Source organism: Ochlerotatus camptorhynchus, unplaced genomic scaffold, assembly GCF_037179485.1.
Source record: "Ochlerotatus camptorhynchus isolate MF236.1 unplaced genomic scaffold, CSIRO-AGI_Acam_v1.1 ptg000330l, whole genome shotgun sequence".
Classification (NCBI taxonomy): domain Eukaryota; kingdom Metazoa; phylum Arthropoda; class Insecta; order Diptera; family Culicidae; genus Ochlerotatus; species Ochlerotatus camptorhynchus.
Window position 1 is genome coordinate 8,113,515 of NW_027040818.1, and position 1,038,986 is coordinate 9,152,500.

The 1,038,986-nt window shown below is 40.3% G+C and overlaps 7 protein-coding genes and 2 pseudogenes across 12 annotated transcripts; 6 read left to right on the forward strand and 3 right to left on the reverse strand.

Annotated features, from left to right (window-relative positions):
• Nucleotides 1–2,617: 2,617 nt before the first annotated feature.
• On the reverse strand, nt 2,618–215,783 carry axo (axotactin). Of its 6 annotated transcripts, none has more exons than XM_065230351.1 (22): nt 215,636–215,783; nt 164,276–164,631; nt 163,285–163,911; nt 76,104–76,252; nt 75,806–75,979; nt 75,288–75,531; nt 66,413–66,632; nt 65,720–65,855; nt 49,841–50,125; nt 48,830–49,572; nt 27,507–28,372; nt 27,230–27,447; nt 26,764–27,163; nt 26,454–26,701; nt 25,802–26,233; nt 18,659–18,859; nt 17,972–18,586; nt 17,720–17,904; nt 17,355–17,645; nt 7,919–8,081; nt 7,653–7,852; nt 2,618–3,094 (listed from the first exon to the last, which is right to left on the reverse strand). In XM_065230351.1, exons 4-22 carry the CDS (start codon nt 76,231–76,233, stop codon nt 2,651–2,653), a joined length of 6,195 nt encoding a protein of 2,064 aa, XP_065086423.1. In that variant the 5' UTR covers nt 76,234–76,252; nt 163,285–163,911; nt 164,276–164,631; nt 215,636–215,783; the 3' UTR covers nt 2,618–2,650. The 6 variants fall into 6 exon arrangements, with proteins under 6 accessions (XP_065086423.1, XP_065086424.1, XP_065086425.1 ...); XM_065230352.1 differs by lacking the exon at nt 215,636–215,783 and adding an exon at nt 179,822–179,929; XM_065230353.1 differs by lacking the exon at nt 164,276–164,631.
• Nucleotides 124,620–161,506, forward strand: LOC135708505 (uncharacterized; annotated as a pseudogene).
• A 64,605-nt stretch (nt 215,784–280,388) lies between the features above and the next one.
• RhoGEF64C (Rho guanine nucleotide exchange factor at 64C) lies at nt 280,389–950,435 on the forward strand. The gene is made up of 9 exons (XM_065230356.1): nt 280,389–282,143; nt 530,091–530,151; nt 708,208–708,258; nt 829,510–829,646; nt 869,700–871,842; nt 934,887–937,753; nt 937,819–938,217; nt 948,954–949,181; nt 949,353–950,435. The coding sequence occupies exons 4-9, from the start codon at nt 829,524–829,526 to the stop codon at nt 949,482–949,484; spliced, it is 5,892 nt and encodes a 1,963-aa protein (XP_065086428.1). The 5' UTR covers nt 280,389–282,143; nt 530,091–530,151; nt 708,208–708,258; nt 829,510–829,523; the 3' UTR covers nt 949,485–950,435.
• On the forward strand, nt 536,424–536,897 carry LOC135708657 (uncharacterized). The gene has a single exon (XM_065230759.1). It carries the CDS (start codon nt 536,424–536,426, stop codon nt 536,895–536,897), a length of 474 nt encoding a protein of 157 aa, XP_065086831.1.
• Nucleotides 658,516–659,361, forward strand: LOC135708658 (uncharacterized). The gene has a single exon (XM_065230760.1). It carries the CDS (start codon nt 658,516–658,518, stop codon nt 659,359–659,361), a length of 846 nt encoding a protein of 281 aa, XP_065086832.1.
• LOC135708506 (uncharacterized) lies at nt 893,601–909,022 on the reverse strand. Its single transcript, XM_065230623.1, has 3 exons — nt 908,942–909,022; nt 894,118–894,274; nt 893,601–894,049 (listed from the first exon to the last, which is right to left on the reverse strand). Exons 1-3 carry the CDS (start codon nt 909,020–909,022, stop codon nt 893,601–893,603), a joined length of 687 nt encoding a protein of 228 aa, XP_065086695.1.
• A 1,597-nt stretch (nt 950,436–952,032) lies between the features above and the next one.
• Nucleotides 952,033–953,363, reverse strand: LOC135708659 (uncharacterized; annotated as a pseudogene).
• Nucleotides 953,364–1,006,996: 53,633 nt separating this feature from the next.
• LOC135708605 (protein lin-37 homolog) lies at nt 1,006,997–1,007,948 on the forward strand. Its single transcript, XM_065230707.1, has 2 exons — nt 1,006,997–1,007,076; nt 1,007,144–1,007,948. Exons 1-2 carry the CDS (start codon nt 1,007,049–1,007,051, stop codon nt 1,007,818–1,007,820), a joined length of 705 nt encoding a protein of 234 aa, XP_065086779.1. The 5' UTR covers nt 1,006,997–1,007,048; the 3' UTR covers nt 1,007,821–1,007,948.
• Nucleotides 1,007,949–1,013,737: 5,789 nt separating this feature from the next.
• Nucleotides 1,013,738–1,015,336, forward strand: LOC135708660 (uncharacterized). The gene has a single exon (XM_065230761.1). It carries the CDS (start codon nt 1,013,738–1,013,740, stop codon nt 1,015,334–1,015,336), a length of 1,599 nt encoding a protein of 532 aa, XP_065086833.1.
• Nucleotides 1,015,337–1,038,986: the final 23,650 nt, after the last annotated feature.

Below are 1,038,986 nucleotides of genomic sequence, written 5' to 3' on the forward strand. Positions count from 1 at the left end.
CTCTGGTCGACATTCCGGCGAAAAAGCTAAGCCAACCCGACACCAACCTGACTTATATCAAACCCCAACCCGATGTTGACCCGACATTGACCCGACATAAACCCAAAATTGACCAGACATTAACACGAAATTGGGTTGACATCGACCTTAAATTAGCCTTACATTGATCCGACATCGGGTCGACTTGTCTGTTCGGGACCATTTTCCTGGATTTCTTCCATACTCCACTGTCGTATATCAAATGATACTGAGTGACTCAATTGACAGTGACAATGAGCTTCGAATGAGAAAGGGGCTCTTCAAATTATGGTCATGTGAGAATTCGTTTAGAACGGCGCCGGTGGTGTAGTGGTAAGCGTGATTACCTCTCACCCCAGCAGGCCTGGGTTCAATCCCAGTCGGCGCCGCCGGGATGTTCTGAGGCATAACATCTCTGATCACGCCTTCCTTCGGATGGGAAGTAAAGCCGTTGGTCCCCGGTTCATGAGTTGATGGGTCGATAGGTAGGGTCCAGGTGTGGGAGCTGCCTTCCTGGCACGTCGGTAGCATTGGTGCTCAGCACGGAAAACAAGATCGACGGAAAAAACAAACCAAAGGAAAAAAAAAAAAAGAATTCGTTTACACAGAATTGATTGAATGGTTGTAGTGGTTCATCTTCAATCGAATGATATGAAAATTTACAGCACTGGATGGGATGTCTTTTGGAAAGGTTTAATGTTTTCCCAACGAACGCTGCATGATCCATACTCGACTGCAGAGGATACCGGTGCGTGGGAGCTGGTCCATGTCAAGTCCGCATCGCGGGCGGGCGGGACAGTTTTCGCTGGTCTCGTGGGTTCTTTGAACGCATCCAGAAGCTTTTCAAGCGTTTGCTCTAATTTTTCAATTTGGTCAATAGTAACGTTGCCTACCGCTGTTCCAGGGGCGTTGTCCGACCGAATGGCTGTGCTTGAGAACAAGTCCGCTTGCCTTTCTCGAGCGTCAGTTTCGTCAATCGGTTGTTCTGTAGGATGTTCCATGCCACCTCCGCTATCTGATTCCGTGTTGCAGTCATCTTCCGAGCCAAACTCGCTAGATGCTCCTTCGTGATCCGTCGGATTATCGCCGTCCTCTAGGCTGTCGCAACTTTCACTGTCCAATCCCGCGCTGCGTTCGTCTTCATCCGAATCAGACCCGTCAAACGGCGTTCGTCGTCTGCGATTTTCTTCCTCGTTTCTTCGCTCCCGGATGTATTTTCCCTCGTCAGCCATCTCGAAAATTCTGTTAAATGCCATAAAATGCTCATTAGTTTTCGTTGCCATGGTAATGATACCAGTTTTTTTGTTTTTTTTTTTTAACGGTCGCGTGCTATTTCTGTGGCCTTGCCACTGCGAGGAGACGATTTTTGCACATCCGTCCTCACTCGCATTCAGAACGGCCGTCCCGGTCGCGTTCTTTCCTGTGGCCTTACCACGGCGAGGAGACGATTTTTGCAAAAATCCGTCCTCACTCGCATCAAAACGGCCGTTTCGGTCGCGTTCTTTCCTGTGGCCTTGCCAAGGCGAGGAGACGATTTTTGCATAAATCCGTCCTCACTCGCATTCAAAACGGCCGTCCCGGTCGCGTTCAAATTTACGATTTTCCTTGCAAGTGGGTGATTTGCCCTTTATTACCTCCTGGCAGGATCGCCAGAAATGTGAAAATCCGCCGATATTGGTTATGGGCAAATCACCCACGACGCAGCTAGTGAATGTTGAACTTACCCGTGCAGCAGCTTCAATCCAAATGGCCTTTTACCAACTGTCAGGAAATGTGTATGAAAAGTTCATGGCGTGCCTAGTTATTATCCATCTCATAATATGCAATATGCAATAAGCTTGAAATGCGAAGAAGAAGAAGAAGAACAGCTGAATAAGCATTTTTTTTAGTTGAAGAAGCTTGTTTTTGTCTGAATAAGCTCTTATTCAACATTCAATGTTTGTTGGGCACTCATTGTCATATGATATATTTTTTTGATGGTTTTCTTTTTGTTCGAATGTTGCTATATAGACTCGGAATTATTTGCAGAACACTTTAGGAATTCCCTCCATAATACTCTGGAAATTCACTCGATATTTATTTTCATTTTCTTCATAATTCTCACGAGAATTTGCATTTATTTCTCCCCTTAGTTTTTCTTAAAATTCCCTTGAAATATTCTTCACAAATATCTTGGAATGATCTCCAGAATGTGAAAAGTATTCTTCCAGAATTTCCATGGAATTTACGTCAGAATTTCATGGGAATTTTTCGCAGAATTCCAATTGAATTAATCTCAAAATGGTTTCTTTAGAATCTCTTAGAACGATACAGATTTTGTTATTTGTTTTCGTCATAATTATTTTCTCTCACTTCTACACTCCACATTTTTCAGTCTTTAATTTTCTTGTATTGTACCGCAGTTCGGCATATCTCACCCTCCGTTCATGCGGTCTCCACAGCGGGCTTGGTGGTTTTGACCTAATGAAGTGAAATCTTGGTATGTGGGACGCAAGTCAAGTCTTGAAGCAAGGACATAGGACCAGGAATAGAAGAAGTAGTAGACTAGCGATAGTGAAAATGGCTGTGATATTCAATTAATTCTCTTTGTCACCCCTCGTCAAGCTGTCCAGAATAATTTATTCATTCCCATCTAATCAAGCGACATCAACGAATCCAAACTGGTTAAGCTATCGCCCCGACTCGATCGGGACGCCATTGAGGTCCGATTGTCGAGCCGCGGACCGCCCAGGTAGCTAATCGGATTGGCAAACTGTCGCTTATCGGCATCCAGATATAACGGAGGCAGTTTTCTATACTTGACTCGCATCGCTATGTTTTCCGGCACCCGGGGTTCTCGTGATGGCTGTGGCCTATCCACTACATCGTCTACGGTTGATTGATACATTTCGTCTACTTCTACTTCTTCTTCTTCTTCGTCTACGGTTTCTTCCGAAGAATTCGACGGTTCATCTACTTCGACGATTGTTTCATCTGCAATGTTGTGCTGATATTTATATTGCGAGGTTTCGCCGGATGTGGCAGATGGTGGCAAATCTACGGTATCTACGGCAGCCAAGCTTGTTTCTAGTGCTTCCTAAAGAGCGGTGCGGTGAGCCGAATGTTAGATAACGCTGACTATACTAAGAACTAGGAAGGTTGACGGGGCAAGGTCTGCGATCCGCACTGTTTGTGGACACTTGGCACTTACTTGGTTGTTAGTCACGGACGAAAAAATGAAACACAGAACGAAGGGGGTTCTTTAGAAAATGTCATCTTTATTTGGCTTCCATTTAGAACTCACAATCTATCTAGTTAGGGGTAATGCACAGAAACACAAATGAACGCAACCGCCGGCGACGTCTATTGTCGCCGGATTCGGGGGATGAAACTGGAATGAGATCATACAACACAAATATCCGCGCACTCTCAATTACACACATGTACATGATCACATAAAGCGGTTAGCCACGCCCACTTTTTGGTATGGTTTATCTACGCCGGCGATTCGGGTGATTCGTCGATCTTGTACGGTAGTTGGTTCATACCGGTCAGGGCAGCCGGCGGTGGTCCCCAGGATACTTGCCGAGTGACTCGCGGTCGAAGTCCATTGGCGACCGGTGCCGTCGGGGTGCCAGGAGCAGGCGAAGAAGCCGGATCGGCAAACAGGACCAGTTTGTGTGGTTTGCGATGATGGCTAGTTTTGACGGATTCCTTCACCTGAATGTTGGCGAGGCAATGAGACCTGCGTGAGCATCAGTGGTGGTACACGCACTTAACACATTACCAACCATGCAGGATGTGAACGGTAGTGACCGGTAGAAACCGGTTCTAATGCTGCATTCAGTTGTTTGGCATCCAAAGGTTAGGATGAAATGTCGTTTATCGTAATGATCATTCGGCATAACAGTCGGTGAAGATGAAGGTTCATGGAATCAGTCCACTTCGCGTTTTCACTGGCACTGATTTCGCCATCCAGAAGTCATACAGAAGTGAAAATTAAATGAGATGCTTGCTTCTCTGCAGCAGACATGTAGATTAATTTTGAACTTTGTTCATTAAGTAGATTGCCAAATGTGTGCCCGTGAAATTGCGAAGTGGTTAAACAAATTGTATGACAATGGATTCCGTCAAAAGGCTGCGTTCCATTTGGTAAATTTTCACTTAACCTGCTATTGTACCAGACTTATTTCTGACCGACCAGAAATCAATTTTGACAACCACCTTCTCGAAAATCGGAAGATCAACAACAGAGGGATTTTCAAACGTTATAATTTATTTTCGAAGTGTCAATTTATGTGAAAATGCACCAAATGTAACACAGTCTTGATGATACTTTATTACTGACAATTGAAATTACAGTCAACCTTCACTCGTTGGGCTAAACCTGTAGCCCACTTTAGTGAAAGGCCTTCGTTGGTTGGACTGAGCTGTCAAGCTGAAAATTTGTTGAGGGATACACTGATTGTTTATTATCATCACTATCCTTTAGCAACTATCCAAATTGTTCATACATGAGCCACTTAGAAAAGGAAACAGCTCTGCCAGAAATGATGTTTGACTTCGATTTAGGTGGGCTACAGCCCAACTAAAACGTAGCCCACTTAACATAGCCCAACGAGTGAAATTTGACTGTACTATGACATTTCTGTTCAAAACACACTAGTGACATCTATTCTGTAAAACGTTTAGCTAAGTCGCAAACACGCGTGCAAGTTAAATGAGTTGATTCGTGACGAATCTATCCTGGACAAATTATTTCTTATCTAGATTTAAAAAATCCTTTGATTTATCGATCGCTACTTATTTGAATCGGCCGCTATATGATTTTCGAACAAAAGTTAATTTTAAATTTCACGTCGGTTTGTCGATGATTTTATTCCAGACGAAGTACAGTCAAATTTCGCTCGTTGGGCTATTGGCGTTGACGAGAGCTCTGTAACTCTTTACTCCTATGGCGAAATCTCATATGTAACTGTCAGTCTATGTGTGAAACATAACGGACTTTTTCTAATTCTCTCACTCCAACGCAAAACCCCATAAAGAACTGTCAAAATGTGTGTGAAGAAACGTCACTTCGGGACTGGTGTCAAGGCGAATGTGTAAGTGGGTTACGTTTTTGTTGGGCTCCTCTTAGTTGGGCTGTGGCCCACCTAAATCGAAGTCAAACGTCATTTTTGTCAAAGCTGTTTCCTTTTCGAAATGGCTCATGTATGAACATTTTGGATAGTTGCTCAAGGATAGTGATGATAATAAACAATCGGTGTATCTCTCAACAAATTTGGAGGTGGAGGTGGAAGCAGTACTATGACGAGCACCTCAACGGTGAAGCAGCAGAAAACGAAGATGGCATGACAACAGACCTTGGAGCACGCGCAGAAGACGACAGGCTACCGCCCCCTGATGTTCAAGAAGTTGAGGAGGAGATCGGTTGGCTGAAGAGCAACAAAGCAACTGGTGTAAACCAAGTGAGCTATTAAAATACGGTGGTGAAGCACTGGCTAGAGCGCTGCACTGGGTAATTGCCAAGATTTGGGAGGAGGAGATATTACCGGAGGAGTGGATGGAAAGTGTCGTATGCCCAATCTACAAAAAGGGCGACAAGTTGGATTGCTGCAACTACCGCGCGATCACACTGCTGAGCGCCGCCTACAAGGTACTCTCCCAAATTCTATGCCGCCGTCTGTCACCATATGCAAGAGAGTTCGTGGGGCAATACCAGGCGGGATTCATGGGTGCCCGCGCTACCACGGACCAAATTTTCGCGGTTCGGCAGGTTCTGCAGAAATGCCGCGAATACAACGTGCCCACACATCATTTGTTCATCGATTTCAAATCCGCATACGACACAATCGATCGAGATCAGCTGTGACAGATTATGCACGAGTACGGATTTCCGGATAAACTGACGCGATTGGCCAAGGCGACGATGGATCGAGTGATGTGCGTTGTTCGAGTATCGGGGATACTCTCGAGTCCCTTTGAATCTCGAAGGGGGTAACGGCAAGGTGATGGACTTTCGTGTCTGCTATTCAACATCACCTTAGAAGGTGTGATCAGAAGAGCTGGGATAGACACGAGTGGCACGATATTCAGGAAGTCCATCCAGCTCTTTGGCTTCGCCGATGACATAGACATTATGGCACGGAACTTTGAGATGATGGCGGAAACGTACATCAGACTGAAGGCTGAAGCTAGACGGATTGGACTTGCCATCAACGCATCGAAGACAAAATACATGAAAGGAACAGGTTCTAGGGAAGACAATGTTAGCCTCCCACCCCGAGTTCAGATTGACGGTGACGAAATCGAGGTGGTCGATGAGTTCGTGTATTTGGGCTCACTGGTGACTGCCGAAAATGATACCAGCAGAGAAATTCAAAGACGCATTATGGCAGGGAATCGTGCCGACTTTGGACTCCGGAGGACGGTCCGGTCGAATAAAACTGTCTACGGCCACGAGACCTGGACTATGCTCGTGGAGGACCAACGCGCCCTTGGTGTTTTCGAACGGAAGGTGTGGGAGAACCATCCACATTGCAAAAATTGGGCGACTACGGTGGGCTGGGCACGTCGTAAGAATGCCGCACGGCGACCCAGTGAAAATGGTTCAAGAAAGCGACCCAACAGGAACAAGAAGAAGAGGCGCGCAGCGGGCAAGGTGGATCGACCAAGTAGAAGGCGACCTGCGGACCCTTCGCAGACTTCGAGGCTGGCGAAGTGTTACCATTGATCGAGTAGAGTGGAGATGACTTCTTCGGACAGCAGAGGACAACAAGGCCGTAGCCTGATTGGTAAGGTAAGTAAGTATCCCTCAACAAATTTTCAGCTTGACAGCCCAACTATTGAAAGCCTTTCACCTTCTTTCACTAATTGGGCTACAGGTTTAGCCCAACGAGCGAAAGTTGACTGTATATTCGAAGAAACATGCTACACTGAAAAAAAAAAACATCACGGTACATAGCACATGATACTCTGCGTATAACCGCATATCAGCTCCATATGGATTTCCGTTAATTTTAAGATAGCCGGTCATCCTGCATTTAAAATCTGCTTTAAATCATTTGGTCAATGCGTTTAGACGAAATTCATGTGTTGTTTCAATAAGCCATGAGGATATTTTTCAAGTTAACCTAAATGAGCATTATACAGTATGGATTGGACATGAAATATTCATTCTCATTTCAACAAATAGGACCTACAATTTTGGCATTCTGCTTATTTGTTTATTTACAAATAAATATATTACAATCTATACAGAAGTGTGCGTTGATGGAGAAACACAATCGATTGTGCATGCACGTGAGCGGGTATAGTAACAGCGTTCGATTAAATGAAATTTACTTCGTTTTTACTTACAACCCCAAGACAGCTGAGGAGAATTAGTGTACAAGTAGGATTCAAATAAGGGATGACAGATGGAAACGTGCAGTAGTGTGTGTTTTGTGTGTGTGTGTGTGTGTGTGTGTGCTTGTGTCAATGTGTGATAGATTAGAAAGACAGTGTTGAAGAACGAAACCTAAAACTCTAAACAATCATGGGTACTATACATCGAACTCCTCGGATTTTAGTTGCAAGTCGCCAAGATCCAGCTTGTTTAGTGTTACTTCACTGATCGAGCTAAACGGTGCAAGGGATTGCAAAGTCATGCTTACCGGTGGATCGGTCAATTCGCTATCACTGTTGTCCTCCCGGTCGGACAGGTGCTGATGCGACGGGCCGTTCCCGTTGGCAAGGTGTGAGGAGCTTCCGCGGGCGGTGTCATCCACGGATTCGTCATCCAGCTTGACGAGGGCTTCGGCTTCTTCGGCAGCAAGCGATTCCCACTGAAGTTCATGATCCATCAGTTGGCTCTCTGTTGGGGGGTGGGTGACAGTGTCAACCGTTAGAGCAGCATGGGTTTGGACGGGTTCCAACTTACCTCTGATGCCAGTGAGAAGCTGCATATCCTTTTCATCTTTATGGTTCGCATCCGGCGTCTTTTGACCGGCATCGCCGTTGATGGGCGGTGTGACGCTTCCGTTCTTGAGAATTCCTACTAGGGGTTTGGAGGTACCATTTTCCTTCTTTTCGTCCAGTGGAATCTACGGAAGGTTTGAGAATTTCAATTAATTTATCAGCAAGCGTTAGTGACTGTAATATCATTGGTGTGGATTGTTCGCATGTGATTCCTATACTGCCTACAAAAGCACCAGAGTCGATGTTATTACTCGTGTTATTATAAGAGTCCCGCCAAGAGAAAATGTTGCGAACAAGCAGCACTGTTAAGCTGGGTTTAGATAGGGCAAGTCAATTGATCAAGTCAGTTGAATTCAACTGATTTGAACGCGAATTGAACGTATAAACGATGCCATTCAACTGACTTGAACCAGGCTCAACTTTTCAAGCCAATTGAATTCAACTGAGTTGATCATTTGACTTGCCTAGTCTAAACCCAGCTTAAGGGATTTTTTTTCGTCAGAGTAGCGGCAACCAGATTTTTTGCGTTAGCATCGGATGACTTTCATTCAGAAGTGAAAAATTTCATGTCGATAACGGAGCTCTTATGCACAATGTACTAAATAAAACGAAGTAATGTAAGTAAGCTTTAGCACAATGTACTAAATAAAACGAAGTAATGTTTTTCATATAAAATTACTAAAATATTGCCAGTAATGAATGCAATACTTGTAGTTCACTGGCTGTGGGAACAACAATATTTTTTTACTTTGCTTGATTGGTACCCCGCTTGACAGTTAGATTGGTATTTCTCAAGGGGGGCATGAAAAAGTTCGCCTCCTCGTGGTGTGTCCTGGAAACGTTAATTACCGAACCAAAGGGAGTAAGGACGCTGGAGCCCCAACCTGCTCGTCCCAGGAGGCCGATAAGTCCTGCACAAACCCTCGTTGTGCAAAGGCAGGAGTGACACCGGGTTCTTAGAGTGAAGACGACTCTGACCAAGTCGAAGCACACGCAGCTGGTACGCAGTCACGTCTGTCCTGTCCCGCCGTGGACAGCTGGTTTGCTGCCACGTCTGCTCTAGAGCTCAGGCGAACAATTAACGGCGAACGATAAGAGGAAGGCCCTGCACAGCTGCTCACTGTGCAGTGACGAGTGTCACGTTTGTGATGCGCCACTAGTGATGCGCCATAGTGCACCGGCCCCCTCCCATGATGTAATGCTTTCGGGCGGTTCCGGGGAGGGCAAGGGCCAAGAGCACAGGGTAAGGTTTAGTGGGTCGGGAGCGCTACTTCTCCCATCCCCACACCCTGAGTTATCTTCTCAGGTGTCTGGGAGTAGATTCCCCCTGTATAAAAAAAAGAAAAAAAAGGGGGGGGGATGTGGCTGTTAAATACGAACAATCGTCGTCTACCTCGCATAACTGGTTTCCAACGTAAACAAGTCATAAGAAACCTACAGGGTTTATTTACGTTTGGAACCAATTTTACACAAGAATGATCAGCACGTCTGCTTATGGCATATTTTTATTTATCAAGGAAGTACTTTTTAAATCATATGACCATGACTTGTTTTTCTGTATTAAGGTCTGTATCCACAATAATCCAGACACAATCAAAACTTAAGTAAAACTCAAATTTTGCATTATATTTCAATTCATCGATACAATCGATGTAAATATGTACATTATTTGACAAATCTCAGGTAATCATGACAGCAGTTGGTCTCTTTTCTTCATTCATATTGTTTTCAATAATCAAACGTCATGATTACCTGGGTTTTGTCAAAAAAGGTAAATATTTACGTTGTTTGTACCAAAGAATTGTAGTTGTTTATTTCAGATTCATGGGATAAGATTTAAAAATTCATGAAGTCAAAACATAGTCATTCAGTATTTGCTTAACATTTTCGAACTTTGAGCGTAACTGCATCCATTAGGGTTTGTTCAGACTCCTCAGATACCGTGGTGGCCGTCTTTGTCCAAATTTGATGGAAGTGTTTGATATCTTTGATTCCTTGTTTCTTTCCAAAAAGCTTCCGCTTCATCATAGCCCAATATCTCTCTATTGAACGTAACTCTGGAGAATTTGGCGGATTTGTGGTTTTTGGTACAATATTTACTTGATTTGCTTCGTACCACTCCATCACAGTTTTATCATAATGGCATGATGCCAAATCGGGCCAGATCAAAGGGTTTTCTTTGTGGCTTCTGATGAAGGGTAGCAATAGACCTTTTTAATGCACCACCAACGTAGAGTGCGCCCCACGCGTTGTAGAGGAAACGTCAACCAAACCGTTTGTTTACATCAGAATAAGAATTTTTAACAAAGCAAATTAAAGCATTTTTCATTCAACATCTGGCCAATTTCCATCGGTAATTGTCTTATTGTATGATTTTTCACTGATCTGAACTAATTTGCACTCAAATTATGTACACACAAGAAATCCGGAAGATCATAACCACTAAGGCACCAATCATCTCAACAAAAATAGTCTTGAACACGATCAGGATCCTTGTATAACCGATACAGAATTAAATTTTTCAACGGTAGATCAAATTTTCGAGCATCTCTGATAAATTAATTTATCGGGAAAAGTGAACAAGTGTTCCCCTTCCTATGTCTCACGGCATAAATTTCTGCTCACAACACTCTTTTTGACGTTCTCTTATTCATCACCAGAGGTTGAATCGATCGCTTGGTTTCTATTAACAAGGCGTATCGCTTCTGCAAGTACTTTTTCTGGTAAATCTCCTTGTTGATTGCACCTGTAGTGACGAAAGATTTACTCTTTCGACCACACGTGCAAATCGCTTGCCAGAAAGGTTTTGTTTTTTTCGATGCCTTCTTCGTCCTGAAATACTCAGCTCTAGCATTTTTGGTCTTAGCCGAATAGAAAGCCAGTCCTGGAAGCTGCTTGAAATATTCCAGGACATGCGTTTCAACGCATGAAAACTTCGTCAAATATTTGCAGTGCATACCGTATGCGTGATAATGTTTGCACCATCGTACAAAAAAGGTTCCCGTTTCACCTGTGCATACAATGCATTGTTTTTCTTTGCATGCACGTAACCTATAGATCATACCGTAGTACACGGTAAGAAAAAAGTACCCAACGGAAAGTTCACTTTTACCTACTATTGACTAGTTTGTCTCCTTTTCTCCTTCTAATGTTGTCAAAAACGGAGTAGCAAAACCACCCAACAGGGGTGGTAAAGTGTGGGAGCCCAACGTTGAGTATAATCATATTTACCTACTGTTGGGTACAACTAACTTACTTTTGGTTAAAAAGCCAGTGGAAAATTCCATACGAACTGCACACAAGTCAATGAAAATTACTTTGACCCGCTTTACCTACTTTTGGGTTCCTGCACTATAGTGCCTAGATGAGTGAAAAGAACTTAATTTTGGGTACTTTTTTCTAACCGTGTAGGCTGTGTATAAAAGAAAATGATTTACTTAGTTTGACAGTTGCACCATGACGAAGTGGCAGCGTATTCGTGATTTGTCCCACGCGCAAATGTCGCAAAAAGGCATTTCAATCGCCGTGGGAGTGTCCCGGTGAACCGTCAAAAAGGTTTTAGACCAAGAAAAGAAAGGACAACTATCCGCGAAGGTGGCCACAGGTCGTCCGAGGTCAGCTCGGGTTCCGAGGGTTATCGCTGCTATCAAAAGGAAGATTCGGGTGAATCCAGTGCGTTCAATAAGGAAAATGGCAAAGGAACACGGGATCAGTGACTTTACGGCACGGAAGATCGTAAAGGAACATTACGGGGCGAAGACGAGGGCACGAAAAAAAAACTCACATGATTTCCAACCGCATCCGGAAGCTACGAGTTGAACGATGCAAGAAAATCTTGAACTTCCTTAAGCGAAAAAAATCCGGTAATCCTGTTCACCGACGAGAGCATGTTTATCGTCGATCCCGTATTAAATTCCAGAACCGACCGGTATATTAGTTCTTTTCCGGTAAAAGACGTGGCCGACGAGCACAAGAACGTGTATCTGACCAAGCATCCTGCTAGCGTTATGGTGTTTGGATTGGTGGCTACCGATGGCAAAACAATGGACCCGGTGTTCATTCCAGAAGGCGACAAGTTCAACACGGAGGTCTACATCGGGATTTTAAGTAAGTATGTTCTTCCGTGGATCCGTGAGCCAAATGTTGTATTTCAACAAGATGGGGTTCCGTGCCACACCTCGAACCGCACTCAGAAGTGGTTGCAGGAACATCTTCCGTTCTGGGCGAAGGATATTTGGCCGCCATCCAGCCCCGATCTCAATCCGCTGGATTACTCAATATGGCGCGTCATGAAGACCAAGGCCTGTTCTAAACGCCACCCGAGTACAGCAAGCCTCAGACAAACTTTGACCCGTACATGGAGAGAAATGGATCCAGACTACATTATTAGAACCTGCCGTGCATTTCGGAAGCGTGTGGAGGCCGTAATTGCAGGAAGTGGAAACTCAATCGATGATTAACATAGTTTAAGACTCTGAGAAACATCATTTTTGAGAATTTTTTTAATTTTGACATTGCTCAATGGTGCAAACATTATCACGCATACAGTACGTCGTGCCCGTAATTTTGCTGTCAAATTATGTTTGTCGTTTCGATTTGAAACTGTTTTTTACTTTATACGACTTCAGCCCCAAACGCTGTTTTGATTTTTGGACAGAACCAGGTGACATTCCTATTTTACGAGCCACCGTTCGAACAGAGAGATTCGGGGTTCCCTTCAATATCCTCTTCACCTTTCGGTCCATGACAGCATCGTACGTCCAATGTTTTTATCACTTCTCGGTTTCCTCTCGATTTGAGCACACCGTGAACAGTGGATTTAGGTAAATCCAATGTTTTTTGCAAGTTCCCGTATTGACAAGTCTGTATTTGCATTACGTCTAAACTGGGCTTAGTTTGCGCGATGGTAGACCTTACGCAGGCTTGGAGCAGGGGCTACGTTGCAGCCCAGTTCAGCCACCACCGGTTGGTGGTCGGAGCTGAGTTCGTTCAAGGCTACCGGCTTGGACAAGCCGGTATTTGTCAGAAACAGGTCTAGCGTCGATGGATTTCCCACCGGTGAGATGAATGTTGGCTCGTCCGAGAACCAAACGGAGTACAGCCCATGCTGCGAATGGTCGAACAACAGACGACCGTTCTGGTTCTGCTGATAGTTCCACAAGGCCTCATGGTGAGCATTCAGATCTCCTCCAACAACGAGTCAGGAACCGGTACGGGTGATGGTGGACAGGTCTTTCTTGAATTTAGCCGCTAGTCCACTGCTGGCGGCACACTGTTGAGGGCAGTAGACGGCGATGAACTGGACGTATCCAGTCGACGACTCCACCTCCACACCAAGGGCCTCGATGATAGAGGTGCGAATATGGGACAGACTGCGGTATTTTATCCCTTTCCTGACGATGATCGATACACAACCACGCCTCCCCTGGTGCTGGTACGATCAAGCCGAATGATGTTGAGGTCCGGCAACCAGCAACCACGATGGTATGCTTGCGGAGGAAGTCCGCAAGCTCGATGGTTTTTGCTCTTAAGGAGCAAGCGTTCCACGTGACTATGCATAGTGGTTTAGACGTCATAATGCATAGCCAGTTTCACGATAGTTTCGAACTGTTCGTTCTTGTTGGTGCACTTGCGGAAAGCGCTGGTAACATAGACGAACATGTTCCAACACTCGTCCACCGAGGAGTACATACCTTCTAGCGTTGGCGGTGTTCTCCAGGATCCAGGGGGGAAGTGGAATTTGTTCACCGAGCGTTGGTTGGGAGGAGCGGGTTGCACTCGCGGTTGCTGGTTAGTTCGAAGAGGGGGAAAATCGCCAGGCCAGAAAGTCGGGGACTTATTTTTCTTACGTCCTGGTTGGTTGGAGGTCAATGCATCCTTTCGGATACGCTTGAACTCCTCTCGTTTGGGGCACTGCCTGTCAGAGGCCTGATGAGCACTGCTACAGTTGACACACTTGATAACCTCAGGACCAGGGGTTGAAACAGTTGACGTTTTTTACTACACTCGCTTCGTTGTCGTGCGCGACAGTCTGTTTTTATTCGAACATTCATGCTCTACCGTCGTCTCTCTCACACAACACGAGCGGTAGAATAACATTCGAGTTAAAAGAAAATTATCAAAATAGCTATCATATGACATGTGCGATTTCGTTGTAATTCCTCAATTTGATGTAAATCAAACCTTTTGTGATCAGAAATAGTATTACTAGGACATCATTGCTTGTTATTTTCAGAATTCACACAAGCACACCATCAGCAGCTCTTATTATGAGAAAAACTAATATACATACATTCGTGACGGTCTTCGGCGACAGTGTCGTATGACAGAGCCTGTCATACGACATTTTAGTTTGGTAGTGTACTATGATAGCTTGTTTTGCAAGTGTCGGAGGCAAGGGCAGTCAATTATCACAGAAAATGTGTCGACTACCGTGACCGCTTTCAAGATTGCTCAGGACTGTCCTCTGGGCAGTCGAAGGAGGCATGGTCCTTGGTGCAGAAGCTGCAGCGTGGGTTGATGTTGCAGTTTCGGGTGCCGTGCCCGAAGTTGAGGTAGTGCTGACACTGCGTTACATCGCGGCGTCCACCACGGATGATGAAGTTGAAGAGGGAGCGGATTGCTTGCAACGCATTAAGCGTCACCGTCCCCTTCTTGAAGTGGTACCAGGAAAAGGCAATCCTGGTACTTCCTCTGGCTTTCGTTCCTCCTCTTGATCCGGAAGACGGCGATGGGGGCCAGCTTGTATCGTTCTTTAATTTCAGCTCAGATCACCTTCGTTTCAAAATTCGGTAAGCGTCGGATGACTACCCTAAACGGCTTGTCGCCCGGGATATCGTGTGTGAAAAATTCCGCTTTGGAATTCTTCAGAAAAGCCAAAGCTTTGGTGTCGAGGATGATCTTCGTGCCAATCCCGCACAGCTTGTACTCGGTAGTGGCGCAACGAAATCACCGACGTCACTACCGTTGATTGCTGTGGCGTCATCCTGGGGACCACTGTTCTTTGGGGTATGGACACTTCCACGGTCGGATGTGTCTCTCTTCGTCTTTTTGCCACCTTGGGCAGCGTTGGACTGGGTTGCAGGGTTCGAACCCTGGTTCGAGCCTGTCTTCTTCTTCCGCTTCGACATCACACGCGATGCACCGAAACGACCGAAAACGAGAACAAACGCGTAACACTTCTAAAATATTACTGGCACTGAGCTAGCGAGCGAATCAAACAACCGACTGTACTGCACGACGGTTTGATGCAGAATGATAGGTTGAACAGGTGTCTGCGACAGGTTGGAAGGCTGCAGTGTCCGCTCAACCAAAGCTCCTCCCTTTTTAGTTTTTCTCGTTAAACTCCTTCTCTCAAAAAGTTAGTAAATGTTAGTCTCTAACAGAAAGACGCTTAACACTTTTTTCGGCGAATTTATGATCCTGTTTCACGTCATGGTTCTTCTCTATGCCTGTTCAGATAAATTAGTACTTTTATTTATTTTCTCTACTGCGCTAAATAAAACGAGTAGAAATAAGAAGTGATGTCGGTAACGCGCTCGAATAATTGAAAATTCAATAAATATTAAATGGGATAGCTGGAAAAATCTTTATGATTAATCGTTAATTGAAGAATTGGACTTTTACGCATCCCTAGAAAATAGTGTAATTTCTTGTTTTTTGGTGGTCCTTCGAAAATGTCGTACAACAGAATTGCAACCAGCAAGTGTAACCTAAGAATTAAAAGTGGTGCGATGCTAGTTTTCATTGCTATGACGACGACTGAAATAAGGGGCTTACCCGAGTAGCACACTTCCGTTAATAAAAGTTGCAGCAACTTGTTTATGACTGAAATAAGTCGTAAAGAAGTTCCTACAACCGATATGTGACAAGCGTGCTACTAGGGTAGAAGCAGAGGGGTGAAAGTCGATTCTCTTCATCGATTTCCTCTTTTGATGACCATGGCTTCACTAACCTATTTCGCTCTTCTATCACCCAGAACAACATACGCATCAATGAATGTGTTTGCCGTCGAGTTATTAACGAAACAGAAAGTCGATGAAGAGAATCGATCAAAATCACTTGCACCCTTGCTTCCAAGTTTGGTATCTTGTAACCTGGAGAGCATTTTGTGTGGTCGTTTGGGACATGTGGTTCTGAATATAGCGATGAGTGTGCAAAATGTTACGCAATTGCATCCTCCCTATTCACCCACACCCGAAGATTGGAGGCGAATGCCACTTCAACTTGTTTCGTCTACTGACGACTCTCTGATGACAGTGTTGGGGAAGCAGCAATGCTACATCCACATGTTTCGTCTAGAAACGATTCTCTGAGGACTGTGTTGGGGAAGCAGCATACGCATGTACGTAATTTGTGGATTTGCTATGCTTGAAATTTACCACTTTTCCAATAGTTTCTTATGGAAAAACAGTTGCTAGAAATATTTCTGATCGATTGTTGATAAAATTATTGAAATTGGTCCCAGAGGAAGCTGAGTTATTAACGTTCAAAATCTTTCATAATTTCGTTACATGCTCCATTTGCGGTTTTCCCATATAGAAATCACAGAGGTTGTCCTACGTAAAAAACGTACATATTTACACTGTGTGCAGCGTCTTGTGAAATTCATAATTTATTCCGAAGGAATTTGGTGAAATCTCTAAATTCATTTAGAGATTCTTCGATTCCATTGATATCTTGTGCCTCTAAATAAATAAAATTTAAAAATTTGTGAGTAAACTGTATTATTGAGCTAATTTAATTTCTTAAGAATCTTCAAAAATTATAACGAATGAACCAGAAGGTGTTTCTTAAATTCAGGGAGGAATGGTCAGTAGTCTACTGTGTATATTTTTTCAAAGTCATGGGTAAACTTCCTATATCCATGTTTAAAATTAAAAAAAGCCAATCCTTTTTTAGGTTGTTTTCAGAAGTACTCGACACTTAGAAATAACTAATTTTACACGTGATGGAATCCATCTTTCACGTAAAGGAGTTCTAAGACTGAAAAGTTCGTTTGTACGTTCGATTAAGCTGAATTTTGCGTCTGTTATGACTCAATGTTTTGTGAAAATTAAGGCTCGTATATGTCAGTCTTAATTAACATGATTTTTTCTAAGTGTTTAGCAAAGATCTACACATTCTTAATATTCCTTTGAAAATGTCAAGCATGGTGACATTTACTGCGGTATTATTATTTTTTTTAACAAAATCGGCAAGAATTTGCAAAACTCCATTAATTTCAAGAAAACTGAAAGCAGTCTTTAAGCATAAGATTTATGAATTTCCCCCTAATTGATTGCATCTACTTGTAGTACCATGTGATCTCCAATTTTCATGGAGACACATGGTTGCCAATACTCATCAAAAATTGTAAATCCGAACTGGATACGATCGGAACGCTGAAACGCACTCACCGCCTTGTAGTTGTACCCCTTGACGTTGGGCGTGGATGATTCGTACTGCATCTTGGCGGCCTGCTCCTTGGACAGAATGATGTCCTCGTCCGTTTTCCGTTCCTGGCGCTTTTTGTACTCCCGATCTGATCGGTAGACTTCAATCAAACAGCACGTAACAATCACCACGAAGACCACGGTCAGCGTTATGAACACCACCTGCGTTGTGTCCTTCTGCTCCGTCTTTGTCTGGTGGATGGCCAAGTATGGGATCCGAGCCGGCGGATCGACGACCCAGTTTTTAACGGTTGCCTGTTGCGGTGATAAATGGAATGGATATTGGTTCGTTGCATGGCTTGACGTGATAAATTGCGAATTGCACCTACCGAGGTCATATTGACTTCCGGTGCGCTGAATGATGGCTGCTTCAGTAGCACATCGAATTGCTTGCACTGAGCCGAACGGACGCCTTGAGGATTGATGACATGGATCATTTCCACCTCGCTCTTCGTAAACAGCATGTACTCCTCCAACGGTTTCATAGTGTCGTTGTTGACATGGATGAAAATGTCTGTCGCGTAAAAACGAAACGATTTATGAATATGTTTATCAACGTAATTTAGTTAGGGGTGACTCACTCGACAAACAGCCATCGTAGCTCTTGAGGCCAGTGAACCGAGTATCGGTCGTATTGATGCCACCGACCTGCACGTGGTTCTTTCCCGGGTCCAAATTTTGCACCAACGGTTTATTCACCAGACTCAACACCATTTCTATGTTTGTTCGATCCACCAGCAGAGAGCTTTCATTTCCATTCCTAGTGTAGTAGATCGAATGTCTGGCGTCGTCCATGAAATTACGCTTGATTTTCGCCTCATACGTAGATCCTTCTCGGTCTTCCTCAATGACCAGATGATTTTCCGGAGTGATTGAAACCATCAGGTAGTAGCTTCGATCGTTCTTCGTCTGCAGCAACAGCATCACTCGATTGGTTCGTCTCATATCGTTACTGGAGAAGGCCAGCTGCAGCTGGACCTGTTCGACCCTTTCCGACAGGGCAAACTTCCTCAGCAGGATCGCCTCTCCGCTGAAACTGGCCCCCTTCTCCTCCGAACAGAACTCCCCCAGGAAGCTCGTATGTTCGCAATTGCAGGTACTCTCCTGTTTGGCGAATTTCTCCGTACAAATTCCCCCATTCTTGCACGGTTCGGCGTCGCACTTCATCTGACAATCGTCCAGCACTCCCTCGGTCACTGCAAAATGAAAAATGAAAATTAAAGCAAAATGATGGAGAAAATCTGAAATCCGACCCGTTCGAAGCGTACCGTGGGCATTGTTCTGCAGGGCCATCTCTTTGAGTGAAATCAAATTATCGCCAACCTTGAGGCCACGGATGCACCCGATGTAGCCCTGCAGCTCCTCCGTGTCCGCATTGGGTTTGAGCAGGTTCGCCGGATCGTAGCCGCCGATGTTGAACTGGAAGTACTCGGTCGGAGGGGCCGGTGGGCGGTGCGGCGAGAGGACCTCTGTGCATGGGGGCAATCGCGCGGGGTGAGAAATGGGAGAGAATTTCATTATCCACCTGGTAGAAGCTGATTTATTGAATAGTGCGGCGGGTGTAGGACAGAGACGGTAGCGCCGGTTGGAGATTTTTGCTTTAAAATTTTAATTTTAAAATTAAATTTAATTCGATTTTTAATTCTTCCATTGCTATACAGAAAGAGAGAGGCACATTCTATTTGAGGGGGTTTGAAGAAAAAAGGTGTAAGTGACTGTGATCGATTCTCTTTATCGACTTTCTCTTTTGATAGCCACAGCTTTATGAACAGATTTTGCGCTATTTCTGCGACATAGTTTGATAAAGGAGGTTCTCATCTAGCTTCCAGAATGGCGCACGAATCAAGGAATGTGTTTGCAGCTTAATTATTAACGAAAGAGAAAGTCGATGAAGAGAATCGATCAAAGTCACTTACACGTATTTCGTCTACAATGAACAGACTTCTTAAGTGTCTTGTACTAATACTCGACTATTAGTTCAAGACACTGAAGAAGTCTGAATATTGTAGATGAAATCCGCGGCAAATAAGGTAGTGGAATTAATTGGAAACTATTAATCCTTTTGTCTTTCTTTACATTGATGTATTTGTGGATTTCGAAAATTTTATGAACTCTGATCAACTCTGATTTTGAACAATTGAGTAGTTCCAGGCCAAATAGTAACTTTGCGTAATTGTAGGTTTGGATCTTGATTTTTTTTCTCTCAAAATCAGGGCTGGTAGCGATCGCTGCTGTCAGAAAAAGTGATTTTAGTGACCATGTTGAATAAATAAGTGACCAAATAGTGACTTATAGTTGTAAACATAGTGACTAAAAAGTGACCTAAGAGAAGGCGCATCAAATAAATGTTTGATGTTTTAGACTTATTCAATTCTTATCTCATAAGCACTTATGTACGATATGAACCTTTAAAGCGAAGGATTAAATAGAAAATTCATAACCAAATCCACGGTATTAATCACGGTGTCTACTAACTTCAGAAATCTGGAAAACCGGGAACCTTCAGGAATTTTTTTGTTCCCTTAAAATACCTGGAAGTCTTAAAGAATTAAAAAATTCTTACTAAGGATAATTTAAAGAAAATAATGAATTTTAAAATAAAACCATTAAATTTTTCGTGTTATTTTCATTCACACTTTAAACTTTAAAGATTCACAGTGGATTAATCTTGGGTAAGAAATAGGGGAAATGACGGCTTCAGCATGACAGACTATTTTCGGCAACCCAAATTGAAACATTATTTTCACTGGATTTTCTTGTGAAAACACTTCGCTGAATGCATACAAACGATTATTTATGCTTTCAGCATCAATTTGACTATATTTTTACCACTGAGAAAAAGCAATCTAGCAAGGTTTTCTTGAAATGCAACACACGCACTACAAATTGTAGCTGATTTCGAGTTGCCGATAATAGAACAGCAGATTTGCATGCAGTCCAAATGGAACGGTTGCCGAAGAAAAACTGGTTGCCGACAATACTCGCTCTCACTAGAGAAGATTGGAGCTTTGTAAAAGCGTTTCAAAACAGTTTTTGACAATTCTTTCGACTGAAATTGTTAGAGCAGCTGGCAGCAAAAGATTGTAAACAAACCAATACTGCATATGTGTGCGTTCCTTAGAGAAAAAGGCTATAGAAAGAACGTCGCTGCTTAGGTTGCCGAGAATACGTAAATTCCCCTATTTTTATTTGTTTCTGTGAAGTTTCCGAAGTTTATCTAAATTTATGGAATTTTTGTGCTCCCGTAATTTAAAACTTCTACAATTTAAAACTTCTTCAATAGTCTAGACTTTCCTGGTGCCTAAACGATTTCTGAATTTCTTTGAAGTTCTCTAGACTGCCCTGAATTTATCAGTATTTTTAAGAACCCGCAACTTTACTGAAATTATTTAATTTGCCTTGAAATTTCGAAAATGTTCCATAAGTATTATAACCATTATTAACACTCGTTTTTCCTTGAACTTATCCATGCTTACCTGAAGTTCTCTAAATTTGTTTAATAATCCAGTAAAATTGCTGATATACATATTTATAATTCCCTGACGTTTTTGACGTTTAAGGATCAATAATAGAATTCGTGGAATAGAAAAAGGAAGAGAAAAGTAAGAGAGTAGGCTGTGCGTGTGTTCGAACCTGACGTTTGTTTTTTTTTCCGTGGAGTTTTCTGTATCTATAACAGATATGGGAATTGTCGCGTTTGTCATTGACGCACGACAAGATACATTAAAAAAGGTCATCCTGGAAAATTCTCGTCAAACAACAATTTCTTGTCGCACGACAAGATCACCACGACAAAATCAAGAATCCATCCAGTCGCGACTATCTATTCTAGTCATATGTCACTCATTCTGTTCTCTGAGACAAAGTCTATATAGTTTGTTTAAAAAGGAGGATCACGACAAGAAACCATCCATTCTAAAACGGAGGTTAGATTTAAAACAAGGCCGGAAATAATGTTAATTTCTTTCAATATTGGTATTTCCTATTTCAGAAAGAAGTGGGAAATACTGCCAAATACCCTTCAATATGTATATTTTCGGAATCGGGATGACGTCTCGAGACCAAATATCGATATCCAGTGCCATCTTGGAATCCAAGATGGCGGCTTCCAATATCAGAAAAAAATGGAAAATACTGCCAAATACACTTGAATATGTATATTTTCGGAATCGGGATGACGTCTAGAGACCAAAAATCGATATCCAGCGCCATCTTGAAATCCACTATGGAGGCTTCCAATATCAGAAAAAGTGGGAAATACTGCCAAATACCCTTCAATATGTATATTTTTGGAATCGGGATGACGTCTCGAGACCGAAAATCGATATCCAGCGCCATCTTGAAATCCAAGATGGCGGCTTCCGATTTTAGAAAAAGTAGGAAATACTGCCAAATACCCTTCAATATGTATATTTTCGGAATCGGGATGACGTCTCGAGACCAACAATCGATATCCAGCGCCATCTTGAAATCCAAGATGGCGGCTTCCAATATCAAAAAAAGTGGTAAATACTGCCAAATACACTTCAATATGTATATTTTCGGAATCGGGATGACGTCTAGAGACCAACAATCGATATCCAGCGCCATCTCGAAATCCAATATGGCAGCTTCCAATTTCAGAAAAAGTGGGAAATACTGTCAAATACACTTCAATATGTATATTTTCGGGATCGGGATGACGTCTAGAGACCAACAATCGATATCCAGCGCCATCTCGAAATCCAATATGGCGGCTTCCAATTTCAGAAAAAGTGGGAAATACTGCCAAATACACTTGAATATGTATATTTTCGGAATCGGGATGACGTCTAGAGACCAAAAATCGATATCCAGCGCCATCTTGAAATCCAATATGGCGGCTTCCAATATCAGAAAAAGTGGGAAATACTGCCAAATACCCTTCAATATGTATATTTTTGGAATCGGGATGACGTCTCGAGAGCGAAAATCGATATCCAGCGCCATCTTGAGATCCAAGATGGCGGCTTCCGATTTCAGAAAAAATAGGAAATACTGCCAAATACCCTTCACTATGTATATTTTCGGAATCGGGATGACGTCTCGAGACCAAATATCGATATCCAGCGCCATGTTGAAATCCAAGATGGCGGCTTCCAATATCAGAAAAAGTGGTAAATACTGCCAAATACACTTCAATATGTATATTTTCGGCATCGGGATGACGTCTAGAGACCAACAATCGATATCCAGCGCCATCTTGAAATCCAAGATGGCGGCTTCCAATATCAAAAAAAGTGGTGAATACTGCCAAATACACTTCAATATGTATATTTTCGGAATCGGGATGACGTCTAGAGACCAACAATCGATATCCAGCGCTATCTTGAAATCCAATTTGGTGGCTTCCAATTTTAGAAAAAGGTGGGAAATACTGCCAATCAATATGTATGTTTTTGGAATCGGGATGACGTCTCGAGACCAAAAATCGATATCCAGCGCCATCTTGAAGTCCAAGATGGCGGCTTCCGATTTCAGAAAAAGTGGGAAATACTACCAAATACACTTGAATATGTATATTTTTGGAATCGAGATGACGTCAAGATTCTATAATCGGTTGCTGATCTGGCCATAACCATGCCCAGGAGACAATTTCTAATTCCTCAGTGAGTTCACTCAGACAGAGGAAGCCCTGCGAGAGCTGCATCTCATTCTGTTTAGCTCTACGTCCCTGTTATTTCCCGCTGAGAAACTGTTCCGAAGACAAGTAGAACCTCCATGAGGCGTTCGATCATTCATCCCATCATTTGTTCCATCATTCGTTGAGTCGTAGCGTTGAACCTGACTATTGGCCACGAAAAGGCTTGCCAATGCACATCAAAAATCGACTACATACATCCGAAAATTTGTTTATCTCAAATCGAAGGAAGAAATTCCGCGCAGCTACCATAAACCGGACTAGTTCATGTTGATCTTCGTCAAGCTTCGTCTACAATTTGGACTTCTACATCAACACATGTCAAGCAGCCTTCATGTTCAATTGGCTACACTTGGTGAGTTCGTTCCATTTTGTAAATTTTTATGTTTTCAAACCAGTAACGTTGGGAGTTCACCTTTTTGTGGTGCGTTACTGGTATAAGATCTACCACCGAACCCTAGTCGTGACAACTTAAAACTAGGGAATCAGGATTTTCCAGAAATCAAAGGATCACATGTTAGTCCTTGTTACTTTTAATGATATGATAATAGTGACAAGACTCGGGTAGTGACCATACTGCATTTTTAAATGGTATATTTCAAATCAAAAATATTGTTTATGTTCATAGATTTCACATAATCCTTTTCCCTTTGTCCTTCTCCTTTTCCTTTCCCTCTTCTCTTTTCAGAAAGCGAGTAATGGCGCTATTGCCATAAGTCATAAAAGGCTAGGACAAGAGTTAGTGCTCATGTCCCAACCGTCAGAAGAAAATGGAGCATCACTTAACCTTTCTAGATTTGATGCTTCCAACGACCAACCAATCATATAATTTCCAAAATCGGAACGTACAGTACGAGATGTCCACGTTTCATCCATTTATTGGATTCTGAAGCATCGTGCTTAAATCTTCGATTTAAACAGGCCCGATGTTTTCTGAATCATCTTGCCCCTTAAACGCTGCACAGTAGGCCTGGCCGTTTTGATATGTGTGACGCATCTTCGATGTGAAACATATATCAAATATACAAGAAAATAGGTTTATATATCATTTTCCAGGATGCTTTCAAGAACTGGCTGTGTTGGTGTCAAGGTTGCAAAGACTCATTTCAGCTAAAACAATGTTTTTCTAAATTATGAAATAATTAGATGCCATGATCAAATTTTGAATTGGTAGGATACAAGAAGAGGTTGCAAAGAATGTGTTTGACATATTAAACCTGTTTATTTCACTTCATGAGAGTCACAATCAGCGATTTTTCACAAACTCACTCACTCACTCACTCACTCACTCACTCAGCGATCAGCAAATCGCTGATTGTGACTCATAGAAAGCAAAATTTACAGGTTTTATGTTTCCAACGCATACGTTGTAACCTCTTCTTGTAAGTTACAAGTAAAACAAGCCATCATACCATCTTTTGGTTTTATTATTCCGAAAAACATTATTTTAGCTGAAATGAGTCTTTGCAACCTTGGTTGGTGTTAGATTAGATTAGATTAGAATAATAGAATTCGTGGAATACCCTATAATTCCACAGAACTCCTTTTAAGTCGCTGCAAATTTGTTTAAGTTAATGGGATTATTCTGAAGCTATCTGATTGTTCGGAACTTCACTGAATATCATTAAACTATCTACAAATATCTACATTTATTAGAAGTTGTCTGAATTTCTTGAATATATCGCTGCTTGCTAAAAGTTCTCGCATTTTTTTAAATAATGGAACTTCTTTGATGTTCTCTAATCAACTTAGCTAAATTTTCACATTTTTTTAAGTTCTTGAAATCTCCATGATATAACACCCTTAAAATACTCTCACGTTTTCCGGATGTTCATAAAATTTCCAGGAATTCTCTCAGAGATTTGCTGAAGTTTTCAGAAATTCACTGAGTTTCTCGAAACTTCTTTAAGGTTTCTAATATTACCTTGAAATTATTTGAACTGCCCTTTGATTCTCTGACCTGTCTTGATGTTCTCGAAGCTTCCATAAAGCTTTTAGCTCTATTGAAGATCTCGGTTCTGCTCGGAAATAAATAGAATTCCCGTAAACACCTTTAAATTTCTCTAAAATTCTCTGGACTCCTGTGAAGTTTCTGAAATATTTGTGAAGTTTTCATAAACTCTCTGAAGGTCTCTGTACTTCCCTGAAATTCGCGGAACATATTAAGGGTTCTCGATTTGTTTTTCAGCACATCATGAAACTATCTTCAATTTATCTGAATTTACGATTATAGATTTTTAATCTATCTAGCTTTTCTGAGGTGAAAAAATGCACAATACCCCTAATGTTTTCTAAATTTCTTAAGTTCGCTTGACACCTGTGAAGTACTCTGAAATTCTAGGAACTGCATAAAAGTTTCTGAAAAGTCTCGGATGCTAAAAGAACCACTTTGAGGTTCTTACAGCTTCCGTACTGAGTACCAATGTTACCGACCCCAGGGAGGCAGCTCCCACACCTGGACCCTACCTATCGACCCATCAAACTCATGAACCGGGGACCAACGGCTTTCCTTCCCTTCCGAACGAAGGCGTGATCAGAAATTTTATGCCTAAGATAATCCCGGTGGCGCCGACTGGAATTGAACCCAGACCCTTTTATGGAGAGAGGCAATCACGCTTACCACGACACCACCGGCGCCGCAGCTGACAATTTTATAAATGCCTATCAATAAAGTCAATTCTATAGCTTGATAAATTCCTTCAAAAAACATCTCCCCCCGGACCCGCCGTGCCGCAGCTTGTATCCGTCTTACCCAGCTCCGGATTAGACCACGGTTTGTTCCAGTACTCCTCCAGCAGCAGGTGGCCCCGTTCGATGGTGACGTTCTTGTCGTTGACGAACAGCGTCGTATTGGTCTCGGTTCGGATGATGGCCACCTGGATGCTCTGGGCATTGTTCAGACCGTCGTGCTCCACCGTCAGATTCACGATGTCGTTGCCATAGTTGTACAGATACACCACCTGGCTGGCGTTCGTCAGGTACAGTTGGACGAAATTGTTGAAGTGATCGTTCGCATACAGCACGAATGAATGCCTATCGTAGGTGCGGAGATTTATTAGCAGCGAAGAATTTAATATGCTGCGAAGCTTCTCCCTCTCCTCCCGCTGACTCTCGGTGTCACTAATGTAGTTCCGCTTCAGGTAGGACTCGCGACTGATGAACGTCAGTCCATCTTCGTTGATGTCTGTTTGCGCAATGAGATGGGAAAGGGAAAGAGTTAAGGGAAGAAGACAAATGGCAACCATTATGAAATGGATTTCAATTGATTGCTTTCCTCCTTGGGCGGCAGAAGCAACGGCAAACAGGAGCAACTGCGAGATTTAATAACGCGAAACGAGGGCCGTTTTGTTGTGATTATCGTGTAATGAATGATGATGGGGAAATTGGAAAACATGTCGACTTACTCGTTTCACAGTGCTGCCCAAGGTGAGCCCATCGATTTTCGCAGACGCACTCAAACGAGCTCCACAGCTCGCGACAGTGAGCTCCACTTTTGCAGGGATTCGGCACGCAGGAGGGTTTGCAGTCCTTGATGATCTCCGAAAGATGAACCGACATGAAGCTGTAGATGTCCAGGATCTCTCCATTAACGACGAGACCTCGGAAGCATCCGATGAGACCTTGCTTGACCGTGTACTTTTTGGAGATTTCCCTGTGAAGAGTTGGAACGTAGTACAGTACTAAACGATCGTCAATGTCCTAAAACTATCTTACGTTGGAGCTCCTCCGATGAACATGCTTCCCTCGAAGGGACCAAACTCTTCCTCCGGTTGCAAATCCACCATGCTGATGTCGGTGTTGATCATGAACCGGACGTGATGCTCATTGTAATCGATCCAGATCTTGTGCCACTCGCCTCCGTTCAGCTTCCGGTCGGTGTCGATGGTTAACATTTTCGGAGTGCCCGTGTTCAGGGTGAAGTTGAACGTTAGCTGATAGTCTCCGGTGAGGGCCACCATGAAGGACGGAAAGTTGGACCGGATCGGAGGCTGGAACAGGAGGATGGCCTTCTCGCCGGTGGTTCGGAACGAGAAAGCGATGTCACCCTTCCGCCAACCGGGCACCTCGATGTAGGACTGCGAGGTTGTGAACGTGACGACGTACTTTTGGGTATCTTGGGAATAGTGAAGCCGATTCGTTAGATTTTAGATAAATCTTATTATAAATTGAATAAACTCACTCGTTTCAACGCACTCCAGCGGACCGAGCGTGATGCGACCCTGGGACTCATCGTCCAGAATTTCCTTCTGCTGCAGGAAGTACATCTGGGTGATGCCAAGGCTGGTCGGCTCATTGAAATACCCCTCGTCCGTCTCCCATTTGTTCTGATTGGCATCACAGCTGCATGTCAGGCTGGGTTTCAAGCAATTCTGACCCACCGAACAAGGGCAAGTCCCTCTGAAGAAAAAAATCGACTAATTAAATGAAATTTGCATTTCCCCCATTCCTGCACTCACCGTTTGACTTCTCCCAGCGAATCGACAGTGTTGTTGTTGTAGGATGATTTGAACCAGGTGGCTGAGTGCAGGTCCAGTGGTGCTTTGATGCAATCGTACTTTATGTACTGGGTGCAGTAGAGCGAATGTGAAATCAGCTCCTGCAACATCTCGGCACTGAATTCCCGGTATTGAATGTGGAAACTGAAATCAACATCCTTGAATGACCGTACGTCCACCTGTGATGGTAAATTGTGCTCGACAATCGTCTTCGTCGCATTGGTCAAGCTTTGGAAGTCGCACTTGACCCTGGCCGGTGGAAACACCCCATTGCCATCGATGTCAATCGAGTAGACGTCCGACTTGGAGAAGCCCAGCAGGGCCAGCTCCTCGCACGTCTTCCGGAACCGGGTAAAGTGGCAGTTCTTCCCAACGTATCCGGTATCCTTGCAGTCGCAAATGATACCATCGTCTTTAACCGAGCACTTTCCGCCGTGCTCGCACGTGTTCGGCTTATTGCAGGGATCAACGTACTTGCAGTTGTCCAGCGAAACGTCGCCCACCACCCGTTCGCTCTTGACCAGGAACCGCGGCTCGATTTCCACTCCATTAATTTTCAGATCCCGCAAGCAGCCGACCAGACCGGATGCGGCCGCCTTCAGGCTGCTTCCGATGATGAGCTTATCGCCGACGTTGAACGATAGGCCGTGCATTTGGGTGACGGTGTGCCTGAAGTCGACCACAAATTTAATCTCCCTCCGCTCGTAGGTCAGATGGATTGCGTGCCACGACGTCGGATTGTCGATTCGGACGTGGGTGGCGTGGGTGATGTTGCTGGTTACGTCCGGACACAGTTCAAAGCTGAGCCGATCCGTGGCGAGCCGGATCTGGAAGGAGATGGCGAGAGGGGGAGAGAGATAGAGAGAGGGAAGAATGATTGGATGGTTTAATTGCGGTGGTGCCTAGTCGGCATTTGTTCATCTTTTAGGTAGTTGTTAAAGAGAAGGGATATTAATTTCGATGCGGAGGGTGAAAGCACCGTTTTGGTGCGATTGATTATCGTCCTGGGCCGGGAAGGTTAGGAATCAATGAGCCGGTAGGAATTCGCTACCTTTTATGTATTATATATTGCTATTAGCTATTTCTTTTAAATATAATTATTAAGAAAACCTCGGGATCAGTGTTGTAAGCAGTCACCACAGTTTCAACCTCTGCTCGGGATCAACACAAAGGGAGGGGCACTTCTCGTAAATCTCAATCCTAAGATGCTCAATTAATCTCACTTATGCGAATGACAAACCTTCATCCATCTAATCGCATCACTCCATCTTCAGGCATGAAATTATAAGAAATCTTCATCAATTTTCTTTCCATCGGTTACGAGATAAACTAGCCAATGAGCTTAAAATCTCGCTTATAAAATTAAAAGGTTGTGTCCTAGACACGACCGCAGCATGACGTAGAACTACCCAAAATTGATGTAGGGTTACGGTATGTAATGTGGGTCTAGTCCTTTCATTCGGCCTATCACGCAAATAAATAATTAATTAAGGAATATTACACAAAAAATAAGGAAAATATTGATCACTGATGGTTGATAAATGTGTACCACACACAAATCAATTTATATCACAACATTTCAATACATTTTCAGCTCTCGTAAGTAATAAAACTGGTTGAGAATATCACAATGTTCGGAGTTTTTAGCCGCCATGACTTATAAGGTTAAGATGGGAAGGTTGACTGACGATCATCAAATGGCCTGATTATGGCATTTATTGATTGGAATTACCTGATAATACACACTAGACGTAAAACTTACAGTTGCTGTTTGAATATTTTATGTTTATTTTAATTGTTTAACAACGTTTTCACAAGTAAAACATGGACCCAACTTTAGGGACACATTTCTTTTCTATGTTCCTAACTATGGCCCATGAAATTCATTTGACAGCATATAGCAATAAGAGTAACGTCAACAATGTTGTTTTGCATTTGGATGATAAGGAACGAACAGGAAGGGAGATTTTTTCTGCCAAACCTGTATAATGAACATCACAATGTTCTGATTTAGATATTCTGCGGTCAAAAGACGATAAGCGAAATTTTTAATTTTTAATTTTTAAATTGAGTGATTTAATGTAGTTTTCGTAAAATTTTCTCTAAGAAATGTTTTGAGGAATGAAGAGCATTAAGTTAACAGTGATAGTGATAAAAAAAAATACATCAGAAAACGTTACCAAGAGCGTTTTTTTGAGGATCAAACAAGATAGGACGAAGTTGCATCCATAAATAGACCCAATTTGGGGACAATAGACCCATATTACATACATTTCCCTCGTGAGTTATTGTCTTAAAAAAAGTAAGTTTTTCAACTTTTCGTGGTTTCTGATAGCAAACGACATGATAAGCATATCTAAGCATACCATTTAGCAGTAGAATATCGTTTGCAGGTAAATTCATTGATGAGTTATGATTAAAAACGTAATCGATGGCTGCATATTAGACCGAGGTTAGGGACGTATACCCTATGTCATGCATTTTTGATTATTATACTTTTTCTTAAATTTTTCAAGTATTTCAATGTTTCGGTTATGGTTCAAAACTCGCGACAATTCATGTTAGAATAATCAGACCACGGTTCATCTTACGCATTAGATAATGTATTTAAATTTAATGTAATGGTTAAGAATTGACACTTTTTCCCCTACATAACTACCTTGGGTTGATCAATGTTGAGCTATTTTGCTGTGATCAATGTACACTAAATTTGACATCGAAATCGACTACAATAGTAACTGACACTATTTTGTTACACATTTTTTTGTTGATTTGCACGTCAGTATAGTACACAACAACGCCATGCATGTTGTGGGATAAAACAATTGCCAAAAAATACATAAATTTTTTTCAGTAGCTCCATCATTATTTTTAAATTAGGTTTCTGAAGCAGAGAAGAAAGTGAAGATTGCATTTTATGATAACGCAACAGGCAGTTGTTTTACCTGTCAGAAGACGGTACTTTAAATATTGAACAAAATGTTGGTTCACATGTCAACGAAGTAGGGGAGGAAGGGGTATAAGGATTATACGGAGGATAAGAGGTGCTTATCTTTGTTCTCCAATTAGGAGGACAACCCTAACATAAAATTACCATGCATCATTATTATGTACTTTACAGCGTGTTCGTAGAATGATTGCAATAGAATACTGTGATTTTTCTCAAATTAAACGTTTGGTTTCCAATAAGTAGGTGCTTAATACAACATTAATTGAAAATTAGGGGATTCAGCTATTGAATTTCAAAGTCAGAACAAAAGCTCGTATACAGGTTCTTAACCTGTTTAATGTTTTGATAGTAAACATCATAGTTTAGGTACACCGGTGCTAGTTGAAATAGTACGTATATCTCTTAGTGGAAGTGAATATTCACTGTAATTATTTTTGAGAGGCATTGTGTACTACCGCAAACTATATTAGAAATAACCTTAGTGATTATTCACTTCCGCTAAGAGCTACATCTACCATTTCAACTTCCACACGCGTTTCTACTTGCCCCGGTGTAGGGTAATGGATTTTGGTTGGACCTATTTAAGTCATTTTTGCACTGCGTCTATATGTATGCCGTGTTTTTCTTTGATGAAAATAGCATATGGACATGAAAAAATTAACAATGTTCTCAAAATAGGATTTTATTGAAACACGGGCTCGTAATCACACAAGCATTCCTGAGTAATTGGTTCTTTAAAGGGCAAACACGAAATTATTGCGACACATTCAACAGGGCATAACTTTTTTACCATTGGGTAAAAATCAACCAAATTTTGCACACTTTCTCATTGATATGTATTGTGTACATGCTGTCAAACTCGAAGTCGTGTTTTTCGATTCAACGAAAATGGAGGTGAACCAACGCGAGTTGAGAGAACAAATTCTTTCCAAACACCTGGAATTTCCTGACCTGTCGCACCGGCAGTTGGGAAAAATGTTGAACATTCACCATTCAACCGTCTCCAGAGTGTTGAAGCGGTTCCAGGAGCGGTTGACGATGGACCACGGCAAAGGAGCTGGAAGAAAACCGGGACCGGAGAACAAAAAGACGGAGGGAAAGGTGAAGCGGATGATTAAAGCAAATCCCAACGTCTCAAGCCGTGATTTGGCTAAAAAGATCGGCATGTCGCAGAGCTACGTCCAGAATGCAAAGAAGAGAGCTGGACTACATACATACAAGGTACAGAACTTCCCAAACCGCGATGAGCGGCAACAATCGACGGCTAAAACTCGAGCACGGAAGCTCTACGAGAAGATGCTGACAAAATATGGCTGCTGTGTGATGGACGACGAAACGTATATAAAAGCCGATTTTAAGCAAATTCCGGGGTTGGAGTTTTTCACCGGCAAGAGCAAGTTCGATGTGGACGACAAATTTAAGAAGAAGAAAATGTCGAAGTTCGCCTCCAAATATCTCATTTGGCAGGCCATCTGCTCTTGCGGACTGAGGAGTGAGCCTTTCGTGACAAAGGGCACAGTAAATGGCGAGATCTACAAATCTGAGTGCCTCAAGAAGCGCCTTTTGCCATTCTTGCAGCAGCACGACGAAGCTCCGCTATTTTGGCGAGATTTGGCATCATGCCACTATTCTAAAAGTTTCCTGGAGTGGTATGAGGCCAATTCTGTCCATTTTGTTCCAAAGGACATGAATCCGCCAAACTGTCCGGAGCTGCGCCCGGTGGAGCAGTACTGGGCAATAATGAACCGGGAACTTCGGAAGAGCAAGAAGACAGTCAAAGACGAGAAGGACATGTTAAGAAAACGGAAAAAAAAACTGAGAAACTGGTACCGGATGACACTGTAAAGACTTTGATGCAGGGCATCAAGCGAAAATGCGTTCAATTTTACACTCAAGGCTCCATCGATTAACTTTTCTTTTGATTTTTGAAGTAAATATATGTATAAAACTACCCTAAAATTTTGGTTTGATTCTAAACATTATAAGAAAATTGGCATGACATTTTCGGTGTCGCAATAATTTCGTGTTCGCCCTTTAATGTTAAAATTTTTTGTCGATTTTTATACATCATCTGAAAGTGCTTCGTTTTTTGAGCACAATGATATTTTTTTCGAAACCGTAGACTTTCATCTCGATTTTAAATCAAAGTTTAAAGCAAATTAATTTCAATTAACTATTTGACACTAAACTAACAAATTGACAGCTCGCTCCCATACAAAGTCCCACTGAGGGGCGCTAAGATGGTAATATTTGCTACTGTAATCGCACTTATTTAAAATAGTTCCAGTGCTCCAATTTTGATCAAATTTCGGATTTCCGTTCTATGTTTAATGCAGATTACGAATATGCCTTAACCTCAATACCCTTAAAGAACCCACTTGGAAACAGTAGATAGAGCTTCTTTCTCTATGATGCACGGTATATGCATTTGGGTTAACATCCGACGCCTCTCCTTCTTTACATATTCTGCACAAAAAATACTTTCTAAGCCCCGCCTCTGACAGGATCTCCCACCGTTTTTTTATGAATGGGGCGGGGCAGAAAGTATCTTATGTGCAGAATATATAAAAAAAAGGATGGACTTCGGATGTTTATCTAATTGCATATATAGAGGTACCCGATATGTTTTACAGTCAGTCAGTTCCCGGGCCAGGGAACAACACGTGCCAGTATCCAGACAGGTGAGTAACACTCTGAACCTTGACAGCCCTACCAAAGATCTCATTAGACTCCGTAACACCATTCGTAGGCAGTACCAGCGTACTGGCCTGCCTAACTTGAAGACCAATTGTAATCGATTATCAAAGATCATTCAGGCCAGGATGGTGGATCTCAGAAATAACGATTTTTCTAGTAAGATCCGCTCTCTCTCAGATTGTGCTAAGCCCTTCTGGAAACTTACAAAAATTCTTAAAAACAAGCCTAGGCCCATTCCCCCACTGATCCCACTGGATCGTCCCGGCGACCCAGTGGTTCATCTGATAACTCATGAAGAGAAGGCAAATTATCGTCAGCCCTCATGAATCTGAGGTTGCTGAAAATGCAACCAATGTTCTTCAGATTCCTAATATTTTTCCAGAGGAATCCGAGATTACGGCTGACGAACTGTTGGCCTATATAAAATCGTCTAAAAACATGAAGGCCCCAGGTTTCGACTTCATCCTGAATCTGGAACTAAAAAACTTGAGTTCCAGATTCTACAACCATCTGGCACTGTTTTTTAATCAGTGTCTCAGACTTGGCTACCTCCCTTCGTGTTGGAAGTCAGCTAAACTCATACCCATCCGGAAACCTGGGAAGGATCCGTCCTCTCCTTCAAGTTATCGACGCCTTCTCTCAGGGTTATCAAAACTGTTCGAAAGAGCAGTCTAACACCGGCTCCTAACATCTGCCGAAGAATACAACTTACTCGAGGAACAGTTTGGTTTTCGGAAAGGTCCACCAGCTGACTCGAGTAACAAACATTCTCAGACGGAACAAGTCTGTTTCAAAAACATCTGCCATGGCGTTGTTGGACGTTGAAAAAGCGTTCGACAATGTCTGGCATGATGGCCTGGTGTTCAAATTGCAGCAGTACGGTCTTCCAATCTTCCTAGTGAAGATCATAAACAATTATCTCTCTGAATGGCATCTCAACGGATGCTTTCAACATCGGTGCCGGGGTTCCACAAGGAAGCATCCTTGGCCCCATCCTATTCAACCTGTTCACCTCCGATATGCCGGCTCTCCCTGATGGTGGATCATTGTCTCTGTTCGCAGATGACACATCCATCGTCTACAAGGGTAGGGTCATCGAAGCTATGACTGTCTGCCTGAACGGCACAGTGGTGGAATGGTCCAAAGAGGTCGTGTACCTCGGGCTAACACTAGACAGCAATTTTTGGGTGTTTGTTTTGCATAAATAACTTTTCCGTGTTTCGTATTAGGGGCTGTTCATTAACTACGTAGACTATTTTTTTGGAATTCTTGCACCCTTCCCCCCCCCCCCTCCTTAGTTGAACGAGACCCAAGTCACTTTTAACCACTGACTTGTTCCTGCTTACTGCATGACCAAGCGCCACCCCGTCCGAAGCGGTAATGACCAGAAGCGCGACAGCAGCGCTGTTTTATATCTTTTCAGAACGATGTGCAACCAAGTGGTACTCGATTATGATGACTGGGTTTGGGAAAAACGCCTATTTCACGAAAACAATGATAAAATTATCATTTGTACACTTTTCAAAAGTTTTATTACGGAAAATTGGAAAAATATTTATTTCAGCAGGTTCGTAATGCAATATCTTATCGATTGGCGTATTTGGATTTTAATTTCATCTATAAATGACAAAGTTACAAGCGCTCAAAACCTAATACTATTTCACCACACATATTTTTTGATTTTCACCCCAGTATAGGCGACAAAGACGTAGTTCTAAGTAAAAAAAAAATACTCGCGGGCTCAAAGCATATTTGTTAGAAGTCCGGCAATACTGTAAGAGTTTTTTTTAAATTTCTGGTAAGTTTTTGGATCTTCTCGAAAGTGCTAGGAATTTGAGAGGAGTCCTCAGAACTTCAGCGAAATTCACATAATTTCTGGAATGATCTCGGAACATATCGAAACTCATTGCCGATCCCAGACCTTGTACACTCTGAATTTCACACGGGAGCAGTTAGCTTTCTCGACTGCTATAGTTCAGCAACGCTATCTCAAATGAACCACGTAGTCAACGAGAACAATCGAAGCTTAGACACCGACGAATCGACATGCCACTGGAGCGTTTCGTTTGTCCGAAATTCAATTTGTCAAACGAGCGATTCGATCTGTCAAACGGGCGACCAGATCTGTCAAACGAGGTGAGACACAAACCAATACATTATAAATTTCACGTGTGTTCGTTTCCTTGCTCACGATATGACGCGTTCGGATTATAGTCGCTATATTCATAGTCTGGCGGATAGAATTTCGATCCATCATAAAGCAGAACCAATTCAATTTATTTTAGACCAACAATTGAAAAGGTACTATGAACTTTGATAAACAAAACGTTGATTATTCTTTCCTTGCCAATCGAACGCAAACTACCGGCATCATCGGATAGGGGAAACTTTCACCAACCCAAAGATGGTGTTAGTTTGCGTAGGCGAGCCTTGAGTCACGAGAAAGGGGTTGCCGAAGTTTTGTTCGCAATAGCTGATGTGATCTTTTCTGTTGTTGGTCGTGATTTGCTCGATTAGTTCCGCTATTTGACAGCTCAATTGGTTCCCGAGATTCTATCCGCCAGACTATCAATATAGCGACTATAGTTCGGATGAGTAGATGGCGGTAGTGTTTAACGTATTTTAAATATGGCGTCTTGGGCAAGAATTTGAATACAGCTTCTATGAGCTTTCACGTCGGTTCGTCGGTGGCACCTTCTCCACTAGTAAAGCAAGTTCATCATGGTTGTCACTGTTAAAGATAATCACGCTTGGGATGTTTTCGACATTTCCACAACCGTGTCATACGTCTTCCGGAAAGCAGATCATCGTTGTAGTTATCGTCGACATGCTATCTAAAGGGTGTCCCACATCAAATTGCATCACGAAAAAAAACCGCTGCAGAAAAATACCCATTGTGTAATTTATCTTGAAAATTTGGGTAGAAGTAGTTTAGAGTGTACTATTTACACTGAATTTTTATCGCTGTCAGTTTTTCGAAAGTTAGAAAAAATGGCGTCACCCGAAAAGCAACGTCGCGAATTGATTTTGCGCAAGCACCTGGAAAATCTTCAACTCTCTCATCGGGGCATCGAAAGACAATTCGGAATCGTGCAGTCAACGGTGAGTAGTGTGATTAAACGTTACTACGAAACTCTGAGCATCAAACGGAAGGAGAAATGCGGTCAGAATGGATGTTTGTGGATTAGTGATCAGGATCACAAAAGTGTCGTGAAAGCGTTTAAGCGGAATTCCATTGCTTCGGCCAGGGATGTGGCCAAAAAGTTGGATCTGTCCAAGTCTTTCGTTCAGAGAGCCAAGGACCGGGAGGGACTGCATACGTACAAAGTGCAGAAGGCTCCAAATCGTGACGAACGGCAAAATACGGTGGGAAAGTAACGGGCCCGGAAACTGAACACCCAGATGCTGACGAAGCCTCATTGTCTCATCAAGGATGATGAGACTTACGCCAAGGCGGACTTCCGGCAGCTTCCGGGGCTAGTGTTTTTCACCATCCAGCTCAAGCTTGATGTTCCGGAGGAAGTAAGGAAGCAGAAACTTTCAAAGTTTGCACAAGAAATACATGATTTGGCAAGCGATCTGCTCATGTGGCAAATGGAGTTCGTGACTACCGGGACTGTAAACGGGAAGATCTACCTCAAGGAGTGTCCACAGAAAAGTCTGCAACACGAGGGCCCTACGATCTTCTGGCCGGATCTAGCTTCGTGCCACTATTCAAATGTTGTCCGGGAGTGGTACGAAGCCCACAGGCACTACGGAAGCATCCCAAGGAGGTCAAGTCTGAGGAAGACATGAAGAAAAAGTGGGTTTCCGTACAGAAGAAGCTGCAGCCAGATGTTGTAATGAGTGGAGTTAAGCGTAAGGTGCGAGCGTACGGTTATGGTATTGAAGTTGAATGAAATAAATATGCCAAAAGTTTACTAATAGCGTCCCGTAACGTGGGTAGATCACCTTTTCGTGGTACGTTACGGGATGTAAGATCTACCACCGATTCCTAGTCCTGACTACTTCAAACTAAGGGAACAGGATTTTTCAGTAATCCAAGGAACACGTCTTAGTCCTTGTTACTTTTTATGCCTTGTTGGTAGTGACAAGACTCGGCTTTGTCTACCGAGGATGATCTTGAAACAAGGAAAAATGAGTCAATTAGTCTTCATCTATGTGATTCTTAATTTTCTATTCGTTGTTCCCTAGTTTGAAGGGGTTCTCATGCATGGTCATTATCGGTGTCATACCTTAATTTTGTTGCTAAGGAATCCAATTTTGACTGACAAAGGGGCGCGCCTTTGGAGGGTGTTTCAACACTCCGAAGGGTATAAATAGCGGGACCTTTGAATTAGAGTCGGATCCTTGCGATAAATGCAAGAGTGGCAACTGTAAAAAAATCGAATACTTCATCATTTCTCAATAGTGATGGAGTAATACGACATGCACTAAACTAAGGACACGGGATATACTACAATAGATCAATTTACTGGTCGCAGTAGTGTTAGGTCCCGAACAGAGGAAAAAAAAATGGGTTATATTTTATTGTCTGAAAGTTTGAAGAGGATCAGTCAACTAAGTAATTTTCTACAGCGTTTTTTTCCGTGATGCAATTTGATGTGGGACACCCTTTAATAGCAGAAAAATAAAATAAAAAGTTGGAAAGCGTAGCTAAATTACGAAAATATAAATAATTTTTAGATTTTACCTCTCAGAATTCCATGAAACTTCACACAGTTGTTCGCTAGGGACAGTAAACCAAGTTATGCTAAAATTCGGCCATTTTAACTCTCGCCTAATTTTTCAAAAAATGTCGTATGCGATATTTTTCAATAATTCATAGCACGAAAACGGCTCATCTAATCAAAATTTCGTCTGAAACGAATTTGCAGGAAGTTAGACTGCTTTTTCAGAAAAAAAACACGTTTAAAAAAAAAAAAAAAAAATTTTATAAAAAAAAAACTGGTAAAAATTTCAATAACAGAAAAAAGTACTTTTTTAAGATTTTTAAACTTATGATTATTTGAAAGCTTATCATAAATGATAACTTTTCTGAAATGGATACAACGAACACCTCAAAATTGACTAAAATCGTGGATCATAAATCGGAATTACAACCACAAACGTCTTATATGAAATCGGTCTGAATCTTCTTCCTGGTGACCATAGTAGGAATTCAAAAACGTAAGAAGGGTCTCATCTCACCATACGTGGATATGTTCACCTTTTTTTAAAAAGAGAGTTTTTGGTAAACTTCGTAAATCTCGTCCTGGATCAAATTGAAGTGTCCGCTATTAAATTTTCTAAAGATTTAGGGAGTTAAACCACCCTTCTGCCCGAATTCTATTCCTATGATGCATCTTCAACATTCACGGAAATGGCAGATCAAATCCATCCCCGCCCTGAAAGGAAGCTCAAATCAATAAACCATAAAACGCTGCCCACAAGATTGGTGCGGTGTGAAAATTGCGCTCCACCGCAAATCTAAACACTATCACGCTTCCAATTCATTTCGGGCCGTTGAGCCCCTGCCGTCCGTCGTCGTCGTCGTCGTCGTCGTCGTTTTGCTTTGGAAGGCATCGTTTCAAAAGTGTGACATACAATCCTCATCTACGTTTGTCGTCCTGTCACATACAGTTGATTCCTTGGTGAGGTGATGGTGTGGAATTTCCTTTCGGGTGGGGAAAAAAGCCGAGGAAAAATAGACCCATAAAAAAAGGCTCATAAAATGGTTTCCATTTGCCCGGCTACGATATGTGTCGGTTTTCCGAATTCCTAGAAGGACACATTTGCTCGGTCTGGTTCTCCCTTCGCACATCCCTTTTCGGTTTGGAGGATGACGGTGGTCTGGAGTGCAGAACGAAGCCAAAGTGATGTTCCGGTGGTGTTGTAATAAAATATTAAAAACACGATAAGAGCATTTCCTTTCACATTTGGACGGAGACAATTCTCGGTGGTCAATGGAGAGGGTGGATAAATGGGTTGCACAGGGCGGGCGGGTAAAGGTTCTCAGTAGGATCATTTTACGACAGTTTTTCATATTTCTGGAGAGTCTTTGTGCTCTTGGTAGAATGTTGCGTCTTACAGGGTTGCATTTCAACATTTTTTTTTTCCGGAGAGTCATGATTTATTAAAATTACACTGGGAATATTGCATTGCTTTTGATGTTTAAGTCATTGCCGAAAACGTTTCTTGGACGAGAATATTTAAATAGCAACACATATGAATTCCACTGTCCTTCCAATCCTGCCTCAACAGCCGGAACGCAAGCCATAAAAAATGTAGCATTTTCCCCCTGCCGTTTGGTTTGGGATTTCGATGTCGAAAAGAGCGGTTGTCCACTTCAGTAGTTGGACTTACGACGACCGATGGATACCGGGCTAATAAATGGATTGGAATTCCGTCCTTTGGGGGGTAATTTGCCGGCGAACCGATATCTGTAATGTGCGAACCTGCCAGCCTCTTGTCTGTTAGAGAAGATGGATGTTGTCCCGAAGGTGGCTAGTCGATTTTTTGCTGTGGATCAGCATTTGATGTTGTAGCTACGAATGAAAATTTATTGGGTCCTGATTTAGCGTCCCTGAAGCGTTTTCTGTGTTTTATTGGGAGCGATGAATAATTTTTAATTTTAGAGGACTTTTAGACAAAGTTCGGAGAAATTTTAGACGAAGCCGAGAGGGCGACTAAGTAAAGAACGCAGTAGGCTCTGCCCGCGAACGGTTGGTTTTGTTTTCGCTGTCGCTGATTTCATCTGTTCTCCGCATATCTGTTATTGCACCAAGTCAAAGAAATATTAGTAAATTATGATCAATTACGTTAAAGGGATATTGTTATTAACGTGAAAACTCTGGGACAAGAATTTCTTTTGAGTAGCTGTGTTGTTGAGGCGTCGCGTTGGTTTGTTTTTCTTTTCGCTTGTTTTTGGTGCTTTACCTCCATCCCATGAAGAGTTTCATCAACAATCAATACGAAACTAACGATTTTAAATTGGCTCACTACTTGACTAGCCTATTGGTCCCAAGCAAACGATTAACGTACCCCATTCTAGTCGAAATTCTAGTACTACGCAATGTTTGTTTTGATTCGCTATGAAAGTTTGACAGATAAAATGAGGGGTTATTGGTTTTTCCTATGTTTCGAGGGGTGAATCGAGCTTGGGACCGAAGAGAGTACCAGAGCTAAGCCAAAAAGTTGAGCACGTTATTTCGGGACCTTCTAGTCTTAGAGTTACCTCTATGGTTTTACCGGGTATTTTTTACGGTTCTTGGTGCTGACGTCCTACCTTCCGGAGGTGCCCGCAAATGAGGTGTTAGGGGAAAATTCTGTGCAAATGCAAAACTTTGCATGTGATTCGACTCAAGATGTTCCTTGAGACCAACAGCTTGCTAGATCACCGACAACATGCCTTTCGACAAGGTTTCGGTACGTCCACGTACTTTGCCACTCTGGGGGACGTCCTCAAGGAAGCTTACGACCAGGAACACCACGTTGAAATGAACTCTTTGGACATCTCCAAGGCTTTCAACCGGACGTGGACGCCAGCCGTCCTGAAAAAACTTACAAACTGGGCTTGAAGGGGCATATGATGTATTCCATATGAAACTTCTTGACCGACCGGTCATTCCGTGTATTGGTGGAGAACACGCGGTTGAAAAGTTTCAGCGAGGAGACCGGAGTCCCTCAAGGCTCCGTTATCGCAATCACGTTGTTTCTGGTGGCAATGAACGGGGTATTTGACCGGCTACCTGGGCGCATTTACATATTTGTTTACGCTGGCGATGTGCTGATTGTGGCCACCGGTCCTACACAGATCCGAACCCTACGGCAAGCGCAAGCGGCAGTCTCTGCCATCGTCAAATGGACCGACTCGATGGGTTTCCAGCTGTCCGCCAGGAAGAGCATCCGATGCCACGTATGTCCGTCTCAGCACCGAGTCAATAGCACCCCAATTACGATCCACGACCAAGCCATTCCAAACAGGAAAACAATTCGCGTCCTCGGCGTACTGATCGACCGAACGCTCTCCTTCGACCAGCATTTCCAACAGGTCAAAAAGGACTGCCGAAGTAGACTCAACCTCGTTAAAACGATCTCTCGGCCTCACCGATCCAACAACCGCGATGTTCGGGACGGAAATTACTTGTATCGCTTCTGAGAAGCTGGTTAGAACCCACTCCAGCAAACGTCGCATGCATCGAAGCGGGTCTTCTTCCTTTCCGGTTCTGCTTAAACGCAAATATTGCCACCAAAGTCGCCGCCTTTTCCGCCAAGACCTCCGGAAACAATAGGATCTTTCTCCTCGACGAGGGGAACAGAGTCCTCCACACGGCCGCCGACATCGACCTCCCCCCAGTGGCCAAAGTCCATTGGCATGGAGAGAAAAGTTAACGAATCTAATTGGACAATCGAATCAAGAACCGCTTCAAAGCAGGGGATGCATCCATGATTTTGCGCAGATCGGTCGCCGAGTTACTTGGGTCCTTCTATGCCGACCACGTACACCGGTAAACCGACGGCTACCGATCGATAAAAGGAGTACGTATCGGGATTTTTTGAGACGGCATTGCTGAAAGCAGCAGCCTTCCTCCACAGTGCTCGGTTTTCTCGGCCGAGGCTGCAGCGATCTTCCGTGACGCCAGCCAACAAACCGATACTTATATCAACCGACTCACACAGCGTCGTTCAAGCGGTCACCTCGGAAGCACCAACACACCCATGGATCCAGGCGATTATCAAGTACGCTCCACCGAACACCGTGTACACATGGATTCCCGGACACTGCGGAGTGTCAGGTAACGAGTCTGCTGATCACCTTGCCGGAGCCGGGACATCGGGTCCCAGACTCACTGACAAGGTACCCCTACAGGACGTCAGACGGTGGATCATGCGGACCATTCGAGTGGCATGGGAAGCCGAGTGGTTCCGCAACAGAACAGCCTTCACCCGCAAAGTCAAAGGGTCAACTGAACCATGGAGCGAACTGGACAACCTGAGGGATCAACGCGTGATTTCGCGGCTTCGAATCGGGCACACCAAACTCTACTATAACTATGGTGGCCTGCCGTTCCGCAGAAGCTGCATGTATAGCCTACGTGGCGGCTATTTGTGAACTCTACAAGGAATTACCTTAAGTGTAGATGACTTTAAGGCAAAGCCCAAAGTGAAGTCTAGATTACTTCTAGATGAAGTCCAGAGAAATTCTAAATGAAGTTTTGAAGACTTCTTGGTGAAGTCTAGATGACTGTTATACAAAGACCAGAGGTATTCTTAGTGTAGTCTAGAGGACTCATAGTGAAGGGCGTAGGCAGCTTTCTAAATAGATTGAGGATGGGCATTTTTTTGTGATAGGTCATTTGACCGACAGCTTTTAGGATTTTTTCGATTGGGCTAAAGTGGTCATTAAGTTAAATGGGTCATTATACCGAATTTCGATATGGATAATATTCGTCTTACAGAATCAATATGTTTACAATTTGTATAAAACATCAAAATATGAAAGAACAACATCCCAAGGATGAAGATAAAGTGGGTCATCAGAATTTAATTGGAATTATTCTCACAGTTGCTTAGTAACGAATGCCTGAAAAAAAACGTGTATTTCCGTTCATTAGGTCCCACAGGGGTTCCGTCAAGTTTTGGCCAGATTTGGCTAGTTGCCACTACAGTAAGAATGCGCAACTGTAGTATCATAAAGGTAACTCTAAGACTAGAAGGTCCCGAAGAAACGTGCTCTGTTCGGTCCCAAGCTAATCGATGAACCCCTCGAAACATAAGAAAATCCACGAACTCCTCATTTTATCTGTCATACTTTCATAGAGAATCAAAACAAACATAGTGTAGTACTAGAATTTCGACTAGAATGGGGTCTACTATTTTAAGTCTTTAAGTTTGAAGAGTTTCAAGTCTCAGAAACTTATTTATTTTTAAGTCCAGACGATGCTGCCTCACGACATTTATTTAGATCATTCTAGATTTTCCTACAGTGGCGCTGGTGGTATAGTGGTAAGCGTGATTATCATTCACCCCAGCAGGCCTGGGTTCAATCCCAGTCGGCGCCGCTGGGATGTTCTGAGGCATAACATCTCTGATCACGCCTTCCTTCGGAAGGGAAGTAAAGCCGTTGGTCCCCGGTTCATGAGTTGATGAGTTGATAGGTAGGGTCCAGGTGTGGGAACTGCCTCCCTGGCGTTGGTAGCATTGGTGCTCAGCACGAAAAACAAGATCGACAGAAAACAAAAATAGATTTCCCTAGCTCTTGTCTCTTGAATTCGCCTAGAATAATTATCGGATTCTCACTTTTTTGTTTCGTATTTATTTCAAACTCTCTCTGCAAATTTTTTCTATAAAACACCTAGAAATTTAGACCACAATTTTCCTAGAAATATTGACAGTTCATGCATGAATTCACTATCTGGTCATTCCTAATTATTTATAAAATTCCCTTGGAATAATCCTCAAAATTTTCCTTATATTAACTAGGATTCTCCTTAGGAATTACCATAGACCCCAGAATTGCATTGGATTTTTGCTCAGATCTATCCTGAACGGAGGTGTTAACAATTTTGTTTTATAAAAAAAAAAACCACTATGAAGACGTATGGGGGGAAAATGTCACGACATTTTTCCCCATATAATTTCCATGACATTGATCACCTCTGATCCTGGAATTCTGCTCATAATTTATTTCAAGTAATTTATTTGAATAATCTTCAGAAATCCCTGTAGGTATGCTTCAGATTCTACTACGAATGATCCCAGAAATGTTATGAATTTCTTATCAAAATTTCATAAATTTCATATTAAAATTCCTCAGGAATTGTATTCAGAAATCCTTCAACTTCTCTGTTTTGAAATCTTCTTCTAAATCATGTTGGAATTTTGGTTGTATATTAAATTAGTGGTAAACGTCCAGGACTCATGGAAAACCCTTCATTTCGAAACAAGCTACGAAACCTATTGAAAATCTGTGTTCTTAAGAGCATTACTTTTAATACATGAGGCCAGTGCTGCAAAATCTCGACAGTACACGGTGATATTGACCATTCTGCTTTGGTCACTCATTTGAGCTAACAGTCAAAGTCAAGGCAAACCATGTCAATTGTCAATGACAATGCTGCCAGTGACGAACATATGCAGATGTGTTTATTAGCTAAATTTGTAACGAAACTAAATGACTTGAGCAACACAATTAAATGGAGACGATAATGCGAACAAGCATCTACGTCCTGAACTGCTTGGATAACAGTAATGTGACACAGAATGCACGAAATTACACTTTTTGTTACCAGGTGAATCTTTGTCATTGACGCAAAAATGATTTTTGAGGATCAAGTCTGTCAGTGACTATGTGACGAACAATTTTGTCAATATCGCGCGGAAATGCAGTCGGTTTATGTGTTTCTTCAAATGTCTAGTATAAGAATTTAATTCTTTTGTATATTGTCTCTCTTTAATAGTTTTTGTTTGTCTTGTCCCCCCGTCTCGATGAGTCTCATCGTCGCCCACTGGTCACCATAGCCGGTCGAACTCCAGACGAAACTAGAACCGCACTACCATTCATACTGGTGACAACGCTCTGATGAGACAACGAAACCTTACCCCCAAGCTCCTCCCCTGACCCTATCCTTGGACAATGTACCTCTCTAACCTCGAGTAAGCCGCGAGTATTCGGCCCAACTCCTACTAGACATAGAGTTAAGTGAATTTTGTTACAAACAATGAACAATGAACTATCGGCTCCGTAAAGCTAATGCGATTGAGCCTACCAAATAAACGAACTAGTTTAAAAAAAAATTCGCGCGGTAGTCTGTCAATGACAATGACAAATCTCAGCGCTGCATGAGGCATCACTAAACATGAACATTGGAGCAACCAAGGGGGAATCAACTCTTCACACGGTGCCGAAACACAGTGTGACACACTATTCGGCAGGTTAAGGCACACGCTGATACGTATGACATGAAAAATATTACATAAAACGGTAACACTGTTGAGCGCTGAAGTTTTTCTAATCGATTTACCCGTTGCTAAGGTTTGAAAATTGAAAATTTCCGTCAATACTGGTGCAATGTTTTTAGCAACAGCTGGAACTTGAGCTTGAGCTTAACTATTGAATAACGATAAACACTTAATATGTGTTCCACAATATTAGGTGTCCTTCAGGAAAGTTTTCTGGACAGCTTAAACCATATTATATATACCAAGAAAGATAAAGAAACAGCTGAGTACGCCGAGGACATATTTGAAAGAGCCGGGGGAGAAATAATTCTACGGGAATGTGGATCTGTATGTATATGTATAAGCCTAATGATATTTGTTTCTAATTCTGCCTTTTCCGAGATGTACTCGATTATTAAAATCGTTGTTTATGATGATGTAGTGGTGCTTGAACTCCTTGCTGTAATCAAAATATATTTACTACTGTGATCGAGGTTAGTTCCTTCATGACACACCCGTATGGCATCATTGAACCAAGCGGAATGAATGAACTCACCACACGCGTATTATTTTATGTTCGTTTTACTTTCAACACTCGTATACCACTAATATTGAAATAAATGTTCATATCTCCGTTTTCCATTTTTCAATTAACCATCCATGAGAGCTTGAGGTTGTAAATAAACAATCTCAAAAGTCATAACTGCAGGGTTGCCAAACTCATGGTATACTGAGACTGACAAATTGATTGCGGCACTTCGGCACGTTCGGCGGCACAACGCTTGGCACAGCTTGTGGCACAGCTTGTGGCACAGCTTGTGGCACAGCTTGTGGCACAGATAAAGTACTCGGCACTAATTGAGATGTGCAGAGTTGAGTACCCCTTGGGAGCAACTCAATTCAACGGGAAAATCAAGACTTGTATTACTCCAGTAAACTCCACAGATCACCGCTTTAAGGGAAATTTCATCAGTAAAAAAATGACGTTTTAAATTTTCCAAAAATATTGGGAAATGATGTTTAAAATAAAAATAAAATTATTTAAAGAAAATTCTCGAGCAAAAACATTTTTTTTTAAAGTTATCATGGCCGTAAAAAACCACAAAATATCGACCTTTTTGTTTTGCTGAAGGTCCAATATTTTCCATGATGAGATAGAAAAAAATATGTTTACGTGTGAACCGATTTTCTTTTAATTTCAATACTTTAAGAGAAATAAAAAAGGGCCCAAAATATATATTCGTGGCGGTAAATTTCCTCTCTTCTTTTAAGATAGTTATTTTCAATATGACATTGTGTAAATTTCGGTACTTCAAGCCTTGAAATTCAAAAAGGCGCAGAACTTTAAATCAACTCTTTGGTATTTCCAATAACTTTTCGTATATTGGTAGTCCGACCTACTTTCGACCTTACTTTCGGCTTTTATGGAAATCAGGATTTCAAAATGGCACCAGACTTCGAATATCAGCTTTTACTACACTAATAAAATTTCACACATTTTTATTGACGAATTTCCATGTGAAATTCCACATGATTTTCATGTGACCACACATAGACAGCCACCCAGAATCACACATGAAAATTATGAGTCAAATGAATAGTATGTGTGGTTACACATGGCTTTTATGTGTACACATATTAAGTATGTGTCCGACACATAAATATCATTTGTTGATCACATTGCAAAAATTCATGTGTGGGACACATAAAAACAATCTTTGAAATTTTATCCAAACCCACTTTGTAAATATCCATAGAGTTTCCTTGAAATTATCTCAGAAAAACTTCATCGAAATTCTCATATGCTGAAAAAAAAATCCAATGACCTTGAGAATTGTCCATGGTCCACGTAAAGGTTCAAAAATTGAATACCTGAGATCAAATCTCAACAGCATTAAGACTACCCTTACTTTTAGTATCTAGAAAGCTTATCCAAACTTGTATTTTATATTGTATGTTTAAGATCTTGAACAAAAAGTTATGACTGAACTATAAAATCAGTGCCGTGCGGATATATTTGCTTTTCGCTGATGGAAGTGTTACTGCTACCTATAGCTACAACTAATTTAAACAGCACTTTTCTGCTCAATAATACCAGCAAAATTTATATTTTGTTCGATCCTTGTTTGAACCCTACCCCTGTAATCCTGCTTGGATATCAATGTAGAAAATTCCTCTTCGATCCTTCAGATCCTTGTAGTAATCTGCTTGGAAGTCGAGTTAGATAAACGTTTTACTGACGTCATGGCGCCTAAACGCAAAAGAAAAGGGCAGTCTCTTGATCCCCCTTGTGATGAAATTTAATTGAGCAATCAATTTGATATGCTTACGGATGATGATAATGATCCATCATTCAGGCAAAATTCCACTAAACTTTCCCGGCTTAATGCCAAGAAGAAAAAGGTCCCCTCTATTGTGATAACCACTTCCGATTTCCATGCTCTTCGCACGGTAGTTTTGAGCTTTGTTAAATCCAATTCCAGATTTTTAGCCATATGGCTAGTTCACCTCTTACTTAAATTCATGTCTTCAGTTCAAATTGGCCGTCGGGGTGGATGCCAAAACCTTGGTTATCTGCCCTGAGGAAAAGAACTTTTGAAAATAATGTTTCGAAATTAGACCTGAGTTCCAAACCCTTTTGGAAGCTCACAAAAATAAAAAATAAACTCAAAAACCTATTTCAGCACCTAAAGAAGGTGGTAAAATTTTGATCACAAGTTCGGCAAAAGCTCAAAAACTTGCTAAGTAATTCGAGAGTTCCCACAATTTCAGTTTGAGTCTTACTAGTCCCATTGAGAATCAGGTTGCTCGGGATTATCTGAATATTTTTTCTTGGGAAAATATTTTTGATAATTCCTGGGGGACAGATTTGGACGAAGTAAGATCTATAAATAAAAAGTTTCACAATATGAATATGAAAGCTCCAGGTGACGATGGAATTTTCTATATCCTCATCAAAAACTTCAAGGCACACTTTTTGCCTGTAGATTTGAAGACATACCTAAAATCTCCGCGTACATCGTACGGGTTAGGCAAAGAGTGTGTGTTTGACTTGCACTGTCACATTAATGGCCCTTCGCTCATTTTCAACTTCTATTCAATTTTCATACTGCCGTACTCTAAGGGAACTATCTACCTACTCTCTTCTAAGACCATTCTCTAGCTAATAAATTATCACACTAAAGCTTCATGTTAGATAGCATTTCCAACCAACTCTGAAAATCGCAAACTTCGCGTATGAAGTAATATAAAAACACTTTGAATGAAATTGAAAGAGATCTTTTGGACGAATGCCAGAGGACTTGTAGGTGAAATCAACGAGACTGATAGATGAAATAATTGTTACATCCTGGCGCCCTTTCCAAGCTTTTACCATTCTTCGGTATTGGTTGTTTAAAAATGCGACCAGCTTCAGTGTTTTATTCAGCTATGTGTTCGAAGTTTGCTTTCAAATAATTCCCCTTTAGGTATGTCCATAACTCCCATAGTCCCAAATCGAAAGTTTAATGTATCCTTCCTGCTGATCCCAACTAATGCTACCAGCATCAAATTGTGTACCTTTGTGTGTTTGTGCTCCCATCCTTCGCAGAAGGAACCCTTTGGAATTAGAATGTGTACGTTTGTAAAATTGCCACCTTGGGACTCTTTTACCGACCGCACACTTAGCCTAATTTCCATCCTGCCCTGATTGTCTAATTAATCTAATTTTACCTACCTCCCAGTAGCCATCGGTTTCGACGTTCATTTGGACATCATTGACTTTGACTTCGCTGTAGGCTAGCACGGCCGACGATTTGCTGCTCTTGAAGTCGAACTTGAGGTCCAGCTTATCGACGGTGTTCATGGTCCACCAGATGTGTGACTTGGCGTAGGAAAACGTGATCGGGATGACATCGACTTCGATTTCGCGGAATTCCTCCTCTAGCACGCCGATGTAGTGCACCTTGGCGTTGGCTTTCTTCAGCTCGAACAGCACCGCGACGTCGTTGTAGAAGACGTACTTGAGCGAACCGACAAAGTTGTTGTTCGAGGCGAGACCTTTCCGCTTGGAGAGGTTGGGACCACCGCCAAAGTAGATCTCCGGATCGAACAGCAGATTGTGGATGTCCCCACGGACGTCCAGGATTTGCATTTGGTCGTCGAGGATGGCCAGGACCTGATTGCTCTGGTGGAAGATGGTCAGATTGTGCCAATAGTGCTTGGTGAGGTCCTGGCCGAGAACGGCCGCCATGACACCGTCGCCAAAGTCCATCTCGATGTAGGCCGAGTGGTTTTTGATGGAGGCGGCAATATACTGCGGTTTGAGGGACTCTCCACTGGCGTAGAACAGCGCCGAGTCGTCGTAGTTCGTTTTGAACATCATGCTGATGCGGGTCACGGGCGAATGGACACGGTCCTTCCAGTCGTAGATCCGGTACGATACGTAGCTGGAGCCTCGCAGCGTTAATACTGTTGCGGCTGTTGGTGGCGAGAAAATTGGAGAATGATTAAATGGTGCTACGGTTTTATTATGTGACAGGGCATTTAGGATCGAATTTCTCACATGGGGACAGTTTCCAGCTCTAATCGGCAGTCGGTTGTCGGAAAAGCGAAAATGGCTACAGGGTGGGTATTACGATTTTCATGTCAATTTGGACTGGAAACCGTCCGAGGGTATAGCGTTGGCCCAGTCTAATGAGTTGAAATTCAAAATATGCCCCCATTTCAGTCGAAAATAGATACTCACTATAGATATCACAGTGTTCGCCCTCGTACTTGGTCCCGAAGCAGTCGCACGAGATGTCATAGTAGTGGTTGACGCAGCGGGACCCGGGGAAGCAGAGGTTCTGCCGGGAGTGGCATTTGTTGCGGCAGCCTTCCTTGACGTTCTCGTGCTTGGTGGCGATGAGCGGAGTGATGGGCAGCAGATCGGACGCCGCCTTGCCGGAGCTGAGGACTACGTTGCGGATGCAGCCGACAAATGACTCGATTATGTACTTTACGCCGTGCAATTTTTCCTCCGAGCTGAGCCCTGTTGTTGGAGAGGGAAGATTGTTGATGGCGAGCAGTTAGATTTTGTGCAAGGATTCACTTTTCGGCTATTAGGAAATTTTCAGAACAAGACTAATTGTTCCTTTTCAATAAAATTGAACAATCCAATTCCATAACAGTGATTGGATTAAAACGGAATGTTTGCTCTTTTACCTTGTTATCTGTAAATCAAGTACGGTGTCAGTAGGAGTTAAGAGGTAGCGAAATAATTATAGCACCATCTCCGACACTATTTATTCTGAACTCCTTCCGATAGCCTGGCAAACAGAGTCATCCCCAACAGTTTCTCCCTCCAATCTGCCTATTTTCACCTTCTAATCACTTTTAATTTATCTAAGAGGCATCCTACCGATTTACAACATTTCTCCTATCTAGGGAGAAAGTTTAGTCTACACCGCCGACGACGGTACGAAGACGATGGGCAGCATGGATATTTAGTCTTCCGAAGAACTAGAAGACAAACAACAGCAGAAGCAGCAGCAACTACGGTTGAGATGAGTTGGCTTTAGACAAATAAGCTCTTAATTAAGGACTGCCGTTACCAGCACAACACAACCCGGTGAGAAAAAGGACAAATCAGGATAAGCGCCTGATTGGATTGACATGAGCTTGGAGCTAAAGGGTGCTGGTTGCAAATTTTCCTTAGAGGATTTAAAGATTTAAAGAGTCTTGACGATAAGAGTGCCGTGTCTCTAGTTTTGACCAAAAGATGCCGTGCTGAAACGTTGCGTATGAGAACTGATGGAATCCCCACCGGGAAAGTCTGGAATCTCCGTCGGGATCGTTTCAATCCAAAACTGTAATTTTATACGTTTCGCTCACGCAGTTTGGCAGGTCACTGAAAAACGTGTTACCGATAAATCGGATAAAGAATATTAGGCGAAATCAAAGGTAAATTCATTCTTTGGAAAAGTGAGTTTCCAGTTCAATGCGTTCCACAACACAACCGACCGTATGCGTTATAATGTTTGCACAATTAAGCAATGTCAAAATTTAAAAAAATCTCAAAAATTTTGTTTGCGAGTTTTTTTTTATTTATTCAAAAGGGGGATGTTTCTCAGAGTCTTAAACTTTGTTAATCATCGATCAAGTTTCCACTTGCTGCAATTACGGCCTCTACACGTTTCCGGAATGCACGGCAGGTTCTAATAATGTAGTCTGGATCCATTTCTCTCCAGGTACGGGTCAATGTTTGTCTGAGGCTTGCTGTACTCGGGTGGCGTTTAGAACAGATCTTGGCATTCATGACGCGCCGAATCTTCTTTTTGATAGCAGCGATAACCCTCGGAACCCGAGCTGACCTCGGACGACCTGTGGCCACCTTCGCGGATAGTTGTCCTTTCTTTTCTCGGTCTAAAACCCTTTTGACGGTCCACCAGAACACTCCCACGGCGATTGAAATGTCTTTTTGCGACATTTGCGCGTGGGAAAAATCACGAATGAGCTGCCACTTCGTCATGGTGTAACTGTCAAACTAAGTAAATCATTTCTTTTATACACAGCCTACTACGGTATGAGCTATAGGTTACGTGCATGCAAAGAAAACCAAGGCATGTGCATACACAGGTGAAACGGGAACCTTATTTGTACGATGATGCAAACATTATCGCGCATACGGTATTCTGCTTTCGTAACTGATCATGTATCCCCCGGACTAAACCCACGGCCACAGCAGCGCAATTCAACATCCTTTCACTGATTGATAATCACCCATTTTCGGCTAATAAACATCCCGATTAATTTTCGGACTATCAAACCACTTCCCCTTCGCATCCTTCTGAACCTCTTCGTCTTAATCGATCTCCCACTGTTCCGCCTAGCGCAATCCATATAATAAATATCCATGGTAGCCAGTAGATGAGGCAATTCTCGTAAACCACCACGTCCCCTCTCTCCTCGTCGCAGCCGTGAAAAGCGAACCGGAGGGAAAACTCATTCCACGGAATTTAATTAATGAACTTAAACTTTATCCAATCTGTTGGTTGTGCGAGCGCTGCCTGCAATGTGGACCTGAGAACCAAGTTGTTCCCAGTTCTTTCCCGGTTCGGAAGTCCAATGAGAAGAAGGAGAAACAAATTTATTTCGTTAGCACCAGATGCTAATGGGTGTAAATTTAATTTCTCGGCAACGGATGGACCTTTCGACTCCGAAAGAAAATAAAGCGAACAAAAGGAAATGGAGAGGAAGCGGAACTGCACCTGTGTTGAAGGTCTGTCATTTTCACGTTTCTTAGTTCGAAACTTTTCCGATGCAGCACTCGAGGAAGTTCCCGTTTTAGTTCAGTAGTTAGTGTGCAGCAAATTAGCATTATGGGAAAAGTTGTTGGACTTTTGTGCGGAAATGAATTGCTGTTCACACAATCGCCACTGCAGAAACTCATAATCCATTTTGTGAAATTTATCTACGCTCCAGGTGGTTTGAAACTAACCCGAATTCCCCAATCAAATTTTGCCCGTCAAAGTGCAATTCCCGAAACGATCGCTTGGTCTTGGGCTGAAATTAATTCCGATTTCCTACCTTGTGACAGATATTGTCACTATGCAATAACCATCTTCTCCCACATCCGGTGGCTGGCGGTGGCCCATCCGGCTTATAAAATGTCACACTGCTTCTCCGGATATTGCTCAAGTGCAAACGGGTAATAAAGCACAGAATGCCATCCTGAGGAGAGAATATCTATGGCCTTATGAAATCGCTCCAATCAATACCCGTAAATCTTCCGGTGTCTGACCCAATTTGTGTGCATCTTCATCCTTCTGCCCGAACCCGGAGACAAACTCCCGGACGTCTAGCGGTGGCTGCTACTGCTGCTGGTCGTATGATGGGTTTGCAACTTTACAACCAACATCTCTCTGTCTCTCTTCCGGGCGGATGGTCCATCCGTCTCCTTTATAGGAGTGTTTATGTCAGATAGGTGCGGTTTATGAAACTGACTTCCATCTCTCTGTCCTGGCCGTGTTCTGGTTGGTGACGGAGGGAACGCCGAGTGCGAGGCAGTCAATTTTCAAAGGCAAAAGCGATGACAAAGTGTCCCCAAGGGCAACAACAGTAGCATCAAATTGCAAACTCGTGCCACTGCAGTCGCCAGCAGCAGTGGGGATTGAAGTTGCTCTATCCAAAGATGGTTGCTGGTGATTTTTCGAGGGGGTGGCTTCTGTAAGAGAATTTTGTAAATTTTTGTGACCAAGGGATGCACGATTTGTTTGAAACTGACTGTTTTCTCTTTATTGGAACAACAGAAGTAACGACGCACCAGAACCGTTACTGGGTGCTATTTCTCTCTCTCTCAAGATACTAAAGGGTGTCCCACATCAAATTGCATTACCCATTGGGCTTTTTCTCTTTAAAATTTGGGCAGAAGTAGTTTAGAGTGTATTGTTTACACTGTATTTTTATCGCTGTCAGTTTTTTCAAAGTTGTAAAAAATGGCATCACCCGAAAAGCAACGTCGGGAATTGATTTTGCGTAAGCACTTGGAAAATCCTCAACTCTCTCATCGGGACATCCGATAGCAACTAGGAATCGTGCAATCAACGGTGAGTGCACGATTAATCGTTCCTACGAAACTCTGAGCATCGAACGGAAGGAGAAATGCGGTCAGAATGGATGTTATATTAGTGATCAGGATCACAAGTGTGTCGTGAAAGCATTTAAGCGGAAGCCCAATGCTTCGGTCAGGGATGTGGCCAAAAAGTTGAATCTGTCCATGTCTTTCGTTCAAAGAGCCAAGGATCGGGAGGGACTGCATACGTACGAAGTGCAGAAGGCTTCAAATCGTGACGAACGGCAAACTACGGTGCGAAAGTCACGGGCCCGGAAACTGTACACCCAGATGCTAACGAAGCCTCACTGTCTCATCATGGATGATGAGACTTACGTCAAGGCGGACTTCCGGCAGCTTCCGGGCAGCATAAGTTTGATGTTCCGGAGGAAGTAAGGAAGCAGAAACTTTAAAAGTTTGCCAAGAAATGCATGATGTGGCAAACGGAGTGCGCCGTTCGTGACTACCGGGACTGTAAACGGGAAGATCTACTTCAAGGAGGGTCTACAGAAGCGTCTGCTTCCGCTGTTGAAGCAACACGAGGGCCCTACGATCTTCTGACCGGATCTCGCTTTGTGCCACTATTCAAATGTTGTCCTGGAGTTTTTCGAAGCCAACGGGATTACTTTCGTACCCAAGGACATGAACCCTCCAACGCACCAGAACTAAGGCCCATCGTAAAATACTGGGCTATTATGAAGCAGGCACTACGGAATCATCCCAAGGAGGCCAGATCTGAGGAAGACATGAAGAAGAAGTGAGTTTCCGTACAGAATAAGCTGCAGCCAGATGTTGTACAGAACCTAATGAGTGGAGTTAAGCGTAAGGTGCAAGTATACGGTTATGGTATTGAAGTTCAATGAAATAAATATGCCAAACTTTTACTAATGGGTTATATTTTTGTGTCTGAAAGTTTGAAAAGGATCGGTCAACTAGGTAATTTTCTACAGCGTTTTTTTCCGTGAAGCAATTTGATGTGGTACACCCTTTAATCAACTGCGGAGTGACGAACGCACTTATAATTGAAGACATTTTTGGGTTGAGCACACAATCTCGATTTATGAGAATCTACCTTCACTACAAATCTTCGGATATGTATCTTCTTTGGTATACTCCAGACCGTGCTCACTTCACCATTAGCAGTTCCTCAAGTGAATATGATCTGTCCATGAAACAAGTGATTCATGGGATTACAGATCAACTGCGAATTTTTATTATCCCACGTATTTTTACTGAAAAGTACCAACACGTCAATTGCGTGAAAAAATATTTTACAGACGGGTCACGTCTCAATGGCTTCGGTGTCTTCAATGAAAACTCTAGCGCATTCCGCAAACTTCAGTTTATGTTGCTAAGCTGGCAGCAATCAACTTCGCATTGGGGATGATTTCCAACATGCCCGCAGAACATTACTTCATTTTCTCGGACAGTCTCAGTTCGATTGAGGCTATTGGGTCGATGAAACCAGGTAGACACTCATCTTACATACATACATTTATTTGTACAACATCACATTTAAGATAAGACATAATCAAGAATAGTACGCCACAATACTCGGTTTGCGGCTGCCGCTCTCCATCCTCGGTCATGCCCAATGCTCGCTAGATCACGCTCTACCTGGTCTGCCCATCGTGCTCTCTGCGCTCCACGCCTTCTTGTGCCAACCGGATCAGTAGCGAACACCAACTTTGCAGGGTTGTTGTCCGGCATTCTTGCAACATGCCCTGCCCACCGCATCCTTCCGGCTTTGGCCACCTTCTAGATGCTGGGTTCGCCGTAGAGTGCAGCGAGTTCGTGGTTCATTCTTCGCCGCCACTAACCGTTCTCCTGCACACCGCCAAAGATCGTCCTTAGCACACGTCGCTCGAAAACTACGAGTGCTTGCAGGTCCTCCTCGAGCATAGTCCATGTCTCGTGTCCATAGAGGACCACCGGTCTTATTAACGTTCTGTACATGGTACATTTGGTGCGGGGGTGAATCTTTTTTGACCGTAGTAGGCACGACTTCCACTGATGATGCGCCTTCGTATTTCACGACTCACATTGTTGTCAGTCGTCATTAAGGATCCAAGGTAAACGAATTCCTCCACTACCTCGAAAGTATCCCCGTCTATCGTGACATTACTTCCTTGACGAATCCTGTCATGTTCGGTTCCGCCTACTAGCATGTACTTTGTTTTTGACGCACTCACCACCAGTCCGACCTTTGCTGCTTCGTGTTTCAGGCAGGTGTATAGTTCTGCCACCATTCCAAATGTTCTTGCGATAATGTCCATGTCATCCGCAAAGCACACAAATTGACCGGATTTCGTGAAAATCGTACCCCGGCTGTTGAGCCCGGCTCGTCGCATTACACCTTCTAGAGCGATGTTGAAGAGTAGGCATGAGAGTCCGTCACCTTGTCGCAGTCCCCGGCGAGATTCGAATGAACTGGATAATTCACCCAAAACCCTTACGCAGTTTTGCACACCGTCCATCGTTGCTTTGATCAGTCTGATCAGCTTCCCAGGAAAGCCGTTCTCGTCCATGATTTTCCATAGCTCTGTGCGGTCGATACTGTCGTATGCCGCCTTAAAGTCGATGAACAAATGATGCGTTGGGACCTGGTATTCACGGCATTTCTGGAGGATTTGCCGTACGGTGAAGATCTGGTCCGTTGTCGATCGGCCGTCAATGAAGCCGGCTTGATAACTTCCCACAAACTCGGTCATTTTAGGTGATAGACGACGGAAGATGATCTGGGATAGCACTTTGTAGGCGGCATTCAAAATGGTGATCGCTCTGAAGTTCTCACATTCCAAATGGTCGTCTTTCTTGTGAATGGGGCATATTACCCCCTCCTTCCACTCCTCCGGTAGCTGTTCTGTTTCCCAGATCCTGACAATCATCCGGTGCAGGCAGGTGGCCAACTTTTCTGTGCCCATTTTGATGAGTTCGGCTGCGATACCATCCTTACCAGCTGCTTTGTTGTTTTTGAGCTGCTGAATGGAGTCCTTAACTTCCCTCAGCGTGGGAGTTGGGTCAGTTCTGTCCTCTGCTGCACTGACGTAGTCGTTTCTTCCATTACGCTGGTCTCTCGTGCCTACGTTCTCCTCGCCATTCAGGTGCGCATCGAAGTGCTGCTTCCACCTTTCAATCACCTCACGTCCGTCCGTCAAGAGGCTCCCGTCCTTATCCTTGCACATTTCGGCTCACGGCACGAAGCCGTTGCGGGATGCGTTGAGCTTCTGGTAGAACTGCCGTGTTTCTTGGGAACGGCACAGCAGTTCCATTTCCTCGCACTCCGCTTCTTCCAGGCGGCGTTTTTTCTCCCGAAAGATGCGGGTCTGCTGTTTCTGCTTCTGTTTATACCGTTCCACGTTCTGTCGGGTTCCATGCTGCAGCATTACCGCCCGCGCTGCGTTCTTCTCCTCCAAAATCGCTCTGCACTCCTCGTCGAACCATTCATTCCGTCGACTTGTTTCCACGTACCCGATGGTGCTCTCGGCTGCGTCGGTGATGACTTGGGGGCACATCAAGCTCGCCCTCCTCTAGCAACGCTGCCTCGAGATTCTGCGCGTATGCTAAGGCGACATCCGGTTGCTTCAGTCGCTCTAGGTTGTACCGTGGCGGGCGTCGGTACCGTACATTGTTGATGACGGAAAGTTTTGGGCGCAGTTTGACCATCACCAGGTAGTGGTCAGAGTCGATGTTATCGCCACGATAGGTCCTGACGTCGATAATGTCGGAGAAGTGCCGTCCATCAATCAGAACGTGGTCGATTTCCGATTCCGTCTGCTGTGGTGATCTCCAGGTGTAACGATAGGGGAGGCTGTGTTGGAAGAAGGTGCTACGTATGGCCATGTTCTTGGAGGCGGCGAAATCGATGAGTCGTAGGCCGTTCCCGTTCGTCAGCTGGTGGGCGCTGAACTTTCCAATCGTCGGTCTGAATTCCTCCTCCTGGCCTACCTGAGCGTTTAGGTCTCCTATGATGATCTTGACGTCGTGGCTTGGGCAGCGATCGTATTCGCGGTCGAGCTGCGCGTAAAATGCGTCCTTGTCATCATCAGTGCTTCCGGAGTGAGGGCTGTGCACGTTGATTATGCTAAAGTTGAAGAATCGGCCCTTGATCCTCAACCTGCATATTCTTTCGTCGATCGGCCACCAACCGATCACGCGGTTCTGCATTTCGCCCATCACGATGAAAGCTGTGCCCAGCTCGCGTGTGTTGCCGCAACTCTGGTAGATGGTATGACTACCTCTGAACGTTCGCACCATGGATCCTGTCCAACACACCTCCTGCAGCGCTACGATGCCGAATCCACGGTCCTTCAGTAGATTGGCGAGTATTCGGGTGCTCCCGATGAAATTGAGAGATCGACAGTTCCACGTGCCGAGTTTCCAATCGCAAGTCCTATTTCGTCGCTGATGTCGTTGCCGTTGGTCTCGGTTCGTATTCCTCTGTTGCTGATTTTCCGTTGCAATGCTTTTTTTACGACTGGCTCGCAGGGCCTGACACCAACCCCCTAACTTTCCGGAGGACCAGGGTGCACAGTTGTGCTTAGAGCCCTTCACTGGCACTCGGACGTAGATCAGCCGCCCCTAACATGGGAACAGACGCTGTTGTGAGCCACTCCTCCTGGAGAACAGACGCTCAGGCTTGCCGAAGCAAACCCCCCTTCCCTGTCAGCCTATGACCAAAGTTCCCACCGGGGTTGGTTACCCGATCTTCCCTAAGGTTGCTCACAGTTCCCGGCTGGTACCACGGGGAGGTAGGGATAGGAGTTGCTAGAAAGACACTCATCTTATTTCCTTTCAATACCATTTCGAGTTGGTAAACCGATTGGGACACTGTAAATCTTGGATGGTGGTTAGATACAATTATTCCTAATGTTTCTTCGAGAGTGTGGTTTAAAGGCTTGGACTTAAGTCGTGACATCATTCGCGTGATGAGTAGACTAGATGCGCATCTCCATAGAATAAACCTCGTGGACAGCAACATCTGTCGGTGTGGAAACGGTTACGATGCCATCGATCACGCAGTTTGGCAATGTATGGATAATGACGCCACCAGAGAGCGACTTTTGAACACCCTCGAGGCCCAAGGAAGCCAACCCTATATCCCTATCAGAGACGTGTTGGGTACCCGCGATCTCTGCTATATGCAGTCAATTTATGAGTTTCTGCAAATGTCTAGTATAAGAATTTAATTCTTTTGTCTTTTGTATCGCTTTATTAGTTTTTGTTTGTCTTGTCCCCCGTCTCATCGTCGCCCACTGGTCACGATAGACGGTCGAACTCCAGACGAATCTAGAACCGCACTACCGTTCATACTGGCGACATCGCTCTGATGAGTCAACGAAACCCTACCCCCAAACTCCTCCCCTTATCCTATCCTTCGAAAATGTACCTCTCTAACCTCGAGTATTCGGCCCAACTCCTACTAGACATAGAATTAAGTGAATTTTGTTACAAAAAAAGAACAATGAACTATCGGCTCCGTAAAGCTAACACGATTGAGCCTTCCAAATAAACGAACCAGATAAAAAAAAGTATTTTCAATAGTATTCTTGGGCTAAAAATGTCGAGACACAATCAAACCTGTCTTGGTGGTTACTCATGCTTACTCCAAGAGTAACCAGCTCAGAAAACCAATTATTTTTATTATTATTATTCTAGGGTAGGTATATCAGTTATGGCGATACGTTCCTATTAGAGAGGGTCTAGTAATTAGAGCCAATCGAGCAGCGCCTATCTTAATTACATTGCCAGTGTTGCTAACAACCGCCTTGGAATTGGTTACAACAATCCATAATTGGCTCGTATAACCATAACTGGTACATCTACCCTATAATCAATCTTTTAAATTTGTCGAACCTCTTAACGGAATCCCTTTATGTAGAGCTTTGAGTGGGTTGGTTTATTTCCTTCAAATTCCGTTATAATTGCATATCTTTTGACAGATACGCGTATTTCGTCTACTACTTTCAGACTCAGTGCCAAGTATTCAACACTGGTGTTTTCATGAAATAAGCGTTTTTTTTCCCAAACCCAGTCATCATAATCGAATACCACTTGGTTGCACATCATTCTGATTGAGCCGTGCCCCTACTCATTACCGCTTCGGACGGCACTTGGTCCTGCAGCAAGCTGGAGCAAGTCAGCGGATAAAGGTGGATCACGGCGTGATCATCTTGACCAGGGCTCTACATTTTCGAAGCTCTAACATGAACTCGTGTTTTGTTTCTACGTGTTCGAAGCTTCATTTCTATAACGCCTAGCTAGACTATCAGCAAGAAACGAAAATAAAAAAAGCAGGACGCATAGAATGAAAGGCTGGCTGTGGAACTTCTCGTCGGTGCTTTGCTCATCGCTTTCAATGTAACTAACGTCGATTTTCTAGTTAAACGAAACCTCATTATGGCTTTCAATCCCCTTTCACGAACACTCTATCACCGCTCTTTCAATTTGTTTAAAATGCGTTATGTCCCGTTTTTGATCATATTTTCTAGATAAATATATGGATGGAAGATAAAATAAAAATATTACGTGCAATGTTTTATGTCAGTGTTTTCACGTGAGAAATGCTTTAAATGTGTTATTTCATTTTCCGTCATATACGTCATGAAACCTCTGTTGATGTGTTTCATGAAAGAGAAAACTATCAAAGTCGAGCGCTCTTTCGCTCATCCGTTTCACCGAAGCTTGAAAGGAAGAGCAATGGAGCGACGGGAGAAAGAGAGGCAAGCGACTGAACATTTTTGTTTGTGCACGCCGACTGAGGTTCTAGAATGCTGCGAAGCTGTTCGACTTTAACAGAAAAAGAAAGCCAGCAGTCTCTTCGTGACGCCCTGATCTTGACAACCAGCGATGGGGTGGGTCCCGTTTAACTAAGCCGAAACGCGGAAAATTTATACATGCAAAACACCCCCTCCCCCTCCCTCACCTCTAGAACGGCAACCCGAAGAAGACATGGACTTTGACGATCACTTTTTTTCAGAAGTATTTGTTAAGCAATTATAAGTATAAACAAAAGTTTAATTCCGTTAATTTTTAACCAATTTTTTGCAAGAGCCAAAACTTTCAAATTTGAGAAAAAAAAAGGCTTAAGAGGCATAGACATGCATTCGATGATATTCTGTTGGTGATTTACCAACAACTGACTATAAAACATATCTGGAACGTACGTCTATATCCGGAGTGATTTGAGATTTGTGCGTAATTGCATTTGTAAACAAACACGTCAATCACCGATTCCTCAAGAGTAAAAGCTCAATCTCGAAAACTAATAACTCTAGCAGGTAGATAAATGGTTCCTCTATCATTTGGTATTGTTTGTTTACGAGATTGAGTTTTTATTCGCAAGAAATCGGCAATTGACGCGTTTGTTTACAAATGCAATTACGCCCAAATCTTAAATCACTCTGAATATATGAAATTAGACTAACATCCGAAGTCCATCCTTTTTTTTCATATTCTGCTCAAAATATACTTTCTGCCCCGCCCTATTCATTAAAAACGGCGGTAAATTCTGTCAGGGGCGGTTGCACATCGTTCTGTTTGAACCTGAAAAGATATAGAACAGCTGGCTGCGGTGGGTTTGGTGCACGTTGTTCTTTGTCGTGATTGGAGAATTCTGACATCAGTAGGCGCTTTCTCTACGAATAAGGTGAGTGAGGTTGATGGTCTTCGGCATAACGATGACGCGCTTGGTGAATATGGCCCACACGTCCGAAGTTCTAAAGGATATGCGGTAGGATTGGGCGATCTTGAATCCCAATTTCCGATTTTTCGGATCGATTCTTTGCCCACGAAGAGCTCGAAAAAATCGATGGTAATTTACGCTCATCATAGACTGCGTAGTAAATTTAATGAACGTAACGTCAACATCAGCATCGCTCCCTACAATGGCGTCACTATTTGCGTTTTCAATATTTACGAATACAGCAACATTTGAAGGTTTGTGCTACCTCCCTTCTGTGCTCATTGCTCCTTACCGTCACTACAACATTTAATTGAATATAATTAAGGAAATAATTTCTTGAGTTACCAACAAGCGTATTTAAATAAAAATCAAAAGATCGATCTACCAAAGATCGATTCTTTGGTACTGATTTAATCCTAGAGCCAAATATAAGATCGATCCGTCAAAATCGATCACAAGAAAGACACCTTGCGGTTTAAGCAAATTTATGGGAAATTTAGATGCTTCCAATTTTTTGTTAAATTTCTTAGTTGTTTAACTGTTTTCACTATTTGTATTATATGCCTCTAAATTGCTGGATAAACTCCCCGTAGAATGGCATAATGCATGACATATTTCACATTAATGCTTTGGAGAAATATGCGTTTGAAAACACCCCCCATTTTCGTTACATGTCTCATTTTTGATTTCTGAATGTGATCCACAGTATAGTAATGAAAGACGTAGTACTACATCAAAAAAGTTTTTTTTTCTGACAAAGTTACTTGAAATAAGCTGAGCTACAACTTTGCCGAAGAATTTTTACTTTTATTTCTCCAAATAAATTTATGATTTCAATGATAATAAGAACCATCCTGGTATTAATTGACACTAAATTGAGGACTTTACTGTTAGGAACAGCTTTGTAGGAGACTCTTTTCTTCTGATATTTCAATTTGATACTCTAAATGCCTATTTTATGATAAATTTCCATTCGGGACCACGTTTTTTTTTGCCTTTTTGGCTATGGCTGCTGAGCAATGGCTTTATCGGTTACTTGGGATTATTAAGGTATATGTTGAGGAGTGACATCTCCGGCTTCTTTAAACTACAACCCTGATGTTCACTGGATATATATAACTGCGACCGCTTCCTATTGTTCTGCCGAGTAGACAAGTCAGAGCAGAAACTGGTAGGAAGCCTGAAATGATAAACAACCCTTCGTGTCTAACAATAAGAATACAATAAGAGTAGCCGATACGGTGTGAGATGCCAGGCTGAATGGAAGATTGTATACACTGAGGCAAATAGACGAAAGAATTTCATAAGGCTCGACTTATGCACAACATAGGGTAAACGCTCCTATAGTAGCGGTACGTTAGAAGCGTTAGGTTCCTATAGTTGTGTATGGAGACTCAATACACAACTATAGGAACCTACCCAAGTAACCAAAAGTTCTGATAAAAGGCCATTTGTGGCTTAAGCAGCTTAGTTGGTGATGGTCTTTAGAATTCTAAGCAGCCTCATTTTTAAGTCGTTATAAGAACTTGAAAGTTCCGGTATAATAATTGAAGAGCATTCTAAGCAGCTTCAGGCGGAACTTGAACGGAACTTTTAGAAACTAAAATAAAAAAGGTTTTTGTCCTCTACACCAATTCTATGTTTAAGTTCGCACTTTTATGAAAGTTATTTCTAAAGACAGGTATTAATGTGTATTGATTTATCAGCGTTAGTAGTAGAATTTAAGCTGTTTGAAGAATTAAACCCAGTCCTTCTGCGCGAGAGCCCCAGCACGAACCGCTGCGTCATCTGAAATATATTAAAGTGAGCTGTTGTCCCGCCTACTGTTGGAGTTGTCAGTGCCAGCTGACTGACTTGCATACGAAACACAACACCTTGATGAATTTTAAATTGGTATTTGCCCGCATGGTATTCCAACACATTTGTGGCGCAGTGGTTAGCGTTAGTAGATCGCATGCCAAATACACGGGTTCGAATCCAGGAAATTACTTTTTAAATTTTTTTTATGTTTGGATAAAATGTTGATGCACTGCATAAATATAAGAATTATGATTTATTCGGGCCACTAATCATTTAATATTTACGTACATTAAATTTTGTTACTAATAAAGACTTGTGAGGATTGCTTCATGTGGCTTGAAAGTTTTATCGGAACTTTATTTGAACTTTATGAAACTTGATAGTTCTGTCGGAACTTTATTTGAACTTTTTGGAACTTGAAAGTTCTGTCGGAACTTTATTTGAACTTTATGGAACTTGAAAGTTCTGTCGGAACTTTATTTGAACTTTATGGAACTTGAAAGTTCTGTCGGAACTTTATTTGAACTTTATGGAACTTGAAGGTTCGGTTGGAACTTTATTTGAACTTTATGGAACTTGAAAGTTCTGTCGGAACTTTATTTGAACTTTATGGAACTTGAAAGTTCTGTCAGAACTTTATTTGAACTTTATGGAACTTGAAGGTTCGGTCGGAACTTTATTTGAACTTCATGGAACTTGAAAGTTCTGTCGGAACTTTATTTGAACTTTATGGAACTTGAAGGTTCATTCGGAACTTTATTTGAACTTTACGGAACTTGAAAGTGATTTTAATCGTTGAATGCGGAACTTTTGGTTACTTGGGTAACGCTTCTAACGTACCGCAACTATAGGAGCGTTTACCCTATATGAATTTCATAAGCGTGGCTTATGAATGATTTTCGGGCAACATGAAGTAGCTCTTATGCGCATTTAACCATTTCATTTTCCCAAGCGTTGAAAGACGAGTGGTCAACGCACGGGCCCCCTTACCTCAACGTCCATTTTCTGGTTCCAGTCTGCACCTATTTATTATTTTTTGTCAACATTGTTTTTCATAAGGTAAATTAATGAAATTCACACTCATTTCTTATGGCTAAAATTCATAAGTGTTTCTTATAGAATTCTTACGTTCTTTTGCTTGCGTATAGGAGTCACTGCGTATTCTAAACGCAGTGGTGAATATGCTCGTGGGAGTTGGGCCAGTCGTACACTGAGTCAAAAGAACGTAAGAATTCCATAAGAACCACTTATGAATTTTAGCCACAAGAAATCGGTATAAATTTTATTGATTTGCCTTATGAAAAATAAAGTTGTAAAAAAAATAATTATAAAATGGAGCAGACTGGAACCGAACCATGGACGATGAGGTTACAGGCCCCATGTGTTGACCACACGTCTTTTAACGCTTGGGAAAATTAAATGGTTAAAGGCCTATAAGAGCTGCCTCATGTTAGACGAAAATCATTGATTCATGAAATTCATATGTGTCGTTCTTAAGTCAAGCATTATGAAATTCTTACGTATATTTGCCTCAGTGTAAGAGAGAGAGAGAGAGAGAGAGAGATCTAATTCTCCCTGTCCCAACGGCTAGCCCCGAACATCATCGATCGTCGGTCTGTGGATGACCAGTGTTATTTTAGGAGCTAATAGGTTTAGTTAGCATTCTCCGATCGTTAGCGCCGGTCAAGAGCCACACGGCTAGTTTTTTTGTATCGTTTAGATTAAGTGCCCATTGTTAGATTAAGGCAATAAATGTAGTTTGTGTAGTTAGTGTTTTTTTTGTTAAATAGACTGTTTTAATTAAGCCGCGAGTGTTGTGATTTTACGGAAGAATTCTCCACCAACAACTTATAGATTACTGCCATTAACCCATTCGAAGAGGCCGAGTGTTGAGCATCCACCCAGTCGAAGGAGCCAATTATCCAGTTCCCCAACAGTATATAAAAACGATTTTGAAATTTATAATTTGAAAATAGTTACAGGATTAAAGAAAGGCGAATTATTGCAACATTAGTTTACCCTGAAGAAGACGGTTAAAAACAGCCGCAACGTTGGGTAATTAGAACCCATACAAATCAGAACGGTCAGACAATCAAACTGTCATTCTCAAAATTTGGCAGCAATTTGGATTTTGAGGTTTCGCTGTGACTCAAGGTTGAGTTCAGATCTGAATATAAATCCTTGACAACCCTATTGAACCATTTTATGAAGACGTAAGTACGTAATTTACAGTGATAAGTGCTTTCAGCTACTGGCAGACTGCAACAGTATAGCTTCTATCAGCCAGCAGTCTGTCAAGCTTCATTATGAACCTTTTTGCCAATCTACCACCACCACCGATGTCGATGGATGAAGGACCGATTGAATGGAAGTCAATCGATAGGCAGACTTCTTCCTTCCAACCATCCAACCAACCAACCAACCAACCAACCGGCATACCAGCAGAGGTTGATAGGTCGGAAGACGACGACGACGACGAGGATGTTGTTGATGATAGTAATAAATTGTAAACATGCCAAGGTAAACCACGGGCCTTCGGCTCTTCTTACCTCCGACCAGCACCACCGACATCAGGTTGATCGAGACGCCGTAGTTGGTTTCGTGATTCAGCCCTTTGAGGTAGACTTCCTCGTTGTGGTCATCAACACGGGCTATCAGCCGGGCCCCGTGCACGTCTATCCGGACCTGGAAAAGGAAGCAAACGGGAGATTAGACGCAGTGCATCGTGTACGTCGTCCGTCGTCGGAGAGATTATCGTCATCATCATCATCATCATCGTCATGCAAGGGTCGAGCCGAGTTCCGGAGCTTTATGAGGGTGTGGACGTAAAATTGCTACGATTAGCAAGAGATGGCTTTGGGAAGATTAAAGTGTATATGGTTCTATCGATTTCAGAAGCGGAGTCGGACCATATTCGTTCCCGAAGGCAGAAACATTGTTATTCCATCAGTCGAAATTGAATTATGCTGAAATGTTTAGATTTTAATTTTCATCATAATTCCATTTTGACTGACAATGGAATCCCCCGAGCGTGGGGTTCCAAGCAAAAGGACACCCCCGGGGATTTCCCAGTAAAGGCTCACACACAGACACACACACATGTTCGCATAAACAATTAGGTTTCCTGGGCCACATGGAGGACGTGACTTTTCTCAGTATGTTAAAGCAGTGCATCCGACAGTGCCATTTTGTGGGTGTGTTTATGCACCAACAACTAGGGCAACAGCAGGACAAATACCTACCATAACGCTGTGCCACTCGTCCCGGTTGAGGCCTTCGCCGACGGTTACGCTGGTCGAGTGGTTGCCGAACACGTGCACCACCTTGAGCTGGCCCTTCTCCACGATGACGTACAGGGCGTACGGGTCGAGCTTGACGCCGGCCGGGGTCTTGACGTTGTGATACACCAGCAGTCCGTGCGGCAGACGGGTGCGAAATTGGAATGATATTTCACGGCATAATCTGAAAATTTAATTAAACAAAATTTATGAGATTTGCGTCCTGTGGGTGTCCTTCTTTGGGCACGGTCCGGACGTGGTGGGTTGGTTTGGTCCGGGTTTCGTTCCCAACCGACAAGGGGTTGGCTATTTCGACGGAACCATCCAGTGAATTGTGATTTCGGTTGTTTATTGTTAGGGTTTGACAAAATAGCTGTTATTTCGGAACTAATCAGTGAGAGTATCGGGTGGTCTATTGGGAATCGAGCGTGGATGGGGACGTATTTCAGGGATTTGGTCGGTTTTGTTTGGGATCTTCAAATAATGGTACGTGAGGTCAACGAAGAGGATTAATTGGCTGTAGATAGAAGTTTGCGGACATTCAAAGTTTGTTGCAAAATGCTAAAATTGAATACACGCTAGCATCAGTGAACAGTGGGTTAGGCAACGGGCTCCAATGTAGATTTCAAAATCTTCAAGTTTTGGTGATGACGTTTTTGTGTGGAATTTACCACATGGGTCTAATTTACAGTTCGGTCTTTTTCGATTCGATACATAAATTTCTGAGTCACATGAAAAACTAGAAGGGTCTGTGCCTATAGGCACGAACGGAAGCTTGACGTAGGACCGCTAGGGGACGGAATAAATGTGAAGAGCATTTAGTTCTTTTAATTGATCAATTATCTATTATCTCAACTCTTTCCGATTTTGAATTGTAGGCGTACCAAATTTGTAGTAATTTTTTCAAAGAGAAAGTTGATTAAGAGAATCAATCAAAATCACTTGCACCCCTGCTTCCAAGTTTGGTTACAAGATCACAACTCTGGAGAGCATTTTGTGTGGTCGGTGGGGGCTTGTGGTTCTGAATATGGACAAACAGGCACAGATAAATGCTATTCCAACTCTTTACTGATATAAGCTTGATGGCCCTGAAAAGAGCCGTTTTATTGTAGAGGACATCCATGGCCACTTACGCTTGGCGTGTTTAGTGTAGGTGACAGCATCAGGAACCTCATTTGCCAGGAACACCTTCAGCACACCTCGTAGATCAGACCGGAGATACGTTTAACACCACTACGGAGAGCCAGACGACCGATGGCCGTTATCTCGAAGAACTTTGCGATGACGCTTGGCGCCTCCTTTACCAGACCTTTTCCTCCTTTGCCACGACCAGTCAATTGTTGCTTTTAGGTGTGAAGGAGTGGACTAGCCACCACCTTCCTACTGCTGCTATTGCTGTTCACCATGGCGTCCGAAGCAAAAATGAGCTAATGCCATAAGTAGTAAAATTATGTTTATTTCTGTTGATTATGGTAGTACATTGATTTATCATTTTAATTGATTAGCCTACTTGGCTCTTCATCTTTGTTTAATTTGATATTCTAATTTAATATTTGCGTTTTTCAACTAGTTTACAGAATATCCCTTTGGGGATGTGTTTTATTTGAATTGAAAAAAGTGATAACCTACCTAACTACGAGTATAACTTAACCTAACGTGCTAGATCACGTATGATCTGATGATTTGATCTCAGACAGGTGTCTCTGAACCTTTCCAGGATAAATACTCTCCGTTCTTCTAATGTTTGAATTCCAGCCAGGAAGTGGATATCAGAATTTATAGTCCGCGGGGGGCTGTTTAGGACCATCCTAAGGATCTTGTTCTGGATCCTTTGGAGTTTAAGGTGATGGCATTTTGCGCAACTCTCCCAGATTGGCATACCGTACTCGATTACAGGAAGGATGATTTGTTTGTAGACAGCAAGCTTATTTTTCAGGGACAGGGTTGACTTCCTGTGGATAGAAAATTCAGACAGAACGTCCAGGCCTCTCTGAAGTTTGGCAGTCAGAGCTCCGATGACCCTACCCTTGTAGACGATGGATGTGTCATCTGCGAACAGAGACAACGATCCACCATCAGGGAGAGCCGGCATATCGGAGGTGAACAGGTTGAATAGGATGGGGCCAAGAATGCTTCCTTGTGGAACCCCGGCACCGATGTTGAAAGCATTCGATGAGATGCCATTCAGAGAGATTCGGAACGTCCTGTCTGATAGATAGTTGTTTATGATCTTCACTAGGAAGATTGGAAGACCGTACTGCTGCAATTTGAACACCAGGCCATCATGCCAGACATTGTCGAATGCTTTTTCAACGTCCAACAACGCCATGGCAGATGTTTTCGAAACACACTTGTTCCGTCTGAGAATGTTTGTTACTCGAGTCAGCTGGTGGACGGTCGAACGACCTTTCCGAAAACCAAACTGTTCCTCGAGTAACAAGTTGTTTTCATCGGCAGATGTTAGGAGCCGGTGGTACAGTGGTCTTTCGAACAGTTTTGATAACCCTGAGAGAAGGCTGATTGGTCGATAACTTGAAGGAGAGGACGAATCCTTCCCAGGTTTCCGGATGGGTATGACTTTAGCTGACTTCCAACACGAGGGGAAGTAGCCAAGTCTGAGGCACTGATTAAAAATCAGTGCCAGATGGTTGTAAAATCTGGAACTCAAGTGTTTTAGTTCCAGATTCAGGATGTTGTCCAAACCTGGGGCCTTCATGTTTTTAGATGATTTTATATAGGCCAACAGTTCGTCAGCCGTAATCTCGGATTCCTCTGGAAAAATGTTAGGAATCTGAAGAACATTGGTTGCATTTTCAGCAAGCTCAGATTCATGAGGGCTGATGATGTTTTGTCCGAGATTATGGGAGCTGACGAAGTGTTGACCTATCGCGGCAGCCTTCTCTTCAGGAGTTATCAGATGAACCACTGGGTCGCTGGGACGATCCAGTGGGGTCAGTGGGGGAATGGGCCTAGGCTTGTTTTTAAGAATTTTTGTAAGTTTCCAGAAGGGCTAAGCACAATCTGGGAGAGAGCGGATCTTACTAGCAAAATCGTTATTTCTGAGATCCACCATCCTGGCCCTTTGTTAATCGATTAAAATTGGTCTTCAAGTTAGGCAGGCCAGTACGCTGGTACTGCCTACGAATGGTGTTACGGAGTCTAATGAGATCTTTGGTAGGGCTGTCAAGGTTCAGAGTGTTACTCACCTGTCTGGATACTGGCACGTGTTGTTCTCTGGCCCGGGAAATCGCCTCCTCGATGGTTTGTAGACACCGGTCAACATCTTCCGACGTCCCCGGTTGGACATCGTAGTCGATGGTTGTGTCGACACAGTGTTGATATTGCGCCCAGTTTACTCGATGGTAGTTGCGCCGGGAAGCTTCGAATCGGTTTACCGAGGATCCAACTTCGGCCACCACCGGGTAGTGGTCCGAGCTCAGCTCCTGGAATGCCACAGGTTGCGATACGTTGTGTCCCATGTTGCTTACGAAGATGTCGATGGTCGCATGGATCCCAGACCGACTCAACCGGGTGGGAGAGTCCGGGGCCAAGATGGTATAGTGGCCTTCTTGCAGGTCTTCATTGAGGATGATGCCGTTTCTATTGCTCCGACCGTTGCCCCAAGTTTGATGTTTTGCATTCAGATCGCCAGCGATGATAAAGTTCCCGATCCTCCGGGTGAGTTTGATGATGTCTTTGCGGAGGGCCACTGACGACCCGTCCCTGATGTTGGTTTGCTTGGGGCAGTAGGCCGCGATGATGGTGATTGGGCCAAGTGATGTGCTCACCTCCACTCCGATGGCTTCAATTGTTTTCAACTGGAAGTTTGGTAGCAGCCGGCAACTGATGTTCCGTCTTGCAGCGATGGCCACTCCTCCACCTCCAGAGCAGGTGCGATCAAGTCTGACGAGCCGGAAGTCGGGAAGGAATACATTCAGTTCGGACTTCAGATGCGTCTCGGTGATGATAGCAATGTCCACTTCTTCACCCCAGCAGGCCTGGGTTCAATCCCAGTCGGCGCCGCCGGGATGTTCTGAGGCATAACATCTCTGATCACGCCTTCCTTCGGATGGGAAGTAAAGCCGTTGGTCCCCGGTTCATGAGTTGATGGGTCGATAGGTAGGGTCCAGGTGTGGGAGCTGCCTTCCTGGCACGTCGGTAGCATTGGTGCTCAGCACGGAAAACAAGATCGACGGAAAAAACAAACCAAAGGAAAAAAAAAAAAATGTCCACTTCCTTGGCGTTGAGGAAATCGAGTATTTTTGTTCGTCAGTGAGCAAGCGTTCCAATTTGCATTTTTTATTGCTTCACGGTCCATACTTGGTCAAGGCAGCATGAAGCTGTTCAGATCGAGTCTTGCAGGTATGCATGATGATGATGACCTCGGCCACGAGCGTCACAAGTTTCTCCGAGGTGAACGGAGAATCGTCGACAGATTCACCTGAGACAGCACCAGCGTATGATAAACCAGGGGCGGTGGATGAACCTGGAATTGGCTGGGCCGCAGCAACAGCGAGACGATGCTGAACTGTCCGACTGTTGGGAACCATTTGGATACTCGCGGGATTGGCTTGTTGGTTGTTGAGCGGAAGCGGGGCTAGGTTCGGAACATGTCGACGGGGCTGGAGAGCTGGGTACTGGACTTCCGTTAGTACAGGAGGCGAACGATGATTACGAAGGCGACCGAGCTGGTTGTTGCTTGTGGCCTTCCGACGGATATTAATGAACTCCACTCGCTTGGGACATCCGCGATTGGAGACTTGGTGGTTTCCACCGCAGTTGACACACGTTGACTCGATGTCATCGACTTGCTCACAGGACGCAGTTGAGTGAGTTCCAGCACACTTGCCGCAGTTTGTCTTCATGTGGCAGTTTTTGGTGCCATGGCTATATGAGAGGCAGTTCATACACTGCGTTACATCACGATGTTGGGGTTTGTAATGCTCCCAACTGATGATGACCTGAAACAGGTCCCGGATTTTGGATCTCAGAGCCGCAAGACTGGTGGATCCCTTCGTGAAATGCACCAGGAACAACTGATCACGGAAGCTGGTGTTTTGGTTGGGACGCCGGTTCATCTGGAACACGGCCTCAGGTTGGAGCCCAAGCCGCTCCAGCTCGGACTTCACCGCAGCAGCCTCGAACGACGGTAATCCACGCAAAACCACCTTCAGTGGCTTGCTCGATAGCAGATCATGCGTGAAGAAGTCCACGTTGTTGTTCTTCAGGAAACTTCCAATTTGTTTGTACTCCTCCAAGCTGGAGCACATGCTTTTTGTACCGATGCTGCAAAGCTTGAAGCGAGGCAGCAGCTTGTGTTTTGCCAGTTCGGCACCCAACTTGGCAACACCCTTCACTGGCGTGAAAAGCGGAGGAATCCGCTCTCGTCTTGCAATGGGAACAGCGTCACCATCGCCATTTTCTTCCGGGAGTACTGCATACTGGTTGGCTTGCAGTACTCGTTTTCCGGCGTCATCCTGCGACGCGCTGGGCTTGATTAGCACCTTCTTTGAAGGGCCCGCTGCTGGCTCATTGGCACGTTTACGCACCATTTGTTTCGTGTTGCAAGTTCAATTAAACTTGCCAGTACGCGAGAAGGTGGCGACACTTCCACGGCGCAACGCGACAGCACAAAACGAAACAAAATCGAATCGAGAACTCGAGCGAAAATACGGACTGAACAGCTCGACAGTCGAGCAAAGAATAAGCTAATGCCATACAGCAGCGCTCTTTTATATCTTTTCAGGTTAAAGCAGAATGATGTGCAACCAAGTGGTATAAAAGCTACAAAGACTCCTCCCATTATGAGTAGTTTGCTATCAAGTAGCGACACGGGCTCTTTTCCTTTTGCATACACGGCGAATGAGAACGACCCAAATTTGAGTTTAGTTTACTCATAATCGCCAAAAGTGCAGGAATTCAGCGATGAGTAAATTTGTCTCATGGTTTCCTGTGGAAAACCTAAAAAATCTGCCAGAAAATGAGGAAATTGACGAAAATTTTATTCAGTCTCGGAGTAGTACCAATAGACTGAGGGAATCCAATCTTAACTTTTCTCAAATTCGGGAATTTTTCCCTGGAAAATCCTGGAAAAACCTGGGAAAACAGGAGGCAAATTTACTCATCGCTGAGTTCCTGCACTTTATTTCTTATTTCTGAGATAACTAAACTCAAATCTGGGTCGATCTCATTCGCCGTGATATCACCTTGAAAGATATCGGCACCGGTGGTTAGCGTGATTACCTCTCACCCCGGCAGGCCTGGGTCCAATCTCAGTCGGTACCACCGGCATGTTCTAAGGCATAACATCTCTGATCACGCCTTCCTTCGGGAAGTAAAGCCGTTGGTCCCCGGTTGAGTTGATGGGTCGATTGGTAGGGTCCAGGTGTGGGAGCTGCCTCCCTGGCGTCGGTAGCATTAATTGGAGCTCAGTACGGAAAACAAATCTCGCGTCACTTTTCAATAATTCCTATCTACATTGATCGATTCTCTTCACCGACACTCTCTTTCGTAAATAACTCGGCTTGACAAATGTTTCCTGCCGTCTTCGTCGAATTAGATGCTAGATTGTTGCTCCTTCCATCGAAAATATCCGGCCGTGGCGATTCAAAGTTGATCAAGGTTGATCAAAATAATTTGTACCCCTGCTTCCAGTTTGAATACATGAGCATTTTGTGTGATCATTGGTTCTGAATATGAACAAACAGGCAGAAGAATTATATTCCTACTCTTTACTGTAATAAGCTTGGTGGCCCTGAAAAGAGCCGTTTTTTGCCAAAGTTCGTGATGATTTAACCTCCGAAACCAAACAGAGTGCGTCTCTGTCACTTCAAAACGTAGATGACATCCATGGCCACTTACGCTTGGTGTGTTTAGTCTAGGTGACAGCATCACGGATCTCATTTTTCAGGAACACCTTCAGCACACCTCGTAAATCAGACCGGAAATACGTCAGACACCGCCACGGTGAGCCAGACGACAGAGAATTTGCGTTTGGTTCTGATTATGGCGATGAGTGTGCAAAATATTACGCAATTCCATCCTCCCTATTCGCACGCGCCCGAGGATCGGAGGCGAATGCCACTTCGACTTGTTTCGTCTACTTACTACTCTCTGACGACTGTGCTGGGGAAGCAGCATATGCATGTAGGTAATTGGTGGATTTGTTAGTTAATTAGACGCTTTTGGACAATGCTGGACAGTTACCAGTTTTTCAATAGTTTCTTGTTGAAAATCAACATTCGGAAGCATTGTTATCGATGCATAGCCATATTTCTGATCGATTGGTGATAAAATTATTGAAATTGGACCAGGGGCAGCTGAGTTATTAACGTTCAAATTCTTTCTTAATTTGTTACATGTTCCATTTTCGGTTTTCACAAAGTGTATCCCCATATAGAAATCAAAGACGTAGTCCTACGTCAATAAATCCCATGCCGTAACTTCATACCCAGCTCTGTCAACTATTAAGAAGGCATTTACTTGATGAACACCGTTGCCTTAGACAACAGCATTCTGTTTATATGACCTAGATCTCAAGATCCAGCAAGAAAAGGTTGTTTTCTCGCACACCATCTCATGTTGCTAGAGCTGTCATTTTTATTGAAATTAGACTTGGATATTTTCCGACACTTACATTGATTAGCACTGTACATTAGACTGATGCAAAATTTGAAATATTTGCTCCACAGTGCTCAAACGGTTTCAAATTGGGCCCTGATTAGCCTCCCAAAATTTGAACTCATTTAGTGAGAAACTGACTTGGCACAAACCATTTGAAGTTTATATGTAAATTACCATGGAGAAACCATAATTTTGGGTCATATCTATCTCAAAGTTCACAACTTCACTCTACGTTAGAAAATAATAGCTGAGCTTGTTGAATATTTTCTTAGCTACAATTTTGTTCAAAACCCCTTTTCGATCAAATGTAAGGAACAAAAATTATTAAGGATTCAAGTCACTGATGTCTTATGATTATGCTCAATCAACTGTTCAGCAGGCAACATTGGTATTTATGGCGCATTTGACTTTTGGCTGAAAAACGATTTTCTGCAAAGTTGTAGCTGATGAAAATTCTCATAAGAATAGCAATAGAATTTGTTAACAGTACAATTTGTAAAAAAAGCTAGAAGATAATGAACAAGAAGTTTGGTTTTCCCATAGTAATTTCCATATAAACTTCAAGTGGTTTGTGCCATGTCAGTTTCTCACTAAATGAGTTCAAGTTTTGGGAGGCTAATCAGGGCCCAATTTGGAACCGTTTGAGCACTGTGGAGCGAAAATTTCAAATTTTGCATCAGTCTACTGTACACTGTCCAATCTTAAATCTAGTGAACGTATGATAATAATTATAGATATTTTGAAACATCAGCACATCGTATATGTAAGTATCGATTCGTCTTACCATTCGAATGCATTCTCTAAGTCTTTACGCCCTACTCGATTTCTACACACTTTGTGCCAGTAGGTTTATAATTTATGCCCTGTACATGGTCGCGGCACCGATGCCTCCAATATTCCAGTTAGTAAAGGCACGGCACACCATGTCGAAGGCGGTGGGATCGATTTCCACTCCGGACATGAAATTTTCCATACTAAATATGTCGCATACCACACCGAATTGCCACACAAAATACGAATGCTATATGTTACAGGCTGGGAAAGTTCTATGGAAACACTGAAAGCTGAGGGCCGGCATAAAGTTCCAGTTGCGACGTAAAAACCTAATAAGGCGACGGTCATCCACCGTTGCGTGAATGTGTCCATTTCTGCGGAACCAACCCATTACAAACTGCTCCGTCCGCCCGGTGGTCGTCCATCCCCTTTCTCAGCTTACCTTAATTGAAATGTTTGTATTGTTTCCCCGTCCATCTGGATGAACGTGTTGTTCTTGGCGAACAAGAACGTTTTCTCGTAGCCCGTTTCCTTGAACGTGAGCTCCGAGCCCCTCATCTCGTCCGACAGCGGCGCCCGTGTGCTACTGGACGAGTACCGAGGCGACAGGGCTTCCTGTGTCTGGGTCTGCACCGTCGTCGATGGGTTGTCGGTCGTCGATGATGACTGCACCGAAGGCTGCGTTTCTGCGTCCATTAGAAATTGATGAGAATTGCGTGTGTCGAGGATGTTCGGACGAGACGATGCAGAGAGGCTGGCGTGTGTGTTATGAAGTTACGAAAAGCTAATAATTCTGGAATGCTTTTGTTCTTGCAGTCACTCGTAGCCATGAAGCGTTGCTGATGGACATTCGCTCGCTCGCCTTCGGTGGCAGGTCAAATTGAAAATCCTTGTTCCGATTGGACACAATCCAGCCTCTCTGCTCTCTCAGGTCCATTTCGAGAAGGCACATATACTCACGTGTCTCATTAGTGCACTGTTGTATGCACATCTCGTACGTTTCGAAATTGTTCTGCAGATTGCCTCCGCAGCCGCCCCAGGTGAACTGGGTGCAGTTCTGGGTTGTTTGATCGAAGAAGTACCGATTGTTGACACCCTGGCACGGACCTGGATTTTCTGGTCCAACACATTTTTCTATTGGCAGAGGAAAAAAACATACAGATATCATCGTTATGATCGGAATCGATGTGATTCGGATGGAGAGAAGCGAAAAAAAACATGTGAACACAATAAAAAGATAGGAATCAAAACTTCATACTAGGCGCTTCGGTACTGGCCGGGATGATCGATGCCGTGCACGGTGGTGTGAAAATACTGAGGATGGCAACGGTGGCGATGGCAATAGCTGTTCGATGACCTGAGGCAGCGACATGGTGATTTTGGTGCATTCTTTGGTTTGTTGGTATGCTGCAATGGAAGAAAAGGAAGGAGGCGTGTTAGCAGCGTTGCCAGTTGGTCAGTTTCAAAATCAAACAAATCGAATTTCATTTAAAAAGAGATACTTATATATCATCCGGTCTTGACAAATTCATTGTTCAAGAATGAATCTGTTAGAAATCCTCATAAATTTCCTTATCATTAAAGTGAAAGAATTACCAAAATTATCGAAACAGTTCTCATATTGGGGTCTATTTTAAGGTTATTTTAGACCGATTAAATCTAATGTGAAATGTGCTTAGGAAGATCGAAAAAATAAGTCCGTCTTGGGAAAACGTTTTGTTTTTAATTTATAAAACAAAATTTAGTTATTTTATATATTAATCATTGTGCCCAGCCAAGATAAATTGACGATTCTATTACTGCTCATCGATTAATTGATGAAGGTGATTTGCAGATTGAGTTGTTTTTACCTGAAGTCATTTTGCTTGATCTAATTCCGTTTAGTGTTATGACAGCATTAATGGTGTTTATCTTTCGATAGTTTTGTTGTGCGATCATTGCAACGAGGTTCTATTCCAGAGTTGGACCAACAAGTTGCGTGACATCCTCGATAAGGGCGATTATCATCCATTGAGGCTGTGTTCCATTTGGTGAATTTTCACTTTAATTTGACAGTTTGAAATTTTTTAAATAAACCTGCTATTGCACCATACTTATTTCTGACAGACCAGGAATCAGTTTTGCAAACACCGTCTCGAAAATCGAGCGATCAACAACGGAGGGAATTTCGAACATAATAATTTATTTTCGAAATGTCAAATTTCAGTGAAAATACACCAAATGGAACACAGCCTGAAAGCAGTTAATCAGGAAGTGTATCTACATAACATGAAATAAGTGGAAGCTCAATCGCTTTCGAAATACTTCCCTACTGCCTTGGATTTTTTGGAACAGTTGACCCTTTTGCCGAATGAAACTGCTGCTATGGTTCGGAAGGCAGGCACTGATGCATGCCTCCCAGGAAGTTTTGGAATTGGATTCCTTGTCCCTTCCGTCGTCAGCATCGGTAGAAATATTCCTTCTACTATCGCTAGTATTATTACTCGACTATAGTTACGTCGGCATTTTCTTGAGATTCTGCGTTTGAAAGCCCCACTCGATTTATTTTTTCTACACGGCCAATGAGATCAACCCAAATTTGCGTTCAGTTTACTCATAATCGCCAAAGGTGCAGGAACTCAGCGATGGCGGAAAATGGGGGAAATTGATGAAAATTTTTCTCAGTCTAGGAGTAGTACGGTAATAGTGTAAACTCCACAATGGCGATCCTGCCAGGTTTTTATTGTTTAGAATAGGAAATTACTAAAAAGAACTTATTGAAACACCTATACGAGAATCACTCAGCTAATTGATATTTTTATTCGGTAAGTACAAAAAAAAAGTTAAGTGTCTGGAAGAAAAAGTGGAACAAAACAGAAAAGTGCGATGGTGGCCTCGCTTGCTGGGTTAGATTTTCTGTGCCGTCACGCCATGTCAGCGTTGCCAGATATACCGATTTATCGGCATTTATACCGATTTCCAAACTAGATACCGATTTACAGATAAGTTTCCTCAGAATACCGATTTTTAAGATTTAATACCGATTTATACCGTTTTTTTTTAAATAATCACAATTATTTTTTTTTCCTTTGGTTTGTTTTTTTCCGTCGATCTTGTTTTCCGTGCTGAGCACCAATGCTACCGACGTGCCAGGAAGGCAGCTCCCACACCTGGACCCTACCTATCGACCCATCAACTCATGAACCGGGGACCAACGGCTTTACTTCCCATCCGAAGGAAGGCGTGATCAGAGATGTTATGCCTCAGAACATCCCGGCGGCGCCGACTGGGATTGAACCCAGGCCAGCTGGGGTGAGAGGTAATCACGCTTACCACTACACCATCGGCACCGTTAAGCACAATTATTTGCCCGCGATCGAATTTCAGAGAAATTTTTTGTGAGAGACTTGTATCTTTTTGACTACCTTATATTTTTTTAGCCTTCAAAATTCTAACAAATCATCTCTAAAGATGCCTTATCCTTGATACGGCAAATATATTATAAACATTATTTAACTTCCGGAAGTTTTTATTCATTTAAAAACTTCCTGAAGTTTCATCCAACTTTCCCTGGAATTTTCTTCCACCTTACCTTGGAAGCTTCTTCAGCCGTCGCTCGAATGATTCTTTCATCTTCTCCCGCCAGCTTTTTTAACTTTCCCGGAGCGTCAAGGATGCTATCAGATTTGTATTGCGGATCCACACTCGCTGCAGGCACATTAAAAAAGTTCTGAAACTTCAGAAAAGTCTAGACTTTTGTGTAAGTTTCGATAAATTAAAGACAGTTTAATTAATTTCTCTTAAAATTCGAAAACCCTGAAATTTCAGAAAAGTCCAGTTAACTTAGGAAACATCATAAATATTTTGGAAACTTCACAAGTCTAAAGAACTTCAGGGTAATTTAATGGTTTTCAGGAACTTTAGACGTCAATTCTGTTCATTTTGATTTATCCATGACGCAAGAGATTCGCGGAATCCCAGAGCATCATCGTTCCATGATTGCTCCGTCAATTTTCGCTGCAAAGTTTGGCCAAGTTGATTCCGCAAGATCGTTCTTCACAGATGGATCACTAATAGAGGCGTCCGCAGGTTTTGGTATTTTAACGAATTTCATAGCGCCTCTCGAATGCTTCATGCTCCTTGTTCCGTATATGTTGCTGAACTGGCGGCAATACATTATACGCTAGAAACGATCGCCTCACTTGCACCAGATCATTATTTTATTTTTACGGATAGTCTCAGTTCTGTCGAGGCTATTCGCTCCATGAGGCCGGTAAAGCACTTCTCGTATTTTCTCATGAAAATACGAGAGCTTCTAAGTGCTTTATCTTTAAGATCTTTTGTCATCACCTTTGCATGGGCCCCATCTCATTGCTCGATTGCGGGCAATGAGAAGGCGGACTCGCTTGCAAAGGTGGGCGCTATGGAAGGCGATATTTAAGATCGACAAATCGCCTACGACGAATTTTTCTTCATTTATCGTCAACAGTCACTCGCCAGCTGGCAAAATAAATGGAGTGAAGCGAGTTTAGGACGATGGTTGTATTCAATTATCCCTAAGGTGTCGAAGTGTCCTTGGTTCAAAAGTTTGGAGGTGGGTCGAGACTTCATTCGTGTGATGTCTCGCCTCATGTCCAAGCACTATTCACTAAGCGCTCACTTGTTCCGTGTTAGGCTGGGGGACAGTAATCTCTGTGAATGTGGACAAGGTTACCAGGACGCAGATCACATTATTTGGTCATGTGCTGAGCACCGTGGAGTCAGATTCGAGTTGTACGATTCCCTTCGGGCTCGAGGTAGACAACCTAATGTTCCAGTTCGGGATATTTTGGCTAGACGCGATCTGGAGTTTATGCAACTCATATATGTTCTCTTGAAGAATATTAACCATAGATTGTAAGTTTGATTAACCTTGTGTTTAGTTTGTATTTTGTATGTGTGTGTGTGTTTTTTTTTGTAGATTTGTTTCTGTAATAATTGTATAATTACAGAGTTGATATAACGTCGGTAGGATTAAGTATATGTTTTAGAAATAGTGAAATTTTTAAATCATAAATCATATTCCAAATCTCCTTTTCCCTCTCCCGATCCAAACAATTGTCATCCACTAACCTCGAGAAGACCGCGAGTAATCGGTTCAAATCCTTTAATTTTAGATTTAAGACATTTATAATGTATAAAGAAAATGATAACTTGGCTCTGTAAAGTTTATTCGATTGAGCCTGTACAAATAAAGTAATTAACAAAAAAAAAGGAACTTTAGTGAAGCTCAGAGAGCATCAGGACAGATCAATTAGTTCAATGAAATTGCTGAAATTATAAAGGAGTTCCGAGAAACTCAGACAATTTCCGAAAATTTCAGCAATGTCCATGCAAATTTAGGAAACGTAAGAGTAGTTACATGAACATTAGATCATTGTGAGAACATTTTATGGGGGAAGTTCTATGCTTTTTAATGGCAGTGTCAATAACTTTAAAAAAATAAAAAAATTGGAAGATCAGAGAACTTCAATGCTTATGTTATAATAAAATCAAGAAAATTGTGTGAGCACTTAAGCGATTTCGTAATCTTCAAGAAAGTCCAGAGACCTTCTAAGATGATTAGAGATATTCCAGTAGTCTTATTATAATCAGGGAAGTTCCGAGCGCTTCGAGGATGACCAGAGAACTCCAAAACAGCCCCTAGTTTCAGGAAAATTACAAGAACTTTTAAGGAATTTCGAGGAATTGTGGAATATTCCTAAGTGTATTTCAGGAATGTTCTGAAAGCTTCAGGGAAATTTCTGAGTCTTCAGGGATGTTTTTTGAATATCAGGAAAATTTTCTGGATCATTGGATCATCATTAGAAAATTTTCTGTATCCCCCATGAATCTCTTTCTTCCAGAATTATGTCCTTGTTTCTTTCGACTGTTCCGTAAACCCTCTGGCTTCCGACTTTTTTTTTCAGATGTTTGTTTCAATCTACCAGTTTCTGCCAGCGTCTCCAGGAAGTTTATTTCGTCTTTTCAAGGAAGTTCAATTAATTCTCCCAGAAATTTCTTTCTTCTTCTTCTGGAAGTTTGACCATAAGTTAAAGTTTTTTTTTTATTCGACTTCTGTTGGAAGGTTTTTCCGAGCTTCTTCTGGCTTTTCCTGGAGATGGCTACTTCTGGAAATTTACTTCTGGTTTCCATATTTAAATTTTCGCCACAAGTTTCTCAATTCGTGTCTTGGAAGTTTCACGGAGGTTTTTCCAGCTTTTCTCGAACTTCATCCAGGAGAGCTTCTTTCGTCTTTCTCTGGATATTTTTCCAGCTCCATTCAGAAGCTAATTCAAACATTCCCCGGAGCTTTCTTCCGGAATTTTTCGATCACAGTTCAGAAGCTAAAATGTTGCTTTGATTAACGGCTTTCTCAGTCTTTAAACATTGCAACGACTACGATGTAATCTGGCTGAAATTTCGGCCATAGATTGTGGCTTTTTTCAAGGGAATTTTTTTTTCCTTATTACCAGTAGTAAAGTCGTTGTTGTGGCTGATTTTCCATATTTTGGTTTCATTTAATCGAAAAAAAAACACTAGTTGGTAACACTTTTGATCACCACTTAAGGACAACGAAAATTTTAAAAATTTAATTAATAATATTAAAGAGTGTTTTGAGACTGAGAAAGCTCTCAAACAAAGCAATTCCCATCAAATCCCAGTCGTAACCATCGTAAAAATTTCTCTTTCAAGTTGGATAGGATTGCAAGGATCAATGAATTAAACTGTAATATGGTTTTGAAACTCGATAATTTTTACTGCGTTACGTTGTGTTTGTAATAACGTCTCGATTAAAACATTCTTCATTCATTTTTTGTTTACGTGCTTGGATTTATTCTAGTGCCTTTTTAACAACAGAATTTCAGCTTGAATTTAACCAATCGGTGGTCGTTATTTATTTATTTATTTATTTATTCTATATAATTAAATCTGACTTCAAGTCTAAATGAAATATGGGATGGGGAAAAGCCTTTTTGAGATAGCACATTTGACTAAAAAAGGCGTAAAAACCCCATATCTTTTCACACACATTAACGATTTCACAAGGCTGCTGCGCCCGGTGGAGCAGTACTGGGCAATAATGAAGCGGGAACTTCGGAAGAGCAAGAAGACAGTCAAAGACGAGAAGGACATGTTAAGAAAATGAATAAAAAACGGAGAAACTGGTACCGGATGACACTGTAAAGACTTTGATGGAGGGCATCAAGCGAAAATGCGTTCAATTTTACACTCAAGGCTCCATCGATTAACTTTTCTTTTGATTTTTGAAGTAAATATATGTATAAAACTACCTTAAAATTTTGGTTTGATTCTAAACATTATAAAAAAATTGGCATGACATTTTCGGTGTCACAATAATTTCGTGTTCGCCCTTTATGTGGTATACAGATTATAAATAAAACATAAATTAGTTCTTAAAGTGAATCAATCAATAAAACAATTTTTAGTTGGCAACTGCAAACAGGTCACTCGTCAGATGGCAGGAACCAATTTCGTGTAGATGATGGCGAATCATGAAACAAAAAAAAAAAAACAGGTAGCGCATTCATTTTCTTAGTTAATTATTGGATAGATACTTACCAATTGCATTATTGTTCGATTCAATATCGTTGATTATTATTAAGTTGGCGTTGCAGAGTGGTGGCAAAACTCTTGAAGTCATATCTGCTGGCGATTTCGTTAAACCGAATTGTCATGAATCTGATTGGATCATGTTGTCCATAACGAGTGTAACGGTTAGCTAAATGCAAGAAATTGCGTCGTATCAAAGGTCGTTCTGGAACATATATATATTCAATTCAGCGAGAATATCTGGGGCGTCAATATCGTTGGTCAACACCTTAGCCACGAATAGTTGAAATATAACGGTTGACGATTTCTACTAAATGAGATCGTGTTGCATTTGGCTATGATGATTACGCTTGCTCCAGTCCACAAACAAATCCAATAACCGTTGCAGCTCCAAGCAGTCTTCAATACAAGTGATTACCATAAATATCTCAACGTCATCTGCATAGAATATTCGCTGTCCGCGTGGCAGAACAAATGAAACATCATTTATGCATAACGAGAAGAGAAGCGGGCCTAGATTACTTCCTTGCGGTACGCCGGAAGGAATGAAAAATTCATCTGAATATGAAGAGCCGATCCTTACTTTCACAAACCTTCCAGTCAAGTACGATCTAAACCAGTTTACTAGGTCGGTCCAACTTTCTCAAGTTTTCCCAGTAGGATATCATGGTCCACTCGGTCGAATGCAGCTTTGTAATCTGTGTACACGGCATCTACTTGCGTACCAGCGTCCATCGAGCGTATGCAGAGTGAAGTAAATTGTGTGAGATTTGTAGTGACGGATCGTTTCGGGATGAATCCATGCTGAGAACAGGATATGTAGTTCTTGCTAGTCTCAAATAGAATATATTTAACGATAATCTCAAAAAGTTTAGAGCAGGCACTCAACGAAGTAATTCCCGGGTATTTGGCATTTGTCCCCCTTTTTGTGAATCGGATACAGGAATGAAGTTTTCCATCCAGCAGGAAATGTTTTCCTTTGAAACGAGAGGTTGAATAGTTTTACTAATGGCTTCAGCAGAGCACTTGAACATTTTTTCAGTACGATTGAAGGAATCACATCAGGACCAGGACGTGCTCCTCGGTGATTTGAAAAATTCCAAGTTAAAAGCTGTGAGACGGAGTATTACTGAGGGCAACGTCGATCTGCGTTTGCGTGGTCAATGTATTCGAGAAGGCATTTTTGAAGTGGTCGGCAAATAGCTCACATTTACTAGACGCTGAACTAGCAGAACGCTCATCAAAGTACATGGATGTAGGTAATCCATCTTCCTTACGTTTAGTACGAACAAACGACCAGAAATTTTTCGGATGCACACGCAAGTTCCTTTGCGTTCGATCAATGTATCGAGCATACAGAATACGATTGTACCGAGCATACTTGTTACTAGCAAGCACAAAGCGATGCTTCCACTGTTGAGACCTATTGCGAGTATACTTCCGAAGCGCAGATCGTCTACGGCGCTTCAATTGGCGAAGGCTGGAGTTTGACCAAGGCGGCTTCAATGGAGGACACGTTAGCTTCGATGACGTGACGTATTTCCGTGTTGAAAAGACCAACAATGTGTCTTATTATAGATCTTCGACAGCAATACAAAGTGAGAAAATATCAGGTTGTATATTTAGTCGTAGCAGGAATCAGAGTAATTTGAAATGAATAGTAGAAGAGTGCCATGAGACGTATACTCGGAGAGATCAGAAAGAGCAGATCGGGATGACCGCTAGAAGAGTGCGATGGGACGTCCACTTGGAGAGATCTGAAAGAGTGGATCGGGATGACCGCTAGAAGAGTGCGATTAGACGTCCCCTCGGAAAGATCTGAAAGAGCAGATCGAGATGACCGCTAGAAGAATGTGATTGGACGTCCCCTCGGAGAGATCTGAAAGAGCGCATCAGGATGACTTCTAGAAGAGTGCGATGGGACGTACACTTGGATGCAGTGAATCGGGATGACCGATAGGAAAGTGCGAAGTGGTATGACAAGGTGTTTTTAAGATTTTGAGATCAAAGGAAGTCAGTCCATGAGAGAAATTTAATTAAACGTTTCAGTATAGTGTAACTCTACTGTCTGTATCCCGGTAAAAACGCTCAGTAGCAAGAAACCTCTCGAGATGTGTCTCAAGGTCGGCTTACTACTGGGTAATCTGGAGGGGCTTCGCGATCCTTATGTACAGTACTGTCACCTGACTTAAAGCTATGGAAAGTTTAAGTGACACAGTAATCAAAGGGTGTATACTAATTATTTATTAATAAAAGCTATAGCAGGTGTGGATTGGATTTCTAATAGTAGTTCTATTGAATTTTATGGGTGTACAGTGGGTTTTTACTATGGGGGTTTGACGTACCGGTACTGTACTGCTGCTGTTGATCTGCTCCGCCGAAGACTACTCTGCCGATGTGCGAGCGCTCACCGATGATCCTACGTACGACGAGCTTGACGTCAGGCGAATCAAGCCTGACAGGGTGGTGATGTTTGAATTTACTTGCTAGTGGATCGGTCAACAGATCGACTTGGCTTGATGGCGATCTGCGGTCTCCTGGTGTCTACCCTCGTTGACAAGAATCACCAGAGTCCAGGCAAGGCCGGAGTGAATCTGCTGAGAGAGGTCCTCTTTTGCGTTTAGAGCCGTCTTGGCCCGAGGAATGCGGCAATTTTGATTTTGCAATTCCAAAGCGAAATGATGTCCTTTACTGTTAGGATTAATAATCCGACTCGTGTGCTTCCTGACCGACTTAGTCGGTTGGTTCACAAAATGTCGCTGTACCGAATGGTACCACAAAAAGGTCCTGATTGAACAGATAGATACTCCCGCGATTCACCACTCACTTTGTATTACTTTAAGGACACTTGGTTTTAACGATCCGAAGCACACGAACGCCAGATACTAATTGAGGCATGGCGGTTTTCCTTCGCGCTTATCCCATCCCATTGCTCTTCTCGTGAGACGTTATTTTCCACCCATTTTGAAATCACAATTTCGCCCAAATGTTGTTGTACCCACTGATAGAATATTCATACCCACTGTACTGTTGTACGGTTTTATACAATTTTCAAATTTAAAACAATTAATCCTACTAACAAATTAACAATTTTATACAACGACTACTAACCCTACTAATCCAACACCAAATAACCGCAAGAGACGTGACGGTACATTTAACAACATGGTTTCAAAAAGCGCCTCAGTAATATGACCCTGACTTTTCATGATATTTTTTTTATACTAGTTCGTTTATTTGCAAGGCTCAATCGCTTTACGGAGCCGATAGTTCATTGTTCTTTGTTGGTAACAAAATTCGCTTAATTCTATGTCTAGTAGGAGTTGAGCCGAATACTCGCGGCTTACTCGAGGTTAGAGAGGTACATTTTCGAAGGATAGGATAAGGGGAGGAGCTTGGGGGTAAGGTTTCGTTGTCTCATCAGAGCGTTGTCGCCAGTATGAACGGTAGTGCGGTTCTAGTTTTTTGTCTGGAGTTCGACCGGCTATGGTGACCAGTGGACTGATGCAAAATTTGAAATTTTTGCTCTACAGTGCTAGCCTCCCAAAATTTAAACTCATTTGGTAAGAAACTGACTTGGCACAAACTATTCGAAGTTTGTATGGAAATTACTATGGGAAAACCAAACTTTTTGTTCATTGTCCATATTGCTTTTTCGAAAATTTCTATAACTATTCTTACGGGAAATTTTCTAAGCTACAACTTTGCGCAATATCGTTTTTCAGCCAAATGTCAAATTAAATTGTTACTAATTGTTTAAGAGATTGATAATCTTGTGGCCTGATCAAGCAGCTGTTCTGTAAGCAACACTGTATTCTGCAGTGTTACATAGTAGCCATGATTTTTGTGCTCTATTCTACGTTGAATGAGCATAATCATAAGACATCAGTGACTTGAATCATTAATAACTTTTGTTCCTTACATTTGATTGAAAAGTGGATTTGAACAAAGTTGTAGCTGAGAAAATTTTCTACAATCACTGCTATCATTTTTAAAAGCATAGTGATGTGGTAAATTGTTAGATAGATATGAACAAAAACATAAGTTTTCCCATAGTAATTCCCATATAAACTTGAAATGGTTTGTGCCAAGTCAGTATCTTACTGAAGTAGTTAAATTTTGGGAGGCTAAGCAGAACCCAATTTCGAACCGTTTAAGCACTGTGGAGCGAAAATTTCAAATTATGCATCAGTCTAGTGACCAGTGGGTGACGGGGCTGACAACGGGGGGACAAGACAAACAAAAACTAATAAATAGAGACAAAAGACAAAGGAATTAAATTCTTATACTAGACATTTGAAGAAACACATAAACAGACGGCAATTTCATGACATTTTAAACATTTTTTAACTCGATTCCAAAATGACAGCGGTGCAATATGCACCACAACATTGGGGTAAAATATACTACTTGAAAGAAATGAAGCATAACCATAAATTGATAGAAAATAGGCGTGAGGTATATCTAATGGATGTTTTTTTTTATTTTATATCAAAACTAAGGTCTGAATAGAGTGTAAAACTGTAATTCAGAAATAAAATACCTAAAATGTATGATGCAAGTGAATTGGTGCCATTAATTTGAGATACATACCATTTAAAATCGTAAGTTGTGATTGGTGATCTTAACAACTATGAAAAGTTTTGCACAAAGAAGAATTAGAAGAATGAGTGAGCTCATACACGATTTCTTCACCAGAAATTACCTATGCAACTTCCAGTTGAAAATAAACACAATCCGTTAGCTGGGAAAAGCATCTGAGGAAAAGTTATCGTTGTTTTTCTGTATGTAGGCATTTTACTCCAGGGGTGCATATGTGATGTTCTCTCCTACATTGCATTGCATTGGCTTAAATCTTATTTTTCGTAACAATAAGTTAATGTTAAATAATAATTTTCCTCTTCCTTATTCCTATGGGATCCTTACAAACGCAGCCACTCGTTATGGCAGTTTCGGTTGCATTTGGATGTAAAGCAAACATCATGAAACTCAATCGCACCATAGTTTGGAGAGATTTGCAGCTGGTGAGTTTTGTTAGCTTGATATTCCGAGCTGCAATATCAAATATATGTTGTTTGCTTGTTGATTTTTGTGTACGAAAATCAAGCGTGATCTTGATCTTTGGTGAGATTTGATTTTTTGATATTTTCCCAACACTGCTGGCAACGCTGCATGTTAATATGGGAAGGGTATGTGTATGATTTGAAAACATGCTGAGGTATGGTTTTAGTCATTGCTTGTGCTGGATATTGTTAAAGCAATTTCAAAATGGCATCATTTTTTTTTATTGAGTTTCTTTAGAATTGGGTTCTTTAAGGGTATTGAGGTAAATGCATATTCGTTAATGCAGATTACGAATACGCATTTACCTCAATACCCTTAAATGGAACCCAAACCCAAAATTTCATCAAATTTGGTACACACACAACTATTTTAAATAAGTACGATTACATTTGCAAAAATCACCTTATTAGCGTCCCTTAGTGTCACTTTTTATGAGAGCGAGCTGTCAGTTTGTCAGTTTAGTGTCAAACAGTGAAGTTATTATTTTGCTTTAAATCTTGATTTAAAAATCGAGATGAAAGTGTGTGGGGTCGAAAAAAGTATCGCTCTGCTCAGAAAACGAAGCTCTTTCAGATGATATACAAAAACCAATATATTTTTCAAAATTAAAGAACCCAATTTGTTTACAGGTTCCGGAAATTATATTTAAATTTAAATTTATTTATTTCGTCAAGCAAAAGTAGATTGGTTACAATTTTTTACTTACGTGTTATGCATTATTTCGATTATGTTTTAGTCGATTTTTAATTTGTTCTTTTGACATAGTTATGCTAATGACTTCGCAGTGTAAATTATAATGTCGCAACATTCCATTGATGTGGTCAGTTTTTGCGTAAATTGTTCTGTGCTCTCAAACTCCAGTATCCTCGAAATTTAATGGCCCTTGTTCTGAAGTCATCCCCAACCCGGTGAGTTCAAATACTGCCGGCTGCCCGATTTTTTTCGTCAACAGAATGCATTGACAATCAACATGTTTGCACAGTAGGCATAACTCGACAGACACATTCCCCCATGTATTGAAACAAAGCCCTAAAATTCCTTCATCCAATCCGTACAAATTCAATTTTAAAAATTTTCCATCGCCTTTTAAAGCATCAAAACTACGCCACCAATATATGGAGACGCATGGCCTTGCAAACTGAAAGCGAGCAAACGATTGATACATGGGAAGATATGTTGTCGATGTAGGTAGGCATAGAGGCCTACGTGCGGTGCTCTCCCAAATGAATCACTTGAGCAAATACTTATCTACGCCCTCGCATCAGTCGTTTACCCGCCGCCTGCCTGTGGCAAACCGGCAAAGAATATCATTTTACCGATGTACCGCCTCGGAAAACACATCTACCGCAAATGGGCTGTCAGAGGCAAAGCCTCCGGCAACAAATATGTGTACACGCTCTAACGTTAAGCCACAGTGTGACACGTCTCCGTAGATATATGTATAACTAGCTATCCTGATAGGTGGGACTACCGTTTTGTGCGTACACGTGCGACTCGGCAAGGTCTATAAATCTTGAAGCCGATTTAGAAATGCTGCCAGCCATCTAGGAACGCGACGTGGGAAACTTTCCCGGGAGATTTGTTGGTTGGAAATCTGTTTCCTTTCACAACATACGGCTTGTTGTGGTCCTATTGGGATCCTCCTTCCGCCGGTATGTATACATGGGAGGCACAGGGGTACAGCATACTGCGGCCATGTTCTCGCATAGGCTGCTGCTAGCTGAGTTTTATTTATTTGTCGATTTGTCGAGACTATATAATGCCACTGTATTAGACCAGTTTAGCTTATTCTACGACTGTGGTCTGGGTGGGAGGGATGGATGGGGGAGCAGAGTAAGGGGTGTCACTTTCATCCGGTCGGTGCGTTGACAATTATGAGCTGGTTAAACATGGCATGTGTTTGTCAAGCAGAAACGATGACGAGAGAGTCATAGAGAGAGAGATCGAGAGTTGGAAACATCGACTGGGGCCGGCTAAACGAGAGTGATTCTGAACAACTGTCGACCTCATTCGCTTGGATGATTTATTGTTGTACGTACAAGATGTGGCCGGGTGCTTCAGTGATGGCGGAGGAGGTGTTCTTTGGGGATGCTGTGGGGGTTTTTGGATAAATATGGCATGAATTGAAAGTGGGTGCAACTTTTGAATTTATTACGACAGCACTATTTTGATAAATTATCGGCGACGGGATTGCGAAGGAGTGTCAGTCGGTTATCGGGTTTAAGGATTCACTGGCTGGAGGGGATATCGAGTGGAAATTAGCGATCCCAAAGTTACAATTTAATCTTTACTGCCGTACCATTTTGAAGTCATTTTTGTGTTTGCCAGACTATTTTTTCGTCTTAATGCCAATTTGGGCGTTATAAGACAATTTCACCGTTTTGAAAGATTTTTTCATCATTTTGACGCTGTTACATGTATACTTTTTAGCATGATCATGAGCATGATTGACCGCCCACGGTTGCTACTCTGTTATTGCCAAATCAGCTGTAATTACACAGAGAACCAATAGACTATGCTTGGGACTAGCAATCATCCTCAATGAGTAAAAACTGGCCGGCCGCGTCCGAATGCAGGTCAATTAAGGAATGGGTAGGAATGTGTTGACGTGGCACTCGCTTTGATGGAAGCCGAGAACACCTCTGCACTTCCACGAGAAATCACTGGGATATTGGGTAAGAGGGTAGGGTTTGCAGCAGTGTTCGTTTTGGTAAACGATAAGCTGAATTGATGTCCTAACGATCATATAACGCGAAAGAGCTTGGGATTGCACCCACGATCGTCTGCTCAGTAAGCAAAAACGTTTGCCACTAGGCAAACGAGCTTCTTTTTAATCATTGAGTTGTTGTTATTACCATGAAGTCATTTTAATAAATAAAGCGATTGACAAATCTTAAATGTGGATGGGCCATTTACATTTATACGTATTAATGGCCTTTAACATACCTCCTGAAAACCATTTTGGAATTTGAAGTCTTTTTGATGCATTTGGGCTATTTTGACATGCCGGCTATTCGGATGGTTTAGAATTTTAACCTTTAGATCAGCGTTCCTCAATATGATGGGTAACGACCAACCTGATTGGTTGCTGATTGAATTGGGTCAACGGTTTTTAGGATTTTGCTTGTCATTTGGCCATTACGGCGATTTAAAAGACATTTTAACATTTAGAACAGTCTTGACCATTTAGACTGTTTAAGCCCTTTTTGGCGTTCATTAAACCATTTCAACGTCTCATGATTATTGTTAAAGTTATCGTTTATTAAAATATTATTCAAGATGACAGATTTTTTAAAAATATTTTAAAGGGAATTTTTGGGATTTCAAAACATTTCCAGGTGATTTTAGTGTTTAGGGATTGTGAGGCCATTCGGGGTGTATTGTCTATTTGAAGATTATGTCAGCGTATCCATGATTTTTTTGAGAGGTTACAGAACGTTTTCAAAAATATTTTCAGCGCTTTGAGGCCATTTCTGTGAATTTAACTGAAAATAATATTTCGGTTATACAAAATAGCTCGTTAGTTCCATGGATCCATTCGTTGTTATCTGCATTGAAAGAGATTCGTACACTTTACGAAACTAATTTCGTTAAAACTGTCACCCTGCTACTGATTTTATTTCATAATGAAACGAATGTTTCGTAGAATGTAGGGGAAATGGATGTAATTTCGGCCTAAATGCCCCTTATTTGGGCCCATACATAAATCCAGCAATCGACTAAATTTTCAATAGCGACCAAAAATATCCATTGTACCGTCCAATGACGCGTTGATATATAGATAAAATTGATAAACAGCAGATTTTTAGCGATGGGCCCAATCTTAGATCCATAGGCCAACATTAGAGCCATTCCCCTTATATGAAATGTTCGTGTTTAGAGAAAAAAGTACGAATCTTTCGTATACTCAAAATTGAAAATGCGGATTCATTTTGTACGAACCTGTATCTACTTTTTAATGTCACAAATAAAATCAATTGATAATTATCGCCCGCATGATCGACGAAGGGATAATCATTAGAGTGATGCAAAATTTGAAATTTTCGCTCCACAATACTTAAACGATTCCAAATCAGATCCTGACTAACCTCTCAAAATTTGAACCCATTTGGTGAGAAACTGAGATGGCACAAACCATTTGAAGTTTGTATGGGAATTACTATGGTAAAACCAAGATTTTTGTTCATGTCTATTTAATAATTCACCATATCGGTTTGCTTCAAAAGCTTTCAACTGTACTTGTAGGAAATTTTTCCAGCTACAACTTTGCTCAAGACCACTTTTTTTTATTAAATGCAAGGATCGAAAGTTATCAATGGTTCAATGCGCTGATGTCTTATGATCATGCTCAATCAACTGCTCAGCAGGCAACATTGGTGTTTCTGGGGCGTTGAATAGGACACAAAAGTCATGGCTACTATGTCACACTGCAAAATACAGTGTTGCCTACAGAGCAGCTGCTTGATCATGTCATAAGTTTACCAATCTCTTAAATAGTTAATAACTTTTTCCTGTCTCGTTTTACATTGAAACAATCTTCAGCAAAGTTGTAGCTGAGAAAATTTTCTATAAGAATGGCTATCGAACTGTTTCGCAGCTTAATTTGGAAAAAGACTAGAAGGCAATGAACAAAAAGTTGAGATTTCCCATAGTAATTTACATGTAAACTTCAAATGGCTTGTGCGAAGTCTGTTTCTAACCAAATGAGTTGTAACTTTGGGAGGCTAATCAGGACCCGATTTGAAACCATTTAAGCACTGTGGAGCGAAAAAGTCAAATTTTGCATCAGTCTAATAATCATACTAATGCCAATGGGAACAGAGTAATTCAATTAATCCAGAAGGTCTGTATAACTTACAATGAAACTTAATTTCCCTCCATTAGCACCAGATATACGATCTGTTCCTTGAAATCCCACCTCTAACATCACAACATGAAGAACAGTAGTTTGCTGGTCTGTACAAAATTAAGTTCACTTCCCGAATTCTCATATGTTTCTGAAAAGACGCAATAGTAATACCATAGAGGTAACTCTAAGACCAGTAGGTCCCGAAGAAACGAGCTCAACTTTTTGGCTCAGCTCTGGTACTATCTTCGGCCCCAAGATAATCGATGCACCCCTCGGAACATAGGAAAATCCTCGAACCCCTCATTTTATCTGTCAAACTTTCATAGCGAATCAAATCAAACAGTGTAGTACTAGAATTTCGACTAGAATAGGGTACGTTCATCGATGTACTTGGGACCGATAGGGTAGTCCAGTGTAAGCCAATTTAAAATCGTTAGTGTCCAGTGGTTGGTATTATTCTTTAAGCGTGTCAAAGCCAAATAAAAGGTGTGGCAGACAGTATTAGCTTTGCAATGCATTTTATACTCCTACCCTGACGTCATGACATTATTTTACGTTAAGATTATAGTTAATATCAATAAGGGGCCTCATAGCCTAGTAAGTAAAGGCACGGTATTACCAACCCGGAGGCGGCGGGTTTCGGTCGAGGGAATCTTTCGGGTTGAAAATTTTCTCGACTTCCCTGGGCATAGAGTATCATTGTGCTTGCCACACAATATACAAATTCATGCATTGGTAATTGGCATCGAAAGCTCTAAGTTGAGAGCACGCAATAAGCTAATATGCTCTAAGCAATAAGCTTGGAAAGCGAATAAGAAGAAGAAGATGATATCAATAACGTTACATAATATGGTATCAAGAAAGCCTATATTACGTGATATCTGATATAGTCTGAATGTACTTTTAGCTTAAATGTGAACCAAACAAATAAAAGAAAAGGCAGATTATATCTGCCATCACTCTTCACATACAATATTGGCAACTGACAGCAAGTACACATTCAACGCGCTAAGAATCGTTAACCCAAAGTTAGGTAGTCGAAATACATATACGGTAAGAAAAAACACTCAAAATTATGAAGAGCTTTGATTTATTTCATTTATGATTGCTTACTACTCTACTAATTGCAGACTTCATCAGTGCCAAGTACACAACACCACTGAAGAACCCATCTTTTATCGAGGGGGACGACTCTATCTGCGATGCAGGAAAGTTTTTGATTTGCTGTGGTTAGCTGCGCACAAGCTGACTAGATAGAAAGAAGATTGATGACGATTCTGACGATTTCCTGCCAAAAGATGATGCTCGATGCAAGTAGATGCGAAAAATGATAGAAGTTTTTTCGAAGATGTATTCGCTAGTGTGAGATTTTCGGAGCATCTAGAATTGAGCTTTAGATGTGTCGCCCCCTCGTATTTTATCTACGATTTATATACTGAGTAAAATTTTACTCAACTGTGAGTTGTTTTTGATAGTCTTGCTGTCAACTGCGAAGCTCTCAATTTTCAGTGTACTAATTAGTCACTAGCGCGCTAGTGTCGGGAAAAATCGTGTCTTGGGGATAATCGAAGAGAGAACCATATTGTTAATTTATAATCCCAAGTAGCATTGCATGTTTTATCGATGTTTTAAAGCATTCTACAAGTCTAAATCATAGTCTACAGAACCCTCATAAAGCACAAATTGTTACTTGGGATATTTGGTGTAATATTGGCAATGTGGCAGTTGATAGTCAATACAAATTTTTCTTACAATTTACGAAAAATGTGTTTTATGCACGAATGCCGTTTTTACGAAACGAGCTTTACAGAATTTACGTACTAATATTTTCAGTGTAGGCAATGTTTTTTTTTTTGCTTTTTTTAATTTCTTTTTGGTGTTGCAAGTTAGCCCGAAGTCGGGATTTTATTTATTAAATGCTTACTAAAAGTAAATTGGTACGCCTCTCGCGCGCCACTAGCACGCCTCTAGGGGTGGGAATCGAATATCTTTGACAGTAGTTTGTTTCCACTTTTATAGAGAACAACTGGTGCAAGTTTGATCAAAGTAGTCTATCGCGTTCAGAAATAACGTCAAATGGAACTCGAAAGAAGAAAAAAATATTGTGCACGAACACCTGGAACATCCAGAGTGGTCCGGTTCCAAGCTGGCTAAAGTGCTGAAGATGCCAAAACCTACAAGGAAACCCTGAGTGTGGAAAGGAATCAACGGACCTATGAAAAAACTGGAACCAGGGATCGTCAGCTGCGTAGCAAGGTGTTGAGGTACGTTAAAGCCAACCCCGGTCTTTCGATCCGATATGTGGCCAGAAGGTACAACGCCAACTTTCAAACGGTGCGGAACATCCTTGCCAGGGAAGGATACAAGTCGTACAAAGCCAGTAAACATCCGAACCGGCACATGAAGCAGAATTCCGTGGCCAAAAAGCGTGCAAGGGTCTTGTACGACCGTGTTTTGACGAAACACAAGGGCTGCACTTTGATTGATGACGAAACATACGTCAAACTCGATTTTAAACAGCTTCCCGGTCAAACGTTTTTCATCGCGACTGGACGTGGGGGTGTGCTGGAAAGATTCAAGCTCGTGTTTACCCACAAGATTGCGAAGAAGGCCATGATTTGGCAAGCGATTTGCAGCTGTGGCCTGAAAACGGAATCATTCGTCACATCCTCGACGATGACATCCCAAGTTTACATCGAAGAATGCCTGAAAAAGCGTGTATTGCCGTTTATCCGCAAGCATAGGGGCTAGGTCATCTTTTGGCCCGATTTGGCCTGCTACCACTACTCCAAGGTGGTTCTGGAGTGGTAAGCTGCCAACAAGATCGATTTTGTTCCCAAGCTAATGAATCCTCCGAATTGCCCGAAATTTTGACCAATCGAAAAATACTGGGCAATTTCAAAGCAGCGACTTTGACGAAGCGGCGGGGAGTCAAGGACATCCAGTAAATGCGGGCAAAATGGAAGAAATGCGCTGATCACGTGTCCGTTTCCACTGTGCGAAATCCAGAAAGTCTAATAAATTTAAATGTTCAAATTGTGGCGAAAGCCACAAATCCAATTTTTGGGAATGTAAAACTCGCAAAGCTTCAATCTCGTTCTAAGCGACAGGTAGGAAACGCTCAACGTTCCCGAACAGGTACAAATTCCTTTGCTGGAAACAATGGTCAGCGAGGAACAAATTCTACATTCGTACTCGTAGATACAAATATCACCCCTGCTTCAAATTCTTCATCTATACCTTCTCTCCTTGCTGCTAACAATGTTCAGCGAGTAAATGGAGCTACCTATACTGTTATTGCAGTGGGTAGAAATCAAAATACTAACCAACGTAATTCTAACGAAAATTTTGAAAATTTTGACATTACTGCTCCTAAAATGGAGTTTGTACAGAAATCATTAATTGAAATGATTAGTGATATGCTTAAATCTGTCTCCATGTTTTATGCTATTGGTTGGCACAGCCTATACACTGAACAATTACAATTACAATTACAAGAATAGCCACGCCGGAACGTAGTGGCTCATTCGGGAACTTTTGCAACAATTTTTTATAAGTTTGAAATAGCTGAAGCAGCTTTCAAACGATGTCACTGTAACAGGAAGCGACAACACAAAAATCGAAGAGCCACTTCGATACTAGGATAACTGTTTTCAAGACAATTTTCAAGAATACAATTGAAAGTTTCTAAAGGAGTCGAAGACCTCAGGTCAGGTTACAGCTCTTTGAACTGAAGTTGAAAAACTTTGTTAACTGCTTCCGGGGACGTCAACTTATTTGTAAATGGTACGGTGGCTTTTGAGCAGCCGTTTTTGCTTACTTAACAGAAGCCCGTGGGTAAGGGTTGCTGATCTGGCCATAACCAGCCCCAGGAGACAATTTCTAGGTCCCTATTATTTGCCGCTGAGAAGCTGTTCCGAAGCTAAGTAGAACCTCCACGAGGCGTTCCATCATTCGTCCCATCATTAGTTCCATCATTCGTTGAGTCGCAGCGTTGAACAGTGATGCAACATATCATGACACTCACGTGACACTCGTCTTCGCATCAACCGACTATCGCTGACAGAACGTTTTGTCACGCAGTGAGAGGTAGAGCCATGGCAAACAACAATCACCAGTAATGGTCGCTGCTCACAAGCAAAACGTTACACTTGCTGCTGATGATGAAAAGCACAACGAAAACAGTGAAGCCTTCTGCAGTACGATCATGAGAAAAGGCGAAACGACAGAACAAAATGAAAACAATGCCTACGCATTCCAAGTTTGTCTCGGTAGGCGCGACTGTGTGAGTTACAAGCAAAGCAGGCAACATTAAACGGAAGCTGTTGGGCTCACTCACCAACACACTCACATAAGCAAGCAAAGCAGCAACTGCTTCAAAACGAGCACAGATGAGTGTCGTGATTGTCGGGAATGACCAGATCGGTGATGGATCACAACCGATGACGACATTCACCAGTTGCTTTTTACTTCTTTCGTCAACTTGATGGATGGTCATGGAGAGAGCTTCGACGAGCACATTGATAGGAATGTACAAAGCGTTACTACCATCAGCTGTTTGACGATCGTGATTGTGATAGGTCGCAACTCTGGCGTTGAACCTGAGTATTGGCCACGAAAAGGCTTGCCAATGCAAATCAAAAATCGACTATTTACATCCGAACATTTGTTTATCTCAAATCGAAGGAAGACATTTCGCGCAACTACCATAAACTGGACTAGTTTATGTTGATCTTCGTCGAGCTTTGTCTTCTATTTGGACTTCTACATCAACACATGTCAGGCAGCCTTCAGGTTCAATCGGCTAAACTTGGTGAGTTCATTCCATTTGGTTAATTTTTATCTTTTCAAACCAATAACGTTGGGAGATCACCTTTTTGTGGTGTGTTACTGGTATAAGATCTACCACCGAACCCTAATCGTGACAACTTCAAACTAGGGAATCAGGATTTTATAGTAATCAAAGGATCACATTTTAGTCCTTGTTTCTTTTTATGATTTTATAATAGTGGCAAGACTCGGGTTCTGCATTTCTATATTGTATATTTCAAATAAAAAAATATTGTTAATGTTCATAGATTTCACATAATCATTTTCCCTTTGTCCTTCTCCTTTTTCTTTCCCTATTCTATTTTCAGAAAGCGAGTAATGGTGCTATAGCCATAAGTCATAAAAGGCTAGGGCAAGAGTTAGTGCTCATGCCCCAACCGTCAGAAGAAAATGGAGCCAACGACCAACCAATCATATAATTACCAAAATCGGAACGTACGGTACGAGATGTCCACGTTTCATCCATTTATTGGATTCTGAAGTATCGTGTTTAAATCTTCAATTTAAACAGGCCCGATGTTTTCTGAATCATCTTGCCCCTTACATGCTGCACAGTAGGCCTGGCCGTTTTGATATGTGTGACACATCTTCGATGTGAAACATATATCAAATAGACAAGAAGAATGATGTATAGCATTTTCCAGGATGGTTTCAAGAACTGGCTGTGTTGGTGTTAGATTAGATTAGATTAGATTAGACGCAATAGTAATACCATAGAGGTAACACTTAGACTAGAAGGTCCCGAAGAAACGTTCTCAACTTTTTGGCTCAGCTCTGATACTCTCTTCGGTTCCAAGCTAATCGATGCACCCCTCGAAACATAGGAAAATCCACGAACCCCTAATTTTATCTGTCAAACATTCATAGCGAATCAAAACAAACATAGCGTAGTACTAGAATTTCGACTAGAATGGGGTACGTTAATCGATTTGCTTGGTACCAATAGGCTAGTCAAGTAGTGAGCCAATTTAAAATCATTAGTTTCCACCGGTTGGTTCATCGATGTACTTGAGACCGATAGGCTAGTCCAGCTAGTGAGCCAGAGTCCAGTAGTCATACGTGCATATTGCCGTTATAACTGAAACGTTCCTTAAGCCTGACCATAAGGTTAAGAAGGACGCAAATTATTTCATTTATAGAAATGATCGTCTTGATGGACCCTTTGGTGACGTTGCCATCATTGTTCATAGACGAATCAAACATAAAATTCTTTCTTCATTTGAAACCAAAGTTTTTGAAACTTTGGGAGTTTCTGTTGAAACAAAATTTGGACAACTAACGTTTATAGCTGCCTATTTGCCATTCCAATGCATAGGCCAGCAAAAGAATTTTCTCAAGGGTGACCTTCAGAAACTTACCCGTCATAGGTCTAAATTCTTCATTATTGGTGATTTTAATGCAAAACACCGTTCATGGAATCATGCTCAAAGCAATTCCAATGGTAATATTCTGTTTGATGATTGTTCAGTAGGTTATTACACTATTCAATATCCAAACAGCCCAACATACTTTTGTTCAGCATGAAATCCCTCAACTATTGATTTGGTCTTAACTGATTCATGTAAACTTTGAAGCCAATTGGTTACCCATGCTGACTTTGGTTATGATCACCTTCCCGTAACTTTTGAAATATCCCAAGAAATAATTTCTAATCCCAACAGCTCTACTTTCAATTACCATAGAGCTGATTGGGAGGTAAATCGAACATTCATGGAATATAGATTTGATCCAAACATTCCTGTGCAAACCAAAGATGATTATTATGCTCTTGAATCTCTGACTACTTCTACAGTTGAAGCAAGAGCTGCCTCAGTACCAAAATGCGAGGTTAAATTCGATTCAATTATAATAGACGATGATCTTCAGATCTTGATCCGTTTGAAAAATGTCCGTAGGAGGCAATTTAAAAAAAACACGCGATCCTGCCATGAAAGTTATCTGGCGGAATTTGCAAAAACAAATTAAAAAGCGATTATCTGCCCGGAGGAACAAAACTTTTGAAAATAATGTTTCGAAATTAGACCCGTGTTGCAAACTCTTTTGGTAGCTCACAAACATTTTGAAAAAAAAAACCCTCAAAAGCCTATTCCAGTGCTTAAAGATCAGAAATTCGGAAAAAGCTCAGAAACTTGCTAAGCAATTCGAGAGTTCCCATAATTTCAGATTGGTTCTTACTAGTCCTATTGACAATCAGGTTGCTCGGTATTTTCTGAATATTTTCTCTCGGGAAAATATTTTTGATGATTCCTGGGGAACTGATTTGGACGAAGTGAGATCTATAAATAAAAAGTTCACAATATGAATATGAAAGCTCCAGGTGACGATGGAATTTTCTATATCCTAATAAAAAAAAAACTCCAAGAGTTTACCTTGTCTTTCTTGGTAGAACTATTTAACAGATATTTTCAGAGTTGGTTGGTAATGCTAACATGAAGCTTTAGTGTGATGATTTATTAGTTAAATAGAGAATGATCTTTAGAAGAGGGTAGGTGGATAGTTCCGTTAGAGTACGGCAGTATGAAAATTGAATAGAAGTTGAAAATGAGCGAAGGGCCATTAATGCGACAGTTTTTCAAGATAGACGCACATTTCCATTTGGCATTTGACGCGGATATTTCCATTTGGCATAATTTCCTGATAAATGGAAAAATGAAAAAGTTGTTCCAATTTTGAAACCGGATAAAAATCCAGCTGAATCCTATGTTTACCGTCCAATAAGTTAGTTTTCATTAATAATTAAACACCCTCACATTCTTCGCAAATAAGGTTTTGTCATGGTGGCGCCACTGAAGCGTTAAGCAATCCACTACATTTCCAAACTTATCAGTGATGCCAGTTCTTTTTCAGGTCAATTCAGTATATGTCAGCTCTTGATAATGATAAAGGGACCAAGGAATCCCACTGGAGACATAGGGTAAATTATGGCTTCGGTACCCATTGACTGTTTTCGGCAACCGAAATTGAAACGTTAATTTCACTGTATTTTCCCATCAAAACTCTTCGCTGAATGTATTAAGCCGATTCCTTACCTTTTCAGCTTCAATCTGATTACATTTTTACGACTGTGCAATCCTGTTCTGCCATATTTTTCTTTAAATGAAATATACACACTACAAAATACGGCTGATTTCGAGTTGCCGATAATAGAACAGCTGGTTAACACGCAGTTCAAATGGAAAGGGTGCCGAAGAAAAAGAGACTGCCGATAATAGTCACACTCACCTGAGAAGTTTGGAGCGTTGTAAAAACATGTTCAACCCGTTTTGATCAATTCTGTCGATTGGAATTGGTAGAACAGCAAGCAGCAGATAAATGTCAACAAACAAACCTGCCATGTATGTGTGTGACGCTGAGAAATCGCTAATAGAAGTTCGGACGCTGCTTAGATTGACGAGAATACGTAAATTCCCCTATATAGAAATGATCCGATTTTGCCAGCCCCTTTTTTGAAAATCTTTTCGAATGTTCTACGTAACCAATGCGCTTTTTCAGTGGTCTTATTGGATTGTATACTTATACTGATTGCATACCTTAAACACCCATCTTGAAGATGCATGAGAATGGTTACGAATTACGATTTTATGAAATTGTTTAATGATAGAAAGGGGAGAGGTTGACAAAATCGGTTCGTTACTGTACAACATACTTATCTGACTAATACAGAAAAAACGTTGAATATTCCCAAACAGTCGGTTGATCATTCCGCTTGTTGTGTAATATTACGCTGTACGATGTATACATAATTTGTGAGCAAATAATTGTAAGAAGTGTAATATTGTATCCACTTTAAGTAACTGGTGTTCAATACATCATGAATAACATTGATTGATACATGTTGTTTGCTTTGTACACATTAAAATGAAGAGCGGTGCTAGAAAGGGCACTCATTAGTGATGCATTACCACGCTTAAAAAATTGTCTCCAGCAAAAAAAAAAAATCAAACTTATCAATCAAAACAAATCCTAAAAAAAACAGATCTTCTGTGAATTTGTCCTACGGATCGGTATTTCTTCGAAATTCAATCAATTCTATCTACGAAAAATTTCGTAGAACCAACATCACTGACTTCCATCTGTTTTGTTTTTATTTCAACACAACTGACGCGTTGACAGAACGAGGGAAAAGCAACTAGTGAAAAAATTGCATTATCCGAGGGATGCTCCGGTTGCTAAAAAATGCTTCGGAATGTGGATGATAGAGGGTGCTAGTGTGCTTGCAAAAGACGCTTGACGATATTTTTTGAAGAATTTTCTTCTAAGAGTTATGTCTGTTTGTCTGTGGTATGATGTTTCACATCAATACGAACTCATTTTTTGCACATGAGCAGTTTGTATTTCGCCATGGGCATTCAACTACTCATCAACTCTTAAGAGTTACCAATTTAATTCGTTCAAACAAATCAGAAGGCTGCTCAACTGGAGTTGCTCCTATAGACATAGAAAAAGTATTCGACAGTGTTTGGCATGAATGTTTGATTGCCAGATTGAAAACAGTTTAATTTTCCACTCTATATTATGAAATTAGTTCAGTATTATTTAACTGACAGAACTCTGCAGGTAAATTATCAAAATTCGAAATCTGAACTACTGCACGTTAGAGCAGGAGTTCCTTATGGTAGCTTTCTTGGGCCTATATTGTATAACCTTTTCACTTCGAACCTTCCTGATTTGCCTCAGAATTGCCACAAATCTTTGTTCGCTGATGACACAGGCATTTCCGCTAAAGGAAGAAGTCTTCGTGTTATTTGCAGCCGAATGCAGAAACGGTTAGATATTTTCGCTTCTTATTTACAAAAATGAAAGATTTCTCCCAACGCATCCGAAACTCAACTTATAATATTTCCACATAAGCCTAGAGCTTCGTTTTTGAAACCTAGTAGTAGTCACATAGTCACTATGAACGGAGTTCCGATTTCCTGGTAAAGTGAAATGAAATATCTTGGATTAGTACTTGACCAAAAATTAACTTTTAAAGATCACATTAAGGGCATTCAAGCCAAATGTAACAAATATATAAAATGTTTGTATCCTCTTATAAAAAGGAAACCGAAACTAATGTTTTAATAATGTTTGAACCGGCCATGTCTTACGCTGTGCCAATATGGTCTGATTGCTGCACTACCATAATAAGCTGGAGTTCTTCTCATAATTAATTTTTTCGATGTATTTGTTTAAAATTCCCGTGAAATCAAGCTTCAAACTGTCTGGAGCTTCTAGAGTGGCTTTTGAAAAAGCCAAATATGGCCTCATTTCTGTGTTTGGTGGCCCACGTAAAAAGTGCTCTGTTTGGTGCTATTTCTAGAAGATTTAAACCGAATTAGAACGGTTTCAATCCTTAGTCTTCCCAATTTCTATTGAAGAATTTACTTTGCTCAATCACTGCATCCCATGATTTCACAAGCGAAACAGTGATTATATTATAGCTTTGCACCAGCCTATTATGCTCATTGGATTACGTATTGTTATAATTACAATCGATATCAATTACGATCAGAGTACCAATCATAATCAATTACAATTGTAACCGCGAATCGGGATGATTTGTTCCAAGCACCTACCGGCCTCTAGCTTCTGTTCATAAGTGAATGCTTCACGATAAATTAAACCCTTTCCATCGAAAGCACTAATATGCCGAAACCGAAGCGGCAGTAAAACGGTTCCGATAAAGGGATTTACTGTGCATTCTAGCTCTAATTGCACATAATTATCCCCCTTGCCCTCGTCCCTGGGAAACCACGACATGAAAGGATACAAATCTGTAGCCCACAGTCAGTCGCAGCCAGCTCAGTTGCAGTGCAGCAGGAGATCTAAACAGATTTATAATCGTGCAAATAATTTTCCTCCCTGCTGATGCTCCGATATGGCAACAGGTTCGCTTTGTGTAAGAAAATGGACGTGTTTCACCATATTAGGCAGGGGGTGCAATTTAAGCCGATTTATGCCGGGTACAAGCCGGTTAGGTATGGCGCGATGCAAATGAACAAAACAGCTCGGTCGCCACATGTTGTGTGATTAAATATATGTGTGGGAAGGGTGGAAGTGGGATGAATGGGATTGCCAAGTTGAGCGAAGCTTTCATCGAAATTGGAACCCGCGTGGGGGATTGATTTGAATATTTCAGCAGATATTAATGGGAGGATGAACTAATCGCTATGAATTGTTTAGTTTGGAAGTGAGTTGGTTTAAATCGAGAAGTGGAAACTGGAGACTTTGTCAGGTAATTAGGATTAGGAGGAAACCCAATCCCAGTTCGATTGATTTGAACTTGCGGATTTAATTACTGACAAAGTGCGAAATCCACTCAGCAAATGTGGCCGTAACAGGGTCATTTCATATCTATTACCCCACCCTTGGAGTGAAATATCCATTCCCAGCACGTGAAACAATCTTTCGCAAGTGTATCTTTAGATCGAAAACCCATAAAGCGATTACTGGTAACACAGAAAAGATATCCTCCTAGGATCGAGAAAGTCCACGAGCACCGGTAAATACCAGGCAAAAGGTTCATGAGGATCCGTCGTCGTATCACCTGTTTCCCATTTTGGTCACGTCCGCTGCCTTTGGATTAACTTTATCGAAATCTAAAAGCTGAAATTTGCTACCTCCCTCTCGAACCTTTCCGCCCACCCCGCATGCACACACACAAATAAATCAATTATAATTCCTTCGATTCTTTTCCAAAGGACCAGTGTTTGTTAGGAAACAGCAACCTTCGAGGCAGATTTATTGCATTTGGCTTTTTGACCGGTCGTTCTCAGGCTGATTCCCAAGATTCCGGAAGCCTGTTGTTTATCTCCCTTCCCCACAGGCCCCCAAACAATCGCTCGATCGAATCAGCAAAAAGACAATCTCAGCTTTTAGTAGGAATCGGCAGAGGATTCAATTGGAAGGCACCACTTGTGCTGTGCTGTGATACATAGATTTATGGCCATCTCGAACCTCTGCTGCTAGTGACGACGAATCAAATGGCCTAGCCGGATGTTGTACAGCGGCACGTTGTGAGAGATAAAAACAGCGCAAAGCTGGCCGGGTTCGGAAGGTCCCTCTGGAATCGGGGACGCTCCATTCAACTTTTCCGGGCGAGAAAGTAGGTTGCGATGGACCTGCTGCTGCTGATGTTGGATCAGAGGAACGTGTTTGCGAAAGTGACGGGGGAGAAAAATGTGTAGTTATAGGGCAATTCCTATCAGCTTTGTGGCATTTGTTGTCCGTCCCGTGGGAGGGGTGTTTTGGAAATGTTGGGGATCTATTGGGAAACATTCTTTCCCGCTGTAAGCAATGCTGTCACTTTAATCTTTTTTAATGTGATTGTAAGCTAAACCGATTGGATTTATAGACGAGGTGCACAGTTTGAAGTTTCAGAGTTAGCTGCGTATTTTTCAATAAGTTGTAGCATGAAAACGTCACTACTGATTGACATGACACGTCTCAGACAAAGTTGTAAATGAAGTCTTTCTGGGAGAAATATACCACGTAAATTTGTTTTAGCAATTTTGCCTAAAAAAATTACACGTGACGGAATCCATCTTTGATATAAAGGATGAGACGTAAACAAACATGTAATGTAGAATTAAATGCTCCGAGACTGAAAAGTTCGTTACTCGCGTCTATTATAACTCTATTTTGTGTCAAAATTGACGCTCGTATTTGTCAGTATCAGAGCACCTAAATTTACATGAATTTTTCTAAGTGTGTAGGAGAAATGGCTCTAATGTTGGCCCATGGATCTAAGATTGGGCCCATCGCTAAAAGTCTGCTGTTTATAAACTTTATCTAGAAGAACGGCCTAAGTGTCCCTAATTTCGGCCCATACATAAATTCAGCAATCGACTAAATTTTCAATAGCAACCAAAAATATCCATTAATAACGCCCCAATAACGCCTTCATCTTGATAAAATTGATAAATAGCAAATTTTTAGTGATGGGCCCAATCTTAGATCCATAGGCCAACATTAGAGACATTTACCCTATGAACACTTTTGTCACAGACAAGCAGACGTAACACTCACAATCACATCCTTGTTTAATAATTTTGACGTAGAACTACGTCTGTGATTTCTTTATGGGGGTACACTTTGTGAAAACCGAAAATGGAACATGTAACGAAATTATGATAGATTTTGAACGCATATTTTTCCAAAGCATTAATGTGAAATATTTCATGTAATATGCCATTGGACGGGGGCTTCATTCAGCATTTTTTGTGGCATATAGTACAAATAATGAAAATAGTTAAACAGCTAAGAAATTTAACTAAAATTGGTAGCATCAACATTTCCCATACATATGCTTAGATCACAAGGTGTCTTTCCTAACACAGCCATCACATAGTTGGTGTCAAACGAAGCAAGACGAAGCCGAATTTCCTTTGGAACTTCGGACGTGTTCATATCACACGACATGTAAAGCGCCACTGTTCGGGTACAGTTGCTCATCGTGAGAAACACCACTATGGGCCATCTTCATCAAGAGCGTCATCGTCATGCCGAAGAACGAAACAAGCCGGAGCCGAACGAAAAGCCAATCTGCCTGATTGAACTTATAGAGATGTAGAATGATCGCGCACAATAATGAACCAATGCAAAAATCCCCCTTTGCTGTTTTCTAGCCAATTGGGTTGATTTTCTGTAGGTGACAAGTTTATGGTTGACCCAATCACATACAATAAAATCAGCTCAGTTGGATGGAGGACAGTCGAGAAATTGTGTTGGATAGAAGGTACCACCCACCACGCTATTCGGGGATTCCTGTGATTGTACACTGACAATCACATACATCGCAATTAAGGTTTCAGTAGGGGATGTGCTCGCATTTGTCTTGGTGGCGCCACTGAAGCGTTAAGCAAGCCATCTTATTTCGAGCTTGTCAGTAATGCCAGATCTTTTCCAGATCAATTCAGTAGATGTCAGCTCTTGAAAATCATAAGAGGGCCGGCATCCCACTGGAGATACATTCCACTTACTAATCGGACAGCTGCACATTGGTCATTCCACTTGTTGTGTAATTATTACAAGACTACCCAAGTAACAATTTTGGTTTTATGAGGGTTCTGTAGACCATGATTTTGGCTTGAAGCATGCTATAAAACGACTATAAAGCTTGCAATGTTTCTTGGATATTTTAATGACGTTTTCCTTAATTGTTATAACACCCTTGTAACATGTTATAACACTGTAGTCTGAACAAGACATTACCAGTTACAATACATCATTATATATTATATTTGTTAGAAAGAGCACGCATTGGTGATTCATTACCACGTTTAAAAACTTTTTCCAACAAAAGACTAAACACTAAACAAATCAAATAAATCCCTAAAACATACTGCGTTTCTGTGAATATGTCCTACGGATCCGTATTTCTGCAAAATTCAATCAATTCTATAGATCTACGTAAAATTTGGTAGAACCGACATCACTGACTTGCATCTGTTTTGTTTTTGTTCAACACAGCTGATGTGTTCACAGAACGAGGGAAAAGTAACTGATGAAAAATATCATGAACGAGGGACACTCCGGTTGCACATCAATGCTTGGGAATGTGGTTGATAGAGGGTGCTAGCAACCGGTGGAAACTAACGATTTTAAATTGGCTCACTACTTGACTAGCCTATTGGTCCCAAGCAAATCGATTAACGTACCCCATTCTAGTTGAAATTCTAGTACTACACTATGCTTGTTTGGATTCGCTATGAAAGTTTGACAGATAAAATGAGGGGTTCGTGGATGTTCCTATGTTTCGAGGGGTGCATCGATTAGCTTGGGACCGAAGATAGTACCAGAGCTGAGCCTAAAAGTTGAGCACGTTTCTTCGGGATCTACTAGTCTTAGAGTTACCTCTATGGTGCTAGCATGTCTCGAATATCGTTTATTGTGTAGAAATTACATAAAAAAATTACCTTAATTTTTTTTAGATATTTGACCAAAATCTCATGTTTCGCGGTTTTTTATAAATGTTCATGTGTATATGGTTTTCAATACTTAAAAATTTTGCATTTATCACAATTTAAAAAAAAAAACATTTGAATTACATTGCATTATAATTACAAACATTGATTTTTTTTTTTAATTTTCCACAAAATAACAAAATATAATGTATCTTCTTAATATGAGATAATGCGTATTGCAATTCGTTTTGAGGAACGAGTACGTAAAATAGATAATATTTGAGTGAGGCCGGAAATCTATAACAAATCCTTCTCAAAAGTAGCTGTTATCGTAGTTGTTTTGTGAAATTAGGAGCTCGGTGGCCTTGTGGTGACCGATTTTGCTTACTGAGTCAAAAATCAAGGGTTTTATCCCAAGCTCCTTCGCATTATAGAGTTATACTTTAAACTGACTGTCTAATAATATGATACAAAGCATACATACTGTTGATTGCGCCCCGTCGGAAACTAAGTCACCTGTGCCCCTATTTGACGCTGTATCACTGTGCACCACACCCAGCGCTGAACAAGGGATTGTAAACGTCACAAAAAGATCAACAGCTGCGGTGCAGGAGAAAAGGATCAATAAGGTGGCCATTGTATTGAAGTGAACGTAAACAAGTGAACTTGATTCCTCTACGGAGATTATTTACTACTAAATAAACAGTAAATTAGCCTAACTTAAAGCTAAATTTGTAAAATTCTAAAGTCTAGAGTAGTGCTTAAAAAAATACAAGAAACTAAATCTAGGTAAGGACAGAAGAAAGGAAGAAAAGTGAAGTTGTCTTAAGCTATTGTATACTATACTAAATCTAGACAAAGGAGATCGAGAAACGCTGAGAAATAGGCTAATGAAGTCCGGTTAATGCTAATTATCACAGTATTCCCAGGTGAGAAGTTTTTTTTAACACTATTTAAATCTACTTATATGGTAAAAAACTCAACACATATTATGTACACCTACACAGATCGTTAGCTCCAGGACATACGAACGCTATAATTGTTGTGAGAGAGTAGTACGAGACTAGAAACACTAAAAATAAGTCAAAACATAACCTGTAGGATCGTATTGTTTATACCCAAGGTTTCTTCCGCAGGAATTTTATAATTTTCTTTCTCTTCGTGAATAAATTGATGAAATTTGGTTCCTAGTTTCCCTGACTCCGCAACACATTATAAAATTCTTTTATAATGTCGAAGAAGTCATCTAGCCCTGCTGGTAGCGCCCTCGAAACGCCAACACCAGGGATGGTTGGAGAAACTGGAGGAGATTTCGTCGCAGAAACCGCGACGAAAAAGGCAGGTCCACCCGTTGTCATCGTTTCCCCTCCTAGCACCGAAGGCCAGGTAAATGTTGACTTTGCCAAAAATAAAAATCCCCATCCAACTGGGTCAACAGTATCTAACGCTGTCAATGTCGGAAATACCGCCACCGGTACCGCGATCAGAGTCAGGCGCAATCCAATCCACGGCGCTCGAAAAAACCGGGATTACCAGTGTCAGTTGTGTGAAGAGCGTGATAATGAAGAAATGGTGCAGTGTGATGGTTGCGATCGGTGGTTCCACTTCGTCTGTGTGGAAGTTTCGGAAGAAATTGCCAATGTCAGTTGGGTCTGTCCGAACTGTAAGGTCCCACGCATTCCCCCCACTAGTTTCACCAATACTACGACCGCACAACAGCAAGTAAATCCACCCCCGAAGGAAACTACATCGCTACGGTCAAAGAGCAAGGTCAGCTCCAGCACCAGTGGATCGAGAAGGATGAAGGAACTCGAGTTGAAGAAACTCGAGGAGGAGTTCGAGTTGGAAAGGCGATTCCTCGAACGGAAGTACCACCTACTGATGACTTATGGAAGCGAGACATCTACGGAAGCTGATGACGTCGAAGACAACATGTCCAAGATCGAGCAGTGGTTAGTCGAAACCGAACTCCATGGTGAAGATTCCGGATTAGCAGTAGAGGAGGCAGATGGGCAAACACCGAACACATCGGAGAGACCCGAGGAGCACCGAGCTCCGGATGTCGTCCAGCGTCAGTGAAATCCACCAATTCTTCGCAATGTTCAGCTCGGTCAGCCCCACCAGAGTGGTCTGTCACAGTCTGTACGGCATACGAAGCAGCCGTTCATGCAACCGTTGGACATAGGTGCTCAGTGCAACCGCTTCTGGCAAAGCTTCCAGCATCCTATTATTGGACAACCACAATCCATTTCGACCGCGCCACGGATTCAGTTTGAGCAATTTTCGTCGAATGAACGTCGTGCTTCACATCCCCAGGACGGCACAGTGTTCATGCCAGGAACGATACCGGATATGTGCCATCGCCAGCGTCGTCAAGAGATTCGGGAACCAGTAGCTGGTGCAAGATCTTCCTACATTCCGGAATTAAATCCAAGCACACGAAGTGACGACCCGCGCCATGACTTGTTCTACCGCCAACAGATGCAGCCACAGAGCCATGCCAGACCATCTTTCGTCCCTTCGATGAATTTGGGTACCCTGGAGGAAGCCAACCAGTTCGTTCCTGGCCAGCGCTCGACACCGATTCAATCAGGCAATCCGAGACCAGGCACACCAGTTACAATTCCAGAGGAGCCGGTCTGTATTCTAAATCGGAGCCAAATTGCAGCTCGACAGGCGGTGTCTAAGGATCTACCTGAATTCAGTGGAACGTTGGAAGAGTGACCTCTATTCTACTCCGTGTTCATCACATAATACCGTTGCTCAAATTTGTGTATCCATTCAAACCCGGAACCAACGACAACAACGAGTTTCGCAAAATACACGATACACAAGCGATTTTACCATAAACCTCTTTGATATGTAAGGACCTGTACGCGTTTTTCTGCTCAGTAAGCAGGCCACTGTAACCGACGATCTTTCAAATCCGAAAACTAAAAACTACGAAGAAGTACTTAGGCCTTCATTAAGTTCCACTTTCACGCGACGTTCAATGACAGGGTCCTATCCAGGATTACATCTGAAAAATCCAAATACGGCCAACGCCCACCCTAAACCTAAACCTGTTCTAATCCACCTGAAATGACTAACGAATGGAAGACTTTGAATACCCAGCCATGCAATAGTCTCATTCCGTGCCTTATGGCAACTTGATGATTCTATTGCGCTCATCTTTTGGCACCACCCAGGGGAGACTTGGTCCTGTACCCAATGCTTAACTTATCTCCATTCCACTCAGCTCCTCGCAATTTCTTGTGATATAGTGGGCGGAATATTATTATATGAGACAATTCAATGCAGACGTCTTTCCAAATTTGGCAGATCGACAGGTAATCGGTGAGTTACCACGATAGTTGCTATTCAACAACTCGACAACGTCCCATCGTCAACGCCTGCTATGAGAATTTCCCATTGCAGACGCCAACGAAATGACGTCATCGAGCTATCGATCAACTACCCTGGTTATCGCCTGGTACCTTATAGCACGATGCTAGGAGGCGAACCGGAAGAATCGATGAGCTACCTCTCCCCCTGTTTTTAGGCAGTTCCATGAATGTCAGAAAAATTGTGAGAACTTCGGGGACTTTCCTAGAATTTCAGGTTAGTTACGAGAACTTTATGGTAGTTTCATTTATTTCTGTAAAACAGAGAGAACCATCAAAAAGTTCCAAAAATTTAAGGATAGCTCAAAAAACTTCAGCGAATGAATTTAAAAAGTTAAGGAAGTTAAGTCAAAAAAATTTCAGAGATGTGGAGATTACTTGAGTAAAATGGACATTTCAAAGTCCAATGAGCTTTGGGGAATTTCAGAGATATTAACGGCACTTCCAATAACTTCATAATTTCAAGAAATTCAAGAAAGTCCAGACTTTCAGGGAAGTTTGAAACTTCAGAAAAACTTCAAGAAATTTTTAAGAAGATCCGAAAATTTCAGAAATATTTCGGGAACTTCAATGAACTTTAAAGGTTTTTTTTTTTATATTATAGTCACTTTAACACTCTTGGGTCATTCGTGACTTGTCCGGGGGTGAGATTTGAACTCGTGACTTTGGCGTGAGAGGTATGGATGTTAACCACTACGCTGGGGTCGCCCCCAACTTTAAAGGTTTTTAGGACAGTTCTATTTAGTTCAGGGTAGTACGAAGAACTTCAATAGAATTGATAGAACTTCAGGAATGCTTCGAGAGCAGAAAGACAGATCAGAGAAACTAAGGGCAGTTCAACTAATTTCAAGGAAATTGAAGCAATGTTAAGAAGTTCCGAGAAACTCAGGAAATTTCCGAAGCTTCATCAAAGTACCGCGTCCTTTAATTAATTTTCAGAAACTTAAGAGATGCTACAGGGGCATCAGGCAAATGGGAGATCATTTTAATGGAGTTCTATGGTTTCCATTGCAGTGTACAGAGCTGCAAAAAATTGAAGGAATTTCAGGGACGATCAGATTCTTTTAAAATGTTCAGAAATCTTCAAGGACGTCTAGAGACCCTCAGAGAAGTATATAGATTTTTTGGTAGTTTCATTAAATTTTGGGAAGTTCTCGCAACTCTGCAGAGATCTTCATATCAGTTTCATTAACTTATCGTAAATTGCAGGATCTTTCAAGGAATTTAAAGGAATTATGAGATATTTCAACAATTGCACGAACTTTGCACGAACTTTGCGATACGTCAGAAACAAAGAATTCAAGGAATGTTTTTAATATGATTCAAATTTCCGTAACAAAAGAAAAATTTGTGAACTTCAGGAAAGATCAAAACCTCAGGGAAGTCCAAAGAAGTTCAAGGAGGATGAGAGATTTAATTTCTCTACTGTTCGTATTATTATTTCAAAATCAAATATTAAAAGCCTTTGTAGCCATATGTGGTTTAAGGTGGGTGAGAGTGATCTTTGTCAATTCTAAAAATTTAAATAAAAATCGTGGACCTCTAGGATCATTTATGCGAATCGACTACTTTTGTGGATGTTCAATATCTTCCAGAGAACCACTCCACTACCTGATTGCATATGCTAGTCCTAGATCCGAATTGATACATGTAGCTTCAGAATCAGTCATTTCAAAAAAATCGTGGAGCTCTTGGATCTTTTTACGAATTGATCAATTTTACGCATGGTCCGGATCTCCCGAAAGACCGGTCTGCGGACCAGCAGACTGTACATGATGGTCCTAGACCCGAATTCATTAATGTAGTATCAAAATAGGTGATTTAAAAAAATGCTGAGCTGTAGGATCTTTCTACGAATTGAGATGTTCTGGAGCTTCCGGAGGACCGTTCCGTGGCCACTAGAGTGCACATACATTTTTCAATTTCAAATTCATTTATGCAGTATCCGAACAAGTTGATTAAAGAAATCTAGATTCTTGTTTGTAGTAGATAGAGTTAGTGTGGACTAAAGAATGAGTAGAATCAAGTGAGCGTGAAGCGTGATAGACCGTATGTAAACGGAATCACATTGGATCGAGACTTTTGACAGGTTAGCAATATGAGGGAATTTATTAAAGGGTGATACGGTCAAAATTTGGTCAATATCAACTTGACGTATTTCTTTCAATTTTGCATTTAAAAAACCTGAACACCCCTCATTTTGAAGGTGTGTGTGTGTAGAATGTTGCTCCTATTTTGATTTTGGAATTCACTCTTCAGTTGTCAAAATGCCGTCCAAGCAAGAAGAGCAGCGTATCAAAATTATGCTCGCGCATCGCGAAAATCCGAGCTACTCGCACGCAAAGTTGGCAAAATCGCTAAAAGTTGCCAAATCAACCGTTACAAATGTAATTAAAGTGTTTGGGGAACGTTTGTCGACAGCCAGGAAGTCTGGATCGGGGGGAAATCGAAAACCAGAAGCCGCTGAGACGACAAAGAGAGTTGCCGGTAGTTTCAAGCGAAACCCTAACCTCTCTCTCCGAGATGCCGCAAATAAGCTGGGTGTATCGTCTACAACCGTGCATCGAGCCAAAAAACGAGCCGGACTATCGACTTACAAGAAGGTAGTGACTCCAAATCGCGATGATAAACAAAATACGACGGCCAAAGCGCGATCCCGGAGGCTGTACACGACGATGCTGACGAAGTTTGACTGCGTGGTAATGGACGACGAAACCTACGTCAAAGCCGACTACAAGCAGCTTCCGGGACAGGAGTTTTATACGGCAAAAGGAAGGGGAAAGGTAGCAGATGTTTTCAAGCACATGAAACTGTCAAAGTTCGCAAAGAAATATCTGGTTTGGCAAGCCATCTGTACCTGTGGCTTGAAAAGCAGCATTTTCATAGCTTCCGGGACTGTCAACCAAGAAATTTACGTGAAAGAGTGTTTGAATAAACGTCTGCTGCCTTTCCTGAAGAAACACGGTTGTTCCGTACTGTTTTGGCCGGATTTGGCATCTTGCCATTACGGTAAAAAGGCCATGGAGTGGTACGCCGCCAACAACGTGCAGGTGGTTCCCAAGGACAAGAACCCTCCCAACACGCCAAAGCTCCGCCCAATTGAGAAATACTGGGCTATTGTCAAGCGGAACCTAAAGAAGACCAAAAAAACTGCTAAGGGCGAGCAGCAGTTCAAGGCAAACTGGCTTTCTGCGGCGAAGAAGGTGGACAAGGTGGCTGTACAAAATCTGATGGCAGGGGTCAAGCGTAAGGCCCAGCAATTCGGATTTGGAAAAGCGGAAGCCTAACTGAATATTTTTCCTGAATTTTATACTAATTGAACTTGAAAAAGAAATTTAATTTGATTTTTTAAATAAACGATTTCACCGATTTACACGCGTTTTCCCTTGACCAAATTTTGACCGTATCACCCTTTAAAACTTCAGGAACCTAAAGAAAATTCACGTGCAAAGAATTGTTTTGCAAGTCATCATGGCAAAATGTAGGACTCAAAAAAACACAAAACATCGACCTTTTGGTTTTGCTGGGGGTCCAACTTTTTTGTTACGATCAGATTGAAACATTATGTTTACATAATTTTTTTTTTAATCTAAGGAAAATCTGATTTTCTTGATTTTTGATATATTTTTCTCTCATAAAGATTGTACAATTTTCCTGAGTTTGTAGAGCTTCCCTAAGATTCAATGAACTTCTCTGAAGGTTGTTGAACATCTCTGTTTCTCTGGAGTTTGCATGCATTTTCTGGGGTTCGCAGAACCTACTCCTAAATATTTTTGTTGTTGGTATTATCCGTCGGTATCTGTTCCCCAATATTTGCCAATCTTTGTCAATCACCAGGGCAACTGGCCCCTAAATATCTTTATTTCTCTTCCGTGATCAGAGATAATTAGCCTCAAAAATTCCCACCGACCTCGGACCCTGTGGAGGTGAGAGCGCAGTCACGTTTACCACTCAAGCACCGGTGCCGTCGATTCTATACCTTCTTCAACTACCAATATTTCATTCGACTTTCCCGTTCCGCAATCACACCAACCACCGCTCTCCCACCAAGTCGACATTCATTGCCTAGGTACACATAGCAATCTCCATTCGCCGTCAGCCCCGATGTCTACCCTGTTTGTTTGACTGATTATAGTTTGCACTTGTCGGTACACACTGTTTGGCTCTGATGCTGGCTGGACCGTCCATCCTCTTGTCCACCGACATCGCTAAATAAATGTCCGACAAGACACTTCAAACGCACACATGAATCCAGTTGCCACCCACTTGATATGTTTCCACAGAGAGGTCTTCCGCCCAGTCTGACCTCGACAGATCATCATCATCAAGCGCTGCGGCTGAGAGTCAGAATTATCATCTACAGTGACAGTTTTGATCCGTATCGTACACATCCACCTCCTAGGCCTCACTGGTAAATGGCAGCTCTGCTCGACATAATAATGTTGTCTAGTATAGGGAAACTTGTTTGCCTATGGCGTGTGTGGTGGGTGTGTATGTGTGTTTTGGCAGCCGTGCCAACGCACTGGGCGTAGATTTTCCGGCAAACTGATCCTGTGCTGCTGCGGTCGCTTTCCGTTCCGTATGCAGTAGACTGGTTCAAATTCGTTGTTCGTTTGTGAACCCGATACGAATAATTACTTCATGTGTCGCACGTGCCTTAAAAATAGTCCCATATTGACAACAATCGAGACAGGCTCAGAGCAAAGTGCGTTCCATCGTTATCGCATTCAACCCGGGCGTCTACGCGTCTCGCAATGGCCGTGCTAAGCGCGCAGTCGAAGCACGGAACCGAAAGAGGAGACAAGTTGTTGCCATTGATTGTGTGTTGTAGTTCATGTTATTTGTAGGCTTAGTTGCGGATGGGTGAACGTTTGTACAGTGATTCGATGTGATTAATATTGAGTGTCGGCTTCTCGGGTTCGGAAGAGGGACACAGAGAGAGAGACCGAGTTCAACAGATCGACACCAGGCAGCAGACGATACGATTCATTTGGCAGACGAGTGGGACTCTGTTGAACGTCGCTGTCGGTCTCCAGGAGGGAGGAAAAACAACGACATTTTTCCATTATCGCATAGTAGGTATATTTGGTTTCCTCGGATCGGCTTTGTGATGGAGATACGATTTTCCCTGACGTGTGAAGAGTGCTCATTTTGTAAAATGTGACATCAATTTTGATGAGATTCGTTCCAAAATGTGATTGAGATCGAATTTCATGCATATCATTTTGTGTTCGGGGTTCCCGATAGCTGGAGGCGTTCATTGAGTACCACCATGCGGGGGTGTGGTTCAATTCTAAGGTCATGTCAAGTATAGTTTAGAATTGGAAAATATTCTCGAAATCATTGAACATATAAGCTACACATTTGCCACTTAGTCTTACAACGCAATACACAATGGTCCAGAAATTGTATGAACATATTTTGCCCCACAAATTGCAACTTTACCACCATAGTGTCTTCTGTGAAGTTGTTTCTTACAATATAATAAGGCCTTTGTTTTGCCCCGTAACGTGGGTAGATCATCTTTTCGTGATTACGTTACGGGATGAAGATCTACCACCGCTTCCTAGTCCTGACTACTTCAAACTAGGGAAACAGGATGTTTCAGTGATCAAAGGAACACATCTACTTGTTACTCTGTATGCCTCGGGTTCCTTGGACCGAGGATGATCTAGAAACAAGGAAAATCCTTTCCATCTGGTTTTCTTATTTTGTCGAGACTAATAGCGAATTCGTTTATTATCGGGGTGCGAAGCCGAACTTTTTGTCAGTGCGAACCTCAACCTGAGCTAGGTTTCAAAAACAAACGAGCAAACTGACGTTTGCCAGAAAACAAGCAGACCCAATCTTGATACCCGATCCATGTTGGAACTGAATAATAAACGAATGCGCTATTAAGGATAGTGGCATAGCGGCAAGCGAAAATTTTCCAATACATTGAAATCCGTTTGACAGCCATTTTCAGAAACATTTCTGCGCATATGTGTACGCTTTTTTTTTAAATGTCACTATTGAAAATTGCACGAAATTGCAACTGTTGCTACGATAGTTAAAATTATCACCGATTGCTTGCGAAAAGCGATTTCCCTAACACAGATTTCAAAGTTGAATTCCATCCGGTGTCACCAAACGGTGTTTATTCAATCACCGGGTGGTGAGTGCTGGTGCTCTCCAGTACATAAAGAAAGGCAGCTAGCAGCTAGCTATCAAGGCTGCCCTCAACCGCTGATCGGATTCAGTTCCAATCACCGTGTGTGGTGGTATCCGGTCGTCGGCTTCATCATCATCAGCAGCAGCAGTGCTTTCGGCGCGTGGTGTTGAACAGTTGTTCTCCAGTACGCAACGAAAGGCTGCCTGTAAGCAGCGAGCTGCAGCCCACATGAGCATCCATAGAAGGAGGAAGAAGCCGCACCGCTATAGATCGGAATTAGTAGCTCTTCGTGAACGTGCTCAAATTTTATTCCTACGCAAAACTTAAGCTTCTGCGGCATTCAACAAATAAGATTTATTATACAAGACCACGTAGTCGTACGTCACCATTGCGTATAACCCCTTAGGGCTGACCCTTGTAGTTTTTTTTTTTTAATTTTGAAAAAACCGGAACCTCTAAGACGTGATTCAAATAATCATAAAGGTCGTAGTAAGTAGTTATAACCATGCATCCGGACATGTTCCGGGTACCCCCAGGAAAGTGGTCCGATTCGTCTTGAATCAATACCCCCATGCGACATATAAAACTACATCAGAATTCAAAAGTAAGATCATTGATGGCCATATAAAGTACTCAGGAACACGTTGGCCAGATCCGGACATATTTCGGGTACCCCGGGGAGCTCGTCAGATTATTATTGGACCAACAGCCACATGCGAGAAATGAAACTTGCATCAACATCCTCAAACTACATGAGAATTCCAAAATAAGAACATTGGTGCCCATATTAAGTACTCAGGAACACGCTGGGTAGACATGTACGTACCCGTACATGTCTACCCAGTACCCTCCCGGAGATTTAATAAATATCCCGAAATTTTAACGGCACTTCTCTGGAGTTCTTGGAAGTTCCCTGAAATTATCTTCAGAACTACTCCGAAGGTCTCCTCAGAACTACTCTGAAATTTTCCTCAGACTTACTCTGAATCTCTCCGCAGAAATACTCTGAAGTTCTCTTTAGAACTACTCTGAAGTTCTACTCAGAATTACTTTTAACCTCTCCTCAGAACTGCTTTAAACTTCTCCTCAGAATTACTTTGAACTTCTCCTACTACTCTGAAACTCTCCACAGAACAACTATGTAGTTCTCATTAGAACTACTCGGAAGGTCTCCTCAGAACTACTCTAAAATTCTCCTCAGACTTACTCTAAAACTCTCCACAGGAATACTCTGAACTTCTCCTCAGAACTACACTGAAGTTTTCATCAGAATGACTTAGAACTTCTCTTAAGAACTACTCTGAAGTTCTCCTCAGAACTAAGTTCTCCTCAGAACTAAGTTCTCATCAGAACTAAGTTCTCATCAGAACTAAGTTCTCATCAGAACTAAGTTCTCATCAGAACTAAGTTCTCCTCAGAACTAAGTTCTCATCAGAACTAAGTTCTCATCAGAACTGCTCTGAAGTTCTCTTAAAAACTACTCTAGATCTTCGATGAAGTATTTAACATTTTCCTGAAATGTACAAAGTTTTCTGAATATTCTCTTGAAGATCTTTAAACGTTCCCAATAGTCGGGCTCCCAGAAGATTTTATAACTTCTCAATAAATTAGAGTTCTCTGAATTTCCCTAAAATTCACGAAACTTTCCTTAAGTTCCCGCAGTTTTTCTGACGTTCTTTAGATATGTATTCGTTTATGAATTTTAATTAAATAAAAATTTAGTCTTCATCTATGTGATTCCTAATCTTCTATTCGTTGCTCCATAGTTTGAAGTCGTTAAGTTATTCCAGAAAAATTCTACTATCTTCAGAAAATCGCTGAAAATATCAGGGAAGTCTGTTAACCTAAAGAAAAAAAACAGTAAATCTAATTGATAACTGCAAACTTCCGGAACGTTCTACAAACATGCGAAAAATTCTGCACTCGAGAAAAATTCGACGAACTTCAGGAAAGATCTGAGAACAACATGAAGGTTTAGTAAACTTCAGGTAAGTTCTGTGAACTTTAGGAAAATTCTGCAACTTCGGAAAATTTAACGAATTTCATTTTTTTTTTCTTTTGGGTAAGTCTATGAACTTCTGAAAAATTCTACGAGATTCAGGGAAGTCTGTTGATTACTGAAAAATTCTACAAAATTCAAGGAAGACTGCAAACTGTAATAATATTTTGCTAACATTTCATTTAAAAAAAAATCTGTGAGTTTTCTTCACAACTACAAGAAAGTTCTAAAAGTTATAATAACATTTTGCAAACTTTAGGATTATTCTGCGAACTTCTAAGAAGGTCAGCTCACTTTTGGAAAAAAAATCTGCAAACTCCAAGGAAATTGTAAGCCTTCAACTAAATTTTGTGCAATTTAGAAAAATTCAGAGATATACATGAAAATTCTACGAATTTCAGAAAAAAAATCTGATAGGTTCAGGAAAGTTCAGCGAACTTTAGGGAACTTCAGGAATATTTTGAAAACTTCTGAAAATTTCAATAAACTACTGGAAAGTTTTGGAAAATTCAGAAAACTTTTATTAACTCGAATAAAATTCTGCGAGCTTCAGGAAAGTTCAGCATACTTTTGGAAGGTTCTGCAAACTTCAAGGAAATTTTGTAAATTTATGGGACAATCTGGGAACGTTAGGGTAGGCTGGGAACATCAGGAAAGTTTGAGAAAATTGAACTCGAAGATAGTCTCCGAACTTCATGAAAACTTGTGAACCTGCGGAAAGTCCACGCGAACTTCACAAAATTTCAACGAACTTCTGGAAAGCTTTGAAAAGTTCTGAAAAAAAATCATGAACTCTGGGAAAATTCTGTTAATTTCAGGAAGCTCAGCAAGTTTTTGGAAAGTGCGGAAAACGTCACGACAATTCTGAAAATGCATGTCTGTGAACATCAAGTAAGTCTACGAACATCTGGAAAATTTTACTCAATTCAAGAAAGTCTGCGAATTTCTGGAAAATTCTGCAAATTAAAAAAAAAACATATTCTGCCAAGTTTAGTTAAGGCGGAGAACTTCATGAAAATTCTGAGAACTTCAGTAAAGTCTGCTCTCAACAGGAAAATTCTACGAACTTAAAGAAATTGCTGCAAGTAACAGGGAAGTCTTAAAACTCTTATTTTTTGCTAATTCCTTCAGATAACAACTTGAGTGCGGTAAAATTGATAGAACTGTTTCAAACATATCGTTGGTACATGAGCGAGTCGGCGATCATCTTGTTTTGCCAGTGGTGGGGGGGGGGGGGTGTAATACCCTTCACCATCCTTCTCCAACGGAGGAGTTTGGTAAAGAGAGATGATCAAACCGATTTGTACCTACCTAAAAAGTTGTCCTTGCTCGCTTTCTACTCTCTATATACAATTTTCACACTGCCGTACTCTAACGGAACTATCAACTCTATACTTTCATCTCCTCATCTATCGTATAAAAAATACCACTTTAGTCTGTTATTTGAAATTAGCATCTTCAACTATGTAAATCGTTGACTTCACATGAGAACGGGAGTCGTTTCCAGTGGTTTCATTGAATGGCAGTATCGCCAACGGGGGTCTTCAGAGTGCTTCAGTTGCAGCAATGGACGCAAAACGTGGTCATCACTCACACACTCATCACGAAACGGTTGCTTTCCAAAGTTGACGACGCGTCGACTGAAAGAATTGCTGATGAAGAACAATGACGAGGACCACACAATGGTTGCTGCCGAGTAAACAGACGATTGCGTGACACACATCGAAAATGGTCTGCTTCTCTCGAAAGTCGAGTGAACACTCATTTTAGCGCCAACTAGTAAATATATTCTGTCATTAACTATCCATAGTTTTGAAGACCTTGTATCCTTGAATATCTTTGCAGAAGGAAGCACCATCACACCATATTTCGTTGGAATCCAGATTCGCACGTGAGTTTATTCTCTATGGGATGCTCAATGAATGAGATTTGAGAATAATTTTCCGAACACTGCTCGTGATATGAACATCTCTAACATCTAAATATGCCACTTCAGGCGTATATTTTTAAAATGGTCCGAGCCCCTAAAATAAACTTTGAGGATTTAAACTTGGTTTACTAGTGTAATTAACTTTACAATTGATCTTCGCTGAGATATGACAATTTGAATTTGGGGTCAGATTAACTTCATTTTGTTTTTGGCATAGACGAAGGGTTAAAGCACTTTTTCACCATGATGTCTGAGCTGTTTGGATACTGAAGTAAATTATACTCTGGGATAAAATAGTATCTTGAGAAAAGTTGATCAAAATGACATTATCTAAAAACTTGCTCAAGACACCATCCTTCCATCTTGCTTTAGTTTAGTCTTGCTTACAGTTAGCAACAGTACTGCCCTAACGGCAGAATTTTGAACTGCATTGATGTCACCAAATAAAAGCCTAGGGAGTTGATCCTTAAACTTTGCTTAAGGCAGAAGGCTTCCATAATGCATTCCAGTGGAGCTATTAATTAATGCCACGATTTGGTACTACTCCGACTACAGTGCGGTGCTAGCGTGTGAACTTTCAGTATGTGCTGAGAATTTAGAATTGATATGTGGAAAACATTGAGAATGCTACAGATAGCAATTCCCCAGGTGGTTGATATCTCGAGGTATTTCATGTTTCCTAGTTCGTTTGAATACTAGCGCCACGTAGTGAGTGATTTCTTATTGTACATGTCTATATGTATATATTTCTTATTGTATTATTGTATATGTATATGAAACTTCCCAGGTGATTAGTATATTGAGATATAGCATACATTTTTCATGTATACTCGCTCCACGTAGTGGCAGAGTCTTGAACTAATTAGTTCATCACCCAAAAGGTTCTGGTTACTTGAACAACTTTTCCAAAGACAGGGTCACAATCCAGGTGCTCAGAATCTCAAGATATAGAACATTTTGGATGTTCATATACAACATTTTCAATTGGCCTGTCTACCATGTATAAGGCCTTGGTTAGTTGAATAATTTGCCAAATCTCAAACTTCCCAGATAGTCAGGATCTCGAGATACATTACATTTTGAAATTGTACATGCTCACTGGCAGCGTGTAGTGACGGAATACTGAACTAATCTTCTCGCCATTCAAAAGGCTACTTTCTAAATGGTCAGAATCTCGCCTGATATGGGGAATCTTCAGTGGATACAGTTGTGATTCTTTGGTTAGTACTGAGTGCTCATAAGTGTGGCCAAAATGAAAATTACATTATCTTTATCTAAATCAGGGATTTTCATGTCGACAGCGCTGTAGACGGAAACCGATCCAAGTTTACACGATGGTAGTTGCGTCGGGAAGCTTGGAATCTGTCGGAGGAACCCACTTCAGCCATACCGGTTCTCGTTAAAGGACAGACTGCAAGATATGGTTGATGTAGATATCGATCGTGTCGTGAACACCGGGTGGGAGATTCCAGGCTCAAAATGTTGTAGTGAGCTTTTTGCAGCTCGTTGTTAAAATTAGTAGGTAGGATTTGAGATTGCATTACGGCCCATACAAATTTCCAAAACATTGTCAAGTAGATTGTAGAGACGATTCTCTGAGATAAATTTATCAAATCGACACCTCTGCACATAAGCTTTATGTTGTACACTAGAAGTGCATAATTTCCACGCAAATTTAGAGCCTACACCCGATCATAAATTCCATGTACCGTGATTTAATGTTCCCCAAAGGTGCTCCTTTCCAGTTGCTCAACTTCCTTTCGCACGCAAATTATCTTCATATACTAATGTTATCAGTCAGCACACGTCGTCGTAAATAAGCAATTACACCCTGGTGGTGGTGGTGGTGGTGTGGTTAAACTCTAATCGGTGTTGGTACCTGGTCTACCAGCCAGTCGCTTCGACGGAAATTAATTGTCTTTTCACCGCAGTCAGTAGGTAGCACCTTGGTTAGTACCATGCAGACAGTAGGTTATCCACACCTTCGCACACCAGCGACGACGACAGCAAGAAGCACCGCCGCGCTCTGGAACCAAAAGTAATAACTGCATTGCACTTCTTGAGCGCGAGTTATGGTCTGTTTTACGATTCGCTCGCCAAAGCACACCGGGCCTGACACACGGTGTAAATAGAAGGTGGTTGATAATGAAAAATAAAACCATGGAGACGCATGGTTTCCCCGGATGTGGACGATCGAGGAAGGCGGCGACGCGCCGTTTGTACACACTCAAATGTTTACACATCGGGGCAGTAGGCTACATTTTATATCGGTTGGGTAGGGTAGGCACAGTGAAGTGCTGATGCTCCCGGTTAAAGGCGGCACAGGCGACCTGAGCTCACCCGGCTACTGGGCCAAGTGTGTGCTAATTTATTTGCACAGTAAATTATTAATGATACGGCAAGTGTGCGGGTAAATATTGGATTAGAGCTGGGATTACGCGCCACTTGGAGGATGGCTTGGTGCAAGCGTTGGGCACAGTTGGGCCGTGTTTTTTTTTTTTACAGCTTATAGTCTAGGCTTCTCTGCACTCGGCGTGAGGTGGAATTTTTTGTACGGCTACCGACGAAAAGAACAGAGCGAACGTAGAAAATGAGAGAGATTAATGGGGTTTCATCAACGCCTTTGGGTCCGGGTGGGGTGCACTTAAGTGTCAGAATTTAACACCGTTTTCAAAGGTAAGTAAGATTAACTGATTAAATTTTCTCTGTTGAAATCAGATGACTGTCTAGGAGCTGGGGATTACAACTGGTGTAAATCGTTGTTCCAAATTACAACCGTCTGATGATCAGATGCGAGGACGAGCAAATCAATCCAGCAATGGCACACACAAACTCTCAGGGCAAGTCAGACATCGTAACTGACCTTGCCTAATTGGACTTATTGTAGAGCTACCCCCCACCAACGGTCGTCGTTCAGTGCTACGCCGAGGCACACTAGCAGCATCACCCCCCTCACATTGTGTGTCATTGCTAGCTGCTCTTCTCCCGTTTGTTCACTTACTATTCGTCGACAGCCATCCAAAAGGGGGAAAACAATTCCATTCAACCGTAGATCAACTCCAACCACAGTGACCCGTATGGACACGTGAGGGCACATGTTTCCCAATGAGATTGAATCATGCCCGTGAGCATGAGCAGCGCAAGGAACCATGGCAAATGGAATTCAGTTATAATACTACACGGGCTACGATCAAACTGTGAAATGCAATTCGAAGTGTGAGACTTGGGTGCTGTGGATAGGTTGAGGGGGTGCTCATTATCGAGGGACCCTCACTGGAATTGAAATTGACTGTGATGTAGGATGAAATTTCGGATGAATTTCTGTTTGCGTCTGGGCGAATTTTATGCAAAGCGATTTTTGTACTGAACGGTAGATATTGATGCTTATGGAGAGTCCAAATTGGAGGTTCTCCTTTTAAGAAAGTAAAGCATGTTCTTTTGAACTGAACTCCATTTATGCGGTGGGTGGTACCGACCTTCGACGAATTGAGCTGAGTTTTGTTTTTCTTTCAAGGTATTTTTTTCTCAAAGAACATTTAATTACCTAGGAGAAATGGATGTAATGTCAGCCTAAATGCCACTAATTTGGGCCCATATATAAATTCAACAATCGACAAAATTTTCAATAGCGACCAAAAATATCCATTAGTACCGTCCAAATGACGCGTTCATCTATATAAAATTGATAAATAGCAGATTTTTAGCGATGGGTCCAATCTTAGATCCATAGGCCAACATTAGAGCCATTTCCCCTACATATTTTTTTCAGATGTCATTTTGATTTTCATGTAATGACTTTTTGAAAAAATCCAATCATTTTTTTTTTGAATATATTTTTTTAAACTTACTCTGGAGGAAGAATCATATAAAAATGAAAAAAAAAAACTTCAAGGAACAGCCCTATTGGGTTGTTCGCAATGATGACGTAGGACTACGTGGTCTTATATAATAAATGGTAATGTGTATCTTTATTGAGCCAGGTATTAATCTGAACCATATTTTAATTATTTTCCTTACCTCATTTTTATATTTTGATTTTCTGTTCTATACAGATTTGTCGTACAAGCAGAAGCAATGCGCGGAATCTGACGAAATATTGCTTGGAGCCAATGCCCATGATTGTGCTGGGTAATTTTAACATGGACCTCATGACCGAAGGGAACTTGAAGTTCGTCGAGTTCATGACGAAATATTTGCACCTGGACATGGATCGTGAGTGGACTTAATTTTCGTTCGCAACGTTCGCCATCGTTAAACCATCGCCCAGTTTTGTCACTTTTCGAGTTCGAGGCTCTTAACTCAGGGCGTTTATCATCGTTGCCAATCTGCACCGTACCGGAGTGGGAGCCAACAGCAAAGCCATGCTGTGTTCATCATTTGGCCCTTTTCTGGCTATTTGAATTTCTATCTTCTCAATGTAATAAGCCAGTTCTGTGTCAACCATATAAGATCATCATAAATACTTCTTTGTACGGCTACGCTGGACACGGGTTGACCCGGTGGTTGGAAAGGCAGCACTAGCCTTCATCGCTACGAAAAATGGGCACTCAGAAAGCCTAGTTGCTTCAGGATTAGAAGCTTGGTTGCTACCGTTTTGCTGGTTCCAGGTTATGTATGGTTGAACATAGCAAAAGCATGTTATAAAAGAGAATGGAAGTCAGAGAAAAATTGTTATTCAACAGATTTCATTCAACGTATCCACATCGTCGTTACCAGAAATCGCAGTATTTCTGCTATGCTCTTCTATCATCCACAACAACAAACGCCCCAGATAACCAGAATGCACGTATATTAAGAATTGTTTTCATGATATACAAACATATATATATATATATATATATATAAACAAACAATTCGTATAGAATGCAAATAAATGGCTCAGGCCATAATCATTTAATTTGAAACGATTTTATTTAACATCATATACGATTTAATCTGTAATAACAAATTCATTTTGAAAAGTCTTACGATGTAATCCGATTTAATTTGTGGTACAGTACGACGGAAAAATGAGTCATCGCATATAGGCCGGAAATTTGCATTCTATACGATTTAACTTAAACATAATGCGAGGTATGCCATTCTTATATGCGATTTTGACTTAAACTGTAGCAATTTACGATACTGTTTGCACATTTTTATACGAATTTTGGTTGTCTGGGGTATCGATTAATGTGTTTGCCGTCGAGTTAACGTTATCTGACCGTGCACTTCGTAGTTGCTCCTCCCTGAATGATCAGAACAAATCCACTTGCATATAGAACTACATAGATGGTGCATGGGATTTCATCTTCAATGTACAAGCACATTAATTCAATCTTTAGATCAATTCACAGCGCCAGCCACGTCCTCACGGTCTTTTGGGGGGAGGGAAGGATGACTAGTTCGACGTCCGGTTGTTACTAGAGACCGAGAATACCTCTACATCTCCACGGCTGTCTCGGGAAGGATAGTTGTGTTTAGTGAGATAGGTTATTTATAGATCAGGATTCACTGCGTGTGATGTGATGCGAATTTGTTTTTATTTAAATCTGGTGGGGATAGAATAAGGCAAAGTGAAAAATTTGCAAGGAAGGGGGCAGGCCTGGGATTGAACTACCTACCTTCTGCTCAGTAAGCAGAAACGGTAACCACTGAACTACCGAACCTCGTCGTAATGCTACATCGACATGTTTCGTCTACGAATGATTCTCTGACGACTGTGTTGGGGAAGTAGCACATGCATGTACGTAATTGGTGGATTTGTTAGTTAACTTCACTTTTTCAATAGTTTCTTGTTTGAAATCAACATTCATTTTTATCGATGCGTAGCCATATTTCTGATCGATTGGTGATAAAATTATTGAAATTGGACCAGGGGCAGCTGAGTTATTAACGTTCAAAATCTTTCACAATTTTGTTTCATGTTCCATTTTCAGTTTTCACAAAGTGTACCCCCATATAGAAATCACAGACGTAGTCCTACGTCAAAAAAATCAACCATTGATAGCAGCGAACTTATGAGTAATGTTTCATTTAAATCGGAAACACTCCTGGTTGCGTTTTGGACTGGAAAGGTTCTACAGGGTGATTCAGAATAACTGTCACCGATTTCACAAATATGCAATTCTCAATGGGTAAAATGGGTATATGTTCAAGTATTTTTGTTTTAACTGTGTACAAATATCAGCTTGTATTGATAGTAGGATTTGAAATTTCATTCGTTTGTGATTTCAAGCAGCCATTGACGTCAAAATGGAGAATGGCATAAATCTTTAAAAAAATCGTGTATTATCTTTTAGAAACTGAAATCTCTTCGAAAGAATGTAACATTTATTTTTGCATCATTATAGAGGTACAAAGGAACCATGCTTGGAAAATCCGTTCAATATCAGAGCTTAAACGCATCAACAGGACTCAAAAAGTGCTGGAACTAAAGCGTGAGTGCCAGCTGTGGTTAATTTTCATGAAAAATGTGGCTGATAATTAAGGTAAAGGGAGAGAGATTTGGAATAAACTATGCTTAGTTGAAGGTTATATATGTAGAATATCTGGAATATAATGATATCAAAAATTCATGCAAGCGTTCAATCGTTATGACCATTTTAAAAAGGGACAGTTATTTCGAATCACCCTGTAATATCTCCCGGAAAGCGTATTTATCCTTTTATGGACCACCCACAACCATTTTCATTAAAGATTTGCATAATTTGCCCTTTTATTAGTAAATAACAACACGCCATATGTACAGTTTTTACACTTCTGTCAAATTTGTTACATACATAAGACGATTGATACCCCCCTAGAAGTTAGGTGTCGTATGTAACATTGAGCTATGTTTTGATCCATTGGCACATACAACAAGTAGTTTTTTTTATGAGAAAATAAAACAGAGTGGGTCCACCTTTAGGAAAAGTAAGTAGAGTAGTTTCTGGTAGCAATAAAATGTCAATTTGTTTATTACATACGACCTATTCCAAACGCACTCCAGACTTATCCCCTTTGCGTTCAGACTTGGGGGGCTGGGACGGGACTTGACAATCGGTTAGCGATTTCGAGCCAATTTGCTGTCAAATCCGAGCCAGTTGCTGAATGGTCGATTTGACAGCAGCAATCGTGGACCCTCGTGGATCACATCAATCTGACTGGCAGTGATGCCGGAATCAATGTTGACGTCAATGGTATTGCTAATTAACCACTTCATTCGAGCAGTTAAAATGACGTTTACTACCACTCGAACTTTGAAACATCATTTTGAGATTTTTTCTTCTAGAACCACGAGAAAACTAGCCAACATTTCTCGCGTAACATTTGAAAAGGGCCTCTTTGGTTTACCACGGCAACATAAACGAATTTCTCGCTAAGCTCACAGCACAGTTCGACAGAAGATGATGTTAGCTTGCACCTGAAACAAAACACTGAATGGGAAATTCATTTGCAGTCGGGTTATTCACGAAAGAGAAAATCGATGAAAAGAATCAACAATGATTGGCCCTTTTCTCGTGTTGCACGAGATTTGTGCGTTTCATAAAAAAAAACAGAAATTAGTTGGTCCAGTTTTGTGAAATCGCTGGTAGAAAGTCACGCCAAAACTGCTTGACAAAGTGGTCAATTGTTTATATTTGCGAATGTAAAGTTGGAAAATAGGGTCCTCGGCGTGCTTTAAACGATGGATATTCTTGTTTGCTTATGGTTGTTTTCATTGTGTTAAGCAAAAATGATGTACAAGGTGCTTAACTGCGGTAGAAACTCCGAATCAAATTCAAATTAAAGTAGACAAATCATTCTGCAATCCTGGCATCATTGATCAACTCCGTCAAACACCATGCACTAATTTTCGACGAGCATTCATCAAAAATATTAAGAAGAGTGAGAAGCTGGATTGTCAAGTCTCGTCCCGGCTGGGGGGGAGGTGACTGTCAAATACGAACAATCGTCGCCTACCTCGCATAACTGGTTCCAAACGACAACAAAGCCATAAGCAACGATGGCTTGTTGATGTTTGGAACCAAATTCACGTATGGAAAATCAATAAGCGGAAACAGGAGAGGCCCAGTAAATTTGTCGTCTCTTTCGATCTCCGGCTGATAAAATGGATGACGGAGTTTGACGTCACACTCCTTCAACCGTTTAAAAACTGGCTGTGTTGGTGTTGGATTAGATTATATTAGATTAGACAACGAAAGAGATGTAAAATTCACTGAGTCAGACTCGTATCTCTCTGAAAAATTTAACACCCCTCACCAGTGCTGCAAAATCTTGACAATACACGGTGATATTGACAATTCTGCTTTGGTCACTCATTTGAATTACAATGGTTTGGTCAATTGTCAATGACAATGCTGTCAGTGACGAACATGTGTGGGTTTGTTGATTTACTTGAGTAATACAATCACATGGAGCCGTTAAAGAGAACAAGCATCTACACTGAACCAATATGACATATTCCTGCTATGTGGAAGTCTAATAAATTTGGGCTATAAGAAAATCCAATGAAAACGATATGATTGAAAATCTATCAGGTAAATTTTATATGAATATCTGATACATTTCCAATGCTGATATGTGGGAAACTTTTATATGATCTTCATATGATAAATAAAAATTGGACAACTTATAAGAATTAACTGAAATGGATTTGAAACCCATTAGCATAAGTTTTACATTTCACCACAGTATCATATACATGTCATAAATCAATCTAATTAAAATTTATATGAAAATCACATGATATTTAAATTCTTGTTTTCACACATATATTTAGCGATAGCTGATTTGGGATTCGATCCAGGACTGTTGAGGTGTGTTGCTGTCGGTGTCTGCGCACCGTTCCACTGGGCCACGAATGAGTTTGAGATTGAACTCGTTCAATTAGCATGTTTTGCTAGAGTGAAGAAATATAGCACTGACAAACTTATGTTCCGTTTCGATAGTGTCTTTTGTTCTAATCTGTCTTAATGCTCCTGTGTGCAATAAAACAATGACTAAATTATATGCGTTCATGAAACTGGTTCATGAAGTTCCAGTACTAGTGCTGGAGAATCTTAATAAGCCATGTAGAAGGCTTACAATTATAATTTTAGCAAAGTAAATATTGCAGTAGATTTTTTTTTTTTCAATTTCAATACATTCTCTTCTGGAACCCCTTATCTTATGGGCGAATAACAAGTAAAGATTTTAGGTATCATTGTTGTAAGCAGTATTTAGTTCGACAACGGTCAATGAGTGTACGATAACATCGTTGAAAATTATTTCAATAATGTATGCAGAACAATCATATAGTATGTATTTTTTTGGGAGCGATATTCATCTCAAAAACCATGCCAAAACAAATGTTTGCTGTTGGATTCCTTAAAAGGCAAATCCATATGACTATCTAATGATTGGCATGGATCTGTCAACAATCTACAAACTTCATAAACTGTAGGAAGCTATTCCAATGCGATATAAATGTTTTCCTATAGTACAAACTTAAATGACTGTCCAATACTTTCTACATGTCTTTTTACACGCGAAATATCAACAAATGTCAAAAATCGTTAAAAGCAACTCCAATAAAATATACATGACTGTCATATGATATATATCTTTTAGTGAGCAATATTCATCACGAAAACAGGTTTGTTTTACTGGATTTGCTTATAGTGCAAATTTATATGAATTTCCATTAGTTTCTAGATGTCCGTCCCCACCCATGACATATCAACAGGGGTTCACTATAAAATGTATCAGACAATATTCATATACATATCTTACCCATCGCTAACCACGTCAGAAGCAAGGGAATGTCATGTACTAAGTATGTGAAATTACGATAGAAATCATTCCATATCGCAGTTTTAGTTTTTAACTTTTTTTTTTTCCTTTGGTTTGTTTTTTCCGTCGATCTTGTTTTCCGTGCTGAGCACCAATGCTACCGACGTGCCAGGAAGGCAGCTCCCACACCTGGACCCTACCTATCGACCCATCAACTCATGAACCGGGGATCAACGGCTTTACTTCCCTTCCGAAGGAAGGCGTGATCAGAGATGTTATGCCTCAGAACATCCCGGCGGCGCCGACTGAGATTGAACCCAGGCCTGCTGGAGTGAGAGGTAATCACGCTTACCACTACACCACCGGCGCCGTTAGTTTTTAACTGATAATCCAATGGAATCTAACAATCATCACATAGAATGAATAAATCTTCTGACATTGCTATGTTATAAGATGGATCCAATCAACCGTACATGTCAATTTGTTTCAGTGTACGTCCTGAAGTGCTTGGGTAACAAGGGGCAAGTAAGTAAATCACGTTAATCAACATCAAATACACATAGAAACCTGATTTTTGTGTTGAAATCTGTCATCATAAGCAACTGAAAACTGGCGCTGAAATTTGAATGGTTGCGGAATTTGCTGAATTGTATTATTCTGTCCGGGATATCAGTGTTACAAAATGCATTGATGGTAACGATGATTCAAGACCACCACCACCGACCGGGTGGATCTAGTTGCAGAATTTTTTAGGCATTGTAGAAATGGGTGATGACAACAGAAGTAGCACCAAAGAACATCGCCTCGAAACTCATATCCAGAAGGAAAAGAAACGCCATAGTGTCATTAAGAAGGATTAAGATTGTCGTACCGGCCAACAAACCAATATCTCCTGGTACAAGCTGAGCAAGACCTTGGTGGTGCAATAAACCTATGAGCTATCTTCTGTAGTAGATAGAATTAGTGTTGAATAAATAATGAGATTCTGTTTACATACGAACTATCACGCTTCACGCTCACTTGATTCTACTCATTATTTATTCAACACTAACTCTATCTACTACATCTTCATCAACACAAACGGAAGCCAGATTATGACCGCTCTTCGTTTCAGATGGAAGTAATGGCGTAGCAAACTACTCAGAAAAACTACGATCATGTGCTACAACAACAGCAGTTCAAACGGCTATTATCGATAAGATGTTTGTCACTTTCGATCAACTGCCAACGAGCAATCCATTAGAAATGATTCCCTGGTACGAGGAGCACTACAAGCCACACCTTCTATGGCTTATGAGATATTGTAAATCGTAGCCTGAGTGGAATCGCGACCACCTATGCAGCTCAATCTAACAGTGTAGGAGAGGAAATCAAGAAAGAATGAATATGCGTTTGAATCATGTGCGTCACTCAGCACATTGTGCCGGAATTATATTCTACACAGCTTGGGCACATCCATCTTCACATTTTCGGCATACCTTCGGCACAATTTCGTAAGCATTAGATTGTTGTAAATAAAATGCGAGCACTGCTGGACAACTGTCATTGAAGTTGTTCTGAACATTACGTGCTGTTTGACTGTATGTTCAGGAACATCTTCTAATTGAATATACCAGAGGAACTCAGACCAGCAGTTCACTTATAGGTCTAAATACGAAATGTAGGTTCTAGAGTGGACTCAAGAGGAAGAGGCAGTTAATCAGACCTCATTAGTTCTCCTAATTCAAATAATGCTGCAAATCACACAAAACAAACTAAAGAATTCTATTCATCACCCTCTATAGTCGGTCTCTAACAATGCTCCCCACCGGTTCCAACTCTTTCCGGTCGAAAGACTTGAATTCTGGTCTGCCTTTGAGGGCATTATAAAACACTAAAACACAGGACTTTTATTACCCTATGGATCACAAAACACCAAAAGTTCACACACCCGCCAGTTCCCGCGTCATCCTCAAGCCGATTTATCCTTGCGATTTCAAACCAAAACATTCAAGGTGTCAGAAATACCGGGTTGCTGGGATGGGTATTTTACCAACAATCGCAGCTTGCTCTATGACCAGCACATTCGACACACCTGCTGCACACTTGCGGCACACTGACAAAAAAGATGGTGTGCGGAGTGACCCACCCCTTGGTTTGAATCTACTTTGGTTTCAATAGTTTTGTTAATTGGAGTGTTTTATGAAGTTAAAAGTAAATTTAGATTAAAACATTTTCTAATGTAGGTCTTTGTTTAATTAGTTCAACAATGCAAACTATAGATAAGTATTTCACTTTCTGCGAAACATTTTAGTCCTACCGTAAACCCATTCTGGTCTAAATATCGTACGTATCCTACCACTTCTAGCACACGGTTACACTTCCTTCCAATCTCCTCTTGACAAATTTTTGCCAACCCATTCTTGATGGCATCCCCGACCTCGTACTTTCAATGCTAGCGACTAGTTTCCGAGCCGCATATCGCCGACTGATCATTTTTACGATATCTTGACGACTAATACTGATTTATGTCACATAGCACTGATCAATCTGTTATCAGATATGAGCCGTCCAGCAAGTGATCATAATTTAAATCATAATGACGTCTGTATGGATTTTTCATTGAAGGTTGGTATTTTTTGAAAAAAGCGAGACTACTTTGATCAATTTTGAGTAATTATTAATTTACTCGCTGCAAAACTATTTGCTCTGAGTACAGTTGACTTGCCCCTTGTTGGATAACAATAATGTGACATAATGTGAATGCACGAAAATACACTTTCTGTTACCAGGTGAATCTTTGTCATTGACGAAAAAAGGAATGAGATTTTAACGAAGGCCTGTCAGTGACTATGTGAATAACAGTTTTGGCAATATTGCATGAAAGTCTGTCAATGACAATAACAAATCTCAGCACTGCCTCTCATATTCATTCCATCCCCTAATCCATTTCCATCTATTTTGTCGATCCCTGCTCTATTTTCGTGAAGACGAGACACTCAAAAAACCCCTTCAATTATGTTTTTCCCCGAATTTTATATTTCAAGCCGATCCAATGTCATTATGTTCTTAAGCTTCAGATAATCATATGTAGACACATACAGCATCATATTATATACAAAGGCTGTATATAATATTATATCTGTATCCAATATTGATGGGTTGGAAGCTTATTAAAGTTCAAAATAAAAAAGTAGAAAAAGAGGATTGAGAAACGCTGGACCACCGTTGTCAAAATGTTTTCAAGCTTATCGGCACAGACAAACAGACGTAACTCTTCATTATGTATCTTCGTTCATGCATTTAACGGTTGATTTGAATATTATCAGTTCCGCGAACTACTCGCCGCAGCGCTGGCATCGGATCACTTTGACGTTTCTATATATTCTATAGAACTTTTATGCAATATTGTTTACGAGTTAGCGAGGAAGCTTGTCTTTCGCGAGAAGCCAGAGAGATGTCGTTACTGAGGTTATATGTTTTGAGATACTATGTTTTCAAGAACAAGTTTTTCAAAGAGTTACGTCTGTTTGTCTGTGTTATCGGTATCATTTTATATCTTATATATTTGCCGTTTCTGAAAGCGATTTTTTTTACTTTTGGACTATGATCGGAAATTTCTGGAAGAAAACTCCGGGGAATGTTTGAATTAGCTTCTGGAGGAAGCTGAAAACAACATCCAGAGAAAGAAGAAATAAGCTCTCCTGGATGAAAATTTGAGGAAAGTTCTGAGAGATCAGAAAAACATCCGCGGATCCTCCAAGAAATAAATTGAAAAACTTCTGGCGAAAATTTAAAGAAACTTTCAGGAAAAAAAATCCGGTTTCACATTCAAATTTCGGAAATCGTAAATAAATTCCAGAAGTAGCCATTTCCAGGGGAAGCCAGAAGAAGCTCGGAAAAACCTTCCAATAGAAGTAAAAAAAAACAACTGGATAAAATTCCAGAACTAGACGAAATAAATTTCTGGGAGATGTTTAATTGAGCTTCCTGGAGAAGACAGAAGAAATTTCTTGGAGACGCTGGCAGGTAGATTGGAAAAAAATTCTGGAGGAAGTCGAAAGCCTGAGCGCTAACGGAACAGTCGAAAGAGACAAGGACATAATTCCGGAAGAAAGAGCTCTTGGGGGATGTTCTAATGATCCAGAAAATTTTCCAAATGGTCATAAAATATCTCTGAAGACCCCGCAATGCCCTGAAGTTTTTGGAACATTCCTGAAATGTACTTAGGAATATTCCGTATGTCCTCGAGCTGTTTTGGAGTACTCTGATCATCTTTGAAATACTTGGAACTTCACTGATTATAATGAGAAAACCGGAATATCTCTAATCAACTTTGAAAGTATCTAGACTTTCTAGAAGATTCCGAAATTACTTTAGCGCTCTCACAATTTTCTTGAATTTATTGTAACATCAGCATTGGAATTCTCTGATCTTCCCGATTTTTCTAATTTTTAAAAGTTATCGACACTGCCATTAATAAGCACGGAACTTCCCATAAAATATTCTCACCATGTGCTAATGTTCGTGTAACTTCCCTTACGTTTCTTAAATTTGCATGAGCCCCTCGGAACATTGCTGAAGTTTTTGGAAATTACCTAAGTTTCTCGTAACTCCTTTAAAATTTCAGCGAATTCCTTGAAATTTATTGATCTGATCTGATTGTACTGATGTTCTCGGAGCTAAAGTTCTCTAAATACTCCTGAAACTAATCAAACTGTCCCGAAAACCATTAAATTTTCCAGACGTTCTTTGAACTTGTGAAGTTCACTGAAGTTCGCTGGACCGGGTTTTAGAATTTTAACAGAAGTTATTGAAACATTCTCTAATTTATCGAAACTTACTTAAAAGTCTGGACTTTTCTGAAATTAGTTAGTTTTCTTTATTATGAAGGCTTTCAGCCAGAGGCTGGTTCGCCTCCGGTGTTTTCTGAAGTTTCCGAACTTTTTAAAAGTTCCTGCAGCTAATGTGGATCCGCAATCAAAATTTAGAAGCATCCCTGAAGTTTCGGGAAGAATCGTTCGAGCGAAGGCTGAAGAAGCTTCCAAGGGAAGTCGAAATAAGTTTCCGAGAGGAATCGTCAAAAGAAAATTCCAGGGGAAAGTTGGAAGAAAATTTAGGATGTTAAATAATATTTAAAAAGTATTTCCTGATTCCCCAGAAATTACCAGAAAGAGCCATCGACTGTTTATCAATTCATGGGTTACCAAAAACGGCGATTAAATTGAAACATTAATCGAATGAGTATCCATAAGATGAAGATGATTTTTTTTAGAATTTTAAAGACTTAAAAAATTGGAGGTATTCAAAAAGGTACTCACACGATAATTTTCTTCGAAATTCTGAGCGCAGGCAGACAATAATCATTTTGATTATTTAAAAAATCGGTATAAATCGGTATAACACCTAAAAAATCGGTATTCTTAGGAACCTTATCTGTATATCGGTATCTAGTTCGGAAATCAGTATAAATACCGATAAATCGGTATATCTGGCAACGCTGCGCTGGACTAGAGTGAAAAATGTATCCACATTAGTGTCGCTCCCCCTACAGAAAGATGTTGCTCTAGGCTCAGTCAAATGGGCGACGCTTAATAATGTTTGAATCGCTAAAAAATCTTAACAATATGGAGGACAAACTTAACTATAGCCAATGCAAACTGGTTTTTGTTTTTATTTACATTATCTGATAACATAGAACTGTTAAATTGATACTGGGTTATATGATATATAGAGATAGATAGGTTTTACCTGCAGGGTAACTACCTTGTTGTAAAAATGTATTTTAGGCTTAAAACGAAGAAAGTGCATATTGATTTCGCGTTTGGCTTTCAATGTTAGCAGTTCACCTCGTGCCGTGCGCTGTGTGTGTGTGCATTTTTCTTCCCTTGATTGCTGCGTACTGGCGTTCCGCCTCCCGGACGAAAGGCACTTGTCGAATGCTGTCGTCGTCGTGTTTGTTCGTTGAGGTTGTGTTTCAGAAATGCAATCGAAGTGTGCCGTGTTATTTTTGTTTTCAGTCGATGGAGTTGTCGGTTTTGATTTCAGCGTTGGTCGCGAGTTGATTCGGCCGGTGAGGACCTGGCGCTGCATCTTACAGACTGTGTACTGGTGAACTAAAGCCGATGTTTCGCGAGTTATTGGTGATGGAAAGTGGACGCAGTCCTGCTGAGATCCCTCTACTTGGAGTAGCTAGGGTTAGAGTCGGTGTATAATGAGACACACCAAGAGAAAAACATTGAATTCGCATCACGGTTTTCGAAAGATTCCCTTTCTTTTCACTTGGCAACAGAGGACTTCTACATCAACTTCAAATGACTTCTAGCGAGAAAAAAAAATAGCGACTGTAGGAAGTCATTATATCAGTGCCTATGTCAAATTATCTTAACAAAAAATAGTAGAAATTCTCATTACTGATCATTATCAAAGGTATCCCATGAAAATTTAATACTCTCTGCGTGTTTATGATCACTTCTTCGATTATATTTTATATTTTATTGCAATACGTGGACCTTTCATAGCCTCGTAATGGTTGTTTACTTTGCACGAAAGGTAGCCAGTTTGACAGTTCAATAGGTAGAGTTGGCTTCACTCTTGGTGTGACTCATTAAACACCGACTCTAGCTAGGGTGTGTTTCGTGGTTGAAGGAGATTTTTCACTGCTGTGTCAGTAAGGAAAGGCGAGAGTGCTGTTGACCGGTTGAAGAAGTAGCGTATATTAGCGTTAGCAAGACCAGGATAGCGCGAACCGTTTTACAAGTGACGTGAAATATTTGTTGCTCTCAACACCAGTGCAATGGAAAATTCAACTACACTACCGGCTACGATGGTGTGGCTTTTCAAGTAGCCATCTAGCAGAGCATCCCGCTCGGATCCAGCTAATCCTCTGGTACTGCTGCAAACGGCTCAGTATTTGCCTGGAAGCGGATGGTCATTCATCGGACAAGTGCTTACGTTGGATATCCACCAGACTGCATGTTTGCAACAAACAACAGTGCACTGTTTCTTCTTCAGTTACCAATAAGAAGCGAGTCACTTGTATTTTCATTACATCTTCTAAAGAATACATACATTGCCGATAGTAATCACCAGCATATTATAGAAGGCTAGCCATCGAATTAAATTAAAACCGTTGGTTTTGGCGGGCCGGTATGTTCGTGCAAGCAACGATTACCGCCTTTACCCTAAGCATAACACAGTTATTGAACCTGTCCATAGATGTCACCACTTGTCCACCTATAATTGTCACTTTTATCATGTATCTACTGTAATGTGCTGTACTTGTATGTAAAAACAAACAATAAATATATAGTTCTCCGTAAACACAACGTAAAAAGTGTCCAGCCCGTGTGCGATCATAATTTGGTTATAACTAATAACTAATAACTAATAGCTAACGATTTTAAATTGGCTCTATACTTGACTAGCCTATTGGTTCCAAGCAAACGATTAACGTACCCCATTCTAGTCAAAATTCAAGTACTACGCAATGTTTGTTTTGATTCGCTATGAAAGTTTGACAGGTAAAATGAGTGGTTATTGGTTTTTCCTATGTTTCGAGGGGTGAATCGATTAGCTTGGGACCGAAGAGAGTACCAGAGCAGAGCCAAAAAGTTGAGCACGTTACATCGGGACCTTCTAGTCTTAGAGTTACCTCTATGGTATATCTGTGGGAGCTCTTCGAAATCAGCGTGATGTCATTACAGCATATCGGATGAGATATTTCCTATATTTTTCTCTTTTTTCGCTTTACTTTCATTCCATTATTACGGGGCGGTACACCACGGCACCTGATTGAAGCGAAATGGATGGGGATAGTGGAAAGGCCAACTCCCTGTCTTTAACATTTCATGAATAGAGGGCGGGCTCTTCTTCCCACTTATTGGGACATCCTCCTGTTGGATAGCCTGGTTTTTGACCGGTCCTATGATCCTGTTGTTGGAAGGAGATTCTAATTTATCTCGTAGATGCACGTGGGCGATTTTGCCCACGGATTCACCCAAACCGTTTTTGGGCCTTCATACAATGGCAGGTTGAGTACAATTAGAGGTTATTAAAGTTGATCAAATCGAACAGCGAGTATAGCCCACAGTCTACCGACAGTTGTCTAGCTACAGTCATATCATAAAACGGAGGAAGTTCATCTTGCCCCAACGGTGCATGTTAGCCCAGGTACCCCTAGTCCTGATAACTCATTACACACTTAGAAAAAATCACCGACTTCGGTAATTCATTTACCGAATTCTCAACAGCTGAACGGTCGGTAATGTTTTCGGTAATCGAGAACATTACCGAAAAATCTGTAAACTGGATCAGCAAAATTTGCTGTCAAATTTACCGAACGATCGGTAACGTTTACCGATGTGCATTGCTTGATTTGTAGTCGACTTTACCGGAGAACTGTAATTTTGAGGACGATATGCAAATCGAAAATTACCGAGAGATTTGTAATTTTCTAAAAAGGTAACCGACTCAACTGTAATTTTCTTTAATATTGTTTCATGGTGGCGGTCACTGCAACCCATGCAAAAATTTGGCTGTTGTCGTGATCAATAAGTTAGTGTTGCAAATTGCACCACCAATGAACAAAACCAAGTTTTTGTCGGAAGGATTCGGCACTACACTGAAAACAAGGAAGCTTTGGAAGAATATTCCAAATGCTGTTTTCAGATCGTCGCCAACGGGAATGGAACTTGGACCGACAGAAAAAACAAGCAACAACATCGGCCATCTGTAATCGCTATTTATTTAGATAACGAAAATTAATTATTTATGGAAAATATCTACGATTCACTCATTTTGGTGTTGAATAACAGCTTCTATAATTTCACCTTCTTATTTTTCACAAGCACGAACGCTTTTAAAGTCGATCGAAAATAACAATAATTAATTAATTAATTTATCTTTATTAGGGAGGTTTTCAGCCTGGGGCTGGTTCGCCTCCAAAATAACAATATGGTGGATTTGACGTTTACCTAGACCATTACCGAACTCAGTAATGGAACGCTTTGTTTACCGAAAATTCAGTAAAATATTTCACCGAAGTCAGTCATGAGGCTGATTTACAGACCTGCCGGTAAAAATGGTTACCGTTTTCGGTAAATTAAAATGAAATTACCGAAATTCGGTCATTTCATTTACAGTTTTCAGCAATAAAGCGAGAAAATACCGAAACATCTGTAATTTTTAGCATTACCGATCTAAGACGGTAATTTTTTTTACCGAACTCAGGGTCTCTGTTTAAGTGTGTATGGCTTCATAACCTAAGTAACAATTTTTGCTTTATGAGGGTTATGTTGACCATGATTAAAACTTATATAATGATTTAAAACCTCGATAACACATGCAATGTTACTTGGGTAATCTTGTATTAGAATTCTCTTGTAATTTATTATGCCACTTCTAGTATCTGGATGAATACTGGCCAAAACATGTTCTTCCCATATCTCCACTACTAGTTGAAAGATTCGTAAACCCTGGTTGATGGTATTAATACTAATAATGTGGCCCTTTTTGGGTATAATTTTGTGCAGTGGTTGCCGAGAAACACGTCTTCCAAAATTTGAAAGGGTCAGCGTATCCAAATTATACCGGTGACGTATCAAAAGTACCACGGTGGTGCGCGACTCAAAATTGTCGGGGGCGACGGCGTGTGAAAAAGTGCCGGTGGCGGCGCACAGGTCTACTCCACTCTTTATTCTAGATAGAGCTGGAATTAGGGCGTAACAGCTTTTGTAAACAATGACTTCTCTTGATGATTTCTAGGAATTCAAAGCGCGCTCTCGCAAACCAACACAACCATCGGGTAGAAGTAGTCTTCCCCTACCTGATGGTGATATTGATTTGCTTAGGCGAGCCTTCCTTAGCTCAGTCGGTAAAGGCGCAGCTACAAAGTAAGACCATGCTGGAGGTGGCTGGGTTCGATTCCCGGTCCGGTCTAGGAATTTTTCGGGTTGGAAAATTTCTTGACTTCCCTGGGCATAGAGTATGATTGTACCTGCCACACAATTATTCTAATGCCAAAATGGTACAGGCATCGAAAGCTCTCAATTAATAACTGTGGAAGTGCATCTAGAACACTAAGTTGAGAGCACGCAATAAGCTAATAATGCCATACGCAATAACCTTGAAATGCGAAGGAGAAGAAGGCGAGCCTTGAGTTTCTAGAAATCATCGAGAGAAGTCAGTGTTTACAAAAGCTGTTACGCCCTTATTCCAGCTCTATCTTGTATTAACGATTCAAAATTGTTCTCGCCAAATTGACGTGTCGCACTGCTCTGTTACATATCTATTCAACCAAATGTCCATATGTCAAACGTCCGTATTCCAAACGGGGTATCATCATGTTGAAATACTTTTTGCAGCAAGGTGAGTGTCAGTCTTTTTTTAGTCTTTTTATCAAACAATCTATTGAAACCTAGTTTTTCGAAAACACTCGAAGATTTATACGGAGAAATACTATTGATAGCCATTCTTCTTATTTAAAAAAAAAATTGTCGATAAATTGCAATTCACAAATCAATAAGATTCCTTCAAAACCGTCTCCATGGTCGCAAGATCACTTATCAAATTGTGTTTTTCTTTCTCGTGCTGGTTCGATTTGTTCAAGACTTATCCTTCAAGCAAACGACCGACACAGCTCTTAGATCCTAGCTAGTCCATGTACCTACACGTGCAGACTAAACAGTCCGCTCGGAGACCAGGAGTAGAAGTCACACAATTGCAATCAACGCGTGGTCGTTGTTTGGTTTCGGATGGTTTCGAAGCAAATGGATTCCGACGGCGGTGGCTGAGAGGTACCAAATAGGATAATCAAACGGATAAGCTTAAACCAAAGGGAGCTTTTGTGTGGGCTGTGTGGTACGAACGACCAAACGAACGAATGTAAATTCTCGGAAGGCTTTTCACATTGCTCTCCCATGTGGGCAATGTTCTTCTTCTGACGAAGGATGGAAAATCGTATGACTGTATTCCTGTATGTAGGTGTACTCTGTGATAGTTTCACGGTTTTTCAACTTTCCACTTGTTGTCGTCCCTAGGGTCGGAACCCCTTCCGTATGTGGTTTTCCCGTTTCGTCACGATGGGATAATCGAGAAAAGCGAATGCTCTTTGGTGTGATCTCCGCTTGAATAGGGGTCGTCAGTGAACTAACTCGTTGACTTGTTTGTTCTGTGGCAAGGTTCAAAGTTCGACAGTTTCAAATAATTCGCTGATGGTTCAATGTTTACATTCCACAGGATTGAACACAGTTCGAAAATCCACAACCTCACCGTTCCCGCAAGGAGTAAACCAAATTTATATAAACCAATTTTTCCAAACACGATTTCATTTAATTAAACTTCAATTCCAACCACAATACAGAGAACGGAGTGAAAGCCATCCGATTTTAGCAAAGGAACGAAAGGTGAAACCGGCAACCGAATCGTAGGAAATAAAATGCCAACCAGTACAATCACACTTTCCCCCTTCCATCTTTAGCTCCAGTGTCACACTTTGGTGTAAGAGCCAAATGGAATGGATAGTCTAGATTAAAACACAGCCATCTCCTGGGGATTCAGAGCAGAGCGGCATAGAGCTAGAGTGGAATTGGCCTTGGGTAGGCACCGGGAGGTGGACGAGGGCAATTTTCTTTCCGAGAGGGGATTGAGAAAATTCGAAATGTCGTTTTAATCTGCGATGCTCAGTGATACGTTTAATCGAATGCCGGGTGATGGTGGGTTTTGCGATTGGATTATCAGCAATTCTCGAGTGCTGTTACTACGCTTTGGTGGTCAATTGTGCTAATAGGTTTTACGTTTTACTGCACGGAAGTATAAGGAAGTGGGTTTTATTATTTACCCTTCGATTATAGGGTATCTAGATCTGTTTTTTAGGCCTCAGATAGCCTAGTCGGTTAAGGCACGGTAGGATTTATTTTTAAAACTATTAAATCAATTGGACTAGGGGAAATGCTCTTTTAGTTGCGGTACGTTAGAAGCGTTAGGTTCCTATAGTTGTGCATGGAGACTCAATACACAACTATAGGAACTTAACGCTGCTAACGTACCGCAACTATAGGAGCGTTTATCCTATGTTTTTTTTTGGAGCTGATTACAGTTAGGTATAACTTCTTTATTAAAAGATATAAAGGCAAAGTTTCCGTAACAAAACACGCGTTTCATGAAGCCTTAAAAGTTTCTTCAAGATGACTTTGATGAGAAATTTAAATTAAAAAAATTACACGCAAAAGATGGTTTTCAGAGAGCCTTTTTAAAGACATATTAAAAAATGTGGTATTACTTCACACCAAAAAACTATGAATTTTAATGTTGATGTAAATAGCCATGCATGCTAAAATTGAAGCATGTGAACTTCCTTTTTACGTAAACTATCAACTTGCGAGAAATATTGCTTACAAAGATGGATGGTTGCATACAATATTCAGAATATTTCATTAAATGACTCATAAATTTACACGATCTGTAATATGAAATTGTATGATATGTGCCGCTCCATTTATGTGCATCATAGTGACAGAAATTTACACTACTTTTTCCAACTGTGTTGGTTTCAAACTTAGACGTTTGATGTCTTTGGTGAAGTTTTTGTTTTTCTTTAATTATGTTAACATTACCGTGGTCCTCAAACTAACTGATATTTAAAAATAAACTTTCATATTTTTGAAAATGGAGACGTATGTTTCTCAGCAAAATTGAAGCTAAAGGCTGACTAAAAGTAAATTGGTACTCACAAAAAGACCTGTAATTCGGGATTCAATAAGTTAAAAAAGTTCATTAATGGTTGCTTTACAGTACTTTTATTAAAACTTCAAAGTTGCAGCATTAGATGGTTAAATTTCACCAGTTCAAATGAAATCTCGAACCTTCCGCCTGATGGAGCCCATCAGCCCCGCACAGTGGAAACGGACACGGAATCAGTGTATTTCTTCCATTTTGCCCGTATTTTCTGGATATCCTTGACTGCCCCGCCGCTTCGTCAAATTCACTACTTTGAAATTGCCCAGTATTTTTCGATTGGTCGAAATTCCGGGCAATTCGGACGATTCATTAGCTTGGGTACAAAATCGATCTTGTTGGCAGCATACCACTCCAGAACCACCTTGGAGTAGTGGTAGCTGACCAAATCGGACTAAAAGATGACTTTGACGCTATGCTTGCGGATGAACGGCAATACACACTTTTTCAGGCATTCATCGATGTAAACTTGGGATGTCATCGTCGAGGATGTGACAAATGGTTCCGTTTTCAGGCCACAACTGCAAATCGCTTGCCAAATCATGGCCTTCTTCGCGAACTTGCCGGCAATCACGAACTTGAATCTTCCCAGCACATCCCCACGTCTAGTCGCGATGTAAAACGTTTGACCGGGAAGCTGCTTAAAATCGAGTTTGACGTATGTTTCGTTATCGATCAAAGTGAAGTCCTTGTGTTTCGTCAAAACACGGGCGTACAAGAGCCTTGCACGCTTTTTGGCCACGGAATTCTGCTTCGTGTGCCGGTTCGGATGTTTACTGGCTTTGTACGGCTTGTATCCTTCCCTGGCAAGGATGTTCCGCACCGTTTGAAAGTTGACGTTGTACCTTCTGACCACATCTCGGATCGAAAGACCGGGGTAGGCTTTTATGCACCTCAACACCTTGCTGCGCAGCTGACGATTCTTGGTTCCAGCTTTTTCGTAGGTCTGCTGATTCCTTTTTCACACTCAGGGTTTCCTTGAAGGTTTTGAGCACTAGACAAACTGTTGTTTTCGGCATCTTCAGCACTTCAACCAGCATGGAACCGGACCACTCCGGATTTTTCAGGTGTTTGTGCACAATATTCTTTCTTCTTTTGAGTTCCATTTGACGTTTTTTCTGAATGCGATCGACTACTTTGATAAAACTTGCACCAGCTGTTCTCTATAGAAGTGGAAACAAATCACTGTCAAAGATTTTAGATTTCCAACACTAGAGGCGTGCTAGCGGCGTGTGAGGGGCGTACTAATTTACTTTTAGTCAGTCTTTACGTCAATTTTAAGCAACTTAAGCTAAAAAAATCTATGTATTAAGCAATTTATCAGAACTAAATTTGGGTGTACAGGTATACCTCGATATAACGTAACTGTCATTTTTGACTTCCATCGTGGATTCCACGCAAATTATCATTCAAACAAGCAAATTAATATCACAGATAAGATAATCCTCCATTTATTGGCAATACTAATTTGTATAATTCAATTGTTATTAGCGAGATATTGACGATGGAAGTCAAACGTGACAGTAACGTTATATCGAGGTATACCATAAAACTAAGATTTTCAGGAATATCGCTTTTAATTGAAATTTCTCATGAAATTCACTCATGAGTGACTTTTGAAGCTTCAGACGCATGTTTTGCTATCAAACATAGTCTTTATCTTTTTTTAAATGAAGTGATGCAAAATTATATATTTAAAAATGAACGAATTCATATTGATTTTATACAAGTTAAGAAATCTAAATTGTCTCTCATTTGTTGATATGTGTATATTTACATTCTTCAAAATGTGGTCAAAATATATTTTTTATTGTAGTTTTGTGGTAGTTACAAACAGAGATATTAACATTTAAAAAGGGTGTATTATCATAAGAAAAACGTAAATAATTCTTGATCGGCAAAATATATCGGCAAGTTCTGGGCTGTAAAAATTGCGTCTTCAAAAGTTGTGTGGGATCACAATTTTGCTGAGTTATTTTAATAAAAAAAAAATATAGCAACCAAAACTTTTTTTCTAGAGACACCCTAGGTAAATTGAGGAAAATTGTTCTTTATCGTTCAATTCAAGAAAAAAAAAAAATGTTTTATTGCATAAAAACTGTGTGAAATGAGTTGATCTACAACTTTGCCCAACCTTTATTTCTGAATATAATAATGCTACATTTTCTATTTCAATTATAATAAAAACCACCCTAGTATTTATTGGCACTAAAATGAAGACTTAGGAATTACACACTAAAAAAGGTTGAGAGCAAGCATAAGTTCGTGAATGAAAGTAATTGTTAGAATAATAAAGGCATTGATCTTAAGCAGACATTTTGGCCATTATTATACTAGAAGGTGGGTATTGCCTCATCTGATGGATGAGTTGAAATAAGTATTTGTAAAGAAAGGCTAATGATCCACTCTTGGAACATGTGAAAATAAATTTGCTGAGAGGAAAAACTTGTGGTTGAATTTACTAAAAATAAAACGATGTGATTGAATCGTCATAGATGATAACCCAACAAACGATTTGAGGTGATTAAAAACTGAATAAGCAATTATTTAGCTAAACAAGCAATTCTTTAGCTGAATAAGCAAACTTTTACCTGAATGGGCTCTTATTCAACTTGTTCAATGTTTGTTGGGAATGGAACCTTCAAGTACTCTACCAATTTGTTTGTCGTATTGCGACCATCTTTGACGATATGCAGAATATAGATTTAATTGGTTTTCCGTTATGTGCTCGACAGGATACCCGGGTATCCAGATCCCATTTGAATGACACGGTGTAGAAAAAGCAAAAAAAAAGCATTGCTGGGCTCATAAGGGTTAAGAGACTTACAACCATGGACTTCGTGTTAAAGTCAATTATACTGATTTTGCTGTACCGTATCTCTGTTCCTGTACATAGTTTTGACATGGAAGGCATTCTTTAGCAATTTAGCAGTATTCCTTGGACTGGATCCATATTGTATTTTGATGGATTTTGATTAATTACTGAGGGTTTTAGTTCATCGCTTGTTTGTGGAGTGTTTAACATATAACTGATATTATCCAGATTCCTGTAATTCTATTTTGTTTTATGTAGAATGTGTAAGGAGGCTATTCAAGTTAGGAAGTGATAGTAGAGTTACTTCGGTCATTTGGTGAACCCTTGTTTAGTGAACGTCATAACGATCCTAGCCTGTCATGAAATCTCCAACCTGGTACTCTATTGAATACTGATTTTAATCGCCTAGAATTCGGAACAGGACCGTCTTATAGCATTGAAAAATTGAATAAATGTTCCTTGTTATGTAGAATTAGATATCGGAACTTAATTACATCGGTGATGGAGTTTGGCAATGTGATGTAGTTGTGAGAGTTGTGTCACTTGAATCAGTTGAATTTAGTTGAATATTAGGATGCATACATTGTTTCAGAGCAATTAATTCCGTAAACTCTTAGTAGGAGTGATTTTAAAAGTTTCTTGGAACTTGTATGTAAGATAATTCCGGAGTGATTTAAGATTTGGGCGTAATTGCTTTTGTAAACAAACACGTCAATTACTGATTTCTCTTGAATAAAAGCTCAATCTCACAAACAAACTATACCAAATGATAGAGGAATCATTTCTCTACCTCATAGTGTTACTACTTTTCGAGATTGAGCGTTTATTCGCGAGAAATCGGTGATTGACGTGTTTGTTTACAAATGCAATTACGCCCAAATCTCAAATCACTCCGGAATTGCTATATGATTGGATTCCTTTAAATCTAAAAAAAAAAAACTGCGATGACCTATGAATTTACAAGAGGAGCATAACAAACTAATTAAAGCTGACACGAGATATGCAACAACAAGCTAACATGAACTGACCAACGTCATATTTTCAACTGAGATTTGTTAAGAAGGAAGTGTTTAGTTAAGATAGAGTAAGATACAAAAAGTGTGATTAAACTCACATCTAAAAGTGATTAAATTTGCTGAAACTCAGATATTGTGCTTAAATTCACTGAGATAAAAATTAAGCGATTGAGTTCTTTGAAATACTTAGCGACTGTGATTAAATTCACTAATAGGAAGCTAAAAAGTTTAATCCATTTAGGAGAGGCCCAAATATTGTGATTGAGTTCACTGATAGTGTAGTTTTGTGATTAAGTGCATTATAACACAAAGAACGTGATTAAATTCACTAAGAGACAGAATTATTAAATTCACTGAGAGAGAAAGTTTTTGATTGAATTACCTGAAACTGAACCGATTGTAAATAAATGTTCTAACAGAATGCTTAAAAGTTTGATGAAATTCACTGGGAGTTAACTACTGTGTTTGAGCTAGCATAGTTTGCTTAATGTGAATGCATTAAAATTTACGGACCGTGATTAAACTCACTGAGAGAAAGCTGTAATTGAATTCAATCCACTTAAACACAGTTTTGTGATTGTTGGCGCTAAGAGAAAAACTAATTATCCGAAGGATAAACGATTTGATTTGGTCATAAGGTCTGTATCCACAATAATTCGAACACATAAAAACTTGAACAAATCACAAATTTCGCAATATATTTCAATTGTAGTTGTTTATTTCAGATGCATGGGATATGATTTCAAAATAACATAAGGGTTTGTACAGATTCCTCACGGTGGCCGTCTTTGACCAAATTTGATGAAAGTGTTTGATATCTTTGATTCCTTGTTTCTTTCCAGAAAGCTTCCGCTTCATCAGAGCCTAATATATCTCGATTGGACGTAGCTCTGGACAATTTTGCGGATTTTCGGTTTTTGGTACAATATTCATTTGATTTGCTTCGTACCACTCCATCACAGCTTTAGAAACCGGTCAGCACTCGTGTTTATATCAGTTACCGTTGGGACGTTATTTGTGATTTGCCCCGGCCGCTTTCAAATTGTATCATTTTTTATGACGTTTCACATTCATCTAGTAATGGCCGATTTTCATGCGAATAATCGATTAATCGATTAACAGACCGACAAGTAAAATATTTTTAATCGGTTACATCATGCCTATATAAGCATTAACTTCTCCAGAGGATCATAACCCATCGTTTCAAACAAGTGCTGCAGTCTCATTGATGGAAAAATGACAGCACAGCGAACAAAATCGAACAAATAATCGACGAAAAGGGCTTGTCGAATGTTGTCGTCGTCGTGTTTGTGCGTTGAGGTTGTGTTTTAGAAATGGAATCGAAGCGTGCCGTGGCCCGAGCCGTGTCCGCTATTAGACGCGTTTGTTTTCGGTCGCTGGAGTTGTCGGCAGGCTTGTAATTGCTCATTACAGCTAAAATGCTATTTTTCGTAATTATGAAACAATGAGATACTATATTGATAATTTTTATTTGTAAGATGCAAGAAGAGGTGGTAAAGTTTGTGTATGACATATGAAATTTGTCAATTTTATCGTTGCTCATCGCGTTGCTCATCGCGTTGCTCATCGCGTTGCTCATCGCGTTGCTAATCGCGTTGCTCATCGCGTTGCTCATCGCGTTGTTCATCGCGTTGTTCATCGCGTTGCTCATCGCGTTGCTCATCGCGTTGCTCATCGCGTTGCTCATCGCGTTGCTCATCGCGTTGCTCATCGCGTTGCTCATCGCGTTGCTCATCGCGTTGCTCATCGCGTTGCTCATCGCGTTGCTCATCGCGTTGCTCATCGCGTTGCTCATCGCGTTGCTCATCGCGTTGCTCATCGCGTTGCTCATCGCGTTGCTCATCGCGTTGCTCATCGCGTTGCTCATCGCGTTGCTCATCGCGTTGCTCATCGCGTTGCTCATCGCGTTGCTCATCGCGTTGCTCATCGCGTTGCTCATCGCGTTGCTCATCGCGTTGCTCATCGCGTTGCTCATCGCGTTGCTCATCGCGTTGCTCATCGCGTTGCTCATCGCGTTGCTCATCGCGTTGCTCATCGCGTTGCTCATCGCGTTGCTCATCGCGTTGCTCATCGCGTTGCTCATCGCGTTGCTCATCGCGTTGCTCATCGCGTTGCTCATCGCGTTGCTCATCGCGTTGCTCATCGCGTTGCTCATCGCGTTGCTCATCGCGTTGCTCATCGCGTTGCTCATCGCGTTGCTCATCGCGTTGCTCATCGCGTTGCTCATCGCGTTGCTCATCGCGTTGCTCATCGCGTTGCTCATCGCGTTGCTCATCGCGTTGCTCATCGCGTTGCTCATCGCGTTGCTCATCGCGTTGCTCATCGCGTTGCTCATCGCGTTGCTCATCGCGTTGCTCATCGCGTTGCTCATCGCGTTGCTCATCGCGTTGCTCATCGCGTTGCGCATCGCGTTGCTCATCGCGTTGCTCATCGCGTTGCTCATCGCGTTGCTCATCGCGTTGCTCATCGCGTTGCTCATCGCGTTGCTCATCGCGTTGCTCATCGTGTTGCTCATCGTGTTGCTCATCGCGTTGCTCATCGCGTTGCTCATCGCGTTGCTCATCGCGTTGCTCATCGCGTTGCTCATCGCGTTGCTCATCGCGTTGCTCATCGCGTTGCTCATCGCGTTGCTCATCGCGTTGCTCATCGCGTTGCTCATCGCGTTGCTCATCGCGTTGCTCATCGCGTTGCTCATCGCGTTGCTCATCGCGTTGCTCATCGCGTTGCTCATCGCGTTGCTCATCGCGTTGCTCATCGCGTTGCTCATCGCGTTGCTCATCGCGTTGCTCATCGCGTTGCTCATCGCGTTGCTCATCGCGTTGCTCATCGCGTTGCTCATCGCGTTGCTCATCGCGTTGCTCATCGCGTTGCTCATCGCGTTGCTCATCGCGTTGCTCATCGCGTTGCTCATCGCGTTGCTCATCGCGTTGCTCATCGCGTTGCTCATCGCGTTGCTCATCGCGTTGCTCATCGCGTTGCTCATCGCGTTGCTCATCGCGTTGCTCATCGCGTTGCTCATCGCGTTGCTCATCGTTACAGCTAATCGCTAGTTGTGACCTTCTGAAAGCAAAATTGACAAATTTCATATGTCATACACAAACTTTACCACCTCTTCTTGCATCTTACAAATAAAAATTATCATTATAGTATCTCATTGTTTCATAATTACGAAAAATAGCATTTTAGCTGTAATTAGCAATTGCAAGCCTGGTCGGTTCTGATTTCGACGCTGCCGCCGCTGCGTCTTAGGCCGACAACATAGTAGAAGCGATTCGAAGCGATTCGATGCGATAGGAATTGGCAAAGCGAAATGAAGCGGCAAGCAAAGCAACCTATGACATAGTGAAAGCGTTTTTGGAAACATTACATTCGCGCAGGGCAAAATATTTGTTCAAATTTGTTTAAATTCAGCATGGATTCATCCCATGAAGAATTTTTCCCTTCCTCAAGCACGATTAATTTCGTAATGAACAACGAAAGAGAGTTGGCAGTTCAACTGATCAATCGATATAGAAGGCAAGATGGGAAGTTCTTCAGATTGTATGAAGATCTTCGTAAATAAACAGCAAAAAATTAATTTTAATAGTGGATGCACTTCAATGCTGTGATTTAATGGTGTAATATTACTTGTCAAAACGATCATCATTAATACAGTGCATGAACTGACATTACGCTGCTTTTACTGCATTGGTTTATTTTTGTGGCCATAACAATTGCATGAGATTTTCGACATGATTGAAGTGCATCCTCTTGGATGTAATATTAAAATTTATGTTTTGCTGTGTTCAGAGAAGTTTCGGTCTTACACAACACATTCGATCTGATTTTGAATCAAGATAAACAGTCCACTTGCGTTCGCTGGCATCAAAACACAACACGAACAGCTCTGTCGCTTTACTGAACGCTGCATACCATTGCATCGCTTTCACTATGACAGGTTTGGGTGATTCCCATAGAACGCTCATAGAGGGAGCTCTCACGCAACCGCTTCGCTTATTGCCAACGCATCGAATCGCTTCGAATCGCTTCTACCAACCGGTAGAAACTAACGACTTTAAATTGGCTCACTACTTGACTAGCCTATTCTTCTGCCCATAAAAGCATAACTGTCCCATATGAATAGGAAATCAAGCAAAGATGGGACAATTATGCGAGTATCGGCAGTATTGGTCCCAAGCAAATCGATTACTGTACCCCATTCTATTCGAAATTCTAGTACTACACTATGTTGGTTTTGATTCGCTATGAAAGTTTGACAGATAAAATGAAGGGTTCGTGCATTTTCTTATATTTCGAGGGGTGCATCGATTAGCTTGGGACCGAAGAGAGTACCAGAGCTGAGCCAAAAAGGTGAGCACGTTTCTTCGGGACCTTCTAGTCTTAGAGTTACCTCTATGCTTCTACCAACAATCAATACGAAACTAACGATTTAAAATTGGCTCACTACTTGACTAGCCTATTGGTCCCAAGCAAACGATTAACGTACCCCATTCTAGTCGAAATTCTAGTACTACGCAATGTTTGTTTTGATTCGCTATGAAAGTTTGACAGATAAAATAAGGGGCTATTGGTTTTTCCTATGTTTCGAGGGGTGCATCGATTAGCTTGGGACCGAAGAGAGTACCAGAGCTGAGCCAGAAAGATGAGCACGTTTCTTCGGGACCTTCTAGTCTTAGAGTTACCTCTATGCTTCTACTATGTTGTCGGTCTTACAGACTGTGTACTACAGGCGAACTGAAGCCGTTGTGTCGCGAGTGATTAGTGATGGAAAGTGGACGCAGTCCTTTTTTCTAGCTAGAGTGTGGTTTGTGGTTGATGGAGGTTTACGCTGCTGTGTGAGCAACGAAAGGCGAGAGTGTTGTTTATAACACCGTAGTGGCAGCATAACTATGGGAGCTCTTCGAAATCATAGTGATGTCATGGATTCCTTTGCAACATCGGGTGAGATCTTTCCTTTATTATTCTTTTAACTTTCATTCCTTTATTATATGAAACATCATTTGTTGGGTACGGGACGGTCTACCAGGGCACATGATTGTAGTGAAATGGATGGGGAGAGTGGAAATGCCAACTCCCTATGTTTAACATTTCGTGAATAGAGGGTGGGCTCTTCTTCCCACTTATTGGGACATCCTCCTGTTGGATGGCTTGTTTATTGACCGGTTGTCCGGTTGGAAGGAAATTTATCTCGTGGATGCACGTGGGCGATGTTGCCCACGGATTCACCCAAACCGTTTTTCTCCCTTCATACAATGGCAGGTTGAGTACAATTAGAGGTTATTTGATCAAGTCAAACAGCGAGTATAGTCCACAGTCTACCGACAGTTGTCTTACGACAGTGAGTGGTAGTTCCATATCATAACATATCATATCAATGGCATCATGCCAAATCAGGCTAGAACAAAGGGTTTTTCTTTGTGGCTTTTGATGAAGGGTAACAATCGCTTCTGCAGGTACTCTTTCTGGTAAATTTCCTTGTTGATTGTGCCTGCAGTGACGAAAGATTTACACGTGCAAATTGCTTGCAAAATAAGGTATTTTTTGGAAAAATTTCGATGCCTTCTCAGCTGTGGCATTTTTGGCAATGGCAGAATAGAAAGCCAGCCGTGGAAGTTGCTTGAAATCCTCCAAGACATAAGTTGCATCGTCCATAACAACGCATGACAACTTCGTCAAATATTCGCATTACAAACGTAGAGCCCGTGGTTTTTCTGTCAAATTCTGTTTGTCGTTGCGATTTGGAACTGTTTTTACCTTATACGACTTTAGCCCCAAACGTTGTTTTGATTTTTGGACAAAACCAGGTGACATTCCTATTTTACGAGCCACCGTTCGAACAGAGAGATTCGGGTTTTCCTTCAATATCCTCTTCACCTTTCGATCCGTGACAGGATCAGCACGTCCATTGTTTTTATCACTAAGTGTCTTCTCAACCGTCAAACGTTACGAAAATTATTTGAGCAGAGCAAACATTTCAAATACCAATAATGAAGACGAGAAAATTTCTAACCTTAAAGATTTTACAGAACAGAGCTTATTGAGAAATGTCAGCATATTGGTAGATTAAAATCTTGTTGATCTTGAAGACATTTAGTGGCAAACACTCACCATCTCAGGAATCGCACTGGCTGCTTTCGATCAGAGAAATTACCGCAGTAAATTCTCAAATCCATGAGCTGCGACGTCCCAGTCCCGGAGGCAGTGCAGCAATGAAGGAGACTGTTTTCATTTCGCATTCGAACTGCGTCTAATTGCAAACAACCTTCCGGGCTGCCACATGCTCTCACTTCCGAAATCCAAACAGTAGCGCGGTTCAGGTGAACTTCAGAAAGAGTTGTTCTTGTGCTTTGCAGCTTGCCGGTAAATCAAACACCGGGGGTTCCGCATTGGAAAAGCACAATAATACTGGTGAGGTGAGTTTCGTGTGAACTATACACTCTTCGACTTGTTCCTAAATGTACCTCAGCTACTGTTTGCCTCGGGGTGGATTATATGATACACACACACACTCGACGCCTGCACCGCCCTGGCTTGAGTTTGGAATCCTTTCTAATCGCATTGTTGCTCAGTTGTAGAAGGAACGGGACGAAACCAGGGCAGCAGTAGTAGCAACAATTTTCAAAACGGTTATTTATGTGTTCAACCAGTTCCATGTTTCCCGCTTAGTGTGCTTAGTAAAGCGAAAGCCTACACACTTCGAAAAATTGATGTAAATTTAGAAGCTCTGAGACTGACATATACGAGCGTCAATTTTGACATAAAATTGAGTCATAAAAGATGCGAAATTCAGCTCAATCAAACGTACTTTCGAACTTTTCAGTCTCGGAGCACTTAAGTTTACATGACATGTTTGTTTACGTCTCATTCTTTATGTCAAAGATGGATTCCGTCACGTGTAAGATAAGGTATTTCTAAGTGTGTATCTATACTTCAACCCTGATCATCCTGCAGCCAGAAGTTGTTTTTCCACTCAATAACGAACACACACACACACACGCGCCCCTCCCCCTTGCGCTTAAACCTTCTTTCAACCATTCAATTTTCGAAAGGGAAACCACTCCGGGCCATTGCCGAAACTTTATCCTTCATCCTGTTTTTCTGCGGTCTCGTCTGTTCCGAGCTGGGAAAGTCCGAAAAAATAGCAGGGATAAAACCGCTCGGGAAAACACTGCAATTATCATCTAAAACGTAAACAATTGCGAATAATTTTGTGGTTGCGCAAAGTTGACTGGGACACAGTGAGACAATAGAATCTCGTAGCCTGGTGGTGATGGGAGAAAGTTTTTTGCCGCCCCATTCCCCGCCTTGAGCAAGAGCAAGAGAAAGCGAAAACGAAAAAAAAAAACAACCGAGTGAAGCACCTCTTTGGTTCTTTCTTTTTTGAGAAACCCTGACGACGACTATTCAGTCCTTGCCTTGGTTGTGTTTTTGTCGTCGACGGGCGAAGACGGGAAAACGACATCAGCACGGAAATGGTACTTATTTTAACTTTTCAGTAAATGGAGATGAGACGTTTGCCATATTGCTTAAGAGATGTCTCCCGAAATAAGGGGGAGAAAAGGCTTCTTCTTATTCTTTTGTTGTTGTTGTTGTTTGTGATGTTGTTATTGTTGTTGTTGTTGTTCAGGATCAGTTTGAAGAGAAACGGATTATGAGCATCAGTGATGAAGTACTTTTTCAGTTAAAAGCATTTTGAAGAAGGAATGTTTGCGAAAAGAATTTGGCGGCCTCTTTGAAAGGTTCATTTCGGAATGTAGGTAATGAGAAATGCGATGATCCGATTTCCTTTCATCTCTTTTCCGGCTTGAGGGATTCTTAATACTGCAAATGATGTACTTTTCTGAAGACTTTTGTTTCCGTTCTACGGCAGTTTGTTTTCCGGAAATAAGAAACATTTTGCACGATCCTCTGCGGTTTGGATGAAACTGAAACATGAAAAATCAACCATTCATCTACATATCTAAGGATGCAAATTAAAAAGATAAATGAAGATCTGAAAGTAATTTTCGACGTGATAAGAAAAAAATCATAAATTAGCCAATGTAGCATTCAAACGGGCATGGAAGTTAACCTAATCTGCAGAACGTTAAACTTGTATTCCAATAACGTCAAAAGAAGCCAAATTACACAATGAACCAAATTATTGAAGCTAGAGAGCTTAGGTGAACATTTGCACTGTACAAGTTTTGGAAACTCATTACTTTATCCTATATATAATTGCACCGGCCTTGTAATCGCTTTTAGTAAGGAAGGGTTCAACCAACGTTGTTACTGGAGACCGAGTTTAGCTCTGCATCTTCTTGGAAACACGGGAGAGATTTTTGGGCTCAGAAGACAAAAATGGTCGCCACTAGGCCATTGAGCTCCCTATTGCGCAAACATAATCGAGTCCCCATTCGAAATGCTGTTCTTACCGTTTGAAGTAGCTTTGCTGAAGAAACTTAATTTATATCTCTAATAGTTTAAGTGTTAGACACATTTTTAACAAGGAAGTTGGGGTGGCCTCTAAGCACATTCTCTCTCTTCTCTCTCTCTCTCTCTCTCTCTCTCTCTCTCTCTCTCTCTCTCTCTCTCTCTCTCTCTCTCTCTCTCTCTCTCTCTCTCTCTCCCTCTCTCTCTCTTATAGCTTTTAGATCATTTAGATGGAAGTTAAAATGTTTTGCTGTTTTTTAGGCATTCAACTAACAACCTAATTTCATAATGTCGAGAAACGAAGCACTCATTGGATGAAGTCAGTTACCATAGTAGTCTATGAAGATGTTGAAACTATAATTTTATTCATTCCCTTTCAAGCCATCAAGCTGAAAAGATCTATTTGTCCTCGTTACTAGAATTACTTGTTTTTTTTTCTGCGTAGTAGTAGAAACCTCAACAGGTTATGGGCGACTCACGAAAGGAATTTTCAAGCCACGCAATTCCACAATTATTGCTGGTCAAAACTATGACACCTGACAGTTTCGCATGAGTACCTACTTGGAAGCCTTCATCGTCTGGGATGCGGTCAGGGATAAAAGCTACACCAAATTCCTGTCGGACAGAGGTTCGAATTTCTTGTTGTCCAAACCAGAATAACCTGATCATTGGAATCGCCGTCATCTACAATCCCAACGTAGGCAACCAGAACTTTGCGAGGAAATATGTAAAACTACTCTTCGACATACAGGAGATTGGTTTCAACAGGCTGTTCCTGCTAGGAGAAAACAAACTTCAATGTATCTGTGCCACATCCGATAGGGAATCATGCAGCACTGAGTCGTATCTACGACGCTTACAACCTCTCTGTCCTCCCTACAAGGATTACGGATAGGAGCGCTACTACTATTGACCTCATGGTAACTGACTGTCCACAGACCATCGTTGCTGCTAAAGCAATTGCCAAAAGCATTTCTGACCACGAGACAATATTGCTAATATCTGATGTTCGAATCAAAAAACAGGAAGCGCCAGAGATACCAACACCAATGCGAAGTTACTCACCTCCGAGTTGCGTAACCTTATGGATCATCACGGCCCTGAAAAAGTTATTATGGTCAAGAACAAGTGAACACCATGGATAACGGTGGAAATCGAACGAGCAATCTACATAAGGGACCTGGGACTCACGCTATCCGAACCGCAGAAGAGGTGACGAACATTGGTGCGACTACATCCGTAAACGTGACAGAGCTGCTTCCTTTATCTCGGTTGCAAAGAAACGATATGAAGAACAATATTTCTCATCTGATATCCCTGCGAAAAAACTATTGAGTAATCTACGGCACGAGGGGGTACATCACCCGAGCAGGAAACTTAGTAATACCAAATTCAGGTATGAAAATAGCATAAGTGGCGATCTAAATATGGTATTAGTGAGGCTGTCATAATAGGTAAAATACCAAAAATAATACCTCAAACATGTTCTACGAATAACGAACTAATAAATAATTTAGTTATTACAATAACAAACGACAGTGTTCACTCGGCTGTCGACAAAAGCAGGCCACTCTCGATGTGTGCCACGCGATCGTCTGTTTACTCGGCAGCAACCATTGTGTGGTCCTCCTCATTGTTCTTCATCAGCAGTTCTTTCGGTTGATGCGTCGTCGACTTTGGAAAGCAACCGTTTCGTGATAAGTGTGTGAGTGCTGACCACGTTTTGCGTCCATTGCTGCAATGGACGCGCTCTGACCCTCGTTGGCGTACAACAATTTGCCATACAATGAAACTACTAGAAGCGGCTCCAGTTATGATGGAGGAGGCTTTTTGGATAGCGGAAGATAAAGTGTTTATTGTGTTGTACCTTTTGACTATAGCTTTAAGATGTATTGTATAGTGACCATGAATCCTCGGCTCTGTTAAGTTAATTCGGTTGAGCCTTATCAAATAAATTAACATACAAAAAAAATAACAAACGGATAACAGACGCTTTTTTAGGTGCCAGAATACCATAGTTTGTTATTTTGAAGGTCTACTTATACCAATTCAATAACTCTTTTAGGTGTTATTGTCTAAAGACTGAAAGATCACATTTTGTTATTTCGGTATTCATTTGATATTTTATAACATACTTCGATAACTGAATAATATCAAAACAAGGTTTTATACCACAAGCATACCAAAATCTGGTATCATACCACATTAAGATATTCATTTGTTATCGATTAGCTATCGGTTCCTGCTCGGGAATAGCAGCAAAAAGAACATCCTTTGGATGAAATCGAACCAGAACAACTCAATTGCTTCTTCTGCGATGGTCATCGTCAACTTCAAACCGTAGCCGAACAACGTGGGACCAGTAACCAAGGCGGGGGACAATTCAGTTTTCGACACACTGATGCTACAGAAGTTGCCAGAATAATAGCGGAGATTCAAACCAACGCGACAGGTGCAGATGGCATTCCAATATCCTTCGTAAAGTTGCTATTCCCGTTCATCTAGCCGCTAATGGCGAATGTGTTTAATGCAGTTCTTGATACCAAATCGTTTCCTGCCATCTGGAAGAAAGGAGTCGTCACTCCGATTCCGAAAGTAGCGAACCCTACACAACCGAACGACTTCGGACCTAACACCGTCCTTCCTACCATCTCCAAGGCGCTTGATAAGGTTTTGCTAGATCAAATTGTCCATTACATCGACAATGCTGACCCTCAGCTACTAGAAAAGAATCAATCTGGGTACAGGAAACGCTACAGCACAACAACAGCCCTGATCAAGATAACCCATGACATCTACAGTAGCTTTGATGGTAATCAATGTACTGTTATGGTTCTGATAGATTACTCACTTGACTTCAACTGTGTAAACCATCAGAAGCTGAACTATAAGCTACGCGCTGAAGTTTTCTTTACATCTGAAGCCGTCCAACTGATTGCATCGTTTCGTCGTCACCTTAGCGTATCTCAAAACATAGGACCTCAGTAACGACATCTCTCGGCCTCTCGCGGAAAACAAGCTTGCTCGCTAACTCGCAAACAATGTTGCATAAAAGTTCTATATAATGTATAGAAACGTCAAAGTGATCCGATGCCAGCGCTGCGGCGAGTAGTTCGCGGAACTGATAATATTCAAATCAACCGTTAAATGCGTGAACGAAGATACACAATGAAGAGTTACGTCTGTTTGTCTGTGGCCAAACGGTAAAATTCGACAGTGCATCGTCCTCCGAGCATCCAATCACAGATGGCACACCACAAGGTTCAGTGTGTACATCAATAGCCTGCCACGGGATTTGAAGTGTCAATATTAGCTTTACGCAGACGACCTACAAATATACATCTCAGGTCCCAAGGACCATGTTGATGTACAGTTAACTCGGACCAGCCGGCGCCGGTGGTGTAGTGGGAAGCGTGACTGCTTTCTAACACCCCAATGGGTCTGGGTTCAATCCCAGCCGAGGTCGGTGGGATTTTTCTTAGGCATAAAAATCTCTGGTCACGTCTTCCTTCGGAAGGGAAGTAAAGCCGTTGGTCCCGGCCCATGTGTGTTGTAATGATAGTACAACCAACACGGAAGAAGTTTATACAAGCTGTCGTAATGTCATTTTTCACATACTGCGACGTCGTGTATCATCCCGGTTTATCGGTGGCGCACAAAGAATGGCTGAATCGGTGCTTTAAGGCAGCAGTTCGGTCCGTGTATCACTTGCAGCTCAGAGAATCAACGACCGCGGTGCGAGACGGAATCCTAGGACACGAACTAGAAATCAACTACCGAAACTGCATTAGCTGTTTCATGCGGCAAGGGTACTTGGGATCCCTACCTGAATACCTGCAACAACACCTTCAAAGGGACCAAATGGATCGAGCTCGATCTTTCACCGTTCCGAGACACACTACTTCCGAAAGGAAAAGTGTGCTCGTCGACGGCGCCTTCACCTGGAATAACCTGCCGATAGCCATCAAACAACAACCTACCATCTTCGTCTTTAAGGCTGCCCGTCGGGGTTATTAAATCAAATATAAAACGTGTACTTTCTCTAGCTTCCAAAGCTCACATGTTATAAATGCATTTTCCTTGACCTGACAAAGGGTACAACCGACAGGGTATCGTAAACTAAATAAATTACAATTACAATTACAATCATCAAGGAAGCGCCTGCAGAAGCGGCTCAAGCTGAAATTCCAAGAGATGGAGCGTAAAGCGAAGGCAATGCTAGTGTTCGGGACAAAACTACCGTGAAGGCTATGTGGAAGCGGCTCGAGGACACGTTTGCAAAAAAGTCAGCAGGAATGCAGACTTATCAGCAAGCACATTGCTATGCTACACCTGAAGGAAGTTCGAAGACTTGATTCGAATGGCGCCGATCCAGCCAGGAGGTTGTTGAGGAGAATGACATTTGTTCGGCCATATCGTTGACATTACCGGAATCCTACGACCCGCTTGTGACGATGCTAGAGAATCTTCCGGAGTAGGATATTACATACGAGCTGATGAAGTTACGATTGATCAGCGAAGAATCGAAGCGTCTACTGCGTTTTCTGGTGATCCTGCCAGGAGACGAACCTGGAATCTTTGAGACCACCGATAGGTAATAAAGGGCAACTCACCCACTTGCAAGGAAAATTGGAAATTTGAACGCGACCGGGACGGCCGTTCTAAGAAAACGAGTTAGGACGGATTTGCGAAAAATCGTCTCCTCGTGGTGGCACGGCCACAGGATAGAACGCGACCGGGACGGCCGTTCTGAGAACACGAGTGAGGACGGATTTTCACAGGTGTGACGCCAGTCAAGTCCAGCAAAAAGAAGAAATCGATAAAGAAACGGATTGCTCTGGTCAGGCACAGACGAGGATGCAAAAATGAAAACACTAGCTTCTCGGAAATTTGCATCCTCTATCTCCAGATTCCGGTCCAGTATCTGTGGGATTTGTTCGATAACTGCAATGGGCACTGTGAATGGACAGCAAATCTGTTGCTAGAAGAGCAAAAGACATACGAATTCGAGACAGCGGTTAATTTGGAAGCCGGTGCAGTTGGCGGCCTACTCGCGTTTGAATGTGATTGCCATGAAACAATGGTAACGCAAGTGGTTTCCGGTTATCCCTCCGGTAGTGGTGGTGGTGGAGGGGGTTATAAAATCGATCGGTCTACCGTCAGCTCGAAATCACTCCGGAACACAACGAAAAGAAAAGACGAAGCGGAAGATGTGCAAAACGATCCCTAAGTGCTGGAAGTGACGTTGGGAACTAATCTGACAAGCCAGCTACATGCCACTTTCAAGGATAAGCATGGCTCGGGTGCCATCTTCTTAGACGAACTAACCAATGAACGAACAAAGGTTTTATTTCTACCGAAATGGCAGAACAGTTGTATTTGTCGTTCTTGGATTCCATGTACAGCTGCAGGGGGAAAACAAGATTTTATGAAAAAAAGATGCTCGATTGGCACAGCAAATGGAAGCGAAGGAAAAGTATCCCGTTTTGTTCAAAATGGCCATCGAGGACTCCCCCAACCTGAACGACATTATGGAAATGGAGTACGCGCTAACGGCGTACCGAAGTGAAATCAACGGCTGGGCTTAGCAAGCTCCGCAAGATCTGGCCTCGCATATGACTCGTCAAAAGCTAGCCGAAATGTATCCTATCATTGACGAGAAAGTCCTGGCAGAAATCCTACATGCACACAAATTCTGCGACACTATAACCGTCCTAAACAATTCCATTCCGGAAGAGCTGAGAAACCAAATCGCCGACGAACGGAAAGCCCTTATGAAGCGAGCAGAATGCGAAAAACAGAAACCACTTCCTTCGTCCTCAACGTCGCCGCCTCCAACGTCTCTCAGCGAAGACGACATCAATCTTCACCTGAAAACGGCAGAAGAATGCCGCAATATGTCCCAGGACCACCAGGAACTGAAAAACGAATGCCACGAGAAGGCACGGAATGCCATTGGGTGGCCGAGTACTATGTCCAGGTTGCCCGGCTTTATCGAACCAAAATCGATATGTACCGCAGTGAGACCTCGAATGCCATCATGGAGGTGCACAAGCTGACGCTGAACAATGTGGACGTGTTGGATTTGCACTATCTACACTCGGAGGAAGCGCTGCAGTGTTTAGAGATTTTCCTAACAGAGCACGCCAGAAAGCTGACCCATCGGGCGCAGCAGTTCAAAGAACTGTTCATCATTACAGGACGCGAGTTGCACTCGGCGGATGTCATACCGATCATCAAGCACCGGGTGAAGACTATGCTGCGGGACCTGGGATTGAGGTAACAGGAAGCGATCAAGATTCAGTAATTCATTATCATTAATAATTGTTTAAAAATACTTTTTATAACTTTTATACCAAAGGAGAGGGAAGATATGAGATGGATAATAACTAGGTAGGTCATGACTTTTCTCACACATTTCCTGTCAGTTGGTGAAAGGTCATTTTGGGTTCAGGTGCACGGGTAAGTTGAACAATAATTAGCCGCGCCGTGGGATTTGTGTGGATTTGCCCATAACTAATATAGGCGGATTTTCACAATATCCAGAGCAGTTTTCGTACACACGCAAAAATTATGTAAATTTAGGTGCTCTGAAATTGATATATAAGAGCGTCAATTTTGACATCAAATTTAGTCATACCAGACACGCAATTCAACTCAATCAAACGTACTTTTCGTGGAGTAACGAACTTTTCAGTCTCGGAGCACTTAGTTTTACATGAAATATTTGTTTACGTCTGATCCTTTATGTCAAAGATAGATTCCGTCACGTGTAACATTAGTTATTTCTAAGTGTGTAGATCTATAATCACCTGAAGATCTTTGGAAAAAGCTTGAGTCATTTAGTTTCTTGAGAGATGTCTATGATGTAGAGCAAATTTATTTGCTCTATCAATTTTTCGACTCCGAACAACAACAGAATGAGTTTCGATTTGACAACTCGTTTTCCCCTGGCCGTCTGTCATCTTTCAGATTAGAAGCTCCCCAATATCTTTCATAGAAATTTGAAACAGAGTTCCATTCTTGAAGCATTCTAAGAGCATCTTCATAAATAAAACAGAATTGTGTAGCAGTTTCAAATTTGGTGCCAGCTAGTAATCGAAGAATGAAACTGCAGCTCAGCATTGGGAGGGGTGCGTTTCTGTTGTAGTTTCAAATTGAAACAGTCCATTTAAAATTCAACAGCATTGCAAAAGGCCTTAGAACTAGTCTAAAACAAACTTTAGAACACCGGTGCCAGGGTTCGGTCTGGATCTGTTAAAAAAATTTTGATCAAATAATCCAATTGGACCACCGCTAAAGATGCTCTAATCCTTCATCAATCTTTGCCAATTTTTGCAAAGGTTAATATTTTGGGGTTACCAATCGAACTGGAGGGTGGCCTATCAGAAATTCATCTCTTTTTAAAAATGAAACACCCGATTTATTTCGATTTGTTCTTTTGGTAACCACTGCTGTGCAAACAGATTTCACGTTATTTTTGCCAATGAGGTTCTTATCTAGTATCCAAAACGTCAAATACAACAGGGAAAGCTTTTGCAGCTGAGTGATTAACAAAGATCAATACAGGCAGGACCTATTGAAATATTTATCTAGTAATCTCATTTGATTTTAAAATAGGTCCTGTGTTAATGGTCCAGGACCACACTGGCCATGTTTTACGAACCCCGGAAGGAACTTAAACCGAGACAAAATAACCGAGATATAAAAACAAAACCTAGGGCCTAATTTTCTCAAGATAATATAAAAACGAGATTGTCCTGGGCAGCAAAGGTTCTATACACCTGCCCGGTGGATCAACATGTTTTTTTTTAACATTTGATATGGATTTCAGTTAGTTATAGTGTAGTTATATTAATGCTTAGAACAATACAGCAATCGTTTCAAAGTAAATTGTTTGCATATTTTTTCCTTTTGCCAGAAACTACTTTGTATAACACTCCATACACCGCATCAGAATTCCCAACCACACACGCGGGCACACACTCACTCGAACAAAAACCCGGTTGGTCAGTGTTTTCCATGTTATCGCTTGATGTGGCTTCAAACTGATGCTCTTACCTTCTTTACGATTCTGCTCCGTCCGAGGTTGGCTGTGGTGGGTTTCCCACAGAGCGATTATAACAATATGTTCCGGTTCGGTTGGTTGTCCGTCCCGAGTACTTCCTCAAAGAAACTCCGGCCAAGCTCCTGTTGACTCTTCCTCCCACTGTTAGCTTACACTTTTCTCTCGATTTGAACCGGTGGGTGGTGCAACAACTACATGAGGAATTATGACCGGAAGTAATCCCCTGCTGACAAGATGGGATATTTTCCACCAGAATTCTCGGCAACAAAACTTAAACACTTGCTCGTCGTCGCCGTCGTTGAGACACAGACACACACATACACACACAGAGCTATTCTTTTCCTATTTAGCCCGGAAAGCACTTGTCGGTTGAACTCTTGACTTTTGCAACTTCTTCTTCCTGCTATTCTGACACTTGTCAGCGACACTTTTTTTTCCCTCCTGCTTCCTTATCACACTCTTTTATCTTCCCATTAATATCATTCCTTTTATCAAGACTGAGCCACGTAGACGGTAGTGGTTTCCATTCACAAACTCTTTCGCCGACGATGTAAGGCACTGACACTCACTTCGGCACTTCTCTTCCGTTACTTTTTCACTTTTTCGTTGGTTTTATTTTCCTGCAAGAAAAGCAAACAATTTCAATTGTCAGCTCTCGAGATCTTCGCCAGCTTCCTTCTATCCGGCACACATGCACTGGAGCACTGGTAGCTAGGCGGCTCGCTCACTGACCACTGCTGGAATCTTCTGGCTCAACAATCTTCTCAGAGCTCACAATCGCACAATTGAATGATGAGAATAATTTTCAATTTGAATTCATCAAGCCGTGCAACAACACGAGCAGACAATACGGCTTGAGCCCGTCGTTCGTCTTGGAACTCGCGTCGCTTCTGCCAGTGTCACACCGATTTGAACTAGTGGTGACCCGAACTTTGGTCTGGTCCCAAACTCCACCGGTCACTTCTCACACGCACTCGGTACCACCTCGCTCGGTATGGATTCTTCCTGTTCGGCTGGAAAACTTCAATGAATAACGGCTGCGGCGGCGGTGGTGGCGGTTAGGCGCAATGACATTGTTGCGGTTTCTGCCCGTTGCGGTTGGACCCGTTGAGGGATATAAAATTACGTCGTCGTCGTCGTCGTCCCCGTCGTCGCCGTGCTAAAACAGTTGGATATCTCCTCTGCTAGATGACCGCACCGTCACGCCGGTGAATTACACTAGTTTCACACAGTCTTCTTGTGCTGCTGATGCTGCTGAGGCTGCGAAACACACCGTTGTGGTGGTTCGATGATTGACTCGTTCAATTGAAACGAACGGGTTGAACCAGTTGGATTCTTGCCTGGAAGGAAAAAAGTACCCCGCAGATGGAGGCAACACAGAAAGAATGACGCGTTAGATTAAGTAGTATCTGAGATGGGATGTTGATTGTTGAATATAGCTTCAATGATGATCCAGTAGCGTTGTATTTTGCCAGTAGTGTAGGCGAGTGCCATAATGTACGGGCTGTTACTCATAACTAGGTTCTCGGAAGAACAATGAGTTGCTTGCTGTATCAATCTAGAAGTGATAGAATTGTCTAGCAGCTACACAATTTCCAATTCAATAAGGCATGGTTCACGCTTTGATCAACCTTGATTTATTTTACATCAATGGTTGAGTATTAGCACATAACATACAGTGGAACTTCGAACTAGATGCCTTTGGAAAAGTGAAGTCATTTCAGAATCCTTACTTTGTCATAACTGAAATTGAATTTATCGAACAGAAATTTGAAATTCTGTTTAGTTTTCCAATAGATTAATCTCACGGACACACATGCAATTATTTGATTGTTGGCGAGTAAATCGCTTCATTATTTATCGAAAGATGTCCCAACAAACAATTCAGAGTCAAAAAAAAATGCTGTAGAACAGTGTACAATGTGGAATTGGTTGTCGAATTATGTGCTGAAAAAAACTCATTGAGATCAATACCCGAGCAAAGTCCAGCATCAAATTGAAATCAAGTTTTGATATCAACATCAAACTGAAATCATGATTTGATTTCAGTTTACGCAATTGACAAATTTGATACCTAATTTTGTTTTCATTTTGCTGTACATTTGCTCTTCAAAAATATGTTGTTGCGGGTTTTTTTTTCATTGCCTTAGCATAACATCAAATTAAATACTTGTTTTGTTATCAACAGGAAACATTGATATCAAATTGAGTTTTCAGTTTTCTCTCACTGATAGCAGAATTAGTTTTCAATGTGATGTCACAGGAAGATTTGTTTGCTCTAAATTTTGATATTTTAACCGTTAAAACGACTAAAAAGGTATTGGCGTAGCTAGAAAATTTATCTGGATTTGGCCTAGGGGGATCTGTTGCTTTTTTATTTTGTTAAACTACGGCTAAAAAAAAACTCGCGAAGATGTTTGTCAAGGTAACTTGTTTTTGGGTATTTTATTTTTTTCTGGGACCAATAATATGACATTGAGGCTTACTATTATTTTAATGGTTAAATTATTACGTATCAGTGGGTGTTTCTGTGAGGAAAATAATGAAGCGGTTCTACTAACGCGAGAATTAACTTTATTGATTGGGGCTTTAAATAGAAATAGGGGAATTTACGTATTCTCGGCAACCTAAGCAGCGACCTTCTTTCTATAGCCTTCTTCTCTATGGAACGCACACATATGCAGTATTGGTTTGTTTACAATTTTTTGCTGCCAGCTGCTCTAACAATTTCAGTCGAAAGAATTGTCAAAAACTGTTTTGAAACGCTTTTACAAAGCTCCAATCTTCTCTAGTGAGAGCGAGTATTGTCGGCAACCAGTTTTTCTTCGGCAACCGTTCCATTTGCACTGCATGTAAATCTGCTGTTCTATTATCGGCAACTCGAAATCAGCTACAATTTGTAGTGCGTGTGTTTCATATCAAGAAAACCCTGCTAGATTGCTTTTTCTCAGTGGTAAAAATATAGTCAAATTGAAGCTGAAAGCATAAAGAATCGTTTGCATGCATTCAGCGAAGTGTTTTCATAAGAAAATCCAGTGAAAATAGTGTTTCAATTTGGGTTGCCGAAAATAGTCTGTCATGCCGAAGCCGTCATTTCCCCTATAGCTTTCAACATAAAACCATCGAAATCGAACTCGCGGTTTTTATGTTCTTCTATTGACTGAAAATGAACATACATAATATTTCCTCCCTCCTTCAAGAAAGAAATACAAAAGCTAAGGAGAATATCTTCGAGGGGGACGTCGTTGTCTGATCGATCGACGCAATGCAGGTGGAGAGTTCTTTCGACGTTGATCCGGGCTGCTACTTGGCGACAGGAACGGTTCATCGGACGAATCAGTTGAATCAGAAGAACTTTCGGACGTTGCACTGGATTCTTCGTTGTCTGTCGGCTCTTGTGACGTCAAAATGTTAAATTTTCGCTCGTTTCAGTGCACTTTTGACAGTCCGGACGACTGTCAATGACTTTTGTCGTCAACTTGACCCAGTGTCTGTACCACATCGATTTCGGTAGCTGGGTTCTCCGACGACTCTACTTGATCAGTGGAAGAGTTTTGGAACTTCGACCTTCCCGATCGACACACCTTGGTGATATGGCCTTTTCTATTGTACGTGTTACACCTAGCATCGCGGAAACGACATTGATTCCGCATATGTTGCCCACCACATCCGTTGCAGGAACTTGATCCACTGTACTGCTTGCTGTGAGTTTGTTTTTCATCCGATGGTACCCGCTGGTACAACTGATGTTGAGGTATTGATGCGTGACGATTGCCCTTTCTGGTCCTCGGTGTTTCATATCCGAGCTTGTTCGTTGCCTCAGGTTCCGCCGATGAGGTTCCCGTGTTGACTTTCCTTGCTGTGTTACGGGTTGCTTCCAGCGTGTGCGCGATGTCGTACGCAGCCTTAAATGTTGCCGGATTTTTCGCGATGATTTCGTCGCACATATCCCTAGCTTCTAGCCCGTGCAAACACTGTTCAATCAACATCCGATCCAAGAATTCACCGTATTCGCCGTATGTAGCGCCTTGCTTCAAACGAAGAACGAACTGGGGAACAGATTCACCCTTATTCTGTATGATGTGTCGAAATGAGAGAGTGAGAGTGGTGCATAAATCATCGTAGCTAATCCTGGCAGGGTCACGGGGACTCACAAGGAACTTCAATGCGTTGTTGAGCCCTGCTCCCATGTGTACTCTAGCATGATTCGCGTACTGAGCTTCCGGAATGTGACTCAGCTGCAATGCCCACTTGAACCTCTTGAAGTAGTCAGCGACGGATGCTTTTTCCGTGGAGCGGAACTCTGACATGGAGAACGGGGGTACCTTCGGCGACGGAGTGGCAGCTTCTCCTGCCGGATCCGGGTTCGTTTGTTGGACGACACTTCCCATTGATGCTCTCAGAGCCAGCGCGATCATTTGAGACAGGGCCTCCATGAGCTCTGGAGTCACTTGAGCCATTTTTGTTTTCCGGAGTATGAATTTTTCTGACGATTCTAACCTCACATTCGGAACGCTAAAGGTTTTTCCGAACTCTCCCACTTCTGACACCAAATATTACATACCAGTGGGTGTTTCTGTGAGGAAAGTAATAAACCGGTTCTACTAACGCGAGAATTAACTTTATTGATTGGGACTTTAAAGAGAAATATAGCTTTCAACATAAAGCCATTCGAAATCGAACTCGTGGTTTTTATATTCTTCTATTGAATGAAAACGTAGCATACGCTTGGCGTGTTCAGTATAGGTGGCAGTATTACGGATCTCATTTTCCAAGAACACCTTCAGTACACCTCGTAGATCAGACCGGAGACACGTTTGACACCGCCACGGCGAGCCAGACGACTGCTTTTGCTGCTTCTGCTTCTGCTTCTTCTGTTGTCTGCTTACCATGGCGTCCGAAGCGAAATTGAGTTGAGGCTAGACAGCAGCGCTCTTTTATATCTATATCTTATATATAGCAGAATGATGTGCAACCAAGTGGTAATTGATTATGACGACTGCGTTTGGGAACAACGTGAATTTCATGAAAACAGTGAACAAATTATTACTTTTTATTTGTACTTTGGATAATGCTTGACATTACCACTTTTTCAATAGTTTTTTGTTGGAAATCATCAGTTGGAAGCATTCCGTAGACATATTTCTGATCGATTGGTGATAAAATTATTGAAATTGATCCAGGGGCAGCTGAGCTATTAATGTTTAAAATCTTTCATAATTTTGTTACATGTTCTATTTTTGGTTTTCACAAAGTGTACCCCAGTATAGAAATAAAAGACGTAGTCCTACGTCAAAAAAAAAATACGAATCAAATATTTTGCGATAAGGAACAAAACTACAAATTTTAACGACATTCTGATAACCACTATATCGTTTTGCTATGGAATGACTGATAGCCAAATCACCAAGGCACGGGTCTTCCATATAGAGAATGTTATGTTTGTAAAATGTAGATTCATCATTCAAGATTCCATCAGATTCAAATAGCTGGTAAACTTTTGAATACTTCCCGAACAACCTACAGTTGACTGTAGTCTTGAAAGAATATTTGAATTGGTTGCTTGGAAAAATATCCAAAGAGCTTTACTAATATCTCGTCTATATGGAGATCATTTGAATATTTCCAGCTGTCTAGGAAGGATGTCTGAATGCATCATGCAACGTTTCCTGAACATCTACAAAACTCCCTTAAGTTTTACAAATTTTCCTCAACTTCTACGAAGTTCCCTGAATTTATTCCAAATTCCATATTTTTTCCATCTCTACGAAGATCTCTGAACATCTTTGCACTTCTGGAAAGAAAACTATCATCTGCAAATATTCTTGAACATCTGGAAAGTTTCTTGAAATTTAACGAAGTTCTCAAAACCCCCAAGAAGTTCATGGAGCTTTTTTGAAGTAAGATCTGTCACAAACTGCAATGAAGTTTCCTAAACTGAAGCGAGGATCTCTGAAGATCTTAGAAGTTTGTTGAACTATATTTAGATCTTCTACGAAATTTCCTGAACTTTTTCAAAATTCCTTACACTTATATGAAGTTTTACGCAGTTTCTCAAAACTCTACGAAATTTGCAAAACATCTACAATGTTTGCTGCACTTCTACGTTTTTCGCTGATTTTCCACGAATTTTCACGAACAAAATTTCTGGAATTTGTACGTAATTTTCACAACTATCCCAAGTCCAAGTTTAAAAAAGTGTCCTTATATTATATAGAGGTTCCCGATCATTATTGAGCTTCTCTGACATAAAATAATGCTCCCTTAATTTCTACGAAGCTCGTAAAATTTAATTAAATTTTCCAATTCTACGCAGTTTTCAGAACTTTTCCAAGTTCCTTGTTTCTACGATTTTTTTCTCTGAAAATCTATTAAGTTTCCAGAATTTATACTAAGTTTCTTCAATTCTTAGTTTAGAAGTTTGACGAAGTTCCCAGAAGTTGAAGGAAATACCCTGGGCTCATGGCCTATTTGTAGACCTGAAGACGTCTTATTATGCTATCGATTAAATATCTATGTATTTAATTTCTCAAAATTGTTTTTTCTATTCCAGAACATAAGAAAAGTAGTCAACTTAAAGGACTTGAAACAAATCTTTGTTTGTGGTTCAATTATATTAATCGTTGTCAAATAGTAACATCGAACTTGACAAGCTAAATGATGACAACATACCAGCGTGTCAAAAAAAAAAACTAAAAATTATGGGAGGGGGCTACGTAATTATGGAGGGGGCCTGGCCCCTTAGGCTCCCCCATTAGCTACGCTAATGCAAAACGGCAGCAACCTGTGTTATCATCATCAACGAAATCACAACATCAAATTTAGATTCAAAGTGTTTTTATGTTACTTCATACGCGAAGATAGCGATTTTCAGAGTTGATTGGAAATGCTAACATGAAGCTTTAGTGTGACAATTTATTAGCTAGAGAATGATCTTTTGAAGAGGGTAGGTGGATAGTTCCGTTAGAGTACGGCAGTATGAAAATTGAATAGAAGTTGAAAATGAGCGAAGGGCGTCAGTTTATGAGCAAAAGGAGGACGCACATTTTTTGCCTGTAGACTTGAAGACATACTTCAAGTCTGCGCGTACATCGTACGGGTTAGGCAAAAGGTGTGCGTCTGACTTTAAAAACTGTCGCATTAATGGCCCTTCGCTCATTTTCAACTTCTATTCAATTTTCGTACTGCCGTACTCTAACGGAACTATCCACCTACCCTCTTCAAAAGATCATTCTCTAGCTATCTTCTAGCCAAGTTTCAAGTTTAATCAATGCAGGAAACCTGGATTAATTTAGGAAAGGGATTAAATCAGCTAATGTGGCCTCACTCCAGAAAATGCGAAACCAATTCTTTAAAGCTTGAGTTCTGGATATGTTGGATCACTTCAGGAGAGCTTTGACAACTTTAAAAAGGATTGAATAACATAACAGGAAAGTTTAGACTCAGTTAGAAAAATGTTGATGACTTATTCGAAAATTTGAACTCACTTCAAAATAGTTCAGACTCAGTTTCAAATCTGCTTTGAAAAGTTTCACCTCAATTGGAAATTTCCTGAATCTTTTCTGATATGGTCTCACTTCTAAAAAAATTTAAATCAATTTTGAAAAGATTGGATTTAGCTCGGTAATTGTTGAATCACTATAGAAAAGAATTGAATCATTAAGTAGCATTCCAGCAGGTTTGTAAGTTAAGAAATTTAGATCGAATGTGAAAATCGGGCGAATACTGTGGGCTGGGCACATCGTAGACCTGTCGGATAACGAAAATGGTTCTTGGTAGCGACCCAACTGGAACAAGATGAAGATGTGCGAAGCAGCTTTCCTAGTGAGTTGCCAAACACGATTAGGAATGATGTTCGATGAAATCCGTTTTCAACAACTGAAACTGGCTGATCCGATTTCAAGAACCTGGCATGCCGTACTGGTCTAGTATCATTTTTTGTAAAAATTCTTTAAAAGAACAAGGTGATATTCAACAACATAATAAAATCTAGCAAAGCGAGTATCCATACCCATATAGCGATACTCGAGAACAAAGGAACGATCCTGTTCTTTTTACGATGGGAAGCAAAATTGGAGTAGCTCCAGGAGTCCGTGATGTTTCGTGATATTGTCATACGACGCTTTCCAATCGTGAATATTGTTCTACCCGACATACTCTGAACGGAACTACCAATTAATCACTATTGAATCTACAATTCGACACGAGATGCAAGAGTTAAAGCACGAAATCACACCACCATGAAATCTTTTGACACTTTGTATAGCTGAATGACTGTTCTGTACGAGAATCGTTGAGCGGACCGTTGCAGGGAAACGGGCAAAAACGAATGACAGCTGACCCACAGGGCGAATGAGAACAACTTAAATTTGAGTTTAGTTAACTCATAAATCACATAAAGTGCAGGATCTCAGTGATGAGTAAATTACTGAAAGTTTTTTTTCTTCCTTTGTGATATTCCAAACTTTTGAGGAGGGGGGGGGGGGCGGGTTTGACAAAAGAAAAACTTCAGATTTGTTCCGGCATTATTTATATCGAACCATTTTCAAAGCCTCATGTATAAATAATCATGATTTATCACAACATATCCATTACAATATCTGATAAAATGAATGAAAATATAGTTCAATAATAAAATTAAAGGATTCCCTTCGTTTTGACGATTGTAAACGTCCAGAAATAGAGCGTTGAAAGATCCAAATTCGAGGATGTTTTATCAACTTATCAATAAACATGTTCAACTGGAAGCTACGACACTATGCAATGCTGTCTGAATGTAGATTGTGTGAAAACCCTTCAAATATTTGGCTCAGCTTCAGTCAGCAAAAATAATTGCGGTTATCGGCCAATATCTGACTTAAAATATGACAACGATCGACTTCAAAAATAAAGAGCGATAGGTGAAATGATCCCGTGACATATTCCAGTAACATGGCAAACGGATCATGGTTAGTGAAATGTTCGAAAGTGCAAGCAAGATATAAATTCATCGAACCACTCAATGCGTTTCCAAAATTGTTGCCAACATGGACGAAACATTCCCTACGGGTACTGTTGAGGCACACGTAAGAAATATAAGGAATAACATTGGACATATCACATATAGGTTCAAAATATACACACAACATCCCAGACAACATCGGGTAAACAAACATATTTGTCGAGCAACGATGGTAACGTACTAAAGCTAAGTATTTCTTTAGTATTTTTAGGTATTGCTAGGTATCATAGATCAGTTAGGAGTTCTTTTGTGTACAACACAGTAAGAACAAAGTTTGGAGTGCACACTTAGAAATACCTATTTTTACACGTGACGGAATCCATCTTTGACTTAAAGGATGAGACGTAAACAAACATGTCATGTAAAATTAAGTGCTCCGAGACTGAAAAGTTCGTTACTCAATGAAAAGTACGTATGATTGAGCTGAATTTCGCGTCTATTATGACTCAATTTTATGTCGAAATTGACGCTCGTATATGTCAGTCTCAGAGCACCTAAATTTACATGAATTTTTCTAAGTGTGTGGGATGCCCTAGGGTGCTGCAATTGTTCATTTCTAATTAACAATTATTGAATGTTTTTAAGAGATTAAGAGAAAAATTGCCTACAACTTTGATTGTCAGTTCCAATGGAAACTGTAAATGTACTTCTGCCAATTTCTACACTGAACGAATTTGACATATTCCTGTTATGTGGAAGTCTAATAAATTTGCGCTATAAGATAATCCATTGAAAATGATATGATTGAAAATGTGTCAGGTAAATTCTATATGAATATCTGATACATTTACAATGCTGATTATTTGGTAACTTTTATATGATCGTCATATGATAAATGAAAATCGATTAAATTATAATAATTAACTGAAATGGATTTGAAACCCATAAGCATAAGCTATACTTTTCACCACAATATAATATATGTGTCATAAATCAATCGAAGTAAAGTTTATGTGAAAATAACATGAAATTTACTTCTTTTTTTGACACATATATTTAATCGATTTCTAAAAATAAATTCGAAAAATAAACATCAGGCAGTGGGAGCTTTCACAGTTGTGCCTTTTTTTTATTGTAGCTGATTTGGGATTCGATCAAGATCTGTTGACGTGTGATGCTTTCGGTGTCTGTGCTCGATTCCACTGGGCCACGGCTGACTTCAAGATTGAGCTCGTTCAAATAGCATGAAGTAAGAACAGCTCTCCCGACATGGAATGTAGTGCAACTTTATGCTCGTTTTGCTAGAGTGAAGACAAATAGCACTGACAAATTTATGTTCCCTTTCGGTGGTGTGGTTTGTTCAAATCTTTCTTAATGCACCTGTGTGCAATAAATCAACGACTAAATTATATGATTTGATAGAACTGGCTCATGAAGTTCGAGTACTACTTAGGGCTGGAATCTGAATTAGCCGTGTAGAAGGCTTACAATTAGAATCATAGCAAAGTAAATATTACAGTAGAATCATTTTTTTTCAATCTCAATACATTCTTTTCTGGAACCAATTATCATATGAATGAGTGTACAATTTATAAAGAACAATCATGTAAGATGTATTTTATTGGGAGCGATATTCATCCCAGAAAAACATGCAAAAACAAATGCTTGCTGTTGGATTTCTTAAAAGGCATTTCTATATGTCTATTTAATGATTGGGATAGATCTGTTTACAATCTTTAAACATCAAAAATCAAAGCAAGCCATTACAATGAGATATACATGTTTTCCTATACTGCAAAGTTAAATGACAGTCCAATAGTTTCTACATGTCTATTTACACGCGACATATCAACAAACGTCAAAAATCAGTAAAAGCAACTCCAATAAAATATACATGATTATATTATAAGATATATATTTTAGTGAGCAATATTCATCATGAAAACAGGTATATTTTACTGAATTTTCTCATAGTGCAAACTTATATGATTTTCCATTAGTTTCTAGATGTCTGTTCCCACCCATGACATATCAATACTTTTTCACCATGAAATATATCAGACAATATTCATATACTTCTTACCTTCGCTAACCACGTTCGAAGCAAAGTATTATCAAGTACTAAGTATGTGAAATTACGATAGAAATCATTCCATATCGCAGTCATAGTTTTTAAGTGATAATCCAATGGAATCTATCAATCATCACATAGAATGAATAAATCTGCTGACATTGCTATGTTATAAGATGGATCCAATAAACGGTACATGTCGATTTGTTTCAGTGTACAAAGTATTTGATAATTTGACAAACCATGAATGAGAATTTTTCGTATCGTAGCCTGGTGTGTACACAAGCGTAAGTCAAAATCTTCTCACTGTTTGTCTAAAATACAACAAAGGTATGATAACGTTACTTCGTTAAATAAAATAAAAATATATCAAGCTAATTTCCAAGAATAAAAAATGCTTTTCGATATAAGAACTAAGGTAATTATATCTTGAAAAAATCGAATGAGCTTTCGTACACATACATCCCATGGGAATATATCAAGTCTGAGGGTGTGACACATCCAAATCTCAATTTTAGATGGTTAGAAAATTTCACGTTATCTTATCAATCTATTATAATAATTTTTCATCTTTTGCGTCTTACCACCATTTATATGGATCAATTGATACTTTGTCACTTATTTATAATCCGATCAGTGATGGCATAATCAATAGTCAATTGATATTTTTCCGCTCTCATACACTCTCAATATTACGCGTGATATTGAAGCAAAATATCAGGCTTGATATTGATTTTAAAGCTCCTTTTATATTGCTGAAGCTGAGAGTTGAATCCTTGCAAACATAATTCCGTTGCACCTCGTTTTCTTAGAAAGAGGAGATATAATAATGCAATATCTTTTTTGTCTTCAACGATGGCAATTATTTTTTGCAAAGCAGTCTAAAGTAGTGAAAAATCCGCGATATCTTTCAAAGACAAGGGGTTAGTCACTCCGCGTAGTGTGCCGAAAACACTGTTGGGCACAACTGGAATCACTCATTGGCACTTTTTGTGTGCACCTATGGTTATAATTTTTCATGATCATTAAAATTTCTTACAACACTGCACTGAAAAAAAAATATGAAAAGAGCTTATTTTTGAGAAAATACCAACGGCTTCGTTTAGGATGTTGGTTACTATGATCAATTTGATTTGTCATAATATAATGAATCATATTCAATTATTGTAATATTTTTATCATTCTAAATCATTACATTTGAAAAATTAATGAACAGTTTTTCTTCCAACTACTTTTTTATTTGTATTTGCTTCATCTTGGATTAACCTTTATAAATTGTCTTATAACATAAGGTTAGAATGAAGAGAAATTCACATTTTATATTTTTATTTTTTTTTCCAAAAAATTACTGAGCATTTCCAGGTGAAATCTGCCAGGAAAGGTCCAAATCTGGCACAACTCTTTCCGATCAGAATGATCCGCAATAATATTTCTATTTAATATTTAATAGTTATATTTAATATGAGAGGCTGAGGGTGACGGAACCGTCAAGATTAAACGCGTTTCAATTAGCTACAATTTACTACAATCGGGGAATACTTGAAAACCATTTACGGTTCTGGCTGGTAATTGGATTTGTAACAAATGAAAACAATCGAGCTGTCAAAATACCGGGTTGCCAAACATGCCATTATTCACAAACAAGCAAAGTCATTACAATGTCATGGCACTGTCAGCACAGTTGGGGCACATTGAGATAAAAGTTGGTCCAAAATGTGTGTAGAGTGACTAGTAGGCTGACTCATGTGGTAAGAAACTGACTTGGCACAAGCCATTTGAAGTTACTATGGGAAATCAAAACTTTTAGTTCATTGTCTTCCAGCTTTTTTGCATATTGCACTGTTAAAAAGTTCTATAGCTATTCTTATCTAAAATTTTCTCAGCTAAAACTTTTTTTTGTTATATCTTTATTAAGGAGACTTTCAGCCCTGGGCTGGTTCGTCTCCAGCTAAAACCTTACACAATATCGCTTTTATGCCAAACTCAATTAAAATAGTTATTATTTGTTTAACAGATTGTTAATCTTATGGCATGATCAAGTAGCTGTTTTGTGAGCAACACTGTCGAACAGTTGATTGAGTATAATCATAAGACATCAGTAGCTTGAATCATTAATTACTTTTTAATGTTGAGTGATATAGTGAATTTGTAAAAAAAAATATTTTCCCATAGTAAGTTCCATATACATTTCAAATGGTTTGTGATTAGTGGTCAGTTTCTTACCAAATGAGTTCAAATTTTGGGAGGCTAATCAGGACCCGATTTGGAACCGTTTGAGCACTGTGGAGCGAAAATGTAAAATTTTGCATCAGTCTAGTGACAAGCCGTTGTCCAAAGATCAAAATTTGTTTCTTTATTAAAAAAAAAAAACTGTGAATTTATAAAAAAAAAAAATATCAAATGAGCAATTGGAGTAAGAGTAGAAACTTATTTAAATTCCGTCTTATGTTTTCATAGCCATCGATAACATTTACAAGACATTTTTTCGCCTAGACTGCAGAGTTCCCCAATGTAAACATTCATCACGCCCAACGCTCGTAGGTAGTCAACCAAGGACCAAAACGTTTGTGGGCAAATTACTCCAATAAATTTGCAGCTCATCTACTATTTATCGATTGAGCAGAAGTAGTAGTAACATTACGTTTATTTCCATTGGTTATGCTTTTTAACATTGATCTTCCATTGCAGTTGATTTGCCTTATGGGCTTTTGCTCTTTGACTGCATGGTTAATTTAATATGAAATTTAATTTTCTGGCGTATTTTCATTGTTTTGAAGAATATCATCATACTCTACCGAGTAGAAGAAAATATCTCAGTTATTCAAAATTATGAACGTGATTTAAAAAATCACGATATGGATGAGCATGACAAAGAAGTTAAATATTGCAAAATAATATCGAAAAATTGTTCCCGCAATTCCGTTTCAATATCAAACTAAGCAATTACTATATCTTATCAATTTAGATATACAATGGATTTGATACCGCTGATCTTTCGTGTTATCATATATCTATGATATTATTATTTTTAATATATTAAGATAACAACAGCAGAACAAATTTGAGATGCGCAATTTTGAACGTATTTTTAGTGAAATTTCACAATTGATTTGCGAATACCTCGCGATCAGAATATTTTAGCCATAAATCGCTTCAATAAATTATTGGGATATCTTTTATATACCCATTGACTTATACGGCTGTTCTTTTTTTTTTTTTTTAATTTCGTCCGTTTTGTGGACGCATATCAATCATTTTGTATAAAAGAAAACGGGGCGTTTCTATGGTTGGAATAAAGTGATTTCCCTATCACAGACTACACATTTCAGTATCTTGCACTGAAGCAACCGGACGGTACATCTAAAGCTTGAGTCATTTAATATCTGGACGCACTGTTTATTTTATTGCAGTGCTCCTAGCGGTTGGATCTGGAATGCTTTGACAGCAGTTTGTTTTGAAATGTTTCCTCTTTCACTGCTGAAAATTTCGTCACGATTTGATTTATAAGAAGTTATACTTGATGGAAGCCACGAATCTGAAATTAATTTTGGACACCCACTTGGAAGATCCGACGTGGTCAGGTTCAAAAATCGTGAAGTCGTTGAAATTGGCTAAATCGACCGTGTGCAGTGTTCTCAAACGTTTCAGTGAGTGGCATACTATCGATCGGCGTATCAATCGTAGTGGAACTAAGGATCAGAAGCTGCATTTGAAGGTGTTGATAACGGATAGGGAAAACCAAGGGCTGTTGGATTATTATATTGCCAAGAAATTCAACACCAGCCAAAGCACCGCCAGACGAATTCGTCAGCGAGAAGGTATGTCGATCTTTTCGGGCCAGTTAGCAACCAAACAGGACACTGAATCAGAATCTAGTGGACAAAAGACGTGCCCGGAAGTTGTACAATGAGGTTGGACATGGATTACGGGCAGCTTCCCGGGCAAAAGTTCTATAAAGCCACTGGTCGAGGTGATGTGTCCCTAGCAAGTTCAAATTCGTTTTTGCCGATAAATTTGCAAGAAAGGTTATGCAGGATTTCGTGGGTACCCTTTTTTTCGTCTTGATTAATTTTTCTCACTAATACACGCCACATTTTTCGGTCTCCAATTTTCTTGCATTGGACCGCAGCTCGATATATCTCCTCCTCCGTTCATGTGGTTTCCACTAACATCCTGCGCTGATAAATCCCACCTAATTGTAAGTAAATCTTACATCTCCTGGTTGGCTGTACTAATTGGAAACGGAATTGATTGTAAGGGATCTTTTTTTTTTAATGGGCACTTCAAATTCTAATGCTTGAACAAATAGGCATCACTTATCTTGTAATCATCCTGTTACTAATTAAGCTAACTTTGATTGTGGAATAATTAGTGCAATAATTAGGGTCAACATTTCAATAACATCATCAGAACATCAAAAACTGCCCTCTCAATAAAAACAAATGTGAGCAAATTCCACACTTTGACCATCTCAAAGCTCACTTTGGGAATTTTCCCAGATCACAGCCCTCTCAGCAAAACTGGTCCATCTTTGCACAGCACTACAACATTCGCATCCACTTGGCCACCATTATCAAATCAAGGCTACTTCTTCTTACGCAAGTAAACTCAAATCCCCCACTCCAAACCAACGCTGATTTTGCGCCCGGAATTTACATTTGCCTGTTTGCTTGAATTATCTCATCGGGCCCGGATCGTTTGTCGCATCGAAACGCAATCATTTATTCAAAGGCAGCTTAAAGATTCTACAACCCTCACACACCGACGACCGTCAAGACGTGGGAGACGGCAGCGGTATGCTAAAAATCCAAAGATAAACAATTGATAAAAATTAACTTTGGCAACAAGATTCGAATCCTCCGAAGAGAGCGTGGCGGGGGTGGAAAAGTTGCACCAAAAGTTGTCTACGAGTGTCTCCGGGGCGTTTCAACTGGTGGAGAAGATAAGCAAGCGTACAAAGCTGAGCGAGAGAGTGTGTGTTTTTTTTTTTAATTTTATTCACGAGTCAGATAACCTTGATGTCGGGCTTCTTTATAAAGAAATAATTGGAAAATATCTGTATTTTCAAAGTTTGAACACGCGATAAGAATGTGACCCTTTTAATCGGAGGGTAAGATGAAAAGAAAAACTGAAAATGGCGTTTGGTTGAACCGTCTAATTGGGGTTCAATTGTCGGATGCCGATAGGGATCATTTGCAAAAGCTCATTGATTGGAAATTTTCAATATCATCACTACCGTCCACCGCCATTAATTGCAATGAGTCGCTACATAACGGACGGAAATCTATCGTTAAGAGTGTCAATGTCATAAACGAAGCGAGGAAAGAAGATCCACAATTGACCACGCGTCTCCACCACAGCGCTCTCATCATTACTCATCAATTAATTAATTACGAGCATAGCACATTCCCCCCTCCCAGAGACACTTTTTGTGCAAACATTTATCGCACAATCTCTGAACTTGAAACTGAACCTCCTTTCTTATGGCGGCCATTTTGATTTGATGACACTCACTCACTTTGCTACTGCTGGAACTGACCGCCTCAAATTTTACAGCAGAGGAAAAAACCACACTGGCAGTTCACTAACTTCTCTTGCAAGAGATCACGAATGGCGATGTTTTATCCGCGGTGGCTTAAGCCGTACTGACTGGCCGGAACAGCGGCCAGTGCGCATACGTCTTAGTAAAAGACACAGAAATGTGTCCTCCTCACTAGGAAATTGCAATTCTCGCGTCAAGATGATAACGAGCCAAGATGAGCCGAGATGGCTTTACTGCCTTTGCCTGGCCGTCGACGTTGCGCTAATTTAATCAGACAACTGTGGTGTGATATATGCTGCGGCGATGATATTAGAGATGTGTGCTTTGGCCACTTGCTTGTACAGGACGGTTGTTAGTTTTGATTCGGTTTGGTTTTTTTTTTCGCGTGTAAATGTGATGGTATAAGATGAAACATGCCGAACTATTGACTGCCCGAAAAGGTGGCACATTGTTCATAGCTCAAACTATGGAAAAATATTATGTGTGTCAATAGGTTTGGTTTGAATTAATTTGCTGCATTTAATCAAACGATCCTACATGTTTGAGGTCAGATTATGTGTCAAATCTGGCGATTGAAGAATATAAAAAATGTTTCAAAAAGACTTTTTAAAAGCGGGAACAAAAATTTGAGGCCTCGTGAAGTTAGGATCAATAAGGAAAGCAAAAATTGGTAGTTGGAACAAGTCGTTCACAATGAAATGTCATAATGTAGCTCCTTATCATTAGCGGAGTTTGAATTTAATTTTTTTGTCTCAGACATCATTTCGATTGGAAGTAACGTTTTCGAGTTATGATTTAGTGAAAAATATCGAATACGCCTTTTTGAAGTTTTGTGCCGGATTCAAAATGGCTGAATTTGGCTCTTATCTGAATGGTTGACCATAACAAACAATTATGCAAAGTTGTATGAAGATCGGAGAAGACGCAGTCTGATTAATTTTTTTTGCTAATTGACCGGGAAATCCTTAGTTGATTAATCCCCCTAAAAGCGAGACTCAAAATAAAGTTAAAAAAAAATGGAAATAGAGGGTTGGTGTCTTCGGCAAAGTTGCAGAAAATTACAATAAGTACAAATTTGCCCAAAACACTAACCTTCGGATAGAAACGAACAATCGAGCTGAGAATTGTTATTTACGGCCGATCCCTAAAAAATGGGTTTTTGACCATAACTTTTTTCATGTAAATTTTATATGTTTGTGATCTTGTATATTATCCTCATCTGACAAAATCGTGAAAAGTTTTAAGGAGATTACAAAATCAAATTTCTTCTATCAGATATTTTCCAAGATTCATTGATGACATTCGGACTGCTTTGAATTGCTTCCTCAAGAGGTTTAAAATATAATTTATTCTTTAAAACCGTTTTCAGAAATGTTTAAAAATCGTGGCATTGAACAGGAGTCTAGAATTCACTCTCTTCCGTCCATATTAAAATATTCAACACATTTTTTTTCACTCGCTCTCAGCTTACGAACACCATGAAACTGTTGTATCTTCTCACGATATTGTAAGATGAAGATAATTCCGGCGAGGTTCTGATCGACCACCATTTGCCACCCTATGATTTATTTTAATTAAAAAGAGTGCCAATTAGAGTAAAAATTTACAATATCTCCGAGGATAAAAAGAATAGCGGATGTTTGATTTCTACAAAAAAAACGAGTATTCTTATAAGATCAGCAACATCAAAAAGAGGTAGAAATTACACAGAAAACGCTATCTAATCGAATCTAATCTAATACAATCGCAGCCAGTACAAGAAAGCATCCTGGAAAATCATCAGGTTAGATAAGACCTAATCATTTTTCTTGTCAACATTGATGTTTGCAGCATATCTGAGATATGACACATACATCAAAACGGCCAGGCCTACTGCGTTGCATTTGCCGCAAAAATGATTCTGTGAAAGGATTCGAGTTCAAATAAATCGTGGAGGCACCATATTTGAAACAGTTCCTAAATCGAAGCACTCCATAATGTTCGACTATTTTAAATAATTATTTTTGAAATGTTACTTATGCAAATACTAGTTTCAGTGCTCTAGGGATGATGATGTTACAAGGTTTTAAAAAATATCTTGTCAAAATAGACGAGTGCGTCATCATTAGGAACGTGTCAAATATGGTGCTGGCATGGTATATCTAAACAGCGATGCATTTCGTGAATCTTCAAGGGTGGAAGGATTATAGTCGCTATATTCATAGTCTGGCGGATAGAATCTCGGGAACCAATTGAGTTGTCTAATAGCGGAACCAATCGAGCAAATCAAGACCAACAACAGAAAAGAGCACATCACAAGGGGTAATGTCACTCAGCACATTGTGCCGAAATTAGATTCTGGACAGTTTGGGCACATCTATCGGCATACCTTCGGCACAATCTCGTAGGCATCGGATTGTTGTAAATAAAAGGGGAGCACTGCTGGACTACTGTCATTGAAGTTGTTCACAACATTATGTGCTGTTTGACTGTATATTCAGGAACATCCTCTAATTGAATATATTTACCAGAGAAATTCAGACCAGCGCAGCGGTTCACTTATAGATCTAAATACGAAATGTAGGTTCTAGAGTGGGCTCAAGAGAAAGAGGCAGTTAATTAGACCCTTAATTCAAACAATGCTGCAACTCACACAAAACAAACTACAGAAGTCTACTCATCATCCTCTATAGTCGGTCTCCAACAATGTTCCCCACCGATTCAAATTCTTTCCGGCCGCTGATTGACCGTTGCTTTTCACATCACGAAAGGGTAGGTTTCTGGTTCGCCTTTGAGGGCATTATAAAACCCTAAAACACAGGACTTTTATTATCATAAAAAAAAACAAAAACAAAAAAAAATCGCGCACCCGCCACTTCCCGCGTCATCCTCAATCCGATTTATCGTTGCGATTTCAAACCAAAAACATTCAAGGTGTCAGAAATACCGGGTTGCCGGGATGGGTATTTTACAAACAATCGCAGCTTGCTCTATGACCGGCACAATCGGCAAACTTGCAGCACACTGACAACAAAGATGACCCAAGATTGGTGTGCGGAGTGATGGCACATCAGCTGTTGCGAACAAAATTTCGGAAACCGTTTTCTCGTGACTCAAGGCTCGCCTACCAAAACTAACACCATCTTTTGGTTGTGAAAAGTTTCCCCTATCCGATGATGCTGGTAATTTACCTTCGATTGGCGAGGAAAGAATAATCAAAGTTTTGTTTATGAAAGTTGATAGTACCTTTTCAATTATTGGTCTACAATTTATTGAATTGGTTCCGCTTTTTGATAGATCGAAATTCTATCTGCCAGACTATGAATATAGTGACTATAGGAAGGATGTGTGGACATACCGTACCAAACGCTCCGAGCTAGGTTATGAGTGAATGTAACAGTAATATTCAATGTAATGAATGGTATATAAAATACGGTGTAATGGAAGGATCTCACCAAATGCCTCCAATGTTAACCAAATTCCCGATTTCCATTTGACGTTTGTCAGCTGTAAGCTTCTCTCTGGCACTTGAAAGTCCAACCTCGGCAACATTATCGCACTGAACGATGTGACGTTGGGGGTTTGCTGGCTTATAAGCGGCCTCAGAAACAAGCTGGGGGATATTGTAGGTCCTGCAGACCGTCGATGTACGTGCACTCGCGGTGTTCCGAATGGAAGATCTTCCGTTGCTGATGATTGGCCATTTGCGCCAGGAATTCAGCTGCTCGTGAAAATAATTTCTTGAATCTCGGCTTTGGTGGCGACCCAGAACCGGGCAATCGAATCCATGTCCTTCGATTGGTAGTTGTTGACCGGATCAACATCCAAGTATAAATATAACACAGGTCATAACTGGAATTTCAAATCGCGGAAAATGTGCTCCAATTACAAAACAAACTATCTCACTTAAATTATTAATTTTAAATTTTTCCAAATTTTCAAACGCGGCAAAGAAAACAAACGTCGCGGCCGTACGGACGCACAGCCTACCTCTTCGTAGAATTTACACAGAAAAAGCTATGGTCAAAAATCAATTTTTATGGATCGTCCGTAAATAACGCTTCAACAGCATAACAGCTGTATTGTGCAGATAGATAGAGATTGATATTTGGAGCAAAGTTGTTTGTATTGTCATTTTAATACTACTACTTTGACGAGGACACCAACCCTCTATCTCCACTTTTCAAAAAACTTAATGTTTAGTCTCACTTTTAGGAGGATTAATCAACAAACAGGTTAGCGGCACCAGTGGTGTAGTGGTAAGCGTGATTACCTCTCACCCCAAAAGGCCTAAGTTCAATCCCAGTCGGTGCCGCTGGGATTTTCTGAGGCATAAAATCTCTGATCACGCGGGAAGTAAAGCCGTTGGTCCCCGGTTCATGAGTTGATGGGTCCATAGGTAGGGTCCAGGTGTGGGAGCTGCTTTCCTGACACGTCGGTAGCATTGGTGCTCAGCACGGAAAACAAGATCGACGAAAAAAACAAACCAAAGGAAAAAAAAAAAAAAAATAGCTCGTAATCAAATCATCTTCTTCTTTATCAGATAGATGCCCCATTTCCAACACTGAACCATAAAAGTCCAAAACTTTGGGGAAATTTCACGAAAACAGCATAGATGGTTATCGAAAACTAAAAATAATAGGTTATAAATTAAGAATGAAATATGTGAAATTCACAGGATAAATGCATTTATGCAAATTCAAAATAATTGAATTTAGATCATTTTTCCTTGAAAAAACACATAAAATATGACTGACTTGTGCGGTACTAGCAATAACATTTTAACTGTCTTGTAAGTTAAATACTGGTAAAATAATGATCGCTCTGTCTAGCGTCAGGATTGAATTGCCTGAGAAACATCCTGTATCCAACCGGTATATGTAAGAGTCTTTTACAGTTTTTCGCAAACAATGCGCAGCATTTTAAATGTTTCACCGCATGTCCGGTCGTCGGATGGTTTTTGAAATAATTTTGTAATGGTCGCATGATTGTTATCCAGCTTTCCATGCTCGGTAATGGCGGTCTGTTTGTATGAATAAATGTATCCTTCACTGTGCTTTTTGACACTAACTGGAGGGCGTATGTTGTTCCATTTTCTTCTGTTCCTGGGAGAGGGAAAGGGAGGGGCCAAAATCCGAGCATCCAGATAGCGTCAAAACGCACAGTGAAGGATACATTTATTCAAACCAACAGGGCGCCATTACAGAGCATGGAAAGCTGGATATTGTCGAACAAGCTTTGTTCTCCTAATTGTAATCAGTCTTGAAAACTGTCACTGTAGAAGTCACGAAATGACTGATCATAGTCACCCTTTTTTTATTTTAACACTCTCGAATCGGACGCTCTCTCAAGCAACATACCTAGTTGCTTTTGACAGTCGACAATGAAAGTTGGTCACTCACCGGTCCACTCAATCAGTCGTGCTGTTTACACTCTTCTTCATAGTGAGTGGCATCTTAGCAGCAATTTTTCTATCAATCAGTATTGTTGACATTCGTTTACCTATCATGGATGATAATCGTGACATTCTATAGTAGCCTCCGGTTCTAGCGTACAGTTTTTGTGGCCTTTAGAATAGGGATGTTTGATATCAAATATGTACCCATAAATATGGGTATTTTTGGAATCGGGGTGATGTCAAGAGTCTAGAAATTGATATCCGACGCCATTTTGAAATCCAAAATGGTGAGTGACAATCTGGAAGGAGCGATATACCTAGCTCCGGTCCTTACAAGTTCCTACCTCACGCCTCCACGAGTCATATGATCACAAAAGACTGCCAGCTGAAACATGGACACAGCTGGTTGGCGTAGCCTGGGCAATGTTGTCAATCCGGCAATAGCAGAGTGAGGAGGTGCGACGCGAACACTGGCGCGGTAACCATAGCACGGTGATAGGGGAAATGCTTCGCCAACCCGAGCGTCTGTTCACCATGGAGGTGCGGCTCAAACAGCGTCTGACTGGCATCCAGCGGCTGAATAAGAAATGCTCTTTCCCGGAAGCTACACCTAAGATGGCAGCCCCATCACGGCGGATAGGAGACCTTAAGCCAACCACCTACTGTCTCTGAAACCTTTACAATTGTTACAGAAACCAACAGAGAAAGACATCGAACTGATATAACGGCAACGACTTTTAGCGCAAAACAACGGACACGAATTGGATCATGGAATGTATTGACGTTAGCCCAGCAGGGTAAACTGGCACAACTCGCCAACGAGGCGTGACGCATGAAGCTAGAAATCCTGGGACTGAGTGAAGTTCGTTGGCCAAGCTTTGGAGAACACAAACTGCCGTCGGGACAGGTACTACTATACTCTGGTATTCGAGGTGAAAACGCTCCCCGCCATCGTGGAGTTGGTCTCCTACTTAGCGTCCAGGCAAGCGCTGCGCTCATCAAGTGGGAGCCTGCTAATGAGAGGATAATCGTTGCCAGATTTAGAACACGGGTTCGTAACCTTACCATAATTCAATGTTATGCGCCAACCGATGCTGCCGAGCTACAGGACAAGGAGAATTTTTACAGTCAACTGAATGCCGTCGTGGATAAGGTTCCAAAGGGTGACATCAAGATCTACACTGGCGACTTCAATGCGAAGATCGACTCCGACAACATGGACTATGAGCGTGTTATGGGACGCCATGGCCTCGGCGAAATGAGTGAGAACGGTGAGCTGTTTGCAGAATTTTGTGGCAATAACGACATGGTGATCGGGGGCTCGCTCTTCCCCTATCGGCCAGTGCACAAAGTCACGTGGGTTTCCCGTGATGGACATACCGAAAATCAGATCGACCACATCTGCATCAGCCGAAAATGGAGATGGAGAATAAACGCAGCGCTGACATCGCGTCTGACCATCACCTTCTAATCGGTGAAATCCACCTACGCATGGCGCGGATCCAGCGACGGGAGGAGAGACTCGGGCGGCGGTTCAACACACGCCGACTTGAAGATCCAGATCCAAAGGTCTTTTGTTGAAGAACTTGAGACTCGAGCTGCGGACGTTCCAGAAGGTGGCAGCGTAGAAGAACAATGGACGGCCATCAAGAAAGCGACAACTTGGGTGAGCTGCGCACCCAGAGGAAAGAGTGGGTCACAGATGAAACCTGGCGAAAGATTGAAGAGCGTAGAGAAACAAAATCCGCGATAGAGCGGGCGAGAACCAGAGGAGCCAAGAACGAAGCCCATCAACGGTACTCGGCTCTAGAGAAGGAAGTCAAGCGCTCTTGCAGACGGGACAAGCGAGCGTGGGTGAACTCCCTGGCCGATGAAGGGGAGAAAGCCGCAAACACTGGCGATATACGCCTCCTCTAAGATATCTCACGACGCCTGAGTGGAGCAAGGATGAACTCGAGGATGCCAGTGAAGGACACGACTGGACAATTGCTTACCGACCCCACTGACCAGCTGAAACGCTGGTTTGAGCACTTCGAACAACTTCTTCAATTTTCGACGGCCAACCAGCCATCAACATCTCGGCATGATCCACCTAGGGTGCGGCGCATCACTCGCGTCGATTCCGAGGCCCCATCACTGCAGGAGATTGAAGCAGCTATCCGAAGCATGAAATCCAACAAGGCTCCAGGGGTCGATCGCATATCAGCAGAGATGCTCAAAGCTGACCCCATGCTATCCGCACAAATGTTGCATCAACTATTCTGTAATATCTGGGACACCGCGACTTTTCCGGCCGACTGGATGCAGGGCATCTTAGTGAAGGTCCCAAAGAAGGGGTATCTGACTGTGTGCGACAATTGGCGAATCATCATGTTACTGTGTATTGTTCTCAAAGTTCTGTGCAAAGTTATCCTGAATCGGCTACAGGAGAAGATCGACGCGACTCTCCGACGGCAGCAGGCAGGATTCCGTGCCGGAAGATCTTGTGTGGACCATATTGTCACGCTCCGCATCATCCTGGAGCAGGTCAATGAATTCCAAGAGTCCCTTTATTTGGTATTCATTGACTACGAAAAAGCTTTCGACCGTCTCAATCACGAGAATCTGTGGGGCGCCCTAAGACGTAAGGGAGTCCCGGATAAAATCGTCAACCTCATTGAAGCGCAGTATGAGGCTTTCACGTGCAGAGTTCTGCATAACGGAGCTTTGTCCGACCCTATCCGGGTAGTCGCTGGTGTGAGACAAGGATGTATACTATCACCGCTACTGTTTCTCATCGTAATCGACGAGATCATGGTAGGTGCAATTGACCGTGTACCGAACCGTGGGCTGCTTTGGCAGCCTATCACCATGGAGCATCTCAACGACTTCGATTTGGCTGATGATGTTGCTCTACTAGCACAACGGCGCTCTGATATGCAGAGTAAGCTCAATGACCTAGCCGAACGCTCCTCTGCGGCGGGTCTCACCATCAACGTCAACAAGACCAAATCGTTGGATATCAACACGGGCAACCCTTCCAACTTTACGGTAGCGGGGCAAGCAGTGGAGAAGGTCGAAAGTTTCCAATATCTTGGCAGTCAAATAGCGTCGGACGGCGGGACCAAGAGCGACATAGGTGCACGAATCAAGAAGGCTAGGGCTGCCTTTGCGAGTTTACGAAACGTATGAAGATCTAACCAGATAAGTCAACGCACCAAAATCCGAATTTTCAACTCGAACGTGAAATCTGTGTTGTTATACGCCAGCGAGACGTGGTGTGTATCAACGGAGAACACTCAAAAGCTGCAGGTCTTCATCAACCGATGCCTGCGGTATATAATTCGTGCCTGGTGGCCTCACAACTGGATCTCGAATGCCGAGCTCCATCGTCGATGTCATCAGAAGCCGATAGCAACAGAAATTCGAGAGCGAAAGTGGAGGTGGGTCGGCCACACACTTCGACGGGGCGGAAACGAAATTTGCAAGCAAGCGCTGGATTGGAATCCGGCAGGACATCGCAGCAGAGGCAGACCCAGGGGCTCATGGCGGCGGAGTCTCAATAAGGAAATTAAGCAAGTCGATAGGAATCTGACCTGGGCCCAGGTCAAGGCAAAAGCGAGCAGCCGCCCAGGATGAAAGTCTTTCACGTTGGCCCTTTGCACCGCTGGTGGTGCACAGGACCCTTAAGTAAATATGGCGGCCATTTTATTAAAAGAAAAGTGGGCAATACGCTACAATATGGGTATTTTCGGAGCGGAGACGAGGTGTACAAGCCGAAAACTGATGTCCGACACAATTTTGGAATCCAATAATGCAATAAAAGCTAGCGCCCCACGAAAATCTCCCGGCTGCGATGGTATTCCGAGAGAGTTCTACCACCGCATGTTCGACGTCATCCACCGAGAGTTGAATCTGTTGCTGAATGAGGCACTCAGCGGTAATCTTCCTCCAGCGTTTGTCGATGGCATCATCGTGCTGGTTAAGAAGAGAGCCGGCGACGACACAGCCCGTTCATATCGTCCGATCTCGCTGCTCAACAGCGACTACAAGCTCTTCTCCCGCATTCTCAAAACCAGACTCGAGCAAGTGATGAGAGAGCACCACGTCTTGAGCGACGGGCAGAAATGCTCCAACTCAGAGCACAACATATTTCAAGCCACTCTTGCTCTCAAGGACCGGATAGCATATCTCCGCCACCACCGCCGTGCCGGGAAGTTAATCAGCTTTGATCTCGATCACGCTTTCGATCGGGTCCGGCACTCTTTTCTATTCGAAACCATGCGCTCGCTCGGCTTCAACCAGGATCTCATCACTCTACTCTCGCGAATCGCCAGCCGGTCCACCTCTCGGCTGCTGATCAATGGGCACCTTTCGCGTCCGTTCGAAATTCAACGCTCTGTACGGCAAGGGGATCCGCTATCAATGCATCTCTTCGTTCTTTACCTGCATCCACTAGTGTGCAGACTCGAAAGAGTGTGCGGGAATGATCTGCTAGTGGCGTATGCGGACGACATCAGTGTGATCGTCACATCGACCAGGCAAATCGATGAGATAAATAGGCTGTTCACTCGTTTCGAGAGAGCTGCTGGCGCAAAATTAAATTTGCGGAAAACTGTTGCCGTCGATGTTGGCCTTTGCGAAGGCAACAGAATCAACATTCAGTGGCTACAAACAGTCAATGTAGTTAAAATTCTGGGTGTTGTTTTCGCAAATTCAATACGACTGATGACAACGATGAACTGGAATGCGCTAGTGGGGAAGTTCGCGCAACAAATGTGGCTGCATTCTCTGCGCACGCTGACGCTGCACCAAAGGGTCATCATGCTCAACACGTTCGGAACGTCCAGGATATGGTACCTCGCGTCCATACTACCGCCGTTGGGAGTGCATACGGCAAAAATCACATCAGCAATGGGTACGTTCCTCTAGAGAGGGACTGTCGCCCGTGTCCCAATGATGCAGCTGGCACGCAGCAGAGAGAATGGAGGCCTGAAGCTGCAATTACCTGCTCTGAAATGTAAGTCACTCGCAATCAACCGACACCTACAAGAGATCGAATCCCTTCCTTTTTATAGATCCCTTCTTTTCCACGATAATCCCCGCCCAGCCATCTCAATAGATCTTCCATCTCAATAGACCTTAGACAAATTCTATCAAACTTATCCCAAATTCCCCACCAAATCCAACAGAACCCCTCCACCGATCAAATTCACCAGTACTTCGTCCAGCAAACGGAGCTACCAAGGGTGGAACGTAACAGTCCAGCAAGTGGCTGGTCACGCATATGGCGAAACATTGCATCGAGGCAACTTACTTCAGCGCAGAGGACGAAGCTTTACTTGTTGGTGAACGAGAAGATAGAGCACCGCAAACTGCTATTCGTGATGCGGCGAGTAGATGACGAAAACTGTACGCATTGTGGCAACCGTACAGCAGAAACTCTCTCCCACAAATTTTGCGCTTGTGCTCGCGCCGGCCCGGCTTGGACGGTTCTTCAGCAGAGAATAGCTGTCATCTTGGGTGGATGGAGGCGACTCGAGTTCGAAGATTTGTTAAGACCTGCCCTATTAGGAATAAACGGCAGACATAGAGTGGCAATTCTGAATATGTTTATTACATATATCTGCTTCGTTAACGATTGTAACGGTAGAATTGATTTAGCTGATTTGAACTTTCATCTTGATGTAGCAAATTGACGGTAAAACAAAAAAACTTTGTATGCTAAACTGACAAATAAAACTTCACTTTTACAAAAAAAAAAAAAAAAAAAAATCCAATATGGCGGCCATTGGGTTCATAAAAAGTGGTAAATACCCTACTTTATGGATATTTCCGGAACGGGGACGACGTTTTGATGCTGAAAATCAATGCCTGACGCAATTTTGGAATCTAATATGGCAGCTATTGGTTTCAAAAAGATTCAAACAGCCTACAATATGGATATTTTTGGACAAGAGACTACGTTTAGAGGCTGAAAATCGATGTCCGATTGAAGTCCACGATAGCGGCCATTGGTTTATAAAAATCTGTGAAATACCCTACAATATGGGTATTATCGGAACGGTCACGACACGTGAAGGTCGCAAATCTATGTTCGACGCCATTCTGGAATGCAAGATGTTGTCGCCACCCTGGATTCCAAATAGGCGAGTGACATCAATTTTCGGCCTTCCGGTCCTTCCCATTACGAACATACCCATATTGATGGGTATTCGTCACTTTTATGAACCCAATGGACACCATATTGGATTTTGAAATGGCATCGAACATAAATTTTCGGCATCTACACGTCGTCCCCTTTCCAAAAATCACCGATTTCTCACAAATAAAAGCTCGATCTCACAAGGAGACAATAACAAATGATATAGGAATCGTTCCTCTACCTGATTGTGGTGTTTGCTTTCGAGGTTGAGATTTTATTTGCGAGAAATCGGTGATTGGTGTGTTTTGTTACAAAAGCAAATACGTTCAAATATCAAAGTTCTCCAGATTTGTTAACACAAAAACGAAGCTCACGATCATCAAAACAACAACAATCATTACTTGTTGTCTATGTCACACTCAGTCTAGACGTCTCATCATCTAGTCACTCAGTCGACACTCAGGTTCCGAATGTCAGATGTGAACGTCACTCTTTCGAAGGATTGTCAGATAGCTCAACAAGTCAGTCGGAGTTTGGTATGGTGAGTGTCAATGGTGAGATTCGTTTAATTATGCTTTGGCTACGTACGCTCTCGTGACAATCGTGAGATTTTGCAACTCTGATTGTAATGCGGCTTGAAAATTTATTATAGAGCTTTTTGACGTTTTATCGGCTTGCCTGCGCTAGCTCAATCGAAGAAGACTTAGTGTGAGCAAGAGGGAAGCAGATTGGTTTGGAAAAAGAATGAATCTATATTCATTCCCGTGTGCTAGATAGAGAAAGACTGTTAAACGTATACAGTTTTATTTATTTGGTTATCTCACCTCAAAAGGCCTGGGTTCAATCCCAGTCGGCGCCGCCGGGATTTTCTGAGGCATAAAATCTCTGATCACTCCCGGTCCATGAGTTGATGGATCGATAGGTAGGGTCCAGGTGTGGGAAAGCTGCCTCCCTGGCGTCGGTAGCATTGGTACTCAGTACGAAACAAGCTTGCAATTGCTCACTGCAGCTAAAATGATATTTTTCGTAATTATGAAACATTGAGATACTGTAACGATTATTTTTATTTTTAAGATGCAAGAAGAGGTGGTAAAGATTGTATATGACATATAAAATTTGTCAATTTTGCTTTCAGAAGGTCACAACTAGCGATTAGCTGTAACGATGAGCAACACGATGAGCGAACAATCAGCGATCATAAAATCGCTAGTTGTGACCTTCTGAAAGCAAAATTGACAAATTTTATATGTCATACACAAACTTTACCACCTCTTCTTGCATCTTACAAATAAAAATTATCATTATAGTATCTCATTGTTTCATAATTACGAAAAATAGCATTTTAGCTGTAATGAGCAATTGCAAGCCTGGTACGAAATACAAACAAGATCGACGGAAAACAAATCGAGGGCAAAAAACCCGAAATTTTCTGAATTAGACGAACCGAAACGAAACATAAAAGTATTCCGCGGAATTCTATTTCGAAGCGAAATAAACGGTACAACTCGAAATATCGCATACCCTTAGTACAGTACAGAACTCCAGCAACACAAATTCATATAATTATGTTGAGGCAACTGCTATACAACCAAAACCAGTCATGCAAAGGTCATATAAACTGTTTGTTTTTTGCTTTATTAGAGAGACTTTCAGCTTCGATGATATAAACTGATATAGAACATTTGTGTTGTTTGGGATGGTGCTGCTATTTACTTTTGAGAGCTGAGACTGCAGCAGTCTTTCTCGGAAGAAATATGTACCATTATGTGTGACATTTGGCCTAATGAGCTATTCTGCCTAATGGTTCTCAGACCAGTGGAAGTCGGCCTAATGGCCCTTCACCATTTCGATTTATGATAAATGTATAACAGAATCTGTAGTGAATAAGCTACTTTTTCCTGAATATATTATTATGTCTGACACTGACTTAAATCTTTGCGAGACAATTTTCTAACTGAAATGCATCGATGAAACTGAACTTAAATAATTAAATTTGTAAACATTATTTTATTACATTGAATTAGACAGACGTTGCATAGAAAAATAAAACTGCGCTCCAATTTCCTAGTTGGCTGTAGCTTAAAAATCGTTCCCAATCAAGGCCACATGCGTCTAAATCACTACCATTCATTATCACCAAGCACCAAACAATGTCAACTAGGCGTCGAATCTCTTATCAGTTGTGACCCACCGTCCACTCGTTATCATCAATCAGCATTGATTCTACTATGGAACCATCACGTGCTTTTTCACGTAATATTCTCCTTCTGACAACTCCCTTCTACTCCCACCCACATCTGCTAATGACGACAAATCAGGGAATCACAACTCACACCTCTTCGGTGATAACAGAAAACTTCCACCAACGACGGAAGGTGATAATTGAACAGAGTGTGTCAGAATAACAGTGCCTTTCAAACAACAACAACGAGGCACTTTTGCATAATATCTGCCAGTAAGACAATTAGCTGTGAAAAATCACGAAGCTTCTATCTATCCGAAACCGTCTAATTAAAATGTAGCTGTCAACAGTGAACTAACCTCCTTTTTGACTTACCCCGTCCAACCCGGTTCGTACCAAATTCGCTAACCAGTTCGATCGGTGAAGATGGATTTTTCGGGGCCACGCTACGACTGCTGAATCATTGAATGGAACGATTTCCTTAACGAGCGGTAATTGCGCATATTGAATTAAACGGATAAATGGCACTCTATACTGCCTATACAGTAACTATGAAGCCACCACGATTGTTTGCCTTTGGATCTTAACATGAGGAGAAAGTCGTGTGCGTATGTATGCGACGGAGTGGTAATTTATTTGCTAGCAATGCAAAGTTTGATGCGCACCAGAATGAACTGGATATTGGTCGGGAATGGAAGGATCGAGCAAGTGTGGACTGGATTTTCCACCTGAACCTAGTTTCATACTATGAGTGGCAATTTCTTGAAACGAGCTGTGATGCGAAATTAATGGTTACATAAACATTTTAAGTGAAGAAGAATTGTAAGCAGAAGCTGAAATCAAAATAATATCCTTACCTAAGAACCGCTTTATAGTACGTTTCAAGATCGATTGAAAATATCGCTTACTAAACTTTGCACTTAAATTAGTTGAACTCCATTCACTGCAGAATCCACGAACTGCAACGACCGTCCCCACGGAGCACTGGAATAAATCAGCTTCACATTTGAATGAGCTGATGAGGAACTTTCGTTCTCAATTAGTACTTGGAATTTAACCCTCCCTGAAACATCCGAATTGCATTAACGGGGAATCCTTCCCAGGAGAGAGGAAAAAAACGCAGCACAATCCCGTGCCTGAAGTTGAGCGATTGCCACTCAGCAGCCACGTCTTTCATCGAATACGTACCGTACATGGGACTAATTCGAATCCACAGTAAGGTGCCGACAGAATTGCAAATCGAGCTGCAGAATTGAACAACCACCACACACACACACACACCCTCACACTCTCGATAAAAAAAAAGCTCCTTCGCGAGAAAGTGACTAAAAAAAGAAATTGAAAATCCATCCGCCAAGTTCAAACCGTCGTCATCGAAGATTTACGTTCATCACGAAAATCCATTAGTGACGGTGGTGGTGAATGGTCGATCCGTTTGCATTTCCATTGCTCGATTTCTCTCTCTCTCTCCCTCTATGTATTTGAATTCGATCCCACTTGAGGGAAGCAGGCAAAAAAAAACCCGGTGAAAATTCAGTGGAAGAAGAGTTAATAAATATTCGTTTCTCAAGTGCACCGAAAAAGTTTCCCCCCGGTTAGCTGATAGCGCTGGGTGGTGCAAATTGCGATCTGATGGAGGGAATGTTTAAAATTCCAATATGTAAAACTAGCCGCAGTGCCAAGCTTTGGGGAAAAATTGGACGATGAAGAAAAACGACTACTAGAAGTGATAGTCGCCCTCAGCAGAACAGTGTCCCAGCACCCAGGTAAAGTGAGCCCACTTTACATTCGCATAGACGAAACTAACCTACCGTAGAAATGCAGTACCCGTTCGATTTTAGTACGGTTCGATTTTGACACACGGATTTTGCCATTTGTGCTCCTTGTGGCTACAATTCTAAATACAAGATGCATTATTTATAACGTCTATGCAATAAAGATGACTCACGGTGGTATAATTAAAAAAAAACCGCTCGATTTTTGCAACACTATATTTTCGGGCCTGTTGCCAAAATCGAACGGGTACTGTACTCGCGAATGGCAAAATTAATGGCTTTTGTGAGAAATGAGATTTTTTCAAAGAGTAGCTTTCGGTATCTGCTCTGACAATGCAGGAAATTATTCGACCGGAATAGATTTGAATTGATGGGAAGGCCCACTTTGGGGGGGAGGAAAATGCCAATCTTTTCGATGGAAAACTGGAACCAATGACATTCAAGAACAATATTTAGCGCTGAGGAGAAGTTCCGGTGGTTCACCCAGAGCACCTCCAACGAGAAAAAATCAAAAATTGGATGGCAGTAGGCCTTTTTTACTACACTCGCTACGTTGTTGGGTGCGACAGTCTGTTTGTATTAGTACAGTCATGCTCTTCCGTCGTCTATCTCAAACAACACAAATGGTAGAACAACATTGGAGTAAAACGAAAATTATCAAATAACTATCATATGACAATGTGTTATTTTGTTCTTATTCCTCAAATTCGTACCAGCCAACGGCTGAAAGTATCGATAGTGAAGAAATCAATCAATCAATCAATCAATCACTCCTTATCATACATACGTAACCACATTGTTGACGTCACTTTCACTTCTTGCGTAAGAACTGATGAGGATGAAAGAGACAGAGTTTTCTTTCCGGTTGATCCAGATAACATAAATCCTTGCGCTTAAATCAGAGAGCGTAAGGGCGTCGTTGCGTCAAATTGGTCGTGACACATTGCGAGTATCAGTGAGTCATTGCAGTTTGCTCAAAAGGGCCAGAGACAAATGTAAGTACTTTCGATGATTACCCGTAGTTACAATACCCAAGTAGCAATTCTGACTTTGTGAGGGTTGCATACACCAGGTTGTAAACTCGTAGAATGCTCTGAAACCTTCATAAAGTATGCAATGCTGTTTGGGTAGTGAAGATATAATTTTGAGTTAACGATGGGATTAAGTCAAAACATCGAGAAATACCGTATGCGTGATAATGTTTGCACCATCGTACAAATAAGGCTCCCGTTTCACCTGTGCATACAATTCCTTGGTTTTCTTTGCATGCACGTAACCTACAACTCATACCGTAGTAGGCTGTGTATAAAAGAAAATAATTTACTTAGTTTGACAGTTGCACCGTGACGAAGTGGCAGCATATTCGTGATTTGCCCCACGCGCAAATGTCGCAAAAAGACATTTCAATCGCCGTGGGAGTGTTCTGGTGGACCGTCAAAAGAATTTTAGGCCGAGAAAAGAAAGGACAACTATCCGCGAAGGTGGCCACAGGTCGTCCGAGGTCAGCTCGGGTTCCGAGGGTTATCACTGCTGTCAAAAGGAAGATTCGGGTGAATCCAGTGCGTTCAAGAAGGAAAATGGCAAAGGATCACAGGATCAGTGACTTTACGGCACGGAAGTCGAGGGCACGGAAAAAAACTCACATGATTACCAACCGCATCTGGGAGCTGCGAGTCGAACGATGCAAGAAAATCTTGAACTTCCTTAAGCGGAAAAATCCGGAAATCCTGTTCACCGACGAGAGCATGTTTACCGTCGATCCCGTATCAAATTCCAGAACCTACCGGTATATTACTTCTCTTCCGGTAAAAGACGTGGCCGACGAGCACAAGAACGTGTATCTGACCAAGCATCCTGCTAGCGTTATGGTGATTGGATTGGTGGCTTCCGATGGCAAAATAAAAAAATTGACCCGGTGTTCATTCCAGAAGGCAACAAGGTCAACACGGAGGTTAACATCGCGATTTTAAGTAAGTATGTTCTTTCGTGGATCAAATAACAGTACGGTCCGAAGCCAAATATTGTATTTCAACAAGATGGGGCTCCGTGCCACACCTCGAACCGCACTCAGAAGTGGTTGCAGGAACATCTTCCGTTCTGGACGAAGGATATGTGGCCGCCATCCAGCCCCGATCTAAGTCCGCTGGATTACTCAATATGGCGCGTCATGAAGGCCAAGGCCTGTTCTAAACGCCACCCCAGTACAGCAAGCCTCAGACAAACATTGACCCGTACCTGGACTATGCGGTACCGTGCGTTTTGTGACTCTTGTGCTCTTTGCTGTGTTCGTCTACTACACCTATTGTTTTTCACTGTGTGAAGAACGCCAGCATACGTGTTATTGACAGTGTGTTGTGTGTTTATAATGTGACATGTTTCGAGTATTGGAAGATTTTGTTTTTTAAGACTAGAATCCAGTATCTGTGTGCGATCGAATGCGAAGACGTGTTGGTTGGTGACGGAGTGATCCAATAGTGCTGTTCGTTCTCGTAGTGTTGCTATCTTGCAATCTTCAGCTGCCTTCACTTCCCCTGACCGGCCAAATACGGAAAAGCTTTAAAAAAGACAAAGCAGTGCCAAGAATAACAAAACGGTCGGCAACCTACTGCCGACGGTCAAGGACAAGTTGGACCCAAACAACAGATCGAACGTCATCTACAGGATCCCATGCGTGGGATGCGCATCGTGCTACGTAGGAATGACGTCAAACACACAAACCATGTGGGAACAAGGGAAGACAGCTGAAGATTATGAGATAGCAACACTACGAGAACGAACAGCACTATTGGATGACTCCGTTACCGACCAACACGTCTTCGCATTCGATCGCACACAGATACTGGATTCTAGTCTTAAAAACAAAATCTACCAATACTCCAAACATGTCACATTATAAACACACCCAAGGGGTGGTCACTCTACACACTTATTTTGCACCAACATTTTTCTCAGTGTACCTCAGTGTGCCGCAGCTGTACTGGCAGTGCCAAGAAGTTATTGAACTGACTTTTGTTTGCTTGTGAATAATGCCTTGTTTGGCAACCCGGTATGTTAACAGCTCATGTTTTAGTTTTGTTTTTCAATGTTTTCAAAAACGACACGGATTCCAGTTGAGACTACAGACTGGATGCATCCGTCTCCAAGGATGCCTGCAACGGACGAGCTCCATTGCTACACTAAAGGGTGATACGGTCAAAATTTTGTCAAGGGAAAACGCGTGTAAATCGGTGAAATCGTTTATTTAAAAAATCAAATTAAATTTCTTTTTCAAGTTCAATTAGTATAAAATTCAGGAAAAATATTCAGTTAGGCTTCCGCTTTTCCAAATCCGAATTGCCGGGCCTTACGCTTGACCCCTGCCATCAGATTTTGTACAGCCACCTTGTCTACCTTCTTCGCCGCAGAAAGCCAGTTTGCCTTGAACTGCTGCTCGCCCTTAGCAGTTTTTTTTGGTCTTCTTTAGGTTCCGCTTGACAATAGCCCAGTATTTCTCAATTGGGCGGAGCTCTGGCGTGTTGGGAGGGTTCTTGTCCTTGGGAACCACCTGCACGTTGTTGGCGGCGTACCACTCCATGGCCTTTTTACCGTAATGGCAAGATGCCAAATCCGGCCAAAACAGTACGGAACAACCGTGTTTCTTCAGGAAAGGCAGCAGACGTTTATTCAAACACTCTTTCACGTAAATTTCTTGGTTGACAGTCCCGGAAGCTATGAAAATGCTGCTTTTCAAGCCACAGGTACAGATGGCTTGCCAAACCAGATATTTCTTTGCGAACTTTGACAGTTTCATGTGCTTGAAAACATCTGCTACCTTTCCCCTTCCTTTTGCCGTATAAAACTCCTGTCCCGGAAGCTGCTTGTAGTCGGCTTTGACGTAGGTTTCGTCGTCCATTACCACGTAGTCAAACTTCGTCAGCATCGTCGTGTACAGCCTCCGGGATCGCGCTTTGGCCGTCGTATTTTGTTTATCATCGCGATTTGGAGTCACTACCTTCTTGTAAGTCGATAGTCCGGCTCGTTTTTTGGCTCGATGCACGGTTGTAGACGATACACCCAGCTTATTTGCGGCATCTCGGAGAGAGAGGTTAGGGTTTCGCTTGAAACTACCGGCAACTCTCTTTGTCGTCTCAGCGGCTTCCGGTTTTCGATTTCCCCCCGATCCAGACTTCCTGGCTGTCGACAAACGTTCCCCAAACACTTTAATTACATTTGTAACGGTTGATTTGGCAACTTTTAGCGATTTTGCCAACTTTGCGTGCGAGTAGCTCGGATTTTCGCGATGCGCGAGTAAAATTTTGATACGCTGCTCTTCTTGCTTGGACGGCATTTTGACAACTGAAGAGTGAATTCCAAAATCAAAATAGGAGCAACATTCTACACAAACACCTTCAAAATGAGGGGTGTTCAGGTTTTTTAAATGCAAAAGTGAAAGAAATACGTCAAGTTGATATTGACCAAATTTTGACCGTATCACCCTTTATCCTTCCATCTTCGGCCTTCTGGGAGCCGGCAGAGAAAACGGGGGTGCGGGGGTCGACGTATTGGGACAATGCAGAAAATAGCATCTTCCAGCACAGTACTGAAACAATCCGCAGCATCATTGATACTAGCGGTCGATTCGATACATTGCCAATCAATGTCCGCAAGCACATTGTTCAATACAGGCGAAAGTCCAGAGAGTAGCACTCAGATGACGGCATATAAACAATCGGAATGAGCTACTCCAGTAGACTGGAAATGGGCGAGGTACTTAGGTAGCTGGTTAGTTTCGCTGAGACAGCAATCAGAACGCCTCCACCGCGCGATTTTTGACTGTTCAGGGGAGAGCGGTCAGTTCTGAAGACAGTATAAAGTGATCCGAAAAGTTGCGATGAATTGATCCGGTCATCCAGCCCCGTTTCCGTCAATACATTAGCTTGACATTAGCTTTTTGGCTTCGCACCTCCATATGTTGCTGTGACCAGGCATACCAAAAGTACCGCCTCATGACAGTATTCCAACGGCTGTCGCTTTCTTTTTCCTACGACAGCCTTGAGATTGAGCTATAAGCGACAGCCCACAGTGAGGCTGTTATACGACATGCAACGTTGCCGTCTTGTGCAGTACACGGTAGCTCGTTCTTAGTCATGTATTTTGTTCGTTCGGCTATGACAGCCTCGGATGGTCATTCGTAACGTTCCTCGTACATACAACAAGCAGTCCGTTAAACTGCCGATTCGTTGCTGCTGTCTTTGAAATTTTGTTTGTATGTCGTAAGACTGCTACTACGTTCGTGTTGCCCATTGCAAAATTTTCATCCGATATTTTTTTAAAACGCGCGGTCTCTGGCGAAAAATATAAGCCTACCCGACACCAACCTGACTTCTACCAAATCCCAACCCGATGTTGGCCCGACATTGACCCGACATAAACACATAATTGACCCGATATCGACCCGACATTTGGCCGACGTTGACCATCACATTGATCCGACATCGGGCCGACATATCTGTTCGGGATCATTCTTCTGGGTTTCTTCCATACTCCACTGCCGTATATCAATTGTGTATAATGTCTCGTGACAGCCTTTTCGTGACAGCCATTTGGGTAAGCTGAGCGATGTCGTCGGTTTGTGAAGGCTGTTATGACGACAGATACATTGAGAACCTGGTCATAAAGAAATGTTTAAATACAGCCCATTCGGTTCACTTGGAACGTGGAACGATGATTTTAGCAAAGCGGGTATAGATGCGACTGTTCTAATACAGCTTTCATTCGTTCGTGCGTCCGCTGTTGCCAATACACTTCGAATTAAGATCTGAACGTACGGTAGCAAGCGGTAGTAAAGCACACAAAGCAACAGTCAATTCAGGTATAAACCAACTGTCGCGAGGAGGCTGTGACGTGAACAGTGAGGAAGAAAATGGCAGTTATCTTGCTCAATGAGCTATGTGAGCTACTCGAGGTGCCTCAAAAGTAACTCTGAAATTGCTCATGATTAGGAGCTGTCTTGCCCGTTGGCTTGATAGGTTTTAAAAGGGCCTACACGGCAAATGAATCTGACTCACATTTGAATCCCGTTCACTCAAATTCGCAAAAAGGTAGGTCACTTATAGAATGAATAAATTTTTACATACTGGTGACATCGCTATGATGAGACAGCGAAATCCTTCCCCCAAGCTCTTGCCATTTTCCTATCCTTCGACAATGTACCCCTCTAACCTCGGGTAAGCCGCGAGTATTCGGCCCAACTCCTACTAGCCATAGAATTAAGTGAATTTTGTAACAAACAAAGAACAATGAATTATCGGCTCCGCAAAGCTAACGCAATTGAGCCTTAAAAGAAAATTAATCAAATATGATTAAATGTTACTCATATATGCATTAATGTCACTCAAATATGAGTACACCGGTATTTTTCAAACCAGTTTCGATATCACTTTTTGTTTGGGAACTCTATTTATGTTTTGGAATCTTCGTGGAAGTTAAACATTATTTAATTTCAGGGAACCTCATTATTGTTTGCGGAGCTTCATATAATTTTAGGATACTTTTTCGAAGCATTATGAGCTTGGCATACTTCAGGAAGTTAGGTATAAGTTCAAGAAATTCCATACGTGGAACTTCGCGGAAACTCAACGAGGAACGTAGAAGCGTAGCAAAATTTGTAGAAATTTTGGCAATTTCGTAGCATTTTGAGAAGCTGCATAATACTTCATATAAGTGCAGGGAATTTTGCAGTAGATCTAAAAATAGTTCAGCAAACTGCTAAGATCATCAGGGATCCTCGCTTCAGCTTAGGGAACTTGCAGTTTATCGGAGCCCGTGAATTTCGATAAGTTATTCATCTTCTCTACATGAACAAATACGGTTTTGAATTGCGAAAAAAAAAAATTCAAGACCCTTAGATTAATCAACATTTCCAGGATATTCTGAATCTAAAAAAAAAAAACTAAAAATAACACCAAAGTATTTGGTCGTTTCGCAGAGGACGTTTAGCCGAAGAACATTTCGCCGAAGAACATTTTACCGAATGGGTAAATTCACCAAATTTTAATCATTAATCAATATACAATTAAATAAATTTGGAACGTTTTTAAATGATAGATATTCCCACACTGAAAGTGTATTTTCGTTATTTCTCTGAAAACCGTTTCGTAAAAATGAATATCGTACATACAACACATCTTTCTTAAATGGTACGAAACATTCGTTTTTCCTGTCATCTGGCGCAATGTCAATATTACGCCTTATTCGTATAATATACAAATACATCTTCGTACAATCAAACCAACAACATCGCTTTTTGTCTCCTAAAGTGCTGATTGTGTGTTGGAGATGGGATATTTTTTTTAGAAATATTGTCGGTTTGACCAATACATGCAAGCTACCACAATAAATCAAATTACTCGTCGCGGTGGTTTAATGCTAGAGAAAAAATACATGCAAGCAGCAGAAAAAGCAAGAGAAATCGAAGTACCGCTCCATGAGTGCTTCTTATTTGCCTTTAGCTATATCATTACTCATAGCTCAGATAGTGCGATGGAAACAGCACAGACCTAACGATCGAAAGGTTAATGAGTCGAGTCCGGTCTGAAGTCTATTTTTATTTTTTGTCATATTTATTCCTTCCAATGATGAAGTTATTTTTACCCATCCTCACTAACACACTCCACATTTTCGGTTTCCACAACCAACACTTGTGGACCGCTGGTTGGGTGTAGTGATAGCGAGTGTGGCAGTTCTAACGAAACTAGCTTCATACAATGTACAAATCCATTTCGTTGCAGAAAACAACGAATAAATTCGTAGAACAAACGAGCGATTTCGTTGTATAAACGAAATTTTATTTTCAGTGCATGTAAAGCAACTCGAAAGAACTGCTCAAGTTTAAAAGAAAGAAGCGTTTCTATAAATATTGGTTATTAAGAAAATAACAAAACCAGTACAACTCGAAGGAACTGCTCATGTTTAAATGCTTTTTTCTATAAGTCAAAAATATTGATTGTTTTAAAATTTCTGAAATCAGCACTACTTGAAAGAACTGGTCGTGTTTAAAAGAAGGAAACATTTCTATAAATGTAATACCTTGTTTTTTTTTATTTCCGAAATCAGTACACCTCAAATGAACTACTCATGTTCAAAAGATGGAACCATTTCATTTGAATATCAGTTCATACATGGATCTCGTTGAAAACAGACGTACAATCAAGTGTAGTGCAAACTTATAACGTAAAGCAGCGTTAAGCTGTGTTCTTTTGTTTTCGTTGAACAATAGAAGCCTTCTGTAAAGAAGCACGGAATCTAGTGGAACAATGACCGAATCACAGCTCAAGGCAAATTCGCTGAGAGTGCGTTTCGAGCGCGGTAACCCGGAACCCTCGGATGTGGAAGTTTTCAAATTCATGAAAACCAAAATGATGCTAAAGTGTGACAACCTCCTCTCCATGTACAAGGAGAAGCAGGAACTATCGGTGATAATCATGCTTAAAACGGAGGATGATCTGAAGTTCACCCTACGGAAGTTGCCTGGAAGTATGGAGTTCGCGTATGATAAGTATCAGTGTACGTACAGTGGTTCCATTGTCACCAGCTAATGCGATTGTGCGGTACGTCCGGATCTTCAATCTCCCTCCTGAGGTTGAAGATCGAGAGATCTGGGATGCGCTCTCGAAATACGGGAAAGTGCAACGTTTGGTTAGGGAGAAGTACCCAGCGAGCACTGGGTTTCCCATATGGAACTCGGTGAGGGGTGCGTACATCGAGCACGGCTTTATTATGAGGGGCTCGTTAATAAATGCTTTCAATGTGGCGCTACTGATCATTTGAAGGTGGATTGTCCATACCGGAAGGCAGTCAACGATCGCTTGGAATCGAATCATGGTTCTTACAGTGGAGCAGTGACCGGTGGAGCGAATTGGTCCAAACAAAATGCCAAATCTGCTTTATCAGGAAGTCAAGGTCAGCAAACAATGACCAACCTAAATTAGTTGTTGGGAAAGGATGGAGCAAAAAAGCCGGACGAGGGAGACAAAGAACCAGGAGCGGGTAGTGAGTGCCAGAGCGAAAGAGAGCTGCAAAAATTGCCGGACCAAGACCTTGAAAAGAAACAGTTGGTGGAGAGTGAGATAGCTGGACCAAGTGAAATAGTTGCCAAGTTAGACGATGCGATGGAGGCTGAGTTCGGCGACGAGAACGACGCTGATGCAAACAATTGTTTGAAGCCGATTGTTCAGTGAAACGGGTGTATGCGAAGGGCAAGACGGGCGATAGCGGATCTAGCTCAGATGTATCAGCTGATGCTGCAGAGGTCGACAATGGAGAAAACAGCACCCACACACACAAGCAAGTATCAGTGAACAGCAGGGAGTGAAAACACGAAGTCGTTCAAAGCAACTTAAACTCGTCCAGGACAGAAAAGCGAGAAGTCGCAGTAATCCAAACCGAAATCGTTGTAATTCGGAAACCAATGCCACCAAGTCTGGTGGAAGAAGAAATGGAAAATTGAACAGTAGTCAGTCAGGTAAATAGGTAGTTTTTTTTATTGGTCATGATTGAGTAGATATCGGAAATTAAATTCGTTTGTAAAGTTGCCTCGATTAACTTGAATAGTTCAAATAACACAGTTAACAAATCTCTTCTCAAAGAGTTTGTTGGTACACATGATTTGGACATTATATTTTTGCAAGAGCTTCTATATGATAACTTCTCTTTTATTCCGTCACACTCTCCCATAATAAATCTCGCGAAAAGTGGTTCTGGTACCGCCATTTTGGTGCGTAAAACTTTCGATTATTGTCAGCCATTGCTGGATTCAAACGGACGCATTTCTTCTGTAGTAATCAATAACTATGTGAACGTTTTCGCTTTTTCCGGAAGCAATAGGAAAAAAGAACGAGATGAATTATTTCTGGATAACATGGCTCATCTCAATAAGGCTGGATCTCTTTTTAGTGTGATTGGAGGAGATTTCAATTGCATATTGAATGCAGCTGACAGTGCTGGTGCAAATAAGAATTTTTCGACTGGTTTGAAGAGATTAATTGATCTTTTCAAATTAAAGGATATTGCGTTGGAGTTAAATAAAGCGAATTATACCTTTTTCAGAAACGAAAGTAAATCTAGGCTAGATAGGTTCTATGCACCTGCGGAGTTCGTTCAAAGCGTTTTAGATTTTTCGACTCTTTCTGTGGTTTTCTCGGATCACTGTGCAATAATGATGAAAGTTAAAATATTATCTACTGATTTCACATCACGAGGTCGTGGATATTGGAAAATGAACAATTTCGAATATCACAGAAATACAAGAAAAATTCTCTCAAGATTATCAAATTTGGAAAGGAAGACAATCATACTTAATTGATAGAGGTGTTTGGTGGAGTTCTACAGCAAAAACAAAAATAATGCAATTTTACAAACGAGAAAGTTGGGATCTAAATCGGTGAATTTCATATGAAAAGAGCTATTTTTATTCAAAGATGATAGAGTGGATGAATAAAACTAGCAGCGGTCAAGAAACGTTACTAGATATCAAAATGATAAAATCGCGATTATTAGAAATCGAATCAAACCGCTTGAAGCATTTGAGTAGCAACATCGATGAATCAAATTTGTTGCAGGGTGAAATGATGAATATTTTCCAAGTTTCTGCTCAGATAAAACGATTAAAATCGTGTAAAATGATGAAGCTATTGGATGGGACGCAAATTATTACCGATATAAACATTTTGAAACGCAAGATTTACGATTACTACACTGAGACATTTTCAAACTATGCTGTGTCAGATGGAGACGGTAGTCCAGCTGATGACCCGATTAATTAGATTGATAAAACATTAAATGATTATGATCGAAATGAATTAGTTCAACCAATTGATGAAACAGAGCTCAAATCTGTCCTTGAAAGTTGTTCCCAAAAGAAAACTCCGGGACCAGATGGGCTTAATTATGGATTTTATTTAGCACACTATGATTCGTTAAAGTTTGATTTATTCGAAATGTTTAATAATTACTTGAACGGCTCCAAACGCCCAGCGACCAATTTTACGGATGGGATAATAACCTTGATTCCTAAAAAGGTGGAAACAGCTTATCCTTCGACGATTATCGTCCCATAAGTTTGTTAAACTGTGACTATAAAATTTTTACAAAAATTATTGCCGAATGGGTAAAAAAAAGTTTTAGCCAAACTGATTGGTAAAGGGCAAACAGCATGTGTAAATAATATGTCAAGCCTTGATAACCTGAAAGATCTGAGGAGAATACTAACTAAGTCTTGTGAAACAAAAACCTTTAAGGGGTGTCTTGTTAGCTTAGATTTGAACAAAGCTTTCGACAGCGGAGATCATGCTTATCTTTGGAAAGTATTGAACAAATTTTGATTTCCTTCTCGGCTAATATATTGTTTGAAGGTTTTGTATGAAAATGCTAAGTCGCGAATTTTAATTAATGGATTTCTTACCTCAGAAATCGAAATCAATTGCTTCGTTCGCCAAGGATGCCCATTGAGTATGATACTCTTTTGAGAAAGATTGCGGCTTCCATTTCAGGTGTCCTTGTGTTCGATAAGTTCATAACTGTAATGGCATTCGCTGATGACATAACATTTTTTATCAGGAATGATGAAGAGTTTGACAGGCTAATCGACATTTTTGATTCGTTTGCTAAATTTGCAAAAATTAAAATTAATTTTAAAAAATCCGTATTTCCTCGAATAAATCGAGCCCTTTTAGGACCTCAGATTATTTCTGAAACCGATAGTTTAAAAGTTTTCGGATTAGTTTTCGAGAAAACTTGGAATACTACTGTTAAAACAAATTATTCAAAACTGATAAATAATATAAAAGTTGTTCTAAATTTACACTGTGTACGACGGTTGAATATAATTGAAAGATGTCAAGTATTGAATTGTTACATTCTTTCGAAGCTTTGGTATGTTGCTCAGATTATTCCTCCATCTAATGCTCATTTGGGAAAAATCAAATATTCATGTGAGAAATTTATTTGGAAGGGTTTTATATTCAAACTCAATAAGACTCAACTGTATCAAGACTATTGGCAGGGTGGATTAAGATTGATTGACCCAGAGGCTAAATGTAAAACCTTGTTTTTGAAAAATGTCTTCCTTTCTGAACACGAAGAAGGAATCTTTAAGGAAGAAATCTTTTTGATTTTGTGCAAGTTTCCTGAAAGACTCACAAGAAATGCGAGAGAATGGATTACTGAAGGGAAATATCTTAAAGAACACTTTGATCTCACGACAAAAAAACTTTTGTATGGTCATCTTTTGGAGTCATCCAGACAGATGCCGAGTATAGAAATTAGTGTGGCTGCTGATTGGAGAGTGATCTAGGAGAATATTTCTTACAATTTTCTTTCCATTCATGACCGTTCCAAAGTTTTTGGATTTGTGAATGATTTGATTCCAAATCGTGGAAAATTGCAAGCGTACAATATCGGAAATTTAACATCTGTCAGCTGTGATAAATGTGGTTTGGTTGATTCCAATCATCGACGTTTGAAAGAATGTCCAGAAGCCAAAAAAATATGGGAATGGTGCAGTTATGTTATACAGTCGCGGTTTGGTTTAAATTTTCATGATCTTGAAGATGTTCTCCAGTTCGAATTAAATGAAAAAATAAAAAACACAAAGCAGTTTTATGGCTTTATGGCTTGCTTTTACGAGCAATTACGTTCAATTTGAGGGTAGCAGAACCATCGATGTTTGTTTTTAAAAAGGAAATACGGGAAGTGAGATGGAATAATCGGAATGCTTTTAAAGTTCATTTCGGTAACTTATTAAACATTTGTTAACTGTTTTCAATGATGTTTGATGAAAAGATAAAGAAATTAGGTTAGTTTAATACTCTGTAGCAAACGAACTCTGTTTTATGTAGGGGAAAAGTTGGCTTCGGCAATACCTTAACCTATTATCGTCAGGGGGGTAAACAAAGTTCTAGAGCACTCAAATTAGGCCAATAGTTGCTCTGAAACACAATGTATCCACATGCCTTTTCCCCTTGTTATTAAAAAAAAAAAATTAAAAATAAACCACGCGAAATTACCCATTCTGTGAATTCAAGACCAACAATTGAAAAGGGCCTAAGACCGAAATGTAAGCAAATCGTTCTATAGCTTTATTCGATGGACCATGCATAGCTTTTGCTACATAATTAAAATCACTTATGAAAATAATTTGATTGAAAAAATATTTAACCTTTAAAAAAGGGCCTACCACAAGCATATACCACAAGCATAAGGCCTTATGATGGCAACGGATTTATTTTTTTGATAGGGCAAGGCACAGGACAGGCGAATAATTCAAATTGTGACCCTGCTTCTTCTGATAGCTCTGAATCAGAAAACGGCGATGATAGTAAGTTTGGAGATGCCACCATGATAAATGACTTCTCTATCTACGAATATTTTGAACCATACCGCAACGAATCCATAATTGGATTCAATGAAGATGCACCTGATGAAAATGTTGAATCAAATGGTAAGCACTTTACATATTCGTTATTACAAAAATAATTACTAGTTTATATCTTTAGGCGAATATTTTGTTAATCGGAAACGAAAAACAGAGAAAACCATCGAAAATCAATCGAAAAAGATACGCTATTCAACAGGTAAGTGATGTAGAATATCAACAGTACACAAGTGCAAAGTGTATTTTTTTTTGTTTCCGTCAGCTAATTTCGAAAATGTAAATATTTTGTAGATGACGACATTGATGATGACCTAGCGATGGAAGAGCTGCAAAACAATAAAATTGTTAAGAAAAATACACCCCCTGCGATGTTGAATAAGCTCTACAAGCAAAGAGGTTTAGCATATACGCGACCAAACGGCGTAAAAGTGTCGGCGCGAAGATGTGGAGCTCCCCCCGTTGTTCAAAACTGCAGTGCAGTTCCAAATACGACAACGATGTGCGATTGAAGTTATTGAGAAACTTTTTACACCTGTCATCCTCAGCGCAAAACCAATTCCTCGGCAACCATGTGTCCATTTCTTTTGTGGCTGAAAGCAAGGTATGGTTTTATTATTATAAATTATTGTTGAGTCCTCTTGATTATAATATGTTTTAGGCGATCAATTCAAGAAGAGTGTACAGTTTTAAGTACAACCTCCCAGGAGCGGGTGGCATGGTGAGAGTGTGTAAAACCATGTTTTTATCGACGTTCGATGTCAAGGAAAAAAAGATGCGCTGTTTGATCAATAACAAGATCAAAGGTCTCGGAATCGTATCCGAAGATGGACGTATAGTTAATAGCAGGCGGCATACGATCAGCGCGGAAGAAAAACAGTACATTGAAAGCCACATCCAATCTTTCCCTGCGTACACATCCCATTACGGCCGTGGCAAATCATCTAAACTGTATTTGAACGCCGATCTCAATATTACGAAAATTTACGATATGTATTGTACAAAATGCAAGGCTGACTCCATCAAACCTGTACACTACAATACATATAGAGCAATATTCCGCTCCTTCAATCTCAGCTTCCGGAAACCAAAGGCCGATACGTGCGGGGAATGTGACAAATTCAGTGTCAAAATCAAGCATGTCACCGACGAAACCGAGCTGCAATCACTGAAGCAATCACAGGAGGAACATCAGTTGAAGGCTAAACATGTCTACGAAATGAAAAAAGCGGATGTAATGAATGCCAAGAAAGACGATGGAGTTGTAACGATTTCCTTCGATTTGCAGAAGTGTTTACCGACACCTCACTTGACGTGTGGACAAGCGTATTACAGCAGGCAGTTGTATACGCTAAATTTAACAGTATTCGAGACGAACCGGGGAAAGAATCTGGCTTACTGCTTTTTGTGGGACGAGTCAAAGGCACGTCGTGGCGCACAGGAAATCGTCTCGTGCATTTTTAGCTACGTGCGATGCTTAGTGAGTGATGCTGAGTCAAATAGAGAGGTTTCGATCCGCCAGGTGAACTTATTTTCCGACAGGTGTGGTGGCCAGAACCTAAATTTTGTGATGGTTATGATGTTCGCCTATCTGCAAGAATGATTGACTGCAGAAGGCAATAATATAATCATCACTCATAAATTTATGGTCTCTGGTCACTCGCACATGGAAGTCGATTCCGTGCACGCTGCCATTGAAAGAGCTAAGAAGAAAAACATCATGGATATAGAGACTCCCCGTGATTGGGCGGTTTTTATATCGCAGGTGCGCAGGCGAGTTCCCTTCGTTGTAAAGGAGCTTAGTCAATCTGATTTTCTGGCTTTTAAAGAATTAGAGCACCGATACAAACGCCCAAAATCGAACGTGGCTGGACAACCACTCCAGTTTAAGCAAATTATGATATTCGAGTACCGACCAACAGCGATGGGAAGGGTGTTTTATAAGATTGATCCAAATGATGAGTGTTTCCGGGAATTCGTCATAGCTCCAGAAGATCATTTGCGTCAAACACCCCTTCCAGTACTCACACCAATCACTACGACACCGTTGCCTCTTCCACAAGCAAAACTAGAGGATTTAAAGAACCTTCAACCGTACATTAACAACAAGGCGTACTATGAGACGGTTTTGAAGAACTTAGTGCCTGCCAAGCGAGGAAGAAAAAACAATCCGGCAAAGAATACCATTTCGAAGACGATATGGATATTCACGAAGCCGATGAAGAGGAGGTTCCATAGTGATTTCCGATTTGTTCAATAAAACTGCATTTGTCTTGTCCAAATTGACTTATTTTTTCTCATTCAATCAATTTTTTTCACAATATTATCTTAACATAAAACCGATTTTATTAATTATTACATCACAATGCAAACAGCGCCCTTAACAGCGATCAACCTTCAACGCCGGAGTTCAGCCCATATAGAACCGTTTCTGATGCCATCTTAGCGTCACACGGTCCTGGAAACTCCTGTGGCAATCCTCGCATTAATGGCACCGTTCGTCGTTAACAGCTTACAAGCCCTGCTGAAACGTTTCGAGCAAACGCAGAAATTCTTCTCATCCATAGACTCCCGTTTGTGACACATCAGCAGTAAGCTAGAAACACACGTCTCTTCACAAATATCACACCGATACTTGCCTTAAAGCAAATTTAGGTCTCTCCTTCTCCGAACGAAAACAAATTGATTGATTGTATTGAAAAATATAGTGGCCTCAAGAAAACGATATCAACAATCAGCCGTATCGAAAAGGGCTTTTGTTATTTTTCGGTAAACAAAAGCCTTATCACGTGGGCCTCATCAGAAAAACTGACATCTGAGAGCCATAACAAAAAGGGCGCATGATGTTTTCCATCCAAACAGAGGTGGATTATATATTTTTTTGTTTTTTGATGAAAATAAGCTGGTAAAGTCAATTATTTTATCAAGATAATGCTCAATCCATCTTATTTCAACACCTTACACTTTTAAAATTAGACAAACTTATGTATTTTTTAAATCGGATTTAAAAATATAACGTTCAATCTAATAGCCATTTTTCTAAATGTTTACATTTAGGTCTTAGGCCCTTTTCAATTGTTGGTCTTGAATTGTCCCGTTCCCATTTTAGAGATACATTTCTAGGAAGTTAAGGAAAGAACTCTATGGGAGTATTGATTAGAACTCCATGTCAAATGGACGAAATATTTCCAAGGTAATTATTAGAAAAACTCCAAATGAATTTGTTGGCTTTTCTGAGGAAAGTTCGATTATGGGAAGTCAGCGATTATGTAAAGGAATCCTGGTCCATTGCTAATGAAAACCCCAAAAAACAAACACCATAAACGAACAGCAACCCGGATGGTAGAACTATCACACAAATTCTAGGATAAGTTCCATGATAATTCTAAATATGATTTGAAATTTATTCTGAAAAGATTTCCAAGAGAATTCTGAGAAGAATATTCCAAGGAGATTTCGAGAAGAAATTTGACAGGTCTAAACAGAATTTCCTGTCTTTTCAAAGATTAATCACATTAAATTTGTGTGGAAAACTCAAACAAACTCATTATAGGATCACTTTTTTTCATAAGTCTATTATAAATTCGTGAATCTTTAAGAGAATAATGAAAAATTCGATTGCAATCTCAATATGTATTTAATGTTGCTTTGAATTTCCTGCATTGAATTTCTGAACTGTTATATTTTGTGTGAATCTCAGAGCGATTCTCAAACTTATCTTAAATTAATTTTGAAAAGTACTTTGTGTGTCATAGATTCTAGAGATAATTCATGAGAACATTCTAATGAAATACTGTGGTGAATTTTACGAGTTTTCAAGGTAGTTAGTACATAGGTAATTTTTTTCTATCTATGTAATGACTCATCCAACCTACCGATCCTTTTGGCTCAATTGCATTTGATATTATGCTTGATTTAAATGTATTTCACTCGACCGGGAAAATTTTAATAATTCCAGGAAAATACAGGAATGTGGAATTTGCTACCGCAAACTTAAGAAATACTTATGCTGTTTGACAGAAGTTTCAATTAACCTAGTCTTATTACGTCGGCATTATAGCGTTCTGCGCGAATCGTCCAACATAATTCAAAATTACCGCCCTCTTCCCTATTTAAAGTCCTGACTGCGCTCTTACCTTTTCGTAGTATGTGATTGACTCGGTTCTATTTAAGTTTTGGATTTCTGTTGATGGAACCCAGAATGCAGTTGTTAGGCCAAGAAGCACAAGTTGCAATAGGTTACATAAAGGAGTGCAGAATTATGTTGAAAAACAAGGCAGGGCTTAGATCTAATTTGGACCACCCATCACCTCTATTTTTAAAGTGGATTTCTTAGTTTATTTACCTTTCCGTACGTATGTTTTATAATGAGAAACAAATTGTTGAGATATTGTTAAAAATATAACACTGCATCTTGACCCCAAACTCGGCCTACGGATTCTAAATCAGGCCAAACGCATTCAAACGCCATTGAATGCACTTCGGCCTATTGGATGAAGATACAAAGTGATTCGGTTGGAGCGTTTCTTTTGTTTTTGAGGAAAATGGGTGTAAACATTCATATCACGCGTTGACTTCGTTTGGTAGCGATTGAACTAAAGTAGCGCTGCCCAGAATCGTGGTCTCAGGATCTCACCAATGATAGCATGCTAGTCCAATTTTATTCATCAGTCCAGAATGAACGATACATGGACAAATTTTAGCTTGAAACATGCCATCGAACACAGTCATTTAAAAAAACACAAGCCAAGTGACAAACGACCATTTTCATCTTAATAATTTGACTATACTACACTACACTATGACTACACTTTGTTTTCATTTTACTAATCCGCAGCAGCATTTCGAGAACTCATAGGATTATAGAGGAGGCTCACGGTGTTTTTGAAAGAGACTCAATATTGAAATGTTCCATCACAGTGGGAAAAATCGAGCCAACAAGCGGAACTTAATTTTGCCACTCGATTGGTCATGGTTTCATCGACGGCAGAAGACCAATAGTGGTCTATTTTGCACAATTTTCCTGTGATTATCAATAAAACATAAAGCCAACGTAAAACCGAAACCCATTACCGCAAGATAAGCAACTTGCCAGCGTTAGTTTTCCTCTAACCCCCAGGGCTGCCCGTGACAGTTCGTACAAAATGCGAGTCAATAAAATGCTCCAACATGACTGCAGAAGAACGCCGGCTTCAAAGTTATCCGAGCAGTTCAGCTCTCGGCTGCCTTTGGATTTTCCTGCTGCTAGTTTTTCCACGACCACCGAGTTGCTGAATGAAGGAAAATTTCGTCGTTCTCGAGTTGACTCAACTTTGTGTGCGGTGGTGAGACATCCGCACAAAGAACTAAATTTCTTCTACATGGTGTACGCTCAGCTCTAATCCATGGTGATGACAAGTTTTAAACTTTCTCCGTGATGGGTGGATAAAGAAAACTAATACTCCAGAACATCAGGTGTAGATGACACTCGCCATGAAGGTGGTAGCTTTCATTCAACTCATCTTCTTGCCTTCGTGTACATCCCATGAAACTGACGGGAGCTCAGATTGACATGGCAAATTTCAATTTTCCGATGACTGCACTCGCCATTCGAATCCACGACTTGACTTCTTGGCAATCCTTTTGCAGTTTGTCTCGGAATTTCTTCAAGTACTTGCTCTGCACAGGAATAATTACGATTTTCATCCCTAGCAGTTGCTTTTGTTTCTGCTCCGTTGGTTGAACTCTGCCGGTGGCGATGCTCATTTTCTAGCGGAGCTACTTTTCAGCTTTCCACTTGGTGAAGCGGAATACGATAAAACTCTGATCCCGCAAGAACATTCCCCACCAGCACAAAAACCAGCAACGGAATGCTACGGTGACAGTGCTTGCTGCTGACAACCAGCCAGAGCGGAGGGGAACTGTAATATAGGTAGGTCCGGGAGCAGTTTATGCATCAAGTGCATCTTGGCAATTTAGCACAATGTCTTTGGGTAATCAAGCATCTCTCGGTGGAGACAAAGAATCGGGCAATTTGCGATAGTACCCTATTTCGGTGGGGATTGGTTATCGTGTGCACGATGGAAGTTGTTTTTGGAGCTGCAATTTGCAATTGAAAGGTTAGTTCCAAATGAGCTTCAGTTAAGATAAGGGGAATTATTGGTACTCATTTCTTCTGAGATTGATAGGAGATTTTGGTTGAACTGACTACAGTGGGTAGGTTCATCAGAAAGAATTGGTTCAGAAAATCCTGAAAATCATATATCCTACACACATTTTAGAAAACATGAAAAACTTCCAACTGGCGAAACCAAAATTCCAATCACCACACTACACACACCGACGACAACCGCACTTGTACACCCACATATAGTCTTGCACTGCAACCAAACGCTGCATTCCCCTTCAATTGAAACAAATTGCCCAATTATTGGACTGTATCTCATCGTCATCATGGCAGTGGTGCGACGGTGGACAATAATAAGCTCAAATCAGCGAAAAGCGTTCCGCAGTTGGTACGATTTTTGCACAATACTTCAACCATTTCCATGCCAACTGTGGTCATCCAGGATGGTTGGGAAATCGGATTTGTGGTTTCCATGATATGGTCACACTTTCGGAATGGACAAACACTACATTGAATTGCTCAATGCTAAGAATGGGTCAATCCAGCTTGGTTTTTTTATTCAGCTTTTTTCAGCTCATTTAGGACTGTTATTATATGCGGCTTATTTATCTTATCTTAAGCTCATTGTTCCATAGGTCTTTGAAAATGTGTGGAATTGCTATTTTTAATCAAGTTGGTTGCAATGGTCTATTAATACAAAAAAGCAGTTATATCAACCGTTATCAGTTTGACACAACTTTCAAAATAGGTTATGTTATATAATTATAGATAAAACAAAAAAAAAACGATGGCAGAAATATTGTTGTCGCGCTGCTTACCTTGAATTCTTCCTTATAGCTCGAACCTAATTCCACAAAAGTCTTCAGCAAATACAATGACACTTGTCCACCTCAATTGAGATAATCTTTCTCAATCACCCTTTCTTCCAAGCGCAAATGCTTTCCCGTGTCACCTACTAGGCCAAGAACTTACACACAGACACATACACTCGTTGGGGGGAGACCCCTTTGCCGATCGAACTAAACTGCGCGACGGTCGAAACCGAACTGAACTGATAAGAGAATGGCAAGCTACCAGCGCAGCGCGCGCGCGCATGTGGCTTTAGCTTGTGGGGGTGATTACTGGTGCCTGGTGGTGTTGTCTATTTGGGTACCTTTGCTACACGACAAACACAAAACTGCAATCGCAAGTAAGATAGGCGCCGCATGTTGTGCGGTGTGTGGTGACAACACTTGCTGAATGTCGTAGCACCAGTCCAGTCGGGACCATATGATTGCAGCTTGTTATCAACTCTGAGATGTTGTGGGAGAAGGAGAGAGAGAGAGAGAGAGAGAGAGCATGCTTGTGAGATTGTGATATAGCGGAGGTAAGAACTGATGGTTGATTGGGGTTGCGTGAGGGGTTAGACTGGTTTTGATGGAATAAGAAAACAATATCATAGTATGACGTGAAGATGAGAATAGAAGAAAACAAAAAGATGAAAAAAATACATCAAGACAGGAAGACAAGAAGGATTGACAAAAACACAAAATCACAAGAAGACAAGGCGATAAAAAACCATCTGGTCAAAATACAAGAAGACAAGACGACAAGAAACTAAGAAGACAAAAAACGAAGTCAAAACACCAGGAAAACAAGAAGATAAAAAAACATGTCAAAAAGTCAGGAAGAAATGAAGATTAGAAAAGAAGACTAGAAGACAAGAAGATAAGATGACAAGTAGACAATAAGACGAGAAAACAAGAAAACAAGAAGACAAAAAGACAAGAAGACAATAAGCCAAGAAGACAAGAAGACAAGAAGACAAGACGACAAGAAGACAAAGATCCATGGAGACAAGAACACAAGAAGTCATGAAGACAATAAGACAAGAAGGCAAGAAGATAATAATACAAGAAAATAATAAGAAAAAAATAATAATACATAAAGACAAGAAGACTAGAAGGTTTGACAAAAAGACAAGATCACAAGAAGACATTGCGATAAGAAACCATCTGGTCAAAATACAAGAAGACAAGACGACAAGAAACTAAGAAGACAAATAAAAACATGAAGTCAAAACACCAGGAACACAAGAAGATAAAAAACATGTCAAAAAGTCAGGAATACAAAAGAAAAGAAGAAATGAAAACAAGGCAAGGATTCATGAAGACAAGAATTCTAGAAGACAAGAAGACAAGAAGACAAGAAGACAAGAAAACAAGAAGACAAGAAGACAAGAAGACAAGAAGACAATAAGACAAGAAGACAAGAAGACAAGAAGACAAGAAGACAAGAAGAAAAGAAGTCAAGAAGACAAGAGGATAAGAGGAAAAGAAGATAATTAGACAAGAAGAAAATAATGTAATAATACAATAAAATAAAAAGACAAACAATAATACATAATGAACAGAAGGTTTGAGAAAAAGAAGACTAGAAGACAGAAAGACAAAAATACAAAAAGAAAAATTCACAAGAAGACAAAATCTCGGCGATAAAAAAGCATTTGGTCAAAATACAGGCAGACAAGACGGCAAGAAACTAAGAAGACAAAAATTAAAAAATAAAACACGAAATCAAAAACGCCAGTAACACAATAAGATAAAAAAAATCCATGATGCCAAAAATTCAGCAAGACAAGAATAAATTAAAACATGAAAAGAAGACAAGAAGACAAGAAGATGAGAAGAACAGAAGATAATAATGCAAGAAAACAAAAAGAAAAAAAAAATAATACATAAAGACAAGAAGGTTTGATGACCAGAAGACTAGAAGACAAAAAGACAAATATTCAAGAAGAAAAGTTCGCAAAAAGACAAAATCACGACAAGGCGAAAAGAAAGCATCTGGTTGAAATAAAAGAAGACAAGACGGCAAGAAGCTTTTGTCTTCTTAGTTTCTAATAAAACAGGAAGTCAAAACGAAGTCAGGAAGACAAGAAGACAAGAAGAAATGAAAACATGAAAAGAAGACAAGAAGACAAGAAGAAATTAAAACATGAATAGAAGACAAGAAGGCAAGAAGATACATGGAGACAAGAATTCAAGAAGACAAGCAGACAAGAAGACAGGAAGTCAAGAAGGTAAGAAGAGAAAAAAGACAAGATGACAAGAAGACAAGAAGACAAAAAGACAAGAAGACAAGCAGATAAGAAGACAAGAAGACAAGAAGACAAGAAGACAAGAAGACAAGAAGACAAGAAGACAAGAAGACAAGAAGACAAGAAGACAAGAAGACAAGAAGACAAGAAGACAAGAAGACAATAATACAAGAAGACAATAATACAAGAAGACAAGAAGGCAAGAAGATACATGGAGACAAGAATTCAAGAAGACAAGAAGACAGGAAGTCAAGAAGGTAAGAAGAGAAAAAGACAAGATGGCAAGAAGACAAGAAGACAAGAAGACAAGAAGACAAGAAGACAAGAAGACAATAAGACAAGAAGACAAGAAGACAAGAAGACAAGAAGACAAGAAGACAAGAAGACAAGAAGACAAGAAGACAAGAAGACAAGAAGACAAGAAGACAAGAAGACAAGAAGACAAGAAGAAAAGAAGACAAGAAGACAAGAAGACAAGAAGACAAGAAGATAAGAAGACAAGAAGACAAAAAGACAAGAAGACAAGAAGACAAGAAGACAAGAAGACAAGAAGACAAGAAGACAAGAAGACAAGAAGGCAAGAAGACAAGAAGACAAGAAGACAAGAAGACAAGAAGACAAGAAGATAAGAAGACAATAATACATAAAAACAATAATGCATAAAGACAAGAAGAGAAGAAGTCATGACGACAATAAGACAAGAAGGCTAGAAGATAATAATACAAGAAAGTAATGAGACAAAAAATACTACATAAAGACAAGAAAAGAACGTTTGACAAAAAGACGAGATCACAAGAAGGCAAGGCGATAAGAAAGCATCTGGTCAAGATACAAGAAGACAAGACGACAATAATCTAAGAAGACAAAACAAACACGAAGTCAAAACACCAGGAACACTAGAAGATAAAACACATGTCAAAAAGTCAGGAAAACAAGAAGAAAACAAGACAAAGAAAACGAAAAGAAGAAATGCAGACGAGAAGACAAGAAGATAAGCAGGCAAGAAGACAAGAAGACAAGAAAACAATAAGACAAGAAGAAAACAAAACAAGAAGACAAGGATTCATGAGGACAAAAATTCAAGAAGACAAGCAGACAAGAAGACAAGAAGACAAGAAGAGAAGAAGACAAGAAGACGAGAAGAGAAGAAGACAAGAAGACAAGAAGACAAGAAGGCAGGAAGACAAGAAGATAATAATACAAGAAAATAAAAGATGAAAAATAATACATCAAGACAAGGTTTGAGAAAAAGAAGACTAGAAGATAAAAAGACAAAAATACATGAAGTAAAGTTCACAAAAAGACAAAATCATAAGAAGACAAGACGATATGAAAGAAGATAATAATAAGAAGACAATAAGAAAGGCAAGAAGACAAGCAGACAAGAAGGCAAGAAGAGAAGAGAGAAGAAGACAAGAAGACAAGAAGATAAGAAGACAAGAAGACAAGATGACATGAAGACAATAAGACAAGAAGGCAGGAAGATAAGAAGATAATAATACAAGAAAATGAAAGATAAAAAATAATACATAAAGACAATAAGGTTTGAGGAAAAGAAGACCAGAAAACAAAAAGACAAAAATACATGAAGTAAAGTTTACAAAAAGCCAAAATCATAAGAAGACAAGACGATAAGAAAGCATCTGGTCGAAATACAAGAAAAGATGGCAAGAAACATTTGTCTTCTTAGTTTCTAATAAAACAGGAAGTCAAAACGCCAGTAACACAAGAAGATAAAAAAAAACTACAATGTCAAAAAGTCAGGAAGACAAGAAGACAAGAAAAAATTTAAACAAGAGTAGAAGAAAAGAAAACATGAAAAGAAGACAAGAAGACAAGAAGACCAGAAGAAAAGAAGACAATAAGACAAGATTACAAGAGACAAGAATACCAGAAGACAAGAAGACAAGAAGACTAAAAGAGTATAAGACAAGATGTCAAGAAGGCAAGAAGACAAGAAGGCAATATGACAAGAAGGCAATAAGTCAATTAGACCCGAAGGCAAGAAAGCAAGATGACATGAAGACAATTATATAGGAAGACATGAATACAAGAAGATAATAATACAAGAAATAAATAAGACATAAAATAATACATAAAGACAAGAAGGTTTGAGTACAAGGATACTAACGGGTGTTCAATAAAAAATTAGATTTTTATCAATAATTTTTTTTTTTTTTCAACGAATTCAGTGTTTTTTTTTTATTAAAACCATAATGTTTATTCTTCAAAAAATGTCAATGACTATTGAAGAAGGCGCCCTGGTCAGCCGTACGCCGCAAATTAGGTGCGATGCCCTCACAAGAGCGCTGGACGGCACTGAAATGATTCTCATTTTTTATTAAACACCCGTTAGAAAACAAAAGGTTAAAATACAAGAAGATAAGCTCACGAGATGACAAGGAGACCTGAAAGCATATGGTCAAAATACAAGAAGACAAGAGGAAAAGAAATTTAGAAGGCAAAAGTACAAAAAAAATGTTTGAATTTATAAAGCCAAGAATATAAAAAAAACATAATATCAAACAGTCAGGAAGACAAGAAGACAAGAAGACAAGAAGGCAAGGCAGAACCCTCCTCTGGGGCCTCAAATTTATTTTAAGAACTAGCCAACGGCTAAAAATCTCTCTAATAAAGTTAAAAAAAAGAAGGCAAGAAGACAAGAAGATAAAAAGACAATAAGACAAGAAGGCAGGAAGAGAAGAAGATAATAATATATTAAAACAAAAAGATAAAAAATAATACATAAAGACAAGATTGTTTGAGGACAACTAGACTAAAAGACAAAAATACTAAAATATAAGAAGGATAGTTCACAAAAAGACAAAATCATAAGAAGACAAGGCGATAAGAAAGCATCTGGTCAAAATACAAAAAGACAAGACGGCAAGATCTTTTGTCTTCTTAGTTTCTAATTAAACACGAAGTCGAAACGCCAGTAACACAAGGAGATAAAAAACTATAATGTCAAAAAGTCAGGAAGACAAGAAGACAAGAAAAAAAAACAAGTGTAGAAGAAAGGACACGACAGGATGAAATAAAAACAAGACAAGAAGAAATGTACACATGAAAAGAAGACAAGAAGACAAGAAGGCAAGGAGACTATAAAACAATAAGACAAGAAGGCAAGAAGGCAAGAAGGCAAGAAGACAGTAAGACACAAAGGCAAGAAAGCAAGATGACATGAGGACAATAATATATGAAGACAAGAAGATAATAAGAGAAGAAAACAAAAAGACATAAAATAAAACATAAAGACAATATGGTTTGAGGACAAGGATACTAGAAGACAAGGAGACCTAAAAGTATCTGGTCAAAATACAGGAAGATAAGAAACGTAGAAGGCAGAAGTAAACAAAATGCATGTTTAACACCATGCCAAGAAGATAAAAAAAAACTTCATATCAAAAATTCAGGAAGACCTGAGGGCAAGAAGATAAGAAGACAAGAATACAGGAAGATAGGAAGACAAGAAGACAAGAAGGTGAGAAGACAAGAAGAAAAAAGTACATGAAGGCAATAAGACAGAAAGTCAAGAAGACAAGAAGACAAGAAGACAAGAAGGCAAGAAAACAAGAATAGGAGAAGATAAAAATACAAGAAGACAAAATATAGAAGACAAGATAGCAAGGGGTCAAAATATAAGAATACATTCAGACAAAAAGGTTAGAGGACGAGAATCCAAAAAGAAAAAAATACAAGAAAAAACATGAAGTCAAAATTTCAGGAAGACAGGAAGCCAAAGGCAAGAAGACAAGAAGAAAAGAAGACAAGGAGACAAGGAGACAACTAGACAAGAAGACATGAAGACATGAAGGCAAGAAGACAAGAAGACAATGACACAAGAAGATAAGAAGGCAAGAATACATGAACACAGGAAGACATCAAAGCAACAAGACAGCTAGGTAAGCATAAGAAGACATGAAACAAAATTACAAGAAGGCAGGACCAGTAATAAATTCATGAGGCAACAAGTTTAGTGGGAGGATAGATACATGAAAATTGTGCCGTGCGGTTCTGTTTGATTTTTACTGAAGGAGGTGTTACTGCTACCTAAAGCTACAACACATTTAAACAGCACTTCTCAGTGCTAAATATTACCTGCAAATTTTCTATTCATATTACTCTTCGATCCTTGTTTGGACCCTACCCGAGGTATTCCTGCTTGGACATCGACTTCGAAAATTCCTCTGCGATTCTTATAGTAATCTGTTTGGAAGTCGATTTTCTTTATATAGTTCGTTTATTCGAGGGCTCAATCGCGTTAGCTTTACGGAGCCGATAGTTCATTGTTCTTTGTTTGTATCAAAATTTACTTAATTCTATGTCTAGTAGGAGTTGGGCCGAATACTCGTGGCTTACCCGAGGTTAGAGGGGTACATTGTCGAAGGATAGGAAAAGAGTAGGAGCTCGGGGGTAGGGTTTTGATGTCTCATCAGAGCGATGTCGCCAGTATGAGCGGTAGTGTGGTTCTAGATTCGTCGGGAGTTCAACCGGCTATGGTGACCAGTGGGCGACCTGGAAGTCGATTTGGAGAAACATTCTTCTGCCTCCAAGGCACTTAAACGCAAAAGAAAAGGTCAATCTCTTGATCCCTCTTCTTTGTTGTTTATTAATTTATTTGATAAGGCTCAAACGAATTAACTATAAAGAGCCGAGAATTCTTGGTCACTATACAATACAACTTAAAACTATAGTCAAAAGGTACAACACAATAAACACTTTATCTTCCGCTATCCAAAAAGCCTCCTCCATCAGAACTGGAGCCGCTTCCAGTGGTTTCATTGTATGGCAGTTACACCAACGGGGGTCAGAGCGCTTCCATTGCAGCAATGGACGCAAACGTGGTGAGCACTCACACACTCATCACTAAACGGTTGCTTTCCAAAGTCGACGACGCATCGACCGAAAGAACTGCTGATGAAGAACAATGAGGAGGACCACACAATGGTTGCTGCCGAGAAAACAGACGATCGCGTGGCCATATCGAGAGTGGCCTGCTTTTGTCGACAGCCGAGTGAACACTGAGATCCCCTTCTGATGAAATTAATTTGAGCAATCAATTTGATATGCTCACGGACAGGCATGGAAAGTTATTTACATTCATTTACCTCTTACTTTGTTCATCAACAGCGAGTTCATCAATATCCGTCGGAAGGCTACGATCAATAATCAGCCCGGTCGCCTCCGTAATCATCGTTCGCCTCCTGCACGCACGGAAGTCCAGTACCCAGCTCTCCAGCCCCGTCGACATGTTCCGAACTTAGAACCACTTCCGCTCAACAACCAACAAGTCAAGCATGTGAGTATTCTTAACAATCGAACAGTCCAGCATCGTCTCGCTGCTGCTGCTGCCCAGCCAATGCTAGGTCCCTCCACCGCCCCTGGTTTATCATACGCTGGTGTTGTCTCAGGTGAGCCTGTCGACGATTCTCCGTTCACCTTGGAGGAACTTGTGACGCTCGTGGCCGAGGTCATCATCATCTTGCGCACCTGCAAGACTCGATCTGAACAGCTTCATGCTGCCCTGTCCCTTGTCACTAAGTATGGACCGTGAAGCCATCAAGATCGTAAATTGGAACGCTTGCTCCTTGAAGAGCAAAAACATCGAGTTTGTTGAGTTTCTCAATGAACGAAACATCGACATTGCCATCATAACTGAAACCCACCTGAAGCCTGAAACAAACGTCTACCTTCCCGATTTCCGGCTCGTGAGGCTTGATCGAACCAACTCTGGAGGAGGAGGAGTGGCTATTGCAATAAGGAGAAACATCTGCTGTCGACTGATGCCCAGCTTTCAGCTGAAGATCATCGAAGCCGTAGGGGTGGAAGTTTCTACTCCTATCGGCCCCATCACCATCGTCGCGGCTTACTGCCCCAAACAAGTCAACATCAGGGACGGATCGGCAGCAGATCTGCGACGAGATATTATCAAGCTAACACGACGACGGGAAAATTTTATCATCGCTGGTGACCTGAACGCCAAACATCAAGCTTGGGGCAACAATCGGCGCAATCAAAACGGCACCATCCTGAACAACGACCTGCAGGAAGCGCAGTACAACATCTTGAGTCCGGAAACTCCCACCCGGTTGAGTCGGTCCGGTGTTCACGCTACCATCGATATCTTCATCAGCAACATGGGCAACAACATCGCTCAACCTATCACCTATCAGGAACTCAGCTCGGATCACTACCCGGTGGTGACTGAGGTGGGATCCTCCGTAAATCGATTTGAAGCTTTCCGGCGCCACTTTCATCGTGTTGACTGGGGTCAGTTCCAACATTGCGTCGACACCGCTGTAGACTACGATGTCCAACCGGAATCGTCCGAAGATGTTGACCGGTGTCTGCGCTCCATCGATCAAGCAATTTCCCGGGCCAGGGAGCTACATGTGCCAGTATCCAGACAGGTGAGTAACACTCTGAACCTTGACAGGCCTACTAAAGACCTCATTAGACTCCGCAACACGATTCGTAGGCAGTACCAGCGTACTGGGCTGCCTAACCTGAAGACCAATTGCAACCGTTTGAACAAAATCATCCAAGCCAGGATGGTGGATCTCAGAAATATCGATTTTGCAAACAAGATTCGCTCTCTCCCAGATTGTGCTAAGCCATTCTGGAAAATGGCAAAGATTTTAAAAAATAAGCCGAGGCCCATTCCTCCCCTTTCCTCTCCTAACCAAAATTCGGACCCATCTTTACTAATAACCCCATTTGAAAAGGCCAATGCTCTTGGACAACACTTTGAAAATTCACATAACCTTGGCCACGCCATGGTGAGTCCCCACGAGCAATGGCTAGTGTCGCTGCCACCCCCGTAGTTGTCCCTGACGAAAGTAGAATATCGGCTGATGAGGTGATAGCAGCGATTAAATCAACAAAGAACATGAAGGCCGCTGGTGTCGATGGAGTGGTCAACCTCGAGCTGAAAAACTTGAGTGTTGACTTCTTCAAGCACCTTGCAGTGGTCTTCAACAAGTGTTTAATGCTTGGCTACTTCCCTGCATGCTGGAAGTTAGCCAAAGTTATTCCAATTCACAAACCTGGCAAAGACCCTACCAGTGCCAAAAGCTATCGCCCCATCAGCCTCTTGTCCTCCATCTCGAAGCTATTCGAAAAATTGATACTCAGCCGTCTGCTGGTGTTTTCAAATGATAATAACATCTTTCTCAAAGAGCAATTCGGGTTTAGGAAAGGCCACTCTACCATCCACCAACTCGCACGGGTTACTAACATCATCAAGCGGAACAAGTCCGTTTCCAATACATCTGCCATGGCATTGTTGGACGTCGAGAAGGCGTTCGACAATGTCTGGCATGATGGTCTAGTGTACAAGCTGCATCGATACAACTTTCCGAACTACCTCGTGAAGATCATCAAAAACTATTTGTCGGGCAGATCATTCCAGGTCTACTTGAACAATGTCTCCTCTGATACGTTCAACGTTGATGCAGGGGTCCCTCAAGGTAGCCTGCTTGGGCCTATCCTATTCAACATTTTCACGTCAGACGTTCCTCCCCTGCCGGGTGGTGGTATCCTGTCAATGTTCGCAGATGACACCTCCATCATCTATAAGGGTCGAGTGATCCGTGCTCTGGCGAGTAAACTACAATCAGGCCTGGATGTTTTGTCCGACTATTTTAAGAGCTGGAAGATTTGTATCAATGCAGCTAAAACACAAACCATTCTGTTTCCACATTCGTATTCACCTCGGCTTGTCCCGCCTGCTAACGTCAAGATCCATCTTGATAGCACTCCCATTGAATGGTCGAGTGAAGTAGTCTACCTTGGTCTCACCCTCGATAGCAAATTGCTATTCCGATCCCATGTAGACAAGACATCCACCAAGTGTAACATCTTGATCAGGTCGCTCTACCCTCTGATAAACAGGAAGTCCACCCTGTCCCTCAAAAACAAGCTTGCTGTCCACAAGCAAATCATTCTGCCGGCTATTGAGTATGGTATGCCAATCTGGGAGAGTTGTGCTAAGTGCCACCACTTAAAGCTTCAGAGGATCCAAAACAAGATCCTCAGAATGATCCTTAACAGTCCACCGCGAACTCGTAATTCTGAGATTCACCACCTGGCCGGTCTTCAAACACTCGAGGAGCGAAAGACTTCCACGCTGGAAAGGTTCAGAGTCGCCTGTCTGCGATCAAACCACCAGATCATTCGTGATTTGGCAACCTAGTTTAAGTAGTTAGGTGCTCAAGTAGGTAGGTTATCAAATTTTTAAATTCAAACCAAAACAATCCCACAAAGGGTATCCTGTAAATTAGCGTTAAACGCAATCATCACATTAGAATAACCAATTAACTAGAACAAAGATGAAGAGCCAAAGGCTAACCAATTGAAATGTTAAATCAAATGTTGAAACATAAAACCCAGAAAATAAACGTAAATTTTACTACTGCGTTGTACACTGAAAACGAACCGTACTCAGTGATTAACTTTTACTCATTTGTGTGGAAATTTTTCTTTAAGCATAGGTTACTCAGCGCATGATTAACCTACGATTTTAAAAATTTCTTCATCCGAATGAGTAAAAGCGATTAAGATTCGTTCACAGTGTACAACGCAATGAACACTCCTGTAAAGAGTTGAGTTATGAAATTCACTTTATTCCAAAACAATGTCCGAAACAACAAACTAGAAAATCGAACAAAAATTTCGTAGTCCTGCCTCAACAATGCGGTCGTGTCTTGTACACCACCCTCCAACTTTTTTTTTGTTTCTGATCAAATGAAAAGTACATACATAGTACCTCAAACAGTGAACATGAACAGAGCAGAGAACTAATTGTGGACAAAGTACATCACCCTTAATGAACTGTAATTTCCCACTCACCTCTCTCTAGCTCTGCAGTGGACATTCCAGAACACCACATTTTCCCATTTGCTTCTCTGGTCGTGAAAAGCCACTTTTCCATTTCCAGATCCCGAGTCCGAAGATAACAGCGCAGTACCGTCAAGACCATCGAGATAATAGAGTGTGAAACTGCGGCGGAGGACACACATGTAGAACACATAAACATGTCACATTCAGTCGACCACCGCCAACAGCGGGAAGCGGCTGAAGCCAAGGTGACCAAGAAAAATCAATTACGACACCGGCCCTAATTCATTGTTTACTCATCCGCAAAACTGCCATCCATCACGATTTAGCAGCATCCAGTGGCTAGACTTCCGCGCTCCTTTTCGGTCCATCGTGCTTAGTTGGTCAGTTGATGCGGTGTAAAAGTGATTTGGAACTTTTGTCTCGCTACGAGGGTTTGCAACTGTACTGCATCAACTATACTAATTGTTGTAAAAGCACAATGTGACCGAACCGGACCGGAGAGACGCGTTCGGATGAAGCCCAGCACTCGCAGTGGGTGGTAAGTGCTGTTGTAATGACAGTCTAGGTAGATAGCCAAAGACCGCACTTGTTGGTCACCACAGTTGGAAGTCGGGTAAATTCCCGTAGAGGACGTCGATTGAAATACTAAGTATATTTAAAAAGCATTTCCGTACGCAATTCCCATGACAATATCACTGCCATTATGCCATTCGTTAATTCAAATTAAGGTAAGAACGAAACGTAATATCACGGTCACAAATCCTTCCATTTTTCCACCAAAGCAACGCAAACATCCAACGATATGGAAAATTACTATTTGCACAAAACTGTGCCGTCACGGTACTGCCGGCTACCTTGGCTGGGAAAAGTGTGATGTAAATCCCATCAACATGTTACAGCTCGCCGAGGCGCAACAGAAACCGGCAATAAGTCAGCCCTTCGTCCAACCTTGGCAGCCTAGTAGCATTAGTATGAAAAAAGTGTCACTGACGAAGGACGACGACGATGGACGATGGAAGGCAGGATATTAAGTGATATATAAAATCATTTACCGTTGCCGTGTTAATTTTAACCCTCCCCATCCCCGCCGCGTCGTCCTCTCGTCAAGCAAATGGTACCTATTACTTTTGTCCTTTTGTTTCGTTTCTAGAATATCAACACGACGCGACGGTTTGAAAACATGGGCAGAAGTCCGCTCACGGTCGGTGATGCCTTTCATTATTCATTATTTTGCACGTTTTTCACGGTGCCCGACTAGAGCCGGAGTCAAGCGCACGTGTCCCGGAAGCGCATAATACATCACGCTGGCTGCCGTGGGAAGGCACGGAATGTTTCAGCCGTGTCAGCTGCTACGAAAATGGTCCACTAGTAAACCTTTTCGGTGGATCCTGACGCAGGTGGAGCGAGCGGGGCTAATGAAAATAGTAAAACAGAAGCTACTATATATTTACCAACTAGGAAATGTGATTAATGCAGGAGTTATCCTGTTTCAAATTCAGGAGGATCTACCAGGAAAAACTGGCAACCTTTCCGCCGTGCGTCCTGTGTAGGGATATAGATCACTCAGGAGACACCCTTCAAAGCCTTTCTCGCATGCAGCAGCGGATAGCCGGTTTGGAATGAATCCCAATCCCGTAACCGAGCGAATTTCATAAATTTTACGACTCAAGAAATTCTTTCACACTTTATTATGCAAATTCGTCCCCGCACCAACGGACCCGGCAAGCTAGTCGAATGCTTTCTTCCATTGGACAAAGGCGACGAACGACGACAATTCATTCCTTATTGCATTTTGCCTAGAAGCTGCTTTAAATCATGCTAATCTGGCTTAGCCGCGTACCATCCTCTCCGGAAAGTGTTATAAAATTAGTTTGGAAAAGCACCTTTTCTGCAGCTACCTTTCAAGTGCCTTCGTTTGGAGTACAATTTTCTTTTTTCACGTTGCGAGGCATTTTTCCCACGTTCCCTAACACTCACTGGAACGGAGCATAAATCAAACCGAGAAGGTGGTCCAGAAAACGATTGCTCTATTTTCGTAAGCTGCCGAGGCACATGAAAGCGATGAATGTAAGGAGAAAAAGTGGTGAGAAAGCTCTTTATAAATTTATAAGTGTCACCACCTAACCTGCCTCTGGGTACCACATCTTGCTGATCCTATGTACCTACGATCGTAGAGTGGTTGAAACTCACCATTCGTATCGCTCGCCTTATTTTCGTTGCGCCGAGGGAGTAGGTAGTTGTGCAAAGAGAGAAGGTGGGTTTCTCTGTTGCTATAATGAAAGTGGTATACGCGTTTGTCGGTTTGAGCTATGTGCAGGCTTGAACTTATGGTGGAAAGTGTGTCAGGTTTGGTAGTGCGATAATGAGCATACCTTAAGGCGCTAGTTGTTCATGTATCGCTTGGTACACGGTTCAAGCTTTTGAAGTTATTCAGGTTGAATCGCTCTTTGATGTGAGGTAGGTTCTATTTAATTCATTTTAAATTTTTGATGTATTTTAAACAGCCCAGTGGTAGGCGCGTAGGCAACATGTTATACAGTGACAGCGGGCCCAGCACAGCAAAATAAATGATTTGAGCCCGGGACATGCTGCCTACTGTCAAACGCTGCTGTTGGTATAGGCCTCAGCGTTGCCAGATTGTTTTAAAGCTTATCGGTATAAAGGGGAAAACAAAATGGGTATTTATTGGTATTTACTATTTATTTAATTTTATATTATAGCCGTTTTTGAAAGCGAAAATTTTAACGATGGTGACGACTGGGATTTGAAGGGAATTGCTTTGTATGACGGCTTTCTCAGTCTTAAAGCACTTTTAAATTTTTTTTAATTTAATTTTTAAAATTATCGTTGTTCTCAAGTGTTGATCAAAATTGTGACCAAGTAGTGTTTTTTCTTCAATTAAATATCTTTAAATGAAACCAAAATATGGAAAACGACTAAACCATTGACAATAATTGACATTAACAAGAGGTATGTAATTCGTACTCAACATAATCTGCAATGCCACCCCAAGGGATTCTGGTCGTTTGTGAATACTATGAGGAAGGAAACTGGACTGCCGTCAAAGATGTTTCTCGACAATGACGTAGCATTGACAACTGAGGACAAATGCAGCCTATTTGCTAGGCACTTCTTAAGCGTCTTCTCGAATGACTCCCCATCGCAAGCAGAAATTGAGCGAGCCGTCCGTGATGTGCCAACCGACGTCGTAAACATGGATGTTTTTGCCGTAGATGTACAAATGGTTCTCTCTGTGATGAGTAAAACCAAATCATCATTTTCACCAGGTCCGAGTGTTATTCCATCTGCAGTCCTAAAAAAATGCTCCCATATCTTAGCTGCTCCGTTGTCCTAGCTCTTCAACCTGTCACTTCGTCAACAGAAATTTCCCGCACTATGGAAACGGTCTACTATGTTCCCTGTTTTCAAGGAAGGAGACAAACGCAATGTGGAAAACTACCGTGATATTACCTCGCTTGGGGTTGAATCTAAGGTGTTTGAGTCGCTGATAAATGAGAGATTGTTTGCTTCCTGCAAGCATTACATAAGTACATGTCAACATGGTTTCTTTCCTGGCCGCTCCGTGGAAACGAATTTCGTCAGCTTTACGTCGTTCTGTATGGAAAATGTATGCAAGAAACTTCAAGTGGATGCAATTTACACTGATCTTAAAGCTGCGTTTGATAGAGTTGTGCACGACGTTCTGCTAGCAAAGCTTGAAAAAATTGGATGTTCTGTTTCCTTCTGCAGCTGGCTTAGATCGTACCTCGTGCAACGTGAAGTTACTGTATGCATTGGAAAGTACTCATCGTACTGTTTCTCGAACAGATCAGGAGTTCTACAGGGTAGCACTTTGGGACCAATGCTCTTCTCTTTATTTGTGAACGATGTAACGTTTATTCTACTACGAGGAGGTAAATTGTTTTTTGCCGATGACTTGAAGATTTATCTAGTCGTTCGAGGCTATGCCGACTGTTTAGAACTACAAAACCTTCTTGAAATGTTTAATGATTGGTGTGAACGTAATTTTATGGTCCTGTGCGTCTCAAAGTGCTGCGTAATTAGTTTCCGTCGAACTAGGACTGCCATTTTGTTTGATTATAACGTTGCTGGAACTGCAGTTCAACGTGTCGATCACGTTAAAGACCTCGGTGTCATGTTGGATGAAAAGCTCACATACACTCGCCACTTCTCAACCACGATCGACAAAGCTAATCGACAGCTTGGATTCATGTTCAAGATATCTAAGGAATTTCGTGATCCTCTGTGTTTTAAAGCCCTTTACTGTTCATTGGTACGCTCACTACTGGAATTCGCGAGTGTAGTCTGGAATCCCTACCAAGCTGTATGGAGTGGACGATTCGAAGCTGTTCAACGCAAATTCGTCAAATACGCACTGCGCTATCTTCCATGGAGTGACCCGCTGAATTTACCACCGTATGCTGACCGCTGTCGTTTACTGGGTTTGGATACTCTTGCTAAGCGACGAAACATATCGCAGGTCGTCTTCGTTGCTAAAGTTTTACTCGCAGAATATGATGTTCCTGATTTACTGGCCAAAATTAATCTGTATGCTCCTGCCCGAACACTCCGTCCGAGAACCTTGCTACATGAAGTAGTACATGCAACCAACTATGCTGCAAACAGTTCCTTTGTCGCCATGATTCATCAATTCAACGAAGCCTCTGACCTATTTGACTTTGACATCAATGCCTCGATGTTTCGTCATCGTTTGCTGTTGGCCAATTTTTAATTTTTAATGAGTGACTACATTTAGATTTAAGTGTTTCATTGAGACTATCAAGTCAGATGGACTATAATAATAATAAGGACAAACAATATTTTCCCTTGAAAAAAGCCACAACCTATGGCCGAAATGTCGGGCTGATTAAGGCTCTTTAGGGCAGATTACATCGTAGTCGTTGCAGTGTTTTAAGACTGAGAAAGCTGTTAATCAAAGCAAAATTTTAGCTTTTGAACTATGATTGGAAAATTCTGGATGAAAACTCCGGGGAATGTTTGAATTAGCTTCTGAAAGGAGCTGAAAAAACATCCAGAGAAAGACGAATGAAGCTCTCCTGGATGAAGTTCGAGAAAATCTGGGAAAACCTCCGGGAAACTTCCAAGACACGAATTTAGAAACTAGTGGCAAACATTTAAATAAACTGTCGGAAAAAAATCGGATATCACATCCAAAGGAAGCCAGAAAAGTTTCGGATATCAGAAGTAAATTTCCAGAAGTAGCCATTTCCAGGGAAAACCAGAAGAAGCTCGGAAAAACCTTCCAATAGAAGTCGAACAAAAAACCTTTGGCTTATGGTCAAACATCCAGAAGAAGACCAAAGAAATTTCTGGGAGAATTAATTGAACTTCCTGGAGAAGACGAAAGAAACTTCCTAAGGTAAATTGGAAGAAACATCTGAAGAAAGTCGGAAGCCAGAACGCTTACGGAACAGTCGTAAGAAACAAGGACATAATTCCGAATGAAAGAGATTCCTGGGGGATGTTCTAATGATCCAGAAAATTTTCCTGATATTCAAAAAAACATCCCTGAAAACTCCGAAATTTCCCTGAAGTTTTCGGAACATTCCTGAAATGCAGGAATGGAATATTCCATAATTCCTCGAAATTCCTTAAAAGTTCTTGTAATTTTCCTGAAATTAGGAGCTGTTTTGGAGTTCTCTGGGCATCCTCGAAGCGCTCGAAACTTCCTTGATTATAATAAGACTACCGGAATATCTCTAATCATCTTAGAAGGTCTCTTAAAGTGCTCTCACAATTTTCATGAATTTATTGTAACAGCAGCATTGAAGTTCTCTGATCTTCCAGATTTTTTAATTTATAAAAGCTATCGACACTGCCATTAAAAAGCATAAAACTTCCCATAAAATGTTCTCACAATGCACAGTGGAGATTTTGGTAGCAAAAAGGCTTGAAATTGTCTGCCGCTCAAACGAGACATTGTAACATATGACTTCCTTTGAGAAAAATGTGAAGAACTTTATTCTGCATATTTTAAATTGGCGCACGCGGTGATAAGTGCATGTGTGGAGCCTATTTTGCCCCAAAATCCTGTATTTTCTGTAGTTTTGTCCCATTATGATACTTCACTGATTCAAATAGTCAGTACCTTTTTTTCAGAAATAGCCAATTTGTCTTCTAGTAGTCAGCTTGTGCCTTTTAAAAACTATTGATAACATTTATAGGAGAGCATGGGGTTAAATAAGTCAGATTTTGTAATAAAATATAAAAGTTATCCGAATTTAAACTCAATATTAAAATTAAAAAGAAAAATAGATGCTCAGAAAGTGGATTACAGTAGTCTAAAGGATAAAACTGATTCAAATGCATGTTTTGAACGTGTTTTGCCCCGGTATCTCATATCACAACAATAAACTTTTTTTGAAAAATTTATGATGACTGAACAGTTTCTGCCGCTGAAATGCTTACACGAGATTTAGGTTTTCTTGCGGTAAAAAGGAATCCAAGCATCAAATTTGCTTGTTTTCATACTGTGTACGGACAAATATATACATGTTTAGCGCCTGATTTACCCCATAATCCTCTATCAATTGAAAGCACTTAAACTGGTTTATTGGCTTAAATAGACAATAAATTTCTTTCAAATTTCTAACTATACCATTTAGAAGCCAGTAAGTGAGCTTTGATTATTAATTGAAAAAATATAAAGGAGAATGTGGGGTGAAATAAGCTCTGTGTCAAATGTACAAGTTTGCTCATTTTGAATGGCATATTAAAAAATAAATATGTACGCTGTACAAAATATTCAGTAAATTGGTTGCAATAGTCTATCAAATTAGCAAATGTTTAGTAATATGTTTAGACTGACAATCAAAGATGGTTATCACTGCTCAGTGACAACCATCTTTGATTGGCAGAGCATATAAATTACTTCATGATTATTCGAGATGAACCAGCCAAAGGCTAAAAATCTCGCTAATAAATCATTAACGTTAACAGAAGTTTGTAAATTTTCAGCGGCATAGATGTAAAAAATGCTGACCTAACATACACTTTTATAATTTAAAGCATAGCTGTCACATCTATTTGAGCATACGTGTAGGGGAAGAAGGGATATAGTGAACAGGTGGGGCATAGTGAGCTTCCTGTGCTTTAGCCTTAGATTTCTTATGGTTTAAAGCAAATTCATCGCTCAATAATGATTGCAATGGTGATATTGAACCTACTACCAATTAATTTAATTTGAACTATTAGAAGTTTGGAACTGGAGTGCGGGATGCTCATTATGCCCCTCTTACCCCTATGCATGATTAAAACTGTACAGACTTGAGCGTGCTTGGCGTCCGCGGGCTAGATTTGCGTTGGTGAGAAAGAGAGAGTGAAAAGTACTAGTTGTCGCTCTCTTACCCACGCAAACCACAACCGAAATCAGTAGACCTGTAAAAATATAAAATGGCTGAAGTAATGAAATTGGGTTGTTAGCGGAATGCTTTAATAAAACAGCAAAAAAAGGTTATCTTCCATTTAATTCCACTTAATTAATTTTGGTATCCATGACAGATACGTATTTCGACTACAATGTGCAGTCTTCATCAGTGTCATTCCCACTAAAGAACTTATCAAAATCTAACCCCCTTAAGTACTCATCCCCTAGGTATAAAAGTCAAGATCACAGGTATATAAATGAAACTACAATGTGTTGAATCGGAACCTACCTAACTACTTAAAACCAAAGATTTAAGTAAGCTAAAGGAGAAAAATCTATTCAACTCTCTAATAAGGAAAATCCCAAAGGCTTGGTAGCCATCATAATGAAGTAATGAAATTGGGTTGTTTTTTTTTTGCTGTTTTATTAAAGCATTCCGCATACGCTCAAAACATGCATTTGAATCAGTTTTATCCTTTAGACTATTGTAATCCACTTTCTGAGCATCTATTTTTCTTTTTAATTTTAATATTGAGTTTAAATTCGGATAACTTTTATATTTTATTACAAAATCTGACTTATTTGACCCCATGCTCTCCTATAAATGTTATCAATAGTTTTTAAAAGGCACAAGCTGACTACTAGAAGACAAATTGGCTATTTCTGAAAAAAAGGTACCGACTATTTGAATCAGTGAAGTATCATAATGGGACAGAACTACAGAAAATACGGGATTTTGGGACAAAATAGGCGCCACACATGCACCTATCACCGCGCGCGCCGATTGAAAATATGCAGAATAAAGTTCTTGACATTTTTCTCAAAGAAAGTCATATGTTACAATGTCTCGTTTGAGCGGCAGACAATTTCAAGTCTTTTTGCTACCAAAATCCCCACTGTGCAATGATCTAATGTTCATGTAACTTCCCTTACGTTTCCTAAATTTGCATGAACATTGCTGAAGTTTTCGGAAATTGCCTGAGTTTCTTAAAACTCCTTTATAATTTCAGCAATTTCATTGAAATTAATTGATCTGCCCTGATGTTCTCTAAGCTTCACTAAAGTTCCTGAAAACCATTAAATTTCCCTGAAGTTCTTTGGACTTGTGAAGTTTCCAAAATATTTATGATGTTTCCTTAAGTTCACTGGAGTTCGCTGGACTATTCTGAAATTTTTGGTTTTTTTTTTAATTTTAAGAGAAGTTAATGAAACTTTAATTTATCGAAACTTACACAAAAGTCTGGACTTTTCTGAAGTAACAGAACTTCTCAAATGTGCCTGCAGCTAGTGTGGATCCGCAATAAAATCTGATAGCTTCCTTGAAGTTCCAGGAAAGTTAAAAAAACCGGCGGGAGAAGATGAAAGAATCATTCGAGCGAAGGCTGTAGAAGCTTCCAAGGTAAGGTGGAAGAAAATTCCAGGGAAGTTGGACAAAACTTCAGAAATTTTAAAAATTAATAAAAACTACCGGAAGTTAAATAAGGTTTAAAAAATATTTCTCGATTGCCTCGGAATTACCGGAAAGAGCCATCGACTATTTATCGATTGAAGGAGAAAATGGAAATGCAAACATTAGTCGAAAGAGTATCAAGCATAAGGCATCTTAGAGATGATTGGTTAGAGTTTTGAAGGCTCGAAAAATATGAGGTATTCAAAAAGATTCAAGTCTCTCACAAAAATTTTCTCCGAAATTCGAGCGCGGGCAGGCAATAATAATTTTGATTATTTAAAATAAAAAACGGTATAAATCGGTATAAAACTTTAAAAATCGGTATTCTGAGGAACCTTATCGGTATCTAGTTTGGAAATCGGTATAAATACCGATAAATCGGTATATGTATCTGGCAACGCTGATAGGCCTTGTCACTGGCTTGATTTTAAAGCTATGAAAAGTAATAATTGTTTAGGTTATACTCAACTCGGGGGCAACTTGACAGGTCCAGTATATTGCTAGTATACCCCAACAATTTGGTGCTGGTGGTTCTATCACCTGATATCTGAAAAGGGCGAATGCGGAAAAGATGAACAGGAAACCAAATTAAATTTTAAAATTAATCGTATTGTCGCGTGCTCACCAAATCGCGAAGAAATTCCTGGTTTGGCAAGCCATTGGCACGTGCGGGAAGCGGAGTGCACCTTTCGTGACCCAGGACACAATGAACGGACAGGTGTACATAAAAGAGTGCCTCCAGAAGCGGCTGCTTCCTCTCCTGAAGGCCCACAACGTCCCAACAATCTTCTGGCCGGATTTGGCCTCATGCCACTACTCCAAGGACGTGCTGAAGTGGTATGCGGACAATAAGGTCAATTTCGTGCCGAAAATGTTCAACCCTCCCAACACTCCGGAGCTCCGCCCCATCGAGAAGTACTGGGCGATTATGAAGCAGCACCTTCTTAAACGACCTAAGGTAGTGAAGACAGTCGAGGAACTGAAGAAAGTATGGGTTTACATGCAAAAAACGGTTGATTCACAGGTTGTGCAGAATCTTATGGCCGGGGTTAAGGCCAAGGTGCGGGCATTTGCGTATGGACTGTAAATAAAATACGAGTAAAATGGTAAAATGATAGTTATTTCTCAATCCCTGAAAATTTGATGGCAATCGGATGAAAACTCGAATTTTGCGAATCAATTTTGTGTGTGGCAATTTCATCGTGGACACCCTTTACTATGTCAAACTGCAAAATACAGTGTTGCCTACAGAGCAGCTGCTTGATCATGTCATAAGTTTAACAATCTCTTAAATAATTAATAACTTTTTCCTGTCTCGTTTTACATAGAAATAATCTGCAGCAAAGTTGTAGCTGAGAAAATTTTCTATAAGAATGGTTATCGAACTGTTTCGCAGCTCAATATGAAAAAAGACTAGAAGGCAATGAACAAAAAGTTGAGATTTCCCATATAGTAATTTACATGTAAACTTCAAATGGCTTGTGCGAAGTCTGTTTCTAACCAAATGAGTTGTAACTTTTGGAGGCTAATCAGGACCCGATTTGAAACCATTTAAGCACTGTGGAGCGAAAAAGTCAAATTTTGCATCAGTCTAATACCCACACCTTATAGGATTTTCACTATTAGGGGCCGTGGTGGATTGTCTCATTTGTTTCAACATATATAAGACAGTATAGTCTTGGACAAATTTGTTGTACTGGGTTAGACCAACAATCCTGTGTTATTGAGTTCAGGTTTAATTGAGAACTATGCCGCTGGAGGCCCTTCACTTTTATGTTACTTATGACGGGCGTTCCATGTCCCATATTTTTCTCAAAATCCTGGCCATATAGAAAGTTGCTGTCTGCCGCAAAGTTGTTCAGGTGACCAAGTCCTTTCGGATGGTGGTCATATTACAAGGTGGGGTGAAAAGTAACTTCCGTGGTAATGGAAAAAAAATGAATGTATTTATATTTTATTTTGTTCAATATAGTCCCCTTTCAGCTCGATACACTTATTCCAGCGATTTTCCAACTTCATGATCCCTTCCGAAAAGTAATTTTCCGGAATGCCTGAAAAATACTCCTCCACGGCGTTGATGACTTTCCTCACGTGAGCTGATTTTTTTTTATTGATGAGCCATCTTTTGAGGTTTGGGAAGAGATAATAGTCTGAGGGAGCCAAATCGGGCGAACAGGTGGATGCGGAAGAAATTGAAGTCGTAAGTCATTGATTTAAGCCGTGGTTGCGATGTGAGGTGTAAAAGTGGATCCACGCTTCATCAACAGTTACCAATCGACGCCAAAAGTCCGCCCGATTCCACATCAGCAAGTCCAAACACTCTTTCGAAGTGCTCTCGCGTTCGTGTTTTTGGTCAGAAGTGAGCTTGCGCGGCACCCAGCAGCAGGATAACTTTTCCATATGCAGAATCTCGCCCAAAATATGGCATGTGCACTCAGTACTAATCTTTGCGGTATATGCTAGCTCGCGCACCTTCACTTTCCGGTCAGCCGACACCATTTCATGTATTTTTTGACATTGCCCTCAGTAACCGCATCGGAGGGCCTACCGCTGCGGACTTGATCGGTTGTGGAGTTGCGACAACCACGAAACTCTCGAAACCAATATTTGACGGTGCACCCAACCGGGGGATGTAAGATTCTCTTACAATTATGTGGGATTCATCATCAGAGGATGTTAGTGGAGACCGCATGAACCGAGGATGCGATATACCTAGCTGCGGTTCAATGCAAGAAAATTGGAGACCGAAAAATGTAGAGTGTATTAGTGAGGTAAATTAGTTATGTCGAAAAAAATTGGAAACAGACTGCCGGCTGGACTCAAACACGAACGTTGCGATTATCAGACCTGTGCTTTCTCCACTGCTCTATCCATGCTTCTGAATATGGATAGCCTAAAAGCAATCATGAAGCGCTCATTTTCTCGCATACTCGACTTCGTATGCTTTTTCTGCTGGAGAGATTCGAGGCAAGTGTGTGCGTTGTTCTACAATTTTATAAATAAAAAGCTTACTGTATAGCCGAAAGCGTAGATAGAACACGAAAGACGAAATAAAAAAGACAAAAAACCATTACATCGCCTGCATGGTTAATTTCTAACATTCATTGCGATGTTCATGAACAGAGGATGATAGGGAACGGAACTAACATTCATTGTAATAGATTTTTGGTTTGTGTGTGTAAGCATTAGCCCCATAATATTTATCCAACTATTCTTTTGTTTCCTTCGCCGTTTTGCCTCTCAAAAAATAATGTTTTATGAGAGAACGAAAATCGTTTTTATCCATACTCAACATGATGCCAAACACGTCATCAACAATCAGCTGTCAAAACAAAAATAAAGACAGTATCGCTCTAAAAATTTGGCATGTCAGCCTAAAAATGAACGAAATACAGGGCACCAAACCTTTTTTGCCGTAGCAGCGCATTCTGGTGGTCAAGGAGGTTACTTTTCGCCCCACCTAGTACTTCAGAACTCTCTCGCTACGCGGTGCTAGTGTGCAACTTCCTTAATATGTTATGTCTGGAAAGCTTGTCCATATAAGATGTTGCTGTGCAATGTGAGAACAGGAACCGGAATAGGGATGATGTGTAGAGAGGCCGGAAATCGATGTCAGACGCCATTTTGGAAACCAAGCTGGGGATTATGAGTTCAAGAAAAACTCTAACATATCCTACAAAATGGGTATTTCTGGAAAGCGGACGACGTGTAGAAGCCGGAAATCGATGCCAGATGATCAAGGAATCAAAAATATCTCCAAATGACAAAATGACAAGCGATCAACGAACCGATTAATAACGCTATGTCAGAAGTGGAAAGCAATAATGATAAAATCTTCTTCCTTTTTTTTCATGACATGTATCCCGTACAAAACAGCTCACTCGGGCGGTAGAAGGAAACGAGCAAATTGTTGGCTAGCTGCTTCACGAAGTAAAGCCGAAGATGATACACGTGAGGAATGTGAATCTGAATCTGATTTTTTTTGTTATGTCTTTTCTCGTTTCAGATCAAGCTTTGTCCTCATCCATGTATATTGCAACAAAGCAGGCAAGCAATATCTCATTATCTTTCTACCACTCTGATTGAGCTATATGTTATAGAGTGAGTTTGTCATGGTAGTCGTAGTAACCGTTTTGTCTGTATCGCTGCTTGATTTATTTGTTTGGATTCGCTGCAGGTGACATTTTAAAATTCAAGATGGAGGCCATCGGTTCAAGAAAAACTGTCAAATACCCTACAATATGGGTATTTTCGGAGAGTGGATGACGTGTAGAGGCCGGTTATCGATTCCAAACACCATTTTGAAATGCAATCCACCGTCCTGAACTCGAGCCCATTAAGCGAACCCCACACGTTTCAATATATTGACAATAATATTGATGATGGGAATACAGAAATATTGTCAATACCGATGTATTGACGTCAATATTGAATGTATTGAGAAAACGATTATCAATAAAATCAATAAAAGCAGTCGTGTAGGGTCCAATTTACGGATGGCGATGGCTACACCACCTTTTTGAGGCTTAACTCTATCGAGTCTGTATATGGCAGGGTTCAGCAGACTGAAGTTGACAGTTGGTTTGAGATGTGAATGTTGAACTTCATGAAGAAATGCATCATCTGCATCATCATTTTTTGCAGCTCAACAACGAGTGTTGCAAGTTGTGCGATCATGTGTGACACGGAACCCAAGTAACCAAAAGTTCTGATAAAAGGCTATTTATGGCTTAAGCACCTTGGTTAAAGGTGGTCTATAGAATTCTAATCAGCCTCATTTTTAAGTCGTTATAAGAACTTGAAAGTTCCGGTACCATAATTGAAGAGCATTCTAAGCAGCCTCTGGCGGAACTTGAACGGAACTTTTAGAAAATAAATTAAAAAAGGGTTTTGTCCTCTAAACCAATTCTATATTTAGTTCGCACTTTTATGAAAGTTATTTCTAAAGGCAGGTATTAATGTGTATTGATTTATCAGTATTAGTAATGGAGCTGTTTGAAGAATTAAACCCAGTCCTTCTGCGTGAGAGTCTCAGCACGAACCACTACGTCATCTGAAATATATTAAAGTGAGCTGTTATCCCGCCTATTGTTGGAGTTTTCTGAGCCTGCTGACTGACTTGAGTACGAAACACAACACCTTGATGAATTTAAATTGGTGTTTGCCCACAGCAATCGTAGATCACATGCCGAATAGACGGGTTCGAATCCAGGAAATTACTTTTTAATTTTTTTTTTTATTTTTGGATAGAATGTTGCATAAATATAAGAATTAGGATTTTATGGTTTATTAGGGTCACTGATTATTGCATATTTACGTACATTAAATTTTGTTACAAAAAAAGCTTTGTGCGGATTGCTTCATGTGGCTTGAAAGTTCTGTCGGAACTTTATTTGAACTTTATGGAACTTGAAAGTTCTGTCGGAACTTTATTTGAACTTTATGGAACTTGGAAGTGTTGAATGCGGAACTTTTGGTTACTTGGGAACCCATTGGCAGGTCCGTGTTTGGCCAGAAATTAGGCTGGTTTGCTTCTAGGAAGGACTGATTTGGGCTGGGATTAGGCTGATAGGATCTGAAGCCGGGAGGAGCTCCACCTGGTGATGGGTTCTGTGTTCGTTGTTGAATAGAAAGTGGCAGGGGCGGGAGAACTGGTACAGGTCTCGACCGTGATGGTAGTAATTCGGGGAATGACTGGAATGAGCTCCAGCTTCTTCTTCTTCTTCTTCTTGTTTCCTGGTTGATTCCTTGTTGTTGCTTGCATCCGGATATGTCGATACTCTTCACGTTTGGTGCACGCCTTGTCCGTTGACAAATGATTTCCACCGCAAATTGCACACTTCAAAGCACAAGCTCCATCGAGGATGCAGTGTTCAGTGAGATGCTCTTGGGAGCAAAAGTTACACTTTGTCCAGTGGGACTGATTTAACTACCAGAGGGGCACCTTTTTTTTCTTGTTGAGAGAGGGTTTTCTGATGGTCCTTCGGCATGATGATTGCTTACATAGATATACAGCCATTTTAGACTAGAAGAATATATGTACCTATTTATGCTCTCAGGTAACATTTTACATTGAGGAAGTTTGTTTTAAAGGTATCTAAAACCTACCTCAATGCTACCTACCTCCAATATACCTGAGGTTCTTTTCAACCGTATAAAAAGGGTAGTATATTCTCATACAGAATCATTCTCAATTTGTCTTCGGTCTTGCAGGTCGTGTGCATAGTCTTCTCTAACGTCTGAAATTTCTATTAAAACTAACAAAACTAATCTTCTTTGTGCGTAGATTACGCCTTCATCATTTTAAGATATTAAATAATCTCTTTTCCCCAGACAAACACGACTTATATCGTCACTATTGTAATAATCACGAACTAGCATTATCGTTGGTTCTCCTATTGAAGCTCTGCTTAACCTCTTTACAGGCACCGACATTATTCCTTTCTCTTGCTACAGTGCTTTTGCTTGGTTGGCCATATGTTGAGAAACATTGAACTCTTTCATAATTCTAAATGTTGACCAACTTTTGGGAAGTGTGGTTAAAAACCAGTATCACTCATTGTTGTCTCTTGTTTATTTATGCTTATCCTTAAGTTGTATAAATTTAAGGGGACCTACCAACTTTTTTTCAAACAAGACTCATTTCGCGCGAACCGACGCTTGCCTGTGTTAGAGAACAAACCCATTAGGTAGAGGAAATTCTCCCCTTCCCGAGGGTGGTGCTAGTTTGTGTAGGCGAGTTTTGTTCCCGGAAATTGATGCGTCCTTTTCAATTGTTGGTCGAGGAATGTCCCATAGTGAGAAGTGCCCAAGATCTTAAGATGTTTTAAAAATATCACAATCCCTAAAATTTCCCTAACTTAACTTTTTTAAAGATCAAAATCATTAAAAAAAAACATTATTTTATGCCGGGCTTCGATAAATATTGGAGCTGGCAAATGGCTGTTCTAAATTTTGTCTGTCCCTGAAGCATTTTTCCATGACCATCGTATGAATTAACCTTAATATTTTTTTTACGACTCTTTTTCTCTTGTAGTGCTTGTGTAATTTGTCAAGATAAATCTTTTGATTTTCTCCGTAGTCCTAATTTAAATCTAGCGACTCTCCAAATGTACACAAATAAAGATATACTGCTTTAAATCGATAAAAATCAGTAAAACTACAAGATCCTACGCATTTTGGGACTAAATTACGTTTTTAAAGTAAAAAGTGAGGTGACGATTTTTCTATACAACGAATTAGCAAATTTATCCGGGAAACTCTTGGAATTCATTCTACAATTCTTATCGAATTCTGTATCATGCTGGAATGTTTTTTATTTCATCAAAATTCTTGGAATGTTCATCAAAAATATTTTAGCATGTTCTTCAGAATATCTATGGATTTTTTGTAAATTCTCTAGTAACTCTCTTAATGATTCCTTAAGTTTTCTTCCAAAACTTGCTATAAATTATGCCTGCGATTTGAACTGGACTTTGCTTTAGAATTCATTTGGAACTATGTTAAGATTCAAATTCCATTTGAATTGTAACCAGAATTAAAAGGAAATTCTTACAAAAATTCTAAAAGGCAAACTTTGAATTCAACAAAAGAAGATGACGCCGTATCCTGGATGACTAGAAAAATACATGTACCTATTTATGCTCTCAGGTAACAATACATCGATCAATGTTTTTTGAAGGTATCTAAAACCTACCTCAAGGCTACCTATCTCCAATATACCTGAGGTTCTTTTCAACCATATAAAAAGGGTAGCCTATTCTCAAACAGAATCATTCTCAATTCGTCTTCGGACTCGCAGGTCTTGTGCAACGTCTAAATTTTTCATTTAAACACAATTTGGCTCTATTAATCGCCTTAAATCTTTTATCGACCTCGTGGCAATTCAGTTTTGTTACAAATTCTGGTGTTTCTATTAGGTGGGGTGAAAAGTATCGTGAGGGGGCCCCTCACCAACCCTCTCCAAAGGGGAAGTTTGGTAAAGAGAGATGATAAAACCGATTTGAACCTTCCTAAAGTTGTCGTACTTTAAACGGAACTATCAGTTCTATACTTTCATCTCCTCATCTATCGTATACAAATTACCACTTTAGCCTGTTATTTGAAATTAGTATCTTAAACTTTTTAATCGTTGACTTCACGCAGCAGTAATACTAAACATATAGTGTAGAGCGTTCGTTGAATTGAATTTCTAGCAGTTCGTTGATATCCAGCATCCACGAGGTTGTGATCCGGAAGAAATGCAAAAAGACTGATACGAATGAAGCCCTAATGGCGACTACGACTGAGAAACGTGTGGCTGTGGCGGACAAGCCAATCAGCAAGGATCCCGAACGTTGGCGTATTTCCACACAATGCATTCTCTCCGGGCAAGCTGGAAAATGCAGGCGGAAAATACGACCAGTCGCCTTCGTTCGACTATGACGAAGGACAGTTGCAGCAGACTGCAACTGAAAGGTCAAACATGGCGAAGACAAAATCATTATGCATTTACGAAAGGATTGACAACGGTTTAAAGGGGTTATGATAGCTATTCAGACTGTGTCGTTGGATCGCTTCCCGGAACTGAAACGATTCTTTCCCGTCAAGAGGAAAGAACCGTATCCAGAAGTAGCTGTGGATCAGCTGCTCGTAGCCGCAGCCGCCACAGTGCCGGTAAAAGTCGGGATCGTTCTTGTCGGCAATACCGAAGACGCTGGGGTCGTAGTTCTTCGTCAGAACCTGAAATCCGCACCAGGTCTTCCAGCTCCTTCCAAAAAAATAGGACAAAATTATCATTAATACAGTGCATGAACTGACATTACGCTGCTTTTACTGCATTTATTTATTGTTGTTACCATAAAAATTACATGAGATTTTCGACATTATTGAAGTGCATCATCTAGGATGTAATATTAAAATTTATTTTTTGCTGTGTAGCAAGCAGCGACCGTCTTCCAGAAGAAATCGCAGTCGGTGCAGTAGTTCTAGAAGTAGATCACGATCCCGGTGTAGGTCCAGGTCCAGATCCTACAGACGCCGTAGCCGTAGCAATTCACATCGCCGGAGATCGAGCGTGTCTTCCGAGCGACGTCGCTACTATGAAAGAGACTATTCGCGACGCGGTCGTAGCAGTAGAAGGCGAAGATCAAGAAGCACTTCGTCGCACTATTCTAGCAGCAGTAGCTATAGCTCAGGATACGGTATCACGGTCGAGTAGATCACGTTCACGCTCTATGTCACGTTCTTCGTCCTGGGTGAGTAATTATTCCGTACTGAGTTCCGCCGTCCAGCGCAGTCACCAGAGAGGAAAATAGTCTACGTGGGACGTTTGGAATCAGCGCTGAAAAGGGAGGATCTTAAGCGAAAGTTCGTCCAATATGGACGCATCAAGCAAGTAACATTGCACTACAAAGCCATCGATTGCAGTTCGAAGGATCCTATCCTGAGCGAGTACGACGTCAGTTTTGGAGGTAGACGGGCTTTCTGTCGCACGGAGTACGCTGATCTTGATGGTGACTTATCGCATGTTCAAGAAGGCGTTTCATATATCGCACCGAATGGATCACTGCTGATGGCTCCAAATCCGATAATCACCCAGCCGCGCAAGAACGAGGGCGATTCCTTCGAGGAACTACTCAAAAAAACTGAAAAAGGAAATCAGTGCCAAAGGGTGTTGTACTGCCTCCACCACCGAATTTGACAAACCTCCAAGAACATTTGTCTTCATTTCATACTGTCCATCCGGCGCTACTTCAAACTTTCTTACGGGTGTATTGTTTAAACTTTATTCTAAACAAACGCAATCAGGTTTGGCTGGTTTCTCTTAACTTACTCGCAACATTGAAATTTTAGCTATCGGTTTCTTATTTTGTTTTTGTTTGTGTGCAATTCAACGTAACTTTACACCTCAAGATTTCGATTGTGCTCTAATTGCAAAATATTTGATTTATGCTATCAGCAACGATCCCATTGGGAAATGATATTTGTAATACAGTCAAGATTCCTATAGTACGGTTAATAGGACCGCACTATAGGAACCGGCATTAACGAATACACGTAGCATATGGGATTAGAGCTAATTGGGGACAAACTCTTATTGTAGGGTAATTTGAAGAGATAACTTCCTGGTGTCTTCTGAAAAGTTATTAAACAGAATATTTGCCACCTTTTGGGAACATTTAGCATCCGGAACGCCAAGAGCCTGATCCTCCGGAAGACCCGGAACATCCGTAAAAGTGGTCAATTCATGAAACTAATCCTAGAGCTCCGCGGTTTTTTCGGAACCGCTCATAGACGTCTTATCAGAATGAATTCGGAGTTGTGACCTGAATATGAACCCAGAGTACCACGGGATGGTCCACCGGAAGATCCGGAACATCCGTAAAAGTGGTCAATTCATAAATCTGATCCTAGAGCTCCGCGGTTTTTTCGAAACCACTCCTAGACATCTAATCAGAATGAATTCGAAGTTGTGACTGGAATATGGACACTGGAGACCACGGGATGGTCCACCGGAAGATCCGGAACATCCGTAAAAGTGATCAATTCATGAATCTGATCCTAGAGCTCAGCGGATTTTTCGAAATCAGTATTAGACATGTTATCAGAATGAATTTGAAATTGTGAGTGGAATATGGACACTGGAGACCACGGGATGGTCTACCGGAAGATCCGGAACATCCATAAAAGTGGTCAATTCATGAATCTGATCCTAGAGCTCAGCGGATTTTTCGAAACCACTCCTAGACATCTTATCAGAATGAATTCGAAATTGTGACTGGAATATGGATACTGGAGACCACGGGATGGTCCACCGGAAGATCCGGAACATCCGTAAAAGTGGTCAATTCATGAATCTGGTCCTAGAGCTCAGCGGATTTTTCGAAATCACTCCTAGACGTCTTATCAGAATGAATTCGAAGTTGTGAGTGGAATATGGACCCAGGGGACCACGGGATAGTCCACCGGAAGATCTGGAACATCCGTAAAAGTGGTCAATTCATGAATCTGATCCTAGAGCTCAGCGAATTTTTCGAAATCACTCTTAGACATGTTATCAGAATGAATTTGAAATTGTAAGTGGAATATGGACACTGGAGACCACGGGATGGTCCACCGGAAGATCCGGAACATCCGTAAATGTGGTCAATTCATGAATCTAATCCTAGAGCTTAGCGGATTTTTCGAAACCACTCCTAGACATCTTATCAGAATGAATTCGAAATTGTGACTGGAATATGGATACTGGAGACCACGGTATGGTCCACCGGAAGATCCGGAACATCCGTAAAAGTGGTCAATTCATGAATCTGGTCCTAGAGCTCAGCAGGTTTTTCGAAATCACTCCTAGACGTCTTATCAGAATGAATTCGAAATTGTGAGTGGAATATGGACCCAGGGGACCACGAGATAGTCCACCGGAAGATCTGGAACATCCGTAAAAGTGGTCAATTCATAAATCTGATCCTAGAGCTCAGCGGATTTTTCGAAATCACTCTTAGACATGTTATCAGAATGAATTTGAAATTGTGAGTGGAATATGGACACTGGATACCACGGGATGGTCCACCGGAAGATCCGGAACATCCGTTAAAGTGGTTAATTCATGAATCTGATCCTAGAGCTCAGCAGATTTTTCGAAACCTCTCATTGACGACTATTTAGAATGAATTTGGAGTTGTGACTGTAATATGAACCCTGGGGACCACGTTATGGTCCTCCGGCAGATTTGGAACATCCTCAAAAGTGGTAAATCCATGAAACTGATCCTAGAGCTCCGCGGTTTTTTCGAAATCTCTTAAAGACGTCGTATTAGAATGTTATGAGTTGTGACCGGAATATTAATCGTAGAAAACACGGATTGGTTCACCGGAAGATCCGGAACATCCGTAAAAGTGTTCAATTCATGAAACTGATCCAATTTTTTTCAAAACAGCTTATTGACGTCTTATCATTATGAATTGGGAGTTGTGTTCGGAAAATTGACCATAGGGACCAAGGAATGGCCTTCCAAAGGATCTGGATCATCCGTTAAAATGGTTCATTCATAAAACTGATCCTAGAGCTTTTTCGATTTTTAGAAACCCCTCATAGATGTCGTATCAGAACAAAATGGGAGTTGTGACCGGAAAAAGAACCCTTGGTTACACGAGATGGTCTACCAGGAAGATCCGGAACTGCCGTAAAAGTGTTTAATTCATGAAAGTGAGCCTAGAGCTCCACTTTTTTTTTTATTTTAACTACGCATTGGCGTCTAATTAATTCATTTGTAGTCATTGCCAGAAAATTAACCCTGGGGACCAGCGGACCCCGAAAGATCCGAAACTTCCGTAAAAGTTAACAATTCGTGAAACTGATCCTAGGGCTCGGTGTTTTTTTATTCGAAAACACTCATAGACATCTTATAAATATGAATTCGTAGTTGTGATCGGAAAATAGACCCTTGAGACCATGGAATCATAGACGTCTCATCAGAATAAATTTGGAGTTGTTACTGGAAAATGGGTCCATGGGATGGTGTTCCGGAATATCCAGAACGTCCGTTAAAATGTTTTATTCATGGAACTGATCTCAGCACTGTGTGGTTTTCTTAGAACCGCTCATTGGTATGATTTTTCTATATATTTTCATGGATGATTTCTAGGTGGTATTTAAGCATTTTAGTAGCATCTAGGCACTTTTAACTGATTTTTTGAAGATTATTCTTTGGATTTCTTGGACTTCTTTCTTTTGACTTCTTGTAGATTTTTCTTTGGAGTTACAAGTTAACGAGAGACTATCTTTTATGTTGTTATAGTTGTCATACGTTTTATTTATCACATCAAAATGTTATTTAAAAAATCATTTAAAAGCATCGTCTTATTGAGTTCTTATTCATATTTATTTATTTAGCACATCCTCCAGAGATAGATAAGCCATGTATCTATTCTTCATGTTATGATGATTGTGAATTCATTGGAGTCGTTAATGATCTAATTAGAATGAAAATTATCTTATAAAATTGTAAAAAAAAATTCACATATGTATTTGTAAAACATGTTACACAAACTATACAAAAACTCCATAGCATATCAAAGGTTATACCGTAAGCTACAAAATAGAACTAATGTTTCCAATTGGTAATTAGTGCAGAAGGTAAATTAAATCATTATATTCTTCTTTCAAAGTTACCTACATTGTACGGTACCTTCTTTTAGTGTCCACGTTACCAATTTTGTCGATTTTTTAAACCAATTGTACACGCTAGAAACGAGATTCTAAATTATTGCACATATTTTTTGATTTTTGAATAACAAAATACAAGATCGCACTATACACATGGCCACAATCTTTACAATCACAAGGGATCGGATGTAAAGCTTATCAATCATCTACTTAGAAAGGTGAAGGGAACCCATACTACTTATAACCATCTAAATATTGAAGAGACAATTGGATTGTGCACTTTTTGGAAAATTTGATATTTTTTTTAGCATTTGAAATAGTAAACATATTTAACAGATTGTACTATGGTATACTTTACGTCCATTTACTGGTCACAACTCTGAATTAAGGGTTTCGAAAAAAAAAAACCGCAGAGCTCTAGGACATTTTCAAGCATTGACCACTTTTACGGATGTTCAGGATCTTCCAAAGGACCATCCCGTAGTCTCCAGAGTCCATATTCCAAACACTACTCCGATTTCATTCTGATACGATGTTTATGACTGGTTTCAAATACACCACGGAGTTCTAGGATCGGTTTCATGAATCGATCACTTTTCGGATGTTCCGGATCTTTTAGTAAACCATCCCGTGACCCCCAGCATCCATTTTCTGGTCACAACTCCTAATTCATATTGATAAAACGTCTATGAGTGGTTTCGAAAAAACCGTGGAGCTCTAGGATCAATTTCAATTATGGACCAGTCTACGAGTGGGTTCGAATTAAGCGCGGAGCTCTAGAATCTGTTTCGTGAATTGACCACTTTTACGGATGTTCCGGATCTTCCGGAAGACCATAGCATAGTCCCCAGAGTCCATATTCCATTCAAAACTCTGAATTCATTCTGATAAGACGCCTATAAGTGGTTTCGACAAAACCACGGAGTTCTAGGATCGGTTTCATGAATTGACAACTTTAACAGATATTCCGGATCTTCCAGTGAACTATCCCGTTGTCCCCAGCATCCATATTCAGGTCACAACTCCGAATTCACTCTGATAAGATGTCTATAAGTTGTTTCGAAAAAACCGCGGAGTTCTGGGATCAATTTCATGAATTGACCACTTTTACGGATGTTCCGGATCTTCCGGTTAACCATACCATGGTCCACAGAGGCCATATTCAGGTCACAACGCCGAATTCATTCTGATAAGATGTCTATAAGTTGTTTCGCAAAAACCGAGAAGTTCTAGGATTAGTTTCATGAATTGACCACTTTTACGGACGTTCCGGATCTTTTAGTGAACCATCCCGTAGTCCCTAGCGTCCATTTTCTGGTCACAAACCTTAATTCATTGTAATAAGACGTCTATGAGTGCTTTAAAAAAACCGCGGAGCTCTAGAATCTGTTTCATGAATTGACCACTTTTACGGATGTTCCGAATCTTTCGGAGGACCATCCCGTAGTCCGTAGAGTCTATATTCTGGTCACAACTTCAAATTCATTCTGATAAGACGTCTAAGAGAGGTTTCGAAAAAACCACGGAGCTCTAGGATAAATTGCATGAATTGACCACTTTTACTGATGTTCCGGATCTTCCGGTGGACCATCCCGTGGTCTCCAGTGTCCATATTCCACTCACAATTTGCTTTCTAAAGTTGTTTTGCCATGACCAAGTATAGTAATTTTCCGAAACTTGGGTGAACATGTTTGGAGCCTGATTATGAATAATAAAGAACTGATTGGCTGATTTAAAAACTACAAGGGACAGCCTTATGGGGTTGTACGAAATGGTGACGTACAGACTTAAAGCCTTTGGAAGATGATGATGACGTGTAGACAGCTGGATCAGCAAATCGGACCGGACAATCCCATATTCTTCGGTTCAATGATTGGGCACTCGCAAGAGAATTGGCCCGTCTGCTGCTGGACAGGGGTTGAACTGGTGTCTGCGACAGGTTGGAAGGCCGCAGCGAGGGAATCCTCAACCTTGCTACGATGAATGGGCACTCGGAAGAGCTTCTGTGCGATTGCTGCTGGACACAGGTTGACTAGGTGGCTGTGTCTCGGCCCTGCTACTGCTGGACACGTGTTGACCCGGTGGTTGGAAAGCCGCAGCGAAACTTCGCTACGAGAAATGGGCACTTAGAAGAGTCTCGGCCCGGTTGCTTTAGGATTCGAAGCTTGGTTACCACCGTTTTGCTGGTTCTTTTTGCTGATCGTCACGATGGTTCTACTTCCACACAGGGGTAGTTGCTTTGTTGGACTAGACGATTATCAGACCGGAGATACGTTTGAAACCGCCACGGCGAGCCAGACGACGGATGGTGGGCTTGGTAATACCCAGGATGTTATCACAAAGAACATGGCGATGACACTTAGCGCCTCCTTTACCAAGACCTTTTCCTCCTTTGCCTCGACCAGTCATTGTTGCTTGTTATGTAGAAGAGTGGAATACCTACCCTGCCACCACCTTCCTACTGCTGCTATTGCTGCTTCTGCTGCCTGCTCACCTGTTGGCTAGTAGTGTTGAATGTGAGTTTGAACGAAAATGAGTTGGCTAGTAGTAGTAAATTTACATTTATTTGTTGAATCATTGTGTTTTAACACTGGTTTTGCAGTACAATTGATTAGCCTTTGTTTGTTCGGTTAAACTGATTATTCTAGTATGACGATTGCGTTTAGCGCTAATTTACAGTATACCCTCTAAAGGGTTTGTTGAGTTTGAGTTTTTAAAATTTTATAACCTACCTACTTAACCTAAAGCTTAACCTAACATGCCAGATCCCTGATGATCTGCTGATCGGATCGCCTAAAGCAATCTCTGAACCTTTCGATGGTAGCAGTTCTCCGTAATTCCAGCGTCTGAAGACCAGCCAGGCGATGGACCTCAGAGTTTCGAGTGCGTGGAGGACAGTTGAGGATCATCCCCAGGATCTTGTTTTGGACCCTTTGTAATTTTAGGTGATGGAAATCCGCGGGACTCTTCTCCGTATTCTATCACGGGAAGGATTATTTGCTTATAGACAGCAAACTTGTTTTTTTTGGAGACAGAGTGGATCTCCTGTTGATGATCGGAAACAGGGATCTCATCAGGATGTTGCATTTGGTTTTCGTTTTGTAAACGTGTTCCCTGAAAAGCAGCTTGCTGTCGAGTGACAACCTCTTTGGACCATTCCACCACTGCACTGTGACGTTCAGGCAGATCTTGTTATTCACCGGCGGAACAAGTCTGGGAGATTTAGAGTATGGAAAGATAATGACCTGGGTCTTTGCCGCGTTGATACGGATCTTCCAGCTGTTGAAGTATTCAGACAGGACGTCCAGGCCTCTAAGAAGTTTGGCAGTCAGAGCTCCAATGACCCCACCCTTGTATACGATGGATGTGTCATCTGCGAACAGAGACAACGATCCACCATCAGCGAGAGCCTGCATATCGGAGGTGAACAGGTTGAACAAGATGGGTCCAAGGATGCTTCCTTGTGGAAGCTCAGAACCGATGTTGAAGGCATCCGATGTGATGCCATTCAGAGAGACTCGGAATGTCCTGTCCGAGAGATAGTTTTTAATGATCTTCACTAGGAAGATTGGAAGACCGTATCGCTGCAATTTGTAGATCAGTCCATCATGCCAGACATCGTCGAACGCTTTTTCAACGTTTAACAATGCCATGGCAGATGTTTTAGATACAGACTTTTTCCGTCTGAGAATGTTTGTCACTCGAGTTAGCTGGTGAACAGTCGAGCGACCTTTACGGAAGCCAAACTGCTCCTCGAGCAACAAATTGTTTTCATCGGCAGATGCCAGGAGTCGGTGGTATACTGCTCTTTGGAACAGCTTAAACAGCACGAGGGGAAGAAGCCAAGTCTAAGGCACTGATTGAAAATCAGTGCCAGTTGGTTGAAGAATCTGGAACTCTGGTGTTTGAGTTCCAGATTCAGAATTTGGTCGAAACCTGGGGCCTTCATGTTTTTAGATGATTTGATATAGGCCAACAGCCTATAATCTCGGATTCCACAGAAAAATGGTTGGGAATTTCATGGAGGTTGGCTGCATTTTCAGCAACCGCAGTATCGTATGGACTAGCCATGTTCAGTCCGATGTTATGAGAGCTGACGAAGTGTTGACCTATAGCAGCAGCCTTCTCTTCAGGGGTGACTAAATCATTGAGTTGATTCAACGGTACAAGTGGTGGAATGGGCCTTGGCTTATTTTTAAAGATTTGTGTTAGTTTCCAGAAGGGCTTGGCACAATCTGGAAGTGAACGCAACCTAACACTAAAGTCCTCATTTCTGAGGTCCAATAAGGAATAATTTTTGTTAGGCGATTGCAATGGGTCTTCAAGGTGGTCAGTCCAGTGCGTTGGTACTGCCTACGCATGTTGTTACGGAGCCTTATAATGTATTTAGTGGGTCTATCAAGGTTCGGAGTATTCTCGGGATATCGCCTCCTCTATAGAACTCAGGCACCGGTCGACGTTGAGTTGAGGCTAGACAGTAGCGTTCTTTTATTTTTTTTTCAGGTCAAAGCAGAATGATGTACAACCAAGTGGTACTCGATTATGATGACTGGGTTCGGGAAGAACGTTTACTTCATGAACACAGTGATACAATTATCACTTTTTATTTTGTACATTGGATAATGCTTGACATTTACCACTTTTTCAATAGTTTCTTGTTGAAAATCAACAGTTGGAAGCTATGCGTGGACATATTTCTGATAGATTGTTGATAAAATTATTGAAATTGGTCCAGGGACAGCTAAGTTATTAACGTTCAAAATCTTTCATTGTGTTACATGTTTCATTTTCGGTTTTCACAAAGTGTACCGCCATATAAAAATCACAAACGTAGTCCTAAGTCAAAAATTGAATTTTAATTTTTATTCAATAGTCGCTAATTAAAAAAATAATGAATGGTTAATTTTGGAGTTACATGTTTAAACCATTTCTTTTGTTATTACTATATTATATTCTATATTTCTTACGTCGTGCCCTGGACACAACCCTCAACTTTGTTTTTATGCAAATCTGTTATAGAATCTTGCGTTTCTCGGTTGGCTGGAGAACTAATAAACCTTGACAAAATGTTTCAAGTCATGCGAAGAGTTGCAGTCAGTAAAAAAATTACCTTCAAATATTCTTTCAACATTTATCCCCCATAAAAACAACGAACACCGCACTAAACGCACCCGCGTGTTTCCGAATCAGTCCGTCGATGTGGAAGTTTGATGTTTTTGACCTTTTTCCTTTACTTCCCGCTCACTTTGTATTTACGACCGAGTGAAAAAGAGAGAGATAGGTTGGCAACCAGAACGATCCGTACGGAAAGTGCTACACGACATGTATAAAACCACCTACATATGTGGTAGGCAAAGGCACGGAGATCCGTTCTTATGAGCACTCGTCGCACATCAGAAGTAACTAAGCTCTAGCATCCCCTGAACGACGTACCGCTGTCGTGTGATTGTTGACTTTGCGAACTATATCGGCATAAGCGCGAACTAGCATCGGAGTCGGCACAGGGAAGTGGAGGGGTGCCCATCGAAATGCACATTCGCTGTTTGTGGCACGATGCCTACGCCTACATGGAGCGATCGTGGTCTTGTGGTCTCCATTCTTGACGAAGGTGTACAAAGTGCAATTATGTTTATTGACTTGTAGGAGTAATGGCATGATGATCGAGTTTGTTTTTTTTTAATAAATAAATCTAAAATTTAGTGATATTTTCGGAAGACTGTGATATCAGGTAAAGGGTTTTAATGCACAATTCTTGAGCAAATAGCGATTTATATCCACACACGCTATGCCATTCATAATGCATGCATTCCTTGCGAGACACAACCCACACACGCCGTAGGTATGCCTAGTTAGGGTTTCGCTTTCAGCTCTGCAGCAGCAAGTCGAAAAGGTCGAGGTGCTGAGCTGTTGTTTCCCTCCTCAGCCTCGCATCATCGTCCACCCAGGAGGCAAGAAAAGAAGCGATGCCAGCCAGCCAGCCAGCCAGCGGAGAAGGATGGGACTTGAATGTTGCAACACAATTTTCATTATGCCTCACAACAGCGCAACAGAAAGCAACGAACAGCACACATATTCAAACCCATCCGTTCCTCGTTCCATTCAGCAGGAGAACGTATACAACATAAATAAGCGCTTTTATAATGAGCTAGTAATACTTTGCCATTTCGGAACTATTTCGTGGGGCTGGAGCTCGCGGTAGTATAGAAGGTAGCCCGCAGAGAGCTGCAGCGGTGGCGTCGTCGACGTCGGTCATGGTGGCCGTGGTGAATGGGTAAAATGGTTTCGGTGGCTCGATGGGGCTCTCGCACTACTGACTGTTCGCGTTTTCGGGTTGGAAAGGTGCCGAGCCAGGAGTGGAATTCAGCTTGGAAGGTTTAGGGCAAATTTGCAGCCGGTAATGCAATGGTGTGGTTGTTGCAGTTTTGAAGTGGGTAATGCAAGTCCGCAATGAGGAATGATTATTTTTGAAATGTTTGGGTATTTTGGGTTTTGATGCAACTGTGGAAGTTGAGAGAATTTTTAACGCGGAAAAGGTTCTTTGCCGAACTGGAAACTGAAGTCGCGGTTTGTATTATACAAAATGCTTGTCTATCAGCCATTCCATAGTAAAAGGATGTAGTAATTCTCAGAATTTTGGTAAAATTGGTAGCTGGTTGTTCCTTATCCCAAATAGTAATCACGCTATTTTTTTGTCATTAGAGAGACCATTCCCATGTTAGGGTGGTCCAAAAATCGATTTTTTTCAAAAATGGCTTTCTTTTTAAATTTATAACTTTTTAACCACTGCAATGCACTGGGCCGTGTTCAAAGATCAATATATCTAATGATAATAATTAAAAGTATTGTATTTTTTTTAATGGTTTGTATGGTTTGTAGATAGAGGATGAAATATGTTTTAATATTTTTCCTTGAAAATTAAGGCTTGTTGCACAATGTATCAACAAATCAGCGCTGTATTTTTTTCGTTTTTGAGTAATATTTCTTTAAAGTTATCAAGTTTTGGGTTGTTGCTCAATACTCCAAAATTGAAATAAGTAATTTGACGTTTGGCTAAAAACGATTTTCCTCAAAGTTTTTGCTGAAAAAATGTTCCCATAATAATATATATAGAACTTTTTATTAGTGCAATATGGAAAAAGTTTGGAAGACAATGAACGAAAAGTTTGGTTTTTCCATAGTAATTTCCATGCAAACTTCAAATGGTTTGTGTCAATTCAGATTCTTACCAAATGAGTTCAAATTTTGGAAGGCTAATCAGGACTCGTTTGAGCACTGTGGAGCGAATATTTCAGCCTATCGTTGCCTGCAGTGTTTAATAATGTTCAAATGACTCCAAAAGCTGTATGGTTGGTCATCTTTAACGTCTACGATTTCTGACCTTAAAGACTTTAAACTGCTAACGGAGACTTTAGTGGATTTTGGGTCGAAGGGTCTCATAATTTAATTTCATTTTTCCTACAGGTAGAATTTATGATTATATTAACGAAAACAAATTACATTAAATCGGGGTGGTAAATTTCCCGGAAAATTATGAGGACTGATCATTAATGAAAATAGACAGCTGTTTCTCAAAGGAAAATGTTTATTTTCGGACAAATTCATAGGTTTACTTTATATAAATGAAAATCAACATACACATGACAGCCTTTTCGGGGCGTTGGACCGATTCCTCGTACATTCGTGGTTCCTTCACAAAATACTTCGTCACGCTGGTCATCTCGTCGAACCGTTCCGGCGGGATACCTTTATTGGCCCGTTCGGATCTTCTGGGTTCACGTTCGTGGTCATCCTGATCGTTGGCTTCTTCAATACCACGCACAGGATCGACGTCACTGAAACCATCAAAATCTGCTTCGGACTCCGCAGTACCAAACTCGTCATCTTCATCTTCTTCCGCTACGGATTCGGCAACGGGCTCGATTTTCTTCAGTACTGAGTCAAACACTATTATCTCCTCCTGGCTGCAGACAGGGGCCGGCTTCACGATTGGCTTCTTCTTCTTCTTATGACCAACCTCGGCAGGCACTTCCGTAGCACTTTCGATGAACCTGACGTCACGGCTCACTATCACTTTTTGCGTAGATTTGTCCAGGAACCTGTAGGCTTTGTGCTCTAGTGAGTACCCTACGAAGACGAGCTCCTTCGCAGTGGTCGTGAGTTTCTTCCGCTTTTCTTTCGGAACGTGAACCCACGCACGCACCCGAATACTTTCAGGTTTTCCACGTCCGGTTTGGTTCCGTGCCACAGTTCAAACGGTGATGACTTGACGGCCTTCGTCGGGAGTATGTTCTGGAGATACGCGGAAGTGTTCAATGCCTCCGCCCAATAGCACTGTGGCAGGTTGGAGTCAAACAAAAGGCATCGAACCATCTCCACGAGGTAGCGGTTCTTACGTTCCACTACTCCGTTTTGCTGCGGGCTGTAGCCCGCCGTAAACTGCGGCTGTATTCCCTCCTTTCTGTAGAAATCACGTAGCGTTTCTCCGGTATATTCTCCGCCTTGATCCGAGCGAATAATTTTGGGCTTCCGGCCGAAGCGGTTCTGCGCTAGCGCCACGTACTCCTGGATTTTGGCTGCCACCTCTGACTTGTGTTTCAGAAGGTACAGCACGCAGTAGCGGGAGTGATCGTCGATCACAGTCATGAAGTAACGGTACCCGCTGACGGATGGCACTTCGACCGGGCCGCACACGTTGGTGTGCACCAGGTCCATCGTCGCTTTCGTGCTCGATGATGACGCCTTCGGGAACGGAGCGCGGGAGCTCTTCCCTTTCAGGCAACAATCACATGGTTCTTCGATGCCGCACTCAAACACTTTCAAACCGCTTACCAAGTCTTCCTTCTTCATCCGGATGATCGCGGCCGGGTCTCTGTGCCCGAACCGTCTGTGCCAGACGTGCTGGCAGTCTTTGTTGTGGTGGCTGCTCGCCGACAACACGACCTCCTCCGATTGCTTCAGCTGGTACAGCCCACGCTTCAACGTTGCCGCGGCTACCGTCGTTCCGTCACGCAAGATTCGGCACCCACGTGCATCCAAAAATCACTTCGGCGTTCTTCTCCACTATTGCCGGCACCGACAACAAGTTCATGGCAAGACGGGGTGTCTAAAGCGCGACACTTATGTTCATTTTTCTCGGTAGTCCATTTTCATCACAACAGTCAATCGTGCCACACCCCTGGCCTTCCACTTTCGCGAATTTTCCGTCGGCAAGCGTCACAGATTTAATGTCACAACTTTTCAATTCACTGAAAAAACTCAGATCGGCAACTGTGTGGCTCGTCGCACCCGAGTCCACTACCCACGGCTTCGAACCGTTAGAACTTTCACACGCGCCGGCGACGAACGCGAACGAAACACAATCTTCCTTTTTCTTCTGTTGTTTTCCTTTCGGCTTCGGGTCGCCGTCCGAATCACGACCGCGCTGCGGGCACTCAAACTGCTTATGGCCCTCCTTTTTGCACCGGTGGCAATTTAGAGGTTTCTTCTTGTTGTTCCGACCGTGCACAGTTCCGACTTTCATTACCAAATCTCCGGATGATCCTTGATGTTTTACGGCCTCGTCCAGCAGCTTCCGTTTGACGAGTTCGAGGGTGAGGTCGGTGTCAGACCGGCTCTCTAGGGCGGTCGTCAGCGTGTCGTAGGAACTCGGCAGACTTCTCAAGACCATCGCGACCTGAAGATTTGTCTCCAATTCCTGTCCCGCATTCTTCAACCTCTCGAACAAATCCTCCATGGCAAAGAGGTGCTCCGCCATATTTTCATCATCCGCGAAACGTTTATCACAGATCTGCTTCAGAAGCGAAACTTTTGAGGTTAGGGTTGCTGTTTCGTGGTGCTTCTTTATCTCGTCCCATGCTGCCTTCGCTGTCTTGGCCTTACGGATCAGCCCGTGTTGGTTATCCGAGATCAGGAGGCCGATGGTGGACCGAGCCTTGGAGTCCAACGCGTTCCAGGCGTCGTCGGTTTCCCCTTGCTTCTTGACGCCGGGGTCAACGCACCCCCACAAATCCTCTCGAGTGAGGAGCAATTCCACCTTAAATTTCCAGGTGGGATAATTGAAATCGTTCAATTGTTGGATGTTGAACCGATTGCCATCCATTTCCGCGCGAAAACTTTCGAAACTTTGGGAAAAACCGAACAATTTTCGCGAAAGAAATCATTAACTTTATTCGTTGCTGGCATGGCTGTGCCAACACTTTCTTGTTAACTTTCCGTTGTGCTGCAGACCAAATTTTCTTGAAGTAGTCAACAGAGCTTGCTTCTCTTCCATCTTTCTTGAGATGCCGTTTAGTTGTTGCCCAGTATCTTTCGATAGGACGCAGTTCAGGGCAGTTTGGGGGATTTTGGAATTTTTCGACAAAATCGCTTTTATTTTCTTGAGCATCTCCAACGTAGCAGAATCATAGTGAGCAGATGCAAGATCCGGCCCAAACGGTAGAAGCCGTTTTTATGCATTATTTTCTGTAATTTTCACCATTGATTGTGCTCGTAGTGAAAAACGAAGAAAGCTTCAAGCCACAGAAACAAATGGCTTGCCACACCAAAACTTTTCGACGTAGGACTACGTCTGTGATTTCTATATGGGGGTACACTTTGAAAAAACCAAAAATGGAACATGTAACAAAATAATGAAAGATTTTGAACGTTAATAACTCAGCTGCCCCTGGTCCAATTTCAATAATTTTATCACCAATCGATCAGAAATATAACAATGCTTTCGAATGTTGATTTTCAACAAGAACTTATTGAAAAAGTGGTAAATGTCCAGCATTGTCCAAAAGCATCGAATTAACTAAAAAATCCACCAATAACGTACATACATATGCTGCTTCCCCAACACAGTCATCAGAGAATCATTCCTAGACGAAACATGTCGATGTAGCATTATGACGAGGTTCGGTAGTTCAGTGGTTACCTTTTCAGCTTACTGAGCAGATGGTAGGGAGTTCAATCCCAGGCCTGTCCCTTTCCTTGCAATTTTTCACTTTGCTAGATTTAAATAAACACAAATTCTGCTTCAACCGATCGCATCACTTACCACAGTGAATCCTGACCTAAAAATAACCTACCTCACAAACATAACTATCCTTCCCGAGACAGCCGTGGAGATGTAGAGGTATTCTCGGTCTCTAGTAACAACCGGACGTCGAACTAATCATCCTTCCCTCCACAAAAGACAGTGAGGACGTGGCCGGCGCTGTGAATTGATCTATATATTGAATTAATGTGATTGTACATTGAAGATGGAAAGCTTATCCCATGCACCATCTATGTAGTTCTCTGTGCAAGTGGATTAGTTGTGATCATTCACGGAGGAGCAACTACGAAGTACACGGTCAGATAACGTTAACTCGACGGCAAACACATTGATTGATACATTTGTTGTTGTGGATGATAGAAGAGCATAGCAGAAATAGTGCGAAATAGGAAGCCATGGTCATCACAAAAGAGGAAATCGATAGAGAATTGGCTTTCACCCTTCTGCTTCTAAGCCCCTTACAGTCATCGTCATAGCATCGCACCGCTTTTGGTTCTAGGACACTTGCTGGTTGCAATTAGTTGTAAGCAGCAGAAATTTCCTTCCCAACTCTCTTGTGGAATCTTGTAGTGGCTCTGAAAAGGGCCGGTTTTGTTAGATTTCGACGGAGAAATTAAGGGCGTTCACCACAAATACGAAGAGCCAGCTGAATGTCCTTTGGTATAATTGTGACATGCTTGGCGTGGATGGCGAACAGAATGACTAGATAGGCCTCGCTGGATTCCTGTAGGGCCGTTAACGGCCGAGCTCTGGAAGCGCAGATCGGTTTTGAAGTCCTGGGCGATATCTGCTGGAAAACGTCATTCGTGGCGCTGTTACCTGAAGCGTCAGGGACGCACCTGAGGTTAAGCTTCGTTCATTTCCTCTATCCGAAACGGCCCTGTTCACGGCCACCAACTAATTTCAGATTGTTTAGGAATTCTACTAATCTTGGCATGAATGAAATTCCTGGAACCAGCAAAATGGTAGCAACCAAGCTTCTAATCCTGAAGCAACTAGGCTTTCTGAGTGCCCATTTGGCGATGAAGGCTAGTGCTGCCTTTCCAACCACCGAGTCAACCCGTGTCCAGCGTAGCCGTACAAAGAAGTATTTATGATGATCTTATATGGTTGACACAGAACTGGCTTATTGCATTGAGAAGATAGAAATTCAAATAGCCAGAAAATTTGTGTGCCCCTTAAAAGGGCCGTTTGATTTGTCAGATGAGTTCTGATGAGCACAGCATGGCTTTGCTGTTGGCTCCCACTCCGGTACGGTGCAGATTGGCAACGATGATAAACGCCCTGAGTTAAGAGCCTAGAACTCGAATAGTGACAAAACTGGGCGATGGTTTAACGTGTAAGAGTTCTACTTTTTACTGTCAAGGCGGACGTTGCGAACGGAAATTAAGTCCACTCACGATCCATGTACAGGTGCAAATATTTCTGCATATACTCAACAAACTTCAAGTTCCCTTCGTTCATGAGGTCCATGTTAAAATTACCCAGCACAATCATGGGCATTGGCTCCAAGCAATATTTTGTCAGATTCCGCGCACAAAAGTATTGCTTCTGCTTGTACGACAAATCTGTACGATAGTAAATAGAACAGAAAATCAAAATATAAAAATGAGGTAAGGAAAATAATTAAAATATGGTTCAGATTAATACCTGGCTCAATAAAGATACACATTACCATTTATTATATAAGACCACGTAATCCTACGTCACCATTGCGTACAACCCCAATTGGGCTCTCCCTTGTAGCTTTTTTTTATTATTTTCTACACAGTTCCGACGCTAATGTCCAATTTGTTGGCAATTTCATGAACGGAACATGGTTTATGCGATTTCAAAAGGCATACTGCTGCCAGCTCCTTTTTCAACCCTGAACACAATTCTCGAAACGACAACTTTTCGGAAAACCATTTGTGCAGAATTGATCTGCGAGTTGATAAGCTGATCCGACCCATCGTCGAGTGCGATCGCTAAACGTCACTTATATCTATGCAAGGATTCCAAGTTGATTGTAGTCCTCGGTAAGCCATTCTTGGTACTATTGAACACAAACCAAAATGTCTGGGCAGAAAGGGGTGGGTTCCGTGCTTTGATTTGGTTGGTTTTTTGCGTCCCATTACATAGGTTTCCTCCACATACTTAAACAAGCTTTCGATGCATTGAGAGAAGTCCTTCCGAATGCTTGAAAGGTCCTGGGAATATCCTTCGGAGGGTGGTATCCTAGGGCCTGCATTTTCTTGAATGCGGTTGCAACTATACTCCCGAGCATAAGTTTAAGGACACCCATAAAAAACATGACAAATTTGCTATTTTCATATCTCTGTCATGTTACGTTCAATTTTCGTTCTCTTTAGATCATTTGAAAGGTATTGAATGGAACTTTCCTCGTAGGCAAATTGTTCAATAATTTTCAAATTTTGTGTGCAAAAAGTTCACCCAAAGTTACAATATTTTTCAAAATTTACCCTGAAGAATCGTGACTGATTTTCTCAAAAACAGGTTGGCCAAATTTTAAAATAAAAGTAGTAGTTGAACACTTATGCTATACCATTCATACCATTCAAATAACCTTTGGAGATCGAAAGGCGAACGTAAAATGAGAGATCATTGAACAAAACATATTTGCATGGTGTCCTTAAACTTATGATCGGTAGTGTATGTGGTCGGATGCAAAACAAAGTGGAAACAAACCCTTCTTAAATATGCACATGTTTCCATAAGTTTTGGCACAAATGAAAATAACATCCACGTTGTTCTGCCTTAGGATACTCATATTTGAAGGAGTTAATCATTGCTGGTTCAAAGTCAGTGAGAATTACCTGAGGGACGTAATCAATGTTAATGCTGGGTGCTACTTCCGATACCTTGGCCAGGACCTGTTTGTACAAATTTTCACTTTTGTTGATCATGAGCACAACGTGCGTTGAAGAGTATCAGGAACTTCCCACCCATGCGCAGAGTTGTCATTCCATTTCGAAACCGGACGGGCTCCATGTATTAGTTTCCTTTGCGCTTTCGAAGAGACTTTTGTTTGCGCTGATCCAGGAAAATCTGTCACTACCGATCTGGAAATATTTGCAGGTGGACCAGCATCAAGCTGCGCTTGCCATTTGATGGTATTTTTGAAATTCAATTCACTTTGCTGCTATCGGGCTCGTGCTGGTGTTCACCAATAGTATTCAGAACCTCTATAGCATCGGTATTCGGTCTAGTGGTTCAACGAGCAAAATAGTTGGCTTTATACTCTTTCCTTCGGTTGCGGTTGCAGCGGTCCCAATGATGATGACGTATAGGCAGCGGGATCAGCAAATCGGACCGGACAATTTTATATTCTTCGGTTCAATGGTTGGGCACTCGCGAGTCTTGGCCCATCTGCTGCTGAACAGGGGTTGAACTGGTTTCTGCGATAGGTTGGAAGGCCTCAGAATATCAGTGTCCATCCAGCTGAAGCTCCTTCCCTTTTTAGTTTTTCTCGATAAACTCTTTCTCTCAAAAAGTTGGTAAATATCAACCATTATCAGCAAGGCGCCTAACACTTTTTTCGGCGAATTTATGGTCCTGTTTCACGTCATGGTTTTTCTCTATGTCTGTTCAGATAAATTAGTAATTTACTGGCCTTAAAGCCTAAATCAAACGAGCAGAAATAAGAAGGGATGTCGGTTACGCGTTCGAATAATTGAAAATTCGTTAAATATTCAATCGAATAGCTGAAAAAATCCTTGCGATCAATCGTTAATAGAATAATTGGGCTTTTAGGCATCCCTAGAAAATAGTGTAGTTTCGTGTTTTTATGTGGTCCTTCGAAAATGTCGAACAGCAGAATTGCAACCAGAAAGTGTAATCCAAGAACCAAAAGCGGTGCGATGCTAGTTTTCATTTTATGACAACAACTGAATTCAGGGGCTTAGAAGCAGAACAACAAACGTATCAATGAATGTGTTTGCTGTCGAGTTATTAACGAAACAGAAAGTCGATGAAGAGAATCGATCAAAATCACTTGCACCCCTGGTTCCAAGTTTAGTTACAAGATTACAACTCTGGAGAGGATTTTGTGTGGCCGTTGTGGTTCTGAATATGGCGATGAGTGTGCAAAATGTTACGCAATTGCATCCTCCCTATTCGCACACGCCCGACGATCGGACGCGAATGCCACTTCGACATGTTGAGTCTACTAAAGACTGATGAAAGTGGTGGGGAAGCAGCAATGCGACATGTTTCGTCTAGAAACGATTCTCTGATGACTGTGTTGGGGAAGCAGCATATGCATGTACGTAATTGGTGGATTTGTTAGTTATTTCGACGTTTTTGGACAATGCTTGGCATTTACCACTTTTTAAAAGTTTCTTTCTTTTTAATAGCTTTGCTTTCGATGCGTAGAAATATTTCTGGTCGATTGGTGATAAAATTATTGAAATTGGTCCAGGGGCAGCTGAGTTATTATTGTTCAAAATCTTTCTTAATTTCGTTACATACTCCATTTCTAGTTTTCACAAAGTGGTCCCCCATATAGAAATCTGAGACGTTGTCCTACGTCAAAATGTTTGATGAACACATGCTCCTTGTTAGGAAGCAATACACGCTCTTGATAATGAAACAATCTATGAAACAATCTATATATATATAAATGAATTTCTGTCTGTCTGTCTGTCTGTCTGACCCTTATGGACTAGGAAACTACTTAACCGATCGGCGTGAAAATTTGTATGCAGGAGTTTTTGGGGCAGGGAAAGGTTCTTATGATGCTTTGAGACCCCTCTTCCCTCTCTAAGGGGGGGGGCTCCCATACAAATGAAACAGAAATTTCTGCATAACTCGAGAACTAGTCAAGCAAATGGAACCAAATTTTTCATGTGTGGCCTCTTAGATAAGAGAGGGAGGGGGAGCTACGTACAATATAGCTTGCTTTTTTAAATTGGCGCATAAACTCAAACATATATTGAATCCCGAGCAAGATCGGGCACATTCAGCTAGTTGATTATAAAAAAAGAAACAAGAGCCAAAGTAAGAAATGATTGTTTAAGTTTAAATGGGGGAACCATTCTTAAAAATTATGTTTGTTGATTATTTACAAAATTCTGATATCAGAACTATTCGAAAGAATTGCTCTTGTTTAAAAGAAGGAGGCATTCCTATAAATCATAAATATTGATTATTTAGAAAATAACGAAATCAACACAACTTGAAATAGCTGGTCATGTTTAAAAGAAGGAAGCATTCTTATAAATAATAATTATTTAGAAAATAACGAAATCAGTTCAACTCGAATGACCCGCCCATGTTCAAAAGAAGGATTTTTTTTTTAAAATGTTTAAAAATTTCCGAAATCAGTACAGCTCGAAAGACCTGCTCGTGTTCAAAAGAAGAAAGCATTACATTTGAATAGCTTGCCAGGTTGAAAAAATCGAACCTTCTGAATCTTTTTTCGAAACTGATTTCAAAATTTACTGAGCTTTGAGAAAAGTTCAAAACCGTAGAAAATCGGCGAAATGACCTTCGGGGAAACGTCTTTCGGGCAAACGTCTTTCGGCGAAACGTCTTTCGGCGAAACGTCTTTCGGCGAAACGTCTTTCGGCGAAACGTCTTTCGGCGAAACGTCTTTCGGCGAAACGTCTTTCGGGGAAACGTCTTTCGGCGAAACGTCTTTCGGCGAAACGTCTTTCGGCGAAACGTCTTTCGGCGAAACGTCTTTCAGACTTGAAATGATCGATGAAGATGAATAAATAGTTTTATGTAATTGTCCGTATTACCAATTGTACGAATTATTCCAGAAATTTTATCAGCCCAGTTGAATTTTTAACCAAACATTGAATGTTTAACCATCCAATCAAACTCGTTCATTCCATTTAATCTGTTCATTTTCCCACATATTTGCAACAGTTTATAGCGATATATTTATGTTTCGCTAAGGCAAACAATTTTTCGCGTGATCTTCCACTTCCATCACGCGAAAACAAAATCGTTACACGATAGTTAGTTGAACTTTTGCATTCACCGTCTTTTTCCGCCTCCCCTACCATCCTCACCGCATGATCCTCTTCATTTCTTTGTTCAACCACGCTATTTATTTTCCATCATAGTGTATTCACTCTACTGCTACCATTAGCCCATCATTCCCAATGGGCTCTCGGATTAGACCAATTTAAGCTAGTACACTCCTAAGTTTAAACACACACACACACAAGTACACACGAGTACACATTTCATCTAGAGATGCATGAAATTGGTAAACTGCGGCAACTATTTCGCTTCCTATTCCGAGCTTGCGGGGGAGGTCTTTCGGAGAGTAGTACCTATCGGCAACTCACGGGCTCACGTGCTGGTTCGTGTTTGAGTGCGGTTTGGATGCCCCCCCAGCTACCGACCTGGAGCATGATTCGAGAGGCAGTACGATTTTTCGGCATTCCTTCCACTGCCTTGCACCCTAGTCAGCGCTGATGTGCCTCTCGAAGAGCTCGAACTTATGAACGAACGAATGGGAGCGAGAGTGCGCGCGGAGGAGATGGTTGAAAACGCACTCGACCAGGTGGAAATGCTCCTTTTCACGCTTTTGATGTTAGTAAACATTTAGAAGTTTTAATTAAAATATTTAAAGTACACGAACGTGTGTACCCGCAGCAGCAGTGTGGTGAGGGTGCACTGCACATATGCAGCCGTGGTGGCTGAAGTTTGGTAGAGTGCAAGAGCGAGTTGAACAACAGTGGCGGATGCAGGGTTTGGATGGTTGAGGTCAACAGAAGAATTATTGACTTGCAGAATTCACCTTTAAAAGGCATCCGCCATCTTGGTTCGGAGTACCACTTTGGAGTAACAAGCAGTAATTGGGATAAATTCCCTCCAGCTCCGCCTCCGAGACCACCAGGTATCGCCCGGATCGAAGTTAGGTGAGGATTGCTGGGATGTTGCAAAAGTTTAATACTTTTTCCGCTAACGTTTGCCACACGCAGTATATCTACATGCTAGCAAATTGATTTAAAATACTTTCGTGTGACTTTGGCCCCCTTTCTGCACCATTGGGGGGCGCTCACTATGTTTGCTAGTTTGCAGTGTGGATCATTGTTTACCAACATATCTACAGGCAAGGGAGCAGCAATCGTTTGTCGAAAGTTATGACAAATGGTTAGTTTTATTTGATGTGAAAAGTGGGCGCGCGCGATTCGTGAGTAAATTGTAGTTTTTCCTCCCTTCCACCACCACCCGGCCGCAACGACGTTTCTGTTCCAATCTAAAACTCTCACTAATTGGTTCAAATTAGCCGATCCGATCTAAATAATTACAGTTTCCAAAACGGGGCTGGGGAGAAAATTAATTGAACGATTTAAATTATTCATGCTCAACGGGTGGATTGTGAGTGAAATGGGCGCCGACCCTAAAGTGTCAGCTCATGTCAAAACATGGACCGTCCCACCGAAACAAAATAAAAAGAAACGGGGATCTTTAATTTTCTCCAGTTGAGAACATCGGTTCACACCGTCATAAAAGCGATCATCATCCGGGGCTTCAAAACGATGCTGTTTATGCTTGGAGAGTAAGCTGCAATGTTCGTAGATTCGCACCCATACAGAGGGGCTCAAACTGGAACTGGATCCTAGGTGTGGTTGTATCAGTGCCAGTCCAGACACCTCCATCCATCATAAAACGTGCACCGAAAGCATAGTCTCTTTCGCAGAGGGTTTCTCTTTTCTTGAACTCTCCAAGTATGGGGCGCACAAGCTCTCTGCTCAAGCGGCAATCGAATGGAAAGTGGATCCCACCCGATCGTACCGCGGGAGCTGCTTTTGTGTGCTCTCTTGCTCGCTGCATTTTCGCTCCTTGTTGGGAGTTGAAGTCTCTCGTTCGTCGGAGCGCAGTAGGCTTGAAGCAAAGCAGGCCGGTCGTGAGGTGATCGTGGACTAGCCGACCTGGTCGACCGAAATCGTGAATGGGTTAATGCTTCATTGTTTTTGTACGGCTGCCTTTTTGCACCCAGTAGCCAAGGGAAGCTAGTGTTCCCGGAAATTGGGGTGGTTCTTGCGGTTATGAGCATAGGATGGGTATTTGTTTTGGTGTTTTGGTGAGTATCACCGGTCTATTTGAATTTCACAAATTCACAAACAGATACAGGTAGGTTCAAAATCTATCAAAAACTGTCCTCTCGGTTTGTGAACATCTCATAAGATAAGAGATGGAATTATTGTTATGATCTCTAGTGTGATACTTCAATCTATTTTGAACCAATCTTACCTGGAGCTGAGAGGTGAAGGTGGCATTTTCTACACAACAAAAACCCGAGGGACGGAAAATTGCTCTTATGTTCCTTGAATATATACTTTAATTATTTATTTATTTTTTATTCTTATTTCATCTGACTTTTTTCACTCTTAATGAAATCTAGGATGGGAAAAAGCCTCTTTGAGTAAACCATTCAGTTGGCTCAAAGAGGCGTAAAAACCCCATGTCTTTTCATACATATAACAATAAATAAAATTACAAATAGTCAATACACAGAATACGTTGAATACAAATGAATACATGACAAACATATTAAAAGCTAAGTCAATAATCTAAAATAATTAAACACAACAATCTGCAAATGCGTCGCAGCTCACGCGTCGGAGGGTTGGAAACTGGTCCTCTAGTATTGTAGAAGGACCATGTTATAAAAAAAAACAGCAGGTAATACATACTTTCGAAGTAGCAGTGATTGGACAGATACTCACCGCTGTCCATTGAGGCGGCGTTGAAAAGTGGCAGCAGAAACATTGAAGTCAAATTGTCCACTAACATCGTTAAACCGAGAAGACATTATCCTGATAGGATCGTGTTGACCATAACGGCTGTTCCGGGTAGCAAGGTGCAGGAAATTACGTTGCCTCAAAGGTCTTTGCGGCGCATATACGTGCAATTCAGCAAGAATATCTGGGGCATCGATTTCATTGGTCATTACCTTAGCGACAAAGATGGCTTGCAAATTGGATCTTCGCTTCTCCAGAGTATCGATGCCTAACAGCATACAACGAGTATGCAAGTGGCGAAGAGCGAGGCGCACAAACTTTTTTTGCACCGCCTCGATACGGTCAATCCAGTTTCTGTTGTACGGGCACCATACCAGCACGGAAGATTCCAAAATAGATCGAACCAGTGCACAGAAAAAGGACTTCAGGCAGAGAGGATCACGAAATCCATCAGCAAGCTTAAACATAAAGCCGAGCTGTTTATTGGCTTTTGCAATCACGTCGGAAAGTGAGTTCGCGGTCCAATATCACACCGAGATCCCTAACTTGATGCAAGCGCTCGAGAGTTTGTCCACACATGCTGTAGTTGAAATTGATTGGTTGCCGCTTCCTGCTGAATGATATTGTGTTTCATTTGGCTATGCATAAATTGAGTAGGTTTCGCTTGCTCCAGTCCTCGAACAAATCGAATAACCTCTGCAACTCCAGGCAATCCTCAGTGCACGTGATGATCATGAAGATCTTAACATCGTCGGCATAGAATATTCGCTGTCTACGTGGCAACACAAAGGCAATGTCATTTATGAATAAAGAGAAAAGCAGCGGTCCAAGATTACTCTCTTGCGCCAGAAGGAATCATAAACGGCTCCGAATGTGACGAACCAATCCTTACTCTCACGGATCTTTCAGACAGATATGATCTAAACCAGCTAACAAGCGCGGAAGATACCCCCAGCTTCTCGAGTTATTGCAACAGGATGTCATGATTCACACGATCGAATGCAGCCTTGAAGCTCGTGTATACGGCGTCCACTTGTGAACCAGCGTCCATAGAGCGTATGCAGAGTGAGGTGAACTGAGTGAGGTTAGTAGTAACAGATCGTTTCGGGTAGAATCCATGCTGGGCACATGAAATGTAGTTTTTGGTGGCTTCAAAGAGAGCGTTCGGTGACAGAAACGAAGTTTTCCATCCAGCAGAAATTTTTTCCTGTTGGAACGAAAGATTGAACAGTTTTACTAACGGTGTCATCAGAGAACTCGAGCAGTTTTTCAACACAGATGAAGGAATCCCATCAGGACCGGGTGACACAGAATGATTGAGCTTACGTAATGCATTTTCGACATGCTCCTCGCTGATCTGGAAAATTCCAAAGTCGATGCTGTCTAGCGGCGTATCACGAACAGCAGCCTCTATCTGCGATGGCGTAGCAGGCGTATTTGAGAAGACATTCTTGAAGTGTTCAGCAAAGATCTCACATTTACTAGAGGCTGTGCTAGCAAATTGGTCGCCGAAATACATGGACGTTGGCAATCCATCTTCCTTGCGTTTAGTACGAACAAAAGACCAGAACTGTTTGGGATGTAGACGTAAATTTCTCTGCGTACGATCAACGTATCGAGCATACAATAGACGGTTATACCGTGTGTACTTGTTACTGGCCATTACAAAGCGATGTTTGGAGTGCTGCGAACGACTCCGACTAAACGTTCGAAGTGCAGATCGCCTACGGCGCTTCAATTGGCGGAGGCTCCTGTTCGTCCAAGGAGGCTTCAGTGGAGGGCGCTGAAGAGGCACGTGAGCTTCGATGACTTCACGTATCTCCGTGTTGAAAATACATACAATATCGTCCAGATCCTGATCAGAATCCAAAAATTACCAATCGATTGATAAAAGCGCATCATTCATCGAACTATAATCAGCCCGACGAAAATCGAACCGGCAGTCGTCTAGAGATGGTTCAAATGACACTGGTACCGAAATAGAAACGGTGACGTCAATAGCAGGATGTGGAGTATCGATTTCTACGAGCGATTCAGCTGCTTCGGATACGCAACAGCTTGATAACGCTGAGTCATTCACGAGTACTGAATCGAGAATCCGTGAACTGGAGTTCTTCACAGTATTGATTTGTGTCAGACCCTGAGAGCAGAAGCCATCGTACAATGCACAACTAGCATTCGTTAATCTCGATTTATGGGAATCTATCCTCTGATGGTACCCTGTGCATTTCAGGATGATTATAGTCTCCAAACTGGAAAGCAAGGTCATGAGGCCTCAAGCCGGAAAGGATTGAATCAATGGAGTCAGTATGCTGCTGTATGAGCGACAGGTCGTCTCTGCAATCAGGTGGTAGATAAAGCACTCCAATGCTGACATCATAGTTCTGCAGTTTGATTTTGATCCAAAGCTGCTCGAGAGCATTACTTATCGGAGCTGGATCAATACAGCAACACAATTTAGAAGAGACGGATATCAATACACCTCCACCACGAGTTTTTCGACTGTTCAAAGAGCTACGATCTGTCCTGAACACAGTGTAAGAGTCGATGAATAATTGAGTAGACAAGATGCAATCGTTCAGCCAAGTCTCAGTTAGCACGATAACATCATATTCCGAGTCAGTTGTAGCTAAGAAGAAAGAATCTATCTTTGTCCGAAGTCCTCGTGCATTCTGATAGTAAATGCGTAGCTCGGAAGTTGTTGAGGAAGGAAGCATTTGTAGCCCTGGAGATCAAAGGTAATAGCTCTTTTGTAAATCCAATAACCCATTTCAAGAATACCATACACGTACATTCTTAGGTCATATTCATACACAATAAGCTCCACATGAGCACATTCACATATCAAATGGATATCTGAAGTTGATTCACACTTTCAGAATCAAAAAATACTTCTTTGATACTGGCACGTAGTTAGTAATAAAATTAATGTTTTTGCATTTTATATTTCATTCCTTGAAAATATTTCATTCATTGATAATTATGAAAGTAAGGAAATGTTATAGGGTAGAAGCGTTATATGTCACCACTGTGTTTTTTTTCACCACGTTCCTAGAACAACTAGCGTTTTTAGAAAAGTGAACAATTATTACATCCCTTTATTTATGGTTCCGCAATCTAGTGCCAATCACCGACGGGCGTCGATTGCCATCCATTAACGGCAATCGAATGTGAAGGCAGGCAGCTTCCACACCTGCGCAGGATTTCGCACCCATTCAACACACATGGGCCGGGACCCTTCCCTTCTGTGTAAAGGAAATCGCTTTTCGCAGGCATTTGGTGATAATTTTAACTATCAAAGTAACAGTAATGCTGAGCTATTAGGGTGTTAAACACAAATGAGGCTGGTGAGCTGAATGGTGTTTAGAATGAGGGTGACGTGCTTGGCATAGATGGCCCACAGCGAATCACGAAGAGCTATTGATTCCGATCAATAGCGGTGTGGCTTCTTCCTTCTTCTATGAGTGCTCATGTGGACTGCAGCTCACTGCTTATAGGAAGCCTTTCGTTGTGTACTGGATAACAATGTTCAACGCCACGCGCCGAAAGCACTGCTGCTGCTGATGCCGACGACTGGACATCACCACACACGGACCGGAATGGGCGATGTCAATGCAATTTTTACAGAAGCGATTTTTTTGTCACGAAAAATTGATTTTTTTGTTCGATGTATGACAGAATCGATTTATCAAAGTTGATATCGATTTTTTATTCATTCAAATTTATCAATTAAATTCTTACTAAAAAAAATTAAAAATGATAAACGAAATGGTATTTCACTATCCCAAATATATGTCTTTACTAAAGCGATTTTGATTTCATCGTCCTCATAGTTTGCTAAACACCCTTTCGATCTTGGGCTTTATTTATTTGTTTCTTTTTATGTTATGTGTACTTTGGACTCATTCTTTCTTACTCATGTAGCTGTTTTTTTCTGCAAAAAACCACGCACTTCTTGATAAAAAAAAACAGATTGCAGAAGATTTTGTAATAATTTTATCTATTAATAATTCTTAATAATTCGCTGTCAACATTTAAATAGAGTGCAAATACTTTTGTGAACTGGCTTTATACAAAGAAATGCTCACACACATACACTTAAATAACAAAAAGAGGAATATTTCGTCTAATAGCAGACTATAAAGCGTAATTCAAATACAAAAAAAAATCGATTTTTTTTTCGATATTTTCTAGGATTGATTTTTTATTCAGTTTTAGAATCGATTTGGCAACATCGATTTTTTTTTTTCAAAACTCTCATTACTACACACGGTGATTGGAACTGAACCCGATCAGCGGTTGCGGCCAGCAGCTAGCTACTTGTGGAGAGCCTTTCGTTGTGTACTGGATAACACCACCACTCACGACGCGGTAATTGAATAAACACAGTTCGGTGAGACCTGATGGAATCCAACTTTGAAATCTGTGTTAGGGAAATCGCTTTTCACAGGCATTTGGTGATAATTTTAACTATCAAAGTAACAGTTGCACATTCGTGCAATTTTCAATAGTGACATTATGAAAAATGATAAAGTCCTAAATTTAACATATGCGTAGAAATATATCTGATCGATTGGTGATAAAATTATTGAAATTGATCCAGGGGCAGCTGAACTATTAATGTTCAAAATCTTTCATTATTTTGTTGCATGTTCTATTTTTGGTTTTTACAAAGTGTACCCTCGAATAGAAATCACAGCCGTTGTCCTACGTAATTTAATTTGCCCAAAGACTGTGTTCAAAATATAAAAAAAAAACTATTACAGGCCACACCATTTCCTAAATTTGTTTATCTTAAATATCTCAAATTTTAAACTTGTGTGTCTTAGACGCATTCAAATTTTGTATTACGTCCGTGAAAAGAAAAGTTATCGAGGTCCCAGAGTTTGAGGTGTTACAGAAGATTCCATGCTTGGAAGGAGTGGAGACGCCCGTTCGCTATAGTGACTACAAAGAAGAGAAGGATTTTTTTTAAATAAAATACTCATGGCTAGAGTTGGTTGGAAATGCTAATATGAAGCTTAATTGTGATAATTTATTAGCTAGAGAATGATCTTTAGAAGAGGGTAGGTGGATAGTTCCGTTAGAGTACGGCAGTATGAAAATTGAATAGAAGTTGAAAACTGAGCGAAGGGCCATTAATGCGACAGTTTTTAAAGTTAGACGCACATCTTTTGCCTAACCCGTACGATGTACGCGGAGACTTGAAGTATGTCCCCAAGTCTACAGGCAAAAAATGTGCGTCCCTCTTTTGCTCATAAACTGACTGCGGCTGTGGAATAGTTCTACCGACGTTTTAATCACTACCTAAAGCCCCACGTTGCGAGAGCATTTCCAGTCGATGGTGTGTTATAATGTTATTCTTCTTTACCCAACTATTTTGTTGCTCCTCTCGTCTTAGCTTTGCTTAGCTAACTTAGATCTACATTTAATTCTAGACTGTTGTTCTTCCCATTGCTAAATGCATCGCTTCAGCTCTATACTAGATCTTTAAAATTAATTGTCTTAAAATTATCAAAATGTGTCTTGATCTTTGAATTTGATCATTTTTGTTTGTACATCAAAACCAACTTTGTAAATTGTTTGTCTGAAAAAAAAAACGACGAAGACAACAGAGTTCAGAGTGAGTAAGAAGGGAAAGCTAGAATTGTTTCTTGCTTGTTCAATTCATTTGGTTTTATTTTTTAGAAACATGAAAACTGCGCATGATGGATTTGTGAATTTATAAAACTTCTCAACGTGGCATTCGCAATCAACGGAACTAGAGCTTCCATCCTTGGATGAAAATCCCGGGATTGTGACATTATCCGGGATTAAGGAATCCCGGGAAATAAATTTAGAAATTCCGGGATTGCGTGAATCCCGGGAATTTTTTCATCGCTCTTTTACCCCATTAAATCTATCTTGGAATATCTGTAGCAGAATCCAGAACTTTCACATCTTATGAAATATATCTCTTCCCTTCGTTTGTCATTCATTCTGATGTATCGAAAGTATGGCACACAGACACCACTTTTTGTATACAAGAAGCATTCGTGAAAAATACGATCTAGCTGTGTTTTCGCCTCTGGCCGGGCATCAGCTCAAGAGGTCCAGAAAGCCTTGCAATTCGTTCCTGAGAACGTTTGTGATATAACCATAACTAGCTTCACACAAAACGAAGTTGAAGATGCTATGAAACAGTTGAAATCGTCAGTGTCTCCTAGTCCAGATGGAATACCCTTGATTGCTCTGAAGAATTGTGCTACCTCGCTATCAAAACCGTTACAGATGATCATCAATCAGTCGCTTCGTCAGGAAACTTTTCCCGAATGCTGGAAGAAGTCATTCATCTTTCCCGTGTTCAAAAAAGGAAACAGAGCAGATGTTACGAACTATCGTGGCATCACCTCGCTTTGTGCTGGCTCAAAGCTCTTTGAGATTTTATTTGGAGGCTTATTGCAGCGTAGTGTTGCGCAGTATATCTCAACTGATCAGCACGGCTTCTTCCCTGGACGGTCGATTAACACAAATCTAGTGGAGTTCTGCTCCTTTTGTCTGCAACACATGGAGAAAGGAGCACAAGTCGATACGGTGTACACGGACATCAAAGCAGTATTTGACCGTGCTGTTCATGCTATATTGTTGGCTAAACTAAGGCACTTAGGTGCTTCCGATGCTTTTGTGTGCTGGTTAGAATCGTTCCTAGCAAATCGCTCACTTTCTGTGAAATTGGGAAACGCTGAGTCGCGAGTCTTCCACTGTACATCAGGTGTCCCTCAGGGCAGCAACGTCGGGCCGTTACTCTTTTCGCTTTATTTCAACGATGTGTGCTTATTACTTCCTCCACGATGCAAAATCGTGTACGCTGATGACCTTAAAATATACCTTGAGGTTCGTACAGTTGATGACTGCATTAAGATGCAGAAATTGATTGACACGTTTTATGAATGGTGTGCTTGCAACTTGCTCAATATCAGCGTACCGAAGTGCTCTGTAATCAGTTTCAGCCGAAAGAAGAGCACTATAGAATATCTTTATTCCATAAATTGCCAGCAAGTTCAGCGTGTGGCAGTTGTGAAGGATCTTGGAGTTCTGTTGGACACAGGACTCTCATTCCATAACCACTACAATAGTATTATTGCTAATGCGAACAAATACCTTGGTTTCATCATGAGAGTTGGAAAGGAGTTTCGTGACCCGTATTGTTTGAGATCTCTTTATTATTTTATTATGCGCTTGTACGCTCCATCCTGGAGACGGCGGCGGTAGTTTAGAGCCCCTACACCGACATCTGGTCAGCACGGATTGAATCTATACAGAGGAAGTTCATTAGGTTTGCGCTTCGAACTCTTCCCTGGATAGATCCGGTGGTACTTCCCCCATACGAAAACCGATGCAAGCTTTTAGGATTGGACACACTGGCTAAAAGGATAGATGACATGCGTGCTGTATTTGTTGGAAAATTACTTTGCGGAATAATTGATTCCCTTAACATTTTGGCTAAGTTGAATTTGAACGTGACCTCGAGAGTTCTTCGTTCCACGAACTTCCTCCGTCTTCCTTTGCACCGGAAAGTTTACGGTCAAAACGAACCAATATGTGCTATGTGTAACATTTTTAACTCTGTTTTCCACTTGTTTGACTTTAACGTTAGCTGTGAAACATTTAAATATCGTTTACGTAATCGCAATTTAGTATAGTTGTTTAAGTTTTTGTACGTTTAAATCATGTAGACCATGTTTGTCAGATGATTGTAGATAATAAATTAATAAATAAGGTTAAATAAGGAAACAAACCGTGAACTTTTTTATTAAATTTTATAATCGCGTATCTAGATGGTACATAGACGAAAATCAGGTTGAGCGTTGTGAGATGTCCATCATTCATAGTTGATCGAAAAACCATTGAAATGCATTGTTAAGATGGTTGGAAGTGCGTAGTACTAGTCTCAACTGATGAAAAAAACTCAGTATTTGCAGTTTTTAGAGTACTTCTTTAGCTTAGCGAGCTGAATCTTGTACAATGCTTACTCCTTCTCGAGGAACTTCTACATGTCACCGTTTTCTATTCTGGCTTTCATAGCTCTCCATTGCTGTCATTTGTTACGCACAAAGGTATGCATTCCCTTTACCCGTTAGTATGTAATCTATGTAATCCTAAAGCACGGCAAAATAGTTTTTACAAATACATTCTTGAGAGAAATCATGCACCATAATCATCATGATCTGTACGCACTATTGTGAAATTTGGCTGACAAACATAACATCACGTCACATTAGGGAACTTCTTAGATGTCAAGAGACATTCAATTGATTTCCGAGAACTTCATATAAGTTCGTGGAACTTCGTAAAACTGCAGGGACCATCATAGATCTTAAGGATACTTCGTAGAATGATAAACAATGGACGATGGACGATGATTACGGAACATCGCATGAATTATTTGAAAGTTCAGCAACCTGGGCAGAAATTAAGTTGTACCTATCGAAAAATTAAAAGTGTAAGCTATGGAAAAATCTTTGAAGTACTGGGAACTTCGAAGAAGTTGACGGAATATCCTACGATTTCGTCGTATATTCTACATATTCAGAGAACTTTATATAGGCTTTGAGTATATGGAACTGAGTTTAAGTTCAAGAAACTTCTGGAAAACACAGGAATCTTCGTATAACTGATATTCACGAATTTGCGATGATATCTCTCGATATTATTCAAGACTTTTCAACTTAATCAAGTAATGTTCTGAAGATCTGCACTCCCCAAACGGCGTTCAAGTTTTCTGATTTAACACTTATTTTGGAGGGATAAATTTAAAAGCAAACGTACAATGTGATAGAATGCATCTATGTTTACCCAAAAATATTGGAATAATATCGTGGAATTTTTATTTTATGGCTAAAATCTGAGTGGGACTGACTTGCGATTACATTTAACGTCAATGAGAAAAATAACCGCAAGTCAGTCACAATTCCATGACGATGCTGCATTAGTTTAGCACAGTATTGAACAGTAGAAAGATACTATGGTCCCATAGAACGTTATTGAATGTTTCTGGATTTGTTCCGCTGGTTCCAGAGCAATGGCCGGAACATATTCCGGTGAGTATGGGTCTTCATCAGACCAGAGCCAAACGTGCCAAACCCACCATGCGATAAATCAATTCACATGAGAATTCAAAAATAAGATCAATAAGAGTCATGATGAGTGACCAGCACCATGTTGGCCACACCCGGACATGTTCCGGGTATACCCGGGGAAGTGGTAAATCCTTTTTAATTAAAATCCATCAAGCGATACATCAAATCACATGATAATTCAAAGCCGGCGGTCAAACTGAGTATCGTAAGAACTATATTGGCCACATTCGGACATGTTCCAAATACCCTAGGGGAAGTGGACAAAAGCTGTCTTGAGACAAATCTCATGATGCGATGTATTGTCTAACATTTATAATATATTTTTTTCTAATGGGACTGACTTGCGGTTACTTTTCGCTGTGGGACAATTTGACTTGGTATTGTTTTTCATTTTTCTTGAACAAACCACATTTTTTCAATAGCACATCTCAAAAAACATAGAATGATAAACTGAATAATGATGCTAACTCAAAGTTGATAAATATGCAGATGGGACTGACTTGCGATTACCGGCACTGCAACTGTTCAAAAATTCAAACGACATCTCTTAGACATCCTTCCAATATGGAAATTTGATTAGAGAGTATTTAAAGGATATGCAGTTGGTCCGAGATTTAGAGGCCTCTGGATATTTTTCAAGACTTCAGGTTGATCAATTATTATTCCTAAGATATTCAACTGTTCATAAAATTCAAATATCACTCTAAATAGTCTCTCAAGATTGCTGGTTGATCAGATATTAGTGAATTCAGGTTGATCAGGAAATCTGAAGATCTAAAACTAGTCAAACATTCAATTGGCTCTCTCAAGATGGCATATCAGTTAGGAAGCAGATCTCTAGCGGATCGACGATCACAATAAAGTCCTCTGGATTTTTTTCAAGGCTTCAGGTTGATCAAGTATTATTGTGAAGATATTGAGTTGCGTTGCGTTGCGTTGCGTGTGTAACGGAGTAATTCGTAGATTGCATACTGGCAACTGTCATTTGTATCAACTTCAACGTTCTTATTCTGATTGCTTAAGGAAAACTATTTGGAAGTGAATAGTTCTCCTATCAAAATTCAGAACAGGAAAAGCATGACAATTACCATTGCCGGCCACGCCCATCTTCTCCGTTACGGGAAAAGGAAGGATATTGTTGATGTAGCATCTACTTAACGGGAGGCCAGCGCGACTCACCGACGCCCCCATAGATGCTACGGAGTTGGATAGTTTGGTAAGAGGTGGGTCAGGATTCGCTAAAGCAGGCGATGCGACCATACTAATTGTTTTGTTCTCGAGGAGCTTGGGAGTAATCCCACGATCTTCTACTCAGTAAGCAAAAGCGGCAGCCGCCAAGCTAATCCTGTTTAAAATAAAATCAAACAAACAAAAAGGAACCGTCTCACCCGAATCATCCAATTTACTCCCACCCAGGCATGGAAAATCATTTGCATTCATTTCATACATTCATTTACATTCATTTGCCTCGAACTTTTTTCATCAACAGCATTCCGCAAAATGATGTATAAAGCTTTTATAGGTTTTGTTATTAGCTACAACTTTTGCTCATAATTCAAATCTGTATCTCTTATGCATCACGAACTAGAGCGGGCAGAATTTGTTACTGTTTTTCAGTGAATGTAAAATGCATTCACTGAAAAACAGTAGTGGATTCTGTTCACTCTGGTTCGTCATGCATAAGAGATACGGATTTGACTTGTTAACAAAAGTTGTAGTTTATAACAAAACCTATGAAAGCTCTAAACCTCATTTTGCGGAATGCTGTTGAAGAAAAAAGTTAGAGGCAAATGAATGTAAATGAATGCACGAAATGAATGCAAATGATTTTCCATGCCTGGCCATGTGTGATAAAAACTCGCTGACACGTGATAGACCTTTACACTTATCCACAAGCGAAAACTTATATTTTTTGATCAAGTATTATTGTGAAGATATTCTCCCAAAACTGTTCGTTGATCAGGAAGTATTCAAAAGATCTCTAGCTAATCGAATATTTCAGTGAAGTCCTGTGAATATTCAATTGGATCAAGTTTTATTCTGAAATATCCAATTTTGGTTACATTGTTCATATTCAGCATATTCAAATGTCTGCATGAAAAAAATACCTTCACGAATTTTAAATGTCTTCAAAATGAAGATATGTCTTTAAATCTGGTGTATTGAAGGAATCTTCATTTTTTTAATATTTCTTCGAAGCAGATGAAACATACGAATATTAAAACAATCCTAAATATCCAAAAAGTTCACGCAGAAAAAAATCAAAAGTGAAAAACAACCACCCTAGGTTCCATCCGATCCCGTGACCGCTTACGCGCGATCATCGACTCCCCTTCGCCGCTGTGAACAAAACCATCTTTGCCTTCGTCGTCGTCATCGGGTTCCAGCCAGCGAAGTGATGCAAGTTTCGTCGTACCGCTTCTCCTCAACCAATCAATCCCGGAGCAGCCACACGAACCGATCTTACAAGCCACAAAAGTAGTTGGTTACTTTACTCACTCTCTTGTGCTTGCTCCACTCCGCACTACGCCACCCCCCAACACCATCATTGCAATACTTACCTCTACTGCAGGAAAGTCTCCGATCATTCACCGACGACGACGACGACGACGAAGAAAGAAAAGTGTTCCACTCTCGATCGCGCTCTCCCGGCCGCGAAGAAGACGTTGGTTTCTTCTCTAACCCGATCTCCTCCCTCTCGCTCGCGCTATTCCGGTGGCTCCTGCAGTGATCGAGAGCCTCTAGCATTCGTTCGTGGACCGCCGCTACGGTCAGATCTTGTGTGCAGTTGGTATCCACGATATCCGCGATCGCCGTGTACCGCGCGTCGTTTGAGCAACTCGACGAGAGAAAGGCCAGTGCCTCGCGAAGAAAGAAAGAAAAAAAGGAAGGAAGGAACAACAACAACAATAACGAAAGGAAAACGTGTGTCTGTGTCAGTGCGCAACGGGTTCGTCGCTATCGGTCGCTCGCAGTGCGTTGAAGTTCCCGTTTCTTTTTTTGATTATTTTTTTTTGGGGAAATTTCTTTTGCCTCCCGGCGGGGTCGATCGCGCACGGTTTTTGGGAGTGCTGGTGTGCGTGAGTGGGGCTCTCCGAACGCTTTCGAGTGTGACTTTTGCTTGTCCAGGTCTTTCAAGTCTTTTTTTATCGGGCAGAATTGCGTGTGTGTCTTTTCGGCTTCAGTGAATTTAGGCCCCTTTCTGGATGGGTTCTACGCCGCAATTAGCATAGATTTTTTTTCGGTTGTGCGTGAACTATTCGGTCATAATTTGAAACGAGTTGAAGGAAGAAAAAAAAAACAGAGCACATCGGACGACGGATCTTGGATTGAAGGAATAGGTGAAATCAATTTGAATTCAGCTGGCGTTTTGGTGGAATGGGCTGCGAGTGCGAGTTCTACTTTCGATGGCTTTTGTCTAAATTTGGGTGTTTTCTGTGTGGATTTGAAGCTTCATAGCGAGGAAAGTGTAATCTGAGTACCTTTGAAGATCGGAAGAAGAAAGTGTGTTTGATCGTGTTCTGGTTATTTAAAGCCTCACAATTGACGGGTTTGTCAACACAAAAGAAGAGAAAGGAAGACGAATTTTCTCCGGGGGAAAAAAAAGCATAAGCAAAATACACACACACAAAACAGCGAGTGAAACTAGTTACAAGGTGCAAGTGTCCGGATGGTAATTGAAAGATCTTGAAACCTATTGGTGTCAGGATTGGATACGCTCCACAGCATACCGAAACGCGCCCCGCAGCTGGAACAAATTCCATCGGAAGACAAATAACAACAACAACAAAGTGTCGGTTTTCCAATGAAAAATCTCTAACGGATCAGGCAGTGTGCAGTGCAGCTTTTGGTGTGGATAAAGTGAGGAGAGAAGCTTTGTTGACATAACCCATTTCCGTGCACAGAAGCCTGCTGCTGTTGCCTGCTGCAAGTGTTGCAAATGAGAGCTAAGTCAAGTGAAGTGAATGTGAGTAAGTGAGTGTGCAAAAGAGGGTGAACGATTGTTACAGAGAAGAAGAAAAAGAAGAAGAAAATAGTTGCACTAACCCCTAAGAGGATTAAGGTCTGAATCAACACTTGCCTTCTCGAAGAGCGACGGCAAAGGGGGAAAGTGGAGCGGAAAATCCTTTGCACCGTGGAACGAAACGAAACGACCCGTAGAGATTAGCAATATTAGCATTTTCTCCACGGGAAATTGTGTGAACACTGGGAGGAGTTTAAAGGATTGAAAGAAAACGAAAAAAAAAGTGCTGTTTGTGACTTACCTACGGAGCTGAGTACAATAGGCAACGACGATTTTTACCGAAAAAGTGGTGGTTTGGAAAGTTTGAAGGGTTCAAGTGTGTTCAAGTGTTTGACCAAAATAGCAGCAAGTGATTTACGTGAAAAGCGCTCGATTGGAGGTTCAAAGTTGTGATTCTGGAAGACGTCTACAAGTTCGATTGGAAATTGTCACCGAGGATACATTGTGTACGACGAGGTTTAATTGGATTAAAACTACTGCACTGTCGTAAGGAACACGCTTAACTATCAGGTATGATATTTATTAGCGTTTTTTAAAAGATCTAAGACCTTAAGAACTCACTACACTGTTAAGTATTTTTCAATAACTCCATGAGGTGCTTGTACTTTCAAACTGGCTTTGAGTTTGTGTATTTTTATATCAAGCTGTGATTTTTTGCTTTTCTCAATTTCCGTAGCATTTTTGAGTTCCTTTTAAAATTCTATTGAGTATTGAACTAAATGACAGACGACAGTTAGATCGTATTAAGATTCCTGGTGCATTGGGGTGCACACTGTTGAGAGTTAAGGTTAAAGCAATTCAATTTGTCTGTTCATTAGTAATGTTGTACATCCTTCACAATGATCGTTTTAGTTTTTAGTTTTCATAAGCCTTATTTTGGCCAAATATTTGGTACATACCTTCAGTGTATGAATATGCTTCGGAAAAAGTGGTTCGGAAATACCGGAAAAGCCAGGAATTGACCGAGAACTTTAAACTTTAAAATCGTGAGAACCGGTGGTTTGCCAAATCCGAACTGCCATGCCTTCCGCTTAACCCCTTCCATTAAATTTTGCACAGTGGTCTCATCGACTTTATTCGCCGCCGAACGCCAGTTAGATTAAAATTGCTGCTCGTTTTCCATGGATTTATTACTTTTTTTTAGATTCCGTTTGACCAAGGCCCAATACCGTTCGAAAGGGTGGAGTTCTGGTCTGCTGGGAGGGTTGTGGTCTTTGGGTACCAGAACCACGTTGTTCGCATTGTTCCACTCGATTGAACAGAGATATTTTTTCGGGAACTTCGATAGTTTGATGGTTTTGAAAATTTCATCCACCTTCCCTTTTCCTGATGTGGTATAAAACTCCTGTCCCGGAAGCTGCTTGAAATCCGCCTTCAAGTTTCGTCGTCCATGACGACACAGTTGAACTTTGTGAACAGATTCGTATACAGCTTTCGGGACCGCTGCTTTGCCGACGTGTTTTGTTTGTAATCTCGGTTCGCCACCTTCACCTTCTTAAACGTCGACAACAACGTCGTTTCTTGAGCCGCTGCACAGTAGTATGGGAGACATTGAGCTTGCTAGCGACATCCCGGATGGAGAGGTTAGGATTCCGTTTATATTTCACCGCAACCTTCTTCGTCGTCGCTGCCACGTCCGGATTATGATTGCCGCCGCTTCCAGGCTTCCTGGTGGTCGACAGACGCTCCCCAAAATACTTTTAAAACGTTTGTCACGGTCGATTTGGCCACATCCACAAATTTTGCCAACTTGGCGTGTGAGAACGTCGGATTCTCTTGCTGCGGGAAAAAAATTTTGACACGCTGCTCCTCTTGCTTGGACGTCATTTTGAGAACTGGAGAGCAAATGGTGAAAACTCATCATAGCAACCATTGTATATACACTCAACTTCCAAATGCAGCATTTCAGATTTTTCTTAATGCATTTTTAACAAAAATACACCAATTTGAAGTTGACCAATTTTTGCGCGTTCCAGACTTTATAGAATAATGCTGAGCAATGATTTTTAAAATATTGCCAATTTGCAGTTATACATGTTTCCGGAGGCATCGTGTTCGGAGTGTCTAATCTAAAATCATAGATTTTTTTTAAACCATTGTGCAGATTTTATAATGAATTCTAGAGATAACACCAAGGTATTTCAGAAAAAAAATTTACAGGGAGTTTTGGGTAGAACTCTAAGAGAGTTTTGACTAGAACTCCAAGTCAATTTTGTGAGTACAGATTGATTTTATTTAAGGTAGAGGTACCTTCCAAAGGAATTGAGCGAAGAGATTTAAGGAAATTCCAAGGATAAGGATTTCAAGGGAATCCCGATTAGAATATCTACACACTTAGAAAAAATCATGTAAATTTAGGTGCTCTGAGACTGACATACACGAGCGTCAATTTTGACATAACATTGAGTCATAATAGTCGCAAAATTCAGCTCAATCAATCGTACATTTCGTTTAATAATGAGCTTTTCACTACACTTAATAGTACATGACATGTTTGTTTACGTCTCATCCTTTATGTGAAAGATGGCTTCCGTCACGTGTAAGATTAAGTATTTCTAAGAGTGTAGATAATTTTATGGGGAATTCTTCTGAATTTGTTAAAGAATTAAGAGTAGAATTCCAATATAATTCTAAACAAAATTGAAATACTGTCCAAAGGTGAATAGCATGGGAATTCTAAGGAGCGAATAAAAAAAATGGAAGTTAGCGTCAGTGAGTTCTTATAAAAAGTTTAAAATTTGCTTGCAATCCAAGGATCAATTTCATGATTTTTTAGGTGTTCTCAGAGAATTTTTTGAATTTTATAAATACACTACCTGAATGTTCCCGGCCTGGCACGGGATTCAAAATCAGCTTGAGTGTATGCCGCCGATTAAAAAAAGCATACTATTGTACGTAGCTCCCTCCCTCTCTTATCTAAGGGGCTACCCCCTATGACCTCCCTTTTGCCAAATTAGGATCCATTTGCTTGAATAATTCTCGAGTTATGCAGAAATTTCCGTTTCATTGGCATGGGAGTGTCTACAGTGTCTTCTGTGTTGTTCAGGCTAGGAAGCAGACAGATCCTTTCTACTGGTCGTTTGAGGAGCCCTTCTTTCGTTTTTAACGTTACAACACTTACGACTCCGTCTTCACCCGGATGGGTCTCCGTGATTCGCCCCATTTTCCACCGTGTTGGGGGTAGGTTCTTGTCGCAAACTACCACCAATCTGCCAACCTCGATGTGCGTCCTTGAAGTTGGCACAAATACTCCTTGCGCCATCCGTTCCAAAATCCTTGGAACTTCTGCTGCATTTGTTGATAGTGGTTAAGCCGGTTTGTAGGTACATTCAACCAATCAGGTTCAGGTGGAGTGATGACCCTATCAAGAAATGATCTGGTGTCAATGGCTCACGACACGACGAATTGTTGTAACAGGGATGTCATCCGCATAAGCATACTTCAATGATTGGTATATCAGCAAATTCTCAAACTACACCAGCCTTATAAGACGTACAGCGGTATGGCAACGGCTGATAAGACGCTTGCAAAATCGATCGAAAGAGCATCCGATAGGTTTTCTCAGCATTTCGGAATTACGACAAGCTGAATTCACCATCGTTCGTTTAATTCAACGGGAAACCTTCGCCGACGAGCAAACTGCGTTATCTTAAGGGAGGATGGTCTCGAGAAAATCACCCATGGTTTAACCCATACCTTCAAGAAGATCAACTTCTACGTGTAAGAAGAAGGCTACGTCATTCTACCGAATCTGAAAGCACCAAACACCCGTTAGTCTTACCGGCTTATCACCGGTTAACCAGGATGATTATGGAGCATTACCATCACATCCTGTTACAAGCAGGACCACAGCTTCTATGAAGCACCATCAGACTGAAGTTTTGGCAATTAGGAGGAAGGAATGTAGCTCGACATTTTGTCTATCGTTGTTTGAAATGCTTCAGAGCAAATCCGCCGCCAATACAACAGTTCATGGGTGGCCTGCCATCGTCCAGAGTCACGAACAGGTCATCGAACAGACCACCGGTAAAGTTTTGAGCAAATTTTCAAAGACATAGACTCCGAACGCAGAAACTAATTCAAGATCCTGGAAACGTTCTGCTGTCTTAGCTATTATTCATTTCACCTTGTTATCTCTGCAGTTCAATTGCATTTGGTTTTATGGTAAATTTGAATCGATATTAGACTGATGCAAAATTTTAAATTTTCGCTCCACAGTGTTCAAACTGTTTCAAATTGGGTCCGGATTGGCCTCCGAAAGATTAAACTCATTTGATAAGAAACTGACTTAGCACAAACCATTTGAAATAACTATGGGGAAAACAAAACTTTTTGTTCTTGGTCTTCTAGCCGTTTTACATATTATACTGTTAACAAATTGGATTGCTATTCTTATGGGAATTTTTATCAGCTACAACTTTACAGAAAATCATTTTCAGCCAAACGTCAAATTAAATAGTTATTATTTGTTTAAGAGATTGATAATCTTATGGCACGATTAAGCAACTGTAGCCCCGTAACGTGGGTAGATCACCTTTTCGTGGTACGTTACGGGATGTAAGATCTACCACCGATTTCTAGTCCTGACTACTTCAAACTAGGGGAACAGGATTTTTCAGTAATCCAAGGAACACATCTTAGTCCTTGTTACTTTTTATGCCTTTTTGATAGTGACAAGACTCGGCTTTGGCCTAGGATCGCCAAAATTTTTCCTATACGCTGAATGGTCCAAAGTCACTGAAATGGTTGTAACAAACGCCAGAATGGACCTTTATACCTAATACCTTAATAATCAAAAATGGATTTATAAATGCCAAAATAACCTAGAACCGTCAAAACGGCTTACAACGCTTAAGTCGATAGTCCAAGGCACAGAAAGTATTAAATACAGTTAGAAACTACCCAAGTAACATTAAACGTTTTATGAAGTACTACAAGGCAAACAAAATTCATAAAACCCTTCTCTCTCTCATTATACAGGTATTCCACTAAGACGCCCACATTCATCAGGATTCATAAAACCCTGGTCAAGATAGCTTTGTCTTTATTACATCCACCATAACCTCATTAGGACTAGAATCTGTCTAAATGACCCACCCTGAAGAAGGTTCTAAAGACTGCATTATCGAGACATTTCAAGATTGACTTGCTGCAAAAAGGTTTATATGACGAATGCATTGAGAACCATTTGAAATCCTTATTAAAAGTACAAAGCAATTTAGCACCAATAGTTGTGCCATTTGCTTTTGACGCTTTCGAAGCGCACTAAAAATAAAGCATCAATCAAGATAAAAAGATGTTCATAAATATTGTCCGATCATGCCAACTTCATTCTTCAAAAATGAATCGGTAAAAAATCGTCATAAATTTCCTCATAATCAAAGTGATAGAATTTCTAAAATTATCGGTACGCATATTGTGGTTTAATTTTTAGGTGACATATTAAATCTAATGTGAAATGTGCTTCGGAAGATCGGAAAAATTGGTCTGCCTTCCGAAAACGTTGATATGTTATGTTATTCATTGCTCCCAGCCGAGACAATATGATGATATTCGTAATTTCTATTACTACTCATTGATGAATTGATGAGAATTAAGTTATTTTAAAGGAAACACATTTTGAAGAACGAAGGTTGTAAAAAAGCAAATGAAATAATAACAATATGGGAATAGCATAAACATTTATTTTCCATAAGCCAATTGTGAAAAAGCTGTTTTGTTTTCATGAAATCGTTTTTATTCCGTTTAGTTTTATGATGGCATTAATGGTGGCAAAGTTGCCTAGGAAAAATTTAAACGTCAAAATTTGTTTATCTTTCGATAGTTTTGTTGTGCGCTCATTCCAAAGATGTTCTATTCCAGCTTTGGATCAACAAGTTGTGTGACATCCTTGATAAGGTCAATTCATCTATTGGAAGCAGTTACTCAGGAAGTGAGTCTACGTAACTTGGAACAGGTGAAAGTTAATCGTTCCCGAAAAGTGAGTTTCCTGTCAGCAGTTCTCCGCAGTCCCAGTTTGGCACTGATGCTATTCGGATCATCATCGCAACGTTATTTATGGAGAAGGCCGCCATTGACAATATGCTGTGTATTCCCATCAATTTTATCCGTCTAATTTGACGGCTTTCAGTGCTTCGTAAACCGCATTCACTTCGCTCCTCTCAATCGGCTGCTCTGTTGTTGTTGACAGATTTTTTCGTAGCTGCCCTCCCAGAAAGTTCTAGAATTGGATTCCTTTTCTCTTCCGTCTACAGCATTGCTAGAGATATTACTCGATTTTCCTTTGGAATTTCCTTGTGAATCTGCGTTTGAAAGCCCCAAGCGATTATGTTTTTCTCTGTCTCTAGGCGGATCCATCTTTTTAGTTTTCTTTTTAAACAGTGGAAGGTCATGTGATACACTTCATTGACTCTAAAACGCATCAATATATGCTTTTTGATGCCATTTGAAACCGAACGGTTTCATAATTGCTTTTATAATGATAAAACACCTTTATCGAGAATTTTGTCGTGAAACCAATAAAAAAAATACTAATCGCCCCAAGTAACATTTGGCATCCACTCTGATTTATGATGGTTTTATAATGGCAATGAATAATCCATTTAGTTTAAGTACAGCATTTTACAGTGTAAAACGTTTCTGCTAGTAGTTCACCTTTTCGCTGTGTTAAAAACCTTTTACAGTCTGGCGAGAAGTCAAAAACTGTCTTGTTTTAAAATTAAATTTCAAGTAGTTCTCAATCCCACCATAAAACTGTTATAAAAATCAATCATAAACTTCATTAGCTTTTTTTTATAAATGTCTTGATAAAATAATCTCTAAACCTGTTATATCATCTAAAAAGCAATCATAAAACCATAAGGTTTTAAATGAGAACAAAAGGCATATATTGTTGCCTTTTAGGCTTTTAAAAGTGTATCATAAAATCTCCTCTGTTTACAAATTGAACTTTAAGGATGGATCCTCATAGTGATTAAAAACCAAATTTATGATAGGATAAGGATAAACCAAGGAAGCGATGCTAACGACCGAAGGGAAGTCGATTTCAGTCAAATTTAGTTCTTTAGAAGATCCAGCACGTCCGGCGGAACGGGTACCATCAAAGACTGAGCATCTGGTGGAGAATAGTGAAGTGAGCGTGGTCCTCAAATTGATAAAACATTGTCAAAACAGCCTGAAAACAGACCAGCCTTCTCCAGACCTTGCGAATAGATGAAGATCGGAATAACTTGCGTCAGTACCGACAGCAAACCACTGAAACTGTCAGTTAGCGGACACTAGTTAGTTTCCGATCCATAGCTGCGATTTTATTCGGCGAAAGGGTTATCACTTGGAACAAATTCATTCAACCGTAAATTCCTGCATCGTTTGATGGTGCACTTCCAGAACCATCCGGAAGATTGGGATCTTTTCGGGAATGATCGAAGTTACAGCTGTGCGAAATGCGAAATGTTGTGAACACTTTCTGAGTAACTGCCTCCAAGGCATCGGGAGAGAATCGCCTGGAAGAATGCTGAATCGCACAGCGCAACTATCGAAAGATAAACAAACTTTGACGTTTAACATTTTGTAGGTAACATTGCCGCCATAAATGCTGCCATAAATCTGAACGGGTTGGGATCAAGCAAAATGGATTTAGATAAATACAATTCAGTCTACAAGTTTTCTTCATAAAAGCCATTTCAAATCCTTATGAATTTGTTAAGGATTTCTTGAAAGCAAAATAACTTTTTCACAAATGGCCCATGAAAATCAGTTTGTTTGTTTTTTACAATCTTCGATTTTCAATCTATATTTCCTTGGATATAACTTTATTTTAGTTAATTTAGCAATGAGAAACTATTTAGAATGCAAAAATCATGAGAAACAAAAATCTTGGCTAAGCTTAATTATCGACCTGAAGAATACATTTTTTTCTTATTGTAAAATAATTAGTAAAATCGATGTTTTCCGTGGGTGGACTCAAGTTTATCGATGTTTTTACGTACATTTCACATCAAATTTTATATGGCACCTAAAGCTAGGCTACTTCATGAGAACTATTTTACAATTTTTGAAATTCGGTAGGATTTTTATACGATCAGTTTTTATTTTAATTATTTTGATAAGATCGGATGGTATTTATTGATCTTTTTTTTATCTTGATTGTTGTTATTTCTAGTGAACTTAGCAAACAGCTAGGGTAAATGGCTCGGATAATGGTTATAATTGTTGCCAAATTGCTTTTATTGTAGCTTAATACGGTTTTAAAATGGATCTCAAAGCGTTTATCGTACAACCATTTTGCAGTAAAACAATCTTGAAGAGCTTCGAAATTATACCCTTTAGAACCTTTTCCAGAGTGGGCCAACTAGACAGATTCCAGCATCAATGACGTTTTGGTAGATGCATCAATGGCAAAGCAATCTTGACCAGGGTTTTATTGATGTTGTTTTATAGTAGCTTTGTAGTATTTCATGAAACTTAAAATGTTGCTTGGGTGATTTACTGAACAGTTTTCTACAGGGATAAAATGCTGTCTTAAATTCATTTTTAAAACTAGACACTTTCTAATTTTCTCGTCAGACTTTAAAAGGTTTTTAAAACAGCATAAAGCAATCAAGAATGTTTTGCATCGTTAAATGCTGTATTTAAACTTAAAAGATTGCTTACTGCCGTTATAAAACCACAATAAATCAGAGTGAAAGCCAAAAGGCTGTTAAATTTTTACTTGGGTAATGACGTTTAATTTCAAACTTTCATAGGGCTAGGCCATCTTTGAATCATCAAAATATTTATGGCTACTTAAGCAACACGTTCATCATAATACGTTGCTGCAACTTGGTTGTGACTGAACCACAACTGCTCAGTGACAAGTGTGCTGCTAGGGTATTTATGAAAAATATACGACTCAACCCACACCAGGAGCTCGCTAGTAAGCATTTCTTTAAAAGGTTCGATTTACCATAAGAAAATTTGTGTAATTTCTATGATTCAATTAATAATTTAGAATTTAAGCCGCAATAATGTAATAGGTTCATATTTTAGCTCAATTTTTATTCCATAAACTCACTAGAGTATAGATTGAGAAACGCTGCTCCATTTTTGTGCACAAGCGAGAGTTGACTGCATTTCAATGCGGCTGGCGTGTTGCCTCACAACAATTTCGTCCCAATGAAAAGTGGAAAGGACCAATTTCTGCCTGCGATTCAGTGAGTCTCAATTATCAATCAATCGAAAATTACCACTGATATGCTCCAAAACCTAAACTGGACCGCACTCGAGGGGCCGCTGCTCCCAAAACCACCAAATGAACCCAAACACTGTTAAAGTGTTAAGTTAATCAGCTCTCCCGCGCCACCAAGCTGTGGCAAATCTCTCAAATCCGCTGACCTAGAGCTTCGGCACCTACATGCTAAATTGCGAACGTACAAGCGAAAACCCCCTTCCTTTTTGCGTTTGGAAAACTTCCTGAATGGAAATAAAATAAGCGCTCAACGAATGTTTTGCCCCGGGGCAAGCAAAGCAAAAATTTCGAACACTGCAGAGCTGTAGAAAAACCAATCACCACCGTAAGAAGTTGAAGACTAAGCGCTTCACTGCTACATCAGCCATGGAGCCAAAGTTGTACTTGCACAAGCAGAAAAACTTTTTGAGATATGTACTAGCCTCATCATTGGCGTTTCAAGACGGGAATTCACTTACTTACGGGGAACGACCTACATATACTTGCTGCTGTGTAGGACAAGAAGCGGCAGCAGCAGCAGCAGCAGCAGCAACGGAAAGGTTTCATTACTCAACCCAACCATCAGAGTAGGACTAAGTAGAAAAGAAACTTCGGCCAAGCAGCAGCAGCAGCAGCAGCAGCAGCAGAAGAAGAACAAGTCCAATAAATGCATTAGGGAAAATATGACTTTCAATTAAACTTTGAGAAGCAAACCGGCTTTGGCATCCGAGGGCAGCTAGTGGACCGGAGATGAAAGCACTCCACTGCAAAAGTGGTTGACTTATGGGTTCAATTTCTGCAGGCAGCTCTTTTCAAACTCGATCAATCGAGCTGCCTGCATTGACGATGGTGCGGTCTTATGTCCATCTTAAACGACTGGAGACTGGATGTAAAAAAAAAAAAAAACGAAAGAGAGTGAAACGGATAAACTGCCGTGATCTGGGTCATGGCGGTTGGAGCGCGGATCGGAGATTGCATATGGAGGCGTTGCCTGGTGGTAGGTACAAGCACGCCTTGATGCAGGTCAGAAACACTTTTAAGCAGGAAAAGGGGGATTTGAATAAAACGGTTTTCCAAAATGGATTATGCGCTGCACTCCTCCCGCACAGACGCCAGACGAGTGACGTGCGGAACTTTGTCGTAAGCCGGATTCGGAGTTGTGAAGGAGTAGAGTATCTACGAAACTGCCCCTCGAGAAGATTGGATCTAATAGGGGCAAGTGAAAGTATATCCTGTTTTTTGTTGTTGTTGTTGCTGGTTGAAGTGATCTCACATTTCGAACTGTTTCACCTTTTACAAGTTACATTACATAAACATTGTTTGAAACGAGGGTTTTCTTTTCTACCGGTGCTTGTAACTTTAAACTTTTGGAACTCAATTATGTTTACGTGCCAAGCAAAACGGTTCCCAAAGTGCATCTAAAAAGTTACAACCCATAGCAGTTAATAAGAGCCATAATAACAAGCAGTAACAGGCACAGCACGCCAACAATTCCGCCGAACCACAAAACCTCCTAAACACCTCTTCTAAAGAAACAACACCAAAGTGACGACAGTCACAAGGGCCGGGGAGGCCGGGGAGGTGGCATCGCTTTTAACGACCCATGTGGGACATTTAATCCACTTCTTAACGAGCAGCGCCAAACACAGTGCGAGAAAAACACCGCACTGCTGCTGCTGCACCGGGCACTGGACACTGAACTTTTAGCAGGGTGCAACATACCAAATCATACACCTAAAGACCAACACCAAGACGGAGTACTGGTTTCGAATGTACGTGCCAGCAAGTACAAATACCCCCTTTCTCCAAATAGCACTACATTCCGTGTGAGCGCAGCAGCTCTAGTCGAAAGTAGCACCCAAACGAACGCAACACGGCGACGACGGCGGCGGCGGCGGCAGTACATTCATTCGAAGTTTTGTTTTTTTGTTGTTTTGACTTACTGTCGACAATTTCACTAACTCGTACCTTTTTTGTCACTATTACGGAAGATAGAGGGTCGGTAGGTTTTTTGTAGTTTCAAGTCCCACCGGGGCGTTTGAATTGGTCGGCATACTAAAATGTGTACCAAGTGCACGCTGTGATGGAATTCTTCTGGGACTGAAAATAAGCAATTTGAGGAACTGTTCCTCTTTTTGGAGCTCAACAAATCGTCAGGTGACACTGTCCTGAAAAGAGGCAATTGTCATAGATGAAGAAACAGTTATCCATTGATTTCATACACGCCGCCATCGCCGCCGATGATTTTGAGTCAGCGCGCCACCGTGATCATGTTTGACACGCCGCCGGTATAATTTCTAATAAGCCGGCGATGAAATCGCTTCTAAATTTTATATAAAAAAAACTATTGCTCGCATCACAAAATTTTAAAATAAAGAAAAAAAAAAAATGCGTTAAGAATTCAAAAACAATATCTTTAATTTGTGCAAAAAGTGGCAATTGAAGAGGCTGAACCCAGAAAGAGGTCAAAGGGTCAAAATTGGTACAACTGGTTGTCTGGTAAAGTCATTCTAATCGAGCAGGCAAACTGCCAAATGGATGAGATGTTGCCTCTTTGCAAAATTCAGCCTCTTTAGTAAGTATCGGACCTCTTCCGGTAGCCAGGGTTATACTACAGCTAAAGAATAAGCGGAATGAAACCCTGAAATTAGCGAAATTTTGCCTTAAGCACATATGTGCAACTCGATCATTAAAAATCAACCCTTTTTCAAGTGGTATAGAAGGACAGCGATCTTTCAAATTGATTATACCAGCTGCAAAATGAAAAAGGAGAGCAATAGAGTAAATTCTTTTAAATAATTCTACGGTGGTTTATAATTCTATGTGTTCATATATGTAACATTTTCTTCTTTGGACATTTTCTAATTTTTTGGAACCAATTGCATCAAACTTTGATTTCGTTAGGTTTCGTAGGAGAAAAAACACGGCCGTGCAAATTTGCAATTAAGTGCTTATATTTTGAAGTCCAGAGAGAAGCAGCTTAATTTGAAATAAGAGTCAGAAGTACCATTTAAAAATATGCAGTGTTCTGAGATGACTTTGCGTCGTTCCATTCGCAAGAATTTTGCAAGCAGGACGATAAATGAAATTGAGCGCTTATTGATACCTACAATATCCAAGATTTTAACACTTCCTATGTTTTTCAATCGCCGTCAATTGAAAATTTATTCAAAAATCCAAACATATAGAGCTGTTCCAATTACTTTGCAACAAAAAACATGGTAAGGTTGATCCTTGTTGATCGAAAAGGCAAAAGAGGAGCTACACACAATCATAACAAAAAAAATTTCAACCACTATCACTAAGGTCCCAGGTTGGGTCTCCTTGCTAGCTGTATCAAAGTTAAGCACTATTTACTAACGAAAATAATCGTTAATATGCATCTACTGGTTATTTCGTGATGTAATCATAAGTTGACTCACTAAAAGCACAGTTAACAATATTTCGACATACCACAGACAAAATGATAGTTTTTCACATATTCAACGTAATCATCAAATCTTCGAATTGTTTGCATTAAATTATATTCAACTAAGATAATTTCCGTCACGAATCCAATGCAAACCAATAAGATCGAACAGACGAAGGAATAATGCATCTGTAAATAGGCAATATTACTGAATAACAACGCTCTTGATTCTATTCTGACCGACTGGAAAATACTAGTAAAAAAATCCTTTGAAAAGCCCCCTGTCGAGCTAGTCGAAAAAAGAATGCCCACACGTCAAACTTCGTCAAGCAATTAAACAGCGGAGTAACAAAAGAGACGACAAATTGTCTGGGCCTCACCTGTTTACATCTCATTTACGTATTACCGTGAATATTGGCAATTCGCCTCTTCGGTCAGTCTGTAACTCTTCACTCCTATGGTAAAATCCCATCAGCAAATATCAGTCTGTGCGTGAAACTTGGTGAACATTTCCTTACCCTTTCACTCCTATGAAAATCTCATATGATTCTGTCAATCTTTGCGTGAAGAAACGGCGGCTTGCTGGAGGAATGAAGAGATAAGACTAAGTCCGCTAGATTTCATCCACAGATTGTCAGATGCTTATGGGATTTACCAGGAAATTTCGTAAGGGCCAATGCTGCAAACGTAAACAATTACTTTTTGTGTGAATTTCTCGAAATTGAAAACTCACTCAAGAAAACCTACACCATGATTGTGTAGAGAAAGAGTCCTCCTATCAGGTAAAATTAGTGGCTTACATGGATTGACTTTGACCTACGAGACATTTACGAAAGAAGTCATTCCCAAGTAACATTGCATGTTTTATGGAGGTTTTATAGCATTCTTCAAGTCATCATTGTCTACAGAACCCTTATAAAACTAAAATTGTTACTTGGGTTATTTATGTTCTCGACATTGGTCCTTATGAACCCTCAGTGTCGATACCACGAAAATTTCTATTTTGACAGATCGATTTCCATCTATGCCAGTTATACCACTGAGGCAAAACAAAAAAGGGGTTAGATTTGAGTCAGCTTTTTGCATGAAGTTCCACATTTGTTATGTGCCTAAAGCCTATAAAAGCTCTATCATTTTAGATTTTGTCAGCTTACATATGTTAACAATGCTTATGTGAGGCCAATATTGTATTCAACTGAAGGATCCATAGGCGTAGCCAGGGGGAGGGGCTCCCCAACCCTGACTCAGCCGCAAAATATATTACTTTAGATTTCATGTAGGGGAAATGGCTCTAATGTTGGCCTATGGATCTAAGATTGTGCCCATCGCTAAAAATCTGCTATTTATCAATTTTATCGAGATGAGCGCGTCATTGGGACGGTTCTAATGGATATTTTTGGCCGCTATTGAAAATTTAGTCGATTTCTGAATTTATGTAAGGGCCCAAATAATACATCCATTTCCCTTATCTAGAAAAAAGTTTAAATAGGAGAAATGGATGTAATGTCGGCCTAAATGCCCCTAATTTGGGCCCATACATAAATTCAGCTATCGAATAAATTTTCAATAGTGACCAAAAATATCCATTAGTACCGTCTCAATGATGCGTCCATCTAGATAAAATTTATAAATAGCAGATTTTTAGCGATTGGCCCAATCTTAGATCCATAGGCCAACATTAGAGCCATTTCCCCTATTTAGTTTAACTAGCTTTTGTCATCTTTCTTTAAATGTTTTTTTTTTATCATGCGTTTATTTTTCTAGGCTCAATTGATGTAGCTTTGCGGAGCCGATATTCATTGTTTAGATCACAAAATTACTTAAAACTAACGCGGGGGCCGATGACTCGCGGCTATGTCGAGGTTAGGGGTAACAAATTGTAACTAACGGATAGGGTAGGGCAGGGTAGGGATTGAGAACACAAGGCTTGGAGAGAAATGTGCTCTTGATCTCGAACTAAGGGACATACTGATGAAAAAGACAAACATGGGGGTACACCGATGGGCAGCCAACAACTTGGGAGAACACAACATGACACTAATTGATTAATCGTCAGATATATCCGATTTAAAAACACATAAATTACACTCAAATAGTCGAGATATCGACTAGTCAAGACATCTCTAACGGGTATCGCGGGTTATTTTCCTCGGGCCCTGAGGCATGTGGATAACTCAGATCTGGCAACAGGGTGTAGGATACATGACCAAACAACTTTCAAATTTGAGAAAAAAAATTGCATAAGAAAGGCATACATTCTATTCTGTTGGTGAATTACCAACAACTGACTGTAAAACATATCTTGTTCTTCTATATATGCAATTAGATTAACATCCGAAGTCTAGCCTTTTTTACATATTCTGCACAAAAGATACTTTCTGCCCCGCCCCATTCATAAAAAAACAGCGGGAAATCCTATCAGGTGCGGTTGCACATCGTTCTGCTTGAACCTGCAAAGATATAAAACAGCGCTGCTGTCGTGCTTTTGCTCGTTACCGCTTCGGACGACGCGGAACTTGGTTCTGTAACAAGCAGGACCAAGTCAGCGGCTAAAGGTGGACGGCGTGATCACCTTTCACAATTAGGAATGAGCCTTGGGTCCCGTTTCACTAAACCGAAACGCGGAAAATTTTTATGTGCCAAACCAGTTCATGAGTTGATGGGTCGATAGGTAGGGTCCAGGTGAGGGAGCTGCCTCCCTGGCGTCGGTAGCATTGGTGCTCAGCACCGAAAACAAACCAAGGAAAATAAAGAGAACCATAACGAAAACATTGAAATACTTGAAAAATATAAGATAAAGTATAATAGTCAAAAATGCATGACATGCATCAATTTTGCGTGGTTCTACGTCATACTGCGGTCGTGTATAGGACATAACCCTTTATTTTTTTTCTGTGACCAATAATATGACATTGAGGCTTGCTATTATTTAAGGGTTTTTTTTTTCCTTTGGTTTGTTTTTTCCGTCGATCTTGTTTTCCGTGCTGAGCACCAATGCTACCGACGTGCCAGGAAGGCAGCTCCCACACCTGGACCCTACCTATTGACCCATCAACTCATGAACCGGGGACCAACGGCTTTACTTCCCATCCGAAGGAAGGCGTGATCAGAGATGTTATGCCTCAGAACATCCCGGCGGCGCCAACTGGGATTGAACCCAGGCCTGCTGGGGTGAGAGGTGATCACGCTTACCACTACACCACCAGCGCCGTTGAATTATTTAAGGGGTTACGCCACCCTAGGATTTTTAAAAAATCGATTTTTTTTTTACATAAAAAGGTACTCTGAAGTGTCAAGAATAAGGTGCTGGGATTGCGGATTGAAGGTTTGTTATCTTCAACTATATATATTCCCTTACTTTTGCCAAAAATCTGTACCTCAAACTTCAACCGCGTTTTTTTCGAAATACATACGAACTTTTCAATTGATCAAAAAATGCAATTGTGCTAAAAAATTTTAGAAACAAATTTCAGGCGAAAAAACTGTTTTTTTTGCAAAAACAAGTCCCATTTGCGTAAAATTCAAAATTTTTTCATCTCCGTATGTACTTCTCTAGGTATTCTTATATAAAATAAGAAAAACCACTCGTTTTTGTTCTAGGTTCATATTTACGACGAAGAAAGTGTGGGCCGCGTAACACTACACGGGAAGCAGTGCCAGCCAACTTGCCACACATGGTTTCCCCTTATGAAAAAATACTTTAAGCACCCCCAATTATGTGTGCTATAAGCCCATATAAGTTAATTTAGTATGTGACTTTAATAAAAAACAAAAAAAAAAAATTATTGAAGTTGGTGCATTTTTCTATATTCTAGGGTGGCGTAACCCCTTAAAAGGTTTAACAAATTTGATTATATATATTTCATATGGGAGTTTTAAGGCTTACTGATTTTGAACGAGCAATGATCGTTTGTTCATGCTTTTTGTATTGAAATCACATAGCTTCCAGATTTCATAAATTTAAGCATCTCAAACGTAAGAAAATTCTCAGAGCTAGGTAATTCCATGAATTAAGAATTAGTTATTTTTTTAGATTTTGAATATTTCATCATCAGGTAAATCTCAGACGTAGGAACCAAAATTAAATTCTAGAAGTTTGAATTTTAGAATTTGATAAAATGTGGGCTATGAAACATGGTAAAGTGCACACATAATAAATTTCATACATTTATGACTTGGGAAAATAAGATATATGTCCATGAACAATTCCTAACATTCTGAATGTGAAACTAAAAATAGTTTGAGATCCCAGACTCATATGTTTTCAAGATTTTGTATCTTAAAAAAATAGGTATCTCTAATATAAATTGCAAGCATAAATTCTTCGAATACAAATGTTATTAAAAGGCAACTAAATTAGATCCTTCGTCATAATTCTATATCCTGTAAATTATGCAACGTTTCCTGAACATCTATAAAAACTTCCTTTACAAGTGTTCCTCAACTCCTACCAAGTTCGCTGAATTTATTCCAAATTCCGTATTTATTCCATCCCTCGTAATCCTACGAAGATTTCTGAACGTCTTTGAACTTCTGGAAATAAACCTATCATCTACAAATATTCTTAAACATCTGGAAAATTTCTAAAAATTTAACGAAGTTCCCAAAACCTCCAAGAAGTTCATAGAGCTTTTTTGAAGTAAGATCCGTGACAAACTCTAACGAAGCTCCCAAACTGAAGCGAGGATCCCTGAAGTTCTTAGAAGTTTATTGAACTATTTTTAGATCTTCTACCGTACTCAAGGACATGAACCACCCCCCCTCCCCCCTCCCAACGCACATGAACTAAGACCCACCGAAAAATACTGGGCTATTATGAAGCAGGCACTACGGAAGCATCCCAAGGAGGTCAAATCTGAGGAAGACATGAAGATAAAGTGGGTTTCCGTACAGATGAAGCTGCAGCCAGATACAGAATATTATGAGTAGAGTTAAGCTTACTATTGGGTTATATTTTGTTGTCTGAAAGTTTTAGATTGATCGGTCAACTAGGTAATTTTGAACAGCGTTTTTACCGTGATGCAATTTGATGTTGGACACCCTTTAGCATTCCAGGAAGATTCAGACGAATTTTTCAATAGAATTTTGAGAAGAATTTTATGGAAATCGAATTCTCACAATAGTTCCATGAAAATTCTAAGATATGCTCTCAAAAAAATTCATGAAGAGTTTCAAAAACTTTGGTAATCCTCGGATGAACTCCAAGAACAGTAGAATCCTAGTTCCTAGAAAAATATGATGAGAATATCAAGAAAATTCTGATGTACACTTTTATTGAATGTCGGAGGAGGAGAATTCCGAGCTAAGAAATAGAGAAGTATTCTAGATTCTGTGACATACGAAGCTCTTAAGGTTCTAAAAGTTACAAAGTTATTTAAACTGCCCGACATAGGACATACAAAAACTGGGTAATTTTTAGAATTCTCACTGCATTGATTTAGAAGAATTGGTACGGTCTTTTGCTTGACAAATTTATGAAACTCTGGGACTTAACTTTTGGTATCTCGTTCTAATGGAAAGTTAAGAATTTTAAAAATAGAATTCGATTACTGGCTAAAGCAACCATATTTTAAGGATCCTTCCTGGATTTTAAGGATATTTCCTGGATTTTTCAGGATGTTTTGGAATTCCTGTTGATTCCCGGTTCTCGCAGTTTTCCCGACTAAGTGGCCACCCTGTTTTGCGAGATTCAAAATGGGCGAATTTTAACAAAAATTTGAATTATTGACCATAACAAACATTTATGAAAAGTTTCATGCAAATCGGAGAAGGTCGCATCAGATCGATTCATCATTTGGCCTACTCAGCTGCTTCTGTGTTGTCAGTTTGAGTTTGTTACAGTTTGAGCGATGATTCTATCTCAAGTAACATTTTTGGTTTTATGAGGGTTCTGTAGACAATGATTTAGACTTGTCGAATGCTTTAAAACCTCGATATAACCAGCAATGTTTCTTGGGTATGGGTCTCACAAGTCTTTGTTTAAGCTTTATTAAGCTTAAAAACGGTAGTGGGTGTTTAAAACATAATTATCATCCTTTAGGTATCTTTGTAGTTCATGGATAGCCCCAATTTACAAATATTCACAAGTCTCCAAGTTTTGATAACTTTTAAAGTTCAAGCTTTTGAAGCTCTTCGCGGTGATTGAATAAACACCGTTTGGTGAGACCGGATGGAATTCAACTTTGAAATCTGTGCTAGGGAAATCGCTTTTTGCAGGCAATCGGTGGTAATTTTAATTATCATAGCAACAATTTCACATTCGTGCAATTTTCAAAAGTGAAATTTTGAAAAATGATCTTAAATTGATGCGTCGAAATATTTCTGATCGATTGGTGATAAAATTATTGAAATTGGTCCAGGGACAGCTGCATTATGAACGTTCAAAATCTTTCATAATTTGTACATGTTCCATTTTAAGTTTTCACAAAGTGTACCCTAGACCTGTTCATTTTAAACGAAATGTTCGGAATGTAACGGGTCAACCGTGATTACTGTTCGTCATGTTAATTTGTACTTCTGTGTAAATTTTCAGCAAAATCGGTGATGATTTTGAGGTGCTTCAAGTTAATTTTATGTTTTTAAGGTAATTTACGGCTTACAATATTTGTATCTCGAGACTGAAATAACGAAAACTGCTGTAACAACTTTCATAGCAAAGTTTAATGTGTCATGTATCAACTTTGTGACCAAAGGTTGACTATTCGAAGTGATTTTATTGAATTTTGACTTAGTTTCATGCTCGAAGATATCTTAAAATGTGAAGAATTTTAAAGTATTTGTTCTACGAATTTTCCACCCGTATGATATAAAAATGTGTAGTGTACGGCATAATGTTCCTCATATTGTTTTAGAAGTTTCATTCCAACATAGTTTTCGTGTTTATTTCATAGATTGAGAGATAAAAATCAGAAAAGAGGCCGTTTTAGCTAAAATTCACAAGACAACAGAACCAATAAAAGTCAATTAGATTGACAGAACATAGTTGCATTGCTTTTCAATGACGACCGATGACTGTTATTGATATATTGATATATGATTTTTCCATAACTATGAATCCTCAGTAGACGTGTTTTTTATCAAAGGCAAGTGTCACTCGAGCCATTCAAAATATTCGTTATTTTATAAATTGCTGTTATGGTTCGAGTGACACTTGCCTTTGATAAAAAACACGTCTACTGAGGATTCATACTCCGGAGGTATACAGCGTTTGATGGGAGGAATAAAGAAGAATGTGTGAATTTTCATTAGAAACGAAAAGAAAGGATTTGTATTGATATTTTTTCTTTAAAGTACAATGAATAACCTTTGTTTTGATGTATTAACCTTATTTGTAAGTCAATCCGTTACGGAGATACAGATGATTTTATTATTCCGGATTCTAAATGGACATAGCTTTACGTCAAAAATGCAAGATCTCCGAATAAGAAAACTGTCCATACACTGGCTTGAGAAAACAAATATAATCTGGAACCACATCTTTTCAAGAATTTAGTTAATGAAACATTTAAAAATGTCCAGTAGATACACAACTCACAACCTCTTCTTCTTCTTATTCGCATTTCAAGCTTATTGCTTAGTGCATATTAGCTTATTGCGTGCTCTCAACTTAGTGTTCTAAATGCACTTCCACAGTTATTAATTGAGAGCTTTCGATGCCAATACCAATGCATGAATTTGTATATTGTGTGGCAAGCACAATGATACTCTATGCCCAGGGAAGTCGAGAAAATTTCCTACCCGAAAGATTCCCTCGACCGGACCGGGAATCGAACCCGCCGCCTCCGGCTTGGTAATACCGTGCCTTTACTGACTAGGCTATGAGGCCCCACCACAACTCACAACCATTTATAACATGACGGGTTCCACAATTTTACCATTCCTTTTTTCAAAGCATCTGAGGCTTCGAGAATTTTGAGAATTCTGTTACTATGGAATATTTTCAAGATAGGGGAAATGGCTCTAATGTTGGCCTATGGATCTAAGATTGGGCCCATCGCTAAAAATCTGCTATTTATCATTTTTATCTAGATGAACGCGTCATTGGGACGGTTCTTCTGGATAGTTTTGGTCGTTATTGAAAATTTAGTCGATTGCTGAACTTATGTATGGGCCCAAATTAGGAGCATTTGGGCCGACATTACATCCATTCGCGTAGATAATTAAAACAGATAAAGTAAATTCCTAGACCCTGATGATATTCTTGTGATTCTGGTAGAAATATTTAAAGATTATTGGCATCGTGGAATAACCCGAACAAGCGAACCACAATCACATCTGAAAATAATAGATCGTTGAGCTTGAATTCGTTCGCAGTTAAAGAAGATGAAGAATATTATTCTCAAAGAGCAGCTTATGAGAAAACGAATGGTAATTTTTTTCATTCGGTCAAATGACCCATTATAAAAAAATTCCCATATCAAAACACAGGTAAGCGTTTGGCTCTCATCTGAAAATAACAGATATCATGAATGTACAAAGAAGATTAAGATTGATTGCAAATAACAGCTCGTGAGAGAAAGAATGGAAATTTTGGGATTTTTCATTTAAATATGAATTATACCTATAGTCCATGATGCCTATCGTATTTATACCTAACGTATTAATGACTAACGTCGTGCACCCGTAAAAATGGTCTGGCAACACAGAAGCACTTACTAGTCGTAACGCATTTAAAATGATTTTTCGGCGTGTTTTTAGCCATTTTAGGGTGTTTAAGATCATTTGGGTGTCTGAAAAAATGGTGGGTCGTGAGGCATAGCCTATGCCCGGTCCGTCGTCGTCATCGTTGTCGTGATAGATTCCACGGCAGCCAATAATTGCGAGCTGCAAAGCAAGTTTTTCATTTTGTACTCTCTCGCTTGCATCCATCCCGAGGAACCAAGGCAACAAGAGATAAATTGCCAGGTATAAAGAAATCTCAGCGCACACGGGCAAGGCAGGGGTCGTCATCATTGACGGGCCTGGAACGGGTGGTGGAAAAGCAATAAATAAATGAAAAGAAAGCTCACTTTTTTTCTACACGTTTCTTCTCTTTTCGCGCCCGTGCCAAAGTCTGCCGTCCTCTAATGATGCGGTGCACTGCGATAAAAGTGATCCTGTTATTTCGATGCCATCGCCTCCGAGGAAGGAGCTCAATAGCAACTTACGAGATTGCTGTATATTCCCACAGTGCCAGCGCTAGATGCAAACCCTCGGAGTGGGATCCTGAAATGGGGAGACGGAGCCTTTATGCAATTGAGAAGACGCACACACACATACAGAGTCACGCGGTGGAGTTCGCGGGGATCAAGCACGGGAGATCAACAACGATGCCCCGGTGCTTGAATGGAATACGGGGTGAAGCAGAGCACAGTGGGAATTTTTCGCTGACTGACTTGTCATTCAATCTGGTTAGTGCTATCAAAATGGAATTCGGTATTTAATTTTTCTTGACACTTCAACCCACTGGCACAAGTGGGATAAGTGAAAGAAAATTGCACTGCGATTGAGAAAAGTTGCAGCAACTTGAATGCCATACCAACAGCAGCTTACTGCCTGTTGATGGCCAGCGTAGGAGATCAACTTCGACTTCGGTTTCGAGGAATGTGGCACAGATTACCGTTTAGTTCGATCCGGTCGTGGTCGCGTCTTGTCGGCAGCGTCTCTGTGTAGGCCGCAGCGCTCGGACGCAGTGGACGCAAGCCACCAGCAGCGGCAGAGAGTGAATGGAAAGTGTTTGGCCCGTGCTGGTGCGTCGGAAAGTTGGTGACATTTTCTGGAATCGCGCACACATGCCGTTTGCCGTCGAACCTTATCGAATCCGGTGGAAAGTTGAAGAGATCCATTTCGGTGCCGTAACAACCCACGGTGCAACTTTCGATTCGTGTTCGCTTCATTACCTAAACCTGTGCATGACGGGGGCAAGACTTTGTTTACCTTGTTTACAAAATCAGCTCTTAATCTATTCTAAAGCAATAAATCTCCCCCGGGATTGCACAACCCTCGGTTCTACACTTTGAAAAACGAAAAATAGCACTGTCACGAACACGTACACACGTACACATTGGAGCCAAGCCGGAGTGCAACGCACGTGACCATTAGATTCAATTTACTAGCAGCAGTAGCAGCAGCAGTCGTCACAGAGCTCAAGATTGCAGCATAACTAGCCTAAGGTCAGCAGATTTGATTGCAGCTAATAAAATTTGCACTCCTTCGCCATACATTCGTGATGGTCGTGAGTGGTGTGGTTGGGGCGGTTTGGTATAACACAGGAAGTGTAGCCACGAACAAAAATATGGTCTCTAATGCAATTCGAGCAATCCATTTGAAACGAAATCATGGCACTAGCAGCCAGTCGCAACAGTTTCGAAGCTCGTTGGTGAGGAGCTATCATCAATCGGTCTAGCTGTCGTGATTTCGATTGCTCCTGTCCTGAGTGGTGGCTAGCGGGCTGCAAAGGGGGGGGTTTATTTGTTACAACTAGCAGCAGTTCGCTCAGCTTTTTGGAGCTTTGAAATATTTTCGATAGCGTGGCGAGAGGAAGCACAGCACCAGGGAGAGCAGCGGGCATGGATTCAATAAACAATTCGGAACACGAAATTGAAAAAGTTTTCACTTTGCAACTTGCGCACAAATCCGTAATCTAGTTTTTTTTATTTTCGCTACTTGTCTAGCAGTCTATCCGGTGCAAGTATCCGCATCGGTTTTGGATTTCCCTGGAATTTCGATGGAGCAGATTTTGCCAACCTACGGAATTTCACTATTGTTTATTGCTATGGAGTAGGGCAGTGGTTCACAACTATTGAGGTACAGCAAGCTCGTCCAGGGGTTCGCGAATAAATATTTTATAAGGTCATAATCTGATGAATGTCATCTTTATGCGGTTTTGGAAATACCTTTCCCTATTATCGTCAGGGGGTAAGCAAAGTCCTTCAGCACTCAACTTTAGCCATGATGTCTCCTCATGCAAAAAATTAGCGGGCAAGCACTTAATTTACCCTTCTGCAGTGCTGCGGTTGAGGGTAGTCAAAGGTAGCCAAGGACTACTTAGCTTCAAATCCAAACAAAATTTCACAATATAGGGGAAATGGCTCTAATGTTGGCCTATGGATCTAAAATTGGGCCCATCGCTAAAATTCTGCTATTTATTAATTTTATCTAGATGAGCGCGTCATTGGGACGGTACTTATGGATATTTTTGGTCGTTAAATATTGAAAATTAAGTCGATTGCTGAATTAATGATGGACCCAAGTTAGGGGCATTTAGGCCGATATTACATCCATTTCCCCTAGGTAAAGTACAGAATTACAATCCAATAACAAGCGTCTCTGATTTACATGTTCAGGTTAAATTGACAAAAATCTTTTTTTTTTAATGCGTTTATTTTTCTAGGCTTATTTGCCGTAGCTTCGCGGAGCCGATATTCATTGTTTTGATTACAAAACTACTTAAAATAACGTTAGTAAAGTGGGTTCCGATTACTCGTGGCTATCTCGGGGTTAGGGGTAACAAATTGTAACAAAATGGATGGCAGGGTAGAGATTGAGAACACAAGGTTTGGAGGGCAATGTGCTCTTGATCTTGAACTAAGCGACATACTGATGAAAAAGACATACTCCAATGGGGAGCTAACAACTTGGGAGAACACAAGATGACACTAGCTACTAAATCCTCAGATCGATCCGTTTTAAAAACACATAAATTAAATACCAATAGTCGAAATCTTAGCTCGCCAGGATGTCTCATAGGTTGTTTTGCTCGGTCTCTGAGGGATGCGGATAACTCGGATCTAGCAACACAATGCAATGGAGGGTGCATGACCAAATCACGTGGTCGATCTCGTGATAATCACTACCACAAGCGCACAAATTGCTGCCTGCGAGTCCGATTCGAAAGAAATGCGTGTCTAACGAGCCTTACGTGACTTTATACGTGTCATGTCACGGTTCATGTCCAACCCTTTGAACCACGGCTTGTTCGACACCTGTTAAGTCAGAGATATTGAATATACTGAAGAAGCTTTTCACAATACCAGAAAACGTGAACATGGGAGCATGTTTTTACTGATTATTCAGCTGATTTTCTGACTGAAAAACTGGTAAATCTGGGGTTTTAGATGATTGTGGAAGTGACGGAAAGTCCTTGTCAAAATTACAAGGTTTAAAACCTGGTGGAATGGGTTTTGGTGCATTTCCGTTACCTTTTGATTTTTCTAAGGGGGGAGAGCAGTCCATACGAGTGGCCTTACGAGGCTTTTCGGTGGTGTGTTCAGGCATGGCAAATCATTTACATTCATTTCGTGCATTCATTTACATTCATTGGCCTCTAACTTTTTTCATCAACAGAATTCCATGAAATGATGTATGAAGATTTTGTAGGTTTTGATATTAGCTACAACCTTTTTGAATAACCGTGTGTTATTTGGCTCGCTTTTTAGTATTGCCTTTAAAGACAAAAGGACTACCCTCACCGCCCTCTGAGTCAGTTCAGGAAAATTCGAAATCACTCCAGAAAGGACTGAATCACTTCAGGGATGTGTATTTAATCATTCCAGATAGTTTGCAATCACTTCCGAAAGTACTGAATCACTTCGGAAAGAACAGAATCGCTTTTGAAAAGATTGAAATCATTTCTGAAAGTACTGATTCACTTCAGAAAACCTCGGACATTCTTCGGATAGTATTGAATGTTTTAGGAAAATTTCTGAATCTAATCGTAAGAACTGAATAGCTATGGAAAGCACTGAATCACTTCACAAAACTTAAGAAAGTACTGTAGCAATTCTCTCAAGTTTACATTCACTTCTTTAAAATCTGAGTCACTTTTTAATAACTGAAACACATCAGAAAAGTTTTAAATCTCTTCAGAAAGTATTTAATCACTTCAAAATAATTCGGAGTCACTTTGGGGAGCACAGAATCCAATCAAAAAATTTCAAAATCTCTTCTGAAAGCATTAAATCACGTTTTGAAAATGTCGGAATCATTTTGAAAAGTTCTGAATCACTTCAGATAGTGCCGACATAAATTAGCAAGAGAATGATTAACCACTCATGGTTGCTACTCCGCTATTACCAGTACACCTGTATTACACCGATAAACAACAGACGATGCGTGGGACTAGCATCTGCAATTTGTAAAAACTGCTGATCTCATACTTAACGATAGGCAATAACAGCGCTGGTCGCGTCCGAATGTAAGTCAATTAGGATAGGATAGGAATGTGTTAACGTGATTCTCGCTTTGTTGGAAATTGAGAAACCCTCCTCACTTCCTTGAATTTTTCAATAGTATTTTAAAAATAGGAATCACTTAAGGGAGAATTGATTCTTTTCGCTAAGTCATATTAGTACTCAATTGTGACGCATCGAAAAAGGCCTCGATTTTGGCAACATAGATGAAGTACAATCAACGCTCCACAACTCGATTTTCATTAACTCGATATCGAGTTATAGAAGCATAGTAAAAATGAATGTCATGACTACTGCGATAGTTAATTTGTATGGGATTGTTATTCTATAACTCGATGATCCCTTCAATATCGAGTTGTAGAGAGTGCACTGTAGTTATGTTTTCAAAATTAAAGAACTAACTGTACTGACATTACATTACATTAGGAAAGGTTGGAATCACGTTGGAAAAGTTAAGAATTACCCATTCAACACACATGGCCCAGGACCAACGGCTCTATTTCCCTTCCGAAGGAAGACGTGACCAGAGATTCTCATGCCTCAGAAAAATCCCCCCGACCTCGGCTGGGAATGAACCCAGATCCGTTGGGGTGAGAAAGCAGTCACGTTGTATGCTGGTGATTGATTTATGCTTTCTTAAGAGTAGTCATAATTTATAAGTACTCGAGATATCATAAATCCACCCCCTCATAAATTGAACAGCAACGTAGAAACGAAATTGGTAATGATTTGTAAAACGCCAGTTTTATTCTGAGTTAAACGCATCAAATGAATCCATATTTAGGTAAGTTTTAATTGGTATTTAATTTAAATATCATCATATCCATAATCTTCTCCTTATTTAGCCTCGTATTTGAGAAGGGCGACCGAGTGCCTCGGAGAAACAAAAGTCCGTTGCGCTATTGCTTTGGTTAGCGCAGTAAGGGCTTCATACTGTGGAGTGATTAGGAAAATTTCAAGAAATTATTCAAGGTTTTTCCTAAAATTTAAGACACTTAAGTGTGATATCATATGGAAGATTCTGCCAACTTATTCTAAATGTTTATTCCAGTTTTCATTATTTTAATTTTAATTCTACATGCTTTTTAACCTTCCCGATCGATAAATTTCACATTGTTGAGTATTATTAGTTCAGAGTAAGTTCCTCGAGAATGGTTTCCTGGTTGGTATGGTCTATTTATTATGTGAAAGTAATTTAAACTGCTTCAGGCCCCATATACATAGTATCACCTGAATTGGAAAACGTGATTTTTAGTGAAATTTGCAAAAATTGTTTCCTAGGTTGTTACTGGCGCCCCTAAAATTGTTTTTGTCATCAAGTCATTTTCTTAAAAACGTGATAATTAGCATACTTAGAAATAATTTCTGAACCGTTGTCCTTTAGTGAATTGATGAGTTTCAAGTGATTTACAGATACAGATTTTAAATAGCACCTGTGCACAAAATTTTAACTGTTTTACGTACAGGGAAAATCAACTCCTATAGTTGCAGTACGTTAGAAGCGAAGTCTACATACACAATTATAGGAACCTAACGTTTTTAAGCTGCTGGTAGGGAGGGCAAAGTGCTAACCCAAGAGGTTGGCACCGACCCCTTGCCTGATGCCGAAACACCAACCGAGAAGGACAAACAGCTCCTGGAAAAGTTGGTGGAAAGTCTACGTAAGGAGGTCGCCCTTGGCAAGGGGAAAATCAAATTACTCAAGGAGTCGAAGACTCGCCTTGAGATGGAAGGTGCTTCCCTTGTTGGACAACTTGAAAGAGTTGGCGTCAGCCTCGACTCTGATGAGAGCGAGGTTACTGTTCCCGAGACCCGTAGGAAACGGAAGCAGACCGCCGACCTCGAGGACACTCGTGGCCAGAAAAGCCGTAAAAAAGGAGAAAACGCAGCACCTTCTTCCCCTATGGACTCGATATCGGAGCGCGAAAGCGATGCTGTTACCGGTAAAATGTAGTGACCATGTCTGACATCCCACAACAAAATGGTAAAGAGCCCTCGAACATCATACTGCAATGGATTGTCCATGCGTTGCGATAAAAGTTATCTGAGATCCAGCTATTGACAAAGAAACTGAACCTGTGATTGATCTGGCCATAGCCTCTTGGGATGTAGCCAGCCAGTTTATCTGGCGGGTTGACGATGACTTACACGGAAGTGATCATTTCCCAATTTCATTGTCACAGGCTGTAGACCTCTCGTCTACTGTGACAAGACTTAGATGGAACCTTGAGCAGGCAGATTGGGACAGCTTTGGCAAAGAAGTCTGTCGCCAACTGCCTGGTGATGACACGATATTGAGACCAGGTGACTGGACCCAAATCTTGAGTAAGGCCGCTCATCGTCACATTCCAAAGGCTGGAGGGAGGGGAGGTATGAAAACTGTCCCTTGGTGGGGGACAGAAGTTCATACGGCGATTAAGGCTAGACGTAAATGTCTAAGGGCGCTGCGTTGGTTGCAGCTTGATGATCCTTCTAGGGCCGATGGATTGAGGGAGTTTCAGCTTGCTCGACCTAAATCTAGAAGCGTAATCAAAGCTGCAAAGCAGGATACATGGTCTGCTTTCACCGCGGACATATCGGAAACCACTAGCTCTGGTGAGCTATGGCGAAAGGTAAAGTCTGTCGGTGGTAAGAATAGACATGTTGAGAGGGTGATCAAGCTCAATGGTGATTACACGAAAGACCCAGGACTTATCAGTGAGGCCTTTGCTGATCAATTTGCCAAGGTGTCGGCAAACAGCAATCACAGTGATGAGTTCCTGCGTGTAAAGTCATTGGCTGAGGGGGAGTACCGCTACTCCCGTGACAGGCAGTATAGTCTTGTTAAAGACTACAACAGGGTATTCGAACTTGAAGAGCTCAACTGGGCCCTGCGCCGCGGCATTGGTAAGGCTGCGGCCCTGACGACATTGGGTATCCCTTGCTTAGGAGATTACCTCTTGTCGGCCGATTGACTCTTCTTGACACTATGAACGAAGTCTGGCTTTCTGGCCAGATACCGGACGAGTGGAAAAAAGGGTTGGTTATTCCCAATCCCAAACCTGGGAAGGATAAAACCCTAACAGATGGCTATCGACCGATAACCCTGCTGAGCTGCATGGGAAAAACACTTGAGCGGATGGTTAACCGTCGTCTGTCAACTTAGCTGGAGAGGCAAGGACGGATCCACCCACAGCAACACGCATTTCGATGCGGCTATGGATCGGAGACGTTCTTCTCTGAGCTCGATCATTTATTGGACAAGGCCTCGTCGGAAGATTTGCATGTATATGTAGTCTCCCTCGATTTGTCCAAGGCATACGATATGACATGGAAGCTTCCCTCAAGAGCTGGAACTTCCAAGGATGTATGTTTAACTACGTAGAAAACATTCTACAGAACCGTAGGTTCCGAGTATTGAACGCTGGCGCAACCTTTTCCTCGAGGTTGCTGGAGAATGGCATCCCGCAAGGGTCTGTCCTCTCGGTTACACTGTTTCTCATTGCGATGAACTCAGTTTTTGAACACATTCCTAAGGAAGTATACATTATTGTATACGCCGATGATATTACCCTTATCGTGTTAGGTAAATACGGTAGGGTGGTTAGGCACAAGATGCAGCATGCAGTGCAGTCTGTCGTTGGCTGGGCAGATGGTGTTGGGTTTGTGATTTCCCCCGAGAAGTCCAAACTGCTGCACGTCTGCTTTGGTCATCATCACAGACCGAGCCTGCCATATGTTAGTATCGGTGAGCATGGCGGTCAAGGCTGTACGTGAGATGAAACTGCTTGGTGTGACTATTGATAACAAACTACGATTTGTTAAGCACGCCAAGTTGGTGAAGGATAACGTCAACAAAAAGTTGAATATCCTTCGGACCCTAAATGGTCCCCGGGTTTGAAACCCGTCTCGAATGAACTAAATTCTCCTCTACCGGGGGAACAGTTTAAAGAGACGTTAATAAACTTAGCCACAGCTAACGTTTCTAACGTACCGCAACTTTAGGAGCGTTTACCCTACCGGGAAAAGCGGGAGTAACCAGGGAATTTGAAAAAGGCTAACGGGTGTCCACCCTGGGTATGCTGGAACAAAAAAATTAGGTTAATAGACCGTCTACAAAGACTTTTCCGCAGGGTAACATTGATGTTTGACTTTCACTTGTCACGAACGAAAATTTGATACTATATTTTCTTCGAGAATGAATCAGTAGTTTTTAGTTTGTTTGATTTCTCCATGCAAGACTGAATGTAATGCTAAACTAACCATCATTTAGACAATTAAATATATAAATAAATTAATTTATATCAAAAAACAAATATACACGAGTTACTTTCCAAACTTTTGATCCGAAAACGTAAGGCAAAACATCCAGAAACTTAAGCGCGAGACTCTCAGAACACCACACCGAATTACAACACCAACAACAAGCAATGCAATAGCATCGATGCGGCATCATCAACGTGATCATAAAAATCATAATAATTTATGCAACGCACATTGGATCCATCCAACCAACGAAGCAACTGTTGCTCATGACGCTAATGTTGACGATGCTTGTGATGCCGATGAATATATGATATAAGCTGGAACCATCGCACTTACACAAAAAGCTTGAGATCTGTGCCGCCGCCACCGCCGCCGTCATCCCTCCACCCAGACCCGGCCTACTGTTGTTGTAAGTCGAGACGAGTGAGCTTTTGCGGTCCAGTCCGTCTATCTGCTCGCTTACTGCATGGCGATGGAAGGTATGTGCATAACATTAAACTCCAAAATGTGGGCTAAAACAATATTGCAAAAACCGAAAAAAGGAGCAAGAACTCCAAGACAGACCAATAACAATGTTAATAACGATGTTGCTTTCTGGAATCGCTTTGGAATCGCTTCGTGCCAACCAACCATGGCCATTTGCTTCCCGTTGGCGGCAGTTTACTGTTTCCGGCATGATGAGTCGAACGAGCTCAGGAGAACATCAAATATTCGAATGTCCCGTTTAGATTTCTCCGGCAAATGCAAATCTCGCATGAATTTTGAAAGGCTTCTGCCACCGCAAAAGATAATGGCTTCGAGTAAATTCATGCCAAAATAATGCTTGAGTAACTCAGCTTCCACGAAATGCCCGTAAAATTATCCTCCAGTTGATAGCTTTGCATGAAGTGGCTGTTGACCAACAATGGCCCGGTGTGCATGCGAAACGGACATTCGGAAAGCACGTGCAACAAAAGCGGCACATAGTTTCACACAGTCAATCATTTCCCTTCACATTGGGTTTATTGCAGTTTACTGCTCGAATGCACGTTGCAACAGATCACAACAATTTCGACAAAGAGTGGATGTGTGTGATTTCACTGTAAAATTCGAGGCCGATGAATGTGAAATCGAACCGAAATGGTGGAGGGGCGAGGGTAGCAATTTGGGGGTTCCCTTTTTGGCCTGCCCACCAACCCACGGCGGACGAGGGCCAAAAGCAGCGTTGTTGTGTCGTGACGAGGGCCATTCTCGGTTGGTCTGGCAAACACATAAACAAACATTCGTTCCCGGTTGTTGGCAAACCCTCTCGAATCAGTCGGTCGCAAAAACGTGACCAATGGCTCTAAAACAGAAAATGTAGGTACTAGGTGCTACTCGAGCACTATTTGAACATCATCTACCGACGGGGGAGGGCGGGTTGATGACAGCTGCAAAAGTGTCACCAATGGAACGCATCGAAACTGAGGTACCATATTTGCATTTTTAAATGAACTTTTTGGGCGACGGCAAATATTTGCGGGAGTGCATCTGAGTGGATGTATTGCACTCCAGTGGACGGTGGCGATGACCGGAGTTTGTTGGTTTTTTAAATAGTGGTCGGAATACTTGAAAATGTACTCGAAAGCAAATTGCGGATGTTGGGGTCCATGACAACATGAAAATGCAACAATTCTTGCTTGGAGTTGCTTTCTCGGAAGATGATCCTTCTCCTTATTCAGTCAAGCCTATTTGGTTTTGACCCAAAAAAAAGGTGATCGCGCACGGACAGGACCCGATTTTTACGTTGTGTGATAAAAGGAAATACACGACCGATTATTTTGGCCGTAATGCCATGGCAGAGGCATACGTGCTATTGACTTTTTATTTGTTATCTTCTATCATACAATACAATACTACACAGTACAGAACAAGACTATAGACACTGTATATACAAGCAACGACATCTGTGTGTGGATGGATACATCTTTAGTGTGTAGGGTAGTTGCACATATGTTCGACGTGTGCCCAAACAAAAGGTAATGTACGTAACGACATCCATGCGATGCGAGTGTAACGGTATGAACTACATCTTAGAAGTGCACAATGTAGAGCAGCAAAGGTTTCATAGCACGATACAGACCTGTTGAAAATCAAACGAGTTTGACACTAACTCTGGACTTCACATTTGAGCAGTTCCACGGCAAATGACGAATCGAAAGAACTCGACCTTCTCCGATGAAACTTTGGATAGTTGTTTGTTATGGGCAACGATTCACATTTTTGTTGAAATTCGGTCATTTTGGATCTGAAAAAACAATCAACAACCTACACCTATTTGAAGCTGCCTGCACTTTTAAGAATTTCTTTGATTTTCAGCAAAGTTCCCTGATGTTCTACAAAATTTCCTGTACCTCTATGGAATTCTCTGAACTATACCAAGTTCATTAAACTTTACCGAAGTGTCATGAAGCTCATTGAAAATCCCGGAGCTTTTACGAAGTTTCCTGAAAGTAAACAATGTTCTCCAACTTGAACAAAGTTCGGGCTTCTTCAAAGTTTTCCCGAACCTTTTCAAAGCTTTCTGAATTTATACGAAATTTTCTGAAACTCATTGAAGCTCCTCGAATATCTTTTTTTTTCCTCTGTTCGGGACCTAACACCACTGCCACCAGTCATTTGATCTATTGTAGTATATCCCGCGTCCTTAGTTTAGTGCATGTCGTATTGCTCAATCACTATTGAGAAGTGATGAGGTATTCGATTTTTTACAGTTGTTATTCTTGCATTTATCGCAAGGACCCGACTCTAATTGAAAGAGCCCGCTATTTATACCCTTCGGAGTGTTGGAACACCCTCCAAAGGTGCGCCCCTTTGTCAGTCAAAATTGGATTCCTTAGCAACAAAATTAAGTAATGACACCGATAATGACCATGCATCAGAACCCTAGTCTTAACCACTTCAAACTAGGGAACAACGAATAGAATATTAGGAATCACATAGATGAAGACTAACTAACTCATTTTTTCCTTGTTTCAAGATCATCCTCGGTGGACAAAGCCAAGTCTTGTCACTATCAACAAGGCATAAAAAGTAACAAGGACTAAGATGTGTTCCTTTGATTACTGAAAAATCCTGTTCCCCTAGCTAGAAGTAGTCAGGACTAGTAATCAGTGGTAGATCTTAGATCTCGTAACGTACCACGAAAACGGTGATCTACCCTCGTTACGAATATCTAATAAATTTCCTAAATTTCTACGATGTCTCTGAACATTCGATATATTTAGAGATGTTTCAAGAAATAACAGAAATATTCGAAACATTCAGAGATGTTTCATAAACTTCAGAGTGGATATGAGAACTACAGGAACGTTCAGAACTGTTGGGGAAAGCTTAAATATATTTAAGGCTGAGCTGCATCAACTTCAGGTTAGTTCCATGAACTTCGGAAGAATTTCGTGAACTTTGATGAAAATAAGAGAACTTTTCGATGGTTCCATTTACTTCAAAGTAACTTCAGGAACTTTACAAGAGCTCCATGATATACTAGAAAATATCAGGTATGTTTAAAGATCTTTAGGAAAGTTAATTAGTTGGTTTCTTTTATGAAAGAGGCTTAGGAAAGGCTTAGGATCATCAGGGCAGTTCCATAGACGTCTGAAAAACATATGCTACACCGAATTGCTGTAACAGCAGAAAAAATGCAGTAGCTTTACCGTTGTTCTAAGAACAAAGAACTTGGGAGAGGACTTGAATGAAGTTTGGGGAACATCAGGAAAATTTAGAAAGCATTTTATTAGTTCCATTCAAATCAGAAAAAAATATGATATCCATCAAGAACCCCTTACAGAACGTCCAAAATTACACGTTAGTTTTAAAATCTTTAAGATTCAGCTACGATAGCTGACGTTGGAGAAAAAGAATCCGATGTCATTGTTTTGACGGAAACGTGACTTGACGAGCGCATCGTTTCATCGCTGCTTTTCGGGAATCATTTTTCTGTCTCCAGAAACTGACCGCAAACCACTCAACAGTAAAAATAAAAACTAGAGGAGGTGGAGTTCTCATAGCTGTTTCTACACATCTTAGTAACTTTTTAGATCCTACAACCATTCGCAAATCACTCGAGCAAATTTGGGTGAGAAATGATATGAATGGTTACATCATCAGCGTCAGAGTAATTTATATTCTACCCGATCGGAAAAACGATCTCAACCATATTCCACTTCACATAGACTCAATTGGTGCGGTAGCCTCTGATCTAGCTGTTCAGTTTGGGGATTACAATCATTCGGATGTATTTTGGATTTAAAATGCAAACGGTTACTCTTCTATGGACATGGATCGATCCCGTCTTTCAACCGCCAGCTGCGCACTGGTGGACGGATTCAACTTGCATGGACTATCGCAGCTCAACCAAATTGCAAATTCAAAATGCCGCATTCTCGATCTAATGCTTGCAAATGACATAGCTTTGCCTAATTGTACGGTGTCAGAAGCCATCGAACCACTGACTTCTCAAGTAACAATTTGGGTTTTCTGAAGGTTCTGTAGACCATGATTTGGACTTGTAGAATGCTTTAAAACCATGATAAAACTTGCAATGTTACTTAGGTTCTATTGATATTCATCATCCAGCCATAGAGGTTGCATTATGCCATTTGGTCCCGGTTTCATACGAGGCGGTGAATGATAGCACCAGTTTCAGTTTCCGAAAGGCTGATTTTGCTGCAATGAATCAAGCTCTACTTGCTATCGACTGGAGTTACCTTAATTCATTCCAGAACTTGGATGGTGCTGTGGATTTTTCACGAACGCTGTAAGCAGTATTATCGCTGAACATGTATCTCCAACAGAAACTGCCCAGAAACCACCCTGGTCAACCATTCGCTTGCGAATGATTAAACGCTACCGTTCTTCGGCTCTTCGAAAATATTGCAGCAGTCGTCCGTTGCACTTAAAACTACAGTTCAATCGTGCAATCAGAGCATAATAAGCAGGAACCACAACCGTTTCTTTTACGCTCGATACATAATTCGAATGCAGCGCAACCTACGTACCAACTCGAAGCAATTTTGGTCGTTTGTCAAATCCAAATGAAACTAGGAAGGACTTCCCTCACTGCTGAAAATGTGAACTCCTTGCATCGCAATTTATAATGGCCTTCAACAATTTCGCTGCGCAGTCTGCTCAATATAATTATTATTATTATTATAAAATCAGGAATGAATTTCTGGAAAACAGCGGGTATTTCAGGGAAGTTCCGAGAACTTCAGGTGCATTATAAGACCATAGAGCCGATCCATTAAATTTAGGCAAATAGCGACAGTTTGAAAAATCTTCCAAAAATTAAAAACAGTCCAAAGAACATCATCAAGTTTTGTGAGCTTAAGAAATAATTTGAAACTTCATAGATGTTCCGAGAGAATTCAAAGAAGTGCAGAAAAAGTCTTGAGATCTTTAGGGCAGTTTCATTAATTTCAGGGAAATTCTAGGATCTTCATCAGAAGATGTTCTGAAGAAGGAAAGGAAATACCAGTTAAGTATCATGAACGGACTGGGGGATAATAATGGATAAAGGAAGATCCGAGAACTTTTGTAAAAAATAGGGAACTTTAAGGAAGTTTCGAGAACTTCAGCACTGTAAAAGGGAAACTGAAGGTACTTTTTTAGATGTTCTAAGAACTGCAAGCAGTGATGAATCGCTCTTTTGGGACTTTTCATTACTTTTAGAATACTACTAGAATACTAGAATACTTACGTTAAATAAAATTAATCTCCCTTTCAAACTTCAAAATATCCGCACCGTATAGCCACACTCTGTTATTTCACTGAAGCTACACTCGAGAGCGCTCTCAAGTGTACTTCAGTGAAAACACAGAGTGTGGCTCTACGGTGTGGATATTTTCAATTTTGATAGGGATATTAAGAGCACTAAATCATCTATTTTAAGATGGGCTTACTAAAAATTCAATTGGATTTAATGCAATCATTCTATATTAAAAAGTAACGAAAAAGTCCCAAAAGAGCGATCCATCCCTGACTGCAAGGATATGCAGAGAACTTCAGGAATGTAAAAACAAACTTCAGAGAATCCTCGAGAATTTGAGGAAAATCGGAGAAACTTTAAGTACGTTCCAAGAAATAGCTACATAGGTCTGGAGATCTTCAGTGATGAACATATATTTTATGAGCAGTCCCAATTCATTCAGAATAGGCCAGACTTTCATGAAAGTTAAATGATCTGTATTGGTTAGTTTTAATACATTCACAGCAGCTTCACAAACTTTAGGAAAGTTTCGAGAGTCTTCAAAAAGTTCCGGGAATTTCAAGGACGTCCAGAAAACTCCTGAGAAGCTTAACACACTTCGGACATAATTTGGGAACTTAACAGAAATCCATAGATTTTCTGAAAAGTTCCATTTATTTCCGAGTGATACCAAGAACTTCAGTAGAACTGAGAGAATTTCAGGCTAACAGCGGCGCCACAGGTGTAGTGGTAAGCGTGGGTTAATTCAATCCCAGTCGGCGCCGTCGGGATTTTCTGAGACATAAATTCTCTGGTCACGCCTTCCTTCGGTCCATGAGCTGATGGGTCGATAACATTGGTACTTTGAGAACAGTTCCGAGAAGCTCAGGGAAAACCACAGTAAAGTTCCAAGATCGTCAGAATAGTCCAGAGAATATCATAGAAGTTTAACGATTTTAAGAAAGTTTGATTATTTTCAAGGATATTCCGAAAACTTCAGAGCATTTTCATCAAATAATTGTAGGAACTTTCGAGAAGCTCCTAAACATTGTGGAAAATTCCGAGAATTTCATAATTGGTCCAAATATTTCAGTCAATAAGAAACGAAAACTTCATATGCGTCCAGAGAACTGTAAGGTAGTTAGAGATTTTGAGGGAAATTCCATGAAAGGAAGCTTCGAAAGCTTCAGAACAATTACGGGAACATCAGGATATATCCAAGAACTTCAAGGCAGTTCAAATAACTTTAGGAAAATTGAAGGGAGTTAGTTCAGGGACGCTTAGAGTACTTTATTGAAGTTCGTAGATCTTTACCTAAGGAAAGCATCCAAAACTTCAGAAAAGGTTAGACTTTCGAGGATGCTTGAAGATCCTGAACCATTAGTATTTTTTTCGGCTCAAGAAAAACTACTGATAACAGTATTATCAACCGGTGAAAACTAACGATTTCAAATTGGCTCACTACTTGACTAGCCTATTGGTATCAAGCAAATCGATTAATGTACCCCATGCTAGCACTACACTATGTTTGTTTTGATTCGCTATGAAAGTTTTACACATAAAATGAGGGGTTCGTAGATTTTCCTATGTTTCGAGGGGTGCATCGATTAGCCTGGGACCGAAGAGAGTACCAGAGCTGAATCAAAAAGTTGAGCACGTTTCTTCTGGACCTTCTAGTCTTACAGTTACCTCTATGGTATTATCATCACCAACGTTTCGATCCACTTTTTTTAGGGCTAGGTTTAGCTTTAGATTTACTTTTGTTTTAAGTAGAGGAGATTGTGTGTACATTCCAATATGACACCCCGGCGTAGTGGTTAACATCCATGCCTCTCACGCCAAAGTCACGAGTTCAAATCTCACCCCCGGACAAGTCACGAATAACCCAAGAGTGTTAAAGTGACTATAATAAAAAAAAAAAAAAAAAAAAAAAAAAAAAAAAAAAAAAAAAAAAAAAAAAAAAATTCCAATATGACAATTGTGGGTGCTCCTTATAGGGAGGGCATGAATTATAGGTGGGCGGAGATATAAATAATGAGTGAGTAACTAAATGTATTATAACTGTACATCCAGATATCAGCAACGTCCATTGTTCCATCCACAGGCAAGCACACTCACTATTACCGAAATTTTTTTAAATATTTTACAAATTTAATTCGGTGGTGTCAGCAGTTAATTTTTAATTAAAAACTACAAGGGACAGCCCTATGGGGTTGTACGCAATGGTGACGTAGGACAACGTGGTCTTATATTATAAATCTTATTTGTTAATTGTAGGCAGGAGCTTGTGTTTTGTGTAGGAATAGGAATTTGAGCGAGGTTCTCTCTGTTTTCACTCTTTACTATGACGCACTTTACATTGATGGCACACAGGGACTCACGAAGAGCCACTGATTCCGATCAATAGCGATGCGACTTCTTCCTCCTTCTATGGATGCTCATGTGGGCTGAAGCTCGCTGCGTTCAGGTAGCTTTTCGTTGTGTACTGGAGAACACCACCACTCATCACGCGGTGATTGAATAAACACCGTTTGGTGAGACTGGATGGAATTCAACTTTGAAATCTGTGTTAGGGAAATCGCTATTCACAGGCAATTTGTGATATTTGTAATTATCATAGCAACAGTTGCACATTCGTGCAATTTTCAATACTGACATTTTGAAAAATTATAAAGGCTTGAGTTTGGCAGATTCGTAATTTAAAAAATCCGATCGATTGGTGTATTTAAAATTAAAATCCATCATCTCTGGATCAAAATCAGACCACTTTCATGCCGCTACCGCGATTTTTAGGAATTCAAGACACGCCCACGCAAACCAACATTAGTCTTACCCTACTTGATGGTGATGTTGATTTGCGTGGGCAAGCCTTGACTTTCAAGACATCATCGAAAGAAGTCATTGTTTACTAAAGCTGTTGTACCCTTGTTCCAGCTCTATTTTGAAATGGGAACTGACATGCGATTGATGACCTTGACAAATGTCCAAAAAAATACTCATTTACAAATTTATGGTGGTCCTGAAAAGGACCGTTTTGTCGTGATGGTTGAGTAATGCTGAGCTATTAGGGTGTTAAATACAGGTGAGGCTGGTGAGCTGCATGTTGTTTGGAATGAGGGTCACAAGCTTGGCATAGATGGCCCACAGCGACTCACGAAGAGCTATTGATTCTGATCAATTACGGTGCGGCTTATTTCTCCTTCTATGTATGCTCATGTGGGCTGCAGCTCGCTGCTTGCAGGCAGCCTTTAGATGTGTACTGGAGAACAATGTTCAACGTCACGCGCCGATAGCACTGCTGCTGCTGCTACTGCTGATGCCGACGACCGGACACCACCACACACGTTGATTGGACTGCATCCGATCAGCGGTTGACGGCAGCCTTGATAGCTAGCTGCTTGCGGGGAGCATTTCGTTGTGTACTGGATAGCACAATCACTCACCACGTGGTGATTGAATAAACACCGTTTGAAGAGGCCAGATGCAATTCAGCTTTGAAATCTGTGTTAGGGAAATCGCTATTCGCAGGCAATCGATGATAATTTTAATTATCTTAGCAAAATTTGCACATTCGTGCAATATTCATTAGTGACATTTTGAAAAATAATTAAGTCATAAATTGCGTAGAAATATTTCTGATCGACTGGAGATAAAGTTATTGAAATTGGTTCAGGGGCAGCGGAGTTATTGACGTTCAAAATCTTTCATAATTTTGTCCATTTTTGGTTTTCACAAAGTGTACCTCCATATAAAAATCACAGACGTAGTAGTACGTCAAAAAATAGCGATGTTGATAGCTTCAACATTAATAATTAAAAAACGAAATTAAACCCAGGGTGACCAGCAAGCCGGGAAAACCGGGAAATATCCGGGAATTTGAAAAGTAACCTGGAAGACCGGGAAAACCCGGGATTTCGACGATAAAACCGGGAAATATAAATTAACCACACCATAGGAACAAATTTTCACATCAGAATTTCAGAATAAACCATTAACACAGAAAAATCCATTAACCAACAAATCCAATAAACCATTAACACAGAAAATGTTTCAATTTCAATAAATATTTTTAAAACCGAAACTGAACTATTCTTTTCCGGGGTTCTAATTTTCGTTATTCAAAATTCTTATTATATGAATTCCAGAATTCAATTGGAATTCGGTTCTGAATTATCATAGAATTCTTCTGAAATAAACCAGAAAACACTCCGCGTAATAATTACTGTTGAATTCTTTTTGGATTCTACTTGAAACCCCTTGAACTATTCGGAAACTTTGATTCATTTGAAATACTTTTCAAAATTTTCTTTTAACTTTATTCAAAACAGCATTTATTTATTTGGACACTAAATAAGCATAAATTAATTTGGAATCCTCTTGGTGAATTGTGAAGAATTTTTTTATAATTATCAGCAATCAATTTTGTTGGAGCTCTATGATGAATCGGTTGAAATTATACCCAGAACACTCTTAGAACTTTGTTTCTTGTTGAATTCTCATCATAATTCTCTTGAAATTCTTCCCTAAATTCATTTGCTATTTTCTTCACGTTAAAGTTTTTTTTCGCAACTCCTTTTGAAATCTTCTAAAATTGCCAAAGAATTTAATTCAAGTACTTTGCATTCTTCTCCACAGAAATCCCTCCAAATTCATCTAACAATTTCTAAGGACTTCATGTCAGAATAATTCTAGAATTCTACTCAAAACTTCTCCTTGGAAAATTATGTGGGATTCCTCCTTAATATTTGTTGGAAATCAACACTTAAAATACCTTTAAATTATACTTAAAATTCAAGGGTTTGTCCTCAAGATTCTATAGATTGTTCGACAATTTATTATAACCCTTAAAATGCCGAGGGGGCGACTCTCTCTACGATACAGGATGTGTTTTGCTGTGGTTAGCTGCGCGCACGCTGAGTAGTTAGAACGAAGATTGATGACGATTCTGAAGATTTCTTGTAAAATGATGATACGCGATGCAAGTAGATGGGAAAAATTAAAGAAGATTTTTCGAAGATTGATTCGCTAGTGTGAGATTTCATGAGCATCTAGAATTGAGATTTGTAAAATGCTTCCAATTCTCAAAGCCATCACATTTTAATCATTTGTGCACCAAATCTTGCATCACAAAGACTGTTATTAATCACAAATTTTGAAGAAAAGCTCTCAGACTCTACACAAATGTCAAAGCCCCAAATTCTTGGGAATCTTCTTAAATCACTTTTTCATCCTTTCAGTAAACTTCTTTCTGTAAATTCCATTCAGTTAAACTTTTCAATAATATTCTTAAAGTATTGGTTTATTGGATGTTGGTGTTAAATCTCACGAACCATGAAATTTCATGTTTAGTTTCACGTTGAACGAGTTCCAACGTCAGTAAGTTTTACATATTTTTTTTCGTGTTTAACTTTGTACATCAGCACGAGTACTGAAAGGTTAATATATATGTTTGTATAGACAACGAAGTGAAAACACATTTTTTTTTTTTATCGGATATCCCTAAAAATTTCCTCTAATTCTGAAACTTTTTTTTTAATATAATATTCTATAATTTTAGACAGAGGTACTATATCCTATTTATTCAAATACCATTTCGCCTAGTGACCTTAATCTCTGTAACTGAATAAATTCTAGGGCTTTGAAATCATAAAATGTATCGAGCTTAAACAAATTATAGAAATCGATTTTCCAAAGCATTTCGAAAGACCAATGATTTGTTTCATCAAGTGAATCATAGAGTTTCATTTAAAACCTTCAGGTTTAAAAAATACTTTCAGTTGACCACCTTTTTAAAAATATGTTCAATTTCGTTTTTTGTTATTAATAATATTAACAACCGGGAAATTTTAAGATTTGAACCGGGAAAACCGGGGAAAAACCGGAAATCCTGAAAACCTAATAAAAATTCAACCGAAACGACCGAAATGACTATTGGTGAATCCTATGTACCCGAACTGACCCGACAGTGACTTTTGGTACATTATTACTTCATATAATGATTGATCAAATAAAGTTAATTCTGGCTGCCGGAAACTACAATTTTCAGAGAAATTTTATTTGCAGAATTGGTGAAATTTGGTTTTAAAATCGCTTTTCAATACAAACTTAGTGATTTACAATATTGTATTATATATACAATGATATTAAAATTTTTGTAGATCATATCGAATCGATTAGATAAGATGCATGATGCAAAAATATATAAAATAAACTGATTTTAAGGCAATCCTGATAAAAATCCATTTATATCTCGCTAGACTTACGATGTAGAAGCTTAGTGTCTTCCTTTACTAAGAGCCATAGACATAAACTTATTATCTAGTGATTTTTAAAAATTGGTTTTTCTTAGTGTAAGCCCACCATAATAAAAATATATTTGAATAATTAAAAAGATGCAAAATAGCATTTCAAGAAACTCCCTCAAAAGCACCTTAACGCTAAAACATCAGGAAAGGTGAGAAAAATGTTTTGAAGGTATAAGTTCAGAATGGTCCCACTGTAACGGGAGAGTTGCCAGTCTTGTTGATATGATGTATTCGGTAATTTTTAGAATTGCCTAATTTCATCCCATGGATGCCATGGGCAAAATCTTCTCCGATTCCAATGAAACTGCTTGGATATTAATAGTAACTAAGAAATAATTGTATTCCTATACTAAATCTAGACGACCATTTCAAAATGGCTGATTTTTTAAATGTATGTTTAATTGATTTATTGGTTATTTGGCTTAGGAGAGAATGGTAAAGAATTCTATATATTTTTTAAATAATATTTCTGAACCAAAAATTTCACTGAAAAAAAAACTCTTAAAAAATGCAACGATTAAGTCTACTACTTGAAAAGATATTTTTTTTTTCTATTTAATATATTAAAAAATATTTTCATTACATGTAGAAATCTGCTCACTGAAACACCGAAAATTGAACATCTGGAAATTGAACAATTAAAAATTGGAAATAGGGGATTTGGGGAAATGCGCTATTGAAAATGGGATTCCCAAAAATTTTTAAATTGAAAATTAGATAGTATTCAAAAGATTCCTTAGGATTGCAGCTTCTTGCAGCTGATGAAATTTTTACGAATGCGAAAATTCATCAGGATTTTCTAGAAATGAAACATGCGCACTACAAAAAGCAAGTTGATGTCGAATGGTTGATAACAGAGCAGCTGTCGAACACGCAGTTCAAATGGAACGGTTGCCGAATAAAAAAGACGTTGCCAGCAACAGTCACACTCACCTGAGAGGTTTGAAGCGTTGTAAAAGCGTTTCAAAACAGTTTTGAAACAGTTTTGGACATTTCTATCCATTAGGTAGAGCAGCTGGCAGCAGATCGAAAACACTTCATACGTGTGCATTACGTTGATAAAAACCCCATAGAAACGTGTACGCTGCTTAGAGTGCCGAGAATGCGTAAATGCACCCAATTCTCGAATCTGTCGAGGAAATCTTGACGAAAAATTGCACTCCAGCTGTGATGGCCGATGAAGTATCGACAACCCGTTTCACTGCAATCATCAACAGTGTGACCTGCTTCTGTGGTCTGCAGACTCTGCACAAACAAGTTCCCCCCCAACGCTCCGTATGGATATTTTGATTCCAAACCGTCTGGATCTCCTTGACTTTCTTCCCACCAATTCGCCAAAACGGCACCATCGAAATCGAAACTCGGCAATGCTTTTTTTTCTCTCCCCAGCGAGGAGAACAGCTTGTGTTTATTTTTGCAAATTAATATTTTTTCCGAACGGAAAACCGTTCACCGATCCGATCCAGCTCTCCTTCAGCTGGAAATATTATCAACCACAACAGCACCGACTCTTGAAACCCGCCGAAGAAGATTGGTGGTGCTGCAGACAGACAGACCTTCTCGATATTAAATATCATCACCAGCGGAATCGATAACGTGATGTGGTCGGAAAAAGGCAAACCTGTGGTGGCTTTGTGGAGCAGAAGGAAAAAAAAAAAGTAGAAGCACAGTTAGATTTCGGTCTAATCATCACTTTCCAGCATCTCTCGTATGAACATGCCGAGTCAGCCACAGAGTGAACCAGAATCCACTTTGAAATTCGATAATTTATTCAAAACGATTCGGCTCCCCTCCTCTTTCTTCTTCTTGCATGCACACGGTGGGTCGGTGGTGCCTTTCAGTTGTGCTCTCCAGGTTTGCATATTTATGTTTGTGCAGTCGGTCGATCGGTCTTCGAAGATATACTTACATATAGGCACATCTCAATGTCTAAGAACTGCTGCCTGCTGTTCATTTGCACACACCACTGACACACATTTGTGCATACCCCGTCAGATGCGAGTCTAGCGAGGAAAAGTTCCCCAAGACCAAAAGTGTTCGAATGCAGAAATCCACCCGCTCCTGACCTTTTCCTCCCATCCAACCGCATGCGGACTGAAGTTCTGCACGGCCAATGAGAGCTACGCAAAATTGAGTCAAACTTGACTCAAAATTGAAAAACGTAAAAAATTTTCCCGGAAAAGTGAGAGGGATACTTTTCTCACTCACTGAGTATCGCAACTTTTTGCCATTTCGAGTTGAATTCGACTCAGTTACTGGGTCACTCTCATCGACCGTGGAATACAACACTTTAGATCCCTATATAGGAGATGTGAAGACCTGTCAGTTGCATGCACCCGTCGGAGAACCGTCTTGAAAGGAGCGAATAGGGAAAGCACACTCACACGAAACTGATAGAATCTGGTTTCGAATAGATTCGCAGTCGGAGACCAAAGCACGTCGTCATTGTATGATGAATGTGTGTAGATATGGGATCAATTTGCATTTAACCAAGAGAGAGGGAAAGGGGAAAAAAGAACCGGATTTCTTCTTAGGATCCAGTCAACCAACAACAACGTCATCGCAGAGAGCTGAACTCGACGCGATGCGTCGTGGTGTTGCAACCATCCGAAATTTTCGGTCGATTCTCCCAGACAAGGATGGGAAACTAACGTTAAGACCAATCGACTTTTTAGTTAATCCATCTCAAAATAGATCGATTTTCACTGAATGTGCACCCGAGAGCGCATCCTGGTATTGCTTCAGTGAATACACGGTGTGTGGCTCTACAGTGCGAAAGTTGTGAAGCTTGATCGGGAGAATACTAGCTTCAATCCATCTATTTTAAGATGGATTAACTAAACAGACCCAAAGAGCGATGCCAACCCTGCTCCCTGGCGGCAAACGGCGCCATTCGAGATAGTCGACAGCTGAATGAAAAATGGTGTGAAGTGAACTACCTAATAACTGACGAAACCGTTTGTGCAAAGAGAAGAGCTCGGTTGGTGGGGTTTTGAATCATAAGTTTTGGTTGTGTGGCACGTGATGGGTTTATTGGGGAGATGCCGAATGTGATGAAGTAGAACACCGCAGCGTTTCGCAATCTATCGGCCGCGGTAGGTGGTAGAGCTGTCCTTGAGTGGGTCGCAGGAATTCAAAATTTTAAATTTTGTGGGATCGAACATTATTAAAAAAAAATGTCAGCTTGGTGCAAAATTTAATCTATTGTAGAGTCCCTAAAGGGTGTCCACAGTTAAATTGCATCACTTTGAAGTACTCAGACTTAGATTGTCATGAAATTTTTAGGGAATGTAATATTATATATAAGCTTGATTTACGTATCTTTATTTCACTCTATTTCTTCAACAAACCACTGTCAAAGATTTTCGATTTCCAACCACTGCGTGCACAGGAATTTTGTTAAGTAGGTGCATTTATTTTTCTATGATGCATTTAATCTGGGGATGGAGTAATTGAGCTAATTTTATTTATGTTTTGCTCCGGTGGTGGTTCATCTTCTTCAATGCAAACTGCTTTCAGACAGCCAATTGGCAGTTTAATCCCATCGACGATGTCGACGATGATCGGTTCGTCAAATGGTTGCGATAGTAGGGCTTTAACCGAAATGATGCATTTGCTGCAATGTTGTTGCCTTGGTGGTTGGATTCAGCTGAAGTCACGTCAGATGGAGGTGATAGCACCGACAAACCGACATGAATGACCAATAAGAATCGCATGCACACTGTCGACGCAGTACAAGGCTCAAACAGTGCGCATAGCAGTGAACAAACAGTATATTGCTCTTGATCAATCCAATCTTGATCAGTGGTGTTGAGTACTTGGCACTGATGAATTTTCGAGTTATATATTTATTTATTTATTTATTATATAAAATCATCTGACAAACATGGTCTACATGATTTAAACGTACAAAAACTTAAACAGCTATACTAAATTGCGATTACGTAAACGACATTTAAATGTTTCACAGCTAACGTTAAAGTCAAACAAGTGGAAAACAGTGTTAAAAATGTTACACATAGCACATATTGGTTCGTTTTGACCGTAAACTGTCCGGTGAAAAGGAAGACGGAGGAAGTTCGTGGAACGAAGAACTCTCGAGGTCACGTTCAAATTCAACTTAGTCAAAATGTTAGGGGAATCAATTATTCGCAAAGTAATTTTCCAACAAATGTCATCTCTCCTTTTAGCCAGTGTGTCCAATCCTAAAAGCTTGCATCGGTTTTCGTATGGGGGAAGTACCACCGGATCTATCCAGGGAAGAGTTCGAAGCCCAAACCTAATGAACTTCCTCTGTATAGATTCAATCCATGCTGACCAGATGTCGGTGTAGGGGCTCCAAACTACCGCCGCCGTCTCCAGGATGGAGCGTACAAGCGCATAATAAAGAGATCTCAAACAATACGGGTCACGAAACTCCTTTCCAACTCTCATGATGAAACCAAGGTTTTTGTTCGCTTTAGCAATAATACTATTGTAGTGGTTATGGAATGAGAGTCCTGTGTCCAACAAAACTCCAAGATCCTTCACAACTGTCACACGCTGAACTTGCTGGCAATTTATGGAATAAAGATATTCTACAGTGCTCTTCTTTCGGCTGAAACTGATTACAGAGCACTTCGGTACGCTGATATTGAGCAAGTTGCAAGCACACCATTCATAAAACGTGTCAATCAATTTCTGCGTCTTAATGCAGTCATTAACTGTACGAACCTCAAGGTATATTTTAAGGTCATCAGCGTACACGATTTTGCATCCTGGAGGAAGTAATAAGCACACATCGTTGAAATAAAGCGAAAAGAGTAACGGCCCGACGTTGCTGCCCTGAGGGACACCTGATGTACAGTGGAAGACTCGCGACTCAGCGTTTCCCAATTTCACAGAAAGTGAGCGATTTGCTAGGAACGATTCTAACCAGCACACAAAAGCATCGGAAGCACCTAAGTGCCTTAGTTTAGCCAACAATATAGCATGATCAACACGGTCAAATACTGTTTCCTTTTTTGAACACGGGAAAGATGAATGACTTCTTCCAGCATTCGGGAAAAGTTTCCTGACGAAGCGACTGATTGATGATCATCTGTAACGGTTTTGATAGCGAAGTAGCACAATTCTTCAGAACAATCGAGGGTATTCCATCTGGTCCAGGAGACACTGACGATTTCAACTGTTACATAGCATCTTCAACTTCGTTTTGTGTGAAGCTAGTTATGATTATATCACAAACGTTCTCAGGAACGAATTGCAAGGCTTTCTGGACCTCTTGAGCTGATGCCCTGCCAGAGGCGAAAACACCAGAGAACTGCTGAGCGAAGAGGTTACAAATATCGTCAGGTGTGCTGGCTGAATGGTCACCTAGAACCATTTGCGCTGGAAGACCACTTTCTTTACGTTTATCGTTGACGAAAGACCAGAAACGTTTTGGATTTTGTTTCAGCTCATTTTGCTTACGCAAAACATATGTCGAATATAGATGATGGTTATAGTTTCTATACCGTTTGCTGGCTTTAGAAAAGTTGCGTTTGGTGATCACATCTCGCGCACGAGAGTATTTCTTCAAAGCAGCAGAACGCTTGCGTTTAAGCCGTTGAAGCCGTGCATTTTACCAAACTGACCTAAGCTTTGGTCTGGGTCGAGGGACATATTCACGAAGAAATGATGTCAGTGTTTGGTTGAAAAGTGAAACAGTCACATTCACGTCAGCAACATCCAGAAATGACCAATCTGTATGTCATTGTACCGAACCAGAGGCGGACAGCCAAGGTTGACCAAAACTGGAGGATGGAACGGGTCAGCATCAATAAGAGCTTCAAGTGTTTCAATTACACCGCAGTGTTTAACTGCATCGGAATTAGCAAATATCAAGTCCAAGGTTCGGTTCAGGTAATTCACAGTAGGGTTTATCTGCTTCATGTCGAGTAACGCCATTCCGTCCACGAGTGAAGCACTTGCAGCAGTAAACGTAGAGCCCACAGAGGCAATGTAATCCTGTCCAGTAGCTGACGGCGTCCAACAAAGGCCAGGCTGGTTGTAATCGCCATACAGCAGGTGAAAGTCTTGATGTTGCAGTTTTTCAGACATGGCTAACGCGGATCCGATATGTTTATCAATGTAGGCCGCAGATGTAGAATAATCAGGAGAGATGTATACGACACCTAGGCAGATTGTCCGAGAGCCTCCATTCACATTAACCCAGAGCTGTTCTGTGCCGCTGTCATCTTCGATAACAGAGTAGTAGACGAAATACGCGTATCTGTCAAAAGATAAGCAATTATAACGGAATTAAAAGGAAATAAACCAACACACTCAAAGCTCTTCATAGTAGTATATTGCTGTTTTTGTCCTTGCACTTGGCTTGTACTTCTGCAGTGCTGCCAGCGATTGTGGTGGCACCGTCAAAACATACTGCCATCACCTGCTCCCAAGAAATCTGCATCGCTGTCAGGACCTTAGCAATGGTATTGAAGATGGTCGTCGCGTCTGTTTTCAACGAGTGTACCCCATTAGGGATAAATACGTTAGGCATACGGACGTTAGGCATAAAGTCATTAGGCATAATGGACGTTAGGCATAATAATCGTTCGGCATAATGGACGTTAGGCATAAAATACATTGCTGCTGTGCTCTAGAAACCTGTTTCGAGCATGGTAAACAATGCTTAAATTAGGCTAAGTGTTGAATAAAAAATGATACACGTTAAACAAACATAGTTTATTTAATAAACACAGTTTGGAATCCATTAATTATCATATCATACGTGACGTAGCTACATATTTACTAAGATCCAAGATTAGTAGCGATAGCGGTTAAGTAATCTGGCAATGAACACTCAGCATAGTTTTGAATTATATCTTGAAATCAATCGCATCTAGAAATAAATAAAATCACACATTTGTTGTAATATGTTCTTACACACATATTGCAATTGTCAAAGAAGAAAAGGTTTTCCTCAAAGAACAGCTCATGAAATAAAGAATAATGAATTCTGTGATTTTTCATTCAATAACAAAAAAAAAACAGCTAAGGTTGAATAAAATATGATGCCAAAGAACAGCTCATGAAATGAAGAATGGTGAATTCTGTGGTGTTTCATTCAATAACAAAAAAAAAATCCTGCTGCTTTCATGCCATGGATTTCCTGCCATACTTTTCGATACAACAATTCTGTTTTTGTTGTCATCAGAATGAAAACTAGCGGAACCGTTTGCTGATGTGAGAGAGCGATACTTCCATGAACAGTGACGAGTTGCCGAAACAAACAAGGAACTGTGGCAAACGTACCATCGGTAACTCAATACTTTGCCTGTCCAAGACGTCGCAAGTTTCCATGAGTTCCAAAAATGAAGGCTCTTCCATTATTGTCACCGAAGTCAGCAATCTGTAGACAGTCCCCATTATCATCCTTCTGGAATTCATCGGGTAGATTATGCCTAACGTCCATTATGCCTAACCTCGTGTACCCGTTTTCAACACCCGTCTCACACCCACGAATGTTTCCGTCTGCCGATCATTATCAATATAGGGGAAATGTATGTAATATCGGCCTAAGTGTCCCTAATTTGGGCCCATACATAAATTCGACTAAAATTTTCAATAGCAACCAAAAATATCCATTAGTACCGTCCCAATGACGTGTTCATCTAGATAAAATTGATAAATAGCAGATTTTTTTCGATGGGCCCAATCTTAGATCCACAGGCCAACATTAGAGCCATTTCGCCTACCTGATGACAATCGCAAACTGCGCGTAGTGGCCACCATCGCTCGTCTCGTCTGCAAGGATTGCCACTGGTTTTCCTCGCAAGGTTTTCGTAATGTTTCGCAACATTGTGTTTTTCCAGCACATGATCGTAGTTAGCCACCAACTGGGTGACACACTTCCCAAGCAACACACATGTTCTATGACAGTTTATTTTACCTTTGTATGACTGGTTTTGGTTGAATAGCAGTTTACTCTACATAATTCTATGAATTTGTGTTACTTGGGTTTACGCTCCTTCCGAATATCCAGCAATCATAGCTTAGTTTTGGGTGGTCCAGTTCTTCGTCGATAGCCTTCCTGGTTTTGAAATTCTTCCACGCTTCCATACTACCAACATGGGTATCACTGCGATTGTGTTTGCCCAGCAACTCGATCGCTTCTTCCAATTTCTGACCCCTGTAGGAATCGAACAACTTGGATAGTCTGAAAAGACCGGCAGCAAAATGTTTGATAGTGTAGAATTGGAAATCCAGAATAACATTGAAAATAGTTTTTTAAGTTTTTAACATTTCTTGGAAGTTAAAGTTACAGTCCGAATGATATTTTGATAGAAAAATGTTGTAATAATGTTTTGCGTCATGCTCTTCTTTACAGGTTAAAAATATAAAAGAAAGAAAATATATTCTTCAAGGTACTGGAATCATCTTTTATTCAGTTACCTTTCTGAAATTTTGTGCAGTACGATTTTGTATATTTTGAAGGCATCGTTACAGTTTATTTTTGACTAATTCAAGGTTTTGTAAGCTGGTCCTAAGAATTCAAAATACTTGAGGTAACAGTAATATAATTTCTTCAGACCTGGCACAAGCATTGGATGTTTCCAAAGTTAGCAACAGGAACGCTACTTTAATCCTCGCTGCTGCTGCTAAGACATTTGGAGTCGCCATTGAAAATACCAACATTAACGTTACTTCAATCAGAAGAAAGCGAAATGAGTCTCGCAATACCATGACTGCAAACGTGATGGAAACATTTGACGCAGATGAAGTACTAACTGTCCATTGGGACGGAAAAATGATGACCTCACTTTCTGGCTCCGATAAAGTTAACCGTCAAGCTATAGTCATTACAGGTATTACAACTAATCAGCTGCTAGGTGCACCTGGGTTAGAACATGGTAGCGGTAAAGAGATTTCTGAGTCTGTTATTGAACACTTAACAAAATGGCGTGTTTTGGATAAGGTTAAAGCTATGTGCTTTGAAACAACGGCTGTAAATACTGGTATGATGCTCAAATTATTTTAAATACAATCAGAGCAACTGAATATTATACTTCACAGGATGTAAAACCGGAGCAGCAACATTGATCGAACAGATGTTGGAGAGACATTTGATTTGGCTACCGTGCAGGCATCATATTCTGGAGTTGATTCTCGAATCAGTCTTCCACTCTATAATGGGGCCATCTACAGGTCCTGAAATAAACATTTTCAAGCAGTTTCAACAGCATCGGCCCAACACCACCAAATCCAAATAGGTAATCCCGAAAACGTATCCTTCTATGTTGAATGCAGCCCGCCGTGCAGAAATCATAGCTTTTGCGAATAACAAAATTACTGTAAGAGACATTTAAAAGTATTAAAAGTTGGATTTATTGCTTTCTGACCAACCTCGCGATCATTACCTGGAACTGCTTGAACTAACAATTATCTTCCTTGGTGGTACTATTACTAAAAGTGTGCAATTCAGACAGCCTGCACCAATGCATGCTGCTAGATGGATGTCGAAAGCCATCGATAGCATCAAAGTATGGTTATTTAGAACACAATTTAAACTTGAACGTAAGGATGCTTCAGGGCTTCTAGATATTTGCACGTTTGTAACATCGACATACGTTGAAGCATGATTTACAGCTACTCGTCCTGTATTGGCACCTCAAACCGATCTTCGACTCATCTCAAGACTGCATCAGTTTAGATCTGTTAACTTGTATCTAAGCGAGGAACTATTTGGGCTTGCTGTATTCGATGAAAGTCTTCCTGACATGGAGCGACAGAATCTCGCACTGTCGATTCGATTGAAACCAGGAGGTAAGAAACCAGAGAGAAAGCGTGATCTACCTTTCAAAGACTTGTTGAATGCAACTATTTCGCGTTTAGCAACTGCAAACACAGCCAAATTGTTTGATACACTAGGTATAAACAGCAGTTTCCTCACTGTCTCTGTATCGTCCTGGATCAAGAATGAAGCCTATATTCATGCCTATAACATTGTAGATAATTTGAAAGTCGTAAACGACCGTGCTGAAAGGGCTATCCGGCAAATTCATGATTATAATCGTAATGTAACAAAACGAAGATAGTTTCCAAAATCTTCTTGTAAACGTTAACTTCCACAAGCAAAAACTAACTGATTTGAATAAAAGTACTATTGTAAGTATTCGTTATAGTGAGTTTATAGTCGAGAATTGGATTTTATGGATTAATAAATTTTCTCACAAATATATTGAACACATTCAATTAATCATTCTCTTTCACTCTCTCTCTCTCTTCTCCCACTCTCTCGCACTCTCGCATTCTCGTTTGTTCTGTATCGTACTCATACACTCACTGCATCTAGCACTACCAAGAATACTGTTTGTGCTAGATCATATTCGTGGGCGTAAGCAAAGATAATTAATTAACAAGATATCCCACTAATCAATTCCTCGAACAAGGCTATGGATACAACACCCTTATGTGATCGTAGTGCCATCTGGTTAGTGCACATTAAAACTGTTCGGGCTTCACCACCAGGGCTTAATAAATGACAGGTGTCAGTATGACATATGCCAGCGCGGACGTTGATGATCAGCCGAGGGAAGATGATGATCGATGCTATAGCAAGATTCTCACTTTGTTATGGTTACATTGATTTTCAATCATTACCACGTTATACGCATCAGAAACGCTTGAGAAAACAATCAAATCTAAGCTCACATCATGATGGGCTTGTAATATGTTTTGCTTCGAGTGAACGAGTTTCCTATTTCACCACCAGTATCAGTAAGATGCAAATGCAGATACTTCCCTTCGAAAAAGTAATCGATATTTTATGATTTATGAAGCTGTTGCTCAACATAATCTTTATAAGCATAGAAGTATACATGGAAAAACGCAACGTATCGAAATCATTGCTAAACAAACGTAATAAAATATGTTTTCTGCCTTGACCAACGCAGCATGCTATTGGCTGTTCAAAAATTACGTTGGAATATTGATTACTTTTCTATTTTATAACGAATGTATTTTTCAATGACTGAAAGCAAACTGAAGCTGCCGAAGCTGAGTGATGACGAAGAGTGATGACACCGCTCCGTGTTTTGATTTGCGCTGTACCCTCCTCCGCTCAGTGGTGTGGGTTCGTACATATATGATGGTGTGCGTGTTTTCTTCCAACGCTGCAGTTCAATGTTGTATCGTCACAAACCTATTGGCGCTGTTATCTGTCTCTATAAATTCCAAAGAATGAAGGGGGTCTGGCGTAAGTCCAAACCTGCTATGCCGTTTATCTCAAAAACGGCTAGAGATATCGCCAAACGAACAAAAATGTGGCCCTTCAGTATTTAATTAAAGACGCACTAGAGTTGCTCGAAAATCAGCTTCGTTCGATATATTGGACTTAGGCCTCTGGGGCCACCTCTAAATCTTAACGAAAAACGCTCATTTTTGGATATGTTGTTCATTTGGCCCTAATAACCATTTTACACATGAAAAAACGTGTCCCCGAACGATTTTGAAAAAATAAGTCCCACCCTAATACCCTATTGTATCTTGACAAAAAACCATTTCATGTAGATTATATTGAAGTATTGTAAGTGAACACAGTTGGTAGTGCTCAGAAGAACAAGAACAAACATCCGGTCAAGTATGTATATAAACCCTAAGCACCCTATTGTAAGCTCAGTCGAACTTTGTGAGCAGATTCGTATTCAGCTTTCGGGACCGCTGCTTTGCCGAGGTGTTTTGTTTGTAATCTCGGTTCGCCACCTTCACCTTCTTAAACGTCGACAACCCGGTTCGTTTCTTGGCCCGCTGCACAGCAGTATGGGAGACATTGAGCTTTCCAGCGACGTCCCGGATGGAGAGGTTAGGATTCCGCTTATATTTCACCACCACCTTCTTCGTCGTTGCTGCCACGTCCGGATTACGATTGCCGCCGCTTCCAGGCTTCCTGGCGGTCGACAGACGCTCCCCGAACACTTTTAAAACGTTTGTCACGGTCGATTTGGCCACATCCACAAATTTTGCCAACTTGCTCCTCTTTTTTGGACGTCATTTTGAAAACTGGAGAGCAAACGGTGAAAACTCATCATAGCAACCATTGTATATACACTCAACTTGCAAATGCAGCATTTCAGGTTTTTTTTTAACAGAAATACACCAATTTGAAGTTGACCAATTTTTGCGCGTTCCAGACTTTAGTTTTCTTTTTCGGGAGGGAATCAATACAGCTGTGCAGTGCCGCAATAATTGAGGTTTATTTTAGTTACCTCTGTTATTGTTGCGACAAAACAATTAAGTGTCATTTGGAGCGAAATGCTTGAGAATTCATGCTTAAAACCCAAAAGTTCAGCAAAATCTTCAGGTTAACAAAATCGGGAAAAGAGCTGAGAAAATCGGGACAGCACTGTATATAGAAACGTCTAAGTGATCCGATGCCAGCGCTTCGGCGATTAGTTCGCGAAAACGATAACATTCAAACCAATCGTTAAATGCGCAAACGATGATCCAGAATGACGAGTTACGTCTGTTTGTCTGTGGCTTTAGAGTTGATTAACACGATGTTGTATTTTGTATAGATTTACTTGAATCATCGTGTATATTTATGTGTTAGCTTCGTGTAGCTCTATGTTGATCAGGGATCTTTTCGACAGACACAACATTTCATACATCTGTTTTGATCATCGTTTCAACGGGTCTTGATAAATACATACACCTATTTTTAATGTTCCAGTTCATTTATATTACTTCTGTCGATCTGTTCTGTAAATCAATTCCAGTAATGTAAATACTATCCCAATAGCTTTAATTAATCTTAATTCTTTTAACTTTTTCCAGGTACGATCCCGTTCACACACAAGGAAAAAGGACACTCACAAGGTAGATCTTAATAACACTGAAAAAAGTTGCTCAACTGCAAAGGTCTGTTCCAATAATGACTGCATTGAGTTAATTTTTTAAATCTTGAGTACATGATTTATACTTGAAGATTTGATTACCGAAATCATTGTAAATTGCCCAGCTTCTACAAAAGAGTGCACATGTGATTTGGAAACTCAGTATCAAAGCTACAAACATGTTTCTCAGCATTTTTGCAATTGAATCAAGTTAATGCAGTCAAATGTTGTAATACACCTGGTCTGGCCCCCCTTCTCTCTCCCTCTTACACACCTTCAACAGTACGCCAGCAGCAGCATTAACAGCAGCAGCCGGATTAACATTTCAACCAATTCAATTAAGATTTCGATACCGACCAAATTGAATTGCAATTCGTACATCTATCGCTGCCCAGCCAGTGCGGACTAATGATGCTCAGCTCACAGTTCGAGACATCACGCCTCTCTAATTAAATCATTTACCCGCCACAATTGCAACACGTGAACAAGCCAAGAAAATAATGCATTGATTGAAGAAGACGACGACCACGACGAAGCAAAAAAAAAAATGCTGTAGTAACTGACTGACTCCGTTGCTGTTCATCCGAATTAGCCAATGATGTTGTTGTAGGCTGAGATGGATTGAGATTCGCGCTGCGAAAACATCTCGCTCATTGAAAGCGAAACAACGCACACGAACCAATCTCCACCGGTTGAATGTTTGTGTTTATTGACAGCCAATTTCAAAACCAAAAGTGAAAAACTCTCACCTGCTCCAACGGCAGCAACAACAGCAGCAACCACCACAATCCACACCGGCGCAGGAGGATTACGCACTTCTTCGGCATGTGTGTTATTTTTAAATTATCCCATCAGGTGGACCACCTTCCATTCACCCCCCCCCCCCCTCCCCCAGGCTTTCCCAACAGATCTAGTGTTTGTTGTGAGATGAAGAGAAACATAAAAACGAGGATGCCTCATTTTTCATGCTTTCCAACTATACCATTATAGTTGGTAGCTAGTGATTGCTGTTGCTGCTGCTGCTGCCGGTGTGAAATTGCAACGAAATGGAAAATAGAAACATATCATTATTTATCATTTCCAATTGAATCGGTGGGTGGTGTTGGGGGAAGGGGGGGTGTGGTGGAAAATTTGCACTCTCGTCTCCTTTGGTATCGTTGGCCCAAGATATGCATTGGAATGGTGCAGTGAAGAAACTTTTACGGGTCGGAATAATGACCAATAATGGGGATGGATGGGGATCAATGGGGGGGGAGGGGGCAGGTCAAAGAAGTTGCGTGGAAAATTCCTCCAAATGAAATGATCCAGCCCCAATCGGTATGTCATTTTAACAGTCGTGAAATTCGATGTTTGAAATCACACTCCCACATCGAACTTTGATCGAATCAAACATCCAATTGCTGCCTCTTGAACATACAATCACTCTAGAGCAGACATCCCCGGGTGTAAAAGGCAAAAAAATCTGATGAAATTTCGCTTCAGCTGGAGCACAAAGTATGTTAATAAGGCAATGATTTCGATTGTGTTTCCACTTGCTCGCTTGGTGCCTTTGGTAGAGCTGAATACAGACGGTACGGTATGTATATTCATGTTGTCGGTAACGATGTTGATCATGATGATGAATTTTGATTACCATTCGAATCAAAGCTGGATGGTTGGGAAATGTGATGTTCTGCACTTATGAGCATTACGTTGCTTTTTGATTTTCAAGCAACTTTAAAGCTGTATCGATGAAGATTATTCCATTCTGGAGTAACTCGCCGGATTGGCAGTCTTGTAAGTTCCAATAAGTTTCCGGAAACTTACCCTAGATGGCCACCTCTATATCTAGTAATTAGTGCGTCAAACTGTGATTCGCATTAAAATACGCATTGCTCGTCCCAGCCCCCCTCATCCGGGATACCAACGAACGCCCAGTCAACCCTACCGATGAGCCATCGTTCGACCTACATCCCGTACACTTACAGTTTACACACATCGATCTATTGGCATAGATCTGCCCGCCCAGGCGGAAACGGCTCGTCCACCTCGCGCGAAAGTGCCACCGTTGCATGTTACACATATTAATCACCTGCCGATTGGCAATATATCTTCATCAGGGAGTCATTTGTAAGTGCACCCGGTAGGCCTAGTCGGACTGTTGTCGGAACGACACATACATAGTAACGAGCAGCCCATCGGAGCGGGGACAAATAACCGGTGGGTGATGCTCCAATTTTCTCCCGCAACCTACACCGTGTTTGATGATTACCTTCCGCTATCGATGTTTGATGTCACGGATGATATCGAGATTGACGGCACTGCATATGGTAAATATCGCGCAAAATATTCCATTCCTGGGAGAAGCGAATATTTTTTGCCCTTCCGGGTGCAAATGCGCGACAAAATGGGCATTCAAATCACAAGGTGCTAATTGGATGTCAAACAAAGCGTGTGCACGAATCGGGTTGGTTGGTGGTTTGGTTGGTTTCTTGAGATCATATTTGAGTGGCATTAAAGCGGTGTGGTGATGGTGACAAATAACAACAATTGTAACCGCAGCCGAACGTTGGCTGTTAGAGGTGTTAATTTGAGCAGACGGAATGGCCTAATTCTATCAATCTCTGTCTCGGGAGAAAGAGAGAGGAGGTGCCAAACCGGAGCTCGCGGGTGATCAAATCCGTTCACTGCCTGGCGACACATGGATCGTGGCGAGCGTTGCGTTGTTTTTGTTGTATTTGAATTTTTTTTTGTTCGGATTAGTGTCACGTGTTTTGAGGGAGTATTAGAAAGGGGTGCCCTCTGATACTTGTTTGGTGATTGGTTTTTACATCTGTTATGAAATAGACTTATGTGTTTTCTATTGATGGTTACATACGTCGCTGCCTTCACAATTCCTCCATTTAAAACGGTATGACATTAGGTAGGGGAAATGGATGTAATGTCGGCCTAAATGCCCCTAATTTGGGCCATTAGTACCGTCCCAATGACGTGTTCATCTAAATAAAATTGATAAATAGCAGATTTTTAGCGATGGGCCCAATCTTAGATCCATAGGCCAACATTAGAGCCATTTCCCCTATATCCCTTTCAAAGAATCTGAAAAACATACCAAACTAGGATACACAGCGAATCCAAACACATAAAGCAACCAACTACCATGACAAACTCGATCTGTAACATAGCTCGATCGGAGTGGTAGAAGGATAATGATATATTGCTTGCCTGCTTTGTTGCATATACACCGGTGAGGACATAGTTTGACCTGAATCGAAAAAAGACATAACAAAAAATTCCCATTAAGGTTCTACAAAGGGTAAATAATTTGTCTACTTCTTTATTTTTTTTAATGTATTGGTACAATTCATTCTTCTTTTTGAAATGTACTGGTAACATTCATTGGAAGTGCATGTCACTACGCCAAAACTATATAAATATCAACTGGTATGGTGGGGAAAGTTTAACCATCTCTGTTTTTTCTTCATTTCACTACAACAGCAAATGTGACGTCACAGGACTGGTAGACAAAAAAATCATATTGCCAGACCTCGCTGTATGAAATTGTGTTTACACCTCTGATGGTGGTAAGCTCCAACCGGTATTATCCTCGGATCAAATCCTGATCACGAATGTCAAGCTGTTATGGTGTCGATATCGATGTTAATCAACACGATCCTTGACAAACATTTGGCACATCCTTTAATCAGGACCGGTATGAAATGTTGATCCGAGTTTGAGCTTATCGCCATGAGAGGGAAAGCGAATTACAGGTTACGTGCACTTCTGCCATCTTTCCTGTTAGCAGTGTTGGGAAAATATCAAAAAATCAAATCTCAGCAATGACCAAGATCACGCTTGATTTTTGTAAACAAAAATCAACAAGCATACAGCTGCGGTTGATTTTCCAAGCTGTGACATCGCAGCTCGGAATTTCAAGTAAACAAAACTCACCAACTGCAAATCTCACCAAACTGTGGTAAGATTGAATTTAATGATTTTTGCTTTACACCCGAATGAAACCGATACTTCCATAACGGCTGGCAGCAGTCACTTCGGGTCTGCCATCGGGAAACAGTAAAAAGAGAGAGCAAACTATACTTTCTCTTTCTAAGAAAACGTTGTTCAACGGAATCATTTTTGTGTCTTGTCAACTCTCCGCTTGATTTTTGCACGTTCTGAATAGTCTCGCAATATCAAAGGAGCTAGTAAAAACAATATCAAGCATGATATTCTGTTCCAATATCACGTGTGATATTGAGAGCGTATGAGAGCGGAAAAATATAATTTGATTGATGATTTTGCTAAAACTGCCTATTTGTGTGTAATTCAATCTTCTGCGACTTTTGTAATTGGACCGGTAAAATGCCTAAAACGGCCGTTTTTGATTTATTTATTCAGTTTCTCATATTTATTCACCATTAAATACATCCACTCATCTATGCTAATGAGGCAAACTTCACAATTACTTGTTTTAATAAATTTAAATTCATTGCTAGAGGCAACACATCTGGCAACGCTTTTTCAATGATACTTACACGATTGCTAGCAAAGCAGTAAAGTTGAAGTGGTTTTCTTTTGTAAAAAAAAAATTGTTCACCAAGAGTTTTGAGAAGCAGTCGTTTTGAGTTTCGTGTATTCGATTGCGTGTAATTGTGCTATTCTTCGAAGAACACAAGTAAGTAAATACAGTGAATGCGTTTTACCCAGGAAATTTTCGATCTAAAATCATGACATACATGTTTTAAATTTTCGTATTCATAATGTATGAATGTATGTGTAAATTAATGATGATGATTGAATGATATTTAAAAAAGCAGAAGAACACAAAATTACTTACCTTTGTACAGGCTTGGCTTTTCCTCGCACGTGTACCTACGAAGTGTATGTGTTAACCCACACGCCGAGAAGAAAACACGATGCACGCGGAGAAAACTTTCGTTGCTCGCCGTGCACGAACGCTCGAACGAAGAGCAGGAGCATTCCCTATCGTGCACTCGTAAAACGAAGAGAGAGTGAGAGAGACACGGAGGAGAACAGTGTACGATCCGAGCAGTACGATTCGGGGTATGCTACGACTATATGCTTTTAATCTGGCCGTGCTGTCTTAAGTGGACCCTACACGATTGCTTGTATTGACAATAATCGTATTGTCAATACATTCTATTTTGACGTCAATACATCGAGATTTAAAATTTTTCTGAGTTCACATCATCAATATTATTGTCAATAATTCCCCTTCGCGTCAATATATTGAAGCATGTGGGGTTTGCTTTATGAGCAACAAGAAAAAGCTATTGTAAAGCGAACTTTACACTTATCAATATATTGACACGAAGGGGAATTATTGACAATAATATAGATGATGTGAATACAGAAATATTGTCAATACCGATGTATTGAAGTCAATAGCAATCGTGTAGGGTCCACTGTAGTGTTTTCGATTTCTGTTTAAAAATAACAAGATACTATTTGTTAGAGCAAATGGTAATATTATTGATAATATTTACTTTAACTATAAGGTTTAAGGTATGTTGACTGCTCTACGTAAGTTCATTAAACTTGTTTTTTTTTATTCTTCTTACATTTCCACATATTTGACTAATAAAAGAGCAACAATATGTTTATCGTTTTTATCGTTGTCATAAACTTTCTGCCAATCATCGTAGATAGCAGTTTTTAAGGTACTTTATCTTACCCCAATAAAACTTTAGTTAATCATTCCCGATGGAAACACAACCTTGATTGTTTTTTACTATGATTACTAAATGTTTTGAATGATGGTTTATATTTTAGTTTAATGTATTTGTTTCTGTGCGAAATAAAACCTACATCAAATTCCATGACTATTGTGCGGCAAACTGTTTGGACCACTTTCTTTCCTCTATACAATTCTACAAATTTCACCTCTTTTTTTAATACCTCACCTTCACTAAGTATTGAGTTTGTTAGAGTTTGGTGCATATGATCAAACTAATAAAAAAAATCGCAAATCTACCTTATAAAAACATTCCTTTGATGTTGTGACTAGCTATTTTCTTGGACAATGTGGGACTAAACAAAAAATATTTTTAATGTACTAGTAGTTCACCAATTAAATTTTAAAACCACGTTTTGAATGCGAAACGCCTAATAATGCCTGATAGGTAAGATAATTCATAGGCCGGTCACTTTACTTTAATTACTGTACACACTATTTTTTGAGCTCGTCTTTCTAGGCATCAGTCTAATTCCCCTTTCTTCCCCCTTACGTGGGAAATTCTGGAAAATAAGAATTAAAAGAAAATATTAACGTATTTTCACAATTTTTCACATTACCTTTGCTTTTGGCAACTGCACTCTTTCAGTGCCTTACAATATGAGCTGATTAAATCAAATTTTCTCAAATAATGACGGAATAACCAAAGTCGCTTTCGCTCTACACCGGTGGTCTCTGATTCCATTTTCTCATGCAAATCTCGTCTAGAAAGTGCACAAAGCACAAGGAGTGCGCCAGCTGTTACGAGGTAAGGAAATGCGCAACGGAATCGCTTCAGCGAGCGTGCTCTTGCTCTGGTAAAAAAGCCGAGTGTAGCCAAATGCAAAACTTCGGAATTTCTCATTTGCCGAAGTGTATGCGATGTATTGCACTCTCGCACTCACGGACAATCGGTGCGCTTGAGCGTCTGGTGTAGAGTAAGCAGATACACTTTTCTCTTCACTCACACCGAGGAGAGAACCAAGCCTGCTTTGTAGAACCTTAACACACGTGTATCGTCTTCGGATTTACTTCGTGAAGCAGCTTGCCAACAATTTGCTCGTTTCCTTCTACCGCCCCGAGTGAGCTGTGTCGCTAATATTGTTTCCTTTGTAGAAATTACGTTATATGATTGTTGTCAAGTGTCCATGGTTTCAAATGTTTCATAAGTTTGCATTTTGCATGAGCCTTTTGACGTAGGGTTACGTCTTTCGGCAACGTATTTGGGGTGCAATTAAAAAAAAAAACCAAAATCAACCACGTTACGAAAAGTGGTCAGGTTTTGACCACTTATAACTCTGTCAATACCGGATGGATTTTAATTCTAAGCAAGACAATCGATTGGAAATTTTTCAACGAATCTGCTAAAGTGAACACTTTATCAAATTCCATTAGGTCACTATTGAAAATTACACAAATGTCCAACTGTTGCAATGGTGAGTAAAATTATCACCGATTGCCAGCAAAAAGCACTTTCCCTAACACAGATTTCAAAATCGAATTCCATCCGGTCTCGCCAAACAGTACTTTTTCAATGACCGTATGTTGTGGTGTCCGGTCGGTTGTCATCATCAGCTCTCGGTTCACCTAAAAAGGAGGAAGAAGCCGCGGATTCAGTTGCTCGTCGTGAGCCGCTATGGGCCATCTATGCCAAGTGCGTCATCCTCCTTCCAAACATCATACCGCTCGCCAGCCTCATCCGTGTTGAACACCCTAACAGCTCAGCATTACTCAACCATCACGACGAAACGGTTCTTTTCAGGACCACCATACATTATTGTTGTTTAGGAGTTAATTTTCATGGAACGTTCGCTTGCCTTGCTGCCAGCCATATACCCCCAAAGCTCTTTGACAACGTTTGTGGTCAAATGCGTAACAGTTTTGAAGTGGTACATAAAAATTATCGCAATGACCGAATACCGCATAACCTTGTCGATTAACCAGAAACAATTCGAATTAAGGTAAGGTTTTATCCAGTCTGCTAGAAAAAAGCCAAAAAAATCTCGAATGTATATGATTGATCGTGAATATCTAGCGTAGCTAATGGAAAATTTTAGCCAGAAATTCCTCCAATCCATTTTCGCTTTTTTTGTTATCTATTTGTCATCGGTTTCCGTGATGGGAAAAAGTGGTTTCCCTATCACAGTCGCCGAATATTGATATCGAGCACGTGATCCTCTCCTTGGATACAACCTCTTACTTTTTTTTTATTTTAAGGCAATTGAAAAAAAATATGATATGCTTTTTGAGATATTTGTTTTTGAACACTTTTTTGAAATTTTTACTCAACATAAATACCATATATATTTTTCACAGACTCTATTAATTTATCCACGTGTGTGTATGAAACCATCGGGATATCACCGAATACAAGTTTTCAGAGCTACCATTCCAACTATCTAATCAACCAGTTCTGCTCGTTTGCGCAAAGGAGCTCCCAAGAAGACATCTGAAGGTCGACCATCTCTCCAAAGACTTAGCATACAAATTTGTAATCCATGCATCTCCAGAAGCAACCCCCAAGCAGGGGTGAAATGGTGTCAACATAATAAATCTTCCAAGATTCCCGTCAGTCCAAGCAAACGATGGGACTTGGCAAAGCAAATCCGAAAAAAAAAAATCAAAATGATTCATGACAAGCGTGCGACAGAGGATGCATCCAAACAATATTAGCTGCACCTTTATGCTGGCACGAAGCACTTGTAAAGCGTCCTGCCCCAAATCCACCGACGACCCGACCGTAAACTGCTCGTAGCTTCACATGATCCCATTGTTGGTGGTGTACCATTTTTCCCTTCCATCAAACCGGGATAATGCATCCTCTCTCCGTTATTAGGTTTGAGGGAGGAAGAAAAAAGTCCCACTAAACCGCACAGACATATTATGCCAAGAAGAGTCAGTTGTCGTCGTCGGTGGAGGGCGGATCCAGGTGGTTGTGAATGGATGGGAAATTGAGCTTTCCGTCTGATAGGTGGGTAGGTGGCTGGATATGAGAAAGCATCATCGTCATCAGAAACTGTCTTGAGGATAGTGCACTTGAATGAGAGTCAACAACAGGAGGCTGCTGTCGTCGTCGAGGTGCTTCTTCGCTCAGGTAATGGGATAATGAACTTGTTGAATCCTGTTTGCTTTCCACCCCTGCGACGACCCACTTCCCCTCCATGGTGGAAAAAGTTTGCGGTTTTGAAGGGCACTCCACAAAGTTTACAGCTGTTTGGAGCTGTCTGAGCTTGAATTGAAGAAAATTTTCCCCGTCGCTTTTCTTGACGGAAAATCAATTATGATCCCTGCATGCTAGTCAAAAGCAAAAGCGTGTTTGGATGGAGCCACGTTTGATGGTAAACAACTTGACGGGATTTAGTGCGCTTGATCTTCCACCAGCGAGCGCCAGGAACCTTGAAACATTAATTGCAAATTTAATTCCAAGACGCGTTCCGTAAGAAGTTCGTCATCTCTTGAGCGTTTCTCATTTTTACGGTCGTCAAAGCAAAGTGCCCTTCTTCTTCCTCCCTGTCGCTCTCTTAAATAATAGAAGCCACCGCCGTCGTTGTCGGCGTCGTCCCATTAATGCAAATTAATAAGCTGTGGCATTTATGCGGGCTACTAATGCTCTGGTATTCCCCGGTGAAGGTCAGTCATCTTACCCAAGACTCATCGCAGTTGAACTTTAAATACCATACCATATTGGTAGCAATCAGCACGGTGAGGCGGCTCTGACGATCCGGAAGCGGTTACCGAATCACATTTATGGCATGCACACTTCATACAAACAATCAAACTCACTGTGAAGAGTTCGGTGTTTTCCCGGGTGGTCTAGTTTGGATTCGTCTCAGTTTGGTTCTGTTTCGGCTGGTGGATAGAGGTGATTGTCCAGTTTTTTAATAGCGGTTCATGCATTCTCACGTGCGCACGACATGATGTGTATGATCGTCAGAGAAGTCCTACGTAAGCACATCTACGGGGAGGGAGCTGAGTGAGACTTTGAATTTAGGTCATACTGTAGCGGTGAAATGCGACTCAATGGTCGGTACTGTTTCTCCAGAACCGATACATTTATAGTGTATCTGAATGTTTCCATTGAAAGTCCTACAGTTTTCGCAAATCTCCTGTGAATTTTCTCAAAAATTCCACTGAAAATTCTCTTAACTAGCTTTGGGAGTCTTCTTCTGTAAGTTCTGAATCATGCTCTAACTCCCTTTTAAAACTGCTTTAACTTTGCCTGGATGTAGCTCAAATTTTCCTCTCTAACTGCAAGCTGCTGAAAGTTGCTCGAACTTCTTTTGGAAATTGCTCAAGCTTCAACTGGAAATTTTTCAACCTTACTCTGAAAATTACTCAAACTTTTTCTCAAAACATGAGCTGACTTTTATTTGCAGGGTTAAACCATTCAGTTGCACAAACTTATTCTGCAGGAAACTGATCAAACTTTTACCGGGAGTTGCCCTTTTTTTCTAATCTGTAGAGCCCATTTTATTTTGGTACTAGTCACATATCCTCTCACAATTAAGGTGTGATAGACATTTTTTGTCATTGCACGCTGTCCCAATCAGGTACAACTCGTCTTATAAAGTCTAATACCATTTTGGAATTGCTTTGCCAAACTTCAAAGGGTTCTAATATCCCTTTTCCAAATATTGACATTCTTTGATTGAACAGTACTCAACAGCTGCAGAGTAAAGTCTGGAACGTGCAAAAATTGGTCAACTTCCAATTGGTATATTGCTGTTAAAAATGCATTACAAAAAAGTAACCAATCAACTCGAAATCCTGCCCCGCTAAACTTTTAAGGAGTTCGTCCACTACTAAAGACCACAATAAGGGTGATAGTACCCCTCTTTGAGGACAACCCTTCATCGATCTTACAGTTAGTTGCGCATCTCCAAGATCAGCAGAAATTTCTCGATCTGTGAGCATCGCCATTATCCATTCGATAATGCAGCCCCTTGCTTCCATAGCTGAACGCATTGAGCTGTAGGATGCATTATCGAATGCTCCTTCAATATCAAGAAAAGCAACCATGGCTAGTTCCTTGGCTTCAAGCGATTTTTCGATTTTATTAACCAAAGATTGTAATGCCGTTATCGTAGATTTATCTGATTGATAAGCGAATTGAAATTTGCTAAGAGGTAACCTTGCTAAACTTGTTGATTCAATGAAGTCATCCATCATTTGTTTCCATTGTATTCAACAGAACAGAGAAAAGGCTTATGGGTCTGAAGGTTTTCGGAGTCGTTTTATCCCTTTTTCCAGCTTTTGGAATGAAGACAACTCGAACCTTTCTCCATGTTTTTGGTATGTGGCTCAAAGCAACACTGGCTTTAAATAGTTCAGTTAAGAGGGGAATGTGGACTTCTTTTCCCTGTTCAAGTAATGCTGGGAATAATTCATCTTTCCCGTGATGAAATGTGAAAAGAACTCAACGCCCATTCAACTCTAGATGGTGTGAAGATTTCGCACCTGTCCTTCCGTTTGACTCGCCTCAATTCTCTGTTGTATTCAGTTAGAGCCTTTTTGTATTGGTCCCAATCTGAAGTAGCCTTTGCTCTATTGAACAGCCGTTTGGATATCTTCCTCAATTTTGCCAGCTTATCGTTCCACCAAGGAACATCCCTACTGGATGATCTATGTCGGATAGGGCAGCTAGCATGATATGATGAGATCATTTCATTGACACTTTATAATTGCATGCGCGTCCTAATCTGTTCGTCATTAATCGAATTGTTATTCAGTAAATGGAGACGGTACAGGTCCCAGTTACTTTTTCTTGGGTTTCAATAGTTTTCTGAAACTACTGGTCCGGTTTTATAATCAAACCTGATATGTTCCACTTTCACCAGATTCAGCAGGGTGTTTCTTTTTGATCTGAAGCTGCCCATATCTGTAATTCAGTACAAACTTTCTGTCCCCCAATTTTCGCAAAGAAGAATCGTCCACTGTAAGAGCAAGTTCAACGTGAATTCCCTTTACCCATGCATCAGTAAACAGATTTTCATTCTGACCTTCAATCAGAGATAGAATCATGTCATTGCCATACCTGACACTCCAAGAAAGGAAAGCGACTTGCACGTCAGGACGCGGGATCTTATCTTCATCCACTACAACTAGATCGGCTCCTTCCCAAAGAAATAAGGATGGGAACTTCTCTTTGACCCAATCTGCTGTGTCTTTGTTCTACCCAGGCTTGAACCGACAGCAGTTAAATTTGGGTTTGACCTGTTCCCTACGATGTTGTACAACTTTCAGCAAGAGGGCTTCTCGAACCACTTCTTGTTGATTAGATAACAATACAACCACAGGGCAGTTTTTAGACATGATCCCTAATCTAACCCTACTAGAAATGTCACTGTATGTTGGTGCTTGAAGTGAGCGGATTGTGTGAGTGCATAAGATCTTTAGAATCCCTAGAATTTTTGTCCACATTCCGAACAGTTGTTGAAGTTATGTTTGAATTATTCACAATAATTAAAATAGCTCAAACTTTTTTCTGGAAATTGCTCAATCTTTTCTAGTTGTGGCTTAACCTTCTGTTGTGATTCACAACACTTTTATTCTCGATTCCATGGAAATGTCATATGAAGGGCAAATCCTATGAAGCATCAAAATAGCCATGACGAAATGTAGCAGTGAAATATTTCACCACTTTGTTCCACTGAAAAGAATTAAATCTGTATTTTGTTTCCACTTTGTTTCAAATCACAAATGACGATGGTTTAATTATTATCTATTATATGAAACTGTATAAAAGGCCAAAGATTTTAAATAAAATATTCAGTAAATCAAAATACTCCGAGTAGGCACGCTGCCTCTCGGAGGCAAGAAAAATCATTAGTTTTGATTGGATTCGCAATTCGAGTTCACTGTACCACCGCCGAGCAATTGGAGTCATCCTCGTTAACCGAAACAACGTAGGGCCTCATCATTGGATGAATCACCTTCCTTTTGAATTTACTCAACAAGTTTCTCAAAATTTCTTTAAAACTGTGATTCAGACTTGCTGTTCAGGACTTGCTCTGGAAATTATACAGAATTCATCTGGAAGCTGACCAGGCTACCTAGGTACAAGCTTCCTCTGAATGATGATCAAACACCTTCTGCACACTTAGATTTTTTTTTGCCGAGATTGGCACCACGGAGCAGCTGGGCATTCTGTTTTGCTGGATCTCATCTATCGTATTAAATGACCACTTTAAGTCTGATATTCAACGTTAAGCATCTCCAACTACGAATTCTAATGATATTCCAAGGTTGGGCTGATAGCGAGTCACTTTTTAGTGACTTGGTCACTTTTTCAAGTCAATCACTAAAAAGTCTCTCTTTTTTTAAAGCCAAGTCACTAAAGTCACTTTTTCTTGTAATAAGTCACTATTTTCAACTTTTTTTTTATCGTGAATTTATTTCAAGATTGATTATTCTTTGCGTTGTGACGTTTAGTCGTCTTTCTCTATATAAAGGATGTCTACTAATTTTTTTCTTGATCCAATTACCTTAGTTTTCCAAGTAAGTAAGTCCAAGATCTAAAAATATTCAATGTCTTGAAGTTTCGTATTCCATGTACAAGTTCTTTTGCCAAAGTGCCAGAATTAGGTAAAACAAATGATTAATTTCAAGTTCGTAATTAACTTTATAAAAGATTAGAGATCTTCAGTGCAGTCCCATTAGCTTCACAACAATTGTTGGAACTTTCGAGAAGCTCTGAGGTATGAAAGGAAATGCTGAGAATTTCAGTGAAGCTCTATAAGCAAACTGCAAGAACATTAGGAAAGTTGACACGCTGATATATGGGAAATTTACTGGAAGCTGTAAGAACCTCAAAGCGGTTCTTTTAGCAACCGAGAATTTTCAGGATGTTTTATGAAGTTCCTAGAATTTCAGAGAACTTCACAGGCGTCAAGCGAACTTGAAAAATTTAGATTACTTGAGGGGCATTGTGCAAAATTTTTAAGAAGTCCTAAGCATCTTAGAAAAGCTAGATAGATTAAATCTCTATAATTGCAAATTTAGATAAATTCAAGATAGTTCCATGATGCGCTGAACAAACCAATCTAGGACCTTTAGATAATTTATGAAAACTTCAGAAACATTTCAGAAACTTCACAGAACCAGAGAATTTCAGGGAAATTTAAAGGTGTTTTCGGGAATTCTATTTATTTCCGAGCAGAACCGAGATCTTCAATAGAACTCAAAGCTATATGGAAGCTTCGAGAAAATCAAGACAGGTCAGAGAATCAAAGGGCAGTTCAAATAATCTCAAAAAAAACCTAAGAAACCTTAAAGAAGTTTCGAGAATCAGTGAATTTCCGTAAACATCAACAAAGCTCCGAGAGAATTCCTGGAAATTTTATGAACATCCGGACAACGTGAGAGTATTTTAAGGCTGTTATATCATGGAGGGGCCTCCCTTAGCTCAGTCGGTAAAGGCGCAGCTACAAAGCAAGACCATGCTGGAGGTGGCTGGGTTCAATTCCCGGTCCAGTCTAGGAATTTTTCGGGTTGGAAAATTTCTCGATTTCCCTGGGCATAGAAGTATGATTGGACTTGCCACACAATTATACCAATGCAAAAATGGTACAGGCATCTAAAGCTCTCAATTAATAACTGTGGAAGTGCATCTAGAACACTAAATTGAGAGCACGCAATAAGCTAATATGCAATATGCAATAAGCAAAACACAAAGAAGAAGAAGAAGAATAAGAAGAAGAAGCAGAAGAATATCATGGAGATTTCAAGAACTTAAAAAATGCGAAAATTTAACTAAGTTGATTAGAGAACATCAGCGAAGTTCCATTAATAAAAAAAAGCGAGAACTTTTAGCTAGCAACGATATCTTCAAGAAATTTCAGAGAACTATATTTAGATATTTTTAGATAATTTAATGATTTTCAGCGAACTTCCGAGTACTTCGAGAACGATCAGATAGCTTCTGAATAATCCATTTATTTGATGCACCTTCTCTTAGGTTACTTTTTAGTCGCTATTTTTACAACTTTAAGTCACTATTTGGTCACTTATTTATTCTACATGGTAACTAAAATCACTATTTCTGACAGCAGTGATCGCTACCAGCCCTGCAAGGGAATCCTGAGAAGAATGCCAAGGAAATTGATTGAGGAGAATATTAGCTGGGGAGCATTTCAAGCTAGTTCTTAGAAGACAAATACTTACAAAAGAATTGCGGTAGGATTTCCAATAAATTTCAAGGGGAATTTTAGTAAAATTCTGGGAAGGATTCCAAAATAAATCAAATTTCCAAGGTAATTCTGAGATGCAGTGGTTATCTGTGAAGATTTACAAGGCAAATTTAAACCAGCGTGATGATTAGCTCAGTAAAAATTAAGAGTTTTCTAGAGAAAAGTCCAGAATTGTTTGGAGCAGTTCCTGGTAAAATAGTGGATAAAACGAACCTTCACTGATTTGCATGAGATTTCGCGTAATTGTTTGTTATGGGCACTATTTCACATTTTTTGCTAAAATTAGGCCAGTTTGGATCTTGCAAAATTTTCAAAATAACACCAAAAGTTCATCTACTACGATTTTTCTCAACTTTTAAGTGTCCATACTATTCCAAAACGTATTCCAAAAATTGGGATCTCTAATGAGATTTAAAAAAAATGTTAAATCAGATAAGTATACTTTAAGTAGGGGAATTTACGTATTCTCGGCAACCTAAGCAGCGACCTTATTTCTATAGCCTTTTTCTCTAAGGAACGCACACATATGCAGTATTGGTTTGTTTACAATCTTTTGCTGCCAGCTGCTCTAGCAATTTCAGTCGAACGAATTGTCAAAAACTGGTTTGAAACGCTTTTACAAAGCTCCAATCTTCTCTAGTGAGAGCGAGTATTGTCGGCAACCAGTTTTTCTTTGGCAACCGTTCCATTTGAACTGCATGTAAATCTGCTGTTCTATTATCGGCAACTCGAAATTAGCTACAATTTGTAGTGCGTGTGCTGCATTTCAAGAAAACCTTGCTAGATTGCTTTTTCTCAGTGGTAAAAGTATAGTCAAATTGAAGCTGAAAGCATAAAGAATCGTTTGCATGCATTCAGCGAAGTGTTTTCGTAAGAAAATCCAGTGAAAATAGTGTTTCAATTTGTGTTGCCGAAAATAGTCTGTCATGCCGAAGCCGTCATTTCCCCTAATTAAGGTTGTTTTTTTTTAATTTGGCCTAAAATTTCAACAAAACATTTTTCCAGGAAAAAACAATTCTTCTGACGTAGACTACGTCTTACGGGAAGGTACTGGGGGTAGATCAAAAATCTAAAATTGCAACCGTCACGAAAAGGTGTAAGGTTTTGAACGCTTATAACTTTGTCATTTATAGATGAAATCAAAATCCAAATACACCAATCGATAGGAAATAACTCTCGTAAGCTATTACAATAAACGTTTTTTCAATTTTTGATAAAAAAAAAACTGTTTTAAAATGTACAAATAAAAAGTGATAATTTTATCGCTGTTTTCATGAAATAAACGTTCTCCCCAAACCCAGTCGTGATAATCGAGTACCATTTGGTTGCACATCGTGCTGCTTGAATCTGAAAAGTTATAAAACAGCGCCAGCAGGTAGCAGCAGCAGCAGCAGTAGCAGTAGCAATAGCAGCAGTAGGAAGGTGGTTCCTGTCAAGAGTTTTGCATCACGAACTTTGCGCGTCGTTACCGTCGAGATCACTGGCTGCTGGTAGCGGCGTCGCCTCGATGGCACAAGCGCTCTTTACCTGAATGATAACTAAAAATCTCGATTACTTTTTCGAAAGGACATATCAGCCTTTGTAAACAACGCATTTTATCGTCGGTTTGGCATAACTGATAGCTCGCCCCACATACTAACACCACTATATCAGGTAGGGGAAAATTTCCTCTATCTGATGGTAGTGTTAGCATGCGTGGGTGAGCTACCAGTTACGCCAAATCGACGATCAAATGCGTTGTTTACAAATGCTGATACGTCCCTTCGAAAAAGTAATCGAGAAATACTTCTTGGACTGTGTACCAATTGCCGAGTTAAATTTAACTTAAAAATTAGGGCCATCCATAAATTACGGTTATTTGTTTGACCAATTAACCCTCCTTCCCCCTCGGAGCGTGTTTTGCAATACACCTATGGTCGGTCCCAACTTCTGAAACCCCTCTCCTCCCTCAACTACTACGTTATTTATGAAAGTTCCCTAATCATTGGGCAACAGTGAAAATCAGCAGCACACACCACACAAAACGGGTTGGAAATTTAGGTGAAATTTCTGTTTTGATCGTCAATATCTCGCGATCAGACATTTTAGCTTGAAATCCCTCCACTTAATTCTCGGTACATCTTAAATCTATTGAATAAAAAAAAAAAATACTAAATATGTTTTTTTTTTAAGGTTTCGTGCGTCATAGGTGAAGACGTCATTAAGAACAGAAGTGCCATTTCCGTGCTAAAGTATTAAGCAAAATTACAGACGCCATTCTGAAACTTTTACAGGATCCAAAATAGCCGAATTTGAGCAAAAACGCGAAAGTTTTTTTTTTTTAATTATAGTCATTTTTACGCTCTTGGGTCATCCGTGACTTGTCCGAGGGTGAAATTTGAACTCGTGACTTTGGCGTGAGAGGTATGGATGTCAACCATTACGCCGGGGTCCCCCCCCCCCCGACACAAATGATTGATTATAACACACAATTAAGCAAAGTTTCAACCAAATCAGAGATGGTCGAGATTTTCCGCTTCGTAATTAAGCGTGCACTGCTCTTAGGGAGAAAAAAAAATGAATACCAGCTCAACATTATTCTGGGATGATTCGTAAAGACAAAATTTAAAAAAGTACTGTTGATACTTCCAAGCCAAATGACTAGGCAAAATGCTCTGTAACTTCAGTAAGTTGAGATATTCCATGCATAGAAAATAATTCAAGCTCCCGGTGTAAGAGAAATCTTCAACATTCTTTAAATTAAATTCGCTTTCCCTCTTCTGGAAGATCTATTTGGTTTCCCGTTCAAGGGAATCTTATTTAGCATGGATTCCTACCTACAGCCAATCTCATCCAGCATCCCACCGTAGCAACGTTGACGGCAACATCGACGACGACGACAACGACGCCCAGGTCAAGACTACCCCCGTACAATGTGCACACAGTGGTGGTGGTGCGAAAATCTGAAAATCGAGAACGAGAGTGAACGTATCAAAGAACCTTGTACTTCATGAATAAATTGTATACCCCCATTTACATGACATGGCTCAGGCACGGCCGGCACACCACCCGACCGAGAGCACCAATTGCTAAACGTTGCTGGTGCTGCTGCTGGAGCTTGGATTGGAGTTGACCGTGTTCTTGTCTGTAGGTGCCTGGCTCCGGTCTGATAAAGAAGTCTTGTCACGACGACCCAGCTGGTAAATATGCTGAAGGTTCGGAACGGAGATTGAGCATTCTGGAACGTTTCTGCTGGTGTAGGAGAAAATTGAAAGTAGCACATGCTCGATTGGCTGGCCGCGAGTCGCCCATGTACGAGATAAAGAGGCCACCCGGTTCCGAATCAAGGTTGACCGGTTGGTCAAACCTTCGTAATTAGAATGTTTAGAACAGCTGGGAGGCACTTGCCGATTGGAACAGTTAGTTTCGGTTAATTTCTAATATACCGAGGGATAACATTTCCTCAACGACATTATAAATCACTCTCACGACATCCTAGCTGGGCGACACAGCAACCGCCTACGAGTACCATCACTCAACTCCGGCAAGAAGGCACCACCGCGAAGGCCTCATTATATTGTCATCTATTTCAAATATACATCCCCGGTACACGTGGTACAGCATCGACTGCAACGACTTAGACTTTAGCGGGCTACCCACTTTGAAACTATTATACTACTAAAATGCGCTAGAGAAGTAGAACCGTTCTCTCCGTCCGTGGAGAACGATGATGAACAACAACACACGTAGCATGAATACATCATATCACCCACCGCGTGTCCCGTCCTTGGAAAGACCCTCCCGAGTGGATCGTGGCAGGCGGAGGCAGCCTGCAGTTTGCTGGTTGACGACGACGACGACGATGTTGACGCTGATGGAGGGAATCGCTATGCATTTATAATTGAGTGAGCTTAAACGGATGGTGGGCCAAGCGAGGCGGGCGGCTGGATCGTGAGAAAGGGTGACGGAGTTTTGAACTTATCCCAAGCAATTTAGACTAAAAAGCTGACATGGAATCGTTTTGCATAAGCACCGCTTTGCTTGCGGTATATTAGCAGCGTTGGAGAGGGTTCGAAATGGGGATTTTGGGATGTTTCAAACTGGGAAAACACGCATTTAGGAGTGGAGCTAAAATTAAATAGGAAAAATGTAACGCATTCAGTTTTTACCCACTTTAGCACATTCACATTTTAGAGAGAAAATGTATTCTCACGAGCTCAATCTCTTAATCATTCCATGTATTTTAATAAGACACGATGTGTAATTTCCCTCTCACAGACTTCAGAATAGAGTACCTGGCACTGAAGAAACTGGCGACACCAGCGTTGCCAGTATTACAGATTTATCTGGATTTCAATGTTCAGTCCTCTTGCCAGGTACATAGACATATCAGATTTTCTTAAATATGTTCCAGAATTTCCCAGATTTGATTTAATATTTCATGTAAAAATAAAATGCTAAAACTGCTTCTCCATTGGACACTATTGCAACATCGTACATGGAATTGTTACAGCACACACCTAGGAATAAGGTCTGTTCCACATCAATCCGGAAACCTTCAAATCACTGTATCTTTTGAAATATTACAGTTGGAGTGAACAATTTCCCCTGAGATATAACTGGTAGTCATTGATGAAAAAGACTATGATTGATGTTTACATTCCATGTTTAGTGTTCAAGATGGCGACGAGTGAAACACATGTGTGCGAACGGATTTTGTACGGACGTAATGCAAATTCTGACTTGTCAATACGGGAACTTTTAAAACAATTGGATTTACCTTAATCCATTGTTCACGGTGTGTTCAAATCATTTTCGCAACGTTTGACGGTCGAGAGGAAACCGAGAAATGATAAAAACATTGGACGTGCTGATCCTGTCATGGACCGAAAGGTGAAGAGGATATTGATCGAAAACCCGAATCTCTCTGTTCGAACGGTGGCTCGTAAAATAGGAATGTCGCCTGGTTTTGTCCAAAAATCAAACCAGCGTTTGGGGCTGAAGTCGAATAAAGTAAAAATAGTTCCAAATCGCAACGACAAACCGAATTTGACAACAACATCACAGGCTCGACGTTTGTGGTGTGAATATTTGAAGAAGTTTTCATGCGTTGTTATAGACGATGAAACTTATTTTTTTTCCTTGATTTGTTTTCCGTCGATCTTGTTTTCCGTGCTGAGCACCAATGCTACCGACGCCAGGAAGGCAGCTCCCACACCTGGACCCTACTTATCGACCCATCAACTCATGAACCGGGGACCAACGGCTTTACTTCCCTTCCGAAGGAAGGCGTGATCAGAGATGTTATGCCTCAGAACATCCCGGCGGCGCCGACTGGGATTGAACCCAGGCCTACTGGGGTGAGAGGCAATCACGCTTACCACGATGAAACTTATGTCATGGAGGATTTTAAGGAACTTCCAAGGCTGGCTTTCGATTCTACTGTGGTTAAAAATGCTGCAGCTGTGTATTTCAGGACGAAGAAGGCATCGAAAAAAACAATACCTTTCTGGCAAGCAATTTGCACATTTGGCCGAAAGAGTAAATCTTTCGTCACTACAGGAACAATCATACAAGATTTATCAGAAAGAGTGCTTGCAGAAGCGATTGCTATCCTTCATCAGAAGCCACAAAGAAAACCCTTTGATCTGTCCCGATTTGGCATCATGCCATTATGCTAAAACTGTGATGGAGTGGTACGAAGCAAATCAAGTGAATATTGTATAATAAGTCGCAGATCCGCCAAATTGTCCAGAGCTACGTCCAATCGAGAGATATTGGGCTCTGACGAAGCGGAAGCTTTCTGGGAAGAAACAAGAAATCAAAGATAACAAAAACTTCCAACAAATTTGGACAACGACGGCCACCGCGGTTTTTGAGGAGTCTGAACAAACTCTAATGGATGGAGTTAAGCGCAAAGTTCGAAAATGTTATGCAAATACCGAATAACTATGTTTTGATTTCATGAACTTTTAAATCATATCCCATGAATCTTAAATAAACAACTACAATTGAAATACATATAATGCGAAACTTGTGTTTTACTTAACTTTTGATGTGTCCCGATTATTGTGGATACAGACTGTATCAAGAAATGTACTCCATCTTTCACGTAAGTTATGGAACGCAAACAAGCATGTCATGCAAAATGAAGTTATGAGGAACATACGCAACTCGACGAAAAATGCGTTAAAATGAATTGAATTTCTCGTTTCCTACAAAAAGGGCCGCTTGCACGTGTCGATCTCAGGACACCGACATTTACATGATTTTTTCCAAGTTTGCATGTTTGCTGCAATAGTGTAATATTCCACTTCATTGTTGCATGCTTTTTGGGAGCTGATATTTGAACCCTTGAACCTTGAAATGGTCATGACATTTAACAGAAATAAAAATTCACTGTGATTCACCATCAGGGTTTCCACTGCCGGAAATTGAGATTTACCGAGGTTCTAGATTCCTGGGAACAAAGCTTGGTGTCCCGGTATTCCCGAATTTCCTGGGAAATTTTTTATGATTGTTCGTAACTTACCTTCGATTCACCTGAACAGACAGATTTTAATTCACAGACTCTAGAAAATCTCCTCCCCCCCCGAATTTTCTTAAAGTTTACTTCAGAACTTTCTGGTAATTCTTATCAGAATTTTCTCAGAATCATCCTTAGGCTTCCTTGCAGTTGGAATTCATCCCAGGGTTCCCATATTAGTGTCTTAAAATTACCTAAAATTACCAGAATATCATGGAGCTGCTTCTCAGAATTCTCTTGAAATTCTTCTAAAAATGTCCTGGAAATTTCCTTGGAATTATCTTCGGAATTCTTTTGAAACTCTCCTTAGAAATCTAAAAGAACTTTTTTCCAAATCTTCCTGGAACGTTACTTAGAATACTAAGGAAAAATGTTCAAAATTCCCTTTGAATTACATTACTATTCGGTTTAGATTCTATAGTAGATAGAGTTAGTGTTGAATAAATAATGAGTAGAATCGAGAGAGCGTGAAGCGTGATAGTCCGTATGTAAACGGAATCTCACTGGTTAGAGAATTTTGACAGATTAGCAGTTATAAATATGAAGTATGTTGTGTCTAGTGACGAGAAGCAGCAGCAGCTGTAGCAGCAGCAGTAGCAGTAAGAACTGCAGCACTGCAGTCAAAGAGAGTATCCGAAGCGACAGCAGCCGTTAAAACAGAATCGCATATTCGTGTAGCCTTGACCGAGGCTGGAAATCTCGCTCCGGTCACGACAAATTCCATTAGGAAATACCTTTTAAACCCCTCAAAATCATAATAGAAATTCAATTGAAGCTACCGTTCACGCACCGCTGTTTCTCGGCTACCCTACAACAAATCACACTGTCTTTCGGTATGTGATTATTGTCAAGCATAAACTAGTTATCTGCAGAATGGCAGTTCAATTGGTAGAAGGGCAGCGAAAGATAGCGGAGGGTGAACGGTTGCACTCACTGCATTAATTACTGTATACCCTTCTTTGTAAAAACGGTAAAATGCTCGATTTTAATAGGTTCGTTCCATCAGTTATGGCATAATCAAGTTGAAGCTCAGTATTCGCTCGGACGTTGAAGTGATAGCACATGCTTCGTTGACAGTCCATAAGAGGGCCTTTATTATCGCACTTTACGTGCACCTAACCTATTTTATTGTAACGGAATCTATTCATAGAATAGAGAAATGGACAAGTTTCGTAAGAATACGTTAAAGTTAGTTTTCGCGAGGGAGTAAAGGCACCTGCCCACCTAGACGTTCTTCGGTTCACGGCCAATGTTCTGAAGATTCCTGCTCCGGAAGTACACTCGATCTACAAGGATGAAAACGACCGCTGCTTTTTCATCAAGTTTCTTGATGAGCCGGATTTCTACTGCTTTGTCTCTGGAATGGATGATCAGTACTTGTTCGCATATGGTGATGGAGGAATCACGACTGTAGGATTGGAAGTAGCCAGCTGGCTGTTCAGGTACGTTAGGATTTTCAATTTACCCCCGGAGACCGAAGAAAAGGATATCACGGCGGTGCTTGGCCAATTCGGAACGATAAGACAACATGTTCGTGAACGATATCCGGCAACATACGGATACTCCGTGTTCAGTGGGATATGGGGCTTCCGCGTTTGTTTTACGAGGGCCTGAAGAATGAATGGAGGGCCATCTTAAAGCTAATTGTCCAAAAGCAGCAAGCTTGAAGTCCACAGGAGCCAATGTTGGATCATACAGTGGTGTGGTTGCTGGTGCTGTTGCAAACAATTCCACAAGTTCAAGCAACAGTGCTCTGCAGCCAAACATGACACCGTTGCTCTTGAAAAACAATGGAACTGCTTCGAAACAAAGCCAGCAGCCTTCGAATAGATCAACCGCGATAGTGTCAGGCCCAGGGATCAGCGTGATTCCAGGAGAAGAAAGGGGAGCGAGACGAGAAGATGGACGTTTCGACACAATCAACTGGCAGCAACGGCGAACCAAAAACCCGAACGGAGACCAAACGGTGGAGAGAATACTCTCGCAGCTGTCCGGAAGATCGAGATCACGAAGTCAGGCTAAGAATGTTGGTAAGGAAAAGCAAGATAAAAAAGGGGTAGATCTCTTTGTCTAACCCGAAATGACGGTGTATATAAGTTCGTATGAGCATCCTATTGTCACTCGTTACATTCAACTGCGTTAATCGAACGGTAATCAATTCATGCAATTCATTCGTAATGTAGCATCGATCAATTTAAACGCTATCAATTCTCCAGTCAAAAAATCCCTTTTTAAAGATTTTCTCTGGAACCATGATTTGGACATCGTTTTTGTACAAGAAATAGCTTTTGAGAATTTTGCTTTCTTAAGTACGCATACGGCAAAAGTCAACATAAGCGAGGATGGTAAAGGCACCGGAATACTTCTGTGAAGGAATCTAAAATTTTCCAATGTTATTTTGAACGTTAACGGTCGTATTTCGTTTGTTATTGTAGATTCGATAAACTATGTTAATATTTATGTCCATTCAGGAAGCGGATATATGAAAGAAAGACATGTTTTATTCAATGAAGATGTTCTCACGGTAGTGAAAATGTCATAGTCGGTGACTTTAATTGCATTCTTAATGGCGATGATATGATAGGTTCAGGTAAAAACTTCTGTGGTGGTATGAAAAATTTAGTTGATTCTCTTGGGTTGAAGGATGTGGAAAAACGATTCTGAAAAAAAGAGGTACTTCAAAGTCTCGGCTGGATCGCTTCTATGCATCTTTGGAATTTATTAACAACGTTAAAAGTATAAGAACGATTCCATTATTTTTTTCTGATCATCAAAGTGTGATTTTTAAGCTCTCAATTCCCCAACAACGAGATACGGTACCCACATTTTTTGAATGAGGATGAAGTTATGCAACGATTTGAAGAATTGGTTGGCAAATTGAAAACGTGGAACTCTTATAATAATTTAAGCTTTTGGTGGAACAATGATTTTAAGTTTGGCGTATGGAATGTTTTTTTTTTAAAATGAGTCGTTTACACGAAATTGCGAAATGAATAGAGAAAAAAACTTTTATTACAACTGCTTGAACGAACTATTCATCGAACAAAATCATAATAAACCGGTTGACAACGAAATGAAAATAGTGAAATCTAAACTTATGGAATTGGAACAGAGAAAATTAGCGTTTTATAAAGGGACTATAAATAGTAGTAATATTCTGGATGATGAAAATCTGAGTCTATTCCAAATATCAGATAGAATAAAAAAGTCAACTGCTTCGAATGCTATGGCTCTTTGTATAAATGGAGTACTGACATCAGATGCACGGCTTCTTAAGGATACAATATTTGAACATTTTTCTACTAGTTTTAAAAAGCAAAGTGACCCAGATGCTGACCCTGAAAACTTTTTGAGATACATCAAGACCTTCTTGTCTAATGAAGATAGACCTAACTTGATCAAACCTATTGAACTTTCTGAACTTGATAATGTAATCAAAAATGCAACAACAAATTCTTCGCCTGGACCGAATGGTTTAACATACAATTTCTATAAAAATTGTTATGATACATTGAAAAATGAACTTCTTACTCTTTTCAACAATTACCTTACGCAAGGAGAATATCCTCCAGGATTATTTTCTGCAGGTATCATCGCATTAATACCAAAAAAGGTTATAACCATGATATAAATAACCGACGTGCAATAAGCATGCTCAACACGGACTATAAATTGTTTACAAAAATTTTGTGGATAAGACTGCAGCCTTTGCTGAGTAAACTTATTGGTCCAGGACAATCTGCTTGTATTATAGAAAAATTATGTGTAAACAATCTTCGTACTTTGAGGAATGTTGTGTTAAAGGCTAAACAGAGTAAACAGGCTTTCGATCGTGTCGATCATGAATTTTTATGGTCTGTGCTTGATAATTTCAAATTTCCTATGGTATTCATAGATTGCTTAAAAAGACTGTATAACAACGCTTCTTCGAAAGTATTATTTGACGGATTTCTAACCAACTCCTTTAACATAGAAAGCTCGGTTAGACAAGGATGCCCTTTGAGCATGGCTCTGTTTTGCTTATACATAGAACCATTGATACGTATGCTTTATGATTCTGTTGGTGGCTGTCTGATTAGCAGCTACTTTGTAAAGGTAGTTGCATACGCGGATGACATCAATGGATTAATCCGTAGCAATCATGAGTCTTACAAAGTCTTAGAACTAGTCAATTACTTTAGCATTTATGCTAAAATAAAGTTGAACATTGTTAAATATAAATTTATCCGGTTTAACAAAGGAAGTTCAGGACCTCACCTGATACAAGAGGCTGACTACCTTAAGATTCTCGGAGTTAAATTACACAAAAACTACAATCTGACAATTGATAGTAACTACACCGACCTCATAGACAAGATACAATATTCGATCGCATTGAATTGCAAACTATCATTTTATGTTCTTTAGTCCTTTCTAAACTCTGGTATACCGCATAAATTTATCCGCCAAACAATAACCACATCGCTCAAATAAGACGAATCTGTTTCAATTTTATATGGAAAGGACAATTTTATAGTGTGTCTAAAACTGAACTCTATCTCCCTTTACACAAAGGAGGGTTAGATTTAGAAGTAGTCGAGTGCAAATCAAAAAGTCTTTTCATTAAAACATATTATACGTGGACAATTATTCTAATTTAAATATTGATGAGTTCATGCTTAACCAAGTATGTAATCGAGATGTAACCAGAAACACGCGAGAATGGATTAAAACAGCAATCAACTTTAAATTCAACTAAGTTGATATACTCGCATTTGATTGAAAAGTTAAATATAACGCCTAGAATGCAAAATGAACTCCCAAATATGGATTGGGTAACGGTACTAGAAAATCTAGATAAAAACTTTCTCTCATCATCTGCTAAATCAATGTTGTTTATTGTACTTAATGATTTGGTACCAACCAAAAGCAAAATGTCGAGTCATGGTATTGCACGACACAATGCAGCATCGCATTGAGATTTGCGGATTAGCTAATGATGTTTGAAAATGGGTGACAATGATTATTCGAACCAGAATGAAAGTAGAGATTGAAAACCCGGATGAAATTTTATCAATACAAATAGGGAATAGAGATTATAAACACAAAGCGGCCTTATGGCTAACAGTAGAAGCTATAATGTTCAATCTGAAGAGTTATGGGATAAATAGCATAGATGGTCTAGATAAGTTTAAAAATTTAATTCGTGAAGAAAGATGGAATCATAGAAAATTGGATCACAATCAATAGGTTAAGTAGGTTAAGTTAGGTTAAGGATCCCTTCCTCTGTCAGAAAGTATGCGTGCTATTGCGTTTGAATGAGAAAAATCTGTAGGAATGTTTTCGTTCTGAATGATGAAGACTGAGCGTAGATGGATGTGTTCACTAGCCCCGAGTCCGCCGCGGGTGATCGGCTTCCCCCAATAAACGTTAGTAATAAGTTAGCTTAAAAAAACATGAAAAAACGAACAAGAAGCTGTAAACCTGCGAAATTGGAAGATGATAAAATATATGTATTATTAAAAAATTATATGTTTCTTTTGTCTTTTTTTTTCTCTTCGCCAATGGCAGACACGAAGCGACTCTGCTGCCAGCCGTTATGGAAGTTTCGGTTTCATTCGGGTGTAAAGCAAAAATCATTAAATTCAATCTTACTACAGTTTGGTGAGATTTGCGGCTGGTGAGTTTTTTTTAGCTTGATATTCTGAGCTGCGATATCGACAGTGAGTATGCATAAGGGTATATAGGCGATGATAGATTCTCTTCATCGATTTTCTCTTTGCATTGCTACAGCTAAGCGAAACAATTTTCTAGAATTTGTTCAATGCAGAGTTGTAGCAGGTTGTTTTGGCTATCAAAAGCAACAGCAAACGCACCGAGAAACGTTAAATCTAGCGAGTTATTAACAAAAGAGAAAATCGACGAAGAGAATCGACTATCGCGCTTACGCCCTTATGCATGCTCACTGTCGAACTGCAGTTGTTTGCTTGTTGATTTTTGGCTACAAAAATGAAGCGTGATCTTGTCCTTTGGTTAAATTTGATCATTCGATATTTTTCCTACACTGCGTTGGTACTGCATTGTGGGTTGGTGAAGTAAACATGCAAATCAAGACTGAATATCTACCGGGCTTAGCATTTCCTAGTCAGCTATGATGTGAAACGTTTCATAGGTAAGACGAAAAATGTTACTTTGATGAGCGATTCACTAAATCGTCAATTTGCAAAGGTATTCCCTGAATTTAATTCTAAAATTCACATTCGCATACCTTGCGCCCATCGATTATGAAGCCCTCAAACTTTCACCATCGAGTCAAAATCTGCTGGAGGCACCCATCATCTTCAATTTGTGAAATGTGCTCGGAAACGATTCGGAGGAAACTTTCCTGACAGCATAATTAATTGGCAGCATCCAAGTCGGGCATGAGAATATCCATGATAATCGACGTAAACACACATACGCACACACACATGCACACGGAAACTGACTGACTCACATTTCAGAACCATATCATCTTCCTCGTCGAAAACAACAACAGTAGCAGCTCTCGGAGCTCCAGTGCTGCTTCATACAGTGTCTAAATAAATGATGTTGATAAGACCGTAATCCTTCAATTATCCTTCCGACAACGAGGACGAGGTTTCTCGTTTACACAACTACATGTCGCAACAAAAGCTGTGACTTGAGCCCTTTCTTTGACGACGACGACGACGACGACGACAGGGCTTGTTTGTTGTTAGAATATGCAAAGAATAATGGAAAATGGGAAGCGACTCCTCTCTCCGTAACGACTATTACTGACTGTTTGCGTTCTTCCTCAACTCGGCAACAGCAGCAGAAGGACTTTGCCGAAAGCCTATTCCGACGAAACCACTTAAACCACATATTGACAGTGACAATTGAAAATGGCAAACACGAAGATGGAAATGATGAGTTTTGAATTCAAAACTCAGAGCGACAGAGAAATCAATCTCAAAGCCTCTCGGTGCGGAGGTGTTCAAAGCGTAAATGGCAGTAATTGGCAATTGGAAATGTGTAGGTTCGATTTGGACTCTGTGCTAATGACTACTGATGTGCAATTTCAATATACATATAGGGGAAATGGCTCTAATGTCGGCCTAAATGCCCCTAATTTTGGCCCATACATAAATTCAGCAATTGACCAGATTTTCAATAGCGACCAAAAATATCCATTATTAACGTCACAATGACGCGTTCATTAGATAAAATGAATAAATAGCTGATTTTCAGCGAGGGCCCACGCTTGGATCCATAGGCCAACATTAGAGCCATTTCCCCTGTGTAAATTTAATACCAATCGACGTATCTAATTTTGTGAACCATGACTTCAATCGACGCTTTGTGGCAACTGCTAACTTATAAAGTTTAGAATAGCATTTTTTTCCCTTTATTAGAGAGACTTTCAGTCGTACGGTGGTGCGTCTCTTAACTAGACATGAAGATCACAGTACAACCAAAAATGCTGCTTGGGGCTCCTTAAATGGGAATAGTTTGAGAATATTGATTGTTTGACATAATTGGTCGCAAAATGTTGCGCAATTGAAGCTTACCCATGCAACCAAAGGTTGTGATAAAAGGCTATTTGTGGCTTAAGCAGCTTGGTTGAAGGTGGTCTATAGAATTCTAAGCAGCTCATTTTCAATTCATTATAAGAACTTGAAAGTTCCGGTACCATAATGGAAGAGCATTCTAAGCAGCTTCTGGTGGAACTTGAACGGAATTTGTAGAAAATAAGTTAAAAAGGGTTTTTGTCCTCTACATCAATTTTATATTTAGTTCGCACTATTATGATAGTTATTTCTAAAGGCAGGTAAAAGCATGTATTGATTTACCGTAGTAGAATTGGAGCTGTTTGAAGAATTAAACCAAGTCCTTCTGCATGAGAGCCCCAGCACAAACCGTTACGTCATCTGAGATATATTAAAGTAAGCTGTTGTCCCGCCTACTATTGGAGTTTTCAGTGCCAGCTGACTGACTTGAATACGAAACACAACACCTTGATGAATTTTAAATTGATGTTTACCCGCATGGTATTCCAACACACTTGTGGCGCAGTGGTTAGCGTTCGTAGATCGCATGCTGAATACACGGGTTCGTATCCAGGAAATTGCTTTGGATTGAACATTGATGCACTGTATAAATATAACAATTATGATTTAATTGAGCCACTGATCGTTTCTTACTTACGTAAATTTCTGTTCCTAAACAAGACTTGTGCGGATTGCTTCATGTGGGCTATGACGGACCTTTTTAGAAACTTTCAAATTGCTAAGAAGTTCCGGAACTTGTTGTTCGGAACTTTGTTGTAGCCATGTTTTCAGCCTTGCCTGAAGTTCATAAGAAGGGCTTTATGATGTTTTGGGGAACTTTTTTTTTGAACTTGAAGTTGCTAGGAGAACGCATCGGAAATTTTTAGAGCCTGGAGATCCTCGTGTGCTCTCTATAGCTTCTAAAGTAGCCAGAAAGTTGTGTTGGAACTATGTATGCACTTTATTGAACTTGAAAGTGGAATTTATCTTTGAATGCGGAACTTTTGGGTGCTTGGGAAGAAAGTACTGTCGGAACTTTAGTTGAACTTTGTGGAACTTGAAAGTTCTGTCAGAACTTTATTCGACCTTGGAAGTGAGTTTTATCGTTGAATGCGGAACTTTCGGTAACTTGGGTACTAACCATTTTCAACCAGTGCTGTGCGAACAATTAATACTAGACAACGACCAACACACATCATTTAGAAGACCAGTATTGGTCATCAGTTGTACTAACTTCTTCTTAAATTCATTCCACCCAAGTATTTTTTTTTTGGTTTTATGAGGGTTCTATAGACCATGATTTTGACTTGAAGAATGCTTTAAAACCTCGATAAAACTTGCAATGTTACTTGGAGTCTTCATAATAGCTAGAATTTTCACTACACGCAAACCAAAAATGTAATATATTGAATATTATTTGCATTTCCTATCATCCTCCACAACCATGACAGGTAGCAGGTCACTGTTTAGTGGCTAGGTCACTATTTTCAAGATAGTCACTAAAATGTCACTTTTTTCACCCATAAGTCACAAAGGCCACTATTCAAGAACATAGTTGAGTCTTATGTGGGAAAAGACATTACGATTAATCCCAGCCTACTATTGTAGAAAATTGTGACTGTTAGATCATGGGCGGAACGCTTCAGAATGTTTAGAAAAATAGGGTGAACGCTTGATCTAGTATGGGATACATTATTGACTGCCTTCGAGAACGTAATATTATTTGAATAGCTTGTTGAACCCTTATGCAATCGTCACGTCCGTCGTAGCTTATAATGATAGCCTGAATATTGCGTAAAGAGCAAATCAAAAGCTTTTTCGTAGCTTTTAGTTTTTGGATTTGAAAGACCGTCGGTTGCAGTGACTTGCTTACTGAGCCAACAACGTGACCCCTGGTCTTTTCATATCAAAGAGATTTATGGTCAAATCGCTTGTTTATCGTGTATTTGCCAAACTTCGTCGTCGTCGTCGGGGCGAGGTTTGAATGGTTACAACAACCGAGTGACGGTGTGATGTGATATGAGGGGCTCGGTGGTCATAGAGCAACCGTTTTTGCTTACTCAGCAGAACATCATGAATCTAATCTCAGGCCCATCCACATTCAAGATTCGTCAATCGCTTTAATTGTTGATATAACTACATGCTAATAACAGCAACTCGATGATTAAAAAGGAGGTCGTTTGCCTAGTGTCAAACTTTTTTGCTTACAGAGCAGAAGACAGTGGGTTCAATCCCATGCTAATTCACGTTATATGATCGTTAGCACATCAATTCAGCTTATCGTTTACCAAAACGAACCCTGCTTCAAACCCAACCCTCTCTCTCAATAACCCAGTGATTCCTCATGGAAGTGCAGAGGTGTTCTCGGCTTCCATCAAAGCGAGTGTCACATCAACACATTCCTTTCCATTCCCTTCCATTCTTGACCTGTGTTTTGGCGTGAACGGCGCTGGTAATGCCTAGTTTGAGATCACCAGTTTTTACAATTTGAGGATGATTGCTAGTTCCAAGCATCGTCTATTGGTTCTCTGTGTAATTACAGCTGATCTGGCAATAACAAAGTAGCAGCCGTGGGTGGTCAATCATACTCATGCTCAAAAGTCACTGAAGCCACTATTTCTTAAAATGTAGTCACTTTATTTACGATCAATAAACTTTTTGTTTTTAAAAACTCACATCAAATTATATTGTTAAAAAAAAATCAGCGTGTCTAGTCTGATAAGAAGAGCGACAAACAGGCCAGAATTGCGTAAATGGTGTTGATGGAATTATTAACACTAGGATTTTTTTCAATTTCGTAATCTAGACGTCCGTTATAAAATTAGTGATGATGATGATGATGATGATGATGATGATGAATCATTGATGATGATTATAGTGGTCTACCACTCATTGTAGCACGGAAGCTAGTCCAATAGATGTGGGCTCTATTCACTGTTGAACTTGACCAAGCTTAATAACCTCTGATTGTCATCAGCAAATCACTGTATAAAGGGCCAAAAACCGAATGGATGGATTGATAGGCAATTTGCTTATTCATCTCCAAGGGACAGTTAAGAATCTCCTTCCAACAACTTGATCAGCCAATTGGTCAGCAAACGAGCCATCCAACAGGAAGATGCTCAAAAGAATGGGAGAAAAGCCCGTCCTTTATCCATGAAATGTTAGCAATAAAGAGTTGGCATCTTCACTCTGCCCATCTAAATCGTTTCAAATTCTCATCCCGAATTTGTGATTAATTAATATGTCATTTAATAATCAGATAATCAGAATCAGAACGTCTACAAAAATATTCGTGTCGAATGAAATTTACCAAAAATAAATGAGGATTAAGTTGATTCTCGGAAACCCTCTTAAAACATCTTTAAAGTTCCCCAAAGCTCATTATTTTTCTGTAGTTCTGAAAGATCCCTGATTGCTTCCCTAAAGGTCTATAAACATCACTGAAGCTTCTGAAATATATCCAAAAAGCTCTGTACTCCCTTCTGAAAATCTCTGAATTTCTCAGAATTTCTATGAAGTTCCTGTAATTTTCCTGAAAATAATGGAAATTTTCTAAAATTCTCTCGTTTGAGCAGTTCTACGCCAAATGACGAATCGGAAATACTTGACCATCTCCGATTTGCATAATAATCGATTGTTTTGGAAATGATTCACATTTTTGTCAAAACTCGGCCATTTTGGATCTTGTAAAACTAACAAAATGGCGGACTATGATGAGATAGAATATTGATTTCTTCAACTAATTTTGGCATCTTTGTGAGAGTTTGTTTACAATAACAGATCTTCCTTTTGGCGTAAGTGGTGAGTAGGGTGGTTCTTCTTTTTTTCACAAAAAAGTTGTATTCTATGGTTTAGAGCAATGCATGGTTCTAAAGTCCATTAAAGCATTAGTATACAATTACAGGGAAAGAACCGGAATTCGAATTCATCTTTGAAAAACTAGGAAATAACCGGGTATTTTACTTGACTTTAGACTTGTACTGTATTTTCAATACCTATTTGAAATTTTGTTTATAATGCGTTTATTTTTCCAGGCTCATTTTCCGTAGCTTTGCGGAGCCGATATTCATTGATTGGATCACAAAATTACATAAAACTAACGTTTGTAGGTGCTGTCTCGAGGTTAGGGGTTACAAATGGATGACAGGGTAGGAACACATATTTTAATCCAATTCTGTTATATTAAACAATCTATGTCTGATATCTAGAATATTTCCTCAATCTCGGAGTTCTGTACATACAAACATGAAGTCTGAGATGTACAATAAATGTTAATGTCCCAGAGTTTTGAAAATTTGTCAAGTCCGAACCCGTCCAAGATATTCTTAAATTAAAACCCTCAATAATTCCTAAGCGTCGTAAATGTTTGCAATGTTTTGATCTCATGAAATATTTTTTATTTATTTTTTTTGTAATTTAAGAACGTTGCTCATTCTTCATGTCACAGGATCTTCAAATTTTGACCAATCAAAATCTCGTAATCTTGACCAAAATCGAAGACTTCATATCAAGAAGACTAGCAACTTTGCCAGAATCCAAGCGACAGATACAGTAGCGCTGCGCTTGAGTGAAGGTGCAAGCAACGCATAGAAAAATGAGCAAATACACAAACCCTTCTTCTGAGGATGTAATCTTTGCTATCAAATTCGTTCGAAGCATTTACCTCTGAGCGGCAGATGACGCGTTTGTACCTGTCTCATAGTGTCCTCCAGATGCACAAAAGTGTGCGTGAGACCGCACGCTACCTTTTTCAGTAGTTATGATATCGCGATACCTTTTTGGTTTTTGTTCTTCTTCATTTTTATATATGGACTTTGGATTTTAGCGTTCGTGAGATTGCGCTTGGAGATCTCTATAGCGTTCGGTTAAGAAAATGGAAGAGTTGCCAGTCTTCTTGATATGTTGTCTTCACCAGAATCCTGATTTTTGTGTGCAAGATCTTGCAAAATATTCCAAGCCTGAATTAACTAAATTATATCTTTGGAACTTATCTCAGGATGCCTTTGTAAATTTATTGAAGATTTCCTTAAGCTAACTCCAAATTTTTTTTTCCAAGATTTTCTTGTACAACAGTCACTTTAATACATGTTGGGCCATTCGTGACTTGTTTGGGGATTGGAATCTTGACTCTTAGCATGAGTGTTATTTCAAGTAATATCCTTAATAATTTAATGCTTCTCGCTGGTATTTCCTTGAAAGTTTCTCCATGACAGATTCACAATTTTGTGCATTCTGTGCAGAAAACTCTAGGAATTTTCTCCAGAATACTCTGGAAAGCCATTCTTCGCATTCTTTATAATTCTCACGAGAATCTATTTTAATTTCTCGCTATAGATTTTCTTAAAATTCTATTATAATATTTCTCAGACATCTGTTGGTATGTCCTTTTGAATTTTGATCGTATTCTTCCCAAGGATTTTACCCAAAAATTGTATGGAAAATTTCCTGAGAAGTTCTTTGAAATTTTTCTCAAACTGACGTTGACAGAATCTCTTGGAAATTTATTTGAGCTCTCTTTGGAATTCTGATGATACTCTCCTTAGAATTTAAAATTTCTTCAGAATCTCCGGTAATTTTACTCCGATTTTTTTGGAAAACTTTCCTCTAGGGACCCCACCGGACGAATTACATGAAACTATTTTCAAACTAGCGTGTATTTCTACAAAAGGTCGATTTCAATAATATTAAATGCTTTTGGAATTATTATCGATATTCAATTGGAGCTCTCCTTAGAATTATCTGATTGATTGAGTGATGCAATAACTTTTAAGAGATCTTCAGTATTATTTCAGAATTGTTACTCATAATTCCGATAATTTTATCTTCATAACTACCTTGGAATTACGCTGTAGTGCTCGTGTTAATTTTCCTAAAATGCTGTTCAAAATGACCAGGAACTTTGAATCAAATTTCTTTAGAATCGTCCTCAGCATTTCTATAGAGAGTGAATTTTTGAGAACCACTATTTCTCATCAAAACTTATTTAACATTTTCATCCAAATTCTGCGGATAATTGGTCAATGTGTCAGATTCCTAAAATGTTATCTTAGCTAAAGGTTTAGGTTTTCTGTTACTCTGAGATCTTGAAAATAGTGCCATATTTAAAATTTAAGTTTCCTAAGTCTGAATCTCGAAACGTTCACAATACAGAAGTATACCTCGATATAACGTTACTGTCACTTTAGACTTCCAACGTCAATTTGACCCTAATAACAATTGAATCATACAAATCAATATTACCAATAGATGGGGGATTATCCCATCTGCCCGATGGTGCTATTACTTTGCTTGTTTGAATGATCGTTCACGAGAAATTGGCGATGGAAGTCTAAAGTTACGACAGTTACGTTACATTGAGGTATACCTGTAATGTAAAAAATTGGCCTAGCCTAACCTTCAACAAAAATCGTCTACAAATCTATCACTTTATAACATACGGCAATGACTCACTTCGAGAAATTTATATCACAAACGAAGTTACAGACGACAAACTGGCGGAGACATCAATTAAAATAATGTGGTTTGCTGTAATGGACTTTTCTTAGAAGCTTGTGCCATCAGCCACATGATGGTCATACAATTTATTCCACCGAAAGACGACTTCTTGACCACGGCGCAATGACTTTAAAAATGTAAAAAAATATTAAATTTAAGTGAATTAACTCTTCTAAAACGCCAGTATAGTTTTAAAATCTCCCATTATAATCTTAGAAATGTCGAGGTAACTTTAAAAATGAAAAAAAATAAATGCCTTTCAAACGGCAAAATAAATAAAAGCAATTGAACTGAATGTTACAAAATCTGTTCATCTCAAATGTTTTATTAGATCAATATCGTTTAAGCTTTCAACTTTCATTTAACAATTTCTAATTCCTATTTCCAACCCGTTTCTGAACTTGAAAAAAAAAAATCAAAAATGACAAACCCATTCAAATGAAGCAAAAAGTGTTGATCGACCTTCCAATTACTACCCATTGCACTGCTCGCACGAGCAAACCGAATATCCAATCGGAAAGGACGCTCCGATCCCGTAGAAGTTCATCTGCATGATTGATTACCTTAATTTGAACTCATCTTTCCGAACGCTTGAAGCCGGTGCCCTGCTGCCATGAATATAGAGAAGCTCAGAGCGAAAAAAAAAGTTTAAAATTACTCGTGTTTTTGCCCTTTTGACTGACTGCCGAAGGAAATGAAGCAAAGCTCCTATGGGTTTTTGCTTGCTACGAGCTATTACGCAATGTAAAGAGAAAAAAATATCATACTTGCATTCATCAACCGAGAAATCTGAGATCCATGAACCGGCAAAGCGAGTAAAATTTGTATTTTCCTTTGGATGCGAATGGAGTTCGATTTTTTTTTGGGACGCCTCGCATTCGATATTACTACACTTCCTTCCATTAACGAAGGTAGCGAGCAAGAAACAGTCGACAGCCATGCCGATGGAGCAAGAGATTGCACAAAACCTCCCCCCATTGTGTTCGACGAGTATACTTCTTGGGGTTGCACTTTTTTCCCGTTTGCACTTTGTTGGGAAAAAAACGTTGGATTTATCTAGCAGGCATCCATCTCCATTCTGAAAGCCTCCACGCAATACCATCGTCGTCGGAGAAGCAGAGAAGAAGCACTTTCGATTTCAATTCAAGCATCCAACCGTACCGAACCGAACCGACCAACAAGTTTGATGGAATCGAGAAAAAATAGCAGGTTTCTGAGTTAAGATTCGCCCCCTCCCTCCAAGGCGCAACCCTTTCTGGGCATTTCCGATGGAAAATGTTAATGCTGTAAGAAGGCAACGGGTATTGTATGCAAAGTAGAGTAGTTTTTTTTGCGCACCTTCCAAGGAATGCCAACCTCGCCCAGCGTCTTGAGAGGACGGAGTGGTTGGATGGTTTGTTTGTAAGTATAGTGGCAAAGGTTGAGCAGGTTTTCAGCTCCATCACGGCTCAGTGCGCTCCGGCTAATGAGCACTAGCACTTATTGTGGCTTTGGCTTGGTTCTTGCGTCGCAAAACAAGAAAAAAATGGTTAAAGTACCAACAAGAAGAACAGTCACTACTGCTGCCTCCGCAAAAGATGCTAGTAAATGGGAGATTCGTTAAGGTTTAACGAAGGAAGTTCGATCTAGGTGGGTTCAGTTTTTCAATTTTCGGAAATGGTGTTTGTGCTTTGGGAATGCTAAAAGCAGATAGCAGATTATTAGCATTTGGAAGTTCGGCATTTTGATAAAAGGAAAAGGGCGTTTCGTTATTTAGGTTTCAGAAACGTGGAGGGCAGAAACCTAAATTCAAAGACGTGAATCGCGAGGTTCACTGCGTTGGAATGCCAAGTTTTGTACAGATCGAGATTAATAAGCATTACTCCAAGATCGTTCACTGAGTTGCTTCAACTGGCTCTGTTTACTCCATTTTGTGTTCTCATGACTTGTACTGGAAGGGTTCTAAATTTTAACACAGTCATCTGCAGAAGACCTTGAAATTCTCTGAGCTTGGCTTTCTCATGAAATCAGCTGGATTTGCCATGGTCGTTTCTGAGGTCCTCCAATCTTGAAGTTAACCAAACTACCAGAATTCATGTAGTTTTCCGAGCAAAGTCTGAGATCAAATTGAAATCTACATTTGATGTTGTGATTTCGCTGATAATGATTACTCAGGTTGCTGTCGTTTTGGTCGTTTTAACGGTTAAAATATCAAAATTGAGAGCAAACATTGAAAACTATTTCTGCTATCAGTGAGAGCAAACTGAAAACTCAATTTGATGTAAATTTTTCCTGTTGATAACAAAACAAGTATTCAATTTTATGTTATGCTAAGACAATGAAAACAAACCCGTAACAAAATATGTTTCAAGAGCAAATGTACGGCAAAATGAAAACAAAATTTGGTATCAAATTTGTCAATTGCGTAAACTGAAATCAAATTATGATTTCAATTTGATGTTGATATCAAAACTTGATTTCAATTTGCTGTCATTTTGATGCTGACTCTGCTCGGGTTGTAGAGATAAATGTAAAATGAACAAATATATGTAAAATTCATACCAGTTAAAACAAAAAAATAAACAAAGACTTGGGTTAAATTATACATGGTCAGATTGTTCTAAAAAGTTCCTTTCAAAGTTAATTTACTGTTTTTGATGATTCATTGTATTAAACATACAAATATTCATTTGAATACATATACAAAAGAGAAGAGAGGGTCCATCAGGGCAACCGATTGAAGCGATTTGGATAGAGAGAGTGGGATTGCCAACTTCGTGTTGCTAACATTTCGTGTATAGAGGGCGGGCTCTTCTCCACACTCATGGGGCATCCTTCAGGACTAGAGCTTGTTAAATTGCGAATTATATGATCTTGGTTGCTGGAAGAAGATTCTTATTCTGTTCCCAGTGGGTTTCGTGTGTTTCGTGTGCGTGTTTCTGCTCACGGGTCCACCCTTCCTTTTTTGGCCCTTTGTACAGCGCCAAGCTGAATATGATTTGTCAATCGTCCAGATTGGATTGCCATCATCATCATCATCATCATCATCATCATCATCATCATCATCATCATCATCATCATCATCATCATCATCATCATCATCATCATCATCATCATCATCATCATCATCATCATCATCATCATCATCATCATCATCATCATCATCATCATCATCATCATCATCATCATCATCATCATCATCATCATCATCATCATCATCATCATCATCATCATCATCATCATCATCATCATCATCATCATCATCATCATCATCATCATCATCATCATCATCATCATCATCATCATCATCATCATCATCATCATCATCATCATCATCATCATCATCATCATCATCATCATCATCATCATCATCATCATCATCATCATCATCATCATCATCATCATCATCATCATCATCATCATCATCATCATCATCATCATCATCATCATCATCATCATCATCATCATCATCATCATCATCATCATCATCATCATCATCATCATCATCATCATCATCATCATCATCATCATCATCATCATCATCATCATCATCATCATCATCATCATCATCATCATCATCATCATCATCATCATCATCATCATCATCATCATCATCATCATCATCATCATCATCATCATCATCATCATCATCATCATCATCATCATCATCATCATCATCATCATCATCATCATCATCATCATCATCATCATCATCATCATCATCATCATCATCATCATCATCATCATCATCATCATCATCATCATCATCATCATCATCATCATCATCATCATCATCATCATCATCATCATCATCATCATCATCATCATCATCATCATCAGTCTCCAGGAAGTTCAAATATCGACCATGGACCGGGGACCAAAGGCTTTACTACCCCAAGTAACAATTTGGGTTTTATGAGGGTTCTGTAGACCATGATTTAGACTTGTAGAATGCTATAAAACCACGATAAAACTTACCCTGCCTCAGAAAATCTCGACGACGCCGACAAGGATTGAGCCCAGGCCCTTTGGAGTGAGAGGTTGTCACGCTTCCCACTACACCACCTGTGCCGCTAATTAAATTTCTATCGGATGTATTTATCGAATTCTCGCAGAGGTTTCTTTCGTCTTCCTCTGAAAGTTCCTCCATCAACCATTCTCCATAGGTTTATTTTTTAGGCTTCTATTGGAAGGTGCTTCTGAGCATTTTTGGAATTTCCCTGGAAATGGCTACTCCTGGAATTCGCTTTCGATTTCCGAAACCTTTCTGGCTTCCTCTGGATGTGTCATCTGATTTTTTCATCCGAAAGTTTCGCCAGAAATTTCTCAATATTTGGTTTGGATGCTCGCGGATATTTTTCCGGTTTTCTTCAAACTTCCTCCAGAGGAGCTTCTTTATTTTTTTCTGGTCGTTTTTCGGGCTTCCTTTTGAAGCTAATTCAAACATTTTCCGAAAAAAAATTCCGACTTCTCGTGATAACTAAATCTTCCGTTTTTGTCCAAAAGATTGAATGTTTGATGTCCGTGTCTTTTCTGGGTGATTCTCTCCCAGGGTAAAAGCCTAAACTCCGCAATGGCGATCCTGCCAGGTTTTTATTGTCTAGAATAGGCAATTACAAAAAAGATCCTATTGAAAACCGCTTATCGATCTGTGGCGGCAATACAAAGTGAGAAAATGACAGATATAGGGGAAATGCAGGTAATGTCGGCCTAAGTGTTCCTAATTTGGGCCCATACATAAACTCAGCAATCGACTAAATTTTCAAAAGCAACCAAAAATATCCATTAGTAACGTCCCAATAACGCTTTCATCTAGATAAAATTGATAAATAGCAGATGTTTAGCGATGGGCCCAATCTTAGATCCATAGGCCAACATTAGAGACATTTCCCCTATATAGTCGAAGAAGGAATCGAAGTAATTAAGAATGAATAATAGAAGAGTGAGATGGGACGTCCACTAGGATAAATCTGAAAGAGAGGATCGAGATGATCGCTAGAATAGTGTGATTGGACGTTCAGAGAGATCAGAAAGAGCGGATTGGGATGAACGCTAGAAGAGTTTGATGGGACGTCCACTTGGAAAGATTTAAAAAAGCAGATCGTGATGACCGCTAGAAGAGCGAGATGGGATGTATACTCGGAGAGGTCAGAAAGAGTGGATCGGGAAAATCACTAGAAGAGTGCGGTGGGACATCCACTCGGAGAGATCAGAAAGAGCGGATTGGGATGACCACTAGAAGAGTGTCATGGGACGTCCACTTGAAGAGATCTGAAAGAGCAGATCGTGATGACCGTTAGAAGAGTGGGATTGGACGTTCACTCGGAGAGATCAAAAAGAACGGATCGAGATAACCGCTAGAAGAGTGCGATGGGACGTCTACTAGGAAAAATTTGAAAGAGCGGATCGGGATGACCACTAGAAGAGTGCGTTGGGACATATACTCGGAGAGATAAAAAAATACCGGATTGGGATGTCTGCTAGAATAATGCGTTGGGACGTCCACTTGGAGAGATTTGAAAGAGCCGATCGTGATGACCGCTAGAAGAGTGTGATTGAACGTCCACTAGGAGAAATCTGAAAGAGCGGATCGAGATGATCGCTAGAATAGTGTGATTGGACGTTCACTCGGAGATATCTGAAAGAGCGGATCGAGATGACCGCCAGAAGAGTGTGATTGGACGTTCACTCGGAGAGATCACAAAGAGCTAATTGGAATGAACACCACAAGAGTGTGATTGGACGTCCACTAGGAGAAATCTGAAAGAGCGGATTGGGATGACCGCTAGGAGAGTGCGTTGGAACACCCACTTGGAGAGATTTGAAAGAGCAGATTGTTTTGACCACTAGAAGAGTGTGATTGAACGTCCACTAGGAGAGATCATAAAGAGCGTATCGAGATGACCGCTAGAAGAGTGTGATGGGACGTCCACTAGGAGAAATCTGAAAGAGTGGATCGGGATGACCGCTAGAAGACTGCGATGGGACGTCCACTAGGAGAAATCTGAAAGATCGGATTGGAATGACCGGAAGCAGAGTGCGATGGGACGACCACTTGGAGAAATCTGAAAGAGCAGATCGTGATGACCACTATAAGAGTATGATTGGACGTCCACTAGGAGAGATCATCAAGAGCGGATCGAGATGACCGATGGAAGAGTGCGATGGGACGTCCACTAGCAGAAATCTGAAAGAGCGGATCGGGATGACCGCTAGAAGAGTGCGTTGGGACGTATACTCGGAGAGATCGAGATGACCACTAGAAGAGTGTGATGGGACGTACACTCGTATGATGTGGATCGAGATGACCAATAGGAAAGTACGAAGTGGCATGAAAAGACGTTGAAAAGATTATGAGAACAAAAGAAGTCAGTCTCTGGGAGTAGTTTAAATCAAGAGTTCATCCATCTTAAAGTTTAACAGTGGGATTTACGATGCCTAATAGACAATGGTGAATAATAATGTAATCAGTTATGTGTACACCCCAAAATATTCAACGGAGATTTCTAATGAAAATTCACTTGGAGTTCTCCTCTGCATGCGTTTTGTATTCTCCCGCAATTCTCGTGTAATTATTCTAGAAATTCACTTAGAACACTTCTCTTAATTCTTTAAAAATATCTCCAGAGTATACTTCGAATACTTCTGGCAATTCCATTGAAATGTTCATCAGAATTTCGTAAAATTTTTTAGAAACTTTCGGAAAAAATCCAGAAGCCAGAAAAGTTTGGAAATCGAAAGCCAATCCCGGAGGAGCCATTTCCAGGGGAAGTAAGAAGAAGCTCGGAAAAACCTTCCAATAAGGCAGAAAAAAACCTACAGAGAGTGACTTATGGAGAAACTTCCTAAAGAAGACGAAATAAACTTCTGGGAGAACTCGATAGATACATCCGGTAAAACTTTTATTGAACTTCTTGGAGAAGACGGAAGAAATTTCCAGGAGACACTGGGAGAATCTTCCTAAGGTAGATTGGATGAAAATTCTAGAAAAAGTCGGACGCCAGAGGGCTTACGGAACAGTCGACTACTTCAAGGAGGAGATGAGAAAATATCTGGAAGAAATAGATTTCTGTGGGATGTTAGCACAATATTCTCTGAAGTTCCTCACATGTTCTATTGTTTGCACTTCGGAATATCTCATACTCGGAACTCCTTGAAAGTTCTTACAATTTCCCTAAATTTAATGGGGCTGTTTCGAAGTTCTTTGATCATCATCGAAGTACTCATCGCTTCCGTGATTATTATGGAACTACTGGAAAATCTCTTATCTTCTGTAAAGGTCGCTGGATCTTTTTTAGGACTTTCAATTTATTTATTTTTTTTTTCAAATTAATGAATATCAGCATTAAAGTTCTCTGAACCTCACGCTATTTTTTTTAAAGTTCTCGAAACAGCCGATAAAAAACACAGAGCTTTCCTTAAAATGTTCTTACAATTTTCTAATGTTCACATAACTACCAAAATTTTCAGGAACCTTTCGGTTCTTAACTGAAGTTTTCGGAACTTATTTAAAGAAGGTTCAGAAATTTCCTTGAATTTATTTGTAATAATGCTTCCCTAAAGTTATCTCAATTATCCTGAAACAAATGGAACTATCCAGAAAACCATTAAATTTCTTTGAAGTTCTTTGGGCTTGTGAAGTTTCCAAAATATTTCCGTTTCCTTAAGTTCATTGGAGTCTTCTGGGCTTTCCTGAGATTTCCGGGTTCTTGAATTTGAACAGAAGTTCATGAAACTGTCTTTAATTTATCTGAACCTACCCAAAAGTCCGAACTATTCTGAAGTTTCAGAACTTCTGAAAAGTTCCTGAAATTTTCCTGCAACTAATGGAACCGCAATAAAACTCTGGAAGCATTTCTGAAGTTCCGGAGAAGTTGAAAAAACTGACGGGAGGAGACGGAATAACCTTTCGAGCGAAGCCAGAAAAAGCTTCCAAGGGAAGTCGAAATAGCTTTCCAGAAGTAATCGGAAAATAATTTACAGCGTAAGGTGGACGGAAATTCCTAGGGAAAGTTGGTAGAAACTTCGAAGGGAAGATCAAAGAAATTTCAGGAAGTTCAAAAATTAACGTTTTTATGGACCTATTTTTCTACTGAATAAAAGTATTTCTCGATGTCCAGAAATTACTGGGATGGAGCCATCAGCTGTTTCTCGACTCTTTGGTTACAAAAAACGGCGAGGAAATGGAAGCATTAGTCGAAAGAGTATAAAGCATAAGACATTTTTGAAGATGAATTTTTTTAGAGCAGTCTCAAAAATTGTAATTTTCAAAAAGATAAAAGTCTTTCACAATAGTTTCCTCTGAAAATTCAGTGCGGGTAGGCAGTAATCATTTCGATTATTTATAAAAAAAAATCGGTATAAATCGGTATTGTAACTCAAAAATCGGTATTCTGAGAAACAGGGTTGCTTCCACTCACTTGCTATAAAAACATGATTTTCGTAATTTTTAAATCATTAGATGTTGTAATGATATTTTGTACTTTTTAGATACAAGAACAGGTTGAAAGGCAAGTATTTGACACATTAAGCCTGACAATTTTGCTTTCAGAGCGTACCAATCAGCGATTTTATGATTCGTGAGCGCTCGCGAGTCGTAAAATCGCTGATTGTGACTATCTGACAGCGAATTTGACAGAATTCATGAGTTAAACACTTGCCTTTCAACCTCTTCTTGTATCTAACCAGTAAAAAATATAATTATAACATCTAATGATTCCAAAATTCCGAAAACCATTTTTTTATAGCAAATGAGTGGAAGCAACCCTGCTGAGAAACCTTATCTGTATATCGGTATCAAGTTTGAAAATCGGTATAAATACCGATAAATCGGTATGTCTGGCAACGCTGATTAACGTGTAAATTTTAATTTTTCCTTTTTATCAGTATGGGCTACTGTCATGCTCTGTTTGTAGGTATAAGGATGTCAATACAAATGAAGGTATTCAACCGCAGTGAAGCCAGATCAATGGTAGGGAAATCCACTACAGCAGCGCTGCCAAAAATTCTTCAAGAACTAACCTGCAGAACCCACTCTGCTCTGCTCCATCGCCAACCATTTTCAACGCTTCCCGACCGAGTGCAATTTTCTCAAACCCACAGCAGACACTTCGATCCGCTATCAGCCCGAGGCATTGAGCGTTGCTCGGAAATCAAACTGCGAATAAAATAAACTTACATTCACGATTCACACAACAATCGCAACCACCGACGGCGCGCGCGAATGCATCACCATTTCTCATCGTCTTCCTTCCCACAACATATACAAACACAGCACAATCGCAACACAATGGGCTCTGGAGAAAGACTATAAATAGCGAAATAAATAGAAGCGCCAAAGCTGGTTCGGCAGTCAGTGTAACGATAGTGAGGAGGAACCGAAACCGAACTCACCACACGCTCCCCATTATAATAAATATAATTTTCTTTCCCTCGGCTATAGTTTCCGGTTTGCGGAAAAATTGTGCCGAGAGTTGCACTTCTCCTCTCCGACGCCGCCGTCGTCGTTTTATGGCCCATGCCGCCGTCAATCGTGGACGGCTTTTCTTCTTTTCATCCGAATTTTTTTCCCCGACGAGGTAATTTCATGATTGCTTAAATCGGATTTTGTTTTTCGTCTTGTCTGGTGAAAAATGAGCAATAATTGCTCACGTGGTGCGATTTGATTGATTTGTGGTGCTAATAGGCGCGCTCGGTGAGCCATTCATCACGGGAGTCGCTCTGTTCGCTTGAGCTTGGCAGGTGCGGGCAAATGGGACGTTGCAAGAAAAACTTGGTATGAGGTGCAATTTGTCGGGTTTTTATTTTTTTTTTCTTCTTATTTCGGGGGACTTTGTTGAACATTTTAATGGCACTTTTGTTAAGCTTAGTTGGAGTTTTTCTTTGATGATTCGAAATTTAGAGATTTGCTCAATTTTATGAATCTATAGGGCGTGATAGACTTTCATTCAAGATAATGCCCACATGTCTGCTTATCGCGAATGAGATTTAATTAGACGAGAGAAATTTTTTCGTAAAAACTGGATGGGAAATATCATTCAAAGCTGTAAAGCCCTCTCAGCCTGTCAGACGTTTTCATCCCTCAAAAGCGTTGACATGTTTTCAAAAGATCGAAAAGCCGTCATCCCCGACTAGTTTCCATCGCATTGTCTATTTGTCGTGTAAACACACTCTTCCTACGGAAAAGGGTGATTCTTTGACAGCCCGATTCCGCCGCCATTCGTCATTTTCTCACATCGCTCGGTCTCGGTACTCAAACCGAGATGACAGCAACCGCGGCGCACCGGTCGGAGAGTTAACGGAATTCTTTCCTGTCGTCGTCGTCGGGTTCAAAGACCTGCCTCCAAGAAGTCCACCGTCGCGTCGCGGGCAGCAATCATCGCCTAATGCATAATCAACGTTAAGTGCATGTAGTTCACTCGCTTCTCTGGTAGAAGCAGCAGCATCCCGTCTAGCTGTGCTTTGCCCTAGAACTGGGACGACGAAGATGACGATGGGATGCAGTGAAGGAGACGAAGTTAGTCAAAGCCCGGAAGGGTCATTGTTTGCAGATGAATAAATAGCTCAGGCTGAGTCTGGGTTGTGGAGATGGTTATGCAATATGATTTGAATAGTAACGTCAGAGAAGCGCAATTGAAGCTTGATTTCGAAACAGTATGGAACTTATTCAGGAACGAGATACAGCGTGTTGATTTCCTTGATGCAAATAAAATAAGAATCGCATGAATTATTATTCAGTTTATCTAACATTTCCCTTTTATTTTCGATTATTTTCAGGTGCGTTAATATTTGAGTATACTACCTTGACTTGGATAAAAATTAAATGAAAGTAAGTGACACATGCTGTAAACCCATTGCTGATTAAAAATCCATATTAATCCCCCGGCAGGTGAATAGAACCTTTTTTACCCAGTATAATCTCGTTTTTGATATTATCCATAGATATACGAAGCCTTATTGGATATTTTTATTTTTACTGGTCTCAGCTTCTGCACTGCTCAATTGAACAGCAATTATAATTCAATAATCAATTGATTGATGTATTCACGTTAATTTTCTAACATGACAATAATTTTAAGATATAACTGTGGCTTATCTATGAAGAGCTGATATGAGTTTTACGTAGTGCGAAGTATATATAAATCACTTTCTACTTCTTGGCTTACAACTGGAGCTTTATGACTTTATACTTAATCTGCTTTATTGTGCTCTACATACTTTAAGCACAATCTTATTACATGCAATATATACCAATAAAGTTAAATAATCATCAGCCTGATTATCTTAATTGATTTTCTCTTTCGCAAATATCCCGACAGCAATTGATTTTCCCATTCAGTGTGTTGATTCAGGCGTAACCTAACTATAGTCGCTATATTTATAGTCTGGCGGATAGAATTTCGATCTATCAAAAAGCGGAACAAATTCAATATATTGTAGACCAAAAATTGAAAACGTACTATCAAGTTTTATAAAAAAAAACGTTGATTATGCTTTCCTCGCCAATCGAACGCATCATCGGATAGGGGAAATTTTCTCCAAAGATGGTGTTAGTTTGCGTAGGCGTGCCTTAAGTCACGAGAATACGGGTTCCGAATGTTTTGTTCGCAATAGCTGACAACTCAATTGGTCCAACAGCTATTTGACAGCTCAATTGTTTCCCGCGATTCTCTCGACCAGGCTATGAATATAGCGACTATAAAGCTAACATCATCTTCTGTCGAACTGTCTTTGCGAGAAATTCTTTTATGTGCCGTTGTGAATCAAAGAGAGAGGCCGAGGACAGGCCTTTTTAAAAAGTTCCACGAGAATACAGATTAATATTCGAAAAAAGTTAGAAGTTGTGTCTAAAGGACGACTTGACGTAGAACTACGATATTGTTTTTGATGCTCCATTCACTAATAAATTAATAACAAAATAAATGGTTAAGAAACTTAACTCCCAAATGGACAATTCATTATTCAAATTTTTGAAATGAGTGGTTATTGAATAAATCCTAAAATTAGGATTACCTTTGGCCGCTTTCTTGTTGGCTCGACACATTCGAACGCCTTCAGCAACGGTCCGCGTCTTTTTCGCAGGTTTCCCTGCCTCCTGATCTTTCACGCGCTTCCGATAATCGCGGAGATATTTAGCATTTGGAAAATTTTTAAGATTTTTACAGAATTTCTCAATAAACACTTGTTTCACTTCGAATATTGACTCTATCCAACGCGGAGTGTAAACACTGAAGCACTTACTGTACCAGAGAATGCTACAATGCATAATCATGATGGTGTTTCAATATGATGTCTGTGATTGGGAAACAATCACAAAATGAAATTTTGATTGTCTTTATTTTTGCACCCACCGGTAAGCTGCACAGACTCCTCCCATCATGAGTAGTTTCCTATCACGTAGCGATGTCAATACCTTGAAAGCAAAGGGCAATTAACGAGTTATTAACGAAAGATCAAAATCATTTGCTTCCAAGTTAAGTTACAAGATTACAACTCTGGAGAGCATTTTGTGTGGTCGTTGGGGGCGTGTGGTTCTGAAGAGAGCCGTTCTGTTGCCAAAGTTGGTGATGATTTAACCTCCGAAACCGTACAGAGTGCGTATGTCGCTTCAAAGCGTAGACGACATCCATGGCCGCTTGGCGTATTCATAGTAGGTGACAGCATCACGGATCACATTTTCAGGAACACCTTCAGCACACCTCGTGGATCAGACTGGAGATACGGTTGACACCGCTACGGCGTGCCAGACGACGGATGGCGGTCATTGTTAGTCATTGTTGCTTGTTGGGTAGAAGAGTGAACTACCTAACCTGCCACCACCTTCCTACTGTTGCTATTGATGCTTCTGCTGCCCGGACACCACGCCGTCCGTAGCGAAAATGAGTTAAGGCTAGACAGCAGCGCTCTTTTATATCTTCTCATGTTAAAGCAAAATGATGTGCAACCAAGTGGTACTCAATTATGATGACTGGGTTTGGGAAGAACGTTTATTTCTTGAAAACAGTGATAAAATTATTACCCTTTTTTTTGTACATGGGACAATAATTGACATTATCACTTTTCAATAGTTTCTTGTTAAAAATAGTTAGTCGGAAATATTGCTATTAATGCGTAGAAATATTTCTGATCGATTGGTGATAAAATTATTGAAATTAGTCCAGGGACAGCTGAGTTATTAATGTTCAAAATCTTTCATAGTTTTGTTACATGCTCTATTTTAGGTTTACACAAAATGTTCCCCCATGTAGAAATCACAGACGTAGTCCTACGTCAAAAATGTGGCACCATTGCCTGCGGCACCCCCAACAGGTCAGAGTTTCCAGGTTTGTTTCACGATGTAGCAGTTCCAATAGTGATTTTTAAAAATGAGTGTGATGTATAGACCAAGGATTAAAGTGCCAGCTACACTATCCTCCTTGTGAATATATTGACATGTGTAACCAGCGTTGCCAGATTGTTTTAAAGCTTATCGGTATCATAGGTATTAAAAATCGGTATTTACTATTAATTTTATATTTTTGCCGTTTTTGAAAGCGAAAATTTTAACGATGGTGACGACTGGGACTTGAAAGGAATTGCTTTGTTTAACGGCTTTCTCAGTCTTAAAACAGTGTTTATTTTTTTTTTAATTTAATTTTTAAAATTATCGTTGTCCTCAAGTGGTCATCAAAATTGTGATAACGTAGTTTTTTTTTCAATTAAATATCATTAAATGAAACCAAAATATGGTAAATCAGCCACAACAACGACTAAACTATTAACAATAACAACAAACAATATTTTCACTTGAACAAGGCCACAACCCATGGTCGAAATGTCGAGCAGATTACATCGTAGTCGTTGCAGTGTTTTAAGACTGAGAAAGCCGTTAATCAAAACAAAATTTTAGCTTTTGAGCAATGATGGGAAAATTCCGGAAGAAAACTCCGGGGAATGTTTGAATTAGCTTCTGAACGAAGCCGAAAAAGCATCCAGAGAAAGACGAAACAGGCTCTCCTGGCTGAAGTTCTGACGTGTTGGAAACTTCCAAGACACGAATTGAGAAACTTGTGGCGAAAATTTAAATAAGTGTTCGAAAAAAAAAATCGGATGTCACATCTAACGGAAGCCAGAAAAGTTTCGGAAACCGGAATAAATTTTCAGAAGTAGTTTTTTCCAGGGAAAGCCAGAAGAAGCTCGAAAAAAACCTTCCAAAAGAAGTCGAACAAAAAAAAACCTTTGGCTTATGGTCAAACTTCTAGAAGAAGACGAAATAAATTTCTGGGAGAATTAATTGATCTTCCTGGAGAAGACCAAAGAAACTTCCTGGAGACGCTGGCAGAAGCTTCCTAAGGTAGATTTGCAGAAACATCTGAAGAAAGTCGGAAGTCAGAGCGCTTACGGAACAGTCGAAAGAAACAAGGACAGAGATTCCTGGAGGATGTTCTAATGATCCAGACAATTTTCCTGATATTCATAAAACATCCTTGAAGACTCCGCAATTTCCCTCAAGTTTTCGGAACATTCCTGAAATGCACTTAGGAATATTCCATAATTCCTAGAAATTCTTTAAAAGTTCTTGTAATTTTCCTGAAATTAGGGGCTGTTTAGTAGTTCTCTGGTCATCTTCGAAGCGCTCGGAACTTCTTTGATTGAAGGTCTCTGGACTTTCTTGAAGATTACGAAATCTTTTAAGTGCTCTCACAATTTTCTTGAATTTATTGTAACATCAGAACTTCAATCTCTGATCTTCCCGATTTTTTTTTAATTTTTAAAAGTTATCGACACTGCCATTAAAAAGCATAGAACTTCCCATAAAATGTTCTCACAATGTTCTAATGTTCATGTAACTCCCCTTACGTTTCCTAAATGTGCATGAGCCCCTCACGTCATTGCTGATGTTTTCGGAAATTGCCTGAGTTTTTCGGAACTCCTTTATAATTTCAGCAATTTCCTTAATTCATTGATCTGTCCTGATGTTCTCTGAGCTTCCCCAAAGGTCATGAAAACCATTAAATTTCCCTGAAGTTCTTTGGACTTGTTAAGTTCCCAAAATATTTATGATGTTCCCTGGAGTTTGCTGGACTTTTCTGAAATTCCCGGGTTTTCGAACTTTAACAGAAGTTAATGAAACGGTCTTGAATTTATCGAAACCTACACAAAAGTCTGTACTTTTCTGAAGTTTCAGAACTATTTAATTGTGTCTGCAGCTAGTGTGGATCCACAATAAAAATCTGATAGCATCCTAGTTCCAGGAAATTTAAAAAAAAAACTGTCGGGAGAAGATGAAAGAATCATTCGAGCGAAGGCTCACACTAATCTAGGCCCCCGTCGTTCGGTAAATTTTGAACTACAGAACTGTTCGGTAAAAGTTTAAAAATCAGTGAAAAATTCAATTATTAAAAATTTTATCCCAAAATTGTACAGTTATTGATGAAAAACAAAATTTATAAACTTTCTTGATTTCTCACGTGTAACGGTCGTTTGAAAATTTAACCGAGTTGTTCTGCTGTTCAAAAACCCAGTAAATTCCTACCTACTGAATTAAGTGTGCTGAAGAAGCTTCCGAGGTAAGATGGAAGAAAATTCCAGGGAAAGTTGGATGAAACTTCAGGAAGTTAATGTTAAAAAAAAAAATATTTCTCGATTACCTAGGAATTGCCGGAAAGAACTATCGACTATTTCTCGATTGAACGGTGAGGAAATACAAACATTAGTCGAAATATACAAGTCTCTCACAAAAAATTTCTTCGAAATTCGAGCGCGAGCAGACAATAATAATTTTAATTATTAAAAAAAAACGGTATAAATCGGTATAAAATCTTAAAAATCGGTATTCTGAGGAACCTTATCTGTATATCGGTATCTAGTTTGGAAATCGGTATAAATATCGGTATATCTGGCAACACTGTGTGTAACGTCCACTTTAGATGTATAGAGCTTTTTGATGTTACAATCTAGTTTCATCTGAAACAATACAGCCCTACTTCTAATGGAAATGAGTAGATCTTACTGAAAATTGGATTGTTTAGAAATAACTTGTGCAGACAGGTGGAAAAACCAGGCCAGTGACAACCCAAGTAGCATTGCAAGTTTTATCAAGGTTTTAAAGCGTTCTACAAGTCCAATTCATGGTCTACAGAACCCTCATAAAACCAACATTGTTACTTGGGAAGGTCTATACCAACAGCAGCGTTTGGCAGTAGGCAGCATGTCCCGAGCTCAAATCATTTATTTTGCTGTGCTGGGCCCGCTGTCACTGTATAACATGTTGCCTACGCGCCTGCCACTGGGCTGGGAAAAACTCGCTGCACACGGCCAACGAGATCAACCCAAATTTTATTTTACAAAAAGTGCAGGAATTCAGAAAAATTTACATCATGTTTTTCCAGTTTTTTCGCGCTTTCTCAAGGAAAAAAATACCAGAATGTGATAACACTAACGATTGGATTTTCTAGGTCTATTGGTACTACTACTAGACTGTGAACATTTTTTGTAAATTTTCCTCATTTTCCAACAGATTATTGAGGCTTTTATTTGGGTTGATCTCATCGGCCGTGCACAAATTTGAAGGAACAACATCTGGCTTCTCGACGTTCAATCCGCGCACACTACTGTACCATTTAAATCCAACGAGTGCGAGCAAGCGAAAACAGATTAGTGGGAAAATACACCGTCGATTCATACATGTGTGATAGATAGAGAAAGACGATTCAGCATCGAAAAGGTCTATTGGAATACGTAGGATAGGATGGTTCAAAACGCACCCCTGGCGTAAAATGGACCTGCTTTCCAATTGTCAATTCGTGAATTTAACAATCAGCATTGCTAGTTAAGTGCTTGAATTAACATTCTGGCACATTTTTTTAAATCTTTATTTAAGAGATTTTTAGCCATCGGCTAGTTCATCTCTAATTTTCTGGCACATGATATTTCCAGAATTAGTAATGGAAAAGCAACGAAAAACTGCACGGGGCCATTTTACCCCAGGGGTGCATTATGGGCTATTCTCCCCTACATTCCACGATTTTGCGTACGATTTCTTCTTCTGATGATAACGCCAAAACTAAACATAAAGCCTTCCTCTGACTTAAAAAAAAACAGGGATTAACCGACATGCACGTATCAACCGTATTGATCGGATGAGCCATCTCGAAAAAAGCTTGCCTAGATGAAATTGAGAATCGATTGGGTTCTATCGATTGGGAATGTTTTATACAGGTGAGATAGCTTGTGTAGATGGCTATCGCGGGCAGACGGCAAGACGTGTGAAAATCGATTCTAATACCTTAAGAGATGAACTAGCCAATGGCTAAAAATCTCTATAATAAAGGAAAAAAAAAAAGATTCTAATACTTATGTTACGCTATCTTACGATATGGAGGCCTTTTCACAGCTGCAAATTTCACGTTGATGGGATGTACCGTTCATTTGAAAAAAATTCCAATTCATTGACTTGTTTAGAATCTAAATCCATTCGCTATTGACCGAGTTATAAGTGGTCAAAACCTGACCACTTTTCGTAACGCGGTCGATTTTGGTTTTTTGAAATTACACCCTTAATATGTTGCCGAAAGACGTAATCCTACGTCAAAACTGGTGGGGTTGTGTACAATATACGACCGCATTGAGTTCATCTCAGAAAAGGCAGAATGAGAGAAAATATAATTAGGCTTATGTCTAGCTTTTTGGGCCATCATTACGGCTTACAAAACTGATCTTAACCAGTGTAACCAAGCCAGACCCAAACGAAGACATGGAAGACAAGCCATCAAGGCAGGGAGGACACCCATTTTACTATTAACTGATCTTACTATTTACTGTTAAAAATTTACATGTTAAAAATACTATCTAACAAGATGTTTGGTATGCATGTGTTAAATAGTATAGAGCCTTACTTTATTTCGCTGTGGAGTGTTCTACTTTTTATCGTACATAATAAGTGTAGAGAAGAGGGGTGTTAGCTTTTGTGACATGCAATGAATTAGATATAGGAAAAACGTGACAAGGGGGAGGACGATTGGAAAAAAAAAGCTTTTCGAGCTTTTCACTCTAGAAAAAAAAAGACATTGCATGTATGCTTCGTTTGGCCGGCTGGAACTGCTTAATATATACTTGATGTAGATATTTATTTGGCCATACTCTAGCTCCAACTGATTCCAAAAGTAGGCCTAAAAGTTGAGTTTATAATATAATAGGTTTTCAATCGAGCAGCACTTTTGACAATACAATACTTACCTCATCGCTGTTGCCCTCTTCCTTGTGGCCATGGACGGAGTTTTCGGAGGACTGCCGAAAAATGTTTACATTTTCGTGTATGCTGACGATGTACTTATCGTATCTACCGGCCCAACAGCAGCACGTAACATGATCAAGGCCCAGGTAGCAGTCTCCGCTATAGCCAGGTGGGCCAGCGTGGTAGGTTTCCAGCTTTCGGCCACCATCCCGGTGTCCATCCCGGCACCGTATCAGCGGGCCACCTATTAAAGTTCAAAGCCAGCCCATACCACTCAAGAAAACGGTCCGTATTCTGGGGGTACTTGTTGACCGGTCCCTCAACTTCGAGCAGCACTTTAAGGCGATCAAGAACGACTACCGCAGTATGATCAACTTGATCCGCACCATCTCTCGCCCCCCACCGGTCTAACAATCGCGACACTCGTTTCCGGGTTGCAAGAGCCGTCGTCGATAGTCGCCTACTGTACGGTCTTGAGATGACGTGCATTGCCACCGAAAAGCTCGTGCAGATACTAGCACCAACTTTTAACACCTACGTTCGGATTGACTCCGGTCTTCTTCCGTCAACGCCCGCCTGCATCGAAGCGGTTATTCTGCCCTTCCGCCATCGTATAACCGCAGCAATTGTAACGAAAGCCGCTGTCTTTACGGCAATGACCTCCTCGATGAGGGGAACAGACTCCTCCGCATGACTGCCAATTCGGAGCTCCCCCCTAGTGGCCAAGGTCCACTGGGACGGAGACAAAAGTTGGCGCATATCTCCATCAAAAATCGAGAGTCGGATAAAAAGCAGGTTCAAGGCTGGAGATAACTCTGCAGCGCTGAAGAGAACAATAGCCGAACTGCTAGGCTCGGACTACCCAACCCATGCCCACATATACACGGACGGATCGCTTTCCCGAGCCGGGGTCGGAATTGGAGTAGCCGGAATTTCAGCACCGATGAGTAGCAGTAGAAAACCGCCACAATGCTCGGTTTTCTCGCCGAAGCTACGGCCATCTTTGTTGCCGTTACAACACCCTCGGATTGGCCCATACTGGTGCTATCCGATTCGTTCAGCGTGATACAAGCCCTTACATCGGGTATTGTGGAGGCCACACCTCCGAACACGGTGTTTTCCTGGATCCCTGGAAATCCCAGGAAACAGCGAAGCCGACAGCCTGGCAGGGTCTGGACCAGCTGGCCCCCGTTACACCGACGAAGTGCCACTACAGGACATAAAGCGATGGATAGTCAGCAAAATGTGGCAAGCCTGGGAAGCAGAGTGGTGCCAATCCCAATCCCTCTTCATCCGAAGAATCAAAGGAACGACGAGCAAGTGGACGGATATGTCGAAACTACGGGACCAGAAGGTGGTTTCTCGTCTTAGGACAGGCGATACGTTTGCGGAACCACTGCATCGGTGGAACACATCCTATGCCTGTGTCCGCAATACCAACAACTACGGGAGCAGTACGCACTTCCCAACTGGATTAGGATTCCACTTTAGCGACAGTTATTTATTTCCTCAAAGACGCTGGGTTATACAACAACATTTAGGTCCTTTTAACTTTATTTTGGCTAATGGTACATCTCTATCGAACGGGGAATTACCCCTCCTACGGTGGAGCTCCGATCTCTTTCAAAACCCTACCTAACTTTGATGTACCAGATTGTTTTTTTTTTTCTCGTTGCTTGTATTGTTATGGAAGAGGCATGGGATGAGGTAAGATTTTTTTTAAACTTTATTAAAGAGATTTTTAGCCGTTGGCTAGTTCATCTCTATAAAATGGGAGGCCCCAGAGGGGGGTTCTGGCAGCAAATTTTGTAACGGAGTTGGCTTACAATTCACATGTACTCAAATAGAAGCAATTAAAACAGATTCCAGTAAAAAGACCCCAAATTCATTCTAATATCACAGTTCCACGTGTTTTCGAAAAAAAAACCGTGGAACTCTTGGATCAATTTTATGGCTTGCATGCTTGCAATCAGGCTACGGCCTTGTTATCATCTGCTGTCCGAAGAAGTCTTCTCCACTCTACTCGATCCAAGGCCACACTTCGCCAGCGTCGCAGTCTGCGAAGGGTCCGCAGGTCACCTCCTACTAAGTCGATCCACCTTGCCCGCTCACGACATGCCCAGCCCACCGTAGTCGCCCAATTTTTTGAAATGGTTCTCCCAACAGACTAGACCGGGCCGCGACTTTGTTGCGATCGGTTTTTTTTTTTTTTTAGGCTTTATTAAAGAGATTTTTAGCCCTAGGCTAGTTCATCTCTAAGTTGCGATCAGTGCTATTATCGTAAATTTAAAGCTCACTGATTTTTTTGATCTGCGCGATCCACCCATTTCAAATCAATACACCCCCTTTCAAGGTCACCAAGTCCAGAAAGTGTCTAACAACTTTGCTCAAGGAAATACGGTGCTAGAATGCCTCTAAAATAAGTTAGAACTGTTCCTAGAATTTTAAAAGTAGATTGTACATCTCAATAGCAAAAGTTTTGTGCCGCTTTATTGACGTAGTATTTTGGCAACATATTGGGGGTGCAATTTCAAAAAACCAAAATCGACCGCGTTACGAAAAGTGGTCAGGTTTTGACCACTTATAACTCTGTCAATAGCGAATGGATTTAGATTCTAAACTAGCCAATCGATTTGAAATTTTTCTACGATTATTGATACCGAGTACGTAATCCTACGTCAAATCTACGGTCGCGTCTTGAATACAACCTCTTACTTTTTTTTTGTTCGGACAATCATGAAGGTTTGAAAGTCGTTTTTAATTAATAGTATCTGTTTTCAATATTGGTGGGTCCCTATGGAGCTTCTCAAAGTGGATCACAATTGACAAATGTTTGGGAACCGCTGTTCTGGCTGATTATTATAAACATTATTTTGAGTTTTTCAGTTCACCATCCAGGTCCATGTAGGGGAATTTACGTATTCTCGGCAACCTAAGCAGCGACCTTCTTTCTATAGCTTTTTTCTCTATGGAACGCACACATATGCAGTATTGGTTTGTTTACAATCTTTTGCTGCCAGCTGATCTAGCAATTTCAGTCGAAAGAATTGTCAAAAACTGTTTTGAAACGCTTTTACAAAGCTCCAATCTTCTCTAGTGAGAGCGAGTATTGTCGGCAACCAATTTTTCTTCGGCAACCGTTCCATTTGAACTGCATGTAAATCTGCTGTTCTATTATCGGCAACTCGAAATCAGCTACAATTTGTAGTGCGTGTGTTGCATTTCAAGAAAACCCTGCTAGATTGCTTTTTCTAAGTGGTAAAAATATAGTCAAATTGAAGCTGAAAGCATAAAGAATCGTTTGCATGCATTCAGCGAAGTGTTTTCGTAAGAAAATCCAGTGAAAATAGTGTTTCAATTTGGGTTGCCGAAAATAGTCTGTCATGCCGAAGCCGTCATTTCCCCTATTTGTCACGAACACAAATTCTGTCATATATCACTGTTTCTAATGTTAAAAAAAAACAACTTTTATGGATCTTCCGGATCTGACGGAGGTTAGTTCCGGTGTTTCCAGGATCCAGGTATAGGAACCATGAAGGTATTCTAAATAATTATGAACATTTGTGCCCATTAATGTGGATTATAGATAGCAAAACCCATAAACACACTTTAAAGAAAAACGTGGCACGACTCTTTTCGCATTTTGAAAAAGTAGACGACTCTATTTTCACCGTGTTCGGAGTGTTAAGAACCTTTACGACATATTAGTTGGGAGCACCCTCCTTTGTGCTGTATGACTAGCTTGAGACGTTTCTCTAAAGAATCGCACGCGGCGCGCACCTGATCCATCAGCATCTCGTCCCAGATCTTCGAAACGAGCTTCTTAAATTGGTCCATAGTGTTCACTTGATGCTTGGCCAGCATGTACGACCATACATAACAGTCCAGGGGATTAAGGTCCGGGTAGCTGGGAGGCCACGAAGTCTTATCGAGAAAATCAGTCAAATTCTCCCGACACCACGCTTGGACGATATTCACCGTGTGGGCCGGTGCGCCGTCCTGTTGAAAGGCGTAATGATCCGTTGTGTAGAGGTCCCGAAGTGCCGGGGCCATAACCTACTCCTACTCCTGCTACTACGATTAACAATAAGTTTGAAAAGCGAAGAATAAGAAGAAGAAGAAGTAGAATAAGAACAAGACGAAGAAAAATATAGCTAAAGGGATTCTTGCTTGATATGCCTCGATCAAAATTATCCTACCGGAAGATTGTAAAATGGATTAACCCAGAAAGCATTATTAACAGTCCGAATACCAAGGGTGCAACCTGCGTGCCGATGCTGGGAGCAAGCTCGCCTCTCGGCAAGGAAACAGGCGAGCTGTGTCACAACATCGACACGCAGTTTGCACCCTTCAAATTCTGATTGTTAACGGAGTGGTGGCGATAGCTTACCAAGTAGAAATTTTACTCGAGCTTGCTCATGTTGGTCACATGGAAATGTCAGTGGTCTTGATTCGTAGAAAAGGTGTGCTGGTGGTAAAATCCTGTGGACTTGGAGACATACTTCAAGTCCCCGCGTACATCGTACGGGCTAGGCAAAAATGTGCGTCCATCTTGTAAACTGTCGCTTTAATGGCCCTTCGCTCATTTTCAACTTCTATTCAATTTTCATACTGCCGTACTCTAACGGAACTATCCACCTACCCTCTTCCAAAGATCATTCTCTAGCTAATAAATCATCACACTAAAGCTTCATGTTAGCATTTCCAACCAACTCGGTAAAATCACGTTCCTGGTCGATTACTCGTATGCCATATAATCTAACCACATTTCAGTAAACTAGACCGTTGCCTATAATCTGCAACGTTGAAACCAACGCATCATCAGCCCGAATGCAAATTTGTTTTCAACTGACATCGAAATGAGCTTAATGATCTATTTACGAAAAAAAGTTATCTCACTTAGTCGGTTACAAATCAGCCAATGTTGCCAATGGATAAATTTGCATCGATCACGCATTCAAAACCAACACAATTGGATGCTGGTGGAGAAAAGTGTTAACCACCATTCAAATTTAATAAGCCCATTATTTAAATTCCCATAACGGAATCGCAGCGCACAAACGACAGCGTGGAAAGATCGTTATCGATCCAAACCCAAACGACAGCTGATCCACATCAACCGAATCATTCATAGATAACGAGCTACAGGCGTCGTCGTCGTCGGAGGCTTCCACCACATAATAACATAAAACTGAACCATTTCGAATGATTAGGATGGGGCAATCACCGGGCAGGGAAAGACAAAAAAAAAAGAAAGCATTTTATTGCATCAGAGCTCTATGAACCACTGTTTTTTTTCATCTCTCCTTTATTCAGCGGTGCAACTTGGACCCCTAAAGCATTTATTTTCTCAATCACAATTCCTTGACGAAAGAAAAACCGACGACGACGACGACGACGACACCGGGCGAGAGGTTGTGAAATATGCAAATTATCATCGAGATATGTACCCCCATTTATCGATGCACTCGTTGTTCCGCTGCCCCCCCCCCCGTCCACCGCACTACTGAAGGACTTTGTGCTCGTCTGTGACGGAGTAACACAGAAAAGAGTTCAAACCTTCGGAAATGTTGCCCAGGCTTATCGTGGAAGCTGTCAGACTTTGCAGATTTCGTGGCAGCTTAGCGCGGGCCAATTTCCGCATTGCCGCGCTCGGAAAGAAGGCTTATTTCGAACTTTCAAGCAGCCGTTCGTGGTTCGATGGTTGGTTGGCTCAGGCAGCCCCCTCATTCAAATGAGCACGATTGTTTTTCCCGGGCACTGCTATTTTTTGCATCACCCTCCGTCCTGCTGTTTGTTGTTGAAACTATCCGCGAGAAAAACAGATCACTTTACAAGATAAACGAAACTGAAACAACAATTGAAAGTTATTGCACGCTGGAGAGCAAGGTGGTGATGGTGGTGGTGGTGGTGGCGGTTGCTTCGTGCCAGGTCTTAGAAGGCACAACTTAAAACAAAATCAGTTGCAGAAGAAACGAGAGGAAAATCGTTGCATAAAGGCGAGCTGTTTTGCTCCGTCGAAGCGAAAGTGGATTTGAATGTTTATTACCATCATTCATCTCGAGCTAGTTTGGAGGCTTGGTTTGGATTTCCTAGGAGATTTCCGAGAGCGATATGGTCGTCCAGCTGTGTGTTCACATTCCACCGCCGTTGGATGACGACGGAATGCGTTTGAATAATTCGTTTGTTGGATTCGAATATTTCCATACCGATAAAACAGGGTTCGTCTCTTGGGCGTTGTAATCTGCAAGCAAAAGTCGACGTCTTACTTTGTTCTTAACGAAACGATCCAATCGAAATACCATTCTGGACAGGTCCCAAGACAGGAAATCGACTTAAGAAATTGGCCTGCCTCTCAACCGAGCCGGATGGCGCTAATTCGAATGGTCGAACGGTGGCCACCAAGCAGCTAATAAGATATTCATAAAAACGTCTCTTTTCTGTTCACGGGCTTAAATGCCTTCCTTCCTGTTGACATCGGTGAGTCCCACCGTTCGTTCTGCTGCTGTCACACACACATACACAGACACACATTGCGATAGTTTTGGGCTGCTTTCCGGCTCGACTAAAGCGGCAACGACCTGTGGCCAACATCAGAAGTCATGTTTGCACTAGGAGACCCCTCATCTTCATCTCTGCCACCCGAGCTCGTCACCTCGTCAGCGCGATCGGTGAAGGAGGAAGCGACAATTGAAATGATGAAAGCGAAGGAAAAGTGTCAATCAACAAGAAGACGGTCTCTCAAACATTCCGCACGATTAGATGCGGCCGCCTCCGCCGCCGCCGCCGCCACAGAGGAAGACGACCTTTTGCACTAAGGCAAAGGCAAGGGCGCGGTGGAGGGTTGTAAGCAATGAGGGGGTAATTCATCACGATTCACTTGCTCTTCCCCGGTGTGTCTTTTCGTCTTTTGATTATGATGCGATTTTGTGGCCTCAGTCACAGCCAGGTTGGTGGCATTTGAAGTGCAAATGATGGAAAATTATTTCCAGAAATGGGAGAAAAATGTGCATTCCATTATTGGACACGACCCTCGGCTGCTCTGGGCTGGTGGTGTGGTAGGACCATCTTTGAAGTTCCACGACACGACGTTTGATGAATGGAAGATCGATGTTTGTGTGAAGGGAGGAGGATTTAGCAGCGATTGAGCGGCGAGTGGAGAAGACGGTGGTTCATTTGAATTTTGGCTCTTGGCTGAGTGTTGAAAAGTGCAAACATTGCAGATGGCAATGTATCCGAAGTGATATTTCGTGTCGAAGAAATGCAACGTCTATTTTTGTCTCTATTTTCATGAACGATAATGGTACAGATCCATGAGGGGTAAATTTCCATAGATCTTTTATCAGTTCATTCAGTCAAAGTCGGGACTTGGAGATTTTTGTCCGAAATTGCGGTAGGCAATTATGCACGGCCCATACACATTAAACAAAACTACAAGGGGCAGCCCTATGGGAAAACAAATAAATCTTATTTGTCAACTGCAGCAGGAGCTTGTGTTTTGTGTAGGAATAGGAATTTGAGCGTTGTTCTCTCTGTTTATACTCTTTAGTATGATGCCCATGACATGGCCCACAGCGACTCACGAAGAGCTACTGATTCCGATCAATAGCGGTGCGACTTTTTCCTCCTTCTATGCATGGCCATGTGGGCTGCAGTTCGCTGCTTACAGACAGCCCTTTCGTTGTGTACTGGAGAACATGGTTTAACGCCACGCGCCGATAGCACTGCTGCCGCTGATTCCGACGACCGGACACCACCACACATGGTGATTGGAACTGAATCCGATCAGCGGTTGAGGGCAGCCTTGATAGATAGCTGCTTGCGGGGAGCCTTCCGTTGTGTTGTGTACATCACTCACCACGCGGTGATTGAATAAACACCGTTTGAATTCAATTTTGAAATCTGTGTTAGGGAAATCGCTTTTCGCAGGCAATCGATGATGATTTTAATTATCATAGCTACAGTTGCACATTCGTGCAATTTTCAATAGTGACATTTGAAAAATGATAAAGTATTCAATTTCACAGATGCGTAGAAATATTTCTGATCGATTGGTGATAAAATTATTGAAATAGGTCCAGGGGCAGCCGAGTTATTAACGTTCAAAATCTTTCATAATTTGTTACATGTTCAATTTTTGGTTTTCACAAAGTGTACCCCCATATAGAAATCACAAATGTAGTCCTACGTCAAAAAATCTATGGACAATTGTCTCGCAGGGGAGGGAGGGTGTCAAGATTTGGTTTAACATTTCAATAGGTTAGCCTTTGGCTCTGCATCTTTGTTCTAGTTAATTAGGTATTCTAATGTGATGATTGCGTTTAGCGCGTATTTACAGGAGGGCTTGGGCTTGTTTTCGTTTGAATTAAAAAAATTGATAACCTACCTACTTGAGCCTAACTAATTGAACTAGGTTGCCAAATCACGAATGATCTGGTGGTTTGATCTCAGACAGGCGACTCTGAATCTTTCCAGCGTGGACGTCTTTCGCTCCTCGAGTGTTTGAAGACCGGCCAGGTGGGGAATCTCAGAGTTACGAGATCTGTTAAGGACCATTCTGACGATCTTGTTTTGGATCCTCAGAAGCTTTAGGTGGTGGCACTTAGCACAACTGTCCCAGATTGGCATACCACACTCAATAGCCGGCAGAATGATCTGCTTGTGGACAGCAAGCTTCTTTTTGAGGGACAGGGTGGACTTCCTGTTTATCACAGGGTAGAGCGACCTAATCAAGATGTTACACTTGGTGGATGTCTAGTCCACATGGGATCGGAATAGCACTTTGCTATCGAGGGTGAGACCAAGACTACTTCACTCGACCATTCAATGGGAGTGCTATCGAGATGGATCTTGACGTTAGCATGCGGAACAAGCCGAGGTGAATTCGAGTGTGTAAACAGAATGGTTTGTGTTTTAGCTGCATTGATACAAATCTTCCAGCTCTTGAAATAGTCGGACAGAACATCCAGGCCTGATTGTAGTTTACTCGCCAGAGCACGGATCACTCGACCCTTATAGATGATGGAGGTGCCATCTGCGAACATTGGCAGGATATCACCAACCGGCAGGGGAGAACCGTCTGAAGTGAAAATGTTGAAAAGGACAGGCCCAAGAAGGCTACCCTGAGGGACCCCTGCATCAACGTTGAACGTATCAGAATTGTTCAAGAAGATCTGGAATGATCTGCCCGACAAGTAGTTTTTGATGATATTCACGAGGTAGATCGGAAAGTTGTATCGATGCAGCTTGTACACTAGACCATCATGCCGGACATTGTCGAACGCCTTCTCGACGTCTAACAATGCCATGGCAGATGTATTGGAAACGGACTTGTTCCGCTTGATGATGTTAGTAACTCTACTTAGTTGAGGGATCGTTGAATGACCTTTCGTAAACCCGAATTGCTCCTTGAGTAAGATGTTATTTTCGCAACCGGCTGAGTATCAACGTTTCGAATAGCTTCGAGATGGAGGACAAGAGGCTGATGGAGCGATAGCTTTGGCACTGGTAGGATTTTTGCCAGGCTTGTGTATTGGAAACATTTTGGCTAACTTCCAGCATGCAGGGAAGTAGCCAAGCTCCAAACATTTGTTGAAGATAAGGGTAAGATGATTGAAGAAGTCAATACTCAAGATTTTCAACTCGAAATTGACTACATCCATACACGCGGCCTTCATGTTTTTAGTGCTTCCTGTTCATAAGAGGATACAAACATTGTATATATTTGTTACATTTGGCTTGAATGCCCTCAATGTGATCTTCAAAAGTTAATTTTTGGTCAAGTATTAATCCAAGATATTTCACTTGGTTTGACCAGGAAATTGGAACTCCGTTCATAGTGACTATGTGACTACTACTAGGTTTCAAAAAGGAAGCTCTAGGCTTATGTGTAAATATTATAAGTTGAGTTTTGGAAGCTTTGGGAGAAATCTTCCATTTTTGTAAATAAGAAGAGAAAATATCTTAACTTTTCTGCAGTCTGCTGCAAATAACACGAAGACTTCTTCCTTTAGCGGAAATGCCTGTGTCATCAGCGAACAAAGATTTGTGGCAATCCTGAGGCAAATCAGGGAGGTCCAAAGTGAAAATGTTATACAATATAGGCCCAAGAATGCTACCCTGAGGAACTCCTGCTCTAACAGGTAGTCGATTAGATTTGGAATTTTGATAATTTACCTGCAGAGTTCTGTCAGTTAAATAATTTTGAACTAATTTCATAATATAAAGTGGAAAATTAAACGGTTTTTCAATTTAGCCTTCAAACCCTCATGCCAAACACAGTCGAATTCTTTTTCTATGTCTAGAAGAGCAACTCCAGTTGAGTGGCCTTCAGATTTGTTTGAACGAATTAAATTTGTAACTCTTAAGAGTTGATGAGTAGTTGAATGCCCATGGCGAAATCCAAACTGCTCATCTGCAAAAATTGAGTTCGTATTGATGTGAAGCATCATTCTATTCAAAATTATCTTTTCAAAAAGTTTACTTATTGAAGAAAGCAAACTTATTGGACGGTGGCTAGAAGCTTCAGCTGGATTTTTATCCGGGAACAACTTTTGCATTTTTCCATTTATCAGGAAAGTATGCCAAATAGAAACATCTGTTAAATAATTTTACCAAGAAAGACAAGGTACTCTCTGGGAGTTTTTTGATGAGGATGTAGAAAATTCCATCATCACCTGGAGCTTTCATATTTTGAAACTTTTTAGTTATAGACCTTACTTCGTCCAAATCAGTCCCCCAGGAATCATCAAAAATATTTTCCCGAGAGAAAATATTCAGAAAATCCCGAGCAACCTGATTCTCAATAAGACTAGTAAGACCCAAACTGAAATTATGGGAACTCTCAAATTGCTTAGCAAGTTTCTGAGCTTTTTCCAAATTTGTGATCAAAATTTTACCACCTTCTTTAAGCGCTGGAATTGGCTTTTGAGGTTTTTCAAAATTTTTGTGAGTTTCCAAAAGGGTTTGGAACTCTGGTCTAATTAAGAAACATTATTTAAAAAAAGTTTTGTTCCTCAGGGCAGATAATCGCCTTTTAATTTGTTTTTGCAAATCCCGCCAGATAACTTTCATGGCAGGATCGCGTGTTCTTTGATGTTGTCTCCTACGGACATTTTTAAGACGGATCAAGAGCTGAAGATCGTCGTCTATTATAATTGAATCGTGAATCGGGTAAACCCTCGCATTTCGGTACTGAGGCAGCTCTTGCTTCAACTATAGAAGTAGTCAGCGAGCAAGAGCATAATTAATTTCATCTTTGGTTTGCAAAAGAAAGTTGGGATCGAAGTTATATTCCATAAATGTTCGATATTGCTCTATGGTAATTGAAAGTAGAGCTGTTGGGATTGGAAATTATTTCTTCGGATATTTCAAAAGTTACTGGAAGGTGATCAGAACCGAAATCAGCATGGGTAACCAATTGGCTACAAAGTTGACATGAATCAGTTAAGACCAAATCAATAGTGGAGGGATTTCTTGCAGAAGAAAAGCATGTTGGGCTGTTTGGATATTGAATAGTGTAATAACCTGCAGAGCAATCATCAAACAGAATATTACCATTGGAATTGCTTTGAGCATTATTCCATGAGCGGTGTTTTGCATTAAAATCACCAATAATGAAGAATTTAGACCTATGACGGGTAAGTTTCTGGAGGTCACCCTTGAGAAAATTCTTTTGCTGGCCTAAGCATTGGAATGGCAAATAGGCAGCTATAAACGTAAGTTGTCCAAATTTTGTTTCAACAGAAACTCCCAAAGTTTCAAAAACTTTGGTTTCAAATGAAGAAAGAATTTTATGTTTGATTCGTCTATGAACAATGATGGCAACGCCACCACAGGGTCCATCAAGACGATCCCCAACAAACAATTTTAGCTGCAGATTAGCTTATACAGCTAAAATTTGCCTTATGCAGCTTATTTTTGCCTGTATAAGCTAAGCTGCAGCTAAAATTGTTTGTTGGGTCATTTCTATAAATGAAATAATTTGAGTCCTTCTTAACCTTATGGTCAGGTTCAAGGAACGTTTCAGTTATAACGGCAATATGCACGTTATGAACTCTCAAAAAGTTAAATAGCTCGTCTTCATTATCTTTAAGAGATCGAGCATTCCAATATAAAATATTTTATGCTTTAAAATCCATTGCTGAATTTAAAAGTCATGACAATATAATTTGCAAATTTTACCCCAGTTTGAATAGCATCAAACATGGAGTTAGATTTAAGCATATCAGAAATCATGCAAATTAATGATTTCTGAAAAAATCCATTTTAGGGGCAGTAATGCTTCCTAAGTCAAAATTGTCAAAATTTCCGTTAGAATTACGTTGGTCAGTATTTTGATTTCTACCAGCTGCAATAGCAGCATAGGTAGCTCCATTAACTCGCTGAACATTGTTAGCAGCGAGAGGAGCTGGTATACATGAATAATTTGAAGCAAAGGTGATATTTATACCTACGGATACGAATGTAGAATTTGTTCCTCGCTGACCGTTGTAAACAGCAGAGGAATTTGTACCTGGTCGGGAACGTGGAGTGTTTCCTACCTGTCGCTTAGAACGAGATTGAAGGATCGCTTTGCGAGTCTTACATTCCCAAAAATTGGATTTGTGGTTTTCACCACAATTTGAACATTTAAATTTGTTAGGATCTTCCTTCACAGGACAGTCGCCCTTTGCGTGAGAGGAATCACCACAATTCATGCATTTAGTTGGCATGTAGCAATTTTTAGTTCCGTGACCCCATCCCTGGCACTTACGGCACTGAGTGAGGTTTTGGAAATTTCCTCCAGTTTTCCTTAAGTGTTCCCACTTCACTTGGACATGGAGCATAAGGCTAGCTTTTTCTAAGGCCTTAAGGTTGTTTAGTTCACTAGACTTGAAGTGAACTAAATGAAAATTATTAGAAATCCCGTTGCGCGAATCGCCAGGACGGGATTTCATTTTCATTTTGATTATTCGAGTGGCACAACTTCAAGTAATTTTGCCAGTTCATCTTTGATCTGATCCAGGGATTCACCACTGGGCAGTCCTTTCATGACAATCTTGAACACACGTTCAGTTTTAGTGTCGTAAGTAAAAAAATTTGTGCTTCTTCTCAGTAAGATACTTGAGAAGACATTTAAATCCGTCCAAGGTTTCAGCCAATACACGGCATTCACCCCGACGTCCAATTTGTAGTGAAAACTTAACTTTCACGAAATTCAAAAGTTCCATGCGAAGAGCATGGAAATCGGAAGTGGTTATCACAATAGGGGGAATCTTTTCCTTTCTTGGGTGATGGATCATTCTCATCATCCGTGAGCAAATCAAATTGATTACTCAAATTAATTTCATCAGAAGGGGGATCAAGAGTTTGCCCCTTTCTTTTGCGTTTAGGCGCCATGGCGGCAGTAAATTTTTATCCAAATCGACTTCCAAACAGATTACTATAAGAATCTGAAGGATCGAAGAGGAATTTTCCAAATCGATATCCAAGAAGGATTACCTCGGGTAGGGTCCAAACAAGGATCGAAGAGGAATAAGAGTTGAACAAGGTAGAAATTTTTTACAGGGTGAGCACTGAAAAGTGCTGTTTAAATTTGTTGTAGCTTTAGGTAGTAGTAACACCTCCTTATGCAGATATTTAAGTGATTTTCGGCTGTAGGTGTCATTTCAGGATTGTGGTTATCTCATAATAAGGTTTGTCTTATTTAATTCACCTGGAATCCCCTTCGGAATTCCCTTGCAAACCCCAAGGTACTTTAGGGTTCCCTTGAATACTGCTCATAGTCCCCATAATAGTATTTTCAGAACTACCTTAGAATTCACCTCTAGTACTTCTTACAGTTTTCTTGAAATATCTGAAATTTTATTCAAATTCCATTGAAATTCTCTTCAGAATTCTTTTATAATGTTCCGTAGAATTCCTCTACAATTCACCTCAAAATTCGTTTGGCATTCTCATCAAAAATCTAGTGCCAAGGCTTCGAAGTATTAAAATCCTAAAAAAAAATTCAAATTCAAGAGGCTTTTTTTTTAACTGAGATCTATAACAAACAGAAGCCTCACAAAATTCAAGAATAAATTATTTAGATGTAACATAGATTAATTTACAAATTCTGAGAAATTTACAACATTTCAAATTCCGAACTTTCCCGTTTGTAAGATATCAAAATTGTGGCCATTATGAAACCTAAGAATTATTTTTCCAATTTTTGTGGACAACCATTCTATGGAATATGAAATCGTAAATGTGCTTTACTATTTGCTTGGAATATTCCTGGATATCTCTTGGTATGCCATTTAGTATTATCCCAAATTTCCTTGGATATGGAGAATTCCATATAGATTTTCCTCAGACTCTTGAAACTCTCCATAGAATTTCCTTGAACATTTTTGCAGAATCTTCTGGAACACTACCCACAGTTTTTTTTTTTAAATAAGCCCATAATTTCCCACTTAACCCTCCCTAACTTGTTGGATACTTCTTCAAAATTTATCTTTGATTGATTGATCGATTAATATTTAAATGATTTTCGGCTGTAGGTGTCCTTTCAGGATTGTGGTAATCTCATCATTGAGTCTTATTTAATTCACTTGGAATCCCCTTCGGAATGCTCTTGAAATACTTGAAATAGTCTTTGAAATGCCTACCAAAGTACTTTAGGGTTCCCTAGAATACTGCTCATAATCCCCATAATAGTAAAGTCTGTTCCAGTTAGTATATGGCCGCTTCTTTTTAATTACTGTAACGCCTCTAGTTGTCGTAGCAAGAAACTATTGACAGCGTTTTGATCCGGAAGGATTTTTTATTTAGTACTGAAAATTTCATCAGGATTCATATACCTGTTCAAAATTTATCGAAGATGGAACGTGACAGACAAATGACAATGATTGCAAAGCCTCTCAAATTTCCAAAATCGACTGTAAATACCGTGCTTAAACGTTCCGGGAAACACTAACGTTGGATCGTGCAAAACAACACAAATGTAGAAGTGGAACCTATGACCGAAAACTACGAGGTCATAAGGGCAGTCCAAAAGAATCCTGGGATCTCCGGTCGTGGTTTGGCGAAAAGGTTCAGTGCGGCACACAGTCCAGTTCGGCGAATCTGTATGCGAGAAGGTTTCCGGCAGTACCATGCCAGCAAACATCTCAACAGGACGCTGAAACAAAACCTGGTTGCCAAAAACCGTGCAAGGAAGCTGTACGTGCAAGTTCTGACCAAGTATAACGGATGTATTTTGATGGACTATGAAACTTACGTTAAAATGGACTTTGGACAAATTCCGAGCCAAAAATTTTACTTTGAAAACGTAAGGGAGATGCTCCAGATAAATTCAAATTTGTCTTTGAAGAACAATTTGCTCGCAAGTTGATGATTTGGCAAGGCATCTGCAGTTGCGGAAAGAAAACAAAGGTTTTCTAGAGATGAACCAGCTTAAGGCTGAAAGTCTCATTAATAAAGGAAAAAAAAAAACAAAGGTTTTCATCACTGGAGCGACTATGAATGGACAACTTTACAAGGATGAGTGTCTCCAGAACATAATTTTGCACAAAGGTTCCGTAAAGTTCTGGCCTGACTTAGCCAGCTGCCATTACAGCCGCGATGTCATAGAATGGTATAAGCGGAATAATGTCGATTTTATTGAGAAAAGTATCAATCCACCAAATTGTCCGGATTTTCGTCCCATTGAAAAATGTTGGGCAATTATCAAGTGCAAATTGAAGAAATGTGACAAAACAATCAAAACACCATCTGATTTGGAGAAGTGATGGAAAAGAATGGTAGATGATGTTGACAGTAGTACTGTGCAAGACATGAATTCATCCAAAAAGCTGACGAATAATTGTTGTTGTATTTTTCCCTTAAATCTAAATAAGAATCCTACAAAATAATACCCTTATGATCCCTTGAAGAAATGACCTATTGTGTGCGGCCAAATTCTAAATGGAACAGACTTTATTTTCAGAACTACCTTAGAATTCACCTATAGTACTTCTTACAGTTTTCTTGAAATATCTGAAATTTTAGTCAAATTCCATTGAAAGTCTCTTCAGAATTCCATTATAATTTTCCCTAAAATTACTCTACAATTTTAAAACTCGTTTGGCATTCTCATCATAACTCTCTAGCCAAGGCTTCGTCGTGCCAGAATCCTGAAATGTTGTTCCATCACAAGAAGCCATTTTTAAACTGAGATATTTAAAATCCACCATATTTGAAGTAAGAATTATCGCAAAGTTCAAGAATGTGAGAAACTGGCCTTGCCTCAAATAATTGTGGATTTCCCCACGCAATCTTAGCGCAAGAATTCAAATGCTTCAATTTGGCCTAGTGCCCTCTGAATAATTGACATGGAAAAAGATAAATTTAAAAAATCTAAGACATTTGACAACATTTCAAATTCCTATAAAATATAAAATTCTGGATATTTTCGTTGTTTCTAGAAAGAGGGGTGTAGGAGGGTTTCTAATACCGCTGAAATCAATCATAGCGGTATTATTTTTAAAACAGTTTTAGCTATTTAAATGAGATCGGAAAAGATATGTGGGACGTCCATGAGAATCCTGGAAAACAAAGTAATTCCCCATTTTTCACCTGTCTGTACCAATCAAACGGTAGCGTATAGGAACTTGAAAAATGCCCTGAAATCATCGCCATCACCAAGCCTCACTCCATTCCAAAGAGCGAAGGTCATCTGATGAGGCACTGATGACAAATTACATCATCCATGAGTCTGTAAAAACATCGGCATACCGTGTAAAGTTTCGCCAGACATAAGACCGTGTGATTGCAGTTAGATTTCCTATTACAACATGCCTCCGGTAGCTGGGAGTTGTTAAGGCGGAAATTACCTTGTAGATGATTGGAAAGGTATAAAACTAAAACTAAAGAACATCGAATATAAAAAAAAAAAAACAAGCAACATCCCACAACAAACAAAGCGATTAAAGCTTCTTCCTCTCTCACGTATGGTACACATGCATGCATCTCTCGCAATAATGGCATTTGTTTTTATAGCAGTGCACCGCCACCACCACCGTCGAGACCGATGCGCTTTCGTGTTGAATGGTGGGAATTTTCTAGAGTTGCATCAACCCCTTCTTGCCGACATCATATCATATCAGACGAAAGTGAAAATATGGAAACAAACGCTAAACCGAACAACGGTGCGTGTGCGCTTTTCTGAGCATAAAAAATGGGAACTTTTACTTTTCATAACAGTGGTTAGAAAAATACCCATGCTCGGCGCTCACAGATGGGTGCTGCTCTGGTTTACGGCGAAGGTGATGTGTTATGCGAGATGGTACCTGGTGGGAAAGCGAACCCGGGAATCAACGCGCCCTGTCACCGTCCTCATGGAGGCTCATTAAAATGTCCGTCCACCGTCCGACCGACCGGAGTCGTTCATTGCTCCGGATTTTTTTTTCTTCGAACCACAGACTCAAGAAGGAAAATGAAAAACGGCAACCAGCATCATTTGTCGTTGGTTCGGTTTATCTGGACTCATTTATCGTGTGTTTCAAAGTTACACCTAGAGTAAAACAGAAATATGATTCCTCGAGGTTGCGATCGCGAGATTGGCTGAAGAATCACAATGCCACACGCAAATGATCGCGCTGCCAAAGCACCCGCCTTATTTTTTGTGTTTTGTGTTTTATTTTGTTTCGGCGCATTTCCGACCGAAGCCTTTTACGCAATTTCCGCGTGCAATTAAGATTAGGTTCATTCGGTGAGGGTGAAGCACGTGACGCGCCGACAGCGAGATGGTGAGACTTGGGACCTTCAGAAATTGTGATGTTGTTTGTGCTTTTAAGATTAGGTAATTTGCAACCCCCTTCTGGGGGATGATTGTTTAAGGTGGCTTCAAGATGGGCACAAGCGCCATCAAATACGCATTCAGTTTATCGACGGCAAGGTTTATGCAAAGCACCATTGAATGCTGGTTGAGTAGTACCACAATTTGTCGGACGCATATCCAGTTAACCTCCATTAGGGGAAACTACCGGTTCCGGACATTTACGAGTGCATTGTCGAGCCATTCTGTCCGTTTGAACGTTTAAAAGAATCTACATAGTATTCCAATTAGATCTTAGATAGCCCCTCAAAGGGGACTGAAGATGAATGTCTGAGGATCTCCGTGTCAATTGAAGTTGAGCTGCATGTTGAATCCAGTGGGTCTAATACCCCGTTCACATTACAGCGTATATCACGTGATATACGCTACCTTGCAATGAGCACTGATACATCTAGTTTTCACTGGAAATCCTATGAATGAGTGCTCATTGCAAGACAGCCTATATTACGTGATATAGGCTGTAATGTGAATGGGGTATAACGAAAGACTTCTTTAAGAATTCAGACTTCTTAACGAGCCAGTCTAGATAACATTATGGGTGAGTTCGGAGGATCTTCGGGATGAGCCCTGGAACCTGGAAAACCGGGAAAAAGTGGAGATTTTATTTGCATTAGGAAAACATCGGAAAAATGTCGGGAATTTATTAAATTTACCAAAACAAATAATCTAGATTCCATGATTTAAATAGCAACTGAACTTCGACTCCTAGACTGAGAAAAAATTTCGTCAATTTTCCGGCCGATTTTGAGGTTTTCCACAGGAAAACATAAAGCTAATTTACTCATCCCTGAGTTTCTACACGTTTGGCGATTATCAGTAAACTGAACTCAAATGTGGGTCGTTCTCATTTGCCGTGTGTACAACTCGGAAAATTTGGCTCGCTTTGTGAGCAAATTCACTTATTGCAAAATTGTGTCGAATGCAACTCAATTTTGAGTTGATCTCATCGTCCGTGTGCACATAGCCAGGGAACGTGTTCTTTTGGCGTGAAAAGAACATTGGAAAGATAAGAGATCGAAGTAGGCACTGGCCTCGAGCGAACGTATTTGGTTTTCACTGTCATATTTTTTTCGCTCGTTTCGACTAAAACTTCTGTGCAAATATATTGTGATATTTATTCAAATACGACTCCTCTAGACTGCGGCGAAAGTAACAGTGTACCATGAAAAAAAAAAAAACGTATCATTATCGGATCATACTCTGTCCGTGTGTTCTACATATTTATCGCCACCTGTGATGTGCACCAAGCCCATTGTTCGGAAAAGGGGTGGAAGCTCTGATATTCTTGGACTGCCGAACTACTAATTATGGCCACGAATCATGGCAGCCACCAATGGACGTGTGTGTGCTTTTACTACGAAAAAAAACTCCATTGAACCTCCAAAATCTCATCCGATACAGCCACAGCAAGAAGAAACAACTAAAGGATTACTCCATTTGAAGCTCGGAAAAGTTGACGATCAACATTAAGCAGACCAGTTTTGGTGAGATCATTCCATTTTTATCTATAAACTATCTGAGTGTGCCTGGCCTTGCTCGGGATTCAATATTAGCTTGAGTCTATGCGCCAATTAAAAAAAAGCATGCTATATTGTACGTAGCCCACCCCCTCTTATCTAAGGGGCTACCCCCTATGACATTCACATGCCAAATTTGTTTCCATTTGCTTGATTAGTTGTCGAGTTATGCAGAAATTTCTGTTTCATTTGTATGGGAGCCCCCCCTTACATAGGGGGAGGGGTCTCGAACCATCATAAGAACCTTTCTCGGCCCCAAAAACCCCTGCATACAAATTTTCACGAAGATCGGTTCAGTTTCCGAGTCTATAAGGGTCAGACAGACAGACAGAAATTCATTTTTATAATAATTTAAACTCGAATCATTTCACAGAATCATCTTAGTGGCAAATGCAACGCAGTAGGCCTGGCCGTTTTAATGTTTGTCTCAGATGTGCTGCAAACACCAATGTTGACAAGAAAAAATGATTAGGCGTTATCTAACCTAATCATTTTCCAGGATGCTTTCTCGGACTGGCTGCGTTTGTATTAGATTAGATTAGATTTAAATAGCAACTGAACTTCACCTTGGTTATACGGGTAAAAGCTTTTAAAGGTTTAATTTACATCGATGCATTTTTGAAAAATTCAAATGCAGTTTTTTTCGACGTATCATTTCGGATTGCAAAAAGCTCGCGTCATTTTGTGTGAAATAGCAAAAAGAACAGTGTTGCGAAGAACAGAACCAAGCACTATTCCTGATAGCGACTTTAAATATTCGCAAATTGCTTCAAGCTTAAAACAATTTCAACATAACTATTGATGCCAAGTAACTAATATTGATTACTTACATGTCATAGTGCATTATTTTTATAAATTCTTCTCACGAGCAATCCAGTTTTTATCGTGACAAATCTGCTGAGATTTAGAACACATTTCACTTCATAGGTAACCTACCGATCTTGAATGGTGATAGCATTTTAAGCATCAAATTTCTGTAGGAAATTAAGAAACCATTAAAAATACATAATTAATAATCAATTCCACTGGACTTCTAACCTGCCAGATCATTCAGATTATTTGTCACTAGTCCTAAGTAACCAACAAGCCCGCTAATTCACTTTTTTTGCAATATAAGGCTAATATGCGTCTAATATAAAGCTTAGCATGCCCTATGTTAGCCGTGTATCAGCCTCATATTGCAAAAAGGCGAATTAGCGGGCTTTTTGGTTACTTGGGGTTTTAGAACACTTCAAGAGTCTTATATAGGAATAATTTTAGCTGTAGTTTAGGAATATTCTATTAGCCATTAAGTGATTAAATTTAATTAGTCTCAACTTACTTTTAATAATAGATTTAAAGGAAAACTAGAGTTCTAGTATAGCACAATAGTATCGAAATAAAAACATTTCAATTTTGCTTATCATCTATACATTTGGATCACCTATTAATTCGGACTCCTATTGTCCTTATCGGTGCGCGCCTAGTGTTGTTTGAGTGAACCTTCGTTTCGCTCAATCGTTAAAGGGCCTCCCACATTAGATCCGTTTGCGTTGCGTTGATGTAAATTTGACAGTTAGACAATAGATTTAGCTGTCACTTTGCCGCAACGCGTCCGATCCGGATCTAATGTGCGTGGGCCTTAACAGCGAAAACTTTGCGTGCCGGGTTGCTTGTGCTGCGGCAGTGGCAGCAAATAGAATGACGCGAGCTTTTGCAATCTGAAATAATGCGTCGAAAACAACAGTATTTTAACTTTTCGAAAATACATCAAAGGAAATTGAACCTTAAACGTATGTATTTTCATATTAAGACCAAACTAATCATTTTGTTCTTGCAAAAACTTCCACACAACCAAAGAATTACTGCAAGATGATCAACATTTACTGTAAGTATTTAGCAGACTTATTGCCTATTTATATCACTTTCATTTTTTTCCTCGTATCAATTGGATTCGGTGAAGATAATTTATAATTTAAATTGAGCATGCAGTGGCTAATTGCTGATTTTATATCTAAGTCGTTCAGTCTTTAATCTATCATTTTAGAGTTTACACTCGGTGAGAACGTTTTTCATATTTCTCGATAGAGCTGGAATTAGGGCGTAACAGCCTTTGTAAACAATGCCTTCTCTCGTTGATTTCTAGGAATTCAATGCACGCCTACACAAACCAACATATCCATTGAATAGGGGAAGTCATTCCCTACTCGATGGTGATGTCGATTTGCCAGGCAGAGCCATGACTTTCGCGGAATCATCGAGAGAAGTCATTGTTTACAAAGGCTGTTACACCCTAATTCCAGCTCTATCTAGATTTGTTCAGTTTGTCATCCGATTCACTCTACTGCTGTCAATTATGAATATATATACAGTCATCTTCTTGGTAGAGTCAACCAAGGGGTGAGACAGCTTTAGTCTGAGTTGCTTTTTTGCAGCGAGTAACTCGCGAGTAACTCACTGTACCTCAAAATTTAATCGACGTTCATCGATGTTTTTTCTGGTTACTCCTTGGCCTACTCCGTTTATCCCTTTCACATATTAGACGTAAGTCTTGCTTGTAAACAAAATAGAATTGTTCGGCTATTGAAACGATGTGAATTCCAGATTTTGTTCAGAACAATGCTGAAAAAGCTTCGAAAGGGAGCGCATTGGCGTGGATTTTCATTTGCTTCTCTGTGTTGATTGGCTGCTGCTGCTGCTGCTGTTATTGTTTTGGAGGTGCTTTTTGTTCGTATTCCTCCGTTTCAAAACGTTGAATGTGAATTAATTGTAAGTAGGTTGACATAAGCGATTTGTTCTTGTAAAATACTCACACGGGGATCGTATTCAGATGTGCACCGAGGAGAACGTGAAATCGTTGAGGGAAACCGACTAACACCCGATTCCCAATTCCAGCTCCGAAGGAAACGCTGCCAACCACTACCCCAGAATGTTCAGCCAGAGCATCAACACAGTCGACGCTGCTGAAGTCAAAGAGGAGAAGGACGATGAAGACACAGCTGCCAATGTTCCCGATGAGTACGATCCTCATCCGGACTTCAAACCCATCATCAAGACGAAGAACAAATGTTCTGTGTTCGCTCCAAGCTACTGCAGATGGTTCAGAAAGAGTGGAAGGAAAGGGTTCTTGGCGATTTGAAGATTCTCAAGAGTAAATCCGATCCAACTAAGCACAGGATCATCGCTATAGACTTTGCTGACAAGAAACCGAAGAACGAAACATGCTCTGAATAATAATTTAAAAAAATCTTTTTTCCTTCTGGATGAAATATTTTCTTTAATGAAGTTATGTTCAACTTCAACGAAGACTTCCTTCGACGGCCGTAGCAGAATCTCGGTGGTGTATCGCAGAAAACGGATCATTTCACGATCGCAGTTTCATCTAGCAGCAGGTTGTTGAGCGATGGGAACGGAATCGCTTCGACGAGTATCGGAGGATGGCGGGGTACGAATAATTTACCGAATCTGGAGTATTTGGTCAGGCGGGTCGAGTTTTTCTACCACATCAAGCCGGTTGTTTGTTGTTGTTTTGCTTGACAGCAGCTTTTCGACTTTGCACCTTCGTATGTTGCTGTGATGTGAAAAGTGAGAATGCAAATGACAGTAAATGTAAAAAGTGAGAAGGCAATGTGACTTACTCGAGGTGCCTCAAAAGTAACACCGAAATTGCTCATGCTTACCCCTTGGAGTCAACTATTTTTTAGCATCCAACCATGGATATTTTTCTTCTCACTCGAGTGAATGAATTTACCATTAATTGATTCATTCAAAATCGCTTAAAATTCTCTTTCTTCCAAGGCACAATGTTCTGCAATCATTTTCACAAATTTCATTGAATAAAAATAATAATACTTTAAGGTAAGAATAAATTGCGTAATACTTTCTGATTCAACTTAAGTGCCCTTAGTGATCCAGTAATGGCCTCTTTGTGACTCGAATTTAAATGTATTTCAAAACTTCAAAATTAGCTTCCCGTCGCGATATGTAAGAACTTTAAAAACATTATATATTAATCTGCATAAATACATTTGCACAAAATCATCCAAATTTAATAGGTTTCAATATATTGCAGTGGTTTGACAAACTTAGCTCTCAGAGTTTACCAAGGGTGAAAAATGCGTGTCGACTGTTATGTTGCCGAGAAGCAAGCTTGCTCACAACATCAGCTCGTAGTTTGCAGCCTTGGTGCTCTGATAATCAATAGATTAACTTTTTTTAATCTAGATTGAGCCTTTCATCAATCTCGTTAGCTTTACGGAGCCGATAATTCATTATTCATTGTTTTTAACAAAATTCACTTAATACTTTGTCTAGAAGTAGGAGTTGGGCCTAATACTCGCGGCTTACGCGAGGTTTGAGGCGTACATTGTCAAAGGATAGGATTAAGGGAAGAGCTTGAGAGGTGAGTTAAATTGTCTCATCAGAGCGTTGCGGCCAGTATGAACGGTAGTGCGGTTCTAAATTCGTCTGGAGTTCGACCGGCTATGGTGGCCAATGGGCGAAAATGAGACTCATCGAGACGAGGAGACAAGACAAACAAAAACTAATAATGAGAGACAAAGCCAGAGCTTTTATTAGTTTAAATTTTAACTGATTTTATAAACATGCTGTCATCAAAATTATGCTTAAATGATATCCTTTTGATTGTAACAAGACTAAATCGGATAAAATTTTTAATTATTTATTATTATTAACTATTATGGATTTACAAATAAGTTTATAGAAGGTGTTTCCTTGAAGAGTTCTGTTTTCTTATCACACTTAATAATTTTAAGAACATTAAACTCAAGATTCAAGAAGATCTGTAGATATCAGGCATTACTTCGTATCTTCGCAGCAAACAACAAGTATTGGTTTCAGCAACGTGCTTTCTTAAAAGCCTTAATTTTTTGGCTTTTTTTCTTCTTTGATTTGCTTTCCGTAGATCTTGTTTTCCGTACTGAGTACCAATGATACCGACGCCAGGAAGGCAGCTCCCACACCTGGACCCTACCTATCGACCCATCCAACTCATGAACCGGGGACCAACGGTTTTACTTCCTTTCCGAAGGAAGACGTGATCAGAGATTTTGTGTCTCAGGAAATCTCGGCAGCGCCCACTGGGATTGAACCCAGGTCTTTTGGGGTGAGAGACAATCACGTTTGTCACTACACCACCAGCGCCACTAATTTTTTGGCGAAAAATATCGCATCGATAAATAACCGTAAAATTTATTATAGAAGCAATCAATTTTTTCTAAAAATACTGCTTATAAAGCCAGGAAATTTCGTAGTTCCAAAATGTTTTCCCAGGAAAAATTCCGGAATTTCAAAATGGAAATTCACTTGCCACCCTGCCTCTAGAAAAAAATATATTATAGGACATTCAGGGTAAGTGCAGGGAACTTCGTGTGCAAATTCAGAAAGTCTAGGCATTAAGGGAACCTCCCTTAGCTCAGTCGGTAAAGGCGCAGAGCTGCTCTATAAAGCAAGACCATTCTGGAGGCGACTGGGTTCGATTTCCGGTCCAGTCTAGGAATTTTTCAGGTTGAAAAATGTCTCGACTTCCCAGGGCCACACAGCTATATTAATTCAAGAAGGCTTCGTTAGCTCTCAATTATTAACTGTGGAAGTGCTCAAAGAATACTTGGTAGAAATCTGGCGTTAAGTCCCAGTTAGGGACTCAATAAAGCAAAAGGCAGAGGAGGCATTCAGTGAATTTCCATAGTAATTTAAGACAACGTTTGGGATCAACCAGTAAAGAGTATTCCATCCGAATACAAAGGACTTCAATAGTAAGTCCAGAAGACCTAAGAGTGAGTTCTGAAGAACTTCACGATGTATGCAGAAATAATGAAAGGATGACTCACATGGTCTAATCGGAAACCCTAACGTGTTTCATAAGAAAATTTTAAAGAACAAGTTCAGAAATTTTCTGGGTGCTTTAACTCCAAGTGCACACAACGAAAAAGTCATGTAAATTTCGGTTCCCTGAGACCAACACATGTAAGCGGCCCTTTTGACATAATAATCAGTTAAAAGAAACGAGAAAATCAATTCAACCAAACGAGTTGCTTATGTTTCGATTTGAATACACTTAATTTTACATAAAATGTTTATTTACGTTCCATGATTTACGTCTAATATGGAGAACGTCTCGTGTAAAGGTAGTTATTTCTAAGTGTGCACAATTCGAAAAATTAGTGTATATTTCTTTTCAATATGCTGCTCTTAAATAGAGAGTCACAAATTATATAAGTTTACACTATAAATCGTGCAAAGTTCGGAGGATTTCACAAAATGTTGCAAATATTGTTTAAAAATGCCTATTTTTGCAAACAACATTGCTCACAAGTTGCTCGATTACGTGAAATGCAATACAGTCAGGAATCCTTATTGCCGGATTCCTTATTGCCGGTATCTCTTATTGCCGGATCCTTATTGCCGGGCTATCCGCGAATAAGGATACCCACAGCTTATGGGATTTTCACTGATGGGGGCTGTAGTGGATTATCTCATTTGTTTCAATACATAAAGCTATACTGTCTTCGACAAAGTTGCTATACTGGGTTAGACCAACAAGCCTGTGCCATTGGATTCAGGTTAAATTGGGAACTACGCCGCTAGAGGCGCTTCACTTTTATGTTACTTATGACGGGTGCTATAATATATGGATCATATTTCCAACATAGAATATTTCGTGATCATATAGAAAGTTACTGTCTTCAGCAAAGTTGTTCAGGTGACCAAGTCCTTTCGGATGGTGGCCATATTAGTTCAGAACTCTCTCACTACGCAGCGCTAGTGTGCATGTGCAATTCCTATATAAACTGTATCTCAAGAGCCTGACCAATTAGAAAGTTGCTGTTTTCAGCAAAGTTGGGCAGGTGATCAAGTCCTTTTGGATGGTGGCCATATTAGTTCAGAACTCTCTCACTACGCAGCGCTAGTGTGCATGTGCAATTCCTATATAAACTGTATCTCGAGAGCCTGGCCATATAGAAAGTTGCTGTTTTCAGCAGAGTTGTGCAGGTGAGCAAGTCCTTTCGGATGATGTTCATATTAGTTAGAACACGCTCACTACGCGGCGCTAGTGTGCAAGTAAATTTCCTGTATAAGCTGTATCTCGAGAACCTGGCCATATAGAAGGTTACTGTCTTCAGCAAAGTTGTTCAGGTGACTAAGTCCTTTCGGATGATCGTCATATTATTTCAGAACTCTCACACTACGCGGCGCTAGTGTACACATGAACTTCCTTAATATGTTATGTCTCCAAAGCTTGTCCATATAAGATGTTGCTGTGCAATGTGAGAACAGGAACCGGAAAAGGGATGACGTGTAGAGGCCGGAAATCGATGTCAGATGCCACTTTGGAATCCAAGATGGCGGCCATCGGTTCGAGAAAAACTGTCAAATATCCTACAATATGGATATTTTTGGAAAGGGGACGACGTGTAGAGGCCGGAAATCGATGCCAGACGTCATTTTGGAATCCAAGATGGTGACCATCGTGTCAAGAAAAACTGTCAAATACCCTACCATATGGGTATTTCCGGATAGGGAACAACGTGAAGAGGCCGAAAATCGATGTCAGAAGCCATTTTGGAATCCAAGATGGTTGCCATCGTTTCAAGAAAAACTGTCAAATACCCAACAACATGGGTATTTTCGGATAGGAGATGATGTGTAGAGAAATCGATGTCAGATGCCATTTTGTAATCCAAGATGGCGACCATAGGTTCAAGAAAAACTGTCAAATACCCTACATTATGGATATTTTTGGAAGGAGACGACGTCTAGAGGCCGGAAATAGATGCCAGACGACATTTTGGGATCCAAGAAGGTGGCCATCGGGTCAAGAAAAACTGTCAAGTACTCTACAATATGAGTATTTCCGGAAAGGAAACGACGTGTAGAGGCCGGAAATCGATGCCGGATGCAATTTTGAAATCCAAGATGGCGGCCATCAGTTTAAGAAAAACTGTCAAATACACTACAATGTGGGAATTTCCAAAAATGAACGACGTGTAGAGACCAGATATAGATTCCAGACGCTATTTTGGAATCCAATATGGCGGCAACATGTTTTCCATGGTCACCATAGCCGATCGAACTCCAGACGAAACTAGAACCGCACTACCGTTCATACTGGTGACAACGCTCTGATGAGACAACGAAACCTTACCCCAAGCTCCTCCCCTGATCCTATCCTTCGACAATGTACCTCTCTTACCTCGAGTAAGCCGCGAGTATTCGGTCCAACTCCTACTAGACATAGAATTAAGTGAATGTTGTTAAAAACAAAGAACAATGAACTATCGGCTCCGTAAAGCTAACGTGATTGAGCCTTCCAAATAAACGAACTAGTTAAAAAAAACATGTTTTCCATATATAAGGCTTACCAAGAATATTGCGTATAATTTATTGTGTATAGCGTATCACTGAGCAAGATCGCAACATAACGTGGAAAATTCCTCAAAACAATAAAACGCTTTTAATTGTTTTGTTTTTTTTTTTTCTATCGTAAACTACAGATTTATTCGTGGACCCCTCTACAGTGAATATGGTTGATATTTTCATCCACCACCTGGTGCGGCAGAAATCGAGTTAAAACTAAATCAACTATCCGAGGTCGAAAGTTTCTGCACATTGGACAGCAATGTTGAACGGAGTGCAAAAATGCAAGATTTGCTAAGGGAAGTCGAGACCCATCTCACGGTGTGGAAGAACGAGAGTGACTAGAATGCATAAAACATGACAGCGCTGGTTGGTTCTTTGTTATCGAAAGAGAAAATAAAATGTGGAATAAATCTGTAGCTTACGATAGAAAAAACAAAACAAATCAAAGCATTTTCTTGTTTTGAGGAATTTTCCACGTTATGTTGCGATCTTGCTCAATGATACGCTATACACAATAAATTATACGCAATATGCTTGGTAAGCCTTATTTATGGAAAACATGTTGCCGCCATATCTGATTCCAAAATAGCGTCTGGAATGTATATCTGACCTTTACACGTCGTCCCTTTTCGGAAATTCCCACATTGTAGGATATTTGACAGTTTTTCTTAAAACCGATGGCCGCCATCTTGGTTTTTAAAATGGCGTCTGGTATCGGTTTCCGGCCTCTACACGTCCGGAAATACCCATATTGTAGGGTATTTGACAGTTTTTATTGAACCAATGGCCGTCATCTTGAATTTCAAAATGGCATCTGGCATAGATTTTCGGCCTCTACACGTCGTTTCTTTTCTGGAAATAAAGGGTGATACGGTCAAAATTTGGTCAAGGGGAAACGCGTGTAAATCGGTGAAATCGTTTATTTAAAAAATCAAATTATATTTCTTTTTCAAGTTCAATTAGTATAAAATTCAGGAAAAATATTCAGTTAGGCTTCCGCTTTTCCAAATCCGAATTGCCGGGCCTTACGCTTGACCCCTGCCATCAGATTTTGTACAGCCACCTTGTCCACCTTCTTCGCCGCAGAAAGCCAGTTTGCCTTGAACTGCTGCTCGCCCTTAGCAGTTTTTTTGGTCTTCTTTAGGTTCCGCTTGACAATAGCCCAGTATTTCTCAATTGGGCGGAGCTCTGGCGTGTTGGGAGGGTTCTTGTCCTTGGGAACCACCTGCACGTTGTTGGCGGCGTACTACTCCATGGCCTTTTTACCGTAATGGCAAGATGCCAAATCCGGCCAAAACAGTACGGAACAACCGTGTTTCTTCAGGAAAGGCAGCAGACGTTTATTCAAACACTCTTTCACGTAAATTTCTTGGTTGACAGTCCCGGAAGCTATGAAAATGCTGCTTTTCAAGCCACAGGTACAGATGGCTTGCCAAACCAGATATTTCTTTGCGAACTTTGACAGTTTCATGTGCTTGAAAACATCTGCTACCTTTCCCCTTCCTTTTGCCGTATAAAACTTCTGTCCCGGAAGCTGCTTGTAGTCGGTTTCGTCGTCCATTACCACGCAGTCAAACTTCGTCAGCATCGTCGTGTACAGCCTCCGGGATCGCGCTTTGGCCGTCGTATTTTGTTTATCATCGCGATTTGGAGTCACTACCTTCTTGTAAGTCGATAGTCCGGCTCGTTTTTTGGCTCGATGCACGGTTGTAGACGATACACCCAGCTTATTTGCGGCATCTCGGAGAGAGAGGTTAGGGTTTCGCTTGAAACTACCGGCAACTCTCTTTGTCGTCTCAGCGGCTTCCGGTTTTCGATTTCCCCCCGATCCAGACTTCCTGGCTGTCGACAAACGTTCCCCAAACACTTTAATTACATTTGTAACGGTTGATTTGGCAACTTTTAGCGATTTTGCCAACTTTGCGTGCGAGTAGCTCGGATTTTCGCGATGCGCGAGCAAAATTTTGATACGCTGCTCTTCTTGCTTGGACGGCATTTTGACAACTGAAGAGTGAATTCCAAAATCAAAATAGGAGCAACATTCTACACACGCACACCTTCAAAATGAGGGGTGTTCAGGTTTTTTAAATGCAAAATTGAAAGAAATACGTCAAGTTGATATTGACCAAATTTTGACCGTATCACCCTTTACTCATATTGTAGAGTATTTGACAGTTTTTCTTGACCCTATGGCCGCCATCTTGGATTACAAAATGGCATCTGACATCGATTTCCGGTCTCTACATGTCATCTCCTATCCGAAAATACCCATGTTGTAGGGTATTTGACAGTTTTTCTTGACACGATGGTCGCCATCTTGGATTCCAAAATGACGTCTGGCATCGATTTCCGGCCTCTACACGTCGTCCCCTTTCCAAAAATATCCATATTGTAGGATATTTGACAGTTTTTCTCGAACCGATGGCCGCCATCTTGGATTCCAAAATGGCATCTGACATCGATTTCCGGCCTCTACACGTCATCCCTTTTCCGGTTCCTGTTCTCACATTGCACAGCAACATCTTATATGGACAAGCTTTGGAGACATAACATATTAAGGAAGTTCATGTGTACACTAGCGCCGCGTAGTGTGAGAGTTCTGAAATAATATGACGATCATCCGAAAGGACTTAGTCACCTGAACAACTTTGCTGAAGACAGTAACCTTCTATATGGCCAGGTTCTCGAGATACAGCTTATACAGGAAATTTACTTGCACACTAGCGCTGCGTAGTGAGAGAGTTCTGAACTAATATGGCCACCATCCAAAAGGACTTGATCACCTGCCCAACTTTGCTGAAAACAGCAACTTTCTAATTGGTCAGGCTCTCGAGATACAGTTTATATAGGAATTGCACATGCACACTAGCGCTGCGTAGTGAGAGAGTTCTGAACTAATATGACCACCATCCGAAAGGACTTGGTCACCTGAACAACTTTGCTGAAGACAGTAACTTTCTATATGGTCAGGATCACGAAATATTCTATGTTGGAAATATGATCCATATATTATAGCACCCGTCATAAGTAACATAAAAGTGAAGCGCCTCTAGCGGCGTAGTTCCCAATTTAACCTGAATCCAATGGCACAGGCTTGTTGGTCTAACCCAGTATAGCAACTTTGTCGAAGACAGTATAGCTTTATGTATTGAAACAAATGAGATAATCCACTACAGCCCCCATTAGTGAAAATCCCATAAGCTGTGGGTATCCTTATTCGCGGTTCCTTATTCACGCCCCCGTTACCCCGGCAATAAGGATTCCTGACTGTACAAGTTTACGTGAATGAATGTTTACATCACAATTAAAATTCAGATTTTTGTGCTGTGTGTGGTACCTATGTTCAATTTTACGGATTTTTAAATCCAGTCTTCAGCATAATTGACAACTTCTAGGAACAATTGTACATTAGACTGATGAAAAATTTGAAATTTTCGCTCCACGTGCTCAAACGGTTCCAAATTGGGCCCTGATTAGCTTCCCAAAATTTGAACTAATTTAATTAGAAACTGACTTGGCATAAACCATTTGAAGTTTATATGGGAATTACTATGAAGAAACCATAATGTCGGTTCATATCTATCTCAAAATCCACCAGTTCACTTTACTTTAAAAAATGATAGTTGAGCTTGTTGAAAATTTTCTCAGCTACAACTTTGTTCAAAACCATTTTTTGTTTAAATGTAAGGAACAAAAATTATTAATGATTCAAGTCACTGATGTCTTATGATTATGCTCAATCAACTGTTCAGCATGCAACATTGGTGTTTATGGCGCGTAAAATAGAGGACAAAAATCATGGCTACTATGTCTCACTGCAGAATACAGTGTTGCCCACAATACAGTTGCTTAATCTTGCCAGAAGATTATGAATCTCTTAAACAATTAATAATTATTTAATTTGACGTTTGGCTGAAAAATGATTTTCTGCAAAGTTGTAGCTGATGAAAATTCCCATAAGAATAACAGTGGAATTTGTTTACAGTACAATATGTAAAAAGAGCAGAAGGCAATGAACAAAAAGTTTTGTTTTCCTATAGTCATTTCTATATAAACTTCAAATGGTTTGTGCCAAGTCAGTTTCTTATCAAATGAGTTTAATGTTTCGGAGGCTAATCAGGACCCGATTTGAAACCGTTTGAACACTATGGAGCGACAATTTCAAATTTTGCATCAGTCTAGTGTACATACTTTTATGAATATCTTCCATTCTGTTGATTGGGTTGCATAAAAATATAGGCCAAGTCTGTCCAATACATTATGAACCTCTCTTCGCCTTCCGTCCATTCGAATTCAGCACGCCAGTCTTGAATGATTCCTATGGAGCTCATCACCGCTCCAATGAGAATTCCATCTCCACTGCTTCAGCATTCCGCGGTCAAAGTAATTCACACCCAAAGAACCATCCCAGGTTCATCCTAGTTCATTGCCGGTCTTCCTTAGCAGAACAAAACTAACAATGATGTGTGAAAGCCTCCGACCGCCTTCAGAATTTCCATAACTTCAAGCCACAAAGGCCCATTCAATGGAAAGCAGCCGCAGCAGTAGCAGCATAATCATCACCGCCATCATCATTCTCATTCTCGTTGTTGTGATAATCACATTCGGCTGGCAGTCTTCGAAACCTCAAAACATTGAAGCGCGGTCAGAAGAAGGCCCTCCAGCTCCGATATAACAATTAACATAACTGTTTACTAGCCCGGCCGGCACTGACTGTCGGTGCGTCACTTGAACGACTCACACACACACCATGAGAGGGGGCCTGGATTATGCTAATCGGCAGAACTAGTTTTAATGGTCGATCTGCTTTGATGCGATGTCTTGGGTAGATTTTTGACTGAGTCATGCCCGGTGAAGTCTCCAAGTAGTCCATCCAGAAGCGAGAAGCTTTCATCAAGATGATGGCCAGGCATGATTTATTGAATCTTCAAACTCCAATTTGAGTGCCAATAAAAATGAGGAGAGCTTATTCTGGATCACCGCTGGTTTGTGGACGAAAGGTATTTTAATTACCCCTTTTGCAACTCCCCGCCTAACGGTCATGAGAATTGGGAACTTCATATATAACCAAGTCATCGTCCGGTGCAATGCAAAAGATACAATCCTACTCTTCCACCCCCCGCACCGGAATTCGTCATACTTCACACGACTGGGACCGGGAATTGAGCTGGAGTCGAATGAAAAGCGCTCCCAAAAGCGAGAAAACCCGTTCGTTGATCGTTTAACATTACCCAAATGGGATAAATATGATGCAGCAGACACCCCCACCAAGAACCGTTGCTAAATGGCATGTACACACTCCGGCAGTGCTCTAGCTTTGTGCTTTGCCAGGGCCCGTGTCGGTCGGTGGTGAAGTGTTACGAATTTGAATAACAATGGAAATTGAGTTATAAACTCTCCTGCGGGGTGGCTGTCGTTGGCTATGATGATGCTGTTGGGATACGGTTGAGGGGATGAAGAAGACGATGATGGGACCAATTCTACGGTTTGGTGAAGCTATCTAACTTCGGATAAACAGTTACGAAGACGACGGCGCGATGTTATTAGCGTTGTCCAGTAGGCCATCAGCTGAAGAATAGCGGGCTATTTAGGCATCACTGCAGGAGGTTGATGAGCTTGTCAGAGGGGGGGTTCGTAGATTGGTAACAAGTAAGAATGAGTTGAGATGTCTTCCGTTAACTCTGGCTACGGATTACATGATAAAGCCCAATCAGCATCCTCTCAATATCGCACCGCCTCCACACGGTTCTTCGAACTGCAATGGCATCAATCGAAAGTGCACCGGGGCGCGAAAACTTTTCACGCCTTCATGCACTTCGACCACGAAACATACAACCCCGGCTTGAGATATGTGCAATTGCATCTTCACCGTGTGCATCGAATGCGGACAGCATATTCTGCAACCCAGGTAGCAGCAGAAGGCAAATACCGCATCGAAATCTCATCTTAAATCATTTTCACACAAATTGCTAACAAATTAATTGAATTAGCCATCCATCATCTTGTCTCCATCTCCATCCATCCATGCATCCATCCTCGTACGGTAGTTATTGTGTTATTTCATTCCATTTTTCCATCAACCACTACTAGTCACTTGAGCCAATACTGCCGGTTGAGGGGAGGTTTTTCTCGCTGCACAGCTTCATGATGAATGTTTTAGAGCTGCTATCAGAAAACGACGTATTGCGGGCTGCATGGAAGGGCGTAGGAACGTGTGTGTGTAAGCGAGGTGCGATTTTGCAATTGTTAGCAGATGAGCCAAGATTGCCATACTAGACCTATCTACCTAATATATTGCTGTTTGTGTAATCGCAATGGATCCCTCCCCTCTGCGCCAAGGTATGCAGAAATGTGGAAATGATGACCGGGCTGATGCAACTACTGCCGCTGGATGAGTTTTCTTCTGCAACTGGAAATGATGATTGGCACGTGAAACGAGATAAATAGGCAGTATGTAGTACAGAGAGGTACCGTTGTTTGCGGATGGAGTATTTTTTAAGGATTCCTTGATACATGTTTTTTTGGAAATAAATGCTGTATTTTATATGGACTATTTTAATTTGGAAATATGTACAACAAAAACACACCCCTCGCAATGCTGAGTTGTATATTTTTCCTTTGATTTGTTTTCCGTCGATCTTGAGTACCAATGCTACCGACGCCAGGGAGGCACCTCGCACACCAGGACTCTACAAATCGACCCATCAACTCATGGACTGGGGACCAACGGCTTTACATCCCATCCGAAGGAAGGCGTGATCATAGATTTTATACCTCAGAAAATCCCGACGGTACCGAATAGGATTGAACCCAGGCCCTTTGGAGTGGGAGACAGTCACGTGATAGAGAACATCAACGTAGTTCCATTTATTAAAAAATGCGGAATTTCACCGATAATTTCAAAAAAATCGAGAAAATTTCTAAGTAATTTTGATATTTTTAAATAGTATCATGATATCCAGCGAAGTTCCGAGTACTTCAAGGGCGATCATAAAACTTGAGATTAATCCCATTTACTTAAGGAAATTTGCATCGACTTTCAATGAGTTATGTGGAATGATGGAATATTACGAGAATTGTATGATAGATTTGGAAACTTCAGAACCAGCAGGGAACTATGAATATGGCCCTTATAACCGACCCGAGCAAAGTCGGTTAACAAAATGAAAGCAAATAATGAAAACTCATTTTGATTTTAAATGTTGCGACATAAGTCTGATATCATATTGTGCTTTCATTATGCAGTCAAGACTTTTTAAATGAAAAGAACTAAACTTGAAGTTCTGCTGTTTACGTCTTGTTTAAAATTTAATCGAAATTCATCTGTCGTTGAACTAATGATTATTGTTTATTTGATTTGTTTAACACATTTTAGGTCATTAGTGACTTGCCCGGAGTGGGATTGGAGCCCAAGTCTTTCAGCTTGAGAAACATGAATGGTAATCATTTACTCCAGGCCCGTATTCAGTTGAACATTATGAATGCAAAATCAGCAAATAAATTGATTTCATTGAAAGCAGTATTAGTTTTCCGTTTGCTTCAACAGTTTAAAATGTTGCTGTCATTTTTGCTGTGTTAACCATTAAGTCAACCAAAATAAGATCAACTGGAGTATTCAAAATAAGTTACATCATAACAGCAAATTTTGATTTCAATTTGATCTTCAGCTTTGCTCGGGGATGTCACTTCACGGTGAAGTGATTCCCATTTGATTTACACGGCATTCACTTAACCGTGAGTGACAACTGGTCACTTCACTTCGTTTTCACCGTGAAGTGTCACCCGTAATAAGGGCCTATAAATCAGAAAATTTGCACATTTACAGAACTTCAGTACATGATAGAAAACTTCAGGGAGGTCCAGATAAGTTCTAAAAAAAATAATGATTTAAGGAACAGTTCCGCGAGCGTTTATTAGGTTTAGAAAACTTAATGAAAGTCATGGAAACTTCAAGGCCATTCAAATTGTTTCAGTGAAATTGTGAGTTCTTCTTATCAAAAATACTGAGACATTCAGAGCAGTCCACAGAACTTTAAGGAGTTTCAGAAAAGTCTAGACCAGCGTTTTTCAATCTATGGGTTCGCGACCCACCGGTGGGTCGTGGGCTGCTCGTAGGTGGATCGTTGAAATTCAGATAACTCGGTCAGAAGTATTGTAATATGCTGAAAATTAATTTAAATCTCTTAACGGAATTTTGCTCACTTAACTATGTTGGCGTTTCACAATAGTTTACCAATTTCATTGTAATTTTTGCGATTTTATTTGGCGTTCTATCAAAAAAAAAATTAGGACTATTTTGGTGTTGTCAGGCCATTTTGGATTTTTTTTTTTAAGTTCAATTTTGACTTTATTGGGTCATTTAAGATTAAGCGTTTTAAAGACCATTCTGACGATCAGGGCTGGAAAGCACCTCAGAACGTTAGCAAAGCAACTTTGTGCATGCATCTCACAACACTATACAAAGAGTGTGTGGTGCTCCCATTTACTTACTCACTCTTTTCCAGCTAATCTGTGAGAATGCGATCCACACAATGAGCGGTACCTTACCTTACCAATCAGGCTAAGGCCTTGTTGTCCTCTGCTTTCCGAAGAAGTCGTCTCCACTCTACTCAATCCATGGCAACACTTCACCAGCCTCGTAGTCTGAGAAGGGTCCGCAGGTCGCCTTATACTTGGTCGATCCACCTAGCCCGCTGCGCGCCTCTTCTTCTTGTTCCTGTTGAGTCGCTTTCACTGGGTCGTCGTGCGGCATTCTTACAACGTGCCCAGCCCACCGTAGTCGCCCAATTTTTGCAATGTGGACGATGGATGGTTCTCCCAGCAGCTGGTGCAATTCGTGGTTCATTCACCTCCTTCACGTTCCGTCATCCATCTGCACTTCACCGTAGATGGTACGCAACACCTTCCGTTCGAAAACACCAAGGGCGCGTTGGTCCTCCACGAGCATAGTCCAGGTCTCGTGGCCGTAAAGGACCACCGGTCTAATCAGCGTCTTGTAGACAGTCAACTTCGTGCGGTGGCGAATTTTATTCGACCGGAGCGTCCTCCGGAGTCCAAAGTAGGCACGATTCCCTGCCATTCTCTGCTGGTATCATTTTCAGCGGTCACCAGTGAGCCCAAATACACGAACTCATCGACCACTTCGATTTCGTCACCATAAATCTGAACTAGGAGGGGGAGGCTATTTTATGCATTTTATTATTAATCAAAATTTATACATTGGTCCGATTAATATTTTCTTCAAAACTATACTAAGTCCGATTATCGGGGTGGAATTCGATCAGTGTATACTAAAACGATCAAAAATGACAATGTCAAACACGATGGCACTCGTAGTCGTTTTTCATTGTCTTCCCAAGAACCTCTTCCTTTCATGTATTTTGTCTTCGATGCGTTGATGGCAAGTCCAATCCGTCTAGCTTCAGCCTTCTGTCTGATGTACGTTTCCACCATCGTCTCAAATTTCCGTGCCATGATGTCGAAGTCATCGGTGAAACCAAGAAGCTGGATGGACTTCCTGAAGATCGTGCCACTCGTGTCCCAGCTCTTCTGATCACACCTTCTAACGCGATGTTGAATAGCAGACACGAAAGTCCATCACCTTGCCGTAACCCCCTTCGAGATTCAAAGGGACTCGAAAGTGTCCCCGATACTCGAACAACGCACATCACTCGATCCATCGTCGCCTTGACCAATCATGTCAGTTTATGCGGAAATCCGTACTCATGCATAATCTGCCATAGCTGATCTCGATCGATTGTGTCGTATGCGGATTCGAAACGGATGAACAAATGATATGTGGGCACGTTGTATTCGTGGCATTTCTGAATAACCTGCCGAATTGCGAAAATTTGGTCCGTGGTAGCGCGGGCAACCATGAATCCCACCTGGTATTGCCCCACGAACTCTCTTGCAAATGGTGACAGGCGGCGGCATAGAATTTGGGAGAGTACCTTGTAGGCGGCGCTCAGCAGTGTGATCGCGCGGTAGTTGCAGCAATCCAACTTGTCGCCCTTTCTGTAGAATGGGCATACGACACCTTCCATCCACTCCTCCTCCCAAATCTTGACTACCTTACCCAGTGCAGCGCTCTAGCCAGTGCTTCACCAGCTTATTTTAATAGCTCACTTGGTAGTTGATCTACACCAGTTGCTTTGTTGTTCTTCAGCCGACCGATCTCTTTCTCAACTTCTTGAAGATCAGAAGCCGGTAGTCTGCCGTCTTCTGCGCGTGCTCCAAGGTCTGTTGCCGTGCCACCTTGGTTTTCTGCTGCATCACCGGTGCTGGTGAGGTGCTCGTCACGGAACTGCTTCCACCTCTCAATCACCTCACACTCGTTCGTGAGAAGGTTACCGTCCAAGTCCTTGCACGAAGCCTTTGTACGAACTATTTAGCGTTCATGTCGCCAATGACGATTTTAATGTCCCGTTGCGAACAGCCGTCGTACACCTGCTCCAGCTGCGCATAGAACGCTTCTTTCTCGTCGTCGGGTCTCCCTTCGTGTGGGCAGTGCACGTTGATGATGCTGTAGTTGAAGAAACGGCCCTTAATCCTCAACTTGCACATCCTCGCGTTGATCGGCTGCCAACCAATCACGCGTTGGCGCATCTTACCCAGCCCTACAAAGCCGGTTCCCAGTTCTGGTAGAAAGTAGCCCGCTCGATGCCCACTTTTCAATACCTTTTTTCCCGTCCAGCAAAGTTCCTGCAGTGCTACGACTTCGAAGTTGCGTGGTTGAAGTTTGTCATAGATTAACCTATCGCAGGTCGGAAAGCCGAGCGAATTGCAGTTCCATGCTCCGAGTTTCCAATCGTAGTCCTGAGCTCAACCACAATCAGAGAATACCAGCTACACGATTCCCTGATACACTGATACACTCTGACGATTTTTGGTAAAGGTTTTAACTTTCTGTGGCATCTGGGGGTTGTATGCGTCCAGCAGTTACGTGCATATAACATGGGTCCCCTGTGGGTTGTGCACAGCACTGCCAGGTCATTTTCATAAAAATCTGGACCAGTTAAAATATAAAATCAGTAGGCAATTTTATTTTAAAGCAAAATTCACCAGGATGGAGCGGAAATCAAAGCCTAACATCGTGGTATTCACACACAGTTTACCTAAACTACAGGTAACTCAACTTTTTGCATTACCATTACGAATAATTTTATTATATAACTAAGTTAAAAGTATGAAAGCGGAATTTATATAATTCCTGGATCCCAGATCATGAAACTTTTTGCTAGTCTGAATTTACATGGAACTCTTTACAGGATATCTCCGTCCTTTTTCATAGTTCCATTTGAATCATCCTAGAATTCCACCATACTTCTTTTCTGGATTCCCCTAAAATAATTTTGATAACATCCAAACGTTTTCAGTAACATTCTAACAGTTCTCTTGTTATCTCTTATAAATCACTCACCGATTCCATAACTCCCTCAAACTAGCAATAATTTCCAAGAATTGGCATAATTTTGTTTTCATCTTTCTCTATGTAATTCAATTAGAATATTCTTAATAATTTCCTTGGCACACTCTTCAAAATGACCGTCGCACTATTCTCAGACGTATCCGATAATTCCCTTTGAGCTGCTTTGTAGGTAAGGTCAGAATTGTTTTTGAAACCATTTTCAGTATTTGCTAAGTACTCAAATATTTTGCCAAAATGGCATTGAAAGTCTCCCAGAATTGTTCTTTTGGCATAATTCCGATTGAATTCCTTAAATTTTATAAAAATGTATTTCCATAGAAACATTAAACAGAATTCCATTGAAATTATTCTCACGGTTCGATTCAGCATACTTACTAACTCCTTAAGTTTTATCATACTAACTTTCTTTGATTTCTCTTCCGAATTCTATTTCCATTCTCCACAATATCTCCAAGCAATTTTCATCAGAGTTTTTAAAAGACAACTGACACTGTCTTCAACAAGAGGTAGCACAGACTGAAAACTTAACACTAGAAAACTGACAACACACCACACCCAGTAGACCAGTAGGGAAATTTTCAGGTTGCGAAAAGTTCCACTGGCTGGAGCGGGAATCGAACCCTCACTTCATGGCACTCACAATAGAGATTAGTGACGTTTAACACACGCGCACTAAAGGGAGAAACGCCGTGTAAAGTTGTTTATTATTTTCCTTTGACTAACCTAAAAAATGTATGAAAGTAGATCTGTTAAAATGAGTTTGACATCAATTTGACATATCGCACCAATACATCCAGATGTGAAAATCTCTATACGCCTGAAGGACGGGTGATGACGCACGAACACGAAGCTTACAAAGATGGATGGAACTCTACTCAGAATTAACTTGAAATTCTCCTTTGGTTTCGCAAAGAATTTGTCTCACACTTCACTGTAAACTATTTTCTGAAAGGATCGAGGTAGGCCGTGCATTGGATCTGGCGTGTTTTGTTTATGCTGCTGCTTTATTTTTCGCGAATTTTACTGAGTGTTTAGTGAAAATTTAGTAAGAGAATTGAAAAACTCCGTCAACTGAAACTTAATCAATAATTTCGTGTGTAAGTGCTCGGTTGTTACAACAAATAGAAACGAACGGATTATTAGACAACCACGAGTGGACAAACCGGTGGGAGATAGAAGAGTGTTGTGCTTGTAGATGGAAGCGAAGAAATTTCATCCCGTTAAATTTATGGATTTTGCGTTGCTCCGGATTTTTTCTAACATATGTGGATTGTATCAGACGGCCAAGACGTATTTCAAGACTATACATTCCGTGCAAGCTTTACCACAAACCGGATTACCCTGTGAAGCGAACCGTCTACAATTGCGACTTCCCCTCTAACACATCATGCCAGCTTGTTAGGTTCACTTGGCCAGATTTGGTGAGTTCGTTCCATTTTGTCCTTTACAATATTTTCATACTTAATTTCCGAGTACTAGTACTAGTGATACTACAAACATTTCCAACTCATTTAATACGCGTCAATCAAGCAATACCGCTTGGTTGAAAGTCCCAGTACATTATTAATGATTCCTACATTGAAATGTATTGGAGCGGGGCTTATCATATACGAAAAAAGCTTCGGAATGCTTGCGTTCTTGAAATGGGCTTTAGGAGTTGTGACAGAGCTGTCACCTTCTAACTCCCGGATTTAAGCTTCTTGAAATTATTTATATAAAAGATGGTTCCAGGAGGATTTTATCCATAATGCCACTGCCAGTCAGTGGACAAATTCATGAAAGAAGGATACATATGTGGTAATATAGTAACAGGTTTCCTAATGACTACTGACTACTGATATTAGGCAGAATATAATGTTTCAACAAACACGTGTCGGTCGAATTAGGATTTATCCCAGGCTACTATTGTAGAAAAACGTAATTGATAGATATTGGGCGGACCGCGTCGGAATGTTTAGAAAAATAGGGCGCACGCTTGATCCGGTTTAAGATACATTGTTGACTGCTTTCGGGAACATGATTTCATTTTAATAACTTGTTTACTTGTTTAACCAGGGCTTAAGCAATCGTCACGTTGGTCATAGCTTGTTATGATAGCCGTAATGCGTAAAGAGCAAACCGCGAAACATTGAACGTCGCGTGAAAGTGGAACTTAATGAAGGCCTAAGTGCTTTTTCGTAACTTTTAGTTTTCGGATTAGAAAAATAATCGGTTGCAGGACAGTGTTACCGATTTATATTAGATAATTCAAAGCTATGTTGATCATTATAACATTAAATTTTGAATAACAAATGATAAGACAATCTTATTCAAATGTCGTAATAATACCTCTGACCAAGGAAAAATGATTTATATAGTTTTCATAAAAGTTGACGATACAAATACTAATGAGGAAAGGAATTCCGCATTTCCTTTTCCAAGTCCTTTTCCTCCCCTTCCCTTCCCTTCTTCTCTTTTCAGAAAGCGAGTAATGGCGCTATAACCATATGCCATATAGGGCTAGGACAAGAGTTAGTGCTCAGGTCCCAACCGCTAGAAGAAAATAGTAGCGAGCAAGGGCGCTATAACCTAGGCGAATACAGCATTCCCTCCGTATAGGTTACGTCCGCACACCGCTCTCCGTTGTCCTTCAACTGAGGTCGGCTGGATCGATTGAGGGATGGCAGTGGGTTGGCGGTGCCGTCCACGCTTGTACGGAGGGAGGACTGTTCGCTCGAACACAAGGGGTAAATACCTGTGTTCCATCCCAGGAGATCGGACAACCAAGGAGTGTACATTAACTTTCTTAGCTCTGTCACTCCCAACGATTAATATAGCCTATTTTCAAATCCTGCATACGGAGCGCTTGGTACGGTATGTCCCCGCTCTTTGATTACCTGTGGATTAAATGTTAACCACTGTCTATACTTATTAAGTAGAGACAGTGTAAACATTCACTTCCACAAAAATTAACTAAACGCTACACAGTAGGCCTGGCCGCTTTATTGTTTGTTTCACATCCTTGATGTGCAGCAGGCATTAATAATGACAAGAAAAATGATAGATGTATCATTTTCCAGGATTCTTTCAAGTACTGGCTGTGTATGTGTAGACTAGACTAGACTAGACTAGAGTTCACTGTAAACTATTTTCTACATTACCTTAAAATTCTGAAATTCTAGGGCAATTCAGAATTCTTAAGAAATTCAGGCTGCTGTTACTCAATATTCACAGGTGCTTAAAAAATGCTAAAAAATATCTAATGCCTTTCAAATTAACTTATGAATTATCCTCAAAAATCTCACAAACATAATTCAAAGTCCTGGTGGTTGTCTAGATGCAAAAGCTTTGCTAATTTTCCAAGGCTGAATTTATTTTTTCAATCCTGAACAGTTGTCGATTTCTCTAAATTAAAAAAATTACCAAAATTGCTCCATATTGAAATTTTTATTTTTTTTAAGTATTGAAAATAAATAAAAATTCGAACTAAACATACATTTAGGCCCACTATTTTTAAAAGTTTGAAGATTTTTTTCAGTGCATAATCTTTAGAAAATGGCTCCATTGTCATGATTCTGCAACACATTAACATTCAAACATGTTGCAACAATTCTATGTACGATGTTGTAATAATTTCCAACGTTGATGGCCTTAAATAATTAAAGAAGCTGTTTTAAATTTTTTTTATTAGAGTGTAAATCAATTGCAATGATATTTTTAAAGCAACATGTTTGAAAAATCTGGGAAAATCTGGAACGTGCTTTAAAAATCGGGAAATATACGTGATCTGTCTGTGTATCTGGCCGGATGACTGAAAATCTGGAAAATCCAGATAAATTTGGAATACTGGCAACGCTGGTTGTGCACATGGGATATGGCTGATAATAGCCCCTTCAGTTAACCCGCAAGATCTAGCCAGGATTCACATAATAGATATTTTCCGGATTCCAGCGGGCAAGTATCTGGACTTAAACATTAACGCATCACATGAGAATCCAAAAAAAGGGCCTGAAGGCTTGACGTAGGACCGCATTAGTCGGTGGATTAGTTTTTGGGTTTGATGCTTTAAATTGTTCAAGAAATATAGTTTTAAACCTATTTTTTTTTTTAATTTGTGGCCCTAAAGAGGGCTCTTTGCTATTTTATCTGGTATCCCTCAAATGTATTGTTGCAGTGTTAAAAATGGTCCCGAATGATTAGGCACTAATGCTGTCACTCTTGCTAGGATTTGTAATAAAGATAAAATTGTTACTTTTATTACTAGTCAGATAATTGTTTCAACCATCTACACACAACACGGAATAGATGTCAACAGTAAGGCCTGTAATTTCAAGGTTTGTTAAGGTAAGGCCATAGAAGTAACTTCAAGACCAGAAGGTCCCGAAAAAATGGGTTTACTTTTTTGAGTTGTGGTCATATTGCATGAATGAGCAACATGCTAAAGGATAACTAAATTGCACATTTTTATGGACAAAATAGGCACAACTCAACATGTGCCTTGGATGCTATTTAATGTTTGGCTTTTTTTGAAAAGTAGCAAAGGAAAATTTACCTTTAACTTAAATTTTTTCATGAATTTCAAAATGGGTTTTTGCGGAATGGCACTCCCTACTATTTGCTGTTATTTGCTTAAAATCTCATAAATAAAAAAATTCGACTTGTGACATTATTGCATGGAATCGGTGATTTCAATACCAAGCACTGAAATTATCAGATGGTACCTTTAATTATGCTTTTAGATTAGCATTTTAGGTCCGTGCTGCTTGGAGAATTATGCTATAGAACGGCTTGCTATGCTCTGCCTTAATTATAATTTGCCGGATTTTTGGCTGATGGAGGCGGGGTATTGCAAGCCGTTCCATCGCATAATTCTCCATGTAGGTGGGACTTCCAATGCTAATCTAAAAGCATAAACAGAGGAACCGTTCGGTTTTTTTTTCAGTGGTAAGTACTGAAATCTGTAATCTGTGATAGGGAAATCACTTTTTCCCACCATGACTGAGATATTTTCTTCTACTTGGTTAGGATATCAAATTTTTCAAATCAATAATATACGCTCTTAAATGGGTAGGTAATGTAAACTAATTGAACAGAAAATTTAATTTAAAATTAAATCAACCTTTCAATAAAAGCTGAAGAACCTATTAGACATATCAACTGCAATGTAAGATCGATGCTAAAAAGCATAGTCAATGGAAACCAACAAAATGTTAACTGTACTTATTCTCAATCAATGTACTGCAAATTTATTGGAAGCATTTGCCCTTAAACGTTTTGGGGTCCTTGATGGACATCTAATGTCTTTTGTAAAAAAAAAAGTTGATGGCCTCGACAAGGGCCGATTGGTTTAGTAACATTTAAAGCTTAGTATACAGATCGAAGTGAAGTGAAATTGGAAGCAATTGAAAAATCGTGAAATTTTGTAGGCAAAAAAGGTTGCGAAGAAAATGGTTGAGGAACATTTTCCAATTCCCTCTTTTCGCAGTTCATCTATTGGTTTACACCTCCGGTGAAGTGAAAATCTGACAGATTCGCTCTTTCTCTAAAAGTCAACTTTTCCCTTAACGGCGGTTCTTTACACGAGCAGATTCATGCATGAATACACAAAACATGTTTTCACTGGATTGTATCTGTTTACAAATCCAAGCGAAGTGAAATTTTTGTCATTACATTTTTCACGCTTCTCAAAAATTAGTATTTTTTCTGTACACATTAGAGTGGATCATCGTTATATGGAAAAACGCAAACTTTACTACACCAATCAAGAACAACCCTTTTTGGTTCCATTTCGAGTCCCAAACAACTGTGTAAAATTTGGGGACGATTGGTTGTAACTCGGCTTTCCGCATTGCGTTTGAAATTTGTATGGAAATTAGAATGGGAGAGACCACATTTTGCATGAACCGTGCAACTAAGTATGTACAAGTAGAGTCCAGGAAGTGCATAACAACTTTGCCAAAGAAAGTACGGTGCTAGAATGTATCTAAAAAATAGTTATAGCTATTCAAATATTTATGGTTTGAATTAAACACCAAAAATCACTTTTTCTGTCAACACTGCCGGTGTACCAATGGAAGTCAGATTCCAAACTGAAATAATATCGGAGTTTCTTATCTTACCGATTTGGTACGTTGAGATGAATTATTCAAAAACAATTGCTCTATCTCATATGTGCAGTTGGAGAGGGAGGGGGGGGGGTTAATAATTTACCCCATCCCCCTCACTCATATCAATAGTTTCAGTTTGAAATAACTTCGGAGTTTCTTATTTTATCGATTTGGTATGTTCAGGATGAATAATTCAAAAAAAATTGCTCAATCTCATAAGCGTTGTTAGACAGCGGGGTGGGGGGGAGGGGGGGGGGGCTAGAGAGAAGGGCTTACTGTATGGAGTTTTTAAAACGAAAATTATTGTAGTGTAAATATTTAATATCCATTTGTCGGTTCATTTGTTAGTGAGTAGATGTTGTTTGAATTATTAGCAGGTGGGAAATTTAAAATTTCTATACAAAGCTTTTATTTAAAATATTAAACTGCCATTCGGGCCACCCGCATATAGAAAACACAGAAGTAGTCGTATGTCAAGAACCAAAAACAAGAGAAAACGAAAACTGTCTTCACCAGTTTCGTCTCAGCCACAGGTACAGTTGAATTTCGCTTGTTTGGCTAACTTTAAGTGGGCTAAGTTTCAGTTGGGCTCCCAAGGGAATGGGGGTACTCGCTTTCAAACTGCTCTTATGAGATTAAGCAAATGTTTTTGAATAACCCATCCGACCAACTCGAGAGATGGGAAACTCCGAAGTTATTTTAGTCAATATCTTTTCTTTCATTGATATAAGTGAGGGCCGGAAGGCATGCAGTAAGCCCCTCCCCTATATCTAACTACGCCTATTAAATGGAGCACATGTTTTTGAATACATCTGAAAATATCAACTTGACAAGATCAGAAACACCAAAGTTATTGCAGTTTGAAGCCTTACTTCCATTTATATGGGTGAGGGGGGCGCCTATGAAATTGAAAAATTGTTTTTGAATAATTCATCTGAACCAAATCGATAAGATAAGAAACTCCAAAGTTATTCCAGTTTGAAACTTTACTTCTATTGATATTGGTGACCCCCCCCCCCCATCCCCCTCGGACTACGCATATGAGATAGATCTATTGTTTTTGAATATTTCGTCTGAACATCTTCTTCTTCTTATTCGCATTTCAAGGTTATTGCTTAGCGCATATTAGCTTATTGCGTGCTCTCAACTTAGTGTTCTAAATGCACTTCCACAGTTATTAATTGAGAGCTTTCGATGCCAATACCAATGTATGAATTTGTATATTGTGTGGCAAGCACAATGGCACTATATGCCCAGGGAAGTCGAGAAAATTTCCAACCCGAAAGATTCCCTCGACCGGACCGGGAATCGAACCCGCCGCCTCCGGCTTGGTAATACCGTGCCTTTACTGACTAGGCTATGAGGCTTCATCTGAACATACCAAACCGATAAAATAATTAACTTCGAAATTATTTCAGTTTGGAGTCTGACTTTCATTGGTACACCGGCAGTGTTGGCAGAAAAAGGGATTTTTGGCATTTAATTTGAAACATTGATCTTTGAACAGCTATAACTTTTTAGGGGCATTCTAGCACAATACATTTTTAAGCAAATTTGTTAGGCACTTCCTGGCCTTTACTTTAAAGTATTTAGATGCGTGGTCCCTAGTAATAAAGGTGCAAAAAAGTAGGTTTTCCCATACTAATTTCCATACAAATTTCAAATGCAATGCGGAAAGAAGTTACAACCAATCGTCCTCAAAAGGGAACCAAAAAAACATTGTTCTGGAAAAATGATCATGATGACCTATCCTACTATACATGCTCTTAGTGTAGTCTGATAATATGAGGAACGAGCTGCAGGCCTTTTGGGGTGTTGACACGCTTAGCGTGGATTATACATAGGTTCGAATTCTTCTTAGGTGCACGGTACCGGGTAATTGGGAAATTCTGTGATCTTCAGGCGCTTTCTCCACTGATACAATGAGCGCGTTTGATGTTCTTCGACATGATGATGACGCTCTTGAGGAACATGGCCCAAAAGCGCCGTATCGTACGATGAACAACTGTACCCGAACAGTGGCGGTGTTGCTTCTTCGCTACTTCTCTGGCTGGAACGCTCTTGCAAGCTGCTTGGAAGCCTTTTCCTCCGGTTCGCATATTGACTGTGTTGAGCTGCTGCGAAACGAATGGAAATGCGACTCCGGCTTGTTTTGTTTGGTACCAACTATGTGATGGCTCTTTTAGGAAAGACACCATGTGGCCTAAGCAAATGTTTGGGAAATTTTGATGCTTCAAATTTTAGTTAAATTTATTAGTGCTTTAGCTATTTTCACTATTTGTACTATATGTCATAAAATTGTTGTCTAACTACGCCGTCGAATGGCATATTGCATGACATATTTCACATTAATTCTTTGGAAAAAAAATGCGTTTGAAAACACCCTCTTTTTTCGTTACATGCCTCCTTTTCGATTTCTTAATGTGACCCCCAGTATAGTAAAGAAAGACGTAGTTCTACGTCAAAACTACCCATGGCAGTTTCATCGACAGTCCAGGACCACATTGGCTATACTTGAATACTTACGAATGCCCTCGGGAAAGGGCCACAGTCTTAAACCAAAACCCAACATGTGACATATCAAATTACAGAGAAATTGAAAACTAAAGTTATATTGTTTGTAAAATATCTTCACAAAGATCGAGCATTCATTTAAACAAACTTAGAAATAATTTAGTCACTGTTCCGAAAGGATACGATTATGTTTTTGATATCAATTTTAAAATGGCGTTGTCTATAACACATCACAAACATCAACAGAACATATTTGTTTCATTTATGTAGGCGTACTTGAATTCAAGTTGAAAATGCGATATTTTTCACACCGTGACACCACCACTGCCGAGGCTAAAACAGCTTCTACACTTCATGAAATTATCCTCATAATGCACGTGGAATTTACCTCTGAAGTTCACAGGAGCTCTACTGCTCAGACATTCCTTTGAGTTGCCATTGAAATTAACTTCGAATTTAATAAAGAGTTTTCTTGAAATTCTACTCAAAACTTGCTCAGGCTTCACATGAAATCCGAAATTCCTTAGAACTAATGTTATGCACAAATGTGAATGATTGCTCAAAACAAACAATAATGCAAAGTTTTATGCAAATCGATGAAGGTCGGATCGATTCGTCATTTGGCGTGGAACTGCTCTTTTTCCAGTTGGATGAAGAACCTGTACTCAGGTGTGGAGATTGTTGTTGATATTTTAGAGATTTTTTTTATAGAAGAAAAACTACAAGGGACAGCCCTATGGGGTTGTACGCAATGGTGACGTAGGTCTACGGGGTCTTATATAATAAATTTTATTTGTTAACTACAGCAGGAGAGCTTTTGTTTTGTGTAGGAATAGGAATTTGAGCAGGGTTCTCTCTATTTATACTCTTTAGTATGACGCTCTTGACGGCCCACAGCGACTCACGAAGAGCTACTGATTCCGATCAATAGCTGAGCGGCTTCTTCCTCCTTCTATGGATGCCCATGTGGGCTGCAGATCGTTGCTTGTAGGCAGCCTTTTGTTGTGTACTAGAGAACATCAGCACTCACCACGCGGTGATTGAACACCGTTTGGTGAGACCGGATGGAATTCAACTTTGAAATCTGTGTTGGGGAAACTGCTTTTCGCAGGCAATCGGTGATTATTTTGATTATCATAGCAAAAGTTGCACATTCATGCAATTTTCAATAGTGACATTTTGAAATATTTCTGATCGAATGGGGATAAAATTATTGAAATTGGTTCAGGGGCAGCTGAGTTATTAAGGTTCAAATTCTTTCATAATTTTGTTACGTGTTCCATTTTTGGTTTTCACAAAGTGTACCCCCATATATAAATCACAGACGTAGTCCTACGTCAAAAAATGAGGACCATTAGTTGAAGGTTCCAATGACTGTTAAAATATAGTATTCTGCAGTAGATAACTTCCTAGAAAGTGCTCTTTTCGAGAAGACACATCAAATCACCCTAGAAAGCTCATAACGCATTTAATGTATGCACTTGTTCCCAATGCTCATGTAGTGAATAAATTTAATATTTTATGCTTTTCCTCAGCTCAGGTGTATTAAAATATGAAACGCTTCCAAGCACACACCCCTCACTTAAACACGTAACAAAACATGCTTAAAATTCTCTCCTTTGAATCGCACAGCACCGGCTCGTCTATGCTTCACATAATTTCCGAGAAAATAAATTCACCAGCCGTACTTGCCTTCCCCAAAAAGTCCACTCGTTCCCATTATGCAAGGCATTTAATTCCATTTGAAACCCATATGCCCATACCCCATAATAAAATGCAATTCAACTTCCTTCACCGCGTTACACCCACTTGACCACACAGCAGCAGACAGTTTGCAAATATCAGTCCTACCGTCGTCGTCAGGGCCCTATTGTCATTCGGCAACTTGGCAGAACTATCGCACTGCTCCGTTCCGTTCAACCGGGTCCACCCCATATTGTACTTTCCATTACGCAAATGAGATCGCTGAACAGAGCCCAGCCAGCCAGCGAGCCAGTAGCTGGTAATTAAATCAACATCTCGTTTTGACCACGAACCACCAAACCCACCGCAGCATGGCACACACACACATGGCACCGCGGTGGTGGTCCGGTTTTTGGTCCCGGTTTGGTCACGGCCGTCGGACTCCGATTGCGCTCGCCCATCCACCGCGAAAGAGCACCGATGCATTAAAGGAATCTACCTACCCTGCCGCGAGAGAGCAGCCGATCATTTCACCACCAGAGCACTTGGTGCACTTATCGTAATATCGGCGGTAAACCGTGAGTTACCGAACGGCTCCCATTGTTGTCCGTCTTTGCATATCAGACTGGTGTACCAGTCAACAGCCGGCAACAATGCCCGTAATGAGATCAATACCGCACCGACTACCTTTTGAGCATGCTTGCATACACACACACACTTGGGCAATCTTGGGGTGGGAAAGTGGAGCACATTGCTGGAAAGTGAATTTTTCGGATCGACTTGAAAGACAATGTAGCTTCCAGCTTCTTCAATCGGTAATGGTTCAATTTCGAAACGATTTTTGCGGGCAGATAATTGTCCTCTCCCCGGTGCCGCCGTCAAAAGACGACGACGACGACGACGATGACACTGAGTAGGACAACCATTGCGGCGAGAGAGGATGAAAGATAGCGCGCGTGTGTAATTTCCATGCCATTACACGCTGAATTACAGTCGGCAATTGGATGGGACCTTTTTATTTTTCGAATTATTACTGTTTTCTCGGCAGAAAAAAAAATAACCCTTGAGTTGAAACGGCTCATGGCCGGCCAGGTACCGACTATTTTAGTGCGTTTCATTTGCGCCTTCGGGGAACGATGCGGGAAGTAAGTCACAAGCCGCCGAGCCCCGGGCGGAAGGTGGAATGACGCGCGTTGGCCAATTAGTAGGGGATTCTCGGTCGGAGAAAACGACGGGTCTTTTAATTAACACGGTCTGATTATGTGAGGATGTATTTGGTGCGGATTGCGAACAATGAATGAATGCTTTATTAAGCGTCAATAAACGTGCTGGAACTGCGTGGAAGTGACATGATTTCAGTGTATGACTTTGAAGCTTCCGCAATTAATTGGATTTGGGCTCTGTTGCACTTCTGGGTACTTCTTCGGTGCGTTAATTGGGAAACCGAGAGTGAAATGATCCATTTACCTTTTCAGCAGAGCAGTTCCTGGTCAAATAGCGAAATACCCTTCGATTTTCATGAAGCTTCGCATAATTGTTAACTAGGGGCTGTGAATCAAAATGGTCCGATCTTAGCGACAACAACGACGAGCTCAAGTGACCTGAAGTTGAAGAATTGTGGTGCTTCTTGGACACAAAAGGGCTTGTGGCGGCCCAAGCCCCCTGGTCAGTAATTCGTCTCTGTGCACACCGGACTTAGTGCATTTTCGGTGGCTACTTATTGCAGCAAACTAAGTCCTTCACTGGCCGGCAAAGTTCTTGCTCAAACACATCCCATGCATTGAAGTCCAATAACTATTTCAAAGACGTTCCCACAAGTGACATCATAATATGAGCTTCGTCGATATTCTCGTAAAATCTTCAAAACGTTCTGGGGAACTTGTCGGGAGTTCCGTGAACTTGAGAAGTTTCAAGGGAATTAGTAAAAAATCATGGAACATTTTGGGAACTTTCAGGAAAGTTTCGAGGGAACTTCAGGGAAGGTCTGAGGGGACTTCCGGGAAGCTCCGAGGAAACTACTGGAAATCTCTGAAGGAAATTCTAGAAAATGGCATGGGATCTACTGTAAAGTTTCCAGAAAATTCCTCGGAGCTTGCCAGAAGATCCATATGAACCTCTCAAAAGATCTTTTGGAACTTCTGGGAACGATCAAGGAAACTTCTGGGATGTTTCGAGGGATCTTTCAAGAAGTTTCAAAAATAAATTTGGGATGTTTCGAGGGAACTACTGGAAAGTTTCAAAGGAACTACTGAGAAATACTGTGGGAGCTACTGAGAAGTTCCAAAGTTTCCAGAAGATCGCTTGGAGCTTCCCAGAAGTTGTTTCGGAAATTCCCTTAGATCTTCCCAGAATTTCCCTGAAATCTTCCCAGAAGTTCTCTTGGAGCCTCCCAGAAGCCTTCTTGGAGCTTACCAGAAACCCCCTTGGAACATCCCAGAAGCCGCCTTGGAGCTTTCCAGAAATTCTCTTAGATCTTCCCAGAAGCACCCCTTGGAGCTTCACAGAAGTTCCATTGGAGCTTCACAGAAGTTCCATTGGAGCTTCTCAGAAGCCCCCTTGGAGCTTCCCAGAAACCCTCTTTGAGCTTCACGGAAGCTCCCTTTGAGCTTCCCAGAAGCCCCCTTGGAGCTTCCCAGAAGCCCCCTTGGAGTTTCCCAGAAGCTCCCTTGAAGCTTCCCAAAGCCCCCTTGGAGTTTCTCAGAAGCTCCCTTGGAGCTTTCCAGAAGCCCTCTTGAAACTTCCTAGAACTTTCCTCGAAAATTCCCAGGTGTTCCCATTGAACCTCCCAATAAATTCCCATGGAACGTCTCAGAAATTTCCTAGGAATTTCCAAGAAGTTCCCTTGTAAGTTCCCAGAAGTTTCCTAGGACCGTCTCAGAAATTCCCTTGAAACTTCAAAAAAGTTCCCACGAAACTTCAAAAAGGTTTCCTTGAAACTTCCCACAAGTTCCCTCTAAACTCCCCAGAATTTCCGTTCAAACTTCCCCGGAGATCCATCAAGACTTTTTTTTTTGATAACTTGGAAGATCCCTCGGAACATTCCTAAAATCTCCAAAGAAATGCCCAAATGCTCTATGAACTCCTTGGATAATTTGGAATGACTTCTCTAAAGTTATTTCTTTATTTCGCTTCAGTTCTCTCGTATCTTGCATGAAGGATGGTAATTTCACCGAAGGTCAGTTCGCCGAATGGGTCATTTCACCGAAATGAAAAGTTTGCCGAATTTGAAATATGAACTCTTTTATGTACCGGATACATATCAAAATAAATCTAAATACAACAACAACATGCCGAATCAAGAGACAATGTCGGCAACTAAATGGGGGTATTTCCACTTTTCACCCAAATAATTATTGCAATTATGCAAAAACTCAACACTTTCAAAATAAGTCTGATTTCTTGTTTCTCTCGCAAGGCCAGCAAGAATAAAACTAATGAAACTGAAATGAACTGCTTATGTTTGAAAGATGGAAATATTTCAAATGAACATCAAATTTGGATGGAATTAATCCAAATAAAAGAACGAGGAGCTTTCGAAACAAGAAACTAAAAATAAGTGAACTTTCAAATGCATATGATAAAGCAAAAAAAAAGCATTTGACTACATAATAATGAATACTTACTTACTTAAGTGTCCTGAGCGCCATCCCTGGCGCAAAGGGCCAACGTGAAAGATCTCCATCCTGGGCGATTGTTTGCTTTCGCCTTGACCTGGGCCCAGGTCAAATTCCGGTCGACTTGCTTAATCTCCTTGTTTAGGCTTCGCCGCCATGAGCCCCTGGGTCTGCCTCTGCTGCGATGTCCGGCTGGATTCCAATCCAGCGCTTGTTTGCAGATTTCATTTCCGCTCTTCCGTAGAGTGTGGCCAACCCACCTCCACTTACGTTCCCGAATTTCTGTCGATATCGGCTTCTGGTGACACCGTCGATGGAGCTCGGCATTCGAAATCCAGTTGTGAGGCCACCAAGCACGAATTATATACCGCAGGCATCGGTTGATGAACACCTGCAGCTTCTGTGTGATCTCCGCTGATACGCACCATGTTTCGCTAGCGTACAGCAGTACAGATTTCACGTTAGAGTTGAAAATTCGGATCTTCGTGCGGAGACTAATCTGATTTGACTTCCAGATGTTTCGTAAACTCGCAAAAGCAGCCCTTGCCTTCTTGATCCGTGCACCTATGTCACTCTTGGTTCCGCCGTCCGACGCTATCTGGCTGCCAAGATATTGGAAACTTTCAACCTTCTCCACTTCCTGACCAGCTACCGTAAAATTGGATGGATTTCCCGTGTTGATATCCAACGATTTAGTCTTGCTGACGTTGATGTTGAGACCTGCCGCTGAGGAGCGTTCGGCGAGATCGTCGAGCTTACTCTGCATGTCAGAACGCCGTTGTGATACTAAAGCAACGTCATCCGCCAAATCTAGGTCGTTTAGATGCTCCATTGTAATAGGCTGCCAGAGCAACCCACGGTTCGGCACACGGTCGATCGCACCAACCATTATCTCGTCGATTACGATGAGGAACAGTAGCGGTGATAGAATACATCCTTGCCTCACTCCAGCGACTACCCGAATAGGGTCAGATAGGGCTCCGTTGTGCAGCACCCTGCACGTGAAAGCCTCATACTGAGCTTCGATGAGGTTGACGATTTTATCCGGAACTCCCTTGCGCCTTAGGGCGCCCCACAGGTTTTCGTGGTTGAGTCGGTCGAAAGCTTTTTCGTAGTCAATGAAAACCAAGTAAAGGGACTCTTGGAATTCGTTGACCTGCTCCAAGATTATGCGGAGCGAGACAATATGGTCCACACAGGATCTTCCAGCACGGAATCCCGCCTGCTGCCGTCGGAGAGTCGCGTCGATCTTCTCCTGTATCCGGTTGAGGATAACTTTGCATAGAACTTTGAGAACACAACACAGTAACATAATGCCACGCCAGTTATCGCATACAGTTGGGTCCCCCTTCTTTGGGACCTTCACTAAGACGCCCTGCATCCAGTCAGCCGGAAAAGTCGCGGTGTCCCAGATATTGCAGAATAGTTGATGCAACATTTGTGCAGATAGCATGGGGTCAGCTTTGAGCATCTCTGCTGATATGCGATCGACCCCGGGAGCCTTGTTGGATTTCATGGTTCGGATAGCAGCTTCGATCTCCGGTAGGGATGGCGCCTCAGAATTGACGCGAGTGATGCGTCGCACTCTTGGCGGTTCATGCCGAGATGTTGATGGCTGGTTGACCGACGAAACTTGTAGAAGCTGTTCGAAGTGTTCAAACCAGCGTTTCAGCTGATCAGTGGGGTCGGTGAGCAACTGACCAGTCGCGTCCTTCACTGGCATCCTAGGATTCATCCTTGCTCCACTCAGGCGTCGTGAGATATCGTAGAGGAGACGGATATCGCCTGTTGCTGCGGCTTTCTCACCTTCATCGGCTAGGGAGTCCACCCACGCTCGCTTATCCCGCCTACACGAGCGCTTCACTTCCTTCTCGAGAGCCGAATACAGTTGGCGGGCCTGGTTCTTCGCTCCTCTGGTTCTCGCCCGCTCTATCGCGGCTTTTGCATTTCTCCGCTCCTCTATCTTCCTCCAGGTGTCATCCGTGATCCACTCCTTTCTCTGAGCGCGCAGCTCGCCCAGGTTGTTTTCACTCGTTTCAGTAAAGGCATCCTTGATCCATAATAATGAATCCCGGAAGAAAACTCATGTTTGAATAAAGAAATGAGAATGTCAGAAATAATTACATTTTCAGAATGGAGTGAATTTTTTCCAAGCGAGAAAAAATAGTATTTAAAACTTTAAAATAACGGTTAACAAAATAATAACAATAAATTGTCAATTTCGAAAGAACTGCTCATTGAAAAAAGTTATCACTTAAAATTTGATTAAATATAAATAAATTCAACGGGCAGTTTTTTATTTAAAAATTGCAAAGTCCCAAATGTATTTTAAAGATTATTAAATATAGGAAAAATTGCTCTTATTTAATTTTAATTCTATTTCATACTAATCTGGTTACGATGTCATACATAATTATTATTGTCCACATCAAACCTTTTTATGGGATAATATTTAGGTAAAACCATCATCATCATCATTAAAAGGGAAAAGAAACAACCTAAAGCTTAACAATGTTTATGAAGTAATTTTATATGAAAGAAGTGCAGCTGTAAAAAATAGGAACATTAGTCTCATGATACTTTTGAATCCTGGTTTTGCAAAGATTGTAAAATGTGTATGTTAGATAAAATTAGCTAGTCGACAAGGATTTTTGGTGGCAAAATATCCTTCGGTGAAATATCCTTCGGTGAAATGACCCATTCGGTGAAATGTCCCACTCCTAATTAATAAAAATCATTTCGAGCTTCCAAAAGTACAACAACTTCTTAATCCACATGATTTTGAATGATCAAACTGATCTCTATTAAGAATCTGATGCGCCTTTAGAAGCGCAAAATGATTTTGATTAAGAAGCTCAACCTCATTTTGATGAATCTGTTGTGCCTTTAGAAGCTCAAGACTATATTGATTAAGAAGTGGTTGCACCTTTATAGGCTCAAAATGATCTTGATTAAAAAAATCTGTTGCGCCTTTAGAAGCGCCTTTTTGCGAACAAAAAGCTTCTTAATCAAAATTATTTTGAGCTTCTAAAGGCGCAACCACTTCTTAATAAATATAGTTTTGAGCTTCTAAAGGCACAACAGATTCATCAAAATGATGTTGAGCTTCTTAATAAAAATCATTTTGCGCTTCGGAAGGCGCAAGAGCTTACTAATCCAAATGGTTTTGACCTATTAAAGGTGCAACAGCTTCTTAATAGAGATCATTTTGAACTTCCAAAGACACAAAAACTTCTTAATCAAAATGGTTTTGTGCTTCTAAATGCGCAACAACATCTCAATCAATATGGAGGATTTGAGTTTGTAAAGGCACTTCTTCTTCTTCTTCTTCTTCTTCTTCTTCTTCTTCTTCTTCTTCTTCGCATTTCAAGCTTATTGCATATCGCATATTAGCTTATTGCGTGCTGTCAACTTAGTGTTCTAGATGCACTTCCACAGTTATTAATTGAGAGCTTTCGATGCCTGTACCATTTTTGCATTGGTATAATTGTGTGGCAAGTCCAATCATACTTCTACGCCCAGGGAAGTCGAGAAATTTTCCAACCCGAAAAATTCCTAGACCGGACCGGGAATCGAACCCAGCCACCTCCAGCATGGTCTTGCTTTGTAGCTGCGCCTTCACCGGCTGAGCTAAGGGAGGCCCCTTCTTAATCATAATCATTTTGAGCTTCTAAAGGCGCAACAGCTTCACCAAAATGGGACCTCCCTTAGCTCAGTCGGTAAAGGCACAGCTACAAAGCAAGACCATGCTGGAGGTGGCTGGGTTCGATTCCCGGTCCGGTCTAGGATTTTTTCGGGTTGGAAAATTTCTCGACTTCCCTGGGTAATAGAGTATGATTGTACTTGCCACCCAATTATACCAATGCAAAAATGGTACAGGCAACGAAAGCTCTAAATCAATAACTGTGGAAGTGCATCTAGAACACTAGGTTCAGAGCACGCAATAAGCTAATCTGCCATACGCAATAAGCTTGAAATGCGAGGAAGAAGAAGAAGCTTCATTAAAATAGTTTTGAGCTTCTTGATTAAAAATCATTTTTAGTTTCTAAAGGCGCAACAATTTCTTAATGGACATGATTTTGAGCCACTAAAGCCGGAAATGCTACTGGATTAAGCATAATTTTGAGCTTCTAAAAGTGTAACCACTTCTTAATCAAAATTATTTTGAACTAATTACGTCCATACAGCTTCATAATCAAAACTGATTTTGAGCTTCTAACAGCGCAAAAACTTCTTAATTATAATGATTTTGAGCTTCTAAAAGCGCAACAGCTCCTTAATCAAAATGGCTATTTTATACATTCATTATATCTAGGAAAATAAAAAAATAAAAAGAATGCAACGGAAGAATATCTTCATAATCTGAATCCATCACGACAGAGACATACCGAAGTAACAATTTTTGTTTTATGAGGGTTCTGTAGACCATGATTTAGACTTGTAGCATGCTTTAAAACCACTAGAAAACTTGCAATGTTACTTCGGTAGTGAGGGTTTTCTACGTTCTTGGCGAATCATGAAAAGATGCGCTTTGCTTGATTGTTTAAATCGAACAAAGAAAGATATTTTTCTATGGATTCAATATATTTCGCACAATTTCTTGATTTTTTTTCCTATACCGCAATTACTTTCATTATTTCATTGGAAATCTTCACAGGTTTCCTCTCATAGTTTTTTTTTTCTATAATTTACTTTGAGTCATCCCTTCATTGTCCGAGCTCCTGTCAAGTTTTCACAAGATTAATTTTGGAACTCTCTTTTTTTTCCAATGCTTAATCATTCGTGCAATCACTCACTTTAATTTTTCAACTTTCTTTAATAGCTTGCTCTGAATATTCTTCAGATGCTCTCTAATACTCGAATAAATCCTCTTTTACTGCGTTGCTACGTAGTTTACTGTCCTGCTGGTGATTTGTTTTTTAGTAAAGAGCAGAGCGACGGGTAACCCGAGCAAAGTCGGTTAACAAACTGAAAGCAAATCGATATTAAAGTTTGCAGTTCCTATCACAATGAAAACTTATTTTGATTTCTATTGTCACGACATTAGTCTGATATCATATTGTGCTTTCATTATGCAGTTAAGACTTTTTAAATGAAAGCAACTTTACTTGAAGTTCTGCTGTTAACGTCTTGTTTAAAATTTAATGTAAGCTCATCTGTCGTTGAACTAACGGTTATTGTTTATTTGTTTTGTTTAACACATTTTAGAACATTCGTTACTTGCCCGTGGTTAGATTTGAGCTTAAACCTTTTAACGTGAGAAGTATGGATGCTAACGAATTAACGCCAGGTCCGTATTCAGTTAAACATTATGAATACAAAATCAGAAATCAAAGTGATTTCTTTGAAAGCAAGATTAGTTTTCCGTTTGATTCAACAGTGTAAAATTTTGCTCTCATTTCTGCTGTGTTAACCGTTAAGTCAACCAAAATGAGATCAACTGGAGTATTCAAAATAAGTTTCATCATAACAACAAATTTTGATTTCAATTTGATCTCCAACTTTGCTCGGGAAGCGTCTAGGATGAGCTTCCAAAAGAAGCATCATTTATAATCGTCTTAAGAAACTTATGCTAGTATCTTTCTTAGAAGCTTCTTTTGGAACTTTCTTAAGAAGCTTCTTTTAGAATTTTATTTAGACATTGTTTCTTTAGAATCTTCTTATATGTAGAACACTGGCGTGCACAGGGTGGGCAAAGTGGGGCAAAATTAGAATATAAAACAACTTGATTTCTTGATAACTTGATTTGAAGGTTAAAATAGCTTCATTTCATAATAAAATGGCACTGAAAACCACAGGTCAAAAAATTGCACCACAGTGGAGCATACAAAAAATGGTCTAATTTTTTTTTCAAGGTTCATGGAGGGTTAAAAAAAGAGGGTAAATTTAAGGTTGAAAAAATTCACCTTCGTGGTGGTAAATTGACGAAGAAGCTTTTTATTGAATGTTTCTGGTGAAAAAATATTATCAAGGTAGGTGGATCATGATGCATGGAGCGATCAAAATGAATAATTCTGGTGGAAAAATTGAATAACGCTAAAAATTTGGTGCTGCACATTTAACTGCAAATTTATGGTGGAAGTTTCGCAAGACTGTGGTGAATGTAGTACAAAGTTTATTCATTTTTCTGGTGCATAATTTACATCGTTCAGAAGAATGCAAGCTTCATTGAAAATTTATGGTGGAAAATTTGCACCATTCTGCTGCATGAAGAGGCAAAGCCTGAAAATTGCATCACAAAGGTGCATGGTGAAACAAACTTCACTGAACATTTTTGGTGCACCATTCTGGTGAATGGAGGAGCATGCTTTATTGAAAATTTCTGGTGCAAAATTTGCATAGCTCTGATAATTGAAATGAACAGAAAATTTCTGGTGGAAAACTTGCACTGGTCTGGTAAATGAAGGCACAAACTTCTTTTTTTAAAGTAAGCTATATTGAAAATTTCTGTTGGAAAATATGTGCCGTTCTGGCGAACGGATGGGCAAGCTGTTCGGAAAATTTTTGGTCCTAAATTTTCACCCTTCTGCTGAATAGAGAAACAAACTTTAATAATAATTTCTGGTGTAAAATTTGCACCATTCTGATGATTGGAGGGAAGCTGCATTACTGAAAATGAAAATTTGATGAAAAATCTGAAAATAGGGGCAAGCTTTATTTTATGGAAAACCTGCAACATTCTGATAATAGTAGAAGCATGCTATATTTAAAAGGTCTGCTGGAAAATGGAAAAAGGAAATCTGCACCAATCAGAAAATTGGAGAAGCAATTTTTATAGAAAATTCACACCGTTCTGGTCAATTGAAATTTTCTGGTCTAAAATTATCTTGGGGCAAGTTTGTATTGAAAATTTCTGGTGTAAGGTTTGCAACAATCTGCTGCATGGAGGGGCAAGCTGAATTGAAAAATCATGATGTAAAAATTGCAATTGGTGAATGGAGGGGCAAGCATTATTAACCATTTCTGGTAGAAAAACTACATTGATTTGGTGAATGGACGGACAACTTAAACTTGACTTCCGCGAAGAACCTCAAGGGTATTGAATTCTGAAGACAGTTCCAAAAGAAAAGATTTCTGGGGATGATTCCATGAAAATTCTGCGAATAATTTCTAATGAATCCTGCAGATAGTTCCAACATAATTTCGAAAAGAATACCGAGAGAATCAAATTTTGAGTGAAATTCCAAGGGGATGTTGAGGAAAATTTCAAGGGAATTCCGAGGAGTCACGCTTACCACTACACCACCCGCGCCGCTAAATCAATTTCGATTGTTGTTTTAAGGTTTTTCGGAATTCACTGTCGCATTCAAATAACTTGGTATTGACAGCTACAGGAAGAAGGAATTCACAGTAAACATCTTTCGAATTTCGACTCAACTCCATCCTCCCAAGTAGCATAAAGATGCTCTGGATGCCCGAAAGTCCACAACGATGGAAATTCCCGAGGAATGAAATATTTACCCACAATCGCGCCATAGTAAATAAACACAGAATGAGCTAATGATACCTACTTGTTGCGGATGAATAAAAAAATAAAACAAATTACCAGATCGCAATCACACTCGGAACCAGTTTCGCTGTCGGAGCAGAATTCCTGCGGGTTTGACCTTTCCATTCCCACGACGACACACCGCCCAGCACGGTATCCAATCTAAGCTTCACGTTCTCCAGCCGACCATGGAAGATGTTCTACACATTCATCAGCAGTGAAAAATCCACCTGCCGCCTCCCATTGACCCGGAGGGAAGATTTCTGTTTCATTACCCATTTTTGGCAAATTAATTCTGCTCGCTCGCTCACTCACATAGCTGGGAAGCAATCGGCGAACGCGTTTTCCTTCCTTCTCGACTGTGATGGTTCTGTGATAAACGATCATGACGATTGAACTTTTGCCTAACCTTCCTTCGGCGAAGGCCGCCCTCGCCCGACCGCCTCACTAATAACGGTTTTTCGCAGTGTGGCTGATAGCCCACTTTTTCACTCGAACTGCTACGAAATACTTCCTTCCTCATCTTTGAATTGCTGCTGCTCTTGATCTTGCTGCTGATATTTCATGATTACTAAACCCACACCGGAGCTAGGGGCAAGGGGCAGTTGATGGCGATGGTATGTAGTGAACGAGAAAAAGCTGGTTTCTTGAAGCCGAAATGGGTCACACTGACTCTGCTGGGTTGGTTGGTTGGACGGTTCGGCTCGGCTGCGATGGGGTTCATTGCTTATTTTTATTGGTTCCCATTTGTTTTCCACCGACCGGGTAATAATAGTTGGATAATAGAAAATTTAGCACAATAGCACAGTTTGTACCTGGAGGAGGTCAATTGAAGTATGACAACACCGGTTTGGTGACGGTCTAGCGTTATCGTCGGACTAGCAGCGGCAGCAACTGGTTTTGGAGGTCCAGTTCCCATGGCTAATCGATTATTCCGGTGGGAAACGGGGACATCTGGGATGTTGTTGGGGTAAAGGGGCAATACGGGTTGGACGGGAATATTTTACCCAGTGTAGTTTGCGTTTGCTTCTGGTTTTCAGTAGGTTATGTATGTGCAGGGCAGGCATGGACAATCATTTACGTTCTATTCATTTACATTAATTTGCCAACAGAATTCCGTAAATGGTGTTTGAAGCTTTTGTAGGTTTTATGATTAGCTACAACTTTTGTAAAAAAAACTCAAATCTGTATCTCTTATGCATAGCGAACTATAGCGGGCAAAACTTGTTATTGTTTTTCAGTGAATGTAATTTACATTCACTGAAATAAAAAGTAAAAGTTGCAGCTAATCATAAAACCTATAAAAGATTCAAGCATTATTTTACGGAATTCTGTTGATGAGAAAAACAAGCAGCAAATGAATGTAAATGAATGCACGAAATGAATGTACTCGTTTTTCCATGCCTGGTACAGGGTGATTCTGAACATCTTTGAATTTTCTGAAGTTTCCAAAATTTACTAAATGGTCTTGGGACTTCTCTTAAGTTGCAACAATTTTCCAAGTATTCATGAATCTTCTCTTACGCTCCCGTTATTTTTCTGGAACCCTCGGAACTCCTCTGCAGTTCCCGTAACTTTACTGAAATTCTCGGAGCTCGAAATTCAAGCTGTATTTCTCTGAACTTCTCTTATCTTTTCTGATGTTTCCGTAATTTCTTTGGAGTTCTTTGAACTTCCTTGAAATTATAAGGAACTCTCAAAGGTTAATTTCCAAGATTGACACTGAAGCCCTAGACATTTTATTGAAATTATGAGCCTCCCTTCTGGAGGTTTTAGAGACGAACCAGGCTAAGGCTAAAAGTCTCTTTAATATAAAACAAATGAAATTGAAATTCATGGAATTGTCCTGCATCTATGGGAATTAATTCTTCAGGATCTTTGAACTACCCTGATACACACTTAGAAATAACTACTTTTACACGTAATCACTATTGGACGTAAATCATAGAACGTAAACAAACATTTCATGAAAAATTAAGTCCAGCTGAACATTGCTTTAGGTCCTAAGTAACATTGACATGCCTTTTTAGTAGTTACAGATTATAAAACATCAGGATTAAGGACCTTGCATAGTTTATAAGGCTCATGAAATTTGATTATAATTTCTAAAACTGCATTCCCAGGGAGTTCAGGAAAACATCAAGTGCAATATGCTTTTATGGTAGTCCAAATTCTATGTGAAACTTGAAGGTAGTTCTGAGTAGAATTCCAAGAAATCCTAAATAGGATGTAAAAAAAATATCAATGAAAATTCATGCGGATTTCTGATGTTAGTTCCCTATGGGTTCTGAAGAGCACTTAAAAAAAATTCGATGAAGAATGCCAAAGGAATTTTGAGGATAATTTCAAGAGATTCAGCGAGAAAATTTGTAACCCGACAGCCTTACGAGTTTCCCGTTTTTAGTAAAAATGGCTTAAGCGCCACTCCCGAGGGAGACCATCTACCGAGACTAGGGTTGCCCGACCATATGAGACCTTTCAGGGAAGGTTCTGTTTTTTTTCAAATGAATGAGCGGGAAGCAAGTTGGCTGTTGATCGATTACGGTAAGGATGGGAATGCCCACGACCTATGGTCGTGAAAGAATCAAATAAAAGAATGAAGCATTCACGAAAACGATTTCTGCCACCGATGAATTGCTCTCGCGGATTTTATCATCACGGGCAGGCTTGACACACCACTTCGAACGGATCCCGTTCGAATAGAGAGATATCCTGGTTGGTTTCGGGGCCAACTCCCCCAGTAAAACTCTGCAAAAACTTCAAAAGAAAACGACCGGAAACGTGAAAAACGCATCTTATTCATATTCAAACTACCTCTTGTTCATCATTGTTTATTTTCGTACTTCTACGTTATCGACAATTTATTATTCTAGGCCTATCTCAAATTCATTCCCTCTAGTTAGCTATCCTTTTCTTCTTTCTTCTTCTGGCGGTATTTATTTAGTGTGCTGTGCGACGAATGGTGTTCATTTTGTGTGTGCTACAAAAAGCTGTTTGGCGTTACCGAAACTTGCGCGGATCGGAATGGGTAACGGCTGAACGAACAGCGGCCACGCTAGCGGTTATGCTATGCTAGGGGCTTTAACTCACCATGCGCATGGGAATTTTGTGAACATGCATGTTACTCACGTTTTGACTCGCTACTTGCGTGGAGGAATTGGCGGTTGCTCGATGATGCCGGTTGGACCCACGTGTACCACACGCGATACTCCTACGGACTCCGAAACTATGCTACTGCGGACTGCACATAGCCGATGTCGTTTTCCAGCTACGCCTCACACGCTGAGTTGTGGTCTTCTACCTAGACGGGGTACGGCCGTCGCATCGATGGTCGTCACCGTCGACGGGAAACTGCGGAAAGTGGTTGCCGCTGGAGAGGGAGGTCACCGGTTCGAAACCAGTGGGTTGCTGCTCGCTGTGCCTAGGGCGCGGAACCCTTTTGCTGCCCTTTTCCGGCCTCTGGTACCACCGGGTGTTCTTCAAAGCTGGAAAATGGGGTCGAAAATGGTCGCTGACTGATGTGGGTGGTGTGACGAGCTTCGCAACTTGCCACAAATCTGCCAAAGAGAAATTCCGTCGCGTTGCATTCAACATCTGCACACTGAACAAAGTTATGCACACAAAATTACCTCGATTTCAAAACACCTTCGCACACTCCTAACCGCCGAACTAACGCACTAAGCACTTTCTGCTTTAATTTCGAAAAACGAACGAACTAATCGAGGGAATTTATAAAGAAAATCTAAATTAACAAACTTAAAGACAATTTCACGTTTACTAATTCACCTTTAAATTCACACCACGGCGTGATAACTGAAACTCGGACCGCTCTAGCCTCTTCCACAAACTAGAACGAAGTGAAAGAATCAAGTCTGAAGGTCCTCAGATTAGGCGCAAGAATTGCAATCTTCGTCGCCGGAAATTACGTGAAATCAACGAAGTTGATTTTCACGAAGTTCAAAAAATCGCCTTCACGCATACTAGTTTTTTGTAAAAAATACGAAGGAAAGCATTCTCCTTCTATCAAGTTAACGCATATGCCAATTCGCTTCCCACCCGAAGTGCATAAAAGGATGGGACGGGTCAACAAATCCTGAAAGCAGAATTGTGCAGGTCGATGTCCGTGCGCTTACGCGTGGTTTGCTTAGACTCTTCGTTTGGCTATCGAATTACGCTTTGGCGCCCGAAATGGTACAGAGAACTCATTTACCATCTAATGAACATTTCGGTGAGGGAACTTTTTGCGAACGATTCATGCGTCAAGGGGTAATTCGATGGTGTTTGAAAAATTGCAACTAATGTACAACTTTTTACATTTTGATTTTTATAATATGGCACCTGCCACAAATTAATTCCGAGCATAATTCCATGGGTATTTTTGGAGATAACATCGGAAGTATGCTATGGATGTATGGATCAAAGGCCGTTTCCAAAACCGCTTAACGTTAATCAGATCGAAAAAGATCTATTTAAACGTTTCTCGTCAGTGACCGACATTTTGAAGGTGAGGCCAGACAAACTGCGCGTCACTGTTGGTAACCGCAAGCAGGCGAATGAAATCGTTGCCTGCGAGCTTTTAACGTTAGAGTACCGCGTTTACATTCCCAGTCGTGACGTGGAAATCGAAGGAGTGGTCACCGAAGCGAGTTTGACCTGCGATGACTTCTTGAAGAGGGGGGTTGGTGTCTTCAAGAACCCCGTTCTTCCAGAAGTCAAGATTCTTGACTGCACCCAAATGCAGTCAGCATCCCTCGACGGGACAAAAAAAAATCTACTCGCTGACTGACTCGTTTCGAGTGACTTTCTCCGGATCGACTCTACCAAATTATGTCCGAATTGGGAGGATTCGATTTCCTGTGCGGTTGTTTGTACCAAGGGTGATGAACTGCACCAAGTGCAAACAATTAGGCCACACCACCGCCTTCTGCGGCAACAAGCCACGATGCGATCAGTGCGGCGAGAAGCATGCGGAGGGTGCTTGTTAGACTGATGTAAAATTTGACTTTTTTGCTCCACAGTGCTTAAATGGTTTCAAATCGGGTCCTGATTAGCCTCCAAAAGTAACAACTCATTTGGTTAGAAACAGACTTCGCACAAACCATTTTAAGTTTACATGTAAATTACTATGGGAAATCTCAACTTTTTGTTCATTGCCTTCTAGTCTTTTTCCATATAGAGTTGCGAAACAGTTCGATAACCATTCTTATAGAAAATTTTCTCAGCTACAACTTTGCTGCAGATCATTTCTATGTAAAACGAGACAGGAAAAAGTTATTAATTATTTAAGAGATTGTTAAACTTATGACATGATCAAGCAGCTGCTCTGTAGGCAACACTGTATTTTGCAGTTTGACATAGTAGCCATGATTTTTGTGTCCTATTCAACGCCCCAGAAACACCAATGTTGCCTGCTGATCAGTTGATTGAGCATGATGATAAGACACCAGCGCATTGAACCATTGATAACTTTCGATCCTTGCATTTAATCAAAAAAATGGTCTTCAGCAAAGTTGTAGCTGGGAAAATTTACTACAAGTACAGTTGAAATTTTTTGAAGCAGACCAATATGGAGAATTATTAGATAGACATGAACAAAAATCTTGGTTTTACCATAGTAATTCCCATACAAACTTCAAATGGTTTGTGCGATCTCAGTTTCTCACCAAATGGGTTCAAATTGTGAGAGGTTAGTCAGGATCAGATTTGGAATCGTTTAAGTATTGTGGAGCGAAAATTTCAAATTTTGCATCACTCTACTGCTTGTGGTGCTCCTCCTAAATGTGTTTATTGTTTGGCACCTCCGCATCCTCTCGCAGATTGCCCGAAGTATAAACAGCAAAAAAAAAAACTTGAACGGTCTCTGAAGGCGCGCTCTCAGCGTTCCTTTGCGGAGATCTTGAAGACTATAAATCCTCCTCCCAAAATCACTCCGGAAAAAGAAAACAATAATCCGTTCAATCTTCTCCCAGTTCACGAGGACGACACTGGCTCAGAGGGCAATGACGGAAGTCCTTTTGTTTTCAAAGGTCCTTGAAGAAAGCGATCCAAGAATGACTCGCAGAAAACTAAAAAAAAAACTGACTCCCAAGCCCCCTTGGATAAATCATGAGGTCACGGAAATAAACCGAAATTGTGGACAGCATTCTCGACCTGTGCAACATCACTGACCCTCTACGGAGCATCATTAACATGATGATTCCAATCGTGAAACCTTTTCTGAAGCAATTTGCTTCCAAGTGGCCCCTCCTTGCTTCATTCGTATCCCTCGATGGATAATTTTCGAAAAAATGATACGGTATATCTCCTTCAATGGAATTTTAGAAGCATTTTACCAAAACTAGACGTATTCAAATTTTAACTGCATAACAAACACTGTGATGCGTTTGCTCTCTGCGAAACATGTCTCTCTCCAGATGTTAACCTTTCTCTTCACGACTACAACATTATCCGTCTCGATCGTGCAGATTCGTACGGTGGGGTGCTCCTAGGGGTCAACAAACAACACTCATTCTACAGAATCGACCTTCCTCCAGTGTCAGGTATTGAAATTGTCGCATGTCAGGTGAATATTAGAGGTAAAACCTTCAGTATTGCCTCGTTATACATCCCTCCGAGAACGGCTGTTTCTCGGCGAGCGCTATCTGAAATCTGCTCAGTGCTACCTGAGCCGTGGTTGATCTTAGGGGATTTTAATTCCCACGGTACAGGCTGAGAGCTGTACGATGATCTATGACCTATGTGACGATTTCAATATGACCATTCTAAACACCGGTGAAGTAACTCGAATAGCCAAACCTCCAGCAAGAGAGAGAGCAGACTAGACTTGCCACTCTGTTCGAACTCACTATCATTGGATTGCATGTGGGAGGTAATCCAAGACCCCTATGGTAGTGATCATTTGCCCATCAAAATTTCGATTTCCAACGGTTCATCTTCACAGTGTCCAATCAACATCGCGTACGATCTCACGAGAAACATCAATTGGGAAGAATACGCGAACGCGGTTCGTGACGGTTCAGAATCGGTCGACGTTCTCTCTCCGTTGGATGAGTACTCCTTCCTATCGCGGCTCATAGTGGATTGCGCGCTTCAAACACAAACGAAGCCTGTTCCTGGCACTACCATTCGCAAACGTCCTCCCACTGTGTGGTGGGACCAGGAATGCACCGACGTAAATAACGAGAAGTCTACCGCGTTTAAACAGTTTCGTAAATACGGTTCCCGCGAATACTTTGAGCGGTATACGGAGCTAGAGGAAAAGTTTAAGAGCTTGGTCAGGGTCAAGCCGGTCAACGAGGACAAGGAGTACTCTAACAAGTGGATTTTCGACTTTGCGCGTAAGGTTTGTCCCGGTTCGGTTCCGGTTCGATGCAACACCCGCGATACGCCGCTGGAAAAGGATGACATGGACTCCCCGTTTTCGATGGTAGAATTCTCAATTGCTCTTCTTTCATGCAATAACTCGGCTCCGGGAATGGATCGAATCAAGTTCAACCTGCTCAAGAACCTCCCAAACGTCACAAAGAGGCGATTGTTGAACTTGTTCAACGTTGAGCTCAACGTTGTTCCGGATGATTGGAGACAAGTGGGAGTTATCGCCATCCAGAAGCCCGGTGAACCCGCGTCGGATCATAATTCGTACCTGTCGTGTATTCGGAAGCTGTTAGAAAAAATGATTCTTCTTCGTCTGGACAAGTGGGTCGAGGCGAATGGCTTACTCTCAGATACGCAATTTGGATTCCGTAGGGGCAAAGCGACGAACGACTGCCTTGCGTTGCTTTCAACTGAAATCCAATTAGCCTATGCTGAAAAACAGCAGATGGGTTCAGTTTTCTTGGACATTAAAGGGGCGTTTGATTCTGTTGGCATCGACATCCTTTCGGAAAAACTCCTTGCGAGTGGGCTTTCTCCGATTATCAACAATTTCCTGTTTAATTTGTTGTCCGAGAAACGAATGAGCTTCTCTCATGGCAACACGGAAATTGCACGAATCAGCTACATGGGTCTTCCACAAGGCTCATGTTTAAGTCCCCTCCTGTACAATTTCTATGTCAAAGACATTGATGAATGTCTGGCCGAAAATTGCACGCTAAGGCAGCTTGCAGATGACGGCGTGGTTTCCATAGTTGGACCAACAGCACCGGACCTGCAAGGACCATTGCAAGATTCCTTGGATAATTTGTCTACTTGGGCAATGAATCTGGGTATCGAGTTCTCTGCGGAGAAAACAGAGATGGTTGTTTTTTCTAGGAAGCTTTATCCAGCACAGTTTCAGCTTCAACTTATGGGTAGAACAATCACTCACAGCATGTCGTTTAAGTATTTAGATGTCTGGTTCGATTCCAAGTGCACTTGGGGAAAACACATAGCGTATCTGAGGCAGAGATGCCATTACCAGCACTTCATGGGGAGCCCATCCGGAAGATCTGATAAGACTCTACAAGACCACCATTCTATCGATTTTGAGGTAAGGTAGCTTTTGCTTTCAATCGGCGGCGAGGACGCACATATTGAAGCTCCAAAGGATTCAATATCGTTGCATTCGAATCGCGCTAGGTTGTATGCAATCGACGCATACCATGAGTCTTGAATTTCTTGCGGGCGTCCTCCCTTTAACAAATCGTTTTGCGGATTTATCGTTCCGGTTCCTCATCCGCTGTGAAGTCATGAACCCGCTGGTGATCGAAAACTTTGAGAAGCTGCTAGAGCGGAATCCTCAAACACGATTCATGAGCTTGTACTACGAGTACATGACTCTGGACATCGGCCCCTCCTCGTTCAACCCCAATCGCGCTGTCTCCCATCATTTCAGTGGTTCTTCCGTGAGATTCGATCTCACAATGAGGCAGGAGATTCAAGGAATTCCAGAGCCTCACCGTACCCTGATTGTCCCAACTATTTTTGCGAACAAATACCGCCACGTCCCCACCGAGAAGAGATTTTTCACAGATGGGTCGGTGATAAATGCGTCCACTGGTTTTGGAGTATTCCACGATCTTCATAGCGCCTCATACAAGCTTCAAAAGCCGTGTTCGGTATACGTTGCTGAACTAGCAGCTATATCGTACACGTTTGAGCGTATTGCCTCACTTCCACCTGACCATTATTTCATTTTTACGGATAGCCTAAGCTCTGCGTTCAATGAGGCCGATGAAGCACTCGGCGTATTTCCACCAGGAAATACGATCGGCATTGAGTGCTTTATCAAACAGCTCGCATATCATCACCTTGGTATGGGTCCCTTCTCATTGCTCTATCCCGGGCAATGAGAAAGCGGACTCGCTGGCCAAGGTGGGCGCTATGGAAGGCGATATTTACGAGCGACAAATCCCCTACCACGAATTTTTCACGATTTCTCGTCAGCAAGTCCTCGCCAACTGGCAACAAAAGTGGAATGATGGTGATCTGGGAAGATGGCTACATTCTATTGTCTCACAGGTGTCGATCAAACCCTGGTTCAAAGGGTTGGAAATGAGTCGGGATTTTATTCGTGTAATGTCCAGGCTCATTGCCAATCACTGTTCGTTAAACGCCCACCTCTTCCGTATTACGCTTGCCGACAGCAACTTGTGCACCTGTGGAAACGGTTATCACGACATCGAGCATGTTGTTTGTTCCTGCTCCTTGCATCATGAGGCGAGATCCGTTCTGTGTGATTCCCTTAGGGTCCGAGGAAAACAACCCTTTAAGCCAATTAGAGACGTCTTGGCTTGCCGTGATATTGACTTTACGAAGCATATTTACGACTTTCTTAAAGCTGTTGATGTAAGTGTTTAATGTTTTGTGTTTTAGTCATCCTTTACGTTTAAGTTTTAAATTAGTTCAAAATGCTTTCCCTTGTCCTCCCTCCAAATGATCAATAAATGTAATCCCTAGCCCCCGTTCTACTAACATTAGTTGTAAGAAAATGATATTCACACATAATCATGTAAAAAATATTCGGCTCCGCAAAGCTAAAGCATTTGAGCTTTGACAAATAAATGGATTACAAAAAAAAAAAAACAATCAGGGAGAAAATGAATCCCGAGCATAATTTCATGGGTATTTTTGGAGAATAGCTTGTTTTGCAACTGTCGGAAGCAAAGGCATTCGACTGTCACAGAAAATACGTCAACTACGGTGACCAGTACTTTTGATATCTCGACAAATTAAATTTCAAGATAAGGCGCCAATTGCAACAACAGAACAACGAAATTCGCAGACCTTATCCCAATCACGGGGGCCAGAGTAAAACTCACCTTCATCTCCGTCGTCGTCGTCGTCGATTTGACATTTGCAGCAATAAAGCACCGACCATGCATGTCTAGGCTAGAAACGATCATAAATTTTAACAAGAGCAACAGCCATCGAGCCGCGCCAAGGCTTGGATGATGTGTAGCGTATGTAGCGGTTTCGGTTACAAAACGATGATGCTTCTTCACACGTTTACCGAGGCACTCTATCAACGCTGCGCTGCTGCTTGTTGTCTCGAGGGCTGCCAGATAAAGCCATACCAAGCTCATACCGAGAGAGGAATTATTATGCAAAAAAATGGCTTCGAGAGACTGCTGGCACTGCTGAAGAAGGTTGAATAACTCGTGTTTGTAGCAGAAATTAGTGTGCTTCTTTCGTAAGAGAGAACGCGCATCTAAATTGCTTTATGTGAGCCCGGGTGGTGGCGGTGCAGCAGCGAGGTAACTTGAGGTTCGTTGTGATGGATAACTGTTCAGAATGGTATTTAAGAGCGAGCGTGCTTCAAAGTTCATCAAAACATTGTTGCTCAAATGGCACTTGTCGGGGATGGTTTTCTGCGCGGAATGGGCTACGAACCAGGGAGGAAAGCTTAAAAATGATCATTTGATAGCCCATTTTATCGCTGAATAAAGGTTAATCCGATGAGTTTGATTGTTGGCCATACGGAATGGACGAACTAGCTTGATGGCAATAAAATAAAAAACTGCTATCAAATCCAATAAAAAAATGATTCACCGTCGGGGCTTCAGAATCCGCTCGGTTCTGTTTCTGATATTTGGTTTCGAATCATTCCCTGGTATGATAACATTATTTTACATTCCAATCAAACCGCAGAACGTTCACATGGATTTTGCTTTTGCTGGTATATCGATGATGATAAACAGCCATCGTTAGGGCAGATTTCCGGTCCAGATGAGTGCTTTCGGATTCTTGTGCTTTCCATCGTCTGCCAAATGGCGAGGGAACCATGGAAGATCCAAGCCCACAGATCTATAAATAAGCAGAACATTGTTTTTATTTTATTTTCATTCTTCCTTGGTGGATTTTCTTTTCTCCGGCGGCAGAGTGGTTTCAAGGAGTTGTTCTACAGTCACCGACTGGGAAGGCAGAATACAAGTTATTCTCGGCCCAGCATTATTGTCTTGGTTAGGCGGACTTTCCAGTGATACAGCAAGGGGTAGTGCTTTCTTCTCTGAAGAGATTCCCTCGGACACCACGAGCGCTGTTACATCCAATATTGTCACATATACAGATTTTGCTATGATCGTGTTTTAAAGGATTTTCGATCCAGAGATCTGGCAAAATGCACACACACAACGCTGGAAGTAAACTGGATTCTCAAAAAATTAGATTTTTTTAACCATGCGAATTTGTGAACGCACTTAAAAACCTGTTATTCGTGATTCAATAAGTTTAAAAATTCCATTAATGGTTGCTTTATAGTACTTTTATTAAAACTTCAAAGCTGCAGCATTAGATGGTTACATTTCTCCAGTTCGAATGAAAGCTTGAACCTTCCTCTTGATGGAGCCCATCAGAGCCCACACAGTAGAAACGGACACGGAATCAGCGCATTTCTTCCATTTTGCCCGCATTTGCTGGATGTCCATGACTGCACCGCCGCTTCGTCGAAGTCGCTGCTTTGAAATTGCCCAGTATTTTTCGATTGGTCGAAATTCCGGGCAATTCGGATGATTCATTAGCTTGGGGACAAAATCGATACCACGGCAATACAGGCTTTTTCAGGCATTCTTCGATGTAAACTTGGGATGTCATCGTCTTGGATGTGACGAATGGATCCGTTTTCAGGTCAGATCGCTTGCCAAATCATGACATTCTTGGCGAACTTGTCGGCAAACACGAACTTGAATCTTCCCGGCACATCCTCACGTCCAGTTGCGATGTAAAACTTTTGACCGGGAAGCTGCTTAAAATTGAGTTAGACGTACCATGTTTCGTCATATATTAAAGTGCAGCCCTTGTGTTTCGTCAATACACGGTCGTACAAGAGCCTTGCACGCTTTTTGGTCACGGAATTCTGCTTTATGTGCCGGTTCTTTGGCTTTGTACGACTTGTATCCTTCCCTGGCAAGGATTTTCCACACCGTTTGAAAGTTGGCGTTGTACCTTCTGACCACATCTCGGATCGAAAGACCGGGCTTGGCTTTAACGCACCTTAACACTTTGCTGCGCAATTGACGATCCTTGGTTCCAGTTCTTCCGAAGGTCCACTAATTCCTTTCCACACTCAGGGTTTCCTTGTAGGTTTTGAGTACTCGACAAACTTTTGTTTTCGGCATCTTTAGCACTCTAGCCAGCTTGGAACTGGACCACTCCGGTTATATTGCACAATATCTTTTCTTTTTTCGAATTCCATCTGACGTTATTTCTAAACGCCATCGACTACTTTGATCAAACTTGCACCAGTTGTTCTCTATAGAAGTGGAAACAAACCACTGTCAAAGATTTTCGATTCCCAACACTAGAGGCGTGCTAGCGGCTCGCGAGGGGCGTACCGATTAACTTTTAGTCAGCCTTTGACCTTGCCAAAGAAAGTATAAAGTGAAATGGGGGAAATGGTTCTAATGTTGGCCTATGGATCTAAGATTGGGCCCATCGCTAAAAATCTGCTGGTTATCAATTTTATCAAGATGAACGCGTCATTGGGATGGTACTAATGGATATTTTTGGTCGCTATTGAAAATTTAGTTGCTTGCTGAATTTATGTATGGGCCCAAATTATGGGCATTTAGGCCGACATTACATCCATTTCCCCTACTCAAATAATAAAGTTGCGATGGAAAGTGTGTATGCGTTTTTATAAACTGAACAGTCCTAAGTTCTAAGGATACTCCAGATTCTTTGTGAAACCTTAAAAGAATACCAAGGTAGTTCTGAGTAGAATTCCATGGAAATTATGAATAGGATTCAAAAGAAACCTTATCGGAAAATCATAGGAATTACCGAGGTTGATTCTTAAGGAGCTTTGAGAAAATTTGGAAAATTATCCTGAGCATTATTTCACGATAATTTTGAGGAGAACTTCTAAGGCAATTCAAATGAGAAATCCATCGAAATTCTGAAGATTAATTGATTAAGTTTCTAGAGTTAAAATAATTCAGAGCACAATTCCATAGGGATTTCCAGCAAAGAAGGATTACGATTACGACAAATCCTAAAAAAGGAGAATTGCATATGAATTCTTAAGAGAAATTCAAACAGAATTCTGCAGTGTATTCAACGAAAGTAATTCCTATGAATTTGTTAGGAGTGCTTAAAAAGAATTCTAAGGAAAATTTTAAAGTAATTTCAAGGAATATTCCAAAGGAATTGAATACCTAACTCCGAGGATAGCTCCAATTTTTTAGGATAACTAAATAGGAGTTCCGAGAAGTTTTCCAAGGATATTCCAGAGATATTTGTTTTAAATTTCAAAAGAGATTTTTGTGTGGGAATTATGAGGAGCATTTAAGGTGTTTCACTGTGAGATCCTTATTCTCGAAACTTTAAGGACACAAATATCAGCTTCTTCGATACGAACCACAATGAAACTGTTACTACACGTTTGCTGCACTGCAGCATACATGTAGTAGCAATTTCAAGTGTAATGGGGCATTAATTGTCAAAATGTGTGTTATTGAAAATTCGAAGCGGAAGTGCATGTATAGCCTACGTGGTGGCCATTTGTGGACTCTACAAGGAATCACCTTATGTTGTGAATGCGATAAAGTAGCAATAATTGAAGAACGTTCTCAAATCACCCAAGACGATGCAAAGAAGTAAAAGTTCAAAGTAAAATATAAACAACTGTTCCGTTTATCATCCCTTCTGCTTAGCCAGGTTCAATGAATACGAGAGTATCGAAAATGACACAAAGTTCCAGGTCAATGCCATGTAATAAGAGAACGCATAAGCGGTACGCTCTCGTTTGCACCATAGGATTTACCCAACGGATGCACGAAGCATAAAACGCTTGCACCAGTTTAGCCTAGGTATAAGCACTGCGTAGGAGTCAAGTGCATCCTAGACGTATGCATACATACGAGATTATTCTGGAAGGATTGCGTTGGTCCCGAAATGCCTCACATGATCTTGAAGGAGAACGATGGATAAGTTTAGATTAGGAATACTTTCTGTCTCTTTCGTTCTAATCAACATTACGTTAGGAAGATCTTAGCAGGAGACAAATCTTTCTAGGCTCAAACGCCTATATAAGGCAAATTTTGTACTTGATAAATCGAGTGTTTTCGTTAGACTTAAAACGTCTGTCGATCTGTTAAGATCCGAATTCCTTCCAGCCAGTACCTTCATCAGGTTTAAAACTAAGATTACTGATGAGACCAGAATCTCTAATTTAGTGAGAAGTTCAGTCCTCAGTCTACAATCAAAGTCCAAACACCTGATGCAAAAGGCACTCCTTTTCTTTCTATCAAATTCTGAACCACGCTATTTTAACAGTCTCTTAATTTAGTAGAGTAACTGTCTTAGCGTCTTGAACAGTTTTTTGATAGAATCGAGAGAAAAGGCACTCGCTCCAGCAGTCCCGGCAGGGCAACGGCGTACCATCCAAACCATTCGGCGTGGTAAGTAAAGCTTCGTTTGATAAAACAAAGCTCGGGACAGCTTGGCAATATGGCAATATGTTTCCCTTCATTTGTTTTCTATCGATCTTGTTTTCCGTACTGAGAACCATTGGTACTGACGCAAGGGAGGCAGTTTTCATACCTGGACCCTACCTATAAACCACTTCAGCTCATGAACAGTGGATCAACGGTTTCACTTTCCTTCCGAAGGAAAGCGTGATCAGAGATTGTATGCCTCAGGTAATTCCGGCGACGCCAAATGTGAATTCTTAGGAGAAATTCAAAAATAATTTGGAAGTGGATTGAACATAATTCCAATGGATTTCTTAGGAATATTTCAAATTTTAAAATAATGTCAAGGAAAATTCCAAGGGGATTGAATTCCGAGAATAGCACATACCATTTATTTTGAAAAACACAATGCACACAGAACTGACATTACGCTGCTTTTACTGCATTTGTTTATTTTGGTGGCCATAAAAATAACATGAGATTTTCGACATGCTTGAAGTGCATCCTCTTGAATGTAACATTAAAATGTATTTTTTGCTGTGTAGGAATTCCGGGGAATATTCCAAAGGTATTCCGGTGATATATTTTTATTAAATTCATAATAGATTTCCAAGGAAATTATGAGGTGCATGTTTCAAATAATTATTGACAATTTTGAGCAGATCTTAAAAGGATTTCCTATGGTAATTCCATGGGAATTCAAGAAAATACTTCGTAAATTTTCAATAGAACTCCTGGAGAACGCTAACGCTAATAGAACTCCTGGAGAATATATTCAGGAATACATTTTGAGGAATTGCTATGTAATGCTACCAATACTAGCAAGGGTTGTTTGAATTTCTGACAAGCAACGCATTAAGTAAATGATAAACGTGACCAAATAGGAATGGGGTAAACATTTCCTCAATTTAGCGTGACATAATCAAAGTACCCAAGTAACAATTGTGGTTTTATGAAGGTGCTGTAGACCGTAGAATGGTTTAAAACTTTACTAAAATTTGAAATGTTGCTTGGGTATGGCCCCTAAATATGAAGAGCATTGCAGAGTGAATTAAGAGATTATTTTGCAGAAGATATTCAAGAGTGTTATGGAGCAAATTTTATTTCCTTTTTCAATAAAAAAATTCGAGATCCTAAACACATAAAAAATCTTGAATTCTGAGGCATGGATTTATTTTAAATTTCATACCGAGAAAAATCTCCATGATTCCGGTCGTATTATTTAAAATCCGGACCTAGAGAAAAATCCAAAATTAGGGAACATAAGAAGTTTTAAAGCTTGAGCTTGAGCTTGAGCTTGATTGACCGCCCACGGTTGCTACTCTGTTACTGCCAGATCAGCTGTAATTACACAGAGAACCAATAGACGATGCTTGGGACTAGCAATCATCCTCAATGTGTAAAAACTGGTGATCTTAAATTAAGCAATACCAGCGCCGGCCGCGCCCGAACACAGGTCAAGAAAGGAATGGGAAGGATTGTGTTGACATGACACTCGCTTTGATGGAAGCCGAGAACACCTCTGCACTTCCACGAGGAATCACTGGGATGTTGGATAAGAGGGTTGGGTTTGCAGCAGGGTTCGTTTTGGTAAATGATAAGCTGAATGATGTCCTAACGATCATATAACGCGAAGGAGCTTGGGACTAAACCCACGGTCTTCTGCTCAGTAAGCAAAAACGTTTGTCACTAGGCAGACGAGCACCTTTTTAATCACCGAGTTGCTGTTATTACCATGTAGTCATATTAACAAATAAAACGATTGACGAATCTTGAATGTGGATGGGCCTGAGATTAGACTCATGATGTTCTGCTCAGTAAGCAAAAACGGTTGCTCTAAGGCCACCGAGCCCCTCACATCACATAATACCGTTGCTCAAATTTGTGTACCCATTCAAATCCGGAACCAACGACAACAACGAGTTTCGCAAAATACACGATACACAAGCGATTTTACCATAAATCTCTTTGATATGTACCGCGACCGCGTTATTCTGCTCAGTAAGCAGGCCACTGTAACCGACGATCTTTCAAATCTGAAAACTAAAAACTACGAAAAAGTACTTAGACCTTCATTAAGTTCCACTTTCACGCGACGTTCAATGACAGGGTCCTATCCAGGATTACATCTGAAAATCCAAATCTGGCCAACGCTCACCTAAACCTGTTCTAATCCACCTGAAATGACTAACGAATGGAAGACTTTGACTACCCAGCCATGCAATAGTCTCATTCCGTGCTTTATGGCAACTTGATGATTCTATTGCGCTCATCTTCTGGCACCACCCAGGGGAGACTTGGTCCTGTACTCAATGCTTAACTTATCTCCATTCCACTCAGCTACTCGCAATTTCTTGTGATATAGTGGGCGGAATATTATTATATGAGACAATTCAATGCAGACGTCTTTCCAAATTTGGCAGATCGACAGGTAATCGGTGAGTTACCACGATAGTTGCTATTCAACAACTCGACAACGTCCCATCGTCAACGCCTGCTATGAGAATTTCCCATTGCAGACGTCAACGAAATGACGTCATCGAGCTATCGATCAACTACTCTGGTTATCGCCTGGTGCCTTATAGCACGATGCTAGGAGGCGAACCGGAAGAATCGATGAGCTACCTCTCCCCCTAGGGAACATAAGAAGTTTTAAAGTTCCAAAACAAGAAAAAATATTTGAATTGCTTCGCAAAAAAAACCACGAAAAATTATTTGAAATTTGATTTAGGCCCTCATTTAGACACACACATTTTGATTTCACTGTAGAGAATGATATCCCTAAGTCGCTTAACTGTTTTATGATAGTGAATGTATATTTGACATCTAATCACAGACAAACAGACATAACTCTTAGAAGAAAATTCTATAAAAAATATCGTCAAACGTATTTTGCATGCACACTAGCACCCTCTATCTTGCACATTCCGTTTTGCAACCGGAGCATCCCTCGTTCATGCATTTTTTTTCACAAGTTGTTTTTCCTCGTTCTGTCAACGCTGCTGTGTTGAATAAAAACAAAACAAATGGAAGTCAGCGATGTCGGTTCTACGAAAATTTCTATAGAATTGATTGAATTTGCAGAAATACGGAGCACAGCAAAAAAATTATTTTGATATCACATCAAAGTGGATGCACTACAATCATGTCACTTTAATGTGTAGAAAGTAAACAATATATATCAATCAATGTTATTCATGATGTATTAAACACCAGTTACTAAAAGTGGATACAATATTACACTCAATAAAATGATTTTTTCACAAATTTTGTGTACATCGTGCAGCGTAGTATTACACAACAATCGGAATGACCAATCGATTGATTGGGTGTAATATTCACCAAATAATTTTCTGTATTCGTCAGATAAATATGTGGTACAGTAATGCCCCGATTTTGTCAACTCCTCCGCGCATTAGACATTTATCACTAAATTATTTCATAAAATCGTAATTCCAAATCATTCTCATGCAAGTTGGGTGTTCAAGGTATACTTTGGTCCAATAAGACCACTGAAAAAGCGCATGGGTTTCGTAGAACATTAGAAAAGATTTTCAAAAAAGAGGCTGACAAAATCGGGTCATTACTGTATATGTCTCCAGTGGGATGCCTTGGTCCCCTTATCATTCTCAAGAGCAGACATCTACTAAATTTACCAGAAAACGGCGCCGGTGGTGTAGTGGTAAGCGTGATTACCTCTCACCCCAGCAGGCCTGGGTTCAATACCAGTCAGCGCCGCCGGGATGTTCTGAGGCATAACATCTCTGATCACGCCTTCCTTCGGATGGGAAGTAAAGCCGTTGGTCCCCGGTTCATGAGTTGATGGGTCGATAGGTAGGGTCCAGGTGTGGGAGCTGCCTTCCTGGCACGTCGGTAGCATTGGTGCTCAGCACGGAAAACAAGATCGACGGAAAAAACAAACCAAAGGAAAAAAAAATTACCAGAAAAAGAACTGGCATCACTGAAAAGTACGAAATGTAGTGGCTTGCTTAACGCTTCAGTGGTGCCTTAATGACAAATGTAAGCACATTCCAAACTAAAACATTATTTGCGAGAGGTGGTGGTGGTGGTAAGTGGTATGTTTGTTTGCCTGTGATCTAATTTTTCATTGAAGCTCAACCTTATCTTATTTTTTTTCTCATTCCAGGTATTTTGCTGAGCTGAAAATTGATTACTCGGATACATTCAATTTTAAGAAGGTAACTCTTAAAAACCAACAATATTTTTTCTTGTTTCCTCTGACTTGGCGGAACTTTTATGTTTCTTATTTTTATGGCAAATATCATGCATGAAACTTTGCATAATTGTTTGTTATGGGCAATGATTCATATTTTTGCTAAAATTCGACCATTTTCGATCATGAACATTTTTCAAAATGGCGCCCTGAAATGTTTCCAATAATTGTAGCACGAAAAGGGCACTTCTGATCGAAATGACATCTGAGACAAAGTTATTGAGAAAAATAATGTTTTTTAGTAAAAATATGCAATTAAATGTTTTTAGTAGATTCAAGTAAAAAAAAAAAAAACCTAACGTTAAGCTTTTCAGTTCTCAAAACATCCTAGACTCGATTTTTGAAATGGTTAACATTGATTTTTTTTTAATATTTTATATTATGAAATCTTAAAAATTGTTAAAAATCATAACAGACGAACTTTTGGTTAAATTTTATAGCCTTATGTAATGATTTATGAATGTTTTCTCATGTGCATTATTTTTCTCGACAACTTTGTTTCCAACGTCATTCGATCAGAAATGTCATATGCGTGCTACAGTTTTTAGAAAAAAAAATTAAGGATGCCGTTTCGAAAATTTGACAAGATCCAAAATAGTCGCATTTTAGCAAAAATGTATAACACACAATTACGCAAAGTTTTATACAATGGAGAAGGTCGATTTAAAAACTTCAAGGTACAGCCCTAGGGGGTTGTACGCAATGGTGACGTAGGATTACGTGGCATTATATAATGAATATTATTTGTTAACTGCAGCAAGAGCTTGTATTTTGTGTAGGAATAGGAATTTGAGCGGTGTTCTCTCTGTTTATACTCTTTAGAATGACTATGATTGCCCTGAAAAGAACCTTTTGATATGAATTTTAGTTGACTCTTTTGGTGGTCCTGAAAAGGGCCGATGATAGTACAGGCTTAAAGCCTTTGGAACACAGCAAAAAAATAATTTTGATATCACGTCAAAGTGGATGCACTACAATCATGTCGAAAATATGGTGTAATATTACTTGTTAAAAAGGACAAAATTATCATTAATACAATGCATGAACTGACATTACGCTGCTTTTACTGCATTTGTTTATTTATGTGGTCATAAAAATTACATGAAATTTTCGATATGATTGTAGTGCATCCACTTTGATGTGATATCAAAATTATTTTTTTGCTGTGAAGATGATGATAACGTGTAGGCAGCTGGATCAGCAAATCGGACCGGACAATCCCATATTCTTCGGTTCAATGATTGGGAACTCGCAAGAGTCTCGGCCCGTCTGCTGCTGGACAGGGGTTGAGCTGGTGTCTGCGACAGGTTGCAAGGCCACAGAATATCAGTGTCCACCCAGCTAGAGCTCCTCCTCTTTTTAGTTTTTCTCGTTAAGCTCTTGCTCTTAACAAGTTGGTAAATCTAAGCCTTTAACAGAAAGACGCTTAAAACTTTTTTCGACGAATTTATGATCCTGTTTCACGTCATGCTTCTTCTCTATGCCTGTTCAGATAAATTAGTACTGCGCTTAATCAAACGAGCAGAAATAAGAAGGGATGTCAGATACGCACTCGAATAAATGTAAATACGATAAATATTTAATCGAATAGCTCGAAAAAAATCTTTACGATTAATCGTTAATCGATACCAAAATTAATTAAGTGGAATTAAATGGAAGATAAACCCTTTTGCTGTTTTATTTAGCATTCCGCTAACAACCCAATTTCATTACTTCAGAATAATTGGACTTTTTGGCATCCCTAGAAAAAAGTGTAATTTCATGTCTGTTTTGTGGTCCTTCAAAAATGTCGAACAGCAGAATTGCAACCAGCAAGGGTAACCCAAGAACCAAAAGCGGTGCGATGCTAGCTTTCATTGCTAGAAGCTTAGAAGCAGAGGGGTAAAAGTCATTCGATGACCATGGCTGGCTTTACTAACCTTTTTCGCACTATTTCTGCAATGCTCTTCTATCATCCAGAACAACAAACGTATCAATGAATGTGTTTACCGTTGAGTTATTAACGAAACAGAAAGCCGATGAAGAGAATCGATCAAAATCAGTTGCACTTCCAAGTTTGGTTACAAGATTAAAACTATGGAGAGCATTTTGTGTGGTCGTTGTGGTTATGAATATGGCGATGAGTGTGCAAAATGTTACGCAATTGCATCCTCCCTATTCGCACACGGCCGAAGATCGGACGCGAATGCCACTTCGACATGTTGAGTCTACTGACGACTCTCTCATGACCAGCGTTGCCAGGTTGCCAGATTTATCTGGCATAGCCAGAGAAATTTTTGCTCTGCCAGACAGATTTTTTGAGAAATCTGGCAGCTTCCTATGTTAATTTGCTGTGCCAGATTTTCGCCAGACATTTTTTTCGGGTTTTGCCAGATTTTTTCTAAATAAGCCTGGCATCTCTGCTCATGACAGTGTTGGGGAAGCAGCAATGCTACATCGATATGTTTCGCCTAGAAACGATATCTGAAGACTGTGTTGGGGAAGCAGCATACGCATGTATGTAATTGTCGAATTTGTTAGTTATTTCAACGCTTTCAACAGTAGATGCGTAGAAATATTTCTGATCGATTGGTTATAAAATTATTGAAATTGGTGCAGGGGCAGCTGAGTTATAAACGTTCAAAATCTTTCATAATTTCGTTACATGTTCCATTTTCGGTTTTGACAAAGTGTACCCCATATAGAAATCACAGACGTAGTCCTACGTCGAAAAAATATTTGTTTTCGCTATTTGGCCTGAAACTGCTCTTCTATTAAAATCTGGAAACTTCTCTAAGCTTCCTTACAAATAATTGAGCAAGCAGACTTAAGGCTGAACAAGCTTGTTTTTAGCTATATAAGGCTGATCTACAGCTACACTTTTTTGCAATCATTATAAGACCTTCCATCGAACTTTTGGTCCTTCCCTGAAGCTCGCTGAAATGCCAAGAAGTTCTCAAAATTACTTGATATTCCGGAACTTCTTTAAGGTTATCAAAATTTTCCTAAAATTTTTGGAACTGTTTTAAATTTTTTAGAACTTCTCCTTTCAGCTCATTTTATTTCCCCAAAGGTATGGACTTTCTTATGTTCTCGGAATATCCCTAAAGTTGTTGGAACTACCCATTAGATTGCTGCGCTTTCCAGAAGTTCTCTAAGCCTAGCTCCTCTGAGCTTCTTGGATCTTCTTCAAAGTTTTAACAATTTTCCTCAAGTTCTCTGAACATCTCTGAAGTTTTCATGAGTTGCTGGAATTTCTACTGGCATATCCCTGAAGTTCTCAAAACCTCTAAATTTTTTGCAGTTTTTCAGAAGTCTATGCAACCACCATGACGTTCTTGAAGCTTCCTAGAAGTGCCCAGTACTATTCCAGAAGTTCTGAGTACTATCCTGATGTTTCCGCAGTCTGTTCAAGTAACTACTTAGAAATTCTCGGAATTTTCATTCGGCACTTCTTTAAAGTTTCCTAATTTTTTGTGAAGTGAATATGATTGCCTTGATGTTCTCTGATTCTTCCTGAAGTTCTTGGATATTCCTGGAAATATCGTAAAATAAATGGAACTGTTCTTATTAGCTCTAGGCTTAGCTCAAGTTTCCAGAGCGTCTTGAAGGTTCCCGTTGTTTTACTCAAATAATAAAACTTTTCTATTTTTTCAAAATTTTCCTGAAGTTCCCAGCTTTTATGATATACATGGAGCTGAAGCCTCCCTAATCTCACTTGGTAAAAGTGCAGCTACAAAGCAATACCATGCTGGAGGTGACTGGGTTCGATTCCCGGTCCGGTCTAGGAATTTTTCGACTTCCCTGAGCATACCGTATGATTGTACTTGCCACGCAAAATCATACTAATGCAAAAATGGTACAGGCATCAAAAGATCTCAATTCTTGCGTCACTTTTCAATAGGTGCTAAGCAACAAATGTAAACAAATCGAGTTAAGAGATACAAACTATTGCTCTTCTATCATTCTATGTGATACAAAAACACCTATCCAAATTTATTTAAGATAATCATAGGTCAAAAATTGTCCAATGTATAGTTTGAAATGATGGGTGCATGATTGTTACTTCGGTCATTTGGACTGCCTAACATGATTGATGCTCATTTTATAAAGGCGGGGCCAACCTAAAGTTAGGTACTCTACCTTGAAATCTGTGAAAGGGAATCTAGTATCATAGTAGAGCAAAACGTCCAATGTAACACTCATTGATTATGTAATTGAGAAAAATCGTCCAATGTAACATGTCCGATGTACAACTTGACGAGTCAAAACGTCCTATGTGATTTTTTTCTATGTTGTAGCATGAAATTCAAAGTAAAATTGTGATTTTACTGTTTCTTCTGAATTTTCAACGTTATTATATGCTGACTACATTCAAAATAGTATTGCAAAATGTATTGTTTCTAAACAGTTAAAATAATAATCTGTCGAACTTCAACTTCGATTTTCTCAAAATGGCGGATATGTTACATTGGTCTATTGGAAAAGTGACGCGAGAATTATTTACTGTGGAACACTAAGTTGAGAGCAAGCAATAAGCTAATATGTGGTAAGCAATAAGCTTGAAATGCGAAAAAGAAAATGAAGAGCTGAAGCACTCAGAATTGTATAGAAGCACACGTTACTTCTTCAAACAGGACGAGAGAACGTTTTTATAAATAGGATTAGTAGTAATATCTAGTTTATAAGTAGAAAAGTTCAGTCTGTATGACTAGTCGAAGCCGGTGTTAAAGAAATAAATAAATGAACATCTTTAAACTTCCCTGAAGTTTTGGCAACTTCTGTAAAGTTTCAACCATTTTCCTAAAGCCAAAATAACTGCCTGATGATTTCTAATCTTCACAGAAGTCATAGAAATTAAGGACATTAAACTTCCCCGGAGCTCTGGACGATCTCAAAACTCTTAGAACTATTCTGAAGTTTTTGAAACTTCTTTGAAGTTCATGGAACTATTATTAATCAATTAAAACTTCCAGAGGGTTCTCAATGGTTTTCCTGAATTTAATAAAACTGCTGGTAAGCCCTTAAACGTTCAAGTTCTTGGTTTGAATCTTTTCAGAACTGGCCCGAAGATATCGTTACTTTGTATAAGATAACTGAACTTCTTTGAGGTTTTCTGGACGTTTTCTTCTTTCTTCTTAGACCATCTGTAAAGTTTCCAAAATGTGCCCGATGTTCGTGGAGCTGCTTGATATTATCAGAAGTGTTCCAAAGCTTTTCCGGTCATTTTTCAAGATTTTTAAACATTTACGAAGCTATCTGAACGTTTCCCTGAATTTCACGAAGCTTCTGTTAAGTCCCTGATTTTTTTTTTAAATAATTGAACTGTCTGATCCTCATCGTGATTTTACAGAAGGTTTCACAAACCATCTTGAAGCTCTGAGGACTTTTCTGAAGTTCTCGAACTTTTCTGAAGTAATCGAAACTTCTCTTAAGGTTTTTTTTCTCGTTCATTTATTTGGAAGGCTCAATCGAGTTAGCTTTACGGAGCCGATCTATCTTAGTTTGATTCTCTGAAGATTGTTTGGATTATGTAGTTACAAGTAATTTTATTTTTTGTTGTGTAGGCTCAATTGAATTAATTTTACAGAGCCGAGGATTCTTGTTCACTACAAAATACATCTTAACACTATAGCCAAAAGATACAACACAATAAACACTTTATCTTCCGCTATCCACAAAGTCTCTTCCATCAGAACGGGATCCGATTCCAGTGGATTGATTATATGGCAGTTTCACCAACGGGGGGCAGAGTGCTTCCAAAAAAGACGCAAAACATGGCCATCACTCACACACTCATCACAAAACGGTTGCTTTCCAAAGTCGACGACGCATTGACTGAAAGAACTGCTGATGAAGAACAATGATGAGGACCACACAATGGTTGCTGCCGAGTAAACAGACGATCGCGTGACACACATCGAGAGTGGCCTGCTTCAGTCGACAGCCGAGTGAACGCTGACATGTAATTTTAGCATGCTCGGGTCAATGCAAGCCTTCCCGTTTTTGGCAATAAGTAGGGTTAAGCACCCCATTTCCACCCTAATAAGCACAACCTGTACTTAGTCTTTCTTAATCTAGCGTAGCTTAGCACCAAACGGAATTTTATTATTACTGATGGCTTCCAAATGTATTTACCTTTTCGTAAGTACCATAAGATTTGATAGAGAGAAACAAATTGTTGAGATATTGTTAAAAGTCTAACACTCCTTCTTGACGCCAAACTTGGACTACGGATTCTGAGCTCGGCCTAACGCATTGAAATGCCAATGAATTCACTTCGGTCTATCGGATGAAAGATAAAGATTGCAGGGCTGGTAGCGATCAACACTGTCAAAAATAGTGATTTTAGTGACCATGTTGAAAAGGTAAGTGACTAAATAGTGACTTATAGTTGTAAAAAAGTGACTAAATAGTGACCCAAGGGAAGAAAATAAGTCGTTCTGATGGCATAACAAATAAATGTTTGATGTTTTAGACTTATTCAATTAGATTCTCATAAACACTTACATATGTACGATAGCAACCTTTAAAGCGAAAGATTCAATAGAAAGTGTATGACTAATCCTCCAAGCTCCTACTTTCTGGAAAAACTTGAAAAACCGGCAATTCGCAAGGAATTTAATTTTTCCTGAAAATACCTGGCAAAATCAGGGAATTTTAAAATAAAACCATTTAATATTCCTAGCTATTTTCTTTCACACATTGAACTTTATAGATCCAGAATGGATTGATCTTCAGTAAAAAATACATTTTTAGAATTCAGAGGCTTCAAGAAATTTTAAAGAATCTGGAGTAAAATTCCCTTCACAGTTTTAAGGCTCTTGGTATTTCATTATAATTTCTCATTCCACGGGAGTTCTGTGAAAAAAATTATGAGGAAAACATCATCTGCAATCTGTTTTCATGTTACTTCCGAGGAATTTTAGACTTCATGTGAAGCCTGAGCCTAAGATAGTAAACTCCAAGCCAATTGTTAACCGAGAAATCTCCGTTGAAAATGGAATGGACTATTCTGAGGTCTTCATTACTACTTGAAAGTTCCCAAAATATTCCTGAATTTTATTAAACTGCCTTGAAGTTCTATTTTAGTTGAAAAACTAACCTGATGCTCGCAATACTTCTCATCATTTTTTTAACTTCTCTAAACTTTTTCAAACTTCCTAAAGTTTTCACAATTTTCCTAATGATCATGAATCTTCTCTAAAGTGTTAAAAATTCACTGAATTTCTCGAAACTTTTTTAAAATTTTGTAATTTTCCTGCTCTGGAACATCTCTGCTCTGAGGATGTCTGTTCTTTCTCGAAGTTTTTTTTCTGTCTTTAGAGGTTTATTAGCGAGTTCAATATCTTTTTCGAAGTTCTCGAAACTTCTCTAAAGTGTTTGCAGTTCTCATGAAGCTCGTTGTACTACCATGAATTTAATTGACCTGTTCTAAAAAATTTTAAGCTTGCGTGAACTTCTGAACCTATGTGAAAGCCTCAATAATTTTCTCAACATCTCTAAAGTTCTCGGAAATTTGGGAACTTCTTGAAATTTCCCGCTTATTTAGTGAAACTAGTGGAACTGAACTCCCCTGAAATTGCATTGGTTTTTGGAGCAATACTAAACTTATTTGAGATGCTCCCGAAATGTATAGTTCCTGAAATTCTCGGACCTTGCCTTAAAATCCATAGACTTTTATGAAGTTCTCGAAATGTTTCTGAAGACCTCTGGACTTCTGTGAAGTATTCGAAGTTATTCTGAAATTTCAGGGAACTCTTTAGGCTTCCACAGCGAAATAATGAATATAGTTCTATGATTTTTACTGAAGTTCTCAAGATTTGTCGGAAGTTCAAAGTATCGAAACCTATTCATAACTTCTTCAATATTCTAAAGTTTTCTGAACTGCCCAGAATGTTTCTCAATTTCCTTAAAATTTTCTAGGCTACCTTGCCTCAGTATTTTTTTAAGAGAACCCACAAATTTACTGGAATTGATTTAATTGCCTTTAAATTCTATAATTTTCCTTAAGTTTTATAAAGTGTATAAACGCTCATGGAACTTTACCTGAAATCACTAGGCTTGCTGAATTTCTCTAAATTGATCAAATGTTCCGGTAAATTTTCTGATATATATATCAAGAGCAAATTTTCATTATGTCGTAAGTAACATTCGCACCAATCCGAGAAAAATAAAGTTTTGTTTTGATGACCGAAAAGTTATTCCTATTTTTAAGTAAGCACATATAATCTCATAGTGATAATATGTTTAACATATTTAGCAGGGTTTTAATCATGCAAATGCAAATCGCTAGCTTTCATGCTAAAAAATACTGGGTTTTGAGTCAAAAGTTATTATACGTCGTTTGGTGGCCCCTATTGTTACTTTAGTCAAAGTGTATTTACCAGGATATTCGGGAGAATTATCATTTACGTCTCCTTACGTGCAGCCCATTCATCATTTTAGGACCGCCGAAATCATCTTAGCAACAAACAGTTCGATTTATTCACGTTAATAAAAAAAAAAAAAAAAATCAGATTGACCGCCCACGGTTGCTGCTCTGTTATTACCAGATCAGCTGCAATTACACAGAGAACCAACAGATGATGTTTGGGGGACTAACATTCATCCTCAATGTGTAAGAACTGGAGATCTAATATTTAGAAATACCAGCGCCGGCCGTGTCCGAATGCAGGTCAACTAGGGATTGGGAAGGAATGTGTTGACGTGGTACTCGCTGTGAAGGAAACCGAGAAATCCTCTGCGCTTCCACGAGAAATCACTGGGATGTTGGGATGTGGGGAAAGGTTGCACGCACACGCAGGGATCGTTTTTGGTAGAGCGATTATAATACACAAACACACACACACACACGCGCGCGCACTCATCCAATTTCTATTTTTAGATCAGGACCCACACTGTGGTAAGTGATGCGATCGGTGTTAAAGAAGAATTTGTTTTCATTTAAAATCTAGTGGGTATAGAATAAGGCAAAGTGAAAAATTGCAAGGAAGGGGACGGGCCTGGGATTGAACTCCCGACCTTCTGCTCAGTAAGCAGAAACGGTAACCACTGAGCTACCGAGCCTCGTTCGATTTATTCACTTTAATAATGAGAAAGCGAAACGACGAACGTACACTTTTCACGGGTTTCTCAGCACTGTTACTTAAGTCAAACGGCATCTCCATAGAAATTGGGTGACTTAAGTAACATCGAAAACTATTTTGATCGGAAGGTGATTACGTCAAAAAGCAATTTGACTGGTAAAAAAATTTAAAAATGGGATTTGATCCTATATTCGTACAGTATATAGTGTAATAGCAGGAGAATCGATTGACACTGATAGCTCGACTTTGTTTACCTTTGTTACATTCGACGTAATGAAAATTTGCTCTTGATATATATTTATAATTTTCTGAAGCTTCTAAAGTTTTCGGATCAATAATAGACTTCTCGGAATATCACATTATTCTAAGGAACTCCTTGTAAGTCACTGCAAATTTCTTTGAGTTAATGTGAGTTTTCTGATGTTATCTGATCGTCCTTGACGTACTCGGAACTTCACTGAATATAATAAAACAATGTAAAAATATTTGATTTTCTTAGAAGTTCTCTGGAATTTCTTGCAAATATCGGTGCTTGCTAAAAGTTCCCGCCTTTTTTAATTAATGTTCTATAATCAACTAAGCTAAATTTTCTTATTTTTATAGATCTTGAAATTTCCACCCTTGAAATACTCTCACATTTTCCGGATGTTCATATAATTTTTATTGCGTTCCAGAAATTTTCTCTGAGCAACTCGAAGTTTCCGTAAATTCCGGTTTCTGCAATTTCCTTGAAATTTTTTGAACTGCCCTTTAATTCTCTGATCTGTCTTGATGTTCTCGGAGCTTCCCTAACACTCTCAACCCTAATGAAGATTCCGGTTCTGCTTTAAAATAAATGGAATTCTCGTAAACACATTTAAACTTCCCTGGAATTCTCCGGATTTCCGTGAAGTTCCTGAAATATTTCTGAAGTTTTCATAAATTTTCTGAAAGTCTCTGTACTGAATCTTTCGGAACATCTTATGGGTTCTTGATATTATTTCAGCACTTCATGGAACTATCCTGAATTTGTCTAAGCTCACGCTTAAAGGTTGTTAAACCAATTAAATAGTCTGGGCTAAAGTTTCGGGGACTTCCTCTTAAAATCTCTGGAATTCCCCAAAGATCTCTAGATGTAACTTTTCTGATAAAAAAAAAAAAAGTTTCCACATTTTTGTTAGTACGAAACGTCAAGACATTAAAAATGTTGTGATTTTAGACTTACTAAAATAAAGTAAGTGTTCAACTGCAACATTTAATGGTATCAAATCTAGCTGTTTCTTTAAAACTGATTTTCATGTTTTAATAACATTTGCGTTAAAAACATATTTTTAACGATTTCATGAATAGCATCCTTATTATAAACCTGGAAATTATCCGCCAAAGTTATGGAAAAAGCTGGAAACCCCAGGAAACTTTATTTAGCCACATGAGTGGACACCCTGTAGATAGAGAATAATTGATAAAACGTTAAAAAACCAGTTCGTCAACTTCGAAGTGTTCAAAAATAGAACAAAATGTAGACTTATCCAGAAGAATGATCAATCTTGAAATAAATTCACGTTTAAAAAAGTTTGAAATAGTCACTTATTACAAGAAAATGTGACTTTAGTGACTTGGCCTTAAAAAAAGTGACTTTTTAGTGACTGGCTTGAAAAAAGTGCCCAAGTCACTAAAAAGTGACTCGCTACCAGCCCTGAGATTGATTCGGTCGGAGCGCTTCATTTGTATTTGAGAATATTGGGTGCAAACATTCATATCACGTGTTCTAATTGATTTCGTTCTGTAGCATTTGAGCTAAAGTATCGTAATAAGCGCATAATTAACCTGTTAACGCCGAAATCGTTGATTTATTTGATGTTTTCTGCTTGATAGGCCCAAAATGGGCGCTTAGGCCGAAGCAGTTCTCTACCCTATTTATCAGTATTTTTTTCCTCTTATTTTTTTACCTATGCACTCTGGATCAATGTTAATATATTACCATCAGCCTTCTCTGATCCCAAAAGAATGATCTAGTTATGTCACATACAGGAGTGTCTTTTTAAAATTGTTAGCATGTTGGTACTCGTCTATATAGGAGCGCATGAGCAATCAGGAGGTACCGCAAGAGTCAATTTTGTTAATTTCGGTTGATTCTTTAAATAGGTCCTCGCTACGCCATTGACCATTTGTTTCTCCGATCCATGCAACCATCTTTGCTTGGTAAAGTCTTTGTAGTTTGTTTGTTTGAAGGCAGCGGCAGCGGAGAAACGTGCTTGCACTTAACCCCGACTAGTTGGATACACAAACGAACCGATTAACCGACCACAGCCATGCCTTGATAAATAACTATCAGAAGCAGGAAGACATAAAACTGAACGGTTTTTCCTGTACCTTGCAGCCCTAGCAGTTCGATGCTCTAGCATCGAACACACAGAATGGGAAGTTCAGCTTCAGCTGGAGATAATTAGCGATTTGATTAGAACGATTGTTGGTTTTCCTCTCGAAATTACGGGGTTCTGAGGCTTGGTAGGAAATCGCTTCGAACGAAACTCGCCGATCGCCTTGTCGATGTAACTTGAATCGAAAATGGGGTCACCTTTAGCCATCGAATGGAAGCCGTATGCGTAAGTCTTGAAAGCACTGCGATTCGTATGACTTCATTCAGGTTCGGAAAGCGCCATAAATTATTTTATACGACTCCACAAGGAACGATATTCTTGTGCTCTTTCAAACTCGACGATGACGGCGGTTGCACTCTTGTGCCAAAACCGGTTTCGCGAAGTGTACAAGACAACATCTGTCTCTGTGCTGCGGATCTGGAACCGCACTCGCGTGACTCATTGATCTGAATTTGGAAAGTTCTTCGCTGTCCTCGAGACTCGAGATGATCGTCCGGCGGCGTCGTCATTTACCGTTCCCTAAATCAGAGCACAAAACACGTTTCCCATCATCATCCAGAATCGTCGTAAATCATGCTTCATTAAAGGGAACGAATATTTGCATAAAACATAAATTGATTATGCAACGAAGGCGCGTGGCTCTCGTGCCACCCATCAGCACAGACTTCGGGATCACTACGGGCACAGCAGGAATTTTATCCTATTATGAAACGATGCTCTCGAGTAAATAAATCAACCCTTTATCGACTGTTCATAACTGCTGCGATGATGGCCCGCTGTGAGACATTTCTTTCTGAATAATGAACCCTTTCACAATCTAAATAACTTTGCAAAAGCAAAAGCGAAGAAGTTTTGCCGAATTTCAATTAGCCTGCAAAGAACACACACACGCAGGCACACTCGTAGTCAATTTGCACCTTCCTGAAATGGGAGCAAATTTCCTCCTACAAACTGGAACCAACTCACATGATTTCACACCTTTCGATCGTTTCGCAGAGAGCCTATAATACACTTACAGTCACCGGGCGTAATCAGTGGCTATTCTAGCGTTCGTGATTGGGAGAACTTGTTCCGGAACGTGTCGAATTGTTGCTGTGAAAACACCGGAGGAAAATCTGCTGCTGACAGCAATCGAAATTCCGGAGATGATTTATCCCAGTGTCATCATCCACTCGATAAGCAGTCGTATAAAAATCACCAACTTTATCGTTATCGTCGTCGTCGTCGTCGTCTTCGATCCAGAGTCCGTGCAATTTGAGCAAAGCTCAGCATCTTCCCCCGAGTTTCATCGGTTGGCAGCATCATCGTCCCGAAACAGAAGTCGTAAGGCTAACTAAATTATAGTTTGTGTAACATTGATTTACGGTTCGTCGTCGGTGGTGGTTGGAGGTAGAGCGCGGCACTCTCGCCGGTGATTAACCGAGAAACTTTGTGGGCGATAAGTTTCTTCTGTAGTGTTAGTTTTAGGTCTAATCTTCAAATGCAATGAAGAACTTGATTTAGTTGAATAAAATGATAGAGAATATCGGACTTTTGAGAGAAGTGAATGGGGCAAAAACTGACACTTTTTCTTATTGTTACTCCAACGATCCACAGAAGAAGTTTTGCAATTCTCCGCAAATGACGCGAAGAACCAAAAATGCTAAAATTGCACACTCAGTTGAGTCTAGTTCTAGCAAACACTTTTTTTTTCGGGTTTAAATTTGTATCGATTTTCCTGCGAATACAAAGTCATCAACCTATGGAGAGATCATACCCTCCTTTTTTTATTTAAATGGCAATGCTCATAAAGTTTGGGGTGACGCAGGGCTGGTAGCAGGGCGCTTTTTAGTGGCTTTGCCAAGTCAGTGACTAAAATGTTACTTCTAGCACCCAAAACCACTAAAGTCATTTGCTATTAAAATTTGGTCACTTTTTACGACCCATAATTGTTTTGCATTTATAAAATCACATCAAATCACTTTGTAAAATATATTCAGTGAAAATCAGCGTGTAAATGGTGTTGAAGGAATCACTAAGAAACTTCCATGAAAACGCTCTGGAATGTCGGCAGGAGAATGCTGTCCGAAACAACACTCGCGATACGTCGGTGGAAAATAATGACATGGACTCCCCGTTTTCGATGGTTGAATTCTCAATTGCTCTTATTTCATGCAACACCTTGGCTCCGGGAATGGATCGAATCAAGTTCAACTTGCTCAAGAACCTCCCAGACGTCAGTAAGAGGCGCTGGTTGAACTTGTTCAATCAATTCTTGGAGCACAACGTTGTTCCGGACGATTGGAGATAAGTGAGAGTTATTGCCATTCATAAACCCTGTAAACCCGCGTCGGATCATAACTCGTACCGTCCCATCGCAATGTTGTCGTGCATTCTTAAATTAGTGGAGGAAATGATTCTTTTTCGTCTGGACTAGTGGGTCGAGGCGAATAGCTTACTCTCAGATACGCAATTTGGATTTCGAAGGGGCAAAGAGACGAACGACTGCCTTGCGTTGCTTTCAACTGAAATCCAATTAGTCTACGCTGAACAACAGCAGATGGGTTCAGTTTTTTGGACATTAAAGGGGCTTTTGATTCTGTTTGCATCGACATCCTTTCGAACAAACTCCATACCAGTAAGCTTTCACCAATTATCAATAATTTTGTTGTACAATGTTTGTCCGAGAAACAAATGAGCTTCTCTCATGGCAACTCGGCAATTTCACGAATTAGCAACATGGGCCTCCCTCAGGGCTCACGTCTAAGTCCTCTTCTGTACAACTTCTATGTCAAAGACATTGACGATTGTCTTGCCGAAAATTGCACGCTAGGGCAGCTTGCAGATGACGGCGTGGTCTCCGTTGTTGGGCCAAAAGTTCCGCACCTGCAAGGGCATCGAATTCTCACCGGAGAAATCTGAGACGGTTGTTTTTTTTTCTAGGAAGCTTTATCCAGCACAGTTCCAGCTTCAACTCATGGGTAAAACAATCACTCACAGCATGTCTTTCAATTATTTAGGTGTCTGGTTCGATTCCAAATGCACTTGGGGAAAACACGCTCCGTATCTGAGTCAGAGGTGCCAACAAAGAATCAATTTTCTTCGTTGTATCACCGGCACTTCGTGGCGAGCCCATCCGGAAGATCTGATAATACTTTACAAAACCACCATTCTTTCGGTTTGGGAGTATGGTAGCTTTGGCTTCCAATCGGCGGCGAGGACGCACATATTGAAGCTCCAAAGGATTCAATATCGTTGCATTCGAATCGCGCTAGGTTGTATGCAATCGACGCATACAATGAGTCTGGAAGTGCTTGCGGGCTTACTTCCCTTACCAGATCGGTTCGCGGAATTGTCGTTTCGGTTTCTTATCCGCTGTGAAGTCATGAGCCCGTTGGTGATCGAGAATTTTGAGAAGCTGCTTGAGCGAAATTCGCAAAAAGGATTCATGAGCTTGTACTACGAGTACATGACTCTGGAAATCAGCCCCTCCTCGTTCAATACCAATGAAGTATCCCACGATTTCAGTTGTTCTTCCGTAAGATTCGATCGCTCAATGAGAGAGGAAATTCAAGGAATACCAGGAACACCCTGATTGTACCATCCATCTTCGAGAACAAATACCGCCTCGTCAATGCCGAGAAGAGATTTTTCACTGATGGGTTCACAATAAATGCGTCCAGTGGACGCATTGGTGTATTCAATGATTTGCATAGCGCCTCATATCAGCTTCAAAAACCATGTTCGGTATACGTTGCGCAACTAGCAACTATATTGTATGCGTAAGAGCAGATTTCTCCACTCCCCCCTGATCACTATTTAATTTTTTCGGATGGTCTAAGTTCTCTGGAGGATATGCGTTCAATGAGGCCAATGAAGCAAGTTAGTAACAACGCGACCCGCTTAATTATTTAGCAGATTCTCACCATCACACCAGATCCCAATCAATAAACACTTTCATAGATTAGCCGAATCAGCTAATTGTTTGCCAAGTCAGACGATAGTCAGATTTTTTTTTTATCCATTTCGTTTATTTGGAAGGCTCAATCGCGTTAGCTTTACGGAGCCAATAATTCATTGTTCACTGTTTGTAACAAAATTCACTTAATTCTATGTCTAGTAGGAGTCGGGCCGATTACTCGCGGCTTACTCGAGGTTAGGGGGTACATTGTTGAAGGATAGGATCAGGGGAGGAGCTTGGGGTAGGGTTTCGTTGTCTCATCAGAGCGTTGTCGCCAGTATGAATGGTAGTGCTGTTCTAGCTTCGTCTGGAGTTCGACCGGCTATGGTGACCAGTGGGCGACGATGAGAATCATCGAGACGGGGGGACGATAGTCAGATTGGATCACTTTCACTTGAATCACGACGATCACCGATAGCATGAGGTCACCAGACCACCCAGCAAGAGAATCACCAGAACGCATTAGCAGCATTTGCAGAAACAAATAAACACCCGCATTGTTCTCACACTCCATACTAACCAAGAACTAACTTCGTAGCATTAGTTGAATTTGTAAATTAGTCTTAACCGATCACTGAATAAAAGTGGAGCATAGCTCCAAGAATATATTTTTTTCGTCTTCCTTAAAGGGAAATCCTTAACTAGCACTCGACGTATTTCCTGAACGAAATACGACCGTCGCTGAGTGCTTTATCAAACAGCTCACATATCATCACCTTAACATGGGTCTCTTCTCATTGCTCTATACCGGGTATTGAGAAAGCGGACTCGCTGGCTAAGGTGGGCGATATGGAAGGCGACATTTACGAACGACAAACCGCCTACAATGAATTTTTCACAATTGCTCGTCAGCAAGTCCTCATCAACTGGCAACAGGTGTCGATCAAAATTCGGGTTCAAGGGATTGGACGTGGATCGCGATTTTATCCGGATAATGTCCAATCACTACTCATTAAACGCACACTTCTAATGCATAGAGCTTGTAGACAGCAGTGTGTGTGCCTGTGTAAACGGCTATCACGACATCGCGCATGTTGTCGGTCCTGCACCTCACATCGTGTGGCGAGATCCTAATTACTTGAATCCCTCAGAGCCCGAGGAAAGCAACCTAATACACAAATAAGAGACGTTCTGGCTTGCCGTGATCTTGATTTTATGAGACTAATTTACGAAATTTTAAAAAGTACTGATTTGTGTATCATATCACTATCGCAACCCAAGTCCCCTCCTGTATCATTACAGCTGTGCTTTCAATGCTTCGAGATCCACAGCACATGCCCGCCAATACAGTGCTTCATCCACAATCATCCGTCGAATGAAGCAGAAAGAAGAAGACTTACCAATATCCCTTTCCCTTTGTCATCTTCCAATGCTCTAAATAAACAGCGAGTATTCGGCCCCCATTCTTCTAACTATAGCTGTTAGAAATGATTATCTAAAATTACATGTAAAGTAATTTGGCTCCGCAAAGCAACCGCATTTGAGCCTTGACAAATCTACAAAACACTAATACTTTGATTTGCTTTTTCAAGTCCGTAAATATACATTATCTTCAAATTGTGCATACATTTACAGGGTGGCCACTGAACCGGGAAAACCGGGAACTAACCGGAAATCTAATTCATCCAGGAAAAACTGGGAAATTACAGGGATTTTGATTAAAGACTTAAATTTTCCCAAGCAACCAGAAGTTCCACATTTAACAAAAAAAAAACACTGATCGCGCACAACTTTCTACGTATATACATAATAACAGTGACAATTGTAGATGGACAAGTGGTGGTTCAATTATTATGTTATTCCTAAGGTAAAGACGGTAAGGGAAAGTTCCAAAAAGCATCCCTAAGCACTTCTCAGGAACTTCAGCAAGGCTGGAAACATGGCCGCAGGAAAGTTCCGGACAAGTTCCCAGCGGAACTTCTTAACAACTTTAAAGTTTCTAAAAAGGTCCACCAAAGCCCACATGAAGCAATCCGCACAAGTCTTTATGAAATGATCTGTGGCTCATATAAATCCTTACATACAAACACCAATTTAAAATGCATAAAGGTGTTGTGTGAAAAGTCCAACTTTCATAAAAGTACGATCAAAATATAACATTTGTGTCGAAGACAAACTAACTTAGCTTCTAAAAAAGCCGTTCAAGCTGCACCAGAAGCTGATTGGAATGATCTTCAATTGGGTACCATAACTTTCAAGTTCTTGTAATAACTTAAAAATGAGACTGCTTAGAATTCCATAGACCACCTTCAACCAAGCTGCTAAAGCCTCAAATAGCAGAACTTTTGGTTACTTGGGGTATTTAAAGGGTGTCCACGATGAAATTGCCACACTATGAAATTGCTCTAACTTTTTAACCGTTGGGTAGAATTTAATGAAAATTTGGGTGGATTTAGTTCATAGTGCATTATTCACATCCTGCAAGTTTTAAAGTCCTGTGATCAAAACTCGCGGAAATGGAGTCGATAGCTTTTTTTAATTAAATTCTTTTTTTTTTTGTTTATTAATTTATTTGATAAGGCTCAACCGAATTAACTTTACAGAGCCGAGGATTATTGGTCACTATACAATACATCTTAAAAATATAGTCAAAAGGTACAACACAATAAACACTTTATCTTCCGCTATCCAAAAAGCCTCCTCCATCAGAACTGGAGCCGCTTCCAGTAGTTTCATTGTATGGCAAATTGTTGTACGCCAACGAGGGTCAGAGCGCGTCCATTGCAGCAATGGACGCAAAACGTGGTCAGCACTCACACACTCATCACGAAACGGTTGCTTTTCAAAGTCGACGACGCATCGACCGAAAGAACTGCTGATGAAGAACAATGAGGAGGACCACACAATGGTTGCTGCCGAGAAAACAGACGATCGCGTAGCACACATCGAGAGTGGTCTGCTTTTGTCGACAGCCGAGTGAACACTGTAATTAAATTCTGTTATATAAAAATTATATGTCTGATATCTAGACTATATCCTCAAACTCGGACTTCTGAATGTTTCCATTATATGAAATATCAAAAATTAAGTCTGGGACATTTGTTGTTCGTAAATGATTCCAGTGAATATGTTAACCAATTCCTAAACATCGTGATTTTTCGTTTTTAATTTTAATACTTTGAACATTGTTTATATCACAGGATATTCAAATTTTTAGCAGTGAAAATTTCGAAAATCCTGACTTTGGACTTGAATTTATGTGAACGGGATCTGTAAAATGTTCATCGCCTGAGTTAGCTAGAGTATTTTTTGGAACTTGTTTTAGGATACCTTTGGAAATTCCTTAAAGATTTCTTTGGGATAATTTCAAAATAATTTTTTTTCCTCTTCTGGGTTAGTTCATCAGCAGACCAAAGCTGTTTTTTGTATTATAGTCTCTTTAATACATGTTTCGTTATTCCTGACTTTTCCGGAGATTTAGCATAAGTGTTATTTTTAGGATTCCCCTTTATAATGTTATGATTATTTCCGGTATTTCCTAGAAAGTTTCTCCATAAAAATTTGGACTATGAATTTTCTCCAGAATACTCTGGAAATTCACTCTTTATTTAACTTAGTATTCTTTATATTTCCCACGAGAATATTCTTTAATTTCTCTCCATAATTTTTCTCTAAATTCCCTTAAAATAATCCTCAGAAATCTGTTGGTATGCCATTTAGAATTTTAAAAGTATTCTTCTAAAATTTACTTTGATTTCACCTAAAAATTGTTTGAAAAATTTCCTTTCTTTGAAATCCCTCTCAAAATGACGTAAGGACGTTTTCTTTGGAATTCTCATGAGACTCTCATTAGAATTTGAAATTTCTATAGAATCTCCTGGAATGCGACTGCGAATTTTCTGGAAATAATGTTCAAATTTTCCTCAAGAGACCCAGTCGCAAATTCCATGAAACTATCTTCAAACTAACTTGAAATTATGCAAAGATTTAAGAAAATATCAAATTCTTTTGGAATTATCATAGATACCTATTCAACTGGAGCTCTCCTCAGAATAATCTGACTGATTGAGTAATTGTTTTTATCAGTTACCATCACACGCAAGGAGTACCGCTTCAACACTGTGTAGATGAATTGCGCTTGTTTTGAAAACTTTGCTGTCACGTACCAGTGCTTGATTATCCAACCCAAAGAAGTCGAAATCAGAAGCGCTCCTCGATGTAAAAACCAGCACGACCCGTTGTTCAGCGCTATATTTGTGGAAAATGAAAATAATCATTTTGCATTTGATCCTCAAAATCATCCCCACCTAGATGAAGAGGAATACAATACAGGCGCTAATGAACATCTAGCCACGAATGAAGAAAAGCAAATGTTGATTTTGATACTCAGAGGTTGCCTTGATCAACAGAATGGTTTTATGTCAAAATTCAAATTCATGCAGGTAGTCAAGACGGAGGGTTGCTGAAACTGCCACCATCGGTGGTGTCAGCACTGTAGCCTACAGAAATGTGAATTTCTCATAATATAATATAATCAATATTTAATTCCTACATGTACGCGTTGGTTGAACATTTATCATGATTATTTTGCCACGCAACAAATCAAACATCTATGCGGACGGAGCATAATTTCTCAATGTTTGCATCAGCTGTCTTATATTGGCAGGTCGTCGAGCTAAAGAACCAACAAATTTGGCCTCAAGCAGAATGTTGGTGGATGACGTTTCTGCCACCGAAGTGGTAGTTGGTCTATCTGTTAAGGTTGTCTCAAGGAGTTGGTCACTGAGCACAGTGTGCCAAAAATACAGATGGGCACACCTGGACACTTTCATTGGCACCCATGGTTAGACATTTTCATGATATTTAAAGTTACTGGCAACACTGTACTATATCTGCGCCTGCTCTGTGCATGTGTCAAAATGTTAATCATTGTTGTTGACACAATCAAATTTTTGGTTTCATAACTTCAACCGTGAACATTTGGCGAAGTTTTGCCATGGATTCCTCAGAGCGCACATATTTTTAAAATCGATCAAAAGCCAGTGGTCGTTTACCATGTTTGATTCCGTAAAGCTTCATCACTTCGTTGATCAGCCAACCAACATTCACTTCCATGATTCGTTTCTCATCGTAACTGACATCGATGAATTCGCCTTCGATGATCACTCGGACGATGTTCGGAGGCAGAATATTCACCGGTGTTTGCTTTCCTATCATCGATAGCGCCCAAGCTTTTACAGGTGTTCTCTGGCTGGAACTGCTATTCGCCAGAGACATCATACTTCTCTCCATTTGTCCGCTCGTTGGACTGTCTGACTGTGTGGACATATTAAACCCCACCTCCACCAGAGAAGTCTGATTCCGGTTGAAACGCTGGTGACGCATCTTTGACTGAGTTGATGGCTTTCGGGAGAAACTGCTCCCTTCAGCGTCCATCAGAATCTGAAGGGCATCTGGACCAGTTTCATCTGATGATGCACTCTCGCTTCGTCTACTTACCACCGTCACCTGTTGTCATACTCCAATCCAGGAGAAATTGTTGTCCTGTCGGAAATTGGAAGCACCTCCCCGGAGAACGTTCTTGCTCGAAGCTTCGATTCGGTGGCCGAGGCCTTTGCTTATTAGGTTCAGTGTTGTCCTTTTCCGGTAGAATTTGAGAGCAACGAACCAAGAGTCACGACAGTTAGGATCTGGGATAGGATTCCACTGCTTGTTTTGTTTCTTCAAATCAAAACATGTGGAACTGTGAAATTAACCGTGTTGCCAAACATACCATTATACAAGTATACAATTCAGTCTGATGACATTCTCGGCACTGCCAGCACAGCTGCGACACACGTGAGGCACACTGAGAAACAAGATGGCGTTAAATACGTGTGTAGGGTGACCACCCCTTGGGTTGTCTTCATTTGCAGCTAAGTTGAGTGTAGAATAAATTATTTTTATCAGCACTGGTCCAGATCATCAGTAAGTTTTTCAAAGTTCCTTCAGAGTTACTATAGAATTTCCTGGAAATCAGATAAAATTAACTTCGGAACAACCTTGGAATTTACTTTTAGTTCGAATGACTCAAAACTCATTTGACATCTTTATCCCAATTCTCCAATGCTGGTTACATTATCTAAGAGCTTTGGGAGTGATGTGGCTGGCAGCAAGGTGAGCGAACGTTGAATGAAATTTAACTCTTAAATAACAATAATTTATGGTGATCCTGAAAAGGACCTTTTTTTCGTGATGGTTTAGTAATGCTGAGCTTTTAGGGTGTTCCACACCGATGAGGCTGGCGAGCTGTATGTTGTTTGGAACGAGGGTGACGCGCTTGGCATAGATGGCACACAGCGACTCACGACAAGCAACTGAATCCGATCAGTAGCGGTGCGGCTTCTTCCTCCTTCTTCGGTAAATCGAGGGCTCTTGACGGCAGTAGGATCTACTCATATCCGTCAAAAGTAGGGCTACCGAAAATTGAGCAAACAAAGTTGCAACTGACAAGATGACAAATGAACAATATCGTTTGGATTCGGGTCGATGTTTTCCATTCGTCATCTTGTTAGTCTAAACTTTGTTTACTTAATTTGGTGTACCCTACTGTTGACGAATATGAGTAGATCCTCCCTTTCACGCAAAGATTAACATTTTTCCTGGTATTATTCAGTGAAGTGAAAGGATAAGAAACGATCCGCTATGTTTCACGAAATTCGACATTTGCTTTTGGGGGTTTCCTATAGGAGTGAACAGTTGCAGAGTCGTCGTCAACGCGAATGGTTTCACCTATACCAAAACAAAGTTATCAAATGAAGTTCGTATTGTTCGTATTTATTGGTAAGTCCTGTCAATTCATGAAATTATCAGGTTTTTTGATGACCACAGCTCTGTAGATTTTCGTTACTGCAATAATACGGCAAGATCATGGCGCCTAGAATTCGAAAATTAGGTAAATTTAGCTAATCTTTTTCTTATCTTAAATGTTCAAAGTTTATCCCAAAAATGGGTTATTAATTTACGGATTATAATTTTACAGCAGATGTGGTATAAGTTTTTCATAACTATTGTGTGTTATTGGTGAATTAATGATTTATTTGCTGGATAGGCCGAAGTGAGGGTCTTGGCTGACATTACAACACGTAACCCTAAATATTTTTTTATGAACTCTCAGAGAGAATCTCAATCATATTTTAGAAGAATTCTTAAACAAATGTTGGGAAAAGATTCAAAAGGAAATGTTTCAGAATATTCTAATAAAATCTTTTAAAGATATTCGATAAAATTTTCAGGGAAGTTAAAAAATAGATAAATTTTGAAGAATTCGATCACAGGTCCGACTTGAACCCAGGAAAAATGTTGCCGTCTTGACCCATTTAAGCTGGTGATTCTTTCGTCTTTCGGTTTTATGCTTAATTTTAATGTTTATTCCACAACCGGAAAAATTTCCAAAATTATGGAAAAAACATCGGGAAATTGCTAATCGGAATTCGCTGAGATCTAGATTTTTTTCAGTGTTCCAAAATCGCGGAATTAGAAGAATGGAGTCTCAGCGATTTGATTTATTTCGAGTTCGCAACCTTAAATTTCAAAGTTCGGCATTTCAAATATTTTTGCTAGTTTTGGAGCTTGAAAATTTCTCACGTTCCCAAATCTTCTCCATTATTCCCCACCCCTCGCCACCATGTCCGGAGTATTTAATTTTTAATAAAACACCTGAAACCATGAAGATCCATAATAAATCCATAATCACATAATTGTCTAAGCATGAAATCTTTAAAAATCTAAACCTCAGAATTTACATTTTCCCCAAACCTTGAATCTTGACCTTTTTCTGTGTCCAATTGTGGAAAAATTAAATTCTTCTTTAATTTTCTCCATAATACGCTTAAAAATCTTCTGCAGAACACTCCTGATTTCACTCTGCAATGCTCCTCATATTATTAATAATTCTAGTAATTTCATCAAAATCCTCAGCATGCACTAAGTATTCTACTAAAATTCCCATGGAATTACCATAGGATTTTTTTTAGTTTTGATCAGAATTCCCATTAATTATTTGAAATGATCCTTATTATTTCCTGGGAAATTTCTTTTAAAATTTTTAAAAATTATCACTGGAATATCCTTGGAATACTCCTCAGGATTTTTAGAAATTTTTTCTCAAATTTTGTTAGACCTATCCTCGGAATACTCAAATTTCTTGGAATTTTCGTTGTAATTACATTAAATTTTTTCTCGAAACTCTTTTGAGATGCTCATAAGAAGAATTATTTTCAGTATTATTTTTCTTAAAAATTAAAACCTCAAAATAAATTGACTGCATGGTAATGCGTTCTATGCGCCCTTTTTTTTATTGGGATTTGGATGTTAAACATTTTTAAGTTAATTTGCATTGCAAAACAAATTACAGAAATGTTTAAAAATGATGTCACAGGAAAGATATGCCACTTTTATTCATTAGAATCTCATATGTATTTTATTATGTTATACAGGTTGTTGACTACCTGGAAAAACCTGGAACATCAGGGAAAATCAGGGAATTCCTTTTTGGACCAGAAAAATCAGGGATTGTCAGGGAATTTCATTCAAACCCAGGGTAATATTTCTTTATGACAGAAACATATTAATAAGTATGGCTGACTTCGCTAGTTTCAAATAACTTAATTACTCGTTGTAGTTTGAGGATGGTTTTCAATTTCAAATTTTAAATAGAGTTGCGAAAGTGTGGTTTCTTAACTCTTGATGTTAAGCTGGTTGTCTTTATTAAGGAGATTTTCAGCCAGACGCTGGTTCATCTCCGGGGTGATGTTAAGCTGAAGTTAAGCTGTTTATGGGAATGTGTGTCTCTTAAAAGATGTTATACCCAATTGCGTCTGACAAAATTTAACCTTCAAGTAGATTCTGCGTCTGCTCGATCCAGCTGTGTCCAACACAAATCAATCCCTTGAGCGCATTGGAGTGGTTTTGAGTAAATGCAAGAATGATTAAGAGTTAAGCTGGGCTTAGATAAGGCAAGTCATTGATCAACTCAGTTGAATTCAATTGGCTTGAAAAGTTGAGCGTGGTTCAACTTTTTTCAATTCAAGTCTGTTAAATGGCATAGTTTACACGCTCAAGCCACTTGAATTCAACTGAGTTGATCAATTGACTTTCCTTGTCTAAACCCAGCTTTAAGAGAAGATAATGATTTTTTTCTGAATACTTCTAGTTCATGATTGTGTGCATAACAGCTTGATTAACTCAGAGAACCAACTAAATGAGAATTTAGGAAATGGTCTTGCCAGGGAGTTCTTTTTTATTGCTTGGAGTAGCACTTTTATGATTGAATAATGATTCAAAGATACGTAGACAAACATTGCTTTGACAGCATAGAGTGTCTGTAGTAAGTATTCTAGGTCTTCATTGCAAACCTGGTTAGCTCGTAAAATTAGCTGCACAGTAAAGTTTTAGCATGGTAAAGTTGCTGCTATTGCAATTTAGATGGAATTAACTTACAGAACATTGGAGATGAAAGCGTTGTTACTACTTTTTACCACCGGAGGAATCCGTCCGCAAATTAGCTTTTGGTTAAGCATACTATCCGGAATAATTTTCTTACGGAGCTGGGTCTCAAAATGTGCTCAAGGCAAAACAAATATAATGGAATTGAAAACAAGTGTTTCATATGTGAAATGCAGAGTGACCAGTGAACTGGGAAAACCGGAAAAAGCTGGAATTTGAAGTCACCGGGAAAATCCCAAAGTTGACCTCATTCTCTCTTCGAAAACAATAAGATTTCAAGACAGTTGAACTCGTCTTGATTTTCAGGATAACTACAGTCACTTTGAAGAACAATTAAGTGAATTTTTTCCAAAGCAATAGCTACTGCTTACGGACAGCCTTTCGTTCAACGCCACGCGCCAAAAGCACTGCTGTTGCTGCTGACGATGATGACCGATCGGGCACCACCAGACACGATTATTGAATATGCACCGTTCGGATTTCGGATAGAATTCGATTTTGAAATCTGTGTTAGGGAAAGCGCTTTTTGCAGGCAATCGGCGATAATTTTGACCACCATTGATGATGTGTTCATTTAAGTAGATTGGTGGAAAAATTTCCAATCGATTGGCTTGCTTAGAATTAAAATCTATCCGCTATTGACAGAGTTATAAGTGGTGAAAACCTGACCACTTTTCGTAACGTGGTCGATTTTGGTTTTTTGAAATTGCACCCCCAATATGTTGCCGAAAGACGCAATCCTACGTCAAAAACACCATTGAGATGATCACAAATATTTCTCTTTTGAAGTTGACTGCTTCTTTGTATCATGAGCTGTTCTTTGACACGTAATATCCCATTTGAATTTTTTTAGTTAAATCTAGATAGAGCTGGAATTAGGGCCTAACAGCTTTTGTAAACAATGACTTCTATCTATGATTTCTAGAAATTCAAGGCTCACCCACGCAAACCAACATCCTCATCGGGTAGGGAAAGACTTCCCCTATCCGATGGTTTTATTCGTCTGCGTGGGCGTGCCTTGAGCTCCTAGAAATCATCGATAGAAGTCATTTTTTACAACAGCTGTTACGCCCTAATTCCAGCTCTATCTAGAAATGTCAGCTGTCCATTTTGGCAATCGTCCGTATGGCTAACATATTTATAGATAATGAGGTGTCCTCAAAATTTTTACCTTATTCCCATGTCTTATAAATGTTACCAACCTCTTCATTTTACGAGTCACTTTTTGCCATTTTTGGTCTCTTTTTGGATGATCTTAAGTAACTCTTTTTAGACATTTTGTGACTTAAGTCACTGCTTTCCTGTGCACTATCCACTACCAGCGTTGCACAGCAACCGTCATGGGTTCAATCCCAATAAAGATCATGGGTTATGAAGTCCTAACTCTAAGTGTCGCGATGCAAGCAAACGATCACAGCACTTATACTCCCGATCATAAGTTTAAGGACACCCCAAAAAAAACATGACAATTTTGTTATGTTCATATCTCTGTCATGTTGCGTCCAATTTTCGTTCTCTTTATATCATTTGAAAGGTATTGAATGGAACTTCCCTTGAAGGCAAATTTTTTTTTCCTTTGGTTTGTTTTTTCCGTCGATCTTGTTTTCCGTGCTGAGCACCAATGCTACCGACGTGCCAGGAAGGCAGCTTCCCACACCTGGACCCTACCTATCGACCCATCAACTCATGAACCGGGGACCAACGGCTTTACTTCCCTTCCGAAGGAAGGCGTGATCAGAGATGTTATGCCTCAGAACATCCCGGCGGCGCCGACTGGGATTGAACCCAGGCCTGCTGGGGTGAGAGGTAATCACGCTTACCATTACACCACCGGCGCCGCTTGTAGGCAAATTGTTCAATATAATTTTCAAATTTTGTGTACTAAAAGTTCACCCGAAGTTACAATATTTTTCAAAATTTACTCTGAAGAATCATGACTGATTTTCTCAGAATTGGGTTGGCCAAATTTTGAAATAAAAATAGAAGTAGAACACTTATGCTATATCATTCATACCATTCAAATAACCTTTGGAGATCGAAAATTGAACGTAAAATGAGAGATCATTGAACAAAACATATTTGCATGGTTTTTTGGGGGTGTCCTTAAACTTATGATCGGTAGTGTACCATGGTGAATCCAGATCATATTTACCCTTCCTACTAAAAGAAATCCCTCTCGGGACAACCGTGGAGATGCAGAGGTAATATCCCAAGTAACATTGCTAGTTTTATGGTGGTTTTAAAGCATGCTACAAGTCTAAATCATGGTCTACAGAACCTTTATAAAACCAAAATTGTTACTTGGGATTGGTCTCTAGTAGCAACCGTGGTCGAACTAAGATTCCTTCGCTTCCTCAACGAACGCAAGGGCATAGTGACGCCATTATTGACGTAATTAAGTAATGAGTAAAACTTGAACAGTGAGAATGTTCAGCTTGTTTGGTACATTGTGCGATATTCCTGGCTTTTCCAATCATGGAGTAGTTCTGTTTTGAGCAGACTCGCTGTTCCTTCAGTATGATTCGAATGAGTGAGTGAATTCTCCCATGCCCATCCAGAAGAAAACTTTTAGGGAACGTCAAAGGGACCCGTGAATGTCTAGCTGACTACAATGCCGGACCTCCCTTCTGGCGCATGGTGTCTTCGAAAATCTTGATAATCATTTCAGAGGCTTGTCACCCATGTCGCCAGAACATTAACATCGTAAGTAGTCCTCTGCCATCGACCCTACCTCAAACCATTAGCTATGTAAACAGGCTAAACGTGAAGTTATTCTGACGGCATGATTTTCTCTTTTCATTGCTCCACCACTACCGGTGAGCACGACATATTGTAAAAGCATGGGGAACATAACCGTAGGACTCGGAATAGATTTTCGCCTTCACTCCTCATCTTCCCACCGGCCCCCTCCCCATTCCAGCCATTAACATTTTCCAAACTTCGCGGTCGCGCAGACTGAAATGAAAGTTGATTGTTTACGCTGTACGAGAGACACTTCGGTACTTTGACTTACCAATAGGGATGAGACTTCATTAGCATACACATATCACGTATTTGGTGGAGTCGATTCATTTAGACCAACCGAACGACACATGCTGCTGAAGGCACGTATCACAATTGGCAGCACTGGGGAGACTAGGGAGCGTCTTCTTGACTTGACTATGGCCCGCGTTGGTGTCCCCAGCCGATCACTTCCGCTAGATACGCTCGGAGACAAATTTATGCCACCGTCGTCGAGCTCTAGTTCTCACTAGACACGTTCAAGGCAAATCACAAAACCGGAAACAGCTGCTGCTTCTACTGCTTCCTGTCATAACAATCTCACCAGGATGCGTGTGGTATTAAGTGATACGATCCTTCCATCTATCGCGCCGTGGCGTCATGATTGTTCGACATTGTTTCGCATTCGAGCGCGGGAGTAGTGTTGGAAAGCGCGGATTTCCGAAAGCTTTTCCTCGGAATTGTGTCACCATGCTAACCCACACACCCGCAATTCCGGGAGAGAGACGACGACGATGGCAAAACTTACAATTAGTGCCTTGTTGTCATTCGCGGCTGATGAAAATACGGCGATGATGTTTGGTGCCACTGGGAATTAGATTGTGCTGCGAAAGGGGAAGGCGATCCTTCGCATTCCGTGACGAAAAGTCACCGTTTCAATGTCGTCGGATCCGAAGGAACGGAAGGTGTGTTTGGGAATTCTTTGCGAGTCACAACCAGTCACGACATGTGGTGAGTGGGCTTTGTGGTTTGGTTGGTAGGGCGATGCTGGCGGTGATTGGGTGACATGTTTTCTTGGGGTTTTGGGTTGGGTTCGCCTGGGTAAGGGAAGTGATATTTGTCACTCCTCTGTGTGGTTGAAGCTTTTTCGGCGGTCGAGGTTTTAAATTAATGTTGATGTTGTTAATCTAGTGAAAGGTTTGCCAAACTTTCAATTCAGTAGATTATTTTTGAATTTGTATATGCGTAGTAGTATTTCACAAAAGCGCAATCTTTGGGTAATTTTAAAAGCGTAAATACTGCTTAGCCACTCAGCTTAATGACCATGCCATGTTTTTTCATAGGTAAAAGAGTGAAGCGACGGGCAAGCTAGAAAATAGTTCATGTTTTTCGGCAACCACTGCACTGAATTGGACGAAATAACCACCGAAAAGAGAATTGCAAACTTCAATCATCTTCGAAAGTTGTACCTTCTGATTTTCAATATCGATTTTTTTTATAACAGAGCTACGCTTTAGGCTACCCCAAAGGAACAGAATGAGTGAAATAAATATGTATAGAAAGGTCAACATCAACGGTAGAAGTGAACAAGATGTACTGATTTAGTAGGTATCAAAGATTTTAAATATTGAGAATTAACATTAACTGAACATACCTCATTCGTTTTGGAGCCTAAACAGCCTATAATTACAGCACATCTCAGCAACAGTCGTTAGGGAAGTCACCCTAAAATGCTACGTCATTTATGCATTTTATAAACCGGGTTTTCTCGGATAATAAGCTTACTAGTAGAGTTTTAATATTGTGATGTTGTTGCTATTGCTGATGCATTGAATTTATTTTCAGAATTTTTTAGGATAAAGCACTGTTTTCACGATTTGCCACCGTAGAAATCCGGCTGCGAATTAGTGTTTGGTTAAGCGTATAATCCCGAATAGTTTTCAACATGTTCAAAGAAAATTTAAATTATAATATGATTCAAGACAGGTGTTTCATATGCAAGATGTAGGGGAACTGAGTGAATTTCTGCCTCTAGCGTGGAACTCGGAAACAGTTAGAGAAGAACTTCTAAGGGTGAGAAAATTTCCTTTCCAAGGGCCTTTTCTCGTATCATGGAGTAAATCGAGGTAAGAAACTGCTTGAACTTATTACCTGGAACTTACCATATCTGATAAATGCAATTGCTGATGAGTGTTACCAAAAATGGATTGATACTGTATCATGAATTTTCTTCAAAATCTACTGGAAAATCAGGGAATTTGTTTATCTACATCCTGATGTAAACGGAGTGCGAAAAACGAACCGTGATAAATTCACAACGCTACTGTATAGTCATTTTAACACTCTTGGTCATGTGTGACTTGTCCGGGGATGAGATTTTAACTCGTGGCTTTGGCGAGAGAGGTATGAATGTTAACCACTACGCCATGGTTGTCTCCAATTTTAGTTTATTAAATTAAAAAGAAAATCAATTGTTCAAAGAATTGGGTACTGATACTGATTATTTGGGCATTCAAGATATAATAATAAATTAATAAAAATATTCGAATAACTTCAGCTCTCCTAAACATATCTACTTGGGACAAGAATGGCATTGAAATAGATGTTGCTTAACATTTTTTCAACACAAATTCATACAAACTTGCAATTTCTACAAGCAGCTGAATTAAAAATTGTTTAGTTGCAGAAGCACATTTTTTCCCAAATAAGCTCATATGCTGCTCCCTATACTTGTTGGGTTTCGAACAGAAAATAATTTTGAAAAATATTGGGAACGAGTAGGCTGTGCGTGTGATCGAACCTGACGTTTGTTTTTTTCCGTGGTGTTTTTTGTTTATCGGTGGCTGATCTGGCCAAAACTAGGCCTAAGAGACAATTTCTAGTTCCTCAGTCGCTATTATTTGCAGCTGAGAAGCTGTTCCGAAGCCAAGTAGAACCTCCACGAGGCGTCCCATCATTCAACCATCATTCGTCCCATCATTAGTCCCATCATTCGGTGAGTCGCAGCGTTGAACCTGACTATTGGCCACGAAAAGACTTGCCAATGCACATCAAAAATCGACTACATACATCCGAACATTTGTTTATCTCAAATCGACGGAAGACATGCCGTGCAACTACCATAAACCGGACTAGTTCATGTTGATCTTCGTCAAGCTTCGTTTACAATCTGCACTTCTACATCAACACATGTCAGGCAGCCTTCAGGTTCAATTGACTAAACTTGGTGAGTTCGTTCCATTTTGTAAATTTTTATCTTTTCAAACCGGTAACGTTGGGAGATCACCTTTTTGTGGTGCGTTACTGGTACAAGATCTACCACCGAACCCTAGTCGGGACAACTTCAAACTAGGGAATCAGGATTTTACAGTTATTAAAGGATCACATTTTAGTCCTTGTTACTTTTTATGACTTGATAATAAAGGGTGTCCACGATGAAATTGCCACACTATGAAATTGCTCTAACTTTTTAACCGTTGGGTAGAATTTAATGAAAATTTGGGTGGATTTAGTTCATAGTGCATTATTTACATCCTGCAAATTTAAAGTCCTGTGATCAAAACTCGCGGAAATGGAGTCGAAAGAACAGCTCGTGCGTGATAAAATCTTGCGCATTAATCACGAGAACAAGGATCTCTCGCATCGTTCCATCGCTAAAACGTTGGGAATCGCGAATTCCACGGTGTCGCGAGTGATTAAGCGGTTCGAGGAACGGTTGACCACCGATCGGAAGCCCAGAAGTGAAGGAAAAAGTATTCCGTACAACACCAAAAATCACAACCGCGTAGTTGGGGCCTTCAACCGAAATCCGAACGCCTCCGTTAGGGATGTGGCTAAGAAGCTGCACCTAAGCCGAAGTTTTGTCCAGATGGCCAAAACTAAGGCTGGGCTTCGAACGTTCAAGGTACAAAAGGCCCCTAATCGCGACGAGAAGCAGAACAAATCCGCCAAAACCCGTGCCAGGAAGTTGTACCTCAACATGCTGACGAAAGTTGAATGCTGCATCATGGACGACGAAACATATGTGAAGGCCGACTTCAAACAGATCCCCGGCAACCTGTTTTTCACGGCCAAGGATAAGTTCAGCGTTCCGGAGCATGTCCGCACTCAGAAGATGTCCAAATTTGCCAAGAAATTCCTGGTTTGGCAAGCCATCTGCACGTGCGGGAAGCGGAGTGCACCTTTCGTGACCCAGGACACGATGTACGGACAGGTGTACATAAAAGAGTGCCTCCAGAAGCGGCTGCTTCCTCTCCTCAAGGCCCACAACGTCCCAACAATCTTCTGGCCGGATTTGGCCTCATGCCACTACTCCAAGGACGTGCTGAAGTGGTATGCGGACAATAAGGTCAATTTCGTGCCGAAAATGTTTAACCCTCCCAACACTCCGGAGCTCCGCCCCATCGAGAAGTACTGGGCGATTATGAAGCAGCACCTTATTAAACGACCTAAGGTAGTGAAGACAGTCGAGGAACTGAAGAAAGTATGGGTTTACATGCAAAAAAACGGTTGATTCACAGGTTGTGCAGAATCTTATGGCCGGGGTTAAGGCCAAGGTGCGGGCATTTGCGTATGGACTGTAAATAAAATACGAGTAAAATGGTAAAATGAAGTTTAATAGTTTTTTTTTCATTCCCTGAAAATTTGATGGCAATCGGATGAAAACTCGAATTTTGCAAATCAATTTTGTGTGTGGCAATTTCATCGTGGACACCCTTTAGTGACATGACTCTGGTAGTGACCACCGCCGTTATGCATTTCTGTATTTTATATTTCAAATCAAAAATATTGTTTACATTCATAGATTTCACAAAATCCTTTTCCCTTTGTCCTTTTCCTTTCCCTCTTCTCTTTCCAGAAAGCGAGTAATGGCGCCATAGCCACAAGTCATAAAATGCTAGGACAAGAGTTAGTGCTCATGCCTCAACCGTCAGAAGAAAATGGACGATCACTTAACCTTTCTAGCTTTGATGCTTCCAACGACCAACCAATCATATAATTACCAAAATCGGAACGTGCGGCACGAGATGTCCACGTTTCATCCATTTATTGAATTCTGAAGCATCGTGTTTAAATTTTCGATTTAGACAGGCCCGATGTTTTCTGAATCATCTTGCCCCTTAAATGCTGCACAGTATGCCTGGCCGTTCTGATATGTGTGACGAATATTCGATGTGAAACATATATCAAATAGACAAGAAAAATGATGTAGGTATATGTATCATTTTCCACGATGCTTTCAACGACTGGCTGTGTTCATGTTAGATTAGAAAATAAGTTTTGAAAAATATTGTTCATTTGCTTTATAAATGTCATTGGTGTTGGTTTGGTTATTTCAGAGCATTCAAATTTTTTACAGATTTTATATTTTGACTGGACCGGTTTTTCCTGAAACTGATCTGGGTTACTTCCCAAAACTGTATCTAACTATGTCTGTTGATATGGTCCTAAATAGTTGCCTGATAGCATCTTGAATATCACTTCTTCAGGATTCTACTACGTGACGGTAGTACAGTGACCATTTTCACTTGGATGATCAATTTGCTCTCAATATGCTGTTAGATTAAATGAGACAACGAATAGAGATGGTTTAAATGACTTCTAGTTTCAGAATGAGCTCCCCAATGACAATGTTTTGTGCAATGGAGGATTACAGTGGCCCCGGAAAGGCCAATGTGGTCAATGATCCACTTCAATTCTATAGAAAGCATATTCATGAAAATCCATGAAGAAAGAGCTGTCGCACGGCATGTTTTTGAGCAAAAACAAAATTGTTCCCTGCTACAGGTTCCCCCAGGGGAATCCAGTGGTTTCGACAGCGGCTAATGTGGTCAATGTTTCACTTTAAGTCTATAGAAAGGATATTCATGAAAATCCATGAAGATAGAGCTGTCGCAAGGCACGTTTTTGAGTAAAAACGCAATTGTCCTCTGCTATAGGTTCTCCCGGGGCATGTGGTCAATGTGGTCAATGATTCATTTTAAGTCTATGGAAAGCATATTGATTAAAATCCATGAAAAAAAAAAGCTGTCGCACGGCTTGTTTTTGAGTAAAAACGCGACGCGATTGACCCCTGCTACAGGATCCCTCGGGGGTATCCCGTGATTCCAAGAGCAGCCAATGTGGTCAATGATTCATTTGAAATGTATGGAAAGCCTGTTCATGAAAAACCATGAAGATTGTGCTGTCGCACGGCATGTTTTGGTGTAAAAATGCAATTGTCCCCTGCTCCGTTCCCCCGGGGACATACCGGAAGTTCCGAGAGTAGCCTATATGGTCAATGATGCATTTAAAGTTTATCGAAAGTCTATTGACGAGAAACCATGAAGAAAGAGCTGTCGCATGGCATGTTTTGAGTGATTAAATGATCTGCCCGCATTCAGAACCCTCCACCAGAACCGATTCCAGGAAAATGGCCATATATCGGATGATTATCGGCCGATTTTAGTTCTTGGCATATGATTCACTTAAGAAATGGTTCTTCTTTCTTTATATTTACTAAAAATTTATATTTTTTACCAGCAACGTATATAAAACCTCATCAAAAATTTAGCAAGTTAGACAAGCCCTCCGGAATCCCGAAAGATCTCCAGTATCTGGTGACCAGGATTATTTTTGTTGCCACACATTTTTTTTGTAGTTATCCAGTGGCAGCACTTGCTTAAACTCTACACTGGACCCCTTTTATTGATAAATTTTGCTTCTATGAGCCTCTATTTTAAATCAACACACAGACGTTCCTAGGCTATGGTGCCCATTTGGTCACTGTTGTTTTTGTGCTGATCCAAATAGTTTTGATAATATAATTGCGCATTCTTTTTTTTTAAAGGTTGATTTTTGTCCCAGTCTTGTCTTCTGTCGTCACTTATTTTGTCATTTTGTCTTGTGTATTAACCCCACTTGTCTTGTTTATTGTGTCAACTTGTGTCTATTGTCCTTCCCCATCTGTTACTCTGTCATGACTAATTTCATTGATATATAAAAATAGTAATATCAATTACAGGATAATATGGTTATTTCTCGATTACTTTTTCAAAAGGAAGCACCAGCTCCTGCAAACAATGCATCCGATCGTCGCTTATCACGCTTATCAACACCACCAGCAGGTAGAGGAAAATTTCCCCTATCTGATGATAGTGCCAGCACGCGCGGGCGAGCCACCAGTTACGCCAAATCGACGACCAAACGCACCGCCTACAAAAGCCGATACGCTCCCTTGAAAAAGTTATCGAGATTTCTACTAATTAATGAATTATTGACAATTACCTCTCATGATCCTTGGCTCTGATTTTAACTTACCACTTTTTGATTATTTATCAAATACCTCTCCCAGAATATATAACTCCCCGATGCCTTGTTGGTTTCTGGTCTCATTTGGATTGGTCCTGAATTTGTTTGACATCCTGTTTGAAGTAATTCTTTAAGTTCCAGCTTGTACGTGTTTCACGTCATATGATTCGCCATTCATAAAGATAATGGGTTAAAAGGGAGTAAAACATACATAAAGGTAGATTAGTGTTAGTTGTACTTGATGCAAACAATAGAAAGAAGCATAGATGACTTAGTAGAAAAATAAAACTAATATATAACTAAAAGTGCAATGGATAAGTGTTAGTTCCGGGATCATTTTAGTGTTAGTAGTTATGTTAGTTTTGATCCGTATTCAGCCCTGCCGGCCCCTCCAGCACTATTTGCAGTAATTGTGATAAGATTATGCGACACTGCTACTACGACTATGTTAGATGTATGACTTGTCAATTTTCGCAACGCAATGTCTTTCAATAAATCACTCAATCAATTTGATGTTTGAAAATTTGCTCAAAAGGGTTTTGTTGACACATCATACCTTACCGAAAACTAAAGCACAACAATCCTAATTCTTATTTCAAACCTATCAACATATTTAACACATCTTTCCTAAAACTTCACTTGTTCGTAAGCGCCTGGTTGAAGATATGACTTTCGCTATTGACATTGTCTGTAATTAACAAATACACTAAATAGGAAGATTTATAATACAACTTCGTAGGCTAGTCGCCTCCCTAAGCGGACCCTCCGCGTCCTATCTCTTATGTTAGTTAACTTTCTGAATTCTATAATTGAAGTTTATTTAATAAATAACTGAAATCCCTAATCTACCTACACAATCATAACCCATGCTTTTAAACTACAATTTAACGTGTTTCAAGTACTTCTGGCTTTTACATATATTAATTATATCTTTGTTTGTCCCAGATGACACCTTCAAGTGACTCAAATGCTTCACTTTGAAGTTAGTTTCCAAGCTAATTTTAAATTGTTTATTGTATAGGGTAAATGTTCCAACTACGTTCTCACGCCTCCACTATGTGGCACCACAAAAATACATATGGGTATGTCACAATAGAAGCACACCACAGTGGAAATCCCGAGCCATAGTTCAAACACTTATCCCAAATCAAAATGAAGCACACATAAGATTAGTTACAATACCATGTACAAAAATGATGTTTAACATTGTTTCCTGAGTAATAATTCAATGAAAACAACAATGAAAGCTTGTCATGCAAATAGAAGGAGCACTGTTGGGCACTTTCTGGAATATTTCAATAGTATAATTCCCTTGCAAACCCAAATGAATCTATCTGCGTAAAAATAAATAAAATAAGAGTGATTTGCGGCAAAACTCGCCAGTATCACACCCAACGTCAGTGCCTATACGTAAGCGTACTACGACGCGGCTCTCAATAAAAGGAGTAACAAGTGTGATACTATGACTACTAGACTAGATCTTTGGTTATCTCATGCAGTGGTTTATCAGAGAGGGGAAGCTCAGTAATCTCCATTGCCTGCCCATGACGCCATTCTATCGCGGCATGAGCCAGCAACGCCGACCATAAACCCACCGTCTCCAACACTCCACTAGCATGAAATTAAGCCCGCCCACTAACAGCAAGGTGCAAAAACTAGCCAAGGGGAGGGGATTATTTTTGTTGCCACACCTTAAAACAATATTAGTTTTTTAGTCAAATGCTCTTAAAATATTTAAAATCGGATCATATTTGACGAAGTTACAACACTCCAAAGTTGACATATGTAAACAATACACTATAGATAAGATTTACTCGAGCGGCGCCGGTGGTGTAGTGGTAAGCGTGATTACCTCTCACCCCAGCAGGCCTGGGTTCAATCCCAGTCGGCGCCGCCGGGATGTTCTGAGGCATAACATCTCTGATCACGCCTTCCTTCACATGGGAAGTAAAGCCGTTGGTCCCCGGTTCATGAGTTGATGGGTCGATAGGTAGGGTCCAGGTGTGGGAGCTGCGTCGGTAGCATTGGTGCTCAGCACGGAAAACAAGATCGACGGAAAAAACAAACCAAAGGAAAAAAAAAACTAACTCTTCCTAGAGGCATTTATACCTCATTTATGTTGCATTTGCTCATCAAACTACAAACTGCAGCCTTCATCAGTGTCATTTCAAAATCTAATTCCCCTAAATACTCGTCCTCTAAGTAAAAATGTCGAGGTCACAGGTAAAATCGGAACCTTACTAACTAATAATAACCAAAGATTTAAGTAAAGTAAAGGTGAGTCGAAAAACGTATCTGTCATGGATACCAAAATTAATTAGGCGAATTAAATTGAAGATAACCTTTGGTATTTTATTCAAACTTGATTGGTAACTGATCATGAGTACTGAGTACGGAATATTGATGAAATTTTATATCAACGCATCCAAATTCGCAAATACGAGGAGTCGTAAACAGATGAAAAATGAATAGACTAACATTTTAAATTTAAATGGAAAGGGATTTTCGGAAGTACCTATTTTTATTTCATGGGTGCTTTGTGAATTTGAAAATTGATATCAAATCACAGGGGGTCGCGCAATAAAAAAAATAGAGCAGGGGCCTCAAGGTTGGTTAAGGTGGCCCTGAATGAAATTTAACATTTTGTTTAGCTATTTGTGTACAGTATCATCTACAAAATTATATCGCAAAATAGGTAAATGAGATTCATAGCATTGAAGCTTTTCCATGTAAAATCCGTGTTTGTTATTGTGTGTGTTAATAATTAATCATCTTAAGGGGAGGTTTACTCAATGGCTAGTCCCAGTTTCCCTCGAAAATGCTTACTTTGTAGTCAATGTTTAGTCTTTTATAGTCATTATTGGGTATGTTGCGGTTACCGTGTACGGTGTTGTGAATTTGAGTGAAGGGTACTCAAATATGAGTCTGATTCATTTGCCGTGAATTTTATTTTAACGGCAGGATTGATTGCACGCTATTTAGAAACAACCCAAACATGAGTATTATCTACTAATGTCCGTCAAAAGTACACTCAAAAATTCCACATATGTTTATTGACGAATTTCCATATGAAAGTTCGCATGATTTTCATGTGACCACGCATAAACATAATCCACTCAGAAGTACACATGAAATGCATGTGTCGAATGAATAGTATGTGTGGTCACACATGGCTTTTATGTGCACACATCTTAAGTATGTGTCCGACACAAAAATATCATTTGTTGATCACATAATGGATCACAAGATATAATAATAAATTAATAAAAATATTCGAATCACTTCAGCTTTCCTAAACATATCCACTTGGGACAAAAATGGCATTGAAATAGATGTTACTTTAAATTTGTCATACAAACTTGCAATTCCTACGGCAATTAAATGAATTCTAGTATACAGAAAAAAAAGGTAACAGGACTGATCGTTCTTTCGAGAGCATTGTTTTAAAACAAGATCCCTACAACAAATTTGAGCTGCATATTAAAGAATAAGCTAAATTAAAAATTGTTTAGCTGCAGAAGCACATTTTTGCCTGAATAAGCTCATATTCTGCTGCCAATACTTGTTGGGTTTGCAACTGAAAATCATTTTTAAAAATACAGTTCATTTGCTTTACAAATGACATTGGTGTTTGTTTGATTATTTCAGAACATTCAATTTTTTTACAGATTTTATATTTTGACTGGACCAGACTTCCCAAAATGGTATCTAACTAAATTTATTGAAAGGGTCCAAAATAGTTGCTGGAAAGATGAACATCATGAAAATCACTTCTTCAGGATTGTACAACGTGATGGTAGCACAGTGACCATTTTCACTTGGATGATCAATTTGCTCTCGAACTAATAAAAATTCAATGATTAATTTTATGTGTCCCACACATGCATTTTCGCAATGTGATTAACATATGATATATATGTGTCGGACACATAGTTTTATTCTTAGTGGATTCTGTTTATGTGTTGACACATGAAAATCATGTGGAATTTTATATGGATGTTCGCCAATAAAAATGTGTCAGATGAAATGAGCAGGGAATCAAAATGAACGATTCAGATGAAGATAATGGCATTCTCATTTTGGTTACACTCATGATTAGTACAAATCCATAAATCACAATGGACAGTTCTGGAAACGATAATGCGATTATCATTTGTATAACAGATCATGATCATATGAAATAGCGATAATCTCAGATCATCATCGTCAACTGTCGTCACTGAAAATTCCCCATTTAAGACAAGGCTAATCAAATACCCTATAATATGTGAATTTTGTGAATGAGGATGACGTATAGAGATCGAAAATCGATGTTTGCCGCCATTATGAAATCCAAGATGGTGGCCATCGATTTAAGAAAAACTGTCGAAAATTGATGTCCTCCACCATTTGGAAATCCAAGATTACCCTGCAATGTGGGTATTTTCGGAACAGGGATAGCATGCAGATGTAGAAAATTTATATCTGCCGCTATTTGGGAATCCAAGATGCCGGCTATTGATTTTAGAAACAACTTTTCCCTACAATGTGGGCATTTTAGAAAACGGGATGACATGTAGATGTCAACAATTGATGTCAGCCGCCATGTTGAATAGTTTATTTGTCAGTCCAAAAGGCCGCCAAATTGGATTCCAAAATGGCGGTTGACATCGATTTTCGACATTATACATTATTCCAGTTCCAGAAATACCCATATTGCATGGTATTTGACAGCTTTTTTTTCCGAAACCAACGGCCGAGATGACGGATTTCAAAATGGCGACCTACATTGATTTTCAAAATATATGTGCCATCCCGATTCCAAAAATATCCGTATTGTAGGGTATTTGACCTCTAGAACAACTTTTCCGAAGACAGCAAGTTTCTAGATTTTGATATACATTACAAAGTGATGGTTATCATATCAGTAGATTATCGTTTTTGTTGCTGATCATGATGTGTAACACAAATGATAATCCATGATCTTACTGTACACTGATCATGATTCCTTTAACTAGTATTTTTATCGTCGGTAAGCATCGGAACATAGCATTTTCTTGATTCCCTGGAAATGAGACAATGAATAGAGATGATGTAAATGAACTTTTGTTTAGAAAGCGACAAACAGTATTGGTAAAAAATCAAAATATCAAATCCGACCAATGACACAGATCAGTGTTCACTCGGCTGTCGACAGAAGCAGGCCACTCTCGATGTGTGTCACGCGATCGTCTATTTACTCGGCAGCAATCATTGTGTTGGACTTTGGAAAGCAACCGTTTCGTGATGAGTGTGTGAGTGCTGACCACGTTTTGCGTACATTGCTGCAATGGAAGCACTCTGCCTCCCGTTGGTGATACTGCCATACAATGAAATCACTGGAAGAGGCTCCCGTTCTGAAGGAGGAAGTATATTGGATAGCGGAAGATGAAGTGTTTGTTGTGTTGTACCTTTTTACTATAGTTTTAAGATGAGTTGTATAGTGAACAATAATCAAGAAAGTTGATTCGGTTGAGCCTTATCAAATAAATTAATAAACAAACAAAAAACCAAAGACCAAGATCACGATTGATTTTTGTAGATAAAAATCAACAAGCAAGCAACTGTGGATGATATATCAAACTATGAAATCGTAACTAGGAATATCAAGCTAACAAAACTCACCAGATACAATGTTTACCAAACCGTGATCAGTTGGATTTTCATGATTTTTGCTTTACAGTCGACCGCGACCTGAATCAACCGTCACTGCTGGCAGCAAGTAGCTTCGTGTCTACCTTCGGTGAAAAGTAAAAAGAGATAGCAAACTATATTTTCTCTTTCTAAGAAATCTATGTGCAACGGAATCATTTTTGTGTTGAACTCTCAGCTTCATTTTTACATGATGTGAATAGTCTCGCAAAATCAAAGGAGCTTGTAAAATCAATATCAAGCATAATATTTTGTTCCAATATCACGCGTGATGCTGAGAGCGTATGAGAGCGGAAAAATATCATTAAACTGATGACATCACCAACACTGGCAACAAAAATGAAACCCAGCGGAAGGTGTAGCAGTACCGTATGCGTGATAATGTTTGCACCATCGTACAAATAAGGTTCCCGTTTCACCTGTGCATACAATAATGCCTTGGTTTTCTTTGCATGCACTTAACCTATAGCTCATACCGTAGTAGGCTGTGTATAAAAGAAAATGATTGACTTAGTTTGACAGTTGCACCATGACGAAGTGGCAGCGTATTCGTGATTTGTCCCACGCGCAAATGTCGCAAAAAGACATTTCAATCGCCGTGGGAGTGTTCCGGTGGACCATCAAAAGCGTTTTAGACCGAAAAAAGAAAGGACAACTATCCGCGAAGTTGGCCACAGGTCGTCCGAGGTCAGCTCGGGTTCCGAGGGTTATCGCTGCTATCAAAAGGAAGATTCGGGTGAATCCAGTGCGTTCAATAAGGAAAATGGCAAAGGAACACGGGGTCAGTGACTTTACGGCACGGAATATCGTAAAGGAAGATTGCGGGGTGAAGTCGAGGGTACGGAAAAAAGTCACATGATTATCAACCGCATCCGGGAGCTACGAGTCGCACGATGCATGAAAATCTTGAACTTCCTTAAGCGAAAAAATCCGGTAATCCTGTTCACCGACGAGAGCATGTTTACCGTCGATCCCGTATCAAATTCCAGAGCTGACCGGTATATTAGTTCTCTTTCGGTAAAAGACCTGGATTACTCAATATGGCGCGTCATGAAGGCCAAGGCCTGTTCTAAACGCCACCCGAGTACAGCAAGCCTCAGACAAACATTGACCCGTACCTGGAGATAAATAGATCCAGACTACATTTTTAGAACCTGAAGTGCATTCCGGAATCGTGTGGAGACCGCAATTGCAGCAAGTGGAAACTCGATCGATGATTAACGTAGTTTAAGACTCTGAGAAACATCCCAACTTTGAATAAATAAAAAAACTCGAAAATGAAATTTTTGAGATTTTTTTTTATTTTGATTTTGCTCAATGGTGCAAACATTATTACGGATACGGTATATTCACGGTAAGAATAAAATACCCATCGGTCAGTTCACTTTTAATTACTTTTGACTAGTTTGTCTTCTTTTCTCCTCCTAATGTTGTCAAAAACGGAGGAGCAAAACCATCCAATAGGGGTAGTAAAGTGTAGGAACTCAACGTAGAGTATACTCACATTTACCTACTTTTGGGTACAACTAAGTTACTTTTAGGTAGAAAGCTAGTAAAAAATTCCGTACGAATTGCACATAATTAAATGAAAACTACTTTGACCCGCTTTACCTAGTTTTGGGTGCCTGAACTAGAGTACCGAGATGAGTGAAAATAACTTACTTTTGGGCACTTTTTTTCATACCGTGTGGACTTCTTCTCCATAGGTTTTATTATATTCCCACTGAGACTCATCGCTGACTCTAAACTTAGTGCTCTAGATGCACGTCCACAGATTTGAATGTTTTCTAAGCCTGTATAACTTCAAAAAAGCTGTAACATAGTAACGAAATACGATAGAGACCGGAAATTGTCTCACTTTTTCTAACATTCGAAAATGAACATTTAGCTGTCAAAAGAAACTTTTAGCGACCTCTAAGAGTGGCACTACAAACAAAGTGACATATTGTGCAATAGGGTCTAAAAAGACCCAGACTGCAACTCGCTCCCAAAAATTCCATTTTTGAACGGATTCTTGATCTGTTGGCCTCAAAAGAACGATAAAGGTCCCTAGAATAGCACCTTTCCCAGAACTTTTCCAATTTGCCCATTTAAGTTACTTTGCGCCAGTTTCGATAGGGCACAAATTGGCACTTCCAAAACCTAATGTACTGTGTAACCGTTCACGAATTTTCGTTGAGGTTTTCGTAAAACTCAGAGGCTTAAGCAAAGATGAATACTAAGATGAAACTGTAGGAAGAAAAACTTTCTATTTTAGTGCCATCTTTCACGGTCCCTTTCATCCATTGTATACCCCTCGTATTCGAGGTAATTTTGTGGTTTTGCTGCCCCCTCGGTAGAGATGAAATTTTGCGCTCATTTTTATCAAAACAAACACACCAAAATCAGAGGTGTCCCATTTTTTAATTACTCGATTAACAACTAATCGATTTTTTTTTGTTCGCTGTGTTGCCATTTTTCCACCAATGAGAGTGCAGCACATGTTTGAAACGATCGGTGATGATCCTCTGGAGAAGTTAATGCTTATATTGGCATGATATAACCGATTGCAAATATTTTACTTTTCGGTTCTTTAATCGATTAATCTATAATTCGAATGAAAATCGGTCATCACTAGATGAATGTGAAACGTCATTTCAAATATATGGACCGTACACAAATAATGATACAATTTGAAAGGGACCGGGGCTCATCACAAATTACGTCCACACGGTAGCTGAAATAAACACGAGTGTTCACCGGTTGGCTTAAGCGCCACTCTCGATTAGTAGAGACCACTGGTCATGTTCGAATTTTGCCCGATTTATGAGACCTTATCTCAGAGAACCTCTTGAACGGTTTCCGATTACTAATGGCACAACTAGCTTTATCAAAAGTAAAACGTGAAGTCCTGTAGAACCGCAGATATTATCGGAACGAAAGAATTACTCTGACTTACCCAGAACATGAACGAAACGGAAAGAGAAAGATGGAATTCGTACTCAACTGAGCGGTAATCGAAGGAAAAACTGAACGTAAGATGGCGAGTGTCTTTTATTCCAGGGAAAAAAACATTCTAAAGCATAAAAAACTAATCTTCAATTTTCATTAAACACTATTATTGAGTTCGTTTATTCGGGTTGGACTTCTGGATGAGTGTACGGAAAAAGAACAAATCTTGGCCATGAATAAAAACATGCTCTAACATACCTGCGCAGGTTTTCGACGCGAAGAACGACGGCTCGATGATGGCTGACGGTGGGGACTCGACGACTCAATGATGGCGACGGAAGGCGACCTTCCAGTTAGCGTGGCGATTGCGGCGAAGCGTGATGGCGCCGCACATGAGCTGCAGTATGGCGAGCAGCGATGAAGGTGACCCGTGCGCAGTATGGCCGAACTAGAGTTGCGGAGAGAGTGGCGGCTGGACGGAAGGCTTCCGATTTAATACGTCGAGAGCTGAGCATCGACCGTAGTCGTGCTTTCCCGGGAGATTCACCCCTCAGAGAAAAGAGGGGTGAATCTCCCGGGAAAGCACCGCCGTACGGCTTCGCGTACTAAGCTTCCGCTATAACCACCCGGGATGAAATGAAATCCACCCTTCTCCTTGGATTAAATCCGGATCGTGGTACGCTCTTGGCTACGCACTCAAACGGTCCGTGCTCTCGGAAAGAATGGTCCACAAGGGGTTGTAGCGGAAAAAGGACCTCGTCGACGGTTGATTGGCGACCGTCGGAAAAGTTTCGCTCCGAGGAATAGCGAACTTCACTATTCTCCGTTTAGCTACCTTTGAACAGGCAGGCCTTCGCTTGGCGCACGAGTCTGATCGTCCGTTTCACACGGACGACGGAATAGATGCCACTTAACAGAACCCCCTTGTCCGGCCTTGCGATAGCCGAACCGAAGATAAAAATCCAGCCCGTACAAAAAAAGCGCAAAGCGCTGGAAATCCAACGTGAACTCACATTAATAAAATAATTACAATATAAAACTTTAAAACAATTATTACCTTTTTTGTACAAAATTCACTGAAACAAAACGAGCAGACTACACGGAATTCAAAACTACCTTAGCTACACTCCCCAACTAACAATTTTCACAATGTAAACGCTTTACTCATTTCATTTATACAGCGTCAAGCTGTATTCAAACGTTATACGATATGAGGAAACCTTTACTCAACCTATATACAAGCAAATCTGGCGAACTTAGTCAGCTACTTATGGCTGTTGAAACGGTCGGGAGAAGCTCTTATTGCATATCCATTAACGCTTCTATACATCTGTTATCCTGCTGCTTAGTTGTGTGTGAACTTGAAAGGCGCTTATTCAACCTTTTCCCGGTTATCCAATAATCACTACACAGCTTTCTCTTGAAGCCGGGTTAAATACTGTTTACGCTTTTTTATGAAGGAATGTATTGAGTTTATTTTGTTGTGAATCAAATTAATCGGAATTAGTTACAAATCATCACCAAATTATTTACCCTGCACCGGAGCCTGGAATGGAACTCGAGACGACCTCATTGGTAAACCTTGACACTACCAACTGTGCTACGCCAACACTTTGAACTTATGTAAACAAATCAACATTCCCTTCTACAACAAAATCGCTGAGTAGAGGCTTTATAATAGTGCACATGAATCACTTTTCTCGACTAGTTATAAAAGAGCAGAGTAAAAGCTGTAAAACTGCACATATCTAAAAATAAACCTAGTTGACTGTGAAAATGCTTCCGAAGTTGCTCTAGCACAGTTTATAAGCTGAGTACAGGTTGTTTAGTTGTTGAAAAAGCACTTTTGATGTTTATGTTATTCAGCAAAGAGTGGTTGGTTGTTTAGAAGCCATCAAATGAGTATATAGTTAGCTTTGTTTTGCAGCTACAAGTTGAAAGTTGATTAGTGTGTGTATAGAAGTGACATTAGCGTTTATTGACTGATGTTATTCAGTGCGACTGACAAATTGAATAATGGTTGTGAGAAAGTTGAGTAAACGCTCTCCAAAACTATATTGCTAGCTCTTGCTTGTAGCTGTATCTGCAGCTTCTTTTCAGCTACTTTACAGCACAACGCTGGAAAAGTTGGCTTACAAAGCTGAAAATGTTAGTTGGGTTTACAATGAAAGGAAACGTCTTAGTAAAACTTCTGAAAATAAAACTCACTCACTAACTCACTCGCTAAATGCACAAACAACTTTTAACGAGAACTTAATTCGCGCACTTCTGTTCACTAGCCGATTCGAATGCAAAATGGACGAGTCTGAGTACCTTTCGCGGGGAAGAAAGTTCCTAACGACATTTTTCTTTAGAAATTAAGGTTGTCTTTTAAAAAACGATTCTTTTATTCAAAAATTGCGCCAAACTAATCGAATGGTGAAGTATTTCATGGCACCTTCCGAAAGCATGTGCAATAAAAGCTACTATCTATAAAGATGAGCTTTTTATAGCAAAAGTTGTATCCAGGACACCCAACCATAACTAACGCGTAAATTTGATAGAGAACTTAATGAAACGCACGAAATATTTCACTACTGAATGAAATCTAAATGAAAATTTATATAATGAAATGTTTTTTTTTTCCTTTATTAACGAGACTTTCAGCCTTAGGCTGTATATAATTAAATGAATTTTATTTTAAATTAAGTTGAACTTAATCGATAAAATATTTACAGAAAAAAAAAACAAAAAACCGCACAGCGTTGCAACTGGTATCGTCCGATGACTCAAAATTTAGTCATGTACAAAACTAGGGAACCAAATATGTAAAATGACATGTTGGACAATAATAAACAACTGTGTAAAATAACAAAAAAAAATCTAAAAACATCGATCCGAAACGATTTGCGATGACTCAAAATGTATTATTTTTTATCCAGAAGTGGTGAATCTGGCCCAGAGGTGGCAACAGTACATTTTTTGAAAAACCATCGTCCAGAGCGAAACAAAACAGCCAGCATACGGGCGGCCGTTTATAACTACATTCCAAGCGAACAGCGGATATAGAGAATAAATAAAATCTCGCAGCCTGATTTTTCCAAACAGTTTATTGTAATGAAATTTTAGCTGTAGGCTTGCGTGTGACAGTAAATTACCAACACCCTTATTTACGCATAATTTTAACATCAATGCATATGAGTGGTCAGTCTTCATTCTTATCTTTTAATTCCATGCAATAAACATCAAATAAATGCAGTAATTAGCCAGAAATCAGCAAAATTCTACACGACATAAATTTATGTCACGCGCGTCTTGTCTGCTTCTTTGTGCGAAAATGTTCTGTCGCTGGCAGAAAACAGTTTAGAAATGTCATGACATTTTTGCCGCTTGCCAGTTTGTTTTTGTGTGTCGTCAAAATGGTTATCGCAAAAAGTATCAAATGTTAAGGAAAAAATGTTAAACTCCAGGACTCGTGCCACCACTGATCTGGCCTCGTCTCGATTCCCGAATCAAAATTTATGATTTTTCATCCAAAAGCCGTGAAAATATCCATTCATAAAAATTCCTATACCGAACCGTGAATCGAAGCCAGCTCCCTCCATCATGCCTTATAGCTGCGCTTTTACCGACTGAGCTAAACGAAGCCCCATGATAAAGTCAAATGCAACGAATTCAATCAACCGAAGCTAGGAATGAATTAGTAAACGAATCTTGCCCTAGAACGAGCCAAAAATGAACAAGACAAGACAAAATCGCAAAATCGAGAAAAAAAATCACATAACAACAGCCGAAGTTCACGTCGCTACTCTCGATCTATGGAGCTGTTCAACAGGCCGTCGAACAAGCCGATTCCAACTTTCACAACACCTCATCGAAAGAGGAAACGTGTCGCTTATCCCAGAGTTGTGGGAGTCAATCTGCCATTGATACTTGCAATCTAAACGCGCGGGCCTATGGTTACAAATGGTAATGACACACTCTCTTCGCCACCAGTTTGCCACTAAAACTGGTCCCAGGTCAGGTTGGAGTACATCCGCTTTGGCGAATCGACACTCTCGGCGTGCTCTCCGCAGCTCGGCCGGCCACAACCTGGCATCTCTTGGCATTGCAATGGACTCTGATTTATGCTAATGCCACGGCGCACGTTGTTTGCTTTTACAGCCACAGAATATCACAGTCTCCACTGCCATATAAATAAAAAAAAAAATTGCAGCGCTGCACTATATTTCGCTGGGCCACTACCTAGATGCCTTTGGCGAAACTTGCTGCTCCGTTGCCAGTGCAGGATTCGGTGCAGGCAGGGAGCCTTTTCAGTCAGTCACTTCTAGTTGCGATGAAAAATGTACCCCGAGAGTGAGTGAGAGAGACAGAAAGAGGCAAAACTTGGTGAACGGATTTTTTTTATCTGGTTTACCTTCGCCTGTGTGTGAAAGGTGAACTTGTGCTCGATTCGTGATGGCTCGAGATGCCAGTCCGTGTGGGTGGAAGTGTGAATTGGGGCTTTTCGGTGTTAATTGAATGGTCGAATGCAGAAGAGGCAATCGGATAAGCACAGTCATCTTGGAATTATTGATTTTTAATTTCGTTCAGCATCGGTCTCAATCAATGTCCAACGAGTTACGGCGGTGGAAAGTGATCCGTTTTCGATCGAACCATTTCCCTCATCGAATTATCGACAAATCCGATTCAATTATCCGCTTGAGTTCCGAGAGCCAGTAATCTCCTGCTGGCGAATGCCAGTTGCATCCAGCAGTCGTGGGCGAAGGATAGAATATTCCAATTAAAAATGAAATACCCCGATGAGAGTGGGCAAGCGATCTGCTCGAGGATGTGCTCAATTGCTTCGCTTGCTTCCTTCGACCTAGGCGGTATACCGAGATGGTCGCTTCCTCCCGGTAGGGGAATTCCGGATCTGTCATGTACCATCGTTTTTATTAAACCAAAATCTATGCTCGACTGATGCCGTAGTAGGAGCTAGTTCTGCTTCAGGGACACAGAAGAGAAAGGAAAAACTTCAGAACGCTACAGGAGAGGATTCTATGCAGATAAGAAATAGGAAGCTGTCAGTAGAAGAATGATACTCGTATCTCATTGCGAGGCACGTTCCGTTTCCCATCGTCGACCGGGTTGGGAAACATCGATATGGGAAAACGGTTCGGACCACAACTGCAGCAGCAGAAGCTATTGGCAACTGACCGGATGCTGCTGATGTTGCTGCTGCTGTGGATGGATAATTTAATATGTTGGAAGCTGTTTTGCAACTGCTTCGGGACGTGTACCAGCGAATTGAACGAGCGATTTGGAATAGTCCTTGAAACATGTCGGTTCGGTCCAAGCACGAAGGGTGCTTATTGGGGAATTATTTCGTGTGAGGTGAATTGTTCGTGTTCCATGAGGTACTGGATGCTGTGCTGCAAATCTCCGAGAATAAAAATAATTTATTCGCCCTTGGTGTGGTGAGCTCCTTCTTACATTTCGAAACTCCTATGATGGTCACCTATAGAGAAAAAAATACAAGGGACAGCCCTATGGGGTTGTACGCAATGGTGACGTAGGACTACGTGGTCTTATATAATAAATCTTATTTGTTAACTGCAGCAGGAGCGCTTGACAAACATGGCCCACCGTGATTGAATAAACACCGTTTGGTGGGACCGGATGGAATTCAACTTTGACATCTGTGTCAGGTAAATCGCTTTTCGCAGGCAATAGGTGGTAATTTTAAGTATCATAGCAACAGTTGCACATTCGTGCAATTTTCAAAATTGATATTTTGAAAAATGATAAGTTAATCAGATGCGTAGGAATATTTCTGATCGATCGGTGATAAAATTATTGAAATAAGTCCAGGGACAGCTGAGTTATTAACGTTCAAAATCTTTCATAATTTTGTTACATATTTCATTTTCGGTTTTCACAAAGTGTACCCCCATATAGAAATTACAGACGTCCTTCGTTAAAAAAAAAGTCAATCCTCAGAACCTTCTGCTTATTCTTCTTTTTCGCATTTCAAGCTTATTGCTTATCGAATTTTAGCTTATTGCGGGCTCTCATCTTAGTGTTCTCGATGCACTTCCACAGTTATTAATTGAGAGCTTTCTACGCCTTTAACATTTTTGCACTAGTAGGCAAGTACAATCAAACTATTATTCCCAGAGAAGACAAGTTATAGTATTTTAGAATGTGAATGTATCACCTTTTGCTGGTCGGTTTTCATACGTACAAAATACTAGAATAGTTCGAGAATTGATCGTTGCCAAAAGCCCATTTCTGGCGTGAAATTCTAACAACAATAAAAATAGTTTGTTATACACTTTATTTGCGAGATATTTAAACACATCATGCACACGCACATTACCATCATTTTTAAAGTTTTTCATAGGCTCACATCTTATTCATACTGTTTATATAGCGAGCACGGCACAGTGTGAGTGACGCTTGTTCGTCTTGTATTTTGGCATCTAAATTCCCAAGTAACAAGTCCGTAGAGCGCCTTTTAAGCAAAATAAAGCTGAAATATGGTTGATATAAAGTATGGAAGCCCTATATTAACCTTATATTGCAAAAAGGATCGGTTATCGGGCGATTATCGGGCTATTAATGGGCTTGGTGGTTACTTGGGTACTTCACGCGTAACATTTGAAATATTCCTATAAAATGCTTTCTAAAAACTTGCTGAACTTCTTTGAAGCTCGTGGAATGTTCCTGGGGTTCTTAAATCATTTCTATGTATTTCGATTGCAGTATTTAGGAAAGACAAATTCCTGAAATTCGCAGAATTTTTGCCTTTGTTCTGTAAGTTTTGCAGAATTTATTAAAATTATGAAAGATCTGTAAATGCCGAAGAAGTTGAGGTTCTGGGAGCTCCATCGAAATTTTCAGAATTTGTGGAAACTCTGGTGAAATTCTGCAAACTCTTTTTAAGTCCTTGTTGCTCAACTGAAGCTTGGGAAATTTCTCTAAAATTACGGGGAATTCTAGAAGTTTTAGTTTCCAAAAATTCTGGGGATAGCTTCTCTGGAGTTGTGGGAAGAACTTTTCGGAAGTTCATGGAAGAAATTTTCAAAAGTTCGTGGTTAAACTTGCCAGAACTTCAGAAAAGTTCATCCCTGAAGTATTGGGAAGAAGTTCAGTGGAGTTCTGAGATGAACTTGTCTGAAGTTCTGAGAAGAGCTTTCTTCAAGTTCTGGGAAGAACATCCATACAATGTTGGGAAGAATTGTTCTAAAGTTTTGTGAGGAACTCCTTTGAAGTTCAGCGAAAAAGTTTCGCTAGCAGCTCACTTGGTGCAAAACGGTTAAGGCAACTTGTATGTGATTTTTTTTTAGTCACGATCACGTTGGTACAAAATCCAGCCACAGCTTTGTGCTGTTTGGGTTTCTGAAGTTATGAGACGAATTTTCCTCAACTTTCAAGATGAAATTCCCTCAAGCTCTGGGATGAGCTTTCATGAGTTCTAAGAAGAACTTCCCTGAAGTTCTGGGAAGAACATCTCTGTAGTCGTGGGAAAATTTTACTAAAGTTCTAGGAAGTACTTCTTTAAGGATCTCTGAAGAATTTATTTAAAAAAAGACTTTTCTATGATTCTGGGAAGAACTTCCCTAAAGTACTGGGAAAAAAATTCCAGAAAGTTCTAGGAAGAAGTTCCATGAATTTATGAGAAAAACTACCCCCAAGTTCTGGGAATATTTTATTGGAGTTCTGATAGAAACTTTTCTAAGTTCTTGAAAGAACTTACCCAAACTTTAATTAAGTTCAGGAGAAACTTCCCTAAGGCGCTTGGAAGAACTTTCCTGGAGCTATGGAAAGATTATTTCTGAAGTTCTGAGAAAAAAAATTTTATGTTCTGGGAAGAACTTCTTCCAAGTTCTGGATAGAACTTTTCCCAAGTTTTGGGAAGAAAATCTCTGAATTTCTAGATAAAGCTTCCCTGGAGTTCTAGGAAAAACTTTTCTGTAGTTCTGAGAAGGACTTTTCTACAGCTTTGAGATAAAGATCCATGAGTCGTGGGAATTTGTTCCTAAAGTTCTAGGATGTACTTCCTTAAGGTTCTCTGAAGAATTTCTATAAAGTTCTGGGAAGAACTTCTTCTAAATCCCTGGAATTATGGGAAGTATTTCCCAGAACTTTATAAAAAAAAACCTCTCTCAGATTCTGGGAAGAACTTTTCAAAAATACTGGGAAGAAATTCCATCAAGCTCTAGGAAGAAGTTCCATGAATTTATTATTAACGGCTCTTGGAAGAAATTTTCTATAGTTTTGGAAAGAACTTTCCGAAAGTTCATGGAAAACTTCCCTGGAGCTATGGAAAGAGTATTTCTGAAATTCTGAGAATAATTTTTTTCATGTTCTGGGAAGAACTTCTCTCCAGTTCTGGATTGAAATTTTCTCAAGTTTTGGAACGAATATCTCTGAAGTTCTGGATAAAAATTCCCTAGAGTTCTGAGAAGATCTTCCCTAAAGTTCTGGGAAGCACATCCCTGTAGTCGTAGGAATTTATTTCTAAAGTTCTGGGATGTACTTCCTTAAGGTTCTCTGAATAATTTCTATAAAATTCTGGGAAGAACTTCTTCTTAATCCCTTGAATTTTGGGAAGTATTTCCCTGAACATGAGATTTTTTTTTAAGATTTTGGGAAGACCTTCTTAAAAGTACTGGGAAGAATCTCCTAAAAGTTCTAGGAAGAAGTTTCATGAATTTATGAGAAAAACTTCCCTTTCTGGGAAGATCTTACTGGAGTTCTGAGAAAAACTTTTCTGAAGCTCATGAAAGAACTTCCCTAAACTTTAAGTAAGTTCTGGAGAAACTTTCCTAAGACTCTTGGAAAAACTTCCCTGGAGCTATGGAAAGAGTATTTCTGAAGTTCTGAGAAGAACTTTTCTATGTTCTGGGAAGAACTTCTCTCAAGTTTTGGGTAGAACTTTTCTCAAGTTTTGGGAAGAACATCTCTGAAGTTCTGCATAAAGCATTCCTAGAGTTCTGAGAAGAACTTCTCTGTTGTTCTGAGAAGGACTTTTTTACAGTTTTGAGAAGAACATCCCTGTTGTCGTGGGAATTTGTTTCTAAAGTTTAAGGATGTACTTCTTTAAGGTTTTCTGCAGAATTTCTATAAAATTCTTGGAAGAACTTTTTCTAAATCCCTGCAATTGTGGGAAGTATTTTCCTGAACTTTAGAAAAAAAAAACTTTTCTAAGATTCTGAGAAGAACTTCTAAATAGTACTGGGAAGAAATTCCCTAAAGTTTTAGGAAGAAGTTCGATGAATTTATGAGAAAAACTTCCCCCAAGTTCTGGGAAGGTTTTACTGGAGTTCTGAGAAAAACTTTTCTAAAGTTTTTGAAAGGACTTACATAAACTTTAATTAAGTTCTGGAAAACTTTTCTAACGGCTCTTGGAAGAACTTTTCTATAGTTTTGGAAAGAACATTCCAAAATTTCATGGACAAAATTTCCTGAAGCTATGGAAAGAGTATTTCTGAAGTTCTGAAAAGATTTTTTTTATGTTCTGGGTAGAACTTCTCTCAAATTCTGGATAGAACTTTACCCTGGAGATATAGGAGGAACTTTTCTGTAGTTCTTAAAAGGACTTTTCTAAAGTTTTGAGAAAAACATCCCTTAAGTACTGGGAAGAACTTCTTTGAAGTTTTGGGAATAGCTTTTCTAGAGTTTTGGGAAGATCTTCCTTTCTGAAAATATGGGAAGATTTTTTCTTAAGTTCTGTAAAAAACTTTCCTTATGCTCTTGGAAGAACTTTCCTGTAGTTATGGAAAGAGCGTCTCGGTAGCATGTCGTAAAGCTTAATAAGTTCTGGGAAAAAACTTCAATAAAACTCTTGGAAGAACTTTCCTAGAGTTTTGGAATGAACATCCCTAAAATTCATGGAAAAGCCTCATTGAAGTTTGTTGACAAATTTTACTGAATTTCTGGAATGAAGTTCCGTGGACCTCTCGGAACAGCATTTCTGAAGTTCTGAGAAGAACTTTTTTGAAGCACTGGGAAGACTTCTCGCAAGTTCTGGATAGAATTTCCTTCAAGTTTTGCGAAGAAAATCTCTGAAATTCTGGATAAAACTTCCCTAGAGTTCTGAGAAAAACTTCTCTGTAGTTCTAAGTAGGCCTTTTCTACAGTTTTGAGAAGAACATCCTTGTAGTCGTTTGAATTTGTTTCTAAAGTTCTAGGATGTACTTCCTTCAGGTTCTCTGAAGAATTTTTATAAAGTTCTGGGAAGAGCTTCTTCTAAATCCCTGGAATTGTGGGAAGTATTTCCCTGAACTTTAGAAAAAAAACCGCTCTAATATTCTGGGAAGAACTTTTCACAAATACTGGGAAGAAATACCCTAATGTTCTAGAAACTGCCCTCAAGTTCTGGGAATATTTTACTGGAGTTCTGAGAAAAACTTTTCTAAAGTTCTTGAAACAACTTTCCTAAACTTTAAGTAAGTTCTGGAGAAACTTCCCTAAGACTCTTGGAAAAACTTCCTTGGAGCTATAGAATGAGTATTTCTAAAGTTCTGAGACGAACTTTTTATGTTCTGGGAATTACTTCTCTCAAGTTCTGGATTAACATTTTCTCAAGTTTTGGGAAGAACATCTCTGAAGTTCTGGATAAAGCTTCCCTGGAGTTCTAGGAAGAACTTTTCTGTAGTTCTTAGAAGAACTTCCCTTAGGTTCTGGAAAGAACATCCCTGAATTTGTGGTAAATTTTTACTAAAATTTCAAGAAGTACTTATTTAAGGTTCTCTGAAGAATTTCATTAAAATTCTCGGAAGAACTTCTTGTAAATCCCTGGAATTGTTGGAAGTATTTCCCTGAACTTTAGAAAAAAAAAACTTTTCTAAGAATCTGGGAAGAACTTATCAATAGTACTGGGAAGAAATTTCTTAAAGTTCTAGGAAGAAGTTCCATGAATTTATGATAAAAACTTCCCCCAAGTTCTGGGAAGATTTTACTGGAGTTCTGAGAAAATCTTTTCTAAAGTTCTTGAAAGAACTTCCCTTAACTTTAATTAAGTTATGGAGAAATTTTCCTAAGGCTCTTGGAAGAACTTTTCCATAGTTTTGGAAAGAACATTCCGAAATTTCATGCAAAAAAATCCCTGAAGCTATGGAAAGGGTATTTCCAAAGTTCTGAGAAGAACTTTTTTTTTCTGGGTAGAATTTCTCTCCAGTTCTGGATAGAACTTCCTTCAAATTTTGGGAAGAAAATCTCTGAAGTTCTAGAAAAACTTCCGTGCAGTTCCTGGAAGAACTTTTCTGTAGTTCTGAAAAAGGACTTATCAGCAGTTTTGAGAAGAGCATCCCTAATGTTCTGGGAAGAACTTCTTTGAAGTTTTGGGAATAGCTTTCGTGGAGTTTTGGGAAGATCTTCCTTTCTAGTGGAAGATTTTTCTTTTAAGTTCTGGAAAAAACTTTCCTTTTGCTCTTGGAAGACCTTTCCTGTAATTATGGAAAGAACATCTAGGTAGAATTTCGTCAAGTTTAATTAAGTTCTGGAAAAAACTTTCCTTTTGCTCTTGGAAGACCTTTCCTGTAGTTATGGAAAGAACGTCTCTAAAATTCATGGAAAAGCTTCCCTGAAGTTTGTTGAGACACTTTACTGAATTTCTTGAAAGACTTCCCAGGAGCTCTGGAAGCAGCATTTCTAAAGTTCTGAGATGAACTTTTTTGAAGCTCTGGGAAGAATTTATCTCAAGTTATGGATTGAACATCCTTCAAGTTTTGGGAAGAACATCTCCAAAGTTCTGGATAAAACTTCCCTAGATTTCTGGGAAGGACTTTTCTTCAATTTTGAGAAGAACATCCCTAAAGTTGGGGCCTCAGGAAGTGAAGGCGCAGCTACGAAGCAAAACCATGCTGGAGGTGGCTGGGTTCGATTCCTGGTCCGGTCCAGGAAGTTTCGGAGTTGGAAAATTTCTCGACTTCCCTGAGCATAGAGAATGATTGTACTTGTCATACAATTGTTCTAATGCAAAAATGGTACCTACAGGCACCGAAAGCTCTCAATTAATAATTGTCCAATAAGATTGAAATTCTAAGAAGAAGAAGAAGAAGAAGAAGAAGAATAAGGAGAATCATAAGAAGAGAATATCCTAAAGTTCTGGGAAGAACTTCTTTGCAGTTTTAGGAAGAGCTTTTCTGAAGTTTTGGGAAGAACTTCCTTGATATTCTGGGAAGAACATTCCAAAAATTCTAAGACAAATTTTCCTGGAGTCCTGGGAAAAACTTCCATTCAGTGCTGGGAAAAACTTCCCTTCAGTTCTGGGAAAAACTCACCTCAAGTTGTGGATAGTTCTGGGAATTATTATTCCCATGTTTTTTTTCCTTTATTTGTTTTCCGCTGATCTTGTACTCCATAGTGAGTATCAATAGTACTGACGCCAGGGAGGCAGCTCCCACACCTGGACCCTACATATCGACCCATCAACTCATGGATCGTGGACCAACGGCTTTATATTTCTTCAGTGATCAGAGATTGTATGCCTCAGAAAATTCCGGTGGCACCGACTGGGATTGAACCCAGGCCCTTTGGGGTGAGAGGCAGTCACGCTTACCACTACCCCACCGGCGCATCTGATTTCCCGAAGTTTATTTCATGATATTTTTCAAGCCTTCAGGTTGATCAGATTTTATTCTGAAGATCTTCAACTGTCGAGGAATTCAAATAGCGTCTCTCAGATACTAACCCATGATACCAATATGATCAGAAATTATTTCAAAAACCTAACCTGACCCTTGCAGAGATGACTTAAGTTCGTAGATTTTTCCATGAGGAAGCAGACTTTACTGAAGTTCGCAGAGTTTGCCTGAAGTTTGCCACCTTTACTGAAATTTGGATAAAGTTTTTGAAAAATGCAGGATTTTCCAGAAATTTGCAGACTTTCTAGAATAAGGTAGAATTTTCTTGAAGCTCGTAAACTTACACGAAGTTCAAAGCCTTCGGTGAAGTTCCCAGATTTTTCCTTAAATTTGCAAATTCTTCGTGAAGTAAGCTGAGCTTTCCAAAAATTTGCTGAACTTTCCTGAATTTTACAGCATTTTCTTGGAGTTCTTGAAGTTTTTCTAAACTTTTCAAAATATTCCAGTTGAAGCTCGTAGAAATTTTTCGAAGTTCGCAGAATTTTCCTGAAGCTCACCGACTTCACTGAAATTGGCTGAATACTTTTGAAGTTCGCTGAATTTCCCAGAAACCAATATGACCTAAAATTATTTCAAAAACCTACAGATGATCGGAGATTTCTGCGAAATCTTTTGAATCTTTTATCAAATTTTCAAGTTTATCAGGTATTATTCTGAAAATCTTCAACTGTCCACCAATTTCAATCAAGTTTCTCTGATTTTCATCCATGAGCATTTTCATTTTTAGACCATAGGATCTTATTTTTGAAGACCTCAGGTTGATCCAGTATTATCTTAAAGATTTTTTTTTAAGTTCGCAGACTTCCCTGCACCTTGCGGAGATTTTCTTGAGTTCGCAGATTTTTCCATGAGTAAGCAGACTTAACTGAATTTCACAGAGTTCTTAATGAAGATCGCCGCCTTTACTGAAATTTGAAGATTATTTTTTTTAATTTGCAGGATTTTCCAGAAATTCGCAGACTTTCTTGAATTAATTAGAATTTTCTTGAAGCTCGTAGGCTTACACGAAGTTCAAAGACTTCCGTGAAGTTCCCATATTTTTCCTTTAATATGCAAATTTTTCGTGAAGTTTGCAAAATATTCCAAAAGTGTGCTGAAATTTCCTGAAATTCACAGAATTTTCTCAGAGTTCTTGAAGTTCATTCCAGTAGAAATTTCGTAGAAATTTTTCGAAGTTCGCATAATTTTTCTGAAGCTCACCGATTTCACTGAAATTGGCTGAATACTTTTGAAGTTCGCTGAATTTCCCAGAAACCAATATGACCTGAAATTATTTCAAAAACCTAAAGATGATCAAAGATTTCTTCAAAATCCTTTGAATCTTTTATCAAATTTTCAAGTTCAAGTTTTATTCTGACGATCTTCAACTGTCCACCAATTTCAATCAAGTTTATCTGATTTTCACCCATGATACTACGATGATCAGACATTATTTCAAAATCAAATAGATGATCATTTTTAAGTTGATCCAGTATTATCTTAAAGATTTTTTTTAAGTTTGCAGACTTCCCTGCACCTTGCGGAGATTTCCTTGAGTTCAAATATTTTTCCACGAGGAAGCAGACTTTACTGAAGTTCGCAGAATTTTTAATGAAGTTCATCGCCTTTACTGAAATTTAGATAATTTCTTTTTGAAGTTTGCATTTTTTTTTCAAAAAATTCAGACTTTCTAGAATTATGTTTAATTTTTCTGAAGTTCATAGACTTACACGAAGCCCAAAGACTTCCGTGAAGTTCCCAGATTTTTCCTGAAATTTGCAAATTCTTCGTGAAGTTTGCTGAACTTTCCAAAAATTTGCTTTAATTCACAGAATTTTCTTGGAGCTCTTGAAGTTTATCTAAACTTTTCAAAACATTCCAGTTGAAAGTCGTTGAAATTTTCTGATGTTCGCAGAATTTTCCTGAAGCTCACCAACTTCACTTAAATTGGCTGAATACTTTCGAAGTTCGCTGAATTTCCCAGAAGCCAATATGACCAGAAATTATTTCAAAAACCTACAGATGATCCGAGATTTTTTTGAAATCCTCCGAATCTTTTATCAAGCTTTCAAGTTTATCAGGTATTATTCTGAAGATCTTCAACTGTCCACCAATTTCAATCAAGTTTTACTGATTTCCACCCAGGATACTACGATGATCAGAAATTATTTCAAAATTCAACAGATGATCATTTTTAGACCAGTATTATCCTAAAGAACTTCACTGTGCCTTGCAGAGATTTCTTTGAATTCGCAGATTTTTCCATGAGGAAGCTGATTTCCTGAAATTCGCAGAATTTTCAATGAAGTTCGCCGCATTTACTGAAATTTGAGGATTTTTTTTTAAGTTTGCAGAATTTTCCAAAAATTTGCAGACTTTCTAGAATATTCAAAGACTTTCGTGAAGTTCCCAGATTTTTCCTGAAATTTGAAAATTTTTCGTGAAGTTTACAGAATTTTCCAAAAATTTGCTAAACTTTCCTTAAATGTACAGAATTTTCTTCGAGCTCTTGAAGTTTTTCCAAACTTCTCAAAACATTCCAGTTGAAAGTCGTTGAAATTTTCTGATGTGCGCAGTATTTTCCTGAAGCTCACCGACTTCACTGAAATTGGATAAATACTTTGAAGTTCAATGAATTTCCTAGAAAATCACGGACTTCACATAGGATCGCAAATTAGATCTTCGGGAAATCAAAAGAATTAAAAAAAAAAATGACATTTTTTGGTATATTCATTATTTTTAAAAGAGTATTTTGGAGCAGTTCCATTTATTAATTTTGGGAGAGTTCGAGAAGCTACGAGCATTATTAACTAATTTGAGAGTTTCGGGAATTTTCCAAAAAATTCAGGAAGATTGCGTAAATGTATATCACGAACATTTATGGAATTATAGAGAAGTTCCGAGAACCAGCTCTTAATTAACCATGACAGTACTACCCTAAATATGATGACTGACAATCAAAACACATGAATGAGCAGTTCCACGTCAAATGACGAATCGATCTGATGCGACCTTCTGCGACCTTTCCATGAAGCTTTGCATAATTGTTCGTAATGGTCAATCATTTACATTTGAGCTAATATTCGGCCATACGAAATTTTTCAACAATTCATAACTCGAAAATGTCACTTCCAATCGAAATGACGTCTGAGAGGAAGTTATAGGAAAAAAAAATAAAAAATAAACCAGGAAACATGTATACGGTACTAAACAATCAAAGTAACTTTCGATTAAAATAAAAAAGTGTTTTAAACTTAAATAACAAAAAAATAAGCTCTTAAATATTTTTTTTAATATTCTTCACCACAAATGTTAGGAAAAATCCTGCGCTCGAGCTCTGCCTGCCCCACATCGTCACACCATTTCAAGTGCTTTTCGTTCAATAGGGAGTAGAAGCCGGTGACTTAGACGCCACTCTTAGAATCCATCCAACCGATGGGGTCTGTTTTCTGTAGGACCCAAAAAGTTTCACCTGACTTATCATCAGTTTCTCATTTTCGAACGACTTAGTTTCGAAATATATAGACACCATCAATTCGAACCACATCCCATTTCTTCAAAGCCGTAATGCTTTCCATTGTGAAGCGAAAATTCCCATCCCAACAATCACAGTCAGTGCTCCACTAAGAAAGTCAAGTTGGTGGCCTTAAAGCCTTCCCATCATTACGCAATTCACGACACTGCTCTCTTGGAAAAATGGCACTTCTGGCGGAACAGGGAGACGACGGGGGATAGAAACCAGCCTGGTGAGTCGCGCTAAATGGGCGCTAATTATACTGCGGGGTGCTGAAGAGCCCGAGCTCAAACGACACAGTCTTTTCGTCAAATCGTTCTATGTGATGTGATGGGCTGGTGTTGGTGGAAATGTAGAGTGAAAGAGGTTTGAAATTGTAGGGTTTTAATAGCCGCAAATTTTCGCACAACCTTGCTGCTGTCGGTGATGTAAGTGGCTCCGATTATTTCCCATCGGTGGTTACCTGTTGCTGCGGCTTCAATTTCACGAAATAGACCTAATTCAAACTAGGCCGATATGCAACACGCCTCTTTGATGTTACTGTTGTCGGAAAAAGCACATCAAACTAGCCACAAAATAGCTGAGCTGCACTCAAGGTCACCACACCCACGCCCAGCTACAAGGGAATTTCATTAAAAGGTAAATGTTTCGCATTTCACCCGACAACTAGAACACGAGCCATGCAACAGGGGTTAATTGTCTGGTTCGAAATTAATTTCCATATTTTTTTTTTCAGTGCTTAAAATTTCATCGGGAAAACCCAATCGACACAAAACGATGTAACGCGATTAACAGCCATGTTTTTTTGATTTTTTTCATTTTCAGGCACCCAACTGGATTGGCCTCCGATGGTGATTGGCGCATGTTTCCGTTAATGGGATAAGAGGTATTTAATAAACCCAATTAATCTGGCTTTTATTGAGTCGGGAACGTGTCCTTGAAAATTTCTGCCATTACAGGTTGGCTCAAGTTTAAATAACATGCATGCTTTTAACTCAATTAAGATGAAAATTCTATTTTTGCGATGATTGATTGAGTTAAAAGCATTTTTGAATCGTCAAAACATTCAAGTCACCTGTTTCATAGGAATCCTCGAAAATCGAGATTAATACTAACCCAAACGATACCGTTTTGAAATCGAGATCATCTCGAAACGTGCGAAACTTGTTTCAACTTAACACGACCATGGGATCGTGTGTGTCGTGATGGACATGAAAATGCCCAATCGCAGTCAGTTGGAAACTGGGTCATTCGCAAACGGGGGGAGCGAACGGCTCGCAAGAATGCGTTCATTTTTCATCACTTCTAGCCGGTCAGCAGCATCGGTCAACATCAAGTCACGATCCTTGGAGGCTTGCATGACCTAAAGGACTACAGCATATTGCTAGTTTGATCGATTGTGGCCTTCACAGTTTTGCCAACAAATGAGTTAAACGCAAAACAAATTACATATACATCAAATTGATTTCTTACATCCTCTGCATTTTTTTTTAAATTACACATGCAACGAATTGTACCGTACAAGCAACTTTTCCAGTACACATATTTACATAAAACACCAGCACGAGATGATTTTCTTGTCACAGAGAACTTAAGAAAACAAAGATGGTAAGGAAAAAATTAGTCCGATTTGGTTCGAACTTTTCTTCGAATACCACTCATCATATTTTGGACACTCTGTTGGCTAACCTGAGCTGCCGTTTTGTTCCACCATCTCTTCATCTCTGTCGCATGCCGAGTCACCTTTCTGCTCTCCTTTAACTTTTGTTTGTGTTAAAGATGAAGCGACTGAAGACTCCAGCAAGCCATGAATTAGTTGCTAAGAGCGTCTGTAATTGGTTTCAATAAAATTTTCATTCTGTTCTTGACCGTCGATGAAACAAGTTCATTTCATTCTTCGGTCCGACCTACGACATATTCCCATAGATTATGGGTAGGGACAGTGGAAATTCGCGGTCAAAATTCCAAAATTTCGCGGTCGATAAATGAGAAAAAGTGGAAATTTCGCGGCAATTTCGCGGTTGATTTTTTTCTTTCAATATACCGTAGAAAAGTGAAATTTTCTTTGCTAAAACAACCAATGAGTCTTTATTGAACTAAAATACAGTTATTCAACGGTACATTTTATGCTTTCTTTGCATTAATAACCACAAGTACATGATTTGTCAAATTATCTTCGGTCATATTCTGTCGTCTACAAGTATTAATTAAATTGTACTGACTTACGCTCCGTTCTGCATCAACCGAGTTTCCAGGGATTGACAGGTACTTTATCGCTATTCTGAAAAGCTCAGGAAAACGATTACGATTCAAAAACCAAAACGTCAATGGTTTCACACTGTCACATATTTCCAGTACTGCTTGCTTGTATGCTGTCAGTTCATCTTGCAAGGTCAATTTTCTGGTTGTGCACTCTGGAATCCCGTCGTACAGGTTATCAATAGACAAAAACTTCGCTTGATGGGGATCCAGTAGTCGAACCGCCCGAAGAAACTTCAAACCAGGTTGACAGAATCGCGTTGTGGCTGTGGGTGTGTGATAGTACTGTTTCATCTTATTCGATGCATCTGCAAAGGCTTCCCGCTGCCATCGAGGTACAGACTTTTCTTCAGATTTGTCTGAAAATACTGTAAGAAAAAAATGATCAGTGGATTTTTTTGAAAAAGTACTCCATTAATGTACCTGCTAGCAAGTCCATGATTTTATTGTACGCTAAATGTATCAGAACATGGCGGCTTTCAAACCAGGTCAAAAGCTCAACCAATTTGGTCGTACTTTTGTGGATGAACAGTATTTTCTCTCTCAGTTTTCGGTCCTGAAGCAATTCATGTAGCTCATTCAACGCATTTGTTGCTGCTGATATTGCAAGTTCGTTGCCGATGAAATTTTGGTAGTGATTCACATACTCAGCATGGTAGGCGACAGCATTTAGCCAACTATTCCATCTCATAATGACTGGAACGGGAGGTAACGGTACTTTGTCCTTCTCAACCCCGGTAAGTTCAGCCATCAACTCCTTAAAACGTTGCTTTCTCGAGGCAGAATGAGTAAAAATGGACTTGAAGCATGCCACTAAACGATCAACGCTAGGGAACTTCTTCCTCACACTTCACCGATCAACCCCAAAATATGTGCATTGCACGTCATGTGAATGTAACACGGAAGTAGTCCTTTTAGATTCTCGAAAGCTTTAGTCATGTAAGTGGCGTTATCCGTCACAAAGGCTGTAACAGCATCAAAATTAACACCATATTTAGCCAATGTTTTTATTATACTTTGGGACACAGTTGTAGCATTGACATGTTCCAAGTAAATAATATCAGCTGTTACAGCTTCCATCTTCTCCTGTTCAGAGGTCGTAACAGGAAGAACAAATATTACATGTAGAACAAAACGATCCTGTGAATCACTGGCTTCATCTGTTATGATTGCAATCGAGGTTGAGGTTTTAACTCTAGCTTCAAGTTCTTTTTGGTTCTGATCGAATACCTTTGGAAGGTATTCCTTTCGGAGGTGGGATAAATTTGGTAGTTGTCCCAGATTTTTAACACTCGATTGGAGATACTCACGCAGTTTAGGATGGTCCAATTTATGTAACGGTACATTCGCGGCACAGAAAGCCTCTACCAACTCGAAGTGTGCCACGTTTTGCGCATCTCTGGAGATCTTTTGACGCTGAAATGCTCCGACAATACTCGCTTGTTTTTTTTTTTCTTTTTGCGCAGCCTCGTCCTGCTGCAATTTTAACTTTTGCAAGTGCTGTTGTGATTTCAGGTGCTTGTCGATTGAGTTTTTCCTCGAGTTGTCCAGGGTCACGTTGCAGCAGGAACAAAACAGTTGTCCGGCATCCGCATGTAAAACTCCCTGCGGGTATTGTTTAACACGGTCATGGCACGATAAGTTCACAGCTTTCTTCATGATTCTATCACAACACGTCGAAACGCAATCACAAATTCACTTTGTATCAATTGTTTCCGGACAAAATAGTGCGATAAACAGCGAGCTCAGCACGGAGCGGAATTTCCTAAGCAGAGCTTTTTGACGTTTAATGACGCACACATGAAAAAATGCAAGAAGGAGGGAAAAAATAGTGAGAAAACTACGAAATCATGCATCCCCGTGTGCTAGATAGAGAAGGACAATCAAACGTCAAAAAGGGGGATTGGCACGTCGAAAGAAGGAAACCCCATGGGTATTGCATGCAAGTCGCATGAAAACAAAACGAAATATTTCAAAATCGACATGCAGTGTTAGTTTTTTTCATGAATTTCGCGGCATTTCGCGGGTTTTTCTAAATTTCGCGGACGATGCCAAATTTCGCGGAATTCGCGGCTTCCGCGAAATCGCGAATTTCCACTGTCCCTAGTTATGGGCCTTTGTGAAGAAAATTCAAGAAGCTGTCGCAAGCGAAATTTTTTTTCACGTTCCCGGTATGGACGGAAGCAAGTTCGGTCTGGAAAAGCTGAAGAGTGGCTGATACGAATGTTTGCAATTCAAGGTGGAAATGCTGTTGGTAAGAGAAAATCTCCTGGAAGCACGTTACGGAGGCCGCCCCTGAACCTCTAATGAACGCGTGGAGATGCCAACGTACGGGCCACCATCGTTTTGCTCGTAGACGACAGTCAGCACCCACTGATCCGGAACTGCAAGACTGCCATCGAGACCTGGAACGAGTTTAATAAGCATCACCAGAAGACGACGATGTCCACTCGTGTCTCGTACCTGAAAAAGCTGTGCAAAGCTGAGTACAACGACGACGGGGACATGGAAGGCCATCTTTTCCGGATGGAACAACTTTTCACAAGCCTCGCAAACGCGGGCCAGGATCTCGAATCCAGCCTGAAAGTGGGGATGATATTGAAGAGTATGCCTGACTCTTTCGATACCCTCACTACTGCGTTTGAAAGCCGTTCACCATGGAACTGGTGAAACATAAATTGGTGTATGAAGCACAGAAGCGTGGGGAGTCCATTCTGCGTGCTGGTGGCGAAAAGAAGGTAGTGTGCCACAACTGTCATAAACCCGGACACATGAAGCGAGAATGCTCAGCGGCAAGAGCTGGTGACGGAAGAGCAAGCAGCAATTCGAAGCCGAAGAAAAGTCAAGGTTCAAAAGCGAAGATTGGCAAGGCGAACCCGTGGCTACTATGACCGAAAATAAATCGAAGGTGTGGATCGTCGATTCTGGAGCAACGTCCCACATGAGCTGCAATCGTCCGTTTTTCGATGAGCTGAAGCCAAGCTCGGGGATTTCCATCACGCTGGCCGATGGAAACGAGACGTGGGTAAAAGGCATCGCATCTGGCCGCTTGTTTTGCCAAAACGAGGAAGGAGAACAGCAAGAAGTTATCCTGTCCGACGTGTACTACGTTCCGAAATTGGAATCGAACCTGATTTCTGTTGGAAGACTGGTTTCCAAGGGAGCAGAGGTTGTTTTCTCTGGTTGCCGTGGTTGCGTGATCCAACGTAACGGAGTCGTAGCAGCCGTAGCGAAGAAAATTGGTGGGATGTACCAGTTGAAGTTTGCGGAAGAGCGCGGTATGACTGCATCCACCATTGGCGTCGGAAGTTAGGTCATCGTGATCCCGAAGCAATTCAGCGAGCTGTGCATGAGAATTTGGCGACGGGCGTGACCATCCACAAGTGTGAAGTGTTCAAGACATGTGCGTGCTGTGTCGAAGGCAAGCTAACTCGACTACCGTTCCCAAGAAAACTTGATCGACAATCAGCAATGATCCTGGATATAGTGCACACGGATATCTGCGGTCCAATGAGCTCGCTATCGCCTGGCGGTGCACGATATTTCCTTACGATGATAGACGATTTCAGTCGATACACCATGGCGTATTTCCTCAAAAGAAAGTCGGAAGCTGCGGAAATAATAGAGGATTGAAATTGAGGAGAAAATTGAGTATGGTGTACAATCGATTCGGAAGAAATCCAACGGTTATTCGCTCGGACCAGGGAGGCGAATATAAATTGAAGCTTTTGGGACGATTCTACAGGGAGAATGGAATCCCCAGTAACAATTTTGGTTTTATTAGGGTTCTGAAGACCATGATTTAGACTTGTAGCATGCTTTAAAACCTCGATAAAACTTGAAATATTACTTGGAATAGCGCCCCAGTATACGGCGGGATATGCACCGGAGCAAAACCGAGTCGCGGAGACCGGTCGATTGTCGAAATGGCTAGGTGCGTGCTGATCAACGCAAAGATGGGCTACCAGTTCTGGGCGGAAGCGGTCAACACGGCCGTGCCCCTGCAGAATATACTTCCGTCACGGTCCATCGAGAAAAAAATCTTTCGAGCATTGGTTTGGGATGAAACCGGATTACGGACGATTGCATATTTTTGGTTTCACTGCGTTCGTTCACGTTCCTGCTGAGAAGCGAAGCAAACTGGCACCGAAGGTGGAGAAGTTTACATTCGTCGGTTACTCCGAGTGTCACAAGACGTTCCGGTTCATCGATAAAGCAACGAAGAAGGTCGTAGTCAGCCGTGATGTTCGATTCGTTGAAATGGAGGATGATATTGAAAACGAGGGTTCATCGTCACCGAGTATTGTGGAATACGAGTCTGAAGTATCGCAGGAAACTCCAGAAAAGGAAGAAGAATCCGATGATGACGAGTCGGTTCAGGAGGAGTGTGAGTCAGATACCTCGTCCTATGACTCAACATGTGACGGCATCGATGGGGGCAACGAATACAAAAGCGATACGGCAGCTGTGGAAAAGCCACTCCGGCGTTCGATCAGAGATACGAGGGGACAGATACCGGTTCCAGAAACCACTGGAATGGCATGCAGGCTTGTGGCGGAACCAAGGACAAGGCAGGTAACATTTAGGACACTGCTGACGATTGCCAGTGAACGAAACATGCTGGTGAATCATGCGGACGTCAAGACCGCCTATCTCCACGGCGATCTGGACGAAACGATTTTCATGCGGCAACCGCCAGGCTACGAAGCTGGTGCTGTGGATGCGGTATGTCTGTTGCAGAAAATCTTGTACGGCCTCAAACAAGCGGGAAATGTTTGGAACAAGAAACTGGACGGCGTATTAAAGCATCTTGGTTTCACACAGTCAGCAAATGATCCATGTGTGTAAGTGCGACGTCGAGGCCAGCAATACACGTATTCAGTCATCTACGTGGACGATATGGTCATCGCTTGGCACACCGAAGAGGAGTACAGCGAGTTCATCGCAGCCCTTAACCGTAGCTTTACGGTAACATCGTTGGGAGACATCCGCTATTTCCTGGGCATCCAGGTGCGACGCAACGAGAAGGAGTTTTCTCTCAACCAGCGGACTTACATCCAGAAGCTGTTGGACGCAAAGTCATCGAAGATTCCTTTGGACCCTGGCCACCTGCAACAAAAGGAGGAGAACGAGCGACTGCCGAACAATCACCAGTACTCAAGATTGGTTGGTGGTTTGTTGTACGTGGCAGTAAACACTCGACCGGACATCGCGGTCAGCGTATCGATTCTTGGAAGATCGGTGAGCTGCCCATCACAAGCGGATTGGATGGAAGCGAAACGGATACTTCAATACCTCAAGTTCACCAACGACCACGAACTTGTACTTGGATCAGGAGGAGCTATCATGGAGGCTTACGTCGACGCTGACTGATGTGAAGACCCGGAAGTCTCGAATTCTGGATTTCTGGTAATGTTTGGTGGTGGTCCAATCTACTGGATTGACCAACCGTTGCAAGATTTCTCCGTAGTCATGACGAAACCGATCCAAATTCACGAGGACAACCAGCCGTGCATCAAGCAATTGGAATCAGGAAAAATCAACAACCGATGAAGGAGGAGGGCAAGATCTCGGTGCAATATTGCCCAACCGATAGCATAGTGGCGAATACCGTCGAGGAGGAGTGTTGAAGATGAAGCGGCTGAAGACTCCAGCAAGCCATGAATTAGTTGCTAAGAGCGTGTTTAATTGGTTTCAATTCTGTTATTGACCGTCGATGAAACAAGTTCATTTCATTCTTTGGTCCGACCTACGGCATATTCTCATAGTTTGACAATTGCCCAATATTTCACAATTGGGCGGAATTGAGGGCAGTAGGGTGGATTGATGTCCTTTTTGAATAAATCTATCCCATTGCCTCGATACCACTGTAGGATAGATAGCTTGCCAAATCATGCCAAAACTCTACAGGTCCATTGTAGGCCTTAATGTACGGAAGAATACGTTTTTCCAATTTCAACGTATCTTAAAAAATCTTCACAAATCGTAAAATATCTTCAAAATGACTACGGGAATCAACATGTCATAGCAAAATTTCAAGTGGTTTCAAAATGATGGCATGGCATCCCTCAATAGAGCAAAGAGAGAGAAAGATGGCTTGGTCTGCTAAATTGCCAGAGTCTCCCGATGAATGGAAACGATTAATATTTTCAATCTTCAAAAGCTCTACTACATACCTACATAGACAACTATCTTCAATCGCACCGCTGGGTGTCGATCTAAATTGTGCTAATTACGCCCACTGGAACTGTAAGGAAGGGAAGACATCAATACCAGGAAAGGGGAGATTTTAAATGGCTTGATTGATGTGGCTTGGGAAGGTTATGAAGATGATTGACTAATCGACTAAATGCTGGTGATTTTATGGTATCAGCTTGGCCAAATAAATTTCCTAACATCAGCAGTTTGTTTGTTAGAACTTGAACAGAGTGTGCCACTAGAAATATAATACCGTCGACCTCCGCTAAACTGAAAGGTACCTCATCCATATTACGGAGGTTTTTTTTAATTTGCACTTCTAGTAACCCTATCAGTATCAGAAATGCACCCCTCATAACTGAGAATGTTGTTTTTAGGCATATTAGCCATATTTATGGGCATACCACTACATGCAGATGACATTTGCGTAATGACCCATCTGTCACCGCAGGAGATTTCGCAGCTCTTTGTTTTTCGCACCCGGCACCAGGTAATTGCTGTAAGTATTAATCCTCTCATGAACCTCGGCGGACTTCGAATGCAAGTATCTCACAGTGATTAACGAACTAACGAATGAACGAACGAACGAACAAAATAAAAAAAAAAACACAACAACTTTTGAACAACGATAATAAAGCAGATAACAAATGTTCGACTGCATGTTTCGAGCACACGCCGAGTCCCCAACTGTGGTTGCTGTAGTTCGATGTATGTATTTTTTGTTTTTTTTTTTCACCCGATGTAGGTTTGTAATTATCGCTTTAATTAAAGCTTCACTGCCATTGCATTGTGCTGCCACTGTCTGCCTGTCTGTAGATGCTGGTGACATTATTCCAGTGAGCGTTTTTCGTTTTTTCATTAATTCAATAATCAACCACAGTGATCGAGCTCATGGAGCAGATGATATGCTTTGCCGGTTGAGGGGGGGGGGGGGTGAGGGAAGGTTTAAAACTGTAATCGACTAGTGGGTGTGTAACATGATACAGTAAAATTAATCTGCGGAGAGTAATTGCAGAATGTGTTTTATTTTTTCATTAATGTTGTCACATGAGAAATGAAAGTCCTCGAAAAAGAGGTTGTCGTGTCGATTTCATGTTCGGAGAATATCAGCACAAACAAACAACTAATGTCGTATGGATGTGTTTGTGCAAGTTACCAAATTTGTGAAGTCATTGATTGCGATGGCACAAACCACAGCTTAATTAGACATATGGTATGATACATAAACAAGAATTCAGTATTGGTAATTATTTTTTCCTTGATTTATATGGATCTTCTTCTTCTTATTCGCATTTCAAGCTTATTGCTTAGTGCATATTAGCTTATTGCGTGCTCTCAACTTAGTGTTCTAAATGCACTACCACAGTTATTAATTGAGAGCTTTCGATGCCAATACCAATGCATGAATTTGTATATTGCGTGGCAAGCACAATGATACTCTATGTCCAGGGAAGTCGAGAAAATTTCCAACCCGAAAGATTCCCTCGACTGGACCGGGAATCGAACCCGCCACCTCCGGCTTGGTAATACCGTGTCTTTACTGACTAGGCTATGAGGCCCCTATTTATATGGATATGGCTATGAATTTTTATGGAAATTATGAGGAGCATTTAAAATAATTAATGGCAATTTTTTTCATTTTTTTCAATCTCTTTCAATTAATTTCAATCCCTTGAATTGTTTTCCGTCGATCTTGCTTTCTATACTGAGTAGCGATACTACCGACGCCAGGGAGGCAGCTCCAAAGCGTGGCTCTACCTATCGACTCATCAACTCATAGACCGGGGACCAACGGCTTTACTTCCCTTCCGAAGGAAAGCGTGATCAGAGATTTCATTCCTCAGAAAATCCCGCCGGCACCGACTGGGATTGAACCCAAGCCTTTTGGGGCGAGAGGCGCTGCTGTCCCTATTGGTCATTGGTAGAAAGTATTATTGGACACTATTCCAGGGAATAGTTGCAAGTAACTCCTTGAACGCTATGATTTTTTCAACTGCATTAAATAAAATAGAGTAGCCACAACAACACTCGGATGCAGTACAACCGGAAGTGGACAATTTATAAAAGTTAGCCTGAAACGTTACTTTTAAACATAGAGGATGACGGGGAAGACGGTCTCTCTTTGGATTATTGAAACAGTCAACTCTTGAGAAAAAAGTATATACATGATGTATAGTTCTTTGCTATAGTATTTATAGATAAAGTTCAAAAAACATTTTAGCTTGATGACAGGTGAAACGACCAAATGCACTATAGAAAAAAATATTATGCATGGCGGTGGCGGTGAAACATCAGGCTTTTTTGAAAACATTTGTAGATCTGTTATCAAAATGAATTCATTATGCGGGGGCCCCGGGGAAGATCTGGAATATCTGTAAATGTGGTAAAATCTTGAAACTACATAGGTTCTGACTTTCTACGAAGTTTCTGCTTCCCGCAATGTTGGTAAGATGATCAAGACTTGGTAATGGTGGACAGGTAAATTTTGAAATCTTACACTACGCGGCACTAGGGTACATGCAAAGTTCCTGTACCTATAAGCAATATCTTGATATTCAGACCATCTGGGAAGTTGCTGTTTTTGGTAAACTTGCTCAAGTGATCAACGATTTTTGGATTTTGGACAAATTAGTTCACAATTATCTCACTGCGTAACGCAAGTATGAATGTGAACTTTCAGTATGTGCTGTATCTTCAAAGTCGAACCATCTAGAAAGTTGCCGTCTTGGGCTAAGTTGGTCAGGTGACTGAAGTTTTCATGATTATATTCATTCAAGCCCACTAATCTGTCTCCCATCCAGAAGGTTTCAATCACCTGATAAAATTTTCCAAAAACAACGAATTTGATTTCTTTGATTTTTTTTTTAAATTAATAGATGTTTTGCTTTGGCATCTTCTTAGATGATCAGGACATTAACGTAAAGTCCACATGCACATTTGCGCCGTGTTGTGAGAGAGTTTTGAACTAACCCCCTCACAATTTAAAAGAACTTTATGAGCTCTTCAACTTTCCCGAAGACGGAAACTTCCTAGTCAAGATCTCAAGTCATATTGTATACAAGAAATGTACTTGCACATTAGCGGCGCATAGTGATAAAATTCAGAACTACTGTTCTCTAACCAATCCATCTTGACCAACTGTACAACTTTGCTGAAGACAGTAATCTTCTATATGGCTAAGACCCAACAAACATTGGAAGCAGAATAAGAGCTTATTCCTGCAAAAATGTACTTCTACAGCTAAGAAATGGCTTATTCAGCCTTTAATCAGCACAAATTGTTTATTGGGGATGATGTGCTATTCCGTGTGCCGTCTTAACCCATCGTTATATTCGGAATCATACACAGAAAAAAGTCTCCCCTTGATTTTTTTAGCTTTTATAGATGGCAGTTAGTTTTGTGTTCAAATCTGGTTAAGATGTCATACTTAATTATCTTATAGATAAATCATCCAGTTAAAAATGTTGTAGGGGTAAGAGGTGAGACCAGCATCATTCTCATAAAAATCGAAATTGTTTGCAAGCAAGCAAATTTCTACGATATTGCGCTTAAATTTACATAAAATATTGTGTAAATTTTTGACAAATCTAGCGTTACCAGGTAAGGTTTACTTTATTAAGGAGGCTTTCAGCCCGAGGCTGGTTCATCTCCGGATAGCTAGCGTTAACAATGTGTGCAATAGATATCACAGAAAATTTCAAAAAATTTAGTTAATTTGAAACTTGCAACTGATGAAGTGGCTCCCCCTGAAAATTTGAAACATCCGAAACAGTGACTTGAAAGAGGTGGAAAAGTTCACGAAAAGTAACTATGGCTTGCTTTTGACATGCTGAAATTTTTTGAACTGTCACAAATCTGACAGAACTTATTGGAATAACATTTCGAAGAGAAATTGTATTGTTTTCGAGATCTTGAACTTAAATGAACCTCTTTCCTTTGTACAAAACACATGTTACCATTTCATTGCAAAATCACTTATCGATTTCAAATTAATCTGTATTCCTGAAAAAACTTGTTTTGAACAAAAGAGCATAATTTATGTTTATAGTAATACCTTAAAAAGTGCGGTAATATAAGGCTTTGTGAATCGAATCCGCGTGAATCGAACAAATAGTATGCGATGTTTGACATAATTGGTTCCTGATCCTGACCATATAGAATGTTTTTGCCTTCAGTACTTTTGGTTGGTGCACAGTTCCGTGCATCAAGTACTTTTGGTTGGTGCTCAGAATTTGCTCACTATGCTGCACTAGTGTGCAAGTGAATGTCCTGAATATTCTATATTTTGAGCTCCTGGCCATACAAAAGGTTTATGTCGTGCAAATTTGTTCAGTGGGTCAAGAAAATTTGGTTGATGGACAGAATGTGCTATACATCTTCCTGATCAATAAATTAGTAGAGTAAAAACGCATCCACAATTCAATATACAAATATTACCGTTATCCTACATTTTCCTTCAGGCGTTTCTTTCTATCTCTTTTTAATACACTGGATTTAAGGAAAAGTCAATTGTACCGCGGAAAATACTGAAGCCGTTATCGGCTGTATAAACTCTGTAAACCTTATGAAATAAACTCAGTCTTGTTCAAGCTCGACTCTGACTTCAATACGATTCCCTCTGGGAAGACCGTAAACTGAAGAAAGCCATCTACGGTCTGTAGACCATCCAGTAGAAATCACTAAAGCCTAAATCTTGAACATCCGCCGTGTGTATGCACCTCGTAACAATACAGGATCTCATAGGGTCTCATAAGAAGTTTAGAGTTTTCTCACCACGTGGTGCTAGTGTACAAGTGACTCGGCAAATTTGTTCAGTAGTTCAAGGAGTTTCTTTCGGTGAACAGAAGTTCTGAATTTTGTCACTTCGCTCCTGAATATGCTACATCTAGGGATCTTTGCCATGTAAATTATTCTTGACCTACTGATCAAATTTGCCTAAGACAGAAATCTACAATGCCTGGGTCCCAAGATATATTCACTAGCACACTTGTGTTGCGCAGAGGGATAATTATTTTCCCTCCACCACTCAAAAGGCCTTGACATACCGAACAACTTTGTCGAAGACTGTAGCCTTCTATATGGCCTGGATCCTAAGATATCACATATTCAGAAAATTCACTTGCACACTAGTGCCACGTAGTGAGACAATTCTGAACTAATGTCCACCAACCAAAGTCCTTGACCAACTGAAAAAAATCTGGTAAACTTCTTCATGGCCTGGATCCCAAGATATAGAATATTCAGGAAAATAACTTGCGCCAAATAGTGCAAATATTCAGAACTTCTGTGTGCCAACCAAAAGTGCTTCACCTACTGAACAAGACTGTAACCATTTATATGTCAAGGATTCCAAGATATAGCATATTGAGGAAATTCATTTCCACACTAGCGCCACGTAGTGAAAACATTCTGTACTTCTGTCCACCAACCAAAAGCGCTTGGTCTACTGAACAAATTGTCCGAAGACTGTAACCTTCTATATGACCAGGATCACGAGAAATTCGGAGAAAAAATGGACAGCCCACATGTGTTGTACAAAGTACAACGGGCGAGTGCTCGTGTTACAAAAGTTGACGCGAGTACTGAAAGGTTAACATTCTGAGACTTGAAAATTCTCAAATTTCATGGGCTTGAATTCTATGTTTAGATTCTGAGGTCTGAAAGTGTTTGAATACACTTACTCGGTCCTTTTGTTTCGCGGTATTATCCGTACCTCGATGATCCCTTTAATATCGAGTTCGATCGAAGCCACAATTTTTGGTTTTGTAGTATTGGATTTGACCAAGTAAAAAAAAAAGAATCATATAGTAAATGCAACAACCATTGATGTATTTCAATCATTTCGAGCTAACTTGTGCTTGGTGGAGATAAACAAAGTGATATAGAAAGGTAAGATGACGAAGGCAACCTGCAGTGACCATACCATACCATCCTGAGCTGTGAGGGACCAAATCAGCATAGTTGAAAATTTGATTTAAATTGTTGCATAGTTGAAGATTTTCAGAACACAACATGATCAACCAGAAGCCTAGAAAACAAAGATCTCTGATCACCTGAAGGTATTTGGAATATTTTCGGAGCCACCTAGCATCATGAGAGAAAATTCGAGGGATGTGATTTTGATTGACGAAAAGTTTGAGATTATCAGTACAATCAATGTATGAGGACTTGATCAACCAGAAGGGTTGAAAAACTATCCAGACGGCTTGGATAGACTTTGGAATAATTTCTAAGCTGCCGACTTTCATATGGGAGAGAATCGGAGAGATGCGATATGCATTATGGAGTACTTGGATATCTTAAGAATTCTCTTTTATGGCTTTCTCAGTCTGGGGTAATCCAAATAGTCAGTTATGCATTGCCCGACGTTTCGGCTGTTTATTGTGGCCCTTTTCAAGGGTAAAACAGTATAATTTAACGACAAACGGTAGACTGCGTCACCCTTGAAAAGGGCCACTTTAAACAGCCGAAACGTCGGGCAATGCATAACTGACCATTTGGGTTACCATAGACTGAAAAAGCCATCACAAAATAAGTCTCCCTACATACTAGTCGAACAACCTAATATATCTTTAGAATGATACCTGATCAATCAGATGTCTTGTTGAGGATTTTGTTTTAGATCTCTGGTCACTTGAAGGCCTTGGGAATAATTTCTGAGCAACCGGGATATCTGAGAGATATGATTTGAATTGTAGTGCAGTTGAAGATCTTCAGAATGATACCCCATCAAACGGAAGTCTTGAACAAATATTTGAGGACTTTTTGGAGATCTATGATCATCTGGAGGTCTTTGAAATAATTTATGAGTATCCTGCTATTTGAGAAAATATCTGAGAGATGTAAGTTGAAATATAGGGTTGATGAAGTCTTGTAAAATACTTTGACTAGTTTTTGGAATAATTTCCGCGCAACCTTGTACTTGAGTAAATATCTGAGAGATGTGATTCGAAATGATGAGCAGGGTAAGATCATAAGAATGTTAGCTAATCAAGTTGAAGTCAGAAACAAATATCTTGGGGATATTGTTGTGGTCTATGATGACCTGAGGAAATTGTTTTAATAATGTCTGAACAACCTGCTATTTGAGAGAATATCTAAGATATCTGTTTTGAAATGCTGAACCGCTGAAATCTATCGTGATATCGCGAAGATTTTTTTTTTTTGAAGATCTCTGGTCACTTGAAGGCCTTTCGAATCATTTTTGAGCAACCTGCTATTTGAGAGAATATCTTGGAGATGTGATTAGAATGAGTGGTCAGATGAAGATCTTTAAATTGATACATGATCAATTCGAAGTTTTGAAAAAATACCCATGATCACCTGGAGATCTTTGTCTTTCAGAATGATACCTGAGCAAACTGAAGTCTTGAACAACTATTTTAAAACTTTGGAGATGTCTGGTCACCCAGGTCTTTGTAATAATTTCTGAGCAACGTAGAGAATATCTGGCAGATGTAATGTTGTGTGGATGAAGATCTTCAAAATCATACATGATCATGCTGAATTCTTGAAAATATATTCTGCGAATTTTTTGGAAATCCGTTATCATCTATGATCACCTGGAGGTCTTTGAAATAGTTTCTGAGCATCGTGCTATTTGAGAGAATATCTTCGCGATTGGATTGGAATTGTTGGTCAGATCTTCTTTAAAATGGTCAATTTGAAGTCATGAAAAAATCCAGAGGAGCTTTTGCGATGCATGATCCCTTGTAGATCTTTGAAATATTTTCCGCTATTTAAGAAAATACCTAAGAGATGTGATTTGAATCGATAAGCAGTTGATTTGGCCAAAGTTTAGCTCAAATGTGAGCAATTTACCATATCAAACAATTATGCAAAGTTTCATGCAAAGTGGAGAGAGGGTCGCATCAGATCGATTCGTCATTTGGCGTGTATTTAATTAAATAGGTTAAATTCCAACTTGAATATTTCTCGAAAATTGTGAACATAGCAGAACCTTTCAGCAAATATTCCATTTAAACGAATAAATTGCAGCCTTAACAATTGTCATAATTGTTGATCGTTCTACTTTATGAAATCAATAGTTGCACTTTCAGACTGATGATTTTTGTACATTCAATCGTCGAAGCTACAAGCCAACACATTATATATATAAGAATACAGCAATAACCACATCCCATCAGGGAAGCTGAGTCTGCGACTGACTAACCTTCACGGCACCATCATCATCTCGGACAGACTGTAAGAACTGGATTTTCCCGATTGTGCTGCCCACACATATGGTTGATTTCATGGACATCACCGGCAGCCAGACCTGCACGATACTCGCCAATCAACTTTCCTTCACTCAAACGTCGTTCACGCAGCGTAGCGTTCGGGAGAAAATGTTGGCGTCCTCAATTAGCAACCAGGAAAACCTGCAGCGCTCCAATTTCCCTTGGAGCACGTTCCTGATTTTGTTTTTTAATTCACGTTAACACGTTCACAGGGCAGACTCTGGCACCCGCCGACCAGCAGACCGCGACCAGAATATTGATTAAAGGTGAAGCACATACATCGGACACCGGAATGGGAAAATAAATCAAAATTTCTGCGGGCTTCTACAACAGCGGATGGTCGGTAGCGTGTGTTTGTGTGTGTGTAGGGAAGTCGATAATCGAAATGTAATTTACATGCCATATGTGTTTGATCGCCACAGACTGCCCTCTACCCCCCTCAAGGGGAAAACAATAAAATGTTTTAATTAATTGATTGGGCCCTGTCCAGAGTTCTGTGCACCTTCTGTGCATGCGTGCGTGTACTACAGTAGCCTCCAATATGGCTTTCACGGAACATAAAACAAAATAAATTTGCCGGCCTTCGGAAAATTGGGCCTTGGGCAGACGAGCGATAACAACAAAAGTGCGTGTCGTACGAATGGACTATTTAATTGGCAATGACAATATTGGATATCAATTCCCCCTGGGGAACCAAAGAGAGAAACAGAGCAATGCACCTCGTGCTTCAAAATAATATTTGGACTAAATCTAGCCCATCACATTCTCATCCGTTTTATGAGCTATGTTTCATAGTAAATTCTATTTGCTGACAAAACATTACCCAGCAAACACAATTGGAGCTGATCAATTATCCGCATTTATTAACCGTCTGTTTGTGATTAATTGTAATCACCGCAAATTGTTCCCCTCAATTCGACTTCCCCTTACACGCCATCGTTTCCATCAAACTGCACGCCCTGGCATTAATTACAGCAACATAATACCGAACAGCAAACATATGTATGTTCATTCAAATGCCCCACTGCATGTGTGTATGAATGTTAACTCGTGACATTTTAATTACAAAAATTAATAGAACGAATACAAACAGCCACTATTGGGGTACCACCGCCAACCTAGTGAAACACACAGTTGGAATGCTGTTCAACCCATCCCCTCCCGCCACCCATGCGTTGCATGAAAGCCACTCACAGAGGAAAACAAATTGATTCGCACGTAATGTTTTAATTTTTGTTTACGCTTTCCGATTGTTTGTTTCTTTTCATCGGCAACCATCGGCTTTTGGCAGACGCTGCAGCGTTGGTGTACACCCAGCCGGAGAATGTGAGATTTTCCTACAGTTTTTTTTTAAACATACCGAGAGTGTACCAATTTCCACCCTTTTTTCAAATTCTTATCATTTCATGTGATCTGTGTTTTTTTGTCTGCTCCATTCGGGCTGTGATTTAGTAAACAACACTCGCATTTGATTACATAGATTGGAATAACGGCTTCGCAAAACTAAAGCAATTGAGCCTTGACAAATGAATTCATTAAAAAAAAACATCCTCACACAGCTGCATGTCCCCTTTGTTCTGTGTGTACGAACGAACGGTATTAATGTTTGTGATCGAACCGTTTGCCTACCTACAGGCGTCATGCATAGCGACAAACAAACAGCCTTGTTTCCACTTTGGATAAAACATGTGTAAACACATTGGTATTGGTTTTTTTTTCTTCCGGGGGCTGGCTGCGGGTGCGAGCTGCGGAATTGTTCCCACGCGGGATTTATCGCTTTTGCGTTTGTTTTCGGAAGAAGCGACGCGGGTGGGACGCCATTATGGCACTCCGAATGGGAATATGCAATTAATCTGCGTGACAAACACAAACGTGGGACGCCAATTTGTCGAGGTGCAGTCAACTTTGTGGTTGATAACGATTGTTTGAATTGTAAATAGTGTAAATTGAACCTATTGAGGTCTATTGTTTCGCTGAATTCGGCTATCGGTATGATTAAACATTTGTGTAAATTATTTGGGGCGCCATGCAGAAAATTATGTGTGCGTGTTTGTATGTACACAATTCATCTCCCACTGGCCAGCAATCCTTTTATGGAGAACCTTTTATGGAGACCCATTCTAAGAATGCCATTTACCCCTTTGATACTAACGCGTATTTAGTATAAGAAGTTGGAGGCGACACATAAATATACATAATTATATGAAACGATCTCACCAATGCTTGTTATGTCTATTGTTTACTTCTTCTCATCTACCTAATTTTGGCGTCTGTTTGAGTTCTGTTGCCCTTCGTCAGCTTGTCTGGCACCACTACACTGAAGCTGATGGATCCTAGCTTCCGCTTTTAGACTTCGTTCTTCGAGTGGCTCCTTATTCGTTCTGACATCAATCCCAGAGTGATGCACGAAGACTGAAGCCAAGGAGTAGGCTCTGCCTTTGAACAAGTTTGACGTGCATTTTCTTTGCTGTGTTTTTTTTCGGAAAATGTGAAAATTACAAAAAAGATGACATATACAGGACTACAAGAAAAAAGAAAAAGATTCACCAGGAATCAGGATGTATTCAAGGAGAGGCAACATGTTAATTCTGTTGAATAGTACCAGGTGGATATCATCCTGATTCAAGCAAGAAAGGTGGACCATTAAAGTGCCAGTAGCACCATGCAATTTCATTTAGTTGACATTGCTCATGGATTCATTTGGTGAGTTCGTTCCTACTTATTAACACTTGTGATTATGATGGTCACAAACAACTGCAGAATCTGGTGAGAGCTTACCATTTATTTAAAATTGAAAATTTGTACAGTAACCGTTTGATTTAGCCACGGTTCAATGTTAGCAACAAAATCACAAAACCGTTCGCTTTTGGCACGGGGTTTAATTTTGGCAACGTGCCAAGATTGAACGAAATTTGAAAATAGTGTGTTTTTGCACCTTGTGATTACAACTTTTAATAAAAGATTAATTGTTAGTAATGTCCAGTGTTGGCTAAATCAGCAATCAATTGATATTTTTCCGCTCTCATGCGCTCGCAATATCACGCGTGATATTGGAACAAAAAAGCATAATGATTTTACAAGCTCCTTTGATATTTCGAGACTATTCACAACGTGCAAAAATCAAGCTGAGAGTTGACTCGACACAAAAATGATTCCGTTGCACATCGTTTTCTTAGCAAGAGAATGTATAGTTTTCTATCTCTTTTTACTCTTCACCGATGGCAGACACGAAGTGACTGCTGGAAGTTTCGTTTGAATTCGGGTGTAAAGCAAAAATCATGAAACTCAATCTCACCACAGATTTGCAGCTGGTGAGTTTTGTTAGCTTGATATTCCTAGCTGCGATATCACAGCTTGCAAAATCAACCGCAGTTGTTTGCTTGTTGATTTTTGTCTACGAAAATCAAGTGTGATTTTGGGCGTTGGTGAGATTTGAATTTTTGATATTTTCCCAACACTGGTAATGTCTAAGTCATGGCGATGCCTCGCAGTGGTCCGAAGTCAACCAAATTATAAATTGAATTTCAAAATAAGACCGTTCGATTTTGGCAACACTAAATTTTCGGGCTTATTGCCAAAATTGAATGAGTACAATTTAATAGTGACAAGACTCGGGTAGTGACCACCGCGCCTTATGCATTTCAATATTGTATATTTCAAATCAAAAATATTGTTTATCTTCATGGATTTCACAAAATCCTTTTCCCTTTGTCCTTCTCCTTTTCCTTTCCATCTACTCTTTTCAGAATGCGAGTAATGGCGCTATAGCCATAAGCCACAAAAGGCTAGGACAAGAGTTAGTGCTCATGCCCTAACCGTCAAAAAAAAAATGGAGCATCACTTAACCTTTCTAGCTCTGATGCTTCCAACGACCAACCAATCATATAATTACCCAAATCGGAACGTACAGTACGAGATGTCCACGTTTCATCCATTTATTGGATTCTGAAGCATCGTGTTTAAATCTTCCATTTAAACAGGCCCGATGTTTTCTGAATCATCTTGCCCCTAAATGCTGCACAGTTGGCCTGGCCGTTTTGATATGTGTGACGCATCTTCGATGTGAAACATATATCAAATATACAAGAAAAATGATGTATCATTTTCCAGGATGCTACCCAGAGCTGGCTGTGTTAGTGTTAGATTAGATAAGATTAGATTAGATGCACGAAGACTGAGCCGGTCGAACTCCAGACGAATCTAGAACCACACTATCGTTCATACTGGCGACAACGCTCTGATGAGACAACGAAACCCTACTCCCAAGCTCCTCCCCTTTTCCTAGCCTTCGACAATGTACCCCTCTAACCTCGAGTAAGCCGCGAGTATTCGGCCCAACTCCTACTAGACATAGAATTAAGTGAATTTTGTTACAAACAAAGAACAATGAATTATCGGCTCAGTAAAGCTAACGCAATTGAGCCTTACAAATAAACGAACAAGATAAAAAAAATGCACGAAGACTGAAGCCAAAAGTTTCAATCGAACCGTCAAACGCGGTTCCAATCGAGCAATGTACAAAAAAACACGAGCGCTTCACGAAGAAAAGCGTGGGAAGTATTGATATTGGGGTTGAATTTAATTGTTGAAGTTTATTGTCATTATTAAGGAGATTTTAAGCCAGACGCTGGTTAACTGTTGAGATTTAAATAATTATAATTAAGTTTGCGTATGAAAAGTGAAATTGGAACATTATTGTTATTCACCAGCTATATTCTCGTTATGTTCTCAAGAAATATTTGCTCCAGCACAACGAAATACACCTACACAGGGTCTGTAACAAAGATCAAGGCAATTCTGGTGTAATTTTTCAAGATAGTAAAATTTGTGAAAGACTTCAAAAGAGAGATTTCACTCATACATGATAGGAAGCTACAATCGCAGATTGAATAATTTTGTGCAACGCTCTGTACCCTCCAATGTGGTATATTTGGTTTCACTCAGAGTTGTCAAACATTGAATCTTCAAATACTTCCATTGAATAGCGATACTACCGATACGGTTTAAAAAGTATTCATTTTACCGTGATGCTGAAGCAGACGACAATCGCTCAAATTAAAAGTCACTTGAAGTAAACACAAAACTGGGGGTTGCCAAACCTTGCAGAAAAAGAAATTATTTGAGCGTGCAATCAGATTTAATTTTATTCTCTCCGTGCATCTCTTAGATAACATCGTTTCTGAACAATTTCAACTCTTAACTCGGTGTTAACAAAAACAAATTTGTCTCTCTGATTCACCAGTCAGTTGAAAAGCTCGTTAAACTCGGTGAGCGAACGTCATCTTCTAGAAACTTTTGAAACTCTTTAAGACAAATGTTTTATAGCTGGATTTGTTGGCTGTATCTCTTCTAATAAAAAAGATATACCCAAATATAGTAAAAAATATGAATAAATTCAAATTGCTTTTTTACGACTTTAAAAAATAACATACCTCCATTTTTTTTTTCATTTTATTGAGAATAACATACGTCCTTTAAAATGCCGTAAAAAAACTTTTTTTTTGTTTGCCCCAACCAGAGATATTAACATTTGAAAAGTGCATATTTTTAGAATAAAAACGTCAATAACTCTTGATCGGCGAAAGATATTGACAAGCTTTGTGCGGCAAAAATTTGCGCCTCTTTAAGATCTAAAAGTTATTTCAAGACTTCTTTGCTGAGAAATTCGAAATAAGATAACTAGAGCAAAACAACTGTTTTTTTTAAGAGCCACCCTAACTCAATTCAAGAAAATAGCTCTTAATCAGCCAATTTAAGAGATATAAAAAAGTTATTTTCAGCAAAGTTGCTTGAAATTAGCTCAGCTATAACTTTGCCCACAAATGTATACCTTAATTTATTCAAACAAAAAAGTTAGATTTTTGATTTTAATGATAATAGAAACCACCCTAGAATTCATTGTCATAAAAATGAGGGCCTAACTATAAGCAACAACTTTGTAGAAGAGACTTTTAGTCTAAAGTTTCAATTTCAGGCTCAAAACATATCATTCCATCTAAATCTGCATTCTGGACCACTGTGCAGTGTCTTGCCTGTTACCGTCAAGACAACGTCTCAACTCCTTTGAGCACCCCGTTGTACATCACGTTGTAGAGCATTGAACCAAGAATGGAGCTCCCGCCACGATGCTAATCGATGTCTATCCCTTGTCTAGTAGACAGGGACTCGGTTCTGGAAGTAACTCCTTAGAATCCTGCACAGGTAGTCAAAGACCCTCGTTCTATGCAGCGCTTCGGCGATGGCCTCCCAGCTGGCGCTGTTGAACGCATTTTTGACGTCGATCGTTATCATCGAATACGAACTGCTTTTCCGACAATCCGTGCATTTCGTCAGCCTGTTCAGGATGATCCTCTCCAAGAGTTTTCCAAATGTATCCAGCAAGCATATAGGCTCATACGATACTGGATCCCCGGCGGTTTTACTGGCTTCGGCAGCAATACTAGCTTCTGTACCTTCCATTTGTCAGGGAAGTGACCCTCGTCCAGGTATTTCTGCAGCATATGTCCAAGGCGATTCCATCCCGACCGGGAGCTTTCTTCACCATGCTTCCTTGCGCCACTGCTACGAGTTCCTCGTTAGTGACTTCGACGTTATCTCCCTCTCTGTATGGTGTAGGTGGCCAGGTCGTTGGGTCGTGCTTTGGGAAAAGGCCTTCCATGATAACTTTCAGCTTCTCAGCTTCAGCATCGTTTGACCTCTGATTTTTGACATCACGACACGGTAATCGTCGTCCCAGAGGTTGGCATCAGCGTCTCGAAACAGCTCCTAGAAACAGTTTGACTAGCTCTGCTTTATTTCTCCTTTATGTGCGGCCCTGGCCATTCGGAACATTCCTCTACATTCCTGTCTGTCTGCTTCTGTTCTTGCTCTCTGAACTGCCAAGTGCCTCGTTTTACCAGTAAGCTGGACGCCGTCTGTTATTTGGCTCTAGTTTCCTCGGCATGGTCATCTTACATACTCTCACTAACGTTTCTGTCAGCTCGTCTGCGTTCAGATCCGCGGGGCCCTTGTCCACATGGAGTGTCTCAATGAAAATATCCTTGTCAAAAGCCTTCGTCTTCCACTTCAGGTCACAAGTTCTCATCCTCCGTACTGCCAATGCCATATCGGATCGCCTGATGATGGTTGCTATGGGTATAACCGGTATAACCTTCGCACACTGTTCAATTCATGTTTGCCACCAGCGACGGACTGCAGAAAGTGACGATCCTGGTGCCTTTATTGGACAGCATAACTTAAAGCTTTGCCAGAGCTTCCAGCAGACTGTGCCCTCTTGCTTTGGAACATCTGCTGCCCCACTCCACAGTGGTTCCCCTTAGAACAAAAGTTGGCCAAAACCTCAAAATTGTTGCAAATAGGCAAAAAAAAAAGTGGAAATAGATGTGTTTAGCTGTACGAAAAAAACTTGACAATCAAGACGTCACAAAAAGGAGTACAGTAGAACCAAAACCAATGCACAATGCACAGTGGTCCAGAATGCAGATTTAGGTGGAATGATATGTTTTGAGCCTGAAATTGAAACTTTAGACTAAAAGTCTCTTCTACAAAGTTGTTCCTTATAGTTAGGCCCTCATTTTTATGACAATGAATTCTAGGGTGGTTCCTATTATCATTAAAATCAAAATCTAACTTTTTTTTTTGAATCAATTAAGGTATACATTCTTCGGCAAAGTTATAGCTGAGCTAATTTCAAGCAACTTTATTGGATATAACTTTTTTGTATCTCTTCAATTGGCCGATTAAGCGCTATTTTCTTGAATTGAGTTAGGGTGGCTCTTAAAAAACAGTTATTTTTTGCTCTAGTTTTCTTATTTCAAATTTTTCAGCAAAGGTGTATTGAGATAACTTTTAGATCTTAAGAAGGCGCAAGTTTCATTTTAGAGTAATTTTTCGGAGTTGACTTAGGGTGTTCCTGGAAAAAATAGTTTTTTAGCAATAACTTTTTTATTTGAAATTTATTATGAAAGTCATCTTCTAGAGACTTTTAAAACACTTTAAGACAAATGTTTTATAGCTGAATTTGTTGCCTGTATCTCTTCTAATAAAAAAGATATGCTCTAATATAGTAAAAAATATGAATAAATTCAAATTGATTTTATTCGAGTTTAAAAAATAACATACCTCCAATTTTGTCATATTATTGAGAATAACATACGCTCTTTCAAATGCCGTAAAAAAACTTTTTTTTTGTTTGCCCCAACCAGAGATATTAACATTTGAAAAATGCATATTTTTAGTATTAAAACGTCAATAACTCTTGATCGGCGAAAGATATTGACAAACTTTGTGCTGCAAAAATTTGCGCCTTCTTAAGATCTAAAAGTTATTTCAAGACATCTTTGCTGAGAAATTCGAAAAAAGAAATCTAGAGCAAAAAACTGTTTTTTTAAGAGCCACCCTAACTCAATTCAAGAAAATAGCTCTAAATCGGCCAATTTAAGAGATACAAAAAAGTTATGTTCAACAAAGTTACATGAAATTTGCTCAGCTATAACTTTGCCGAGAAATGTATACCTTGATTTATTCAAACAAAAAAGTTAGATTTTTGATTTTAATGATAAAAGGAACCACCCTAGAATTCATTGTCATAAAAATGAGGGCCTAACTATAAGGAACAACTTGGTAGAAGAGACTTTTAGTCTAAAGTTTCAGTTTCAGGCTCAAAACAAATCATTCCACCTAAATCTGCATTCTGGACCACTGTGCAATGGTCCCAAAGACGTATTTAGGAAGAAAAAAATGTTTGCGCCCAAACCGTCAGTTTTAAATTAATTGTTTTCTTAGGGAAAGTTGCTTTATATTTTTTGTTCAATCTTTTTATGTTTGTAAAATTAGGGTGGTCCATAAAATTGGTGAATTAAAAATACAAACTTTTTTATTATTTGAGATAGACCAAAGCAGTGTTTTAAACAGTTGTAGAACAATCAATTCAAAGCAACTTTGTTCAAGACACAACGTTTTTATCTCTTATGGTTCATGAGTTATGATGTTTTTAAACAAGCAGTTTAGGGTGGCCACTAAAATCGGTTTTCTTTCATGCATTAATTTCTCGCAAAAACATTGTTATTATTACATTTAGAACTTTTGATGACGCATATTATACTATCTTTTTTGATTAGAAAGTTAAAGGCTATTTTCTTCGAAAAAATGACTCTTTTAAATTGTCAATATCTCAAAATGGAGCCAACCGATTTTCCAAAATTTAATTTCATTGGAAACATCGTTTTTCCTTAATTTTTGGTAAACAAAACTGCAAGAGATTTTTCTGTTTAAAGCATTAATTTAATTAAAAAACGTAATATTTTTCAGCAAAAACAAGGCATAAATTTTCAAATAAAAGAGATCACAACTTAGCAAAAATATGCTTCATAAAAAGTTCTTAAAGTTTTTTTTTAATTATGTGTTTATTTTTCCAGGCTCATTTGGTGTAGCTTTGCGGAGCCGATATTCATTGTTTATATAATAAAATTAATAAAAACTACCGTTAGTAAAGCGGGGGATGATTACTCGCGGCTATCTCGAGGTTAGGAATAACAAACTGTAACAAATGGATGGCAGGGTAGGGATTGCGAACACAAGGTTTGGAGTAGTTCTTAAAGTGGCTAGTATGAAAATTTCACGAGAAATGAACGTTTAAAAAGATATTTAAAGAATGCCGATTGTCTAGGGGCCACCCTAACCAGCTTGTTTAAAAAAATCATAACTACTTGCTTGCTACAGTATACACCGCACATTATAAAACTAAGAAACGGATATTTTCCAAAGAACACTTTACTTGTTATTCCTGATTTCAACATCTTTCGTAAAAAATCGCAAGACACATTAAAGCCTATCTGAAAGCTTTTCTAGCTATCTTTTAGTTACTAAATGATAGTGGGCGGATGTGTCCGTCATATGTTTTACCTAGTCTAAGTGTGAAAAAAAAGTATATTTTTGCTAATTTTGTAATAGAAACTGTCACTTAAAACAGTGCACCGTCCATGTGACGTGAAATAGACCGAGGAACATTTCTTCTGAAGCAACCAAGTTGATAAACACATTATTTTTTGCTATATTTGAGCGAAACAGTAACAAGAAACTTTACCCAAGTAACAATTCAAGCTGAATTGTAAGAACAAAAGTTGATTATTGGTTGATTTAAGGTGTACGAAGCTGATTAACATCAGGCTGAATATACAGTTGATTAGTAGTGCATGAAGCGAATTGTATCCCCATAATTCAACCTCAGTAAGTTAGCTGATATAAAGACTGAACAAGACTTATTTAAGCTAAATACTACTCCATAAACCAGCAATGCGCTACAAATATTCTGTTAGCCTGATAGAATAATATGAATTTATTGCAAAATATTGTTAAATGTCGTCAGTGTCACTTGTTGCATTTCCGACATTTTAGTTATTCTAAATTTATTGCGTACCTTTCTAATCCCAAGCAGTACCTTTAGTAGAGACAAGGAAGAAGGGTTTTTTTTAAGAAAAGCTCCACCTAGAAGTGGACTGCGACGACGTCGGAAGTATTAACTTTAGTATCCCTGTGTTTTGTCTGTTCACAACTCTATATTGCACTTTATTTTCATACCGCATTTCAAAAATAGAATTCAATTATAGCACTAAAATAGCATCGAAATACATCGTACACTTGTGTCCACATTATGCTTATTGCACTTGAAATGAGAGGAATGTTATACTGTCATAATTTATTGTTTACAATTCTGCATTGCTGTATAATACTTTTCCGGTTGCTATTATTCAGCTTAATTTTGACGTGCTTCAAGTTAATGATCATACCTTCTGCCACAAATATGCTTATGTGGTCGAGTGGGTATAGTTGACGCCTGTGAATCAAAGACTGCCGGTTCGAATCCCGAAATGTAAAGGTAATTTTAAGACACATAATAACAATATAAATATGTAAATCCAATTAGTCAGCCACATTCTAAAGCAGTCTCATAAAAAATATAGGATATCAAGCGGTCTCCCATTATATTTTTTTTAATAAAAAATTAAGGCTGAACAAGTGTTGGAAAAGACTGTTAGTTAATGCCTTGAAAAGCTAATAGTTTAGATTGCTGTTAAGCTTTGGACTGATTAAAATCACAAGATTTAAATGTTTAAAAGCTGAACAAAGGTTAAAGTGGTTTATGTACAACTATTATTCAAACTAAGCCTGAATAAAAATTGTTGAAAGAGCACTTGTTAAGCATCAATTTGTTACCTGGGTAGGATTTTTTTCAAAAAAATGTGATATTGCTACACTATAACAACCAAAAAAAAAATGTAATCCACAGAACTGCACAAATCAATCAATTTAAGATACTCTTAATGTGTAAAAATGATCAAAAAATATTGAAAAAAAAAATAACAACTATATTTTTTGAGGTTTTGCCCAGTCAGGAACCACTGTGCACTCCACTGCTCTTGAAGTCTCCTCCGATGACTATCGATCTTCGTTCGATCAGCTCTTCGGTAAGTCCATCCAGCATCGTGGAACTGCTCTATTGTCTATCTAGGTGGTGCGTAGCAACTGCATATGAAGATTCCGCGATCACGAAACCTTCTCCTTGAATGGGGTATCTGCCCATAACTTGTATTGCAGCCATCCCAGCTCTATCAGCCACCTGGAGCCCATCTGGAGCGAAATGCTTGAGAATTCATGCTTTAAAACCAACAAGTTCAGCAAAATGTGTATGCTGACAAAATTGGGTGTAGACAAAATCGGGAAAGCACTGTATAAGTTTAAAAAATGTTAAGCAAAAATGTTAGAAATATCAAAGTGATTTTTTTAAGGAACCCTAATTACAAGCCGAAAAATAGCTCTAGGTGTGATAATCTAGACTAGAGAGTGTGAGTGCGGAGGCACTTCAGTACTTAGAGGACAAGGAATAAAGAGAGTTGGTTACACTGAGACCAGTGAGTGAATAATAAATATTGAAATATCACACTAGGATGGTGAAATAATTTGGCTACGGCAGAAATGACGGGAACGTAAAATCATAACACTGCTTCTACAATTAAGACTAAAAAATTATCCAGTTGAAACCACCATTAGTTTTTGGCTAGAGATAGGCTTAAAGACACGTGATGACTAAGGCATTCCATATGGTGAAACAGATTAGTTAAAAATTCTCTAATTATACGGCACCTGTGTGAACTGTCGCAAGAAGTACAACCCTAGATCCCGACATTAGAGGTTTCCTCATTTTAAAAGGTCACTTTGCAACACTAAACTAATCCCGTCTGGCTGAAATCGGAACTAATGCTGATTGTTTTTACCAAATTATCTCCACTGCACGTTACTCGATCGTCCCACTCCTATGTATGGCAACCGTATCCGATATCACTGCCTTCTAGGTGACACCTGCCAGCCAATCCAGCAATGGCAGCAGCGTCTCGTAACGGGCGTAAATGTCAACACCTTGCATTGACATTTACGGCGACGGGTCTCTTCGTAGCTGCAAATTAATCCTTTCGTAGCGTTGCTCCCGGCTTGTCAGGAACCAGAAAACCATCAGCACAGATACTCAATTATTGAGGCCACATCGACGCGCTCAGGCACTCAGGCACCGAATCGTGATTTTTAAAGCTCCGGTTCAGTTTCCGTCGACTTCATATTAAAAGACCACCGGTAACTGACTGCATCCATGATGGGAATGCGATCGTTCCGAAATAGGGGAAATGACTCTAACGTTGGCCTATGGATCTTAAGATTGGGCCCATCGATACAAGTGTTGGTTGCTATTGAGCAAATGTCAAAAAATGCTTCCATTTTAAATTTTTATATAAGAGACACTTGGACCGACATTAGGGACATTAACCCTACTACGGCTTGGATTGATTCAACGTGCTACCATGCATCATATACCATTAGTTTGTCGCTATAAATAAATGTTCATACATTCCTGTTGCCATCTAATTTTTTTCTTCTTCGAAATATCTAGTCATATTGTCAAATGCAACCAGGCCCAGAAGATTCAATTTCATTCACTCATATGTTCAATAGTCATCAACCATGCGAGAGGAATATATGAAATATTAATCAAACGACAAGGCTGGAATTCAACCAACGAACGAGAAAGGTGATCCTTTTCATACATGGAACAGGTAGGGGGGACGAGTGCTCAACAACCCCTTTCCCACTTGTCCCGCAATCGTTGATAAATAAGAGCCTATTGAAGCTCTCGGAAATGTTTGCAGCACTGCGTTCTCCCGTGCGTAGGTGGTTCAAGATCAATCAAATTAGTTTTTGCCACCACCGGAGCTTGGCCTTTTCTGCATCTGCAACCGAAAATCTACGCTCGACTCCGAACGAAACGAGCAAATTGTGTTCTATTTTCCAGGAGTAACATTTCGACGAGTTGGTTGGTGGCGGGAAAACGAAGTTGGAGGGGGGGGGGGAGGTTTGAAAGTCACGTTTCAGACTGTTACCCCTACGGCAAATGCAGAGAAGCAGAAAGCTCTCAGCTTGGTTCAAATAATTCCAGATTGATATTTTTGTCTAACATTACAGGTAGATTAAATTTGATCTTTTATGCATGGCTGATGCCAACCCACCGCACGAGAGGAGTCTTGCTAGCTCTCGGTCTGAGAAGTAGATGTACGAACATATGTACGTCTTTCGGGGTGGTGATAGATGAGGAGAACAGAGGGACCTGTGTCGTCTGCCAGGTATGCCTGAATAAAATCAGGACATAGTCTGTCGGAGTGCAGTCATTCAAATAAAGTTGCATGGAAATTGCTGGGAACAAAATGGAACAGGAGCTATTATTTGATGATTTGATGTACTGTCGTCGTCGTCGTCGTCCTCACCGGTATAGGCGTCGTCTATCGTTGGTACAGACGGCAAAGTTTCAGGAGCCCGGAGGATTGAGACTTTGAGAAAGATGCTTCGGCTTAACGCTCAAATTGAATGCCTCGAAATAGCTGGAAGTTATTTTAGAGCTCAGAAAATTGGAAGAAGTTCCATCGTTGCGAATTTTGATCCATCATTTAGGATAACATTTTGACAGTTGGTGAAAGTATGGCAACGACTCTGTGTCCAAAATGTCAAACGATGAGCTTTTTCATATCAAACATATGCTTCTATAAGTAAACACGTTCTTGAGATATATAGCATAGCTATGCGGTGATAGATGCAGCGTGAGTAAATATAAGAATGAGAGAGAATGAGGCAGTGAAATAAATCAAGATAGAGCTGTAATTAGGGCGTAACAGCCTTTGTAAACAATGCCTTCTGTCGATGATTTCTAGGAACTCAAGGCACGCCTACGCAAACCAACATAACCTTTGGGTGGGGGAAGTCTTTCCCTACCCGATGGTGTGGTTGATTTGCGTTGGCGAACCTTATCTTTCTAGAAATCATCGAAAGACGTCATTGTTTACAAAAGCTGTTACGCCCTAATTCCAGCTCTATCTAGAAATGTAAAACTTATTACAGTAAACTCGTTCTAAATAGATAGTTACGATCAACGAGTTAGGAAAGATTTTGGAGTGGTAAATTTTGGGGAATATCACGTTAAAGAGAATGAGACTTTTTTTTATCTAGTTCGTTTATTTGGAAAGCTCAATCGTGTTACCTTTACGGAGCCGATAGATTTTTGTTCATTGTTTGTAACAAAATTCACTTATGTCTATGTCTAGTAGGAGTTGCGTCGAATACTCCGGGCTTACCCGAGTTTAGAGGGGTACATTGTCGAAGGATAGGATCATGGGAGGTGCTTGAGGGTAGGGTTTTGTTGTCGTTGTCGCCAGTATGAACGGTAGTGCGAGAGAATGAGACTTGACTGTAGTTCAATTGTGATCTGACTAACTGGTCACGAACTGCTTGTTCAGAATACTTTCATATATTTACCGCGGTGAATTGTTAATTATTCTTGCTTCGACTTATGTTACCATTGTATTAATTGAGTCTTGGTATCTGGAGATCTCAAGATTTTTTGACATAGGATTACGTCTTTCGGCAACAAATTGAGGGTGCAATAAAAACCAAAATCGCATTTCGAAATGAGGTCAGATTTTGACCACATATAACTCTGTCAATAGCAGATGGATTTTAATTCTAAACAAGCCAATCGATAAAAAAATTAGCTAAGAATCTGCTAAATTGTACAACTTTATTAATTTTAAATAGGTAACAACAGTAAATTACAGAAATGCCCAATTATTGCAATGGTGATCAAAATTATCACTGATTGCCTGCAAACAGCGCATCACAGATTTCAAAATGGAATTCGATCCTGTCTCTCTGAAAGGTGCTTGTTAAATCACCGTGTGTGGTGGTGTCCGGTCGGTCGTCAGCAGGATCAGCAGTGCTTCCGGCGCATAGCGTTGAACATTGTTCACAAAGAAAGGCTGCCCGCACCGCTCTCATCTCCAAGAACATCGAGGACAAATTTCTACAGCATTGTTCTAAACTGGCTTCCAAGCTTTCAACCCAGCGGTCCTTTTCAGGACCACAAATAACTGATAAAAGTGTTAACTAAAGAGTAAGAGCTTGTATCCAAGACATACCGTTCATCATGGACATCGCCAGAAAATCTCACTAACAGAACTCTCAAATTGCTTCCGAATTTCAACCTATCAGTTTCTCTGATAACGAGTTAAGAAATAAATTTAATATATACTATACTTTTGCTGTGTGTGTGTGAGTACAATCCATCGCCCTCTGTACCGGCAGAGTTTTTATGGAAGAAACTTATCTGCATTTTCTGTATGTCGAATGTGCAAATATTTTTAGCCCTGGAGATGGAAGGTGACTGCTCTATCATACATCAAACGACCCATTTCAAGAATGCCTGTTTCTGCACGTACATTCTGAGGTCATTTTCTGATACAATAAGCCCCGCAAAAATACACAAGTATATTCTCACTTCCAGAATAAAAAAAAAACTTTTTATTCTGGCACGTATTTAGTTATAAAATGATTGGGATATATGTGTAGAATAAAATAAAAAGCAAGTGTACTTATCTGGTTGTTCCAATGTGATGAGTGAGTCTCCATCGTACCTTGATGTTCACGTCTCCTTTCCCGTTACCTTTTGATGATGACTTACTCCATCCAAAATCGCACTATTACTTTCCTTATAAATTTCCTCTGCTTTTTATTTAAATTTTTCCCTATCCTTTGCTAGCAACTTCCAGACTCCAGCTGCTATGGCCGTTGGTATGAGCGACTCCGTTTCAATTCTGATGATGTCCTTTCGAAGATAATGTCTTGCTGGAGCCATTGCTGTGGCCGTTGGGTTTTCCGAATCCATGGCGTCGCTTCCGATGGGCAGATTGCTCTTCATGTGATTCTTGGCCGGTGTATGCGGGCGGTCCACTTCGCCGAACAGACAGGTTGTCCGATTCCTGACCAGCGGTGGCACGGCGTGGCGTTTCCGATCAATTTCCGACCTACTGCCCTTCTTTCCCATCCTTGCATTCGTTCTCATCCCTAGGGCCGAAGCTGTGCAACGGTAGCGTCTCCAGCCATTCAAACATCGAATGGGTCTTCAGCTCCGTCTCCACAATAGTGGCAGCAATGTGCTTCCAAAAAAACTCCTGAATCTGCTCCTCCTCCTTCTGGAAGTCCAACGCTTCGTAGCACCCATCCTCGCCGTAACGTACATTGTACTTTTCGTAGTGGATTCGGTTAGCACCAAGCACCAAGCCCAACCCGGCTTCAACTGGGTTGGAAGATGGCGCCTGGTGACTTGAGCTGTGGTCACGACAATGGCGGATCGGAGCGATCCCTGTGCGGCTACTGAAGTAGCCTTTTCTGTTGACAACGGCGTCTCCCTTTGCTCAGCTCACCGTGACAAGGCCACCTTGTTCGAGCCGAGAAGGGTCTTCCGCCTTAACGATTAGGACTTCCGAGTCCGAGGATGCTATCCTTTCTGGCAATTACAAGCCGGATAGTGGAGGGTCCTTAAGTTTTAGACCAAGACAGTCGAGACTGATCGTGAGGATATCCGTGGAACAAAAAAAAAATCCCTGAACGGAACAGAAGGAGGTCGTTCACTACACTTTGAGGCACTTTGTTCGGTTCACTATAGTATTGACTCCACTCACGTCTTGTACGCTCGAACGCCGGTATACTTCTGGGCAGGCTAGAATCGGCGCTTTAATCAGTTTTTCTTTAAGAACAACGAAGGAATCCTCAGCTTCGTCACTCCATTGAACTGTCTTGGGTTTTCCTTTTAGAAGATTTGTTAAGGGAACTGTGACCTCACTGAACTTCGAGATGAAGCGCCGGTAATAATTTACCATCCCCAGAAACCTTTCGGCCGTATTCCATTCTGTGACAGCACGAATCCTAAATACGGAAGTTGCGTCCCACAAAACTTGGACTTCTCCAGATTTATCGAAAGATTAGTTGCTCTAAGTCTTCTAGCCGCTTCTCTTAGACTCCAGAGATGTTCCTCAAACGTGTTGCTTGCAATGACGATATCGTCAAGGTAGACAAATACGTTTGGTTTAAGTTCACCATACCCTAAAGCTTGGTCCATTAGTGTCGACAGGGTTGCCGGACTATTGACCAGCCCAAATGGTGAACTGGAACAACCCTCTTCCAAACAACCGGAATGCCGTATATTTCCTTTGACAGATCAATCATCGTCAAGTACTTTGAAGCTCCCAATCTCCCCAGAATACGGTCCTGGTTTGGAAGAGGGTAGGCATCTCTACGGGTCCTTTCATTAAGCTTCCGGCATCCAGGCACATTAGCACCTTTACGCGTCCTTCAGCTAGAAGGAATTCCTCCGAGAAGATAGAAGACATTCCTTCGAGAAGGAAGAAGAAATTCTTCCGAGAGGGTAGAAGAAATTCCTTCGAGAAGGTAGAAGAAATTCCTCCGAGAAGATAGAAGACATTCCTTCGAGAAGGTAGAAGAAATTTCTCCGAGAGGGTAGAAGAAATTCCTCCGAGAGGGTAGAAGATATTCCTCCGAAAAGGTAGAAGAAATTCCTCCGAGAAGATAGAAGACATTTCTCTTAAAAGGTAGAAGGAATTCCTCCGAGAAGATAGAAGACATTCCTTCGAGAAGGTAAAAGAAATTCCTCCGAGAGGGTAGAAGATATTCCTCCGAGAAGGTAGAAGACATTTCTCCTAAAAGGTAGAAGGAATTCCTCCGAGAAGATAGAAGACATTCCTCCGAGAGGGTAGAAGAAGAAATTCCTCTGAGAAGGTAGAAGACATTCCTTAGAGAAGGTAGAAGGCATTCCTTCGAGAAGGTAGAAGAAATTCCTCCAAAAAGATAGAAGACATTCCTCCGAGAAGATAGAAGACATTTCTCCTAAAAGGTAGAAGGAATTCCTCCGAGAAGATAGAAGACATTCCTTCGAGAAGGTAGAAGAAATTCCTCCGAGAGGGTAGAAGAAATTCCTCCGAGAAGATAGAAGACATTCCTCCGAGAAGGTGAAAGACATTCCTTCGAGAAAGTGGAAGAAATTCCTCCGAGAAGGTAGAAGAAATTCCTCCAAGAGGGTAGAAGGCATTCCTCCGAGAAGGTAGAACAAATTCCTCCAAGAAGACAGAAGAAATTCCTCCGAGAAGGTAGAAGAAATTCCTCCGAGAAGATAAAAGACATTCCTCCGAAAGGGTAGAAGAAATTCCTCCGTGAAGGTAGAAGGCATTCCTCCGAGAGGATAGAAGAAATTCTTCCGACAAGGTAGAAAAAATTCCTCCAAGAAGATAGAAGGCATTCCTCCGAGAGGGTAGAAGAAATTCATCCAAAGCAAGCTCTCAACCAGGCTTTCAAAATAAGCTTCCAAAATAAGTTTCCAAAATAAGTTTCCAAAATAAGTTTCCAAAATAAGATTCCAAAATAGGCTTTCAAAATAATCTTCCTAAATAAGTTTCCGGAATAAGCTAGAAGCTTAAAAAATATGCTTCAAAAATAAGCTCTTAGCTATGCTGCAAAAATATGCTTCTGAAATGAGCTTCCAAAATAAGATTCCAAAAAACTTCTAAAATACTCTTCTAAAATAAGCTTCCAAAATAGGTTTCCAAAATATACTTCCAAAATAAGATTCCAAAATCAGCTATCAAAATAGGCTTCCAAAATAATCTTCCAAATTAAGCTTTCAAAATATGCATCCAAAATAAGTTTCCCAAATAAGCTTCCCAAATAAGCTCTAAGCTATGCTTCCAAAATAGGCTTCCAAAATAATCTTCCAAAATAAGATTCCAAAACCAGCTATCAAAATAGGTTTCCAAAATAATCTTCCAAATTAAGCTTTCAAAATAAGCATCCAAAATAAGTTTGCCAAATAGGCTTCCCAAATAAGCTATAAGCTATGCTGCAAAAACATGCTTCCAAAATAGGTTTCCAAAATAAGATTCCAAAATAAGATTCCAAAACCAGCTATCAAAGTAGGCTTCCAAAATAATCTTCCAAATTAAGCTTCCAAAATAAGCATCCAAGAAAAGCATCCAAAATAAGCTTCCCAAATAAGCTCTAAGCTATGCTGCAAAAATATGCTTCTGAAATGAGCTTCCAAAATAAGATTCCAAAAAACTTCTAAAATACTCTTCTAAAATAAGCTTCCAAAATAGGTTTCCAAAATATACTTCCAAAATAAGATTCCAAAATCAGCTATCAAAATAGGCTTCCAAAATAATCTTCCAAATTAAGCTTTCAAAATATGCATCCAAAATAAGTTTCCCAAATAAGCTTCCCAAATAAGCTCTAAGCTATGCTTCCAAAATAGGCTTCCAAAATAATCTTCCAAAATAAGATTCCAAAACCAGCTATCAAAATAGGTTTCCAAAATAATCTTCCAAATTAAGCTTTCAAAATAAGCATCCAAAATAAGTTTGCCAAATAGGCTTCCCAAATAAGCTATAAGCTATGCTGCAAAAACATGCTTCCAAAATAGGTTTCCAAAATAAGATTCCAAAATAAGATTCCAAAACCAGCTATCAAAGTAGGCTTCCAAAATAATCTTCCAAATTAAGCTTCCAAAATAAGCATCCAAGAAAAGCATCCAAAATAAGCTTCCCAAATAAGCTCTAAGCTATGCTGCAAAAATATGCTTCAGAAATAAGCTTCCAAAATTAGATTCCAAAAAATGCTTCCAAAATAAGATTCAAAATGAAGCTTCCAAAATAAGTTTCCAAAATAAGATTCCAAATAGGCTTTCAAAATAATCTTCCAAAATAAGTTTCCGAAATAAGCAAGAAGCTTAAAAAATATGCTTTCAAAATAAGATCTAAGCTATGCTGCACAAATATGCTTCGGAAATGAGCTTCCAAAAAAAAGATAAAAAAAAAACTTCTAAAATACTCTTCTAAAATAAGCTTCCGAAATTGGTTTCCAAAATATGCTTCCAAAATAAGATTCCAAAATCAGCTATCAAAATAGGCTTCCAAAATAATCTTCCAAATTAAGCTTTCAAAATAAGCATCCAAAATAAGTTTGCCAAATAGGCTTCCCAAATAAGCTCTAAGCTATGCTGCAAAAATATGCTTCCAAAATAGGCCTTTATAAAAAGATTCCAAAATAAGATTCCAAAACCAGCTATCAAAGTAGGCTTCCAAAATTATCTTCCAAATTAAGCTTCCAAAATAAGCATCCAAGAAAAGCATCCAAAATAAGCTTCTCAAATAAGCTCTAAGCTATGATGCAAAAATATGCTTCAGAAATAAGCTTCCAAAATTAGATTCCAAAAAATGCTTCCAAAATAAGATTCAAAATGAAGCTTCCAAAATAAGTTTCCAAAATAAGATTCCAAAATAGGCTTTCAAAATAATCTTCCAAAATAAGTTTCCGAAATAAGCTAGAAGCTTAAAAAATATGCTTTCAAAATAAGCTCTTAGCTATGCTGCAAAAATATGCTTCCGAAATGAGCTTCCAACATTAGATTCCAAAAAACTTCTAAAATACTCTTCTAAAATAAGCTTCCAAAATAGGTTTCCAAAATAAACTTCCAAAATAAGATTCCAAAATCAGCTATCAAAATAGGCTTCCAAAATAATCTTCCAAAATAAGATTCCAAAACCAGCTATCAAAATAGGTTTCCAAAATAATCTTCCAAATTAAGCTTTCAAAATAAGCATCCAAAATAAGTTTGCCAAATAGGCTTCCCAAATAAGCTATAAGCTATGCTGCAAAAACATGCTTCCAAAATAGGTTTCCAAAATAAGATTCCAAAATAAGATTCCAAAACCAGCTATCAAAGTAGGCTTCCAAAATAATCTTCCAAATTAAGCTTCCAAAATAAGCATCCAAGAAAAGCATCCAAAATAAGCTTCCCAAATAAGCTCTAAGCTATGCTGCAAAAATATGCTTCAGAAATAAGCTTCCAAAATTAGATTCCAAAAAATGCTTCCAAAATAAGATTCAAAATGAAGCTTCCAAAATAAGTTTCCAAAATAAGATTCCAAATAGGCTTTCAAAATAATCTTCCAAAATAAGTTTCCGAAATAAGCAAGAAGCTTAAAAAATATGCTTTCAAAATAAGATCTAAGCTATGCTGCACAAATATGCTTCGGAAATGAGCTTCCAAAAAAAAGATAAAAAAAAAACTTCTAAAATACTCTTCTAAAATAAGCTTCCGAAATTGGTTTCCAAAATATGCTTCCAAAATAAGATTCCAAAATCAGCTATCAAAATAGGCTTCCAAAATAATCTTCCAAATTAAGCTTTCAAAATAAGCATCCAAAATAAGTTTGCCAAATAGGCTTCCCAAATAAGCTCTAAGCTATGCTGCAAAAATATGCTTCCAAAATAGGCCTTTATAAAAAGATTCCAAAATAAGATTCCAAAACCAGCTATCAAAGTAGGCTTCCAAAATTATCTTCCAAATTAAGCTTCCAAAATAAGCATCCAAGAAAAGCATCCAAAATAAGCTTCTTTGCCTTTATATGATGCAAAAATATGCTTCAGAAATAAGCTTCCAAAATTAGATTCCAAAAAATGCTTCCAAAATAAGATTCAAAATGAAGCTTCCAAAATAAGTTTCCAAAATAAGATTCCAAAATAGGCTTTCAAAATAATCTTCCAAAATAAGTTTCCGAAATAAGCTAGAAGCTTAAAAAATATGCTTTCAAAATAAGCTCTTAGCTATGCTGCAAAAATATGCTTCCGAAATGAGCTTCCAACATTAGATTCCAAAAAACTTCTAAAATACTCTTCTAAAATAAGCTTCCAAAATAGGTTTCCAAAATAAACTTCCAAAATAAGATTCCAAAATCAGCTATCAAAATAGGCTTCCAAAATAATCTTCCAAATTAAGCTTCCAAAATAAGTATCCAAAATAAGTTTCCGAATGGGCTTTCAAAATATGCTTCCAAAATAAGCTTCTAATTATATTAGCATCAAAAACAGGTTTCTAAAATAAGTGTCCAAAATAAGATTCAAAAAGAAGAAGCCAAAACACAAAATAAGTTCCCAAAATAGCCGTCCAAAACAAGCTACCAAAATAATGCTTCAAAATAAGCTTAGAATGGTCTTAAATGCTCCTAAAATATGTTTCCAAAATATCCTTCCTAAATAAGTTTCCGAAATACGCAAGAAGCTTAAAAGATATGTTTCCCAAATAAGCTCTACGCTATGCTGCAAAAATATGCTTCCAAAATAAGCTTCCAAAATAGGATTCCAAAAAAAAAAAGCTTTCAAAATAAGATTCAAAATGAAGCTTCCAAAATAAGTTTCCAAAATAAGATTCCAAAATAGGCTTTTAAACAATCTTCCCAAATAAGGTAATAACTTTGTAAAAGCAAGTATTCCTTTAAACTTTAAAAATAAAAGGTTATAAATTTTTATTTTGAAAAAAGAGGAACACCCTAGTCATACCCTACACCAAAAGGAAGATCTTTTCTTATAGAAAAACTCTTCCAAGATGTCAAACCTCTAGAGTGTATAGTTTTGGAGAAATCAGTTTTTATAAATTGGTTGAAAAATCATTGCAAAAAATGATATTTAAAATGTGTTGTGTGACTTTTAGTATACTTTATAAAAAAAATCTTTTAACTTCAAATTTGCTCTTGAGCTCTTGTTTCATCTGGCCAAATTTGATTGAAAATCGTGCCATCCATCCCAAGAAGATTAAAAATAAAGTGATTTTTTTTCAAAAACTGCTTATGAAATGCTAAGTTGATTAAGATTAGTGGTGCTCATCTTTGTTTGATGGTCATATTTTAAGGTGAATTTTGTGTATTTAATGCTATAAGAATTCCAAGCTGAGGTAGTTGTATTGTAGAGATCCAAGCACCAAGTACTAGATCTAGACTATAACTATACTATATTTTCCAGGAACAACTTCTCGAATGTGAGCAGAATCGATAAAGGTTTCACTCAGGTTGTTAGTATAGTCCTAGTCGCAGTGAAATTGTCATGGATTTTTCTCATATTCGAGAAGTTTTTCCAGGTTTTCCAAGGCTTTTGATAGGAATTTTCCACTCACGTATGAGTAAATCGACTTTTGACAAAAGTGAGTCAACTCGGAGCTTTCGGATTCTAGCTGGACCACACATAAATGAGCATCTTAAAATTCTGGGACATTCAAAAACTGAAGAAGGCAGTCTCCGCTTCACTACGTTTCTGGTATCACTTGACTGAAAAAGTTGATCCGAATTCACTTCAATCACACTTCAACTGACTTGATCAGTTAACTTGTCTCGTCTAAACCGAGCATTTTAATGTTTCGTTGGCAGTTCAATCACGCCAAGTAAATCAAAGTGAAACATAACAGCCTCCTGGCAAATTTCATCAATCCTAAAATTACGCCGCAGCTATTTCAGTTCCCCTTTTTTCAACAGTAATTTGAGTATATTTGAAGAGCCCCGTTCGAATTATTGTTAATTAAATTCCCAAAACTCCTGCCACACCACCGCTGCCACCGTAACCACCAGCATAACAATTTCGTAATATGAAAACAAATCGAATAATAATGAATTGTTGCTGGAAACCACTCAGCCCGGGCTCGTCGACAACCATTCGGACAGTTTGCCGAACGTTTTCCACTTGATTGGATGGTCGGTCGCCGAGCATTCGTCGAGTGATTAGGGTCTGAAATGAAGCGGTTTTACCTTATCTAGGACTGATTGCAATATTGTTTCCAGCTGCATAATGTTCGAGTGCTAAATGAGGTGGTGTAAAAGTGGGTGGACCATGAATAGTTGCAGCTTCAAGTGGGGGGAATTAATATTTTCTAATGACCACCATCGATGTTGGCTGAAGTGGCCGCAAAGCGAGTGCTCTGTTGATTGGTGATCATAGAAGTCAGTAATTTGATGAACATTTAAATAATCAATTGGTTGGCGTTGGCAAATTGTCAACATCGCTTCAAAGTCCTCTTCAGAGCATGCAATTTGCAAACAAAGTTTCCCATGAAATACAAACCTATTTGGAGCACGATGTCCCACGAGAATTACGCTCAATAACATGTTTCCTTTCATCGATGGAGTCATTTCGAACCGTGTTTAACGGGCAACTTTATTTAGAAAAAAAAAAAACGACATGAAAACACTTACGCCCGAGGGTCACACAAGACCTTTCAGCGGGTGACCCGATCCGAAAATTACGCTCTTTCTCTGCGCACCAAATTGGTCCAACAACGATCCAAAGCAATGCCTCCATTACCCCGAAAAACCACCGGGCAGCCGACCGACACCGACGAGACACCTTATTGTTATTAGGGTAGGATGGCCTAAAACGCACCCCTGGGGTAAAATGACCCCACGATCGGTAGGTCAGTACTTGAACTACAATTCGGGCGCATAAAATTTCAAAATAACCTAGCAGTGGGAAAGCAACGCGGGGCCATTTTACCCCAAGGGGTGCACTATGGACTGTTCTCCCCCACATTCGGTGCTTTTTTGCCGGTCACCGCCGAAACCTGGCCAAAGCGCATATGCTCTCATTTTAAGATCGCCACTAACCAACCAAGCAAGCAACCAAAATTCGATTCCGATTATGCAACATTGCCGCGGTCAACCCATTAAGATCATGGCTGCGGCAAAACGGGCCCCGGATTGCCCGTTCGAGGGGGTACTCGCCGTGTTTTTCAGTAATTAAGATCCCCTCGGCTGGAAACAATGTGTGCGATGCGGTGCGGTGCGGTTAACCAAAATCGAAGACATAAAAATAAAATTAAATGGAAATTAAGTGAGCAGGACGGCGTTAAGGCGTTGCTCTTCTAAAGATAGCAATGGTTGGTGTGGCAGAGGGAAAGTGGTTATCACTCGCCGAGACAGATGTACCTACTGTAACATTATCGCTGGGCGTGCAGAAACGATGCGTTCCGGTAATGGGATAATTTATGAGCCTCACGGAACAACTACGAATTCAGCACTAATTGGGTATGGTAATAAGCTAGATAAAGTTTTACGATTTTAGTGAATAACTTGAATGTCGAATGAAGAAACCTAATTGGCAAGCGATGACCCTGAAACTTGTCATGTAAGGGCTGTTCAAGTTATCAAAAATTGTCAACCCTTCAAGCCAAACAGTCGAGTGCTTTTTTGTGTCTAGAAGAGCAGTTTCTGTCAGGGCTGGCAAATGTCATTTTCAATGAAAAATCTTACGTGATATTTACCGAGATACTTCTGTCACTATCATCGGATGAGAAAACGATGATAGATATTTACTTCGATCGATTTGTTTGTCATGACAGATCGTGACAGTCTTGTTAACATTGCTATTTCTAGCTGTTGCTTGCCTAAATTCATCTAAATCAGTTAGAAATGTTTATGTCAAAGTTGTATGACAATTATTCTCATGAATGCTAGATCATTGGAAAATGACAACTGTTTTCTCATTGTTACATGACGGTCGCGATATTTACCAGCTCTGGTTCCAGTAGAGCAGCCTTAAGATTTGTTTGAGCGAATTAAATTGGTAGCTCTTAAGTCATCTGCAAACATTAAGTTCGTATTGATAAACCGTCATTCTATTCAAAATTACGTGCTCGGTATCAATATTCGGCGACTGTGTTAGGGAAACCACTATTTCCCATCACGGAAACACCTCTTTTTCTTATGACAAAATAACGCATTTTCGGTGACAAAACTCACGGAATGTTTGGTTTATTCAGTAAATAGGGGAAATGACGGCTTCGGCATGACAGACTATTTTCGGCAACCCAAATTGAAACACTATTTTCACTGGATTTTCTTATGAAAACACTTCGCTGAATGCATGCAAACGATTCTTTATGCTTCCAGCTTCAATTTGACTATATTTTTACCACTGAGAAAAAGCAATCTAGCAGGGTTTTCTTGAAATGAAACACACGCACTACAAATTGTAGCTGATTTCGAGTTGCCGATAATAGAACAGCAGATTTACATGCAGTTCAAATGGAACGGTTGCCGACAATACTCGCTCTCACTAAAGAAGATTGGAGCTTTGTAAAAGCGTTTCAAAACAGTTTTTGACAATTCTTTCGACTGAAATTGTTAGAGCAGCTGGCAGCAAAAGATTGTAAACAAACCAATACTGCATATGTGTGCGTTTCATAGAGAAAAAGGCTATAGAAAGAAGGTCGCTGCTTAGGTTGCCGAGAATACGTAAATTCCCCTAATAAAGAAAGCGAAAATTGATTTTTGGCTTTCTGTGGAAAACCCTACCTTAATTCGAAGTGTTTCAGGTTAGTTGACAATGTCATGTGGTATTCGGTCATTACGAGAATTTGTATGTACCGCTTCGAAACTGTTACGAATTTGACAACAAATGCTTGGCTACTGGGTACATTATCAAAGAGCTTTGGGGGTGATGCGGCTGGCAGCAAGGCGAGCGAACGTTCATCAACAATCATTTATGGTGGTCCTGAAATGGATCGTTTTGTCCTGATGGTTGAGTAATGCTGAGCTATTAGGGTGTTCAACACGGATGAGACTGGTGAGCTGTATATTGTTTGCAACGAGGGTGACGCACTTGGTATAGATGGCCCACAGCGGCTCACGACGAGCAACTGAATCTGATCAGTAGCAGTGTGGCTTCTTCCTCCTTCTTCGGTGAATCAAGAACTCTTGAAGGCAACCCTGATAGCTTGCTGCTTGCTGGGAGCCTTCCGTTGTGTACTGGAGACGACTGACCGGACACCATCACACACGGTGATTGAATAATCGCCGTTCAGCGAGACCGAATGGAATTCGATTTTGAAATCTGTGTTAGGGAAAGCGTTTTTTGCAGACAATCGGTGATTTTTTGATCACCCTTGCCACAGTTGGACCCCATCCCTGGCACTTACGGCACTGGGTGAGGTTTTGGCCATTTTCTCCAGCCTTCCTGAAGTGTTCGCACTTCACTCGGTTTGGAGCATGAGGCCTAAGGTTGCAGTTGACTAAATTAAAATCCTTGGAAATCCCGTTGCGTGAATCACCATTACGGGATTTCATTTTCATGTTCATTACTAATTACTCCAAGTAATTGAGTCAATTATTATCTTTGATCTGATCCAGGGATTCACCACTGGGCAGACCAGACGTTCAGTTTTGGTGTCGTAAGTGAAAAATGCGTTCTGTTTCTCAGTAAAATATTTGAGAAGACGTTTGAATCCGCCCGAGCAAATTTGAAGTTAGAAATTTAAATTAACGAAGCTCGACCGTTCCGTTCGAAGAGGATGGAAATTGGAATTGGTTATCACAATAAGGGGGACCTTTTTTTTCTTGGCATTAAGCCGGGACAGATTATAATATTTTTTTTTTCCGGGATGATGGATCATTCTCATCATCCGTAAGCATATCAAATTGATTGCTCAATTGAATTTCATCAGAAGGGGGATCAAGCGATTGTCCTTTTCGTTTGCGTTTAGGCACAATGACGGCAGAAGAAGGTTTCTCCAAATCGACTTCCAAGAAGATTACTTTAAGAATCCGAAGGATCAAAGAGGAATTGTCCAAATCGATATCCAAGCAGGATTACCTCGGGTAGGGTCCAAACAACCCAAGTAGCAATTGAGGTTTTATGAGGGTTCTGCAGACTATGATTTAGACTTGTAGCATGCTTTAAAACCGTTATAACCGTAATGATACTTGGGAAGGATCGAAGAGGAATAATTATATTTAGCACTGATAAGTGTTGTTTAAATTTGTGGTAGCTTTAGGTAGCAGTAACGCTTCCTTCAGCAAAAAGCAAATAGAACCGCTCGGCAAGAGAGCACGATGTGGGCTGAAAAAAACTGTTCGAATGATGTGATCCATTTAAAGGTCACCTCGAGAATAATTTAGAGACTATTTTTTAAGGAGAATGCCAGGTAAATATTTTGAAGAATTTAGAAAAGAACTTCATCTTTGTTCTGAGAAAGTTTTCTATGCAATTGGAAGTGAACTGAATGAGAACTCTCAGGAGAATTTAAGCGAACTTTAATTAAACTTATAAATGAAGCTTCTGGGAATGGATTTCTGGACTGTTATAAAGAAATTAAGCGGCTCCCAGAAGGAATCTTAAATTTATTTTAGGAGAATTCTGAAAGCTAATAAGACTTCCAGAGCCAAAAACCATGTAGGCTCCAAAAGTGAATATCTCAGATACTTGGATAGCTTGATATGGCCTTTTAGAGGTAGAGGTCATGGTTACATAACGTTACATTGTTTTTAACTAAACAAGTTAAACTTTTATCACAGTTAACCCCCAAAAAATGTGGATAATAGAAAAAATGTTAATGGAAACCGTGGAAATGGTGTGGGATTTGACTTAATTTATTACAACATGGAAAATCTCGAGATCCTGACCAGGTAGAATGTTACTGTCTTCGGCAAAGTTGTGTAGAGTAGTTTAGAATTTTCTCACTACGTAGCGCTAGAATACATGTGAAATTATCTTCTTCTTCTTCTTCACATTTCAAGCTTATTGTATATCGCATATTGCGTGCATAAACATAAACTTAGTGTTCTAGATGCACTTCCACAGTTATTAATTGAGAGCTTTCGATGCCTGTACCATTTTTGCATTGGTATAATTGTGTGGCAAGTCCAATCATACTTCTATGCCCAGGGAAGTCGAGAAATTTTCCAACCTGAAAAATTCCTAGACCGGACCGGGAATTGAACTCAGCCACCTCCAGCATGGTCTTGCTTTGTAGCTGCGCCTTTACCGACTGAGCTAAGGGAGGCCCCATGTGAAATTATCGCATGTGGTATATCTCGAGATCATGACCAGATAGAAAGTTACTGTCGTCGGAAAAGTTTTTGATGAGATCAGAGCTTATTTCTTGGTGCACAAGAGTTCAAAATTTTATCAATACGCGGCGCTAGTATACACGTGAAATTGTCATATAAAATATCTCGAGATCCTGACTAGATAGAAAGCTACTGTCTTAGGCAAAGTTGTTCAGAAAGTCAAGGTCTTTTCGTTGGTGGAGTAGTCAGAAAGTTATCACTACGTGGCGCTAGTATATACGTGCAATATTCGCATATACAATAGCTCGAGATCCTGAGAAGATCGAAAGTTACTGTCTTCGGCAAACTTTATCAGAGGGTCAAGTATTTTTGGCTGGTGGAGAGTAGTTTAGAACTTTCTGACTACGCGGCGCTAGTATACATGTGAAATTCTTATATAAAATATCTCGAGATCCTGACCAGATAGAAAGTTACTGTCTTAGGCAAAGCTGGTCAGGAGATCATAGCCTTTTTGTTCAGTTCAGAATCTTCTCACTAGGTAGTGCTCGTATAAATATTAAGTTTTCGCATGTGATACATCACTAGATCCTGACCAGATAGAGAATAAATGTCTTTGGCAAAGTTGTTCAGGAAGTCAAGATCTTTTCGTTGGTGGACAGTTGTTCAGAATTTTCTCACTAATTGGTGCTTGTATACACATGCAATTCTCGCATATACAATAGCTCGAGAAACTGAGCAAATAGAAAGTTACTGAAAACTTCAAGATCAAGACTTTTTGGTTGGTGGACAGTAGCCCAGAATTTTCTCACCACATGGCGCTAGTAAACGTGTACAATTCTCGCATATGCTATAGCTGGTGGACAGTGGTTCAAAATTAACTCACTACGTAGCGCTAGAATACACGTGAAATTTTCGCATGTGGCTTGTTTCGAGATCCTGGTCAGATATAAAGTTACTGTCTGCGACAAAGTTGTACAGGAGGTCAAGGTGTTTTGGCTGGTGAACAGTAGCTCAGAATTTTCTCACAAATTCTAGACTTTAACCTCCTGAACAGTTTTGTTCAAGACAGTAACTTTCTATCTGATCAGGATCTCGAGATATTTCACAGGCGAGAATTTCACATTTCACTAGCGCTACGTAGTGAGAAATTTTTTAACAACTGTCCACGAGCAAAAATTTTGTGATATCCTGAACAACTTTGCCGACGACAATAATTTTCTATCTGGTTAAGAACTTGAGATATTTTATATGCGAGAATTTCACATCTATACTAGCACCATGAAGTGAGAAAATTATGAACTACTGTCTACCAGCCAAAATACCTTGACCTCCTGAACTACTTTGTCGTAGACAGTAACTTTCTATCTGATCAGGATCTCGAGATATAGCATATGCGAGAAGTGTACATTAGAGTGATGCAAAATTTGAAATTTTCGCTCCACAATACTTAAACGATTCCAAATCGGATCCTGACTAACCTCTCAAAATTTGAACCCATTTGGTGAGAAACTGAAATGGCACAAACCATTTGAAGTTTGTATGGGAATTACTATGGTAAAACCAAGATTTTTGTTCATGTCAATCTAATAATTCACCATATCGGTCTGCTTCAAAAGCCTTCAATTTTACTTGTAGGAAATTTTCCCAGCTACAACTTTGCTGAAGACCACTTTTTGATTAAATGCAAGGATCGAAAGTTATTAATGGTTCAATGCACTGATGTCTTATGATCATGCTCAATCAACTGCTCAGCAGGCAACATTGGTGTTTCTGGGGCGTTGAATAGGACACAAAAATTATGGCTACTATGTCACATTGCAAAATACAGTGTTGCCTACAGAGCAGCTGCTTGATCATGTCATAAGTTTACCAATCTCTTAAATAATTAATAACTATTTCCTGTCTCGTTTTACATAGAAACGATCTTCAGCAAAGTTGTAGCTGAGAAAATTTTCTAAAGGAATAGCTATCGAGCTGTTTCGCAGCTCAGTATGGAAAAAGACTAGAAGGCAAGGAACAAAAAGTTGAGATTTCCCATAGTAATTTACATGAAAACTTCAAATGGTTTGTGCGAAGTCTGTTTCTAACTTTTGGAGGCTAATCACGACCCGATTTGAAACCATTTAAGCACTGTGGAGCAAAAAAGTCAAATTTTGCATCAGTCTAGTGTACACGTATACTTATGCCCAGGCATGGAAAATCATTTACATTCATTTGCCTCTAACTTTTTTCATCAACAGCATTCCACAAAATGATGTATAGAGCTTTAGTAGGTTTTGTTATTAGCTACAACTTTTGGCTGTAACTTAAACATGTATATCTTATGCATCACGAATTAGAGTGGGCAGAACTCGTTACTGTTTTTCAGCGAATGTAAAATACATTCATTGAAAAACAGTAGTGGATTCTGTTTGCTCTGGTTCGTCATGCATAAGAGATACGGATTTGAGTTCTTAACAAAAGTTGTAGTTAATAACAAAACCTACAAAAGCACCATGCATTGTTTTGCGGGATACTGTTGATGAAAAAAGTTAGGGGCAAATGAATGTAAATGAATGCACAAAATGAATGCAAATGATTTTCCATGCCTGCTTATGCCACGTGGTGAGAAAATTCTAAACTACTGTTTACGAGCCAAAAAGTCTTGACCCCTTAAACCACTTTACCGAAGACAGCAACTTTCTAGCTGATCAAGATTTCGAACTATTGAATATGCGAGAAAGGCACGTGTATACTAGCACCGAATAGTGAGAAAATTTAGAACTATTGTCACCCAACAAAAAGATCTTGACTTCCTGAAAAACTTTGCCCAGTACATTTGCTTTCTATCTGGTCAGGATCTAGAGATATGTTATATGCATGAGTTTCACATGTATAGTAGTTTAGTATCGCCGCAAAGTGAGAAAACTCTGAACTACTGTCCACCTGCGAAAAAGCCTTGACCTCCTGAACAACTATGCTGAAGGCAGTACCTTTCTATTTGGCTGGGAACTCGCGATATTTTATATGAGAATTTCACGTGTATACTAGCGTCGCGTAGTGAGCAAATTCTGAACTATTCAGCACCAAGCAATAGACTTTGACCTCCTAAAAAACTTTGTTAAAGACAGTAGCATCTATCTGGTCAGGATCTCGATATATTCCATGTTGTAATCAATTGAGTGAAATCCCACGCAGTATGGTCACAGTTTACGCGATTCCCATTTACATTTTCCTTATTATCAGCCTTTTTTTTTGTGTTTACTGTAATCAAAGTTTAGCTTGTTTAGATCTAAACAAGTTTTTTGAGGAATACTCGTTGGTTTCAGATCGATTGGTAACTCAGCAACAAAATGGCAATGGAAAACTCATGTGTGTTGTACAAAGTACAACAGCGTGAGCAACGGAGGGTTAATCATGTTTAAATTTAAGGACAAGGTTCAGTGAACTATTAACTGCTTCACCATTTCACGATAATGGAGCTTAAATCTCATCATCCAGAAACCAGGTCACCCTGAGTAGCATTTTCAGCTTCGTGCAATTAGAAAATAGTCGGCTCTGTGCCCTTAAACATTGTGTACTGGTAAAACTACTAGTATGAGTAAACGAAAACCCTGTCCTTTTGCTTATAAAATGTCTTATGCAATGTACTAATATACGTATAACTCTCTTTCGTTGCAGGTATTCAACAAGGACTCCACAGTCTTACCATTATTTGGTTGATTGCATTGACTGGATAGTTACGCTTAGCTGTATTGTGGTTAGTGAATTGATAATACCAATATCTCACCATGAGCTATGAGATAAGCATGTAGTAATGTCATGACCGATTGCATTGCTTGTACAATGCCACAACTGTGCAAGCAACTGTGGAACTTGAGTCTTAAAAGTCTGTTGATTCATCCCTCGTATGGGGCTTAGATCTAATGTTCGGCCTACTAAGCACAATCCGTACTTTACCTCGCGTGTTTGAGCGAATTTTAAAACAAAATGAAATATTTCTATGACAGACGTCCAGAGCCGTGCTCACGTTCTTTTTGTAGCAGGCGAACTTTCATTTTTGAGCCACCTTTTCTTTTTACCCAAGTGATGTGGAGCGATTTATTTTTATTTTTCAATGACAGCACTGAAATAATCGATTCATCACTATCGGTTGATAGAGAGTGCTGACAAACTGCATTTTTGCGAAAAGCCAGATGGTGACTTTTCGATTGTTTTTTTACATTGTGTTCACTATTGTTTATATTGTGTACTGCAATTAGTACAGTATTTATATTTTTGATTCCTCCATCAAGTATTGCAGATTTCAATACCAAGCACCGCTATTGATGCTATCAGATTAGCATTGTAAGTCCTTCCTACTTGGAGAATTATGTTATGCCCCGCCTCCATTTTAATTTAACGGATTTGTTTGCTGATGGGAGCGGGCATAGCAAGCCGTTCCTTAGCATAATTATCCGTGTAGGAGACAATGGTAGCCTAAAAGCGTAAATAGAGCTACCGTCTGGTTTTATTCAGTGCAAGATATTGAAATTTAGAATCTGTTACAGGGAAATCACTTATGTTCCCACCAATGATGAATATGTGTCCACAAAACGCATGAAATATATAAAAAAAAAAAAACATTAACATTTAGTCATTGTTCTTTTTTTTCTCTTGATTTGTTCTCCATCGATCTTGTTTTCCGTGCTGAGCACCAACACTGAGGCAAATAAACAAAAGAATTTCATAAGGCTCAACTTATGAACGACACATATGGATTTCTTAAGAAAAAACTTGTGAATGATTGTCTAACATGAGGTAGGTGTTCTACGCCTTTAACCATTTCATTTTCCCAAGCGTTGAAAGACGAGTGGTCAACACACAGACCCCGTAATCTCAACGTCCATGGTTCGGTTCCAGTCTGCTTCGTTTTATTTTGTTTTGTCAATTTTATTTTTCATAAGGCAAATCGATGAAATTCATACCGATTCCTTCTGTCGAAATTTCATAAGTGCTTCTTATGGAATTCAACCCTTCCTTTGTCTCAGTGAATACTACCGACGCCAGGGAGGCAGCTCTCACACCAGGACCCTACCCATCGACCCATCAACTCCTGAACCGAGGACCAATGGCTTTACTTCCCTTTCGAAGGAAGGCGTGATCAGAGGTATTATGCCTCAGAACATCCTTAAGGCGCCGACTGGGATTGAACCGAGGCCAGTGTAACGAAATCACGCTTTTTGACAACTTGGGAAAGAGCACAACATAAAATAATAAAAACATGGCAACTGAGTCTGCTTGTATTGAATTTTGTGCCACTCAAAATTATCTCCGTTCTTGCTCATGATCAAAAGCTGTCTTGTCCCTAGCTTTTTTCCTTCAAACCTGTGGTCCATTTCGAACCTTTGAGCCTTTTATCTCTCTAAGTTTACCCAAGCAACACACTTCCATCAAAGTAGGTTGCTGCAACTTGATTGTGACTAGAATAAGTTGCAAACAAGTTACTACGGCTTTTCAGTGACAAGTGTGCTGCTAGGGTAGTTTTACCTCTTGCCCATTCAATTTTTTGTCACTACGACCTCTTTTCCTTTCGACCTTTTGCCCTCAAAAGTTCAATTCGACCTTGCGTCCCTTCGACCTTTTGTTCCTCTAAGTTGTCCCTAGACCTTTTATCCTTCGACCCTTTGTCCTTCGACCTTTTATCCTTCGATCTTTTGTCCTTCGACCTTTTGTTCTTCAACCTTTTGTCATAGATTCTCAGTAGCTTGTATCCAGGGCTGTCATCTGATCACTCAATGTGCGTAATGTACTGATTTTCTGATATAAACAAAGTGAGAATCAAGCAAACACAAGGTTTGCTTATCTTTAACCCTACGCAAGTGTAAAGCAGCGGAGAAGAGAAGACAGACACACACCCAGAAATAACGAAGGCTCAATGTGTAGCCATCGCTCCGACGGCTCCGATGCAAAGAGCGCCACTCAGTGTAGGGCTGTAAATAGTAAACCCAGAAAAAAAGACTAAGTTCTTCTTCGTTCTGCTCTTCTTCATCTTCTATGCATGCAGTCGTGGTAAGCAAAGTCTGCAAAGAATCAAAGAAGACGCGCTTGTTGCATTATATTCGCCCCCTTCGCCGCACGGAGTGTACCGCTCATTGTGTAGATCGCTTTCTCACAGATTAGTTGGAAAAGAGTGTGCGAAGTAAATGGGAGAACCACACACTCTTTGTCGAGTGTTGTGAGATGCATGCTTCGCTAACGCTTTGAGGTGCTTTCCAGCCCTGCTTGTATCTATAAGAGAACTGCTAATTTTACAAAGAAGGAGTAATTTCCAAGTGCAAGAAGCATTTTCAGCAAGATTGATCAAAAACGTTTGTATGCCAAATAACTGATCATGTTTTAAGTAGAGTTAACTTCAAGAGCGATAAATAACTTTCGATTATTTCAGTTAGGTTAGCCAAAGCCAAAGCTGGGTTTACTTTACTAACATAGACTATTTCCTTTCAGACAATTCATTATTTTAATTATTTGATCCACCATTAGTTATTTGACCTTTTTAATAATTTGTCCATTTCAAGCCTAAATTCGACTTGTTTTCTCTTTTAATTTAATTCGACATTTCGACTTTTTTCCGTTTGAACTTTTGTCCCATTAAATATCATTCAACCTTAAATCGACCTTTTGTCCATCGACCATTTGTCTTTCGACCATTTATCCTACAACCGTTTGAACATCGGCAGCGTCGATCATACCAACACACCATCAGGCATACCCAAGTAATACTGCAAGTTTTATCGGGGTTTTAAACCATCCTACAAGTCGAAATCTTGGTCTACAGAAATGACTTGATGGTGACTTGGTTATCAAATAATTTTAATGGTTTATGGCTTTCCCCTTCTACAAAGCAACTCAAAACAAGTTTTAAACTGAAAAAGAACTTTCGATTTTAGATATTTCATTCCTTTTTGGATGTTACATTTAATGTGAAGAATGAGAAGCATACAAAGAAACCACCGAACAAGTGCTTTCGGTAGCAAATTACTTTTCCCAATTTTTCCATTCGTTCCACAAGAGGAACGCAAAGGAGTGAAATCTCTTCTAGTGGCCTTGAAATACATGAAAAAAAAAACTCATAACCAAGATGGGAAGAAGAAAGACAATCTTACTTTCCATTGATGAGCCGAGGATAATCGAGAGACGATTTAGTTAGGTAGGTACGAAAGCAACCCGAGCGAAGAAAACCCAAAGTCAATGGACACAGAGAAACCCATCAGAAGCAGAACTGAGGCGGAATGGACTGGGCAAAGCTTCTTGGGCAGACTTCCTGCCGGTGCTGTTAATATCACGGCTCAGTGAGTGCCAGCGTCCGTATTGGATAGGAATGAGTTCGTATGGAAAGGCTACTTACCTACCATGGAATGCTTCTGGCACACGCAATAGACCCGAGAGTGAAGCGAGAAAAATTAATTACTAGAACACTGGATATAGCTCTTTAACGATTATGATGATGATTATGAGCTTGGTTGTAAGCATGTGGATGATGGGCTGTGAAGAATCGTGCTCGACTGCAATAGCATGGTAGGAAATGGTTTCACTTAACAAATGTGAGGTTGATTTCGGACGATTCCGAACAAGTTTTCTCAACTTGGACGTGCTACAGCCAAATTCAGTCTAGGTCAACGATTCTAATAAATAATCGCCATTTTTGCATATTCATTCGGCAGGGGCAATGATGCAACGACTTTCGCGGGGGATGATATATTTGCATCCCCGCAGACAAAGAAGACAAGCGTTGCAAACTTTGCAAACAATAAAAAAACACACACACCAGCAACCAGCAAAATACCAAGTCAGCCGGGTGTATCTGTGTACAGCAAATGTCAGGCAGTAAATCAGTAGGACTCTGCAGTCATCCGAAATGCCATCCGATGACATCGTGATCGTGTGCATCGATGCGAATCACACAGCGCTCCACTCGTAGAACAACGCTAATGAACTCTCTATCTCTCCTTGCCCGGCTGTGTCTGCTGTCATCGAGAAAGATGTGCTGAATTTGTAATTCCCCTCTCCAACGGTTCCAATTTCGTATGACAGGTCGATGCTTTTGTAAAATTTATTCTCACTGCCACCGCCCCCCTCGTCCTATCTTTCGGTTCATAATTGATTGAATCTTTAATCAAACCGGACAGGTCGATTTCCGGAACCTTTTTCACACTCAAACGTCTGCTGGATAGATTCTGTCAACTCGAGTCGACCTTTCAATGGGTACGGAAATGGCGAATCCTTCTATTCGAGTCCTCTTTTCGGGTGGCTCAAGGAGAACGATTTAAATTAATTTCTCGTTCGTTGAGTAATGTTTCACACTGGAGGATAATTGACTCTCGCTGAAGAACCCCAACTTTTGTCAACATACATTGAACATGATTTGACAGTTAAGCTGCCTATGGCGGTACTTTGAAAAGAGACTTGTCATGAGTGAATTGGTTTTAGAAATTATGAAGTGTGATGCCTTTTACCATTGAAAACAATTTGTTAGTGTTCAGCTCATAGTCATAATGAAATGTGGTCAGTATTACAATTTGTGTCTATGAGTCCCTTATTAAGACAAGACCACAAGATACAACCGAATTTAAATCATGATATTGATTTAAAATACAGTAAAATCCAAGCAGCATTGCAAGTTTTATCGATGATTTAAAGCATTCTACAAGTCTAATTCAGATCCCTCATAAAACCTTAAATATTACTTGGGAAGTAACCTATTATTTTGATCATTTTGGATTTCAAACTTAGTCAAACTTGGCCAAATTCAGGTTCTCATAAGAATGCGAATACATAGTATTAGGCCCGTAGCCAGGATTTGGTTTCGGGGGGAGCGCAAATTTTATGACATAAAAACTCTGATGCTTTATAAAATGTGCACATTGCTGAACATCGAATGCTACAGAGTCACGATATATATGTTAATTTGTTTTTTTTTTACCTTCACCAAAATCGTTAGAGTTCAAAATCATGTGCCATATTTATCACGTAGGTTTACGTCTTTCGGCAACATATTGGGGGTGCAATTAAAAAAAAAAAAACCAAAATCGACCGCGTTACAAAAAGTGGTCAGGATTTGACCACTTATAACTCTGTCAATAGCGGATGGATATTAATTCTAAATAAGCCAATCGATTGGAATGTCATCTACAAATCTGATAAAATGAACACTTTATCAATTTTTAAAAGGACAATTATCACCGATTGACTGCGAAAAGTGCTTTCCCTAACACAAATTTACAAATCAAATTCACTCCGGTCTCACCGAGTGTTTATTCAATCACCGCGTGTGGTGAGTGGTGGTGTCCAGTGCTCATCGTCAACAGCAGCAGCAGTGCTTTCGGCGCGTGGCGTTGTAGATTATACTCCAGTACACGACGAAAAGCTGCCCGCAAGTGCGAGCTGTATCCCACTGAGCGGTTCATTCGCCGAAGAAGGAGGAGGAAGTCGCACCGCTACTGATCGGATTTCAGTTGCGCTCGTCGTGGGCCACTTTGGGCCATCTATGCCAAGCGCGTCACCGTTCCAAACAACATACAGTTCGCCAGCCTTATCTGTGTAAAGCACCTTAATAGCTCAGCATTACTCAACCATCACGACAAAAAGGTCTTTTTCGTAGTCACCGTAAGAATATGGTGAATTCACTGTGTTTTCATTTGTTGACACAAGACTGCTTTGATCACTTTTGAGTAATTATGAGTAACTCAAATTTACTCTATGCAAAAATATCAACTCGGTGTACAGCTGACTCACCTCTAGGAAAAAAGGTCAAAATGGACAAAAAGTTGAAGTGGACAAAAAGTCTAAGTGGACAAAAAATCAAAGTGGACAAAAGTAAAAAAAAACAAACAAAAATCTTAATAGACAAAATATTGTTAGACCAATCCAAGCTCAGAATTTTTAAAAACTTTAAAAAAAATACTCCCAAAGAACTGCTCATGATTAAAGAAGAAATATATTACAGAGAAATGCAGTTATTTGTCTCATAAATTGCCATGACACGCACAGTAACTATTTGTTATCTTAATTTTCTAACTGATCCTCATTTAAAGAAGGAAAATTATTTGAGAGTTAGCCAATTTGACCATTTTATCCATTTCAACCTTTTCCCCATTTAGGTATTTTGTCCATTTCAACCTTTTTTACATTTTGGCCTTTTGTCCATTCAACCTTTTATCGATTTGACCAGTGGCGTCACGTGAGAAAATTCACTAGTTGTGCACCTATTTAATTTATATTTTGTCTGTTACAGTAAAAGCCAATTTTGATGCATAATAAAAAAAATGGGATACAAATCTTTCGACGGGGGTACCTGCATAAAAAAAAAATGATAATGGGGAACAGTTCTGCTACCAGTTTTGCTTACTCTTGCATAGAAACATTGATTTTCTTTTTAAGTCTCATGTTTATGATATTTGTCATCGTTACTCACCGTTTCCTAAGCGGTAGCGTAGAGTTGACGCCAATTGCGATTTCCTCGAAATGCTCCCCTTCCCGCGCAATTTCCTCGAGCATGTGACACAACCAACAATTTCCACTTGTCCATTTTCGGCAAAGTTCCGCGTTATGATTTTACCATTTCTTTTACATGTCGTTTTCAAGTTGTCGTGGGACGTCCATTCTCGCAATAAGCATTTATTCCTCCATGGAACTTCTGGCAAACGGTCTTTTCAGGATGTCATCAACAATATCCTGTTCCATAATTCCTATTTAATTTTGCACTATGCCATGAACAATATTCCATCAATGCGCTGAGGCTACTGAATGAAATGCAGACATGGTAGTGAGAAAATTTAAAAATTCGATGTGTGCGTGTAAGTAGGTATACAACGAATGACGGCTCTCCAAGATTTAATCAATTCAGAGAGAAACTCAAATGCGACGTTGCCTATACATGCCAATTTATTCTCTTCTCTTTAAGGTGAATTCAGATCTGAGCGTACATTAGCGGAGCGGAGTAAAATTTGCGTTGGAATGAGAAAGACAACTAGTACTTTTCTCTCTCTCGTACCTTCGCAAAATCTCTCTCCGCGCGTGAAATATCGCTCAGATCTGAATACACCTTTAAACTGTGCAAAGATAGAAGTGCACAAAATAAACACTAACACAGCGGCAATTATGCTTACGGGACTTCAATACATATACAACTGATCTGGTTGTAAATACGAGCGTTTCTGGTGCACAAGCATAAGTGCTCAGACTGGGAGAACTAAGCATGCGGTGGCTTTGGTAGAACGAAGGCATATTTTCCTTGCTTGTTTTTTGTCGCTCATTCGCCATAGAAGCCCAAAAAGAGTGTTGTCTGCACGTGGTAAAGTCCCAGCGTGTCCGTACGTGAAAACAAGATCGCTATGCCCCGCTTCTGTTTTACGTCCATTTCTTTCAGTGGTGGTTAAAACGGAGGTTGAGCAGCGATGTGGTAAATAATTCAGCTACTATCCAGTGATGTGGTGGATAATTCAGTTACTATCCATATGAAAGCAATAAATAGGGCGGACAAAAATGATTTTAATTGAGTATTAAATTTTTGCCTCTTAATTTTTATGAAATATAAATTTTACTTTTTGAAAATTCGAGACTGTGCAGTGCACGAGGTGCACATATGGACGAGACGCCACTGGATTTGACTTTTTATCCCTCTCAGTTCAATTCAAGAGCTTGTCCATTCCAACTTTTGTCTTTCGACCTTTTACCCTTTGACTTTTTGTCGACCGTATGTCCTTCGACCTTCTATCCTACAACCGCTACTGAACACATAAAAAGTGCTCAAAATTTTCTTTCTACCTTATGTCCATTTCGACCATTTATCCATTCGAGTTTTTGTTCATTTCAATCTTTTCTCCATTCGACCTTTTTTCCCCATAAATTTAAATCAACCTGTTGTACATTCAACTTTTACTTTTTCCACCTTTTGTCCATTCGACCTTTTTTTTTGTTTTGTTGGGGGGAGTTGAACCACTGCGTCCATTATTTGAAATTTTATGGTACCCCTGTTTACTGTTCGTATCATGCAAGTTGACCACCATTTAATGAGTGGACAGCTAATTGCCTGGACACGTTCTTTCCCAGGCAGGTATGATATGGTTCATGAAACCAACTAGCTTTCCAGGATTAGCAGACCAAATTCCACTAGGTTGTAAGATACCACTACGAAGAAATTTAGATCTACGTCCGTGTAATGCACTGCAACTGCAGAGCAGATGTTCCGAGGTTTCACGTTATCTTCTCGGACAGTACCCAGTAGACTGATGCAAAATTTGATTTTTTCGCTTCACAGTGCTTAAATGTTTTCAAATTCGGTCCTGATTAGCCTCCCAAAGTTACAACTCATTTGGTTAGAAACAGACTTCGCACAAGCCATTTGAAGTTTACAGGTAAATTACTATGAGAAATCTCATTTTTTTTTGTTCATTGCCTTCTAGTCTTTTTTCATATTAAGCTGCGAAACAGTTCGATAGCCATTCTTATAGAAAATCTTCACAGCTACAACTTTGCTGAAGATTGTTATTATGTAAAACAAGACAGGTAAAAGTTATTAATTATTTAAGAGATTGGTAAAAATTATGACATGATCAAGCAGCTGCTCTGTACGCAACACTGTATTTTGCAGTGTGACATAGTAGCCATGATTGTTGTGTCCTATTCAACGCCTCAGAAACACCAATGTTGCCTGCTGAGCAGTTGATTGAGCATGATCATAAGACATCAGCGCATTGAACCATTGATAACTGTCGATCCTTGCATTAAATCAAAAAGTGATCTTGAGCAAAGTTGTAGCTGGGAAAATTTCCTACAAGTACAGTTGACAGTTTTTGAAGCAGACCGATATGGTGAATTATTAGATAGACATGAACAAAAATCTTGGTTTTACCATAGTAATTTCCATACAAACTTCAAATGGTTTGTGCCATCTCAGTTTCTCATCAAATGGGTTCAAATTTTGAGAGGTTAGTCAGGATCCTATTTGGAATCGTTTAAGTATTGTGGAGCGAAAATTTCAAACTTTTCATCACTCTAGTACCCAGTTACTAGGCCAGTGTATATGCTAAGCGCCCGTTTATTCAGTTCCAAAAGCTTTTTGGTAGGTGTTACATTTGGAGTTATAAATCTTTTCGACTGGTTGCACTTCGTGACGGCCATCCAGTTGGCCATCACCCTTTGATCTTCCCAGGGTTTGAGTTCCATTTTTACCGAACAGTTTGATATTCCACAGTATGGTTCTGGACCATTAAACGGTGAATTGGAACCTAATTTTGCGAGATCGTCTTCATTCCCTTCAATGCCACAGTGTCCAGGAACCCAATATAAGTTAACTGAGTTCTGTTTGCACAGCTGTCGCAACAAGAGAATACATTCCCAGATAATCTTCGATGTACATTTGTAAGCACGAGGCGCTTTTAGTGCTGCTTGACTGTCAGAAAAAATACAGATATTTGCACATCTATATTTTCGCATTAGACAAACACTTACACATTCAAGTATGGCCACGATTTCCGCTTGAAATACTGTTGGCCAATGTCCCATCGCTACTGAAATATTTGTCCCTGGGCCAAAGATTCCTGCACCTGTTTGTGTTACAATTTTTGAGCCATCTGTGAAAAATATGATTGAGCCTTGACCGACGCTAGGACCACCGACTTCCCAATCCGAACGCAACATTTCGCATACGTTGAAGAGAGTGTCATAATTGTCCTCTGGTTTCATCCAGTCTCCATTCATACTCATCGCTGGTCCTCTTTGGAAGTATTGTAAAATGCTTAGGTGATCAATCAGGTCACCAGGCATGACTTGTTTTTTAGACCTTTTGAGCCTTAGAGCACTTCTTTCCGCTTCTAGTTGCACGTATTCATGCAAGGGCAGTAGATTGAGAATTGCATCTAACGCTTTTGATGGGGGGCTGCGCATCGCACCCGTTATAGCAATACATGCTAGACGTTGTAGTTTTGATAGCTTCCTTTGTGCAGTAGCCTCTTTCGTTTTTGGCCACGACACTAACGAAGCATAAGTTACTTTTGGACGGATTACTGATGTTTAAATCCACTGGGATGTCAAATGGGATCACAGAATCAATCTGAGCATTCCAATTCAACTTGGCATCCAATATAACTCCTAGGTATTTGACCTGTTCACTAAGATGGATCTGTTCTCCTCCAAGCTTGAACTCCTTTAGGTTGAACTTCCTCTTTCTAGTAAAAGGAACGATTACTACTTTTGACGAATTAATGTCTAGGCCCTCCTTAATACACCACGATTGGGTAAACTTTAGAGCCTGTTGCATTCTTTCTGAAATGATAGCGTCAAACTTCTCTCTAACTACGATGACTATATCTTCCGCAAAGCCCCCAACTTCGAAACCTTTAGCCTCCAGGCTTCTTAGAAGATCATCTACAACTAAAGACCACATTAGTGGTGAGAGGACACCTCCTTGAGGACAGCCTGTTATAGATGAGTTACCCAGTCCAGAAGTGACTTTTCTTTTTCCAAGCATAGTATGAATCCAGTTGACGATGTGCGTGTCGAAGTCCCTTTTCTTCATGGTGTCAACCATAGAAGAATAGGATGCGTTGTCAAAAGCTCCTTCAATATCCAAGAAAGAACAAAGTGCGATTTCTTTAACTGAAAGTGATTTTTCGATTTTAGTTACCAAAGTATGGAGAGCAGTAACTGTTGATTTTCCAGATTGATAAGCAAACTGAAAATTAGATATTGGATGCGTTAACATTTAAGTTGAATTGATGAAGTCATTCAACACCTTTTCCATAGTCTTCAGTTAAATTGATGAGAAACTAATGGGCCTAAATGCTTTTGGCTGCGTTTTATCATGCCTCCCGTTTTTCGGTATGAATATAACTCTTACCAATCTCCATTTTTATGAAATGTTGTTTAATCTTAAACTCGCCTTATAAATCTTAGTTACCAGAATAGCAGTTCTAGGTGAAGTCTGCTTTTCGTCATAGTATAACTTAAAGCTTGCTTCATTTTGAATTGGAACACACTTTTGCTCATATTGTGGTGCTCCTGGTGGACGGATTTGGAAGTTCTTGGCGCCCACGTGTCGGGAATTTTGTCAGCTTCACGTTTGTATTTTTGACATTCCGCAAATCAACTGAACTTTGTAAACAATCAACATGGAAGCCGAAAGAAGGGAAAACATTGTGCACAGTTATTTGGAAAATCCATTGTGGTCTGCATCTATGCTAGCTAAACAGCTGAAATTGCCCAGAAATACCGTATGGCGCGTTATCAAACGGTATAAGGAAACATTGACGACGATTCGGAAGCCTCAAGCCGATCGTCGGAGTGGAACTGTCGACCGGAAACTGCGTGGTAAGATTTTGAAGACGATTAAGAGGAATCCCAATCTGTCGGACCGTGATTTGGCCAGAAATTTCGGTGCTGCCCATAGTACCGTGAGGAGAACTCGACTCCGGGAAGGAATCAAGTCTTATCGAGCTAGCAAACAGCCAAATCGGACCATAAAACAGAATAGTGTGGCCAAAATCCGTGCGCGGAAGCTATACGACCAGGTGCTGAACAAGTTCGACGGGTGTCTTCTGATGGACGATGAAACCTATGTCAAGGCTGACTTCGGGCAAATCCCAGGTCAAAAATTTTATTTGGCAACGGCTCGGGGGGATGTTCCAGCCAAATTTAAATTTGTTTTTGCCAACAAATTTGCACGAAAATTTATGATTTGGCAGGGCATTTGCAGCTGTGGCAAAATTACGAAAGTTTTCGTTACAAATAAGACAATGACGTCGGAACTATACCAAAAAGAGTGTCTCCAAAAACGAATTTTGCCGTTCATTCGATCCCACGACCATTCCGTAATGTTTTGGCCAGATTTGGCAAGCTGTCATTACAGCAAAGTCGTTCAAGAATGGTATGCAGAGAAAGGGGTCCAGTTTGTTCCGAAAAACCTTAACCCACCCAACTGCCCCCAGTTCCGCACTAGTGAGAAATACTGGGCAATCATGAAGAGGAGACTCAAGGCAAAGGGAAAGGTTGTCAAAGACATCAATCAGATGAAGACCTGGTGGAATAAGATAGCTAAAACGATGGACGAAGAAGGTGTGCGCTTTACATGCGTTTATTTCAATTCCTTGTATTTTTTTCTCTGTTGGACTATGGCTCTTGAATAAGCGCCATGTCCAGCTTCTCCTTTTTGAACCTCCGACTCAATACAGCAGAAGCACCTTTTGCATGGTGGAGGTTCACTTGCAGGAACTTAATGGGTTTCATTTTGTTTCTTAGATCGCTCATCTTTGCCTTTGGGGCGAGCGATAGACCCATCGTTTGATACTCGAGTTTTGATTTTCCTTAGCTGCGTTTCACTAAATCGGAAGTTCAGTACGAAGTCACGTTCCGACAGTGCCTTTAGGCAGGTAATAAGGAGGGGTCATCTTCATTCATCAATGGTTCAGCAGTATTGGTGATAAATGATCCACACAATGATAAATTAAATCCACACTCGAGCGACAAGGACTTCAGGTTGTACACAAGAGCGTCAACACTTTGCGTGACTTGTTGTGTAACGTGAAGGATAAGGTTCCGCCGGATGAACAGTCTGGAATTTATCAAATTCCTTGTAAGGACTGTCCTTCGGTCTATATCGGACAAACGCGCCGCAAAGTAAAAGTTCGCTTAAAGAAACATAAACACGCTGTAGACATAAAAAAAACCCAATGAATCAGCCGTTGCGGTACACACAATTACCTCAGACCATAAAATTGACTGGAAAGGTGCAAAAATCATCAAAACCGTCAGAAAAGCTTCACATCTAAACGCATGGGAATCATCATTTATCGCCAATACTGCTTAACCATTGATGAATGAAGATGACCCCCCCCATTATATCCTGCCTTTTGAAGCTGACAAATCTGAGAATCCAGAAGCTTCTCTTCTCTTCTTATTGGACGTGTACGGAACAACGTATGAATATCCTGAGTAATCAGTCGGACATTGTCCCGTAGATGGGCAACATCACGCCCGAAACCGGTCGACAGAAAGGTAAATTTTGATTTATTTTAACGTTGTAAGAACTATAAGTGTTGTGTCTTGTCTCGCGTCGCGTCTTGTGAGTGTGAGTTCTCAAAACTGCCCGAAGTTACGTAACTTACCAACCATCTCAATGTTTTCCACTCATTTCCGTGATATTTCTATAAGATCTTTTGAAGTTTCCAAAACTACCCAGATACTCACGGAGCATTCTTTAAAACCTATGCATATCTCTGCACTTTTCAATTTTCCTAATGATCATGGATTCTATCTTGCACTCCCATTTTTTGGAATTCTAAAATATACCTGAAGCTTTATTAATTTCCCAAAACTTCTCGAAACTTCTTCAAAATGCTTGTAGTTTCCCGGAAGTGTTTGCAACGGCCCTGGAGTTTTCTGATCTTTCTTGAAGTACTCGGAAGGTCTCTGAAATGCTTCCTGCATATAATAGACCTATCCTAAGAATTTCTTAACGTTTTTGGAGAGCCCCGAGCTCCTGTGAGGTTCTCAAAATATTGCTGATCTTTTTTAAACGTATCTCAAGTTCTCAAGATTTCATGAACATTTGGAACCCCTCAAAACGTCCCGCAATTTTTCTGAAATTGATGGAACTGCAACGAACTTCCATCAGATTCCCCCAATTCTTGGAACTGTCCTAAAGCTTATGGGATTTGTCTCTAATTCTTATGAAGCTTTCCTGAAGTTCTCGGAGATTTCCTGAGGTTCTCGGGTTTTCCCTAACGCTGTCTGAAATTCTATTATGTTCCCGATGTTTTCCTGAAATTTTTTGGATTTCTAGGAAATTATCAAAATTTTCCTGAAACTTCTTACTTCTCTGGAGTAATTTGAACTTCCTTGAAGCTACCGAAACTTACCGTAAGCGTGATAATGTTTGCACCATTGAGCAATGTCAAAATTAAAAAAATTCTCAAAATTTCGTTTCGAGTTTTTTTTCAAAGGGGGATGTTTCTCAGAGTCTTAAACTATGTTAATCATCGATCGAGTTTCCACTTGCTGGAATTGCGGCCTCCACACGCTTCCGGAATACACGGCAGGTTCTAATAATGTAGTCTGGATCCATTTCTCTCCAGGTACGGGTCAATGTTTGTCTGAGGCTTGCTCTACTCGGGTGGCGTTTAGAACAGGCCTTGGCCTTCATGACGCGCCATATTGAGTAATCCATCGGATTAAGATCGGGGCTGGATGGCAGCCACATATCCTTCGCTCAGAACGAAAGATGTTCCTGCAACCACTTCTGAGTGCGGTTCGAGGTGTGGCACGGAGCCCCATCTTGTTGAAGTACAACATTTGGCTTCGGACCATACTGTTCTTTGATCCACGGAAGAACAAACTTACTTAAAATCCCGATGTAGACCTCCGTGTTGACCTTGTCGCCTTCTGGAATGAACACCGGGTCCATTTTTTTGCCATCGAAAGCCACCAATCCAAACACCATAACGCTAGCAGGATGCTTGGTCAGATACACGTTTTTGTCATGCTCTCGTCAGTGAACAGGATTACAGTGCCCTCGACTTTGCCCCGCAATGGTTTTGTCACTTATTTTAATCAGCCTACAGTTTCTAATGTTCCGGAAATTTTCCTGATATTCATCAAACTTCAGGGAAGATTCCAGAAGTTTTTGGATCGTTTCTGAAGTTCATGGAATATCTCATATTTCCTCGGAGCTTAATGAAAATGCTGAATTTAATGGCACTGCTGTGAAGTTTTTTGTGTATCATCGAAGTACTTAAAGCATACTTCAATATGATGAAATCACCTTTAAATCACTAATTTTCTTTGAGACTCTCTAGATTTGCGAAGTTCTCGTAATTTTCTTGAAACTAATGGAACTGTCATGAAGCTCATGTTGTTTTTCCAATGTTCTTGAAACTGACATGAAAATCACGGAACTTCACTTGCGAATGCGCGAACACATTATTGTTATTTTAATAAAAAAAACTTCCCAAACTTCTTATGGTCTTGAAATAAATGGAAATGTCCTTAAAACCTTTAAACAGCCCTTCAAGCTATCTGGACTTCTGTGAAGTTTTCAAAATATAACTGATTTTTTTTTAAGTTCTCTGGAATTTTTTGGACTTTATTAAAACTTCCGGAACTGTTTCAGGGTTATCAAAATTTCCCAGAAATTAATGAATCTGTCTTGAATTTATTGGAACTTCCCTGAACTCATTGGAACCATCCTTAATATCTCTGATAACCCCCAAGATCTCTAGCCCTCAACTACTGGGAAATTCACAAGACGTGCCGCGAGTCAAGACTCAATACTTATCGTTCTTATAACGTTAAAATAAATTGGAATTAACTTTTATGTCGACCGGTTTTGGGCATGCTGCTGCTGCCCATCTATAGGACAATGCCCGATTGATTACTCTGGATGCTCATACGCTGAAGAAAAGAAGAGAAGCTACTGAGTTCTCAGATTTGACAGGATGGGACATCTCTGAGGATTCATAATTTTCCTAAACTTCGCTCAACTTCTCTGAAGTTCTTCTTTTTACTTTCCAACAATTGCTATAAGTTCAATAGCAAAAATAATCAAATTTAGAGTTCGGCACCACACCTGAACTACGCTTTTCATCGTCCATCAAAAACATTCGACCTGCTCCAAACTAACCGTAGGGGAATTGCTTTCGACAAGCTTAATTTTCCTTTCAACCGCTCATCACCGAAAAAAAAAAAGTAAAAGGTAAAACGCAGAATCGCATCCACTTTGTGCCACCACCGATTTCGCCTACATAGCTAATTTTTTACGGATCAATTTCTCTTTCTACTGTGCTGACTCGAGTCCAAATCAGCTACGCCAAAGGTGTCGATTCGTTTCGCCCACCACCACCGAACACAGGTGGCTTCAAGGGGGTGGAGGGGGGGTTAGTGGGGCACGTGTCTCTTCTATTGTGGTCAGTGAAGACAATTTTCGCTTCATTGATGAAAATCACCACTAGAGAGTAATTCATACAATCCAATCAATTCGTTTTGTTAGCTATCGATTTTTGAGATGTAAAACACTTTCGTAAACTCGATGTGATCCAAATCTTCGACACGGTTGTTTTACATGGCAAGGTTCTTTATAAAATAAATCGCTCATGCGACACATCAAATCACATGTCAATTGTCATTGCCTGATGTTGTAGGGGCTTCTGTGATCAAAATCTTCCAGATATTCATTGATCGGATGTTCCTGAAATTCTCGGAACTTCCCCGAACTTTACGTGAATTATTTTATTTTTTTTTTAGCTTTTGCGAATTTCAATTGACTTTTCGATGTTCTCTGGATTTGCCGGAAATTATTTCAATTTCCCTGAAGTTCTCTGGGCTTCTAATAATTTTTCAGGACTTTTAAAGACTCCCTGAATTCCATAGAACTTCCACACACAATTATTCTGAGGTTTATGGCAACGTCTTGGAGATTTTTGATCTGCCCTAAAGTATGCTAATGGTATTTACCATAAAATCTCCATACTTTTTTGAACTTCTTTGGATTTTCTTAAAGTTTCAGAAATTTGCTAGATGCTCTCGGAACTGATCTTAAGTTGCCACGATTACTAATCGTCAAGTATCTTGTGTAACGTTCCCGTTATTTTACAGGAATTATCGGAACTCTTTTGAAATTTCCTAATCCAGGTCTGACCAACCTTCATTTTTTTTAAATGGCTGTATCGGTGTTCGATACACATATACCAAGCTGCATTTTGTCTATTTCTCATTCGTTTTGGGATAAAATTCAGAATGATGAATTAAATTGGACTAGAATGATATAGTTGCTGAGGTCCAGTTACTCTGTCCAATCCACGGGCCACAAGGTGGGTACTGCTGCCCTAATATTTATGAAGATTTTTCTGGAATTCTCTGAGGACAATTATCCAGAAATTCTTGATCCAATTCATGCAACTGACCTAAATCTATAGGAACTTATTCTACCCTGAATCAATAGACCTTCAAAAACCGGAGCTTTCTTGAAGGAATTGTAACTATAGATCTGGACTTTGCTAACCTTATTTCTCCAAAATTGCTAAACTACTCTAAGCTTCTCTGAACTTCCATGAAGTTTTTGGAACTTGCCTAAGGTCATGGAAATCATCATGAAATTAAGAAAACTTTTTTGAAACTCGCAGAACTTCCCCCAAAATCTCTTAACTCTTCAGGCAATTCCTTAAAGTTTTCTATATTTTCTAATGTTCCGGATTTTTTATTGTTATTAATAAAACTTCTCGAAAGACGCTACAATATTCCAGAAGTCTTCAAATCGTTTGTAAATTCTTGGAATATCTCATATTGGCGGCGATCTCCTTAAAAATTCTGAATTTAATGGGACTGCTGTGAAGTTCTTTAAGCATCCTTGAAGTACTTGACACTTACTTGAATATGCTGAAAATACTTTAATATCTCCAAAATTTTTAAACTACCCTGAACTTCTGTGACCTTTCATTAAATTTTTGTTTGTTTATTAATTTATTTGATGAGGTTCAACCGAATTAACTTTACAGAGCCAAGGATTCTTGTTCACTATACAATACATCTTAAAACTATAGTCAAAAGGTACAACACAATAAACATTTTATCTTCCGTTATCCAATAAGCCTCTTCCACCAGAACGGGAGCCGCTTCCAGTGGTTTCATTGTATGGCAGATTTGCCAACGGGGGTCAGAGCGCTTCCATTGCAGCAATGAACGCAAAACGTGGTCAACACTCACACACTCATCACGAAACGGTTGCTTTCCAAAGTCGACGACGCATCGACTGAAAGAACTGCTGATGAAGAAAAATGAGGAGGACCACACAATGGCTGCTTCTGAGTAAACAGACGATCGCGTGACACACATTGAGAGTGTCGCTGCTTCTGTCAACAGCCGAGTGAACACTGTCATTAAATTTTTGGAACTTGCCGAATGTCCCGGAAATCATCCTGAAATGTATGAAACTTTTCTAAAGATCATGCAGTATTTCAGTTTTCGAAACATCTCTGAAATTATCTGGATCTTCAATAGTTTCTCAGAACTTCTTGCAAGTTCCTGAAATTTTTTGAAATGAATTAATTAGCTTTAAAATTATTTGATTTTTCACGAAGTCCGCTAGACTTTTCTAAAATTAATTAAAATTTCACAGGAATTATCTGAATTACCCTGAAGGCCTCGGAACTTCCTTAAAACTTTTGCAGTTACCTGAAATTAATGGAACTACCTTGAAGTTCTCTGATCTTTGCTGAAGTTTTCCAATTCCGAAAATCGTCTGAAATTCCCGCATTCTCTTGATGTTTCCGTAATTTCCTGATTTCCTCGACACTACTTTAAAGTTCTTGCAATTTACTTGAAGCGAATTGATCTGTCTTGAGGTTTTTTAAGTTCCCTGATACTCTTGGAGCTTTACTAAAGTTCTAGTAATTCGCCCAGAAATTAATGAAATTTTCATCAAAATCTGGTCTTCTGTTAAATTCCTGATGCATTTCTGATTTTTTTTTAAATTCCACGCATACGTAATGGTCTTCAAACCACCCCAAAAATCTGGATTTTCCTTATGTTCTCGAATTTTCTCGGAAGTTACCGGAACTTCCCAAACGATCTGTTAGCTTCCTGAATCTTTTGGATTTTTCGTTGCAATGTTCCCACAATTTTACTCAAGTTCTCTTGACTCCTCTGAACTTGTCTAGACTACCTTTGAATTCACAAGATAACCCTTATACTCTAAGATGTTCATGAAAGCTCCTGCATCTTTTCTGAAGTTAATGAAGCCGCCTTGAATTTTTCCAAACTTCTCTGATGCTCCTAAAGTATTACAGAAGTTTTCTGAGCTTCCCCAATGTTTCAATGGCCTGTTGATGAAACTTCTCTGGAATTCTAGGAATTTACCTTCAATCCGAGGAAGGGGACTCTATCTGCGATGCAGGAAAGATTTGTTTTGCTGTGGTTAGCTGGCGCACGATGAGTAGATAGAAAGAAGATTGGTGACGATTCTGAAGATTTCCGGCTAAAAGATGATGCTCGCTGCAAGTAGATGCGATAAATTATAGAAAATTTTTCGAAAATTCATTGGCTAGTGTGAAATTTTTTGAGCATCTAGAATTAAGATTTAGATGAGTCATCCACCTCGTAAATTCTTTTAGGTTCTCAAGATTATTTTAAGTTAATGGGACTGCTCTGAATTTCTTCACGAAGAGGATTCCAGAGAAGTTTTATCAATATACTACTGGAACATTAGGGAAGCTCAGAAAATTTCTGCAATACTTAAGGATCTTCAGAGAAGATCAAAAAATTCAAGGTGGTTTTATTAACTTCAGAGAAGATGTAGGAACTTCCATGAACTTCTTAGAATCGTAGAGATATCTTGAAAATTTGAATAAATTTTAGACAAGTTCTAAGAATTTTACAAAACAAAGTTCCAAAGGCTTCAGGAAGTTTGAAGTTTTTGGAACCTCGCATAAGTTTTGTTACCGGCGGGTAACATTGTTTTCATATGTTGTTTAGTACACGGGATATAGCTGTGTTTATATTAGGGAGATTGTTTAATCGGCAACGGACAATTTGAATTCATGGGCGGTCAGACGATCGAATAGCTAAACGGTGAGTGCAGGTGGCAGGTAGCGATATCTACTGAACTCGAAGAGAGTGTGGGCGGAAACTCTCCCTGGCTGAGCCCACAAAGGAGGAGAGTGAGCAGATAAAGGAGGCTGGAGAAGTCTGTAGCCAACCACCGAAGTAGCAAGACGTGTGCTCGTGTGCCGTCCCGCACTCAGTCACTGCTAGTGCTTGTTAGAAATCGCAAATTGTGCGATAGTAACTCGGTCTTCATCCGGCCGCACTCAGCCACCCCCTCCGACCGAACATGCCTCCATCCGGCCGCCAACCGGGCCACAACTCGGTCTTCATCCGGCCGCACTCAGCCCTCCGACTGAACGAGCCTTCATTAGGCAGTATACCCGGCCGTCGTACGAGCGCCATCCGGCTGCTACCGGCGACCATCCGGCTGCTACCCGGACACCAGCCGGCCACCACATGATCGCCTACCGGACGCCATCCTACTGCCACCCGACAATCACCCGATCTCTACTCGTCACCACCAAAGCCCAGCCAGGTTTGTTTACCAACAATCAATACATCGTTTAATCGTTGACCGTAGCGTTTGATAGGATCCCTTGTCCGAAAACTCTCCCACGCCCGTACGCCTTGAGACCCGGAACTATCAGAGGCCGTGAGTTTCCACCCTGAGAGCTGTCGTAGGCTTAGACTGGCAGCTTGGGGCTTTGGCAGGTCCTCCTCCAGGTCCTAGCGGTTCCGGGGCCTAAAAGTGTCTTATAGTTTTCATGATGTCCTTGAACCTGTTCTGAAATTAATTAAATTGAAATAAGGATAGCGTAAGTTCTCTGGACGTCCATAAACTTCTTGGAACTTTTGCGATGTTTCTGAAGAATTTCAGCAGTTTTCTAAGCTTTCCTGGACTTCATTATGCTTAGCTGAAATTGTTGAAATATTTTGAAGGTTTCCACTATTTTCCTAAAATTTGCAAAACTGTCCTAATCTTCCTGATTTCCAGGAACTTTTTGCTCGGAAGTTCGCCAAACTGCTCCAAAAGTGACGTAACTTCCCAGAAGATCTCTGAATTTCCCTGATTATTTCTGGAGTTCCCTGTATTTCTAGGAATTTCATTTAAATTCCTGCAATTTTCCTAAACGTATTGGAACTGCCCCTATGACCCCCCTAAGCATCACGGGATGGCCTAGACGTTTGATAGTTGAAAATATAAGCCATAGGATATGTTTGGCAACCGTTATCGGCAATTTTTAAAAAATACAATTTTTCCAATTGGGCTCTTCTGCTCAGTAAGCAAAATCGGTCGCCAATAGGCCACCGAGCTCCTTACATCTCAAAACAATTTCGATCATGTTTCCGTTCAACTTGTTGCTAGTTGGTTTCGATTCCAAGCGAAAACCTGACCGACGACGACTCTTTCGAAGGATTTGATATGGATTTCCAATCAACATGTCTTTCCTTAAATTCGAATATTATTCCTTTTTCATACCCGTCCCTCCAACTGAATTTCATTACGTTTTATATCATATTATGAGGGAAAGACGATTTATTGATTGATTGATTTATCTTTATTTAGGAGGTTTTCAGCCTGACGCTGGTTCGCCTCCATAAGACGATTTAAAGTATAGCTCTATCATTTGTAGGAGCTTGGAATTGAAACCACGATTTTCTGCTCAGTAGACAAAATAAGAATGAGAAGATCAACCTGCCACTATAACATTATAAACACCTAAAAATGTCTGCTCAGTAGTCAAAATTGGTAGCCGCAAGGCCACCGAGATCCTTATATCACAAAACAATTTCGATCAAGTTCCCGTTCAATTGGCTATTACTAGATTTCGATTCCGGTGGTGACCGAACTGACGATGAAAACAACAGTTCTTGAGAAGGATTTGTTATAAATTTCCCATCAACACATCTTTCCTAAAACTCTAATATTACTTCTTTTACGGACCCGTTCATCCAACCGAATTTCATTACGTTTTACATATATCATATTACGAATGAAAGTCGATTGAAAGTATAACTCCATAATATGAAAGAGCTTGGGATTGATCTCATGATTTACTGCTCATTAAACAAAATTGGTCACCACAAGGCCACCGAGCTCGTTATGTCACAAAACAAACGATATGCTGAATTGATGACCTAACGATTCCATTACGGAAAGGAACTTTGATTTGAAGCCACGGTCTTCTGCTCAATTAGCAAAATCAGTTGCCACTAGGCCACCGAGCTCCTTATAGCTCAACACTATTACGATCAAGTTCCCGTTCATCTTGCTGTAACTAGATTTCGGTCCCAGTGGTGACCTCACCAACGACGACAACAACTTGAGAAGGATTTGATATGTATGTTCGATCAACACGTCTTTCCTAAAACTCAAACATTACTTCTTTTGCGTCTACCGTCCATCCAACCGATTTTCACTATGCTTTCTATCTATTGTGAGGGAAAGATGATTTAAAGTATAGCTCTGTAATGCGAAGGAGCTTGGTATTGAACCCATGATTTTCTGCTCAGTAAGCAATATTAGAATTAGAAGATCAACCAGACAATTTTCAATTTTTAATTTTTAAATTTTATTCGGCAGCATGCATTCAGACCAGGTCATGGAACTGGAACCTATTTCACCGAGCTCAGCGATGTCCTTCAGGATGCAATTGACAATAGTTCCCACGTAGAAGTCGCATCTCTGGACCTTGCTAAGGTTAACAACCGTGCGTGGTCCCCACGGGTCATCCAGCAGCTGGCGGACTGGGGATTAGGCAACCATCGGTCATCGACTCGCATGGAAGAAACTGGTGTCCCGCAGAGCTCACCGCAATTACAGGTGATGGAAAAAACATGGTGTTTGGTCGCGATGAACGGGGCATTCGTTGGACTCCCAGAAGAGATATTTATCTTTGTCTATGTTAATGACATTGTACTCCTGGTAGGCTCTCCGCAGAAAGCTAGAGGCCGTAGTATCCTCCGTGCATAGATGGGCATCTTAATGCGGGTTTGTGTTGTCAGCCGAGTGTTACATCACACATATTCCGCTTTTCACATCGCCCCATACAAGACCCGATCAAATAGTACGCCTATCCTTTTCCGTAAAAACGTTCGGATCCTCTGAGCACTTCTGGATCGAAAACTCAACATTGCCCTTCGCATCAACGAAATCTGGAACAGTTGCCATATGTTGTACACTCCGTGTTCGTGGGTTGGAGAAACACAGTGGCTCGGAAAATAGCACCAGTACTAGAAACTTCTATTTCAAAGTCTTTATTGCCTGACGATCTGTTGGCTACTAACTGGCCTGTTGTTTATTATCTGTTGTTTTGTATTGCATGGTTCGTTTCGTTTCCTATACTTGCATGTGGTCTATGTACTTCTTTTCTATATGTGTTATCTGTAGTTATCAATGTTATCAATGTTATAGTGTAGGTGTTGGGATGTTCAAATTATCAGAGGTGTTTTTGTATATAACAGTTATGCTTAATTAACTTATTCTAGCTTTAATTTTTAATCGTGGAACGCATGTATGTGTTGTTCTATTCCAGTGTCGTATAAATTCAAACTAACATGCTTCACCATACAAGACTGAATTTGATCCATACCCTCTCCGGCCCGCATCGATGCAGCAATAGAGAACTCTCCCTGAGAGTCGCCAACGCCGTTGTAAGCAGTAGAATATTCTATGGGATAGAGCTCTTTTGCCCTGCTGCTGAACTCTTGCAGGATTGCTCCCATCTACCTCCACAGACTCGGCTTTCTTGGAGCTAGGAGTTCTACAATTCAGGTGGCAGAAATACTAGCGTCCGGGACAATCAGTTTCCTAGATAAAACAACCAGAACTGAAGAGAACTGCCTCCTCAGAGAGGGGAACAGACTTCTTGAGAGCCTGGCCTATCAAAAACTCCCTTCCAGTGTCAGAAATTCACTGCACTGGAGCTAGGGGATGGGATGACCCTCCACTTTGCGTCGATTTCTATATAGCCAGGCGCTTCAAAGCCGGAGACAACTTTCCGGAGATGCGCGCTTCCTTCGTTGAAATTCTAGGGACTAAGTACCACGGCCGTTGGTGGCGGTACCGATACACGGACGGCTCTGAAGTTAGGGGAAAAGTTGGATGTGGAATCGCTGACCCTACCGAGAGCCATTTTCCCGGCTCCCTGACCAATGCTTTGTTTTCTCGACAGAAAGTGCGCTGTTTCTATGAGCGCCAACAAACCCATTTGCATCTTATCAGATTCTGACAGTGCCCTTTCGGCCCTAGAATCCAGGTTCCCGAGGCATCCATAGATCCAAGAACATCAGGGGATCCAAGAGCAATCACCATCGAATACAGTTTTCCTCTGGATACCGGGTCACTGTGACATAAGAGGTAATTGTGAAGCTGATCATCTGGCCGCTACCGACGCTCTGACTGACTCTTCAGTAAATAGGTCCCTGGTCCCGACATTAGGCGCTAGGTCGGGCTCATCATCCGCCTGAAATCTTGAGTGGCCTTCCACAAGGCAATCTTCTATTCTGAAGGTGAAAGGGGATACCTCCAAATGGCACGACACCCCAAGTTGACAAGACCAGTTTATCATGTCTGGCCTCCGTTCCGGACACACACAACATGGGCTGCTCCTCCAATTTCCGGAAAACTTGCGACACTTGCAATCTTACCATGACAGTGGAAATCAGAAGTCTTTACGGCATATCGAATAGCATAAGGAACGCCCTATCGAATGACCCATCAACCGAAGCAGCGGTCATCTGCTTCATTAAAGACGCCAAACTTTGCAAAAGTATTTAACAACATTTAATCATATACTATCATCAAAAGGCTCGCTTCCATTGTGATTGTGCCACCCCCTTTTGAATGCCGCCCGGAGCTGCCCATGCCACCGAACACGAATCGAACAAAAACAACACATTCAATCTTCATCACACCTTCCATCTCGCTTCCGTCGTCGCGTCCCTCGCACCCGGGATTTGGAGTTCAAAGTGTGTCGGTCCAAAATTGCTATAATTCCAGCAGGTACGTTACGACCCGTGGTGAGTCAGGCGGGGGTGGAGTGATCGCTCGGAAAAGGCGAAATGGCGAAAGACACACTGCCGAAAGGAAAGAAATTGCTGTTAAAATTTAAATCAAATTATACGGCGGTGGTGCAATTTTCGCTGCTCGCAGACATCGACGACGATAAAAGTGGGTGCCACTCGAAAGAGAAGAAAGACACACTCGTATTACACCTTGATTGGTATTTGGTGTCGTCTGAATGTCCGAATGTCTGAGAGGGGGGGGGGGGGAGTGCAGTCGCAGTTGGTCAATTTAAATCGCTTTCGATTGGATTTTTTGTCAAACTTGCAAAGAATGCCCATTAAGTAAGGTTGCAGCTTTATCGTCTGTTTCTATCACTGGATTCTGGTCTTTGTTTCGTAGGTGTGAATATCTGCTTCTTGGAAAAGAAAAAAAAAAACCGAGAGCGGTGGAAAGTGAAAATTAAGCAATTTTCGATTTCAATTTCTGTTTAATTGCAGTGACGATTGGATTCCAGAGAGGCAGTCAATTGTTGGGAAAAATTCTAACGATCCTACAAATGGAATTGAGTAGAATATAATATTTCTTACTAACCTATCGTTTCGCAACTCCAATCAACCAAAGTATTCCGACTTCTTGAAGCTTTCAACCTCGCTACAAGTCGAATTTCTCACCCGGGCCTGTCAGAACCACTATCAGCCATCACCAATCTCCACGCCACTACCGAAGCCGAACAAAAATATAAGATCAAAGAACGTCCGAGTCAAGGTCTTTGTAGTTGCTGCTGCTGCTGCTACTTCTGTCTTGACCAATAGCTCAAGGTTATTTCACCCTCTTTCCGAACGGCATAGTGCACCCGGTAAGGAGGTGCTTGCATGCGTGTGTTGAACGCATTTCGAGATTGTCTGTATCAAAGCAGCAGCCGGGCGCCAAGCTCGAAAGCCGACGAGCACCTAAAGGCTAGGAGCCTGATTGCCATATAATTAGAATGAAGCTTTCTGTCATTTCCAGTAGAAACGCGATTGGTGCACTTCGACCCTCGTGAATTCGTAGAATTTTCATAGAATCTCCGGTGACAGCTATCGTCGTGTAGGTCAACAGCTCCGGCTTTTTTTTTCTCGAGAAGCGTTAATCATCGGGCATGTTTATGAAAATTGATTACTTACATCCCCGGTGTACAAGCGGCAAGTTGCGTTTCAATCGCGGTGGAGCGCAGTTGACGGCCAAGTGCACCGACAACGACGACCGGTAAGTTAGCGTTAGTACGTGTACCTACCCGGCTATTAATTTTAATTACCTTCAAGTAGCAATTTTTTGCCAGGGTGCAATGCTGGGTTTTGGCGGTCTTGGTTATTTTTTTGCTTTCGAACGTGCCACTTGGTGCTATCTTTCAGCATTAGGCGCGTGCTCAGTGTGAGTTTGCTTAGAGTGTTGAAAATGATTTGTGATTGGGAAAAATGTAAACGGGGGCTCGGATAAGAGAATTTTGTCAAAGTCAAAGGACATCCTCGGTCCAAACCCTTTGAATTTGTTTTTTTTCGCTATGCGTTCTTTCAGTTGTTGATTACTATTCTGATCTGTAATCTAGCCTCAACTGTACCATCCAGTATGCTGTCCTCTGGAAGCTTAGTAGAATCGTTAACAAGAGCGTTACTTGTAGGACGCGTAATTGATCCGGATCGAAAATCATAGTTGATTCCTTCCGAGAAGGAGACCGGATGGTCAAAACGGTCGTAGTAGATTTTAATGATGTGATGGTCTTCGTGGCCTTTGGGCGACCGGTTTTGCTCACTGACTAGAAGATGTTAAGTTCAAACCCAGGCTTCTTCGCATTTTTAGCAAGGGTAACCTCTTTTTCTCATGGTGCCGATATTCTGATTCTCTTTCATTTCATGATCTAGCAAGTGGTTGCCTGTTCTGAGCTCCAGAATTATTTTAATTCTAGTAATTGAAATAACCATGACTTCACTATTTGTGATGCTCCGGGCCTTAAGGAATTCTGATGAATGGTTTCTGCATTCTAAAATATCACATTGAGTTCTTTAGACTTTGAAGATGATTTGGATATCCTGGAATACCTAACAAATTTGAAGAATGTTATTTTATTATGTTTCGAGGCTCTTATAATTCCAATGGATGAATTATACCATCGTAGATTTCAAATTGATCGACATTCCAGTCTGTTTTCAACTGATGTCGGAGCTTGTGTTTCGTTCAGTGGAAAATAATTTAAATGGTTGGAATAGATTTTGCTAAACATTCTGTGAGGCCTTCCTGGAATGAAATTACTGACTTCGTGAAATCATTGGATGCCAGCATTTGAATATGAACACAACATACCGGATGCCTGATGAAAAAAGTGTTTAAGTTTGCTGAAGACATCATGCTTCTAAATAATCAGAAATTTGAATGCTTACTAGAGCATCCTAATAGGAGAATTCTGAATTGATCTGTTCACAACATTGCAGTCCTTGACGACCTGCTCAACTTAGCCCAAGACATCACTGTTCTAAATAAACAGGATCTGGAGATACAGCAGTATAGAATATTAGTATGCTTACTAGCACCACCTATCGGAAGAGTTTCTAATTAATCCGCCCACCATTCAGCAGTCCTTACCTCCTGATCAACTTTGCTGAAAACATCACCCGTCTTACTAATCAAGATCTTGAGATACAGCAATACAGAATGTTTGCATGCTCACTAGTGCCACCTATCGGGAGAATTCTGAATTGATCAGTCCATGAAGAGCTTTGAGTGTGTTGGTTTATTTCTTTTAAATTCCGTTATAATTGCATATCTTTTGACAGATACGAGCAGGCATGGAAAATCATTTGCATTCATTTCGTGCATTCATTTACATTCATTTGCCCCTAACTTTTTCCATCAACAGAATTCTGCAAAATTATGTATGGAGCTTTTGTGGGTTTTGTTGTTAGCTATAACTTTTGCTAAAAACTTAAATCCGTATCTCTTATGCATGACGAACCAGAGCAAACAGAATCCACTAGTGATTTTCAGTGAATGTATTTTACATTCACTGAAAAACAGTAACGAGTTCTGCCCGTTCTTATTCGTGATGCATAAGAGATACAGATTTGCAGAATGCTGTTGATGAAAAAAGTTAGAGGAAAATGAATTTTAATGAATGTATGAAATGAATGTAAATGATTTTCCATGCCTGGATACGAGTATTTCGTCTACTACTTGCAGACTTCATCAGTGCCAAGTACTCAACACCACAAATTTTAAAGATTGATCAGTCCAACCAGCAATCCGAGACCTTACCTTTGTAGAAGACAACACACTTTTTAATAATCAGGATCTTGAGGTACAACAAATCACACAGAATTTGTATGATTTGGGTTTCTAGCTTCAATGTGGGAAGCTAAAAATTATCATTAATGGGTTAACAACCACATGATTTATCAAAATGATTCACTGCGACCAACTTAATGTTGTCGGGTTTTAACGATCGTCGATAGCTTGTGCGTGATTGTCATATAAGGATCTCGGTGGCCTAGTTAAGACCATTTTTGGCTTTCTGAGCATCAGATCATGATTCATGTCACAGGCTTCTTCTTATACAGTCATTCCATATCGTTTTTAATATTACAATTTGGTTTTAAATATCGCATCAATTTTTTTTTATATTACATCCAAGAGTATGCACCTCAATCATGTCGAAAATCTGGTATAATTTTTATGGCCACAAAAATAAACAAATGTTATAAAAATAAGTGCATGCACTGTAGTAATGATAATTTCGTTCTTTTTGGCAAGCATATTTTCGACACAATTGAAGTGCATCCACTTTGATGTGATATCAAAATTAACTTTTTGCAGTTCATTAAATCTCTGATCATCCCTGACGATCTTCAGACCCAGCTTCTATGACGCTCTTGGAACTTCTAAAAAGTGTATCTGGCTTTCTTCAAGTTCTCTGGATTTCTCTGAAGTTTTCATGACATTCCTGAAGCTGTCTGGATATCCTTGAAGTTCTAAGAAAAGTTCTACACATGTTTTTGGTTAGAACTTTTTGGAACTTCCCATATCCCTTACTATCAGTCTGTTCATGAAACTTCGCTGGTATTTCATTTCATTCTTCTGAACGTCTTCTGATGATCCGTCCAGAAATTGGTTGAAAAATTACTTAAACTGCCCTAAAGATCTCAAAGCTTCAAGATATTTTCTGGACTTCCTTTAATTTCTCGGTGCTTCTGAAAAATTTCGAATTTGTTTTCAAGTTCACTAAAGCTATTTGATCCATGGTATTTAGTTTGTTTTTTTTTTTTTTAATTTTAAAAAGTATTTGGACTGGTCTCACCATGTTAATTTGATCCTCCAATCCATGGGTTTCGTAATTATGATGTTCTCTAAACTTTGCATTTGATTTCGTGATGCACATTTGTCGTAATACTTCCTTCAACGAACACAAATTTTCTTACATTGCCATGGTACATTACATCTTACATCTGGGTGGAGGTTCGCGTCTAGTGCTTTCCCCAGGAACAGTTCGTGGTCACGAACTACCATCCGTTCAGTCTTGGGCGTATCCAGCGAGGCATCTTTCAGATTGCTCGCAATCTCCGACACCGACGAGAGACCAGCAGCCAAGCACTTTTGCAACCGGAAAACTTTTTGATTCACGGTAACGTCGGCCACCATATCACCCCCAAACCTCGCGACGGACACATTATCAGCACGTTCCTGGGCTAATTCACCAACCGGACCGAGTTCAAACTCGCCCACGGTGACGAATTTATCAATAGAACTACACGCCGAAAGTGTTGCATCCGAACTAGGAAAAACGGGCTCCCGGGAGGCAATGAAAACCGAGACCGAACCATGGAACTGAAGCTGCGTCATAGATTTTGGAGGTTAGATTCAAGGTCAATCGAGTCACTCTAGGCAATCACAGAAAAAACATGATGTATCACTAAATGATAACTTTATGAACACTTGAAACAAAATTTCAGCACACAATTTAACAAATTTAAAGCAAAAATTTATTAATTCGCTGACGAAAAAAGCGCAGCAAAGTAAAACACGTCAGCTTTCAAGCGCGCCCTACTGCGATCTAGTAGTAAAAATATGGACGACTGTCACCACAAAACTGAAAAAAGTTTTCCATCGAGCAAATCAGTGCATTTTGACGGTTATATTAGAAAAAACTTTTGACAGAAGTCCATACCTTTACTTCGAAGACTTTAGGAAAAACGAAGAAAACCGAATTTCAGTTTCGTGAAACACAGTGGATTGTTTCTTATTCTTTTAATCCACTGAAAAATTCCCGTTCACGATAAGGAAAAACACATTCAAAATTGCGTTTAAAAAAGTTAACGTTGGATTCTATCATTTGAGGTCCGCCCAAGGATCGCTCAGCACACTATTCCTTGTGCCAATTTTTTTTAAAGTGTGTCTCCAAGTGTTACGATGTGCCCTGATGTTCTGATGTGTGCCACTATGTTGACAGTTCAACTATTATGGTTTTGCTATGCCTGGCAACCAGGTGTTCGTTTTGACTTCCACAATTGATGAAAATTTAAATCTGTGAGTGTAGGAAAAATAATATCTGTGAAATATCCGGTAAATTGTTGAAATGACATTATACGCGACATGCATTCGGTGCGTGCATCTTCATTCAAGGAGAAATCAGGCATAACATTTGATAACGGCACAAAAGCATTTTTAAACAAACTTTTAAAGGCCCTTTACACGCGAAACAAAGTAATACCATAGAGGTAACTCTAAGACTAGAAGGTCCCGAAATAACGTGCTCAACTTTTTGGCTCAGCTCTGGTACTATCTACGGTCCCATGTTAATCGGTTCACCCCTCGAAACATAGGAAAAACCAATAACCCCTCATTTTATCTGTCAAACTTTCATAGCGAATCAAAACAAACATTGCGTAGTACTAGAATTTCGAAGAGAATGGGATACGTTAATCGTTTGCTTGGGACCAATAGACTAGTCAAGTATTGAGCCAATTTAAAATCGTTAGTTTCGTATTGATTGTTGGTAATACCACTTTCGAAAAGGTGAGCGTTGCCCCTTTCCGACGATGTTGTTGGTTTGCGTGAGCGTACTTCGATTCGCGTGTAAAGGGCCTTAAAAAGTTTGTTTACAAAAACTTTTGTGCCGTTATCAAATGTTATGCCTGAGCATCAGCTACAAACCTAAGAGGAAGAGGAAACAATAGGGGGGATTTTTTGAACCAATTTTCTGACAAACGCGGACCAGCGTCTGATTGGTCGGTGAACTTATAGAAACGCGAAACTTTTTGACAACAGAGAATTTATTTTTTTGTTCTTTGACAGTCGACTGCGTCGCTCATAATGAGATAGTTTTTGCACGGTCGTTTCCGCGGGAGAAGAAGAACACGTCACAGACAAAAAGAAGCCAGCTGTCTCCTCTTCCTCTTAGCTACAGACGTGTTCCAGCCGAATCAATGTCATTCAAAGAAACATGGGAGCAGCATTGACCAACAATAACAAAAACGACTGTGGTGATTGATGGAAACACCAATTCTTCCACTCAGAGGAAATCTGCACTTCGTCGGTGCCTGCACCTCCACAATAACATCAGCAACATATCGCTCCATCCAAATAGAACATGAACACCAACCAGTATTTCCAGGCCCGGAAACAGCAGCAGTATCCGCCGCAATAATGCATTTGGATTACAACAATTACAAGATTACAAGACGAGCTACCTAAATTTATTTTCCGAAAGCAATAGCAGAAATATCAGGTAATGACGACACCATCACACAATATTTCTCCTTCAAATCCAGGTTAAAACAATGATTGCGAATTGTACAACAGGTACTTTGTAGTGCAAACTGTACTCTATGCTGCAGACAGATTTACAGCGCTCTGAAGAAACAATGTGTGCCAAAAGCCGATTGATAGCGCCATATTCAGCCTCTAGTTTGCTCCATAAATATACCTTTAATTAAGAGTGAAATGAGACATTGATTAACAGTTTATTTAATGAATCAGTTACCTCATCCATTGTTCTTCCTAATAATTTTCGTAGACCCTTTAATTTGATAAAAAAAAAAAACACAAGATTCGCGAATTTTGCGTAGCGAAATAAACAACATGCCGTCATCAACAAAACATTTGACAGGGCTGCCAGATTTTTACTTATAAAAGTTCAAGTGTCAAAAGTGTTCCACAGTGTGCCACATATTGTGGTATGAATTGAAAATGGATGTTCCGTTGTTGTGAAACATATTGAGTAACGCTATAAGACATTGTGCCAGGCACACTGTTCTAAGCGACTTACCCCGTGGGTCCGCCGCTCAGTGAATCAGAAAAGTGAAGTTGGTGAAGGGTACTATCAACAATCAATACGAATGTAACGATTTTAAATTGGCTCACTACTTGACTAGCCTATTGGTCCCAAGCAAATCGATTAACGTACCCCATTCTAGTCGAAATTCTAGTACTAAACAATGTTTGTTTTGATTCGCTATGAAAGTTTGACAGATAAAATGAGGGGTTCGTGGATTTTCCTATGTTTCGAGGGGTGAATCGATTAGTGCATGCATACAGTACTTATGTTTTACGAAAAATAGAGCTGTGAAAAAACATTTCCTCCAAAAAGTAGGGAAAAATGGGGTAAAATGGTCCAAAACATATACCTACAAGACTCTCCGGTCTATGAGACCACGTGCAATCGATTCCCCGAACGATTTCCCTTCGGAAAAATTGTTTTTCATGGCCGGAATTCAGCGTGCTGTTGAGATATTGAATTTTGGGTAATTTTGGACCCATTTTTGCCCATAGTGCATTGTGTGGTCCTCCTCATTGTTCTTCATCAGCAGTTCTTTCGGTCAATAGACGAGTGCACGGATGGATTTGAGTTCACTCACTGGACAAAAAGTGACACAACAGCGGGGACCTGTTTACTAAAAATGAACACATGAATAATACTCACGTAACATTTGAAACTGGCCTATCAACTTTCGTACACAAAACTTGTTAAGCCTTTTTGACGCGAACCGAATACGCCCACGCAAACTAACAACACCATCGGGTAGGGGAAATTATCCCCTTCCCGATAGTGCTCTTTGTTTGCGTGGACGTACTTCGGTTCTCGTGGAAAGGACCTAGCAAATTATTTACAAAGGTTGATAGGCACTTTTCAAATGTTACGCGAGCATTATTCATGTGTTCATTTTTAGTAAACAGGGCCCCGCTGTTGTGTCAAAATTTTTTCAGTAGATGAACAAAAGTTCACCCGTGCACTCGTCTATGCGTCGTCGACTTTGGAGAGCAACCGCTTAGTGATGAGTGTGTGAGTGCTGACCACGTTCTGCGTCCATTGCTGCAATCGAAGCGCTCTGACCCTCGTTGGCGTAACTGCCATACAATGAAACCACTGGAAGAGGCTCCAGTTCTGATGGAGGAAGCTTTTTGGATAGCGGAAGATAAAGTGTCTATTAAGTTGTACCTTTTGACTATAGTTTTAAGATGTATTGCATAGTGACCAAGAATCCTCGGCTCTGTAAAGTTAATTCGTTTGAGCCTTATCAAATAAATCAATAAACAACAACAAATATTCAAATCGACGTATCTGATTTTGTAAACAATCACTTCAATCGATGATTTGTAACAACTGCTAGTTCACTCATAAAAACTAACAACACCAGCTAGTAGGGGAATGATTCTCCTACCTGTTGATGGTGTTTGTTTGCGTAGGTGAGTTAGTAGTTAAGACAAATTGTCGATTGAAATGATTGTTCATAAAATCAGATAAGTCGACTTGAATAGTTACGCTTAATATGTTCTTCCAACGTTGGGTACATTCTACCTATTCCATTTAATTGATCGTTAGGTAATGTACACTCAATGGATTTTTGATCAGGATCCCTCAAACTTGAGTTTTCTTTTTTAACCATCCCCACGGAAGCCACGTGTTGAGTGAAAGGAACTCAAAATTGGGTAAATTTTCCTTACCGTGTAGGTCCTTTATAGAATGAGTAACAATTACTCATATATGAGTGACATTTACTTACTATTTTTTTTTCGAATTTGAGTGAACGGGACTCAAATATGAATCAGATTTATTTGTCATGTAGGCCCTTTGAAAAACTATCAAGCCGAATAATGCATTCGGTGCTAAGCAAGATTAATTGATTCTCTTCGTCAACTTTCTATTTTGGTAATAACTTGGCTACAAAACCGTTGCTTGCCGTGTTTGCCATATTAGATGCTAGATAATAGCTTCTTTTATCAAAATATGTGTTGAAAATAGCTGGAAATGTCTAAACATGGCCGTAGGGATGAAAAGAGAAAAAAATATACGAAGAGAATCTGTCAATGTAACTAGGAGCTAATGCTGCTATAACTTGACTTGTTAGTTCGTTATTTGTGTGTTCGTGAGCAGGGCTGGCAAATGTCATTTTCAATTAAAGATCTCACGTGATATTTACAGAAATACTTCTGTCACTATCATCGGACGGTGATAGAGATTTTCTTCATTCTTTTGTCATGACAGATCGTGGTATTTAGTTTTATGATCATTGTTATTACTAGCTTATTTATTGCTATTGAAATAACTTGTACCGAAGAAATCTTAGTAATATATTCATTCTACCGATTACATACGGTTGCTTGCTTACATTAATCTAAATCAGTTAGAAATGTAGATGTCAAAACCGCAGAAAAATTATTCCCATGCGTGTTTGATCATTGGATCATAAAAGGAAAGCTAATGATAGGTAGTTTCTTCTCGTGATAGTGAGAGGACCTGTTTTCTCATTGTCACCTGACAGCCGTGATATTTATCAGCTCTGGTCGTAAGATAATTAGTTGGTTCTTATTTTGAAAATCATTGTGGTTCATCATCAGTTCTTACGGGAGAAGTGAAAGTCGTCAACAATGTGGTTACGTATGAATGATTAGTTCATTTTCGGTAGGACGAAGTTCCATCCATTTATAGACCTAATTTGAGCTCAGTAGACCGACATTACATCAACGTACAAAGAAAGCTTTTTGACGTTGGACTACGTCTGTGATTTCTATATGAGGGTAGACTTTGTAATAACCAAAAATGGAACATGTAACGAAATTATGAAAGATTTCGAACATTAATAACTCAGCTGTCCCTGGATCAATTTCAATAATGTTATCTCCAATCGATCAGAAATATTTCAACGCATCGACAACAATGCTTTCGACTGTTGATTTTAAACAAAAAAAAACTACTGAAAAAGTGGTAAATGTCAAGCATTGTCAAAAAGCGTCGAAATAGGGAGGCTGCAATTGCGTAACATTTTGCACACTCATCGCCATATTCAGAAACACACGACCCAAACGACCACACAAAATACTCTACAGAGTTGTAATCTTGTAACCAAACTTGGAAGCAGGAGTGCAAGTGATTTTGATCTATTTCACACATTCATTGATACGTTTGTTGTTCTGGATGGTAGAAGAGCATAGCAGATATAGTGCGAAATAGGTTAGTGAAGCCATGGTCATCAAAAGAGAAAATCGATGAAGAGAATCGACTTTCACCCCTGTGCTTCTAAGCCTCTTAATTCGTCATAGCAATGAAAACTAGCATCGCATCGCTTTTGGTTCTTGGGTTACACTTGCTGGTTGCAATTCTGCTGTTCGACATTTTCAAAGGACCACACAAAAAAACATGAAATTACACTATTTTCTAGGGATGTCTAAAATACAATTGTTCGATTAACAATTAATCTAAAGATTGAATATTTATCGAATTTTAATTTATTCGAGTACGTAACTGACATCCCTACTTATTTCTACTCGTTTTCATTAGTGCAGTAGAGAAAATAAATAAAAGTACTAATTTATATGAACAGGCATAGAGAAGAACCATGACGTGAAAAAGGATCATAAATTCGTCGAAAAAAGTGTTTAGCGTCTTTCTGGTAAAGGCTTGGATTTATCAACTTGTTGAGAGAAGGAGTGTAACGAGAAAAATAAGTTCAACCCCTGTCCATCAGCAGACGGGCCAAGACTCTTGTGAGTGCCCAATCATTGAACCGAAAGGTATGGGATTGTTCGGTTCGATTTGCACGTCATCATCAACTTCCAAAAGCTTTAAGCCTTTACTACTATCGGCCAGCAAGATTTTCCAAAAGACTTAAATTTCTGAACATGTCCCAACTAAAATTAATATCAAAAGGTTGTTCAGGGCAATTACAGTCAAACTAAAGAGTATAAACAGAGAGACCGGGATTACCAGTATTTCTCATACCTTCCTGAGCCAATGAGAGATATTGTAGTTAATAATGTTACCCTCAACGAAATCTTACATTCTCTAAATAAATTGGATGCATCAAAGAGTGCAGGCCCAGATGGATTGCCACCAGTATTCTTGAAATCAGTATCGCAGGAGATAGTAAAGCCATTGTTCTGGCTGTTCAACTCTTCTCTCGAATCCGGTTTTCTACCGTCAATTTGGAAGGAATCATATTTAATTCCAATTTTCAAAAGTGGAAAAAAATCAGACGCAAAAAATTACCGTGGAGTTGCTATATTGTCCTGCATTCCTAAACTCTTTGAATCTATAATAAATCAAAGTGTTTTTGCACAAGTTAAACATTTAATTACAGGCAAAAAACATGGTTTTGTTAAAGGACGTTCAGCGACTACTAATCTGTTGAATTTTGTAACATTTTCTATTAACGCAATGGATAAGGGACATTATGTTGAGGCACTATATACTGACTTCAGTAAAGCGTTTGATGGAGTTGATATCCCTCTTTAGCTATTCAAATTATCTAAGTTAGGTTTTAGTCAACATTTGTTAAAGTGGATTCAGTCATACTTGACCGGTAAGACACAAAGAGTTAGATTTGAAGGAGATTTGTCGTCAGTAGTTAATGTAACATCTGGTGTGCCACAAGGTTCCCATCTTGGACCATTACTGTTTATTCTATTTGTTAATGATGTAGAGCACATATTGAATATTCTGAATGTATCAATATATGCAGACGACATGAAACTTTTTCTGGAAATTCGTCAAACGTTTAATCTTGTAGTATTTCAACAAGAAATTGATAACTTTTACACTTGGTGCTCAAAAAGTTTATCAAAGCTTAATGTGAAGAAATGTAATTCCATTTCATTTACAAGAAAGAAAATTATTAGACAAGAACATGTAACAATAGAACAAAACAGAGTTGAAAGGTGCAATCAAGTTAGAGATTACGGTGTTATACTAGATTCAAAATTAAGCTTTGTTGAACATTATAATAACATTATGTACAAGGCAAGCAACCTGCTAGGGTTTATTAAAAGGTTTAGCTTTCATTTCAATGATCCAAACACAATCAAAACATTATATGTTGCATATGTTAGGCCCCTCCTTGAGTACTGTAGTATAGTCTGGGCTCCATATCAAGATACTCATATAAACCGCATTGAATCAGTTCAATAACAGTTTCTATTATTTGCTCTAAGAAAGTTAGGCTGGACGAGTTTACCCTTACCATCTTATGAGTCTCGATGTATGTTGATCAATTTGGATGCCCTTGAAAAGCGAAGGCAGTTTACAATGATAGTTTTTATAAACGATGTTGTAGCACGAAGAGTGAATTCCACAGATATTTTAGAAAATCTAAATTTTTATGCTCCCACTCGTTTCTTAAGAAACAGATATATGTTTCATATTCACAACCGAAGAGCAAACTATGCCAGGAACGCGCCTTTAAATAGAATGATGTCTTGTTATAAAAATACATTATGAAACAATTGATTTGACAATGAACAAAAATGCTCTTCAAAAACGTTTCTTTACGAGGTTAGTCAGAGATTGAAAATTAAAATAGATGTTAAGTGTTTTTGTAAATTAAACTGGTCTACATTTGATTGACGACGAATAAATAAAATAAAATAGAACCCCGCGCCAATTCCTATTTCTATTCAAAACACAAGCTTCTGCTGCAGTTAACAAATAACATTTATTATATACGAGCACGTAGTCCTACGTCACCATTGCGTAAAACCCTATAGGCTGCCCCTTGTAGTTTTTTTTTTTGTTAAAATTGTGAGTTTAACAATTTTTGGTTGTGCCTTATTAATTTTCAAAATAATAATAATATCTAAACTTACATGTTGAGAGTGAAATATCGACTATAGCTCAATTATTTCATAAGATACGGAGGAGCATATACCCTATCATACATTTTTGAGTAACAAGTCTTTAGGTACTAACTCGATCTGTTCTTCATATTTTTCTACGAACAATCCACGAGCCCAGCATCCTCAATAAACTAACAAAAAAATAATGATCAACCTAAATGAGGCATACACCCATGTGCACCCCCACCCAGCACCTACCACCAGCCTCTGGTCACGAAAATAACATTCTTCTACTGCAGTGCCTTTTGGTGGGCTCCGGGGTCCACCTTCGCAAAGTGGTCGGCTCTTTCGTATAAATCAAGTTTATGAGTTAATTTTCGCACTGAACTTTATTGGAAATTGTGTTGCTTCGGGTGGCTAGTAGACCTTGACGGTGATAATTACAGGCAGATTTATTGGTGCTACATGTGCTTCGTGCACTGCCGAACGGGATGAGTCACTCAATCGATGAAAAGCAACATGCTGAGTGGGGATATTGTTTGTGTCCAAGGAAGCACATTTTCAATTTCTAAGCAGCTCGAAGCAAGAGGTAACCATTCATTCCGAATAAACAACAACACAAACGAATTCGAATGCTAGACTTGGCTAGATATTCACACAATGCGAAAACTATCTACTTCCATCTCCCTTTCGATTGTTCACTGTACAGACAAACGGGTTGAAAGAATGGCATTTGTTCCAGGATTAACTTGATCCATCATAATTCTGCCGGAAGAACGTACGTCCTGTGCGCAATACTTCTTCCCTCGGTCTGGGAATATGTGTAAACGCTTGAATGGGAACATTTTGCATTCAATGAATAGAGCAAGATACCTCCCTTTACTGTGTTACCAGCGAAGTAACAAGCTCAACTAGAGACTGGACTGGTCCGAACGAAGACTAGAGACCGTGTTCTTGGTTGAATCAGCAATGGAACATGGAACATTTCTGTGTGCCGAGGCTTCATGGTCCAACGGAGCACTGCATTGGTCCGGTGCATCATCTTTTGTTTCGGTGCGCAGTAGTTCTTTTTCCACCCTCCTAGCACCGAGCAAAAATTATCGCCTGGTCTTCCCCGGGCGCTGGGTGTAGTTCCGTACCAACATGGCTCCGAATACCAGTTGCACAATGGGGCATGAAGACAGTGACGGAGCGAGGATAAATTTGCGTCGACTGACCCCTACAGGAAATTTTGAAGCTGGGTGAGAATCGCAAGTTGATGATCACTATTTCTTATTGTTGTGAAACTCAATTGGACTGGGCGATTTTCTACTTCGCACGGCCCTTAGCGGCATAGACATGACGCCTGCAGCATTGCACATTACATACACGAGATCTACCTGGCATCGTTGCTGCCACCACCTGAGTAGGATGCGCCGCAGCATGCAAAGCTCTCTTCGTTCTGTTCTGTGTGCACCTTTATGCTGCACACAATTCCGGACGCGATAATGATTGTACCAACTGCGTTAGGTTTGTGTTGTGTGTGTGAGAGAGAGAGCAAGATCATCATCCTCAACACCAGACAAATAACTGCATTGTTTGAGATGTAAAAGTACTACCACCCACCACCACACGAGAGCCCAGCCGTGTTCAGTTCATGTGTGGCGGGTGCGTTGTGTAGTGCTCATCAGGATCAGGGTAAACTGAATGCATCAAGTGGATCTGACCTGAACCAAGAGCACCGTACACATGCACGGAGGCAAACAGACGCGAAGCGTCGAGAAATGGGGAAAAATGCTTTTCCAACAAACAATTAAAACAATTTATGCGATACAACAGAACAGTGCAGAAGGAGCAACGAAAACATTCTGTTCGAAACAAGCGAAACTTTAGCAACCGTGGAATTGTGATGCCTTTGCATGGCATTGAATAAATACAAACAATTACCAGCGGAGACCGTTCTCCTTCATGGCCGAATTGTCGCCAATCTTGATAAAAATCAACTTCCGCAATCGGCAACCGATCTGACTTGTGTTTCGCAAAATTTACGATCTGTTTTATCCCTTCACATCGACAGACCAAGGAACCACCATTCATTATCGCACCCTCTCGCAAGCGACCGACCGATTGGGAAGGCGAAAAATTAAAATCTTAAATTGCGCTATTAATTTTCAATTTTATATAAAAAAAAAACCCCCCGACACTCAATATTGGCACCTTTGACGGCACGAGTCGACGGGTATTGGTCGGAAGTCGTTGCACTTTTTCGCTCATCACCACCGCCATCGGACGGACGATGGTGGTGGTGGCAGCAGCTAAAATCACCGCCGATTTGACCAGTTTATGGCCCGGTCTACTCGGAGGCTGCCACGGCCGGCATTGAGTCAGATGTTTCACACACTCTCGCTAATGTTTACGGCAATTTCGGTACGGCGATGTTTTTGTAGGGCCCGAAAGGTGGCACTCTGATGAACAACGATTCATGTGGTGCGGTCTTGCAGCGAAAGTTGATTGCACAGGAAGTTGGATAAATGTGTTATTTATTATTAACCTTTTGCGAATGATTTTTTTTTTTTGGTTCAGGTCAATGTAAGTATTCTGCTTGTTTATCTTTGGTTGTCATAGCTTCATTCGAAATGAATGGGTTGCTATGTTTTTCCTTGTATTTTTGATAATGGATTGTAATGGATTTTGACAGCATTTGCTTACATTCGGTTTTCTTGTCTATTTTTTTAGATTAAATTTCTAAATTTTTGATTAATTTTAAAACAATTCGTGGTCCTGTGGCCTGTCATGGCATTGTACAGTGGTCCAGAATGCAGATTTAGGTGGAATGATATGTTTTGAGCTTGAAATTGAAGCTTTAAACTAAATGTCTCTTCTACAAAGTTATTCCTTATAGCTATGCCCTCATTTTTATGACAATGAATTCTAGGGTGGTTCGCCTTATCATTAAAATCGAAAATCGAACTTTTTTGTTTGAAAAAATTAAGGTATACATTCTGCGACAAAGTTATAGCTGAGCTAATTTCAAGCAACTTTGTCAAAACAAGTTTTTTGTATCTTTTAAATTTACCGATTTAGAGCTATTTTTTTTGAATTGAGTTAGGGTGTCTCTAAAAAAAAAAAACAGTTTTTTTGCTCTAGTTTTCTTATCTCAAATTTCGTAGCAAAATTGTGTTGAAATAACTTTTAGATCTTAAAAAGGCGCAATTTTTCGCAACACAAAGCTTGTCAATATCTTTCGCCGATCAAGAGTTATTGACGTTTTTATACTAAAAATATGCACTTTTCAAATGTTAATATCTCTGGTTAGGGCAAAAAAAAAAAAGTTTTTTTAACGGAATTTCAAAGGGCGTATATTATCTTCTATGCAAAGTTATCCTCAACCGGATACAGGAGAAGATCGACGCGACTCTCCGACGGCAGCAGGCGGGATTCCGTGCTGGAAGATCCTGTGTGGACCATATTGTCTCGCTCCGCATAATCTTGGAGCAGGTCAACGAATTCCAAGAGTCCCTTTACTTGGTTTTCATTGACTACGAAAAAGCTTTCGACCGACTCAACCACGAAAACCTGTGGGGCGCCCTAAGGCGCAAGGGAGTTCCGGATAAAATCGTCAACCTCATCGAAGCTCAGTATGAGGCTTTCACGTGCAGGGTGCTGCACAACGGAGCCCTATCTGACCCTATTCGGGTAGTCGCTGGAGTGAGGCAAGGATGTATTCTATCACCGCTACTGTTCCTCATCGTAATCGACGAGATAATGGTTGGTGCGATCGACCGTGTGCCGAACCGTGGGTTGCTCTGGCAGCCTATTACAATGGAGCATCTAAACGACCTAGATTTGGCGGATGACGTTGCTTTAGTATCACAACGGCGTTCTGACATGCAGAGTAAGCTCGACGATCTCGCCGAACGCTCCTCAGCGGCAGGTCTCAACATCAACGTCAGCAAGACTAAATCGTTGGATATCAACACGGGAAATCCATCCAATTTTACGGTAGCTGGTCAGGAAGTGGAGAAGGTTGAAAGTTTCCAATATCTTGGCAGCCAGATAGCGTCGGACGGCGGAACCAAGAGTGACATAAGTGCACGGATCAAGAAGGCAAGGGCTGCTTTTGCGAGTTTACGAAACATCTGGAAGTCAAATCAGATTAGTCTCCGCACGAAGATCCGAATTTTCAACTCTAACGTGAAATCTGTACTGCTGTACGCTAGCGAAACATGGTGCGTATCAGCGGAGATCACACAGAAGCTGCAGGTGTTCATCAACCGATGCCTGCGGTATATAATTCGTGCTTGGTGGCCTCACAACTGGATTTCGAATGCCGAGCTCCATCGACGGTGTCACCAGAAGCCGATATCGACAGAAATTCGGGAACGTAAGTGGAGGTGGGTTGGCCACACTCTACGGAAGAGCGGAAATGAAATCTGCAAACAAGCGCTGGATTGGAATCCAGCCGGACATCGCAGCAGAGGCAGACCCAGGGGCTCATGGCGGCGAAGCCTAAACAAGGAGATTAAGCAAGTCGACCGGAATTTGACCTGGGCCCAGGTCAAGGCGAAAGCAAACAATCGCCCAGGATGGAGATCTTTCACGTTGGCCCTTTGCGCCAGGGATGGCGCTCAGGACACTTAAGTAAGTAAGTAAGTATATTATCCTCAATTATATGAAAAACTTGGTGGTATGTTATTTTTTTAATTCTTATAAAATCAATTTGAATTTAATAATATTTTTTACTATATTTGGGTATATCTTTTTTTATTAGAAGAGATACAGACAACAAAGCATTTGTCTTAAAGAGGTTTGAAAGTCTCTAGAGGATGCCTTTCATGAGAAATTTTCAAATTCCGTTTGCCCCAACCAGAGATATTAACATTTGAAAAGTGCATATTTTTACTATAAAAACGTCAATAACTCTTTATCGGCGAAAGATATTAACAAGCTTTGTGTAGCAAAAATGTGCACCTTCTTAAGATCTAAAAGTTATTTGAAGACACCAGAGGCGTCGCGTGCCCCATTTGTTTACCTGAGCACCAAACTTTGTTCGTCATAGTTTACCACTACACATTAGTTTTTGTTTTATTTTTAAATGCTCCATGAATTCGAGGGACATATTCTCAATTAAAGGGCGATCACGAAATTATTGCGACACCGAAAATGTCATGCCAATTTTCTTATAATGTTTAGAATCAAACCAAAATTTTGGAGTAGCTTTATACATATATTTACTTCAAAAATCAAAAGAAACGTTAATCGATGGAGCCTTGAGCGTAAAATTGAACGCATTTTCGCTTGATGCCCTCCATCAAAGTCTTTGCAGTGTCATTCGGTACCAGTTTCTCAGTTTTTTTCCATTTTCTTAACATGTCCTTCTCGTCTTTGACTGTCTTCTTGCTCTTCCGAAATTCCCGCTTCATTATTGCCCAGTACTGCTCCACCGGGTGCAACTCCGGAAAGTTTGGCGGATTCATGTCCTTTGGAACAAAATGGACAGAATTGGCCTCATACCACTCCAGGACACTTTTAGAATAGTGGCATGATTCCAAATCTGGCCAAAATAGCGGAGCTTCGTCGTGCTGCTGCAAGAACGGCAAAAGGCGCTTCTCGAGGCACTCAGATTTGTAGATCTCGCCATTTACTGTGCCCTTTGTCACGAAAGGCTCACTCCTCAGTCCGCAAGAGCAGATGGCCTGCCAAATGAGATATTTGGAAGCGAACTTCGACATTTTCTTCTTCTTAAATTTGTCGTCCACATCGAACTTGCTCTTGCCGGTGAAAAACTCCCACCCCGGAATTTGCTTAAAATCGGTTTTTATATACGTTTCGTCGTCCATCACACAGCAGCCATATTTTGTCAGCATCTTCTCGTAGAGCTTCCGTGCCCGAGTTTTAGCCGTCGATTGTTGCCGCTCATCGCGGTTTGGGAAGTTCTGTACCTTGTATGTATGTAGTCCAGCTCTCTTCTTTGCATTCCGGACGTAGTTCTGCGACATGCCGATCTTTTTAGTCAAATCACGGCTTGAGACGTTGGGATTTGCTTTAATCATCCGCTTCACCTTTCCCTCCGTCTTTTTGTTCTCCGGTCCCGGTTTTCTTCCAGCTCCTTTGCCGTGGTCCAACGTCAACCACTTCTGGAACCGCTTCAACACTCTGGAGACGGTTGAATGGTGAATGTTCAACATTTTTCCCAACTGCCGGTGCGACAGGTCAGGAAATTCCAGGTGTTTGGAAAGAATTTGTTCTCTCAACTCGCGTTAGTTCACCTCCATTTTCGTTGAATCGAAAAACACGACTTCGAGTTTGACAGCATGTACACAATACACATCAATGAGAAAGTGTGCAAAATTTTGTTGATTTTTACCCAATGGTAAAACAGTTATGCCCTGTTCAATGTGTCGCAATAATTTCGTGTTCGCCCTTTACTATATTAATCACTACCAAACGTAACATTTGAAGGGCCTATCATCTTGTGTAAACAAAACATGTATGGCCCTTTTCGCGCTAACCGAAGTAGGAGGAATTGAAAAACTTAACAACACTATCAGAATGAACCAGGGGAAGCTTATGAGTTTTGACAGGGGCACCGGCGCAATCATCGGTAATTGAGAGATTTACAACACAACACACACAACACAAGAGAGTGAGAGTGAGCTTTTGCGCTCTCTTTCTCCATTACTCTCTGTGTCTGCAATCAGATATCCAAGTGCACAGCGAGAAATGCACGCTTTAGGCACCCATACATCACAAATGTTATTCTAATTTAAACTCACACATTCAAACCGGTCTGCAAGTATGATACACATACAAAGCGTACCGGACTGCTGTTTCCGTGTTGCTCCCGTTTGATGCGTGACTGCTGAAAGCTTCAAGTACAAGTAGTGGTGCAAACCGCCATGTATTGTGGAAAATTTGTGGTATGTTTCAAGAGGTGATAGAAGGTGATCAGGCATTTGAACATTCACAAACTTGCCACCCGCCACCCAAAAAAACGCTTTCAGGTGCACTATTTAACGAGTTTTGTCATGGTAGTGTTATCGACATGCTTAGAAATCAATGCATTAGGGATTAGGCAGACCATCCGAACTGAATTTAATCCTTTTTGAAGCAAAACAAGGCCGAAGATTTAATTGAGCCACACTATAAAATAGTGTATTCATGGTCACTTGTGCTCTGGGGTAAAGAAGTACAGCTATAATAAAATCTATAAAAATCTAAACGCATTTTTTTAAATTATTTAAACCTGTGTTGTGCACAGGTTGCACATGTGGACGTGACGCCACTGGAAAAGAAATTTGAAATAAGAAAATTAAAGCAAAACAACTGTTTGTTTAGAGCCACCCTAACTCAATTAAAGTAAATAGATCTAAATCGCAAACAAAAAACGTGTTTCCAACTAAGTTGCTTAAAATTAGCTCAGCTATAGCTTTGTCGAAAAATGTATACCTTAATTTATTCAAACGAAAAAGCTAGATTTTTGATTTTAATGATAATAGGAACCACCCTAGAATTTATTGTCATAAAAATGATGACCTAACTATAAGGAACAACTTTGTAGAAGAGACTTTTAGTCTAAAGTTTCAATTTCAGGCTCAAAACATATCATTCCACCTAAATCTGCATTCTGGACCACTGTGCATTGTTACTCGTGGTTAGTCTATGAACCAGCTCTGAAAACCAAGCTAAGAGTGTATAGAATCACAGTAGGCACTGGTTGTCAGGATAAGTCCATTTGTTTACACCATGGCTTCACGTCGCGATTAGATTCTGCACGCTTGAAACAAAAATCCCGGTTTATCCGCTCCTGGCAGTTTTTGATCAAATTCCCGTCCAGGAATTTTATACCGTGGTTGATTGAAAGAGTGCCCCGGAAGAATGTAAAATCAAAAAGAAGTTTTAATTCCCCAAAAAGTTCCTTGCCTGGTAAGCAATCTGCAGTTGTGGGCTAAAAAGCGATACTTTCGTTACTTCTGGGACCATGAACCAGCAAATTTACCTTGAGGAGTTTTTATGGAAGAGGTGGATTGAATATTCTGACCGGACTTAGCTAGCTGCCTTTACTCAAATTCCACCAAACAGTGGTACAGCGAAAATGGCGTCACAGTCGTTCCCAAGGAGATGAATTCAGCCAATACTCCGCAACTTAGTTGAGGAATGCTGAAGAAAAAGGGTGGAACTGCAATTGACCAGAAGGATTTCAAGCGGAAATTAAATTTGGCAGCCAAACAAGTGGGAACAGGGCTCGTGCAAAAGATGATGGGCCGTGTACATTGGCGTAACTAATGGTGGTGCTAGGGGGTGGAATTTTTGGTGTTTGTTTTTGACTCACCGGTATTTTTTCAAGCTTTGAAAAATTATACTATATCAAATCGATGGCAGAAAAGACGTCTCCAAGCTCTACAAATTGGCCATGAGCCCAGGATTTTTTCTTTAACTTGTGGAAACTTCGTAAAACTTCAAATAGAAGTTCAGGGAAGATCGTAGAAATTAAGTAAACTTGGTAGATATTCTGGGAAATTCATAGACCTTCTGAAAAATTCTTAGAAAAAAGGAACTTCGAAAAGTTCTGAAAACTGCGTAGAAGTAGAGAATTCATTTAAATTTGAGGAGCTTCGTAGAAGTAAAATGAACATTATTTTATTTTAGGGAAGCTCATTATTGATCGGGAACCTCTACATAATTTCAGTTTTTTTTATACTCATGGACTTGGAATAGTTGTGGAAATTCAACAGCATACTTTGTAGAAGATTTTCGAATTTCGCAGCATTTTGAGGAGCTGCGTAAAACTTCATATAAGTGTAAAGAATTTTGAAAAAGTTCAGGGAATTTTTTAAAAGATCTAAAAATAGTTCAATAAACTTCTAAGAACTTCAGGGATCTGTGCCTAACTTTAGGGAACTTCGTTGAAGTATTTCAGAGATCTTACTCCAAAAAAGTTCCTTTAACTTCTTGGAGGTTTTGGGAACTTCGCTAGATGTCTTAGGTGCCTTTCCAGAAGTGCAAAGATGTTCAGAGATCGTTGTAGAATTTAAACAAATGGAAAAAATATGGCATGTGGAATAAATTCAGGGAACTTCGTAGAAGTTGAGGAAATTTTGTAAAACCTAAGTTTAGTATATGTTCAGGATACGTTGCATAAGTTACAGGATATTCTTTCAAACATCCTTCCTAGACATCAGGAAATATTCGAAAGATCTACATATAGTCCAAGATATTAGTAAAGTTCACTGGATATTTGGTAGGTTGTAGGTTGGTCAGGAAGTATTCAAAAGTTTTCCAGCTAATGGAATCAGATGGAATCTTGAATGATGAATCTTGATTTTATGGCCATATTTGTACATTCTCTATAGGGAAGACCCGTGCCTTGGTGTTTTACCTATACTGTCACTAGGGGCAAGCCAGCTGTACTCAGAGTTAATATTTTTGCACCGAGTAAATTATTAAAAAATGATCAAAGTAGTCTTAGGACCTTACATTCGTCAACAAATACAAACTAAATACAGTGTCAACAAATATGATGTGACAGAGGGATCGTTTTCGTATTATTTTATTATATTCATTTTAAAAATCGTTATTAAATCAATTGAATTCATTACATCATGAATTACCCTGATAAGGGGAATCTAAGATCTTTGCTATAAAGGGAAAACAGGTAGAAAATGTCATATCCAGAGAACGTGAAAAACGGATCTGTAACACAAAGCAAGACGTGCATTATGAGAGTATGTCAAACGTGTTCGGCAAATCAAAGGTTCTACAATGGATCACATCATTCGAGCAGGTTATATGGCATTTCCAACCACTCGAACTTTGGCGTGGATTAGTGTCTTGAAAAAAAATCTTCTAGAACCTCGTGAAAATAGGGTCTTATTTATGGCTGTACGAGGTCAGTCAAAGTGGACCAAAGAGTCCGATCCAACTGTTGAAGTGAGTGGACGAAATTAACTGATGGACACAATGAAGATGCCAAACTGTTAGAATTTGCACCTATACGTATGACATAAACAGCCGGTTGAAGTTTATAATCGACACCGACATGTACTAATGTTTATATTTACCGCTAAAAGAAAAGTGCTTCTTAGTCAAATGCGATTTAAAGAAAATATTGCTTCATTACATTGCTATATTACTGATCTAGCAATATAGCAACGTAATGAAGCAATATTTTCTTTAAATCGCTAGTAGAATGTTGTCTTTAAACTGCTCGACAATGTGCATCGCAAAAAATAAAAATGAGTTAGGAAATCCAAATAGATGGGAGTGTTATTTGGTTTGATCTAAAAATAATATTTTAAATATGGATAAGTGATGACAAGGTTTTGCTTTTTTATTTAATACCGCGACAAACTTAGTGGCAAATAGGATTGCTTATAATAAATTTTTCTGAAAATCCAGCAACCTAAATGAATAAAGTAGTTATTTTACTAGCACCAAAAAGCTGTAGTCGTGACTTTGATTTCTCATGAAGTTTTAAACTGCGGGTAATTTAAACAAATGTACTTTAGCAAAAACCACAGAAGACAGTAAGATTGACTCATATATTGAATCTGCAAATGCTATGGCCACCTTCCACCGATAACAGGCTGCATTAGATTTGGATAAAAAGGCCTACAAAGGATTGGCACGAAGAAGTATGATGGTCATTGGATTGAAGGATGGTGATCCAGAATAAACCAGACTTTTGAAATATTTATTACCGTTGAACGTCTTTGTTTTGCTCTAGGGGAATAAACAAAAAAAAAAGCTTGCTGTGTTACCGTGCATTGCATATTGAGCAACTAGAGTTACTCAGAGTTACTCAAAATTAACTCAAACATTACTCATGATGAAAAGCTGTCTTGCCCCCAGTACTGTCACAAATTTGCACTCCAGCAGCTTAATTCCGGGCAGAAATTTCAATTTCTGCATATACCTAATATGTATAAATTTCTTCCTTTTCGAATATCCTTTTTTTTATTAGTCACAAAATCTTGAAAACATATGGGTTTGAGATCACAAAATTATTTTTATTTTCACATTAACAATGTTAAGGATTGTGCATCTGCAGCATATGCATGTACGTAATTGGTGGATTTGTTAGTTATTTCGACGCTTTTTTACAATTTTTGACATTTCCCATTTTTTAAATATTTTTTTATTAAAAATCAACAGCAATGCTATCGATGCATAGAAATATTTCTGATCGATTGGTGATAGTATTATTGAAATTGGTCCAGGAGCAGCTGAGTTATTAACGTTCAAAATCTTTCATAATTTCGTTACATGTTCCAGTTTTCAGTTTTCACAAAGTGTACTCCCATATATAGATCACCGACGTAGTCCTACGTCGAAAAATTGTGCATCTTGAACATTTGCCTACGTCCTAAATGTATTACACCTTGTGCACTTTACCTTACCCGCTCTAATTCATTATGCATAAGAGATACAGATTTGAGTTTTTGACAAAAGTTGTAGCTAATAACAAAACCTACAAAAGCTCTATACATTATTTTGCGGAATGCTGTTGATGAAAAAAGTAAGAGGCAAATGAATGTAAATGAATGCATGAAATGAATGTAAATGATTTTCCATGCCTGGCTGTTACTATGAAAAATAAAACGCAGTATTCAAAACCCAACAAGATTTTCGTAGACTCCCTGGCAAAGGTGGGCGCACAACAAGGCGAGATTTATGATAGAAGAATTTCACATGATGATTTTTTACCATTAGTACGTCAGAGTTCTCTTCTAAGTTGGCAAAACGATTGGACAAGTAATTCTCTTGGGCGGTGGTTACATTCCATTACTCCAAATGTTTCTTCGAGAGCGTAGTTTTAAGGTCTGGATGTAAGTCGGGGATTCATTCGAGTGATGTCAAGACTTATGTCCAACCAATACTCGCTAGACGCACATCTCTACAGAATAAACCTCGTTGACAGCAATATATGTAGGTGCAGAACCGGTTATGATGACATTGATCACGTAGTTTGGCATTGCCCGGGTAATGACGCCTCCAGAGCACGACTATTGGATACCCTAGTGGTCCGAGGTAGACAACCCTTCCGTGAAGTAAGAGATGTATTGGGAACCCGTGTTCTCTCCTACATGTAGGCGATCTACGAATTTCTTTGTTTGTTTGATGTGACCATCCCCTCCTGTCCACACATTTTCCAGCCATTGCGTCCCAGTCTTATTATCCACCTGTTTCTGTGCTACTTGCCCAGTCATCATTTGATCAACCGTTCGAGAGGAGTATCTGAAGGAGGTTTCAGAAACCCGTTCCCTACCTAGATCCTTCCAATCTAAATTGTTACCCATTGTAACGAGTAATTGGTACCCAGTACTAACCTAGATTAACTGCTGTTTAAAATGTTAATACAAAAACTACGAATTTTGGCTCCGCAAAGTGTCTCACACGACTGAGCCTAGTAAATAAACGTAGCAGGACTACGTGGCCTTATATAAAAAAATATTTGTTAACTGCAACAGGAGCTTGTGTTTTGTGTAGGAATAGCAATTTGAGCGGGGTTCTCTCTGTTTATTCTCTTTAGCGCTTGACATATATGGTCCACAGAAACTCACGAAGAGCTACTGATTCCAGTGCGGCTTCTTCCTCCTTCTATGGATGCTCATGTGGGCTGCTGCTCGCTGCTCGCATGCAGCCTTTCGTTGTGTACTGGAGAACAATATGAACATTTTAATTATTGAAGGCAACAGTTGCACATTCGGGCCATTTTCAATAGTGACATTTTGAAAAATGATAAGGTCTTACATTTAACAGATGTGTTGGAATATTTCTGATCGATTGGTGTTAAAATTATTGAAATTGGTCCAGGGGCAGCTGAGTTATTAACGTGCAAATTCTTTCATAATTTTGTTACATGTTCCATTTTCGGTTTTTACAAAGTGTACCCCCATATAGAAATCACAGACGTAGTCCTCCGTAAAAAAAACATCTATTTTCCTGCAGTTAATTGAACTGCCTTGAAGTTCTTTCATCTATCCTGAAGCTCTTGAAATTTTCATGAAGTTGTTTTTATCTTTAACATAGAATTTCGGTTAAAAGCTCTAACTTCCTTGAAGTTTTCTGAACGCGTTTTCACTCCTTATTGATATCATTGGAACATTTATGAAATTCTCGAAATTTTCCATAATTTTTCGTAGGCTCTTGAAAGCTCCTAAAATTATTCGATTTAACTGCTCTGAAATTCTCGGAACATCCCTGATCATAAAGAATCTATCTTAAAAACTCTGAACTTCTATGAAGTTCTCTAAACTATACTGAAGATCTCGGAACTTTACAGTTGTTTTCCCTAAGCTTCTCGGATTTCGAATGTTTTCGAACTAAGCCTGAAGTTCTCGTCCCGAAATAAATTGAACGTTCCTGAAAATCTATAGATTTCTGTAGAGTTCTCAAAATGTGCTAATCTAATGGCCCTGAAGTCTTAAAAATTTTCCTGGAATTTACGAAACATCTATAAAGTTCCCAAAAATTTTCAGATTTATATGGAACTTCCCTGATGATCTCAGACCTTTCCTTAATAGCTGAAGTTTTCTGCCTGTTTTCGTTTCCGTTCCTGTAGTTCTGAACGTTATTTAAGTTCTCGGAACTATCCTGAAATTGTCGGTACTACTTGGAGGTTCTTGGATGTTAATAGAGTTAATAGAATGTTATTCTTCCTGAAGTTCTCTGTTCTACATTTCAAGTTCTCGCAATATTTTTATCATTCAGAGGACTCCCAAATTATTTGAAGTTTTCTGATTACTTTTAACTGATTTTTACTGATGATCGTAACATTTTTCAGGTGTTTATGGACCTGCTTGATGATCTCAGACCTTTCCTCAAGATCTTTGAATATACCTGAAGTTTTCTTGAGTTTCTTAAAGTATACTTCCTGAAATTATCTTGAAGCTACTGAAACTATCGTGGAATCCTACTATTTTCATCAAAATTCACGAAATTCTTTCCAAGTTCATTGAGCAAACCTGAAGTTCTCTAAGCTTAGCTTTAAAGATCGTTAAACTTTCCCCAAAGTTTTGAACCTTCTTATTGCTCTCGGGTCCTCTCGGAAAAGTTCTTGTAGCAACTCCGAAGGTTTCAATGCTTCCCTGAAGATTTTGAAAGCGCTCTTAAGAAGTCTTAACTTCCATGTTTTTTTTTACTTACCTAATTTTCTCAGAACTTCTATACTGCAATTTTCCTGACATTTCTAGATTTATCCTGAAATTCGCTGATATGTATGTAAAATAAAATGTTTGAAAATGAAAATTTTTGAGGACTTCAGATCCATTCGACTAACTACAGAAAAATAGTAAAAGTGTTACCTGATGTCCAGAAAACTCACACGATGTTACGAGTTCCATGAGCATCATAAGTTATAGACAATTTTGAAAATTCAATGTCCATTAGCATTCCATTCGTATCTGAGAATTGCAGGCAATTTAAAGATGTTCACAGGATTTCATGGAAATTCCAAGAATTTAAATAAAGTTCCGAAAACATCAAGTTTGAAAATTTGTTATAATTACCGTATGCATACGTGATAATGTTTGCACCATCGTACTAATAAAGTTCCCGTTTCACCTGTGCATACAATAATGGCTTGGTTTTCTTTGCATGCACGTAACCTATAGCTCATACCGTAGTAGGCTGTGTATAAAAGAAAATGATTTACTTAGTTTGACAGTTGCACCATGACGAAGTGGCAGCGTACTCGTGATTTGTCCGTGATTTGGACCGTCAAAAGGGTTTTAGACCGAGAAAAGAAAGTCAACTATCCACGAAGGTGACCACAGGTCGTCCGAGGTCAGCTCGGGTTCCGAGGGTTATCGCTGCTATCAAAAGGAAGATTCGGGTGAATCCAGTGCGTTCAATAAGGAAAATGGCAAAGGAACACGGGATCAGTGACTTTACGGCACGGAAGATCGTAAAGGAAGATTGCGGGGCGAAGTCGAGGGCACGGAAAAAAAACTCACATGATTACCAACCGCATCCGGAAGCTACGAGTCGAACGATGCAAGAAAATCTTGAACTTCCTTAAGCGAAAAAAAATCCGGTAATCCTGTTCACCGATGAGAGCATGTCTACCGTCGATCCCGTATCAAATTCCAGAATTAGTTCTCTTCCGGTAAAAGACGTGGCCGACGAGCATAAGAACGTGTATCTGACCAAGCATCCTGCTAGCGTTATGATGTTTGGATTGGTGGCTTCCAATGGCAAAAAATGGACCCGGTGTTCATTTCAGAAGGCGACAAGGTCAACACGGAGGTCTACATCGGGATTTTAAGTAAGTATGTTCTTCCGTGGATCAAAGAACAGTACGGTCCGAAACCAAATGTTGTACTTCAACAAGATAGGGTTCCGTGCCACACCTCGAACCGCACTCAGAAGTGGTTGCAGGAACATCTTCTGTTCTGGGCGAAGGATATGTGGCCGCTATCTAGCCCCGATCTTAGTCTGCTGGATTACTCAATATGGCGCGTTATTGTTTATTATTGTTTATTATTGTTTATTGAAAAATTCAACTGACAAATACTGTCTAAATGAATAAAACTTAAACTAAATAGTTACGGTCAACGGTACGGAAAAGGCCAAGTAGCCGATGACGAAACACGTCAGCTGATACATTGAAGTCGAACATATAAAAAAAGTTGTTGAATTTCCGGCTGATTGCTCGAATTGGCTCGTGTTGTGTATAGTTCCGGCTCCGTGGTTCCAAAAACAGAAAGTCGCGTTGACGAAGAGACCTCTCAGGGGCATACATATTTAGTTGTGACAGCAGTGTTGGGCAGTCAATGTCACCTGTAAGCAGCTTTCCGGCGAACATAGCTTGAGCGACCGTCCGTCTCACCTCTAATGGCTCGATTCCCAGGAGACGGCAACGCTCCTCGTACGGTGGCAAGTTCGTTGGGTCACGCCAGTTGAGGAAACGAAGAGCATATCTCACAAACTTGCGTTGAACGGATTCAATTCTAGTGATCCAGCTAGCATGGAAAGGGCACCAAACAACTGAACTTGACTCCAATAAGGATCGCACAAGCGAGCAGTAAAGTGACCTGAGACATAGCGGGTCACGAAACTCGTCGGCAATTTTGAAAATAAAGCCCAATTGTCGATTAGCTCTGGAGATGATGTCATTGTAGTGGATTCTGAAAGTGAGTTTGCAGTCCAAGGTAACGCCGAGATCCTTTATGTGCTCTACACGAGCAAGACAGCGTCCGTAGAGAACATAGTCAAACATGATTGGTTCAATTTTTCGGTGATATGAAATAATGTTACATTTTTCTATGCTTAGACTCATCAAATTTCTTGAGCACCAGTCAGCAAAAATACCTAACATATTCTGGAGATCCCAGCAGTCCGAGAGGCTTTTAATAATTTTGTAGATTTTCGTATCGTCTGAATAGAAAACGCGGCATCCAAATGGTATCAGCAAGGCGACATCGTTTAAAAAGATCGAAAATAGTAGCGGTCCTAGGTTACTGCCTTGCGGGACTCCCGAGTTGTTTGAGAAAACATCCGATTCCGACGCGCCAATCTTGACATGTACATAGCGATTCACCAAGTAAGATCTGAACCAATCCACAGCAGTTGACGGGATGCCAAGTATCTCCAGCTTGGCCAGCAAGATATTATGGTCCACCGTGTCAAATGCAGCTTTTAGATCCATATACGCAGTATCGACTTGCCATCCTGAATCCATGCATCGCAGACAGTTAGAAGTGAACTGCACCAGGTTCGTGGACACGGAGCGCTTCGGGTAGAAACCGTGTTGTTCTGTATCGATATAATTTTTGCAGCGTGCGAACAGAGCACCATTTATGATAATCTCGAACAGTTTTGAGCAGGCACACAGGGAGGTGATTCCACGATAATTTATGACATTCCGTTTATCGCCTTTTTTGTGCACTGGGAACAGATAAGAAAGTTTCCAGCGGCAGGGGAACTCACATTGCTGTGCCGAGAGATTGAATAGCCTCGCAAGTGGAAGGCAGAGATTGGCTACACAACGTTTTAGAACTGATGACGGAATGCCGTCAGGTCCGGAGGCGAACGATAGCTTCAGTCTGCGTGTTGCGGCTATCACCATGTCTTCTGAAATGCGCGGAATAACGAAACTAAACACATCACGTGGCATCCCAACAGCAGCATCCAGCACTTGTGTTGGCGAAGCGGAGAAATCGTTGAACACTTGCTTGAAATGACGAGCAAACAAGTCGCATTTTTCTCTTTCACTATTAGCCGAGTCATTCCCGAGAAACATGGAACAAGGCAATCCGGATTCCTTCCGTTTTGAGTTGACAAACGACCAAAAACTTTTCGGATTCGTGCGAAGGTTCGCTTCCGTGCGTCTCACGTGTCGATTGTAGAGAAAACGATTGTAATTTCGATAACTACGACTCGCAAAATTGAACAGTCGTTATGAAGGCCAAGGCCTGTTCTAAGCGCCACCCGAGTACAGCAATCCTCAGACAAACATTGACCCATACCTGGAGATAAATGGATCCAGACTACATTATTAGAACCTGCCGTGCATTCCGAAAGCATGTGGAGGCCATAATTGCAGCAAGTGGAAACTCGATCAATGATTAACATAGTTTAAGACTCTGAGAAACATCCCCTCTTTGAATAAATAAAAAACCTCGAAAACGAAATTGTTGAGAATTTTTTTTTTTGATATTGCTCAATGGTGCAAACATTATCACCCGTACGATATGAAAATGGCACCGGCCGTTTGTGGGCCTACAAAGTTTAACATGTAAATTTTTTTAACAACGTTGTCATGTCATGTGATGCATATTTTGAGATTAATTAAATTTGAATAATTTGATTGGATGCTATTAAGAATAACGTCTTCCTAGAGTTTGCAGTCAGGTTAAACCCGAAACCCAATTTCCTAAGCAGGCACTAACCGTTCCAATTGGTAACGAAACCTGGCAATTAATAACCTACTGCCTCGCATCAACTCACTACAAAAGGGTGTCACTTTTGCGCTCAACGGCCCATGAAAAGGCATCATTTATATCTTATCCACTGTTTTCCCTTTACCGACAAGCGGCGAAGACGCAACCAGCCATTACTTGAAATGGCTTCCACCATCCGAGACCTTCCGGAAGGTTTAACGGTACTTGACGTGCCTACTTACTTACTTCAGCTGTAGGGATCGGATTTCACCACTCAGCGAAAGTGAGGATGCGGCCGACGGACGGCGTTGAAGACGACATAAAACTTGACGAGACCTGTAAACTAAAAAGTGAAAGGATGTGTCCCCTGGTCGGTCAAGTGTAATGAGAAAGGGTCTTCATTTATGCAGGAAGCGGTTGCGCCCGATGGAGGTGAAGGTGAACTTTTATGGCGTTTCAGAAGCCGTTATTCCGACGATGTTTGAAGGCCAATGGCTCATAAGTGCATAAAGCCAGACGCCGAACTTTCAAGCTGCGAGATGAATGTGAAATAGGATTCGATCAGTGGCAATTTACCAATAATTTCATATCAGGTCTTGTTGTAAGACACTTCGATTACATCAATTCCCACAAGCGAATTGAAAGCAAATGAAAAGAAACCGCTGCTGTTCGATCGGTTGTGCAACGTTTGAGCAATACTAGATCAAAGCCAAAGCACAACACAACATAAGAAGAAATATGCTTCTCATAAGCTACCGCCGCTTCGCAATGGAAAATCCATTAGCACCGCACATTTCTGATAGACACAAAAAAAATTGTCAAGCTTGTTAGGGACGGCCACCGTCGTCGTCGTCGTCGTCGTAGATGACGTGAAGCGCCCTGCCCCACACGACCGAAACCGGCTCACGGCTGAGCCTAGCCCAATCTTAACCTAACCTATATATCGATCCACTCTACACCATCGGTGTGGAGGTGGAACAGACCGGCAAGGGTTAAAGGCGGAATGGGGGAAGGGAAGGTGAAATAGCAAGCAGATCTTGATTGCGATCAGGGTAACAGCAATCAATGCTGCCACACCTAATTCACGATTTTTCCGTGTTTTTTGTCCGATGGCAGTGCAAGATTGGGTCTGAATACTTGCGCCAGAACAACAACGCTACTGCCGATGGGAATGTGTGTGTGAGTGGAGGTTAATGTGTTATACAACCTCGGAGCAATGCACCTTTGAAGATTGATACTTTTCAGGAAGCTGCTCAATACACAAAATCAACGATTTGCCAGCAAATCTTGCAAAACAAACTTCCTGTACCCCAATTTCGGCAACAAAGTCATAAATCAAAACCACTGAAATGTACGCCCGCGACCGGACTAGACGGACGCGAGGTCAGATGCTGCTCACCGTGAGATACATTTGTATGAACGACGCGACGTTCGCAACGTTCACTTTCAATCACCCGTCCCGTATGAGGGGGTACGTCACATGGATGCAAAGCTCGGACAAATTACCCAATCACTAAAAATCGATTGAGTTTAGATCATGATGCATGCACAGACCCACCAACCACCCAAGACTGCTTTGAACCACTCTTGATGATGAAATGATCAGACTCCCATTCATCACTGGCCCCCTTTTGGCGTGAAAGCGCCACACGAGTGAACTCACGTCAAATGAATTCCGAGGGAGGACATCGCCGGCCAGCCGTATAGGTTTATCTTGGACTCGGACGCGAGACGATTGAGCTAGGTTTAATCGACGATGGTGGCGGACAAGCCGTGAATGGGTTTACTTATTGGGAGGAAGCGCGTGTTGTTCCTGAGCACTGCGGTGATTTCCGACGTCTAAACCGAAATGGTATTTCACGACCAGCCTTTTACCCTTCTTACAGAGATCGCTTGAAAAGCTGGCTTCCCGTAAAAAAAGGAACGATAGAGGTACAATGAAATGTATTGTAACCATACAATAGAAATGAAATTGAACTGCCCACAACGATAGAGTAACCATAGAATTTATTGTTTCCACAATAGAATCTATGGTAATTGGGGATATCAACAACAGAACAAGGGAGTCGTTATGTATCTTAACCATACAAAAATTCACTTTTTCCCGAACAAACTTGAGCCATTTTCCATTCATTTTATTGCTTTCTTTTTTTGAAAATCCATAATATATGGGACGTACTGTAGATCTATTGTAATAACAATATTTTGAATTTACTTGTATGGTATACATACAATAAGATCGATTGTTGGCAATAGATTTCGTTGTAATTTTATATTATTTTATGGTAATTGTATGGTTATTTTTTTATCGGGTTATGATCCGAGGTCCAGAGTGTCATGAGTAGTAGACGAATCGGAAAAATTCGACCTTTTCTGATTTGCTCGAAGCTTTGCATCATTATTTGCTATGGTAAATGATTTAAATTTTTGCTAAAATTCGGCCATTTTAGATCTTGATTTTTTTTAAAATGGCGACTATGCAATTTTTTCAAAAAACTTTAGCACGGGAACGGCACTTCTGACTGAAATGACGTTTGAGACAAAATTGAAGAAAAATAATTAGGTTTTCAGGGAAAAATATATAGAAAAAAATTTCAGAGTAATTTCAAGTAAAAATTAAAAACATGATGTGGGTCATATGTACCTTAAAATAAAATAAAATTTAGATTTTCTTGAAACTCTCCTTTGACTTGCAAAGGAAATTTCTTCAGAATCTCCTGGATCAATTCTAAAAGTTTCTTTGGAAATTTCTTGGGTTTCAGAGGGTTTTCTGGGAAAATCCTTAAATTCCCTTCAAAATGCATATGAATTCTCTAAGGAATTCTCTTGAAGCTATCTTCAAACGAGTTTTCAATTCTTCTAAGAATTTCTCTTTGATTGATTGATCTACGTAAGGAAGTTTCAGCCGTAAGTGATCATTAGGCATAGTATCAGGAGTGTAGTCCCATCATCTTAAAGTTGGTTCACATTGAAACCTCCTCAATAGTCCCTTCCTGCACTTCCTTCCGATTTGCTTAAGAGTTCTAAGGAATTGAAACAGTTCACAAAATTCTACCCCGAAATCATTTTGAAGTATCCCTGGAACTTCTCTATAATGCCTCTCAATTTATTTGGCATTCTCATCATAATACAATGTATCAGAATCCTTAAGCTTTGATTTGTTTTTTAGTAAATCTGAGATCTTGAAAATATGCCATATTTGAAGTTCAAGTCTTGCCAAGTTCAAGTCTTGCCAAGTTCAAGAATGCGAACACGTAGCCTAGCCTCAAAATGTTGAAAATGTTCTCATGGTTTTAAAAATAATGTCATTATTCAATCCATAAATTTGACCATATGAATTTCGAATATACTACATGTAACTTAGATAAAAATCTTAATTCTGAGACTTAATTCTTAAACACTTAAAATTTGGATCGACAAAAATTGGTTTATGGAACATAATTTGATAATTATTTGTCGCAAGCTTCAAAAATAATAATAATAAATAAAAAATCTGATTATTTTTTTTCGGTGACATCAATTACTGTCCTCATCTATCAACCATATTTAGCAGTTTATTTGAAACCGGGAAACATAGGTTTGGCATCGGACAGGAATTCAAATTTTGGAATTCAGTGACCACCATGAAATAAATGAGCGAAGTTCAGAGAACGTTTGTAAAATGTTGGGCACTTCAGGGAAGTTTCTAAAACTTCCAGACTGGATAAGGGAAACTACAGGAACATTTTAGATGTTCCAAGAAGTTCAAGGATTAATTAAGACAAATTAAGGAAAACTTCAGGAAAATCCAGGGAACCTGCAGAAAATCGGAGAAAATTTTAAATAGTTCCAAGAAGTCAGAGAAGCTAGGTCTGGAGATCTTCGGGATTCTCAGAGAGACTATGATCAGTCTCAATAAATTCAGGATAGTCCAAGAAAGTGAATATATCTGCAAAGGTAATTTTCTTTTAAATCCGGGCAGCTTCATGAATTTCAGAGAGATTTCGATAAACTACAGGAAGCACCGGAAATTTCAAGGAAGTCCAGAGAAGTCCTGAGAAGTTAAGAAGACTTTAGACATATTTTGGGAACTTTACATAAAGCATTAGATTTTCAAAAAAAATTCCATTTATTTCTTAGAGTTTTATAAATGTTTTATAGATTTCAGTCAATAAGAAGCGAAAGCTTCAGACGCGTTCAGAGAACTTTAAGGATATTAGATTTTCTTAAACTTTATTGGTATGATTTTTAGCCACAAAATATGATTAGTTTATCACAAAAACGAAAGTTAGACATGTTAAAGGAAATTCCATATTGTAGATCAAAAAACTTCAGAAAAATTACGGGAACTTTACGATCGATCAAAGTACTTCAAGGTAGTACGAATATCTTCAGGAAAATTGAGGGGAAGTTCTCGAACGTTCAGAGAACATTATTGAAGTTCATGGATCTTTGCAACAATTTCAATACCTTCAGAGAAGCACCGAAAACTTCTGAAATGTCTAGGTTTTTTAGGAAACCACACCATGTCTGAAGCCATTTTGAAATCCAAGATGGCGGCTTCCGGTTTGAGAAAAACTGCGCAATACTGTGAAATACCCCAAAACATTGGTATTTTTGGAAACTTGGTGACGTGTAGAGACAGAATATATTGGATTTCAAAATGGCGTCAGACATGGATTTATGGTCTCTACATATTACCGAGATTCCAAAAATAGACATATTGTGGAGTGTTTAACAGTATTTCTCAAATTTCCTGTAACTCGAAGTGGCCATCATGGATTTAAAAATGGCTTCAGGCATGTATTTTCGGTCCCTACAACTCAGCCCGATACCAAAAATACCCATATTGAGGGGTGTTTGATAGAATTTCCTTTCTTCGATTCCAAAATGGCGTCAATTTCCGAACTCTACGCGCCACTCTGATTCAAAAAATACCCATATTGTGGGGGTATTTGACATTGCTTCCAAGCTTTTCTGTATCCGGAAGCCGCCATCTTGGCTATAAAAATGGTGTCAAACCAGTCTTTAAACGACACCCGATTTCAAAAATTGCCATCTTGTGGGGGTATTTGACAGGATTTCCAGAAGCCGCCATCTTTGATTTTAAAATGGCGTCAGACATCGAATTCTGGTCTCTAAACGTCACCCAGATTTCAAAAATAGTCATATTGTGGGGTATTTGATAGTATTTTTCAGATATTCTGTAACTGGAAGCCACCATCTTGAATATTTAAATGGTGTCAAAAATGGATTTCAGATCCCTACACGCCACTTCGCCACGTCGATTTATATTGGGTATTTGACAGGATTTGCAAGTTTTCGCTAACCGGAATCCACCATATTTGATTTAAAAATGGCGTCAGACATCGATTTCCGGACTCCACACGTCTCCACGGATCCAAAAATACCAATATTGTGGAGTATTTGACATTATTGCCCGGTTTTCTGTAACCGGAAGCTGCCATCTTGGACTTCAAAATGGCATAAGACGTCGATTTCCGGTGCGTATTTGACAGTATATCCAAGTTTTTCTCAAACCGGAAGAAGCCACCTTGTATATCAAAATGGCGTCAGACATGGATTTCCGGTCTCTACACTTCACCGATTCCAAAAATATCCATGTTGTGGGTTATTTTACAGAATTTCTAAGTTTTTCTCTAACCGGAAGCCTCTACCTTTGACTTCAAAATGGCGTCAGACATCTATTTCCGGACTCTACACGTCACCCCGATTCCAAAAATACCCATATTTAAGGGTATTTGACAGTGTTTCCAAGTTTGTCTGTATCTGGAAGCCGCCATATTGGGTTTCAAAATGGCATCAGACATGAATTTCTAGTCCCTAAACGCCACCCGCTTCAAAAAAAAAACATACTGTGGGGTATTTGACAGTATTTCCCAGTTTACCAGAATTGCAAAAAAAAAAACTCGTGATTTGGAATTTACCTCGTAAAAAGAGGGATGCAAACCAGTGATGTAAAATATCATGACACTCGTCTTCGCATCAACCGACTACCGCTGACAGATCGTTTTGTCACGCAGTGAGAGTTAGAGCCATGGCAAACAACAATCACCAGTAATGGTCGCTGCTCACAAGCAAAATGTTACACTCGCTGCTGATGATGAAAAGCACAACGAAAACAGTAAAGACTTCTGCAGTACGATCATGAGTAAAAGCGAAACGACAGAAGAAAATGAAAACAATGCCTGCTCATTCCAAGTTTGTCTCGGCAGGCGAGACTGTGTGGGTTACAGACAAAGCAAGCAACATTAAACGGAAGCTGTTGGGCTCACTCACCAACACACTCACATAAGCAAGCAAAGCAGCAACTGCTTCAAAACGAGCACAGATGAGTGTCGTGATTGTCGGGAATGACCAGATCGGTGATGGATCACAACTGAATACGACATTAACCAGTTGCTTTTTACTTCATTCGTCAACTTGATGCACGGTCATGAAGAGAACTTCGACGAGCACATTGATAGGAATGCACAAAGCGTTACTACCATCAGCTGTTTGACGATCATGATTGTGATAGGTCGCAAATCTAATGCAAACTGAATACTGCGTTAAAAAAAGTCCTCCGTTTTTCAGTGTGTCATACCTAAACACAAATACATACACACGCGGATGGATGGAAAAATAATCCAAAACAAATGAATGACGATGGCAATACGCTGAAAATTGAAAGCTGAAGCAAAAGCAGGGACTTCAAAATAAATCTTACTCAGAGAGTGAGTCACAAATGGTAAGTCAAAATAACGTTCCAAAAACTGGAAAAGCATCTCAATGTCTTCATCAACACATTAATCCAATTACCACGGCATTTGAACTTATTTTCAAATTTTGGTTTCAATGAAAACATCAGCAGGGTTTTTGATCTCATTTCCGCCCTACTGAGCACAATCTGTGGATTACCTCTATTTTTTGAACAAATAAATGGAATGATTTTGCTATAGGTGACTTCTTAATTTATTAAATTTATTTACTTTTCTATATGTATCGCTGGATTTGATAAGAGTCTCAAATTGTTGAGTTAGTGTTAAAAAAATATCACAATCTATAAAAACACTAGTCTCTCATAGTGAAATAATTCCGAACTAAACTGCATTGAATTGGAAAGGTCTTGACATCCTGAAAATCATTGCAAAAAACAGAAAATTTGTGTATAGTAAATTTCTTGAGATATCGACCCAGCACTAGTGTAATCTAGTGAGAGAATTCCGAACTAAATAGTTCACAATTCAAAAGACCTTAGCCTACTGAACAACATTGCAGAAAACGGCATCTTTGTATCTAGCAATGCTTCCGAGATATCTACCCAGCATTTACACGAAATTTATAAGAACACTAGTGCCACCTAGCGAGAGAATTCCGAGCTAAACTGTCAACAACTCAAAAGGTGTTTACCTCCTGAACAACAATGCAGAAAGCAGCATCTTTGTATCTAGAAAATATCTCGAGATGTTGACCGAGCATGTACATGACATTCATAAGAACACTAGTGTCAGCTAGTGAGAGAATTTCGAACTAAATTGTGCATAATTCAAAAGGCTTTAGCCTACTGAACAACATTGCACAAAATGGCATCTTGTGTAAATGGCAAATCTCGAGGTATCGACTTAACATTTACGCGAAATTTATGAAAACACTATTGTCACCTAGCGAGAGAATTTCGAACTTAACTGTCAACAATTCAAAGGGTTTTTGCCTCAAGAACAACAATACAAAAAACAGCACCTTTGTATCTAGCAAACATCTCGAGATGTTGACCGAGCATTTACACAAAATTCATACGAACATAAGTTCCAGCTATCGAGAGGATTGTTCATAATTCAAAAGGCCTTGGCCTCCTGAACAAGATTGCAGAAAATAGCAATTTGTATCTGGCAAAGATCTCAAGATACCGACCCAGCATTTACAAGGAGTTTATTGAAACACTAGTGCCACCTAGTGAGAGAATTCTTAACTAAGCTTTCCACAATTCAAAAGGTCTTAGACTGATCAACAACAATGCTGAAAACTGCAACTTGGTTATATTTGCTATATCATGAGATACTGATCCTGCATTTACACGGAATTCATTTGAACATAAGTGCCGTCTAGTGGGAGAATTCTGAACTAATCTGTGCTCAATTTAAAATGTCTTAGCCTCATGAAAAATATTGTAGAAATCAACATCTTTGTATCTAGCAGGGATCTCGAGATGTCGACCATACCAAATTAGGAGAAATTTTAGACAATCTGGAACAATAGAAAGACAAGGCTTCGGACATAGAATAAATCCCAACAACCCATACATATATGAAATTAATAAAGCTTATGACCTTTATTGAATAAATATGATGAGAATTTCAAACGATCTCTAGGACTAATCTCAATAGAATTCAGAGGAGAAAATTTTTAGGAAAATGAACAGATGATTACTTTCAGACTAGTTCTGAGGAACTCCCAACTCCAGGTAAAGCATCAAGAGAATTCCAAGGTAGTAATGCCTCTCACTCCAAAGGGTCTGTGTTCAATCCTAGTCGGCACCGTCAGGATTTTCAGAGACATACCATCTCTGATCACACTTTCCTTCGGAAGGGAAGTAAAGCCGTTGGTCCCCGGTCCATGAATTGATGGGTCGATAGGTGTGGGAGCTGCCTCACTGGCGTCGGTAGCATTGGTACTCATTACGGAAAACAAGATCGACGGAAAACAAATCATGGAAAAAAAAAGATAACCATTTCAATAGAATTCAGAGTTCTGATGAACTTTAGACTCCAGGTGAATCGTCAGGAGAATTCCAGTTCTAACTAGAATTCCAAGAGAATGCTGAGTAGGATGCAAAGTAAATTTACAAGAGAATTCTGTGGAGGCAGTTCCAAAGAGATTTCAAAGGTTAAGATTATAAAGATTTCATATCAAAAATTGCAATGAGAGCTCTGTATAGTTCAAAACTTATTAGTAGAATTCCATAAGAAGCAAGAGAATCCGAATTCTGAAAAAAAATCAATGAAAATTCTGTGGATTATTACAAAAGTACTCTTAGGAGTATTTCAAAGAAGATTTGAGGAATGTTTCAAGGAAATTTCCAACGAAGTTTTGAGGAAAAATTTCAAAGGAATACTATGGAGAGTTTCATGGTTGTTCCTGTCATCATATTTTCTGAGTTAGATATAGACGGAAATTCGAAGATTTTTCCATGGGAAGTTTCGAGGCATACTTAGTGAATAATGAAAAGAGATATTTTTATGAGAATTCTATGGGGAATTCCTTTAGTGGATTGATAAGAATTTTGTAAGAATTGTAAAATGGATCAAAGTGCGTTCTATACATAATTCCTAGAGTATTCTGAAGCAAATGGTAAGAAAATACCTTGAGCTTGAGCTTGAGCTTGAGCTTGATTCACCGCCCACGGTTGCTACTCTGTTACTGCCAGATCAGCTGTAATTACACAGAGAACCAATAGACGATGCTTGGGACTAGCAATCATCCTCAATGTGTAAAAACTGGTGATCTTAAATTAGGCAATACCAGCGCCGGCCGCGCCCGAACACAGGTCAAGAAAGGAATGGGTAGGATTGTGTTGACATGACACTCGCTTTGATGGAAGCCGAGAACACCTCTGCACTTCCACGAGGAATCACTGGGATGTTGGATAAGAGGGTTGGGTTTGCAGCAGGGTTCGTTTTGGTAAACGATAAGCTGAATTGATGTCCTAACGATCATATAACGCGAAGGAGCTTGGGACTAAACCCACGGTCTTCTGCTCAGTAAGCAAAAACGTTTGCCACTAGGCAGACGAGCACCTTTTTAATCACCGAGTTGCTGTTATTACCATGTAGTCATATTAACAAATAAAACGATTGACGAATCTTGAATGTGGATGGGCCTGAGATTAGACTCATGATGTTCTGCTCAGTAAGCAAAAACGGTTGCTCTAAAGCCACCGAGCCCCTCATATCACATAATACCGTTGCTCAAATTTGTGTATCCATTCAAACCTGGAACCAACGACAACAACGAGTTTCGCAAAATACACGATACACAAGCGATTTTACCATAAATCTCTTTGATATGTAAGGACCTGGGACCGCGTTTTTCTGCTCAGTAAGCAGGCCACTGTAACCGACGATCTTTCAAATCCGAAAACTAAAAACTACGAAAAAGTACTTAGGCCTTCATTAAGTTCCACTTTCACGCGACGTACAATGTTTCAATTTGCTCTTTACGTATTGTTCAGGCTAGGCCCTTTTCAAAATTTACGCGAGAAATACGCACAATCGTCACTTACCTCGCAAAACTGGTTCCAAACGACAACAGAGGCATAAGCAACGATGGATTGTTGAACTTTGCTGGCTCCGGTGGTGTAGTGCACACCCAAAAAAATGTACTATCGATCAACACAATTCAAGCTGATGTATGAAATAATGATGTAATTGTAATTTTGTAATTTATCAGCACACACCCTGGTCGACCACTGTAAACCAATCTGCCGTTCAGCGTTTTCGGTTTTTGTTTCTGGATCTTTAGTTGCCTCTGTGATATACTAACTTGCGGCATACTATTTTGGGAGTGTACATGAGCGTGTACCATGTACGGTAGCTCATCTCTCATCGTGATGGTGGGACATAGTAGACAAATTAGAGAGAAAACAAGGAGGTATTAGTATTAGTTATATGTAAACAAACAAAACAAAAGTTAGATAATGCGGCACTGTAACTACTACTATTTTAGAGGTATGATTCGTCATGTTTAACTCAATGTTTCAATTGAGGCAAACTATCTATCTTACAATTACAAAAGTAAACCTAAACTTACAATTATATGCAAATGCAAAATGAAACTTGACAAATCATCGTCAATTCCCTTATTCCAGGGCAGGGCCTGACGATTTGAATCTAATTTTGATCAGTGAACGGGCACCATATGGTACATTTTCTCACCATGAACCTATCATTTCCAGCCTATCTGAACTATTTAATAAATGGAAGCCATCACATGGGTTACGCTCCCCCTAAGCAGGCCCTCCGCATCCTGTCTCTGTCTTATCTCAAATACAAAATGCCAATGGTATGAATGTATCTATGTAACTTGGAAATGACGTACAATCAAATAAACCCGTAACCCACTCACTTGGTCAGGCTTCAGAATCGTCCAGTGGGCAGTGCACTCTACACTCCAAGTTCCCTTTTTTTCAATTTTACCGCAAATTTGATATTTTACCCATTGAGTGTTGATTAGTCACAATGAAACATTGTGACAGAAGTTGAGGTTACTAGTGTATTAAATAATCTAGGTCCTATTTAGGATTATATCTGAAAAATCCAAATCTGGCCAACGCCCACCCTAAACCTAAACCTGTTCTAATCCACCTGAAATGACTAACGAATGGAAGACTTTGACTACCCAGCCATGCAATAGTCTCATTCCGTGCCTTATGGCAACTTGATGATTCTATTGCGCTCATCTTCTGGCACCACCCAGGGGAGACTTGGTCCTGTACCCAATGCTTAACTGATCTCCATTCCACTCAGCTACTCGCAATTTCTTGTGATATAGTGGGCGGAATATTATTATATGAGACAATTCAATGCAGACGTCTTTCCAAATTTGGCAGATCGACAGGTAATCGGTGAGTTACCACGATAGTTGCTATTCAATAACTCGGCAACGTCCCATCGTCAACGCCTGCTATGAGAATTTCCCATTGCAGACGTCAACGAAATGACGTCATCGAGCTATCGATCAACTACCCTGGTTATCGCCTGGTACCTTATAGCACGATGCTAGGAGGCGAACCGGAAGAATCGATGAGCTACCTCCCCCAGAAGCAAATGGTAAGAAAATACCTACGATAAACTATGAGGAAATTTTTATTTGATTCTAAGGCAGGACTTAATTCTAAAAAATCCTTTTTAAAGTTCTAAGTTGATTCAAACATACAAATTTTATCGAGGTCATAGAGAAAAAAAAACAATATTCTAAGACTTGGAAGCTATTTTTATTTATTATCAAACAGAATCTTTGTATCTAGTAAGGTTCTTTAGATGTCAACCTTACATGCGCATGCAATTTATAAGGACACTAGTGTCACCTACCGTGAGAATTACGAACTAAACTGTCCACGATTCAAAACGTCTTGACTTCCTGAACAAAATGGCAGACAACAGCAACTTTGTTTATAGGCTAGATCATGAGATATTGCATGTTCACAAATTTCACAAGAACACTAGAGCCACCTTGTGAGAGAATTCTGACCAAAAAATACACTGTGGTGTTGGCCTTTATTGTCTGAACAACATTACAGAAGACCGCAACCTTGTGTTAACATGTCACGAGAACTTTATTCTATAAAGGTGGATAAACGACTGCAAACACCACATAGTGAGTTAATTCGGAACTAAATTGTTTACCATTTTCAATGGATTGGTCCATAGAACAATATTGGTTAGAACATGTATAACTTTTGAGCTCTAGTTTCTCGACAGTAATCAAACATGGAAATGATCTATAAATAGATCACTATTTTTTAGATCACTTGTTTCTATTGAAGGGACACTTAGTAAAAGTACATCTCCATAGAATAAACCTCGTGGACAGCAACATCTGTTGGTGTGGAAACGGTTACGCTGACATCGATCACGCAGTTTGCCAATGTACGGATAATGACGCCACCAGAGAGCGACTTTTGAAAACCCTCGAGGCCCAAGGAAGACAATCACATATCCCTATCAGAGACGTGTTAGGAACCCGCGATCTCTGTTATATGCAGTCGATGTTTCTGCAAGTGTCTTGTCACTACGTCTCGATGAGTCTTATCATCACCCACTGGCCACGGTCGAACTCCAGACGGATCTAGAACCGCACTACCGTTCATACTGGCGACAACGCTCTGATGAGACAACGAAACCTTACCCCCAAGCTCCTCCCCTTCAACAATGTACCCCTCTAACCTCGGGTAAGCCCCGAGTATTCGACCTAACTCCTACTAGACATAGAAATAAGTAAATTTTGTTAAATACAATGAACAATGAATTATCGGCTCCGTAAAGCCAACGGGATTGAGCTTTAGAGATAAAAACAAATAAAAGATGATAAAAGTTCTACACCGCTTACTCAAAACTCACACATGTACCGGGTGCCCATGCAATAGTTACCAGAATATGAAATACAGCTACCTAATAATGCACAGAGAAAGGCACGTGACAACGGTAGGTGAATTAATTAGAGTTTTTTTTTTTGTTCTGGTGATCTACGGCGAGACAGAATGGTGATTGTTCTCTGGAGCTGAGCTCCGGTGGCCGTCTGGGGGGTGAACTAAATTTAAATACAATGGGTTTCGCTCTTCCGCTGGAGCGAAAAATAAAAACAAATTGCGGTGAAGTTGATTAATGACTAGGATTAGTTCCGTATGTTTTGATGTCTGAATAGTTTTTTGGGAGTTTGACACTTCTTTTGCTAACATCCTAGAGATAATTGCTATATGGTTTGGCACGTCTTCGGATGAAGGTTTTATTTTCCGTTGCACCAACTGAACCAGGCGAAATGATGTCACATCGTGATTAGATTTTCTCTCCAAACAAGACCTGAAACTCCAAACTGAAGTTCTGATGAACTGGAGGTCTACTATCACAACAAATTTGGAACCGTACTCAAAATAATTACTACTATTTCCTAGAAATTCTATAGATTCAGATTCCTTTGGAAACCGTATCGCCTTTTTCTTAGAATTTGAGAATTCCTTTGAACTTCTCTTGAAGCTTTCTTTGCTTTGTGGTCAGAATGCCCAATCTATTTTCAAGGACCTATTCTCACATTGAATTCTGTTCAGAGCTTCTTTGAAAATATTCTGAAATTCTCCTTACAATCCACATGGACTTGTCATCAGAATCACTATGCAATTTTACTCATAACTTCCTTGGATACCTCCGAAGAATTCACCCGAAGTTCTCCTCATACGTGGACGTGGAATTTTTTGCAGATTGACCTGAGAATTCTCTTCGAAATTAAAAGACTAGTTTCCAGAATTCCCTTTGAGTCCCCTTCGTTGAAATTCTATTGAAATAGTCCCAGTAATCACATCCAAGTTCAAAGCCTGTGCACTTTCCCAGGGACTTAAGTTGTTTGCTGATGATCTTATCTTATGAATTGAGTTTCATAATGATTAATAATTTTGAAGCAAGTCATAAGTATTGGGATATACCTCGGCTCAGTGTTCAACAGCATTATTAAGTCATACAACATTGTTGAATTACCATCCTTCCTTTCGACATAATCAATTCACTGCAAAAACATTGCACCATCATGAATAATCTAGCGCGAAATCTTTCAATATTCATATGAAAACATCCAACTCCACTTAAGGTACGATCGCTCAGATTTGCAATTCTCAACCCAACTTCAATCCATTTCTGTCTCGCTAGGCTGATGTTGCCGTCCGTTGCCTATACATTCAATTTAACCTAATAAGCACATGACAACCGAACCCCATTAAAGTGCAATACCGCCTCCGCACGTTCCACGTTTGTCGCTCTGACCAGCAACCGAAATGCAGCAACCTTCACGGCAGTCATGCGCTCGCAGCGAATCCGATGACGATGACAACAATCGACCATTCTCATTCATTCAAGCGCCGCGTTTTCAGACCAGAGATTGGCGACAAACCACTTTTCCATCCATCCGTCAATCGGCGTCGACTGGAACCACACTCTCACCAACGCTTAGACAATTGAGCCACGATTTTGGCCTACATACGATTGAAGATTGAAAGGGGATTGACAACATAACCTCTCTTCTTTGAATCGTGAACCGATTGGTGGTTTCAATGCGCTTTGCGAAGGAGGCCGAGAAAATCACTTCCATGCTAGTTTGTTTGCAAGAGCTGACAATTCAGCTGCTTCGGTGTTGTCATCTTAAGGGTCAATTTTGACAGCCACATTTGTCTTTATGTGGGTGGTCACCAACAACGAAGGCGAATCAAGTCCTAACCTTTGATGAGAGCGATTATTTTTACGACTCACCATCGTCAAAAATGGCTTCACGGTAGTACTTAAAAAATGTGACTTTTAGGTGTAGACAATTTTACGATGGCTGCAAATCGCTGTCGAGTCTGGTGTCGCAAAAACGGTGAATGCGTGGACACTTAATTAGAAGGACTCGTTGGGTTCTCCCAGGTGTCTGTTCGGTTTTTAGCTAAGCCATGCGATGGGGGCTAATTTTTATCGGTGGAATAAGACCTAATAAAAGCAGTTTACGCGTTTGCTTGGTCTCTGTGCCTTTATGTTGGTGTCAATTTGAGGTTAGGAATGTGTCAGGGACGACCGACGGTTTGTGCTGATGGCCTTTGGCCTACGAGTTGTGAAATGGATACTTTTTTTTTTTCTTCTGCTGAGGTGTGCCTGTCTGCTTTGCAAGCTAACTTTTTATGGGAAGAAAGTTGAGGCTTGTCAATTCAGCTTAGATTTGCTAACGAGTTATTACGCAGATAATAAATGGCAAAGTGTTGCGCAAAATCGAGTAACCATTTGAATTTCTCTTTTTCTCTTCATTTCAGGTAAGACAATTGTGAATTGTCGTTAAAACGTTTTATGATATGCAGGACTGTGGGAAGGATGGTGTTGCATCACAATCAATTGCGTTTTTAATAAAAGGTGAGTATTTCTATTTATTACTTCATGGGCAGATATGAACTGCGTCAAAGGGGTGCTTTATTGTGTAATGGTTGTTTGTAACTTTGACTTAGTTCCATTCTTGAAATAAGGACGTCATCTTGGAAAAAATAATAAGGTCGAAAATGGCCATAAATCTGCACATACTTATGTGCATGATTGCCCATTACAAATTATTATGCAAAGTTTCAAGCAAATCGGGGAAGGTCGGGCAACAAATTTTTTTTTTGCTATTTGGCCTAAAACTGCTCTTTGGGATTACTATTGATTTATTCTCAGAATTTTTATGAAATTCACTTTGGAATTCTTCTTGGAAACCCTTCAGATATTCACAAATTCTAATTCCTGCAATTTACTTCATCTCCTAAGTTCAATGTATTCTTTTTAAATGCTCAATTATTTTCACATATCTCTCCATGAATTTCAGTGTGTGTGTGTGTGTGCGTGTGTATTCCCTCAAACCCCCACTGGCCGGCCGAGACGGCTAATACATAGGTGCCACAGTCGGAAGAAGTGTTAGTTTGTTTACTTAAATGAACCATGCCCATTTTGTTATGGCATGTTTGCTATAAGAAATGCGCCTCGTGTTTATTAGCGAATTTCACATCAAAGATTGATTAATTGAGTAGGAAATCAGTTTGGTACGGCATTTGTGACCAGCATACACCTTCCGGTAGTATGAAACAGGTCAAAAACTGTTCAAATCCGCAGATAATTTTGTTTTGAATTTCTGTATAGCAAAATAGTGAACTTTTCGTGAACATTAACGGCAAAGAACTCACCAACACTGGGAGACTGTGAGTTCCTGCCCACCTGTCGTGCTGGCCGGCAGTGTTATTATGGAAGAACTCTCTCTACAATGCCGCATTTGTGGTCATTGTATGATTGTAGACAGCTTTAGTCCGGAAGTTAGAAGGTGATAGCTCTATTGCAGATCCAGTAACCCATTTCAGAATGTCTGGAGAGTCACGCTCATTCCGAGGTTACTTTTACTCACAATAAGCCCCGCATGTATGCATTACCGTTATCAAATGGATATTGGTTATATATACACACGTCCAGGTTCGAAAATATTGTTTTCAAACCTGGCATGTATTTAGTTTAATTTTGATATTTAATTTTTTTTAAATAAATGGAAAGCTCTCACCATATTCTGTTCTTCCGCCGTCGATAATTGCTTCTTTTGGAATCCCTTGGAGTTTTTCTCTAACACTTCGTATTTCATTCCGTGCTTCACCGGCAGTTTCCTTCCGTAGATCGTCCTTGGTTGGTTGGTTCTAATATGATTCCGCCTTTTTTGGTCGATTTCATGTCCACTATATGTTATTGAATTGCCATGGTGATCTGGGACGAGGCTCACGTCCAAAGTGCGCTCCGTGTGCGAAAGGAGAATGAAAGAAATACGAAAGGGATCAGTTTCAAGAAGTGACAGTATCATCAGATTCCCCAACTAACCATACTCAAGCAAAGTAAAATAAGAAAATACAAGCTATATTGCGACTATATGGTTACTTGGGTACTCATATGGCCGTCAGAATGGTTCATCGGTTGCGAAGTGAAGTATTTCTGAAAGTGATGCGTTATATTTCTCAATGTTTTGATTTTATCCTAACGTTACCTCAATGTTACATCACTGACAAGCAGACACAACACATTGAACATTTATCATTGTAAACCCTATCGCCATCTGTCGTATATACTTTGATGGGCAATACACTCAACAGATGGTTGTAGTGTGTAAACGTCAAACGCTGCCGAATTGATCTTGTGCACCACAAGTGGCGGTACTACCAACTAAGAAACATTTAAATTGACCGTTAAAAACGATTTCGATGAAAGTTTCAAGAGTGTTATGTCTGCTAGTCTGTGATCATACCTTCACTATCGCAATTTCGGGTAATCTGCGAAAGTACTTGAATTTTTCTCAGGCACTTTTGATCTAACTGCAATTACTCTCTCATACTCGAAATGTGCCACGATCAAATTGGCACAACGACGCCCTATACGCTCTCTGACCGAAGCGCAGAGAAGCACTTTCTCTGACAGTTTTCGGAAAATTGTAAGGGAACTTGACAGATATCCGAAGGGAATTCAGAGGTGTTTCGAGGGAGCTTCAGGGAAGCTCCGAGGGAACTGCAGAACATTTTCAACAATTTATAACAAAACTGCTGAAAACTTCCCAGCATTTCACGAGGAACTTCAAAGAAGTTTCCTTGGAACTGATCACAAGTTCTTTTCCAACTTCCCAAAAAATGTTCTAGGGTTCTCTAGAATAAAATTTCCCGAAAGTTTTATGCACTTCCCCGAAGTTCGTGAACTTGTCGACAGATCCGTCAGATTCTCGAAGGTTCCGCCAGCTTCTCGAAAGTTTCGTGAACTTCTCTGAATTCCCTTAAAATTGTCTTAAGCTCCGTGAACTTCTCTGAAATTCTGTGAACTGAAAATACCTGAGCTTCACAGAAATTTCGTTAACGTCTCTGAAGAACCGTGAGCGTCTTTAAAGTTCCTTGAGCTTCTTTCATTTTTTGTGAACTTCCTTGCAATTCCATGAACTGGTCTGATTTTTTTGTAAACTTCTCGGAAGGTCCGTAAACTTGTTGGAAAATCAGTGAACTTGTTGGACGTTCCGTGAAATTCTCGGAAAGAAGAAATTCAGAGAATTTTCGATAAGAAATTCAGAGAAGTTCAGAAAACGTTTGACGCGAAGCTAAAAGTAATTCCGACGAGAAATTCAGGGAACTTATGAGGAAAAGCTTAGACAATATCCGATAAGAATTCCGAGAAATTCTAAGAACATTTGACGTGAAATTCAGAAGATTTCCGATGAGAAATGTTGACAATTCTTAACGAGAAGTGTTCAGATAACTTCCCACGAGATGTTCAGAGAACTTCAGACAAGAAGTTCAGAGAACTTCTGAAGAGAAGCTCAGAGAGCTCCTGGTGAGAAATTCTAAGAACTTCCGAAAAGAAATGCAGAGAACTTCCGACGAAAAGATCAATAAATTTCCAAAGAGAGGTTCAGAGATCTGCCGAGATGAAGTTCAAAGAACTTCCGAAGGGATGTTCCGAGACCTTCCAAAGAGAATCTCAGTTAAGGTCTGTGAACATCTAGTTGGAAGCTCTCTAAAACGCTCCTTGGAAATTATTTGAACTTTCTGTCGGAAGTTCGATGAACTTCAAAACATGTTGAAAGTTCCGCGAACTTGTCGGAAGTTCCGTGAACTTCTCAGAATTTTCCTGAAGTTCAGAGAACTTTCGAGAGCTTCTGTCGAGAAATTCTCAGAACATCCGAAAAGAAATGCAGAGAACTTCCGCCGAAAAGTTCAAACAAAATTCCAAAGAGAGGTTCAAAGAACTACTGACGAGAAGTTCAGAGATCTGCCGAGGAGAAGTTCAGAGAACTTCCGAAGGGCAGTTTCTATTGGAAGTTTAAAGAACTTTCGAAGAGAATCACAGAGAAGATCTCTGAACACCTAGTTGAAAGTTGTCTGAACCTGTCTTTGGAAATTCTTTGAAATTTTCTCGGGAGTTCGATGAACATCTAGTCGGAATATGCCGCATGATCCGTGAACTTGTCCGAAGTTCCACGAACTTGTTGGAAGCTCCGTGAACTTCTCAGAAGTTTCCTGTAGTTCAGAGAGCTTCTGGCGAGAAATTCTAAGAACTTCCGAAAAGTTTAGAGAATATCCGATAAGAATTCCCAAAAATTCTGAGAACATTCGAATTTCTTAAGAATATCCTTCGACGCCTTCTTTTCTCATTTGCATAAAACTTAGCACAATTGTTTGTTAGTGACTGTCATTCGCATTTTTTCGCTAAAGTTCGACTATTTTTAATCTCACAAAACAAAACCAAAATACACAACCGATAGATATGTTCCATATTTCCCTCCATTAATATTTCGTAAACGTCAATTTCAATCAAAATGACGCCTGGTAACCGTGCAAACCGTGCAAAAATTATTTAATTATAGGCGACGCATTCGACTGTCAAAATACAAGAAAATAGATTCCCTGTTGTAAAATTTCTCGCGTTTCTATACGTACACCCGACCAATCAGAAGCTGGTTCGCGTTTAACAGAAAATTGGTTCAAAAAGCCCCCTAAATTCAGGTATGAAAATTACATAACTTTCAACCTAAATATGGTTTTAGCATAGAGGTAACTCTAAGACTAGTAGCTCCCGAAGAAACGTGCTCAACTTTTTGGCTCAGCTCTGGTACTATCTTCGGTCTCAAGCTAATCGATTCACCCCTCGAAACATAGGAAAATCTACTAACCCCTCATTTTATATGTCAAACTTTCGTAGCGAATCAAAACAAACATTGTGTAGTGCTAGAATTTTTACTAGAATGGGGTTCGTTAATCAATTTGCTTGGGACTAATAGGCTAGTCAAGAAGTAAGCCAATTTAAAATCGTCAGTTTCGAATTGATTGTTGGTATTAGTGAGGTTGACATAAGAGTTAAAATACCAAAAATAATACCTCAAAAATATTCTGCGAATAACGAACTAATTAATATTTTTTTATCACAATAACAAACGGATAACAGACGCTTTTTTGGATACCACAAAACCATAGTTTGTTATTTTGAAGGTATTCTAAAAACAATTCAATAACTCTTTTAGGTGTTATTGTTTAAAAACTTAAAGATCACATTTTGTTATTTTGGTATTCATTTGATATTTAACGAAATATTTCGATAACTGAATAATATCAAAACAAGGTTTAATACCACAAGCATGCCAAAATCGGGTATCATACCACATTAAGATATTCATTTGTTATCCATTAGCTATCGATTCCTTCTCGGGTATTGTCTCCTCTTCCTCTTAGGGAAAAATGAGTTAATTTTTTGTTCACCATAAAAAAAAATCAAAGAGGGTACATGCCGGCTTTGGCACCCATTGACTGTTTTTGGCATCCAACATTTAAACGTTAACAAATATAAAATAAGTTAAAACGTAAAAAAAGCTTCTTTTATCAATGGTGCGTGCTGAAAATACCTGGGAATGTATTTACATGGCCATGAGGATACAAAGAGGAAGTCGACGAAGAGAATCTGTCAATTTTACTTTCTTACTTTACATATGTTCAACTTGAATTGTCCTTTTCTTCGTGTTGGGAAGATTTTGAAGATTCACATTTACAACTAGGTTTTGGAAATTATCCTTGTTTTGACTTATGCTATCGTTGCCATTTTCAATCAATGATAGCAAATTTATCTATCTACGGACTCATGGAGTAAAAGTTACACTGATTCTAAATGCACTTCCACCGGTGGAAACTAACGATTTTAAATTGGCTCACTACTTGAGTAGCCTATTGGTCCCAAGCAAACGATTAACGTACCCCATTCTAGTCGAAATTCTAGTACCACACTATGTTTCGAGGGGTGCATCGATTATGTTGGAACCGAAGAGAGTACCAGAGCTGAGCCAAAAAGTTTAGCACGTTTCTTCGGGACCTTCTAGTCTTAGAGTTACCTCTATGCTTCTACAGTTTTAATTGGGAGTTATCGATGCCAGTACCATTTTTGCATTAGTATAATCACAAACGAAGAGACAGACAACTAACTGGCGAAGAAACCCATTAAAGTAATGTGGTTCACTGATATAGAAGTTTCTTGAAAGCTTGTGCCATCATCCACAAGATGAGCTAGTATTTTGGTATTTATTTGAACAAAGTTGATTTTGTGTGCAATGATCTTTGACAGTGTGTAAAGAGTGTATCATTTTGTCATTTTTAATGCATTTCAGTTTTGAGTAGAGTGAAAGTCATAGAACCAAAACATTCTAGTACATTTAGGGTTGTCATGTGGTAAAACCCAGTAGTAGTGTTGCCATGTGATACACTGAAAAATTGCAATAGCAGGTTCGTTACCAAAGTTTTCGAGCCGTTCCGTCTGTCACTTTGTTTGTGGTATAATTGTGCGGCAAGGCAAGTATAATCATGCTCTATGCCAGAGAATTTGAGAAATTTTCCAACCCGAAAAACTCCTAGACCGGATCGGGAATCGAACCCAGCTACCTCCAGGCATGGTCTCGCTTTGTAGCTGCGCCTTTACCAACTGAGCTAAGGGAGGCTTATTAATGCTGAAACAAATTGATGTAGACATGTAACTGATTCGACGCTTCTAGCCGCCATCATCTTCGGTCTGGTTGAACACCACCCAACAAACAATTTTAGCTGCAGTTTAGCTTATAGAGCCAAAATTTGCCTTATGCAGCTATTTTTTGCCTGTATAAGCTAAGCTGCAGCTAAAATTGTTTGTTGGGCAGTTCTCTGTCAGGAAACTTAGACTGGTATATGTCTGGCCGAAGCCAGTGATACTACGCCCCTAATGGTTCGTACAACAAATGGTTCCAGATCCGCAATATCTGCTTCTCGGTGAAATCGCTAACTTGGCATCTATGGCATCCTACGTTTCCGACGTCTAGTGGAGTCAACGCTCCCACCAGCCCTCATCTGTCCTTCGATCGGTTTGAACATCAACTCTCTGTCAGCATCATTTATAGTATGGCATCCTACGCCCCGACTGATTTCTAGCGGCCATCATATTCAGTCTGCATGAACACCAGTTCTCTGTCAGAGGAGTCGATGATCCCACCGGCCCTCGTCTACTATTCGATTCACGGCGAAAAATAACGACCCAAATTTGAGTTTAGTTAACTCATAGTCGCCAAAAGTGCAGGAACTCAGCGATGAGTAAATTTATCTCATGGTTTCCTGTGGAAAACCTAAAAATCTGCCGGAAAATGAGGAAATTGACGAAAATTTTATGCAGTCTCGGAGTAGTACCAATAGACTGAGTGAATCCAATCTTTACTTTTCTCAAATTCGGGAATTTTTCCCTGGAAAATCCTGGGAAAACATTAGACAAATTTTACTCATCGCTGAGTTCCTGCACTTTTGGTGATTATGAGTGAACTAAAGTCAAATTTGTGTCGTTCTCATTCGCCGTGTTGGTTTGAACATCAGCTCTCTGTCAGCAACAATGATAGACGAGTGCACGGATGGATTTGAGTTCACTGTTTACTTAAAATGAACACATTAATAATGCTCGCATAACATTTGAAAATGGATTATCAATTTTTTTAAACAACTTGCAAGGTCCTTTTCACGAGAACCAAAGTATGCTTACGTAAACCAAGAGCACTATCGGGAAGGGGAGAATTTCTCCTACCCGATGGTGTTGTTAGTTTGCGTGGGCGTATTCGGTTCGCGCGAAAAGGGCTTAACAAGTTTTGTGTACACAAGTTTATAGGCCCGTTTCAAATGTTACGCGTGTATAATTCATGTGTTGATTTTTAGTAAACAGGTCCCCACTGTTGTGTCACTTTTTGTCGAGCGAGTGAACTCAAATCCATCCGTGCACTCGTCTATAGCATGGCATCCTACGCCCCGACATGACATGTAACTGAGTCGACTAGCATTGAGCAATCTTAAGGCAAGAATCGATCTTAGTGAATCGATTCATTTTTTTGAAAATGACCCACCAACAATTCAGTCACAAATAAGCATATATATTGAAAAAATGCTGTATTACAGCGTGCAATGCTGAATAAAACGAGTTGTCGAATTATGTGCTGAAAAATGCTCATTGAGATCGATAGATGCACATTTATTCCATTGTTTGCTCTGATCTGATTAATGTTCTTATTAAAAGCTGAATAAACGTTGACTGTATTCCCAATTTCCCAGAATTTTCGTCTAATAACAAACTGAATAAGTGTAGTTTGCACATACATTGACGCTTTAATTCGACTGTTTTCAATTGATTCAATAACTTGCTTTATTATACGTCTAATAATTGTTTTCTAGCTCCATTGTTAGAGTCCATTGCATTGCTTAACAATATTGCTGAATAAAGGTGAATAAAGTCAGCATAATAACTCTTATACCGCTATGTGTCCATGTTTTAATTGCATGCTTTGTAAATTCTTTACAAACGGTGTATTCATTCATTATTCCACAACACTCTTGGCAACTCTGCGTTTGTCTACAAGTATCGTTCTCAGCCGACTGTGATTCAACACTCAATTTACGTTGTTTTTGTGTTCTAAAATTCGTCTAATTAGTTCCGTATAGTAGATTATCATTCAAAGCGTGTACTAAGCAAATCGGATTTGTGTTCTAGTGCTTTTTATCGCGTCTATTTCGTGTTTTATCTTTGCTGTGGTGTTGTGTTGCTGCTGGTGGTTAAACAAAACATACCTACCTACCTTCCCGCTCGTCTTCCCTTTACTGGCGCCATCTGACAGAAAAGTGATACACCTGTCTCCTTGCCTACCGTAAGGCGCATTACACAACGCACTCCCGTTTAAAAGATTCTGGACAACCGAATAGTCGCATACATTCTTCGTCACACAAGCCTGAAAATGAGTGCTGTCTGCCATGCCTGTGCCATCGAAGTGGTGGAAGCTCCCATTACTTGCAACGGATTTTGCAAAGCTGTGTTCCATCTCAAGTGTAGCGGCATTCCCACGGCTATCTCGGATGAATTGCCCAAAATTAAGCAGCTGTACTGGATGTGCAAATCGTGCTCTAAGTTGATGGATGACGTGCGCTTCCGAAGCTCAGTTCGGGGTGCTTACGAAGCTGGCCAGGAACATGTTCTCACCGCTCACAGCGAGATAGTTGAGAATATGAAATCGAGTATACTGTCGGAACTGAAAAATGAAATCCGTTCTAACTTTACCGCCCTAATTAACTCGAGTACACTCACTCCAACAACACGTCCGTCAGCTACAAAATCCATCAGAAGTCGTCGCCTGTTCCAAAACACCAATCAACATGCGAAGGACTTGATGTGTGGAACCGGAGGCTCGTTGTCACCATCGCTTGGAAAGCTCACCGCATCAGCTTCCGATGAAAAATTCTGGCTCTACATATCGCGTCTTGCACGTGATGTAACAGTCGACCAAGTTCGCCAATTGGCAATAAAGCGGATGGGCACGGATGATGTTGATGTCGTTCGACTAGTTGCCAAAGGGAAGAATGTTAACACCCTAACGTTCATTTCATTCAAAATTGGCCTAAACCCTGACCTCAAAGCTAAAGCCCTCTCAACTTCGACGTGGCCTAAGGGAATTCTCTTCCGGGAATTCAAGGACAGAAAGTCGTCCGGAAATTTTTGGAAGCCCCATCAAACGCCGACAGACAATCACTCTCCAAGCTCGCCATCGGGACGCAGCATCACGGATTCGAACACCATGACCGAATAAGAAGTGGACCACCACGACGCACTGCATATAGCAACTTGGAGACCTCTTCTCAGACCGGATCGGTCCTGCCTCTTGCCGCCTGCGCTCATCTTAGCCGTCGTGGTCCTGTATCTGGTTCTGTTGAAGAGGTTCTCCAACTTGCTTCTCAAGGCAAGTATTCAAATTTGTTAGAGCATTCACTTCCTGATGACTTCCGTTGTTCCAGCAAACATGTGACTGCTACGAAGGTCAGCCCGCCACTTATGTCAACATGTCAGCCCTCAGCTTATACGAACGACCACCATCAAACATCAGCAGGACGCACTTCTTCCCACGTTGAGATGAGCGCCCTTGAGCTCGTGGAGCCAACTGCAGCCTACGCTCTTCACGGTTGTCCTGTCTCTAGTGATGATGACGGGGTTTCCCAACCTCAACGTCCCGGTAAGGTAGCCCAAGCCCCCCGTTCGCTGCTGGGATACTACCAGAACGTCGGTGGCATCAACACCTCCATAGTAGACTATCAGCTTGCCTGTTCTGATGCCTGCTACGACTGGTATGCCTTCACCGAAACTTGGCTGAATAGTAGCACAACCTCTCGGCAGATTTTTGACGACTCGTTTACCGTCTACCGTCAAGACCGTTCCCCGCTCAACAGCCATAAGCGTACTGGTGGAGGTGTTCTGCTAGCGGTTCGCTCCAGCTTGAAAAGTCACCAGCTGTATCCACCCAGCACATCTGAAATCGAGCAAGTGTGGGTGCAACTATCGTTCGAGGGCATGTGCATTTTCGTCTGTGTCGTTTACTTCCCTCCGGACCGCATCAACGATGATGAACTTATCGACAAACATCTTTGCGCGATTGATTGGGTCGTCTCACGTATGGACGCTAGAGACAATATTCTCATCCTCGGCGACTTCAATCTGCGTGAAATCAGCTGGCGAGTCGATTCGAATGGATTTTCGTACCCCGATTGCCGTTATTTGAATTTTGGACGAACAACCACATGTCTTCTGGATGGATACAGCACCGCTAACCTGCAGCAGATAAATGTGGTACCTAATAGCAACAACCGCATGTTAGACCTCGCATTTGTCAGTGAAGACCTCCGACCCAATTGCTCTGTAACACAAGCTCCTCATCCTCTAGTCAAAGACTGCATGCATCATCCAGCTCTACTGCTGTCTCTGAACAACTGCACTAATTGCCAGTTTCAGGATACTACCGAAGAGGTGCTTTTGGATTTCAACAAAGCTGATTTCGATGGCATGAATCTTTTCCTATCGAGTATAGACTGGAACACTACGTTTCGTGATTGTGACACCGATTTGGCGGCGTCGACCCTTTCGAACATCGTATTCTACGCTATTGACCAGTACGTGCCGACAAAGACCAACCCTGAGAAGGCTTTCCCAATCTGGAGCAACACACGCTTGAAACGTCTCAAAACGGCTAAAAGGCGTGCCTTAAGGAAGTTCATTCGACACCGAACCGCAAGAAACAGAGCACGCTACACCAAAGCAAACAAACGCTACAAGATCCTTAACAAACGCCTATTCAATTCTTATCAAGAGAGGTTGCAGCGAAGTCTCAAACTCAATCCTAAAAGCTTTTGGAAATACGTAGATGGCCAGCGGAAAGAAGTGGGACTTCCCTCCACTATGCGTAATGGTGACACAGAAGCTTCTGCCCTTGACGACATCGCTGACTTGTTTAGGAAACAATTTAGCGGAGTTTTTTGCAATGACCCAACTAGCCCGCAGGATATTGTTGATGCCGTGAGTAATGTGCCTGTACTTCCTCCGCTTGGTGAACTTCCTCCGATATCAAGTGACACGGTGCTTTCCGCTAGCAGACGATTGAAAAATACTACCGGAGTCGGCCCAGACGGTATCCCGTCTATAGTGCTGAATAAATGCATCCACTCTCTTTCAGCACCTCTCGCTACTGTGTTCAACCTCTCATTGGAATCAGGCGTGTTCCCGACTATTTGGAAGGAATCGTACGTGTTTCCTGTACATAAGAAAGGTTGTAAGCAAACAGTTTCAAACTACCGTGGCATAGCCGCTCTATGTGCAACCTCAAAACTCTTCGAGCTGATTGTTCTGGACTTCCTTTCACACGGCTGCTCGCACTACATCTCGGAAGATCAACACGGCTTTATGCCCAAGCGCTCTACTACCACAAACTTAACCACGTTCACTTCATTTCTTGCTCGCTCGATAGAGCGTGGCTGCCAAATTGACGCAATCTACATGGATTTGTCAGCAGCTTTTGACAAGATGAACCACGAAATCGCTCTGGCCAAGTATGATAAATTAGGCGCTGATGCTAGGCTACTCAAATGGCTACGTTCATATCTGATGGGGCGTAACATGCGTGTACGGCTCGGCAACCAGTTTTCAACTTCGTTTCCTGTTACATCCGGTGTACCGCAAGGAAGTCATCTGGGGCCATTTCTGTTTTTGTTGTTTATGAACGACGTCAACTCAGTTCTAAGGTGTCACAAGAAATCCTATGCAGACGACTTCAAGATTTATGCGATCATCGAGAAACTAGACGATGCCGAGTTCTTACAACATCAGTTCGAAACGTTTGCTGATTGGTGCAGAAGAAATCGTATGGTATTAAACACATCCAAGTGCTCAGTGATTTCCTTCACTCGCAAACGTTCACCGCTCATCCATAACTACAGCTTGTCCGGAGTGTCTCTAGCACGAGAATCCTTGGTTAAAGACCTGGGAGTGCTTTTGGACTCGAAGCTAACGTTTAACGCTCATCTGACATACATCATCTCGAAAGCATCTTCCCAGCTAGGCTTCATATTTCGCTTTGCCAAGCACTTCAAAGATGTATACTGCTTAAAGGCCTTGTACTGCAGCTTGGTGCGACCCATACTTGAATACTCCTCCGTTGTTTGGAGTCCATACTACCAAAATGGAATTCAACGCGTTGAGAAGATTCAACGGAAATTCATCCGTTATGCTCTACGACACCTTCCCTGGACTGACCGTCTGGATCTTCCTAGTTACGAGAGTCGTTGCAAACTCATTCATCTGGACCTACTCAGTGTTAGACGTGATGTTGCAAAAGCTTGCTTTGTCAGTGATCTGTTAACGTCTCTCATCGGCTGCCCTTCGCTACTTACACAGCTAAACATAAACATTAGGAGACGTCAGCTACGTACACACGCCTTTTTGTTCATCGATACTTCCAGGACAAATTATGGTTTGAATGAGCCAGTTCGTAGCATGTGCCGTGTGTTCAATCATTGTCAACATGTATTTGACTTTAGTTTTTCACGTGCGTCCAATAGGCAGAATTTCTTGAGATTTATGTCACAGTAGCAATAGTGCGATAGTTCTAAGTTTTAATTGTCATTTGGGTATTTTAACCTGTTGACTGTAACAAACTACAAATAAATAAATAAATAAATAAATAAAAATAAACACTGTTTCAGGCTGATAACTAAACAAAATTGGTAGCATAGTGGTTACCGTTTCCGCTTTCCAAGTAGAAGGTCGCAAGTTCAGTCCGAACCTCAACCCTTTTTTATTTATTTTCTACGCTTAATTAATTTAAATCATAATCTCACGGTGATCACGGCTGGTAATCGGAAGGTCATGGTTCGAATCCCATATAACGACATGTGTGTGTATGTATGTATGCAATAAATTTTCTAGTATCTGTGTGGTGGGTACGTGCTTCGACAGAAATAAAGACACCAACAATCACACTTACGAGAACAACCCTGCATTGTCCCGTGCTTATTTTCGGATTAATTATCTCGTAGTTGAATAATCGTTTATTATATGTATAATAGTGTCTAATTAAACATTATTTCACATGTGAATCAAGCGTCTATATACACCTTTATACCATCGCTGTTTAAGAAAGTAATAATGTCTGATAAACGCTGAATAATCAAAAATTTGATCGAATAAGCTCTGTTTACAACTCTTGTAATTCGCATAAAAGCTTCTCGACAAACCTTATTCTCAACACCAAATATTTCGATGTTGTGGTTGAATAAAATGACTCAACCAAGCACTGAAAAGTTTCCTTTGGTAAAGCATACCACTCCTTTTGAACTGTGGTTCATAGTTGATCCTTATTTGAAAATGCTTGACCGGATAACTTTCTTTTAAGCTCGTTCCATAAATTTTCGATGGGGTTGATGCCAGGAGATTGGCTAGGCCATGCAATAACCGACACTTTGTTTGAACGAAACCATTCCTTTACATACTTAGAAGTGTGTTTCGGATCGTTGTATTGCTGAAAATGCCATCTTGTTGGAAATTTGCACGTATGTTTCCTGTTCACAAAAAGGGAAACAAACGGAACGTGGATAATTACCTTGGAATCATATCGTTGAGCTCAGTTTCGAAGTTATTCGAGTTAAACGCTGGCCAAACTGAGCAGTTATAACATGTTATAACGGTTGTCAAATAATTGCAACACAGAAACCACCCTCAAGATTGCGCTATAACATGTTATAACTCTGTAGTCTGAACGTACTATTAGTCATCATGGAGCCCCTGCTCTCTCATTGTAAGCAGTATCACGGCATCGTTTCCGGTCGCTCTACTACCACTAATCTACTATTTTGACATCGTAGGGAAAATGTAGGTAATGTCGGCCTACATGTCCCTAATTTGGGCCCATACATAAATTCAGCAATCGACTAAATTTTCAACAGCGACCAAAAATATCCTTTAGTACCGTCCTAATGACGCGTTCATCTAGATAAAATTGATAAATAGCAGACTTTTAGAGATGGGCCCAATCTTAGATCCATAGGCCAACATTAGAGCCATTTCCCCTATGTCACGGAAAGCATGACAGAACGGGCTCAAACAGACGTAATTTACACCGACTTTTCGGCTGCATTTGATAAACTGAACCATGCAATTGCGATTGCTAAGTTAGACAGACTCGGGGTAGATGGCAACCTCCTGCGATGGTTTCGCTCTTATCTCAGTGATGGTAATCGTTGGTGAATGTCAGTCTGCTACTTACCCAGCCACGTCAGGGATACCTCAAGGAAGTCACGAAGGCGCGTTGATTTTCCTGTTGTACTTTAACGACGTGCATCTGGTCCTCAAAGGCCCTCGTCTATCGTATGCAGATAAAATCTATATTCGTCAAGATCTTTGGAATTCATTTTCAGAATTTTTCCGATATATATTGTCTCAAATCGCCATACTGTTCTCTGGAGCGGTCCACCCTGGAATATTTCTCTGTAGTATGGAACCCAAGCTATAACAATGGTGCTGAAAGAGTTGAGTCCGTTCAGCGTCGATTTCTTCGATTTGCCCTGAGGAAGCTGCCTTGGAGAAACCCTTTTCGTTTACCCAGTTATGAAAGTCGATGTCAACTGATTGATCTGGAGCTTCTACGTACTCGGAGAGACACTTCGCGGGCCCTGCTCATCGCGGATAGTTTACAGGGTAGAATTGATTCTTCTACAATCCTGGAGAAGATCAACGTGAACGCCCAACCCCGAGCGCTGCGAAATAACGCTATGTTAAGATTGCCTTGTTTGGGGCCTCCCTTAGCTCAGTCGGTAAAGGTGCAGCTACAAAACAAGACCATGCTGGAGGTGGCTGGTTCAATTCCCGGTCCGGTCTAGGAATTTTTTGGGTTGAAAATTTCTCGACTTCCCTGGGCATAGAAGTATGATTGGACTTGCCACACAATTATACTAATGCAAAAATGGTACAGTCATCGAAAGCTCTCAATTAATAACTGTGGAAGTGCATCTAGAACACTAAGTTGAGAGCACGCAATAAGCTAATATGCGATATGCAATAAGCTTGAAATGCGAAGAAGAAGAAGAAGTAAGATTGCCTCAGCATCGCACTAACTATAGCATGAACGGTGCTATAGACGGCATTGAACGTGCGTTCAATCGAGTTTCTTCAGTGTTCGATTTCAACCTGACACGAGAGATGCTACGCCGGCGCTTTTCCCGTATTTTCTCTGATGCAGTAAACCGTTGAATGACCATGTATTTTATTGTATTATGTATTTAATTAATCTGGACTATGTATTTTAATGTTACTCACTTAAACATCATTGAGGCCTGTTGATGTAAATTAATATATAATATAAATAAATAAGAGGCATGTTCTCTTCTGCATTAGGGGGCATAACCTCCTCCATGATTTCTTTGTATTCAAATCTGGTCACGATGGAATTAATACGAAAAATGGGAACAACTTCATTCCAAGAAAAACAGCCCCAAACCATGATGCTACCCCCTCCATGCTTTACGATCTTTACCGTGTACCGCGGATCGAACTCTTTAACGGATGGTCTACGTGAAAATATAGTAAATGCAAGGGGTAGGCCACTCCGCACACCATTATTGGGTCATATTTTGACGTAGAACTACGTATGTGATTTCTATATGGGTGTACACTTTGTAAAAACCGAAAATGGAACATGTAACAAAATTATGAAAGATTTTGAACGTCAATAACTCAGCTGCTCTTGGACCAATTTCAATAATTTTATCACCAATCGATCAGATATGTTCCTACGCATCTGTTAAATTTAGAACCTTATCATTTTTCAAAATGTTACTATTGAAAACTGCACGAATGTGCAACTGTTACTTTGATAATTAAAATTATCAGCGATTGCCTACGAAAAGTGATTTCCCTAACACAGATTTCAAAGTTGAATTCCATCCAGTCTCACCAAAGGGTGTTTATTCGTGGTTCTCCAGTACACAACGAAACGCTCCCCGCAAGCAGCTAGCTACCAAGGCTGTCCTCAACCACTGATCGGATTCAGTCCAATCACCATGTGTGGTGGTGTCCGGTCGTCAGCATCAGCTGCAGCAGCAGCAAAGCACTGCGGCGCGAGGTGTTGAACATTGTTCTCCAGTACACAACGAAAGGCTGCCTGCAAGCATTGAGCTGCAGCCCACATTAGCATCCATAGAAGAAGGAAGAAGCCGCACCGCTATTGATCGGAATCAATACCTCTTCGTGAGTTGCTGTGGGCCATCTATGCCAAGCGCGTCACCTTCATTCCAAACAACATACAGCTCACCAGTCTCATCTGTGTTTAACACCCTAATAGCTCAGCATTATTCAACCATCATGACAAAAAGGTCCATTTCAGGACCATCATAAATTTGTAAAAGAGTATTTTTAGTCTTCAATCGGATGTCATTTCCCATATCAAGATAGAGCTGAAATTAGGGCGTAACAGCTTTTGTAAACAATGACTTTTTTCAATGATATTTTGACAGTCAAGTCTCGCCCACGCAAATCAACATCACCATCAGGTAGGAAAAGACTTCCTCTACCCGACGGTAATGTTAGTTTGCGTGGTCGTGCCTTGAATTCCTAAAAATCATCGAGAGAAGTCATTGTTAACAAAATCTGTTACGCCTAATTCCAGCTCTATCTAGATATGTTTAAATCTAACATACCATGTACTTTTAAGGCAACATTGGGGGTGCGATTTCAAAAACCAAAGTCGGTCGCGGCATGAAAGTGGTCTAATTTTGATCCAGCACCGATTGCCTATGAAAAGCGATTTCCCTAACACAGATTTCAAATTTGAATTGCATCCAGTCTCATCAAACGGTGTTTATTCAATCATCGCGTTGTGAGTGGTGGTGTTCTCCAGTACACAACGAAAGGCTCCCCGCATGCAGCGAGCAGCAGCCCACATGAGCATCCATATAAGGAGGAAGAAGCCGCGCACCGCTATTGATCGAAATCAGAAGCTCTTCGTGAGTTGCTGTGGGCCATCTTTATCAAGCGCGTCATACTAAAGAGTATACACAGAGAGAACGCCGCTCAAATTCCTATTCCTAAACAAAACACAAGCTCCTGCTGCAGCCAACAAATAAGATTTATTATATAAGACCACGTAGTCCTACGTCACCATTGCGTACAACCCCATAGGGCTGTCCCTTGTAGTTTTTAAGATAAGCAACTTAGTGAAATTCCTGGAAGCTCTCCAAAAATTGTTGCATATTGACATCAGAAATTGTTACCGAAATCCACAAACATGATTTCAATTCTAATAAATCTAATGCTAACGTTATTGTCATTTTGCTTAAAGACGTGTTTGATATTGTGCTTAGAAAAACGTCGGGAAATTCAAAACTAACTGTTTGGATTACCCTAGACTGAGAAAGCCATTAAGGTTTACGTGCTTATTCCAAGTAGTAGGGTTAACTACCCCATTTCCGGCCTATTAAGCACAACCCGCACTTACTCTTTCTTAATCTAGCGCAGTTTAGCACCTAACAGAATGTTAATATTACTGATGGCTTCCAAATTTATTTACCTTTCCGTACGTACCGTAAGATTTGATAAAGCGAAACCAATCGTTGAGATATTGTCAAAAGTCTAACACTGCTTCTTGACGCCAAACTCGGCCTACGGATTCTAAACTCGGCCTAACGCATTGAAACGCCAATGAATTTATTTCGGCCTATCGGATGAAGATACAAATTGATTCGGTCGGAGTGCTTCTTTTGTTTTTGAGAATAATGGGTGCAAACCTTCATATCACGCGTTCTAACTGATTCCGTTCGGTAGCTTATTAACTAAAGTATCGTACCAAATGCATAATTGACTTGTTAACTCTGAAATCATGGATTTATTTGAAGTTTTCTGCTCGATAGGCCCAAAATGGACGATTAGGCCGAAGTAGTTCTCTACCCTATTGATTTTAAGTTTTATTTGTTATTGCCCCCGTCCAAATGTGGTGTAACAAAATTTAAAATATTAATTTGTTCCAAAGTAAAAATGTTAAGGCTGGTTCATCTCTTATGTTGTTTTCTATTAAATAGTTCATCCAATGCTGCTTGATAAATCCACCCGATCAATGCAAAAGATTCACGGAAAATATTTCGCTAAATCTCTGCAGGTAATTTTAATTTTACAGAGATCTCAGTGAAATGTATTGCCGAGCAGTGCAATATGATATCGTAAAGTAATGAATTAAAACTCTGGGAGAATAATCAGGAAGTGCTTTTGATTCGATTGAGTTGAGTGAAGTAAAATTGAAAATTTTAATCATCCTAAAAAATACTAGATGATGCTATTAATCTTCTTCTTCTTCTTCTTCTTCTTCTTCTTCCTCCTTGAATTTCAAGCTTATTGCGTCTAATCGAATCTAATCTAATCTAACAGCAACACAGCCAGTTCTCGAAAGCATCCTGGAAAATGATATAGATACTTACATCATTTTTCTTGTCTATTTCTTATATGTTTCATATCGAAGATGCGTCACACATATAAAAACGGCCAGGCGTACTGTACAGCATTTAAGGGGCAAGATGATTCAAAAAACACGATTTAAACACGATGCTTCAGAATCCAATAAATGGATGAAACGTGGACATATCGTACCGTACGTTCCGATTTTGGTAATTATATGATTGGTTGGTCGTTGGAAGCATCAAAGCTAGAAAGGTTAAGTTATGCTCCATTTTCTTTTGACGGTTGAGGCATGATCACTAACTCTTGTCCTAGCCTTTTATGACTTATGGCTATAGACCTTTTTGACATTTAATCGTTTTTCTCTATCTAGCACACATGGTTGAATGCACGGTTTGTTTTCCCACTAATCTGTTTCCCTCTTGCTCGCACTCGTTCGATTTAAATGGTGCAGTAGTGTGCGCCGAATAAACGTCAAAAAGCTCTATAACGCCATTACTCGCTTTCTGAAAAGAGAAGAGGGAAAGGAAAAAGAGAAGGACAAAGGGAAAGGATTATGTGAAATCGAGGAACATAAACAATATTTTTGATTTGAAATATAACAGTCAGCCAGCCCCATCTTCTCCGTTACGGGGAAAGCAAGGATATTCCATCTTCTACTCAGTAAGCAAAAACGGCAGTCACCAAGCTAGCCGAGCTCCTCAATTTAAACCCTGGGACATAATTTGGTAAAGTTTTTATGAATACTAATAGAATTATAATTCTAACAAATGAAATAAAAGGGAAGGATCTCACCCGAATGATCTGTAATTAGCCCGCCTCTTCGTGATTCTAAAGATAAATTATTCTAGCAAATGGAGCTCCATCTCCTTAATTCGTCATTGCAGCATTGTCGATGAACCTCCAAATGTTGGCTCACGATCCCCGTTTCGATCAGCTCTAACTGTTCCACTCTCAGATTCAAACATTCCAATATGCAAAAACACATGTTCGCAAGAAACTTCACTGTTTGTTAAACACGGGTGCAAAATTCAAACACGTCACTTATTCAGCGCGACCTACTTCGATCTTATCACATATTAGCTTATTGCGTCCTTTCAAACTTAGTATTCTAGATGCACTGTCCCATTTATTAATTGAGAGGTTTCGATGCCTGTACAATTGTTGCATTAGTATAATTGTGTGACAAGTTCAATCATTCTCTATGCCTAGGGAAGTTGAGTAAATTTCCAACATGAAATATTTCTAGACCGGACCAAGAATCGAACTCAGCTATTTAACTCCAGCATGGTCTTGTTTTGTAGCTGCGTCTTTACCGACAAATTTATGAAGATCCGATCCCTCAGGGTCATTTTACAGTGGAATAAATTAACTGCCTACTTTTCATGTCCCTTAAAAATATAGAATATTTTCCGTTTAGTTTGAAGCTCCTTATCTCGAATCGAGACTTATGTCACTACCCTGAAAATCATATTCATATTGCTTAATGTTTTTCACGCCCATGCCCACCTCCACCGACAGAAAAATGCGACTTAAATTATCATATCACTAGAACCATGGGATTGCGAAAGTTTATAAACCTCCTACTCAGGAGGATAAAAACGATGGGATTTACAAAGAATTAATCACCTTCTCAAGCAGTAGCAAGCAGCACTTCAAAGTCAAGGATCTTTTTTCAACACCGCTTAGAATACAAATTTAATTTTCCATTGACTGCTGCTGCCAGGATTCAAGACTAGAGAAGAAAAAAACTGATGTAGCTTGACAAATCGTTACCTCCTGCTTCTGACACTATGGTACGATCCTTGAACTACGAAACGGGACCCCTCGTTCAATTCACGCTCTCCCCTTCGTTGGTTGGTGAGTTGACAAGCTCCATTTCGAAAGGCCAGTCAACCTCGGCTTCTTGAAAAATGAGGCAAGCGAAAGGGGTGTTTTTCCCCCTGGGAAAAAAATGTGTCACCTTCTGTGTGTCCTTAATAAAAAATTTAATTTTTAATTTATCGCTCAGGCTCAGCCTTCGAGGAGCAGAGTGTTGCCAGCAGAAACCGCAGAGTCGAGTGGGTTAGCAGTGGTGAATGGAATCTGAAGCGAGGGAGCAAACAAGGCTCAACAGGCGGCAGCGAGAGCTTAATGGGAAATGTTTATGAAACTGCTGGAGTGACTTCCTGTGGAAACCTTTCGTGCCATCTGAGGGGTTGTTGTACGTTGAAAGAGGTTCTCCTGAAAGGGGAGAACTATTTGGATTAAGCAAATATGTAGGGATAAATCGTTCCTACTTCAAGTGCTGAATGTTATCGCATGAAGATGACATCAGTTCGAAACTCAAACCATAATTAACCTCATCCGTTGGGCTCCACCGATTTCAATTATTAGTTCCACATCAATCATATTCGCACCGAAAACCAATTTTGCCCAAAATCAACATCGTCTTTCCGGTTGAATATCAACAAAACATCAAATCATCAGAGGCCAGATTGTCGCAACCAGAGAGTGTCCTACCAGGCACACAGACACACAAACTAATAAATTCGAACGAACAAAAAACGTACAACTACCCCCCTCATCACTCTGCCATCCAATGGCTGCATCCTCACGGACCAAGGGGCAGAGGGCATTTGCATTCATCGACTCGTTCGTGCGTAATGTGCCTATGTGGGATCACACAAATTTACGCCATCGAATAATCCAAAACGCCATACTGGTCATATATGTGTGCGTGCGTGTGTGTGTGTGTGTGTGTGTGTGTGTGTGTGTGTTTGTGTATTCCTTGCGCCTGAATGCATGCATCAAAACAAAAGTCTATTATTTATTGTCAGTCCTCTCTATCCAATCGCTGGGGCCGAACGACTGCAATCACTGCTGCCATCATGGCGATGATAACGGTCCTACTAGGTCCTACTGCAGAGGGGCAGCTACTAAATATTCCATTCATGTTTCGCATCAACGCCTATCGAGAGTTGAATGTTTTATATTAAAATCCGTCCACCTTCGATTCGAGGTATTCGCGGGAGGAAAACTTTTGTTTTTTTGGCCAAACACCATCCTGGGTCCAAATTAGACTGCATTTTCATTCGCATGAAAGTAGGTTCATTCTATGAATTATTCCCAAATTTTCCCAACATCAACCCACCGTGCGCCGTCCTTGATTCCGCCATTTATGACAGCTTTTCAAGATGGATAGTTCCGAATTTGCATTTTCCGGCAAAAAAAAAACATCAAACATTGGCTACTGGGAATGACCCCACGCCCCACCGGAGGAGACCTTTTGAACCTTCAGTTTCATCGCACTCTCCTTCCCCCGGAGCACTTCCGAGCATGGGTGACCGCAAGCATATTTTCCTGGTGCGCTTCCATTCAACAAATAAATCGAAAAAAAAAATCGCTAGCATGAGATCAACAAAAGCTCCTAACGCATCATCATGAGAGTGTGTAGGTTGATTTTCAATGCACCTATATATGCATGTATATTGACGTGCAGAATGGGGGCGATGCTTCGAATATTTGCGCGTAGCTGAATATCCCAAATCGAGCAACGGGTATTTTATTGTTTACAGATCAGCAATCCCGCCGGGACGATGGCGATGCATCATGTGCATTTTTGAGATTTTTTGTTTTTGCCTTTTGGTCCTAGCTAGGTTTGGGGAACAGGGGGGTAATTTTAATTTATTTGTATTAAATTGTTTTTCGTTGTTTGAACATTCTGCTGTTTTTGGCAGTTATTTGTGTTTTGTTATGGTGGCGAGTGGCGACCGCTGTTGATTTTGTTGCCGTAGTGCAGAGGTGTACTCATCACTTGTTGTTTCGATCGGAATAAATTTCTGCTGAGAAAAACATCGACCAACTGAATCCTGGTGAATGTGGGTGTCTTAATGGAATAACTGTATAAAGAGAGAGAGCGAAGGATTAGTAATTTCCATTTAATTCCACTACCTTATTTGCTTATCCTTGATAGATACGCGTATTTCCTCTACAATGTGCAGACTTGTGTCTTCAGTGTCTTGTACTAATACTCGACTATTAGTACAAGACACTGAAGAAGTCTGCACATTGTAGACGAAATACGCGTATCTGTCAAGGATAAGCAAATACGGCAGTGGAATTAAATGGAAATTACTAATCCTTCTCTCTCTTTATTATCGACAAACTAATGGCATATAATTCAAAACATTTATGAGCTCTACAGCTGCACGTAATTCATTTTCTAATTGATTGATCGTTTAACTCCTCAAAAAGCTCTATTATATTTGTCAAATTAGGTCACTAACTGAGTCAAATTCAGAGACTCTAATCAGTCCAATCTGTTTTTGAAATGCTCTTAATAAAATGTCACATGAACTGTCGAGACCAGGGCGTCACAATATCAGCTTCAATCGACCAAATCGATGCGACGAAGAGACTGCTGGCTTTCTTTTTCTGTTAAAGTCGAACAGCTTCACAAACGTGCACAAACAAATGTTCAATCGCTTGTCTGTCTTTCTCCCGTCGCTCCATTGGTCTTCCTTTCAAGCTTCGGTGAAACGGATGAGCGAAAGAGCGCTCGACTTTGATAGTTTTCTCTTTCATGAAACACATCAGCAGAGGTTTCATGACGTATATGACGGAAAATGAAATAACACATTTAAAGCATTTCTCACGTGAAAGATTACACGTAATATTTTTAATTTATCTTCCATCCATATATTTATCTAAAAAAAAAATGATCAAAAACGGGACATGACGCATTTTAAACAAATTGAAAGATCGGTGATAGAGTGTTCGTGAAAGGGGATTGAAAGCTTCGTTTAACTAGAAAATCGACGTTAGTTACATTGAAAGCGACGAGCAAAGCAACGACGAGAAGTTCCACAGCCAGCCTTTCCTTCTAAGCGTCCTGCTTTTTTTTTATTTTCGTTTCTTGCTGATAGTCTAGCTAGGCGTTATAGAAATGAAGCGTCGAACACGTTTGTATGAGAGAAACAAAACACGAGTTCATTTTAGAGCTTCGAAAATGTAGAGCCCTGGTTGAGACAAACGGCTTAAGTTGCTAAGGACGAATTTCACAGCAGCTCGAAAAATGATTGGCAGCTAAATTTCATACATATCAGATGTTGAGAGAAGTGTGAATCTGTGGCAAGCATTTTCATTCCGTTTCCCTTTATTTTCACAGACTCTCTTTAAAATGCTGGTGTAATTTCAGATCGCAGCCAAATGCCTTCACATTTTGCACAGCTGTTGGGGGCCTCAATACAAATCGAAAGAGCCATAAAGAGTGATTATTTGTGGGCCACCCTTACACTCAGCACTCCAAAGAGGGCATTTCCCCATCAGTGCATATTTTTTTTTTCAAAATCATAATTAACAACATATGATTGGTTGGGGAACGACCCCGGCGCAGCATTTTTTTGAAGTTATCAAGTTTTGGGTTTTCGCTCAATACTCCTATGCGACTAGACTACTATTTGTATCCACTGATTTATAGCAACTGTAACATGGTCACATTATCTATACTTATATCAATTTATGATCCTAGACTACCATTGACATTCATAGAGACTTGAATCAAATTTATTGATTCCATTTCCATTAAACTTGAGCTGATCGTTCAAATAGTTTGGTATAATAATATATGGGGGAAATGGCTCTAATGTTCGCCTACGGATCTAAGATTGGGCCCATCGCTAAAAATCTGCTATTTATCAATTTTATGCATATTTATGGTCGCTATTGAAAATTTAGGCGATTGCTGAATGTATGTGTGTGTGTTACATCCATTTCCCCTATATGAAAGAAAAGTTCATGTTTTAGAGATGGGAAAATAATCGTTTATTGAATGATTTTCCTTTTTCTAAACATGAGCTATTTTATAATTAGAGCAAATGTTATCACATCTCGCAGTTTATAGGTCGATTTCAAGACCCTTTATTACCGAATTTTCATTCGGCATTCTTATCCATTTGTAAGTGTCTGCGAGAACCACCCCATTTTTTACTCAAGCGATCGCCGGCGTAGAATACCAGACTATTTATTAGGCTATTGTGCTGTTCATCTAACGACCAGCATATAGTCGATAAGGCGGATAAATGTTTATTCAATAGCGTCCCAGCATGAGATGTGTGAGATGTACGCTATTTACCGCAATTATTTGGTATTTCCAATGTGGTGTATAGTACTTCACCACCAGCTCCATCGTACATCCGCCAACCGAGCATCATACTGACGGCCAGGTAATCCTACTGTCCTACAATAAGAATGAGCGTTTATTCGGTATATTTCATCGATAGTAATTTGTATTGTGTCATTCAACATTACAGAAAAATCAATTATCTACATGAACTCAGTCATCTGAAACCCATTTTAAGAACGAGCAGCTTTCTTTAAAAAAAAAAACTGCAAGGGACAGCCCTATGGGGTTGTACGCAGTGGTTATGTAGGACTACGTGGTCTTATATAATAAATCTTATTTGTTAGCTGCAGAAGGAGCTTGTGATTTGTTTAGGAATAGGAATTTGAGCGGAGTTCTCTCTGTTTATACTCTTCAGTATGACGCGCTTGATATAGATGGTCCACAGCGAAAGGTTTCTACCAGCGTTAATTACCAGCCAGTGCCAGTCAGATTACCGAAAGTTACTCTGATTACTTTTCAATTTATTAAAATCACTTTATTACTTTGAAATTACTTGTATTACTCTCGATTACCGAAATTGGATTCTTTAAGGGTATTGAGGTAAATGCATATTCATAATCTGCAAATGGATTCTAAACCCAAAATTTCATCCATTTTGGTACACTTGAACCAACAATCAATAAGAAACTATCGATTTTAAATTGGCTCACTACTTGACTAGCCTATTGGTCCCAAGCAAACGATTAACGCACCCCATTCTAGTCGAAATTCTAGTACTACGCAATGTTTGTTTTGATTCGCTATGAAAGTTTGACAGATAAAATGAGGGGTTATTGGTTTTTCCTATGTTTCGAGGGGTGATTCGACAAGCTTGAGGTGAGCCAAAAAGTTGAGCACGTTTTTTCGGGACCTACTTGTCTTAGAGTTACCTCTATGCTTGAACTGTCATAAATGAGTACGATTACATTTGCAAAAATCACCTCATTAGCACCCCTTAGTGTCAAACAGTGAAGCGATTATTTTGCTTTAAATCTTGATTTGAGAAACGAGATGAAAGTGTGTGGGTTCGAAAAAAATATCGCTGTGCTCAGAAAACGAAGCTCTTTCAGATGATGTATAAAAACCGATACATTTTTCAAAATTAAAGAACCCAATTACTACCATAACTTGAATAATTTGAGAAATTACTTAATTATTCAATGATTAACAATGTTTCCAAAGATGGAATTGTTAGAGAAATACAATGAAATTCAAGCTCCAATAATAATAATGAGCTGCATAGATGGAATCACGTTAAACTCATATTTCAAACTGAGTTTAAAAAAAAAGTTTCATTAAAAAATCGGAATTTGAAAGTTTTACTGTAAATACTGTATTTCAATACAGCAAGACTCGTCTGTTGCTTTTGTTTTGATTTGGATTTGGACTTTTACGTGCGCTGATGCGAATGTCAACTAAATTGGCAATCAAATCTCGATTATCGCGCTAAGGGGTGATGTCACGCTCTAAGGGGGGAGGGCAAGGGAGGGGGGATTTATGGTTTTGTGACAAGCAATGTATTAGGTATGGTAAAAACTTAGCGAAAGAAGGGGAAGGATAATACGTAATAAATGGATCGCCCTTAATATGAAAAAGTCGATTTGATTTGGTTGCATCAAGGGTTGCATAATGTGGCCCCGAATCGTTTTAAATTTTCTTTTTTTTTAATATCTACATTTGATTTCCACTAATTCAATAATAAAGTATACCTGAAACAATTACAATCATAAAATTAACATAGAATAATAAAGAGTATGATAATTCCAGAGTACAAATATTTATGGATTTACTCAAAGTACTGTTTGATTATCTTTGAATATTCCAAATTATTTTTCAAGCAGTAGGAACTACTGAACTTACCCACAATTATTTTTATTACATTCAAATTACTGAGTAATTCCAAATTCACTAATTATTTTAAGAATTTGTGGTAATTTTTTATTACCGATCACCTTGCAAGCTTGGTGGAAACCCCTCGGTCCACAGCAACTCACGAAGAGCTTCTGATTTCAATCAATAGCGGTGCGGCTTCTTCCTCCTTCTATGGAAGCTCATGTGGGCTGCTGCTCGCTGCTTGCGGGGAGCCTTTCGTTGTGTACTGGAGAACATCACCACTCACCACGCGATGATTGAATAAACACCGTTTGATGAGACCGGATGGAATTCAACTTTGAAATCTTTGTTAGGAAAATCACTTTTCGCAGGCAATCGGTGATAATTTTAATTATCATAGCAACAGTTGCAATTTTTAATAGTGACATTTTGACAAATGATAAGTTGCAATTTTAACAGATTCGTAGAAAAAAATCCTGTCGATTGGCGTATTCAGAATTAAAATCCATCATCTCTGAATCAAAATCAGGCCACTTTCATGCTGCCACTTTGGTTTTTGAAATCGCACCCCCGTTTTTGCCTTCAAGAACATGGTATGTTAGATTGTAACATATCTAGATAGAGCTGGAATTAGCCGTAACAGCTTGACAATGACTTCTCTTGATGATGTTTAGGAATTCAAGGCACGCCCACGCAAACTAACATTACCATCGCATAGGGGAAGTCTTACCCTACCTGATGGTGATGTTGATTTGCGTGGACAAACCGTGACTTTCAAGACATCATCGAAAGAAGTCATTGTTTACAAAAGCTGTTACGCCCTAGTTCCAGCTCTATCTTGATATGGGAACTGACATCCGATTGAAGACCAAAAATACTCTTTTTCAAATTTATGGTGGTTCTGAAATGGACCGTTTTGTTGTTATGGTTTAGTAATGCTGAGCTATTAGGGTGTTAAACACAGATGAGGCTGATGAGCTGTATTTTGTTTGGAATAAGGGTGACGCGCTTGATAGCCCACAGCGACTCGCGAAGAGGTACTGATTCCGATCAATAGAGGTGCGGCTTCTTCCTCCTTCTATGGATGCTAATGCGGGCTGCAGGTTCGTTGTGCACTGGAGAACAATATTCAACACCACGCGCCGAAAGCACTGCTGCTGCTGCAGCTGATGCCAACGGCTGGAAAGCACCACACACGGTGATTGAAACTGAATCCGATCAGTGGTTGAGGCTAGCCTTGGTAGCTAGCTGCTTACGGGGAGTCTTTCGTTGTGTACTGGAGACTACCACCACTCACCATGCGGTGATTGAATAAACACCGTTTGGTGAGACCGGATGGAATTCAACTTTGAAATTTGTGTTAGGGAAATCACTTTTCGCAGGCAATCGGTGATAATTTAAATTATCAAAGCAACCCGAGCAGGAACGAATGTCTCGATACCCTAAATTAGTATGGATGAGCCTGACATAAGAGGATAAATACCAAAAAATAATACCAAAAATATGTTCCCAAAATACCATTCCAATATCAAATTTTGATAAATAATGCAATACCAAAACAATACCACACAGGTATTCTTTTGGTATCCAAATACCCATTTTTGCTATTCACAAAGTATTTTGCGTGTAATTTTTTGGTATTATTCTTTGGTATTTTACCTCTTATGTCATGCTGGTCAATACCAAATTTTGGTATCAGGCCAGAATTAGGTATTCATTAGTTATTTTATCCTGCACGGGAACAGTTGCACATTCGTGCCATTTTCAACAGTGGCGTTCTGAGAAATGATAAAGTCTTATATATAACAGATGCGTAGGAACATATCTGATTGATTGGTGATAAAATTATTGAAATTGGTCCAGAGGCAGCTGAGTTATTAACGTTCAAAATCTTCCATAATTTTGTTACATGTTCCATTTTTGTTTTCACAAAGTGTACCCCCATATAGAAATCACAGCCGTAGTCCTACGTCAAAAAATAAATTAGAACGTAATATAAAATCATATTTTACTTCTAAGCATTTGTTCGAAAACATGACAAATCAGTTACAAAATATTTACATAAGCTTTTGTCCTGGCGATCTTTTGTCCTGCTGAGTAAGTGCCAATGCTACCGATGCCAGGAAGGCCTGGACCCTACATACCGACCCATCAACTCATAGACCGGAAACCAACGGCTTTACTTCTCTTATGCCTCAAAAATCCCGACGGTGCCAACCGGGATTAAACCCAGGCCCTTTGGAGTGATAGGCAGTCCCGCTTACCATTAAACCACCGGCGCCGCTTAAATACAGTATATTTTGATACACGGCGAATGAGAACGACCCAAATTTGAGTTTAGTTCACTCACAATCGCCAAAAGTGCAGGAACTCAGCGATGAGTAAATTTGCCTCATGTTATCCCAGGTTTTTTCCAGGATTTTCCAGGGAAAAATTTCCGTATTTGAGAAAAGTAAAGATTGGATTCACTCAGTCTAGTGGTACTACTCCGAGACTGAATAAAATTTTCGTCAATTTCCTCATTTTCCGGCAGATTTTTTAGGTTTTCCACAGGAAACCATGAGACAAATTTTACACATCGCTGAGTTCCTGCACTTTTGGCGATTATGAGTGAACGAAACTCAAATTTGGGTCGTTCTCATTCGCCGTGTACCTAACTGACCACAGAAAAGTGTTCCGTATTCAACAAACTGACCAAGCGATTCTACTCCGTGCGTACTTGTGCTTCCACAATGAAGTATGTGCAGGGTATAGAACTACTTCGGTATATGCGCCCATTTCCGTCATATCGAGCAGAAACATCAAATATATCAATGATTTCGACGTGAGCGACTCAATCATACGTTTGCTTCGATAGTTTAGTTCAAAAGCAACGAAACAGTACCCGAGCAAAATACTATCAAAATGAAATAAAATTATGTTTTTGAAATCATGTTGATATAGGGGAAATGGCTCTAATGTTGGCCTATGGATATAAGGTTGGGATCATCGCTAAAAATCTGTTATTTATCAATTTTATCTTGATGAACGCGTCATTGGGACGGTTCTAATGGATATGTTTGGTCGCTATTGAAAATTTAGTCGATTGTTGAATTTATGTATGGGTCTAAATTAGGGGAATTTAGGCCAACATTACATCCATTTCCCCTATTTATTAACTACAATTATAAAACATTAAAGTTCTCGTCAAATTCCTGGTTATTTCCCGGTTGATTACGGAAAATTTTCTGCTTGTTGCGTGTTGGGAAAGAGCCCAACTCAGAGTTCTCTCACTAGGTAGAGCTAGCATGCGTATCAACTTTTTGTACCATATTGTGAATCTTGAGATTCTATCCAAACAGAATTCTACCACCTATGGAATATTTTCAAAAACAATTTGGTTGAAAATTTCGGTGGGGTTCAGAAATTGGACCAAAAGTTTTTTTTTACAATTTTTGTTAATTTTTAAGAGTCGAAGGTTTTTAATACTATAAAAGTTTAAATTTTTCATAATCCTTTTTAAATCAAAATCCAAAAATTTTGCATACCATTTTCGTTGGTTTTCCTTTTAATTTTACTTACTATTGCACCACTTTCACTTCCACTAATTCACATTCATTAGTTACTCACAGTATCACTTTAATCTATAACAGTTACGTATTTCGTTTACTATTTGCAAACTTCTGCAGTGTTTAGTCATAGATGAAGTTTGCTAGTAGTTAACGAAATACGTATATGTTATCGTTTAAATTCATAGTAAAGTAAATAGTGAAAGTGAATTAGTGAAAGTGAAAGTGATATAATAGAAGTAGAATTAAAAGGAAAAACATTGTAATGAGGTATATTAAACATGCAATGTTGCTTTGGTGCTACTGCCCTGAAATAAGTGGAAATTTCCTAAACATCTATAAACGTCCGTGAAAACCTCTAAGCTTCTGTGAAATTCCCAAAATATTTCCCTAGTTTTCTAAAATTTTCAACAGGTCTCTGGATTCCCTTGATATTCCTGCAACTTCTTAAAGTTTCTCAAAATTGTTCTGACGTTTATGGAGCTGTCCTGAATTAATTGAAATCAACGTCTAAAAATCTCTGAGTTGCCCTTGATAACCTTTAGACCTGTCTTCCCTGAGGTTATAGGAATTTCTTTAATTTTTCCTCAAGTTCTCTGAAGTTTTCAGAAGTTTTTTTTTTTAATTTCCTGGATATCACTGAAGTTCAAAGAACTTACTAAAAGTTCCTACAGTTTGCCTGAAGCTGATGAAACCACCTTGAAGTTTTTGAAACTCTCTTGAACTGCCTATCATTTTACAAGAGCTTCCTTACTCGTGTACTATGCTTCCAGGCAATTAAAGATCCGGTGTAAGTAGACACATTCACAACTCAATTTCATTTAAAAAAAAACACAAGTATAATCATAAAAACTTATTAAAAATCAAACAGCTTAACATACATCCAACGGACAGTCATATTACCTGCTTCCATATTGTGTCCCAATGACGCGTTGATCTAGATAAAATTGATAAATAGCTATGGGCCCAACCTTAGATCCATAGGCCTACATTAGAGCCATTTCCCCTATTCAACATCCGAGTTCGCGAATATTTCGCATAGAATTTTGAATCTAGCCACTCGAAAAAATTTCTTAGCCCAGATCTTGGTAATTGTTCTCATTGGAAGTCTCGCAATTTTGGTCATTTTTGTTAATCCTGGATCATAAAATTCTTTGTATGGAATCTAAAACTTAATCTAAATTATCTCAGGATATGTTAGCACATTTCTCAAGGATTTCCTTAAGATGATTTAAAAATGTCATCAGAATTACTTTCACTTTCAGGATTCCCATCAATGAATCTGACCGGCAATGCCTAGAAAGTTTCTCCATAGAAGTCTATTTTTGTGCAGACAATTTTAGGAACTTCCTCCAGAAAACTCTTGAAATTTATTCTTTATTTATCGTTGTATACTTAATAATTCACGTTGTATACTAAAGCAATTAATAAGTTTTTCTGCATTCCATTCTTTTAAATTTAAATTTAAAATTTAAATATTGTTCTAAACTTCGTGGTATGGCTGGAATTGAGATAAGTGTTATCCAACCTACTTGTTTAGTTTCCAGAATTTCCTCGAAATGCTTCAGACATTCTTTGGAAATATGCTCAAAATTACCAGCCAAATACCCTGCACACATTGTTATATTAAAAAAAATCTTAATTAAAAATTCTTGCAACTATCTTCAAATTAGTTTAGCATTCGCAAAAGCTTTTTAGCTATAACAAAAATTACATTAACTTGAAATTATTATCCATATTTCGTTGCAGCTCCCCTCAGAATTTTTCATTGATTAATCGGTTGATCAACATTTCAACCGAAGGTGATTGTTAGATGTAGTTTCAAGATTGTAGTCACATCATCACTAAATTTGCCACCTGTTTGATTCCCCTTCGAGATCCGCTTGGAATGCTTCTTGAAATGCATTTTGATTTGCTTTTTAGTTCCCCATACTACTATTTACAATTCCCAGCCTCAGAGTTCTCCTATAGTTCTTCTTAGTATTTAAGATACGCTGGAAAATTTCAGAAATCTTTAGACATTTCTTTGGATCGGTATAGATGTCCAGGGAAATACAGGAAAGTTCGAAGATTTTTAGTTCAATTAATTTCAGCGCAGGACCAAAACTTCAAAAGACTTATGAGAACTTTAGGGCAGTTTCGAGTCAGTGCAAATAACTTCAAGAAAATTAATGAAACTTTACAGAAGCTTTAAGAAACTTTGTAGCGGCCCCGAGGCAGCTACGGTGCTGTTGTTTGTTCCCGATAGGTTTCATAAACGGATGGCTTAAGCGCCACCTCCGAAGAGGACCACCTGTCGTGTTTCACGATGCCCGGCTAGATACTGGCCAAATGAGCCAGTTCTCAAATTCGTCAACAGTGTCGGGAATAAGACCAACTGAGCCGAGTGACTCAAGAAAGGAGAGAGCATACCCACCGAAATCCCAAGATCCTAACTACCGAGACCGAAAAAACTTCCAATCCCGAAAACCAATCCGAACAGGGGTATCATCACAGGAAGCAATCCCTCTAACCCATCAACTCGAGCTTGATTTAGAAGACGAGTAACACAACAAATTCAACGGAAAAAGACTAAACATGATGAACGAAACGTGAAATAACCTTCAGACTCTCTCAATCAAAACTTTCTAACACTGAACACTGATTTATTTTGGGAGTGAACATTCTACTTTTATTTAGTTTATCTATGGGGTTTTTTTTATTTATATATCTACAATCTTGGTTCTGGCCGGCCTAACTACTGTTCCCCTCTATCTTTCTATCTGACTAATGCGGTCGATGGACTATTCGCCTAGCGCGCTATCATTCTGTGTCCGTGCTAACGGCCTTGCATGCAAGTGTGGGTTCGCTACTTACAGGATTTGAAGCTTTACGGGCTTTCGCCCGACCGATGCCGTCGTTGCAACGACGGCTGATTTTCTCCTACTGCGCTTGAAGTTTCTTAGTTGCCGAACTCAGTCAGCGGATGGTGGCTTGCTGGACGTTAGCCGGAGTGCCTTGGTAACGTAGGCAACTCCCTTCGGATAGGCAACCGGGAAGCTTTGATACCCGAGCGTGGTAAGGGTTGGCGACAATAAACAAAGTCGCGGTGCGAGGCAGCGCTATTGATCAACGGTCGCTTTGTTGGCTGTTGAATCCTATAGAAAGCGAACACGCGGAAAGTCGTTGACCTTGCAAACGACACAATTAACCTACTATCGGCACACACAAATTTCGTAAATTGGTTTTACCTTGCCGTTATCTGGAACGCTTACACAACTCTCGCACAACAAATACAACACTATAATGCTATCTAGCTTTAGCCTATACGGGGAACATAGAATCGATTAAAATACATCTGAGGACACTTCACGTTTTCTACTACTAACGAATCACACCGCGGAAAAAACTACAGAATCTCGCCCTTCTTCTATCACAGTCAGGATCAAAGTGAAAGAGGCGATTACTGAATTTCCTCAGAAAAGTCCCAAGGCATGATTACCGGAAATGGAAGCTCAACGGATTTCATTAGTTACGATCGTGAGAGATCAAATGAAGTATCTCTTTCCCTCTTCAATCGAACTCGTTCTGTCTATCTTGTTCCCTTCTACTGCTAACAACTCTCAGAACTATCCCATTCGATTTTCTCTATCCGAGTAACGAAAAACACGAATGGTGAAGCTCTTCGGAGAAGCTACGTAAGCAATACGTTTCGCTAACCTCTTTACGCTTAGGCAACTGACTTGCATACAAGTTGCAAACTTGTCCATTTAAGTTAATATTACAAATTGAACGACGATCAATTTAAGAATGGGTATTTGAAAATAAATAAGAACAAGTAACAAAAATATAATCTAACGAAAATGTCAACCGTTACAACTTCTGGGAATTTACGAAAGCTTTGGCAATGTTCTGAGATTATCAGGGAAGTCCAGAGAACTACTAAGAAGTTTAACGTTTTATTAGTAGTTCCATTATTTTCAGAGAGGAAGGTCAGAGAACTTCAAAGCAATTCCATTAATGAATTGCAGGAATTTTCAAGAAGTTCCGAGAATTTCATGAATGATCAGTGGTTCCAAACAAATAAAGCAACCAACGATAGAGACAAAACGCTGGCTACTACTATCACCCCTCTCTATAATATGGCTTGATCGGAGTTGTCGAAGGATAATGATAAATTGCATGCCTGCTTTGTTGCAATATAACGGATGTTCAATAAAAAACGAGATTTTTTTCAGTCATATAGCTAGCAAAACAAAATTTTTTTTCAAAGAATTCAGTATTTTTTATTAGAAACATAATGTTTTTTGACTATATGTTTAGCATTACTTCTGCGTGAAGTCAACGATTAACATAAAGGGCAAACACGAAATTATTGCGACACCGTAAATGTCATGCCAATTTTCTTATAATGTTTAGAATCAAACCAAAATTTTAGGGTAGTTTTATACATATATTTACTTCAAAAATCAAAAGAAAAGTTAATCGATGGAGCCTTGAGTGTAAAATTGAACGTATTTTCGCTTGATGCCCTCCATCAAAGTCTTTACAGTGTCATCCGGTACCAGTTTCTCAGTTTTTTTTTCCATTTTCTTAACATGTCCTTCTCGTCTTTGACTGTCTTCTTGCTCTTCCGAAGTTCCCGCTTCATTATTGCCCAGTACTGCTCCACCGGGCGCAGCTCCGGACAGTTTGGCGGATTCATGTCCTTTGGAACAAAATGGACAGAATTGGCCTCATACCACTCCAGGACACTTTTAGAATAGTGGCATGATGCCAAATCTGGCCAAAATAGCGGAGCTTCGTCGTGCTGCTGCAAGAACGGCAAAAGGCGCTTCTTGAGGCACTCAGATTTGTAGGTCTCGCCATTTACTGTGCCCTTTGTCACGAAAGGCTCACTCCTCAGTCCGCAAGAGCAGATGGCCTGCCAAATGAGATATTTGGAGGCGAACTTCGACATTTTCTTCTTCTTAAATTTGTCGTCCACATCGAACTTGCTCTTGCCGGTGAAAAACTCCAACCCCGGAATTTGCTTAAAATCGGCTTTTATATACGTTTCGTCGTCCATCACACAGCAGCCATATTTTGTCAGCATCTTCTCGTAGAGCTTCCGTGCCCGAGTTTTAGCCGTCGATTGTTGCCGCTCATCGCGGTTTGGGAAGTTCTGTACCTTGTATGTATGTAGTCCAGCTCTCTTCTTTGCATTCTGGACGTAGCTCTGCGACATGCCGATCTTTTTAGCCAAATCACGGCTTGAGACGTTGGGATTTGCTTTAATCATCCGCTTCACCTTTCCCTCCGTCTTTTTGTTCTCCGGTCCCGGTTTTCTTCCAGCTCCTTTGCCGTGGTCCAACGTCAACCGCTCCTGGAACCGCTTCAACACTCTGGAGACGGTTGAATGGTGAATGTTCAACATTTTTCCCAACTGCCGGTGCGACAGGTCAGGAAATTCCAGGTGTTTGGAAAGAATTTGTTCTCTCAACTCGCGTTGGTTCACCTCCATTTTCGTTGAATCGAAAAACACGACTTCGAGTTTGATAGCATGTACACAATACACATCAATGAGAAAGTGTGCAAAATTTGGTTGATTTTTACCCAATGGTAAAAAAGTTATGCCCTGTTGAATGTGTCGCAATAATTTCGTGTTCGCCCTTTAGTTGAAGATGCTAATTTCAAATAACAGACTAAAGTGATTATTATTTTATACGAGTGGTGGCGAGGGTGGACACCCCTCACCATCCCTCTCCAAAGGGGGAGTTTGGTAAAGACAGATAAAAAAACCGATTTGTACCTTCCTTAAAAGTTGTCCTAGCTCGCTATTTACTTTCTATATGCAATTTTCACACTGCCGTACTCTAACGGAACTATCTACTCTAGACGTTCATCTCCTCCATCTATCGTATAAAAAAATTACCACTTTAGTCTGTTATTTGAAATTAGCATCTTCAACTATGTTAAACATAATGTTTATTCTCCAAAAAAACGTCAATGAATATTGGAGCAGGGGCCCTGGTTAGCCGTTCGACGCAACTTAGTCGCGATGCTCTCACAAGAGCGCTGGATGGCACTGAAATCATTCTCATTTTTTATTGAACACCCTTTACACGATTGAGAACATCGCTTGACCGGTATTGAGAAAAGACAAAACGAAAAAATCCTCCAGCTTCGTGAAGCAGCTTGCCAACAATTTGATCTTTTCCTTCTATTGGACCGAGTGAGCTATATTCCAAAGGCAGTTCGTCATGAAAAAAGGGAAGAATATTATATGATTATCTAATATTGACCCTACTAAGTATAACCCACCCTTTACCTCTATTGTTAAAATATTGTTAAAAATCTACCACTGCTTCTGGACCCCAAACTTGGCCTACGGATTTTAAATTCGGCCTGACACATTGAAATCCCATTGAATCACCATGGAATTCATTTCGACCTATCGGAAGAAGGTGCATTCGTTCGGAGCGCTTCGTTTGTTTTTTTGAATAATGGGTGGAAACATTCATATCACGCATTTTTATCGACTTCGTTCGGTAGTTTTTGAACTAAAGAATCGTACCAAATGGATAATTGACTTGTTAAGGCCGAAAACATGGATTTATTTGATGTTTTCTACTCGATAGGTTCAAAATGGGCCATTGGGCCAAAGTAGTTCTCTATCCTTTTGCTTTCTATTTCTGACAGAGCCTTTGGCTCGTTGATCACTTATGCATCATTTTGTCATTTTGAGATATTTTTGATTGCTTGTGAATGATCCAAAAATTTCTAGAAATTTGAGAGTCTTCAGGGAGGTTCCATGGATAACTGGATAAAGTGTGAGCATAAGAGAAGTTCCAAGATTCTTGCTATTTTGGAGATGAAGTTTATAGACTTTGCAGGAAGATCTATGGGCATCAAAGGAGTATCGAAATTTTCAGGAAAATGGTGGAGCTTCAGGATAGTTCAATTATTTTCAAGCTGAGGCATGGAGAATTGTGGGAACTTTTTAAATGGGGTGTACAAGGAATATTATTGAAAATCGGATTTTTAGGGCAGTTCTAATCATTTCAGCGAAGGCCAAGTTCAGTTGTGATCCACCGTCCAATATCCGCACAATCAAGTATTTTACCCGTGCTCTAGTTTTAATAAGAGGGATCTAAATTTATCAGCCGATGTAGACTAGTACAAAGATTTACAAATTTGTTTTTCTTAAGAATATTAAAACAAAAATTGTCTGCTATTCTATTTTTACTTCTTACGAGCTATGATTCCGTATGGAGTTAAAATATAGTTTTAGTTTATGCCGAGACATTGAAAAGCCAATGGTTTGATTGTGAGACGCCATCATGCGATATAATGACTCAATTTTTGCATAACTTGAGCGATGATGGGTTATGGCAAATACATTTCTATTTCTGAGTTGTCGACTAAGGTGCATAAAAATTTAATTTTGATAAAAGTTCTGCTGAGTTAATTCGTTGTGAAACGATATCGTTTCCAAACTATAAACCATTGCATATTCACGTCGCTCTTTTAATTGTTGTATGTTTACAAGCACGCAGCGTGCTTTATATGATGGAAGAGGAAATGATGTCCAAACTAATTTACGAAGGGCATATAATAGAAATTGCTTTTGATTGAAAATGGAGACCATACAATGCTGCAATATTCCAGTATTTACCTCGCATAGGCAATATATAGTGTTTTAATTGTGTATGGGTCCTGAAAGTTTTAGCAAAAGCGCTTGATAAAGCCTAGCATGTTATTTGCCCTGTGAATAATTGAATTGTTATGGTCTATGAAAGTTAGTTGGGAGTCTAAGATAATTCCTAAATCCCTAACTCTTTCACATTTTTCTACATTCTGATTTCCTAATGCAATTGAAATGTTTGATGGAGTTCTTTTTCTGCTAAATGATAATAACTTGCATGTTTTTACATTCAGTTCTAAAAGGCTTTCATACCCCATGGGTAGAATACGTGTATTCCACTCTGGAATATATTGATGTCTTCATCATTTCTTATTTCCAAAAAGTGCTCCATGTCGTCGGCATAGATTAGTATTTTTTTTTAAGAATGAAGGAAATGTCGTTTACATACCGAATAAAAAGAAGAGGTCCCAAATGAGAGCCTTGGGGGACTCTTGAGGTTACTTGAATTGGGGTCGATTTCTTTCCATTGAATTTAATTATTTGTTGGCGGCTAGTTAAATATGGTTCAAGATATTTCAGGAGTTCGGCTCAAGTAATTTTTTTTTTTACAATTTGAAGAGTAGCATTGGTATGTAAATTGGGTCAAATACCTTCCTAAAGTCCGTATAGAGGGCTTCTACGTGGTTTCCATTATCCATTGCATTTATTTGCTATAAATTCCAGTAAATTTATTACGTACGTCAGCTTTCCGGCCAGATTTAAAAATAGGTACTAAAAATGAGCTTTTCAATATTTTTGGGAAGGTTCCGGATTCCAGTGACATATTAAAAAGCCAAAACAATGGAGTAGTGAGTTCCATTGCTTGACTTTTTTTTAAATATTGTAGAAATTCCGTCAGGTCTAGGACCTTTTGAGGCGTCTAATTCCTTTAAAGCCTGCAAATATTCTGCACTTGATTGACGCCAATGTCCCTTGATAATTCTGGATAAAATGCAAAATAATCGCGGACGCGATCTTTTTCGGAAAATGTCGTATAGATTTATTGAAAAAAAAATGCAAAAGGATTAAACAAATTTCCGAGCTATTCCCGACACGTTCATCAAGATGCATTATTGATGGAAAATTGTCAGATTTCAATTTGGTTTTTACGTAATTGAAGTTTTTTTTTTGAACACTTTCAAGTTCAGTTTTTGAATTAAGTTCTTCAAATGCATTACTGATGGCTAAATCCAGTTGATCGCATATGTCCTAATAGATAGCCAAATTTTCACTGTTATTGTGTTTTTTGTAATGTTTATGTGCTTTCTGATTTAGATTTTTCAAGTTTGGCTGTTATACCAGACTGGATTTTTAATGCTTCTTTGTGTGTTCATTCAGTAATTACAGTCACGGGCGATCCTTAAAAGGGGCGCACATACCGAAAAATCAGTGAGTAACCAGCTCTAAGTTTACCATAACTGCACTTTTCTTTACTATATTTAGCTGTTTATTTGAAACCGGGAAAAATATTATGAACAACCGGGAAAATCCGGGGAAATTTAATAACTTGAATTCAGTAGTCACCCTGTCTGTCTGACAATGTGAATAGAACTGACTATCATCAAGTAGACCTTGTCTAAGTCAAACATCTGTGCTAGTGTGTTAAATTATGTCCAAACATTTCAATATGATGATACGCAAATTTCGTCTCAGTTCATCAACTTTCCCAAAAACCATAAACCTCTTTTAATGTTCTTCCATCTTTATTTTCGTGCCATCAAAAAGCATCAGTTATTCCCTCGCGGGAACAAATCTACATTTCCTCGAAATTCAAAATCATGAACCTAGCACTTAATACAACTGATGATTGTTTGTTTTGATCACGGTTCAAACATTAATTCCTATCGTAGCAGTTCTTCATTGCGTTCCACTTGACAAGGTTAATACAATAAATACACAACTTTCCTTGTTCCTATCCTTCCAACCGAAAACCTTACATCCCAAAACGGACTTCATCCAGCCAGACAGACAGACAGACACACCGAACACGATAGAACCTCCCTGGATCATGTAACGTGTTCAGCATCGCCCATAACCAGAGTTCAAAATCAACTCAAACGCCAAACTAGGTCTGCAGCAAATCCAACTCAGCTAACTTTTTATTCCACCCCAGAACAACACCCAGTCAACAAGCAACTCATCGACACCAAGCATAAAGAAAAAAGGGGGGCCCTCATCAACGCATGTATACTAGGGTGGTCCAAAATATCGATTTTGCTCCACCAAACTCAATCGATGTCAAATCGGGTTCTGATCGAATTCTCTCAAAATGTGTGCTTATTTGGATGCGAACTCATTCTGAACTGGCCTTTTGAAGTTTATATCGGTTTTACTAGGGGAAAAGTGATTTAGAAGCCGATAACTTTCTGATATGATTAATTTACTGCTTTCAGGGCAACACTGCACCTTGCAGTTATGACAAAGTAGTCTAAATTTGTTGCCCTATTTTTCGCGCTAAGCACACCAATGTTGCCACCTGAGCCGCTCATGGAGCATGTCTGAAGAATTCATCTTCCTATTTAACCTATATAACCTATTATCCTGACGTTCAACTGAAATGTGATCTTCAGCTAATTTCACATCAGTACAGATAGCAAACCTTTCCGTAGATTATTACAGCAAAAAGCTGGAACGACGGGAACAGAAGGTTCACTTTTCGCATAGGAAGCTGAGTTAGCCTGAGTTCGCTCAAATTTAGGGCGAATTACCAGGGCCTGATTTGAAATCGATTGGGCTTGGTGGAGCAAAATCGATATGTTGACCCACCCTAATGTATACGTACCGTACCTACCTAGCTCTGCAAACAGGTTCGGCTTTCCAGCTGCAGCTACTAAACCACGCATCGGCGTAACATGCCCGTAACCTGGCACATTTGCTATTCTCGATTCGATGCTTCCATTCATGTGGGGCTGAGCGGGAATGTAATCCGCAGACACGTTCCAGCCATTTTTTTCTCCTGTGTGCTTGGTATAGCTTCCAACGGAGGACATGCGTTTTTGTTCCTTCTAGTCTACCAGGGCTACCGGATTTTCAATTGAACGAGCCAATTCGGTATGGTTTGCCCATTTGTTTGTTTGTTTGTCCTGTAGGTGTAACGATGATGTTTTATCATACCGAGTCCTTTACGTTCTAGCGAACAGCGGTTGAGATGATTTCTGAACAAACATCCCCCATTCAATTCGCCATGGCCATGGCAATGTCTTCTTACGGATCGTTCCGGTCTTGGCATAAACAGAATTAATAACCAGCAGCGCATAAAGTAAGCATCTTTTCATATTGTGGAAAATGGAAGCTTTTGATTCGAAGAAATAATAAGCTCTGTTGGCAGACTGCTGCTCGTTGGTTCGTGGTAGCTCAAAGCGCATCAGCGGCAATTTATTAGATTCCCGACAATAAAACTGCAACCGGTGGGGGTCTTTGAGCTGGCAAGGAGTTCCGGCTAGCCTGCTTCAAGTTTTCCAGGTTTTTTTTTTCTCTACAACAGGCATTGACGGAAGATTGAAACAGGACAGGGATTTGAGAGAAGTTTGCTTTGCCACAGTGGACGAGTGCTTCAAGGAAGGTAGAGTAAAGACCGGTGAAGTTATGACTTTTTTCATTCATTGAAAAAAGATGTACTTTTATAAGGATAGTTTGAATCAGAAGTGGTAAATGTCATGAAAATTATATGGGGAAAAATGTTGCGACATTACATTTTAGTGGTGACATCTCTGTGTTTGAACAAAACTTCCGCATACCATTTTGCTTCGTGACACGGATTTGCGATTATACTCATCGTAAAATTTAAATGTTACACTGAAGTTGAGTTGAATAGACATCAATCAATTTGAAAGCAATAAACCTTGCCACTCTGCAACACAAATTCAAAACTTTTCAATCTGAATCAACTTTCTTAGCAACTCGAATAAAACAATGCAAACACAGCAGCAGGCAAACGAAAAATCAGCAAAAAAATATATGTACATTTATTCCAGTGCTGGAGGAAGCGCTCGTCGACGAGGGGCCACACGCTATGTCTGAAGGCACTTTTTTTGCAACATTCATGTACCTCAGTTTTATCTTCACAGGAAGCTAGTTTTGATCCTAACAATCAAATCTGCGAAGATTTTAAAATATTTCATCTTGGGTTTTTTGAGAAAAAGTGTTTTGAAGTTTACATAGCTGTTCACAAAGGCGTATACGGACTATTGATGATATAAAACTGTTACAGATCGAAACAAATTCAGCTGAAAATGATTCAAAAAGGGATTAAAGTTGTCAAAACACTAAGTTTCAATGATACAGTAAGATTCCCTCTTCGGTACCCTCAGATATCGTAACAATGTCATGATCTCAGAATGTTTAAATTAATGAAATAATTAAAACAATGGTTTAGTCTCTAAATTTACTATTATTGAGCCATTCCATTGCAAAACAATATAGTGGTTCTCAGAATTTGGTAGGAAATGGTAGTTTTGAACCTCATCGTACAATATTTTTTTTCATTTTGTCATTGGGGTGACTATTTCAACGTTAGGGTAGTCCAAAAAAACTTTTATTTTTTATTTTTTTCAAAAATGACTTTTTAAAAAAAAATATAGCTTTTGAACAACTGGGCAAATTTTAAAGATCAAAATATCAAATGAAAGGTAATTAAAAGTACTCGTAATGATGCAATATAATGATATTAAAAAATTGGGATTTTATATTTGAAAACATTGATTGTATTCGTTTATTATGGTTTTCATGGTTTGTAAATAGAGGGTGCAATGTGTTTTTATAATTTTCCTTAAAAATTTAGGCTTTTTTACATAACACATCGAAAAATCAGCGATGTGTTGTTTTTCATTAGCTGATGCTTAAAATGTCATCCTTCAAAAACTACACGATTATCAGGTAATGGCGTTTTTCAAGCACCTACAATGGCGACCAGTGAATCCAAATTGCGTATGCTGAGTCGCATTTGCGGCAGCCACCATATTGCGTTATTGGGATCATTCTTGGCCGCGTTGTCTTTCATCATAGCTGATTTGAGGCCCGGCTGGATAGTTTGACGGCCGGTATGTCTCATACATTTAGCCAGTTTTAGCGTCTGTAATATAACAAAAGTATAGTTTAAAGTCATCTAAAATATAAAGTTATAAAGATAACTGTTACATACTGACCTTATAAACACTCTTTCTTAAAACTGAGTAAATCTTCGTGAGAAATCTTAGATTTGTTTCCTGACTGTTTCAAATTTAAACGCATTAGTCTTGCTGCGACGTTTGAAAAACTAACCTAGACTAGGTTTTGCCTGCTAACTATATAATTCTTTTGGCAACAAAGTGATGCTTACTTTCATCTGCCAATTTGGAGAGATTCTAAAGTCTGAATTCTGAAACCTGCGTCCGACATAATTTGAAACTTTTTATCATTTATTTTTCTGAGGTGTTTTTTTTTTCTTACAAATATCTACACACCCGCACAACTTTGACTGTCGACTTTGGTCTTCTGGATATTTATGAACCTCAATTTTCATAAACTGCTCCCTTTTTTTATACCGTTAAACGGCAATGTAACATGCGTGAGCCGTACTCACGATTTTTTTTAGGTGGCAAACTCTCATTTTTACGCCCTTCCACCCTGCTCATGCCCTCGATCACATTTCATAAAGGAAGCGTAAGAGAGAAAGAGATATTGCAACAAATTCTCAATACTATACCTGTTTTCTAAGACATGGAGTGGGAGTTGTTCAACCAACGACCCGATGAGACAGCTTATAGAAGTAACATTCAAATTCAAATCCCTGTTCATCAGTTTTTCCTTGATTTCGTTGAACTTCGATGAAATTCTTCTAACTTTCTTGATGTTCTTTGATGTTCTTGTTTTTTTTTTCCTGAAATTCTCAGATATTTTTCAAAATTCATAGTACTTTCCTAATGTTATTAAATTTTCCTGTGGTTAACAGACCATCAAAAGGTTGCAAAAATTTCCTCACGTTTGAAGAACTGTTTGCAGCACATCATTGAAATTCATATAATGTTGCTATAGTTCACAGAACTCTCTTGAAGATCGTAGAACTCACCAGAATGGCATTGAACTCCCCTGAAGCTCACAAAATGTCCCTGAAGTTGGCAGATCTGGAGAGCGAAGCACATTTTTAAAGTTTGAAGAATTTCCCTGAAGTCTTTCCTGAAGTTCAATGAACTTCTCTGAAAGTTGTTGAATTTCTCTGCTTCTTTGGAGGAACTTATTAATAGTTTGCCGAACTTTCCAAAAATTCACTACAGTTCCTTATAGTTCGCATAATTTCCTAGAAAGTCGCTGAACCTTCCTGAATGTTTTCTTATTCAAAATATGGGAATTGCAATGCAGCTCTAGCAATTCTGTAGTAATTCAAGGTTAGGACTACCTAACCTCACTGGGCAAGAGCAGCTAACCTCATGTGAGTTTCGTTCCTGTATTATCGGTTAGACGATTTTCAAACCAATTCGTCATGGTTGCCAGAATTTATTTTCAATCTCGCCATTGAGTCAAAAATATCTATTTTTTTTAAATCCAAGCAATTTTTTTTTAAACTTTTTCCAGATTAATTTTCTACACGATATCTCCAATAAAAACAAAAACACTTGAAACAGGACGAAAATCAATGCCTACTATGATTACGTGGCTGCCTCAGACTGTCCTGCTCGTTTCTTTCTCTTCTTTACTTATGAGGGAAGATAAATTAATTAAGAAGTTGTTCTAGCAACAATTATTAATTGATTTTGGTCAAAGTCAACATAATCAATACGGATCTTAATTGAGAGTCAAAGAGAACTCTTTAATGTCATTTAGATTAATTCAATCATCATTTGAACATTTTTTAACTGCATTTGTTCAATTCGAATTAGTTTTGTATCGTCAATAGTCCATATACGCCTTCATAATCGGCTTTGTAAACTTCAAAACACTTTTTCTCAAAAAACCCAAGATGAAATATTTTAAAACCATCACAGATTTGATTGTTAGTATCAAAACTAACATCCTGTCAAGGAAAATCTGAGGTACATGAATGTCGCAAAAAAAGTGCCTTCAGACATAGCGTGGGCCACTTGATTAATAATGTAATACCATCATTGAATTAAAAGCGCATTTTTTTCACCATAATCGTCAGTTTACGCCTTACTGGTCAGAATGCCCGAATCAACAGCAGTGGACAAAAATAACAATAACGGGAAGCGGATGAGATACAAACTGTCCGCCAGCAGCACCACCACCAATTACCAACCTCCACCGCATCCTAGCGTCGGCTTGTTTGAATGATGGTGCAAGCAGGTAAAACAATAACGGGCAGATAAAATTTTCATAAAATGATACAATATAATAAAGTCGAGGGAAAAAAAAACGGTGGTCATTTTGAATGTATGAACAGGGATGAATTATGGGGGGGAAATTAGTGTGGCATAGAGCCAAATATGGGTTGCCTTGCTAAGTCTATAGCCCGAAAATTTTTCGAAAGACGTCGTTTTCAGAATTCCGAGGAAATTGACTCCACTTACCGGAAAACAACATTAAAAATCCACAATAATTAATTCACTCATATGCGTAGAAATGTCCAAAGTTATCCCTTTTTTTTCCGTGTTGGGTATATTCATCACTGCGACCATTATTTTGATCTATTGTGATATTCTCCGTTTTTATAAGTTATGTCGTATCCAGGAGTTGAAACTGTTAACGTTTTTTACTACACTCGCTTCGTTGTCTTGCGTGACAGTCTGTTTCTTTTCTAACTCTCATGTTCTACCGTCGCCTCTCATACACAACACACACGGTAGAACAACATTCGAGAAAAAAGAGAATTATCAAATAACTTTCATATGACATGTGTGAAACCATTTCTGATCGGAAATGTTATTATTTACTAGGACATCGTTGCTTGCTTTTCAGAATACACACAAGCACAACATCAGCAGCTCTTGTAATGAGAAAAACCAAAATGCATACACTCGTGACGGTCTTCTGCGACAGTGTCGTATGACAAAGCATGTCATATTACATTTTAGTTTGGTACTGTAATTTGATAGCTTGTTTTGCCAGTGTCGGAAGCAAAGGCAGTCAAATATCACAGAAAATGTGTCGACTACGGTGACCGCTTACAAGACTGGTCGTATCACTATTTTGTGAAGCGACCGACATAGATTGATCAAAAGCATTTTCCCAGCCAGGTTTTACATTTCGAATAAAATGTACTACTTGACTGGAACCTGCATTCCAACTTTCAAAGGGTTCTGCCAGCCTCTTATTCAGAAAAATACGCCTTTTATTGAAGATTACTGCACAAGAGCATAGCAGGTGCTCAGAGTCTTGCTTTTCTATGCCACAAGATTGACACATATCCTCTTGAAGTTTTCCTATTAACTTCAAATGATATTTACATGGGCAATGTCCTGGTATCAAACCAGTATAGACACTGAGATTTTTCTTTGATAATTCAAGAATTTTGCTAGTCATTGAAATGTTCGGAATTATGATTTTTTTTTTAAATGATCTGTGTTGTGTTGTGGTGTTGAGTACTTGGCACTGCTGAAGTCTGCAAGTAGTAGACGAAATACGCGTATCTGTCAAAAGATTAGCAATTATAACGGAATTTAAAGAAAATAAACCAACACACTCAAGAGATGAACTAGCCAACGGCTAAAAATCTGTCTAATAAAGTTAAAAAAAAAAACCAGCGCGCTCAAAGCTCTTCATAAAGGGATTCCGTTAAGAAGTTCGACAAATTTTAAAGATTCTTGTATTTTTTTTGGTTAACATGTATGGATTAACAAGTGACACAGATGCGTCTTTTCAACTTAAGTTCATTTGAAATTTTAACTATTATTTACAGTTCCTAGTCCTATCAGGCCTGTTTTAGAAGTATGACCACCATGGTGGGATTGGTTTGTTTTGAATTCGAAAAAGGAGACTACTTATAACTACTATTTACAACTACAACTAACCTATAACTACTATATACACCTTATTAACTATATACAAATTGCTTATCAAAGCATGTTCTGATGTATTGCATTTCTGCACAAACCTATTTAGTATTAATGTCATCAATTTTGAAGTCTAATTTTAAAACTTTCGCCTCTTGGTGGAGGTCTGAAATTCTTGTGTCAAAGGGACAATCAAGGATCATCCTCAGCACTCTGTTCTGAGCGACCTGGATGTTGTTCCTGTGAGTCTGTGCACATGATTCTCACACCGGAGCTGCGTAGAGGATTGCAGGTGCTACTATTTGTTTGTAGACATCTACGGCAGATAGGATCTACGGCAAATCAGCGGATACAGACAACTAACCAAGGCAGAACACTTGACTACGATTTTCTTCACATGCGAGTGGAATAGGAGTTTTTCGTCAAAAATCATCCCGAGATAGGTTACTTCGGCGGACCACTCAACCTTTGTGCCATCCATGATTACAGTACAAGAGGGAGCCGGATTTCAGTTTGGGATATTGCCGATGGAGGAACATTATTGTTTGGGATGAACCGTTTCGGCTGGATCATGTTTGGTTCAAGTCCCATTTCCTACCAAAAGTTTTCTTACTTATCCAAAGAGCATTTATTGCCTTATTAACAACCTGCTCTATATGTGAATTTCTGTTAAGTTTACTGTCAAGCATGACTCCCAGATACTTGACTGTTCGTGAAAGTTCTAAAAAAGTTTCTTTCAATTTTAAGTTATTTATAAAAAAAAATCCTTTTCCGCGTGAACGGTACAATAGTGGTCTTAGAAAAGTTTATATTCAATCCTTCTTCAGTGCACCACGACAAAACATAATTTAAAGTAGTTTGCATTCTATTTGAAATGACATTTTCAAATTTTCCTCATAGTATTATGACTACGTCATCAGCAAAACCAATTATATCGAAGCCCTTTGCTTCTAAGTTTTTGAATAAAAGAAAAGATAAAAGAGGTGAAAGAACACATCCCTGGAGACACCCTTTTATAGCTCAAACTGTTATGGATGAGCTTCCAAGATTTGCTGAGATTTCTGTTTTAGCATCTCATTACCGATGCTTTTGTCGAATCCACGCTTTAAGATATTGTTTTTCAAGGAGTTATTAGATGCATTATCAAATGCTCCTTCAGTATCAATGAACGCTGACATATCTTTTATTTTTGTATTAATTAAGTTGTACAGGCTCAATCGAATAAACTTTACAAAGCCAAGTTATCATTTACGTTATACATAATTAATGTCTTAAATCTAGAGTTAATGGAATTGAACCGATTACTCGCGGTCGTCTCGAGGTTAGTAGAGATATACAGTTTTATAGATGAGGAGAGGGAAAAGGAGGTTTGAAATATGATTAACTATACAAATATTTCATTATTCCTAAAACATGAACTTATTCCTATTGAATTTGGTATCAGCAGTGTAATTATAAAATTATTACAGAAACAAACATTAAAAAAAACACACGAATAAAACAAAGTTAAACTCAAGGTTAGTCAAACTAAATTTCTTTTGATTCAAAAGAGTTTTCTATTTTTGCAACAAGCATGTCAAGAGTTATCTTACCCTTACCAATCAGGCTAAGGCCTTGTTGTCCTCCGAAGAAGTCGTCTCCACTCTACTCGATCTATAGCCACAGTTCGCCAGCCTCATAGTCTGCGAAGGGTCCGCAGGTCACCTTCTACTTGGTCGATCCACCTTGCCCGCTGCGCGCCTCTTCTTCTTGTTCCTGTTGGGTCGCTTTCTAGAACCATTTTCACTGGGTCGTCGTGCGGCATTCTTACGACGTGCCCAGCCCTCCAATTTTTGCAATGTGGACGATGGATGGTTCTCCCAGCAGCTGGTTCATTCGCCTCCTCCACGTTCCGTCATCCATCTGCACTCCACCGTAGATGGTACGCAACACCTTCCGTTCGAAAACACCAAGGGTGCGTTGGTCCTCCACGAGAATAGTCCAGGTCTCGTAGCCGTAGAGGACCACCGGTCTAATCAGCGTCTTGTAGACAGTCAACTTCGTGCGGCGGCGAATTTTATTCGACCGGAGCGTCCTCCGGAGTCCAAAGTAGGCACGATTCCCTGCCATAATGCGTCTTTGAATTTCTCTGCTGGTATCATTTTCGGCGGTCACCAGTGAGCCCAAATACACGAACTCATCGACCACCTCGATTTCGTCACCGTCAATCTGAACTCGGCTAACATTGTCTTCCCTAGAACTTCTTCCTTTCATGTATTTTGTCTTTGATGCGTTGATGGCAAGTCCAATCCGTCTAGCTTCAGCCTTCAGTCTTATGTACGTTTCCGCCATCATCTCAAAGTTACGTGCCATAATGTCAATGTCATCGGCGAAGCCAAGAAGCTGGATGCACTTCCTGAATATCGTACCACTCGTGTCTTTCCCAGCTCTTCTGATCACACCTTCTAACGCGATGTTGAACAGCAGACACGAAAGTCCATCACCTTTCCGTAACCCTTGTCGAGATTCGAAGTGACTCGAGAGTGTCCCCGATACTCGAACAACGCACATCACTCGATCCATCGTTGCCTTGACCAATCGCGTCAGTTTATCCGGCAATCCGTACTCGTGCATAATCTGCCATAGCTGATCTCGATCGATTGTGTCGTATGCGGATTTGAAATCGATGAACAAATGATGTGTGTGCACGTTGTATTCGCGGTATTTCTACAGAACCTGCCAAATCGCGAAAATTTGGTCCGTGGTAGTCCGTGGTAGCGCGGGCACCCATGAATCCCGCCTGGTATTGCCCCACGAACTCTCTTGCAAATGGTGACAGGCGGCGGCATAGAATTTGGGAGAGTACCTTGTAGGCGCTGGCTCAGCAGTGTGACCCAGTGCAGCGCTCTAGCCAGTGCTTCACCACCGTATTTCAATAGCTCACTTGGTAGTTGATCTACACCAGTTGCTTTGTTGTTCTTCAGCCGACCGATCTCCTCCTCAACTTCTTGAAGATCAGGGGCCGGTAGCCTGTCGTCTTCTGCGCGTGCTCCAAGGTCTGTTGCCGTGCCACCTTCGTTTTCTGCTGCTTCACCGTTGAGGTGCTCGTCATAGTACTGCTTCCACCTCTCAATCACCTCACACTCGTTCGTGAGAAGGTTACCGTCCAAGTCCTTGCACATATCGGCTTGCGGCACGTAGCCTTTGCGCGAACTATTTAGCTTCTCGTAGAACTTCCGTGTGTCGTTTACGCGGTACAGATTTTCCATCGCCTCGCGATCTCGATCTTCCTGCTGACGCTTCTTCCTTCGGAAAACCGAGTTTTGTCTGTTCCGCGCTTGTCTGTATCGCTCTAAATTCAATCTCGTGTGGTGTTGCAGCATTCTCGCCCGTGCTGCATTCTTCTCCTCTACTAACAGTTTGCATTCGCCGTCAAACCAGTCATTTCTTCGGTCCGGGATTGCAGTACCTAGTGCCGCTGCAGCAGTACTACCTATGGCTGAACGGATGTCCCTTCAGCCATCTTCAAGAGAAGCTGCGCCAAGCTGCTCTTCCGTGGGTAGTGCACCTTCCAGCTGCTGCGCGTAGTCCTGGGCAACTCCGGCGTCCCGTGGTTGCTCAATGTTGGGTCGCGGCGTTCGACTTCGACGTGTGTTATGCACCGTCGAGAGTTTTGAGCGCATGCATACTGCAACTAGGTAGTGGTCCGAATCTATGTTCGCACTGCGGTACGTGTGGACATTGATAATGTCGGAGAAGAATTTCCCATCGATTAGAACGTGCTCGATTTGGTTTTCTGTGTGTTGGTCAGGTCTCCAGGTGGCTTTGTGGACATCCTTGCGGGGGAAAAAGGTACTTCGAACTAACATACCCCGGGAGGCTGCAAAGTTCACGCATCGTTGGCCGTTGTCGTTCGATACGGCATGCAGGCTGTTTGGCCCGATGGCCGGTCTATACATTGCCTCCCGTCCTACCTGAGCGTTCATGTCGCCGATGACGATTTTGACGTCCCGTTGCGAACAGCCGTCGTACATCTGCTCCAGCTGCGCATAGAATGCTTCTTTCTCGTCGTCGGGTCTCCCTTCGTGTGGGCAGTGTACATTGATGATGCTGTAGTTGAAGAAACGGCCTTTAATCCTCAACTTGCACATCCTCGCGTTGATCGGCTGCCAACCAATCACGCGTTGGCGCATCTTACCTAGCACTACAAAGTGGGTTCCCAGCTCGTTGGTGGTGCCACAGTTCTGGTAGAAAGTAGCCGCTCGATGCCCGCTTTTCCATACCTTTTGTCCCGTCCAGCAAAGTTCCTGCAGTGCTACGACTTCGAAGTTGCGTGGTTGAAGTTCGTCATAGATTAACCTATCGCAGCACGGGAAGCCGAGTGATTTGCAGTTCCATGTTACGAGTTTCCAATCGTAGTCCTTATTTCGTCGCGTAGGTCTGGGCCCGATTGTTCCGATCCGTATTTCTTTCTTCGGTATTTGCAACTTTGTTTTTTTTTTTTTAGGGTGGCTTGTTGTGCCTGCCCCAACCCCCTGTCTCGCCGGGAGACCATCGTGCACAGTTCTGTTTAGAATCCCACGCTGGCACTAGGACCATAGAGGTAACTCTAAGACTAGTAGGTCCCGAAGAAACGTGCTCAACTTTTTGGCTCAGCTCTGGTACTATCTTCGGTCCCAAGCTAATCGATTCACCCCTCGAAACATAGGAAAAACGAATAACCCCTCATTTCATCTGTCAAACTTTCATAGCGAATCAAAACAAACATTGTGTAGTACTAGAATTTTGACTAGAATGGGATACGTTAATCGTTTGCTTGGGACCAATAGGCTAGTCAAGTAGTGAGCCAATTTAAAATCGTTAGTTTCGTATTGATTGTTGCTAGGACGGTGATCAGCCGCTCCTAACATGGAGAACAGACGCCGTTTTGAGCCGCACCTCCATGGTGACAGACGCTCAGATTTGGTGAAGCATTTCCTCTTTCACTGTACTATGGCTACCGCGCCAGTGTTCGCGTCGCACCTCTTCACTTTGCTATTGCCAGGCAACGCCACCCAGCTGTGTCCATGTTTCAGCTGGTAGTCTTTTGTTATCATATGACTCGAGGAGGCGTGAAGTAGGAACTTGTGAGGACCAGGGCTAGGTATTCCGCTCCTTCCAGGTTGTCAACTCACCATTTTGTAGCCCCTTCAGGTATACCATCTGAATTCACCTATAGTTTGTGAACTGCTGATGATTTATTAAATTTAGATGGACATGCAAAACCGAAAAGATTTGATATGGTACAAGATTCTTTCTAACAGATGGTATACTGGGAAGAGATTTTGTAACAACTTATCGTTGTGAAATAAATTATGATACATGGATTTTAGCCACATATACATAATACAGTAACCGGGGTCACATTGGCATTAACCGATTGTACTAAAAACTCAAACAATTTATATTTGGACTAACATGAAATATATAGTAATTGTTAAATCATGCGAAACATGCAAAAAGAAGTAACACATCTCAGCAGTGCAAGCGAAAATGATGAAAATTTCAACTCCTCTTAAAGTGTTTGAGATACAGTTGAACCATTTACAATGAGCAACATAGGAAGCAGATACGCAGTAACCATACAATGCAATTTGAGCAAGTATGTAAAGGGCAATAACTATTCCCGATTAATCTGCAGATACAATAGCCAGATCAGTAAAAGAACAATGTATTTTACTATATGGACCAATGAAAGCAATCAGAACTGATCAGAGACGAGTCCACATCGTGCTCTCATACCGTGCGGATCTATTTGCTTTTTGCTGAAGGAAGTGTTACTACCATCTAAAGCTACAACAAATTAAAACAGCACTTTTCAGTGCTCAACCTGTAAAATTTCTACCTTGTTCAACTCTTATTCCTCTTCGATCCTTGTTTGGACCCTATCCGAGGTAATTCTTCTTGGATATCGATTTGGAAAATTCCTCTTCGATCCTTCAGATTCTTATAGTATTCTGCTTGGATGTCGATTTGGATAAAACTTTACTGCCGCCATGGCGCCAACGCAAAAGAAAGGGGCAAACTCTTGATCCCCCTTCTGATGAAATTAATTTGAGTTATCAATTTGATTTGCTCACGGATGATGAGAATGATCCATCATCCAAGAAAAAATCTAGTAAACTTTCCCGGCTTAATGCCAAGAAGGAAAAGATTCCCCCTATTGTGATAACCACTTCCGGTTTCCATGCTATTCGCATGGAACTTTTGAACGTCCTGAAAGTTAAGTTTTCACTACTTATTGGACGTCGGGGTGAATGCCGTGTATTGGCTGAAACCTTGGACGGATTTAAATGTCTTCTCAAGTATCTTACTGAGAAGAAGCACAAATTTTTTACTGACGACACCAAAACTGAACGTGTGTTCAAGGTTGTCATGAAAGGACTGCCCAGTGGTGAATCCCTGGATCAGATCAAAAATGAACTGGCAAATATACTTGGAGTTGTGCCACTCCAAGTAATCAAAATGAAAATGAAATCCCGTCCTGGCGATTCGCGCAACGGGATTTCTAATGATTTTTATTAAGTTCACTTCAAGTCTAGTGAACTAAACAACCTTAAGGCCTTGGAAAAAGCTAGCCTTATGCTCCATGTCCGAGTGAAGTGGGAACACTTCAGGAAAACTGGAGGAAATTTTCAAAACCTCACCCAGTGCCGTAAGTGCCAGGGATGGGGTCACGGAACAAAAAAATTAATAGATGCCAGCTAAATGTATGAATTGTGATGATTCCTCTCACGCAAAGGACGACTGTCCTGTGAAGGAAGATCCTAAGAAATTTAAATGTTCAAATCACAAATCCAATTTTTGAGAATGTAAGACTCGCATAGCGATACTACAATCTCGTTCTAAGCGACAGGTAGGAAACGCTCCATGTTTCCGACCAGGTACAAATTCCTCTGGTGTTAACAACGGTCAGCGAGGAACAAATTCTACATTCGTACCCGTAGGTACAAATATCACCCCTGCTTCAAATTTTTCATCTGTACCTACTCCCCTCGCTGCTAACAATGTTCAGCGAGTTAATGGAGCTACCTATGTTGCTTTTGCACCGGGTAGAAATCTAAATACTGACCAACGTAATTCTAACGGAAATTTTGACAATTTTGACTTAGGAAGCATTACTGCCCCTAAAATGGAATTTTTACAGAAATCATTAATTTACAAGATTTCTGATACGCTTGAATCTATCTTAAATTTGCTAACAATAGTGTCATGACTTTGAAATTAGCGGCGCCGGTGGTGTAGTGGTAAGCGTGATTACCTCTCACCCCAGCAGGCCTGGGTTCAATCCCAGTCGGCACCGCCGGGATGTGCTGAGGCAAAACATCTCTGATCACGCGTTCCTTCGGAAGGGAAGTAAAGCCGTTGGTCCCCGGTTCATGAGTTGATGGGTCGATAGGTAAGGTCCAGGTGTGGGAGCTGCCTCCCTGGCGTCGGTAGCATTGGTGCTCAGCACGGAAAACAAGATCGACGGAAAACAAATCAAGGGGATGACTTTGAAATTCAGTAATGGATGTTAAAGCATTAAATATTTTAAATTGGAATGCTCGATCTATTAAAGATAATAGAGACGAGCTATTTAACTTTTTGAGAGTTCATAACATGCATATTGCCGTTATAACTGAAACGTTCTTTAAACCTGACCATAAGGTTAAGAAGGACTCAAATTATTTCATTTAAAGAAATGATCGTCTTGATGGACCCTGTGGTGGCGTTGCCATCATTGTTCATAGACGAATCAAACATAAAATTCTTTCTTCATTTGAAACCAAAGTTTTTGAAACTTTGTGAGTTTCTGTTGAAACAAAATTTGGACAACTTGCCTTTATAGCTGCCTATTTGTCATTCCAATGCGTGGACCAGCAAAAGAATTTTCTCAAGGGTGACCTTCAGAAACTTACCCGTCATATGTCTAAATTCTTGATTATTGGTGATTTTAATGCAAAACACCGCTCATGGAATAATGCTCAAAGCAATTCCAATGGTAATATTCTGTTTGATGATTGTTCTGCAGGTTATTACACTATTCAATATCCAAACAGTCCAACATGCTTTTCTTCTGCAAGAAATCCCTCAACTATTGATTTGGTCTACTGATTCATGTCAACTTTGTAGCCAATTGGTTACCCATGCTGACACCGGTTCTGATCACCTTCCAGTAAGTTTTGAAATATCCCAAGAAATAATTTCTAATCCCAACAGCTCTACTTTCAATTACCATAGAGCTGATTGGGAGCAATATCGTACATTTATGGAATATAACTTCAACCCAAACATTTCTTTGCAAAACAAAGATGAAATTAATTATGCTCTTGAATCTTTGACTACTTCCATAGTTGAAGTAAGAGCTGCCTCAGTACCAAAATGGAAGGTTAAATTCGATTCAATTATAATAGACGACGATCTTCAGCTCTTGATCCGTCTGAAAAATGACCGTAGGAGACAATATCAAAGAACACGCAATCCTGCCATGAAAATTATCTAACAAATTAAAAAGCGATTCTCTACCCTGAGGAACAAAACTTTTGAAAATAATGTTTCTAAATTAGACCCGAGTTCCAAACCCTTTTGGAAACTCACAAAAATTTTGAAAAAACCTCAAAAGCCTATTCCAGCGCTTAAAGAAGGTGGTAAAATTTTGATCACAAATTTGGAAAAAGCTCAGAAATTTGCTAAGCAATTCGAGTGTTCCCATAATTTCAGTTTGGGTCTTACTAGTCCTATTGAGAATCAGGTTGCTCGGGATTTTCTGAATATTTTCTCACGGGAAATTTTTTTTATGATGGTTCCTGGGGGACTGATTTGGATAAACTAAGATCTATAATTAAAAAGATTCACAATATTAAAGCTCCAGGTCTTTTTATCTTCATCTTGTCACCTTGTCTTTCTTGGTAAAATTATTTAACAGATATTTTCATTTGGCATATTTTCCTAATAAATGAAAAAAATGCAAAAGTTGTTCCAATTTAGAAGCCGGATAAGAATCCAGCTGAAGGTTCTAGCTACCGTCCAATAAGTTTGCTCTCTTCAATAAGTAAACTTTTTGAAAAGTTAATTTTGAATAGAATGATGCTTCTAATTTTCCACTATATTATGAAACAAGTTCAAAATTATTTAACTGACAGAACTCTGCAGGTAAATTATTAAAATTCCAAATCTGATCAACTACCTGTAAGAGCTGGAGTTCCTCAGAGTAGCATTCTTGGGTGCTAATATTTTCACTTCGAACCTCCATGATTTGCCTCAGAGTTGCCACAAATCTTTGTTCGCTGATGACACATTTCCGCTAAAGGAAGAAGTTTTCGTGTTATTTGCAGCAAGCTGCAGATATTTATTCTTATTATTTTCGAAATTGGAAAATTTCTCTAAACGCTTCCAAAACCTAACTTATAATATTTCCACACAAAACCTAGAGCTTCGTTTTTGAAACCTAGTAGTAGTAGCAACTTTTTCCCATCACGTAAACGCCTCATTTTTTCATGACAAAATTGCGCATTTTCGTGCACAAAACGCATGGAATTTTTAGTTTAAAAAAAAAAACGAAAATTTATTGGAGGAATTTCTTGCCTAAATTGTTCAATCGTGAGATATTCGCGATCAATCCTATAAATTCGAGATTTTTTGCTTTTTTTCTAGCGTCCTGGAGAAAACCTTGCCTTAATTCGAAGTGATTCTGGTTAATTGATAAGGTCATGTGGTATTCGGTCATTACGAAAATTTGTATGTACCACTTCAAAACTGATACGAATTTGACCACAAATGCTTGGCTTCTGGGAACATTATCAAAGAGCTTTGGGGGTGATGTGGCTGGCAGCAAGGCGAGCGAACGTTCAATTAAAATTAACTCCTAAGCAACATTCATTTATGGTGGTCCTGAAAAGGTTCGTTTTGTCCTGATGGTTAAGCAATGTTGAGCTATTAGGGTGTTCAACACGGATGAGGCTAGTAAACTGTATGTTGTTTGGAACGAGGATGACGCGCTTGGCATAGATGGCCCACAGCGACTCACGAAGAGCTACTGAATTCGATCAGTAGCGGTGCGGCTTCTTCCTCCTTCTTCGGTGAAACGGGGACTTTTGAAGGCAGCCATTCGTTGTGTAGTGGAGAAAAATGTACAACGCCACGCGCTAAAAGCACTGCTGCTGCTGATGATGACGGACTGGACACCACCACACACGGTGTTGAAGGAGCACCATTCGGTGAAACCGGATGGAATTCAATTTTGAAATCTTTGTTAGGAAAAGCGATTTTTTCAGGCAATCGGTGGTATTTAAGATCATCATTGCACAGTTGGACATTTGGGTAATTTTCAATAGTGACCTATTTAAAATTTCTGATGTGTTCATTTTAATAGATGCGTGGATAAATTTCCAATCTATTCACTTGTTTAAAATTAAAATCCATCCGCTATTGACACAGTTATAAGTGGTCAAAACCTGACCACTTTTCGTAACGCAGTCGATTTAGGTATTATTTTAAATTGCACCCCCAATATGTTGCCGAAAAAATGTAATCTTACCTAAAAGAAGAATTCTTAGTTTAACTATTGCTGGCTCAATAACTCAATACAAGTATGACTTGAGACCACCTCATCATACAACCTTTTGTCCCCCAAATCTGCTCAGAAAGTTCACTCCTGTTTCGAAATTCCATTGTCCCCGAGATCGCCGGATACACAAACCCCCACTACGCCACCAATCAACCAGCTATCATCCTTCAGTCGTCGTTCAAGCACGAGGTATTTTGCAGCAACATTTCACCTGACTGCTCGAGCAACAAAAACTACACCCCTCCCCCCTCCCACATGCCACCAACATCCAACAGTTGGACATTATATTTGAGCGAATAAATCATCAGTTTAATGAAATTTTGAGTGCCACCACGTTCAAACACATTGAGGCTGCACTCTGCCCTGTAGGGTGCGATCACGAGAGGTTCCACGAATATTACAACGATGATGGTTGCTCCATCCAGCCTACGAAGCAAAACGGGAATGTTATAAAAATAAAGCTTAAGCTGCAATGAATATAAACTACCTACGTCCAACCACACCCACACACCCATCAAAATTCGGCAATGGCAACGATTTCAAATATTTAATGTTCGTCCCGTAGCCAGCCAGCAGGGAAGAGGTGGACTTGGGCCCGAGCGACGTTCCAAAAAGTGCACTGTTTTTTTTAAATGGTTTATTAACTTTTCCACGTGAGTGAGGGGGAGTAAATTGTTTTTCCTCCTGTGTGACATGAATTTGCTGGAGTGTGTGTGTGTGTGTGTTTGCGCGTGAGTGGATGATGAGTGGAAATTAATTTTTTACGTGATCGGTTTGCGGTTTTGCATTCAACCCCGGGAAAAGTAAACTGCATTATAGGGCTGATGGGACGTGTGATGAATTTTAATCGAAATTGGAATTATTATCCTTTCGTGGCATTTATTGGGATGGCGCGGTGATGGGTGGAGTCAGTTTTGGCGCGAAATTCGATTTTCCCATCAACTCAAAATGCATTGTTAAGCGAATGGATGAGTATTTTTTTTATGTTTACCAATTGATTTTTGTCCTTTTCAGATATTCGGAACGTCAGCAGCGAGCCAAATGATCACCGGATCATAACAAAAGGTATGTGAAATATTCTGAAGTGTAATCATTCGCACCTATAAACGTAATGGAATTTCATCGTTTTTGATTTAATGGATTTTCTTGTTCGTACGAATGCAAATGTAATTTGCTTGTATTTAAATGAGTTAATACTAATTGGCAATTAATGTATGCTGACAAATTCAGACGACTACCGCAAATTTCTTGCATACAAATAATCAATTCCTCGTTGAAATGGCCAACATCAGTCATGATTCTTCTGAATCGGCTTTTTTCGGAAAAAAAGAAAATTACGATTTCTCAGAACTTGACATTCCACTTGTTGTCTCCCTTGCTGAGCCGACATCTGAAAATTTGACTAACGATCTCCACCACACAGAGAAAAAAAAAAGTGTCACATCACTGAATTGCCTCCCAATTCTAAGGAAGAGGAAAAAGTCCGGAAATCGTTCCCCATCAGCCATCATCAATTATATGTCGCAGCTCGCAGGTGTGTAAGAACGACGACAACGATGATGATGACACTTCCCGCAGATCTTTACGATTGTCAGATGCAAATGGTCCGGAAGGCGGAGACGAATCCAACTGGAAAAACCTACAAAAGACCGTCACCGAACAAACCGAAGTGGAGGCCGGGGAAGATAAGTGCTGTCAATTATGAGCTCAAAGCACATCCATTTTCCCACCGGTGTGAGGGGGGGGGGGGAGGGACTTTTTTCGGGCTTCTTCACTCTGAAGAGGAACAAGCCAACGAAATTGGATTTTCTTCGAGTCTCTCGCAGTCAGTCTGAGCTGGCTTGAGCAAATACAAACGTACAGATATGGGAGCAATAATATATCAAAATCAAATTTTGCTTCCGGGCCGATTCCGGAAAATTCATCACTCACGGAAATAGATTTGTTTTGTGTTGGGCACACTCTTGGGAGCGGAAATTCCCGTCATCCGCAATTGCGCCGTGATTTTCGCTTATTTGATGTCTTCACAATTGATGTCAATCACATCCAGATGGGAAAGTGATTATTGAAATGATACAGCATTCGCGGGAGGGAATCGTTAAAGACTTGATAATTTCCGCAGCCGGACGAAGTTGCTTTGGAGCAACCAGTTTTCAATTAACTTGTGTTTGAAACTAGATGCCTAACAGTGGTTGGGTAAGTAACTCTAAACAACTTAAGATATTTTCAGTTTAAGTTTGCTTTAGACACCGGCAGTGTTCGGAAAATCTCATTAATTGAGCTCTCCTTAGAGAGGCATTCACACGCCTAATGTCCACAATTCATTCCAACATAAACTCATAAAAGCCACTGGAACGTCACATGACAGCAAGGACATGTGTGTTTCATTAGTTTTCCTTCGGATAATGCATTGTTCTAAGAATATCACAAAAGATCAATGCCAACGTATTTTTTAATCGAAAATCTCATCGATGATTATTGCGCAGTTGAATTTCGGGCAAAACTTGAAATCTAATAATCTCAATCACGAGATTTTGGTTTATGAATTTATCGCAGCACTGGTCATAGGTTTTCCTCGATGTAACATACATAAGGGCTGCCCACGTGGACAGTTTTTGAGAGGTCTTAGATTTTTGTCTGATATTTTATATTTTACTGGGTTACGACATCAGTTTGAAGATTGGATTTTGAAGTGACTACAGTGAAAATTGAATGTTGAGCGAATATGAAAGAGAATTCTATGGACAGAAATTCTACATACAGTGTACCTCAAAATTGATCGTACACACTAGGAGATTTTTTTTTAAACATGGTGAATATTGTCGTATTTTTTTAAATCATGCATGGTGATTGAAAAGATGTTTATTGATTTATTGCTATAATTGTGGTCTTTTTTGGAGGAGCCTGCATGAAGTTAGATTTATTTTAGTAAAACGCTCAATTTTCAACTTTTTACCTAGTGGACCAATCTTAGTGAAATTAGTGGTAGATAAATGATCTTTATTACGACTAAAAATGAGCAAAATTTCAAGAAGTTATGTTCATTTTATTTCATGAAAATAAGGTTTTCCAAGAAAAAGTCGTTTTCCTTAAATTGCTCAAACTGATTTTGCAAACTCAACCAAATAAGGCCTGTACTCGAAAAAAATGCACCAGACAAAATTGTTCGCCAAAAATTTATTTTAAGTCGAATTTTCTTGAAACCTTCAGGGAATGAACTAATATATATGGATTATGTTTCGGAATAATTACTTTATTCAATTTCATTTCCATCGCTGAAAGCCCGCACCTTTCCCTTAAGACCCCTCATTACATTTTGTGCAATGGTGGAGCCGACCTTTTTGGTCACTTTCATCCATTGTTTCTTCAACTCCAGCTCGTTCTTAAACACCTTGGACGATCTATGAACTTTTGCCTTCATTATGGGCCCAAAATCTTTCCACCGGACGAATCTCTGGTGAATTTGGGGGATTGGCGGTTTTTGGTACAAAAACAATGTTATTGTCTCTGTACCAATCCAACGTCGATCGCGCGTAATGGCATGATGCCAGATCCGGCCAAAATAATGTCTCGCCTCCGTGGGACCGCTTCTGGAGGCACTCGGTGCGGTAAATTTCGCTGTTGATGGTACCCATTGTGATGTACGGTTTACTCAGTTTACCGCATTGGCATATGGCCAGCCAGAGCTTTCTTCTTCCTTATGTCTTCCGGAACATCAAACCGTGATTTGGCAACGTAGAACTCCAGCCCCGGTATCTGCTTTGCGTCTACCTTGATGTAGGTTTTGTCATCCATAACCACACACATCGGTTTCGTTAACCACTCTCGATACAGCTTCCTTGCGCGGGATTTGGCCGCCGTGTTTTGTTGATCACGCCGGTTCGGTGCCTTCCAGACCTTGAATACACGAAGCCCAGCTTTTTTCATGGTTTGCTGAACGAACCAGGCGGAACACTTTGCCTTCAGAGCCGCGTCGCGAATCGAAAAGGTTCGGATTACGCTTGAAATAATCCAACACCTTCCAGACCTTCACAGGGTTTCGATTTTCTTCCACTTCCAGCCCACCGCTCGGTCGTCTGGGACTCCCTAAACGATTTTACCACCCGAGACACAGTTGTATGGGTGATTCCCAGTTGTCTTCCGATCCATCTCATGGTCGCAGTCGGATTTTCCATGACGGCGCGCAGAATTCTCCGGCGATTTTTTTTCTTGTTTCGATGACATCGTTATGAAATTTTGCACACGTAAACAATTCACTCCAAACTAGTTATACCCAGATTTTCATCAATTTTTACACACGGACAAAAAAATTACACATGGATAAAAATGGTGCATTTTTTCGAGTACACGCCTTATGCCCAATACTGAGCCAATAATTGATAAATGTATGCTGAGTCAGCTGCCAAAAATTCAGAGACGTATCTTTTTATCTTGTGCTTTTAAAGCCGTTTTTCTAAAATTTAAATACTGCTGTTCGATCAGTTTTGAGATACACTGTCAATAAAAATTAAAAATCCGCTCGGATTTGACACACTGTTTAAAGAATTTCTTCATAGTTTTCAGTGGAATCGATATTAGTTCTGAGGACTTCCAAGGCGAGGAGAGCTTTAAGCAAAATCTATGGATGGCGTTCAAGATAAGAGGACCACCTAATTCTTGCTGGTATTTCTCAGTCTTAAGAATAATGGAATGACTCCAAGTTAATGTCAATGAAAATTGAATCTTAACATGAATTGTAATGGATCATTATTCAATATTCTGACGATACATCAAAGTATTATTTACAATCATCTAGCTCTATATGCTCCTTTTTGTTTTGTACTGACCGGATTTTAAGCAGTCAGCGTTTTTGTAGGCATTCTCACAGCATGTCCTACTCACTAAGCTCATGCAGCCTCGGCGACCTTCTAGAAACGGAGGAACTTCAAGGGAATACTGGGAGCATTTCTAGGGAAATTTGAGAAGAAATTCAACGGGATTTTGAATCATGGGAATTTGAGATGAATTCTTTGGATAAACGGAATTGTGATGATAGGTGAAGGAGAAGTAATGAAGAGAATTTTCCAACATAACCTTTTGTTAGGAAATGCTCTTCATTACTAGAATTCCAGTTAATAAAACAGCAAAAAGGCTATCTTCCATGTAATTCAATTAAATTTATTTTAGTATCCATGACAGATACGTATTTCGGCTGCAATGTACAGTCTTCATCAGTGTCATTCCCACTAAAGAGCTTATCAAAACCTAACCAAGATCATAGGTATAAAAATGAAACTACAACGTGTAGAATCAGAACCTACCTAACTTATAATAACCAAATATTTAAGTAAGGTAAAGGAAGAAAATCGATTCAAATTTCTAGTGAGGAATTACTTAATAAAATTCCAGATCAATTAAGGGATAAATAATTTTAAAGAAATTAAAGTGGCAGCCAGACTGAATTTCGATACATTATTTTAATAAAATCCCAGAGCAAATCTGAGGATTCGATGGTAGTAATTCTGAGCAGATTTCAAAACTGTAGAGAATTACTTTGATTCATTCCTTTATTTACCATAGATTACATACAATCAGAGTGTTTTTTTCACTTTATTTTTGAAATTTTTAGCCGTAGGATAGTTCGTCTTGTCGACAATCAAAGTGTGTTGTTACTTCGTACGTGAAATGTGCGATATTAAGATTTTGAGGAAATGCTATACTTACTTACTTTGTTTTGATATACTTCTCTGTTAATACTGCTGTGATGTCTTTATTTTCGAAGAAGTTTCCATTATTTGCCCTTGCGTTGTTGTCTCTGGAACTGTTGACATTGTTAAAGTTCATGCTCAATACGTATAAGTAACGTATTGAAGCATGCAAACAAGACATATCATAAAAAGAAAAGAAAAATATTAGTAAAATTCGATTATTATCTCTTGTTATATTAATAAAGTAAAATTAAAGTTTAAATCAAAAGTAATATGTTCTTGTTTCTTATTTTGTTTCAATGATTTTCATATTTTATCTGCTATGCCTTATTATCTAACTTAGCATATGCATTCAAATATGCACAACTTATTCATTAACCGGTTAATGATCTGGAAGCCCTTCCAAAATTGAAGAGTCGTCGCTTGTGAAATCTTCAAAGTCCGATGGAAGTATCTCATTATCCGTGTTTTCATCTTGCTCACTGTTGCTATCATCATCTGATTCCCCGAGTGAACCATATACCTTTTTGGTTTCAGAATCCATTATTGTTTTATCATGGGCCCATTCTTGCCAGATTTCTGCAGAGATTTCACTTCTCTCGATGTCTTGAAGTATCGATGTTCTCCAAGTGAAAGCCGGTCTTCCAATTTTCTTTTTTTTTTTGGCAGCCTATATCGTAACGCAGTTCTTAGTATACCTTCATTACCACTCCTAATGACGTGGCCATAGAATTTTAATCTGGCTACTCTTATTTTATTGTTGACTGTACGGCCCTCTAGAATTTTCATTGGTGCAAATGGTTCCTCATCTTCTGCTGGTTCTTGTCTCTCAGCTCCTTCCATCTGTTCACTTTCCACATTTGCGGTCAACGTTGATGTTTTTACTATGTCGTTCTTGTCTTTGCTTAGTGACATTAGAGTTATCAGCATTTCCCGTTCCATTGTGCGAAGATCATTTCTATTTCGTTTCAGTATTGCTGATACTTCCATACTATATGTTACCACTGGTGTTATTAGTGTATGGTACAACCTTTTTACGACTTCCCATTTTAATTTATATTTTCTTAGGAATGAACACAGCGCATGGAAAGCTTTTTTGGCTTTCTTAATTCGTTCGGCGGTGATTTCTTTCCGTGCCAGACTACTGGTTATAAATGCCCCAAGATACCGGAGCTTTGTAATCACTACTAGTTTGTATTTTCCAAACTGTCTAGTGTAGTCAGGATCCGTATTTTTAATATCGTATGGGTTCCTGAACAATACCTTGGTTTTGGTTGTGTTGATTTGAAGGCCCACAGATGCCAGCAGTGGTTCTAATAGTTCTATTAGTTTTTCAACATCCTCCTCATTCTCGCAGAGAACCAAAATGTCATCCGCATATGCCAATATGCATGGTAGCATCATGTGCCCAATGTGTTCAAAATTCATCTCTGGGACAAATTCTTTTAGTGTCATCAACACATGGTGTAGCATCAGTATAAACAGACGTGGACTCAGAGGGCATCCTTGTTTGATTCCCTTTCCTTTGGAGATAGTTGGGGTTCGTTGTCCATACCACTGCAGCGATATCAATTCTACCAAATACGCTTCTACGATTCTATTGATCAATGCGGCGGACACTCCCATTTGTTGTAAAATTGGCGCCAGTTTTGAAACCTCTATTGTGTCGAATGCTTGCTTCAAGTCAATTGACACCAAAATAGTGGTACAACCTTTTCTCCATTTTTCGTCTAGAATTCTCCTCAATACGAATATTTGATCTGAAGCGCTTCGGGATTCCTGAAAGGCCATCTGATACGATAGCATTGCTGGTAGTTGATCTCTCAAACGGTTGAGTAGTATGCAGGCATATATTTTGTATGCTACGTTGCATAGCGTTATACACCTGTAGTCGTTTACTTTTTGCGGATTGTCTACTTTGGGAATGGGAACTTGTAGAGTAGATGTCCAAGCCTTCGGGACAATATTTTCTTCGAATGCCTTTTTTATTATTACCGTGAGTGATTCGCTTAGATTTTCGGTGCCGTATTTGAAGAGTTCTGCAGGTAGTCCATCCGTTCCAGGAGTAGCATTGTTTTTCATATGTCTAAGAATATTCTCAATCTCTATTCGCGTTGGTACTGGGCCAGCATTGCTTCCTTCCTCATTGAGATGTGTGAATTCTTTGTTTCCGGGTTCAGCGTTTCTCAGCTTCTCTTCCCATTTTTGGATGTTTATATATCTCCTTTTCTTTGACTTAACACCCCTTTTATGTGCCTTTATGAACCTAAAGGTGCGTGTCATTTGTTCAAGAGGGTTAGTATCTTGGATGTCTTCTAGAAAGGCTTTAACCTTTGCTTCGAAATGCTCTGCTTCTGCAGCATCTTTGAGCTTTCTCGCATAAGCTCTTTCTCTTTTGAGATGTCCATTGTTACGGTCCTCCAGAAGTTTTTGCCTAGCCAAGAAATATCTTTTTGAGGCAGCCATTCTTTTCGGCGTTTGGGGGGATTTTTTCGGTCCTATTGTTGTTGAGGCTGCTGTATGCAGCGCTTTTGACATTTTTTCCCATCTTTCATCTATTGTGTCATTCTCATTTTCATTGATTGCACTTAACCGCTGATCCAGTACGATTTGGAATCTATCGCGGCAATCCTTGTCAGACTTAAGCTTGTCTAAGTCAAGTTTCAGTTTTTTAGTAGGATGAGGGGCACTCCTAAGTTGCTTCTCGCTATTACTGTCCTGAATCTTTATTTTAAGCACGCATTCCAACAGTTTGTGGTCACTATTTAAAGTTGGATGGAAAAATGCTTTGACGTCTGGAAATAACATGTCCTTCATTCTACTGATGAGAATGTGGTCTATTTGAGAGCTTGTTCTACGATTGGCCCATGTGTAACTGACCGATTTTGATTTGCTCAACGATACGTAGTTTCTTAATTTGAGACAATGCAGCATTGTTTTAAGCTCTATCCCATTTGCATTGCAATCATTGTGAAACAAGTTTCTTCCGATATACTCACGGTCATCCTCCGCCAAATCATTTTTTCCCAGACGAGCATTCATGTCACCTGCTATTATAATACGGCTTCTTAAACTTTCAGGAAGCCCAGATACGTAATTTGTAAGAATGTCAAATTCGTTGTTCTCCGTAACTTTCGCGCCTCTTATGTAAGTGGAAATAAAGATGATGGGTTCCTTGAACACTTTGCATAGAAATGAGCACGAATTGCTGCTTATTTTCCTGAAGCAATGCTGTTCATACAAGTTCTTATTAATAAAAACAGCCGTTCCTCCTCCTATGCGGTCTCTTAATACTGATTCGTTGTTTACATTGAACCAATGATAATGTTGTGTATCGATTGTGCATGCTGCCATCCTTGTTTCTTGCAGGGCAACTATCGCATATTTTTTTTGAAAGAAGCATAAATCCAGTGCCTTTTGCTTCTCCCTATCGGAACAACCTCTTACAGTCCAGCTTGATATCTTCAATTCTGTTCTCTTCGTATAAGCTAATTGTGTTTGCTGTGGCTCGATCGATGATGTCGTTGTCCTCATGCTTATTTGGGATTCGTTAGGCCTATTGTTTCTTTGCCACGCTTGTACCTGCGGTAATGGAGGTCGGTATTCATTTTCAGAATTGTTTGGCAGCCTGTCGTAGTTGTTGTTCAGAATTCTATTTTTTAGAATATGAATTACACTATCGTAGTGGTTTCTCAAACCGTGTACAGATCTGCTTCCTGCTATGCGATAAGCTATTCTAAGTGTTCGATTAACAACTCCTGGTTCATTGTATTTAATAATTGGTCCTTCTTCGTGGTAAACATCGATCCTGCAGTTTAGCGCTTCTGCTGTTGCGGCTATAGTTTCTTCTCCACCCCATTCTCTTTCATGCTCAAGCCGACATAAAAAATCCTGGATGGCTTGTTCTGTGTCCTTGCTCCTATTTAGTCCCGCCTCGATAGTTGATTGCAGCAGGCATGGTTGGTACCTGTCCGCATTGTTCCTGATGTGGTGAACAACCATTCTTCTGAAGTTGATGATTTCTGCTGCATGACGCTGTTCACGGATATCGTATTTATAATATTGGTTAACAAGTGCTGCAAATAGGCAATGCCCGTCGCCTGGTATAACCCGTACTAAAGGGTGATACGGTCAAAATTTGGTCAAGGGAAAACGCGTGTAAATCGGTGAAATCGTTTATTTAAAAAATCAAATTAAATTTCTTTTTCAAGTTCAATTAGTATAAAATTCAGGAAAAATATTCAGTTAGGCTTCCGCTTTTCCAAATCCGAATTGCCGGGCCTTACGCTTGACCCCTACCATCAGATTTTGTACAGCCACCTTGTCCACCTTCTTCGCCGCAGAAAGCCAGTTTGCCTTGAACTGCTGCTCGCCCTTAGCAGTTTTTTTGGTCTTCTTAAGGTTCCGCTTGGCAATAGCCCAGTATTTCTCAATTGGGCGGAGCTCTGGCGTGTTGGGAGGGTTCTTGTCCTTGGGAACCACCTGCACGTTGTTGGCGGCGTACCACTCCATGGCCTTTTTACCGTAATGGCAAGATGCCAAATCCGACCAAAACAGTACGGAACAACCGTGTTTCTTCAGGAAAGGCAGCAGACGTTTATTCAAACACTCTTTCACGTAAATTTCTTGGTTGACAGTCCCGGAAGCTATGAAAATGCTGCTTTTCAAGCCACAGGTACAGATGGCTTGCCAAACCAAATATTTCTTTGCGAACTTCGACAGTTTCATGTGCTTGAAAACATCTGCTACCTTTCCCCTTCCTTTTGCCGTATAAAACTCCTGTCCCAGAAGCTACACCAATTACTGTATTACAAACTACACCATTACTGTATTTCATTCGCTCCATAGTTATATCATGGAACATTCGACTTAAATTGGCTAGATTGAAACCTGGAATAACCAAATTGACTACCTGAAAACATCTAATCCCTTCGCGATGTCAGTACTACAATAGGGTGCCACCGCTTGTATCAGCGCAGCAAATCCTTGCCCTACTGAAGTACTGACAGATATCTTCCATAAAAAAAAAAAAATTGGTAAGCTTTACCAAATTGCGAATTACTTCTGCGTAAGCTCTGTAGACGTAATTAGTCTAATTTAATAAATTATTGAAATCTCTATTTCACATAACAAATCACTTGTGCTTGCAATCTAAAGTTAAACGTGTTTCAAGTACTTTTGATTTTGACCTATACCTATGTATTATATCTTAGCTCGACCCAAGTGACACCTTCAAGTGACTAAAATGCTTCATTTTGAAGTTAGTTTCCTAGCTGATTTTAAATTATATAGGGTATATGCTCCAAATACGCTTACACGTTTCCACTATAGCGTCCCACAAAATTACGTATGGATATATCACAATAGAAGCACACCACAGTGGAAATCCCGAGCCATAGTTCAAACATTTATCCCAAATCAAAATGAAGCACATATAAGATTAGTTACAATACCATGTACAAAAATTATGTTCAACATTGTTTTCTGAGTAATACTTCAATGAAAACAACAATGAAAGCTTGTCACGCAAATAGAAGGAGCACCGTTGGGCACTTTCTGAAATATTTCAATTGTATAATTCCCATGCAAACCCAAATAAATCTATCTGCGTAAAAATAAATAAAATAAGAGTGATTTGCGGCAAAACCCGCCAGTATCACACCCAACGTCAGTGCCTATACGTAAGCGTACTACGACGCGGCTCTCAATTAAAGGAGTAACAAGTGTGATACTATCACTGCTGGACTAGATCTTTGGTTCTCTCATGCAGTGGTTTATCAGAGAGGGGAAGCTAAGAAATCCCCATTTCCTGCCCATGGCGCCATTCTATCGCGACATGAGCCGGCAACGTCGGCCATAAGCCCACCGTCTCCAACATTCCACTAGCATGAAATTAAGCCCGCCCACCAACAGCAAGGTGCAAAAACTAGCCAAGGGGAGGGAAATCGGGCGAAGGGCTATTAATGTGACAATACAAATCAAACGCACACTCCTTTACCTAGCTCATACATTGACGGATGAGGGGATTTGAAGTATTTCTTCAAATCTACACGCAAAAGAGTGCGCGTTTGACTTAATTATATACTGTATGCGGCTGTGGAATAAAGGCTGACTTAATGTAAATTGGTACGCTCCTCGCGCACCGCTAGTGTTGGGAATCAAAAATCTGTGCACTGTAGTGGTTTGAATGCTCAATATCACGAACTTTTTATTTGCGCCTTCAATGTCGGTTGTAGGTAAATTATTTTACTACAGAAATCTTTGCTGAACACATCAATCCTCTATATTCTTTAGTTTCCTCATTGTCGTGTGCTCCAAGAGATCGTTTAGTTTCACTTCTGCAGACGTTTCCGAAACTACTATTGGGATAACAGTACTTTTTAGCTTGCAGCACTTTGTAGTAGGACGGATACAAAGGCACATTCCGACCCAGAGCTCCATGACGAAGCTTTTCGTATTGGTCTATCGATAAATTAAGATCCAATATTAACGTAAAAGCTTCCGTCTGCGAATAGGGTACAAATTTTTGGATGATTGCATAGCCGAAACCATTTTCACGGCTCTTGTCGGAGTTGTTTGCGTTGCCTGTTTTACAATGAACGCTGCATCTTCTTTACCATCCTCACGTTATTGCATTTGGGTTGCAAATTCAAGTTCATCTTTTGGGTAGTTAGACCGCATTGCAGACGTCTTGCGTCTCTTAAAAACCTCGCTACTTTCTTCGAACGCCAAAGATTTTCTTCCACGACGGGAAGATCCAGAAGTACAAAAGAAACGATCAACAACTTTCTGTTGTACTTTGAAGGGGCTATCGAAATAATTACGACTGCTTTCAAGCATGTATGGCATGGTCCGGTTGTGGTTTTCCCACATTTTTTTAAAAACTATTTGCATGTCGCCTTCACAAAATTGTTGACTTCAGCTGCCACTTTTGGCATTGAAACATAATCAATGCCATAACAGTCAAAAACTTCTCTGGACAAAACGTTTGATTTATCAATGTCGTTTCCCTTAAATTCTTTTCACAGTTTGAAAAGCTTTCGCCTGTCGATTTCAACTGAAATTTTATTTGATAACTCATAGTTTAAACTATTTTTGAAATTGTCACAAACAAATAACTTCCAGAGATAGCTCATTTATATCATGAATTGAAAATTAACACTGAATACTTTATTAACTACATGGTTGCACTTACCTTCATTGTTGAAAGACACGCTTTTCTCACTTGTCGGATCTGCTACGAAAATGATGAAAAAATAACCTTCACTTCACTATAAAAGGATTATTTTCTAAGTAATATGCGTTTAATGCAGCAAAACCGATCAATGTGTGACCAAACTCTGGTATATTATCACTGAGCCTACTTTGATTCAGTTTTTGACAAATGCGCGCTGTCACTGATCTACACGCTAAGATCAGATAACCCAAACGTAGGTTTACTTTACCCAAATTAGGCGTAAACTGCACAAACTCAGATATAGGTTAATTTTTTAACCCAAATATGGGTAAATTTAAGTCAAATTTGCATAAAAATAAATCATTTATGGTTCATAAGAACCCATATTTGGGTTAAAAAAATTACCCATAATATGTGAGTTTGTGCAATTTACGGCCAATCTCGGTAATCTCTTTGTACCGTCTAGGTAAACTGATCTTAGCGTGTAGGGAACGACCTTTTAAAAATACAAAACAATCAACGAGGATACAGAAAGTGACAAATATTTCAATGGAATTTGAGATCACTTTTGAACAAGCTTTCATCATATTTATTCAATATTCACCTGCCGGATTTTGCCGGATTTTTGTCTGTGAGGGCACAAAATTTGTAAACAAATTCTACTAAATTTGTGAATAACTCAGCCTGTGTAATCGATACCTAAGGGTATCTAAAATTCAAATATTTGTAGAACATTATAGTCTTCTTTTTTTTTTTATTAATTTATTTGTACAGGCTCAATCGAATAAACTATTATAGTCTTCTAACACCTATAGTTTTTGAATAATGTTATAAAAACTGAAAAAAAAACTAAATTTTGTTGAACAGTCATATAAAACGCTACATATCTCAAAAACTAAGGAATATAGAGGATTGGTGTGTTCAGAAAAATGCAGTAAAATTATCTACAACTTTGCTCAAGACACCACATACCTGTCTTGTAAATGTAAAAAGTTAGATTTTGCAGCGCCGCCTGTGGTGGAGTTCCGAACTAAAACTTATCACTAGTCTTTGCGCCTTATTTTATACAAAAACTCTTTTAGAGACATCATAGTGAAAAAACTGACATTGAAGGTGCAAATAAAAAAGTTCGTGATATTGAGCATTAAAACATGGAAGTTTGATCAAAGCAGTCTATCGCGTTCAGAAATGGAGCTCGAGAGAAGAAAAAATATTATGCACGAACACCTGGAAAATCCGGAGTGGTCCAGTTCCAAGCTGGCTAAAGTGCTGAAGCTGCCAAAAACAACAGTTTGTCGAGTACTCAAAACCTACAAGGAAACCCTGAGTGTGGAAAGGAATCAGCGGACGTACGAAAAAACTGGAACCAGGGATCGTCAGCTGCGCAGCAAGGTGTTGAGATGCGTTAAAGCCAACCCCAGTCTTTCGATCCAAGATGTGGCCAGACGGTACAACACCAACTTTCAAACGGTGTGGAATATCCTTGCAAGGGCAAATATAGCTGAATTCCATGGCCAAAACGCGTGCAAGGCTCTTGTACGACCGTGTTTTGACGAAACACAAGGGCTGCACTTTGATCGATGACGAAACATACGTCAAACTCGTTTTTAAGCATCTTTCCGGTCAAAAGTTATACATCGCGACTGGACGTTGGGATGTGCCGGGAAGATTCAAGTTCTTGTTTGCCGACAAGTTCGCAAAGAAGGCCATGATTTGGCAAGCGATTTGCAGTTGTGGCCTGAAAACGGAACCATTCGTCAAATCCTCAACGATGACATCCCAAGTTTACATCGAAGAATGCCTGCGTGCATTGCCGTTCAGGCGTGGTCCACTGAAATTAAAGGAAAGTTAAGAATAAAGGAACTCGATTTCCCAATACTTACGTGTTTCCGTTGTGTTCTGTGGTGCCCTGCAAGTGAAATTTTTTGGCACAGAACTAACGTTCTCCGCTGTTCCATCGAACAGATATCTTGGTTGTCTTTACATAATTCCACAGAAAATCACTTAATTATTTTTTAGGAATGTTGTACAAACTTTTTTGTTGGAATTCTCCTCAAAATTCTTCTTGGAATTAATCGAGGCATTCCATTGTAATTATTCCAGAAAACCCTTAAAATTTCCATCATCATTTTCTTGGTTTTCTCCTCATGATTCGGTTCGAAAACGAACATTGGCATTCTCAGGAATACTCTAAATAAGTTGCTTTGAAATCATCCTTAGAAGTCCTTTGCAACTATCCTAAAAATTATATTCCTTGGAACTCTTGAAACACTTCTAAAAATTCCTTTGGAATATTTACTCGGAATTCTCCTTAGGATTCCCATGGCATTCTCCTTGATTTTTTTTTTAAACTCTTCTCAGAATTCCTCAGAATACCCTCATTATTCGAAACAATTGGAATTCTCTCGCGAATTTTTCAAATTTCCATCAGCATTTTCTTGCCATTCTCCTCACTATTCCTTTAAAAAACTTTCTTCGAATAACCTTGAAACTCGATCAGTGTTATTCCCACTGAAGGATTATTAAAAGCTATCCCCCTTAAGTACTAATCCCCTAGGTAAGAATGTCAAGATCACACCTGTGCTGTGATGCTTTTCTTCATAATATTCCTTTAAAATAATTCCTCCGAATAACCTTGAAACTCCTCCAGCATTCCCTTGAAACTCTCTTGATCATTCTCTTCGAATACTCTTCAAACGTTTGTTTGGAATCATCCTGTTCAATCTCGCCTGTCGGTGTCGGGCTCTAATCGATATAGCATATTCACCACAATAGCAGAACGGTCGTCACCATTCTTTTCCCTATGTTCTCTTCAAGGTTTGTTTGCGTTCTATATAGGGGAAATGGATGTAATGTCGGCCGAAATTCCTCTAATATGGGCCCATACATAAATTCAGCAAAAGGCTTAAATTTCAATAGCGACCAAAAATATCCATTAGTTCCATCCAAATGACGCGTTAATCTACATAAAATTGATAAATAGCAGATTTTTAACGATGGGCCCAATCTTAGATCCATAAGCCAACATTAGAGCTATTTCCTCTAGTTCATTTTTTGCAATGACCAATATAATTTAATTTATTGTTCCGTGTTAAGTGTGTTAAGTTCAGAAATGTTATATTAGTTATTAGGTATTCATCCATCCTACGAGCAGGCAAATAGTACATTTTGAGTAGTAAAGTGAATTATTTGGGAACCGAACATGACTTATCCACTGAATCCATACCCTCTACAAGTCGCAATTCATCGTGGACTGGAATCCGGAGTAAAGTTAACATATACACAATGTAGGGGCCTCATCATTAGACGAATCACATCCTTAGAATTCATTTGGAATTTTCGAAAGAAATATATTCCTTGCAACTTTTGGAACTCTTCTCCAAATTCCCTCGGAATCTTCTGTCGAATTTTCCTTTGAGCTTGCTCAACCTTTGAGTACACGCGCCGTTGCACAAAGTTCAAAGATGCTATTCAATCAAATTGCGTCAAGGCAACTTGTTTTTGGGTATTTTTCTTTCCTTGATTTGTTTTCCGTCGATCATTGTTTCCTGTGCTGAGCACCAATGCTACCAACACCACAGAGGCAGCTCCCACACCTGAACCCTACCTATCGACCCATCAACTCATGAACCGGGGACCAACGGCTTTACTTCCATTCCGAAGGAAGGCGTGATCAGAGATGTTATGCCTCAGAACATCCCAGCGGTGCCGACTGGGATTGAACCCAGGCCTGCTGGGGTGAGAGGTCATCACGCTTACCACTACACCACCGGTGCCGCTAATTTTTTTGTGGCCAATAATATGACATTGAGGCTTACTATTATTTTAATGGTTAAACAAATTTGATTATATTAATTTCATCACAACGATTGGAACCCAACTGTGGGAACCTTAGAAGTTTATTGATTTTGAACAAGCAATGATCGTTTGTTCATGCTTTTTGTAATGAAATCACAAAGCGTCTGGATCTCATCAATTTAAGCATCTCAAATTTAAGAAAATTCTCAGTTTTAGGTAATTCCTTGAATTTTGTAACTAGCTTTTTTAGATTTTGAATATTTCATCATCAGTTAAATCTCAGACATAGGAACCAAAATTACATTCTAGAAGTTAGAGTTTATAATTTTCTAAAATGCTGGCATCATGTTTCAACATAAAGTGCAAACAGAATAGTTTTAATACATTAAGGACTTAGGAAAATGTACAATATATATGTCGATTCACAGTTCTTAACATACTGAATGATAACATAAAAGTAGTTTTGAGATTCGAAACCCAAATGTTTTCAAGGTTGTGTAACTAAAAAAATAGACTTCTCTGATGTAAGCATAAATTCTTCGAATACAAATGTGAATAAAAGTTATCGAAATTAGATCAATTGTCATAATTTTATATCCTGTAACTTATGCAACGATTCCTGAACATCTATAACACTCCCTTAAGTTTTACATATTTTCCCCAACTTCTACGAAGTTCCCTGAATGTATTCCAATTTCAATATTTATTTCATCTCTCGTAATCCTACGAAGAGCTCTGAACATCTTTGCACTTCTGGAAAGACACAAATATCGCGTAACAATTGAAAAGGTCCTTTACTCGTTGATCGATTCTCTTCATCGATTTTCACTTTGGTTTAGTACGAATTTCTCGCTAAGTTCGCAGCACAGTTCGACAGAAGATGATGTTAGCTAATGCCTGAAACAACACACTGAATGGGACATTAATTTGCAGTCGGGTTATTCGCGAAAGAGAAAATCGATGAACAGAATCGATCAACAATGATAGGCCCTTTTCTCGTGTTGTGTGAGAAATATTCTTAAACAACATCGAGAAGTTTTCCGCGGGAAAGTGCCGGGTAATTTACTCAAACTATTAGTGACCTACGTTTTAGCGATTTTGAGTAATCTGAACTCTGTGGGTAGCATTTTTTGTCCATGTGCTTGGTTTGAATAGTATTTTTTTAATCATTACAAATAAACTCACCCCGATGATCAGCGCACAGGTCTAATGCTAAGAAGATTTTTTTTCTACAGTAGCCACGAGGTTGCTAAAGCAACTTGGATTTTTTTGACACCTTGGTGACCGTTTTACGTTTTATGTATTCGAGGTTGGAATCTCAGTGTCGGTGAAAATCTCGGATCGGAAGCGAATCCGAACCGTTTGTTGGTGATATCAGGCTAGGTTACCCTGGGTGTCCCTATCGTCTCGCGGTTGCGTACCACCAGTGTTGGAAATATCGCCAAAAGTTCATTATCGCAAGCGAGATGTTTTCATTAGGGAAAAACGGTATTTGCCGAGCAAACTTTTTTGTTTGAGATTGAGAGGAACTAATATCACTCATTGTTTGACTCACCTACAAGAGAGAGAGCGTATGTTAAAAGATATATTTTACTCTAGCTTCCTTGCACAATTTTTCGTTCCCGATATTTGATGAAATAGATCGCGAACTATGACTCGTGAACTTTTTTGATTGGTAACTCCTGAGCAGCCATTGAAGTTTGAATTTGCTGTTATGAGTAACGTAAAACAAGAGTCACGGAAAGTGAAAACCTTATAAATGTGTATTAAATGCATCCTAGATGTATACTTCCACCAATGTTAACGCACAGGTAACTCCTACATATGCAACCTAAATATCATCACCCATAAAGCATAACACCTAATCTAGAAAAGAAAACATCAGCAGAGTGACAGAAATTAAGCGAGATGACAAAGGAAACTTTAACTTCAGCTAGCTCTTTTCTCGATTTATTGTGAACAAGGTTGAGAGAGCAAAATCGGAGTTCATTTTCAGAATCGTTTGCTGAATTGTTTCGCACATCTCGTTCGGGAACTTTTATTCTCATTTCGATTGCGATTTTCTCATTAAAGAGATAGTTTTCAAACTTTCATAAAGTCAATTATCAGTGTTCACTCGGCTGTCGACAGAAGCAGACCACTCTCGATGTGTGCAACGGGATCGTCTTTTTACTCGGCAGCAACCATTGTGTGGCCTCTCTTAGCTCAGTAGGTAAAGGCGCAGCTACAAAGCAAGACCATGATGTAGGTGGCTGGGTTCAATTCCCGGTCCGGTCTAGGAATTTTTCGGGTTGGAAAATTTCTCGACTTCCCTGGGCATAGAAGTATGATTGGACGTGCCACACAATCATGTCAATGCAAAAATGGTACAGGCATCGAAAGCTCTCAATTAATAACGGTGGAAGTGCATCTAGAACACTAAGTTGAGAGGACGCAATAAGCTAATATGTGATATGCAATAAGCTTGAAATGCGAAGAAGAAGAAGAAGAAGAAGAATAAGAAGAAGAAGAAGAAGAAGAAGAAGAACCACTGTGTGGTCCTTCTCATTGTTCTTCATCAGCAGTTCTTTCGGTCGATGCGTCGTCGACTTTGGAAAGCAACCGTTTCGTGATGAGTGTGTGAGTGCTGACCACGTTTTGCGTTCATTGCTACAATGGAAGTGCTCCTGCTCCCCGTTGGCGAATCTGCCATACAATGAAACCACTGGAAGCGGCTCCCGTTCTGGTGGAGGAGGCTTATTGGATAGCGAAAGATAACATGTTTATTGTGTTGTACCTTTTGACTATAGATTTGAGACGTATTGTATAGAGAACATGAATTCTCGGCTCTGTAAAGTTAATTCGGTTGAGCCTTTTCTAATAAATTATGAAACAAAAATACACCGTTCCATTTAGTTTCTTAATTAAATTGCTGAATTTTTTGAAAGGATTTCGGGCTATGGGAATTGGGATTTGGGCAGGATTTTCGGCTGTTAGGAAATTCAAATAGGTGGATTCAGCTGGGGTCGAGAATATTTGCTAGCTGGGCACACAAATCTAGAGCTCATCGTCTGGCGCAAAATTCAAGTTTTTTGAGGACCTCAGCCGGATAACCCCTTACAGAGTTCTAATGTGTAGAAAATAGGGCTTTTTCCATACTTGCTTTTTTGGTTTTGTTGTAAGTTGCTGTTAGCAAATCAAATGGTGCAGAAAGTACGGGAACATACTTTTGCCTTTTCCTGTACATAATCTTACAGATAAACAAGTACGGGAACATACCTAAAATGTCTTTGTTTTAGGATTCTTAATGCCATAATTATTGACATCTCAGACTTAAAATTTACACGACCTTTTATTTAGGGAAAAGTCTCTAGTTTCAGGCAAAGAAATGCATGCCAAGCGGTATTAGATCACTACAAACGATAAGCAATGGTGTTCGCTTCCAAAACAAGAAACTCAACAATTATAGCTCGATCTTCCGACTTTTTTCTTCCTTACTGGATTCCACCCAATAAGTGAACTGAAGTTGTGGACCCACGTCTTGCATTAGGTTTGGTCTTGATTTAAAAAATTATGTATCCAAGCTTATGTAGCAACGTTCCACATTGAAAACCTAAATATTGGACCATCCCATGTGAAGCCATCGGCGGCGTTTCGCCACGACATTGAAAACACATAATTGCAAGCCACTTTCGGTTCGTTGAAAAATCTCTTCGCACCCCCAAATGTGCGAAACTGTGTGTGCAAAATTGCTGATTCGTCGTCCATCTTTTGAAATAAGCCAACCTCTTTTAGTCTGAGCGTTCCCACGCACCTCCTACCTTGCGATACGATGCGATGAGTATTTCAGCAGGTGATCCAATTTGCTCGCCGACCGACTATCGGGGCTTTGGTGGAAAATGAAAGGTTGCGTCGTGTCACCTTCGAAACTGGAGCAAATGCTGCTGGACGACGTGCATGAAGACAAGCCGCCTTCCCTCCTTGGCGATGTGAAACATTGCGTAAGCTCAAGTGACATTTAATCAATATTATCATCATCGGTCGTTGGATGATGACGGCTGCACTCGCTCGCAAATGCATCCTATGTCGCACCGTAGAAAACCGGATCACAACCAACAACGGGACCATGTTGGGTTGATTACAAGCGTGCGCTCGCGACGGTTACCTGTATATGCATATCTGAGACAGCAATGAACTTTGATATGCAAATCAAGTAAACGGTCCATTTTTGCACTGAAGGCTGCGTGGTCTCTGGGCTGCTATAGCTAATGCTGCTAATGATGCAAAAAGTGATCGAGCAGGTGCATGGTGCTTTTCCAAGTTGACCTTGTGCAGCTTTCGGTCTTTGGTCGAGTTGCATTCGCTGTGTTGGTTCGAAGTTTATAAGCAGCTGTTGATTTATGGAGCAAGCTGTGCGTAAATCGTAAAACTTTTTGGAATATTTAAGGAAGCAGTCACAAAGAGCAGCATGGTTCCAATGGACAATTTCTAAGCCCAGTGATCTTTTTAAAAGCTGGAAATCGACAATTCAATTTAATTTTCCGTCACTACTTACCTCATGCAATATGCAGACAACAGACGACCAACTCCAACGCGTTTTTGCATATAAAGGAGATCGAAAAATTATTTAATACCAGAAGACGACAACCTGGTGTGCATGGTAAGAGCACCTACCGACTTGCTGATGGGGGCAAAAAGCTCCTTTTCCTTCGGCACTTTAAAGGTACTTTGAGCCTGTTGAGTTGAGTTGCACACACTCATCAACGACGACTCATTGGGAAAAACAAAACACCGACCGCAAGGCACTCCGTCGCCATGCAAAATTAGCTCTCACATAACAGATGCAATTTCAATATCAATCGAGCGTGTTGCGGTGTAAATCGAGCATGGCCTGCTGTTGGATAATCGATGACAGCGACGGTGACGCCTACGGATGGGAACCGTACCGTACCCACTTCGACGATGATGTAACGTCACAGTGCACGCGGAATTGGGTCATTTAATAGGGGGTACTGAAATAAATCCCTTTATGCTTCAATTAATAAATTTAGTGCATGTTTTCTCGGGAGAAAAATCGTCCCTGTCAGTTTACGAACAATTTGCTGCTGCGAGCTGATCAATCGCTTTCCATGTAAGTCATCAATAATGGCATCCCTTCGGGGAGGGGTTGGAGCGCGTTCCACTTTTTTTTTTCTTTTTTCATTCCTTCCAGCAGATCATATTGACATTTTCGCGGCTGACGCAGCTTAAAATGCGCTTATAATTTAACCAACACTGCCACCGAACGCCTGTATGTTATTTTATGAAATCGATGATACTGAAAACTGCAACAGCCCCAAGTACCTACGCTGCCACTGCTGCTCACTTGTTATTGTTCGACAGCTCATTAATTTTTCGACTTGCTTCCCTTCGTTCGGAAAGTTTGACTTGACTTGTGCGGTTGAAACATGACGATTTAGGATGGTTCAGTAAGTGTAAGTATGTAGACAAAAAATTAACAATAGGGCATAATGATAAACACATTCTAAGCTACTGTTTGATGAATTATCGTCTCATACGACAGCCACTTGTTCTTAGTAATTTCCACTTATGCTCACTTTCGTCATCATAGAATAAAAACAATGTATTTCAACCATTGTGCAGTTCTTCACTCGTATTACAAATGTTATTAAATTGGCATTGCAAAAAAAATATAATAAGAAACATTCTGTATTCATCTAGATTGATTATGCGCCCCTAAATTAGAGCATGAGCGTGAGCATGATGGGCCGCTCGAGGATGCAACTCTGTAATTGCCAGATCAGCTGTAATTATTCAGAGAACCAATAGACGTTGCTTAGAACTAGCAATCTTCAATGTGTACTGGTGATCTCAAGGGGATTTTCACTCTGCATAGTGTGCCAAAAACAAGCTTGGGCACACCTGGGCACAGTCATTGGCACTGTTTGGCACCCATGGTTACAATTTTTCGGATCTTCAAAGTTACTGGCAACACTGAACTTTTCCTGCAGTGTGCATGTGTTAACATTTGTTATTGATGTTGTCACTGTTGCTGACAATCACGATCGGGTCTTTGACGACATTTCCACGACCGTGTCATACGATTTCCGGAAAGCCGATCACCGTAGTATCGTCAACGTGCTATCTAGTATAGATCGGGAGAGCATCCTCGATCCTGATAATATTGAAACCGCTGCGCAAACATTTTCACATGTCTTGGCTTATGTCATTGACAGGCACGTTCCGAAAAGAGTTCACTGTAAAATTTCTCATCCTTTCTGACAGACGAGTGAACTGCGTAGGTTGAAGTCGACCAAGAGAGCCGCATTAAGAAAATTCACTAAGTATCGTACGCTTTCGCTGAAACGTCACTACGTTAGGCTCAATTATGAGTTCAAGCGAGTTAGCCGTTGATGCTATTCGCGATATCAACGAGGGATTCAGAGGAAACTCAAGTCGCACCCAAAGTCATTCTGGAATTACGTAAATGAGCAGCGCAAGGAATCCGGCCTACCTTCTTCAATGGTGTTGAATGGAGCAGTTGCTTCCACTCCTCAGCAGATCTGTCGCTTGTTTTCTGAGAAGTTCGCCAGTGTTTTCACGAATGAGAGATTAACTGACGAACACGTTACCCTAGCAGCTAGTAATGTTCCACTGTACGGTCAAACACTGGGTGCGATGGATGTCAACGTCGAGATGATTTCCACTGCCGCATCACAACTCAAGTCGTCCTTCAATCCAGGACCCGATGGTGTTCCATCCGTATTCCTGAAAAAGCATATCGCCAGCTTGCTGATGCCCATGCTTCACCTATTTCGATTGTCCATCTCGAGTGGTACATTTCCATCTTGTTGGAAATTCGCACATATGTTTCCTATCCACAAAAAGGGCAGCAAACGGGATGTGGACAATTATCGTGGAATTACGTCGTTGAGTGCAGTTTCGAAGTTATTCGAGTTAGTTATCATGGCGCCTCTACTCTCTCATTGTAAGCATTATCTAAGTGGTGATCAACACGGCTTCACTTCCGGTCGTTCTACTTACACATATCTGCTGTGTTTGACATCGTATCTTACGGAAAGCATGGCAGAGAGGACTCAAACAGACGTCAGCTGCCTTCGATAAGCTAAACCATGCCATCGCGATTACCAAGTTGCATAGACTTGGGGTCAGCGGCAACCTCTTGCGATGGTTTCGTTCATATCTCACTGATCGGCAACTGATGGTTGCCATTGGTGACAACCGGTCCAATATCTATCTAGCTACGTCAGGAATACCTCAAGGAAGTCACCTGGGACCTTTGATTTTCTTACTCTACTTCAATGACGTGAAAATCTACCTACGAATCCGCTCGATTGATGACTGCACTTCCTTCAACGTCAGTTCGAAGCCTTTGCCAGCTGGTGTAATTTGAACCGAATGGTGGTTAACCCCACTAAGTGTTCAGTGATCACTTTTACTCGGAAGAAGGAACCAATCACATTTGAATACAAACTTATCGGCACTGTAATCGACCGTGTGAACCATGTGAAAGATCTGGGTGTTATTCTGGATTCTCAACTTACGTACAAGCAGCACATCTCGTACGTTGTCGACAAGGCGTCTAGGACATTGGGATTTATCTTCAGGATAGCAAAGAATTTCTCCGATATCTACTGTTTGAAGTCACTGTACTGTTCCTTGGTGCGATCCATTCTGGAATATTGTTCTGTGGTCTGGAGTCCAAACTACAACAATGGTGCTGAGAGAGTTGAGTCCGTTCAACGCCGTTTTCTTCGATTCGCTCTGCGGAAGATGCCTTGGAGAGACCCATTTCATCTGCCCAGCTATGAAAGTCGTTGCCAGCTGATTGATCTGGAGCCTCTCCGAACTAGAAGAGACACCTCTAGGGCCCTGTTCATTACGGACACTTTACAAGGTAGAATTGCGTTATGCTGAGATTGCCACTTCAGCGCACAAACTATGGCATGAACGGTGCAATAGGTGGGCTGCAACGAGTGTTCAATCGAGTCTCGGGCATCTTCGATTTCCATATGCCTCGACAGCTGCTACGAAGATACTTCTCATCGTTCTTTTCTGGCACAGTTAGCCGTGAATGATTGTGTGTTTTATTTATGTATTTTATTCTTAGTTTTTATTTTTTGACTTACCTATATAAGTTACTCAAATCATCATTGAGGCTATACACAGCCTGTTGATGCAGACAAATAAATAAATAAATAAATGAAATTATATTCAAAACACATCCATGAATCTCCACCAAGTCTCGCCATGGATTCTCATAATCGTTACACCCGTGACGGCAGTCGCGTCCACAGGTTTTCGGCCATGGCTACACGAGCTAGCGATGCAGCTCCCACAGTAAGCAGAATCGGTAGTCACTAGGTCACCGAGCTCCTTATATCAGAAACAATTACGATCAAGTTTCCGTTCAACTTGTTGTTATTGCCAATTTAGAGAAAAACATAACATTTGGTGTCAGATTTGACAACCGAAATTGACAATCGTCACTGACAGCCAATGCCAATGAAACTTTCAATCGAGTCGACAATCAAGCCGCTGACAATCATACCTAAATATATACCGAAAATTCATCCTGCATTCTAGCCTACAATCTAGTTAGATCAGGCAAGTTTATATAGCGATCCTTGAAACATCCAGCTATAATCAACACGTTCGAAGCCGTCAACCAAGCCATCTATCCGAGCAAAGTTGGTTAACAAAATGAAAGCAAATCGATATTAAAGTTTGCAGTTCCTATCATAATGAAAACTCATTTTGATTTCAATTGTCGCGACAGAAGTCTGATTTCATATTGTGCTTTCATTATGCAGTCAAGACATTTTAAATCAAAGCAACTTAACTTGAAGTTCTACTGTTAGTTTCTTGTTTAAAATTTGACTTAAGTTCATCTGTCGTTTATTTATTTTGTTAAACACATTTTAGGTCATTCGTGACTAAACCGAGGTGAGATTTGAGATCAAGTCTTTCAGCGTGAAAAGCATGGATGCTAAATACCGATTTCATTGTTGCTCTCATTTTTGCTGTGTTAACCGTTAAATCAACCAAAATGAAATCAAATGGAGTATTCAAAATAAGTTACATCATAACAGCAAATTCTGATTTCAATTTGATCTCTAACTTTGCTCGGGTAGCAGGTCAGCGGAAAACAGTTCATTTTGTCCTTAAACGGGCAATAAACGAAATATGTTACTCTCAAACTTTCAAAATATATTTCATGGCAAAATGCTTGATATTCGAGACCAACAGAGTTCTTTGATATCCGAACAATGCGATATGGTAGAACATCTCTTGAAAGGTCAGAAAATGAGGTTTAAGAATCAGATATAATTGATCCGGTTGTGATTACATATTAGTGTCAAATATGCTCGACCCTGTGCCAGAATGCGTCTCTGCAGAATTTAGTTAGATTAGGTCTATAGATTGTATAAAATTTCGGAGTCTACAATTCATTTAATAATATGTTTTTGTGTCAGTGTTTGGAATGTATGACATCTGCGGTTGTGTCTTCTTCTTGTTTCTGAAAAATTAATGAATGCTAAGATTTCTGTGAACTGGCAATACTAGGATTCGGTTCCGGCGGCAACCTCACTGACGACGACAACAACTGCTCTTGGGAAGGATTCAGTGGATATCGATAACTAGATGAGATATAATAGAAAATATAATAATAATTTGATATGATGGTTGGTATTCATTAGATACAAGATGCAAGACCAACAATGGAAAAGGCCTCAACTCCATTTTGTAAACAAACCTTGTAAAGTCATTCTGTCGTGAACCGAAGTCCGCTAATGCAAACCAACAAAATGAACAGGTAGGGGAAATTCTCCTCTTACCGATTGTGTTTTAGGTTTGCAAATGTATGTAGGCTACGGTTCGCGAGAAAATGGCCTTACAAGGCTTGTTTACAAAATGGAGTTTCATATTTTACCTCTTATATCAATCAAACTAATTACAATTTTGTCTGTTCTGTTCCCCAATTATAATAGTGAAAATTTCTATTCATTTGATATTCTCGTCTTCTCGTGACAACACATGTTGTAGACCTTCAATTTCTTCATAGATGTCAAAAAGTTCGTCTTGTACTATCTTCCATTGGGCACTTCTGTCCTTTGTTAAGGTATGTCCGCTTCTAACTCTGTTCAAAATTTTCTCTTCCTTTAGAGTCAGTTTGGATGACCACTTTTGAATAGCTTTTCCTTTTGGCCATTTCAAGCCATGTCAAGCTATTGCTGTTCCAGCTGTCTTTTAATATCCGTAAAGATCATGCTGTGGTGTTGGTACTTATTGTGGATGGATGCTTGCCAAATCGTTTTCTCCATCATTTACTTTCGAGCAACGGACGGATAAGCGTCGGACAGTATGAGTGAAATAGCACCCATTGCACCAATACGAAGACGACGACGAACGCACCCACATCGACCCAATGACGTTTATATAAGGTCTGGGCCAACAGTCAGCTTGGTGGTGTTAGAAACAGCAATATTGTAGGCATTGCTGAGCACTCAAGTGACGACGTCACTCTAGCCAACATTACATACTGTAAACAGATAGTATTACAATAGAGGTAACTCTAAGACCAGAAGGTCCCGAAGAAACGAGCTCAACTTTTTGGCTCAGCTCTGGTACTATTTTTGGTCCCAAGCTAATCGATTCACCCCTCGAAACATAGGAAAATCCACTAACCCTTCATTTTATCTGCCGAACTTTAATAGCGAATCAAAACAAATATAGTGTAGTACTGGAATTTATACAAGAATGGGTTACTAGACTGATGAAAAATTTAACTTTTTCGCTCCACAGTGCTTAAATGGTTTCAAATTGGGTCCTGATTAGCCTCCCAAAGTTACAACTCATTTGGTTACAAACAGACTTCGCACAAGCCATTTGAAGTTTGCATGTATATTACTATGGGAAATCTCAACTTTTTGTTCATTGCCTTCCAGTCTTTTTCCATATTGAGCTGCGAAACAGTTCGATAGCCATTCTTATAGAAAATTTTCTCAACTACAACTTTGTTCAAGATCGTTTCTATGTAAAACGAGACAGGAAAAAGTTATTAATTATTTAAGAGATTGGTAAACTTATGACATGATCAAGCAGCTGCTCTGTAGGCAACACTGTATTTTGCAGTGTGACATAGTAGCCATGATTTTTGTGTCCTATTCAACGCCCCAGAAACACCAATGTTGCCTGCTGAGCAGTTGATTGAGCAAGCATGATCATAAGACATCAGCGCATTGAACCATTGATAACTTTCGACCCTTGCATTTAATCAAAAAGTGATCTTCAGCAAAGTTGTAGCTGGAAATATTTCCTACAAGTACAGTTGAAAGTTTTTGAAGCAGACCGATATGGTGAATTATTAGATAGACATGAACAAAAATCTTGGTTTAACCATAGTAATTCCCATACAAACTTCAAATGGTTTGTGCGATCTCAGTTTCTCACCAAATGGGTTCAAATTTTGAGAGCTTAGTCAGGATCCGATTTGGAATCGTTTAAGTATTGGGGAGCGAAAATTTCAAATTTTGCATCACTCTAATGGGTTACGTTAGTCGATTTGCTTGGGACCAATAGGCTAGTCAAGTAGTGAGCCAATTTGAAATCGTTAGTTTCGTATTGATTGTTGGTATTACGTTGTTTGCTTAAATTCATCTAAATCAGCTAGAAATGTTGATGGCAAAACCGCATAATAATTATTCTCATGAGTGCTTGATAATTAAAAAATGACAAGAAAGCTAATGATAGGTAGTTTCGTCTCGTGATGGTGAAAGGATCTGTTTTCTCATCGTCACATGACGGCCGTGATATTTACCAGCTCTGGTTCTGGCCGGACTTGGTGAGCTGCCACAATGGGAGAAAGGAAATCGAGTGGTACGATGCAAACAACGTGGTTGTGGTACCCAAAGACCACAACCCTCCCAGCAGACCAGAACTCCACCCTATCGAACGGTATTGGGCCTTGGTCAAACGGAATTTAAAAAAAAAAAAAAGCTAATGAATCCATGGAAAACGAGCAGCAGTTTAAATCTAACTGGCGGTTGGCGGCGATCAAGGCCTTAAAGTTAGTTTCGCAATAGCCCGGAAAAGCCTTGGAAGTGCCAGTAGTGCCGGAAGCTCTCGGATCTACCTCACCAGTGAAGAGCCGTTCGAATGGCGTGTCATCTGACCGGTTGTTGTCGGTATACTATCAGAACGTTAGAGGCTTGCGTACCAAAATCTCCCGTCTTCGCTTGCTATACGATGTTCTCGTTTTCACTGAAACTTGGCTCAGGTCTGATATCGACAGCGCAGAAATTTCGTCCGAGTATACCATATTTCGATGCGACCGTAGCACATCGACCAGTATTCACTCACGGGGAGGCGGAGTGCTGATCGCGGTCAAAAGGCATATAGTCTGTGAACCTACTTCGCCGATAAATTGTGAGCAACTCGAACAAGTTTCAGTTCGTGTAAAATCTGGACGCCGCTCGCTCTACATCATTGCCATTTATCTTCCTCCCAATTCGTCCCTTGACCTGTATTACGCTCATGAGAACACAGTGCAGCTAATTTCGGAAAACTCGTCAACAGCTGATGTGATTCTGAGAGACTACAATCTTCCAAGTATACGGTGGCAATCAGACGATGACGTGAACGGCTTTATCCCGTCAAACGTTTCCTCAGAAATAGAACGTTGCCTCACAGAAAATATGTTTGCCTCTGGTTTGCGTCAGGTCAACGATGTTGTGAATACTAATGGCAGACTCCTCGATCTTGTGTTTGTCAATCTAACGGAGTACTTTGACCTCATTGTACCCTCATCTCCACTTTTACCAATTGACGACCATCACGCACCATTTATCTTGCTTCTTGACGAAAGCTGTAATGGCACAATCACAACGGACGATGGGGATGTGAGATTCAACTTTAATTTTCAGTCGTGTGATTTTGGTCGTTTGGATGACGTGCTCTCAAACATCGAATGGGATGCTCTACTGCGACGGGAATCATTGGACGAGTCTGTATCAGCTTTCTATGATAAACTTTACGAAGTTCTTAGTGACCAAGTACCTCAAAAGAGACAACGAGCTTCTTCAGTCTACAACAAGTCATGGTGGACCTCTGAACTACATCATCTACGAAACGTCCTCAGGAAAGCACGCAGCCGTTTCTTTCTGATGAAGTCCGATAGTGTGCGGAATAACCTTCAGGAAGTGGAACCGACGAAACCATCGCTAGCTCTAATTTGGAAGCAGCAAGCCTATTCGCCAAGTTCTTCGAGAGCGTATTTAGCGAATCATCGCTTGTTCCTCGCTTCAACCGCTTTGCCCATATTGCTTCACCAGAGATAAATCTACCCGACGTTCAGTTTTCCGTTGTCGAAGTGGTGAAAGCCATTGAAGAACTCGACGTTGATAAAGGACCTGGAATGGGTAATCCACCCTTGCTGCTGAAGAATTACTCCACCGCACTTGCATCTCCCATAACATCTCTATTCAACCGTTCGCTGCATGACAGGATGTTCCCAGTGGCTTGGAAATCAGCTTCTATCATTCCAATCTACAAATCCAGCAACTGTAATCGAGCAACGAACTATCAAGGTGTTTCTGTCTTGTGTTGCTTGAGCAAAATTTTCGAAAAACTGGTGCATAACGTTCTGTATAACGCCGTATCTTCATTAATCTCCGGCAGCCAACATGGTTTCATGAAAAAACGCTCCACGACTACAAATCTGATGTGTTATGTCAACACCTTGTCTCGCGAAGTTGAACATGGACAACAAGTTGATTCGATTTATATAGATTTCGCCAAGGCCTTCGACACTGTACCACATATGTTGGTCATAGACAAAATGGTACGCATGGGGTTTCCGGAATGGATAACGCAGTGGTTGTTCTCGTACCTGTCGGACAGAACCGGTTGTGTTGTAGTGAATGCGGCACAATCCCAGCCGTTCAACATCACGTCCGGTGTACCCCAAGGAAGCGTTTTTGGGCCGCTGATCTTCAATATCTTCGTGAATGACTTGTGTATGCTGCTCTCTTCTTTTAACCTTTCTTTTGCCGACGACTTGAAGATTTATCGTGTCATCACTTCTTCAGAAGACTGCATGGCGTTGCAAGAGGACATAAACGTTATGCTCGTTTGGTGTAGCGATAATGGAATGCGCGTGAACAGGGACAAATGCAAAGTTATTTCGTTTACGCGACGCACCAGGCCCATTGCCCATCAATTTAAAATGGAATCCGTCATACTGGAGCGAGTTCTATCGATTTGTGATCTGGGCGTTACTATTGACTCAAAATTGAAGTTTAACGAACATGTAGCTATTATAAGCGCCAAAGCATTTTCTGCACTCGGATTTATTCGTCGACATGCTTCAGATTTTACTGATGTGTACGCCATCAAAACGTTATATTGTTCGTTAGTGCGAAGTATCCTGGAGTATGCTGCTCCTGTATGGACACCATTCTACGCGACGCAGATCTTAGCAATTGAGCGTGTGCAGAGGAAATTCATACGATTCGCTCTACGCCAGCTTCCCTGGAATGACCCAGTAAATCTTCCTTCTTACCCCGACCGATGCCGATTGAACAACTTAGAAAGTCTGTCATCGAGGCGAATTAAAATGCAGCGTATGTTCGTGTTTGATGTCATCACAGGAGGTATTGACTGTCCTGCACTTCTTGAGCAGATACGAATCAACATTCCTCCACGTCGCTTCCGAAGTTCACCTCTACTGGCAATTCCGTACCACAGGACGAACTATGGGCATCACAATCCACTTGATTCGTGTCTCCGGGCTTTTAATGAAGTTGACGACAAATTCGATTTTAACATGTCCAAAACTGTATTTTCACATAGGATTAGGAATTAAGTCTAGAAAATAGTATTAAGTAGTTCAGTCCGTGCGACTTAGTCGAAGGCGGTGATCGTTAATAAATAAGTAAATAAATAAAAAGACAGCAAGAGTACAAAATTAATGTAACTTGCTGAGATCTTCCCTTTATTTTCATTTATAAGTTTTTAAATTTATTATATACTAGCTGAGTGTGCCTGGCCTTGCTCGGGATGCAATATCAGCTTGAGTTTATGCGCCAATTTAAATAAAAAGCATGTTATATTGTACCCCCCCCCCCCCCCTTATCTAAGGGCTACCCCCCATTGACCTCCACATGCCAAATCTGGTTCAATTAGCTTGATTAGTTCTCGAGTTATGCAGTTATTTATACGATAGATGGGGAGGAGATGAAAATATAGAATTGATAGTTCCAGCCATTGTAGACAGCGAGCTAGGACAACTTTTAAGGAAGGTACAAATACGTTAAAAGCAATGAATGAAAAGATAAATTACGATTACACGACAATTGAGGTTGACTCAAAGTTGAGATTAGTTCACTCATATTCTTGAAAACGTAGTTAACTCCTCGGTTAACTCATAGACTGAGTAAACTTCCCGAGCTTTTACAGGAATATGTTTTCTAATATGATCAACATCTCGATGTAATGTACATATGAAATTAGTACACGGAAAAAAGTTTGCATGTAGTTTCTAGTAGAATGCACTTAATATTTTTTTTCCATTAACAAAACCAATGATATTTATCTGAATTTCACATTACATTCATGTGATCACATGAGTTCTATATGATAAATAACTAAAATTTCATTTGACACATAAGCTTCATGTGATTTTGTGGTGCAATTCCCAATTATGATATCACATGAAAGTTATGTGAAATTCAAATAAATATTTTCCATTGGATATGTGAGTTATTCTTTGAGTGTTTACTTCTAAAATAAGTACATTTTTCGTCGATGTTTGTCATATTCGAAAAGATTTATCTGGCTCGGAGAAATTTACTCAGTCTACAAGTAAACTTCATTTTCTAGAGTTTTAACTTTGACTATATGTTTTTAGTATTACTTCTACGTGAAAGTCAACGATTTACATAGTTGAAGATGCTAATTTCAAATAACAGACTGTAGTGGTAATTTTTATACGATTAGCATCTTCAACTATAGAGTTTTAAATTAAACTTAAATTTGAGTCGATCTTATATGCCATGTAGTGTGGAAATCCGTTAGTTACTTAGTATTGGTCCTTTTGCACGTCAACAGGGAAATGCATCGTGCGATACCTCAAATCACATGGAACTCAAAACAATGATTAGTGCAAGTATTTATATTGATTTTCCTTAACTTATAGCTTACCTGATCCTTTGAAAAAGTTCATTTTGAAGTTTTTTCTCGGGTTTCCTTTGATTTTTATCGATTCTTATTCTCATTTTTACGATTCTTATGCAGGTACAAAACGCCAAAAATGGCTGCTTCGTTCAGCACTAAAAAAAACGGTGGAAACTAACGATTTAAAATTGGCTCACTACTTGCCTAGCCTATTGGTCCCAAGCAAATCGATTAACGTACCCCATTCTAGTCAAAATTCTAGTACTACTATTTGGCCGGAGATTTGGCAACACAATTGATGGCCAAACGTGACCAAACCATGACTCGACCAAACCCAAAATCAAACGATAGGTGCCATCGATGCTGATCTTCACCGGATGCCTGAGATTGGGGAAGTCTGTTGAGGTAGTGATGGAGATCAGTAATGACCTTGGAGATATCGGAGAATTCCCATTCGTGACTTATGCGTTTCCGCACTATACTATCACCTCAAAATTTCAAGAGCACAGTTGCCACAAAACATACAATAATGAAACTGGAAATTCACATCTGATGCAGCAAACAGGGAGTTCAAATTTCATGAGTGATGTCACAACTGTGTTCGAAAATTGTGCTCTAGAACACTTGCCGTCAATTTGCGGACTCTTCAAGGAATCACCATACATGATTTTTGAACATAAAGGGCGAACACGAAATTATTGCGACACATTCAACAGGGCATAACTTTTTTACCATTGGGTAAAAATCAACCAAATTTTGCACACTTTCTCATTGATGTGTATTGTGTACATGCTGTCAAACTCGAAGTCGTGTTTTTCGATTCAACGAAAATGAAGGTGAACCAACGCGTGTTGAGAGAACAAATTCTTTCCAAACACCTGGAATTTCCTGACCTGTCGCACCGGCAGTTGGGCAAAATATTGAACATTCACCATTCAACCGTCTCCAGAGTGTTGAAGCGGTTCCAGGAGTGGTTGACGTTGGACCACGGCAAAGGAGCTGGAAGAAAACCGGGACCGGAGAACAAAAAGACGGAGGGAAAGGTGAAGCGGATGATTAAAGCAAATCCCAACGTGATGTACCGTGTAGCCGTGATTTGGCTAAAAAGCTCGGCATGTCGCAGAGCTACGTCCAGAATGCAAAGAAGAGAGCTAGACTACATACATACAAGGTACAGAACTTCCCAAACCGTGATGAGCGGCAACAATCGACGGCTAAAACTCGGGCACGGAAGCTCTACGAGAAGATGCTGACAAAATATGGCTGCTGTGTGATGGACGACGAAACGTATATAAAAGCCGATTTTAAGCAAATTCCGGGGTTGGAGTTTTTCACCGGCAAGAGCAAGTTCGATGTGGACGACAAATTTAAGAAGAAGAAAATGTCGAAGTTCGCCTCCAAATATCTCATTTGGCAGGCCATCTGCTCTTGCGGACTGAGGAGTGAGCCTTTCGTGACAAAGGGCACAGGAAATGGCGAGATCTACAAATCTGAGTGTCTCGAGAAGCGCCTTTTGCCGTTCTTGCAGCAGCACGACGAAGCTCCGCTATTTTGGTCAGATTTGGCATCATGCCACTATTCTAAAAGTGTCCTGGAGTGGTATGAGGCCAATTATGTCAATTTTGTTCCAAAGGACATGAATCCGCCAAACTGTCCGGAGCTGCGCCCGGTGGAGCAGTACTGGGCAATAATGAAGCGGGAACTTCGGAAGAGCAAGAAGACAGTCAAAGACGAGAAGGACATGTTAAGAAAATGAAAAAAAAAACTGAGAAACTGGTACCGGATGACACTGTAAAGACTTTGATGGAGGGCATCAAGCGAAAATGCGTTCAATTTTACACTCAAGGCTCCATCGATTAACTTTTCTTTTGATTTTTGAAGTAAATATATGTATAAAACTACCCTAAAATTTTGGTTTGATTCTAAACATTATAAGAAAATTGGCATGACATTTTCGGTGTCGCAATAATTTCGTGTTCGCCCTTTAATTAATACATAAAAAAAATAGATTTCTCCGACTATAAATCAATAAATCAAACTTTAAAGTAATTTTTGGCAAATTTTGAATAAATCCCCCAAGTAACATGGCATGCTTTATAGAGGTTTTATAGCCTTCTACAAGTTTAATTCATAGTCTACAGAACCATCATAAAACCTAAATTGTTACTTGGGCTGGGACTTTTGTCCCCTCGATTTCATTCACTTTTTCAGTGACTATAGACAGTCAAGTTATAGACCGGCCAACGTGAGTTGACGTATCCAAACAAACCTGTCGTATGGAAAATGTTCATTTTGGATACAACATGGCAGCACATTGACAGGTCTATAACTATGACCGTCTATAACAGTGACAGCTCGTTCGTGTGGTGGATTTGAAAACGCACAAATTTCAAATGCGTGTTGCAAAACACACCGCACGTGTAATTTGATTATAGATGTAAAACAGTGTAACCAAATATATTTTGAAATTTTCCCTTGATTATAAAAGTCTGTAAATATCTATGAAAAAACTAAAAAGTCTGTAAATGTCTGTAACGAAAAAAAAAGGCTGTGAAAAAAATAAAAGTCTGTAAATTCACAGACATGTTTGTTAATCTGGCATCTCTGCGTACAACATAAAACACCGTAGCGGGTGGATCCACCGTTAAACTTAAAAGCCAATTTTCGAGTATTTGTAAGCTTTAAGGTGAGCTGATACGGACAAGTTTACCCGTACCCTAGTTTTAATTAAGCTAAATCAGTGAGTAACCAGCTCCAAACTTACGTTGATTGCACTAGTCTGATCAATTCGTCATTTGGCGTGGAACTGCTCAGTCAGTCACAGTCAATGCGCTCATGCTTGTTATACTCATGTTCATACCACATGGACAGTTAAGAGGGCTGTAGTGGGAGTGATTGCGGAATGTCCATGGATGATTGTCTGGAATTTTTATGGGGTTCTGAAACGTTCCAAGAATTGTCCATGTAGAATGTGGAGTTGATGTTGGGTCGCTGGATCTGAATTTTGAATCACAATTTCCAGCTTCCAGCTTCGTACCATAGATACGATTTTTGATGGGAAACTGTTGTTAGCTGTTGGCAGGAAAATGGTATCCCATACATGACCCCAATGATTAAGAGAAATTAGTCTTGAACCTTGAAATTAAAATGATACTTAGATTGCAAATTATGACGCTTCTCATTATCCAGTTTCCCCGATTTCTGATTCCGAACCAGTCTGCTGATCGGTGCCCGAAAGTTTTCGCGTACGCACAGAAAGAGGTGACAGATTTCCTCCACCGCACAGAGCGGAGTGGTGCAAAAGTGCGCGCTACATTTTATGCATATTGCATACCGATATCGAACTGAAATGCACGGCATGGCGTCGGTCGGAGCGCTGCTGTAGTGCTTCGATAGCATAAAAGTGTACGGGCATCAGCGGCCAAGCAGGAAGGCTGGGGCCAGCATTTTGGACAAGCCGACAGGATGACATTTATGGTGAGAATTTCACGCGCGAGTTTCGTCGTTGCATTTTCTGTTGATATGAGCGAACGGGTCCGTTGCATGCATCAGTAATAATGATTACGCAAATTTTCTGAAACGCAGTATTTACGTTCGTTTCGAAGCGGCGAAAATATCGAACATTTATTGCTGATGGTGATGGTGATGGTAATTTTCTGGGGAATTTCTGGTGCCGAATGCCATTTTCGGAATGTTGATTTTAAAATTGATGTTGTTTGCAAAGGGTTATCGATTATAAATTGAAAAGGAACTGTATTTCGCTGGAGGATGAAAATTGTAGAAACGACATATTTTCCTTCATCGGTAATTGTTCTGTAGGTAAACCTTATTTTAAATATTTAACACTTCATTGGCCCATTGGAGTACTTGGAACAGTGAAGCAAACTTTCGTCCATCGAGTATCAAATATAAAACTGCTGTGTCCACATCTTCAGGAAATCAACACTCGGGTAATTAATCACCCGCATCCACTAGCCAAGAGGCGGGGCTTTCAAAGTGATTAACAAGTCGAAGTTGTCATTTTGACCACCCAAAGCTGGGGATGTGCTCTCCACAAGAACGAACCGTTTTCCCTCAATGGAGTGGAGCGAAATATTCCAGGAAAGCATAGAACCAAAGAGGTAGACCACCCACCCCTTCATGATTCAAGGCAATAAATTTCTCATCTTTGCCAGGTCAGCGCATTGCACGGTCACGTAAGACGATGATTAAGCCTTCGAGCTGATTTCAGTACAGCAATTGTAATTATCGATTGCCCTGAAGAAAGAGACAAACAAGATCAAAGCATTACTGAACATTTGCATCATGTACTCAAAAAAAAATTAACAAATTCATCCTATATCCATTCAATCAATCAATTTCATAATTGCGAAACACACTTATTAATCCAAGTACTTTTTCTCACTTTCAGGTATGTGACCGGACGTCAGACGTCACATCGAGCGTAAGTGCTAACAAGTGATGATTGGAATTTCACTCATCAGATCAAAGCAAAAACAAAACCATTTGGACCCATTCCTCCAGTCCCCGGTTCCCCTCCGACCGAACCGAAAAACGCAGCTCCCGATAATGAAATTAATTATGAAGCCCACATTGGGACCACCTGAATGCGATACAGAGAAGACTCAACAATGAGCGCCGGCCGCCGTTGACCGTCATCGACGGTGAAGACATAAAACTCTCACTTTCTTCGCGCCGCTGCGGTGGGGAATCGTGCAGGCTGCTTCTGAACTTGTTTTTGAAATTAAAAAAAAACGATATTGGATTCCACTGTGCGTGGAGGAAAACTAGTTTTGTGATGGCTCTCATCGATGTTTTGATTTTTGTAAGGAAATTTTTACGATCGCCAAAAAAAAACAGTATTCGTGCCAAATGCGGGAGGAGACGATTCGAATTTACATGTTTTTGTTAAGTAGGGTTGGGTTTGAAATTTTTTGTGAAATTAATTCATATTTTCGATAATCGTGGGCTGATTGCGGTTTTGTGTGGAGTTGCATAACGGAAGGTTATTGGATTTATTTTGACACGCCTTTTATTCGCGGAGGTTGCAAATTTAAGAGCATTGTGAAATGTTGATTAGCATATGAATGCGCCGATATTAACTGATTGAGGCGAGATAAATTTTCTTTTTGACTGATGGTGGTGGATTGCTTCGCTGGTTGACAAGCTATTATTTTCTAATCAACACGGTGTTTTATAGCTTTTAATTAAAATCATTGCCTGAACGAAATAAAACGAGATTTCAAGGAACGGCAGATTCCACACAATTGAATATAATTTAATGACCCAAATAATATTCGTCTGGTATGTGGAAAGCAAAATGGTGACATCGATAATTTCAGTCAGGTCATTTTCGAAAACCATTTCGTCCGACATTCTAATGACGCCTATCACACCGTTGTCACCAGAAATTCACAGGTCGTTGGTAACATCTCAACTCCCCATCGTTAGCGAAGGTTTGGAATATCATTCAGGAACCTTTGGAACTCTCGTTAAAAATTAGAAAAACCTCCGCCAGGAACGTTTGAAGCATCTGTCGATAACCGTTTGGTACTTCCGTCATAAACGTCTGGAATCTCCGTCATAATCGGTTGAAACCTCCGTCTGGAATACCTAGAATTTCTATTGGGAGCGTCTGGAACCATTTTTGGAAACGTATGGAATTTCCGCCAGGAAACTCCGAATTCCCCTTAGAAAATATTTCGAATCCCCACTGGGATCGTCTAGAACTTTTTGAATCTTTGTTGGAAACGCCTGAATCCAAGTCTAGAAAGTCTGGAATTCATGTCGAGAACGTCTAGAGTTTCCCTCACTATCGTCTGGAATCCTTGCCGAGAAAGTTTGTCATCCCTGTCAGGAACCTCTATAATCTCCATCAAAAACGTCTGGAACCTTCTTGGCGATGAATATTTGGCTTAAACTCTCGTTAATAAAGTAAAAATATGAAGTCTGGAACCTTCATTGGGAATTTATGAAATCTCCAGATAATCTTTAAACCAAGTTGGGAACGTCCAGAATTATTTTCAAAAATCTCTTTCAGGAACGTTTATAATCCTCCTTGACCACTTTTGGAATCTTCTTCGGGAATGTTTGGCATCCCCATTGGTATCGTCTAGAACGTTTGAAATCTCTGTTGGAAACATCTTGAAACCTTGTCCAGGATGTCGGCAACGTTCTGGAATCCCCGGCGAGATCTGGATTATTGTGTGAAAACGTCTAGAATTTCCCTCATAAATTTCTGGAATCTCTGCCGAGAAAGCCTTAATCCGTCTAAAAATCTAGAAAGCACACCGAGAACGTCTGTGGCCTCCTTGTAAATGAATTATTGGCTAAAAATCTCGTTAATAAAGTTAAAAAAAAGTCTGGAGCCTCCATCGGGAATTTATGGATTCTCCAGATAACCTGGAAAGCAAATTGAGAACATCCAGAATCAATCCCCTTTGAAAACTTCTGGGATCATCTTCATTCCCAGCCAGCGCCGGTGGTGTAGTGGTAAGCATGACTGCTTTCTAACACCCCGATGGGTCTGGGTTCAATCCCAGCCGAGGTCGGTGGGATTTTTCTGAGGCATAAAAATCTCTGGTCACGTCTTCCTTCGGAAGGGAAGTAAAGCCCATGTGTGTTGAATGGGTGCGATATCCTACGCAGGTGTGGAAGCTGCCTTCCTGCACATTCGATTGCCGTCAATGGATGGCAATCGATGTCCGTAGGTGATTGGCACTAGATTGCGGAACAGAGACCGACGTTAAATAAAGGAAAGAAGATCTTCATTCCCGTTGGTAATGTCTGTAATAGTCTGGAATCATCTTCAGGAATGTCTAGAACCTCCGCTGGGAACGTCTTAAATCGTATTCGGGATAGTCTAGAATCCCAGTCAGGAAAGTCTGGAGTCACCATCGAAAACGTCTAGAACCTCCGTCAAGAACGTCAAAGAACCAAGTCGGGAACGTCTGGAATCATCGTTGGGAATTCCTGGAATATTTATCAACGTTTGGAATCTCAGGAAACGACTAGAATTATCTTCAGGAGCGTCTGAAATCTTCATTGGAACCATCTGGATTTCTCATCCAGACAGATTGAAATCTCTGGAATCCCCACCGGAATTCACTGGATCCTCCGTGCAAACTCCTTCGAGAACACCTAGAATCTTCATTCAGAATGTCTTGAAACCAATTTGGGACGTCTTGATCCATCGTCGTGAAGTTCTGCAAGCTACTTTTGTAGTCTGCTTTGATAACGCCTGGAATCTTTGCTGGGAGGATCTGAAATGTCCCACGGAAAGGTCTTGAATCTCCGTCGTGAACGTCTGGAATCTTTGCCGTGAGCATTTCGAAGCCAAATCAGTAACGTCTGAAATCTCAGTCGAGAAAGTCTGGAAATTTCGTTTCAAACGTCTCGAAAACAAATTGGGAACGTCTTTCAATCATCTTCATGAACTTCTACAACAGGCAGGTCTGGAATCTCTATTGAGAGTGTCTATAATTCATATCGTCACGGAACAAAGTTAGGAACGTTTGAAGTTATCGTCAAGAATATGTGGAATATCCCTTAGTAACGCCTGGAATCATCTTCGGAAACGGGGTCTCCATCGGTCATTGAAAACGTTTTGAATTTCCGTTGGGAACGTCTGGAATCCTCGTCGCTAACGTCTTGAATATCAGCTGTGAACGTCTCGGGAACGTTTGAAAACTCCATCGAGAACTCCGGAACATTCCAAGAATCCAATTCGTGAACGAGTGAATTCCCCGTTGGGAATGTTCAATACCTCCGTGAGTAACACCGGAAATGAAGACGTTTTCAATCCCCTTTGAAAACTTTTGGGATCATCTTCGGGAACGTTTTTAATCTCCGTCGGGATAGTTTCGAATATAAGTCGAAAATGTCTTGAATGCAGGTAGAGAACGTTTGAAAGCTAAGTGAGACACCTCTGGCGTTGAAAATATCTTGAATCCCAACTGAAAAGCTCCGGAACCTCCATCGAGAATGTTTGGAAATTTCGTTCGGAGCGTCTCGAAACCAAGTCGAAAACGTCTAGAACCTTCATCGGGAACGTTTATAAACTTCCTCTGTCACTTCTAGAATCATTTCTGGGAGATCTGGATTGTTGCGTGACTGCGTCTAGAATTTTCCTCAGAAACGTCTGAAATCCCTGCTGGGAAAGTCTAGAGTCCCATCGAGAATGATTGTCATCTTTGTTAGGATCCTCTAGAATCTCCTTCAACAATATCTAGAAACCACACGAGGAACGTCTGGAACTTCAATCGGCAATTTCTGGAATCTCCAGTTACCTCGAATGCAAGTTGAGAGCGTCTAGAATCATTGTCAGGCATTTCCCCCTTGGCAACTTTTGGAATCATCTTCGGGAACAGTGTTGCCGGTGGTGTAGTGGTAAGCGTGATTGCTTCTCACCCCAAAGGGCCTGGGTTCAACCCCAGTCGACACCGTCTGGATTTTATGAGGCATAAAATCTCTTATCACGCTTTCCCTCGGAAGGGAAGTAAAGTCTTTGGTCCCCGGTTCCTGATTTGATAGGGTCCAGGTGTGGAAGCTGCTTTCCTGGCGTCGGTAGCATTGGTACTCAGTACGGAAAACAAGATCAATGGAAAACAAATCAAGAGAAAATGAAAAATCTTCGGGAACGTCTGGAATCTCTGGAATAGGGTGGGAATGTCTTGAATCCTCGTCAAGATCGCTTGAAAGCTTAGTCAGAAACATCTGACATTTTCGTTGAAAATTTTAGGAATCCCCGCCGGAAAGCTCAGTGTAGAGCGTCTGGAACTTCCATCGAGAAGGTTTGGAATCTCCGTTCAGAAGGTCTCGAAACCGTCGGGTTGGGACGCCCAATACCCCATGTCAGCATCAACTGGAATCCCCGTTGAAAACGTTAAGAACGTCCGTCGAAGACGTTTCGAATCTTTGTTTGGAAGGCGAACCAGCCCCAGGCTGAAAGCCTCCCTAATAAAGATAAATCTTTGTTTGGAGCACCAGGAATCTCCATCTAGAACCATCAGGAATCTTTGCCGGAAACGTCTCGAATCCAAATCGATAACGTCTTACAATTTCGTTCAAAACGTCTCGAATCCAAGTAGGAAACGTCTGGAATCATCTTTAGGAATGTCTAGAACCTCAACCGGGGACGTCTGGAAGCTCCGTTCAGAACGAGTCATCGTCAGGAACAGCAGCAATATTATTCAGTAACGTCTGGAATCGTAGTCAGTATTGACTGGAATAATCTTCGCTAACGTCGCCTCCGATAGGAACACTCCTCCAGGAGTGTCTTTAAGCCACTTCGGGATCATCTAGAAAATTTGACGATAATATCTGGAAACGTTTTGGTTTCGAAACCAATTTTGGAACGTCCAAAACCCCCGTTGGTAATGTCTGTAATAGTCTGGAATCATCTTCAGGAATGTCTAGAACCTCCGCTGGGAACGTCTTAAATCGTATTCGGGAGAGTCTAGAATCCAAGTCAAGGCTGGAGTCACCATCGAAAACGTCTAGAACCTCCGTCAAGAACGTCAAAGAACCAAGTCGGGAACGTCTGGAATATTTATCAACGTTTGGAATCTCAGTAGAAAACGACTATAATTATCTTCAATGAAATCTTCATTGGAACCATCTGGATTTCTCATCCAGACAGATTGAAATCTCTGGAATCCCCACCGAAATCCACTGGATCCTCCGTGCAAACTCCTTCGAGAACACCTAGAATCTTCGTTCAGAATGTCTTGAAACCAAGTTGGGACGTCTTGATCCATCGTCGTGAAGTTCTGCAAGCTACTTCTGTAGCTTATGAAATCATCTTTGGGAAGTCTGCAATCCCAGCTCGGATCGTCTGGAGTCTGCTTTGATAACGCCTGGAAACTTTGCTGGGAGGATCTGAAATGTCCTACGGAAAGGTCTTGAATCTCCGTCGTGAACGTCTGGAATCTTTGCCGTGAGCGTTTCGAAGCCAAATCTATAACGTCTGAAATCTCCGTCGAGAACGTCTAGAAATTTCGTGCCAAACGTCTCGAAACCAAGTTGGGAACGTATTTCAATCCTCTTCATCTACAACCTCCATCAGGCAGGTCTGGAATCTCTATCGAGAGGGACCTCTGGAGCTCCGTTCATTTCGTAACGGACCAAAGTTAGGAACGTTTGAAGTTATCGTCAAGAACGTCTGGAATATCCGTCAGTAACGCCTGGAATCATCATCGGATGGGTTCCCCATTGGGAATGTCTGGTACATCTGTCAGTAACGTCATTGAAAACGTTTTGAATTTCCGTCGGAAACGTCTTGAATATCTGCTGTGAACGTCTCGTATTTATGTCGGGAACGTCTGAAAACTACATCGTGAACTCCGGAACCTTCCTAGAATCCAATTCGTGAACGTGTGAATTCCCCGTTGGGAATGTCTAATAGCTCCGTCAGTAACGTCGGAAATGTTTCTAGAATCATCTTCAGATACATCTTAAAAGTCCGTCTAAAGCGTTTTAGGAACGTTTGAAATCATCTTCAAGATCATCGAGAACTTCCGCTGGTAGCGTGTTTTTCGAAACCAAGCCTTTAACATCTGGTACCTTCGTCGGAATCATCTGGAATCTCCGTCTAAAACGTTGATAATGTCCGTCGAAAACATCTGGAATCATCATCGGGAACGTTTGGAGTCTCTGTCGTTCAAAACGAATCGAAGCCAAATTGGGATCGGCTAGAATCCCTATCGGGAACATTTCGAATCTGTTTCAAAATGTTTTGAATCTCCGTCGGGAACCTCGACCGGGAGCATTTTGAGTTCAATTCTGGAACGCCTCCAAACCAGGATTGTCTCCACGTTGGAAACATCTGAAACCATCTTCATAAACATCTGGAAGCTCCGTTGAAAACGCTTCAGGAACGTCTGGAATCATCGGTAAGAACGTCTAGGGCCTCCACCGGAAGCTTCTGGAGTATGCGCTGGAAGCATGCTTCTCGAAACATACACGGGAACATTTGAAACCTCCCTCGAGAATTTTTGGAAATTCTCAAATCGTCTCGAATCTTTAGTAATAATATACAAGTACATCCATCTGGAAAATCTAAAATCTGAATTGGGAGCGTCTGGAATATAAGTCAGGCACGTCTGGAATCTTTATTGAGAACGTCTCGAATGTCCGTTCAGAACGTCACGGAACCAAGTTGGGAACTTCTGGAATCATCTTAGGGAAAGTCTGCAATCTCCGTCGGAATCGTCCCGAATCTAAGTCAGGAACGTCTTGGACGTTTTAAATCTCAGTTAGGATCCTCTGTATTCCTCAATAAAAATGTTTGGAATTTCCACCGGGAACCATCGTCAGAAACGTATGGAATCTCCCTTTGTAACTATTGGATTCATCTTCGGTAACGTCTGGAAACCCAGTCTGAAATCATCTTTAGGGACGCTCAAAAACTACGTTGGAAATTTCTGGAAACTCCACCGGGAGCATTTTGAAGCCAATTCTAGACCGTTTCGAAACCAGTTAGGATTCTCTAGAATCCTCGTAGGGAACATCTAGAATCATCTGGTATCTCCGTCAAAACGTTTCAGGAATGTCATGAATCATTTTCTAGATATAACGTCTAGATCTTCCGCTGGGAACTATTCAAAACGTTTCGAATCTCTAGCAGTAATAGTCAAGTACCTTCATCGGGAAAGTCTGGAATCACTATTGGGAGCGTCTATAATTTAATTCAGGCACCTCTGGAATCTCCACCGATAGCGTCTTATATATCCTTTCAGAACGTCGCTAAACCGAGTCAGGAACTTCTGCTATCTCCGTCGGTATTGGCTTGAATCTCCGTCAGAATCGTCCCCAGTCTATGTTAGGAACGCCTGGTATCCTCGTTAAAAAATATTTGAATTCGTGCTGTGAACCTCGGGGTCAACCATCATTGGAGACGTCTGGGATCTCCCTTTGTAACTTCTGGAATCATACTCTGTAACGTCTGAGACCCCAGTCTGAAATTATCTTCAGAGACGTCTAAAACCTTCGTCGGAAACATCTGGAAACTCCGCCAGGAGTTTTTTCAATTCTGGAACGTGTCGGAACCAGCTGGGATCCTCTAGAATCTCCATCGTCATTGTATGCAATCATCTTCAGGAACGTTTGGAATCAATGTCGGAAGTGTCTAGAACCCAAATCGGGAAAGTCTGGACACCCAGCTGAAAACGTTATTAATTACTGTCAAAAACGTCTGTAATCATCTTCAAGGACGTCTAGAACGTTCGTTGGAAACTTTTAAAAACTCCGTCGGGAGAGTTTTGAGGCCAATTCTGGAACGTCTAGAAACCTAAGCCTGGAATCATCTTATGGAACGGTTGGAATCATCGTCGGGAGTGTCTAAATCCAAGCCGAGAATATCTGGAACCCTCGTCTGAAACCTTTACTAAGATCGTCTGGAATCCCAGTCAAAAATGTTTAGAATCTCTGATGGAAAATTCAGGAATCATAATAGGGAGCGTCTGTAAGCTCCGTCGGGAATGTCTCGAATCCAAGCCCAACCTGCTAATCCAAGATTAAATTTCAAGCTCAGTTTTATGTATTGATTTATCAAACATGTTCGTCTGAAATCATCTTCAAGAATGTCTAAAACCATCGCAGAAATCTTGTTGAGTCTCCGCTGGGAGCGTGCTACTCGAAACCATGTTGAGAGCATCTGGTTTCTCCGTCGAGAATGTATGGAAGCTCCATTCAAAGCGTCTCAAATCTCTAGTAATAGTCTAGTACCTCCATCGGGAGCATTTGTAATCTAGAGCAGACCCGTCTGAAATATCCAACGAGAACTTCTAGAATCTCCTTTCAGAACGATATGGAACCAAGTTTGGAACTTCAGGAATCATCTTCGGGAACGTTCCAAATCTAAGTCAGGAGTTCGAAATGTCTGCCAGGAATCTCTGGAATCCTCATTTTAATGTTTAGAATTCCCGCCGGGAACCTCCATCGCCGGAAACGTTTGGATGTATCGCTTTGAAAATTTTGGAACCATCTTTGTTAGTGTCTGGAACCTCAGTTGAAAACGTTTAGAATCATTGTCAGGAACGTCTAAAATCAATTCAACGGGAGTGTCTTGAATCCAATATATCTGGATCCCTCGTCTGGTACCTCCATTGAAAACGTCTGAAATCCCCGTCAAGAATGTTTAGAATCAGTGTTGGAAAAATCAGGAATAATTTTCGTGAGCGATTCAAGATAAAATTGTCGAGCTCAGCTCAAAGTTTTGATTTATCAAACTCTTCAATTGCCCACTTTCTATTTTCCAATAATTCAATTTTCTAAATAACTTCATTTTTCTACTGTCCAATTTTGCGAGAACATCTTGCGTCAGGCTGAAAATCTCTGTATTAAAGTCAAATTAAAAGATAATTGTTCAATTTCCAATTTTCCAATATCCAATTGTCCAATTCTTGATTCTTCAATTGTCAAATTTTCTTTTATTATTTACCCAATAGCTACTGTCAAAGTTTGTGAGAACACCTAACCTCAGGGTGAGAATCTCTCTATTAAAGACAAATTAAAAACTAATTGTTCAATTTCCAATTTTATACATTCCAAATTTCCAATTATTAATTCTCGTGTCCCTTTTCAAAAAGACCAATGTACCGTATCCGCCATTTTGAGAAAATCGAAGTTGAAGTTTGACAGATTATTATTTTAACTGTTTAGAAACAATACATTTTGCAATACTATTTTACTATACATTAATTCAGTGAATAATAACGTTGAAAAATCAGAAGAAACGGTAAAACTCACAATTTACTTTGAATTTCATGCTACAATACAAAAAATACACATACGACGTTTTTACTAGTAAAGTTGTACATCGGACATGTTACATTGGCAATTTTCCTCAATGACATAATCTATGAGTATTACATTGGACGATTTGTTCTACATGATACTAGATTCCCTTTCACAGATTTCAGAGTAGAGTACCTAACTTTAGATTGGCCCCGCCTTTATAAAATAAGCACCAATCATGTTAGGTAGTCCAAATACCTGAAGTAACAATCGCGTACCCATAATTTCAAACTGTACATTGAACAATTTTTGACGTATGATTATATTAATTAAATTAAAGTAATACCATGATAGAGAAGCAATTGTTTGAATTGATCAACTCGATTTGTTTACATTTGTTACTTAGGGCTTTTTGAAAAATTACGCGATTAATTGTCCTATCAATTCCAATTTTGCAATTGTCCAGTGGTACAATTTTTCAATTGACCAATTTTTCAATTCACCAATTTTATAATTGACCGATTTTCCAATTTTCCAATTTTTCAATTGTCTAATTGTTCATTTGTTCCACTTTCCAATTATCTAATTGTCCAATGGGTCAATTGACCAATTGTCAAATTGTCCAATTGTTCAATTGTCACACATCCTATTAATCATTTCTCCCGTAAGAATTGTAAATAACCTATAAACTTTTGTATTCAAAACCAGTAAGGCCCTTTTCGTACGAACCGAAGTACCCTACGCAAACCAAGAACACTTTTGGGAAGGGGAGAATTTCGATACACGCGAAAGGGGCATTAAAAATTGTATTAACAAAAGCTGACAGATGTCCTATTTCCAAATTGTCCTATTTGCAATTGTCCAATTTCCATTATACAATTGTCCAGTTGTCCTATTGCCCAATTGTTCAATTGTCCAATTGTCCAATTGTCCAATTGTCCAATTGTCCAATTGTCCAATTGTCCAATTGTCCAATTGTCATATTTCCCAATTACCAAATTATACAATTGTTCAATTTTCACATTTTATATTGTTCAATTCTACTGGTAGATTGAAATTCTACTGGTAGTGGTAAGCGTGATTACCTCTCACCCCAGCAGGCCTGGGTTCAATCCCAGCCGGCGCCGCCGGGATGTTCTGAGGCATAACATCTCTGATCACGCCTTCCTTCGGAATTATCCAATTTCCAATTATCCAATTTCCAATTATCCAATTTCCAATTGTCCAATTTCCAATTGTCCAATTTCCAATTGTCCAATTACCAATTGTCCAATTTCCAATTGTCCAATTGTCCAATTTCCAATTGTCCAATTTCCAATTGTCCAATTTCCAATTGTCCAATTTCCAATTGTCCAATTTCCAATTGTCCAATTTCCAATTGTCCAATTTCCAATTGTCCAATTTCCAATTGTCCAATTTCCAATTGTCCAATTTCCAATTGTCCAATTTCCAATTGTCCAATTTCCAATTGTCCAATTTCGAATTATCCAATTTCCAATTGTCCAATTTCCAATTGTCCAATTTCCGATTGTCCAATTTCCAATTGTCCAATTTCCAATTGTCCAATTTTCCAATTGTACAATTTTCCAACTGTCCAATTGTTCAATTGTCCAATTGTCCAATTGTCCAATTTACAATTGTCCAATTTTCAATTGTCTAATTTTCAATTGTCCATTTTCAAATTGTCCAATTTCAAATTTCTCAATTTCCAGTTGTCCAATTTCAAATTCCTTTATTTCCAACTGTCCAATTTTCCAGTATACATGTATATAGTTTTTAACGACATAATTTTTATTGTTCAATTTTGAACTGGGCATTATTACATTCTGATTTGGAATCGACTTAAACTAAAACTTAAACTGATGTATGGTGTATTACCATTTCAGTCTAACTGTAGTACAAGAACGCCACGATCTTTTATCTCTGTCGTTTTGAAAAGATTTTAGCACTGAACGAAAGAAGACTTAACATTTACGTGAGTTTTGCGAAAAATTAATGCAGGAGCTCCTTAAATTAAGGAAATACACAACTTTGCACACCGAAATGCAAAAGAAAACTCATTACAACTAATAAAGAAATATTTTTTCCCAGGAATGCACATGTTCATTCAGAAATACGTAAGAACATGTGAAATTTGTAAAATGGAAAAATATGAACGACATCCCCAGAAATATATTCCCGTAAAAACTCCCATTCCAAAATATCCTGGCGAAATAATACACCTTGACATATTCCTATATAACGCTCATTACCTTTTTATATCATCTCTTGATAAATTTCCCAAGTATCTCAAGATAAGGCCAATAAAATCTAAAGCAATTTAAGATGTTAAAAACGTGTTGTTACAACTATTATATGATTTGGACTTACCTGCTAAAATTATCATCGACAATGAAAGCTCATTTATGTCCAATGTAATAGAACAATTAATACGCAACCTAGGCATTGAGATTTTTAAGACACCTGTTAATCGATCAGAAACTAACGGCCAAGTTGAAAGATGTCACTCTACCATTATAGAGATAGCCAGATATATAAAAGCATTAAACCCAGATATTACTGTTCCCAACCACATTCAAGGAGCTGCCCATAAAAACAATAATTCAATTCACTCTTTTATTACAAATACTCCAAAGAATATCTATATAGGAGAGCATAACAAGAATACAACCTTTGATGAAATAGCTACATCAAGAGATAAAAATAACGACAAAATACTGAATTTATATAAAATTAAAGACGATAAAATTGTACCAAAAACCTATCAGCCTTATGAACCTGGCACATACGCATACGAAAAAACTCACTCCCATAATAAAAGAAAAAGTAGGTACAATATTTTCAAAGTAAAAGAAGACAATAAGACATACATAATGGATTCAAATAATAGGAAAATACACAAATGCAATTTAAGAAAAAACACCAATGAATAACTAAATTCCATATCTTTTCAGACTCGCCCTCTGCGTGTCAGCCGCTCATGCAAGAATCCAAATACACGACTTAACCAATAATCCGTTGGCAATCATACCACTAGGAGAAGCCAAAGTAAAAATTGGATACATTCGCATCATTCACCCCATCGACCTTATTCAAATAGGCAATACGATAGCAAACGTCAATGACGATATACAAAATAATCCATTTACTAACTCTCTTGACGAACTAATTGAAATAAAAAATTATAAACTATACGAAACATTCATGAAGATTAAACCAATTGTTAAAAGATTAAAAAGATGGGATACAATCGGGACAGTTTGGAAATGGATCGCTGGCAGTCCGGATGCGTAGGACATTCGACTAATCAACTCTTCTTTGAATTCACTTATTCTACAAAACAACAAGCAAGTCTTTATAAATAAGGCGATTGATAAACGCATACAGGAGATAACAGACATCACAAACCAAGTTTTAAAAATTGAAAATGAACGATCCAAAAACCATTCGATCGAAATAAATTAACTTATAATTTTATCTAATCTTGATTCGCTACAAAATCAAGTTGAGACTCTCGAGGAAGCCATACTCATGGCCAAGCACGGCATACCAAGCAGTAAGCTGCTTTCCATGAACGACTTCAACAAAATTGCGACATTGCTAGGATCTCATGAAATATACATCACATCTTTTGAGAAACTTCTTTCACAATCCAGATATCGACCAAAGCTTTCGAATACGACTACTTTGGCTCAATCATTAAGTCAATGAAACGTATCCCACTAGATAAGAACTACATCCTAAGAAATGCGACGCTTGTTTACAAAATGGATCAACCATGCGAAGAGCAGAATGACTATTTCTTATGTGAGAACTCGCAACTCGAACACGTAAATGAGTGTATTTACAAATTAACTACTGGACACCACTCCAATCGCACATTCAAAAAAGTCTACTCTGGAGGACTCGTAAAAAGGATCAACGACGAGACCATTTTAATCATTTTCGTTTTAATCGTGGAAGTTACGTCTAACTGCACTAACTCTAGCCAACCGCTGAACGGATCATTTATCATACAGTTAACGCAGTGTAATCTTCACATCAACGGAGAACTTTATTCAAACTACGAAATGGCCTTACCCGGAAAACCATACTTCCCGAACACAGGACTACGAGCGGACGAGATTCACGTTATAGACATCCCACCTGTAGAATACATCCAAAATTTAACTATGGAACACCGTGAGAAAATACAACTACTGAAGCTAGAAAACAACTCCTTGAGCTGGAAACTCAACTTATTCGGATCCTTTGGACTCTCAACAGTAATTATGATCATTAGCTCCATAGCAATCTTTTGGTACTTTTTCAGACGAAAATCGAAGTCTACCTTAACAGTCAAATTCAACAAAGAACCGGAAACCATCACGATAAAGGAGCAGGAGCCATCATCAATATCAACAGAAAGCAAGTCGCTTAGCAGCAATCCAGAAGAACTATCAGAAGAACGGAAAAAGGAACTTCAAGCATTTTTTGATACACCCGCACTGTGTACTGGCTCATTGGCAAACATAAGGTAAAACAAATCTTACCTTGTGCGAAACGAAAACACCGATGATCGAGCACAAGAAGTCCAACTTCATTCTAAGTCCTACTCATAGCTCCATAATCATAGTTTCGAGTTGAGAGAAAATGCCATACTAATATCAACATGAAGCTTTGGTGCGAAAATATATTGGCTAGAGAAAGTTTTGAAGAGGCAGTGTGAAAATTGAACTGAAGTTGACAACATTGAGCGAAGGGCCATTGATGCGACAATGCTAATCAAATACACATGATCGGCACACACACATACACAGGCACTTCAATCACTTTGATTGAATTTAGATGAATGTTTCGTCCATTGAGTTGATATTGCCTCAAACAGCTTTAGCTTCGTTTACCCATTCGATTCTGTAAAACAATGTAAAACCATCTTTCGGTCAGATACCCCACCCTCTTGTCTTTAGCTAGCACCAATCCTGGCACCCGAAGCAATTTCAATCGAATCTTTCACCTGTCAATCGCAATTCAGATTATCGGTATTATCTAGCCTATCGCGGAATGCTCTTTGTCTTCCCCATTCCATTTCTATATCCATCTATCACTATTCAGCTGCAATCAACCCACTTTCCACACTGTTCGGCATTCCGGGCGTTCACTACCCGAAGGGGAAGGGTGATTGATAATTTATTTTATCACAAGCACACTGATTGAGTCCCCCATTTGCTCGGTACCGCGGCCGCATCGTCAAAGACCAAAGCCAATCTCATTGCCCCTGCAGCTAATTTCACTCCCTTTCCCTCGGAAGAAGGGGAATTATTTTCCAATAATTCCTCGCTCAAAACAAATCACCGCTGCCGCTGAACTTGTTGCTTCTGAGAAGCCAGCCAAAACAAACCCGGATGGGGCTGTTTCGATTAGATCACAAACAATCAACCGAACTGCAATGGGCACACGTGGGCTTGCCTTAATCGATATGACTCTTTCTCTCTCTCTACCGAGACCCCGGAGGTGTGTTTCTCGAAAAGGGTGCGCTGCATCTCGGCCGACCGACCGACCGACCGAAAGGAAAGTTGTGACAGGTACCAACTAGCACTTTTGCTTTCGAAACGGCTTCAAAACATATTCAAATCTCCGGTGCAGCCAGCGGCCCTTCAGTTGTTCGGTTTGACTCCACCGAGCATCTTCGAGGGTCCAACGTTGACGGAATTTAAATACCTGCTGTGTTCGTTTGGATGCTTCCGGCCGACGGGAATGGTTCCAAATTTGTCGGCATCATGTAATACGCTTTAATGGCTTGTTTGTGGTGGACATTTTTCGGAGGAAATCAAATGTAGATCAACATTTTCTGAACGACCATAAATCGGCAAGACGGAAGCTGGACGCGAAGCGATTCGTAGCTCGGTGTCGTGCTTTTCTATTCTCGTCTTTTATTTTCGCTTGTTCGTTCATCATCGCTGCGGTTGGGAGAAAGATGACGATGGCGGCAAATGTCGTGCAAGGTTGACATTGTGGTGGGTTTGGGAAGTGAAATTTCGCCTCTTGACTCTGCCTATGCAGATGGGTAGATGTCAGATAAGCGCTGGCGACGTAAGAGTGTGAAACTTATGAAGTGGTTTGATGAGTGTGTTGTAATATGTTGTTCCCATGGTCTTTTTGATGGGATCATCAAATTGCATCGTGCGCTTTCGAATGGTGAGATTTATTTTTAATTCAATGGTTCGTCTTTTGACAAAATTAGCATTAAGTCTCAAAAGTAAAAACTTAAAAATTGTGCCATTGAACACAGTTCACAAAGACAATTGCGTAAAGGAGATTTAAACGATGGATAACTGAATATTGGGCAACTGAATATAGTGGCTCATTTGGCAATTGGAAAATTTGTATAAACTGTCTATCTCAAACTTAACAATAGGCAATATCAGCCCTGGTCACGTCCGAATGCAGGTCAATTAGGGGAATGGATAGGAACATGTTGACATGATATTCTCTTTTTTGGAAACCGAGAAAGCTTCTGCACTTCCATTAGAAATCACATGGATTGAAGGGTTCAGATTGAAACAGAGATAGTTTTTAGTAAACGATGGCCGTGTTGAAAAATAAAGTGAACTAATGACTCCATACTGTGAAGAAGCATGAGTACCCACGATCATTTGCATAGTAAGCAATGATCTAAATTAGGCGACTGAGCTCTTCGTATTTCGATTGACAATAATTGACAATTGTAATATGAGAGCTCATTTTAGCAGAATTTCATGAAACTTGCATGGAATTGCAGGCATAATTGTTTGCTAGTGACATTTAAACCAAGTTTGTGCTGGAATTCAGCCAGATGAGCCGATTTCAAGCCATGATTTATAGAAAAATAACAAACATGTTATTTTTAAAAATTAGGCGTTAGTCAAAATGGCTCGTTTCTGGCACCAAACTTGCTTCATTTCACCGAGTTAACAATTATGCGAAGTTTCATGGAATTTGGAGTGAGGAAAACAAAGCCGATTTAGACTACTGAAAATTGGACAATTGAAAATTCGACAAACGGAAAATCGACATTTGCAAAATGTTTCAATGAAAGGAAGACAATTTAAGATTTAAAATTGGACAGCAAAAAAAAACGCACCATTGTATACTGAACACCTGAAAACTGTACAGTTGGAATTAGGGCAGTCGAAAATCGGTAAACTAGAAATTTTGGACAATTGAAAACTGAATTTGATAATCAGACCATTGGGTAGTTGAAAATAGGACAATTGAAATATTGACATCCGAAAAAATGAACAATTGTACAAATGTATGTTTCAATTGAACAAATTAGAAGTGAAAATAGGACAGTTAGAAAATGGGCACATAAAAAATAAACATTTGAATACTGGGTAGTTTGAAAATGTAAAATTAGTTTTTACAGACAGTGGATAAAAACGAATCGATCTTTTATGACCAACGTATCGGTCATTGGGCTTGGCTTTCTACAGAGCATCTGTAATGTTTTTTTTTATGTAAGCTCCTGCATTAATTTTTCGCAAAACTCACGTAAATGTTAAGTCTTCTTTCGTTCAGTGCTAAAATCTTTTCAAAACGACAGAGATAAAAGATCTTGGCGTTCTTGTACTACAGTTAGACTGAAATGGTAATGCACCATACATCAGTTTAAGTTTTAGTTTAAGTCGATTCCAAATCAGAATGTAATAATGCCCAGTTCAAAATTGAACAATTAAAATTATGTGGTTAAAAACTAGATACATGTATACTGGAAAATTGGACAGTTGGAAATAAAGGAATTTGAAATTGGACAACTGGAAATTGAGAAATTTGAAATTGGACAATTGGAAATTGGACATATGGAAATTGAACAATTGGAAATTGGGCAATTGTAAATTGGACAATTGGTAATTGGACAATTGGTAATTGGACAGTTGGAAATTGGACAATTGGAAATTGGACAGTTGGAAATTGGACAATTGGAAATTGGACAATGGAAATTGGACAATTGGAAATTGGACAATTGGAAATTGGACAATTGGAAATTGGACAATTGGAAATTGGACAATTGGAAATTGGACAATTGCACAATTGGAAATTGGACAATTGGAAATTGGACAATTGGAAATTGGACAATTGGAAATTGGACAATTGGAAATTGGACAATTGGAAATTGGACAATTGGAAATTGGACAATTGGAAATTGGACAATTGGTAATTGGACAATTGGAAATTGGACAATTGGAAATTCGACAATTGGAAATTCGACAATTGGAAATTGGACAATTGGAAATAACTAACAAATCCACCGATTACCTACATGCATATGCTGCTTCCCCAACACAGTCATCAGAGAATTGTTTTTCTGAGTTCTAAAAAACAATCTGAAGTTTCATGTGCAACTGAATTTCACTGAAATCCTAAGAAGTTTAATGAGTTTCTACAAAGTTTGAACTGAATTTTCTGAATTGCTACACCTTCAGAATGTTTTCAGAACTTCAACGCAGTTCGATGAGTATGTCATAAGTTCTACAATTCTTCTTGAAGGTTTGGGAAATCTCACTGTAGTTAACGAAGTTTTATTTAATTTGAAAAACTTCGTTGATTATTAGGCCTTATGAATATATAATCAAAAATCAGGAAACTTCAAAAAATTGCGCAGAAAATCAACGAAATTCTAAACAGTGCAGAGAAAATTGCAGAAGTGCAGCAAAGTTAATGGGAATTCTAAGAACTTTGTCAAGATAATTACATACGTAGCACTTCGAGAAGCATTGCAAAACTTTATAATGCTGGTATTTGTTTAAAGTTCATTCTTCTAAATTCTTCCAAATTTTTAAAAATTAAGGGAATTTAAAAATAGCTCAGGAAGTATTTATAAGACGCATAGTATGTAAAACTTTACTGTTTGACTATAGAACTCACTGAAAATTTTAGGATCATTGTTTCGAAATTCATAGGAAAGGTTCATGGTCATTACTGAACTTTGAAGAAGACCATAGATGTTCTAAGATCTTGAACAACTTTGTCTGATCATGTATCTTCCAATATAAAATAATTCAAGCTTTGGGACATTTTTCTCTAAACATTTACAATTTCAACCAACTTTAGTTCTCACCAAATCTACTAAAAATACTAGATTCGAATCTTCTAGTAATATATTGGACATATATTGGATGCAGACACTTCACTTGAAAGCATTCACCGACTGCCTTCCTTCCAAGCTCCCGATTTCCACCAGAGGCCCTCCGCCCGGGCCACTTTCCGATCATTAATCTTAATTTCTGTCTAATAAGTGTGTGAAAACTAATTCGAACACACCGGCTACATCGGTATGGTAGTCAAAATTTCATTATCGCCCAAATTAATCACCACCGGCTGCGATTCCTCACGTCAACAAACGACCAAACCTGTCGGTGATACCCTCCGGCTCTACGGCGACTTCAGTTACAGACTGCCAAGCGCCCATCAGAGGACATTGTCCCATCCGTGGGTCAACAACCAGACCTGCTCGTCACTTACCACTCCAACCGACTGGTCATGACCAAATCCTGGCCCCAAATCATCACAACAAATCGCACACGATCTCTGGCTCTCTCACCCCTCCCCCCCCACTCACTCTGTGTTGAGTTCACACCATGGCTAATAACTTTCTTCAACCTGCACTGCGGGTGAGCTATAGCGAGGGGACACATCTGAAGCCGCTAACAGTTTCGGAAATTTCACTTTCAATGAGTCGATCGCCTTAAAACAAGTTCCCTTAACCTCCAGTTGGATGTTGCTGGCTGGCGGTCGAGTGGACGGCGGAATCATCGGGAAACCGGTTGCCGCAGTACGCCGGGCAAGGAACACTCTCACTTTCGGTCGCCCAGCATGCCCATGCGAGCCTCTCATGTAGACACTTTCAATGTCAAAAAAGTGCCATGACCAATTATTTCTGTAGCGACGTGGATGGGATTATTTCGAAGCAGACATGACCAGCGTATGAGGGTAGACGGGCGGTGAATCTTATTTATTGTTCGATTGAATGTTGACAAAATAACGTTTCGAGCTTGGTATGATTCTTCAATACTATCCCCATTTCCACCATGGCTTTTTTGTGGTCGTCACTGGAACAGGAGTCTGAAAATCAAACAGTTAATAACTCGTCCAGCACTTGAAAACTATGCACATAATGATCTTACCGTTGTCGTCGAAGTAGTAGGACTTGTTCTAGGCCTGAACGGTGAAAAAGTGTAGGCAGCTATTTCATTCTGATACTTGTAGGTAGTCGAACCGTCCATTGTTTGACGTACTGTTTCGATGAAAGCGTAATCAAAATACTATCACAAGCCATCCAAAAACTTACCAATTCTAGTAGGTTGCCCTTCTTCAATCTCCTGCACTGGAGCGGCGCTGACCAGGAAGCTACCGATCAATCCAACGAGGACGATCTGGCAGATCAGATTGAAAGCAGCTAGCTTCATTTTTAAATAAAGAAAAACTGAAAACGATCCTTCTTGCTCGATTTCTACACAGTGACTGAACGACGAGTGATCATCTTTCGCTGCAAAGCTCAGCAAGTGATAATGCCATCGGGGATCATTCGTCCGTGGGGAGTTCCCCTTATTAGTGATTCTCGACCATATTCATGCGAAAAGCAATCAAGTGTGTTTGTATTTCTTATCAATTTGAAGCAACGGCACTTTGTATTCACTTCTCTGTCCCGGTGTTGACAAGTGTTATCTGCGCTCCGGTCAAAAGCTCATCATCCCGAGCCCATGCAGATCGAAACGTTCAATTCGATACATCGTTTTGTGTTGTGTGCCGGAGAATGTGCGATGTGGGGTTAATTTTTTGAATGAGAGCTGCCGTCGTGAATCATGTCTTTTGACTAGAATTGATGTTCAATTCACTACGCCATTTCCAATCACCGTCTCTTAACCTGAATTCTCACAGATCGCCATGCAGGAGTTGCTGGCTAACCGGTTTAACCAAGCTTTGGCTATTTATATGGATGTTTCTAAATGCGAGAACATAGTTGGAGCAGGTGTATTTAGTAGCAGCATTCAGCAAGCTATAGGTCTTCCGTCACAATGTAGCGTGTTTTTGGCGGAGGCCTTTGCAATCAAGTCGGCCGTCCTCGCTGCAAGAGCATCAACCGAATGTGTTATCATTCTGTCTGATTCGGCCAGCTGTCTTTCGACCATAGAGAGTGGAAGATCACAGCATCCGTGGATCCAGGAAATCGAGCGCTTATTACGTGGACGGCCGATCCACCTTTGTAGGATCCCTGGTCATGCCGGAATTCGCGGTACCGAAGAAGCAGACCGTCTAGCCAGTGAAGCACGAAACAGTCCACCAATCAACGTCGCCGTACCAAGGGTTGATTCCATCAAGAACATGAACCAAGTCTTTCATCAGCTATGGGAAGCACGTTGGGCACAATTGACAGATGTGAAGCTGAAGGAGGTCAAAACGGAAACGAAGAAGTGGTTCGATCAGTACAGCTCTGCCGATCAACGCGTACTCACTCGTCTGCGCATTGGTCATACTAGGGTTACGCATGAATTTCTGCTGAAGAAAACAGCTCCGCCAGCATGTGAATGCTGTGGGACCGTTGTTGACGTTCGTCACATTATTCTGCACTGCAGGAAATTTGACGCGACCAGGACGAAATACGGAATCGATTCCACAAGCCTTTTTACGGCGTTACGCAACGACGATGATTCTGAGAAGCGGTTGCTGAAGTTTTTGCATGAAACCAAACTTTATCGGAAGCTTTGAAGGGCGAAGATAGAATGGAAAGGAAAGTGCAGGATGTAGGAAGAAAACAGAGCGGAGGATGAAGAAAAAGCAAGCGATGCAGAAGAAAAAAACGAAGTCTGAATGGAAGAAGATGTCGGACAGGAAATGGAAGAAGATGCAGCGGAAGAATGTTACCGATGAATGTTGGAAGCAAATGAGTTCATGAAGAAGATGCTGAATGGAAATCGAAGAAGATGGAGTGAAAAAGGATGAAGATGAAGCAGAAAATGAAAGTACTGCAGAAGACATGAATGAGTATGAAGATGCAGAAGAATGAAGATAAAGATGAAGCGCAAGGAAGAAACGGAGAAATCGAAAAATAATGTGGAAAGGATATTTGGAAGATCATGAAGAATGAAGATGGTGAATATATATATAGAAGAAGTAAAGAAGAAATGTATGGAGAAAAAGTGTAAAACATGAGATGAGCATGCAGACGAGGAACCAGGAAACGATTTTCAGGATAAATCACTTTGCAGAACTTTTAAGATAATTTTAATGAAAATTCCATTGAAATTTTGAGTAGATTTCAGAATGAATTCAAGAGGCAGTTCTGGGAGATTTCCATGTAGAGTTTTGGGAAGATCTCTAAGAGAGATTCAACTAGAACACAAGTGTGTGGGTTCAAAATAGAAGTGTTAAGAAGTTCTGTGGTAAAATCCATGTCGATTAAGAATCGAATCATCAAGGGAATTGTCGAAAATTATCAAGGAAATTTAATATTGAGTGGACATTTCCCAAGGAGTTCTCAGAAGAGTTTCAAGAGAATTAATAGCATCGTCGATCAGTTTTGGGCCGACCTTCTACAAGATATTATTATGAAATTAGGCAACTCATGTTTTATAAAGAGCAAAAATATGAACGTCATTTTAATCTGCTTGAATGATGCGATCTATTTCAAAGGCATCTCCAAAATAATTTCTAGGGTGTTTGAAGGAGAATTCCAAGTGAATTTTCAAAAAAAAATATGAAGGAGAACTTTATGATAATTCCGAGAAAAGTTTCAGTGCAATTCTAAGATGAACTGCATGAGAATTCTAAGGAAAATTAAAGCTAACAATAATTAAAAATAGTGAATGAAGCTTCAGTGAACTCTTATAAATTTTATAAATAAATTATTATAAAGTTGTTTTAAGTGTTCTACAAAGAATTTCTGACACACAAGGTGAGTGGTAATTCCTATCAGTGTATTTTAAACGTTTGAATTTTTGGATGGGTTAATCACATGTCTGCATATTATTCTTTTAGAGTGTATTCAAATGTCAGAACGGCTTGCAAAATTCATTTTGAATTGTCATTCGTTTGAGACTCGTGGTAGTCATGGTCGCGAAAAAGGAACTCGTGATATGCTGTCCAAGCGGCACGGTGATTGCAAAATTCTGTTTTCGGACTAGAAACGAGGATCATCACAACGATCGAAGTGTGCCCTGCTTCTAAACGGACGCGAAAATTTGTCAGTTGTCATATTTTTCGCTGCGTTTTTTTTTCGATTTTTGGTTGAAGACGCTTGATAACATTTTTCTAGAAAGTGCGTGAGTATAAAAATTGAAGGCTATTTGAAGGCGTTGCTGCTCTTCTGTTTCTGCTGCTTACAAAACAAAGACTCTGCGATTTGGACCATTTAATTTTTGAGAGATCGGTGAGATCATTCCATATTTTATATTATTTTGCGAACAATTTCAATTTATATAGGGGGAACGGATGTAATGTGCCTAAGTGTTCCTAATTTAGGCCCATACAAAAATTCAGCAATCTACGAAATTTTCAATAGCGACCAAAAATATCCATTAGTACCGTCGCAATGACACGTTCGTCCAGATAAAATTGATAAATAGCAGATTTTTAGCGATGGGCCCAATCTTAGATCCATAGGCATAGGCATAGCATTTTTAAACTAGATGCTCCCAACGACCAATCATTTATAAATAACAATACAACGGAACGTACGGTACGAGATGTCCACGTTTCATCTATTTATTGGATTCTGAAGCAATGTGTTTAAATCTTTGACTTAAACAGGCCCGATATTTCTGAATCATCTTGCCCCTTAAGTGCTGCACAGTAGGCCTGGCCGTTTTAATATATTTTGCGCATCTCTGCAACATATACCAAATAGACAAGAAAAATGATGGAGGTATATTTATCATTTTCCAGGATGCTTTCATGAACTGGTTGTGTTGGTTTTAGATTAGATTAGATTAGATTAGATTAGATTAGAGAAACGAGGATCACCACAACCAGCTCAAATGATCGGGTATATGCAGCATATTTTTCTGATATTCCTCGTGACAAACTGGCTGTTCAAAGGTTCCAGAATGTTTCCAGGGTGATGGTTTGAGGTTCCATTGATGTTCATTAAACCTGCTGTTAAAACCAACAGTCAATATTACATCGATAATGTTTTGAAGAACTATTTGCTTCCCTTCGTCAAGAAACACTACAAGTATGCACCATACTGCTACCAACAAGACTCGGCACCGTCCCACCAGGTAAAAGCTATACAGGCTTGGTGTTAGGTCAATTTTCCGGATTTTATTTCTTCGAAACAGTAGCCTGCCTTTCCACCCGATTTGAATCCTCTCGACTTCTATGCTAGGCAAACTAGGGAATACCAAGGAACTAGCCGTGGAAATTTTTAAGCAACGTTTGATGACAACCTGGAACGAAATGCCTCAAGATATCGTGAGTGCTAGATGTAGCGCAATTCAAAGACGCATGAGGCTGGTACTTAAGGAAAATGGAGAAAGACTTGAACTTGACTAAGCCAAGACAAATATTATAGATGTAGAAAACAGGAAATACACTGAAAATGAAAATTCATGCCAGCTTTTAATTTGTATGACCATATACTTTACTGACAGGAATTACCACTCACCCTGTAAATTATAGCGAAATGTTAAATTAAATTGCGAATTTCTTTCAAAATTATCTGACCCAGATTACTGAAGAGAGCGATATAATGATTAGTTAAAATTTCGAATAAAAGCTAAAAATAAATATAAAAAAGTTACCCAACAAACATTGAATGTTGAATAACAGCTTATTCAGCCAAAAACAAGCTTCTTCAGCAAGTGTTATTTAGCTATTGATCGACTTATATTGTTTGTTTCGTAAGCTCCATAGATATCTAGGGATTGAATTCTACTATGATGATTACCATATAATTATTATCTAGTTCGTTTATTTGTAAGGCTCAATCGCGTTAGCTTTACGGAGCCGATAATTAACGATTGTAACAAAATTCACTTAATTCTATGACCAGTGGGAGTTGGGCCGCATACTCGCGGCTTACCCGAGGCTAGAGGGGTACATTGTCGAAGGATAGCAAAAGGGGAGGAGCTTGGGGCTAGGGTTTCGTTGTCTCATCAGAGCGATACCGCCAGTATGAACGGTAGTGTGGTTCTAGATTCGTCTGGAGTTCGACCGGCATGGTGACCAGTGGGTGACTCATCGAGACGGGGGTTTGGTACAATAACTAATAATGAGTTACAAAGGACAAACGAATTAAGTTCTTATACTAGACATTTGCAGAAACAAATAAATCGACTGCATATAGCAGAGATCGCGGGTACCCAACACGTATCTGATAGGGATATAGGGTTATCTTCCATTGGGCCTCGAGGATATTCAAAAGTTGCTCTCTTGCGGCGTCATTATCCGCACATTGCCAAACTGCGTGATCGATGTCATCGTAACCGTTTCTACACCGACAGATGTTGCTGTCCACGAGGTTTATTCTATTGAGATGAGCATCTAGCAAGTAGTGGTTGGATACCATATAATTGGTAAAGTTCATCTTAAAAACATTGCCGAAAACAGAAACCTTCTATCTAGGCAAGCTGTCAAGTGAAACCAAAAAAACTCGAAACAACTTGAAGCAACAGTGTGAACTGATGAGTAAATTCTGAGCTGAACTTTTTACCAAAAAATAGATTTTGCCCATCTGAACAACTTTGCTGAAGACGGAAGCCTTCTATCTAGTCCATCTGAGGGCAAATAATTTCAAAATGAATGTCATACTACTTAGCGCTACTTAGGTCTGGTTCATTTGAATAACTTTACCCAAGACGGGAACCTTCTATCTAGCCCATGTGTTAAGTTAGGCAAACAATTAAAAATAAATGTCACACTACCCTAAACAAATTTGTAAGGTTTTTTTGCTTTACGACGTTCTATCATTTGGGATATCGTTCGGGTATGGTAATTTTATTTATCAGGTTAGCGCACCATGGTGAGTCATTTCTGAGCTGAACTCTTTATCTTACGATAAGTCTTGTTCATCTGAATAACTTTGCCCAAGACCGTAACCTTCCATCCAGTCAAGATGTTAAGTTAGGTCAAATAAAATTTAATATATTTCACGCCAGCGCCTTCTGATGAGAGAATTCTGAACTGAACTATTTACCATAAAATAGGTCTTGTCCATCTGAACATTTTTGTCGGAGATTGGAACCTTCTATCTAGTCAAGATATTAAATTATGACAATCAAATTAAAACCTGGTGAGTGAACTCCGAACTAATCTCTTTACCTTAGGATAGATATCTGTAGATAGCATTGTAATAATTGTATTTAAGATGGCTCATCTTGATCATTTTAGTTTAAGCGTCATTTAGTGAGTTAATTATGTCATACACTATCCCTAGTTTAAAAGTCTTAGTATTCTTAAATAGGGTAAATTATGGCTTCGGCACCCATTGACTATTTTCGGCAACCGAAATTGAAACGTTAATTTCACTGTATTTTCCCATCAAAACTCTTCGCTGAATGTATTAAGCCGATTCCTTACCTTTTCAGCTTCAATCTGATTACATTTTTACGACTGTGCAATCCTGTTATGCCATATTTTTCTTTAAATTAAACATACACACTACAAAATACGGCTGATTTCGAGTTGCCGATAATAGAACAGCTGGTTAACACGCAGTTCAAATGGAAAGGGTGCCGAAGAAAAAGAGACTGCAGACAATAGTCACACTCACCTGAGAAGTTTGGATCGTTGTAAAAACATGTTCAATCCGTTTTGATCAATTCTGTCGATTGGAATTGGTAGAACAGCAAGCACAGATAAATGTCAACAAACAAACCTGTCATGTATGTGTGTGACGCTGAGAAATCGCTAATAGAAGTTCGGACGCTGCTTAGATTGACGAGAATACGTAAATTCCCCTATGTTGGCAGAAGGAAGCAACATTATATATGGTAGGGATCTCGTGATACAATCATCTCTAATATTCAAATATGCCACTTCATGGGTATAGATTTACAATGTTCTTGTTTTAAGATTTCTGTCAATTTTTAAAAGTTCATAACATTAAACATATCAAAAATTTGCGTTTTACGTGAGCTTTTTATTAAAAATCAATTCGTAAATAGGACAAGGACATTTTGAAATATTTAGGTTTTCAAACATTCTATTTTGAGAATTTTTACTTGAAATGTCTAAACACATTTTATAAATATTTTTCCCGAAAAAAAATATTACTATTCTCTGCAACTTTGTTTCGATCAGAAGTGCCGTTTCCGTGCGACAATGTATTGAAAAATTTAAATTACGCCATTTTGGAACTTAAACAAAATCCAAAATTGTCGAATTTTAGCAAAAATGTGAATCCTTGCCCGTAGTAAACAATTTTGCCAAGTTTCATGCAAATTGGAGAAGGTCGAGTTTCTTTCGATTCGTCATTTGGCGTGGAGCTCCTTCCTCTTAGTACGAAACCGCAAACATCTTAGAAAATTTGCGAATTTCCGCGAGAAGTCCAAGATCTTCAATGTGTTTTTTTTTTTTTTTTTTTCAATGAGCCCAGTGTCCGACAATTTGGACAACTTTTCCTTCAGTTCCAAACTAGATCAGGTCTGGTTATTGATTTCGGAGAAATGTCAGTTTGCTCGTTTGTTTTTAAAATCCACCTCAGGTTGAGGTTCGCAATGACAAATAGTTTGGTTTCGCACTGGGTTGGAACTGGTTAAAAACTTTGCTTGTCACAGAATGTAGAAAATTGCTCTATATCTGTGATATTGAATTTTTTCACATTGCGTACATCTTACTATTACACTTTTCGGAAATGTCTAGTCTCTTAATCTTGGACAGTACAGTATGGGGACTTCCCTTAGATAAGTCAGTAAAGGCACAGCTACAAAGCAAGATTATGCTGGAGGTGCCTGGATTCGATTCCCGAAAGCTCTCAATTAAAAATTGTGGAAGTGCATCTAGAACACTGAGTTGAGAGCACGTAGTAAACTAATATGTGATAAGCTTGAAATGCGAAAAAGAAGAAGACAGAATCTTGAATAACTTTCAGTGTTTGAATCAACTATAATATTTCTTCAGAACTTATCTCAGGATATCTTAGCATCATCTCAAAATATCTTTGGAAAATTCCAGAAATCGCCTCAATAATAGTATGATTCTCTCCGGTATGCGCTTAAACATTTTCGCATTAGCAATCTCAAAATACTGTACTTCAGGATTTCCCTAAAGAGAATTCTTAAAATCCACTTTAAATTAATTTGTGTATTTTTGATAATAATTGCTCGAATTTCTGTAAATTTCTCTCCATGAATATTTTTTTCAAATTCCCATGGAATGTTCCTCAGAAATCTCTTGGTATGTCCTTTAGAATTTAGAAACCCTAGATTTCTCCTCAGAATTCCCTTAAAGTTTGCCTTCGAAATTTCTTGAGATTCTTATCAGAATTATCTAAGAAATACTCTAAGATTCTCCTGCACTTGGAATTCACGCCATGATTTTCCAAAAGTATTGTCTCAAAATTACCTTGAAATTCACATTAGGATTTCATGGGACTGCTTCTCAGAATTTCATGAAATTGTTTTCAAAATGCCCTTGAGAGAATTTATCGAAATCTCCTCTTCGGAATTATTTTGAAACTTTCCTCAGAACTCCCGTAAAACTATTCGGAGAGTTTGATTCACTTGCACTTTTCTCAGAATTCTTTTGGAACCCTTTTTTCCCTCTTTTTTCTTTTTTATTAATTCTTTTGTGACCAACGATATGAGATGTTATGCCTCAGAACATCCCGGCGGCGCCAACTGGGATTGAACCCAGGCCTGCTGGGGTGAGAGGTAATCACGCTTACCACTACACCACCGGCGCCGCTAAGGTAGAGCCTATTATATACGAACACATCGTATATAATTTGATCAGCGAACATATTTGCTGTATTTTACTCTTACAACTGATTATTTTTTTACATAGAAAAAAGGTTAAAATCTTTAAATTGAAAAGATTAAAAACTCCACAGTTTGTAATTAGAAATAGCTGGCGTCAGAGGTATTCAAAAAGGCGGCTGAAATGTGATTACCATTTATGTGTCGCAACGAACATTTATAAATAAACCATCGAACAGTTCGACCGCAACATAGGTACACCTTGACCGTTTTGGTGTAACCCGTGCAAACTTCCAGCTCTGCTAGATACTTTGGCCACCTTTCTCCAGTACAAAAGATTGCTCCTTTACCCATTTTCTTGGAATATCTCATTGCACCTGCCCAGCCTGCGGTAAATTGCGCTTGGCTTCCCAAACGGCAAACACAAACCGTCGTATGATTAATGATCTAATATTGCATACAACACAAACGCACTACCGAAGTAATTAATCAACACCGGAAAGCAGCACTCTGGCGGCCGTTCGGTCCGTTGGATTAATTTTCCTCCGAAATTGCACCGCCCGGTTTTAGTAATTAGTCACAGCAGTTCATGCGCCCCCGAGGGTCCACCGGATCTCAAACAATTAATTCCCAGCCACATCTTTTTTTTTCTTAGGGCGAGGGATTCAAAGTGCCATATCAAATTACCACTTCCAACCAGTTTAATTGCTTGATCAGAAACCTTCTGTACCATGCTTGGCCTATTTTAGGACCCACAAAAAAAAAATCTGGTAAATCAGAGATAAAACCGCGCAATGATTAGAAAACTTTGTCCCTTCTGTCACTGTGTAAAAAAAAACTTAAGAAGATAAATAAACAAAAACGAAGTCAACTTGATCCGCTGGTGGTCAAATTTGATGAGATAGGAGAAAAAAAAATTCGAGAAGGGTGGTCATCAGCGCCGCGCGCACTAATTAAGCGTTTCCTTCGGAGTTTTCTTCGCGCGGGTCGGATCTTGCAATTGCCGTATAAAAAAATGAGCTGTGACAGCACCCCAGCCAACCGTTGTGTTTAATTAATTTCACTTTCTTCTGTCCCCACCCACGCCGGGCTTGAGTTCCACGCTGCTCAAACTTGCGGACGTGGCGAATGCCTGTATTAAAATTATGTAAGTCCAATGATCGTGAAAGCTTGGTTGGGTGGAAAGCAGCACAGCCTTCAACAGAAGGTAGCAGGCATTATATGCTCCATTCTAAAACGATAAATTTTCCCGACCAACATTAGTAAACATGACCCATGGTGGGTCGATGCATGGCTCGGTAAAGAGACTAAATTCACTTGCACCGGAGTGTTCGACATGCACCTAAAACACCATAACTATCGCTCATAAATAATACAAAACGAAGCCAACATTGGAACCAACTTCGCCACATTCAGTTCCAACCGTTGCTGCTCCGGAGCAAAACTAAAACCAAATAAAAAATTATTTATAGAAAATTGCATTCTCACCTCAAACGAGGCAACCAGTACCTTTGCATCGTTGTGGGATTGGAAAACAGCGCAAACAATAAAAGGCCACCGTCTGCTTGCGGGTCCGCCGTAACTCAGCTGCTGAGTAAAAGTGTAATTGAGTTTTGCCCCGCCTTCCCCATGCCAACCAGTTCAATCGAGCGAGCGAAGCACGGGTCGAATAAGATTATCAATATTCTATTCGCTGTTGGTGAGTGCAGTGCAGAAGATCCACTCGATAGGTGTTAGGGTGGATCAAATAATCAATTTAAATGAATTTAAACAGTGCAATGGATTGTAAATTCGGTGATGATTATATTCGTAACAACAACAGCTCTTTTAATCGATGACTTTAATTCATATCCTGAATTTAAATGTGAAACTAAAATTGTGCACATTATAAGACTTCTATACATCTGAAGATTGTAAGACTCGGAATATGTTTTTAATTAAAAATGCATTCAAACATATTTTCATGATTTGAGACTGCGAAACATTTTCAAAAGCTCAAGATTATAAAAATAATATGGAACACCAGATCTGAAACGTGTTGACCCCAGAGATGTGCCTGTGCTCATGCACCCAGTGCTGTAAATTTTCATATCATTCGGTTGAAGATGAACCAATACAACCATTCAATCAATTCTGTGTAAACGGATTCTCACATGACCACAATTTGAAGAGCCCCTTTCTCATTCGCAGCTCATTGTCACTGTCAATTGAGTCACTCACTATCATTTGATATACGACAGTGGAGTATGGAAGAAACCCAGCAAAACGGTCCCGAACAGACAAGTCGACCCGATGTCGATGTCGACTCAATGTCGTGTTGTTGTCGAGTAAATTTTTGGGTCATGTCAGGTCAATGTCGGGTCAATGTCGGGTCAACATCGGGTTGGGGTTTGGTAGGTTAGTGTCGGGTTTGCTTTGATTTTTTGCCGGAATGTCGACCAGAGCTCCGTTTATGTGTAGGTTACACTCAATTGAATGATAGGGTAGAGAACTAGTTCGGCCTAATCGCCCATTTTGGGCCTATCGAGCAGAAAACTTCAAATAAATCCATGATTTCAGAGTTTACAAGTCAATTATGCGTTTGGTACGATACATTAGCTAATAAACTACCGAACGAAGTCAATGCGAACGCGTGGTATGAAGGTTTGCATCCATTATTCCCAAAAACAAAAGAAGCGCTCCAACCGAATCAATTTTTATCTGCATCCGATAGGCCGAAGTGAATTCATTGATGTTTCAATTGCGTTTCAATGCGTTAGGCCGAGTTTAAAATCCGTAGGCCGAGTTTGGCGTCAAGAAGCAGTGTTGGACTTTTGACAATATCTCAGCGATTGGTTTCTCGTTTTCAAATCTTACGGTACGTACGGAAAGGTAAATAAATTTGGAAGCCATCAGCAGGCATGGAAAATCATTTGCATTCATTTCGTGCATTCATTTACATTCAATTGTCCCTAACTTTTTTCATCAACAGAATTCCGTAAAATAATGTTGCGAGTTTTTGTAGGTTTTTTTTATTAGCTACAACTTTTGTAAACAGCTCAAATCCGTATCTCTTATGCATGACGAACCAGAGCGAACAGAAGTCACTACTGTTTTTCAGTGAATGTATTTTACATTCACTGAAAAACAGTAGCAAGTTCTGCTCGCTCTAATTCGTGAAGTATAAGAGAAACAGATGTAAGATATGGGCAAACGTTGTAGCTAATAACAAAACCTACTAAAGTTCTATACACTATTTTTCGGAATGCTGTTGATGAAAAAAGTTAGAGGCAAATGAATGTAAATGAATGCATGAAATGAATGTAAATGATTTTCCATGCCTGGCCATCAGTAATAATAACATTCCGTTTGGTGCTAAACTGAACTAGATTAATAGAGACTAAGTGCGGGTTATGCTTAATAGGCCGGAATTGGGGTAGTTAACCCTATATAGCGTTTCTCAAATGAGAATGTGTAACGATCAGGAATTTTGTATAAATTTGTATATAATTTGATAATGTTAAATTGTTTGAATTAAATTCCTTAGGGTAGGCAGTAGGAAGACACAAGCATTTTTGCTGAAATCTTTCCTAAGACGGGTCCATTTAATTTATGGATAAGGTAGGAAAGGGACGTCGCGCAATTAAACGAGCCAAGTTATCTTTCGTGTTTTTAGTTTCACGATAGGACACGAAGGGTTTCGGGAAATGATGGACTTCCGGTTCGTCCGAGTTTTACTTTCCTTTATCTGAGGATTCACGGTCTCGATCATTTCGTGCGTGACTTCCCAACGTTCTTGAAGTGTGCGCGTTTGTTCGTGGTCGTTTTTCCTAGTTAAAGTATGTAATTTAAAGTGATGTCTAGTGTTTAAAATTAATTAAAGATATTTGTTCGTTCCTTTAGCTAGTAGAATAAGTGTGCGTGTAGTAAATTGTGTGCGATCAGGAGAAAGGCTAGAGAAATCTACAGGTAATTTTTGATGTGCTCAAGATGTGCTGTCCATGTCCGTGCTCGTGCTTGTGCTCACTGTTCTGGTGTAGTCGTGTTAAATCGTTCGCAGCAATTCACCGTGCCCAAACGCAGCAACTTCTCCACAACGGACGGAATTTCCCGGCAATCGCCAACCGGCCGGAAGCGGACGGATCCGTTACGTAATCGGTCCGAGGAGACTCAGGGGATCTCCACGTGGACACGGTCCACCCGCCGGTTCGTCAACCTACCGGCACGGCAGAGTAACCGCCATCGCATAAGCGTGTGAAACGCCATTGTCAGCGGAGCACCTCCATTCATCGGATCACCATCGACGATCCCTAAAGAGTGCGTCGAACCCGTCGATAGGTCATCGACTGTGACCACCACGTAAACCAACATCATCTGGTGAGTCAAGACTTTTCTATTTTTGGAGTGTGGCGTCCGGTGAGGGCGCCACGGAGTGATTTTTTTTGCCAGTCTAAGACTGATGAGCGAGTAGCGCCGAGTTTCCGTGACACGCTTTTCCGGAACTCGTGATGTGGCATTTCCGCCTTTGAAAAGTAACGTTTTTCAACGCCAACGTCGTTGTCACCAGGAGCGCAGACTCGTTTGGAGCTGAGTTGCCGATAAAGTGACGTCACACACATGATTAAGTAGAGCACATGAGCACATTAGTTAGGGAGAGAGAAATCGCACACACATAGGAGATAGGAGCACACACAAGTAAACCGAAATCGATTGGAACATGTAAAGAAATATACGTAGGATAAGTAATGTTATGCACTAAATATACCGCCTGAATAGTTCCGTGATAATAAATGTTTTCGTAAAATGTCCATCTCCCTAGCTTTAATTAATTGAATGTATTCGACATCACTTCGCGTTCTCCGTTGTAGTTTTCGTGTCCCGTCCTCATGTTGAGAGTTTGAATGTTCGGGAGAGTAGTCCACTTCCAGATCGGGGTGACGTCTAGTGGCAAGTGACGAGACTGCCGATGATGATAAATTCTCTTTTGTAGAGGTTTTTAGGTATGGGTGAGCTTTCACCGAATCTCTGAGTGGCTATCGTGTTTGTGGTTTCATGGGGATAATAGGGTTTTCCCGTTTTGGACGTTTAGTTGAAAGCCGGCTTGCCTGATCCGTAAATCCTTTCTAGGAAATTTAATGGACTCGCCCTTAGGAGAGTCTCAACCGGGCAAAATTACATTGGGCGTGTGGTCTCCCTTGTGGAGTGGCGCTTAAGCCACATGTTTTTAGAGACGGATCGCCCGGGCTGGCTACAAATGATCCATGCCTTCGTCAAATGACTAAGCAACTGATATCAACCATTCAAAGGAGGTCCCCTTTGATAACAAATAGCTACTTTTCTCATTTTCATCAAAAATGTTCAAATGATTTTGAGAATTTACAGCACTGTCATTGACAGACACGTACCGAAAAGAATTCACCATAAAATGTCTCATCATTCCTGGCAAACGAATGAGCTGCGTAGGGAGAAGTCGACCAAGAGAGCCGCATTAAGGAAATTCACCAACCACCGACGGCTCCAAGGCAGGTAACTGATGGACAGACCTCACACTTCTGGAGACTCCCCGATCAATGCTCGGTCTTCTCGGCCGAGACTGCAGCCCTTCATTACACAGCTTCCCTACCATCCTCCTCTCCGCTATGTGTACTAACCGACTCTGCTAGCGCCCTCGGGGCACTGGAATCCGCCACCACCCGGCACCCCTGGATTCAGGCCATACAAAACCACCCACCCCCCTGGCACCACTTTCATGTGGATATCGGGACACTGCGGAATTGCCGGAAACATAGAAGCAGACCACCTCGCAGCCATTGGACGAAATGGCCGACTCGCCAACACTTAGGTCCCCAGACAGGACCTGAAAATTTGGATCAAGTCAACCCTCAGGACGGCATGGGACCACGAATGGTTCGCCAGGAGAGACATCATCATCCGGAAGACCAAAGGGGTAACCCTTCCCTGGACGGATGTCCCAAGGTTTAACGACCAGAGATTCCTGTCCCGGTTAAGAACCGGCCACACCCGCATCACCCACAACACCTGAAACACCACTACGATCGGCTCAATTGTGAGTTCAAGCGAGTTTGCCGTCGATGATATTCGCGTTATTAACGAGGGATTCAGAGAAAACTCAAGTCGCATTCGAAGTCTTTCTGGTATTACGTAAATAAGCAACGCAAAGAGTCTAGCCTACCATCGCCAATGGAGTTGAACTGTGAAGTCGCTTCTAACTCTCAGGGGATATGTCGCCGCTTGTTTGCAAACAAGTCGACAGTGAGGAGCATGCATAAGGGCGTAACGCGATGATCGATTTTCTTCGTCGATTTTCTCTTTTGTCATTAACTCGCTAGAATTAAAGTTTCTCGGTGCGTTTGCTGTTGCTTTTGATAGTCAATACAACCTGTTACAACCCTGCATTGCACATCTCTACAGAATAAACCTAGTTGACAGCAATATATGTAGGTACAGGACACTGTCGTGCACAGGGTGGGGCAAGGTGGGGGGGGGGGGGGGCAATTGCCCCATCCTTTTACAAAATTATGATATAAAATAACTTGATTTCTTGATAACTTGATTTGAAGGTGAAATAACTTCATTTCATAAAATAAGTCAATTCCTTTAAGATGGTCCCTGAAAATTGCACCACAAAGGTGCATGGAGGGGCAAACTTCAATGAAATTTTTTGGTCAAAAAATTGCACCACAGTGGTGCATACAAAACATTTCTGGTGTAATTTTTTTTTCAAGGTGGTTCATGCAGGGTTTAAGGTTGTAATAATTAACCTTCGTGATGGTAGATCGAAGAAAAAGCTTTTTTATTGAATATTTCTGGTGTAAAAATATCATCCAGGTGTGCATGGAGGGACTAATGAAAATGAAAATTGGAATTGAATCACGCTAAAAGTTTGGAGGTGCACATTTAACTGAAAATGTCTGGTGGAAAGTTCGCTACACTGTGGTGCATGTAGAAGCAAGGTTTATTCATTTTTCTGGTGTATAATTTGCATCGTTCTGATGAATGCAAGCTTCATTGAAAATTTATGGTGAAAAATTTGCAGCATTCTGGTGCATCAAGAGGCAAAGCCTGAAAATTGCACCACAAAAGGTGCATTGTGAAACAAACTTCACTGACAATTTTTGGTGCACCGTTCTGGTGAATGAAGGAGCATGCTTTATTGAAAAATTCTGGTGGAAAATCTGCACCATTCTGGTGCAATGGAAAAATGTTGGTCTTAAATTTGCATTCTTCTGCTGAATCTATGCACAAGACAGCTTTTAGTCATGAGTAATATTGGAGTTGGTTCTGAGTAGCTTGAGTTGCTCATTATTGAATGCACGGTAGCACAGCAACCTGTTTGTGTACGTGTTTGTTTCGCAAATGTCGCCGTCAGATGTTTGGTAAAGCAAAAATTTCAGAAGTTTCAAACTCATCACCATCCATTGACGTATCATACTGGATCACTATCCTCAAATCCCTTAATCTTCGTACATTTTTTGTTAAATTTTACTAAGTACTTTGACTATATGTTTTTAGTATTACTTCTACGTGAAGTCAACGATTTACATAGTTGAAGATGCTAATTTCAAATAACAGACTGTAGTGGTAATTTTTATACGATAGATGGAGTAGATGAAAGCATAGAGTTGATAGTTCCGTTAGAGTACGGCAGTGTGAAGATTGTATATAGATATTAGAATAGCGAACTAGGACCACAGTAGCAACACCTACCCCACCCGTGTCCCCTCGAGATCGTCAAGTTGACGATGACAGGAGCATATATCGTGGTAGGGGTAAACAATAGTTGCAATTTCCAAACCTACGACTGGATGCCTTCCTTCAAATAACAATTGAAGTGCGGTAAAAATAGGTAGAACTGTTTCAAACACACAGTTGGTACTTGAACGGGTCGGTTTTCATCTCTTTTTGCCAGTGGTGGCGGGGGGGGGACACCCCTCATCATCCCTCTCCAAAGGGGGAGTTTGGTATAGAGAGATGAAAAAACCGATTTGTACCTTCCTAAAAAGTTGTCCTAGTTCGCTATTCTAATATCTATATACAATCTTCACACTGCCGTACTCTAACGGAACTATCAACTCTATGCTTTCATCTACTCCATCTATCGTATAAAAATTACCACTACAGTCTGTTATTTGAAATTAGCATCTTCAACTATTTACTAAGTAGTTTTCACCTGAATTGAATGCAGACAATCATCATTCAATGATCACTATCAACATGGAGAAGATTCACGCTAAGATGCACATACCATAAAGTCGGTAAAGAATACCTAGATATCGGTAAAAATTACAGAAAATCGAAGGAAGTGCTCATACCTAAACTATCGGCTATCATGGAGTACCAATAATTAACGTTAAAAATGTCCTAATTTATGGTAAAAAATTTCCAATTTATAGTAAAAAGTAACGATTTTTGTCGGTAAAAATAACCAACAATTTTAGGTTATCGTAGCTTAGAGTATTGCATTCGTAATAGAAATCCAAGTATTTTAACGTCTCTAAGAAGAGTAAATTGAATTGTCATAATATCTTTCACAGAATGATAAAAAAAAAAATCTTTGTCTAGGTAATGCTTCTGGTTACCAGGTTACTTCCATTGAAAATCGGTTAAAAATGTTGAAGGCAACCCGTTACTTCTCTAGTATAACATCATGTGGCATCCTCACTACTATAACTTAGTGGTACTAAGAAAATAACCTTTTTATTTATTTAGGAATGCCTGATTCATACGGTTTTCTGGAATATTAATTTAAAAAAATTCCATTTTCTAGTAAGTTTGTCACGGAATCGATGGAAAAGTATTCATCGTCTAGGCATATTTGTTTATTCAAAACTTTACGCTAGGTAAATTCAAATAAAGCTTGTATCCTTCTGGAAATTCCTTCTTCACAACTTCGATCTATGTAATTTAAATTACTGTAGCTTAGAGTTACAATTGTAGACCCCAAATTTGCCACCTTTCTGGATATTTCGACAACGAGTTCATTGTTAATGGCATCTTCTGTGGAGCCTTATATCTATCTAGCTAGTTTTCTTTTTTATTGTCCACTCTCACCTAAAGACTTCCGCTTTACTCTACAATTCTCCAAGTTAATCATCCAATCCAAGCTAAAATATCCCGTAGCGACCCTCACACGGTTTCGCAGAAGTTTCGACGGATTTGTGAATTGATTCATTTGGATTGGATAATCTTAACGTCACACAACCTGAACATACAATTTTTTCAAGACTTAGCATATCTGGCTAATGCGCTGTAAATGAATTAAATTTGCCTGGTTAATATAAGTATCAATATATGAAAATATTACGAAAAACATCACTCTGACAGCTGATGTTTATTAAAACAGTTTTTAATTATTTTTTGTTGATGAATGTGCGACTACTTTAATCAACTTACTCAAATTTACTCGCTGCAAAAATATTAACTCTGAGTATAGTTGGTTTACCCCTTGTGCTGAATAGAGAAGCAAACTTTAATAATAATTTCTGGTGTAAAATTTGCACCATTCTGATGATTGGAGGGAAGCTGCTTTACTGAAAATTTATGATACAAAATTTAAAATTTGGGGCAAACTTTATTTGGTGGAAAACCTGCAACATTCTGATGATAGGAGAAGCAAGCTATATTGAAAATTTCTGGTGGAAAATGGAAAACGGAAATCTGCACCAATCAGAAGATTGGAGAAGCAATTTTTATTGAATATTAACGGTGGTAAATTTGCATCGTTCTGATCAATTGAAATTTTCTGGTAGCAAGTTTGTATTGAAAATTTCTGATATAAGATTTGCAACAATCTGCTGCATGGAGGGAGAGGCCTGATGTAAAAATTGCCCAGTTCTGGTGAATGGAGGGACAAGCTTTATTGAACACTTAACACTTGATTTCCGAGAAGAACCTCAAGGGTATTGAATTCTGAGGACAGTTCTAAAAGAAAAGATTTCTGGAGATGCTTAAATGAAAATTCTGCGAATAATTTTTAGTGAATTCTGCAGATAGTTCCAAGATATTTTCGAGAAGAATACCGAGAGAATCAAATTTTGAATGAAATTCCAAAAGGATGTTGAGAAAAATTTCAAGGGAGTTCCGAGAATAATTTCAAGCTCATTCTGGGAAGACTTTCTGGAGAATGCAGATGAAATTCTTCTGAAACTTTAGGGGAATTTCAGTTCCAAGGTGTTCTGAGAAAAAAAAAGTTCCGACAAGAACCTCAAGGATATTGAATTCTTATGACGGTTCCAAAATATTTCTGGGGAGGATTTAAAGAAAATTCTGCAGATAATTTTTAGTGCATTTTGCAGATAGTTCCAAGACAATTTCGAAAAGAACACATAGAAAATCCAATTTTGAGTGTAATTTCGAAGGGGTTTCAAGCAAAATTTCAAGTGAATTCCGAGGATAATTTCTAGCTTCCAATGTGTTCTGAGAAAAAATCATGAAGAGTTCTAAATATAATTCCAGTGGACCAGAGAAGAATTTCAAAAGAGCTCTTAGGAGAGTTCTAAAAGGAAATCCGAGAAGAACCTCAACGATATTGAATTGTGAGGACAGTTCCAAAGGATTTCTGAGGAGTATTCCAAGAAACTTCTGCGTGTAATTTCTAGTGAATCCTGCAGATATTTCCTAGATCATTCCGGAAAGAATACCGAGAAAATTAAATTTTGAGTGAAATTCCAAAGAGATTTTGAGGAAAATTTTAAGGGAGTACCGATAATTTCTAGCGCATTCCAGGAACATTTTTTTGAAGAAATTCTTCTGAAAATCTAAGGGAATTTCAGTTCTAAGGTGTTCTGAGTAAAAGTCAAGAAGAGTTCTAAAAATAATTCCAGAGGACTTCTGAAAATTCATGCATGCATCATCTTCCTTCAGGGAGGGACCACAAGGGTAAGTTGAAAGAAACTGTTGCAGTAGGTAGTTAAATGATGGGAATTGTTGTATTTGTTTTCCTACCGACCAACCGACCGAGCAGGAGTTAATTTCTGTTGACTTCTGAGAAGAATTCTAAAAGTGCTCATAGAATTCTAAAAATTTTGAAAAGAACCTCAAGGAATTCTGAGGATGGACTTTTTCGCAACTGTACAAAGTTTAAAAACAGATTTTGGATTCCTTAATTGAAAATTGGGTATTAGTTTGCCATTGAACCTTGGTCTGTTGTTGTCTTACTGAAAATTCGTCTAAGAATATTCTCTGAAAATTTCAAGTCATTTGTTACCGTGGTTAAAAAGTTACAGTTGTTTATGTGCGTTGCAAAAAATTCGGGTTTGTCTTTTATATCATCTTTAAAACATGTTGAATGTTCAGCATCATTTTCTGTCACCCCGACTGACGGTACTGTGCACGCTAGTGGTACAGAACCGGTTATGATGACATCGATCACGTAGTTTGGTATTGCCCGGGTAATAACGCCTCCAGAGCTCGACTGTTGGATACCCTAGTGACCCGAGGTAGACAACCCTTTCGTGAAGTAAAAAAGGTATTGGGAACCCGTGATCTTCCCTACATGCAGGCGATCTACGAATTCCTTTGTTTGTCTGATATTGGAGTTTGATGTGACCATCCCCTCCTTTCAAAACAATTTCCAGCCATTGCGTCTTAGTCTTATTATCCTCCTGGCCCTGTGCTACTTGCCCCTGCCCAGCCAGGATTTCGTCAAGCGTCCGAGAGTTCTGAAGGAGGCTTCAGAAACCAGTTTCCTACCTAGCTCCTTCCAATCGAAATTGTTACCCATTAACCTTGAGCCCGCCACGAGTAATTGGTACCCAATACTAACCTAGAACTACTGCTGTTTAAAATGTAAATTCAAGCATTACTGATTTTTGGCTCCGCAAAGTGTCACACACGACTGAGCCTAGTAAATAAACTCTGCATTGAAAAAATTCTAGAAAATTGTTTCGCTTAGCTGTAGCAATGCAAAGAGAAAATCGATGTAGAGAAGCGATCATCGCGTATACGCCCTTATACATGCTCACTGTCGAAGTTTTCCAGCGTTTTCTCTGACGAGAGATTAGCCGATGAACACGTTACCTTAGCAGATAGCAATTTTCCACTGTATGGTCAAACATTGGGTGCTTTTGATGTCCACGATGAGATGATTTTTACTGCCGCATCACAACTCAAGTCATCCTTCAACCCAGGACTCGATGGTGTCCCATCTGTATTTCTGAAGAAGCATATCACCAGCTTACTTACATCATTACATCATCTATTTGTTTCCTGTCCACAAAAAGGGAAGCACTCGAGACGGGAATAGTTATCGAGGAATCACATTGTTGTGCGCTACCTCGAAGCTATTTGAGTTAGTCATTATGGAACCTCTGCTTTCGCATTTTAAGCAGTATCTAAGTGCTGATCAACACGGCTTCACTTCCGGTCGTTCCACCACCACTAATCAGCTGTGTTGCGATGTAGGACATCGTATATCACGGAAAGCATGGATGAATGGGCACGAAAAGACGTCATATATAACGATTTGTCAGCAATCTTCGATAAACTAAACCACGCCATTTCTCTGGTCATTGGTCATGAAAACAGCAAAACGTAGCAAAATATTGAGGTTCTTGATTTGAATTTTTTTTAAGCATCTCCTTGGTTCCTCATACGAATTGTATATATGTAACAGTAGAGTATAAGTTGCTGAACGCAATAACATTGAGATTAGCTGCTAATACCTGCTAGCCTGCAAGATACACCTTAAGTACTTACAACTTGGTAGAACATTGAAAAAATGGGACAATTTAATCAAAAAACATATGCTAATAAAATGCTTTTTAATGGGGTACTCCATTTCCACCTTATAACTTCGTCCACTTGAGTGATAAAAAATGTTCACCTTCGACAAAATTTTCTTAAATTGACTTCACCTACAATTATTCGTTAGATGTTCATCAATTTTAACAAGACATAACAAAAATATGCGAATTTTTTCCCACTCAAATAAAGTACTCAAAAAATTAAGAAACATTTTAACAGACATCAAAATGCTACACTCAATAGTTTCATCGCAAACGGCCATGTCCGACTTTTTTTTGGTTTCGTCCTACTGTGCGACGCAACTATTGACAATAATGTATGGGAAAGACGCAACTTGCGTCGATATCGTCGATATTACATGATTCCAGCCCCATCGAAGCCTCGAACAATTCAGTGGATATGTACGTCCATCCGTTTGCAACCTCATGACTTCACATTGAAATTGTGAAGTGGCTCTGACTTAAGACCAATGCTTATGGTGTCTATTTTCGTTCGAATTCGGGACACACAATTTTTGTAAAACTAAATCCTTATCTCAACAACTTCTTGCATCCATTTACATATGCAATGAATACACAAACCCGGTTGATGTATAATCTCCCAATAGCTACCATATAATTCGTATTCTTATCGACTTCCTCCTCTTCCGTTCTCTTCCAGGTAAGACTCGTGATTCCCGCCAACCTTCGCGGACCCCAATTATCATCAATTTCAACGTTTACCACGCGATTTACACAAGCTTCATCCAGGCTTGCATTCATGCATGCATCATCTTCCTTCTGGAAGGGACCACAAGGGTAAGTTGAAAGAAACTGTTGCAGTAGGTAGTTAAATGATGGGAATCGTTGTATTTGTTTTCCTACCGACCAACCGACCGAGCAGGAGTTAATTTCTGTTGCGTGCCGGGGTGCAATTTTATGCCAAACGGAATGGCTGATAAATCGTGTTCCCACAACGAAAACAACAACAACCGATGCGGTGGGTAAATGCTGTTTCTCTGAGTTACTCCTGCTCCTGTGGCTCCTATTGTGGCTGCTAAATGGATGTTTTCATAAATGCTCGCTTTGATTAACGTCGTCGGAGTGAAATGATGGATTTTCGGGAAATTATTTAATTTGATTATTTTTCTGCGAGCAAACTCGCCCGGCTATGGGGTGTTCGTTTGATTCGGCCTGTGCACCTATGTTCATCCTATCGTGCAGAAAGTTTATGTATATATGTATGATTTTGACGTAAGTTCAAAAGCTACATAACATAGGGTAGGTGTGCCAGTTTATGCCCCTAGTGGTCCTATAGTAACTTTCAATTTTTTCGTTCATTACAACATTACATTCAACTAGAAGGTTAGAACATATATTTATCCATAAATTCTAGATAGAGCTGGAATTAGGGCCTAACAGCTTTTGTAAACAATGACTTCTATCGATGATTCCTAGAAATTCAAGGCTCACACACGCAAACCAACATCCTCATCAGGTGGGGAAAGACTTCTCCTATCCGATGGTATTGTTGGTCTGCGTGGGCGTGCCTTGAGTTCCTAGAAATCATCGATAGAAGTCATTGTTTACAAAAGCTGTTTCGCCCTAATTCCAGCTCTATCTAGAATTTACGTAATTTTAGTTACAAAAATTACCTTCAAATTTGAGCTAAGCCACAAAAATGCAACAGAAATGGTTTTATTATTGTTTTTAACAGGTTTATAGAATGGACTTGAAGACCATAATAAAATCGTAAATGTTGTTTGGGAAGGGTCAAAAATTGGGGCAGTTACCCTAAAGCCTTTAAGAGCGCAGTGTATGATTATTTGCACCCTTTGTTCTCGAAATCAAAATGACTACTGAAATCGAATCAATTTTTTCGTTCCATTGTTGCCATTCCCCTATGTGTTTGTACGAAATTGAAACCCGTAGGCCGAATTAGGAATCAAGCAGCAGCGCACGGGGTATCGGAACATGAATATAATCGAAATTGCATGAACCTCGGATCTTTCTTCATCAAAAGTGTGAAAGTTTGAAAATATTTCATCGGCGAAAACTTGGAAAAAAAGGGATTTTAGTATTACACCCTTTTGCACCTAAGAATGATTAAAAACAAGTAAGAGGTTGTATCCAAGACACGGCCGTAGATTTGACGTAGGATTACGAAGGGTAGTTTTGATGTCAAATTAAATTTATTTCTTCACTCTATATCAGAGAAAAAGTTAGATTGGTTGAAATCCGGAAGCAATTTGAGAGTTCTGAGGTAGAACAAGCCAATCCTGGACAGTATGTCTTGGATACAAGCTCCTACTCTTTAGTTAACTTTTTTTATCAGTCATGAAAAGGACCGATGAGTTGGAAGCTTGGAAGCCAGTTTAGAACAATGCTGTAGAAATTTGTCTTCGATGTTCTTGGAGAAGAGCGGTGCGGAAATGAAATATGTGTTAGGGAAAACTCATCAATCGCAGAATCACGACGAGCAACTGAATCCGATCAGCTGTTGAGGGCAGCCTTGATAGCTAGCTGCTTGCGGGGAGCCTTTCGTTGTGTACTGGAGAACATCACCACTCACCACACGCGGTGATTGAATGAACAGCGTTTGTTGAGACCGGATAGAATTCAATTTTGAAATCTGTGTTAGGGAAAGCTGCTTTTGCAATTAATCGGTGACCATTTTATGATCATAGCAACACTTGCACATTTGTGCAATATTCAATAGGGACATTTTGAAAAATGATAAATCCTTAATTTTAACAGATTCGTTGAAAAATTTTCTATCGATTTGCGTATTCAGAATGAAAATCTATCATCTCTGGATCAAAATCATTCTACTTTCATGCCGCGACCGACTTTGGATTCTGAAATTATCGCTACACTGAGGACGCTGTTTGGAAGGCCCGAAATTATCGTGCACTCGCTCGTTAGCAAGATTCGGGAGATGCCACCACCGAAAGCAGAAAAGCTGAACACATTGATCGATTTCGGAGTTGCTGTTCAAAACGTCTATGCCACTATCAAGGCATCGGGTCTCGACGAGTATCTGTGCAACGTAGCTTTACTGCAAGAGTTGACGGAAAGATTGCCGCCTGCTGTCATGCTCAACTGGGCGTACCATCGGCAGACACTGGATAGAGTCACCTTGTCAGACTTTGGAGATTGGCTGGGAAAGTTGGTGGAAGCAGCCAGCGTAGTCACGATTCCATCCATCGGTGTCACGAAATTGGAGGGACGTGGCCGAAAAGAGGATAACTACCTCAACGTACACTCGGATAGCAACCCCACCGAAGAACTCGCCATGAAGACTCGTTCGGTACCAGTTCCAAAAGGTTGCGCTGTATGCCAGGAGGAATGCAGCGGTCCAGAGACGTGTCATAAATTCCTCAACATGGACATCGGAGCCCGTTGGACAGTTGTAAAGGAGCAGAAGTTGTGTCGAAAATGTCTGAGGAAGCATTTGCTCCACAGTGCTCAAACGGTTCGAAATCGGGTCCTGATAAGTCTCCCAAAATTTGAACTCACTCGATAATAAACTGACATGGCACAAACCATTTGAAGTTTTTGTTCATATCCATCTAACAATTTACCATATCGCTCTGCTTTAAAAAATGATAACTGAGCTCGTAGAAAATTTTCTCAGTCTACAACTTTGTCCTTAACCACTTTTCAATATAATGTAAGCATCAAAAGTTATCAATAATTCAAGCCACTAATGTCTTACGATTATGCTCAATCAACTGTTCAGCAGGCAACATTGGTGTTTCTGGCGCTTGGAATAGAGCACAAAAATAACTATTTTATTTGACGTTTGGCTCAACAACTATATTCTGCTAAGTTGAAGCTGAGAAAATTTTCCATAAGTATAGCTTTTGAATTTTTGAAGAGTGCAATCGGGAAAAAGATAAGAAGACAATAAACAAAAAGTTTTGATTTCCCATAGTAATTTCCATATAAACTTCAAATGGTTTGTGCCAAGTCAGTTTCTTTGCAAATGAGTTCAACTTTTGGGAGACTAATCAGCACCCGATTTGGAACCGTATGAGCACTGTGGAGCGAAAATGTCAAAATTTGCATCAGTCTAGTGTTCATGCATAGCAAATTGTTGCATAACGACAAACGGTACAACAAGCCCACAGTTTCGCAACCGACGGCGTCTGCGAGCGGAAATTCATCATCGCAGAGCTGCAACACTCATTCGAATACGGCTGAGAAGGTTCTGTTCCGATACGTGCCTGTGATCATCCACGGAAAAGGGAAGTCTGTGAAAACCTTCGCCTTTCTTGACGTTGGGTCGTCGATCACCTTTATGGAGCACAGTCTGGCGAAAGAACTGGATCTCGAAGGAACATCGCATCCATTGCGCCTTAACTGGACGGGAAGTCAACAAAAGGAGGAAAAGGAATCGGTGAAGCTAACGCTGAAGGTTTCCGGAACACATGACGCCAGCAAGGTCTACGAACTCCCAAAGGTTCACACGGTATGGAACCTTTCTCTGCCGAAGCAGTCGGTGTCAGTACAACAATTGGCAGCCAAATACAACTACCTGCAAGGATTGCCAGTGGAATCCTACGAAAGTGTGTCACCAAGAATCCTGATAGGGATGGACAATTGCCGCCTCGGTCCCGCGTTGAGAAGCACCGAAGGAAACGAGAACGGACCGGTCGCAACGAAGACCCGTCTCGGTTGGCTCGTGTGCGGACCGTGTTCGATGATATCTGGAGCAACAAATACAGGTTACAGCGGCTACCACAGTTTTCACATTTGCCCGTGTAGTACGGAAATGGATAAGGATCTAAATGGTGCTTCGAAGGAGTATTTCTCGATTGAGTCGCTGGGAATCTGTGGATCGTCCAAACCACTTATTTCGAAAGACTAAGAACGAGCGCTAAATATTGTATCGACCGAAACACGTCGGAAAGGGAACCGCTATGAGATCGGACTATTGTGGCGGTACGATCAAGTGAAGTTGCCGAACAATAAGGCAATGGCGCTGAAGCGGTTGGACTGTCTGCAGAAGCGGATGAAGCGAGACCCCGAGCTGGGTGTGGCAGTGCGAATGAAGATGGTTGACTATGAAGAGAAGGGCTACATTCGGCGGCTTACGACGGCGGAGAAATCGGAGAAGCATTCAAATGACTGGTACTTGCCAATTTTCCCGGTAATCAACCCGAACAAGCCAGGGAAGATACGTATCGTGTTCGATGCGGCAGCGAGAGTTAACGGTGTCTCTTTGAACTCATTTCTCCTAACGGGACCAGATCAGTTGGTGTCGTTGCTTAGCGTCCTCTTCAAGTTCCGAGAATTCCGCGTCGCAGTTGTGGGAGACATCCGAGAAATGTTTTTTCAAGTCAGGATGAAAAAGCAAGACCAACGAAGCCAGATGATTTTGTGGATCAGCGGAGATCCTGATGAAGAACCGGAGGTGTACGTCGTGCAAGTAATGACGTTCGGTGCAGCATGTTCGCCGTGTTGCGCGCACTACGTCAAGAACAAGAATGCGAACGGATTCTTGGAAGATTATCCAAGGGCAGTCGAGTGCATCAAACACGAACACTATGTCGATGACATGTTGACCAGCGTTGAGACTGAAGAGGAAGCGGTGCAATTGGCGAGCGAAGTCCGATCCATTCACTCACAGGGTGGCTTCGAAATACGTAACTGGTTGTCGAATTCAGCAGCAGTCGTCAAGCGTCTACACGAAAACAGTACCACAGAGAAGGACATGAGCCTTTGTGCGGGCATGGCAACGGAAAAGGTGCTGGGCATGTGGTGGGATACTGCCACCGATTCGTTTACGTTCCGATTGTCACCGAAGCACAATGTGGAGTTGCTTACCGGAAGCAGGATGCCTACCAAACGCGAAGTCCTGCGTATGTTGATGGCGATTTACGACCCTATGGGACTCATCTCCAACTTTCTCATCTACTTGAAGATCCTACTGCAGGAAATATGACGTGCCGGATGCGGCTGGGATGATGAAATCGACGGGATTTAGATTTTCCCTGTTGGATCTCTGTCAAGCATTTTGAAGCAAACCTTTACCGCCTTTTGTTTTTCGTGAGGTGAGGATTTGGGTTTTGCGTGAGACAAACTTTTCAATTGTTTTACCGGTTTACTTAAAGAATTTGACCGGGCGACTTCACACAGTTTACAACAATGTTCACTGACGTTATAGATCCACCTTTAGCTGATTTCTTTTTTATAGTTACTGGAACATCCTTACTGTAATCATGGACATGTAGAGTTCGGTGTGCCAAGCCTGATTTTAAAAATTAAACAAGGTTATACGATCTTTTACATTGGAATGTCTATTTTGAATAACCTTTTGATCGTCGATAAACAGCCATATAACACATTGCACATAAAACATTCGGATACATATGATCTGAATCACTATATAACGGCAAAAACTGTCGGACATTTGTCGCGTATTTTCCTTGGCGATTTGGCCTTTTGGAAACACAAAGCACAACCTAAATTACGGCACATCTCGTGATCAACTGAGTACTGCGAACAAACTTAAAATGCTTGTCATCTGGGAGCCGAGTCAAACTGTCAAACGGGAGCCAAACATTCAAAAGAGCTCAGAAGTCACGTGTAGTTACTGTTTGAACCACAAGTAAAGGTGTTGCCACCTACTGAAAACAAATTAAAAATTATAATTATAAAACTGTCGAAACATCAACCTTAGTAGGCAGATAATTTAAATCATCGAGCGTGATGCTCGAAAAAGTGTTTTTATTTGATATTAATAATGCCAAAACTGGGTTGCTGAAACAAGAATGTAATCAAACTTTATAAGAGTCATGTGAGCTTTGTGGGCAGGTGCACTCCCATCACCATGTATACGTTATTTCTGGAGCAGATGAGGAGGAGCCAAGAGTTCATTTGACAGCATGTATATACAATTTCGTGAGCTGTTTTAGCAAAACAATTTGAAACTTCGGAAGATTTTCAAGATGTTTTCTAACTCACTTGAAAAATAAAATCGGCTGAGTTCACAGTACTCAGGTGATCAAGCTTCATTTTTGAACGAGCGCAAATGTCATGTCAATGTTTACTTATTTACTTATTTTGGCTGCTTAGCACGCGTTTGGAAATGAACATGAAAATGGTATATCTAAGCAACCTGTGTATTTTCACATTGATTCTATTCTGGGTGTGGCCAATTCGGTCCAGGAAGCTTAGTTTTGAATTTTCATGACATTTTAGGTCTCATATGATGAATTTCAGCTCAAGTCGGAAACTGACCACTACCCCGGGGGCATCCGAAACATGTCAAACTATGGTCAATTTGGTCCTAGACACTCGGTATGACGTTATTTCTTCGTTTTGAGTTGTAATGTGATTCGATGTGTCATATGATGAGATGATACAGTTTTGGACAATTTTGTGATGCTGGCCATGCACCGAACCGAAGCACCAAATCAAAATAGTAGGTGATCTTAAACTTTTACAAGAAGTATCCTTAATTTGACGCAGAAATTTTCCAGATCCAGAAATCCATCAAAGCGCTGATGGTCACCGAAATCGAAACGCAACGAAGACTTCGCAACGTTGAATCCTCGTTGCAGGTAGCTACCGCACCCTCTAGCAGTCCTACAGTTGGCAAGTCCAGTACTGCAATTCCGACAAACTCTCCTACAGCTCTTTCAACCAACACCGCCTCAGCTCCTTCCAGTCCCAGCACCTCGAACAACCCGAACGCCTCCTTGGTGGACGTCAGTAGTGACATCTTCTCCTCGGATGGAGCCAGTGATTCAACGATTACGCCTGACAATAGCCCGACCCCTGCCAAGAAACCGGACACTCCTTTGCCCAACTTCTTCACACCCAAAAACAACAAGCGCCCCATTTCGGAACTTGACCATTCACGGCGACCCCCTCGCTCTGACCAAGTTCCCAAAATACGGAAGCCGCTCCTGAAGTCTCCTACATCGCCGGCCAAGAAGATCGATTCAAAGGAGAAACGGACGTAGTAGCTACTTCCTCTACTACCTCCAATGCCCACGCCACCTAAGCCATCCACCCGGACTATTCTAACGGACCACGCCAGTACTATACCATGTTCAATCTCCAGCCACCATCATCAACCGTGTCTGCGACTTGCCTCGGGTAGCCGGGGCCCCATTGGACTGGAAGCTACACTCGTACCAGAACCTTTGGACACCCCCCGACGCCCAGACAATCCAGATGAAGAATTCTGTGCCTTGGGTACGCAGGGCACCGTCAGTGCGGACGCTAGGACCCCACCGGAACTGGCGGACACCCTCTGCGACCACAGGACGAAGACTCATGTGAAGAGCCCAGTGATATCCCCCGGTAGCCGGGGCCCCGTTGGTGCGGACGCCCTTCCCACACCGGAACCGACGATATCCCCCCGGCACCGGGAGGGAACTGGAAGAGAGACGCACAAGGGTGGCAACACCCATCCCTCTATGGACGACGAGGGAATGAAGGTACCGCAAAGTATCGGGATGGACAAGGGAAGCTACGCCCATTCCCCGAAGGACCTCGAGGGAACCAAGCCAAGCAATACGACGCGCAGTACACTTTTTTCCGTTGCTGGGACATCCATGCCTTGGATGGGCGGAACGCTTCCGCCTGTTCTGGGTGTGGCCCTGTCTCATTCAACAGCATCACCGAGCACCATACCGGAGCCTATCAGCAACCTACGTATTCCGAAAGCAATCTCCTTTTACTCAGCCGTTGGGACATCCCTGCCCGGGGTGGGCGGAACGCCTCCGCTTGCCCCCGGTGGGGCTCTGTCTCATTCGGTCATCGGCCCAAGTCCATCGGCGTCTTCCACTACCACGTCATCAACGCCAAGATCGCCTCGGCCCAACGGAACTCCCCCGCCTGGCTTTTGGGGGCCTCCGTCCGATGATGACCTATCCAACCACACAGCCGAGAACCACCTGAACCTCCTTTCGCCCGTTGGAACATCCCTGCCTCTGGTGGGAGGAATTCCTCCTCCTGCCTCTGGTGGGGCTCCGTCTCATTCGGATTGGAACATTAATGGGTTTCTCCAGCACGATATTGGCCAGCCCGTTAACCCGAGTGGCAGTCAAAACCGTGACAACGCCGAGTCTACCACCCTGTACCCCACGCCTGCACTGCCCAAGCCGGTGAACCTTGTTCTCCAGTGGAATATAAACGGATTCCATGGCCGCCTAGGGGAATTGGAGCTTCTCTGCCAAAGCGATGCCCCCTGGATAATCGCTCTACAAGAGGTCAACAAAGTCACAACCGACCAACTCAATCGCTCGCTGGGAGGGAGATACGATTGGACTTACAAGCGTTGCACCAATTTCAGGCACTCCGTGGCCATCGGGGTGCTTAGGAGCATTCCACACGATGTTCTTGACCTCGAAACTAACCTGCCAATCGTCGGCGTCCGCCTTAAGAACGCCTCTAACTTAGCTATCGGCTGTGCGTACCTGCCCTGCGGACGGATAGCCAATCTGGATGGGGTCTTAAGTGCAGTTATTTCCAAGTTTCCGGAACCGCGGCTCTTCGTCGGCGACATCAACGGGCACCATCCGGACTGGGGCAGCCCTCGCCCAGATCCCAGAGGCTCTATCCTGGCGAGCATTTTTGAGAGAGAGGACTTGGCGGTGCTGAACGATGGCGCTCCCACCTTCTTTAATGGACGGCACACCACCGCGATCGACATTGCCACTGCCAGCCGATCTATCGTAGACAAGGCACAGTGGAATATCTGTACCGACCTGCACGGTAGTGACCACTACCCAATCCGCATACAGCTTTTCGTAGGTGCGGTCCCCCCAACGACTCGGAGACCCAGGTGGCGCTTCGAGGAAGCCGACTGGGACGCTTTCAGGGAGAAATCCGACGCTCTCTTTCAGCAACGCGAACCGAACGATATCTCCAGCTTCACGGAAGTACTATACGACGCTGCAACACTATCCATCCCAAGGACTGGTAGCGTACCCGGGCGAAAAGCCCTACGTTGGTGGAACGAGGATACCAAATGTGCGGTAAAAGCACGACGCAAAGCCCTACGCCGGCTTAAGCGCCTAGCCTTAGACGATCCTGGTAGGGAGGAAGCGCTGAAGGTCTACCGAGAACGCCATCTCTCGTGCAGACAGGTGATCCGCGACGCGAAGCGATCCAGCTGGATGGACTTCCTGGATTCAATCGATGAATCCCAATCGTCGAGCGACTTGTGGAATCGCGTCAACGCTCTCAGTGGCAAGCGGCGATCCACTCCACCTACTATCCAAGCTCATGGCAACACGATCTCAGAACCAAAGGACATCGCTGACAATTTAGGGAACTATTTTGCCGGACTGTCCGCTATCAGTGGCTACGACAGCGATTTCGTCCAGCGCGTCAAACCTTCCACAAGCAGCATTCGTGACCTGCGAATTCCATCCGATGTCCCTTCCCTCCAGATCAACGATGCTCTTACCTTCCGGGAGCTTCAGTTCGCCCTCGGCAGCAGTACTGGTAAATCTGCCGGGCCGGACGAGATTGGATACCCGGTGTTAAAAAACCTCTCCCTCGACGGAAAAACGAGGCTACTCGCTCTCCTCAACGACCTATGGCTCACTGACTCGTACCCGGACCTCTGGAAACAAAGCCTGGTAGTGCCCATTCCAAAGATCAACGCGGCGAGTGGAGAAGCCTCCTCCTTTAGGCCGATTGCGCTCACTTGCTGCGCGGCAAAAGTGATGGAGAGAATGGTAAATCGTCGACTTAGGCAGTTCCTGGAGTCAAACAGTCTCCTTGACGAACGGCAGCATGCATTCCGACAAGGACACGGCTCCTCCACTTACTTTGCAGCCCTCGGAAATGTACTCAAGGAAGCCCAGGACAACGGTCACCATGCGGAGTTAGTATCCCTTGATATTTCAAAGGCGTTCAACAGGACTTGGACGCCCGGCGTCATCAGGCAGCTCATCGGCTGGGGCCTGAAAGGCCACATCACACATTTTGTACGGAATTTCCTCCTTGATCGTACCTTCCAGGTGACTGTCGGGAACACTCGATCGGATCCGTTCCCCGAGGAAACTGGAGTGCCCCAGGGATCCGTCATAGCGGTAACGCTATTCCTGGTGGCAATGAACGGGGTGTTCAGCCGACTGCCCAAGAACGTGCACGTAATAGTCTATGCCGATGACATACTCATCGTCGTAACGGGACGAACGACTATACGGACCAGGAATATAGCCCAAGCAGCTGTCTCCGCCGTCAGCAGGTGGGCGCTTTCTGTTGGTTTTCAGCTCTCCGCACCAAAGAGTGTACGGTGCCATATCTGCCACTCGGGTCATCTGATTCGGGGACCACCGATCACCATCCAGGACCATCCAATTCCGCTTAAGAAAACAGTCCGCGTTCTGGGGGTAGTTCTGGATCGGACTCTAAGTTTCGACCAACACTTCAGAACGGTGAAAGAAAACTGCCGTAGCCGCATCAACATCGTCAGGACAATCTCCCGTCCGCACCGCTCCAGTAACCGCGAGATCCGCCTTCGTGTCGCCCGGGCTGTTATCGACAGTCGACTTTTCTACGGCCTCGAAATTACCTGCTTAGCCACCGAGAAGCTGAACCGCATCCTCGCTCCGGTATACAATACCTACGTACGCATCGTATCCGGCCTCCTACCTTCCACGCCCGCAGACGCCGCTTGTGCAGAAACCGGAGTCCTCCCTTTCCGCTATCGATCTGCTGCAGCCTCTGCCACCAAAGCCGCCGCCCTCGCTGCTAAGACATCCGGGAACGATAGGGTCTTTCTCCTCAACGAGGGGAACAGAGCCCTCCGCACTGCAGCCAACGTAGACCTCCCCCGGTGGCCAGGGTCCACTGGCATGGAGAGAAAAGTTGGCGATCAAACGTTATCAAAATAGATAAGCGGATTAAGAGAGGATTCCAAGCCGGAGATAACTCTGTAGCGTTGAGGCGCTCTGTTGCAGAACTTCTTAGGTCGGTTTATCCGGGGCACGTTCATCGCTTTACGGACGGATCGCGATCACGGGCCGGAGTGGGACTCGGAGTGGCAGGACCAAACACCGCAACAAGTCAAAGTCTTCCGGAGGAGTGTTCCGTTTTTTTCCGCAGAAGCCGCTGCTGTTCTTGACGCAGCCATCACTCCTGCAGATCAACCGATCCTTGTGCTAACGGACTCACACAGCGTCATCCAGGCGCTGGAAGCCGAAGCCCCGAGCCACCCCTGGATACAAGCCATTACACGTTTTGCCCCACCCTCAACCGTTTTTACGTGGATTCCCGGGCACTGCGGTGTTCCTGGAAACGAGGCAGCGGACAGGCTGGCGGGATCTGGTCCATCCGGACCCCGCTTCACCAGGAACGTACCACTCCTAGACGTCAGGCGTTGGATTGCGAATATCATCATGGAAGCCTGGCAGGAGGAATGGTTTCAGTCACGCACCACCCTCCTGAGAAAAATCAAAGAAACCGTACGACCTTGGCAAGACAGCCACAAGTACAAAGACCAGCGGATTATTTCAAGACTCCGGACCGGCCATGCGAGGATTTCCCACAATTTTGGTGGGACACCCTTCCACAAGGTTTGTCCAATCTGCAGCATCCCTGCCTCGGTGGAACACGTGCTGTGTGTCTGCCCAGAGTTTCAGAGGCTACGCGAACAACACCGACTCCCAGAGAGCATCAGGGAGCTACTTGGCAACGACCCCTCGACGTTGACTGCGCTGATTGCATTCTTGAAGGACGCTCACCTATACAACCAAATCTAGCCCTCTCGTCGTGGGCTGCGCTGTCCGTGTTCTTTCACCTTCCTATTTTCCTGCCGTCGGGGTATCTCTGCCGGACTGGGGCACTGTCTCTTACGGTGGAGCTCTACCTTGTTCGCGCATCCATTCCTCACCACAGTCCCGATGTAACTCCCACTTTACATTAAGTTTTTTAAAATGTTGTCTGTCCCTTTTGGTGGGTAATCAGAGCCAGTTGTACGTTATGTAATGATAGACTGAAACGCTTTCTTTCGAGGCAGGCCCTAAGCCTAACCCTCGATTATCAAATGTGATGAACTAGCCTACGGCTAAAAATCACAAAAATAAAGAAAAAAAAAAAAAAAAATTTTCCAGATCAGTGCACTCGTGGCAGAGATGCTTAAATCTGAAAAAGTTGTTTTTATATTATTAAAGGATGAAATACTAAAATCCCTTTTTTTCAAATGTTCGCCGATGAAACATTTTCAAACTTTCACAGTTTGTTTTGACTTACTTTTGATGAAGAAAAATATGAGGTACATGCAAGTTCGATAATATTCATGTTCAGATACCCCGTGCAGCGTTGTACTTTTAACCAAACATAAACAATTTGTGACACTTTATCAATCCAACGGTACAAATGGAACGGTCAATGAATTTCGAATTTCATCTTCAGTAGAAACATTCAATTTTTTGAGTAAAAATCCGTTCGACAAAAAAAAAGTGTGTGTTATCCTACGTCGGCCGAAAATTAAATCTAAACCCTATGCGGGGAAAAACTAGAACGAACCGACCATAAACTGCCAGCGCAACATGCAATAAAACTAATCGTGTCGTTGTTGGTTGGTCGGTCGGTCGGTTGGTCCATGCTCTGCATATGTATATGAGTTAGAGCATGGTTTAGGAAGCAGCCTTTTTGCTTTTCTGGAATGCACTTGCTTTTTCGGATGAGATGCAATTTGCATAAATTCCGTTAATGTGTAATTTAGCGTCCATTATCTTGATAATCTGCCTGGAAGAGCTTATGAGTCCTTTCTCTCGAAAACGGTGTCGTTTGGCGAATGCGGGGGCTATAAGACCGAGCCGATAATAGCTTTCAGCGTTATACTTTAAATTTGCCTACGATCTAAACATACAGGAAACTTCAATGGATTCAGTGAATGGAAATTGGCACTAATCAATTATTTATGTGCTGCAAAATGGTGGCATCACTCCCGTCGCCCACCCACGCCAAAGACAGCAGCCATATTGCGGCGACTGAATTTATGGTGAAGCATCACTTTCGCTCTTTTGAGACATCAGTGGACTGCCAAGCAGCAAATCACAGTTAGCGATGAATCTTCCGATTAGTTTGTTCCGCTGGTCGCTTGGAATGTCCAACCGGGACCACGGCGACGACGACGACGATGACGATGACAACGAGCGTCACTGGTCAAGCGTAAAGTTTCAATCTCTAAATTGAATTCAAATTAATTACGATTACGCAACTTAATGGTGCATTCAAATTACGATTCGGTCAGAGTCCGTCCGGCAGATGGTCCGTTGAACCAATTGAGCTGCTGCTGCTGTGAAAACAACTACAGACGGACGGTGTAATTAGATATTTGGAGAGGTGGGAGCTTTACACAATTTACCCTAGCTCAGTGTTGTTTGTTGACTTGTTGGTCCGTGACGAGCGTTGGGCTTAGAAGGACTGTAGGTTGAATTTACATAACTCTGCAAATGGACCAGGAGAACGTGCGTGCATTGTTGTTGTCCCAGTGGCGACCGAGAGACGGAATTGTCTACGCTATTGTTTGGATGGGCGGAATGATGGTCGCCGTGCACTCGTAGTCGGTTGTCTGGGAAATTATGCCTTTCTAGCTTCTAAGTTTCAATAATGCTTGAGGCTCGCAAGGATCTGGAAGCTTCATAGGTAGTTTTAAACATTATCAGTGTATCGGGGTTTCTAAAATTTTTAATGGTTGCTGAAATTCCAGAGAGCATATCCACGCCAACCAACGAAGCGGTCAGGCTTCAAAGAGGGTCGAGTCTGATTTGTCTTTCGCTATGGGCCAGTAGTTTATCAGAAGCTCATGAAGGTTGGAAAATTATAGCGGATCTTGTAGTCGAAGCGTTCCAAAATCTCTTGGAGTCCCCAAGAGATCAAAGAGTTGCTGGCCACTGCATCCTCCATCAAGGTTGCTTCCACTCACTTGCTATAAAAAATGTTTTTCGGAATTATAAAATCATTAGTTGATAAATTGATAACTATTACTTGTAAATTACAAGAAGAGGTTGTAAAATATGTGTTTGACACGAACAATCTGCCAATACTGATTTCATAGCGTCACAATCAGCGATTTTATGATTCATGAGCGTTCACTCAGAGTGAGCGCTCACGAATCGTAAAATCGCAGATTGCGACGCTCTGAAAGCGGAATTGACACTTTTTATGAGTCAAACACATTTGTTTCAACCTCTTCTAGTAACTTAAAAGAACATTATATCATTATTACATCTAATGATTGCATAATTCCGAAAAAAAAAACATTTTTTTATAGCATGTGAGTGGAAGCAACCCTCTCCGTAACTCAGTAAACTAATAAATTTAGTTTAATTTTGTTTAACAGGATTAGTTCAATTTTGTAAAGGTTTTTTGAAGTTTCAGAAATTCAGAAACGTAAAGTTATACAACGACCATTTGAACGATCTTTATTGAACTGCCTTGGGCATGGAGCCAAATATTTGACAGTGAAGATTCATCTAATAATGTTTGTATCTTTGAATAAAAATTAAAAATATGAGCTAAAGGAAAATTATTTCAAGATCGCGGGCATAGGAAATATTGCAGACAAAATAATTAAAATTCAGGGACTTTTTGAAATGTTCATGAATATGTTACCGTTGCACTATCAGATATCAGGCGGTCAAAAATCAAAAAATCGACTTTCACTAATCCTTATTTCGTTATTTTTGGTCGATAGTAAACATTTCAACTTAGAGAATCTGAAAGTTTCAAGCTTCTAGCAGTTTTAGTTTCTGAGATATCGGATGTCAAAGTCAAAAAAGAGTAAGAAAAGTACAAATTTTGCCGCAAAAATACACTGCCACTCAAATAAAATTTCATCCACTATTTATCATATGACCACCACATCATTATACATCGTTGGAAAGGTAGTTTAATAAACTTTCAAAAAAAAAACTATTTGGAAATTTGATGGAGACAAAAAAATTTAAAAATAAAAATAGAAAAAAAATAATTGAAAATTATGAAAAATTTAACTTTATTGATCACAAACTTTCGAGTCTCGCTCTGGATGAAGTTTTGAGTGTACTCTAACAAGTACTGAAGAGTTTGCCTGCCCTATTGGAAATATAAGCGATTTGAAAATTTTCGGTTATTATGGGAGATTTCAAATTGTACAAGAGCCGGCTTGGAAACAAACTTTTTCAACAATTATTTTGCAACTTTTGGAATTATATTCGGTTGATATAATCGAAATATATTGTTAAAGAACATTTTCTAATATTTCATGACCAACTTTTAAAAAGGGCTTAAGCTTTTGTACAAAAAGAAGTCATCATTATCATAAAGTTCACTGTTGGATGAACGTAAAACTACATTCGTTTATGCTTTATTCTAAAGTAAGTACCTGTGTTATGACGATTATAGAAGCATATGCGTAAGTATGTACCTACGCATATGCGCGGATGAGTTTAATTTATACCTAAGTCTGTACTTAACCTACTGTAGTGTCAATTTGAAGCCATAGTGTATTTTGTGTAGCTTTTATTTAAACTACTACAGTGTAATTCAAATTGACGGTTGAGACCAAGTGTGAGCATGGATAATAGAACCATTATTAATCTATTAGACGCAAAATTAAGCCATAGTGACAATGTTCACAGAGTCATTGAATTGATTTGTGAAAATTATAACATCTCGGTGGAAAAACGTAAACGTCTCGATGAAAAGATCCATAAAATCGTTACTAAATACATCAACAAATGACATGAAGCTAATCGCACGAAAGAGCGATTTGAGTCGTATTTTCGGAATTGGCTTGATGGAGAATTTGGCATCGAGGAATTCATCGAACAGGAGCAATGTGTTGCCTCAATCTCGGCCTCGGGAACAAAACGTGGACGACCTTCAAAACCTTTCTTGGATTTGAGTGAAAGAGGAAAACGTCGCGTCATCGATAAAGAAGCAGTTGATCCAAAATTCGATACCATCGAGAAAGCTTTGTTATTTGCAAGACGGACCGCTTATAATCGAAAGGATTTTAATTTAGTTAAAGTTATTGGGCATATTTTAAAAAACCAAAAAAGCTCTAAAACCATGCTGGCTCAACGAACTGGTCAACGAGGAATGATATCACCAGAAGAGGCTTTTAGTGTACTTATCGAGGCTGGATTGAGTAGATTTCAATATGAAGTAATACATAGTGAATCAACTTCAAGATTTCCACCTTACTATGTGATCGGAGCAGTGAAAAAAATATGCGCCCCTCCTAGTGAATTCATCGAAGAAAGTGCATTGAAAATAAGAGTGAAACTCCAGGCGCTGATGGAAAATACAGTGAAACGAATCGTCCAAATAATTGATGCAGAGCTCAACGAGTATATGGATAGCAACGATCTAGTTTCTACGGAACTGGTTCTTCTATGTAGCTGGGGTATGGACGGATCAACTGGATATTCGCAATATCATCAAGTGCTACCAGAAGGATGGATGTCAGGACGATTCAGATGTATTTTCGTCCACTTTAACACCAATTCAGTTGTTCATGTACAATGATCGAAAGGAAATTATGTGGTTTAATCCCATGCCTCAAAGTATTCGATTTTGTAGGCCATTCATCCTTGAATTCATTAAAGAGAGTAAAGAAGTTATTCTGGCTACAAAACAGGATGTAGAAAAAGAAATGAGTGAACTAACGCCAGTGAAAATTGAACTCTGAAACGACAAGTTTATACTTGTTGATTTTGATTTTGTCCTCAGTAGGATAGACGGAAAAGTCTTAACTTATATCACTGGAAATTCGTCGATGCAGAATTGTCCAATATGTGGGGCAACACCAAATGTAATGAATGATGCAGAGAAATTCGAGGAAGGATTTATATCAAACGAAGAAGCCTTGCATTACGGCATATTTCCACTTCATGCTTGGATAAGATTTTTCGAATGCCTTTTGCATATTGCATACAGAATGGATATCAAAAAATGGAAGGTAACGAAACCGTTCAAAGAACTATATGAACAAAGAAAAAAACATGTGACGACACAGCTTTACGAAAAATTTGGAGTAAGAGTAGATCAACCACGATCGGGTGGAGCAGATACCAGTACTACAGGAAACGTTTGTCGAAGATCATTTGGAAATCTCAAGCTTCTAAGCTCCGTGCTGAACATTGATGAAGAGTTAATTTTCAGATTCCGGAATATATTAATTGCTATTAACTGCCAAGAGCCAATAAACCCGGAAAAATTTGATGCATATTGCAAGGCAACATATAGGGTCTATCTTAAATTGTATGATTGGTACAAAATTCCTGCAACCGTGCATAAAGTTCTCGCTCATGCCGGAGGAATAATCATACATTCACCAGCACCACTTGGTTCATTAGCGGAAGAGGCAGCAGAAAGTCAACATAAACAATTGAAAAAATATCGAACCCATCATGCAAGAAAACGATCAAGAGTAGAAAATTTACATGATGTCTTTATTCGTGCCATTAATGATCAGTTCCATTTGGATGGAAAAAAGACGACAGAAAAAAGTATCCCTGGATTATCCCGACATCGTGAAAAGTTTCATGATATTTGAAAATTCTGTAAGTGATTCAGTAGTCGATACTAATAACTTCAATGCCTTGGAGGAACTTATGAAAGCAGTCGATGAAATTGAAGAAGAATTTGTTCATGATGATATTGTAACAGAGGAATAAAAAGAAATTCGTTGGAACATATTTGATTTTGATTATTGTATCATGGCTTTTTGTATTTTTTTTACAGAAGATTTGTTGAAAAAAATAAACATATTTCCAAAAAAAAAAAGGTTTTTTTTATTTTTACGGTGTCCCTCCCAATAAAACCATGGTAGGTTGTCTTTGTTCAATAGATTTTATTCTCTGAAAACAAGCTTGAAACTGTAACCGTTATAAAATCGTAGAATTAAATTTTAATTAATCAAAAGTTAGGCCCTTTTCAAAAGTTGGTCGTGAAAATGTTGAAAAGTGATAACGCACACCTTATATTGATGAAACATAGCAAGAATAATAGCAGAAATTGTGAAAAAATTATAGAAATATTTTTGACCGCCTGGTTGTATGAAAATGCCCCACAGTGCAGTTTAGAGCAAGAGAAGAGCATAGTGTTGTCCATGATGAATTCACTCAACCAGAATAGTTAGCTTGTTATGACAGTTCGACAGTGAGCATGCATAAGGGCGAATACGCGATGATCGATTCTCTTCATCGATTTTCTCTTTGCATTGCTACAGCTAAGTGAAACAATTTTCTAGAATTTGTTCAATGCAGAGTAGTAACAGGTTGTATTGGCTATCAAAAGCAACATCAAACGCACCGAGAAACGTTAAATCTAGCGAGTTATTAACAAAAGAGAAAATCGACGAAGAGAATCGATCATCGCGTATAGGCCCTTATGCATGCTCACTGTCGAGTTACTTCTTGCACACAATGTTTATTTAAAAAAAATGTATATAGGGGAAATGGCTCTAAGATTGGTCCCATCCCTAAAAATCTGCTATTTATCAATTGTATCTGGAAGAACGCGTCATTGGGACGGCACTAATGAATATTGAAAATTTAGTCGGTTACTGAATTTTTGTATGGGCCAAAATTAGGGGCATTTAAGCCGACATTACATCCATTTCCCCTACCTAGAATATAAAAGTCGTGGTAGAGAAAGTTCTCTTTTACACCAACGGTCAAATTAAACAACCAATTATGTAATATTACACTGAATGGGATGAATTGACAAGGACAAGGTGGGCGGAGGAAGTTGGAGGAGGATATGTAAAAGGAGTAGCGCGAATGTGGGAGGATAGTGAAAAAAAGGGGGTCGAGTGGTTTGCTACTAGTTCTAAGGAACTATAAAGGTCTTTTCTACTTTAACGGTCGAAAGACAAAGAGCAAAAAGTTTATAGTTCTGAAAGCATGATACAAGTTCGACTATCAGCTATTGAATATTAAACCAAAAGTGTATTCCTAAACAGAATAAATAATTATTGTGGTGTACACACAGCATGATTCAGGTATGCGTCATAACCTCCAAAGTCCAGTAGCACCACAATAGCCCTTACCCCCACCCCCTACCCCATCCCTTGCATTCCTTGTAGGCCCCATTATTTAGGACTGATAGTCCGAGAGCGTACCAGCCGAAATGCCATCGACGCGACGATATCTATCGGAGTGGAAACCGAGCGGAAATTTTCCGGCACGCTGAGGATCGACAAGCCTGTCATCGAGCCCACCTAGCTGTATCCACCCCACAAGCAGCGCCGAGAAACCAACCTTCCGCAACAGTTCGAGAACCCCATCAACGCTGAGCAGCAAACACACACACACACACACACATCAACACAAGACGCACCGTAAGTTAAATAAAACCTTTAATAAGGTGCATTTAGTGGTGTTCTTTGTACGTCCGATCAGTGTCCTTAAAGCGAAAAGCCGACCTTGAGCCTACGTGACCTCAGGCTCGAGCTAGCCACACACTTAAAAATAACTATTTTTACACGAGACATAATCCATATTTGACGTAAATTATGGAACGTAAACAAACATGATTGAATTTATTTTCTCGTTTCTTTCAACTGATGCTTATGTCATTTGGGCAGCTTGCATGTGTCGGTCTCAGGGCACGGAAATTTACATGACTCTTTGGTAGTGTGCAGTAAATAAGGTGGATGTAGCCCACCCCAGACGATCTCCGTGGCTAGACTAGAGGTCAGGGGAACCTTTAAACTAGCCCATCTGGCTCGCCACTAACAATTCCTTGGTTTGGATTCTCCGAATTGAACTAAAATTGGTGGGAACCAACACTAAAAAATCTCTTCATTTTTTCCGATTTTTAATAAACACCAATTGAATATGGACAAAGTGTGTTTTGTTACTTCATACGATTTTCAGAGTTGTTTGGAAATGCTATCTAACATGAAGCTTAAGTGTGATAATTTATTAGCTAGAGAAAGGTCTGAAGAGGAGGGTAGGTTGATAGTTCCACTAGAGTACGGCAGTATGAAAATTAAACAGACATTTAAAATGAGCGAAGGGCCATTAATGCGACAGTGCTAGTCAAACGCACACTCCTTTACCTAGATGAGGACACTTGAAGTATTTCTTCAAATCTTCTGGCAAGAAATACTTCAAGACTCCTCATCCATTAATGTTTGAGTTAGGTAAAGGAGTATGCGTTTGACTAGTACTGTTGCACACTTCGCTCATTTTCAATTTCTATTACATTTTATTACTACCATAATCTAGCGGAACTATCAACCTACCCTTTTCAGACCTTTCTCTAGCTAATGAATTGTCACACTTAAGCTTCATGTTAGATAGCATTTTCAGTCACCAATTTTCAATTTAATATATATCTCTGGAACCAAGATACAAACAACACTTTTTGAATAATTTTGTACGTACAATCAAATTTTGAGTTCGTAGTTTTTCGACAGTGCTGCCAACTCTGCGATTTACATATGATTTTTCATTTCATTTCAAAATCAAATACAGTGCTTTCCTGATTGTTTCAGCTTTTTTCCTGATTTTGTCAGCCTGAAGATTTTACAGAACTTTTTGGTTTCAAGCATAATTGTCAAGCATTTCGCTCCAAATGACACTTAATTGGTTTATCGCAACAATATCAGAGGTAACTCAAATAAACCTCAATTATTGCGACACTGCACAGCTGTATCGAGTCCCTCCTGATAAAGGTAACTAGGTGGTAGATACCCCATTCATACCCCCGTGATCGCCAAAATTAACGGAATAAATATTCATATGCAGTTGCTACGCACCCGATGGACGATGGAGCCGTTCCACGAGACGCTTGTTTACCGAAGAGCTGATCGGACGAAGACCGGTAGTCATCAGAGGAGTCTTCAATGCTTAGGCAGTGGAGTGGGGAAACAGATGTACCAACGCAAGAGGGCACATTCTGCTGGAAGCTCTGGCGAAGCTGAAAATTAGGCTGTTCAATAAAGGCACCACTAGCACTTTTCGTAGAGATGACCGGCGTCACTTTATGCGGACTGCAGTCCGTCACTGATGGAAAACATGAATTGGAGGATATACCCATAGTGACCATCAGGCAATCCAATATGGCATCGGCCAACGGAAACTTGTGGCAGTAGAGAGGGCGAGAACTTGCGACCTGAAGTGGAAGTCGAGTTGACAGAATCGTTAGGGCACGACCATGCCGAGGAAACTGGAGCTAAAATTGTCCAATTTACAGTTTGAAATGATGGGTACATGATTGTTACTTCGGTCATTTGGACTGCCTAACATGATTGGTGCTCATTTTCTAAAGGCGGGGCCAATCTAAAGTTAGGTACTCTTCTCTGAAATCTGTGAAAGGGAATCTAGGATCATGGACCAAATTGCTGTTCCAGCCTTCCAGCGTTCCGCGATGGCTGAGATGATTGTGGCTCGCGGACAATGGTACAATGACACACAATACTGTGGCGGTTTCTAGCAAGGCTTTGGCTTGCCTTCGCGATGGCTTCGTTCCAGTGTCGTCTACCGGAGTCCAATGATCCGGCTCGAAGGACCATTCGTGAATAACAAATTTGATAGTTGAAATCACCATTACGTACCACTCCTTCCCCTCCCGGCGTTGGCCTACGCAGCTGTTTGTTTCTCCAGGTGGGATAAACAGTATATGGCCAGCCGTGGCCAGGTTCTCTTGATGCTACATAACTCTTTGTCCTCCTCTCACTGACGCAACCCATGTGAACTTACTGACGTAATCCGTGCGAGTTATCTGCTGAGATCGTTGTTGATGCTTGATTCTCGGACCGCTACGCTAGCATTGATCCTCTATCGACTTGGGCAACGTACTGCAACTGTTTCTGCCAGGACGAAGACGATGCCCCTGAAGCCATTAATTACGAACTGAGGGAGTTCGTTGAGGATGTTCCGACAGATGCTGTTGCGTCGGATATGTCCATACGTTTGGAGAGGCTCGATGAATTGAGGGTGAAAATCGAGGAATCTTTGATTGAGGTGAAATCACACGTTAGTTACAGTGCCGAGAAATATCCGCTCGACGATGAGAGAAAAGAGTTCAGCACGCGTTATTACAAAGCGAAATCGTTTCTCATGGAAAATCTCAAGGAGCTACAGGGGACTGCAATTCCCGAGCAATCGTTTCGAGCTACAGCTTCGACGACTGCTGGCAATCTCGATCACGCTCGCTTACCCCAGATAAGGTTGCAATCATTCAATGGAGACATAAACGAGTGGTTAAGCTTCCGCGATCTGTTCACTTCGCTTATCCACTTTCGAACAGATCTGCCAGAAGTTGAAAAAGGGGAGCCTAAAAGCCTCATAGACCCGATACAAATTACCAAAACCAACTATCAAGTAGCCTGGGATATGCTCGTCTCGCGGTACAGCAACAGTAAGCAGCTTAAGAAACGCCAGATACAAACGCTCTTCGATCTTCCTACGCTGGCTAAGGAGTCAGTTGCTGATTTGCACAAGCTGGTGGAAGGTTTCCAACGTGCCGTACAAACATAAGATCAAATAATTCAACCTGTGGACTACAAGGATCTCTTATTGGTCATTCTTCTCATCTCGCGGTTTGAGCCTGTGACAAGACGAGGGTGGGAGGAATCCTCGGCAAGCAAAGATCAGGAAGGATTTGACAGAATTTCTCCAGCGACGTATTGGAGTTCTAGAATCGTTGCCAGCACGGACGTCAGACTTCAAGGGATTGCAGAAACCATCGTCATCGTCAGCTTCGGTGAAACAACGATTGCCGATCGTGAAGACAAGCTTCAACACAGTCCAGGAACCTCGGAAGGGCTGCGTTAGTTGTTTGGCAGATCATCTCCTATTCCAATGCCAGGTTTTCCAGCGTATGGCTTCATCCGATAAAGAAGCGTTGCTGCGTTCTCATGGTCTGTGTCGAAACTGCCTCAAACAAGGTCACCAGGCAAGGGAGTGTCGATCGAAATTCTCGTGTCAGAAGTGTACGGGACGCCATCATACGCCTGTCTGCTTCAAACCAGATGCGAAGGGTGGAGCTGCTTCGAAAACCACTAGCAATGAATCTTCCAATCATCCAGATGGTCCAGATGGAGATGCTTCATCATCCCAGGTGGCAACCATGGCAGCCACCGACGTTACAATTTCTACGTCGTCCAATAGTTACTCGTCGCAAGCACTGTTGGCAACTGTGGTCCTTATCATCGAGGATGACCACGGCAATCAATATCCAGCACGAGCTCTTCTGGATTCAGGATCGGAGAGCAACTTCGTCACTGAGCAGTTGAGTCAACGACTGAAGGTAGCCCGAGAAGCTGTGAGCATTTCCGTCGTTGGTGAAGCAGCAACCAAGGCAAAGCAGCGAATCCAAGCAGTGGTGCGATCGAGAGTTTCAGGCTTCTCTCGAGAACTAAATTTCCTGGTATTACGAAGAGTGACCGCAAAACTACCCACGATTTCCATCGACACTACGGGATGGAAAATTCCACAAGGCATCGAATTGGCAGACCCGACGTTTTTCGTATCGAGGAATGTGGACATAGTGCTTGGCATTGAGGCGTTCTTCGAATATTTCTAGACGGGTCGTCAGTTATCGCTGGGCAAACAGCTACCAATGCTAGCCGAATCGGTATTCGGATGGGTAGTCTGCGGAGGAACTCCATTAGCTGGTCGACAGCCGATCACTTGTAACGCGTCGGCTTCGAATGATCTGGAAGAGATGGTGGCTCGATTTTGGTCCTGCGAGGAGGTCGAGTCATCACGGCCCTATTCACCAGAACAAACTCGCTGCGAATCACTGTTCACCCAGGCAGTACAACGTGACGCAGATGGACGATATACTGTTCCAATACTGAAGGATGGAGACGAATTTCAACGGCTGGGTGAGTCAAGGGACATAGCCTTTCGACGTCTCCAAGGCACGGAACGAAGGTTGGCAAGGGATGCCAGTCTACGGCAACAGTATACAGCTTTCATGGACGAATACCTCGCATTAGGCCACATGCGTAAAGTAGACGAATGCTGTTACCTACCGCATCACCCGGTGGTCAAGGAGGCTAGCACCACCACCAAGGTTCGCGTTGTCTTCGACGCGTCCTGTAAGACGTCTACAGGTATTTCGCTCAACGATACGCTACATGTTGGACCTGTAATGCAGCAGGATCTACGGTCGATCATATTGCGCTGTCGGATAAAGCAAATCATGCTGGTGTCTGACATCGAAAAAATGTTCCGTCAGATCAACATTCGACCAGAAGACAGACCACTGATATGTATTCTCTGGCAGCCTCGTCCAACCGATGAGGTCACGACGTACGAGCTTGGCACAGTTACGTACGGAACCAAATCATCACCGTTCCTGGCAACGAGGACGCTGCATCAGCTTGCGACGGAAGAAGAAGATCGATTCCCGCTGGCAGAAATCCCAACAGAAGACGAACATCAGATCGAGACACGACGAACCGTTGCAGCAGGGACATCATCCACGGTGGCAAACTTCAACGATTGGTACATCAGCAAGTTTCCAAACTACACCAGCCTCATAAGATGCACAGCGGTATGGCAACGGTTAATAAGACGCTTGAAAACTCGATCGGCTGACCATACGGTAGGGTTTTTCACCATTTCGGAATTATGACAAGCAGAATTCACCATAATTCGTTTGATTCAACGGGAAACCTTCTCCGAAGAGCAAACGGCGTTGTCTCAGGGAAGGCTGGTCTCCAGAAAATCACCACTTAGGTGGTTTAATCCATATCTCCCGGAGGATCAGCTTCTACGTGTAGGAGGAAGACTGCGTCATTCCAACGAGTCTGAAGGTACCAAGCACCCGCTAGTCTTACCGGCTTACCATCGATTAACCAGGATGATTACGGAGCACTACCATCACATCCTGTTACACGCAGGACCGCAGCTTCTATTGAGCACCATCCGATTGAAGTTTTGGCCATTAGGAGGGAGGAATGTAGCTCGACAGGTTGTCCATCGTTGCTTGAAATGCTTCAGAGCAAAACCGCCGCCGCTTCAGCAGTTCATGGGACAGCTGCCATCAGCCAGAGTCACCGTGTCGCGTCCGTTCGCTAAGGCTGGTGTGGATTACTTCGGACCTGTCTTCGTACGTCCTGGTCCACGGCGTGTCGCCGTCAAGGCCTACGTAGCAGTATTCATCTGCATGGCGACAAAGGCAGTTCATCTGGAGCTCGTCTCGGATTTATCCACCGATCGATTCCTCCAAGCTCTTCGCCGTTTCATAGGACGGAGAGGCAGGTGTACCGACATGTATAGCGATAACGGGACCAACTTTGTCGGAGCAAGAAATCGGCTCCAGGAACTGTTCACGATGTTGCGGGACAGTAAGCACCAGGAAGCGGTAACCAAATACTGCACAAACGAAGGCATCCAATGGCACTTCAATCCTCCAAATGATCCTCACTTTGGTGGCCTTTGGGAGGCGGCCGTGTGATCAGCCAAACATCATCTACTTAGAGTCGTTGGAGAAGAACCGATCTCGCCAGAAGATTTTCAAACCCTGCTCGTGCAAGTCGAAACGTGCCTTAATTCCCGGCCGATTACACCCATCTCTGATGACCCAAACGACCTAGAGCCATTGACACCAGGCCACTTCCTTATCGGTTCATCCCTCCACGAGCTACCTCAACCTGACTGGTTGAATGTTCCAACAAACCGACTGAATCGCTATCAACAGCTGCAGCAGAAGTTCCAGGGATTTTGGAATAGATGGCGCAAGGAGTAAATATTTGTGCCAACTCCAAGGACGTACGAAACGCTTAGGTCCAGCGAAGCAAATCGAGGTCGGCAGATTGGTGGTAGTTTGCGACAAGAATCTACCCCCAATACGGTGGAAAATGGGACGAATTACGGAGACCCATCCAGGTGAAGACGGAGCCGTTCGGAATCGTCCAATGTAACACTCATAGATTATGGCATTGAGGAAAATCGTCCAATGTAACATGTCCGATGTACAAGTTTACTAGTAAAAACGTGTTATGTGATTTTTTCTGTATTGTAGCATGAAATTCAAAGTAAATTGTTTTACCGTTTCTACTGAATTCTCAACGTTATTATTCACTGACTACATTAAAAATAGTATTGCAAACTGTATTGTTTCTAAACAGTATAAATAATAATCTGTCGAACTTCAACTTCGATTTTCTCAAAATGGTGGGTATGTTACATTGGTCTATTTGAAAAGTGACGCGAGAAATGTGCTTAGAGTCATCGTGGAATTGGGGCTTCCCTTAGCTCAGTTGGTAAAGGCGCAGCTACAAAGCAAGACCATGCTGGAGGCGGCTGGGTTCGATTCTAGGAATTTTTCAGGTTGGAAAATTTCTCGACTTCCCTGGGCATAGAAGTATGATTGGACTTGCCACACAATCATATCAATGCAAAAATGGTACAGGCATCGAAAGCTCTCAATTAATAACTGTGGAAGTGCATCTAGAACACTAAGTTGAGAGCACGCAATAAGCTAATATGCGATATGCAATAAGCTTGAAATGCGAAGAAGAAGATAGAAGTCATCGTGGAAGGTCTTTTCTCGAAGCACGATCCATCGACCTAGCCACCTCATCGTGCGGAGACGGATAGGGAGATAACGACGATGTCACCAACGAGCAACTCGTAGCAGTGCCTGCTGGATACACTCGGAAAACTCTTGGAGAGGGTCATCCTAAACAGGCTGACGAAATGCACGGAGAGTGAGCAAGGATTGTCGGAGAGGCAGTTCGGATTTCGAAAAGGAAGAGCAAAAGTGAATGCAATTCGGACAGTTGTCGAGGGAGCCGAAAAGCCGTCGAAACAGAAGTGGAGAGGAGATCGATATTACGCCGTGATAACGATCGACGTCAAGAATGCGTTCAACAGCTCCAGCTGGGAGGCCGACGCTACTTCCAAATATGGGACATAGATCGATTAGGATCACGGTGGGAATTCCACAAGGCTCCATCCTTCGTCCAACGCTCTGGAACGTGATTTAAAACGGCGGTCTAACGCTGAAGCTACTTAAAAGAGTTGAGATCGGTGACTTTGCGGACGACGTCGTCTTACGATAACAGGCAAGACGCTGGAAATGTTGGTGACCGAGGCGGTCGGACATGATTGAAAACCTATTGCATGGAGCGAAGCTGCAGATAGCCCACAACAAAAGCGAGTTGGTATTGATCAGTACCTTTAAAGCGCTGCAGCGGTCAGAAATTATCGTTGGGGAGCACGCAATAAACTAGAAGTGCGTGTTAAAATGCCTGGGAGTGATGGTCAACGATCGTTTGGCTTCAATAGCCACGTAGAATACGCCTACGAAGAGGCAGCGAGATACCGAACATCTCGGGACCAAGTAGGAGCAAGAGACGGCTCCTGGCTAGTATATTTTCGTTGATACTGAGATATGGAGGTTCAGTCTTGGTTGCAGCATTGAAAACCAAGCGGAATTTAAGGAAACCGAACAGTACGTACCGGCTCAACAAACCGTACGCAAATGTTTACATAAGAATCGCTTCAAGAGAAAAACAAAATGATTCGTTTAGGAAATAATTTGATTTGACATTCAAAATGGTACGAAAAGAGTACCCAATGTCGTTCGTAACTTTATTGGTTTCAGATATGCGTAAACCTGAAAATTAGCGTTCATTAAAAATCAGGAAAAAGGGGGCAGTCTCCAGAGTCAGGGCATTTGGCACAAAACTTTGGATTTTTTAGTTTTGGCCTTTAATAAGTAGACCAGCGTAATTTGGCTTCAGCAAAGTAAAAGTGAAAGAAGAGCTGCTAAATGGAGCACATGCGTAACGACAATGGAGTGATGCTCGTTAAGAAAATACCCGGAGACACTGTCTATTTTCCGCACTGGTGTTACGATTTTATAAGACGCAACTAGGAACACAAAATCACCATACAAAGATAATGGACGCCGAAATGTCGTAGAACACATCAGAAATAACATGAAAGACTCGAGCGGCGCCGGTAGTGCAGTGGTAAGCGTGATTACCTCTCACCCCAGCAGGCCTGGGTTCAATCCCAGTCGGTGAAACCGGGATGTTCTGAGGTATGACATCTCTGATTCTCGAAGTAAGGGAAGTAAAGCCGTTGGTCCCCGTTTCATGAGTTGATGGGTCGATAGGTAGGGTCCCTGGCGTCGGTAGCATTGATGCTCAGCACGAGACATGGCTATCAGTGATGCAGAGAAGGTCATTGAAATCACAAATAGGCACAAAAATTGGACAGAAGCAGTGATGGAACAGTGAAAGTTAGTGAGATCGTTTTAAATTTTTATTTTTTTTTTGGCTCAAATATAAACACAAAATAATGCTAGGATTGGGAGGGACCATCAGGGGCACCCGATTGAAGCAATTTGGACGGAGAGAGTGGGAATTTCAACTCCCTGTTGATAACATTTCGTGGATAAAGGGCGGGCTCTTCTCCCCACTCTTTGGGGCATCTTCCTGTTTGGAGGCTCGTCTTTTTGACTAATTGTGCATAAGGAGATTGTTTACTGCCCCGTATATAAGTAAAGGTGACTTTGCCTATCGATCCACCCAATCCAGTGTTTAGCTCTTCGTACAGCGAAATGTTGAGGACAATCAGAGGTTATTAAGCTTGATCAAGACAAACAGAGAAGTTAGCCCACTGCTATTGGACTTAGCTTCCGTGCTACAATGGGTGGTAGACCAATATCATCATGTAAATAACTAGACCAGCGATGCCAAATATAACGATCTATCGGTCTTTGAACCGATAAAGTTCCTCAGAATACCGATTTTTTATACCGATTTATAAAGATTTTTTTTTTTTAATAATCCAAATGTTGCAAGATACTTTTATCCTGTTAAATGTGCCAAATTATTTGAGCCTAAAAAATATGAATCATTAAAATCTATCATGCTTGATACCGCTCGCCGTTTTTTGATTCCCAGGAATCAAGAAACAGCTCATGGCTCATTCCGGTAATTCCTGGGAATCAAGAGATAGGTTCTTCTGTTTCCCCCAGTTTTTTCCAACTTCCCCCGGAATAACTTTCCCTAGAATATTCTACCGATATCCACCGGTAATTTTATTCATCCGGAATTTTTTTTTCCAACCTCCCCAACAAGATTTTTTTTTTCTACTGTCCCGAAAACCCTCTGCTTTCGCCGAAAGACGCTTTCGACTATCTTCAGGAGTTTCTTCCAGCGTCTGCAGGAATAAAGAGGAAGAGAAGGATTAGTAATTTCCATTTAATTCCAATACCTCATTTACTTATCCCTGACAGGTATTCCCATTTCGTCTACAATGTGCAGACTTCTTCAATGTCTTGTACTAGGTAATACTCGACTGAAGAAAACATCGCATTTTTCCGAATATATATCAAACTAGGTACATTTTCACTTCACAAAATTATTTATTGTCGTCAATCAGCTGTGGACCGTTTTAAATAGCTCGTGACAATTTATGTATTGAATGAAATTTTTTCCCGTGCTAAAATTACGAATGTAATTAATTTAATTTGATGTTTGTCGTTGTAGAATTATAGTTTCGCAACGCTATTATAACAAAATATAACAAAACAACCGTTCACTACAGAATAACAGTGCTCAACAGCAACATTCCACCACCATCATCCAACGTGCACATGCTTTGCCACTCTGCTCTTTCATAATGTGAGAACCGAGAACAAATGGCGTATTCAACAACGGAGCGGTTCGACGACTAGCGCTTAGAAGCTCCCAAAGTACGTAGATGATGGTTCTCTGATAACACCACTTTCCCATCGTCGACCGACAAACGATGGCTCTGTAGAGCATCATCTACCAATGCGTTGCAACGGCGAAGACGACGACGACGACGACGACGACGACGATGCCGGTGATTGTAATGATGATGTCGTTTTGCATCCGATGAAGACGCTCTAATGACGACGATGACGATGAGACCCATAATCAATTTAATGGTTCGTTGCAATAAATAAATCATCATCGATAATTAGAGAGATGCACACACACACACACACAGCTGCATGCTTCCACTCGCCTACACGTACGTGATTTGCAAAACCCTTTGTGTGTGTGTTTGGAAGATCACTCTGCTGCTGCCATTGATACTTCTCGCGAAACATTTGAAAAGGGCCTATCATGTTGAGCGTGGGTGAACATCAGTCTAAGCTGAACATTGCATTAGGTCCTAAGTTACATTGGCAGATTCTCTTCGTCGACTTTTTCATTGCAGATGTTAAGACATTCAAAGCTAATTTCTGGACACAGATCAACGAAAGAAGCTATTATCTAATATGAAAAATACGACACGAAACGGTTCTGTACAAAAGTTATTAACGAAAGTGAAAGTCGATGAAGAGAATCGATCAATATTATTTACGACCTAAAGCATTGTTCAGCTTGAGTTCGCGTGGAAAGAAACTTACAAGTTTTGATTGGCAAGCCCTTTTCATATGTTACGCAAGACTTTATGAAATAGTGGTAAATGGAAGCAGATTAAATTTTAAAAATTACTGGGAATTTCATTGAATTTAAAGAACGCATCCAGGTTGCATTTACCGTATTCAAATTCTGCAACGATTCATCAAATGAAAGCACACATATTCCATCCGTCAGGCAGACATTGGACTCCATTGGTGGTGGACGTTTATGAACCGCCCGAATGTATGCCGGTGCCGACTGAATGGCTCCATCTGACGGGTGACGTTCGAATTAAATCTACATATTTCATATGTTGTGCGATAGCTGTACCGAATGATTTAGGTTTTTTTTTTGTTACTGCTCTTCTGGTTCAAATGTATTTTTGCAAAATCCGTTTATGGGAAAAGTGACTGTTTGCCTTCCGTTGGTCACTGGAATTCGGTCGGTGGTTAGTTGGTTGGTTGCTAGTTAGTGGTGGTTAAAATTTATAACATCGGACGGAGTGAAAAGTTGCTCGGTAAACGGACACGATGGTTACCACCGGCATAAGGTTCAGCTATCAAAAGTTTTGGCTGGGGTACGATGATGGATGGAGCAAGTTGCCAGTGGGACATATACGAAGTGATGTGATTTGAGAATTGACAAATTGTTCTGTTGGATGGGGAATTGTGCGTCCAAATAGAGATGGGATCGTATATTTAATGTTCCCTTTACTCAGGAGGAGGTATTCGCAGGTAGGAGTCATAATATCACCCGAAAATACTTTCAATGCTAAATTACAGCTTATTCAAGCCAAATGGGGTTGCTGTAAATTATTTGATGTTGTGACTTCTATTCAATCTATCAAATGAAAATTAACCAGCAGTTCACTCGGTAAAACCAACCAGTGGTTTGATAATGAGTTTAAATTGGCTCACTACTTGACTAGCCTATTGGTCCCAATCAAATCGATTAACGTACCCCATTCTAGTCGAAACTCTAGTACTCTACTATATTTGTTTCGATTCGCTATGAAAGTTTGACAGATTTAATGAGGGGTTCGTGGATTTTCCTATGTTTCGAGGGGTGCATCGATTATCTTGGGATCGAACATTGTACCAAAGCTGAACCAAAAAGTTGAGCACATTTCTTCCGGACCTACTGGTCTTAGAGTTACTTCTATGGTAAAACTGCGTCCCAATTGCCACATCAAAGCAAAACCAAAACGGATCATGCAACACCTAGTTTTTATATTCGCAATTACAAAAATGATGATGTACTAAACAAAATTCATGCGATTTGACAGATATCAAAACGTCATTACCATTTTCATCCACTCGCCATCTGTGAGTCAATTTTCACTTTGATTCTTCAATACCCGTGTCAAACTCAATTCCCAATATCCTGTTACGCTATTATGATGTTCCCATATTGCAACACAGTAACCTCCATATTTACCATCCAATTCCCCATTCCTATCGGTTGAACCATTTTCCACATCATCATCATCGTGCACCGCGGCTTACTGCATGTTTAAAGGTCACTCAGTAAAGCGCCCTATCGCTCGTACCTCGCACCCCCTCATAAAAGCAAGCGCAATTAAGTTTTACAGTTTAGCGATTTCGATTAACTCACCAAACGATGGCCGGCTCTTGTGGATCCACCCCTGTGTCAGAATAAACCGGTTTTGCACAACGGATATTCTCGGAAAATCGGCCATTTTTTTACAAACAAATGTCAACATGCCATCTTTAGGCTCGGGAGTTCTAGTGACGTAATGCATTGTTATACATCACGCATCACGAATACCGTTTATGACACATAACAACTCCTACCTACACTGGTGCTACAGTCATGAACATTGTTGACATTATTAATTAAAAAAAAATATGAATACCGCCCTACATTCTCAACTCGATTTTCCAACAACAACCTGTACGCTCAAAGGGTGGCTCCTCCATCTGGCGGTGAGTGCTGTCAGTAGCAGTGCGAAATAGCTAATTGTAAGCATTCATTTAATGAGATTAAAACAAGGCCACATGGACAGGAGCACACATGTCATAATCAAAAGCAAAGGCTTTTCCGGTAACATTTTTCCCGGGGCTCGTTCCGTCCAAATTTTGGCCCGGTAGAGCATTCATTTGAAGCGGTGCAATGTGGCTAGCAGGCAGGATGCGGGCAATGCTGGCCGGAAAACCAAGAGGACCACCGTATCGTGGGAAATTAATTAAAATTCTGTGAAAAGTTGTAAAATAATTATTATTATCTAATTAGCACCGGGAAGCACGTAGCTCAGTCAGTCAGCTAGCAGCAGCAAATGTTGGGTGGATGCATTGGTGGCATATTTTCGCTGGTGACAATCCACGGTGTGGGATGAGTTGTGGGAATAGTAAAAGTGGGTTTTGTTGGGAAATTTACTAGAGCGAAAATTCCATATAAGCTGATCAGGCTCCCAATGACTGCAACTCTATTTGATTCCATACGAAATTTTTGATCTGTTTCCCTACTTTTAAGTTCCACTGAGCTTGCTGAATACCAAAGTGGGACTTTTTCGACAATGCACACAAAATGTAAATTGCCAAAGAGCGAACTTTTGATCTGACGCTGCCCATGAGCTTCAGCACAGATTCCTTGGGGATAATTTTGGCCACTTTTGTCCAGTCTTTTTCAAATTCTTCGATTGAATTCGCTGCCCTAAAGTGTTTCCGTAGATAACCCTTGGAAAGAGCTGTTCGGAGGTTTCATCTCTTTTGGTGCATATTGCACATTGTTTGCTCTGTGCCGTGTCTTTGAGTAGTGCATTGACACCAAATCAGACTAAAACCTTACTGCAGATCATGGGCCGCAGACGCCGATTCAAACACTCCCGAACGTAAATTTCAGTGTTCATCGTCGCCTTTGTCACAAATTGCTTTGACAACTTGCCACATATCGATTGCCAAACCATGGCCTTCTTCTTTTGTAAATATGTATGTATGTATGTATGTAAGGCAGTCGCCATCCCTTCGAAGATCTTGTCTTGTATGCAGCTCCACTTAATAGCAAGATCAATTTGAGCTACCGATCTGAATTCACAATATCGCTGTATGAAGGGCCAAAAACGGTGGGGTGGACCCGTAAGCAGAGGCACCTACGCGAAATCCACGGGAATTTAAGAATCTCCTTCCAACGATACGATCGAACAAATCGAATAACGCAATTCGCAATACTTATTAAGCTTCCTACAGGATGGTTTGTTAAGAAGGGCGCGTCAATCTCCATGAAACTGTTGGAGTAGAATTCACACCATCACAATCGAATCGGTAGGATAAAGAAAATGATAGTGTTTATTCTCTCCTAGACTCCAGCTGTCAATCATACCATCGTCCAGTTTCAGTTTGAATGATACCCTGATGCTCCCTCCCAACCCATTATTTATTTATATATATTAGACCTGTTCATTTTAAACGAAATGTTCGGAATGTAACGGGTCAACCGTGATTACTGTTCGTCATGTTAATTTGAACTTCTGTGCAAATTTTCAGCAAAATCGGTGATGATTTAGAGGTGCTTCAAGTTAATTTTATGTTTTTAAGGTAATTTACGGCTTACAATATTTGTATCTCGAGACTGAAACAACGAAAGCTGATGTAACAACTTTCATAGCAAAGTTTAATGTGTTATGTATCAACTTTGTAACCAAAGGTTGACTATTCGAAGTGATTTTATTGAAGTTTGACTTAGTTTCATGCTCGAAGATATCTTAAAAAGTGAAGAATTTTAAAGTATTTGTTCTACGAATTTTCCACCCATATGATATAAAAATGTGTAGTGTACGGCATAATGCTCCTCATATTGTTCTAGAAGTTTCGTTCCAACATAGTTTTCGTGTATATTTCATAGATTGAGAGATAAAAATCAGAAAAGAGGCCGTTTTAGCTAAAATTCACAAGACAACAGAACCAATAAAAGTCAATTAGATTGACAGAACATAGTTGCATTGCTTTTCAATGACGACCGATGACTGTTTCATTGATATATTATTTTTTCATAAATATGAATCCTCAGTAGACGTGTTTTTTATCAAAGGCAAGTGTCACTCGAGCCATTCAAATGTTGGTTATTTTATAAATTGCTGTTATGGTTCGAGTGACACTTGCCTTTGATAAAAAAAACACGTCTACTGAGGATTCATATTTATGAAAAAATCATATATCAATGAAACAGTCATCGGTCGTCATTGAAAAGCAATGCAACTATGTTCTGTCAATCTAATTGACTTTTATTGGTTCTGTTGTCTTGTGAATTTTAGCTAAAACGGCCTCTTTTCTGATTTTTATCTCTCAATCTATGAAATAAACACGAAAACTATGTTGGAATGAAACTTCTAGAACAATATGAGGAGCATTATGCCGTACACTACACATTTTTATATCATATGGGTGGAAAATTCGTAGAACAAATACTTTAAAATTCTTCACTTTTTAAGATATCTTCGAGCATGAAACTAAGTCAAACTTCAATAAAATCACTTCGAATAGTCAACCTTTGGTTACAAAGTTGATACATAACACATTAAACTTTGCTATGAAAGTTGTTACAGCAGCTTTCGTTGTTTCAGTCTCGAGATACAAATATTGTAAGCCGTAAATTACCTTAAAAACATAAAATTAACTTGAAGCACCTCTAAATCATCACCGATTTTGCTGAAAATTTGCACAGAAGTTCAAATTAACATGACGAACAGTAATCACGGTTGACCCGTTACATTCCGAACATTTCGTTTAAAATGAACAGGTCTAATATATATAGTAAACATATGTAATGGAGAAATGAAATATATCAGAACATTAAAATACGTAATAATGAAAATACATTTATATGGATAAAAAAAACTGGTATTCCGCAATGAAAATAATAATTATTTTACATACAATATGATGCAGCTCTATGTCTCCTCAGCTTCCAATAAGGAAGATGTAACCCTGAAATTTCCAGGTTATATTATGCAAATAAATATTTTTAGCTAGAATGATACTTGATATGTTTGTGTTGTGTTATGTTGTGAGAGAGCTTGGGATTAAACCCATGATATTCTGCTCATTAAGCAAAACCGATCCCTCTAAGGTTATCGAGCATCTCAAAACCAAAACACTCCACGGCAAAACATGATTAAGCCCTCACCTGGTATGTAATGAACAACAGAAATACGCGATAATTCATATATTTTCAGCATATGATGCAATATCACAACTGTTGATAAAAGGAACGGATCCCATCTTATTTAAGACCTGGATGACCTGAAATGTTTTTAACCGGTTAATACTTATTTAAATGTAATGCAATATTGAAAATGCGTTATAATGCCAATGTTACAATAAACACTAGATTTTTACAAAACAGATAATGAACGATTCAGATTTCTTTTCAAGCTGGCACTATGCTTCCTTGGAGTCGCTCATAATAGCTAACATTAAGAATTAAGTATAATAAAATGTAATTTACAATAATATTAAATGATGTAAAGTTAATAATGAAAGATATGTAATGCTATAAACACTATACATATACGATAACCAATAGCTAGCTTAGCTTAGATTGACTGCACATATCAATGGTTGCTACTCCGTGATTGATCAGAATCAGTGAAATTCTACAATTAATCAACTGAATGGGGCTGGGAGTGACCGTCCATTCTCATTGTACAAGTTTCAGTGACTTTATATGTTGTAGATCAATAACGGCGCCGGCCACGTCCTTGCAATCAGGTGGGAGTAGGGAAGGAATATTAGAGTGACCTTTGTTGTGTGCTTACCTCTGCACTCCAACAAAATATACAGAAAAGGAGATTTTGTTAGTAAGTTGGGTTCGTTGGATCAGGTTTCACCTTGATAAGTGATGCGACCATGGTTTTAAATGGATCAGTGTTATCATGCATTATACTTGGATTTGCCCGAAGCCAAAACCAAATGGTGTATCCTTGGGCCTTATTTCGGGTGTCACTACACGGTAGCAAGTGATACTCAGAATAAGAGCCATGATTACCGTACAAATCAAATGGGAATCACTTCACCGTGACGACAAGTTACAACTTTGCACCGTGATGCGACACCCGTAATAAGCCCCATTATAATATAAATCTGAAGACGTTCCATCATCGAAATGCTGAAAATAAACTTAGAACATGAGCATGAGCAAAATTGATCGCCCGCGACTGCCAACACCAAAGAGCTGAAAACCAATTCAAACAAATCAAATCAACAGACAAAACTAGGGTGAAAGCTGTAAGAGTGAATCATTACAGTATAAATCTAATGATTTTCCGTCATCAAAGAGCTGGAAGAAACTCAAATAATTTAAATCAATAGATCCAGTCTGAATGAAGGCTGCAAAAAGAGAATAATTATACAGCAATGACCCCATTTTGTCAGCTAGCAAAGTATGTGTATCTTAAACATTCTTCTTGAAGGAGGAAGGTATGAAATTACGTGGAATTATTGAAAAATAACAGTCTGATGCGCGGAGAGGTTGACAGGATCGGGTCATAACTGTAATGTGAATATTAGAAAGATTTATCATCATAAAACTATTCTTGAATTGACCTGGAAGAATGCTTGTGAATAATTGTTATACAGATAAATTAAATTGATAAACTAAATGGTTCAAACAACAACTCCAGCCTGTAAAAAAGCTGAAAATAGGGAATCTTTACAATGTGGATCCCCCACGGTCTTCTACTCAGTAAGCAAAAGCGGCAGCCACCAGACTAGTCGAGCTGCTCAAATATTGAAACCTTATTTTGTGAAGTTCTTAAGAATACCGATTGAAACACAATGTAAACAAATAAAAGTTAAGAGTCTCATCCGAATCAAATGATTCCAAACGATACGCATTCATAGAAATTAAGTTTAAATAGACAAAAGTAGAAAAAAGGAACAATCTCACCAAATCAGTCCAACTGAATCCCTTGCAAGCAGCTATGTCACGCTTGGTGTAGTAGCTCCGATCATAGACCCGCCCTACGGGGATCAATCCTCTGGTCGAATGTAGTCGATTTTTCCATGACGCGAACACGAAGCCACTGCTCACAAAATCATACAACGCGTAAACAAACTGAAATCAAAAACTATCACTCGCGACGCCACAAATTTCTGTACCGGGAGCACAAGCGAAGAAAGCGAGAAAACCACCAATCACACACGTATAACCGTCCGGGAGGCAGAGTGCCAGCGTTAATCTGGCAAAATCAGCGAACGCACGCACAAAACAGAAACAAACTTATACACAACCGTATCCGAAGAGGTTCGAAGCTGAACTCCAAAACCATGGCCTTCTTCTTTTCGGTAAAAATTGACTTGTCGGCATCGTCAACTTCCTCACCATCACAGGCTGTGCAGTTATGGTTTCCCGGAATCGTCTTGAAGTCAAATTTGACGTATGTTTCATCGTCCATGATAACACACGCCATTTTCCACACAGCAGGCTATCATATAGTTTCTGACTCCGTTTCGGTTTCTTCTACTTCTTGAACGTTTGCAGACTGTCACGTTGGTCGATGTTCTCAGTTGTTTTGGTCAAATCTCGAACAGAGGCACTTTTCTTATTGACGACAGCTTGGTGATCTTCTGGTCCACTTTTCGGTCCACCGGTCCCGGTTTACGGCCAGATTTCGATGTGTCCTCGAATGTAACTTCTTCACCGAACTTCCGGATGGCGCTCCGATACTTACTTCCTTCATTTTCGCCAACTTCCTCACTGACACACTTTGCGCACACAAACTTGTTGAGCAATAAGTAAACAACAATACACATCAATGCGCAGCTGATAAACATCATCGGGGTTGAAATGGTGGTGAGTTGAAAGTGTTCTTACCACGAAGGGCAACAATCACGCATTTCGGCGGAGCTCACTTCAGTGTGATGAATATAGTGGGTGAGGATCACTGCAACAGACTACTATTTCTAGCATTCAGCACTGCGATGCAAGTGTGAAAGAGTAAGCTGTTTTTTTTTCTGTCGTATCTCCGCCAGTTTTACCGCTGTCAGTATGCCCAAAAGTGTCAGATGTGTGTGTGTATTCTAAAGGTGGGCAAAACAGCTCATCTGACTGAGTGGATAAAACCCATCCAGCTCACTGAAGGGAGTCGATTTTATTGAATAGCTCTTCAGCTCACATTGAAATTATAGAAATTATGACACAAATTAAAAATCGAAAAATTATTAGTGGTTTTAGTGCTTAAAACTGCATAAAATCGTAAAAGTAGTCTAAACCAATGAATCCGTACCTTACAACATGGCTTTACTTTTCAATGGAAAACGCTACTAACGCTACAACTGATCAACCATCGCGTAAACCGAAATGCGCGCAAAATGTGCCAACAACATAGCAGTAAAATAAAAAATGTATGCGAGAGAGCAACACCTACACAGCTAAAAAAAAGTAGTGTAAATTTCCGTTACTATGATGCACATAAATGGAGCGTCATAAATCATACAAATTTACAGTATAAATCGTGTAAATTTATGAGACATGTCATGCAATATTCCATATATTGTATGCAACTTTCCACCTTTGTTTACAACATTTCTTGCAAGCTACTAGTTTACGTGAAAAGGAAGTTTACATGCATGAATGTTTGCATGCATGGATGTTTACATCACCAGTAAAATTCAGATTTTTTTTAGTGTGTATGTCACACGCGATGATATGATTGAGATCGTGGCACACGATGTTACGCCTTTTCTGAAGCCATGCAATCCAGTCTACATTCAAATTTTATTTCTGATGTTAAATCTCCAGCAGAATTTCTCTCCCTATTCTCGGCATCAGCTTCAGATCATCAGCTCAGATCCGGATCCGGAGCTGAATCGTGAAGAATCGAGAGAGATCCAAAGAGCTGGACGGGTCCGAGAGCTAGACGGGCTCGAGAGTTGTCATCCTTAACAGCTCCCCATCATTCGAGTCGGATCCGGAACTGAGCTGATAAGCTGGAGAGCTGCATTTTACTTTTCGGTTATTTGCTTTTGTGCGAATCTTCCGCTCCCCCAGAGAATGATGAGAGGAGAGGTGAGAGCACATATGCTGGAGGAATAACATCAGCAACATTATCTACAAAGTAAGCAACATGCTCGGGTTCATTAAAAGATTTAGTTTGCACTTCAACGATCCCTACACAATAAAAACACTTTACGTAGCATATGTGAGGCCTCTTCTCAAATATTGTAGCATAGTTTGGGCTCCATATCATGATGTACATGTAAACCGCATTGAATCAGTTCAAAAGCAGTTCTTGTTGTTTGCTCTAAGAAAGTTGGGTTGTATGAGTTTTTCACTTCCATCTTATGATTCGCGTTGTATGATTATTAATTTATATGAGCTCAAAAAGGGATCGGTCAATGCCGATATAGTATGTCTATCCAGCGGGACATGGTTTTTGTGGAAAGCTTTGAGGTACGTTCAAAATCCTTGAAGGTACGCTATTGGTACATCCCAAAACATGTATCAACTTTGGAATTCGTTAAGTTTGTCCCGCTGGATAGATTAACGTAATTTCTTCGAGAGCATATTTTTGTCCCACTTCCTGGTTGCGTCACAAAGCGCTGGGATATAATCTCATTAACTATCATTATTTGTGTCTGCATAACATACTACAGTTAAAGTTTAGCATACTGCCCATGATGCACTAAAGTAGACTACTGCACACAAAATAATCCCTCCGAGTTTTTTTAGCTCAGTAATTTAGTACAGCACTGCGTATAACAAAAGAATATCGCATCAACTTCAAGTGGCGTTAGAGCTATGAAAATAAATAGGTTTTATGTTTCTTGCCTGAGCGAAAACAAATCTGAGGGATTATTTTTAGCGCAGGAGTCAGACCCCCTTCACTATTTGGAATTTATAGAGACAGATAACAGCGCCAAAAGGTTTGTGACGATACAACGTTGAACTGCAGTATTGAAAAAAAAAACACGCACACCAACATCCTATGCATGTAAGAACCCACACCAGTGAGTACAGTGCAAATCAAAACACGAAGTGATGTCATTACTCATCGTCAACACTCAGCTCTGGCAGCGTGGCAGCTTCAGTTTGCGATTTTGGTGGCATTGACAAATACATTCTTTATAAAATAGAAAAGTAATCATTATTCCAACCTAATTTTTGAATAGAATGCGTGCAGCGTTGGCCAAGGAAGACGGCACATTTTATTACAAAGCAATGATTTCAATACGTTGCGTTTTTCGAAGTATACTTCTTTGCTTATAAAGATTATATTGAGCAACAGATTCACAAATCATCAATTTTCAATTACTTTTTCAAAGAGACGTATCTGCTATTGTAAACAATGCATCTTACTGATACCGGTGGTGATATTGGAAACTCGTTCGCTCGAAAGCAAAACATATTACAAGCCCAGCTTGGATGTGTCCTTGTATTCTCAAACGTTTCTGTTGCGTTTAACGTGGTAATGATTGAAAATTGATACAATCGTAACAAAGTGAGAATTTTGCTATCGAAATATAATGATGATGACATCGATCATCTTCTTCCCTCGGCTGGCATATGTCATACTGACACCTGTCATTTATTGAGCCCTGGTGCTAAAGTTGGCGGGGGACTCCCCACCGTTTCAATGTGCACTCACTAGATGTCACTGCGATCACATAAGGGTGGTGTATCCATTGCCTTGTACGAGGAATTGATTAATGGGATATCTTGTTAATTAAATATCTTTGCTTAGGTGCAAAATGCGCAATAATATAAAACTTAAAAGAATACATGCTTCAAAATCATCAAATTGTAACGAAGAGGTTTGTTAGATCGAAATTAACAGTTAATCCAACTACTGTTCATGTTTGTGGCAATATGCACTTAAATCCAATCGACTTGATTGTGAGCCAAAATAGTTGCACTTGGGCCTAATTTTGGGACGCTCTAGTTTAAAATTATTATTCATAACCGTCGGAGTCGAACTCCTTATGCTCTGACTCCACATTGTTCACTAATGATTAATAATAATATACTGGTATGTTGTCATTTAAAACCGTAATGCATTAAAAACAAAAGCATTCGATTCACACCTTAACTATCTTTAATTAAGATGACGATGGTCCCACCTCTTACCCCTACAAAGGTTTGAGCTGGACGATTTATCTTTAAGATAATTGAATATGACATTTTAACCAGGTTGGCAAACAAAATCGAACTGGTTTCAGTTACAGATATAAATTCCCTCTAGAGTTTACAGTTGCTTCACAGCGATATAAATGTGTTCGCCTTTTTGTCCACCTAAAATATTCATAAGTATTACAAACAATCAAGAGTTAATGAACAATCAACAAAGCATCCTATTACACTAGTAACCCCGCAATCTGATGCTATCATAATTTTCAGCAATGTCAGGAATGCTCACGAACCCCTAACATTTGCCAGAAAGCTTACTACTAACTCAAGGTATCTTCCAAATAAGCTTCCAAATTGCATTTTTTTTTTTATCAAATGTTAAATTCAGTCCTCTATATCCGAAATACGCGCGGGAGGCTCAAACCTTTGTAGACTATTTTTTTTAATTAATCTACTATTAAATCAAATATTAAAAATCCATCATCACCCTCGTGGCGAACAGACATAGTTTTTGCAGTGCTACAATAATTATTAAAAAGTCGTTATGACAGCTATCCATATAAAATAATCTGTTAGAGATAACTTCGTCAAGATACATAATTAGTCAATTCATAAAAAAAAATCACTGGATAACTGTTCAAAAGACAGTTTTAACGTGTGAAATGCAGTGTCTTTTAAATTCTGTAAGTGTTGCTAAACGTTTGATATGTCTAGGCATCGAATTGAAAACATTTATTCCCTTATAATATAATGAATTTTGTGAAGTCAAGAACTGTGGTGTTCTTATTTCAACCGCGTTTCTAGTATTATATCTATGAAAGTCACTTCCTCTTTCAATTCGATCACACAAATATCGAGGCAGCAAACCGTTAACTACTTTGAAAATGAACACCATAGTCAAATATACAATTCTTTGCTTCACCGACAACCATTGTAAGGCATCTAACATCAAAGTTGAGGAAGTGAATCTATTACATCTCAAAATCAAACGCATTATTTTATTCTGCAAGCGCTGTAATCTCGATATTTGTGTTGCATTGGCCAGAAATAAAATGGAAGGGCAAAAGTCAAGATGAGGAGAGATGATTGATATGTATAGCTGTATTTTACTGGCAATAGTTAAATCGTTTTTCAGTCGACATAGAATTCCATACTTCTTGGCAATTTTCTTGATGACATTGTCAATGTGAGAGTTGAACTTAAGTGTGTCATCAATAATCATGCCAAGATATTTAATCTCCCGAACGCGATCAATAGTCTCATCATCAATTAAAACAGAGAGGTTCTCATTTACTCGATTCCGCGAAATTACCATAAATTTAGTTTTACTTGTATTCAATTTTAACTGCTTATACTTCAACCATCTAATTAGAGAACGCAAATCTTCATTCAAGTGTAAAACGGCATCATCTAAATCCTTAGCTGCAATGAATAACACAGTATCATCTGCAAAAAGATTAATGTCGCAAAATCGTGGCAACTTCTATAAGACTTATTTCAGTCATAAATAGGTTGCTGCAACTTTTCGTGATGGAAATGTGCTACTTGAGTTGATGACTTCTGGTACAAGTCCTGTGTTGAAGGTTCTGATATAAATATTGTTAACATTTTATTTCAAGTGTCAATGACAGAGGTTCTGTTAGCTTGACTTCCCTCATTCAAACTCAAGTTCAGACAGTACAATTTATTTATATCGTGTTTTCCATCTCTCTTCCGCATCCCTTTCCAGAATGAATCCATCAGATGGCGAAAGTTAGCCATCTCCCAATGAGACGCTACCCAACGGACCAGTCGACGAACGGGACGACGACGACCAATGTAGACACCATCAACTTCTATCCACCGGCTAACCACACTAGTCAACGGGTAAGCTTCTGCTTCAAGCTTTACAGTTTAATACAAGTTAAACAAAATACCACAAATCGACCTCGAAGCCGCCAATTCCTGTGATTTCGCCTGCACGTAGGCTTTCTTCTCACACACCCAAAATCAACCACCGCCCAACCGAATTGCCGAGGTCAGTCGCGTGGAAAATGCTAAAATATTCAAATTCATTTCACAGATATCCATTCTGATGGAAGAGCCCCACCGTGTGGAGCCGAGCTAAATCGGAAGGTTTTTCTCTGTTTGGACTTCTGCTACTTTTCCGCTCGACGGCACTTGACCTCGTCCCCCCCCCCCCACACACCCGTGAAAATCCCTCGCTTTCACAGAGTTCTTTCGGACGGAGGAAATCTCATCTCGATTGTTTCGGTACTTTCTTCCTAGGGTTGTAAATATTTTTCGACTGTCCTTCCTCGAAATATTGGCAGGGCGGATGCGTTGAACCGTGAAAATTATCCAAGTTTTATGAAAATGGAAAAGAATTTTAATTGGAATTTTCACCGTCCAGGTGCTACGTATCCAATTATTTAGAGCTTGGGGGGGTGACTAAATGGCTTTGCAGTGAAATTTACAATTGATCGCTTGCTGCTAGAATCAATTGAAAACCATTTTTTAAACACACCATTTTTCCGATTTAAACCGAACGAAAAAAAATCACTTTCCCAGAGCAAAACAGATTGAACCATTCAAAAGCACTGCGGCGCGCTAGGCAGCTGCTGATTTTCCTGGAGAAAAATGAAGCAACTCATTTGTCTCGGCCGACACGCGCTCATATATCAGTCAGCACGCGGTGGTGTGGGGGTGGTGGCGCCAGCGGAGAACAAGACCCGGTAGTTATGTTTGTATGTGATTTTCTCGCTACAACCGGCAGAAAGTCATTTATTAAGGAACGAAAATGTGGCTTCGCAACGGCTGTTGAATGCGTGTGTGTGTGTGTGTGTGTGTGTGTGTGTGTGTATGGAAAATGAGTATTTTTTTATTTTATCCAGACGTGGCGAAATAAATCGCTGCTACTGCTGTTGCTGCGAGGTAGGCCTCATTACGAAATTGGGCTAGGAAACATGTTTCTGCGGTTGGGAAATGGGAATCAGTTGTTGGAGATAAATTTGCCGGAAAATGAGAAGACTTTTTTTTTATTCACCATCTCCAACCGAGAAGCGAAGTTTTATTCGATGAAAGAAATGAAATTTGTCATCATTTTTCCATATGGTTGCATATGAGGGGGGAGGTAGAAGGAACCATGCGTGTTCTTTTGCAAAATGCTAATTTCAAAAGTTTCGCACTGATTTTTCGCAAAATTTAATCTGAAATGTTATTGTGTGATGAATTTCAACGATAAACTTTGTGGTGTTCTTTGCGACGTTTTTTGTTAAGGCCAATCAGCTAACGGCTGAAAGCTATGCTCTGTCCTTTGCTGGATTCCATCAAAATTAATCAAATCAGTTCATATGGCGCTTGTCTATGAGCATTTTGTGACTATGGCATGACCAAGGTTGCAAATACTCATTTCAGCTAAAATAATGTTTTTCGGAATAATAAAACCAAAAGATGGTATGATGACATGTTTTCCTTGTAACTTACAAGAAGAGGTTACAAAGTATGCGTTTAAAACATAAAACCTGTAAATTTTGCTTTCTATGTGTCACAATTAGCGATTTGCTGATCACTGAGTGAGTGAGTGAGTGAGTGAGTGAGTGAGTGAGTGAGTGAGTGAGTGAGTGAGTGAGTGAGTGAGTGAGTGAGTGAGTGAGTGAGTGAGTGAGTGAGTGAGTGAGTGAGTGAGTGAGTGAGTGAGTGTGTGAAAAATCGCTGATTGTGACTCGCATGAAGTGAAATAAACAGGTTTAATATGTCAAACACATTCTCTGCAACCTCTTCTTGTATCTTACCAATTCAAAATATGATCATAGCATCTAATTATTTCATAATTAAAAAAAACATTGTTTTAGCTGAGTATTTGCAACCTTGGGCATGACCAGACACTCCCGGGTAACTAGCTCAGTAGCATGAGACCCCTGAACTGTGCCGCAGGGCCGGCATGTTACTGGGTATTCGGTGGGGCTACGCGGACAGAGTATGAAAACACAGGTACATTCACATTTTCTATAACAATTATTGCCCTATTCTGTGGCGTGTGGGTGTGGGTTTTCACAAATATGCGGCGTGTATGCGAAAGTTAATGAACGGTACGGTACTCACTGTTGCAGCAGAATCTCCTTCGGCGTCGCGACGGTGGCGTTGGCCCACTCGGCTGCTCCTGCACTACCGTGTGGCCGGAAACTTGCGACGTGGGCTGCAAACAGCGTTCCGTTGCTGAATTGGGAGAATGGCGGATCTGGTGGCGTTCATCAGCCACATACGGCTCAGCAGGCGTTGCTGGCTCGTTTGGCTGGCAGACGCTATGTCTGAAGGCCCTTTTTTTTTGCAACATTCATGTACCTCATATTTTTCTTCACAAGATGTTAGCATTGATCCTAACAATCAAATCTGTGGTGGTTTTAAAATATTTCATCTTGGGTTTTTAGAGAAAAAGAGTTTTGAAGTATACTTAGTCGTTTACAAAGGCGTATACGAACTATTGATGATACAAACCTGTTATGGATCGAAACAAATTCAGCTGAAAATGATTCAAAATGGGACTAAAGTTGTCAAAATACTGGTAAAGTAAGATTCCCTTATTGATACCGTAAGATATCGTAGCTTTGTCATGATCTCATAACGTTTAAATTAATAAAATAATTAAACAATTGTGTAGTCTCTAAATTTACTATTATTGCAAAACGATATAGTGGTTCTTAGAATTTGGTAAAAAATTGTAATTTTATTCCTTATCCCAAAATTTTTTATTTTATTTTATGTTGTGTCATCAGGGAGACCATTTCAACGTTAGAGTAGTCCAAAAAATAGTTTATTTTTTATTTTATTTTTTAAATGCCTCTATTTTAAGCGTATAACTTTTGAACTATAAGGCTGATTTCAAAAATCATAATATTAACTGAAAGGTAATTAAAAATTCGTGTAAAAATGTTATTAAAAAACTGGGATTTTATATTGAAAAACATTGATTCCTGGTCTTCTTACGACGTTTACAAAAATAACCTCGGCTGCTTTTGGCGACAAAGTGGTTTTCACTACATGCAGGACGTTTCATAGGAGAAAGCTGCGTCAGACATAATTTGCAAATTTTTATGAATTTCTTTTTTTTTTCTGCAGTATTTTTTTCTAACAAATATCTACAAACCCGCACATCTTTGACTGTCGAGTTTGGTTTGAACTTCTTGTTAACATCTTTCTTCTGGATATTTTTGAACCTCAATTTTCATAAACAGCTCCCTTTTCTATACCGGTAAACGGCAATGTAACATGCGTGAGTCGATATTTATTTGGGTGGCGAGCTCTCATTTTTATCCTGCTCATGCCTTCGATCACATTTCATAAGGGAAGCGTACCTGTTTTCTAAGACATACATTAGCAGTTGTTCAACCAACGACCCGATGAAATAGCTTATAGAAGTTACATTCAAATTCAAAGCCCTGTTTTTCCTTGATTTCCTTGAACTTCGATGACATTTTTCGAACTTTCTTGATGTTCTTTGACCGTCTCTGAGTTTGGCTTTTTTCCTGACATTCTCAGATATTTCTTAAAGTTCACAGTACTTTCCTAATGTTATTAAATTTTTCCTGTGGTTCACATACCATCCTAAAGTTTGTCAAAATTTCTTCACGCTTAAAGAACTTTTTGCAGAGCATCATTGAAATTCATATAATGTTACTATAGTTCACAGAACTCTCTTGAAGTTCGTAGAACTTACCAGAACGACATTGAACTGCCCAGAAGCTCACAAAACGTCCCTGAAGTCGGCAGAATTTTCCTGAAGTTTGTAGAACTTCCCTGAAGTTCAATGAACTTATCTGAAAGTTGTTGAATTTCTCTGCTTTATTTAAAGTTTGCTGTACTTTCCTAAAATTCATCAAAGTTCCCTATAGTTCGCAAAATTTCCTAGAAGGTCACTGAACCTTCCTGAAAATTTCCATGGACAAAACATGGGAACTGCAATGAAGCTCTAGCAACTCTGTAGTAATTCAATGGGAGGGCTACCTAAACTCACTGGGTAAGAGTAACTAACCTCATTTGAGTTTCATTCCTCTATTATCGGCATTATCGGTTAAACGATTTTTAAAAAATATCGTCATGGTTGCCAGAATTTATTGTCGATCTCGCCGTTGAGTCAAACATATCTATTTATTTTTAAAAATCCAAGCAAATTTTCCGCCCCTCAGGATGATTTAGTGGTAAATGCCACCTTCGTCAGCTGCTGAGTACAAGACAAAAAACTTTCGGATACCTACTATCTCCTTTATTTAACTCCGGTAAAAATCTTTCAATGATCCTCGCTACTAAAGTGGCTCCATTTTTTTTTACAGAGTCGCTTTTCGAAGCACGACAAGTGAGCTATCTACTTTCTTCATGAAATTTTTTTAATTCTTCAAAATTTTCTACACGATACATCCATAAAAAAAAACACTCGAAATAGGACGTAAATCAACGCCTACTATGATTACATGGTTGTCTCGGACTGTCCTGCTCGCTTCTTTCTCTTTTACTATTATGAGGGAATAGAAATTAAACAAGATATTGTGCTACGAATAAATATTATTTGATTTATCACTAAGTCGACAAAATCAATATGGATCTTACTTGGGAGCCAAAGAAAACTTCTTTAATGCCATTTGGATTAATGCAATCAACTTTTAAACCTTATTTGACTGCATTTGTATGCTGTTGTATGGTCAATAGTCCATATACGCCTTCATAATCGGCTTTGTAAACTTCAAAACACTTGTTCTCAAAAAACCCAAGATGAAATATTTTAAGACCATCACAGATTTGATTGTTACAATCAATACTAACATCCTGTGAAGAAAAATCTGAGGTACATGAATATTGAAAAAAAAGTGCCTTCAGACATAGCGTCTGGCAGGCGTCTTCCGTCGTTGACGGCATCGGCTGACCGTGGCATGGCTACCTTGGTCGAGCCGAGACGGGACCCTGCTTGGCAATTAAGGCCACCAGCCTGAGGGAATCGGGGTTCATTTGTGATTAGGCTCGGCCGTGTAAGATCGTTTTATTTTACGGTACGAGGTGTACAAGAGGTCCTGAACGGAGGCAGGCTTTCCAGCCCAAACCCCACAAGGGGGGAGGTGGAGTGTTGTATTCTATATGCACTGCACTTCACACTCAACTGGTCTATATGGACGCCTGGTTACTTCTGCCCATTAGAAGGTTTTTGTTTTAGAAGATGGCCACTCGCATGTATTTTGCCTATCATTCTCCATTTTTAGCTTAAGGCTACGATTTTCCTCCCTTTAGTATCGTTCGAGTGTTTTTGGAGCGGTTCTAACCCTCTCGCTGCTGTGTGTTGCCTTCTGGGTTTGTTCTTAAAATACGTGAATTTTCCAAACAACAACAACTCGTACAGACGAAAATCCGCGGATTGTAACCAACTTTAGAGTATGGCGAACAAAGTAGTTTTTGTTGAGTTGTGCTGTGAAAATAAATTCATAATTTCGTGTGAAATAGTGCCGTGTGCCACGAAAGGATTATTCCAACGCGTGCCCGTTGTGTTTTTTTTTTAACAGGATAAGTAGAGGAAAGGTTGCCTAGCAACTCTTTCTTGTTTAATTTTCTATTTTCCCCCCGGCGCGCTATTGCTTCTGTATAGTGAGCTGTGGCGGTAAAATTTTATTTTGTGTTCTCCTCCCCTGTATATGTCTGCTGCTAACAGTGTTAGCGTTTAATTTTGTTAAATGAATGTGTGCAATCTATGCGAGCAGCCTATTGCTATGAGTGGGCTCCCAGTTACATGTGTAGGTCCGTGCAATGGAACGTTCCATTTCGCTTGCGTGGCACTCACTAAGCCTACGGCGAGGCTTATAGCAGATAATGTAAATTTTCTGTTCAAGTGTGATAGTTGTCTATCAGAGTTGTGACGAGCAGAATGATCTGATCTCGCGCTTCAAAAGGATAGAGGAAGAGATGTAGAAGGTTTTTCAACTCTCGGACTCGATCACTGGCATGCGAGATCACATTGCTGCTTAGGTGGACATCGCGGTTAAAAGCGGGATGGCAGACATTTGAATAAATGTAAATGGTCTTGAAAATTTAATTTGTGAGAAATTGGATAATATAAAAAGTTTATTTTTTTTTAAATTGATGCGGAAAACCAATTAGCTGTAACTAACGATCAGTGCAGTTCATCTAGAAAGATTCAGTCAGAATCGGACCAAAATACCAGACGCAAAAAACGTAAAATGTGTTGATTGCTAGCCAGATGGGCTAGTTTAAAGGGATTCCCCTAACCTCTGGTCTAGCCACGGAGATCGTCTGGGGTGGGCTACACTCGCCTCTTTTGTTGTCTAGCTCGAGCTTAAAACCCTGGAGCTTCAAGGTCGGCTCCTGGCTTGTCGACACTGATCCAAAGTACAAAACACCTCTTTTTTTAAATTTTCACTCGTTTATTACTTACGATTTCGGTGTCTGTAGTGTGTATATGTGTGTAGTGCTGGCCAGCGATGACGGGATTCTGCAGTGGGTGGGGTTTTTCGGCGGCGGATGAACGGACTGTTCACAGTGGAGGCCGGTGCTCGACGGTTGTCACCGTGTGGCACGACGGATGTGGCACTGGGGCTCGATGGGGTGATCGTCGGTGATCTCCCAGTGGTTGTCGGTGTATTACCAATGAACGCTTGCTACACGGGTGTTGGCGTGTTAATGGACGTCCTCGTGGTTTAGCCCGTAATTAATGGGTCCTGAGGGGAATATGAGAGGGGGTCTTAGGGCTGGGAATTTCGCTACCGGGTTATTAATTGGGTCCTACCTGACTCTGTATTAGGTAGTTTTTGCCGGTATTTGTTGGCGACTCTGTATATTTCACTTTCACTTTCACTTGGCAGATAGATCTATCTCGCGCAATGGCTGAAGTGAACGATAACCTTCTCTTCAGTAGCCCAGTAGCTTCCCCCTTTTGACCCAGTAGCTTCCCCCTTGACCTAAGCCCATTTCCACCTCCCTCCCACTTTTCCACCATCCCTTGTCCATATCCTTCTCTTGTTTCCAACGCCCACCTTCATCTTTACTCCTTCCCGTTATGTGTTATGTGTTATGTGTTGTTGGTGTGACTGGGTTACAATTTTTAATTGGACCGTTGGTTTGGGAGTACATATTTACTTACATTCAAAACAAGACAATATTGCATACAAGAAGCTGACATACAGATTGAATTTACAATGAATACACATATGCCCTATTCCTCGCTCTCGCTATCTCCTGATTTTTCTCGCTCGAAGTGAACCAATAGGGTACAGGAACCAAAACGGTAACAAATACAAAATAGTGATAATGATGATGATGTTGTTTTTCAAGAAAATGCGAGTTTTGCGGATGTTGTAAAAAGAACAGTCGTGCTAGTCAAAGTAAAACTAATAGTAACAATAACAGTAAAAGTAACAAACCAGATAATCGTAAGACTCGTCCGGTTATTGTGATAAAACCGAAAGAGTCCAAACAACCTTGCGAAGATATTCGTAAGTTTTTGAAAACTCAGTTGGATCCAAAAACACACAAAATCAGTCATTTTAGGAATAGTAAAGATGGCTCCATTATTGTTGACTGTGCTACAGAAGCAAATGTAAGTTATGTGAAAAATGGTATTGAAAGCAATCTGGGTGAAAAATATAGTGCTGTTGTTCCCACTTTGGTGCAGAGATTGAAAATAGTGGGCATGAGCGATCAGTATTCCTCCGATGTCTTCATTGACTACTTAAAAAGTCAAAATGAAGACATCGCTATTAATGATGTAAAAGAAGTGAACATGTTCGAAAATCTACGCTTAACTTATAACAAGTTTAGTGTTGTAATTGAAGTCAATGTCGATACGTATAAATATTTGTTATGTGCAAAAAAGTAAATGTAGAGTTTGATCGGTGCTCGATAGTTCCCGCGATTAATGTGTTGAGATGCTTCAAATATGGAGAATTTGGGCACAAGAGCATGGATTGCAAAAATTGTGATAGATGCTAAAGGTGCAGTCAACAACACAAAACGTCGGAGTGTACGTCAACTGTATTGAAATGTATTAATTGTTTGAAAATGAATAAAGAACGTAAAATGAACTTGGACGTCAACCATGCCGCATTTAGCTGGGACCTCCCTTAGCTCAGTCGGTAAAGGCACAGCTACAAAGCAAGACCATGCTGGAGGTGGCTGGGTTCGATTCCCGGTCCAGTCTAGGAATTTTTCGGGTAGGAAAATTTCTCGACTTCCCTGGGCATAGAAGTATGATTGGACTTGCCACACAATTATACTAATGCAAAAATGGTACAGGCATCGAAAGCTCTCAATTAATAACTGTGGAAGTGCATCTAGAACACTAAGTTGAGAGCACGCAATAAGCTAATATGCCATACGCAATAAGCTTGAAATGCGAGGAAGAAGAAGAAGAAGATGCCGCATTTAGCTCGGAATGTTTGCTCTATAAAAGACTTTTTGATCAGAAGAAAAGCAGCTTGCGTTTCAATAAATAGCAGCCAAGTTCCAGGAATGTGAATCAATTCGATTTTTTGTATTTTAATATTGCGGGGTTGTCAACAAACTACGTAGCATTACGTCAGATTGTTGAGGAAAAACGTCCTCTTTTAGTTTTCTTATCTGAAACTCATATTGTAGAAACTGAAGCTTTTGATCAGTATAGTATTCCGGGATATATTGTTGCTGCTTGCTTATCACATTCTAGACACACTGGCGGTGTTGCTATTTATGTCGAAGAATCAGTTCAATTCGACCTTCGTATCAATGAAGTTATCGATGGTAACTGGTTCTTGGGCATTACAGTTGTACGTGGCATGAAGATGGGTAATTATGGTGTTTTGTATCATTCTCCCAGTTCTAGTGACCAGCGTTTTGTTGAAGTTTTAGAGAACTGGCTCGAAACATTCCTTGATTCTAGTAAATTAAATATGTTGGCTGGTGATTTTAATATTAATTGGCGTGACAACCATAATTCCAATCATTTGAAGCGTTTAGCTGAGTATTTTAATTTAAAGCAAACGGTAAATGAATATACGCGTATTTCCAGGCACAGTAGAACTTTTATTGACCACGTTTATTCCAATTTTGATTCCATTTGTTCAGTTACGGATACTGATTTGAAAATAACCGATCATGAGACTTTAGTGATTAATGTCCTAGACCATGTTAACGATAACGATAATTTTGTAAAATTGAAGTGCTGGAGGAAATATTCGAAGCAAGCTGTTTCAAACCGTGTTGAGAGAAGCCTGGATTTTCCATTCGCGGACGGTAACTTAGATAACTCTACAGCTGTTCTTAATAACGCTTTGAAAACGTGTACCAATCAACTAGTTGAGCAAAAGTTTGTTTCTTTGAAAAACTCGAACAGCTGGTACAATTTGGATCTTTTGCGTCTTAAACGGAAAAGGGACAATTGGTACAAAAAGAATTGTAGATCAAATAATGACAATCATTGCAATACGTACACAGTCGCGCGTAATAAGTATTCACAATCGATAAAGAACACTCGTTGTTCACAACAGCAAAGAGTTATGGAAAATTTTGAAATCTTTATTAAAACCTAGTAATTGCAAACCGCGGTCCATAACTTTTAATGGCACATTAGAACAGTCAGAACAAGAATTGCAGTTAAGTTTAATGATTATATCGTAGATAGCGTTTCATTGATTAATCAATCTATTGAATTGGTCGATGAACCTGACGAAATAAAACAGCCAGTTCATAGTAGTTGTAGATTTGAAGTTTTTCACCTAATTACGTTAGATGAACTTAGAGTTATTTTTTTTTCATTAGGAAAATCGGCTGAAGTAGATAATGTTAATGCTAGAGTTATTCAAGATTGCTTTCATGTCATTGGTCACATCTTGCTGGACCTTATTAATGAATCATTACAAACTGGACATGTGCCACAAATTTGGAAGGAATCATTAGTCGTTCCTATTCAAAAAGTTGCTGGAACGATTAAAGCCGAAGAGTTTCGTCCCATCAACATGTTGCACACATTAGAGAAAATTTTAGAACTTGTTGTTGAAGGTCAGTTGTTGGAGTATTTAAATAGTAATAGTTTGTTGATACCAGAACAATCGGGATATCGGGAAGGTCATTCTTGTGAAACCGCGTTGAATTTGGTATTAGCGAAGTGGAAAAAATACTTGGAGTGTAAAGATTCGATTGTTGTTGTTTTTTTGGATCTTAAACGCGCTTTTGAAACAATTTCTAGGCCCTTATTGTTAAGATCAATCAAGCGCTTTGGAATTACGAGTACTGCATATAAATGGTTTGAAAGCTATTTGTCTGACAGAACTCAACAGACTGTTTTTAATGATTCTGTTTCCAGTCCCGTGGGGAATACCCTAGGAGTGCCCCAGGGAAGTGTATTAGGGCCCCTGTTATTTATTATGTATATTAATGACTTGCGACGTGTTTTACGATTTTGCGACATTAATCTTTTTGCAGATGATACTGTGTTATTCATTGCAACTAAGGATTTAGATGATGCCGTTTTACACTTGAATGAAGATTTACGTTCTCTAAGTAGATGGTTGAAGTATTAGCAGTTGAAATTGAATACAAGAAAAACTAAATTTATGGTAACTTCTCGGAATCGATTAAATGATAACGTCTCGGTTGTAATTGATGATTAGCCTACTGATCGCGTTCGTGAGATTAAATATCTTGGCGTGATTATTGATGACACACTTAAGTTCAACTCTCACATTGACAATGTCATCAAGAAAATTGCCAAGAAGTATGGAATTATATGTCGACTGAAAAACGATTTAACTATTGCCAGTAAAATACAGCTATACAAATCAATCATCTCTCCACATCTTGACTTTTGCCCTTCCATTTTATTTCTGGCCAATGCAACACAAATATCGAGATTACAGCGCTTGCAGAATAAAATAATGCGTTTGATTTTGAGATGTAATAGGTTCACTTCCTCAACTTTGATGTTATATGCCTTACAATGGTTGTCGGTGAAGCAAAGAATTGTATATTTGACAATGGTGTTCATTTTTAAAGTAGTTAACGGTTTGCTGCCTCGATATTTGTGTGATCGAATTGAAAGAGGAAGTGACTTTCATAGATATAATACTAGAAACACGGTTGAAATAAGAACACCACATTTCTTGACTTGTGTTTCACAAAATTCATCATATTATAAAGGAATAAATGTTTTCAATTCGATACCTAGACACTTAAAAAATCAATATTCATTGTTTATTATAGCAATATTTATGGAAGAAAACAGTCTTATTTGATCATTTCAAAATGGCCGCCCCGTGCTGAGATACACGCCTTCAAATGTTTCGGGACGTTATCCACGACGGCCGCAAGTACTTCTTCCGATATTTTTTCCCAAACATTTACAAGAGATGCTTTCAAATGTTCCAGTGATTTATACGGGGTTCTGCCGGCTCTTTGACTCCAAGATGGACCATACCGAATAGTCCATTGGATTCAAATCCGGTGAGTTGGAAATGCCATTCCTCTTACGTCAAAAAGCTCGGAAAAATGTGTAATAGTCTTTTTTGCCCCATGAGCTGGCGACCAGTCTTGCTGAAAAATCCAATCGTTCTTGCCGAAATGCTGTGATGCCCAGGGAGTTACTGAGTCAGTCAACAGTTTCTGATACAGTGCTTGGTTCACTGTTACCCCTCTGTCTATGAAAATCAACGGGGTTTTGCCGGTGTGAGTTATTCCAGCTCCAAGCTTCCTCGATTTTTAGAAGTAACAGCAAGCAACTGCTTGATAATCCCCTTTAGCAAACTCCCCCCGCCACCACTGACAAAAAGATCATCGCCGATTTGCTCACGTACCTTCGATGTGCGTAAACAGTTCTATCGATTGTTTCGCACTCATGTCGCTATCTGACGTAATGGAGATGATCAACCCGATTCGTACCTTGCTCAAAATTAACGTTTGCTCGCTTTCTACTCTCTATGTACAACTTTCACTCCACCTTAGTCTAACGGAACTATGCACTCTATATTTTCATCTCCTATCATATCGTTTACAATGATCACTTTAAGTCTGATATTTGACGTTAAGCATCTTCAACTATCTAACGAAAACAGTTTTATATTTGTCGCAGAATTCTTTTGATTTTGCGGCTTTCGTGGATCAATTTTTCTAAAATCTTGTAACTGCCCTGCATTTATGTTAATTTCGATCCTTCACTTAATTGAAATTCGTGTGTCTCAGTTGAGACTTCCGGCGTCAAAATCTCCACTGGCGATATAGGAAATTCAAGTGTTACCAGCGAAAACGCCGCATCAGCTATCAAGAAAAATCGTTTGTGGTACTTGAGCTATTGTTTTACACAACAAATTAAACTGGAAAACTGGATTTTGCAAAATGAGTAGACACCCTGCAGGATCAGTGCACTAAGATTAGACGAGATGAATTTCGGGTAGGAGAACGGAGGAGGATTATTGTGAATCCAATTTCAGTGGATTTCAACTACAGAACCAGACACTATTTAGATCATTGATGTGCTTTGATATGAGAAATATATTCAGGAACGGCCTTCAGCAAACAAAATACAGCTTCGAAATTTCCGATTCCCCGTCAATGGCAGAACATAATGTTCAACGAAATTTCCACTTCACACCTGTTCAGCAGCATGATGCCATTCGATGGAAATCCAACGCATTCAGCTTTGTGCTCTGATTTGATACGTTTACCCGGTTATCTCCATCCCCTTGTATTATTCTGACAACGGGAATTCAGTTTTCCCAGAACGGAAGTCCATTCCACACGTACCTCGGTGTATGATCGTGAAAGAAGTCATCTCCGGACCGGTACAAAAGAGGAAAAATCTGAATGGCTTCGGTTTTTGAAACAGAAGTCATTATCTACCGTGTACAGTCAGTGAAATGGAATTCCACGTATGTGTCCCAGGAAAGAGTTTCCTAAACTTATCTTGTTATGTAGATTTTTTTTTTTCGCCCGATGGTCGTCACAGTCACTGGCAATAATCGGAGAAAACCCCTCCCGGAAGAAAACGAATAATGGAAGCATCCTCCGAGCGCCATGCGGAAAGCGAACAGGAAGCGATTCGTTTGTTCGTATTTCTGGGAAAGTTCCATGGGATTTCGGATCGTTTCTTTTTTTTTGTCTTTTCGTTTCGTTTTGTCCTGCCAAAATCCGCGTGCCGATTCCGCGTGGCTGGTGTAGGATGGACAATGGCGAATATACGACCACCACGACGGCGACGCCAAAAGCTGACCCTCTCTTTATCCGGGGGTTTTTGTTTTGTTTCAACCTTTTTGTTCTGCCGTTGTTGCCGTTCTACACTGAAGGAAAAATCAGAGTTATTACAATTGATAGCTATGTGGATTTTTTGTTAGATTGGACTCTTGACGGAGATGAAAAACTACTCTAAATTAAGTACTTTTCCCGCAATTCCCGGGTTCAACCGAGTAACCCAAATTTGAGAAAATCGCACATAGTAGTTTCCATTTAACACCAGAAAATAAAAATACTGACTCTTAAGTATATGCTACCTAAAATTAAGTATAATTCACGTACATTTGAGAATATGCAATTTACTCAAAAGTAACTTATTGGGCTGAACTTGAAATACTTAGAGGGAGAGATGTGCGGAGCAAACAAAATACAATTCGGCAGCAGGGATTTGTACCTAAATTATCTTGCAACCCTTGCTAGAGGCTAGCATTTTACATGACTCTTACTTTTGATTCGATTTAAGATCAAAGTAATAAGTGAGTGCATAGCAATATTTTGCACAATTCTTGATGCCATTAATTAACCAACTAAGTAAAAGTTACTTCAATGTAGTTAGAATATTGTTTTTGATTCCAAAAACTAGTTGAGTTTGATAATAATATTTTCAATTGATTGCACATTTCATACAGAATAGGAATTCGTGTTTGAATAATTAGGAAACCTGATGAAAAGGATTACTTTAAACAACGAAAAGCGATATTTGTTTATAAGCTTAATTGGATGTGACAGGATCGAAAGGGTATTATAATCAACTGTGGTAGAAAAACTCAATAGGCGAAGGAGATGATATGGATGGGTGGTGATAAGCTACAAGGAAGGAAAATGGAGGAAATAATAAGGAACGAATTGAAAACTGGATGGGAAAAGGAGGGCTTTTGATAGCTGGGATGGTCAACCATTGCCCAGAAGTAAACCGGCGTTTGTGCCTAGAAGACGTGAGTGGAATGAAAAAGTGAACCAAAGTGCAGAGAACGACCTTTTTATGTTCCTGGTGTTCATTCAGGTTACTGAATTTGACCAAAAATGATTTTGGCTTGGTTTAAAACAACCATTTGTCCTTTAAGACCTATTTTTTGGTATTCCACGGATATCCTCACGATCGGCACTTTTCGACCAAGTCAGTCTCGACTGTCTTGGTCTAAATGTCAAGGACCTTCAACTCTCCGGCTTAATAATTGCCACAAAGGAGAGCATCCTCGGACTCGGTAGTCCTAATTGTTAAGGAGGAAGACCCTTCTCGGCTCGACCAAGGTGGTCTTGTCACGGTCAGCTGATGTTCGCCAACGAAGGGAGACGCCGTTGACACCGAAAAGGCTACTTCAGTAAACTCAAACGCAAACTCAAGCCTCAAACCCGTCATTGTAGTGACCACAGCTCCAGTCACCAGGCGCCATCTTCCAGACCAGTTTAAGACACCGATCCGCCATTGTCGACGGAGTGATTAAGCCACGGATCGCCATCGCGGTCAAACAACAGCTGCCCAACATAATCACCGCCATCGTCCAGCAAACACCACCGGTACGTACCAAGGAAGCAGAAACCCACAGAACACACCCCATAATAGCCCAATAAAACCATCCGCACCATAGTTCCATTTTAATAAACTTTTAGACTTTTTCCACCCACACTTTAGCTTTCAATTAATTTCACAATCACGTAAGAAATCCCACAGTTTCTGCACAGTTTGTTCCGCGTACCCCTCCAAATTACCAAGTAGCATGCCGGCCCTGTGACACAGTTCAGGGGTCTCATGCTACTGAGCTAGATATCCGGGAGTCTTGGTTGAGCCACATAGGGTGAGTCTCATCTAGTCTCAAGTTTTCGAGATATCGATTTAAGTCGTGAAATTTTGCTTTTTCAACCATAGTGCAATGTTACGATGTGCCCAGTCCGTCTACCGTAATGGCCCGATCTTCGCATTAGATCTAAATTTCTTAACTTACAAACCTGCTGTAATGCAACTTAATGATTCAATTATTTTCTACAGAGATTCAACAATTTCCGAGCTAAATCCAATCTTTTCAAAATTGATTGAAAAATTTTAGAAGTGATACCAAATCAGAAGCGATTAATCAGATTCAAAGCTGAGTCTGAATTTTATGAAAGTGAACTCAATCTTTCAAATAAGTTATCAACATTTTTTTCAAACTGAGTCTAAACTTTTCTGTTATGTTATTCAGTCCTTTTAAAAGTTGCCAAAGCTTTCCTGAATTGATCCAACATATCCCGAACCCAAGCTGGTTTCGCATTTTCTGGAGTGAGGCCACATAAGCTGATTTAATCCCTTCCCTGAATAAATCCAAGGTTCCATGCACTGATACAACTTTTTCCGAACTGAATTCAAACTTGTCAAAACGGGCTTGTCATTTTCCTAAGTGAGCCCCAGATTTGTGTTAACTGCTTTGATATTTGGCAAGGACACAATCTTGTTTGGGTCATATAGCTTTCCTAAAAGTGTAGAAAGTTTTCCGAAGTGAACCGACACTTTTTTCAGCTTAAATTTCCCAAACGGAGTTCAAACTTTTCTGGAGTGGTTCAAAACCTTCCTTAGGGAGTCCAAACTTTCCTGTTGAGTGATTGAATTATATTTAATGCTTGTCTGAGCTTTCCTTAAGTGATTTCACTATTTGTTAACGTAGATTCCGCTGCCTTAGACCCCTTGCTCGTTCTTGTAAGATTCATATTCTTTGAAAATTAGGCTGAGATTTTAAAGAATGGACCTTCATATGTTTATACCTAATGATAGATTTTTTAAATCAAGCACAATCGATGAGAAAACTGCACTAAGATTATTTTACCGAAATCTGTGAAATTTTACCGAAATCTCAACAGCTGAACGTTCGGTAAACAGTTCGGTGATTTCTTCACAGTTGTCCTGTAGTTTTTCAACGAATACCTGTGAAAAATCACAGAAAATCTGTGAAAAATCACAGAAAACCTGTGAAAAATCACCGAACTATTAACCGAACGTTCAGCTGTTGAGATTTCGGTAAAATTTCACAGATTTCGGTTAAATAATCTTAGTGTGTAGTCTAAACCAATAAATCCGTACCTTACAACATGGCTCTATTTTTCTAACTAACAACTGATCAAGCATCGCGTAAACATACATACAGATTTTATTTGTAATGTTAATTCTCCATCAAAATTTCTCTCACTATTCTCGGTTTCAGCTCCAGATCATCAGCTCAGAACCGAACCCGGAGCTGAATAGTGAAGAATCGAGAGAGAGAGAAAAAACTACAGTGTGTCTCAGAATAGGTGTCACCTTTTTTCACTCTTGGTTTATTTCAACTGGGTAATTTTTACAGTGAAATTGATTATACCCATTTTGAGTGTATCCTTTTGACAGTATATCGCTGAAGATAAATAAGCGACTCCGTTGTTCATATTTATCAGCCAACATGGAAGCCATACGCGAGCAAGTTGTGAAATTACAGTTGAAAAATTTTAGACCTTGTCAGATATTCAATAACTTAAAGCAGTTCGGAGTGAGTAAGCGGTTTATATTTCGTACCTTGAAACGGTTCAAGGATACTGGGAATGTCCATATTCAACATAAAGGAGGTGCCAAACGAACTACCAGAACGAAGGAAAAGATCAAATGTGTGAGGGAGCGAATAAGACGTAATCCGGTCGTATCTGGCCGTAAACTGAGTAAACAATTTCAAATGTCCCCTGCTTCGATGAACAGGCTCCTCAGACATGATCTGGAATGCAAGCCGTATAAGAAACCACGAGTGCACGGATTGACGGAGCGTCAAAAGCAAGCCAGGGTCCAAAGAAGCAGAAATCTCTTGGTTCGGCACGGTAACTGCGAGATTTTATTTTCGGATGAAAAACTCTTCCTCCTGCAGGACAGTCATAACCAACAAAATGATCGTGTTTATGGTAAAACTCTTGCCGATATTCCAAGAGATAAACTAGCTGTAGAACGCTATCAGAATGTATCGAAAATCATGGTATGGGGCGCCGTTTCACGAAAAGGAAAACTTCCTCTTCTTTTCATAGAACCTAACGTAAAAATCAACACTGAATATTACATTGAGCAGGTTTTGAAGAACCATCTGCTTTCTCATGCTTCAACGCTGTATGGGAATGCTCCATATTGTTTCCAGCAAGACTCGGCTCCAGCTCACAAGGCAAAGAAGACACAAGCATGGTGCGCGGAAAATTTGCCTGATTTCATCACAAGCGAAGAATGGCCTGCATCTGCACCGGATCTCAACCCACTTGACTTCTTTCTTTGGGGTTAAATGCTTCAGCAAATAGGCCCTACGAAGGGGCTTACTTTAGATCGATTCAAGAAACGTTTGGTTGATATTTGGGACCAAATTCCTCAGGAAATCGTGCGTGCCAGCTGCGATAGGTTTACAAAGCGTTTGCGCAAAGTTATCAAGGAAAAGGGCAAGAGATTTGAATTGAATTAATATGATTTGTTTTTATAACATGTATCTTTCAAATGAAAAATAAATACGTTGGTTTGGTTGATTTGTTTTGCTGTAATCCAATTTTGTTTTAGTGACACCTATTGTGAGACACGCTGTACAAGGGACAGCCCTATGGGGTATAATAAATAAATAAATCTTTTTCGTAACTGCAGCAGGAGCTTGCGTTTTGTGAAGGAATAGAAATTTGAGTGGGGTTCTATCTGTTTATTCTCTTTTGTATGACGCGCTTGACATAGATGGCCCACAGCGACTCACGAAGAGCTACTGATTCCGATCAATAGTGGTGCGGCTTCTTCCTCCTTCTATGGACGCTCATGTGGGCTGCAGCTTGCTGCTTGCAGGCAGCCTTTCATTGTGTACTGGAGAAAAATGTCAACGCCACTTGCCGAAAGCACTGCTGCTGCTGATACCGACGACCGGACAACACCACACACGGTGATTGGAACTGAATTCGATCAGCGGTTGTGGGCAGCCTTGATAGCTAGTTACTTGCGGGGAGTCTTTCGTTGTGTACTAAAGGGCGAACACGAAATTATTGCGACACATTCAACAGGGCATAGCTTTTTTACCATTGGGTAAAAATCAACCAAATTTTGCACACTTTCTCATTGATGTGTATTGTGTACATGCTGTCAAACTCGAAGTCGTGTTTTTCGATTCAACGAAAATGGAGGTGAACCAACGCGAGTTGAGAGAACAAATTCTTTCCAAACACCTGGAATTTCCTGACCTGTCGCACCGGCAGTTGGGAAAAATGTTGAACATTCACCATTCAACCGTCTCCAGAGTGTTGAAGCGGTTCCAGGAGCGGTTGACGTTGGACCACGGCAAAGGAGCTGGATTGAAAACCGGGACCGGAGAACAAAGAGACGGAGGGAAAGGTGAAGCGGACGATTAAAGCAAATCCCAACGTCTCAAGCCGTGATTTGGCTAAAAAGATCGGCATGTCGCAGAGCTACGTCCAGAATGCAAAGAAAAGAGCTGGACTAAATACATACAAGGTACAGAACTTCCCAAACCGCGATGAGCGGCAACAATCGACGGCTAAAACTCGGGCACGGAAGCTCTACGAGAAGATGCTGACAAAATATGGCTGCTGTGTGATGGACGACGAAACGGAGTTTTTCACCGGCAAGAGCAAGTTCGATGTGGACGACAAATTTAGGAAGAAGAAAATGTCGAAGTTCGCCTCCAAATATCTCATTTGGCAGGCCATCTGCTCTTGCGGACTGTGGAGTAAGCCTTTCGTGACAAAGGGCACAGTAAATGGCGAGATCTACAAATCTGAGTGCCTCGAGAAGCACCTTTTGCCGTTCTTGCAGCAGCCCGACGAAGCTCCGCTATTTTGGCCAGATTTGGCATCATGCCACTATTCTAAAAGTGTTCTGGAGTGGTATGAAGCCAATTCTGTCCATTTTGTTCCAAAGGACATGAATCCGCCAAACTGTCCGGAGCTGCGCCCGGTGGAGCAGTACTGGGCAATAATGAAGCGGGAACTTCGGAAGAGCAAGAAGACAGTCAAAGACGAGAAGGACATGTTAAGAAAATGAAAACAAAAACTGAGAAACTGGTACCGGATGACACTGTAAAGACTTTGATGGAGGGCATCAAGCGAAAATGCGTTCAATTTTACACTCAAGGCTCCATCGATTAACTTTTCTTTTGATTTTTGAAGTAAATATATGTATAAAACTACCCTAAAATTTTGGTTTGATTCTAAACATTATAAGAAAATTGGCATGGTGAGACCGGATGGAATTCAACTTTGAAATCCATGTTAGGTAAATCGCTTTTCGCAGGCAATCGGTGATTATCATAGCAACATTTTCAAAAATAAAATATGAAGTCCTAAATTTTACAGATGCGTGGAAATATTTCTGATCGATTGGTGTTAACATTATTGAAATTGGTCCAGGGGCAGCTGAGTTATTAACGTTCAAAATCTTTCATAATTTTGTTACATGTTCCATTTTTGGTTTTCACAAAGTGTACCCCCATATAGAAATCACAGACGTAGTACTACGTCAAAAAGATCAGAAGAGCTGGACGGGTCCGAGAGTTGTCATCCTAAACAGCTCCTAGTGACTCATTCGAGTCGATGATTCGGATCCGGAGCTGAGCTGATAAGCTGGAGAGCTGCATTTCGATTTTCGGTTATTTGCTTTTGTGCGGATCTTCCGCTCCCCCAGAGAATCATGGGAGGAGAGGTGAGAGCACATATGCTGGAGGAATAACAACAGCAGCAACAAGAGCCGGGTACATACATAAATTGGATAATACCAGTAGAAAATTAACATCGTGTAGCACATGTACATATGTCACTCTCTCACAAACAGCCGCTTTGAAGTTTGCTTTTACCGTTGGTGCTGTCGATCAATAGGAACATGTTGTATTGTGCGCGCGTCTTGGTTTACGCGGTCCTTTTTTGAAAAGTTCCACTGTGAGTGATGGATTGAATGGTTTAGACTTGTGATATCAGCTGCGGTTCCTAAAAAAATAACCGCGGGTCATCAGCTAACTTTAGAGAATCGGGTCTATAGAACAGCTCGGGAAGCGGATCGCCCATCTCTAGCTAAAACCAGTCAAGTCCTCTCGATTCCATCCCAAACGAATTCCAGTCGCAACCAAGCCCAGACAACCCAGCCGAGCATGCCCCTTTCTAAGCAATCTCTGGATCTAAATTTCTCAAAGAAAATAAACTTTTTTGTAGGCCACAGCTAGTAGGATGGATCTTTCAGATTTGGTATTGTGTATATGGAATGACTACCAAATTAGAAAGAAATATAATTCTTCTGGTATCGGTCAATAGTTGACTTGATAATTATTATCGGCTCCTTTATTCATACACAGCTACAGATATTCAAGCTTGTTATAAGGGAAAATTTGTCTGTTTTTTTCAATGTTCCAATTGCTGGAGTGAGTGCTACTTCCGTGTCCCGATCAGTTTTCTGTGAATTCTACCGATCGCTTGAGGGAGATGTCTCCTTCAGACAAAAAAAAAATCAACAAAACCCAAAAAGAGCATCGAACGAATGTATACATTTTTGGCTTTAGGCAGTGCTGCCAGAAAAGATTAAAAAATTAGTTCTCATGGTGGTTGAAGGGTGTTGTGATGTGTTTAACACAAGGTGGCAGAGTGACTTACCCGTTGATTTTGGCTCATATCTTTGAAATATAATATTTTAATGAATCCATACGTGAACGTGATGATTATTTTCTAAAATACACACAAAGCCAGGTTTGAATTGACAAAAGTACGTATTTTTGTTAAAATTTGGTTTGTATGTTCAGCCAAGATAGATTTTGGCTCCTTTCCTTGAATATTACGCTTGGATTTTGGTGAATAGGCCTTCCTGAATCCATACGTCTAGTTAGATTTTTTGAAACACGCACAATTGTTGAGAAAACTGGGTTTAAATTCACAAAGTAGGTATTTTCATATCAATTTTGGTTTCCTGTTCTGCCATGCATATTTGAATAAGGACGAACTATCGAAAATAGAATGTTTTTGTTATTATATGAACTATACCGTTTGTGGTATTCCACTAGATGGTTTACCCGGAATTTATAAAAATCCAAAAATAAGTTGATTTAATTATTTTTGTTTATTAATCTATTTGATAAGGCTCAATCTAAATAACTTTACAATCATAAGAATTTCCACTAGGAAACAACGTGACAACTTGTTCGAGTGTAGAGCTAAGCACAAGCAGGGCTATGCGTCTGTAAGATAGCCTTTTGTTTTTCCGCAAGCGGGAGAAAAAAAGCTCAACACGTAGGAATGCCGGAAAAAGGGTTCCACTGAATGTTGGTGTGATCTTAGCGGAGAGTGCGGGGATTGAAGGATATTTTTTTTCTCTCGTTTCGTTAAGCTATGAAAAATCTCGGGAAAAAATGGGATTCACGAAGGATGCTGCATTGTACGTGGGAATTATTTGGAGGTTTTTCGATGAGGGTATTTACGGTTTTTTTTTTGCGAGGCATCAAGCACACTTTGGCGGACGAAATTAGGATTAACAATGCCAGCGAGGAATTTATGAAAGGAGTTAAAATCATAAATAAGGTATCCAATTTGTATTGCCCATTAAAGGATAATGAAATCCAGCACAGAAGTGAGAAAAAAAATTGCACTTCAAATCAAAAAGTACGCTCTAATCCGCACTCAAATCCCAGCATAAATCACTCTTGTTTAGTCTGGTGTCAATCCTTGATCCATCCACCTATCAATTCACTCGCCAGCTTTTTACCATTTAAGCCATAATCGATTAGGCGTTTCTCGTTAGTACCCATGTTTCATAATCGAATCGAAGAAGCAGAAGCGCGAGCACGTGGCGCCGCTCCCAATGTTCAAAGGAAACTGGATTAGCAGGAGAAGGAGGGGGAGAAGCACGAGGTAGTGATTTGGATTCGATGCCTTCGAGTCACTGCAGCAGTGGATATAGACATAAGTGTGGATTTAAATCGTGGCGGACCATATTTCGTAATCGAGTGAACGATTTGACAAGGGTCTCATCTACGATTTTCATGGCGGCAGATGAGCCTACTCCGAAAACTTTCTTTGCTTTCGCTCAATAATTTTATTAGCTTCGTTCGCAGAATACTCACACTCATTTTAGTGTTTCAAACGAATCTCTCATTGGGTATGCAAATTTCGTCCAAAGTTTGTTTCTTTTCCGATGACGAATTCTTCTCCGCACACGCATTGCCCATGACGACGACGTCGTTGGTTGGTTGGTGATATTTAAATGAGTTCGAGCATTTCCAGATCAAATAGCAAAACAAGATTAATTTCAGATTAGACCTTCTTCGATTTGCTTGATACTTTGCACAATTGTTTGTTATCAATCATTCACATTTGAGCTAAAATTTGGCCATTTTGAATCTTGCTAAAACAAATAAAATTGCGTGTTGAGCAATTCCGCGTCAAATTGGAAAAACTCGGCCTTCTCCAATTTGCACCAAACTTTGCATAATTGGCAATCATTCAAGGTTTTACAAAATTTCGGTCATTTTGGAATCCGTTTTTTTTTACGTAGGACCACGTCTGTGATTTCTATATGGGGGTATGTACATTTTGTGAAGACCGAAAATGGAACATGAAACAAAATTATGAAAGATTTTGAACGTTAATAACTCAGCTGCCCCTGGACCAATTTCAATAATTTATATTTCAATAAGCTACTGAATCTGATCAGTAGCGTTGTGGCTTCTTCCTCCTTAAATGGTAAATCGAGGGCTCTCGAGAGCAGTCTTGATAGCTAGCTGCTTGCGAGCCGCCTTTCTTTGTGTACTGGAGATCAATGTTCAACGCCATGCGCCGAAAGCACTGCTGCTGCTGATGACGATCGACTTGAAACCACCACACACGGTAATTGTATAAGCACCGTTCGGCGAGACCGGATGGAATGCAATTTTGAATTCTGGGTTAGGGAAAGCGCTTTTTTCAGGCAATTGGTGATAATTTTGATCACCATTGCAACAGTTGGACATTTGTGTAATTTTCAATAGTGACCTTTTGAAAATTGATAAAATGTGCATTATTGCATATTCGTAGAAGAATTTCCAATCGATTGGCATGTTTGTAATTAAAATTCATCCGCTATTGACAGATATATAAGTGGTCAAAAGCCGACCACTTTTCGTAGCGTTATCGATTTTGTTTTTTTTTTTTATTCCACCCCCAATATGTTGCTGAAAGACATAATCCTATGTCAAAAAAGCTCACGCAAAATGCAAACTTTTGAAATATTTGAAACCATGGACACTGGAAAAGTGACAAACATCGTTAAACAAGAAATTTTGGTCCAATAGGGGGAATGACTCTAATGGAATGCCTATGGATCTGAGATTGGGCCCATCGCTTAAAATCTGCTATTTATCAATTTTGTCTAGATGAACACGTCATTGGGACGGTAATAATGGATATTTTTAGTTGCTATTGAAAATTTAGTCGATTGCTGAATTTATGCATGGGCCCAAATTAGGGGCATTTAGGCCGACATTACATCCATTTCCCCTATTTGAACGTTTTGCTTGAACTAAATTGTGAGTTACCACCACTTTAAATAACGATTTGCTGGCTAGTGATGGCGGGGGGATATTCTTCCCCATCCCTCTCCAACGGAGGAGTTTGGTAAAGAGAAATGATCAAACCGATTTGTACCTTCATAAAAGTTGTCCTTGCTCGCTTTCTACTCTCTATATACAATTTTCTCACTGCCGTACTCTAACGGAACTATCAACTCAATACTTTCATCTCCTCGTCTATCGTATAAAAATTACCTCTTTAGTCTGTTATTTGAAATTAGCATCCTCAACTTTGTAAAACATTAAATGATTTAAACCTTCGTAAGATATTGGGATCAATATGACACGAATAGCATTTTTAACTCTCAACCTAACCTAACCCTAACCTCAATCCCAATTTTAAGGAAATACTAACGCTGTAATAAAATACGGCAATTTAAGCACAAATACCATAGTATAATTGGGAAGAAACTCGACGTCAAAATTATTCTGGAGTTCAGATTAAATAATCTATCAGATTATTGAAAGATGACTCATATAAGGCCCTTACTAACGAATAATCTCCTAACAAGTGCAAACAGATTGTGCAGATCATTTAAGTTTCAATTCCTTGTGTACCAGTTGTTAAAGGTTCTACAAATTGAACAGGAGTTCAGGCTATTTGATCTACCGAATCAACCAAAGCTTGCACGACATCCTCTGCGACGACACCTACTCAAACATGTTCATGAATTTTTGCGCATCATTTTTAATAAATTTAGAAGTATATAAGATGAGGTTCTCCAAACTATCCTGAAGTTCAGATTAAATTATCTATCAGATCAACCATACAAGGCCCTTTGCTTCGAAACAACTCCAAACAGGTTCATGGAGATTATGCACATAATTTTCGTTTCAATTCCATGCATATAGAGGGTGATTCAGGTTAGGATAGGTTATCTTTATTAGCGAGACTTTCTGTCACCGATTTCAAAAATATGCAATTCTCAATTGGTAAACTATGTATATGTTCAAGTATTTTAATTCTAAAGTATTGCTTGCATTGACAGTAGGATTTGAAATATCATTCGTTTTCAAATTCAAACAGCCATGGACGTGAAAATGGAGCATATCATAAATCTGTATAAATTCGTGTGTTATCTCTTAGACACTGAAATCTCTTCGAAATAATGAACAATTTATTTTTTGCATCATTTAGAGGCACAAGGGAACCATGCTTAGGACATCCATTCAATATCATAGTTTAGACGCATTGCCAGGACTCCAAAAGTTCTGGAACTAAAACGTGCGTGTCAGCTGTGGTTAATTTTTGTGACAAATGTGGCTGGAAATTAAAGTAAAATGAGAGAGATTTGAACTAAAGTATGCTAAGTTGAAGGCTTTATATCTGGAATGTACTGATATCAAAAATGCATACAAGTGATCAATCGTTATGAACATTTTTTCAGAGTGACAGTTATTCCGAATCACCCTGTAAAATGTTCTAGATTCTACAAATGTTCCTGGAGTTCAGATTACTTGATCTCCTGGGTCAGGCAAAGAAGCATGCACGATGTCTTCAGCGATAACACATACTCAAACATGTGCACGACGCGACTAGAAATTACTTACTGACCCCACTGACTTGCTTAAACGATCAACTTCTTCAAGTTTCGACGTCCACCAAGTCATGAACATCATGGCATGATCCGACAAGAGTGCCGCGCATAACTCGCATCAACTCCGAGGCGCTATCATTGCAGGTGTTCGAAACAGCTATCCGAAGTATGAAATCCAACAAGGCTTCCGGGTCGATGTTAGCAGAGATGCTCAAAGCTGACCCCATGTTAACCTCACAAACTATGCATCAACTATTCTGTAATATCTGGTACACAGGGATTTTTTCAGGCGTTGTGTTTGCAAAGTTATCTCCGCATCATCCTGGAGAAGGTCAACGAATTCCATACTTACCAATCAGGCTAAGGCCTTATTGTTCTCTGCTGTCCGAATAAGTAGCCACCCTCGCAGTCTGCGAAGGGTCCGCAGGTCACCTTCTACTTGGTCAATCCACCTTGCCCGCAGTGCACCTCTTCTTCTTCTTTTTTTCCTGTTGGGTCACTTTCGAGAACCATTTTCACTGGGTCGTCGTCCGGTATTTTTACAAAGTACCCAGCTAACCGTAGTAGCTCAATTTTTGCAATGGGGACGATGGATGGTTCTCCCAGCAGCTGGTGCAATTCGGGGTTCATTCGCTTCCTCCACGTTCCGTCATCTGTATGGTAAGCAACACCTTCCGTTCGAAAACACCAAGGGCACGTTGGTCCTCCACGAGTATAGTCTAGATCTCGTAGCCGTAGAGGGCCACCGTTCTAATCAGCGTCTTGTAGATAGTCAACTTCGTGCGGCGTCGAAGTTTATTTGACCGGAGCTTCCTCCGGAGTCCAAAGTAAGCACTATTCTCTGTCATAATTCGTCTTTGAATTTCTCTGCTGGTATCATTTTCGGCGGTCACCAGTGAACCCAAATACACGAACTCGTCGACCACCTCGATTTCGTCACCGTCAATCTGAACTCGGGGTGGGAGGCTTACATTGTCCTCCCTTGAACCAAAGAATTCCAAGAGTCCCTCTATTTGGTGTTCATTGACTACGAAAATGATTTCGACCGAGTCAATCACGAACATCTGTGGGACTCCATGAGACGCAAAGCAGTCCCGGATAAAATCATCGACCTCATCGATGCACAGTGCGAGGTTTTCACATGTACAGTCCTGCATAATGGAGCCCTGTTAGACCCTATCCGGGTATCCACAGGTGTGAGGCAAGGATGTATACTATCACCGCTACTGTTCCTCGTCGTAATCGACGCTATCATGGAATCAAAACGTAAATAATGTGCATAACCTGCATGTGCATGGTCCGATAGATGATTTGATCGGAATTCCAGGAGAATTTAAAGATCCTTGAACGTCTTATGTGCCTCAAAATCGATTATAAATTATGCACATAAAAATGACTGTCCACAACAAAGAATTGCGTAAAGTTTCACGCAAATCGTAGACGTTCAGGTCTGCTCGTTTCGTCAGTTGGCATGGAACTGCTCTCGTCCATGAGCGGGAAGAAAGTGAATTTTATTGACTCTTTTGAATGGTACCACTTGCCACCACCGGCGGCACTAAAGTCACTGGTCGCTGTCTCAGAAAGAAGTGTGCGTGCTTTGTTTTGGTTCAGTTTTGTTTTGTCTCAATCGGACCAGGGGAGAAGTGCGTGCTTCAGTTGCTTTGCGCGTGTTTGAAACATTTCCAAGAAGGCTTTAAGGTGTTATGTAAATATGAACGATGGGACTTTATGAATGTAGAGACGGTCATCAACTTGAGTGGGAGCGAGCTGTTTTATTCGATTAAGAGGAAACCCTGAATGGGGTGGGGCGTTGATCTCAAAATTGACAGTGGAATTATGTGGACTACTAGAAACATTTAAAATTGAAAACTAAATAAATTCAAAAGCAACCGATTGAAGTCAATTGAAAATTGAACACTGAAAAGATGGAAAACTCTCAATTGCTCGTCGCTTAACAAATTGTTCAATTATAAATTATTGAAAAAAATACTCAGTCACTGAGTAGAATTGAAAAAGAGTGGTTGACGCTTAATGGGCTTTCCCTATGTAGTGCACGGTGATGAATGATTCATTGTGTTGCCACTAATTTGTATCCTTCCTGCTCGCACTTGCTCGATTTGGATGGTGCAGTAGTGTGCATGGGTTAAATGTTGAAAAGCTCAATTACGCATTACACAATTGATTTGACTACAGCGCCATAAGCCCTCAGCCCTCACACTTTTGATCGATATTTTAAAAATTAATTATTGTTTATTTATTATTTTATTTGTATATACTTAATAATGCTTCGAAAATAACCAATTTCTTGATAAAATTTTCCATTCGCGAAATATTTGCGATCAATCCTATAAATTCGAGAGTTTTTGCTTTTTCCTAGCGTCCCGAAGAAAAAAAAAGAAGTGTGAAGTGTTGCCGGTTAATTGACAAGGTCATGTGGTGTTCGTTCATGGCGAGAATTATTATGTACCATTTTAATACTTATGTAACTTTTCAAGAGGTCTTAAGTAACAAATGTAAACAAATCGAAACTATTGCTCTTCTACCATTGTATGTGATACAAAAACGCCTATCTAAATTTACTTAAATTTATTGAAGATAATCACAGGTCAAAAATTGTCCAACGTACAGTTTGAAATGATGGGTACGTGATTGTTACTTCAGATATTTGGGCTGCCGAACATGATTGGTGCTCATTTTCTAAAGGTGGAACATGATTAAGTTAGGAACTCTATTCTGAAATCTGTGAAAGGGAATCTAATATTATGTAGAACAAGTCATCCAATGTAACGCTCATTGATTATGTCATTGAGAAAAATCGTCCAATGTAACATGTCCGATGTACAAATTGACTAGTAAAAACGTCCTATGTGGTTTATTCTATATTGTAGCATGAAATTCAAAGTAAAATTGTGATTTTGCCCTTTCTTCTGATTTATCAACGTTGTTACTAACTGACTACAGTAAAAATAGTATCGGCATATTAAGAATTCAAATCCATCATCTCTGGATCAAAATCAGACCACTTTCATGCAGCGACCGATTTTGGTTTTTGAAATTGCTCCCTCAATGTTACCTTAAAAAATATATGATATGTTACATTTGAACTTATGGGAACTGACATTCGATTGATAACCTTGACAAATGTCTAGAGAATACCCTTTAACAAATGTATGGTGGCCCTGAAAAATACCGTTTTGTCATGATGGTTGATTAATGCTGAGCTATTAGAGTGTTCAACACAGATGAGGCTGGCGAGCTGTGTGTTATTTGGAACGAAAGTGACGCACTTGGCATATATGGCCCACAGCAACTCACGAAGAGCTACTGAATCCGATCAGTAGCGGTGCAGATTCTTCCTCCTTCTGCGGTGAATAGACGCTCATGTGGGCTGCAGCTCGCTGCTTGCGGGTGGTTTCGTTGTGTACTGGAGAACAATGTTCAACGCCACGCGCCAAAAGCACTGCTGCTGCTGATGACGATCGACCGGACACCACCACACACGGGAATTGAGTAAGCACCGTTCGGCGAGACCGGATAGAATTCGATTTTAAAATCTGTGTTAGGGAAAGCGCTTTTTTCAGGCAATCGGTGATAATTTTGATCACCATTGCAACAGTTGGACATTTGTGTAGTTTTCAATAGTGACCCATTGCAAATTGGTAAGATGTTCATTTTAGCAGATTCGTTGAAAAATGTCCAATCGATTAGCTTGTTTAGAATTAAAATCCATGAGCAATTGACAGAGTTATAAGCGGTCAAAACCTGACCACTTTTCGTAACGTGGTCGATTTTGGCGTTTGTATACCATGGAGCTGAATAGGCCGAAAAAATCCTCGTTTAGACGGCACGGCAGCAGATTTGTCGGATTCCAGTATTTTTAAAACATATGGTTTATTTTAGCTATCCGTCGTACTTCCGGGTCATCCAGCGGAATTGGAATCTCACGGTTTGGAATTGCTCGTCAGTGTACTGTGGAGATCTCCTTCCTCAGAGTCTTGCAGATGTGTGACTTCAAGCAACGGAACTTTCTGGCCGCTTTCCGTTGACTTACCGAATCCTTGTTATTGAACATGTTGTGTAGCGTTGGACGGCTGCTAACTCTCTTCCGCGTTACTGCCATGGATGCCAGGGTACGGTAAACGGTGGATAGCAGAAAATTTCCTCCTTTAAAATGGTCCACCGTGTACTTTTGATGATGAACTACGTCTTTTTCGACTATACTGGGGTGCAAATCAAAAATATTAGTGGTGAAATTGTGTTAGGTTTTGAACGCTTGTAACTTTGTCATTTATAGATGAAATTAAAATCCAAATACGCTAATCGATAGTATATTACTTTGCGAATCTGCTTAAATAAATGCTTTTTTCAATTTTCCGTAAAAAAAACCTTCTGAAAAATGTACAAATGATAATTTTATCACTGTTTTCATGAAATAATCGTTTTTCCCAAACCCAGTCGTCATAATCGAATACCACTTGTTTGCACATCGTTCTGCTTGAACCTGAAAAGATACAAAACAGCGCTGCTGTTGTGCATCTGCTCATCCGCAAGGGAGTCTGCTGGGACCACTGCTTTACAGCATCTACACGTCGGACATCCCTCCTCTAGGAGACGGTTGCGTGTTCTTTCTGTTTGCAGATGACACCGCGATAGCCGTCAAGGGTAGGATGCCTCGTGAAATTACGAACAAGCTCCAACGATGCCTTGACACCTTTACTGATTATGCCACCACGTGGAAAATCAAAATCAACGCCTCGAAAACCCAAGCGATCATGTTCCTTCACAGACAATCACCAAAACTTAAACCGTCTCCCTCCTGTACCGTAATAATGGATGGTACAAGGGTCGAGTGGTCCACTGATGTTACTTATCTCGGGATGTTGTTCGATGAGAAGCTCCTGTTCCGCTCGCACATAGAGAAAACCCTAGTTAAGTGCTCCGCCTTGGTTAGGTGTTTGTATCCGCTCATTTGCCGCAGATCCCGCCTCTCAAGGCAAAACAAACTGGCTGTTTACAAACAGATCATAGCCCCCGCGATCTTCTATGCCGCCCCGGTGTGGGAATCGTGCGCTCAGACCCACAGGAACAAAATCCAGGTTGCACAGAATAGAGTGTTGAGGATGATCCTAGATCGTCCATTCGACACAAGAATAGCAGACCTCCATCAAGAGGCAGAAATTCCCAAAGTAGATTCCAAAATTGATGATATGACAACTAAATTTATTCAAAAATGCAATCTTTCTGAACATGCTTTAATAAGCAATTTGTACATAGTAGGTTAAGTGTATATAGTAGAGTAGGTTAGTTTTAAGCTGTAAATAGTAGTATTAAGTAGTTTCTCTTCAAATTCTAAAAACAAAACAAACCAATCCCACCAAGGTGGTCGACCGTGTACTAAGTCTAGGACTAATTCTGTAAAACAAATTTTGAATTTTGCCCATACCTAAAGATGAAGAAAGCAATTAAATCACTTAGTAAAAATTTATATGGTAATCGTCCAAGTTAAACTAAAATAAAGATCATTTAGACTAACTGCATCTGCTCATTACGGCGTGGCACTGGGTCCTGCAGCAAGCAGGAACAAGTCAGCGGTTAATGTGGTGTTTACATCTATGTGGATTTGCTAGTGCTAGTGTACTAGCACTGTGCAAAAAAGTAGCCAGCATAATGCAAGCAATGCATCACGAAACAGTCCTCCCCCCTAGATGAATTTTCATGTGATTTGAGGCATCGCATAATGGATTTTGATCCAAGTCTAAACCTGGCTACTTCCCTTGGGGATTCCGGAAATTGGTTGGATCCTGGCTATTCCTAATAACTGCCATTGAACTGGTTATTGAATTTTAATGTGATTCAACGGCTTTTGACCATATTCAGAAACTGGCCACTTCTCCGGGAGGATCGAAACATGGCCAGGTATGGTAAATGTGGCACTGCCTCCCAAAATGACTACCATTGAATTAGTTTTTTTTTTTAATTCTTATGTGAATTGAGGTGTCAAATGATAAGTTTTATTTGTTTGAGGTCGCAATTAGCATCATGCCTCATATAAACCGTAGCAAGTGCCGGTCATATTTCCGGAACCGGTTGACCGATTCTAAAAAAATATGTTCTCTGTGTGACCATAATACCTTTCATTTAGTTGCTGGTGATTGGTTTATGGCACTCGGCCCTGCTTGTTCTTAAGCATACAAACGGTACTGTATATAATAGGTCCAACCAACATTATTCATTCTTTATAATAATTAGAAACTAGCAAGGTAGAATTTTTCACCAAACACACATTTTTCATTTCCATATGTTATATTCAAAGAAAAAACACGGCATACATTTGAACGAAGTGCGAAAATGACAAATAGGTCCACCAAAATCCGTTACCCTACACCGGGACATGTTGAAACGCGTGGGAAGTTGAAATGGTAGATGTATATCGTAGCGGAAGAGAATAATCACTAAGATTATTTCTAAAATAGTCTAAAGTTTGCTGTAGTACATAATGCCTCTCAAAAATACTTACAGTGAATATTCACTTCCACCCCGGTGTACCTTAACTATGATGCTTACTATCAAAATATTGAACAGGTGTAGAAACTGTATACGAGCTTTTGCTCTGACTTTAAAATACAGTAACTGAATGCCCCTAATTTTCAATTGTACTTAGTTGTACTAAGCTCCTACTTATTGGAAACAAAACGTTTGATTTGAGAAAAGTCTTCTTCTTCTTCTTCTTCGCATTTCAAGCTTATTGCTTATCGCATATTAGCTTATTGCGTGCTCTCAACTTAGTGTTCTAGATGTACTTCCACAGTTATTAATTGAGAACTTTCGATGCCTGTACCATTTTTGCATTAGTATAATTGTGTGGCAAGTCCAATCATACTTCTATGCCCAGGGAAGTCGAGAAATTTTCCAACCCGAAAAATTCCTAGACCGGACCGGGAATCGAACCCAGCCACCTCCAGCATGGTCTTGCTTTGTAGCTGCGCCTTTACCGACTGAGCTAAGGGAGGCCCAAGAAAGTGAGAGAGAGAGAGAGAGAGAAAAGTCACAGTATTCTATTTTGCATCATTTTACGAACACGCTGTAAAATACATAATGATTATGCTTGCTAATTTTATGTTAGGGTTGTCCTTCAAATTGGAGAACAAAGAGGTAACCCCGTATGATCGTTATACCTCTTCCTCCCCTACTTCGCTGACATATGAACCAAGGTTTTGTTTAATATTGAAAGTACCGTCTTCTAATAAGGAAAACAACTGCACAGAAAAAAATTCTGAATTTTAACTATCGAGTAAAACCTCCCTTTGTTTAATTTTGAGCTATACTTGGCATAAACAGCGAAATCGTTTACAAGCTTGCATACAATATTGCTAATTTATGTATTATTTCACTTAAATTTACACGAAATACCGCGTAAATTTATGCCAAATCTAGCGTAAATTTTATGTGCGCTATACCTCGCAGAAATTTACATGAATTTTTGAACGGTGTGCCTGTTACATTATCGTTAAAAGCAACCTTTACTCTTTACTTCAGAGACCTAATTTGAAACTAGTGATGAAGCTAAAATTAACGTATTTTTTGGCCATTTTTTTATCCAACAACACATTTGTGGACTATACTGGGGTGCTCCAAAATATATAACAGCTTGTTTTGAAAAGTACTTGAACCAACACCAAAACAATGAAATACTTGAAAAATTTAAGATAAAGTATAATAGTAAAAAATGCATGACATACATCAATTTTGCTTAGTTTTACGTCATACTGCCGTCGTGTCTAGAACACAACCCTTTAATTTTTTCCAAGAGCTTCGTTCGCTTGAAAGAATTGTAGAATGCGCTCGTGCAGTTCTTCCTTTCGCAACGGAATCTGAGCACAATTGAACATTATAGAGTGAAATAAAGTGTGTGACAATTTTCAGGAGGGTGAAAGATTTCATTCACCTAAGGTGACATTTCTCTGCGAACGTTTTTGCTCTTTTGGAAAATTATTGGATTCATTTTTCATTTTTTAGTGGACACCCGTTATAGAATAACAAAGTGTCCGGATTCTAAATGGACCAGACTTTAATATGTCGCATAAGGGTTTTGGTTTATGAAGAATGTGGTCACGTAAAACTAGCATGTCGGGATAGAACAGTGGTTGAGGTTTTGGCTTATCATTTTTTTGGATTTGATCGATAGCTTATTGGATTGTATTGTATGAATATAACTCTCTTACCTGCAGTGTTGGGAAAATATTTAAAAATATCACGTTTGATTTCTTTGATTAGACAAAAATCAACAAGCAATAACTGTGGTTGATATTGCAAGCTGTGATATCGCAGCTTGGAATATCAAGCTAACAAAACTCACCTGCTACAAATTTCACCAAACTGTGGTGAGATAGTGTTTCATGACTTTTGCTTTACCCCCGAATGCAACCGAAACTTCCATAACGGCTGGCAGCAGTAGCTTCGGGTTTGCCATCGTTGAACATCCCTTACTGTACCTTCTCTTTTTGTTTTCTTTATTAAGTTGAATCGCTGTGACATCTTTATTCTCGGAACCGCTTCGAAACTTTAAGTGCCCAAATATCAGCTTCTACGACACGTGCAACATTCAAATTGCATTGCAGCATACATGGAGTAGCAATTTCAGGTGAAATTAGGCACCGATTTCCGAGATTTGTACAATTGAAAATTCGAAGTAGAAGTACATGTATAGTCTACGTGGTGGCCATTTGTGGACTCTACAAGGAATCACCTTAAAGAGACTTTCAGTCCTAGCCTGGTTCGTCTCTAAAACTATACCTTCTCTAAGAAAACGAGATGCAACGGAATCATTTTTGCATCGATTCAACTCCCAGCTTCAACTTTACACGTTGTGATTTGTCTCGTAATATCAAAGGGGCTTGAAAAATCAATTTGCTCCAATATCACGCGTGATGTTGAGAGCGTATGAGAGCGGAAAAATATCAATTTGCTTGCTAATGATTATGCCATCACTGTCTACCTGTAAGTATTTTTAGGTTTTATGGCGAGCTAATTACAAGCAAACTATCCCCATCAGTGTCCATTCGAGAGGTCTAAATCAAAAAAGCTTTAAAGGTATGCAGATTCCCGCTTCACCTTATTGAGTCCGAGCCATGATAACTTCGGCAGTAGTCATGGATGATTAAATTCGAAATAATCTTTCCAGTATTAAATATCATTCCTTTACAATACTGATATATAATCAAAAAAGATTAAATTTCAATAAAAAATTATTAAAATAGAATCAAAAATTATTCAAATTTATTCGAAAAAGATTCTCTTCAATCTTATCAACCATGCTTAAGATTAATATCAAATGTTTAGTTTTTAGAAAGAGAGTATTAATTTTTAATCTTTCGAAATTATTAAACTGAGTTTAATGTCAAATTGATTAAATTTCAAGCAAAATGGGAATAATTTAATTTATCAGTGTACAATCCTACATTACAATTATTGACTCTCGTGGAAGGGGGCACATGAATTTAAGATGGTCGGGGGCGCACGTATGAAAATTTAGTGAGTAACAAGCTCTTAATTTACCATGACAGCACTGTAGGAGGGCCACCACTTCCATTGCCGAAATATTTTGACGTAGGACTACGTCTGTGATTTCTATTTGGGTGTTCACTTTATGAAAACCGAAAATGGAACACGTAACGAAATTATGAAATATTTTGAACGTTAATAACTCAGCTGCCCCTGAACCAATTTCAATAATTTTAACACCAGTCGATCAGAAATATTTCTACGCATCAATTTCGAAAACTATTGAAAAAGGGTAAATGTCAAGCATTGTCAGGGCATCGGTAGTAGACGAAACAAGGGGCATTCGCCTCCGATCTTCAAGTGTTTGCGAATAGGGAAGATGTAATTGCGTAATAATTTGCACAATCATCGCCATATTCAGAACCACACGTCCCCAACGACTACACAAAATGCTCTTGAGAGTTGTAATCTTATAACCAAACTTGGAAGCGGGGATTTAAGTGATTTTGATAGATTTTCTTCACCGACATTCTGTTTCGTTAACATATAACTCGACGGCAAACACATTCATTGATACGTTTGTTGTTCTGGATGATAGAAGAGCATAATAGAAATAGTGCAAAATAGGTAAGTGAAGCCAGCCATGGTGTTCATATGAGAGAATCGATGAAGAAAATTGACTTTCACCCCTCTGCTTCTAAGTCCGTTAATTCAGTCGTCGTCATAGCAATGAAATGGGTTACAGTTGCTGGTTGCAATTCTGCTGTTCGACATTTTTGAAGGACCACAAAAAAACATTAAATTAAACTATTTTCTAGGGATGCCTAAAAGTTCAATTCTTCGATTAACGATTAATCATAAAGATTTTTCCAGTTATTCGATTAAATATTTATCGAATTTTTAATTTTTCGAGCGCGTAACCGACATCATTTCTTATTTCTACTCGTTTGATTTAGCGCAGTAGAGAACATAAATAAAAGTACTAATTTATCTGATCAGGCATATAGAAGTTCCATGACGTGAAACAGGATTATAAATTCGCCGAAAATTAAGCGTCTTTCTGCTAAAGGCTAAGATTTACCAATTTGTTGAGAGGAAGAGTTTAACGAGAAAAGGAAGTTGGAGGTTGTATCCAAGACACGACCGCAGATTTGATAGGTAGTTATGATGTCACAGCAAAAGTAAAGTAAATATTAAATTGATTTCTTAACTCGTTGTCAGTGAAAAATTTCAATAGGTTGAAATTCGGAAGCAATTTGAGAGTTTTGCCCATGTAGCACAAGCTACTCTTTAGTTAACTCTTTTATTAGTCATTTGTGGTCCTGAAAAGGACCGCTGGGTTGGAAGCTTGGATGCTAGTTAAGAACAATACTGTGGAAATTTTTCCTCGATGTTTTTGGAAATGATAGCGGTGCGGAAATTAAATATGTACTAGGGAAAACACATCAATCTCAGAATTTGAGCCTACCGGACGGTACCTACGTTTGATGCAAATTTTAGTCCCCTTCTATTAAGAGAATTTGGCAAGGTTTTTTTTTTTGGGCATAATGCTCTTAATAGGAGGAGCTTAAAATTTGCACCAAAAGGCTTAAAGATCGGTACCATCTGGCATGTTCAGTGCTTGGTATCAATATTTGGCGACTGTGTTAGGGAAACCACTTTTTCCCATCACGGAAATGCCTCGTTTTCTGATGAAAAAAAAAACGAATTTACGTGCACAACGCATGGAATTTTTGTTTTATTCAATAGATAAAAAAAGCGAATAGGGTAGAGCGCTACTTCGTCGTAATCGCCCATTTCCGTTCTATCGATCAGAAAAGATCAATAATATCAATGATTTCACCGTGCACAAATCAATAATAGGTTTGTTCCGATGCGTTAGTTCATTAGCTACAACATAAAACTTGTTAGATCGCATTGTATGAATATTTACGCTCATTGTTCTCAAAACAAAAGAAGCGCTCCTTGCGAATCCCCTTTTTCTACGTTTATCCGTAGGACGAAGAAAATCTAATGGCGTTTCAATGCGTTAGGACGGAATTGAAACTCGTAGAACGAATTTAAAATCAAGAAGCAGTACTATATTTTAAACAATATCTCAACAATTTGTGACTCTTTATCAAATCTAACGGTACGTATGGAAAGTTGAATACATTTACACGTCATTTTTAACAGAATTGTTCATTTTTTTGTTTAAACTAGTTCAGCAAAGATAGGTAAAGCGCAGATTGTGCTTAGTAGGACAGAAATTAGATCAAAAACCCTATTGATTGGAGGAATTTCTTGCTTAAATTTTTCCAATCGCGATCAATCATATAAATTCGAGATTTCTTTGCTTTTTCTAGCGTCCTGGAGAAACGAAGTGTCTCTGGTTTATTGACATGGCCATGTGGTATTCGGTTATTGCGAGAATTTGTATGTACCACTTCAATACTGTTGCGCATTTGACGACAAACGTTTGGTTGCTGGGTACATTATCAAAGAGCTTTGGGGGTGATGTGGCTGGCAAAAAGGCGAGACTGAATTCTAAAACAACAATAATTTATGGTGATCCTAAAAAGGACCGTTTTGTCGTAATGGCTGAGTAATGCTGAGCTATAAGGGTGTTCAACGCGGATGATGCTGGCGAGCTGTATGTTGTTTGGAGCAAAACTGTTTCCGATCCATAGCGGTGTGGCTTCTTTCTCCTTTTATGGATGCTGATGTGGGCTCTGCAGCTAGCTGCTTGCAGTGTACTGGAGAACAATGTTCAACGCCACACGCCGAAAGCACTGCTGCTGCTAACACCGACGAATGGACACCACCACCTACGGTGATTGAATGAGCACCGTTCAGTGAGAGAGAATTAAATTCAATTTTTAAATCTGTGTTAGGGAAAGCGCTTTTTGCAGGCAATCGGTTATAATTTTTATCCCCATTGCAACAGTTGGACATTTGTGTATTTTTCAAAATTGATATTGAAAATTAATAAAGTGTTCATTTTAGCAGATTGGTAGATAAATTTCCAATCGTTCGACTTGACCTCTTTTCGTAATGCGGTCAATTTTGTTTTTTTTTTTTTTAATTGCACCCCCAATCGTTGCCGAGAGACGTGATCCTACGTCAACACAAAAAAGGGGAGGAGCATTAGCTGGGTGGACACTGGGATTGTCCGGTCCGATTTGCTGATCCAGCTGCCTACACGTCATCATCATCTTTCAAAGGCTTTAAGCCTGTACTACCATCGGCCCTTTTCAGGGCCACCAAGATTTTCCAAAAGAGTTCAATTTCTGAAAATGTCCCAACTAAAATTCATATCAAAAAGTTCTTATCAGGGCAAACATAGTCATACTAAAGAGTATAAACAGAATGAACCCCGCTCAAATTCCTATTCCTACACAAAACACAAACTCCTGCTGCAGCTAACAAATAACATTTATTATATAAGGCAACGTAGTCCTACGTCACCATTGCGTGTAACCCCATAGGGCTTTCCCTTGTAGTTTTTTGTGAAGAAAGCTGAAGTTATTTCCAAAAATTTGGTGAAATTTGTTTGCCGGTAATTTGTTTTAATGTTTTTTTTTTCTACTTTTTTAATTATTGTTGAACTTTAGAACATAATTAAATTGCACATTTTTTTAGTAAAATACATCCACCGCGTCATTTTTAACAGTCTAATGTAATTTCTCCCAAAAACGGCCAAATAAATACGGGCATAATGGGGTATTTACACTTATGCTAGCTCAACCAGCTCATCCAACTAGCACGAATCTCAGTTGTTCCTGAAATCTCTAATATTATGGCTCACAGTGGGAACAATATTGAATAAATGATCCGTCTGGTATTCGGTGCATTACGGTATACCTGTATTACATATTTGAACCCACACCAACTTCCCTCAATCGAAACCTGCACTGTAATGAAAATTACATGAAAATTGCAGCAGCCACTGGCACAGTTTCCTAAATCCGTTTGCCAAAACAGCACCAGCTCAGGGGGATTCAATTAGCCTCGATGACTGCAAATGAAATCATCGATTGATCAATTACAACCCAATTAAGCAGACTATCGGATCTGTTCGAACATAATCGGCAGACAAATGTGTCGTACAGATGAGTCTGATTGACCAAATGGATTGCTCTCCTCCCTTCCCCTCCCACACCGACACACACTCATCGTTTCCATCCATCCATTGCTCAGAGCGACTCATACCCATAGCAAATCCATTTACTGTTTATGCGATTGTTGTTTCGGTAGTTCATCAAAGTTGAAAGTCCGGCTATCCAAACTGACAGACACGACACCGAGACACCACCACCACCACCACCACCATCAGACCAGGAATGGATGTGACGTGCCATTTCGGAAATTACCGAGAGGCAAATGAACTCCGGACAATTGCCCGGCTTGTGCTGTCGCTCTAATTGAACTATCAATTGAGAAGCCCGACGTCGGCGTCGTCGTCGTCGTCGCTCTCAGTTGAGTTAACTCTGGGCATTGATTTTCCGACCGGTTCAGCTTTAATCCTTGCTCGCACTGAGGCTGCTCTTGAACCACATAATTCCTTATGATGTTAACCCCGCAGCAGCGAGATGGCACAGTGGCAGCGATTCCAAAGTTGGAAAGAAGTAATAAACAACACCTGAGTAATTTATGACGTTGGCGTGACATAAAACTTTGTCTATGATTCTTCTCGTTTCGTTACTGTCGGTCTGAATGAATGTGTGTTTTCCCTTGTTCTTTGATTTTTTTTCCTTTTGTTTTTCTAGCTTCGGGGATTTTATGTTCTTCACATCGTTGTCGAAAAAACTTTTTTTTTCTGTTTCGATGCTAAACTAATCATAAAACAATTTCGTGCTCAAAATGCTTTATTATGAGTTTTACTTGGTCCTGTTTTATTCATCATAATTAACGATGGTGGAATTATTGGGGACGCAAATGGGAGAGAATGGATTTTGTTTTGCTCGAAGTCAAAGGAATGCTATTATGGACTGGGAGGGCAAATTATGCCGATTAATTGAGTTTGACTGCCATTTGGAATGGGGATCGTGCAAGGGACTCTTTTGAGTTCAGTCGGGAATATTGATGTTTGGAATGTGAATTTAAGTGTCCCATTTTTTTCCTTCTCTTTCCAGACCACCACCTCCGACAAAGCCAAACGGACATGGGGCCAACGTCTTAAGCTTACGAAGCCATCCACCGACAAGTTCAGCAGCAGCTCTGCCTCAACCATCAGCGGCGCCAGCTCGTCCAATCTCGCACCAACCAACGCCAGCTCGAAACCTTCAAATCAGTCTTCCTCCTCGTCGTCATCGTCCTCCTCGACCGTGACCATCGAGGTGCTGGACTATTCCAGCCTTCAGCAGCAGCACGTCCAACAGTCGCGCTATCACACCACCAATGCGCCCAGTTCCCTCGGTCTGGCAACCCACTCGATGAAGTATGCCGAATCGACCTGGATGTACGGCACGATGCGTGGCATGCCTCCACCGATGCCCCATCCTGGACATCCCCTGCACCACTCGCTTCCGCATCAGCACCCGGGGGCCATGCTTCACCATCCGGCCATGTTTTGTCCGATGCCTGGGCTGGGACCGGAGGTAGCAGTCGTCATCTGCTGCTGTCCGGAGTACCTGAATGGCACCAAGCGGGACGTGAAGAAGGCAAGCGTCTGTAAGAAATGCAAAGGGTCGAGACTGCCGTTGGCTCCGATCGGGGGCACTATGAGGCTGACGTCTGGTGCGACGTTCCTGGCACCTCCAGCCAGAGGAACCGCTGGGACGATGAAACTGGCGTCCACCTATGGAAAGAAGGCAAGGCCTTCGATATTGGGCAGCGGAGGAGATCCGTATGATTTTATGCGAAGGTCGAGACTGAGTCAACCGGAGCAAGCAAGCAAGTCTGTGAAGAGTAGCATTAAGGAAAAGCTAAGGGGACGGGCGAAGAGCACCAGTCCTTCGAAGGGGAGAAGCAGAGCCGACAAAAGGGCTGTGTCTCCGACCGGGAGCAAGAGCAGTGGCAGTCGAAGCCTGAGTGCAAATCGCGGCAGTGCTAGTAACAAAGGATTCAAGGACTGCTGGGTGGAACCGGAGGAGATTCCCCCGATGATTGAAATGCAGGAAGCAGGAGCCGCCCGAAGGTCAATCCTGCGATGTGATATTAATCCATATGACTTGATTTCGCTGAGCAGCGGGCTGAACAATGAGTTCTCGCCAACCAGCGGGACGGAGGATTATGACCTGTCGGTTCATTCGCAAAAGTATGAGAATCTACTGGATACCTTGTATGCCAATCGGTACAATCCGGCCATCAACAACATTGCGGCAATATCGGGCCAAAGAATCAAACTGTTCGACGGGGATGCGGGGCCATCCGTCTACGATGACGTCGATGAGTACGTGTACGATCCGGTGGAGGTTCAACCGGATCCCAACCAAGAAAACCGCGTGGAAATCATCCCGGAGCGGCCACCTCGAACCAAACACAAACACGACCCATCGTCGCCGTCTTCGAGCAAAGACGAAGACCTCAAGTCCCTGCCCTCTCAGATCTCGTCCGATGTGACTCAAAGTGCAATAAAATCGATCCTGAAGCGACCTGGGTCAGTCGTCAGTGCCCCAACGGGTCCTCCAGACAAACCCAGCTACGATACGATACGGCTCAACCAGACGCTGGTCCAACGCCTGACCAAACTGACCTCGGACGAGAGCGTATTCGCCAAGACCAGCTCCGTTAGTGCCAGAAATTCAAAGACTCCGTCCGGTAAGGACAAGGATAGCAAGCGCAACTCCGCTTCCCAGTTCTACTTGCCAAGTCCGTTGAACGGAGCGGGGGCGGTGGCTGCCGGTGCGCTGGGATCCCGCAAGAAGGTCCATTTTTTAGTCGAGAATGAAGTCATCGATGACGACAAGTTTTTCGCGCAACTGTTGCTGTCGGAGACCAACGGTCACACGAGAGCACTGATCGAGCCGAACAAATCGACGGTGACGATTGTGGAAGTTACGCCGGAGAAGACCACGGAGGAGGGCAGCACGGCAGTCGTTGCGACGGCGAGGGATCAAACGAGTGAATCTGTGATCAAGAGCTTGGTGAATCATCTGGACAGTTTACGCCATCAGCAGCGACATCACGTGGTGGAAGAGCAGCAGAAGGAAGATAAAACCGAAACTGAGGACAGTGGGAAAAACGAAACGACCAACGGGGACGTGACCAAGGATGACAAAGCTCCAGCCGTTAATGGAGCTGTTAATGGCGTCAACGGATCCAGTTCCGACGGAGGTAAGCAACATCGTAAATGTATTATTCATAAACGAGAAACCCATTTTTTTCGGAACGATTATAACTAAATCGAATTTTGGCGCGATACGCTTCACGGAGCCCCACCAGGGGGAAGGTCGTTCCCGAGTAGCAGCGAAAATCGATTCGTGTGCTAACGAGCTCGCATAAAATTCTAATTTACTAGCCGTACGCGTCTAATGACGGGCAAAAACAATCTCCTTGCCACCCGCGTTTGATGGCGAAAGTTGGGGCCAATCCACGCCAAGTCGCACCCCTTATTAGCACAGCAGTTCATCTGGTGTTTATTGACGCTCTCAAAAGTAGGTACTTATTCCGCCGTTGTTTGCTCCATCCTATTTGACACGGTACGTTTCGGAACTTGGGCACTTCTTCCCGCCCTGGAGGTAAAGCAACAAAGCTTATACCCCACCAAACGAGCTTAACAAGTTGCGGAAATATGGCTGACCGGAAACCGGGTAATACCCAGTTGCATTTGCGACGAGCACGAAACTCACGCGAATGTCTGTGTCGTCCGGTGGATGGTGGTGCATGATTGTCGGTGCGGAATGGCATGTGGCACTTTTGAAGAAAGCAACAATCAAATCAAACGGCACTGGTGAATTATGTGTTTGGTGAAACGGGGGAGAGATTGGTAGGTACGTGTTTGCAAATTGAAATCGAATAGAGTCATTTGGAGCTACCCTACAGTCCATTCTTTCTAACTCGTTATTGAATGGAGCATCGAGTTGGGGAGGATGACGAAAAATGCTGTAGATTCGTTTCAGCATGCCACAGAAAAATAAAGAACAGATCAATTCCAGGCTAAATAGGATAAACGATAAACAAATAAAAAATTAAGACTCGACCTTCTCCGATTTGCATGAAGCTTTGCACATTTTTGCAAAAATTCGGCCACTTTGAATATTGTATTTTTTTTCAAAATGGCGTCTTGTCATTTTTCAGTAAATTATATCGAAATAACGTCTGAGACAAAGTGTTCGTAGAATGATGCAAAATAGAAAATTGAGACTTTTCACGCTTGGTTTCCAATATGTATAAGCACAGACAAACAGATATAACACATTGAATATTTTTCACTGTAAAACATCGTCGCTAAAACATTACCGCCATCTGTTGAATACACTGTGGTGGGTAGTACGCTGAACAGATGGCGCTAGTGTGTAAACGTCAAACGCAAGGGAATTGAGTATGCGCGCCACAGGTGGCGGTGCTACCAACTACGATACTTTTAAATGGACCGTTAAATGCTTGTTCGATGAAAAACTTGCGAATGTTATGTCTGTTTGTCTGTGGTATAAGCATCTAGTTATTGAATTTCAAAGTCAGAACCTAAAGCTCGTATACAGGTTTTCAACCTATTCAATGTTTTGATAGTAAGCATCATAGTTAAGGTACACCGGGGCAAGTTGAAACTGTACGTGTGTCTCTTAGCGGAAGTGAATATTCACTGTAATTAGTCCTTCCTTTTTCAGGTTTTCGTTTCGGGGAGGGGAAGGGGGTATTTTTCATAAATAAATTGCGTTTAACTGCGTTTCGTATTAGGGGCTGTTCATTAACTACGTAGACAATTTTTTGGGATTCATACCACCTCCCTCCCTCCCCTGCAGACAATTGTCCATACCTTTTTTTCTCGACTTTGTATGGACCGTGGATAGTTGCCAACCCCCTCCCCTCCTTCTAAACTGTCTACGTAGCTAATGAACAGTCACTTAGTTGAACGGGACCCAAGTCTCCGCACGACAGCAGCGCTGTTGTATATCATTTCAGAACGATGTGCAACCAAGTGGTACTCGATTATGACGACTGAGTTTGAGAAAAACATTTATTTCATGAAAACACTGATAAAATTACCATTTGTACATTTTTCAAAAGTTTTGTTCCGGAAAATTGGAAAAAAATATTTATTTCAGCAGATTTGTAATGTAATATTCCATAGATTGGCGTACTTACATTTTAATTTCATCTATAAATGAAAAAGTTACAAGCGTTCAAAACCTAACACTATTTCACCACACAAATTTTTTGATTTGCACGTCCAAAAATATTCATCGCTTTTTGAGATAATTGAGCTTTAAACGCTTTTTTGGAATTTTCACTCAAAATTTGCTTAAAATTATTTGTCTGAACAACTTTGTCTCAGACATCATTTCGATCAGAAGTGACGTTTCCATGCTACAATAAATCGGAAAATTACAACGACGCCATTTTGAAAAAAAAATAACAAGTTCCAATATGGCCAAACTTTTTGTAAAAAATTGAATTAATGCCCATAGCACACAATTATGCAAATCGGAAAAGGTCGAGTTTTTCCGATTTATCATTAGGCGTGGAGCTACGCAAAGTTTTCAAGCATGACAATCATCATTTGAAAAAATGTCATTACCCTGACAATGGTTTTTCCTGATTTTCTTTGCAATTTCCTTCGTCCTTGAATATTTTCGTGGAAAACAATTTGTAGACTTTATTTTTTATGGATTCCTCAGAAATGTGAGGAGTCACTTCACAAAGTACTCAATAACTTCAGGAAAGATCAAAAACATTTCAGAAACATTCGAAATCACTTTGGAAAGTTATTGCGGAAAGTTCACTTCGGAAATAATTGCATCGCTTCGGAAAATATTGAATAACTTCAGGAATGTTCGGAATCACTTTGGAAGTACTGAATCACTTCATAAAAGTTCATGGTCACTTTTGAAAGTACTGAATCATTTCAGAAAGTACTGACCCACGTCAAAAAAAATTGGGATTCTATTAAAAAAGTTGATTTGATTGATTTATTTATTTATTTACTATAGAGACTTTCAATCAAATCATTTTTTTTAGGTAATCCCAATTTTTCTGAAGTGGGTCAGTATTTTCTGAAAAAGAAGAAAGTTTGAAATAACTTCAGGAAGTACTGAATCTTAAACTTAATCACTTCAGAAAAGTTAAGAATCTCTTCGGAATCACACTTGAATCACTTCAGGCACTTTTGGATTCACTTTAGAAAGTACTGAATCATCCCAGAAAGTTTGTAATCATTTTCGCAAGAGCAGCATCATTTCGAAAACAACCGAATCAGTTAGAAATGCACTGAATCACTTCAGAAATGTTCGGAATCACTTCGGAAGTACTGAATCATTTCAGAAAGTACTGATCGACTTCCGAAAATTTCGGAATCACATCAGAAATGTTTGGAATCACTTTGGAAAGTACTGAATCATCTCACAAAGTTTGTAATCACTTCCGCAAGTACTGAATTACTTCGGAAAGAACTGATTCACTTTTGAAAAGTATGAAATCACTTATGAAAGTACAGAACCACTTCAGAAACACTCGGAAATTCTTCGGATAGTATTGAATTACTTAAGAAAATTTCCAAGGGGTGGTCACTCAACACACTTGTTTTGCGCCAATTTATTTTTTCAGTGTACCTCAGTGTGCCGCAGCTGGCACTGGCAAACTGACTTTTGTTTACATGTGAATAATGAATTGTTTGGCAACTCGGTATTTTAACCATTCTTTGTTTTGTTTTTCGAAACCTGAGAACTCAATTGACGACGACGATTTTGGGCGGCCGGAGCCGGAAAGCGACAGCGGTCTAGAAAGTGGTGGACGCTTTTTGCTAGTGACGACTGTCGGATCTTCGGAATCGAAAGGCGCTAAGCGCAAAGCCATTCCAAGCGACGAACATACGAAGAACACCAACGGAAGATCAAAGCCATGAAGCAGCTGTACAAACCGCCGACGGTAGAGGAAATCAATCGATTGAAGAAAACGGAATATTTCTACCACTTGAATTTGTTCCGGCTGCAGGTGGAAGAGATGCTAAGCGAGGTGAAGGTGAAATTCAAGGCGTTAAATTATATTGAGCGTTGGTTGGGTGATTGCCGGAAGTTTTTGAGGACGGTAAAATATGCACGATCTCTGAAGGATGTGGCTTATGAAGGGGTTGGTTTTACGCTGGCATTTGCCGGCGGGTCGCATGTTCTCGCCAAGAAAAGCTTCAAATTCGTTCAGCAACGGATCGTGTACCATATTGGATCCAGTCGTTTGGGAACATCTTATGGCAAGCCACTGAAAGTAGATTTACTGCTGGAGATTCCGGGCAAGTGTTTCCGGAAGAAAGATTACCTTAACTCACAGTATTCTTTGGCCAATGGGATGCGCTTCATTCCGCTTAAAGGGGACTTTCGGTGAAAAATTTGCTAATCGCGTTGTGTTTGTGGTGCACGCTGTTGCAATTTATTTGTAATATAATTAATTTAACAGTGTTAATGTTTAATATAACCAGATTTTATTTCAGCAATAATTAACAGTAGCATATGGTACCATAATGAAAACGACCATTTTAACCTTGTTGCGAGACAGACAGCAAACGGTGTTGTTGCAATCCCCGCGACGTCAGCGGAGCAAACCCGGTCAAGAAAAAATGCCATTAACTGACCCGGGAAGCGCAAACATTTGGTAACGCCAGATATCGTAACCGAGACTAGATGATTCAGTAGCGTGCCCATTAGACTGATGCAAAATTTGAATTTTTCGCTCCACAGTGCCTAAATGGTTTCAAATTGGGTCCTGATTAGCCTCCCAAAGTTACAACTCATTTGGTTAGAAACAGACTTCCCACAAGCCATTTGACGTTTACATGTAAATTACTATGGGAAATCTCAACTTTTTGTTCACTGGCTTCTAGTCTTTTTTTATATTTAGCTGCAAAACAGTTCGATAGCCATTCTTATAGAAAATTTTGTCAGCTACAACTTTATTAATCATTTAAGGGATTGGTAAACTTATGACAAGATCAAGCAGCTGCTCTGTAGGCAACACTGTATTTTGCCATGATATTTGTGTCCTATTCAACGCCCTAGAAACACCAATGTTGCCTGCTGAGCAGTTGATTGAGCATGATCATAAGACATCAGCGCATTGAACCATTGATAACTTTCGATTCTTTGCATTTAATCAAAAAGTGGTCTCCAGCAAAGTTGTAGCTGGGAAAATTTCCTACAAGACATAGACACGAACAAAAATCTTGGTTTTACCATAGTAATTCCCATACAAACTTCAAATGGTTTGTGCCATCTCAGCTTCTCACCAAATGGGTTCAAATTTTGAGAGGTTAGTCAGGATCCGATTTGGAATCGTTTAAGTATTGTGGAGCGAAAATTTCAAATTTTGCATCACTCTAGTGCCCATGCCTGTGGAGAGGGAGGTATTTTTGCTACTGAATTCCGCCAACGTTACAAAAGATTTAAAATTTACCTGTGCCAGTTCCACCGCCAAGCGAGTGTGCAAGGTGAAAGCTCTGCAAGCAATCGCAACCCTCAGATTCCTTACCGACAACATCCAGCGCAGAATCCACTAGTTCGACACCCTTGGTGTAGTGTCGTTTGACCCAGTTGTTACCAGCATCGGACTGTCCGAAAACGAAGTTATTCGGTCGGAACAGCTGTCCAAATGGTCCCGCTCGGACCGAGTCCATAGTTCCCGGCTCAAGGTTGATCAGGTACCAACTTCTTCGGACAAGCAATAGGATGTGCGCTGACTATACTTTGTGGAATTCAATTCGATTTGGAGAATCACTGGTGGGACTTGATGGAGATTCACGGTTGTGGTTTGTAAAAATTGGATTGTATTGTGGCAACATCAATAACAAATTTTGACACATGCACACTGACGCAGAAAAAGCTCAGTGTTGCCAGTAACTTTAAAGATCATAAAAATTGTAACCATGGGTGCCAAACAGCGCCAATGACTGCGCCCGGATGTGCCCAAGCTTGATTTTGGCACACTATGTAGAGTGACCATACGGAATCTTTCCAGAAAGCTTGTGATCACTTCCGTAAGAACTGAATCATTTTGGGAAGAACAGAATCACTTCTCAAAACCTCGGCTAGTATTGTGTCAATTCTCTCAAGTTTGCAATCATTTTCTCAAGAACTGAATCACTCCGTAATGACTGAATCATTTCAGAATAGTTTGGAACCCCTTCAGAAAATATAATATCACATCAGAAAAATCCGAATCACTTTTTGGAGCACAGAATAAAAGTTGGAAATCTCTTCGGAAAGTATGGAAACATTTTGGAAAATCACGGAATCCGTACTGTAGTACTGAATTACTGCATAAAAGCTTGAATTCACTTCAGAAAGTGCTGAATCACTTCGGTACTTACAGACATAAGTAAGCATGAGAATGATTAACCGCTCGCGGTTGATACTCCATTATTGCCAGCACACCTGTTTTACACAGGGAAGCAACAAACGATGCGTGGGACTAGCATGCATCTGCAATGTGTAAAAATTGGTGATCTCATACTAACAGCGCCGGCCGCGTCCAAACGTAGGTCAATCAGGGAATGGAAAGGAATGTGTTGACGTGATTCTCGCTTTGTTGGAAACTGAGAAATTCTCCTCCCATCCACGAATTTTTCAATAGTTTTTCAACAGAATTCACTTAAGGGAGTATTGATTCTTATCGTTAAACCATATTAGCACTCAATTGTGACACATCGAAATAGGTCTCGATTTTGATGAAGTATAGACAACTCTCCACAACTCGATATCGAGTTATAGAACCGTAGTAAACATGAATGTCATGGCTATTGTATGGGATTGTAATTCTATAACTCAATAATTCTTTAGTTCGATGGCCCCTTCAATATCGGGTTGCAGAGAGTGCACTGTAGTTATGTTTTCAAAAACGAGATCTATCTGTACTAACATTACATTACATTAGGAAAGTTTAGAATCACTTTGGAAAAGTTCAGACTCACTTCAGAAAGTACTTAATAACTTGAGAAAAGCTTAGGATCAATTTGAAAAGTACTGATCCATTTCAGAAAAGCTTAGCCCGTATAGAATCACTTTGAACAGTACTGAACTTTGCAAAAGTTATATATCACTTCGGAAAAAAATTGTAAATACTGCATCCGTGTAGTAATGAGCATAAGCATGAGCATGATTGACCGCCCACGGTTGCTACTCTCTTATTGCCAGACCAGCTGTAATTACACATAGAACCAATAGACGATGCTTGGGACTAGCAATCATCCTCAATGTGTAAAAACTGGTGATCTAAAACTAGGCAATACCAGCGCCGGTCGCGCCCGAACACAGGTCAAGAAAGGAATGGGTAGGAATGTGTTGACGTGACACTCGCTTTTATGGAAGCCGAGAACACCTCTGCACTTCCACGAGGAATCTCTGGGATATTGGGTAATAGGGCTGGGTTTGCGGCAGGGTTCGTCTTGGTAAACGATAAGCTGAATTGATGTCCTAACAATCATATAACACGAAGGAGCTTTGGATAGAACCCACGGTCTTCTGCTCAGTAAGCAAAAACGTTTGCCACTAGGCAGACGAGCTCCTTTTTAATCATCGAGTTGCTGTTAATACCATGTAGTTATGTTAACAAATAAAACGATTGACGAATCTTGAATGTGGATGGGCTTGAGATTAGGCTCATGATGTTCGGCTCAGTAATCAGAATCGGTTGCTCTAAGGCCACCGAGCCCCTCATATCACATTATAGCGTTACTCAAGTTTTTAAAACTATTCAAACCCGGCACCGTCGACAACGAAAAGTTTTACAAAATACACGGTAAACAAGCGATCTTACCATACATTTTTAATATGAAAGGACCAGGGACCGCGTTTTTCTGATTAGTAAGCAAGCCACTGCAACCGACGATCTTTGAAATCCTAAAACTAAAAGCTACGAAAGAGTACTTAGGCCTTCATTAAGATCCACTTTCACGCGACGTTCAATGTTTCGATTTTCTCTTTGCGCATGGTTCAGGCAATCATAACAAGCTATGACCGACGTGAAGATTGTTTAAGACCTGGTTAAGCAAGCTATTCAAATGAAATTACGTTCTCGAATTTCAGTTGGCATGTAATCAACAACAGAAATACGGGATAATCCATATTTTCAGCGGTTGATGGTTAATTTTAAATATACTAACGGTACTGCCTACTACTACGACGGCTATTACGACAACGACAACAGCGAATTTGTAACTTGTCATTTGTCTAGGATAAACACCTTTTCCCGGCACCTCCACTGGTTCTTCAGGTCCGCTATCTGTCACTGTTTGCAAAATATCTAATAGCAATTACCTTTGTTGTAATACTTCCTGTATTGCCATGGTCATCTGGGAGGTCGCAGGTGATTGGTCGCATCTAGTGCTTTCCCCAGAAACCGTTTCCGGCCACCAGCTACCGCCCGTCCAGTCTTGGGCGTATTCAGCGAGGCATCCAAAATACTGCATCCGTGTATTCAGCTAATAAAATACGTAATAACTTCAGAAAAGCTTGAGTTTAGTTGTAATAATATTGGTTAGAATCACTTCAAAAAGAGTTACATTTTTTGGACTGATTTAACACTTTCGGCAGTAATGCTAAACAGTGGTAATTCCCACGAGCTCTTGGAAACGTCTGAAACAAGAACCTGATATAAACGGAAAAACGTGGCACTGAATCAGTAAACGTATTGCCTATTAAGGTTTCCAACGGTAACATCAACTGTAACATCACAAACATCTCTGGAGGTTATTCCAACGATTTTCGTAGGTGCTGCTCATCGTGCAGCAGTGGAAAAGTGCAAATGTTATGCAAAGTACCATATCAACTAGATAATACACTATTTGAAAAATGTCATCAACGTCAGGGGCGAACGTATCGTTATTTCAGACAGATTTATATTTCAAGGGCGCAGGGTGGGTTGGGTGCGACTACATAGCTCAAATTTTAGGAAGAGATCACTGGATTCAAAACACCATAATTACCCATCTTCATGCCACGCACAACTGCAATGCCCAAGAACCAGTTGCCATCAATAACTTCGTACGAAGGTTGAATTGAATTGATTCTTTGACATAAATAGCAACACCGCCAGTATGTCTAGAGCAGCAACATTAAACCCCGGAATACTATACTTATCAAACGCTTCAATTTCTGCATTATATGAGTTTCTGCTAAGAAAACTGCTGATTGTGTGGAGACAGCAAATAGCATTCTAATGAAAAATAATTGAAAAGTCTCAAGATGAGTTTTAAGCGTTGATGACAAATTCATGCAATTGCTGGTAGCATTTGCGAGAAAATCTGATGGATATGGATATACTGAAAGAAGCCATCAGTGCATCGTGAAGGTAATTTCAAAGGAATTCTATGAATATGAATTCCAATTTCAATGATACAAAGTAAAAGGAATTCTACGAGAAGGACGTTGAGCAATTTCTGAGAGAATTCCAAGACCATTTTGATAGAGCAAAGGGTGTCTCACATCAAATTGTATCACGGAAAAAAACGCTGTAGAAAATTACCTAGTTGACCGATCCTTTTCAAACTTTCAGACAATAAAATATAACCCATTAATAAGCTTTTGGTATAATTATGTCATTCAACTTCAATACCATAACCGTACGCTCGCACCTTATGCTTAACTCCACTTATTAGGTTCTGTACATCATATGGCTGCAGCATCTTCTGTACGGAAGTCTACTTTTTCTTCATGTCTTCCTCAGATTTGATCTCCTTGGGATGCTTCCATAGTGCCTGCTTCATAATAGCCCAGTATTTTTCGATGGGCCTTAGTTCCGGTGCGTTGGGGGGGTTCATGTTCTTGGGTACGAAAGTGACCCCGTTGGCTTCGTACCACTCCAGAACAACATTTTAATAGTGGCACGAAGCTAGATCCGGCCAGAAGATCGTAGGGCCCTCGTGTTGCTTCAACAGAGGAAGCAGACGCTTCTGTAAACACTCCTTGAGGTAGATCTCCCCGTTTACAGTCCCGGTAGTCACAAACGGCGCACTCCGTTTGTCACATGAGCAGATCGCTTGCCAAATCATGTATTTCTTGGAAAACTTTGAAAGTTTCTGCTTCCTTACTTCCTCCGCAACATCAAACTTGTGCTGGGTGGTGAAGAACAGTAGCCCCGGAAGCTGCCGGAAGTTCGCCTTGACGTAAGTCTCATCATCACCAGATAAAAGCTTCTGGCCACACTCCTGACCGAAGCATTGGGATTCCGCTTAAACGCTTCCACGACACGCTTGTAATCCTCATCACTAATAGAACATCCATTCTGACCGCATTTCTCCTTCCGTTCGATGCTCAGAGTTTCGTAGTAACGTTTAATCACACGACTCACTGTTGACTGCACGATTCCGAGTTGTTTTCCGATGTCCCGATGAGAGAGTTGAGGATTTTCCAGGTGCTTGCGCAAAATCAATTCGCGACCTAGGGGTGAGACAGCTTTTGATAATGAGTAATATTTGAGTAAATTTTGAGTAACTCAATATGCACGGTGACATAGTAACCTGTTAGTTTTGAGTGCTTTCCACGATTGTCAAGCAAAGACGTTTGACGAGGAAAATCAACGTTCATCATTTATCAACATTACATACCGGATTTCCATCCACAAAATCCGTGTCGGAGCCTACAAAATCGGTGTATGCCTATCATTGGTTGACGATGAAAATAATGGGATTTTCAAGTGAATATGGAGTTGACATAATTTATCGTATTGATGATGCAAATTTTGGCAGATTGCATACCCACCAACAAGATGCCAAATGTGTCAGTGCCCAAGTTTAACTTTGCGAGGCGTCAAAGACTACCGCTTTGTGATTCCAGGACTGTATTGCTCACGAATGCAAACTGATGTTTTTGATGGTAGTTTTTCTCTTCTTTTGCATCGCGTTTCACTTGCTACTTTGGAGAGAATTAATCATTGAGGAGTTACAGTTTTCACAAAGTTTGAACTGAGATTATTGGAAAGATGATTGTTTAGTCCCGTATAAAAATTTACTGCTCTATCAGAATTATGATTTATCAACATTATTGCCCACGATAGTAGAGACCACGCATGTAAGAGTAATTCATACTGAAAAGAAGTACACACGGATTAATGACTATTTGATGCAAGAATATAAAACTAAAATACGGATATGATCACTCTGACAGATAATGCATGTTTATAATGATTTGATTTTTAATTTTTTAACTAATGTGAGACTACGTTGATCACTTTTGAGTAAATTTGAGTTACTCAAATTTGCTCGCTGTGAAAATATTAACTCTGAGTACAGCCGTCTTGCCCCTTGTTCGCGACATTGCTTTTCGGGTGACGCAATTTTTTCCAACATTCGAAAAACTGACAGCGATAAAAAAAATACAGTGTAAACAATACACTCTAAACTACTTCTACCCAAATTTTCTAGAGAAAATACCCAATGGGTAATTTTTTACAGCGTTTTTTTTTCCGAAATGCAATTTGATGTGGGGCACCCTTTACTTGCGAAATACTGAAGAAAATTCCAGAACAATTTTGACCATACCTTCAAAGCAATTCTAAAGCGAACTATCAGATTCGTCTGACGACGGAGGAAACTATCAAGAATATTCCAAGGGACTCATTTCAGTTCCATTACCTCATGGATTTGTTCAATTTATGAAAATGAATAATAAACAATGCTATAATATTCAGGAGCTGTGTAGAAGCAGATATACCAGTACGGCAATAGTCAACATATGGCGTCGGGCAAATTCACTCGTTCCCAGCGAATGAACTCTAGCACTCGTCAGTGCTTGTTTTATGATTTCATTTCGTCGTCGTCAACACCCGTTTGAACCACAGGTGTGAGAGCTTTATTAAACTTTTGATAAGCTTCCACCTTTTTCGATTTTCTTCTGCCAAAAACAAAGCAAAGATTCGAGACACCGGATTTTCCCGGTAGCTGCTTCGAAAGCGTGACGCACAACAATGCTAGCTTGTGGCAAAGAGTTATCAACCTGGGTTTTAGACTGATGCAAAATTTGAAATTTTATGCTCCAATGTGCTCAAATGGTTTTAAATTGAGTTCTGATAAGCCTTCCAAAGGTTGAGCTCATTTACTGAGAAATTGACTTGGTATAAACCATTTGAAGTTTATATGGAAAATACTATGGGAAAACCTTTATTTTTGTTCAAAAACATGTATATCTAACAATTCACCATATCGCTTTGCTTTGAAAAATTAAAACTATGTTTGTAAGAAATTTTCTAAGCTACAACATTGTTGAAGATCAATTTTCGATAAAATGTAAGGAACAAAAGTTAATAATGCTTCAAGGCACTAATGTCTTATGATGATGCTTAATCAACTGTTCAGCAGGCAACATTGGTGTTTCTGGTGTGTAGAATAGAGCACAAAAATATTGGCTACACGGTATTTCAAAACCACCCAAATTTGGGAAGAATCCACCCAGATCGGTCAAAACTGAACCTACCCAAAAATGGGTAAACATGAATCCGATCGACGTTTTTCATATGTCACTTGTCACTCCCAACACAGTTTACCCATTTTTGGGTAGGTTCAGTTTTGACCGATCTGGGTGGATTCTACCCAAATTTGGGTGGTTTTTAAATAGCGTGTACTTTGTCACACTGCTGAATACAGTGTTGCCCGCAAAACAGCTGCTTGATCATGACATAAGATTATCAGTCTCTTAAACAATTATTAACTATTTTAATTGGCGCTTGACTGAAAATCTATCTGGTGCAAAGTTGTAGCTGAGAAATTTTTCCGTAAGAATAGTTATAGAACTATTTAACAGAGCAATATGGAAAAAGCAAAGAATTCAATGAACAAAAAGTTTGGTTTTCCCATACTTATTTCCATATAAATTTCAAAAGAATTCTGCCAAGTCAGTTTCTTGCCAAATGAGTTCAAATTTTGGGAGGTTAATCAGGAGCCGATTTGGAACCGTTTGAGCACTGTGGAGCGAAAATTTCAAATTTTGCATCAGTCTGCTGGGTATCCACATACAGCATGTAGTCTTTTTGCAACAAACTTGGCAGCTCCCAAAACGAACCGTTCTGCGTCAGCTGTAAATTGTACTCGCCTCAAAGTTGCACAGCATTTTCATTGGAATCCAAATTGAAAATCAAAATTCAAAGACAACTTTGCAGACAAATACCAGCGAGCTTAAAGTGTTCCAACTGCTATTCATCCGCGGTACGGTTCGGTTTCCGAAGCTAATTGACTTTTAGCTTCTGCCACAAGGCTTCGCTTGACGGTGCTGATTAATAGCGTGCTGTTTTCACCGGGGAAAACATTCACTCCTTCTGGATCGGCGGAAAACTAACCGACCGTCATCCATCTACACACTGGGTTGTAGATATTTAGTAGCAGTAGACCGGCTCTGACGGTCGATATTTGGTTTCATTGCCCCGTTCAGCCCACTCATCCATCGTCGGCACTGACTGTTGCTGCATCATCCTCATCAAAGTTAGCGCCATCGTCCGAGACAGGGGTGGGACCGCCGCTTTTCCGGTTCTATTGGCACATTTCATCCGGATGATTAGTGGCTCCGAAAAAAGCCGCACATGGCCGATTCAGGATATCATAGTGATGCATGTTCCTGCGTGAAGGACTGTCTCAATTTGAATAATGGATGCGATCCGGGACTGGAATTTTATTCATGCAATTTACCTAAACAAGTTGATGCGTTTACTTCATTTTAAACCTTTTTGTGTCTGCAGAAAAGAAAGTCAATAATAAAGCTCAGCAGCCAGCAAACTCGCAATTGTCATCGTCAGCGCAAAAACTGACCGACTCCCACCATCCCCTCTCGGAAGGTGTAATAAACATAATGATAACTGAATGCAGCGTCGTCATTCCACTGGCAGAAGAGCCGGAGACCGGCGAGAGACTCCATAAAGATGGTCAAACCCAATAACGATAATGATAGGCCTTCTTTCATGATTGTTATTTCCGCAAGCACTGCCGAAAAAGATGAACAGGAAGGAGCAGTCTGTCGAGCATAGGGAGGGGACGGTGGACGACTACGACGATGACAACCGAAAGCTTGAAGCTGTTTGGGTACACATAATAATGCCGAAAATAATGCGAGGAAGCCACCGAAAAGGAAAGCGCACAAACGGCGACCAAACAACAACGGCTGGTGTTAATAAAATGGCAATGATAATAACAATGACAGTCGGCAGTAATGGCGGTGGATGGAAATGGTAATGAATTTTTGCTTGGAAGAGGTTCCGAGTTCAGTTACCGACGGGTGACGGTGAAGTGTCAGGCCAAAGAGTGGGTCCAAACTTGATTGGAGGTAATTGTTTGTACTGGACGGAGAAGGGAACGGTTTTGTGCAAGGACCGAAACTTGCTTTGAGGTACCGTGTTGTAGCTGTACAGTTGGTGAACTTGAACTTGCCGTCATTATCGTCGTAGTTTCGTTGGGAGATGATTGCATCAAGGTCTAAATCATGCACATAAGCTTCCTTATGGAGCCAATACACACTACAATATGGTTGAGCAATGAAACATGCTTTTACTATAGGTAGACCGAACAGTACAACCATACGTTTCATGGTAAAACATATGCGGCTGGACAAACAGATTGTACAGATTGCATTTTTGACGTAGGATTACGTCTTTCGGAAACATATTGGGGGTGCAATTTCAAAAAACCAAAATCTACCGCATTACGAAAAGAGGTCAGGTTTTGACCACATATAACGTTGTCAATAGCAGATGGATTTTAATTCTAAACAAGCCAAACGATTGGACATTTATCTACCAATCTGCTAAAATGAACACTTTACTAATTTTCAATAGGTCACTATTGAAAAATACACAAATGTCCAACTATTGCAATAGTGTTCAACATTATCACCGATTGCCTGCAAACAGCGCATTCCCTAACACAGATTTAAAAATCGAATTCGATTCTGTCTCACTGAACGGTGCTCATTCAATCATCGTGTGTGGTGGTGTCCGGTCACCAGTGTCAGCAGCAGCAGTGCTTCTTATCTGTCAATGTTACTTAGAACCTAATGCAAAGTTTAACTTGCTTTGACTTATTGATGTTTAGTTTTAGTACTTTTCATGTTTAGTTTAGGTTACATCATTGAAGCCAATAACGCCTGTTGATGTTTAGTCATAAATAAATAAATATTATTTGTCAAGGTCATCAATCGAATGTCAGTTCCCATATGTTAAAATCTGACATACCATATACTTTTAAGGCAACATTGGGGTTGCAATTTCAGAATCCAAAGTCGGTCTCGTGATGAAAGTGGTCTGATTTTGATCCAGAGATGATGGATTTTAATTATGAATACGCAAATCGATTGGATATTTTTCTACGAATCTGTTAAATTAGGGATTTATCTTTTTTCAAAATTTCACTATTGAAAATTGCAAGTGTTGCTATGATCATGAAATGGTTACCCATTGCCTACGAAAAGCGCTTTCCAACACAGATTTCAAAATTGAATTCCATCCGGTCTCAACAAACGCTGTTCATTAAATCACCGCGTGTAATGAGTGGTGGTGTTCTCCAGTACACAACTAAAGGCTCCCCGCAAGCAGCTAGATATCAAGGCTGCCCTCAACCGCTGATCGGATTCAGTTGCTCGGCGTGATTCTGTGATTGGTGTGTTTTTCCTAATACATATTTCATTTTCGCACCGCTATCATCTCCAAGAACATCGAGGACAAATTTATACAGCATTGTTCTAAACTGGCCTCCAAGCTTCCAATCTATCGGACCACAAATGACTGATAAAAGAGTTAACTAAAGAGTAAGAGCTTGTATCCAAGACATACCGTCCAGGATTGACTTGTACTACATAGACATCGACAGAGCACCTCACAAACAGAACTCTCAAATTGCATCCGAATTTCAACCTATCGAACTTTTTCTTTGATAACGAGTTAAGAAATCAATTTAATATATACTATACTTTTGCTGTGACATCAAAACTGTAAAATCCGACTGCGTCCCACAGATGGATCGGGTAACACCTGGGAATCCATCAATCGACGATTTCCCGGGTGAGGAAGTCATTCAAGGAGACCCAGATGACCCAGCGGCGGGCAGGCTGCGGCAGAACACCGATGAAGGCCAGCAAAGTGTTGAGTCTATTCAAGCGTCGGCCGAATCATTCGATGCACGATTTGGCGAAGAAGGCGGATGTTTCCATCTGGTTTGTCCAAAAAAAACGATTAAACGTGCCGGCATCCACTTCTACAAGGTCAGGAAGGCACCGAATCGGAACGACAAACAAAATACGGTGGTCAAAACCCGTGCCAGCCAGGAAGCTGTATCGGGAGTGGCTAACGAAACCGAGGTGCGCCGAGATGGACGACGAGACTTACATCAAGGCGCACACAAAGCAGTTGCCGGGGCAGGAGTTTTACGTTGCCACATCACGGTTGGCCGTTCCTGAGGAGGTAAGGAAGAAGAAGATGGACAAATTTGCCAAAAAGTTCTTGGTTTGGTAGGCCATCTATGGGTGTGGCAAGATGAGCCAGCCGTACATCACGACGGGTACCATCAACGGGCAAATCAACCGGGACGAGTGCCTCCAGAAGCGCCTCCTACACTGATTGTTTTTATGTGTCCCACACATGATTTTTTGCAATGTGATCAACACATAAAATCCATATTGAATGTATTAAGCAAACCACATACACGGTTAGAAAAAAGTAACCCAACGGCCAGTTCACTTTTACCTACTTTTGACTAGTTTGTCTCCTTTCCTCCTTTTAATGTTGTCAAAAACGGAGGAGCAAAACCACCCAACAAGGGTAGTAAAGTGTGGGAACTCAACGTTGAGTATAGTCATATTTACCTACCTTTGGGTACAACTAACTTACTTTTGGGTAGAAAGCGAGTGGAAAATTCCATACGAATTGCACACAAGTAAATGAAAACTACTTTGACCCGCTTTACCTACTTTTGGGTTCCCGCAGTAAAGTGCCGAGATGTATGAAAAGAACTTACTTTTGGGTACTTTTTTCTTACCGTGTAGATTTTTGCCATTGCTATCTTCGCATAGAGTGTATGCGCAATTCATATGACATGAATAAACCTTGTCAAAACAATTTCATAACATAGACTTATACATTTCAAGCGCAATCAAATATACTCTTTAGCAGACGTCAAATAGTTTCTATTGAGCCGGCACATGAATACTATATCGAAGAAAGTAATAATTTTATAAATCTCGCACATAATATTCATGGTATGGTTTATGGTATACGAGAGGATTAATTAAATTGTTTTAACCACCAATTTTTTAATGTAAAAAAACGATTGAAAGCGAGAATTGGAAGTCCTAGCGTATCAAAAAACAGTTTAATTGTTTGCATCATTTATAATACTACACATATTAAAGTTGGTACAGAGAAATTTTACTTAATACTAGTTTTACAAAATCTTATTTATACATCCTTATATAAACATTCTGCAGTACACAGAAGTAAAGTTGGTATTTAAACATTCATTGTATCGAAATCATGCTTTTTACGAAAATACATCTTGCTATTAATGTTGTGTGGCATAATCGGTGGACCATCAATTTCATCGATATTGAGAATAGTGTAAACGCGACTTTTTTCGAGTGTTTCATATGCTAAAAAATGTTCATCAAACAATCCTACGGTCCATGACAGTCCTACTATAAAAACGCTGGCATCACAGATCAGAAGATCTATAAAATCGAATAATTGTATCCTCAGCTGCTCGGTTACTGTTATTTCATATATAGTACCTTTGTATTTTAGATGAGATGCTTCTTGTTAGTTTATACCAAACTGGATTGGATACGGTGGAGAAATATTCTTGAAATAATCTTTCATCTCCAAACTACATGGTTTCACTGATTCTACTATCGAAGATTTAAAAAAAAATCTTTATTTAAAACATCATGAGTGAATTGTAGAGCGGCTTCCATACATCCCAAGCAACACTAAAAACATAATTTCAAATGGTATGGTATTTAGTTTGTCGTATAAAAGTACTACAACAGTACTATTTTAATAATTGAGTCATACTAATGTGTGATAAGTGCAATAGAAAACATAAGCGCACGAATCCATTAGGATTGTAAATTTGTTTGTTTTAAATTGGCATCACTCATGTATTCGAAAACACGTTTGTAAAAGAATAAAATTTTGATTACATATTTTGTTTGACAAATATCACGAATCAAGTATTTTATGTTTCAGTGTACAAACCAGAAGTATGGTCAAATATGTTTCATCAAAACAAATAAAAGTCTATGTGTATTAAATAATGTGGTACATTTCGTTTGGCAGGTTAGACATAATCAACCATAACAAAGATTTTGCATAGCCTGCAAATGTTTTGTAACAGCATCCATAAGTTATCTGGTGAAAAATTATTCTATGAATTTTATAAACCCCCATATAAACCCATTTTGCGGGAACCACTGTTAAACTTGGTTTGGATTTCTTAGATTTCCATGTTTGAACAACGAGAAACGACATTTTTCACATTTAATAGGTGTAAACAATACAACAGAAAGCCAATCGGTAGTAGCCAAATATGTTTTTTTTAAAGTCATATTTAAATTTCGTTGACAATCTGTTACATATGTGTTTGGAATGATTGCTCAATACGCTAAATATGTTTTTTACCAGTCCTATTAAAGTTTTTTTTCTAGTTACATAAACATGGAATACTTACATCTTTTCCATCTGGAATATGTTTGGAAATGTCCTAAGAATGTCGTATTTTGGATCATTCTAGACATTCAGGTACATCAAAAACTAAATCAACTATTTCTGGTTATTAGGGTTTTTCAAAACACACTGCCGACTAAAGTTTCCAGTATAGGACAGTGATATGAAAATAACATAATTTCTAATCAGTTTTTAAAAAGCTACAAATCTCTCCATGTCTGGCTTTGATGCTTTAACACGAGCTTTTGCCTGCTCTCAACATAGTGTTCTATTCTGAAATTCAAAATTTCATCAATTTTGATACACTGGAAGTCAATCAGCGTGCAAAAATAATCACTAAACTTTGGTCCTCTGTTTGAATCTTAAAATCAATAACCAAAATGCCATTACCAACTAGGCTATCTGAGGTTAAAATTAGATGAATGTTATTGTTAATCAATATGTTCAATTAGCACGTTAGATACCATTTAAATTTTTTTAATCGGTATGTTTTTTTTATATTGAAAGATTTTATGCGAGTTTTTATGTAGCATGCGGTGTTTGCATTTGGATTACTTTCATGGGATCTTGTTTTTTTAGCCTCATGAATTAGCTTCTTTTTTTTTCTTGGTGAAATTACCTTAACGTTTGATTTTTTTCCACAATTGTTTGTCTCATACAGTAAAACAATTCTTAGGATTCATTTTTCACATTTTGACCGTGTCTGTAACAAATATAAATAAAAACCTCGTGCAAATTCACATGTCATTAAGCTGGGAATGAGCTGTTTTTTAAAGATATATCAAAATTTGCAGCATGCGCTGTGCGTTTTCTCCATATTGATGTGATAAAAAATAAAACAATCATTTATAATTATATCAAATAAACTGTCTGTTTCTTTTATTTGTGTTATCAATGAGCAGGTTAAACATTGTTTCACTGTATGAAATTACAGTTAGAAATAAAATAAAGTTCTATTTTATGATTACGCAAAATCTAAGACAAAAATCTTTTTAAACTTTTGCTGGAATCAGGAACAAAATAATGGCGCATTGCATTTTGAGAGGCAAAATTGTTAATTCCACCAAAAATTTGAAAGCGCACTTTAAATTTTTGCTCATTACCCTAACTGATAATTAATTCTGTTCTCTTCAAATAATTGAATCGTACAAAAATGTTCCGGACAAATCGGCCTACACTTATGTATGACACAATTTTTTTTTACCTTTCTACAATAAATACATTATTCAAATCTATGAAAGGTCCTTAGAAATCAAAAGTAATTTCTGGTCTACTGGAAAGTTTATAGGACAAAATGAGAACCTAAAATTTGCATATGTTAGTTTAGATTATGTTTGTTGAAATGCTTTATATGACATATTATTTAGTGTTAGAGAAATTACACATTACATGCTGTGACATAAAGATGTTTCATTGGCTCTACCTTCTGCGCTTTTTTAATCTTATAGAAGAAGGAATAATAGTTCAAGCGTTTTACTGGAAAACATTTTGGAAAGTAACACTAGGATTCCAAATATGTATATGGAACATTTGGTGTTACTTGGGATAGTGTATAACATATGTTTTTCCTCGATGAAATAACATGGGCATATTCCTTAAATGGTTTTGAGCTTAGCTTCGTATCGATAGTTCATCTTTGAAATAACACTACACACTTAGAAAAATTCATGTAAATTTAGGTGCTCTGAGAGTGACATATACGAGCGTCAATTTTGACATAAATTTGAGTCATAACAGACGCGAAATATAGCTCAATCAAACGTACTTTTCGTCGAGCAACGAACTTTTCAGTCTCGCAGCACTTAATATTACATGACATGTTTGTTTACGTCTCATCTTTTATGTCAAAGATTGATTCCATCACGTGTAAAGTTAGTTATTTCTAAGTGTGTATCACTCATATTAATAACGGAACTATAATGGCATAGAAAATGTTGTTTTGGTTTAAGGCGCAGATTAAACAGTGACTGATATAGTTCGTGATGTTCTGAGCAGAGGTGGTGCAATTCCTGTAAATCTATCTCATTGAACAATGGCGACAAAATTGTATCTGTAATTTTGACCAAAACTTTACAAAAATGCCAAACCAGATCTGTACTTGGAACGAAAGGCCCAAGATGAACGAGAAATAATGAGTGAATGCTTTTAACTCACTAGCGGTTGCCCTGATAACAACACTTTTTGTTTGCTGTGAAAACATCTCATTCAAGTCTGGCATTCTTACTAGGGAAATGTCTAAAGCAATTTTACTGAACACGGTTTTATGAACGTACAAATTCTCGACAACATGAAAGGAAGGTAATTGATTGAATATTGATGGCCCTTTAATTCCTGTCTCTGATGGTTTATTAAGATTCACGTCAAAATTGTAAGATTCGACTGTCCGAAGACATTCAAAATGTTCTTTAGTATCAGTTTGACACTGATCACGTGGTCGTGAGCAAAATCTACAGTAAAAATGTGCACTGAAAGTCATAATCTGATGTAACTGGTGAATACCAAGGTTATCACCTTGTACTATTGATAACACAAATTTAACCTGGATTGTTTCATTGTCTATTTGAAATGTAGTTCCATTTTCTTCAATGCTCATTTCTACTTTTCTTATCATAGCAGCCACGAAAATGTTACATAGCTTTGAACGATATTGATCTGGAATAGTAAGTATCGAAAAATATGTACCAGAGATTACATGTCTCTTATTGTGCGCACTTAGACAATCGTTCACTTCAAATTCATCTGAATATAAGGAAATGGGAATCAAAATTTCTCCTGGATACTTATTTTTAATTATTTTCCACATTTTTCCGTCAACAATTTTACTTATAGCTGTTTTCTTCTCTAGAGTAATAGTATTAGAAATGGTTTCTTTTAAAATGCGATCACAACTAAAAAACGTTTTTAATTGATGTTCAACATCCATCAAAACAATATGACCTTTTCGATTGTCAATTTCCTGGTCTTGACACAACTTAACAGATGTTTGATCTTTATCAGTAGCAATTGTGAAGGGAAAACGGAAAATATCAAGCTTCTCTAAATGCTTAAAAAATTTATAATCGGAGTATATGAAATCGAACGGTTGTTTGAGCCGTTCCATGTATTTGTGCATTTCAAAATCAGTCTGCGGATTTCTGTCTCTGATTAAAGTTTCTTCTACCTTACTAACAATACTAGCCTTTAGTTGACTTGCTTTTCTTTTATTTGTTTCATTGTGTAATTCTAATGTTAAAGCAACTGAACAATGAAGCAAGCAAACATGTTCAATTCAAAAGATACGCCTTTAAACTATTAATACACTCGTACTGCTCCTGCACTGGAACGTTGTAGAAGAACGCGGATATAAAAAGCCAAACCAATCTTGAAATACGAGAATGCTCCAGACCAAACACTCCACAGAATTTAACCAGCACATCTATGGCTCTACTTGCACTATCGAATCGATAACTGAAGTCCTGAAAACGTACCTGAAACTCCCCTTCAAGAGAGCCAATACCTTCGCCGATGAATATCAGTTTCGGAACCGGTTGAAATCCGTACTTAGAATAGTCTTCGTTAAATTTAGTGAAGACGCCAGTAGCCAAGTCGTTTGATGCCGCAAACAATATGATTTCTTCCTGAGCTGCCAAAATCGATGGCTTAAATTTTCGAGTTACCTTTGTTGGTTTTAGAACATTGTTCAGGAGCAGGAGAACGGCACAAGTTTTAACATCTAAAATAAAAAATACAAGTAATTCACTTCGAATCAGGTCTAAATAAAAATAACAACAGGTCACTTACCTAAGTCAGATTCTGGAGATGTTAGGCACTCCAGAATGTTCTTTGAAAAATCGTCTTTGTATGGTCGATCTAGGTATTTCACCAGTTTTGGAAACGCCAAATTCCACTTCTTAACTCCATCGTCGATACCATACATCAACCGAAAATCAACGTCAATCTTCGAAGAGAATAGAAAACATATATGTTGTAATAGCAAAAAATATGTATAATTTAACGAAGCTTGACAACATAAAAGCGCACTTGTATAAGCACATCCATACCTTGTTACATACTTATAATTACACTACACTCCTTAGGTGCGTAATGCACAAAAATAAAGCACGAAAACTGCGCTCCTAAGGCCCAAGCGCAATGATAGTGGAAGCAAAACGGCAGCGACAGCAGAAAAGCCCAATCCATGGTGGGTATATACCCATGGTGATACAGCTTTATCACTATATGGTCGAGGAGGTCGCGGGGCCGGGAAGTACGGTTTAGAGCAAATTGTAACTGAAGCTGAATCATGAATTTAACACATTAGAACACCTATATATAGCCACCTTGGCCCGATCTGAGTAAGCCTTCTTGTTGAATAGTTAGAATCCAAGCGTCTTCGGTAAGGCATCTTGATGTCATTTGTGTCCACTGTCAAACATGCCGTTTCCGTTTCGCGTCCGCCCACATTGCGTTTGGGCCTAAGAACGAGCCTCAGAATTCAAGCTGAACACTGCATTAGGTCCTAAATAACATTGAGAAATTCTCTTCGTCGACTTTCTCTTTGTATCCCCACGGCCATGTAAAAACATTCCCAGGTATTTTTAGCACACAGATTGATAAAAGAAGCTTATATCTAGCATCTAATACGACAATTACAACAATAAACGGGCATGTGCTCAAGTTATTAACGAAATAGAAAGTCGACGAAGAGAATCGATCTTAGGACTTAGTACTTAGGACCTAATGCAATGTTCAGCTTGAATTGATGTTTGAGTAGTGTGCAGTGAGAATAGCTGAACATTGCATTATGTCCTAAGTAACATTGAGAGATTCTCTTCATCGACTTTCTATTTCGTTTAAAACTTTGAGCACAAAACCGTTTCTTTATCTGGTTGACGTATTAGATGTTACATAAAAGCTTATTTTATCGATCTGTCAGCATGGCCGTGGGGATGCAAAGAGAAAGTCGACGAAGAGAATCTGTCAATGTTACTTAGGACCTAATGCAATGTTCAGCTTGAAATAAAATAAGTTCAGGCTCTTTAGTGCGTAGGTGAGTTTTGGTTTTATTTTTATAAAAATTTGTAATGCCGGAATCGTTGAAAAGCTCTGGTACTAGCAGATTGGAATAGTTTATTGGATAGTTCTAGTTGCTGGTTTCTCTAGTAAGTTAAATAAATAGTTTTAATGTTTTTTAGCCATTCGATTTTTTCCTAACAGGCAGGTATTAAGTGCTCTGACCTAAAACTCCAACAGTATCGGATAGTTTGTCTACAGTGCAACTACAGGAACGGAATCGAACTATGCCAACCAGGAACGTAGTACCACAGATCCCAGACAGTAAACAATCCATGCGCATGTTCCTGTGCTGCCAAATACAGCTTTGCCCCCGAAGAACTGCGATTGACTAGTTCTCTATTGACACTACTAACATGCAACAGACTGGCTGATTGAAAACCCGCCGGGAAAAGCGGTGGGTAGAAATCAATGGGTAACGTGTTCTTCGGAGGAATGTAGTACATAAGTGACACAATGATTCCAATTTGGATAAACGGGATAAACTATACATACTAGTCAGAGCATAGATTGACGATCACAACTACCGTATCAGTTTGGTTCACGGCCAATCATACCAACTCAGCGACTGAGATTAATTGACTCAGAGAAATTTCTTTCCATACGAAATTTACTCAGATTTGGAATAAACTGCAGTTACTCATAGCTTGTGAGTAACTGAAGTTTATTCCAAATCTGATTAAATTTCGTATGGAACGAAAATTCTCTGAGTCAATAAATCTCAGTCGCTGAGTTGGTATGATTGGCCGTGTTGTGCACCTACCAGCAGCAGTACAGATTCAAGTTCTATAGGTATTTATGTATCGATCAATAACAAGTCAGATGAGCCTTACTCAGAACGTAAAGAATTACTTTAATGGTCAATTTCTCACGACTCACAGCACACCCACGCTGACTGACTACACCACCCGGTACATTAAAGTCTGCTCTACACGCTTATTCTGGTTAACTTAAAATTGAGTCGAATGTAGTCATCTCAGCGGCAAGTATGGCTACTCAAAATTGAGTAGCCTTATGTTGACTCACTTTTGAGTAAACGACGTTCTCACGTAGACTGAGTCAAGTCCACTAGGCGGTATTTTCAGTAGCGGGAGGGTTTTTGTTTTGATTTCTATTCAAGAAAATGGTAATTGCATGCTCCGGATTCATTCTACCGGAGCAGAAAATGCTTCAACACCGTTTTCCTAAGCAATTCGTACTTACCTCACGGCATTTCAGTCGGTTTTGAGTAACATTTCCTATGAGGTTTCCTCCGACATGACTGGCATTTTTTCCAAGTCCAGAATTTTGCTGACTGAGTGGCTTTTACTCAGTTTGACATTTCTCGTTTACTCAATTTTTGACAACTCCACGAAAGTGAGCACGTTCGACTCACCTGGTGAGTAAGCAGAAGTTAGCGTGTATCAAGGGCCACCCACATTAGATCCGTTTGCGTTGCGGTGACGTAAATTTGACAGTTAGACAATAGATTTAGCTGTCACTTTGCCGACACGCGTCCGATCCGGATCTAATGTGCGTGGGCCTTCAGGGTGTTTTGTAGTTAGTTGCGTGGATATGTTGTCATTCATGAGAAATCGACGTTTAACTAATCGTTTATGTTTCAAGATAGCCCGACGATATAATTGTCTTTCCTAATCAAATACCTAATCGTACTGTTGGGTGGAAGTTAATAAATTTGTGAAATTTAATATATATTTATAAATTTGTTTGTATATCTGTGATCGAACTTCATGTAAACTATGCGTCTATACGGCTTTTAATTACTAAGAATCATCCGTAAGCTCCCTCTAATCTTAAACTACTACATATATTATTTAAAAAAAAACCGCATAAACTCACCGCTTGATATCCGTGCTCCTCATGGTATAGTTTGTAGTGCCTATATAATTCATCTATGATTTTCTTGTTTCCAAGCTGCTACTTACGAATGGGGTACGAAAGTTCCCATTTATCTAAGGCTGTTGTCCACGGATTTCTATTCTGATCCAACCACTGCATAGCTGCCTCAGTCGCGGGATCACTCTCAAAAGCTTCCAGCTCCGATGTACTTTGGTGGAGAGACCTGAGACACCGCCTTCAATTTGCCTCAATGGCACACGCTCCTTGACTTTATCGTTTATCTCTGGTTTCGCATGACCATCTAGGACAAAATTCTCCTTTTCAATCTCTTCAATCTCAAAAACACCGTTAGGTTCAGCTTGCTCTGATGCTTCACTCTCAACGAGATCGACTTCCTCAAACTCTAGAAATTGAAATCCCAGTGGTTATTTTTTATATATATTACCACATTAATGAGTTTTTACCTTATCCTACCCCCATATAGCCAGTCGATTAAAAATTTCGGTGGTGTTCCAATCTTCCGGATTGAAAATTTACTCCAGCTCGTCCTTACTGAATGTTGAAAGTTTCGCGGAATCAATGTCGTTTTCTGTAGACAAAAAAGAAGTGTTTTTATTATTTAAACAGTCATTAGCCTCGACTTCGGAGTAAAGTGATTTATTTGAACATAATTTAACCCAACTCACCTATCAAACTTTGCAGTACTTCCACAGACAACTGCAACTCGTTCAACACCACAAACGAAATACTTGTGGACATATTGAAAAAAAAATCAAAACCAAACCACAACCAAAGAATAAATCAAACCATATAAATTTTAGCCATAACACTAGCCGTCTTATACTTTTGATTAGGAAAACAAATACAAGATATGTGAAAGGTGAATGAATTAAATGTTCAAGGTTTATAAAAAAAAATTGTCCCATGACAAGAATTTGACATTTGGACATAAACATTAATAATTTAGCTTAATAAATGAAATAATTAATATGTTCTGAGTGTACTTAATATGTGTACACATAGAAACCATGTGTAACCTGTAACATGTGTAACATATCTGAGAAACGTGACTTGAATTTATGGATAGTTGAAGATCGTCATAACAATATGAATCGTTCTATGATGGTGTTAGTGATCAGATGTACTCCAAACACTGAAAGGTCTGCAAATTCTGCTGTGAATCCTGCGGTTTGCCTCCAATACAGTAGCGCAGGCGAAAGAGTGATGAATGCTTCGGTGTGAAAAGAAAACGGTTGCTGGAGAGTATTGGCAAGGATAATGCATGAAACAGCTTCGAAAACATGGAAAGACAGGCTTATAGCAAATAATTTTGATGAGATCTTTCTTTTTGCATTAATTCAAATTTGTTTACATTTTCACATAACCTTAACTTTATATTGCTAATCTCTATTCTAAATATATTCCATTTTCCACGGACACAAATGTTCCCTCTCGTGGCATCTATGAAGGTAGTATGGGTTCCCTGCACCTTCTTAAATAGATGTTGGACTAATTTTCCTTTCTATCCCTTGCGATTGTAAGGATGTGACCAGGTGTATAATGCGATGCTTGATTTGTAGATTTTAATGCTTGGGAAAAACCACTAGTCCCAAGTGTTTTTTTTTCACGGCAACACACGATATTTTCTACAAAATGTATTGGTTGACCATTATATAGCCCCCCAGGATTTGTGCAATCGCTTATGCTTTGCTATGCAATGCTATGCTATATAAAGCCAAGTAACCACACATATTATATATTTGACTCTTGAATTTCATGTGTGCTTTTGGGTGGATTCTGTTTATATGAAAATCATGTGGAATTTTACATAGAAATTCGTCAATAAAAATATGTGAAATTCTATTAGTGTACTAGTTCCACGAAAGCGAGATACTGTGTTGGACGGCATCCTGCCACTACATGCGGCCGGTGTTAGACTGGTACAGAGACAACAATGTTGTTTTTATGGGCTATGGGCCATCATGAAGGGCAAACTCCGTAAAACACCTAAGGTGTTGGAGAACGAGCTGGCTTTGAAGTAATAGTGGGTAAAAGTATCAAAATAATTCGGTCCCAAAAGCAAGGTGCAGGCAATTGGTTATGACGTAGAGATCCAATAAAGCAATGAAGTAGAAATCTCACCATAATGTTTTAATTTATTCCCTGAAATTTTGATGACTTAAAATGAACTTTTGCCGACCATTTTTGTGTGTATCACTTTTTTCGAGAACAGTCTTTAGATAAAAAATGCCTAATCAACATCACATGTACGAGAGATAGTATCTACATCATATGACATACATGGAAATGGATTGGAAAACATAAACAGAGACCTAATGAATACTGTTGAAGTTGTGGTTGATTCAGTAGATCATTTGATTTGAACTCCAGGACGATTTGGAGAATGCATGAAAATGGATCAAAACTAATACGCGTAGAATCAATAAGTTAGTTTGAACATGTATCGTTGCAAAGATTTTTTTTTTAAGTCGAGATCGATCTCATTACTGAACTGACTTTTCCAATAAGATTTCAAACTGCCTGAGCTCCTTCAACCCATATCGTGGGACAACGCTGCCACAAACAAAGTTCATTATTTTGCAGTGAAGTAAACCCATTTTGCAGCTTAAAACGATTTCCCACCTCCAAAAGACAACCTTTACAGTAGAAGAGCCTTTCACAATCGAAAATCATCCCCGAAAATCCCTTCGCAAATGAGCAACAGACCTTCTGCAATTTTCAACGACAATCGACAACATCAAAAAGCCAACTGCAGAAGTTATTCGCAAACAATAAACCGGCTTTTTGGGGGCCTCCATTAGCTCAGTCGGTGAAGGTGCAGTCATAAAGCAAGACCATGCTGGATTGTACTTGCCACGCACTATTAAACTAATGCAAAAATGGTACAGGCTTAGAAAGCTCTCAATCAACAACTGAGGAAGTGCTCAAAGAACTATAAGTTTTTGAGTGGCGGTGCAAAGTCCCAGTAGGGACGTAAATAGTCCAACTAAGAAGAAGTAGCCGGCTTTTCCTGCCCCATCAGCCCCGAACGGATCGCCTCGAAATAACTCACCGTACGGATTCAATCCAAGCACCGAACCTACCGGTTCGGATGGTCAAACAATAAGGGTTAAACAAGCCATTTCCCGAAATCGCATATTCATGTTCAGAATAGCCAACAACAACAACAACAGCAACAAAGGACGAGAGGCGCGGTGAAGATTAGCATACACATTAATTCTAAATAATTAGCCAGCATCGTGAACTGAACTTTCCCGAACCGGCAACAGCAGCAGCAGCAGCGAGAACACAAGTTTGGCGAGGATTTGCGTCGCTAAATCCCGTTGTTTAATGTGGGTGACCCTTTCGCCGCTCCCTATTCCGCGCCCACCACCGGCAGCGAGCGAGATGAAAAACCGGGACAACGGCGAAGCTGCTCCTGACGGCTCTGGACTTGGCCGCGTGGTGTCCGGTATTGGGAAACAGGAAACCGCAAATATTTTGAATAATACCCAACTGGTGCCGGGCGGCTCACAGAGCCTTCCATTCACGTCGTCATCGTCGTCGGCCAGTCGGTCGCTTGGTCGGATGAAAAACGAACGACATAATGAGATTTATTTTGCTCTATGAAATTAATTGTGGAACGTGAACACAGATTGTGAATGAGCGTGTTTCGGAAATAATGTGAGGGTGGAAACCGCCACTGCTGCCATAGTCACAGACACCGACCGGTTCCGATGCGGTTGGCTTCATAAAAATAATCCCCTTCCGACCAAATAGGAGAACAATGACGATCGGAATGCAGGTGTCCTATTTTGTCCTTGCTTCTACCATGCGTCTCCATGAGAGAGAGAGAGATTATGGAGCCGCATGGTTGTCCACAATCCGGGTGAAAGCACTTCCCACAACATGGACGTCCAACCCAAAAACCCAACAATAAATCACTTTAATTAGAGAGACGAAATTTGCATATTCAAATGATATTTATGGTCGAACTGTTGGCCGTTTTGCGAACTCCGATGCGGAATCCGATTAGCGAATGGGTCAAAGGTAACTCCCTCTATAGAGTAGTGAGTGTGCTACATTGTTTCCCTTCCTCGGCGACAAAGCTCTTCACCTAATAATAATAATAATACTAACAACGACACCCCCCCTAGTGATTGCGGCGCTTGGTGTCCGATTGTTGGCAGCCATTTGTTTGCATTACAGCGGACCGCCTCTAAATCCATTATGTCCGTCCGTCAGCTGAGTGGAGCAAAGCGATGCTTTAGCTAAAATCTAGGCCATCAGATTTCAACTAAACACACGCATCGCAACTCGTCAGCAATCAGCTTATTATAATGCCTGTCCCACACACACACACAGAGATTCAAGCAAACTGACCACCCCGTGACGGATCGGGATGGGATTTGGTGGTGGTGGTGATGGTGGTGGTGTAGAATTAGGCATTCGCTGCCACTGATGCTTGTTGATATCGCTCGGCTATTGTGTTACACTATCGCAAGGGGCACGTATCTGGGGAAAACAATAGGCCGATTGATTTTCCACTTGTGATCCCGGATGCTCGTGCGGTGTATTGTTGGCGGTGTTTTGGGTTTAGATGACGGAGATAAATACCCGTCACGCTTCGGTGAATTTCGTGATCGCCATTGATAATGCTCATTATCGGCGTCATCGTCGATGGCGGATTTCCAGCGGTGTGGGATTACATTTGCGTGATTATTTGATGCTACATATGACTTGCTGCCGTGGAATGTAGGCAATGTTCTGCAATAAATTTCTCGAAAACTTTCCCAATTCCCGTTGAAATTTTTTTAACGAAATTATTTTAGATGGATGCAAGGTGGCTTCGGAATGCTTGCGTTCTTGAAATGGGCTATTGCAGCTGCGGTAGAGCTGTTACCTTCTAACTCCCGGATTCAAGCTTCTTTGCATTCATAAGAAATTATTGCAGGCAGATTTTATCCATAATACCACTGCCAGACAGTGGGAGTTAGGCCAAGGGCGAATCTTCATTCTAATCGACGATTCCACATACTATTAATAACCTTTTACACATCATAATGAATTGTGCATATGTTTAAGATCAACAAACATTTTTAGGCTCAAAGGAGCAACAGGATCGAGCTGATAACGTTTCCTAATTCCAAAATCTGAAGACTGTTTTGAATAATATGTTTAGGTAATGGACAGCAACAATGGATAGATGAACTACTTACAGCTTCTATTTATTAAATGCTTGATATAACGATTGCCAGCAACGCCGGCTGGGCATATCCTATGGGTTACTCTTCTAACAAAAATGAAAATGACATTTGCCAGCCCTGGCCAGGACAGCTCTGGTCTGTTGGAGGGAGACACATCCTTTATCTGAGAGGTAGTAATTATTGTGATTATTACTATCTAACAGCAACGGATGAAGGTGGGTCTCCTTCTTAACAACAGTTTGGAGCTCGTACCACCTACGACATTGTGCAACCTGGTTTATGCTATGCTATGCTATGATACTTGCTTTGGAATGTACCTATAGCGTACAATAGCGTACCTTCAAGGTTTTGAACGTACCTCAAACCATGTCCCGCTGAATAGACATAAAATTTTGACAATGACCGCGTGATTTCCACGGAAATGTGATGTACCAAATGCGTACGTCATGAAGCTGTAATTCATTATTAACGTTCCTCTTATTTTCACTTAAATGCTAATACTAAACTTTTAACGGGTTTGTATATGAATTCTGACCACGGGATTGAATTCCTTGAAAAATTCAGCCCAACTTCACTCTAGAAGTGCATAAATTCGTGAACAGGGTTCTGCATGTTCGAAACAAAGACTGTCAAACATGACTTGACTATGGCTTGTTTCGTTCGACAAGTGCATGAGCTCATTTCATTTGAAGCAAAGACTTGTTTCAATTGACGCAATGAATGACTCGAAACATGCTTCCTTCGTTGTTTCCACTTTCACTTCAATTCGGGGCTCATTCGATTTGTCACGCGTCGCGTCTTCAGGCATGAAAATATAGTGTCCGCACAATATCGGGTGCCGATAGGGATGGCATCTGGATTATATGTAGTCCGGATGTTCTGGAGTCCAAGATATATACCATCGTGCTCAGGAAAAAGTCTCAAATACACTACAATATCGGTATTTTCGGAACGGGGACGACGCGAAGGTGCAGATAATCGATGTCCGGCTCAGAAAAAGTGTCAACTACCCTAAGATACGTGAATTTTCGGAATGGGGACGACGTGTAGATGCCAAAAATCGGTATTCGACGCCATTTTGTAATCCAAGATGGTGGTCATCGGGTTTCCGAAAAAGTATAAAATACCCTAAGATATGGGTATTTTTGGAAAAGAGACGACGCGTAGAAGCTGAAAATCAATATTCAACGCCATTTGTAGGGCTTCTTCTGAAATCGGAATGGTGGCTTGAATTTCAAGATGGCGTTGGACATCTATTTCCGGCCTGTAGATGTCACCCCGACTCCAAAAATAATCACATTGATTGATATTTGACAGTATTTCACACTTTTCTGACTCAAACCCTCCATGTAATAGTTGAAGATGCTAATTTCAAATAACAGATTGTAGTGGTAATTTTTATACGATAGATGGAGTAGATGAAAGCATAAAGGGTGATACGGTCAAAATTTGGTCAAGGGAAAACGCGTGTAAATCGGTGAAATCGTTTATTTAAAAAATCAAATTAAATTTCTTTTTCAAGTTCAATTAGTATAAAATTCAGGAAAAATATTCAGTTAGGCTTCCGCTTATCCAAATCCGAATTGCCGGGCCTTACGCTTGACCCCTGCCATCAGATTTTGTACAGCCACCTTGTCCACCTTCTTCGCCGCAGAAAGCCAGTTTGCCTTGAACTGCTGCCCGCCCTTAGCAGTTTTTTTTTTGGTCTTCTTTAGGTTCCGCTTGACAATAGCACAGTATTTCTCAATTGGGCGGAGCTCTGGCGTGTTGGGAGGGTTCTTGTCCTTGGGAACCACCTGCACGTTGTTGGCGGCGTACCACTCCATGGCCTTTTTACCGTAATGGCAAGATGCCAAATCCGGCCAAAACAGTACGGAACAACCGTGTTTCTTCAGGAAAGGCAGCAGACGTTTATTCAAACACTCTTTCACGTAAATTTCTTGGTTGACAGTCCCGGAAGTTATGAAAATGCTGCTTTTCAAGCCACAGGTACAGATGGCTTGCCAAACCAGATATTTCTTTGCGAACTTTGACAGTTTCATGTGCTTGAAAACATCTGCTACCTTTCCCCTTCCTTTTGCCGTATAAAACTCCTGTCCCGGAAGCTGCTTGTAGTCGGCTTTGACGTAGGTTTCGTCGTCCATTACCACGCAGTCAAACTTCGTCAGCATCGTCGTGTACAGCCTCCGGGATCGCGCTTTGGCCGTCGTATTTTGTTTATCATCGCGATTTGGAGTCACTACCTTCTTGTAAGTCGATAGTCCGGCTCGTTTTTTGGCTCGATGCACGATTGTAGACGATACACCCAGCTTATTTGCGGCATCTCGGAGAGAGAGGTTAGGGTTTCGCTTGAAACTACCGGCAACTCTCTTTGTCGTCTCAGCGGCTTCCGGTTTTCGATTTCCCCCCGATCCAGACTTCCTGGCTGTCGACAAACGTTCCCCAAAAACTTTAATTACATTTGTAACGGTTGATTTGGCAACTTTTAGCGATTTTGCCAACTTTGCGTGCGAGTAGCTCGGATTTTCGCGATGCGCGAGCAAAATTTTGATACGCTGCTCTTCTTGCTTGGACGGCATTTTGACAACTGAAGAGTGAATTCCAAAATCAAAATAGGAGCAACATTCTACACACAAATGCAAAATTGAAAGAAATACGTCAAGTTGATATTGACCAAATTTTGACCGTATCACCCTTTAGAGTTGATAGTTCCGTTAGAGTACGGCAGTGTAAAGATTGTATATAGATATTAGACAAGCGAGCTAGGACAACTTTTAAGGAAGGTACAAATCGGTTTTTTCGTCTCTCTTTACCAAACTCCCCCTTTGGAGAGGGATGGCGAGGGGTGTGTCCCCCCGCCACCACTGGCTTCATGTAAGATTTTCAAATCGTGTCAAACATTGGCTTCTGGCCTCTAGACGGTCCTGGGATATCGAAAATACCCACATTGATGGGTATTTGACAGTGTTTCCCACTTTTTCTTAAACTGGAAGCCGCCATATTGGATTGCAAAATGACGTCGAATATCAATTTTCAGCATCTAGACATCCAGAACTATCCACTTTTTCTGAAATTGGAAACCGTCAGCTTGGATTTCAAAATGGCGTAGGATATCGATTGTCAGCCTCCAGACGTAACCCTAATTAAAAAATACCCATGTTGATGGGTATTTGACAGTATTTCCTATTTTTCTGAAATTGGAAGCCACCATCCTGTGTTTCAAAATGCCGGCGGATATCGATTTGTATTCTTTAGACGTCATCCCGATTCCAAAAATACCTATATTGATGGGTACTGGACAGTATTATCCGCATTTTCTCGAACAGGAAGCCCCATCTTGGATTTCAAAATAGTGTCGCATATCTATTTCCAAACCCTAGATGACATGCCAATTCTAAAAAATACCTATATTGATAGGTATTTGGCTCTATTTCCCACTTTTTCTGAAATAGGAAGCCACTATCTCGGATTTCAAAATGGCGTCGGAATTAAATTTTCATTCTCTAAAGTGTCCACGATGAAATTGCCACACACAAAATTGATTCGCAAAATTCGAGTTTTCATCCGATTGCCATCAAATTTTCAGGGATTGAGAAATAACTATTAAACTTCATTTTACCATTTTACTCGTATTTCATTTACAGTCCATACGCAAATGCCCGCACCTTGGCCTTAACCCCGGCCATAAGATTCTGCACAACCTGTGAATCAACCGTTTTTTGCATGTAAACCCATACTTTCTTCAGTTCCTCGACTGTCTTCACTACCTTAGGTCGTTTAAGAAGGTGCTGCTTCATAATCGCCCAGTACTTCTCGATGGGGCGGAGCTCCGGAGTGTTGGGAGGGTTGAACATTTTCGGCACGAAATTGACCTTATTGTCCGCATACCACTTCAGCACGTCCTTGGAGTAGTGGCATGAGGCCAAATCCGGCCAGAAGATTGTTGGGACGTTGTGGGCCTTCAGGAGAGGAAGCAGCCGCTTCTGGAGGCACTCTTTTATGTACACCTGTCCGTTCATCGTGTCCTGGGTCACGAAAGGTGCACTCCGCTTCCCGCACGTGCAGATGGCTTGCCAAACCAGGAATTTCTTCGCAAATTTGGACATCTTTTGAGTGCGGACATGCTCCGGAACGCTGAACTTATCCTTGGCCGTGAAAAACAGGTTGCCGGGGATCTGTTTGAAGTCGGCCTTCACATATGTTTCGTCGTCCATGATGCAGCATTCAACTTTCGTCAGCATGTTGAGGTACAACTTCCTGGCACGGGTTTTGGCGGACTTGTTCTGCTTTTCGTCGCGATTAGGGGCCTTTTGTACCTTGCACGTTCGAAGCCCAGCCTTAGTTTTGGCCTTCTGGACAAAACTTCGGCTTAGGTGCAGCTTCTCACCCACATCCCTAACGGAGGCGTTCGGATTTCGGTTGAAGGCCCCAACTACGCGGTTGTGATTTTTGGTGTTGTACGGAATACTTTTTCCTTCACTTCTGGGCTTCCGATCGGTGGTCAACCGTTCCTCGAACCGCTTAATCACTCGTGACACCATGGAATTCGCGATTCCCAACGTTTTAGCGATGGAACGATGCGAGAGATCCTTGTTCTCGTGATGAATGCGCAAGATTTTATCACGCACGAGCTGTTCTTTCGACTCCATTTCCGCGAGTTTTGATCACAGGACTTTAAAACTTGCAGGATGTAAATAATGCACTATGAACTAAATCCACCCAAATTTTCATTAAATTCTACCCAACGGTTAAAAAGTTAGAACAATTTCATAGTGTGGCAATTTCATCGTGGACACCCTTTATTTGCATTGGGCGATCTTGAGGCAAGAATCGATCTCAGTGAATCGATTCATTTTTTTTTGAAAATAAACGATTCACCGATTTAATCAATAATTTTGAATCGATATTTTGAATCGATTAATTTATCAAAATGGCACAACAATTTTTCAAATATAACGGAGCATCGGAAAGTTGGTGCAAATTAAGCCAAGTTCAGTCTAGAGTTGATATTACGTTACATAAGCTATCTTGTCATTTAGTGTGATGATTGATATTATTTAGAAATAAATTGTGCAGTATGTACGCAGTAAATGTTGTGAGTGTAACATACATCACTGCTGGTCGTAAAAATAGGTGCTGGCAAAATAACAGCGAAATTTTAGATTATGTTCATTCAACTTCATTTTATTCGACTTTAAAGTTAAACATTTGACAGTGTAATAAAAATTAACTAATTTCACGAGAAAACTCAAATTTAAAACATTAAATGGCTCACTCATTAGAATCAAATATAAAATATGCCTGGTCAGTTAAATATGTGTGTTGCATAAAACTATAGTATAGAAAGCTTGAAAATAATCGTATAAATTTTATACGACTAATGACGCTTAGTAACCACTGTACCCTCTATTGTTAAGTAGAACCTTGTTCAATATTCTTGGCACTGACTCAACCAAGCACTGACAAGTTTCCTTTGGTATGGCATACCACTCTTTTTGAACTGTGGTCCAAAGTTCATCCTTATTTGAAAATGCATAAATTTTCGATGGGGTTGATTTCAGGAGATTGGCTAGGCCATGAAATAACCGTGAAAATAACCGACACTTTGTTTGCACGAAACCATTCCTTTATACACTTAAATTTTTTCGCCGAGATTCCAACTGCCGAGTAGTTCTGCAAATTATTTAACAATTGCCGAGACTCAGCTTACAAATAACTGTTTCCTGAAATATCAGCTAACAAACAGATATTTTGCAGAGATATCAGCAAAAGTAAATGCCGAGGTAATCGGCTGTTGGAGATTTTACCGAGCTAGATTAAGTGTGTACATACTTAGAAGTGTGTTTTGGATCGTTGTCTTGCTGAAAATGCCATAAAGGGTGATACAGTCAAAATTTGGTCAAGGGAAAACGCGTGTAAATCGGTAAAATCGTTTATTTAAAAAATCAAATTAAATTTCTTTTTCTAGTTCAATTAGTATAAAATTCAGGAAAAATATTCAGTTAGGCTTCCGCTTTTCCAAATCCGAATTGCCGGGCCTTACGCTTGACCCCTGCCATCAGATTTTGTACAGCCACCTTGTCCACCTTCTTCGCCGCAGAAAGCCAGTTTGCCTTGAACTGCTGCTCGCCCTTAGCAGTTTTTTTGGTCTTCTTTAGGTTCCGCTTGACAATAGCCCAGTATTTCTCAATTGGGCGGAGCTCTGGCGTGTTGGGAGGGTTCTTGTCCTTGGGAACCACCTGCACGTTGTTGGCGGCGTACCACTCCATGGCCTTTTTACCGTAATGGCAAGATGCCAAATCCGGCCAAAACAGTACGGAACAACTGTGTTTCTTCAGGAAAGGCAGCAGACGTTTATTCAAACACTCTTTCACGTAAATTTCTTGGTTGACAGTCCCGGAAGCTATGAAAATGCTGCTTTTCAAGCCACAGGTACAGATGGCTTGCCAAACCAGATATTTCTTTGCGAACTTTGACAGTTTGATGTGCTTGAAAACATCTGCTACCTTTCCCCTTCCTTTTGCCGTATAAAACTCCTGTCCCGGAGGCTGCTTGTAGACGGCTTTGACGTAGGTTTCGTCGTCCATTACCACGCAGTCAAACTTCGTCAGCATCGTCGTGTACAGCCTCCGGGATCGCGCTTTGGCCGTTGTATTTTGTTTATCATCGCGATTTGGAGTCACTACCTTCTTGTAAGTCGATAGTCCGGCTCGTTTTTTGGCTCGATGCACGGTTGTAGACGATACACCCAGCTTATTTGCGGCATCTCGGAGAGAGAGGTTAGGGTTTCGCTTGAAACTACCGGCAGCTCTCTTTGTCGTCTCAGCGGCTTCCGGTTTTCGATTTTCCCCCGATCCAGACTTCCTGGCTGTCGACAAACGTTCCCCAAACACTTTAATTACATTTGTAACGGTTGATTTGGCAACTTTTAGCGATTTTGCCAACTTTGCGTGCGAGTAGCTCGGATTTTCGCGATGCGCGAGCAAAATTTTGATACGCTGCTCTTCTTGCTTGGACGGCATTTTGACAACTGAAGAGTGAATTCCAAAATCAAAATAGGAGCAACATTCTACACACACACACCTTTAAAATGAGGGGTGTTCAGGTTTTTTAAATGCAAAATTGAAAGAAATACGTCAAGTTGATATTGACCAAATTTTGACCGTATCACCCTTTATAAGAGGAATCCCAAGTAACATTTCTGGTTTTATGAGGGTTCTGTAGACAATGATTTAGATTTGTAGAGTGCTTTAAAACCTCGATAAAACTAGCAATGTTGCTTGGGATGTTCTCTTCTGCATAAGGGAGCATAACCATAGAGGTAACTCTAAGACCAGAAGATCCCGAAGAAACGGACTCAACTTTTTGGCTCAGCTCTGGTACTATCTTCGGTCCCAAGCTAATTGATGCACCCCTCGAAACATAGGAAAATTCGCGAACCCCTCATTTTATCTGTCACACTTTCATAGCGAATCAAAACAAACATAGTGTAGTACAGGAATGTACACTAGTACATGTTTATATGTTTGTACATATGTAGATTAATAACTTTCTTTACCAGTTCGTCATGAATATCCCACAGGCACAGGTTGGTTTTGGTGGGGGGGACAGATGTGTGCAATAATCGTATACTCTTTCGGTACTATAGATCTGCCCAGACACAATTTTAACTGCCGGAACGTGAGCTGAAGGCTACAGGTACATGTCAATATTAAATTGCAAATGCAAATGTACTGAATTTTGTTGTTGTTGAATCGAAACAAAAATCGAATGAAAAAGATCGATCCAGTCGATTTTTGTGGTGTTTGAGATCGATTCAAAAAATCGATTAATCGATCCAAAAGAACCGATATTTTGTGTTTCGATCCAAGATCGCCCATTGCTAGGTACTATGCAGACCCCTAAGACCAAACCTGAACCGTTTCCATTGAATTCAACACCCGATGATCCTTTTGGAGCTCTTTCAAATAGCGAATTCGTTTATTATGCGAAACCGAACTTTTTGTCAGTGCGAACCTCAACCTGAGCTAGGTTTTAAAAACAAACGAGCAAACTGACGTTTGTCAGAAAACAAGCAGACCCAATCTGCCAATCATTCTGAAACCCCCAATTGAAGGCAAGCTCGACCAAAATGAACGAAAATCCAGAAAAATTACATGATCAATCCTAAAAAATTACAACATCGTGGCAGCTGTTTCAGTTCTTCTGACGACGGAGAAACTTGGCCAAAGTGTTCAAAGTGCTTGTAGTTGTTTCATGAATGTAAGGATTCACGAACAGGGCCCAACGAAGTCACTTTCAATTGAAAATCGTCAAGTGACGACGAAGCTGTCAACCATCACTTTCAATTGAAAGTCATTCTATCTTCTCTTCGAGTATATCCCCTTCAACATCAACAGAACCTCTTTAGATCAGTTTTCGTGCTGTTTGTATTGGCTTGATTCTTGTTCATTTCGTCTTCTATTGTCAAACGAGCTTACTTTCGCATTGAAGCGAAGCTATTCGATTAAAATTCGCACTGTTTTCCTATTGATTGTTCACTCGGTTAATTTAAGCGCATGCGCAAAAGATCTGTGAACGTGGATGTCGAATTTATCATTGTCGGGTGGTTTGTTTACCCATCAATATGGGTATTTTTGAAATCGGGGTGACGTCTAGAGTCCGGAAAACAATATGTGACGCCATTTTAAAATTCAATATGGTGGCTTCCAGTTAAAAAAAAAGTGGGAAATACTGATGCCGACCCATCAATATGGGTATTTGTGGAATCGCGGTGAAGTTTAGAGGTCGAAAGTTGATATGCGACGCCATTTTGAAATTCAAGATGAAGGCTTACAGTTTAAGAAAAAGTGGGTATTACTGTCAAATACCCATCAATATCGATATTTTTGGAAATAAGATGCTGTCTAAATATGTTGAGTGGTTGCAGCTTGTGGCTGCAGTGTGGAGGCGAGCACACAACTCGGACAAAGCACTCACGTGCTCTCTCGATGAAGATGGGTTATGATAGCTATGCCCATCCAACAGAAGAAGCACAGGGTTATCGAGCGTGTGTGCTTTACGAAATGCTCGAACCAAGTGTTGAAATCCTTCACCGTCATCCAACCGTACGAGTTGCAAACAAATATTGTGTCCGGAGGAGCACCATTCTTCAGGTTGTCCGTCAATCGAGCCCTGGGGCAGATCAGCATTGGCGGAAGTATCTGTCCAGAAGCTGATACGCAGATGCATGCTGTGAACAGTAGTCCTCTCTTCGCAGAAATCATTCATCCTACTTGACGTCGGCTTTTCAAGGCAAACACCTTAGATATTTTCGTTTGAACCTAACAAAAATATAGTAAATGAAGGAATGTGAATACTCAGCTCATGGAAATAAATATCGCACAACTTACGGTAACTACAGATGTTTCGTCAACGTTGAAAGTCCTGATTGCACTAAATTTGGTTCCTCCCAACTCGCGAATCAAAACATCGAAAACTCATTGACCGCTACCCCGTTGAAGCCTTGCAAACGTGTCGCAGAGGTTATCTCAGGAGCTAGCGTCTGTCTCGGAATATTATGGTCCTTTGCCGTTCGTTTTGTGGATGTTCCGGCTCGTTTGATAGTGGCCATGTCCGCTTTTAAGGCCATTTCCGACCAATTTTGCCTCCCGGATGTTTTTATATGTTCGCACCATCACTGTAAATAAGAACTGTCGTAGGTAAACAACGTAGCTGTCAAGCCAGCTGAGAGACATTTGAGGTTAGATGATGAAATAGACCATGATCATTTCGCCTCTAATCAGCAAAAAATGCAAAACACGTTATTTTAGTAATTATAGTAATAAAGCAAAATGAAAAGGGTGCCAAATTTGAGGGCTGTTGTCGAAAGAATGTTCCAGTTCAAAATAAAAGCAGATACACACATTAAAACGCTTGTGAAAGCTTATTTCGTGGCGCTCCTACATTATAATTATTTCACCACTTGAGAATCAAGTATCATTTCTCAGTCAATTTATTTACATATTTTGAAACTAGGAGATGAACCAGCCTGCGGCTGAAAATCTTCTAAATAAACAAAAAAAATAAATACATATTTTGAATAAATAATGAATAGTTTTATATAAAAATAGATCTTTCAGTAAGAACAGAAGTGTTTTGCATTTCTAATTCAATTCAAGATTGCATAGTTTTCATAAAACTATGGGTGCTCATTTCGCAAAAAATCAAATCGGGCGTTTGCCTGGAGTCCATTTTGGGCTGTTTTCCTCCTGTTCTACCCTACATGAATGGCGAGTAGTTCTGTTCACCCACCGCTATTTGGGTGTTTACATCTGTGCTGGTGCGCTGGTACTAGTGAACTAAAGCTCCCAGGTAACAATTTGATGCTCAACAAGTGTTGCTCAATCGATTTTAATTCAGCCTTAGTTTGAATAACTGTTGTACATAGACCACTCCAAGAAACAATTCAAGCTGAACAGTAAGAACAGAAGCTGATTATTGGCTGATTTGAGGTGTACAAAGCTGATTAACAGCAGGCTGAATATATAGTTGATTAGTAGTGCATGAAGCTAATTGTATCCCCATAATTCAACCTCAATAAGTAAGCTGATCTAAAGATTGGACAAACCTTATTTTAGCTTAACACTACTCCAAAAATCAGCAATGCACTACAAATATTTTTAATAATATGATTTGTTAAAAGTAGTTAGTGTCACTCGTTACTTTTTTGGCATTTTAGTTCTTCTAAATTCGCTGCCTACCTTTCTAGTCCCAAGCAGCGGAAACAGTAGAGACAAGGTAGAGGAGCTTTTTGGAATTAGCTCCAGGTAGAAGTGGGCTACAACGACGCCGGAAGTATTAACATTTGTATCAGCTTTTGGCCTTCGACCTTTTGTCCTACAACCCTTGCGAATTCCAAAAAGTTCTAATTTCTAATTTCGACTGTCCATTGTTTCTATTTCAAATTATGGATTGTGTTTTATTTGTCTTTGGAAACTTTTGCACGTTCGAGGATATTAATTGATAAATTAAGTGACATTCTTTTAAAAATTTGTCGAACCTCTTAACGGAATCCCTATATGAAGAGCTTTGAGTGTGTTGGTTTATTTCCTTTAAATTCCGTTATAATTGCATATCTTTTGACAGATACACGTATTTCGTCTAGTCTGCAAGTAGTAGACGAAATACGCGTATCTGTCAAAATATAAGCAATTATAACGGTATTTAAGGAAAATAAACCAACACACTCAAAGCTCTTCATAAGTGACATTGTTATGTTCAATAAAGTACATACCTTCTGGATTGGAACCTTTATCGAAATGACGAGGTTCAGCAATGAAATTCTCATTGTTCATAGCATCTTAAACTGAAAACTCTTGATGCTAGTCCATGCCAATAATAGCAACACATTTCCAGAACTCATATCATCCAATATATTCAATAACATTCTCCGCCTCCGTCGTTCACAATCTTCGGACGCAGTCAACCCGAAACCACTTCAGTCGTCTCCTTGTTTGCTTCGAAACCGATCAATCCATGTTACCTGTGATTCGCATGTTTCAACGCAACCGGTTGCAACAAGGCATTAAATTGATTGATTTATTATGATGTAAAACTGTTTTATCGTTTTCCCGGAGCCCCTTTCGTCCTTTCTGATTCATCTCGTTTCCTTCAGCATCGAACCGAACGCAGAGCAAGGTAGAGAAAGAGCGTCGTATGCTTTTCCCTTCCCAGCAGGGTGAGCGACTTCAATGTGTCTCAATTTTCAAACTCTTCAGCCCCGACAAAGCGTGTTGCCCGGTTGCATTCCCGGTTTTCCGGATCCGGATTCAAGTTTGGAAACACCGACTGCTGGGAAGATCTATAGGATCGGTCTCTTATCGTCCGTCTGATAAGACAATCCTTTTTCTGTCATTGTCTTTGCTGAAACGGAAAACTGGACCGAATTGTTGGAACCGGAGAACGAGGGTTTGACGGGACGGGTGGAAGGACCTAGCGCAGTATTGAAATAAATGATGTTGTTTCAGTTGGTTGCTTTATCTCTGTGACTGTGAGGATTTTCTGCTCGGAATCGTTTTGATTCAACATTGTAAAGATAAGGAATGGAATGGAGATCGGAGAAAGGGATGAAACGGATCGGAGCGCTGAATGTTTCCGCTATATATCGTTATATTGAATGGGAGCTGGGATTTTTTTAAATCAGATCTTCTAGTATTCGACTTGTAATCAGAATCTTTGTGTACGGAAGCCATTCTTAAAGACTAGGTCCCTGTGTTCCATTTAAAAGTTTCAGTTTCCATTTGCGAGAATGAGTGTTTGTGTCGGGGATCATTCAGCAAAGACAAATGTTTGTTCAGGAATATTTCTCTTATCGCTGTCTTAACATTGCACTCTGCTGGTGGCAAGTTTACATCCAACTGTGATTCATAAGGAAAACAATGTGTCAATGGGAATCAATCTTTGTTCCTTGTCGTTGATGGGAACGATGAATTTCTCTGCATACAGATACCGGTGAACTTGTTTCCCGTGCAGAGAAATTGAGGGAAACTCCCTAACTTCGGTACTGAAATTGAGGGTAAGCAATAAAAGCATCGATATTTCAAATTGATTAGAAGTAGTCAAATGATTGCGTGTCTGACAAAAACGCTTCAAGTTTGACACGCAAGCAGGTTTCCGGATCGAATTTGACTAAGTACTGACGATGATCCTTTGCGATGAATAACTGTTTCGCTCACACTGAACTCAATGCCACAATTGAAAACGACATAATCACTGTCAATCATCGAGCTGATTGGTAAGTTTGAAGAAATAATTGGAAAATTTCCCATACCACTTACGGATCATGGGTGGTCAAATTTTCCAACCAACTTTGCATGTCCACCGAGATTCAAAAACTTTATCGCTTCAATCGTTTACCATCCTACTACTGGGCTCATTTCAACGCAAGGCACGTTCTTTCCTGGGGCATACAAAAAAACTAGAACACACGCCACTGCCATTTTTGCCCCGGACACTTCGAAATGAACTCATAATCTTTATTGCAGACATAGCGGAGTTTATATTCCGTTCAATTCGATTATTTCGCAGACTTTATTACGATTCGCTTGTTTCCCGCTGCGGCGGAAGCCGAACAGGACTGCCAGAGTAGGTGGCCGACGACAATCCTTATCTTGTAGCCTCTCTCCCCCCCTTCTCAGTGACAGTAATCTAATCGGAAAGTTTTGATTCGAATTTCTTTTTCAATTCTTTTCCCGCTTTCATTCAATTTATTCCGATGTCCTCCTTTGTCTCGTTGCCTTCGGTTGCAGGAATTCGTAAAGGAGAACCGTTCCACCTGGGATCCCTTGGGGTTACTACGGCGGTAGACGAGACATTTTTTTTGTCTGCGCATCGAAACGAAAGGAAGCACGGGAGACAATTGACTTCGATTGGCGCTCCAGTGGGATGTCAATTCGATCGGATGGCAGTTCGTATTATGTTTCTTATGGCTTTGGTTTTACGGCGAATGGACCAATTCAACGACGCGGGATGACTGGCAAGGGATAATACTTGAATTTTATTGCATTTTTCAATTCATGTTCAAATACACTGCGTCTTTGGTAAAATTGTTTTAAAAGGCAAAAAGGAGTATATTTTCGTAGCTGACTATAATCTTCCTTCAGAGGAGCTTGGTCCAAACACTGCTTCAATTGTGTCCTATGAACTTCAACGCGAAATGTGGGCGGTTGGCAGAAGGTTTAAACATTTTCGAAAATAACAAAAAAACATACGTCTATTCGACCTCGGATGTGCAGAAAATTCACCAAACTGCAAACAATGCGGAAGGCCCAGACAGCCTCAATTTTCTTAAATATCAGGACCTCAAAATGCAGCAAGAACAAGCGTTTCATAAGCACACTAGCGGCGTGTCGCGTATAGAATCTCAAATGAAACTGTCCACCATCTGAAAGGCCTTTGTCATTTGACAAATTTTGCCGAAGGAAGCAACTTTCTAACTGGTCCGTATGGTCCGGCCTTGGTTTTCCTGCCAAGTTTACCAAAGATAGCAACTATCCAGAAGTTAACGTTGCACTCTAGCGCCGCGTAGCGCGGGAAATCTGAATCAAATTGTCCACACGGCTGTTTAATCTGCCTCATAGATGGGCTCCGTTCACTCAAATTTGCACAAGATCGCAAGATATTTCATCATTCACTGAAGAGATGCAGTTCCACGTGTTGCCGAAGCTAACTGTGTCACTTCCAACCGCAAGTTTCCGCATCACGACGTGGAATCTTCCCGATCGTCTGCATCTAGCTGATCCTAAGTTCTTTGAGACAGGACCCATCGACATCATCATCGGAGCGGAATATTTCTTGGAGCTGCTGAAGGAGGAGAGGCAGAAGGCGACCGAAGATGGCCCGACGCTTCAGACCACCGTATTCGGTTGGATTGTTTCCGGTTGTATTCCTAAATCCTGTAGGCGCATCGTACACTCTAATCTGTTCAACAGCGCAGATTCAAGATCAGCTTTCGAAGTTTCGGGGAAGTTGAAACTTGTCAATCCACCAGTACGTTATCAGTCGAGGAATCAGCATGCGAAGAATTCTTCGATAGGACAACGGTCAGGAATGAAGAAGGGAGATACGTGGTCACGTTACCGAAGAAGGAGGCGATTATCCAGCAGCTCGGTGAGTCCAGATCGACTGCAATTAAGCGTTTTATGGGAATAGAGCGTCGTTTTTCGATGAATCCAGAACTGAAAAGGCAGATTTCATGCACGAATATTCAGCCATGGGTCATATGCAGGAAATTTTCGAAGAAGATTCGAGTGCCCCGTCCTACTACTTGCCTCACCACGCCGTTTTGAAGCCTGACAGCACGACGACGAAGCTGCGAGTAGTATTCGACGCTTCTTGCAAAACGTCCAGTGGCATTTCACTCAACGATGGACTAATGGTGGGACCCGTAGTTCAAGACATGATAGTGGATATCACTCTCCGTTTCCGTACACATCGATTCGCTCTTGTAGGAGACGGTGCCAAAATGTATCGGATGGTGTTGCAGAGTTTACTGGATCGTCTGCTGCATAAAATCGTCTGGAGAGATGGCGTCACAGAACCCATTCGGACATTCGTTCTCAATACAGTTACCTGCGGCACTGCATCAGCACCTTACTTGGCTACGAAATGTCTCCAACGCTTGGCCGATGAAGGCAAGGATTCGCACCCAGCTGCTGCAAAGGTCCTTAGAAAGGACTTCTACGTGGATGATATGTTGTCAGGCGTAGATGACATTGAGGAAGGGAAGGTGCTCATCAAGGAAATGATAGAGTTACTGCAATCAGCATGGATTTTCGTTACGAAAGTGGAATTCTTACAGCAAGGAATTGCTGTCAGAGGTGCCGGTGGATTTGAGGGACGAACGCTCGATTTTAGAATTAGATTCTTCGAGCTCGTCTGTGAAAACGCTGGGTTTAACCTGGGAACCAAGCACAGATTCCTTTCGATTCAGTTCGTCGATGTGGAATGAGTCAACGAAGATAACGAAGCGTTGTGTCCTATCAGATGCGTCCCGACTGTTTGACCCTCTGGGACTGGTAGGACCAGTAATAATTCAGGCGAAGATCTTTCTGCAGGATCTCTGGAAGCAAGACTGTGGATGGGATGATCCACTCGAACTGCAGTTACAGGAGTACTGGCGAGAGTACAGGCGGAACTTAGCAAGCTTAGACGGGATTGGAATAGGCCGTATCGTCGTAGCAGTAGAGCTGCATGGCTTCTGTGACGCCTCGAACAAAACGTACGGAGCATGCGTATACGTTCGCACTACAGCTATAGATGGAAGCGTGGCAGTACATCTTCTGACCTCCAAATCTCGAGTAGCTCCACTCGAAAATTTGAAGAAAAATAATAAATCATTATCGACTCCTCGCCTGGAACTATCGTCCGCATTGCTCCTAGCGCACCTCTACGAGAAAACAGCAGTCAACAGCATCAACGTTACTGCCAAATGCTTCTTTTGGGCAGACTCAACCATCGTCATTTGCTGGCTTTCGTCGTCGCAATTTGTGGCAAACCGTGTTTCCGAAATCCAACATATAACGAAGGGAGAAATTTGGAATCACGTCGCAGGAGAGGAGAATCCTGCGGATATTATTTCAAGAGGCATGACCCCAGTGCAGCTGCAGTACGAACCATGCTGGTTTCACGGGCCTTGCTGGCTGAAGTTAGATCAGTAGTACTGGCCCAAAGTGCTAGAAATCGATGAGAACATAGCGATCTGGAGAGTAAAGCCATTGCAGCAACCCTTCCAACCGTCAGTCCGAGTGAAATTTTCGGCCTTCGATCGTCTTTGGTAGATCTTGTGCGACTGACTGTCTACATTCAACGGTTTAAATGGAATTCGTCTCCAGTGAATCAACTCTGCAGGAAGGTGGGCTACATCACTTCCCAAGAGTACGGCAATGCGATCAAGGCTCTCGTGAAATTGTCACAGCAAGAAAGTTTTCCCCAGGAACTATCAGACCTTTCCAAGAGTGGTCAGGTGCAAGATTCGTCCAGAATACCTCCACTCAATCCGCAACTTACTGAAGGCTTACTCTGCGTTGGCGGCCGGCTGAAGAACGCTGCTGTATCGGAGCGTCGGAAACATCCCTACATCCTGGATCATCGGCATCCCTTCGCACGAGCAGTTGTAGCTTACTATCATCAGAAGCATTTCCATGCCGGTCAGCAACAAGTAGTTTCCAACGTCCGAGAGCAGTTCTGGCCTACAAGCATCTGGTAACTGACTAGACAAGTCATCCACGAATGCGTCAAGTGCTTCCGCGCGAAACCTAAAATCACTCTTAGACTGGGTAAAATTTTCGCCAATCGAAAATCGAGAGAGGTTTAACTCAGTGTCCTAGACTGAGTAAAGTTTGCGCCGATTATCCTCATATTCCGGTAATTTTTTGAAGAAAGCGTAGACAATTTTACTCAGTCTTTGAGCGACCTACAGTTTTGCGATTTTGAGTGAATACTGCTAAATGTGGGCGTCTTAGTGAAATATCTGTATACAGAGAGAGAAGGATTAGTAATTTCTATTTAATTCCACTATCTTATTTGCTTATCCTTCACAGATACGCGTATTTCGTCTACAAAGTGCAGAGTTCTTCAGTGTCTTGTACTAATACTAGTCGAATATTATCAATCACGTTAGCTTGACGGAGCCGATATGTCATTGTTAATTTTTGACGTAGGATTACGTCTTTCGGCAACATATTGGGGGCAAACATGGGAAAAATCGTTTCATTTTGCATTTACTACTCACTCACACGCAAACAACATTAAAAACGAACAGCAGCTTGTGAGAGCCGCACTAATTTCGTTCGTATTCGCATTGATTCTATTTTCTTCGATGAACGCAGAATTGTGCAAAACAGACAGCTGAGCGCAACATGACTGATTCTGAGTGAAGTAGAGTGGACGATTTCTCTTTTATTATTTTTGCCATGCTGAGCCTTTTACGATTGCATTCTGCTGAGTGAGCTGAATGAGAATTTTGCAGAAAGAATCACTTTTTATTTTCTAGCTTTAAACATACATTGACACATTTAAATTGCTATTAATATGGAGAAACGGTTAAACTGCAACACATAAATATAAGTGTCAAGCAAATACCGTAAAATGCTTGTGGCCAATTCAACTGATTTAAATCAGTGAGCCAAAAACTATCTAACTCGGCTATTTAAATCGTTCGCATTCGGATCTTACACTTTCAATCTGGTTCTCCCTCGGTAGAGAAAATTGTTCGGTTGCCTTTCAGTATATCCTTCTTTCCTTCTACTGCTGTGAGTTCTGAGTCGACCTGCAGAGTCACTTCGTTGGAAAAATTTACACTCGTTCGGCAATCTGTTTGTAGGTGAGGATGGCTATTTTTATTCTGTGGCACTCGCGCGAGTGAATGAATTTTCCCATGCTTGATTGGGGGTGCAATTTCAAAAATCCAAAATCGACCCCGTTACGAAAAGTGGTCAGGTTCTGACCACTTATAACTCTGTCAATATCGGATGGATTTTAATTCTAAACGAGCCAATCGATTGGATTTGTTTCTACGAATCTGCTAAAATGAACATTCTATCAATTTTCAAAAGGTCACTATTGAAAATTTCATAAATGTCCAACTGAAGCATTGGTGATCAAAATTATCACCGATTTCCTGCAAAAAGCGCTTTCCCAAACCCTTTCTCCAGGACGCTAGGAAAAAGCAAAAAAATCTCGAATTTATAAGATTGGTCGAGAATATCTCGCGATTGGAAAATTTTAGCAAAAAATTCCTCCAATCGATTTCCGATTTTTTTTTATCTATTTAATAAACTAAAAATTCCGTGCGTTTTGTGCTGAAAATGCGTAATTTTGTCATCAGAGAACGAGGCACGAAATCCTACATCAAATCTGCGGTCGTGTCTTGGAAACAACCTCCTACTTTTTGATACAAAATTCACTTTTATCTATGTCTAGTAGGAATACTCGAGGCTTACCCGACAGTAGAGGGCTACATAGGGTCAAATGAACGAATCAGGGAACAAGGGTCTTCTTCTTCTTATTCGCATTTCAAGCTTATTGTTTTAGTACATATCTAGATAGAGCTGGAATTAGGGCGTAATAGCTTTTGTAAACAATGACTTCTATCGATGATTTCTAGGAATTCAAGGCACGTCCACGCAGACCAACCTAGCCATCGGATAGTGGAAGTCTTTCCATACCCGATGAGGATGTTGGTTGGCTTAGGCGAGCCTTGAATTTCTAGAAATCATCGAGAGTAGGCATTGTTTACAAAAGCTGTTAGGTCCTAATTCCAGCTCTATCTAGATATTAGCCAATTGCGTGCTCTCAACTTAGTGTTCTAAATGCACTTCCACAGTTATTAATTGTGAGCTTTCGAAGCCAACCAATGCATGAATTAGTATATTGTGTGGCAAGCACAATGATACTCTATGCCCAGGGAAGTCGATATAATTTCCAACCCGAAAGATTCTCTCGATCATTATTTTAAATGTCTTATTTGAAGTAATAGATGGTTTTAATTTTCAGGATAGTTGAAGAAAAAATATTTCAAGCAACTGTGCAAGCAACACTGCATGTCTATCTCTTCATTTGATCATGCTTGAGCATTTTTTTTAGACGTGTAGAGGCCGGAAATCGATTCCAGGCTACATTTTAGAATCCAATATGGCGGCCATCGGTTCAAGAAAATCTGTCAAATATCCTACAATATGGGTATTTCCGGAAAGGCGACGCCGTTTAGAGGCCGGAAATCGATGAAAGACTTCATTTTGAAATCCAAGATGGCGACCAACACTTTAAGAAAAACTGTCAAATACTCTACAATACGGGTATTTCTGGATAGAGGACGACGTGTAGAGGCTGTAAATCGATGCCAGACGCCATTTTGTAATCCAAGATGGTAACAATCGGTTCGAAAAAAAACTGTCAAATACTTTAGATATGGGTATTTCCGGAAAGGTAGTACACTGATCGTTGGTAAAAAAAAAGAAATTGAAAGTGTTCAGTATTGCCTTAACCAAGTGTGATGAAACATAACTGTTTTAGAAAAAAAAACACTTCAAAGATCTTATGTCTCAGAGCATCTGAAAACAATGCCGGAACCGAATGGGTACAAACAAGGGTACTCAATCATGTTTTCATAAGCACTCATACATCTAGTTTTCACTGGAAATCCTATGTATGAGTGCTCATTGCAATACAGCCTATATTACGTGATATAGGCTGTAATGTGAACGGTGTATAAAGCGAAATTTACAGGAAATAAATCTCCCTGGACATTATCGTGGCAACAAGAAAGGTTGGATGATCCGAGAATTATTTGAGGACTGGATAAACAACTGCTTCTCACCACAGTCGGAGGAGTTTTGCGCAGCTTCAATGCTTTGCCACTTCTTGATAACGCTCCGTTGCATCCGCCCACCATAAGCAATCCCAACATAATAATTCTATACATGCTACCAAAGATCACGTCTTTGATTCAACCCCTTGATTAAGGCATCATCAACAATTTCAAGCTGAAGTATGCCAAGAGAAGCTACAGTTTTATTCTTTTTTTTAATGCAAGACGCCAATGAGGATTTGCAGATCATGTCCGAGATTCAACAAATTCACGGAAAGTTTGGTGCGCCGGGGATAAGAAACACGGTGAATAAGAGATGAACCGGCTACAGCAGATGAAATTATTAGCGAACTGGACCCATCTACAATGAATATGCATTATATTTTCATCCAACCACCACCTCTCCGAGTTCGAAAGCTTCTGCATATTGGACAGTTATGTCGAACAGAGTGCAAAAATCCAAGATTTGGGGAAAGGAAGTCGAAACGTTGCCATTTTGCTCAATGATACGTTTTACACATTATACAAATTATACGCATATGCTTGGTAAGCATTATTCAGGCAAATTAATCGCAAGATTTTGTGCTCTAAAATACCCTAAAACATAAAATCCACGTTAACTGTGCTGAACTGATACGAGGCTGTCCATAGCCACTAAATGTCCCTTCGAAAGCCAATCATCGATTTTGGGCCTAAACACGTCGTCCCCATTAATAGTTTACGTTAAAGCAAAAGCCGCCATCTTCAGTTTCAAAATGGAGTCTGGCATCGGTATCTTATTTCTACACGTCGTTTCCTATCCAAAATCAATATCCATATTTTGGAATTTGACAGTTTTTATTGAACCGATGCCGGCCAGCTTTGATTCCAAAATGGCGACTTGAATCGATATCCAGCCTCTACACGTCATCCCCTCTCCGAAAATACCCATATTGTAGGGTATTTGACAGATTTTCTTGAACTGATGGCCACCATCTTGGATTTCAAAATGGTGTCTGGCATCGATTTCCAGACTCTACACGTCATCCCCTTCCCGAAAATACCCATATCGTAGCGTATTTGACAGTTTTTCTTGAACTGATGGCCGCCATCTTGGGTTTCAAAATGGCGTCTGGCATCGATTTCCAGACTCTACACGTCGGTCCCTTTCCGAAAATATCCATATTGTAGGGTATTTCAAGCATAACTTTTCAAAAGGACTTAAGTCACAAAAATAAACAAATCGAGTTTTTCCCTCTATCCGGTTGTAAATTTCATGCTTTACTATTTAGTAATTGCGAAACAAAGTTTAAAAACTTAATCATTGAAGAAAAAATAATTTCAATTACCGCCCTATGTGTTCTTCTTTCAATGTTTTCAAAAAGCTTTAGATACACCCTATTGCCGTCAATATGACGCAACTGTCAAAAATTGAAAATAACACGCAAACCGCAGATACGCTAACAGTGAAACGTCACGTGTGCAAATGAAAATCGAAAATTTGAAACAGCAGTTGCGTCGTTGCTTCCAAATAAATTCAAAATGGATTTTGTTGCAATACAGCTGCTGCTAGGTATGTTGTTGTCAATATTCATGATAAAAACGTAGTTGAAAATATTTTTTTTTAGACGCAGCCACTCAGCTTGACAATCCACAACCAGGGTCACAACAGTTTGCTGTTTCTTCGGCGTTTATGGCCCAATTTCTCAGCGTCGAGTACTACGAAGAAGTTGAAACCGTTTCGCTAAACTCGCCGGCAAATGAAATGCCCCCAGAACAGGATCTGAACATAAACCATGATGCTTCTCGTTGGTTGACTTTTCCTGCGGAGAAAATTTCCGTTAGCAGCTTAAATCTATTCAACATCATCCATTTTATTGAACGCCAAACGCGCCCAACCCGTCGTGATAGTAATTCCTATGGTGACGATTTCGGTGCATTTTGCTTCCAATGAAACAGATAATATTTCAACCATGATAATTGTCATCATCATGACCATGGTGGTTCAGCATAATTTCCATTAGACTAACCTGAAAGATATAATTCAAACCGGTACGCACGCCAAGATGATCACCCCTAGTCTCGTTTTCGAACGAATCGAAACGGTCATACAAAAAAAAAATGTTTCGTCTCGCCGGTCGTTGTCTTCCTGGCTGCCGTCTCAAACAGCTTCGATTCCACGTACACCAGCGCTCGCTGTTCCGCTTTCAGCAGCGGAAGGAAACCCGTTTCTGCTCTGCATGTTTGTTTCTGACAGGACTTTCTGAGGTGACAGGAAAATTGTCTTGTCCGAGACTTCTTTGTGTAGGTCGAACAACTCACTACCTGATACTGGATCCCGTTATTTTAATCCTCAGTTATACTCTTGTTCCAGATAACCTGCTCCTGACTAAGGATCTCCTTCTCCGTTCCTCAAAATGACGAATTTCTTTGTGAGAGTTAGCAAACCGACGTATTTCTGCTTCCAAATAAAAACTGATGTATCTGACGCAAGTGTAAAACGATCTGTCAAATCGACGCATCTCACAAGGTGTATATAACAACCAAGGTACTATAACGACGAATCAGTCAAGGTGTATGTGGGAAGTTCAGAACCAAAAGTGTGTATCTTTTAATTTTATCAAAATTGCTGTTAATGTATAAGAAACCACAGCATTTTTCATAATAATCATACACTTCAATCCTGTATGTAACTTTTGGCACCAACAGATCGTGAAAAATAACAAAACACTTTTAAATAGGGTTTAATAATATAGTCTGAATATTGCTACCCCATTTTTCTCATTTGATGTAAAATGTTACATACGTCCTTTTGAAAAATTATGCTTGATTTGATAGTTTTTCTTGAATCAATGACCGCCATCTTGGATTTCAAAATGATGTCCAAAATCGATTTACAGCCTCTCTTCACGTCATCCCTATTCAGTTTCGTGTCCTCACATTGCACAGCATCATCTTATATGGACAAGCTTTCCAGACATAACATATTAAGGAAGTTCATGTGCACACTAGCACCGCGTAGCGAGAGAGTTCTTAAATAATTTGACCACCATCCGAAAGGACTTGGTCACCTGAACAACTTTGCTGGAGACAGCAACGTTCTATATGGCCAGGTTATCGAGATACAGTTTATATAGGAAGTTCACATGCACACTAGCGCTGCGTAGTGAAATAGTTCTGAAGTAATATGAACACCATACAAAAGGACATGATCACCTGAACAACTTTGCTGAAGACAGTAACTTTCTATATGGCCAGGATTTTGAGATACAGCTTATATAGCAAGATCATATGCACACTAGCGCTGCGTATTGAAACAAATGGAAAATCCACCACAGCCCCTATTAATCAAAATCCAATAAGCTGTGGGTATCCTTATTCGTGGATAGCCCGGCAATAAGGATCCGGCAATAAGGGATACCGGCAATAAGGAGCCAGCAATAAGGATTCCTGACTGTACCTTGGAGACAGTGGAACCAGTGGTGTAGTGATAAGGGTCTGGGTTCAATCTTAGTCGGTGCCGCCGGGATTTTCTGAGGCATAACATCTTTGATCATGCCTTCCCCATGTAAAAATTCAAGCTGAACAGTAAGATCAAACGCTGATTATTGGTTGATTTAAGGTGTACAAAGCTGTTTAACATCAGGCTGAATATATAGTTGATTTTTAGTGCACTAAGCTAATTGTATCCCCATAATTCAACCTCAATAAGTTAGCTGATCTAAAGATTGAACAAGCTTTATTTTAGCTTAACACCACTCCACAAATCCGCAGTGCACTACAAATATTTTGATAGCCTGATTTGTTAAATGTAGTCAGGGTCACTCGTTGCATTTTCGGCATTTTAGTTCTTCTAAATTCACCTTTCTAATCCCAAGCAGCGGCAGCAGTAGAGACAAAGTAGAGGAGATGTTAGGAACAACTCCTGGTAAAAGTGGGCTGCAACGACGCCCGAAGTATTAACATTTGTATTTCTGTGTTTTAACTACTATATTGCATTGAATTTTCAGACAGCATTCCAAATATATAACTCAACTATGGCACTAAAATAACTTCTACATGACCATCGAAATACATCGCGCACTTGTGCCCACATTGTGTTAACCACACTTGAAAATGAGAGGAATGTTTTACTGTCACCAATTGTTGTTTACAATTCTGCATTGCTGTACAATACTCTTCCGGTTGCTGTTATTCAACCTAAATTTGACGTGTTTCTAGTTAATGATCATACCTTTTGCCACACATATGCTTAAGTGGTCCAGTAGGTTAATTGATGCCTGTGAATCAACGACTGAAGGTTCGAATCCCGAAATGCAAAGGTAATTTTGAGACTTATAATAACAATATAAATATGTAAATCCAATTGATCAGCACCTTGTTTTAGTCCCATAAAAATATATAAGATATGAAGCGGTCTTCTATTATTATTTTTTTTCTAAATAAAACTAGAAGGCTGAACAAGGGTTGGAAAAGACTGCTATTTAATGCCTCAAAAAGCTTATAATTTACCTAACTGTTAAGCTTTCGGCTGATTAAAATCACCAGATTTAGATGTTTAAAAGCTGAACAAAGGTTAACGTGGTCTATGTACAATAATTATTCAAACTAAGACTGAACACTTGTTAAGCATCAAATTGTTACCTGGGTCCTTCGGAAAGGAAGTAAAGCCGTTGGTCCCCGGTCCATGAGTTGATGGGTTGATAGGTAGGGTCCAGGTGTGGGAGCTGCCTCCCTGGCGTCGGTAGTAGTGGTACTCAGTACCAGTGCCAAAGGGGTAATTATACATTTTCGGAACATTTGAAACAAAAAGGCACCCTAGTTCAAAGCAGAAAAATATTTCTAGCATGATCTTCTTCTTCAGCAAAGTTGCTTGAAATGTGTTTTTTACGTCTCTGCTGAAGAATGTAACCACGCATAAAAGAATAATAGATAGATTCATGGTTGAAGTTAAATTGGCCTGTAGTGTAGTTGTAAGCGTGACTGTCTCTCACTTTAAAGGGCACGGGTTCATCCCAGACGGCGGCACCGGGATTTTCTGAGGCATAAAATCTTTGATCACGTCTTCTTTCGGAAAGGAAGTAAAGCCGTTGGTCTACGGTCCATGAATTGATAGATCGATAGGTAGGGTCCAGATGTGGGAGCTGCCTTCCAGGCGTTGGTCTCATTGGTACTCAGCACGGAAAACAAGATCAAGGCGAACACATTTTTTTTAATTTCATATATTCAAGAAAAGAACTATTATTCTCCTAATTACAAGATTTAAGAAAGGAAACCTATCCATGTAGATTCAAATATTTAAAGAACGGAATACAGTCAAATCTCCACAACTCGATATTAACTTAGTTTCACAACAATACTAAAAGATTATTTTCATGACTACTACTATGGATAAGGTCCCAAAGATTAACTTCCAATGCATTTGATGGTGTATTACTCGATACCATAGTGTTCCGTATGCCTCCGTATTAGCTCCGAAAATTTTATTTTTTATTCAATATTCAATAATTCAATATTAGTATGGACTAACAATAACCCGCGCCATCCCCCCAAAGTGTCTAAGTTGTTAATAAAGAGCCACTAGAATCAATTTATGACCTACAAATGTATCGAACCACGCTCAAAAATGTAATTGCTGTAAACAGGTTTTATGAACATAGAGGTAAGGGCCCATGCATTAATTATGTCACGATAAATCGAGGAAAAATATACTTACTTCCCTCTATCGTGACGTTTTTCCTATACCTAATCAATTGCTTGTCACAAAATTTAAGATCCCCCCCCCCCGCCACTCCCCCCTTAGAGCGTGACATAATATATGCATCAACCCTAACTCTAAGACCAGAAGGTCCCGAAGAAACGTACACAACTTTTTGGCTCAGCTCTGGTACTCTCTTCGGTCCCAAGCTAATCGATGCACCCCTCATAACCTAGGAAAATCCACGAGCCCCTCATTTTATCTGTCAAACTTTCATAGCGAATTTAAACAAACATAGTGTAGTACTAGAATTTCGACTAGAATGGGTTACGTTAATCGATTTGCTTGGGACTAGAGGTGGGCAAAACAGCTCTTCTGGCTGAGTGGATCAAACCTATCCAGCTCACTCAAGGGAGTCGATTCTTTTGAACAGCTCTTCAGCTCACATTGAAATTATAGAAATTATGGCCGGATCCGGAGCTGAATGGTGAAGAATCGAGAGAGAAAAAAACGGGTCCGAGAGTAGTCATCCTAAACAGCTCCCAGTGAATCATTCGAGTCGAGCTGATAAGCTGGAGAGCTGCATTTCGATTTTCGGTTATTTGCTTTTGTGCGGATCTTCCACTCCCCCAGAGAATGATGGGAGGAGAGGTGAGAGCACATATGCTCGAAGAATAACATCAGCAACAAGAGCCCGGTACATCAATAATACCAGTAGAAAATAACCATCGTGTAGCACATGTACCTACATATGTCTCTCTCTCTCCCAAACAGCCGAATGGAAGTTTGCTTTTACCGTTGGTGCTGTCAATCAGTGGACACATGTTGTATTGCGCGCGCGTCTTGGTTTACGCTGTCCATTTTTGAAAAGTTCCACTATGAGTGATGGATTGAATGGTGAACTGCGGTTCCTAAAAAATGAACCGTGGGTCATCAGCTCACTTTAAAGAATCGGGTCTATAGAACAGCTCGGGAGCGGATTGCCCATCTCTACTTGGGACTAATAGGCTAGTCAAGTAGTGAGCCAATTTTAAATCGCTAATTTCCACCGGTTTGTGGAACGGTTACAAATTTGTCGATGCATTTGAACAACTCGAACACCCCTCGCTTTGAAGGTCTGTATGTACGGAATGTTGCTTCTATTTGAATTTTGGAACACCATATCAAAATTTTGCTCCCGCTGAAACAAAACCCAAATTATTCCCACGCAGATTGATTACGGCAGAAGTTTGATTCCGTTATAATGAACGATGATACGTCAAGACGGATCTCAAGCAGCTCGCAGCTCAAGAATTTACATGGCTACCGGAAAAGCAAAGGTTCAAGATAAGTTTAAGCAGAAAAAGTTGTCAAAGTTTCCGAAAAATACTTGGTTTGGCAAGCGATTTGCACCTGAACTGGACTGAAAAGCGAAATTTTCGTGACAACTAGTTGATACAACAGCGGTACAAAATCGGATGGAAGGTTTGAAACGTATAGCCCGTCAGTTCATATTTGGAAAATCGGAAGCCTAATCAAATAATTTCCCTGTATTTTTAGTCTTTGAACTTCAAAAAGAAATAAAGTTTGATCATTTATACAATAACATAATCAGTGTGCACTTAATCATGATTGAAACATTTTTGACCGTTCCACCCTTTATATGACCCACTGTGTTTTAAATAAAATTGGGACCATAGATTTTAATTTAAAGATCGTTAAAACTTTTATAAGACTTTATCTAAGTGCTCCAGAAAAAATTACGTGTTTATTATGAATGCTAAATAATTTGCACGTTAATGGGTTAAATATTTCAAAAAGAAAATAAAGCAAAATAGCAAAAAAATATTTGAATCGTCCTTTGCCGATTTGCAACATTGCGTAATAGTTTGTTATACATTGTCCATAACTCACATTTTTCCAGAAAATCATTCATTTTGAACATTGTAAATATTTCAAAATGGCGTCCTATGAAATTTTTCAAAAACTCTACCGTGTAAACGGCATTTCTAATCGAACTGAAAGTACAGAGAGCGTGACTGCTTTCTCACCCCAATGGGTCTGGGGTCAATCCCAGCCGAGGTCAGTGGGATTTTTCTGAGGCATAAAAATCTCTTCGGAAGGGAAGTAAAGCCGTTGGTCCCGGCCCATGTGTGTTTGAATGGGTGCGATATCCTACGCAGGTGTGGAAGCTGCTTTCCTGCACATTCGATTGTCGTCAATGGATGGCAATCGATGTCCGTCGGTGATTGGCACTAGATTGCGGAACAGAGACCGACGTTAAATAAAGGAAAGAAGAAGAAAGTACAGAGGCAGTTTTCCAAACTGTTGATAACAACCCATAAATAACAAATTTGGGGAAAATGGGGTGAAATGGGCTAGCTATTAACACTGCACAGTTTGAAATAGGTTTTAATTGATGTCCTTGGCTTCCTTTTATATAATATTTTGCATTTATGTTTGCTGTAGATAACCGGCAATCACATATAAAGCCAAATAATAATTTCACCATAAAATGGTAAGAAGCGGGTGAAACTGGAGCAGTTTCCACAGGTTAAAACCAGCCAAATTCGATTCCCCGGATTGTTTCACATAAGAATAGGTATCTCAAACCTCCTGGAACCAGCGGCACGAACTGAGTGAGATTCTGGGTCAGCTTTTGCCCACTGTGCATCGCCTGGAAATGCTTCCGGCAACGTGGGCCTTTAGGTAGGAATAAACGTGATAACCAAATTTTTCCTATTTGGCATTTGGCGTCAAACTGCTCTAAAGCTTAATTTTTCCCCCAAAATAATATTTTTTTTTCAAATTTTAGCTGCCATGAAAAATTCATGTGTTCACTCGGCTGTTTACTCGGTAGCAAACATTGTCTGGTCCTCCTCATTGTTCTTCATAAGCAGTTCTTTCGGTCGATGCGTCGTCTACTTTGTAAAGCAACCGTTTCGTGATGAGTGTGTGAGTGCTGACCACGTTTTGCGTCCATTGCTGCAATTGAAGCGCTCTGCCTCCGTTGGCGATACTGCCATACAATGAAACCACTGGAAGCGGCTCCCATTCTGATAGAGGAGGCTTTTTGGATAGCGGAAGATAAAGTGTTTATTGTGTTGTACCTTTTGACTATAATTTTAAGATGTTTTGTATAGTGAACAAGAATCCTCGGCTCTGTAGAGTTGATTCGATTGAGCCTTATCAAATAAATAAATGAACAAAAAAAATTGAAAATTTCAATCCAATCGTCAATTCTAATTCAAATTTTGAACATATTGTCGACTAATCGGGAAAAAAAACGTGAAAAAATCGGGAATTGGATTGCAGCCTTAACCTATTTTAGTTCCAATTTATTTTGAAAGTTTATCCACACACTTAGTTTTTTTTCGCCCTCTCGGCTATTCTTTGCCGAAATTTGCACAGCCGAGCCCTCGGCAAAACATTTTCCGAGACTCAGCAACCAAATGCCACTTTTGCTGAGATCTCGACTGTGAAAATCTCGGTAAAAATTGCCGACATTATCCAAAATAAATTAAGTGTGCAGGTCTAGTATTTAGTAGAAATACTCAGAGGGAGAGATGGGCGAAGAGAATGTTTTGAGCCAAATGAACTGTCAAAATCTGAGCCAATCGAACATTCCCATTAGATTTTTTTCCGAGGATTTCTCATTCATGCTAGATTAAATTTAAGAGTATTGCAAATGAACAGCAATTTAATCACCTTTATGTTTCGTGCGCTTCTCAAATTCAACTTGGAATCAAAAACAATATTGTAACTCTATTGATTAATTTAACTTCGTTGTCGAATCAAAAATAAAAGTCATGTGAAATACCAGCACAGACAAACAGACATAACACATTGGATATTTCTCATTGTAAAACATCGTCGCTAAGCCATTAAACGTCAAACGCAAGGGAATTTACTATGCGCGCCACAGGTGGCAGTACTACCAACTGAGATACTTTCAAATTGACCGTTAAATGCTTGTTCGATGAACAAATTATTAATGTTTTGTCTGTTTGTCTGTGATACTAGCTTCTGGCAAGTGTTGCAAGATAATTTAGGCACGAATCCCTGCTGCCGAATTGTATTTTGTTTACTCCGCCGATATTTTTTCATAGTTAACTATCTGGATGGCTTCTTGCAGAGGCAGGATTTTGAAATGTTTTGATCATGATCTTTATGATAATGTGATTGAATCAAGATTTTTAAAATTTGTCCAAGTATGACAAAAAGGAACATTACTGGACAAACTAAACTGATCTTGAAAAAAACGAACTAAACCTCCAGCGAAGCAGCTGTCGAGTCAGGTCAAAGTCAAACAGTGCGGAGTCCCTATTGAAGAGTCTCTGTAAACCACCGATTGCACTCAAAATGCTTAGTTCGCTGTATGGGCAGGCGCAGCATTAAAATGTTCCGTAGGGTTCGGGGTTGAACATTGATGTCAACTTGCTCAAGGAGAACAGGGCAATCGGTGCGTTCTTGCAAAATATCTGCAATTAGCAATGGCCTTGCTGTATCTCTCCAGACCGACAGGGGCTCCAGATGGAACAGTTGCAAACGACTTTCGTAGCTTGGCAATCGGAAGGGATCCGTCCACGGCAGTTTACGTATCGCATATCTCAGGAACCGTCGCTGAACAGACTCAACTCTTTCGACACCGTTGTTGTAGTGAGGAGTCCAGACAACCGAGCAGTATTCTAATATGGAGCGAGGCAAGGAGCAGTACAACGGTTTAAGGCAGTAGATATCCGTGAAGTCTTTGGCAATCCTGAAGATAAACCCTAGAAGCCTGGAAGCTTTGTCGACGGCATACGAGATGTGCTGCTTGAAAGAAATTTGTGTATCCATAATCACACCTAGGTCCTTAATTTGGCTGACGCGCTCAATTTCAGTGCCTAACAAAACATACTTGAACATAATAGTCTCTTTCTTGCGCGAAAAAGAGATAACCGAGCAGTTGGACGGGTTAACCTCCATACGATTCAGAATACCAATCAGCAAAAGCATTCAGTAGACGTTGAAGGAAGCAACATTCTTCAATTGAGTGAATTCGAAGGAAGAGTTTAATCATGGTCCCTCAATTACCAGATTCACGTCGTTGAAGTAAATCAGGAAAATCAGTGGTCCCAGGTGACTACCCTGGGGTATGCTGGACGTGGCAGCGAACATACGGGACTGGTGATCACCAATGACAACAGTAAGATAGCGATCGGTGAGGTACGACTGAAACCACTGCAAAAGGCAGCCGTGGATACCGAGCCTGTCCAGTTTTGCGGTTGATATGCGGTGATTCAAATTCAGTATAAATGACATCCGTCTGAGCACGATCCGAGATGTAGGAAGTAAGGCACTGCAAGTTAGTGGCAGAGGAGCGACCAGCCATGAAACCATGCCTACTAATATACGGCTTACAGTGAGCAAGTAACGGTTCCATAACAACGAGCTCGAACAATTTAGCAACAGTACTAAGCGAAGTGATGCCACGGTAGTAGCCAACGTCCTGTTTGTTGCCCTACTTGTGTACTGGAAACATGTGCGCTAGCTTCCAATAGGATGGGAAAACGCCGACGTCCATGGACCGTTGGAAACGTGCAGCAGTGGAGACCACAAACTGTCCAAGTGCGTTTAGATGAACTCCGATGGAATTCCGTCAGGACCCGGATTGTACTTGAGTTTAGAGGAAGTCATCTCGGGACTGATATCAATTCTGCTCATGGCTTGGCCAGAGAGCGGTACGTAACTGGCAGCCAGTCGGACAAGGTCGTCCTCAGTCTCTCGTCCGTGAAGGTACTAGCAAATTTTTCAGAGAACATCTGACAGATATCTTGCGTAGATGAGGCCCCGTTACCATTATGTATCATAGACGACGGCAGACCAGCTTCATGACATTGTTCGTTGACAAACTTCCAAAACTGCTTGGGACGTGACTTAAGCTTTCTCTGCAAATCACGTCAATACTGAAGAAAGCACGTTTCGCAACTTGTTTGTATTCGTGATTGATCCTAACATAGTGACGTTAAAGGTATAGTGTGCGGTGCTTGGTGAATTTCTTAAGAGCGGCTCTCTTTCTGGATTCCAATCGACGAAATTCGCTCGTATGCCATGGTGGATTGGTCGTAAGATGATGAATCTTTTTCGGAACGTGTCTGTCAATGACATATGCCAAGACATTGGAAATAGTTTGAGCGGCTGACTCAATGTCAACGGTGTCCAATAAGTCGATATATGTATAGGGTAGATGTACCAGTTATGCCTATTCGTTCCTATTAACCTACCCTAGCGCACACGTAGTTAACGCTTGATTTGGCGTAAATTTACAAGATGTTTCATGTAAATTTAAGCGCAATAAATCAGCAATGTGGGCAAAAGCTTGTGAACAATTTCATTGTTTATACCAACTACCAACGGACACAGGAGATGGTCTGGCGATCCTTGCCTCGAAGCACCCCAACTCCTCGCCTTGGAATTAACACCTAGTCCTGAAAAAGACAGTTGGTTGAGCTGCTGTCTGAAGAGTGAAAAGCGAAGTTAAATGTGCTCATCGCATCTGTTATTATTATTATAATTATTGCTACGAACGCTTTGCACCTCACAGCACAAAACGCAATAAGCAGTCTTCAAGACTGCAAAAATTACCTTCCATTTACCCGACAGCATCAGCTTAGTAGCATCGCACTGACTCCCCAGCCCAGCAACACTTATGTCTGCTTCTTAATTTTTTACCCCATTCACCAATATGTCACCTTCCTCGCGAATGCAAATCGGCTGAGACAGAAAAAAGTCTGCCACCAATGATGGACAGCTCTAATCACCACAAATTGCCATCGCGTCTCGCACGTTTCTCGCACGTTTCTCGCACTTGGGCATCTTGAATGATTGATTGCCCCCTGCCATTCGCCACTGAACTTGAACTAGTTATTCTAAAACCGTACTCTTTTTTTTTCCATCGTTCCAGATCTGTCACCATGGAGTTTGCGTCGCCGAACCGGACCGTTACGTCGAAGCTTCAGCGAACGAACCTCTCCACCACGGGTGACCTCCTTCAACGGGGCCAGCGATCTGCAGCATCGACATAAGTCCAACTTTCTCGACACCATGGCTTTGCGAGGAAAACATGCGCGAGGTGACGCGAGGGCCGCTTTCGACGAGGAAACCCTGTCTTCGTCGTCGTACAGCTCATCCACTGGCAGTTCCGGTGGTACGTTGACCAATGGGAGGATGAGACCACGGGTTCCACCTCCGCCACCACCACCTCCAGCCAGCTCAACTGGATCGTCTTCGCCCGATCAACAGTCGATCACGAGTAGCGATACGGATATGGTGGAGAAAATCCGAGGGAAGATCGCCGATAATGTAGACGCCAATGTGTACGAGGATTTTTGCTTTGATTTGAGCTCCGGGTCAGAGCGGAGCAGTGGACGTAGTTCAACGGCTTCGAGGACCGTAGTCCAGGTGTCAACACCCATTCCACCGACGTTCAGTAAGGACGCCGTCCACCGACTGGAGATTCGCCACGAAGACGAAGACAGCAGCTACGAGTCTATGGGCCAGAAGAAGACTTCGATTTTGATCACCGGAGATGATTGCTACTCTACGGTCAACATGGACGATGACAATGAAACACCTCTGTATCAGTCATCCGTAGTCGTCAACGACGTATTCATAACTCCAGGAATCCTTCAAACATCATTCAACACGGTTACGATCAGTGTCAATTCACCAACATCGACACTGCAACATCCTCGTAACAAGACCGCCTCGAACAGATCCTATCAGGAAGAGTTGAACAATCAGAAGAACACCTTTCTTAACGGATCAAACTCGACCTCGATCATACCGATCGGGGGACCCACATCTGTAACGGTCATGAACCCGGTGGAAGCTGCCGAGCCAACGACTCTGACGAGATCCACCGGAAAGACGTTCATCAGTTTGGACTTTGATCGCAAAATGTCCAGTTTACGTGATTCAACGGGACCGGAGAGCTCCGTCGACGAGGATGATCAACAACCACCAACTGTGACGCCAGAAGTGCACCCCTCAACATCAACACCATCATCATCATCACCTTCGACCCCAGTCAACGAAAGAGACACAATTTCGATAGTTCCTAACGAAGCAAATTCCAAAGATAGTAGCGATAGTTTCGAGATGCTCCTGCGCAACCCGGTCGAGGCGGTCAAGCGCAATCTGGTCCCGCACTTCTGCGGCAAGGTTAAGGAAGCAGCTGCCGAACTCAAGGTACCGGATGCCTCCGGTAGTGACGGAGTGGTTCGCCGCCAGAAGAACGTAGAAACGCATCTTAAGGCTCAACGGAACAGCTTTATTACGAAGTTGCTGGAGGATCCGATGTTGGGTCACCTGGCCGAAGGGCTGGACTACGATCTGGTGACGAAGCTGATCGAAAATTCACTGCTTCGGTTGAAGGATAGTCGCAATCAGCTGGACATGAGTGGAACCAAAGACCAGGACGATGTGTCCAAGATGATCGAGGAATCGCTGATCAAGATCCAGGACGAACGGAACAAAATGGAGGCGAAGAAATTAGAAAAGGATAGCAAGCGCAGCAGTATTAGCTCGGGAAACAGCTATGGATCGGCAACGTACGAGCTGATGGAATTTGACCCTGCTGGAGATCTTAGCGACTGTTATCAAAGCTGTTCCAGTGACCTGACAACGGACGACGACGCCAACTTGTCCAGGAGTAAGTTCTACCAGATGTTGGTGGATGCTACGCTGAGTGAGATCGAGCTCAGCACGGCCAATGAAGATGATCACCATTACGAATCGATTCGGCTGAACAGCGATCCTATCTATGAGGAGATTAGTGACATTCCGCCTCCTCTTCCGCTTACTGCCCCACCGATGGTGGACGATCTGGACCGCGAAAAGCGCAATGCTAGATCGATCTTCGAAGGAGCATCCAAGTACGACATCCTATCCTACTTGGTTGATGCAAGAGAGCGTGGAATCGCTCAGGAAGAAGCGTACAGCTTCCAGTTCGGCAATGCCAGTGACATCATCCTGGAAGAGGAAGAGGACGAAAACATCACGGACCTTCGACACCATCAGCGACAAATATCCGACATCAGCAGCCGCCTGTCGCACATGTCCAACATCAGCGACTCCAGCGAAGACACCTCGCTCCTATCAGCGAGCCTTGCCCAGCGCAAAGCTTCGGAGATCGAACGGAACGACTCCGGAGTGGGATCGGAAACTAGTAAAACTTCTCGCAGCAAGTGGCAGCATCCTTCCTCATCCCTGATGGACAAGATCAGTCCCATTCACCTGTGCGAGGACTGCGACGGTCCAGTGGAAACGCAAATCACCGAATCCGGAGTCATGTACGCTCCGCTGGTCTGCCGCAAGTGCGGGAAGAAGCGAGCCGAACGCAAGGAGATCATCACCGAAATCGTCGAAACGGAGGAAAAGTACGGTCGCGATCTGCAGATCATCCTGGAGGAGTTCTACCAGCCGATGCTCGTGGCCGGGCTGCTCAATCAAGATCAACTCTCTGCAATCTTTTTGAACGTGGAAGAATTGCTCGAGAACAATCAATTTCTGGCGGAGCGTATGCGGGATGCACTGGACATTGCCACCGAGCAGGGCGACGAGGATCTGGTGACGGTCAACGTGGGGAAGGTCTTTCTGGAGGCGGCTCCGATGCTGCATGCTTTCGAGAGCTATTGCGTCCGTCAGGGAAGTGCCAGTCTGCTACTGGCCAACCTGGAGAAGGAGAAGGAACTGTTGCGGATCTTCCTGCGGGTGTCGCAGATGGAGAACGCCGTGCTGAGACGGATGAATCTGAATTCGTTTTTGATGGTTTGAAAACTGTTTGGTTGTGGGCAAATGATAAACGTTGCTTAATATCGATTTTCCTGTTTTAGGTACCCGTCCAGCGCGTCACCAAGTACCCGCTGCTGCTGGCCCGTCTGTTCAAGGTCACTCCCCCGCACCTGGAAGGCAAGGAGCAACTGAAGCAAGCGCAGGAAAAGATCGAACTGCATCTGAATCACATGAATCGGGAAGCGAAGGACGTTCCGACCAAGCTCTGGCGCAGGATATCCTCGTCGAACCCGGGTGGACGCCGATTGTCCTGCGAGCTCGATATGATCAACATCAAGCTGCGGAAGATTGCCATCGATGTGCTGGAGTGGAACACCGAGGAGGTTCGGTTTGCCATCGAAGGGAGGCTGTTGTTTACGCAGCCGAACGATGGCAATTGGAAGAAAAGTCGCACCATCAAGCTGACCTCGATCAATGCCCTGCTGGTGACCAATGGAAAGGTGAGTTTAAGTGTGAGTTATGTCGTCGTGTTTGGGAAGGAGACGATTTTGAAATGATTTTGTTGGAAATTGGATGGAAGAATTTTGCGGCTTATGTGGGGAATTGCGAGCTGGTTACTCACTGATTTCTAAGATGAGTGCGGCCCGTCCTCCTCAAAGCCATGCGCCTACATTGAGAAGTGCTCTTATTTATAATTTAAGAATTTGTATATCTTCATGAACGTACAATGTAGTAAACTTAAATCTACTCTAAGATATGAGTAAAACTTGTCTGCATTCAGCTCGCCATAAAACTTTCTGCGACGTAGTTCTCGGGACTGTGCTGAAGTTCACGTGACTGCCATAAAAGTCTATAAATATTTGCGAAATTCCCTTACATTCTCTAGACTTCCATGAAGTTCACTGGAAGTCCTCCAAACTTCTTAAAAGCTACACAATTTTCCGGAAGTTAGTGGAAATGTTTCGAAGTTCTACCAAAGTTTAAAAAACTTATGCTCACGGTACTTCCCTTAAAATTTTAAAAATTTATCTGAACCTCTCTGGACTTCCCTCAATTTTCCAAACGGTCATGTGTCATCGTTGAATTTCCTGATTTTTTTCTGGAATTCTAGGATCATCCTGACGTCTTAAAAATTTCCATGAAATTCTAGAAGCTTCTTTAATTTTTTTGGAATTTCCCTGAAATTCATGAAATTTTTCTAAGGTTTTCTGATCATCACTGATGTTCTCGGAACTTCCTAAATCTTAAAAATGTCCCAGAACTTATCTGGACTTACCTCAATTTCCCAAACGGTCATGTATCATCTTTGAAGTTCCTGATTTTTTTCAGGAATTCTAGGATCGTCCTGGAGTCTTAAAAATGTCCATGGAGTTCTAGAAACTTCTTTAATTTTTTTGGAATTTCCCTGAAATTCATGGAATTTTCCTAAGGTTCTCTGATCTTCCCTGAAGCTCTCGGAACTTCTCAAATCTTAAAAATTTCTCTGAACTTCTCTGGACTTACCTCAATTTCCCAAACGGCCATCTATCATCTTTGAGGTTCCTGATTTTTTTCAGGAATTGTAGAATCATTCTGATGTCTTAACCATTTCCATAAAGTTCTAGAAACTTCTTTAATTTTTTTGGAATTTCCCTAAAACTCTTTGATTTATCTTAAGGTTCTCTGATCTTCCTTGAAGTTCTTGGAACTTCCCAAATCTTAAAAAAATCTCAGAACTCATCTGGACTTCCCTCAATTTCCCAAACGGTCATGTATCATCTTTGAGGTTCCTGATTTTTTTCAGGAATTCTAGGATCATCCTAGAATCCTTAACAATTTCCATGAAGTTCTAGAATTTTCTTAATTTTTTTTCCCCTGAAATTCATGAAGTTGTCCTAAGGTTCTCTGATCTTCCCTGAAGTTCTCGAAACTTCCCAAATCTTAAAAATTTCTCTGAACTTCTCTGGACTTCTCTCAATTTTCCAAACAGTCCTGTATCATCTTTGAAGTTCCTGATTTTTTTCTGGAATTCTTGAATGTTCCTGAAGTCTTAAAAATTTTCATAAAGTTCTAGAAACTTCTTTGATTTTTTTGGAATTTCCCTGAAATTTATGGAATTATCTTAAGGTTCTCTGATCTTCCCTGAAGTTCTCGGAACTTCTCAAATCTTAAAAATTTCTCTGAATTTCTCTGGACTTACCTCAATTTTCCAAACGGTCATGTATCATTTTTGAGGTTCCTGATGTTTTCAGGAATTCTAGGATCATCCTGAAGTCTTAAAAATATTCATGAAGTTCTTGAAACTTCTTTAATTTTTTTTTAATTTCCCTGAAATTCATGGAACTGTCCTAAGGTTCTCTGATCTTCCCTGAAGTTCTCGGAACTTCTCAAATCTTAAAAATTTCTCTGAACTTCTCTGGAATTACCTCAATTTCCCAAACAGCCATCTATCATCTTTGAGGTTCCTGATTTTTTTCAGGAATTCTTGGATCATCCTGGAGTCTTAAAAATGTCCATGAAGTTCTAGAAACTTCTTTATTTTTTAGGAATTTCCCTAAAATTCATGGAATTATCCTAAGGTTTTCTGATCTTCCCTGAAGTACTCGGAACTTCCCAAATCTTGAAAATTTCTCTGAACTTCTCTGGTCTTACCTCAATTTCCCAAACGGTCATGTATCATCTTTGAAATTCCTGATTTTTTTCAGGAATTCTTGGATCATCCTGGAGTCTTAAAAATGTTCATGAAGTTTTAGAATTTTCTTTAATTTTTTTCCCTAAAATTCATGGAAATGTCCTAAGGTTCTCTGATCTTCCCAAAAGTTCTCGAAACTTCTCAAATCTTGAAAATTTCTCTGAACTTCTCTGGACTTAGCTCAATTTTCCAAACGGCCATCTTTGAGGTTCCTGATTTTTTCAGGAATTATAGGATCATCCTGATGTCTTAACCATTTCCATGAAGTTCTAGAAACTTCTTTAATTTTTAGGAATTTCCCTAAAATTCATGGAATTATCCTAAGGTTCTCTGATCTTCCCTGAAGTTCTCGGAACTTCTCAAATCTTAAAAATTTCTCTGAACTTCTCTGGACTTACCTCAATTTCCCAAACGGCCATCTATCATCTTTGAGGTTCCTGATTTTTTCAGGAATTCTAGGATCATCCTGATGTCTTAACAATTTCCATGAAATTCTAGAAACTTTATTAATTTTTTTGGAATTTCTCTGAAATTCATGAAAATCTTAAAAAATTCTCTGAACTTCTCTGGACTTTGAAGTTCTTGGTTTTTTCTGGAATGCTTGGATCACCCTGAATTCTTAAAAATTTCCATGACGTTCTAGAAACTTCTTTGATTTTTTTTAGAATTTACCTGAAATGCATGGAATTGTCCTAAGGTTCTCTGATCTTCCCTGAAATTCTCGGAACTTCTCCAAAGTTCTAGTAATTCTCGTTCTTCTGAGTTCTCTGAACTTCTGTGAAGTATTCAAAAAAATTCAAGCTTTTTAAACATCTCTGAAACTCTTTGGACGTCTTGAAAATCAGAGATCTTCTTAAAATGCCCCACTATTTTTTTTTTAATTATTTGATTTGCAATGATCTTCCGTTACGTTCTCTCAATTCTCAAAACAACAATTAAAATATTTCGCATGTTCCTGATCTTTCCCGACGTTCTCTGAAATTCGATGAAGTTCCCACATTTCCATAATTTCATTGAATTCCCTGGAATTTCCAGGGAATTCATTTGAAAATTTTAAACTTCTGAAAGTCACCGCAATTTACCTGAAAATGTAACGAAAAAATAAATGTCGTTCTAAGATATTCACTTTAGTTCTCATAATTTTTCTAAAATTATGAAAACAAATTCATCATCATTTTAAAATTTCCCAAAGAGCAACTTTCCTGATTTTTAATGTGCCTTTCTTATGTTATTGACACTACCACAAAGATCTCTGGACTTTCCTCAAGTGCTCTAGACTTCCCTCAATTTATCTATATATGTTAAAAGTCCTCGTAATTTTCCTGATGTTAATTTAATTGCCTTGAAGTTCCTTGGTATTTATTCCATGAAAAACCAGTAACTTTCTATAAGATTTAAAAACTTATGGAACTTCGCCTAAAAATTCCAATTTTTCCAGAATTTCTCTGGACATCCATGAAGTTTTCTAAATTCTCGGAAAACTCCTAGGAACTCCATGAAACTTCCTGCAATTTTCCTTAAATTAATGGAACTGCTCTGAAAATCTCTGATCGTCCTTGAAGTGCTCGGAACTTCCCTGCATGTAATAAATCTTACTGAAAATCTCCAAACGTTTCAGAAGTTCACTGATCTTCGCTGAGGTTCCTGCTATTTTTGAAACTAAGGAATTCCATTTGAACCTACTTACAATTTCCTGATGTTCATGATTCTTTAAAAAAAACTACAAGGGACAACCCTATGGGGTGGTACGCAAAATGGTGGCGTAGGACTACGTGGTCTTATATAGTAAATATTATTTGTTAACTGCAGCAGGAGCTTGTGTTTTGTGTAGGAATAGGAATTTGAGCGGGTTTCACTCTGTTGATACTCTTTAGTATGACGCGCTTGACATAGATGTTCCATAGCAACTCATGAAGAGCTACTGATTTCAATCAATAGCGGTGCGGCTTCTTCCTCCTTCTATGGATGCTCATGTGGGCTGCAGCTCGCTGCTTGCGGGGAGCTTTTTGTTGTGTACTGGAGAACACCACCACTCACCACGCGGTGATTGAATAAACACCGTTTGGTGAGACCGAATGGAATTCAACTTTGAAATCCGTGTTAGGGAAATCGCTTTTCGCAGGCAATCGGTGATAATTTTAATTATCAAAGCAACAGTTGCACATTCGTGCAATTTTCAATAGTGACATTTTGACAAATGATAAAGTCTAAAATTTAACAGATGCGTTGAAATATATCTAATCGATTGGTGATAAAATTATTGAAATTGATCCAGGGGCAGCTGAGTTAATAGCGTTCAAAATCTTTCATAATTTTGCTACATGTTCCATTTTCGGTTTTCACAAAGTGTACCCCATATAGAAATCGTAGACGTAGTCCTACGTCAAAAATAATGAAGCTCAGAGATTCCTGGAACTTCTTTAAAGTTAATGCAATTTCCTTCAAACTGATTGAACTGAAGTCAATTGCATTGAATTGAAGTTCCTTCGGATTCCTTGAAGTTCTCGTAGTTTTCCTTAAGTTTTAAAAGCTCATAGAACTTTGCCTAAAAAATTCAAATGTTTTCTGAACTGCTCTGCATATTCCTGAAGTTTCCTAAATTCTCGGAATATCTCATAATTCTCCATGACACTTTGATTTTTCTAAATGATTTCGGAGCATCCCGAAAATTTTCTGAAGTCTACCGAAGTTCTTGGTGCTGTCCGGAAATAAATGGAAATAGCCTGACCATCCTTTGAACTTTCCTTATGTTCTCTAGGCTTCTTTGAAATTCCAGAATTTTAAATAAAGTTATCTTAAGCTCTCTGGCGATCTCTGGACTAACTTGAAATTCATGGAAAGTTTTTAGGGCTCTCGAAATGTTCCTAAAGGTCATGGAACTGTTCTGTATTCATCGGATCTTCTGCTTAGAGAACTTACGCTTACGTTTAAAACTTCCCGGAAAGTCTGGAAATTCCTGCAGTTCTTGGAATTTCCGTAAACTTATTGGAACCGCCTATAATATCTCAGTAATTCCCCAAAAATCTCTAGACCTTGCTTCTCGGAGGTACTTAGAATCCACAATTTTCTTTAAGTTCTCTTTACATCTCTGAAGGTCTCTTGACTTTCCTGAAATTCTCAGTTCTCAGAACTTCTTAAAAGTTTCTGCACTTTTCCTGAAGCAAATGGAATCAGATTGAAGTTCTATAAGCTCCCCTTTCAAAATTATTCAGTTAGTTAGCAGTTAGTTTATGAAAATTCCTTGAAATTATAGTCATTTCTTTTATGGTTCCTCAGACCTTCCTCAAAATTCCAACAATGTTTGTGAAGTTAATGGGACTGCCCTGAAGATCTCTAATACTTCTTGAAGCTCACGAAGCTTCCTTGAAGTACTCGTAAATTTAGTGATTACTTACTTAACGATCCTGCGCACCTCCAGGGGTGCAAAGGGCCTTTGTGAAAGATTTCCATCCTGGGCGATTACTAGCATAGGCCTTGACCTGTGCCCAAGTCAAATTTCGGTCAACGTTCTTAATTTCACTGTTAAGGCTCCGCCGCCACGAGCCTCTGGGTCTGCCTCTGTTGCGATATCCTGCTGGATTCCAGTCCAGTGCTTGCTTGTCGTAGGTGTGTGGCCGAGCCACCTCCACTTCCGTTCACGAATTTCTGTCTCTATCGGCTTGCGATGGCACAAACGATGAAGCTCGGAATTTGAGATCCAAATGTGGGGCCACCAGGCACAAATTATGTACCGCAGGCTTCGGTTGATAAACACTTGCAGCTTCTGAGTGTTCTGCGCTGATACACACCATGCTTCACTGGCGTAGAACAGCACAGACTTCACGTTCGAGTTAAAAATTCGGATTTTGGTGCGTCGACTGATCTGATTCGCTCTTCGAACATTTGGAAAACTGGTAAAAGCAGCCCTCACCTTCTTAATCCGTGCACCTATGTCGCTCTTGGTGCCGCCGTCCGACGCTATCTGGCTGCCAAGATATTGGAAGCTTTCGACTTTCTCCACTGCCTGCCCAGCTACCGTGAAATTGGAACGGTTTTCCGTGTTGACATCCAACGATTTGGTCTTGTTGACGTTGACGGTTAGACCTGCTTCAGTGGAGCATTCCACAAGGTCGTCGAGCTTACTCTGCATGACAGAGCGCCGTTGTGCTAATAACGCAACATCATCAGCCAAATCGAAGTCGTTGAGATGCTCCATGGCACAGCAACCCACGGTTCGCTACACGGTCAACGGCTCCAACCATGATCTCGTCGATTACGATGAGGAACAGTAGCGGTGATAATATACATCCTTGCCTCACACCCGCGATTTCCCGAATCGGGTCAGACAAAGCTCCGTTGTGCAACACTCTGCATGAGAAAGCCTCGTACTGCGCTTCGATGAGGTTGACGATATTATCTTTCGTAGGTAATGAATACCAAGTACAGGGACTCTTGGAACTCATTGACCTGCTCCAAGATGATGCGGAGCGTGACAATATGGTCCACACAGGATCTTCCAGCACGGAATTCTGCCTGTTGTCGTCGGAGAGTCGCGCCGATCTTCTCCGGTATCCGGATAACTTTACGCAGAACTTTGAGTTGGATCCCCCTTCTTGGAGACTTTTACCAAGACGCCCTGCATCAAGTCGTGGTGTCCCAGATATTGACGAATAGTTGATGCAACATTTGTGAGGATAGCATGGGGTCAGCTTTGAGCATCTCTGCTGATGCGATCGACCCCCGGGGCTTTGTTGGACTTCATACTTCGGATGGCTGCTTCTATCTCCTGCAATGATGGAGCTTCAGTGTTGATCATGCCGAGAAGTTGATGGTTGGTTGACCGTTGAAACTTGGAGAAGTTGTTCAAAGTGCTCAAACCAACGTTTCAACTGGTCAGTGGGGTCGGTGAGCAACTGTCCAGTTGCGTCTTTCACAGGCATCCTTGGGTTCATCCGTACTGATACTGGTATTTACTGATGATGATCTGGAAATGACCTAAATATCTTTAAGATCTCGCTGGACTTCCGTGAACTTCTGTGAAGTTTCTGAAATTTTTCTGAAGTTCACTAAACTTCCCTGAAGTGTTCTAGACTAATCTTTTATTTTCGGAACTTCTTGGACGTTACCGAGATTCTCCTGAAATGAATGACACTGCCCTAAAGTTCTAGAAATCTACCCGAAGTTGTTGGAACTTCCCTAAAGATCTCGCTATTTTCGTGGTAGTCATGGCACTGCCTTGAAATTTTCAAAGCTGCCTCGAAGTTCACGTTGCTTCCCTGAAGATCTTTAAATGTAAAACTGAAATGTTGATTGGCAACAACTGTAAAGTTCTTGTAATCTTGCTGAAGGTAATGGAACTGCCCTGAAGCTCTTTGATATTCGCTGAAGTGCATTATTCTGAAATCTATGGGACCGTATTGCGATCGGAACTTACCCTTTGAGATGCAGATTTAAATTTGCCCGTAGCCCTAGACATTCTTGATGTTCTCGGATCAACCCTGAATTTTAGGAACGTTCTTGTAGTTCTGCTCCTTAAAAATTTCCGTAATTTTTCTGATGTCGAACTTTTTTATGAAATGAAAGGACTCGAAATATCGTTTCCATATATTCGGTAAAGTTGGAAAACGGCTCAATGCTCGTCAGTGTTGCCATGCATGATTCAGTTTTCCACCATTAGACGGCAACACTGCACGATTTAAATCGAAAAGAGCTCATTATCTCGGCATCATTTCACGGTAATGACTTCGACGGTTCAGCAAAGTTGGAGTACAAGCCAACGTTGTTGCCGTGAATTATTGTAAATTATACCGATAGATGGCAACACTGCTCGAGTAGACTCAAATAAAGCTCAATATCTCAGTTTCGGTACAAGATAGCTAATTCGGGTGTTCAGGAGAGTTGAAGAATCAGTCAAGAGCCAGTCAGGGTTGCAATGAATGACTTCAAATTATACCGAAAGATGGCAACACTGCTCAAGTAGAATCAAATAGAGCTCGATATTTCGGTTTCGTTTTAAGATAGCGGTAACAAAAGTTCTGCAAAGTTGGAGTGGGCGAGCCACCCAGGTTGACCATGAAAGACACATATTTCTAGCGTTAGATGGCATCACTGCTTGGGTAGAAGCAAATGAAGCTCAATTTTTCAGTATGATTCCAAGGTACTGATTTCAAGTATTCAGAAAAGTTGGAGTATGGGTCAAGAGCCAGCCAGAGTTATTGTGAATGTCAAGCAATTCTGTCGGCAACATTGATCGAGTAGAATCAAATAAATTTCAATTTTTCGGTATCGTTTCAATGTTCAGCAAAATTGGAATATGAGTCATGAATTCAGGATTTTCATCACTGATTCTTAATTCTGCCGTGAGATGGCAACACTGTTCGAGTAGAATCAAATAGAGCTCTATATCTCGGTATCATATCAAGCTAGCGGCTTCGAATGTTGAGCAAGATTGGAATATGATTCTTTGCTCGTTCAGGATTCCCGTCAATTTTACCGTGAGTTGGAAGTGTTGCCAAGAATGATTCTTTATTGTACCATTACACAGTGGTCCAGAATGCCGATTTAGGTGGAATGATATGCTTTGAGCCTGAAATTGAAACTTTAGACTAAAAGTCTCTTCTACAAAGTTGTTCCTTATAGTTAGGGCCTTATTTTTATGACAATGAATTCTAGGGTGGTTCGTCTTATCATTAAAATCAAAAATCTAACTTTTTTGTTTGAATCTATTAAGGTATACATTTCTCGGCAAAGTTATAGCTGAGCTAATTTCAAGCAACTTTGTTCTAAACAACTTTTTTGTATCTCTTAAATTGGCCAATTTAAAACTATTTTCTTGAATTGAGTTAGGGTGGCTCTAAAAAACAGTTATTTTGCTCTAGTTTTCTTATTTCGAATTTCTCAGCAAAAGTGTTTTGATTTTTTTAGAGCCACCCTAACTCAATTCAAGGAAATAGCTCTAAATTGGCCAATTTAAGAGATACAAAAAAGTTAGAAGGGTTGTATACTAGATACGAGTGCAGGGTTGGCGTTGGATAACGTCTGTTATGTGTTGTACTTAATTGTGTATATTATATTTTAGGAATATTCCTTAATAACTCTTTTGCGAAAGTTTGGTGGCCCTGAAAAGGGCCGTTTTGTTGGGCTGATGTTGTTGACAATGATGGAACGGGCGACCTTGTTGGACGCTTATGTAGTAAAACAGAAAATATCAGAGGTGTCAGATACTCGCATACGTACGTTAAACTCTTTCTTGATAATGTTGTGGCCCTGAAAAGGGCCATTTTTCCAACGCGCTCGGCGTAGTTGCCCTTGCGGAGCAGACGGTGAATACGACCGACTGAGAACTGCAGCAGCTGGGCATTCCATGACGGTGGCCCAGTATACCGGAGCACTGGCACCAACGCACTCGGCGTAGTAGCCCTTTCGCCCCCAGGCTCTGCTGCCGCTGCTCTGCTGCCGCTGCTCTGCTGCCGTTGCTCTGGTACTGCTGCTCTGCTGCTCTGCTGCTGGGTCGACGATCGGATAGACAATGATGGAACGCAATGGGCGACCTTGTTGGACGCTTATATAGTAGAACAGAAAATATCAGAGGTGTCAGATACTCGCATCTGATGTCTCGGTTGGAGAAAGTATAAGAATATAAAAAAATCAATCGATTTTCACCATCTTTAGACAATGGTTTACTTTTAACCATTTTTCAATAGTTTACAGAATGAAATCAATAGTTTTGAAACGTTCAGCAAATTGCTAGAAATATTTCCAATCGATTGATGCCATTATCTCGTAAATCTATCGAGAGACGGTTGAGTTATTATCGTTCAAAATCTTTTAATTTTTCGTAACGCATCCAAAATGTTCTTCTTCTTATTCGCATATCAAGCTTATTGCTTTGTGCATATTAGCTTATTGCGTGCTCTCAACTTAGTGTTCTAAATGCACTTCCACAGTTATTAATTGAGAGCTTCCAAAATGACTGCTTTCAATTTTGTACCCCCGTATGTTGTCGAAAGACGTTATCCAACGTCAAAGTTAAATTTTTTGATTTTAACGATAATAGTAACCACCCTAGAATTCATTGCCATAAAAAATGAGGGCCTAACTATAAGGAACAACTTTGTAGAAGAGACTTTTAGACTAAAGTTTCAATTTCAGGCTCAAAACATATCATTCCATCTAAATCTGCATTCTGGACCACTGTGCATTGGCAGCACTGCTCTAGTAGAATAAAATATAGCTCATTGTCTCGGTATTGTTTCACGGCAGTGACTTCGAATGTTCAGCATAGTTTCAAAAATCGGTATAAATACCGATAAATCGATATATCTGGAAACGCTGTGCTCACGGTTGAAAGAAGGACAAGTCTACTGCAATATTAACCAAAGCTTATTTATGGAAAAATTTCACAATTAGTGACACGTAGAATTACAATTCTATGCAAAATTACGAGCAGCAATTAAAAGGAGTAATCTTTGGTTTCGATTCGTAACTATTATGCCAAATGTCCACTATCCCAAACATCCGTATGCCAAATGTACCCAACCCCTTTGAATAGCCTCACATTCACTAAACTCATTGTTCCCTTGCCAGCCAAGTCCCAGCTACAAACCGGACCGTGCCTCCACCGAGCTGCTCAACTTCCCCCGCCACGCCGGCATCCGAGAGGCCTCGCTGCTCCTGGTCCGCGAAAAGAACGGCCGCTACACGCTTCTCCGGGAGCCCCTCTACCTGGACCGGTGCATCGTTTGCACCGAGCACGACTGGGAAGACTACTTCGAAGTGCAGGAGATTCTCTCGAAGGAATCGTTCATTTTCAAGGTACGTGTACGTTCGGGCTTTTGATAACCGAGCAATTCCACCGGGCGGTGGCGGTGCTCTCATACGAATCATATCATTGTTCTTTTTCATTTGCATGTTTTCCCTGCTGCACGTGTGGTTCTTATCTCGTGAAATATAAACCGAAATCCCAAAAAAAAAAAAAATCCCCAGGCGGAAGATGGCAGCAAAACGAAGCAGTGGTACAGCCAGCTGCAGTATCATTCGCAGGGCATGGGGACCTGGCGGAAGCGGCGAAATGCGCTGGCAAACATCATGATTAATGGAATGATGACACGAACGTAGAGTACCTTCCAGTAGTAGTTGGGTCGTCAGAGAACAACACTTGCTACTTGCCAACAGCAGCAGCAGCCAGCCGTGCGCGGTGGGTTCGATTGAGATTTTGTTCAAATGAGGAGTTTTTAGAAGTGGAAACATCTCCCATCGACACACCGTCGCTCCGACGCCGCTGGAGCAAAAGTAGCAACATCCGAAGAAAAACGGATAACGTAGAGCGATGCTAATAAATTTCTTCCTTTATGCTTTTTTTCGCTATCTTTCTGTAAGTTTTTCAACACATTCTGTTTGCATGTATCAAGTTGCTACCTTTCTTCCGTACTGCTCATTGTGTTTAAGCTCGATGTTTAGTTTTCGTTAGGTTTTGTTGCTTTGGACTTTTCTCACATTTTTTTTTCGTGTAGATTTTATGCCCTGTATTTATTATCATTATTATACATTAAGCAAATACGAGAGTTGATTAGTTGGGCTCGACAAAGAAATTTGAATTGTACAGAATACGATGATCGAAATTCTCCTAGTGCTCTACGACGGAGCAGGCATCAATATTTATTAACTTTGATCCCCCCTCCCGAAATGAAAGAAAAAGAAGCGATACCCGAAATTTGATTAGACTACAATCGACGATTAGTGTTTAGTATTTAAATTATATCCTTCCCCTGTTTTAACGCGTTTTTTTCCAAATTAATCAATCCTCTTTTCCAATGTATTTTATCGAGCAATTTTTTACCTTCTTGGCACTGTTCTTGAAAGTGATGCGCATTCAGTTGAGCGTGAAGGGATTTGAGAAATTTGTCCGCACGATGCTAGGTTTTAACGACGCGAACTCTTATTTACTAATGGAAAAAATCACAAAACTTAGGTTTTACTAGCGATGATAGCCGATAGGAAAACAAATGGAAACGATCCCGAAGTTCTTATAAAATGAATTGCAATAGTAATATGAGCAAAAATTTATCGGAAAACTCAATAAATAAAAAAAGGTTCAAAATGTTTAGCCGCGTCGAGTCTGACTGCTTCCGAAATGTCCCTCATGGAACTCGCAATCAAACGTCAACATCGTCGTCAATGGGTTCTCGTCCAACGCGTGTGCAAATCGATTCAATTCTATCAACAGCATTCTCGGAAATTCTATGCCGTCCTATTGATGTATGTCTTTCTCGGCAAACAGAAATGGCGCTCGTTCCACGTATTAATTCAAAAATATCTAACATTACTTGATTTCCTCGAATCCTCATATGGGAACGAAATTTGGATGCCTTCCGACGAAAATGGATGGAGGCTCATGGTCACCGACTATGTGTTCGAACTTGTTTGGAACGATGTACATTTACTTTCTCTCGCGAATTTTCTCACTCCACGTCATCACATTAGTCGTCCGTTCCTCCGTCGAGAATGATGCTTTATTGGGTGGAACAAATTGTCAGTAATGCTGCACACGGACGATGAGATCGACTCAAAATTGGGTTGAATTCGAATCAATTTTGCTAGTGAGTAAAATTTTCCGAGCTTTTCCAGAAAAATCTACTGGAATATGAGAAAAATCGACGAAAATTGTCCTCATATTCGAGTTTTTCCTGGAAAATTTTGTTTGTGCGTAAATCCACGTTTTTGGGTCGATCTCATCGTCCGTGCACGAGGAGCATGAGAGGTCTCGACTGTTTTTAAATCAATGGAAGGGTACAGAGTTTCGAACATTTTTGTATTATATAGGTATAATAGTTTTGAAACCTTTTTTACCAGAAGACGTATACGAACATTTTTTGGTAATTTTTTGTGCCATAACTATTTGCTCAACCGATTCTCATTCTCATCTCATTGACCTAGCAGAATCGTTGCTGCAACATTACATTGAACGGTATGTTGATATATATGGAGAAGATTACATCACAAGTAACGTTCATAATCTCAGTCATCTTATAGAAGATTTTAATCGTTTCGGTATCCTGCCAAGTTTTACTGCTTACCCTTTCGAGAGTAAACTATATCAGATTAAAAGTTTAATTCGAAGTGGACATAAACCCTTAGCTCAGGCGGCAAAGCGAATAAGCGAACTAAATCAGCTTGAAGAAAATTGCAAACCATGTAACACAGTTCATGCAACTCCAACGTTGAAAAAACAAATTCGTACACCTGATTCTGATGATATGTTTACTAAAGTTGACTTCGAAACATATTCATTAGATAACAATGCGGCCAATACGTGGTTTCTTACTAAAAATAATCAGGTGGTTGGTTTCGATCACGCTTCTCAACAAAATGGGAATATCTTAATTTCGGGTAGTCCACTAAAACATACCAGCGATTATTTTGCAACACCTATAAAATCAAGCCATTTACACGTCTTTAATTCCAGTAGTAAACAAGCTGCAAAAACACAATACACACTATTAGACATAAAATGTAAGATGGTAGCAATACTTATACCGAACAGAAATGTAGGGATGGTATTCATACCACTGCTCCACACAATACATTAAAAGTGATTATTAGGTAAGTTGAATATTATTTTTAAATACGGTAAATAAAATCCATCATAACGTTTATGTTAAACCATTCATTGTATAATTACATTGTACATTCGATTTCTATTTATAGGATGGTTCATGTGACTCTGTGGTATTCGCATTAGGAATATTGTTTGCGTTGGTCCAGAACCAGCCCCGGATTTGTTGTACTTCATTTTTGTAGGCCTGGTCTTATGCTTCGACGTCAGGAACTTTGAGGAGAGTCACTGCTTACTGTTCTTAAGGATCGTTTTGAAGAATTTGTCCCAATCAAGCTCCGAAAACTGATTGTCAGCTTGTACAATCAAATTCAGAAACAGCGCACGTGTGTTTTTGAAGAATTTCAATGGTACCTTTGTCGTAGCATCTCCACAAGTTGACGGCTCCTGCTGTGAATTTCCATCAGCCTGTCGCATCATTCCTGTCCATGAGCATTGAGTGAGAAACTTTCGAGTGAAAAAGTAATCAATTAACTTGTAACAATTTAACGACGCCGGTGGTGTAGTGGTAAGCGTGATTACCTCTCACCCCAGCAGGCCTGGGTTCAATCCCAGTCGGCGCCGCCGGGATGTTCTGAGGCATAACATCTCTGATCACGCCTTCCTTCGGATGGGAAGCAAAGCCGTTGGTCCCCGGTTCATGAGTTGATGGGTCGATAGGTAGGGTCCAGGTGTCGGAGCTGCCTTCCTGGCACGTCGGTAGCATTGGTGCTCAGCACGGAAAACAAGATCGACGGAAAAAACAAACCAAAGAAAAAAAAAACAGTTTCCAAGTTTCCATTGTTAATTCCATCGTCACCAGTCAGTAAGAAGATTTGAGATGATTCATTGTGTTCTGCTATTCCCTTCGTGTGAACATTTTCCGTGACATAGAGCAGTTGTTGATCATTCACAGGAGCTGTAATCTACGATTGAAATTATGAATATTTCTCAATTCTTAATAAAAGAAACTACTAGATTGAAATACTCACACATGCATTGTTGACAGGATTGGATTCAGCGTTGCTTTCCGCTTCAAATTCTTCTTGAGTGTCCAAGAGGTTGTTAAAGTCTTTCGCTGCAAATACTTTCCTTGAGGGCTCACGACACACACGCTTCTTTGGAGGTGCCAGTGGAATATCTTCCACTTCGGTATCATGTCGTGTTTCCATCCGATCAAGTTCATCATCAGCTTCCTTACGTGTCTTAAATTCCCTTTTCCTGGCACAGTTCATCTTTTCCCATTTATCATCTGCAGTGGATGTTTCGATCTGGGACAATTTTCCTACCAGGTGCTTTTTCGGCCACCGCAAGATCCCATTGGCTTCCCAGCCACTAGGTACAACACTAAAAATTTCACAAATTTCCCCGGCTTCGATCGTTTGAATAATTTTGAATGACATCCTGAAAACGACTAAAAAGTCATCGAATAATACACTTAAATGCAATTTACTTACGCGACATCAATTAGGACAACAAACAAAAAACGGAGAATATGTGGAGTGTGTTTTTTTTTTTATTAATTACTTTATTTATACAGGCTCAATCGAATAAACTTTACAGAGCCGAGTTATCATTTTTGTTATACATTATTGATTTCTTATATTTAAAGTTAAAGGAGCTGGACCGGATACTCGCGGTTGTCTCGAGGTTAGTGGGGATTTACAATTTTTTTTGGATGGGAAAAGAGAGAGGGAGGTTTGAAATGTGGTTTACGATACAAATATTTAATTAATCCTAATTTCTATTCATCTTGAAAACAAACATAAAAAAAACCCACACGTACAAAATACAAACTAAACACAAGGTTAATAAAACTTACAATCTAATGTTAATATTCTTAAAGTAAACATATATGAGTTTCATAAACTCCAGATCGCGTCTAGCCAAAATATCCCGAACTGGAACATAAGGTTGTCTACCTCGAGCCCGAAGGGAATCGTACAGTTCAGATCTGACTCCGCGATGCTCAGCACAAGACCAAATAATGTGATCTGCGTCCTGGTAACCTTGTCCACATTCACAGAGATTGCTGTCCTTCAGCCCAACACGGAACAAATGAGCGTTTAACGAATAGTGATTGGACATGAGGCGAGACATCATACGAATGAAGTCTCGACCCACATCCAACCCCTTGAACCAAGAACTCTTCGACACCTTAGGGATGATCGAATATAGCCATCGTCCCAAACTCCCTTCACTCCACTTATTCTGCCAGCTGACGAGTGACTGTTGACGATAAATGAAGAAAAATTCATCGTAGGCGATTTGTCGATCGTAAATATCGCCTTCCATAGCGCCCACCTTAGCAAGTGAGTCAGCCATCTCATTGCCCGGAATCGAGCAATGAGATGGGACCCATGCAAAGGTGATGAAAAAAGATCTTAAAGATAAAGCACTTAAAAGCTCTCGTATTTTCATGAGAAAATACGAGGAGTGCTTTACCGGCCTCATAGAGCGAATAGCCTCGACAGAACTGAGACTATCCGTAAAAATAAAATAATGATCTGGTGCAAGTGAGGCGATCGTTTCTAGCGTATAATGTATTGCCGCCAGCTCAGCAACATATACGGAACAAGGAGCTTGAAGCATTCGAGAGGCGCTATGAAATTCGTTAAAAATACCAAAACCAGCGGACGACTCTATTAGTGATCCATCTGTGAAGAACGATCTTGCGGAATCAACTTGGCCAAACTTTGCAGCGTAAATTGACGGAACAATCATGTAACGATGATGTTCTGGGATCCCACGAATCTCCCGCGTCATAGATAAATCAAAACTAACTGAATTGCCGAAGTCGGAGAAGCATACACGATGAGGATTATGCTGTGAAGGGCTGACATCCTGTGTTATGTACACGTAGTACAATGACATAAAACGAGTTTGAGGGCTCAGCTCAAGAAGCTTTTCAAAGTTTTCGATTACCAGTGGGTTCATAACTTCGCAACGGGTGAGGAGCCTGAGGGACAATTCCGAGAACCGATCCGATAGTGGCAACATGCCCGCCAACACTTCTAGACTCATCGTATGAGTCGAGTGCATGCATCCTAACGCGATACGAAGACAACGATACTGGATACGTTCCAGTTTGATGATGTGAGTTTTAGCCGCCGACTGGAAACAAAAACTACCGTATTCTAAAACCGATAAAATCGTTGTCCGGTACAACGTTAGAAGATCTTGCGGATGGGCTCCCCACCACGTTCCGGTAATTGTTCGGAGAAAATTGATCCTTTGTTGGCATTTTCGTCTCAGATACTCAATGTGGGATCTCCAGGTGCATTTTGAATCGAACCAGACCCCAAGATATTTGAAGGACATAGAATGAGTGATCGGTTTACCCAAAAGTTGAAGCTTCGGTTGTGCTGGGCTATGCTTCCTAGAAAAAACGACCAACTCAGTTTTCTCCGTGGAGAATTCGATACCTAGCTGAATAGCCCAAGTAGACAAATTGTCTAAGGTATCCTGTAAGGGTCCTTGCAGGTCGACCCCTTTGGGCCCTGTCATAGACACTACGCCGTCATCTGCAAGTTGTCTCAACGTGCAGTTGTCACTTAGACAATTGTCAATTTCTCTGACGTAGAAATTATACAAAAGGGGGCTTAAACATGAGCCCTGGGGGAGACCCATGTAACTAAATCGAGAAGCTGCAGAGTTTCCATGAGAAAAGCTCATATGTTTCTCTGACAGCAAATTGTACAAAAAGTTATTTATTAATGGAGAAAGGCCACAAGCGTGGAGTTTGTCTGAAAGGACTTCAACGGATACTGAATCAAAAGCCCCCTTGATATCCAAGAATACAGAAGCCATTTGCTCTTTTTTAGCAAAAGCCAACTGAATTTCTGTGGAAAGCAACGCGAGACAGTCGTTCGTTCCCTTGCCCCTACGGAATCCAAATTGAGTATCTGAGAGTAGGTGGTTCGTCTCAACCCATTTGTCCAAGCGAAAAAGGATCATTTTCTCCAACAATTTTCGAATGCACGATAACATCGCGATGGGACGATACGAGTTATGATCTGAAGCGGGTTTTCCAGGCTTTTTAATGGCTATAACTCTCACTTGCCTCCAATCATCCGGAACAATATTGAGCTCCAGGAACTGACAAAACAAGTTCAACATGCGCCTGGGAGGTTCTTCAACAAGTTGAACTTGATTCTATCAGCCCCCGGAGCCGAATTGCCACACGAAAGGAGCGCGAGTGAGAGCTCCAGCATTGAAAAAGGCTGACTGATCTCGTCTACCGAATTCGTCGTTTCGCGAGGAATCATCTGTGCCGGCACGGAATCAGGGCATACTTTTCGCGCGAACTTGAGAATCCAACGATCTGAGTACTCCTCGCTCTCGTTGTTCGAAGACCGGTTACGCATCCTTCGCGCCGCGTTCCAAAGCGTATTCATCGACGTTTCGCGCGATAATCCGTCCACGAATTGCCGCCAGTATCCGCGTTTCTTGGCTTTGATGAGGCTCTTGAGTTCGCGTTCAAGAGCCGAGTACGCTTCGAAATACACGGGTGTTCCACGTTTCCGGAAAAGCTTAAACGCGTCGGACTTTTTACGATAAACCTCAGTGCATTGGTGGTCCCACCAAGGGGAAGGAGGTTTCCTACGCAAAGACGTTCCTGGAACCGGCCGAGTTTGAGCTCGAAGCGCGCTGTCCAAGATCAGATTGGAGAGGAAGTTATATTCCTCCAACGGTGGAAGCGCTTCTACCGACGACACGGCTTCCTCTATCGCGGTCTTGAACGTTGTCCAATCGATATTACGGGTGAGGTCGTACGCGACGTTAACGGGTTCCGACGGATTGAACCCACTGGCAACTGAAATTTTGATCGGCAAGTGATCACTACCGTGGGGATCCTGGATCACATTCCACGTGCAATCCAACGATAATGAGTTAGAGCAAAGTGTGAGGTCTAATTTACTTCCATTCGAAGATGGTCCAGCCAAACGTGTTACTTCTCCATTGTTAAGAATTGTCATATTGAAGTTATCACAGAGGTCATATATCAAAGTAGAACGGTTGTCATCATACAGTTCCCCCCAGCCTGTACCGTGGGAATTGAAATCTCCCATGATCAACCGTGGAGCAGGAAGTACCGAACATATATCTGAAAGTTGTTTTCGATTAACAACGGCTCTAGGAGGAATATAAACAGAAGCAATACAAAGGCTCTTACCTTTAATAATAGCCTGACATGCGACAACTTCAATACCTGGAAATTGTGGAAGATTCACTCTATAGAAAGAATGGCACTTTTTGATCCCCAAAAGTACCCCTCCTCCACGCGAATCCTCACGATCCAGTCGAATAATGTTAAAATCATAAAAAGGAAGATCTATATCTGAAGAGAGCCAAGTTTCACAAAGAGCAAATGCATCACAATCATTATTGTGAACTAAAAACTTAAAAGAGTCTAATTTAGGAATAAGACTTCGACAATTCCACTGTAGAATAGTGATCAAATCCCCGACCTCGTTTGGAAAATTATCCATCGAAGGAAATGATTGCTGCAATGAGGGGCCACTTCAATGTCAATTGCTTCAAGAGGGTCTTCACAGTAGGAAGCATTACCAGAACAATGCTTTTGAGAGGATCAGAAATATTCAGGTACTTGAGAATATCGTCCACAATTTTATCAAATGAGAACAACCCAGATGAAGAAGGGGCTTCTGTTCTTAAAAATGGGACATCAGGGGTTTTGGATGTCCCCGGGAGAGGTGGAAAATCCTGGGTATAGTCAGTTCTTCTGAATCCAGGAGGAGTAGAAACTTCCTTTTTTCCACCACTCCTTGATTTGGGCAAGCTGATTTGGGGTTCTACATTCTCAACTTTCCGCGAACGGATGCGTTTTCGTTTCCGTGCTGAAAAACAGAAAGAAGTTCCCTCCTCAGCCAAGTCAGAGTCAGTCTCGTCATCTGACAAAAGAGAAAAGGGATTTTTGTCGATGGTCGATGGCGGGGCCGTCTTAAGCATTTCTGCAAAAGACTGCCGGGAACGTTCCTTAAGTGAGCGTTGTAATTTCTCCCCGCGTTGTTTGTACACCGGGCATGACGAGATACCATGAGGAGTTCCCTTACAGTACACGCATTTTGGTGCGGTAGCTGCACAGGTGTCATCCCCATGCTTCTCTCCGCATTTGGAACAGCGTGCCTTGCTGCCACAGTGGGAGGCCGTATGTCCCAACTGCTTACAGTTTTGGCAGTTCATGACCCGGGGAACGAACAAGCGCACAGGTTACTTCTCAATAACATTTAATTACATCGCGATATTTTCATTGTACAGTTCTACGTAAGTTTGTCGTTTAGAATAATTAATAAAATCAAGATGGAATCGGAATCAGCAACAACAATTGATTATAAGACCTTTTCATTGTGATAGAAGCATTGAACTTGTGGCGATCTTACATAAAACTTATCTGTCTTGAATATCAATCACTATAATTTTATTCAAGCTATACTGATCTTATTCAAGAAAACAACAAGGTTAAATGAACTTATCATGCTCCTCCATAGTTCTGTGCAAGAAATATTAGTCTTAAGGGGGTATTCCCAATCTTTTGCCTTTTTTCGGCCTGTTTTTCAATTAATTTTTTTTTCAAGGAAAATGAATAGTAATGCGCCTAACTCTTTGGGATTCTTGTTTATTGAACATTAAAGTTTACAAATAAATTTTTTTCGACACAAAAAAAGACATTATTGACGTCACAAAATGGCGGCAAACAGACCCCTGTTCGCCGCAAACGCCTGGACGGGCGAAGACTTTTCTCTGGAACGGCTCATCTGAAACAGATTTCGTGATGAAATTAATAATCTGCATAAGATTCTCTGGAGCTTCTCCCGTTGGCAGCAAAAAATCTTGCAAATTAACAAAATGGCGGCCATATGAAAAAACAGGCGATTTTTAGCCCGCTTTTTTGCAGCTTTAAGGTGCTTCAAACAATGTTAAATGTTAATATTTTTGGCTGAAAGTGGGAGAAGCTCCAAAGAATTTAATAAGGAACAAAATGCGCAAAGACTCAAGTCAATATCTCTTATAGTTTCTGAGAAAAATCTTCGCCCGATAAAAAAAATGTGGTTTCGAGAAAAACGCGTTTAAAGTTTTGACTTTAGTTAAAACCATTTGGGGGTTCTTACCATTAGTCAGCTATGCCTGGACACCGAATTCGCTGATCGGAAAACGGCTCTGGGGGATGAAAGTATATAGTCTAAAGTACAAAAAAACGTGAAAAAAAAAAATTTGATTTTTTGAAAAAAAAAGATCGGGAATACCCCCTTAACAGAATCTTGAGGGGGGTTTATTCCAAACCATTGAAAATAATGGCGATAATACTGCTTTTGACATTCTCGGAATGGTAGCCATTAACACATAAATGACAATAATAATCTTTTGATTTCAGTTATCCCAACTGATTTTTACCGTTCCTAATAAGGTCCTGGATTTGACAAAGGAATCTGTACAATTCCGTTCAAAATCATAAAAAATCTGCCTGTTTCAAATGTATCATTTTGCCAATAATATTTTTTTATTTTTAAATAAATCGATATTTATGCAATATCATCGAGGCGCGTTCGGTTTTTCGAATTTTTGTATTGCTTAACGACGGCAAAATAAATACAGCATGGAAAATCGCTGAACTACAAGCTCGAAAATGATCGTCTTTGTTAGTACGTCCATGTCCAATTTTTATTCACATCGTTATTGGTAAAGGAATACCATATAATCGAAGAATTTATAACTCGAACAGATTCTTCCATCTAGAAACAAGCTGTCTGTCTAGCAAAAACTGGAACATGTGAAATAAACTTATCACGTACTGGAAGCATTCTTGAAGAGAAAAAACATTAAACTATGGTAACTTGTCGTAGTTTTATCAGAGGTTTGAAGAGATCTTGAATGCCATTATGAGCATGTATCGATAGGAATGTCAAGTTTTAAGCGAACCTTAAAAACTAGTATTGAGAGCCTTCTTTAGTATGGGCCTCCTTCGTCTTATGAAGGTTTTATGGCTGTTTTGGAGTAGCTTTGTAGAATAATTAGTTTTATGTTCGGTTTTATAGAACTGTCTTGAAAACTTCTTCAAGTGTACCATAAAATTCATTTTGTTACTTGGGTAGCCTATTGGTCCCAAGTAAATCGATTAACGCACCCCATTCATAGAGGTAACTCTAAGACAAGTAGGTCCCGAAGAAACGTGCTCAACTTTTTGGCTCACCTCTGGTACTATCTTCGGTCCCAAGCTTGTCGAATCACCCCTCGAAACATAGGAAAAACCAATAACCCCTCATTTTATCTGTCAAACTTTCATAGCGAATCAAAACAAACATTGCGTAGTACTAGCATTTCGACTAGAATAGGGTACGTTAATCGTTTGCTTGGGACCAATAGGCTACTAAAGTGGTGAGCCAATTTAAAATCGTTAGTTTCGTATTGATTGTTGGTAAAACCCCCATATCTTTTCGAAATACATGAATCACAATAAACAATACAATTACAACGAACATTAATCAAGTCTATAGCATAAAAAAAGTTATCCTCCTATATGGCATAGAGTTGTCCGTGAATCAGGTAGAAGTCCTCGTCATGCAGTTTAACCGGAAACAAAAAATAAACAGGCAGCACAATCCTTCACGTGTACATTAAATGGACAGCTACTCACCTTCTCAGGAGTCTGCGTTGAATACGGTGACGAAAGATTTCCGCTGCACAGTTAAAGTAAAAAAAAAACTCGTAAAACTCGTTGAAACGCCCAGACATGAACCGTATTGGGTCATGCAAGCTGTAGTTCGCAGCACGAGGTCCAAGATGCAGGAAACTCCTCGACCGAAGAACTCGTTCGGGTGCGTAGATTTCGAATTCAGCCAAGATTCCTGGAGAGTCGATATCACCAATAAGTACTTTCGCTGCGAACACGGCCTGACTAATCATCCGCCTATGTTCAAGTGTATCAAGACCCAGGAGTTGACAACGATCTTCGTACGGCGGAAGGTTCACAGGGTCATTCCAAGGAAGGTGACGAAAGGCATACCGAACAAATTTCCTTTGAACAGATTCAATCCTCGCTATCCAAACTGCTTGACACGGGCACCATACTACCAACAATCAATACGAAACTAACGATTTTAAATTGGCTCACTACTTGACTAAAGGGTGATACGGTCAAAATTTGGTCAAGGGAAAACGCGTGTAAATCGGTGAAATCGTTTATTTAAAAAATCAAATTAAATTTCTTTTTCAAGTTCAATTAGTATAAAGTTCAGGAAAAATATTCAGTTAGGCTTCCGCTTTTCCAAATCCGAATTGCCGGGTCTTACGCTTGACCCCTGCCATCAGATTTTGTACAGCCACCTTGTCCACCTTCTTCGCCGCAGAAAGCCAGTTTGCCTTGAACTGCTGCTCGCCCTTAGCAGTTTTTTTGGTCTTCTTTAGGTTCCGCTTGACAATAGCCCAGTATTTCTCAATTGGGCGGAGCTCTGGCGTGTTGGGAGGGTTCTTGTCCTTGGGAACCACCTGCACGTTGTTGGCGGCGTACCACTCCATGGCCTTTTTACCGTAATGGCAAGATGCCAAATCCGGCCAAAACAGTACGGAACAACCGTGTTTCTTCAGGAAAGGCAGCAGACGTTTATTCAAACACTCTTTCACGTAAATTTCTTGGTTGACAGTCCCGGAAGCTATGAAAATGCTGCTTTTCAAGCCACAGGTACAGATGGCTTGCCAAACCAGATATTTCTTTGCGAACTTTGACAGTTTCATGTGCTTGAAAACATCTGCTACCTTTCCCCTTCCTTTTTCCGTATAAAACTCCTGTCCCGGAAGCTGCTTGTAGTCGGCTTTGACGTAGGTTTCGTCGTCCATTACCACGCCGTCAAACTTCGTCAGCATCGTCGTGTACAGCCTCCGGGATCGCGCTTTGGCCGTCGTATTTTGTTTATCATCGCGATTTGGAGTCACTACCTTCTTGTAAGTCGATAGTCCGGCTCGTTTTTTGGCTCGATGCACGGTTGTAGACGATACACCCAGCTTATTTGCGGCATCTCGGAGAGAGAGGTTAGGGTTTCGCTTGAAACTACCGGCAACTCTCTTTGTCGTCTCAGCGGCTTCCGGTTTTCGATTTCCCCCCGATCCAGACTTCCTGGCTGTCGACAAACGTTCCCCAAACACTTTAATTACATTTGCAACGGTTGATTTGGCAACTTTTAGCGATTTTGCCAACTTTGCGTGCGAGTAGCTCGGATTTTCGCGATGCGCGAGCAAAATTTTGATACGCTGCTCTTCTTGCTTGGACGGCATTTTGACAACTGAAGAGTGAATTCCAAAATCAAAATAGGAGCAACATTCTACACACACACACCTTCAAAATGAGGGGTGTTCAGGTTTTTTAAATGCAAAATTGAAAGAAATACGTCAAGTTTATATTGACCAAATTTTGACCGTATCACCCTTTAACCTATTGGTCACAAGCAAATTGACTAACGTACCCCATTCTAGTATGAATTCCAGTTCTACACTATGTTTGTTTTGGTTCGCTATGAAAGTTTGACAGATAAAATGAGGGGTTAGTGGATTTTCCTATGTTTCGAGGGGTGAATCGATTAGCTTGGGACCGAAGATAGTACCAGAGCTGAGCCAAAAAGTTGAGCTAGTTTCTTCGGGACCTTCTGGTCTTAGAGTTACGTCTATGATACTAACATTGAAATGGCATTTGAAGACTTGACGACTTTGGCAAAGTTGTTCATCTTGATAAATTAAACAACTCTTCTTAAGACGTCAAAACTCCACAGCCTACAGTTGTGCAAATGTTGTTTAAGCAACTTTGCTGAAAATACAAAATGTTTAGTTCTTACATATTACGAGATATATATCGTTTTTCGTGAAAGGCGCCTTTAAATCATGTTTTTTAGAATAACTGTTTTTTAGACATCCTACAATTTTGATTACTTGTTCAACTATATTTTGCATATGTTAAAACACATGATTTTGCTATACATTGCAACTCATTATCTCTTGAAAAAAGTTATTCTTAAATAATCGATAGTTTTAGGGGTATTTGCTACTCAAATAACTTTTTCCGGCGCAAATTGGCGCAGAGATCTAGGTAGGAGTCTGAATCTATGCTTATTTTACTGCTGAAAGTTATAAAAACATATGGCAGTACGCGATTTTTTAAACACCTTTGAACAAACTATACCCCTAAAATCAATGTTGAATGCTGAATGCTTATAATTGTTTTAAAATAACTGTTTTGGCCAACTAGTTTTATTGCGCTTACTTATAAAGCAATATGAGGATTTGTTTTTGGGTTTTATAAAGCCAATTTGTATTGTTTTTTTTTTTGTACTTCAAGGTAATCTTAAAAGTGAAAATAGCATAAGCATCAGTTAGTTTTTAAATAAGCTTTATAGGGGTTTTGTAGATAGCTATGAGAATGTTCCATGACTTGCATTGTATATGACCGTCATAAAGCTGTAGGTAATGGTTGCAGCTGCAATAAAACCTTTATACATTTTGAATATAGCCAAGCAGCTCTAGATTTGTTACTTGGGTAAGGCGCTTCATCGCTCGTCGAGGAGCTCTAGTTCAAATACACTGAAACCTCCGTTTACGAAGTCTTTTTTTACGTAGTATTCAATTTACGTCCCTCTTTTTACGAAGTAAATTCCAAATAACGAGTTCTTTTTTGTGATTTTGAGAAACTGGATATACTGTGAAATACCCCACAATATGGGCCTTGTTGGAATCGTAGTGACGTGTAAGGACCGGAAATCGATGTGTGACGCCATTTTTAAATCCAAGATGGCGGCTTCCGGTTACAGAGAAACCTGGAAATTCTGCCAAATACCCCACAATATGGATATTTTTGGAATCGGAGTGATGTGCAGGGACCAGAAATCGATGTCTGAAGCCATTTTGAAATTCAAGATGGTGACTTCTGGTTACATAAAAACTTGGAAATTCTGCCAAATACCCCACAATATGGGTATTTTTGGAATCGGAGTGACGTTTAGGGATCGGAAATCGATGTCTGAAGCCATTTTGAAATCCAATATGGCGGCTTCCGGTAACGAAAAAGCTTGGAAATTCTGTCATATGACCCACAATATGGGTATTTTTGGAATTTGAGTGACGTGTAAGAACCGTAAATCGATATGTGACGCCATTTTGAAATCCATGATGGCGGCTTCCGGTTACAGAAAAATTGGCAATTACCACCACGTCACCCCGATTCTTAAGATACCCATATTGTAGATTATTTAACATTATTTTTATGTTTTTATGTAACCGGAAATCGCCATATTGAATTCCAAAATGGTGTCAGACATGGGTTTTCAGTCCTAATAAGTCACCCCGATTCCAAAAACCCCATATTGTGGGGTACTTGACAGTATTTTCCAGTGTTTCTGTAACCGGATGTCACCATCTTGGATTTCGAAATGACGTCAGACATGGATTCCCGGTTCTCACAGGTCACACCGATTCCAAAAATATCCATATTGTTGTGTATTTAACGGTACTTTTCAGTTTTCCTGTAACCGGAAGTCGCCATCTTGGATTTCAAAATGGCGTCAGACATCAATTTCCAGTCCCTACACGTCACACTGATTCTTAAGATACCTATATTGTGGGTTATTTAACATTATTTTTCAGTTTTTATGTAACCGGAAGCCGCCATCTTGGAATTCAAAATGGCGTCACACTAGAGACGTCAGACCAGGAAGCGCTTACGCCGAACCATTTCATTCTGCTTAGTTCGGATGGATTAAAGCAAACAGAGAAAGCTCCTACGCATGAAGGGGAAACACTTCGCAGCGGATGGAAGCTATGCCAATACATGCTCGATCAGTTTTGGTGCAGATGGATTCGAGAGCATCTACCGACGAGCAACCATTGTGTGGTCCTTCTCATTGTTCTTCATCAGCAGCTCTTTCGGTCGATGCGTCGTCGACTTTGTAAAGCAACCGTGTCGTGATGAATGTGTGAGTGCGTTTTGCGTCCATTGCTGCAATGGAAGCGCTCTGACCCCTGTTGGCAATACTGCCATACAATGAAACCACTGGAAGTGGCTCCCGTTCTGATGGAGGATGCTGTTTGGATAGCGGAAGATAAAGTGTTTATTGTGTTGTACCTTTTGACTATAGTTTTAAGATGTATTGTGTAGTGAACAAGAATCCTTGGTTCTGTAAAGTTGATTTGGATGAGCCTTATCAAATAAATTGATAAACAAAAAAAAACTTTCCTTAACTTCTAGGAACTTTACTGAATTTCTACCAAGTTTTCTGAAGTTGTAAATATTTCCCATATTTATGTTCACTGATCATCTACTTAGTTCCTTCAGAATCTAGAAAATTTTCCAAACTTATTCTAACATCCCATAAATTAATCGCAGTTCACTAAGCTTCCGGAAAGTTCATTGAAATTTATTGAAGCAAATTCTCTGACAAACAGCTACGAAGTTGCCTAAACTGACAAGAACATCCCTGAAGAACCCAAGTAACCAACATGCTCGATAAGGACCCTTTTTGCAATATAAAACTGATATACGACTGGTATAAAACTTAGAAGGTCTTATTTTGCAAAAGGGTCATTATCGGGCTATTAGCGGACTTCGTGGTTACTTCGGTACTTAGAAGCTTGCTGAACTTCTTCAATATTCCCTGATGGAATGTCTTAAACTACTAGTAAATTTTGTTAACTTCAACAACGTTTCCCTGAACTTTATCGACATTGTCTGCACTTTTATGAAGCTACACGAAGTTTCTCAAGTTGCTACGCAATTCGCTAAACTGCTACAAAGTTCGATGAACTACTGTGAAGTTTGCTGCACTTCTATAAAGTTCCCTGCACTTTTAAGATTTTATTTGATTCTCCGCGAAGTTCTATGAAGTTTCCTGACCTTTAACGGAATTCTCTGATCTATTCCAAGTCAATTAAATTTTAACGAAGTTTCATGAAGTTAAAAGAAAATTCCTGAACTTGAATGTAGTGCCCTGAAATTAATAAAAAAAAATCCCTTAACTTGTGTGAAGTTCCCCGAGGTTGAACGCGTTTACGAAGCTTTCCCATTTTTTTACAAAGTTTCCTCTATTTTTAAGTAGTTCTCTGAAGCTCTACTTCGAATTTCTACTAAGTTTCCTGAATTGCTACAATGTTCCCTGAACATCTACAAAGTCTCTGAAGTTTTTCGAAGTTCTCTGAAGTTTAAGAAAATCCCTGAACTTTAACAAAGACCCCCGCATATCTACGACATTTGCTGAATTTCTATAAAGTTCACCAAATTTCTTGAAAGTTATTTGTTTATTTTTTATATAAATTTTGCTGAATTTCTACAAAATTCGCTGAGTATCACCAAAGTAAGCTGAGTTTTTACAAAATTCGCTGCACTTCTAGAAAGTTTCCTGAACTTCTACGCAGTTAAGTTCAACCAATTTTCTTGAAGATCTACAAAGTTCCTTGAGGTTCTACAACGTTCCCTGAAGATGAAGATGAGATTGGATAAAGATTCACAAATTGTTGAAATATTGTAAAAAATCCTAAACTGCTTCTTGATTCCAATTCCATCATACGAGTTTCAATTCCATCCAAATACATGGGAATGTCAATGCAATCACTTTAGCATACGGATGAAGGCAGAAAAAATGGATTCGCTCGGAGTGCTTCTTTTGTTTTTAAGAAAAATGGATGTAAATATGTATATGTTGTGTTCTTATAGGCTTTGTTTTGTAGCTTTTGAGCTTAACTATCGATCCAAACGTATGACTGATTCTGCTCGATATGACGGGAATGGGCACTTATGTCGAAGTTGTTCCTATCGACTCTTACGCCACCAAGTGAGTTGATTCCGGAATAGGATGTAAATTTCCAAACGTCCAGTCCAGAAATGTCCAGTCTCACGTAGTTCCTGACCCACAACATGATTCTTGAAATCCACTGAGCCATATTTCAAAACCTTTTGCCCACCGGGTAGCAACAAAAGATACAAGGTCTCAACCCCCGGAGGTCATCAAAGGATAACATCAACAGTAACGGTGCCTCGCCATGTTGGAGCAAAAAAATGAATCAAGAATCACGACCAGCAAGCGTACCGAACCCATAAAAAGCAGATTATTTTGTAATCTTTCTCCGCCACATCCGACATGGGAAATAAAAAGAAAAAAACTTGCACTTTCCGGGATTTTCGCTTATGTCAGTCCCGTGTTTGCAACAATTTTATCCCGCACTTCCCCAGGCAAACGCAGCAAGGAACAACACTTGAAGGGATTCACTTCGGGTCCATCGTTTTTGGGAGCTGGAGTTGTTTGTTCAGCTTGCAAATATCTCCCACCCACACACACACACACACACACACACACACACACACACACACACACACACACACACAGAAACGGAAACACGAATACGCAAATTCGAGCTCCAAGCTAGGCTAATTGTTATTCTTGGTCCGATTCTGTGCCCGGGGATGGGACGGTTGCAGGAAAAAAAAATCCCACCATACATCCAACATCTGCAGATCTACATACACACAAATTCTTCGACCACTAGGGGAAGCAGGGAAAAATCAGAAACGCTACCACGACGATGAGTCCCCAGAGGTGAATTTGAATATGAAACGTCGGCGGCTGCTGAAAAACGATTCCTCCTCCGTGTTTGCTGTTGGTCTCGAATGGATATGAATATTAATGCTATTACCTCAGATCCGACCTCAGTCAAGGGCGGCCTGCCCCCGTCAGCCGGTTGGATTAGTTTTATTTGCTAAGCACGGATTACATTCGGAAACGTTTAGGTGGGTAGAAGCATACATAAATGTTAATCCATGGATTTTAGACGACAAATGATTAACCGGGAAAATTGTAGAAATTGTAAAGACTTTTATCGTTTGCACGACACACACACTTAGATTTTTGTTTTGCCGAGATGGTCACCACCGAGCAGCTCGGCATTTTATTTTGCTGGATCTCAGAGAAAAGCTTGCCGAGATTCAGCTAACAAACGGGACTTTTGCCGAGATCTCAGCTAATAAAAGAAGAAGGGTCTGTGTCTAGGGGCACTAACGGAAGCTTGAAGTAGGACCTCTAGTGGACGGAACAAATATGTTGATCATTTAGTTCTTAGCTCTTTCCGTTTTTGAATTGGTGGGCGGTTGATTTTCAAATGGTGGCTACACCAGTGCAAGTCGAAACCGACCGGATGACGGCAACCTAGTCAAGTTGCCTAATGGGGTGAAGCCTTTCCTCCGGTCGATGTGGGTGTTTTCATCGTCGTGTCTTCGTATTGGTGCGATGCGTGCTGCTCCACTCATACACTCAAAAGATTTTCAAATCTAAATAGATTAAAAGTTACGCTAAATCTGAATCAACAATAGAAAAGGGCCCTTTACTCACAAAGCGAAGGCCATCCACGCAAACCAACACCATCATCGGATAGGGGAAACTTCTATCTACACGATGGTGGTGTTGGTTTATGTGGGCGGCCTTTGATTTGTGAAAAATGGGCTTTGGAACGGTTTGTTTACAAATGCTGATGGGCCCTTTTCTATTGTTGATCCAGAAATAGCAACTCTCCTGACCGACGCATAGCTTGGTATAAAGTGAGCGAATACGAACTTAGTATAAAAATGGTTTATACATTAAAATGTATAAAGAGTGGGTATACAAATGATGTTTAAAGGGGATTTATTTAGTTTATCGGGTTTTCGGGATTTATTTTGAAAATAGCATTTTTGTTGTTCCTGATTGATTGTTTGGTTCCAAAAATTAATTATTGCAACAAATTTATGAACCACATTTATTGTATAATTATTAGCTGCAGACAGAGTTTGGTTGCGGATCTATCCGGACAATTGGTATTCCTTCTTTTTGTAGTTGGGTGAGTCCTGGTACTTCATCATGTTGATGGGATCGGTATTTGATCATGCGGAATGCCTCATTTGGATCCAATGATGTCACTATTTACTTTTGGATCATCTAGCACTATCTTCAGCGACTTACTCCTAGTTAAAGCGGCGTACAGCTGTTCGAACAGCTGTTGCGCCTCGTCTTTCGTGTCCATAATCGTGTCCACCTCCACCAAGCACATTCGACAGTTTTCGGTACAGAAGGTCGCTCGTGGTAGCAATAACAAGGAATCGATACCCATCAAAGCTGCAGCCTGCAAAAAAAAATACAAATTATTATTTAATGATTTAATGACAAAATTGAAACTCCCCATCCCAAACATTCTCACCTGCAGCACCGTGGTTCAAGGGTCAACCATTACCGGCACGTTATCCACAAATACCTCAAGCTTATACGGGACCTTCGTCGACACACGGATGGCGGTTTGAGTTGTTGAACAGGTCAACGACGCACTAAGCATCTTGACTAGCAGTTAATCGCGTTCAATTTGGTTCTGCTAAAATAAAACAAAATTATGCATGTTATCGATCGAACCGAACAAAACTTTCCGCAATAGCCTACCGCCGACTTAAATAAACGTGTTGAAAATCATCACAAATTGCATACATACCTAAACAAAAATCCGTTTCGTATCAATGACGCAACGCCAATCAGTATGCACTTTCCGTTCGGAAGGGGATTGATGTTAATGGACACATCCGTCCGATGGAACATGGACGAGAGAGCTCCGACTGAATCGGAGCCAATCTCTTCAGTTTTTGTGAGTTTTTATTCTCCATCACTACAAATTCTTCCGCTGATTTGCTGTCAAAGAATCAATCAGTGGAATACACTGAACTGATTCCCCGTCGGTAATCGAACTTAGTATAATTTTGTTAAAAATAAAAATCGAATCAATGTATAAACATTGCCAAAACATAAAATGATTAAATTTTAATCTTTCTTAGTTTAGTAATATTTTTGAGTGTACGTCGTGTCCGACGCTTATCCATCCTTTGCTCGAAAGCAAATGACGAAGAAAACGATACGGCAAGCGTTTTATTATTATCGCTGCTTTTCTCCTCCCTTCCTTTCATTGGTGAAATGGTGAGCGGTCAACCGAGCATTGAGCTCGCTCATGTGAGCATGCTCAATGTGTCGTGTGTTCGATTTGCGCTCTATCGTTGCGTCCGTGTTTGGAATTTTTCGATACATGTCTGAATTTTTATTTTTTAATGTGACTCCCAGTATAGAAATTAGTCCTACGTCAAAACATACATTTTAAAATGCCGAGCTGCTCGGTGGTGCCCATCTCGGCGAAAAAATCTAAGTGTGTACTTCGTCGTAATCGCCCATTTCCGTTCTATCGATCAGAAAAGATCAATAATATGAATGATTTCACCGTACACAAACCAATAATAGGTTTGTTCCGATGCGTTAGTTCATTAGCTACAACATAAATCCTGTTAGAGCGCATTGTATGAATATTTACGCTCATTGTTCTCAAAACAAAAGAAGCGCTCCTAGCGAATCCCCTTTTTCTACGTTTATCCGTAGGACGAAGAAAATCTAATGGCGTTTCAATGCGTTAGGACGGAATTGAAACTCGTAGAACGAATTTAGAATCAAGAAGCAGTGTTAGATTTTAGACAATATCTCAACAATTTGTGACTCTTTATCAAATCCAACGGTACGTATGGAAAGGTGAATAAATTTGAAAGTCATTTTTGATAGAAATATTCCATTTTTTTGTTTAAACTCGTTCAGAAAAGAGAGGTAAAGCGTGGGTTGTGCTTAGTAGGACGGAAATTAGATCAAAAACCCTACTCCCGGAAAACCCGACACCTCACACCAAATTTAAATCGCTGAAAATCAGCAAAATTTTGTTTATTTTAGACTTGATGAAAGATCAGCAAACGCTCCAGTAAAATAATGCTGCTGAATTTTTCAGCAATTCCAACTTCTGTCAAAATGACAACCTTTTTACTAAAAATCAGCAATATTTCTTGACTGATCTTTCAGCAATTCAAAATTCTAACATTTGGCAGCATTTTGCTGGTTAAACTATTAAATTCAGTAAATTGAATTTGTTTTCACTATATGAGCTTTCAGCTTTTGTAAAAGATCGTTGATACAAATACATATACGAATAATAAAGATAAAATCGCCAGACTTTTTTGCACACACTAAATTTTTTTTTCGCCGAGATTCTAACAGCCGAGCAGTTCTGCAATTTATTTTGCTGAGATTCAGTAAGAGAATTGCCGAGACTCGGCTAACAAATAATATTTTGCTGAGATATCAGCTAAATTAAATGCCGAGGTAATCAGCTGTTGGAGATGTTACCGCGCTAGATTAAGTGTGCAAGTATCATTTATTAAATGTAACCAGTGTCCGAACCGAGGGGGGCGACACATCTAAATCTCAATAATAGATGCTCAAAAGATTTCACACTAGCGAATCAATCTTCAAAAACTCTTCTTTCAGTTCTCGCATCTACTTGCAGGAAATCTTCAGAATCGTCATTAATCTTCTTTATATCTATTCAGCGTGCACGCAGCTAGCCACAGCAAAACACAATCTTTCCTGCAACGTAGATAGAGTCGTCCCCCTCGGTCCGAACCAGGGTCCTTACCTACATAATTTTATTTATTAGTAGTTATTTTACCTCTTCCTCCTCCTGCGGTTTGACCGGTGGTGTACGCATGCAAAAATACTTGCGACTGTGATGCTAACAGTTTGACAGCTCTTTGACTGGGTGTTAGTTTATGTTAGCTGATTTTTTTTTTCGGTAAAAATATGGTTTGCTGTTTTTCAGTAAAGCATTGGATTGCTGATCATGATCCAGCAATCCGTTTTACTGATAATAAAAAACTTAAACTGATAACGAAAACATCCGCTACATGTCGAATGGTTATTGCATTGCTCGAGCTGTTTAACAATATGCTTTCGAATTTCGGATGATTGTCTTATGTTTGAATCCGTCATCAGCTGATGAGCATCCATATGACTGTCATCCAAATAAAGGATGATACTTATTTGAAAATTAACTGTAAGACATACCAATTCCACCAAACTTTGATTTAATTTCGATTCGTAAGAGGAAAATTTGGAGTTAGATGCATACATTTTGAAGTCCAGAGCAGTGGTTGGAACAGTTGACGTTTTTTACTACACTCGCTTCGATGTCGTGCGCGACAGTATGTTTGTATTCGTACCGTCGTCTCTCTCACACAACACAAACGGTAGAATAACATTCGAGCCAAAAAAAATTATCAAACAACTATCATATGACATGTGTGGCTTTGTTCTAATTCCACCATTTGGAGTAAATTAAATCATTTATGATCAAAAAAGCAGAAGGGTCTGTGTCTAGGAACACGAACGGAAGCTTGACGTAGGACCGCTACCCGAGCAAAGTCGGTTAACAAAATGAAAGCAAATCGATATTAAAGTTTGCAGTTCGTATCATAATGAAAACTCATTTTGATTTCAATTGTCGCGGCAGAAGTCTGATATCATATTGTGCTTTCGTTATGCAGTCAAGACTTTTTAAATCAAAGCAACTTAACTTGAAGTTCTGCTGTTAATTTCTTGTTTAAAATTTGATTTAAGTTCATCTGTCGTTGAACTAACGATTATTGTTTATTTGTTTTGTTTAACACATTTTAGGTAATTCGTGACTAGTCCGAGGTGACATTTGAGCTCAAATCTTTCAGCGTGAGAAGCATGGATGCTAACCATTTACCACAGGCCTGTATTCAGTCAAACATTATGAATGCAAAATCAGTAATCAAATTGATTTCATTGAACGCAGAATTAGTTTTCCGTTTGATTCAACAGTGTAAAATTTTGCTCTCATTTTTGCTGTGTTAACCGTTAAGTCAACCAAAATGAGATCAGATGGAGTATTCAAAATAAATTACATCATCACAGCAAATTCTGATTTCAATTTGATCTCTAACTTTGCTCGGGTAGTGGACGGAAGAAATGTGAAGAGCATTTAGTTCTTTTAATTGATCGTTTATCTATTATCTTAACTCTTTCCGTTTGTGAATTGTAAGCGTACCAAATTTGTAATATTTTTTTTTTTTTCAAAGAGAAAGTTGATGAAGAGAATTGATCAATTGATCAAAATCACTTGCACCCCTGCTTCCAAGTTTGGTTACAAGATTACAACCACAAACGAAGTGACAGACGACTAACTGGCGAAGAAATCCATTTAAATAATGTGGTTCACTGTAATAGAATTTTCTTGGAAGCTTGTGCCATCATCCACCAGATGAGTCAGTTTTTTTGTTTCGATTTGAACAAAGTTGATTTTGTGTACAATGATTCTTTGACAGTGTGCAAAGAGTGCGTATCATTTTGTCATTTTTGAGTAGAGTGAAAGAGATAGAACCAAAACATTCTAGTACCGTTCCGATTCAAATTTCGGACGATTCAAATTTCGGACACTTTCATTTTTAATTAAATATTACATCCAGTTAGAAACAAAGTAATAATGTTAGATGATCGTGGAGGGCACTAGTCAAAAAAATTTAAAATTTACAAGACATGTGGATAATATTCGACCGAGATAATCAACTTTTAAAAGTGTCCGAAATTCGAGTTTAAGTGTCCGAAATTTGAATCGGCACGGTACATTTGGTGAAAATGCTAGTTCAATCTAGTAGTAGTGTTGCCATGTGGTACAATCCAGTAGTAGTGGTGTTGCCATGTGGTACACTGAAAAATTGCAATAGTTAGTCACCAAAGTTTTCGAGCCGCTCCGTCTTTCATTTCGTTTGTGTTACAACTCTGGAGAGCATTTTGTGTGCTCGTTGGGGGCATGTGGTTCTGAATATGGACCAACAGGCAGATAAATTCTATTCTAACTTTTTACTGTAAAAAGCTTGTTGGCCCAGAAAAGGGCCGTTTTGTTGCCAAAGTTGGTGATGATTTAACCTCCGAAACTATACAGAGTTCGTCTGTCGCTTCAAAGCGTAGATGACATCAATGGCCGCTTACGCTTAGCGTTTTCAGTATAGGTGACAGCATCACGGATCACATTTACCAAGAACACCTTCAGCACACCTCGTGTTTTCTCGTAGATCAGACCGGAGACACGTTTGACACCGCCACGGCGAGCCAGAAGACGGATGGCGGTTATCACGAAGAACCTTGCGATGACGCTTGGCGCCTCCTTTACCAAGACCTTATCCTCCTTTGCCAGTCTGTTGCTTGTTAGGTAGAAGAGTGGACTACCTAACATTCCACCACCTTCCTACTGCTGCTATTGATGCAGCAGTATTGATAGAGCAGCACTGTTTTATATCATTTCAGGTTAAAGCAGAATGATGTGCAACCAAGTTGTACTCGATTATGACGACTGGGTTTAGGAAGAACGTTTATTTCATGAAAACAATGATAAAATTATCACTTTTTATTTATACATTGGACAATGCTTGACATCACAACTTTTTCAATAGTTTTTTGTTGAAAATTATTAGTCAGAAGTATTTCTATTCATGCGTGGAAAAATTTCTGTTCGGTTAGTGATAAAATTATTGAAATTGGTCCAAGGGCAGCTGAGTTATTAATGTTCAAAATCTTTCATAATATTGTTACATGTTCCATTTTCGGTTTTAACAAAGTGTACCCCCATATAGAAATCACGCACGTAGTCCTACGTCAAAATTTATTAATAGAACATCGTTGCGGGCTATTTTCAGAATTCACACAAGCACAACATCAGCAGCTCTTATCATGAGAAAAACTAAAATATATGCATTCGTGACGGTCTTTGGCGCCAGTGTCATATGACATTTTAATTTGGTTCTGTAATTTAATAGATTGTTTTGTAAGTGTCAGAAGCAAAGGCAGTCGATTATCACAGAAAATGTGTCGACTACGGTGACCGTTTACAAGACTGGTCCAGAGAGGAGCAGCAAAATTTGGAAACAAATGTCCCGGTTTATATAGAAGTACCATAGAGGTAACTCTAAGACCAGAAGGTCCCGAAGAAACGAGCTCAACTTTTTGGCTCAGCTCTGGTACTCTCTTCGGTCCCAAGCTAATCGATTCACCCCTCTAAACATAGGAAAATCCACTAACCCTTCATTTTATCTGTCAAACTTTCATAGCTAATCAAAACAAACATTGTGTAGTACTAGAACTTCGACTAGAATGGGGTACGTTAATCGTTTGCTTGGGACCAATAGGCTAGTCAAGTAGAGAGCCAATTTAAAATCGTTAGTTTCGTATTGATTGTTGGAAGTACCATGTGGAAAAAATGCAGTGATCTAAGTTGACCTTGCTTCGCTCCATTCGCAAGACTTTGGCAAGAAGGATGACAAATGAAACCAAGTGATGAGGATACCAGTAATACCCAAGGATTCAACCATAGAGGTAACTCTAAGGCCAGAAGGTCCCGAAGAAACGAGCTCAACTTTTTGGCTCAGCTCTGGTACTCTTTTCGGTTCCAACATAATTGATGCACCCCTCGAAACATAGAAAAATCCACGAATCCCTCATTTCATCTGTCAAACTTTCATAGCGAACCAAAACAAACATAGTATAGTACTAGAATTTCGACTATAATGGGATACGTTAATCGATTTGCTTGGGACCAATAGGCTTGTCAAGTAGTGAACCAAAGATCAACACTCAAACAAGTTTTCACCTTGTTTCTATAAGGAACGCACACAAAAATTTTCCAAAATCAAATTTCATTATTTTTACCTGAATATCACATAACATAATAAATAAAATGTGAATAATCAAATAGATTTCATTGGACACATAAGGTTCATGTGATTTAGTGATTAAATTTTCAATTACGGGATCACAAAAAAATATGTAAAATTTACCTGGTTATTTTCCACTGGTAATGGGATTTATTTTATGAGTGTACTGCAATTACAATGGTGAGAAAAAAAACGTGGAAAGATGGTTTTAAATGGGTGCTAAAAACGGTCTTAACAAACTTTTGTTCGATCACTTTAGCTAAGGTCCAAGGCTTGGACTCCCAGCTAGTTAACTCAAAGTTACCAGAAATGACTTAAACTATTTTTTTTTTTTCAAGCAGCAATAAGCAATATTTACAAGCAACTGTTACCATTTAGTTCTATTTTACATAGTTTTGTTTTCTTAATATTTTCGATATCCATCAACGGACTATTTAACATTTGTTGATTAACTAAAAGCCCAGGGAACAATATTCCAATACCACAGACAAAATGGTAGTTTTTTACGCCTATTCAACGCAATGGTGTCTTAACCTTAACATCAAATATTCGAATTGTGTGCATTACATTTTCTAGGTGAACATTTCAAGAGGTGTTGTATTTGACGTTTTGGATGCTCAATAAGAATCTTCTTTATCAAACTAAGTGGCAAAAATAGCACGAAATATGTTTGCATAGCCGTGGTTATCAAAATAGAAAGTCGATGAAGAGAAACGATCAAAGCAGATAGGACCTTTTGAAATATTTATCTAGATTTCATTAAATTTGCTTAATAAGGTGATCCAAAAGACGTTTCTCAGTAGAACTGACAGCTAGAAATCAAGAGTGTGTGATTGATCTGGTGTTAATGGTGCTGAATGTAAACATAAACAAAGCAGAAATTCATATGAGGGTGAACTGTCAGTTCTACTGTGATCTGTCAAAAGTTCTTGGTAAACAAAAAGTCAGCTGATGGCAACTGTCTCGTGGACAGCCTTATTTCCATAATGAATCAAATGCATAAAGGGTGTCCCAGAATGTCTAAGCACGACTTTGGAACACCCCTGCATGTTTCTGATGACGTTTAAACAGCTGCTTATCACGCTGAATCATTGTTTACATTGCGAACAACAGTCTCATGTATTGCAAGTGTCGATTCTTCAAGTAGCCAAAAGTTCTGATAAAAGGCTATTTGTGGCTAAAGCAGCTTGATTGAAGGTGGTCTATAGAATTCTAAGCAGCCTTATTTTTAAGTCGTTATAAGAACTTGAAAGTTCCGGTACCATGATTGAAGAGCATTTTAAGCAGCTTCTGGCGGAACTTGAACGGAACTTTAAGAAAATAAATTAAAAAAGGTTTTTGTCCTCTACACCAATTCTATATTTAGTTCGCACTTTTATGAAAGTTATTTCTAAAGGCAGGTATTAATGTATATTGATTTATCAGCATTAGTAGTAGAATCGGAGCTGTTTGAAGAATTAAACCCAGTCCTTCTGCGTGAGAGCCCCAGCACGAACCGCTACGTCATCTGAGATATATTAAAGTGAGCTGTTGTCCGCCTACTGTTGGAGTTTTCAGTGCCAGCTGACTGACTTAAATACGAAACACAACACCTTGATGAATTCTAAATTAGAATCCAGTAAATTACTCTTTATTTTATTGTTTTAATTAACTGCATAAATATAAGAATTATGATTTATTCGGGCCACTGATCATTTCATATTTACGTACATTGAATTTTGTTACTAATAAAGACTTGTGCGGATTCATTCATGTGGCTTGAAAGTTCTGTCGGAACTTTATTTGAACTTTATGGAACTTGAAAGTTCTGTCGGAACTTTATTTGAACTTTATGGAACTTGAAAGTTCTGTCGGAACTTTATTTGAACTTTATGGATCTTGAAAGTTCTGTTGGAACTTTATTTGAACTTTATGGAACTTTAAAGTTCTGTCGGAGCTTTATTTGAACTCTATGGAACTTGGAAGTGATTTTAATCGTTGAATGCGGAACTTTTGGTTACTTGGGATATCTCCGGAAAAGCGCAAACAGATCGTGTACAGTCAGTTATTGGAAGATGCAAGCATCGGAGCCGTTCGAAACGCGATTCGGAAGTATGGTGATGAAACAACTTTCCAGGAAAAACAAAAATCTGGACGTAAACCGACCCCTGTTGACCGAAATCTGGACCGGAAAATCGTGCATGTTTTCGCAAGAAAAGTGCTTCGGTCGAGACGTGGTTAAAAAATCGGGATCCTCGAAAAGTAACGTCCAGCGGACCAAGACACGAATGGGTCTAAAGACGTAAGATAAGCAGAAGAAACCAAAGCGGAGTGAAAAACAAGCCGCATCCGTCAAACCGAGGGCTCGGAAGTTGTACCAACCGGTGGAAAATAACGATTTTAAATTTGCTCACTACTTGACTTGCCTATTGTTCCCAAGCAAATCGATTAACGAACCCCATTCTAATTAAAATTCTAGTACTACACTATGTTTGTTTCGATTCGCTATGAAAGTTTGACAAATAAAATGAGGGGTTCGTGGATTTTCCGATGTTTCGAGGGGTGCATCAATTAGCTTGGGACCGAAGATAGTACCAGAGCTGAGCCAAAAAGTTGAGCACGGTTCTTCGGGACCTTCTAGTCTTAGAGTTACCTCTATGGTACTGCCATAGAGGTAACTCTAAGACCACTGGGTCCCGAAGAAAATCATTATTATTTTTGGCTCACTCAGTACCAGAACAACGGTCCCAAGCAGTCCCAAGCTATTTCACTCACCCCTGCATGTTCTGCATGAATCCACACACCCCTGATGTTATCTGTCAAACTTTCATAGCGAATCAAAACAAACATAGTGTAGTAATAGAATTTCAACTAGAATAGGGTACGTTAATCGTTTGCTTGGGACCAATAGGCTACTAAAGTGGTGAGCCAATTTAAAATCGTTAGTTTCGTATTGATTGTTGGTACTGCCGTTCGTGATGACCGAAGTGTTGACGACACGGATAGGTCGATTTTTACCGACAAATAAAGTAAAAAGGCTATTTGTGAGTATGGTATGCTTTCCAAACCGTTTGTGACAACGGAGACAATGATAACCGATGTTTACGTGCGTGAGTGTTTAAACAAGCGTCTGTTACCCATGATCAACAAACACGACACCTCAGTACTGTTTTGGCCGAATTTGGCGTCGGTTGATTACTCCAAGGACACGGTAACCTGGTATAAAGTCAACAAGGTCCAATTCACCCAAGGCTAGACCCAAGGAGATGAATCCACCAAACTGTTCCCAGGCCAAGCCAATCGAAACTTTTTGGGTCCACCATAGCACATTGGTGGAAACATGTAAAGGCAGCGGACTCCGTTACAAAGTTTGCGAAAGACTGGGAAAAAAAGAATCCAAAATCGCTGGAAAGGCATATGTGCTGAAGCTAATGAGTAGCGTTAGATCAAAAATCCGCTCTTTGGTTTACGACTGGGATCTTGGGTTTTCTGCACCAATTGATTATCAATTTGCGAGTGTTATGTCTGTTTGTCTGTGCTAATACATTTATACAAGGTAGAGGAGAGCAGTTCCAGGACAAATAGGGCAAACTTTTCTGTAGTTGCGGTACGTTAGAAGCGTTAGGTTCCTACACTGAGGCAAAAAAACGAAAGAATTCCATAGGAACACTTATGAATTTTAGCCACATGAATTCGGTATAAATTTCAAAGATTTGCTAGTGTTAACCTAACCACTATGCGGGGCCACCCCCACCCACTTGTATATATAAAAATCAAGATATATTTTGCTTTGATCGAAAACTTCTCAGCCCTTGGCTGGTTCATTTCTTAACAACTCAAGATCGAAGATCCCAAACTACTCCATTTTAATGTTTTCAGGCATGAACGCATTCATGCTCAAGGTCTTGAAAAAATATCGTGATCCTGACACAGTTTTCATAATTGAGAACCTCTTAAATATTTCAAGATCCCATGCATTTAAATCCTTTTCAGCGTAAAACTTTGAGTTCCTTAATCTCAATAACATTTATATACTTTATAATATAATATTCTGAACATATTTCAGCTTCCATTCCCAAGTGACAAAGCCGATAGAAATCCTATCCACTTAATTAACAACGATCCTAACGGGCTTTCTGAACACTGTAAACCACCTATCAACACCCTGGCTGAAAAAGTTTCCTAATCAGGACTCTACCGCCCTCCCTCCCACTCCACATTAAACAACCCAAGCTACAACGTTGTTGACGGAAGTTTCCCCCGAAAACTTCATCAGTTGCTCGAACAACAGAGCGGTGACTTTCCGACCCCAAACACGTCGGTTGTCGTGGCCTTCGACCTTAAATACACTTTTATCGCCAGTTAACCAAAAATTACTAATTCCGCTTTTCCTCGCACGCCACACCGGTCCTGCAGCGAGGGAACTGAGCCGGATGTTCAACCATGCCGACAACGACAACGATGGAGTTTAGTACGAATTCATCAAAACATACCGCACTATCCCACATGCACACACGCACACACACACATATACACTTTTGTAACCGCGAAATGCCTTGTCCCTCCAGCAGTAGCTAGGAAATTCCGCGTTGCCACAGTGATTCGTCCGTCCGCGCTTGAAGGGCCTTGACAATGACGACCCGTCGTCATCCCTTTGCCGCCCATCTGCGTCTACGTTCTTACTTCAGCTGACTGTGTCGACAAGCCAACGGATGCCCTGAGAGCCCACCAAAGTAGGCCAGTAGTAGCGGCGGCAGCAGCAGCCACTTGATGCAGGTCACGTCTTCGCCGTCGCCACCATCCGGTCGCGAATGCTGTAGCAGGCCTCCTCAGGCGATTTGGGTAGAACACGAAAAGCGTCCGCTTAGCTGCTCGGATGGCACGCGACTAAATTCGGGAACTCACCTTCGCACCGGTTCCAGTCGGGTGCCGCAGAATGCGGCTTCGGTTCCGTTAAAATGAATCCCCCTTAATATGGGTTCATGATTTTGCGCAGAATCCGTTCCAGGAAGCGCCTCTCGCGGGAAAATTGAAGAAACACAGCAATCCATGCATCTTATTGCTTGCGTGGAAATCTCGTCATCCGCTCAAAACTTCCGCATACAGGACGTTGTCAGGAGTGAAAAATAGCTCGTTTATATTGATTTATTACAACAAGGCTCCCTACCACCCTTTCGAGGAACCGCACCGCGTGAGGTGGCAGTTTTAAATGGGAAAAGTCTGACGCCTACTGCTGTGGTGCTGCGATGGTTTTACATGGGTTGTTTTGCTTTGCTTTTATTATCATGACTTCCACAGGGCTATTGAAAGGTTGGACTAAGTAGGCGTTGGTACTGCTACCGTCAGCTGTTTTACATTGCCTAATGATACTAAATAAAATACAACGAGGCTGCCCTTGACCCTTTGTTTCACTATAAAAAATAATCAGGTCCGGTTGAATCTTTGTTAAGGCTACTGTGTTACCTGACTCATAACGAATATACGTCTAACCGCGAAAATGTATGCATCGTCAAATTAGACGTAGCATAATGAACGTGTAATGTTAGACGAGTTCGCGTTTTACCGCGTAATACCTGGGGTAACATGCACCGTTGGGGCAAGATGCACTTCCTTCGTTTTAAGCGAAGACAACAAATCAAGAAGACTGGCAACTCTTCCATTTTCTCACACGAACGCTATGACCCAACAAACAAATCAAAGTCACAAATAAGCACACACATTGAATAAATGCTGTATAACAGTGTAGAATGCTGAATAAAACAGGATGTCGAATTATGTGCTGAAAAAAGCTCATTGAGATCGAGATAAAATGCTTTACTAAACGTCTTATAAATGTTTTCTAGCTCCATTATTAGATGTCATTGCATTGCTTTACAATATTGCTGTATAAAGGTGAATACACTCAGCAAAATAGCCCTTATACCATCCAACAAACAATTCAGAGTTACAAATAAGCATATATATTGAATAAATGCTGTATAACAGTGTACAATGCTGAATAAAAAGAGTTGTTTATGATGATGATGGTCCCACCTCTTACCCCTACAAAGGTTTGAGCTGGACGATTTATCTTTAAGATAATTGAATATGACATTTTAACCAGGTTGGCAAACAAAATCGAACTGGTTTCAGTTACAGATATAAATTCCCTCTAAATTTTACAGTTGCTTCACAGCGATATAAATGTTGAAAAGCTCAGGCGTCCACCTCTTAGTTCGCCTTTTTGTCCACCTAAAATATTCATAAGTATAACAAGCAATCAAGAGTTAATGAACAATCAACAAAGCATCCTATTACACTAGCAACCCCGCAATCTGATGCTATCATAATTTTCAGCAATGTCAGGAATGCTCACGAACCCCCAACATTTGCCAGAAAACTTACTACTAACTCAAGGTATCTTTCAAATAAGCTTCAAAATTGCATTTTTTTTTTATCAAATGTTAAATTCAGTCCTCTATATCCGTAATACGCGCGCGAGGCTCAAACCTTTGTAGACTACTTTTTTTTTAAATTAATCTACTATAAAATCAAATATTAAAAATCCATCATCACCCTCGTGGCGAACAGAAATAGTTTTTGCAGTGCTACAATAATTATTAAAAAGTCGTTATGACAGCTATCCATATAAAATAATCCGTTAGAGATAACTTCGTCAAGATACATAATTTGTCAATTCATAAAAAAAAATCACTGGATAACTGTTCAAAAGACAGTTTTAACGTGTGAAATGCAGTGTCTCTTAAATTCTGTAAGTGTTGCTAAACGTTTGATATGTCTAGGCATCGAATTGAAAACATTTATTCCTTTATAATATGATGAATTTTGTGAAGCACAAGTCAAGAAATGTGGTGTTCTTATTTCAACCGCGTTTCTAGTATTATATCTATGAAAGTCACTTTCTCTTTCAATTCGATCACACAAATATCGAGGCAGCAAACCGTTAACTACTTTAAAAATGAACACCATAGTCAAATATACAATTCTTTGCTTCACCGACAACCATTGTAAGGCGTCTAACATCAAAGTTGAGGAAGTGAATCTATTACATCTCAAAATCAAACGCATTATTTTATTCTGCAAGCGCTGTAATCTCGATATTTGTGTTGCATTGGCCAGAAATAAAATGGAAGGGCAAAAGTCAAGATGAGGAGAGATGATTGATTTGTATAGCTGTATTTTACTGGCAATAGTTAAATCGTTTTTCAGTCGACATAGAATTCAATACTTCTTGGCAATTTTCTTGATGACATTGTCAATGTGAGAGTTGAACTTAAGTGTGTCATCAATAATCACGCCAAGATATTTAATCTCCCGAACGCGATCAATAGTCTCATCATTAATTACAACAGAGACGTTCTCATTTACTCGATTCCGCGAAATTACCATAAATTTAGTTTTACTTGTATTCAATTTTAACTGCTTATACTTCAACCATCTACTTAGAGAACGCAAATCTTCATTCAAGTGTAAAACGGCATCATCTAAATCCTTAGCTGCAATGAATAACACAGTATCATCTGCAAAAAGATTAATGTCGCAAAATCGTAAAACACGTCGCATGTCATTAATATACATAATAAATAACAGAGGCCCTAATACACTTCCCTGGGGCACTCCAAGGGTATTCCCCACGGGACTGGAAACAGAATCATTAAAAACAGTCCGTTGAGTTCTGTCAGACAAATAGCTTTCAAACCATTTATATGCAGTACTCGTAATTCCAAAGCGCTGGATTGATCTTAACAATAAGGGCCTAGAAATTGTTTCAAAAGCGCGTTTAAGATCCAAAAAAACAGCAACAATCGTATCTTTACACTCCAAGTTATTTTTCCACTTCGCTAATACCAAATTCAACGCGGTTTCACAAGAATGACCTTCCCGATATCCCGATTGTTCTGGCATCAACAAAGTATTACTATTTAAATACTCCAACAGCTGGCCTTTAACAACAAGTTCTAAAATTTTCTCTAATGTGTGCAACATGTTGATGGGACGAAACTCTTCGGCTTTAATCGTTCCAGCAACTTTTTTAATAGGGACCACTAAGGATTCCTTCCAAATTTGTGGCACATGTCCGGTTTGTAATGATTCATTAATAAGGTCCAGCAAGATGTGGCCAATGACATGAAAGCAATCTTGAATAACTCTAGCATTAACATTATCTACTCCAGCCGATTTTCCTAATGAAAAACAAATAACTCTAAGATCATCTAATGTAATTAGGTGAAAAACTTCAAATCTACAACTACTATGAACTGGCTGTTTTATTTCGTCAGGTTCATCAACCAATTCAATAGATTGATTAATCAATGAAACGCTATCTACGAAATAATCATTAAACTTAACTGCAATTCTTGTTCTGACTGTTCTAATGTGCCATTAAAAGTTATGGACCGCGGTTTGCAATTACTAGGTTTTAATAAAGATTTCAAAATTTTCCATAACTCTTTGCTGTTGTTTTGATGCTGATCAATCTTCCTTTGAACATATTCACAACGAGTTTTCTTTATCGATTGTGAATACTTATTACGCGCGGCTGTGTACCTATTCCAATGATTGTCATTATTTGATCTACAAAACTTTTTGTACCATTTGTCCCTTTTCCGTTTAAGACGCAAAAGATCCAAATTGTACCAGCTGTTCGAGTTTTTCAAAGAAACAAACTTTTGCTCAACTAGTTGATTGGTACACGTTTTCAAAGCGTTATTAAGAACAGCTGTAGAGTCATCTAAGTTACTGTCCGCGAATGGAAAATCCAGGCTTCTCTCAACACGGTTTGAAACAGCTTGCTTCGAATATTTCCTCCAGCACTTCAATTTTACAAAATTATCGTTATCGTTACCATGGTCTAAGACATTAATCACTAAAGTCTCATGATCGGTTATTTTCAAATCAGTATCCGTAACTGAACAAATGGAATCAAAATTGGAATAAACGTGGTCAATTAAAGTTCTACTGTGCCTGGAAATACGCGTATACTCATTTACCGTTTGCTTTAAATTAAAAAACTCAGCTAAACGCTTCAAATGATTCGAATTATGGTTATCACGCCAATTATTATTAAAATCACCAGCGAAGATATTTAATTTACTAGAATCAAGGAATGTCTCAAACCAGTTCTATAAAACTTCAACAAAACGCTGGTCACTAGAACTGGGAGAATGATACAAAACACCATAATTACCCATCTTCATGCCACGTACAACTGTAATGCCCAAGAACCAGTTACCATCGATAACTTCATTGATACGAAGATCGAATTGAACTGATTCTTTGACATAAAAAGCAACACCGCCAGTGTGTCTAGAATGTGATAAACAAGCAGCAACAATAAATCCCGGAATACTATACTGATCAAAAACTTCAGTTTCTACAATATGAGTTTCAGATAATAAAACTAAAAGAGGACGTTTTTCCTCAACAATCTGACGTAATGCTACGTAGTTTGTTGACAACCCCGCAATATTCAAGTATAAAAAATCGAATTGATTCACATTCCTGGAACTTGGCTGCTATTTATTGAAACGCAAGCTGCTTTTCTTCTAATCAAAAAGTCTTTTATAAAGCAAACATTCCGAGCTAAATGCGGCATGGTTGACGTCCAAGTTCATTGTTCGTTCTTTATTCGTTTTCAAACAATTAATACATTTCAATACAGTTGACGTACACTCCGATGTTTTGTGTTGTTGGCTGCACCTAGAGCATCTCTCACAATTTTTGCAATCCATGCTCTTGTGCCCAAATTCTCCACATTTGAAGCATCTCAACACATTAATCGCGGGAACTATCGAGCACCGATCAAACCCTACATTTACTTTTTTCGCACATAACAAACATTTATAAGTATCGACATCGACTTCAATTACAACACTAAACTTGTTATAAGTGAAGCGTGGATTTTCAAACATGTTCACTACTTTAACATCATTTATAGCGATGTCTTCATTTTGACTTTTTAAGTAGTCAATGAAGACATCGGAGGAAAACTGATCGCTCATGCCCACTATTTTCAATCTTGGCACCGAAGTGGGAACAACAGCACTATATTTTTCACCCAGATTGCTTTCAATGCCAGTTTTTACATCATTTAGATTAGCTCCTGTTGCACACTCAACAATAATAGAGCCATCTTTACCATTCCTAAAATTACTGATTTTGTGTGTTTTTGGATCCAACTGAGTTTTCAAAAACTTACGAGTGTCTTCGCAAGCTTGTTTGGACTCTTTTGGTTTGATCACAATGACCGGACGAGTCTTACGATTACTCTGTTTGTTACTGTTACTGTTAATGTTACTGTTACTGTTAATGTTACTATTACTGTTCCTAATATTTTTACTTTTACTTGCATGACTAGATCTTTTTACAACATCCGCAAAACATTTTCTTGAAAAACATCATCAGTCGAATCGTTGTCACTATTTTGAAATTTACGTTTTTTGCGTCTGGGATTTCGGTCCGATTCAGAATGAACCATCCTAGATGCGCCATTCGTTGCAGCTAAATTTTTATCTGTACTAATTTCAAAACATGAACTAGTCATCGTATTCCATTTCTCACTAATTAATTTTTCAAAGCAACTTAATGAATCGTTCAAATTTTGTTGCATTTTTTCCATGCCAATTCTCAACGCTACGTTGTCGAAGTATGTGCTGAAAAAGCTCATTGAGATCGATAGATGCACATTTATTCAACTGTTTGCTCTGATCTGATTAATTCACTTATTAAAAGCTGTGAAAGTGTTAAATGTCTTCCCAATTCAACGCCAGAAGTTCGATCTAATAACAAACTGAATAAGTGTAATTTGGACATACATTGACACTTTAATTCGACTGTTTTCAATTGATTTAATAAAATGCTTTATTAGACGTCTAATAAATGTTCTCTAGCTCCATTATTAGATTTCATTGCATTGCTTTAGAATATTGCTGAATAAAGGTGAATACAGTCAGCATAATAGCTATTATACCACTATGCGTCCATGTAGCAATCACATGATTTGTAAATGCTTCATAAACGACGTACTAGATTCATTATTCGACAACACTGATTCAGTCTTACAACAAGGCGAAATCAGTAGAGTAGTGGTTATCTTTTCCGCTTTCCAATTAGAAGGTCGTGAGTTTGGGATTGAGCTCAACCCTTTTTTTTTATTTGTGTAGAACATAATTAATTTAAATAGTGATTATCAATCACATGACTCACGATAATGAATGCATTAATCTAGTTAAACATATAACCGAGCATCTTTTCTTTCGACTTGGAGATAGGAAGAGGCAACATTGGTCTCATTTAAAACAAGATGAATGAATTAATCATTCCCATAGGGCCTTGAAGGAGCTAGAGTTGTGATCGGGAGTGCTGATAGGTATTTACTTTCATACAAGCTTTTATTGACTATTGAGTTGCCCATATGATGAATTCTAGGATAGCTCAGATGACAAGACTAGCCGCTGGTGATCGGAAGGTACATGGTTCGAATCCCATGTGTATGAGTATTTAATAAATGTTCTAATATCTGTGTGGTGGGGGAGAGGTAGCTCATCGATTCTTCCGGTTCGCCTCCTAGCATCGTGCTATAAGGTACCAGGCGATAACCAGGGTAGTTGATCGATAGCTCGATGACGTCTTTTCGTTGGCGTCTGCAATGGGAAATTCTCATAGCAAGCGTTGACGATGGGACGTTGTCGAGTTGTCGAATAGCAACTATCGTGGTAACTCACCAATTACCTGTCGATCTGCCAAATTTGGAAAGACGTCTGCATTGAATTATCTCATATAATATAATATTCCGCCCACTATATCACAAGAAATTGCGAGTAGCTGAGTTGAATGGAGATAAGTTAGGCATTGGGTACAGGACCAAGTCTCCCCTGGGTGGAGACAAGCAGGCAGATGAGATGAGCAGATGGGCGCAATAGAATCATCAAGTTGCCATAAGGCACGGAATGAGACTATTGCATGGCTGGGTAGTCAAAGTCTTCCATTCGTTAGTCATTTCAGGTGGATTAGAACAGGTTTAGGTTTAGGGTGGGCGTTGGGAAGATTTTGATTTTTCAGATTTAATCCTGGATAGGACCCTGTCATTGAACGTCACGTGAAAGTGGAACTTAATGAAGGCCTAAGTACTTTTTCGTAGTTTTTAGTTTTCGGATTTGAAAGATCGTCGGTTACAGTGGCCTGCTTACTGAGCAGAAAAACGCGGTCCCAGGTCCTTACATATCAAAGAGATTTGTGGTAAAATTGCTTGTGTATCGAGAATTTTGCGAAACTCGTTGTTGTCGTTGGTTCCGGGTTTGAATGGATACACAAATTTGAGCAACGGTATTATGTGATATGAGGGGCTCGGTGGCCTTAGAGCAACCGTTTTTGCTTACTGAGTAGAACATCATGAGTCTAATCTCAGGCCCATCCACATTCAAGATTCGTCAATCGTTTTATTTGTTAATATGACTACATGGTAATAACAGCAACTCGGTGATTAAAAAGGTGCTCGTCTGCCTAGTGGCAAACGTTTTTGCTTACTGAGCAGAAGACCGTGGGTTTAGTCCCAAGCTCCTTCGCGTTATATGATCGTTAGGACATCAATTCAGCTTATCGTTTACCAAAACGAACCCTGCTGCAAACCCAACCCTCTTATCCAACATCCCAGTGATTCCTCGTGGAAGTGCAGAGGTGTTCTCGGCTTCCATCAAAGCGAGTGTCATGTGAACACAATCCTTTCCATTCCTTTCTTGACCTGTGCTCGGGCGCGGCTGGCGCTGGTATTGCCTAATTTAAGATCACCAGTTTTTACACATTGAGGATGATTACTAGTCCCAAGCATCGTCTATTGGTTCTCTGTGTAATTACAGCTGATCTGGCAGTAACAGAGTAGCAACCGTGGGCGGTCAATCAAGCTCAAGCTCAAGCTAATATCTGTGTGGTGCGAGCCACGTCAGAAATAATGAATAAAATCACCTAAGAAACACACCCTCCCCTGTCCCCGTCCCTCTTATTCTCGGGTTAATTTTCCCACAGTTGAATAATCGTTTAATAAATGACTTGGGTAACTGATGATGGTTGGACCTATTTAGGCCGGTTTCACACGACGTCAACATTCATGTCGTATTTTTTTATGAATTCAACATATAATTATGAAAAATGCGTGTTTAGGGGAAAGATCTACCTTTCTTGTTTCTAATAATAACATAAAAAGTTAAATATTATGAACAAGAGATTTTATAAAACGTTTTTATTCAGCAAAGAATTATGATGTTGGTTGGACCTATACTGATCTTGGTTGGACCTAAGAAATGATGATGGTTGGACCTACTTTTGCAAATGCTGGTGTAGCCCATATTTGTTCAAAAACTTTGTTTAAAGCTTATTGGTATCATGAAAAAACCCTTTTCATATAGTTTTTATGAATTTGCTATTTAAAAAAATCAAGAAATTTGAGTTTAACTTCGTTTTTAAAAAAGTTCACTTTCCACGCATTAGCTATTAATCATGGCTCATTTTCTGGGAAATCATTGGCCCGATTTGGAAATTTTTTAACGTCAAACTATAGGTATTGTGGTCCCATTGAAAGCTATCGAATATTTTTGGAATCGGTCAACTGGTTCCGGAGATATGGCCGGAACAAGTTCCAGGGTATATGGAACATGGAGCTAATTTTGACATGGAAGGAATAAAACCTATCATGCGACACTTCACATTGCTTCCAAATTCTATAAAACATATCAATAACAAAATTGAGTGCCTTGGACCCCATTGGCCCATTCCGGGCTTGTTCTGGGTGCCCCCGGGGAATTTAGAGGCTTAAAATGACAGAATATCAGAACTTAATTCCGGTTTTATAGTTTTTTTTTTCTCTTAGGAGCTTTTTTTTTCGAAAATAAGTTTCAGTTAGCAGTTTTTAGTTTGTTTACATTTTATTTCAAGTTAATTCACACACAGAAGGTGTATGTGAAGTACATTATGTAAATTCATATTAACAGATTCTTTCGGCGCTTTCGTGGTAGTTCGAAAATCGGTGGTTACCCTTTCAGCCAACCTGACGATGGAATTCCTCCTTTGAATTTACGCAAGGTCTGTAGCAGCTTTCAAGATCTTTTTGATCGTCTTGGGACTGCCCGAAGCAGCACACATACAAACCCAATCCGCTAGCTGGTTCTCCAAATCAACACTCAACACTATTTCCCTTCCATATTTCTTGCCGTGGCTTCCCTTAATTTTTGCGTGAAGTGTCGTTTTCGGAATATTGTACATTTTATGTGCCTGATACGCGGTAAGTGATTTATTTCTTACTAAAAGAACAGCCTCTTGAAGATTTTCGACCGTATAACTCTTTTCTTTAGCCATTTTCTCAATCGAAGAAACTGATCACTCGGCAAAAACGAAATCGAATTTCAAATCAGCTGCACATGAAGGATGTAGACAAACCGAAGCGCACCTAGCGGCCGTCTTAGGAAACACATAGGTCCAACCATGATCATATTTATCTATTCGAATTTCGTCAATTATTCAAACATTTTAGTGAAACCAATGGATAAATGGCGTACTAACGTGTTGTTTACACCTTAAAGCAGTATTTTATTTATTTATTTATTTATTCCTTCGTCTTCGATATACTCGTTCAGACTGCAACTTAATCTAAATTTCTAATTCTAGTACTAAACACATTTTTGCTAATGTTAAAGTCAAACTGATCATAAACAGTGTTGAAAGCACGTATACAGGTACTCAGAGGGTTGTTATGTCCATAGCTTGTTCTGTGATGAGGTACGTAAAGCGCAGCGTGAGTTCGAAGTGAACGAGATGGAGCGTTGAAGTTGACAAGCTGACGCAGCGCAGGGCAGTCGATGCGATCCGTAAGAATGTCGAAGATGAAGATACGCTGCAATTTCAGGCGTCTGGCAGACAGCGTTTCCAAGTCAAGTAATAAGCAGCGTGAGGTATATGGAGGCAGGTGTGTTTCATTGTTCCATGGTAGGTGGCGGAGAGCAAACCGAACGAAGTATTTCTGAACTCGTTCTAATTTGCTGGCTAGTGTAGATTGATACGGTGTCCAAACAGGTGCGGCGTATTCAAGTATGCTTCGTACCAATGAGCAAAATAACGCCTTCAAAGCATAAGCGTCGGTGATGAAGGCTGCATGGCGTCGAATGTATCCTAGGATAGCAAAGGCCTTTGCAGCTGTTGTAGAGATTTGTTCGTTGAATCTCAGTTTGCTGTCCAATATAACACCTAAGTCACGAATAGAATCTACACGTTCCAGGGTAGAGGGCCCGATCTTATAGCTGTATTTCAACACAGTGCGGCAACGTGTGAATGAAATCGCTTTACATTTTTTTATGTTAACGTTCATCCCGTTCTCTTCGCACCATTTCAACAATTCGTCAATGTCGTTTTGTATGGCAGCACAGTCCAAGACCGATGCAATTACCCTGAATAGTTTAAAATCGTCTGCGAAGAAAGATTTGCCAGACGATAAGCGGAGACCAAGGTCATTGATGTACAGAATGAAAATAAGTGGTCCTAGCACACTTCCTTGAGGTACTCCAGAGGTTACGTCGAAAACTGATGACTCTTCAGTCTCGATTTGAACAAAAGCTTTGCGATTTGTTAGATAAGATTTGAGCCACTCAATGATCCAAATCGGGAAGCCCATGTGCAGAAGTTTCTCAGTGATATGGATGTGTGGTACGGTGTCAAATGCTTTAGAGAAGTCCACGTAGACTGAGTCAACCTGACTACGAGCCTCGACTTCGTGGAACAGAGTGTTTGTGTAGCACATCAAATTGGTCGTTGTTGATCGCCGTTCCACGAAACCATGCTGGAACTCGCATATTAACGGTCTAGATGCATTGTACAAAAACTGGTGCACCAGTTTCTCGAAAACCTTACCGAGGCAGCAAAGTATCGAAATGCCTCTGTAATTTTCTACTCGATTTAGATTGCCAGTTTTGTGGATTGGCACCATTTTAGCAGTTTTCCACATGGTTGGAAATTCACCTTTTGATAGCGATTGGTTAAATATCAAGGTTACGGGCGTCACTAGTTTTAATGCACAAGCTTTGATAATGGAAGGAGGCAATCCGTCTACACCTGCTCCCTTCGAAACATCCAGGTCGTTCAATAATTTCAGTACCTCCTCTGGAGAGATACATACAGTAGGCAGGTTCACGTCGTACGATGGCACTCGCTGGAAACTTCCGGGAAGAGGAATCGGTGGAGAAGTACTGAACACACTTTTGAGAAAGTCAGCGAATAGAGTTGCAGATTCACTAGGTGTTGCAGCTGTCACTCCTTCATATTTGACATTGCAGGGAATGCGTTTGTTTGCTTTGCTGTCCCTGACGAACTTCCAGAACGATGCGGGGTTCTGCTTCAAGTTTGACTGGAGATTGTTGACGTATGCTTCATAGGTCGATGCAAGGAGTTCGTTGTAGCTGCTTTCGATGTTACGGAGGTTGTTCTTGTTCTCGTCTGATCTCACACTGAAAAAACGATTACGAGCCTTACGAAGCCTGTTGCGTTGTTGACGTAATTCCCCTGTACACCAGGGTTTTCTGTTTACCGCGTTGGAAGTGCAGTGACGGCGAGGAACAACCTTGTCAAAGATCCTGTGCAGTTTATCATAGAAAACGGACACAGTTTCGTCTATCGAGGGTCGATTCAACAGTGAGAGCCAATCAACAGCCGAAAGTTCGTTATTCACTAGGTTTACGTCACATCTTCTGAAGTCTAGATAGGTTACACCCATTTGAGCGCTGGCGTGATTCCTCGTAGTGTAATGAGTATCGAGTCGTAGGAGAAATGGCTTGTTTTTTTTTTTTTTTTTCCTTTGGTTTGTTTTCCGTCGATCTTGTTTTCCGTGCTGAGCACCAATGCTACCGACGCCAGGAAGGCAGCTCCCACACCTGGACCCTACCTATCGACTCATCAACTCATGAACCGGGGACCAACGGCTTTACTTCCCATCCGAAGGAAGGCGTGATCAGAGATGTTATGCCTCAGAACATCCCGGCGGCGCCGACTGGGATTGAACCCAGGCCTGCTGGGGTGAGAGGTAATCACGCTTACCACTACACCACCGGCGCCGCTAAGAAATGGCTTGTGATGGGGGTCAATTTTCAGGAGCGGAACTGGAGGGTCAATTAGCTCAATATAGTCCGGAGCGTTAGCGAATGCAAGATCGAGAGTCCTGCCATTGACGTTCACTAAAGAGTTGATCTGAACCAAACCCCATGCAAATATCGGCTCGGTAAGCGCAAGTTCTTGTTCTGTTGAGGCGTTTGATGGTAAATGACCATTGATATCGCCATCGAAGCGCCAGCAGAGTCCGGGAAGATTATAGTCGCCTAACGCTAGAACAACGTCATCGTCTTGAAGTTTATCGCAAACCTTTCGGATTGCGTCGGCGTGAGCAGAGTACATTTCAGGACTGGAATTTGGTCGAAGGTATATTCCAAAGACGTATACCGAACGGTTTTTTAGTTGTAACCGCACAACGGTCTGCTCAAGCTGCTCACAGTCGGCCACTGATACTGCGCAGCACTGATGACTCGTTTTGACGGCGATTAGTACACCACCACCCCTCGATAGTTGGCTCGTAAGTTCACTACGATCGCATCTGAAAATTGCATAATTTGACGACAGTTCTCCATCCTTTATGTCTTGTCGCAGCCAAGTCTCTGTTAGCACGATAACATCGTAGTCGCAGCTCGATAGAAGCAATCGCAGCTCGTTCGTTTTGGTACGCAGGCCTCTTACGTTTTGGTAGTAGATGGATGTAAACTGATCGGTTGAATGGGCATCGTCGTCAATACTAGCAATCACGTCATTGTCACATGCTGCACGTTCGCTGAAACTCGGAGAACCATTATGCAGGGAACAAGTTGAGAGAAGTGGATACTTGCCTGACAGTGCAGGCTGGAGGACCCCTTCACCTGACCCAAACATTTTGATTTGAGGTTACTTTGATAATGCTCGATGAATGTAGAAAAAAATTGGTGAAACTCAAACAATTTAGTTCTTAAAATTAGAAACTTTGCATGAGTATACAGGGTGTTTGGTTCCGGGTTTTACATATTTTCAGGGTAGATAGGGCTCCTAAAGTTATAAAAAAATCCCCATGAAACATAGAGCCGGAAATGACTGCTAAGTGAGTTATTCAACATTTTATGTTTTTTTGTATTGCCAACTTTGGTTAGCTATATTTTTTGACGTAGAACTACGTCTTTGTCGACTATACTGGGGTGCAAATCAAAAAATATGTGTGGTGAAGGAGTGTTAGGTTTTGAACGCTTGTAACTTTGTCATTTATAGATGAAATTAAAATCCAAATACGCCAATCGATAGGATATAACATTACGAACGTGCTGAAATAAATATTTTTCCAATTTTACTGTAGTTAAACTATTGAAAATGTACAAATGATAATGTTATCACTGTTTTCATGAAATAAGCCTTTTTCCCAAACCCAGTCATCATAAACGAATACCACTTGGTTTCACATCATTCTGCTTGAACATGAAAAGGTATAAATCAGCGCTGCTCTCCTGCCTTTGCTCATTCCCACTTCGGACGGCGTGGCACTAGGTCCTGCAGCAAGCAGGACTAAGTCAGCGGCTAAAGGTGGATCACGGCGTGTCCACCATAATGAGGAATGAGACTTGAAAAAACGTGCATGTAAAACCCCCTCCCCCTTAACAACCTCTCCCCCTCCCCCCTTAACAATAACCCGAAAAAGACATGGACTTTGACGATCATTTTTTTTTCCGGGAAATAAAGTTTAAGCAAACCACAATTATGTATAAACAATTAATATTTTACATGCAGAGCCAACATTTTCAAAAAACAATTGCTTAACAGGAGACATACACTCGATGAATTACCAACAACTGACTGTAAAGCATATCTGGTACCTCTATATATGCAATTATATTAACAACCAAAGTCCATCCTATTTTACATATTCTGCACAAAAGAAACTTTTTGCTCCGCCCCATTCATAAAAAAACGGCGGGAAATCCTATCAGGTTTGGTTGCAAATCGGTCTGCCTGAACCTGAAAAGATATAAAACAACGCTGCTGTCGTGCTTTTGCTCATTGTCACAGCGGACGGCGTGCCACTTGGTCCTGCAGCAAGCAGGACCAAGTCAGTGGCTAAAGGTGGATCACGGCGTGAAATGAGGAATGCGACACAATGAGGAAAAGCAATGTTTGTAAACCTCCTCCCCCTTCACAACAACCTCCCCCCTTCAACAACCCCCTCCCCCTCAACAACCTCTCACCCACCCTCAACAAAACCCTGAAAAGACATGGACTTTGACGATCACTTTTTTCCGGGAAATAAATTTTAAACAAACCACAATTAGGTATTAGCAAAAACAGAAGTTTTTTCCTTAATTTCTTCCCGCACCAAAGCTTTCAAATTTGAGAGAAAAAAATAGCTTGAAAGACATATTCGATGATATTATGTTGATGAATTACACACCACTGACTGTAAAAGAAGTAGTAGTAAAATTTCGTTTATTTCTGTTGATTATGGTGTATACATTGATTTTACATTTCAATTGATAAGCCTATCTGGCTCGTCATCTTTGTTCATTGGATATTCTAATTTAGTATTTGCGTATTTCATCTAGTTAACAGAAAACCCCTTGGGGGGTGTGTTTTTTTGTTTTAATTGAAAAATTTGATAACCTACCTAACTACGAGTCTAACTTAACTAACGTGCCAGATCACGTATGATCTGAAGATCTGATCTCTGAACCTTTCCAAGGAGACCGTTCGTCGCTCTTCGAGAGGCTGAAGGCCAGCCAGGCAGTAAACCTCAGAATTTTGGGTCCTGGACTGTTTAGGATCATCCTATTCATTTGCGTATAAATTTCATATGTACTTCTGAGTGGATTCTGTTTATGTGTGGTCAAATGAAAATCATGTGGAATTTCACATTAATTTATTTGTCAAGAAAAATGTTTAAATTGTTTTGAGTGAACCATAACCGAAACATTGAAATACTTGAAAATTTTAAGATAAAGTATAATAGTCAAAATGCATGAAAAACATCAATTTTGTGTGGTTCTACGTCATACTGCGGTCGTGTCTAGGACACAACCTTTTAAATTTTTTAATCTTAATGTGGTTTTCTGATTTCAACAAATCAAATGAAAGATTGAAGTTTTAGCTATCAATGCTCTTTGAAAAAGAACTCTATTAAAGTTAATTATCATACATTAAAATTGAAAAGTATGTTGAAAGTACCAAAAAAACTGGTGAAATTTCATACATTTCAGTGTTTTTAAGTTGAAAATTTTCATTTCTGTTTATTTAGTTGTTCTACAAAACATTTTCCATGCAGTTCCCTAGATTTGTGCCTTTGGTAGTGGCCTTGTAGGCTTTATGGTTTCTTCGCAATTATTGATTTAAAACAGCCATAAAAACTTGTGACGTTTTCTTAAAATGCGCTATAGTCACCCTATTCGTTCGTACGTTCGGCTGTTGCAGTGGACTACGCACATGAAAATTTGGTAGAATGCTATTGTAAATGTTTAGCTACATTCTTAACTTTTGATTACCGCACATCTCCTGCGCCGAAAGAAAACATTACTGCGGAGATGTTTCGCGGTATCGAATATTACTCAGTCTCAGCAGAAAACACAACGAGAGACACCGAGTCGGCGAATTCTGAGAGCGGAAGGGAGAGAAGTAGGTAGTGGTAATAAGTCGATGTCCTTTTTATTTCATAGCACTCGCAGCCCAGCTGCGGTGCTGTTTCGATGGAGAAGTGTGGAGCTCCGCTGCTTCTGTATGCACACAGATTTTTTTTACAGGAGTCAGTATTTTTTACTGGAGTTTTGGATTACTGAAAAACTCGGTTAAAATTCAAATGACTGTTATTCGTAAAGATTGGATAAAATCGACAAATTTTATTTTTCAGTATTACACGAGGTTAACAGAAATTAGTCTGTAAATTTTAGTAACACATTTTCTCAAATTTGAATTTTTCACAGATTTTTTAAATTTTACCGAAGAGTTCCGCAATTCAAAAACTCGGTTAAGATTACTGACTCGATAAGTGTGTACTGATGTATGGTTGGTGAAGAGGCTAGCATGTGGAGAGTATTCTCGGGCTAGTAAATGCCACCCATCCCCACTTATAATTCAGTAATACACTATTTATTCATTTCTGTTTGATATGTTCACAAAGTTTGCAAACCGAAATGAGCATTGCAGTGTAGTTACCAATTTTCCAAGTCATAGGCTTGGATAGTAATGCTCATTTCTGTTCGCAAACTTTGTAAACATATCAAACAGAAATGAATAAATAGTTTATTAATTTATTTGATAAGGCTCAACCGAATTAACTTTACAGAGCCGAGGATTCTTGGTCACTACCCGAATAGAAATTGTAATGTAGGAAACATCAGCAGACATCTTCAATACATTAAATTTTAATGTGTATTGCTGTACCCTTAATGTATTCAGACTTCAGTGTGACATCCAAGTACATAAAAATACATTAGCCTCAAACGTTACATCAGAATCAAACGTCTTGACGATGTAAAATTTGACATCAGAATACATCCAATGACAACAGAACCAAACGTTACATAAGAATCAAACTTCATCACGATGTAATTTGTTGCACGCATAAAACATCAGAATACATCCAATTACAACAGAACCTAACGTTACATAAGAATCAAACTTCATCACGATGTAATTTGTTGCACGCATAAAACATCAGAATACATCCAATTACAACAGAACCTAACGTTACATTAGAATCAAACTTCATCACGATGTAATTTGTTGCACGCATAAAACATCAGAATACATCCAATGACAACAGAACCAAACGTTACATAAGAATCAAACTTCATCACGATGTAATTTGTTGCACGCATAAAACATCAGAATACATCCAATTACAACAGAACCTAACGTTACATTAGAATCAAACTTCATCACGATGTAAATTGTTGTCCTTCGGTCCCTCGTCGCATGCAAAGTTTGTTTTGTCCTGAGTCAGCACTACACGGCGAATGAGAACACCCAAATTTGAGTTTAGTTCACTCATAAATCGCAAAAAGTACAGGAACTCAGTTTTGAGTTAATTTACCTCTGTTTTTCCAGGTTTTCCTGGTTTTTCCAGTAAAATTTTTCCGAATATAAGAAAAGTAAAGATTGGATTCTGTGGATTTTCGTCAATCCTAATTTTCCGGAAGATTTTTGAAGTTTTCCACCGGAAAACATGAGGCAAATCTCGAGGCAAATTTACTCATCGCTGCGTTCCTGCATTTTTTGCGATTTTGAGTACACTGTATTCAAATTTGGGTTGATCACATTGGCCGTGTACAGTTTTTTTTTCGCGGTGTCCGTCGCGAGTTTTGGTGGCGATTCGGTGTCCGGCGTTGCGGCAAATCCTTTGGTTTGTTTTTTCCGTCGATCTTGTTTTCCGTGCTGAGCACCAATGCTACCGACGTGCCAGGAAGGCAGCTCCCACACCTGGACCCCCGCCAGTTTCGAAGATTGCGAGTCCCGCGATCGCCCTTGGAAAAGGAAGGCTGTTTTTCAGGTAAGTAAAATTTAAAATTTTAAATTAATGTACTGTAATTATGTTTTTTTTTAGGAAAGTGCACCAGTGCGAAGCCGGATCCCGGTAGGGAGTCCGAAGCTGGATCCCGGCGGGGAATTCAAAGCCGGATCTCTTTGCAGGTTAGTGAATGTGTTAATTGTTTTTTTTTACTTGATTGACAAATAAATAAATAAATAGGGGGAAGAGGGGCATAGTGAGCATCCCGCAGTTTGGCTTTGGATCTCCAGCTGCATGAAACAAATCAACTGGTAGTAAGTTCAATATCATTATGATATTGATCCTACCACCAACAATTTTTTTTTCCGAACAGCCGGAAGTTCAAGCTGGATGCTCACTATGCCCCACCTGTTCACTGTGCCCCTCTTACCCCTACTAAAAGCTAAAATAAAGTGGAAAATGACGGGTTCCGTAGGCGGATCCCGATGACGGGTTCCGTAGACGGATCCCGATGACGGGTTCCGTAGACGGATCCCGATGACGGGTCCCGATGACGGGTTCCATCGACAGATCCCGATGGGGAAACCGAATACGGGTCCCGATGGGGATTCCGTAGACGGATCCCGATGGGGATTTCGTAGACGGATTCCGATGGGGAAACCGAATACGCATCCCGATGGGGATTCCGTAGACGGATCCCGATGGGGATTTCGTAGACGGATCCCGATGGGGAAACCGAATACGGATCCCGATGGGCAAACCGAATACGGATCCCGATGGGGAAACCGAATACGCATCCCAATAGGGATTCCGTAGACGGATCCCGATGGGGAAACCGAATACGGATCCCGATGGGGAAACCGAATACGGATCCCGATGGGGAAACCGAATACGCATCCCAATAGGGATTCCGTAGACGGATCCCGATGGGGAAACCGAATACGGATCCCGATGGGCAAACCGAATACGGATCCCGATGGGGAAACCGAATACGGATCCCGATGGGGAAACCGAATACGGATCCCGATGGGGAAACCGAATACGCATCCCAATAGGGATTCCGTAGACGGATCCCGATGGGGAAACCGAATACGAATACCGATGGGGAAACCGAATACGGATCCCGATGGGGAAACCGAATACGGATCCCGATGGGGAAACCGAGTAAGGGTCCCAATGGGGAAACCGAATACGGATCCCGATGGGGAAACCGAATACGGATCCCGATGGGGAAACCGAGTACGGGTCCCAATGGGGAAACCGAATACGGATCCCGATGGGGAAACCGAGTACGGGTCCCAATGGGGAAACCGAATACGGATCCCGATGGGGAAACCGAATACGGATCCCGATGGGGAAACCGAATACGGATCCCGATGGGCAAACCGAATACGGATCCCGATGGGGAAACCGAGTACGGGTCCCAATGGCGAAACCGAATACGGATCCCGATGGGCAAACCGAATACGGGTCCCAATGGGGAAACCGAATACGGATCCCGATGGGGAAACCGAGTACGGGTCCCAATGGGGAAACCGAATACGGATCCCGATGGGGAAACCGAATACGGATCCCGATGGGGAAACCGAATACGGATCCCGATGGGCAAACCGAATACGGATCCCGATGGGGAAACCGAATACGAATCCCGATGGGGAAACCGAATACGGATCCCGATGGGGAAACCGAATACGAATCCCGATGGGAAAACCGAATACGAATCCCGATGGGGAAACCGAATACGGATCCCGATGGGGAAACCGAATACGGATCCCGATGGGGAAACCGAATACGGATCCCGATGGGGAAACCGAATACGGATCCCGATGGGGAAACCGAATACGGATCCCGATGGGGAAACCGAATACGGATCCCGATGGGGAAACCGAATACGGATCCCGATGGGGAAACCGAATACGGATCCCGATGGGGAAACCGAATACGCATCCCAATAGGGATTCCGTAGACGGATCCCGATGGGGAAACCGAATACGAATACCGATGGGGAAACCGAATACGGATCCCGATGGGGAAACCGAATACGGATCCCGATGGGGAAACCGAGTAAGGGTCCCAATGGGGAAACCGAATACGGATCCCGATGGGGAAACCGAATACGGATCCCGATGGGGAAACCGAATACGGATCCCGATGGGGAAACCGAATACGCATCCCAATAGGGATTCCGTAGACGGATCCCGATGGGGAAACCGAATACGAATACCGATGGGGAAACCGAATACGGATCCCGATGGGGAAACCGAATACGGATCCCGATGGGGAAACCGAGTAAGGGTCCCAATGGGGAAACCGAATACGGATCCCGATGGGGAAACCGAATACGGATCCCGATGGGGAAACCGAGTACGGGTCCCAATGGGGAAACCGAATACGGATCCCGATGGGGAAACCGAGTACGGGTCCCAATGGGGAAACCGAATACGGATCCCGATGGGGAAACCGAATACGGATCCCGATGGGGAAACCGAATACGGATCCCGATGGGCAAACCGAATACGGATCCCGATGGGGAAACCGAGTACGGGTCCCAATGGCGAAACCGAATACGGATCCCGATGGGCAAACCGAATACGGGTCCCAATGGGGAAACCGAATACGGATCCCGATGGGGAAACCGAGTACGGGTCCCAATGGGGAAACCGAATACGGATCCCGATGGGGAAACCGAATACGGATCCCGATGGGGAAACCGAATACGGATCCCGATGGGCAAACCGAATACGGATCCCGATGGGGAAACCGAATACGAATCCCAATGGGGAAACCGAATACGGATCCCGATGGGGAAACCGAGTACGGGTCCCAATGGGGAAACCGAATACGGATCCCGATGGGGAAACCGAATACGGATCCCGATGGGGAAACCGAATACGGATCCCGATGGGCAAACCGAATACGGATCCCGATGGGGAAACCGAATACGGGTCCCAATGGGGAAACCGAATACGGATCCCGATGGGGAAACCGAATACGGATCCCGATGGGGAAACCGAATACGAATCCCGATGGGGAAACCGAATACGAATCCCGATGGGGAAACCGAATACGGATCCCGATGGGGAAACCGAATACGAATCCCGATGGGAAAACCGAATACGAATCCCGATGGGGAAACCGAATACGGATCCCGATGGGGAAACCGAATACGGATCCCGATGGGGAAACCGAATACGGATCCCGATGGGGAAACCGAATACGGATCCCGATGGGGAAACCGAATACGGATCCCGATGGGGAAACCGAATACGCATCCCAATAGGGATTCCGTAGACGGATCCCGATGGGGAAACCGAATACGAATACCGATGGGGAAACCGAATACGGATCCCGATGGGGAAACCGAATACGGATCCCGATGGGGAAACCGAGTAAGGGTCCCAATGGGGAAACCGAATACGGATCCCGATGGGGAAACCGAATACGGATCCCGATGGGGAAACCGAGTACGGGTCCCAATGGGGAAACCGAATACGGATCCCGATGGGGAAACCGAGTACGGGTCCCAATGGGGAAACCGAATACGGATCCCGATGGGGAAACCGAATACGGATCCCGATGGGGAAACCGAATACGGATCCCGATGGGCAAACCGAATACGGATCCCGATGGGGAAACCGAGTACGGGTCCCAATGGCGAAACCGAATACGGATCCCGATGGGCAAACCGAATACGGGTCCCAATGGGGAAACCGAATACGGATCCCGATGGGGAAACCGAGTACGGGTCCCAATGGGGAAACCGAATACGGATCCCGATGGGGAAACCGAATACGGATCCCGATGGGGAAACCGAATACGGATCCCGATGGGCAAACCGAATACGGATCCCGATGGGGAAACCGAGTACGGGTCCCAATGGCGAAACCGAATACGGATCCCGATGGGCAAACCGAATACGGATCCCGATGGGGATACCGAATACGGAGCCCGATGGGGAAACCGAATACGAATCCCGATGGGGAAACCGAATACGGATCCCGATGGGCAAACCGAATACGGATCCCGATGGGGAAACCGAATACGGATCCCGATTGGGAAACCGAATACGCATCCCAATAGGGATTCCGATGGGGAAACCGAATACGAATCCCGATGAGGAAACCGAATACGGATCCCGATGGGGAAACCGAATACGGATCCCGATATTAAATATTAATTTCTTTAAATTAAATCAAGAACTTTATTATTCTCTTCCGCAATCGTGGGGATGGGAGTGATAGGGCTGCAGATAGCAGTGGTGGGGGACTTGGTGACTAATCCGATGAAACTGTTACTTCTTGATGCTAATCTTTTTCGTATTTCTTTCATTCTCTTTTCGCACTTTGCATATGACACCATCTATGTACATTGATATCTACATATCTACATTGATCCTACATTGATTCAATGATGTGTGGAGAGCTCATTCCGAATGATCAGTGGACCAGCCTCATCCCAGATGACCATGGCAATGCAAGAAAATTAGTTTTCATTGAAGGAAGTATCACAACACAGGTAACTGCTATTAAATATTTTTGCAGACAATGACAGATGGTGAACATGACGATCCAGTTATGCTGTTATATACCCTAATAAAAAATAACCATAAACGAACGACAACCCAAATCATTGAACTATTCCACAAATGGTTTGGATGATACCCAGAACACGTGGTTAAGCAAATTAACCATACAATTTTTATTAGGGTAGTACTATACGTACATTTAAAATTAACCATCAATCGCAGAAACTATACGAATTATCGCGTATCTCTGTTGTTCATTACATACCAAGTGAAAACCTAATCATATATTGTCGTGGAATGTTGGCAAACGTATAAGATACTTACTTTACTTTTGCTGGTCCGACGTCCCTCAAGATTTGACCTGTATAACAAAGTTGCGCCAACTAACTCGGTCCCTGACTGCTTGTCTCCAATTTCTCGAGCATCCCACACTTCCTACATCTTGCTCCACTTGGTCTAACCACCTAGCACGCTGTACTTTTCTTTGTCTTGTACCGGCCGGATTTGAGGAAAACACCATTTTTGCGGGATTGTTGTCCGGCATTCCTAAGCACGCGTCGTTCGAAAACTCCCAGTGTTCCTCGAGCATTGTACATTGTCATATTTTTCATGCACAATAATTTTGTTTATTATATATTTGCAGTTCGTCAATTAGGTAGAAGACTGGTAGCCCAAAACTTTCCGCATTTGTGGATCATCCCGATCCACGTCCAAAGTGTCATGCATTATTGACAAATTGGCACAGCGGGTCGATTTAAAGGGAGATCTGGAGGCGCAGCGATCTTATTGTCATGATTGTCTGGTAGTTCACTCAAAAATGCTATAAAAATCGCCAAGCTCGCTGTAATGTCACCAAGTGCCTCGTCACCCACGAATAGGCGCCTATGTCAGTGGTCTAACAACTCTTGGCGCGCTAATGGCATAGTTCCCCTGCCGCATAGAGAGTTGCCACAATGATATTAGGTTAGCTAAGGTCAGTTAACTGACTGGTGGGAAACGGGAGCTTAAGCAATGGCTATTCTGTATGCATTTAAGAGATAGTCTACCAGAATGGATGTTTTTTTTTTGTACTATTTTATGTTTTCTGATGGTTTCGGTTATGCAAAACATGAGAATTAACTTTTCCAATGCTTTCAATTGTACAAAGCATTAGAGCTAGAAACATGATCTTGTAAACACTACACACCTTAACTGGTAGTTTGCTAAAAAAATGCTACAACAATCGTCAAGCTCGCTGTAATGTCACCAAGTGCCTCGTCACCTACAAATTGGCGCCTATGTCAGTGGTCTAATAACTCTTAGCGCGCTAATGGCATAGTTCCCCTGCCGCATAGAGAGTTGCCGCAATGATATTTGGTTAGCTAAGGTCAGTTATCTGACTGGTGGGAAACGGGAGCTTCAGCATTGACTATTATGTACGCATTTTTATGATGTTATCTAACAACAATGGTGTGTAGTGTTTACACGATCATGTTTCTAATTCTAATGTGTTGTAAATATAATTGAAAGCATTTGAAAAGTAAGATTCTAGTGTTTTGTATATCTAAAAACATTAGTAAACATCTACATTTGAAAACATTCAAACAACGTTTACTTTAAACGTTTTGTACATCTGAAAACATCAGAGAACAACAAACACGAAGTACAATTGAAAACATCCGAACAACGTTTAGTTCTAACGTTATGTACATCCGAAAACATCCAAAAAATGTTTGGTTCTAGCATTGGGAAACATCTACGTTAGAAAACATCAGAATACATTTACATATAAAGACATCCGAACAACGTTTAGTTCTAACGTTTTTTACATCCGAAAACAACCGAAAAACGTTTGATTCTAACATCAGGAAACATCTACATTAGAAAACATCAGAATACATTTACATATAAAAACATCCGAACAACGTTTAGTTCTAACGTTATGTACATCCGAAAACATCCAAAAACGTTTGGTTCTAACATCAGGAAACATCTACATTAGAAAACATCAGAAAACGTTTACATTTAAAAACATCCGAACAACGTTTAGTTCTAACGTTTTTTACATCTGAAAACATCCTTAAAACGTTTGATTCTAATGTCAATAGATTGAAATTTTTGACGTCAGACCGACATTAGAATGGCAAAATTTTGTTCCAAAATTTCTGATGTATACACCATGTTACGTTGCTTAAATACAACTAAATCATAATGTTTTCTAATGTTTGACATCAGGCATACATTTGATTTCGATGCTGATGTAGACATCAAAATCAAACGTTGGGCTAATGTAAATTTCTATTCGGGTATACAATACATCTTAAAACTATAGTCAATAGGTACAACACAATAAACACTTTATCTTCCGCTATCCAAAAAGCCTCCTCCGTTAGAACTGAAGCCGCTTCCAGTAGTTTCATTGTATGGCAAATTGTTGTATGCCAACGAGGGTCAGAGCGCGTCCATTGCAGCAATGGACACAAAACGTGGTCAGCACTCACACACTCATCACGAAACGGTTGCTTTCCAAAATCGACGACGCATCGACCGATAGAACTGCTGATGAAGAACAATGAGGAGGACCACACAATGGTTGCTGTCGAGAAAACAGACGATCACGTAGCACACAGCCGAGTGAACACTGAAATGAATAAAATTTCAAGCATAACTTTTCAAAAGGACGTATGTAACATTTGATATGAAATTAGAAACATTGGATAGCAATGTCTATATGAAATTATTAAATCCTATTTAAAAGTTAATGCTATTTTATTAAATCTGTTTGTGCTATTAGTTGGATAAGGAGATTGCGTTTAAGAGAATTGTGAAAAATGTTAAGTTGTGCAAACACGGACAAGACTTTTGATAAAACAAAATCATACACCTTTTACTTGTGTACTACTCACATACACCCTGATTGATTCGTCGGTATCACACCTTGATTGTTACATACACCCTGCATGATTCGTCAATTTGACAGAAGGGTTTTCACATACGTCAAATCAGATACACCGGTTTTTGCTTTGCAGTGAAGATACGTCGGTAGCTCGAAAAACATTGAGGAATTGTCGGATGGTTGGTTTATTTACATAACTAGCCAGAGTTGTGAAATAATTGATGTTAACAGCGGAGATGAGAGGGTCATCGCATTATCTGCTGTCAGATTTGTGTTTTTCGTATAAGGAAAGCCCTGGTCAGAATGGTATGTGAAGTTCAATAATAAAGTCAAGATTTAAGTGCAATTTTATTAGAATACTTTTGAAATAATGAACATGTTGCTCCTGGAAATACAAAAACAAACATATCACAGCGCCTTTTGTTGGATTCAAACAAAGACTTCATCGTGTAAAGCGGCTCGGATATCATCAACCGATTGTCGTAAAGCGTTGTTATTATTCTGACGAGGAGAAGCATCATCGTGAACGTTTAGATCTAGGATTGGAGGCAATCCTTCTTGCGGAACTGTTTCCACTTCCTCGAAATATCCCACGCTGGGAATATGTGCAGATGAAAACTGTTCTAAATCATCAAGCTGGGTGGCTACATCTAAAAAAAATTATAATATTTATGTTTTAGTCAAGAATATTTAATAAAACATACCTAGCAGTAGCTGAATCCCGTTGAAATCCATTTTGTATCTACTTAGAAATAACTTGACGCATCTGCTGATTGAGTGGTTGCTTTGTTTTTTTTTCACATACGACGCTTCACTGTGAGCGTATCTGCAGTTTTGGTGTTATCATTAAATTTTAACAGTTAAGTCATGTTGACAATAAAAGGGTGTATCAACACCATTTTAAAAACAATGAAAGCAGGCCACATAGGGCGTTCATTAAATATATTTTCCATAATGCATTACAATTTCAAACCTTGTTTTTCATCAACTCGTAGGAAAAGCATGTATTTTATATTCGTTTAGATGCAAAATATCGATTTGTTTATTTATGAGACTTACGTCCTTTTGAAAAGTTATGCTTGATATGTCTGTATTTATACAGATTTTTGAAGTCTCGCACAGACCCAATACAGACTACAGACATATAATACAGATATTTGAAACTTAATACAGATTATGTAAAGATTTTTGCCAATTGGCTCCTGAAATTTAACATAAAATAAACAAAATTATTTTCGAGTGTGTGCATCTTGAGACATCAATGTTACATACGTCCTTTTGAAAAGTTATGCTTGAATATCTGTATATCTGGCACCGCTGTCCCTATCCAATGAATTTGATTACCGAGGTGAAGCAGTCGGTTAAGTTGTGTGAGTAAAACCCCTGTACGATACATCTACGACGTCACTAATTGCGTTTACGTTATTGTTTGGATTACTAATACAACCAAATTTCACGATCTGCTTTACCTCTCTATGTATGATCACTATCATCGATTTGTTTTGAAATCGGTTTGACGGTTTGCCAACAAGGAATACAAGTCGAATGTCAGGTCTCTACAAAATTTATATTTAATAAAAATATGTCCCAACCACGGTTCCCCGGGCGTCGTAAGTATACGTGCGGTTATATCAGATCATTTCAAAATCAACAGATACAATTATTTTCCCACTCAAGAGAGCCTCCTGAAGGTCAATCGAACCGCCACACAGCTTCTACCGGTTATGACGAGACAAATGACTCGGCAAATACCACCACTAACAGTGACATGTCCAGCTCCCGCACCTATCGATCCGTCTCTGCCACTCCGTGGACGACCGCCGAAGCGGCTCAAAATGGAACAGCTCTCGGTGGGTCTCCGCCACCAGCAAGGTTCTTCGTTTATCATGAAACTCTTCGATCGGAGCGTTGATTTGGCTAGATTCGAAGGAGACAGTCCACTCTATCCCGTGTGCCGGGCTTGGATGCTTAACAAACCGAGAACGAGATCGGATCCGACATGCAACAGCAACGAAAAACATCAACCACTGGGAGCGGAATCATCCCGCCAATCGATGCCGGATATCGTCGAACGGTTCAATCGGAAGGAGATAGACGAAATTGCGAACATGCCCAAACCGAGCGAGACCGACACACATCCGTTTCTGCTGGAAAAGCCCTTCCCGAAAGATAATTCCGATCCAAAATTGGACGATTTGGAGGGATCAGCCGCCAGGAGCGAAGCGTTGCTCAAACATCACAAAGCCCGCTGGACCAAAGTACGTCGCAACTGGCAGCGCCATCGGCGGAATTACGGCCGGAAGTATCAACTCAGCTACGATCTGCTGGATGCAATCATCATGAAGCAAGTTTAATTTTGTTGCGGAAAATTCGCTCCTGCTGTTTCCTTTTCTACTGCGCCGCGAAAGCAGCGGAATAAAGTTTGATTACTATTTTGCTTCATAGATATTTGAGCAATGGGATCAATAATAGTGACAGTAAATGTTCAGCAACTTAAGTCTATGTTTTCTTTATTAGGGAGGCCTTCAGCCTGAGGCTTCATGACGGTTCTAATTCGCGGGATTCGTCGGTTTGACCATCCATCAATTCATCAGACACATTGTAGCAAAAATTCCATTCATATTCCAAAGTTTTTCAGGAAATCAAAATATCCTTGTGCTGATAAATGAATGCTGATTAAAGAAAACCTAGAAAGTACACCACACACCCCCGCATGGTCTAGTTACGTTCGCATCGGATGTGCAAGTTGATATACGATGAAGCAGCATCCACATTCCTGCTCTGACCCCCTGAAGAGTGAAAGTCCTTTCATCCGGTACCGGAAAGTTGTGTGGTCACAACCAGTATCATCAGTAGCAGCAGAATTAGAAATTATTTGAATATGTCCGATGCAGTTTCAGTTTGCGGAAGATAAAGTTTAAACCAAATCAAAACCAGCATCCGGTTTCTGAGGCTGTGGTCAGAAACTTGTCCCCGGTTCGTTCGGTCGGTACTCGATGAATCGATCACAAACATACATATACATTGCCGGCAGCATACGAACAGGGATAGTTGTACTAATAAATAGTTGGGAAGATCAATGAAGTGGAATGGGCTGCCGAGAATTTCTGGAATGAATCAACCTTTTCCGCCGGATTTTTTTTATCTTTGTGACCTTTGCCATCCTCCGTTATTGATGCAAGGCGACAAAGTTAACACCATCATGAAAATCCATTAAGCCATCTGTTGCCTTTTACCACTGAACGGAAAATATTCTACCCTTGGCACTTTGCTATCGTGATTTTCTATTCATACTCGGTAGTCGGCAGTCGGGATGAAGTTTATAATTTATTTACGTCGATCTACGGAAACACGCAGGGAGAAGGTACGGGGCGGATCTGCTTCAAACCTACCCTTGTGTGCTACTTATGATGGGGGAAAACCTAGAACAGTCTTTCTTTTTCGCTTGTCATATTCTTCTTCCCTTCTACTTACGTTTAATCACAGGATGGTGTTTGAGAAGTTTTTCGCGCTTTATTTAATCCTTCATCATTTTAACTTTGGTTTGAAGCTATCTTACTTATTTTCTACAACACAACTATCACAAATTCAATATTCTTCTTATTTGAAAATGAATAAAGATCCAGCACAAAGGTGTTACCTAAAGAGCCTGGATCGAGGGGCGCTCACTACCAGGTATGAGTGCGTGATATTTAAAATACATCGTAGTAATTTAAATACTTTGAGGACAGTAATTATTTGATTTTCAATACTTTTAAGGGTATCGAAAGTAATCAACATATAATTAACGATAATTAATGTAATGACAAATTATTTAAATGTATTTAAAAATATTAAGTATCAAATTTTGTCGGTATTTAAGTATTTAATTAATTTTAGACGATTATCTGTCAAAGTCATAGGAAACGTTACCCTAATAAAAATAGCGTAAAGGCCCATGCATTAATTATGTCACGCTAAATCGAGGAGAAATCCCCCCCCCCCCCCTATCGTAATGATTTTCCTTTACCTAATGCATTGCTTGTCACAAAATATTAGCCCTCCCCCCCCTATAGCGTGACATAATATATACATCAACCCTAAATGATTAAACTATTCCACACATGGTTTGGATTATACCCATAACACTTCGTTAAGAAAAATAACTGATCGCACCAAACGTATAATTATTATAGCTTGCATTTATGTTGCGAGAACCACCCTAATACGCGATCACTCTTATGTGCGTGAACATAAATTTGTACAGTGCGGGACAAAAGCGCGAATTGAAATTTCGCCATCGCGCAAGTGCTTTGGGTCACGTATAGTACCCAATAGTAAAACATTCGAGGTGAATGTAGAATGGCGGATTGCTGCTGAACTAGTGGATCGATAGTGGTTCCTGTTGGCAAGCGGAGACGGAGCGGACTTCGACGGATGAGCGAGATCGACGACGAAAGCAGCGCTGATCGATATTAATTGGAGTCAGATAAGTACAGTGCATGTGTGGTCTGTGGTGGCTCGATGCATGACGAGTGCCATCAATAAAAATTTTTGCAAATTTTTGTGAAGGTTAATTGCAATAAAATCTAAATTTTTGCATGCGACATTGTGCTTTTGATTTAGTGGATCTGGTCCCTGTGGTTCGTTCGCATTCAGAATTGGTCTAGGACTTTGCTGGTAGTTCTGGTTGGCTTGATTTCCGCTGGTTGAATTCCCTTTCGCTGTAGTCAATCTTGGGTGGTGCATGGAACGTCGAGTCGATTCGCAGTTAGCAGTGTAGATCAGTGCGATAGAGGAAAGTGTGGTGAAAGTGGACAGTGCAAACGAACTTATTTGTGCAGTGTGTACTTACTAGTGACTCAGTGATTTCAGTAGTGATACCCGAATCATGGCGAGTGATTTAAGAAGTTTGCTGAAGAGACAGAAGCGCATACTGAACAGTATAAACTCTGTAGCCAGTTTCGTGCAAGTTTACAACGAAGAGCGTGATAAAGATGAGGTTGAACTTCGTTTGCAGCTGTTAGAGAGTGCATTCATTGAATATTTTGAAGTGCTTGAAAGTGCGTCGAAGAAGAGGGAAGATGAAAGCGAAGCTATTACGAAGCACGTCGAGAATAGCTACTGCAAGACCAAGGCTGCGTTAGTGAAATGGCGGCAGAAAATGTTATCGGCAAATCCTGCACCATCAATACCGGTTTCTGGACCCATTCTTTCGAAGGTCAAGCTTCCGGAGATTAAACTGCCGACATTCTCCGGCAAGTTGCGCGATTGGGTTTCATATCGTGATGCATTCCAGAGCTTGATTCACCAGAACCGTGATCTCACTGACATGGACAAATTCACGTACCTTCGTTCATCACTGTCTGGAGACGCGCTTTTAGAAATAAATGCCGTTGAGCTTACCCCAACAAACAATTGAGAGCTCTTATAAAACACCTGAGTTGATCAAACGTTGAATAATAGCTTCCAGAGTTGAACAAGAATGTAGTTGTATTGCCATTTGATTAAAAGTTATAAAAGCTGTTGGAGCACTCTTAAATAATTTTTTACGTTCGGTTTACCTATATGCTTTATAAGACCTACGATAACTTTTATAGCACCTTAGTTAAACCGATTGACAAGAGCTATATAGAACGTGGAATAAACGCATCAAAACAAACCATTGGGAGCTCTTATACAACACCTGCGTTGATCAAACGTTGAATAATAGCTTCCAGAGTTGAACAAGAATGTAGTTGTATTGCCTTTTTGGTTAGAAGCTTCAAAAACTGCTTGGAGCACTCTTAAATGATTGTTTACGTTCGGTTAAACTGTTTGACAGAAGCCGTATAGGATGTGGAATAAACGCATCAAAACAAACCATTGGGAGCTCTTATACAACACCTGCGTTGATCAAACGTTGAATAATAGCTTCCAGAGTTGAACAAGAATGTAGTTGTATTGCCTTTTTGGTTAGAAGCTTCAAAAACTGCTTGGAGCACTCTTAAATGATTGTTTACGTTCGGTTAAACTGTTTGACAGAAGCCGTATAGGATGTGGAATAAACGCATCAAAACAAACCATTGGGAGCTCTTATACAACACCTGAGTTGATCAAACGTTGAATAATAGCTTCCAGAGTTGAACAAGAATGTAGTTGTATATCCATTTGATTAAAAGTTCTAAAAGCTGTTGGAGCACTCTTAAATGATTGTTTACGTTCGACCAACCACCAACCACAATTTTGTTGCTAAAAATAGCACAAGTGATAGGCACGTTTATATGACCATAAGGCAATGATTATTCGACTGCAAGAGAAGTCACTCAAGATGAGCTTAATATACTTCTCTCATATGATCAAAATATGTATTCAAGAATAGAGCAGATGGAAACAGAAGCGGCTGGCAATCCGGGATCATGAGTTCAAATCTTGCTTCGAGAGACCCTCGGTGGAGTAGAGGTAAATTATATATAGGTGTTATTAATAAATGCAATCATTAATTTAAGACATATATCATATAATCAACGATAACATTTCTAGAGAAATTCTCTCAATTAATGATTAGAGAGATGAATTGAAAGAATATCAATCAAAGATTAAACAGATGCTTGTTACTACTTCTCCTCCATGATCACAGAATGTGAATTATGGCATAATTACATATTTTTTCAATGTGCACAAATAAATTAAATTAATAAAAACTGTACAAGTAATTATTTTGGCGTACCACGACAATTGTTAAACTAATTTTAATATGTGAATATTGTGAGTACTTACACAACGGTTATTAAGGAGTCATTAAAAAGTGCTATAAACGCTTTTCACCGCTTGCTGTACAATGATTATTTAGGAGTCATAAAAGAGTGCAACAAACGCCTCTCAGGTTTACTCTCTACTAAATTTCAAAGCAGCTGTCAGGAAGTGTCTACAAACGTTGTATAAGAGCTTTCACCAAAACAATAAAGCTTGACTTTAAATATGTATCTATAAACGTTGTATAAAAGTTGCTTCTACTCCTATACCGCGTATACATATAATGCTGTAGTTGAACAGGTTCTCCAAACCAGTGTAAACAAGAGTTTTACAGAAGTTGTAATAAACAAATTGTACAGTTATTATTCAGCATGCAGTTGAATAAAGTCACAATGGAAGCGTTTCTTCAACAAGAAATTGATTTTGGGTAAACGTTTTACTGAATACGTTAGACAACACCTTTGTGTTGCAGTTGTATAGGTTCTCCAAACCAGTGTAAACAAGGGTTTTATAAAAGTTGTGGTGAACACATTGTGCAATTATTATTCAACATGCAGCTGAACAAAATCAAAGCGAAAGCGTTTCTTCAACTGGAAATTGTTACTTGGGACTGCTGCAAACTACGAGGTGGCCTGGAATGCACTGGAAGATCGGTACCACAATAAGAAGCTGATCGTGAAAGCGTACTTGGATGCCATTTTCGCAATTGAGCCAATGAGGAAGGAGAGTTTCGAATCACTCAGCCAGATCGTCAGTGACTTCGAAAAGAATCTCCAAATGCTGCAGAAAATGGAGGAGAGAACCGAAGGTTGGAGTACCATTCTGGTGCACATGGTGTGTTCGAAGCTCGACCCTGTGACTCTTCGACTCTGGGAGACGTCACATAACTCGAAGGAAGTACCGACCTACAGAAACCTAGTGAACTTCCTGAAGAACCACTGCGCCGTACTTCAATCCGTTGGGTCGTGCAAGCCCACCCCTGCTGAATTCAGGAAACCGAAGATTGGTGTGAGTCATTCGTCGACCTCCTCCACTAATAGGTGTTGCTTTTGCTCCGAATCATTCCACTCTGCATTCGTGTGCAAACGGTTCCAGAAGATGAGGATCTCGGAGCGTTATGACGCAGTGATGAAGAACGGATTGTGCATCAACTGCTTGTCATCAGGGCACTTGGCAAGGAACTGCAGCAAAGGATTTTGCCGTCAGTGTGGAAGGAAACACCATTCCCTGCTTCATACGGATTCGGACAGTGCTTACCAAAAATCCTCCGTTCCACAGACGACAAAACGACCCTCAAGTGAATATCAAAAACATACACAGCAAGCACAATCATGATCACCAACACAGCAAACAGCACCAACCACAAACCAACACGAACCATCCACTTCACTACCAATCGTCAATACACAATCGCATTGCATTAACCCACAGCCTGCCACAGACCGATCCAACACATTACAAAATACCGTAGCACTTCCAACACAAACAAGATCACATACACGCCAAGTTCTTCTGTCAACCGCTATGGTACATGTGTGTGATAGCCAGGGAAGCACAATGCTAGCCGGAGCGTTGCTTGATTCATGCTCCCAGTATTGCTTCGTGACATCCGACTTCTGTCGACGGATGAAACTCAAGCAATTTCCGGACTATTTGTCAGTGAAAGGTATTGGGGGTTCAGGAATTGTATCGAAAAACGCTGTCTGCGGCATGATCAGCCCTCGCTTCACCAGCATCTCAGACTACGAAGAAGTGATGCAGTTCAACGTCCTCCCGAAACTGACTATTCCACTCCCGAGTGAAGAGGTCGAAATTAGCCAGTGGAATCTACCCGAGGATATGGTGTTGGCAGACCCCAACTTCTACCAGACATTGGATATCGACATGATAATCGGCGCAGAACACTACATGAATCTGTTATGCGAAGGAAGGTTCAGGCTAAACGAGGATGGCCCTACCTTCCAAAACTCCGTTTTTGGATGGATCGTGTCCGGGCGTGTATTCGATTTCCGGTCTTCCGTTCCCAAAACGTCTACAACGCTGTGTTCAATAACTGAACTTCAAGAACACCTGACTCGTTTTTGGGAGCTCGAGAGTTGTCACGTCAAGAGCACATATTCCGTGGAAGAGTCTACATGCGAGGAGATCTTCAAGCAGACCACTGTTCGTGACGACGATGGACGTTTTGTGGTGTCGCTGCCCAAGAAGGAGCACATCATTGAACGCTTGGGAGATTCAAGGCGTAGCGCTGAGAAACGATTTGCAAGCTTGGAGAAGCGATTCGTTACCAATCCGCAGTTGAAGGAGCTGTATTGCGAGTTCATGGAGGAGTATTTGTCGATGGGCTACATGAAGAAGGTACGAGAAGAAGATCTGTCCGAGTCAGCGTGCTATTTCCTGCCGCACCATGCCGTGTTGAAACCGGATAGCACAACAACGAAACTGCGCGTTGTATTCGATGCTTCGTGCAAAACTACATCGGGATTCTCACTCAACGATGGGTTGATGGTTGGCCCTGTAGTCCAGGATGATCTTATCTCTATTCACACACGGTTCCGTTTACATCGCATCGGAATGGTAGCAAACGTAGCCAAAATGTACCGGATGATTAAGATGTTCCTGCTCGATCAGAAGTTGCACCTGATTCTGTGGAGGAAATCCCCGGATGATCCAATCGAGATTTTCCAACTGACGACCGTTACGTACGGTACAGCATCGGCTCCTTTTCTAGCGACTCGTTGCTTGGTACAGTTAGCAGAAGATGGAGAATCAACACACCCAATCGCTGTGAACATTCTGCGGAAAGATTTCTACGTTGACGATATGATCACTGGGGTAGATGATCCTGAGGAAGGAAGAAGGTTAGTCGAGGAAATGGTCAATCTGACCAATTCAGCTGGATTCCCTTTGCGCAAGTGGAATTCGAATAGCGAAGAAGTTCTGAGCGAGCTTCCATCACATCTACGAGATGAACGGGCGGTATTTGACATGGATTCGCCTGCATCGTCCGCTACCGTCAAATTTTGGGTCTTTTCTGGAGTCCGACAACCGATAACTTCTGCTTCACCGTTCCCAAATGGAATCCCACCCCAACCGTTACGAAAAGAACCGTCGTCTCTGATGCGTCCAAATTATTCGATCCTTTGGGTCTTATAGGACCTGTCGTTGTTGAAGCCAAAATCTTTATCCAAGCGTTATGGAAACTGTAAATGAGTTGGGACGAGCCGCTCGCTGAAAACTTGCAAACCTTTTGGCTGGAGTATCGCAGGAATCTCAGTGCCTTAGAATCCATTACCATTCCCAGATGGGTTGGGTATAGCAAGAAATGCACATCTATTGAATGGCATGGGTTCTGCGACGCCTCTGATAGCGCTTACGGTGCTTGCTTGTATCTTCGATGCACGTACGCTGATGGATCGGTTCAAGTCCAGCTAATGATATCGAAGTCAAGAGTAGCGCCGCTGGAGGATTTGAAAAAGAAGAAACGCAAGCAGTCTACGCCCCGTCTAGAACTCTCGTCCGCTCTGTTACTCAGTCATCTATATGAAAAGGTGCGTCGTAGCACTCAACTGGCAGTTCCCTCGTATTTCTGGACGGACTCCAACATTGTCAAATTTTGGATTGCTTCCACTCCATCGCGCGATGGCAGACTTTTGTTGCAAATAGGGTGTCCGAGATCCAACATCTTACAGAAGGAGGAGTGTGGAACCACGTAGCAGGAATACAGAACCCAGCCGACGTTCTCTCAAGAGGTATATCAGCCACACAGCTCGAATACCAGAACAGTTGGTTCAGAGGTCCCATCTGGTTACACCAAAGTAGAAGTTACTGGCCCGAGAATGCTGAAGTAGCCATTGATCAGCTTGATCCAGCAGTTCTTGAAGAACGTAGCACCGTTGCCATGCCGCTACAAGCTTCTCCACCGAGCGAAATCTTCTCGCTCCACTCGTCGCTCTTCAGCCTAGTTCGTCTGAACAATAACAAGCAGAAGATGTCGTCTCTTTATAAATTCAGGTTCTTTAGTATTACCCATTGACGAGCTCGTTGACGAGTGGGTGCACGGAGAACAAATTCGCGAGGGGCACGCAATACAAAGAACCGGTGCGTTGAAGTTAAAATGCAATCAAATGTACACCCCTATTTTGTATTTCGTTCGAAACGAAATTCATAAACATTTTTTTTTTTTTGTATGAGAATTTCGTTTTGAACGAAATGCAGAATAGGGGTGGTACTTAAAGTAATTAATGCGTTTTGAAGTAGTACTGACGGAAATTAAAATTATATATCCATAATTAATGTAATTGAAGGTATTGAAAATTTAATTAATGTACTTTAGTTACGAAATTTCAACTGTAATTAATGGAGTTAAAAATTAGTTAATGTTCTACATTGTGCAATTGATGTAATTAAAGCAGTAGTTAATTTTATAAGTTAATTACAGCCGTTGCCTGCGTTGGAGTTAAAGGTTATTGCGTGCCCCTAGAAATTTTCAACAACTGTAAAATTTTGCCAAACCATCGGCAAAATTGTTTACCATTCATTTCTCAAATTATTGTTTTTATTTACCAAACTTGATAATGTCAGTATCAAGATTATTTAACGAATCTCATTAAATTTGCAAGGATCGTTAGCTACAAAAATTAATATTAACCTCAATTTGCCGTAAAATGTCGATGCCATTAGAAATTGAAAGAAAGACAATGTTCCTCCGCGCGCAGATTCACTAACATATTCTCAAACGAGACCTGGCAGCTACGACCTAAGCCTTCAAAAATTAACGTTCTGCGTCAACAAGGACCATTACCACCGTCATCGTCACCGTGTCGTCGAATTGCTTTTGATCCAATTTTGTGCAACCCCAGCCAGCCATGAAAAGCTGTAAAAATCTTCCAAAACATGCGTAAAAGTCATAAATTGCGTTTGCTCACCGTAAGGTAGGTTGGTAATTGGAAACCATAAACGAGCGCTTCCGTGTGCGTCTTCTTGCTGCATCTCCATCGTCGTAAGGCCGCTTTCGATGAGCTTGAGGACGAGGACAAGTGTAAATTTATCTCACCCCTAGCCAAACAAAACCAAACGGCGTCGTCGGCGTCGGTGCGGTGATAAAGGCGTCCTCTGAACTCTGGGAATGGCGCGATTTTTCCTGTGTTAATGGGGTTGCACCACACACACTCACACACACTGAAAGCGAATGGGGCGAAAGCTCGAACGGCCGATCGTAGCCATTATCATTAACAAGCGTGAAAATGATAGCGAACCACTCAAAACCCCAGCCTTTGATACCTTTCACGATGATTATGGGTGTTGCGATGGTTGTTGAATCAACTACCTCGTGGAGACGTGATTGCTCAATACACATAAGCTAGAACTAAGGACACACGTGGAAGAGCTTTTCGTAGCATCTTACATCGATAACATGTTTGCTGTGCAGGTTGGAGATGCAGAAATGCACAGCATTGGAAATAGGGACACCGACAAACCGACATGAATGACCAGAGAAGCAACCGCCCTAATAAACAAATACGACAAACGAACGATAACCCAGATTGTAGAACTTTTCCACAAATTGTTTGGATGATACCCCAAACACGTTAAGCAAAATAACCATTTTGTAATTAGTCCCGGTTTCTTTCAAGTTGTCTCATTATTTATGAACGGTCCTTATATTTGAAATCACGTTTCACATTCATCTAGTGATGTCCGATTTCCATTCCAATAATCGATTAATAGATTAACGAACCGAAAAGTAAAATATTTGTAATAAGGTGATCCAAGAGACGTTTCTCAGAGGAACTGACAGCTAGAAATCTAGAGTGTGTGAGTGATCCAATGATTAATAGTGCTGAATGTAAACATAAACATAGCAGAAACTCATATTAGAATAAACTGCCAGTTCTACTTGGTTCTACCAGAAGGTCCCGAAATAACGTGCTCAACTTTTTGGCTCAGCTCTGGTACTATCTTCGGTCCCAAGCTAATCGATGCACCCCTCGGAACATAAGAAAATCTATGACCCCTCATTTTATCTGTCAAACTTTCATAGGGAATCAAAACAAACATAGTATAGTACTAGAATTTCGACTAGAATGGGGTACGTTAATCGTTTGCTTGGGACCAATAGGCTAGTGAAGTAGTGAGCCAATTTAAAATCGTTAGTTTCGTATTGATTGTTGGTTCTACCATAGAGATAACTCTAAGACCACTGGGTCCCGAAGCAAATCATTATTATTTTTGGCTCACTCAGTACCAGAACAACGGTCCCAAGCAGTCCCAAGCTATTTCACTCACCCCTGCATGTTCTGCATGAATCCACACACCCCTGATGTTATCTGTCAAACTTTCATAGCGAATCAAAACAAACATAGTGTAGTAATAGAATTTCAACTAGAATAGGGTACGTTAGTTTCTTCGGGACCCAGTGGTCTTAGAGTTACCTCTATGGTTCTACTGTGATCTGTCAAAAGTTCTTGGTAAACAAAAAAGTCAGCTGATCGCAACTGTCTCATGGACATTGGATAGCCTTATAGGTTATATCATCACCGACGAACCGACATGCCACTAGAGCATTTCGTGCATCCACAATTCGATTTGTCAAATGAGTGATTCGATCTAACAAACGGGCGATCAGATCTATCAAACGAGGTGAGACGCAAACAAAGTCAATATAAATGTATCGTGTGTTCTTGCTCTTGCTCATGATATGACGCGATCGGATGAGAAGTGATGGCGGTTGTGTTCAACGTATTTTAAATATGGCGTCTTGGGCAAGAATTTCAATGTGGCTTCTATGAGTGGTCACGTCGGTTCGTCGGTGATATCATGCAGATATAAGCATTAACATCTCCAGAGGAACATCACCCATTGTTTCACAAATGTTCTGCACTCTCGTTTCTACTCTCATTTGTGGAAAAATTACAGCACAGCGTACAAAAAATAATCGATGAGTAGTCGAGGCACTAAAATAAAAAGATTTTCTTCCGGTTGTTTCATCTTACACTGAAAAAAGTTTTCACTTAGTTTCTATTAGGAACGCACATAATATTTTTCCAATTATAAAAATATGATTGTTATCTGAATATCACATATCAAATGAAATTCTATATGAGAAATCATATAGATTTCATTGGACACATAATTTTCATGTGATTTAGTGGTGCAATTTCCAATTATGGGATCTTATGAAAGTTATGTGAAATTCCCATGGATATTTTCCACTGGTTATGTGATATATTTTATGAGTGTAGTATTCTTTTTTGCTGGAACTATTTTAAATAAGTATGATAACATATGCAAAAATCACCATCTTAGTGCCCCTCGGTGGTACCATAGAGGTAACTCTAAGAGCCGAAGGTCCCGAAGAAACGAGTTCAACTTTTTAGCTCAGCTCTGGTACTATCTTCGGTCCCAAGCTAATCGGTGCACCCCTCGAAACATGCACCTCATTGTATCTGTCAAACTTTCAAAGCGAATCAAAACAAACATAGTGTAGTACTGGAATTTATACTAGAATGGGGTACGTTAATCGATTTGCTTGGGACCAATAGGCTAGTCAAGTAGTGAGCCAATTTAAAATCGTTAGTTTCGAATTGATTGTTGGTGGTACTTTGTATGGGAGAAAGCTGTCAATTTGTTTGTTTTGTTTCAAACAGTGAAGTGGGGATTTTGTTATAATTCTTGATTTAAAAATCGAGATGGAAGTAAATGGGATCGAAAAAATATCGTTGTGCTCAGAAAACGAAGCTCTTTCCTCGGCTCTTTCAGATGTTGTATGGTAATCGAAATATTTGTTATAATTGCAGAACCCAATTGAGTGTATAATGAAAATTCAATACTCTCGAGATTTCTCTTGAATTATCATCAAAACTTTCTAGAAAATTTTCACAGAACTAATTTGGAGTTTTCATTATAAATGTACCAGAAATAGTTTCATGGAATTTTCCTCAGCACAACTAATAAATTCAACTCTGAACTCACTTTAAAATCCATCTGGAGCTCTTCTCACAATTCATGCTGAACATTGCTTTCGGTCATAAGTAACATTGTCGAAAAACCGTTTTCTTGCATTATCTGCCATAGCTCGTTTCTCTTTATTGAATCTGTAGAATCTGCCGGGGGTCGGAAGGGAGGCGGAATTATCACGTTCTTTTCGGAATTTACGAAATCACTTTACACTAAATATTTTCGACCTCAAGCTTTAGTTTTATTTGACTTTCTTTCACAAAGGTTCATACGCAACTGCCGAGTACCGCCTAGAACGTGTAACGCGCGCTGCTTGGTCCTGCCGTCTCGGCTGCCGTTCATTCGTCTTCGGTTGCTCTCTCTCTCGGTCTCTTCAACGATTCTCTCGCAGCATAAAGATAAGGGATACTGAGGATAAATGATTAGATCCTGATTCTACAATCCCTTTTCTGCTCTGGAAGAAAAAATTAAAGTGTTGTGTCCTAGACACGACCGCAGTATGACGTAGAACCACACAAAATTGATGTTTTTCATGCATTTTTGACTATTATACTTTATCTTAAAATTTTCAAATATTTCAATGTTTCGGTTATGGTTGATTCAAAACAATTTACACATTTTTCTTGACAAATATCCATGTGAAATTCCACATGATTTTCATTTGACCACACATAAACAGAATCCACTCAGAAGTACACATGAAATTTATACGCAAATGAATAGTAATGTGGTTTATATATTAAGTATGTGGCCGACACATAGATATTGATTTGTTGATCACGTTGCAACAACTCATGTGTGGGATTGTGGGAGAGGTTGTTGATGAGTGGGGGAGCGGGTCAGGAAAGTGTGTTGATGAGTGGGGGAGGGGAGGGGGTAGGAAAGGTTGTTGATGAGTGGGGGGGGGGGGGGGTTAGGAGAGGTTTTTGAGGGGTGGGGAGATTGTTGTGAAGGAGGAGGGAGAGAGTTGTTGTGAAAGGGAGAGGGGGTTTACATAATTACTTTTCCTCATTGTGGTCACACCGTGATCCACCTTTAGCCGCTGATTTGGTCCTGCTTACTGCAGGACCAAGTGCCACACCGTCTGAAGCGAAAATGAGCAGACAGACAGCAGCGCTGTTTTATATCTTTTCAGGTTCAGAACCTGATAGGATTTCCCGCAGTTTTTTTATGAATGGGGCGGAGCAGAAAGTTTCTTTTGTGCAGAATATGTAAAAAAGGATGGACTTTGGATGTTAATATAATTGCATATATAGAGGTACCAGATATGTTTTACAGTCAATCATGTGCACAGACTCACAGGAACAAAATTCAGGTCGCACAGAATAGAGTGCTGAGGATGGTTCTTGATCGTCCTTTCGACACTAGAATAACAAATTTACACGAAGAGGCAGGCATTGCCAAAATAGATTACAGAATTAACGAAATTAAGACTAAATTTACACAAAAATGTAATTTATCAGAACATGCTTTGATAAGCAATTTGTATATAGTAGATTAGGTGTATATAGTAGTTGTAGGTTAGTTGTAGTTGTAAATAGTAGTTATAAGTAGTCTCCTTTTTCAAATTTAAAACAAACCAATCCCACCAAGGTGGTCATTCTTAAAACAGGCCTAATAGGACTAGGAACTGTAAATAATAATTAAAATCTCAAATGTACTAAAGTTGAAAAGACGCATCTGTGTCACTTGAAAATTCATACATGTAAACCACACAAACACAAGAAATAAAGATCATTTAAATGTTTTACAGTCAGTTGTTGGTCATTCATCGAGTGTATGTCTCCTATTAAGCAATATTTTTTTTTTTGAAAATGTTGGCTCTGCATGTAAAAAATTAATAGTTTATACATTATTGGGGTTTGCTTAAAATTTATTTCCCGAAAAAAAATGATCGTCAAAGTCCATGTCTTTTTCGGGTTATTGTTAAGAGGGAGGGGGAGGGGGTTTTACATGCACGTTTTTTCAAGTCTCATCCCTCATTGTGGTGGACACGCCGTGATCCACCTTTACCGGCTGACCTAGTCCTGCTTGATGCAGGACCTAGTGCCACGCCGTCCGAACCGGTAATGAGCAGAGGCATGAGAGCAGCGCTGATTTATATTTTTTTCAGGTTCAAGCAGAATGATGTGCAACCAAGTGGTATTCGTTTGTGATGACTGGGTTTGGGAAAAAGGCTTATTTCATGAAATCAGTGATAACATTATCATTTGTACATTTTCAATAGTTTAATTACAAAAAAAAAATGAAAAATATTTATTTCAACAGGTTCGTAATGTAATTTCCTATCGATTGGCGTATTTGGATTTTAATTTCATCTATAAATGACAAAGTTACAAGCGTTCAAAACCTAACACTCCTTCACCACACATATTTTTTGATTTGCACCCCAGTATAGTCGACAAAGACGTAGTTCTACGTCAAAAACAAATGAAAGAAAACAAATACAAAATAAACAAAAGTAATACAAAGAGATAAAAAAATAGGTTACCCTCTAATCGTATCTGGCTGGCAACTTTCGTGCCCTTTTCGGACGCTTAGATGTCAATTCTTCTTTTGTTTCGTTATCCTGTGCCATTTCCTCTTCTCTCGCATTGGCGGCATATGATTCCGGAAGTTCACTTTTAGATTTTTGCTTCTCTGCTTTGGATGCTTCATCTCCCGCAGAAGAACTTTGAACGGTTTTCGAGGAAGTGCTGTGCCATTTCCTTAAGTGAGAAACGGGACGTCGGTACCGTACGCCCTCCTCATTCACCACAATTGTATCGCTACCATTCTTTCTAACAACCTTGAACTTCTCAAGTCTGAAGTTGGGTTCCAACTTTCCAGTCTCATAGTTTTTCAACATTACAGTATCGCCCTCGACGATTTCAGCCGGTTTCGAATGCCGGCGGTTATCGGCGTAAATCTTTCCTTTCATCTTCTTAATAGTGTCGTTGTCCCGCACATCAGCATCGCGGTTCCAATAGGGCTCGGTTCTCAAAGATGGCAAGAGATCTTTTACTGGTCTTCCCGTCAGCAATTCCAGTGGAGCCTTGCCGGTCATCGTATGGGGTGTCGTGTTATACATATGTACATAGTCTTTGACTGCGCCACGCCAGTCTGCATTCACCGCTTTGGCAATTCGAAGTGCTCTCAAAATACCCTGGTTTTGCCTTTCAACGAGCCCATTCATTTGCGGCCAGTAGGGAATGGTGCGGATCAACCGGATATTTCTTCGAACACAATAGCTTGAAAATTCCTCACTTGAGAACGGTGGACCGTTGTCGCTGCGGATTGTCTCTGGATATGTTTGTTCCATGAAAACGGATTCAAGGGCATCGATAGTTTTAGATGCTGTGGTACCTTTCATCTCGATGACCTTCAAAAAACGGCTGTAATAGTCAACCACCACAAGGAAGGTAGCGCATTCCTTCGCAGAGAAAAAATCGACTGCTATTTCTTGCCACGCTCGTTCTGGCATTTCTTTCCTTATCATCGGTTCTGCAGGACCATACCCAAGTAACCAAAAGTTCTGATAAAAGGCCATTTGTGGCTTAAGCAGCTTAGTTAGTGATGGTCTTTAGAATTCTAAGCAGCCTCATTTTTAAGTCGTTATAAGAACTGGAAAGTTCCGGTATCATAATTGAAGAGAATTCTAAGCAGCTTCTGGCGGAACTTGAACGGAACTTTTAGAAAATAAATTAAAAAAGGTTTTTGCCCTCTACACCAAATTCTATGTTTAGTTCGCACTTTTATGAAAGTTATTTCTAAAGGCAGGTATTTATGTGTATTGATTTATCAGCATTAGTAGTTTTTGAGCTGTTTGAAGAATTAAACCCAGTCCTTCTGCGTGAGAACCCCAGCACGAACCGCTGCGTCATCTGAAATATATTAAAGCGAGCTGTTGTCCCGCCTACTGTTGGAGTTTTCAGTGCCAGCTGACTGACTTGCATACGAAACACAATACCTTGATGAATTTGAAATTGGTATTTGCCCGCATGGTATTCCAACACATTTGTGGCGCAGTGGTTAGCGTTAGTAGATCGCCGAATACACGGGTTCGAATCCAGGAAATTACTTTTTAATTTTTTTTTATGTTTTAATAGAATGTTGATGCACTGCATAAATATAAGAATTATGATTTATTCGGACCACTGATCATTTAATATTTACGTACATTAAATTTAGTTACTAATAAAGACTTGTGCGGATTGCTTCATGTGGCTTGAAAGTTCTGTTGGAACTATATGTGAACTTTATGGAACTTGAAAGTTCTGTCGGAACTTTATTTGAACTTTATGGATCTTGAAGGTTCGGTCGGAACTTTATTTGAACTTTATGGAACTTGAAAGTTCTGTCGGAACTTTATTTGAACTTTATGGAACTTGAAAGTTCTGTTGGAACTTTATTTGAACTTTATGGAACTGGAAGGTTTGGTTGGAACTTTATTTGAACTTTATGAAACTTGAAAGTTCTGTCGGTACTTTATTTGAACTTTATGGAACTTCTGTCGGAACTTTATTTGAACTTTATGGAACTTGAAAGTTCTGTTGGAACTATATGTGAACTTTATGGAACTTGAAAGTTCGGTCGGAACTTTATTTGAACTTTATGGAACTTGATGGTTCGGTTGGAACTTTATTTGAACTTTATGGAACTTGAAAGTTCTGTCGGAACTTTATTTGAACTTTATGGAACTTGAAGGTTCGTTCGGAACTTTATTTGAACTTTACGGAACTTGAAAGTGATTTTAATCGTTGAATGCGGAACTTTTGGTTACTTGGGTAGGTACTCACCGCTGCGCATCCAGCGCATTCCTGGATTCGATCACCAACGTCACGGTCCATGTAAGGCCACCACACTTTTTCACGGAGGTTTCGACGCATGCTCACCACTCCTGGGTGCCCTCGATGAGCGATATCCAATGCTCTAGCTCGTAGTTTAGCTGGGAGTACAATCCGGTCATCTCGAACTACCACACTATCGATTACTCCAAGCTCCTTGGAGAAAGACTGATAATGAAAAAGGTTTGGTGGCCAGAGCTGGCTTTGGATTGCTTCAATGACGGCGCTTAAGGCTTCATCGTTAGCTGTTTCATTTCGAATTTCATTTAGGGTGATAGCTGCTAAGCTATCTTCAATAGCACACAGATAATGCTCAGATTCATCGTCAAAGGGTTTCTCGGATTCAGACTGTGGACAAAGTCGTGACAGTATATCTGAAATATTGCTTGAGCCTGGAATGTGTTTTATACGGAAATTATACGGTTGCAAGCGTAACGCCCAGCCTTCTGCTCTAGAGCAAGCACGCTTGCTATCCCGATGTTTACCACCATAAATGTATTCCAGAGTCTTGTGATCGGTATATATAGTGAATTCCGTGCCAAACAAGTAGGGGTAAAATTTCTCCACAGCCCAGACGACTGCAAGAGCTTCACGCTGTGTTTGGGGATAGATTCTTTCCGCTTTCGTTAAACCCTTCGATGCAAAACTTTTTATTCGCGGCGTGTTGAAGCTGTCTCTTTGAGTGAGAATGGCACCCAGGCCTACTGGGGACGCATCAACGTATAGTTCGGTTTCGTCTTTTGGATCGAAAAATCCTAATCTGTGAACAGTGCCCGACAATTCGTTTCGGAGGTCATCAAACGCTCTTTGTTGGTCCTCGCCGAAATTATCTACATCCCCTCGCATGAACTGCCGCAAAGGTTCTGTTCTGGTAGACAGATGAGGAATGAACTGTCCGACAAAGTTAATGAGACCCAAGAAACTACGAACTTCTTCTCTTGTTTCTGGTTGTCTGAAACCCTGAATAGCTGAAATCTTATCATCCGATGGGCTTATCCCAGCTGCACTGACGTTGTATCCCAAGATCTCAAGCTGCTTTACGCCGATTGAACACTTCTCCTTATTGAGTGTTGCGTTGTTTTTCCGAAGGATCGATAATACTTCCTCCAACCTAGCATCATGTTGCTCCTTGGTTTCCCCTGCCACCACTATGTCATCGATGTACACAATAACACCTTCCACACCTGCCAACATGTCGCACATAATACGCTGAAAATTTTCAGGCGCACAATTGATGCCGAACATCAGTCTCTTGAACCTCATCAAGCCTCTACTCGTCATGAAGGTTGTGATCCCTCGGGATTCTGGGTGCAGTTCTATGTGATGGAACGCGGACGTAATGTCCAGCTTCGAAAAACATGTGGAACCCCTCAGCTTATTCAAAAGCGTGTCAATCATAGGAAGTGGGTAGTGTTCACGTTGTATTGCCTGGTTAGGATACTTCATATTGATGCACAACCTTATGTCGTCCTTTCCTTTAGGCACGACTACCATTGGAGATATCCATTCAGGTGGGCCAACGGCTGGCTCAATTACATCATTATTTAACATTTGCTGAATTTTCATATCAACTTTCTCCTCCATAGCGGTTGGAATTCTCAAATATGCCAGTTTCTTAGGAGGGACAGTTTTGTCGATTGACAACTTTATTAGGGTGTTTGGAAATTTTGGGAAAGCTTCGCTTTTTAGGTCGATGTTATTAACACCGAGCCCAACCTTCAGAACCTTAAGGTCTTCAGCTGTTCTTTTACTCAACAGCGACTTCCTTGCTCCCTGAATAACAAAGAACTCTGCGTATGCTTTAGGCTTGGTGTCATTCACCGATATCCATGCCTCAAAGATCATCAAGACTTCAAGTGGTTCTTGACTAGCATATGCGGAAACACGCCTGTCGCAATTAAACTTTTTTTTTGTAAAGTGCGGTTTCATTCTTGGCAAGCGTTTTCCAAACCTGGTCGGTAACCGTGTTAATCGCTGCCCCGGAGTCTATTAAAAATTCTACCGGATGACAATCGATCTTGCAAGTAATCACCCCACTGTTGCTAATGTCGGCCTATTAACGAACAATGAAACAATCACAACATTTTCTTACTTTTTATTATTGAATAAACATGTACATGTTGATGTAATCCCCCTTAGATTCTACGAGACCTCGTTTTATCAACAGTACTTCAGTGTTTCAAAAAATCAAAGGAAATAAAGAAATCAAAGTTATTTTACCTCACGTGTATCATCCGATCCAGCATAGCGAATCCGTTCCTCCTTACGGTGAGCTTCCTCTCGGATGGAATTTGCCTCCGATGAGCGCTTCCAAGAACGAGGTTTGATCGGTCCACTCCGGTTAACTTGACCCGACGTTTGACATTTCCTTGCGAAGTGGCCAATACGACCACAAATGTTGCACCGCGCATTACGTGCAAAGCAATCACGGGAGTCCTTACGGTGTTTCCATGATCCACATCGGTCGCACTCGATACCTGGACGCCTATTCTTCATCAATGATCTTCCACTGTAGAACGTGGACCTTCCACTAGTGCTTGCCTCCTGCTTCACATAAGCAATCGAGGTAGCATTGGAGTCGATTCCAAAAGGGTGTAGCTTTCCTTTCTGCTTGGTTAGAATCTCTCGATTGACCGCGTAGTTTGTGAGTTCATCTAGGTTCATGACATTTTCGAGACCTTTGTCTCGAACACGTTCGTCTCGCGCTCCCATAGTCACCTGCTGCAAAATTTCCTTCTCTTCATGGTTCTGAAAATCGCATCTGGCTGCTTGCGTTCTCAGTTTCAAAATAAATTGGTTGAACGGTTCATCAGCTGTTTGTTTCAACGAACGAAACACTTCAAGCTCAACACGTTCGTTACGCTTTCCGACGAAGAAGTTATTCAAGCGCTTAATAGCGTTGTCGTATTCGGGTATCTCCTGCGGCACTAGCGGAATTTTTACCGGTTCTGGGTGGATCTCATCCGCCACTGGTCTCAAATTGTAGTAAATTCTTTGGAGACCTCGTCCACCTCGGGCAAGCATTAACACCAGCTTCTCATGTTGGGAATCAATATCTTTCAACTCCATGATGAGTTCAAATGCCCTCAGCCATTCCTCCCACTCTCGACGTAAATCAGAAGCATCAACTGAATCGTTGAACGATTCTAGTGGCCACTGTTTCTCAGCATCCATCTGCAAAATAATATAATATTTTCCTCCTTTATTACAATCAATTAGATCACAATAATCGATATTTGTCTCACGATGCATGGCAATTTTTCGATATATAGTTCGGATAAGTTAAAAAAATAGACATACACTTTATGTGTGATAACATGTGCTTCAACACTGTCTAGATATACAATTAATAAATCAAACTCATAATGGTAATTGCTTGGTCCCGCATTACCAATTCACAATTTTCGCCAAGTCTCACTTCATTTATTCTTCAATGCTACAGTCCTCAACTGGTTTAGCTTCGGCTTTCATTGGATCTCGCTTTTCCTACTACGATCTTCAACCCGCCTCTCCAAAAGTATTGGTGTGCTCAGACTTTCAGTCAAACCCGCTTAGTGTTAGTGCGCTTCGACTATAAGTTTGTCTCACTTTTCTACGGCACAACGGTCCTCGGCCGGCCTCGCTATTCGTATTTGTGCGCTTCGACTATGAGTCGGCCTCGCTTTTTTTTTGTGGCGCTATGGTCCTCAACCAGCCTCGCCATTAATATTAGTGCGCTTCGACTTTGAGTCGGACTCGCTTTTGTGTGTGTGTGTGTGAGAGAGAGAGAGAGAGAGAGAGAGAGAGAGAGAGAGAGAGAGAGAGAGAGAGAGAGAGAGAGAGAGAAAGAGATAGAGAGAGAGAAAAAGAGAGAGAGAGATAGAGAGAGAGAAAGAGAGTGTGTGTGTGTTTGTGGCACTACGGTCCTCAACCGGCCTCGCCAAAATATTAATGCGCTTCGACTTCTCAGTCGGACTCGCTTCTCGTGTGGCGCTACAGTCTTCAACTGGTCTCGCCCACAATTTGTGCGCTTCGACTTTCAAGTCGGCCTCGCAATTCATTTTAGTTGCTGTGGTCCTCAATTGGCTTTACCACTGGTACATTTTCATTCTTCTCGCACTACAACTCAGGCTCCTTGCATGGGTGTTAGTGCGATACGACATATACAAGGATTGCCACTCACACAGTTAACCACTTTTCTCTTGCCGATGCTTACCATGCAATTCCCACTCGTGGCGCCATTTTGTTCCAAAATACATCGCAATTTAACTTTCTAATTTCTGAATTTCAAAGGTTTACCGACCTCATCCAAATAAAATGAATGCAAGAGCACAAATTATCAAAGATTTTTCCTACCCCAATAATAAATCCGGGATTGTGAATCAATTCACAGATGCAACGGAAGCAGCATTTTAAGTATATTCCACGACGAGGCAAGCAAAAAAAACTCTTTTCACTTTACTCACCATATTTTGCACCGGCTGCGCCAATTGTAGAATCTGCCGGGGGTCGGAAGGGAGGCGGAATTATCACGTTCTTTTCGGAATTTACGAAATCACTTTACACTAAATATTTTCGACCTCAAGCTTTAGTTTTATTTGACTTTCTTTCACAAAGGTTCATACGCAACTGCCGAGTACCGCCTAGAACGTGTAACGCGCGCTGCTTGGTCCTGCCGTCTCGGCTGCCGTTCATTCGTCTTCGGTTGCTCTCTCTCTCGGTCTCTTCAACGATTCTCTCGCAGCATAAAGATAAGGGATACTGAGGATAAATGATTAGATCCTGATTCTACAGAATCGTACGCTGCCTTGAAATCTATGAACAGATTATGAGTCTACAAGTTGTATTCCCGGAACTTCTCAAGGGTAAACATTTGATCCGTCGTTGATCGACCCTCACGAAAACCAGCCTGGTATTCGCCGACGAAGGATTCCCCAAGCGGTCTCAATCTGTTGAACAGAACACGTGATAATATTTTGTACGCCGAATTCAGAAGCGTGATTCCTCTGTAATTAGCGCACTCCAGTCTGTGTCCCTTTTTGTAGAGGGGACAAACGAGACCATCCAACCAACTAGCGGGCAATTCTTCCTCCTCCCATATCTTGAGCAGTATACGGTGAATCATCTGGTGCAGCTGCTCACTTCCGTGTTTGAGAAGTTCGGCCGGGAGCTCGTCCTTCCCCGCAGCCTTACTGTTTTTCAGCTCTCGTATCGCCTTTTTAACCTCTTCTAGCGTTGGTGGTTCCACAGCTTGACCACAGACAAACAGACGTAACTCTTCATTGTGTGCCTTCGTTCATGCATTTAACGGTTGATTTGAATATTATCAGTTCCGCGAACTACTCGCCGCAGCGCTGGCATCGGATAACTTTGACGTTTCCATACATTCGATAGAACTTTTATGCAATATTGTTTACGAGTTAGCGAGCAAGCTTGTTTTCCGCGAGAAGCCAGAGAGATGTCGTTACTGAGGTTATATGTTTTGAGATACTATGTTTTCAAGAACAAGTTTTTCAAAGAGTTACGTCTGTTTGTCTGTGTTACTACCCAGATCACATGTTTTCAAGTGATATTGAACAACATTGTCAGGCTTTTAGTAGAACAACGAGACATTGAGCAATAAATTTGATAAGTTTAACACTGTTTTGTAATCGAAATCATCTGAGTAATACACTATCAGTGACTACAGCAACAATTTCGTAATACTCACGCTCTAGAACGCGTGTGTTAGTGAGATGAAGTTTTTTGTTAGCTGTGAGAAATTTTTTGTTTGCTGTAAGAACTGTCATTCTAAAGTAAAAATAAACAACAAAACGAAAACAAACCCTTCGCTTGCACGGTAACAGTCAAATACCTTTTTATAAGTAAAAGTTTACCCATTAATGCATTGGCTTTACTCATTAATGCGTAAATTATTTTAACAACAATGAATTTCTGCTAACAGTAGCTAACAGTTACTACGTAATTGATATAATACGTTACTCATTAATAAGTAGTGCCACTTTTATTGACAATGGGTTCGTTTTTACTCATAAATTGATGTTTGATTCTTACCGTGCACATGACAGTATACGCTAGTGTGTGTAAAATAATATTATTAGTGTAGTGTTCGTGAGATCCTGCACTGAACCAATATGACATATTCCTGTTATGTGGAAATCTTATAAATTTGCGCTATAAGATAATCCATTGAAAATTATATGATTGAAAATGTGCCAGGTAAATTCTATATGAATATCTGATACATTTACAATGCTGATAATTTGGTAACTTTTATATGATCGTCGTATGATAAATGAAAATCGATCAAATTATAATAATTAACTGAAATGGATTTGAAACCCATAAGCATAAGCTACACTTTTCACCACAATATAATATATGTGTCATAAATCAATCGAAGTAAAGTTTGTGTGAAAATCACATGAAATTTACTTCTTCTTTTGACACAAATATTTAATCGATTTCTAAAAATAAATCGAAAAATAAACATCAGGCAGTGGGAGTTTTCACAGTTGTGCCTTTTTTTTATTGTAGCTGATTTGGGATTCGATCAAGGACTGTTGAGGTGTGATGCTTTCGGTGTCTGCGCTCGATTTCACTGGGCCACGACTGACTTCAAAATTGAGCTCGTTCAAATAGCATGAAGTAAGAACAGCTCTCCCGACATGGAATGCAGTGCAACGTTATGCTCGTTTTGCTAGAGTGAAGACAAATAGCACTGACAAATTTATGTTCGTTTCGGTGGTGTGGTTTGTTCAAATCTTTCTTAATGCACCTGTGTGCAATAAATCAACGACTAAATTATATAAGTTGATGTAACTGGTTCATGAAGTTCGAGTACTAGGGCTGGAATCTGAATTAGCCGTGTAGAAGGCTTACAATTAGAATCATAGCTAAGTAAATATTGCAGTAGAATCATTTTTTTTTCAATCTCAATACATTCTTTTCCGGAAACAAACAAAGATTATTCAATACAGTATCATTGTTGATAGTAGTATTTAGTTCAACTAATCATTTTAATGAGTATACGATAACATCGTTGAAAATTGTTTCAATAATTTATAAAGAACAATCATGTAAGATGTATTTTATTGGGAGCGATATTCAGCCCAGAAAAACATGCAAAAACAAACGTTTGCTGTTGGATTTCTTAAAAGGCATATCTATATGACTATTAAATTATTGGGATGGATCTGTTAACAATCTTTAAACCTCAAAAATCAAAGGAAGCTATTCCAATGAGATATACATGTTTTCCTATACTGCAAAGTTAAATGACAGTCCAATAGTTTCTTCATGTCTGTTTACACGCGACATATCAACAAACGTCAAAAATCATTAAAAGCAACTCCAATAAAATATACATCATTATCTTATAAGATATACATTTTAGTGAGCAATATTCATCATGAAAACAGGTATATTTTACTGGATTTTCTCATAGTGCAAACTTATATGATTTTTCATTAGTTTCTAGATGTCTGTTCCCACCCATGACATATCAACAGTTTTTCACCATGAAATATATCAGACAATATTCATATACTTATTACCTATCGCTAACCACGTTCGAAGCAAAGTATTATCAAGTACTAAGTATGTGAAATTACGGTAGAAATCATTCCATATCGCAGTCATAGCTTTTAAGTGATAATCCAATGGAATCTATCAATCATCACATAGAATGAATAAATCTGCTGACATTGCTATGTTATAAGATGGATCCAATAAACGGTACATGTCGATTTGTTTCAGTGTGCTTGGAGAACTCTCGCGTCACTTTTCAAATAGACCAATGTAACAAATGTAAACAAATCGAGTTAAGCGATACAAACTATTGCTCTTCTATCATTGTATGTGATACAAAAACATCCATCCAAATTTACTTTCATTTATTTAAGATAATCATTGATCAAAAATTGTCCAATGTACAGTTTGAAATGATGGGTACATGATTGTTACTTCGGTCATTCGGACTGCCTAACATGATTGGTGCTCATTTTCCAAAGGCGGGGCCAATCTAAAGTTAGGTACTATACTCTGAAATCTGTGAAAGAGAATCTAGTATCATGTAGACAAAACGTCCAATGTAACACTCATTGATTATGTCATTGAGAAAAATCGTTCAATGTAACATGTCCGATGTACAACTCGACTTGTCAAAACGTCCTATGTGATTATTTTTCTATGTTGTAGCATGAAATTCAAAGTAAAATTGTGATTTTACTGTTTCTTCTGAATTTCCAACGTTATTATATGCTGACTACATTAAAAATAGTAATGCAAAATGTATTGTTTTTAAACAGTTAAAATAATAATCTGTAGAACTTCTACTTCGATTTTCTCAAAATGGTGGATATGTTACATTGGTCTATTTGAAAAGTGACGCGAGAACTCAATAGTTTATTAGCTCTATTATGTGACCGTGCAAAAATTATTTCTCGCGCAACACGAGAAAAGGGCCTATCGAGGGTTGATCGATTCTCTTCATCGATTTTCTCTTTCGCGACTGCAAATGAATTTCCCATTGAGTGTGTTATTTCAGGCGCAAGCTTAAACGCTGTCCAGACTGGAGAGTTATAACATGTTATAACGGTTGTCAAATAATTGCAACACAGAAACCACCATCAAGATAGCGCTATAACATGTTATAACTCTGTAGTCTGAACGTACTATTACCATAGAGGTAACTCTAAGACCACTGGGTCCCGAAGAAAATCATTATTATTTTTGGCTCACTCAGTACCAGAACAACGGTCCCAAGCAGTCCCAAGCTATTTCACTCACCCCTGCATGTTCTGCATGAATCCACACACCCCTGAATTTCAACTAGAATAGGGTACGTTAATCGTTTGCTTGGGGCCAATAGGCTACTAAAGTGGTGAGCCAATTTAAAATCGTTAGTTTCGTATTGATTGTTGTTATAACTCTGTAGTCTGAACGTACTACACTGATAGGCAAAATAAAGTGCCCACCCCATCATTTTTGAAATTTCTCTCATTTATTTGGTTCAAATTCAAATAAACACACCGTAGTCTGTTTCGATGTCTTACCTTTATTATTCTTTTAAAGTTACACCTATGGAATACTGAAAATATAAAGTTTTACTTGAAGTAAAAGAAAATCAATTTGGATTGAAAAAGAAAACAGTGACAAAAAAAAGTGCCCACTTCAAAAATCGGTATGTTTTCGATAAGTTTCCATCGGAAAACCCCTCGATTGTTTTTGTTTTGAAAGTTTGACATGTATTGAAGCAAACGGGTGGAACTGGTGCATTTGTACACGTGATCGCATTTGAATCAGTTGAAAAAAATGGAGGACGTAGTGATTTCGAAAGCAATTCCCGTGTGTATCCGAAAATTGGTTGTTCGTGATGTGCAAAACGGTGAATCGCACCGGTCTGTCGCTAGGAAGTACAATATCAGCAAAACAGCGGTCGGGAAAATTCTGCAGAAAATGAAATCGTTCGGATCAGTGGTGGATCGCCCTGGCAGAGGCAGGATGCGCAAAACGGATGCGAGAACGGACACCAAGATCATGCGTGAAGTGAAGAAGAACCCGAAGGTAACTGTCCGCGAGATCCAGGAGGCTCTTCAGCTAACAGTTTCCAGTCGAACTGTTCGTCGCCGTCTCGTAGCACAGGGGTTGAACAGCAAAGTTGCTCGGAAGCGCCCATTTATCAGCAAGGCAAACAAAGTCAAACGGCTTAAGTTTGCTAAGGAGCATGCTGATAAGCCCCTAGAGTTCTGGAAAACGGTTCTCTGGACGGACGAATCAAAATTCGAACTGTTCAACCGGAAGCGACGGGTTCGTGTGTGGTGTAGATCGGGTGAGGAGCTTCAGGAGCGCCACATACAAGGCACGGTGAAGCATGGAGGAGGAAATGTGATGGTCTGGGGGTGCTTTTCGTGGGGTGGAGTGGGAAGCCTGGTGAAAATCGACGGGATAATGACGGCAGATTCCTACATCGACATCCTGCGGGAAAATCTGGAAGTTTCGCTGATCCAGACGGGCCTTGAGGAGAAATTCGTATTCCAGCAGGACAACGATCCGAAGCATACTGCCAAGAAGACTAAGTCTTTCTTCCGGTCATGTCGAATTAAACCACTGGAATGGCCTCCACAAAGCCCGGACCTCAACCCCATCGAGAATTTGTGGGCGATTCTCGATGCCAGGGTTGACAAAACTGGTGTTACCAATAAAAATAACTATTTTGAAGCCCTGGAGCGCGCCTGGGAAGAACTAGATCCACAGCACCTGAAGAATCTAGTGGAGAGCATGCCGAAGCGCCTGCAGCTGGTCCTGAAGGCCAAAGGAGGACACATTAACTATTAGGCTGGTATTCTTTTACTTTATTTTATGTTTTCTGGAGTTAAAATGCAGTGGGCACTTTTTTTTGTCACTGTTCTTTTTTACACCCATTTTGATTTTTTTTTCTTCGAGTCAGTCTCTTCTTTTTATCTGGTATTCTATAAGTGAAACTTAAAAAGAATATAAAGAATAAGATATAAAAAATACTACAGTGTATTTACTTTAATTTGAACCAAATAAATGAGAGAAATTCAAAAAATGATGGGGTGGGCACTTTATTTTGCCTATCAGTGTATAAGTTTGCGCCTGAAATAACACACTCAATGGGAAATTCATTTGCAGTCGCGAAAGAGAAAATCGATGAAGAGAATCGATCAACAATGATAGGCCCTAGAAACCACCATCAAGATAGCGCTATAACATGTTATAACCAACAATCAATACGAAACTAACGATTTTAAATTGGCTCACTACTTGACTAGCCTATTGGTCCCAAGCAAACGATTAACGTACCCCATTATAGTCGAAATTCTACTACTACACAATGTTTGTTTTGATTCCCTATGAAAGTTTGACAGATAAAATGAGGGGTTAGTGGATTTTCCCATGTTTCGAGGGGTGAATCGATTAGCTTGGAACCGAAAAGAGTACCAGAGCTGAGCCAAAAAGTTGAGCACGTTATTTCGGGACCTTCTTGTCTTAGAGTTACCTCCAGGCATGGAAAATCATTTGCATTCATTTCGTGCATTCATTTACATTCATTTGCCTCTAACTTTTTTCTTCAACAGCATTCCGCAAAATGATGGGCAGAGCTTTTGTAGGTTTTGTTATTCGCTACAACTTTTGTTCACAAGTCAAATCTGTTTCTCTTATGCATGACGAACCAGAGCGAACAGAGGCCACCACTGTTTTTCAGTGAATGTAAAAGACATTCACTGAAAAACAGTAACAAGTTCTGCTAACTCTAGTTCGTGATGCATAAGAGATACAGATTTGAGTTATGAGCAAAAATTGTAGCTAATAATAAAACCTACAAAAGCTGAATATATCATTTTGCGGAATGCTGTTGAAGAAAAAATTTAGAGACAAATGAATGTAAATGAATGTATGAAATGAATGCAAATGATTTTCCATGCCTGGTTACCTCTATGTTATAACTCTGTAGTCTGAACGTACTATTATAATACGTTCAGACTACAGAGTTATAGCATGTTATATGAGAAAATGGAAGAGTTGCCTGTCTTCGTGATATATTGTCTTCGCCCTAACCTTAAATTCAAAGAATTATTACGATATGTCTCTTCTTCCAACAGCTCAATGCCCAACGTTTAACATTGAAATACTCTTATCTGGCCACTTTAATGATTAATGTACGGTTTAAAGCGCGAAAAGTTTTCCACCTTCCATTAATGATCATAATTTTCCCCCATTGTGCTACTTTTTCATAATTGCGTTTAAATTATGGCTTGTTGCCTGGCGATTTTGCAAAAATTTATCACCTCGTTCTCTTAAAAGTGGCAAATTGTTTTAAACAATCCACTTTGACATTCAGCTCGCATTGATCACTGCTCGCGAATAAAATAAATTATTTATGGCTTCAATTGTGCAACCATATGATTATTATTCGAAAAAATCAAGAGCTGCAACCGTATCAGCGATGCAAGAAACAAACAAAAAATCGCTTATTAATTACTGCAGTAAACGGGCTGCTGCTGCTGCACTATTTATCCTCACAATTTCCGGTTTGACCGAGCGGAAATGAAACTTTCCGCTCGGTCAAACTCGATGCAAACCTGGTGATGAGTGGCTTCGAGCGGGTAACGATTCAGCCGAGGTGTGGAAGCTACACAGTCATTATGGTAATTAATTTCAATTTAATTTGAAAACAATCCAAATCGATTGGCTGCATCGAATTGTAAAGGTTTTGTCCGGATAAAAATTTGGTTTAATAGGCGATGCCGATGGTAGATTAATGTAGCCCACTCGACCGGAAATGGCAGTACTAGCAGTCAAAATTATAAACCTAGGCAAACATTTTATTTTGTCATGTAAATCACGTGTGATTAGTTATGAAATCAATTCATTAGTTCGGATTCATTCCCATTTTACACCATATTTTCCAGGATGCCAGCAACGGCCATGTGCCTCTGCGGCAGACAGCAAGCAAAATCCTTGAGGGATACTAATAAAAAGTGATAATTGCCAAAACAAATGCTCTACCGCCAACAGCTGGCAATTATAACCCAAACTCTCTGTGTTTGTTTCTGTGCCAAGCCGTAGGCTGTCTGCTTTTACTGCCATAATTGCTCTAAACATTATCCCGAGTGGAGCACTAAAGTAACATCAGGAATCGGGAAATGGTCTAACGACGGTCATTGTAATCGCAAGACCTCTATATATACCAGCACAATGACGCCGGAAACAGTCTGCCAGAAAGGGTAATGTAATGAAATTAGTAATCCTCGAACCGTGCCCGGAGCAAATTGCTACTATTAATCAATACTCTATCGCTCTGCAGGTGGAGGAGAGCTGCCACGCGCGAGAGCCATTAGCAAATCAATAAAACTATGAATTAGCAACCAGTTGGTTGGAATTCGGTGCCATTTCCGGTTGCTGGGTTGATACGAGGGGAAGAAATTGGGAATATTGCAATCGATGCTATTTTGCAGTATTGTTACCACTGAGGGCAGTCGTTCTTTTTAAAACATTATTTTTGACTTTACCTAGAAAGTACTGTTACGGTGTTACAAAAAGTATCAGGCTAAAATAAAATATATTGTGCTTAATTTTCAAGCAAATTACAGTCGACTCTCCATCTCGCGCTGATCTCTATCTCGATATTCCTCCCTATCTCAATGATTTGAGCAGTCCCTTTAGATTCCCATACGTTCAGTATTCCATATCTCGATATTCTCTCTATCTCGAAATATTTCTATGTAGATGGCCCCTAGAAAATATTCGCGAACAAATCAAGCTGAACATTGCATTAGGTCCTAAGTATCATTGACATATTCTCTTCGTCGAATTTCTATTTGTATTCCCACGGCTTTGTCAAGACATTCTTAGCTATTTTCAGCCCTCAGATCTATAAAAGAAGCATGTATCTAGCATCTAAATCGACAAATACATCATTTAACGATTCTGTGCTCAAGTTATTAACGAAAGAGTGCAATGTTCAGCTTGAAATTCGACAGTGAGCGTTCAGCAGGGCCTAATTGCAATGATCGTCGATTTTATCTTTTGGTAATAACTTCCCAACAAACATGTTTAACTGCAGACTAGCTTCTACAGGCAAACATTAGCTGCACCGGCAAACAGACATAACACATTGAATATTTCTCACTGTAAAACATCGTCGCTAAAACATATCCGCCATTTGCTGTGTAACAAGTGTAAGCGTTGCGTCCAAGATTGGTGAGATTAATCGCGAGTAGTTTTCGTATATTTAGTTATTAAATTCCAAGAAAAAGTTTAAATGTTCGTAAAAGGTAAAACGTCCCAGAATCCTCACGAACGCAGCCAGTAGGAGACACTTCCCTATAAACTGTAGAACAATGCCACTAGCCACCACCAGAGCACGCTGTGTGCAGTCATGAATGGACGTCCATAGGGGTGGCGTAATCGGGCCATTGCGTGGAGAATTCGTGGCACGTACGACGGTTCAACGGTCACGGTTCGGGGTCATCGTCCACCAAGAGGCACAGTCATAAGCCTGTTGATCATTATAG

Excerpts from the sequence above, each read along its gene's own strand:
- RhoGEF64C (XM_065230356.1), top strand. The coding sequence starts at position 829,524 with ATGGCGAAAGTTAGCCATCTCCCAATGAGACGCTACCCAACGGACCAG. Across the intron at positions 829,647-869,699 it reads CTAACCACACTAGTCAACGG|ACCACCACCTCCGACAAAGC; the intron begins GTAAGCTTCTGC and ends TTCTCTTTCCAG. Across the intron at positions 937,754-937,818 it reads ATCTGAATTCGTTTTTGATG|GTACCCGTCCAGCGCGTCAC; the intron begins GTTTGAAAACTG and ends TTCCTGTTTTAG.
- LOC135708657 (XM_065230759.1), top strand. The coding sequence starts at position 536,424 with ATGGTCATCGCTTGGCACACCGAAGAGGAGTACAGCGAGTTCATCGCA.
- LOC135708605 (XM_065230707.1), top strand. The coding sequence starts at position 1,007,049 with ATGTCCCAACCACGGTTCCCCGGGCGTC. Across the intron at positions 1,007,077-1,007,143 it reads ACCACGGTTCCCCGGGCGTC|AGAGCCTCCTGAAGGTCAAT; the intron begins GTAAGTATACGT and ends TTCCCACTCAAG.
- LOC135708658 (XM_065230760.1), top strand. The coding sequence starts at position 658,516 with ATGAGTGCTGTCTGCCATGCCTGTGCCATCGAAGTGGTGGAAGCTCCC.
- LOC135708660 (XM_065230761.1), top strand. The coding sequence starts at position 1,013,738 with ATGCTAGCCGGAGCGTTGCTTGATTCATGCTCCCAGTATTGCTTCGTG.
- axo (XM_065230353.1), bottom strand. The coding sequence starts at position 76,233 with ATGCACCAAAATCACCATGTCGCTGCCTCAGGTCATCGAACAGCTATT. Across the intron at positions 66,633-75,287 it reads ATACAAACATTTCAATTAAG|ATTATGCCGTGAAATATCAT; the intron begins GTAAGCTGAGAA and ends TTAAATTTTCAG. Across the intron at positions 7,853-7,918 it reads GCTTCTCACTGGCATCAGAG|AGAGCCAACTGATGGATCAT; the intron begins GTAAGTTGGAAC and ends ACCCCCCAACAG.
- LOC135708506 (XM_065230623.1), bottom strand. The coding sequence starts at position 909,022 with ATGGACGACGAAACCTACGTCAAAGCCGTCTACAAGCAGCCTCCGGGA. Across the intron at positions 894,275-908,941 it reads CGGCAAAAGGAAGGGGAAAG|ATTGACGTTGATTTTCGGTT; the intron begins GTAGCAGATGTT and ends TTCTCTTCGAAG. Across the intron at positions 894,050-894,117 it reads ATCTCCAGAATCTGACTTAG|ATGTTAAAACTTGTGCCGTT; the intron begins GTAAGTGACCTG and ends TTTTTATTTTAG.